A 1,093,508-nucleotide genomic window follows, 5' to 3' on the forward strand; every position below is an offset into this window, starting at 1 on the left:
TGTGTTTGAGTATAGACTTCTTGGTCATAAGACACAGATTTTTTTAACTAGATAAACAATGCTTGGAGTACACGCATGCACACGTGTGTATATGTGTGTGTAGCTCATTTGGAGGCAAGTCCTCACGTATATAACCATGAGAGCAGACGTCCTTCTCACCTGCAGTGGCAAGTGCCATTGATGAGCTCTCTTCTAATATGATTAACAAAAATTGGTTCAAACCTCTAAATAAACTGGTATCTAGAAATTTCAGTTGGTACCATTGGAAGGCCCAACGCTGAAGCAATCAGCACCTCTCATGAGCTTCAGGTCGTTTTGTTACTCTTGAAACACCCTCCTTTCCCTCACCCCAGCATCACAGAGCCTCGCAGAAAGCCTCACCCTTTGGCAAAAGTCTATTTTTACCACAACTTTGAGAAGTTATAAGACCATTGATAGATTCCTGACGTAAGGACATGACATTTTTTTTTTTCTTATCATGAAATCAGGGTCCATAATCCACAGAACATTATCACTTGTGGAGTGACTTATTATCCTTGGAGTTTTCACCCCGTGTATGTTTTCGACTTTCTCTAGGAATCGAGGGAAAAGTTGGTCACGGGGTAAGTATGATGCAGCATTGGGATTCTAAGAAATCTCCCTTGGGGACGAGGATATAGGCAGCTGTTTCTTATCAGTTATTAAAACAGGGTAGAAATTTAGTTTTAAATGTTTCATTTCCTGAGGCACTGAACTGCTCAGAAACGCTTTTATGAATAAAAGCCATTACCTCTTTAATGGAAAATTATGATCATCTTAAGGCAATCTTTCTATTAAAATTATCCCATATAAACTACATATATTTTATAATAAAAGCACAAATGTACATGAATTAATTTAAAATAGTAACAAATCCCATTATAAATGCTAGAGCTTCGTGTGCTGTAAGGTATGTATTTGTTTGTGATTATTATTTTTTAAGTCACTGATATTTAATAACATTTCTGATAAACGGAAGAAACCAGCAGCCCCAAATTTCAAAAAAAAAAGAAAAGAGAGAGAGAGAGAGAGAGAGAGCAGTCCCAGTGCATTCTGGGAAAGTGTAAGACCGCTTTCCTTCTCTGTAGGAGCCCATCCAGCTCTGACGGCACAGTGGTTAAGAGCTGTGGCTGCTACCCAGAAGGTTGGCAGTTTGAATCCACCATCTGCTCCTTGGAAAACCTACGGGGCAGTTCAACTCTGTCCTATAGGGTCGCTATGAGTTGGAATCGACTTGATGGCAGTGGGCAATGGGTTTTGTCAGCTCGTCCAGTGTTTTCCCATAGCAGTGGTGTGTGTGGAAGGATGTCAGGAGAGGGTTGGAGGCAGTAAAGGATAGCCGCTTTTTATTTCATTTGCTTGTTTATTTTCATGTATATTAGAAAAAAGTAATTAGCACCTCATTTGTGATTTTGTTACAACGAGGTTAATGTAGATAGTGTCGTGTTACATTCACTTATTTAAGTTTGTAAAAAGCTGATTTAGAGAAAATCATGAAGGAAATAATACTCAAGATGGTAACCGCATGTGGCAAACATTGCAACAGTGGAACCTGAATGACTGAATGGTAGGAAACTCTGAGCTAGAGCCACCTCCCAGCCACTAGGCACTGGTGCTGACCTTTGTCCTAGCTTTGGATCTTGCTCTCCTCCTATCTGTGATCTTCACATTCCAGTCTGTTCTTCACTTGGGTGGCTTCTTCACCACGGACTCTGATAGCAATATTCATTTGTCCCATACCCAGTCCTGGTCTACCCTAGCCCATCCCTCATGCAGCTCTTGCGCCTGGACTGTCTCACGCCTCTTACTAATAACAGAGGGCAAGACAGTCTCCATTGTAATGTCTTGTGAGCTTGCTCAGCCTGATTGGAAAAGGCTCTTGACTTCAGAGAGACCCTGATCAGCAGAGCTGATTGAAGGAAGATCATGGACTTGGCCTTCTCCAAACTCAAAATGAATCAAAACTAATTCCTCCTCAACTCTTGTTCTGTGGGTGTATAACTACATTAGTCCCATATAGATGCCATGAGATTTCTGGGCTAGAGGCATGTGATTTTTTGCTGTGAACTTAAGGCTGAGAGAATACAATTCTGGACAAGAATGAAAGTCCATGAACTAAGGAGCAGAGCCAAGGGGAGCACAATCAAGAGATGGAGAGAGAACAAGACAAAGTCCTTGAGGCGCCACATCAAGTTATGCAAAGGGAAGGATTACCCACTAAACAAAACACATGGGCTTACTTGTACTTAATTACTAACCTGTAGAGCACAGTTTCGCCTGGTTTTCACCACATCTTTGAAATTGTTTACTTGTTAAATTGTTCCATGTGAAATTGTTCATTACAAATTAGTAAGTGAACACAACGAAGCCTGTGCATACCTTGCTTACTGGTTAATCTACCGCAGGTAATGCATGAGGCTCCCTTTAACCCAAATTTATGTGAATTTAGCCCAATTTTAGTTAGGTGTTTTGTCATTCTTTCCTTCTTGTATGCACTCAGGAAAAATAATGACTCCAGTCAAATACAAAAGCTTGGAGAAGATAAGACAAAGTAATCCCAGATATGGTGAGAAGGATGTAGGGGGAATTCACCCACACAGTATTAGAGTAAACCAAAGGTCAGATAGAACTGTCTATTCAAGGATAAGCAAGAAAAAAAGAAATGATATGAGAACTATGCCAACATATAGCAAAAGGAAAGGAAGACATGAATGGAAGCAATTTCCCCTGCATGTGTTATGCTATATAAGAACTTACAATACACCCACTGTCCTTAAGTCAATTCTGGCTCGTAGTGAACCCATAGGACAAAGTAGAACTGCCCTATAGGGTTTTCAATGTTGTAAATCCTTATGGAAGCAGACTGCTGCATCTTTCTCCTGTGGAGTGGCTGATAAGTTTGAACCACTGACCTGTTGGTTAGCAGCCAAGCTCCTAACCACTGTACCACCAGGGCTCCTCTAGAACTTACAATAAGAAGGGATTAATTCTGAGATAATAAAACAACCAAGAGGAGATGAACAGAAGGACTCCAGAGGGACGGAAACAAATTGGGACTCCAAACCACACAATTTCATATTTAATATGTAAGTTAGAAGAAGACATGGATAAAAGAATGAATTATCATCATGAAGGAAAGGCAAAGTGAATGCAGAGGAAAAAGATAAAGAGACCAAAGCCATTAGAAAGAAGATGGTGGATCAAAGATAACTCAACACAAGAATAATGGGTGACCTTGAAGTTCAAATTTCAACATGATGAACACTCAATTCAGAAATATGACACAGAAAACATTCTCTGGAATGAACTGTGTACATGGTTTGAAAAGACAATCCAAATGAAAAAGAGAAAAAAAATGATACAGAACAATCTAAACCAAAACATAGCCAGGTTTAAGTGTATGCAGTTCACAAATAAAGACCCTTGAACAGTGTCATCAGATTAGGTAAGTCACGTGTGGAGGGCTGGCCACATTGACTGTCAAAAGACAATAAAGAAATGTATACAAAATGCTGAGGAAGAGAGAATGTGGCAACCATGTTGTCATTCAAGGAAAAAAAGGAGACTTTCTCTGCTGGTGGTGATGGAGTAAGTAACTGGGATCAGACTTACCCTCCAGTTTGGGGGGAAAAAAAAAACTGAGCAAAACAGAAAAAATATATATATAAAGGAATGGTTTCCAGACACTTGAAATCAGACAGTACAGGGCTATAATGCCTGAGAGACTCTAGTTAGGTTAAGACTCACAACTACCCCAAAGAGTTTCCAAAGAGGGAGGTTCCAGGTCACCGTGCAAAAGGGAGAACCAAAAAGACTCTCATGGTTTTATGGAGTTCAAGAGAAAGAGATCAGAGTCTGGGGAGGTCAAAGTGGCCAGAAACAGAGTACTAGAGAGAAGAGAATTGCACCCATTTTTCTAAAGGGCGACTGAGCAATGCATAGCAACAGCTTCCGTAAAAATTCACGTACTTTGACTCACCTCCAGTAATCTAAGCAAGGAAATAACCGGAGTTATGGACCAAGGTGTATGATAAGGACGTCACGCACTGTTCTTTTTCAATAACAACTTAAAAATCAAAACATAAAGGTCCTCAATAGTGGAGTATCTGTGCGTGTATCTTCAGTCATTCATTCAACACATATTTGCTGAGTGACTTCTCCGTGACGGCCTCTTTGACACACCCTGGGAACCCAATGGTGAGCAACCAAATGAGTCTCGTTGCTTCAGTGGGAAAGGCAGTCAACTACTCCCACAAATAAACTAGGTGCTAGGGTCTTTTTGTGGTTGGGTAGCCAAGAAAAGTACAGGATGTTAATACACAGAGATAGTATTACTTCATAATCAGACAAAGAATACAATAAAAAGAGGAATGCAAACATGTTGTAAACATTTGTTTATCACTCTGAGAAATGATCTGCCTGTCAAATGCGGGAGTTTCTCTGAAGGCCAGAAATGACACTTTATAAACTATTAGCTGATCAGTCAGAGAGATTAAGAGGGTTAAAGACCTAATGCAAGAATGTTCAGAACACTTTCGTCAGAGTAGGAAAGAGAAATCAAGATGAAACTTCTCAAGTTATAATTTAAGTAATGTGCAAATATAATTCAAATAGAGGAAATTAGAAAGACACACCTTTCTAATCAGCTCTAAAAATCAGGAGGAAAAAGAGGTGTAAGCTTTTCACTTTCTACTCCACGGTAACTTTGACAAGGCACAGTGACATCAGGGAGTGTGGGGAGTGTAGACCTAACCAGGTGACACTCTCAGAGGGGGTGACACCAAAATGGCTGTTTATAAAATTTCTGTGCAGTGTTTCAGCAGAAATTTATTACTTTTTATAAAAATATCCCTGTAGTTAGTTACACCAACAAAAACATTTTTCGTAAGCCCAGCTTATGTGTATCAATAGACCTACAAGGCTAAAACTCAGTGCTAACTTACTTTCTGGACCTTCTAATGCGACCTAGCCCCAGCTGTCATTATTACCCAATTACAATGACGCTTCAAACCACGTGGCTTCGTCTGCACGTGCTACCAGCACGCACCACTCTTTTTGTTGCTGCTGGCGTTTCTATAGTCGCTAATTTCGTCAAATTTCCTGGTGTTTTAGCTACAAATATTGTGGTAATTAGCATTTGTGAACATATATCAATAACTTTTTTGAGAACTAGTGGTAATTAAAGGAAAAGGAGTGATATATGGGAATTGTGATTTACGAATAATGTTAGTAGAAAAAGACTGTGCCAAGGATTTTGTATGATCTGGTATGGGAGGAGATCCATGGAGGCAGGGGTAACGTCATGAGTTACCTCACGCACTGGGTGACACCAACCCTAGTGACCCCACTGCAGAGGCGTAGCGTCCTTAGGGTTTTCTTCAGGAACAATTGTGTCAGATCACCAGCCAGTAAAGCAATTCTTGAAAGAGTGGACTCAATGTTGTTAACTGCAACTTCAGCCACATTTTGGGGTACAGATAATCCACACCCTTGTTTTCTAGGAATTTCAGACCTGTCCTGACTTGGTAGTTGAACTTGCATCCATGGCACGTGATGAAGTGGTTATAAATTAATTGCGTGATTGAGGAAGTCCTTGGGAAGACCAAGTCTACACCCTTGTTCACGCTGGTTGGCTGTCACCATAGCAACCCTTCACTCCAGACCAAAGTTCAGCTGCTGTAAACCTTTCTGACCACGTTTATGCTCGTAGTTCAATATTCACTAGCATAACCCTTCCTAGGAAAACCAAGCTCTTATACATCACGACAAAATATTAGACTCCATTTCTATTTACTGGGCTCCAAGCGATAAGGTCTAAAAAATATTTTTTAAAGATCTTTTTTTTTTTTTTTAACCCTTGTGAACTTCTTTTCCTGAGAAAATGCCTACAAGAAAGAAAACATTGACGTTCTTAGCGGGCACTTTCACAAGCCTTGCGTCTGCCATCCTCATTTGCTCTATTCTTGGGACAAAAGCCTGGGTCACCAGCACAATTACCATCAATGACAGCATTTCAAATGGAAGGGTGGTCATCGCCTATGGACTCTTCCGTGGCAGGAGTATTCAAGAATTGGATGGTGGACTTGCAGAACCAGATAAAGATTTTGAAGGTAAATGATAAAATAATTTGAACAGATGTAGTAAGACCGAATTAACTGGGTGGTATTCATCTAATCCTATGTTTGGGCCAAATAAGCATTAAAAAATGATATCCTTGTGAGTTTTGAGTTAGGCTGTAGATGTGAGCAGACTTTTTAGTTTTGAAAACTCACCATCTCATTATTTCAGCTTCTTCAGTTCTGGTTTTGTCTATTAGTATAACAAGTTAAGTCATTTTCCCAGTGGCTATGTTCAAATAGGAGTCCTGGTAGCACAGTGGTTAAGAGCTCGGTTGCTAGTCAGAAGGTCGGCAGTTTGAATCCACTAGCCTCTCCTTTGAGACCCGATGGGGCAGTTCTACTCTGTCCTATAGGGTTGCTGTGAGTTGCAATTTACTGAACGGCAATGGGTTTTGGTAAGTTTAGATAATACCTGCCAAGATTATTGACATGTAAATAATTACATTAAAAAAAACCCACTGCCGTCGAATCGATTCTGACTCATAGCGACCCTACAGGACAGAGTAGAACTGCATTAAAAAAAATGTAGTAGCAACGCGGTATGTAAGGACCAATAACAACACCATTTTTAATGATACTCACTGGATTTTTAGTTGGAGCAACAGCCTCTGTGCAGACTTCATTAATAGTATGTATGTGGGAAAAAAAATAAAGTGGAAATCACGACCAATTTCTTATTCCTATATCTCTTCTTTAACCAATTTTTATTTGCATTCAAATCAAAAGTATCCAAAGTATCTCGTGTTACTGGACTTGATATTATATTTTCATTAATTCCATTAATTGTCCATTTTACAGGAATTTCTGTTTTTTTCTGATTTCTTGCATAATAATGCCGTACTCTCAATGGGTAGAAATAAGTCATTAAGAACGATGGCTTGATTTAGCGATGTATTTGACTTTTAATATTTGAATGTATAACATTCTTTTTTAATTTAAAAACAACACATAAATTATTTAAAACGGAATTTGAGTTATTTTAAAACTTCCTGCTAAAGAATCCATAGATACAAAATATCTATGAATATCTATAGATACAAAATATGTTGCTGTCAGCACCTAACAACAACAACAAAGAATCTATAGATACAAAATATATCATGTTCAACGGACTTTGCTTTGAACAGATGTTGCATACAAGATTTGGACAGGTATCAGCAGGCTCTAGGCAGCTTGGCTACTAACTAAAAGGTCGGCAGTTGGAATCTACCAACTGCTCCTTGGAAACCCTACAGGGCAGTTCAACTCTGTCCTATAGGGTCACTATGAGTTGAATCGATTCGACAGCAACAGGTTTTTTTTTTTTTTTTTTTTTTTAATGCAGTCCTTAAGGAGCCCTGGTGGTGCAGTGGCTAAAGCACTCAGCTGCTAATGGAAAGGTCAGCAGTTTGAATCCACCAGCCACTCCATGGGAGAAGGATGTGGCAGTCTGGTTCCGTAGAGATTTACAGCTTTGGAAACCCTATGGGGCAGTTCTGCTCTGTCCTACAGGGTCTCTATTAGTCAGAATTGACTCAACAGCAGTGGGTTTGGTTTCATTCAGTCCCTGGTATCCCTGGGTGGTGCAAACAGTTAACACAGTCAGCTGCTAACCCAAAGTCAGTTCCAACCCACCCAGAGGCACCTCAGAAGAAAGGCCTGGTGATCTACTTGTGCAAAGTCAGCCATTGAGAACCCATGGAGCACAGTTCTCCTCCGATATACCCGGTTCTCCATGACGAGTCAGAGCTGACTCAGGCAACTGGTTGGCTGGCCACTGGTTATGCAGTCCTTACGTCTTCACTTGAAAAGCTGCATCATCGCCTACCAGGTGCAAATCGACCACGTAGTCCTGGGTAATGCATAACGGGAGGAGCTCTTGTGTCACAGTGGTTAAGCACTTGGCTGCTAAATGAAAGATTGGAGGTTCAAACCCAACAGCTGCTCTGCTGGAGGAAGTGGAAGTCTGCTTCCATAAAGATTTACAGGCTTGGAAATCCTGTGGAGCACTTCTGTAGGGTCCCTATGAGTTGGAATTGACTCGGCAGCAATGGGTTTTGGGTTAAAGGTAATGCATAAAGGCAGGAGTATGAGTTCTAGACACAAGCTCTGGGTTTATAGTTTGTCTATGGCTTTGATTGAAGTTGTCAAAGATTTCGTTTTACCTGAATCCACAATCAACACCCATGGAAGCAGCAATCAAGAAATCAAGCGATGCATGGCATTGGGTAAATCTGCTGCAAAAGACCTCTTCAAAGTGTTGAAAAGCAAAGATGTTACCTTGAAGACTGTGGTGGCACCTGACCCAAGCCACCGTGTTTTCAGTCGCCTCATATGCATGCGGAAGCTGGATGATGAATAAGGAAGACCAAGGGAGAATTGGTGCCTTTGAACTGTGATGTTGGTGAAGAATATTGAGTATACCACGGACTGCCAAAACAGAGAACAAATCTGTCTTAGAAAAAGTACAACCAGGATGCTCCTTATAAGCAAGGATGGTGAGATTACATCTCACATACTTTGAGCATGTTTTCAGGAGGGATCAGTCCCTGCAGAGGGACATCATCCTTGGTAAAATAGAAGCTCAGAAAAAAAAGAGTAAGACCCTCCAGGAGGTAGATTGACACAGTGGCTGCAACAATGGGCTCAAGCATAACAATGATTGTGAGGCTGGTGCAGGACCGGGCAGTGTTTCATTCAGTTGTGCATAGGGTCACTATGAGTTGGAACTGACTCGACAGCACCTAACAACAACATGACTTTGTTAATGAAATGATTTCTTTAAATCCAACACAACATAGTTGTATTCCCACATTGTAAATTTGCATTTTAGATGTTAGCAAAAGCAACGTCAGCCCAGTATTTCAGAAACACCACATACCTCCTCTGGTTCCACCTCAGCTTCATAGGAAGACAAGGAATGTTTTGCGTCACATCAACTAGAAATTAAGACTTTCAAAGGCTCAGTCACACTTTCAGTTATGAGACTAGTATTTCTGAAATCAAAACATACTAGTTTCCGAGTCTTCAGAATTTAATAATTTGATTGTTTGGCCAGCCCAGGCTGACCAGGGAATCTACCAGTGTTGCCTAGATGCAGTCCAACCTGTCAAACATCTAGATGAAGAACGACGGGTCCCGTATGTCAACCAGTGAGCACGTTGCCTTTGCTACTCCGCAAATTCTGTATGTTTAATGTCAGTTCAAAACCTTTCTGAGCAGCTGCTATGTGAGTGAGGTGCTTGCATATGGAGTGGAATTGCACAGAGTTCCCAGCGTAGGTGGGCTGTCAGGGAGGAAGACCCTGCATCTACTAAATACAGCACCCCACACTGAGTGCAGGTGCAGCAGTGAGCACAGGTGAGAGCAAGTGTGCGCGCAGGTATGTGTGCCAGGGCTCCTTGGGACACAGATCATTGGAGCAGAATCTTGAAACATGAGTTGCTAGAACAACACAGGAGTCCCTGGGTGGTGTAAATGGTTAACACACTCGACTGTTAACCAAAAGATTGGAGGTTTAAGTCCACCCAGATGTGCCTCAGAAGAAAGGCTTGGAGATCTACGTACAAAAAAATCAGCCATCGAAAACCCTATGGAGCACAGTTCTCTGACGCACACAAGGTGGCCATGAGTTGGAGCTGACTCCAAGGCCACTGGTTTAGAGGAACATTGGCTCACAGCCTGCTAAATGTCCACCTCTCCTCTGGTTTTGGACCTTCCAAGCTGCATGAACAGTGGCCTTAAAGGGACGTAACGTGTAATGTTTCCTCACACCAGCAGTAATGGGAAAATGAATTCCCTGCAGTACAACATGGACTTCCTGTGAAAGTAACTTCAAGTATTTCTGAGCCTGTGCCCTGACTGGAACATTACTTTACAGAATCATTTGACAGGACATGTTTTTATTGAAAACATTTCTGTTCATGTCACTTGGGGTCTCTGTTCTTGGGTACAGAGGTAGGTCATCCTTTGAGCCATTACTTGGCCTTCAGCGGTGACTCTGGGACTCTGAGTCAGACCCTCCCAGGCTATTTATGAAGAATGATACCTGTACTTGACCCTCCCCAGTCCAACTGAGAATCTCTGGGAGTGAGGCCTTGACAGTTGCAGTTTTAAAAACCTTCCCAGGTCATCCGAGCACAGGCCGATTCTCATCACGATTGAACACCACGGCTACCTCTGTGGCTCGGGGCTGGGTTGACTGCTTCGCTATGTTGAGTATTGTTTTCTGCCTCTTGGTTGTGGCCTGCTTGCAGAGGACATAAACTGTAGGAGAAAGCACTTGACACAACCTTGAAGATGTTCCTAGGGAGGTGGAGAGAAAGGCTTAAAGGTGGGCTGCCTGTCAGCCACGCATTGCAGTTAACGATCACCTAGCAGGAAACTTCTTCACCACACTCTGGCTCCTGCTGCCCACCAGCCTCCTTTCCCTTCCACCCCCATTTATTCTCAGTGAACTCAAAATTGCACTATTAGTCCAAGCTAAAAATGATTGGAAAACAAATTTGCTGCAAAATCCGAAGAATTAATTGCAAAGAAATGAATAATTGCCATTTATTTCTCCAAAGTTTATGATAAGCCCCTTTCTCACCACTCCTATCCCCCCACCCCAAACAGACATACAAACCACACTCACGCACACACTTACACATACACCATATGACACTACACACATACATACACACACACATACCCACACACCATACCACATATCATGCTACACACATACCACACTCAAACACACATACACACACCATACCACACACCACACTATATACACACCACACTCATACACACACCATACCACACACCACACTATATACACACCACACTCACACACACACCATACCACACACCACACTATATACACACCACACTCACACACACACCATACCACACACCACGCTCACACACAGGTACACACACCATATCACACACCATGCTCACACACACACCACATACCACACACCACACTCACACACACATATATACACACACTATACCACACTACACACACACCACACTCCCACACACATACATCACATCACACACATCACATCACATTTATATACACATTTACACACTTACACATCATATCACACACCACACCACACTTATACATAGCACACTTACACACCTACACCTCACCACATTCAATCACACACACAGCCCCCCATACATGCAGGGGCACTGTTCCGGGGGAGGAGCTACTTGTCCCCAGGGATGTGATCACACCAGAAGTTGGAGAGTATAGGAAGAGAAGAGGTGTCCCCAGGGCTCAGGCCTCTCTCCTCCGGCAGAGAATCACGGCAAATTCCTGAGAGGCTGGGGACAGCTGCCCGACTCCCTGGGACAGCTCCCAGGCCGCTCTGCCATCTTGGATTTGACAGCTGTTCCCGTGGCACTGTGGTCCCCAGCTTAGCAGCTCCCTGGTGGCCAGGTGCTTGAGGAGGCATGAGGCAGTTCACCCCACTCACAAAGCCCGCAGCACTTTCTCAGCCCCTGTGGACCTACCGAAAACAGAGCTACAAGGGCGGACAGCACGTGGGCCTGTGGGGGTTAAGCCTCTGGGTTGGAGCCAGGGGCAGGTGACCACACTCTTTCTGCACACTGTCCACCCCTGCACTGCAGCAAGGCGGAGGTGGCCGAGATGTTCTCGGCCCCTCCTGAGGCTGCCAGAATCAGTGGCAATTAGCTCCGATTGTCAGGGTGACGTTCTGATATAAACGCTTGTCCCTAAAAGGAAGGAAAAAAGAACGGAATGTATTTCCTAATTTTGTAGCCAGAGAGCAGCTGTCAGATGTTACTGAGGTTTATTGTTATTCGATTCTTGCTAATTTCACTAATTTTTCAGCCTTCATTGTTTGAGTTCTGAGCCAGGAACTATAGCTGTCATACTTTTGTGGCAAGGAATTCAGAATGCTGAAAAATAGCTCAAAAAATACGACAATTAAAATTAAGATGCACTTTAACCTTCCTCATAGCGACCCTATAGGACAGAGTAGAACTGCCCAGTAGAGCTTCCAAGTAGCGCTGACCTTTTGGTTAGCAGCTGTAGCTCTTAATCACTACGCCACCAGGGTTCAATATAGGGTTGCTATGAGTTGGAATCGACTCGACGGCAGTGGGGTTTTTGGTTTGGTACCCTTACTACATAGAAAATTATGAATCAATAGACCCCACATGGATTGCCATCTGAAAAATCATGCCTTTTAAGTCTTACCAACAGTCGAAAACAAAGCTAAATTTGATTGTCACTTTCTAATTCACTCTGAAAATAGGATGGTAAGCACGTAAAGACCAACACACAGTTACAGCTTTTAGTAAGTTTTGGCAAGCAGAAAAAGCCTCCACAGCCCAGCCAGATGTCTGGGACATATGACATTGTTCTCAGGCTGAAATTCCAATGTTCTAGTTCAATGTCCAAATTACTGTTTTAACTGGATGCCAACCTTTGTAAGAGAGAAAGTTCATTTAGTCCCCAGAAAAGTTCTGAGCAGACCCTGGACCTGCCCTTTCAAGTATGAGGGAGAGGCTGGCTACTTGTGGAACGGGAAAGGAGTCTTGTGGTGACTAAGTTCTGAAACACCTGAACCATTTGACTCTGCCCCTTGCATCCGGTGTTTCCTTTGCTGGTACTTTTCTCTCTTTTTTCCCCATTCTGCCTCTGCTCTCACCCTCTACGAGGGGAAGAGTCCATGTATGCCACAGTATAGCCACACGAATCCTCCTAAATTCTGCATCTCCACGTGAGTCTGAAAGACTCAGAGACTCAGCCCACCGCCAGGGCCTTCCTAAAGCCCCAGCCCCTGACCAGAGGGAAGCCGTGGGCGAGGGCCAGCAGGCTCCACCCATCCAACCCCGGCAACAGGTGGCGGCTGGCATGACATTTTTTATTTAACCAAAGGCCTTTCAGAATTCTTACCTGGGATGCATAGCAATGAGGAAAATACCAAGAATTGATTCATATTCTATGAGTCATTAGAATATGATTACGGATCATTCCACCACTGGTCTGTTTGTCATCCTGTGGTGGCTTGCATGTTGCTGTGGTGCTGGCAGCTTTGCCACTCGTATTTCAAATGCCAGCAGAGTCACCCATGTGGACAGGTTTCAGCAGAGCTTCTGGACTAAGGCACTCTGGGAAGAAGGATGTGGCAGTCTCCTTCTGAAAGAATTGGCCAGTGAAACCTTAGGAATAGCAGCCTAACAATGCCTGATATAATGCCAGAAGACGCGCTCCTCAGGTTGGAAGGCACTCAAAAGGCGACTGGGGAAGAGTTGCCTCCTCAACGTAGAGTTGACCTTAATGACTTCGGTGGAGTGAAGCTATCAGGACCTTCATTTGCTGGTGTGCCATGACTCAAAATGAGAAGAAACAGTTGCAGACATCCATTAATAATTAGAACATGGAATGTATAAAATATGAATCCAGGAAAATTGAAAGTTGTTAAAAATGAAATGGAACACTTGAAGATTTATATCCTAGGTATTAGTGAGTTGAAACAGACTGGTATTGGCCATTATGAATCAGAAAATCATATGGTCTGCTATAATGGGAACAATAAATTGAAGAAGAATGGCTTTGCATTCATTCCCAAAAACATTTCAAGATCTATCCTGAAGTACAACGCTGTCAGTGATAGGATAATATCCATACGCCTACAAAGAAGACCAGTTAATAGACTATTAATCAAATTTACACACCTACCGTTAATGCCAAAGATGAAGAAATGATTTTTACCAGCCTGTGCAGTCTAAAATTGATCATACACACAATCAAGATGCATTGATAATTATGGGTGATTGGAATGCGAAATTTGGAAATAGAAGGATTAGTAGGCAGAAAATATGGCCTTGGTGACAGAAAGGACGCCAGGGATCTCATGATAGAGTTTTGCAAGACCAAAGTGCTAGCCGTTGGAAATACCTTTTTTCCACAATGTAAATGGTGACTATACACGTGGACCTTGTTGGACAGCATCATGGATTGAATTTTGTCCCCCAAATATATGTGTCACGATTGGGCCGTGGTTCCCCGTATTGTGTGGTTGTTCTGCATTTTGTGATTGTAATTTTATGTTAAAGAGGATTAGGGTGGGATCACATTCCTGATCCAACGTAAAGGGAGTTTCCCCGGAATGTGGCCTGCACCACCTTTATCTTACTAGAGGTAAAAGGAAAGGAAAGCAAGCGGGGCGGGGGGGGACCTCGTACCACCAAGAAAGCAGGGTGGGGAGCAGAGTGTGTCCTTTGGATCCAGAGTTCCTGTGCAGAGAAGCTCCTAGTCCAGGGGAAGATTGATGAGCAGGACCTTCCTCCAGAGCAGACAGAGAGAAAAAGCCTTCCCCTGGAGCTGATGCCCTGAATTTGGACTCTAGCCTATTAGACTGTGAGAAAATAAATTTCTCTTTGTTAAAGCCATCCACTTGTGGCATTTTTATTACAGCAGCACTAGATAACCAAGGCAGATGGAATACACAGGAATCAAATCCACTACATCTGTGGAAAGAAATGGTGGAAAAGCACAATATCATCAGTCAGAACAAGGCCAAGGCCAACTTCAGAACAGACCATCAATTGCTCAGATGCAAGTTCAAATTGAAGCTGGAGAAAATTAAAACAATTCCACAAGAGCCAAAGGACAACCTTGAGTATGTCCCACCTGAATTTAGAGACCATCTCAGGAATAGATTTGACACATTGAACACTAATGACTAAAGACCAGATAAGTTGTGGAATGACACCAAGGATATCATACATGAAGAAAGCAAAAGGTCATTAAAAAGACAGGAAAGAAAGAAAAGACCAAAATGGATGTCAGAAGAGACTCTGAAACTTGTTTTTGAATGTAGAGTAGCCAAAGCTCTTGGAAGAAATGATGAAGTAAAAGAGCTGAACACAAGATTTCAAAGGGCAGCTGAAAAAGACAAAGTAAAGTATTATAATGACACGTGTAAAGACCTGAAATTAGAAAACCAAAAGAGAAGAGCATGCTAGGCATATCTCAAGCTGAAAGAACTGAAGAGAAAATCCAAGGCTTGTTTGAAGGAGTCTATGGACAAAATATTGAGCAACATAGGAAGCATCAAAAGAAGATGAAAGAAATATACAGAATCACTGTACCAAAAAGAATTTATTGATGTTCGACCATTTCAAGAAGTAGCATATGATCAAGAACGGATGGTGCTGAAGGAGGAAGTTCAAGCTGCACTGAAGGCTTTTGTGAAAAACAAGTCTCCAGGAATTGACAGCATACCAACTAAGATGTTTCAACAAAGGGACACAATGCTGGAAGCACTCGCTTGTCTATGCCAAGAAATTTGAAAGACAGTTACCTGGCCAGCTGACTGGAAGAGATTCATATTTGTGCTCATTCCAAAGAAAGGTGATTAAAGAGAATGAAGAAATCATCAAACGATATCCTTATTATTACATACAAGTAAAACTTAGCTGAAGCACTTTCAAAAACCATTGCAGCGGTACATCGATAGGGAACTGCCAGAAATGCAAGCTGGATTCAGAAGATGTAGAACAAGGGATATTATTGCTGATGTCAGATGGATCTTGGCTGAAAGCAGAGAATATCAAAAAGATGTTTACCTGTGTTTTATCAGTTATGCAAAGGCATTCAATTGTGTGGATTATAACAAATTATGGAAAACATTGCAAATAATGGGAATTCTGGGACACTTATTTGTGCTCATGAGGAACCTGTGCATAGACTAAGAGGTAGTCATTTGAACATAACAAGAAGCTACTGCAAGGTTTAAAATTAGAAGAGGTGTGTGTCAGGGTTGTATTTTTTCAATCTGCATGCTGAACAAAGAATGGGGCAATCAGGTTTGGAGGAAGACTCATTAACAATCTGCCATATACAGATGACACAACCTTGCTTGCTGAAAGTGAAGAGAACTGGAAGTACTTACTGATGAAGATCAAAGACTACAGCCTTCAGTATGGATTACACCTCAACATAAAGGAAACAAAAATCCTCACAACTGGGCCAATAAGCAACATCATGATAAATGGAGAAAATATTGAAGCTGTCAAGGATTTCATTTTGCTTGGATCCACAAACAACAGCCACGGAAACAGCAGTCAAGAGCTCAAATGACATTGCACTGGGCAAATCTGCTGCAAAAGACCTCTTTAAAGTGTTAAAAAGCAAAGACGTCACCTTGAAGACTAATGTGTGCTGACCCAACCCATGGTATTGTCAATCACCTCATATATATGCGAAAGCTGGACAATGAATGAGAGAGACTGAAGAATTGATGCCTTTGAATTATGGTGTTGGCCTAGAATATTGAATATACCATAGACTGCCAGAAGAACAAACAAATCTGTCTTGGAAGAAGTACAGCCAGAGTGCTCCTTAGAAGCGAGGATGGCAAGACTTTATCTTATGTACTTTGAACTGCTTTGAACGTGTTATCAGGAGGTACCACTTCATGGAGAAGGCATCATGCTTAGTAAAGTAGAGGGTCATTGATAAAGAGGGAGACCCTCGAAGAGATGGATTAACACAGTGGCTGCAACAATGGGCTCAAACATAGCTATGATTGTGAGGATGATGCAGGACTGAGCAGTGTTTTGGAATCGACTCGATGGTACCTAATAACAACAACATGGGTCTTTACAAAAAATTGTCAAACAGTCCAGTCACCACCAAGTAGCAGTATATGCACATGTATGAGTCAAGCCTTGACTCCAACTCCTTTTCTCCTTGACAGGAGCAAAATGTTCTCTAGTCAGGGGTGCGTAGGTCATTTATTGTCTCTATGCTGCTGAGCTCTAAATTTCCCCCCTCTTGAGTCCACTTGGAGCCCCTGGGTGTTATAAGTGGTTAAGCTGCTCACCAAAAGGTTGGAGGTTCCAGTCTACCCAGAGGCACCTCAGAAGGAAGGTCTGGTGATCTGCTTCTGAAAAAATCAGCCGCTAAAAACCCTGTGTAGCACACTTCTACCCTCACACATATGCTGTTGCCATGACTTGGGTTTGACTCAATGGCAACTGTTTTTTGGAGCCCATTCTGTTCTCCTAAGGGGTTTCAAGGGCTGTGTGGCCATGCTCACATGAGGCAATATCCCCTGTTTCTTTCCTCCTGCGCTTCTTTCTTTCCTACCCACTTGCTTTTCTGCATTTTCTCGCTGTCATGCCCTTCTTCTCTGTCTTCTCGTCTGTGTGTTCTCTGCATTACATTCTCCTCTGGACGAATGTCTACGGTCAGGCCCTTTGTCACCAGCGGGTAAGGGTGTGTCTTGGACCATGGACTGGCCTGGCCACGTTTTTCATGCTCGTTCTCTGTCCAGTGGGAGGGGAATTTATCTCCTTCATAAAGCACTGATGACAAAAAAAATAAAGCTGAACTAATAGAATTAAGATTCCCAAATCAAAAGAGCACAGGCTCCTATATAGGTGAGTATCAAATCTTATTTGAACCCTACATCCAGTTCTGGGCCATACACTTTGAGAAATAAAGTTGAGCTAGGTGGTACAGTGGTTAAGAGCTCAGGTTGCTAACTTTCAAAAGGTAGGCAGTTTGAATCCACCTGCTGCTCCTTAGAAACTCTATGGGGCAGTTCTATCATATCCCACAGGGTTGCTGTGAGTCAGAATTGACTTGACAGCAACGGGTTGGGTTTTTAGGGTTTTATTGGTGGCTCAGTGGTAGAATTCTCACCTTCTGTGCAGGAGGCCTGGGTTCAGTTCTGGGCTAATGTGCCTTATGTACAGCCACCACCCACCTGTCAGTGGAGGCTTGCCTATTGCTGTGATGCTTAACAGGCTTCAGAGGAGTTTCCAGACTAAAATGGACAAGGAAGAAAGGCCTGGTGATCTGCTTCTGAAAATCGGCCAGTGAAAACCCTGTGGATCACAATGGTCTGATCCCAACCGATCATGGGGATGGTGCAGGACCAGCAGTGTTTCATTCTGACGTGCACGGGGTCACCTAGAGCAGGGAATGTGGGCTCACAGTCCAGCCCTGTCCTGTGCTTGCATGACTTAGAGACCCCTCCAAGCTTAAGTATCTGAGAGAGGAGAGTGCGGGCGGGACACGGGATAGGAGTGCTGAGTAGCTCTTCAGTCTAGAGTTTTGCACCAGGTACTTACCAAACGCTGTTTTAGTTTTAGGAACATTGAAAGATTCCTCACAAAAGACTCTGCTTTTGGTGATCATCGCGTTCCTGGTCTTGAGTTTGCTCACCTCAATTCTGAGTTTTGCGTTTACCTGCTACAACACCTTCAGCAACCCCTACCAGACGTTCTTGGGGCCAACAGGAGTGTATACCTGGAATGGGCTGAGTGGTGAGTATTCCTGAGAGGAAACGCTGCTTGGCGGCGGAAATCCACGTTTTCTTCCTCACTGTCTCCGCCTCTCTCAGACGACTGGACGCAATCGCATTCACGCCATAGGCAGTTATGAGGCCCTACTGTGTCCTGGGCCTTGTGCTGGGGGCTGGCTTTTATTTTTGTCCACCTACAGCAATTATTACGTACCTTTTGGAAATAGAATTCTGTGTCAGACGTACTGATGGGAGGCAAGGAGTGGGGTAAAGAGGGGGCATTAGAAAATATAACATAAGACTGTTTTTACGTTTGACTAAGGAATGTGAGACATTAAACTGCTGTTGTTAGGTGCCATTGAGTCGGCTCCGCTTTCTGTTGACCCCATATAGAGCAGAACAAACTCTGCCCGTCCTGCACCTTCCTCACAATCGCTGTCATGCTTGAGTCCATTGTTGCAGCAGCTGTGCCCTCTTTCTCGCTGACCTTTTTACTTTACCAAACATGAAAGGCATTAAACTAAGGACTCATAAATCAAGGAAACATCACTGAGCCCCTGGGTGTCCTTAACTCCACATCAGGCCCTGTGAGATGCACAGAAGTACACAGCACACACAAGCACACGTTTGCACACATATACACACGTGCACACCTAAACGCAGTGTGTGCAGCTACATGGATGTACACACACGCACAGTTGTGCACACACACACGTATATGTACACACATGTACACACACAGACACACATGTACATGTACATGTATGTACACAGTGCCTGCAACTATGTTCAGGTATACACTTCCACACATGTGCATGTAAATACACACACATACACACACCTGAGTATAGTATGTTTGCATGGCTGTACTGCAGAGAACCACAAACAACATGACTTAGGAGAATCGGGGCCGATGCCCTTCCTGTGGGCTACCCGTGAGCCTGGGGGTGGCTGCTAGGCTATTTTGTTTGTTAGTCGGTTGGGGGTACTGGGTTGGAGGATGGAGCCAGGATGGCAGTGGACCACAGCTTTGCCTCGCACCCACTCAGAGTCAGGGTCAAGGTCAGCGGGGTACCCCTGCCAGTCAACCTGGTTTCTCCTGCTCCCTTCCTCTCTCACTCACCATGCACCCAGTGCCAGGTGGCTGGAAGAGGCCCCATATCTCTGCTACGGCTACCGTGGGTGCCAGTGAAGCCTCAGCCACCAGCTCTCCAGGCGGGGGAGCCCTGACTTGTAGCTCTTGCTAATTCAAACGGTGTAAATGGTCCCCCTTGATCATTTGCAAGCTGCCAATGTGAGGCACTGAACATGGACTTGGGAAGAGCTGCTGTGATCAACTCCAGAACAGCGCAGGTCTGAGAAAGAGCCGTTTACCTCCCTGACCAGACAGGGACGCTGGTAGACAGGAGACAGGCGCTCTTTACTAAAGAAGCCGTGACAGCAGGTGGGACCTTGGCCTGGGGGCATGTGGTCGCATTGCAGACTCACACCTCCGCCGCAGTGAGCTTGGCAGGAGGCTGATTTAGCCATGTTCATGCACAAATGGCCTTTTCCTCTCCTTCTGAGCTGTCACTACCAGTAACAACTGCCATGGAGTCGACCTAGAACCCGTGGCGCCCCCAAGTGTGTCAGAGTGGAACTGTGCTCTGCAGGGTTTCCAATGGCTGATTTTTCAGAATTAAGTTGCCAGGCCTTTCTTCTGAGGTGCCTCTGGGTGGACTTGAGCCTTCAACCTTTCGGTGAGCAGCCGTGTGCATTCACCGGGGGACTCCATCTGCTGATGGTAAAAAAGAACCAACCCCCAAAGTTAATGCGCACCCACCTGGGCCAGACACGTCAGTCTTCTCCACTTCGGAGTCAGGTTAAGAGTCAGAAGGTTGAGGGACACGTTAGAAACTCGCATGTCCCGACCCAAACGCTGGGATTCCTTCCCTGAGATATTTCTATGATTATAGCTCGGCTCATTCAGCGACCATTAGGGCCTCTTTCCCGGGCAGAAAACAGGTTGTTTTCAGGTTTGCTTTTGCCCATCAAGCTGCCCAGCCAGGGAAAGTGGTGGCCTCAGGTGCAGCTGGACTGAGGGTCTCCGGCCGTGTTCTCAGAGCTGTCTCCCTCCATCACCCTCTCTCTATGTCCTCGCTGTTGGCTCTGCTTCCAGGCAGCCAGGCTCGTCCTCGTAAAGGCAGGACGCCTTCCAGAAGCTCTAGGCACGTGCCCAATTCAGCAGCCCCAGAAGCAAAGACTTCTTTCCTGGCAGTTAAGCAAAAGTCCTGGACCTGTTTCTCATAACCTGAACCAGGACCGCAGCCAGGGGCTGAATTCACTGATAGACGTGGCCGAGGTCGTCTCCCACTCTGAAACTGGGGGGCTGGGGCTGCCCCTCCCTAGCCAAGGGGTGAGAGTGGACACTTGTGCCAGAGCAAGGGGCAGGGTGTGGGGCTGGTAAAGCAAATCAGCCCAGTGTTGCCCAAGTTTGTGGCCTCCCTGGGCTCAAAGCCCACCACTTCTTCACATTGAGGAGGGTGATGGTTGAACAACATGATGAAAGTAACTAACGTCCCCGAATTGTTCATGGGACAATGTTGAAAAGGCAAACAATGTGTTACATATATATTTACGACAAGTTCAAAAACAAAAAGGAAGGAAACACTGTTTTCCGTGAGGCTATGGCTTCCACCTCTCCCTCCCTTCCTCCCTGCCTCCTCAGGGAGGGCAGGCTGATCTCGCCCACAGCAAAGCCCACAGCATGTTTGTGGGGGAAAAGCTGAATAAATGGGGGCCCAGACAGGCTTCGCTCCGCCCCCACCTACTCCTCAGAACAAAGCATTGTTTGATAAGCAGGGAGTTCAGGCCACATTCCTTCCCCCAGCTCAGGGGCAAGTTCTAACACACACAGAGGGTCACGAGGTGGGCAGACAATGATCTGAGACTTTGATTTGCGGGGAGGGGACCGGAGGATTCCAACACCGGCCGGAGGAAAGCCCCGTTCCCGTCCTCTTGAACAACCCCTCGATTGGGTGCTCTGATAGGTGGGCTTGGCCCTAAGTTTGGCCTCCAGAGACTTCTGATGTTTCTTCCCAAGAGCTGTGCAGCTTGGGGCACTTCTAGAAACTGCTCAGTTGACAAGGAGCTCAGTGTGGAGGCTGGGCCTTCAGCAAGGAGCTGTGACCAAGATGCCATTGAAGTGTCCTTGCCTTGGGCAGCCAAAGCGGGAGGTCATGGGCCAGGTCAACTTCTGGGGTGTCCTGAGCCAGAGGGAAGTATTGTAAAACCCCTCAGGGCCTGGGAGACCCTGGTGGGTGCTGCAAACTGTTAATGCACTTGGCGCTAACTGAAAGGTTGGAGGTTCAAGTCCACCCAGAGGTGCCTTCGATCTGCTTCCAAAAAAATCAGCCACTAAAAATCCTGCGGATCACAGTTCTCCTCTGACACACATGGGTTTGCCTTGAATCAGAGTCAACTCGAAGGCAACTGGTTAGGTTTTTGGGTCTGAGCTTTAGGAAACTCTCCTTGTTTGGCAGACAAGTGGGTGGGGTTCCACAGGGAGGAAGAGGAGGTGACTTCTTTGCTGGTTTCTGATGGAACAGGAGCAGACTCTGCTTTGAGGAGAAAGAACAGCAGTAGCCCTTCTCAGGCTCACGTGCCCTCTGACCCCAGCTTGCCCTTTGCCCCACACAGGCCTGGTGGTGGCTGGGCCCCGGCACTGGGGGCATGATGGTAGATATAGAGAATGTTGGAGCCAGAGAGAACCTTGCAGACGGTTGGATCCAACCAGTTCATGCCTCTGCTGAGGAGCCCACGTCCCAGAGAGCAGAAAGTGATGTGGGGGTTACAGACCGGAAGGATGGGAAGTCCCTGCCTCTATCACATGGCTTCCCCTGCCGGCAAGTCCTCCGCAAGGCTGGAGAAGCCAGGCAGTTAGAGGCCGCTCCGAGACCAGGGCCCTGGGCATGTTGTCCCCTTCAGGGACTCAGGCTGGCATTTATGTCTGTGTTGGCAATTCAAATCAAAGCTCTGGGCATTCCATTTCAGAGAAAAGGTTTAAACCGGTATTCATCCTGTCCCTTTATGATTAAGCTTTTATAGGAAACTTCACAAGGGTCTGATGAAGGATAATTAAGGCACTTAGAGACCATCAGAAGACAGGGAATTTGTACATACAAATTATCAGGAAATAAAACCGTGACATTGAGGAGGAAGGTCTGTCATCCAGGAGGGCAAGAGCAGTCTCGCCACGCTAAAGCCCTCTAATTAGGGCCTTTTGGAGGACCATTTGGAAATGTCTGAGGTGTGCATTGCAGACGGGGCACTCTTGACGCCGGAATGTCAGTTAGTCGTGGGTGAATGTCGGCAGTGGGGAGTCAGGTGGAGTGTGTCCCAAGGGACTTCTGCCCTTGGGATCCCCAGTGGCATGAGTACCGGGCACTTGCAGTCAGACCCACCTTATCCCGAGTCCTGTAATACCGGCTTTTGTGAGGAGAGGGGCCCAGAGAAGTTAAATACACCACCCCCGGGTCACCCAGCCCCGCTCTATCTGACTCCAGAACTGCGTTCTTCTCACTGGACCGTGGGGGCTCCCCAAAGTGCTGTCCTGTCTTAGTTATTTTGTGCTGTTATAACAGAAATACCACAAGTGGATGGCTTTAACAAAGAGAAATTTATTCTCTCAGTCTAGGAGGCTAGAAGTCCAAATTCAGGGTGCCAGCTGCAGGGGAAAGCTTTCTCTGTTGCCTCTGGGGGAAGGTCCTTGTCATCAATCTTCCCCATTCAAGGAGCTTCTCAACACAGGGACCTCGGGTCCGAAGAAAGTGCTATTCTCCTGGCTCTTGTTTCTTGGTGGTATGAGGTCCCCCCCAACCCCCGCCGTCTCTCTGCTCGCTTCTTTCTTTTATATCTCAAAAGAGACTGGTTTAAGACAAAACCTAATCTTGTAGATTGAGTCCTGCCTCATGAACATAACTGCCTCTAATCCTGCTTCATTAACATCACAGAGGTAGGATTTACAACACACAGGAAAACCACATCAGAAGACAAATTGTGGACAATCACACAACACTGGGAATTATGCCTAGCCAAGCTGAGAGACATTTCTGGGGGACACAATTCAATCCATGACACCTACTAAAGAATGTTCCCTATGGAGGAGAGCGTGAAGGGTAACAAGGGAGGGCACGTCACAGAAGATGATCTTTTAAGATGACCTCAGTGAGGAAAGTGCTCCTGCTTCACCACAGGCAGTGGCTCCCCATTGCATACGGGGCAAAACTCAAGGCTCCAGATCTCATGTTCCAGGCTTTCCACCTACAGCACATTTCAGGTACCGCCCGCGCCCCAGCTAGACTTGTCTTTCACACCCGCAGGAAGGTCCGAGCTCAGTGCTACCTGTCTCTGCTCAGGATGCTTCGTGTACAAGAAACGGAGGTTTCCTTCCTTCTCTTTCCCAAGTCTCTCAGCCATTCTGTCTTCCTTTGCCAGTTTCGCTGTTAACTCTCCTGCTCACGCACTCACTCACTCACACCTTCACTCACTTATGCACACACACGCACTCACTCACTCTTTTACTCATTCACTCACTCACAGTCTCACTCACTTACTCTCTTACTCACTCACTCATGGCCTTGCTCACTCTCTCATTCTCTCACTCACTCGCTGTCCCACTCTCTCATTCACTCTCTTGCTCTCACTCTCTCACTCACTCATGGCCTTGCTCACTCTCTCATTCTCTCACTCACTCGCTGTCCCACTCTCTCATTCACTCTCTTGCTCTCACTCTCTCACTCACTCATGGTCTCGCTCACTCTCTCATTCTCTCAGTCACTCACTCACTGTCCCACTCTCTCACTCACTCCCTCACTCACAGTCTCTCTCACTCTCTCATTCTGTCACTCACTCTCTTTCTCACTCACTCACTCTCTCACACACTCACTCTTTCCTTCTCACTCACTCACTCACTCTCTCACTCACTCTCTCACTGTCTCACTCATTCTTGGTCTCACTCACCCTCTCACTCACTCGTTCTCTCACTCACCTACTATGCACACCACCCCTGGCAGCGAGCTATAGATGTATCCTTTTATTGATTTAGGATTTTCACTGCAACTGCTTCTGAAAGGATTTGAGCTGGATGTTTGCTCCTGCCTTATACAATCTTCATTATGTAACATTTGTAACCTGGTTTGTGCCTTACATTTCCTTTGTATTCTCCCTAATGCCTAAAGTGTGTAAAGCTTGATGTAGATACTCAGTAAGTGCCTGTAAAGTGTACAGCCCATAAAGAAAATAAGCGGCATTAAATGAGTGTGTTACCGTGTCATTCACGAAACTTCATCTTCTTTTCAGCCGTCTTTATCCTCCTGACCATGATACTGTTTGTGGTGAACACACAGCCCAATCATCTCTCAGAGGAGCTATGTCAGACGCTCTACACAGTAGTCAATCAGAAGGGAGCAACCCATAACTACGGACACTCGTTTTGGCTCATGCTGCTCGTCATTCTTCTAGACATAGTCACCGTGGTCATCATCATTTTCTACCAGAAGTCCAGATACCAGCAGAAGCAGGAGGAGAAGAAGCCAATGGAATACGCCCCAAGGGATGGGATTTTATTCTGAAGAAGCATTCTACAGCTCCTCCCTGAGCAGAGCTGCGTGGCTTGTTGGGACAGTCAGGACAGCAAAGTGAAGCCCTGGTGAATGTCATTTTGCCACTTTTTTTTTTCTGTATCACACAACATGATGTCCTTTCATGTGATCTACTCTATGAAGTGTTCCCACAAGGCTGAGGAAGAGAAATGGGAAAGGGTCACCCTGCCCTACAGCGTACAAAGCAGTAGAGTGATCGAGTCTGTGCACCCTGTGGACCTGGCCTTGTTATTTAAAATAATAAAGGTTTGTGTTACACACCTTTCCTTTGAGTAACCTAAAGCCCCTCACCACCTATGATCTCATTGTCCCCAGGAGGAACCAGGTAGTTTTATTTCATTCAGTGAATGAAGGCTTTTATGTACAGAGGGATTCATTCCGAACTTGTTTCCAGGACCCTTTGTTGAAGGCAAATGGGGGGATTTAGCAGTACATGACATGGTACTCTGGATTCTCAGTTGATGATGGGACTCAAACCCAATGTTGGGTAGAAGCACTGAATATGTGACCTGCAAACCCATTTTTGAGATTCCAGGCAGGGTTTTTAGAGGGAAGAAATTAGGAAGTGGGACGAGGGTCAGGGAAAGAGAAAAATTATACCCCTGCAGTCTACATGCCAAAGAGGCTAACTGTTATATTTTTTGTTGAAAAGAATTGTGGGGAATTCAGTCAAAATGGAAATGGCACATTGCTGGAAGTTCTAGCAACCCATCAACACCATCAGCCAGCTGTCAGCTAGTTAAAGTGGTGTAGACACAGGTGTAGTTGGTGAGGTGGGAATGCATCCTTCATCAGCAGACTCCTGCCCCAGTGGAGGCTAAGGAAGAAACAGGTGAGAACACAGAGGTCTGCAGGATCCCTGAGGCAGGGTCAGGGCAGAGTGGAACCCAGGCTTGGGGTTGCCCTTGGAGAACGGGTGGGTGAATCTGGCTCACAATTCCATGCGAAGACATTAGGCAATGAGAAGAGTAAAAAATGGCACCGGGATGGATTCCACCTGCATTGCCGGTAGGATATTTTCCCAGAAAATAACTTTGAGCACTTCCTAAGCTAGACTATCCCACAAGTTAGCCAAGTCAAACCTTGAAAGCATTCTGGAATAACCATCTTTCATGTTGATGGAACCAGAGCCAAAGGATGCAGAATTCCTGTGGCATACCTCTCAAAGCAAAAGCACTTTGGGTAGAAGATGCATCATTTATGAAGTTGTCAGTGATGAGTGACCTTATTACCTTGTGGGTTTTGTAACAATCTGTCTTAGAGATTTTCTTAGTCATCCAGTGCTCCCAAAACAGAAATACCACAAGTGAATGGCTTTAACAAAGAGAAATTTATTTCCTCGCTGTAAAGTGCCGACCTCTTGGTTAGCAGCCGTAGCTCGAAGGCAGTGGGTTTTTTTAGTGGGCACAGTAAAGTAGGCTAGAGTCCAAATTCAAGGCGTTAGCTCCAGGGGAAGACTTTATCCGTCTGTCGGCTCTGGAGGAAGGTCTCTCTCGTCAATCTTCCCCTGGACTAGGAGCTTTTCTGCACAGGAATCCCAGGTCTAAAAGATGCACTCTGCTACCGGTGCTTCTTTCTTGGTGGTATGAGGTCCCCCACTCACTGCTTGCTTCCCTTTTCTTTTATCTCTTGGGTTTTTTTGGGTCTTGAGAAATAAAATATGGTGCAGGCCACACCCCAGGGAAACACTTTTTATACTGGATCAAGGAGGTGACCTGAGTAAGGGTAGTTTTACAATCCCACCCTAATCCTCTTAACATAAAATTACAATCACAAAATGGAGGACAACCCCACAATACTGGGAATCATGCCCTAACCAAGTTGACTGATTTTTTGGGGGACACAAATTCAATCCATGACAGAAATAATATTTTTCATTCAAGTTCCGGTGAAAGGGTGATCGCCATGCTAATCCAGGAGCTGGCCCCCATGGAACTTCCTGTGCAGTCATCAAGACAGTCATTTAAAAAGTAATTACTAAATTCTGCTTAAAATAGGTATGAGCCACAAGATTGGGCTCCTTCTTTGAAAGATCAGTTCTTTGTGACCTCTCACCCCAAAGCCCTACTAATTCAAGGATACCATAATAGCTTAGTGAGAAATTTGGAACATATTAAAGATATGATCATCAACAATGAATGCTTTCTAAGTTCTTGGAAGCAATGAGCATTTCTGTTCTCTTAAGGTCTTAATATTGGGTAGATTTTGATAATGCCAACAAATAATCAAGGAGGAACAGATACAGACAATAAACCCATGCAAATAACTGCCTGCTGCACAGACACTCACAAGTATATTGGCACAAATGATTTAGTGTAATGTAAGGACTGTGCTTATTCATCCCAGCATTTGAGCAGAGCTTGGTTTCTTTAGCGGAGAAATTGTCCCAATCCTTGTATCACAGATGGAACCATTTACAATATAGGACTAGCTAAGTGGAACTAAGAATGGCTAAAACTAAAAAACTAAACTAAAAAAAACCAAACCAAACCCAGTGCCATCAAGTCAATTCCAACTCAAAGCGACCCTACAGGACAGAGTAGAACTGCCCCCTAGAGTTTTCAAGGAGCGCCTGGCAGATTTGAACTGCTGACCCTTTGGTTAGCAGCCGTAGCACTTCACCACTACGCCACTAGGGTTTCCAAATGGAACTAAAGAATTAGGATCATTGGAAAATATGGCCTTGGTGATAGAAACAATGCCGGAGATCGAATGATAGAATTTTGCAAGACCGACTTCTTCATTGCAAATACCTTCTTTCACCAACATAAATGATGACTATACACGTGGACCTCGCCAGATGGAACACACAAAAATCAAATTGACTACATCTGTGGAAAAGCTCAATATCATCATTCAGAACAAGGCCAGGGGCTGACTGTGGAACAGACCATCAATTGCTCATATGCAAGTTCAAGCTGAAACTGAAGAAAATCAGAGCAAGTCCACGAGAGCCAAAATATGACCTTGAGTATATCCCACCTGAATTTAGAGACCATCTGAAGAATAGATTTGACACATTGTACAGTAGTGACCAAAGACCAGACGAGTTGTGGAATGATATCAAGGACAACATCCATGAAGAAAGCAAGAGGTCATTGAAAAGACAGGAAAGAAAGAAAAGACCAAGATGGATGTCAGAGGAGACTCTGAAACTTGCTCTCCAACGTCAAGCAGCTAAAGCAAAAGGAAGAATTGATGAAGTAGAAGAACTGAACAGAAGATTTCAAAGGATGTCTCGAGAAAACAAAGTAAAGCATTATAATGACATGTGCAAAGAGCTGGAGATGGAAAACCAAAAGGGAAGAACACGCTCAGCATTTCTCAAGCTGAAATAACAGAGGAAAAAATTCAAGCCTCGAGTTGCAATAGTGAAGGATTCCATGGGGAAAATACTAAACAACGCAGGAAGCATCAAAGAAGATGGAAGGAATACACGGAGCCATTATACCAAAAAGAATTAGTCAATGTTCAACCATTTCAAGCGGTAGCATATGATCAGGAGCCAACTGTACTGAAGGAAGAAGTCCAAGCTGCTCTGAAGGCATTGGTGAAAAACAAGGCTCCAGGAATTGTTGGAATATCAATTGAGATGTTTCAACAAATGGATGCAGCGCTGGAGGTGCTCACTCGTCTATGCCAAGAAATATGGAAGACAGCTTCCTGGCCAACTGACTGGAAGAGATTCATATTTATGCCTATTCCGAAGAAAGGTGATTCAACCAAATGTGGAAATATCACACACAAGTAAAATTTTGCTGAAGATCATTCAAAAACGGCTGCAGCAGTATATCGACAGGGAACTGCCAGAAATTCATGCCGGTTTCAGAAGAGCAAGTGGAACCAGGGATATCATGGCTGATGTCAGATGGATTCTACTGAAAGCAGAGAATACCAGAAGGATGTTTACCTGTGTTTTGCTGACTACGCAAAGGCATTCGACTGTGTGGATCATAACAAGTTATGAATAACATTGTGAAGAATGGGAATTCCAGAACACTTAATTGTACTCATAAGGAACCTTTACATAGATCAAGAGGCAGTTGTTCGAATAGAACAAGGAGACGCTGATTGGTTTCAAATCAGGAAAGGTGTGTGTCAGGGCTGTATTCTTTCATCATACCTATTCAATCTGTATGCTGAACAAATAATCCAAGAAGCTGGACTATATGAAAAAGAACAGGGCGTCAGGATTGGAGGAAGATTCATTAACAACCTGTGTTATGCAGATGACACAACCTTGCTTGCTGAAAGTGAAGAGGACTTGAAGCACTTACTAATGAAGATCAAAGACCACACAGCCTTCAGTATGGATCGCACCTCAACATAAAGAAAACAAAAATCCTCACAACTGGACCAATGAACAACATAATAAACGGGGAAAAGATTGAAGTTGTCAAGGATTTCATTTTACTTGGATCCACAATCAATAGCCATGGAAGCAGCAGGCAAGAACTCAAAAGACATATTGCATTGGGTAAATCTGCTGCAAAGGACCTCTTTAAAGTGTTGAAGATCAAAAATGTCACCTTGAAGACTAAGGTGCACCTGACCCAAGCCATGGTATTTTCAATCATATCATATGCATGTGAAAGCTGGACAATGAATAAGGAAGACAGAAGAAGAATTGATATCTTTGAATTGCGGTGTTGGTGAAGAATATTGAATATACCATGGACTGCCAAAAGAACGAACAAAACTGTCTTAGAAGAAGTACAACCAGAATGCTCCTTAGAAGCAAGGATGGCGAGACGGCATCTTACATACTTTGGACATGTTGTCAGGAGGGATCAGTCCCTGGAGAAGGACATCATGTTTGGCAAAGCACAGGGTCAGAGGAAAAGAGGAAGACCCCCAATGAGGTGGATTGACCCAGTGGCTGCAACAATGAGCTCAAGCATAACAACAATTGTGAGGATGGCTCAGGACCGGGCAGTGTTTCGTTCTGTTGTGCATAGGGTCGCTATGGATCGGAACCGACTAGACAGCACCTAACAACAACAACAAATGGAACTAAGTTTTCCAATTCAGGAGATGAAAATAATGGCTCCCTCTCTTAGGCTGGGTTCTCTAGAGAAGCAAAACCAGTGAAGCCTGTGAAACATGCATGTGAAAGTTGGACAATGAATAAAGAAGACCAAAGAAGAATCGATGCCTTTGATTTATGCTGTTGGTGAAGAATATGGAATATATCATGGACTGCCAAAAGAATGAACAAATCTGTCTTGGAAGAAGTACAGCCAGAATGCTACCTAGCATCGAGGATGGCAAGACTTCGTCTTACTTTGGACATATATTATATATATAGAGAGAGAGATTTCAAGGAAATGGCTCATGCAGCTGTAGAGGCTGGCAAGTCCCAAATCTGTAGGTCAAGTGCAGGCTGTAGGCTTCTCCTGACTCACATAGTAACAGAGGCTGACAAATCCAAAATCAGCAGATCAGAAGGCAGGTTGCTGGCTGATGTCCCAAGAACCGGAGGTCAGAGGATGATGAATCGGATGCAGTATCAAGATCCAGCGAGCTTTGCCAGAACATTCATATGTATTGGATGCAGGCCACACACCCCCAAGGAAACTCCCCTTTCAACTGATTGGCTGTTCACATCAGATCACAAAATGGAGGTTGATTACATAAAATCTGCCAAACCACTGAGAATCATGACCCAGCCAAGTTGACACATAACCTTGACCATCTGACTCCTTTAATATGCTTTAAGGTGGATGGTAACAAAACTGCCCAGAACATTTGCTTGGAGGATCAGTCCTGGTTTCTTGCCCAAGAGCTTCTGTTGGGTGAAAAATCGCCAATGATACAAAATAGTGTTCATGATTGGTGTGACCTTGTCCATACAAAGATGTTTGGATGCCCTCCAGCCAGAGTTAATAAAGAGTCAGTTCTGGGGTGGGATTTGACATTGTTGTCGTGGAGGGGACCGCCCGAGGCCGGCAGTCTGCAGAAGGTAGGTTCGAAGCCTCTACACACTCCCCTGTGTGGATGACCAGGGAGGAGGCAGAATGGATGGAGAACAGTTTCCTGTTGGACCTGGCTGCTGTGCCTGACCCAAGCCATGGTTTTCAATCACCTCACATGCATGTGAAAGTTGGACAATGAATAAAGAAGACCAAAGAAGAATCGATGCCTTTGATTTATGCTGTTGGTGAAGAATATGGAATATATCATGGACTGCCAAAAGAATGAACAAATCTGTCTTGGAAGAAGTACAGCCAGAATGCTACCTAGCATCGAGGATGGCAAGACTTCGTCTTACTTTGGACATATATTATCAGGAGATAATTACCTAGAGAAGGACATCATGCTTGGTAAAGCAGAGGGTCAGCAAAAAGGAAGACTCTCTGGGAGATGGATTGAAACAGTGGCTGCAACAATGGTCTCAAACATAGCAACGATTGTGAGGATGGTGCAGGACCAGGCCGTGTTTCATTCTGTTTTACACGGGGTCACTATGAGTCAGAACCATTTTGACGGCACCTAAAACAACAACAACAATAATGTGCAGTCAAACTACCACACAGTTAAAATGTCAGTCCTCACATAGTTGGGAAGCACTGGGTAAAAGCTTGTCTTCTGCCTTAACAAGACCACAGACAGGGTCCCTATTGCCCCCAAAAGTCTTCCCCACATGGCTAGCGTGGAAACCTCACTCAGTGTGACAGAGCAGTTGGGGTCCATGCAAGAAGGCATCTAGGGGTCTCTGGTGCAGCGGATGCCTCCTGCTCCCACCCCGTAAGGCACCTCAGGTGGGGAAGATGATGTGAGTTATGCGTAGTTTCTGGTGCAAAGGTTGGGTGGTGGGTTTAAGGGTCTTCCTTATTTTTTTGAAATAAATAAATAAAAGCAATAAAGAGGAAAAAGAAACATTTGTACATCTCTTTGTCTGCCATTGACATGCAGGAGTGGGGAGTTCCCTGCCAGAATTTGGGGTCACACATCCCTGCGTGTGACCTGGCCCTGTCCCCACTAGCCATGGGCTGTCTTCTCTGGGATAGCACCACGAAGAATTTAAAATGTTAAAGGCTATGGTATTTTTTACATTAAAGAAATAAAATCATTACTAAAAAGGTTGGGGGCAGTGGTGGTTCAACGGTGGAATTTTCACCTTCCACGTGGAGGGCCCAGGTTCCATCCTCGGCCAATGCACCTCATGGACGGCCACCACCTGTCGGGCAGTGGAGGCTTGCGTGTTGCCGTGACACCGAACAGATTTCAGGGGAGTTTCCAGACTAAGACGGGCTAAGAAGAAAGGCCTAGAGATCTACTGTTGAAAATCAGTCAGTGAAAACCCTATGAAGCACCAGGGTCCAATTCCCAACCAATCACGGGGATGGCGCAGGACCAGGCAGCATTTTGTTCCGTTGTGCATGGGGTCGGCATGAGTCAGGATCAGACCCAATAGCAGCCAAAAACATCAACAAAAAGTGGAAGTCCCCTGTGAACCCCTCCCCGGTGCCATTCCCCTACCTTCCTTGCTGAGGCAGCCATCGTCATGGATTTCGTCTTTCCAGCCGTGTCTTCTTTGCATTTCTCGTTAAATGGCATGAGAACTCCATGAGAGTGTACCATGAGTAGCTCCATTTGACAGATGAGCAAACTGAGGTCCACAAAGGTCAAAGGAGAAGCCACAGGTGGAGAAAGGGGTGGGGTGTTCCGGCCACTCTGGCCGGCTCCACCGAACACTGCCTGCCTTGTCTTCAGTTGTCAACCTGCTTCTTCATCCTCTAGTTCTCCGACTAGCTTCTTTGGCTAAACCTCACGGATGATCTCATTAATCTGTTTCCATGAAAAGAATGTTGTGAATAGCGTTAACAGTGAATATGTTACCTGCAGAAATCTTAAACATCTCCAACATTTTCCAAGAAACAGTTGTAGTCATTAAGGCTTGGCTGCTAACCAAAAGGTCAGCAGTTCGAATCCAGCTGCTCCTTAGAAACCCTATGGGACAGTTCTACTCTGTCCTATAGGGTCGCTATGAGTCAGAATCGACTCGACAGCAACAGGTTTGGGGTTTTTTTCAGAAGGTAATTTTATAAATCCTTTCCTAAAAGGTGAAAAAATTGCTATTCTGAACTGCGTGAGCATACGAGCTAGGTTTCTTATGTAGAATTCTACTAATTCTCACCTCACAGATCCAAAAATGTCACAGATCTCCCAATGAGCCTTGACAAATTTACCATGCTTGTCGGCAAAGGATGAAAAACAGAGGTGCTAAGAGGCTCAGCATCTGAGACACTCCATCACGAGAGAAAAGCTGACCTTCTTTGAGCCATGAACCATTTGGCACAAAATAGTCTTGTGGCGCCTCTATGGAAGCCTCAAACCCCTTCTGTCCCAGAAGCCTGTCCCCCGCTCACCCCAAGAAACCAGCTTCCCAGCCTCAGGGACAAGTCACTGCGCCGCCTGGCTTCTCTTGAGCCCCAGTATCAGCGAGGAACCGGGGGAGATACAAAGATGGACAAACCGTGGCCTTGCCTTCAGCATGATGTTACTTATGAACTGAAGTCCACTTGCGCCTTTTTGAAAGTCTGCCCACAAAAGTGAGAATTGGGATTTGTTGCTGTTGCCGTCGAGTTGGCGCCAGCCCATCTCATGGACTTAAACGATAAAGCATGACGAGGGGAAAAAGATGGTGGGACAGGCCACGCAGGCCAAGAACCAAACCAAACCAGTTGCTGTCAAGTTGATTCCGACTCGTGGCGACCCCATGTGTGTCAGAGCAGGACTGTGCTCCTTAGAGTCCTCAATGCCTGTGACCTTTTGGAAACAGATCACCAGGCCTTTCTTCCAAAGTGCCTCTGGGAGGATTCAGAACTCCAACCTTATGGTTAGCAGCTGAGCACATTAACTGTTTGCAGCACCCAGGGAATCCCATGCAGGCCAAAAGACAAACAAACCTGTTACTGCCAAGTCAATTCCAATTTATAGCGGCCCTATAGGACAGAGCGGAACTGCCCCATAGAGTATCCAAGGACTGGCTGGTGGATTTGAACTGCCGACCTTTTTATAAGCAGCCCAGCTCTTAACCATTGAGTCACCAGTGCCGTTCAATGCCAGAGTGTGTGATTACATCTTCTCTCCTGGGGGGTCCCACTGTGGCCCCATTATGTTGTAGGCTTATTTTATATGTAAGGACACTAAAGCTCGGAAAGAGGGTTAGTGACTTGCCCAAGGTCCCACAATCAGTAGGGGAAGGGCTGACCCAGCCTCAGCTCTCTGAGGTGGGCCTTCCACCACCATGTGGACACTGGAGGAATACCTGAGGGAGGGGCTGGCTCCAGGAACACACTATCCACCTTTTCTTTCCATTTCACCCAGTTGAACCCACTCTATAACCTGGGGTGCACAAGCCCCTAAGCTGGGTTGCCTGTGGAAACAGAGAGAAACAAGGATGGCCCGGCCTGCCCAGCAGTCCTGGTAAGGAAGCGAGGGCACACTTACTGCCACGTGGTGGCTATTTCTGAGGAAATGGTTGTTTCAGTGGAAGGCACAGGCTTGAGGGGAGGGAGCTGTGAGGACAGGTTGCTAGACCAGGAGGGAAGGCTGAGAGGTGGGGTACAGGCACAGAGCTGCTGCTCCACAAACTGGGTGGGATGGAGGGGATTGGAGGGAACCGGAAGTGTCAGGACTAGAGAGAGCCCATCACTTCCTAGGGATGGGCCCTGGTGACTTCGCACACAGACACGCCTCAGGAGTGACTGTCTGAGTGACTCACAGAAAGAGCTAGGCAGGGGTCAGGGCGGGGGCGGGGGGGAGCTCCGCCAGGATCCTACTCCCTAGTCTTGGCCCATCTTCCCCTCCTTTCCCTGAATCTCATTTCCCTTATCTGTAAGCTGAAGCAGCTGCTCTAGAGCAGAGGTCAGCAAACTACTCACCCAGCCATGCCCCAGGGGCCACATTCAACCACAGCCCAGGGGCCAAATCCATCCACAACCCAAGGGCCAAATCCAGCCACGGCCATGGGGCCACACCCAACCACACAGCCACAGCCCAGGGACCAAATCCAACCACAGCCCAGTGGCCAGATCCAGCCACAGTCCAGGGGCCAAGTCCAGCCACAGTCCAGGGGCCAACTCCAGCCACAGTCCAGGGGCCAAGTCCAGCCACAGCCCAGGGGCCAAGTCCAGCCAGCACCTGTTTTTGTAAAAGCCTCACTTAAATCATTTAAAACAAACCCATTGCCATTGAGTGGATTCCTACTCACAGTGATCCAATACGACGGAGTAGAACTGCCCCCACAGAGTTTCCAGCGATGGCTGGTAAGTTTAAACTGCTGACCTTTCGGTTAGCGGCTGAGCTCTTAACCACTGCACCACCAGGGCTCCCTCGCCCATTTACCTGTTGTCTATGACCACTTTTGCTCTGCAATGGCAGAGTGACAGAGACCTGAAATAACCCTGGAGGCTCAGTGGTTAAGAGCTCAGCTGCTAACCAAAAGGTTGGCGGTTCAAATCTACCAGCCTCTCCTTGGAAACCCTGTGAGGCAGTTCTACTTTGTCCTGTAGGGTTGCTATGAGTTGGAAGTGTTCCACCTGCAACAGGTTTTTTCTTTCTTTTTTTGGTTTGGTCCTTGTAGGAAAAGTATTCTGGATTCCTGCTTTAAATGAGTCGTTTTCAATATGGGCAGCACTGCCCCCTAGGGGTATTTTGGAAATTGTGCTTCTGGTGAGTCACAGCCACCCAGACCAAACCCATTTTTATCGAGTCAATCAATTCCAACTCATAGAGACCCTATAGGACAGAGTAGAACTGCCCCATGGGATTTCCAAGGGTGTAATCTTTATGGAAGCAGACTGCCACATCTTCCTCCCATGGAGTGCCTGGTGGGTTTGAACTGCCAAGTTTTTGGTTCGCAGCCAAGCACTTAACCACTGTACCACTTGAGCTCCTAGCCTTGGCTGAACAGTTCCAAAAACCAAACCAAACCCTTTGCCACTCAGTTGATTCTGACTCATAGCGACCCCATATGTTACAGAGTGGAACTCCTCCATAGATTTTTCTTGGCTGTAATCTTAACGGAAGCAGATAGCCAGGACTCTCTTCCAACTTACCACTGGGGGGGTTCAAACTGCCATCCTTTAGGTTTATTCCACCCAGGGATCTCGCCAAGCAGTTACTTATAGAAATACTCATTGTATTTCATCTCAACTACTTTCCTTTCAGTTCTTTAGTTCCACTGTGTATTAGAGCTAACATGTTTATCTTTCTGAAATCTGGAGTATAGAGAAGTTATTTTCTCTACAGTTTCATTCTCGGGGCATTGGAGACTATTTGTTACAACAACAGGGTGTTGATTCTGATTCTGTTGGGGACAGCTTCATTCTGGGGACCTGTGAGGCCCTTGGTGACCCCACATCAGCATCAAAACGGACCAAAGGGCAAAGCGGTGCAGCTGTTTCAGCAGGAAACCACACGAGGGCGGCAGAAGCCCGCATGTGCGTAGCAGGCCCCCTGAGCTGCCACTGCTGCCAGGAGAACGCAGGGGTGACCTGGTCTGGCCATTCCATAGGTTCCCTGAGCGCCCGCAGCGTTTTATGCGCACATCCAGGCACAGTGCTCCCCACCAGCCAGGACGGTTGTTCAAGGCAGGTCTTTCTCCCATCAGGTTGTGGGCTTCTGAGCTGATTAAACAAAGCGTGCATCAGTGAAATAATTTGCCTCCAGCAGTAACACATTTCTCTGGACGGGCTCACAGACCACTTTCAATGCGCTGTTTTGAAGTCTCATCAGGAATTAGCATGACAGCTCTGGGTTTTCCTTCCAGGCCCTCTCCCCTGTCCCACCCTGCCTTGGATAGTCCTCCCTCTGTGGGTACAGGCTTACTCTCCTCTAGAGAAGATGGCTCCTGTTGGCTCTCCTCACCCCTCTCTGAGCATGGCAGGCCCTGTCCTTTCCTGTTTGGACAATCCGTCCTCCTCCTGGCCAAAGACGAGAGAATGTGGGGTGAGGGGCCCTGTCCAGGTAGCCCCCTTGCAGTGGTCCCCAGGCACCCTCATCAAAGCAGAGGTTGGCCCCTCTTCCTCTCCTGGAGGATGTCCCAGCTCTGAGCAGAAACCATAAAGGTTTTTCTGGAAGGTATGCTAAGAGAAGTCTTGGGAAAAGGAGTCACCCCGGTGCCTCAGGCAGACCCCAGTCTCTTGGGGCCCCTCCCCCTTTCCGAAAACCACACTTCTGCTAGGCTGCCCCTCAGGTCACCTTTAATCTTCCTCCCCCAGCCCTACCTGGCTCCCTCTTCAAAGCAGACATCCACAAAATTTGCCTCGTGGCTTCCTCTTCTCTGTCACCCCCCAGGGCTCCATACCTTGCAGTCCAGCTCCACCACCCCTCCCCACTGACCCTGCTCCTGCAGAAGTGCCCTCGACCCCTGCTCTTCGCCTCCACGCTCAGGAGCCATGTCAGCCCTTACCTCAGCTAGCCTCCCAGCCCAGCGTCTTTATTGCCTCCTGGTCTTCTCTGCCCTTTCTGCCTCTCCCTCCATCTTCATGGGAGCACCCCTTTGTTGTGTGTTCCCTGTACCTTTCCATGTGGGCTGGTTCCGCCCACCCCACCCCAAGTTCTAGAATTCCAGAAGGAATTGCCTTCACCCCCCACTCCCCATCCCACTCCTCCACCCAACCTGCCAGGCCTGGGCTGGTCCCTCTGGCTGGCCAAGTCCCACTTGTACCTCAGGGGCCGAGGTGGCAGGAAGTGGCCCTCAACTCAGTTTTATAAAACCCATTACCCTTGAGTTGAATCTGACTCAGTGACCCCATAGGGCAGAGCTGAATTGCCCCACAGGGTTTCCTAGGAGTCCTGGTGGTGCAGTGGTTAAGTGATCAACTGCTTATCGAAAGGTCATTAGTTCAAAGCCACCAGCCACTCAAAGGGAGAGAGATGTGGCAGTCTGCTTCCATAAAGATTACAGCTTGGAAACCCTGTGGGGCTGTTTTACTCTGTCCTATAGGGTCGTGATGAGTTGGAATTCAATTCAACAGCAATGGGCTTGGTTTTTTGGTAATCTTCAAGGGAACAGATAACCAGGTCATTTATACCACACAGCGACTGGTAGGTTCGAACCGCCGACATTTCGGTTAGCAGGTGAGCACTTAACCACTGTGCCATCAGGGATCCTTGAGGGTTTTATAGACCATCGCAACTAACTTGAAAAATAATGCACACTAGAAGATTGGCATTGTGCTCACACTGCATTTTGGAGGCTCCATTCGTCTATCCCATAAAACCCTGTTTTTCCTCCACCCTTGAGAATGGCAGCCACGGCTGGACCCTAGCCACCTGCTCTCTGCAGTCTACAACTTCTTGTGAAGTGTGTTCACAGGCCAAGAAAGCCATCAGCACAGCAACTCTGAGTCTTTGGAAGGTGACAGTGGCCACTGCCTCTGCTCGTCCCCTCTGCCCTTTGTGGCATGGGGACCCGCCCAGTGCCCAGTCTGGATATCTGACCTTGTCACTTTGAGAAGCAAGCTCTCTGGCAGCTGATGGAAAAGTTAATTGTTTTATTGGACTTGGAAAAAACAAAAACCAACAACTGGTCAAAACTAAGTGCTCAGAAGTTGTTTTCTAATTTATTTTTCATACCCAGTTTCAGGTTGGTATCGATTGCTGCATACTCTGCCGGAGCCTGTACCCTGGCCGTCCTGAGAGGCAATGCACTGGAAGGCAGCAGGCTCCTCTCATTTTAGAACATACTCATTTTTTCAAAGTAAGCCATCAGGAAGAATTTCCTGACCTTGGGAATTTCCCTGAGCGAAACATTCTCAAGGTTGTCACCCATCTTTCCGGACCTGATGTGGGAGTGGGCGCTTAGGTTGCTGAGTCCTGCTTAATCCTTTCTGGAGTAGCAACTTGTTTGCATTTTTAGCAAACAATTTCCTCTGGGACCTCCAGGGGGTCACACCAGCCCCTTCCCATCTTCTTCCCCTTTGATGGGATTACAGCTGCTTGGGAAGGATTCATTTCACCTAACTGGCTCTGACCCATGGCCTTTGTGGGGTCAATGTAGAAACATCCCATGGCCCCAGGGGGAAGCTCACCTTTCTTCTTAAAAAAAATAATTATTTCTCACAGCCTCCACTTCAGTTCTTTCTCAATAGGGATCTGCCATAAACTTATAACTCTCAACATTATCATTCTCTAAATGAGAGTATCAGTCTTATGACCTATCCCATAAAAAAAAATTGCCATAATATTAACGCTGGCAAATCTTCTTTTGAGACATGGTGAGGGAACCTTTTACTCCCAATCTAAGAACCAGCACATCTAAGGACCAGCCTGTAAGCCCCCACTGTGGACTTACTTGGTGTTGGGCAGGATTTGTTACCACCCTTTAGGGAGTAAAAGGCAAAAGTGCAGCCTCATTGGGGAAGGTGAGGGGAGAGGATGAAGGACACATCAGAGAAGACTTCCTGGAAGAGGTGGTATGGAAAATGAGCAGGAGCTAGTCAGGCAGTCAAAGGTGGCAAGGGCATTCTGGGTAGGGGGAACAGCAGGTGCAAAGTCGCTGAGGTGAGGGAGCATGCTGCGTTCTGGGCTCCAAGGGAAGGAGGGTGGTTGGGACTTAGGTGGAGGAGGGAAGTGGTGAGCATGAGGCTATGGAAGTAGAGAGAGGCTGGGGTCTGTTGTTCTCTGTCCTGAAGGCGTGAGATGCCAGGAGGGGGTTTGAGCTAGGGAGGGGTGGCCATGGTGTGTGGCTTAGATGGGCACCTGTGGCCACCCTGGGCACTGTGCAGCGACGGATGAGGCAAGGCTGGAGGGCATGATGCAAACACAAAGGAGTCCACTGCAGTGAGGGGTCCAGAAGTGAGCAGAGGGGTGACTGTGTGGTTCACTGGGGGTGGACGGAAGACAGGATTTAGGAGAAGGTGGAATTGACCTGCTCCAGGAAGGGACTGGAGGAGGAGGCAGGGACAGGGATGACCTCCAGGTTTCCAGAAGGCGAGCCAGTGGGTGGAGGGTGCCTTTCACTCAGATGGGGCCACTGAAGGAGAAGCAGGTCTGGACCAGCAGGAGGCAATCACTGTGGGTGCCTCTGGGACATGGGGACATTTGGCCATGGCGGTCAGGAACTCCAAGAATGGTCCTGCTGTAGCTTTGGGATCATTAGCCCACATGGACAGAGGAGGAAGATGGAGGGGGTGTGTGAAGAGCACTGAGCTTGAGAAGGGACCAGGCTGAGGGCTGAGGGCTGAGCCCCGGTAACCATGGGACCCCCTAGAACAAGCTCTCTCAGCGTGGGGCGAATCTCCCGGTAACCAGAGGTCAGGGGACAGGCTCAGCCTCTCCCAGCCTCCTGGAGTTTTTCCACCCACCCTCAACCCCTCTCTTCACTCCCAAGGGTCCTTCAGCGTGGGCTCCTTCTCCCACGTCTGGAAAGGATGATGCCTCAGCATCTTCCCAGGGGGGTTTGAGTGCCCCCTGAACTGAAGCTAATCTGTGAATTACGTGACAACGATAACCATCTAGTCGTGTTTACCAGTTAACGGAAGCCCACAGGGGCCAATACACCCACTAATCTCTTCCTCTCCCACCTCCTTCATTTAGGCAGGAGATAATAGGGATTAAAAGGCCTTGAGATAGCAGAGGCATGGGGCCTTTGTCCTTTTCTCAGGGAGATTTGGTACTGGAAAGGCCCGCACCACCCACCGGGTCTCCATCCCTCTTCTGGTCCACGTCTTCAGTGCCAGCCCAGGTCTAGCACAGGCCCTTGCTGTGAACCAATGGAACAAGAACACAGACTGCAGTGATTCTCAGAGAGCAATAAAGACGCTTTTCAGTCCCTGAGCAATTACAGGATTCTGTTTGTGGGCGAGAGAAAGTCCGATTGTTGGCAAGCTGATAAAGTTGGAGATTTGAACTGCCACCCTTTCAGCTGATGCTGAGAGCTTAATTGTTTGTGCCACTGGGCTCAGAGACAGTAACTGACCTGCCCACCACCACAGGAACAAAGAGTAGCAAAGCCCAGAGCAAGCTCAGTCAGGGTCCTGGGGTTTTCCCAGCATAGCCCTCGTGAGGGAGAGAGGGAGGGATAGAGTAGGGGGAGAGGGAGGAAAGGAGGAGAGAGAGGAGAGAGGAGAAGGGGGGGAGGGGAGAGGGGAAAAGGGAATGGAGAGGGGAGAAAGAAGGGGGAGAGGGAGGAAGGGAGGGGAGAGGGGAGAAGGAAGAGGGAGAAGGAAGAAAGGGAGGGGAGAGGGAGGAAAGGAAGGGAGAGGGAGTCCACCTGCTCTCCGTTCTATAGACCCTGTGGTTCCCTTCACTGGTCATCTGGGTGGGACGAAAGCTGTGATGCACGTCAGAGGGAAGCCTGCGGTCCCATTAGCCATTCATTCCATGAGTCATCCATTCAATCACCACGGGCTGACATTTCCTCGGTACCCGGTATCATGGAGAACACAAACACCAAGACAGGACCTGTGCTCCAGGGCCCGAGCTGGCATGGCAGAGCTCGTCCTCAGCCTCTGCAGCTGCATTGCTACTTAGGGCCATGGAGGAAACCAGCGGTGGGGCAATTCCTTAACTAAAAAGCTCTCCTAAAGAACGAGAGTTCTCAATCCCTAACACACACACACAGAGGCACACACTCATGGGCACATGCACACACACACACACACACTTGCACTTTTTTTGCAGTCCCTTCAGGGCTCTCAGACACTGTCAGTCACACAGGCTGCGCCTATGCCACGGAAGAGTCCCAAATACCATTTTTCTTTTAACTTGGTGAACCAGAGGTATGACTTTGCCCTGCTTGCAAAGCTCGCAGTCATAAAACAGAAGGAGGAAATTTGTATTTCAGAGAGAGAAGTGTCACTCAACATCTAAGTCTTAGGAGACCAGAATCAAAGCAAGTGAACACCTGAGCTCCAATTCAGGCCACCGGATCTCAGTTCAGGAAGACTTGGCCTGCTCCTCTGTGGCCTGTGGATCCCACAGCAGCATGAAGCTGTCCTTCAGAGAGTGAGGTGTCACGTTTCACCTGCTAACTCCCCTTGCATCCTGAGGTCCTCAAACAATACCTGTAATCATGATCGTTTTGCACTTCAAAAGCTGGGTTCCCATCTCAGGTTACTTGGGGGGGATGGGTAAATTACTCCCTGCGGAAAATTGCCGACACTCGGAATTGATAGCTCACCGGCTCCTTTAAGTGGCTCATTTTTATCTCCTGGGCGATGTCACCTTGATGATGGGACTAAAGAAAACCAAAGCCTTAGTGCAGACTGGACTGCACGTGGAAGCAGTAGTCAGAAACAGGTCAGTTTGGGGAACGCCAGGACACTGCGGGTCATCTCATTTGAGTTCAAGTTTAGTGGTTTACTTGACTTTGAATCCTGTCTGGAAAAAAAGTGGTTTGTGATTTGAGGCTTGGACTGTGTCCACAGGGAAAGGATGGTGTTGTTAGCTACCATTGAGAGGGGCCCCATGCACAAAAGGAACAAAACACTGCCCAGATCTGCACCATCCCCATGAATGGCTGTGGATGGTACTCTTAGGAATCCGTAGGGTTTTCATTGGCTGATTTTCTAACGCAGATCACCAGGCCTTTCTTCCTAGTCTGTCTTAGTCTCGAAGCTCCACTGCAATCTGTTCAGCATCACGGCAACACACAAACCTCCATGACAGATGGGCAGTGGCTGCAGATGAGGCGCCTTAGTCAGGAACGGAACCCGGGTCTCCTGCAGGGAAGGCGACAATTCTACCATTGAATCACCACCCATGGCTCAGACAGCAGACACAAATCTAAAATCCCTGTGCTGTTCCCTCAGAGATGCTCTCAGTTCCCCAGTGGGCCTTTCTGCTGGTGGAACACCAGGATTGAGACTTGGGGTCTGGAGAAGGCAGACTATGTTGGAATGTTCCCGTGGTTGTGAGCGAACCCCTAGCCTGGGCTTGGGCAGCTGCTTACTGACCCTGTGACCTTCAGCAGGTCCATTTTGGGGCCCTGTCTCTGTTTCTCATGTGTACACTTAAGCTCTAAAGCTGACATCTTCTCATTTGACCAATGCTGACAAAAAAAGCAATGATGGCCAATGATTGCAGAGCACTCAGTAGGTGCCTGCACTGTTCTGAGCACGTTATGTACAGTGTCAGTCCTCACAGCACCTGTGTGAACTAGTACTGTGATTATCCCCATTTCACAGCTGGGGAAGCTGAGGCCCAGAGAGGTCAAGTAACTTGTGCCAGGTCACACAGCTAGCTAGCAGTGGAGAGGAGAGGTGCCCAGGCAGTTTGGAGAGACTGTGACGGCAAGAAAATAATGAGTGAAGAAGGGACTGAAATGCCCTCATTTGTGAATTCACATCCTGTTTGTCTTTCTCTGCCCCATCCACCCCTCCTCACTGCTCACTCAGGTGTTTGTTCAGTGTGTGCCTGTGACACAGATCCCGCAGGCTGTGCCCCCTTCCCAAAAGACCTCCTGCTTGGATTGAAAGCCATTGGCCCAAAGGAAGGATCCAAGCAGAAGGATCTGGTCCCAAATGTGACTTTAGCAAAACACATCCCAGCCATTTTCCTCCTCTCCTCCAAGGGCAGTAGGCTGGCCTGCGGGCCCGAGCGCGCTGGCCTTGCAGGTGGAGGCATGGCAGAAGGCCACTAACAGCATGCACAGCTCACTGGAGACCTTTCTAGGGGCACTGACTGGAAAATGTCTGCTTGCCATGAATGACTCCATCAGGTCAAGCCAGTTATTTTCCTGGAATACTGTTCTAAAGCAGTTAGGAGCTGCCCTTGAGAAACCCCCCTGGTACCCAGAGGGCTTAGCGGTGGAAGGCTCCGAGCATGTCAGTATTGCTCACATATTGCTCGCACAGGAGAATCAGCTGCGAGTGCAGAAATAAAGCGCTCTTGAGCATCAGGCTGGCCTGCACTTCAAGGTGCAGGCCCTAATCCTGCATGTGTCGTCCATTTTCTAAGGTTCCCAATGTTCTTGTGAAGCTCTGCTTTGTCTGCTTCTAAGAATCCTGTGTTTTACTGTGCTCCAAAAAAAAAAAAAAAAAACACAAACACACTGCTGTCAGATGACTCTGACTCCTGGTGACCCCTTTCTTGGCTGTGATCTTTACAGAGGGAGCCCTGGTGGCTCAGTGGTTAAGCACTCAGTTGCTAACTGAAAGATTGGTGGTTTGAACACATCAGCCGCTCTGTGGGAGAAAATACCTGGTGATCTGCTCTCTGGTGACCTGCTCCCGTAAAGATGACAGCCTAGGAGACCCTGTGGGGCAGTTTTACTTTCTCATGGGGTCACTATGAATCAGGATCAACCCCATGGCACACAGCAACAATCTTTATGGAAGCAGATGGCCAGGCCTTTCTCCCTCGGCACCGCTGGCTGTGTTTGAACCACACGAACCTTGTGGTTAGTAGCCAAGGGCAAACCGTTTGTGCCCCCTGGGGACCATTTTTACTGCACTACCAAACCAAAGCGACTCATGGCGACCCTATAGGACAGAGTAGAACTGCCCCATGGAGTTTCCAAGGAGCACCTGGCAGATTTGAACTGCTGACCTCTTGGTTAGCAGCCGTAGCACTTAACCACTATGCCACCAGGGTTTCCTTTACAGTTTACTGGACTAGAAAACATGGCCACAAATACTGATTAAAGGAGCCTATCAAAACTCCAAAGGGTTGCTTCTTGGCTTTCTGTTTTGGATCCACTCCCCTCCTCCCCTCTGTCATTTCATGCAGCTGAATCAGCCTGATGGGAAAGATCTGGGTGCTGGCTGAGCCTCATGCTGACCCTGTAATTGTTTAAAGACAGCTGCTTGGCAACACAGGTGCTATCGACCTTAGAAAGTTGTCGATACCAATCTGCCCAGCAAAGCCGTTCTCAGCTCTTAAAAGGCTTATGGAAATGCCCACTCCAGCTGAGTCCTCCAGGGAATGAGATTTTATTTATATAATAAGGTTTAGAAAATAAACTTGACTTAAGGCTGTGCTAACCAATAACTCCTGGGCTGACGCTGACAGACTGCCGCAGTTAGGAGACAAATTGCTGGGAGTGAAGGGCCTGAGGATCCCGCCAGCATCCTTATCGACCGGTGCTGTGATCTACCTGGCCACCTGTTGAAGTCACATCCTCACACCTTCAATCAACCTGACAGGAGAGGACCTGCCAAGCCAGCCTCGTCCATCTTCATTTGTCTTTGGAAAATGTAGGAGGTGCCCTCGGCCATTGGGATCTGCAGCTTCTGCTGCCAACCCCTGGCAGATGAGTTCTAGGAGCCCCCAAACAAAACAAAACTTTATGGACATGATTCCTCAAGGAATGTCTGGCTTGCATTGTTTTACTGACAAAAAATATGCTTATTGGTACTGTGTGAGTTGTTGACTTAGTGAAATGCAAATAACTCCCTTTCTCCGATATTTTCTTGTCATTCCTAGTTCCCAGACTCTATTCCTGTTACAAATTGAGAGACTACGGAAATTTAAAAAAAAAAATTTTTTTTTTAATTTATAGCTGAAGAAATCATAGTTAATAAGGATAATGCATACGAAGCAAACATTTAGAATGACATGCTCTCCAGACAAAAGACTATCATTTTACTGAGACATCATATTAATAATGGAGACCCTGCGTGGCACAAATGGTTAAGTACTCAGCTACTAACCAAAGGTTGGCAGTTCAAATCCACTCACAGGCACCTCGGAAGAAAGGCCTGGCAATCTGCTTCTGAAAGGAGGTAGCCTTAAAAACCCTACGGAGCAAAGTTCTACTCTGATGCACACGTGGGTGCCATGAGTTGGCATCAGCAGCAATGGTCTGGTTTTCTAGTTTATGTTAGTAACTAGGAGGTGAAAAGTGTAGCACAATGACATCCTTCCTTTTTCCAGAACAAGATAAGATCTTTAAATATTACGAAGTTAATGTAAAATTGGGGCTAAGAATGTAGGGACTGAGTGATGCTTTAAAACTGAACCGAAAGCCAAAATCCTGTTCAAGAAAGCAGTTTTCGAAGAAGGGCAGCTGTGGTTGGTGCAGAGGGGAGCAGGGAGCGGATGCCCCTAGGTCCGTGGAGATGGTGGTGTAATGCAGCCCCTCCTGCTGGGCCTCTGGGCTGGCTGGCTTGATTCCTATTAAATGTCAGCTGTTGGCAAGCCCAGTGGAACTCTAAACATCTATCTCACTGGGGGCAGACACTTCTGGGGACTCAAGTTCAGTTTCCTCTTTGAATTGAAGTCATTGCATCCTCAACCTGGACCTCAGCCCTCTCGCTTGTCCTGCTCTGATGGTTACCTCACCACAAAGATGTCACTTTGAGGACTAAGGTATACCTGACCTAAGCCATGATAATTTCAATCGTCTCATATGCATGAGAAAGCTGGACGATAAATAACGAAGATCAAAGAATTGATGCCTTTGAATTATGGTATTGGTGAACAATATGAATATACCATGGATCGCCAGAAGAACAAACCAATCTGTCTTGGAAGAAGTACAGCCAGAGTGCTCCTCGGAAGCGAGGATGGTTGAGACTTTGTCTCACATACTTTGAACAAGTTGTCAGGAGCAACCAGTTCCTGGAGAAGGACATCATGCTTAGTAGAGGGTCAACAAAAAAAAGGAAGACCCTCAACAGGATGGATTGACACAGTGGCTGCGACAATGGGCTCAAGCACAACAGTGATTGTGAAGATGGTGCAGGACCAAGCGGTGTTGTACACAGGGCCACTATGAGTCAGAACCGACTCAACACCAACAGCTCACGTTTGCCATCACATATGGTACAAAACCAACTTCCTCGGATGCTCACTTTGCAGAGCCTGTTCTCCAAGATGAATAGCTAGTGAAGAACTTTTCTTAAAAAGTGCTATTTCTGGCACGTGCCCAAGGAAATATCCACTGTATAACTTGAGCATGACAACTTAATCAGCATTTCTCTACTGCTGTTTTGAGGCTTTGGAAACCTTATTAGCAAAGGAAAAGAAGAAAAAAACAAGAAAGTTTGAGAGCTCCTTTTGTTATATGTCTTTAGCCAGAAAACCAGTCATCACCAACCTGAGGCAGTTCAGTTGTGCTCCGTCACCAGGGATGGTAAGTCACCACCAGCCTGCAGAAAAGATGGCGAATTGAATTTTCACTCCAAACCTTTCCAAATTAAGTGATGAGCTCTTAAAATCCAGCTGTCACTTCAATGAAGAAAACTGTACACTGTCTCCAAATTTGCTTTTCTTGGAGCTTTCAGGTGTATGTGAGTGAGGAAAGTCCCCTCGGGAAGAAGGCAGAAAGTTTTCCTTTGCTTTGTGTCCTTCATTTGTACTAAAAGTTAGGAGACTCCGGTGAGAATCCTGATGACAACAGAGTGTAATTGCATTGAAAATTAGTCTGAATTAGTGAAAAGACATGTTTCCCATCTGTCAAATGACATTTCAATGGTCTTTACATCATCATCCATCTTTTACAGTCTGAGTCCATCAGCCAGAAGTAGAGAAAATAGACTCCGGGTTTGTGTTTTCACCCTGCATGTGAGAACGAAAGAACTCCATCTTCACACATGCGCTTTTTCTGCGTTCTCTGTTGTTGTTGTTAGGTACTGTCGAGTCGGTTCCAACTCATGGCAACCCTCCGTACACCAGAACAGTCTTGTACCATCCCGCAATCCTTGCTCTGTTTGAGCCATTGTTGCAGTCACTGTGTCAACCCATGTCTTGAGGGTCTTCCTCTTTTTCACTGACCCTCTACTAACAAAGCAGTTGCCATGACTTTTCTTCTGTGGTGCCAGTGAGTAGGTTTGAACCCCCAACCTTTCGGTTAACAGTTGAGGGCAAACTGTTTGCACCACCGAGGGATCTAGAGATGTCTCTAGACATTGCCACATGTCTGTAGGGGCAAAATCGCCCTGGCGGGATCCACTGTCGTAGAGACAAGAGTAGGAGCACAGCAGCACTTGAATGGGTGTGTGTGCGTGCACATGTGTGCATATGTGTGTGCACGTGTGTATTCTGGTGATGGGAAGTTAGGGTTAAACAGCCACACGTACCCCAAAGGGTTGACTCCGGCTATCTGATACCTCCTGAGGAAAGGTGGTTCTCAGAACACAGGATTCATTTTTCCTGTTTACCTGACAGCAAAAGGTGGCTGGCCAGCGTCGTCAGGAAGATAAATCAAAGCCTGCTGGAGACACTGTCCTCACCTTGCCCGAAGGGATCTGCTTTCTGCCCAGCTCAGCCCCTTTCCTCACCCCCTACCTGGCCCTCAGGATTCCTTTGGGTATTGGTGATGGAGAGTGTTGATTTCAGAAGATGCATGGGCTTAGGGAGAGAGGACCCATTCCCAGGCCCAAGTCTGTGCCCCCGGCTATTTCCCTGACCCACCCAGCCAATTCCTCAGAGCCGCCTCTTGGCCACTTCCCTGATCAACAAGGGAGAGTTCACGTCAGGGGTGCATGCTTCTTGCTTCACATTCTTTGGGGCAGAGTGGGCTCATACATTCCTCAGAGAAATGGCGGCCCTGTCCCACTCACAGACCCATCAAAGGCAGGTCCCGAGTGCCACTCATCGGGATCAGCATCTCAGCCCTGAGAGCCCCATGTGCCCCGCTTCTGTAGATGTTACTGTGAGTCATAAAGCTGTACAAGGTCAGGGCTAGCTGAAGCTCCCCGGACGATCCTGGAAGATGTGGGAAGTTGAGATCCCAACTCAGTATCACACATGATGGTGGGAGAGGCTTCCTGCCTGCAGCCTCCTCACGCCAGGAACTGGAGCTATCTGCAGGCGGAGACAGGCAGTATTGGGCAATTCTCTGGCCTTCTCCACTGGGTTGCGGCCTTGGTTTGAGCTTTACTCTCTAAATGCATAATTCCCTTTGTAAGGATCAGCGCAAAGCTGGTCCCTATGAGGTGGAGGTTAAAGATGTCCCAAATGTCCAACTTCCCCAAACTGCTGTCCCACTCCATCATCTCTAACATCTCCTCCTCCCCTCAGTACTCTCCCTCCCGTCTTTGGGTTCCATAATTTGAAGCAACATTTCACAGAACTTACGAACTGCATAAAGGAAATGGCTCAAATGTTTGTGGAGACTGGCAAGTCCCAAACCCATGGATCAGGCATAGTCTTCTCCAGGTCCACGTGGCTGCAGGGGCTGACGAACTCAAACCAGCAGTTCAGACCACAGGCTGCTGGCCCACAAGGCTGCAGAGGCTGGCGAATCAGGTCAGACAATAGGCCACCAGCCCACGGGACTGTGAAGGCCGATGAATACTAGAACTGGCAGGAGAGAGGGCAGGCCTCTGGCTCAACTCCCAAGAACCAAAAGTTAGACAATCACAAAGCAGACATGGAATCTAGATGCATGGGAGAGATCCTTGCAAGGGCACCCACATATGAACCTTGGATGCAGACCACACCCCAAGGAAAGGCATAGCCTGAGTAAGGGTGAGGCTTGAGTCACACCCTCCTGCAAGGCTGTGACCTAAGACACACCCCACACCAATCCTGCCTCATTAATATGTAGAGGTTAGGATTTACGACACATAAAATGGAGGATAATTACATTAGATCACAAAATGGAGGACAACCACAAAATACTGGGAGTCATGGCCTAGCCAAGTTGACACATAACCCCAACCATCACAGGTTCCGTATACCTTATTTGCATAGTCCTACTCGGTCATTGTGTGTGAATCACAAAGACCATGCCAGGAAGGCCATACTAAGTATCTCATTGCACCACACTCTCTGGAGCCTTCTCACCCGACTATGGGGACTCAGAGAGGATTTATTACCTGGCTGTGAAAGTGTGAACTCTCAGGTGTACATTTTGGAAGTGGGGAGTGAGGTGAGGTGGTGTACAGGTGGCACGGATGCATCTCTGCCTTCTCTTTGATTCATCCGTTCCCATCACCACCAGTCACCACTGAGTCAACTCCAGCTCTTGGCAGCCCCATGTGTAGAGTAGAGCTGTGCTCCACTGGGTTTTCCATGGATGATTTTTCGGAAGTAGATCATCAGATCTTTTTTCAAAGGCATCTCTGGATGGACTGGAACCTCTAACCTTTCAGTTAGCAGCTGAGTGCTTAACTGTGCACCACCCAGGGACTTTGGTATGTCCACTGCCACCAGTCAGGGCCAGCTGCTCTGCCAGCATTGCACCAGGCTCTGGGAGGACTCTTGTGGTCAGGGGTTCAAGGTCGAGAGGGCAGACTGTCAGCAGGGCGGTGGCAGAGCTGGGCCCCTCGGGGAGGGGGAGGCAGATGGTACCACCTCCTTTCTCTCCAGAGCTTTCCTGCAGGTAGGCACCTGGGTAAACCTGCTCATGTTTCAGGGTGAGGCCAAAGGACAGGGGATCAAGGGCTTCAGGGGCCAGTGGGTGGTGGGGAAATGCCAGGAGGAAGGCAAATGATGTCATCTTTCACCTAGTCCTTGGTGGTGGTTTGCAGCCACCAACATGCTGGAATGAGCTCCTTAGAGCTCTGAGTCCGGTGGGCAGAGAAACTGCTCCGGAGACACAGCTAAAGGGTTGTCACATGCAAACATCCATCTCCAGGGACCAGCCCTCCTTCCCTCCTGGCTCTGCTCAGCATGCCCTTCTTCCTCCTGGTGGCTGGCAAACAGCAGTCTCTCCTGGCCCTCGCTCTCGGTCCTCACTGCTGTGGAAAGCAGTCTCCCTGGGACTCTGCATAGCCATGTCAGCACTTGCATCCTTTCCTGGTCACTCAGGAGCTTTTCTCCTGTGCCATGTCCTAAAGGGCCTCCAGGAACTTCCAAAGCAGTAGTGAAGCCATGTTGCCTTTGGTGCCCACAGTAGCCCCGTGAGGGAGGAGGTCCAGGCAGGCGGCTGCTTGCCCACCCCATGCTTGAAATGCCAGCTCTGGAAGGGCTTAGAAACTTCTAGGCCAGTGCTGTCCAATAGAACTTTCAGTGCTGATGGAAATGTTCTATAATCAGCACTGTCCAAACTGCCTCCTTTGCCATGGGACCAGAAGACCTAGATGATGACCACCTGCCATTACTGAACCTTTACATTGAAGATTCCATAGAAGAGTCCTGGTCAAGAGGGGGAATGAGTAGGATAGTTTCAGATTCTCATGGAATCCAGACTTTCTGGAGCTATTGAAACTGGATGAGTGTTCAAAACTATCACCCTGAGGAAATCTTTAAACCTTGACCTGAAACTACCCCCCTGAAGTCATCTTTGGGCCAAATCATGGTTTATCCTAATTAGAAAATAATGTCTTCATTAAGCATTATATTCTTTTTTTTTTTATTAACTTTTATTGAGCTTCAAGTGAAAATTTACAAATCAAGTCAGTCTGTCACATATGAGTTAATATACATCTTACGCCTTACTCCCACTTGCTCTCCCCCTAATGAGTTAGCCCTTCCAGTCTCTCCTTTCATGAAAACTTTGGCAGCCTCCAACTCTCTCTATCCTCCCATCCCCCCTCCAGACAGGAGATGCCAACACAGTCTCAAGTGTCCACCTGATATAATTAGCTCACTCTTCATCAGCATCTCTCTCCCACCCACAGTCCAGTCCCTTTCACGTCTGATGAATTGTCAAGCATTATATTCTTTTAAAGAATTATCTATATGTGATCAAACTGGTAACGGCACCTCGAAAGGATAGACAAGAAGTTCAGGGGGCGGTGAGTTTGCGTCAACGATGGTGAAATTGTTTGGAAAAGGTTGTTGAGAAAGGTGGCCCAACCAGAAGAAGGTAACCAATGTTACTGAATTGTACAAAAGTTGTCCAAGTGTTGTATGTTTTGCTCGTGTGTATTTTTCACTAAACTTTAAAGAATTTTTTTTTTAATTAAAAGCAGAATATTCACTGTTCAATATGGTAGCCACCAGCTACACGTGGCTATGGAGCCCTTGGGATGTGGTTTTAATGCAGTTGAAGAACCGAATTTTAAATTTTGTTTAATTTTAGTCCATTTAAATATCAATTTAAATGGCCACACGTGGCTAGTGGCTTCCATATTGGATTGCACAGGGGCTGGACGGTCCTCTACATTCCTTTTATACCCGCAGAAACTGAGATGTCGTGAGAGGAAGTGCATTGCTTCAGATTTCTTGGGTGTTAATAAGAGGAGCCCTGGTGGCACAGTGGCTAAGCGATTGACTGCTGACTGTTAAGGTCAGTGGTTCGAACCCACCACCTGCTCAGTGGGAGAAACATGTGGCAGTCAGCTTCCATAAAGATCACAGTCTTGGAAACCCTATGGAGCAATTCTACTCTGCGCTGGGGTGCTGTGGGCTAAAATGGACTCGACGGCAACTTTTTAAAATGAGAGTTAGGAGTCCCCTCTGTGGCTGATGTGTGCTTCCCCCTCACAGCAGCTGGCTGACGAAGATGGAGAGCTGCATGTCTGAGCAGCAAGAAGGGGCTCCATGTGGGCATGGAAGCCCCGAGGCTCTCAGCTGCTGCTGGGGAACCCAGAGCCCAGCCCCTGCTGGTGGCAAGGCAGAGGAGGGTCAGCGGCTGGACCTCACAGTGCACAACCCTGTGCAGCCTGCTCACTGGAAAAAGGCCACCTTCCTTGAACCTGCACCAAACCCAGTGCTGTGGAGTCAATTCCCACTCGTAGCAACCCTTTAGGACAGAGCAGAACTGCCCCATAGAGTTTCCAAGGAGTGCCTGGCAGATTTGAACTGCTGACCCCTTGGTTAGCAGCCATAGCACTTAACCACTATGCCACCAGGGTTTCCGGAACCTGCAACACCTTGACAATATTTCTTCCCAGTAGCTTTTGCTCAGGGAGTCCTGGGGTGGAGCAAATAGATACATGCTCAAATAGTAGCTGAAATGTTGGCGGTTCAAACCCACCAGAAGACAGGCCTGGCTATCTGCTTTCAAAAGGTCACAGCCTAGAAAACCTGTGGGGCAGTTCTACTTTGTCACGGGAGTAGCCATGAGATAAGTGGAATCAGCTAACAACAACAGTCTTCACTTGGATACACTGGAAATGCCCGTGTAAAGTGCGACCTTCCAGCAGCTCCCTCCAACCCCCACAGGAGCTCCATGAGGGTCTGGGGGCTTTTGTCCATTCCAGGGAAGCACACAATGCTGCTTTCTGATCGCACGGTGACTTTGTGCAATGTGCTACACGCAACACGTTTAGTCAAGAGAGTCACACCTGTTTTCCTGAAACAGCCTGGAAAACCTGAGTTGTGTGCCAAGTACTATGATTGTTAAATGCAAAAGAGACCAGGACAAGGAAAAGACCCATTTGGGCTAAATTGGCAAAATGGGTATAATTTACAAAATTACGCAGAAATGAAAGATTTCCATCTGCCTTCAGTCAGGCACATTCTGTGAGAGAAATCAAGTCTCCTCGCACCTCTGCATTCGTGGAGAAGCTTCAGTGTGACGGGCCGGGTGTAATTGCTCAGGCTTTCTCAGAACTCTGAGCAGTTCTCCCAGGAACCCCATGAACTCTCTCGAGGCCACCCTGGGTGCTGCAAAGGCAATCAGCTCCTGTTGGCAACCATCCCCCTTCTTCCCCTTGGAAGGCTGGTTTCCCTGGCAACCCCCTCAGTATCCTGCCTCTCCCCAGGGGTCCTAAAAGGAGAAGGCACTTTCTTCAGAGTCATGTTGCTCTCTGGTCCTAGGCCCTAGGCCTGATGATCATTTATTTTACCTTACTTTTTAATAAAAATTCATCCTGGCATACTCTACTTAGGAGCCCTTGTGGTGCTGTGGTTAAGTGCTCAGCTGCTAACCAAAAGGTTTGAACTCACCCAGCGGCTTTGCAGACGAAACACCTGGCAATCTGCTCCCATAAAGATTACAGCCTAGAAAACCCTATGGAGCAGTCGTATTCTGTCATATGGTATCAACACGAGTCGAAATCAACTCAATGGCACCCAACAACAACCACACTCTCATAGGTTGAAAAAATGCAGTGTTGGCTTATGTGAAGGTCATGATTCTTTAAAAAACCCTAATCCTTCAAATAAGCCTCATTTTCTCCACAGCACTGACCCCTCCTGACGTCACAGGGTCTCTCTGGTGGTGGCTTGTTATCTTTCTTCTATTCTAGACTGTGAGATCCCTGAAGCCAGGGCCTTGGTCTTGTTCTCTGCTGTAAACTCAAGGCCAAAAACAGTGCCTGTTAGCCTGTTGTTGCCAGCTGCTGAAGAGTTGGTCCAGGACTCATTGGAAGGCGACAGGCACAGGCTTACGGCTGTCAGGCCGGCGAGGGAAATGAATGCGTGTTGTCACCGGTGTCAGGAGGTAATTAGCAGCTGATGGCTGTCTGTAAACAAACGTTTAGATGCATGCCATGAAGACAGGGAGCTATTTTGGTGATCAGTTTTGCACTCCCAGGAAGCGGAGTGTAATTATTTGTCTGATCTGCGCAGCCCAGCACCCTGGCAGTGCCAGCTGTGGGCGGGACAAGGCACCCACCTGCAGAGGTGGCAGCTCTATGATGCAAAGGCTTTATCTGTGGTTCCCTCTTTAGAGTGAATCACCCGTTTCTACTCACTTTTTTAAGGGCCATTTTATTTTTGTTTCCAAAGTGAATCAAAAGGGCCCAAAACATCATCAAAAAGCAGCTATGAGTAAGCATGACTAAATTCTACCAAGCTTTAGGAGGGATGTAGTGGCACAGTGGTTGAAGCATTTGGCTGTTAACAGAAAGGTCGGCAATTCTAACCCACCAGTGGCTCCATGGGAGAAAGATGTGGCAGTTTGCTTCCATAAAAATTTACAGCCTTGGAAACTCTTTGGGGAAGTTCTACTCCGTCCTGTAGGGCTGCTGTGAGTGGGACTCAACTCAACAGCAGTGGGTTTACCAGCCTTTATTGAGCACCTAAAAACCAAAACTGTTGCCACCAAGCAGATCCCGACTCTTAGCGACCCTATAGGACAGGGTAGAATATACTACGTTCCTGGTCCTGTGTTAAACCAAACTAAAAACCAGTTACCGGTGAGTCAACTCCAACCCACGTGTGTCTGAGTTGAACTGTGCTCCATAGGTTTTCCATGGCTGATTTTTCCGAAGTAGATCATCAGGCTTTCTCCTAAGGTGCCTCTGGGTGGCCTTGGACTGCTGAGCTTTCAGCTAGCAGCCGAGCACATTACCCATTTGCACCACCCATGGATGAGCAGTTTTCTCTGGTGGGAGCCACTGACCCTGCTCCCGTCTAAGTGACAGAGATCAGAGCTCCGCACCTTTTTCAGGGGCTGGGAAACCAGAGGTCATTAAAACACCATGGCTACCCTCAAGAAGCTTAGGGTAGAATGGGAGGGATGGTGATGTCAGACACACAATATCAAGATATGTTGTTGTTACTGTTGTTAGCTGCCATTGAATTGGTTCTGACCCATAGTGACCCTATAGGACAGAGTAGAACTGTCCCATAGTGTTCCCAAGGAGCTGCTGGTGGATTCAAACTGCTGGCCTTTTGGTTAGCAGCCAAGCTCTTAACCACTGTACAAGCAGAACTCCATATTAAGACATAGGCATGCACAACGTGAAATAAAGATCACAGAGTAGGGGCCTCTAGCTCCTAGCCCCTCCTGGATGGAGGTGAAATTAGGGAAGGTTTGAGGGGATGACCTATGATCTAAGTCTTAAAGGATGACTAGGGGCTATCCGAGAATTCCTGCTCAAACCCGTCCACGCATGACTTTATTAGTCACATCAGATGATGAGAAGAAGATACCATGTTATTACTCAACTTGATGGGCTTTGTTCTAGGCATGTCACAAAAGGAACATTACGAGGAGGTTGTAACATTTAGATTCCGCTGTAAAGAACAGAAAACACCAAATAACAGTGGCTTCAACACATTAGGGTTCATTCCCATGTAAAAGAAGCCCAGAGTTAGGTAGCCTAGGTGTGGTAAGGTGGGTCTATGGCTACTAGGACCTAGAATCCTTCTATCATTCTGCTCTGCATCCTTAGTGTAATGACATTCATTCTCAAGATCACCTCATGGTCCAAGATGGCTGTGGAAGCTCTGAAAGTCACATCAGTATTCCAGGCAGCAGAGATGAGGAAGTGCAAAAACACTGAGTAAGATCCCAGTAAGGAGTATGCCTAAAAGTCTCATATCTGCTTCCATCTCGTGGACCAGCACTTAGTTACATGGCTATAACTAGCAGCCAGAGAGGGACTATGCTTGAAAAAAAAAAAAAAAAAATGCTTGAGATGCTGCAAATATGAGAAGATCAGTGTTGGCTCTACAAAGGAGACCAATCTATATTAGATTGACTAATAAGTATCACCATTTCTTGGATAGTCAATGACCCCCCGGGGAGAAGCATAATCTTGGCCAGGTTGCTTGCCACTCCTAGAATCTCTCACCATGGATTTGAAGCCCCCGAACCAGTACTGTGCCTGGACAGGGAGGCCACTAGCAAGTGCTTGTTGAATTGGCTGATGAAGGAACCTTGTCACAGAAGCCCAAGGGTTGGTATCAGGAGCTCCATCTCTCAGAAGTTCCCACTGGCCCCTTCTTGGTGGGCTTCAGGTGTAGTTTCCTCTGGGACTGGCTTCATCTTAAACAAGAAGGATGTATAAGCATCTCAGATAGAGGCAAAGATGTTTAAGCCACTAAGAGTCTTGATCCTTGGAACAGGCAACCTCTTTCCTGTTTATTCTCAACTTCCTCTTTAGACCCTTTGGTGTGAGTGCCCATTTTATCTTATATCCACCCTTATGTCAAAATTCTTAGATGGTTGTTGTTGTTAGGTGCCATCGAGTTGGTTCCGACTCATAGCGACCTGTGCACAACAGAACGAAACACTGTCCAGTCCTGCACCATCCTTACAATCGTTGTTATGCTTGAGCCCATTGTTGCAGCCACTGGGTCAATCCACCTCATTGAGGGTCTTTCTCTCTTCCGCTGACCCTGTACTTTGCCAAGCATGATTTCCTCCTCCAGGGACTGATCCCTCCTGACAACATGTCCAAAGTATGTAAGACGCAGTCTCGCCATCCTTGCTTCTAAGGAGCATTCTGGTTGTACTTCTTCCAAGACAGATTTATTCTTTCTTCTGGCAGTCCATTGTATATTTAATATTCTTCACCAGCACCACAATTCAAAGGCATCAATTCTTCTTCGGTCTTCCTTATTCATTGTCTGGCTTTCACATGCATATGATGCGATTGAAAATACCACGGCTTGGGTCAGGCATACCTTAGTCTTCAGGGTGACATATTTGATCTTCAACACTTTAAAGAGGTCCTTTGTGGCAGATTTACCCAATGCAATGCGTCTTTTGATTTCTTGACTGCTGCTTCCATGGCTGTTGATTCTGGATCCAAGTAAAATGAAATCCTTGACAACTTCAATCTTTTCTCCATTTATCACGATGTTACTCATTGGTCCAGTTGTGAGGATTTTTGTTTCTTTATGTTGAGGTGCAATCCATACCGAAGGCTGTGGTCTTTGATCTTCATTATTAAGTGCTTCAAGTCCTCTTCACTTTCAGAGTTAGGTTTGCATTTTCTGCTTTAAGCTCTTTCAGAATCTAACAACTACTTTTATCATGAAGATAAACTTAGATCATGAAGATAAACTTACTTAGAGGTTATTTGTAATCTAGCTCTGTTAGGGATGGGGAAACCATTCATGCTTCTGTTACCTAATTTGTGCCTTTCCATAAATTAATAGCCTTAAATCTTCCACCAATAATATACTCGTTGTCATTGATTGACATGAAAAGTCAGTAAATGAGGTTACTCTTTCTGTCTCTCTCATGATTTCTTGTCTCTGCTTCTTCCTGGGCCTCTGCTGCATTATCTTGTGCCAACTGGTGAAAAATAACCACCCTGGCCCTGGCCACATGTCCCCTTCCAGTTAAGAGCTCTTCAGAGACTCACTCAGTCTGGGTATCCTCAAGATTTTTAGAGAGAACGAATTGGATTGGCTCAAAGCAACTCTTGACTTCATTTCTCTGGAGTCAGCAGTGGCCGTAAAGGAATGAGAAGTCTGATTATTTGGTACAACCAGGACAGTAAAAGGACAGTAGGGGACAGATATTCCAGAAGACTGTGGGGCAGAGGAGAAGACTCGGGGCAGGGATGGCAAGCAGCTTTATCACCTGAAGATCTGGATCAGGGAAAGTAAGACCAGAGACCTGATGAGAGGAGCTAAAGGAGCCAGATTTCCTGAAATCAAGGGAAGAGGCATTTAGTGGTAAATACATTCTCGTGTTCAAACCATTCTTTCTAAGCCTTGAGAAATAACGCCAGGGCAGAAATTATGTTCACCAGCATGGACTCAGCCTGTCTAGTTTACTGCCTGATCTGAAATTTTGGGAAATATTTTATCTTACAGTAGCTGTTCCTTTCTTCCTCTTTTTATCTTAGCATCCTAGCAGTTAAATATCTGCTAATAGTGTATATCTTCCAATATTTAAGGAACCTCACTTGTAAAAATATTTATGACAAAGTAGCTTCCACAATTACATGCCAGTCCCTGTTCAAATCGTGACCTGTTAATGGTACTCAATGACAATCTTTCTTCTTTGCCCACTTTCTCTGCTTGTCAAAACAAGGCTATAAACAAGCCAAAGATTGATGTGAGTGATTCAGAAAATAAACAGAACAGTTGGGCAGAAGACATGAAAGATCCAGAAGGCAAGTGAGGTCTGAGGGGATTCACAGTTTTAATTTTCTTCTTCAAAGATACCCATGGGTGTCATTCTCTCTGCACAGAAAGGTGATAAAGAAGAGGATCTAAGATTCCACTGGATGCTGACTGATGCCCACCTGGGAAGCTCTGACATGTCGTTGATCAGGGCTGGGTCCATGTGTTTCCCGAGGGTGCCTGTGTAACGCCTGTGACCTTCATACCACCAGCCATTTCACCGTGTGGGGAGCACAGGGGAGGGGTGCTTAGGGAGTTGTACTTCTAAAAGCAGTGCAATCTTTGCCCCACCCCAAGAACGTTTGTTGACGAGGAACTTAGGAAGTCAGTACAATTTCCATAACAGAAAGTCTGTTTCCTGACTACGTGCCAAACTTCCAAAACTCCATAAAAGAATAATTATCTTCAAAGCCTTACCTGAGAAAGAGTTTTAAAATGATAAGCAGGGAATGTTAAGAGTAGCTTACAGATTTCTGCTCCTGAGGGTGACTGAACGCGGCCTTCAACCCTGAGTCACCCCAGGGAGCGTCGGGAATGAAAACACAGGCAATGTAGCCAGAAGGTGGTCATTCAGACAGGTTTTGTAACCTGGCATTTCATAAAATGAATGATCTCTGGATTGGCATCGAGGGGCTCCCAACTTCTTTCTTCCTTCCTCCTTCCCTCTGTCCCTTCCTCCCTTCCTTCCTTCCCTTCCTCCCTTTTTCCTTCTCTCTCTCCCTTTCTTCTTCCCTCCCTCCCTTCCTCTTTCCCTTCCTCCTTCCCTCGCTTTTGGATAACTGTTAGTCCCAAGAATCTTCCAGCAGAGGTCACACTTTGCTTTGAGATGATGTCTGTAATTTTTTATGTGGGAAAATCAGAGAACTGATTGTCCAGGAATGGAAATTTCCACAATATCTGAAGTGACTCCATAGAGATACAGGCCCACTGGAGAGGTGTGGGAGATTTTCTCAGAGACAGGAACTGCCAGTCAGCTCTGCATCCCATACCATGATAAAGACAATAAAGCGAACACCGCAGAGAGCCCAATGCCTAGCACTGGGTTTCCAAGCTGCTCTTTGTGTTGATCAGCTCTTGGTGGATTGGCTTGACTAATGATGGGGACCACCCTGGATGTTAGCCTTCCTGTAGGGGCCTATGCATTCTGGGGGCTTTCTTATCAAAACCCTACTTGTCAACAGGCAACAGGGGTTTGTGAGTGCCTTGGCCTAGAACTGCATGTGGTCAACAGGACTCTGTGGAAGGGCCTGAAGTTATCTACAGCCTGTCCAGGTGCCTCCAACTGAGCTTGGTTATGACTCCACCACTCATGAGGTTAGAGAGGGCATCATGGAAGAGAGGCGAGATCTCAGTGCGGATTTAGGACATGGGTAGAAATTGGACTGGCAGAGTGAAAGAGGAAAGGTGTTATAACACAGGAAAAGCTTGAGCAGTTTGCCCAACGAGTCAAGTGGGATATTTCTTTAGGAAACAGTCCACTGGCTTCCAGCACTAAGTATAGCCTTCCTTGTTGCTGTTGCTAGGTGCTATCAAGTCAGTTCCATCTCATAATGACCCCATGTACAACTCATAGCTACCCCGTGTACAACTCATAGTGACCCCGTGTACAACTCATAACGACCCTGTGTATAACTCATAGTGACCCTGTGTACAACCAAAGGAAACACTGCCTGGTGCTGTACCATCCTCATAATCGTTGTCATGCTCGAGTCCATTGTTGCAGCCACTGCGTCAATCCATCTCGTTGAGGATCTTCCTCTTTTTCACTGACCATCTACTTAGCAAGCGTGATGTCCTTCTCCAGGGACTGATCCCTCCTGACAACATATCCAAAGTATGTGAGATATAGTCTTGCCATTCTTGCTTCTAAGGAGCATTCTGCTTGTACTTATTCCAAGACAGATTTGTTCCGTCTTTAGCCTAAAGAGCTAGATATAGCACATGCTACATATGGCATAAAGAGCACTTCCTAAGTCCACTTCTTCTGAGCTATGTGCCTTAAACACATTATCTCATTTCTGTTCAGCAGGTGGGGAAGCCGAGGTTAAGAAATCTCCCAATACTGTGTAGCTTCTAAGCTGTAGAGTTTACGTTCAGACTCTAGTCACCTAGCTGATGGACCCAAGCTTCTAACCGGTTTTCTAAGCTGCCTCTCATGATACAACTTGACTCACGACACAATTACTCACTTCACTTGGGTTGGTAAATGTGGCTGAGGAACTGGTGTTTATCATGTTTAAAACAACAACCTTAGGGTCTGGTCAACTCATTACTATCTCTTTTTAACTCCTTTATACTTAGTTAAAACACACACAGAATTTAAAATGAGCTGGAGGTAAGAATCCTTGGGTTCTTGGCTTATAAAGATTTGATGTCAGCTGTCTAGAAATGAAGGTCTCAGGTCCCCAAAGAGAGAGCAGTTCTGGCCTAGTGCTTCTTCCTCTATACGTCTTCATTTCTTATAACCTATGGTAGCTCCTGACAGGATTTATGAGCCCGTTGTACTGAAGGTACTTGGTTTTAGAGTTAATACAGAAATATCCAAAGCAAAGTCTGAAGTGCTAGATAGATGGAAAGCCTAGAACATCAAATAGCTTGTACATACCCAGTTACTGACAAATAGCCTCCAACTCATGGCGACCCCATGTGTGTCAGAGTAGAACTGTGGTCCATAGGGTTTTCAGTGGCTGATTTTTCAGAAGTAGGTCACTGGGTTTCTGGGAGGACTCGAACCTTTAACCTTTTGGTTAGCAGCCAAGCACGTTAACTGTTTGCACCTACTGGTAGAGAGTCCCAAACATTCCCTTTGCGTAGAATGCATCAATGAGCCAAGTATCAGATTTAAAGCACTCAGACCCCCCTGGAATCATTTGTTTAAATGCCTGCAAAGTTGACAGAGTCATTCTTCTGGAGCTATTAAGTCTCCCAGCTTTGCTTTGGGCAGCTTAAATAGGCTAAGTCCTCTCTGTCATTTATCTACTCAGGATGCCAGATGGCTTTTCAGAGAAGAGCTGTTTGCCCTGGAGTCCCTGACCACACTTGTCAAGTCTCACTAACCACCCCCCCGCCCCAAGCCAACAACCTGGCTTACTCTTTCCAACTCTGTGGACTACATTCTGATACGATGATTGTCAGCTCTGCACACGCTTTCCACTGGGTTATCCTACCCAGAGAGTTTCTGTTGGGTAATAATTCAATACTTTCTGGTCTAATGTTTTTCGTAAAGTGAAGTCTAAGGAATACTGAGACTCGGTTATTCCATGCGGCACTCTTGGTCCTGTTAAATAGCCATTGCCTTTAGGTCTCTGATCTTGGGTCCCTGGGGTCCTGCTGAGATGTTTGAGAGCTGAGTCCTAGGGCAGGGGTGGAGGGGAAGCTGGCACGTGAACTTACATTTCATGTCATTTTGCTTGCAGGAGGTCTCTGCTACATCTCCTAGAGGTTTTTGGTCCCCACAGGTGGATGCTTACCATGTTAGAAAATCATGTCAGCAGTATCCACTTGGACTTACAGCATCATTATGTGGATGGCAGGAGAACCCCGCACTTGACTTTTATCTGCTTTCTTATCCTCCTCCCATTGGTGCAAACCTGAGATTCAAGAGCAGACAGGTAGAGCTAGCCCCCAGAAAGAGTGGAAACCACAGAAAATGGAGACCTGGGCATGCTGTTAAAGGCTTGAATCAGCTTTATCCATGGACCACTCCAGAAAGTGACCGAAACAGAAAAGCACTCATTTTTCAATTATTTGTAATAGTCCAATCACACGCTCATTTACTCCACACATTTTTTGTTCAAGAAACACAACCAGAATGCTCCTTATAAGTGAGAATGGCAAGACTTGACTTTCTTACTTCGGGCACGTCATCAGGGAAGACCAATTGCTAGGAAAGGGCATCATGGTTGGTAAAGCAGAGGGTCAGTGAAAAGGAGAGATCCTCTCAATGAGATGGACTGACACAAAGCCACAACGATGGACTCAGACATGCCAACAATCGTAAAGGTGGCTCAGGATGGGGCAATGTTTGGTTGTTATACGTAAGATCTCCATGAATCTGAGCCGACTCAACAGCAACCAACAATAACAACAGTAACTCTACAATTTGAACCCTAAAGATATGTTGTCAGTGACAGAAGCCATCTGAGGTGGGAAAAAAAAACAAAAAAAACGCTCAACAAATGTTTATTAAGGTCCTAATCTCAACACAGAGAACAACTTTCTGCTGCCATCAGCTTTCCATCCCAGTGTTAGCAAACAAACAAGTGTCCGTGAACACAGTAAGTCCCCTGCGGGGTAGAGGTAAGTGCGACGGAGAGATCTGAGTGGGTAAGGGCAGGGGAAGAGCTGGGGCCTCCCAAGGTGACAGGCGAGGTTCAATGAGAGCCATTCACATCTGTGAGCCAAGGCTCCCCTTGGTGGGGCCTGCGACACCCCTGTTTGAGATTGGACCAGATGTGGGTCTGGGATATGAAATCAACAGAAGGCTAGGGCTGGAAGGGACCTTGCAACCCTGTGGAGAGACTGAACCCTGAGTTGTCGACTCATGGACTTGTGGTCTCCTGGAACCAGGACACTGCCTCAGCATACGGAAAAAACTGAACCCAGTTGTTGTCGAGTTGACTCTAATTCATGGCAACCCTGTGTGTGTCGGAATAGAACTGTGTTCCATAAGGTTCACAGTGGCTGATTTTTTGGAAGCAAATCATCAGGCCTTTCTTCTGAGGTGCCTCTGGGTAGACTCAAACCTCTTGGTTAGCAGCCCAGCATGTTAACCGTTTCCACCACCCAGGGTCTCCTCAGCATATGGATGCATGTTTAGTTACCTCTCTGTCCGAATTCAGAGTCAAACTGTTCTCCTTCCACAGTTAGGTTTATGGAATATGGTTACCTATGTATATGGTTAGGGTTTATGGTGCAACCTCTCATCATTGTTAGGAACCAAATGGCAAGCAACTTGCCCCGTGAGTGTGCCCATTGTTGCAGACTTGCAAGTGGTTGGGGCCCAGCACTGGAACACCAGGTGACCTTCCCCGGGGAACGGAAGTCCAGGGGCTGCTAGGCAACCAGATCTCCTTTCACAGCAGGCAGAGGGCTATCTGCCCCGTGCCCTTGTCATATAAACTCCCACTGGCATTGGCCTTCTAGTGGGAGGTGAATTACAAAGAAAGGGTGCTACCCGCTCCCACCAGCTCAGCACAGCAGCAGGGGTGCCCACGACCAGCACACTCTCTGATGCCAAAGCCTGCTTGTCTCTTTGTGCTTTTATAATGTGCACCAAGTATTAGTACCTTCTTCCCATCCACTTTCAAAAGATCAGACGCAGTATTTGATGTGTACGTATAACTAGGATTCTCCTGTTGCAAATGCAATCTTCTACAGAGTGGCAAGTCATCCACAGTGTATCTGGAAGCCCGCAGAGCCTGGGCTGGCTGCCATGGTGCCTTCGAGTTGAGTTGAGAGCAATGGGCTTCCCAGCCAACCATCCAGGGACCTCAGGGATCAAAAGAGGGTGCCTTTTCCTAGCAAACGAGCTCATAAGATGGTGGTATTAACTGAAGCATATACCATATATATATCATAAAAATAACTGGATATACCATGTATATCTCATATAACTGGATATATCATATGTATATTACAGAACTGGATATGCCATATTGGTCCAATCATCAATGAATTCAACACATCTCTATATTGCCATGAGAGGCACCGGTGGCTCAGTGGTAGAATTATCACCTTCCGTGTGGGAGATTCACTTTCTATTCCCAGCTGATTCACCTCATGTGCGGCCACCACCTGTCTGTCATTGGAGGCTTGTGTGTTACTATGATGCTGAATAGGATTCAGCAGAGTTCCCAGACTAAGATGGACTAGGAAGGAAGGTCTGGTGATCTACATTCGAAAACCAGCCAGTGAGAACCCTAGGATCACAATGGTCTGATCTGCAATTGATCGTGGGGATAGCACAGGACAGGGCAGTGTTTCGTTCCCTTGTGCATGGGGTCACCATGAGCTTGGGGGCAACTTGACAGCGGCTAAAAACAACAACAACATACACCCCCACAGGTGGTGCAAAGAGGACCAGGACAAGAGAGAGTCCTTACCCCCGTGGGGCTTGCAGTCCAGGGTAGGCAGTGTGTGTGAATAAATGGCGATATTTCAGTTTGATAAGTGTCGTGAGTGTGATACAAGACAAGACGCTATAGGGGTGCAGAGGAGACAGGCGCAAACTGTGCTTGGGTCTGCAGTAAGGGAACGCTTCCTGAAGGAGGGGAAATTTAAGCTGAGTCTTGAGGGGTGGGGGAACTCATCAGTGGAGGAGAGGAAAGGAGTTCCAGGCAGTGGAAATACCAAATGCAAAGGCCCGGGGTCTGCAAGAGCAGGTGTGGGGTCCAGGAGTCATAAGGTGTCCGTGTGGCCACAGTGTAAGTATGGTCGGGGCAAGAACCATGGGCGACAAGGCCAGCAAGAGACTGGGGCCCCACTGGGAGGGGCCTTGACTGCCCTGCGGGCCTTCCAGGAGGTGGAGACCTTACCTGCACAAATCCCCATCCAGAGGTGGAGGAGGCCTCAGCCTGCATTTCACTTAGAAGCAAGAACAGGTACTCTGGGCTCATGAAGATGGCCAGGCGTGCCCACCCCTTCCCAAGGTCATAGTCATGGCAGCAGATCCACTGCTGTCCTGGAGCATGGTGGGTCTTAGGCCTTCTTTCCCTAAGACCAAGGTTCCTGGGTGGCGCAAACAATATGCACTGAACTACAAACCTAAAGGTTGGCTGTTCAAGACCACCCAACAGTGCCACAGAAGAAAGGTCTGGCAATCTGCTTCTGTAAAGATTACAGCCTAGAAAGCCTTATGGAGCACAGTTCTATTCTGAACACATGGGGGTAGCCAGGAGTCAACCTGGTTTCCCTCAGGCCGTTCTTGCGCACCAGCTCCTCAGCGCACTGAGCAGGCAGCCAGGCATCCTGATAACTGCTATGATCGCTATCGGCGTGTTAACTCGCTATCAGTGTGATTATGGGACAGGCTCCATCTGAGTGCTGGAAGCACTCATGCAGTGGAGAGGCGTACACCATCGGGTGTACCATCTGCAGATGGCGCTAATTGGGAGCTGGCAGTGTCTCAGCTCGGCTGGCGGGGGACCACTGGGTCACTGCAGTGATTTTGTGCAAGTGCAAAAGGGCAGCCTGGGGTGGTTTTCATCTTTCTCTGTAAGACCTCGTAGCTGTTTGAATTTTTCTAGGGCGGTAGCAGAGGGTGGGGATGCTCTAATAAATGCAGCAGACAGACTTGTCACAGAACCTTCACATGCCCCTTCCTGGCTGCTGTCTGCACTGCGGACAGTTAGGGATGGAGCCTACTTCCTCTCTCCTGCCTCTGCCTTCTTCCTTTATGACGGCTCCTTTGGCGTGAGGAGGCAAAGTCAATTAGACCATCCACCCCTAAACCAGTTGCTGTCAAGTCAGTTCTGGAGCATGGTGATCCCACGTGTTACAGAGTAGAACTGAGCTCCATAAGGTTTTCTTGGTTGTAATCTATGGAAGCAGATCTCCAGGTGTTTGTTCTGTGGCACTGCTGGGTGGGTTTGAACTGCCAATCTTTAGGGTTAGTAGTCGAGCACCAACTGTTTGGGCCACCCAGAGACCTCTAATTGCAAATAATCAACTTTTTTTTTTTTTTAAATGCTTGTTTGGACTATTCCTAGGGCTTGGTTTTCATGACTGTAAGGAACAGAAACAAGGATCTTATTAAAACCTAGGGTCCCGTTAAAGTACATACAAGGTGAATGAACAGATCCAGCAACACTGGCTCTGGGAGAGAGGGGCTACTGACAGGAAGGGCGTGTAGGTGAGGAGGGGGCATTTGAAGAACATGGAGAAGAGCAAACTGGAGCAGTGGGGCAAATGTCCCCAATCAGTCAATCAACCACAGAATTATGGGACGTTGACAGAGTGCATAATATGGCATCTCTCTTTAGGATTAAAATGAAAAGATAGAGAAGACAGTGTTCCTGTTTTCTAGGAGATTAAACTTTTCTAGAGCAATACTCCCAGAAAGTTCAAATGCTAAATACTGTCCACATAGTGAAGTGTCAGGGTGAGGTGTTGGGGTGGGCAGTGTCTGGAAGGGGGCTCTGACTGGCGCCTACTCAAAGGGAACTTTCTAGAAGCCTAGCAGTCTGCAGCTGCTACAGAGACAAGTAGAGATTGGAGGTAAAAGAGGAGTGGATCTGGGGAGTGAGGAAGGACGCTCTGCTGAGCAGTTTTCGGAAGGACAGGCCAAGCCTGGCCAAGGTGAACCCATGTGGCCATTGATGGGCAGACACCATCAGAGGCCGACAGCACCGAGCCCACCAGGAACCTCCAGACGAGCCCAGCCCCAGACAAGAGCTCTGGTGGGTCTTCGTGTCTGCTCCATTTCTGCATGTTCTTCCCATCTGCTTGAATGGAGGATAAATGAATTCCTGGCCCCCTTCTCTCCCAGAAAGACCCATACACTTTCAAACCCCAGGACAGCCATAGCTATGATGTTGCTGTAGTTAGCTGCTTTCGAGTTGATCTCAAATGAAACCATGTGACCTCCCATGTGCAGAGTAAAACTGTTCCATAGGGTTTTCGAGGCTGTGACCTTTCAGAAGTAGATCACCAGGCCTGTATCCTGAAGCACCTCTGGGTGGGTTCAAACTGCCAAACTTCCAGCTAGTAGTAGAGCACTTAACTGTTTGCCACGATGCCATCTTGTTAACTGGATTCTCCTCTGTCCTCCCTTGGGCAATTACCAATCACTTTCTGGGTCTGGTCCCTCAAATCTCCAGAATGAATACAATGAGTGCTTCTAGTATGAAGAAAGGTTGGATTCTTTAACCCAGAGGTCTGAATGCAACCTCTGGAAGCCGAGGTCCTGATTACACACACCTGAGGTGACCTTGAGACGCTTCCCTTTGTTTTCTGCCCAGTATGTTGACAGTCAACAGTAATGAGAGTTGTCCCAGCTGTCTAGAATGCCAGCGAAGGCAGGTGTCTTGGGGTTGTTCTGACCAAGGTAAAAATAATATTTACTGTAAATCACACTAGGTTGCTTCATATCTTCTAAACACACTCAGAAAGGAACTTGAAGCCACTGTCAATTATAAGAGCTATGGCCCCAATAAACGACTGTGTGGGTTGAGATCATCTGGGTCCCAGAAGCTCTTCATGTTGGGGTGGGAGAGGGGACACTTGCAGTAACTCCAATCCCAATGTCATTAAAGGAAATCTTAGCTGCTGCACAGCCTTGTCCTTCAGCTTCCAGAGAAACACTCTGATGAAGAAATGAAACCGTGTTATTGGACTCGTTGTCACATCAGAGTTCTCCACACCGAGAGTGTGGAATAGGATTTAGAAATGCTGTTGTGTTTTTTCCTTTGGATATGAGACAACATTTTGGTGTTTACCAGGACTACAGGCTGGATCAGAAGCTCAACTGCCGTTACCATGACAACCAGATATCTCGCACCTCTCTGCAACACCACCTTGGCTTTGCTTGAAACATTTCCCCAAGTGTCTGGGGAGTTATTTCCCAGTGGACATTTTTGGCCTGACATTGCATTTATTAATATCAACCAAAGAACTCAGGCAGAGCAAGCCTTTTAGCCTCAGGAACGCTTGGACTTGGAAATTTTGCCAGTAAGTAAAATAAATGGCCAGTCCAAAGTCTGTGTGAAGGCTAGCCTGGCAGCCAGGCTGGGGCAAAAAGTCAGGACATTCTTTACTGGAGAGGCATGAATTTGGTCCAAGAAAATAAGGAACCATTTGTCTTACATCCTAGATGAAGCTAACCTCAAGGAAAAAGTCAAGACCCAACATGAGGTCTTGGATCTTCTGCTAGAGGCTTCTGAAAACAGGGAGGAAAAGGCAGGAGCAAGAGCCAGTTAGATGAAAAACAGAAAGTTCTTGGGTTAAGATATCCTTCTAAGGTAAAAAGTTGAGAATACGGGGCCTAGAAAGATTGTTCAATTATTCTTAAGAGGCTGTGATCATTAAGGTCATGGGCTTTAGCATTAAACCACCCAGGCTCTAATCTAAATACCTAAAAAAAAACAAAAAAAAAACTAGTGCCATCGAAAAATATCTAGCATCTGTCAATTATTAATTCTGTAATCTTCAACAGTTTACTTGACCTCTCTGAGCCTCAGTGTCTTTATTGGCAAAGTGTGGCTTGTAATTTTAACTTCTGGAGATTTTTGTGAGGATAAAATACCACACTGTGCGTGAGAACTACATTACTGTGTTTGACACCTAGGAAGTGCTCAGTGAAGGAGCCCTGGTGACCCAGTGGTTAAGTGTTTGGCTGCTAACAGAAAGTTTGGTAGTTTGAACCCACCAGCCATGTGAGAGAAAGATGTGACAGTCTGCTCCCCTAAAGATCACGGTCTTGGAAGCTCTATGGGGGCAGTTCTACCCTGTCCTGTAGGGTCATTATGAGTCTCAGTCGACTCCATGGCAATGAGTTCAGTGCTCAGCAGCCTCCCTTTGCTTTCTCATCCATCCTTTATTGGACTTCAGCCAGGTATTATGAATACAGAGATGGACATGTCTCAGTTCCTACCTTCAAGGAACCATAATGGTATCTATGTAATGGTAATGCAGTATGACAAATTTGAGAGTAGAGGTATCCACAAGGTGGTTAACCCTGTGGAAATAATTGAGCAAGACTCCATAGGAGATATCCCTTAAACCAGACCTTACATGAAGTGCCAGAGCTCAGCAGATGGAGAAGTAGTTGGATGGGCATTGCTGGCCAGAATGGCACAGGTGCAGAGGAGGGACTTCTTGGTGCATGGAGGTGCAGTGACTGATCAGGTGAGGCTGAACCAGTATGTGCTGTGGACTATCAGGGCCAGGAGTCTGTCTCCCACAGCTCTTCAGCACCGGCACCTCCTGGACAGTTCCCTGACCACTCACTGTGCTGGTGGGCTGTGGGAGAGGGTTCAGGGACCACACACAACCTTCAAACATTAGCTCTGTGGATCATACAGAATCTACGAATTCAGTTTGTCAAAAAGGAAATGAATATAGCAGCTTCATTGAGATATAATTCGTGTATCATGAAATTCACCTATTTAAAGTATACAGTTCAGTGGTTTATAGTATATTTAGAGTTGTGCAACCATCACCACAATCAATCTTAGAGCATTTACTTCATCTCAAAAGAGACTCTGTTCCCATTAGCAGTCACTCCCTATCCAACCCGTAGGCAACCACTAATTTACTTGCTGTCTCAATGGATTTGCCTTTTCTGGACAATTCATGTAAATCAAATCATGCAACATGTGATGTTTTGTGATTGGCTTCATTCGCTTAACATCATATTTTCAAGGTTCATCCATGTTGTTCCACATATCAATACTTCATTTTTTATGGCCAAATAATATTTCACTTAATTGTGCTCATGTGGAGCCTGTACATAGGCCAAGAGGCAGTCGTTCAAACAAAACAAGGAGACATTGCATGGTTTAAAATCAGGAAAAGTGTGTGTCAGGGTTGTATCCTTTCACCATACCTATTCAATCTGTCTGCTTAGCAAATAATCCGAGAAGCTGGGCTATATGAAGAAACATGTGGCATCAAGATTGGAGGAAGACTCACTAACAACCTGAAATATGCAGAAAACACTCTCTTGCTTATTGAAAGTGAAGAGAGCTTGAAGCACTTACTGATGAAGATCAAAGACTACAGCCTTCAGTATGGATTGCATCTTAACAAAAACCCTAATAAATGAACCAATAAGCAACATCACAACAAATGGAGAAAAGATTGAAGTGCTCAAGGATTTCATTTACTTGGATCCACAATCGATGCCCATGGAAGCAATGGTCAAGAAATCAAATGACGTCTTGCATTGGGCAAATCTGCTGCAAAAGATCTCTTTAAAGTATTAAAAGGCAAAGATGTCACTTTGAGGACTAAGGGGAACCTGACCTGAGCCATCGTATTTTCAATCACCTCCTATGGATCTGAAAGCTAGGCAATGAATAAGGAAGACTGAAGAAGAATTTATGTCTTTGAGTTATGGTGCGGGCAAAGAATATCGAATATACCATGGACTGCCAGAAGAATGAACAAATCTGTCTTGGAAGAAATACAGCCAGAATGCTCCTTAGAAGCAAGGATGGCAAGATTTCATCTCACTTTGGACATTATCAGGAGGGATCAATTCCTAGAGAAGGACATCATGCTTGGTAAGGTAGAGGGTCAGAGAAAAAGAGGAAGACCCTTGACGAGATAGAGTGACACAGTGGCTGCAACAATGGGCTCAAACACAGCAATGATTGTGAGGATGGCGCAGGACCGGGCAGCGTTTCATTCTGTTGTGGTAGGGTTGCCGTGAGCTGAAACTGACTCCACGGCACCTAACAACTAGCTCAATATTTCATTGTTTGAATATGCCACAATTTGATGGACGTTTGGGTTTCTTCCACCTTTTGGTTATATGAATAAAGTTGCTGTGAGCGTTTGTTTACAAGTTTTTGTGTGGACATATGTTTTCATTTCTAGGTCAAATAGTAACTCTATGTTTAACATTTTGAGGAACTGTCAGGCTTTGTTTCAAAGTTGCTACACAATTTTACATTCTCACCTACAGTATATGATATTTTCAACTTTTCCATAACCTTGTCAACACTTGCTATTATCTGTCTTTTTTATTGTAGCCATCCTTGTGGCTGTGAAGTGGTATCTCATGGTGGTTTTGATTTGCATTCCCATGATGGTTAATGAGCATTTTTTCATGTTTTTATTGGCCATTTGTGTACCTTCTTTGGGGAAATGTCTATCAGATTGTTTGCCTATTTTTATTTGGGTCATTTGTCTTTTTATTATTGAGTTGTAAGTCTTCTCTATATAATCTAGATACAAATTCCTTAACAAGTATATGATTTCCAAAATTTTTCTCCCATTCTGTGGGTTGTCTTTTCACATTTTGATCTTGTCCTTTGAAGTATAGAAATTTTTAACTTTGATGATGTCCAATTTATCTATTTGTTCTTTTGCTGCTTGATTATGGTTTTGAAACGTAATTGTAAGTGGCTTTGAGAGTTTCAATTGCTCACCACTTTGCATGTTTTTTCTCGAGTGGTTAGGTAAGAACTGACCAGAGTGCCTGGGAGAGAAAAAAACACTCAAAGAAAGTTAGCTGTCATAATTAAAGCACTAGCAATAATAATAAATATCTAGCAGTAATTATCACTCTTCAGTATTAGACAAACTAAGCTCCAGGACTATTGTTTTCTCCTTTGGAAATGGATGCAAAAGAGAAGGGAACTTCCACGTTAAGTGTATGTTACGTGCTATGTACTGGAGCAGGTAGAGGAGAAACTTGAGGCTCAGAGAGGTTAAGGAACTTGCCCAAGGTCACACAATAAATGGTGGAACGTGGCTGGATTTGAGCCAGAAGGGTCTGGTGCCAATGTCTGTGCTTTTCTGCCATCAGTGTAATATATCGTTACGATGCATAAAGAAAGGTCTTGAGAAACAACACTCATAGAATGTCAAGTGGCTTGGGAGAAACTCAGAATGAAATAGTAAAAAATATTCCCTGAAAACAAAAAGACAAATAATCCAATTTTAAAAAATGGGCAAAGGATATGAACAGACGCTTCACCAAAAAAGATGTTCAGTCAGCTAACGGACACATGAGGAAGTGCAGTCATTAGCCATAAATGCAAATCAAAGCCACAATGAGATAGCATCTCACCCTGACATTACTGGCACTAATTGAAAATAAATAAATAAATGAAAGATGTTGAAGAGGTTGTGGGGAGATTGCAACTCTTATGCACTGCTAGTGGAAATTAAAACGGTACAACTATGGAAAACAATATGGTGTCTCCTTAAAAAAAAACTAGAAATAAAACTGCCATATGATCCAGCAACCCTACTCCTAGGAATACATCCCAGAGAAATAAGAGCCATCACATGAATAGACACATGCACACCCATGTTCATTGCAGCGTTATTCACAATAGGAAAAAAGATGGAAAAAATCTAAGTACCCATCGACAGACGAACTGATAAACAAATTATGGTACATACACACAACGGATTACTATGCAAAGATAAAGAACGATGATGAATCCGTGAAATACCTCACAACATGGATGAATCTGGAGGGCATTATACTGAGTGAATAAGTCAATTATGAAAAGACAAATATTGTATGAGACCACTATTATACAAACCCAAGAAAAGGTTTACACACGGAAAAAAAAATCTTTGATGGTTACAAGGGAGGGGAGGGCTGGAGAGAAGAAATCACTAACTAGATAGTAGACAAGACTTAACTTCGGTGAAGGGAAAGACAGCACATGATATAGGGGAAGTCACCACAACTTGACCAAGGCAAAGTCATAGATGCTTCCTAGACACATCCAAACATCTTGAGGGACTAAGTTACTTGGGGCTGAGGGCTAGGGACCATAGTCTTGGAGGTCATCTAGGTCAACTGGCATAACATAGTTCATAAAGAAAATGTTCTCCGTCCTACTTTGGTGAGTAGCATCTGGGGTCTTAAGAGGTTGCAAGAGGCCATTTAAGATACATCTATTGGTCCCATCCCATGCAGAGCAAAGGAGAATGAAGTAAGCCAAAGACACTAGGAAAATATCAGTTCAAAGGACTAATGCATTACATGAACCATAGCCTCACGAGCCCGAGCCCAGAGCTAGATGGTGCCCAGCTACCACCACAGGCTACTCTGCCAGGGATCACAATACAGGGTCCTGGACAGAGCAGAAGAAAAGTGTAGAACAAAATTAAAATTCACACACACACACAAAGGCTAGAATTATTGGCCTGACAGAGACTGGAGGAATCCCTGAGACTATGGCCACCATTCAATGAAAGATTAGACAGGTCTATAAAAAAAAAACAAAACACATGTGAGGAACATGCTTCTCAGATCAGTCAAGTCCACTGGACCAAATGGTCATCACCTGCCCAAAAGCAAAGACAAAAAGGCAGGAAGGGACAGGAAAACTGACAAACAGACATGGGAAACTCCGGGAGAAAATGGGGAGAGTGCTGACACATTGAGGGGGTTGCAACCAATGTCACAAAACAATTTCTGTATAAATTTTTGAATGAGAAACTAATTTGTGCTGTAAACTTTCACCTGAAGCACAATAAAATTTTAATAATTCCCTTAAAATATAAGGTTATGGAGTTTTCTTTTTGTTATTTGGAAGCTGAGACTTAACTGGATGTTTTTTGAATAGTGATACAAAATGTGCCTATAAATTTAAATTCCAGAAAAACTCAGTCTAGAGCAAGTCCAAACCAGACTAAGGCAGACTAGGCCTGAAGATCTGCTTCCAAGGATCAGCCAGTGAAAAACTCATGAACTGCAACAACGGATTTTAGCATAATCAATGAGCATGAAGATCGCGCCAGACCAGGCAATGTTCGTTCTGTTACACACAGTCACCATGAGCTGGAACAGACCGGACAGCAACTAACAACAACAGAGCAAGGTGAGAGGTCAGCCAAGGTGGTGGTGAGAAGGGGCAGGGATGTTCAGAGGGGAATTGCACAAAATCAGAGGTGAAAATTTCCCCGAAGTGCACTCCTCTTGTGTCTTAGGCTGGGTTCTCCAGAGAAGCAAAAACCGGTGACGCATCTATCTGTCTGTCTGTCTGCCTGCCTGCCTGCCTGCCTGTCTATCTGTCTATCTATATAGACAGAAATTTATATCAAGGAAATGACTCACATGGTTGTGGAGGCTGGAAAGTCCCAAGTCTGTGGGTCCGGCCGGAGGCTTCCCCCAATTCACGTAGCTTGAGGGGCTGGTGAACCAAGATCAGCAGGCAAGCTACTAGCTCAAGTCCCAAGAGCCAGAGGTCAGATGAACAAGAGCCAGCTATAGGATACACAGGGAGCAAAAGCCAATGAGCTTTGCCAGAAAGTCTACCTCTACTGGATGCAGACCACACCCCCAAGGAAATTCCTTTTGAACCAATTGAATACTTACAGCAGATCCCATCATAGAGGTGATCACTTTATATAAGACCTCACCGTGGAAGTGGATATATCATTATACGACTGCCAAACCACTGGGAATCATCGCCCAGCCAAGTTGACACACAACCTTAATGATCTCATCTTGCTCTCCCCCTTTCTACAGAAGATCTGGTGGTAGAGTGGGTGGATACCTCCTATCCAGGGCTCATTTTATTCTGGCATCAGACCTGGTGATGTCACTGTGAGCAATTAGTTCTAAAAAACCGTTTCAGTAGACACAAAATTGAGAAGTAAATTATTTTTAAGCGATGGTTACAATTGCGTGTTGGCAGGAATTGATGCTGAAGGACAATAAGTTTAATTGATTACAAAAGGCCATCCCTTTTTGAGATGATGCAATTGCCACGTGCTTGAATTTTGCTGCTTGATGGCCTGGCAGTTAAGATTTCCAAGTGTGAAGTATGTGCACTGCGTGAGCTGAAAGCACTCTCATGAAGTGATTGATTCCCTCCGAGTCCTGGAGCTCCTTCTGTCCCATGTGATAAGGAAGTATTTAAGGCCCTAACAGGCTCTGAATGGGCCATCCCTCAAGGGTGCCTTGAGTTCCCACCACATTGTCTTGACCCTGAAGGAACCCAAAGTGCCTTCTGGTTCTTCCCCAGCCAGAAGCAGGAACCAGAGTGTGGGGCCCTGGGACTGCAGGGATGGGCATTCCCAACTTCCTGCTGTGTTCCTACATCAGGGGGGTGAAAGTGCGGTGGGTTGGGCGGGGCTGAGGCACTCAGGATGCACCTGGCTCACCCGGACAGGAGGAACAGCCTAGTTTTGCTTTTCAAGCTTGGTTCCCTGTTATTTTCGTAAACTCTCCTTTGTTTCTGGGGAAGTCACCAACTCCTCCAGTGGGAAACCATCCTTCTCAGCAAACCTGAGTGCAATTTTGGCCTCTGGGCAAAACCCCAAGAAAAAAAAATTTCCAAAGACTGCGTTTTTCTTCTGAGAACAGTGCCAGTTACTCTACAAAATCAACTTTGGGTAAAACAAAACAAAGAAAAAAGCATTGTGTTGGACATAAAGATACCCCCAGTTTTCCCAAGGCCACAGTACAGGGTGTCACTGAGGATGCTGGGTCTGTTCACATAGCCTGGGGGCTGGAGGGTGCAGGAGAGTTGGGGGCTGTGGTCTACTGTGAGCTTGGTGGCAAGGAGGCTACTTAACCTGTGCTTGACTTCTGCTGGGGCAAAGTGAACAAGACAGTGTGTGGCATCCCTGGGCACAATTGCCAATGGCAATGTTGTGTTCTGTTCTGACAGATATAGACCCTTGCCTGCTTAGCAAGCTCTTTTCTTCTTTCAGTTGCCATCAAGCCAACTCCGACTCATGGAGATCCCATGTGTGTCAGAGAAGAACTGTGCTCCATCGGGTTTTCAATGGCTGATTTTTGGAAGCAGATGGCCTGACCTTTCTTCAGAGGCACCTCTGGGAGGACTCAGACATCCAAATTTTCAGTTAGCGGGTGAGTGCTTAATTATTCATGCAGACCAGGGACATCTTAGGGAGCCCTGTACTTCCCTATTCCTTCTATTTCTTCACAGTTCTGCTTCTAGAGCAGACCCGTCTGGAACCATGCTTCAGACACACATCTTAAATGTGGATGACTTAATATATCAACCAAAAAGTACATCATGTTTGGTAAAGTAGAGGGCTAGCAAAAATGAGGGAAACCCTCAACAAGATAGATAGACACAGTGGCCACAGCAGTGGACTCAAACATACCAAAGATTGCGAAGATGGTGTAGGACTGGGCAAGGTTTCCTTCCGTTACACATAAAGTGTCAAAGACAACTCAAAGACTACTAACAACAACGAAGACATATGTCAACCAGGCGACATCCCTCATAGATAAAAACTTGCAGATAATATCACCTGGTTCCTTCAGTTTTGTAAGATGCAGAAGCCCAAAGAAGCCAACTTTGGTCCTAGCCACACAGCTAATGGGTGGCAGAGATGGAGCTAGATTTCAGTGTCCTAACTCCCCCACCCCCAATCTAGGGATCATCAACCAAGCCACACTGCCTCTATGTTTCAAAAGAATTGGGGGGGCGTTGGAGAATGGCGAGACATGTTTTGACCAATTGGAGTAACTGCCAAAATGGTGGAAACTTCAGGCATCTGATGCGAGAAGACGCTTTTAGACAAACTGCTCTTCATGTACCTTCTTCTCTCCAGCCTCAGGAGTTAAGCTTCCATGGCCTCAACCTTGGTTAAGGGTAGATACACAGGCCTAGGTTTGTGTTACTTGCAGACTGGATAAGATGTGAAAGATTTTCTCCAGCCGCCATCATTGCAAGAAAGGACTTAGCTTATAGTGAAGAGATACCTGATTTTCCTGTGCTCCTCTTCCTTGGACACATTGATCCCTAGGGTCATTGAGATGACCAAAACTTCTTCCTGGGTGACCTTCCTAAATTTTAACTCATAAAATGAGAATATGCCCTTAAACACTAAGAGGAAATGTATGCAATGTCATTTCTTCAGCTGTTTTTACTCTGGTTGGGTGCAACGATCTCTGGTTTGTGTCTCATATTCCTGGTGTTCTGACATTTTCTACAGCAAGAATGTAAATTGTGAGTGTTTTTCCACCTGCTGCCACCTTCTCTCACTATTGATTTGGTGTGAAATTATGAAAGGGGGAATGTCCGCACTAAGAATTGAGGTGCACTTAGGAACAAGGGTGTCCAAAGGACTGTTGCCATGACAGAAAGAGACTTTCCCCCTTGTTCCCCATTCCCCCAAAAAAAGGCTGGGTGGGGAGAAAGCCAATAAATGGCTATGAAAAATGAAAGCCGGATTCTTTCAATGAGAGTAAGCCCCATTCTTGGCATCAGTGCCTACGAGGATCAAGTTTCAGCTGAAAAGTATCAGTAAATAATATTTGCTTTGAAGGTAAATATCAGGTTAGCAGCCTAAGGAGCAACAACTAGTTTGCTCTGGTTGTATGCAAATTGCTAGCCAAAGTGCCAACCAAGAGCTCTGAGTGGTCAAACCTGGCCAGGACCACCCAGCTGGACTACCTGGAGGGTGTGTGTGTGCATGTGCAGTTGAGGGGGGTGTAGAATTAAAAAGCTATTGCTTTCCTGGCTTATAAGAAGGTCTTTTTCCTCCTTACCACTTGGCTTACTAAACACCTATGGAGCATTCCCCTAGCCAGGCATAAAATGATAACTTCATCATCTTCTCTCTGCCTGTGCAAATTGAGATTCAAGCCTATTAGGTACAACCCTTGTCGTGATGAGATCATTCTCAGAAAGCTGATGGTGTAAACCAATGTGAAAGGCAGTGAGAGACCTATAGTTCTAGCCACCCAAAGACAGGAAATTAGATCAGTGTAGAATTGGTTCAGCCTGGTCTGTTACAACATTATTGCAACATGATCCCTGGGTCTGGTGATGGAGGATCTGGGTCCAGGGCTTTCAAATTCCTTGCACCCTTAGCCTCAGCATGAAAGGCTCTTAATGGCAATCTTGAAGGCTGGTTTTCACCCATGCAAGCAAATCCTTGTGCCACAGAAGCTATGTAACCACAGATATTGCACGTTCATGTCACAGTTGTATCTGTAGTCCAGTTCATTAAAATGAACAGTCGCAGTATCAGAACAAAGCAAAAAGAAATCAATTGATGAATGGCTAATTGTTATAAATGAGTCGGGTGATATTGATGAATATTTTTTAAAAGGAGATATTGACTTAAGAAACAAAGAAGGTAGAATATAAAAAGTTGTTAAAATGCATGATATCTATGCCTTGTGTATGAGATTTATTTACATCCTGTATGATCTTTGTTAAGAAATTGTTAAAGAAAACAAATCTGAAATAGAATGCTATTGATTAAAACGTTCAATGAAGCTTTATAAATTCAGATCTTCATCCCAAAGGTGAGTAATGGAAACCAAGAGGCACTGAAACAACTTACTCAAAGTGCTGAATGAAAAAAAGACACCTGTCATCTAAGAATTTGATTCCAGTGAAGTTATCCTTCAAAAATGAAGGTAAGACGCAAACTGAGCGAATTCATCACCAGGAGACCTGTACTACGAGGAATGCTAAAGGAAATTCTTCAGGCTGAAGGGAAATAAAACAAATGGTAACTCAAAGCCACCGGAAGGCATGCAGAGTTGCAGAAATGCTAAATATGCGGACATATATAAAATATTATTTATGTATTTCCTTTTTCTTTTCTTAAAAGATATATCACTTCTGAAAGCAAATATGATAGCACTATATACCTATTGCCGTTGAACTGATTCCAACTCATAGGGACCCTATAGGACAGAGTAGAACTGCTTCACAGAGTTTCCAAGGAACACCTAGCGGATTCGAACTGCCAACCTTTTGGTTAGCAGCTGTAGCACTTAACTGCTACACCACCAGGGTTTCCAGCACTGTGTGTTGTTGTTGTTGTTAGGTGCAGTCGAGTCGTTTCCGACTCATAGCGACCCTATGCACAACAGAACGAAACACTGTCCAATCCTGAGCCATCCTCACAATCGTTGTTACACTTGAGCTCACTGTTGCAGCCACTGTGTCAATCCACCTTGTTGAGGGTCTTCCTCTTTTCCGCTGACCCTGTACTCTGCCAAACAGGGACTGATCCCTCCTGACAACATGTCCAAAGTAGGTAAGACGAAGCCTCACCATCCTTGCTTCTAAGGAGCATTCTGGTTGTTCTTCTTCTAAGACAGATTTGTTTGTTCTTTTGGCAGTCCATGGTAAATTCAACATTCTTCACCAACACCATTGTATAGAAGGGTTCATATCATTTATAGGTATGAGATGTGAGACATCAATATCATTACGCGTGGAGGTAAATTGAAATACACTGTTTCAAGTTTCCTATATTTTAATTGAAGTAATTCAACATTAACTCTAAATAGTTTGACGTAAGTGGAAGATGCATATTGTAATCCTTGAAGCAACCATTAAAATATAATTCAGAAATAGGAAGTCAATATAGAAATTAAAATGTGATTAATACACTTATACACAAAGGTAAGAAGGAAGAAACTGAACAAGAATCAGATGAGACAAAAAATAACAAAATGGCAATGTTAAATATGATGATATCAATAATTAGATTAAATGTAGATGGCCTAAACACTCCTAATAAAGGGCAGACTGGATAAAAATTTAAAAACCAAGGATGTACTATTAGAAGATCTCTACTTTGAGTACAAAGACAAATAGACTAAAATTTAAAGGAAGGAGAAAGATACACTATGCAAACAAGAAACTCAAGCTACTACATTACTATCTGTCTTAGTCATCTAGTGCTGCTATAACAGAAATACCACAAGTGGATGGGTTTAACAAACAAATTTATTCTCTCACAGTCTAGTAGGCTAGAAGTCCAAATTCATGGTGTCAGCTCCAGGGGAAGGTTTTCTCTCTCTCTCTGCTCTGGAGGACAGTCCTTGTCATCAATCTTCCCCTGGTCTAGGAGCTTCTCTGCGCAGGGACCTCAGGTCCAAAGAATGCTCTGTGCTCCCTGCTGCTGCTTTCTTGGTGGTATGAGGCCCCCCTTCTCTCTGCTTGTTTCTCGCTTTTATATCTCAAAAGGGATTGGTTTAAGACACTATCTAATCTTGCAGATCTCATCAACATAACTGTCGCTAACCCATCTCATTAACATCACAGCGACAGGATTTATAACACACAGGGAAACCACATCAGATGACAAAATGGTAGACAACCTCACAATACTGGGAATTATGACCTAGCCAAGTTGACAGATATTTTGGGGGGACACAACTCAATCCATGATACTGTCATACAAAATAGACTTAAAGACAAAGAGTATTACTTCAAGGAGAAACATTTCATACATCAAGACAATGTAACTACTTTTTTTGCCATGCAAAAGCTTTTTATTTTGTAAAATCAAATTTACTGATCTTTTTTCATTCTTGCTTCTGGATTTTGAGTCTCAGTGAGGAAAGTTTTTCCTACTTCTATTTACAGGAGAGTTCACTCATGATTTCTTCTAGTACTTGTACAGTCTCATTTTTCACATTTAATCTCTGATACATTTTCACCAGCATTAAAAAAAAAGAAAATAATCAGTAGAAATTTTGCCTCTAAAAAAGAAAAGGTCTTGATTAAGTTTAACTGATATTTGATAGTTAAGAGCGGTTACATTTTCACTTGCATTTTCTCGTGCATTTGATAGATAGTCAGCGTGAAATTTTTGGATGTGAAAGCAAAACTCTCCAAATATGTTCTCTTTTCAAGATCAAAGAGATGGGATACCTCATAAGTGTGAAGTAGCTCTGGCTTATCATAGTTGCCTTGTTGGGTTACGTTAAAGTCAGCAGGAAGCTGCTAGGATGAGGTTTGGAAAAGTGTCATTTCTGGAAAACACAGAGCCAGTGTGACTGAGGCCATTGTGTTTCCCTTTGCTATTGGGGCTTTCAGACGGTGTCTCGTAAGTGTCCAGCCAGGGTGATGTGTGGCTCCCGGCTGTTAAGCCAGCCCTAAAACATGAAGATGGGTAAGGTTATACGGTAGTGACAAGAAGGGCAGACACCGGACGGGGGTGAGGAAGCCCTGTGCACTTGACCACAAGGGGTTTCCATGACTGGCTTTTGTAACCGTGATTTATTAATGGCGTTAGTAGGGTCCCGGTAAGATTCTCCTGTTTTAGAGAACTAGAGCAGTTGTTTTTTATTTTTCTTTTCAGATAACATATTTTCAAAAATTAAGAATGCACACATGCATGCACGCACATACACGTATTTTATCTATTTTGTATCTTTTTTGGTCCTTAAACCAAGATTTGCTGCCATCTTGTTTCTTTGGAAAACCACGTTTTGACATACGTAGTTCTTATCAAATATTATGTGTGTATAAATATTGCTGTTGTTAGTTGCCATTGAGTTGATTCTGACTCATGGAGGCCCCAAGTGTGCAGAGTAGAACTGCTCCATAGGGTTTTCAAAGGTCGTGACCTGTCGGAAGCAGATTGCCAGGCCTGTCTTCTGAGGCACCTCTGGATGGGCCCCAATCACCAGGCTTTTGTCTAGTAGTGGAGTGTTTAACCGTTTGCATCACCCAGTGACTCTTGCATAAATATTATGTATAGTAAAATAATAATAATAATTTTTTTATAGTTATATACGTATAAAAATATACAGAAAAACCATGACTGATTCCAGAAGGGAGGGGGCACAACCACTTCTATGTAACCCCTTCCTTGTTAGGCCAGACTCTCTTGGCACCATAAGTGTCCACACCTTTGATGGTTTACCCTGAAGGCCAATTCCTAACTCCCCAAATTAACTGGCCCCTGCTTAGCAGCCAAGAAATCGAAGGTATTGCATTTCGAAAATCTGCTGCAAAGGACCTTGTTAAAGTGTTAAAAGGCAAAGATGTCACTTTGATGATTTAGGTGGGCCTGACCCAAGCCATGGTGTTTTCAATCACCTCACGCGTGCAAAAGCTGGACAATGAATAAGGAAGACTGAAGAAGTATTGATGCCTTTGAATTATGGTATTGGCTAAGAATATTGCATGTATCATGGACTGCCAGAAGAACGAACAGATCTGTCTTGGAAGAAGTACAACCAGAATGCTCCTTAGAAGCAAGGATGGTGAGAATTTGTTGCACATATTTTAGAAATGTGACCAGGAGGGGCCAGTCCCTGGAAAAGGACATCATGCTTGGTAAAGTAGAGGGTCAGCAAAAAAGAGGAAGACCGTCAACGAGATGGACTGACACAGTGGTTGCTACAATGGGCTCAAGCATAGCCACAACTGTGAGGATGGTGCAGGACTGGGCAGTGCTTCATTCAGTTGTACTTGGGGTCACTATGTGTTGGAGCTGACTCCACTGAACCTAAAAACAACAGGCCTTCCAGACTCATCTCTGCTCACACTCCATGCAGGTCACCAGCCATACTGAACTTCGTTTCCCAGAAACATGCCAGCTTTGTTCTTTGCTCCAAGGCTGTGTATGTTCCCACTGCCTGGAATACTTTATATCCTTGCTCAGCTTTTTATTTCAACAAAACTATTGATCACCACTAAGCACAGGCAAGAAGGCTTGGAAAACAATCTCAAGGACTAAATTAATTTTATTCGTGAGCTGCACTGAAAATCACCTTTGTTTTCTGTAAGAGAAAACAGACGAGGTGACAGAATATTTACGACTCAGAAGGTCAAGCTCAGGAACCTGTTAATCTGACTGATCAGGCTGGGGCTAGCGGCTTAAGTGATAATCAACCAGACAATTCTTTGTTCTTTACCAGTCTTTGGAGACCTGGTTCTGTGTTTCTTGACATTCAGCGAGCAGAAGAAACAGCTCCAAAAATGTCAAATTATTTTAGTGCAAAGCCTGTTTTAATTTCTCAGGAATATAACCGTTCAAGTGAGGGCTTATGTTAACTTCAAAGTTGATAAAACATGTTTTAGAAAAACAAAATTGTAAAAATGTTTAGTGCGGAATATAATAGTAGTTCATAAAAGGTGTCTGCTCAATGAGATGGGCTGGCACAGTGGGCACAACCACGGGCTCAAGCCTAGCAAGGATGGCGCAGGACTGGGCAGTGTTTCACTGTCGTACACGGGATCACTATGAGTCAGGACCAACTTGACGGCACCTAACAACAACGTTATTGGATTAAGTAATTGCAAGTAAGCTCACGAGGCCCCCCTCTTCCTCTCATTGTTCCTGTGATAAGATGACTATGCTTCGGGAACTTGCTGGAGAGAAGAAAATGCGCCCTTCATCGAGCTACTTGTATTTAAGATACCCGGGCAGTTTCTGCTGCAAACGTATCAGGAAGATAGAGGTCTTCCTCCAGTCCCCAGATACTCTCAACCTGTGTTGGGGACGATCTTCTGAGGCTTCCAGCTGTTGCCCCCATAACCTGAAGCTTAATTGGTGCCAATAAGCTAATGAAGATGAAAGAGCACTTCCTTCTAGAGAGCCAGCGGTCCCCTGTACCCATTCAGCTACTCATTCACAAGTGAAGACTTCTTGAGAAACCCTGGTGGCACAGGGGTTAAGTTTTCAGCTGCTAACCAAAATCTCGGCAGTTCAGATCCACCAGCTGCTAACCAAAATCTCGGCAGTTCAGATCCACCAGCTGCTCGTTGGAAACCCTATGGGCCAGTTCTACTCTGTAACACATGGGGTTGCTATGAGTCAGAATCGACTCCATGGCACCTAACAAGAAAATATGTAAGAAAACATGCTATTTCAGCATTCTTCACATGTACCTTTCAGTGACACTGATTATGTTTATCATGTTAAATAAGCACCATTATCCATTTCCAAATTTTTCCATCACCCTTAAGAAGCTCAGTGTCCCCTAGGAAATGAATTCCCCATTGAGTCCCCCTTCTTCCCGCACTCCCACCTACCCCTGGTAACTGCTAATAAACTTTGGTCTCTATACAAAAGCCCCTCTCAACGCAGGGCCGTACAAAAACAGTCACCAGGATTTGGCTGGCAGTGGTGTTTCTAGGCAATGGTGTAGTGAGAAATCCAACATGGTGCCCACCCTGGAAGAGAACTAGGACTGTGCTCAGTGTTCTACGAGGATGTGAAGACATGTGAAAATGAAGGACAGGCCCAACCCAGCCTGGGGCAGGGAGGGCTTCTGGAGGGTGGAGGCGGACGCCTGTGGGGTGAGTGCTGGCTGGCAGGATGACTGCCGTGAGCGCGGTGAGCGGAGGCTTCAGGCAGAAGTCGGCAAGGCTGGAGAGAAGGAAGAAGTAAGGCCCAGTCTGGCCAAATCCTTGGGCTGAAGGATGCAAGTGTGATTGGTGAGGTAGCAGAGGCCTCACAGAGCAGAGCCTTGGAGGATGTGTCGGCAATTTGGATTTAAAAAGAAGCAAGCAACGATGGCAGGGCTGCCAGGATCCGTCAGCCAGGCCACAGAGGTGGTGGCCTGGAGGATGGCGCTTCATCAGGGGCCTAACCCGAGGGATGCAGTAGACGCAGGGAGGCAGGAAAGAGACTTGGGCTTCTCCACTGCTTCTCCACTGACCTCGACCTTCTCTTGGCCCCTCCTTAGTGAATCAGAGGCCCAACAGGAAGTCTGAGAGGTGGTCCCAAGCCTTCTCCTTAAAAGGGAATTACTGGAAAGCAGAAGGATCAATCCGGCCTGCTAGTACCTTTCCCACGTCCCTTGGGCCTTCCAGAGACGAGTCAGCTATCAACCCTTCTTTATCGACTTAGGCGTGGAAAGCAAGGTTCTGCTAACACAGAGTAGAGGTCCAGAGCCTTCCTTGGCCTCAGTTGTTCTTAGCATGAACACTACACGTCTCAGCACTTAATCCAGCCATGCATTCACCCACGTTCACTGCGATCCACCAACCTGCTCGATACTTGAGTTTTGGGAATGAGAGGATTCAGTCTGCTTTGTCTCCAGGGAGCTGAAAATCCAGTTAGGGAGATGTTGTTGTTGTTCGGTGCCGCCGAGCTGGTTCCGACCCATAGCGACCCCATGTGCAACAGAACAAAACACTGTCCAGTCCGGTACCATCCTTGCCATTGTCGCTGTGCTTGAGCCCATTGTTGCAGCTACTGCGTCAGTCCACTGCACTGAGGGCCTTCTTCTCTTTTGCTGGCCTTCTATTTTACCAAGCATGATGTCCTTCTCCAGGGACTGGTCCCCCCGACAGCATGTTCAAATATGTGAGACAAAGCCTCGCCATCCTTGCTTCTAAGGATCATTCTGGCTGTACTTCTTCCAAGATAGATTTATTTGTTCTTTTGGCAGTTCATGGTATATTCAATATTCATTGCCAACACCACAACTCAAAGGTGTTAATTCTTCTTCAATCGCCCTTATTTACTGTCCAGTTAGTGAGATTAAGAAAAAAAAAAAAAAAAACCTGTCGCCATCAATTCCAACTCATAGTGACCCTACAGAACAGAGTAGAACTGCCCCACAGGGTTTCCAAGGAGCAGCTGGTGGATTCAAACTGCTGATCTTTTGGTTAGCAACTGTAACTCTTAACCACTGTGTCACCTGGGCTCCAGTTAGGGAGATAGGTGCATAATATTGTCAAAAAACAAGAAAGGATAAAGTAAGGTTAATAAGAAAGCACTGTGGGAGTAGGAACGATGGCTTGACAGGAAGGCAGCTTTTCAAAGGCTGTGGTGTTGGGAAGATTTATCTGCCAAACTCTCTTTTAAAGGGACTTGAGTTCCAGGCAGATCTTGACACTCATCTGGCGACCTTAGACATATCCAGAGGTGAATGGCAGATGGTGACCTATTTTGGGAAGCCAACTCTGGCCAAGTATGAATTGTGATTAGGGAAAAGGAGTGATTGGTGGGGCTGGTAACCCACCTAATTTCAGGTGGCATTTCGTGCATCTTGATTGACTTAGCTGCTTGTCCATCAGTTTAAGCCTCCAATGTAAGACAACTCTGTGAAGGACTCTCTACTCCCTTGTTCTATTTGACGCCAGCATAGCCTCCATCACAAATGCCAGGGAGAGTCATTAACCAAGCCCAGGCTGGAGAGACAAGAGCTACTGCATGATGATGACTCACATTCATTATTGGGCAACAGTAATGATTCGAGTGAAACAAATGATAAATTTTTCTTTCTCTAAGACAAGAAACTTGGTGCCAGACTGATTTCTGATGATGCTTAAAAGATAGTGAGAAGTCTTTTTAAAATTCTTCTCCCAGCTTTGTGTTTCTATTGTACAAAACTTTTGAAGAAACGGATTTATAATGATTAAAAACCTGTAGACTTCTAGGTCTTGCTGAAGTTGGTTACGCATCTGTTGTTGAAATGTGCAGGAATAAAGCATACGACTCAAAGGAAACTTCCCTGATTATGCTTTTCACAAACGTATTATTTCCAAAAGAATAAGCCCATCAGTGAGATGCTGATCGGGGCGCAGGAGAAGGGCTGCTCAATGCTACTTCACAGTCTATATTTGCACTCAGGGTGCAGGAAGACAAGGACCACTGGGTTCTTCCTGAGAAAACAAAGACCATAAGAACCAGTTGCCAAATAATAAGGTAACCACAAAGGAGACAAACTACTCATCAAAATAAAATACAAGAAAAAAATAGAGACTCAGCAGAAACACAATCAACAACAGCAAATATGAGGAAAGGACAATATATAAAGAAAATCTACTCAGAACATAAAATTAAGTGGGAAAAAGAAACTGTCAACAACACACAAAAAAAGACATCAAAATGATAGCACTAAATTCTACCTATCCATAATTACTCTGAATGTAAACAGACTAAATGCACCAATAAAGAGACAGAGAGTGGTAGAACGGATTAAAAAACAAGATCCGTCTATATGCTGCCTACAAGAGACACACCTTAGCCTTAGAGACACAAACTAAAACTCAAAGGTTGGAAAAATATATATCAAGCAAACAACCAAGTATACTTTCTTTTCTGGTACACATGGAATCTTCTCTAGAATAGACCACATATCAGGTCATAAAGCAAGCCTTAGCAGAATCCAAAACACTGAAATATTACAAAGCATCTTCTCTGACCACAAGGTCATAAAAGTAGAAATCAATAACAGAAAAAGCAGGGAAAAGAAATCAAATCCTTGGAAACTGAACAATACCCTGCTCAAAAAATTATAGAAGACATTAAGAATGGAATAAAGAAATTCAGAGAATCCAATGAGAATGAAAACACTTCCTATCAGAACATTTGGGACACAGTGAAAGCAGCACTCAGAGGTCAATTTATATCAATAAACGCACGCATACAAAAAGAAGAAGGAGCCAAAATCAAAGAATTATCCCTACAACTTGAACAAATAGAAAGAGAGCAACAAAAGAAACCCACAGTGACCAGAAGAAAACAAATGATAAAAATTAGAGCTGAACTAAATGAAATAGTAAACAGAAAAACAATTGAAAGAATTAACAAGACCAAAAGCTGGTTTTTTTAAAAACTCAACAAAATTGATAAACCACTGCCCAAACTGACAAAAGAAAAACAGGAGAGGAAGCAAACAACCTGAATAAGAAATGAGATGGGCGATATTACAACAGACCCAACTGAAATTAAAAGAATCGTATCAGATTAAAATGAAAAATTGTACCCTAACAAATTTGAAAACCTAGAAGAAATGGATGAATTCCTAGAAACATACTACCTACCTAAACTCACACAAACAGAGGTAGAGCAACGAAATAGACCCATAACAAAAGAAGAGATTGAAAAGGTAATCAAAACACTCCCAACAAAAAAAAAGCCCTGGTCCAGATGGCTTCACTGCAGAGTTCTACCAAACTTTCAGAGAAGAGTTAACACCACTTCTATTAAAGGTATTTCAGAGCATAGAAAAGGATGGAATACTATCAAACTCATTCTATGAAGCCACCATCTCCCTGATACCAAAACCAGGTAAACACACCACAAGAAAAGAAAATTATAGACCTATATCTTTCATGAATGTAGATGCAAAAATCCTCAACAAAATTCTAGCCAAAAGAATTCAACAACGTATCAAAAAAATAACTCACCATGACCAAGTGGGATTCATACCAGGTATTCAGGAATGGTTCAACATTAGAAAAACAATTAATGTAATCCACCACATAAATAAAACAAAAGACAAGAATCACATGATTTTATCAATTGATGCAGAAAAGGCATTTGACAAAGTTCAACACTCATTCATGATAAAAACTCTCAGCAAAATAGGAATAGAAGGAAAATTCTTCAACATGATAAAGGGCATTTATACAAAGCCAACAGCCAACATCACCCTAAATGAAGAGAGCCTGAAAGCATTCCCACTGAGAAGGGGAACCAGACAAGGATGCCCTTTATCACCACTCTTATTCAACATTGTGTTGGAGGTCTTAGCCAGAGCAATTAGGCTAGATAAAGAAATAAAGGGCATCCAGAGTGGCAAGGAAGAAGTAAAAGTATCTCTATTTGCAGATGACATGATCTTATACACAGAAAACCATAAGGAATCCTCCAGAAAACTACTGAAACTAATAGAAGAGTTCAGCAGAGTATCGGGATACAAGATAAACATACAGAAATCAGTTGGATTCCTCTACACCAACAAAAAGAACATTGAAGAGGAAATCACCAAATCGATGCCATTTACAGTAGCCCCAAGAAGATAAAATACTTAGGAATAAGTCTTACCAGAGATGTAAAAGACTTATACAAAGAAAACTACAGTGCACTTCTGCAAGAAACCAAAAGAGACTTACATAAGTGGAAAAACATATCTTGCTCATGGATAGGAAGACTTAACATTATAAAAATATCTGTTCTACCAAAAGTAATCTATACATTTAATGCAATTCTGATCCAAATCCCAATGATATTCTTTAACGAGATGGAGAAACAAATCACCAACTTCATATGAAGGGAAAGAGGCTCCGGATAAATAAGGCATTACTGAAAAAGAAGAACAAAGTGGGAGGCCTTACTTTACCTGATTTTAGAAACTATTATTCCGCCACAGTAGTCAAAACAGCCTGGTACTGGTACAACAACAGGCACATAGACCAGTGGAACAGAATTGAGAATCCAGACATAAATCCAACCACATATGGAAAGTTGATATTTGACAAAGGCCTCAAAACAGTTAAATGGGGAAAAGACAGTCTTTTTAAGAAATGGTGCTGGCATAACTGGATATCCATCTGCAAAAAAATGAAACAAGACCCATATCTCACCCCATGCACAAAAACCAGCTCAAAATGGATCAAAGACCTAATATAAAATCTAAAATGATAAAGATCATGGAAGAAAAAATAGGGACAACGTTAGGAGCCCTAATACATGGCATAAACAGTATACAAAAGATTATTAAGAATGCAGAAGAAAAACTAGATAACTGGGAGCTCCTAAAAATCAAACACCTATGCTCATCCAAAGACTTCACCAAAAGAGTAAAAAGACTACATACAGACTGGGAAAAAGTTTTTAGCTATGACATTTCTGATCAGCGCCCCATCTCTAAAATCAGTATGATACTGCAAAAACTCAACAGCAAAAAGACAAATAACCCAATTAAAAAATGGGCCAAAGATATGAATAGATACTTCACTAAAGAAGACATTCAGGTAGCTAACAGACGCATGAGGAAATGTTCAGGATCATCAGCCATTAGAGAAATGCAGATCAAAACTACAATGAGATTTCATCTCAGTCCAACAAGGCTGGCATTAATCCAAAAAACACAAAATAATAAATGTTGGAGAAGCTGTGGAGAGATTGGAACACTTATACACTGCTGGTAGGAATGTAAAATGGTACAACCACTTTGGAAATCGATTTGGCGCTTCCTTAAAAAGCTAGAAATAGAACTACCATACGATCCAGCAATCCCACTCCTCGGAATATATCCTAGAGATATAAGAGCCTTTACACGAACAGATATATGCATACCCATGTTTATGGCAGCACTCTTTACAATAGCAAAAAGCTGGAAGCAACCAAGGTGACCATCAACGGATGAATGGATAAATAAATTATGGTATATTCACAAATTGCAATACTACTTATCGCTAAAGAACAGTGAGGAATCTGTGAAACATTTCATAACATGGAGGAACCTGGAAGGCATTATGCTGAGTGAAATTAGTCAGTTGCAAAAGGACAAATGTTGTATAAGACCACTATTATAAGCGCTTGAGAAATAGTTTAAGCTGAGAAGAAAACATTCTTTTGTGGTTATGAGAGGGGGGAGGGAGCGAGGGTTGGAGAGGAGTATTCACTAATTAGTAGGTAAGAACTACTTTAGGTGAAGGGAAAACAGCACACAATACAGGGGAGGTCAGCACAATTGGACTAAACCAAAAGCAAAGAAGTTTCCTGAATAAACTGAGTGCTTTGAAGGCCAGTGTGGCAGGGGCAGGGGTTTGGGGACCATGGTTTCAGGGCACACATAAGTCAATTGGCATAATAAAATCTATTAAGAAAACATTCTGCATCCCACTTTGAAGAGTGGTGTCTGGGGTCTTAAACGCTAGCAAGCAGCCATCTAAGATGCATCAATTGGTCTCAACCCACCTGGATCAAAGGAGAATGAAGAACACCGAGGGCACAAGGTAATTACGAGCCCAAGAGACAGAAAGGGCCACATGAACCAGAGATTACATCATCCTGAAACCAGAAGAACTAGATGGTGCCCGGCTACAACAGATGACTGCCCTGACAGGGAACACAACAGAGAACCCCTGAGGGAGCAGGAGATCAGTGGGATGCAGACCCCAAATTCTCATAAGACTAGACTTAATGGTCTGACTGAGACTAGAAGGACCCTGGTGGTCCTGGCCCCCAGACTTCCTGTTCACCCAGGACAGGGACCATTCCCAAAGCCAACTCTTCAGACATGGATTGGACTGGACAATGGGTTGGAGAGGGATGCTGGTGAGGAGTGGGCTTCTTGGATCAGGTGGACACTTGAGGCTATGTTGGCATCTCCTGCCTGGAGGGGAGATGAAAGGGTGGAGGGGGTTAGAAGCTGGCGAAATGGACACGAGAAGAGAGAGTGGAGGGAGAGAGCGGGCTGTCTCATTAGGGGGAGAGTAATTGGGAGTGTGTAGGAAGGTGTATATCAGTTTTTGTGTGAGAGACTGACATGATTTGTAAACTTTCACTTAAAGCACAATAAAAATTAATTAAAAAAAAAAAAAAACCAGTTGCCATTGAGTCAATTCCAACTCATGAAGACTGCCATGTGTGTCAGAGCAGAACCGTGCTCCTCAGGGTTTTCAGCGGCTGATTTTCCAGAAGTAGATTGCCAAGCCTTTCCTCCGAGGCGCCTCTGGGTAGACTAGAACCCCTGACCTTTCAGTTAGGAACCAAACACATTAACCATTTGCACCATTCAGGGACTCTAAAGACCATAAGAGGAGAGGTGATTTGGGTGATCAGATGAAATGGACCTTTTGTAATTTCATTCCATCGCCCTTAGGGGTGATGGTTCTGGTCCTTCACAGGATTCTCGGCCTTCAGTTCCACTGCCAGGATGAAGTACTCCTGTTTGCAAACTAAAGCGATTTTGAAAGAGTAGGTCCATGGCCCACAGAGCCTTCACTGAGGGAAGAAGCAAAAGAAGGATGTTCTGAAACAAGCTTTTTGGAGGCTTGCTTGATGGAAGAAAGCCAAGTTGGACGGAAGAGAGAAGCAAAACTCAATTCTACCCTCTCACCAGCTCAATAGCATCATCGCCAGACTGGACATCTGGGCGCAAGTGACCACTGTTCCAAAAAACAAACCAAACCTGTTGCTGTTGAATCCATTTCAACTCAATTGTGACTCTATAGAACAGAGTAGAACTGCCCCATACAGTTCCCAAGGAACGCCTGGTGGATTTGAACAGCTAGCAGCCATAGCTCTTAACCACTGTGCCACCAGACTTTCCTGACCACTGTTAGGTGGAGCAAAATGGTCAGGAAGGTTGGTATTCAGCCAATATGGATGAATACAGCTATTCTAAGTATTTCATATAAATCCAGCCAAAAAGAGGTTATTCTAGCGGTTGACTTTTTATTTCCACTGTTTATCAACCTCTCCGTAAGACAAAGCTAAGGAAATTCTTGACAGAAATGACACCAGAAGAAAAAGTTTTTTGAAAATATTTTCCTTTTGGTTACACTTTATCCATTTCAACTTGGAGAAAACACAACTTGTTCACATACATAATCTGATCAGATTTTTCACTGTGGACTTGCAGGAGCTTTAGGTTCAATATTATGACTACTCGCAGTAAAATATCTGAAGCCTGCAGGATACATTGAGGACAGGAATTTTGCCTCTATCACCTTCAGGAGCCATGTTGTAATGCCAGCTCTGAATTACTTCAGCTGATATCTAATTCTTATGGTCAGTTAAAGCTGGGTCATGAGCCCATCACCTGCAGCCCCAGCAGTGAGACGTATAACTTGCAAAAACGAAGAGTAGGATTTATAGTGTGTCCGGCTCTCAGTGCAACCCTCATGTACTGTTTGAGTGTTAGAATGTAAGGACAGAATAAACGAACCTGTAAAAATGGCCTAGACCCCATTGCCTTGGAGACGATTCCAACTCATGGCAACCCCACGTGTTACAGGGTAGAACTTCTCTAAGGGGTTTTCTTGGCTGCAATATTTGCAGAAGCAGATCGCCAGGTCTTTCTTCTGTGGCTCTGCTGGGTAGGTTCAAACCACCAGCCTTTATGTTAATAGCTGCACACGAACAATTTGCACAACCCAGAGACCTTAAAAACAGCCTGTGGTTAGTTGCATCCAGTTGATTCTGACTCATGGTGACCCCATGTGTGCAGAGTAGAACTACTCCATAGGGTTTTCAAGGCTGTGACATTTCAGAAGTAGATCACTAGACCTGTATTCCAAGGCACGTCTGGGTGGGTTCGAACCACCAACCTTTTGGCTAGTCATCAAGCACTGAACTGTTTGCACCACCCACCAGTTAACACTGGAGAAAAATTAAAACGTCAAGTCCAGTGGTTGTAGGTTCTCTTCTCTGGAGAGCTGCCACGTTGAACAAGCTTCTGTCTGTGGAATCACTGAGCACTGGTCTGGAATGAAGTCCATGCTCATAACTGGGGGACCCCAAGGTATTTGGCAGGGCTTGGGGGGTCCAGGGATGAGTCAGACACCTCTAGGTAAAAAAGAGGTGGTAGTGGGTAAGATGAATGCAAAATAAATCCTGTAGGGTGTTGTGATCCGTGAGGTTGTATATCAACTTGGCTGGGCCATGATTCTCAGCAGTTTGGCAGTTATGATATAGTGTGGCAGTTATATAAAGATGTAATCACCTCCATGATAAGATCTGGTATAATGTGACCATCTGCATGATAGAATCGGCTGTGAGTAGCCAATCAGTTGAAAGGGAGTTTCCTTGGGAGTGTGGCCTGCATCCAATATAGGTGGACTTTCTGGCAAGGCTCAGGGTCTTTTGCTTGATCTGGATCCTGCAGCTGGCTGCTGTTCGTCCGACCTCCGGTTCTTGGGACCTGAGCTAGCAGCTTACCTGCTGCCTTACCTGCAATCTTGGAATTCGTCAGTCTCTGCGGCCTGTGAGCCAGAAGCAGCTTCCAGTCTGACCCGCGGGCTTGGGACTTTTCAACCTCTACAACCATGTGACCCATTTCCTTGATATAAATCTCTCTCCGTGTACATTTGTTTCCTGGTTTTGCTTCTCTAGGGAACCCTGCCTAAGGCAGGTGTCTTCTGGACACAAGGGCTGTGTGACATGCTTGAGCTGTAGAGAAGTGGGCATGATAGGCTCGTTCCCAAGAAGCTGAGGGCCTATGGGGGAAGAATACGTGTAAACAATTAAAGCCCAATATGGAGCGACAGGCACACCTGGATGTGCACAAGGTGTGCAGTGAGCCCCAGAGAAGTGAGTGATTGTGTCCCATCCGTGGGGGGAGGGTTAACCCAGAAAGGGCCCAGAGAAGGTGGTCTGACAGGACATGTGACACCTGAGAACAAAATGTGAAGACATCACCTCGCATGGGCATGGCCGTGGGGATATCCCTTTTGTGTACTATGCAGACCACAGGTGTGCTATTTACCTAGACCCTGGGGCTCAAACGTGAGGCTGTCTTTGAGGTGACATATTCAGCAGCTTTTTAAAAAAAAAAAAAAAAAAAAATTTTTTTTTTTTTTTCCCATTAGGCGGTACTTTTAATGGAGTGTGTCTTGGGAGCCAGAGGAAGTGCTCGCTTTGGAATTTGGAAGAAAAGCTATAAAAACGAATGACGTTCTGATTCGTGCTATGACATGGATGAACCTTGAAAATATGCTGAGTGATAGGAGCCTGATACAAAAGGACAAATCTCATACAATTCCACTTGTACGAAATTTCCAGATTAGGCAAATTCATAGACATAGAAAGTAGAATCAAGGTTACCACGGGGCAGGGAGGAAGGAGGGAAGAAAAAATGCAGAACAGAAGGTGCTGGCTGGAAACCACGTTCTGAGTGGCCACTTCACCGTGGAGCTGGGAGAGCAGGCGGGGGTTCTGCCATCTCAGCTAAAAGACCAGGAGGCTTTGGGCATTTCCAGAGACCGAGTCTGGGGCTTGGATCCAGAAGAGGTCTTTTAGGTCACGTTAGAGACACACGTGCTGACTCTTACATAGACTAAAGCTCTAGCCCCGTAACCCTATCCCTGGGAATATTTCCTGGCTGGCTGGTCTGGATTCTTCCAGCATCAGCATCATTTTGACTTTGTTTCACGTTCCTTTTGATATCAAGGTTTATATTAAAGTCACTCCCTATTTCACTTCTGCCCCACTCTGTTCAGTTGGCAGATTCCCGGTAGCCCTTAGTCTGCACACTCATGCCTGAACCCCACTACACCTGAGGGCTGTGTGAGGCCTCCAAGGCTCTGCTCACCCAGATCCTGAGACTGAGATGGCTCCTACTCAGCCACTTCTAACAGTCAGGGGTAGGTGTTCCCTGATAGCCAATCCTTCCTGGACCACGTGCTACCAGGACCCACCTTCCCCCACCCCACCCCCCCCACCCCCGCCCTCACTGGCCTCAGTGACTTGCTGATCTCCCTGCCCCAGCTGCAGGCCGTTTTTTGTGGAGTCCCAGGTATACCCTAGGCACTCACTCAGTGTTTGATGAAGGGAGGAACACAAAGACCTGTTCAAAGACCTGTTCATGTGTTAGCCAGCTTTATCCAAGTCCCTCAGACACAACATCCATTCAGTCAAAAAGTAATTAATCTGCCTGTTTTCTGCCTCTCAACTATTTAAAACATGACGCGACTCCAGCTCATTAACCGGGAGCTGCTGTCTGCTGTTTTATGAGGCATGTCTGATTCCATTTTTAAGCACATTAATAGAGAGTTTGTTTATCCTTCTGTTTTCTTCCTCGGTGAATATTCGAGTTTCTTTTGTGCTGGGTCTTGTATGTTGAAATCATATAATTTACTAAAGAAATAAAGATACGCAAAATGAGACAGCAGCACTTAGAGACGCATGGGGCTCTGGTGTTTTTTTTTTTTTTTTTTTTTTTCCCTTAAGTCATATTATTGATTAAGTCATATTACTGATTGAGAAAATATTCAGGACATAAGCCCCCTGGCGATTCTGAGAAATGGTAAAGTTGATACTGGACCTTCTGTTTAAATTCATTTTATCAAAGTTGTACATGTTTGCATTTTAGAAAGTTTAATAATGTTACTGAGCTTATTAAAAAGTTCTCCCCTGACCTGCCTCCTCCCCACCCTCAATTCCAAATCCTTGGTGGTAACCGTTTACAGTTCTAGCTATTATTTTCTGGTATTCACGTCTGTATTTCCCAACAACATCCTCACTGCTTTTTCTTGGTTTTTTAACTTTTATGCCTTATCTTTTGAGCTCCTGCAGTAGGGGAGTAGGTTTAGCCTCAACTCCACTGCAACTCCCTCTTCCCATTTTCCTCTATAACTGGATCATGGTTTTTGGTTAAATTAATATACGTTGTTTATATTATTATAAATATTGTTATAGTATATATATCACTTCATATATGTATATATTATACGGAGTCCCTAAGAGATATAAACAGTTAAGCACTGGACTTAAGGTGAAAGGTTGGCAGTTTGAGTCCACCCAGAGGTACCTTGGAAGACAGGCCTGGCGATCCACTTCTGAAAAATCAGCCAAACACTGTGGAGCATGGTTCTCTGACTTACGTGGGGCCTCCATGAGTCAGAGTTGGCTTGATGGCAACTGTATACATATATGTATACATATATGTATACATGTATACATATATGTATGTGTGTGTGTGTGTATATATATATATATAAAACTCATGTGAAGGGAAAGACAATACTCAATACAGGGAAGGTCAGCTCAACTGGACTGGACCAAAACCAAAGAAGTTTCCGGGATAAACTGAATGCTTCGAAGGTCAGCGGAGCAAGGGTGGGGATTTGGGGACTATGGCTTAAGGGGACTTCTAAGTCAATTGGCAAAATAAATTCTATTATGAAAATATTCTGCATCCCACTTTGAAGTGTGGAGTCTGGGGTCTTAAATGCTAGCAAGTGGCCATCTAAGATGTATCAATTGGTCTCAACCCACCTGGAGCAAAGGAGAATGAAGAACACCAAGGTCACAAGGTAATTATGAGCCCAAGAGACAGCAAGGGCCACATGAACTAGGGACTACATCATCCTGAGACCAGAAGAACTAGTTGGTGCCCGGCCACAACCGATGACTGCCCTGACAGGGAACACAACAGAGAACCCCTGAGGGAGCAGGAGATCAGTGGGATGCAGACCCCAAATTCTCATAAAAAGACCAGACTTAATGGTCTGACTGAGACTAGAAGAATCCCGGGGGTCATGGTCCCCAAACCTTCTGTTGGCCCAGAACAGGAACCATTCCCAAAGACAACTCATCAGACATGGAAGGGACTGGACAATGGGTGGGAGAGAGATGCTGATGAGGAGTGAGCTACTTGTATCAGGTGGACACTTGAGACTGTGTTGCCATCTCCTGTCTGGAGAGGAGATGGGAGGGTAGAAAGGGTTAGAAATTGGCAAAAAGGTCATGAAAGGAGAGACTGGAAGGAGGGAGGGAGCTGACTCATTAGGGGGAGAGTAAATGGGAGTATGTAGTAAGGTGTATATAAGTTTATATGTGAGAGACTGACCTGATTTGTAAACTTTCACTTAAAGCACAATAAAAATTATTAAAAAAAAAAAATCCTTGCAAGGTATGACTTTTAGATCAAGTAGGTGGTTTTTTTTTTTTTTTTTTTTTTTGCCATTTTTTTCCCCTATTAAAAGATACCATGGTGGCAAAAAAAAAATCAGTATTTCCTCTTTTTAGTCTATAAAACTATTCTAACACCCTTGAACCCCTGATGAGAATGAAGGTGTACAAGCTTATGAATAAACAGCCTTTATTAATGTTTAAAAAAACAAACACAAACAAAAAAACTCATAGCTGAACTTCTTAAAATTCTGTTACATTTCCTTTATTGTACAACTATTTCTACTAATTTTGTTACCAGTCCCTAATTCTCCAAACTTTCCATCAGAGCAATGAAACTCTGCTCAATATAGTCAAAGGCGCCCTGAGGCTATCCATCTCCTTCTCTTTCTCTCTGTCTCTTGTGTCTAAGGTTGGGAGAAGTCGGGGGGGCTGGAAGGGGCTGGAGGTGAGGCCAGCATGGAGGGGTCGGGGGGAAAGCATAGAGCAGCGTGGGGCGGTGAGCAGGAGTAGGAGGGTCCCCCATTTCACAAGTGCTAAGAATCGGCCAGGAGTACACCTGAAGAGACTCCCCAGGCCTGGATGCCTTTAAGAGAATCAGGGAAAACCAACATTTTGAAGTGCCTGGCTTCAGCAAGGCTGCCTCCGGGTACTCCGGGTTTGTTAACACTAGAATCTCTCCGAGGTCCCATGAGCTGCCTAATGTTGTTGAGAGCCTGACAGGAGATGATTAAAAAGCACCTAGACATCAACTGGCATAACAAGATGTATTGAGAAAATGTTCTGTATCTCACTTTGGTGAGTGGCATATGGGGTCTTAAACACTAGCAAGTGGCCACCTAAGATGCATCAATTGGTCTCAACCCACCTGGATCAAAGGAGAATGAAGAACACCAAAGATACAAGAAAAATATGAGCCCAAAAGACAGAAAGGGCCACATAAACCAGAGACTACATCAGCCTGAAACCGGAAGAACTAGATGGTGCCCAGCTACAACCCATGGCTGCCCTGACAGGGAACACAACAGAGAACCCCTGAGGGAGAAGGAGAGCAGTGGGAAGCAGACCTCAAATTCTAGTAAAAAGACCAGACTTAATGGTCTGACTGAGACTAGAGAGACCCTAGAGGTCATGGTCACTCGACCTTCTGTTAGCCCAAGACTGGAACCATTCTTGAAGCCAACTCTTCAGATAGGTATTGGACTGGACTATAAGACAGAAAATAATACTGGTGAGGTGTGAGCTTCTTGACTCAAGTAGACACATGAGACTATGTGGGCAGCTCCTGTCTGGAGAATAGATGAGAGGGCAGAGGGGGACAGGAGCTGGCTGGATGGACACAGGGAATACAGAGTGGAGAGGGGTGCGCTGTCTCATTAGGGGGAGAGCAACTAGGAGTACACAGCAAGGTGTACGTAAGCTTTTGTATGAGAGACTGACTTGATTTGTAAATTTTCGCTTAAGGCACAATTAAAAAAAAAAAAAGACCAGACTTGCTGGCCTGACAGAGACTGGAGAAACCCTGAGAGTATGGCCCCCAGACACCCTTTTAGCTCAGTAATGAAGTCACTCCTGAGGTTCGCCCTTCAGCCAAAGACTGGACAGACCCACAAAACAAAACAAGACAAAAGGGGCAAACCAGCCCGGAGGCAGGAAGGAACAGGAAAGCTGGTGATAGGGAACCCAAGGTTGAGAAGGAAGAGTGTTGACATGTCGTGAGGTTGTTAACCAATGTCATAGAAGAACGTGTATGCTGACTGTTTAATGAGAAACGAGTTTGTTCTGTAAACTGTCATCTAAAGTACAATAAAAAAATTAAAACAAAAAAAAAGTACCTAGCACACATACCTCTTGCCGTTAAGTAGATTCTAACTCATAGTGACCCTATAGTTCAGAGTAGAACTGCCCCATTGGATTTCCAAAGAGTGGCTGGTGGATTCAAACTACTGACCTTTTGGTTAGCAGCCAAGCTCTTCACCACTGTGCCACCAGGGCTCCACACTTGGTATAAACCAAATCACTCAGTAAGTGTTTTTTCTGGTATTGGAGTATTTTTCTCTGCTGCCCCCTTGTGGTGGTGAACAGCATAAACTGACTAGGAAGTCGTTGAGGTGAAATGCAGTATTTCAACAAGTGACTGCCTGGCGAGGTCCCTGGGTGGAACAAACAGTCTGCACTCAACCACTAACCTAAAGGTTGCTGGTTTGAACTCACCTGGCGGTGCCGTGGAAGAAAGTCCTGGCGATCTGCTTCTGTTAAGATTACAGCCAAGAAAACCCTATGGAACAGTTCTGCTCCGTAACACATGGGGTTGCCATGAGTCAGAACCGACTCAACAGCAGAGGGTTTGGTTTGGTTTTTGGAGCTGCGTGGCCATGACTAGGAGTCCTGGTGGTGCGGTGGTTAAGCATTTGGCTGCTAACCAAAACGCTGGCAGTTCGAATCTGGCAGCCACTCTGCGGGAGAAAGATGTAGTAGTCTGCTTCCATAAAGATTTACACCCTGGAAACCCTGTGGGGCAATTCTACTCTGCCCTATAGGGTTGGTGTGATTCGTAATCGACTCCATGGCCACAAGTTTGGTTTTTTTTGTTTTATTATTCTAGATGAACAGCCACCTTCTCTATACTCCCCCTCGGCAGCATCGATGTACTGAACGCTTGTTCAGCTAGGAACCCCCAGGCACGGCTTCTACACAGTCTCAAGGAGCAGTGCCTCCTTACCGGATCTTATGAACTTGCAGGTGAAGTAGTGCACGTGAATAAATAACTACAAGAATCGTGAGGAAGCTGAGGGCAGAGTGAAGGACATTTGAGATGCAACACAAACATATCTGAGTTAAATGTGAACTTCCTTAGATTGCATTTTGTCTTACAGTTTTAAAAAATGTATTATTTAGGTGGAGACTGCTGAGAAGAAAATATCGCTAATTAGCAGCTAAAAATGGCAACGAAGGAAAACCATGAACTTGGCTAATGGTGCATTGTTTAATAAAGCGTATGGAATTTACTCTCAACGACTAAATCAACACTTGACTGTCCTGTGGGCTCTTGTTTTCTACCCTTTCTTTTTCTGGTAGGTCTGCCTCTGAAAGGTAACGAATTTCCACACCTGTGTTGGCTATCCCACATCTGCGCTTAACCAGGCACAGGTAGCTTTGTCTCCAGGCGTCTCTCTCAAATGAAAACTCTAGAAAGGAGAGGTGGGCTTGCTTTGTTTTCTTTACAATGCACCTGACAAACTGCTGTGGCTATTTAGGTGCCCGATAAATACGTATGTTTAAAAAGCACTATTCCTTCTTGGATCAGGTGGACACTTGAGACTATGTTGGCATCTCCTTCCTGGAGGGGAGATGAGAGGGTGGAGAGGGTTAGAAGCTGGTGAAATGGACACGAAAAGAGAGAGTGGAGGGAGAGAGCGGGCTGTCTCATTAAAAAAAAAAAAAAAAAAAAACCCAGTGCCGTCGAGTTGATTTTGACTCATAGCGACCCTATAGGACGGAGTAGAACTGCCCCATAGAGTTTCCAAGGAGTGCCTGGCAGATTCAAACTGCCAACCCTTTGGTTAGCAGCCATAGCACTTAACCACTATGCCACCAGGGTTTTAGGGGGAGAGTAATTGGGAGTGTGTATAGCACAACCTGGGCTAGTTAAGGCCTAACATTCTTGCAGTGAGCATCTCAAATATGTGTCAATTGGCCAAGTGGTAAACCAACCAAACCAAAACCAAGCCCTTTGCCACAGAGTCCATTGGGACTATACTGACCCTGTGGGATGGAGTAGAACTGCCCGTAGGATTTCCAAGGCTGTAATCTTTATGGAAGCAGACTTCCACATCTTTCTCCCATGGAGTGGCTGGTGGGTTCGAACCACTGTCCTCTCAGTTAGTAGCCGAGAACTTAACCTCTGCACCACCAGGGCTCCTGGTGAACCAAGGAGGTGATTAGAAAGATGTCCTAGTCAATCACCTTCAGAGGAAGTACTCCTTTTTTCTTCAGTAAAACCTAAGTCTGCCTCTGCCTCCGAGTCCAAGATGCTGGCGGAGGTTGAAGGCTTTGCCAAGAGGGAGCTGGAGGAGTGAGGATCCAGGTTCGAGTAACAGGACTGTTGCCTGATTAGGGTCCGTGCCCTGGAGCAGTGAGCCAAGGAAACAAACTCCAAGTCAGAAAGAGTGAGGAAGTTTATTCAGGAAATGTATATGGCACCGGGGATCTGACAGTGACATAAGCTGTCTCTATGGAGTCCCGAAGAGCAATTTTACATTAGAGCTTATACAGAATTTTACAAGGGTTAGAAGTGTCTTTGTAGCCTGCAAATGGCAAGGCCGGAGGAGTTATTCATTATAAGATAATGACAAGAGACTATCAGACGAAAGAGATACCTGCTGGACCTCTCTTTATCAGGCTAAAGATATACATATCAGACACCTGGGCTCTGATTTCCCTGTAGGGGTTGTAAGTCACAGGTGGTCAGACAGAAGAAAACAAAGTTATTTGCATCAGATTAAAACAAAGAACAAAGTCATTAACATTAGGTCAAAACAAAGTCTTTAACAAAGGTATGTGAAGGAGGAGGCAAGCAGAGGAGGGAGAATTTATAGGATCCTCATGTTTTTTTTTTTTTTTTCATGGCAGTAGTTATGTCAAGCTCTCCATCACGCATTTTGAAAAGGAGAAAACTTGCTGGGGAGTATTAGGGTCACAGAAGCGACTTGGAGGATCCGAGTGAGCTGTGGTGGCGAGTTTCACCTTCCTCGTGGTGGTGGGCAGCACAATGTCCCTTCTTTGCTGAGCAGCCAGGAGGGGCCCAGCTCTCGGTATATTATCAGAAAGCCAAATATTGAGCCGACTCCAGAGATTCCGCTTGAGCTTGGTTTTAGTCCATGTAAGCGTGCAAGAAGTTTCTCACGAAACCAGGTTTGGGGGCGCACCTGCTCCGCATCTTTTGCCAGGCCAGGGATACAAGGAAAAGAGAAGTTGGGAGTGAAGAACCAGCAGTGAGGAACACGCACCTTCAAGGAAACAGGGGATGAATGAGGGTGACAGAAAGAGCCCGGGCTTCCTCTTACCTGCTGTCACACATTTGACAGGTGGGGGCTGTGTTGTTTTACTCTAAAGTTATTCATCGAGATTAATGCTGCCATATTTATAAGTCAGATTTGTGAAAGGACTATTTGCTACAAAGGAGCCCTGGTGGTGAGGTGGTTAAGCACTCAGCTGCTAACCGAAAGGTTGGTGGTTCAAACCCACTAGCCGGTCATCTGGAGAAAAATGTGGCCTTCTGCTGCCATAAAGATTACAGCTCTAGAAACCCTATGGGGCAGTTCTACTCTGTCCTATAAAGGGTCTCCATAAGTCAGAATAGATTCGATGGCAATGGGTTTGGTTTTGGGTTATTTGGTAAAAGCATGTACAGTCGTCCCCCAGTATCTGAGGGGGTTTGGTTTCAGGGCCCCTTCTGATACCAAAATCCATGGATGCTCAAGTTCCTTGTATAAAATCGCATAGTATTTGCTTATAACCTAGCATACATCCTCTAGATGACTTCTAATACCCAATACAGTGTAAATGCTGTGTAAATAGCTCTTATCAGGACTGTATTGTTTAGGGAATAAAGACTAGACTAGAGGTGAACTGCCTCAAGCGAGGAGTGCTGGAGAGAGACCGAGGAGCCATTAGATGGTGGGGGGCTCCAGCAGGGAGCATCTACAGGTCGCTTCATTCGGTGATTCTGCGCAGGGCTCAGTGTGTGGCAAGTCCAAGTTTTGCCTTTTGGAACTTTGTCGTCCCTTTACCCAGGAATATTTTGGATCCTTGCTTGTTAGAACCTGCGAATGCAGAACCTCGGATGTAGAGGGCCCGCTGTAGTTCCTACCAACTCAAAAACCAAACCAAACCCATTGCTGTCGAGTCGGGTCCAATTCATAGTGACCCTATAGGACAGAGTAGAACTGCCCCATAGAGTTTCCAAGGAGCGTCTGGTGGATTTGAACTGCCAACCTTTTGGCTAGCAGCCATAGCACTTAACCACTACGCCACCAGCGTATCCAGTTCCTACCAAACATACCTGAAAATAAATGAGTCCCAGAGGCCAGTGTGACTGAAGTGCCTACAGACTCACCATTTCGAAATGTCTTTTTTTCTTTGTCAAGAAGAACAGTAACTTCTAACTCTGTTGGTGGCAGCTTCTTTCTTTGAGGTCAGGATAAAATCTCAACACATTCAGGATGCACCTTAAAAGAGAAGCTATTTATTGAAATACATTATTGGCTACAATTTTGGAATTCTGCCACGGGGATGTGTGTGTGGTCCTTAAGGACAGGGCTCTGGGTCAGGCGCCTGGAATTGAACCTTGGCTCTGCCACTTTCCAGGGGTGTGGCCTCCTGCACGATCATAATGGTATATACCTTCTTACAGGATTGTTGGAGGATTAAATATATAATCAAGTTCCCAGATTACAAACAAGTTCAGTTCCTAAATCTGTCTTTAAGTCAAATTTGTACATAAGTCGGGACAGTTAGGTACGGTATCTAACGTCAGTCACATGTTTGTCTTAGTATATAGTGTACGTTTCTATGCACAAAAAACATTAAAGAAACACTTCCAGGCACACTAAAACACCTTTAACACAGTAATGGAGTAATAATAATAGTGAGGTTTTGATGTGCGTTGTACAGTACTCCCCTTTTATTATTAGAAACCATTGTATGTACTTCGAATTTTCAATGTAATAGGGTTTACAGGGGTTGGTTCCTAACTACGGGTTGTACGGTTGTACGTAAATCAGATGTTTGTAACCCAGGGGACTGCCTGTATATGGCAAATGTAAAGTGTGACTCATTTGTAAAATGGGCCAGTAAATATCCACTGTGAGGAACTGCACTTCCCGATGAGAAAAACAATGTGGTTTGTGAGGTTTCCGAGATACTAATATAAAGCAACACAAAACGCATGCCTGGGAGGCCATCTTAAATCACAGTTGACTGAGCCAATAGCACTTATGCTTTGGAAATTTTCCTAACACTTCTTTGGCTTTTGGGAAGATACATCTGTCTAAATTGCATAAAATACTAGACTGAAAACCCTCCTGGAGAATTGGCTCTGTTTTGAGTTATTGAAATTCAGAGACGTCTGTTTCCAAACATAGCAACAATTGTGAGGATGGCGCAGGATCGGACTGTGTGTTGTTCTATTGTACATGGGGTTGCTATGACCAGAAGAGACTTGAGGGCACCTGATAACTGCTTCCTTTGCTCAGTGCATTAGCATGACAAAATGGCGGGCTGAATTGAGAGACCTAGAATCTATGCATGGCTGTGTTGCTAACTGGTAGTCCTGCTTTACAAATCATTTGGCTTCTCCCCGTCTTCATGATAAACTGGTAACGGCGGCTTTGTGGAAGACAACGTGAGAAGGATTCTGAAGAGTCAAGATGGCGCAGGTAGCAGGCAGTGATTGATCATTAATTGATTAGCTAGAGTGCAAGGAATGGAAAAACAATTGCAACCCATTTCCCACCCCTGGGATAGATGATCTCAGGTGGTCCTTGCAGCTCTAAAATGCTCAAATTTTATAAACTACTTTAACCACTTCAATCGTAATGTTTCCTTGGAAATAATGATTTGCAGATACTCAGTCTAGGTTTTAGTTTTTAGGTGGGCCTCCATGCTCCCGCCTTGTTACCGGGATTGAGAGCTAAATAAGGAGGCTGCCTCTGCCCCCACCAGGACTCTTGGTGATAGTCACCAACACTTCTAGGGACATTTAATCACCTCCTTTTGTTATACACCGCCAAATTCTTCTGCATCTTCCCTTTTTAAGACTAACTTCCTCCTGGCTTAACTTTTCCCTCTCAGCGGGTGATTTCACCCCATACAACAGAATGAAAGTTGCCGGTCCTGCACCATCTTCACAACTGTTGTTATGCATGGGCCCATTGTTGCAGCCACTAAAAAAAAAAAAAAAAATTTTTTTTTTTTTTTCCAACCTAAGGGGCTCATCTTCCAGCACTACATTGGACAATAGTCTGTTCTGATCCACAGGGTTTTTACTGGCTAATTTTCAGAGTAGATCACCAGCCTTTTTTCCTAGTCTGTCTTAGTGTGGAAGCTCTGCTGAAACCTGCCCACCATGTGTGACCCTGCTAGTATTTGAAATACACGTGGCATAGCTTCCAGTGTCACAGCAACATGCAAGCCACCACAGTCGGACAGACTGACAGACCAGGTGGTGGCTCTCACAGTAGGTGCTCAATAAAGGCCAACACTGCCCTGACTTTCACTCAAGCCAGGCTGGGTTCATTTCTACAGTAGGGATCTGCATTCCTGAGTATAAAACCTTGGCTCTGCACTTCCGCTCCAGCATGCTGTGCGATAACATTTATAGAGCACTCTTCTCTCTAAACGAAGGTCTCCTTCTCTCAGAGCCTACAGCAGTCTCTGGTTGTGAGAGCTGGAGCAGTGGCTGGTGAATCAAGCAGGACGTCTAAGTGATGCCCCATCGTTCACGTGCCCTGGCAGGCCATCGAGGGAGCTTTGTGGTTGCTATAGGAGTGAGCCCATGTGAAAGCTGAACCAAAGAGAGGGGTCCCCCCATAGAGGTCAGGAAGAAGTGCAGACATCCATCTTGCTAGTTATCTGAGTGTGTGGCTTTCTCCCGTTACACACTGCGTTCTAATTTTGTGCCTGCAATGAACGCATAAACACAGCCACGTGTCCTATCGGACTCACCCATTTGAGACCCTGAAAATGGAGAAAAGATTACCACCAAGGAAGAAAAAAATCGATCTTGTTAATAAAAATGTCTGTTGTAGGTTCTCGTATTTCTTGTATTCCTTACGTTTCATACACTATGTGTACTACCCAGGACATTGTAGAAAAATTAAAGAAAAAAGTCCAGGGATGATACAGCTCTGCTGTTAGGTGCCGTCCAGTCGCTTCTGACTCACGCGGCCCTGTGCACAACAGAACGAAACCCTGCCGGGTCCTGCGCCAGCCTCACAATTGTTGCTATGCTTGAGTGTATTGCTGCAGCCACTGTGTCAGTCCATCTCATTGAGGGTCTTCCTCTTCTTCATCGACCCTCCGCTTTACCAAGCGTGATGTCCTTTTCCAAGGACTGGTCCCTCCTGATAACATGACCAAAGTATCTCTGTAGAATTGAGTAACAAATGATTCTTTAGTCTTTTCCCCTTTTTTCCCTTGTAATTTCTTTCTCGTGTTACATTATTTAAACAATGCGCCAAATAGCTTTTTATTGCCTCCATTAAAATATGTGATGTTATCTATTCTTTTTAGCATAAAGTAAAAAATCAAGGGGAAAAAAAAAAAAAAAACCCAAAACCCGTAATGTAAATAAAGGAATAAGGTAGTGCTATCCCATTTATCCCATCCAGAAGAGCCCTGATGGTGCAGTGGTTAAGTGCTTGGCTGCTAACAGAAAGGTCAGAAGTTCGAACCCACCAGCCGCTCCTTGGGAGAAAGATGCGGCAGTCTGCTCCCATAGAGATTTACAGTCTTGGAAACCCTGTGGGGGCAGTTCTACTCTGTCTTAAAGGTCGCCATGAGTTGGAATCAGCTCAATAGCAGTAGGTTTGTTTTTTGGTCATATCCAGGGCAAGGTAGGCAGGGATTACTTGTTTAATTACTTGTTTAATTACTTGTTTAATTACTACTCTGTAGTGAACACTTTCACATGGGCTTTACCACCCTGTGTGTACGTTGCTTAATGTAAGGCGGTACGTACCGTGCTTACTGGCTAATCCACCTGTTTGTATCCCATTCAGGATTTAAAAAAAAAAAAAAAAGACTGTAAAGAGTTAAGCTTCACACATGTGAAAGAATCCTGAAACAGAAACCTTTCATTAAAGTATTAATTCTGCTCCCTCCAGAAGTCCATCTTCCTCGAAACCAGCCTGCCCTCAGGCTTCCTGGAGCAAAGTGTCCCAGCGCAGCAAGGCGAGGTCCAGTCAGAGAGCAGGTGGTTTGCTCAGGTGCCGACAGTAATGTGCACCCTAAGCAGCTCCAAACCGCTGGTGCGTGCAGAAGTGAGACCCTAACCACGAGTGATGGATCACTGGGCCGGAAAGCTCCTATCAGGGGCCTGGGGACAAGCGGCTCCTGAACTCCTTTCCAGGAAGCCAGCACCTGCGGCAGTATCCCTTGCACAAACCTGCCGTAGCTCTCCGTCTCTTAGTCACGCTGAGCCCAGACCCTGTGGCAGCAACACAGAAACATGCCATGACTCCTGCCCTCCGATCTTCCCACCTCCGGGGGGGCTAAGCCCTGTCCTGGCCAACAGAGAGCCTGGGTGCCTGGCCGGGGTATCAGTAGCTCAGAGAAAGGCTGTGTCTGCAGGGACTGTGGAAAGAAGGTTTCCTGGAGGAGAGGGAGTCAGACCCAGGAGAGCAAAGGGCAATCCCTGGAAACGCCTGGGCCTCATGAGCAAGTACGGAATCATTCCCAGTCTTCAACAAAGTGGTGTGTTGTTGTTGAGAGTTGCCATCAAGTCAGCTCTGACTTATGCTGACCTTATGCTTAACAGAATGAGACATTGCCCAGTCCTGCACCACCTTCATGAACCTGGTATGCTTGAGTCCATTATTGTGGCCACTGTGTATTCTGAGTGCCTTCCAGCCTAGGGGTCTTATCATCCAGCACTGTATCAGACAATGTTCTATCGTGATCCACTGGCTGATTTTCGGAAGGCCTTTCTTCCTAGTCTGTCTTAGTCTGGGAGCTCCACTGAAACCTGTCCACCATGGGTGACCCTGCTGGTATTGGAAACACTGGTAGTTTAGCTTCAGGCATCATAGCAACATCCAAGCCACCATTCATGGGGGCATAATTTATATCATTATGATTGTTTCTCTACTTGAAGTGAGAACCTTGTATGGACTAACCGAATTTACTTGGCCTCAGCTCTAACTACATCTCTGAGTTCCTCCTTTCCCTAAGCCCCCACCCCCACATCCCCAGCACCACACATTCCACGCCCACACAGGGCCTGCTGCACTGCACCTGCTGTTCTTGTTCTGTGCGACCAGGGCTGGGTCATGTTCATTTTTGTGTCTCCAGGGCCCAGCTGACAGCCTCCCTTCTGTGAGGAGGAATCAGGTCCATTATGGGAGAGCATAGGTCCCTGGTTGTACAAACAGTTACATGTGAGGCTGCTAACTGAAAGGCTGGAGGTTCAAGTCCACCTAGAGGTGCCTTGGAAGAAAGGCCTGGAGATCTACTTCTGAAAAATCAGCCATCAAAAACCCAAAGGCGCACAGTTCTACTCTGACACACGTGTGGTTACTATGAGTCAGAATTGATTCAACAGTAACCGGTTTTGCTGGTACAGAAGAGTGTTTGGGATGCTTAGAGAAGGCTGTGTGTGCTCATTGGTACACTCACTCCAGTGCCACCTCCTGGGCGTCCATGATGTGCCTGGCACCTGGGATGTTACTGTAAAATAAGGCAGGCTGGGTCCTCCCCACATAGACCACCAGACAGGATGCTGGGGTGTGATGTGGGGTGTCCCCGGGCTGCAAGAACACAGCAGAGGGGCACTGGTCATGCTCTTGGGCTTCAGGGAGGGATTCTCAGCTATGACCTGAAGGCTGTGTGGGAGGCAACGTGCCAGGGGCAGGGATAGGTAGGTCCCTGCTGACACAGCTCAGTATCATCTGTGGCCTTGGGGAAACAATCCCTTAACTGGTCTGAGCCTCAGTTTTTGAATCAGTTAAATGAGGATAATTATTCTTGCCACTTTGGGCTAAACCAAACCAAACTCATTGCCATAGTCGATTCCGACTCATAGTGACCCTATAGGACAGAGTAGAACTGCCCTACAGGGTTTCCAAGGAGCACTTGGTGGATTCGAACTGCCAACCTTTTGGTTAGCAGCTGTAACTCTTAACCACTGAGCCACCAGGGTGGGGGCTTAAGGAGCTGATGGGCTTCAAGCATCTAACCGAGCGCCTGCCACCTTACAGATGCGCAGTCAGCGCCCAGTGGATAGAAGGGTCACTCTCGGGGAACGTGTCATCGGTTCCGTTTGCTCTGCGTTAAAGCAGAGGTACAATTCTGAGTTTTGGGGCTAAGATCTGACTTAATACACCTATCACTTTCCCTCTGCAAACTGAGTAAAACTAAGGATATTTCAGATTCCCTGTGAGGTGTGTGCTGCGGGAGGGAGAAGATGGGGTTTTCTCCAGGCCAGGCAGTGCTCGCTCCCTGCCTAAACCATAACACAGTTATATACCAGAAAACAAGCAAATGCTCCCGGAGTTAGCAGAGGGGAAAAGCACAGTCAAGTGTCCTTAAGTGACACAGTGTGGTTGTAATTGTGTGTTTACAAATGAGATGGGTTATCAGCTGGATCATGAATTCATCCTTCTGGAAAAAGATAATCGTGATCCAGTCTGGAATTGCTTGTTCACCTCTCCCCTGGAAGGAAGCTCCAAGAGGATGTTGTTTGGCACAGGGCACAACGCAGTGCCCTGTACACAGTTGGCACTCGAAAGGTGTACTGAAAGAATCAGATTTCACGAGGAGGAGCTATGTGACTCAACCAAGTCTGCATTCTAAGGGCCTGTGTCCCTCTCCTGCTTGGAGCCAAATCCTGAACTTTCACGGTCTTATTCGAAAATACTGTTAGGTTGCTATGAGTTGGAATCGACTCGACAGCACACAATGACAACAACAACAACATACCTTTGGCTATAAAGGGAGCAGATGCCATAACGTAAAGCTTGTCCTTTGAGGATACTGGCCAAGAAGAGGCTCTAGGCTGTGTGTGTGTGTGTGTGTGTGTGTGTATTTGAGTAGCTGCAGGTACATTCCCGAACACGGGCCGTAGAAAAGTTGCACGTCCATCAGGAGCCCTTTCCAGCTCTCCCTAGATGAGCTTCTGCAGATCACAGAGCCCTTTGACTCAGCTTTTCTATCTGTGAAATGGGATGGATTTCAGTTCCTTGTTCCACTAAAGAGTTATAAGAGTTATTGTAATGTTATTTCACTGGAAGAAAACTGCACTTGATTGCAGTGGACAGATTTTAGAAAATTAAAGATTGAAAGTTGAAAATTAATATTCCAAAGCTTATTAAAATGCAAAACTTTACATTCATCATAAATAGACTCAATGCTTAATCAAAATGTGAAAAATAAACTCACATCTTGTACACTTGAAAAGTGAAAATATACACACCTTTTACAACACCACTACACTTTTAAAAACTTTTTAAAACATTTTGTGAGTCTCATCATGAATGGTTGGTTTCATGGGGACCCCGTCTCACCCAGTGACCAGTATTGCCAGTGGAGGCTACAATTGGCTGTAATATCACACTCTTTGGTTTTCAAGCAACTGAAAACCCCCACTACTCTTTGGCAACAGAAAGAACTAGTGGATTGGTATGGTTAAATCAGGCAACCCCGTCCGGCCCCTGAATTTAGAAACACGATGATTCTACATCTGAAACTCTTCAGCACCACTGACTTGGAGTTTCACACTAGGAAGTGGGCGTTCCCATTACACCCAGCACACCAGGCAGGGCACTCCTTCGGGTGAAGGCCAGGTGGAACAACCTAAATAATTTGGAATTTTCTATTGGCTTCATGATTTCAAAGGTAACAAAGGAACAGGGAGTGGAGGAAGACCTAGCCTGAGTGCCACGCACTCCAAGCCCTGAGGTCTGAGCTCCTCCTGGCCTCCTCCTTGTGGCTATGCCCTGGTCTGACCAACAAGACTCGGTCCTCTGTTGCCAAACTGCAGTCTGCTTTCAGGAATACAGTCAAGCTGACTAAATGATGGCTGGGAGAGGAAGAAAGTGTTTAGTTATAAACCAATTCCAAGCTGCTCTGTTCTGTCTGGAGTCCCTGGGTGGTGTAAACAGTTAAGCACCCTGTTGCTAACTGAAAGGTTGATGGTTTGACTGCACCCAGGGGCACCTCGGAAGAAAGGCCTGGCAATCTACTTCCAAAAATTCAGCCACTGAAAACCCTATGGGACGGGAAACTAATGTGCTCTGTAAACTTTCACTTAATGTGACAATAAAAAATTTAAAAAAAAAATTTAAAAAACCCAATAGAGCACAGTTCTACTCTGAGACACATGGAGTTCCTACGAGTCAGAGTTTGCTCGAAAGCAACTAGTGTTTTTTAAACTTTTTTTCTGTTTACTTGTTTAGATTTCCTTTGGAAAAACACTTCTTTGAGATGATTGTGTGTGGCTTTGAAGTTGACTGTACCTCAGAGCCTTAACTGCATTTTGGCTTGCCCTCCTGCCTCACACACTGTGAAACATATCCAGACACCTGGAATGTGATGGAGGAGAGGAATGTACTCTGTTTGGCATCTGACCCCACGGACTGCCAGACGTTCTGCACTGCTGGAAATATTTTATACTATCCATCTCTCGGGAAGATTTCATCTATTTGCTTATACCATTACCTACTTAGCAGGAAAAAAAATGTTTTGAACAGATGAACAACTTTGAAACACCAAAAATCAATTTTCAGTCAAGCAAATCAAAAGCTGAAAATTCTTTTAAAAAGTTTTGTCTCCGTTTTCAAAGAAAAAACATTGTTGGGAAAACAAAACAAAACAAAGCAGCTTCTCAACCACCTTCTAGCAGTCATGCAGCTATGAACAACGATGTTTACAAACATATTTGCTCGGCAATTTTCTGAAAGCTCCGTTGACTACAAAACTATAAACACACATTATATTTTCCCATTGTCGTCAAACACATCATTTTAAAAGAATGCTTTCTCTCCCAGCTTCCTGCAAAGGCACAGTCTAAACTAGGATGTTGGCAGTAGTGGTGGAGTTCTCATAACTAAAAAGACAGCAGGTACACTCAAGCTACATGGCCTGGTGTCTATTTCTAGCATTTTATTCTATTAAAATAGGCTCACGGGATAAAATTCTTTTATTTACTTACAAGTTAAGAGTTTCCTCTCCCTCTCCTGGCCTTCTTTAATTACATATTGTATATGGGGGTGGGGGAGCATGTTCCCCTAAGGGAGCCCTGGTGGCACAGTGGTTAAGAGCCCTGCTACTAACCAAAAGGTTAGCAGTTCAAATCCACCATTTGCTCCTTGGAAACCCTATGGGGCTGTTCTACTCTGTCCTTTAGGGTCCATGTGAGTGGAAATCGACTCAACAGCAACGGGTCTGGTTTTTGGCTTATGGGTTAGTTGCTGGTTTGGTTAAGCTACATCACGACGTCCTAGACAGAACCAGGGCACCGCTTACCTCCTCTTGGTGATGCAGTGGGGATGAGGCAGTGAAACGGGAGCTAGGAACTGCAAGGTCACTAGTGTCTAAGTTTATGACCCAGGGTCCAAATCTACTGGAACGCTTGGCTTATTCCAGCCACAGCCTCCAGCCTCACCATCTCTCTCTTACACATGCACACACACACACCCCACTCTTCATCGGGACCACTACTGGGACAGCGCTAAGGGACCGTGCTTCCTGCATCCGCCATCAGCACCAGGGCTGGGCCCAGAGGTAGAGCTAATCAGGGAACCGGCAGGAAGGCCTCGGCTCAGCTTGCTAAACCTGCCCACCCTGCTGGGGCAGGAGGGGATGAAGTCCAAGACCAGCTTACCTAGTGTGAGTGTGTGCGCCAGTATGTGTGTATGCACAGAGGGGCAAGCCTGGATCCACCTGGCTCAGGTGCCAGCACAGCTCCTGTGGGCCAGGATGCCAGCCTGGGGAGGCATCTGGTCCAAGGACAGGGTCTTTGAAGCCTGGTGCTGGTGACAGGCCAAGGTGCTGGAACCCTTAGGGGCCCTTCCTCACCACTAGTCCTCTTCCCTTCCAGCCAGAGCGCTACAGCCATCAGAAAGTCCCTCTTACATGCGACCAAATCCCGACAGTCCAATACCCTCCTGCACACTCCACACCCCAACGAGAGGGAAGGCAGCCCCCAGCCCCACTTCGGGCTCGCCCTCCTCCCCACCCCCCGCCGGCTTCCCTGGAACACTGCGCGAAGGGCCTGCCCCAGGGGGCAGAGGGGGAAATCCACCACCTATTGGCCGGGGCCACCCTCCAGGCACATCTTTCAGGCCACCATCAGCATGAAGAAAGCGGCTCCTGGGGGCCGGCAGGGTCGGTTCCTAGTTCCAGGGCCGAGGTGGGCTGGGCGGGGAGGCGGAGCAGGCGCGCAGACTCGCCCATTTGAATGGCCGCCCGGGCGCGGGGTGCATGTCAGGCGGGCCACTCGGACGCAGAGGCGCGGCTCAGTCTCCTGCGCTTCCTCCCTCCCACTGACCGCGGCAGCACGAACACGTGCGCTGTCACCAGGCAGGGCCGGGCCCGAGCTCAGCATCTCTGGACGCGGCACCTGGACCAATACCGGGCCTCTCTTTAAACTTCGGTCCCCTCCCGACCATAGACGAAGTGACTGACTCGGAAGCCGGTGGCCGCCGTCTGGTGCCCGGGGGCGAAGCCAGGCGCAGTGCCAGGGGCTTGGGTACCGTGGCCGGTGACCATGTTCGGCCGCCCGAAAGGAAAGTCGCTCGCCAGTGTCCCAGGGAAGGAGCCAAGGCCGCCGGCCAGCACGCCCATGGCCGAGGCGAAGCCGGGGAAGCAGGCGGGCTCAGGCACGGGCGGGGACTGCGAGGCCGGTGGGCTCGGGGAGGCGGCGCGCACCGGCGACAGAGTCAGCGCCTGGGTTTCCCCTGGGTTCCTGGGCCCCGCACGCGCCTCGCCTCGCCTTTTCCTCTTTCTTCGGAAGGTCCCGTTGTCGAACATCTTCTCGCAGTTTGGGTCCAGGGTCCAGTAATTGCCTTTACCTGCGGAGGGAGAGAGCGCCCAGCTCAGAAATCGGGGCCTTGAAGGACCAGGTGTGGCCGTGGGGACCGGGCCAAATTCAACGTGATACCCCCAGCGGCCCCTCCAGAGAGCCATAACCCCTCACTCTCACCCAAACCTTGAGGTGGCACTTGGTACCCCGGCGGGCCTCCACAGCCAGGCTGGGAGGAGTCTGGACAACCCAGAAAGATCTGGAAACGCCACGCCAGGAAATGCGGCTCAACACTGAGTTCCCGGCGAGGCGCAGGCCTGTGAGGCGCAGAGCCATCTGGGTTCTGCCGTCCACTCTGCCAACAGAATGGAGCCAACCGCCCTCGCCTCTGTGCGCACTGCATTGCTTCCCAGGGGGCATCTGATTGTCCTCGGAATCTCAGCGTAGGGCGTTATATTCCGAAGTTTACAGCTAAGGGCAAACGATGCCCAGAGAAGTTAAGCCGCTGCCAAGGTCACCTAGCGGGGCGTTCTCCTGCGTCGTCCTCCAGGGACGGCTCAGAGATCCAGAGAGCCAAGTCCCAGCGCCCGCCGGGTACGAGTAGAGAGGCAGCACCTGTTGTCCCGGAGCTTGTCTGAGGCCGGCGAGTCTCTCCTCCCTCCTCCCCAACCCCCGCCTCAGTATCTCCAAGTGGGTAGTCAATCCTTGGCTGCTCAAGGTGGCCCCAGGCCAGGGCGGGCCCCGAGAGCGCCTAGGCGAGCAGAGCGCTGTTACCTGGGTCGTCCTCGTCGCGGGGCACTTTCTTGAAGCAGTCGTTGAGCGACAGGTTGTGGCGGATGGAGTTCTGCCAGCCCGCCTTGCAGCGCTTGTAGAAGGGGAAGTTGCCAGCCACGTACTGGTAGATCTGGCTGAGCGTCAGCCTTCGCAGCGGCGCGCTCTGGATGGCCATGGCGATGAGCGCAGAGTACGAGTAGGGCGGCCGCACCAGCCGCAGCAGCTCCTGCTGGCCGGGGAGGCCCAGCCAGGACAGGTCTCCGCCAGCCAGGCCGCCAGCGGTGCCGATCAGCGGGCCGGGGGCCGCATACCCGCCGTGGGCAACGTAAGGCGGCGCGGGGCCCAGCGCAGGGCCCGGCGCGTAGGGTGCGGGCGTGGTCACCCACAGGCGCGGACCGCCTCCCGCCGGCCCCAGGTCCCCGCGCGCCGAGCCCGCTGGGTGCGCCGAGCCCGCAGGGTGCGCGGCGGTTCGAGCCCGGCAGGCGCCCAGGCCGTCGCAGGATGTGGCCATGTCTCTCTGCTCCCGTGCCCGAGCGGGGCCGCCGGCAGCGCCCGATGCGGACCGCCCTGTGCCCTTTAAATGCTGTCGGGGCCGCGCCCGGGCGGTGGAGGAGCACAGGCGGGTCCCCGCCCCAGGTCAGCTCTCCGCCCCGCCCCGCCCGCGCGACCCCGTGTCCTGGCCCGGCCTGTCCTGCCCTTCGGGCGGGCAGCCCCGACTGTCCTCCGTCCTCTGCCGGCACCAGGTTGCCCGCGGGCCTCTGATGGTTGCGGCTTGAGGAGCCGCGTCCCACCGGCATCCCGACACCTTGTCTCGCCCGGCACCTCAGTCGTAGGGCTGCGGGCGGGGAGCGGAGGGCAGCCGCGCTGGGCCTGGGGTGATGAAACCTCGGGTGTCGCGGGGCTGGGGCTGCCCAGGCTCCAGCCCCACGCGCGAAGGCTACGAGGGCCCAGGGACAGGTCTGGCTGGGCGCCGAAAACGGCGCTGGAATTGTCGGGAGTACCCGCGGGATCAAGGCGCGAAGGCGGCGGGCTGGCATCCGCGTGGAGGCCGCCCGGACCCCGGGAGGGTTGAGACTCTGGAAGCCTGGGTCTCTGCAGCCGTCCGGGGAAAGCTTTGCTTCTTCAAAGCCCGCAGAACTAGGGGAGCCTGGCTTGCTGCGCGGTGGGCGCGGGCGCGAGGTGCGGAGGACGGCGAAAACCTCCCCTGGGTGTCCATGGACGCAGGGAAAGCAGCGACACCTCTGTAGTGCGCCAGACACCAGCCGCGGGCCCTTGCTGCCCCGTTCCCTGGCTCGCCGGGCTCCCAGGTTCTCCGGGCTGCAGGCAGCGCCGAGAGTGCAGCGGTGCGCGGCCAAGGCCACAAGCTGCGCACGGCCATGGTACGGGGAAGAGCCAGGGCCTCCGGGCTCCGAGGTGGGGGCACCAGGCCTTGAGTGGAGAGGCGATAATTCTACCCCCCCCCCCCATGAAAGCTCCGAGCTAAGGAGAGGGGCCCCATCCTTGCAGAATTCATTGCCGGCAGTATCAGAGGAAATCTGGTCGAAATTGCTCCCTTCCTGGGACCCCCCCCATTATTTCAGGGGTCTGTGGATAGTCAAAGCAAACCAGAAACGAAACCCTTTGCCTTCCAGTGGATTCCAACCGCTAGCAACCCTATAGGACAGGATAGAACTGCCCCCATTGAGTTTCCAAGGAGCACCTGGTGGATTGGAATTGCCAACCTTTTGGTTAGCAGCTTAGCTCCTAGCCGCTGTGCCACCAGGGTTCCCAGCAGTCAAAGCACAGTACGATCTCATTAACAACTTTTTCAACTCATTTAAAAAACAAAAGTCCCCCATTTCCTTTTAGGCTGTGAGGGGAAGGAAAAGCCTGGGGTCTGAGGGAAAAATGCTTGGGATTAGAGGGGCTTGCATTTAAAAGAGAGAGTTAAACCTCTGCTATTAACAGAAAGGTTGACTGTTGGAACCTAAGGCACCTTGGAAGAAAGGCCTGGCTTTTGAATCAGCTCTCAGCAGGTAGACTTCCTGTAAGACTGTAATTCCAAATTTTATGTCAAACAACCGATTCGTGGAACATCTTAACAAATGGCAGAAGGACGTGAGAGTCCCTCTCTGGCCACTGCTGGCCTCCCTCAGACGTCAAGACGCTGTGGGCGAACCAAAGGCCATTCCCAGCCAAAGGCTGGAAAGAAGAGGCAAGAACTAGTCAATGGGAGTGTGCTGTTCAGCAGGCCCATCCCTTCCCTTTGCCCTTCCCCAAATATTTCAAATTGTCGCCCAAAGGAGTGTTCGCTGTGGGGATCCCAGGTACCTTTCTGAAACCGCCCCCTAGCAAGCCCCAGATTATTGCTGGGGGACGCTGCTGAGGGGCTGGAAAGCAGTCAACTGGTTCTCAGGGGGGAACCATCAGCACTTATTTCAAAGACAGCAGCCAGTGTCACCTGCCGCTCCACTGATTTCCGAGGCGTCCTCGCCTCGCAGTTGTAAGCGCACACTGTTCTCTGTGGCTATGGCTCACTTTTTAGTAACTGTCCTTGAGGAAGTGTCTTTCCATCAGCAAGTATGGCTGTAAGCATGACTTACTCGTTGCCATCAAATTGATTCCAATTCACAGAGACCCTGTAGGACATAGTAGAACTGCCCCATAGGGTTTCCAAGGAGTGCCTGGCAGATTCAAATGGCCGACCTTTGGTTATCGGCCAAGCTCTTAACCACTGTCCCACAATGCATTCACTGAAGCATATAAACACCCCTTCCCCACGACAATGGAGTCCCTGGGTGGTACAAACTGCTAATGTGCTGCTTACCCAAAGTCCACCCAGGGGTGAATCTACTTCTGAAAAGTCAGCCATTGAAACCCCTATGGAACACAGCTCTACTATGACACACATGGGGTCGCCATGAGTTGGAGTCGACTGGACTACGGTGGCAGAGCCTCGTAAGAATAGTACTCAATGAGTTTGCCGAGCATCTGAGACGTTTCCACACCTCTGGCATTTTGAAATGAATGCTGATTAGGAGTCAGCTTGCCAAAGACGATGCTTCCTGAGGATGGAACATCACAGACGCCACACAGCTCTTCCTTGACCCAAATGATCCCAGTGACCGAGGAAGAGGCAGAGTGTGGAGATGTCACAGGCATTCAGATGGGCTGGGTTACCAGCACACAGTGACTCTGTGAGAACGCTCCCATGGCTGTCACCACTCTCCAGGGGAGGGGACATCAAAATTGCTGCTCCTTGTGGGGGCTTCGACTGCCCAAGTCTTTGAATGTAGAAGACACTTGTCTTGGTGGACTAATCCAACAATTTGGGAGGAAGAATTAATTTTATCTACAGTTAACTCCATTGCTGTGACGATACAACCAGTGGTATTGAATTTTAAATAACAGGTTGTGTCACCTCGTGCAATGTGAAGTAATGAACAAACATGATGGTTCTTTCCAAGTTCCCTTCTAACGGCCTTTCTTTCCGTTCACAATGTAACTCTTCAGCACTTGTGAGTTGAGGGATCTGCAAGAAAATCAGATGAATGACTACGATACTTGCTGTACATGGGAGTCCATATTTTTATCAGGTCATTTGCTCCCTGAGTCCAGTCTTCATCTTCCATTTCCCCTGTAATGGCTTCCTTATCTTTCCATAGACTGGACTCATAAAATGAGTTTCCATAGTGGGGACACAGTGATTTGGGGGTGTGGGGGGACATTTAACACCTGAGTCAGTCTTCGATGGCACTCCGATTGGAGTTATCCAAGAGGGGGAAAAAATCTCACTGAAAAGAAATAAAAAGGAAAAAGAGGTTCCAGCTTCACTGGGGCCCTCAGCCCTTCTGGGATTCCTGTTGGCCAGGGTCCTTCCTCAAACCTCAGACCCTTCTCCTTTATTCTCAAGGCCCACCACTTCCTACTTAGAAGAGAAAGCCTCAGATGGGTTTTTTCCACCCTTCCACCTCCAAATTCCCGACCCCCCCCCATCCCTGTGGGTACATCCACACCTGTCCTCCTTCCCTCTGGTCTCAGTGAAAGAGGTGTCCCTTCTTCCTCATCCTGGCCCTCTCTCCTCAGCAGGGCCAGGATTAGGGTCAGGGAAGAGGCACCTGGGTATTACCATTTGAAGAGACATTCACCTGCACAGCCCTCAGTATGCAGGTGCCTTACTACCTGAGATCACTTCTCTCACTCCATCCCTTGGCATTTACAGGCACTGTTCTCACTTCTAGGAAATCCTGGTGGAGTATTGGTTAAGTGCTACAGCTGCTAACCAAGAGGTTGGCAGTTTGAATCCACCAGGCGCTCCTTGGAAACTCTGTGGTGCAGTTCTGCTCTGTTCTATAGGGTCGCTATGAGTTGGAATCGACTCGAGGGCAGTGGGTTTTTGGATTCTCACTTCTGTCCATCGTCACAAGTCTTCTCACCCATCCCTCTTCAGCTGTGTCTGTCTCTTGCTTCTCTTCAGCAGCCCACCTGGTACAAGGGATGCCTCTGTTGATTGAAGCTCATCCTCACCTCTCATGCACTCCCCACCCAGCCCAGGCAGGTGCTCAGGCACACCTCTGGTGGCTCCTTCACCCTGAACCCAACCATCGCCTTTAGTCCTCCTTTGCTTTGTGTGACCTCTCAGCAACACTTGACATCTTCCAGAATCAACCCCCTTTCTCTGCTTCCTTTTAAACTCTGTTCTTCTGGCTTTCCTCCCTTTCTCTCACTTCCTCTCAGGCTCTGGATTGCTCTGTGCTCCTCTAAGGCTGAAGTTCTGCAGAGTTCTCTGCTCTGGGCTTTATTCACCTTCACTCCTGTGACATTAACTACCGATCGTGAACTCAAAGCTTCTCAACATTGGCACTGTTGACATTTTGGGCTGGATAATGCTTCGCTGTCTTCCACAATGTAGAATGTTTGGTAGCATTAAACAAACAAACAAAACAAAAAACTGCTGCTGTCAAGTCGATTCCAACTCATAGTGACCCTATAGGACAGAGTAGAACTGCTCCATAGCTGTAAATCTTTCCAGAAGCAGACTGCCACGTCTTTCTTCCGAGGAGCAGCTGGTGGGTACGAACTGCTGAACTTTTGGTTCAGCCCTGTGCCACCAGGGCTCCTTAGCAGCATACCTGGCCTCAAGCCAGTAGATGCCAGTAACACCTCTCACCCCCTGCTATGACAAACAAATAGGTCTCTAGACATTGCCAGATATCCCTGAGGGGCCAGATCACCCCGGTTGGTTGAGAATCACTGCATTAATGAATAATTCCCCAATTTTTACCAACCTTTTGGATGTCTTCATCTCAAACTCAACATGTTCCAAACTAAATTCATTATCTTGCATACCCCAAAACTGTTTCTCCGCTAGTATCTCAATGAACGGCAATATCATTCACCCAATTGTTCAAGGGAACACCAGGGAGTCATTCTTGAGTCACCCCACTCCTACGTCCAATTAGTCAGCAAGGCTTCTTGATTCTTCATCTCTCCACCCAACCACTTGTCTCTAGTCCAGAGCCTACCCCTCCGTCCACGTCACTATCTTCTTCAGGATTATACTCATAATATCTTACTTTTTCTTACAGTATACCTAGAATGGTTTCAAATAACCTATCAATATTATTGTTAACAGAAAAACTCCTGAATGAAGTTTATGATTCCTATGCAGTTATTTTTTGTACTTAAAAAGTATTCTACATTTATTATTTGGCCTAATAACATGCTTAGTGCTTCTGTTCTACCTCCTACCTTGTTACATAGTGCCCGGGGTCTTAAAAGTGTGCAAGCGACCATCCTGGGCACAACAATTGATCCCTGTTTGCCTGGAGCAATAGAAGAAGCAGTAGAGTCCGGAACAGGAAGAGGAAACGGTATGTGTGGCTGACTGCCTCCATGAACAACTGTCCCCTTTGCCATGAGACCAGAAGATCTGGATGGTGCCCGGCTACCATTACTGAATATTTTGATCAAAGATTCTATAGCAGAATCCTGATCAAAAGGGAGATATTGCAGACAGAACTTAAAATTCTCATGGATTCTAGAATTTCTGAGCCATGGAGGCTGAAAACCCCCCCTGAAACTATTATCCTGTGATAATCTCTAAACCTTAAACCAAAAATATCCCCCAAAGTCTTCTTAAAACTAAATAATAGCTAGTAAAAAATGTCTGCCTTGAGCATTCTGCTCTTTTCAGAGCTACCCACATTGGATCAAAGTGACAAAAGCAACTCGGAAGATGAGATAAGAACCTTAGGGGGCAGTGAGTTTATGTTAATGGAGAAGGAGCAGCTCAGAAAAGGTGAGAATGGTTGCGCAACTGGAAGAAAGTAACCAATGTAACCGAATTGTACATGTAGAAACTGTTGAATTGCCGTATGTTTTGCTGTGTGTATCTCAACGATGAAACAATACAATAAAAAATTTATATCTATTCCACTAAAGGTGTTCAGTCAAAGGACTATGTTATAAAGTCACTTAAAGTCATATGTTGTATGTCATGATCTTGCCATAAAGTTCATTCACTTCATTCCATTTATGTTAAAAGACTTGACTATTCCGAGAAGTAAGAAGTTGGGAAATGTAATCGGTGATTTGACTGTACAATGTTGTTTTCCTTCATGTACTTCTTTAGTAAGTAGATGTGGCTGAACCAATATAGGATTATTTGAATGTTAGAAGTTATGACAACCTTTGGGATGACTTAAGGACTTTTACATTTTATGGCAACGTTTGTTGTTTTGTATCTCTGCAGACACTTTCCGATGCTGGGTAGGGAGGTGAGTTGGCTTTGTCAATGAGGAAGGGGGTTTGAGAGGTTGCCCTGAATCCTGGTCTGCCCATTTCTACTTGTATGATCTTGGAGGAAGAGCTCTGGTGGCACAGTGGTTAACCGCTCAGCTGCAAACCAAAAAGTCAGTGGCTTGAACCCACCAGCTGCTCCACGGGAGAAAGATGCGGCAGTCTGCTTCTGTAAAGATTTACAGCCTTAGAAAACCCACGGGGCAGTTCTACTCTGTCCTTTAGGGTCTTGATGGGTCTGAACAGAAGTGGAGACAACGGTTTTGGGTTTAGGATGTTGGAGGAGATAACCTGGATGCCCCCCTTCCCTCATCACTAATACGGTGATAGTAACCAGCTCACATGTCCTCCCCTCCTCACCAAGGTTAAATGAAAAAACGGATACGGAGCACTCAGCACATGCCTGGCACCACAGGGGCGCTAACGTTCGTTTTTAGGGAAGAAGTGGGGTGCATTTTTTCTCTTCACTAGCCTTTCTCTCCTCCCCTCCAAAGTTTTTGTTTGTAATGAGCATCCATTGTGTTCATAGCAGCAAACATACAAACAACAAACTCCAGAAGGTGGGAGTGGGGCTGGGAGACAATGAAATCACTGTCCTTAGATTCACTCCGCGGTGGTTCACTGAACATCCTCTTGCCAGGCTCTTCCTTCCCTAATTACGTGACTGTAGCGCCATCTAGTGGAAGGTGACCTGGTCCTTTTAAATACCGAAAAAAAAAAAATCCCATATTTATATAACGTAACAGGCTGTTTAAGCTCCCTTCTTTTCCTGTCTATGGAGGTAATGGAATAGATTAGAGGAAAGGAATATTCAGAATCCATAAACCCGTTGCCGTTGAGTCGGTTCCCAGCAATAAAGACGTATTTTTGAATGAAATTTATTTTAAGGACACAAACCGTATTTTCCTCCTTGGAACTTATTCACAATTGAAAAGTTTTCCAATGGAGAGGGTACTTTTTTTGTGTGTAAAGGTTTGTTTTGTATTAAAAATTTTAATGCCAGTTTTCACTTTAGTTCTCTTTTCTGAGAGCACCACCTCTATTGGTTTTGCAGTTACAAATAAATTTTATCAAGTAGATGAATTCTCAAATACGAAATCTGAAAATAACAGAATCTGAGAATGAAGACTGGCTGTGTATTAAATTAAATCTATATTCATATATTAACAATATATTAATTTTATTATGTAATTTATAATATAGTTATATGATACATTTTAAATAATATACTTAAATATAAAATCATATAATATATAATTTTATTAATTATATTTTATATAATAAATAATACAGTACATTTTTTACTAATATAATCATTAATTAATTAACTAAATTGCTTTCTGGAACACTTGACTGAAGAAAATAATGTTCCAATTTCTACATAAGGGGGTGCAATGCTTAAGTGCTCGGCTGCTAACCGAAAGGTTGGTGGTTGGAACCCACCCAGCGACTCCACGGGATAAAGCCCTGGCGCTGTTCTCCTTTCTCGCATGGGGTCGCTATGAGTGGAAAATCGACTCAGCGGCACCTAACAACCACAATAGCCTGGTTCTCAGCGTTTGCAGTTTTCTTACGTCATTTAAATGGGTCTGGGTCTCCCTCTTGTTGCCCTTTCCGGAACTGGAGGGTTTTTCCGGAGCATGTCCCTGGAACTTTCTTGCTCAGAGCATTTTTTAAAACCATTGGATTTCCGTGATTTTGTCAGTTTTGTATGAAAATGTGGAGATGCTTTCTGGAACAGACAGGTATCCCTGGGCTTGAACCCTCTGACCTCCCGTCGCAGGCTGCTCCATGGATTGCATCTAAAAGATTCTCTGTGCCCACAGCAGCTCAAGCATTGTCGTGATGATCCCGAATTGAAATGAAATGCCCTGTGCCCAAGGAGCCCCTTGCTGCCCGTCTTTACCGTGCCAAGCAGTGCCTCCTTCCCCGCCAGAAGCTTGGCATTTGCCCTGTGATCCTCCAGGTCTGCGGGAGAGAAGTCAGTCTCCCTCACGTTCTGGAAGTGTCCCCTTCGTCTTTAATCACCTTTAGACAGCTGTTAGCAGAACTGCAGCTCTGCAGACATGACGCCTGTCACTCACCATCTGTCTAGTTTGGTTGCACATCTGTAGAGAATTGCATTGGGAAAATGAAACCAACCTAATTACAACAGGAGAATTAGCTGGATGGGTCTCCAGGCAGGGAGGAGTGGGGCCTCAGGTTCTGCGCTGGCCCATCCACCCTGCGCACCACTGGGCTGGTGCCCAAACACAGCTCACGTTGTAGTCGAGGAACAGGCTAGAAGTCACTCCTTCCTTTTCCCACCCAGCCTACTTTCTTCTATTTAAACCAGTGTTCTCCAGTCAGTTCTGACTCATGGAGACCCTGTGTACAGCAGAGTGGAACCGTGCTCCACAGGGTGTTCAATGGCTGGGTTTTTGGAAGTAGATCACCCGGCCTTTCTTCTGAGGCACCTCTCCATGGACTCTAACTTCCAACCTTTCTGTTGGTGGCCAAGCACGTTCATGGTTTGCACCACCCAGGGACTCCTTCTTCTGCTTATCCGTGCCTTTATTTCTTCAGAGGCACTTCTGAAGGAAGGGAGAAGGCTCTAACCATGGAGGCAGGTGAACAAGCTGCGACTCCCAGCTCTGCCACCTTCTATCCACCAGCCCTTGAGCAAGTCCTTCAATCTTTCTAAGCATCAATTTCTCTCTCTGCAAAACATGTCATACCTCATAAAGGCTTTGTGAATAACAAGAACAAAAACAAAAAAACATGCTTAAGAAAGTACTTTGTAACGCGATATATACAATTATGGTATCGTATTTTTCTCCACAAAAGATACTTTGTCGAGGAGTAATTATGTACACCTTTAAAAAAGAAATGTTCAATTAAGCTTCTACGAAAACAGAAAAGTGTTTAAAGAAAGAAATAATGTTCAATCAAGCTTTTGCAAAAACTGGAAAAAAATTTCAAGTTCAGTCTTCTTACCGCTCACTTTTAGAAGAAGTACCTTTAGAACAAATCCTAGTGTGCTTGGTCTAAATTTCCCCTTAGATCGCATTGTGGTTAGACCATGAGAGGGACTGACAAAATAGCCGCAACAGACTCAAACACACCAGCGACGGTGAGGATGGGACGCGAGCAGGCAGCCTTTCTTTCTGTCAGAGACAAGGTCTCCATGAGCCGGTTTGACGGCAACTAACGATAATAACATCAGAGCTGGGATTTGAACTGCCAGACTTTTGGTTAGCAGCCATAGCACTTAACCACTGTGCCACCAGGGCTCCTTTTTAGAAATAACGAGTATTCAGTCACGCCAGATATTGTCTGCGGCATGAGTTTCTATATACGCCCTTCTACCTGCTGTTTTGCTCTGCCGGGAGAGAAGTCTTCGGAAGCCGGCTGGGTTCCCACTAGCCTCTGCAGCAGGAGGCTCTTCACCAGGCAGGGAAAGGGAGAAGTCCTTCTGTTTCTGGTGGTCCCTGCAGCCGAGGCAGGGCCATAGGTTCCTGCTCAGTGCTGGCAGCAGGATCCTTGGGCACTCTGGGCCCTGGCAGGGGCACGTGAGGCAGCTGCAGAGGTGGCAGCCAGCAGAAGACAGCTCCTGGTACCCTGCCCGGTGGCAGGGCATGGGGCTGTGGGCTCAGATCAGCACAGGCACCAGCAGAGATGTAGCAGCTCTCTGCAGCTCCCAGAGTCGTTGCCTGTCACCCCCTCCTCCCTTTACGCTCCTCCAGCTTTTCCAATAATTCTGTACCTTAATTCCTGCCTTCACTCCCCTCTGTCTGTTAACAGCCGCAGGAGTTTCTGTTTTCCTAGCCACACTGACTGATATACTTCGAACACGCTCTGAGAGTCAGGTAGGTGCTAGTTACGGATTATTTTCTTGTTTCTCATTTCTGAGTCAGCGCTTCCAGCAGATCATTTGAAATCTTCCTATCTGCACAGTGCTTTGGAATATGCCAAACACCCTTACACATGGACAACTTATTTGAGATTTTTCCAATAGTCCGTGAAATAAGGAGCCAAACCAAACCCAAACCAGTTACCATAGAGTCGATTCTCACTCACAGTGAACTTACAGGACAGAGTAGAACTGCCCCATAGGGTTTCCAAGGCTGTACTCTTTACAGAAGCAGACGGCCACATCTTTCTCCTGCAGAGCAGCTGGTGGGTTCAAACCTCCCATCTTTCAGTTAACAGCCGAGTGCTTAACCATTGTGCCACCAGAGGTCCTTGGAGATAAGAAAAGCAGCTGTGATTATCACCTTTATACAGATAAGGAAACAGACCAGGGCTGGTTCAGTCAAGTCTCTAGACTATGAATCTCCCGATTTAAGGTGGCTTCCCAGCCGCCTGTGAGAGATGGTGGCCAATGTCAAGTCTGCCAGCAACCACTCCTGGGAAGGAGAAGAGCTTCTGCCTTCTCCACCGTCACCCTTCCCTGTACCTGTCCTATGGGATATTTTTTTCATTTCTTAAGGTTAACTGTGCATCAGAATGTGTGGAGCAATACTTTGCTAGTTTCTGTGATTATTTCCTTGACCACACGTCATAGTTCTCATAACTTACCAGTGTTGGCACTTGTTCATTCATAGTCAACAAGAATTTACGGAACATCTTCTGCTTACCAGGATCTGTGTTAAGTCCTGCCTAGAAGCCAGCCATCCAGTGAGGAAGGCCTGAGGCAGGCATGTAACTATTGTACAAGGCATCAAAGGAGGGAGTAATGGAAGGGCGCCATATTGGTTCGCTGTGGAGGTCCCTGGGTGGCATAAACGGTTTTTGCTTCACGACTAACCTAAAGGTTGGCAGTTTGAACCCACCCAGGGGCGCCATGGAAGAAAGACCTGGTGATTTGCTTCCATAAAGATTACAGCTAAGAAAGCCCCATGTAGCTCGACTGTAGTCTGTCGCTCAGGGGACCACCATGAGCTGCAATTGACTCAAGGGCAACAAGTTTGAGTTTTAAAGTACTTACAGCCACATTAAAAATAATATGCAGATGTAATTATTGCTTCATTCATTGATTTTTACCTTTGTTGAATGAATTCATTTTAAGAAGCCCAATTTTCTGAAGTGTAGTTCTCCCAGCATATTATCTTCATTTTTACTTAAATTCAATTTCAGTGTTTTACCTGTTTCACTATGCATCATTCGTTGTTGACCAAACAGACTGGCATGATTACATTTTCTTGTATGTAAACTTTTTATTTTTCCAAGAGTTAATATTAGTTTGCATTGTTTTCCTTGAACATTTAAGTTTTTCCACACCTCAAATACTCTCTAAAAAGCTTATTAGTACAACTCTCCATATAAATTTTTTTTGGCCTGAGAAATAGCCCTCCTGGAGGGCTCTAAACCAGACCGGTTGCTGTCTAGGCTTCTAGAGACTTCACTTTGCTATTATTCAGAGAATTTCTTTTTCCTTGTTCCTTGTTGAATCTCTTGCTTTCTGGGTCTCATATCTTCCGTATTCTTTGATCATTTCCTTCTTTTATGGTAGAATGCTTCTTCTTGTTGCTTCCCAAGAAAGAGTAGAGAGGAAGCACCCCTTTTTGGGAATTTCATATGTTGAAAACTCTATCCCCACTTTGATTAATAGCCTATCTGGGTATAGATTTAGAGGTTGGAAATTTTATTTGCTCAGAATTTTGAAGACTTAAAAAAAATTTTTTTTTTCATTTTACTCTAACTTGAAATTCACTGTTGCAAAATCCAATGCTATTTAAAAATTTTGACCCTTGACATATGTTATATTTTTTTTCTCCTTGGAAGCTTTTTAAGGTTTTCCATTTGTTCTTGGTATTCTGGAGAGTTATGATTATGGGCCACTATTTTGTGCATTCAAAGGACAGACTCATGTCCTTTGAATAAGGAAATTGACATTTTTAAATCATTTAAACTCATTTTTCTCTGCTCTCTCTTTCTGGAATTCCTGCTAGTCAGATGGTGGACGTTTAAGGTAGATTCACTACTTTTGTATCCTATTAATTTCTCTTTTTCTTATTGTTTTAGTTTGTCAGATAATTCCTTGACTTTATGTTCCAACTCTTCTATTGATTTTTAAAAAATGTTTTTAAAAATTGCTTTTTTTTTTTTAACTAGAATACTTTCTTATTCTCTGTTCCTTTTTATAGCTTCCTGTTCTTGTTTCATGGATGCAAAGTCTTCTCTGATCTCTTTTAGGATATTAGCCATAATTGTTTGAAAGTATATTCTGCCTCTTGCCTTGCCTCTGTTTCCTTTGAGTCCCTGTTTTATTTTTAATTTTTTAAATCATTTCAATCTTTGTCTTTCATGTTGGAGCCTTTCCTTAAAAGTATAGTGATCCTTGGTTGACCTTTCATGTTTAGGAGCGAGGCACTAAAAAGGTGGTTGGAAGCTATGTGTACGTGTGTGTGTGTGTGTATGTGTGTGTGTGTGTGCATGTGTGCACAGAAAGCCAGTGCACCTCTTAAGTCGACCCTTGGATGTCAACCCAGATTGAAAACATGCAAATAAGCTTCCTAGAAAGATGGCTCAGTCTTCTGCCCAGGTGTATAGCCCATGTGTGGAATTGGGGAGCTGAGGGGGGAAGAGGACTCATGGCTCACTGTTCATTTTGTGGACTCACTTACTCCCCCTACTTTGGGTAAGGCATCTTACCCCACCTCCTTCTGTACCTGGTGCTCTTAAATCTGAACCTCTCTGGTTTAGTTGGTCCAGAAATTAAATCTTCTTTCTCTAATGGGTATAGGGTACTCTCTCGACAACATTGGATGGGAGTGGTGGCCGGGGGTCTAACTGCTCTCTTATATGGGCTTTGAGTCCCCTGCCTCACCTTTGCCTTTGTCTGTCATTGGTGCTTTCAACTCTTAGGATATCTTAACTTGCTTCCAACAACATGTTTTCTAAGTATCAGCAATGTTTACTAATTACTGTAAAATTCAAAGTCCTTTAAGCATCTGGGGGCCCTGTTCTCAGCATCTCCTGTACCCCCACCACTGTCTAAAACACCAGCCCTTCCTTTCTGCTCGCCTAAGCTCAGAACCTGTGAGTAGTTGTGGTATCTAGAAAGCAATCCCAATAACCAGACCTTCTGGCCTATTTCTGTAAAATAGCTGATCTAAGCATTGAACCAAGACCTCCCTGAGTTAAGACTCAAAGATTGTTTTACCATATTAAGTAACAGGAAAGCAATTTTGTGTGGGAACCAAAAAGAGTAAGCGTCTGTAACCTATTAGAGGGTGGTGAAATTCCCAGACACCTGAGTGCTGGAGAGAAGGAAATGAGTAGAAAAAGGATCCCTCTCATGCCTAGGGGCAAGACGCTGTCTGACTTTACTGTGGCCACAGCAGATGAGAGGGTGACTGGACACCTTCTTGCCCCAAGGACACAGCTGAAACCCCCTCCTGAGCACTTAGTGGCCCCAATGGACACTTACAGGAGCCATTACAGCCTTTATCCCTAATGGGAGCCCCTTCAGCAAAGCCAAGCCAGCCACCAGTAACTCAATCCTTAAGACAGCTTAATTGATGATCTGTAAGACCTGCGTGTGAGGGGTGGCACACCAGCACAGTTTACTCACACCGAGAATCATTCTTTGCAGGTGAGCTGACATCCCAGATGACGGGGCTCCTCTTTAATCACTCAAGGGGGAAGAAAAAACAGAACTCTCATCAACTTAAAGCAAGATGGATACAGAAATCCTTTCAAGAAGTTGCCTGGGGTCCAGACTCTGCCTTGCAGGAATAGTGGTTTTATTTTCTTCGTTGCTTCCTTTAAGACGTGATCAAGTTACTAATTGCACGGGACAGCCAAACTCGTCATTAACAGCCCAAACCACCTCTAAACTGTTTAGTATTAACTTCGTATCGTGTGCAGAACTACAAATTTGCCAGTAACAATGGCAGGTTGAAACTCCCAAATCGGTCTCCAGCCTCTTAAATAAGTGTCCACATGTGTGAGTCGAAGGTCACAGGCTTAAACTTTGCCTAAGTAAAGTGGGTGCACCTTATTCTACCCCTTACAAAACTGCTGCTTTCTCAGGAACCGTCAGCGCCCAGGTAACATTTCCCATACCTGAACGGGTTTTTTTTTAACTGATTAGATGTTGTTGTTAGTTGCTGTTGAGTCAATTCCAACGTACAGCGACTGTGTGTGTTAGAGAGTAGAACTGCTCCATAGAGTTTTCTTGGCTGTAATCTTAACTGAAGCTGATCTCCAGGCCTTTCTTCTGTGACACTGCTGGGCGGGTTCGAACATTTAGGCTAATCATTGATCGCAAACAGTTTATGCCACCTAGGGACTGAGGTGGACTGACACAGTGGCTGCAACAATGGGCTGAAGCATAACAATGATTGTGAAGATGGCACAGGACCGGGCAGTGTTTCGTTCTGTTGTACACAGGGTCGCTATGAGTTGGAACTGACTCGACGGCAACTAACAACAGGGACCTCATAATTTTAAAGACACAGGTTAAAATATGCCTTTTTCATGCATTTACAACAAACAAAACAAAACCCCATTGCCATTGAATCAATTCTGACTCATAGTGACCCTATAGGACAGAGTAGAACTCTCCACAGGGTTTCTAAGGAGCAGCTGGTGGATTCGAACTTCTGACAACTGAATCACGCATTAGTAGTAGTGAATAAAATGATGAAAGAAACATCTTCTGCAATTTCTAGTGTAAGAGAAGGTCGCTATTTTTTCTTGGACTGAAGTCACTGGAGGAGAATTTAAATTGAGTTGATAGAAACCTACTCTTCTCTAAAATGTGTCTTTAAAAATGTCCAGTCCATTCTTCTGAAGTGGAATAACGTTTCATTGTTGATTGATCTGCACGCTGTTAATGTCTTCTTCTGACATTTTCCTGTAAAGGAATAAAATGCCCCAAACTGTTGACGTATTTTGGTCTCCTTCCCCGAAGGTTCAGGGAAAAATTGGAAGTGGAGCCATCTGTATTAATGTGTGCATTCAGAATGAACAGACAGGTCTAATTTTAGGCCTATCAGCCTTGACAACTCCTTTTTAATCATTTGGATTTGAACAGATATGCAAATAGAAGAATCAGAAGTAAAGAACTCATAATTTAGCAGTCACCTCAGTGCTAAAATTGCTTGAGAGGTGCATGGATTTGTAATTCAGTCATTACGCTCTGATTCCAGAATCTATGGTTTTATTAAACGTGGAAACCAGAAACCATCTATAATGTGCAAATCCATATGAGCGGCGTGCTTAGCCGTAAATGTCAAACCTGGGAAGCCACAGGTATCTCCTGCAAGAAACCACTAGACTTGCCTGCGAATGGGATGTTTGCCGGCCCTTCGGCCCTGGGACAATAAAGGCTAAAAAATACAGGAAGGCGTTTAGCCTTCTCCTACACAACTTTTTGGTGGGAAGATAGGTGTTTTAAAAATTCCACAGCCGAATTTATAAAATGTGAAATGCTACAACTTCTTACTCTCAGTTCAAAACTGGTCATGTATGTGCTTTGTACCAAGTGAGTCATAATACATTTTGACCCTGGTGGCAGTGGCGGTCATAAGAGCACAGGCTGTACACCTTCTTTGGTGGTGGTCTTGGCTCCTGATGGGCAGACCCTGATGCACGGCAATTCCACCCACCACAGAAGGAGACACTGCTTGGTCCTGTGCCATCCCCATGATCAGCTGAGGATTGGACAACGTTCTGTTGTGATCCATGAGGTTTTCATTGGCTGATTTTCAGAAGGAGATCATCAGGCCTTTCTTCCTAGTCTGTCTTAGTCTGGAAGCTCTGCTGAAACCTGTTCAGCATCCTAGCAACATGCAAGCCTCCACTGGCGGATGGATGGTGGCTGTGCACCAGGTGCATTGGCTGGGAGTGGAACTTGGGTCTACTGTGCATAAACCAAAAAACCCAAAACCATTGCTGTCGAGTCAATTCTGACTCATAGCGACCCTACAGGACAGAGGAGAACTGCCCCATAGGGTTTCCAAGGAGCAGTTGGTAGATTCGAACTGCCGACCTTTATGGTTAGCAGCCATAGCACCTAACCACTGCGCCACCAGGGCTTCTGGTCTATTGCCTGGGAGGCGAGAATTCTACAACTTAACCACTGCCCTCATGTACCTTCTAGGAGCCTAATAAAACTCAATCTTCCAAAGTCACATACGTCTTCAGAATAAAAATAAGCGAGTTTGTAGGTGAGCCCTGTTCTCTTTTCCAGATGAATGGTGTGCTGATGACTGCAGAAGTCCAGCGGTATTTTCTTTAAATCATGGCCTCTCTTGGAGCAGTCGATGATGAGGCCATGGCGCCACAAAAGCCATCCATCTTCCTGGCGAGCAAACCAGCACGTGATTAATTCCTCTACGAAGGATGGCTGTAAAACGTTTCCACGGTAGCTGAAGGATTCTCATTTCATGAAGCATCATGGGGTCATGTGTTATGATCAATGTTTAATCAAAGGCAGGAATTGAAACAGATAGCCCAGGGATGGCCTGGCAGGAAAGGGACCCCCCACAGGTTGGCGCTAATGGTCCTGGTCATTTCCATCATCAATGGCTTCTCGAAATGACTTCAGGCTTCATTTGACACATCCTCCTTCTCTCTCATCCCTCCCCGCTCCACCCAGCTGGCCCTAACCTAAGAAAACGTCACATTAGCACTTACTTCTGTCTCTGTTGGAATTCTCTGGCAATTGGGCTTGAACTCACCAGGCAGGAAGACTGAGCCACCCACACACATTCCAGAGCAGAGCAGATGCTGGGTGCCTTAGAGACAACTGCCCTTGAGGGTGCCCTGCCTGGGCCCGGACTTCCAGGGCATAAGAGTGGCATGTTTTCCTCACCCTTAAAAATAGGAGAGGTGTAGGAGGGGGAGGGCAGGCACCTTGGAAGCTCCTCCAGGCTTCTGGGGTAGTCGATTTCTCATTAGTACTCCGCTGAGTCATGGAAGAGCCCCAGAGAGAATGAGAAACATTCCATTATTTCCATGGCCCTATAGCTGGCACGCACTCATCACCGTGTGGTGCCAGGGTTTCCTCATGTTTTATGGATAAAGCTATAATATGGGGAAAGATGAGAACAATCCTGGCTGCAAGAGCACTCTGATTTACAAAGGAGTCAGAACCTGGACATATCCAAGGGACTGATGGACTTTGCCTCTTGCTGAATTTCTCCTGATTCCCAATGGCATGTTCTCCCACGCACTGGGTGGAGCTTCCGCTGCTGTGATCCGTGAGCTCCTGGGGCACGAGCCGGCTCTCTCTCTGCTCCCACAGTCCAACATCAGCCTATGAAAGTTCTAATTTTTGGATGGAATCTTTTCTGGCAGCCAAGAGGATGGCAGGTCATGTCTTTCACAGCTATTTAACTCTCGCTTCGTCTCCTTTTTCTCCCCATCCTCGGAATGGGGTGCACACACAGCTGTACTTGTGAGAGGGGCCCTCTGGGGTGACATACTTTCTTTTTAAGCATACAACCCAATGGCTTAATCTAATTTTTGTTCAACAGGTAAATCTCAGCACCTTTGGCCTTATATTTATATAAGTGGACAGGCTGCTGCTGTTACCCAACACCTTTCAGGGCATTGAAAGTTTTTGTGAAGAACAAACAGACAAACACTTATACATATACAGATAATTGCCTAAATCAGGTTATGGGGAAGACTTGTGGTCTATCATGATAGAAAGTGGCGAAAAGAATTCTCCACGTAGTATTTTAATGATACGAATGAAATTATTCTCTATATAGTATTTTAAAGTTGTTGAGCCCATAATTTGAATTCCATTCTTGAGGCAAGCCTTTTTTTTTAAAGGGAAAGAAATGCATATTTAAATATTATTCATCGCTATCAAATATTTTCCTTGCCTTTAAGCTGTATTTCAGTGAGCAAGTTGATAAAATTACTGTAAATTGTGTTTTAAAAAGCTAGGTAAAACACTTTTTAGTGAAAAAAAAAAAGAATTGCCATTTTAGAAAGTCATATTAGGTAAAGCTAACTAACTAACTAAATATAAGGAGCCCTTGTAGCAAAATGGTTAAGCACTTGGCTGCCAACCAAAAAGTTAGCAGGTCAGACCCATCAGCAGCTCCATGGGAGAAAGACCTGACTATCTGCTCCCATAAAGATTAAAAAAAAAAAAAATTTTTTTTTTTTTTAGAAAACCTAGGGGGCAGTTGTACTCCGTCATAAAGGGTCACTATGAGTCAGAATTGACTTGACGGCACACAACGACAACATATATATACACCGCCTCCTCAATCACGGAAATGGTTAGGTTCTAAAGACCAGATTGTTATACGAAAATCAGCCTTATGCAAAAATGGAGGATGACAGTATCAGTACATAACTGCCAAACCACTGAGATATGTAATGATATAGAAATGAGAATCATGGCCCAGCCAAGCTGACACATTGTATTAACCATCACAGCCAGCGTTACTCGTGTGTCATACCAGGATGTTCTTTACTGTCAGATGTACGTCTTTAACGCACAAAACTGTCGGATAGTAGATTTTTTACTATTGTTGTAAACGCAAAACAATAAGTGAGGAGTAGGGGCGTGTGTGTGTGTGTTTATATGTATCTATGTGTGTATATTTACATATAGACACACACATTGCACATGTATACACCCACTTGTAGTTAAAAAAAAATTCATCTATTGCTTGGCATTTCTGTTTGACTTCACAGGTCTTGGTCATCTACCGCCTTTGTAGGCGTGGGTTGGTTTATTAACGTGTTCCTGTGTGTTTACTACTTTTTATTTGCTGGTATGGAAAGCCTGACTTATGTTCTCTTAGGACTGGGTTTGAATGTAAATTTAAAATACTAAATATCAGCAGAAACAGTGGCTCCCATCCTTCTCAGATTTCAGTATGTGCTTTCATTTATTTTGTTTGATTTCTAATTCCTTTTCATTTTCGTGTTTTAACTGTCCTAGGAAGTAGATTTTATTTAACTATAACAGTCTTTGAAATGGTTATAACAAATCGAGCTGTCTTCCCAGCCTCCTAGTTGTACTCTGCAGAGTAAATGCTTTTGCATATGAATAAATGTCAGCAAACAAACCAACAGCTTGCATTGGAATGGGATCAATGGGATAAAGCCTCCTAAATACACACAAAACTTCGTATTGTTTTTGTGCCCCTGATCTTTTGAAAACGAATTTTCCTTCATGATTCTTATTTCCAGCCCTTTTTAGTTTTATTTACAGCTTCGTAGTGCATTTGTCATATTCATTTACTTAGTGAATTAATTTATATTTTAATATTAAATAATTTCCAATCAAATTTTCATAATGATCACTTATTACAGCCAAAATATATCCCCTGGTCTTTTTATTTTGTAATATTAAAATTATTTTGTAACATATAAATATGGACTTTGTAAATATAATTGAGGTTACTTATTTAAAAAACAAAACAAAACACTGCAGTCAAGTTGATTCAGACTCATAGCAAACCTACAGGACAGAGTAGAAGTGTCCCACAGGGTTTCCAAGGCTGTAATCTTTACAGAAACAGACTGCCACATCTTTCTCTCATTGGAGCGGCTGGTAGGTTCGAACCACTGACCTTTTGGTTAGCAACTGAGTGTTTTAACTGCTGTGCCACCAGGGCTCCATGGGTTATTATAGGGAGAGCAATTGCCTCCAAAACAGTCCTCTTCTATCTAAGTATGTCATTGTCTTTTACTGGGCAGGTAGCTCTGTGAGGAGTATCCTTAGCTCACAAATGGAGGGAGGATGAGGACAGCCTGGTGGGCCAGATCAACATTCTCAATAGTACGCTGGTACATGGTGGAATGAGGCCACCTTCACGTCCATAATTAAAGTAAAGAAATGGAGAAAAATGTTCGCAGAAGTGGAGTATCAAATACAATAAATTTAAAGCAATTACACCTTGATACTAGCCCTACCAGATACTAACATATTAAATGAATCCCCAATTATAAAAAATTTTTGGTGCTGGAGAAGAAATGGGCAGACCAATGAAATAAAGCAATAGGTCAATAAAGGCTGCACATTTACATGGTTATTTATAATATAATGCAGATAAACATTTCAAATAAATATGGAAAAGAACAATTATTTATTAAAAGGTAAAAAAAAAAATTTTATAACTGAACGATTGACTGATCTTTAGAATGAATGAATAAATAAATAATCTCTACTTTTTAATCATAATCAGTTACAGACAGATTGAAGAGTAAGGCATAAAGTAAAAGTAAAAATAAAATAAAGACACAAACACTGGGCTAGGGCACTACAGAAGACTTTATTTATAACCTTGCCTTGTGGAAAGTCTTTTTAAGCAGGGCACAGAGATCAAAATCCATAAAAGAAAATTGAGAAGTTTTATTATTTATAAAATGAAAATCTCAGCATGGAAAAAAATACCCTAAACAAAGTTGATGTCAAAAAACAAATGACAAACCAGGAAGAAATATTTATGACCCATACGGCAAGTAAAAGGTCAGTTTTCTTAATTTAAAAAGAGCTCGTAAAACAAATGAAAAAAAGACAGATGATCTAATACAAAATAAAGCAAAGGGAATAAACACGATGTCATGGCAAAGAAATCCTACTCACTAATTAACTTAATAAAATCTTATGTGTAATTAAAGAACTACAAATACATATAATGAAATACCATTTTTCATTTATCTGTTTGTTAAAAATTTGACGGTATTGAGTGCTAGCCTAAGTGTGAGAGACCTGAAACCTTAGTCACTATTGGTAAGAACATAAATGAGGATAACAATCTTTAGAGGGCTATGTGGTAATATTTTTAAATAAACAAAATGAAACAAAAAATCAACCAAGAGTTCAACAGTGATGGAGTAACTTGTTTCAGGCTAATCACTCTAAATTTAACAATTACAAAATATATTTAATACCATTATTTGAAGGTGCTAGAAAGTGACAAAAGAAGGTGAAGAGTAGAAGGGGCCAATCCTTGAAATAAGGGAACTGAAATGAGTGAGATTTATGCTTGTATAATCTTCTGCTTGAACGAAGCCCCCAATCTTCATGGTGTGGGGTGGCTGACAATCAAGCAGAAGTCCACAGATTTACTGTCTTGAATATTCAGAGGGTCAAGTCCAAGTCTATTAGAATGTGGAAAGTAAGGGGGGATAAACTGAAAACTAGGGAGCTGCAGGGAGAGAAGACCCAAAATCTCAATATGAACTCCACTCAGCTCCTTGGCTGACATATCAACTACACATGCTTGGAGAAGACTCCAGGAGTCCTGACAGAAAAAAAAAAAAAAAAAACAGAAGGAAGGATAAAAGAAATGAGTAGAGATTTTATCTCCCCTTCTCCCCCCCCCAAACCAGGAGAGCCTAGAGTTTAATTTAGCAAAGTTTACTGCATTCTAGAAAAAAAAAAATTCTTCAAAGAAACATAACAGAATCCAGAGTCTGTGTAATATATCATTCACATTGTTCAACATGCAATAAAAATTGCCAGATATGGGAAGAAACAAGAAAACAAGACCTATTGTCAAAAAGGGAAAATAAAGCATTAGACACTGACCATCCCAAGTGACCCAGATGTTGGAATTAATAGATAAGAATTTTAAACCAGTTATTATAAATACGTCCAAGGAGTTAAGGGAAAATATACTCATAATGAATGAGCTGATAGGAAATCAAGGCAGAGAAAAGGAAACTACTAAAAGGAAAAATGTAATTCTAGAACTGAAAATAACAATATCTGAAATAATAAAATTACAGAATGTGTCTTACAGAAGATTGGTGACGGCAGGAAAAAAGTCAGTAAACTTAAGAAAGATAAAGAGAGCTGAGGAATAAAGAGAAAAAAAAATATTGGAAAAACATGAACAGACTCTCAGTGATCTATGGGACCCTATCAAGTAATCTAATAGACATATAATTGGAGTCTCAAACAAACAAGAGAGAGAATGGAGCAATAAATATTTGAAGAAATAAGGGCTGAAATGGTCTAAATTTGGTAAACATAAAACAACGGATGCAAGAAGATCATCAAATGTCCAGCAGGATACAAAGAAAAAAAATTTTTAAAGTACATACATTGTAGTGAAATTAATTAAAACCAAAGATTAAAGAGAAAACCTTGAAAGCAGTGAGAGAAAAAAGACAGATTACATGCACGAAAACAATAATACAAATGACAGCCGACTTTTCATCAGTATCAACAGATTTTTCCCCCCCAAATGATCCTTTGGGAATCTGCCAATAATTAAGCTATTATTCCTTGGCCGCACCCACACTTCCATATTCTGGTTTGTGGTGCTGGGACTGGGGCTGTGCAAATCCCTGTGTGTTTTGGAGCAGCAATGGATCCTGGTTTGTAGTTTTCCCAATAATCATAGGATCTGCCTCATCATACCCTCTCTGAGACACCTGCTCAAGTAGCCAAGTAGCAACCACCTCCCCAGCCTCACAGGGACTGTCCTCCAAGCTTCTAAGTCTTGATAATTCCAACTACATTCCTTCAATCCCCAAGCTTGATACCTTAGTGGTCACTCTTTGCCTTTTCATTTCTATAATACCTCATTAACAATTCTTTATATTAAGACTTTCTGTCAAAATAACTGGAGGGTTTCTGTCACCTGCCTGGACACTCACAGATAGGTGGGCCATCTGGATAATGAGTTGAATTCTGTTTTCATCTCAATCCTCAGTCCACTTGCTCTGCTTTCAGGGACACCAACAAGACAAGCTGTCTTCCCACTTCTTTTGGCTTAGTCAACAGATGGAAAAGGAATGAATTGACGGGGGAGTCAGGAATAGAACATTCACCCCTGAAGGTCCTGTGAATGATCCCTGACTTTGCAAGGCTTTCAGATGTGAGAAGTCCCTCATGTCCAGAAAGAGGCTTTAAGGGGTTCTTCTGAACCTGCTAAGAATTAGAGCTGGGTCTCCCCAGGGCAGCTGGCCATCTACATACCTCCCTGTGGTTCCAGTCAGCTCAGAGCAATCTGGCTTGGGGTTGGACTCAATAACAACAATAATGGCATATCATTCCTGATTCTGCTCTTCATAGTCCCTCACCTGAACGATTGTGCTGGTCTCCTAACAGGCCCCTGCCTGCCACCTTTCTTCTACAATTTCACTTGCATAAAGCACTGAGTTTCTGATTACATCATTCTCCTCCTTGAGGCTTTTGAGTTGCTTCTGTTTACTAATTAAGACAAACCCACAAATCCATGCCTGGTACTGACCACCCCTGTGGCGTGTACTCCATCTGCACTTTCTCCCTTTTCAAACCCCAGACACGCTGGAAATCTTCCAGCTCATTACAAATACCCCATCAATTCCCTTCCCTCAGCTACGAAATCCATCTGCCTAGAATGTTCTTCCCCCAGCCTTTACTTGCCCGCTCATATTCATTCTTCAGTTTACTCATTCATCTCAGTTTAAAAGTCATTGCTCAGTCCAGGCTTCTCCCCTTCAGAAAATAGTACCGTGCTATCCAAATAACCTTTCTTGGTTAATCCAACTGAATGCGGAAATTAACAAACAATATCATTAATATCACACACAAACAAAATTTTACTGAAAATCATTCAAAAGAAGCTGCAGCAGTATATTGACAGGGAACTGCCAGAAATTCAGGAGGAATTCAGAAAAGGACATGGAACCAGGGATATCATTGCTGATGTGAGATGGATCCTGGCTGAAAGCAGAGAATATTAGAAGGATGTTTTAAAAAAAATAAATTGACTATGCAAAGGCATTCGACTGTGTAGATCATAACAAATTATGGATAACATTGTAAAGAATGGGAATTCCAGAACACTTAATTGTGCTCATGAGGAACCTGTACATAGATCAAGTGGCAGTTGTTTGGACAGAACAAGGGGATACTGAGTGGTTTAAAGTCAGGAAAGATGCGCATCAGGGTTGTATCCTTTCACCATACCTATTTAATCTGTATGCTAAGTGAATAATCCAAGAAGCTGGACTATATAAAGAATAACAGGGCATCAGGATTGGAGGAAGACTCGTTAACAACCTGGGTTATGCAGATGACACAACCTTGCTTGCTGAAAGTGAAGAGGACTTGAAGCCCTTACTGATGAAGATCAAAGACCACAGCTTCAGTGTGGATTACACCTCAACATAAAGAAAACAAAAATCCTCACAACTGGACCAATAAGCAACATCATGATAAATGGAGAAAAGTTTGAAGTTGTCAAGAATTTCATTTTACTTGGATCCACAATCAGCACCCATGGAAGCAGCAGTCAAGAAATCAAAAGATACATTGCATTGGGCAAATCTGCTGCAAAGGACCTCTTTAAAGCATTGAAAAGTGAAGATGTCACCTTGAAGATCAAGGTGCACCTGACCCAAGCCATGGTGTTTTCGATTGCATCATATGCATGTGTCATGGATTGAATTATGTCCCCCAAAAATGTGTGTATCAATTTGGCTGGGCCATGATTCCCAGTATTCTTTAGTTGTCCTCCATTTGGGATTGTAATTTTATGTTAAAGAGGGTTAGGGTGGGATTGTAATACTCTTACCAGGTCATATCCTTAATCCAGTGTAAAGGGGGTTTCCCTGGGATGTGGCCTGCACCATCTTTTATTTCTCAAGAGATAAAAGGGAAGGGAAGCTAGCAGAGAGTGGGGACCTCATACCACCAAGAAAGCGGTGCTAGGAGAAGAGTGCGTGCTTTGGACCCGGGGTCCCTGCGTAGAGAAGATCCTAGTCTGGGGAAGATTGATGAGAAGGCCGACAGAGAGAGAAAGCCTTCCCCTAGAGCTGACACCCTGAGTTTGGACTTTCAGCCTACTTTACTGTGAAGAAATAAATTTCTTTTTGTTAAAGGCTTTCACTAGTGGTATTTCTGTTATAGCAGCGCTAGATAACTAAGACAGCATGGGAAAGCTGGACGGTGAATAAGGAAGACCCAAAAAGAATTGATGCCTTTGACTTGTGGTATAGGTGAAGAATATCGAATATACCATGGATTGCCAAAAGAACAAACGAATCCGTCTTTGAAGAAGTACAACCAGAATGCTCCTTAGAAGCAAGAATCTTACATACTTTGGACATGTTGTCAGGAGGGATCAGTCCCTGGAGAAAGACATCGTGCTGGGTAAAGTACAGGGTCAGCGGAAAAGAAGACCCTCCACAAGATGGATTGACACAATGGCTGCAACAATGGGCTCAAGCATAACAATGATTGTGAGCGTGGCGCAAGACTGGGCAGTGTTTCGTTCTGTTGTACGTAGGGTCACAATGAGTTGGAACCAACTCGACAGCACCTAAGAACAACATCCACATAACACCTGGTTCTTTTCCTCCATAGCCTTTATTGCAAGTTGTAACTATATATTTATTTGTGGTATTATTATTTGTGTAATGTCGTCCCACTCCCCAACCCCCACCCACCCCAGAGACTGTAAACTCCCCAGCAAGGCAGAGACCTCATATGCTTTGTTTTCACTGTATTCCCAATACTTAGCACAGGATCTGGATGTGGTTAGAGGCCTGGTGAGTACTCAGTGAATGGATGAATGAATAAATGAAGTGGATGTAGATCCCCTAAGAAAAATCTAAAATGGCCCATCTGCCCAGAACATCCAAGGTTTAAGAACTGACCAAGATTGGGTGTCACAGCAGGCTAGCTGAGTGTGGACGGCAGTGGGTCTCCTGGCCTTACTCTTCCCACACACTCCAAACACTAGGTCCTGTGTTCTTGACTTTTGTCAGGTTAGTGGCTCAGTGAGAGGCTGCTGCCCGATTCCCCCGGGCAACGTAGCAACACAGTTTGTTCCATGGCCTTGCTGTGTCCTTCTTGAGATCGCTAGCAATCAGTTTGTTTCCTGATTACCCTTATCCGCCATGAATAAATATAAATGTTATTATTAGACCTAAAATGTGACTAATAAACAACCCTCTCAAACAGCCCTTTTACGTTATGCATAAAGGTCCTCAAGATACCGTTAACATTAGGCTGAGGAGGCTGGAAACTGCAGACTTTCTAACAAGATAGGAGAGAAAGCAAAATTCTTTGCATTGCCCCTCAGGGGCTTTCCAAGACCTTGCTCATACAAGGTTGTTCTTAGTTGCCATGGAATCAGCCCCAACTCATGTCAACCTTGTGTGTAAATAGAAAGAAACTTTGCCTAGTCCTGTGCCACCTTCATGATCATTGGTCTGTTTGAGCCCATTGTTTTGGCTATTATGTCAATCCCTCATTTTTTGCTGACCCTCTAGTTTACCAAACGGGTTGTTATTTCCTAGCGATTGGTCTTTCCTGATGCCGTGTCCAAAGTAAATGAGTTCAAGTCTCGCCATACTCACTTCTAAGGGCCGTTCTGGTTGTATTTCTTCTAAGACTGAAGTTTTGTTCTTCTGGCAGCCCAGAGTATATATTCTTCACCAACAGCACAGTTGGAACGCATCGATTCTTCTATATACAAGGTTGTTGTCATTGTTAGGCTCTGTCCAGTTGATTCTGACTCATAGCGATCCCATGTGACAGAGTACAACTACTCTGTAAGGTTTTCTAGGCTATAATCTTTGCAGGAGCAGATAGCCAGTTCTTTCTCCCGAGGAGCTACTGGGTGGGTTAGAACCTCCAACCTTTCAGTTGGCAGCTGAGTGTTTAACTGTTGAACCTGTATTTCCTGTGTATGGTGCCACCAGTTAATGGTAAATTATGATATCTAACGTAGGATGAGTGCATGCATGTGCTGAGCAGTGTGCAAACATCTTCCATGTAATACCTCACTTAACTTTTACAATAGCTTGATGGCATGTAAGTGATGCCATTATTGCCATCTTATAGGTGTGGAGACAAGCTAACTGGGGTGACATAACTTCTTCCAGGGCACTGAGGAAATAAGTGGCAGAGTTGACCAGGTCAAGCATAGTCCAGAACCCACTCTCTCAAAGGTGACCTTGGAGTACACTTGCTGGGCTGAAGAGAGGCTTCTATCCCCTGGCACTATGGAAACCCATAAAAAGTCTAGGCATAGATGGAGGAAAACTCATCAAGGTTATGTCCATGGCTTCCCTTTCACCACAATTCACAGTGGAAGCTGTCGAAGAATCCAGACCACCCCTGCGTATCCTGTGGTGTACACCTCTTCCCTTCCACATGGATTCAGCAACCAAGACCCTCACTCTTGACCCTTTAGGAAAACTAATCATTTTCATCTATTTATTTCTTAAATAGTGGTTAGATTGCATAATATTAAAAATGCAGTTCTCTTTTGGATTAGATATTTCACCATCTACTCCTGTAGGAAACCATGAAGCCTCAGTCAGAATGTGGCTTTCCTGAAAATCAAGTATATTTTGAAGTCCCCCTAAGGGTAGGGTTTCTTTACTTAGAGAAGCACTAATATCAGTGATGGGTACCATTAGTGAAACGCTCAGGGAACTAGTTTCAGTATTGGGGAGGAATGATCCATTCTTTTTGGGTTGTGAGGATTTTAGGAAAATAGCCAGAGACTCAGAGAGTTTTGGAGCTTGAAGGGGCATTAAAGATAATGTAATCCAATATTCTCATTTTACAGATGGAGAAACCAAGCAGTCCCATTTCCCACACGTACACCTGATGATCTCTTTCCCACATAGCTCTTCTGCAGAGTGACGATCCTCGGTTTTTATTAAGAAACAATTGAATAAAAGTGGTGGAACAAGAGAGAATTAGCTCGGATTCCATTTCACTTAGCTCGTGCCCTGTGTTCAATTCTGCTTTGCCTTGAAGGGTAAGGATCCTGGGATAGTTGTGCTTTTATGATGTGAATAAGGCATCAGGCCAGACTTTCGTGGTGTTTTTGGAAGCAATTTTCCAGAAGCAACTGTGGGCACCTTTTCCTGAGAATCCGGCCATTTGTCCAAGGCAGATATGTAACAGAAGCTGAGGCAAACCAAACTGACGAGGCACAAGAGAAATTAATCATTTTCAGCCCAAATGTTACCCATAACTTCGGTGGATAAAATTTATACTATAAGCATTTGCATTTGCAAGGGAGCCACCAAGTAGTTTATTCCTTTCTGTTGTTGTTTTCAGAAAAAAAGGTCCATCTAATATATTTCATATATCAAAGTCAATATTTACCAACTTTTTATTTTTTGTACTTAACAATTGCCTCACCCACCATTATTCACCCATTTTGGATACAGACAAACAAGTGAAACTACTGTTACTTTATACCGTATGTTATGGTGAGCGCCACTCTAAAGTCCAAAAAACTAAATATATATATATATAAAACTCTATCTAGATACCCAATCTTCTCATTAGAATTTTTGGCACTGAAAATAAACATGTTCTCATTTGCTGCCACCCTTTAATGGGATGCCCTTCTCCCCTCATTTTCAATTCCTTGTCAGAGCTATGCATTATGGAGTCATTTAAATCAGACTTCAGCTGGGCAATGAAATTCATTCCAAAGGAAGAGGATCTACTCCTCCGTGCATTTTGGAATTGTACCGTTTACCTCGTATTTTACCACATGCTCCATAACTAGCAACAAGCCGCAAGATGTATTGTACTCTGGGACATTTTTTGAAGGAAAAAAAACCAACTCAAGGACATCACTTGCCAGAAAAATGTTTTACATAAGGCAGAATACATTTGTGACATTCCCTAGAACCTTCCTTTTCACTTGTAACCTTCCCCCAAAGCAATTCTGCACGAGCTGTGCCTTCTGCCTTCTTTCTGCCTCCCCCAGTGCCTGGAATGGGTGCCAGGGCCATGGGTGGTGTTCTGTACATCTTTATGGACTGACCACCTTAGTGACAGATTGAAACGCACAATGCAGGAGCTGGTGAGAAAGGGCTCTCAGACTCCATTTTCTCTCATGTTGAGCCACCTCAAACCCAAGCACAGCAAAATGAATTCCCAGGAAGAGATGGAAGCTCAATTTTCAGGCCCATTGAATCTCGCTCGGCCTCTTTATAAGATCCTCCAGTCCTGCAGTCAAGTTTCTTGACAGATGGAGGAAGCTTTTTGAACATGTGGTGGCCTCCTGTCTCATGGATGGTGATTAGGCTGAGGGAGGGTTCCTGGTTGTCTCCATGAGCAGTGTTCTGTCACTGACAACTTGGGCCAGCTTTCAAGTAATTAAAAGATTTCAACAAATGATAAACGCAGGACAAAGAAGCAAAATCGAGTTTTAATGTGCTTGAATTTCAGCAAGGTTGGTGCACAGGAACAAAGAAAACAGTGAGGTGGGTGAGCCCATAGACTGTTGGAACCACAAAGAATTTCAGAGAGTACCTAGGGCTTCTACGCCATGTTATAGATGATGAACTTGAGTTCCAATATAGGGAAGTGACTTCAGGGTCACATACCAAAAAGAAAAAAAAAAAAATCAAACCCGTTGTTGCCTAGTTGATTCTGACACATGATAATCTCGTGTGTGTCAGAGTAGAACTGTACTCCACAGGATTTTCAATGGCTGTCATCTTACAGAAGTAGATTGCCAGGTCTTTCTTCTCCAGCACTGTTGAGTGGATTCTAACTACCAACCTTTCAGTTAGTGGTTGAGAGCAAACTGCACCACCCAGGGAACTTATGGTCATATAGCAATTTATTTTTTTTTTGGTCAACACTGAACGTAAAGGCTTCAACCTCTTATAAGTTATAGGGACTGAAAGGAAGGAATTATGGTGGCAAAGAGGTAGGGACTGCATACTCAAATGCCTCACGTTGTCTAGCACATAAAATTAAAGAATGAATTGGGCCAGGTATAAGGGAACTCTTAATCTCAGTGTTGGAGAGGCAATAGAGAGTGGTGGGGATTTGGGCAAACTGGACTGCTCATGTTCTAACCAAAGTCACCATCCAGCTCCAGCCAATTGTTGCTCTGTAGACAGGCAGACCCAGGGTGTTGGTTCTTCCTGGTTTTCAAAAAAAGCCATGAAGCCATATACGTTCGTGTGAAATTTCTTAAATCCACAATTTCAATGATTAATTTGAATTTAAATTTGGGCCACACTGTGAAGGTCAAACAAAACACAACTCTGGTGAAATTTTTAGCTGGTGACCTATAGTTTGGGACTTCTGATTTAGAGGGTGAACTGGACTTACATTCCAGAAGCCCTGTCTCCCACAAGCTTGCCAACCTATGAACAGAGGAACTTTTCAAACACAGAGAAGATCTTCACCTTCTAGGCCCAGCTGACTGCTGTGGGTAGAATCTCGAGCAGTGAGACACAACCTCTCGGTGCTGAGAAGAAGCTTTGCTCTGCTGTTTTTTCTTCAAGCCCAGAAAGTCCAGGCTATGCTGCAGGTCCATAAAATGTCCAGAGAGAGGTTTCTATTCATTCGTGCTGACTGATAGGGACTGGGTGAGATCCACCGTGCTGGACATACAAGGGAAGCTGATGCTAGGTTGACTAGCTGTTTCCTGGATTCCTGAGATCCTTGTATTTTACATAAACATGTTTCTATACTGAATGCAATTAAAGAGAATGCTAACACATTGTGAAAAATGTAACAAATGTCATTGAACAATTTGTGTAGTAATTGTCAAACGGGCACCTAATTTGCTGTGTAAACTTTCACCAAAGACATAATAAAATATTATTAAAAAAAAATGTTTCTGCATTATGTTGAGAAAAACATGCCCGCCTTCAAGGGAAGAAGGAATTCTCTGTCATTTTTTATGACTCCCGAGTAAGGAAATGCCGTAGGGTTTCTTAAATTATAAAATATGTTTGTAGAGTGTGCAGATCTGCAATTATTTTTCTACCCTCCAGTCAAAAATAAGCAACACAATAAAGCTAAATTAGTCCGTTTTATCAATGCATGAAACCCAATTTTTTTTTTTTTGCCTATTCTTTTGTGTTTCCTTTTATTTTCCCTCCATGGGTTTTCGCTCATTAGCTGGTTCATCTTCTCACAATCCAACCCTCCGTGACCTGAAACGATGATGCACAACCTTTGCCATTAGGAACCCAAAACCAAAGCAGTTGCCACAGAGTCAATTCTATGTCATGGTGACCTCATGTGTTTCAGGGTAGAACTGCACTCCATAGGGTTTTCAATGGCCATAACCTTCCATAGTGTTTTCAATGGCTTTTGGAAGTAGATTGCCAGGCCTTTCTTCCAAGACACCTCTGAACTGCCAACTTTTTGGTTACTAGGGGAGCTTAACCATTTACGCTACCCAGGGACTTCTTGCCGGTGGAAAGTTTCCCCTGTTTCTAACCTACAATCTCTTTAATGGTTTAAGTCTTTATTTACTTTTTCAGAGGGGCTGAGAATATGTTAAGAGCCCTGGGTTTTAATTCCACATGTAGAATTTGCTCAAATTCTCTGGGATCCATTTCTCTGTGTAAAATGTCTAAGTAGGAAGATGCTGGACTGTGAGCTGGTATGAAATTGCAGGCAGCTGGCACAGCTGTGCAAGCTAAGATTTTGCTACACTCAAAGCTACATTCTCCGCTGCCATAGTGCATGGTTCATATATTTGCTGATTACATGAATAAATTGGAAAGGCAATTCAATAGGTGCATATACTGATAGCCCAGAAATACAACTTTATATGTGAAAGGCAGAATATTACACTACATATTTTATTAATACAACTTTTAAACTAAATTACATCCTGGTTCCTCTGATTTATTTTTCAGACCATTTCATCTTTTTTATGACTTCCGTATGGAGCCTACTACAAATTCTCTGTATTTCTCAAATTAGTTTTATCAAAACAAATTTTCACATTATCTTTATAAGAAACTTCATTTCAAATGGATAAGAATTTCATTTACATCCTCACCATTCAAAAACAATTATTTTTCTCTGCTACTAATAATATTAATCCACGTATAACACTTTATATAGATGTATAATTGTGATAAAAAGTTTTGTTGGGGCTTATTGACCCAAAATTTAGCAAACAAAACAGCTTTGATGCTTTTTCTTTGCTTTATACATTTTAATGTTAGCAAAATATCTCATAACTCATTTCTTAAGCATGAATGTACCCTATCCTCTACATGTCTGTTAGTTTGTCATACTGTGGTGGGTTGTATGTTGCTGTGACGCTGGAAGCTAAGCCACCGGTATTTCAAATATCAGCAGAGTCACCCATGGTGGACAAGTTTCAGGGAGCTTCAACAACGTAAAGACCTGCTGATCTACTTCTGAAAAAATTAGCCAATGAAAAACTTATGAATAGCAGTGGAACATTGCCTGGTATAAGTGTCAGAAGATAAACCCCTCACGTAGGAAGGCACTCAAGATACAGCTGGGGAAGAGGTGCCTCCTCAAAGTAACAGTGACCTTGAAGATGTGGACGGAGTAAAGCTTTCAGGACCTTTATTTGTTGAGGTGGCACGACACAAAATGAGATGAAACAGCTACAAACAACCATTAATAATAAGAACATGGAATGAATGAAGCATGAATCTAGGAAAACTGGAAATTGTCAAAACTGAAATGAAATGCATAAACATCAATATCCTAGACATTAGTGTGCTGAAATGGACTGGTATTGGCCATTTGGAATTGAACAATTGTATGGTCTACTATGCAGGGAATGACAAATTGAAGAGGAATGGTGTTGAATTCATCATCAAAAAGAACATTTCAAGATCTATCCTGAAATATAACACTGTCAGTGGTAGTATAATACCCATACGCCTACAGGAAGACCAGTTAATACGACTATAATTCAAATTTACACACCAACCCCTAATGCCGAAGGTGAGAAAATTGAAAATTTTTACAAACTTCAGCAGTCTGAAATTGATGAAACAAACAATCAAAATGCATTGATAATTACTGGCGATTGGAATGCGAAATTCGGAAACGAAGAAGTTTCGGTAGCTGATGCTGCAGGTCACATGATGGAATTTTGCAAGACTAACGACTTCTCGATTGCAAACACCTTTTTTCAACAACATAAACAGCGACTATTGCCAAATGGACTACACAGGAATCAAATCAACTATATCTGTGGAAACAGACTATGGAAAAGCTTAGTATCGTCAGTCCAAAAAAGGCCATGGGCTGTCTGCAGGGCAGGCCAACAATTGCTCATATGCAACTTCAAGTTGAAGCTGAAGAAAACCAGAACAAGTCCACAAGAGCCAAAATACGACCTTGAGTATATCCCACCTGAATTTAGAGACCATCTCAAGAAGAGATTTGACGCCTTGAATACTAATGACTGAAGACCAGATGAGTTGTGTAACGACATCAAGGACATCACACATGAAGAAAGCAAGAGGAAAGTTAGGAAAGAAAGAAAAGACCAAAATGGATGTCAGAAGAGACTCTGAAAGTTGCTCTTGAATGTCAAGTAGCTAAACAGAAAGGAAGAAATGATAAAGTAAAAGAGATGAACAGAAGATTTCAAAGGGTGGCTCAAGAAAACAAAGTAACGTCTTACACTGACATGTGCAAAGAACTGGACTAGAAAAACCGAAAGGGAAGAACATGCTCAGTGTTTCTCAAGCTGAAAAAATTTGAAGAAAAAAATCAAGCCTCCAGTTACAATATTGAAGAATTCTAGGGGGAGAAATATTAAACAATGCAGAAAGCAACAAAAGAAGATGGAAGGCATACACAGTCACCAAGCCAAAAATAACTGGTTTATTTTAACCATTTCAAGAGGTAACATATGATCAAGAACCGATGGTACTGAAGGAAGGGGCCCAAGCTACACTGAAAAAAGGGTATGGCAAAAAACAAAGCTTCAGGAATGCCAATTGAGATGTTTCAACAAACAGATGCAGCGCTGGAAGTGCTCACTTATCTATGCCAAGAGATTTGGAAGACAGATACCTGGCCAACAGACTGGAAGAGACCCATATTGTTGCTGTTGTTAGGTGCCTTCAAGTCCACTCCAACTCATAGAGATCCTATGTGTCAATCCATCTCGTTGCGGGTCTTTCTCTTTTTTGCTGACCCTGTACTTTACCAACTGATGGTCTGTTCCTCAGTCGGCCCCTGGCCTTGCTCTGAATGATGATATTGAGCTTTTCCATCGTCTGTTTCCACAGATGTAGTCAACTTGATTTCTGTGTGTTCCATCTGGCGAGGTCCATGTTACAGTCACTATTTATGTTGGTGAAAGAAGGTATTTATAATGAAGAAGTCATTGGTCTTGCCAAATTCTATCATTCGATCTCTGGCATTGTTTCTATCACCAAGGCCATATTTTCCAACTACTGATCCTTCTTCTTTGTTTCCAACTTTTGCATTCGAATCACCAGTATTGATCAATGCATCTTGATTGCATGTTCAATCAATTTCAGACTGCAGCAGCTGATAAAAATCTTCTATTTCTTCATCTTTGGCCCTAGTGGTTGTGTGTAAATTTGAATAATAGCCGTATTAACTGGTCTTCCTTGTAGGTGTACGGATATTATCCTATCACTGACAGCATTGTACTTCGGGATAGATCTTGAAATGTTCTTTTTGACGATGAATGCAACACCATTCCTCTTCAAGTTGTCATTCCCAGCATAGTAGACTATAGGATTATCCAATTCCAAATGGCCAATACCGGTCGATTTCAGCTCACTAATGCCTAGGATATCGATGTTTATGCATTCCATTTCATTTTTGACGATTTTCAATTTGCCTAGATTCATACTTCGCACATTCCAGGTTCTGATTATTAATGGATGTTTGCAGCTGTTTCTTCCCATTTTGAGTCGTGCCACCTCAGCAAATGAAGGTCCTGAAAGCTTTGCTCCATCCACGTCATTAAGATCAACTCTACTTTGAGGAGGCAGCTCTTCCCCAGTCATCATTTGAGTGCCTTCCAACCTGGGGGGCTCATCTTCCAGCACTACATCAGACAATGTTCCACTGATATTCACAAGGTTTTCACTGGCTAATGATTTTCAGAAGTAGACTGCCGGGTCCTTCTTCCTAGTCTGTCTTAGTCTGGAAGTTCAGCTGAAACCTGTCCTCCATGGGTGACCCTGCTAATATCTGAATACCAGTGGCATAGCTTCCAGCTTCACAGCAACATGCAAGCCCCCACAGTATGATAAACTGACAGACCATTAATTGCTTATATGCAAGTTCAAGCTGAAACTGAAGAAAATCAGAGCAAGTCCACGAGAGCCAAAATATGACCTTGAGTAAATCCTACCTGAATTTAAAGACCATCTGAAGAATATATTTGACACATTGAACACTAGTGACTGAAGACCAGATGAGTTGTGGAATGACATCAAGGACATCATCCTTGAAGAGAGCAAGAGGTCATTGAAAAGAGAGGAAAGAAAGAAAAGACCAAGATGGATGTCAGAGGAGACTCTGAAGCTTGCTCTTGAATGTCGAGCAGCTAAAGCAAAAGGAAGAATTGATGAAGTAAAAGAACTGAACAGAAGATTTCAAAGGGCGTCTCGAAAAAACAAAGTAAGGTATTATAATGACATGTGCCAAGAGCTGGAGATGGAAAACCAAAAGGGAAGAACACGCTTGGTGTTACTCAAGCTGAAATAACAGAAGAAGAGATTCAAGCCTCGAGTTGCAATACTGAAGGATTCTATGGGGAAAATATTAAACGATGCAGGAAGCATCAAAAGAAGATGGAAGGAATACACAGTCATTACACCAAAAAGAATTAGTCGATATTCAACCATTTCAAGAGGTGGCATATGATCAGGAACTGATGCTACTGAAGAAAGAAGTCCAAGCTGCTCTGGAGGCATTGGTGAAAAACAAGGCTCCAGGAATTGATGGAGTATCAATTGAGAAGTTTCAACAAACAGATGCAGTGCTGGAGGTGTTCACTCGTCTATGCCAAGAAATACAGAAGACAGCTTCTTGGCCAACTGACTGGAAGAGATCCATATTTATGCCTATTCCCAAGAAAGGTGATCCAACTGGATGTGGAAATTATAGAATAATATCATTAATATCACATGCAAGCAAAATTTTCTTGAAGATCATTCAAAAATGACTGCAGCAATATATCGACAGGGAACTGCCAGAAATTGAGGCCAGTTTCAGAAGAGAACATGGAACCAGGGATATCATTGCTGATGTCAGATGGATCCTGGCTGGAAGCAGAGAATACCAGAAGGATGTTTACCTGTATTTTATTGACTATGTAAAGGCATTCGACTGTGTGGATCATAACAAATTATGGATAACATTGTGAAGAATGGGAATTCCAGAACACTTAATTGTACTCATGAGGTACCTTTACATAGATCAAGAGGCAGATGTTCAGACAGAACAAAGGGATGCTGATCGATTTAAAGTCAGGAAAGGTGTGTGTCAGGGTTGTATTCTTTCACCATACCTATTCAATCTGTATGCTGAACAAATAATCTGAGGAGCTGGACTATATGAAGAACAGGGCATTAAGACTGGAGGAAGATTCTGTAACAACCTGCGTTATGCAGATGACACAACCTTGCCTGCTGAAAGTGAAGAGGACTTGAAGCACTTACTAATGAAGATCAAAGACCACAGCCTTCAGTATGGATTGCACCTCAACATAAAGAAAACAAAAATCCTCACAACTGGACCAATGAGTAACATCGTGATAAATGGAGAAAAGATTGAAGCTGTCAAGGATTTCATTTTACTTGGATCCGCAATCAACAGCCATGGAAGCAGCAGTCAAGAAATCAAAAGACGCATTGCTTTGGGTAAATCTGCTGCAAAGGACCTCTTCAAAGTGTGGAAGAGCAAAGATGTCACCTTGAAGACTAAGGTGTGTCTGACCCAAGCCATGGTATTTTCAATCACATCATATGCACGTGAAAGGTGGACAATGAATGAGGAAGACCAAAGAAGAATTGATGCCTTTGAATTGTGGTGTTGGTGAAGAATATTGAATATAACATGGGCTGCTAAAAGAATGAACAAATCTGTCTTAGAAGAAGTACAACCAGAATGCTACTTAGAAGCAAGGATGGTGAGACTGTGTCTTACGTACTTTGGACATGTTGTCAGGAGAGATCAGTCCCTGGAGAAGGACATCATGCTTGGTAAAGTACAGGGTGAGCGGAAAAGAGGAAGATCCTCAATGAGGTGGATTGGCACAATGGCTGCAACAATGAGCTCAAGCATAACAACGATTTTAAGGATGGCTGTGGACTGGGCAGTGTTTCGTTCTGTTATGCATAGGGTCGTTATGAGTCAGAACCTACTTGATGGCACCTAACAACAACAACAACGACTTTACCAAGCATGATGTCCTTCTCCCGGGACTAATCCCTCCATATAACATGTCCAAAGTATGTGAGATGTAGTCTCACCATCCTCGCTTCTAAAGAGCATCCTGGCTGTACTTTTTCCAAGGACAGATTTGTTTATTCTTCTGGCAGTCCATGGCACGTTCGTTATTCTTCAGCAACACCACAGTTGTAAGTCACCAATTCTTCTTCAGTCTTCCTTACCAGCTGTAGAGCTTCCACATGCCTATGAGGCTGTTGAAAACACCATGGCTTGGGTCAGGTGCACCTTAGTCTTCAAGGTGACATCTTTGCTTTTCAATACTTTAAAGAGGTCTTTTGCCGCAAATTTGCCCAGTGCAATGCGTCTTTTGATTTCTTCACTGCTGCCTCTATGAGTGTTGGTTGTGGATCCAGGTAAAATGAAGCCCTTGACAACTTCAATCTTTTCTCCGTTTATCATGATGCTGTTCATTGGTCCAGTTGTGAGGATTTTTCTTTTCTTTACGTTGAGCTGCAATCCATACTGAAGGCTGTGGTCTTTGATCTTCATCAGTAAGTGCTACAAGTCCTCTTCACTTTCAGCAAGCAAGGTTGTGTCATCTGCATAACGCAGGTTGTTACGGAGTCTTCCTCCAGTCCTGGTGCTCCTTTTTTCTTCATATAGTCTAGCTGCTCAGATTTTTTGCTCAGCATGCCGATTGAATAGGTATGGTGAAAGAATACAACCCTGATGCACACCTTTCCTAACTTTAAAACACTCAGTATCCCCTTGTTCTGTTCGAACTAGTGCATCTTGATCTATGTACAGGCTCCTCATGAGCACAATTAAGTGTTCTGGAATTTCCATTCTTTGCAATATTATCCATAATTTGTTATGGTCCACACAGTCAAATGCCTTTGCATAGTCAATAAAACACAGGTAAACGTATTTCTTGTTAGTCGCTGCTTTCAGCCAGGATCCATCTAACATCAGCAATGATATCTCTGGTTCCACATTCTCTTCTGAATTTGGCCCAAATTTCTGGCAGTTCCCTGTCTATGTACAGTTACAATTGCTTTTGAAAGATCTTCAGCAAAGTTTTACTTGGGTGTGATATTAGTGAAATTGTCTGATAATTTCTACATTCAGTTGGATCATCTTTCTTGGGAGTAGGCATAAATATGGATCTCTTCCAATCAGTTGCACAGGTAGCTGTCTTCCAAATTTCTTGGCATAGACAAGTGAGGACTTTCAGAGCTGCATTCATTTTTTGAAAGATCTCAGTTGATATTCCATCAATTCCGGGAGCCTTGTTTTCCACCAATTCCTTCGGTGCACCTTGGACTTCTTCCTTCACTACCATCAGTTCCTGATCATATGCTTGCTACCTCTGAAATGGTTGAATGTCAACCAGTTCTTTTGGGTATAGTGACTGAGTGTATTCTTCCATCGTCTTTTAATGCTTCCTGTGTCATTTAATATTTTGCCCATAGAATCCTTCAGTATTGCAACTGGCGGCTCGAATTTTTTCTTCAGTTCTTTCAGCTTAAGAAATGTCGAGCTTGTTCTTCCCTTCTAGTTTTCCTGCTCCAGGTCTTTGTACATGCCATTATAATACTTTACTTTGTCTTCTTGAGCCACCCTTTGAAATCTTCTGTTCAACTCTTTTACTTTATCATTTCTTTCTTTCTCTTTAGCTACTCGACATTCAAGAGCAACTTTCAGAGTCTCTTCTGACATCCATTTTGGTCTTTTCTTTCTTTCCTGTCTTTTAAACGACCTCCTGCTTTCTTCATGTGTGCTGTCCTTGCACAACTCATCTGGTCTTCGGTCATTAGTATTCAATGTGTCAAACCTCTTCTTGAGATGGTCTCTAAATTCAGGTGGGATATACTCAAGGTTGTATTTTGGCTCTTGTGGACTTGTTTATAGATTTTTTCAGCTTAAAATTGAACTTACAAAGGAGCAATTAATGATCTGTTCCACAGTTGGCCCCTGGCCTTGTTCTGACTGATGATATTGTGCTTTTCCATTGTCTCTTCCACAGATGTAGTCAATTTGGTTCCTGTGTATTCCTTCTGGTAAAGTTCACATACATAGTCACAGTTTATATTGTTGAAAAAAGGTATTTGCAATAAAGAAGTGATTGGTCTTGCAAAATTCTATCATGCAATCTCTGGCATTGTTTCTATCTCCAAGGCCATATTTTCCACCTACTGACCCTTCTTCTTCATTTCCAACTTTGGCATTCTAATCACCAGTAAGTATTGATGCATCTTGATTCCATGTTTGATCAATTTCAGACTGCGGATGTTGGTAAAAATTTTCAATTTCTTTATTTTGGCCTTAGTGGTTGGTGGGTAAATTTGAATAATAGCCATGTTAACTGGTCTTCCTTGTAGACGTATGGATATTATCCTATCACTGACAGCTTTTGTACTTCAGGATAGATCTCAAAATGTTCTTTTTGATGATGAATGCAATGCCATTCCTCTTCAAGTTGTCATTCCCAGCATAGTAGACTATATGATTGTGTGATTCAAAATGGCCAATACCAGTCCATTTCAGCTCACTAAAGCCTAGAATATAGATGTTTATGTCTTCCATTTCATTTTTGATGACTTCCAGTTTTCCTAGATTCATACCTCATTCATTCCATGTTGTGATTATTAATGGTTGTTTGTAGTTGTTTCTTCTCATTTTGAGTCTTTTTACCTCAGCAAAAGAAGGTCCCAAAAGCTTGACTCCGTCTACATCGTTAAGGTCAATTCTACTCTAAGGAGGCAGCTCTTCCTCAGTCGTCTTTTGAGTGCCTTCTAACCAGAGGGGCTCATCTTCCAGCACTATATCAGACAATATTTCACTGCTGTTCATAAAGTTTTCACCGGTTAATTCAGAAGTAGACTGCTGGGTCCTTCTTCCTAGTCTGACTTAGTCTGAAAGCTTAGCTGATACCTGCCTGCCATGGTATTTGAATACAGGTGGCATACTTTCCAGCATCACAACAACACACAACACATAAGCCCCCACAGTAGGACAAGCTGACAGACAAGTGGGGGGAAGAGATCCGTATTTGTGCCCATTCCCAAAAAGGTGACCCAACAGAATATGGAAAGTATCAAACAATATCATTAATATCACACACAAGTTTTGCTGAAGATCATCCAAAAGCAGTTGCAGCAGTACGTCTACAGGATACTGCCGGAAGTTCAAAACTGGATTCAGAAGAGGACATGGAATGAAGGATATCATAGTTGATGTTAGATGGATCCTGCCTGATTGCAAAGACTACCAGAAATACGTTTTTCTGTGTTTTTTTGATTATGCAAAAGCATCTGACCCTGTGGATCGTGACAAATTATGGTAACACTGTGAAGAATGGGAGTTCCAGAACACTTAATTGTGCTTATGAGGAATCTGTACATAGACCAAAAGGTAGTTGTTCTAACAGAACAAGGGGACACTTCATGGTTTAAATTTAGAAAAGGTGTGCAGAAGGGTTGTATCCTTTCTCCATACTTATTCAGTCTGCATGCTGAGCAAATAATCTGAGCAGCTGGACTATATGAAGAATGTGGCATCAGGATTTGAGGAAGACTCATCAACAACCTGTGGTATGCAGATGACACAACCTTGCTTGCAGAAAGAGGTTTTGAAGTACTTACTGATGAAGATCAAAGACTACAGACTTCTGTATGGGTCCTCAACATAAAGAAAACAAAAATCCTCACAACTGGACCAAAAAGTAGCATCACGATAAATTGAGAACAGATAAAAGTTGTCAAGGATTTTATTTCGCTGGTATCCACAATCAAAACCCGTGGCAGCAACATTCAGGAAATCAATCTGTGTTGCATTGGCCAAATCTGCTGCAAAAGACCTTTTTAAAGTGTTGAAAAGGAATGATATCACTTTGAAGACTAAGGTGTGCATGATATTTTCAATTGCCTCATAAGCATGTGAAAGCTGGACAACGAATAATGAAGACTGAAGAGCTGATGTCTTTGAATCATGGTGTGGTGAAGAATATTGAATATACCATGGACTTCCAGAAGAATGAACAACTCTGTCTTGGAAAAAGTACAGCCAGAATGCTCCTTAGAATTTGTTTCACGGACTTTGGATCTGTTATCAGGAGAGTTCAGTCCCTGGAGAAGGACATCATGCTTGGTAAAGTAGAGGGTCAGCAAAAAAGAGGAAGACTCTCAATGAGACGGACTGACACAGTGGCTGCAATAATGGGCTCAAGCATGACAATGATTATTCTGTTCTGTTGTATGTAGGGTCGCTAGGAGTTGGAACTGACTTGAGGGCACCTAAAAACAACAATAACTACAACCTCTTATGCCTGCCTACACACACCAGGACAGAAATACAGAGTCTTATTTATCATTTCAAGGAGCCCTGGTGGTGCAATAGTTAAAGTGCTCGACTGCTAACTGAAAAGTTGGTGACTGGAACCCACCAACTGCTCCTCGGGAGAAAGACGTGACAGTCTGCTTTGCTAAAGATTTACAGCTTTGGAAACCACACGGGGCAGTTCTACTCTGTCCTACAGAATTTCTGTGAGTCGAAATTGACTGGACGGCAGTGGGTTATTTACCATTTGTAACTGTCAGGGTTCAGTGCAGGAAGACAAAGGTGTTTTAAGCAGAAAGGGGTTAATATGGGGAATTAGGCCCACACAATTGTGGGAGGGGCTAAAAGAAGAGGATTCCAGAGACTGTAGCAGGAACTACTGTTTTCAAGAACAGAACACACCAGCAAACTGTGCTGCTGTGGCTGCTGCCACCACCACTTCTTAGCATCCACATCTCCACATCTTGTCCACCAGTGGAATCAGCCCAAATAGCGGAGCAAGGATGGCTCCACTACGTCTGCTTTCCAAATTTCGTGAAAGGCCAGCTAATTGTTGCAACCTATTTTGCACCCCAATTCCTAGCTGCCAGGGTTCTCTTTCCAGCCTCTGCAGTAAAGGACGGCACACTAGAAGGAGATGGGCGAGAAAGCTGAAGCCCATTTACCGCACCCACCACATTCTCAGCACCAAGAACCATGCTTGGCCCATGTAGGTACCTAGTTATGTCTCTGCTTTGAAGATACTTGTAGTCTATCTGGAAGATAAACTATCTGTGAAACAGTCTGTACTACAAGAAAGCCAGTGAAATAATTTCTGGAAGCAGTGCAGCAGAAGTGATAATTCTCTGATAAGGAAGACAGAGAAGGACTTTATTTCGGACTATCATTCAGCATCCACTGCCTGTCTGTCATACTGTGGTGGCTTGCCTATTGCTGTGATGCTGGAATCTATGCCACCAGTTTTTCAAATACCAACAGGGTCACCCATGGTGGACAGTTTTCACAGAGCTTCCAAATTAAGACAGACTAGGAAGAAAGACCTGGTAATCTACGTCCAAAAATCAGCCAGTGAAAACCCTATGGAACACAACTGAACAGCGTCTGGTATAGTCTTAGAAGATGAGCCCCCTAGGTCGGAAAAAAATAAAAAAATTAATTTTTTGGAGGGCACTCAAAATACACTGGCCATAACAGTGGACTCAAGCATCCCAACGATCATGAAGATGGTGCAAGACCGGGGAGCATTTGGTTCTGTTCTACATGGGGTCGCCAAGAGTTGGAGTCAACTCAATGGCAGCTAACAACAAAAACAACACTATTAATCATATATAATAATAAACTATATTTAGGAGTGAACACAGGTAACTTTTTGGTTTGTCTCTCTGACTTCCTGCTCCATCCTTACCTGGCATTAAGGCGAATGCTATCAAAAAGGCAGACGTTTGTTGATTGGTTTTTGTTCTCTCAGTTGCCCCAATTAATGTCTTCGGAATACCACCATATGCACCAATTTCCTCTTGATACAATCAAGTCCTACTGATGTTTATGAAGTTTAGGTAACATAGGGTCACCAAACATTATGAAGAATTTACTGCTGCTGTTGTATACATTGGACACTGGAATGTGAGATAAGACCCTTCGATATCATGTCAGAAAACTTTTCTTCTGCCTCCTTGTTATACAGAGACTGGCGATGGAGTAGCACTAAGGAAGCCAGTTAAGTGTTTAACATTCCAGTAGACAGAATTTTGTGACCATGTCTCTCTAACGTTGGCCTTGGGAGGACATTGTTGGTGCCTTACTTGTGCGTAGTAGAGCCACATGATCAATAAATTCTGGTAATCTTCCATGAAATGCCCTTGTATGTTACCTAGTTAGTCATCAGTAGAGAATGGAGTATTTACATAGAACTTTTTGACATACTGAGTGGAACAACATGAGCAAGATAGTGCACAGTGTATTCCTGAGTGGTAAATGGGCCGATGAGTTTTAAAATATTGTTTGAGGAGAGATGTAGCAGAAAAGGAGGTTGAAAAAGGCAATTTCAGGCCATATCAAGGAATTTGGATGTTTTGCATAGAAACGACATAAAGAGAGGAGAGGGGAGAAGACTGGTAGTTTTTTATAGAAAGGGGAGGTGATATAACCTGCCCTGCAGGTAAAGGACAGGCAGAGGCCCAATTAGGGTGGGTGGGATGGAGACTGGGAGCTCTCCCTGTTGTCCAGGCAGGAGAGAAGAAGGGCTTGGGCAGAGGCAGGATGGTGGGAAAGGAGGCCTTGTTGCCTAATTGATTTTGAGGTGCTGGAGATGAGGCAGTGAGCCAGATACCAGGGTGCTGTCTGGCCAGAGTGAGCAGGGGCAGCTGCAGAGGATTAATTTTGGAAATACTGGCCTTAAGGTGCTTGTGAAAAAAAAAAAAAAATCCTTATGGAAATTTTTTCATTAGTTCTAAGTTTGGAAGGAGCCCTAAAGCCCTAAAGAGTTGGAAGCTTTGGGGTGAAGCAATTACATCTGTAGAGAACAATTTGTAGGGTGGACTTTTTCACTTTGATGCCTTTATTATTCTTTCCCCAAGTGCAATTATTATGATGCAAATGCTATGTTTTAATTAACTTTATATATCTGTTAATTCAATTAGCAACATCTCTTGCACGGGCATTATGATGGAGTTCATGATGTACGCATGCGTACAGAGAGCAAATAAAGATGATCAATGGCCCCACACACGTGGCAAATAAAACACTGGAAAGCAATCTTCTGTTTTTAATAACATGAAACTTTTTGAGGGAAGAGAAAGCATGGAGGAAGATAAATCTATTTTTATAGAGCAGGAGTGGCAATGAAACACCGTATGAGAAAACCAAGTACATGTTTGATAAGATTATCATTACGGGTGATTTCAATTATTCCAAACTAATTGAAAACCTCTAAGGTATTCTGCACCACCACTTCCCTAAGAAAGAGACACGCAGAAGAAAGCTTGACTATCTTCTTCTACAGACACTCCGCAGAGCAAAATTCCACATTCCTAACCACTGACCAAGATGGCATACGCAAATTAGAATTAGCCAAGACACCAAGGTCAAGTAGGGCTGCCAATTTATTACAAAGATGACAGGAGATTTAATTTAAAACTAGTATTCTTCTCTGCTGCTAGGAAAGGGGCTTCATTGCATTGTGCTTGTTGGCTGACTTTAAATTCGGTGGAAGCCTTCCAACAGTCCACAAATGTACCTGGGCACTTCCTGGAACTTCACCTCGTTGAGTAGGGCCATCTTTTGAATGATACATCATTGGTGTGTCCTGTGCAGATTATTACACTAATATATCATTACAGCAACAACTTGCTCTGGTGATGGATGGTGTAACAGAGACTGGGAGGTGAAATTTCCTTCCATGATGGACTGCCCCTCATCCTGATAAATCTGCGTAATACTGCTCAGTAGGTCCTCTGTGATGGGGATGGAACAGGCTTCAGAGTGGGTTTTGTTTAAAGAAGCAAAAATGAGGCTCTTTATAGTTCCTTGTAGATCATCCCAGAATATGACTTATATCCTGATTACCAGGTGATAAAAGAATGAAAGCGTGTAAGTCCAACATTCAGCAAGATGCTTAAAAAGCCAGGATTCTGGAAAAGCCTTATTGAACGTCTCAAAGAGAATGTCTTCTTTAGGCAATGCATGCCTCCACTACTGGGTCAATGACTGATTCTCTTTGATTTCTAATGAATGTATTGCTCTTGGAATCTGGTATGCTCTTTTGAAAAGAGAGATATAGGGGCCCTATTTTCTTCCCCACCTCTGCAACATGTCTGTCAGTGTGTCCTACTGTGGGGGCTTGTCTGCTGCTGTGATGCTGGAAGCTATGCCACTGGTATTCAGATGCCAAAAGGGTCACCCATGGAGGACAGGTTTCAGCTGAGCTTACAGACTAAGACAGACTAGGAAGAAGGACCTGGCAGTCTACTTCTGAAAAGCATTAACCAGTGAAAACCTTATGAACAGCAGCAGAACATTGTCTGATATAGTGCTGGAAGATGAGCCCCCCAGGTTGGAAGGCACTCAAAAGATGACTGGGGAAGAGCTGCCTCCTCAAAGTAGAGTCGATCTTAATGATGTGGATGGAGTAAAGCTTTCGGGACCTTCATTTGCTGATGTGGCAGGACTTAAAATGAAAAGAAACAGCTGCAAATATCCACTAATAATCAGAACCTGGAATGTGCGAAGTATGAATCTAGAAAAATTGGAAATCGTCAAAAATGACATGGAACACATAAACATCGATATCCTAGGCATTAGTGAGCTGAAATGGACTGGTATTGGCCATTTTGAATCACACAATCATATAGTCTACTATGCTGAGAATGACAACTTGAAGAGGAATGGCATTGCATTCATCATCAAAAAGAACATTTTGAGATCTATCCTGAAGTACAAAGCTGTCAGTGATAGGATAATATCTATACGCCTACAAGGAAGACCAGTTAATACGACTATTATTCAAATTTATGCACCAACCACTAGGGCCCAAGATGAAGAAATAGAAAATTTTTATCAGCTGCTGCAGTCTGAAATTGATCGAACATGCAATCAAGATACATTGATAATTACTGGCGATTGGAATGCAAAAGTTGGAAACGAAGAAGGACCAGTAGTTGGAAAATATGGCCTTGGTGATAGAAACAATGCTGGAGATCGAATGATAGAATTTTGCAAGACCAATGACTTCTTCATTGCAAATATCTTCTTTCACCAACATAAATGGCGACTATACACATGGACCTCCCCAGATGGAACACACAGAAATAAAATTGACTACATCTGTGAAAAGAGACGATGGAAAGCTCAATATCATCATTCAGAACAAGGCCAGGGGCTGACTGTGGAACAGACCATCAATTGCTCATATGCAAGTTCAAGCTGAAACTGAAGAAAATCAGAGCAAGTCCATGAGAGCCAAAATATGACCTTGAATATATCCCTTCTGAATTTAGAGACCATCTCAAGAATAGATTTGATGCATTGAACACTAGTGACTGAAGACCAGACGAGTTGTGGAATGACATCAAGGACATCATCCACGAAGAAAGCAAGAGGTCACTGAAAAGACAGGAAGGAAAGAAAAGACCAAAGTGGATGTCAGAGGAGACTCTGAAACTTGCTCTTGAGCATTGAGCAGCTAAAGCAAAAGGAAGAACTGATGAAGTAAAAGAACTAAACAGAAGATTTCAAAGGGCGTCTCAAGAAGTCAAAATAAAGTATTATAATGACATATGCAAAGAGCTGGAGATGGAAATCCAAAAGGGAAGAACATGCTCGGTGTTTCTTAAGCCGAAAGAACTAAAGAAAAAATTCAAGCCTCAAGTTGCAATAGTGAAGGATTCTATGGGGAAAATATTAAACGATGCAGGAAGCATCAAAAGAAGATGGAAAAAATACACAGAGTCATTATACCAAAAAGAATTAGTCAATGTTCAACCATTTCAAGAGGTGGCATATGATCAGGAACCGATGGTACTGAAGGAAGAAGTCCAAGCTGCTCTGAAGGCATTGGCGAAAAACAAGGCTCCAGGAATTGGTGGAATACCAATTGAGATGTTTCAACAAACAGATGCAGCGCTGGAGGTGCTCACTCGTCTATGCCAAGAAATATGGAAGACAGCTTCCTGGCCAACTGATTGGAAGAGATCCATATTTATGTCTATTCCCAAGAAAGGAGATCCAACTGAATGTGGAATATAATTTCTATAATGAACAATATCATTAATATCACACACAAGCAAAATTCTGCTGAAGATCGTTCAAAGATGGCTGCAGCAGTATATCGACAGGGAACTGCCAGAAATTCAGGCCAGTTTCAGAAGACGTGGAACGAGGGATATCATTGCTGATGTCAGATGGATCCTGGCTGAAAGTAGAGAATACCAGAAGGATGTTTACCTGTGTTTTATTGATTATGCAAAGGCATTTGACTGTGTGGATCGTAACAAACTATCGATAACATTGCGAAGAATGGGAATTCCAGAACACTTAATTGTGCTCATGAGGAACCTTTACATAGATCAAGAGGCAGTTGTTCAGACAGAATAGGGATACTGATTGGTTTAAAGTCAGGAAAGGTGTGCGTCAGGGTTGTATTCTTTCACCATACCTGTCTAATCTGTATGCTGAACAAATAATCCGAGAAGCTGGACTATATGAAGAAGAACGGGGCATCAGGATGGGAGGAAGACTCCGTAACAACCTGCGTTATGCAGACGACACAACCTTGCTTGCTGAAAGTGAAGAGGGCTTGAAGCACTTACTAATGAAGATCAAAGACCACAGTCTTCAGTATGGATTACACCACAACATAAAGAAAACAAAAATCCCCACAACTGGACCAATGAGCAGCATCATGATAAACGGAGAAAAGATTGAAGTTGTTAAAGGATTTCATTTTACTTGGATCCACAATCAGCAGCCATGGAAGCAGCAGTTAAGAAATCAAGACGCATTGTATTGGGCAAATCTGCTGCAAAGGACCTCTTCAAAGTGTTGAAGAGCAAGGATGTCACCCTGAAGACTAAGGTGCGCCTGACCCAAGCCATGGTATTATTTTCAATCGCATCACATGCATGTGAAAGCTGGACAATGAATAGGGAAGATTGAAGAAGAGTTGATGCCTTTGAATATACCATGGACTGCCAAAAGAACGAACAAATCTGTCTTAGAAAAAGTACAACCAGGATGCTCCTTAGAAGCAAGGATGGCGAGACTGCGTCTTACATACTTTGGACATGTTGTCAGAAGGGATCAGTCCCTGGAGAAGGACATCATGCTTGGCAGAGTACAGGGTCAGTGGAAAAGAGGAAGACCCTCAATGAGGTGGATTGACACAGTGGCTGCAACAATGAGCTCAAGCGTAACAATGATTGTGAGGATGGCTCAGGACCGGGCAGTGTTGCTATGAGTTGGAACTGACTCGATGGCACCTAACAACAACAACATTTTTTTCCTTCTCTATTTTGTGCTTTAGGTGAAGGTTTACAGAGCAAATTAGTTTCTCATTAAACAATACACTTACTGTTTTGCGCCCTGTTGATTGCCAACCCTGCAATGTGTCAATGCTCTCCCCTTCTTGACCTTGGGCTCCCCATTTCCATTCATCCAGCTTTCCTGTTCCTTCCTGCCTTCTCATCCTTGCCCCTGGGCTGGTGTGCCCATTCAGCCTTGTATACATGGTTGAGCTATGTGTATTGTTTGTTTTATGGGCCTGTCTAATCTTTGGCTGAAGGGTGATCCTCAGGAGTGGCTTCAGTACTGAGTTAAAGTGGTGTCCATGCCCATTCTCTTGGGATTTCTCCAGTTTCTGTCAGACCAGTAAATCTGGTCTTTTTTTGTGAGTTTGAATTTTGTTCTACATTTTTCTACAGCTCTGTCTGGGACCTTTTATTGTGATCCCTGTCAGAGCAGTCCGTGATGGTAGCTGGGTACCCTCTAGTACTAGACTCAGTCTAGTGGAGGCTGTGGTAGTTGTGGTCCATTAATCGTTTGGACTAATCTTCCCCTGGTGTTTTTGGTTTTCTTCATTCTCTGTTGCTCCAGATAGGGTGGGACGAGTGGAGCATGTTAGATGGCTGCTCACAAGCTTTTTTTTTTTTTAATTAATTTTTATTGTGCTTGAAGTGAAAGTTTACAACTCAGGTCAGTCTCTCATACAAAAATTTACACACACCTTGCCATACACTCCTAACTGCTCTCCCTCCAATGAGACAGCATAGTTTTTCCCTCTACTCTTTCTCCTCGTGTCCATTCCAGTAGCTTCTGGCCCCCTCTGGCCTCTCATCCCCTCTCCAGACAGGAGATGCCAACATAGTCTCATGTGTCCACTTAATCCAAGAAGCTTGTTCTTCACCAGAATCATTTTCCATCCCCTATTACAAAAAAAAAAAAAAGTTTTTTTTTTTATTACAGTCCAAAAAAAAAAAAAGTTTTTTATTTTTTTATTTTTGTTACAGTCCAGTCCCTGCCTGAAGAGTTAGCTTTGGGAATGGTTCTTGCCTTGGGCTAACAAAAGGTCTGGGGACTATGGCCTTCGGGGTCCCTCCAGTCCTGGTCTGACAGTTAAGTCTGGTCTTTTTTACAAGAATTTGGGGTCTGCATCCCACTGCTTTCCTGTTCCCTCAGGGGTTCTCTGTTGTGTTCCCTGTCAGGGCAGTCATCGGTTGTGGCCAGGCGCCATCTAGCTCTTCTGGTCTCAGGCTAATGTAGTCTCTGGTTTATGTGGCCCTTTCTGTCTCTTAGGCTCATAATTATCTGGTGTCTTTGGTGTTCTTCATTATTCCTATGATGGCTGCTTGCTAGCTTTTTAAGACCCCAGCCGCTACTTTCCAAAGAGGGATGCAGAATGTTTTCTTAATAGATTTTATTATCCCAATTGACTTAAATGTCCCCTGAAACCATGGTCCTCAAACCCCTGCCCCTGCTATGCTGGACTTTGAAGCTTTTCAGTTTATTGAGGAAATTTCTTTTCTTTTGGTTTAGTCCATTTGTGTTGACCTCTCCTGTATGGTGTACTGTTTTTCCCTTCACCTAAAATAAAACTTATCTGCTATCTAACTAGTGAATACCCCTCTCCCTCCCTCCCTCCCTCCCCCCTCTCGTAACCATCAAAGAATATTTTCTTCTCTGTTTAAACTGTTTCTCCAGTTCTTATAATAGTGGTCTTATACCATATTTGTCCTTTTGCAATTGACTGATTTCACTCAGCATAATGTCTTCCAGATTTCTCCATGTAATGAAATGTTTCATGGATTCAACATTGTTCTTTATTGATGCGTAGTATTCCATTGTGTGAATATACCATAGTTTATTTACCCATTCATCCATTGATGGGCACCTTGGTTGCTTCCAACTTTTTGCTATGGTAAACAGTGCTGCAATGAACATGGGTGTGCGTGTATCTGTTCATGTAAAGGCTCTTATTTCTCTAGGATATATTCCAAGGAGTAGGGTTGCTAGATCATATGGTAGTTCTATTTCTAGTTTTTGAAGGAAGGACCAAATCGATTTCCAAAGTGTTTGAACCATTTGACATTCCCACCAGCAGTGTAGAAGGGTTCCAATCTCTCCACAGCCTCTCCAACATTTATTATTTTGTGTTTTTTGGATTAATGCCATTCTTGTTGGAGTGAGATGGAATCTCATCGTAGTTTTGATTTGCATTTCTCTGATGGCTAATGATCGTGCTCACGAGCTTTTAAGACCCCAGACACTACTCACCAAAGTAGAATGTAGAACATTTTCTTTATAAACTATATTATGTCAATTGAGCTAGATGTCCAGGGACTCTGTTTTCTGACAAATAAAGTCCGCCTTCAGGTAAGCAGGCTTTGAGTGTCTTCTACCTGCTTAGCTATGGATCACCAGGAATCTCACCTGAGCTTAAGAAGAGAGATACCATGTTCCCGGGCAGGCCTAGTTAATACCCTGCCCAGCCTTCCGCTACTCGTATCTCCCAGGCTCATCATTTGGCACATCAGCCAATGAGGTTTCTCCAAACTGTTGTCAGATTCTTCTACAAGAGGCTGAGACTGCAAGGCCTAAACTGCAGCACCTTTTACCAGCATTGGATTTTGCCATATAGCTTTAGTTTAAGAATAATTCAGCCAGCAGGTATAATGAACTATATTAATATTTTGGCCTCTACATTTTGATACGCTACTTAAAATATTTAACAATAACAGTAACATCTCAGTATTAGAGTGTTTTAAATTCTAAAAAGCATAGTCACATCATTATCCAATTTCGAAGAGTCTGCTTACATTAACCCCTCATAGGAGCTGGGAAAGTATTACTATCCCCCTTCGACAGAAAGAAACTGAAACTTGAGGGGTTGAGGGCTTCGCCCCCTAGGGCCAGAGCGCAGGGTGGGTGCAGGCCTGCCTTATCACAAGTCCACCTCTTTCCATCACACCACGTGTCTGCCACCTGCTCTGCATGAGTCCCTCTGGAAGGCTCTTTTCAGGATTCTTGAGACCCTGAACAGTCCTTTAAGCCAAGTCGCTGGGAAGATGGGCAGCAGCCTGTGAAGGGAGTCACGTCTTAGAGGTATTTCTCCGTAGTCATTGGAGTTATTTTAGCTGAAACTAATATTTCTGCAGTGAAGCCATCCTAAAGGACCCCAAAGTTGCTGAAACTACAATTGGAGTAAAATAGATACCAATTTACAATCCATGTTGCCTTCAACTAGAAATATACTCTTGTTTCACTTGGATGTATTCTTGAAACTGAACAGGCTAACACTGTCCTCTCCTTGCCCCAGCTCCTCTTAAGTAAGGATGTGTTCAGAGCTACTCTTCTTTCCCACGGTGGGTTGCTCAGGCCAAGGACCCTGCCACGTGCTGCTCTCTCCTACTAGATGATGCCCTGCCCAGGCAGGCCGCTCATGCTGGCTTACCTGCTCATGCTGGTTTGCCTTGCTGGCTTACCTGCTTACGGTGGGCTACCATTCAAGTATCAGCAGCGTGCCCAGGAATTTCTACCCAAGGAGGTGAGACTTTTTCCCCTAAACACGATTTTTTAATGTCACTCCAGCTACCAAATGGCCCCATTTTGATGGAAGAGCAGACTGCTGGCCAGGGCCTGTGGGTCCCCCCTTTCTCTTCTGCTCCTCCAGCACAGTGGAGGATTCAGCGACACTGTGTCACCAAGGCAGCCCCACAGACCTGGAGAATTCTGCTTGCTCAAGAATGATTGTGGAATCCAGATTTTTGGTGTGGGTGATCTTTTAGCAGGCAGTCCAACTGCAGTCTCTTTTCGTGATTTTTGGCCATTCATATAGATTCTTTGTTACATGACTGTTTAAATATTTTGTCCTTTTAAGCAATTTTTTTTTTGCTTTAGTAATGGAATTATAAGAGTTTGTTTTCATATCCTGCTTATAAGTACTTTACCAGATACTTGTTTTGCAAATATTTTCTCCCATTCCGTAGCTTGCCTTTTTAGTTTTCCTAATCACTTTTGAAAAGCAGGCTCTTTCAGTTTTGATGAAGGCAAAACTGTCAAGTTTTCCTTTCATGGTTTGTGCATTTCCATCTGTCTAACCCATGGTCACGGAGATTTTCTCCTAAATGTCCTTCTGGAGGTTTTGGGGCTTTAGTTCTTATGTTCAGATCCATGACTCAAGTCAAGTTAGTATTTGTGACTGTGTGAGGCGAGAACAGAGGTTCATATTTTTGCATAGGGCTATCCAGTTGTCTCAGCACCCTTTTTGGAAAGTCTATCTTTTCCCCATTGAATTCCCTTAGAACTTTTGTCAAAAATCAATTGGATACATATCCATCTGCGGGTCTATTTCTGGACTCTATTATTTTCCATTGATCGATATGTCCATCCTCACAGCAATTTTACTGTCTTGATTACTGTAGTTTTATAGTAAGTCTGGAAATAAGGTTTGTCAACTCGGTTCTTTCTCAAAATCATTTTAGTTATTCTAGGTCCCGTGAATTTTTATATGCATTTTAATATCAGTTGGTCACGTGGACTTATTTTTTATATATTGTTGGACTTACATTGTGAATATTTTATTTAGCATTTTCCAATCTAGGTTGAGTTTTATTGATCTAAAATTTTCTTCTTGTAATGTTCTTTTCAGGAGCCCTGCTGGCACAATGGTTAAGCCCTCGGCTGTTAACTGAAGGGTTGGCAGTTTGAGTCACCAGCGACTCCATGAGAGAAAAGACCTGGTGATCTGTTCCCATAAAGATCGCAGCCTAGGAAACCCTACAGGGCAGCTCTACTCTGTGATATAGGGTTGCTATGAGTCGGAATTGACTCAACAACGACAATAACAATGTTCTTGGCAGGTTTTGGTGTCAAAGTTAGCTGGCCTCATAAAATACATTAGGCCATTTTCCATCCTCCTGTATTTTCTGATAAAATTTGTGTTTGTTGTTGTTGTTAGGTGCTGTCGAGTCGGTTCCGACTCATAGCAACCCTGTGCACAACAGAACGAAACACTGCCCAGTCCTGCACCATCCTAATTTGTGGAGTATTAGCATATCTTTGTTATTTGTGTAGTATTAGCACAATATCTTGGTTAAATATTTACTATAACTCACCCATGAAGTCATCTCAGTATTCTTTGTAGGAAAGGTTTTTAGCTGTAATTTCAACTTCTTTAATAGATATAGGGATTTTTTTTTAATTCTCCTGTTTCAGTTTTGATAAGCTATTTTATTTTTTCTTAATTTGCCTGTTTCACCTAATTGTTAAAGTTCTTGCTGTGGAGTTGTTATAATACCTCCTTCATACATATTTTTTGTCTATATTAATGACCTTTCTCATATTTCTGTTACTGAGACTTGGCCTTTTCTGTCCTTAAAACAAAAAACCAAACCTATTGCTGTTGAGTTGACTCATAGCAACCCTACAGGACAGAGTAGAACCACCCCATAGGGTTTCCAAGTCTGTAATCTTTACGGAAGCAGACTGCCAGATCTTCCTCCTTCAGAGCGGGCGGTGGGTTCAAATTGCCGACCTTTTGGTTAGCAGCGGAGTGCTTAACCACTGCGCCACCAGGGCTCCTTTTCTTTCCTTACAGGTCTTTAAAGGTTTGGTAAAATTCCCTTATGAAGCCATTTGGTCCTGGTGCTTTTTTAATGAGGTAGTTCCTTGTTAAGTTTTTCTGTTATTTCTACTAATACCAGTCTGATTAAGCACTCTTTCTTTAATGGGGTCAGTATTGGCCAGCTATGTCTTCCTAATAAAATATTGATTTCATCTGGGATTTCAGTTCATTTGTGTAGAAGTTTGTAATTGTATCTTAAAATTTTAAGAAAGTATTTCTTCTGTTTCAATTGTTATTTCCATTTTTTGTTTTTTTTTATTGTGTAAAGTTATTATTTATCCTTATTTTTGATTAGCATTAGATAGTGATTGGTCAATCACGTTAATAGAAACAGGAGTTTAATTTGTGAGTTAGATCTATTGCCTTCCTCTTCTCTATTTCCTTTTTTCTACTTCTATCCTTATTATTCTGTATTCTTTCTATGGCTCACTTACTTGTTTTTCAGTTTTTTGGGGGTGGAAGTTTATTTTATTCATCTTTGTGCTTTCATTTAAAAAATAAGTGTTTAAGGCTCTACATTTTCCTTTGTTCACCAGTGTAAATGTCCTCCATGTAAACTGACATGCAGTGTTCTCACCAACGTTACTTCTTAAAAATTTTGTAATTTATGTTTGCATTTGCACTTTCACCCAAGAATTGATGAGTAAAAGGTTTACTAATTCCCAGGTGGAAGAGCGTTTTTATATGGTGTTATTTGTATTCTCATCGAATTTTGATAAGGCACTATTGCTAGGAATATTTCCGCTTTTTGGACCTTACTGATTCTGTCTTGATCTTACTTGATCAATGTTTATGAATATTTCTTACTACTTGAGAAGAAGTATTCTCTACTTTAGTGTGTAAACTTTGATGTATATCTCAAAAATATACCGTATCAATTATGTAGTCAAAGTGTCTTATTACTTATTTTTTATCCCCTTGGTTTGACTTGTTCTGAGAGTAATATTTTAAAGTTTCCTCTTACTGTTATACTTTTTCCATGTTCCCTTTGTTTCTGCTTTATAAAAATAGTTGCTCTATTTTTTTGTTTCTTTCTTCCTATTCTTTGTTGTAGTTTAGATGAAGGTTACAGAACAAACTAGCTTCTCATTAAACAGTTAGTACACTTATTGTTTTATGACATTGGTTAACAACGCCATGACATGACACTCTCCATTCCTGACCTTGGGTTCCCTATTACCAGCTTTCCTGTCCCCTCCTGCCTTCTAGGCTTTGCTACTGGGCTGATTCTCATTTTTACGGACCTGTCTAATCTTTGGCTGAAGGGTGAACCATGAGAATGACTTCATTACTGAGCTAAAAGGGTTTCCGGGGGCCACACTCTCAGGGTTTCTCCAGACTCTGTCAAGTCAGTAAGTCTAGTCTTTTTTTGTGAGTTAGAATTTTGTTCTACATTTTTCTTCAGCTCTCTCCAGGACCCTCTATTGTGATCCCTGTCAGAGCAGTCGGTGGTGGTAGCCGAATACCACCTAGTTGTACTGGACTCAGTCTGGCGGAGGCCATGGTAGATGTGGTCCATTAGTCCTTTGGAGTAATCAGTTGCTCTATTTTTTGGTGCATAGGTATTCACATTTGTTGTATATTTTTAATTATGGTTTTCAAAACTCAAAGGTATCCTTCTTTGTCACATTTTTTTTAAAACTTGGATTCTACTTTTTCTGACAGCACAATGTCCAAAAAGCAACTCTTGCTTTTTTATTCCATTTTCCTAGTTCTTTTTGCCTGTCCCTTTACTTTGGTCTTTCTAAATTATAGCAATTGAGGTGTGTTTTTAGGCATGTCTTTTATATACATCTTATAGTCAGGTCTTTTCATGAGCAAAATTTAAAAACTTTTTCTTGTGATAAACCCAAACCCATTGCTGTTTAGTTGATTTCCACTCATAGTGATTCTATAGGACAGGCTAGAACTGCCCCATGAGATTTTCAAGGCTCTAAATCTTTACAGAAGCAGACTGTCACATCTTTCTCCCTTGGAGCAGCTGGTATGTTCGAACCACCAACATTTTGGTTAGCAGCCAAGCTCTTAAGCACTATGCCACCAAAGTTCCTTTTTCTTGTGATAGTTGAGTTAAATTAATTCATATTTACTTATATGGTTGATATGCTAGGTCTCAACTTTGCCATATTATATATCATAATTTCTATGTGTATTATATGTGTTACTGTGTTTCTGTCTCTTCAGGGCGTGTTTTTATTACTCTTTTTGTGCTTAGCTGAATGTGTATTTTTTTCAGTGCCTATTTTAATGAACTTATTTCTTTGCTTTGTATTTAATTTTTCGCTATCTGGTTATTTTGTTTTTAATGATGTCTTTTGACTCTGGTGTAGTAACTATACAGGAAGCAATGAGCTTATCCTAATTTCCCTTCTGTTTTCCTGTGCTTTTAATTTTAGTTGTATTATTTCTACTTTTTCAGAACATACACAATCTGGATATCATTTCTGTACCTTTGTTTTAGTCTTACATCTATAGTTAAAATGTATTAAATGCACACAATTGGTTCTTGTGCTGCTGTTTCACCAATATTCTCTTGGTTAGATAAAATTCATTTTCTAGTAAATTCCTAAGGATGGGCAAATTGGCACAGAATTCCCTGAGTTCCTGCACATTTAAAACTATTTTCCCATAACTTTCGTAATTGAAGAATAGCTTGGCTAGAAATAAATCCTTGGTTCATAATTACTTTTCATGAAAGTTTTGAAAATGCAGGTCAGTTTTGATTTGCTTTGCATACTACCTTTTTGAAAGTCTGGTTTAATTCTCTTTCCCTTGTGAGTAATTTGATCTGTTTTTTTAGATATTCTCAGAATATTTTTCTATACCTTTAAATTGTGATCATTTTCCCTTGGATATGGTTCAGAGTTCACAATTCTTGATCAATTCTCCCAGATACCCAGGGGGCTCTTTTATTAGTACAGTCTAATTTTCTTTTCTTTACAGAAAGTTTAACTACATTACAGTTTTAAATGTTAGTTCTGTTTCATTATTTGTTTTCCAACTTTGCGGGGGGAGGGGCACCAATTATATGTGTGTTGTATCTTCTTCAGCTTCCTTCCGTTTAAACCACTTTTTCTCCTCTTCTTTCTTAATATCAATTTTATCCTTTGCATTGTTTTCCTACTTTTCTTTTCCTCAGTGCTCCTTATCAAATTGTCATTCAAATCTATTCTTTTTTAGCCACCATGAAACTTAATGACAATTTCTGATATGATGTTTGTCTTTTTCTTGTATTTCTTTTCTGAGTTTAATCAACCATTATTGTACTTCTTCCTGTGTTTTTATTTTTTAAATTTGTTTTATGGTGTTGTTTTATACCTCTAAAGGCTTGTTTAATTATATTTAATTCAGTTTAGTGCTTTTTGTTATAGCTTCTTCTGCTCTGGAGTTATTTGGGGCAGGGGAGGAGAGCAGAATTTTATCAGTTAAATTTTATTTATTTATATACTCTTTGCTTTCTTCTTAGGGGAGCTTTATACATGAAGATTTCTTATGTTTCTGTAATTCATGTACTCAGTTGGTCATTTGGGATGCTTTACAAGTGTATACAATTCTTACATGTAGTGAAGTGCAATTTCTTCCATAGACGGCTTTTTGAGGGAGGTGGGGGGAAGGGATGTTGCATACCTTTTGGTTTTTTTTTTTTTAGTTTGTCCTGCAGAATCTTAATTTTTTTTTTTCTTGCTTCTTTTTTCCTTTATTGCTCAGTATCCAAAGTCTTCCTTTTTATCCCTCAGGAGCATATCTTTTCAACATGTCTACCCATGTCCTGTGCTCACTTTTATGTATATTCCTTCTACTCTATAGGGATTCTTTTTCGGGGTTTTCACACTAGACTTTCTATTTATAAAGGCAATTTTATCTTCATCCGTTTTTTCTCTTCTATGAAGTTTTTCCAGAACCTCCACCAGTTCTCCTGGCAAAGGTCTGTCATAGAAATTTGAGATATAGTTCCACTGGATTTTGATGTTTATCTTTTTTTTTCAGTTTATTTGAAGTATTTAGTTTTTTCTGTTCTATAGCTTTGCAAAAAGAATGGGATTTGTGTGGTTTTCTTCTTGTTGATTGTTAACATTTTTGAAAGATGTGTGGAGAGATTCACATTCAAATAGCCTCCACTATCTTGACTACCATGAAGTCCCTTTGGTGTAGTTTTCATTCACATTTATCCACTCTTAGGTCTCTATTTAGTCATTCAAGGTCATGTAGAAGGCAAAAAAAGTTACATTTATGGAATAAATGGTAATATTTCTCTTCAAAATTTGATTTATGCAAAGCAATCAAAATACTTATTGTTGTTGTTAGGTGGCATCAAATCAGTTCTAACTCATAACAACCCTATGTACAACAGAAGGAAACACTGCCCAGTACTGCACCATCCTCACAATCATTGCTATGCTTGGGCCCATTGTTGCAGCCACTGTGTCAGTCCATCTTGTTGAAGATCTTCCTTTCTTTTGGTGACCCTCTACTTTACCAAGTATGATGTCCTTCTCCAGGGACTAGTCCCTCCTGATAACATGTCCAAAGTACATGAGATGAAGTTTTGCCATCCTTGCTTCTAAGTATTCTGCCTGTACTTCTTCCAAGACATATTTTTTCCTTCCTTTGGCAGTTCATGTATATTCAATATTCTCCACCAACACCATATTCAAAGGCATCAGTTCTTCTTTGGTCTTCCTTATTCATTGTCCAGCTTTCACATGCATATGAGGCAATTGAAAGTGCCATAGTTTGAGTCAGGCACACCTTAGTCCTCAAAGTGATATCTTTAAAGAGGTCTTTTGCAGCACATTTGCCCAGTGCAATGTGTTATTTGATTTCTTGACTGCTGCTTTCATGGACGTTGGTTATGGATCCAAGTAAAATGAAATCCTCAACTACTTCAATATTTTCTCCATTTATTATGATGTAGCTTTTTTTTTTTTTTATTGGTCCAGTTGTGAGGATTTTTGTTTTCTTTATGTTGAGGTGCAATCCACACTGAAGGCTGTGGTCCTTGGTCTTCACAAGTAAGTACTTCAAGTCCTCTTCACTTTCAGCAAGCAAGGTGGTGCCATCTGCATAACACAGGTTGTTAATGAGTCTTCCTCCAATTCTGATGCTACGTTCTTCTTCATATAGTCCAGCTTCTCGGATTATTTGCTCAGCATACAGATTGAATAATTATGGTGAAAGGACACAACCCTGATGCACACCTTTCCTGATTTTAATCAGGAAATATTTATTAGTATAAAATACTTATTAGCAAGATGCAAAAATTGGCATTAAAGCTCTATTAACATATAACAAATTTAATTTTTTGTAAAATTATAATAGCAGTCAATATTGTATATCCTTCTGTGGAAAAAAACTCATAATTATATGTTTAGTTAAAATTTTTGTATTTTGTGACACTTGAAATTCTGGACCACATGTGAATCCTCTCTGAAGTAGTTCAACTAGGCCTCAACACAAGATTCTTATATATAATATGTATCATGCCTTCTAGAGATAGGTAACAACAATGGGATCAAGGAGGGTTAAAAAAGATTAAACAACACAATATGCATGGTTTCACTTTGTTGAGATTTTCTCAGTGTTACATGTTCATAAATAATTTCTTAACAGTGATTAGAAGTTTGTTTATACAATATAATTATATTGCATAATGAGTCTTCCTGTTACGCAGATAATAAAGACAACTGGGATGTACTTTGGAGAAATGCTGGAGTTTATTAAAGATATAAATTATGGATTCAACAAATACAAAATAATAAGTTTGAACCATATTATTTATGTGCTCAAGTAATTATTCTCCTACTTTATTCTAATATCCTATTGTTATTAGAAATTTTATGCCCTATTAGTCTTTCTTGACTTTTTCCCCATAGTGTAACATTACTATTAAACACACACACACGCACACATACATTCACACACAAACTTGTACTTCCTGAGAATAATTACTAACAATGATTGTAAGTAGTAATAAAATAAAAATACAATAGGGATAACAGATGTATGTTTCTAAAAATAAAATGGGCTATTTTGTAGCTTTATACTAATAATTTGAATTAGGAAATTAAACTTGGATAAATTCCTTGTAAAACATATGATTATAAAATATGTGACATGAAGTAGGAGTGATTTTTGTGTGTGTGTGTGCATCTTTAAGCTTGGCAGAAATTCACGTTAAAGTGATTTTGAAGAACATCTGCCAGCCTGAAGTTTTCTGAGACAGTTTTTTCATAGTTGCAGAGAAATCTTGATTAAATGGATCTTCCTTTTGGACCTTCCACAATTCCTTGTGAGAAGCATGATTCAAATTAGTTTAATGTCACCTGAGAAAGAAGGTTAAACCTAATAACTAAAAGGTACTATCTATGTGAGACGTTTATCCCTTAGCCATGAATAATCAAGTGTTGGCTACAGGGTCAATTCTCCTGATTTTAAATCATGTCCTTTTCTGAAATATTCAGGAAATGTATTTAAAAAGGGGGAGTGGAAAGGAAAGGCTTAATGGCAAGTCCTTTTTATGATGTTTTAAAGTACATTTAGGAACACTCTCAAATGATCCATCCAAAATTGTGAATTATGTAGAATAGGTATCATCAGTCCTACTTTGATAGATGGGGAACCTAAAACTAAGGTAACTTGCTAAGATCTCCTGGCCACCTGAAGATCATGGAAGTTGGGGCAGTAGTCTTTTGTCTCTTTATCTGATGCCTTCTCACCTATATCCTTCTGCTTAATTGCTTACAAACCAAGCCATCACTCTCTCGTTAGAATGCATTTAGAAAGCTAGGACTGAAACCTTATTCACAACCAAGGTACTCTCATTGATTTAGGCTCTAAATTGCTTAGACTTCATAGATAGGTTTGTGGAGGAAGAGGGGGAAACAAGGAATGAAGGAATGGAAGCAATAATTAATGACCCAATTATGGATGAGCCATTTAACTCTCACACAAACTCAAAATGATAGGTTGAGTTTTCCCCCAATTTCTGATGAAGCTGATACTTGGGGAATCCCACCAAGAAAAGTAAGTCCTTGATTTGCTGGGCCTCTAAAACCATGCCTACCCATTTTTCAGTCAATATAGGGACATCAGTTTCCGATAAGGGCTTCACGGACTGAAGTCATCAAGTGCACTTCCTTCCAAACAGTTTTCTGTGTCAAATTTCACCTCTACTCACAAGTCTTGATCAAATCAATATAAACCCAATGCTCACACTTTCTGATACATTCGTCTAAATCACTTTTGCTTTTTTATGATGGAAAATCCACCTTTAAAACAAGGGTAAAGTGTATTTTCCCAAGTCAAAATACTGCACACAGAAAGTCATATTATTTTTTTGTCATATGTAAAAGACGCTTATTATTTTCACCCCAGGAAGAGTCAGCTTTGATTCCTGTGAGGGAATGGTCAGTAATAAGAACTTTATGAGTTTCAAAGCCCTACTCAGATTTCTTTAAGCAAACCTGTTGCCGTCGAGTCAATTCCAGCTAATAGCGACCCAGTAGGACAGAGTAGAGCTGTCCCATAAGGTTTCCAAGGAGTGGCTGCTAGATTTGAACTGCTGACCTTTTGGCTAGCAGCCGAGCTCTTAACCACTGGGCCACCAGGGTTCCTCTTTAAGCAAGGTCAGCGCTTAAAGGTCTGGTCCCTAGTGTGAATCCCAGCACACACACACAGAAAGATAATGAGGATACAAAGATTCTCATGGCAGAAGATAGAATCAGCATGACTCATAGCCATTTTAGACTGACTGATACCATAATTTGGGCCCTGAAGTCAGTATTTCAGAGATTGTTTGTCATTGTATCGGGTTATTTTTTTTTACACCTTACTAGGAGCTGTGCACTGAAAGCTAAGACCCACTTTCTAGGTTCACAGCTTACCCATAAGAATGTATTTCGGAGAGTCCATTTTATGCTTTTTTTTTTTTTTTTTTGAGATAGCGAATTGATATTTGAAAATTCAGTGCCAAATAGATTAGCTAAGTCACATTGCTGCTTGCTGTGTGGTAATGGCAGCTATAATTAATATTTTTAAATGGCTTTCTCCAGGATGTTTTGAAATATTTTGATATAAGTTTGTGAGTATAAAAATCCTGTTTCCTCCACTGATCTACAAGAGAGAATAATTCAGGTGCAGAGATACATTTCTTTCTGTATGCGGCATGCTCACCATGCAAGATATATATGCTTCTTGATATGCATTAAGTTTACTTTTCTGGAATTGTAGAGCTTTCAGTTTATACAGGGGTCATAAAATAGCTTTGCCAGCATTCTAAGTAGTTATTCAGGGTAAAACTGAATCAATGAAATTTTGGAATTCTGGCTGGAATTCTTCTAATCAAGAAAATTCATTTCCTGGGGTTGGACCTTGGCATACTGATATATGAGATAAACTGGAAATGGTTGTTAAAATGTAAATAGATAGAAATATACTTTTGCATTACAGCAGGTTGGAGATGCTGGACATTTCATGTTGTTGTTCTTCTCTCCAGCTTGATGAAAACTGCATATACGTCTGTTTAATACTTTTTTGCTTTAAGTCTCTTTCTTATATGTGAAGTCCAGATAGGTCTATTTCTTTAGTCTCCTTTAAATAGTATTGGATTTCTCTTGGAGTATTTCCAACATAAAAAAATTATTTTTGATATAGCTCAATTTATATAATTTCTTGCTAAGTTAGAAACTTCAAACTTTCATTTTCCGTAGATCATTTTTCGTTTTTTCCCAACTGAATTTACAGACCTGAACTCCAGCGTTAATCGGTCTTCTCAAGACTCAGAGACCTGCTCTCAGTTCTCATCAGTGCATTTTAAATCCCCCAACCCTCTCCCCCAATTTGCCATCCCTAGGTACCCACTGTGGTTTCAGCAATTTGGGTTCTACAGGCTTCAATGCTTGAGGGTCTAAGACAGTGGTATCCAGCTGATATGGCTCATTTACCCCAGAGAAGAACTTTAATATGTTTAACTTCACATGGAATGCCTTCACCATATGTGTGAAAAGATGCAAACAGGCATGATTCCCAGAACATTATAAGTATTTGCATTTTAGAATAAAATAGCTTTATCGTTCTTTTTATTAGCTCTCATGGAATCCGATACCATAGCAACTTAATATCCACCACCATACATTTCAGAAATACACAAACCTTTCCATTATTGTTGTTGCTGTGTGCTGTCGAGTTGATTCTGACTCATAGTGACCCCATGTGACAGAGCAGAACTGCCCCATGCCCAGCCCAGTGCCGTCTAGTCGATTCCAACTCATGGCGACCCTGCAAGCCAGAGAAGAACTGCCCCATAGAGTTTCCAAGGAGCGCCTGGTGATTCGAATTGCCAACCCTTTGGTTAGCAGCCGTAGCACTTAACCACTATGCCACCAGGGTTTCCGAACTGCCCCATAGGGTTTCCTATTGTTACAAACCTGGAAAGGTAGGTCTTTGCCCAGCACACTCAGACGTGACAATTATCTGGACGCTGGTCTTTGAGAAAGAGAAAGTAACTTTATTGTATTGTGCAGAGCAAGGAGCCAGGAAGAAAGTTCCTCAAATCCAACTTCTTGAGCAATGGAGAAGCAGGGCTTATATGTGATTTGGGCAGCAAGATGGCAGGGCACAGGCATACTGGGGAGGGAAAATTCTAGAAGGTGGTCAGGACACAGGAGGTGGCGTGGTTCTTTTTGGACCTCTCGCTTTAGAATAGGATGATGATTTTCCTTCTGATTCGTTCCTCCTGTTGCTGCATCCTCTGTTGAGTTGATTAATTAATGGTCGCAGCTGGCCCTTTTGCTCATGTGGGGCGGGCCAAATGTGGCTTGGGCTAGTTTAAGGACTAATGGAAATTTACTGGCATTGGTAGGGTCAGGTTACACTAGGCTATGCTCTTTATAGGAGCAGATCACCAGGTCTTTTCTCCCGTGGACCTGCTGGTAGGTTCAAACTCCCAACGTTTTGGTTAACAGCCAACTGCTTAACCACTACCATGCCAAGGCTCCTTAACTATTCTTTAAGAGTTACAAATTTTATATTTTTACTATTTCGTCTTGAACTTGCATTTTCATTCCACTTCCACCGCAGAATTTTCTCTAATATATTTTGGGGTTGAAAGTCTTTTATTGATCACCCTTTAATGTTTCTTTGCATACATATATACATATACACATATACTTAAATTAAAAAAAATTATTGGGATCATGAAGCTATCTTAAAAAATGTATTCTGGCTGAAGCTACTATTAACAGTACTATTAACATGCAATTGATCAACACAGAATAGCTCAAAGTATAAATTTAAATAAGTAGGTTGTAAAACATATGTACAACTTTATTGGAAATACATCTTTCAATAAAATAGATGGGGATTTTTACAGTTGTTTTATGCATGCATGAATTAGTATGGATGAATACGACATTGTTAGAACATGCAAGAGCTCAGCATCTGTTTTAAAATAGACCTAAGTGCTGAGAGAACTTCTTGACATAAGTAGGTAAAAGGAGTTTCCTGAGAGCAGTTCTTTGAAATGCTTCTGATTTGTCAAAATCACATGGTGACATAAAATAATAATAATAATAAAAAATAGTCTGTCAGCTGACTCAATTTATTCCTCCTTCTGTTTTATTAAACGCAAAGGTTTGGGTGGCACCTGAATTGAGAAAGGAATTGGCACCCATTCATTAGAGTTACCCACATTCTCAACAGTGACATAGATATTTCCAATTATCCCTTTGTGTGGAGCTAAGATTTTACATCCAGGGCAATGAATCAAAGTAAGAGATGTGCCTTTCTGTCAGTCTAAGTGCTTGATCTGAAGAAGGCTGTACTAAGGCAAAATGGTGGAGAGTTTTGTTTCGTCAGATTCAGTGTGGAAGCACAAGTCCCAGGCTGGGGGCTGGCTAGACAAGCCTATGGCCAGGTTTCTTTTTTTTTTTTTTAATGATATTCTGATTCAGCAAGTATGGGAAATAGCCACAAATCTGAAGTTTAGGCAAGGCCCCCTGGTGATTTTGTTACAAGGGGTCACAGATGAGTCACCCTTTGAGAATTGCTGGGCAATGGAAAAGAGGACGGACTTTGGAGTTGCCTGGTCTTAGCCGAAGTTCTTCATTCTTCTACTAACTTGCTGTGTGGATCTTGGGCCAATAGCTGCACCTCTCCGGGCCTCAGTGTCTTCATCTATTAATTGTTGTAAATATTTAATGAAATAATGTACGTAAAGGCTGTACAGTGCCCGGTAATTTTTAAATTCTTGGTAAGCATTATTTTCTTTCCCCTTCTCTTCCCTAGTCTTTCAACCTCTTCCTTTCCTTTACCTGAGGCTGGTGACATGCTCTTGATACTTATATTCTAGTTCCTAGCATTTAGTCACTCAATAAAAATAGCCACATAAAAGTTGATAAAAATGATACACAAAGCAGGGCTAAAATCAGATTAGAAACTTGCCTCTATTGCTAGTTTTCTTTTTATCAATATAAGAAGACAGCATTAAATGGATCTGGTTGTTCAAACAATTTACCTAATAAAACTAGCATCCAGACTATGTTTTTCCACCATGTCCCTAATGATAAAATGATATAAGTGTTTATTATACTATATCTCAAGGTTCTCAACTTTACCAGTCTCACCAGAAAAGTAAATCTGTTTCAATAATCTTCTACAAAGTTCCAGAGAGTACCAATCAAATTGTAGGCAGTGTCCCAGACATGAGATGCCAAGGAAACAAGGCACCCTCCCTGTCATGGGGGACCTCATGGCTTACTAGCTTCTCAACAACTCTATTCTTACCCTTCTGGGTGAGTTCAAGTTGTTCCTTTTGTAACACGTTCTAGCATTTCATTCAAGAACAATGTTGAGGTCACCTTTCTTCTACCTTCAAAACTCTAATTGAAATCAGGCACACTTACTCAAAGATGAAGAAACAGCAACATGTTGGCAAGGAGCACATGCCCTAAAGTTGGGCAGCTTCTTTCCAGCTGAGTTCCTGTCTTCTCGTGGGTTCTCCTAGAAGCAGAGCTTGTAGCAGATACCCTATTTGGTAAATGATCCTAAGAAGCAGGATCAAGGGACCAAGGGAGTGAGGAAGTAAGGATGCTTTATTGAGTTGGCCACTGCTGTGGACGACCGATGTTCTATTCTCCTGGGACTTTCTGAGGAACCTTCTAAAATATGCTTCAGAACCATCTACTGTCCTCCATTACTTCCCCAGCTCCTGTGGATTAAGCAGACAAGAGCATCAAGCCATCCACATCGTGGTGACAGAGGAGTCCCAGAGGCAGGAAGTAAGAGGCATAGGGAGTACGTAATAGCTGTGCCTGCATCCAATATCCTAGTATGGAAAGGGTCTGGGTTGGCTTGGCATTTTGTAGAGCACCTTAGAGCTCTCTTTTTAAAAATGTTTTTTTTCCATCTTGACTTTAAGTTCCCTCTAAGGAAAAATGTATTCTACTCTTCTTTAATTCAGAAGGTATCTTCTTACATGGGGTGGCAAGGAAGAGACTGCTGATACATTGCAGGGGTTGCAGCCAATGTCACCAAGCAATTTGTGTATGAATTTTTGAATGGGAAACCAATTTGTGCTGTGAACTTTCACCTAAAGAAAAAAAACACCTATTGCCGTCAATTCCAACTCATAGTGACCCTATAGGACAGAAGTAGAACTGTCTCATAGGGCTTCCAAGGAGTGCCTAGTGGATTTGAACTGTTAACCTTTTGGTTAGCAGCCAAGCTCTTAACCACTGTGCCAACAAAGTTCTACTTTTACCTAAAGCACAATAAAATTAAAAAAAAAAGAAGAAGATCCCTTCTTACAAAGAAGAGAGAAACAGTAAATGGTCAGCATCTCCCAAGGGGCACCAAATGGTGGGTCTTTTGGTTTCCTATTTATTTTTCTCCTCTCTTTGTAATTCTCAAAGCCCTTAGACCAATCCCATTTCTGTCGAGTTGATTCTGAATCATAGTGACCCTATAGCTGACCTTAGCGTTAAGTAGGGCCTTGTGTTTTCTTAAGTCTTTGTTGCTCTTTGTAATCTCAGCTCAGGTGTCACCTTTCCATTGAACAACACTAACCACGCTATTAAAATTGTACCCTCCCCCTCATCCTCCCTTCAGTCCTGATTCTCCTTCCTTCTTTCTACTTTTTTAAAAATAGCACTCAGTGCCTTCTGGCAAGCTATGATTTACTTATTTATTTTGTTTATGCTTACTTTAAGCTCCACAAGGATGGAGGTCTTTGACTTTTGTGTTCAGCAATGTATCCTAAACTGCTAGAACAGTGCTTGACACTTCTTAGGCAGTCAGTAAGTATTTTCTGATTGAATAAATAAATTAGTCAATGGTTTAGGGAGATCTGTTAGTAAAGAAAGGCAGAGTTTGGCTTTCAACAAGCAGTTTGGACTCCCCTGTGGATTGAAGCTCAATTGATGCATTCACTCTAATCAATGAGGAAGGCCTCAGCTGAATTAATAACTTGTCTTGAGAATAAAAGTTGAAACAGAGACACAGTTAGTATTATTATTTTATGACTGTTCACCATCAGGAAGAGACAGAGAGCTAGGGTGGGCTGCTGGCTCTCTTCCCAGTACAAAATTGGAGATGTTAAAAAAAGGAAGAGAAAACTGTGTGGCTTTGGAGAAGGAAAATAAAGAGCATGAGGAGCCCCTGGAGACCTGGGGAGAAAACGGCTAGGGTGGGAGGAATAGGTGGGACGAGAGCAGTTTATTGGCAGTCCTTCTTGTCTGCGGTCTTGCCCTGGGATGGACATTGTCCTTCCCATTACCAGTGTGGGACATTGTGCTCCCCATCATCAACAGAAAAGCGTAGTAACAGCCTAGCACCATGGGGATGTGGCGAGAGACTAAGATCAGAGCTGTAAGGAGCCCTCCTGTGGCAGGTGCAGCATCTGAATGGTCCTTCACCACCCAGGGCTGGGTGATTAAAATAAAGGGGAAGTCTCTAGAGAGAGTAGTGATGGGGTGGAAGTGATGGGTGTCTGTGAGTACTCGGGTCCCTATAAAGGACAACCAATGGCATGGTCCTGTCCAGATTATGTCTTCATGAGCTCTACTCCCCGCGTAGTCTCCCCTTCTTAAGCCCACCAGAAGCAGGACAAGTTATGACCTCAGCCTCATATTCCAGGGTGCAAATTATCTTTCAAGAAGCTGGTATTCTCAAGAGGAAAATTTTCCAAAGGTAAAATTAACAAGATGTCTAAAGAAACTCTCAATAAAAACAAATAAATAAAAAAAAGTTTTAAAAAACTAAAAAACAAAAAACTTGTACTGGACAAACCAGAACTAATGAAGCAGAACAATGGAAAAAATATAATGAGATTTAAAAGGGGTTATTGGTAACGTGAAGCAAAAACAAGTAATTATGAAAGATGAAAACCAAGTGGTGTAAGAAAAATATAATAGTTGAAATAAATAACAAAATAATACATTAGTGTTTGAGAAGTCCAGGTTGAGAAAATGCACCAAAGACATTAAGAAGGAATAAAGATGAAAAATATAAAAGACATCTTGAGATGTATAGTATATATCCTACCACTCACATCTCATATATATGATGTCCCAGAAAAAGAAAAAAAAATAAAACACAAAGTATATGAAGAAACAAAGACTGAAAATTTTCCAGGTTTTTTTTTTAAAGTGGAAAGATTTCAGATTGCAAAGACTCATAGGTGCCAAGCTCTGTAAATAAGGAAAAGCCATAAGTAAGACCATCAAAGACAGAGAAAAAAATTCAAAAGCCTCTAGGGAGAAAGAGCCAATCACCCATGGGGCAAAAAGGGTCAGAGTGATTCTAGATTTTCCAACCAAAGTCTTGGAAGCAAGAAGATAGTTCACTTTCAACTAGGTGATAATTTACATGTGAGGGCGTGGTAAATGCTTTCCCAGGTAAATAATGTTCGGAAAGCTTATTTCTCAAAGACCCTCTTTGAAAACAAGCTTGGAGGACAAGCTCTGGTAAAAAGAGACTAAATTCAGGAGCATGCCATAAATATTATGGTAAATAACCAATAAAATTGTTGGGATCTAAAAATCAAGAAACAACAAAAAAAGAGAGGAAGGCAGTAAGTAAAAGAGGGATGGAGGGAAGAAAGGAGGGAGGAAGGAAGGGAGGGAGGGAGGGAATGGCAGGAAGGAGGGACAGAGGTAGACAGAGAGAAACAAAAATCATAACCCTTCAGAAACAAAAATCTAGAAGGTATTAAATTAAAAAAAAATTTCATGGAGTTGATTGTAAAGTTTGGAAATGATTGACTTGATTAAATTTTCTGATTTCTTTAAAAGCATCTACAGAATATAGTTTCTCTGTGTTCTCCACCCAAGTTTAATCTTCTAACCTGAACATTGAGGAACAGCCTCCAGCAAAATGGTAGAGAGCATTGATGCTGCCATTGCCATGTGGATTCTCTTCACATACTGGTCCAGGTTGAGGTGGTGGGGAAAGGAACAATGGAGGGAAATAGGCAAGGTGAATTGTCTACCAAGATATAAGTTTCTGTAAATAGTCAGATGATAATATGGCTGACTATGCCAAGGAGAGATTGATTGGGCAGCTTCTCTTGGCTAATTTCATTTCTAGTCACTTTTTTCTGCCTGAGAGTTGTGTATGGGTTCAGTTAAAGCACCCTCTCCACAGAATGGGGCTTATGTGGATGCTCAGTGGGGGACCATTTAGAAACTAATTAACAAGCTGTCTATCAGAGCTGATGAAGGCACTCCAGCCATAGAAAACTGTGACTGGCAGTTCAATCTGAAGACAAGACAAGGCACTTGAGGGACATCGTCAATATTCCATGCGTGGTGTAGACAACCGAGAGTCAGCTCTCCAGGTCTTAGTCTTGGCTGGACGGGTATGGATTTGGGGCAAACTATTTAAGTAGTCCAGATCTTAGTTTATATGTCTGCTAAATGAAAGCATTGGACAAATTGAGCTCTAGGATCCCTTTGAGCTGGAGTATTCTGGGGCTTCATGAATTGTTGTTGAGATTTTGGGTTAGACTGTATTGAACACTAACAAAGGGACTGCACTGGCTTTGGGGTGAAATGGGATAAATATAGCTTCCCATTTTGATGTGCCCTAGTGGAGTCACTGATGGTGCAAATGGTTAATACGCTCAACTGCTAATTGAAAAGCTGGAGGTTCCAGTTCACCCAGAGGTGCCTTGGAAGAAAGACCCAGTGATTTACTTCCGAAAAACCAGCCATTGAAAACCCCATGGAGCACAGCTCTACTTTGAGGCACATGGGGTCACCATGAGTCAGAATCCACTCTACAGCAATGGGTTTTTGGTTTTGGTGTCTACACACAGTATTTTTGAGTTTATAGTTGCATCTTCATTCACAGTCTGAAAAAAAAACCCAAACCCACTGCTGTCCAGCCAACTCCGGCTCATTGCGACCCCATAGGGTTTCCAAGGCTATAAAACTTTATGGAAGCAGACTGCCACATCTTTCTCCCGTGGTTTCCAACTGCCAACTTTTTAGTTAGCAATTGTTTGCTTTAACTATTAGGTTTTTTTTTTTTTGCCGTTTTGAGAACTTATTTTTAATTTTTTACATAATGTTTTATTGTGTTTTCGGTGAAGGTTTACACAGCAGTTTATGTTCCTGTTCGTCAGTTTCTGACAGATTTTCAGTGACATTGGCTATATTCTTCACAATGCATGAACATTCTCATTTCCATTCCAGTTGTCCCATTTCCATTAATCTTAATTTCTCATCTTTTTTTTTAAATCGTACTGTGCTTTAGAACATTTACAGTGTAAATTAGTTTCTCACTCAAAACTTTATACACAAACTGTTTTGTGACATTGGTTGCAACCCACACAATGTGTCAGCACTCTCTCCCTTTCCACCCTGGGTTCCCTGTTTCCATTTGTCCAGATTTCCTGTCCCTTCCTGCCTTCTTGTCTTTGCTTTTGAACAGGAGTTGCCCATTTGGTCTCATATACTTGGTTGACCTAAAAAGCATGTTCCTCATGTGTGCTATTTTTTGTTTTATAGGCCTGTCTAATCTTTGGCTGAAAGGTGGACTTTGGGAGAGGCTTCAGTTCTGAGTTAGCAGGGCATCTCCGGGCCATAGTTTTGGGAATTCCTGTAGTGTCTGTCAGACCAGTAAATCTAGTCTTTTTTTGTGAATATGAATTTTGTTCTACATTTTTTTTTTCCTACTCTGTCCGGGACCCTTTATTGTGATTCCTGTCAGAGCAGTTGGTGGTGGTAGCCGGGCACCATCTAGTTCTTCTGGTCTCAGGCTGGTGGAGGCTGTGGTTCATGTGGTCCTTTAGTCTTTTGGTCTAATATTTCCCTGGTGCCTTTTGTTTTTTCATTCTCCTTTGCTCGCAAGCTTTTAAGACCCCAGACTTTACTCACCAAAGAAGGCTGTAGAACATTTTCTTTATGAGCTATGTTATGCCAAGTGACCTAGACATCCTTCTACATAGTCTAGATATTTCTTTTACGTTCTGATGAATAGTAGAATTTAAACTTTGAATGTGACGGCTGAACATTAAGCAAGTTTTATTTAGTGAATTTCAAAACTGCTTATTTCATAATTTGCAAATGGTAGGGGTCAGTGAAAAAATTTATTTTTAACAAAATGGGAAAACCAAATAGCCTTCATAAACAGCTTTGCTTCAATTGTTAGACTCCACTCCAGTGCAGTCATTCATAGTTACATACATGGACGTTTGCATCATGTGAGCATTACTGGCGAGTGAAGAATAAAGCACACCCTCCAGGTTCCCAAGGCTCCAGTGAGCTCAGCACTCAGAGTATCACACACCAGCTGTGCCCAGTGTGTCAACAATCTCAAGGACAATGACAGGTTCCAAACGTAGATATACCAGGAGTCTGCCAAAGGCCGTTTTGCCTCTAGAATTCTGTGAGTTGGAATTGACTTGATGGTAACAGGTTTGGTTGTTGGTTCTAAGTGCTCTGGTAATTATTTCTCAACCAAATATCCCCAAACTCATATTTCAAACACATCCTAAAAAAGGAAATGTAAAGGGAAAGAAACAAGCAAGGGGATTTATTTAAAACTCTTTAAGTGATACTAAAAATGAAGCCCCCTAAGCATTTAATAATACAGCAAGCAGTTTAGTGTGTAACAAACAGAACATTCTAAACAAGTGAGACACTTTTTGACAGGGTGAGCTTTCCAAGGTCCTAAGGAGGGGCCAGATAAAACAAAAAGAGCTTCTTAAAATGTGGAATGCGGACATTCACCTTGCCTGACTTTCTCTAATTGGACACTGTCTTGTAAGTTTCTAAAAAACCAGAGAAAACAGTGGATTTTGGTTTGCCGTAAGTCAGCTTTCTCTCCTTGCTCCCTCTCTCTTCCCGTTCTCCTCTCTTTCATAAATACGTTTTTTTTGTGAAAATATTAGAAGCACATTGAAGACAAAATTGAAAATAGGAAAAGTCATTAAAGTCCTATGACCTGACAGAGTAACCTAATCACACATTGGAATATTTCCCTTATTTATTTATTTATTTATTGCCTAGATTAGAAATAAAATCACAACTAACTATACATTTTCAAGGCTGCATAATAGTTTATTCGACTCTTCCCAGGCTGTTCTGCATTTAAATTATTATTAGTTTTTTCCACATTGTAACTGATGCTGATTGTACATCCTAATGTACACAGCCCATCACCTATGTACAATTTCAAGAAATTCAATTATTGGGTCAAGAAGTGTGAGCACTTTAAACATTGTAATTTTAAGAATTGGTGTGTATTATTCAGTAGAGTAATTAAAACCTGTTCAGTTCCAATCGTATAATTAAATACTTGTTATTTTTACATAAATTCTTACTGCAACTGAAAAAAATGGTTCATATTCTCAACTTCTTAGCAATAAAAAATAAAATATGCTAGCTGCTGGACAGGTTAGGTTTTAGTAATATATGATTTTCTGTTTAAATATGTAGGGAAAGTTGCATCAAGTATATTGAATTTAATGTCCTTATTGTTGGTTTTATATCTGATTCTTATTTAATTATGCCCAAAAGACAAACACCTTAGTTTGACGTGTAAACATATAAATGTATTTACCAAAGGATGTCATGCTTTTTCCTCACTTTGTAATTGATTTGAAATTTTAGCTACATGTTAGTCAATTATTATGTATAATTAGTTATAATTTTAGTTGTACATTATTGCATTAATACAAATTAAGTAATGAGAAATAGCATGTTGGCTTATCTTGTTTTAAAAATTAATGTGTAGTTTAATTCTTTTATACCTGCATCATTTTAACTCAACAGACGCATTCTATAATTTCTTTCTCAGATATTTTAAAAATGTTATCAATGTGTAAAATAACTTTTATTTAAAAATTAAAAATGAAGTAAAATTTTATGATAAAAGTAAATCTGACTTGGTTGGTTTGCTTGAGTGTGGACTGACTTTGCTATTTAGGTTATATAGGAGGGCATTTCTCATAAAATTTAGTGAGCTACATCAGCAGCTTTGGTTTTTGATTAAAGATATTTTAAGCACGTGATCAAAAAAATATTACTTTGGAATACTCCCACCACGGCTGATTTCAAGCTACTGGTTTGATGTTACTGAACACGGGGTTGGGAAAAAAGAATTAAAGTAAAACCTATTGCCTTCGAATCAATTCCAACTCATAGCAACCCTATAGGACAGAGTAGAACTGCCCCATAGGGTTCCCAAGGAGCCACTGGCAGACTTGAACTGCTGGCCTTCTGGTTAGCAGCTGAGCTCTTAGCCACTACGCCAGGAAGCTGGGAAGAAGTGTGTACCATTGGTCTCTGCACGTCACTGCCTTGTTTTCTACTTATTTTCTTTGCGTGTATTTAAAGATAATTAAAACTTTTAGAAAGAAATGTAAAATGTACAAAAAGGGCACATATATTTTCAAAATTAGTTTAGGAGGCATGCCCCAGTGATTTAAGCCATTTTTACTGAGCTGTCTTTGTGTGTGTCTTTGTGGTCTTACTGATACCTCAATTTTTTAAATCATTTTTAACCTTAGCACAATATTAGTGATTTATAAAATGTATGGATTTCCCCAAATCTTCCTTACTTGATTAATTAGGTGATTTATAAAATGTATTGGTCTCTCCAAATCTCCCTTACTTGAATGGTTAGAAATTTTTCATTTTTGTTTTATCTTCTCTGAATTATCTCGGTTTCTTCTGAGATGAATTTTATGTTTATTTTTAGATTTACTCTTTATGATGCTGATTTTCCTCCAGAGTGTGCAGATTTCTGCTTTTTATCCATTGATATAGACAATGGTTTGCCTGGGAGCTACTGTGTTTGTTTGTTTGTTTGTTTTCCTGAAATTGTACAAGAGATCTGGAGTGGGGGTGGGGCTTGGACTCCTAACTAGCAGTTCTGTAAGCTGTGTTAGGTGAGCAAGAAGGGGGCAATCTATGAATTACGGATGTGTCTAATGAAGAAACCAGAATGCTTGAGAGAGAATTATGATTAACAATAAGCATAATTAGAGAAATGTTTCCTCATCTAAAAAAGAAAAGTCAGATTATATGCACATTGAAAATGATCACCATGTTCCAGACAAATTTAATGTAAAAAAGAACCATATTTTTGAGTAAGGCAATTAAAGAAAAAATTCTAGGAGCATCTAGATAGATAAGGCATGTTGCTCATGAAGACAGAGAACTCATTTGACCTCAGACTTCTCTGAAAATTGACAATCCAGAAGACGGAGGACACTGTCCACAGATTCTCAGTGGAGAAGTGTTTTAAGTCCAAATTTTACATCCAGACAAATTTTTAATTGTGTGTAGAAATAATGCAATAGCATCTTCAGCTGTGCAAGGTCTCAGAAAAAGGCCCTTTAAAAACTCACTTTAACATATATACTCCAGCCAACAGAGAGATGGGATCTCATTAAATGCTGGAGACTGTCAAATTTATTAAAACATAGCTTGTAAGAAATACGCCAATTAACTAGAGAGCTAAGCAGGAATACCTGTAACTATGGTTCAAGATGGACTATAAATATAAACAAAAATTCTTGAAACCAGAGAGGTATGCCATTAAAAATGTATAAATTGATAATAATAATTATGATCTCAAACCAGGAATATGCTAATTTTTCCTTGTGCCTGAGGCAAGGAGGAGTGAGAAGAAATAAATTAATTCCTGATTTCATAATTAGAGAAACGCAAATTTTAAAAGTTCTGGAAATGCTGGAAGATATACTCCAGTAGTATTAAAAAGCAAATGGAGAAAAATCAAACAAATCAAAAGCTGGCCAACATAGAAAAAATAAACTAGCATGAAATGAAACAATGTGTAAGACAGGAAGAGAAGTAAAGTGGATGGTATCATTGAGGCAACAACTGCAGCAACTTTACCTAAATGATACCCGAGCGACAGTCTATGGGTTGGCTGTTTCAGAAAACTGGTTTTCACAATGGAGATACCCAACCTGGGGCCCCCAAACTGGCTGTGCTGAAGTAGAATCGATAGGAGTGAGAACAGGAATCTCTAGCTGAAATAATTCTTCTGGAAATTCTGTTTGAAGTATATACTGCCTAAAGACATACACCTAAAATAAACCTACAATCAAATGTTAAAAATAAAATGATAAATAAAACAATCAACTTTAAAGACAGATAAAAGATTAATTCCTGATTTCATAATTAGAGAAATGCAAATTTTAAAAGTTCTGGAAATGCTGAAAGATATACTCCAGTAGTATTAAAAAGCAGATGGAGAAATATTAAACAAATAAAAAGCTGGCCAACATACAAAAAATAAACTAGCATGTTAAACACTGCCAGTCCTGCACCATCCTCACAATTCTGGCTATGTTTGAATCCATGTTGTAGCTACTGTGTCAACCCATCTCATTGAGGGTCTTCTTCTGTTTTTCTGAGACTCTACAAAGAATGATGTCCTTCTCCAGGGACCAGTTCCTCCTGATAACATGTCCAAAGTACACGAGACAAAGTCTCACCTTTGTCGCTTCTAAGGAGATTTCTGGTTACACTTCTTGTTTGTTTTTCTGCCAGTCCATGGTACATCAGTATTCTTCACCAACATCGTAACTCAGAGGCATCAATTTTTCTTTGGTCTTCCTTATTCATTGTCCAGCTTTAGCATGCATATGAGGTAACTGGAAATATCATGGCTTCAGTCAGACACATCTTAGTCCTCAAAGTGACATCTTTGCTTTTTCACACTTCAAAGAGATCTTTTGCAGATTTGCCCAATGCAATATGTCATTTGATTTTTTTTCTTTTAATTTTTACTGTGCTTTAAGTGAAAGTTTTCAAATCAAGTCAGTCTCTCACACAAAAATTTATATATACCTTGCTATATACTCCTAGTTGCTTTACCCCTAATGAGACAGCTCACCCCTTCTCTCTGCCCTCTATTTTTGTGTCCATTCAGGCAGCTTCTGCCCCCCTCTGCCTTCTCATCTCCCCTCCAGACAAGAGCTGCCCACATAGTCTCATGTGTCTCCTTGATCCAAGAAGCTTACCCCTCATCAGTATCGTTTTCTATCCTATAGTCCAGTCCAATCCTTGTCTGAAGAGTTGGCTTTGGGAATGGTTCTTGTCTTGGGCTAACAGAAGGTCTGGAGATCATGACCTCTGGGGTCCTTCTGGTCTCATGAGAATTTGAGGTCTGCATCCCATTGCTCTCCTGCTCCCTCAGGGGTTCTCTGTTGTGTTTCCTGTCAGGGCAATCATCAGTTGTAGCCAGGCACCATCTAATTCTTCTGGTCTCAGGCTGATGTAGTCTCTGATTTATGTGGCCCTCTCTGTCTCTTGGGCTCATAATTACCTTGTGTCTTTGGTGTTCTTCATTCTCCTTTGTTCCAGGTGGATTGAGACCAATTGATGCATCTTAGAGGGCCACTTGCTAGCATTTAAGACCCCAGATGCCACTCTCCAAAGTGGGATGCAGAAAGGTTTCTTAATAGATTTTATTATGCCAGTTGACTTAGATGTCCCCTGAAATCGTGGCCCCAGACCCCTGACCCTGCTACGCTGGCCTTCAAAGCATTTGGTTTATTCAGGAAACTTCTTTGCTTTTGGTTTGTGCTGACCTCTCTTGTATTGTGTGTTGTTTTTCCCTTCACCTAAAATCGTTCTTCCCTACTAATTAGTGAATGCACCTCTTCCTCCCTCCCTCCCTCCCCACTCTCATAACCATCAAAGAATATTTTTTTCTCTGTTTAAACTATTTCTTCAGTTCTTATAATAGTGGTCTTAGACAATATTTGCTCTTTTGCAACTGACTAATTTTTTTTTTAAATTTCACTCAGCATAATGCCTTTCAGATTCCCCCATGTTATGAAATGCTCCATGGATTCAACATTGTTCTTTATTGATGCATAGTATTCCATTGTGTGAATATACCATAATTTATTTATCCACCCATCCATTGATGAGCACCTTGGTTGCTTCCATCTTTTTACTGTTGTAAACAGTGCTGCAATGAACATGGGTATGCATATATCTGTTCATGTAAAGGCTCCTTTTTCTCTAGGGTATATTCCAAGGAGTGGGATTGCTGGATTGTATGGTAGTTATATTTCTAGCTTTTAAAGGAAACACCAAATCGAATCCCAAAGTGGTTGTACCATTTTACATTCCCACCAGCAGTGTATAAGTGTTCCAATCTCTCCACAGCCTTCCCAACATTTATTGTTTTGTGTTTTTTGGATTAATGCCAGCCTTGTTGGAGTGAGATGGAATCTCATCGTAGTTTTGATTTGCATTTCTGTAATGGCTAATGATCGTGAGCATTTCCTCATGTATGTGTTAACTACCTGAATGTCTTCTTTAGTGAAGTGTCTGTTCATATTTCTTGCCCATTTTTTAACTGGGTTACTTGTCTTTTTGCAGTTGAGTTTTTGCAGTATCATGTAGATTTTAGAGATCAGACACTGATCGGAAATGTCATAGCTAAAAACTTTTTCCCAGTCTGTAGGTAATCTTTTTACTCTTTTGGTGAAGTCTTTAGATGAGCATAGGTGTTTGATTTTTAGGAGCTCCTGGTTATCTAGTTTCTCTTCTGCATTGTTAGTAATGTTTTGTATACTGTTTATGCTATGTATTAGGGCTCCTAGCATTGTCCCTATTTTTTCTTCCATAATCTTTATTGTTTTAGATTTTATATTTAGGTCTTTGATCCATTTCGAGTTCATTTTTGTGCATGGTGTGAGGTATGGTTCCTGTTTCATTTTTTGCAGATGGATATCCAGTTATACCAGCACCACTGGTTAAAGAGACTGTCTTTTCCCCATTTAACTGACTCTGGGCCTTTGTCAAATACCAGCTGCTCATATGTGGATGGATTTAAGTCTGGATTCTCAATTATGTTCCACTGGTCTATGTGTCTGTTGTTGTACCTATACCAGGCTGTTTTGACTACTGTGGTGGTATAATAAATAGGTTCTCAAATCAGGTAGTGTGATGCCTCCCACTTTGTTCTTCTTTTTCAGTAATGCTTTATTTATCCTGGGGCTCTTTCCCTTCTATATGAAGTTCACGATTTATTTCTCCATCTCATTAAAAAAGCTGTTGGAATTTGGATCAGAATTGCATTGTATCTATAGATCACTTTTGGTAGAATAGACATTTTTACAATGTTAAGTCTTCCTATCCATGAGCAAGGTATGTTTTTCCACTTATGTAAGTCTCTTTTGGTTTCTAGCAGTAGTATCTTGTAGTTTTCTTTGTATAGGTCTTTTATGTCTCTGTTAAGATTTGTTCCTAAGTATTTTATCTTCTTGGGGGCTACTGTGAATGGTATTGATTTGGTGATTTCCTCTTCAGTGTTCTTTTTGTTGGTGTAGAGGAATCCAACTAATTTTTGTACGTTTATTTTATATCCTGATACTCTGCTGAACTCTTCTATTAGTTTCAGTAGTTTTCTTGAGGATTCTTTAGCATTTTCTGTGTCTAAGATCATGTTATCTGCAAACAGAGATACTTTGACTTCTTCCTTATCAATCTGGATGTCCTTTATTTCTTTATCTAACCTAGTTGCTCTGGCTAGGACCTCCAGGACAATGTTGAATAAGGGTGGTGATAAAGGGCATCCTTGTCTGTTTCCTGTTCTCAAGTGGAATGCTTTCAGACTCTCTCCATTTAGGGTGATGTTGGCTGTTGGCTTTGTATAAATGCCCTTTCTTATGCTGGGAAACCCTGGTGGCATAGTGGTTAAGTCCTATGGCTGCTAACCAAAGGGGTGGCAGTTCAAATCCTCCAGGTGCTCCTTGGAAACTCTATGGGGCAGTTCTAGTCTGTCCTACAGGGTCGCTATAAGTCAGAATTGACTCAACAGCACAGGGTTTGGTTTTTGGTTATTATGCTGAGGAATTTTCTTTCTATTCCTATTTTGCTGAGAGTTTTTATCATGAATCAGTGTTGGACTTTGTCAAATGCCTTTTCTGCATCAATTGATAAGATCATGTGGTTCTTGTCTTTTGTTTTATTTATATGATGGATTATATTAATTGTTTTTCTAATGTTGAACCATCCCTGCATACCTGGTATGAGTCCCACTTGGTCATAGTGAATTTTTTTTTTTTGATATGTTGTTGAATTCTATTGACTAGAATTTAGTCGAGGATTTTTGCCATCTAAGTTCACGAGGGATATAGGTCTGTAATTTTCTTTTTTTGTGGTGTCTTTACCTGGTTTTGGTATCAGGGATATGCTGGCTTCATAGAATGATTTTGGTAGCATTGCATCCTTTTCTATGCTCTGAAATACCTTTAGTAGTAGTGGTGTTAACTCTTCTCTGAAAGTTTGATAGAACTCTGCAGTGAAGCCATCTGGGCCAGGGCTTTTATTTCTTGGGAGTTTTTTAATTACCTTTGCAATCTCTTCTTTTGTTATTGGTTTATTTAGTTGTTCTACCTCTGTTTGTGTTAGTTTAGGTAGGTAGTGTGTTTCTAGAAATTCGTTCATTTCTTCTAGGTTTTCAAATCTGTTAGAGTACAATTTTTTTGTAGTAGTCTGATATGACTCTTTTAATTTCAGTTGGGTCTGTTGTGATATCACCCATTTCATTTCTCAGTCATGTTATTTGCTTCCTCTCCTGTTTTTCTTTTGTCAGTTTGGCCAATGGTTTATCAATTTTGTTAATTAAAAAAAAAAATCTTTTGATCTTGTTAACTCTTTCAATTGTTTTTCTGTTATCTATTTAATTCTTCTCTAATTTTTATTATTTGCTCTCTTCTGGTGCCTAAGGGCTTCTTTTGTTGCTCTCTTTCTATTTGTTCAAGTTGTAGAGATAATTCTTTGATTTTGGCCCTTTCATCTTTTTGTATGTGTGCTTTTATTGATATAAATTGACCTCTGAGCACTGCTTTTGTTGTGTCCCAAAGGTTCTGATAGGAATTGTTTTTATTCTTATTGGATTCTCTGAATTTCTTTATTCCATCCTTAATGTCTTCTATAACCCAGTCTTTTTTGAGAAGGGTATTGTTCAGTTTCCAAGTGTTTGATTTCTTTTCCCTGCTTTTTCTGTTATTGATTTCCACTTTTATGACCTTATGGTCAGGAAAGATGCTTTGTAACATTTCAATGTTTTGGATTCTGCTAAGGCTTGCCTTATGATCTAATATGTGGTCGATTCTAGAGAATGTTCCATGTGCACTAGAAAAGAAAGTATAGTTGGTTGCTGATGGGTGGAGTGTTCTGTGCCTGTCTAGGAGGTCAAGTTGGTTAATTGTGGCATTTAGATGTTCCGTGTCTTTATTGAGCTTCTTTCTGGATGTTTTGTCCTTCACCAAAAGTGGTGTGTTGACATCTCCTACTATTATTGTGGACCTGCCTATCTCACTTTTCAATGCTGATGGAGTTTGTTTTATGTATCTTGCAGCCCTGTCATTGGGTGCATAAATATTTAGAATGGTTATATCTTCTTGGTGTGTTGTCCCTTTAATCATTATATAGTGTCCTTCCTTATCCTTTGTGGTGGATTTAACTTTAAAGTCTGTTTTGTCAGAAATTAATATTGCCACTCCTGCTCTTTTTTGATTTTTGTTTGTCATTTGATTTCTTGACTGCTGTTCCATGAGCATTGATTGTGGATCCAAGTAAAATGAAATACTTGACAAATTTAATATTTTCTCTGTTTATCATAATGTTGCTTATTGGCCTAGTTGTGAGGATTTTTGTTTCTTTTATGTTGAGGTGCAATCCATACCGAAGGCTTGTAGTTTTTGATCTTCATCAGTAAGTGCTTCAAGTCCTTTTCACTTTCAGTAAGCAAGGCTGTGTCATCTGCATACAGCAGGTTATTAATGAGTATTCCTCCAATCCTGATGTCACTTTCTTCTTCATATAGTCCAGCTTCTCAGATTATTTGCTCAGCATACAGATTGAATAAGTATGTTGAAAGAATACAACCCTGATGCACACCTTTTCTGAATTTAAACCACTCAGTATCCCCTTGTTCTGTTCGAACAGCTGCCTCCTGGTCTATGTATAAGTTCCTCATGTGCACAATTAAGTGTTCTGGAATTCCCGTTCTTTGCAATGTTATCCATAATTTGTTATGATATGCACTGTCAAATGGCCTTTGCATAGTCAATAAAACGCAGGGAAACATCTTTCTGGTATTCTCTGCTTTCAGCCAAGATCTATCTGACATCAGCAATAAAACCCCTCATTCCACGTCCTCTTCTGAATCCGACTTGAACTTACAGCAGTTTCCTATCAATGTACTGGTACAATTGCTTTGAATGATCTTCAGCAAAACTTTATTTGTGTGTGATATTGTTGGATAATTTCCACATTCTGTCAAATCACCTTTCTTTGGAATGGGCACAAATGTGGATCCCTTCTAGTCAGTTGGCAAGGTAGATGTCTTCCAGATTTCTTGACATAGATGAATGGAAGCACTGCATCCACTTGTGGAAACATCTCAGTTTGTGTTCTGTCAATTCCTGGAGTCTTGTTTTTTTCCAATACCTTCAGTGCAGCCTGGACTTCTTCCTTCAGTACCGTTGGTCCTTGATCATATACTACCTCCTGAGATGGTTAAATGTTGGCTAATTCTTTTTAAGATAGTGACTCTGTGTATTCCTTCCATTTTTTCTTGATGGCTCCTATGTCATTCAGTATTTTGCCCATAGAATCCCTCAATATTGCAACCTGAGGCTTGAATTTCTCTTCAGTTCTTTCAGCTTGAGAAATGCCAACGGTTTTCTTCCCTTTTGGTTTTCTAACTCCAGGTCTTTGCACATTTCATTATAATACTTTGTCTTCTTGAGCTGCTCTTTGAAATCTGTTCAGCTTTTACTTCATTTCTTCCTTTTACTTTAGCTACTCTACATTCAAAAGCAAATTTCAGAGTTTCTCCTGACATCCTTTTTTGGCCTTTTCTTTCTTTTAATGGCTTCTGCTTTCTTCAAGTATGATGTCCTTGATGTCATCCCACAACTCCTTTGCTCTTCAGTCATCATTATTCAATACAACAAATCTAATCTTGAGGTAATCTGTATATTCCGCTGGGATTATATTTTGGCTCTCGTGGACTTGTTCTAATTTTCTTCAGCTTCAACTTGAGCTTCCGTATGAGCAATTAATGGTTTGTTCCACAGATGGCCCCTGGCCTTGTTCTAACTGATGATATTGAGTTTCCCCATCGTCTCTTTCCACAGAATGTAGTTGATTTGATTTCTGTGTATTCCATCTGGAGAGATCCACATGTATAATCACCATTTACATTGTTGAAAAAATGGTATTTCCATTGGATAGGTTTTCACTGGCCAATTTTTTTAGATGTAGATTGTCAGGTCCTTCTTCCTAGTCTGTCTTAGTCTGCAAACTCCACTGAGACCTGTCCACCATGGATGAGCCTGCTAGTATTTGAAATATTGGTGGCATAGCTTCCAGGATCACAGGAACACATAAGCCACCACAGTACAACAAACTGACAGACAAGTTGTGGTACCTTGCTGGTAGGAAAGTAAAACGGTACAACCACTTTGAAAAGTTGTTTTTTTTTTTTTAATAAGTGAAACATGTATTTACCACATGGAACAGTCATTCCACTCTTGGTATTTATTTATCCAAAAGAAATGAAAACATATGTCCAAATAAAGACTTGTACTTGAATACTCACAGTGGCTTTATCCTTAATAGTCGAAAACTGTGAATAATCCAAACATCCATCAACTGGTTGATAAAGCTGACATAAACACAAAACAAAAAAATACCCTGATAAAAAATGGTTCAAAGAAACATAATAAAAGCACTAAAGAGGAAATATTAGAGATGGTGTGAGTTCTTAATCCTGTGTACTGAATGATCAGTAAAAACCAACACCAAATCTGTTGCTGTGGAGTCGATTCCTACTTATAACGGCCCAATAGGACAGAGTAGAACTGCCCCATAGGGTTTCCAATGAGTGGCTGGTGGATTCGAACTGCTGACCTTTTGGTTAACACCCACATCTCTTAACCACTTCACCACCAGGGCTCAGAATGATCAGTAAAACCTCCTAAATGTATACCAATGAAAGTTATTCACTATTTCAAGAAAAGTAAATTTCACTTATTTTCAGAGAAATTTATTTTATCAGACTAAGGTGGAATGGTTGACTTTATTAATAAAAAGATATGTTAATTAGCATATCACTTTGGACACATGAAAACATCTTGTTCTCTTAAGTAGCTTGAACATTCCCTCTAATCTCATTTACATTCTTAATTTCTTTTGCAAATTATCCATTACGAAGATAAAATTCAAGTGGTCACAAGCTGAGAAGAGACATCTCTGAATTAATGAGGTTTTCCCATGCCTCATTTTTAGATGGTGCTCTTCACGGCTTCTTAAAAGAGAGGAATTTGGTTCCAAAGTCCCAGTGAAGCCTGGCACATTTAGTTGGGCTCTGCATGTATCTGCCTTTGCCAGGTATGTGTCAATGGCTTCTTCCTCAAAAATCATCAATTTGACAGTTTTTCCCTTACAGCTAAAATTAGACCATAAAAAGAATAAAGAAAAGCATAAACAATATTTTGAAGAGCTCCTCAGCATTAGCATTTTCCAAATAAAGAGCTTTCAGATTAAATTGAGTTTATTTATTCATTTCAACAAAATTTTGTCTTCTCTTCCAAAGTATTTTTTTCCATCTTCCCAGTAATTTTGGATTTTTTTTTTTTTTTTTAACATTTCTATGTCCCCTTCAACACCTTGCACATAATAGGAGTGTAGTTGTCCTGTTGATTTAAGACACTTGTGCCCTCCTGGGCCTGCAGCTCCAGCCACCAACCCCACCTTCCTTCAGGAGTCTCCCAGAATCCTCTCTCCTTCACCCCTGGAAGATTTCCTTCCTCTGATCTTCATTCTGAATCTAGTCTCTTAGTTCATTTTACAATTGATTAACCCACTGGGACATCTTGAGTGTAGCGACTGTGCTTAATAAAAGTTTAATGGGTGCCTAGAGGAAATCAAAGTTGGGTTTTGTGATTAACATGGTCACTCAGCAAAATATTATTGAGTTAATGGGATAAACCATGAACAAAAGGAAGTCCCTGCTTTCATGGAGTTTATATTCTTCTTGGGAGATCAGATTTAAAAAAATTAAATATAATTTTAGATGGTGATAGTGCTATCAAAAAATCAAAACAGGATAAGGGGCTGGGCTGGGGATATACTTTTTAGATCAAAGCTCAGGCTTATTGCTAGGATATTAGTTAAATGACAGAAGGGAATGGACCACGAGTTGGGATCAACTTGATTTGCACTGGTCTCCAGGAGAGCTCTGATGGGGGTGGCCACATAACCCATCTCCCAAACAATCACTGTGGCTGAGAGGACAGAAGACTTTGGTTTGGCAGGCTTGGGTGATGTGCCCATTCCTGGGATCAAGAGAGGAAAGTCAGCCTCATCCAAAGCAAAAAGACTGAACCGAGTTATGATGAATTGGGGACCAAAACCAAAACCCATTGCCACGAGTCAATTCCCACTCATAGAGACCCTATAGAACAGAGTAGAACTGCCCCATAGGGTTTCTAAAGCTGTATCTTCGCCAAAGCAGACTCCCACATCTTCCTTCCAAAGAGTGGCTGGTGGATTTGAACTGCCAACCTTCGGGTGAACAGCCAAGCATTTAATCACTGTACCATCAGAGCGGGGGGTGGGGGGGCGATGTTGATCAGCTAAATCTATCCACCTTTTTGTTCTTACTCCACAATTCTTCTCTGCATCTTAATAGGTACTCTACTCTCATGTCCCCTCTCACATCCCACTGAAAGAGGAGAGCAAGGAAAAGGGAAGAGAGGACAATCAGCCTGGCGCCTGTGTAGACAGACATACTCCAGTCTACATGCTCAATGAGTTTATGTTGCTTTGGGGAATGCTATATGTCTGTATGTGGGGAAAGGGTGATGTCACATGCTGGAGATTCATTCATTGCCAAGTCTTGTCCCTGGGTCATGCAAATGGTGAACGCATTCAGCTGCTATCCAAAACATTGGAGGTTTGAATCCCCCTAAAGATGCCTCAGAAGAAAGGCTTGGTGATCTACTGAAAAAATCAGCCATTGAAAACTCTGTAGAGCAGTTCTACTCTGATACACACGGAGGCACCACGAGTCAGAGCTGACGTGACAGCAGCTGGTGAAGTGCCCATTCAGAGAAGGAATGGAGTCATCAGAGGCCCTTTGCTCCAGGGTCGGCAATTTTTGCCCAGGATTAGAGGAGAGACCCTAAGGACAGGTGGGATGGGTTGGTGACAGTATCTGCAGGTTTCATGTTTTATTGATGAGAAGTCCTTCCTTCCCAAGCCCTGTTAAGTGAGGAACAGATTGTTTGTATCTTTAAAAAACAAAACCATGGCTGCCCAGCTGTACAGAATGGGGTCAGCTCAGAGGGTGCTGCCAGGGAATCCAGCCGCTGGCATAGGCTAACATTAGCTTCTCCTGTAGTCAGCCATCGGAAGGCCCACGTTCGCACGCCGCTGACCCAAAAGCCACACTTCACAGCTGCCCACCCAACAGCTGCCACATGGTCATGCTGGGAAAAGTGTCCTTCGTGCCATTAGGAACAGCCTCTGCCAGGGCTGGCTAGTGGAGATTAGACACTGCAAATTTGAGCCAGAATCTTGTTATGCTTACTTGCAGCTGTTGCATTCAGAAATACAATGTATTTTTTCCCCTTGTAAATAGATTCTGTTGGCTGTAACTGCTTCATTTACCGCCTATTTCTAAAACTTCCTCAGTTGGGCATAGTAACACAAAGTTGAACTATCTGCTACTAACAGCCTACTTTTTGTGATGTTACAGGCACTTTTGAAGAAAGGAATGCTTCCCTTCTCATAGTTTTGTCAATCATGATTTTCTTTGTAATAGCTTTTTCTTTTTCCCCATGTGGTTTGAAGTCCCCAGTATAAAAAGAATGGAAATACCTGGTGATACTCCGAGGTCTGGAGGACTCACTCTATAACGTGCAGCCTCTTTTCACTAGGATGATATTAAAATAAAACAAACAAACAAACAAGAAATGAAAAGTCTTCGGTCTGTAAGTACGGCTGTCTTGTATACTGAGACCATTCAGAGGGCTGGAGAGTTTTTGAGTTTGTAACTAACTGTGAATAAATGCAAACAATTTTTTTTCTTATTAAAAAAAACAAACATTTCTAGTGTCTTAACTGTGGAGTGATTACATTTGGACATTTCCTTTCAGCAAGTTGTTGTTAGCTGCCGCTGAGTTGACCCAACTCATGGCGACCCCATGCGCAATGGAAGGAAACGCTGCCGGGTCCTGTATGATTCCCATCATTGATTGTGCATCAGACCATTATGATTCATATGGGTTTCGTTGGCTGATTTTCAGGACTAGATTGCCAGGTCTTTCTTCCTAGCCTGTCTCAGTCTGGAAGTTCTGTTGAAACCTGTTCATTATTATAGCAAAACCCAAGCCTCCACTGTTGGACAGGTTGTGGCTATGCATGAGGTAGATTGGCTAGGAATTGAGCCCAGTTCTCTTGCACTGAAGGGGAGAATTCTACCAATGAACTACCAATGCATCCAATTCAATGAGCTTTTATTAAGCACCTATGATGCGTCATCCCCTGTGTCCCATGTTTGGGAGGATTCAAAGATAAATGGTCCACTACCTCTTCTCTTAAGGAGCTTGCTACCCAAGGAGACAGGCAGACAGGGAAACAGCTACTTCTAAGTAGAACACTGGAGGGTGATGTGGTGGAGACAAGAGGAGTGGCTGACAGATTGGGGCGTTGGTGCCGGCTCCATGGGCAGCAGGGGTGGCATCACCTGGGCCTCAAAGGCGAGCAGAGTTTCGGTGGTCAGAGAAGGGATCAGAGGCTCGGCACCAAGAAACAGCCTGTTTTCACAGAACAGTAAGTGTGGGTGTGTGCAGCACACTGTGAAAGGGGGAGAAGATGGGCTTCTAGGGGCCAGACCTAGGGAGGACCCAACATGCCAGCCCAGGAAACTGTCCTTTATTCCAAAGGCAGTGGAAGCCCGTGCTCATCTGGTGTCCTCATCTTAGGAGGAGCATACTGAGAGAAACCTCATTATGTCTGCACCTTATTACCTGATAGTTCAGAGAAGGAAAACAAACCTAGAGAATAGTCCCTGGGGAAAACAGTCTGGTGGTTCCTCAAAAAGTTGAACGTAGAACTACCACATGACCCAGCAATCCCAATCTTAGGCATCTACTCAGAAGACATGAAAGCAGGAGCGCAAACAGAAGCTTGAGCACCAATGTTCATTGCAGCACTTCCCACAACAGGCAAAGGTGGGAACAACTCAAGTGTCCATCAACAGATGAATGGGTAAACAAAATGTGGCCTATCCATACATTAGAAACAAATGAAATCCTGATGCGTGCCACAACATGGATGAACCTTGAAAACATTATGCTGAGCAAAATATGTCAGTCGCAAAAGGGCAAATACTGTATGATCTCATTTACATTAAATAAGCAAATATATAACCTTCTAGGAATTGACAGAATATCAATTGAGATGTTTCAACAAATGGGTGCAGTGCTGGAAGTGCTTCACTCATCTATACCGAGAAATTTGGAAAACAGCTACCTGGCCAACCAACTGCAAGAGATCCATATTTATGCCTATTCCCAAGAAGGTGAATTGAATGTGGAAATTATAGAACAATATCATTAATATCACACACAAGCAAAATTTTCCTGAAGATCATTCAAGGGTGGCTACAGCAGTATATTGACAGGGAACTGCCAGAAATTCAGGCTGGTTTCAGAAGAGGATGTGGAACCAGGGATATCATTGCTGATGTCAGATGGATCCTGGATGAAAGCAGAGAATACCAGGAGGATGTTTACGTGTGTTATATTGACTATGCAAAGGCATTCGACTGTGTGGATCATGACAAATTATGGATAACACTGCAAAGAATGGGAATTCCAGAACACTTAATTATGCTCATGAGGAACCTGTACATAGATCAAGATGTAGTAGTTCGAACAGAACAAGGGAATACTGCAAGGTTTAAAGTCAGGAAATGTGTGCATCAGGGTTGTGTCCTTTCACCATACTTATTCGATCTGTATGCGGAGCAAATAATCTGAGAACCTGGGCTATATGAAGAATGGGGCATCAGGATTGGAGGAAGGCTCATTAACAGCCTGCATTATGCAGATGACACAGCCTTGCTTGCTGAAAGTGTAGCATACTTGAAGCACTTACTGATGAAGATCAAAGACCGCAGCCTTCAGTGTGGATTGTACCTCAACATAAAGAAAACACAAATCCTCACAACAGGACCAGTAAGTAACATCATGATGAATGAAGAAAAGATTGAAATTGTCAAAGATTTCATTTTACTTGGATCCATAATCAACACCCACGGAAGCAGCAGTCAAGAAATCAAAAAATGTATTGCATTGGGTAAATCTGCTGCTCTTTGAAGTGTCGAAAAGCAAAGATGTCACCTAGAAGACTAAGATGCTCCTGACTCAAGCCATGGTATTTCCAATTCCTCATATGCATGGGAAAGCTGGACAGTGAACAAGTAAGACCAAAAACAAATTGACACCTTTGAATTGCTGGTGAAGAATATTGAATATACCATGGGCTGCCAAAAGAATGAACAAATCTGTCTTGGAAGAAGTACAACCAGAATGGTCCTTAGAAACAAGGTTGGCAAGACTGTGTCTTACACAGTTTGGACATGTTGTCAATAGGGATCAGTTCCTGGAGAAGGACATCATGCTTGGTAAAGCACAGGGTCAGCAAGATGGGTTGACACAGTGGCTGCAACAATGGGCTCAAGCAAACAAGGATCGTGAGCATGGCACAAGACCGCTATGAGTTGGAATCAACTTGACAGCACCTGACAACATAACCTGTTGCCGTCAATTCCGACTCATAGCATCCCTATAGGACAGAGTAGAACTGTTCCATAGGGTTGCCGAGGAGTGGCTAATGGATTTGATCTGCTCACCTTCAGTTAGCAGCCATAGCTCTTAACCACTGCACCGAGCAAATACGTAAACAAAAAAACCAAGCCCCTTGCCGTCGAGTCATAGTGACCCAATAGGACAGAGTAGAAATGCCCCATAGGGCTTCCATGGAGCGGCTGGTGGGTTTGAACTGCTGATCTTTTGGTTGGCAAAAGATCTTAACAACTGCACCACCAGGGATAAAAGGAAATACGAAGAACCCAAAAGTTATTAGTGGTTACTGGGGGTGGGGTGGAGGGGGAAAGAGAGAATTTTTGCTTAGGGGGCACTGAGTTTATGTTAATGGTTGTAGAAAAAAATTGGAAAAGGAGAGCAAGAACGGTTTCACAACCTCAAGAAAGTAATTAATGTCACAGACTTGTACATGCGGAAATGGCTAAAAAGCTAGAGCGAGAGAGAGGCAGACCATGAGCGATTGTTGAATCTAGGGAAGGATGTATGGGTGTTGACTGTACTGTTCCCTTAACTTGTCTGAAGGTTTGCCGAGTTCTCACAATAACAACTGTGAATAAAAAAGAACACCTTTCATTCTACGAAAGATGATAGGCAAGTTGCAATAACTGCCCAGCATTTAAAGTATTTTGGCTCCAGGGATTTAGCGCTAGCAGCAAACACTCTGTCTTGCTAAGAATCCCACTCCACCACCTGCAGCCATGGGGCCTCAGGGATGGTACTTAAGCCACCTGTGCGTGGCTTGGCTCATCTGTCGAAATGATGTAACATTAGCACCTGCTGACCTCATGGGGTTGTTGTGAAAATTAACTGGCAGAGTGCACATATGACAGACAGGTGTGATCCCTGGCACATATTAACCAAATCCGTTGCCATCGGGTGGACCTTATCCCTGGAAACGGTGCTGATCATCATCACTATTATTACCTGATAACAATCTTGCTGAGTCCGACTCTCCTCTGCTGTGCCCAGCACCATGGGAATGTTGCAGGCGCAGGGCAGCCTTCCATGGGCTCTGCGGATGCCACATCCTCCAATAAGGGCTGAGTTACTACACTCAGGTGCGTCCCACATGGGAAAGTACGCTTTGTCGCCCGATGTGATATATCAGGAGGTGCTCTTGAGTCGCACTGCTGAGCAGATTTTGAATACGTAGATCAGATGTCAATGTCTTCAGTAGTGCAATCATTTGGCTTAAATAAAAAAGTATGCAAACAAGGCGGGAGAGTGGTGCCATTCTTTCTGCTGCACGGGCTGCACCACCGTCCTTTTTATAATTTATTGTTTCTAAACAAATGAAACTCATTTCAATGTGACAATAAATCATCATAAATTAGGTGTGATTGATTTGAAGATGGCGAGAGTGGCTCAAAAATCATCTTTTCGCTGGCAGATCCAGGACTTCCTCCCCTCCTGTTTGTCCCTATGAGATGGCGGTGTTACACTGAACCAGGGGGCTTTCTGCATTTTCAGATACAACATTTCAGAGTGCACACCCTCTCTCTCTCTGCTAATCAAAAAGAAGCTTAAAAACTGCTAGAGCCCTGTGCATCTTTGTTTCACGTGTATGAATTCGAATACATGTAAGTTTGTGCCTGTGTCTGAAGTACAAAACAATGTGAAATTAGAGCAATATAAGGCATATATTGATAATTATCCTGCTGCAATGGTCCAAGAAAACACAAGTCAAGCTGTGAAGGTAACTAAACAGTGAATGTAGCCAGCTAAAACCGCTTCAGTGGGACTAACACTGCTTCTAGGCCTCCAAGTGGTTTGGCTTTATTTTTCATTATATATATATATTTTAAAGTAGGCTTTATTTTTTAAATCTACATGAAAATGCAAAGATAGTACAGAGACTTCCCATCTACCCCACAGCACCCAGCTTCCCTTATTATTAATATCTTATGGTTCATTTGTTACAATTAATGAGACAATGTTGATACATTATTATTAACAAAAGTCCATGCTTGATTTAGATGTCTGTAATTTTTGCCTGGTGTTCTTTTCCTGGTTTAGGACCCTACCCAAGACACCTCACCACATTTGGTTGTCATGTTTCTGTAGGCTGCTCTTGGCTGTGACAGTTTCTCAGACTTTTCTTGTTTCTGGCCCTGACAGTTTTGAGGTCTTCACATCCACTTATCGGCCTCGGGTCTGCATCTTCCTATTTCTAGCCATTTCCTCCTTGTAAAACATTAAGCCTCCCATGTTGCTAAAATGGTTTTGATGGCCTTTGAAGGAGACTTGTATTATAATGTCAGAGCTATTGTAACTAACTTGTAGTTATACCTAAAACATGTGCTGGTGCTTAATAACAGTTAGGGGCATTTGTATGCAGATTGCTTTCCTGTGATTAGATGTATTGAGATATATCGTACAACTCAATTTTCATTTTATTTAAAACTACAGTTTGCTATGATTATAAATATAATCCTTTTACTTTGAATCAATCTAGTAATTCTTGTGCATTATGGGCATAATTATATTTACCGGGTATTCATGCTCCACTCACCCTGTAAAACACAGCAACTGCCAGAAAACTAGAGCTGGAAGGAAAATTTTAGAGGGAAGAACTATTGGATTAAAATAGATAACAGGTGTTATAGATACTGAAAAAATAAGGGAATATTATAAACAACTTTCTGCCAATAAATTCAACAACTTAGATAAAATATAAAAATTTCTTCAAAGACACAAACTACCAAAGCTCACTCAAAATGAAATAAAATTTCTAGTTAGAAACCTGTCCATAAACAAATCTCCAGGTCCAGATGGTATCACTGGTGAATTCAACCAATCATTTCAAGAAGAAATGATCATCATTTTATATAGACCTTTCCGGTAAATTGTATTGAAAGTAATACTTCTCAACTGATTCTATGAAGCTAGTTATAACCTGATACCAAAACTTTCCTAAGACATTATTGGAAGAAAACTACAGACCAATATATCTCATAAACACATTTGCAAAAAATGATGTATCATGAGTAAGCAGGGTTTTTATTTCAGAAATGCAATATTGGCTTAATATTGGAAAACCAGTCAATGTAATTAACCAATTATCAGACTAAAAAAAGAAAAAAACATACCATATGATCATCTCAGATGAATTTCCAGACGAGTTGTGGAATGACATCAAGGACATCATACATGAAGAAAACAAGAGGTCATTAAAAAGACTGGAGAGAAAGAAAAGACCAAAATGAATGTCAGAAGAGACTCTGAAACTTGTTCTTGAATGTTTGAGATTTCAAAGTTAAGCTTGAGAAGACAAAGTATTATAATGACATATGCAAAGACCTGGAGCTAGAAAACCTAAAGGGAAGAACACGCTTGGCATTTCTCCAGCTGGAAGAACTGAAGATAAAATTCAAGCCTTGAGTTGCAATACTGAAGGATTCTATGCTGAAAATATTAAACGACGCAGGAAGTACCAAAAGAAGATGGAAGGAATACACAGAGTCACTGTACCAAAAAGAATTGGTCGATGTTCAACCATTTCAGGAGGTAGCAAATGATCAAGAACCGATCCTACTGAAGAAGTCCAAGCTGCACTGAAGGCATTGGCGAAAAACAAGGCTCCAGGGCATCTCCACGCCGGTCAGCTGTGCCCACAGCAAACGCCGGGCTCCACGAGCAGCCTGTCGCCACCGCCAAGGGCCCCCGGGCGTGCGGAGAGGATGTCCCGGTAACTCCTGCAGGCACCCGGTGCCCAGGGGCGAAGGATGCTCCCAAGGAGGGTCTCCGTGGCGCCTGCTGCTACTACCGATCCAGGTACCGGGCCGCAGCCGCCGACATCCCAGATTTTGCATGTGAAAAAAAAAACTACATGGAAATCTGAAATATTATCTATCACGCCTTTGTAGTACAGTGGTGCCACCTGATGAAGTAACAGTTAATTATAGATATGACCTTCCTTTGATAACACTTCCTTTGCCATCCAGCAGAGAGCGGTGTCAATTTGAAGTCAAACCACTGTTATCAACTGTTGGTTCATTCCTTCAGGAAATATAAAATGAAGATACAGGTGTCAAAACCGCAGCCACCTTCACAGAAGATGGCAACAAGATTCCAGTTATATCCTTGATGGGAATTTTGCTAATGAATGATTTTAAACTTGTCGTCAATAAAATAACCTATGATGTGCAGTGCCTGAAGCAAGAAAAGCTGAGCAGAGAGCATGCTATTGAGATGGAAACCATGATGTCTTTGGTTCACAGACTGTGTACAGCCTTACATTTTGATGAATTTCGGAAAAAGAAAGAGAACCATTTACTGAAGAAAGCCGACCACCTGAAGAAACAGCTGCAGCCCCTTAAGAGCTGAAAGCTAGCGTCGAAGGTCGCTCTGAAGCCGGAATCAGCAGACTCCCATGGACTGGATTGGCACTGCTGTCCATTCAGGGCACGGCACTGGCTTGGTTCGCTTGGTGGGTTTACTCCTGGGGCATCATGGAACCAGTTACATGCTTCATTACATTTGCAAATTCCATGGTCTCTTTTGCATACTTTCTAGTGACTAGACAGGATTATGCTTACTCAGCTGTTAGTGCTAGGCAGCTTCTTCACTTCTTCTATAAGAAATCAAAGGAAGAGCATTCTAATATGGAGCAGTACAGCCTGTTAAAGACGACCTTGGTGAGGCTTAAGAAACCCTGAAATGATTTTGCCATATTCTCTATTTTCGATTGCCAATGGAGGAACTCAATGGCAGGAATTAATCTTGCATTTTCAAATGTCACCGAATTTTTCCATGTTGGTGTTTGTTGATTTTGCATCTTAGAAACTGGAAGCTTTTGAGTCCCATAGTTTATTTCAATTCCACTGTTTTGATCTTTTTTTACTTAATAATAATAATTTTTAAAAAATGCTCCAGGAATCGACAGAACACAAATTGAGATGTTTCAACAAATGGATGCAGTGCTGGAAATGCTGACTTGTCTATGCCAAGAAGTCTGGAAGACAGCTTCCTGGCCAACTGACTAGAAGAGATACATGTTTGTACCCATTCCAAAAAAAAGGAGATTCAACAAAATGCAGAAATTATCAAACAATATCATTAATAACACAAATAAAATTTTGCTGACGATCATTCAAAAGCAGTTACAGCAGTACATTAACAGAACGCTGCCAGAAATTCAAGCCACATTCAGAAGAAGGTAGGGAACAAGGGATATCACTGATGATGTCAGATGAATCCTGGCTGAAAGCAGAGAATACTAGAAAGATGTTTACCTGTGTTCTATTGACTATGCAAAGGCATTTGACTGTGTGGGTCATGACAAATTATGGATAACATTGCAAAGAATGGGAATTTCAGACTACTTGATTGTGCTCATGAGGAACCTGTACACAGACCAAGGGGCAGACGTTCAAACAGAACAAGGGGATACTGCATAGTTTAAAGTCAGGAAAGGTGTGCATCAGGGTTGTATCCTTTCACCATACTTATTCAATCTGCATGCTGAGTAAATAATCCAAAAAGCTGGACTATATGAAGAATGCCATATCAGGATTGGAGGAAGACTCATTAACAACCTTCCATATGCAGATGACACAACCTTTCTTGCTGAAAGTGAAGAGGACTTGAAGCACTTATTGATGAAGATCAAAGACCACAGCCTTCAGTATGTATTAGACCTCAACATAAGGAAAACAAAAGTCCTCACAACTGGACCGATAAGCAACATCATGATAAACAGAGAAAAGGCTGAAGTTATCAAGGATTTCATTTTATTTGGGTCCATAATCAAGGCCCACGGAAGTAGCAGTCAGGAAATCAAACGAAGTATTACATTGGACAAATCTGCTGCAAAAGACCTTTTTAAAGTGTTAAAAGTAAAGATGTCACTTTGAGGACTAAGGTTGAGCCTGACTCAAGCCATGGTGTTTTCAATTGTCTTACATGCATGTGAAAGCTGGACAATAAGTAAGAACGAAGAAGAACTGATGTTTTGAATTATGGTGTTGGTGAGGAATATTGAATATACCATTGTCTGCCAGAAATATGAACAAATCTGTCTTGGAAGAAGTATGGCCAGAATGCTTACTAGAAGTGAGGATGGTGAGACTTCATGTCACATACTTTGGACATGTTATCAAGAGGGACCAGTTTCTGGAGAAGAACATCATGCTTGGTAAAATAGAGGGCCAGTGAAAAAGAGGAAGGCCCTCAACAAGATGGATTGACACAGTGGCTGCAACAAATGGGCTCAAACATAGCAATGACTGTGAGGATGGTGCAGGACCAGGCAGTGTTGGTTCTATTGTACACAGGGTCACTATGAGTTGGAATCAACTTGATGGCACCTAACACCAACAACAACATGATCATCTCAATAGACACAGAAAAAGGCATATGATAAAAACCTGTATTTAAAAAACACACACACAAAAAACTCAGCAAACAGAAAAAGAAGGATCTTCCTCAACCTGATAAAGGGCACATATGAAAACTCTACTTAATGGTGAAAAACAAAATGCTTTCTTCCTAGGAAGAGGAACAAGGCAAAAATGTCCACGTTCATCATTTTTATTCTCCATTGTACTTGAGGCTCTAGCTAGTGCACTAAGGCAAGAAAAGAATTAAAAGTCCTCCAAATTGGAAAGGAAAATGTAGAAGCTATATTCATTTACAAACAACATGATCATCTATGTAGATAATGCTATGAATCTATAAAAAAACCTCTTAGGACTAATAATTGAGTTTAGCAAGGTTTCAGGATCCAACATCAATATACAAAGATCAACTGCAATTTGAAACACTAACAATGAAAAATTGAAGGTTGAATTAAAAAAATACCATTTACAATAGCATTAAAAATATAAGACTTAGAGATAAACCTGACAAAATAAAATCAAAACCTGTACACTGAGAATTGTAAATCTGAGAGACATTAAAGAAGATCCAAATAAATGGAAAGATATACTATGTTCATGGACTGGAACACTCACTATTGTTAGTTATAATTCTCCCCAAAGTGAGTTATAAATTCAATACAATCCCAATCAAAATGCCAGCACTTTTGGTTGTTCGTTTTTTGTAGAAATTGACAAGTTTATTCTAAAATTCATACAGAAACGCAAAGGCCCAGCACTTGATGGAAAACTAACTAGATAACAAACAAAAGCAAAAAGAAGTACACTCAAGATATATATATAGTCACTATGAGTTGGAATTGACTCCATGGCAACGGGATTTCTTTTTTTATAGTTATGCGTATATGCATAACTATATATATATATATATATATATGTAATTGCACATACCCCTGACTTACAACATATTTAAGATGAATGGTACTTTTCTTTCTCTCTTTTTTGTATGTCTTATCATTAGTATGGAGCCCTGATGGCACAGTGGTTAAGAGCTCAGCTGCTAACCAAAGGATTGGCAGTTTGAATCTACCGGCTGCTCCTTGGAAACTCTATGGGGCATTACTACTCTCTCCTGTAGGGTCTCTATGAGTCAGAATTGACTGAATGGCACAGTGGCAATGGGTTTGGTCTTTTTGTTTTGTTTTTTCTCATTAGTACATCTTCCTGGGAGGAAGTTATGAAAAAATGCGTATAGGGGATATCGAAAAAAGTTGCTGAGTTTTGTGAACACACTCCAAGCATAATATGATAGAAGAGATTGGTGGAACAATGATCCATAAGGCAAGAACTGAATTTAGAGCTTGATATCATCAATGTGGAACAGCTCATATATCATGAAAAAGGGGGATTGACAGATCAGGACTTAATGGATTATGAAGAGGAAAGAAATGCTGAAGAAGAAAAAAATAATGAGAAAGATGAAGGAGAAAAGTTGCCAAAAATTTTTACAGTAAGAGAGTTAGCTGGAGTTTTGTTCTAAACTAAATCAGAGGTTCCAGTTACTTGAAAACATGCACCCAAACACTGATCGCTTTGTTAAAGTCTATGGACAGATTCAGGAAGCAATGAGATGTTACTGTGAAATATATGAATAAAAGAAGAGAAAGACCAGACAACTCTCGTTAATTTTCTGACTAGAAATGCTACCCCCATTACCAAGGATAATCCAGGTGACCCAGAACTTTCCACAAATGGAGTTATTACTGCAACAGACAAAATGCTGACATGGTCCAACTCTTCTTCATAGTCGGAGTAAATTTTTATGATTTGTCTATTTTTGTATGTATACATGTATTAAAATATATCTGTAAGTTTATACGTAATGTTTTCAACTCCCAAAGAGAAATAAAGATCAGGTTTATAAAGATACTGATAATAAAAGACAATAATAATGAAAACAAACAAAAAAAATGAGGTATTCAACTTACGTCGGAACCAGCTTACAATGAGTTGTCAGGACAGAACCCTGATGTAAGTTGGGGACTACATGTATATATGTATAACTCATTACAGCAGCAATAAAAAAAAAAAACTAAGTACCATAATGAGTAGAGAGAGGACTGCGAAAAACAATATCCAAAGCCTTTGCCACTGAGTGGTTTACCCTAAAATGGTTGTTATAAAGTTGACAGTAATTTCTGGGTTCTCTCTGTGAAGCAGATCAACCTTGTGAGAGTTTTAATGATTTTTTTAGAAAAATTACTATGTCCCAGTGGAGTCAATTTTTATCCTGACAGGCCATTTCTGTTTGAAAGAAAAAGAACTTGGAGGGGGAAAAAAAATCATTGCAGTGGTTGTTTTGATGGCTTTTTTAGTTTGGATTATTGACCTTGAAGCATTTTTGGAAGCTGAGAGGAACAGAAGCTTCAAGAAAGTTTTTGTGATTTTTTTCCTGAACTTTTAAAATCATCTCTCATGCTTCTTTACAATGACTTTTTTCAAAAATTTTTATTGTGATTTAAGTGAAAGTTTACAAATCAACTCAGTCTGTCACACAAAAACCCATATACACCTTGCTACATACTCCCAGTTGCTCTCCCCCTAATGAGACATCCCACTTTTCCCTCCACTCTCTCTTTTTGTGTCCATTCCACCAGCTTCTAACCCCCTCTACCCTCTCATTTCCCTTCCAGGGAGGAGATGCCAACATAGTCTCAAGTGTCCACCTGATCCAAAAAGCTCACTCCTCACCAGCATCCCTCTCCAACACATTGTCTAGTCCAATCCCTGTCTGAGGAGTTGGATTTGGGAATGGTTCCTGTCCTGGGCCAACAGAAGGTCTGGAAGCCATGACCACCGGGGTCCTTCTAGTCTCAGTCAGACCATAAAGTCTGGGCTTTCTACCAGAATTTGCGGTCTGCATCTCACTGCTCTCCTGCTCCCTCAGGGGTTCTCTGTTGTGTTCCCTGTCAGGGCAGTCATTGGTTGTAGCCAGGCACCATCTAGTTCTTCTGGTCTCAGGCTGATGTAGTCTCTGGTTTATGTGGCCCTTTCTGTCTTCTGGGCTCGTAATTACCCTGTGTCCTTGATGTTCTTCATTCTCCTTTGATCCAGGCAGGTTGAGACTCATTGATGCATCTTAGATGGCTGCTTGCTAGTGTTTAAGACCCCAGACGCCATTCTCCAAGGTGGGATGCAGAATGTTTTCTTAATAGATTTTATTGTGCCAATTGACATAGATGTCCCCTGAAACCATGGTCCCCAAACCCCCGGCCCCTGCTACGCTGGCCTTTGAAGTATTCAGTTTATTCAGGAAACTTCTTTGCTTTTGGTTTAGTCAAGTTGTGCTGACCTCCCCTGTATTGTGTGTTGTCTTTCCCATCACCTAAAGTAGTTTTCATCTACTATCTAATTAGTGAATACCCCTCTCCCACTCTCCCTCCCTGCTCCCTCTCATAACCATCAAAGGATATTTTCTTCTCTGTTGAAGTTATTTCTTAAGTTCTTATAACAGTCGTCTTATACAATATTTGTCCTTTTGCAACTGACAAATTTCACTCAGCATAATGCCTTCCAGGTTCCTCCATGTTATGAAATGTTTCACAGATTCCTCACTGTTCTTTATGGATGCGTAGTATTCCATTGTGTGAATATACCATAATTCATTTATCCATTCATCCGTTGATGGGCACCTTGGTTGCTTCCATGTTTTTGCTATTGTAAACAGTGCTGCAATGAACATGGGTGTGCATATATCTGTTCATGTGAAGGCTCTTATTTCTCTAGGATATATTCCAAGGAGTGGGATTGCTTGATCGTATGGTAGTTTTATTTCTAGCTTTTTAAGGAAGCACCAAATCAATTTCCAAAGTGGTTGTACCATTTTACATTCCCTCCAGCAGTGTATAAGTGTTCCAATCTCTCCACAGCCTCTCCAACATTTATTATTTTGTGTTTTTTGGATTAATGCCAGCCTTGTTGGAGTGAGATGGAATCTCATTGTACTTTTGATCTGCATTTCTCTAATGGCTAATGATCGTGAGCATTTCCTCATGTATCTGTTAGCTACAAGAATGTCTTCTTTAGTGAAGTGTCTGTTCATATCTTTTGCCCATTTTTTAATTAGGTTATTTGTCTTTTTGTAGTTGAGTTTTTATGGCATCATGTAGATTTTAGAGATCAGACGCTGATCAGAAATGTCATAGCTAAAAACTTTTTCCCAGTCTGTAGGTAGTCTTTTTACTCTTTTGGTGAAGTCTTTAGATGAGCATAGGTGTTTGATTTTTAGGAGCTCCCAGTTATCTAGTTTCTCTTCTGCATTGTTAGTAACGTTTTGTATACTGTTTATGCCATGTATTAGGGCTCCTAACGTTGTCCCTATTTTTTCTCACACGATCTTTATCATTTTAGATTTTATGTTTAGGTCTTTGATCCATTTTGAGCTCATTTTTGTGCATGGAGTGAGGTGTGGGTCTTGTTGCACTTTTTTGCAGATGGATATCCAGTTATGCCAGCACCATGTGTTAAAGAGACTGCCTTTTCCCCATTTAACTGTTTTGGGGTCTTTGTCAAATATCAACTACTCATATATGGATGGATTTATGTCTGGATTCTCAATTCTATTCCATTGGTCTATGTATTTATCGTTGTACCAGTACCAGGCTGTTTTGACTACTGTGGAGGTATAATAGGATCTAAAATCAGGTAGAGTAAGGCCTCCCACCTTGTTCTTCTTTTCCGGTAATACTTTACTTATCTGGGGCCTCTTTCCCTTCCATATAAAGTTGGTGATTTGTTTCTCCATCTCATTAAAGAATGTCATTGGAATTTGGATCAGAATTGCATTAAGTATATAGATCGTTTTTGGTAGAATAGGCATTTTTATAATGTTAAGTCTTCCTATCCATGAGCAAGGTATGTTTTTCCACTTATGTAGGTCTTTTGGTTTCTTGCAGAAGTGTACTGTAGTTTTCTTTGTATAAGTCTTTTACATCTCTGGTAAGATTTATTCCTAAGTATTTTATCTTCTTGGGGGCTACTGTGAATGGTATTGATTTGGTGATTTCCTCTTCAGTGTTCTTTTTGTTGGTGTAGAGGAATCCAAGTGATTTTTGTATGTTTATCTCATATCTCGATACTTTGCTGAGCTCTTCTATTAGTTTCAGTAGTTTTCTTGAGGATTCCTTAGGGTTTTCTGTGTATAAGAGCATGTCATCTGCAAATAGAGGTAATTTACTTCTTCTTTGCCAATCTGGATGCCCTTTGGTTCTTTATCTAGCCTAATTGCCCTGGCTAGGACCTCCAGCACAATGTTGAATAAGAGCGGTTTTAGCAACGGTAACTTTGAATCTCCTGCACATAAAAAGAAGTTGCTAAGAAGGCATAGCAGCATCTTTTCATGTGCAGGCATTGCTAAAACTATGACAAATAACAAAAGCTTCCTGGTCCGTATCCCCTTTAGCCCAATTCCTGAGGATATTCCCAGGGCTTAGCCTCCTTGAAGGTATAGGAGCCCTGGTTTCACAGTGGTTAAGAGCTAAGGCTGCTAACCAAAAAAAACCCATTGCCATCGAGTCAATTCCGACTCATAGCAACACTACAGAACAGAGTGGAACTGCCCCATAGGGTTTCCAAGGAGTGGATGGTGGGTTGAGTTGCCAACCTTTTGGTTAGCAGCCAAGATTTTAACCACTGCACCACCAGGGCTCCATTAACCAAAAGGTCGACTCAACGGCAATGGGTTTAAGAAGGCGTGCTTTTTTTCAGTCTGGTTTTGCCTCCAGACACCCAAATTCCTCTCAGAGGCTTTCTGAGAATCAAGTGGGCTAGGGGGTGAATCTCTATGGAGGTGGAAACACACCTACCACCCCACTCTGAGCTCTCAACGAGGCTTCCCTAGTGAGAGCCAGGCCCTGTGCAACAGACCAGAGCACTGGAGTGTGATGGATTGCAAACACAGAAGTCAATCAAAGGGGATTCTAATGGTATAATTATTTATAAGATCCTGGCTCGCTATCACTGATGTCAGAGGATGTTTTAAGCTCCCTCAAAACAGATGGGCCGATCGGAAACTTCCGTTATAAGAGTCTGAGTTTGCTGAGCTCCTTGTTGATTGGCGTGCCCCAGTAATCCTTTGATGCATATAAATTTGGACAGAGCACTTCTTGGAACATTGGCAGCTGTTAAATAGGTACCTAACAGATGGCTCAATTGGTTCACATTAGAAATAGACAGTTTTTGGAGAAGTTGTCACTGTGTGTCAGTGATTTACAAATATGAAATCCAGGAAGATGGGGGATGGCTCCCAGTTGTTAAATCTGGGGGCAGCTCTGCCTGCTCTGTGCCTAACTCTTGATAGGACAAAGGGAGCACCTGGTGCCTGTTCCTAAAAGTTGTGACCTGACCAGAAAAAGAACACAACCAAAAAAAAAAAAAAAAAAAAGACTATGGCGAAATACCTGTGAGGTGAACTTGGAAGACAGGGCTGTCAGAATCAGCTTTGCCTATTCCTTGGGGCTTGGCACATGGGCAACACACGGTAAATGTGTAATAGTGTTTGAAAACCTGAGCCCCTCACCTGCTGATGGTTATGCTCCAGTAAGATGGGGGGTCTTAGTCTTGCTCTTTGGGAGGAAATGTGAGGTCAGCCCTAAGCCCTGCACTTGTCCCCTACCTATTCGTCACTTCGTTGTACTGTGGTGGCTTGTGTGTTGCTGTGATGCTAAAGTTATGCCACCAATATTTCAGATACCATCAGGGACACCCGTGGTGGACAATTTTCAGTGGAGCTTCTAGACTAATACATACTAGAAAGAAAAGCCTGGCTATCTACTTCCAAAAATTAGCCAATGGAAATCTTATGGATCACAATAGAACATTGTTCAGCTCACTTGCTTTGGACAAGTCACCAGGAAGGATAAATTGCTAGAGGAGGACATCCTGTTTGGTGAACTAGTGGGCCAAAAGGGCAAGGAAGACCTTAGGCAAAACAGATTGGCATAGTAACCACAACAATAGACTTGAACATGTTGGTGGCCTTGAGGGTGATGCATATTCGTCCTGTTGTACATAAGGCCTCCATGAATTGAAGGTGACTCAACAGCACCTATCTATCCATCCACCCATCCACCCACCCATCCATCCATCCATCCATCCATCCATCCATCCATCCATCCATCCATCCATCCATCCATCCATCCATCATCATCTATCTCTCTATCTCTCTCTCTCTATCTAATCTATCTATCTCTATCTAATCTATCTACCTCTCTCTCTCTCTCTCTCTCTATCATCTATCTATCATCTATCATCTGTCTATCTACCTACCTGTCTGTCATCTATCTATGTACCTACCTATCATCTGTGTACCTACCTACTTACCTATCTACTCCTACCTCCAGATCCTTTTACTGCTAAACCTGGTGCTGTCCACTGTGAAAAACACATTATTCCTTGATTGGAGCCTCCTGGGGGTGGGTTCTAAGATGCGAGCACTTCTCTCTTCGGTCATCCAGATTTTTATTGAGGTATTTGGCCCACTGCATTTTTCTCATGAATTTATCCCCTCTTGTAATCTTTTCCTGTCAATTCACTTGTCTTCCTACTATATAAAGGTAAAAGTGTGGACTCAGACTCAATCCTAACTGTGAACTGAAAGCTGAGGTTTTTGAAAAAATGCAGTTGTCACCTGCGGAGCTGGTGTTGAATTCAGAAAGTGCCATTGGTCTCTGCCAATCTCTTCACCTTCTTGTGGAAGTTGTACTCACAAGTGCTTTGTTTACAATATGACTTAGCCAAGTAGGAGCCAGAAAGTTCCCTGATTGTATAAAAGTACTGAAAAGGGATGGATTTTGTGTGTTCCTTTCAATCTTCATTTACCCTTTTAAGGTGTAATAATTTATAAAGAATTTATTCCCTTTTGTGCTTCTTCATTTTTTATTTTTTACTGCCATTGGAGGCTTATTTGGAAAAAGTGAGAACATGCCCTTAGTGCAAATCTTGAGCTGGAAGCCATTTTCAAAGAGAATTCGTCACTCCCTGAGCCTGGGTTTGATTTTAGAAAACAAAATTGTGCTCTTACAATCCAGCTGAACTCCCTGCTACTGCTGTGTGGCCCCAAACAGTTTTTCAAAATGCTGCTTTGCCTGGTTCCAGCGGCAAGGAATTCTCATGAGAAAAAAGACTGCAAATCCAGCTCTGGGTGAGCAAGGGCCACTCTTCATTTGCCCCTTTAAAGCATAATAATTTTAAAATTATCTATTCAATTGGTAACTTGAGACCTCTTGTTTTTAGAAGAGAAGTTAGAGGCCTAAACTTGAAATGAGTAGAAATCTACAAGGCAACAAAGATCTTCTGGAGTCCCTGAGGATCGTGACACGTATGGCTTTGTCTCTGAAGCTTCCAGCATAGAACTTTGTATTGCAGAAGGTGCTTCAAGTACAGCCAGCACCCTGGAAGTCATTAGTAGCTTCTGTCCATCTAGAACACATAGTTACTCCCAAATGATTGCAGCAGTGCAAATTAGCCTAAATCTTCTTGTCTCCTGTGCAAAAACACTGAACAATAAATGCTGTGGAACCAAGATAACAATGGCTTAAGAACAAACCTGCGAACATTAAAGAAAATCTAGGAATGCCTGTGCATCTGAAGAGCAGTCTTTGGACAAGAAACAAGGAAGGAAAAGCACAAGCAGATAAAACTTAAAAAGAGGCTTGGCTCTTCCATCGAGATGGGTTTCAGAAATGCCTTGAACGGTGAAATTCACATTACAAGAGAAAAGTCGGTGAAGTCTTACGCTGTCAGTATGATGGATTCTCACTTGAAACAAAGACAAGCAGCTTTGCTGGAAAATGTACCCTCTCAAATGGCATGATAAGAATGTATTTTATTCTGACTAAAAGTCACCCTTTGCTCAAATCAGTGGTTGAGAGACTTGAGTTTAACTCCGTTCTTTACCTTGTAGTTGGCGGATGGCAAAGCCAGTGGTGATATGACCATTATACCCACCTGTGTTCTCAGTGTTTCTGCTGCTGGTGCCTGTTAAACACTAGTTATGTTGCAAAGTGCCTGGTGGTAAGATAATGGTGCATAGAGTTTTTTTTTTTTTTTTTTATTAACTTTTATTAAGCTTCAAGTGAACGTTTACAAATCCAATCAGTCTGTCACATATAGGTTTACATACATCTCACTCCCTACTCCCACTTGCTCTCCCCCTCTTGAGTCAGCCCTTTCAGTCTCTCCTTTTGTGACAATTTTGCCGGCTTCCCTCTCTCTCTATCCTCCCATCCCGCCTCCAGACAAGAGTTGCCAACACAATCTCAAGTGTCCACCTGATATAATTAGCTCACTCTTCATCAGCGTCTCTCTCCCACCCGCTGACCAGTCCCTTTCATGTCTGATGAGTTGTCTTCGGGGATGGTTCCTGTCCTGTGCCAACAGAAGGTCTGGGGACCATGGCCACCGGGATTCCTCTAGTCTCAGTCAGACCATTAAGTATGGTCTTGTTATGAGAATTTGGGGTCTGCATCCCACTGATCTCCTGCTCCCTCAGGGGTCCTCTGCTGAGCTCCCTGTCAGGGCAGTCATCGATTGTGGCCGGGCACCAACTAGTTCTTCTGGTCTCGGGATGATGTAGGTCTCTGGTTCACGTGGCCCTTTCTGTCTCTTGGGCTCTTAGTTGTCGTGTGACCTTGGTGTTCTTCATTTTCCTTTGCTCCAGGTGGGTTGAGACCAATTGATGCATCTTAGATGGCCGCTTGTTAGCATTTAAGACCCCAGACACCACATTTCAAAGTGGGATGCAGAATGATTTCATAATAGAATTATTTTGCCAATTGACTTAGAAGTCCCCACAAACCATGTTCCCCAGACCCCCGCCCTTGCTCCGCTGACCTTTGAAGCATTCATTTTATCCCGGAAACTTCTTTGCTTTTGGTCCAGTCCAATTGAGCTGACCTTCCATGTATTGAGTGTTGTCTTTCCCTTCACCTAAAGCAGTTCTTATCTACTGATTAATCAATAAAAAACCCTCTCCCACCCTCCCTCCCTCCCCCCCCCCTCGTAACCACAAAAGTATGTGTTCTTCCCAGGTTTACTATTTCTCAAGATCTTATAATAGTGGTCTTATACAATATTTGTCCTTTTGCCTCTGACTAATTTCGCTCAGCATAATGCCTTCCAGGTTCCTCCATGTTATGAAATGTTTCAGAGATTCGTCACTGTTCTTTATCGATGCGTAGTATTCCATTGTGTGAATATACCACAATTTATTTACCCATTCATCCGTCGATGGACACCTTGGTTGCTTCCAACTTTTTGCTATTGTAAACAGAGCTGCAATGAACATGGGTGTGCATATATCTGTTTGTGTGAAGGCTCTTGTATCTCTAGGGTATATTCCGAGGAGTGGGATTTCTGGGTTGTATGGTAGTTCTATTTCTAACTGTTTAAGATAACACCAGATAGATTTCCAAAGTGGTTGTACCATTTTACATTCCCACCAGCAGTGTATGAGAGTTCCAATCTCTCCGCAGCCTCTCCAACATTTATTCTTTTGTGTTTTTTGGATTAATGCCAGCCTTGCTGGTGTGAGATGGAATCTCATCGTAGTTTTAATTTGCATTTCTCTAATGGCTAATGATCAAGAGCATTTTCTCATGTATCTGTTGGCTGCCTGAATATCTTCTTTAGTGAAATATGTGTTCATATCCTTTGCCCACTTTTTGATTGGGTTGTTTGTCTTTTTGTGGTTGAGTTTTGACAGAATCATGTAGATTTTAGAGATCAGGCGCTGGTCGGAGATGTCATAGCTGAAAATTCTTTCCCAGTCTGTAGGTGGTCTTTTTACTCTTTTGGTGAAGTCTTTAGATGAGCATAGGTGTTTGATTTTTAGGAGCTCCCAGTTATCGGGTTTCTCTTCATCATTTTTGGTAATGTTTTGTATTCTGTTTATGCCTTGTATTAGGGCTCCTAGGGTTGTCCCAATTTTTTCTTCCATGATCTTTATCATTTTAGTCTTTATCTTTAGGTCTTTGATCCACTTGGAGTTAGTTTTTGTGCATGATGTAAGGTATGGGTCCTGTTTCATTTTTTTGCAAATGGATATCCAGTTATGCCAGCAGCATTTGTTAAAAAGGCTGTCTTTTCCCCAATTAATTGACACTGGTCCTTTGTCAAATATCAGCTGCTCATATGTGGATGGATCTATGTCTGGGTTCTCAATTCTGTTCCATTGGTCTATGTGCCTGTTTTTGTACCAGTACCAGGCTGTTTTGACTACTGTGGCTGTATAATAGGTTCTGAAATCAGGTAAAGTGAGGCCTCCCACTTTCTTCTTCTTTTTCAGTAGTGCTTTGCTTATCCGGGGCTTCTTTCCCTTCCATATGAAATTGGTGATTTGTTTCTCTATCCCCTTAAAATACGACATTGGAATTTGGATCGGAAGTGCGTTAAATGTATAGATGGCTTTTGGTAGAATAGACATTTTTAATATGTTAAGTCTTCCTATCCACGAGCAGGGTATGTTTTTCCACTTAAGTATGTCCTTTTGAATTTCTTGTAGTAGAGCTTTGTAGTTTTCTTTGTATAGGTCTTTTACATCCTTGGTAAGATTTATTCCTAAGCATCTTATCTTCTTGGGGGCTACTGTGAATGGTATTGATTTGGTTATTTCCTCTTCGGTGTTCTTTTTGTTGATGTAGAGGAATCCAAGTGATTTTTGTATGTTTATTTTATAACCTGAGACTCTGCCAAACTCTTCTATTAGTTTCAGTAGTTTTCTGGAGGATTCCTTAGGATTTTCTGTGTATATAATCATGTCATCTGCAAATAGTGATAACTTTACTTCTTCCTTGCCAATCCGGATACGTTTTATTTCTTTGTCTAGCCTAATTGCCCTGGCTAGGACTTCCAGCACGATGTTGAACAAGAGCGGTGATAAAGGGCATCCTTGTCTGGTTCCCTTTCTCAAGGGAAATGCTTTCAGGTTCTCTCCATTTAGAGTGATATTGGCTGTTGGCTTTGCATAGATGCCCTTTATTATGTTGAGGAATTTTCCTTCAATTCCTATTTTGGTAAGAGTTTTTGTCATAAATGGGTGTTGGACTTTGTCAAATGCCTTTTCTGCATCAATTGATAAGATCATGTGGTTTTTGTCTTTTGTTTTATTTATGTGATGGATTACGTTAATGATTTTTCTGATATTAAACCAGCCTTGCATACCTGGTATAAATCCCACTTGATCAGGGTGAATTATTTTTTTGATGTGTTGTTGGATTCTATTGGCTAGAATTTTGTTGAGGATTTTTGCATCTATGTTCATGAGGGCTATAGGTCTATAATTTTCTTTTTTTGTAATGTCTTTACCTGGTTTTGGTATCAGGGAGATGGTGGCTTCATAGAATGAGTTGGGTAGTATTCCGTCATTTTCTATGCTTTGGAATACCTTCAGAAGTAGTGGTGTTAACTCTTCTCTGAAAGTTTGGTAGAACTCTGCAGTGAAGCCGTCCGGGCCAGCGCTTTTTTTTGTTGGGAGTTTTTTGATTACCATTTCAATCTCTTTTTTTGTTATGGGTCTATTTAGTTGTTCTACTTCTGAATGTGTTAGTTTAGGTAGGTAGTGTTTTTCCAGGAATTCATCCATTTCTTCTAGGTTTGCAAATTTGTTAGAGAACAATTTTTCATAATAATCTGAAATGATTCTTTTAATTTCATTTGGTTCTGTTGTGATGTGGTCCTTCTCGTTTCTTATTCGGGTTATTTGTTTCCTGTATTTCTTTAGTCAATCTAGCCAATGGTTTATCAATTTTGTTAATTTTTTCAAAGAACCAGCTTTTGGCTTTGTTAATTCTTTCAATTGTTTTTCTGTTCTCTAATTCATTTAGTTCAGCTCTAATTTTTATTATTTGTTTTCTTCTGGTGCCTGATGGATTCTTTTGTTGCTCACTTTCTATTTGTTCAAGTTGTAGGGACAGTTCTCTGATTTGGGCTCTTTCTTCTTTTTGTATGTGTGTATTTATCGATATAAATTGGCCTCTGAGCACTGCTTTTGCTGTGTCCCAGAGGTTTTGATAGGAAGTATTTTCATTCTCGTTGCTTTCTATGAATTTCCTTATTCCCTCCTTGATGTCTTCTATAACCCAGTCTTTTTTCAGGAGGGTATTGTTCATTTTCCAAGTATTTGATTTCTTTTCCCTAGTTTTTCTGTTATTGATCTCTAGTTTTATTGCCTTGTGGTCTGAGAAGATGCTTTGTAATATTTCGATGTTTTGGACTCTGCAAAAGTTTGTTTTATGACCTAATATGTGGTCTATTCTAGAGAATGTTCCATGTGTGCTAGAAAAAAAAGTATATTTTGCAGCAGTTGGGTGGAGAGTTCTGTATAAGTCAATGAGGTCAAGTTGGTTGATTGTTGTAATTAGATCTTCCGTGTCTCTATTGAGCTTCTTACTGGATGTCCTGTCCTTCTCCGAAAGTGGTGTGTTGAAGTCTCCTACTATAATTGTGGAGGTATCTATCTCACTTTTCAGTTCTGTTAAAATTTGATTTATGTATCTTGCAGCCCTGTCATTGGGTGCATAAATATTTAATATGGTTATGTCTTCCTGATCAATTGTCCCTTTTATCATTATATAGTGTCCTTCTTTATCCTTTGTGGTGGATTTAAGTCTAAAGTCTATTTTGTCAGAAATTAATATTGCTACTCCTCTTCTTTTTTGCTTATTGTTTGCTTGATATATTTTTTTCCATCCTTTGAGTTTCAGTTTGTTTGTGTCTCTAAGTCTAAGGTGTGTCTCTTGTAGGCAGCATATAGATGGATCGTGTTTCTTTATCCAGTCTGTGACTCTCTGTCTCTTTATTGGTGCATTTAGTCCATTTACATTCAGGGTAATTATAGATAAATAAGTTTTTAGTGCTGTCATTTTGATGCCTTTTTATGTGTGTTGTTGACAATTTCATTTTTCCACATACTTTTTTGTGCTGAGGCGTTTTTCTTAGTAAATTGTGAGATCCTCATTTTCATAGTGTTTGACTTTATGTTAGTTGAGTTGTTACGTTTTTCTTGGCTTTTATCTTGAGTTATAGAGTTGTTATACCTTTTTGTGGTTACCTTATTATTTACCCCTATTTTTCTAAGTAAATACCTAACTTGTATTGTTCTATATCGCCTTGTATCACTCTCCATATGGCAGTTCAATGCCTCCTGTATTTAGTCCCTCTTTTTGATTATTGTGATCTTTTACCTATTGACTTCCATGATTCCCTGTTATGTGTATTTTTTTTTAATTAATCTTAATTTGTTTGTTTTTGTGATTTCCCTATTTGAGTTGATATCAGGACGTTCTGTTTTGTGACCTTGTGTTGTGCTGATATCTGATATTATTGGTTCTCTGACCAAACAATATCCTTTAGTATTTCTTGTAGCTTTGGTTTGGTTTTTGCGAATTCTCTAAACTTGTGTTTATCTGTAAATATCTTAATTTCACCTTCGTATTTCAGAGAGAGTTTTGCTGGATATATGATCCTTGGCTGGCAGTTTTTCTCCTTCAGTGTTCTGCATATGTCGTCCCATTCCCTTCTTGCCTGCATGGTTTCTGCTGAGTAGTCTGAACTTATTCTTATTGATTCTCCCTTGAAGGAAACCTTTCTTTTCTCCCTGGCTGCTTTTAAAATTTTCTGTTTATCTTTGGTTTTGGCGAGTTTGATGATAATATGTCTTGGTGTTTTTCTTTTTGGATCAATCTTAAATGGGGTTCGATGAGCATCTTGGATAGATATCCTTTCGTCTTTCATGATGTCAGGGAAGTTTTCTGTCAGGAGTTCTTCAACTATTTTCTCTGTGTTTTCTGTCCCCCCTCCCTGTTCTGGGACTCCAATCACCCGCAGGTTATCCTTCTTGATAGAGTCCCACATGATTCTTAGGGTTTCTTCATTTTTTTAAATTCTTTTATCTGATTTTTTTTCAGCTATGTTGGTGTTGATTCCCTGGTCCTCCAGATGTCCCAGTCTGCATTCTAATTGCTCGAGTCTGCTCCTCTGACTTCCTATTGTGTTGTCTAATTCTGTAATTTTATTGTTAATCTTTTGGATTTCTACATGCTGTCTCTTTATGGATTCTTGCAACTTATTAATTTTTCCACTATGTTCTTGAATAATCTTTTTGAGTTCTTCAACAGTTTTATCGGTGTGTTCCTTGGCTTTTTCTGCAGTTATCCTAATTTTATTTGTGATATCTTTAAGCATTCTGCAAATTAGTTTTTTATATTCTGTATCTAATAATTCCAGGATTGTATCTTCATTTGGGAAAGATTTTGATTCTTTTGTTTGGGGGGTTGGAGAAGCTGTCATGGTCTGCTTCTTTAAGTGGTTTGATATGATGTTGTCTCCAAGCCATCACTGGGAAACTAGTTTTTCAAGAAAATCCGCTAAAAAAAAATGCAGTCAGATCCCTATCAGAGTTCTCCCTCTGGCTCAGGCTATTCGGATGTTAATGAAGCCACCTGGGGAGGGTGGGGGAGGGAACAGAGAAATAGGAGAGTAGCACCTCAGAATATAGCAGAGTTGCTTGTATTGCTTGGAATGACTATTATATCTGAGATTCCCGCGGGGCGCGTCGCCTATGTGTGCTGGCTGTGTGGAGATTGCCCCCGGGGGGTCTGGCCTGCTGGAGTCATGGTCAGATCCTCCGCTTCCAGCCCCACGTCCAGCGTCAAGGCTCCCCTACTGGGACGGTGCACTCTCGACTCCAAAATCAGTCGCTGCCTCCCGGGGACTTCTCGTCCCTCCAGCCACATGGCCGTGCCGCCCCCGTGAACCAGTTGGGCCCCCTCCCGGGGTTAGTTCAGATGGGTGGAGCAGCTCCCCGTGCTTGTGCCGTGACCGAGTGTCCCAGCTGGGACGCTGTTCTCCCCGCTCCAATACCAGTCGCTGCCTCCCGGGTACTTCTCCTACCGGCTGCGTCCCACACCGCCCCCGCAACCCAACTGGGTCCCCTCCCGGGGTTAGTTCAGGGGGGTGGAGCAGCTCTCCGTGTTTATGCCGTACCTGCGTCCAGTCCAAATCCCGGCGAGACGGTTCCCCAGCTGGGACGCTGCTCTCCCCGTTCCAAGACCAGTCACTGCCTCCCAGGGACTTCTCCTACCGGCTGCGTCCCACGCTGCCCGCGGAACCAGCTGGTCCCCCTCCCGGGGTTAGTTCAGGGGGGTGGAGCCGCTCTCTGTGCTTGTGCTGTACCTGACTGGTACGCTGGCTCCAGGCTCTGAAAACAATCACTGCTTCCCCGTATTAGTTCGTTCTCCGTCTCTAAATCTGTGTTTGTTGTTCAGGGTTCATAGATTGTTATGTATGTGATCGATTCACTTGTTTTTCCGTGTCTTTGTTGTAAGAGGGATCTGAGGTAGCGTCTGCCTAGTCCGCCATCTTGGCTCCGCCTCGTGCATAGAGTTTTTGATAATGTGTATTTTTTAATAATTGTAGGATTGAGTTGGGGAAAAAAAGCACATTTGGGTGTACAAGTGAAGCTAAAATTATGTCAGTTGTCATTTTAGTTTGGTTTCTGAGAGATGCCCTCTGAGATGAAGAATTTTTTTTCCTCTGTCTATAGGCACTTTTTATATCTTTATTCAATAAGGTGTTAAGCATTTCATACTTTTTTTTTTTCTTATCTGCTACTTTGGCTCCATTTTCATTTCCATAAGGTCTATGAGTCGGAATCGACTCAACGGCACTGGGTTTAAGGTAGAATAATCTGAATTTTTAATTACCAATGGCTGATGACAGTATCATCTGGGATTTCATGGTAATAAAGAAAGATGGGGAAGAAACCATTTGCTCCTCTTCCCCCCATTTGTTTCCGTCTGTCCCGACTATTTTGAGAGGGTTCATGGACAACTTCAAGTTTTAGTGTTTGAAATGTTGTAATTTATATTACCTATAAAAAAAAAAAAATTTTTTTTTTTTTTATTCTAATTACCTGGAAACCCTGATGGCATAGTGGTTAAGTGCTACAGCTGCTAACCAAGAGGTCGGCAGTTCAAATCCGCCAGTCGCTCCTTGGAAATTCTATGGGGCAGTTCTACTCTGTCCTATAGGGTCGCTGTGAGTTGGAATCGACTCGATGGCAGTGGGTGTTCTAATTACCTGTGCTGCCCCATAAGGAGCCTTTGCAGAAATCAGAATAAGCAAAGACAATTTAGTACCAGATTGTTCCATTTTTAGTTCCTGGGTTTATTAGTATTTTACCTGATTTCTTTTTCTCTAAGTATATTCTATTTTTTATTGTACTTTAGATGAAGGTTTATAGAGCAAATTAATTTATCATTAAATAATTAATACACATATTATTTTGTGACATTTGTTGCCAACTCCACACCATGTCAACGCTCTCCCTTCTCAACCTTGTGTTCCCCCATTATCAGTTTTCCTGTCCCGTCCTGCTGTCTTGTCCTTGCCCCGGGCTGGTGTGCCTACTTAGTTTCATTTTATTTTATGGGTCTGTTTAATCTTTGGCTGAAGGATGAACCCCAGGAGTGACTTCAGTACTGAGTTAAAAGGATATCTGGGGGCCACACTCTTGGGGTTTCTTCAGTCTCTGTCAGACCAGTAAATCTAGTCTTTTTTGTGAGTTAGAATTTTGTTCTACATTTTTCTCCACATTTGTACAGATCCTGTATTATGATACCTGTTAGAGCATTTGGTGGTGGTAGCCGGGCACCATCTAGTCGTGCTGAACTCAGTCTGGTAGAGGCTGTGGTAGCTATGGTCCATTAGTTCTTTGTACTAATTTCCCTTGCGTCTTTGGTTTTCTTCACTCTCCCTTGTTCCAGACAGGGTGGGACCAGTGGAGTGTCTTAGATGAAATGAAGATTTTTGTGAATATAGCTTATTAGGAAGTGATCCCCGGAAAAACAGGTAGAGGAATGGGGAAGTAGGGCCAAGAAGGTAGGAGACTGTCGTGGATTGAATTGTGTCCTCCAAAAATATGTGTATCACCTTGGTTAGGCCATGATTCCCAGTACTGTGGAGTTGTCCTTCATTTTGTGATTGATGTAATTTTTCTACGTGTTGTAAATCCTCATCTCTGCCTGTGGTTAATGAAGCAAGATTAGGTTACATTAAAGAGGATTAGAGTGGGAAATTACACCCTTACTCAGGTCACATCCCTGATCCAATGTAAAGGGAGTTCCCCTGGGGTGTGGCCTGCACCTCCTTTGATCTTACAAGAGATAAAAGAAAAGGGAAGCGAGCAGATAGTTGGGGACCTCATACCACCAAGAAACAGGAGCCAGGAGAATAGCGTGTCCTTTGGACCTGGAGTCCCTGCACTGAGAAGCTCCTTGACTAGAGGAAGATTGATGACAAGGACCTTCCTCCAGAGCCGACAGAGAAAGAAAGCCTACCTCTGGACCTGACACCCTGAATTTGGGCTTGTAGCCTACTAGACTGTAAGAGAATAACTTTCTCTTTGTTAAAGCCATCCTATTGTGGTGTTTCTGTCACAGCAGCACTAGATAATTAAGACAGAGGCCAAGAAGTTTAACTTCAGCTTTATACCCCAGATATGCTGTGAAGATCTGTATTTTGCATTTCAGAGTTATCCTTATTAGTGTAAAGGGAAAGAGCTGGCTGTTCCTGGGGGTAGAGGAGACATAAGTTCTCAGACTCTTCCCTTCTCTCTCTGTGTTCAGCTAGAGGAGGCTCCAGCAGCTCTCTGACAAAGAGATGTAGGCGACGGCTGTTGGAAGAGAAAGCAGGTGTGCACAAATACATCTGCTACAGCCCACTGTACACACTAAATATATTAAGTACATCTTGTCTCAAAGAGCTTTAAAAAAAAAAAAACACAAAAGCAAATACCTATTGCTGTGGAGTCAACTCCAGCTCATGGCAGCCCCATGTGTATCATGGAGTCAACTCCAGCTCATGGCAGCCCCATGTGTATCATGGAGTCAACTCCAGCTCATGGCAGCCCCATGTGTATCATGGAGTCAACTCCGGCTCATGGCAGCCCCATGTGTATCAAAGCAGAACTGGGTTCTGTAGAGTTTTCTTCAATGGCTGGTTTTTCAGAAGTAGCTGGCCAGGACTTTCTTCCAAGGCTCCTCTGGGTGGACTTGAACCTCCAACATTGTGATTAGCTACCAAGCATGAAAACCATTTCTACCACCAGGGACTCCAAAGAGCTTATCCTTTGATTTTCTGTGTGTTTATGGCAGAGCCTTCTAATTGCTTAGTCAATATCTATTGTCCCCTTTTTCATCATTAACAGAACTCTGATTGTATTCCAGCCCCAAGGCGCCCGGCTAAAATACCCGCATTGCCAGACTCACTTGCAGCTAGAAGTGACTAACGCTTTGCTCCTTGACCCCTCTCCCTTCCTTCTTCCCCTCCTGCTTGGTGGCAGGCTGCATTATCATCTTGGTTATCTTGTGGCAGAGGATGGCAAGTATGAGGATAAGCTTGTGATAAGGACAGTGGAGCATAAAGGTAGAAAACTGCAGAGATCCTAGATTCTGTTATTTGGTGTTGAAAATGTTTCTAACTGATGAAGCATTAAATGGGATGGTAAAAATGATACATTTTATAAAGCAAACAGTGGTTTATTGCTTATTTTTGGTCAAATTTTAATGGGAGGTGGCCTAGGATGTTTTTCCTGCTCCATGGATACCAGTTGACTTGGATAGAAGAAGACGCTGGTCAAAGTTTTCCAATTCATGGTCAAATTATTGTTTTTATTCAAGGAGGAAAAATAATAGACAGCACTTGAATAAGGGGAATCAATTCACTGTTCCTCCAAACGATAAAGAATGGCTCACAGATTTGGTTTATTTTAGCAGATGTTTAACACTCTTAATCAACAATTGCAAGGCAAGATGGGATATGTTTATTGCAGATGACAAGATTGTTGAAATGAAAATGAGCTTGGGAATTGGATGAAGACAATTGATCATGGGGACAATTAATCACTTGAGACGCTTGGTTCATTTACATGTGATGAGATTTACTGCATTTGTGGCAAAATAAAGTACATCATCAATCGTCTTCCCTCACTGAAAATTGCTTTGATGACAATAAGTAAGGCTGACCAGGATGGGAGCCGATGTGTTTTCAGAGTCCCGAGTCCCTAGGTGGTGCAAATGGTCAAAGCGCTGGGCTGCTAATCGAAAGGCTGGAGGTTTGATTATAACCAGAAGTGCCTTGGAAGGAAGTCCTGATGACCTACTCCCCAAAAGACAGCCACTGAAAACCCCTTGGAGCACAGCTCTCTATGAGTCGGAATGGACATCAGCTGGGTGGGTAAAATGCCCCATCGTGTGGCTCTGGCAGGCACTCTAACAGCAGGTGTGGCTGTATCTCTCTTACTCTTTGGTTCATCCCTTACCTTGACTTGTAAATATTACAAAAAGACTAAACAGAGAGAGGCAGAGACCCCTTCAGTCTGCTATTTGCACAAAGATTGACCCTCCAGCCAGAAAACACGTTCACTGAGATTTCCGCCACAGGGAGCCTAGGCACTTCGCAGTGTGTCACACCTTGGGCCATGGTGGGGCATCTCTCTTCAGCAATTACTCTCACTTAGGTGGTGAACCAGTTGCCCTTCAGTAGATTCTGACTCATGGCAACCACACGTGTGTCAGAGTAGAACTGTGCTCCTTAAGGTTTTCAATGGCTGATTTTTTTGGAAATAGATTGCTAGACATTTCTTCTGAGGTACCTCTGAGTGGACTCGAATCTCTAACCTTTCACTTAGTAGCCAAGGGCATTCATAGTTTGTACCACCCAAGGACTACCCAAACGTAGCTGGTAGAAAAATGAAAACACCAATGCAATTTGTATGCACACATTAATACAAGTCTGGATTCTTGAAATACCGAGCTAACAAGTCGGGGAAGAGAAAGGGCCTGGATATAAAGCCTGATATGCGAAGACAGCTGTTTCCAGTTCAGTCCTGTTTTTCGAAATTGATAGACTCAATGCACCAGCATTTCATCTGTTTCAAAAAACTGTATGGAAGTCCTGCCTATAGGGTTTCTGTGAGTTTGAATTGATTGGATGGCAATGGGTTTGGGTTTGGGAATGACCCACTGTGTGGATATACCACATTTGGTTTATCCATTCATCTGTTGATGGACATGTGGGCTGTTTCCGCCCTTTGGCTGAGGGAGTCTGTCTTCTCAACGTAGGATTTGGCTTTCAGAATAGAGGAAGCCGAGAAGCCCAGGTGTGCGGCCTAGCTGGGTCAGGGAGGCCGAGCACACCCTTCTGTGTGTAGAAAACCCAGTGAGAAGACACAGAGGCCCATGGCTGGAAGGACTTGGGATGCCAGCAGAAGCACTGGGGCCATTTAATAATTGATTGCTATCTCTTGCTAAAACCAATACCATGAATTATTTTAAGTCTTGATGTTATTAAAGTGTTGGGCAGATTTGGCATTAAGAGAAAAAGTTTGGTGGAAATCCAGTAGCTCATCAAGAATTTTTCAAGCAAATTGAGTTTTAAAAGAAAAATAACTAATTGGGCTTTAAAAGAAAAATTTACAAAAATTTTATTATTTGTGTACATTATAAATTATTATATATATTTATAATATATATTGTTATATATTATAAATGATATGAGACAATATTATTTATAACAAAATTTTTAAAATAAAATGTATCTTGCCTACGCTTTGTTCCTGAAGACCTCTGTGAGGGCCTGAGGGAATCTCCTAGCAGTAAAAAGCCTTCGCACCTTATTTTAACGTGAACTCTATCACGGAATCTGAGTGTCGCTGGTGATTTATAATATCCGGAAATAGGCACTTGCCCTTGAATAAAGTAATTGGGTTGCATAAATACCTTTATGCCTGTGAACGCAATAGAGTAAAAGATTAAGTGAAAAACCTTCTACAAAATCATGTAGTTAATAAACGATGTTAGCACTTAACATCAGTGCCTAGGAATCTTGCAAGAGTTTTCGTCTTAGTACTTTATATTCTTAATGATCCCTCCCCCTTTCTTAGTAAAGACTTTTGGAGAATAAACATATTTATTCAGGAAATTCTTAACATTTTCCTCATTAGTTGGAAGGAAAGAAGTTCTATGAATGCCGCCTCTCTCTCTTTTCTTCTCTCTTTCCCTCTATCTTTTCTTCTATCTCAATTGTGAGTTCAATTTAAACAACTAGAATAAAATCTTAGTGAGAAAATTCAGTTGAGAAGTCCGTGGATAAGGTATCCATGCTCTTCAGTGCTAACCTCTCACTGTAGTGAGTACCCTGTGTGTGTGGATGACCACACGTGTGTGTGCACACACACATGCCCCATTATGGACGTGGGAAACCTTAGAATGTGAGAGCAGCTACGGTCCTCAAGAGACCAATCTAGTCTAACTCCTTCATTCTACATGTCAGAAAACTGAGTCCAGAGAGGGCAAACAATGGCTCAAGGTCACCAGCAAGTTCATGGCAGCGCTGGGGTCACCACTCAGTCTCCATTCCCCATCATGCCACATGGTGTGGAAGGAGCAGGCACTCTGAGCCAGCCCCACCAGGCTCTGGACACCAGCCCTGCCCTTGCCCACTGAGCCTGCTGCAGCAGCTCACCTACCTTTTCTGAGCTGGTCACCTAATGGCAACACAGAGCCTATGCCACCCACCCACCGCCACCCACCCCACAAGGAGACAGGGCATTTTACAAGGCTTTAGGGAGCTCACTGGAAGCAGGATCTCAGAGGTGTTACTCCTTTTCCTGGCCCCTGTTGCTCAGGTCTCACCATGCTGATGGTTGGATTCAGCGAGGAGGTGACCCCCTTGGGTGAGACACAGTTGGCCCTGCTGCCTCTCCATGTGTTTTCCTTGGGCACAAGTCCTGCCCAATGCCCTGTAAAAAGGGACTTCAGAGTGGAGTAAATCTGAGAAACACTCCATGTTGTTCACTGTTGTTTAATTCAGCAGTTCTCGAATGGCTGGGGCTCCCTACCAACACCCTGTTGAATTGGTACAGTCAGCAACAGCTGGAGGCGTTGGGAGTCCACCTGTAGAAGCTTAATCAAACCAAACCTCTAGAAAAAGAAGCAGAGAAATGAAGCAGAAAGCCCTTCTGGCTGAGATTCTCAAAGACGGCAACCTTAGCACCACCTTCTCCCTGCCCTCCCCCTACTGTTTACTCCCCTACCCCCGTGTCTGAGCGGGGGGGCTGGCCCCACTCACACACTCCCTCCTCTTCACCGTGTGAAGCTGGCTTCACCTGGGTACCTGCATCAGAGGGGGCTCTTGTGTTACACACGCCCTCTTCTGGAGCCCAGACTTTCCTGACCTTGGAAGTCCAGCTTTGACCTCTGTGAGGAAGCACCTAGAGCTGCAGTGGCCTTGGGCCATGCTCCGTGCACCTCCACGAAGATGAGGTCCCTTCTCAGGTGTCCAGCCTTCCTCAGCAAAGTGATGCTTCCGAATAAAAGTGACAGGCAACGCTCCAGCTCCTGGTACCATGTTTAACCTGGAGAAATGCATGCAGGTATTCAGACGATGGTTCAGATTTTATAAAATTTGATCAGGTGGAAAACTTCAGCTCTATTTCATGCTGGCCAGATACAACAGTTTTGAGTTTTTCTCCTTTTCCTATTTTTCTGTGCCTTAACACTTCAATAAATGGCAGGGAACTTAAAGGCATTCTAAAGCCAAAGTAAGCCCTTTGGAGCCCATCACACACAAAAGTAAAGATAAAGCTTGGTGCCATTTCTTGGGTACTAAAGGACCACCCCACCCCACTTGGGATCTTTTTTGGAGTATTCAAGCAGCTGCTATAGGACATTTGCTGTGATGGTCAGGTCCCTAATTTGGGCTCTATGTTATCTTTAGGGAAGTAAGGACAACTGCCTCATTACCTGCTGGTGAATGCAGCTGTGTGGTTCACCAGATTGAAGCTGTGCACGTCAACAGCTCTTACTGTAACATATCAGTGCCTGTACCCCCTGCTGCTCAGAAGGGCAAGCACCTGCTTTCCTCAGACCATTTTCACTCTGCAATTGATGGAAGAATGACAGGCATCATGGAGTGCTATTAATTTTTATGAAAAGAGGAAAAATTACCTTTAATAGGACTTGTGATTCCTTTTTAAATGAAGGGAAAATAACTTGCTTGTTTCAGTCAATAAAAAGTCATCAAAACCATTTATTAACCAGCTGGTGGCAGTGTTTTCATTAAGAAAAGATAAAGTGATGTTATGCACACTTCGCTTCTGATCCGTTTTATCAAATGTTGAAGAGGATGGAATTTAGGTCCTTCCCACTAAAATATGCTTCAAACTCTAACTAAATGATGAGAAACAGAGTATTTGATAGTTCCTAAGTAAATTTCTACCATCAAGAAATTACATAATATATCAAAGGCAAAATTAAAATGGTTCTTTTCTAATGCTAACCCCTTTATTAACATTTATGCCAAAGGAAAGCTTGGCTAGGATGACCTCCTCTTCACTGGCTTAGAAGTTGACTTGAGTTGTACAGGTAAAAGCTGTATGGATAAGAAGGAGTCCCTGGGTAGTGCAAATGATCAAGTGCTTGGCTGCTAACCCATAGGCCGGTGGTTGGAACTCACCTAGGGGCACCTTGGAAGACAGACCTGGCAGTCTCTTTCCGAAAGGTCACAGCCACGAAAACCCTATAGACACAGGTCTACTCTGACATACATGGGGTTGCCAGGAGCTGCAGTTGACTTCACATCAACTGGGTTTTTTTGTATGGATAAGATGCTGTCATGGATTGAATTGTGTCCCCCCAAAATATCTGTCAGCTTAACTGGGCCATGAGTCTTAGTATGCTGTGATTGTCCACCATTTTATGTGATTTCCCTATGTGTTGTGAATCCTATCACTATGATGAAATGACATGGATTAGAGGCAGTTATATTGATGATGTCTACAAGATTAGTTAGTGTCTTAACCCAATCTCTTTGAGAGATAAAAGAGAGAAGTGAGTGAAGAGACATGGGGACCTGATACCACAAAGAAAGTAGCGCCGGGAGCAGATCGTGTCTTTGGACCTGAGGTTCCTGCACTGAGATGCTCCCAGACTAAGGGAAGACTGATGACAAGGACCTTCTGCCAGAGCCAACAGAGAGGGCTTCCCCTGGAGCTGACTCCCTGAATTTGTACTTCTAGACTACTAGACAGTGAGAGAATAACTTTCTCTTTGTTAAAGCCATCCACTTGTGGTATTTCTGTTATAGCAGCACTAGATGACTAAGACAGATGCATTTTTGACAGGTGAAACACCCCTCTGTCTTGTGTCCTATCAAAGAGGGAGAAGGAAGTTGTGTTCGACTTCCTAATCTAAAATTACCAGATGAACCCTTTTCTTACTCACTCCCTGCAGACAGCACCACCGCAGGGTAGAAAGTCCTACGTCACAGGCAAGCAGCATGCCCTGAGTTTTATTTCTGTAACACAATCACATAACAGCACAAGGCAGCATCCTCACCAATGTTCAAACTCCAGTATGCCAAAAAAGATTGCCAATCAGGTCTGGAAATAAAGTTGTCCTCCTACTGAAAGGCATCAAAAATACCACCAGCCTTGACCTCCCCATCTGGGAACATGATTTTCCTCCTTCTCCCAGGGACTGGATCCTCCCACCCGTATGCACTGCTGGCACCATCTGCAAAGGCTCCATCTGGGAATTGCATCCTAAGCCCACACAGATGTACGTGAAGCCAGTGCTCACACCCCGCAGCCATCATGACCTGTTGGCCCAGTAGGAAACACTTAGCTGCACAAAGTAATTTGTAAGTCTGCATTCCCCTCACCCCTGCCCCCAATCTAGGCTTGTGCCTTCTTACTGTCCTTGGGGTAGAGATCGGGTTATTTTGTGTTCAGAGCATTTCCAAGGGTTTGGTGTTCTAACTACCATAGCATTGATGACGCTCTTTGCTGAATATCATTGCAAACCTCCCTTTCCCTCCCCTGCTCCTCACAAGAGGCAAAGCCCTGTGTCCGTGTGGGGGATTGCTGTCACCTGCACTGGGCTGCACAGTAAATTATAGGACGATGAGGAGACTGCCAGCCTTGGATTTTTACAGTTTCTGGTCCATGGAAACCATTGCAAGTGAGTGGAGCAGACTGTCGATTTAAATAAGTTAAGTGCAAAGCCCTGGCCCGAGAACAAGGGCAGCACTGGCAAGAGCAAATGAATCTTGAACGCTATTCTGTTGGGTGGTTACTCCAATATTCACACAATCCAATCTCATGTAAGCTCGTGAAGATGACTAAATAAATAGCACTTGTGATAAAAGGTGTCACAAAGGTTTTTGTGGCCAGAACAACTGAGGGATCTGAGCACCTGGAATCCTGCAGAGCTCACACGTGGCCACCAGAGAGGAGAATGATCCCAATGACCTTGAACTGGACCTTGGTCAATGACCCAAGAAGGACACTGAAGTCCTCATGGATCCTGGTGCCCTAGGTGACACTCAGCACTTGCCATGTGAGTCTTCACTTCAAGCCATTAGGTGGGAGGTAAGCTGGTGTGGAGGGCACAGTGGCTGTTTTCAAACGTTCGAAGGACCATGACAACAAAGACAGAAGTTGATGTCCATCAGCATAAGGAACAGCTTTCTAAGAATTCAAACTGCTTCCTAAATATTCTGGAAGTGAAGGCATTCTTTAATGTGGCCTCAGAACAATTCTAGTGTCTGGGTTCATCTTCTTACTCACATACTTGCCAACTGGGTGGTGTTGATGAGGTTATCTAAGCCCTCTGACCCTCTATTTTGCATGCTCATCCTACTTCTCAGGGTTGTTATGGTGGTCAAATAAGAATGTGTGTGATAGGTCTTAATTGGAACTGGAAGTAGTATTGGTTGAAGTGGTCTTTTTTAAGAAGAGGCAGGCACCATGGCTACCAAGGCAATTCATAGGATAACTATAGTTTCATTTGTTGAACACCTGATTCACTGGTATTTGTTTACATATCTCAGAGAATCTTCTCAAGAACCTTGGAAGGCAATGTTGGAATCTTCATCTTACAGGTAAGGAAATTGGGACTTAGCAATGTGAAGGAAGTTGCTCAAATGAATGGCAGCACTGAAATCTGAACCCAAAGAAAGAGGACCTCTTAGTTCTCCTCCCACTCAGCTCCTCTAGCTCTCTGCTGTGCCTCTGTTAGTCAAGGGAGAAAGTTGATTCCTAATGGTTCTCACAGGGTCACCTGCAATGCAAAACAGAAGGAGAATAACACAAAAGTGTAGTTTACAATCTCCTCCCACTGAAATCAACTAACACCCAGGATATCTGCACTGGGGTCTCCCGCTGTTCCTGTTCCTCCCTCTCCCCTCCTCTCCACACAGAAGCCAAACCTGCAAGTATATAAGACTTGAGAAGATCAAAGGGTTGTCTTCTGAAATATGTTCTAAATAGCAGTAAGATTCCCCTTTAATTGGCCAATGAAAACCTTATGAATAGCAGTGGAACATTGTCTAGTAGAGGGCCAGTGAAAGAGAGGGAGACCCTCAATAAGATGGATTGACACAGTGGCTGCAACGATGGGCTCAAGCACAGCAAAGATTTTGAGGATGGCTCAGGGCCAGGCGGTGTTCTGTTGTACACAGGGTTGCTATGAGTTGGAACTGACTCGATGGCATCTAACAATAACAACAACAATTTTCTATGTACTTAATGACCCAGCCACAAAAGCTTCATTAATGGTATAAACTCCTCTCAAGACATGAAGATACATCGGAATTTCTGTCAATTTAAACTCCCTCTCCCAGAGTCTGCTGACCAGCTCCAGTCTGGGTCAGTTACCCGTTATGCTTGGGGCACAACTGTCATCCTGGAGTCTCCCCTCACCTTCATTTTCAGGGCTCCCTTCACTTTTTTTTTTCTTCACTCTATTCTTACCATCATCTCTTGCTCCTGTTCATATATTCCTCTTTCCAGTCTATACTCTATTTTGGTGTCCTGAGAAAGAGTGTATAAAAAGTACATTTTTTTAAAAATATTTCATTTATTTTGGGTGGCAATATATGCAACCAAACATACATCCATTCACAATGTCTACAGGAAGAGTCCAATGGCATTGGCTACATACTTCACGTTGTATCACCATTCTCACTGTCTCTACCCAGATTGTGTGATCACCATTAATTTAGACTCTCTGCCCCCTGAAGTTCTCATCTGTGCTTTAGATTGACTTGTCAGTTTACACTCGTGTAGATAATTCTTTACAAGAGTACGATGCTCAAGGCAAGCATTATTAATTGGGCTAAACTCTTCAGTTTAATACTGGTTTCATGTAATAGTTTTGTTTCAAGGTTTAAAGCTTATTTCTGGGCATTAGATCTGAAGGTTTCCCCAGTATAAATGGATCCAGTAAGTCTGGTTTCCACATGACTTTGAAGTTCTGCTCCATGCTTTTCTTTCGATCAGGATTCATCTGTTGAGTCCTTGATCAAAATGTTCAGTAATAACAAAAAGTACAGTCCTGAGACTGCGCTTGTCTAAAAAATATCTTTATCTCACTCTCACACAATTTATTGATAGATTGGCTGGGGACAGAATTCTTGATAAGAGATCATTTCCTTCAGACTTGTAAAGATCTTGTGCCACTGGCTTTCAGCTATAAGTTAGTGTTGTTGAGAAGCTGGAGGTCATTCTGCTTCTGGATCCTTTGCATGTGACCTGATTTTTTTCTTCTGACTGGCTATTTCTTAGATTTGTTTGTGGTCACTTTGAATTTTCTTCTGAAGTGTAATAATCTCTCCAGAGACTCGAAAATTTCACACACAAAAAATGAGTAATCACCTTGAATGCTACCTTTTGGGGAAAATTACGTTTCGGTTCCCATCCATTTGCTGTGGAAACATCGCTGATCCTCTCGGTGCGTTGGTGACACTTTATACGTAACATGGAAATTCCGTTTCATAAAACTTATCTTCTTTCCAGAGTTCTAGTGGGTACATGTTGGAAGAAAGTAATGTCTGTTTATATTCTTTTATGATATTTAATTATTTTTTCAATATTAACATTTTGTATGATATATTTAAGGAACCCCGGTGGTGCAGTGGTTAAAGCAATCAACTGCTAACCCAAAGCTTGGCGGTTCAAAACCACCAGCTGCTCCAAGGGAGAAAGATGTGGCAGTCTGCTTCTGTGGAGATTTTTATTGCCTTGGAAACTCTATAGGGTTGCTATGAGTTGGAGCTGTCTCAATGGTGCTGGGTTTGGTTTTTTGTTTTTTATGATACATTTAGATTTGGCTGCCATGAAAAATTAGGTTAGAATATTTATGTACTTATAAGACCCATGTTTGGGATGTGGTTCTTATAAGGACTTCAAATAAAAATTGAGAATGTAGTTTATGAAAAAAATCAGTTGCAGCTGGTATAATTTTGCAACAGGCTGGAAAACTTGCATAAACTGTATTTCAATAAATAAAATGATCAAATTGAAACTTAGAAATAAGTGTGCACCTGAGGGGCCATGTGGATCCCTCTAGTTGTAGAATTGCCCAAGGACTTCCTAAACCCCCGTGGAAGGGCCGCCCTTGCCAAATGTGTCCATGTTGTACATGGCCTGGCATCCAGGTAAAACCACATTCTCCGGGGCAAGCAATCCCGGGGCTTCCTCTTCTGCCTGAAAACAACCCCTTTCCAATGAAGGGTAGAATGTCTGTGCCCAAGGAAGGGCTATGAAAGGAAGCTGCCCCAGGGGGATGGTGGAAGTGACAGTGCCAATTTGTGTCACACAGTTCATCTGTGCTATTCTAAAAGGCTGAGGAAAGGTGGTTAGGCATCATGACTCATCAACCTTGATGACCAAGTCCAGAATACATGGCACCAAAGCAACTGGCTGCCTTCATTTTTCCCCTACTGATTAGTCCTGATGCTTGGTAGACTGCCTGGAAGACTGCCTTTGAATGAAAGACTAATGGGCAGTCTCCTCTCCAGTGGCTATCTCTGGGATCATCTGCCCTGAGTGGCTGTCTTCTAATGACCCTGTACATCATGGTGTCATGGGAGTCATCACCATGTTCATACTGAGGAGCTCTGACCCAGCCAATGGATCCGTGGGAGGGCATCTGATCCACCCAGGCCAATCAGAGCTCTTTAACCTGACTCCCCCAAATAAGAAGGGCTCAGTGAGTTCCTTTCTCTCTCCCTGGGTGGCTGAAACTGTAAGATGTGATGAACACTCTTTTTTTTTTTTTAAGAGGGACACTCTTTTACAGAGTGAGAGAAGAATGAAGCCAACACAGGAAAACAATGAAGGAGGCCTACCTAGCCAGAGAGAGCCTGGCTGAGGCTGAGTCCTGGTTCTGGGGTCTGGGGCCCAGCCACATTTCTCCACCCAGATTCTTATAACACATGCTCCCTTATTCTGGAAGTTCCTTTGGGTTGGGTTTGTGTTACCTGCCACCAAAGGCATCTTAATAATACTCCTGCCCCACCCAACAGATGCCGTTTTGTTTTCTTGGCAAGCAGGTGTAGCTGATTTCCTGGGAGTCTTTCTGCCCCTAGCACATTAAACCAAAAACATCCAGAGAGGGTGCTTGCCTCTTCTGTTGGTGTTGCTCTATTCAACTTAAAGTGAAGAAGGGAATTAAAAGGAAGGGATAGAGTCTGTTGGATCAAAGTTGCTTAGAAATACACAGGCAATATCTCTCTGAGCTAGCCATGATGAAGGAGTCCAGCTGCTGCGAAGGGTCACTGGTGCTCAGAGGGAAGCTTCTTCCTCTGCTCAAAAGATAGTTTTGTTTGTGGATCATGATGCTAACTGAAGGTGTGTCACCACCTTTCTTCACTGGTTCACTAGCTTACCGACTCATGCGATATGCCAGTAAGCCTCCTTCTCTACTTGGAGTTGGAGCTGCTGCTTCTCCTCCTCCTCTTCCTCTTCCTCGCCTTCCTGTTCTTCTCCTCCTCCTCTTCCACCTACTCTTCTTTCTCTTTCTCTTCCTCTCTCCTCCTTTCCTCTTCCTCCTCCTTCCCTCTCCCTCTCTTTCTCCCTCCTTCTTCTTCTCCTCTTGCTCTTTATCCTTCTCCTTCTTCTCTTATTTACTTTAAATCCTATGATATCTGGCAGAACAGGCATGCAACAGGTACTGTAGACTAACAGATTATCAATTGTCTTCCTTCACCAAGGACCTGACTGCCATGCCAAATGTTTGTCCTGATGCTGATAATGGTGTATATTGTATCATTCCTCAAAATGTGAAAAGTGTATTGTTATGTGATTAGGCCTATACCCCAAGAAACAGAATTATGTTTTGATTTTTTGTAATAATGGCTTCCCTTGCAGCAAATCCCCAAACCAATTATTTTGCAACCAAAATAAAACCAACACAGAGCTTCAGAGGGCCATGTTTGCATTCCACGAGTAATCGAAAGTCGATTTTGTATTCACGAAGATGTGCTGGAAGTGTAAACCGGATTTGAGGTTAGTAATAGTGCAATATATGCTTACTGTGTATAAATATTTTCTACAAACTTGAGTGCCATCCTAAAATTAAATGTGGAGAAGAAACTTGTGCACACAACTTAAGCAAAGAGAATGTAGGTGAAAGTAAACAGAGAGCCCACACAATCACTCTACTATAAGAATTTTAGAACCTTGTGATCTTTTAAAATACATGGTCTAAATCTTATCATTGCTTTTCTTCTTTCCAGCATCTGAATACCTTACTACAGGGAGGGTGGGGAGAGGGGAATGAAATAAAACTCATTGCCATCAAGTAGATATTTCAACTCTAGTGACCCTATAGGACAGAGTAGAACTGCCCCATGGGGTTTCCAAGGCAGTTTTTTAATCTTTACAGGTGCAGACTGCCCTATCTTTCCCCCACGGAGTGGCTGGTGGGTTCAAACTGCAGACCTTTCGGTTAGCAGCTGACTGCTTAATCACCGAACCACCAGGGCCCCCAGGAATGGAATAGGTTTTTTAAAATTCCTTTTTCCTAATTTTTAGTGTATTTTGTTTCAACTTCTGTCTCAGATCTTTTCACCAGGTAGGAAGACTTTCTTTTCTTTCATTAAGCCAATTTACATGTTGGCAGTTCAAAAGTTTTTAATGGCATTTCTCAGTGGTATTTTCTTAATGAAAATACCCAGATGGTGGGGCCTCCTAACAGCAAGTGATTTCACAAGCCATAGCTGTGTGTTTCAAAATATATTTAATCACTACAAGGAGGTGTTAATCAGCAAGATCACAGCAAATGAAGCCAGCACATGCAGACCTGGGAGCTGCTTCGAGTGCAATGCCCCTCATGTCCTGGGTCCTACTGAGGAGTTCTGAAATTCCTCTTGGGGTCTGAAGCATTAGCATTCTGATAGAAGCAGAACAAAGGAAAAACAGTCCGCAAGTAAGGCCTCTTTCAAGCCACTTAGAATGACTGCTCTAAGACGGAAAGTACCCACGTGACCCCCTCATTTGTGAATGGAATGTTTGTAGAGCTCCTGAGTAATTTGGATGAATTGCATAAGATACAACATTAGTGTAAAAGATTATGTCTTTTGCAGTGTGTGATTCTGGAGGTGTGAAATGCAGGGCATATATCAACATCATGGGCAGGCAAGCAAGGTCATGGACCATTGGAGTCCAGACTCTAAACTGCGGGATATCACAGCAAGATAACTAGACTCCCTAAAGAGAGACCTAACTTGGCTTTGATGATGGTGGCGGTGGTGGTGGTGATGGTGGTAACTGTGGTATGCTAAGACTGATGTGAAAAATAATAGCTAGCTTTTGTTCCATATTTGGCCTTGGGTGGCACAGTTATTGGGTTCAGCTGCTGAGAGGTTGGTGGTTCAAGTCCACACAAAGGCACCTCAGAAGAAAGACCTGGAGATCTACTTTTTAAAAATCAGCCATTGAAAACCCTATGCAGCACAGTCCTACTCTACACGTGGGATCGCCATGAGTTGGCGTTGACTCAGATGTGAACCGGAACTGTTACTTACTGTGTTTGACACCCCTTGCTGAGTGTTTTATATGCATTACCTCATCCAATCCTTACAAAATCCTGTAAAATAGGGGCATTTTATAGATTAAGGAACTAAGTCCTAGAGAAGGAAGTAGTTTGCCCAACTGATTTTGCTCCTTGATCTGAGGCCAGGAGTCCAGGGAGATCCACCTGCCCACACTCGGTTCACAACAATGTAGCTGTGAATATTTCATAATTAGAGTACAGTTGCACTTTGTGATCTTGAAAATGTCTGTACCTACCACCTGGTACAATTGGCTGCTTCTGGTAACCTTAAATAAACATTAAAAACTGGGTAAGGATTTAAACTTTCCAAAAGTTCTTTTGAAAAATTGAAGATACTCTTTGAAATTAAGTAGTTTTTAAGGGTTACTATTTTTTTTTTTTTTTTTTTTAATGAAAGTATACCACCAACTGTAATGCGGGGCCCCTGTAAAGTCTTCATATACTTGGAAACTTCAGGGGTCCTGGACAAGAGCTTACAAGTATATGCATAATTCTTTTGATATATATGGGAAACCCTGGTGGCGTAGTGGTTAAGAGCTACATCTGCTGACCATAAAGTTCGGCAGTTTGAATCCACCAGCTGCTCCTTGGAAACTCTATGGGGCAGTTCTACTCTGTCCTATAGGGTTGCTATGAGTCGGAATTGACTCAACGGCAATGGGTTAGGTTTTTTTCTTGATATAGAGCATGCTAATATCATCTGTAAAACAGAAACAGTACTTATTATGAGAACCCACAGTCGGCTTACTCCAAAATTATAATTAATTAGTTGTGTGTCCTTGGCTTATTTCTGGGGATCTCAATTTCATCGACTGTAAAATGGATATTATAATATCTTTTCTACATATGTCACAAAATGATCAGAATAAATTCAGATGTGGATGTGAAAACACTTAGAGAAATAAATTTTAAAAAAATTCTTAAAAAATTATCCAAATACTAGTTATTATCTACCCACAAAATAACAAAAGAATAAGAAAAAAAAAAAAAAAGAAAGAAAGAAAACCTCATCCACCTTCTTCTTCTCCGGCTCCTCCATTATTTCACCTTTTTTCATGCTCACTGGCCCTAGTTCAGGAGCCCTGGTGGTGCAGTGGTTATGTGCTTCGCTGCTAACCAATAGGTTGGCAGTTTGAATCCACCAGCCTCTCCTCAGGAGAAAGATATGACAGTCTGCTTCTGTAAAGATTTACAGCCTTGGAGGCTCTATGGGGCAGTTCTACTCTGTCTTGTAGGGTGGCTGTGAGTCAGAATTAACTGGATGGCAATGGGTTTTGTTTTGTTTTGTTTTAATTTTTTGGTTTTTGGTTCAAGTTCATAACTGAAGATACCACTGCCTTTATTATTCCTGACGACTCCCAGTTTATGTGAGGCCAATATTTCGCACACATTTGAGACGGAGGGTAATTCAGAGCCTGCTTGTACCAGTTCTCACCCTGGGACTGTATTAGCATTCCCTTTGAAGCAGAGGGAAGGAAGGCTCACACCTCGGGAGAGGCTAACTTTATATTAATTTTGCTTTTTGAAAGCTTTATGTAATGCTGCTCATGGAACAACAGCCGAAGGCAGGCTCCTTGGGCAAATGAAATGCTGTGGCCTTGTTGTTAGAGAACATCAAAGTTATTTAGTAGAAACCAAGATACGGGAGGCAGGGCTGACATCTGACTTCAGCAGAAATAAAGAACAACAAGGCTTGAACACAAGAATCCGTGGAACAAAGGCACAAGGTATACGGGAGAAGGGCTTGTTGGCAAGCAGTAGAGAACTCAACACTGTCTAAATGAAAAGGGAGTTTACTGGTTCTTATCAACTAAAGATATGGCGTAGATGTGGCTTCAAGCATGACTGACTCCAGGGTCCCAGTCTTTGTCTGCAGAGCCTGGTGTCTCCCCATATGACTGTATCACTCATCGCCATTTAAAGATTCCCTTCCTCATGGAAAAATGGCGGCCACTAGCTATAGGCTTCATAGCTCCAAGACAATAGAGGAAAGGCTTTTCCTTCTAGACTTCAAATGCTTATCCCTGCACTGTGAAGGGGAACTAAGTGTACCAACGGGCTAAGTCTCAGTCAGTTGTCCACCCCTAGCACTGGGGCAGAGCCCCATCGGAACCACAGGACCCAGAGTGGGAATTATTGTCCCCAAAGTGTAATCTTCTGTACCACTAACAGACAGAGGGGGAAGGGGTACTGGGTGGTGACAAACAGCCAGCATCCACCACACAAACGTGGAGAAAACATAAAGATGTCATGACCAAGTCGGTCAAGACGCAATCTTAATTTCTGGAAATGAAGTTCATATAATGAACTTAGCAGTTAAAAGCCAGGCTTCTTTTGTCTTTATGCGGAGCCCGTGTGATCTGTTCCATCCTCCTCTCCCCCATAGCCTCAGCATCCCCAAATGTCACCTCCTGAAAACTAAAGGAAACTGTCATTAAATTATTTTTTTTTTTTTAAAGAATCTATGAAGGTGTACCTTCCTCCACCCTCCAGTGGGACAACATTTTATGTTATTAAAGAGTGCTGACTCTCCTGGCCTAAGGTGTTTGCCTCTGGAGGTGCATCGTGTCACTGGCTAGAGCTATCCTGAGACATGGATTAAGTACTCGGCCTACATCTGGATGACCAATAGGGCTTCCTAAGATGACCCTTTCAAGAACAAAGAGTCTACACCAATGGTGGGCCTACTGTTTGAGCTCTGAGAGGCAAAAATTCTTCTGGTTTTGTCTACTTCTAGTAATCAAGGGTTCATTGCACCCTGCCACTCAATCAACAAAATGTTGGGGTGGGGGAAACCTTAACATGTGTGTCTGGATTTTAAAATTTCATTTTAGCAGAAAAGGGGATAAAATTGCAGCCTAGCTATTTCAATCACAGGCAAGTTGCAACCCAAATGGAAAGCCCGGGGTAGACCTCCAAAGCCAAAGTAGGAGGAAATAGTGCCACATAGTTCAGAGCTCGGGGAAACAATTTAAACTCCCTGTTTCACAGGTGAGGAAACTGAAAATAAGAAGTGCAATGACTTGGTCAAGTTCTGTGGCTAATTAGGGGCTGTGCAGGCTGTGGTCCCTGGGTCTCTGGCCACTACACCTACTCCCTTTTCACAACTGATCTGTGACCTGGACTCAAGACTGACATATAGACCGTCGAAATAACTTCAAACAAAACACGTTTGCTAATATTTCAGGTTCACTTCTACATATGGATAAATGGTTGTTCTGAGTAGTATTATCATGTGAGTTTCTCATAAAGGAAGCACTTTTTTTTTTTTTTTTAATTGCACAAATAGCTAGACTTTGTGGGATGATAATGGCATCAATGCAGATTGGCAGAATTTCCCAACCCAGAAAATGAGTTGATGAAATAAAAATAATTTCATACATGCCGAAATTAGGCCAAGATGCCAGTAGACTGGAATAACTTTGAGAGGCCTTGTCTCCACACAGCAGTTTGGACTGGGCTCAGAAAGATGTGGGAGTGGAAGTGCATACCTTCTGGAGAGGACCGTGCAGTCTGGTGGGAGTTGGAGGGATGCAGAAGAAATCCCAGAGAGCAATTGCTTCTGCTAGGACTATGGCACAAATGAAGATATCTAAGCCAAAGAAAATTTGCACCATGTGACCAAACAAAAAACCTACAAATGCAAATACCTTTGGACAAAGTAACTGACTCATCTAAAATTACAGGGGAAGGCTGAAGCTGAAAGCCACCTTCCTGTCCTTCCTTCCAAGGTCAACATATGCTCTTGTCTTGAGGGAGCTGTTATCTGGTATAGGAATTTCCGTAATATTAGAGAAAAAGAAACAAATTTCTGATACCATACCTGCTCTTTCTTTACTTTTTTCAAGCTCATCATACCTCATCTCATCTGCACCTGGCCCTCCAGCTGAGGTTCTAAGAGGAAGTACTAGGCTGAACAGTACTTAGAGTCAAGGAACTCCATCAGTCACTCCTTGCAAACACTGTGGGGCAGCTCTACTCTTTACTATAGGGTTACTATGAGTCGGAATCAACTTGACGGCAACAGGTTTGGTTTTGGTTTGGTTTACAGTCAAGGTAGACCTGCCCACATTATTTAACAGGACATAGAGTTAAGGAAGACCCACCCACATTATTTGGGGGGCAAACTGCAGGTACGAGTGGAACTGTTCGGTTAAAAAAAATGGATATGCAAGGACAAGTAGGTGACACATGGCCTAGGCTGGAAGGCATAGTAAGCACTTCTTGGCATAGAAAAAACTCTATAAAAGAAAACAAGAGTTTGGAGTCAAGCACAGTGGGGCTTATGTCTTGACTGCTCAACTTTCAGCTGTATGACCTTGGGCAACAAACATAATGAATCTTTCTAGACCTCATTGAGATAATACTACCTATGTCATGCTTTTGTTGTGAAGATTAAAAGAGGATAATTTATGTAAAATGTTTAGCAAAATATTTGGCATACTAAGCACTCAAAGAATGCACGATGATGTTGAAATGTTATTTTTAAAAAAAGGAAAGAAGGAAGAAAAAAGGAAGAAAGGAAGAAGGAAGAAAAAGATTCCAAATTAGTCGCTCTGAGAAATCAAATCAGGCCACTTCTTCACATACTCAGAGAGTAGGAAGAACAAGAGGTAAGAAACTGAAGAAGATAACAGAATGAGACCTGGCGTACCTAAAGAACGATAATGAACAGAAAAACAGTATCGTTAGAGAATTTACAAATGTTTTAGAAGCTGTGAGTATCAGAATAGACAATGCAGAAACCAATTTAATAACATTTGGAACAGGACTGAAAATTACAGATAACACAGAGGCAAAGACAAAGAAACAAAAGAATTACAGAGAAAATGATTGTTCTAGCCAGTGCTGTGGAGTCAGTTTTGAATCCTGGCAGCCCCATGTGTGTCAGAGTAGAACTTTACTCCATAGGGTTTTCAAAAGGCTCATTTTTTGGAAGTAGATCACCAGGCCTTTCTTCTGAGGCATCTCTGAGTGGTCTCGAACCTCCAGCTTTTTGGTTGGCAGCAGAGGGCATTCACCTTTAGTACCAAAACCCAAATTCTCTGGGCTGCACTCTTCTGTGACCAGAGAGGAGACTCCATGTGGACGTTGCCCTTCCCTAGAGCAGACAGCCTGGATCAGAAGCCGCAGCCACACTGCCAGCTCAGATCTGAGCAGTGGAGCTGGCGCATACAACTGGCTCTGGGCCATGCCCTAAGCTGCTTCTCCTAACACCACCAGCTGTCTGCATCTGCATCCAACCCATGGCACCCAGGGGCTCACACTGCTCCTGCTGGTTCCAGGCTTAGGTGAAGCATCCCACCATGGGGTGGGGATTGGGTCTCCCCAACAGCTGCCTGGAGGGCCTGAGCAACACGGACCAGACTCTGGAGGAGTGAGTGTACCGTGGGGAAAACATGGATGGAAAGGAGCAAGCAGAAAAATGTGACCAAAAATTTGCCAGATAAATGGTTTTTACCACCACCCACTCTCCAACAAACTCTTCCAAGACACAGTGGTCCATGCAGCTGCAATATGCCAGCTGTGCTTTCTGATGACTGTGATCGGCTCAGCTGTGCATGACATTGTATTTGCTCTTCCTTTTCCTTTGGCTCACTTCCACTTTTCTTCCACCCTTGCTGTCCTACAATCATAACTCGAATAAAGGGCTGCCGTGAAATGCTGACCACAGTCTGTTTTCTGGGGAACTCGGACTAGGATAGTGATAGATCTGCTTCAAAGGTCAACAGAGCAAGGGCGGGGTTTTGGGGACTATGGCTTAAGGGGACTTCTAAGTCAATTGGCAAAATAATTCTATTATGAAAACATTCTGCATCCCACTTTGAAATGTGGCCTCTGAGGTCTTAAATGCTAACAAGCGGCCATCTAAGATGCAGCAATTGGTCTCAACCCACCTGGATCAAAGGAGAATGAAGAACACCAAGGTCACATGATAACTCTGAGCCCAAGAGACAGAAACGGCCACATGAACCAGGGACTTACATCATCCTGAGACCAGAAGAACTAGGTGGTGCCCGGCTATAACCGATGACTGCCCTGACAGGGAGCACAACAGAGAACTCCTGAGGGAGCAGGAGAATAGTGGGATGCAGACCCCAAATTCTCATAAAAAGACCAGACTTAATGGTCTGACTGAGACTAGAGGAATCCTGGTGGTCATGGTCCCCAAACCTTCTGCTGACCCAGGACAGGAATCATTTCCAAAGACAACTCATCAGACATGGAAGGGACTGGACAATGGGTTGGAGAGAGATGCTGATGAAGAGTGAGCTACTTGTATCAGGTGGACACTTAAGACTGTGTTGGCATCTCTTGTCTGGAGAGGAGATAGGAGGGTAGAGAGGGTTAGAAACTGGCAAAATTGTCATGAAAGGAGAGACTGGAAGGGCTGACTCATTAAGGGGAGAGTAAGTGGGAATATGGAGTAAGGTGTATATAAGCTTATATGTGACAGACTGACTTGATTTGTAAACGTTCACTTAAAGCTCAATAAAAATTATTTAAAAAAAAAGTCATTGGAATTTGGATCGGAAGTGTATTGTATGTATAGATGGCTTTTGGTAGAATAGACATTTTTACTGTATTAAGTCTTCCTATCCATTTTTTTTTTTTTTATCCATGAGCAAGGTATGTTTTTCCAGCTATGTAGGTCCCTTTTAGTTCCTTGCACTAGTACTTTGTAGTTTTCTTTGTATAGGTCTTTTACATCTTTGGTAACATTTATTCCTAAGTATATTATCTTCTTGCGGGCTACTGTGAATGGTATTGATTTGGTGATTTCCTCTTCAATGTTCTTTTTGTTGATGTAGAGGAATCCAAGTGATTTTTGTATGTTTACCTTGTAACCTGATACTCTGCCGAACTCTTCTATTAGTTTCAGTAGTTTTCTGGAGGATTCCTTAGGGTTTTCTGTGTATAAGATCATGTCATCTGCAAATGGAGATAATTTTACTTCTTCCTTGCCTATCTGGATGCCCTTTATTTCTTTGCCTAGCCTAATTGCTCTGGCTAGGACCTCTAGCACAATGTTGAATAAGAGCGGTGATAAAGGGAATCCTTGTCTGGTTCCCTTTCTCAAGGGAAATGCTTTCAGGCTCTCTCCATTTAGAATGATGTTGGCTGTTGGCTTTGTATAGATGCCCTTTATTATGCTGAGGAATTTTCCTTCAATTCCTATTTTGCTGAGAGTTTTTATCATGAATGGGTGTTGGACTTTATCAAATGCCTTTTCTGCATCAATTGATGAGATCATGTGGTTTTTGTCTTTTGTTTTATTTGTATGGTGGATTACATTAATGGTTTTTCTAATATTAAACCAACCTTGCATGCCTGGTATAAATCCCACTTGGTCGTGGTGGATTATTTTTTTGATATGTTGTTGTATTCTATTGGCTAGAATTTTATTGAGGATTTTTGCATCTATGTTCATGAGGGATATAGGTCTGTAATTTTTTTTTTGTGTTGTGTTTACCTGGTTTTGATATCAGGGATATGGTGGCTTCATAGAATGAGTTAGGTAGTATTCCATCATTTTCTGTGCTTTGAAATACCTTTAGTAGTAGCGGTGTTAACTCTTCGCTGAAAGTTGGGTAGAACTCTGCAGTGAAGCCGTCTGGGCCAGGGCTTTTTATTGTTGGGAGTTTTTTGATTACCTTTTCAATCTCTTTTTTTGTTATGGGTTTATTTAGTTGTTCTACTTCTGATTGTGTTAGTTTAGGTAGGTAGTGTTTTTCTAGGAATTCATCCATTTCTTCTAGGTTTGCAAATTTGTTAGAGTACAATTTTTCATAATAATCTGATATGATTCTTTTAATTTCAGTTGGGTCTGTTGTGATATGGCCCATCTCGTTTCTTATCTGGGTTATTTGTTTCCTTTCCTGTATTTCTTTAGTCAGTCTGGCCAATGGTTTATCAATTTTGTTATTTTTTTCAAAGAACCAGCTTTTGGCTTTGTTAATTCTTTCAATTGTTTTTCTGTTCTCTAATTCATTTAGTTCAGCTCTAATTTTTATTATTTGTTTTCCTCTGGTGCCTGATGGATTCTTTCGTTGCTTGCTTTCTACTTTTTCAAGTTGTAGGGACAGTTCTCTGATTTTGGCTCTTTCTTCTTTATGTATGCGTGCATTTATCAATATTAATTGACCTCTGAGCACTGCTTTTGCTGAGTCCCAGAGGTTTTGATAGGAAGTGTTTTCATTCTAGTTGCATTCTATGAATTTCTTTATTCCCTCCTTAATGTCTTCTATAACCCAGTCTTTTTTGAGCAGAGTATTGTTCAGTTTCCAAGTATTTGATTTCCTTTCCCTGATTTTTCTGTTATTGATTTCCACTTTTATGGCCTTGTGGTCTGAGAAGATGCTTTGTAATATTTCGATGTTTTGGATTCTGCAAAGGTTTGTTTTATGACCTAATATGCGATCTATTCTAGAGAATGTTCCATGTGCACTAGAAAAAAAAAGTATACTTTGCAGCTGTTGGGTGGAGTGTTCTGTATAAGTCTATGAGGTCAAGTTGGTTGATTGTAGCAATTAGGTCTTCCATGTCTCTATTGAGGTTCTTACTGGAAGTCCTATCCTTCTCCGAAAGTGGTGTGTTGACTTCTCCTACTATAATTGTGGATGTGTCTATCTCACTTTTCAGTTCTGTTAAAGTTTGTTTTATGTATCTTGCAGCCCTGTCATTGGGTGCACAAATATTTAATATGGTTGTATCTTCCTGATCAATTGTCCCTTTAATCATTATGTAGTGTCCTTCTTTATCCTTTGTGGTGGATTTAACTTTAAAGTCTATTTTGTCAGAAATTAATATTGCTACTCCTGCTCTTCTTTGATTGTTGTTTGCTAGATATATTGTTTTCCATCCTTTGAGTTTTAGTTTGTTTGTGTCTCTAAGTCTAAGGTGTGTCTCTTGTAGGCAGCATATAGATGGATCTTGTTTCTTTATCCAGTCTGAGACTCTCTGTCTCCTTATTGGTGCATTTAGTCCATTTACATTCAGCGTAATTATGGATAAGTATGTGTTTAGTGCTGTCATTTTGATGCCTTTATGTGTGTGTTGTTGACAATTTCATTTTTCCACTTACTTTTTTGTGCTGAGACGTTCTTCTTTGTAAATTGTGTGTTCCTCATTTTCACAGTAGTCGAATTTATGTTTGCTGAGTCATTATGTTTTTCTTGGTTTTTATTTTGTTATGCAATTGTTAGACCTGTTTGTGGTTATCTTAATATTTACCCCCATTTTTCTAAGTAAAAACCTAAATTGTATCATCCTGTATCACCTTGTTTTCCTCTCCATATGGCAGATCTATGCCACCTGTATTCAGTCCCTCTTTTTGATTATTGTGATCTTTTACATAATGACTTCAATGATTCCCTGTTCTGAGCATTTTTTTCTTCTTAAAATTAATCTTAATTTGTTTTTGTGATTTCCCTATTTGAGTTGATATCAGGATGTTCTGTTCTGTGACCTTGTGTTGTGTTGGTATCTGATATTATTGATTTTCTAACCAAACAATTTCCTTTAGTATTTCTTGTAGCTTTGGTTTGGTTTTTGCAAATTCTCTAAGCTTGTGTTTATCTGTAAATGTTTTAATTTCACCTTCATATTTGAGAGAGAGTTTTGCAGGATATAGGATCCTTGGCTGGCAGTTTTTCTCCTTCAGTGCTCTATATATATGTCATCCCATTGTCTTCTTGACTGCATGGTTTCTGCTGAGTAGTCTGAACTTATTTTTATTGATTCTCCTTTGTAGGAGACCTTTCTTTTATCCCTGGCTGCTTTTAAAATTTTCTCTTTATCTTTGGTTTTGGCAAGTTTGATGATAATATGTCTTGGTGATTTTCTTTTTGGATCAATCTTATATGGGGTTCAATGAGCATCTTGGATAGATATCCTTTCGTCTTTCATGATGTCAGGGAAGTTTTCTGCCAAGAGATCTTCAACTATTCTCTCTATATTTTCTGTTATCCCTCCCTGTTCTGGAACTCCAATCACACACAAGTTATTCTTGATGGAGTCCCACATGATTCTTAGGGTTTCTTCATTTTTTCAAATTCTTTTATCTGATTTTTCCTCAATTATGTTGATGTCAATTGCTTTATCCTCCAACTCCCCCACTCTGCATTCCAATTGCTCAATTCTGCTCCTCTGACTTCCTATTGAGTTGTCTAATTCTGTAATTTTACTGTTAATCTTTTAGATTTCTGAATGCTGTCTCTCTATGGATTCTTGCAGCTTATTAATTTTTCCACTATGTTCTTGAATAATCTTTTTGATTTCTTCAACTGCTTTATCAGTGTGTTCCTTGGTTTTTTATGTAGATTGCCTTATTTCATTTTTGAGGTCATCCCTGATGTCTTGAAGCATTCTGTAAATTAGTTTTTTATATTCTGCATCTGGCAATTCCAGGATTGTATCTTCATTTGGGAAAGATTTTGATTCTTTAATTTGGGGAGTTGTAGAAGCAATCATGGTCTGCTTCTTTATGTGGTTTGATATTGACTGCTGTCTCCGAACCATCTATAAGATATTGTAATGATTTATTTTATATTTGCTCACTGAGTCTTTCTTGTTTTGTTTTCTTTCAATATACACAGATGGGCGACTAGATTGTGCTGTCTTGATTGTTGTAGCCTTTGAATGACTTATGTCCTATTACCAGGTGGTTTGGGCTGTTACCAGATATATAAGCCTAAGAGTCCATTCACTATTCTTGAGTAGAATCTGATTTTGGGTCACCAAGTGTGTGGTGTAGACTGTCACCTATTCACTTAGAGGAGTAGTGGTGATAGTTGTGTGCACCAGATTCTAGTAGCAGCAGGGGGTCACACTCCTGGGAGGGGCAGGATGCTGACAGGCTTCCCCCAAGTGCCAGTTAGGTAGGTGTGTCTCTATTCCTAAAGCACTTTGGTAGGTGGGCTCTGCAGCTGTACCTTAGGCACCCAATGTGTGTACCTCTACAGGTTGGTAGATGTCACTATCCTCAGACCAATGTGGCAGGAGGCTAGGTGGTTTGGGTGGAGCTTCAGCCCTCAGTTCCCCATTGTGGGTCCGTGAGGGCTCTGTTTAATGGGTAGAGATATCAGACCTGGGAAACTTGTCTTTTCAGTAATCCACTAAAACAATTACAGTCAGATCACTATCAGAATTGCCTTTGCATTATAATAGCCACCTTGTTCCCTGTAGGGACAAAAGCCGAAGACCGTGGATCTCATATACTTGACTGGAGCTGGTTTTGTATTTTTAGTCCAATTTCAGGAAGTCGGGGAAGGATTTTTGGTCCCTGGGTTTTTTGTGGCTGCTTCTCTCAGGCCAGGAGAATGGGTTAGGAAAAGACAAAAACAACAACAACAAAAAAACACAGAGCGCTTCACTCTCTGTCCCAGGAAATTCCAATGGGAAGGGGAGAGGAGGGATCAGATAGATAGGAGAGAGTAGCAGCCAGCAACATAGACAAAGTTACTTATCTTGCTTGGTGTTGACTGTTTTATCTGAGATTCCCGAGGAGTGTGTAGCCTGTGTGCACTGGCTGGGTCAAGATCGTCCCCGAGGGTCAGGCCCGCGTCCTGTGCTTGTGCTGTCTCAGAAGCTGTGGTCAGTTCCTCCGCTCCCAGTCCAAAGCCCAGTGCCAAGGTTCCCTGGCTGGGACTCCGCACTCCAGGCTCCAAAACCGGTTGCTGTCTCCTGGTGAATTCTTCTCCTGTCAGCCGCATTGCTGCGCTGCCTGCGTGCACTAGTTGGGCTTCCCCCGAGGTCACTTCTGGGGGCTAGGGCTGAGTCCCCTGTCTGCGCCATCTCAGGAAGCCGTGCTCAGCTCCCCTGCGCCCAGTCCGAAGCCCGGCACCAATGTTTTCTGACTGGGACACTGGCTCCTGGCTCGGAAAACAGTTGCTGCTTCCCCGTGGTTGCTCGTTCTCTCGTTAGGTGCATCAGTGTGCAGCCTGCTTGCTCTGGCTGAGTCTCTGTCACTCAGGTCAAGTCTTTAGATCTGTGTTTAATGGCCAGGGTTCGTAAATTGTCACGTATGTGATAGAGTCACTTGTTTTTTCAAGTCTTTGTTGCAAGAGGGATCCGAGGTAGCTTCCACCTAGTCAGCCATCTTGGCCCCGCCTCCTCCCTGTGACCTTCTTTAACCAACAGAATACAGCAAAGGTGATGGGATGCCGCCTTCTTGATTGTTACATAAGAGTGTAACTCCCATCTTGCTGGGTTTGATGAAGCAGGCAGCCATGGTGGGGACCCCACATGGCAGAGAACTGAGGGCAGCATCTAGGAATTGATAGCAGCCTGCAGTCAACAGTCAGCAAGAAACTGAGGCCCTCAGTCCTCCAGCCACAAAGAACTACATTCCAACAACAACCACATGAGCTTGTAAGTGGATCCTTCCCCAGACAAGCCTTTAGATGAGGCTGCAGCCCAGCAACACCTGGGCTATCATCTTGTGAGGTCCTGAAGCAACTAACCCACTTTGTGCCTAGGCTCCTGACCCTCAGCAGATAATCAATGGGTGTTGTTTTAAGTTTCTGTTTCCTTGTTATGCAGCCATAGAATATGTAGCCACCTTGTCTGATGTCTTATTTCCTTTTCGTTCGTTCATTCACAGCTAGGGTACCGTGGGCAACTGTCAGGGAGTCAGGCAGACCAGCCCTTGCTAGGTATGTGACCTTGATGAAACCACCCAATCTGCCTAAGCTTCAGTTTCTTCATCTATAGACAGGATGACAACTGTGCCTCCCACAGGGCTGTGGAAGGATTCAATGAGATAACATGTGAAAAGCAGTCAGCACCATGCCCCATACCTGGTAAGCGGGGGTGTGGCTATCCTTATGGAGCAGAAATCAGCCAAATGCCCAGGCATGCTGTGGAGCACCGCATGGTGCAAGGTGAACTCGCAGGCAGCTGGGTGACACCCACAGGGCAAAGCTGGCCTTTGTTACCCCACAGAGGAGTTGCTTGCACCTGCGCAGCTGATGCCGCTGGGGCTTGTGCACCAGGACTAGGAGGCTTCCGCGATCTCTCTTTTTGTGGGACAAGTTGGGGACAAAGAGGCACCAGGGTCCTTGACTCCCTCCATACCCCAAGTGATTCCTGCCCAACGGAGTGTTGGGAGCAGGCAGGCTGGTCCAGGACCCCATGGGAAACAGTGCCAATGACTGCATGTAGGCCAGCCACTCAGGTCATTAAATTACTTTGGGGTTTATGCTCCCTAAATGTTCATATGGCCATCCTTGACCACCTCCCAATGACACTATACAAACCGGACTGGGAGAAGTGCTTTTGCATCCTGAACACTTTCTTCTTTAAATCTTGGCAAGAGATGATTTTCCTGAGAAAGTGGGTTTTCCTGGCTGCCGGCTTTGCCTCTGCTACAATCATAAGAATGCAAATACTTTTTTTATATGCCTTTTTTCCCTGAGGTTGAAGTGATATTTTAGATCCAGAAATGGGAAGGGAATTTTTACAATTTACGTTTTTGGTGTTTTATTATTCCAACCAATCCATATAAATGCAAATAATGGAACATGAGAAAGATTCTCCTGAAATAAGAATCTTTTCTCCTCCCTACGTGAGATGCTCCATAAAGACAGTCATCACTGTGAGCTTATTAAAGCAGTAATCGGTTTTCAACTTTCAGGGAGTAAATAACGACTATCAGGCTATCTAATTAGCTTCCCACCAATAATGCCAGGCAGATAAAACATACCAATTCCCCCGACAATCTTGTGTCAGAAAATGCACGTTTTATGAGAAGCACTTTAACCTTTCACCCGTGAAACCGTAGTGTTGCGGAGCTTGTGGGCAGGCAGACAAGCTTCTGAGAGGTGACCCCTTCGCTGCCTTTCCGGTCCTCCCAGGGTGGTCCAGTCTAGGCTGGAGGCAAGGTGAGTGGAGCTGCCACTGCCTTTGGCTCTATTTTTAAAGCTGTCCCCTGAAAACATGACAGGGATCGCAGTGGCAGAAGCCAAAAGGCTGTACGTGTCACTGGTCCTCAGCAGCTTTAGGACTTTCTCAGTTTGTGTCCACACACAGAGTGAGGTGGAAAATGGGACAACTTTCTTGGTAATTAACAAAAAAGAAAGAAGGTGGTACATTCACTTTCAAGATTTTTATTTCAGATATATGTATGTATGAATGTATGTATGTATAAAAGAGCCCTGGTGGCACAATGAGAAAAGCGACTGCTAACTGAAAGTTTCAAAACCACCAATGACTCCACTACAGAAAGACGCGGCAGCCTGTTTCTCTAAATATTTATAGCCTTGGAAACCCTTTGGGGTCACTGTGAGTTGGAATTAACTCAATGGCAGTGGGTTTAGTATTTTGGGTATATATGTATAAGGAGCCCTGCTGGCACAGTGGTTAAAAGCTCAGCTGTTAAACAAAAGGTTGGCAGTTGAAATCCACTAGCTGCTCCTTGGGAACCCTAAGGGGTAGCTCTACTTGGTCCTATAAGTTCGCTATGAGTGGGAATTGACTTGATGGCAATGGGCAATGGGCATACATGCATATATATATATACATATACGTATATATGTACGTACACACACACACGCACACATACATATATATATATTGTTGCACAGTCCTGCGTCATCTTCACCATGGTTGGTTTGCTCAAGTTCATTGCTGTGACCACTGTGTATTTTGAGTGCCTTCCAACCCAGGTTGCCCATCTTCTAGGCACTATATAGGAAAATGTTCTGTTGTGGTCCACAGGGTTTTCACTGGCTAACTTTCAGAAAGAGATCTCCAGGCCTTTCTTCCCAGTCTGTCTTAGTCTGGAAACTGCTACAACCCAGTCTACTATGGGTGACTCTCCTGGTATTTTAAATAGCAGTGGCATAGCTTCCAACATGATAGCAGCATGCAAGCCACCACAGTACAACAAACTGACAGACAGGTAGTGGATACACACACACATACACACATGCACACACACACACAGTTTTTCATCTCAGTGACTTCAGCCAACTCTAGGTTCTAAATGAGCCCTTAATGAAACACTGTGGCCCCCAAGCAGGAAGGCAACCTGATACATTCTAGAAAAACGTACTTGATTCCAAAATCATGTACAAATTCATGAAACTCATACCACACACACACAAACTTATTAAACACATGGATGGCTGATAGCTCCTTTCAGCATCTGCACAAAAGTCTCCTACCTTCCTCACTCACACATCCTGGGAACAGAGGTGGCAGCGACAGTGCTGCTGAGGAGCTGGTGATGACCCGTGTGACCACTCACATGGCCATGGTAGGAAGAGGAGCTGGCAATGGGCCACTGAGACTGATAAAGTGGCCACGGTGGGAGGAGACGCTGGGAGATGCCGTGGGTACTGCTGTGGTGACCAGACCCATGGAGAGAGCAGGGCCAGCTGGAGGGCAACCTCACCTGGTGCTGGGTCCATCCTGCCCCCATCACAGCTCCACACCTGAGCCCCACTCCCGCTTGTCCTGGGAGGATGCCCAGAGGCCGTATTTTGTATCTGGACCCAAGGCTTTGAGTCTAGAAAACTGACTCTCATTGACCTTTCACATGTTTGGGGCAAGAAAGGGAGGAGGTGGCCTTAGAAAGAAATCAAAGATTCATTTGAGAAGAATGTTTAAGAATTATTAGAGAAGAGCCCAGCTAACCCTCCTGTGTGTGAAATATTTGATGAGGAGAAGGAACAGGCCACAGACTATCAGGTATCCTTCTGGATCTGGGGAGAATGGGGGAGGGAGGGATGATTCGGTGTAAGTAGGATGCATTTTCCTGCCTGTCCCACGCCTCTTCTTGGAGGTCTGCCTGCCACCACCTGGGGCAGCATCCTTAGACACAAGACACAGGGCCCTGGCTCCTGTGACTAGGACCAGACATGGGCCCCTGACTCCCATCAGGAAGACACTGGCTCAGCAGGGAGGGGTTAGGCACTGGGGTTGTAAGGTCATGGAGGAGTTTGCTTTACAGGAGCCAACACAGCTGGGGAAATGCAGGTGGAGGCAGAAGAGAGAGGGCCTGTGGTCCCTGGGCAGTGGGGGGAGGAGAAAGGGCCCACAATCCCTGGGGGTAGGGGGCCAGAGGACAGAGAGCCCACGATCTGTGGGATGGGGAGTGAGGGGTGGGCAGAGGATATATATGGTCCACAGTATTCAGTGTTATGATATTATAGCAGAAAAAAAATGCTATTGTTATTACAGTGAAATGCTCAGCACTGATGACAATTTAAGATCAAAGCAAATGTGTCCACCCCCCCCCCAAAAAAAAACTGACTACCTGGTCACATAGATAGTGTTTTCTTTTACAAGCGGAAGTCGGAGACAGGTGTTTGTTTTTTTAAACTCAGATTTACTCTGTACCAGTTAGGACAGTAAAGATATTTCCAAACTGAGAGCATACCAATATGTAATAATAAAGATAAGACTGACTTCGAGCACATTCGTCACACTTTTAAAAGTTGGAGATTAATTTCCAGAGTCCTTTGCACACTTATTCAGGATTTTGCTCTTTGAAAGGAAGTTTTTTTCATCCCTGTGCCGACGCCGTTGCGAAAAGACCTTTTCATAAACGTCTTCTCCAAAATTGGCTTGAGGAAAGTGAGTTCCTCACTCCTGTCCATCCTGGCTGGGCAGCTGTTCAGCAGGGTGAGAAAGTAATTAGGTTTTCCCGACACCTGCCAATTCAGATGGGGTGGAGGGAGAGAAGACAGCTTTTAGGTTTGAAGGTTTATTTCCGTAGTAACAATTTTCAAAATCTTATGGCAATATATCCACTATACTCAATTTTTTTTAACATGGAAATTTTGCTAAAATACAATATGTACTTTACCCAGATACAAAATATTACTTGGGTTTGTCTATCTTCTTGTCTGATTTTTATACTACTTACATGATTGCCACTATTCAGTATTTATATCATGCATCAAACAAAGCTATCTGCTTGCTATTACTTATAAAGAATATTTCAAGTGGTGCTAATTAGGCCCAGGAATAGTTTTTAAAAATTCACTTAGAAAAACAACCCATGACAACAAAACTCCAGGTTTCAGTCTGAACCACTTTTCTTCTGGGGCCCTTTTTGGGCCCTTGTCAAGGTCTCCTTGATGATGTCTTGCTACTTGAACACTAGGATCCTTGTCTTTTGAATTTGTTTTTTTTTCCTAATCAGTAGCTCAAAGGCCTTGATAGCATAGGATCCTGCAAGGGGATGCTTAGTATTTAAAGAAATTAACCAAACCACCAAACCCACTGTCATCAATTTCAACTCATGTCAACCTCATGTGTTACAGAGTAGAACTGCTCCATAAGGTTTTCTTGGCTGTAATCTTTACACAATCAGTTCGCCAGGCCATTCTTCAAGGGCACTGCTGGATGGGTTCAAACCGACAACCTTTAAGTTAGTAGTTGAGCGCAAACCTGGAATCTTAGAGCTCAAATTGGCCCTCCAGAACCCATAGTTCAATCCCTGTATTTTGCAAATGACAAAACCAAATAGGAGAGGAAAAGGGTCCCAAGCCATGGAGCTGGCAAGTCCACCAGGTGGTCTTGACCCCAGGACATGGGTAAGAATTGTCAATACTTGTCAGATTTTCTCTCCTGTGTGGTCTCAGTAGAATTACTGCACACCAACAAGGTGCTAACGAAACCCCTTCAGCAGCAACAGCAAGTATTTGTGCTATGTGCGCTGTCTGATTTTATGCCCTCAGGAAATTCTATGAAGTAGGTACCATTCTTCCCTCAGTTCTAAACGAGGAAATTAAACGGCTTGTAGGTGAGGCAGAGATTCACTCCCAGGCACCTGATTCCAAACCCACAATTGTAACAACTATTCCAGAGCTACAAGAGGAGAATGAAGCTGAAAGATTTTATTATAAAGAAAGAAAACATGCTACACATAGAAACTGCACATCCCTCCCATCTTGATGCAGGAAAACAAGTTTGGCCTCAGGTTACTGTATTTAGAGGTTGACACAGGTACCCAGGGTGCATCAAATACTCCCTGGCATTCTCCGTCCACTCCTGGGTGGCTTAATGAAGACTCAAGGGGTCAGAGTTCCCAAGAAAATCATTCTCACAGGCCTCTGGAGTAGATAGGAGGGAGGTTTAGAGAAAAGACAGGCCTTTTTTTTTTTTTGGCTTGGGGAATAGTCAGAGAGAGTTACAGAAATACTGGGTGTAAGAAAACCAATCAAAAACCCATATTTGAACATCCACTGTGTGTTCTCTCCTCTATTAACAGATCTAAACATAATACAATGCCATTTACTTTTAATGCCCACCAAGGAGGAACTGTGAGTCATTTCAGGAAAGGAAGTAATCGAATTATTTCCAGAAATACTCATGGTGCCACCTTTATACTGCAAAAGAAAAGTAGTTATGAGAATAAAAAAAATTCCTAAAAAAAGATACCCAAGCCCTGTTTTAGTCATTTTAAGAGAGCATACTCATTAATGAAATAATACTGTGTGTTTGCCTGGTTGATGGACTTCATGACATTCACAACCAACATTATAAAATCTATAGATCACCTGTCTACATGATCACTGTTAAATATGTGTTATAAATCCTAACCTCTATGCCTGTGGTTAGGAAACCCTGGTGGCATAGCGGTTGAGAGTTTGGCTGCTAACCAAAAGGTCAGCATTTTGAATCTACGAGGCGCTCCTTGGATAATGCTATGGGGCTGTTGTACTCTGTCCTATAGGGTTGCTATGAGTCGAAATCCACTCAATGGTAAGGTATTTGCTTTTTTTTTATGCCTGTGGTTATAATTCCATTTGGAAATGGGTTATCTTTGTTATATTAATGGGACAGGATTACTGCAGGGTATGTCTTAAATCAATCTTTTTTGAGATATAAAAAATTAAACAAGCAACCGAGCATGCAGAGATGGGAGAAGAAAGATGCCAAGCCACGTGGAGATCGCCCAGGAGCTGAAGCTCAAAGAGTCAAGGACCTTCCTCCAGAGCTGACAGAGAAAGCTTTCTCCTATAGCCAGCTCCCTGAATTCAGACTTCTAGCTTCCTAAACTGTGAGAAAATAAATTTCTGTTGTTAAAGCCACCTACTTGCTGTATTTCTGTTACAGCAGCGCTAAGTAACTAAGACAGTCATTCACCCTAACCAGTCAGATGGACGTGAATATTATCCACACCATGACAACATGAACAAAATGGTCCCATGCAAAAATAGAAATACAGAAAATACAGTAAAAAGGGGAACACTTTCTTTGTGGACAAGGTGGTTTCCAAGTACATTAGAAGAAAGCACATTCTTAATTTTTTAAAAAAATATCTGCACATGAGTTCCTCTTGTTCAACAGAAACGACATGAACAAAACTCTTTGGGGAAAGAATAGAAAGTAATTAGGAAGCCACTTGAGAAAACAGACCGATTTATGGACTATGATGCATCAGCTCGATCAATGTGGTATCCAATAGAACCAATGACTGAATTAGCATGGAGTGCTCGGAGGAGTAAAACCAAGGGGAAGGTTGTACTAAGCAAACAAGCAATAGAGAAATGATGGATGCAAGATTCAGGAGAAGACCAACAATAAAAACAGCTAAATCATTATATTAGGACGTACATGTATTAACCAAAACAAAAAATACATGTATTACTTAGGATTTACGTGATATCTCTTTATTCTAAAAGAGATTTCGTAAATCACATTATTTCAATAAATTACAGTGTGCTGGGTTAAATTTCAATGAAGGAAAGTTAAAGCTCAAAACACCATCAGAGACAAGACATTTTAAATCTTCAAACAGAAGTATTGGCCTAAAAACAACTGAAATATCATATCCAAATAGTATTAAAAAAATTCCAAAGGAAGACATTTATTTTCTGAATGTCTTGAACAGTTCAATGCATCGTTAGAAGCCCAATCAATATTCTTGAGTAAATATATGAATTAAAATTTTACATAAATGTTTCATTGAAAGTTAACATCTTATCTGCACTCTACATCTGAAAAAATTCTCATTTTTGCAAGTTAGGAAATTCACTGTTATCAAAAAATGATCCATTGTATTTTTTAATACAGTTTCATCAGTTAAATGTCCTCTTTGGTTATGAATGGATACATGTGCAATACATAAAATGGTCAAGGGTAAAAATGAACATTTTGCATTGAAATGAAAATTTTCCTATGTACTGACCAGCCCCTAAAAATCAAAACATTTTCATCTAGTCTAGTATTCTTTATTGTCACATAAATAGGCTTATTTTTAATAATTTCATGACTTTGCTTATATTGTTTTATTTTAAACTTTAATAATAAAGGAAATTATTTTTGTGCCACATATTTCTTGAGATTATTTTGAACTTACATGTCTACAATTCTAGTCATCGATTCAAGCATCAAACATAGAGGCAAAACCTTACCTTGGAAGACGTGAGAGGAAAACACCAGAACACATGCATAGTGGAAAGCGACAAGACTAGAATAAGACGGAATTTTAATGAGCTGTGGGGTAGGAAAAAAAATTCAGATTAGTCTCATTTAGACAAGTCTAAAGTAAAACAGCACACAAAAATCCAACACTTCTCTTTATGGAAAAAATGCAGCCTTTTACCTAATCATTTTGGGCTTTTCCAAAATCTGTGTAGATTGATGTTTTATTGCCAAATTCCTCACACTCACTGTCAGCTCCTCCTTCCGTGATCCTTTTATAGCTGAAAAGTTCTGGAGTAAAAATGTCATCACATCCCATCATACGTGACTAATTGGTCTGGCCGTGGCCTTTTGTTCTTCTTATTAAGTAGGGAAAGGACAATGTCACTGGGCTCCCAACGACTGACATCATTTTAAGTAAGTCCTTCAAAAGTGTTGTCTTCTAGTCTGCATCACTGTGACATAGATGGCCAGAGGTCTCAAAAGGCACCAGAAGTTGGCTCAGCTTAGAGCTGCAACATTTAAGGAGTATGCCACTGTTTCCTTGAGTGTCTCCTAGACGTCTTGCTGCAGAGACTAACAGAAAAGAAATCCTTACGAGCCAAGACAGTGTCTATCTGAGAAACACACACAGCTTATTTAATCGTTCTGCACTACATTTCCTTCCTTTAGGATTTCAGCGGTTAAAGCAGGGAAACAAATATCGTACCCCTTTGCCACTCGTCATCCAAAGTACAACAAAGCACTGCCTCAGCCCCCTTTCCACGTGTATCTCCAAAGCCAAGGCCCAGAGTCCGTGGCCTCGTTTTCCTCTCCAGAGTCTGGGATTTCTCTGGGAAGTCTTTGCTGCCCTTCTGCTGCAATGGATGTCTGCATCAATACATTGATTGGGGAGTGCTAAGTGTGAACAGATGTTACTGAGGATTACAATGGAGGAAAACGCCAAGGGAAGTGGTTTCTGCTTGGTTAACTGTTGTTTCTGAGATGGAGCCAACAGTTTTTGAATATAAAGCAACCGAGGAAAATCTTTGCCTTCTCAAGATCAGCACCTTTTGGAGGACAAAGCTGCCCTGTGTCTGGGTATTTGGCTACATATTTATCAGTGCAGCATCCCTTTCTTTTGGTACTTGACACTCCATTTGATCCTCATTTTGTTGTCAATCATACGGCCACACTTTGCTCACCACATGGAATAGCAGGTGACCAGGGTCTCAAGAGAACCCAGATCACAGGGACTGGTCTCAGATTGGGGGTTGGGGCAAGTGACCCAAACACCTTGGACCAGAGTCCTTTTGGGGACATCTTATGGACACTGGGTGATAAAGGGCTTTAAGAGGACCAAGGAAACACACTCGTTGATTTTTGGTCTCTGGTTAAACCCAATTAAATACATTCACAGGAGCAAAAAGAACAGGGAGAACACTACAGCAACAATATTTTGTTGAAGCGACAAGCAATTGACTAAGTAGACCTGAGGAAGGTGCTTACTAAAACAGTTTAGTAGCAGATCCTCAACAGACTCAACTATTCATGGAATCAGATACTTTTGGGAATCTGGGGTCAGCCTGCCCTCAGGAAGCCTCTTTGGACAACTGATGTCTACCCCAACTTCTCTGGGTCTTCTAGGTAAGGCACTTAGACCAGGTGCTTTTAGCTAGACAGCCATGGACTCCCAAGGAGAGCCACAGATGGTCTGTAGAGTTGATTCTGACTCATAGCAACTCTGTAGGATGGAATAGAACCACCCCATAGGGCTTCCTAGGCAGTAATCTTCACAGAAGCAAATCTCCAGGTCTTTGCTCCCTCAGAGCTGGAGGGTGGATTTGAACTGCCGTCCTCTCAGTTAGCAACCTAGAGTTTAACCATTGCATCCTCATAAAAAAAAAAATTTTTTTTTAAAAAACCCATTTATTCATTCATTTGGAAGGCTGGATAGTAAAGGAACATAGAATACACAGACTTGATGGTGAATGGGGCTGACAGGTTATATCCTTGTTTAGACAGAGTCATTCCATACCGTTTCCCCCTCCATGAATGGAGTGTATTCCCCACTCCTCAGCTTTGCGACTGGCTGTGTAACTTGCTTTGGCCAATGGATTGTCGGAGACATAATACAACAAAAGGCAGGAAAAGCACATGCCTGGTCGCATTCCTGCCGTTGCTGTGATAGAACAGGCCCTCGCCAGCCAGCTGCTCCCAGGAGGAGGATGGGAGACTCGTGGAGCAGAGCTGCCCCAGACAAGCCCAGCCTGGACAGCCCAACCCACAGCTACTTACACATATGTGAGCAAGGGCAGCTGCGATCAGCAAGGCCCCCAGCCCAGCGAGCTTAGATCAGCCACCCCAGCCTGCAGGCCTGGGAGCAGGACCACACCATTGCTGTTTGAAGGCCCCGAGTTTTGTGGTGTATTGTTGCATGGCAAACTGCTACAGTTGGTGTTCAGCAAACATTCATTGTAGGAGAGAAATCATGAAAAGCCTTGAATGTTGCCTGCAGGACTCAGGATTCCTTCCGCATCCAGTCCTGTAATAGCTCCTAGCATGCTGGCCTTCCCTCCTCAAACTCGAAAGATTGTCTGATGGTACCACCCAGCACCAGGATGGCCTGGGGACCTCTCCGTCAGCACTGACAACTGACCAAGGGGTGATCACCTCTGATGCATGGAAATAAAAGTAATAGAGTAATAAGCATTTTGAATCAATTTTTATCCAAAATCTATCTAGCCAAAGAGTAATTTCTGTGTATAAATCAACCACAACAATGTTTATTTTAAGGCGTTTAGTCCACCACTGGGAACCCTGGTGGCGTAGTGGTTAAGTGTTATGGCTGCTACCCAAGAAGTCAGCAGTTCGAATCCGCCAGGCACTCCTTGGAAACTCCATGGGGGCAGTTCTACTCTGTCCTGTAGGGTCGCTATGAGTCAGAATCGACTCGAAGGCAGTGGGTTTGGTTTTTTTGGGGGTTTAGTCCACCATTTGCTCATTGGATACATATTTTGGGGTACTGCCACATATTTAAAAAGGTTTAATATGGTTGGTGGTTCCAACCCATCAGCTGCTCCTCAGGAGAAAGATGTGGCAGTCTGCTTCCCTAGAGATTACAGCCTTGGAAACCCTATGGAGCAACTCTACTCTGTCCTGTAGCATCACTATGAGTCAGAATTGACTCGACGGCAATGGATTTGGTTTGATTTTTGCCACATACTGGACTCTGTGCTGGATGTTGGGGGTGGGGGAGTGAAAAAGACACAACCATCTCTTGTCTCTGTGGGGTTCTCAGCTAAGGTTCAAGAGCAAGATTTGCTTTTGAATTTTCAAACAGGACCCAGGCAGCAGCTGGACAGACCTTTGTGAGACACGCAGGCTGGCACTTGGGACATGCAAATGGCCCTGACTTCTGGGGCTGGGACAAAGTCCCAGCATCTCAGCTTCCTTCCCAAACTGTTGGCTGAGAACTTCCTGTGAATGCAAAGCAGAGCCTTTCATTACTTAATTAGGGTCTAGGATCAGAGTGTTCCAACCCAGCAACATAACTGCCAAATTCAACTCACCCTAACTTGTAAATCCACCACCCGTCTGTCTGTTTATCACACTGTGGTGGCTTGTTGATGTGATGCTGGAAGCTGCGCCCCTGGTATTTCAAACACCAGCAAGGTCATCCATGGTGGGTGGACAGGTTTCAACAGAGCTTCCAGACTAAGACAGACTAGGGAGAAAGGCCTGGCAATATACTTCTGAAAATTAGCCAGTGGAAACCCTGTGATCACAACAGAATATTGCCTGATATGGTGCAGGAAGATGAACCCCCTAGGTTGGAAGGTACAACGGAATGGCTGCAACAATGGACTTCAGCATACCAACAATCTTGAAGGTGGCATGGGACCAGGAGACATTCTGTTCTGTTGTACATGGTCGCCATGAGTTAGAGCTGACTCAATGGCTAACAATAACAACAACTTGTAAATGTGTAGTGCAAGACTTTTTTCTTTCAATCAGGCTTCTATGGCGGGGAGAGAATTTGATGCCTAAAAATGTGGGTGGCTTCTGGGGCACAGCATGAAGAGGAGAAATAAGAGTGGGGTCAGGAGCCTCAGAATTCTCCCCATACTGGATTGCAAAAGTTTTGCCTGGGACTGGACCTTCTCCTTTGGTGACTATGCTTGTAGTGTGATGTCTATGATGATATTTACGTGCAGTTAGAACATGCAGATGCCCTTTGCCAACACCCAAAGGGCAGGTGAGAGCCTAACTCAGTCTTGGAATTTAATGGACTTCTCATTGAAAGTTTACTCTCTCATTTGTCATCAAGTAACTGTCTCGGAGTCACCTAAGCCCTTTTCACGTATATCCACAAGACATCAGTGTGAAAGCAACAGAGAGAAGGAGCAAATACTTTTCAACTTTTGCTTCTCATTGGTCAGCCCTTAAATGTTCTAGACGTCTTCTGAGTCATCACTGAGAAGTTCAAGTATGCCAGGTCAGACATACTTTAGACTGAAAAGATCAAAGAAGGCCTTTCATTTTCTAATTTCCACAGCTGCCTGTTACGACATCGGAAAACTTCCTACAAGCACCAACTTTACTGCTACTGGCTTTAGTTTCTTGCCAAAGCTGGGACTTAGGAATGTGTTGAATGGTTTTTAAGGAACAAATGACTTGCCAGAAAAGGTCAACAGTTCAGTGCAATTTAGGATTTTGGTGTTAAAGAAAACAAAAACTCTGCAATTGATCCCATTGTCCCTAATTAATACTCATTAAGCCTGCATCTTTTGGCATATATGGAAAAGTCAATTCAATTTTATTGCTTCTTAATTCGTACAACTGCTATATCCTCTGAAAATATAATTAAAATGCAGAATGTGGCTGAGTACATTTTCTAGGTTTGTACCAGAACGGGAGATATAAAGGCTTATGCTGGGGCTTAAGATAATTTATTGAAATAAGGCATTGTCCCAATTCTGGCTCTTCTGAAATGCTTTGTTGTAGTCTTTATATGTGCACTATGAATGGGCTTAGTGCTTAAGATCAATGTTCTATGGGAATGATTTTCAAAAAAAAAATTGCTGTCTAGCTGATTCCAACTCATAATGAACCTATAGGACAGAGTAGAGCTGCCCCATAACTGAATGGCTGGTGAATTCAAACTGCTGACCTGTGGGTTAGCAGCCGAGCTCTTAACCACTGTGCCACCAGGGTCCCATGGGAATAAAAGGCAAAGAAATCCAAAAGATGCCCATTGTTTCATGGAAGACTATAAGAAGTGCAAGCAATTCTTGCTTGTCCTCCAGCTGGTCTTCTCAACCTTGGGACGACCACTGTTTGGGGTGGTCATTATTGGCTGTTGGGGGATATTTATTCAGCAGCATCACTGGCCTCCACCCACTAGATACCAGCATCACACCCTTCCCTAAGTTGTTACAAACAGAAACGTCTCTAGACATTGCCAAATGTCCCCGGGGGTAAAGGGGCACAAAGTCACTCTTGGTTAAGAACCACTGTTCTAGAAATAAATGAACTCATGCTCTATCTCTGTCCTGGTGGAGGTGGACAGTGGGATGGGGTGTGTCTTAGTCAGGGTTCTACAGAGTAAGACATATACGTAGAGAGAGACATTTTTTGAGGAATTGGCTCACACGATGGTGGGGGCAGGCAAGTCCAAAATCCACAGGTCAGGTGATAGCGTGGAACTTTCAGCAGTCTTGTGTCCCAAATCTGTAGGTAAGGTGGTATGTGAGAAAGGAATTCTGGCAGAATATCTACTGATAGCCTGAAGGCAAAATCCTTTCTCAGGAAACCTCCAGTTTTGCCCTTAAGGCCTTCAGCTAATTGGATAAGGCCCACCTGCATTATGGAGGGTAATCTGTTTTACTTAAAGTCAACTGATTTAAATGCTAATCGCATGTAAATACCTTCACAGTAACATCTAGACTAGTGTTTAGCCAAACAACTGGGTACCACAGCCCAGCCACGTTGACACAGACAATGAACATCACAAAGTTCATCTTAGAATCATGGGATCATGCAGTTAGCTGGCTGCGTATACAGGAGCATGTCTTTCTTGGCGTGCATAAAATAATGGTGTATCTTAACAACCGATAGAGTCTTAGAATCAATGGAATATGGTACCTATTTGTTCATGCCATGGAAGGCAGTAGTGTTAGGGATAAATGGCTTATTTGTTACATGTCAATTTAAATAATCAGTAATAAAATATGCTACTAGGTTTTTTCCCTGACATATGTTCTTGGTTACAAACTTCTGCATATGGTACTATTTTTCTTACATACTGGTTCTATTTTAATGATACTCTGAATTTGTTTTTAAGAAGGCAGATGTTCCATGAGACACAGTTTCATCATATCATGGATGACATTTTGTTTAGTAAATTCTGTTAATCCTTGTTGTGGGATCTATCATTTACCATTTAGGTACCTGGTGAATGAATAGCAGCTGGATCTTTTCTTCTAAATAAGTAAGTGGCCTCTCTGAGGACTCACTTGGAGCCCTGGTGGTGCAGTGGTTAAGACCTTGGCTGCTAACTAAAAGGTCAGCAGTTCGAATCCACCAGCCACTCCTTGGAAACCCGATGGGGAAGTTCTGCTCTGTCCTATAGGGTCACTTGAGTCAGAATCGACTCAATGGCAATGGGTTTAACAGAGGACTTGCTTGAGCAGGGAAAATCTTGTTATACAGCACCTTGCTCAGCCACAGGCTGGGCAGCCCCTGAAAGCGTTTTTGGGAATGGTCTTTGCAGCTGCCAAAATCTCGTTCATGCATTCGCCCATCACGCTGAGCCACCGTGGACAGGAACTGGTGAGGGTCTGAGGATGCAAAGATGGTGACACCACAGAAGGGACCACAGGGAGGTGTGGGGCCCCCAACCTGGGGGAGGAGATGGATATGGTCAGCAGCACCTGGCAGACCTCTGTGTCACTGCCTTCCTCCACCCTGCACATGGTACCTGAGGGTCTGCAGGTGGCTCAGTCTCTCACAGCAGATCCTGGCATGCAGGACCCATGCACCAGGCCAGGTATCCAGACTTTATCTGGAGGCCCACAGAGGCCCAAAGGGCTCTTGGCAAGGGCGGAGCCTGAGCCAGACCTGTGGTTTAGAAGCATGGCCTGGCCTCCTGGAGCAGTAGGAGGGGAGGTCCTTCCACAGGAATCCAGATGAGAAGGTGGGCTGTGAACGGGGGGGGGTGGCGGGGGTGGGAGGGTGGGGGGTGGGGGGGTGGCAAGTGGGGGTGGAGAGAGAGAACTGGGAGGCCTTAGAGACAGGAATTAACTGACACCACTTCTAACTGGGTGTGTGGGGGCAACAAGCTGATGGGTGGTGATCTATTCTGGCTTATCACAAAAAAAAAAAAAAAAATTTTTTTTTTTCCACACAAAAATGTGCCGCCCCCAAAACATCAACTCAAAGTATGACACTGACCACAGCCCCAACACCTCAGGCCCCCTGCTCCCGTCCCCCCTCTCCAGTCTCCCAGCCACCTGTTCTGACCAGGTCTTCACCCTCCACCACCCTCCACATGTCCTCACCTCCTCTGCTGCGCAGCTCAGAGCCCCACCCTCCCTGTAATTCTGCCCCGGAAGTACCCTAGTTCCCTCACTTCTTTCTCCAACCATAGACACAACCGGCAAAACGCCAGCCTTGGGGAAGCCCAAGTGACTCCATCTCGGAGCCTCACCTGGGTTATTGCCAGAGGAAACCCCACAACAGTGCCTCCTGGTGGCACTTTAAAATTTAGGACCACCGACCTCTGAAGAGCCCCAATCTTGCCCTAAGGTCATGATATACCTGGCAAGCAGGACCACTCCCTCAGGACACAAAGTGGCTATGTTATATCTTCTTTTCCCTAAACCTCCCGTGGCCCCTTTTTCCTGACACCTGACACACACACCAAATCTGAATGATGACTTCGCCTCCTACTTTGTTGGGAAAACAGAAGCAATTACTCAGAACTGTCTTTGCACCTCAATAACCCATCAACCCTCTCACATCTTTACCTATGTTCGTCCCTCCTTTGTTGCTATGGACTAGCAAGGCCAAGCCACCCTCCAATTTATATATAAAACATATATAACAACAACAAATGCCATTTTTAACCACTGATTTTCTAAAGCCAACCGCATCAAAGTGATTGTGGAAGGACAGGAGACGTGATCAGAAGAGGAAATTGGAGCCCCCTGGCAGAGCCCTGGTGGTACAGTGGTTAAGCATTTGGCTGCTAACCACAAGGTCTGCTAATCACAAGGTCAGCAGTTCGAATCTACCAGCAACTCCTTGGAAACCCTATGGGGCGGCTCTACTCTGTCCTATAGAGTTGCTATGAGTCGGAATCGATAATACGGCAACTTTTTTTTTTTTTTTTGGTGGGTGTGGTTGGTTCCTGGGTGACACAGTTTGCACTTGACTACTAATAGGAAGGTTGTAGGTCTGAACCCACCCAGCAGGGCTTTGAAGGCTTCTATAAATATTATAGCCAAGAAAATGCTATGGAGCTCAGTTCTACTCTGTAACACGTGGGGTCACCATGAGTCAGAAGGGGCTGGATGGCAATGTGTTTGGTTTTGGTTTTGGACACCATAGTAACACTGGAGAAGCCAAGTGGAGATGTAGGATCTAAAGCTGAGAACAGGAGGACAAGGTAATAGATGACCATCCCCAGATTCTGTGCTACAATGTCCTCCTGGAAGGTGCTAAATATTCCTTTTCTCCTTGTGCCCCTCCCCCGGCCTTACCCACCCCCTCCCAGGGAGGCTAGACTAAGGTGGGCTGGGGAAAAGAGAATAGTGCGTACCAGGCTATTGTGTGAGGCATTTTCTGTGCACTACTTCTAAAAATTAGCCAATAAAAAGCCTGTGGATCACAATGGAACATTGTCTGATCCATCACTGATCATGCGGACTGCACAGGACTGGGCAGCGTTTCGTTTCCTGGTACATGGGGTCGTCCTGAGTCAGGGCGACTCAACAGCAGCTAACCACAACAACCACCTCATCTCATCCTTTCCAAAACCTTGTGGGGCGGGGGCTGTCCCAATCCTCATTAACAGGTGTGGGAACTAAGGCACCAACGAGAAGTTAAGCATGGGATCTAGCTGAGACATACTGAGATTGCTCCCTGATGCCCCCAGTCAGGGCGTGACCCCACACAGCTATATCCCAGGAAATCCCAGAGGCTGCAAAGAGATGCCCACCAGCTCCCAGGGGTCCCTTCTGGCCTCTCCTTCCTGTCTAGGGGGTGATACCCCCAAGTTCTGCAATGAGGAAAGCAGGAGAGAGGAGAAAGCAGCCCAGGCCTGGCCCGCTGCTGAGCTAACCAGCCACCCATCGCGGACTTGGCATTCCCAACACAACTTTGTCTGGGCTCCCAGCTTAAAGGCTCAGAGAGAAAAGATCTGTCAGACCCCTCAGGGCTGCTGAGAGGAGAAGAGGGCTGCCAGATCTACCTGTGAAGGCCCTTGCCCGAAGGCAGCCTCCAAGACTCAGTAATACCCACAAATCCCATTTCTTAGGATGAGCTGGCTGGACAGGTTCGTGCTCTTATCCTCTCGCTGATTGCTTTTCTCCAGGGTTTTAGGCACCTCATCCACACAGTCAGCTATCTAGGTTTTACGAGTACCACAATTATTTTCCAACTATGTACCCATTTAAACTTTACAGTCTTTTATCAGGGTTGTGTTCACGGACAAATAAATATAAGGCACTTGAAACTTTATCTACTGGAAGCTTCTGCTTTGGCCTGCAAAGTGACTCTGATCTCCCAGATAAAATAACTTCATGCTATTATCTCTGAAAGATACAGCACTCTGAACTCCAGACTCCTAAATAGGGTGAAGATAAATTCCTCTCTAACTCACAGCCTTGTTATCCTGTGGCCATTTTTGCCACTTCTGGCTTATTTAGAATGCTGAAGCTATCTGTGAATAGTAAGTATATTTAATTTTCTTATAAGAAGGTTTGGGGCGGACTGCTTATGAGGTCCCTCGATGGCAGAAATGGTTTGCACTCGGCTACTAACCCGAAGGTTGGCAGTTCATATCCACCCAGGAGCGCCACGAAAGAAAGTCCTGGCCATCAGCTTCCCTAAGATCACAGGCATTGCGAACCCCATGGAGTGCAGTTCTGCTTGTACACACATGGGGTCGCCATGAATTGGAATCAGTTCTATGGCAACGGTTTGGTTTTTGAGTTTATGATTCCAGTACTACAGCTGTTACACGGCCACCTTGCATAGTTAGAGTGATTATTTAAATACAGTTGCCTGTGAAAATTTCAAGGGCCTCAAACTAATATTTTAACCATACAATTAGTAACAGAACCCACAGTTTGCTCCTGAACAAATTAAGGGTGACTGAACCCAACAAGAGCGTCTCATTACTCTAAATATGTGTGTCATTTCTTCTTATCTCATCAGATGTTCAGTTGAGAAACATTTTTAATAGGGGTCAGCCCTGGCCAGACTCAACAGTTAAGGACCTGAGGGGTGTGCAGCTAGGAAGAGAGCCAAGGAAGGTTCGGGTGGGCGTGGGGCTGCTTCTCAGGAAATCTAATCCAGCTCAGGGGCAGAGCCGGCCACCTTATCACCCTTGCCAGCACAGGAAAAGACGCGTGGAGCTGGAATTGGTGGCCGCTTGTCTTCATTCTCTGCCCTTCCCGCCTGTTGGTGGAGGGTTGGCCACTGTGGTCTGCAGAGCCTACTCTTCCTTGAAAGAAGGTGGGAGGGAGTTAGTAACGACTGCCAATGGGTTTCTTCTTTGGCAGCAAAAAGAGCAAGATGCACACGGAGAAACTGCCTTTGGGGCTCCAACCTGCTAAGCCCTAACGATAAAATAGCATGTATTAATGTTTGCACTCAACTACTCAGCAAAGGTTGGCAGTTAGAAACCACCTAGCAGCACAGAAAGGCCTGGCGGTCTACTTCCTTAATGTCACAGCATCGAAAACCCTCAGGAGCGCAGCTCTGCTCTGACACACGTGGGGTCGCCGTGCGTCAGAATCCACTCGATGGCACAGGTTAATCTCGCATTTGAGCAGCACACTCATTTTGTCTTTTCCAGTAAGTTCTGACATTGGATCCTCAAAACAGTTTTGTGAACTTGGGACTGCTCGTTTTTATTTCGGAAACCCTGGTGGAGTAGGGGTTAAGGGCTACGGCTGCTAACCAAAAGGTCGGCAGCTCGAATCTACCAGGAGCCCCTTGGAAACTGTATGGAGCAGTTCTACTCTGTCCTATAGGGTCACTATGAGTCGGAATCGACAGCAACAGGTTATTTTTATTTTACAAACATGGCAGCTGAGACACAGAGGTGAATGAGTGGTAGTTACTGGCTATTTTCTCTATCTGATGCTTTCTTTCTCTTCAAGGTCCATACTGGGTCTTGAGATGTTTTAAACTTGACACTTAAAGGTATCTCAGTTGCCAGGTGCTGTTATGGTTGCAGCAAGTTCACTGTGACCCATGGGAACAGTCTATCTAACGGAATGAAGTGTTGCCCAGTCCTGCGCCATCTTCACAATCACGGGTATGTTTAAATCCGGTTATGGCTACTTTGTCGATCCATCTCATTTAGGGCTGCCCACATTTTCACTGATGCTCTACTTTACCAAACACCATGTCCTTTTCTAGAGATTGGTCTTTCCCAATGACGTGTCCTTTCCTGATGACGTGTCCAAAGCGAGGGAGCCAAAATCTTACCATCCTGGCTTCTAAAGGGCATTCTGGTTGTAATTCTTCTGAGACTGATTTATTCAGCCTTTTGGCAGCTCACAGTATATTTGATATTCTTCACCAACACCACAGTTCAAACACATCAATTCGGTCTACTAATTAAACAGCCCCCTTCAGGTCAACTGGGGGTGTTTGGGGTAAGACTCAGTCTTGGAGGGTTTCTCCTGTTGCCTCCTCCTCCTGCCCCAGAGGCTTCTCAGTAAAATGGGGTCAGGGGACAGCCTCAGCAAGAAAAGACCTCACTGTGCATCCTGGCAGATAATCCAAAGAACTGACACATAGCTCTTTCCAGATTCATACGTTTATTCAGGAAAACTTACTGACACGGGCAAGCAGGCGCTCTCCTGTGGCTGCCAGCTGGAGTATTTTCTGCAACCACCTAGCAAGGGACACAAGCCTATATACCATTCCAGCTGGGACCAAGGCTCATCATTTTCTCCCACGTCCTTGGGCAGTCAGTGTTCCCAGGGACTTCACGCCCAGGCCCAGATGTTTTCCTTCTTGTTGCTAAGGCATTCCTCGGCCTTGGCCACTGGCCCAGTCGTGCCACTCCTGGCCTTGTCCCTTAGCCCGAGTCCATCCCCAAATCATCCCCAGCATGCTTCAGGGAAGAGCAAAGCTGATTCCATTAGGGAGGGGATACATATAGCTGAATAGCATTACACTACAAATGGGAACCGCTTGTGGCAGTTGGTGGGGGAAGGATTCCCATCTCTGGTCCCTCCTGGAGCCTGGTGTCCTGCGGAAGCCAGAGCCTGGCCTGCTCTCCCCCTCCCCACTTGTGACAGCCCCAGCCTGCTGAGGCAGTCAGCTCCAGGAGCCAAGAGAGAGGCTTGGAGTAGGGGCTCCCTTGGAGCCCTCAGAGGCTGATACGGTGACTTTAGGCCCCTGACAACCAGGGGTATTCAACAACACTTGTCTGTCGTCTTAAGCCGTCCAGTTTGTTGTGCTTTGTTATGGCCGCCCTCAGAAATGGATACAAGGAGGATATGCATTTTGGGATTTCTAACTGTGAGAGTGAGGCAATTCACAGAGGAAGGAAGTGAGGAGGGGGACAAACCTGTGCCAGGTTCCCAGAAGTAGAGTCACCTGAACCTGCCCCTCTCTGGTCCCTGGGCTGCCTCGATTCCAATCCACCAATGCACCAGCCCCCAGCCATCAGCCAGGAGCTGGGAGGGCCTTCCTGAGTCTGAGCTCAACCTCAGATGTGAATAGCATCACAAATAATCTGGGTTGGAAAATTTTGTGAGAACTTCTGAATTTTTACTCCTTTTGGAATTATTTTACTTATTTCACATGAAAGCCTGTTAAAGACATGCCTAATTCAGCCTGAAGAATCAATGCATCTACAATTTCCTTCCCATTCACATAGGGTACTGGGGGTGGGTGGAGAGGAAGCAGGGCTAACAAGCAGAAAGCAAGACATTCTTGCAATGTATTGAGTGTGGCACAGGAGGCTTGGAATGGGCCACCTCCCCTTGGCAGCAATTAGAGGACCTGAGGGCCATCGTGTCTGCCAACATGAATTACAATTTCACAGGCTGTGCAGAAAGATACTAAAGGAAGTTGCTACTTGAGAAAGATGTCACCATTACGAAAAGACACCTGTCAGAGAGGAATTCTCTTTCACTTTAGAATAAAGAGCTCCTTAGGATTCTCAGCTTAGCGTATGATACACACGTAATTTCTCAGTGCAGCCTCAGGAATGAATTCCCAGCAAGGCTACAAGAAAGCAACGATGCAGGAAGGTGCAGAACGTGTTCCTAAACTAGTAACGTGAATGGCAACAACCTCCTTCTTCTGAATACCTACTGTGCGTCAGGTTGGGGCTGGGCATGTGGCAGGCGTCTTGCTATCACGGCAGTCCAGTGAGGTAAGGTTGCACCTGGACTTCACAGGTGAGGCTGTGAGGCCCTGAACAAGCTAGGGCTCTTTGGTTGTAAGCTGCAGAAATGGGCTCTGGCTAATTCACAGCGGATTAGGGAAGACTGTGGGAAGGTCACAGAATTAAAGGAGGAATTGAACAACCATGTCTGGGGCAGGGACCAGGCTGACCCAGGGATCTTGTCTGCAAAAATTCACGGATGCAGCAAGGTGACCAACCACTTAGCAACAATGCCCCAGAGGAAAATTGCTGCAAGAGAAAGTTGGGTTGATCCAGCTGGATCATGAAACTTCACTTGAGATGGGTTGAAGGCAAGTGTGAACCCACCCACTGGGACCACCCTGAGAGACCCCCCTGGAGGTCAAGCAGAGTGCTGGTACCATAGCAAGCCCAGGAATGTCGTACAGGCAAGAGCACAGAGAGGGCTCAGTAAGAGCAAGAACCTGTAGTAAGAACGAAAGCAAGAGCAAGAGAACCTGAGCTAGAGATGAAGGGTCTGGGCATAGATATTGGACGCTTGCACCCTTGTCTCCCACATCCTAGCTTTACTACCTAAGACAAATGGCTTTACCTGCCTGTGCCTCAGTTTTCTCATCTGTAAAATGGAGCTAATAATAAATACCTATAACTATCTCCTCAGACTGCTGTGAAGATTAGATGCATTAACACACATTAGGGTTTAGAACTGGAATCCCAGGGTGGTGCAAATGGCTAACATGCTTTATTGCTAACCAAAAGTTGGAGGTTCAAATCCACCCAGAGGTGCCTTGGAAGGAAGTCCTTGTGATCTGCTTCCAAAAGGTCACAGCCATTGAAAATCCAAAGGAGTACAGTTGTACTCTGATATACACATGGGGTCGCCATGAGTTGGAATTGACTTGATGGCAATTGGTTTAGTGCTTAGAACAGCACCTGGCGATGCTCAGCAGTGGTCACTGTTGTTTTCACTCTCTTCTCCACGATTCAAGGCCTGCTACATATTTGACGAGTCCAGTGCAAAATGAAAATGCAAGCCCCTCATAAAATCATTAATAAGCTTCATGATAAACAAAGAAAAGATTTAAGTTGTCAAGGGTTTCATTTTACTTGGCTCCACAATCAATGCCCATGGAAGCAGCAGTCGAGAAATCAAATGATGTATTGCATTGGGCAAATCTGCTGTAAAAGACCTCTTTAAAGTGTTAAAAAGCAAAGATGTTATTTTGAGGACTAAGGTACACCTGACCCCAAACCAAATTTGTTGTTGTTGAGTCGATTCCAACTCAAGCAACCCTATAGGACAGAGTAGAACCACCTCATAGGGTTACCGAAGCAGACTGCCACGTCTTTCTCCTGTGGAGTGGCTAGTGAGTTCGAACCACCGACCTTTCTGTTAGCAGCCAAATGCTTAACCACTGCGCCACCAGGGCTCCTTGTGCTTGACGCAAGCTGTGGTATTTTCAGTCACTTCACGTGTGTGCAAAAACTGGACAACAAATAGAGAAGATTGAAGAAAAATCGATGCCTTTGAATTACGGTGTTGGTGAAGAATATTGAACAAATTATGGACTTCCTGAAGAACAAACAAATCTGTCTTGGGAGAAGTACAGCCAGAATGCTCCTTAGAAGCAAGGATGGTGAGACTTCGTCTCACACACTTGGGACATGTTATCAAGAGGGACCAGTCCCTGGAGAAGGACGTCGTGCTTGGTAAAGCAGAGGGTCAGCGAAAAAGAGGAAGACCCTCAACAAGATGGATGGACACAGTGGCTGCAACAATGGGCTCAAACATGGCAAAGATTGTGAGGATGGCACAGGACTGGGTAGCGTTTCATTCTGTTGTACACGGGGTTACTATGAGTCAAAACCGACTCGATAGCACCTAACAACAACAACAACAAACACTCAACAAATGCTTGCTGAATTCATTCTTTAATTCATGAATACTTCTTAGTGACAAGTTGATGTCTGCAGACACTTTTTAAATCTAGAAACAATTTTCTGGAAAAAAATCTAAACCTTTATCCCAAGTTTTGGAAAATAAAGCAGACCTTCATTCTTTTGGATTTACTCGTCAGCTATTTAGCCTTGGATAATGTTGACTTTTAGGAAGAGGAATATGCCATTCAGAGTAGGAGAGGTGTGTAAGGAGAGTCCCCTGGGGACAGGGCACCAGAGAGAGCAGACAGAGGACGGGGGAGGGTTTGAAGGAACCATGCCACGCATACCATGTGCTGTTCACGAGTCTGAGAAATACAAGAAAGAAACTTGGGTTCCTTGGAAATTACTTTCTGGTGTCGAGTTGTTTAACCCTCTGAGGCTGGGCTATGTGGGTCTTGGCTTCAATAGTATTCCATTCCCAACCTTAGTTGTCCTCCTTCATTCTTAACCCCCAACCTCTGTCTGATGCCAAGCCCTGCTGAATCACTGTCTTCACCTCATGGTCTTTTCCACCGCCCCACTCCCAAACTGGACGACGACAGCAGCCTCCTAATTGTTGCCTCTGCTGCCACGGTCTGCCCGCCTTCCTCCACCTGCTCCACGCTTGCCCAGGTGAGTTTTCACAACCACAGGTCATTTCACGGTTGTAAGTCTTTGCTGGCTTCTCATTCCTTATAACCAAAAACCAAATCCTTTTCTGTCAAGTCAATTCCAACTCATAGCGATCCTATAGGACAGAGTAGAATTGCTCCACAAGGGTACTAAGGTTTTAAACCTTTACGAAAGCAGACTGCCACATCCTCCTCCCTCAGAGTGGCCGGTGGGTTTGAGCTGCCGACCTTTTGGATAGCAGCTGAGTGCTTTAACCACTGCACCACCAGGGCTCCTCTCATTGCCTATGGAGCATGTAAAAAAAATCTTCGCTGTGGCCAAAAAGTTCCTCCATTTCTGGACACATGTCCACCTTTCTAATCTCATCCCTACAGCCCTTCCCAGCGCCCCCATGTCCTTTCCAGCCATCCCTTTCTCCAGGTGAGGTGGTACCGATCCTTTCTTGTCCTAAAGGACGTAGAGTTGTTCTCCACCAGGATGGAGGTTTCTCTCAGTTTCCAGGACACCGAGTTGTCCAGATTTCTCTCTTCCTATTTCTTAGTCTCCTTTGCTGGCTTCTCATTGCCATACATCCTTCAGGGCTGGGTCTTGGCCTTCTTCTTTCCTCCTTCACCACCAAGTCCTTTACTGTGCACATCCCATAGCTGGGCACATGACCAAGTACTGATGGTCTCAAACATGCTTCAAAAGCTCAAAATTCCCCTTTGAGCTCCAGACTCATATTTTAAGATATTTACTTGGCATCTCGGGTCCCTGGGTGGCACAAGTGGTTTGCACTCAGCTACTAAATGAAAGGTCGGGGTTGAATCCATTGAGCCAGGGGCAGATTATCCAAAAGTCAAGGTAATCACAGTGCTTACCCTGATTCCCAGATTATCTGTAGTGAACAATTTCACTACAGCTTTGTGAACTTGTTTCACCCATGTGAAATTGTTCACTACAGATTAGTAAGTCAGCACAAGTAAGCCCATGCTTACCTTTCTTACTGGGTCATCTGCCCCTGTTAGGAACTGTAAATTTGAAAAGAGACTTTGATTCTGTAAGAAAGTGCTGTGGGATTGGGAGATAGGTGTCAGCCATACCTAGAAGCAGAATCTTTGGTGTGATGAAAAATGTGAAATTGTTCACTACAGATGATCTGGTAAGCAAAATTATCATCGTGCTTACCTTGTCTATTGGGTAATCCACTCCTGCATCCATTGGCATGGCAGAAGAAAGGCCTGGAGATCTGCTTCCATGAAGATTACAGCCAAGAAAACCTATCCCCACAGGAATATCCCCCATAGGAATATCTTAGGGAGGTCTTAATTTAGCATATTTAGTACTGAGCTTTTGCTTTCTTCTCACTTTCCTGTCTCACTCTCTCATTGTAAGTAAACCATCCAGTTGTTCATGCTGATAGCCTTCCCCCCAGTTTATCAACAAGTTCTGATCATTTAGCCCACAACAGAGCTCACTCTTGTCTCTGCTGGTGCCAGCGAGTCCAAGCCTCTTCTCTGGATGACTCCTGCACCCTCCTAACTGGAATACCTGAGTCGTACTACCCCTCACAACTCCTTTGCCCCACAGTGGCCAGAATCCTATTTTAGACTCACAGACCAGATATGGCCCCTCCCACACCTAGCACTTGGGATAAAATCCTTTCTCCTTGCCATGTCAATAATGCCCCTTGTGAGCTTGTCTCTGCCTTCTTTCCATTCCTTGAACGCGCTCCGTCCTGCCTGCCTCCGAGCCTTTGCACATGCTGTTCCCTGTGCCAAAACATTCTTCCCTCCTGCCCATAGGTCTGGTCCCTTTCCATCCTTTACAGAAGCATGAATTTCAACTTTTCCTGAGATGCCCTCTCTGAATGCCCAGCTAAAATGCTTTTCAGTGCTCTTTCTGATTTCTTCATACATCTTACTGCAGTTTGTAATTATTAGATATTTTTTTCATTTACATGATTTTTGTCGATTGTGCCATGTAATTCTAATATCCATGATGGCAAAATCATAGCCTCCTTTTGCACCCTGGAATTCTACATCCTATAGGGTCGCTATGAGTTGGAATCAACTCGACGGCAATGAGGTTTTTTTTTTTTTTTTTTTTTTTGCCCCTCCATGAATTGAAATCTACTCAACAGCAACTAAAATCAACATGGGAATAACAACAGATATATGTTCAGCAAATGCATTTGGACACAATTTGCAGTGACAGGATGGTGTGTGTATTAACCAAGTAGGCTAGCTGTAGTAACAAATAGGCCGAAATACATACCAGGGATCAAACACAACAAAAGTTTATCTCTTGCTCAAGCAATCGTAAATAGAACATTCCTGGTCAGTGGATGGCTCTCCATCATGACTGATGGACCAAGGCTCCATCCACCTCTGGACTCCAAACTTATCCAGGATCTTGTCATTGTCTATGTCCATCTGGCAAAGAGGTAAAACATTCACATCTTAGAAGTCTTGGCCCTGAAATGGCAACTAACACGCACCGGGTAGAATTTGGTCAAATATCTGCAAGGGAGAGCACATGGGCTTTGCTGAAGAGTAGCCACCTCTGCCAGGCTGAATGGTGAGTCTCCCTAGTCTAGGAGGAGAGACCTGACGGCAGCCTCAGCTGGCCCACTGACCACCTGTGTGACCCAGAGCCCTTCACCTTTACAGCCCTCCTTATTAGTCACACGGGAAGATTCAACGAGGCAATGTCTATGCACCAAAGAACTATAGTTAATGTGTGGTATGCTTCAGAGCCATCTGGATGGGGTTGGGGCAGTGCTTTTATAAAGCAGGCCTTTTGAATCTGTTGTGAAATTCCTCTCCCTGGTTGACCCTTCGGAATACCTGTGATTGGAGTTGCTGACGAGTAGCAATAATTCTAAACTCCTCTTTGCTCCTAAGCATTTTCACTCTCACGTGACAATGCGTCCCCCTATTTTTATTCCCATATAACTCTTCCAGTTTGGAACTTAAAATATGGGTCACTGAAACTGTATCTTGTAGCTGGGTACTACGTGGGGAACATGCCTATCTGTTGGCAAAGGAGACAGGTTCTGTTTACCACTCGATTGTATCTGCCTCCTGTAATGTGGGTCACAGACGGCACCATCTGTTTCCAAAATCCACTTATCTGCAGTCAATCAAGAGGATAATCACCTTCTTGGGCCAGGGCCAATCCACCCCTCACTTTGACCAGCCGCCTTTGCCCCATCCCATCCCATCCCATCTGTGAGAAAGGTTGACTCTGGTTAGAATCCAAACCAGCAGCCAGAATAGCCTTGCCTTTCTCCCAGCAAAGTGGCTGTGTCCTGCTCCCAATGAAATGCACAAATCCAGGGAGGAAAGAGCCTGAGAAAGCACCCTGAACCTGATGAGTATGAAGACATTTCTGTTACCTTGGAAATGACATCTTTTGTATCCTGAAATCAGCTCAGACATATTCTACAAATTTTCCTCTTGATGATACTCTCATCTTGCTGATGTGGAGCATATTGAGAAAACCCTGATGCTCAAAAAAACTTGGATGGCAATCCACTAAATCTGATTAACCCTTTTAGCATGTACTGCCACTTTCTGACGCCCAAAGCAATGCTAGCACCTTTCAGCATGAGTGCAACTCATTTCAAGAGATTATTCAACATCTCAGTCACAGGCCTACCTCCTTCACTTTCCAACTTGTCCTGGGGAAAAACCACCACTTGTCTGTCAGTCTGTTGTACTGTGGTGGTTTGTGTGTTGCTGTGATGCTGGAGGCTATGTCATTGGTATTTCAAATACCAGCAGGGTCACCCATGGTGGACAGATTTCAGTGGAACTTCCAGACTAAGACAGGCTGGGAAGAAGAATTTGGCCATCTACTTCTGAAAAAATTGACCAGTGAAAACCGTACAGATATAATCTTGGGGGACATCTAGGTCAATAGGCATAACATAGTTCATAAAGATAATGTTTTACATCTTACTGTAGTGAGTAGTGTCTGGAGTCCTAAAAGTTTGAGAGCAGCTATCTAAGATACAACTATTGGTGTCTTCCCATCTGGAGCAAAGGAGAGTGAAGGAAACCAAAAACTCAAAGAAGCAATTAGTCCAAAAGGCTAATGAACCACAGGCTCCTCTAGCCTGAGACCAGAAGAAGTGGATGGTGCCCAGCTACCACTACTCTGACCAGGGACACAATAGATGGTTCCAGTTAGAATGGGAGAAAAATGTAGGACAAAACTCAAAATCATAAAAAATAATAGACTTGCTGGAATGAGACAGACTGGAGGAACCCCCAAGACTATGGCCGTAAGATATCGTTGTCACCTGGAACTAAAGCCACTCCTGGAGGTCATCCTTCAGACAAATAATAGATTGGTCTATGAAATAAACAATAATACCCATAAAGAGTGTGCTCTTTAGGACAATCAACTATATGAGACTAAATGGGCAACATTTGCCCAACAGCAAAGACACAAAGGCAAAGAGGGACAAAGAAACTGGAGGGATGGAAACAGGGAAGCCAGGGTGGAAACGGGGAGAGTACTGACACATTGTGGGGACAGCAACCAATATCACAGAACAATTCGTGCATGAATATTTGAATGGGAAATTAATTTGCTGGGTAAACTTTAACCTAAAGCACAATAAGATGTTTAAAAAAGAACCTTATGGATAACAGTGGAACAGTATCTGATATAGATAGTGCCAGAAGATGAGCCCTTCAGGTTGGAAGGCATTCAAAATACGACTGGGGAAGAGCTGCCTCCTTAAAGAAGAGTAGGCTTTAATGACGTGGTTGGAGTAAAGCTTTCGGGACCTTCATTTGTTGGTGTGGCATGACTCAAAATGAGAAGAAATAGCTGCAAATATCCGTTAGTAACTGGTAAATGTAATGTATGACGTATGAATTAACGAAAACTGGAAGTGGTCAAACATGAAATAGAACACATAAAGATCGATATCCTAGGCATTAGTGAGCTGAAATGGACTGGTGTTGGCCATTTTGAGTCAGACAATCTATTATCTATCTACTATCCCAGGAATGAAAAATTGAAGAGGAACGAGGTCTCATGCATTGTCAAAAAGAACATTTCAACAAGTACAACACTGTCAGTGATAGGATAATATCCACATGCTTACAAGGAGGACGAGTTAATATGACTATTATTCAAATTTATGCACCAACCACTAATGCCAAAGATGAAGAAATTGAAGATTTTTTACTGGCTTCTGAAGTCCCAAATTGATCAAGCATGGAATCAAGATGCATTGATAATTACTGGTGATTGGAATGAGAAAATTGTAAACAAAGAACAGGGATTGGTAGTCGGAAAATAAGGCTTTGGTGATAGAAATGACACCAGAGATCACATGAAAGGATTTTGCAAGACCAACAACTTATTCATTGAAAATACCTTTTTTTGAGGGCGGAGCCAAGATGGTGGAATAGACAGACGCTTCTGTCCAGCCCTCTTTACAACAAAGACCTGAAAAAACAAGTGAAACGAGCATATTCGTGACAAGCTGGGAGCCCTGAGCATCGAAGGCAAGTTTAGACAACGAACTGAGGGGCAGGGGGAGGAAGAGACCATTCAGAAGCGGAGAGGACTTACCGGACCTGAATGGCGGGGTGCCCTCAGGCACCATCCCTGGAGCGGCAGCAGCGGTGGGCTGGTCCTAGCAATCGGCCGCAGTTTCCTCAGGGAGAAGCAGCAGCCATACAGCCCACTCAAACCTCCGGAACCTGAGGAGAAGGGCACTCTTGGCAAAAGCTAAGTACTTGCGTGTATTTTACGGCGCTCCCCCACTCCTAAGCCGGCTTCAGCAGGTGAATCCCTGGGCCTGAGATAGACCCTGGTGAGCACCTAGAGCCATCCTCCCGGCCTTGGGGAAGGGAAAAAATTTGCAACTGGGGGGAAAAGATAATCTGCTAGCTCCATTAACTGGGGGAGCTCAGGACAGAAGTGGCTCCTGTTCAGGCATAAACCATCCATGAACCTTGAGCACCTTTCCCTTCTGCATGGACCTGTGTGGGCCTATTTTGGGAGAATAGGCCCTACTTGGCAAACTCCAACCATTTCAGCTGTGTGGTGGAGAGGTGGGTGTTTGATGTTTGGTATTGCTTTGCCTATTAAACAAGGTCCTCACCTGCCCACGACACGGACCTAAGGGCTGGTAGCTCCACTCAGGTCACCCAGCCACCCGTGACAGGGGTCCAAAGATAACTAGTGCCTCCCAGTACTTACAACAAAAACTTTGAGCGCCCTTGGTCCCTCTGCAGAACCCACCCACCAGCACACTGTAGGGAACAGTGACGCGTTTTCCTCAGAGACACTTGGGGGTTGGTTCTCAGCCCTCTGCCTGTTCAGAGCGTGACCCCCTGCTAAAATCAGATACTGGTATATACGACAATCACCCCTGCCCCTCTAAGACTGTAGGATAGATCCTGTACCACACACTTGATACCAGCTACCTGGAAACCTGAGCTGAATTCATACAAGAAAACTGAATGGACTCCTAGACTGATATACCTGGTAACAGCTCTAGCCATATGGGGACAGGACACCAGAGCTCCAAAGGTGAAAATAATCAAGCTAGCTCACTCAAGCAACCCATAGGGGTATACCAAAACAAAACAAAGCAAGCAGCTACAACACAGTTAGCTAGCATAAACTAATACAGTAACTTATAGATGGCTTGGAGACAACAGTCAGTATCAAGTCACATAAAGAAACAGGCCATGATCACCTCAACAGGGTCTCAAAACAAAGAATCCAGGGATCTTTTAGATGAAAGTGCGTTCCTGGAATTACCAGATGCAGAATACAAAAGTTTAATATACAGAACCCTTCAAGACATCAGAAAGGAAATGAAGCAATACGCAGAACAAGCCAAGGAACACACAGATAAAGCAACTGAAGAAATTAGAAAGATTATTCAGGAACATAATGAAAAGTTTAATAAGTTGGAAAAATCCATAGACAGACAGCAATCAGAAATTCAGAAGATTAACAATAGAATTTCAGAGTTAGATAACTCAATAGAAAGTCAAAGGAGCAGAACTGAGCAAGTAGAAACTAGAATTTCTGAGCTCGAAGATAAATCACTTGGCACTAATATATTTGAAGAAACATCAGATAAAAGAATTAAAAAAAATGAAGAAACCTTAAGAATCATGTGGGACTCTATCAAGAGAAATAACCTACGAGTGATTGGAGTACCAGAATAGGGAGGGATAACAGAAAATACAGAGAAAATTGTTGAGGATTTGTTGGCAGAAAACTTCCCTGATATTGTGAAAGATGAGAAGATATCTATCCAAGATGCTCATCGAACTCCACATAAGGTAGATGTTTAAAGGAAGTCACCAAGACATATTATAATCAAGCTTGCCAAAACCAAACATAAAGAAACAAGTGTAAGAACAGCGAGGGATAAAAGAAAAGTCGCCTACCAAGGAAAGCCAATAAGAATAAGATCGGACTACGCAGCAGAAACCATGTAGGCAAGAAGGATGACATATTTAAAAAATTGAGGGAAAAAAACTGCTTGCCAAGAATCATATATCCATCAAAACTGTCTTTTAAATATGAAGGCCAAATTAAGACATTTTTGGATAAATAGAAGTTGAGGGAATTTGTCAAAAGCAAACTAAAACTACAAGAAATACTAAAGGGAGTTCTTTGGTTAGAAAATCAATAATATCAGGTATCAACCCAAGACTAGAACACTGGGCAGAGCAACCAGAAATCAACCCAGGCAGGGAAATCCAAGAAAACAAAGCAAGATTAAAAAAAAAAAAAAGGCTCAACACAGGGTAACAGTGAAGTTATTATCCAAAAGAAGGCAACATTAAAATAATAAAGAGGGACTAAGAAATGTAATCATACACCTTCCATATGGAGAGGAAGATATGACGATACAAAGAAATAAAAGTTTTAAATTTAGAAAAATAGGGGTAAAAAAATGATAAGGTAACCACAAAGGAGACAAACTATCCTACTCATCAAAATAAAATACAAAGCAAAAACACAGACCCAGCAGAAACAAAATCAACAACAACACATATGAGGAAAGGAAAATGTATAAAGAAAATCTACTCGGCATATAAAATCAAGTGGGAAAAGAAACTGTCAACACACAAAAAAAGACATCAAAATGATAGCACTAAATTCATACCTATCCATAATTACCCTGAATGTAAATGGACTAAATGTACCAATAAAGAGACAGAGAGTGGCAGAATGGATTAAAAAACAAGATCCATCTATATGCTGCCTACAAGAGACACACCTTAGACTTAGAGACACAAACAAACTAAAACTCAAAGGATGGAAAAAAGTATATCAAGCAAACAACAATCAAAAAAGAGCAGGAGTGGCAATACTAATTTCTGACAAAACAGACTTTAAAGTTAAATCCACCACAAAGGATAAGGAAGGACACTATATAATGATTAAAGGGACAACACACCAAGAAGATATAACCATATTAAATATTTATGTACCCAATGACAGGGCTGCAAGATACATAAAACAAACTCAGCATTGAAAAGTGAGATAGACAGCTCCACAATAATAGTAGGAGACTTCAACACACCACTTTTGGTGAAGGACAGGACATCCAGAAAGAAGCTCAATAAAGACACGGAAGATCTAAATGCCACAATCAACCAACATGACGTCATAGACATATATAGAACACTCCACCCAACAGCAACCAACTATACTTTCTTTTCTAGTGCACATGGAACATTCTCTAGAATAGACCACATATTAGGTGATAAAACAAGCCTTAGCAGAATCTGAAACATTGAAATATTACAAAGCATCTTCCCTGACCATAAGGCCATAAAAGTGGAAATCAATAACAGGAAAAGCAAGGAAAAAAATCAAACACTTGGAAACTGAACAATACCCTGCTCAAAAAAGACTGGGTTGTAGAATACATTAAGAATGGAATAAAGAAATTCAGAGAATCCAATGAGAATGAAAACACTTCCTATCAGAACCTTTGGGACACAGCAAAAGTGGTGCTCAGAGGTCAATTTATATCAATAAATGCACACATTCAAAAAGAAGAAAGGGCCAAAATCAAAGAATTATCCCTACAACTTGAACAAATAGAAAGAGAGAAACAAAAGAAACCCACAGGCACCAGAAGAAAACAAATAATAAAAAAATAGGGCAGAACTAAATGAAATAGAAAACAGAAAAACAATTGAAAGAATTAATAAGACCAAAAGCTGGTATTTTGAAAAACTCAACAAAATTGATAAACCACTGGCCAAACTGACAAAAAAAAAAAAAAAAAAAAAAAAACAGGAGAGGAAGCAAATAACCTGAATAAGAAATGAGATGGGCAATATTACAACAGACCCAACTGAAATTAAAAGACTTGTATCAGATTACTATGAAAAACTATACTCAAACAAATTTGAAAGCCTAGAAGAAATGGATGAATTCCTAGAAGCACACTACCTACCTAAACTAACACAAACAGAGGTAGAACAACTAAATAGGCCTGTAACAAAAGAAGAGACTGAAAAGGTAATTTAAAAAACTCCCAACAAAAAAAAGCCCTGGTCCAGACAGCTTCACTGCAGAGTTCTACCAAACTTTCAGAGAAGAGTTAACACCACTACTACTAAAGGTATTTCAGAGCATAGAAAAGGATGGAATACCACCATACTCATTCTATGAAGCCACCATACCCCTGATACCAAAACCAGGTAAAGACACCACAAGAAAAGAAAATTATAGACCTATATCCCTCATGAATGTAGATGCAAAAATCCTCAACAAAATTCTAGCCAATAGAACTCAACAACATATCAAAAAAGTAATTCACTATGACCAAGTGGGACTCATACCAGATATGCAGGGATGGTTCAACATTAGAAAAACAATTAATGTTATCCACCACATAAATAAAACAAAAGACAAGAATCACATGATTTTATCAATTGATGCAGAAAAGGCATTTGACAAAGTTCAACACTCATTCATGATAAAAACTCTCAGCAAAATAGGAATAGAAGGAAAATTTCTTAACATAATAAAGGGCATTTATACAAAGCCAACAGCCAACATCACCCTAAATGGAGAGAGCCTGAAAACATTCCCATTGAGATCGGGAACCAGAAAAGGATGCCTTTTATCACCGCTCTTATTCAACATTGTGTTGGAGGTCCTAGCCAGAGCAATTAGGCTAGATAAAGAAATAAAGGGCATCCAGATTGGCAAGGAAGAAGTAAAAGTATCTCTATTTGCAGATGACATGATCTTATACACAGAAAACCCTAAGGAATCCTCCAGAAAACTACTGAAACTAATAGAAGAGTTCAGGAGAGAATCAGGATACAAGATAAACATACAAAAATCAGTTGGATTCCTCTACATCAACAAAAAGAACATCAAAGAGGAAATCACCAAATCAATGCCATTTATAGTAGCCCCCAAGAAGATAAAATACTTAGAAATAAATCTCACCAGAGATGTAAAAGACTTATACAAAGATAACTACAGTGCACTTTTGCAAGAAACCAAAAGGGGCTTATATAGATGGAAGAACATACCTTGCTCGTGGATAGGAAGACTTAACGTTATAAAAATGTCTATTCTACCAAAAGCAATCTATACATTTAATGCAATTCTGATCCAAATCCCAACGATGTTCTTTAATGAGATGGAGAAACAAATCACCAATTTCATATGGAAGGGAAACAGGCCCCGGATAATTAAGGCATTACTGAAAAAAGAATAACAAAGTGGGAGGCCTCACTTTACCTGATTTTAGAACCTACTATACAGCAACAGTAGTCAAAACAGCCTGGTACTGGTACAACAACAGATACATGGACCAGTGGAACAGAATTGAGAATCCAGACATAAATCCATCCACATATGGGAAGTTGATATTTGACAAAGGCCCCAAAACAGTTAAATGGGGAAAAGACAGTCTTTTTAACAAATGGTGCTGGCATAACTGGATATCCATCTGCAAAAAAATGAAACAAGACCCATACCTCACTCCATGCACAAAAACTAACTGAAAATGGATCAAAGACCTAAATATAAAATCTGAAACGATAAAGATCATGGAAGAAAAAACAGGGACAACATTAGGAGCCCTAATACATGGCGTAAACAGTATATGAAACATTATAAAGGATGTAGGAAAAAAACTAGATAACTGGGAGCTCCTAAAAATCAAACACTTATGCTCATCCAAAGACTTCAGCAAAAGAGTAAAAAGACTACCTACAGACTGGGAAAAAGTTTTTAGCTATGACATTTCTGATCAGCACCTGATCTCTAAAATCTACACAATACTGCAAAAACTCAACTGCAAAAAGACAAATAACCCAATTAAAAAATGGGCAAAAGATATGAATAGACACTTCACTAAAGAAGACATTCAGGTAGCTAACAGATACATGAGGAAATGTTCACGATCATTAGCCATTAGAGAAATGCAGATCAAAACTACAATGAGATTTCATCTCACTCCAACAAGGCTGGCATTAATCCAAAAAAACACAGAATAGTAAATGTTGGAGAGGCTGTGGAGAGATTGGAACACTTCTACATTGCTGGTGGGAATATAAAATGGTACAACCACTTTGGAAATCCATTTGGTGCTTCTTTAAAAAGCTAGAGATAAAAAAAAAAAAAAAGAGATAGAACTACCATATGATCCAGCAATCTCACTCCTTGGAATATATCCTAGAGAAACATGAGCCTTTACATGAACAGATATATGCACAACCATGTTCATTGCAGCACTGTTTACAATAGCAAAAACGTGGAAGCAACCAAGGTGCCCATCAATGGATGAATGGATAAATAAATTATGGTATATTCACACAATGGAATACTATGAATCAATAAGGAACAGTGAGGAATCTGTGAAACATTTCATAACATGGAGGAACCTGGGAGGCATTATGCTGAGTGAAATTAGTCAGTTGCAAAAGGACAAATATTGTGTAAGACCACTATTATAAGAACTTGAGAAACAGTTTAAACTGAGAAGAAAACATTCTTTTGTGGTTACGAGAGGGGGGAGGGAGGGAGGGTGGGAGGGGGCATTCACTAATTAGATAGTAGATAAGAACTACTTTAGGTGGAGGGAAAGACAGCACACAATACAGGGGAGGTCAACACAATTGGACTAAACCAAAAGCAAAGCAGTTTCCTGAATAAACTGAATGCTTCAAAGGCCAGCGTAGCAGGGGCAGGGGTCTGGGGACCATGGTTTCAGGGGACATCTAAGTCAATTGGCATAATAAAATCTATTAACAAAACCTTCTGCATCCCACTTTGAAGAGTGGTGTCTGGGGTCTTAAATGCTAGCAAGCAGCCATCTAAGATGCATCAATTGGTCTCAACCTACCTGGATCAAAGGAGAATGAAGAACACCAAGGACACAAGGCGATTATCAGCCCAAGAGACAGAAAGGGCCACATGAACCAGAGACTACATCATCCTGAGACCAGAAGAACTAGATGGTGCCTGGCTACAGCTGATGACTGTTCTGACAGGGAACACAACAGAGAACCCCTGAGGAAGCAGGAGAACAGTGGGATGCAGACCCCAAATTCTCATAAGATCAGACTTAATGGTCTGACTGAGACTAGAAGGACCCCGGTGGTCCTGGCCCCCAGACCTCCTGTTGGCCCAGGACAGGGACCATTCCCGAAGCCAACTCTTCGGGCATGGATTGGACTGGACAATGGGTTGGAGAGGGATGCTGGTGAGGAGTGAGCTTCTTGGATCAGGTGAACACTTGAGACTATGTTGGCATCTCCTGCCTGGAGGGGAGATGAGATGGTGGAGGGGGTTAGAAGCTGGCGAAATGGCCATAAAAAGAGAGAGTGGAGGGAGAGAGTGGGCTGCCTCATTAGGGGGAGAGTTATTGGGAGTGTGTAGCAAGGTGTATATGGGTTTTTGTGTGAGAGACTGACTTGATTTGTAAACTTCCACTTAAAGCACAATAAAAATTATTAAAAAAAAAAAGAAAGTACCTTTTTTCAACAACATAAACGGAGAGTACACATTTAGCCTTGCCGGACAGAATACACAGGAATCAGATTAACTACGTTTGTGGAAAGCAACGATGGAGAAGCTCAGTATCATCAGTCAGAACAAGACCAGGGGCTGGCTGTAGAACAGACCATCGATTGCTCATATGCAAGCTCAAATTGAAGTTGAAGAAAATTAAAACATGTCCATGAGCGTCAAAGTACGACCCTGAGTATATCCCATCTGAATTTAGAGACCATCTCAAGAATAGATTTGTCACACTGAACACTAACAACAAAAGATCAGGCAAGTTGTGGAATGACATCAAGGACATTGTCTTAGGCTGAATTCTGTAGAGAAGCAAAACCAGTAAATCGTATAAATATATATATCCAATATATATAGAGAGATTTATATCAAGGAAACAGCTCACATGGTTGTAAAGGCTGGAACATCCCAAGTCTGTCGATAAGGATAGAGGGTTCTCCTGATTCATGTAGCTGCAGGGGCTGATGAACCCAAGATCAGCAGGTCAGAGAGCAGGGCTCTTGCTCCCATGCTGTGAAGATCAACAAATCCAAGTTCAGCAGGTAAGCTGGTAGCTCAAGTCCCAAGAACTGGAGGTCAGATGAACAGGAGCCAGCTGCATGATCCAGAGCCAGCAAAAAGCCAGAATGTCTGATTATATTCAGATGCAGGCCACATGCCGTTTCAACTGATTGGCTACTCATCGCAGATCCCATCATGGGAGTGATCACATATAAACAGTAAGAATCCTAGCCCAGCCAAGTTGACACACAATCTTAATCATCATAGACATCACACATGAAGAAAAGCAAGAGGTCATTAAAAAGACCAAAATGGATGTCAGAAGAGAGTCTGAAACTTGCTTTTGAACTTAGTGTAGCTAAAGCAAATGGAAGAAATGATGAAAGAACTGAATGGAAGATTTCAAAGGGCAGCTCGAGAAGACAAAGCAAAGTATTGTAATGGAATGTGCAAAGACCTGGAGTTAGAAAACCAAAGGGGAAGAACACACTAGGCATTTCTCAGGCTGAAAGAACTGAAGAAAAAATTCAAGCCTTGAGTTGCAATATTGAAGGATTCTATGGGTAAAATTGAATGGTGCAGGAAGCACCAAAAGAAGATGGAAGGACAAAACCCTGAGACCAGAAGAACTAGATGGTGCCCGGCTACCAATACTGACTGCTCTGACTGATATTACAATAGAGGGTCCTGGACAGAGCAAGAGAAAAATGTAGAGCAAATGATCAAATTCATAAAATACAAACAAAAAAACCGACTTACTGGTCTGACAGAGATGGGAGGAATCTCTGAGACTATGGGCCCCAGACACCCTTATAACTCAGAATTCTAACTTAGAATTCCCAAAATCCACCTTTCAATCAAAGGTCAAGCCAAAAACAAAAAGCCAAACCCAGTGCCATCAAGTTGATTCCGACTCATAGTGACCCTATAGGACAGAGTAGAACTGCCCCATAGAGTTTCCAAGGAGCGGCTAGTGGATTTGAACCACTGATCTTTTGACTAGCAGCGAAATGCTTAATCACTGCACCACCAGGGCCCCCAACCAAAGATTAGGAAATCCTGGTGGCACAGTGGTTAATGCTACAGCTGCTAACCAAAAGGTCGCCAGTTTGAATTCACCAGACACTTCTTGGAAACTCTATGGGGCAGTTTTACTCTGTTCCATATGGTCATTATGAGTCAGAATCGACTCGATGGCAATGGGTTTATAAGACAAACAATAACACACAAAAGGAACATGCTTCTTAGATTAATCAAGTATACAAGATCAAATTGGCAACACCTGCCCAGGAACAAAAAGTGAGAAGGCAGGGGGGGACAGGAAACTGGATGAATGGACAAGGTGAACCCAGGGTGGAAAGAGAAAGGGGGAGAGCACCGACACTATGTGGGATTGCAGCCAATGCTATGAAACGATTTGTGTATAAATTTTTGAATGAGAAACTAATTTGCTCTGTAAACTTTCACCTTAATCACAAACAAGAAAAAAAAAAAAAAGAAGATAGCAGGAATACACAGAGTCACTGTATCAAAAAGATTTGGTTGACATTCAACAATTTCAGGAGGTAGCATATGATCAAGAACCAATGGTACTGAAGGAAGTCCAAGATGCACTGAAGGCATTGGTGGAAAACAAGACTCCAGAAATTGGCAGAACACCAGCTGAAATGTTTCAACAAATGCATAGAATGCTGGAAGGGCTCACTTGTTCATGCCAAGAGATTTGGAAGACAGCTATCTGGCCAATGGACTGGAAGAGATTCACGTTCATGCCCATTCCAAAGAAAGATGGTCTAATGGAATGCAACAATTATCAAACAATATCATTAATATCACACGAAAGCAAAATTTTCCTGAAGATAACTCAAAACAGGTTGCAATAGTATATCGACAAAGAACTGCCAGAAATTCAAGCAAGATTCAGAAGAGGATGTGGAATGAGGGATATCACCGCTGATGTTGGATGAATCCTGGCTGAAAGCAGAAAATACCAGAAGGATGTTTACTTGTGTTTCATTGACTATGCAAAGGCATTCAACTGTGTGTATCATAACAAATTATGGACAGCATTTTGAAGAATGATAATTCCAGAACACCTGATTGCGCTCACGCAGAGCCTATACATAGACCAAGGGGCAGTCGTTTGAACAGAACAAGAGGATACCGCATGGTTTAAAATCAAGAAAGCTGTGCGTCAGGGTTGTATCCTTTCCCCATACTTATTAAATCTGTATGCTGAGCAAGTAATCCAAGAAGCTGGACTATATGAAGAAGGATGCAGCATCAGGATTGGAGGAAGACTCATTAACGACCCCTTCGATATGCAGATGACACAACCTTGCTTGCTGAAAGTGAAGAGAACTTGAAGCACTTACTGATGAAGATCAAAGACCACAGCCTTCAGTATGGATTATGCCTCAACATAAAGAAAACAAAACGCCTCAAAACTGCTCCAATAAGCAACATCAGCATAATGGGAGAAAAATTGAAGTGGTCAAGAATTTCATTTTACTTGGATTTATAATCAATTCTCATGGAAGCAAGAGTCAAGAAATCAAGCCATGGTATTTTCAGTTGCCTCATGGGCATTCAAAAGCTGGACAATGAATAAGGAAGATCAAAGAAGAATTGCCTTCGAATTACAGTATTGGCAAAGAATATTTAATATACCTTCAACTACCAGAAGAATGAACTGATCTGTCTTGGAAGAAGTACACCCAGAAAGCTCCTTAGAAGCAAGGATGGTGAGACTTCTTCTCACGTACTTTGGACATGTTATCAGGACAGACAAGTCCCTTAAGAAGGACTTCATGTTTGGTAAAGTAGAGGGTCAGCAAAAAAGAGGAAGACCCTCAATGAGAAGAATCGACACAGTGGCTTCAACAATGGGCTCAAACATAGCAACAATTGTGAGGATAGCACAGGACCAGGCAGTGTTTCATTCCGTTATGACCAGGCTGTGGTTTGTTCTGTTGTACATAGGGTCCCTATGAGTTGGAACCAGCTCGACAGCCCCTAACAGCAACCATACTGGGAGGAAAAATTGGGTTGAAACCATCTGTTGTAGTGTTAAGAAGCCAGAAAGAACTCTGTAAGGTAAGGCTGCTGATTTAAGAGCCATGCCAAAGAAGAGTTTTACGGAGAATGAAACGTCACTGACTCATTTTGCTGAGTCATTTGTGAATGATGGTTAAATAATGTGAGGATCATTTAGGAGGAGAATTTTGTCATTGGCATTTGCACTGGTAGGTGATTCATTCTGAACCACAACTGGTTAAGAATTTGGGATTATTATTTCTGGGAGGGCCAGAGTCACTCTTAGCATGTTATCTGCATCCTATTCCACATGTGCACTTCAAAACTAAGCCGTAAAAGCTCCATTTATGTGTACTTAAATTTTCATTGGTTGTTTCTGCAAACTGCTAACTACCAGGGCCTCTACCCAATTTAGAGTTGTTATCCTAGATAATTAACCTGGGCATGAGTGCTTTACCGCCTGAATGAGATGGCTGCTGTTCCTGCATGTCTGAAATTCCAACAGGAGAGTCTTCTAAGGGTGAATACAGCTTGTGGAGGGGAGGATGAAAAAAGCTCACGTGGAACTGAGAGAAATCAGCTGAAGGACATAATCAACAGTGAGCAAGGCGGCTTCCTTTCTGTGCCTGCAGCTCCCTGCAATGACAGAAGGAGAGGAACCAGATACAGCTGCTCTCCAAGGGGTTGGATAATAACACAGTGAGAAATACTCCATTCTGTCCAAGTCAGTATGATAATACTCTGAGGACAATCAAACAATATACATGTGAATAAGCCCTACTATGTGCTGAATACTGTGCTAGGAGCTGGGGACACAAAGGAGTCTATATCTTGGTTTCTGTCCTCAAAAGATTAATGACACAGCCAGAGAGAGAGACACACAGACATAACGGGTGCCTCCAAGCTGCATGACAATATGGTGGTCCAGGAATGGGGAATTCATGATCCACTACCCCACCCCGTGTGTCCATGGCTAATTGATCACGTCACTCCTTTTCAGCGAACTGAGATGTAGCCTCAGAATCCTTCCCAATGTGGTCCTACAAACAGCCATTATGGATCACTTACCGTTGTCATGTAAAAGGACGTCCATCTGCTGTCCCTTCTGTAGACAGCACTGGAAGGAGAAGGAGATGCCTGCATGGGCTGGTATCTCCTGAGACTCAAAAGGCCAGTCGACAACGGATATGGGTGATGGTTGCACGACATGATTAATGTAATTGATGTAACTAAATTGTACATGTGGAAAACACTGGATTGGCAAACGTTGTGTTATACATATATTCACAGCAATAAAAATCAGGTTTGACCTCCTCTTAAGAGCTAAGGCTTAAAGCCCTGAGGAGCAAAATGCCTGAGTGAGGAGGGTCGTCCTAACTCTGTTAGAGAACCCTTGATTCCCTGACATTAGTTACCTGGTAAAGGCTGGGTGGGGGTCAGTCCTGGTAAGAGGTGAAGCCACCTGGACCAACCATTCAAGAAGGGGCAAAATGAGACGGCTTCATTGGAAACATGGTTCAGGATTGCAGTAAAGAATATGAACGGTAATTTCCCGATTGTCTAATGTCAAGTTCATGTTCCTATTTAATCTACAATCCCCCAAATTATTTTACAGCTAGTTTGTTTTTTTAACCAGGATCCCATCAAGTTGCATGTACTGCATTTAGTTGTTGTGTTTTTAAACTAAAACAGTCTCCTCACATTTCTTTAACGGCATTGTCCTTTGAAAAGACAAGTTTAGTTGCCTTGAAGAATGTCCTGTGCTTTAGATTTGTCTGGTTGTTTCTTCATGGTGTTCCTTAGCCCTGGACTGACAAGGTTGTACAGTTTATGTTTTTACAATGTGTATATTGTCATAACTTTTACAATGTGCATATAATTATAAGAAGAATCTGAAAGTTCTTGAGTTATGGGCAAAACCATGAGCTAGGTAATTGTGCTAAGTATGCTAATGCATCATCTTAAGGAATCCTCACAGCAGCTTCTGAGGAAGAAACCTGACACCTCTATTACTTCTGATTTACAGTTGATGACACTGGTCTTCTTTGAAGTGTTTAGTGGTTTTCTCAAGACTGCAGTCTGTGGTTGGACCAGGATTTTACCCCCTTTATGACTGCCTCCAGAGCCAAGCATGATCACAAACCTATGCCTGAGTTCTCCACCAGAACACAGGGTCTTTATGATGAGGTCGTGTCAACCTCCCTGGACTCCCAACACAGGGCACAATGCCAGGACCTCTGCATGGACTCAGACATGTGAATCCTGAGTGAAGATAGCCTTCTGCCACAGTCTAGAATGACGACTAACACACAGGACATATGTTTGCTGAATGAATGGATGAATAGATGGATGAATGAATGAGAGACCATCTTCAGGGAGAGCTCAGCCTGAGATGTTTAAGACTCACTGAAGAGCATTTAGGAACCACTTTTAACTGAAGGTCGGGAGGGGGTGTCCTTAAACAGGGCTTGAGAATCTCACCAATAACAGCACTGACCTTGCTGTCATCTTGTAATGCTTTTGCAAATATCACAAGATTTTCATTCAATATATCACAAGGAAATATCAGCCATGTTGCTTAAAACCCTGTCACAGACTCCCATTTACTGAAACATTTTCTCCAAAGTAAAATTTTCCTCCCACCCTCCCCCTTGCACTCTTGGCTCCCTAGAAGGTAACTGGGGAGAATTGACACAAGTCAGCCCTCTGTGCAGGTGGGAGTGAAAGGAGCCCTGATGAGAAAAATTTCTCTGCAATTCTCAGGCGGCCAGAGGTGGACGGCACCCACAGGGTGATCATGCACTCCGCCTTCCCTGTGGGATGGCGGGGAGTGGAGTGCTATTGTGGGCTGAACTGTGTTTCCCCAAAATACGTGTCAAAACCCTAACCCCTATACCTGTAAATCTGGCCCTGTTTGCAAATAAAGGTTTTCTTTTGTTGTGTTAAGGAGGTCATACCAGTGTAGCATGGGTCCTAAATTTAATCACTTCTGAGTTGTAATAACAGCAGAAAAATCACCAAGACACTCATAGGAGGAAGAAGAAGGCAGATGATGGAGACTGCTACATCTATAAGCCCAGGAACGCCAAGGATTGCTGGCCACTAGAAGCTGAAATAGACAAGGAAGACCTCCGCCTAGAGCCACACCCTGAACCTGGGCTTCTAGCCTCCTGAACTGGGAGAAAATAAATGTCTGTTCTGTAAAGCCACCCACTTGCAGTATTTCTGTTACTGCAGCACAAGGAGACTGAGACACGTGTTCTGGGACTCAGCAAGGTGGATGCTCCAAGCTCATCATGGCTTAGAGAAGAGATCCTACACTGCTCAGAAGGAGAGATGTGCAAACCATCAAACAGCATGCATTTTCAGGGTATTTAAATTTTGTATGTATCTCTTTTCTTCTGAGAATACCAAAAAGGGGAAAAAAATGCGAGACCATCCCCAATGTTCTTTGATCACTGTTTCTCTAGCAGGCCCCTGCAGGGAAAGGGCCACTTCTGATTTAACGTAAGGACCCACAAGGTGTCTCCACAGGTGCTCACTACAGCCTAGTTGGATAAACGATGTTCTTGGCAGAAGCTGAGACAGAAAATAATGATTTAGCATGGACTCAAGTAGGCTGCTCAGTTTCCTTCACTTTGTTTGGGTTTTCAAAGAGAAATCTAGACCCATGCTTATGTTTGTTTTTTGTTTGTTTTCTAATCGATATCCCTCCAAGAGTTCCTAAACAAGCCCCGTTGGAGTTCAGGTAATCATTCAGAGCTGCGAAGCTTACCCTGGGAGGCCTGGGAAAAAGATGCAGTTTCTGGTCTTCACCCCTAGAGACTCTGATTCCACAGACTTGGGATTTTGCTCAGAAATCTCCGCTTTTACATACCTTTCTGGATGATTCTGAAGCAGAGTAGGATGTGGGAACCACAAGTTTATAATCATTCCAAGCCAGCAGCAAGGTCAACATCCTTTGAAAGAAGATTAATTCTCTGTAAGGCAAAAGTTAGATCACTCCCATCTGAGCCAGCATCAAAACTCCCCAGTCCTGGAGGCACCTTAGAATCACTTGGGGAACATTTTGAACACACAGTGCTTTGCCCTCTTTGGAGATCACTTAAATCACGGTCTCTGTAGCAAGGCTGGGGCATTTTATTCTTTTAAAGCTTTCCCCAGAAGGTTCCAGAGCAACCAGGGTTGAGAACAACTAAATGGAACAAAGCCCTGTTCAAATGCACATTAATTTGTTTGCCTTTTGCTGACTTTTGAAGTCATCCCAGAAAAAAAGAAAACAAACAAAAAACCCAAATGAGTCCCACTTGTTTGTCAATCAGCTTACAAACCCTATATACCTTACAAGTTACAAAGTACGTAACAATCTGGATTGGGCAGGGCTGATCTTAAGGCTCCATTAAGCAGGTAAAGAAAGCGAGGCTCAAAAAGTTAAGGTGCTGTGCAAGGTAGCACAGCTACACGTGACGGAGCTAGCATGCAGGTTTACAGGTCAGCCCCAAGCCCAGGGTTCTTGCTATTTGCACTGCACTGCTGGAAAACCCTTAAAGTCTTACTGTTGAGTTTAACCTCACCCACCAAAACGAAACCCACTGTCGTGGAGTCGATTCCAACTCATAGCGACCCTATAGGACAGAGTAGAACTGCCCCATAGGGTTTCCAAGGAGTGCCTAGTGGATTCGAATGGCCGACCTTTTGATTAGCAGCCAAGCTCTTAACCTCTGCGCCACTAAAAAGGGCTCCATAATCTCCCTCAAATTAAAGTTTATTTGATAATTGCTTTTGAAAGACCCCAAATGGGCCTCTGGGTTTGGTTTTGAGTTGGGTCGGTGCCCAGCCTAGGGCCATGAGTCCGCACATCACACAGTCTCATAGCAGACAGCAAAGGATGGACTGATTGTCTATAATGCATGTAATTTACATCTTATTAAAATCTGATATGAAAAGGGGAAAAAAACTTTCAAAGACAAGCAGTTAAGTGAATCAAAAGTTTGCAAGGAAAGTGACAAATGACTGGGAGAGAAGGCGAAAACAAGATAACATCATATGTATATTTAGGATCAGGCTTTCTAATTTACTGCAATCTGTAGTACCCTGAATCTGACTACATTGGGTATAATTATTTCTGTCTAAATAATTTTGCAGACTTGAGGCATAATAACTCAGGATCACAAATAAGAATCAGCCCTGCTCTGCTCACAACACAGCCATAATTATGTTCTTGAGTTGGTACAGCTCCTTACAGCTCGGTGCAAAGTAATTATGTCTTTTTCTCTTGGTGCAAAGTATATTAACCTGTGAAAATTACAAACCATGAAGTGTAAGAAAAGTCTGTATTTCTAATGGGAAAATACCAAATCTGGCCTGCTGAAAATTCTGATATAAGTGAATTAGCTGACTCTGTGAGGCCCCCCTGGTGGAAGCTGTTATTCACCGAAAAGGTCATCAGCTTTCCGCACAGGCAAGGAGTGCTTTTAGTGGATATGATATGAAAGCAGCTACCTCCAGCCAAATAACATGGAAGGTGTATATTTTCACGGAAGGAGCACCGACATTCTTGAAAGCTATCCAGGTCGATGCCTGTAGTTTTCGTCTCTTGCTTTCACAGCTTGTATGTTCTCTTCTATGAGTAGACTGTGATTTGTTTATCAATTAGTGGCTGCCTTTTTTTCTGAGGAGTGGTGGGGGTTGGTATGGTGTGGAGTGGACCGTGATTGAAGAACAGCACTGAGCAGTTTTCTACAGTGTTTGCAATGCTTTATTTTTTAAGCTGGATGGGGAGGGTGCAATACTTGCTATGCTGTTTTCTATACCTTTTTATTTATCTGAAATAATTTATATTTCTTTAAAAAAGAAAGAATAGAATTCAGGAAACATGGCAGGGCATATTTCAGGGGCTTTCCAAAATCTCCACATAAACAACAGAACAACTAGATAGCAAGCCAAAAACCACGGCAAAGTTTACAATAAAACTGGACAACCAGGTAACCCTATAAGCCCTAAAATGCAAGCACATCTCATGGTCTCATAGCAGATGGACAGCAAAACATAGACTGGTTTTCTATGATGTATGTGAACAGGTGGAAACAAATTTCCAGCAGCCGCCAGATCTACATTTGGTGTCAGGGAGAAACGGAGGACAGGCCTGAGAACAGGGGAGCCCAAAATAGTCAACAGGTATTCGCTGGCCAGCATGGCATGCCAGTCTGAGAACAGCAGCTGAAATTTGGAGAGGTTTAGCCTGTTCTGATAATGAGTGAGGGCAAGGGTCCAAGTTACGAAGGTTTGGTTTGAAGGGCCTGGAGCTGTCTATCCTCTGCGACCTCTTGAAAACTGACCCTCCTCCAAGACAAAGCTTCATGTTGAGAAGAAGCTGTTGGAAGTGCAATCAAACTTGAGCAGGACAGGAGCCCCAGGGAGTAAGGAAAGAGAGAGTGAGATAAAAGGGTAGGGGTGGAAGAAAGAGAGCCAGGACCTATCAGAAGGCATAACTGCCATATCTTTAATGCCCCACAACAACAGAAGATGGGACTCCGTGACGTAAGAAAAGCTGTATCTGATCCAAAACCAACAGACCAAACCCGTTGCCATCAAGTCGATTCTGACTCATAGTGACCCTGTAGGACAGAGTATAACTCTCCCATAGAGTTTCCAAGGAGCTGCTGATGAATTCGAATTGCTGACCTTTTGGTTAGCAGCTGAGTTCTTAACCATTATGCTACGAGGCTCCACGTATTTGATCTTAGCCTCCTGCTAAAAGTTCAGGAAAACTACTTTCATATAAAAAATAACAACAGAAAACTATCAAGATCAAATCCCACTCAAAGTTAAAATCACAAAAGATAGATTATGAAGCCAATATTATCCCTACAATGAAAGTACTCCATAAAGCCATATTAAAAACAACCACCACATACACACACACACAACCTATTTCAAAATGAGCTACAATATGTTAAACCTCAGAGTATATCTCTCAAGTTTCATTCTGTATCAGTTTTTATTGTTGCTTTTTCCAAGTTCAGATTCAAGAATTCCCTCACCACAGAATATTTTTCTTCTGTTATATCTTTGACGATGTTTTCAGTTCCATTTGATCTCTCTTCTTCAAGAACACTGATTTTGTATAGCTTTTGGCTATTTTCCACATATAACAATTTCTCTATAACTCCTTAAACTCTGCTTTTTTCCGCTTTATTTTGTTTAATTTCCCATTCATGTCCCTGCAGGTTCAGTCTCCTTTTTAAGGCTTGCAATGTGGCATTTATTTCTGCATGACTTGATTTTTCTCATCCTTTTCTTTCTTAAGTTCTTTCAGTCATTAGTCACCATCTTCTGTTGTCTTATCATCTGCTTTCGAGTTTTTATAGCTTGTTTATAAATTTTTATTTATGTTTCTGTAATACATAAATAAAAATTTATTTGTTTGATATGATAGAGAAATGCTTGTGTACAAATATCTCCTGTTTTATGGGATACTTTTCCCTCTGTTGTGTATTTTGCACCTATATTTGATTTAATATATTCTTTTTATTGTGTTATTTTGCTGTTTTACTCCTAAGACCCACACAGATCTGTTTTTGCTGCTTCTAATCTTTAAAGGAGTATTTCTGAGGCCAGGCATTTGCTCAAGGACAGCATGGAAGGTGAGCCAGAGAGTGAATCAGGACGGGGGTGAAGAACATTGTCGTGTCTGCTAGGCAGGCTGCCCTAGAGGCGTGTCCCTGCTTTGGGCAAGCAGGAGGTTTGCCAGACTCACAGAGAAGCCCATGTAACAGATCCTTCTGGTGATAACTTAATGTTTATGTCTTTTCTGCTGACTGAAATCAATAGCTGCAGAGCCGATCAGCAACTGTCTTTCTTCTACCCTGACACTCAACCAGCTTCTTGCAAAGATGCTGTGTCTGCAAGGGTCCTCGTTCAGCCCTGCCTCAGATGAAACTCTGCAGTGTCAGAACAGGCTCAGGGAGCTCCGCCAGGATCCATGGTTCCAAGCAAGGTATTTCTGGTTTGGCCTTGGTATTGGAGAACTTCGTTTATTCTGCAGTGGTTAAGAGCTACGGCTGCTAACCAAAAGGTTGGCAGTTCAAATCTACCTGCCATTTCTTGGAAACCTTATGGGGCAGTTCTGTTCTGTCTTATAGAGTTGCTATGAGTCGGAATCCACTTGATGGCAATGAGTTTCTGGTATCTGTGAAGTTCATGCCCGTTCTTGGCATCCACAGTGCGCTTTCCGACTGCTAACTAGCAATCACACAGGTGAGCATCCTCCTCAAGCAGTGTTTACATCCTGGCAGAAGGAGAGCCCCCCCACCACTAGAAATCCACTTGTTTTACAATCAACCAAGACAACTTACCCCAAAACGTTGCTGTGAAGCCCAGCATTAGCAGGTAACGCTCTAAGCACTGAAACATAAAATAGCATGTGGATGTTTTTCGATGTTTGTACTTGACGATAAATTGACCAGGAGTATTAGCGTTCTGTGTTCTTCCTGAGAGTCTCCACTCCTTTTAATTTCTGCTGGCCAGGGAAATTGGTCCACACTATCTGAAAAAAGCCTGCTGTCTGCTTGTCCTCTCAGGCAGCTACACCTAAGTGGGAGAGCCGTGATAGGACAACTCAGCTGTGATGAAAATATATCAGATCTCAACCTTTCCAGTGTTAATTGGGGAACTTTCCTGACACAGAGCATAATGAAGGTGGAAGTGATGGATGCAGAAAATGATTACATGTCAGAGGCATTATCAGGAATGCTTCATGTCTAGCTTTGTTTCCGGCTAATGACCAAGATGGTATTAGGAAATTAGAGAGAGCTAGACACTGGGTCAGGCTCTGCACTGCAATGAAATTGATGTAGTGTGAAAATCAAAACACAGCTATTGGCAAAAATTAAGAAGTGTGACTCCAGCAGGCAGAAAGGACGCTGGCAGAGCACACGCAAGTCAGAGAGCTCAGATGCCCTGAGCCACTTTCACAGGCAGAAATAGAATAAACAGAAGCAGTGGCTTCTCCGTGAGGTCATGGTTTGTTTATCCAAGTAACAAAACAAACATAATTGTAGGAAAATGAAGGGCTGATTATAGAGAAGGTCTTGCAAGAAATCAAATAAATATGGAGCAGCCTTAAGAAATGGGTATCCTCAATAAGAAATAGAATGGAGCTTTTGGAGTGGAAGGAAAAACCACTTCAGGTCTGGACCATGATTGAGGTGGATTGGTTACTGACCCTGTCTGTCCCTTTACTCTTTGTCATTGGATTATAGGCAGAAGCCCTGGTGATGCAATGATTAAACATTCAGCGGCTAACCAGAAGGTCAGCAGTTTGAACCTACCCAGTGGCTCTGGGGGAGAAACACATTGCCATCTGCTTCCATGAAGATTACAGCCTAGGAAACCCTAGGGGGCAGTTCTATTCTGTCCTATAGGGTCGCTACGGGTTGAAAATTGACTCAACGGCACACAATAGCAACAACAGCATAGTCATTGCTATGTTACTTTGCAGCTCCCTTGCAATATTGACAGAATACTCTCCCCTCCCCATTACGTTGGCCTTGGCCATGGGCTTGCTTTGGGCAATGGGATGTTAGTGAATACGATTTGAGCAGAAGCTTTAAAAGTGTTATCACAGTTGATGTTGGCTCTTTCTGCTCCTGCCATTCACTATGAGAAAGACATGTCCCAGGGAGCTACCAGTCCACAAAGCAACACATGAAGAGACCCCACTTGCAGCCTGATGCCAAGCCACATTGACCCACTGCTGGACCAGAGCTGCCCAACCAGACCCCAACTAGATCTGCCCCACTGTTTGTTTGGATGGTTTGATTTATTTCACTCAGCATAATGTCTTCAGGGTTTATCTATGTGGTAGCATGTATCAAAGCTTCATTTCTCTTCATGGGAGAAATAATATGGCATTGTGTGGGTAGACCACATTCTGTTTATCCATTATTCAGTTGATGAACACTTGGGTTGTTTCCACCTTCTGGTTCTAGTAAATAAGGCTGCAATGAGCATTGATGTACACATATCTGTTTGAGTACCTGCTTTAATTCTTTTGGGTCTGTACCCAGGAGTGGAATTGCTGGGTCATAGGGTAATTCTATGTTTAACTGTTTGAGGAACCCCCAAACTATTTTCCACAATGGCTATACCATTTTACATTCTCTTCAGCAAAAGATGTGGGTTCCCAGCCTCCTCTCATTTTAAATAAAGAAGCTAAGTCTTCAGAGAGTTAGAAATTTGCACAAGACCACACAGAAAAGATCTACATTGACTGGTGGGTAGCTATGTTTATTCCAGTTTTGCTGGTAAGCTTTTTATTTTGGGGGTGGGGGGTGCTAATTTCTTTCTTTGTGTGTGTGTGCTTTAGGTAAGTTTACAGCTCAAGTTAGTTTGTCATAAAAAATTTATACATACATTGTTATGCGACCCTAATTGCTATCCCTATAATGTGACCTCACATCCCTCCTTTCCACCCCAGGTTTCCCATGTCCATTCAACCTCCAGACAGGAGCTGCCCATTTAGTCTCATGTATCTACTTGAACTAAGAAGCACACTCTTCACGAGTATCATTTTATATCTTATAGTTCAGTCTATTCTTTGTCTGAAGAGTTGGCTTCAGAAATGGTTTTAGTTCTGGGTTAAGGGAGAATCCAGGGACCATGTCTTCTGGGGTTCCTCCAGTCTCTGTCAGACCATTAAGTCTGGACTTTTTACTAGAATTTGAGTTCTACATCCCACTTTTCTCTTGCTTCATCAGAGACTCTGTTGTATTCCCTGTTAAGGTGGTCATTGGTGGTAGCCAGGCACCATTTAGTTCTTCTGGTCTCAGGCTGATGGAGTCTCTAGTTTATGTGGCCCCTTTTGTCTCTTGGGCTAATATTTTCCTTGTGTCTTTGGTGTTCTTCATTCTCCTTTGCTCCAGGTGGGCTAGGATCAATTGATGCATCTTAGATGGTTGCTCCCTAGCTTGCTGGTAAGCTTTAAAAGTTTGGCTCAGGAGACACATCTTCTGTGAAGCCCCTTGGGGCTCCTCAAGAGTGACATGTCTTCATCACATCATGTGCAGGGACCCCCGTATCATCTCATGTGTAGGGACCCCAGTGTACTCTGCGTGCACCCACCCTGTTACTACTCTTCGCTATATATCTTACTCTCTGTAAGCCCTTGGGAGGTGGGACAGTGATTCACTTATCTTCTCCTGGGTGTCTCCAGTGATTTGCATCATTCCCAAGTACTTAACTAACACTAGTTAAGGAACTCATGTGACACGTCACCTCTAAACTCCAATGTCCCACTCAGTACATTAGCAGTTGGACCCTTTCCCAGCATGTGTAGAAACAACTCTCTCCACAGCCACCTGCCAGTGATCACGATTCCCTGAGCTCTCTGAAGGATGGACACTGTTGGCCATCCTTCCATGGATCCTCCACAGCCTAGCCTTTCCTCCCTGGTGGGCATCCACTTCTCTGGCCATTGCTCCTCCATGTGTGCCACCTCCCCCTCATGGAGACCTTCTCAGTTCTTTCTTCTCAGCTGAGTGGAGGCCTTCTCAATTCTTTCTTCTCAACTATGTGAAGGCCTTCTCAGTTCTTCCTTCTCAACTCTGTGAAGCCCTTCTCAATTCTTTCTTCTCAACTGTATGAAGCCCTTCTCAATTCTTCCTTTGCAACTGTGTGAAGGCCTTCTCAGTTCTTTCTTCTCAACTGTGTGGAGGCCTTCTCAATTCTTCTCAACTGTGTGTTCTCATCCATATCCTTGTCCTGCTGGTCTGCAGTCACTAAGAGAGTCACACGTCCACCCCACAGTTTCAAACATTAACTCCAGGGCTCATTCTCCCATTTACATACCCTACCCCAATCCTTCTGAGCTCATGGACCACTTTTTCCAGTTGCCTAACAGAGGTTCAATCCCATCTTATTCAAAACAAGTCCCTGGGAGGTATAAATATTTTGCCCTTGCCTACTAACCGAAAGGTTGGCAGTTTCAATCCACTCAGTGGTGTCTCTGAAGAAAGGTCTCAAGTTTCATAGGATCATGGCCATTGAAAACCCTATGGAGCACGGTTCTACTCTGTAACACACGGGGTCGCCATGAGTTGGAATTGACTTAATGGCAATGGGTTTGGTTTTTTTGGTTTTAGGTTCAAAACATTGTCTTTATCTTTACCCCTTACCCTCATCCCAAGCCACTTATTTTTGGTAATGGCCTTGCCGTCCTCCCCATCATCCAGACCTCAAAACTAGAAGTCACTAACACTTGATCCTCTCTCCATAGTCCCTGCTAGTTTTCTAAGAATCGTCTGCTATAAGAATGGCACGGGAGCAGCATCTGACTTCTTCATCTAATTTCTCAAGGGGGAAGGAGAACCAAGATCAACAGCCCGAAGCTGATTCCCATGAGGTGGAGGTCAGACATGCCTCCTTTCTCCACCATCTTTACCAGTTCTGATACCAACTGTCCCTTTCACAGTACTTTCTACTTCTATGCTAGATTCACTAATTCATTGCAATGGGCCATACAGAATTCACAGACAACACTCATGATTATGGGGTTTATTAGGGAAGTAACAGGTTACAGGTCAGGCTCAGGAATTCTCAGGATACAGTTCTTCCATCAGAACAGTCTCTTCTCAGCTGTGCTCACAGGCATGCCTCTCCCTGGCCCTCAGCCTCTGCTCAAAGGCACTCAGCTTTCTCACTCTATGGGCTGGGAAGCCCACTTCTGGGTCTCTCCTGCCGCTCTCTTCTGCCACTGCTTCTCTACCACTGCTTCTTGATGTCTTCAGGGCTATGGCTCACTCTCTGTTCCCTGGGCCCTGGAGTTTCTTAGCTCAGGGATCCTGGGTTCAAAAGACTCGCTCTCCATTCCTGGCTATTCCTCCTTGGTGGTGGTGGGAGCCTCTCTCTCTTGCCTCTGGGGTGGTTCGTTTCAAGCCCACCAGGGTGGCAAAACTGACCCATATTCCTTTGGTGGGCCATAATTACCCTATCACACAGTCTTACCCCATCACTTGGGTGGGAGTTATAAGACCATGGCGAGAAAGGCCACACAAAAGCAATCCATTGCACCGCATCAGCCTTTCCGATGATGGCACTCGAGTCCACCATTCCTCTCTATTCTTACTGCCACTGCTTTAGTTTAGGTATTTGCCATCTGTCTTGCATGCCTCCAATTTACTCTGCCCACTGCTACCAGTGTGAAAGGTCTAAAACACAATGTGCATGATGGCAAGCCTCTGCTCAGGAACACCCGGTGGTGTTCCACTCTTACGTGGCCACCTGGGTTGCCAGCAGCCTGGCCCTATTACTGTCTTCTTTGCCTCATCAGCCTTCAGCTAGGCCCTGGAAGGATATAAGTCCTTGTTTCAAGTCTAAGCTTAAAATGCCATCGGGAAGAGGACATACACACATACTCAGATTATGTCTCTATCTTAAAAATGTGCTGGCATTTTCTGATTTAACGAGAGAGAGCAATCTCAGAATTTATTCCGTCTCTGCCCATACCTCTCTGTCCCCATCCCTCACCTGTACGGTCCAATGGAAGAACATCTTTTGCCTCCCAAACCTTCCCTACAAGCTACTTTTTTCCACTTTTTGACACAACATTTCATCCTGGGAGTTGATGAGATGTCAAATCTGCCACCTTCTGAATTCTCCTCTCCATGGTGCTGACATCTCCCTCTGCATTCAGGATGCAAACATCTGTCAAGCCAGGGCTCCTCACTGTGGGCCCCTGTCCCCTTGACTGTCCTGCCAGATGCTGACCTCTGTCCAGTGACTGCTTTGGCCCGCATGAGGTATTAGAGCAGATCCAGGGAGAAGCTGCTGCTCAGGCACCATGCAGATTAATGAGCAGACAGATGGCCTGTTCTGTGGCAATCTCCACAACATCCTCAGGCTCAGCCAGCGTGGAGAGGTGAAGTTCTGTGCTTGGCCAGTGTCTGCTCTGTGCCCCCACCCGGCTGCACGGGGAGCTACTAACCGAGGCCCACGGTAGATGCAAGGAGCGTTTGTTAAGTGATGGCGATGCCTATGACTGCCTCGCTCTGAATGCCTCCAGTGCATGGACACCACTGGGGTCAGTGAGGCTAACAAGCCTCTTCAAACAAAGAAGATAAATTTTCGAGAAGCAAAGACCATGAGGGAAAAGAGAAGGACAAATTCCAGGGACTGTGAATCTCCACTGAGCTGTTTAATTACAGAGCACACAACTTTACAAGTGCTGGGACCACTCCCAGGGCCCCTAGTCTGTCCTCTGGACCCTCAGGCCCAGAAGCAGAGTCAGATGGATTTAAACTTTCACTGCTGGAAATTTGCCGGCTTAGAGGGTCTGAGACATGGCCAGAGCAAATGTGAACTTCAGGGACACGTTCAGGCCCAGGTTTTTATGGCCTAGCATCATGAAAAAACAATTAAGCCCACTCCAATGGAAGGAGCAGGAGAGGCTGTACGTCTTTCAACTGCCCAGCAGGGCACAGTCAGGGTGGGGAGCTGAACTCACATCCTTGAATCTCTTAAGTGGGTTTAATGCACAGCCAGTGATGGCGCATACAAAATCAGCTATTTTGATTCTTCAGAAGAGACAGTGATAGACTGTTCGTCCTGGCAGGTCCTTGTGTAGGAAATGAGCACTGGGGATACAACCAGAGACGTGAGACTTGAGAAAGTGCCGGTTCATTACATAAAACAGATGTTACTTATCTGTGGAGGAGCCTAGCTGAAACCCTGCCATGGCTGCTGATTGAAGGGCTGGCAAGACACACCATGCGATGCAATGAAATCCAACAGGCTGTCATACAACCCATCAATGGCAAGCAACCCAGAGAATGATGGGGAGCAGAGAGGTATGGGCAGAGGGCAAGAGTAATCAAGACGAATACCAAGGAAGGAGAGTGGGAATTGAATTGGGTCTCCAAAATACTTTTGAAGCAGTGACGTTCAGTACAATATGCAAGACCCAAATTGGGGCCAGAGAGTAAAGCAGAGGTGTTAGGAATTTGAGAGAAGGAAGATCTTGAGATGCATACCCAGGAGAAGACAAATGTGGACACTTGCCACAGGGCTCCTAAAAGGTAACCCTAAGGGATTTGTTAAGGATTAAATTATGTCCCCGAAAAAGATGTGTTGAAATCCTAACCCCTAGTACCCATGAATGTGATTTTGCTTGGAAAGAGGGTATTTGAAGATGAAATCAGTTAGGTTAACGTGAGGTCGAACAAATCTGTCTTAGAAGAAGTACAACCAGAGTGCTCCTTAGAAGCAAGGATGGTGAGATTACATCTCATATACTTTGGACATGTTATGAGGAGGGATCAATATCTGGAGAAGGACATCGTTCTTGGCAAAGTAGAGGGTCAGCGAAAAAGAGGAAGACTCAGTGGCTGCAACAATTGTGAGGATGGCACAGGACGGGGCAGTGTTTCGCTCTGTTGTGCATAGGGTAGCTATGAGTCAGAACCAACTCAACGGCACCTAACAACAACAACCACATGAGGTCATACTGGAGTAGGGTGAGTCCTAATCCTGTATGATTGGTGCCCTTATAAAGGAGAGGAGACACGGAGAGACGGAGGAAAGACATCATGTGATGGCGCAGCTACAAGCCAAGGAATGCCTGGTGTTTCAGAAGCCAGGACAGAGGCACGGAACAGATTCTCCCTCAAAGCTTCAGAAGGAATCAACACGGCTGACACCCTGATCTTGGATGTCCAGCCTCCAGAACTGTGAAACAATACATTTCTGCTCCTTTTAGCCACCTGGTTTGTGTATTACATTATGTCAGCCCTAGGAAACTAAGATAGGAATGAAGAGAACCGAACTTGTGACCAACATCATCTCTTAAACCTGACAAGACTGTGTGGAAATTTAAAAGACGTTCTCTTTAACCAGTGGCCACCGAATCACCCCACAAAAAAGCGAACAACAACAACAGAAAAACAGTTGCCATTGAATTGATTCCAACTTGTGGAAATCCCATGTATTTCAGAATAGAACTGCACTCCATGGGGTTTTCACAGCTCCAAGATAAACCTATTTCATCCCAATCTTTTTAGAAAAATTGTCCCACATTTGAATACAGGTACTTACTCTGATTTTCTCTTTTCCAGATTCTGGAACACTTGTATCAAGATTTAGCATCTGTATTTTCCTGCTTGGTGGAGGGCTTCATCCACCTAGTGGTTATCCATCTTGTTGGATTGATAACAGCACAGAAACAAGAGTGAGGCTTCACAAAAGAACAACTTTGCTTTTTCATTGGCTAGATGATTACAGAACACTTCCCCAACCTCAGATAGAATATCTCCCACCAGATATCTAGTTAAGACTATGCCTGTCACTGGACATTCCACTGGGAATCATAAACGAGACTAAGTAGAAATTTACTAAAATTCCTAAAACTTTCATAATGCCACTTATGCAGTAAATTCACAAATGTACACAAAGAAGACCTCGTATAAACGTATTTTGCTGAAAATGATCAAAGATAAAAATCTTGTCACTGACAATTTTCTTTCAGTGCACATCTCAAAGTGGTTTTATATTTGTTAAGCCATGGTTATGCTTAAATTTCTGGGTTTATTTTTCTGCCCCTGGACTTTGATTACACCAAGCAATTCACCTCTCTCTTTCACTCCTGACCCGTCAGGGGTTGTACTATCTGCAAGTTGAGGCTGTTGCAGTGGGAGGGAGGCTGACAATAAGATCCCTCTTCCTTCTTCAGAGCTCTGGCAAGAGATTAAATAGTTCAAAAATGTGCTAAAAATTAGTCTGGAGCTCCCTGGGATCCTTCAAAAGCCTATTGCAGCAATCCCACCCAGTGTGAGATCTTGGCAGGGAGGATCCTTTGAGTAGGGTCTTTTATCTAATGCACTATTATTGGCTATGAGCAAAGCTATGGCAAGAGCTCATCTGCACCGATTTACTACCAACAGGTGGCGCTGGTGGTCGTCTTCGGTCTTCAAACTCTCTATGGATTTACTCCTGGACTGGGTGAGCTTGCGCTCAAGTGTGAGAGGTTTTATAATTTTAACTTCATACCTGTTGCCATTGAGTTGACTCGATTCATAGCAACCCTATAGGATAGAGCAGAATTGCCCCATAGAGTTTCCAAGGCTGTAATCTTCATGGAAGCTGACTGCCACATCTTTCTCCCGCAGAGCAGCTAGTGGGTTCAAACTGCTGACTTTTCAGTTATCAGCTGAGCGCTTAATCATTGTGTGTCTGAAAAGCACAAACTGCAAACAAAAACTGACACTGCCAATAAGAAGGGGAGTATGGTTGCCATGGGAATATACTACAGATGACTTTTAATTGTGAAATGGTGACAGAAGAGTGTGTTTTCACGTGTACATATGCACGTGTGTACGCAGTGTGTGTATGTATGTATATGTACATATGGCTCTAGGTTCCAGTCTCGAGAACCCAACCTGTTATTACAGAAATGAGCATCTGTGTGTATGAGCTTACTTCTGTTTACTTCTGGGAACTGCAAGATTTTAATTCAAATATGTAAGAACCAGGAGAATCTCCAGAGGGGATCATTAGGAAAAGAAGGCACTGGAATTAGGGCCAGGAAAGTAAACAGAGTGGGAGGCAAAGGCGCAGCATATGTGTGGTAGAAACTTGGTAACAAATAGCAGGAACTGCTGCTTTGGGTTGGCCTCTGGGCCACACGGTGGGTGTGGGCATGGAGCCTCAGGTAAGGGGGTGTAGCGGGTCAGTCCCTGGAGGCTGGAATCAATCTCTCCAAGTAAAGACATCAGAAGATGTTGACTGGATGGCAGATAAGAAGCAGGAAAAATGTCTCTTAGAATGTCTACTGTATTTCTAAAGGAAGTATGTACAAAACACACCATTGAAATTGTAGAAAAGAAAGACCCTAAACATTTCTAAGGAGCCCTAGTGGCCCAGTGGTTAAGAGCTATGTTAATCCACCAGTTCTGCTTGGAAACCTTATGGGGTCTTTCTACTCCGTCCTATAGGGTAGCTATGAGTCAGAATAGACTCGACAGCAATGGGTTAGGTTAGGTTAAAGATTTCTATGAATCCAAAAAAAAAAAAATCCAAACCAAACCCATTGCTGTTGAGTCGATTCTGACCCCTAGAGACCCTGTAGGACAGAGTAGAACTGCTCCATAGAGTTTCCTAGGCTGTAATCTTTACAGAAGCAGACTGCCACATCTTTCTCCCAGAGGGCAGCCGGTGGGTTCGAACTACTGACCTTTCGGTTAGCAGCTGAGTGCTTAACCACTGCACCACTAGACCTCCTCTGTTGAGTCCAGCAGCATGCAAGTGTGGAGTCAGGATGCAGGGGTCCAGTCTCTGCTCTGTCCACGTGACCCTAATCACAGCATGCACCTCCTGGGCCAGCGGTTAATCTAGGCCAGCCAAGGTATGTGAGGCTGATGTCCACAGCCTCCCACAAAGTTTTGCCTCGGCCATCACAGTGACTCACGGTGATAGAATAATATCTTGTTCTCCAAATGAAGTTACAAGAGCCCCTGAGTGGTACAAATGGTTAACAAGCTTAGCTGCTAACTTAAAGGTTGGAGGTTCAAGTCCACCCAGAGGTGCCTTGGAAGAAAGCACTAGTGATCTCCTTTGGAAAGGTCACAGCCTTGAATGTCCACAGCTCTAGTGTGCACACATGGGGTTGCCATGGGTTGGAGCCAGCTGGATGGCAACTATCACCACCACCACCAACAAGGTATCGGAGGGCTGGGGGAGGAAGGAAGATGATGAAGAATACATAGATGCACAAGTGGGGTCAATGCTCGTGAGATACCTAGGAATAACTGCCGAAAACAAGAAAACGTACTGTCTCCTTTGGCGCTCTGTCTGACGTGACTGAGAGAACACGGCCTTGGATTTAAATGATAATCCATACAATGCCTTTCTGTAGACATTAATGGTGAATCAGCTGTGTGCCAGCTCTGGAGCCTGGCATCGAAGATGCAGAGATGACTGCTCTGTGGACTGACGACACCCTCATGGAGCCTCCACCTTAATCTGGGAGATAAGATAAACTGCGTTGCAAGCAGAAGGAGAACACCAGGGCACCCATCACTGTAATTTATTATATGAAGACAGTAAATGAGAAAACCATATGGTCATCTATACAGATGCCAAGAAAGCGTTCACTAAATTGCACCTCCGCCTCTGAAAAATCCTAAGTATCCTGGGAGTAAAAATAAATTTTCTAAAATTAAGAGTATACTTTGGAAACACCCAGCAAGCACCACACTTAATAATAAAACATTAGATAGTCCCACTACAGTCGGAAAGGAAAATTGCCAAAATGACCACAAATCCACCCCACGGCTATGTGCACTCTCCTTTGCAGCATGACTTTGCCCCTGGTCCCGTTAACAGGTGGAGTCTTCTTTCCCCACGTCTTGCATGAGGGCTGGCCTGGGGACGCACACTGAGCAGGAGAAGGCAGTGACCTGTGGCTTCCAAGCCTTCCAGTTTCTGCTCTTGCCTCCTGGAACGCTGCCTTGAGAGAACCCTGTGAAGAAGCCATCTAACCAACGAGAGGATGCGAGACCACATGGAGCAGAGACCAGCTGTCCCCACTGACAGGTAGCACCAACCACTAGACAAGTGAGTGAGGCTGTTTAGACCCCTTTACATTGTCAAGCTGCAGGTGATTGCAGCCACATGAAGAATCCCAGGCAAGGCCAACAAGAAACAGCCCAGCCAAGTCCAGTCCAAACAGCTGACCCAGGGATGGTGAACAAATAAAACAGCTGCTGTTCTCAGCCACTATGATGTAGGGTTACTTGTTATGCAGCAATAGCTGACTTACACACTCAGGAACAAAAATAATTGCTATTATTCAACAGGAAAATTAAAAAGGAAGACTGAAGAACTGACTCATTTGAATTGTGGTGTTGGCAAAGAGTGTTGAATATACCATGGACTGCCAGAAGAATGAACAAATCTGTCTGAAAGAAGAACAGCCAGAAGGCTCCTTAGAAGTGAGGATGGAGAGACTTCATCTCACTTAATTTGGACATGTTATCCAGAGGGATTAATTCCAGGGGAAGGCTTTCTCTCTGTGTGTGTGTCAGCTCTGGAGGAAGGACCTTGTCATCAATCTTCCCCTGGCCCAGGAGTTTCTCAGGTGCGGGGACCCCAGGTCCAAAGGAAAAGCTCTGTTCTTGGCACAGCTTTCTTGGTAGTATGAGGTCCCCCACTCTCTGCTCACTTCCCTTTCCTTTTATCTCTTGACACTTAAAAGGTGGTACTGGCCACACCCCAGGGAAACTCCCTTCGCACTGGATCAGGGATGTGACAAGGGTAAGGGTGTTACATCCCACCCTCATCCTCTTTAACATAACCTAGTCTTGCCTCATTAACCCCAGGCAGAGATTAGGATTTATAACAGGAAAATTGTAACAATCACGTAATGGAGGACAACCACACAATGCTGGGAATCATGGCCTAACCAAGCTGACACATATTTTTGGGGGACACAATTCAATCCATGACAGACCAAATGGTCAACAATTACTTTAAAAAAAAGATGAGAATGTAAGGGGACAGGGAAACTAGATTAATGGAAATGGCACAACCAGAGCGGAAATAATGAGAGTGCTCACACATTGTGAAGAATGTAACCAATGTCACCAAACAACTTGTGTAGAAATTGTTGAATGGGAACCTAAACTGCCATGTAAACCTTCACTGAAAACATAAAATATTATTTTAAAAAAGTTTAAATACAAGCAATAACTTTAGAAAAATAGCAGCATATTTGGCAAACAGTTGGCTCCCGTGGAAAACATTGGTATAGGGTATGAAGTGAAAAGGGAAGGCACAACTGGGACTACTGGACCTTGGGAGATCCAACGGCAGAGATGTTAGATCCACATGGTTTTCAAAGCTTCCAGGAGCGAAGACAAAAGGAGCAGAGGCCAGAAGCTTGTACGCTTGTGTTCAGGGTCCAGCGTCATGGGTTAGGAAACAGTAAGGAACACACAATTCTTGTGCATTTAGCTAAACCCCACCCCGGAGCGAACACAATACAACCGCTGACCTACCAGGTCCCATCTCCTCATCCTTGGGAAGAGTGAGGCACGAAGAGAAAGATTTAGAATGCCATCGGTTCTCAAACCTTTTGATCTCAAAACACTTTACGTTCTAAAAAAACTATTGAGAAGCTCCAAGAGCTTTGGTTTCCATGGGCTACACCTATCAACACTTAGCATATCACAAGTTAAAACTGAGGATGATTCTACATTTGTAATACATTTTAAAATAACAATGAGAAACTCATTATGTGTCAACATGAACTATTTGTAATGAAAAGGCGCTATCTTCTCCAAAACAAAAAAGTAATAAGAAGAGTGGCATTGTTTCACCTTTCTGTATGGATCTTTAATGGCTGGCTTCACAGAAGACAGTCAGGTTTTCCTATCTGTTCCTACATGGAATCTGCTGTGACACGTCGTTTTGAAGTATATGAAAGAAATCAGGCCTCACACGTGTATGTAGTTGGAAAAGATAAGAGTATTTAAATAGCCTGTTCAGATAATTGGAAACCCTGGTGGAGTAGTGGTTAAGTGCTACAGCTGCTAACCAAGAGGTCGGCTGTTCAAATCTGCCAGGTGCTCCTTGGAAACTCTATGGTGCAGTTCCACTCTGTCCTATAGGGTTGCTATGAGCCAGAATTGACTCGAAGGCAGTGGGTTTGATTTTGTTTTTGTTTTTTTGGCTCAGAAAATTGTGGCTATTCTTCTTGGATACCACACCAAAAGTCAAGAAGTTACAGTTTCTTAAAATTTAGTTGCAAAGTGGAATCAGAAGCCACATCAATGTGGCTTTTCTGCTGTGCTACATTAAACTCCATCGGTCTACCTTGTACTTCGAGTGGATATTTTACCCACGTGTGGTTTTGTAAGATCAGGCATTGGTCATTTAGAAAATGTTGGTTCACTGAGTTATGCAGGTCTTCCAAGCGTTGACACGTTTCATTATACAACATTAAAAAAAAAAATCATTAAAATCACCACCAATCTCATCAGAAAAGTCTTTGAGGACTGAGAAGCTGTCAAGCTCACAGTGGCTGATACAAGTGGTCCAAAATTTCAATTTTCACTTGAAGCTTCGAATCTTATTGCTGGCCAAAAATACTGTCAGTTGCTTTCCTTGAAATGACAGGCTCACTTCATTCATTTCTGAGAAAATGTCCAGCAAATACCCGAGTCTGAATAGCTGTGGTCTGTCTGTCAGTCATTCTCTGAAGTAAAAATGGCATTCTGAGGAAGAAGCTGTTAGTTGGGCTCCAAATAGAAACCATCACATGGGTGCTTTTTTTGAGACATGCGACGCACCAAGACTGCAGGGAGGGATTGACACCCACTGCCTCACAGACTGTAAAGACGACATGTACTCGAGGGTCCGGATTTAATAAAGCGAATGGCTTTTACTGCTTCCTCAGGGATATTTTTTTTTTTTTTTTAAGAATTTTTACCGTGCTTTAAGTGAAAGTTTACAAATCAAGTCAGTCTGTCACACGTAAGCCTATACGCACCTTACTCCATACTCCCATTTACTCTCCCCTTAATGAGTCAGCCCACTCCCTCCCTCCAGTCTCTCCTTTCGTGACTGTTTTGCCAGTTTCTAACCCTCTCTACCCTCCCATATCCTCTCCAGACAGGAGATGGCAACACAGTCTCAAGTGTCCATGCAATACAAGTAGCTCACTCTTCATCAGCATCTCTCTCCAACCCATTGTCCAGTCCCTTCCATGTCTGATGAGTTGTCTTTGGGAATGGTTTTTGTCCTGCGCGGACAGAAGGTTTGGGGATCATGACCCCCGGGATTCTTCTAGTCTCAGTCAGACCATTAAGTCTGGTCTTTTTATGAGAATTTAGGGCCTGCATCCCACTGTTCTCCTGCTCCCTCAGGGGTTCTCCGTTGTGCTCCCTGTCAGGGCAGTCATCGGTTGTAGCCAGGCACCATCTAGTTCTTCTGGTCTCAGGGTGATGTAAGCCTCTAATTCATGTGGCCGTTTCTATCTCTTGGGCTCATAGTTATCGTGTGACCTTGGTGTTCTTCATTCTCCTTTGATCCAGATGGGTTGAGACCAATTGATGCATCTTAGATGGCCGCTTGTTAGCATTTAAGACCCCAGACGCCACACTTCAAAGTGGGATGCAGAATGTTTTCCTAATAGAATTTATTTTGCCAATTGACTTAGAAGTCCCCTTAAGCCATAGTCCCTAAGTCCCCGCCCTTGCTCCACTGACCTTCGAAGCATTCAGTTTATCCCGGAAACCTCTTTGCTTTGGGTCCAGTCCAGCTGAGTTGACCTTCCCTGTATTGAGTATTGTCCTTCCCTTCACCTAAAGTAGTTCTTATCTACTAACTAATCAGTAAATAACCCTCTCCCACCCTCCCTCCCTCCCCCCTCTCGTAACCACAAAAGAATGTGTTCTTCTCAGTTTATACTCTTTCTCAAGATCTTATAATAGTGGTCTTATACAATATTTGTCCTTTTGCATCTGACTAATTTCACTTAGCATAATGCCTTCCAGGTTCCTCCATGTTATGAAATGTTTCAGAGATTCGTCACTGTTCTTTATCGATGCGTAGTATTCCATTGTGTGAATATACCATAATTTATTTACCCATTCATCCGTTGATGGGCCCCTTGGTTGCTTCCAGCTTTTTGCTATTGTAAACAGAGCTGCAATAAACATGGGTGTGCATATATCTGTTCGCGTAAAGGCTTTTATTTTTTTAGGGTATATTCCGAGGAGTGGGATTTCTGGGTTGTATGGTAGTTCTATTTCTAACTTTTTAAGAAAACGCCAGATAGATTTCCAAAGTGATTGTACCATTTTACATTCCCACCAACAGTGTATAAGTGTTCCAATCTCTCTGCAGCCTCTCCAACATTTATTATTTTCTGTTTTTTGGATTAATGCCAGCCTTGTTGGAGTGAGATGGAATCTCATCATAGTTTTAATTTGCATTTCTCTAATGGCTAATGATCGAGAGCATTTTCTCATGTATCTGTTAGCTGCCTGAATATCTTCTTTAGTGAAGTGCATGTTCATATCCTTTGCCCACTTTTTGATTGGATTGTTTGTCTTTTTGCGGTTGAGTTTTGACAGAATCATATAGATTTTAGAGATCAGGCGCTGGTCGGAGATGTCATAGCTGAAAATTTTTTCCCAATCTGTCAGTGGTCTTTTTACTCTTTTGGTGAAGTCTTCAGATGAGCATAGGTGTTTGATTTTTAGGAGCTCCCACTTATCCGGTTTCTCTTCGTCATTTTTAGTAATGTTTTGTATTCTGTTTATGCCTCGTATTAGGGCTCCTAGGGTTGTCCCAATTTTTTCTTCCATGATCTTTATCGTTTTAGTCTTTATGTTTAGGTCTTTGATCCACTTGGAGTTAGTTTTTGTGCATGGTGTGAGGTTGGGTCCTGTTTCATTCTTTTGCAAATGGATATCCAGTTATGCCAGCACCATTTGTTAAGAAGACTATCTTTTCCCCAATTAACTGACACTGGGCCTTTGTCAAATATCAGCTGCTCATATGTGGATGGATTTATATCCGGGTTCTCAATTCTGTTCCATTGGTCTATGTGCCTGTTGTTGTACCAATACGAGGCTGTTTTGACTACTGTGGCTGTATAATAGGTTCTGAAATCAGGTAGAGTGAGGCCTCCCACTTTTCTTTTTCTTTTTCAGTAATGCTTTACTGATCCAGGGCTTCTATCCCTTCCGTATGAAGTTGGTGATTTGTTTCTCCATCACATTAAAAAATGTCATTGGAATTTGGATCAGAAGTGCATTGTATGTATAGATGGCTTTTGGTAGAATAGACATTTTTACTATGTTAAGTCTTCCTATCCATGAGCAAGGTATGTTTTTCCACTTATGTAGGTCCCTTTTAGTTTCTTGCATTAGTACTTTGTAGTTTTCTTTGTATAGGTCTTTTACATCCTTGGTAAGATTGATTCCTAAGTATTTTATCTTCTTGGGGGCTACTGTGAATGGTATTGATTTGGTGATTTCCTCTTCGATGTTCTTTTTGTTGATGTAGAGGAATCCAAGTGATTTTTATAAGTTTATCTTGTAACCTGAGACTCTGCTGAACTCTTCTTTTAGTTTCAGTAGTTTTCTGGAGGATTCCTTAGGATTTTCTGTGTATAAGATCATGTCATCTGTAAATGGAGATAATTTTACTTCTTCCTTGCCTATCTGGATGCCCTTTATTTCTTTGCCTAGCCTAATTGCTCTGGCTAGGACCTCTAGCACACTGTTGAATAAGAGCGGTGATAACGCGCATCCTTGTTTGGTTCCCTTTCTCAAGGGAAATGCTTTCAGGCTTTCTCCATTTAAAGTGATGTTGGCTGTTGGCTTTGTACAGATGCTGTTTATTATGTTGAGGAATTTTCCTTCAGTTCCTATTTTGCTGAGAGTTTTTATCATGAATGGGTGTTGGACTTTGTCAAATGCCTTTTCTGCATCAATTGATAAGACCATGTGGTTTCTGTCTTTTGTTTTATTTATATGGTTTTTCTAATATTAAACCAACCTTGCATAAAAAGAAAAAATTTTTTTTATGCATACCTGGTATAAATTCCACTTGATCGTGGTGGATTATTTTTTTGATATGTTGTTGAATTCTATTGGCTAGAATTTTGTTGAGGATTTTTGCAGCTATGTTCGTGAAGGATATAGGTCTGTAATTTTCTTTTTTTGTGGTGTCTTTACCTGGTTTTGGTATCAGGGAGATGGTGACTTCATAGAATGAGTTAGGTAGTATTCCATCATTTCCTGTGCTTTGAAATACCTTTAGCAGTAGTGGAGTTAACTCTTCTCTGAAAGTTTAGTAGAACTGTGCAGTGAAGCCGTCCAGGCCAGGGCTTTTTATTGTTGGGAGTTTTTTGATTACCTTTTCAATCTCTTTTTTTGTTATGGGTTTATTTAGTTGTTCTACTTCTGATTGTGTTAGTTTAGGTAGGTAGTGTTTTTCTAGGAATTCATCCATTTCTTCTAGGTTTGCAAATTTGTTAGAGTACAATTTTTCCTAATAATCTGATACGATTCTTTCAATTTCAGTTGGGTCTGTTGTGATATGGGCCATCTCGTTTCTTATTTGGGTTATTTGTTTCCTTTCCTGTATTTCTGTAGTCAGTCTGGCCAATGGTTTATCAAGTTTGTTAATTTTTTCAAAGAACCAGCTTTTGGCTTTGTTAATTCTTTCAACTGTTTTTCTGTTCTTAAAAAAAAAAAATTTTTTTTTAGTCCATTTAGTTCAGCTCTGCTTTTTATTATTTGTTTTCTTCTAGTGCCTGATGGATTCTTTTGTTGCTCTCTTTCTATTTGTTCAAGTTGTAGGGACAGTTCTCTGATTTTGGCTCTTTCTTCTTTACGTATGTGTGCATTTATCGATATTAATTGACCTCTGAGCGCTGCTTTTGCTGTGTCCCAGAGATTTTGATAGGAAGTGTTTTCATTCTCCTTGCATTCTATGAATTTTTTTATTCCCTCCTTAATGTTTTCATTCTCTTTGCATTCTATGAATTTCTTTATTCCCTCCCTTTTTTCAGCGGGGTATTGTTCAGTTTCCAAGTATTTGATTTCCTTTCCCTGATTTTTCTGTTATTGATTTCCACTTTTATGGCCTTGTGGTCTGAGAAGATGCTTTGTAATATTTCGATGTTTTGGATTCTGGAAAGATTTGTTTTATGACCTAATATGTGATCTATTCTAGAGAATGTTCCATGTGCACTAGAAAAAAAAGTATACTTTGCAGCTGTTGGGTGGAGTGTTCTGTATAAGTCTATGAGGTCAAGTTGGTTGATTGTAGCAATTAGGTCTTCCTTGTCTCTATTGAGCTTCTTACTGGACGTCCTATCCTTCTCCGAAAGCGGCATGTTGAAGTCTCCTACTATAATTGTGGAGGTGCCTATCTCACTTTTCAGTTCTGTTAAAGTTTGTTTTATGTATCTTGCAGCCCTGTCATTGGGTGCACAAATATTTAATATGGTTATATCTTCCTGATCAATTGTCCCTTTAATCATTATGTAGTGTCCTTCTTTATCCTTTGTGGTGGATTTAACTTTAAAGTCTATTTTGTCAGAAATTAATATTGCTACTTCTGCTCTTTTTTGATTGTTGTTTGCTTGATATATTTTTTTCCATCCTTTAAGTTTTAATTTGTTTGTGTCTCTAAGTCTAAGGTGTGTCTCTTGTAGGCAGCATATAGACAGATCATGTTTCTTTATCCAGTTTGAGACTGTTTCTTTAATGGTGCATTTAGTCCATTTACATTCAGTGTAATTATAGATAAGTATGTGTTTAGTGCTGTCATTTTGATGCCTTTTTGTGTGTGTTGTTGACAATTTCATTTTTCCACTTACTTTTTTGTGCTGAGACGTTTTTCTTTGTAAATTGTGTGTTCCTCATTTTCACAGTAGTCGAATTTATGTTTGCTGAGTCGTCAGGTTTTTCTTGGTTTTTATTTTGAGTTATGGAATTGTTAGACCTCTTTGTGGTTACCTTGATATATTTACCCATATTTTTCTAAGTAAAAACCTAACTTGTATCATCCTATATTGCCTTGTTTTCCTCTCCATATGGCAGTTCTATGCCTCCTGTATTCAGTCCCTCTTTTTGATTATTGTGATTTTTACATAATGACTTCAATGATTCCCTGTTTTGAGCATTTTTTTCTTTCTAAAATTAATCTCAATTTGTTTTTGTGATTTCCCTATTGGAGTTGATATCAGGATATTCTGTTCTGTGACCTTGTGTTGTGTTGGTATCTGATATTATTGATTTTCTGACCAATTTCCTTTAGTATTTCTTGTAGCTTTGGTTATGTTTGGTTTTTGCAAATTCTCTAAGCTTGTGTTTATCTGTAAATGTTTTAATTTCACCTTCATATTTGAGAGAGAGTTTTGCAGGATATAGGATACTTGGCTGACAGTTTTTCTCCTTCAGTGCTCTATATATGTCATCCCATTGCCTTCTTGACTGCATGGTTTCTGCCGAGTAGTCTGAACTTATTTTTATTGATTCTCCTTTGTAGGAGACCTTTCTTTTATCCCTAGCTGCTTTTAAATATTTCTCTTTATCTTTGGTTTTGGCAAGTTTGATGATAATATGTCTTGGCGATTTTCTTTTTGGATCAATCTTATATGGGGTTCAGTGAGCATCTTGGATAGATACCCTTTCGTCTTTCATGATGTCAGGGAAGTTTTCTGCCAACAGATCTTCAACAATTCTCTCTATATTTTCTGTTATCCCTCCCTGTTCTGGAACTCCAATCACACACAAGTTATTCTTCTTGATAGAGTCCCACATGATTCTTTGGGTTTCTTCATTTTTTTTAATTCTTTTATCTGATTTTTCTTCAACTATATTTTTTATATTATATTGGTGTCAATTGCTTTATCCTCCAACTCCCTTACTCTGCATTCCAATTGATCGATTCTTCTCCTCTGACTTCCTATTGAGTTGTCTAATTCTGTAATATTACTGTTAATCTTTTGGATTTCTACATGCTGTCTCTCTATGGATTCTTGCAGCTTATTAATTTTTCCACTATGTTCTTGAATAATCTTTTTGATTTCTTCAACTGCTTTATCAGTGTGTTCCTTGGCTTTTTCTGTAGATTGCCTTATTTCGTTTTCCAGGTCATCCCTGATGTCTTGAAGCATTGTGTAAATTAGTTTTTTATATTCTGCATCTAGCAATTCCAGGATTGTATCTTCATTTGGGAAAGATTTTGATTCTTTAACTTGGGGAGTTGTAGAAGCAATCATGGTCTGCTTCTTTATGTGGTTTGATATCGACTGCTGTCTTCGAGCCATCTATAAGATATTGTAATGATTTATTTTATATTTGTTCACTGAGTCTTATCTTGTTTTGTTTTCTTTCAATATATGTAGATGGGCTACTAGATTGTTCTGTCTTGATTGTTGTAGCCTTTGAATCACTTATGTCCTATTGCCAGCTGGTTTGGGCTGTTACCAGATAAATAAGCCTAAGAGTCTACTCAGAGATATTCTTAAGTGAAACTGGCTTTCTTTTTAATTGTGGTTGTGTAAAATGACAACCAGTGTGGTTTGCTGCTGCTGCCTGGATTCCTTTAGGCATTGGGTGTTACAGCCACCACTGCTTTTGCACCGTAAGTGCAAACATCAACATTGCGAAAAGGGCAACCGACATCTTAGTATTATTATGAAAAGGAGCCCGGGTGGTACAATGGGTAAGTGCTTGGTTGCAGCTCCACAGGAGAAAGATCTGTCCATCTGCATCAGTCACCTGGGGTTGCTATGAGTCAGATTACAGCCAAGAAAATCCTATGGGGCAGTTCTACTCTATCACATGGGGTTGCTATGAGTTGAAATTGACCCAACGGCACCCAACAACCACAACAGCAATTATGAAAATAACCTTGACCTCACAGACCTCCTGAGAGAGTCTTTGGGACCCCAGAAGTCTACACCTTCAGATGCACTGTATTGTGCTATTCCAAGGAAATCATCAGAAGTTAGTTGAAAGATGTATGGTCAAGGATGCTAACTTCAGTGTTGTTTGAAATAGGTGAGGGGGCCCCAAACAATATAAGACGACTCCTGCCTGCAATGGACTCTGGGAAAAACCTGGAGTACCTGACCAAGCAGTGACCCAGGCCAGGAAAAAACACACCAAATGCCTAACATCAACTGAAACTCATTAACTGGTACAAAACCAGCCCATTAATCCTCGCTTAGACTCCCTGCACGTGGGTTCCGTACATGCATCATTAGATGGCATTGTATATAACACCCACTTTTCACCATTGTACATGGACCCTTACCGGGGTGGGGGGCGACTCTTGGCATGTGGCTGTCCACCGTGAGATTTCTGGCACCCATCTCTGTGTGGAAGTTCCCTAATAAAGCCTTGTGTCATCAACCTGGTTTTTACCACCTCTTTTTTCAGAATCTGACCTGTGCACCTTAGAGCCACTCTTGCCGCTGGTCCCGTGGATGTAACGATATTGAAAAATTGAAAATAACCTGAATGTTCAGAAAGAGGAGACTGTTTAACAAAATGTTGGTGTATCCGTGCAATGAAATACATTAATGCAGGCCAGGTCTCAGGGGAAGCAGAGATTTGCGAGCATGAGTTTAGGGTACGGGGAGAGGGGTGCAGGGTGCCTTCAGGAACAACCCTACACAGACATTAAGGAAGTAGAAGGCTGCAGGAGTGTTACTTCTCACTCTGAGGCTGGGCACCTTTCACAGGTACCCTAGAGGGGCAAGGGAATGAGACCTTTGTACCCTCGGTTGACCATCACTGGAGGGGTGTAAGCTAGGCAGGTCAGCTCCCTTCCACCAGGCCACTTCCTGGCTGAGGCTCAGCTGTGAACCATGAGCAGCATCTTCCCCAGTGGCTGGGAGAGCAAGCGCCTAACTGCGGAAAGAGAGTCTGAGCTGTGTACTACGGCAACCACCACGAGCTACAATTCTATAAGTTCCTAATATGAATGAAGTTTTTAACCTAAGTTCACTTCCTATACGGAGAAATAAAATGTGGTTTACGTAGAAAGGCCTCAGAAGGTAAACAACAAACTGTTCATAGAAATTATCTCTGGTGGTAGCATTTAAGAGGAATTTCTACTTTAACAATCTCTGGATCCTTCTAAATTTTTGTTTTTGTTTTTTTTTTTTAGCAGTGAGTATACATTAGTTTTACAGCCATAAGAAATACTTCTAGTTAAAACAAAACACATAATGAAAGAAGTGCCACTTCTGTTGCAGTGCCGTGAACATGGACGGAATGTTGCTCATGAGCTGCCCGAAGCTGTCTGTTCATATGTGAGGAAGCCTTGGCCAGACAGGCAAAGGGACTCATCCACATTGTGCAGAAAATTTCTCTCCCCGGGTCTAGACTCTGTCCCCATGGTTCCTGCCCAATTCCCCAAAGTGACATGAACACAGAGCTGGGGTGTTCCCATGGAGGAGGCAAGGAAACAGAGGAGGAAGACCAGTGTGGTGCCTGGACTGAAGGAGACAGGACCCCAACCCAGCTGAGCTCAGTCCTGACTCGCAGTGACCCCATGTGTGTCAGAGTAAAACTTCACTCCATAGGCTTTTCAATGGCTGATTTTTTGGAAGCAGATTGCCAGGCCTTTCTTTGAAGTGTCTTTGGGTAGACTTGAACCTCCAACCTTTTGGTTAACAGCCAAGCATGTAACTGTTTGCACCGCCCAAGGACTCCTAACCAAGGGAATGGAACAAGCAAAGGCTCAGAGGCAACAAAGCAGAGCGAACATTCAAGGAACCAGCAGCCAATCCCCTTGTCTGTATGGATGAAGGAGGAGCAGCGTGAGATAAGGCTGGACAGAAGGCTTGGGCAGAACTGCGATACCTCAAAGCCCTGCCCCAAGAGATGGCACAAGCAGCTCAGCAGCGACATCAGTGGAAGTTTTTGAGTGAGCGGTTCCATAATCGTGAGTTGGAAGTTGCACTCCAGGAAAATTAATCTGGCAGCTCGATTGTCCAGAGAGATATAAGAGAAACAAAAATATCAGTACGGGAGATAAGTGGAAAAATTAGTTAATGGATTTCAAGAAAAAGAATAGTGGTCTTAGCAATGAAGAATCTTGAAACTGTCAGTTATATCGATGTGTCACTGGGCTGTTAGGGCTGCTAAGTTCCGTGTCCAGTGGTGGCCATTGCATGAGGGTCATCATCCAAAGTGTTCATTCGAACATTAGCTCACTTACATATTCACGCGAGACATATTTACTGTGTACCTACAGTGCACCAGGCAGTGGTCTGATCATGCAAACACTGGGCTGAGCTTTGTGTTTCAGACACAGCTACGCTGCCCACAGAGTCAATGTGAGCAAAACCAAGCAGCTTCCATCCTCAGAGACTGAGAGTGTGGACAGGAACCTTGAGAAGCCACTGTAAAGATGTTGTTCAATCCTGGCAACTCAGTGAAGTCACCTTTGCAAAAGTTATTTCCCCAAGAGATTCATGCCGGAAGTTTAGGACCTAAGTCTGATGATTCAGAGTGAGTGATGGGGATGATGGAGCTGTGTGCTGGCCACTGGATACAGGCAACGGGCAGGGCAGAGCTCAGCACTGAGCTCGGCCAGTGTGGCACTGGTGGCTGAGCCAAGCCAGGGGCCCCAGACAAAGAGACAGAAGTGTTCACGGAGAGGTCATGCTGAGCTTCTCCAAGGAGAGGGGAGCCACAGAGAAAACTCCCCAAGAGGCCTTCTGCTGGTGGTAAAAACTGTATGCCTTCTGCCTATTGAAGCTTCTTATCACCTGCTGGGGGGTCCCTGGGTGGTGAAAATGGCTAACTGCCCAGCTACTAGCTGAAAGGTTGGTGGTTCAAACCCACCTGGAGGTGCCTTGGAAAACAGTTCCAGCAATCTGCTTCTGAAAAGTCAGAGCCTGGAGAATCCTAGGGAGCGCAGTTCTACTCGGCACACGGGAGGTCACCGGGAGTCGGAATCGACTGGATAGCAAGCAACAGCAGACCACTTGCCTGAGAACACCAGCAAACCCGTGAATGGTCCCAGGGCACCCATTCTGTCCCCGGCCAGGCAATGAGCACCAGGTGAGGACAACCTCTGTCCTTGAACTCACACCGAAAGACAGACAGCTCACTGGCTGCAGCCGAGTCAGATGATGACAGGAGTGTGGTGGACAGCATGACAAGGCACAGAGGAGGAAGTGAACTCTGATGGGCTGGAGGACTTCACAGAGCCTGGGTATTTCTGTGGAGCCCTTGACAGAGGAGATGATTTTTAAGTGGAGGGGTTTATGGCAATGAGCCTTTCTGAAATATAAGATAATTTTCCCTATTTCCAGCAAGAAATCGTTTTAACACCACTCCCTTAAGAAAGTGTGATCCTGCATTTAGATAGCCTCCCTGCCTCCCTTTCTCCCCTAAACAGTCCATCCTGAATTCCATCGCCAATTTCCCTAAAATGGTATTTTCATCACGCTTCTCCCAGATCAAAACCCTGCCGTGTCTCTGCACTGAGAATTTTTTTTAATAGGTGGGGCCGAGAAACATTCTCCATATGATGTCGGGGAGCCCTGCCTTCGAAGCCGCTCTCCTAAGAAGGGGCTGGGCACAGCTGAGATACCTGTTCTGTCTGGGCCTGGGAGAGATCGGACTGCCGTGTGATATGAGTGCCGTCTGGAACATGGCATTTCATGGGTCTGGAGAGCAGTTAAGGGGGACATTGCCAAACAGGGATCTTACCCAGGAGGATAGAGAGGATGGAGGGAAAGCCTGCCACCGTGGGGTTGGGGATTGTGGGGTGGAGAGAAGGGCCCCAAGGCTGGAGCCCAGGGAAGGGCGTCCCTCAGGAGGGGTGTTAACGTCTTCTGATCTGTGGCTTTTGAGGGCAGAGGGAGGATCAGTGTTCAAAGATTTATAAAGATACAGTAAAAGACAATAATAATGAAAACTTAAAAAAATTTTTGAGTTATGTCAGAACTGACTTAACGATGGACTCATCAAAACAGAACCCTTTTGTAAATTGGGGACTACCTGTATTTAAAATACAAATGGAATAAACATTTTCATTGGGTTATTTAATTCTTGTTTCAATTAGTTTGAGCCCTAGCTCCCTAAATTATCGGAAGGGAAAAAATTAAACCAAGTCTGCTAAAAAAAAAGTTTAGGTAATAACCATTTAAGAGGGCATAGAGAGGGCATTCAATATTTTTTAGCATCTTTTAAATGTTCTTGTTTGACAGGAATTGTTTTATTGTCAACAGATTTGTTACAAATTTATGAGCCATTTTAACCTCTTTCTATTTCACTGAGAACATTTTCTGGCGAGAAAGAGTTTGAAGAAATTGCTCAAAGCAGGCTTTCTGGGGCACTTCCCCCACCCTCCCTAGAGGGTTCCAGGGAGAAGGCTGTAGTCCGTGGACCTTGGAGGGAACAATTACTCATGTCCATGGGTGCGCAATGTTTAGGACTTTTAGAAGTCATCTTCGTAATACAATACAATGAAGCACTGTGAGACTATTCAGGCCTATTGACCTATGAAAGTGAAAGAAATGACGCGGCCACATAAAAAAGGAGAGGAAATAAAATTCCCTTTATGGAAACATTTTCTAAACACTTTACATTCCATCATTGATCAAAATGTCCAAAAATTATAATTGGTTGATCTACTTTTCTTAACCAAAATTCACCTTTGACGTTCAGTAGAGGGCAGAGCTACATCCATTATAAACTGCTAGAAATAAAAATTGTAGTGTCCAACAAGCTGATTCTATTATACAGTGGGCAGTAATCCTTGTCAGCGAGCTCTAAAACAAGAGAAAAAGACCATCTATCACACTGCTGCTTTCACAGGATGAGGTAAATTGAAATATTTTCTTTCATGTATTAGTATCACCATCTCACGGATGAGCCTTGGGGATGGAAATCAGAATGTAATGTTTCAGCCAAAGATTTAGCACTTTCTCTCAGAACAAAAGCCCTCACGTCAAGTTTCTAGCAATGATTAGATGCGTTCTGTATACTGTGCTTCTGAGTGTGCTTTCCTGTCCATGACAGAGTCCACCCCCCACACCCATGAGCATCCATGGAGTCAACAGGACAGCAACAGCTTGTCATTCTTTTGATTCATGGACCTCTGTAAATTAAAACAGTGACTGAGCAGCACAGAGAAGGAAAAACTACACCTAAGCCTCTGAATATTCATATGTAAAAGAATCGTCCTCACATAACTTTCAAGAAAACAGTAAATATTCTTTCACAGGAAATATTTTGCATGTGCCAGATGGAACGGCAGTTAACAACATCAGGTAAGCATCGGATAAAAAGTTACAAACTGAACACTCCGAGGATTTCAAATCCACCATGTACCCTGGATCTTCACGGTCATTAGCAGTTTACCTAGTCGGCTACCTATAACCCAAACCAAACCCCCTGCCGTCGAGTGGATTCTGACTTATAGCGACCCTATAGGACAAAGTAGAACTGTCCCATAGAGTTTCCAAGGAGCGCCTGGAAGATTGGAAGTGCCAACCTTTTGGTTAGCAGCCGTAGCACTTAACCACTAAGCCACCAGGGTTTCCGGCTACCTATAGTCCCAGGTAATTTGGGAAAGGTTGCCACTGTCTCTTCAACCTCCACCATCAGACTGGATTGAGAACAACGAGGCTTGACAAGACTAAAGTTGAAAAGGGTTCACACTTGCTACAGGGTCTGAGTTGTTAACACTAAGGTAGTATTGTGCTTTGATTGAAAAGTTAGCTAATCTGCTTGTTTTTATATAAAAACAACACTTCACATAGAAACTGTGTACCCAAATGGCACTAGAGCCATTGGTCTTAAACTGGCTGCTGTCCAGTCGATTCCAACTCATATGGCCCTATAGGACAGAGTAGGCCTGCCCCATTGGTTTTGGAAGCATATTATCCAATAACGATTCACGGAGTAACTACCCTGTGAATGGAGCCCCATGTCAGCTCTTGGGAATACAAAGAGGAAGGAGACCTGGCCTGCCCTAAGGGAGGAGGGGAGCATGACAGATGTGGCTAATTTGGATGTGGCCATGCCAGTCGTAGTGATGTAGCTAAGTGCTGTGGGAATGAGTAAGGGAAACCTCTGCAATGTCTAGGGTCAGGGAGAGCTTTGTAGAAGAGATGACATTTGACTTCATCTCTGAAGGAAGACTGGGAGTTTGCTAGGCAGAGGAGGGCCATTGAGGCAGAAGGGACGGTGTGCACCAAGGCAGGGCAATGTGAAGCACACAGCCTGCTGGGAGGGCTGGTAAGACAGCTGTGCAGCGACCCAGGTGAAGGATGAAGGCAAAAAGCTTTCAAAAAAAGCTATTACGTTATAGTTACACACAGGATGGTCCTTAACAAAGATAAAATCATCGTGAACGTTTATGCACCAAGGAACATTGTAAAGACATAATAGATGCGGAGAAGTCGTTAGAAATGCAAAGACAAACAATTTTCGTAGGAAGCCATAACTCATCTTTCAGGCTTGGGTAGTTGAAATAGGTAACAAATACATAAGCATATAAATCCACTGCTGTCAAGTTGATTCTAACTCATAGCGACTCCATGGGTCAGAGTAGAACTGCCCCATAGGTTTTCCCAGGCTGTAATCTTTACAGAAGCAGACTGCCACACCTTTCTCCCGCTCAGCAGCTGGTGGGTTCTAACCACCAACCTTTTGGTTAACAGCCAGCTGCTTAACCACTGCTACCAGGGCTCCTTCAAGCAGGCATATAAGGAGTATGAATAACACAGTCAATACAGTTGAATACACATACACACAAGCACACACACACATGCATGTATCTCCAAATATATAAAAATTTATACTCTGTAAATAATGTACATTGTTTAAAAGATCAACGTGCAACGTACCCTAATTTAAAAATATTCTAAAAAGTGAAGAATGTTTAAGACCTTTTCAGACCACAATGTAACAAAATGAGAAATGTATAATAACAAAAATTCGTACGTTTGGGACTAAGAAAACTCAGTCCTCTAGATAACACTAGGGACGAGGAAATCAAAATTACAAAAACAGAATGTTTATGTCATAGCAACAATGCCAACCCTAAATCCAAAAAGCTTATTTAAATGAAGTCATATTCTCGTATGCTCTTACTTATTAAAATTATTTAATGAAAAGTGTTAAAAATAGACTTACCATTCAACTAAAAAAGCGAGAAACCTCAGCAAAACGTGATAAGAAGTCAATCAAGATAAAAAGAAAATAATGGAATTGGAGTACATTTTTAAAAAGCTCAGAACATTGACAGGTTCATATGATGTTTCTGTAACAAAATAAGAAAACAGAGAACTCTCTGGAAAACCTACTCATGAAAAGCACTGATAAAAAAGAGCAGCATCAGGAATGAGAAAGAGACATAAGCACAAATAAATCACTCTACAGGTGTGGCACACAGGACTCTATGGTGAAGACATTTTAAAGTTTGAATGAAATGGATGACATTTTAGAAATATATGAACAACCCCAAATTGATTTAAAAGGGAGTCAAAAGCTCAAATAAGCCCGAGAGAAAATTTAAAAGCTATTCTACTTCCAAATTTAAAAGAGAAAAACAATCAGAAACTCTTATTCATGATAGATTTGTCAGGGAGTTCTATCAAACTTGCCCCCAAATAAATCATTTTTATGTGATTTTAACCATACCAGATCATTAAAAAATATGGAAAATGCCCCCAATTTATTTTTCCAACATAACAGAGTAACATTAGTTATCTACTACAAATTACCCCCAAATATAAACAAGTTACCCCCAAATATAAAAGCTTTAAACAACATTTATTAGCTCATCGTTTCTCGGGGTCAGATTTAGAAGTGGCCTGGGTGAAAGGTTCTGCCTCAGGCTCTCCTATAACCCTGCAACTGAGGTGTTGGATGGCGCTGTAGGGTCCGCTTCCAAGATGGTTCACTCTCATGGCTGTTGGTGAGGCTTCAGCTCTGTGCTGGCAGTTGGCAGGTAGTCTTAGTTCCTCATCAGGTACGCGTCTCTGCAGGGTTGCTTCAGTATCCTTTTGACGTGGCAGCTGGCTTCCCCCAGAGCGAGCAATCTGAGAAAGAAATCAAGGCGAGCATTGCAATGGTTTTTATGCTGTAGGCTCAGAATCACGCAGTGTCATTTCTTCCTTTTCTGTATTCATTAAACAATGAGTTTCTAAGTCCAGCCCACATTCAAAGGGAGGAAAATTAATGTCTACATCTTGAAGGAAGACAGCATCTCCATCACTTTGCATGGAAATCTCCTTAGCTAGATCACCCAGTCCATTGGGCATATTTTCTACTTTTTACATTACCACAGGTGACAGTGTTGCTAAACTTTCTGCTACTACCTAACAAAGACCATTTTTCTTCCACTTTTCAACTAGATGTTCCTCTTTCCTTTATGCATTCGCCCTCATCAAAGACCTTCATGCTTGTACAAACAAGGCTTTTCAAGCTTTCAATAATACTCCTCAAAGTCCTTCCAGCTTCTGTCCACTGCCCAGTTCCAAAGCCACTCCCACATTTTAGGTTTTGCTTATGACAACACCCCTGTCTTGGTACTGGTTAGGTATCTTTGTATCAGTTGGGGTTTAACGAGAGACGTGAACCTCGAGAACATATATAAAGGATTTGAGCTCATACAACTGTGGGAACTGGTTCAACAGTCCCTATACGACTATCATCTTTGTGTCTAATGCTGAAGCTTGAAGTCCTCAGAGCAGGAAGTTGGGAAAGGAAATTGGATGTAAAGTGGAGGAGAGCAAAGACAAGCTTGAAACCATGAGCACAGGGTGGCTTGAGTCCATGAAGACCAACTGCAACCCATGTGACCTTCCAGTGCCTTGTGTCTTGATAAAGCGGGTGTCCTACAGGTGAAGCCGACACCCTTCATTACAGAACTAAACCTGGGCCTGGAGTCAGAGAAGCTGAAGGAGGAGTCAGGAGGGGGTGGAGCAATTCCTGAGCGGGGAGGGGGGCATGTTAAGAGGTAAGCCAGCAGGTAAATGACAAAGCAAGTGAGCTGCGAAAACATCAGCCCTGGACTTCTTGGGTAAATGTAAAAATGGCTGCTGTTTCATTCCTACCCTCCAAATCTCATACGAAAATCACTCCTCTGCCCGGCCCTAGCTCAAAACGTACAGGGAAGGGAATTTGGGGAAATTCATTTCCAAATAGGCAAACTGACACGTTATAAAGACACACACAAGTTCTAATGTTGAAATGTGAAACAAACAGCACACAGTCCACCCAAAATAGAACTATAAACCAATCTCACCTAGAAAGCAATAAATAAATAAAAGAATAGTATTAGCAGATGGAATCTGCAAGTTTATCAAACAAATATGACTACTACTCCATGGCCAAGTAAGGTGTTTGCAGACATGAAAGGATCATTCAATTATTAGGAAACTAATTAATACCTTTTTCTTTTCTAAGAAATTGACCGAATTATCCCAAAATTGATTTGGAAAAATAAATGAGTGAAAATGCATTTGGAAGACTAAGTTATTAATGGTACAAAGAGCACTGGTGGCACAGTGGTTAAAGTGCTCAGCTGCTAACCAAAAGGTCAGCAGTTCGAACCCACTAGCTGATTCACTGGAGAAAAATGTGGCAGTCTGCTTCTGTAAAGATTTACAGCCTTGGAAACCCTATGGGGCAGCTCTACTCTGTCCTATGGGGTCTCTATGAGTAGGAATCAACTCGGCAGTGAGTTTAAGGAATCGACTCAATGGCAGTGGGTTTAAGAAAAGAAGATAAGAAAAGAGCAAGGAGTGGGACTTGCAGTATAAGATCTCTAAAAAGATAAAGTTAGAATTTTTAGCTTCGAACATTCAGGAGCCATCAGGCATGCCTTAGGCAAGGTTGAAACTGTGCCATGAACCAGTACTTTGAAATCAACATGGAGAAAGCAGTATGATGTTTGATGCTTTCTAGAATCTAGGGAAGAGTCTTTGAAGCCATCAAGTTCCGATGCTATTGGGTAAGACTCTGTGTTATACTTAATTCCATCATCATCTACCATTAATGGGATTATTCTCCACTTGAATAGTTTGTACACGCTTGCTCTCTTTCTGTCTCCCTCTATCCCTCCCTTCCGCACTCCCTCCCCTCCCTCTCCACCCTCTCTCCCCTCCTATGTCCATCTCCATCATCCACATAATCACTCATCCTCTGCCATAACCTTCTGTAGTCACCAGCATGACCCTCCTGGGCCAGCTCTACATAGTTGCACAAAGGAGTGACATCGTATGTGTGCATCTTCATTTCTTATTTTACAGAAATTAAATCAGCCCACATTCTTCTGCTTTAGATTTAATTCTTGGTTCTGTTTTCCAGGGAATAAATGATTGTATTGAAATGAGCGAGGAAGTGTATGCAGTCACATCTGTGAGTGGGAGAAACATCTCCATAACCCTTCATTCACTGTTCATGACAAGATTTGCTTTGATTCACCCAGGTTTGCTCTGCATACGGATTTCTAGAAACACATTTGCAGCTGAAAGCTGCTTTTTCTTAAGAACAATGTGTCAAAAAGGACTCACTATCCCCAAATGAAGCTTGCTATGCTTTGATAATCTCTTCTCCTAGGGTGCATCATGGGCAGGCGAGACCTGGAAAAGAGCCCACCTGTGCATTCAGTAGTGCCATGGACCCAGTGATGAAGTCCCTAGAGCAAGAAGCTCCCTGAGTCATGTTCTTGTAGACAGTCTGTGGAGGAGAGTTTTGAGTCCAGGTGGAATTGACTCCATCCAGCAGAGGGAAGAGCAGGAAGCTCTTCCAAAGTGGCTTGCCATTAGTACTTCCAACTGGACCAAATTTCTACATTGTTCTCATTCTTTCTATTTCCCAGGGAAGAATTTCTCTCCAATATATTCCACTTTGGATGCTGTTCAAAATCATTTACCCATCCATCCACCCACCTGTCCATCCACCTGTCCATCCAGCCACTCATCCGTCCATCCATCCGTCCGTCCGTCTGCCCGCCTGCCCGTCCACCTGCCCGCCTGCCCGTCCACCCGTCCACGCACCCACCCACCCACCCATCCACCCATCCCCCCCCAATCCCCATCCCCCCACCCCCACCCATCCCCCCATCCATCCATCCATCATTTTGACCAAGAGCCCATTAGGGGCAGAGATCTAGATGCTAGGGGACTACAAAGACATACCAGACCCTGGCTTACCCGAATAGGCAGACCCTGCTTCAGGAGGCTGAAATCCACAACCACGTGTCCTCTATCCTCCAAGGACTAGAGCAAGACGCTCTGGAGTAACCAAGGCCTTGTATCACTGTCAAATGTTATTCAGGTTAATACTGTGCACAGCTTCCCTGGAGAGGAGGTTTATTAGTACCGTCTGAGGACACAGCTGGCCATCTTCCTAACAGCACTGCTTTCATGCTGGAGAGAGAGTGTGCTCAGCGATCAGGCAAGTCTCAGGGGGCTGTGAGGGAAGGAGCTGTGTTTAAGATCAGAGACCAGGGAATGCCAAGGAAACCCCTCTGCCTGCTGTGCAGCTCAGCTGTAGAGTCAGTGCCAGAATATCCTGGCCTGGGGCAAGTTCTTCCTCGGTGCTAGGCTTATGCACGTGGAGGTTCTTTCCCTGAAGGATTCTGCCCCATCTCTGAGGAGCCTCCTGACTCAGGGACTATGCCTCCTAAAGACCGGCCATATGACCAGAGGGAGATGGACCTGCCAGAGCCCCTGCAGAGGACCGACAAAGGGAAAGCTGGAGTGAGAGGACATGGCTCATAGAGCCGCGATGTGCGCGGACCCTGCTTGGCATTGACCCACCAACCACCATCAAGATAGCTGGGATGTACTTGACACTGGGAGACTGAGCTGTCTTCTTCTCAGCTCTTGACGCAAGACCTCCTCAGGCAAGCAGGCTCTAGAACGGGCAGAGAGAAAGAACTGGAGGTTGCACGTGGACATGTTAGGTGCTGCTGAGCCAGTTCCGACTCCTAGCAACCCTATGTACGACAGAACAAACACTGCCTGGTCCTGCGCCATCCTCACAATTGCTGGTATGTTTGAGCCTATTGTTGCAGCCACTGTGTCAATCCGTTTTGTCAAGGGTCTTCCTCTTTTTCCCTGACGCTCTACCTTACTAAGCATGATGTCCTTCTCCAGGGACTAGTCCCTCCTGATAATATGTTCAAAGTACGCAGGACAAAGTCTTACCTTCCAAGGAGCATTCTGGCTGTACTTCTTCCAAGATAGATTTGCTCATTCTTCTTGCAGTCCATGGTATATTCAATATTCTTTGCCAAAATCATAATCCAAAGCCATCAATGCTTTGGTCTTCCTTATTCATCGTCCAGCTTTCACATGCATGAGGCAATGGAAAATACCATGGCTTGGGTCAGGCACACCTTAGTCCTCAAAGTGACTTCTTTGCATTTCAACCCTTTAAAGAGGTCTTTTGCAGTGGACATAGTTTGTTGGAAATGAACAAGGCCACTATTTGCAGGTGAAAGGCTCAGGACTGTGGGGCCCATGGCCTGTGTGCTAGCCCAGGTTCCCCAAAGGCAGAGCCTGAGCCACGTGGTTTATTTCAGGACATGGTCTGTGCACCTGTAGAAGTAGATGATGGAAGCAGCCCTCTGCTGCTCAGCCTCATGGGCAGCTCAGTACACACCGTGAGGCAGTCAGATCGCATGCACAGGACATTTATACCTTCTCAGCATAACACCTGTGCACCGCTACGCACCACGGAGAGGCCCCATCTCTCCTACCTTGGGATCTTCTAGTGACAAAATGCCGCCTTCTGTAATCCTAGCGGCGGGTTAGGGGGAGGGCAGGCTCTCAGAGGAGGGGAGCAAGGCTGAAACGCCTATTCGGTCAGTGTCCGGTTTAGCAAGTATGGTATCCCCTCTTGGAAATACCTGGGGGGTGGGGCGTGGTGGAGAGACCGACCTGAAATCAGAGCTGGGTTGAAAGGCTAGGTCTACACCCAGCTTCTTCTGTGAAGAGAATGTAATCTTGTCTCATAATGAAGAGAAGTGCCTAGAACAATGAGAATCATAAAGCACACACCCAATACATGGACTTGGCATTATAACAGGTATTTATTTGTTAACAGCCATTTCTAGAGTATCCCATACACCCAACACACACACTCCCCCTCAAACACTCCAGGTCCTAGGGGAAGAACGGCTGCCTCCTTCCCAGGCACCACACAGGGAGCATGGGAGGGGTCTACCTAGTCTTCAGTTGTTGCTCAAAGCCCTTGCCTCCCCTCCACAGCCGTTCCTTACAGAGGGAGAAGAGCAGAGCCAGGTGTACATCCCAGAACCACTCTCCGCACTGAGGCACAGGGCCGCAGTGGACCGACATAGCCCTGCCCCGGGTCACGGGGCCACAGTGGACTGACAGCCAGGCCCCCAGCACCCCACAAGGCAGGGCTGTCCCTTCTCCCTGTGTGTCTCACTAGAGGAAGGAGCCTCTCCCCCACTGTTCGTGGTCACCAGCGGCTCTCGGTTATGCTGCCCGTGGCCTAAGGCTTCTTGTCAGGCAGAGTAGGAGCAGCGGAGGCAGCAGGCTAAGAAGGAAAGTGTTTCTTTAGAGCAACTGTGACCTGAGGAGCCAGCCAACTTTCCCAGGGAGACACGTTATGTTGGGTTAGCAAGCACTGTGAGAGCTCGGCATTGTGGGCCTGCTCATCAGGGATCCGGCCCTTTCCGCAGCCTCCCTCAGCTCCAATCCAAGGGGGAGCTGCCATCAAGCTCAGGAACGTCACCCCTAGCTCTGCTGTGCTGAGCTGACAGCCCAGGCGGTGTAGCTGAGGAATTTGAACCAGGTTTGAATCCCAGCTCTCCCCCAAGGAGCTCTGGCATCTTGGCCATAGCCTGCCTCAGACTCAGTCGCCTTCACTGTAAAATAAGGTCAATCACAGAGCCTGCTCCCCACGCTGCTGAGAGGATGACAAATTGGAAAATGATCATGACAGCTGTTATGGGGTGAATAAACCAGTTGCCATCCAGTCAGCCCTGACTCATGGTGACTTGTGTGTGTCAGAGTAGAACCGTACTCCGTGGGGTTTTCAATGCTGATTTTTCAGAAGTCAGCCCTGCCACAGCCCCGGGAGACTCCACCTGTGCAGGTCTCAGCTCCTCCATAAAGGCGGGAGGAAGGATGCTGCTTCCCGTGCCCACTGACAAGGAAACCGTGAAGACCCGATAAGATGACAAACGTGAACATACTTTGAAAAGCAGAGACATTAAGGACAAAAATAAATTGATATCGTTATTATACTCTGAGGCAACTTTATCATTTTCTTGGCCCATGGCTACGGGACTATAGAAAGCTGACTCAATATGGCATCTCCTGTCACACCAAAGAAATCCATCAGAAAGGGAACGAGTGATGGAAAAGGGTGAGAATTAGCCTTGTCGGAAAGAGGCAAGCCTGGGCGGTGGGGGCGGGGGGGAGGGGGTGATTCTGACTGGGACTTTCTGTCTGGCTTTTTCTTTCTTTGGCTGCTCATTCCTCTGAGCCTGTTAAATTGATGACAGGCTCCCGGTGTGTGCGAATTAGGTAACGCTGCCGCTGTGCAGTTGGGTCAGATGTTCTTTTTTCTGTTCCCTCCTCTCCTGTCTTCCCCCTCTCTCTCCTCTTTCTAGCATTCTCTCTAACTTCTTCTTTTCCTTTTTCTCTGTCTTGCTCCTCTTTTTTTCCTTGCTCTCTTCTCTCTCCTGTGTTTCACTCTCTCCCCCCTTCACCTTCTAATCAACCTCTCACTTCTGATCACCTTCTCCTCAGGTTTCTGGCAGCCCCACAGCCCCCTCTGTGGACTGGTTTGAGGTGACAGGACTTCACACAGCTGTGCCTCACCCAGTCCTGTGCTCTGACTTGGAGCCCAGTGTTCTCTTCAGCACCCAAGCCACTTCCTGAAGCCCTCTGCCCCCTACACCTTCCTTCACCTAAACTGGCTGCCTGGCTGTCTCCTGTGGACACTGATGCCCCTGCAGCCCTGTAAGGTGGAAACTGTTTCCTCACATTCCACACCCCTCAGAGCCTGTCCTCTCTGTTCCTCCACCTGGCCACTTTCCTCCTGTCGTCCTCTAGAGGTCAGCCCAGCAGGCTGGACCCCCTGCGCCCCTTCACAGTTCTGTCAGTGGGGCAGTTAATACCTCAGGGGCAACCCTTAATCAGAAGGAAGCCAAAAACCAAACCAGTTGTGTCAACTCTGACTCCTGGCGACCCCATGTGTGTCAGAGCAGAACTGTGCTCCAGAGGGTGGGTTTTCATGGCTGATTGTTCAGAAGAAGATTGTCAGGCGAGAAGTCCCTAGGCAGTGCAGACTACTAGCCAAATGTTGGCGGTTCAAACCCATCCAGAGGTGCCTTGGAAGACAGGCCTCGCAATCTGCTTCAGTAAGGTCCAAAGAACCAATGAAACCCATTGCCGTCAAGTCTATTCCAACTCATAGCAACCCTGTAGGACAGAGGAGAACTGACCCATAGGATTTTCAAGGAGCAGCTGGTGGATTCAAACTGCCGACCTCTTGGTTAGCAGCTGAGCTCTTAACCACTGTGCCACTAGGCCTCTTTAGTAAGGTCACAGCCTTGGAAACCCTATGGGGCTAGTTCTGCTCTGACACATGTGAGGACACCATGAGTCAGAATCCACTTGATGGCAACTAACAACAGATTGCCAGGCCTTTCTTCTGAGGTGCCTCTGGGTAGACTTGAACCTCCAACCTTTTAGCAGCCAATCACGTTAACTGTTTACAGCACCCAGGGACTCCCTAAGAAGGCTCATTACTCCCCAATTCCAAAATGTTTGATTCATTTGTGTGTGAGCTTCTACTTGTCATTCTCCCCCCTCTCGAAGCTCTCCTCCCTCCTTCAGTTCTCAGCTCTTTGTTCCTGTGGCCCCAGCAGCCTGTCCAATGTCCCCCAGGCAATCTGCCATCTTCCTGGTGGGGCTGCGGGTAGGGGGCACAAGGACTGCATGCACCCCATGGAGGGTCCTGCCACAAATGCAGGCAGAGAAGGGTCGATGGCCATCTGCAGAACTCCTGCCTGCTGCAGGAAGCCCTGTCTTCCCAATGCCCTCCCTTCTGCTGGCTGCTGCCCCTGCCCACCTGGCTGTCCCTGCCCACCTGGCTGCCCCTCCCCTCCACTTGGGCAACACCCCAGGTCCTCTGCAACCCTCACGCTCCTGCTGAAGGCGGTGAGGGGCCGCCCACTGTATTCCCACTGTGCCTCTGCCTGGAAAACCCTATGGAGCAGCTGTACCCTGACACACGTGGGGTCGCCAGGGGTTGGACAGGGCTCCACAGTAACTGGCTGATTTCTGGTTGAGTTTCCCAGAGTCGGGAAGGGAGAGAGAGGGTCAGGGACACAGCTGCCACTTAGGTTTCAGATAAAAAGTTACAGGGAAGGGGAGGGGATATCATGAAGATATTTGGCGGGGTTAAAAAAAAAAAAGCCTGTTTCTCCCCCCCAGCCCCTTAAACTCTTGGTGGGTTTTTGTGATACTGTTGCTTTCAATTACGTTTTTCTATCCAAGTGCTTCTCTGAATCTGTTTTTCTCAGAGGCTGGCTCGCCTGGACCCTGGAGCACTTCTAGAGTAGACTCATGGGGAGCCCGTTGATTGAGAACTCTGGCCAACTGCCTGCCGCCTGATGACCCAGGGTCAGAAGGACACACCCCTTCCCCCTGCAAAGTAAGAAAGCTTTTCTAGCCTGGGAAAGAACTGGTTCCCACGGAGAACAAGTGTCCCTGTTTCTTTTAACATCTTTATCACTGAAGGTGATGAGATACTTGCTACCCTAATTATTGGCAGGATAATAACTTTGCGTAATTAAAATATATGCAACTTGGGAACGTGCTGTCGTGGGAATAAACAACTATCAGGGACGGGGCTCTGGCTCCTCATCGCTCCATTGTTGAGAGGGAACCACAGCCCGCAGCTACGGCGTCAGACACAGAGAGAAATGAATGTGCAGCCCAGCAGCTCCATCTGTGCTGTGCAGCACACCAGCTTTGGAGAGGTAGGGGCTTTCAGAAAAATCCAAACAAACCTGTCGCCGTTGATTCCAACTCGTGGCGACCCCACATGTGTCAGAGCAGAACTGAGCTCCGTAGGGTTTTTCTTGGCTGTAGTCTTTACAGAAGCAGATCACCAGGCCTTTCTTCTGACATGCCACCAGAGAGGAAGCCAGCTGTGTGGCCTCTGTCCGTCTGTGCCTGCACGGTAGTACGTTGAGACCAAGATGCTCACCCCAAGTGTTTTGTTGAGCAAATAACCTAAAGATTAAAGGCATGGGGCAGCATGAGTTTGAAGGGTCCCTCCTGAGAAAGACTCCTGGGAGTCATTTTCTATTTTTTCAAAACATGGGCCAGTTCCTGTCATGGCTCCCCTTTCACCTCTGACGGCCAAGTTAGCCAGAGGCCTGGTCTGGGGAACACAGTCTGTCCTAGTCATCTAGTGCTGCCTGCCGTAACAGAAATACCGCAAGCGGATGGCTTTAACAAAAAGAAATTTATTTTCTCACAGTCTAGTAGGTTACAAGTTCAAATTCAGGTTGTCAGCTCCAGGAGAAGGCGTTCTCTCTCTGTTGGCTCTGGAAGAAGGTCCTCGTCCTCAAGCTTCCCCTGGTCGAGGAGCTTCTCTGGCGTGGGGACCGTGTGTCCAAAGGACATGCTCTGTTCCTGATGCTGCTTTCTTGGTGGTATGAGGTCCCCAACTTTCTGCTTGCTTCCCTTTCCTTTTATCTCTTGAGAGATAAAAGGTGGTACAGGCCACACTCCAGGGAAACTCCCTTTATGTTGGATCTGAGTAAGGGTGGTGTTAAAAATCCTACCCTAATCTTCTCAACACGATATTACAATCACAAAATGGGGGGCAACCACAGAATGCTGGGAATCATGGCCTAACCAAGTTAATCCACACATTTTTGGGGGGACATAATTCAATTCATGACACAGTCAGAGACAGGCCTCTCCTGCGTTGCATGTGGGAAGTCCAAGGTTGCCTTGCAAAAGAAGGGCTCTGGGTGGCCTCTTTCATCTGTTGGCAGGTCCCTGACCCTGTGGTGCCAGGAGCTGGGCCTGGCGTGATTCCCCTGCTGGGCTGGAAAACTCAGTATAATTTTGTGCAAACCCCCTTCCGTCTCCTGGAGAAGGACTGGGGACCTAAGAACAGCATGTTCCGGCCTTCAGCCTTTGTATCTAACTCCCGGCATTACCCACTTTGGGTGGTGCCACCAAAGGGACATTCAAAGAAAGACAAGCTGCGACCACATGTCCCTTCTTCTGCCCACTTTGCTCCCAGGCTGCCAGCTGAGCTTCCTCTGGAGGCCTTGAACCTGGGGCCACCGTAGCCTCTTCATCCCAAGGCATGATGAATTGTGTCCCCCCAAAATGTGTCAACATGGTTAGTCCATGTGTGGTTTTCCTCCATTTTGTGATTTTCCTATGTGTTATAAATCAATTTCTGCCTGTGGTTAAAGAGGATTAGGGTGGGATGTAACACTTGCCCAGGTCACCTCCCTGATCCAACATAAAGGGCGTTGCCCTGGGGTCTGACCAGCATCAGCTTTTATCTTACGAGAGATGAAAGGTAAGCAAGCAGTTGGGAACCTCATACCACCAAGAAAGCAGTGCCGGGAGCAGGGCACATCCTTTGGATCTAAGGTTCCTGTGCTGCTGGGATGCTCCCAGACCAAGGGAAGACTGACGACAAGGACCTTCCTTCAGAGCCAACAGAAAGAGAAAGCCTTCCTCTGGAGCTGACGCTCTGAATTTGGACTTGTAGCCTACTAGATTGTGAGAGAATATATTCCTGTTAAAGCCATTCACTTGTGGCACTTCTGTTACAGCAGCACTAGATGACCAAGACACAAGGCTAAGGTGATACGTCTTCATAATGAAAATCACTTCTTTCACCAACGTTTCGGAAAATCGGAGGGGTGATTCTGATGTTGCATTTCCAGTATAATTGCTTTGGTTTCCCAAGTGCGATTTTTACATAAAAAAGCTTTGCCAAGGCAGTGAGAGCCTTATGTTCCCTGCGGAGAAACCAAAAAGGTGCAGGAGCTTAAAAATAACCTTGCGTTTTACAGGTAGCTGCTTGTTCGATATTAAGTGCTCTTCTTTCCAACGCAAGTGTTCGTAATGCTAAATTAGCTGTTAACAAGTATTTTTAAATAGTATAATTTATGCTAATTCTAAAATATTCTGGCTCCCAAACTGATTATTTTTATCTCGAAAATTGCTGCACTTCTCCATTAGCGGCTGAGGAGGCAGGCTACCATGATTAAGTGTTTTTCCGAGCGGCTTCTGGATCCCTACTCGTTTCCAGGATGATTTCTATGGATGCACTTCCAAGGCTTGCCCCAGGACTCCCTGGTGAGAATGGATTTGTGTGCTGAGATCCACACCAATGCTGTGAGCCATCCTGACTTGTCGGGGGGATGTTATCACTGCTCCCAGCTCTGGGGACACACCAGCCTCGTCCTGCAAGGATCAGGGCAGCAGCAGGAGAAATCCCTTTTCCTGCCTGAGCAGAGCACTGTGGGGATGGAGCAGGCGCTCTCCTTCAACTGTTTTATCAAACTCCACTCCCAAGTAGAGGAAAAAGAAGAGGTTAAATTTAGCACTTCCAATTTTGAAAATAAACGTTAATTAGTTTTTGCTGTTAGCTGCCACGGAGTTGGCTCCAACTCAAAATGACCTTATGTATAACAGAAGGAAACGTTGCCCAGTCTTGCACCGTCCTCACCATCATTACTGTGTTTGAGCCCACTGTTGCAGCTCCTGTGTCAATTCTATCAAGAGTCGCCCTCTTTTTCACCGACCCCCTACTTTACCAACCATGATGTTCTTCTCCAGCATTTGGTCCCTCCTGATGATGTGTCCAAAGTAAGACGCAGTCTCGCCATTCTTGCTTCTAAGGAGCATTCTGGCTGTGCTTCCTCCAAGACAGATTTGTTCATTCTTCTGGCACTTCATGGTATATTCAACACTCTTTCCAACACCTCAATTCAAACATGATGTTAATTAGTAGAAATAGCTTAAATCCAGGCTTAACAGGTGAACACGGTGAAAGGAAATGAGCGAGCTGAGATTCTTTCCTCGTGATGGGAAAGGCAGCATCATTGTTGGAGATGTGTGTGACAAATTTTGGAGTTGTCAAATTTTGCAGATGTCAACAGGAGAAAAGCCCAGGAGAGCAGGGCCGTTGCATGAGGCTATTTGCAGGACCAGCCAGTGCCAAAGCCAATTTGTAGATCAGATGGAATGAAGAACTGGCAAGCCAAGGACTCCGTGTGAGAGGCTGCAACCTAGATGGAAACGGCAGAGTGTGGCTGGGTGGACTTAGATGAAAGTTCAGTAACCTGTGCAGCCTCAAGGTCATATGGGAAGGTCATTGCCGTGACCATCGCCAATGGGTAGCAGAGAAAATGACTTCTGTTCAGAATTTTAACAGGGCAAAAAAAGCCCAGGCATGCCAAGTCATCTCCTAAAAATGAGATAACCCTGGAGAATAAACAACAGCCAAAGGAGGGAGACGCTAACCAAGAGGTCAGCAATTTGAATCTGCCAGGCGCTTCTTAGAAACTCTATCGGGCAGTTCTACTCTATCCTATAGGGTCGCTGTGAGTAGGAATCGACTTGACGGCAGTGGGTGGAAAGGAGGGAGACAGGGAGAGCGCGATGCCTAGCCAACCACAGCACCAGCCACTTGAGGGAACCCATCTTGGATGTTCCAACCCCAGGAAACAGCATCAGCATGGGCAGTTGGTATTATCATTTGATAATGAGGAAACTCATGATTGGGGAGGCTAAGTGGTTTATTGGGGGTCACAGAGCTGGGGTTCTACTCCAGGTATCTCTATTTTAAGCTCATCTTTCTGCCAAAATGCTGCGGTCTACCACTTGTCTTTGTGGGTCTGCGTGTAGGTTTAGTCTTGTAAATCGCTGTGTTGAAAATCATATTACACTGTTTTGCCCAGAGTTGGAACTAACTCTTTGGTATTATCACAGTGAGCTTTGCTGGGCATCACACTCTGAGGTGGTCCCCGCTTCCCCCTCTCAAGACTTGCAGGCCACTGCATTTGGGCATCGTAACAACCTGGAAGGAGCAGTAACTTCTCTGTGTTGGTGAGAGAAAAACAGGGAGTGGCAATTGGTTCGGTTGCAAAAGGACTATTGATCTAGCAGGTTCCCTGTTAAAGTTTTTCTGAGCTATCACCAACTAACAGTAGACATTCACTTCAAATAAGGTAGAGTACCAAAAAATTGGTAAAAGTTCTCAAACAGGCTTTAAAAAGTAAAGTGAATAAAATATTACAAAGTAATTAAGAGATGAAAGTTAAAAGCGAAACGAAACTCCAGCTAAACCCAGGACTTCCACGACATGAAACATAAAGTCCAGCGTCATGAAAGAATCCAGAACAAAAGATAATGAAAGCTGCAAGGCACTAGGAAGATCAAATCTTTACATGAAAGCATAATGTTAAAATTGATTTAAAAATATTAGGAAGCAACTTTCAGGCACTAGAGGTGATTTTTAAATAAGAAAAAACTTTTCCACTTACAAAATATAGCTTAAATACTATTGACTTTCAATAAAGATTTGAAAGCACATATAAAATTTGGCAGTTAAAATAAAGATGGGTATTTAATAGACAAGAAGGCATTTTGTGAAGCAGAAGAATAAAAACCAAAATTTAACTGAACGTGTGACCACTGAATTTAGCTTTGAGCTTCCTGGCAGGCAAAGCAAAAAATAGAGCATGTGAGAAACTCATCATTCTTATTTCAGGGCATGAATTCTCAACGAGGCAATATCACTCCTAAGGGGGTGAAAACTAGTTTTGGGGGGCAAAAAGTACTCTTTTAATGTAAAAAGCATAAATATATGTAAAGCACATAATAGATATACAGTATATCTGTAGAATTAAAATTTTATGGTGGGGTATGAATATTGAAGAATATTGAATATACCATGGAGTGCCAGAAGAATGAACAAATCTGTCTTGGAAGAAGTTTAGTCAGCATGCTCCTTAGAAGCAAGGATGGCAAGACTTCTTTTCATGTACTTTGAACACATTATCAGGAGGGATCAGTCCCTGGAGAAGGACATCATGCTTGGTAAAATAGAGGGTCAGTGAAAAAGAGGAAGACCGTCTATGAGATGGATTGACACAGTGGCTGCAACACTGGGCTCAAGCATAGCAACGATTCTGAGGATGGCGCAGGACCAGGCAGTGTTTCGTTCTGTTGTACCTGGGGTCACTGTGAGTTGTGGCTGACTCAATGGCACCTAACAACATGATTACAAAAAAATGCTTAAAAAGTCTCCCTGGGTGACAATAATGAAAAAAAAAATGGTGGAAAAATACTATTTCAGAACAGAAAGAATATATCATTGCATCTACCAAGGCAAAAGGAACCCTGGTGGCACAATGGTTAAGTGCTCGGCTGCTAACCAAAAGGTGATCTGCTTTTGTAAAGATTATAGCCTAGGAAACCCTACTGAGCAGTTCTACTTTGTTGCATGGGGTCATTATGAGTTGGAATTGACTAGATGGCACCCAACGACAACAACACTGGCACCTGCTCCAGAAGGAATATTTCGAGAAGACTTTTGATGACTTAGCGGTCAGTCTCTTCTGGATTTTAGTTTTGCAGTCCACCCTGTATTTAAAATGATGAGGCCATCCTGTGTCCCCTCCTACCTCTGTTCTGTGTTCTCTGTGTATTTTCTAGCTCTCAATGGTGTGGGGCATGGCGTGGGGTTCCAGCTAGAGGTATGCAGTGTGGAGATTGCCCTGGGAGGCTCTCGGGAGGAGGCCGCGATGCCGTGGAGAACTGGAACCCAGATGCCAGTCTAGAAAGCTACTAGTTTCTACAGGGCGGGACTGTGCTTACAGTTTGGGTTGCAGCTGATGCCAGGTGAAATGCTGGCTACCAAAAAATCACGTACCACCTGGGCCAGGCCCTCCCTGGTCTCCCAGGTGGGGGTGCTTATTTTAGGAGGGTAGATAATGCCCAGTTCTTAACATGATCAGCAGAGGACAACGATCTTGCTGAAAGAGTAAGGACTCATGAAGGAAAAAAACAAAAATTCATATTCATATGTGTCTATTCACAAGTTTCTTGGTGGTGGACTGGATATTTACAACAATACGAGTAAGTTGGGGTTCAGCTGTGGAAGAAAGAGTGAAAGGAAGATCCTCAGGGCTGCTCTGGTTCTCAGTGGCTTCTTCCTGGTTGTGGTTTTGAGAGGAACAGAGCCTCTGGAATGAAGTCAGGTGACAGCACTTTGTACTCTTTTGTTTCTGGTCACCTTCGACCCATACCAGCTGGTCCCAGAGAAAGCTCTGAAGCCTTGATGCCTCCCGAGTTAAATCACACACTGCTACAAACCCTCTCTCAAATTCGTAGAAGAAAACAGAGACTAAAAAAAAAAAAAAGGAAGGATAAATGGCATGCTGCCAAGAGCCCTCTAGGTCGGGCTAAAGGGAGAGCTCTTCATCACTGTGCCACCAGGGCTCCGACCACTACTCACAACAAATTCCTTATCACAATTGTCTTCACTTGCTGCATAGGCAACTTTTAAAGCATTGAAAAGGCTTGGAGCCTTTTCTTGCTCTAACGTACTGTAAGGCTAAGTAAAAACCGTATGCACCTCTTCTGACTTACCTGCAAAATCGACTTAAAGACACAATTAAGAACCGACCTCATTCGTAACCCAGGGGCCGCCTGTATTTTGCAGTAAAGGATAAAAACACAGTATGCCAGACACTGAGTCCTTTTAAATAACATTTTATTTTTCATTGTCAATGATTAACTTCTGAGCCTACTATAGGGGTATCACGATTATAGTGAATAAAAAAATATAGACGATAGGATAAAAATATTAGGTTATACAAAGTTAGTTTTTGAAATCATTGCCCAACAGTTTCAGGACTTTGGAGCTTTTACATTTCCAGCAGTTAAAAAAATTAAGAACACATATTGAGAATCATTTGTGGGTGCCTATTTCAATAAGGAAAGACCACAAAAATTAAAACAAGTTCTAAGAACCATCATATATACAAACTTCTGTACAGAATGAAGACAAAAAGAATTCACCCAATTAAATCTGTCTCTTGTGGCATACAAATTCTGTTTTAATGAGGAAAGGAAATTTATCTTCCTATACTCATATTTCTTTTTCCCATTTGATCCAGTATTTTTAATGCTGTTGCCACTCCTTAAATTAGTAACTGTGCAGTAGCTAAGGAATGTCCTATTTTAAATTATACCCAAAGAAACCGGGAACTTCCCTGAAAGGGCTGACCTTAATTGCCTGATGGAGGTTGAAGATATACTCAACCAAGAGAAAGTCACAGGACCTGTTGCAACAATGGGGTTGACAAGCCATCCCGGGAGATTAAGCTGGGGTTTTGGCCAACAGCAAAGAGGAGGAGGAGGATTCCTGCACTCAGTTACTACACAGCTTCTCTGGGATGATGAGCTAACCTCCCCAACTTGGCTAAACTCAGCTTCACTGGGTACCTTGCTAATGTATGTCATTTGGCACAAACAGAAAGGACTTCTGGGCAAGACTTCGGCTCTCCCAAGACAGACATTCTCAGAGGCCTCCGACTTTGACACGCAACCCCTCATCCCAGTTCTGGGCCAGCCCTGCTTCATGCTGCTAAAGGCTGCTCACTCGATGGTTAGGACTGAACTTCTGTGAGGAAAACAGTGGTTCTGAATGTTAGATATGGCGGGCCCGAGGAGGTCAACACCAGACACAGAAGATGACGGAGAAGGGAAGGGAAGACGAGGCATTTTGCTGTGGTCACTGCACGATCCCAGAGTCCACTGATGTCTGCTTTCGAGTTGTCTTTGGGGGCGGAGGCGGTGGGGTTTTGCTGGGCAGTGGAGGTGGCTGATGCTAGAAAACATGAATATGAGGAATACATCATTATTGATGCTCTGACAAGAAGAACATGGCTCTTCAGGAAAGGTCCAACACTGGTCTGCACATCTGTTGGGCCTAAGCGACCCAGGATCTGCTCTGTCTGACTCAGGCTGGCAGCATGCTATACTCAGCACTGGGCTGCTGGCAATGATGGGCTCTCTGGCATCTCTGATTAACCACTTTTCACAGAAGTCCACTCAGCCCCCAAAAGTACAAATGTTGTGTTTTGCATGCTGTCTTAAATCAATATGCTATTGATACCAGACTCTACAGAAGAATCCTGATCAAACGGGGAAATGTGGAAAAGAACTTGAAATTCTTATGGAATCCAGACTTCCTGGAGTCATTGGAGCTGGACAAACCCCCAAAACTATTGCCCTGAGATAATCTTTAAACCTTAAACCAAAAAATAGCCCCTGACATCTTCTTTAAACCAAACATTAGCTTAATTAGTAAAGAATGCTTGCCTTGAACATTGTGCTCTTTTAAAGAACCACCTATATGGGATAAATTGACAACAGGAACTCAAAAGGTTAGATAGGAAGCTTAGGGGGGAGTGATTTTATGTTAATGGTGGAGGAACAATTCAGAAGACGAGGGTGAGAATGGCACAACTGGAAGAACGTAATCAATGTCACTGAAACTGTTGAATTTTGTATGTTCTGCTGAGTATATTTTCAATAACAACAAAATAGAATTCGTTATTTTAAAAAAAAAGATGCTATTGATCCCTAAATATCCATCACTGGGTGAATAAACTAAATGTAGTCTATCCGCATAAGGGAGTATTACCTGGCCATAAAAAGTAATGAAGTACCAATACATGCTACAACGTGATGGACCTTGAAAACACTATGCTGAGTCAAAGAAGCCAGACACAAAAGAACACGTATTGTGTGATTCCACTGATACGAAATTTCCAGCATGAGTAGGTAAACCCATAGAGACAACCCATAAATTGGTGGTTGCCAGGGGCTGGGGGCGGGGAGGGGAGGGGAGGAATAGGAAGTGACTGCTTAGTGGATACGGGGTTTTCTTTAGAACAAGATGGAGGTGGTGGCCGTACAACCTTGTAAATATGCTAAATGTCACTGAATTGTCCACTTTAAATTGGTTACAGTGGTGAGTTTTATGTTATATGAACTTCACCTTGGTGAAAATCAAAAGATGCTTCTGGTCTAGTGGCCCCTGGAACCTGGCTGGTTTCAGAATCTTACAGTTCAAATAGTTAAGAGCAAGTGCTCACAGCAGAGCAAGACCCGGAGCCACCCAGGCAACCTGGCATTGGCTTCCCAGCCTTCCTCAGCGAGCGTCAGTGGGCCCTGTGTGCCAGACTGTTCTTGGACAAGTAAGTCTTTGAAGAGGCTCTCCCAGGGGTCAGGTGGGAGCCCTCCCTTGCTCCGTGAACTGGGATTGGGGTTGGGGAAGGAAGGATAGAGTCAACGAGGGCTCCAGGGGAAGTTAACCCATGAGAGGAAAGGGGAGAAGAACCTGGTGGAGGGGTGTAGTGGGCGGGGCAGAGATGATGAGTTTGATTTTGGATGCACTAAGTGAGCGGAGCCTATGGAATGTTGGGAGCCCTGGCGGCACGGTGGTGAAGAGTTCAGCTGCTAACCAAAATGCTGGCAGTTTGAATCCACCAGTTGCTCCTCGGAAACCCTATGGGGCAGCTCTACTCTGTCCTACAGGGTCACTATGAGTTGGAATCAACTCGACCACAATGGGTTTGGTTTTGGTTATGGAAATGTTTGAAAGGTAATTGGAAAACTGGATTTGGAACTTGGTAGAGAAGCTAAGGGTGGGAAGAAAAATACCGGGCTCCCTGGCCTGGTGGAGATGGGAGTCAAAGCTGGGGACTGGGTGAGAGAGAAGGAGCATGGGCTGACAGGAACCGGCCCTTGCTCCAGAAAGATGAGGGCGTCAGTGCTTCCCAGGAGAGCAGTGCTCTGAAATTGGGACTGTCCCTCCCCCTATCCTGCAGATGAGAAAACTGAGGTGTGAACCAATGAGCTGGGTCCTTCGCTCACTCAACACAGATGGACTGAGGGCCAGCTGGGTGGGGCACTGAGCTCCCTGCACATCTCCACGCCCACATCTGTGTCCAGAGGCCTTTCAGTAGCTAGGATGCCATCATGCTAGGAGATGAGGCACTTGTCCGTGGTCCACAAGTTAACGCCAATGACAGCACATGGACGACTTCCCTGTGTCTCACCCTCCATCTCTGGGACTCACGAAGTGGGGGGCCACTTCAAAGGACTCTTGGTTTGCTGTCCTTGCACACCAGGCTGCCCCAGGGGGGACTCCAGGACACGGCAGAGTGGACAGTGCGCTGACAGGAGAGCTGGGCAGTCACCATCTGCTGGACATGAGTGAGCTGGGCGGGGCTGGGTAGTGGACAAGACTGGTCCACTGATATCTGAACAGCAAACACAGCTGGGAGTTTGCAAAGACTTGGATGAAGACGGAACACGTAATGAGCACATGAACTCCTTCCATCGCTCTGGGGAGCAACACAGAGCAGCCTTTGGAGTGGCCTGGGAGGGCCATGGGAAATCCTTATGCTCACTGAGCCTCTGTCTTCTCATCTGTGAAATGGGAATAGGGTGACTGCCGTGATGCACTGAGACTAAACGTGTACAAACGCCCAGCACCGAGCTGGGCGACAATGAACAGTAATCCCCTCTTCTTCCTTCAGGAAAAGTACCTGAGAGCAGGACCCACAAAGCTCCCCTGCCCAGGGCCAGAGAGTAAATATGCTCAGCCTGGTGAATCACACAGTCTGTGGCAGCTACTAGAGCCTGCTGCCAGAGGGGAACGCAGCCATGGATAGGACGTAAAAAAATGCTACGGCTGTACCAGGAAGTCTCTATTCACAAAGACAGGCAGCCGGCTGGACTTGGACCAGGGGCTGTGGTGTGCTGGCGGCTGCCTTAGAGTCCCAAGAAAGAACACAAAGGGAAAACTGTACAGATGATACAAAAACCAAAACTAAACCCTGCTCGATAGGCCTGCAGGTGTGAATGACGAGAGCAGCTGCTGCCTCCTTGCTCTGGGTACTCTGGTGCCCAGCACAGATGCCTGACACCCACAGAGGCTCTGTGAATATGTACTGACCAAACAGGTAAGTGAATGAGTCAGTGAGTGAACAAGTGAATGAGAGAATGTATGGATGAACAAGTGAATGTGTGGACAAATAAATGAGTGAATGAACGAATGGATGAATGAACAGACCAGGACAAGTGGCAGCATGCCAGAGGAAGCACTAGCCAGAATGAACTGCAGAACGCTATCATCTGGCTAAGGCTAAAAGCGAGCTATGAAAGGCCTCTCAGTGGAGGTACGCATTTAGCTCAAAGTGAGAAAAGAAGTTTTCAAGGACAAAACCATGACACAGTCTCGCTCACTGCTCAGATTTCCTCCTGATTCACAGAGAAGTAAATGCAAAAATGACCTAGTACTTAACATAGAGAACAAACGTGGAAAACCAGAGCTGACGGAACGATATTCAGATGCTACGAAAAGGGAACTAAAAGAACAGACTCTTCAACCGTCTCCAGGTTGGTAAGGATGGTAAAAGAGCACCATTTCACGGTCTGAGAAGTGGTTTGTTTGCCTGTTTGTTTACATGTGAAGACCACATGAGTGGATCCATGGGGACCAACCGAGGACCAGGCTACAATCATCTGACACCGACGTAACGCTATAAATTTCCTCAGGGCCAAATGTGTGGACATTCACGCCCTCAGCACGGATTTACCGAGGGCCCACTCGGGGCCGGCGCTGAACAACCTGGGCATCCCCGTTTTTCATACCTATTCAGCAATGTGATAGCCCAGCTTGCTGGTTTAAGAGCCACTTTCAAAGAGGTAACAGCTGAAAGTGGCAAAAACTAGAGATGGAGTTGCCCACAAGCCTAAGGCTAATCAATGCAGTGACAGGAGGATACCAATCACCCCCCGCCCCCGCCATGGCAGACAAATAAATGGTCATTACGCTAAAACAGCTCCCAGGACTAGCACAAAGGGACACACCCTGGAAACCCAACGGCCACGAAGAGTTGTGAAATACTGACCACAGGCGAGCTACCTGGAAGAGCTCATTCTGCAAGGAAAGTCAACAAGAAAGAAAGGGCACCGCCTGCTGGATAATTAATCGAATTGAATTGACAAGCCCATCATAAAGGGAGCCAAAGCTACACATATGAGTGCTTTACTTAATCTACAGCCCACGACATCAGTATCTTAGAAGAATGTTCTCAGTTGTGTGTCAAAGACACTGAGACAAGAAAATGCCACCCTTGGGTTGATTTGTAACAAAGATGAACTTGACCATACATACTTCCCAGGGCAGAATTTTCAGTTCGCTGCGATAGGGAGTAGGCCCCTGGGTGGTGGAAACAGTTTGTGCTTGGCTGCTAACCGAAAGGTTAGCGGTTCAAACCCACTCAGTGGCACTGCGGAAGAAAGGGCTGACAATCTGTTTTTGTAAAGACTACAGCCAAGAAAACCCTATGGAGCAGTGCTCCTCTGTAACACATGGGATCACCAGGAGTCACAACTGGCTGGATGGTGATGGGTTTGGGTGTTTCTTTGGTGGGGGGAGGGTAGGGAGATCTGGGGGATGTTCCTGCTTTTCAAGAAGCTCAAATATGAAAATGAAGATGTGATCCATTAACTACGTAGTCAGGAAACAACACCCAACCTGATCCAATGTTCTGTGTTCCTCGCTGGACGGCAAGTCTCCTTTTGTTCTAACATGGAGTTAAAAATACCCGGGGAAGGTCAGGCTTACGTTTCCATCACTGCGACAAACCACCCCAGCCTCGTGAGATGCCTCCATCATGGGCAAACCTGGCGTCTTAAACGACACTGTGGCAACAGATGTATAACCTGTCCCTCAGTCTCCAAGGTGACGTCCCGCTGCCTGTTTACGTTCTTGTCCAAAACGGAATAATCACAGGCGCCTCCTGCAAAGCCGCAGACAGGGTCCTCCTGCATCCTCTCACCAGGAGAGAGGGAACGGCCTTGCAGGGTGCTCCCTGAAAAGTCTCCACTAAAAAAAAAAAGGCAGGTAGGGTTTATATTGTTTTTTAAAGAGGGTGCAGGGGGAAGCACGGCTCGCTGTAATGAAGAAAGCTGACAGCACATAACAGCCTCGTGTCTTCGAGATGCTGCAGGAGTTCTGTTCCCATGTAATTACTTTATTGAGAACAAATAGCAAAAAACTGTGCCCAACTACAGAGATACGAGCGGGAAGGCTGTGCTCTTCAGACGGAGCTGATGTGGTTTTATAAGGCCGTGAGTAACGCAGCTGGGAAGGTCACGAGTCCGTGAGTGGACGTCCCTGCTGCTGAGTCGGGTACATGAGTGCCTCCTCCCTGGGACAATGACCTTCCCCTGCCCTTGGCCAGCCCCATAAACAACAGAGAACAGGGCCTGGGCCCACAGGGGGTAAGTGACACACGAAGAGAAGACGCGCAGTGAATCTAGAGAATGTTTCTAGATATGTCAACTGGTGACCCAGAGTGACTGGCTTCAACAGCTTTTTAAAATTTTCTGTTAATATTTGCATCAGAAGGCAGGCCCAGAGACCAGGAGACAGGATGAACGACCCAAATGGAATTTCCAACGGGAGACCAGCCTTGGAGATGGGAAAAAAACCCAGTTGCCATTGAGTCAATCCTGATGCGTGCATGGTGGCCCCGTGTGTGCCTGAATAGAACTGTGCTCCATTGGGTTTTCAGTGGCTGGTATTTTGGCAGTAGATCGCCAGGCCTTCCTTCCCAGGCACCTCTGGGTAGACTAGAACTGCCACCCTTTGGTTAGCAGCCGAGTGGGTTAACCATTTACACCACCTAGGGGTGGAGACAGAGACCAGTGCTGGAGGGGGTTGGAGCTGGCAGCTCACACTGCTGGTGGGAGCCAGGCAGCCCCCTGCCAAATCAAGACAAGAAGGGGTCTCGGGGGGGGTGACACCAGTTGGGGGGTGTCCTCAGGAAACAGGTGTGCCCAGTCTTGGAGCCCAAATAGGGGTTCTCCCCTGCAGGCTGTCCCTGCAGTGATCCACCCAGTAGGACCACTGAATGGAGGAACCATTTGGGCTTGGGCTTTTCAGGACCCAGAGGGCACACGATAGGACCATGCCTCCATATAGAGTAATGGAAAACCACCCTTTAAAGGTCAGGCAAACCGACTGAGCCCAGAGCAACTAGATGGTATCCAGTTACTGCTACCGACTACTCTGACAGGGATCACAATAGAGGGTCCTAGACAGAATGGGAGAAAATTGTAGAACAAAATTCAAATTCACACACACACACACACACACACACACACACACAAAAGATCAGGCTGGCTGGTCTGACAGAGACTGGTGAAACCCCGAGAGTATGGCCCCCGGACACCCCTTTAACTTAGTACTGAAGACACCCCAGAGGTTCACCCTTCAACCAAAGATTAGACAGACCAGACCTACAGGGCCGACAATAACACACGTGAGGAACATGCTTCATAGTTCAATCACGTATACAAGACTAATGGGCACACCAGCCCAAAAGCAGAGAGAAGGCAGGAAGGGACAGGAAAACTGGATGAATAGAAACAAGGAACCCGGGGTAGGGAAGGGGAGAGTGTTGACACATTGTGGGGTTGGCAACCAATGTCACAAAACGATTGGTGTATTAACTATTTAATGAGAAACTAACGTGCTCTGTAAACTTGCACCTAAAGCACACACACACACACAAAAAAAAGTCAAGCAAGCCTCTTTGCAGGAAAGCTGCTTTGAAAATCAAAGTCTTACACTCATTCCTTTTCAAGTGGACGGCCTCTCTGGTGCTGACGGCCGTTTGGAGCCTCATTCCCCTTATCTGCACCCTGAGACCTGTGTCTGGACATCTTTTCTGTGTGGTGACAATGACACAGAACCACAGACCTAAGACACCAGAGCTCTACTTGGTTTGACGTCTTTTTTCAAAACCGAGTCTCGGCCCATCACACGGATTTTCTCACGTGCTTGTATCAGGAGAGAGGGGTTTCTCCTTGGTGGAGCGGATGACATTAAAAACCCGAGATGTGGCTGTTTACAATAGCAAAAAGATGGAAGCAACCAAGGTGCCTATCAACGGATGAATGGATAAATAAATTATGGTATATTCACACAATGGAATACTACGCATCAATAAAGAACAGTGACTAATCTGTGAGACATTTCATAACATGGAGGAACCTGGAAGGCATTATGCTGAGTGAAATTAGTCAGTTGCAAAAAGACAAATATTGTATAAGACCGCTATTATAAGAACTTAAGAAATAGTTTAAACTGAGAAGAAAACATTCTTTTGTGGTTACGAGAGGGGGGAGGGCGGGAGGGTGGGAAAGGGGTATTCACTAATTAGTAGATAAGAACTACTTTAGGTGAAGGGAAAGACAGCACACAATACAGGGGAGGTCAGCACAATTGGACTAAACCAAAAGCAGTTTCCTGAATAAACTGAATGCTTCAAAGGCCAGCGTAGCAGGGGCAGGGGTCTGGGGACCATGGTTTCAGGGGACATCTAAGTCAATTGGCATAATAAAATCTATTAAGAAAACATTCTGCATCCCACTTTGAAGAGTGGCATCTGGGGTCTTAAATGCTAGCAAGTAGCCATCTAAGATGCATCAATTGGTCTCAACCCACCTGGATCAAAGGAGAAATGAAGAACATCAAGGACACAAGGTGATTACGAGCCCAAGGGACAGAAAGGGCCACATGAACCAGAGACTACATCATCCTGAGACCAGAAGAACTAGATGGTGCCTGGCTACAACCGAGGGCTGCCCTGACAGGGAACACAACACAGAACCCCTGAGGGAGTAGGAGAACAGTGGGATGCAGACCCCAAATTCTCAAAGACCAGACTTAATGGTCTGACTGAGACTAGAAGGACCCCGGTGGTCATGGCCCCCAGACCTTCTGTTGGCTCAGGACAGGAACCATTCCCAAAGCCAACTCTTCGGACATGGATTGGACTGGACAATGGGTTGGAGAGGGATGCTGGTGAGGGGTGAGCTTCTTGGATCAGGTGGACACTTGAGACTATGTTGGCATCTCCTGCCTGGAGGGGAGATGAGATGGTGGAGGGGGTTAGAAGCTGGCAAAATGGACATGAAAAGAGAGAGTGGAGGGAGGGAGCGGGCTGTCTCATTAGGAGGAGAGTAACTGGGAGTGTGTAGCAAGGTGTATATGGGTTTTTGTGTGAGAGACTGACTTGATTTGTAAACTTTCACTTAAAGCACAATAAAAAGTATAAAAAAAAAATCCAAAAAAAACCCAAAAAACAAAATAACCCAAGGTGCAGGCTCTCTACTCACCCTCTGGTGTGGGGGTGGAGGCGGCGGCGAGCCCACCAAGTCCTGGTTTTCCATCACATTCCCATAATCCGCTGTGCTGCCTTTGAGGGGCAGAGGCGGAGGGACATTGGCCACTTCTACCCCAGTCATTCCGTTCAGCTCCAAACCTGGAAAATCAAAGCGACACCCCAACTGAGCCCAGACACAGGTTTCCCTGGGAGGGGCAAAGAAGGCAGGAACCTTCACCCACAGAGCAGACAAGAACGGGGTGGGGGTGGTTAGATGACCAATAGCAGGATTCCCTCCTAGCAGCCACATTGTAGAAAGAGACTATCAAGTACCATAAAGCATCTAAAACTGGAGTTTAAAAAGAAGCATCACTCCACCGTGAAAACAGCCTCGGCAACTCCTAGGTCTCCTCTGATCCCTCTTGGGCCCCTTTGCCTTGGTGGTATTTAAACAGCTGGACGTCACATTGGCTGCTGTGGTTGCTGTTTCAAAGTCCAGCCTGACTCTGCGTCCAGGCTCCCCTGGTGATCACCTGGAGAGCTGTACTAAGCCAAGTGTTCTAATGTGGCGTACAACCTGCCACCTCCCAACCCTCCCTCACCAGGGAGACCCACGGCTGTATGAGCTGAAGCTAATTAGCAGGGAGGCCACTGTGGCTGTTGCTTTAAATAAGCCAAAGGGAAGTGCAATCGATTTTTAAAGCAAACCCGAAAAGCAGCCCTTTCCAAACAGAGGAATAATCATTAAGACACAATATTTTCTCAACCCTTTTTTTTTTTGTTGTTGAGACTCTTAGAAGTAATTTTTCTTTTAGAGTGAAAAGTTGATATTTTTACTGATGGGTCTCTTCTAAAGCTTTCTCCAAAGTTCTGTCTGATGAGAACTCCTTCACTAGAAAAATACTGGCTGGGAAGGCAGGGTGTCAGTTTATAAGGATGCACTCATTTGAGTTGGGGTTTGGGCAAAAGGAGGCTTCTGAATGGAAGGTCTCCTTGTGATTGGGGCCACTTTCAAGGATTTAAGGAGATATCCTATGGAGTATTTTTAGCAAAGATCATGTGATGATAGCAGATAGTGTAAAGATAGAAGATGCACCAGGCAGAGACGGTCTCCTTTCCAATGCTCAGAAAGCTCTTGGCTCCCTCAATTAAGTGTCAGCCACCGTTGAAGCTGAGACTCCCCATCAATCACTACTGCTCCCCTTTTAGCAAAGGAAACTGTTGGTTGCCTTTCACAGCCAGCCCCCTCCACCTGGGGCACGGAGCTCTCCTGCCTCCGCCCCCCTTTCTCCAACCACAGGGCAGAGAGTGGGGGTCCCCCCTCTATTCTCCTGCCACCTTCATTCCCCACCACCTTCTTCTGCCAAGACTTCTCCTCTCTGGCCAGCCCGGGATTTATGGTGAAAAGGCAGTTACCACTTGTAGTAGGTTGAATACCAAAACCAAAATTAAACCCGTTGTTGTTGAGTTGATTCTGACTCAAAGAGACCCTACAGGACAGAGTGGAACTGCTCCATTGGGTTTCCAAGGCACAGCTGGTGGATTTGAATTGCTGACATTTGGTTAGCAGCTGGGCTCTGTAACCACCGCACCACCAGGGCTCTGTGGGTTGAACTGCTGTTGTTATGTGCCATCAAGTTGGTTCTGACTCATAGTGACACCCCAGTTCACATCCACCTGGAAGTTCAGAATGTGACCTTATTTGGAAATAGGGTCTTGGCAGACGCAGTAAGTTAAGGATCTTGAGAAGATCCTGGATTTATGGTGGGCCCTAATTCTAGTGACTGGGGCCTTATGAGAAGACCAGGAAGACGTAGAGGAGAAAGCCATGTGCACATGGGCACAGGCACTGAAGAGAGGTGTCTACAAGCCAAAGAACGCCAAGGATCGCCGGCAACCACCAGAAGCTGAGAGAAATGTGTGGAACAGATTCTCCCTCAGACCTGCAGAAGGAACCTACCCTGCTGACACCTGGATTTTAGACTTCTGGCCTCCAGAATTGTGAGAGGATACATTTTGGTTTTTTAAGTGCCCCAGTGTGTGCAGTTTTGCTATGCCAGTCCTAGGAAATGAAAGCACCACTGAAATCGGACAAAACCAGGAAAATAAGTCACGACCCTTGGCCTGGAAGCGTTTCTCCCTCACATCCCTCCTATGTGAAAAGGTGGACTATTCGTATGCCCTTCAAGTCTCCTTCCTGTGCAGGTTTGAGAGCGTGGCCGCACCCAAGCCACCGCCCAGGGAACACAGAAGCCGCGGGTGGGCTTTGGCCAGATTTGCTGAAATCCAGCTCCTACATCCTGCTCGGAACGCCTCCCAGTAAGTCAGGTGCTTCTCCAAAGGCTCTCCTTCAGCTGCAAGGCAGGAAGCAGTTCTAACTTTAGAGGCTTTGACCAAGGAGAAAGTCACAGAGCCGTGTCAGGAATTTAACAGGAATGATGTCTTACTTACTGGACTGCAGGCTGAAGCTAAGTTTGGCCCTCGGCGTGACGGGAGGCGGTGCCTGCTGCGAGGTTGGCGGAGATGGAGACACTGAGAAGCGCCGCTCACCTCCAATAGGGTTGATGACCTGGCTTTTGGGTCTCTGGGGCCGCAGGGGGCTGATCTACACAGGCGGGGCAGAAAGAGTGTGGTAGGGTCTGACCATCATCTATTTACATGCTCCAGGGCTGATACAGCAGCTCACGCTCCCCAACCATGGATGGAAAACATTGCTGTGGGCACTCAGATGCTGAGTGAGGGTGACGGGAACCTCCAGAGGCCACGGGTAGAGCCACTGACCAGCTCAGCTCCTGTAGCACCCAGGCACGCTTAGCCTTCTGGTCTTTGCTGGCAGGTATGGAAGAGTCAAGGAGCCCTGGTGGCAAAATGGTTAAGTGCTTGGCTGTGAACTGAAAGGTTGGTGAAAGCCACCCATTGGCTCTGTGGAAGAAAGACCTTGTGATCTGCTCCTGCAAAGATTACAGCCTGGGAAGCCCTATGGGGGAGTTCTATTCTGTCACATGGGGTTGCTGGGAGTCGAAATCGACTCGACAGCACCCAACAACAACAACGTGAGAGTCTAGACACTTGTTGACGGATGTTCTCTATTCATTTCCTTCATTCCTTCCCGCACTCTACGTTACAGCTGGCTAGGTGCTCTGTTCTCCATGTTTCATTGCATTTTTCCTGCTCTTCTCTGACTTTTGGCTGCACCTGGCTGCCATCCACCTAGGCCTGTGTTTGCTATAGCAGGAAGTTTTATTTATCCATATCTTAGTTAACTTGGTCTCAGGTCATTAGGCCTCGGGGAGCGCAAGCAGTTACAAAGTACACTGAAGGAGGAGTAATTAGGAAAGTTATCAACCCCGCCTAAAAAGGAAGAGTCCTGCTGGGAAGGCAGCAGGAAGGCCCTGCGGTGGCTCCATCCCTGGGCCTGGTGCACGGGCACTCGGGTCTGGGCAAGCAGAGAGCCAGGGGCTGCGATGTCTGCCCCCTGAAGTGTCCTCATAGGCAGGTCCAGTCTGGAGGCCCTGAGGCTGCAGGAAGGGCAATGGGGTTCTCACTTGGTAAATGGGGCTGTTGAGGGGACACAGCGCCATAGCCAGGAGGCCTGGTTCCAGAACTCCCAGAGGCTCAGGCCTTGTCCCCCATCTGTAGGAAGGGATGAGTTACCACCAGCACGACCACTGTGGGAGGTCTGGAGACGCTTGGTCAACCCTCGGCTCTCAGAGGACAGATGAGCATGTGGGCTCCAAGTAGGGATGTGGGAGTGCTCAGTGTTTCCCCATCCTCCCCTTCCTATAAGGGGTGAGGGCACCTTCTGATTCCAGTAGAAGGAGGCAGGACTAGGGAGATGCAAATTGCAGGCTGGAGGCTCCAGCACTCAGCTAGAAGTCAGGGAATTGTCTACGATGGAAATCAAGTTCTAAAGCGGGACCCAGCCCCAAGGGTGTCTAGGAAACCTTTCCCCGAGCTCTAGAAGGCCAGGTGGGAGGGAAGCACCATGGCAACTGAGGGCCCGGGGCACTCAGGCTGGGGGACAGCAGAACCAGGGGTCTACAGCATCTGGGGATATGAGGGCAGGGCTGAGGAGAACCCCAGCCTTCAAGTTATTTTTTTTACAGCATATTCAGTAAAATCCAACTGAAAGCCTTGCTGGGAACTGTGGTGCAAAGGCAGATGCCAGCAGCTATGCAGAGCAAGGGCCAAACCAAAAAGCTCATTGCCTCCGAGTCGATTCCGACTCATAGCGACCCTGTAGAACAGAATAGAACTGCCCCACAGAGTTTCCAAGGAGCGCCTGGCAGATTTGAACTGCTGACCTTCTGATTAGCAGCCATAGCTCTCAACCACTACAACACCAGGGTCAAAAAACCAAAACCCATTGCTATCGAGTCAACTCCGACTCCTAGCGACCCTACAGGACAGGGTAGAACTGCCCCATATGGTTTCCAAGGAGCATCTGGTAGATTTGAACCCTACTAACTTACCGTTTCAGACAGAATCACAGCCTCAGACTGCTGCGAGGAGACATCGGCTGGCTTGAATTCCTTATCAAATGTCTCCTGGTGTCTGCTGTTCCTTTTTTCCTTCTTCTTGTCCTTCTTCTCCTTATCTGCATCATCCTTGTCCAGCTTGTCCTGGGACCGGGAGTGCATTTTCTTTGGCAGGAGAGGCTCCAGAACAAACCTAAAGGAAAGGCTCTTTTCCATCAAGGCCGTCTTAATAGGGGAAAGATCGCTCTTCACCAAGCAGGTATACACGTATCAAGTGACTCACAATCTACGTGCTGATAGACAACAGCTGAATTTCCCAACAAAAGGAATGCTTTAAAAAGGGGGGCGGAGGGAGGACTTAAGGCACATATTAACCAACTGCAAGCATGGACTATGTGGACCCCAATAAAAACAAACAGGGTTACCATTACTGAACATTTTGATCAAAGATTCTATAGAAGAATCCTGATCAAAAGGGGGAAAATGTAGAATAGCATTTCAAATTCTCATAGAATCCAGACTTTCTGCAGCCATGGAGGCTGGATGAAGCCCTGAATTTATGGCATAGAGATAATCTTTAAACCTTACACCAAAATACCCCCAAAGTCTTCTTAAAAACAAACAATACTTTAGCTTAACAAGAATGTCTGCCTTGAGCATTGTGTTCTTTTAAGAACTATCTATATGGGATCAAGTTGACAGCAGCAGTTACAAAGATTAGATAGGAAGCTTAGCGAGCAGTGAGTTTATGATAACAGCGGAGGAATAATTCGGAAAAAGAGGGTGAGCTTGGTTGCACAACTTGAAGTAATCAATGTCACCAAATTGTACATGTAGGAACTGTTGAATTGGTGGATACTCTGTGTACATTCTCAACAACGAAATAAATGACATTTAAAAAAACGGGAAAAATATAACACTTATGGGGCAATGAGAGCCCTGGTGGTGCGGTGGTTAAGAGCTCGGCCACTCACCAAAAGATTGGCGGTTTGAATCCACCAGCCACTCCTTGGAAGCCCTATGGGGCAGTTCTACTCTCTCCTATAGGGTCGCTATGAGTCGGAACCGACTTGACGGCAATGGGATGGGACGCTGTGGAGTCTGGTGGGACATCTGATAATATTAAGGAATTGTTGTTGATTTATAGGAGGATGGTATTTTGGGTATATATCAAAAATGGAGTCCTTGCCTTTCAGAAGTTCATATAGAAACATTCAGATGCAGCAGGAAAAAAAGGAGGCAGATACCAAAGCAAAGAAATTTTGGGTAACCTGGTCCCTACCAAGTTTGTACGTCTGGCTTAAGATTACAGATACATCAGTGGAAAGTCCTGGGTCCCTCAGTGAGAGGCAGACAGGTTGCAGCCTACAAGTCCATGGGAATGACCTCAGGTTTACCGCTGAGAGCTGAGCTAGCAACAGAGGACCTGGGCTCCAGCTCTGCCACCTACTGGTAAACCTTGCTACCTGCTTCACCCTTGGGAGCTTGATGTTCCCACTTATAAATAAAATAGGACAACACCTCCTTTTTGCCTACTGACACCAAACAGTTGGTACGAAGACATGTTAATGAGTAGCCTACCGAGCAGGTGAATCTTGGGCTACTTTTAAGGCATGTTTCAAAAGCTTAGCGTGTGATGTGTGAGCACATGCATACACACAACTGGCTTGTCCATCCTGTCTTGTCCTACTACTTCATATCTGGAGGGAAAGACATGGGTTGAATTCTAAGACTGGACTCTCATCCCCTGCAGCAGAAAGGAGTTAGGAGAGAGGGTTGGTGTGGATACAGATATGAAAACACCTTGAAAAATTTATAGGTAATTCACATGTGAGGTTTTATCGATATTCCAAAAACCATGGTGCCTTCGAGTCTATTCCATCTCATAACGACTCAAAAGGACAGAGCAGAACTGCCTCATAGGGTTTCCAATGAGCGGCTGGTGGATTTGAACTGCTGACCTTTTAGTGATCAGCTGAGCTCTTAACAGATCAGGATCTTATATTTTAAAAATATAGGACCTGAAAATGGTATTTAAAAAGAGATGTGCTCTCTTAAAAGGAGTTACAGTTAGAGTCATGAAGGAGAAACAGCCTGAAATATGATTGCTGGTAATATATCATTTAAACCACGGTCTACATGTCTTTTCCGCATGGTCCAGAGAAGCCAAAGAGGAAGGCAAGAGGGTTTTCAGAAGCCCACTGCCCTCTGGCTGCCCAGTGCACAGGTGGTCCTGGTGCCAGGTGACAGTGGCACAACTCCAGCCCCCGAAATACTGAATGTTGCGACAAGGTGCTAGCTCTTGCCTTTGGGGGTTTCCAGTTCTCGTAGGGATGGACCCAGCCTGACTTGCTTGACCACCTGGAGAATGAATCGCCTTCTTTAGGGGGAGACTGGTTTCAAGAGAAGGTGATTCAGATGGCCAGCCACGTTTTCATCTTAGTTGTGGTTTCTTTTAAACTTATATTTGAAACGAACAATTGGGGCAAAATCACTGTTCTCATTACAGCAACCTTGCTCCTCAATATGGGACATGTAACAGGTCCCTGGCTGGGCCAAGTAGTTTGCACTTGACTACTAACCAAAAGAACAGTGGCTCAAACCCACACAGCAGTGCCACGGAAGAAAGGCATGGTGATCTGTTGCCATAAAGATTACAGCCAAGAAAACCCTATGGAGCTCAGTTCTACTCTGTAACACACGGGGGTCGCCATGAGTCCAAACTGGCTTGATGTCAACAGGTTTGGTCTTGATTTTAATACGGATATTGATACTTGGATGGACTGGAAGAGGGAAAGATCATTTTTAAAACTGCTATCAAAATCCATGGAAGATGCAGACTACCAAGAGCAAGCATCACATCTCCTGCTGCTTCTTCCCCGATATAACACGGTATGCAGGATTTGTTGTGAAGGCACATATACTAGGCTTTTTAAACAGTAAGCGTATCAAATCTAAAGGAGCCCTGGTTGCCCAGTGGTTAAGCACACAGTTGCTAACTGAAAGGTTGGAGGTTTGAACCTACCAGCTACCCCATGGGAGAAAGATGTGGCAGTTTGTTTCCATCAAGATTGCGGCCTTGGAAACCCTACGGGGGCAATTCTACTCTGTCCTATAGGGTCACTATGAGTCAGAATCGACTCTGCAGCAATGGCTTGGGTGGGCACAGAATCTAAGCACTGATTATCAATAGCTGCTAATGTCATCAAAACAGAGACAGCCAGGCACAACGTGCCCCTTCATGGAAGAACACACTACCACTTATCAAGTCCTCTTGCCCCCAAATCAAACGCGAATCTAATCAATCCTCTAGATCCAACTACCGGCATGCAGGAAATACAGAGGACAGAGATACACGCCAAACACCACCATAAGGGATGCAATCAGCAAAATCCAGGCTTCGGGAAATGCTTCAGGTAAGCAACCTAGGTGTTTCAACCAATAAATTACAAGTACAAGAAGAAAAAAGAACTGGAAGGGAAATCTGTTGATTAAAAGAGACTTGAAGGGATACATCAAGGGGGGGGACCTGATTTCGATCTGGTTTCAAACAAACTGTAGAAAAAATACAGTGTTTACGACACTGTGGGAAATTAATACTACTTCATAATAATACGGCATTACCGTTAGCTTTTTTTTTTTTTTTCCTGTGAGTGGTAGAATGGTTATTTTTTTTAAAAAAGAATTCTTACCTTTTAGAAACTGATACTAAAATATTTATGGATGAGATGTTACAATGTTTGAATCTGCTTCAAAACAACATGGGAGTACCATACAGATGGAAATAAGATTAGCTAGGAGCTGATTATTGATGAAGTGGGCTGATGAGGACATGGGGCCGTACTATAGTATTCTGTCCATTTTTGTATAGTCACAAATTTTTCTATAATAACAAGTTTAAAAATTAAAAATGATTGACAAAATAAACCAGTATTGGCTTTGATTATTATGGCATTTTAGGAGGCCTGGACTTTTCCAACAGGATGGGTACACATGAATCAACAAATCAACAATCAATGGGCATCAGATATTATATCTACGATATTATAAACAACAACCAGAACCTTCATGATTTTATTCTCAAGTTTTACAGAACTTGAGACAATTAAGGTAGGCACAAGAGATTTAGCAGGCACTTCTCAGCTCAGAAAGACTTGTATTGTGAAATCCAGACGAGAATACAAAGACCCGAGAGAGAGAGGTTGAGTTCTAAATTTTTCCCATTATGAGAAGCAACTGCCGATAGGGTGAACTTTATTCTGCACGTAACCCGTGCCACTGGAGACCAAAGCCTTACTCTCTGCCATTAGTTACATAGCCAAGGGTGGTAACCCCATGAATGAAGAAAAATGTGGACTCCAATAAGGATGTGCTCTATTAAAGGTTAAACAAATGCCTCCTTGGAGGGAGGTGACCCACGCCTCCCTCCCGGAGATTTGGGAAAATGCACTCAAGACTGCTGGGTCTCACGTCTCTACATTTGCAACACATTATTCCTCTATCTAAAAACTCTACATCAATTTCCACCCTAATCCCTAGGTTCTTGGAAATATAGAAACTCTTGCATAACTAACTTGGGGACTTTCTTGGGGAGAAGTTGAATTAAATTTCTGTAGCAATCTCGCTCTAAATGACAAGCAGACATGACTTCCCCAAAACCAAACCCACAGTGCCGTCTCACAGCGACCCTATGGGACACTGTAGAACTGCCCCAACTGTGGCAGTTCTACCCGCAGGCTGTAATCTTTACAGAAGCAGACAGCCATATCTTTCTTCTTCAGAGTGGCTGGAGGTTCGAACTGCCGACCTTTTGGTTAGCAGCTGAACATGATTTAAATACCTCTAAGTTGAGAATTTCCGTTATGGGCGTGGCCTCGTAAGTAGCAGAGGCTGATAAAAATTACTGTCAAAGGAACGCGGGCATAGTTTTCAGTTCTCCATTGGGCATCCTGGTCATCGGCAACGAAGGGCGCTGGGAGTGGTCATGGAGGAGCGCTGTAATTTCACAGCTGCGTGTCGCAGGGGCCAGAGAGTGAGGGTGGGCTGGGGGATGGGTTGGAAATCCACTGGGAGAGGACAAATACACAACTGTGCACACTCTGCTGTGAAATAATAACAAGCTCTCTGATGTTTATGTTGTAAGTGGTATTTTTTTTCTTTTTGGATAATAAGAGAAGAATAAATTTTACATGCTTGCCATTCAAAAACACCAAAACATCGATACTGAGGTTTTCTTCGCAACGCTCTTCGTTAATGCAGGAGCCACAGTGAGAGCTCTGTGAATGCTAGCTAGCTACACTGTTAGTTGCTCCTTCTCCTCTTGGTCGCTTTGTGTTCTCGGGTGCTTAAAAAAAAAAATGGAGCTGGGGCTGGCAACCAATGTCATAAAACAATATGTGTATTAATTGTTTAATGAGAAACGAATTTGCTCTGTAAACCTTCATCTAAAAAGCACAATTAAAAACAAAACAAAAAACCATGCCTTGCCCAGGGCATGCCTTACCTGGTAGGAGCCCTGGATGGCACTGTGGTGCAGTAGAAAGAACTCAGGCCCAGGGGTCTGTGGACTGAGTTCCTGAACCTGGCCATTATTGTATCTTCTGTGGGCAACTCACTCAGTCTTCCTGCACCTGAATTTTTTCAGCCAAGGGAGTAACAGTACCAGCCCTGCCTGCCCCACAGCATTGTCGTGAGGGTTAGATGAGATGCCAAATGTGAAAAAAAAACCCCAAAAAAACCCATTGCCATCGAGTTGATTCCGACTCATAGCAACCCTGCAAAACAGAGAACTGTCCCACAGTGTTTCCATAGAGCACCTGATGGATTCGAACTGCCGACCTTTTGGTTATTAGCTTAACTCTTAACCACTATGCCGCCAGGGATGGTTTCCAATGTGAAAAGGTCTTGACATTTAAAAGCACAATAGTGTGTAACGAATTTTTTGGTGTTGCCAACTGTCTCAACTGAATGCCTGATTTAGAATAAAAAATTTTTCCACATATTTGTTAAGGAAACTAAATGAAGGAATTTTGAAAAACAAAAACAAAAAGCAAAAATTGGTCTCCAAAGTAGTCTCGCAGAGAGGAGGTAGCCTGGCCAGCCCCACGTAAGCGGGACTGCAGGTGAAAGGCAGGTGGACAGGGAGAAGTGCTGTGGGGGACCTTGGAGGCCAGGTCATGTTCAGACCAAGGCAGCCCTCAGCCTCCACGTGGCATCACGGGGGTGAGCGTATGGAAAGTGCAAAGCACAAAGCTGGCAAGAAATAAGCCATGATTTTAAAACACATTTCGAACAGGAGGGCAGGACTCTCACTGGAGGTTTGAAAACCTGACTACTTCACAGCCACTGGGATGGCTGTTTTTAGAAAAACGGAAAACCACAAGTGTTGACAAGGATGTGGAGAAACTGGAACCCTCATCCACGGCTGGTGAGATTGTATGAAGGTCCAGCCACTATGGCAAATAACTTAGCGGTTACTCACAGACTTAAACATAGAATTATCATGTTGTTGGTGCTATCAGTTCGACTCCGACTCCTAGCAACCCCACAGGACAAAACAGAATTGCCCCATAGGGTTTTCTAGGCTGTAAATCTTTACAGGAGCAGATGGCCAGGTCTTTTCCCCTGCAGAGTGGCTGGTGAGTTTGAACTGCTGATCCTTCAGTTAACAGCCAAGTGCTTAGCTACTGCGCCACCAGGGCTCCTTAGACCTACCACATGATCCAGCAATTCTGCTCTTGGGTATATAACCCAAAAGACTTGAAAGCAAGGACCCAAACATACTTGTGCACCAATGTTCATTGCAGTACTATTCACGAGAGCCCAAAGGTGGAAACAACCCACATGTCCATCACCAGATGAATGGATAAATAAAATGTGGTCTATCTATACAATGGAGTTTATTCAGCCATTAAGAGAAATGAAGTCCTGATACAAGCTATGATATGGAAAAACCTTGAAAATACCATGTTGAATGAAATGTCAGATACAGAAGAACAAATATTGTGTGATCTCACTTATAGGAAATACCTAGAATAGGTAAATGCATTAAAAAAAAAATGAAAAAAAATTGCTGTTGAGCTGCTTGTGGACTTGAACTGCCAACCTTTTCGTTGGCAGCCAAGCTCTTAACCACTGTGCCACCAGGGCACAGAAATTAAAATTTATTAGTGGTTACCGGGGGCTGGAGGGAGTGGTTACAGCTAAAAAGTAGTGTTCTGATTGGGGCGAAGATAAACTTTTGGGAACAGGTTGTAGTGATGGTTGCACACCATGGTGACTAATTAATGTCACTTAAGAATGGTTAAAATGGTAAATTTTATGTTACATATATTTTACCATAGTCTTTTTTTTATGATGGAAGCCTTACCTAAAGTGGTCCCCAAAGTGAGGACTTTTTCTCAAAAAGACCCCCAAAGTAATACTGGGCACCAGGGTCATAAACTCTTGGAGGGTCTTAGTTTCAAAGATAATTTCAATTTAAAAAATCTCTCAGTTGTGATAAAACAAATACAGGGCCCTGGGTGGCTCCTCTCAGGACCCTCCAAGCCCCCTCCCCTACCGTCCCCCTGTGCTTGAGCCCAACTCACCCATCGGAGCCTGGCCTGGAAGGGGTGCTGTCGGACGACAAGGAGGAGACGGAGGCCACTGATAGGGGCCGGGAGGACGAAGGCATCGTGAAGGACCGGACCATGGACCGGGGGCGGCTGCCTCTTCTGTCATCCAGGCTTGAGGGCTGAGAGAGAGTGAGTGAAAGACAGTGAGTGAGACAGAGAGTGAGAGAATGAGTGAGACAGAGAGTGAGAGAAACAGAAGGTGAGAGAGAGAAAAACAGAGAGTGAGAGACAGTGAGACAGAGTGAGAGAGACAAAGAGACAGAGAGTGAGAGAGACAGAGAGTGACAGAGAGTGAGAGTGACAGAGTGAGAGAAAGAGAGACATAGTGAGATAGAGAGAGGGAGGGAGGGTGAGGGAGAGAGAAAGGAGAGAGAGGGGAGGAGAGAGATAGACAGATGGAATTAGATAGAGACAAAGGCTTGTTGAATGCCTCAGCCAGAAGACTTCCGGCCGACACCATCAGACCCCTGCAACTAGCCTCTGGATCACAGCTGCTCACATTTTATAAACAGTGTGTGCTCTTGTTCAGAGAGGAAGACAAACATGATGATTACTCTGGGCTCTTCTCAAACCTGGTGCAATATTGTGGTAAACGATAGAAATAATCTTCTCAGTCTTTTTCATTTTAATAAAATTTTCTTTACCAAGACCATGATGTATCAACCTGTTCCAAAATCATGGTGGAATGTGTTGCCCAGAAAATCTGATTTATAGAGTACCCTCCAGAATGTGATTAAAGAATTCGCAAGACCTTTACATCGACTTGCTACAGGTGTTGACAAACCGTGCAGATAACTGACACACGTGGCTCTGTAATGACTGAACTTCTCTAGACCAAAACAGATGCTCCTGAACCACCTCTAAAAAAAAAAAATTTTTTTTTTTTTTTTTTTACAAAGGATTAAATGGAGCCACTGAACTGCTAAAGCCCCTTGTCCTGGCTGGGTCACGGACTGGTGATGCATTCTGGAGAAAAATGGGGTCTCCACTGGAATTTTCCATCCTTTCTTTGACATATTTGTATGTCACCAAACCAGCATCACTGAGACACAGCACCTGTCAACATCTAATTAGCTGGGAAAACGCTGGTGTACCTGAACCCTGAGCCAGATGTTGCCACATCTGGGGAAGCAGCTGCTGCAGAAGCTCCCACCTTTAACCTGAGGATGTGAACACCAAATTCCTACAAGGCACTTCCTGCCCTCGTGGCTTTGATTCTCCTCTTCCCACAGCCTATGCTGGTATCTCCTTCTGACAGTCACTTATGGAAGCCCTACTGGGGCCCCGGTTCCAGCCTTCAGAGGTAAGAAGTGGTTGATTCCAGACTATAACACCGCTTCTACATCTCAGAAGTGGGCTTGTTTCTTAAATACGTGTTTCCTAAATGAAATACCATTGGATTTGTAAACTGTCTAATTCATAGTCACAAGTTCAAAATGGCAAAAGATGGGTTAAAAGCATGAGATGGCAAACTTTACCTATGAAGGGCCAGACAATAAGCAATTATGCTTGCAGACCACGTGGTCTCCTACAACTTCTTGACCTGCTGCTACAGCATGAAAGCGGCCATAGAAATGCATAAATGAATGAGTAGGGCTGTGTTCCAATAAAACTTTATTTATAAAACAGAAGGTGGGCCATAGTTTGCCAACCACTGGTTCAAAGCAATATGCACTGGAATTTGCCAGCACAGAGGGTCTGGTCAGTCTGGGACTTAGCACCAAAGATGGCCCCATTTGGTATCTCCATGGAGATCTTTCATTGCAATTAATCAGCCTTTATGAAGAAACTAGAAGGGAAATGGTTACTTCAGATCAGCTCAAATTATGAGAACTTTTCCCACACAAAATCTAAAGGCTCAGAGTCTACAAAGTCCCCTTTCAGCCTTTCTGAAACACAACCCAAGGCCTTGTTCTCTGAAGTCTTTCTCCCACCCAGCCTCTTGGCCAGACCCTGGGGCCCTGTCTTAAGTCCTTGCTGCCCCGACCATCCAAGGGAGAGTTAGTCCAGCTACTCCAGGCCCCGGCCCTCCACCTCAACTGTCACTGCAGCCCCATCTGCCCAGGGCTGGAGGGGAGACTGAGGCAGGGAGCAGGTACAGGTCTGCTGTGATGGCGACCTGCAGGGATGAGCTCGGTGTTGGAGAGGAAACTGAAGCCAACACTCACGTGCAGGGTGAAGGGTTCCTCTGAGGTTGTGCTCCACAGGGGCCAGTGGATGGCCTGATACTGGCCAGGGTGGGTAGAGAAGGAAAGACAGAATGTTCTTTGTGTGTGTTGGGTTGTGCAGCTGGAGGGTCCCCCTGGAGAAGGTAGCCAGGGGGCAGTTTAATAGAAGGGTCTGGACTTGGAGAGAGCCCTGAGCGTAGCACACCGACCTGGAGCTCATGGTGGATTATAGCGATGAGATGGCCCGAGTGGAGATGACAGAACCAGGCACAGTGCCCACCATCCTACCCCCACTTGGGTTCCTGAAGGAATTGATGAGAAACAGAGAGCTTTTCACAAGCATGAAGACAGAGCAAGCTCCTCCTGGGCCTCTGGGCCAGGACAGGCATCAGGGACAGTCCTGAACAAGGCTGGCGCTGGAGGTATCCCCCCAGGGGTCTCTTTTCCTCGGTCCCCAGGATCCAGAGACGCTGGACTCTGAGCTCTGGACCACAGGTTGATGGAACGGGCTGTGCATTACAAGTCACAGAGCGTCTTCTTCTCCTTCAAGGGCTTAGGCTGGCTCAAGCCCTTGAAAGAAGAAGATGCTCAAAAAAGTGACAAAATGGTTTATGTCCTTTCTATGTGTTTTTATTTTTAAATCCATCCTTTTGAAATAGGACAGTACTATATTGCTTTTCAAAGTATTTGGAGGTGCCTGCAGGGTTCCAAAGTGGAAAAGATGGTGGTGGGGGGTCTCATCCCAGCTGCTCTTTGTGGCCGCAATTCTCAGACTAACAGGACAGCTGCCTGTTGCCTTCCCTGCGCAAAGGAGTCTGACCACAGTACCTGCCTGCAGAGTTCCAGGGTAGAGGACTCGGGTGGCGGCTCGAGGGAGCAAAGCACCTAAAGGTGGGAATTCGCCCTAACTTCTGCTCTCAGTAGCCTTCACATTAAGCCTGACCCGTTCTCCCCTACAGAGAAGAGAGGGAAGCTTGGTGGAGGTGATCTTGGCTCAGGATGAGGCCAAAATCTCTTACTTGCCAGCCAAGGACAGCTGCCTTGAAGCAGAAGACACCTTCACTACCCACGCAGACCTCTGCCTTACCATCTTTGCAGCGTCCAACTGCAGACATGCCCAGAAGTCATAAAGGACGGGGGAGGAAGGAATGAGAAATGATTGGTGAGCAGGCCGGGCTTCCGCAATTTGGGAATGTACATTAACTGACTGATAAAAGAGAAGGCCTCTCACTTAGTAAGAAAACTTGGAGAGTTCACAAGTGTTTATTTCTTAGAAAGAATTAAAGGTGGCGTCAGACTTTGAAAGTGCCTATGATGTACTCTTCGGGGCACTCAACTCTGATTGCAAGAAGCTGCGAGCTTCGAAGCCATCAAGCACTGCTCGAGGATTCTGACTTGCTCAAAGGGCCCTCCAACAGGCGCAGCAGGAGGGCACCCTGATTGCCAAGTCTGTTTCCCCGTAGCAGCTCCCACTGGCTGAGTGTTCAGAGCTTAGGCAGGTGCATGTCCTGTGAGCCCAGGACCAACGGCACTCCTTTCGAAAAGGGTCATGTCAGAGAGTAAGGATTTTTTTTAGCTGAGAATACTGCCTTTACAGGCAACTGAGAGCCCATACTCACTGATGAGCACCAGGCTCTGGGCTGGAGCTGCGGATACTGTCATAATCAAGCGCACCACTTCCGGGTAGGTCCTGGTGGTCCCTGTGTGCGCCTCCAGCCCCATTGATGAGAGTAGGAAAAGCTATGCTGTGTAAATGGGCGGAGCAGTGGCCTGAAGCCCAGGATCTGGAGGCGGTGCCTGGGAATGGGACCTCGTTTGGAAATATGGGCTCTGCAGATGTAATCAAGCCCAGGTTCTCTAAATGAGATCATCCTGAATTTAGGGTGGGCCTAAATTCAACGACTGCTCAAAGGAGTCTGGCCACAGCGCCTGCCTGCAGGGTCCCAGGGTAGAGGACTCAACGACTGGTGTCCTTGTAAGGGAAAGGAGAGGGAGATTTGAGACCAGAAGAGAGAAGGCCACGTGAAGATGGAGGCAGAGATTGGAGAAAAGCTGCTCCAAGTCAAGGAACCTTGAAGCCACCAGAAATTGCAAGAATTAAGAAAGGATTCTTTCCTTCCTTCAGATGGAACATGGCCCTGAAGATATTTAATTTTGGACTTCTGGCCTACAGAACGGTGAGAGAATAGACTTCTGTGGTTTTAAGCCACTCAATTTGTGGTAATTTGTTACAGAAACCCTAGGAAGCCAATGCTGTGTCTATCCAAACCCTTCCTCAATGAGTTCCCTTCTGTCCAAGGCACTGGCCTCTGCCACCATTCAACTCCTGCTTCCAAGCCTTTGCTTGAGTTGGTCCTTTTCCAGGCAAAGCCCTCTCCTATCTCCCTCCCTGATCTCATCTGACTTATCCTTTCTTCAATGGTTAAGTCTTTGCAAACAATTTCTAACCACAGTGACCCATCACTCCCTCCCTTCAATGGCTACAGTCTTGACATTGGACTGGGCAGCAGCTCTGCCTCTGCCTGGGGTCATCCTGAGTGCTGTTGCCCTGTGTGTTACTTAGCCCTCTGTGTGTACTGTGTGACGGTGGGTGTCGTCTTTGTAAACTAGCCCATGAGTTGCTGGGACTCTGAGATTTCTCCATTCCTCGACAGCACTAAGGGGCACACTGTGTCCACAGCAAGTATGCAGGGCATTTGGTGATCAAGCAAATTTATTAAATGTTTTTTCATCCTGATATTTCCAATTACTGAAAGCAGGCTGCTGGTTTGCTGGGGGATAGACTCTCTAAGGGGGCTGGGGTAACTTAAATCCACTATTCTAAGCACGCATCCTGGTCAAATCTTATTACTCTGCTCTGTGAGCCTGTAACAGTCAGAAGATGTGATCCACAATCCCCCTTCTTTTGCAAAGCCACCCACTTACCATGGTCCGGACGCCATATTGCTTTTCCACTTTTTCCTTCAGCTGTTTGAAGCAGGCTTCCATTCTCTCGTGAAACGGTCTCAGTGCTTCCGTGACCTTTTCGCCATGAATCCGGATCCCTTCTGCCAAAAATGGTATCTGGAAAGCATGGAGGCTGACATCACTTACCCGGTCAACGGTCTGGGGAGGGGTGGGCACCCTTGGGGATGAGTGGCACTGGGCACAATGCACCTGCTGTGTTTCCAACTCAAATAGGCCAGTACATTCATCAGCAGGCACAGCACCCCCAAGACCAAGGTGTTTACACTGAAATCGTTTGTGTTAAATTGGATATGTCTAGCTCAGGGCTCAACACTTCGAAGCCAACCAATTACTTTCCTGACTCGTGAATGTCGATCACGTCCAGAATAGACTTATCTGTGTTTTCCACTGGAGTTTGGGAAGAACTGCATTTTGGATTTGTTTAGATGTACCTTGTTCTCTTAGCAAAGGGTCATGGCAGAGAGTAAGGCAATTGAGAGCCCATACGCAAAAATATAAAAATCTAATCCCATGTGATCTATCGTCCTGAAGGATATTCTTATTTAGAGAGGAAAACCAAATTTATTCTTCCTTCAGACTAAAAATAATCACTTCTCTGCCGACACTGCTGTCACAAAATACCTGTGCCAACACTTCCCTTCCAAGTGAGGTGACGTCGTTCGTTGACCTTTAAAGGCGTTGCAAGAGACATTTTCAGAGGCGCTGCTGTTGGGGTGTTAATGGGATGGGGAAGAAGTTTCCCCCTCTCTCTGGCTTCTGCTTCCCCCCACAAGGCGGAGACTTGGAGTTAGACATTCTTCAGGGCAATCAAGCTAAGAGGCTTCCTCTTAATAATTTATAATTAAATCAAAATACTGATTAAAAACAGATTTTCCTAATATGACAGAACACCAATCTAAATGAACAGAGTTATTAGTAAGGAGGATAATCAGTATACAACTGAATTTCATGTGAACAAATACAAGAAATCTTATCAAGATGAATCAATGCATCAAATGTACTTGGTTGCCATTTATAGCGTGCAGCTGGTGCCTCTCATGGGGCTCCAGGAAAGGACGGATAAGCATGGCGCTCCCCCATCGTCCCCCACCCCCCAGTCTGCTCTCAAGCTGCACGGACACAAACGCTGGTTTTGCCAGCAGATGGGCCTACACCCAAGGTAGGCACCATTTAGTCCAGTCCTCAGTTATTCCTTCTGCAAACAGGACGGTGTGCAGGTGAGATTTCAAAATAGATGGAATGTTTTAATATTCCAAAAGAATTATGTGTGCAGATGGCCGTTCCCTGGGGCAAGTGGAAGTTTACGAAGGGCTAGCAGTGGAGAAAGCTCACTATAATGCTTCTGCTTCCTGTGGTCTGCCATGGGCTAAGGCAATGCAGGCTGGGAGAACTTCTGGTGGGATGGCAAATCGGCTGTGTCCATCTGGGTGAGAAGGCAGGTATGTGTGGGAAGGTGGCCCCAGTGTTCAAGCACAGCCACCCTGGATACTTAAAACATTTCTGTTTCTTTGTTTTGTACTTAAGTCTTCATAAACTATTAAATTAAAAAATTTAACACCATCTAATGTTTTCCAAATTGTAGTAAAAATACACATAATGGAACATTTGCAAATTCAACCATTTTTACGTGTATAATTCAGTGATATTGATTACAATCTTCATGTTGTGTCACCACTGTCACTAGTAAAGCACTTCTGATTTATAACAGGCCTTTCTCAAACGTGCAAAATGCAGTCTAACCATTTCTGCATTTTTTTGGTCGGCATGACAAAACTCTTAATTGGCTAGATTCTTTGCACTAAAGAAGCTATTTGCTGGAAATAAGACCATTTGACTTAGGTTACATGTATGGCATGAACTGTACTTTGGCAGGTGAAACAAGGTGTGAGAATTCACACACACCCCCAACAGGTCTCTGACATCTTGGGGACAGGATCTGTCCCGCTGGTCTATGTCTATCCGGGCTTGAACTGCAGCTGTGATGGTAAATTAAAGAAAAGAAAAAGATGCTTTGTATAAACGCACTCCCATTTATGAGATGCTTAAAACACAAATAATGTACCTAGGTGGCATAACACAGATTCAGAAGAGGACGTGGAGGCTATCATTGCTGAGGTCAGATGGATCTTGGATATAGACCAAGACACAGCCAGAATGAGGGAACACTGCATTGTTTAAAGTCAGGAAAGTTGTGCATCAGGGTTGTAACTTTTCACCATACTTACTCAATGTGTATGCTAAGCAAATAATCTGACAAACTGGATTATATGAAGAAGAATGTGGCATCAGGTTTGGTGGAAGACTCATTAACAACCTTCAAGGCATAGATGATGCAAACTCGCTTGCTGAAAGCAAGGAGGACCTGAAGCACTTACTGATGAAGATTAAAGACTACAGCCGTCAATGTGGTTTACGCCTAACATAACAAAAACAAAAATCCTCACAACTGGACCAACAAGCAATGTCATGATAAATGGAGAAAAGACTGAAGTTGTCAAGGGTTTTATTTTACTTGGACCCACAATCAAGGCCCAGGGAAGCAGCAGTCAAGAAATTAAAAGATGCATTCCACTGGACAAATGTGCTGTAAAAGACCTCTTTAAAGCGTTAAAAAGCAAAGATATCATCTTGAGGACAAAGGTGCGCCTGACCCAAGCCATGGTATTTTCAATTGCCTCATATGCATATGAAAGCTAGACAATGAATAAGGCAGACCAAAGAAGAATTGATGCCTTTAAATTATAGCTTTGGCAAAGAATACTGAATATACCATAGAATGCCAGAAGAACAAACAAATGTGTCTCAAATGAAGTACAGACAGAATGCTCCTTAGAAGCAAGGACAGCAAGACTTGATCTCATGTACTTTGGACCTGTTATCAGGAGGGACCAGACCCTGGAGAAAGGCATCATACTCGGTAAAGTGGAGGGTCAATGAAAAAGGGGAAGACCCTCAACAAGGTGGATTAACACAGCGGCTGCAACAATGGGCTCAAACACTATGACGATTGTGAGGATGGTGTGGGATCAGGTAATGTTCTGTTCTGTTGTACATTGGGTCACTATGAGTCAGAACTGGCTCGATGGCACCTACGACAACAAAAAGTGGCACAAATGGTTTGCTTTCTACTACTAACCAAAAGGTTGTTAGTGGTTTGAACTCACTCAGTGGCATTGTGGAAGACGGGCCTGGTGATCTGCTTATGTAAGATTACTGCCATTGAAAACCCTATGGAGTGCATTTCTACTCTAAAACATGAGGGGATACCACGTATCAAAACTGACTCGATGGCAACACGTTTTTTTTTTTTTTCTTTTAATACACAATTAGAAGTAATAGCTCTTGGAGCTAAAATGGCTTTTGGAGACCATTTAGTTCAGTGAGTTCAAACCTGGCCGAGCAGCACGATCTCTCGGCTAACTTTGGGAAACCGATTCCTGAGCCCCTCCCCAGCATCCTGATTTGCTCCAGGGTGGATCTCAGGATCCTGCATTTCTAGAGGTTCCCAGAGCCAAGAGAGCAGTGAGGGCCTGGCCAAAGCCACACCTACGGCTATTCACGGTGAGCGGCCAGCTAAACAGAGCCACTCTTCTCACAGATGCTGTGATGCCAACTGTGTTCCTGGCTGTCCTCACACAGATTGATGTCCTGCCAGCCACACGGAACATTTGGAGCACCACCCCTGGTGACAACGCTGTGCCTGCGTGCCTGTCATCAGCTGAGGATGATAAGCGAGCCTGGTCTTTCATCTCTGTGCATTTCAGAAGAAATATGCGCACATCTCAGCAGTGGGAGATGAGTCTGGATGTGGACCCTTGGCAGAAGGTACAGAGACGACATCTGCATTCAGGGGAGATGGAGCTGCGCCTTTGGGGAAGTAGCTGACGAGTGAGGCTGGGGACAGCAAACACCTACATAGGTGTCACCTACACTGGCGTGGCCACGGCTGGTGGTCACAGGTGTCAGATGCAAACCGGAGACCTGGGGGAAGCTCCATGCAGCCAGCACCCTAGCCCCAGGCTCGTTCCTGGCTAGGAGGCAGATCCGTGCCATCCTTCACTGCACAGACAGCAGGCAAATAAATCAGAGCTTATTAACTAGCCGTCACCAACAGTTTTAAGGAGTGGAGTTGTGGTGTCCTGGAGGTTCCCAGAAGGAAAACCTCACCCTGCCCTGGCATCAAAAAATAAAAAGAGAACAAAGCATTCTGATAACCCCAAACTTCTTATTTTTAATGCATGTATGACTCAATAACTGCTACTTAAAAGATGGGTTTTCCAAATATTTCCAAACGAAAGCAAAAGCACAGGTCATGTTTTGAATATATATGCTTCCTCACTCTTTGATTTAATGAAATTACTAGAAAATGGATTCTTTCTTTTCAACTTTTCCTGTGAGCTGCTTGAAAATTCATCCTTTAATATAGTTATTAAAGGTGATGACATAATACGGACAAAAAGTTGCTTTCTGGGGAGCAAATTATTTTCTTCTGTAGGACTTGAAACTCTTAAAATCCAATTTGCTGTAAAAGCTTACAGGAAAAAAAAAAAAAAATCAATAGAAGTTTTGCAGCCCAGACTAGTTTTTGTGGAGCAATGGTTTTAGTGCCTTCAGAGGAGTGTAGAATTCTGGACCCTTTGGTTTCTATAACATCTACCATGGAATCATCTTGAATTTTAAACTCTTCCCCTTTTTGGTAATACAGGGAGGTGGCCTGCATGAGATGTGCATGCAAGGGGCCCACGGTTCACCAACAAGGTGCCTTCTAGTCAGCTCTGAACGCTTCTTCTCACAAAACAAGTCCCGGGCGAACATTCCAAATGCATACAGATTATGGCAAAGTCTAATTTTTTACCCTTTAAAATAATTTGTTTAAAAAAAAAAAAATGCTGTCATTAGCTGCTGTTGTGTTGGCCTCGACTCGCGGTGACCCCATGCACAATGGACTAAAGTGCTGCCCCATAGCTCCTGTCTGGAGGGGAGATAGGAAGGCAGAGGAGGACAGAAGCTGGTGGAATGGACACGGGGAATACAGGGTGGAGAGGAGGAGCGTGCTACCTCATTTGGGAAGAGCAACTAGGAGTACATAGCAAGGCGTGTATAAATTTTTCTATGAGAGACTGACTTGATTTGTAAACTTTCACTTAAAGCATAATTAAATGAAAAAAAAAAAATGCTGCCTCGTCCTGCACCACACCCATGATTGGTTGGGAACTGAACCATTGTGCTCCACAGGTTTTCACTGGCTGATTTTCAGAAGTGGGTCACCAGGTCTTTCTTCCTTGTCCATCTTAATCTTGAAGCTCTGCTGAAACCTGTCCAGCATCACAGCAACAGCCGCCACTGACAGACAGGTGACGGCTGTGCTTGAGGTGCTTTGGCCGGGAATAGAACCCACATCTCCAGCATGGGAGGTGATAATTGTCCTGCTGAACCACAAGTGCCCCATATTTTAAGGACTCAGAGTGATAAAAATTGAGCTGGTCATGTACATCTGACTCCAAATTAGAAGGACTTGTAAGTCGGCTTAGATCCGAAGCTCAGCCTCGCTCCGTCCTAAGAAGTCTCACCTGCCAATGAGCTCCCAGCAGAGGAGCTGCTGAGATGAGGCTCCTGGGACGGCCAGAATAAGATGACCACAGCGATTCTGCCTCAGGAGACAGCCATCTGTGAGCCTGGTCATGGACACGCCAGACAGGGCCACAGGCCTCACCTGGTAGCCTCTCGGATCCCTGGTTAGATACAGGCCTGTGGTATGAAGTCCAGGCACTCAAAGCCCTTCCCTCTGCTGCTCCCTCAGCTCCTTTACTCACCCTGGCACCTAAGAAATACGGACACCTCGGGCCACCCCTCCTGTCTCACACATGAGAAACTGGGGCCTAGCGCAGCAACTTGCCCAAAGTAGTCAAGCAAATGTAGCATAGCTCCCGGAGGACCGGGCCTGGGCAGCCAGCCCAGCTCTGCCCCCTGCCACACCAGGCTCTAGAAGGTTCTGAGAAGCATAGACATGTGAACTAGACAGCCAGCCCAGCTCTGCCCATGCCCCACCAGGCTCTAGAAGGTTCCAAGAAGTATGGACTTGCAAAATGGACAGCCAGCCCAGCTCTGCCCCCTGCCCCACCAGGTTCTAGAAGGTTCTAAGAAGCATGGACACGCAAACTGGACAGCCAGCCCAGCTCTGCCCCCTGCCCCACCAGGCTGAAGCATGGACATGAGAAAAAGACACAACGAAACACAAGACAACCACCAGAGTTACCCACTACTGTAAGGTACGTCCCTCTAAGCAAGCACTCAGAAGGTCTCAGGAGCGTGAGCAGAAAAGCAAAATCATACACAGAACTACAGCTAGAAAATTACAGGGGGGACCCACACCACATCTGCCCCAAAGCCATGGAGAGCAGGAGGCATGGGCACCCTGCAGCTCCCTTTCCCAAGGACCACACTGACTGGACGCCCTGGGACAGGCCTCAGTATATCTAGGTTCTGAAGACTTCCTGTCTCCAAGCTTGCCCCAATGCTCTGTTCTATCAATACCAGGAGGAAGGTTCTCCAGCAGTCATAAACCAACCATGGCAAGAGAAAAGGACCCTGCTCATTTGCAAGATGGAATGTTCTGAGCATTGGAATCCAGGAACGCAGGCCAGAACTGAGGGGTTCACACAGTGGCAGGCGGGGGTCTCCAGGGACAAATGTGGTCGTGTGCACTTTGACTGGGTCCAGAGCCTCTCATGCCAGCCAGGCATGTGTGCTCAGGGGACCAGGTGGATCTGGCTGGGCCCAGCCTTCCTCAAAGCCCCCAGCCCCACAAGGCTGCCCTCGGTCACGTTACCTGCCAGGCAATCAGGTCCTTGAGCTTCTCGATCTTCTCGTGGCTCTCTGGGTGCTCCTGCAGGTAGCGCTCTGTGAAGAAGGCCTGTGGGCACAGAGACACTTAGCTCACTCCTCACCCACCTGCTGTGTGCCAGGCCCTGCTGATGCAGTGGGTGAAGCAGACCCTCCCAGCACCCACACTTACCTGAACTCATGGCAAACCTTCTGGTGAGGCCAAACTCAGTAAATGGTATTAATGGGCAGCCAAAAGGGGTGCTCTCAGTGGCACCCCAATGCTTGGAGACCAGCAAAGCTATAGCTGAATTGGACTGCTTGGTCCACCCGGATGGCAGCTCACATGCCCCCCCCCCGACCCCCACTAACCATGTGCCATGGACCCCACCCTGCGTCTGCCTCAGGCCTGACCTACACCCAAAGACCACAGAGCGCTAAGCCCTCCTTGTCCAATGGCCACTACTAGCCCCTGGCAGTCTGCTCTTGGGCAGTGCCTTCCTGCTTTTGTTTTGACTTTGTCTAGATCGGGGTGACACCCTGATGATGCAGTGGTTAAAATCTCAGCAGCTAACCAAAAGCAGCAGTTGAAACCCACCAGACGCTCCTCAAGAGAAAGATGTGACAGTCTACTTCCGTAAAGCTGACAGTCTTGGAAACCCTATGTGGCAGTTTCTGTAGGACCACTATGAGTTGGAATCAACTCAACAGCAATGGGTTTGATTATTTTTTTAGACCAGGGGTCAGCAGAGTAAAATAATTTCAGCTCTAAGAGCCACAGGGTCTCTGTTTCAGGTACTCGGTATTGTTTCAGGAAAACAGCCTCCTACAATACATAAACGTCTGGGCATGGCTGTGTTCTGAGAAAACTTTATTTACAAAACAGGAGGCAGACCATCAACTTCAGACCCCTCGTCTACCCTACACCCACGTGCTTCAACTTCTGCCTGTTCCTACTGAGCTGTTTCCCAGAGGTGACCTGGCCCCTTCCCGGTCCCAGCCCAGCCTCCCTTTTCCTAAATATCCATACGTGTTTGTCTTTCTCGAACACCGAACATTATCCTTTGGCCTTCAATGATGCCAGTCCTCTTTAAAGGCAGCGAAGATGGCTCTCCAGAGCCTTGCTGCTAGCCAAACCTGGGGTGAGGGGTAATGGGGAGGCCTCTGGCTCTCTGAGAGTGCCCAGCAGAGCCTGGTCCGGCCTGGACCCCACCCGCCCACAGGGCTGCCTCCCGTGCTGCTGGCCCCCTTGGCTGCAGGCTCAGTCATTCTGGGACAAGCCCTTATGAGACCAGGATAATATCAGGGCTCCAGGACAATGTATGGAATCCTCCCTCTGACCCAGGGCCGGGCCGGGAAGGGAGCCGGCACACATCACCTGCCTTTTCATAGTTGGCGAAGCCGCCCATGACGGCAGGGTCCACGATGCCATTCAGGAGCATGGACAGCGGGTTGATGGGCAGGCTGGGGTCGTCGAGGTGCTGCTGTACCATGCTGTGGATCTTGTCATTGGTCAGCTGCATTGTTTCGATGGCGTTCTCCAGGGGGCTGATTTCCACCTGCAGTGGGAGAGGCAGTGTGAGGCTCACACCGGGGCTGCTCCACGCAGGGGCTCTCAGTTCCCAGAGCCTCTCCCAAGGAGAAACCTTGCCGAGCTGGGGAGGCCACCTACTCCTCCATGTACCGTTCTGCAAACAGACTTCTGGGGTGTGATCACTTAGGCCCTGTCCAAGACCAGGTGTTTTATTATCAGTGAGCGCTCCTATAGACGGGCCTCACATGAGAATTAATAAAGGCAGACAGCAAGACACCCAGCTCTGATGGGTGTGTACACAGGTGTGCATCCGCGTATGTGCACCTATGTGTATATATGTGTGTGCATGTACGTGCATGTGTATATATATACATGTGTGTACGTATATGTGCAGTGTGTATACATACATGCTTGTGTATGTGTGTATATGTATGTGTGTAGTGTGTATACATGTGTGCTCGTGTGTATGCACATCTATGTGCATGATTACATGCATAACCATGATGTACACGAATGAATACATGTCTGTGTATATGTATGCATGCACACGTATATATGTGTGCATGCAAGTGCATATGTGTTTAAGTGTGTGTGTGCATGTGTGTATACTTGCATGCACTCTATCTGGTTCACCACAAGACCTTTTTCTTTACTTATTTTAAAGGCAGCTACAATTTTAGGGGGGTTCTGAGGAATCTGTCCTGGTCCTGATGTAGAAACAGCCTGGACATGCTGCACTGTGTGCTGCACCTGCCTGACATGTTGCACTGTGTGCTGTAAGCGTCTGTCATGCCGTACAGTGTGCTGCTGCTGTCTGACACGTTGCACTGTGTGCCGTCCCTGTCTGATATGTTGCGCCGTGTGCTGCCCCTGGTTGACATGTTGCACTGTGTGCTGCCCCTGGCTGACATGTTGCACTGTGTGCTGGCCTGTCTGACATGTTGCACTGTGTGCTGCCCCTGGCTGACATGTTGCACTGTGTGCTGGCCTGTCTGACATGTTGCACTGTGTGCTGTCCCTGTCTGACATGTTGCACTGTGTGCTGTCCCTGTCTGACATGTTGCACTGTGTGCTGCCCGTCTGACATGTTGCACTGTGTGCTGCCCGTCTGACATGTTGCACTGTGTGCTGCACCTGTCTGACATGTTGCACTGTGTGCTGTACCTATCTGACACGTTGTACTGTGCGCTGCACCTGTTGGGCCGGGAGGCACAGAGAGCCCTGCTGTGCCTCTGAACCCCAGGGCTGTGGATGGAGGGCTCTATCACCACGTCCTTGAATAGGACCTCAGGCCTTATCCGCAAACCTGCTCTGGTCAGCAGGAGGACTGCCTATTTGCCCCTTAGCATCCTGTCTAGCACCAGTGCCTCGTCCCATACTTGCACTGCTCCTCTGAAGCCCTCAGGTCCTGGCAGGGTCCCAGCCTATACCCTCCTCCTCTGAGGCCCTCAGGCCCTGGCAGGGCCCCGGCCTAGCCCTCCCCTCTGGGGTCCTCAGATCCTGACAGAGCCGCAGCCTAGCCTCCCCTTTGGCTCAGCCCCTGGTGGCACGTGAGTGTGGCGGGGTCTAAAACAGCAGTGGCGCCTCCACCCTGGCCTCGTGCTCACAGACTCAACCTCTTACCAAGCTAGGCCACAGCGACCACACCCATGGGTGGCCCCAACACTGGATGGCAGTTTTGACCCTTCCGAGGCTCCATGGCGTAGGAAATGGAGAGGCAGAATCACCTGCTTTCTTCTCCTGGCTGCCTCTGGGGGGTGGTCTGAGAGGCCAGGGATGGGGGCGGCAGAGCAGAGATGATCACAACAAACAGCTAACTGCTGGGTCCTAGCTGGTAGTCCTTGGCCGGGTGTGGAGGCATCCTAACGAGGCTGTCAGCTCACCCAGGCATGTCTGAACCAGGGGGGCACTGGCCACGTGGAGGGTGCGAGGTGCAAACACAGAGCTCCGTGTGCACCATTGGGAGCCTCCTTGTCACACCCTGACAGCAGGGCCTTAGAAATGCTCTCTCACCCTGCACCGTGCCTTGTCAGGTTCTAAAACGGACCATCCCAGGCACACAACTCCGGCAACTGGACACCTCAAGTGGTATTCCAGTGCCACTGATGCTAACTCACCCTTGTCCATCTCAGTGGCCTCAGGAAAGATTAGTCTCCTACCTTTATCAAACGAATAAGACTGCTGCTGTCCCTACAGACGCCCACAGTGGCTGTCCCAGAAGGCACAGCGGGGGCTTTGATAGCAGGATCTCTGTCACGCCACTCTGGAATTATTTGGCTTCTAGCCTTTTTAGTCTGTGAAAAATGGCCAGTGTGGCTTCTGGGGAACCACATCCTCCCAAACGGCCGGGGCTCGAGTCACCCCCTTAAGTTATTAGCACCTGCAGGCGGCAGCCTGGCTGCTCAGAGAATCCCTGATTACAAAGGTTTATGGGAAGCAGCTCATTATGAGGATCAGTGCCTGTCTGTGTGAAGGGCCTGCCCTGTGCATCTCGCACATCACAGCTCCTCATGGGCCGACGAGGGGTTGTGTTTTTACCACTTGGTGCATTTCTCCTGACAGACTTCCACAAGACAGGCACCGTCTGGGTGCTACAGGGTTGTGAAATGGGGTGCTCCCAGGGCAAAGGTGGAGATGAGGCAGAGGAGAAGTGAAAAGCACTCCGTGAGGAACCCCTGAACCTACTGCGCTGAGATCATCTTTAAGCCGTAAACTGAAACTATCCCATGAAGTCATCTTTAAACTAAACAGTTTAGCTCAGCTAGTAAAGAATGTTCCCCTTGAGCAGTGGGCTCTTATAAAGAATTATCTACATGAGCTCAAACTGACAAGAGAAACTCTAAAGCATGGAGGAGACACTTAGGGGACAGAGTGTTAGTCAATGGTGGTAAAACAATGTGCGTAGTGACAGCAAGAATGGTGACCCCATGCAAAGAACATAACCAATGTCATGAACTGTCCAACTAGAAAATGTTGAATGGGTGTATGTTTTGTTATATATATTTTCACCAAAAATAAAAGAAAGAGAGAGAGATAGAATGAGAGAGACAGAGAAAGGAAGGGAGAAAAATAGAAAAGTGCCACAAGAGAGGGGCAGACAGACAGCTTTAGGTGCTCAGAATAGAAGGAAGTGGCACCCATCTCAGTCCATGGAGTGGTGAGGCATGGCAGGTTGGGGGCTCATTCATGAAGTGGCTTGAACTTTAGACCAACATGAGTGACGAGAACAGAGGAAGGACTCGAGGCTGGGAAGAGAGGCTCAGGCCACATCCTAGAACCAAACCAGGCGCTTCTGGGAGGACTCACTGTCAGCTAGATGGGAAGCACTACCACTCTGGGTAAGGTGGCACTAGATGAAAGCAAAGTCATTAAGACAGACGAACAAAAACTTACATTTCCATTTGGATCTTTACACTGGCAATGCCATGGCCCTAACGATTCCACACATTGAAGAAGAATCTGCTGCCGATTCTGATTCATGTACATGCAACAGTCCTATAGCTTGCCACAGAGGCAAAGCGAAGTTTAGTTAATTAGATGCAAATCATTATTAAAAAAGAATGCTGCAAAAGGAGGGGTATATTCTCAAGCTATTTTTACTTGAAATGAACAAAGTACTGTTAATTAAATTCTTTGTCCTGTAAATAGAGAAACTATCAGTAAGAAAGAGCTTTAAAGTTTATGTAAATTAGAAGTTGTCTAAGACTTCTCATGGACTTCACCCAAAGAGTTGGCAAGACATCACAGTTTTGACTGAATTGAAATATTTTGTAAGAAATGAAATCTTGGCTCTGGTTTCTCATGAGCTAGCGTTGGTTGGGATTACACAGCATTCCCAATAAAAAATTGTGGAAGGAGATACTGATGTTCTGGGGAAGAGGATTACGGTAGGTAATGTCCTCTCTGTCCTGGAAGCCTGCAGTGGGCACCTTAGCTGCAACAACCAGGCAGCCAGCAGGTAGGGTGTGTCTGGCTGCATAAGGTTGGGCAATGAGCAATTCCTTCTTCCTTCTAGGAGGCGTGCTTACCATGAAAACAGACTTGACCTCGAACCACCTTAAAATCCCTGGTAGCTTATAAGCCGTTGTGTATATGGTTCTTTCGATCCACATATTCTGCAAAGGAAACACACACACCACATCGTCAGCAGAAGGATGATAGCAGGTTGATAGGTTCGGCCCTAATGGAGATCTACCCTGGAGAAAAGACCTGGTGATCAGGGGCACCACTAGGGTTGGTGTCGCCCAGGTGCGGTAACGCCCCCCACGGACCTCTTCCTGTACCAGACATACAGAATCCTTAGTCAAGTTCTTTGTACTAATGTTACTCATAAATCTTAATTCCTGTATGTCACTTCTTCTTGATACAGGTTTACAAACACTAACCACCACAATATTGTCGCTAAAACACAGAAAATTTGACAAAGTCATCGACTATAAAAACACTGGCAGCAACGAAAACAAAGCGTGCTTGAAGCACGTGCAGAAGAAACCACTTGATTCGATCCAAGAGCTTCACCCTCTGCAGGGTTCGGGGGCATCGAGCCATCACGCCAAGCCTCTGTCTGGTGGGGGAAGGTCTCCCAGCCTCTGCCCTTTATACCAGGCTCTGTGCAGAAGGGCTGGAGCCCAGCAGCCTGCTACCATGGGCCGGGGTGGATTAACCAGTAAGCACAGTATGTACTGGCTTAACTGTGTTTACTTACTAACCTGTAGCGTGCAATTCCCCATCTTTGACATGGCAAAAACCAGGTCAAGTTGTGCACTACAGATTAGTAAGTAAGCACAATTAAGCCTGTGTGTACCTCGCTTATTGTGTAATCCGGCCCCGCTGTGGGATAAGACCCCTGGACACTTATCTAGAAGTTGTCAAGCACGTGAAGGACTAAATCCAGTGGCATCTGAAAGCCTCATCCCTGTGTGAGGACCTAACAGGGCCATGAAGAGATTTGGGGTCATTTAGAAGCAATGCAGCCTCCATGGCTGGCACGTCAGGCGTTCAGGCTATTCTTAGCTCTGCCCCTGATGGGCTCTGTGCCCTTCAGCTTGACCTCCTTGTGTCTATTTCTTCTCGGTGTAAGAAGAGATGTACATGCCGGAAGCCAGAGGTGAGGGAAACGCAAGAACCGCTCACAAACCCCCCAGCTGAGAGACGCATAAATGACAGCGTTATTGAGGGAATGGCAGTCACAGGTGTAGGCTGCTCACAAAGCCACTGCCCTTAGCGTTGGTGTCCAGGTTGGGAGGTACCAAGGCTGCCCCCAAGCCCCTGCTATTACAGAAAACGCTGCAGTGGCCAGTCCCCAAATAGGTCCAGGGTGCCAGCATAACCAAGACATAGGGTCTTGGTCTGGAAATAACCAGGATGTAAGACTGGAGAGGAGTCCCTGGGTGGTGCAGTTAACCTCAGCTGCTAACTGAAAGGCTGGAGGTTCAAGTCCACCCAGAGGCACCCTGGAAGAAAGTCCTGGTGGTCTGCTTCTGAAAAACCTGCCCCTGAAGCCCCTTGGAGCACAGCTCCACTGACACACGTGGGTTGCCGCGAGTCGGGGGCAGAGCTGGAGAAGACAAACTCCGCGCCGACACACAGGAAGCTGCGCGCAGGGGGTTCTGGCGTTGCTTCCCTGGACTATGACAGGAGATTTAAGGCTTTGCCCGAGGATCCAAAGTCCGCAGGAAATTGGAGGACTTTGCAGGGAGGGTGGGCGGACCCTCCACTCGATTGAGGGGACCCTGTTGGATGTGCTCTCAGCTTCCCCTGGGGTCCCACCCATAGGTGCTCATTCACCTTTGCACTCCCACACCCAGAAGCCTCCACCCACAGGCTGGGGCAGCCTCTCCCTGGGTGCTTGTTCTCCTCGGGCCCCTGAGAAGAAGGTCTCCCAAGAGATGGGCCTGCGTGGGGCTTTCCCAAGGAAATTTCCAGGGCGGGAGAGGGGGAGATACCAACTTTTTATAAACTGTGCCTTATTTGATGCCTCATAAAGATGCGACCCATTAAAAGCCAGTGGGTGTCTATTTTTAAAATGGCTGCAAGAAGCTGTTAATATTTCATTACGATAATGCAGTGGTTTTCAGTGGGGGAACATTTGGCAATGTCTGGAGACATCTTTGGTTGTCACATGGGGCGATGCTACTGGCATCTAGTGGGAAGAAGCCAGGGATGCTGCTCAGTGTCCTACAGTGCACAGAACACCCTGATGACAACAGGGCTCTCAGCTAGAGTGAAGTTTAGGCACCGGGCCTGGGGTGGTGAGGCAGAGATTCGGGGTCCTAGGCTCTGCTCACCTCCTGCCTGCCTTGTCACCTGCAGAAAGCCGCGTGACAACTCTGTACACGGAACTAGGGGTAACTGCATTTCCTGTAGCGCTCAGGGCTCACGGGACAGCCAACACAGACACACAGGAGGGAAGGAAGGTGCGACCCACACAGATGCACCTGGCACTTTAAAGCACTCGTCACCTTGTTATCAATCACCAATACCCTAGCGACAGACTTGTGAGATGTTAACAGTGAACTGAATTTGAAGGAGTAAGACATTAGGGCTTCTGCACATCAATAGATAAAGACATTTAATTCTGCATCGCAGTAACGTTTCTGAGTCTCCACGTCTCCACAGGCAGTTTTGTTGTTGGTAGTAGGATCGATCAATTGATTATTTATTTACTTACTGCAAATTCATTGTCTGGGTTTTTCTCTCCTTTCCGGATTGGCCGAGAATATTCGAATCGCTGCACCTCGTTCACCCTGTAAAAGCTGTACAGAAGCAGACAAATCATTAGACATTCAGCCAGCAAAGCAGCTGGTTTGCTTTTGGACACGGGGTCCAGCCTCAGGAGAGGTCACCACAACCCATAAAACATCCTCAGCCTTGATCAGAGGCGACAGCCGTGGCCTCTTCTCCCCACCAACCTTGGAAGAGACGTTGGCAGGTGAACAAATTAACTTGAGTTTCTGCCTCAGCTTGGGCCTGCCAACCCTCACGGGAGAAGAGATGCTGAATAAGAGTGAGACGGGCAAAAACAGAAAAGGTGAAGCAAAGGAGAGCGGAGAGGGGCCTTTAGTCTCAATTTATGTGTTTTTTTTAAGGACTTACATGCTTTAGTTTCAGATACGCAGAATGCAGACCTCACAGCCATCAAAACAGGTGTGAGTGGAAAACCAGCCGGCCTTCCTCCTCTGGGGAAGCACACAGCAGAGGCAGGTGTAGGAGATGTATTCCTGGTCTTCCCTGAAACGTGGGAGGGCTCCCCCATCAAAGGGACATACCTGAGCCTATTCTGCGGTTCACTATTTGCCCTCTGGGAGATAATGTGGCAAAACTGAAAATGTGTGACGTGTGAAAGAGCCTCTTACAAATGAACAGATTCCTGGGTTACCTTCCATTACAGCTGATGAGAAGTCAGAGACGGCAGTGAATACGGTGGGGGAACATAAACCAGGGAACTTCAGGATGCTAACTAAGCAGGTCCTGAGGAACATCAGGCCATCAGAGAGGTTAACTTTTTCACCAGCACATGGATCCAATAGAAAAGAAAATTCTCAACATCAAAGAAACATCTGCTGGAGTAGGGTGTTTCCACCATTATAAGTCAGGCACAATTCAGTTAAGAGGCATAAGATCTCACTCAAATTCGGACAGTTAGTCTTCGAGTTTTAGAAAAGACCCCATAATCCCATATTATGTCATTGCCTTGTTGTGGGGGTGGAGGGTTCTTTCCCAGAAGCAAATGTCCAAATTCTCTTTAAACCCCGTGCCATCAATTCCTCCTCATAGCGACCCGATAGGACAGAGTAGGGCCACCCCATAGGGTTTCCAAAGCTGTAATCTTTCCAGAAACAGACTGTTACATCTTTCTCCTGAGGAGCAGCTGATGGGTTTGAACCACTGACCTTTTGATTAGCCCCCGAATGCTTAAACACTGTGCCACCAGGCTCTTTGAAATTCCCTTTACTGCATTTTAAAATAGGAAGGCTCAGGCCACACCTCAGAGGTTCTGACTTGGAGTTGCTGGGGTGGGGCTGGACTAGTGCAGACTGAAAAGGCTGAGAAGGGGTATGAAGTCCCCGCGGGATGGGTGCAAACGGTTAACACACTCAGCTGCTAACAGGAAGGCTGGAGGTTTGGGGCCATTCAGAGGTGCCTCAGAAGAAAAGCCTGGTAATCTACTTCTGAAATATCGGTCATTGAAGACACTGTGGAACGCAGTTCTACTCTGGCTTGTAGGGGATTCTACGCTGCTCTGCGCGTCTGTAAGGAGAGGAGAGCTTTCTCCTCCTACTTCCTGAGTTCTCACTGGCTAACAACCTCAGGACAGGAATATCTCGTGTACCACCTGGCCGCAGGTATCGACTTCTTCCTCCCCCTCTTTGCTTCCCTTGCTCTTCAAGGTGGATGGGAAGAGCATCTGGAAAGCTAACAAAAGGCTAAAATTCATCCTTTAAAAGTGAAATTATTAGCCAGAGACCGCTATGTAGCCTCTGCTCATCCTCTCGTTGGGTAAGAAAAATGGGATATTCACCTCACAATTTGCTCCGAAACTGGCCTGTGAAATTTAGGGGGCAAATCGAGTTTAGGTTTTACTGTGAAGCACTGAATATCTGAAGAGGAAAGGGGGTTAAGGAACAATAAGGCAGTGAGGACATCAACCCCGAGCGCAGCCCCAACATACACCCAGCCACCCACAAGCATGGCGTCTCAACCACCCCTCAGTCCACAAGGTCTGTCTTCAAGGATACACTGGCCAGGAGAATTCTTAATATCGTCGCCTGGTGGAGACGTAGTCTTCATTTTCTCAGCATTGGGGAATTGAGTTAACAGCCGAGCTTCGAAATCCTCCCGGCGTTCGTACTCTTTCCCTCGGTAAATGAAAACTTTCCCCTGGAAACAAAGACATTCATTAAATAGCCCTGCAGGAAATGTTCAGGAAAAGTTCTCTCTCTCTCTCTCACACACACACATTGGTCTTAAATATACATATATTTTTAATGTCATTTAATTTGAGAACAACTTGTAATTGCATTGTTCTTATTAATCAGAAACACAGGAACACAAGCTACGTAAGTTAATGCCACTTAAGAAGCTCTGGACGTCAATCTTAACAGCGACAACCAATTAAAACTCTAGGGAACACCGAGAGCCATTAGAGCCCATGCAAGAGTGGAAATGGGTAGTTGGAAAGGACCAAGGAGCCAGGCAGGTGGATAATGGCATCCTATGAGTTTTTGGTTGGGCCCTAATTAAGTAGTTCTCATCCTGCCAAAAGGAATTTGAGAGAGCTTGGTGCTAAGCGGGGTCCCGGAGTTGAGCATGGCATCCCGTCCTGGGAGACACAGCTGGAAGATGAGCAGAACTGAAGAAAAAGGGTCCAGACAGAGCAGAAGGATACTATGCCCTTGGCTTCCCCTGATGGCGAAGGATGGAGATGGCAGCGGGGCTTCCGTGTGCTGCTCAGAGTTGTTTCACGGGTAAGTACTCATCAACAAATGACTGGATAAACAGAGCATTCCCTTCTGAAGACTGGGCTTGGCCCACCTCGACCGACAGTCTGTCACCTCCAGACATCCCATGTTGGAGAGCTCACTGGGGGTTGTTCTAGATGGTGGGGGCCCTCCTAGGGGGATTAACGAGGTCAGCGCTCTTTCTTACACAAGGCTGTCTTGCTGAGGCATTTCTGTTTGAGTATAAATACGTCTGTAAGAAGTGTCCTCCCATGATTCATCACTTCTCCCCATTCCTCCACTGATTCAGCAGCTGACACTGAGCATCAAGGTAACAGAGGGTAGACACTGTCATGCTATTGCTGATTTCTGAAGCATACTGCCCCCATCCCATCCCGCCCCCTGCTAGATTGCCTTAACCTAAGCTGCCGCAAGGTATTAGACTGGGCAAAAACTATAGGAGCACGGGAAATAGGGTCTGGGTGGTCCAGCTGGTCAGGGTGGGACTTGGTGGCATTGGTGGTTCCAGTTGGGGGCATTGGGAAGGGTCTCTGGATTGGGGACTGGTTGAGTCCAGCTGCACCCCTCCCTTATCTCTCCTGAGCTCTTGATGGACGCTGGGGGTGGGGTAGAGGGAGATGAGGGGATGATGACGGGAAGGGGAGAGGGGAGGATGGGACCAGCAGGTTAGTGCGTATTTATCTCCTACTGACTCAGCATACAGTCAAGGTGGAATCCTCTAACGAATTAATTTTCAAAAAGGTAAAGCAGGATCCTGCAGCACTCAACCAGCTCATTCCTCGTCTCGTCCCAACATACCTGAAAACCTGAGCTATTATAAATTACTGAAGGGACTGTTTAAGAAGTGAATATATGTATTTTTTCACTTTGTGCTTAGGTATGTCTTAAAGTACCATTATGGAAGAAAAATGTTCTATTTCTCCAAAAGAAAATAATATGAAGCAGAAACCACAGTAATATGTAGTCTTAATTAGAGATATAAATATGCGCTGTGGTCACATTTTAAGGCTACGGAAAGCTAAGCATTTCAGGAATACCTTCAATAAGATTTAACGTGTCCCAGGCTACTATGAAGCTAGCATGCATTTATTACGTTTTACGCCAGAAGAAAGGCATAATAATAAAAGTGAATGTAAAGGCTTTAATAGAAAAACTCTAGTGAGTTATGGATGAAACACCGACAGCATTTTCTAGAAATGCCAATTACTCTGCATTCTGAAGTGATCTCTTCAAATGAGAAAACAAGCAGGAGATGTACTTAAAAACAAGGATATTCATTACTTGAAGAAACTATAAATATTAACATGAATGAGAAAAAAAAGAAAGAAATTGAGGACCAGGCAAAGGCACAGCAAGTCGGCTGTCAGGCCACTCTCCTCTCCCACCGCTGCACTAAGGGGCCAAACATCTGCCCACTTTTTTCTAACTGCCAGCGCCATTGCCAGAATGACCCGTGACAGGCGGTCTGTGACGTGTAGTAAATATATTGCTGCAGCCCCACAAAATTATTCAGGTGTGGTGGCAAAGTCAGTTCAATATGAATCAAGCCCATTAGTCTTTATTCTTATTTTGCATGTTGTCCTTTTGACAGTGGAGATGACCCAGAGCTGTCCCCTGAGTACCAACAGGCACCCCCTCCCTGGGCACTGCATCCACGTTGTCAGGGCAGCCGCTGCTTCTCAGGATGTGGTATAATCATTCCACAGAGGTGGACTCAGTGATCTTAAATCATGGGCAGATCACGGTCCACAGGGGCCACATACTATATGACGACATTGCCAGTCACCAGGGTTTAGGCTCTCTCTCTTCTCTTTCTCCTCTCTTTATCTCTCTCGGTCTCTTCTTTGTCTGTCCTCTCTCTTTATTTCTCTCTCGCTCTATTTCTCTCTGTATCCTCTCTCTTTATTTCTCTTTCTAACCTCTCTATTTCTCTCTCTATCCTCTGTTTTCTCTCAGTCTATTTCTCTCTCTATCCTCTCCTTTATTTCTCTCTAACCTCTCTATTTCTCTCAGCCTGTTTCTCTCTCTATCCTCTTTCTTTTTCTCTCCGCTTTCTCTATCCTCTCTCTCTCTCACTCACACATACTGAGGCACATATGCACACACACACACATATTCATTAAAGCCTAGGGTGGCAATGGGTTCTTTGGATTATAGCAACATTAGGTGACTTCTACTCCAACCTCATTATATCTTCCTGCTTTATATTTTATTTAGAATAAAGTTAATTTCAATCCCCCCTCTAATTTAGGGATTGCAACTGCACACCTTTGTGCATTTTTGGGAAGGAGGATTTGCTTCAGAATCAGGGTTTCTTATCAACTGCTCTCTCAGACACGTACCGCCTTGGCTGCATAATGAAGGCAACAGTGCATGAGAGGAAACTGACCCAGCAGTGACAGAGACAGGCCTGGACGCAGTCACACAGGCAGAACACCAAGTGAGTGGTCAGCCAGTCCCCTCTGGACCAGGCCAGACCAGAGCTGGTTACTTGCTGGAGTCACATGCAAAGTGACGGTCTTCGAGGGAACACCTGCTCCTGCTGGTAGATGAAGGGCCAGCTCACACTACCAGTGACTCCTACCGAATCAGAAACACCAGGGCCAGAGCAACATGTGCTCTGTTACTGGGCTGTCTCCTACCAGTTTACCTGCGGCAGGTAGCCGGCCTCCAGGTGCAAAGCTTCTGCCCCCCTAAAACCAGAGGAGTCATGCCTGGCCTCCCAGGGTGGGAAGAGAAAACCACAAGTCATAAAAAGACATTGTAAGACATGATAGGATATCATGACCCAATCGTGTTCATGAATGTGTTTTTGAGAAACTTCTCAAAATTCTACTAGCAGGCCCATCAGCATCATACGCGTATTGGGTCATGGGCTCCTGCTGATGATCCCAACTACTGCTTCGATCCTGTGTTAGACAGCAGGGGACAGGCCCAGGGAGGAGAAGGACCCATATTGTCCAGCATCTAGGCTATGAAAATCCCTTTCTGATTTTTCATATCATTCAAAATAAACATAAATCTCAGAAGCAGAGTTCTTTTTAGGAAGAATCAGATGGAAAAGTTGTATGTAATAAAAGGAAATACTGTCAGCCTCTCTCTGACACCCTAGGTGAACCACACAGCTATTAGAGAGAGGAGAATCAGAAGACGCCAAGTTCAAGTCCTTCCTCGGAATGGAAGGTCCCGTCTCCTGTGGAGTGTCTGGCTCAGATGAAGCAGAATTAACATTTACCCGAAGGAACGTGGGCAATCCTTGTCCGTAGTAGCCGACGGCAAAATAGTCAGGCTTGGGTCGTATCACTTTAACAATGTTTTCATAAAATTGTGCCTGTTTTTTCTGAAAGGAAAGAAAAGGAAATGTGCTTCAGGTTTGGATAGAGTATTTGCGCATCTGATCTCATGGATTCTTCTGGTGGCCTCTCCAAGCTTTGGAGGGTGGGAGAGAGAGGAAGTAGAAGGGGGTGCTGCGGCAGGTGTCTAAGTTCAGTCTGACAACCAAGCTTGACTCAATTTCCACACCCCTCCATCACTCAGCAAGGGCATCTGGCCAAAAAAGCCAAAGTCAGCAACCAGCTGCAATTTATGGGTGTTTTCAATAACAAAAGGGGAGTCATCAAAATGGTCTTTCTTCTGATTAGATGGTAAAACCCATAACCAAACCCACTGCTGTTGAGTCGATTCCGACTCATAGCGACCCTATAGGACAGAGTAGAACTGCCCCATAGGGTTTCCAAGGAGCAGCCAGTAGATTCGAACTGCTGCCCTTTTGGTTAGCAGCTGTAGCACTTAACCACTATGCCACCAGGGTTTCCGATTAGATGGTAGGACTTTACTATTTAATAAATGGGTATAGATCAGATACTAGGATATATTAAAGAAGAATTGAAAGGAACAGAAATTGTTCTTCTCTAAATTAATGGTAAACATTTCACCATTATTAAGGTTCCCATTCCCACTGAGGTTGAATCGATTCCGACTCACGGCAACCTCATGTGTTACAGAGTAGAACTGTGCCCCACAGTGTTTTCGGTAAACTTTACAGAAACAGATTGCCAGAACTTTCTTTTGCAGAGCCGCTGGGTGGGTTTGAACCGCTAACCTTTAGGTTAGCAGCCCATGGCAGACTGCACCACCTCCACCCAGTGCCGTTGAGTCGATCCCGACTCATAGCGACCCTACAGGACAGAGTAGAACTGCCCCATGGAGTTTCCAAGGAGTGCCTGGTGGATTCAAACTGCTGACCCTTTGGTTAGCAGCTGTAGCATTTAACCAGTACACCACCAGGGTTTCCTTGTACCACCTAGGCTCCTTCTTATTTGAGGCAGATTTGCTGACTACAAAACTAATGTAACTGAAAAGGCAGGAAACAGAAACTCACTAAGCTTCCATGGCAAAAAAAAAGCTCTAAGCCCTTTTCTATTAATGCCCTCTCTTAGAAGGAGCCATAGTTTAAAACTAACAGAGACTCTAGGCACTTTGGACCACCAAGAACATTGTAAGTATGCAGTCAGCTGTTGTTTAAATACAAATTGTTTACACAATTCTTTGATTCTTTGAGTTTGCTCCCAAAAGCTGACTCAGGCATAAAAAGTGGATACTCAAGGGCCAGAATCAATCAGGAAATAAACTAAGACCATTTCCCTAGGCAAAATGGAGGATGACCATGGCCAAAACCAGGAGAAGAATCCCAACATTAAAATGGAAGGAAAAATTCCAGCAAACCACCTGAGATTGCCTGTGTTTATTTTAATAAAAAGAATAAAGACCTACCAGCAGCTGGCTCAGTTGTTCGTAGTCAAACATTTCGTTTTCATACTGTTCAGCCAGTTCCTTGCCCAAGGCGATGGCCTCCTCCCACATCTGTTGGGAAATAGAAAAGAGAAAAAGAGAAACCCAGACCTGAATCATGTTGTCAAAGAGTAAGCCACTAACAACTTCATTCCTGAAAAAACAAGTTAGAAACGCTTCTGATTAGCAGGGAGAACTACGGGAATACAGCTGGAAAAACACAAATATTTTCTGGAAGCGCATTTCCTTTGGGGCTTAACTGGACAAGAGTTTACTGAACTGGCCAACCACTGGCCTGGAATTGGAGCGGCTGGTGGATTGGAACCTCTGACTTTTTGCTTAACAGACGAACTCTTAACCACTACGCCACCAGGGCTCCATATAAGTGGGGTCATAAACACTAACTGTCATTTTGTGACTGACTTATTTCACTTGGCATAATGTTTTCAAGGTTCATCCATCCTGTAGTATGTATCAGGACTTCATTTCTCTTTATGGCTGAGTAATATTCCATTGTATGCATGTACCATGTGAAGAGCTGCTCTGCAATAAGAATTGCATTTTAGTACTTTGACAGACAAAATAAAAATAAGCCCAGAGTAGAAAAGAGATAGGAGCAGGGCCCAGGGAGGAGAGAAGGGAGCTGGGATGGCCTTCCAAAGGTAAATGTTCACTTCCCAGAACCACCCTCGGTCTCCTCCTCCGTTCAGCAGAAGGTTTTTAAGTAAACTCGCATCCTTTGAATACCTTAATCTCTTGCTCCAGATCTTTCTGCTGTCCTCTGCCAAAGCCTGAACTCACATTTCTAGGAAAGGGGGAAGTTAAGTTCTCTCACTTTTAAGCTCCAATGATCATTTCTCCCTCAGCATATTTCCATTTCAAAGAAAGCATTACCTTTGCTTGTAGTTCTCTTTCAGTGGAATTTTCTTTTGTTTTCTATGAGCTAACACGCACTTTCTTAGCTGCCTGGAATGCAATGGCTTTGAGTTCATTACTTTGTAAAAGTTTAATCTGTTTTTATCCTAAATGACAGATGAGATGCTTTAGATACATATCAAAAGTAATTGTTTATTAAGGAAACATAAGTCTTGAATAAACATCTTATCTGATTCACACTGAGATTACTTGGCTGTATTTTCCATTGGATTTTCTATAAATACACATCTCCCCTTATCCCCAGCAAGTTTTAAAGGATTCTATGTTGAGATTTTCATCTACTTTTAATTGGGTAGGGCTCTAAAATCAGTGGTGGTAATGCCTATTTCCAATGTGAATCCCCTGGAAAATATTTCAGTACCAGAGAGAAAACAGATACAGCACGATCTAGATCGAGATTATCTCAGTGAAAGAATGGCTTTAACCTTTGCAGTTGAAAGCCTGGGCTTGGCTCCATTCTTAGATTTGCCTCAGGCTTAAGAGGTTTACCACAGGCCCAAATGAAAAAGTACCATATCAGCAGGCATCTTTGTTTTCTGATTTGAAATCCTTAATCCACGCTATGGCATTCTTGAAATGGTGAATGGAACAGGCTGCTCAGCCATTTCTTGAACAGAACCTGCACCATGTTTCCTTCCCTAGCCTGTCTCTATTTCCAAGTATGATTTTGCTGTTTTTGTAGTTCAGTTCCTCCAAAAGTTAAAAGTTAACCAGTGTTTCCCCTAGGACTGTGGAAAAACAAGTGATATCGATCTAAGCCTGTCAGACAGGACAATGCACCTGTCTTGTGATCAGGAACTAGGATGGTGCCAGTCACCCACTGGGCTGGTGGGATCATGACAGGAAAAGATCAACATATCTGAGACATGACCATTGAAACCGCACAGATGGAGACAGGACATTCTACAAGTTCCTAAAACTCATGTCCCCTTCCCTATAAAACTCCCAGCTGTCCTCCAGTTTGAGGAGACAAGCTGAGGAGGAGATCATTTCCCTTTGTCTCCTATATATCGATACATAATAAAGCTCTTGCTACCCACCCCACCTCTGTCTCAAGAATTGGCCATTTGCAGCAGGTGGCTCTAACTCGTAAAATTGCGGTAACATGAGTTTACTTGTGGTTTGGAGCACACTCTTGCCACCACGTCTTTTCATCAGATGATACCAGCTATGTTCTCTTGAGATGATAATCTTTCCCCAGCGTGCTGAACCTCTGAGTCTCAGGAAGCTCCAATTGTTAAAGTTCCACAAACAGAAAACTTTCTTTTCTGATGAAACACCTTCCTTAGCTCCAAGACAGAGGTGGGCTTGGAGAACAGAGCAATGATTGATTTCTTGCAGAGTACTGGGTTTATGATTGGCCATCTGATAGAATGACAACAGCGATCTCCTGGGAAAAGGGAGAAGCGATAAAAAAAAAAAGATGACAGCCAGGATAACTGTCCCTTACTAACTGTGCAGGCTGGCGATGTCTCACCCCAATTCTGGTGATTGACTCTCATCTAATTTGCTCACTGCTGTTATGTGCCGTTGAGTTGATTACAACTCATAGTGACCCTATGTACACAACAGAATGCGACACTGCCCGGTCCTGAGCCATCCTCACAGTTGCTGCTATGTTTGAGCCCACTGCCGCAGACACTGTTAATCCATCTCTTTGAGGATCTTCCTCGTTTTCACTGACCCTCTACTCCAGTGACTGGTCCTTCCTGATGTGTCCAAAGTAAGTGAGATAAAGCCTTGCTATCCTCCCTTCTAAAGAGCATTCTGGCTGTTTTTCCTCCAGGACAGATTTGTTCATTCTTCTGGCAGTCCAAAATACATTCAATATTCTTTGCCAACAGCACAGTTTGAATGTGTCAATTCTTTGGTCTTCTTTTTTCATTCAATTTGCTCACTAGCTATGAATAACATGCCAGGGAAGATGCTTCATGGGCTGATGGCATTCCAGTCATTCTTACAAACTTCATCCACCTTTCCTGGCAGATGTTAGGAAAAGAGACATACTCAGGTACCCTCTGAATTGTCTATGTTCCACACAGGTCTTGGACTTTTAAATGGATTACAATCCAATGGTATAATCCCAAGGACAGGGGAGTCCCTTTGCATCTCTTCCTTTGTTTAATCTTCTGCAAAGCTCAGGTCAAATTCTCTATTTCAACCAACCTTTCTCACCTTTGGCACTCCCTCTCTCACGCCTTGCTCTTTCTGTTTTACCATCTAGCATCAATACCCTGTACCAGCCTGCCATTACGTATGTTTCCATCCTTGGCTTGTCTACGCTGGAGGGGTGGTTTATTTCATCAAGATGATACAGAACGTCCCGCTTGCTCGCCCTTCTGTAGGGAAGGTCTATGGCTCCTGAGGAAGTCTAAAGGCTTCCAAGGAAGGACTGGTGCCACACTTCTTCCTCTGTTTTATACTGGTTTAGGTGAAAGTTTATGGAGCAAATTAGTTTCTCATTAAACAATCAACACACATATTGTTTTGTGTCACTGGTTGCCAATTCCTCAATGTGACAATACTCTCCCCTTCTTGGCCTTAGATTCGGCATTTCCATTCATCCAGCTTTCCTGTCCCTTCCTGCTGTCTCGTCTTTGCTTTTGGGCTGGTGTGCCCATTCAGTTTCATATATGAGGTTGAACTAGGTGTGTTACTGTTTGTTTTATAGGCCTGTCTAATCTTTGGCTGAAGGGTGAACCTCAGGGTGACTCCAGTAATGAGTTAAAATGGTGTCCAGAGGTGTCCACACTCTTGGGGTTTCCGCAGTCTCTGTCAGACTAGTAAGTTGATGCCCACACTTCTTCTGAAGCTCAGAGCACCTGGAGGAATTTAACCACTTTGCTGATAACTAGTATATTCAATTTTTGACACATTTTATAGAAGAACCTTTAACCTAACTTCCAAGAGTCAGAGCCTCAAAGAGAAACATGAGGCTGTGCAGACTGGTGGCTCAGGCCGAATCTGTTGTGCAGGATTCAGTGTGGCAGCACTCAGCTCTGCTTGGTCAGGACTGGAGGTGGACATGGGGCCGCTGAGGTGTGGACGGAATGAAAGTCATTGGGTGAGGTTCCATGGGACACAGGGATATAGAGATTCCAGGAGTCCAGACACAGCCCTCAAGAGCTCCCATACTGAATGGCAGAAAGGAGGGAGGAGGAAGAGGAGGAAGCAGAGAGAAGAACAGGGGGAAGAAGAGGAGGGGGAAAAAGAAGAGGGAGAAGAGGAGCAGGAGGAGGAGAAAGAGGAAGAAGGTGAGGAGAAAAAGAATAAACTATCTTACTCTTTAAGAACTAGTTTAAATATCACCTCCTCTGTGAAGTCCTCCCAACCCCCACGAAGCAGGAATAATCACTGCTACACCTGTTAGACAGGTAGGCTCAGCACACAGCTGTGTGACAGACTAGACATGGGTTTGGTTACTTATCTGCTAGACCTGGAATGCCTAGAGCCACATCCTTGTCCTCCTCATCCCTGTACTTCGTGGGCCCAGGATGACACTTGGCATGTCGTAGTAGGCTTGTCAACAGAAACACTTGTGAGTCACCAACCTGGCAGAGGTGGGGAGTGGCTGTCACCCCTGATTTTAAAAGCTGATGTTCTCAAGTGATATGCTTTGGTAATAAATAGTTCCTTTTTGAGGCACATACCATAATTCACCTAAGAGCGTTCTGAACATTCAGGCTAAATTCTCGCTAACTGACCAGATTCTGGCAACTACCAGGATTTTCAATGCTTTTAGAAATGCCAAGAATAAACACAGAAGAGGACTTCATTTATGTTTGTACGTGCAATTTCTCTTAATAACAACTGTGTTTTTAAAGGGAAACTCATGGGATGAGAAAATTTTGCCCCATATACTCAGAAAAGAAATCCAAGCATTTTACCAAAAATGGAAACTTGGTCTCAAACCTCTATTTTTAGTTCACACAATGATGCAAGATATATCATTTTCGTTGTTTTGTTTTTGTTTTTTGACTTTGCTATGATGGAAAGTGTGAACTTTGCCAGGGGTGAGGTTATTTTAAGGGAAAAGAAAACAGAGCTGCAGGAGAAAACAGCGATAGAGCTGCATCCATCACTGGGTCTGTAAACTACGCACTGTCTTTTCTGATGCTGCCAGGTTGTCTCTTCATTTCTGAGGTGGTTTCACATTGGCTAAGGCTGACTTCCTTGCTGATGACATCGTACTCCTAGCAGCCTTCTATTTTCAACTCTCATGCTCCATAGAGAAGCCTGGTAATTTCCAGCGAAGTGCTTGGATTAGGGGCTTTACTAAAAATTACCAGGCCTCAACCAAACACAATAAGACAGACAATTCTGAGCATCTTCAGAAGAGAGAGCCTGTCTGCCACGATAAAAGTGAACAGGAGGCTTTCAAGGGGATGCTCTGAGGTGGTAAAATGGAATATAAAAGGAGCAAGGAGCAATTATTAGCACAGGAAGTAAGAAATGCAAGAGAATGAAAAGGGAGACAGACTGAAATTACGGTTTATGCAGACAAAGGAGGAGATTAAAAGACCAAGAGCTGTTGAATGACATTCACAACTTTTTAAATAGAGGGAAAGCAAAAATGGAAGAATAGTTTTGTGAAGAAGAAGCACAGAAAGATAACAACGCACAATTCAAAAGCCAGGGCGTCTAATATAAAGAAACAGAAAAGCCATTCAGCTTTGCCAGTTTCAGAGCACAAAGGTGGAGACACTTTAATACCATCGGACCCCATTTTCCCATAGCCTCCTTCCCCCCAGTCTGCTCTCCCTGCACACCTGCCCTGAGGCCTGAGGTTGGGCACCCTGGGTGCTGAACAGCCTCTACAGTTTTCCCAAGACAAGCTCGCCTTGGTATCCATAAGCCCTCCTTCCTCCCGGTGTAGCTATCTGTGATGTTACTTTTGTGTGTCCACCAGGCTAGGCTATGGTGCCCAGTGATTTGGTCAAACACTAGTCCAGTTGCTGTTATGAAGCAGTTACATGTGATGAAATCAGTTGGCTTCAAGTAAAGCAGATGACCCTCTGTAACGTGAGTGGGCTCACCCAATCAGCTGAAGGCCTTAAGAGCAGAAAAGGAGCTGCCTAGAGTGTAATCTGTCTCCAGACTATAAATAGTTCCCATCACCTGATTTATGGATTCTGGGACACACCCACCCCATCGCCATTGAGTCAATTCTGACTCATAGAGACCCTATAGGACAGAGCAGAACTGTCCCATAGGATTTCCAAGGAGCAGCTGGTGGATTAGAACAGCCAACTTTTTGGTTAGCAGCTGAGCTCTTCACCACTGTGCCACCAGGGCTCCTCTGGGACAGGACAGAAGCCTACAGGAATCTTGAGCCTGTTGCTGTCCTGTGGATTTTGGACTTGTCAGCTTCCCACAATAGCATGAACCAGTTCCTTAAAATAAATCTCTCTGGGTGGAGGCGGAGCCAAGATGGCGGACTAGGCAGACGCTACCTCGGATCTCTCTTACAACAAAGACACGGAAAAACAAGTGAATCGATCACATACATAACAATCTACGAACCCTGAACAACAAACACAGATTTAGAGACGGAGAACGAACTAATACGGGGAAGCAGCGATTGTTTTCAGAGCCTGGAGCCAGCGTACCAGTCAGGTACGGCACAAGCACAGAGAGCGGCTCCACCCCCCTGAACTTACCCCGGGAGGGGGACCAGCTGGTTCCACGGGCGGTGTGGGACGCAGCCGGTAGGAGAAGTCCCCGGGAGGCAGTGACTGGTCTTGGAGCAGAAAGAGCAGCGTCCGAGCCGGGGAACCGTCCCGCAGGGATTTGGACAGGACGCAGGTACGGCATAAACACGGAGAGTTGCTCCACCCCCCTGAACTAACCCCGGGAAGGGGACCAGCCGGGTCGCGCGGGCGGTGTGGAACGTAGCCGGTAGGAGAAGTCCCTGGGAGGCAGCGACTGGTATTGGAGCGGGGAGAACAGCGTCCCAGCCGGAACACTCGGTCACGGCACAAGCACTGGGACCTGCTCCACCCATCTGAACTAACTCAGGGAGGAGGCCCAACTGGTTCTCGGGTGCGGCACGACCACGTGGCTGGAGGGACGAGAAGTCCCCGGGAGGCAGCGACTGATTTTGGAGTCGAGAGTGCACCGTCCCAGTAGAGGAGTCTTGACGCTGGGCGTGGGGCTGGAAGTGGAGGATCTGACCGTGACTCCAGCGGGCCAGACCCCCCCCCTCCCCGGGCAATCTCCAGCACACATAGGCGACACGCCCCGCGGGAGTCTCAGATATAGTAGTCATTCCAAGCAAGACAAGCAACTCTGGCTATATTCTGAGGTGCTACTCTCCTATCTCTCTGTTCCCTCCCCCACCCTTCCCAGGCGGCTTCATTAACATCTGAATAGCCTGAGCCAGAGGGAGAACTCTGATAGGGATCTGACTGCATTTTTTTTAGAGGATTTTCTGGAAAAACTAGTTTCCCAGTGATGGCTCGGAGACAACAATCCATATCAAACCACTTAAAGAAGCAGACCATGACAGCTTCTCCAACCCCCTAAACAAAAGAATCAAAATCTTTCCCAAATGAAGATACAATCTTGGAATTATCAGATACAGAATATAAAAAACTAATTTACAGAATGCTTAATGATATCACAAATGAAATTAGGATAACTGCAGAAAAAGCCAAGGAACACACTGATAAAACTGTTGAAGAACTCAAAAAGATTATTCAAGAACATACTGGAAAAATTAATAAGTTGCAAGAATCCATAGAGAGACAACATGTAGAAATCCAAAAGATTAACAATAAAATAACAGAATTAGACAACGCACTAGGAACTCAGAGGAGCAGACTCGAGCAATTAGAATGCAGACTGGGACATCTGGAGGACCAGGGAATCGACACCAACATAGCTGAAAAAAAATCAGATAAAAGAATTAAAAAAAATGAAGAAACCCTAAGAATTATGTGGGACTCCATCAAGAGGGATAACCTGCGGGTGATTGGAGTCCCAGAACAGGGAGGGGGGACAGAAAACACACAGAAAATAGTTGAAGAACTCCTGACACAAAACTTCCCTGACATTATGAAAGACAAAAGGATATCTATCCAAGATGCTCATCGAACCCCATTTAAGATTGATCCAAAAAGAAAAACACCAAGACATATTATCATCAAACTCACCAAAACCAAAGATAAACAGAAAATTTTAAAAGCAGCCAGGGAGAAAAGAAAGGTTTCCTTCAAGGGAGAATCAGTAAGAATATGTTCTGACTACTCAGCAGAAACCATGCAGGCAAGAAGGGAATGGGACCACATACACAGAACACTGAAGGAGAAAAACTGCCAGCCAAGGATCATATATCCAGCAAAACTCTCTCTGAAATATGAAGGCGAAATTAAGATATTTACAGACAAACACAAGTTTAGAGAATTTGCAAAAACCAAACCAAAGCTACAAGAAATACTAAAGGATATTGTTTGGTCAGAGAACCAATAATATCAGATATCAGCACAACACAAAGTCACAAAACAGAACGTCCTGATATCAACTCAAATCGGGAAATCACAAAAACAAATTAAGATTAATTAAAAAAAAATACACATAACAGGGAATCATGGAACTCAATAGGTAAAAGATCACAATAATCAAAAAGAGGGACTAAATACAGGAGGCATTGAACTGCCATATGGAGAGTGATACAAGGCGATATAGAACAATACAAGTTAGGTTTTTACTTAGAAAAATAGGGGTAAATAATAAGGTAACCACAAAAAGGTATAACAACTCTATAACTCAAGATAAAAACCAAGAAAAATGTAACGACTCAACTAACAAAAAGTCAAGCACTATGAAAATGAGGATCTCACAATTTACTAAGAAAAACGCCTCAGCACAAAAAAGTATGTGGAAAAATGAAATTGTCAACAACACACATAAAAAGGCATCAAAATGACAGCACTAAAAATTTATTTATCTATAATTACCCTGAATGTAAATGGATTAAATGCACCAATAAAGAGACAGAGAGTCACAGACTGGATAAAGAAACACGATCCATCTATATGCTGCCTACAAGAGACACACCTTAGACTTAGAGACACAAACAAACTAAAACTCAAAGGATGGAAAAAAGTATATCAAGCAAACAATAAGCAAAAAAGAAGAGGAGTAGCAATATTAATTTCTGACAAAATAGACTTTAGACTTAAATCCACCACAAAGGATAAAGAAGGACACTATATAATGATAAAAGGGACAATTGATCAGGAAGACATAACCATATTAAATATTTATGCATCCAATGACAGGGCTGCAAGATACATAAATCAAATTTTAACAGAATTGAAAAGCGAGATAGATACCTCCACAATTATAGTAGGAGACTTCAACACACCACTTTCGGAGAAGGACAGGACATCCAGTAAGAAGCTCAACAGAGACACGGAAGATCTAATTACAACAATCAACCAACTTGACCTCATTGACTTATACAGAACTCTCCACCCAACTGCTGCAAAGTATACTTTTTTTTCTAGCGCACATGGAACATTCTCTAGAATAGACCACATATTAGGTCATAAAACAAACCTTTGCAGAGTCCAAAACATCGAAATATTACAAAGCATCTTCTCAGATCACAAGGCAATAAAACTAGAGATCAATAACAGAAAAACTAGGGAAAAGAAATCAAATACTTGGAAAATGAACAACACCCTTCTGAAAAAAGACTGGGTTATAGAAGATATTAAGGAGGGAATAAGGAAATTCATAGAAAGCAATGAGAATGAAAATACTTCCTATCAAAACCTCTGGGACACAGCAAAAGCAGTGCTCAGAGGCCAATTTATATCAATAAATGCACACATACAAAAAGAAGAAAGAGCCAAAATCAGAGAACTGTCCCTACAACTTGAACAAATAGAATCTGAGCAACAAAAGAATCCATCAGGCACCAGAAGAAAACAAATAATAAAAATTAAAGCTGAACTAAATGAATTAGAGAACAGAAGAACAATTGAAAGAATTAACAAAGCCAAAAGCTGGTTCTTTGAAAAAATTAACAAAATTGATAAACCATTGGCTAGACTGACTAAAGAAATACAGGAAAGGAAACAAATAACCCGAATAAGAAATGAGAAGGACCACATCACAACAGAACCAAATGAAATTAAAAGAATCATTTCAGATTATTATGAAAAATTGTACTCTAACAAATTTGAAAACCTAGAAGAAATGGATGAATTCCTGGAAAAACACTACCTACCTAAACTAACACATTCAGAAGTAGAACAACTAAATAGACCCATAAAAAAGAGATTGAAACGGTAATCAAAAAACTCCCAACAAAAAAAAGCCCTGGCCCGGACGGCTTCACTGCAGAGTTCTACCAAACTTTCAGAGAAGAGTTAACACCACTACTACTAAAGGTATTCCAAAGCATAGAAAATGACGGAATACTACCCAACTCATTCTATGAAGCCACCATCTCCCTGATACCAAAACCAGGTAAAGACATCACAAAAAAAGAAAATTATAGACCTATATCCCTCATGAACATTGATGCAAAAATCCTCAACAAAATTCTAGCCAATAGAATCCAACAACACATCAAAAAAATAATTCACCCTGATCAAGTGGGATTTATACCAGGTATGCAAGGCTGGTTTAATATCAGAAAAACCATTAATGTAATCCACCACATAAATAAAACAAAAGACAAAAACCACATGATCTTATCGATTGATGCAGAAAAGGCATTTGACAAAGTCCAACACCCATTTATGATAAAAACTCTTACCAAAATAGGAATTGAAGGAAAATTCCTCAACATAATAAAGGGCATCTATGCAAAGCCAACAGCCAATATCACTCTAAATGGAGAGAACCGGAAAGCATTTCCCTTGAGAACGGGAACCAGACAAGGATGCCCTTTATCACCGCTCTTATTCAACATCGTGTTGGAAGTCTTAGCCGGGGCAATTAGGCTAGACAAAGAAATAAAAGGTATCCGGATTGGCAAGGATGAAGTAAAGTTATCACTATTTGCAGATGACATGATTATATACACAGAAAACCCTAAGGAATCCTCCAGAAAACTACTGAAACTAATAGAAGAGTTTGGCAGAGTCTCAGGTTATAAAATAAACATACAAAAATCACTTGGATTCCTCTACATCAACAAAAAGAACACCGAAGAGGAAATAACCAAATCAATACCATTCACAGTAGCCCCCAAGAAGATAAGATACTTAGGAATAAATCTTACCAAGGATGTAAAAGACCTATACAAAGAAAACTACAAAGCTCTACTACAAGAAATTCAAAAGGACATACTTAAGTGGAAAAACATACCTTGCTCATGGATAGGAAGACTTAACATAGTAAAAATGTCTATTCTACCAAAAGCCATCTATACATTTAACGCACTTCCGATCCAAATTCCAATGTCATATTTTAAGGGGATAGAGAAACAAATCACCAATTTCATATGGAAGGGAAAGAACCCCCGGATAAGCAAAGCACTACTGAAAAAGAAGAAGAAAGTGGGAGGCCTCACCTTACCTGACTTCAGAACCTATTATACAGCCACAGTAGTCCAAACAGCCTGGTACTGGTACAACAACAGGCACATAGACCAATGGAACAGAATTGAGAACCCAGACATAGATCCATCCACATATGAGCAGCTGATATTTGACAAAGGACCAGTGTCAATTAACTGGGGAAAAGATAGCCTTTTTAACAAATGGTGCTGGCATAACTGGATATCCCTTTGCAAAAAAATGAAACAGGGCCCATACCTCACACCATGCACAAAAACTAACTCCAAGTGGATCAAAGACCTAAACATAAAGACTAAAACGATAAAGATCATGGAAGAAAAAGTTGGGACAACCCTAGGAGCCCTAATACAAGGTATAAACAGAATACAAAACATTACCAAAAATGATGAAGAGAAACCCGATAACTGGGAGCTCCTAAAAATCAAACACCTATGCTCATCTAAAGACTTCACCAAAAGAGTAAAAAGACCACCTACAGACTGGGAAAGAATTTTCAGCTATGACATCTCCGACCAGCGCCTGATCTCTAAAATCTACATGATTCTGTCAAAACTCAACCACAAAAAGACAAACAACCCAATCAAGAAGTGGGCAAAGGATATGAACACACATTTCACTAAAGAAGATATTCAGGCAGCCAACAGATACATGAGAAAATGCTCTCGATCATTAGCCATTAGAGAAATGCAAATTAAAACTATGATGAGATTCTATCTCACACCAGCAAGGCTGGCATTAATCCAAAAAACACAAAATAATAAATGTTGGAGAGGCTGCGGAGAGATTGGAACTCTCATACACTGCTGGTGGGAATGTAAAATGGTACAACCACTTTGGAAATCTATCTGGCGTTATCTTAAACAGTTAGAAATAGAACTACCATAAAAAAAAAACTACCATACAACCCAGAAATCCCACTCCTAGGAATATACCCTAGAGATACAAGAGCCTTCATACAAACAGATACATGCACACCCATGTTTATTGCAGCTCTGTTTACAACAGCGAAAAGTTGGAAGCAACCAAGGTGTCTATCAACGGATGAATGGGTAAATAAATTGTGGTATATTCACACAATGGAATACTACGCATCGATAAAGAACAGTGACGAATCTCTGAAACATTTCATAACATGGAGGAACCTGGAAGGCATTATGCTGAGCGAAATTAGTCAGAGGCAAAAGGACAAATATTGTATAAGACCACTATTATAAGATCTTGAGAAATAGTAAACCTAAGAAGAACACATACTTTTGTGGTTACAAGGGGGGGAGGGAGGGAGGGTGGGAGAGGGTTTTTTATTGATTAATCAGTAGATAAGAACTGCTTTAGGTGAAGGGAAAGACAACACTCAATACATGGAAGGTCAGCTCAATCGGACTGGACCAAAAGCAAGGAAGTTTCCAGGATAAAATGAATGCTTCAAAGGTCAGCGGAGCAAGGGCGGGGGTCTGGGGAACATGGTTTGCGGGGACTTCTAAGTCAATTGGCAAAATAATTCTATTATGAAATCATTCTGCATCCCACTTTGAAATGTGGCGTCTGGGGTCTTAAATGCTAACAAGCGGCCATCTAAGATGCAGCAATTGGTCTCAACCCACCTGGAGCAAAGGAAAATGAAGAACACCAAGCCCACACGGCAACTAAGAGCCCAAGAGACAGAAAGGGCCACATGAACCAGAGACCTACATCATCCTGAGACCAGAAGAACTAGTTGGTGCCCGGCCACAATCGATGACTGCCCTGACAGGGAGCACAGCAGAGGACCCCTGAGGGAGCAGGAGATCAGTGGGATGCAGACCCCAAATTCTCATAAAAAGACCAAACTTAATGGTCTGACTGAGACTGAAGGAACCCCGGCGGCCATGCTCCCCAGACCTTCAGTTGACACAGGACAGGAACCATCCCTGAAGACAACTCATCAGAAATGAAAGGGACTGGTCAGCGGGTGGGAGAGAGACGCTGATGAAGAGTGAGCTAATTATATCAGGTGGACACTTGAGATTGTGTTGGCAACTCTGGTCTGGAGGGGGGATGGTAGGATAGAGAGAGAGGGAAGCAGGCAAAATTGTCAAGAAAGGAGAGACTGAAAGGGCTGACTCAAGAGGGGGAGAGTAAGTGGGAGTAGGGAGTGAGATGTATGTAAACTTATATGTGACAGACTGATTGGATTTGTAAACGTTCACTTGAAGCTTAATAAAAGTTATTTAAAAAAAAAATAATAAAAAAAATAAATCTCTCTGTATTGCCACCAACATAGATATATGATGTTGTTAGCTGCTGTCGAGTCGGCCCCTGGCCCATGGTGACCCCATGCACAACGGGATAAAATGCTGTCCAGTCCTGTAGCATTCTCAGGATCGGTTGTGGATTGGACCAATATACATACTGGTTCTGTTTCTCTGGAGAACCCTGAGACACTATATCAGTCTAAAGCAGTGGGTTAGTTCTGGGATATATAAGCTTCCCACATAAAACCAAAACCCACTGCCATAGAGTCGAGGTTTCCAAAGCTGTATATCTTTACCAAAGCAGATTGCCACACATCCTTCTCCCACAGTTCTCCACATAGTAAGTATATGATGAAATTCCTTTAATTACATAAGGAAATGGGCCACAAGAGGGTGGCCTCTATCAATGCAGCCACAGCTGTCATAGGTTTGCCAGATTGAAGCAACATTTGGTTTCAATTTCATAATTTCGTGGTCCCCAGTAATCACTGATCTTGAAGTTCAACTGTGGAATTAAGTCCCTCTGCCCTAACACATTTTTTAAAATTTATTTATTTTGTTGTTGTTGCAAAGGTATACAGCAAAACATACACCAATTCAACAGCTTCTATGTGTTCGATTCAGTGACATTGATTACATCCTTCAAGATGTGCAACCGTTCTCACCCTCCTTTTCTGAGTTGTTCTTCCCCCATTGACATAAACTCTAAGGTTCCTATCTCATCTTACAAGTTGCTGTTGTCGGTTTGATCCCATACAGATAGATCTTACAAGAGCACGATGCTCAAGGCAGACCTTTTTTACTAATTAACCTTAACTCCTGTTTGGTTTTAGAGGTTTTTCGGAATAAGAATTACGATGCTTTTCCCTAAAATGAAATAGATGTAAAATCAAACCGAAGAAACCTTTGTGATTGAACACTCCACATGCTGTGGGGAAACAGGCAGACTCGAGCTGGTGAGGTGCGTGCCATCAGTGGAATAAGTTCCATCAACGCCAGAGGCTCCCCGTGCGCCTGTCTGCCTGCTCACACACTCAGTGTGCAGCTGAAATCATCTGACCGGGGACGGGTATGTTTAGCAGACACCCAGGATGGAGACAAGAAGTGTACTCTTGCAAGAATCTGCCTTGGTCTGACCTACGACCTCTGTGGTAGACACAGAACTGAAATCAAGTCAGCATCAGATTCACGAAAGAGACATGCCCGGCACTCCATCAGAGCAAGTGACCCTAAGACCCGGCACATGGCAGAAGTGATGCATCAGTATCTGCACCAGCCAGGGGCTGGGAGGGCTGGGAGTCATAGCATCATGCAGGCTCCTCAGCCCTTTCAGAGGCTCAGGTCTGGGTCAGGACCCAAGACTGACCCAAATGAAACAAATATGCCTAATGTAAAGAACTTTGGGAACTACCTGAATGATGGCAGGTGTTATGGGTTGAACTGTGTCCCCCAAAACACATGTGTTGAAGTCCTAACCCCCAGCAATGGTGAATGTGACCTTGTTGGAAATAGGGTCTTTGAAGATGTTATCCATTAATGTAAGGTCATACTTGAGTAGGGTGGGTCCTAATGGCATCTGAATGGTGTCCTATAGAAGAGACACAGAGACAGACACAGAGGGAAGCTGGAGGTGAGATCGGAGTGATGCATCTACAAGTCAAGGAATGCCAAGGACTGCCAGGACCACCAGGAGCTGGAAGAGACAAGGAAGGATCTTCCCCTATAGACTTCAGAGGGCGCGGCCTTGCCAATGCCTTGCTTTCAGGCTTCTAGCCTCCAGAACTGTGAGAGAATACATTCCATGGTCAATAAATGTTGGCCTCTAAATTCATAGAGCTTACCACCTAGTAGAGGGACACACTAAAGAAAGAAACAAGCAGATCAAATAGCAAATGGTGGGAAGTACTATAAAAAAAAGAAGAGAATGGGGGACTGGAGAAGAGGGGGTACATGAGCTGAGACTGAAGGAAGGAGCCAGGGGAGAGAGCCGCAAAAGCTTCTGGGTAAGGCAGGAGTCGGGGCTGGTCCATTTGACAGCCCACAGAAGCAGAGTAGCTGGAATATGAGAGCTGAAGAAAAGCCTGGGGGTGAGATGTGGTCGGAGAGGCCCCGGGGACCAGACCTTTGTCAGGCCATGCTGGCACCAGAAGACTCCAGCAATGACCACCCCAAGGCAGCAGCCAGCCTCCAACCCCCTTACCAAGCTGTAACCTGACCCGACGCATGCCAGTAAAATATCATTGGTCCTTAAACTAGCCCAAGCCAGATTTGGCCCGCCCTAAATGTGCAGAAGGGCCAGGTGTGACTGTTAGTTGACTTAAACAGAAGATGCAGCAACCGGTGGAATAAATCAGAAGAAAAATCACCACCCGGACCCTATTCCGAAGTGAGAGGTCCGACAAGTACCACGTCACCTCCCGTTTCCTGGCTGCCTTCTAGAATTTCCCCTTTCCAGTATACCTGCACGGCTGCCATCTTCCTGCCCAAGTCACATATAAGCCCTGCTTCCCCGTAGGTAGGTGAGGTGGATCTGAGGAAGTTCCTCCTGGCTCTTGCTCTGGCACTGCAATAAAGTTACTTTCTCTTTCTCAAAGACTACCCAGTGTAAACCCAGTGCCATCAAGTAGACTGGTGTCCAGATAATTGGCAAGTCTGAACTGACCGGACAAGGACTCACCTTCCTGGGTTCAGTAACAAAGTTGTGCATTTCTTCAGCCCCTGATGACCTCTGGCCCTTGGGCTTTCCAGGCCTTTCTGGGGTCCCCTTCTCAGGTTCTACCCACCCCACAGCACCTGCTCTCCCTTCTCTGGGGCAGGGACGGCTGACTTCGCTCCATTACTTTAGCAGTTTGCAGGGAAGATTCCCCCGGCTGAGCAAATAAACACTTGGTAACTGGCCTTAATCACGAAAGCGCCTCACTTCTAGGAGGACATATATTTTGTACCACTGTAGGACTTGGTATCATCCAGGGAACATTCCCAATTCTTATTTCCAGGGGCCGGCTGGCCACAAGATGCCGTGAGGAGCTGGGATTTCTTTTTCCCAAGACAAGGGCAACTGGAACAGATAAAACTCACAGTCTTTCACTCCAAACCTAAGGAGGCCCCAGGCCCTGTGACCACAGGGACTCTGCTAACAGGCACTTTTCCCCAAAAGGTCTGGCTCATGTCCCCAGGCACAGGAAGCGATGGCCACCTCCCCTGCCTGGGCTAGGTACTGCCATGGAATCCCTTGGCTCACTCCTCTCAAACCAGGGCTTGGAACTGGTTTATTCCTGGTTTGAACCCCTGCTGAGAATTTGCATTTCTAACAGGCCACAGGGGATGCTAATGTTGCTGGTTAGGGACCAGTTCGGACAGCCACTAGCAGAGCAGTGGTTTCAAAATTTATTATGCATAAGACACACATAGGGATCTCCTGAAAGTGTAGATTGGGGGGGGGTGGCGGTGGGGGGGGGTGGGGGTGGGGATGGAAATGCAAATTCTCAGCAAGGGTTTGAACCTGAATGAACCGGTTGGAAGCCCTGTCTCAAAGTGAAATACAAAGCACGTGATTGAGATAAGAATCCTGACGCAGACACAGGTGGAGCTCCAAAGTCACTTGGGTGGCAGTTTTTAAGAATCCGCGGAGCCGAGGCAGCCCCTTTATCACGCGACTGCCCGTCGGAACCCAAGGCCGACAGTGGTGAGCTCTGGAACTGGCTGATTAAAATGATGGCCGCCTTCCTCTTAGTAAAAGGCAAATGAATATCTAATTTTGCATAAGGCAACTAATCCAGAAGCTGGCAAGGGGGAGCCATATCTGTCCTACTGTTGAATCAATTTTTCGGTGACAGTGGAAAAATGGAAAGAAATATGTGCTCAGAAATACCTCTGACCAGGAGCCTGGGCTTGGTGCTCCCTAGCAAAAGGACTACAAAAGTCCCTGTGCTTTTTCAGTCCCTGCTTTCAGCAAAGCACCATAAAAGGGCTATTGATTTCTTTTTCAAACTGTTCTACTTTTAAATGTGAGCTGGAGGACCATGCATAAAACATCGCAATGCAGAATTTTTAACAAATTTCTAGCCCCACAAACATCAGGTGTTACACCATTGAGTCTATGGTACTGTAGGTCGGTGGACAGAGAGAGGGAAACAGAAGAAAGTGGCGTTATTGTTGTTTTTACCTTGCCTTTGTCAAAGTAGTGGATAATCTCCTGGTACAGCAGCTCCTTCAGCTGTCCCTGCGTCGTCGCCTGGTAGCCATCCCGCTGGGTGAGGTGGGCAGCACACACATCCTCCGACCACTGAGGCAAAAGCAAAGCACGAGTGGTGCTGAGGTGAGCGTGTCCAGTGATGGGTTTGCCTACCCTGGCGTTCAGACTGCAGTGTGCACTCCACAGCGGATGCACGTGTGTGAGCCGCAGCCCCAGGCACACAGAGCTGCTGTCATCAGGGTGGCGGGTGCCAGAACCTCTGTATGGAGGGCCCAAGAGGAATTAAAGACAAGCCTGGTCCTGATTCCCACAGAGGGAAACCCAGCGGACTCTGGACAGCACAGACGGTCACCTGGCTGGGAATGTGCCTCAAATTCTGGGACAGATTATGAACTGGGTGATCTGTGACTGTCTTGGTTCTGTGTTGCTCAATGTCTGGATGAAGGGCAAAGAAGGTACATGGATCACGTTTAGAAGTCATAAAGAAAGGAACTAGTAGGATATCAAGCTTCTCAAAGGCAGGGAGCTGTCTTTGTACCAGCAGCCCTAACCACAGCGCCTGGCACAGAGTTGGGGTTCAGTAAGCGTTTGGGGATATGTCAGTGGAGTTGTATGAACTGAAGACAGAGTGAGGTTTCGGGAAGCTGGGCAGACATGCCAAGGTGAAGGCAAGTTCATTTGACAGAAAAAATATACAAAGTCTTGAGTTAGACTCAGCCAATCAATGGCTATAAGTATAGTGTTCAATGCAATTGAACAACTATTTGGTGGGTACCTACTATATGCCAGACACTAGGTCCAAGATCAAAGACCTTCAGGGACTCCAGAGAGAGTGCTATTACAGAACAGAGTATAAGGGTAGGCAATACCACCGCAAAACAGACTTCATAGGCGTCTAAGGCCAGGGGCCTGATTTCAGATGGGGATGCCTAAGGAGGTTTGCTGGAAGAAAAAATGAGAATGGGCTTGCTTGTCAGACAGACTTGGGAGAAGCAGCTGGACCTGACTAAGTTTTAAGACAGGATAGTGAGGGTGCTACAGAGAAAGCAAGTCGGCCCCAGGCTGCCTGGACCACAGCAGGGTCTCTAGACAAGGATGGGGGTGAAGAGGGACACCCCACTAGACTCAGACAGAGCTGGTCACGCCACATCTGGAGCAACAGGACCAGCGGTGGTGCCACATCTTAGGGAGAAAATGACAAATGGGAGGAGTCAGACGAGGTGAAAAACCTGCAACAATGGGATATAGGGCAGAGGGCCTGGCACGCTGAGTGGGGGCCAAGGGAGGGGGAATTTGGCAAGGCCTCTGTATCAGGCTTGCTCTCTCAGCTACCCTCACCATTTGCCTGACCCCAGAAGGGCCTCAGGTACCTCTCATTCCCAGGGCTCCAAGGAACAGGGTGCAAAGCATGTGGCCAGAATAACTTCCTACTTCAGAAAAGCCAGGTAGAGGTAAGAGGCCTGTAATGAGCCTGCAGTGTTTCTCACCTTATATTGGACCTGCCTAGCTCACCCCAAGTGGAAGGGACAATTTTGGAGTTTTCACAACGTAGCTAGATTTTTTACTGGGGAGGGAATACAAGTAAAATTATAGATAATTCTGAAATTTTACTAGAATAAAATAATTAAGAACAAGAAAGCTCAGAATTCAAATGACTTTCTTGGATTTTAAAATCACCACTAATTCTTGGTTCTTTTAAATACTGAACGGGGAAGCCAAACTCCCCCATGGCGTCCACTCCAACATGGAGATCCCACTTACTGATCTCTGAGCTAAAAGCTGAGGCTTTTATTGCTCTCATTGTTCTGACAAAATCTCCGTCACCAGAAAAGAGGGTTCTATTTGAGGATTCTTAATTAAAGACCTAGAATATATTTGTCAGATTGCAGAAAGAATTTTCACAACAATACAAATCATGTTCTTTAGTTAGTCCGTTAACAAGTGTGAACTCACATTTATAGCAGTATCAAAACATATTTAGGAAAAACCTCAAGACATTATGGTGTAAAAGCTATGGAGAGAGGCCGTGAAGCATTTCCCATTTAACTAGAAAATGCAGAGCCCCAGTGAAAAAGACAATGCAGTTGGGCCTACTGATTTGGATTGTGAAACAAACCATCATGGGGTTTGTGACAAACCCATCTGCACTCCACAAATCCAATGATTAAACAAATGATATATTTACACATATATGTTTTGTGTACACAGGCACACATAAAATTTTACATGCTATGGGAGAGAGCAAGAGCATAAGAGTGAGCAAGCAGTTTGTCAACCCTATTTTAATTTCCCTGGCATAAAAGCCATATCTGCACATTTACAAAAATACCTGTTACTGAAATTTGGGTTTCTAGCAAATGAAGGCTGTCGGAATTCACAGCGTGACGGCTGGTGTCAGAAGCACCAACAGAAATCTCTAGCTTCATAAGTTATATGCCTTTGGAGAGAGCTTTCTACGGTGAGAGGTCGAAGGGGTCTCCACGTAGCCAGCCTCGAAAGGACTACTGACCAGGCATCAAGATTTAGCTGAGCCTTCTCTATTTTCCCTGTTATGGGCTCCTTTGTTTCCAGGGAGAGGTAAACTTCCATTTCCAAATATCTCAAGTGCAGCCTACCTTTGCGTCACAGACACCATGGGAAATTTCAGGATCAGGCCAGAGCCTGAAATATTCTTACCAGAAGTTCATTCCCTAACACAGTGTACTCCTTAACTTTTCTCATCACCCAATAAACCTCTTGCCATTGAGTCGATTCTGACTCATGGCGATGCCATTTGTATCGGAGTAGAACTGTGCTCCGTAGGGGTTTCAGTGGCTGATTCTTTGCAAGTGGATGACCAGGCCTTTCTTCAGAGGCACCTATCTCTAGGTCAACTTAAACTCCAGCATTTTGGTTAGCAGCCGAGCACGTTAACTGTTTGTACCACCCAGGGACTCCTACCACCCAATTGCTGTTATTTGGTGCTGTTAGCTGCCGTTGAGTTGGCTCCGACTCCTAGTGACCTCAAATATGAGTTGTCCGGTCCTGCACCATCTTCAGGACAGGGCATTGCTTAATGCCTGTTTTAATGTAATTTTATCTGGTTTTCTTTTCATTTAGTGTTTTGGGTGCTGGTTTGGATTTGGGAACATGATTTCTTGAATGAGCAGTCTTTATGTAGGTTTGGTCAACTAAATGTGATTCTCATAACTGTTCTAGTTTATCCAGTTCCAATTTTGTCAATTTGTTTTAAGAATATCTTGAGAGAGAGAATCCAAGGACTTGTCAAAGTTCCAAAATTTAAAACTACAGATTATGTAGCAATTCCTCTATCCACCCACATATTGATCCATCCATCCATCCATCCGTCCACCCACCCACCCACCCACATATCCACCCATCCACCCACCCACCCACCAACTCATATCCATCTATCCAGTTACTGAAAGGCCAGTCTGTATGACTAACCATGCTGGCACTAGACGTGGAGAAGAGCATGAATATGTCACTGACAACGTAAAGCCAGTGACTAAAGCCATCTGCTTAACGAAGGAGCCCCTGGGAGCTGAGAGTGGTCATGCCAGACCCGGGCTCAGGAGCAACACTGTCCAGGAGGATCAGGCAGAGAACACCAAGAGGAGGTCTCAAGGGGAACCGATGGAGAAATAGTTGGGATCTGGTCCCTACTAAGGTAATTAGGGATATGCCTCATCCTATCTCTTAGCCACTCCACCATCAAAACTCTTTATTGCTGTCAGTTCGCAACATTACTAAGATCCGGGTGGCATGAACACAGGAATAGCAGTCTAACTTGCTGCGGGCTGACAGCTCCATGATTGGTGTTTACGACGCTTACCGGCAGCCGGCTGTGACATCTTGTTAAACCTGCATTCGGAAGGGCTGAGTCTATAATCAAAGTGCTTCCTAAATGCTTTTGTTTACGTCACTGCACTTAGTCAACATCCGTAAAGTCAGTTGTAGGTATACTAAGATTTGTTATGGAAAAGTGAAAATTTAAATAATCAAAGTGCATGATAATCCTAGTTACCTTAAGGAGCTTTGCGTGCAGAAGCAAGGTGTAAGCGGCTTCCGTGTAGTTATCACACTCTTTGTGCAGGTCACACAACTTGTACAAATACCTGAGAGGATAAAATAGAGGTAAGTGCTTAAGCTGTCACAAAATAATTTGTGTTAAGGATTGCGAGAGCTAGTCTACCTTCAGTGGTAAATCACAGCTATATGTTGTTTTTTGCAATGTTCATAATTCATAATGCCTCGAAAATGCGCGGTGCAGAAAGCACTTGGAAAAATCAACAACGGTAATATACGATAATGATTTAAAAAAAAAATTTAACTCCTCTATTTTCAGGAAAAAAATGAAGCTGATGCAAAAAGGAAGAATTTTACTCCAAGTTTCCTCATTCCTTCTCATCTTTTCCAGGTTTTTCCTCAAGAACTTGAAATAAGATTGCACAATGTTTGTGATTTCCTATATTTCTATTGCATCCAACTGCAAACAAAAATAATCCATATGTACACTTAAAGATGGCAAATTTTCTGTTACAGAGATTTTACTACAATAACATTTTTTTTAGAAATACAACGGAACACACACCACAAAAAACCCCATAAGAATAAAGAATTCCAACGATCACAGAGAATGTGATCAAAGGAATTTCTCTGTCATGAAGAAATAAAGCAACCTATTTTTTGGATGAAAGAAGTCAAATGATTGTTCCTCAGATGTTTCTTAAATTGATATGGCATTTTTGAAAGGTGAAAGTAAAAAAATCTTAGAAATGAAAAAGAAAATTAGAAAATTACTTTTCATGTAATAAACACATCATTAAAAACCAATGCCATGTGGGCATATTCTTCTCCTATTCTTCAAAGTGGTCCTCTTGCTAAATGCTTGACACTTGATCCCAGGAATGACTAAGGAAGGGAGGGGCTCAATCATAGCCCATCGCCCAAGAGAAAGAGGCAAGTGAGGGAGTAAAATCCAGCCGGGAATACAAAAGATGTTTCTTGTAACGTCAGAGAAGGACACAAAAAACATAGCAATATGGTGTCAGCTCAAGTAACAGTAGACTGAACAATTATATGTTGCCCATTTGTAGTAAACACCACTCGTCTGTCAGTACTGTGGTGGCTTGCACACTGTTGTGATGCTGGAAACTATCCCACTGGTATTTCAAATACCAGCAGGTCACCCATGGTGGACAGGTTTCAGCATAGCTTCCAAACTAAGAGAGACTAGGAAGAAAGGCCTGGAGATCTACTTTTGAGAATTAGCCAAGGAAAACCTTATGGGTCACAGCAGAATACTGTCCAACTCGCTTGCTTTGGGCATGTCATCGGTAGGGATCAATCGCTGGAGGAGGACATTATGTTCGGTGAAGTAGAGGGCAAGGGAGACCCTCAGTGAGATGGACTGGAACAACAGCCACAAGAATGGACTTGAACCTGGTGTCGATTGTAAGGATGATGCAGGACAAGAAAATGTTTTGTTCTGTTGTACATAAGGTCACCATGAGTCGGAGTCGACTCGATGGCACTGTTTCTGGTAAGAGTTTCAAAAAGTGGAATTCTCGTTTGATCTTGTGGTTTACTGTGAAACATTGAAATGTGTAGTGCTGCCTTTTTTTCTCCCCCAAAGGGGACATGCGAGTTGGTCAGGAGGTACACAGGCTTGTGAAGTAATCATTAAGGTTTATGCTTCTGAGTTGGCCAACAGTAGACCCCTACCCTCCAAATCTCTGCATCTGTGTGGACAAAAGGGCTGAGGATAGATCTGGGAGCCCCACCACACTCATGTACAGGAGTCACAATTTTCAACACAATAAGCCCTCGTGGTTACAAAACAGCAATTATACTAAAGATGCAGACAGCGCAGACAAGCAAGATGGTGACACGTACCTGATATACATTTCTTCTCTCTCAATTTCTTTGTAGAAGTTCTGAAAAATCAAACCACAGTGCTGTTTGAGAACCCTGTTCCACAAAAGGCGCCACGTACACGTTAAAAACACATGGTTCTTCAGCTCAAGTCACACACATTGAAATGGGCCCAGCTCTTTGGATTAGACCCATAAATTCACATAAAATGCAAAGCCTTTTTTTGCCTTTTACTTTCTTTGCTATTCTGATTGTTAAATGTCCTATACTTTGAAAATTATCCTGACTTAAAAAAACACAGAAAATAAGAAATGTTGGCAAGGATGTGTGGAAATTAGAACCCTTATCCATTGCTGGTGGGAATGCACAATGGTACAGCCTTTGTGGAAAACAGTGTGGCAGTTCCTCAAAAAACTAAAAATAGAACTACATGTGACCCAGCAATTCCACTCCTAGGTCTTTACCCCAAAGACTTGAAAGCAGAGACTCAAAAAGAGACTTGTACACCAATATTCATTGCAGCACTATTCACAATAGCCAAAAGGTGGAACAACCTAAATGCCTACCAATAGATGAATGGATAAACAAAATGTGGCACATACATACAATGGAATACTACTTAGCCAGCAGACCAAATGAAGTCTTGATACATGCTACAGCATGGAGGGAGCCTGAGGACATTATATTGAGGGAAATAGGCCAATCACCAAAGGACAAATATTGCTGGCACTTTGAAAGCAGGTTGTGCATACACACTGACAGAAAGGGCTATTTCTACATATTCCTGTAACGTATCTCCGATCGGAGCATACACATTTCAATCACAATAACATTTCTTAATGTGAAAATTTCTGCAAACACTTTAAAATCTCTATCATACATGAGGCCCCAGAAAGGTACAGAGAGGCCACTTGACAAGTGACTGAGGCATGGAAACATCACAGCCACTTTCAATGTGAAATTTAACACCTGAAAATCCAAGTAAGAACTCTAGAATCTGAGGTAACTAGCGAATATCACCATTATGAAGATGTACACTTATTCAGTAAGATAAAGTGAGCGGGCTAATTTCATCAGGAAAAAAGGCTTTGTTTCCAAGCTTGACCTCCCTGAAAAGAAATGGTATGTTAAGTGTAGAGTGTAAGGAGGGGACATGTTTAGAAAAAGGCACCCAGATCTTCATATCTGGCTGCATCTGAGACACGAACGCCCTCCACTTCATTTGACACGGCTTGGTAATGAGCTGATTCTCAGCCAACAACCCAGAGCAACACAGAAAAGAGGATCTATCAAAGGCAGGGGCTGGAGCCTTCATCTTCAACTCTCACTTGCCAGCATTTACAAGGTACTATTTCTTACCAGCCCCCTTTGTGCTCTTATTTTTAATCCTTTCCTAAGCTTTTGATCATGCTTCTTGACAATTTCACAAGGGGGATGACGTGGGACCTTCATCCCTTTCTCTAAGGTAGGGAAATGCCTTCTATTTCCTGCCTGTGCTGAGTTCTGTTCCCCTTCCGGGGACTTCAAAACCTCGCTAGAACTGAGGCATGCTCTCAGGCTCCGATGCTATATAAAACCTTTGCGTTTCTTACTGTCTTAGTCATCTAGTGCTGCCATAACAGAAATACCACAAGTGGATGGCTTTAACAAAAAGAAATTAATTTTCTCACAGTCCAAATTCACAGTGTTGGCTCCAGGGGAAGGCTTTCTCTCTCTGTTGGGTCTAGAGGAAGGTCCTTGTCCCCAGTCTTCCCCTGGTTGAGGCAATTCTCAGGTGCAGGGACCCCGTGTCCAAAGGATGCGCTCTGCTTCTGGTGCTGCTTTCTTGGTGGTATGAGGTCCCCAACTCTCTGCTTGCTTCCCTTTCCTTTTATCTCTTGACAGATAAAAGGTGGTGCAGACCACCCCAGGGAAACTCCCTCCACACTGGGTCAGGGAGGTGACTTGAGTAAGGGGGGTGTTACAATCCCACCCTAATCCTCTTAACATAAAACAACAGTCACAAAATGGAGAACAACCACACAATACTGGGAATCATGGCCTAACCAAGTTCATACACACATTTTGGGGGGACATAATTCAATCCATGACACTTACATAAAAGTTCACGCTGCTCTTGCTCTCCATCCTGGGCTCTGTAGCAGCATTTCCGCAGCCACACCCCCCACCACCGCCGGTGTGTCTCTTGAGTTCCCTCCACACCAGGACAGACGTCAATGCTGGGCTTGAAGCACCCCCAGGAACCCACTGGGACCAGTCCCCCAACTCAGATCCACTGCTTAGATTCTGACCTTTCAGAACTTATATATTTACATTTTTTTTTAATTCTGTACATATTAATGACTAAAATATACACAAAGATTTTTGGAATTCGGGTCCTAGACTGGCTTTTAGCCTTGTAAAGGGGCCATAATAAGAATAACTTAATATCTCTAAAAAACTCTACCAGTCTTAGAGGCAGCCTGTGTTGATAATTGCATAGAACTAAATGATATACAACAAGGTTATCAACTGATAATTAAAGATTGCTTGATTAGGAGTTGGTAATGAAATTCTTGTTAAAAAATTACAAATGTGAATTCTGTCCATTTGGGACCCAGGAGTTAATATACGACATGTAGACATGCTTGCAGGGATAGGTTAAGGGAATATAAGTTGCCAGGCTTTGTGACTGCCCAGGCCTCTTATTTATTTTAATATTTTATTGTATTTTTGGTAAAAGTATACACAGGAAAACAGGTTCCCATTCAACAATTTCTACACATAATATTCAGTGACACTGGTTACTTTTTCAGTTTGTGTCAACATTCTCATTAATTTGGTCTCACTGACCCCCAAACTTCTTATTTGTGCTTTAGAGTAACTGTTGTCTATTTGGTCTCATATGCATAAATTTTAAAAAAAGCACAGTTCTCAAGGTGGACTTCTTTACTTGTTGAACTTATCTGCTATTTAGTTAAAAGGTGACTTCAGGACATAGTTTCTGTTCAAGGTTTAAAAAGTGTCTCAGGACAATAGTTTCAGGGATTCCTCCAGTGTCAATGGGTCCAGTAAGTCTGGATTCTAAGAATTTAAAGTTCTGTTCCATGTTTTTCTCCCTTTCTATCAGGATCTGTCTATTGTGTCCCTGGACAGAACATTTGGTAGTGGCAGCCGGGCACTATCTAGTTCTTCTGTTTGGTCACAAGGCAGAGGAGGCTGTATGTAGTTCATGGAGAAAATTTGCCGTATATTCCAGTTACTTCTCTGATTCTTGGATTTTCTTCATTCTCTTTTGCTCCAGAGGAAGAGAGACCAACAGTTGTATCTTAGATGGCCACTATTTTATTTTTTAAGTGCAAGAAAGATTGGGACATTAATGAGCCCACACAACTTAGAATGTTCCACTTCTGTTTTTATAAAGGCAAACCTAGCACTGGTTCTAAAGGGAACTTGGCAAATGGACTTTAAGGGGCATGAACGAATTCTATGTCCTTCATTTTATTTTATTTTTAGGGTTTCAGGAAGATTTTTGTTTAGTGATAAATTGGATACATTTTATATATCTCTACTATTTTCTTTCATAAACAAGTACCAGGAGAAAAGATAAAAATGATCAGGAGGCTCTCTCTCTGTGTAGATATATGTATATACATCTAAATTATAGAGATATATATATATATAAAATTTATATACAAAACATATATATATATATATACATACAACTTTATTATAAGTATATCTGTACATGACTAATTGTGAGCAGGGCAGTTAGTATGCAGAGATAGGACACATATCTGTAAAACTGCAGTTTTCTTGTTTCCCTTTAATCCCTAGCTCTGTTTTATTTTTAAGATAAAAGAATTACGACAGGAGGTTGGATCCACACTATCATCCCCAGGAAATGGTTAAGAATAGAATGCCTGGATCTGCATGGAATGACTCAGGCTGTCCTAATTAGAAGGAAGTTAATAACGTCAGATAATCTCAGAAATCCTGGGTGTATTTCCTAGTTAAAACCTAGCTCATGCTGACAGCGGTAAAAATAGGTAGGGCCTCAGTCAGGCTCTGTATGAAAAAGGAACATATGCTAACACTGGGAACCATGAGAGTGGATTTCATTTCAAGAGTTTGTTTCCTGGCCTTGGACTGTGGTATGACGGCACATCCAGAGCAGGCCGCCACGTCTCCACCAGGCTCGTGTCCTCGTGAGCATATGAGATCCTGCTTCAAATACCCAAAAACCCACTGCTGCTGAGAGTCGACTCCGACTCATAGCGACCCTACAGGACAGAGTAGAACTGCCCCATACAGTTTCCAAAGAGTGCCTGGTGGATTCAAACTGCTGACCTTTTGGTTAGCAGCCGTAGCTCTTAACCACTATGCCACCAGGATAAGTGGCCTCAAAATCAAAGTTGGAAACCTAATAAACTTAATAATTCTTCATTCTGAACATCAGTTTGCCTCAGTCTTTACCATAAGGATCGAATGGAACATTATAAAATTATGTCCACAGTAAGGAATTATTTTGGAAAGGTTTCCATTTCTATCCCACAGAAAAACACCAATTTCTATTTCATGTCAACCACACTGACACAACAAAATACTCTGGACAGAGGCAAGAATGCAAGAGGGCAACGAAGGTTCATTGCTGTGTACAAGATCAAGTCTGGCTTACCTGGGGCATAGCTCATCACACCTGTGCTACTCAGTCAATCTACAGGTGAAGGTAAAGACAAATTCAGCCAGTGGGTCAAGTCTCAAGGACAGACTCCAGAAACCAGCAATTTTTACAGCTGCCCAAGACCCTTATGATGTACACATAAATGTCTTCAGATTTTTAAGGAAAAGAAAACTTGTTACAGGACATATTTATTGTTAGAACAGGTTGTCCGGCCATAGATGAAGGAGCTGAGATTGCTCGCAATCTTTCAGCTTCGACGTTCCCATGCCAAAGCACAGACTGATACTAAAACGAATGGAAAGTAAACATAGCCCCTTTCGTCTTTTTAATCCCATTGTCTTCAGTGGCCTTCTAAAGAATGAATGACCTGTCACATTCCTCCTGGCAGAAACGTCCATTTCAGTGAGTGAAAAGTACCTACATGTTCACACTAATGATGGATCTGTATGAGGGGGCTGAAGTATCCACGTGTTATCTAAAGATCATTTGGCGATGACTGATGGTCCAGAGGCCAACAGTTGGTTGGGAAGAGAAAAGGTAGGTGAAGGAAACAGAGTAGGAGCAGTGTCTTCCTCCGTGCTCCCTCTCCCAAGGCAGGAGAAGTTGAGGAAAAGGGCCAGGAGTCTGTCCTTCTGAATCCTGCTGGAGCAGGAGAGATCTGAAGCCTGATGGGGGAGTTGTGTGGATTCTGGGACCCATGACGTTTGCCAACCACTGGAGCTGAGCATCCTCATTAGGCTTCCTCCAAGCTCATTTGTCCTGAACCATTTCCTGGATGTGCATCAGTGGGGCCTACCTACTTCAGGAAGGGGGAGGCTCACGGAACCCACCCATATCCCAATGACAAGCAGGTGCTTAAGAGATCCGAGGGATGGCAGCAGCCAAGTTCACCCGAGCCATCGCTCTCAATACTGCCATGAGAAAGTACCACAAACATGGTGGCTTGAAATAACAGAAGTTTATTCTCTCACAATTCTAGAAACTAGAAGTCTGAAATCAAGGTGTTGGCAGGGCTGCACTCCCTCTGAAGGCTCCAGGAGATATCTTTTCTTGCCTCTTCCAGCTTCTGGTAGCCCGAGCTGTTCTTGGGCTTGTGGCTGTATCACTTCAATCTCTGCCTCCATCCTCACATGACCTTCTCATCTGTGTCTGTGTCTTCTCCTCTTCTATGTCTTTACAGGGACACATGTCATTAGATTTAGGATCCAATTAGGAATCCAGGATGATCACATCACAAGAGCTTAATTACATCTGCAAAGATCTGCTTTATAAATAAGGTCACATTCACAGGTTCCTCAGATTAGGGCATGGACTATCTTTTAGAGGGCTACCATTCAACCCACTAGATGCCATGTTTATAAATCCCCAAATAACAAAACACTTAAGAACTGTGACCAATGCTGATGCTACCCTGGTTACAAAATGAGATGGCTCGTCATTCTTAACAACAGGAAGAACCATGAGGAAACATCCGGAAGAACCAAGGGGAAACATCCAGAAGAACATAGGGAAATATCCAAAAGAACCATGGAGAAATATCTAGATTAACCATGAGGAAACATCCAGAGGGTAGGTATGTACAACCTGTGCAGAGTGGGAATGCAACCTACCCATTGCTGTTGAGTTGATTCTGACTCATAGCGACCTTATAGTGACCCTATAGGACAGGGCGAACTGCCCCACAGGGTTTCCAAGGCTGTAAATTTTTTACTAAAGCAGACTGCCACATCTTTCTCCCATGGAGCAGCTGGTGGGTTCAAACTGTCAACCTTTTGGTTAGCAGTGGAGCACTTTACCACTGCACCACCAAGGCAATCAGTTCTTCATTATCTCTTCCTGCGGACAGATGGGGAAACAAGCAAAAGAAGCTGCATTTGGCCATGGGAAGCTCAGTGGCCGTCTGTCCCAAGGCTCTTGAACGTCTTGGTTCAGTTTCTGGCTTGCTGTGAAGATCGGAAATTTAATTAACGTTCCACTCACCAGCACATTGACAGTACAGCTCATGCGATTTTCTTTGTTCTCATCATGCATGATGGTTCTATAATCCAAAAGTCTTTCCATCAGACGCACAACAAGTTTTACAAAAGTTTCTCCTGTTTTGGCGAGGTATTTATGCTTCCTGCAGTGCTCCAAGAGGCTGGAAAAATAATTAGACACACCTTGTTAATTACACTCAGAAAAAGAAACTTGACAGAGGTGCAATTTAAAATATTTTTTCCATTATTAACACATTTTAATTATTTCTGGGCTACAAAGTTCATTGTCGTCTGATTACAGTCTCTCTGCCTATATTCTGAGGTAAATCCCACTGTTAATCAACACTTACATTTTATCAAATAGCACTTTGTACTGTTCATCCCCTCTGCCTCCTTCCACTTCATGATCCAGTTTGGTGATGATCTCATTTTCAAACTATAATTAAACAGAGGAAGCGTAAATAACCAGCATGGCGGAGATTTCATTTTATAAACTGAGTGTCGACAGTACATAAATTAGCGAAAGTCCGTCATCAGACAGTCACCCATTACCTTTGAAGCCCAATTTCATTTAAGAACCCCAGAGATTTCTGCTGACCTCCATGGGGAATCTTTCATTTCCCTTCCCTGGTTAATAGGGCCAAAACAGGTATATTCTGATAGCAGGATCAAGAAACACAGAAAGAACAACAAGAAAACCTTAGGAAACAAAATCAAGGAGCAACTCAAAAAACATCTTGAGCTTCATTTCAAAGAACAGGAAACATCTATACTAGCTGGTTGGTTCATGGAAAGGAACAGATGGCTTTTAACTTGCCAGCAAAGAGTTCTCTGCAATCTGAAAACATCTGAAGGCCGCTTCATGCCATTTCTTGGTGGGTCCTAGTAAAATATCTCACTCTGGCTGAGAAAGTATTATTAAAAATGAGTGGGAAAATGTCTCTGGAGTGGGTTGAACTGTCCCCCCAAAATATAGGTCCATGTTGAAACCTCGGGTACCTGCAAATGGGGCCCCATTTGGAAATAGAGTCTTTCCAGATGTAATTAACGGAAGAATCTCAAGATGAAACCATTCTGGATTATCTGGGTGGACCCTAAATCCAATGACAAGTGTCCTTATAAGAGACACCAGAGAAGACACAGATGCAGAGGAGGCCATGTGAAGGCAGAATGCAGAGATTGGAGTGATGCATCCACGAGCCAAGGAATGCCTGGAGCTGCCCCAAATTGGAAGAGGCCAGGAAAAATCTTCCCATACAGCCTCCAGGAGGAACATGGTTCTACCGGCCCTTAGATTTCAGACTTTGGGTCTCCAGACTTAAGAGAGTATATTCTGTTGTTGCGGGCCACCATATCTGTGGTGCTCTGCAACAACAGCCCCAGGGACGTGATAGTCTCTAGACAGACCAGTAGATCCCTGGTGCAGGTCCATCTCCAGGCCTTTCCTACTGCTCTCCAAAGCTTCCAACTAGATTTGGCAAAGCATCAGGGTGGGAAATGGCCCTCAGAGCTGACTGAGAGTTTCTCAGACTCATGTTTTCCCAAAACTCTGAATTCTGGGGCGGTTCTCGTCTCCAGAATGTTTTCTCAGGGAACATGAAACCCACTGCTGGCTGGGCTTGGGATAACTACCCTGATAACGACAGAACAGTTTTCCCTCTCCTCACTGTCCAGTCCCCCTTTGTTGACAGAATCCAGAGCCTCCAGGGACCAGGAATCCAGCCAGATGCCAGATGCTGCAGGGGCCCTGAGGTTACCCCCCAACCTGTGCCAGGTAAAAAGCGGGGCTAGGAGAAGGTTAGTTTCCATGGAGAGGGAGATAGCTGCACTCTGAATGGAAAGATGGTGGACAAACAAGGGATAGAAGGAAGTAACAGGTAAGTCAGGGTTCAGAAAGCAGGCATGCCAAGGCAGGTGTGCAAGGGACTCTGGGGTCTCTTTAATACCCCTGCTCACACCTGGGCTTCTGGGTAACAAGGTCCATGCCCCCCACCATTACTAGCATCCCATAAGGATTTACGCTGCATGAGAGCAAAGTTTTCCTCTTCCTAGGTCACTGCTATATCCCCAACACCTTGAACAGAGCCTGATATTTATGCTCTCATGGAATGAAGGTGCTGTCTGCACAGAAATTACCTGGAAAGAGTTGGTGTTCAATTGGATGGACTTGTGGTGGCTTCATATGTCAGCAAAGGAGGGACAGCTGATTATCAAGACCCAACCCTTTCCCTTGGCCACAAAAAGCCTGGTGGTAAGTAAATACAGCTCAGCAGAGTGCTGTTAACATGCGCTGCAGGCACCACCTACTGAGGGGGCCTGGGGCGGGGGGGGGCGCTGCTGCTGCACTGCAGCTGATTGCAGCAGCAGAAGGCAAGGGGTCTGGTGTGACCTCGGCACAGAACTGTGTGTCCTCCATCAGGTTACACACCTTAAGCCACAATTTAATACCTGCTACAGATGAAATCTTTCCTGATTTTAAATGACTCAGTATCCTGTTGTTCTAACAACTGGTTAATTGGAGAAGCTGGACCATATGAAGAAGAACGTGGCATCAGGACTGCAGGAAGACTCATTAACAACCTGCGATATGCAGATAATACAACCTTGCTTGCTGCAAGTGAAGAGGACTTGAAGGGCTTACTGATGAAGATCAAAGACCACAGCCTTCAGTATGGATTACACTTCAACATAAAGAAAACAAAAATCCTCACAACTGGACTAATAAGCAACATCATGACAAACGGAGAAAAGACTGAACTTGTCAAGGATTTCATTTTACTTGGATCCACAATCAATGCCCATGGAAGCAGCAGTCAAGAAATCAAAATAAGCATCGGATTGGGCAAATCTGTTGCAAAAGACCTCTTTAAAGTGTTAAAAAGCAAAGACGTCAATTTGAGACTAAGGTACGCCTGACCCAAGCCATGGTGTCTTCAGTCACCTCATATGCATGGGAAAGCTGGATAGAGAATAAGGAAGACTGAAGAAGAATTGATGGCTTTGAATTACGCTGTTGGCAAAAAATATTGTATATACCATGGACTGCCAGAAGAATGAACAAATCTCTCTTGGAAGGACAGCCAGAACGCTGTCCTCAGAAGCAAGGATGGTAAGACTTCATCTTACGTACTTTGGACATGTTGTCAGGAGGGATCAGTCCCTGGAGAAGGACATGATGGTTGGTAGAGTAGAGGGTCACTGAAAAAAGAGGAAGACCCTCAATAAGATGGATTGACAGTGGCTGCAACATTGGGCTCAAACACAGCAACAATTGTGAGGATGGTGCAGGACTGGGCAATGTTTTGTTCTGTTGTACACAGGATCACTATGAGTCAGAACTGACTAGATGGCACCTAACAACAACAAACGAAACAAGGCTTACGACAAGACCGGAGACAAGTATTGATCCTGGCTCGACATCAAGGAGTCAGCTACATCACAACGACCCAGGGCTTCCTCAATCCCTTGTATTCTCTTCTTGATCTTCTCCATTCTCTCCTCCCCTCAAATAAACACCCTCTTTTTGATTCTGTTTGCCCTAAAAAGTTCAGGGATTTCAGGAACATAGAAAAAGAGATGGTCTGCTGAGGAAGAATGACTTGCCTATTTTTTTTTTTCACCTGAAGTCTCATGATAACAACTTCCGCTGTTAAATAACGACCTTTTGATGCTAACCCACTATTACCCTACTCTTTACAGAAAAGAATTCTGCAAAAGGCAGAGATTTTTGGACTCGAATGCAGAGCAGAGAGCTTGTGACTCGCCCAAGAGTCAGCCTTTCAAGGCAGTCCCGATCCGAGATGGTGCCATACTGGGAACTTCCAAGAGAAAACGAGCAATGAGTGCTGATGCTTCAGAGCAAATAATCGAGACACAAAATAAGACTAAATTCAATTAAAACACATTATCCAATTCCGTACATGGTTGATGAGCACCCACAATGAGCAAGGCATAGAGAATGCAGAAAAACATGCACGCAAAACACACACTTGAAATCACTCGTGGCTAGGCTAGTCAGGGGGATTTGAGTGTGGAGTCTAGTTTATGAAAAGGCACGTTTCCCTGCTTCTGAGTAAACCTAGCTGTCACAAACCCGGGCAAGACCAACGCTGCATCTCCTTCAGCAGGCTGCTGATCAAATTTTGACTGATGAATTTCATGTTTTCTAAAAAGAGCAGATGAATGATTAGGTAATCAGAAGAACACAGCTGATTCTAATTTTACTAACCTCTAGTCTAAACTACGTAATTTGCACAAACACCTGGCAACCCCGTTCTGTTTATCAGCTAGCATTCAGTACCAGAGATCCACAGAGAGCTGCTAATTCTAGAGCCTCGTTCTTTTTTTTTTTACAGAATATACAAGAATCAGCCGGGTAGTGCTGTGAACTGTGATCATAATCAGAATTAAATGACCCCGTCCAAATAAACTGGAGAACGCACTTTTGCTGACAGAGCAGGTTTTATAAAAATCACGTTTATTATCTTTCTTGTAAACGCACTCGGTCTGGTAATTTGCAACAGGGTTCTCTATCTTTAGGATGAATTAGTAAGGATTTACTGGGTTGCTCCAGAGGTGGCAAAGGCTCACATGTGAACCAAATCATTACATTTTCCTCTCTTTTCAGAATCACCAGTAGCGGTACAAAAATATCCACAGGGTGTACAACTTCAAATATTAAACAGAGTGTCTCTGAACGTCTGATACTAGCAGTGCTCCAAGAAGCTGAAACTAAGAGGACACTTAAGAATACAAGGCCCTTTGGAAGGCGGCTGTTAACATTGAACTCAGCGGAGCGGGGTGGTGGTGGTGGGGCTGTGTTCAAAGCGGTATCGACTTTGTTGTTAATTTAATTAACTTAGGAAGTGTTTCTCTCGCCACTCCTTGCCACGGTTAACTGGGGTTATTGCTTCTCATTCAAGAGGCTGTGATGTGAAGGGTCTCTGGTAGTGGGTAATCCCAAAGCCAATCATACCTGCTTTGGAATGCATAATTTTTGTTTTGGGGTTAGATTTACCCCTCTCGCTGTTAGGCATTTACAAATGTATAAAACCCACACCTGCATTCTCCAGGCAGACTAGCTCTGGGGTTACAGCGGAGCGCAGCAATAAGCTGAACCAGGATTGAAGAGTTTGCACAAATAACTCGCCACATTGATGAAGTGCTTAGAAGTTATCAAGAGCTAGATGAAATCTAAAATCTGTGCACACGGGCTTCTAAGTATGTTAGCAGCAGGGTTTCTTTGACCCTTTACAGACAAACTTTAGTAAACTGTTGCTCTTTGCCTCCCAGTGCTCCACTTTCTCCTGTTTTTTTCAAGAAAAATGCTCACAAAGGTAATGGAGGGAGGACCCTGGTTTCAAGCCATTTTCTGGGGTCAGAGGGATCCAAGGACCCAGATTCTGTTTGCCTTCTGCACTTTTCGGTGGAACCTACCCAACCCAGTGGAATCACCTTCTCTTTAGCATTTACAGACAGGTGGGTAGGAGAAAGTCACTTGGCCGTATCTACGTGGAAAACATGCTAAGAAGAAGGAACTGGCCAGGTTCAGCAGAGAAAACCCTGGACATTCCAAGCCCTCGGTGTTCTGTGCTCACACACTGACATCCTAGAACTTATCGATTCAATCTATCGCTCAGCATTTAATCCCTGTGCTTGGTAACACTCATATTTTTGTCTATTGTATTCCTCTGGCCTAACCAGTCCATAAACTTAATTATATACTTAATTAATCTCTGGCACTCCACCCCACGTTCCAAAGCCTCCACACACCCCTGTCCATCAAGCAGGCAGCTCGCTGGCCTCGAAGCTTAGAGACCCAGAAGCCCTGCACCCAGGATGGACAGCTCGCTGGGGACTGTGCTCACTGCTGGATGTTGCACCCAGTGACACCTTCGGACGGGCAGCTGCTTGCCAGGTCCCCAGGATGCAGATTGAAGAGTGGCTTTTGGGTTGTGCACAATTACATGGACTCCAGGTATGTGCCTTTGTTTCGAGTCCTGTTTAATTTGGCTGAAGGGGATGATGGGGCCTGCATATCTCTTGAAGAAGCGAGTGCGGTTGAGTTGACTCCAACTCATGGTGACCCTATGTGTGTTGGAGTAGAGCTGTGCTCCGTAGTGTTTTTAGTAGCTGATTTTTGGAAGTAGATCTCCAGGCCTTTCTTCTCAGGCACTTCTGGGTAGACTCAAACCTCCACCTTTTGGTTAGAAGCTGAGCGTGGTAACTGTATCACCCAGGGACTTGGGCACCTCTTCGCAGGAGGGCTTTTCAGAACAGAAGCCCATGTGATCAGAACTCTTGGAGTCAGGGCTATTGGTTTCTTTGATCTCTCAGACTTCCAGTGAAATTAAAGGGCTAATTCTTGCGCCTTATTTCCTCTTTACACATCCAAACAACCTATATTAAGTATTATTTTGAAACTGAAAGCAAAAACCAACAAAAGAAAAATCCCAATGAATCGAAGAATAAATGAGATAAAATCACCAGCAAATGTATTCGCATCCATTTTGTGGTGCAAAATACATCGGCTTTTCCCACCAGATGGAAAGCACTGCCCGGTCTGCCAGTGTGCAGTTGGGTTATTCAATGATTTGCTTAAGGTTACTGGCTTGGGCAGCAGGAGGAGATTATTCAAACAGGAACTCAGAAATGCTGGCAACACGAAGACAGCTCATATTCCAGTATTGTTACAACTGAACAGGAATTTCTAGAAGTTGGGGAGCATTTTCCCGACTCTCTCAAAGATGACAGAAAACAGCTCAATGAGTGAAAATATTATTTTGCTGTGGTGCCTCTTCCACTCTGCTGTTATTAATGGTATGTAACCCACGTGGTCATTGGCTGCAGCTCTCAGCTCTTAGCTCTGTATTTTCCAGCGGCATAACAAATGGGGTTCTTTAAAAAGATGCCAGGAGGGAATTTAGTAGAATGCTTATTTTATGCAGCAAAGCTCAGTGAGACTTAGACTCAGAGAGTTATCTGCTTGGGGGGTGGGAGGCACAGGGAGAAGAGAAAAGGTTAGTTTAAGGCCAGGTGAGGGCTCGGCCCGTGTTACCATGGCCGGGCCCATCTTCGCAGATGGTCCAAGGGGTACTGGGTGCTGATGCCTCCAAACCTCCTCCACGCTGGCTTAGCAGATGCTGGAATCTTCACAAGGAGAATCGGCCCTTGAGTCAAAGCCATGTTTCTCCATGTGCCCAGTTTAAGTGTACATGTGCTACTCTTGGCCTGGGGGCAGGGTGGGGGCACAGGGACAGTCAGCTGCAGGGATGGTTTGTGGAGCTGGTAAGCTGTTGGGAAAGGGAGCAGAGAATATGTCCTTAGGGACTATGAAACAGGGTAAATGTACTGTTGTTGTGTGCAGTCTAGTTGATTCTCACTCATAGCCACCCTGCAGGGCGAGTGGAACTGCCCCATACGGTTTCCAAGGCAATAATCTTTACAGAAGCAGCCTGCCACATCTTTCTCCTGAGGAGTGGCTGGTGGGTTCGAACTGTCAATCTTTTGGTTAACAGCTGAGCGCTTAACCACTGCGCAGCCAGTGCTCCTTCATGTAGAAGCACAGGAGAGGACAATTTAGGACAATGGTGGGAGACCTGAATCATAATAGACTCTTAGAAAGGGCTAGAAGAATCAAGATGGCAAAGGGCAGCTGGAGTGTTGGAGCCACTTGGAGAAAATGGGAGACAGAAAAGACAAGGAATGTGCTTTTGTTGAGTGGTGACCGGGAATGGACAGGGCAGAGAAATCACATGGATACATGAGTGATGCTGCAGTGTGGCTGGAGTCCCTGTGGTCAGCGACAGCAGCCACAGGGCAGGGACACTCATGCCCACAATGTGCATATTCATGTCTCCCAGCTGCCTGGAGTATCCACAACACACACACTTAGAAGGCAAAGGGAAAACCCCAAATAAAGCACCAGCCCTCACCATCATGCAAACAGGATGGGGAATGGACACTACAATGAGGATCTGGGGGTTGGGGAAAGTTGTTGAGATCACAAAACACTATTGTTACGGATTAAATTGAGTTCCCCCAAAATATGTGTTGGAATCCTAACCCGTACACCTGTGGAAAATCAAATGACGCATTGCGTTGGGCAAATCTACTGCAAAGGACCTCTTTAAAGTGTTAAAAAACCAAAGGTGTCACTTTGAGGACTAAGGTATGCCCGATCCAAGTCCTGATATTTTCAATCACCTGGTATGCATGTGAAAGCTGACCAGTGAATACGGAAGACCAAAGAATTGATGCCTTTGAAATACAGTGTTGGTTAAGAATACTGAAAATATCACAGATTGCCAGAAGAACAAACAAGTCTGTCTTGGAAGAAGTGCTACCAGAGTGCTCCTTAGAAGTGAGGATGGCAAGACTTTGTCTCACATACTTTGGACAGGTTATCAGGAGGGATCAGTCCCTAGAGAAGGACATCAGGCTTGGTAAAGTAGATGATCAGTAAAAAAAAGGAAAACCCCCAACAAGATGGACTGACACAGCGGCTGCAACAAGGGGCTCAAACATAGCAACAATGATGAGGATAGTGCAGGACTGGGCAGTGTTTTGTTCTGTGTACACAGGGCTGCTATGAGTTGGAACTGAGTCGAAGGCACCTAACACCAACACCTATAGATATAATTCCACTTGGGAATAAGGTTTTCTTGCTTATGTTAGTGAGGCCAATATGGGTATAGGATGAGTCTTGAATCCAGTCACTGTTGAGATTATCTAGAGCAGCACAGACAGCATAGACAGCAAGCAGAAACGGGAGGACAGGAGCCACGTGGAGATCCCCAAGGAACCCAGGCATGCCAGGGCCACGGAAACCGAAAGAGATCTTCCCTCAGAGATAACAAAGAACGAGCCTTCCCCTAGAGCTGGTGCCCTGAATTCGAACTCCCAGCCGCCTAAACTGTGAGAAAATTCTGTTCATTAGTCAGGACCGGCGGTATACACAGCTACCACTTACTTTTTGTACCACTGGGGTTCATTGGGAAGCTTCTGTCCCACTGACAGTACGTGCTGCCGGCAGGCAGGACCCTATCTAACAGTTTGAAACATTAAAAAGAGGCGTGTGCCCCAAATTACTGTTTTTATGGGGTACTGTACGAAGTGGTGCTGAATCATTGAAATTTTGGTAGGAAAAACACAAATTTTGAAAATTTTTATTTGGTATTGTGGAATGAAGCATAAAACAAAAACCATATTAACTATGGAAAATCCAGGCACACTCATTAATTCAGCACATCCTCCATTACTAAAAACACATGGTATCAACAAAAAAATTAAAAAAGGAAAAAAAATTGGGTCATGAAAGGGTTAAAGCTACTCGTTTTTGGTATTTCTGTTACAGCAGCACTAAAAAACTAAGACAGTTATACAGCACAGTAAAATCCACGGCCGTCGAGTGAATTACGACTCATAGCAACCCCAAAGGACAAAGTGGAACTGCCCCATAGGGTTTCCAAGGAGTGGCTAGTGGATTTGAACTGCTGACCCTTTGGTTAGCAGCTGAGCTCTTCACTGGCTCCCGTACAGCACCAGTCTCTTGTGATGTCTTCAATGGACCATCACTCTGCTATAGCCAGGATTGAAGTACCAGCCCGTAATGACGCATGTCATTATTTAGGTGGGAAGGTTGCTAGAAAAACTCAAGGGCATTTGGTATATAAAATGAGGACCTCTTATTTCCATATGCTCTGTCTGGTCCAAGTTCCTCCATGTTGATCTGATCAGCTCTACCCTGCGGTCTCAGGTTCCTGCACAATGCAGCCCCTCAAAGGTGACTTTCCTCTGGCATTAGGGAATCATAGTCCTCAGCCTCTGCTGGGCTTTTTTGGTCACCTATGAGTACCTGCCAGGACAAATGGCATTGAGCTGACTTAAGGCACTGGCAGCAGCTCTGGAAAGGGCGTCTCAGGGGACAAGGGGACACATGGATGGATGGCTGTGTGCTGCTCCATCCCACCACCAATGGGACCACTCACTGCAGGGACCCTGAAAGGCCAGGCTGGTGATGCCAAGGGCAAGGGCAAGGGCGAGGGCAAGGACACACCTCTTCTCCAAGAGGATTCATGCTCTTTCTTGCAACAGTGGGGGCTGGAAAGAGAGAGACTCTCAGGGAAATATAAGAGTAGCACAGGCTAATGAAATGCCCTTCACTGTGGTGGCAGGACACAAGAGCAGCCTCTCCGGGGGAGCTTGAGAAAGCCTGTAATATGTGTTTTGCTGTTTCCATAATGGCGTGAGGCAGTCTTAATCTTGAGTAAATGGCAGGTTTTCCTTCTGGATCCAGCAGGGCCCCTCTCCACTCCAGTTTTAAGCCTAACGAAGTCCAGACAGATTATGTATTTCACAGACAATGGCATATTAAAGCCCACCCCAAAAGTCATGATGTTGTTGTTGTGTGCTGTTGAGGTGATTCCAAATCATAATGATCCTATAGGACAGGGCAGAACTGCCACGTAGGCTTTTCTAGGTTGTAGTCTTTATGGGAGACGATCCCCGGATTTTTCTCCCATGGAGCTGCTGGTGGATTTGAACCCCTGACCTTTTGGTTAGCAGTCGAGTGTTTAACCACTGCACTAGCAGGGCTCCTATTCCAAAAGATATCCCCCAAAAAACAAACCCATTGCCTTGAGTTGATTCTGACTCACGGCGGCCCTTTTTAGGGCAGAGTAGAACTGCCCCATAGGTTTTCCAAGTAGTGGCTGGTAGATTCGAACTGCTGACATTTTGGAGAGCAGCCTAACAGCAACCTTTCAAAAAAACGGTATGTCATCTGTTTCGTAGAAACCAAAACCCTAATGTCTTCCACTCACTCCATTAGGCTTGCACATCTGCTGTCAAAGTGGAGCCAATTTAAACCCTTGTTGATGTGACTAATAAGGTTAGATAATTGGATTTGTGGCAGATTAGTTAAACGGCAGCCAGCCATGCTGATCCTAGAAGTTCCCTGGGATGAAGAAACAGGCAGCGACCACAGTGCACTGGTGTTCCGTAATGAGCCCACTGAGCAAGTATTTACTGACACTATGTACAGGGGCCAGACCAACAGAGTATGAGTTGAACCAAGAGCAGAGAAGATAATGCAAGTTGAGGGACAAACCCTGTGGTCCTGGAGGGCCTTGAACTAGAGCAAAAGAGACTGAGAAAACCAGGTGCATGTTGGAGACAAGATAGAGGAAGAATTGACAAGTCTTGGCAACCACCTGCCCAGGGAGGCCAAGACAGCAGGCAAGGACCAGTATAACTTGTAGACCGAGAACCAAATGACCAGGAGGCTGGGCAGGAATGGTTACGACAGAGAAGCAGCAGGTTTGGGAAGTAGGATAATGAACTTTGAGGGGCTTAAATTCCCCCAGGCACTGGTATTCCGTCTGGTAGACTGAGGTATGCCGACAACAAAAAATATTGAGGTATCCCAACAGAAAAGAAAATGGGTCTTTTTCCAATTCACAGGGACAGATTAACAGATCAGAGAGGCATGCTCTCCTTTTAAGAGCCTTGGGCTTTTACGATCAAAGCAGCTGATCGCGCCTGGCCTACTGTGTGTTCTTTCTGTGGACCTGCGTGTTCTTGTTTTGTTTTTATTTGCATACATCCAAGTGAGTCATAAGTGAGGCTAGTGAAATTGTTCGTAGTTCATGAGATGGAATTAAACGCGTGGGCTTCAGGGCCATCCGTAGAAGATGTATCCACACACAGGCTTGTATACTGTGCTGGCTCACAGGGGTGCTTCAGACATTAGTGCCACCACCACGTGGGCTGCCTCCTGTGTTCAGCAAAGATGCAGAGCAAAGCTCCAGCTCTGATTATCTGTTGTTGTCATTGTTGCTTGCTGCCTTCATGTCAGCCCCTTGACTCATGGTGACCCCATGCAGGATCGGACCACTGGGATCCAGACGGTTTTCACTGGCTGATTTTCAGACGTAGATCACCAGGCCTTTTTTCCTAGTCTGCCTTAGTCTGGAAGCTCTACTGCAATCTGTTCAGCATTACAGTAACATGCAAGACTCTACTGACAGACTGATGGAGGCTGCGCAATGAGGTGCACTGGCTGGGACTCAAACCCGGGACTCCTGCATGGAAGGCAAGAACCCTACCACTGAACCACCACTGGCCCTCCAGCTGTGTCTAATAAGAGCAATACAAACAGACACCATCTACAGCGCAGGCACTGTGCTGAGAGGGCTTTACAGGGCTGATTTTATTAAATTCTCACAATATCTGCTTCGGGTGGGTTTACTTTCCTCCCCATTATTTGACTTCAGCACCTAAAGTCAGCTCCTGCTTACAGCACAGGGTCTTTAGTTTTGCGTCTCTCTTTTCTGTTATAAGAAGTAGCAACATGGTTCTTCGTGGCTCCTTGCTAGATGCGCGAATGACAAAGACTCACCAGTAAAAATCTCTAAACTACCGAAAGCTCCTGTTAACTAGAAAGTACAGAGGAGGGTAAGGAAAACTATCTACCCTTTAAATATTCCATCGCAATAAAATTGTGCCATCAAGATTTATGTAGCTTTGGTTTCCTTTCAGTCTTGGAATTCTCAAAATTCCTCAAAGATCTAAGTAAAATGCTTAGTATATTCACTTACCTGAATTACTATAATATTTCAAAGGAGGTCGTTCTCAATTTTCACCACCTGTCAGTTGGTCATACTATAGTGGCTTGTGTGCTGCTGTGATGCTGGGAACTATGCCACCAGTATTTCAAATACCAGCAAGGTCACCCACGGTGGACAGGTTTCAGCAGTGCTTCCAGACTAAGAAGGACTAGGAAGAAAGGCCTGGCAATCTATTTCCAAAAATTAGCCAATGAAAGCCCCATGCATCACAGTAGAATATTATCCAATACAGTGCTGGAAGATGAGGCCCCTAGGTTGGAAGGCACTCAAAATACACAGTGGCTGCAGCAATAAACTCGCATATACCAAAAAACACGGTGCAGGACCGAGCAACACTTTGTTCTGTTGTAAATGGGGTCACCGTGAGTCGGAGCTGGCTTGATGGCAACTAACACGACAACAAAGTTTTCAATTTAGAGGGCCTCCCTACTCTTGAGATCCTTCTCTGGCCTTCTGGAAAGCATCATGGCCAAACCATTGGTATAAGGAGAAAGCCAATGTGTGTACGTGTGTGTGTGTGTGTGTGTGTGTGTAGTGTGTGTGTAGGGGGGTGTACCCCCCATGAGTACATATACATTATACTTCTTCTCATAGAATCCAGGAAGAAGGTTGGTTACTGCCTACACATAAGTTCTTCAGATTTCATCCTTCATGGTATTACAGTATGTTTTGAGCAGTTAACATACATTTTCTTTGAGGAATTCTCATTAATTCCATTGTATAAGTAAAGGACCAAGACACACACTTAAAAGAATAAAAGCAAAAGACTTTGGACTTCAAGGCAACAATGGTCTCATAAGCAGTCATGCTAAAAAAAGTGCGATGACATCTGATTAAACACTCCACAAGTGCACATACCAAGAAAGAAGGAAAAGAGTCTTTCAGCTAGAGTTTAACATGTACGTAAATCCAGATAAAAATAAGTGAGTAAAAGCTAAATACTGAGCACAATTCTCTGGTAATGCTGTGTGGAAAGAATGACAAGCTTCTTCAAGGAAAGGCATAGATTTTTTCTCTCTGAAGCTGTAGGGAATTATCTTTTCCACATTCAACACCTTTAACTCTAGAGCTATCTAGAAGTCTCTTTTAAGGTTTCAGACTTGTCTCCTCAACAACACCCCAGGCCAGTTACCACGCACAGTTACCTTACCATTTGGAAGCTTCGAGTCGAGTGGAATTCACATTGCATCATATCGAAAAAGATGGGGATAGTGGCCTTTCGCAGTTCCGTCTCGGGAATCAGCGTCATTTCCAATATTGGGCCGACCATTTCTGGAATGAACTTTATCTTGTGTTGACCTAGGAATAAAGAAATGCATTGTTCAGGGTTATTAAAGGGTTCTAAAATGAACGTGAGTGGACGAAATCCAAGCAATAGGTCGTTGTGGGTCTGAGCACAGGATTTAGGGATTTTGGGTCTGTGGATCCTTTTCTCATCTGAAGTCCACAATTTTGAATACATTTCCAGCCATTAGTCTAGACAGTGGACTGTATTCCAAATGCTACCAGTAAAGCTATTCAAAAAATCCAAACAACCTAAGGCCTGTAGTCACAACTTTTCTGTTATAAATGATAAAGGCTGTTTCACAAACAGGCAAATCTAGTAGGTTGATTGAGGACTTTAGCAGCTAACTGTTACCTAGTTTGGGGAAGGGCAGAGCTCAGACTCTGGAGACTCAGCATCTAACTTTGGGCACAGTGGCGAGAACAGGGGTGGATGAAGATGGAGGGGGAGGGTTGTGCAGAGGGTCTCCTGGGGCCTTTCATCTCCCACACCTGAGGGAGGAGAGTTTACCACTCGGCACCTCTGGGAGTAATGCAGAGTGGTTTCTGTAACATCCCAAACGACTACAGTAGAAGGAAATCCAAACATAGGTATCAGAATATGAAACTGCAAAAACAGGAAAACTCTGCCGTCTTTGGCCACTGTTGGTTTAGAAAATGCTTAATTAGACTTCTGGCCAACATGGTGCCATGGACAGAAGCATCACACCGTCCCTCCACAGCAAAGACACGAAAAACTAAGTAAGACAGAGACAAACAACATTCCTGGAACCTACAGTGTCAAATGAAGAGATAAAGAACTCAGCCAAGCACCAAATGGAATTAAAAAATGACAAAGGACAGAGAGTGAGGAGAGATACGTGTGGAGGGCCCCATCAGCTAACGCAGCATGGATCCGCCATCTTGGACTCCTGTCGGGGACTGGCAGACAGGGAGCATGGGAAAGCAGCTTCACAGAACTCTCAGCAGGAGACAGCACCCGGTAACCAGCGACACACACTTTCCCACTCCCCATTCTCTCCCTGCTGCTCTACCTCCAAGCTTCCTGGCTGGCTGCAGTGGCTTGGCCGGCTGGCAAGTGCAGCGTCTGTGCCACTTGGAGTCGCCTTACCCACATCAGAGATGGATGGACAAGGAATACAGGAAAGCAGCTGCATGAAGTTCCCAGCAGGAGACGGAGCACTCAGTAATGAGTGATATATGCTTCCCAAACCCCACTTTGGCCTCCTCTGCTTCCTGCCAGCTACAGTCTCTTGGCTGGGAGGCAACTGCTTTGGCCTCAGGCTGCTTGGATTCGCCCTGCCCACACTGGTCGGGCCCCTGAGCTGGCGTTGGTTCTTTCCGTCTCTTTTGGTTTCTTCTGTGCCTCTTACCACCCCCTCTCCTTTCTCTGGAACACATGGACCCAGGTGCCATCTTTGCTTCTTCTTGAAAGGCTGTGAAGCCAAGCTTGACTGGGGAACCATTCCCCCTGCCTGTATCACCATTATGGTGGGATCCCAGGGTTTTTTGTTTTTTTGTTTTCCTTTTTCTTTTTGCAGTTTAGGAGCCCCTCTGGTCGGGCTGCACTGCATGGCTTAGAAGCCACTCCCCCAATTTGAGCAGCCAAGAAGGTGGGGTCCCTGGGGACATTTCTTTCTTTTTCTTTTTTCTCTTTTCCCCTTTCCGTCTTTCTTCACTTCTCAGTTTTTGTCTCTCTATACTTATCTTCTTTTCCTGTCTCCTGAATATTGGTGCTGTGTGACATCTATATCCCCTCTAGCCAGGCTATACTACGCAGCCTGGAAGCCACTTTCCCAGTCTTAGCAGCCCGACCAGTGGGAACATGGAACTCCTTGGGGCTTTTCTTTTCTTTCCCATATTTTTATCTAATTATTTTTTCTTTCTTTTTCATTTCTCCATTTCTCAGTTTCTTTTCTCTCCACTCCAATGGCAACCTCTTTTAGCACTCTTTTTTTTCTTTCTTTGCTTGTTTGTTTTTGCTCCTGTTTTGCTCTCCTCTTTCCCATATCCCTATTAGCTCCATACATCATAACCTCCCCCCTTCTTTCCTGCCTACCTGCACTGTGCAGTGAACATCACATCCCCGAGTGGCACAAGCATGGCCTATTGGAACCTGCCCAGCACTGATTCCTGGCTTGCCCTGTTGGCCCTAGTACATGCCACAAACTACCCATCCCAGGTGCTCCCCTTCAGCTGAACCTGCCCGGCTGCACCATAGCTGAGTGACTGGCACTGCCCATTGGACAAGGAAGTGAAAAGTATCATGACAACAGATGAGCAAAGAACAAAGAATGCACAGCCTGCCTGCTCAGCCATAACCAAATAAAACAAAAAAGCAGGATGAGACCAACAAATCTACGATCAAGGAATGAAGAAAATTACTGAATGTCCCAAAGACAGCAGACAATATCAAAACATATAAAGAAACAGGACAGGATGGTTCCAGTAGGCGTCTAAAGTAAAACACCAGATGACTTTCCAGTAGAAGAAAAGGCACTAGAACTACCAGACAGGGAATTCAAATCTCTAATATTCAGAGCAATCCAAGAGTTGAAGCAAAAAGCAGACAAAAATGAGGAAAAAATAGACAAAATTTTGGAAAAGGCAGGCAAATTCATGGAAAATACAGACCAAAAAATAGAACAATTCAGGAAATTAATAAAGGAACAAAATGCCAAAATAAATTAACAACTAGAAATCATACAAAAACAACAATTAGAAATCCAGAGGATAAATAACAAGATTTCATAAATGGACAGTGTCATAGAAGGGCTGAGGAGCAGGTTTGAAATAATGGAAGACAGAATCAGTGAAATTGAAGACAAATGCTTGGATACAACTCTGTATGAGGAAAAATCAGAAAAAAAGAATGAAGAAAAATGAAGAGACCCTGAGATTTATGTGGGATACATTCAAAAGCAAAAATTTACAAGTGACAGGAGTTCCAGAACAGGGAGACAAAATGGAAAACACAGAGAGGGTCATTGAAGAATTGCTGACAGAAAACTTTCCTAAAATTATGAATGATGAAAAGCTGACCATCCCAGATGCTCAATGAACCCCATATGGGACAGACCCCAAAAGAAGAACACCAAGGCATATCATAGTCACACTCGCTAAAACCAAAAACAAAGAAAAAATCCTGAAAGCAGCTCAAAAAACCCCAAAAAGTCACATACAGAGCAGAAACAGTAAGATTAAGCTCTGACTACTTGAAAGAAAGGTGGCAATGGGATGACAAATACAAAACCTTGAAAGAAAAAAATTACCAACCAAGAATAATACATCCCACAAAACTTTTGTTCAAATATTATTGTGAAATTAGGACATTTCCAGATAAACAGAAATTAAGGGAATATGTAAAAACCAAACGAAACTTACAAGAATTATCAAAGGGAGTCCTTTGGTCTGAGAACAAACAACATCAGACCACAGCCTGAATTTAGGACACAAGATAGTACCAGCCAGATACCAACCTCTGAAATGAACTCTTGAGGACTATCCAAAACCAATACAATTGCAACAAGGAACCAGTGAGGTTAATCTGTAAATGACAACAACATCAGAACAATAAAAGAGGGAATAAATGGTATAGGTATAGAACATTCTAATGGAGAGGAAGGCAAGGTGAAACCAAGTAATAATAGACTGGTTCAAACCTAAGAAGATAAGGGTAAATTTCAAGGTAACCACAAAGAAAGTTAACAAACCTGGTCATCAAAATAAAGGAGAAAAACATAAAGTCTCAATAAAAACAAAATCTAGAACAAAAGAAATGAAAAGGAAATCCACAAACAAAAGGAACTTAGCACAGCAGAGTAAAAGGAACAAAGAAAATGTTAGCACCACAAAAAAAAAAAGCACTACAAAATGACAGCAATAAACTCACACCTATCGATAATTACACTGAATGTAAATGGCCTAAATGCACCCATAAAGAGACACAGAGTGACAGAATGGATTATAAAACTGGATCCATCAATATGCTGTCTACAAGAGACATATCTTTGGAAACAAAGACGTGAACTTATTAAAAAATCAAAGGATGGAAAAAAATATATCAAGCAAATAATTACCCAAAAAGAGCAGGAACGGCAATACTAATCTCCGGTAAGATAGAATTTAAAACAAAATCCACTGTAAAAGAGAAAGAGGAACACTATATAATGATTAAAGGGAAAATCCATCATGAAGACTTAACCATAATAAACATCTACACACCCAATGACGGCTCCAAAATACATAAAACAAACTATAACAGCACTGCAAACAGAAATTGACAGCTCCACAATAATAGTAGGAGACTTTAACACACCACTTTCAGTTAAGGACAGAACATCTAGGAAGAAACTCAGCAAAGATACAGAAGAGCTAAAGAGCACAATCAGCTATCTCAACCTCATAGACATATATATATAGAACAGTCCGCCCAACAGCTGTAAAGTACACATTCTTTTCTAGTGTACATGGAACATTCTCGAGAATAGACCACATTCTAGGCCACAGAGCAACCCTCAACAAAATTGAAAACATTGAGATAATACAAAGTATCTTCTCTGACCACAATGCCATCAAAGTAGAAATTAATAAGAGGAAGAGTAAGGAAAAAAAATCAATTACATGGAAACTGAATAATACCCTGCTTAAAAACCACCCTGGTGCCGTAGTGGTTAAGTGCTACAGCTCCTAACCAAGAGGTTGGCAGTTCAAATCCGCCAGGTACTCCCTGGAAACTCTATGGGGCAGTTCTACTCTGTCCTATAGGGTTGCTATGAGTCGGAATCGACTGGACGGCAGTGGGTTTGGTTTTTGGTCTGGTTTAAAAACCACTGGGTAATAGAATTAATCAAAGGTGGAATCAAAAAGTTCCTAGAATCAAACGAGAATGAAAACACATCATACCAAAACCTTTGGGACACAGCAAAGGCAGTCCTCAGAGGCCAATTTATAGCACTAGATGCGCACATCAAAAAAGAAGGGACAAAATCAAAACATAAGTTATGCAACTTGAACAAATAGAAAGAGAACGGCAAAAGAAGCCCACAGCCACCAGAAGAAAGGAAATAATAAAGATCAGAGCAGAAATAAATGAAATAGAGAATAGAAAAACAGTAGAAAGAATCAACAAAACCAAAAGTTGGTTCTTTGATAGGATCAACGAAATTGACAAACCACTGGCCAAACTGACAAAAGAAAAACAGGAGGGAATGCAAATAACCCAAATAAGAAACGAAATGGGTGACATTACAACAGACCCAACTGAAATAAAAAGGGTCATAACAGAGTATTATGAAAAACTACACTCCAACAAATTTGAAAACCTAGAGGAAACTGACAAATTTCTAGAGACACACTACCCACCCAAACTAACACAAAATGACATTGAAAATCTGAACAGACCCATAACAAGAGATTGAAAAGGTGAAAAAAAAAAAAAAACAACTCCCAACCAAAAAAACACCTGGCCCAGATGACTTCCCTACCAGTACTACTCAGACTATTTCAAGCACAGAAAAGGAAGCGATATTTCTGAATTCATTCTATGAAGCCAGCATAACCCTGAGACCAAAACCAGGCAAAGATACCACAAAAATAGAAAATGCTTAACTAAACAACTGTGTTCTTACTCTCACCTCCTCACCTGCCCTTTCTAGATAGGATTTTTAAAGAAATCAGGAGAGTGTTTTACAGAAGGTTTTTAAAATAATAATAATATTGCTACTGTGAATTATAATGAGTATTTTGGTAGCAGCTGACATTTTCTGAGCACCATCTTCACAACAGGCCCGAAGAAAGCGATTACGAAAACGGTTTCATGTGTGTTATCTCATTGACTTCTCAAGATGGCCCTATGTGATGTGTACACTCCTTAACCCCACTTTACAGACGAGGAAACTGTGCTGTTCCCAAGGTCAAAGAGCTAGTCCAAAGATGAAGAAGAGGCAGAATTTGAACCTAGCCCTGTGACTTGGAAGCTTCATCTGTGTGCATCATTTTCTCTGACTCTTTCCCTGCCTCCTTGGCATGGTTCCCTCCATGCTGGGACTCTCCCCACCTCTGTGTACTAAAAATGATGCCACTCTCTAAACTGTCTCACACAATTGTCAAGTTCTGCAGAGGACGGCAACCTGTCATTCTATCCAGCACAGCTGGGGTATGAAAATCCTTCCAAAATAAACCCCCAGAACTAAATCCCCCTTGCAAGAGATGCGCTTCTGGCAACTGCCAAAACCTCTTTTTAGTCTCTTCCATTCCAACTGCTTTTGCTGCAAATCTTGGTACCTTGCATTTGAAGTACCTGCCTTTGGCTCGAAACTCAGAAGTAGCACTGGAAACCCCTACTGAGCAGAGCCGCCAGCATTGGTCAGGCCTGGTTTATTGGTTAGCACCGCCCCCTGCTGGTTAAGGGTTTGCTTCCACAGAGCCTTAGCCTAGCAGCGCCAGCCCCCCGCCCCCCCAAGGTGTGCTGCTTCCAAAGTCTCGAGAGCAGAGAGTGAGCGAGAACAAATCCATTGCCACTTGAGTCAATTCTAACTCATGGCAACCCCCACAGAACACAAACCATTTGCGCCGCCTAGAGACCTATGACTTATTGCTGCCGACTTGATTCCAACTCATGGCAACCCCATGTGTCACAGAGTAGAATTGTTCCACAGAGTTTTTTATGGCTGTAATCTTTACAGAAGCAGATCACCAGGCCTTTCTTCCTCGGCACTGCTGGGTGGATTTGAACCACCGACTTTTTGGTTAGTAGTTGCTACTTCCAAATTTCCAGGGCTGGCGGTGACAAGGAGGAACTTATAAAGCACTGGGAGTGAACCAGGGAAGCCTGAGTGAGGGCACAGGCAGGAAGCTGCAGGGACTACCAGCCTGTTTCTCTGTTTAGAAGCTTAGAAGCTCTGAATCTGGAAGAAGTGGCTGGAAATCTCGTTTCTGAAAAGGGAAGTTAATCTTATTTCAGAAGGAGCCCCGGTGAGGTAATGGTTAAGCACTTGGCTGCTAAGGAGAAGGCTGGCGGTTTGAATCAGTCCAGTGGCTCGGCAGGAGGAAGCCCTGGCCATCCTACTCTGTCCTACAGGGTTGTTATGAGTCGGAATTGACTCGATGGCACACAACAACAACAACATGGTAGCCCGTGTGTTGTGATACTGGAAGCTAGGCCACTGGTACTTCAAACAGCAGCAGGATCACCCATGGGGGACAGGTTTCAGCAGAGCTCCCAGATTATGACAGACTAGTGAGAAAGGCCTGGTGATCTGCTCCCATAAAGATTACAGCCTAGAAAACCCTACTGGGCAGCTCTGCTCTGTCACCTGGGGTCCCTGTGAGTCGAAAATTGACTCAATGACACCTAACAACAATAGCCTTATCTCGGGTGACATCATTAAATTTAGAGGCAGGTCCTATCAAGAAAGTGGTCTTGTAAAATCTGACCCTCTTGCCTTTAACTTCAGAAATCTTGGTTTATTTTCACTTCACCCCAGTATAATTCGCATCATTTCATCTTCAGCACACAACAGAAGAATGCACGAGAAATTGAATGCTTAAATGAATTATCTGTGATGTTTTCTCATTAACACCAGCAATTTATCTAGAGTTTATCAACCCTCCTAATACTTTTACAAAATCATGAAATTGAGCAGGTGCTCTACATAGTAGTCTTTATAACTCAGTCAATACAGAATTCATTGAGCAAATTGGCTATTATAAATAAGTATAGCTAAAAATCATACCATCCTCATAATTAGCCTAAACTAACATATTTCTAAAAATGTTCTCGGGTGGACACACATGTAAAATGTAACCTTGGAGAAGAAGCCTGGGTATGATGAAACTCTGGTTTTCAACTTTTACGAAATAATTAGTGTTTTGACTAAGGCTATAATAACGTAATTTTTTTTTTTTTTTTTATAATAACGTGATTTCCATCACTCCCCAAATCCTCAATGTTTCTGAAAGGCGTGTAACTGCTGCAAAGCATTCTCTTAAAAATGCTATTATATTCAGTCTCTCAGGTGACACTTTTCTTGTATGATGCCTCAGAAATGTCAGAGCCAATATTTCAGGAAAGGGATGATGCCGACAGCGAGTTGTTCGTCAGCCACATTTCAGTGCCATTGTTCTCTGTCTCCAACAGTTTTTACTGCTCCAATCTGGGAGGAACACATCAGGCAGTCACAAGTGGTGGTAGGTGCAGGGCTCGGGAAAACTAGTTAGGAACATAACGGTTTCCTCATCTGCGATTACGGCTCCTTCCTGTAGCACAGAAAACACAGAGCAGAGCCCTGCTGTGTGCCCTACCCCTGTGGCTTCAGCCTCCGCAAACCAACTGTCCCAGTGGCAAGCAAGGGGTGGGTGACGGGCTCCTGTCTCATGGCCTTTCCCCAGGATCCATTTGCATCCTGGATGTCCCGTGGAGCACCTCTTGCTCAAACTTAACGATGGACTCAGGGTTGGAACCAGTGAGGGTCCAGGTGACTCGTGTAGATTGGACTTTGTGAAAAAAAGGATGCACTTCTTTTTTTCCTTTTGAAACAAAGGAAGAGCTAGCTGTTATGGATTGAACTGTGTCCCCCAAGAATATGTGTTGAAATCCCTGTACCTGTAAATATGACCCTGCTCAGAAATAAAGGGTTTTCTTTTGTTACATTAATGAGACCATACCAGCATAGGACCAAAAAAAACCCAAACCCACTGCCGTCAAGTCGATTCTGACTCATCGCGACCCTATAGAACAGAGTAGAGCTGCCCCATGGGGTTTCTAAGGAGCAGATGGTGGATTTGAACTGCTAACCTTTTGGTTAGCAGCCAAGCTCTCAATCACTACACCACCAGGGCTCCTACCAGTGTAGAGTGGGCCCTAAACCTACTCAATTCTGAGTTATAAATGAACAGAACAGACCAGAGATACACACAAGGGGGAGACACCATATAAAGACAGACAACAGGGACAGGTGCTATCTATAAGCCCAGGAACGCCAAGGATTGCTGTAGCTACTAGAAGCTGAAATACACACAGAAGGACCTCCCCCTAGAGCCACACTCTGAATTTGGACTTGCAGCCTCCTGAACTGTGTGTGAGGAAATATATTTCTCTTCTTTAAAGCCACCACTGTGGTACTTTTTGTTGTAGCAGCCCCAGGTAGCTACCAGATCACAATGCTAATATACCTACCCCCCATCCCAAATTTTTTAAAACCCACCTAAAGCCTTTATCCTACTTGCAGAACTAGGAATGGTTTGTTCTGGGGATAAGTCCTTGCTTTCCTGGGGGACAGTATCCCCTCAATTCACTGCTGCGCTTCAGTGTTTGCCCTATCTATTCACAGCCATTGCTGCTCAGAAATCCAGCACATTAAACATCAGCTTAGTCCCGGGGAAATCTCTGTGTTCACACGGCAGGCAGAGTCAAAAATCCCATCACCTGGGCAAACCAAGGAGGCCACATTGCATACGTGTTTAATGAGAAACGCACAATGTGCCCAGTCCCCCAAAAATACCCATGAAGGGAATCCCTGTGTGAAAAATAGCCCTAAACCGAGCTGGCTGTTGAAGACGTTGCTGTCAAAGACGTTGCTGTCAGCAGGTTTGCGCTGGCTGGGTGGGCTGCATGTGGGCTCGGCGAGCTGGAAATCGAGGTTGGAAGGTGCAAGGGGAGCAGGTGCACTGGCCGTTGCCTCTCAGAGCTGCTTTGATACATCACTGAGGAGCCGGGTAAATAAGAACATTTCCCCCCTCCTTGAGAGACCCTACTTTTGATTTCCCCTTTCAGACTCATAACGTGACAGGTTTGGGAAGAAAAACGCTGAGCTGCTCTGCCCCATGGGGTGGGGCTTGCTTGCACTTGCATTAAATTGAGCAAAACACAGCCCAGATCCTTGCTTGAGTGCCCAGCACGGAGGGCCATGCAGAGGTACTTATCTCTACCCAATGAGAGCATTACTGGAAAGACTGAAGGAGAAGAGGGTGGCATGTGCAGTGCACTCCAGGCCTGATCTAGTGATAGGTGGCTAATTGTACGCCGCTAAAGAGATCTGACTTCTATTTCTATTTTCTAGGTGGCACTGGCTATATCTTGGTACCAGTATATTCCCAAACCAGAGTGCACCTTAAAATAAATAAATAAATAAAAGCCTTGTAGAAAACAGGTTGTATACATCTTGGGAAACTGAGACATGCTGTCATGTCTCCAGAGTGGCAGCCTTGGCTGTGACACCTGATGACTCAGACACCTGGGGTCGGTGGCAGGAAGGAGCCAGGCTAACTCAGGTGGCTGATGGAGCTATTCTCAGCCATCCTGGGAGTGGCCGCTGGGGAAGATTCTGTAGGTACCCTGAGTTCTTACTAATACTTTTGAACCTTTAGAAATAATTTCATTATCTTACAAACAAGGAGCCCAACCACACAGATGGACTGTTATTTCTTACAGTGACCGAGTCCCTGACCTTCACTGGCCAAGGTCATTGTTTATGTATGACCTGGTGGCGGCTTCACCCACCAGATTTCCTGGCTGATATGCTGCAAAACACAAATCTTATGCATTTCACTGTATTCAAATAAGCCAGCGACAGGAAGAAACGGAAAATTTGCTCCCTTAACTGCATCCTCTAAGTTGCAAATTGGAAGTCTCAGATGCCTGACTTGGCCAATTGTGAACATAATGACAGAGAAAGTCGGGAGACCCAGCTGCTCAGATATGGTTTAGAAATCTGATTTAGACCAACGTCCACTTTTCTAGAATGCCAGGCCTCCACAGAGGTCCTGGAGTGGCCCCACGAAGAAGCCCACCCTGTCCTGGGCCCATCTCGCCTTCCTGCATTGCTCTCATGAAAATGGCAGACAATGAAATGAAGCCAGATTCAAATGGTAGTCAACCTCAGGCACTCCAGAGGTGATATTAAAAATGCTATGAGTCAGCCCTGACTTATAGCGCCCCTATGTACGATAGAATGAAACACTGTCCAGTTCTGTGCCATCTTCACAATTGTTATGCTTCAGCCCATCGTTGTAGCCACCGTGTCCATCTATCTTGTTGAGGTCTTTCTCCTTTTTCACCAACCCGCTACTTTACCAAGCGTGATGTCCATCTCCAGGGACTGGTCCCTCCTGATTATATGTCCAAAGTATGTGGGACGAAGTCTCACCATCCTCACTTCTAAGGAGCTTTCTGGCTGTACTTCTTCCAGGACAGATTTGTTCGTTCTTCTGTAAGTCCATGGTATAGTCAATATTCTTCACCAACACCATAATTCAAAGCTATCAATTCTTCTTCGATCTTTCTTATTCATTGTCCAGCTTTCACATGCATATGAGGTGGTTGAAAATACCACGGCTTGGGTCAGGCACACCTTAGTTCTTAAAGTGACATCTTTCCTTTTTAACACTTATTCCCCTCCCCGCCTCCCGTAAAGACCCCTTCACAGAAGCAGAAGACAGGGTATTTGGAAGCTGTCCTAACTCTCCCCTGAGATGAGCCGTGACCTCCCTTTAGGAAGATCTGGTAACCTCTGGGGATGGCAGGAAGGATTAGAAGTCAGAGCTGCTATGAGGGAATCTGGCAGAAGACACACGTGGAACTCTGCGCCCAGGTTTAGGAGCGGTGGCATTGAACCTGATGACCACAATGCCAGAAGCACAGGTGAGGCCCTCCGCACGTGGCCGCTGCTGGCCCTCGGCTCTTCGGCGGTGGTGGGGCTGGGCTACACGCCTTAATCAAAACCCAGGCTGAGTTTTTAGCAAGTTGTCTCATTCTGCGCGAGGAACTGTTGTTTTGTTGTGAGTTGCCATGGAGTCAGTTCTGACTCACGGGTACCCCAGGTGTGCAGAGCAGAACTGCTCCATAGGGTTTTCAAGGCTGTGACCTTTTGGAAGCAGATGGCCAGGCCTGTCTTCCAAGGCGGCTCTGGGTGAGTTTGAACTGCCAACCTTTTAGTTAGTAGTACAGCACTTAACCATCTGTGCCACCAGAGGCATCTTTTCAGCTATCCTTGCCAGTCCCAGCACAAAGCAGGAAGCTACTCAAGAAGCAAGAAGGCTTGGATACAGCTAAGTTGTCTTGACCCCCCACACCCGACCCCCATTCTATCAGTGTGTCCTGCTGTGGTGGCTTCTGTGTGGCTATGATGCTGGACGCTATGCCACCAGCATTTCAAATACCTACAGGGTCACCGTGGTAGACAGGTTTCAGTGGAGCTCCTAGACTAAGACAGATTAGTAAGAAAGGCCTGGTGATCTGCTTCCAAAAATTAGCCAAGGAAAACCTTAGGGATCCAGCAGAACAACGACTGACTTGCTTGCTTTGGATACATCATCAGAAGGGAGCAATCGTTGGAGGAAGATGTTATGTTTGGTGAAGGAGAAGGCCAGTGAGGGCCAGAAGAACCCTTAGTGAGATGGACTGGCACAATAGCCACAATGATGGACTCAAACATACTGGCGATCATCAGGCTGACCCAGGACAGGGCAATGTTTTGGTCTGTTGTACACAGGGTCGCCATGACTCAAGGCCAACCCAATGGCAACTATCTATCTGGGTTCCACCCTTCCTCCCTCCCTTCTTGTCTGTCTGTCTGTCTATCTAGCTATCTACAGTTGCCCTGAGCTCTAGGGAAACAAGTGAGCCCCTAACGCAATGGGGTAACTAGAGGCAGAAGTGGACAAAGGCTTCCCCCCTCCTATCACGGCAAAGATTAACTGGGGGAGAGGGAAGAGAAGAGGCCCCTCTGACAAGTCACTGTTAGCTCCTCATGCCCATCTGAGGGAAGGACACAGAGCCCTCATGGGCCTGAAGCAGGAAATGCAGCTGACACCTTGCTCATCACTGCCAGTGCACCCTGGGCACCGCCACCAGCCCTCCACGGTGCTGAGGGGGAGATGACTTGGAGACCTTGGCACAAAGCAAGCCAGCGAGCTGAGGACAGAAACGGCTTAACCTCAACTAGGAGTGAGGCTACATTATAGAGGGCATGTTGAAGATGGTGAGAGGATACCAAACCGTATCAGTCACTTATCCTTTTTTAAAGGAGCTTACCTAAAGCTCCATTCTAGTTATAATTTTAAAAGAGAATTTGCTGTTATTTTTAATGGTGAACTCTGTTGCCACTGAGTCAATTTTGACTCATAGCAACCCTATAGGACAGAGTAGAACAGCCCCACAGGGTTTTCAAGGAGCAGCTGGTGGATTTGAACTGCTGACCTTCTGGTTAGCAGACACTTTAACGATTGCACCAACAGGGCTCCCTTTTAATGGTGAAAGTGGGTGGGAAATTTGTATGTATTTCTTATCTTAAACACACATACAATGTATCACTTATTGCTTCAATTGCACGAGCACATTATTCTGCCATCACCTGGTGGCAGTGTGCCTAAACACTGGGTCCAGTGCTGAGTAGGCAAATAAACCTTCTCAAGGTGGCTGCTGCAAAAATCTACCTTCAGGTACTTAAAAAAAAAACCGGTTGCTGCTTCATGGCGACCCCTGGACTGGTGACGGCAAATATCATAGGATGGGCTACATAGTTGGGAGCATGGAAAAGACAGAGGATGTTAGAGACGTCCAGCAGCAACGGGGTTCCAAAGCGGAGCTGTGTTCATCTGACACCAGAAGATGCTCCACGCATTTTCCTATTTACCTCACCAATCAGATTTCATTTCCTTTATTTTGGTAAGCGCTCAGCTGCTAACCAAAAGTTTGGCAGTTCGAAACCACCCAGAGGCTCAGCAGGAGAAAGACCTAGTGCTCTGCTTCTGTAGAGATTACAGCCTAGGAAGCCCCTATGGGGCAGTTCTGCCCAGTCGCACAGGGTCGCTATGAGTTGGAATCTGAACGGCACCCAACAACAACGACATCTCTTATCTACCGAAAACGGTCACTACAATGCGTAGCTATGGCTCTCCTAGGAAAAGGAGGCAGCCCTGACCAAATCAATGCCAGCACCCACCACTGATTCAAAATCTCCACCATCCCCCCGGAATCGCAGCTACTCACCCAGGTTGTACCACATGTCTCTGATTTCAAAGCCAATCTGTCTCCTCATGTCGCCATACCTGAAACCGGGGGAAAGAAGATGCTGAGTCATGTCACAGGGCAGCTGGAACCAGGCCTTCATTACTTTTAAGGGCAATTAAAATTCCCCATGCCCACGACAAACATGGAAAGCTGAAGCTTCAACTTCCTTTGCCACCAAAAGCTGCTGAGGGGGAGGGCTCCGGGGGACAGCCTCTCCTGTTCCCATCTCGGCCGATTATGTAACACCTGCCCCGCTGTGGGGATGCGTGGGTGGCTGTGGAGGATAGTAATGAAAGTGTTTTCCTTTCTTCCATCTCTAATGGCAAGCGAAGGAGAGCTCAGCTCCTTGGCCTGAGGGGGGTTTGTTTTCTGAGCATGTTGTTGGCCCACAGACACCAAAGCCATCTTTCAATCATGTGCAGGATAGCAGCTTTCATGTGTTAAAATTTAGCCTGGAGTCAACACCAGACCAGGGAGAGCCTCTTCCAAACAGCTCACCTTCTTCTTTATCGGTTTAAATGTAAAGAAGGGTTTAACACATAAAGATGTCATCCAATATTCCAGCGCTTCTGTTTATTGGGGAAAATGAACGTTAATTTGCCTCCCAGTGGAGGAACCGAGAGGTGTGTGTTTCACAAGTGAACAGAATTTTATGCTTCAGAAGATAAACCTTTATTAGCTGGTGAGCAATTTAACTTTTTCCTTTATTGCCTCAGGAAAAAGCTGATTATATTAAAAATAATAACTTGTAAGACTATCATACAGGACTTCAGTTTGGCAGCTGTGTCACAGGAGCTGGGCTGAGCATTGTGTCAGCAGATACAGAGGTGGAAGCTCTGATCACACATGGCTGCCAGGTGGTTTTTACGGTGAGTATCATTGCCTGTACACCAACAGTCACAGATTCACTGCTTCTTATTATCAGTCTCTGGTGCCCTAAGCACCGGCCTGTCACTCACCACAGGTCAGGACGACAGCCTGGGTATAGTCTTACCACGGAGGTTAAAACTCACCCAGCAGCCTCTGTGCAGGCTTCAACCATGCAGACACTGCTGTGTGTGCAAGAGGCTGAGTGACTGGACCCATTTTACAGACAAAGAAACCGAGACCAGGGAGCTTAAGCCACTTCCCGTGAGGATAAGCTGATACTCTGGATAAATGTATTAGACACAAGCCCCCAGCTGGGTGAGCACCGACGAGGTAGGCTCCCCGGTGATGAGGTAAGATCTCGGCCAGGGGTGCCCCTGTCACCAAGGCCAAAGGGGGAGAGGCTTGCCCACTGTTGCTGAACTCACCTGCAGCAAAGCTGCTGGGTCCAAGTTTACAGACAGCAGGAACGCACCCTTCAATGTATAAGTGGCACCCCAAGATGCCCAAAGACGTATGATCAGAACACCAAGTCCTGCAGCCTTGGGGCACTTGTAGTGCTGATTCCACATGTTCACTGTGCTCTGGCACAAATAATGAGTGGGAAGCCAGGAGCAGCTGGCCAGGCTGGGAGAGCGCACAGTGGCCGCGTGACCATCTGGGAGGGTCGCATCCTCGAACGTACGGGGAAGAGGAGGTGAACATGAAAACCGTGCACCGTCCGGTGTGGACTGCTCCTCTTGGGGTGGATGAGGGTCTCGTTGTGCATGGGGGTGCACTGCCTGTGGCACGTGGGGAGACACAGCCCCGAGAACATGACCCCTTCTCCAGCCCTCCACCACCACGTGTTCAGACCCCAGTATGCCAAGGAGGCCCAGAGGCCCCAGAAGGAGCTAAAAGCTGGTCACAGTTGGGCTGGCCTATCACTTGCTCACTAATGCAAGCTTTAAATACTCTTGTGACATCCAAGCAGCATAGAATTCTTTGTCATCTAGGGATGCTAGTGCTCAAAAAATAAAGGCAGTTAATGTTAGGTCAGCCTTCACTCAGCTGAAGCACTGGAGGTCCACTGGTACAATTCTCACCTTCCATGCAGGAAACCCAGGTTCGTTGCCCAGCCAGTGCACCTCATGCACTGCTAGCACCCATCTGTCAATGGAGGCTTGGGTTTTGCCAGGATGCTAAACAGGTTTGAGCAGAGCTTCCAGACTAAGACAGACTAGGCAGAAAGGCCTGGCAATCTACTTTTGAAAATCAGCCAATGAAAACCCTGGGGATCACAATGGACTGATCTGCAACTGATCATGGGGATGGCGCAGGACAAGGCCTCTTGTTCCACTGGGCATGGGGTCACCATGATCAGGGCCAACTCAGTGGCAGCTAACAACAAGACAATAACTTCCTCCTATCTGGGCTCTGACTTGATTCCCTCTCTTAGGACTTACAATTAATCTCTATTCAGAGGAAATCCCAAAGTTTAGATATACGAAGTCCAGTAGACACCCAGCAGCAGCAGGCTTAAAATTTGTGGCCTCAGTCATTCAGGAGAGAGCCGCCTGCTCATGTCAGAGAAAGCTTTGTCATTTTTCCAGAGCTGGAGCTGGATCTCAGGCAGGGGGTAGCACATACGGAGAGGGGACCCAGGGGAGACCCCCGCCTCTGCACAGCAACTCCTTTAAGGTGCTAAACAGGGGTGTGGGGTGAGGGATTTACATTGTTCAGTTATACTTTCTCTGAGAACTGGGTGGATTGAGAAAGACCTGAGGGCATACCCTTCAGGAGCGTCACAGGCCTATTGGAGACAGGCGCTAAAAGAGCTATTTCAATAGTCAAATACAACAAAGGTGCTCCAGGCACAAAGCAGAGGGGAGGGGCAGGAGCTAGGAGTGAAGGGCAAGATTGAATTTTCCTGGCAGCAAGATTGATCTTTTCTTTAGTGTTAATAAGAAGGCTGCTTTGATGAATCTATTCATGTCTCACGTAATCCCCAAATAGAGTTACAGCTGTCACCTGAACTCGAGAGACTTTCCCAAACCATTTGTGCGTTCTTACCAAGAAGAATTCACACAAAAACAAACTAGCCAGTGTCTTGGGCTAATCATGCTCACCATGGGGATGAGAATTTCCCAGCGGGTGGCAACCTTATTATTCTCACTGAGTCCCTAGCTAACAATTTATAGTTGAAGGAACCAGACCAGTGCCACAGAGGAGAGGCTAGCCTTGGCCCACGCCACAGGGAAGGAGGAAAAGAGCATCCAAGTTTTCCAATACCCAAATCCATGTTCACCCACCACAGCGTACAATTCCGGACCATTTTGGGCTTGTGCCCGTGATATCACGACCCAGCACCGTCTCATATTTCAGGGTGCACTTGTCTCATCTGATGCTCAGACTAAGACTGGAAGGTAACCAAGAAGAAACTGTTAAAGCTGTGTTTCCAACGAGGAAGCAGAGATTCACGAAGGTTAACCAAATGCCCTACTCCCCAGGGCTAGAACAACACAGAGCTGGAGTCAGCTTGGTTGGCTAGCTCACCGGTGGCCACATCTGCAGAGCCAGTGAACGTAGGAACAGCACCTTCAAACTGCCCAAGGGGGCCCCTGGGAGGCCACCTTTCCACAGCCCAGGCAGATGGCCTCACTAGGACCCACACCCTTAACCCTGACATAAACTATGGTAAATCTATTCTCCGTGGGCTAACCTTGGCACCCGCTCAGGCTGAAAATTCTCAACGGGGATTTCATGTTTAGATGTGCTTCCTGTTGTTGTTAGGTGCTGTTGAGTCAGCCCCTGATTTATGATGACCCCACGTACAGCAGAACAAAACATTCGAAACACTGCCCAGTCCTACACCATCCCCACCATACGGTTCTCACTGGCTGATTTTTGGAAGCAGATTTTTTTTAGTCTGTCTTTGTCTGAAAGCTCCGCTGAAATCTGTTCAGTATCACAGCAATATGCCAACCTCCACTGACAGCCGGGGGTGGCTGTACATGAGGTTCACTGGCAAGGAATCGAACCCAGTCTCACACATGGAAGCTGAGAGTTTTTCCACTGAACCACCACAGCCCCCGAGATAGGCTCGTTGTTGTTGTCAGGTGCTGTCAAGTCCATTCTGACTCACAGCGACCCCATGTACAACAGAACGAAACACTGCCCGGTCCTGTGCCATCCTTGCAACCGTTGCTACGTTTGAGCCCACTGTCGCAGCCACTGTGTCAATCCATCTCATTGAGGGCCTTCCTCTTTTTCACTGGCTCTCTACCAAGCATGATGTCCTTCTCCAGGGACTGGTCCCTCCTGATAACATGTCCAAAGTACATGAGACCAAGTCTCACCAGCCTTGCTTCTAAGGAGCATTCTGGCTGCACTGAGACAGGCCCAATTTGTGAACTCCTTTCTCTTCCAGAAGGAAGCCCAGCCCTGATATAGAATTCCTGTGGAAGGCTTGGGGCTGGACGGGAGGAAGAAAGGATGGTCAGATATTAGCATTCTGTAGACATTTCTGTCCTTCATTAGGAGTCACTTGCACCAAGGGTATTCGAAGGTTGAGCTGTCGAATTTTCTTATTATGGACTTTGATTTCTAAGAGTTATTTGTTTTGTGGTTCATTGGCAAGTCTTGTATTCAATTTGAGTTTGACATAATCAGTTCTCTGCGTGGTGTGGCCCATTCTTTTATGTAACTCCCCTGCACTTTGGGGAATGTCTTTGGAATGAATATCCTAATTATCTCCCCAGCCTTAATAGTCAGAAGGATGGGAGCTTAACAAGAGAGAATGAATAGGCAGATCTTCTGATACCAGTATTTCCTACTGCTCTGAGCCACAGTGTTGCTGACAGAGACAGAGGTGAGGGGCTGTGGGACTTGGCAGGGAGGAAGCAAGGGGTGGGCTTTCCCTTATTGAAATTCCACCGTGAATCCCTTACTGAGATTCACCAACCCCAGAAGAGTGAGGCATTCCAAGGGACAGCACAGAGGCTACTATACGGATGTGGCATCACTCCACCCTGTGGCCCCTTGGGCTTTCCCCCAAGGAGGGAAAACCACATGATTATGCTCCCCTGTGTACTAAGTCAGCACCCCCAGCGTTGCTCAGACCCTGGGATCAACTGCCACATCACTGGCCCCTCAAGCCCTGCCCAAGCTCCAGCCCTCCAGGCTTCCATCTCTGAAGACAAGGTGGGCGTGGTCACCATCATGGACAGCAGAGTCAAAGCAGTAATTGGATTAGTCTGACTCTCATAGACATATGCTGTCGGCCAATTTGTCATGATGTCCCTAGGAGGGAAACAGATGAAAGACTACTAATTTCTTATTTGATCTATATAAGCAGAAGAGTTCTAGGGCAAATGAACAAAAGCCTAACTTGAATTACCAAAACAAAGTCAAGTCCCCTCAATCAATTTCCAGAGTTGAGCCATCTTATAGACCCACAACCCCTTAAATGAAGGGAAGGCTGGGTCCCCTTGAGGAAGGACGGACCCACTGCACTGGCAACAATGTAAACTGTCCATCTTTCTCCTAGCTTTCCCAAAGAGTTCTATGGCCTTTTACCAGGGTGACTGTTCACTGGAGAAAAGGAAATATTCAGACTTTTTGGGGATTAATGGACACTGGCGCTGAACTGACAATAATCCTAGGAGATTCAAAATGTCACTGTGGCTCACCAGTCACCGTGGGGGTGTATAGAGGTCAGGGTATCAGTGGAGCTTTAGCTCAGGTCCTTCTCACAGTGGGTCCAGTGGGCCCCGAGCCCATCCTGTAGTTGTTTGCCCAGTTCTAGAATGCATAATCACAACAGTCATACTCAGCAACTGGCAGGAAGTCCTTGATGTCTCCTTTTGGGACTGTCTGTCGACTGATGCTCTGCTTGGGTCATGTTGCAAACCTCTGAGTCTCCTTCACCACTCAGCCTGGAAGTGCATGCCACCAGGAGGCTTTCTGAGTCACCTGGCTGAGCCCTCAGGCCCGCCTCTGGGCTCCAAGCCACTCTCATTAGTCTACTTCCACTCCATGGGCACCAAAGTGTCTGAAGGTTGTGTGGTTGAGCGGTCGAACTTTCTGATCACGGCTTTTGATCTCTGGGTGTTATTTGTGTTGTGTTTCATTGGCAAGTCTTGTACTCTGGGTTTGACATAATCAGTTTTCTGCACAGCATGGGCTATTCTTTTATGTGATTCCCATATGCTTTGGGGAATGTAATAATTTCAGCTTAACTACCTCCCCCACTGGATGTGGACTTCTTCATCGTAGGTCTAGGCATTATTTTGTTGTCCCCAGCGGCCTCACGGGGTCAAGAAGGGGGTCTGGTCACAGACATGTAGAACGCTTTCTCCCTGATGGCCTGTGGTAGTGTCTGTTCTATTCTTCATGCCTCTTGATTTATCTTAAATACTTTGTAATCAATCTGCAGACTTTATTTCCACATAGCAAAACCTGCACTGGAAATATTTGAAGATATCCTACCCAACTGCTTTGGACCTTCTGAGAAGTGAACTTACAATGACACTGGGGCCGGTTTAGTCCTTGCAAATCCAGACAATGACGCTAGTTATCCCCTTCAAAGAAGGAAACCACAGCCAGCGCCAACTCCATAATGGGTTGTTCAACAATTGTAACAGTGCCAACAGCTTCTGTCAGAAGCTTTTTTTTTTTTTGAGAAGAATTGGAGAATTAAGCTGTAAATTAACCCACGTGTGGAATGACATCACAGTAGTCCACAGCAAAGCAATTATCTCCCGAAACTCCCGTTCCGTGTTGTGCTAAGAGTCTTGAATTATACTGACTTTGAACTGACCACGATGAATCCTGAAATTTTAGATCTTGATTCGTGGGTTAGAACAGGCAATACCTGATGCGTGATTTAAAACCACCCTCTCATTACATCATGATCACATCTCAATTTGTTCTAAGTTGGCTTAGAAATGCCATAAAAATTATGCTAATGGGGTTGGAGGCTCCAACCCAGGATTTCCGCGCTGGACGAGGACTTACTTGTTAAGGATTTTGGCTCGCTTTGCACTTGAAAAGTTCTCCAGCTGCAAGGACTCTTGGGTCAGGAAGGCAACAGCCAGGTGGAAGTAGTTGTTCCAGAGCTGAAAACCAGAAGGGGGGGAGGATGGAGCGGTGAGCAGTGACCTGGAGGCTTGAAAATGCTCCAAAATTCATTGTTTGCCCAGTACTGAAATGTAAAAATAATCTAAAATGCACCCACTACATACGAATCGCTGCATGGCTCAGTGTTGCGCATGGGCTCTGGGATCTTGTTCCCAAAACGAAACCCACTGCTGTCAAGGCGATTCCGACACACGGCAACCCTATAGGACAGAGCAGAACTGCCCCATAGGGTTCCCAAGGCTGTCATCTTTACAGAAGCAGATTGCCACATCTATCTCCCGAAGAGTGGCTGATGGGTTTGAACCGCTGACCTTTCAGTAAGCACCCTAGTGCTTTAACCACTGTGCCACCAGGGCTTTGGGACCATATTACCTGTGTTCAAATCCCAGCTCTGCCATTTATTTGCACAACTAATCTAACCTCTGTTTCTCCATCAATAAAACGTGAATTTTAACATACCTACCTTATAGGGTTGCAGGGAGGATCACAGAAATCAATGCGTGCAGGGTATTCCCAGTGGCACCTAGCACGTGATGAGCACTAAACGTACGTAAGCTCCTACTACTGGCATGTTGAGCACCCGCCTCCCTAAAACAGCACGGCAGTATCAGCTGCCATTGAACAGGCTCCGACTCATGGCGCCCCCATACGTGGCAGAGTAGAACTGCACTCCACAGGGTTTTCAATGGCTAATTTTTTGGAAGTAGATCACCAGGCCTTTCTTCCGAGGTGCCTCTGAGTGGACTTAAACTTCTAACCATTTGGCCAGCAGCTGAGCATGTTAACCATTTGCACCACCCAGGGATTCCAAAGATTAGACTAGATTTCTATAATTTATGACTGGTGTGATACCAAAAACCAAAAAAAAAAAAAAAATATATATATATATATACACATATATATACGTATATATACGTATATATATACATATATATACATATATATACATATATATACATATATATATACATATATATACATATATATATACATATATATACAGTAGACAGTTGAGGAAAACAGATGTAAAACAAAATCGAACATTTCATATTTCAAGGACTTACAGACCATTTGCTATGAAATGACTCTCTGGTCAGTAAATCTCTTCAGCACGGAAGCTCTGTCTATTTGGGCACCGCTGCCTACACTTGCTGCTATAAAAGTGTTCTTAAACAAGAAATGTTGTTAAGTTCCTAAAGCCATGAAGAAACACCCCTGATTTTGTCAGTGTTTAAGGCAGAGTCAAGAAGGTTATGACGAAGGAAGAATTCTTAGAACAGCAAGTGTGATATTTTCGCTTGCTCATTGGTGCTCAATAAATGCCATCTACGTCTGCCCATTGCCGAGGCGAGAGATCTGGGACTCACGCTGGGCTTTGCACTGTCCCAGGCACCCTCCAATCCATCAGTGAGTCCTGCCACTTTCACTTTATAAATCCATCCATTTGGTGTCGAACCGGGACTGGGCTGCAAGCCTAGCATCCTCTCTCGATCAGAACACCAGCCTCCAAAGTGTTTTCTCTGTCACGTGTAGTCCCTCTCAAACCCACTGCCCACAGTGCAGCCAGAGGGAACCTTCTCAAATGCAAACTTGGCAAGGCCATGCCCCTGCTTGAATCCCCTGGAAGCCTTAGTCCGGGCTGTCCCACCTCTCACTGTGCTCTGACCTTCTCATTCCCATCAGGCCTGAGGCTGACACCCCCTCCCCACCCCCAGGGCCTTTTGAGTCTGAGCCAGAGTGCTCCTTCACCTCTTGCCCATGACGTCCAAGCTTGAATGCGCTTTTAATGATTTTTAGCAAGAAACATGTGGGTGTCAGATTTCTCATTTACAAAACAGGAAAAAAATTTATTATATCAAATGAGATAGTCGCAAAGGGTTACATAAAAATAAGGTGTTAACATTATTGGCTCTATTTTTAATTAGCTGTGAAGTAAGTGGAAATTCAAAAGAATTTACAGGATTTAAGTAAGAGCATGCTGGCCTTCCATTTACCCAGCACTTCTCAGGAACTGGGTACTTTATATATTAATACACCAGCTCACCTGACCACTATGAAGCTAACCAAATGTGTGGTGACCCCTGTTTTAAAGACGAGGTTCTCACACTTGTCCAAGGGCCCCAGAGAACACAGGAAGGAGAAGGGTCTGAACTAGGGTGTCCCAGGCTCCACAGCCCACACTCCTTCCTTTACCTGTCCCCAGAAGAAAGGCCTGGTGATCCACTTCCAAAAAATCGGCCATTGGAAACCCCATGGAGCATAGTTCTACTCCAACACACGTGGGGTCACCATGAGCTGCAGTCGACTCAACGACAACAGGAACTGGTTAAAGTTTCTCAAATTTATTTATAAATTCAGTGGCATCCCAGTTAAAATTTAAGCATAATTTTTTACAAAAAGAAACTTAACAGGTGGATTTGAAGCTTATATGGAAGAAGAAACGCACAAGGATAGCCAGGGACGAAGTATCCAATGAGCAAGGTACTCAATAAGCGAGGTACCCAATAAGCAAGGTTCCCAATAAGCACGGGCTTACGTGTGCTTATTTACTAATTTACTAATTTATAGTGCACAATTTCACATGAGTTTCACCACATCTTTGAAACTGTGCACTACAGATTAGTAAGTAAACACAATTAAGCCTGTGTGTACCTTGCTTACTGGTTAATCCGCCATTGGGAAGAGTCAAGATAATTCTGCAACAGAAAAGTAATGCGGACGTACTGGCTGTAAGAGCTGGGTATAAAGGTGTAGCATGTAAAACCACAATGGTAATGATACAGAAAACAGACTTTATACACACATACATTTGTCATTATGGTAATGACAGCATTCTAAATCACCGAGGAAAGAAGAGCTTATTCAGGAAACAATGCGGGAAAAAGTGAAGTTAGGCCCTTACCCCAACACTAACTACAGAAATTCCAGATGGATGAACCATGTGAAAGTTAAAAACACACAAGCAAACAAAAACTATGAAAGTATCAGCAGACACTAAACCAAAAAATAACAAACCTCTTGCCGTTGAGTTGACTCCAACCTACGGCAACTGCTCATGTGTCAGAGTAGAACTGTGCCCCAAAGGGTTTTCAATGGTTGATTTTTCCAGAAAGTAGATCACCAGGTTTTTTCTCTGAGGTGCCTTTGGGTGGACTCAAACTGCTAACCTTTTGGTTAGCAGAAAGTACTTAGCCATTTGCGTTACCCAGGGACTAGATACTAATACCCTAATGAATTGTTATGTCTGTAATTTTGCTAATGAGCCAAGAAAAGATTTGCCAAGCAAAACATACAACTGAATAGCCATAAAAGAAATGACTGATAGAAAACCTGAGTATTTCCATATTATAAGGCTACACCCATGCTCATACTCTATCAAGAGTTCCAACTTATAAAGAAGATAAATAGCCTGATAGAAAAATGAGCAAAGGAAATGATCAGACAATTCGTAGCAGAAGCCCACAGGGCCATTAAGTATTCTCAGCCTAACTGATAATCAAGAAATGCCAGTGAAAACAAACAGCAACTGTTTTAATGATGAATAATACTGGGACTGGAGAAGGTTCTAGAAAATGGCAGATCTCAAAGAAGGTTGGTGGGATTGCAAACGGCTAAAGCATTTTAGGAGGGCAATTTATTAATGTCCGTCCAACTTAAAATTTCATACCATTTGTCCTGGTGTTTATACTTACAGGAATCTGCTCTGCACCAGTGCGTGCACTGAGAGGCCTGTGCGTAAACTGCTCAGAGCAGCACTGTTTGTAATGCAGGCAGGCCCTGGCTTATGAACGTCCGTCTTACGTATAGCCCGTAGTTACGAACCAACCCCATAAAGCCTATTACGTTAGAAATCCGAGGTACATACAGTGGTTTGTAATAGCAAACGGGCGCTACTTTGTGACGTGCATCAAAACATTATTATTATTATTACTGTGTTATTATGTTAAAAATGTTTTAGCGTGTCTGGAAGTGCTTCTTTAATGTTTTTATGCATAGAAACGTACACCATATGCTATATACTAAGATGAACATTTGACTAACTGACGTTAGATATGAACCGTATCTAACTGTTCCGACTCACATATAAACTTGATTTAAAGACAGATTTAGGAACAAACTTGTTGGTAATCCGGGCGTAACCCGGGGACTGACTGCACTGAAAGACAGGCATCAGCTTAGAGGGTACCAGCGGAGGGTAGCTGAGTGTATGCTGGTGCACTTATACTGTGGAACATGACGGAAACATACAACACACAGGGCATGCTCCAATTCCTGCTGAAGTCCAAAAGAAAAGATGCATATGTCAATATGAACACAGAGAGAAGAGCCCAGAGCACATACAACTGGTTAAAAGCTATCTCTCCATGCAAGGAATCAGAGTCGCGAACAAGATGGGGGGGTGTGTTGTGTGTTCATGTTTTACTCAAGGTACTGACTTACACTGCATGATTATTTCACAATGACATGATAGCTATGTATTATGACATATGGAAAAAAACATTAAGCAGACAGAATGATAAAAAATAAAACTGTAAAAAAATATAAAAATACTTCTACCCAAAAAACACTTCTAGATACAGTGAAACCTGTGAGAGCTGGAACTCGACGGGACTGAATTGTTTTTCCGGGTCTCACTCAAGTTTTCCGCTTTTGACAGGGTGCAGTCAGCACTTTTCTATATAGCTCTCTATTTAGTGGAAAATATTTGAGTTTTCCTTCTCTGGAAGGTTTCTGTCTTACACAGGTTCGGGCTTTCATAGGTTTTACTGCGACAGAGAAGAACTGTCCCAAAGGGTTTCCAAGGAGTGGCTGGTGGATTTGAACTGCCAACATTTCGGTTTGTGGCTAAACAGTGAACCACTGCACCACCAGGGCTCCTTACTGTATATAGTGTCTGATATATTATTACGTATTTATATTCTATAATGCAGCCCTGGTGGTGCAGTGGTTAAGAGCTGGGCTGCTAACCAAAAGGTCGGCAGTTCAGATCTACCAGCTGCTCCTCGGAAACCCTATGGGGCAGCTCTACTCTGTTCTATAGGGTGGCTATGAGTCAGAATCGACTTGATAGCACCTTTTATATATATATATATACATATATAAATATATACGTATATATCAAAATGCCAATAAAATAGAAACTTAAAATAAAAAATTATAAAAGAACTTGATCTAATAATGTAAGCATTATATTAGCCCTAAATTTTCTGGAGGCAATACAGAAGGAAAAGTAAACAGGTGTCTGATTTTTACTGTCTGGTAAAACATTTTTCAGCTGGATCACGCACTGGGTGTACAGAAGTTCTCAGTTCCTTCTCAGTGAGGGAAGCTCTAATCCAGCTTAGGAACCTGACCTGCCATGTGCATGGATGCCTTGTTAACTGCAAACTATAGTACATTCAGCTAAGTAACCATAATGACAAATAAAGTCATGATCTGCAGAAACACACCTGGAGTACAATGGAACCATCACCTACCAATGCCAGATGCTTCGTAAGAAATCATGCCAGGCCAACAGAGATTCCCTGATGGAGCAAGAGAACAGTGGGACGCAGACCTCAAATTCTAGTAAAAAGGACAGACTTAATGGTCTGACTGAGACCGGAAGGACCCCAGAGGCCATGGCTCCCGGACTCTCTGTTAGTCCAAAACTAAAACCATTCCCAAAGCCAACTCTTCAGACAAAGGGTAGACTTGACTGTAAGACATAAATGATACTGGTGAGGAGTGTGCTTCTTAGCTCAAGTAGACAGATGAGACTAAGTGGGCAGCTCCTGTCTGGAGGCGAGATGAGAAGGCAGAGGCGGACAGAAGCTGGCTGAATGGACATGGGAAATACAGGGTGGAGAGGAGGGGTATGCTGTCACATTGTAGGGAGGGCAACTAGGGTCACACAACAATGTTTATATAAGTTTTTGTGTGAGAAGCTGACTTGAATTGTAAACTTTCACTTAAAGCACAATTAAAAAAAAATCGCTTCAGGCAACATCAGTCCTTCTGTCTCTGTCTCTCTCTCACACACACACATACACACACACACACACACGGGCACGCACACAAGAAACAACTCTTAAACCGGCAGACAGGCTCCTGGCATCCTTGGGGCACGGTGGTGGAGTCTTTGGCCTGGCAGCAGCCACTGCAGGGTGCACAAAGCCAGGAGAGAATATATCAGGGAAAACCGTGTTCAAAGGGAAGCTAGGCTCATGATGCAAACCCATATCTCCTTCTCTGCTGCTCCCTCCAATATCAGGACGGTCCCCCCCAATGCTAGGACATTAGGAAGGCAGCCATACATGCTGCGCCTGGGTGGTCTCCCTGCTCAGAGAAGCCCCATTAGCCAGTCTGATTCAGTTGTTTCTCTCTGAAACAACTCCCACCCCTCGCTGGTTAAGGAGAACAAATACCCTGAAGATGTAATACTCACTCCTTGGGTTCCCATAGTACACCTTGTAAATTCCATTTCCACACCTCTGATGGGAGATCAATTAAAATGTGAGGCGAAGACCTAGACAGTATTGGTTCAGACCAGCAATTCGTCTTAACACGATTTCTCAACAAGGGCCATGTCTGCCTCTTCTCTTACCTGTAGCTCAAAGTTGGCTTGATCCAGAAATTTTTTGTTCAGCATATCTGCATACTGACTAATTGCCCGCAGGAAGACTCTGAAAAATCAGGAGAAAATGACATAATTACACACTTAGGCTCTGGCACCTTTGTTGCTTTGGCATTTCAATTAGATACAATCCGGGACCGTCTGGAAAGTGAACGCTCTAAGTCAGGTGAAAAGCGGCCAAGTTTTGCCAGAGTAAAGCCTGGAGAATTCTATGCAGATGTTCTCCGATTTAATCAAGGAAATTAGCGCTGGCAGAATAAAAGAAAAGGACCAAAATAACAGCCTTTGAAGGTAACATATGAGAAGTATCACAAAAAAATCTAATTAAAAAAAAAAAGGTGCAAATTAAATCCTTTTATTGAGTTGCCATGTCTCTACGTTATACTATTAAATTGGACTTGGCTTAGAGGCCTTTTTTTAAAGGAAGCAGTTGAAAGCTTACTTACACACCAGCCATCAGGTCTGGGATAGCTCAGTACACTATTAACTGTGCTTAGAAGGATGGGGGACTTCAGTCCCATTAGCCCAGTGTTCCAAATGCTAATTTGGGTCATTGTTTCCTTGTTTAAAGCAAAGGAGCTAGTGCTTGTGAAAGTGCCTTGACAAGAGTTTTAGCAGGAATGGTGGGTGATTCAACGCTAACGCGAAATTTTAAGCGCCCTGAGCAAAACCTCATATTCTTCAACACCTCGGCCTTTATTTTTCCATGATAAAATCTGTGATTTGGGCCGTCCCAAATGCCTCCCGTGCGCGAAGTCTTTCATAGGCTTGTTTGTTCACCAGATTTGTTTTATTGCCCTTGTAAGTGTTTACAGTAACAAAGCTCAGTCCAGATCCTTCTTTGTCAGTGACCCTTCTCCCTCTGCACCAGGGCAGTGTGCAAGAAGGAGGTGCATGAGGCCACAGACGATAAACCCAATTACATCCCTCCAGTCTGAAAGCAGGAAGCAGCCAGAGCGTAAAAGGAATCTAGGTAACTTACTGTAACTGGTGCTCTCTGACAAAGTTTCCTCTTTAGCTCCGCATACCTGGGGTGCTACCCATGCTTTGGCCATCCCAGAGCTGCTAAATGCTCGTTAGCCTGGAAGAGCGAGGAACTGACCACCTGGCCCCAGGGATGCCTATCACCATCCACCCCCACCTCTACCCACCCATCACCCACTGCCACTGCAGATTCTCTCATCTCATACTCGCATCGAGTACAACTCTAAGAAAGGTGAATGGCAGACATCATTTCATTACAAGACCTCTCTGCTGGATCTTGAACCAAGACAGGTGCTACAAGCAGCCTGGGATGGAGTCTGCTAAACCAATCAGTGAGAAAACTGTGGATGGAGCTGTGTAAATTCTGCCCAGGGTCTGTGTTCTAAGTGACCTGAGTGGCTATGAATGGAGCAACACAGGGATCCTCCCCTTGGTCATTCGCCAAGAACACAGCCTGGGCCAGCAGTTGCCATCAGCCACAGGGCTGCCACATCTTGCAAAAAAAAAAAAAAAAAGAAAGCAGGATGCCCAGTTGTACTAGGAACATAGCCCTTACTGCTGATTTTGTAATGTATTGGAAAAAGCTGAATGCAGAATATTTAGCACACCGTAACAACGTCCATCCACCACCCGTCTGTCAGTCTGTTGTCTTGTGGTGGCTTGCGTGTTGCTGTGATGCTAGAAGCTATGCCACCGGTATTTCAAATACCAGCAGGCTCACTCACAGTGGGCAGGTTTCCGCAGAGCTTCCAGACTAAGAGTAGGGAGAAAGGCATCACAATCTACTTCTGAAAATTAGCCAAGGGAAGCCCTATGGGTCACAACAGAATACTGTCCGACACAGTGCTGGCTGGAAGGCCCTCAAAATATCCAGTGGCAACGACAACGAACTCGAGCATACAACGATCCTGAAGATGGAGCAGGACCAGGAAACGCTTCATTTTGTTGTACGTGGGGTCGCCATGAGTCAGAGCTGACTTGACAGCAACTTATAACAACAAAGTTAACACAGGACCCAGGACAAAAGCAATAAATACAGTACATGCCCAGTATGTACAGGACACCTGGCAACGCTACCCGGCCTTCCAGTCTCGGGCCAGGGTCTCCCGTGTCACGTTCAGCCCTCAGTAGGACAGACGGCGCGGTTTAAGACACGATGGCCAACTTTGCCCAGCTAACCCTTAGCAGTTGTGTTCAGATAGCTTCTGGGGGCACGCATTGCATTAACCCTGGCAATCGCCACAGGTCCCCCAAGCTGGAACACCATTTCCTGGCGTGTTGCCCAATAACACTGGCCACCAACAAACAGCAGCTTTTTTCCTGCAGCTTTAGAACCTGGCTGTTCTCTAGCCGACCTGAAGGTCTTCATGAGCGTTGAGGAAGACAGTCTCTCCAGCCCTCCATGACGATAATGACCCACTGTCTGCAACACCCATTATTATTAGACAGTCATTATTTTGCCTCGAGATAGCACCTAAACCGCTGCAATATGCTACTTCTAACTAAGCTCTGGAACGATTTCAGCTAGTTAAATAAAGCTATTTCTCAAAATGACTTTTTTTCTAACACGCCATGCTGACATAGTATGACGGCTGAACAAAAACTTTTTAATGAACTGAAAACTGAGAAGGAGCAGTACTGAGAGACAGAGTCTATAATTTAGATTTCCTGTAAATTTTTTAAAAAGCCAGGACAGAAAACGAAACACGGAGTGCAAGTTGCATGATGAAAAGTAAAGATCAGGTTCAAACCATAATCAAGGCCGTAAACAAAGATCAGATGAAGCTCAAGTTCCATGCGTCAAGGACCCAGTTACTTCCCAAACCAGGATGCACATAAATTACATCCTATACTGGATGTAATCCACTGGATTACCCCCTGCATCCACTGGAAAATCAACTGATCATCTAACTAGGTAAAAAGACACAGAAGCAGAGCCTAACTTTTAGGTAAGAATGTCACTCATACGCATTATTCCTAATAAAGGTCAACAAAACCCACTGCCCTTAAGTTGACTCGGATGCATAGTGGCCCCACAGGGTTTCCAAGGCAGTAAATCTGTACAGAAGCAGACAGCTACATCTTTCTCCCGTGGAACCACTGGTGGTTTCAAACCACCAATCTTTTGATTCGTAGTTGATCACTTTAACCACTGTGCCACCAAAAACCTAACCCATTGTCATCAAGTCTATTCCAACTCATAGCAACCCTACAGGACAGAGCAGAACTGCCCCACAGGGTTTCCAAGGAGCGGCTGGTGGATTCCAACTGTGGACCTTTTGGCTAGCAGCCAAATGGTTAGCCATTGCAGCGCCAGGGCTCTTTAATAAATGTCAAACTAGGGAAAATCAGAAAATCACATTATAAGCATAACGGATTGTTTGCATAGCAATCTGCTTCCAGTTGCGGAGGACTATGAAAAGGATCAAAAGCAAAGCCAAGCATCTGGACAGCAGGATGCTGAACTGGTCCAACGTGAGGTATTCCAGCTGGGCTCAGCACAGCTCAAGATCAAGTTCTTTTTGCCCGGAGGCAACCTGCAGGAGACAGGGGTGCCTGTTGCCTGCTTAGGTATCCCTGATGACTCTGTCTGTGCTGGGCTCTGTGGGAGCTGGGCTTAGGGTCAAGGAAGCCCTCCAGGCTGTGCATAAATGGTGTTCATCAGTAGAGCTGTGCCCATGTCGGTTTTATTTACCCAGGGAGCCTTCAATGCCGAGGTAGTGTCTGGCACATCTCAGAAGTTATTTATATGCCCTAGCTATCTGTCACAGGAATGCACGTATGCGTGCATGCATGCGTGAACGAGCTGGCCAGGAAGATCAGGCTTTGACCAGAATCGGAAGGCTCAAGTGGGCCAGAGTATTCAGGAGCTCCTGGCTCTCCCTGGAGACTTTCCATTCCGTGTCTGTCATTTTCCTATCCTGGGGTTCAGCTCTTTTCAGGTTTTTCTTATCTGAATTTCTTTCTCCTTGGGCATTTGTCATTTATGGCTGGGCTGCTCCTTCATCCTTCTCGTCACTTCTGTAGCTTGGTCCTTGATGGGAGGATCCTTGTCTTTGTCAGCATCCTCCAGACCATCTGAAAGGACCCCTTGCCCACCACTCCTGTTCTGACATGGGATATGGGGAGCCATTAGTTTATAATTGCACTGACAGATTATCTCAGAGCTAAGTCCTGTCCCTGGGACCTGTGCCAGTCACAAAGCAAAGCAATACAGAAACAAGCAAACAAGAACATCCTGAGTTTGCCGAGGTCCAGGAATAGGAGCCACCTAGATTGACCGCAGTGGACGGGGTAGGGCTGGCAGGGACGTTTTACAACATCCTATTACATTCTAGCTCACCCTATTGTGATACGAGGTTTTCTTTATTCTTATCATTCAACATTACTGTGCTTAAGCATCGGGGCGCAATGAACGCAGGTCACCGGTGCTTGTAGGTACTGTCCCTGCTCACGAGGAACACAGGAAGTTGCCGGCAGGGGGTAGGGAAGTGTGGGCGGTGGAGGGTGGAGAAACTCACAGACAGGTGCTGCTTGGACTCTGCCAAAAAACCGAGGGGCTTGGGGGAAAAAGGGCAACCACACCTGTGAACCAAGCAATCTGTGTCTTATTCTGAGCCAGGAGAATTCAGTAATTTCTAAAATCCAAAGTGAATGGTGTGAGGGTTAAATGCTTACAATGCATGCCGTACCAGATGGTCAAAATGATTAAGAAAAAGGGTAAGCCGGCATTTAATAGAGTCCTTTTCAATCACCTTTAATCATGAAAGGATTTATTAATAATCTAAATTTTTACAAGATGAAACCAAACACAGATAAATGATACAGAGAGAACCAAAAGGCACATTATGGTATTCTAAATGAATTTTAAAAAGCCATAAGGTCTAGAAGCCTTGTCTCTAAGACAGTCACAGGATTTAAGAAAATGACTGCCAATTTTACTTCTAATGGCCCCAAGGAGAGACACTTACCTCACTCTTGCTGATAACCTATGCCTGTCTTCCATAGGAATGAACTGTTCTCTTGATCAATTCTTTCCCAACATACCCACTTTAATTCTGGGCCGGTGAAAGATGGAGACAGTTGATCCCTAAGCACACACAATTAAGAAAAATAACTAGGAAATTTTCCTGACTTCCTTCTCATCTCTCCAGGCTAGCCTCTCCAACATTTCACCACGGTCAACTCCCATTGGAAACAAGACGTAATACAGTAATGCCCGCTGGTGTCCAACACAAGTTTAATTGTAGTCTGGACACACACACACACACACACATACATGCACATGTACACACACTTGCCCAATTATAGTTTTAATCCAATTGTATCCATTTATTTCAATGGATATTGGTAAGGTCGAGGGTCATCGAAAAAGAGGAAGACCCTCAACAAGACAGATTGACAAGGTGGCTGAAACAACGGGCTCAAACACAGCAACGATTGTGAGGATGGCACCGGACTGGGCAGAGTTTTGTTCTTTGTGCACAGGGTCGCTATAAATTGGAACCAACTCGATGGCCCCTAACCACACCACATCAGTAGATTCACATCCAATGTAAACATTTAGCTATGGACCCTCAGTAAGTTGCTTAAGCTTTTGAGGTCCTCATATTTTGATCTGACAAATGAAAGAAACTCTAAGCCCACTTGAATTTTGAATCTATTGTTCTTTTAAGCTTTCAGATTAAAGGTAAGAAAGAGATACTGCCACATGATACCAAGGCCTTTTAACAATATCATCTCCACGGGCACCTTACAAGATGTTGACCAATACTTGGTAAAAGGGGAAGACGTGCCCTATGAATTCTACCCATTTGCACATGTTTAGGGTGGTGCGAACAGTTAAGTGCTGGGCTACTAAGAAAAATCAATTGGAATTCACCTGGGGTGCCTAGGAAGAAAGGCCTGGTGATCTGCTTCTAAAAGATCACAGACATTGAAAACCCTATAGAGCACAGTTCTACCCTGATGTGCACAGGGGTTGCCATGAGTGAAAACTGACTCAACTGTTTTTTGTTTTTCCCTGGGGAAGGGGGTTAAGAGATACACTGGGTGTGGCTGGGAGAGGCTCTGCCTGCCAGGAAGCACCCCAGGAGTACCAAACCTCTGGACCACAAGCAGTTTCTAGAGGAGTTACTGTGTTGACCTTTCCTTGTTGCCCAGGTCCCTGCTCTCTGTCCCTGTGCCAACAAGGGCCATGGCCCCCACCTGGGCTCCAGCTCCAGGCCGCCCGGAAAAGCTGCCTGTTGGCAAACCATGTGTACACAGCAATGAACGTAGCTCTGTCCTAAATAATCCTGTGTTAACTGAGGAGAGGTACTCTGAGCAAGTAGAATGTAATCAGGAACCAAATTAACTATTACAACCTCCTGGCGCAATCACAGTCGCCCAAATGGCTTTATAATGACGGAGCCTTGGGCACGTCCAGCGTCTCCATCATCCAGTGCTTGCTGCCAATAAAGCTCGCAGATGACGGGCCTCATTACTCCAGACAGACCCACACTGAACTTCCAGTGGGATACAGAGCCCGTTTCTCAGGTTGTGACTCTGTGGGTTTTTTTTCCCCCCTTCCTTAAACTTACTTTAGGAGCCCCGGTGACACAGTGGTTAAGCGCTCAGCTGCTAACCAAAAAGTCAGCGGTTTGAACCCACCAGCAGCTCCATGGGAAAAAGATGTGGCAGCCTGCTTCCTTAAAGATTAAACCAAAAGACCCACTGCCACCAAGTTAATTGCGACTTATATCGGACCCTATTGGACAGGGTAGAACTACCCATAGGATTTCTAAGGCTGTAAATCTTGAAAATACTTTAAGTTACGTAATCCCTGGTGGCATAGTGGTTAAGTGCTACGGCTGCTAACCAAAAGGTCGGCAGTTGAAATCCACCTGGTGCTTCTTGGAAACTCTATGGGGCAGATCTACTCTGTCCTATAGGGTCGCTCTGAGTCGGAATTGACTCGATGGCAACGGGTTTTAACTAATTAGATTGCACAGTTCGATATGAGGGCATTTAAATGCCTCTGGCATTAAAACAAGAGTTGCCTTGGGGAAAAAACTGCACCTTCTAACAAAATGTTTTGCCCAAAGTGAGTGGAATAAAGGAAAGAAATGAAAAGTGACAGATGCCATCCTTGCAGAAGAATGGGCCAAGGGGCAGTAGCTGGACATTTGTCTTAAAATGATTTCACATAATCCTAGGATGCTGGGAAGGAGAGGACTCCAGGTGAAGTGCTCTGAGAGAAGCAGAGACTGTCACTTCAACTAAAGGGAAAGGAGTGCTAATGAGTGCTTTGTTCCAGCTGGTTGGTCCTCTACCATCTTCTCATGCTGGGGAGGGCAACTCTTTTTCATGGCAGTGACTAAACAGGGTCAGCCGCTTCCGACATAGGCACCTTGGCTGGAAGATGAAAAGCACGTGGGCAGAAAGAAGGTGTTTCTGAGACAGAGCCTTAGTGTAGGGGACAAGGGTGCAGAGGCTGGGCCTGGGCTGGGCCTGGCCTGAAACTTTGAGATTTGGGAAATGGAAGGAAGACCCATGTCACTGGATTTTACTGAGAGTGAGGGTTGGCTAAAAGCTGGGATGGGGTCTGGGTGCCTGAGAATGTTCTGGAAACACCTAACCTGCAATCAGGGTATTTTCACATCTCCACGTCCCTGGTGGCGCAGTGCTTAAGAGCTCAGCAGCTAACCAAAAGGTCGGCAGTTCAAATCCACCAGCTGCTCCTTGGAAACCCGATGGGGCAGTTCTACTCTGTCCTGTAGGGTCGTTATGAGTTGGAATTGACTTGACGGCAAGGAGTTTGGATATTTTTTTCTTTACCAGTGTTGATGAGAGATATCATTGCTGATGTCAGATGGATCTTGGCTAAAAGCAGAGAATGCCAGAAAGATGTTTACCTGTATTTTATTGACTACGCAAAGGCATTCAACTATGTGGATCATAACAAATTATGGACAAAATTGTGAAGAATGGAATTCTGGAACACTTAATTGTGCTCATGGGGAACCTGTACATAGACCAAGAGACAGTTGTTTGAACAGAACAAGGGAATACTGTGTGGTTTAAAGTCAGGAAAGGTGTGCGTCAGGGTTGTATCCTTTCACCATACCTATTCAATGTGTATGCTGAGCAAATAATCCAAGAAGCTGGACTATATGAAAAAGAACGGGGCATCAGGATTGGAGGAAGGTTCATTAACAACCTGCGATACGCAGATAACACAGCCTTGCTTGCTGAAAGTGAAGAGGATTTGAAGCACTAATTGATGAAGAAGATCAAAGACTACAGCCTTCAGCATGGATCACACCTCAACATAAAACAAAAATCCTTACAACTGGACCTGTAAGCCATATTATGACAAATGGAGAAAAGATTAAAGTTGTCAAAGATGTCACTTTACTTGGACACACAGTCAACACTCAAGAAAGCAGCAATCAAAAAATCAAACAATGTAGTGCACTGGGCAAATCTGTTGCAAAAAACCTCTTTAAAGTGTTAAAAAGCAAAGATGTCACTTTGGGGACTAAGGTGCACCTGACCCAAGCCATGGTGTTTTCAATCGCCTCATATGCATGTGAAAATTAAGCAATGAATAAGGAAGCCTAAAGAAGAATTGATGCCTTTGAATTATGGCGTTGGTGAAAAATATTGAATATACCATGGACTACCTGAAATATGAACAGATCTGTCTTGGAAGAAGTTCAGCCAGAATGCTCCTTAGAAACATGGCTGGCGAGGCCTCGCTTCATATACTTTGGACATGTTATTGGGAAGGACCAGTCCCTGGAGAAGGACATCATGCTTGGTAGAGGGTCAGCAAAAAACAGGGTCAAGGAAAAAGAAGACACTCAATGAGATGGATTGACACGGTGGCTACAACAATGGTCTCAAAAATAGCAACGATTGTGAGGCTAACGCAGGACTGGGCAGCGTTTCATTCTGTTGTACACAGAGTCATTATGAGTTGGAACCGACTTGATGACATCTAACAACACCACCACTGGTGTTTGATAACGCCTCTTCACTAGTCACTCAGTTCACTCTGGCGGGTGGCCTCTCTCTGTGGTGTACCCTCTTGGCAAGAAACTGGGGAAAACATGCAAAGAGGCAGAGAAGGGGCAAGAGTAGGAGCCTGAAGTTTACACTGATCTGTGCTTAAATCATGATCTGCCGCTTACAGGCTGTGCAACCTTGGGTGAGTTTATCAACAGCTCTTGATTCCAGTTTTCCTGGTTATGGTCTTCAGGTAGGGGGATGGACTGTGTTTGTAAACAGCCTGGGCCATACCAGGTACTCAATAACTGGTAGCTTATTATTGAGAATGAGAAGAGTCCCTGGGTGGTACAAACGACTAGGCGCTTGACTACTAGCTGAAAGGTTGGTGGTTTAAACCCACCCAGAGGTGCCTCGGAAGACAGTCCTGGAGATCTGCTTCTGAAAGGCTGCAGGCCTGAAAACCCTATGGAGCAGTTCTATTCTGCACACATGGGGTCACCATGACTTTAACTGATGCATCAACAACAGCGGCGTAGAGAGAGAGGCCGGGGTGATTCAGTGGTAGAATTTTCTTCCTCTACGTAGGAGACCTGGGTCTGACTCCTGACCATTGCGCCTCCTGTGCAGCCAACACCTGTTTCTCGGTGGATGCTGAGCAGGTTTCAGCACCGCTTCCAGACTTAGACTCGGAAGAAAGGCCTGGAGTTACTTCTGAAAATCAGCCAATGAAAACCCTATGGATCACAGTGGTCCCGTCCTCAGCTGAGCACGGGCGTGGCACGAGCCTGGGCAGCACTTTGTTCCACGGTGCACGGGGTCGCCATGAGTCAGGGTGGGCTCTGCTGCAGCTAACAACAATGACTGAGAATACGACAAAGACACAAAACAGAGACGAGGGCCTCTGTCATCTTCTTTGCTCTTTGCTTTGAAAGATGCCTCTGGAGGACCTTAGCCTGCAGTGGGCGAAGGGGAGTTTAGGAGAATAACGTTCACAAAAGCTCTGCTGTGGCCCAAGCTCTCAGGAAAAGAGAGAGCCTTGTAAGCAAAAGCGTTTAGTCCTTGATGTCATCGCGGCTCAGAACTGTCATCCTTCAGCTGCTGAGTATATAGAGCCTTGTTGGACCAGTGGCGTCATTAGGGGAGTGCGGGGGATGTGGACCGCCCCAGGTGACACTGTCAGAGGGGGTGACACCAAAATGACCTTCCGTAAAATTTTTGTGCAGTGTTTCAGCAGGAATTTGTTATTTTTATAAAAATATCTCTGTAGTATAAAATATCTTTATAAAAAACAAGAAAAACATTTTTCCTAAGCCCAGCTGACATGTATCAACATACCTACAAGGGTAAAACTCTATGCTAATAAAATCCTAGGCTAACTGACTTCCAATGCACAATGATCAGAGCTGTCATTACGACCCAACTACAATGACGCTTCGAATCACGTGGTTTCGTCTGCACACGCTACAGGCACACGCTACAGGCACACGCTACAAGCACACGCTGTTGTTTTTGGTGCTGCCAGTGTTTTTATAGTCGCTGATTTTGACCAATTTTCTGGTGTTTTAGCGATAATATTGTGGTAATTAGCATTTGTGAACCTACTATCAATGACATTTTTGAGAATGAAGCAGTAATTAAAGGAAAAATGGAGAAAAATCAAAAAAGGCTTCTGCCCCATTACTGGTAATGTTGTAATTAATAATATTGTAGTTTAATGCAGAAAGATTTTACAAAACAATTTTGTTGTTAATATTCATATCATCTAAGAAATATTACATTTAAGCAATATGCAACTATATCTATCACGTATTATTCTGCGATTGAATTTTATAATGAACATCACTAAGGATTCTCTATGGTCTGGAACAGAAAGAGGTCCATGGTGGGGAGAGGGGTGACATCGTGAGTTTCCGCACTGGGTGACGCCAACCCTAGTGATGCCACTGTGTTGAACTATTGTTGTCCATGGAGAACAAACACTTTAGTATTAGTAAGTACTTTAACACTAGAATAAGTACCAAAATAGTGTCAAAGATTTTCATGGATGGGGTTAACTTCTGAAAGGTGAAAGGTGTGGCCTGGTGAGGTTTGCGCACAGGTTCTGAGACCGTGTCTCCTGATGGCACTGCAGAGGCAGAAGCCTGGCCCTGGTTCCACTCTTACCTGGCCACTGCTATAGACATCAGTGACACCTACTGCCTGGGAGAGGTCTGCCAGCTTGGCACGTTTTCTAATGTTGTGTAACAAATTGCCACAAACTTACTGGCTTAACACAACACCCATTTTGTTTATTGCAGTTCTGTGGGAAGTCCGGTGGGCTCATCTGAGTTCTCTGCTTAGGGCCTCACGAGGCTGAAGTCAAAGTGTTGACCAAGCTGGAGTCTTATCTGGAGGATCTGGGCAAGATCCGTTTCTAAGCTCATTCAGGTTGTTGGCAGAATCCAATCCCTTGCGGTTGTAGGTTTGAGGTTCCCTTCTTAGCTGTCAGCTGGGGTTGACTCTGCTTTAGGAGTCACCTGCATTCCTCTTAGGTGGTCCGCTCCATCTTCAAACAGGCAGCGGCATGCCAAGTCCTTCTCATACTTCAAATCCGTCCCTTCTTCTGCTTCTAGCCAGTAAAAACACTCTCTGTTTAAAGGGCTCAGGAGATTACATTAGGCCCACCCAGGTAATTTCCTAACCTTAGTGTCAAATGATTGGTAACCTTAATGACATCTGCAAGATCCTCTTTCCCATGGAATGTCATGGGATCATGGAAGTGATGCTGCTTCACACTCGTAGTTCTGCCCACACTGAAAGGGAGGAAATTATACAAGGATGTGGGTCCGTGGGGATCATTTCTGGAATTCTCCCCACCACAGTGGTTTGCCCTTCTCCTCCCTAATCACATGGAGCTGCAACCTTCGATGCCAAGCTGGCTTCTCCAGGCCCCACTAGCATCCTCCTGTGGTCCATGACTAAAGCCAGAAGGGGCCATCATCAAGAAGCTCTTTCCTTTGTGGACCCCTCTGCTGTTCTGAGCATTTGTGATAAGATGAAAAGACTCGGCCTAGTGAGGAGGAGGCTGGAAGATAAGGTTAGAAATACCAATTGGAACCAGGCCTCAAGAGAGTGGAGTGGCTCTTTCAGGAGGCTGCCTTGCTGCAATACAACTGAGTGACACTTTCTATTAACAGGCATAACCTTATTGTAAGCCTGTGATGTAGTCGGACTCCAAGCTCATTTGGCTGCTGGATTCAGTATAGAAACCTGAGCCACGGGAGCCCGGGAATTGAATAATGATTTTCTTCCCCATACAGTCCATAATACGCACCTAAATAGTCATTCATATTTATGGAATTCCTCTGAGCCAAACTAAGACCAGGCTTCCTTCCTTTTCCCTGAGAGTAGTATGGTCGGCACATTTAGTAATAGAAGCAGAACTTCCCAGGCTGATATTATAACCCAGAGCAGAAAAATATAAAACTGGGCAGTATCTCACTGAATTCAGCATATATAAAAAAAAATATTACAAGCTATTAAATTGGCAAATGTTTTGTTGGGTACATTTGCACCACACACACACACACACACACACACACAGAGATGGATAGTGTCATATCCAAGGTCAATGTCTAGCTCAGCGGCTGGCAAACTACAGCCCAGGGACTGAATCTGGCCCTCTGTCTCTTTTTGTAAATAAAGTTTTATTGGAACACAGTCATGCCCATTCATTTACATGCTGTCTATGGCTGCTTTTGTGCAACAACAGCAGAGATGAGTGTTGACAGAGACCATATGGCCCACAAAACCTCAAATGTCTACTATTCTGTCCTTTACAAAAGGGGTTTGCTAATCCCTGGTCTAGCTATCATTTTAATAAATTATATTAAATGAGAGAGGATATAAATACCTACTGCGACTCCAAGAACTGTTTCTACTACTTTCTCCCTGTAAAACCAATTAATCCTTCCCAATTTTCAAGTTCAAATCTTTTAATACTAAGACCATTTTGTCTTGTTTATTCTTTCCTGGACATATAGTCAGCATCTCCACATCTTTGACTACAACTACCAAGGAACCCTCAGCTTTCTCAACAATGGCCTGAAATTTGGAAAATTGGGATTTAATAATTGGCTCCTGTTGAGATGAAGTTCAGCTTGGTGGTTAGAGCAGAGCCTCTGAAATGAAATCCAGACGCTACCACTGGCTAGTTAGCTGTGTGAAGCTTGGGCAACTTTCCTCAATTTCCTCATGTATAAAATAGTATCAAGAATACATTGACCCCCTCCCTGTCTTGTTGTTGTTAGGTGCTGTCAAGTCTGTTCTGAATCATAGCAACCCTACGTACAACAGAACAGAACACTGCCCAGTTCTGCTCAATCCTCACAATCGTTGCTATGTTTGAGCCCATTGTTGCAGCCACTGTGTCAATGAGATCATTGAGGGTTTTCCTTTTTTTCTCTGACCCTCTACTTTACCAAGCATGATGTATTTCTCCAGGGACTGGTCCCTCCTGAGAACACATCCAAACTACATGAGACGAAGGCTCGCCATCTTCACTTCTAAGTAGCATTCTAGCTGCATTAAATCCAAGACAGATTTTGTTCGTTCTTCTGGCAGTCCATGGTATATTCAATATTCTTTGCCAATACCATAATTCAAATGCGTCAACTCTTCTTTGGGCTTCCTTATTCATTGTCCAGCTTTCACATGCATCAGAGGTGACTGAAAAATACCATCGACCCCCTGTAGTAACAAATAAGCCAAAGTGTGTACAGTGCCTTTCCAGTCATTTCTGAATTCTGATACTGACAGTATTTTAATGAAGCCTGATTCACGGAAAGTATGAGATGACAAGCAGATGGCAGTCAGGGCCACGTTATGCTTCCCAGGAGATGTGGTGGGTGCTGGGCTGTCACATGCATTTGAGACGGGTTATTTCTGTGGAACCCTCGCTCTGCCCTCTGAGGTCCAGGGGCCAAGAGGTCAGAAGCAAATCTTCCCCTACCCCAAGGGTCTCCTCTGAGTCGGCATCTACATTTCCCTCTGCTCATGGCCTTGAGAACAGCTTTGTCTTCCTGCTGTTTCTTGCTCCCATGACAGCACATAACTAACCTGGGGAACATGAAAGGACCTCTGCCCACCTCCTCAAGAGGGAAGACCCTGCATGAGCAGCATCTTTTCTTTTGGGAGTTTTATCCATGCCCACTGCTTCACCTCACCATGGGGTGACGGAGCAAGGTGAAGGTGCCCTGTGGCTCATTTCACACTCATTCCAGACATCACGCAGAGGGAGGGAAGAGGTGGGCACCAACATGGACGCTGAAATACAGCAGAGTACAGCGGGCTCTTGTTCTTCACATGCAAGGGGGAGGAAGCTAATATTGATCAAACATTGATCAAGCCAGGAGCTTCACAGAGACGCTCTTATTTACTCAATCCAATTTATAGGCCCACCGCTCGTTTGCCAGTTTGTCCTACTGGGGCGGCTTGCATGTTGCTACGATGCTGGAAGCTATGTCATCAGCATTTCAAATACCAGCAGGGTCACCCACAGCAGACAGGTTTCAGTGGAGCTTCCAGACTAAGACAAACTAGGAAGAAAAGCCTGGGAATCGACTTCTGAAAACTAGCCAATGAAAACCATGTGGATCACAGAATATTGCCCAAGACGTCAGCTCACTTGCTATGGATGCATTAATAGGTGGGACTGATCACTGAAGAAGGACATCTTGTTTTTTATCTTTTTGAGTCTCCCTTGCCTTTTTTTTAAAAAAACCGTGCTTTAAGCGGAAATTCACAATTCAAGTCAGTTTCTCACACGAAAACTTATACACACATTGTAATGTAACCCTAGTTGCCCTCCCTATAATATGACAGCGCACTCCTCCTCTTCACCCTGTATTTCCCCAGTTCATTCAACCAGCTCTTGTCCCCCTCTGTCTTTTCATCTAGCCTCCAGGCAGGAGCTGCCCACTTAGCCTCATGTGTCTACTTGAGCTAAGAAGCACACTCCTCACCAGTATCATTTTCTGTCTTATAATCCAGTCTAATCTTTGTCTGAAGAGTTGGCTTAGGGAATGGTTTTAGTTTTGGGCTAACAGAGAGTCCGGGGGCCATGTCCTCTGGGGTCCCTCCGGTCTCAGTCAGACTATTAAGTCTGTCCTTTTTACTAGAATTTGAGTTCTGCACCCAACTTTTCTGCTCCATCAGGGGACTCTCTGTTGCGTTCCCTGTCAGGGTGGTCACTGGTGGTAGCTGGGCACCATCTAGTTCTTCCAGTCTCAGGCTGATCGAGCCTCTGGTTTATGTGGCCCTTTCTGTCTCTTGGGCTCATATTTTCCTTATGTCTTTGGTGTTCCTCATTCTCCTTTGCTCCAGGTAGGTTGAGACCAATAGATGCATCTTAGATGGCCACTTGCTAGCTTTTAAGACCTGAAGAATGACATCTTGTTTGGTAAAGTGAAGAACCAGCAAAGTTAATGGAAACCCTCAATGAGATGGACTGACTCAATGGTCACAACAATAGACTCAGACATACCAACAATCATGAGGCCGTTTCGCTCTGTTGTATGTGGGGCTGCCATGAGTTGGCGCCAACCTGACGGTAACTAACACCAACAACAATTTATACGTGGAAAATAAGATCACTGAGGCTGATCCCTCAACCAGGTTACCCAGCAGAGCAGAAATAAGCAGCCAAGGCAATGCCTTTCCCTCTCCCCTCCTCTCTACACAGTGGCCCCATGGTATGGAAAGGAAAATGCTGAAGCCCAGGCCCCCCAAACAGGAAGCATTCCACAGGTGTAGCTGAGCTGCCCAGGCCCACCACTAAGGTTGCCCTCTGCAGATAATTACGTGGGACCTCTAGAAGGCACATCGGGAAACTCCCATTTAAATGGCCTGCCTTTGTTTCAGCTCAATTGGCTGAAAGGAAATAAATGCATTTTGCTCAAGATCTAGAAGCATCTACAGTGAGATATCACTGGAGGGGAGATTACTAACAGGGTTTGGAAGGAATGCGTCTTAGTTGTCCAGTGCTGCTACAACGGAAATGCAGGTGGGTGGCTTTAACACACAGAAATTTATTTTCTCACGGTTTCAGAAGGTAACCCACTGCCGCCGAGTCAATTCCGACTCATAGCGACCCTGTAGGAGAGGAGAGGAGAACTGCCCCAGAGGGTTTCCAAGGCTGTAGTCTTTATGGGAGCAGACTGCCACGTCTGGAGGGTGATGGGTTTGAACCGCTGACCTTTCGGTTAGCAGCTGAGCGTTTAATTGCGCCACCAGAGCACTCTGTAGGGCTTCCTAATAATGATGTCATACCGAACCTTAACCTAAGGATTGACCACTTATCACCCGTGTTGTTTCTGTCCCATGCCCTGGCTTTTCGGCTCACGATTGTACCTGTTCTACGTTCTGCTCACCCTATCAGCCTTTAGCCCATTTCTCAAGGGTTTACAGCCAATCCCCCTTCCCCGGCCCTGATCTCATTCCGGTTCCTCCATCCCGGTCCACGGTGTCTGATTTGATGCTATCAAACCTGACATGTTCCCAGACATGTGGCTGTACGTGAGGGAGCCCTGGGCACCTCGCTCCACTTAGACAACTGCTCTGTAGCTGTGCTAGCCCGCATGTCATCAGACCCAGCCTTCCCAGCCAGCCTTCTGGAGCGGCTCGAAATAGACCTTTTTTTTTTTAAAAAAAAAAAACCAACTCCACATCTGTCTCTGCTATCCCTGCCAGATTCCTTCTTTTTCTTCTTTCTTTTTTTAAAAAAGATACCTTTTATTTCTTTCGAAGTCCTTGGGTGGTGAAAAAAGTTAATGAGCTTGGCTGCTAACAGAAAGGCTGGAGGTTCAAATCTACCTGGAGACACCTTGGAAGAAAGGTCTGGCAATCTACTTCAGAAAAAAATCAGCCATTGAAAACTCTACGGAGCACCGTTCCACTCGGATACACACGGGGGCGCGATGAGTTGGAGTCGACAGCAACTTGTGGTTATTTCTACCATGCTCTTACTGTGATCATGTGCTCAAGGATGGAGGGGCCAGAGCAAAGGATGAGGATCTACAAGGCCACCATTTTCCCTGCAATAGACAGCTACTGAGAGGAGACGGAAGGAATGGATGAGCTATCCTGAGCACTGACTAGGCACAAAGGCACCGGGGGCTATCCTATGTACTCCTTTATCACAAGTTCAAGAGCAAATTCCATTGCCTGCAAAATGTGAATAATTGTGGCTCCACCTCATGGGTTGATGTAAGATCAAACGAGGTCCAGGACACAAGGATGTGACACATTTCACAAAGCAGCTACTGGACAAGTCCTAATGTCTTGCCTTCCCTTCAACCAGAAGTCTCTGAGATGGGAGGGGAGAAGCACTCCCAGGACACACCAAAGCAAGCCAGGGGGGAAGGCCAAAGTCTGTCTGCTGCAAAGTCCATGTCAGATGCATTTAAACAGCCACGCTGCCCCAATATGCTGTACTCTATGATTCCAGAGAACAGGGCAAGGATGATCCCAAGGCACCTTCTCACCTGACCGTGAGTTCAGGGGACCAGGCATTACTTAGACTGAAGGGGGCGGAACTCAGGATTTCCTTGTTTTGTGTAAGTAAATCACATTCACCAGTAGTTCCATTTTCCATACTGTTCTGTGCTTTACTGCCCCAAGGTGGCCACAGCAATGGGGCACACTGACTTTGCTATTAACAGGAGGCAATTGGGTGCTCGTGAGCTAATGATTGTCTTCCTTGCTAATGCTGAGGGACTTGTTTCCCATCAACACCCCAGAAAGGGCTCTGGGAAGCCCCTGCCAGCCGAGCACATGCAAGTTAAGCTTCTTAATTGAAAATATAATCTGTACTGCAGAGATTAAAATATATTGGATTCATTTTGGCTCTTCTCTTTCCCATTGTCCCACGTACATTTTCTTTATGCTACACAATCAAATTAGTTCCCCGGCTACGGAAATTATTCCAACACAATAAATCAATTTTATAGTGAAGATAGGACTGACGGTCCTATTTCAAGGAAGAACAAATCGGGATGGAAAGAATTTTCTTACTGATTTGATCAGTATTTGCACCATATGTTCTTGGTGATCTCTACTGCTTTTATCTGTTTTGATTTCTTGGCCGGGTTTTTTTTTCCCCCTTTTCTGTCCTGGGGAAAGCTATAGTCTGGAGTGACAGAGGGCAGGCAGGTAGGCAGCTTCCTGCTTGTCAAAGGGCAAGGGCAAACGTGAGAGGGAAATCCTGGCAAGGCTGGCTTCATCATTCCAGTCTCTGGTCAAATGACGATGTCCCCCCTGACCCCAAGAAGTTCCCAGGCCTCCCTACCAAGGGCAACACAGCCCCCAGGCCCTCTCTAGCCCCTGTCCTGCTTTATCTATTTCTTAATAGCACATATCAGTAACTACCATGGATTAAATTGCACCCCCCAAAATATGTGTTGGAATCCTAATCCCAATATCTATGGATGAGTTCTTGTTGGGAAATAAGGTTTTCCTTGTTATGTTAGGAGGCCCTGGGTAGTGCAAGCTGTGTAGGCTACTAATCGGCTGCTAATCAAAAGAGTGGAGGTTTGAATCTACCCAGAGGTACCTGGGAAGAAAGGCCTGGCAATCCCTCTACTTCTGGAAACTCAGCCACTGAAAACCCTGTGGACACAGGTCTTTCTACTCTGACACCTCTGGGTCACGATGAGTCAGAATCGACTCTATGGTGACTGTTGTTTGTTTGTTTTTTAAATTTATTTTGTTTGTTATGTTAATGAGTCCATAGCAGTGTAGGGTGTGTCCTAAACATCTCTTCTGAGTGACACAAAAAGCACAGATTAGACACAGATGCGCCCAAGCAGAGAAAGGCAGACACTATGTGAGAATCGTGTACAAGTCAAGAAACCCAGGAACATTTAAGAAGACCGACAAGAAGGAATCAACAGGGCAGAGGCCCTGACTTGGACTTTGAGTCTGCAGAATGACTAGAAAACAAATTTCTGGTCTCTAATGTCACCCACTTGTGTTATTTCTGTTACATCAGTGAGAGGAGACTAAGACCCTATCCGTGTGTTTGTTGGATCACGGTCTGAGACTCCACTCACGTAGAAGGCCAGTTCCTCGAAGGCAGGGCTGGGTTTGTCCTCTTCAGCACTATATCCTCAGCACTAGGACAGGTCCTGGCACAAATGCACACAAGCAGCCCAAACACTTTGTCAAATAAGGTAAATGCCCCCAAACTGTGGCCATTCTGCTGGAGGGTGGTGGGGAAGGGAACGGTTTCATGAGAGGAACCTGGAGGCCTTGACACATGAACGTGTAGGATGACCTCAGCATCAAAACCCCACTGTCCTCTTCTCAGCCCTTCCTGCCACAGGGCCTTTGCACATGCTGCCTCCTCTGCTTGGAAAACTCCTGCTTCCTGCCTCTTCACACGGGTTAACTCCTACCAGCTTTCCCAGATCCGCCAGCCCCTCGTTCTATGCTTCTAGAACCATGTTGCTCTCCTGCAGGCCACCTGGATCTCATTTTCCATTACACATTCACTACTTTGTGTGTGATCCATGTCCAGGCTCCCCCTAGACTGGTGGCTCCCCAACAGCAGGCTCCAGGTCCTCTTTAGTTCGCATTTTCTCCCACCTTCTAGCACACTAAGTGGCCCTTAGGAGGCACTCAATACACACTTGAACAGAGAAAAGAATGAGCAAACATTCCATTGAAAATGATTCAGAAGCTCATATATCATTTTAAACGTGAACGTCACTGAATTTAGCAAAACAGAGCCCAGTTATGTTCTTATGTACATTTCTTTTTAAGGTGGGAAAAGAGAAATAACTGTTGAGTACCAACTGGAGTCCCAGGCATGCTGCGAGCTACCCAAAGAATCTACTTGTTGTTGTTGTTGTTAGCTGCCATCAGGTTGGCTCCCGACTCATGGCGACCCCATGCACAATGGAGCGAAACACTGCCTGATCCTGCGCCATCTCCATGATCGGCTGCAGATGAGACCGTTATGATCCATGAGGTTTTCATTGGATATTTTGAAGTAGATCACCAGGCCTTTCCTTCTGGTGTATCTTAGCCTGGAAGCTCTGCTGAAACCTACTCAGCATCTAGCAATACGCAAGCCTCCACTGACTGAGGGGTAGTGGCTGTGTATGACGTATGTCGGCTGGGAATGGAACCCAGGTCTCCTGCATGGCTTGACTGTTTTCCAGAGGCTTCACTGTTCCTTATCCTTCAGCATAGCTAAGGCAGAGTCCACAGGTGCTAGACCAGTGGCAAATCCCACCAGTGTTGAACAACTATGTATGTCAGGGCTGTGACTGCTGTTGTTGTTTAAAGACTTTGGGAAATCAAAGTAAGAACTCCGGTGGCCTCTGGAACCCTGTCAAGCAGAAGCGCCATCTCCAGGAGCAGGTCTGCCCACACAGCACAGGCAGGCAGGGTTAGAAGTTTGAAAGACTGAACATTTTAAGATTTCCAAAACCAGCCATATTCAATATCTCAACTAACCAACCCCAGGAGGTGGTCCCAAAGCATGTCTTTATGTTCAACTGCCATCCAAGAAGTCACAGCACAAGGTGGTTTGAGTGAATTACTGGTTCGATATTACTAACAGATGAATTTGAACCGGAACCCAGAGCTCCGTATATGTGTACCACTACACCGTAGTTCCATAATAATGAATTGTTTCAGGTGAGCAGGGGGCAGTGTCCTGCATAAGGAGCAGGGCCCCTGGGTTCCAGGTGGGACGTTGCAGGACTGCCCATGTGAACACAGCAAGCCAACGATGCTGGAACCATCAGCATTCAGTCAGAGGATTTCCAAGGTACGTCAAAGTGCTGGGAAACACGGCTTCCATGTTTCTTCATAAAAGGCTGTAGTGGTCCAAGCCTTTCTCTTTTGGCTCGGACTCGACCCGTGAATAGGGCCCCGAGAGACCAGGGCTGTTTTTGACTTGGGATTCTTGAATAAGAACACAGCACCCGTCATCGCACCCAAACCCACAGGCTTATACAAAAATACGCATTTAATGAGGTCACAGAGTTAATACTGAAATGTCTGAAATGCAGAATGTGGGCCCAAAGACACTGTCAGCAGAGTCTCAAAATAGCTTTAGTAAGGCCTGTCAAATTTGGGGGAACAATCCAGTAAAATGATGCAACAGTACACAGACTCATCGCCTCATTTTGGCTAATGGCAACACGGTAAGCGGGTTCAGGTGACACATTTGATGGCTGGAGGGGGATTTCTGTGCTCCCCGCTGGTGTTCTTCTTGGCCTCAGGGTCTCCTTTCCTGGGGGGGCTGGCGATTTGGAAGTCCACCCACACATGTGATTACAAGTGCAGCAGGGGCCGTAGAGCTGTGAGCTTCCAGGAGAATCTGACCCGTCACTGTCTCAGCCCATTTTGTGGCTCCCTCCTGTCTTTGCAATTCTGCTTTTCCGCAGGATGTTACTTCACAGACCCACACTCAGTTATCTTGTGAACACTGGCCTTTGTCCAAACCACCCACAGTCCAAGGAAATGAACACAAGGTGTAAGTCTAAAGTCCCCCAAACCGACAGCCCAAAAGAGATGCTTTCAGACACGAAAATGAGGGGAAAGACAAAGCTAAAGACCTTTCGTTTTCCAGACTCTATTCAAAATTGATCCAGAGCCAAGCAGAACACTAAGGACTTTTTCTTTTTCTCAACATGATTTCTGTTTTATAGAACAATTTTTTTTTTTTTTTTAGAACAAAGCAATACAACTTTCTCGCCAAGTGTTCTGGAGTTTTACCAGTGTACAGGTACAGTCCAGTGAGATCCTTTCTCTCCCCTGCCCCCCCCTCCCCGGGAGCACCTGTCCCCCAGGTACCTGAGATGGGTATTTGGAAATCTGGAATCTAAATGATGCAACTTCAGGGGTAGTGCTAATAACAGACAAAGATAATGGGGTTCATTCTCACAGAATCTTTGCTTTCTGTTTTTATAATGGTTCCATTGAACAGGTTCCCTTCGGATGTACCAACGTGGACATTTAGTGTTCATGTTTCTCCCCTTGCCCACATCGATACCCCCACATCGCCACCCCCAGTTCGTTCTAAAGCCTACCTGTTCTCATGGAGGGGGACCAGCTCTCCTCTGTGCCAACTGGACAACCCTACTGGCCTAAGGAAGAAAGAGCTGGCCCGCCACCCTGAAGCCCACTAAGTGCCCCATGGCCCAGGACCAGCTGGCCAGGAAGAGGGGACGTGCTTCTCCTAGGAGGTGATCTTGACTCCGCTGCTCACACCCTGTGGTAATTGGTACGATTGCTTTTGTTTATACATGTCCTGTTATCCATCTAAACTGCAAGTGCTTTGAAAGTAAGGCCGAAGTCCCTCTCTGAACCTAAGTGGTACACAGTAAAGACCCAACACTTGCTTCTGAACTCAACACACCTGTCGTTTATTATTCAGGAATGATGGCTACCTTTGCCAACCTCAAATCATGAGTGCTGAGCCCCTCTGCCAAGCCTGTGAGGGGTGAGCCAGGCCAGGGGTCACGTATACATGAGCTTCCAGACCCCAATAGGCCAGATGCCATCTTCACAGCCATTTTTCTGGAGGAATCTAGGGACGCTCTGAAAATCGGGCTCCCTTGAACGCGCTCCCTAAGCTTGGTGCTCTTCCTGACTGGAAGATATGGGATTTGTCACCTGTGAAGCCTGGTTTTCAACAGGAACCCCGATCCTGGAGACAGGATATATGTGGCTTCGTGTATGTCCACAACATGTACATGTATATATGCATACATGCATGTGTATGTATATGTATGTGTACACACACACACAGAACTGTCTAGAGAGGCAGCAGCTTTGAGGCCACAGAGCACTGAAAATAACTCACAAGGGAACAAAGCCCATTTATCCTGAAGCTGCTCAAGTTGTCTCAGACTTTCACCAACATCAGCGTGAGGCCTGAGGCAGGTGATGCTCGTGCCCAGCTTCTTGCAAAGCCTCCTCAGGGAGCCGTCACTCAGCTCCAAAGGCTGCTGGACTCGGCCCTTGTATTGTGTCTTTTCCCCTTCTTCAACTTGTAGTTGAGAAAAATGATCTCTCAAATTATGCTTAACACACACACACACACACACACTATCCTGCTACACACCCTCAACTCCACAGGAATGCCTCCCCAGGCCCACCATGCCTATTTGCAGGGTGCACTGAAAACAGGCACCGTGCTGACCTGGGTCGCTGGAGGCACCATTTGTCAAGCCCAGGCTCATCAGCTGAAGCGTACAAACAGGTGTGTGTAAGATGCTTCAGCGTTCAGGGAAATATTTCCAGTTTTAATATTTGTGGGCGTGAAAAGTCATTGTGTCTGAAGGGTGGAAAGCTCCAGAAACCACCACATAAAACCTGTTCCACACAAAACCTCTTCACAGAACAAATCAATTGCATACATCAGAGGGAGCTATAAAACAAAGGCGACACACACAGGCCCACAGCAAACACACACTAGCGCAGCCACGCTCACACTGTGAGAGCCCAGTGACCCCAGAGTCTCCGATGGGGCTTGGCCTTTTGGTTAGGTCCCTTTGCCTTTAGGCCATCCCATCCCACAGAGACCAGCACATGGAGGCTTTCCCAGGGGGTCTCCACAGAGAAAGCAGAGAGAAAAGGGGGTGGGAAGAAGCTGGTGAAGGAGTCTGACGGAGTGGGGTGGGTGTAGGAGGGGAAGTGGTTAGGAGCAAGGGGGTACTCCATCCTTCCAAAGACTCAGATGTTTGGTAAGCCTCCAGAAGAGTGTGCCTAGGTCTCAAGGATGGCCACAACAATCTCAGAAAATGAGAAGTGAGCTTCTTGACGCAAGGAGCAAATCTTTCATTTGACAAAGTCTGTGTGTGATGTCGCATGTGGACTTCGGAAAGTTTATCAGTCCCTCCATTGCCGATGCAGATAGATTGTTCCTGTGGTCCAGGACTTGAAGCTGCTGAAGGCCCCAGCAGGAACCAGTGCTGTTCTTGCCCACTCTGCTCATTCCTTTTTGAGTATCCTTAGCACAGGGTTTCAGATATTGAGATGCTAAAGGTACCATTCACACTCCTGAAGGCCAGTCTCATGCGGAGTCAGGCTTATGAAAGAGGGGAGGGAGTACTGGTGCGCCTTAGGAAAGAGGAAGGCATGGCTCTGGAGGCTCCTGGCAGGAGTGGGCTTCATCCACTTGGTGCAGGGCCAGGGAAGATTCCATAGAGGACATGGCCTTTGGGGTGGGCTGTGAAGTTCAGGTTTGGCTGAGAAATGACAGTGGTGTCTCCAGCTTAGAGCACAACTGGGTAATGTCCCACCTGCTGTCACCCCCAACCAGCTGGGCTGCCCCGCAGGCAAATGGCCGGTTGTGAGGGACAGAGCCTGCAGCAGCTGTCTCGCCCTGCTGAGGACACAGAGTTGTGGCAGTAGCAGGAATACCTCTGTCTTCTGGGGTGAACACTCAATAGGCTGTCTCCTTATATTCATTCTCTCTGGACTTGAGAGACCCAGCACACCAGCGCAATGCTGGGAAGAAGAAAGGCAAATGGACCTGGGGTCCAATTCTGCTGTAGCCCATCGTAGCACTGGTTAGCCAGGACTAGTCTCCTAATCTGAGCCTCTCCTCTGTATCCTTCAAATGAGTATAGGCTGACAAGTTTTGTGAGGGTGGTAAGGGGAAGATAATGCAGCTTAAAAATAAAAGAACAGCCAGCACGCCTGCAACACTCAGAAAGCGGCACCTGTGGTGGAACAAGCAGCCTATCATGGTGGTGCTGCCCCAGAAAGTCCACTGCTGCTGGTCTTCACTGGATAATGGCCTAGCATCATGGTGGTGCTGCCTCCAGAAAGTCCGTTATTGCTGGTCTTCACTGGATAATGTACTAGGTGAGTAAAGAGCAGGGTAAGGGGCCTCTTTGGACTCTCAAATGGGAAAGCCTTGTATGTGGGCTGCCAGGAGCACTGAGCAGAGAGGAAGTCAGGCTGGGGTCATAGGAGGCAGAAATAGAGAGCATCTGGAGAACTTCCGAGGTGGAGCCCAGAGATCTCTTGCTCAAGAATGATTAATAAAAGGCCAGGATATCCAACGGGCAAGGATAACTCAGGCCTGTGGAAAGTTGGAAGGAAACAAGATTTGAAGCAGTTTCAGTAGATCCTAAGTCCACTGCGTGAAAGGCAAGAAAAACTTTCTCTTCATTGAGAATCAGGCAAGACAGGAAAGGGCTGAAAGAGAAACAGAGAACCCATCCTCAAAGGAGGACCGGGTGGGTAGAGGGTGTGTGGGGTCCACTCAGGGCATCAGCTGTCAGCAGGGTCCTCTTTCGCCTGCCATCAGAAGTGAAGGCTCCTAACCCTGCTCCTTGGCTGCATCTGGGAACTTGCAGAGTTCCAGGCCCCTTCCCAGATCCTCTGGATTCAAGCCTATGTTTCCACAAGGTCCCAGGAGATTCATGAGCACAATAAAGTTTGAGAAGCACTGGGGTAGACAGCCTCATGGCCCCTTCTCACTCCCACTCCATCACACTCAAATTTATTTATAAGAGAAATAAAATCTAGTCCAGGAGGGTGGGCTTGCACTGAAGCACTACACAAGGCTGCCTGCATTGCACGCATTTCAGATTAATTTCTGCCATTCAATTTGGGCTGTCTTTCCTTTTTTTCTTTCTTTCCTTCTTCCACATGCCATCTGATACAATGTAAGAGGAGATAAATCAGCCCCCTAGTTTGGGGCATTAAAAGACGGTCGTAATGTGCACTAGCAGCCCACTGGAGTTTATTTCATTCTATCCCATGGCAACTGGGGCATTAAATAGTCTTAAATCTTGGGCTGTCCCTTGCCTGCTCTGTGGCCACTCCTGTGGCTTTGAAAACCCAATATGAGAAATCATTCTTTATGGCAACCTCTGTAGCTTCAAGCAAAGCAATTTAGAGAACACTTTTATGAGAACAGTTTCTACACACTCCGCCTCCGTTACAAATGACTTCCTCGTTCTGACAACAGTTAAAATATGTGGGGTTTAAGTAATACAAACAGGTTATCAAATTTCCACGATGTAAACAGTCAGAAAAAGGTGTTTCCTATCAACAAATCCGTAATAAGCCCACAACAAAGCCAAATTGTTTAGCTGGTACCCAGTCATTCCAGCTAATCTGGCACTCAACTATCAAGGGAGAGCTTTACACCCATCTCCTTATTTCCCAGGGAATTTGCTTCATGCTGGAAAGACTATCTCTCCCTTTATATTAGGAAGGGGTGGGGCTAACATCCAATAAGCTTCCATCCATGGAAAATCCCAAGTCGTAGTTCATAATTATAACCAGGACTCTGAGAGAAAACACAGAACACCACAGTATTCCCTGACCCCAGACATAAAAAGGCAATTTTTTAATGTTGTGACTCATCTCATTAATTAAAAAACATTGACAATGAAAATTCAACAGTCCTCCATATGGTTGATCCCAACCAGCCTTGGAAATAGAGAAACAGTCGTGGTTTCATAGTTGGGGGAAAAATGATGACCATCTCAAAATGAGCCTAAAAGATAGTGGGCCCAACGTGCCTGGTCACCTCCACCAGGCGTGAAGACCAAGAAGGCAGGATCCACATTGGAGAAGCAGCTAGTGAGGTGCTCAGATTGAAGACCACGTCCTAATCATGACGAAAATATTCATGAGGATTCGCGGAAGAAGACGTAAGCTTATGATGCCACCATGTCAGGAGAGAAAGTCAAGGGTTTCTGAATTTCCACAAACCATGAGGCCAAGAGGATTGGGTCAAGAAGGACAATCTGAGACTCACCACCAGAAGGTAGTATGGCAACTCCAGTCCCTTCCCCATGGATCCCCCTGGTTCAACCAGGCAATCGGCATTGAAGCCAGACAGCCAGCTGGCCTTCCCACTCTCACGTGTGGCCCACTTGCTGGGTGAACACTTTTTAATTGGATAAGTGCATCTACAAGGACCAGCCTAGAGACATATGCAAGTAAAACCACTGTACTTCAAAGACATGGAAAAGTGACATAGTCACACAGATGAAAGGCCACATCACTCAGAGGAAAAGACAATCAGATGTTGATCACGCCCCTACGCTTTCCTACATGCAGCCTCACCTTCTGAGTCCTGACAACCCCCAGAAGATCAGTGGCAGAAAAGTGTGCACTGAAACGTAAGCCTGAGACAGTCTTGGAAGGAGCTGGGAGCTCCATCATAAAGGGGCTCAAACAGCACACAGGCCCAGCGCAGGGCTCACCGGGATGAAGACAGGGCCACCTCAGGCAGGACCCCTTACCCCGGGGGCCACAGAAGTGCTTGCTTCCATGTCTGTCACGGGCAAGGCCTGTTGGGGGTTCTCTGGCATGCCACCCCTTCACAGGGCCTGGGGAGGGGGCAACAGCCAGCAGATAGCTGGACTCACGTCCTATGTTGGGCACTGTTTTGCTGGGACAGCCAGTGCATCTAATGTGAGCTTTCCCTTTGAGGGTTTGGTGTTGAGTTTTGGAGACCAGATTAATATCTCGATCACCCAGGAGAGGATGAGGGGTGGGAAGAGGAGAGTGGACGGTCCTACAGAAAAAGTACAGATTCTGAAAAGATAAAGTGTCAAAATATGACAACATAGCACTTCTGCGTTACAACGTCACCGGATGTCACTGACCTGGCCACCCAGATGTGCCCAAAAGGAGTAAGAACGCTCCCACCCCCTCATAAAAAGACAGAGCTGTTGACCCAGCAGAGTTCGGTACTCAAACAAGGGGAAAAAGGCCAGGGAAGTAACAAGGTTCCAGTGGGCTCCCTGGAATCTGTTCCATCTAATTTCAAAGTAATATATTGAAAACCAAAGTTACCACATTAACATTACAAAAACTGAAACTAAAACATTTTCATATAAATGAATCTTACTTTTAATCCTGAAACAATTCCCAAATTCGTGTTAGTTGATTGCCTCTTTTCAATTACAGCGAATGTAACTGTTAGACTTTCCACATAACACATGTAAATATTTTTCTTAATTCTTGTCCAGAGAGAGATTACAGTAAAATTCCCATAAAAAAGAAATCAAGACTTTTAGATTCTCCAACTTCCATTTTAATGCCCCCTGTGGCTTTACTTTCTGTTTAGTTTCAGAATAGCTGGAAACCTATCACACAGAGAGAAATTTAAAAGCCCAGCTCTAAGCAGTTAGCCGAGCTTCTTGTAATACAGTCAGTATAAACAAAACATATTCCCTGGTAAATCCCCTAGTCCATAAAATGCCATTTCAGAGTCAGAGAAGTGAGCCGACTGCTGAACTTAGGACAAACTTCTACGTGAAAGGAAAAAAAAAAAACTCGTTTTCCCACGAACAGAATATTTTCAGTTAATTAATTTCCTAAGCGCCTTTAAAGAGCTCCAGTGAAACTAAAAGCTGAGTTTCTAGGTGCATCAACGAGGCAGGTTTCAAAATGAACACCCACATTCACTGTCCCGAATGGGTGGGCAGGAGACACTACAAATGCCCACACATCCATTGTCCATTTAGACGACAAAACTGAACAGGGAGTCGTGCGCCCAAGAAGTACAGTATTTATGAAAAGCCATCTCCCAGACTGACAAGTTCTTACACCAACACCAAATCAAACATTTGTCTAAAAACATACTTGAACTAACCACATCGAACATTCACCCTCCAATTGCCTTATTTGAAGACATGGATGGCACTGTCCTGGGTCTAAACCTTCTGGCCAACCCAGTTCACAGTGAAGGCCAGGGGCCCACCTGGTCTATGACATGAGCAGAAGAATCCTGCTCTGGGAAAAAGCAAAACAAGCTTCTGAAATCAACCGGAGGAAACAAATCAATAAGCTGCATCTCAGGAGAAAGATGCCACAGCAAACTGACATCTTGGTTCTGCACGCGGTTCCTCTAGGTTCATTTTTGGCTGCAGACTGGCTGCCACCTAACGTAAAATCTTCTTCTTGGTGATCACTTTTTGGGGCCCAATTCCGCTCCCCTCTACTGCCTTTCTGCCCCCAGTTCCTCCTTGTCTTACTGCCCTAAAGGCACGTCTCATTTTTGACGCTGTATTATCAGAATGCCAGCCTGTCTCTACACTGTGCCTGCCGGGCGCAGCCAGGTCACATGCACCTCACTGTCCCTACTAGGCCTAGCAAAGGGCACTGCATGTGTCTGTCACCTGAGTGCTGCAGAAATCCTTGTCAGTGATTTTCCCAGAAACAAGTCCCCGAGTTAACCAGGTTTTGAGGCACCTCAGTGAAGTATGCTGACCAGTGCCCACGTACACTGACCACTTGCACCTGCCTGGGCTCCTCCCTAGAACACCTGGGCTCCTCCCTAGAACACCTGGGCTCCTCCCTGCAACACCTGGGCTCCTCCCTGCAACGCCTGGGCTCCTCTGGCCCCACTTGTCAGACCGCATGATCCCAAAGTCAGCTGGGTTTCAGCCAAGACTTATTTACGCCAGCTCTCCTAGTTATTGTAATTACGTAATTCAATTAAATACAAAACAAAACAATGAATTCTGAGTACAAAAAGGGAACAGCTATGTTGGAAAACTAAATGGAATGCTTTAGAAAGACTGTAAAAGTAAGTCACTAAAAAGAATCTATAAAATCAGGCATAGGTGAGAAAAGCAGAAAATGTAAATATTTCCTAACTCGACTTTAAAGAACTCTTAAATGGAAATGATGCGCTATGCAGTATGAGAGTTAATGTGTGGAACCTCATTCAGAAAGAAGCATGGATTCTACACACAAAGATCACACACATGAACACATCCATGCACGTGCACACACAAAATATATTTATGTGTTTTAAGTGAAAATAAATAACTTAAGATGTGTAATCGTCATAGGAAAAACTCTCACTTTTTCAATCCATCCCCAGCTTCTGGTTTTGACCACACTGGGAAGACGAGGTCTACTCTTAGAAGGCTTTAAAATTTAATAGAAAGCCACATGTGGATGTAAGAAACTTCAGGCAAAGGGCTCACATTTTCCCTTTGGTTAGTGAAAAACACAAAACTGCACTATAATTCTGCTCACTTACATAAGGGAGGAACTTATTTTTCTGAAGTCCGTGAAGGACCACTAAGAACTTTCCAAGTCACAGAAAATCAAGTGGCCAGAGTAGCACCTCATGGAATAGCATGGTTTGGATGGTTTGTTAACAGTCTGTACTGGGAAAGGTCCCCACCATCTGCTTTCATTCTCACCTCCTCACTCTCCAAGGCCTGTCAGCCTATGCTGAACTCTGCCTCCTGAGAGCCAAGGGTGCTCTCCTGTTCCTCACTGCTTTGCACAGGCTGTTCCCTTCCTGATGCCCTTCCCACTGCCAAATATCTCAGACTAGCAAAATATTTAAAGCCTTATAAGAACAATCCCCAAAGTAGCTTCTTCGCTGAGCTCCCATCTCAGGCCAGCCCACGGTGAGTCCTTCTAGTTAATGGGCCCATCTAGCATTTGTCCGCAGTCTTGCCATTCTACTTTTCAATGCGCCGTAGTTGTAGGACACTCTCTTTCCTCCACTATGAGTCTTTTTTAAAAACCCCAGTGCCTAACGCAGAAGACATCAGTAAGTGTTGAGTAATAAACCTAAATCAACTGCATTGTGTTTTTCTGTGTTCATTACTGCGACCTTAAACGTAAGATTTAATCCATGCTACATATTAAGAAACAATTTGATAGTACATGGGTGTTTCAGGAAGCTGGGAATTTAAAGAACAATGCAACTTTTCCAGTGAACTCAAGCCAACATTTTCATTGTACACAGAGCTGGCATCACCCGTCAAGATTGCATGTTGGTATGACAAGACCCATTTTGAAACATTCTTTTTTCTCACTAGCTTTGGAAAACACACACACACACATAAAATGCACATATGTGCACACACCCCCATGTGTCTGTCAGTTTGTCGTACTGTGGGGGCTTGCATGTTGCTGTGATGCTGGAAGCTATCCCACTGGTATTCAGATACCGGCAGGGTCACCCATGGAGGACAAGTTTCAGCTGAGCTTCCAGACTAAGACACACTAGGAAGAAGGACCCAGCAGTCTACTTCTGAAAACCATTAGCCAGTGAAAACCTTAAGAATAGCAGCAGAACACTGTCTGATATAGTGCTGGAAGATGAGCTCCCCAGGTTGGAAGGCACTCAAGAGATGACTGGGGAAGAGCTGCCTCCTCAAAATAGAGCTGACCTTAATGACGTGGATGGAGTAAGGCTTTCGGGACCTTCATTTGCTGATGTGGCACAACTCAAAATGGGAAGAAACAGCTGCAAACATCCATTAATAATTGGAACCTGGAATGTACGAAGTACGAATCTAGGAAAATCAGAAATCGTCAAAAATGAAATGGAACGCATAAACATCGATATCCTAGGCATTAGTGAGCTGAAATGGACTGGTATTGCATTCATTGTCAAAAAGAAAGTTTCAAGATCTATCCTGAAGTACAACGCTGTCAGTGATACGACAATATCCATATGCCTACAAGGAAGACCAGTTAATACAACTATTATTCAAGTTTACACACTAACCACTGGGGCCAGAGATGAAGAAAGAGAAGATTTTTATTAGCTGCAGCAGTATGAAATTGATCGAACATGCAATTGAGATGCATCGATAATTACTGGCGATTAGAATTCGACAGTTGGAAACAAAGAAGAAGGATCAGTAGTTGGAAAATATGGCCTTGGTGACAGAAACAATGCCGGAGCTCGAATGATAGAATCTTGCAAGACCAACGACTTCTTCATTGCAAATACCTTCTTTCACCAACATAAACGGTGACTCTACACATGGACCTCACCAGACGGAACACACAAAAATCAAATTGACTACATCTGTGGAAAGAGACGATGGAAAAGCTCAATATCATCAGTCAGAGCAAGGCCAGGGGCCGACTGTGGAACAGACCATCAATTGCTCATAGGCAATTTCAAGGTGAAACTGAAGAAAATCAGAGCAAGTCTACGAGAGCCAAAATATGACCTTGAGTATATCCCACCTGAATTTAGAGACCATCTGAAGAATAGATTTGATGCATTGAACACTAGTGACCGAAGACCAAATGAGTTGTGGAATGACATCAAGGGCATCATACATGAAGAAAGCAAGACGTTACTGAAAAGACAGGAAAGAAAGAAAAGACCAAGATGGATGTCAGAGGAGACTCTGAAACTTGCTCTCGAATGTCGAGCAGCTAAAGCAAAGGAAGAATTGATGAAGTAGAAGAAGTGAACAGAAGATTTCAAAGGGCGGCTCAAGAAGACAAAGTAAAGTACTGTAATGACACGTGCAAAGAGCTGGATATGGAAAACCAAAATGGAAGAACACGTGCTGCGTTTCCCAAGCTGAAAGAACTGAAGAAAAAATTCAAGCCTGGAGTTGCAATACCGAAGGATTCTATGGGGAAAATATTAAACGATGCAGGAAGCATAAAAGGGTGGAAGGGATACACAGAGTCATTATACCAAAAAGAATTAGTCGATGTTCAACCACTTAAAGAGGTGGCATATGATCAGGAACCGATGGTACTGAAGGAAGAAGTCCAAGCTGCTCTGAAAAAAAAGGCATTGGCAAAAAACAAGGCTCCAGAAATTGATGGAATATCAATTGGGGTGTTTCAACAAACAGACGCAGCGCTGGAGGTGCTCACTCATCTATGCCAAGAAATAACGGAAGACAGCTTCCTGGCCAACTGGCCGGAAGAGATCCATATTTATGCCTATTCCCAAGAAAGGTGATCCAACCGAATGTGGAAATTATAGAACAATATCATTAATACCACACTCAAGCAAAATTTTGCTGAAGATTATTCAAAAACGGCTGCAGCAGTATATCGACAGGGAACTGCCAGAAATTGAGGCCGGTTTCAGAAGAGGACGTGGAACCAGGGATATCATTGCTGATGTCAGATGGATCCTGGCTGAAAGCAGAGAATACCAGAAGGATGTTTACCTGTGTTTTATTGACTATGGAAATGCATTCGACTGTGTGGATCATAACAAATTATGGATAACATTGTGAAGAATGGGAATTCCAGAACACTTAATTGTGCTCATAAACAACCTTTACAAAGATCAAGAGGCAGTTGTTCGGACAGAACAAGGGGATACTGATTGGTTTAAAATCAGGAAAGGTGTGCATCAGGGTTGTATTCTTTCACCATACCTATTTAATCTGTATGCTGAGCAAATAATCTGAGAAACTGGACTCTATGAAGAAGAATGGAGCATCAGGATTGGAGGAGACTCATTAACAACCTGCATCATGCAGATGACACAGCCTTGCTCACTGAAAGTGAAGAGGACTTGAAGCACTTACTGATGAAGATCAAAGACCACAGCCTTCAGTATGGATTGCACCTCAACATAAGGAAAACAAAAATCCTCTCAACTGGACCAATGAGCAACATCATGATAAACAGAGAAAAAAGATTGATGTTGTCAAGGATTTCATTTTACTTGGACCCACAATCAACACCCATGGAAGCAGCAGTCAAGAAATCAAAAGACGCATTGCATTGGGTAAATCTGCTGCAAAGGACCTCTTCAAAGTGTTGAAGAGCAAAGATGTCACCTCAAAGACTAAGGTGCACCTGACCCAAGCCATGGTATTTTCAATTGCATTATATGCATGTGAGAGCTGGACAATGAACAAGGAAGACTGAAGAAGAATTGATGGCTTTGAATTGTGGTGTTGGCGAAGAGTATTGAATATACCACGGGCTCCCAGAAGAATGAATAATCTGTCTTGGAAGAAGTACAACCATAATGCTCCTAAGAAGCAAGGCTGGCGAGACTGCATCTTACATACTTTGGACATGTTGTCAGGAGGGATCAGTCCCTGGAGAAAGACATCATGCTTGGCAGAGTACAGGGTCAGTGGAAAAGAGGAAGACCCTCAACCAGGTGGACTGACACAGTGGCTGCAACAATGAGCTCAAGCATAATAACGGCTGTAAGAATGGCAAAGGACCGGGCAGTGTTTCGCTCTGTTGTGCGCAGGGTCACTATGAGTTGGAACCGACTCAACGGCACCTAACAACAACATGTGCACACATGCAAACGCTGCACATAAACATGCACTTGCACATATATAAATGGCACACACACACGTGCACACATGCAGACACAGTGCAGGCACATGCAGATACAGTGCACACACATGTATTCATCACACATGTGCACACATGCAGATACAATGCACACACGTACACATCACACACATGCAGACAAAGTGCACAGACATGCACACACACACGTACACATCACACGCACATACACTTGGGCACACAGGAGAAGCAGTACTGTGCGTAAAACAGCACACCTACCAACTATCGACATTAACCATAAAGACTTCAGCCAAGGCAACACACTGAGCAAACAGTTATCTGAGCTGTTCCCATCAGCACTCCATTTCAGGATGGCCAATCTCAAGGCCCTGGATTGGGCTGCCGGCCGGCACAGCACCGAAGGATGAGGGAGGACGTAGCTTTGCTATCCTCAAATTGCCTGTAAGTATGGAAAGCAGCCCCAGCTCTCAGGCAGAGGCGGGCAGAGCTGACAGAAAATTACAAAACCGCCTCAGAAGGCCCTCGGAGGACAGCTGCTGACCCCAGAGGAACTGCCTGTTAGGGTTCTTCCGGCTCCTTCCTCAGTGCCTGTCCTGTTTCCTGTGGGCATCTGGGCACAGCGCCGTCCTCTGAGCAGCCCTCCTCTGCAACACCTCCTTCTTGCCCCATCCCCTTCCACCTGCCTTCCCCCCTGCCCTAGGTGGCTATGCAGGGGCTGACACCCTGGGGCACACACCCTGCTCAGGTCAGCAAGCCAGGCCACACAGAGCCTTCAAGGCTGCCTCAAATTCCTCCAGGACAGACTGAGGGTGGGACACAGGCTGGGAAAAAAGACCAGGCCAAAAAGGGACTCAGATCACCACCCAGGACCTTCCGTGGCAGTAGAGCCCCTGGACTCTGACCATGACCCTCCAGTGAGGACCCTGTCAGGCAAGCCCCTAGGGTCACCCAGAAGGAAACAAGCCCTGGACCATCACAGGCATGAAGACCACAGACCCTGGCTGAGGTCTAGCGGCAGCAGGCTCCTAGGCCTGGTAAAAACTGGGCATTTTATGTTCAAGGATCCTTAGTTAGCAGACTCTGTGTAAACCCGGAATACGACAACCTGGAATCACATGTTCAGAGGTGACTGCACATCCCTAAGAAACTATTACCCCACACCTATCACCCCACACAGAGGAAAATGACAAAGTAAAGCTGCTTTTGCAAACCCTTTCACTGCCCCCTCAAAAAAAGTTATAAACACTGTACTCATTAAGATTTATATAACACAGCTCATCTTTGTTAAATCAACCAAATATCTGGGCTCATTTTCCTAGAGTTGATACGCATGGCTAGAAGCTCAAACAGCAATTCCACTTCTAGGTATAGACCCTCAAGAATTGAAAACAGGGACTCTAGAAGCAGGAGTCACATAAGCAAAGAGTGGAAACAACCCAAACATCCATCAATAGACCAGTGGAGAAACACAATGTGGTCCATCCACACAACACGTGGTCCATCCACACAACACATGGTCCATCCAATATGTGGTCCACCCACACTACACGTGGTCCATCCACATAATATGTGGTCTATCCACACTACACGTGGTCCATCCACATAATATGTGGTCCACCCACATAACATGTGGTCCATCCACACAACACGTGGTCCATCCACACAATATGTGGTCCATCCACACAACACGTGGTCCATCCACACAACATGTGGTCCATCCAATATGTGGTCCACCCACACAACACGTCGTCCATCCACATAATATGTGGTCTATCCACACAACACGTGGTCCATCCACACAACACGTGGTCCATCCACACAACACGTGGTCCATCCACACAACACGTGGTCCATCCAATATGTGGTCCACCCACATAACACATGGTCCATCCACATAATATGTGGTCTACCCACACATCATGTGGTCCATCCAATATGTGGTCCATCCACACAACACATGGTCCATCCACACAGTACGTGGTCCATCCACACAACACGTGGTCCATCCACACAGTATGTGGTCCATCCACACAACACGTGGTCCATCCACACAGTATGTGGTCCATCCACACAACACGTGGTCCACCCACACAGTATGTGGTCCATCCACACAATATGTGGTCCACCCATGCAACACGCGGTCCATCCACACAACACATGGTCCATCCATACAACACGTGGTCCATCCACACAATATGTGGTCCACCCACACAACATGTGGTCCATCAACACAATGGCAGATTATTCAGCCAAAAAGAGAAATGAAGTTCTGATACACGCTATGACAAGGGTGAACCATGAAAATAGGATGCCAAATGAAATAAACCAGACACAAAAAGACAAATATTGTATGATCCCACTTATATGAAATACCCAGAATAGGCGAACGCAGAGAGACCAAAGTTTATTAGTGGTTACCAGGAGCTGGGGGGGCTGGGGAACGGAGAGTTATTGCTTAAGGGGCACTGAGCTTCTGTTCAGAGTGATGGAGAGCATTTGGAAATGAATGGCAGTGATGGCTACACAGCTTGGTGAGCATAATTAATTCCACATAATTGACTGGGCAGCATTTCGCTCTGTTGTACAAAGGGTGGCTATGAGTCGGAACCAACTGGACGGCACCAAACCACAACAATTTTACATGTAAGAATGACTGAAATGGCAAATATTTTGTTATATATTTCACTGCAATTAAAAACAAAGTTTATTTGTAAAAGCTCTTGTTGAATCGTGCAGGTGTGTAAGGCAATCATTAACTCTTGGTCTAGACAAAACCAGCACTTGGCCCTGTACCCAGGTGGCGCTGAAATGGAGGCTGAGCGCTAGCTCAAAATGGACTCTGGCCTCCCCTACAACTGGAAACACCACCAAACAACCCATCTCCTCTATCTTGGCTTCTTTCAGAGAGATCCCCGAGCAGATGCACGCTGTCTCTGCTCAGACAGAACGCCGACTCCATGGCCCGCGAGAGTTACATTTGACATCTCTCAAACATGTCAAGTATTTGAACAAGGCTGAGGGGTTACAGAGCAGGGATGTTCCCACCCCTCCAGGCTGGCCCAACCTCGTCGGGGGCCCGAGTTGACCCAGATCTCCAGTTCCCTGCCATTAGCTTCAACTTGGTAAGAAGAATGGATGCAGTAAGCACAACAGCACATACTGCACAGAGACTGGGTGGTGCCCTGGACAGCAGAGGCAGCTGGCCTCCAGATAAAGGGGTGAGAGAAGCTGGAGCTGGGGGGAGGGGAGGCGGGGCATAGGGTAGACCAAAGGCCAGAAAAATAGAAAAGCCAGTGAAAAATTAAAGACACATAGATAAGGGGTCACAGGGCCTAGAGGGGAAGATAAAAATAAATGGAATACAGCACCTGGCACCTGCATGACAGCTAAAGTTCATGATAAAAGCAGGGAGAGAGGGCACCCCTTTCCTGTATTTTGTGGCCTCACACAATTTTCCTGGCGTGATCCCCAATGGACCATTACTAACTGCATTTTAACATTTTTTTGTGGAAAGGGAAGCCAACTCCTCTGGAGTCATCCATTCTAGAATATTCTGAGGCTTAAATTGCAGGTGTCTGTCCATGTCCATGTCCCAGCCCAATCTCTCCTGGCTCATTTCCTGTTTGGCTTTTCCTCAGGAGCTCAGAGAGAATCAGAATTGTCAGGACTGGGATGGAGAAAAGTCAACAGAGAGAGTCAGAGTTAGGACTTCTAGTCTTGTCTTTCAATTTCCTCCCTCACATGGTGGCTTCTCTTCAGCTATTCTCAAGAGCATGGCCACTATCCAGGGAGGATGCCAGCTCAATCCTGCATTTGCCCAGCTTCTGGAAGCTTCTGGAACCTTCTGGAGGGGACAGGCCAGTATTAGCCGAGCCTTTTGAGTCCACTGCTTCCAGTCCCTGATGTGGTTCTGCTCAGTTCCCTGCCCTGACCTTCCTCCTCTCAGGACTCGACTGAGATGTGGGTTTAAAAGAGGAAAGTATTTTCACAAAGGTCATCTCCGACTCAGGATCCTGTCTTCTCCTAAAGCACCCCACAACATGGGTAAATCCGGAGGGCTTCATGCTGAGTGAAATAATTCAATCACAAAAGGACAAATATTGTATGAGGCCACTATTATAAAAACCCAAGAAAAGGTTTACATACAGACAAAAAAAAAAATCTTTGATTGTTATGAGGGAGAGGAGTGGAAATCACTAACTAGATAGTAGACAAATTAATTTTGGTGAGGGGAAAGACAATACACAATATAGGGGAAGTTAGCACAACTTGACCAATGCAAAGTCATAGAAGCTTCCTAGACACATCCGAACACCCTGCGGGACCGAGTTGCTGAGGGCTGAGGACCATGGCCTCGGGGAACATCTGTGTCCATTGGCATAACACAGTTCAGAAAGAAAATATTGTACATCCTACTCTGGTGAGTAGCATCTGGGGTCTTAAAAGCTTGCAGCGGCCTTCTAAGATATATCTATTGTTCCCATCACATTTAGAGCAAAGGAGAATGAAGAAAACCAAAGACATAAGGAAAATATTAGTCCAAGGGACTAATGGACCACAAGTACCACAGCCTCCACCAGTCTGAGCCCAGAAAAACTAGATGGTGCCTGGCTATCACCACAGACTGCCCTGACAGGATCACAGTAGAGGGTCCCAGACAGAGCGGGAGAAAAATGCAGAACAAAATTCAAATCCACAAAAAAGATCAGGCTTACTGGCCTGACAGAGACTAGAGTAACCCCCAAGGCTACAGCTCCCAGACACCCTGCTAACTCAGAACTGAAGCCACTTCAGAAGTCCACCTTTCAGCCAAAGATAAGACAGGCCTATAAAACAAGCAACAACACACATGAGGAACATGCTTCTTGGTTCAATGAAGTGTAAGAGACCAATGGGCAACACCTGCCTAAAAGAGAAGGTGAGAGCACAGGAAGGGACAGGAAAACTGGACGAATGGACATGGGGAACCTGGGGTGGAAAGGGAAAGGGGAGAGTGCTGACACATTGCAGGGACTGCAACCAACATCACAAAACATCACGAACTTTTTGAATGAGAAACTAATTTGTGCTATAAACTTTCATTTAAAACACAATGGAAAAACAAACAAACAAAAAAGCCCCATATTTCCAAAAAAGCTGGAGAAAAGGCCCCAGGGCTGAGGTTCTGTTTTGCAGGGTTGTGGGAGCATGGAGTAAAACAACTTGGTGGAATGGGCCAAGCCCTGTGTCTCCACACAGCCAGAGGGGGTCCGGCCAGTCCCGGGGAGGCCACTCCAGCCCTCGACAGGATGGCTGAGCTGGCTGAACCGCCAGGCTCAGTTCATGAACAAAGCAACCATCAGCGTCCGTAGACCTGGGGCACATTTTCTCCCCTCTCCCAGGGACAGACCCTCCAGCTGCCTTCCAAAGGCAAAATGCAGCAATATCCGACAAAGATGCCCAGCTGAGTTCTAAAAATGATGTCCTGCTACCTGTGGGCCCTGGGTCTCGTGATACAAACCCACACATGTCTGTGGGAGTTTCTTCTGAAATCCACTGATCACAGTGTTTACGCGTCTTCATCAGGTTTAACAAGACCAGGCTCAGGCAGCCCATCAGCCTCCAGCTCTGCAGGAGCAGAGCAGACAGCCAGCTCAACTGTGAGACAATTTATGGCCCAGTTGGGGAAGAGGGAAACGTGGAGGGGAAAGCTTTCTGGTTGACAATGGTCAGAGCAATTGCTTGGTTGACTCAAGGAGAACTGAAGGATTCTTGGGTACACTGAGACAGAAAGACACACTCCCCATTAACTGAACCATGAGAGGTAATTCATCGAAAAGATTTCATTTCGGTTAATAAATGATTTATTGAAAATGCAAACAAAGTCAGTCCTCTGCTACAATAATCACTAGAATTTCAAAACAGGAGACTCACTGTCTAATTAGTCACAGATTCAAAGCCAACGCCAAACAACGAGATTCATCTATCAGACGATTTGACGGGCTGACACTGTGATTTCTGACGCTAAGTACCACACAGGTATTATTTGCCTTCGGGTTTTAAAGTCACAGAAGATTTTAAGTTATAACAAAGAACCCATGAGCAAATTTCAAAATTATGGTGCTCATAACTAGGATCCAATCTGATCTTAATAATAGTTTTAAAATTCACATTGATTCACAGGTAATGGACTATTTTCCCTACAGATGGGTTATTATACTTGGTGGGAGTAATTGCTTTTTCAATATTGTGTTTGGTGGGATTAATTAAGTAGTGTTTGTTTTCCCTCAAGATAATATAAACAAAGCCTTGAGATGAATAATCTTCAGATTAGGAAGCGGAAGGAAGGCATCCACTGGCAGCAGTAGTGGGACAGCGGGCCGGCTCTCACACCACCCGTCTGGACAACACATGGTTCCAGGAGGTGCAAAGGTGTCATCACTTTCTTCTGGCAACGCTCCCCTCATTTCCTCTCACTGAACTGATTTCACCGCAAGGGCTTCCCAAGCTAATGCCATGGCGGTTTAACTTGCAACCCAAGATGCTAAAACATAACTATAGAGAGTCACGAAATTGTATTATGGTAAAACTGGGAGGGGGAGAGAGCGTGCGTGAGAGGCACTCTGCACTTCTGAGGAATATTACTCAGTTTAATTACAAAAACTTGATGAGCAAATATCATATTTAGTACAGCCTTCCTTGGCATAATTACACAATACTCCCTTGGTGTATGTCTCCTCCGTGCCCACCATCCCTCTCCCCCATGAGGACGGTCCCCGTGGGGGCAGTAGGTCTTCACTTCCCTGTTGCCATCCTCACCAACCAGGCCAAGGGGTCATCCTTCGTATGCCCACCTCCTCTCTAATTCCCACCGGTATAACTGAGTCCCTGCTGAGTGCCAGGCTTATACTTCCTTGCTCCTGCTAGTCAGCTTGCCTGACCCTCCTGTAAGCATCTCAAGAGAAGCCTGCACCAATCAAACTCACAATGCCTTCCTCCCTCCCCAGCCTGCCCAACCTCTCCTAAACTCACAGGCCAAGGCTTCTCACGGACCCCTCCTGGCTGTCCCCAACTCGGCAGCCGTCAGAAAAACAGCTTCTGCCTCCTGACACCTCCCGCGTCCGTCCCTCCTTTCCACATTCCCAGCGCTTCTTAAAAATGGCCCAGTCGCTGCCCCCACCCTGTGCGTGGCCTCTCCAGCTCCACAGCACCATCCTTCATTGCCTTTCCCACCTGTACGTCTCCTCTGAGCTAAGGATTAGACATCAGCAGGCGGTGCCCCAAGCCCCGTGACAAGGGCCACTCTGCCCAGTTCTGAGCTTCCTCTGAAGAGACAGAGCAGAAGACTTCCAGTGGGGCCTAATGGCCGGAAGCTTCCTGGCCCACTGATGCCAGCATGTCTCTCAGTATTACATACACAAGGCCTCCCTGCATCACACAAGTGTCTCTCGGATGCTCCCGCCACTTGCTGACCCCTTTTCTCGCTGTCTTGCTGAGTTTTGGGCCAGTAGGTTTGGCGGGAGGCTGCTGGGGTCCTTGCTTCTCCTTCCCAAGCTTTTCCCATTACAAATTGACCCTGTCAAGTTGGGCCTTCCTGGCCCTGCTTTTAATATCCCTAACAACTCCGAGGCAGCAAATGGGTGGCCAGGAGACAGGGCATGAAATCCGTCTGCCAATATCAACTCTCAGTGGGCCAGATGTCACTGCCTGTCATCGGCAGGTTTCCTTTGGCAAGTGTGAGACACAGCCCCTCGGCATGGGCACGATGCACAGACTGCCTGGTATCTCCTCCCAAAATAGGTCCATCAACAACCTCTGGGACGAGCGGCCATACTGCACTTTAACCCATCAACGGGCATGGGAGCATACACGAGATGCATGCAACAACGCATTTGCCAAGCAGAGTCACAGCCAGGAACATCGCACCTGCGGTTTGGCAGTGACCAGCTTTTTCTTCACAGCCTGGCCGCCCTTCCTGTCAAGCCTCTATTGGGAGTTACTGGGGGCATGTCACTCTGAAGCCCCTGTGACATTCAGTGGTGGTCAGCTCTCTTACAACAACTCATAAAGGCCTGGTGACACTGTTTCATGTTCCCGTACCACAGGAAGAAAGACAAAGGGGCTTTGGAATAGGGACAGCTAGGGGAGGAGGGGTTCCAGCCTGCACAAGAGCCATCTGAGCCCCTGAGGTCCTGGGGCCGTGAGGGAGCTCTTAGCTTGCCCGAGTGTGGCTGATACTAACTGGCCCACAGAGCCACGGGGCCTGGATACCCCAGCTTGCATGGACATGGAGGACTAGCAAATATTTTACAGAGAATTTAGAAAGAAAACAACTGCAAAGCTCCGGCATGGTCAAGTGGACATGCTCACAGTGAGCTGTCCAAAAAGCGACAGCAGATCAGAGCCACTGTCCAAGGGCGCTTCGGACACACAGGGTTTCCAGGATCTGCTGCTTCAGTGGCCTTGTCGAGCAAGATGTCTGCTCTGAGGGCTGCCTGGCTTGGGCCGTGGTTGGGGAGCATGCTGTGAGGAGTGGGGAACCCAGAGGGACCGCAGCATCACCTTCTCACTCACACAGGACATCTGGCTGCAAACTAGACCTTGTTTAACAGATTTTTACAGCCTGTGTTTCCCTTCGTTTGGCTTGTCACCAGAAATGTTGCTGCCCCTCTGGGTTCTATCTGGGCTTCTACCAAACGGCACATACCCATGGTGGTAGGAAGTCCAGGAGGCTGAGCTTGGCCTCCCCAGCAGGCAGGAGAATTAAACACAACCACGGGGAGGGGCAGACGCCTCACTGTGTGACCCCGAGCAAAACCCCAAACTCAGGTTCTCACAGGCGATGGGCCCAACAGAGGGGGGGCACTCCTGGCTGTGGACAGCTCCCCCTTCTCTGGCCTTGTCTGCACATGGGGTTGTGTTACAGGACCCCAGCCAGTGGCCACAACCCAGGGCACTTAGAGATCTTCCCCAGGGTTTCTGGAACTCCAGCTAAGGGGCAAGTGTACACCTTGGTCTGGGGGTAGGAGCTATGGGGCCTGAAGCTGACAGGCAAGTGGCCATATCCTGTGTGCCCCAGGATGGCACGAGACGATGGCAGGAAGGAATGAAGCCGGCAATGCAACATTCGGCCCCGTACTCGGAGTCACCCTTGACACCCATTTAAACTGCTGCTTTTTATGCACCTAAATAGTCATTTCAATAAATCCATGTTGCCTGAACTACTTAGAGCTGGTGTGCTCACCCTTGGGATTAAGAGATTTAACTAATACAAGGGTTTGGATGAGAGTGCCTGGGAAGCCTTCCCAATCTCATCCTGACCCTGAACATGCAGGTTGCAGAGAGGAGTTGCAGGGTGAAGGAGCAGCAGATGAAAAGCCTAGTGAACAAATGCATTCCCGAAGCTCTTGGCCATAAGTAGCCTTAAAACCCTGCCTCCCAGTTTCCTCGGCTTAACAGCCAAGCAATTGCACTCTTGGGCATTTATCTCAGAGAAATGAAAATTTATGTCCACACAAAACCCTACAACCAAATATACAAAAGCGCACACACACACAACACCCGCACCTGTTGCCATCGAGTCAATTCTGATTCATGGCGACCCCACGTGTTATAATGTGGAACTGCTTTCCACAGGGTTTTCTTGGCTGTCATCTTCATGAAAGCAGATTGCCAGGCCTTTCTTCGACAGAGCCACCGGGTGGACTTGAACCACCAACCTTTAGGTTAGCAGCCGACTGCAAACTGCCTGCAAAGCACACGTTTCTCCTTCGTTTCCTTCAAGAACGGTTCAAATAGTTTGTGAGGGAAATTTCTACTTTATACAAGAATCCCAGCTAATGAATGCTGATGGAATGATGGAGTTAGAATAATAAATTTTTGGAATACCAAAGGAAATGATGGATCTACTCTAAAACCATCATAGGATGCTAAACCATTAGGTGAAAAACCAGGGGGGATATAAAATGGATAAACCATGCTGACAACAGCTGCAGCCACTGGTCCATCTTAACATTACAAGAGAGACAGACAGACAGATACAATGTTCTTTCTGATGAGATACAATGGCTGGCAAGAATATGGCACTACCTCTCTGGTAAACTTGCAACAATAGCAATCAAAATAACAACTAAATCTTGAATCTCAGAGCTTTTCTGGATCTAACTATTATTGTACAGTAAACACACAGGATCCACCATGGGGATTCAATCTGCAAAATCCAGAAAGTGGAAAGTTCTATAGAACAAGCAATCCATTTTTTCCCCCAGAGAAACAAATTGCAAGTGAAAAAAGTGGGGGAGGGGAATCTAAAGATGAAAGACACTTACTAGACATAACAAATACAACGTTTGTACCTTGTTTAGATACTGATTCGAGTCAACTATAGTAAAATATTTGTGGGAAAAAATTTTAAGGGGTAAGAATACCTTGTGGTTATATATTTTTTAAAAAGGATATTTCAAGAGATACAACTGAAGTATTTCCATATGATATGATATAATGCCTGGGATTTGCTTCAAAATAATGGTGGGGGAGAGGGCAAAGTGGGAGTGATAAGCAAAACAGGCTTAGCTGTGGTTGACAATAGTTAAAGTTGAGACAGTTACATGAAGAAGTCGATAAACAACTTTTCCATAATAAGAAGCAGAACAGACAAACAAACAAAAACTACCCACCACTGGACTAAAACCCCACTGGAGAAAAAGACACATTCCTGTCAGAGGAGCAATAATAAGGCTCAACAGCAATGATCAAAGCCAGAGACATTGGATTAATTATCTTTGAGTTTTTGAAAGAAAATGTCAGCGAGCCTAAAATTCTCTATCTGAAACGTCCTTCAAAACGAAGTCAGTTTATAAATATTCTACATTCTACTTTGGTGAGTAGCATTTGGGGTCTTAAAAGCTTGTGAGCAGCCATCTAAGATACTCTACCAGTCCCACCCTATCTGGAACAAGGGAGAATGAAAAAAACCAAAGATACAAGGGAGAGGTAAGTCCAAGGAACTAATGGAATACAACTACCACAGCCTCTACCACAGAGTCTAGTACAACGAGATGGTGCCCGGCTACCACCACTGACTGCTCTGACAGGGGTCACAGTAGAGGGTCCCAGACAGAGCTGGAGAAAAACGTAGAAAAAAAATCTAACTCACACACACACACACACACACACACAAACACACACACACACACAAAAGACCAGACTTACTGGTCTGACATAGACTAGAGAAACCCTGAGAGTATGGCCCCTGGACACCCTTTTAGCTCAGTAATGAAGTCACTCCTGAAGTTCACCCTTCAGCCAAAGATTCGAAAGGCACACAAAACAAAATGAGACTAAAGGGGCACACCAGGCCAAGGCAAGGACCAGAAGGCAGGAAGGGACAGGAAAGCTGGTAATGGGGAACACAATACTGAGAAGGGGAGACTGTTGACATGTTGTGGGGTTGGCAACCAATGTCACAAAACGTGTATTAATTGTTTAATGAGAAACTAATTTGCTCTGTATAGCTTCATCTAAAGTACTATAAAAAAAAAAGACAAACAAGGAGAGAATTCAAAGCCAGCAGACCCAGGCGTTCCTCAAGTAGAAAACAATGACCCCAGATGGAAAGTTAAGAGTATGTAGGATCACCATTCAATGACCATAAGATGGAGGCAGACACTGGAAGTTACCTGAACAGAATGCGGGAGAGGTGGAACTGCAGTAAGTAAGGCACAGGGCCGCTGAGTCTAGCTAGGTATGCTGGTGGAGGGTGGGGACTGGGTCTAGCAAGGCATTCTGGGTGCTACATCTAGGAAGGCATGCTGGGTGCTGAATCCATTGGAAAGCCTGCCCAAAAAGGGGCATGACAGGATACGACACCTACCAGAGCACCTAGGGATTTTTAAGGATGACTATGAGTGGGGAGCCACCCCTAGCTGGAGCGCAGTTGTAGAATATCGGTTCAATGAATAACTGACTTAGGCAACGTCGATGGATGAGCCAGAATGCAGTCTTTCCCATGATTCCTTTGTACAAAGCCACCATCTTCACAGATAACATATTTGGTGGTGGGGCTGCTGAAGTATATTCTGAAAACCATCCTCAAATCCCTCAAGTCTCATTTCCTCTCCCCTCCTGCCACTCTCTAGCAGCAGCTTTAGAAAGACCACCAGCTCCTAGAAGAAGACATTACCTTGGGGGTCCATGGGCATCTTCACCAAGATGACCCTCCCTTCGCTCTCACTCACTGGGCCTGGCCTCCCTGCGAGGGGCAGACGGGGCATCTGGAGTCCTCAACATGGAGTCCCCCTGGCCTTCAAACCGAAAAACAAACACCGCGGGGAGCAAGTTGTGAAGCAACGCCCCATCTCCAAAGTCTGTAAGGGAAAATATGGGGACAGACTGGAAGGTTCTACAGTAAACTGTCGACAGTGGTCATTTGTAGGTGATGGGCCACTTCTCTTTTTATCTTCCAGTACTTTCCGTAATAAATATGTATTTCCTACACAAAACAAACATAATACATTTAGCATGAAATTGAGTTCCCTAAGATGTACCTATTTACACTCAGCTCCAACGCAATCCTCAGAACTTAAAAATAATTATTTTTGATAGGAGTGAAGCAGATTCAGCAAAATTATTTTAAATTACATTTAGTAGAACAATAGATTAGAATAAAAGAAAAAAAAATCAGAAATGGAATAATAAGGGAGGATTTGTGCTACCAGATAGTGAGCAATGCCATAAAGCAGTAGGAATTAAAACAATGCGGTTCTGACTCAAGAATAAAACGGTTATGCCGTTGAAGCAACAGACTGCCCAGGCTACCCCTAACAGTAGATAAATTTTTTAATTTAAATCATCGTTTTTAAACCCTGGGGAAGAGAAGGATTATTTGATAAATGATGGTATAATAAGTAGCTGTAGTTATAAAAATCAACTTAGACACAATTAGCACAAAGCATCCAATTCTAGTGAGTCTAAAGGTTGAAGACAAAACGATAAAACCTCAGAAAAGCAAGAAAATAGAGTAAGCATCACATTTGTAGAGGGAAGATGCCACTGTGGAGAAATCACAAAGAAAAAGATGGAAAGTTTTGATAACTTAAAAATCTGTACACGAAATAGCAAAAACAAATTAAAAAATCCATTAACCAAATGAGATGGCAAACAAGAACATGGGAAAAATACCTGTGGAAATATAAAATGGGTTAACACATGTATTGTATAAAACTGCTAGTAAAATTCTTAAGAAAAAACATTAAGAGCCAACAGATAAATGGGCCAACCAAAAAAAAACTGCTGTTAGAAAGAAGATGAATGGGAAATTGTTTTATCTTGCAAATAATCAAGGACATGCAAATTTAAACAAAATAAGGCAACTTTTGGCCTATTAAATTAACATACTTTTTTTTTTTTTTTTAAAAGACAATACTGAATGCTGGCAGAGGTGCAATCAAACTGGTAAAATCCTTTTGGAAAGCACTTTGACAACGTGTATCGAGCCCCGGTAATCCCACTTCTGGGAAGCTGTCCTAGGAAACGCTCCAAAATACAGAAACCATATGCATGAAGGCACTCGCTACAATGTTATCTACAGCAGATACAACTTGAGAACGACCTAAATGTACACAAAAGAGAGAATGTGCTGGCATGTTACGGTACAATCCCGGCATAGACTCTTATGCAGCCATTACAAAAGATGGTGATGGAATTTCTGTAGCAACATATAAAAATGCTTGGATATACGAGTAAGAAAAAGTTGTGGCACATAAAAGATCATATTTATACTATGATTATAAGGAACTAATGTATGCATGTAAAAAGAATGGCAGGAAACACAAACGAGAGAAGTTGTGATAGTGGCAGAATTATGTATGCTCTTTGCAGTCCTGTATTTTCTAGGACAGGCTAAGGGCTTGCACTCTGACCTCATTGCCCTGCTTGGCTATGCATTACACTCCTCCTCTCCCCCATCTGACCCGCTACCTCCCTGTTCCTGCCTGTGGCAGACAAGGAACTGGCAGCTCCATCCAAGAGCGGGGGCGTGGAAGCACAGCTGGGGAAGAAAATTGATGAGGCTTTATCTTGGGCGGCCGAGCAAAACCCCGGAGCTGTGCACCATAAGCAGAACTTCCAACTGGCATTAAAGGCCTCCTTCCGGAGCTCAGCAAAAGGCACCACGGCCCAACACAGACCCAAACAATGCTCCTGGCCCCAGGGAAGGCCAGGCTCTGCAGTAACATTTTTAACCCACAGGACACACAGGCCTTTTGTGGAGAATTTTCTTTGCAAACTCCACATTTATTTGCTCTTACGTGGTAGGAGGAAAGAGGGCAGTGGAAGGCTCGCTGCCCACTGGAGAAGCCAAGAAAGAAACAGGTAAGAGAGGACAGCAGGCAGACAAAGTAACAAAAGCGTGGGGTGAAATGGAAGGTGGAGGTGTGCTGGGGCTGTCCTCAGCGACCTCTCTGTGTGGCTACATTAGCCTTTTAAATTGACCTTTCTGATAGAATCCACATTCATTCCTCAGCAGACCTACCATCTGGTGGCCTAAAGTCTCAATGTCTCTGAGGCCAAGTCTGCCCAAAGTCTGCAAGGCCTGGTCACTTCCAAGGCTCGGGAAGAGGAAAATCTGCCTTCCCAGAAGCCCCTGCACGAGCCTCTCTCAGGTGTGAGACGACCTGCTCAACTTAATGTGACATCACCTGGCCACATCGTGGGATGTACAGCTCCGTACAAGTCTCACTGGCCCATTCCTTTGGTCTCTGTCAGAGATTTTTCCAAGCAAGGTGTTTCAACCAATCCTCAGCTATGCAACATTCTCACCTCCCTCCCGTCCCCAACCAGCCAAGCTGGAAGCTGCAACAGCGTCTTCTCTAACCTACTCCTGAACGTGGCTCACCATCGCTGACCTCCAGGGCAGTCAGTGTCCTCCTGGGCTCTGATTCCCAGCCCCAAGGGTGAGGTCAGGGCCACCAGGGTGCTAACTCACTGTCTGCTCCTTCGAATCAACCCCTGCCCTGTGCCATTTGTTTCTCCAAGTACCTTGTTAAAAAACGTGCCCAGGTCTTGAGACGAGAAGAGGTGGCACTGTGATTAGTAATCGGTTAGTGATTAAGGATTAGTTCCGGATGTCTTCCACCAGCCTGTGATGCCACGGGCTCTCTTGGTCTCCTCGGCAATGCCAGTGAAGCATTTTCTTACGAAACCGAGAGGCACCTGTTCGCATGGACAACACTGCTCCCTGGCAAATAATGAAAGACTTTTCTCCTAATGCTTTCTAGAATGATCTATCCTTTTACGTTCCTCCAGGTGGGTTGAGAACCATCCTATTACAAATTCTCTCAGCAAAGGCAGTCTTTGTGTGGGGACTCTCCAGTATCAGAGCCAGTGTGCTTATGCACACAGAACTGTGTATCATTTTCTCAACAAGCCACAAAACAACTTCAGACCATTGCAATTTGCTATGCCATGGCTCGACGAGCTAATCCCTCTTTCCTGCTAACTTTCTACCAATTACGACTTTGGCAATGCATTTTAGGAAAGCCACAACTTTATGAATTTGCTTCTTGGAGAACATTAAACAAATCCACTTTTCGGTTTAAAAATAAAACTGTATCAGTGTGGCAAAGCCCTAGAGCCTCTTTTTCCAGCCACGCTGGAAACAGAGGCAAAGTCACCCCCACAAACCAAACAAGGAAGTCCAGGCAGTTATTTAAAATAAATACTTGCTAAATGGAAATATATTAAATGAGGCTTTACTGTAAATTCCAAAGGAGTGACTTGCTAAACTCAATAGTGTCAGGGACTCACTAACTCCAGGATAAAATACAGACCGTGGGCTCAATCGAGCCTCATTTCCTTTACACAATTTTATAAATGGAAAAGCTGAAAAGGTTCTTGATTTTCCCCAGCTCAGAGTTAAAAAGGAAAAGAAGAAAAACACAAAAGGCGGAAAGACGTCTTCCATTCTAAACCAGTGCAGGTGCTGAAGGTATGAAGTGTTAAGCATCTCAGCAGAGCGTAAAAGCCTTGGCAGTCTCAGGTCTACTGTACCCCTAACTCACCTGCCACACGATCTGCCTCTGCAGTGGCTGATTCCTAATCTGTGCCCTAAATTCCCTGATGTCAACATGCTCAGCATGAGGCTAAGTGCCTGCACGAACAACAAACAAATGGCCAACTCTGTCCCCAGCAGCTGTCTAGGATGAACGGGTCCTCTTCACTTGGTCTTCAATTTTTCCAGTGTCTGAGACGGTCTGAATGCAGGGTGATGAGGAAGGGTGAGGGCGACACTGTGAAATGCATGGTATTTCTAAGTTTATGTGTATACATACACACACACATATATATATATATATATATATATATATATATATATATATATATATATATAACTAAACCCTTTGCCATTGAGTCTATTCTGACTCATGGTGACCCCATGTGACAGTGTACAACTATACTACATAGGGTTTTCTAGGCTGTAATCTTTACAGAAGCAGACTGCCAGGGCTTTCTTCCACGGCACCACTGGGTGAGTTTGAACCACCAACCATTCAGTTAGTTGTTGTTGTTAGTTGTCGTCAAGTTGGTTCCGACTCATAGCAACAAAATGCACAAAAGAACAAAACACTGCCCAGTCCTGCACCATCCTTACAAGTGTTGCTCTACTTGAGCCCATTGTTGCAGCCACTGTGTCAATCCATCTCATTGAGGGTCTTCCTCTTTTCCACTGACCATGTACTTTACTAAGCATGATCCCCTTCTCCAGGGACTGATCCCACCTGACAACATGTCCAAAGTGTGTAAGACCCAGCCTCGCCATCCTTGCTTCTAAGGAGCATTCCGGTTCTATTAGTAGCTGAGCACAAACTGTTTCCACCACCCGGGACGGACCTATCTATCCATCTATCATCTATTTTTTCAACTGGATTTTCACTGTCAGGGTATTTTACTCAAAGAACAAAGGTTTCTTCATTCTTAAAAAAATAAAAATGTATGAAACAAAATTTTTAAAACTACAAAAATTTCTAAAAAATGGAATGCATTCTCAAAGCACGGCATTTTACTCAAGTTTAAGGTCCCTTTTCTACAACTTGATTGTATAGAAATATTATGAAAAAGCCACTGCTGTGCATGAATGAGAAACTCTGGGCTAAAACAAATATTGCCTTTGCAAGTGATAATCCTTTATAAATTGCCACCCCCTTCCATTCTTCCCAAGCGCACAGGTATAAGGAAGTGAGCTGCAGCAGGCTTCTAGTACAGCTGCAGCAAAGGAAAAGTGCTAGGGCTTGAAACCACCTGGCTGAGGGGCCCTTAATTCTGTGCTGTGTTTCCAAAGTGCATTGTAAAAAGCTCAGGGCAGGCACTGCAGTAAATATAAACACAATTCTTTATTTGAAATCTAAGTATATTTCTATTCCCAAACATAACAGAGGGTTATGACTGGTGCAGTAAATTCTATGTCAAAAAAACAGAAAAAAATTTTTTTTGTCTAATTATAATAATAGATAATCTCATGCTTTCTCCCCTCCTACCAACGGCAGTGGTTTGGTTTTTTACCCCCTAAAGGGTAAAGAAGGTACAATGGAAGTGAAAGATAATTGGAGACTCAAAAAAGGAATACGGGCTCTCAAGTCAGGCATACCTGGGTTTGAATTCAGTTCTCTCTGACTTATTAACTGTGTGACCTTGCCTGAACTACCAAACCATTCTCAACTTCAGCTCCCTCATCTGCAAAATAAGAGTCAGACAGCCTCCTTGTGTGGCTATTGAGAGGATTAAATGACGGATGTAAAGTGTGTGGCCTAGAACAGAGGCTCAAAAAATATGATATGTTTAATTATGATTTTCATTATCCTTAATAATGAAATATAATAAATTCCTATGAAATCCATTTACAACTCTAACAAACTATTTGCGGCTCTTCAAAACTGTTTTAAAGCATCAAGGATAGTATTCTATTGTGACTAAGCCATGTGCATGAATTTATACCCCTTTGTATGAGATGCTAGGTTGGGAAATTATTAATTAAATATAAAGCAGGAAGAACAGAATTTGTCAATTCACTAAATATTTTCTGTGGCCCTAGAATGTCAGGGCAGCGAGAATAGATCATGGGGGCACAGTAGCTACATGAAGTGGCGGAGCATGATGGTGAGGTTTCTCCTGGAATATTCCTTCCAAAGTAATACCTCATAGTCTGTTTAAGTACTAATTTTGCTTCCAACATTATATGCAACAGATCCAAAAACTGCTGCCTGATATTCTATTTATTGCACAGAAGGAAACTTGGTATTTGATAAACAATGCTAAGAGCACCTCATCCGTTTGCTGACATTAGCGATTACATTTTGACGAGAGAGAACACACTTTTTTGAAGGAAAGCCAAGTAAGTTTCTCTCCTCTCCTCTCTTCACCTTTTCCTGCCCAGCCCACTTCCTCTGCCAGCCTCACACTTGATGTGGAACTCTACTACATGATCAGGTACAGGAGCTCAACACCCCATGGACTGGGAAGAAGAAAAACCTTTTAAAGCTACATCTACTGTCTTCTATAACTTTCTGAATTTAGTTACCTGGAACTCCCTTCTTCTCATCTAATTCTTCTTTGGACTGGCAGCAAGATAGTGGAGGAATAATCCGTTGCCATCAAGTCAAATTAAACTCATAAGAACCCTACAGGAGAGAGTAGATATGCCCCATAGGGTTTCCAAGTAGCAGCTGGTGGCTTCGAACTGCCAATCTTTTGGTTAGCAGTTGAGCTCTTAACCACTGCAACGCCAGGGCTCCCCTACTAGGGGAATGAGGAGGAGAAAATTCAGATCCACTGAATTCTAGTTCGGCTTCCTTTGTTATTTTTCTCCCAGACTTAATAAACTTTGGTCTCGTTTTCTAAGAAACGTGGAGCTCATCAACCTGCCATCTTTGAGAGATAAGTAAAGAGCTAATTAGTAGCAGCAAACAACAATAGCTGCTTAATTACCAGTGCTGCATTGAATGCTAATTTAAACATGCCGAAGGTCTCTTTGCTTGGGAAGATACAACACAATCAAGCCTGGTCTTTTGGAAAGGTACGTACACTGATTTAAGGGATGTCCATAAGCAAAATCCCTTACATCCAACACTGACAAATTAGGACATAATTTTTTTACTCTAAACAATAACCTGTGGCTGTTGAGTCCAACTCATAGCAACCCTATAAACCCATTGCCCTCGAGTCCATTCTGACTCATAGCAACTGTATAGGACAGAATAGAACTGCCCCATAGTTTCCAAAGAGCAGCTGGTTGATTCTACTGACCTTTTGGTTAGCAGCTGAGCTCTTAACCACCATGCCACCAGAGCTCCTTTTACTCCAACAGAGGGTTTTTTTTTTTTTGTCTGTACAATAATGGAACTAAGGAGCATTCTGGCCGTAATTCTTCCAAGTCAGATTTGTCTGTTCTTCTGGCAGTCCATGGTATATTTAGTATTCTTCACCAACACAGTAATTCAAATGCATCAATTCTTCAGTCTTCCTTTTTCATTGTCCAGCTTTCACATGTGTATATGACGTGACTGCAAATATCACGGCTTGGGTAAGGTTCACCTTAGTCCTCAAAGTGACATATTTGCTTCTTAACACTTTAAAGAGGTCTTTTGCAGCAGATTTGCCCAATGCAATACGTCCTTTGATTTCTTGACTGCTGTGCTTGCTTCCATGAGTGTTGATTGTGGATCCAAGCAAAATGAAATCCTTGACAACTTCAATTATTTTCTCCATTTGTCATGATGTTGCTTATTGGTCCAGTTGTGAGGATTTTTGTTTTATTTATGTTGGAGTGTAATCCATACTGAAGGCTGTAGTCTTAATCTTCATCAGCAAGTGCTTCAAGTCCTCTTCACTTTCAGCAAGCAAGGTTGTGTCATCTGCATACGTAGGTCATTAATGAGTCTTTCCCCAATCCTGATTCTGCATTCTTCTTCATATAGCCCAGCTTTTTGGATTATTTTGCTCAGCATATACATTAAGCATGGTGAAACGATACAACCCTGATGCACACCTTTCCTGATTTTAAACCACGCGGTATTCCTTTTTTCTGTTCGAACAACTGCCTCTTGGTACAGGCTCCTCATGAGCACAATTAAGTGTTCTGGAATTCACATTCTTCGCAATGTTATTCATAATTTGTTATGATCCACATACTCGAATGCTTCTGCATAGTCAATAAAACACAGGTAGACATCTTTCTGGTATTCTCTGCTTTCAGCCAGGATCTACCTGACATCAGCAATGATATCCATCATTCCAGATCCTCTTCTGATTCTAGCTTGAACTTCTGGCATTTCCCCCTAGATGTACTGCTGCAACCAGTTTTGAATGATCTTCAGCAAAATTTTTCTTACATGTGATATTAATGATGTTGTTGAATAATTTCTACATCCTGTTGGATCACCTTCCTTTGAAATGGGCACAAATGTGGATCTCTTCCAATAGGTTGGCCAGGCAGCTGTCTCCAAATTTCTTGGCATAGACGAGTGAGTGCTTCCAGGATTGCATCCATTTGTTGAAACATCTCAAGTGATATTCTGTCAATTCCTGGAACCTTGTTCTCACCAGTACCTTCAGGGCACCTTCGCTTTCTTCCTTCAGTACCACAGGATCTTGGTCATGCTACCTCCTAAAATGGTTTAATGTCAACCAATTCTTTCTAGTATAGTGACTCTGTGTTTTCCTTCCATCTTCTTTTGATGCTTCATGAGTTGTTTAATATTTTGCCCATAGAATCCTTCAGTATTGCCATTTGAGACCTGAATGTTTTCCTCCAGCTTGAGAAATGTCGAGTGTTTTCTTACCTTTTGATCTTCTAACTTCAGGTCTTTGCACATGTTATTATAATACTTTATCTTCTAGAGCTGCCCTTTGAAATTTGTTCAGCTCTTTTACTTCATTATTTCTCTGGCTCTTTTGAGCTACTCTACATTCAAGAGCAAGTTTCAGAGTCTCTTCTAACATCCATTTTGATCTTTTATTTCTTTCCTATCTTTTAAATTACCCTCTGCCTTCTTTTTGTATGTTGTCCTTGATGTCATCCCACAACTCCTCTGATCTTCAGTCATTACTGTTCAAGGCGACAAATCTATTCTTGCGATTGTCTCTAAATGCTGGTACAATTTGCTCAAGCCTACCACGTGGTTTCTGAAATCCCTGAATGCATCCTGCAGTAGATGGATTGTAAAACCAACGCCCTCATGGAGTCCCAAAAGTAATCAGAATGATGCGGGAGGAATTTGGTTCTCAAAACTTTTGCTGCATCTAAGATTTGCTGGGCTTGATAAAGAAGCTCTGAGCAAAGCGGAAAGAGGCAAATTTCCATTGCCAAGGGCTATGTGGACACAGAGCATTTACAGATTAAATATTAGGTAAATTTTAGTTTCATTTAGCATACCATCGCTAGGAACTGAAATGTCTGGTATGTCACAGTTTCTCCTGAGTCCCAGCTTTGGCGCAGCTACCTAGCTCTCTGAGGGGTACCAGGGTCTTCCAGTAATTTCTACACTGGAGCAGAGGAGGAGGAACAGGGCAAAAGCTTACAGAAGACATTCAATATTACAGACTCACAGCCAAGGGAAGAGAAAGGATAGAGGGGGGTCAACGTACCCTGCCACAGCACATTTAACGATGCTCCTTTCCCCCAAAGGAGTGCTCCTTGACTTGGTTACTGAGAAAGATTTGTGTAGTTGCTGACAGCACTTAGGAGCTCCAGAGATCAAGATGGCATTGGGAAGATGGAGCAACTGGGATACAAGACCAGGAACAGCATCACCATCCTGAGTCACCTCTCCAGGCGCAGTGAATTACTTAATATGGCCCTTCTAGCCATTTTTTTTTTTAGCCATAGTCTTTGTGAGTCCCACAAAATGACTGGGTGGGACTATGCAAATAAGGTTTGTGGCTCCCCCCAAGGGAAATGGGCAGCCTGCTAAGAATGCAAATAAGGTACATGGGACCCTTCTTGGGGTGGTACCATGCAAATAAGGTGTATGGTACCTTTATGAGGGTTTTGGTCAGTTTTGCCACCCTGCTATGCTAGACTTAAAATGAGCCATCTCAGAGGCAGGAAGAGGGGACCTCACTACCATCAAGAAAGAAGAGCCAGGAGTGCAGCACATACTTCGGATCCAGGAGCCCTGTTCTGAGAACCTTTTAAACCCAGGAGACAGAGAGGGAGCTTGAACACCAGAAATGGTACAAGTTGGCAGGAAGAAGTGGCAGAGAAATAGCGGCAGCAGAACCAAGATGTGGGTGTGAGATGGGGCAGTGGGCTTCCCAGCCCATGGGGCAAGCTGGCTAGAGTGGGTGTGCAGACCCAGATAATGAGATAGCTGAACCCTTCGGGCAGGAGTCTTCCTGGCAGAGTGGAGTACCTCCAGGCACTTACTGGTGGTGCTAAAAAGCTTTGTAACACTTGCCTGAGCATGGCAGAGGCCAGGGCAAGGGTCCGAGGGCCAGAAAGAGGCCTGCCTGCGTGGCCAAAAGGCTGTCCTGACCAAAGAACTGTATCCTGAGCATTCCTGAACCTGAATTGTAACCTGTTACTTCCCTAATAAACCCCATAAGCGTGAGTATGGTCTGCGAGTTCTATGTGGCCATTGGAACAAATTATCAAACCCAGCAGAGAAGTAGAGAGTGCTGTGGGAGAGATGGCTGATGTCAAAATTGGTAGAAAAGGTGGAGAGAAGGGGTATGTCTGACCTCCACCTCGGAGGTATCAGCCTTGGGCTGATGTTGATGGTGATTCTCCCCCCTCGTGAAGTTAGAAAAGGTCAGACACCCCGTGCTGCCATTTTTGTATACCCCTGACTTATGTGGGCAACATCCCGCCCGAACTCTCCAGTGGCCCCACAGCCATCATGTAAGCATGTGGAAGGACATGTGAAGAAGGCTATTTTGAGAGACTAGAGGGTTTTGTTGGCTAATAGGGTTTGCTGAAGCTTAAAAGACAAAATCCATCTAGAAATGTTCACAGAAAGATGATTTAACATGAGTTATTTAAAGCAACGTATCATTTTAGACTTTCCTATTCGTGCGACCTCTTGCAGGCATTATGTAAGAGGGTGGCTTGAGCCACACGGGGCTCTCAGACTCAGTCTAAGCATCACATGTGCATATTAGCAAGGAAAATGGTTACATGTGGAAATATTAATAGATGTAGCATCATCAATGCCTTCTCCCTTTACTCATCCTTGCTAGTGACCTGGCTTCATACTTTAGTGAGAAATTAAGAAAAAAACACACAGGAAGTTTCTCATCATCTAACTGCTTCATTACACACCCATTGACGCCGGTACCCATGCTCTGTCTTCTCTCCTGTTGCAATGGATCCATCACCCTTTTTCCTATCAAAGACCAGCCTCTTCACTTCCAGTCTGGACCTCACTGCTCTCATTAACCTTCTCCAGCCTGCACGCATGCACATAAACGTCACCGGTTCCTCTCTCTGCTGGCTTATTCCCAATGTGCTCCTATACCAATTAACACATACAAAACCACGCAACCCTCATCCATTGCTGGTAGGATTGTAAAATGGTACAGCTGCTGTGGAAGGTAGTTTGGCAGTTCCTCAATAAGTTAAATGACTTAACAATTCAGCCCGTAGGTTTTTACCCCCCGCCTCTTGAAAGCAGGAACACAAACAGATACTTATATACCAAATTGCAGCGCTATTCACAATAGCCAGAAGATAGAAACAACCCAGTCCACCAACAGATGAATGGATAAACAAAATGGGGTCCATTCACACAATGGGGTGCTATTCAGCATAAAGGGAAATGAAGTTCTGATGCATGCCACTACATGGATGAACCTGGACAACGTTACACTGCGTGGAAAGAGGAGGACACAGAATGACAGCTATTGTGTGATCCCACTTCTATGAAATACCTAGGTGTGTATGAACTGCGGTTGGCCCAGCTCAAAAGAGAGAGCTCCTTCGATGACATGCCCTTAGTGACCTTGGAACTCTTATCATGGAATTAAGATTTACTTTTCTGCCCTGACTTTTACCTAGGATAACCATAATAAGTAACCAAGAAGGCCTGTGTCACTATCACATCTGCTCTTGAGGACACTTGCCATTATGAAAAAACAACTTCCACTTGTAAGGGCAGCAAAAAGAAATTCCCTTAGGAAATAGTGTCAGGGACAAGTGGTTGTCCCCTGAAGACAGTCAAAGCTGCTTTTGTTCAGACACACCAATGATGAAGCCTACGCTGTCCCTCACTTTTCTGGGCCACCCCAGGGTCAGGAGCCAAGCGGGGTGCTTTGCAACATGCCTGCCTTACTCCAGGTTCCCACATGGTAACCTCCCTTTGTGTTCATTTGCAGGTGCCATATTGTATATATGGTCTCTTTAAAGGGAAAAACCAGCTCAAAGGCAGAATATTGGTGATAAACAGGACATCCCCTCACTCTGCCATTTTTCTCAGTATTAAAAACTCACTTAACTGTGTGTCAGGAGCTTAATATCCAGGAAAGAATGCCTAATTGTTTAATAAACACTGCTCAGAAAAGCCAGGCCTCCATAATGACAGGCAAATCACATGTCCCTCCCAGTGTGTCTCATGGAAGAGAAACATGCCACCCTCTCTAAATCAAGCTTAATTCCCAAGTTTAATATGGAAAATAAAGAAGTCTATCCAGCACTCAGCTTGCTCCTTGTAGTCCATCTCCAAATCACCTGTGGGTTAATAGCCGATGACAAACACCTTCCATACATGCATTGTCACGTCAGATGGAAGTGAGATGGCTGTTTACCTTAGTTGAGCCATAATAGGCACTTTGAAGGATCAAATGAGATTCCCGCCCCCTTCATCCCAGGGACATTGGGGAAAGCAGCGAGGAGACCAGTTCCCACTTGGCAGGGACTGGGGGGCTTTCAGGAGGAGAGCTGAAGTGGCCAGCCATCAAAGCCATTCGCGTAGCCCCCCACCCATGATTAAACAAAGCGGCTGAGCCATGAGTCCGCAAGGAAGAAACATAGCAAAGGTGCAAAGGGACGAAGGCCTGGAGAGCTCCCTGAAGCAACCCCAAATGGGGGGCATTTATGGAGTTCTTTATGGCCCAGCCTCCGTCCAGGGAGTCCAGTCCTAGGAAACAGTCACCCATCTTTTCAAAGCACATGTCTGTGGTGGGGTATCGCAGATGAGACGATGTGACAATGTAGGATTTCCAGCTCTGGCAGGAACCTCATTTTGTGTTTTTCCCCAGAACACAAGAAATCTGGAGAGGAGGTAAGGCCGTCACGTATGGTCACAAGAAAGAAGAGGGAGAAAGGGGTCCCTCTTACCCTCTTTGCCAAATCGCTGCCTCCCAAGCACCCATGACCCTAGTACAAACAGCAGCAAACCAGGCAGACTGGGAAAAAGAGCTTTGCTGTCCCTGAAAAACAGACGACATGCTGAGAGAAGTGGCAGGTGCTAACACCCACCCGTTCAGTCAGACAGCTGAAGAGCTCCTTCCCCGTGCGGGACGGTTAATATTTACACGGACAAATGTTAATGTTTAGCGCTCTCTCTTTCTGGGGCGTAGTAGTGTGTTCATGACAGAGTTGATGGACACTTGGTCCTGCAAAAGGCGCGGCTCATAGCATCTTGGATAAAGTATCAAGGGAGGAGCCTTTTGGTGCCGGACCTTTGTTTTGAACGATTAGAATCCACTGAACTGAAAAGACCAAGCTGTCAGAGTTCATTTTCTTCCTAAATCAACCGAGCTGCAGAATAACAAGAAAAAATTTCACGTTACAACATAATTTGTATCTACCATTTACTTGCAGCTCTGCGAATTTGACAGGTACAGTATTAAGTAAAAGCCCTTCTCTGAAGTTGTCTGGGAAAGGTTAAGAGGAAGCAGCAAGCTCCCACAGACCGCAGCCTCCTGCGGCTCACAGGCCCGCGCTGGCTGGGATGCATCGGTATCCGCCTCCCTAACAGGGCTCTCCTGTAAACTGAGGGCAACCTTCAATTGAAAAAAACCCACTGGCTAATAGATCTTCCAGAAAATGAGATACAGTCCTTGCTCGTGACATAGCTACATCTGGAATGTATCTCTTTGTAGACCCAGCTACAAACTGCTACAAAGTATTTCATGTATTTTCAGTTGACTTTGAAAAAAAAAAGAGCATTGTCTACTTTGACATTCATTCTTTCAGTCAGGCAGTTAACCAACCAATCAAACAAACAACAAAACAAAGACCCAAAAAACAAACCCATTGCCCTCAAGTCATTTCCACCTGAGGGCGACCTCGTGTTGCAGAGTAGAACTACTCCATAAGATTTCTTGGCTATAATCTTTATGGAAGCAGATGGCCAGGCCTTTCTTTCGAGGTGCTGCTGGGTGGGTTCAAGCTGCTAACTTTTAAGTTAGTAGTCCAGCACGAACCATTTATGCCACACGGCGACCTTTGTCAAACAGTTACTCAAGCACTATTTGTTAAGCACCTACTGTGTGCTGGTCAATGTTTTATTCCAAAACCCACTCTGCAAACACCAAGATGACCATGAGTAACATCCCCCAGGGAGCCTCTAAGATCCACACACAAAGGTATAGAAATTCATGAAAAACATAGTAAGTACCTGTCATGGATTGAATTGTGTCCCCCCAAAATATGTGTCAACTTGGTTAGGCCCTGATTCCCAGCACTGTGTGGTTGTCCTCCATTTTGTGATTATTTTCCTGTGTGTTATAAATCCTAATCTCTGCCTGTGGTTAAGGAGGAGAGATTAGATTATTTTAAAGAGGATTAGGGTGGGATGTAACACCCTTGCTTGGATCACCTCCCTGATCCAATGTAAAGGGAGTTTCCCTAGGGTGTGGCCTACAACACTTTTTATCTCTCAAGAGATAAAAGGAAAGGGAAACGAGCAGAGAGTGGGAGACCTCATACTACCATGAAAGCAGCACCAGGAGCAGAGCGCATCCTTTGGATCTTGGGTCCCTGCACTGAGAAGCTCCTAGTCCAGGGGAAGGTTGATGACAAGGACCTTCGTCCAGAGCCAACAGAGAGAGCAAGCCTTCCCCTGGAGCTGACACCCTGAATTTGGACCTGTAGCCTACTAGCCTGTGAGCCAATACATTTCTCTTTATTAAAGCCATCCCCCTGTGCTATTTCTGTTACAGCAGCACTAGATGACCAAGACAGCACCACATAAAAGGCTCTTGTTATGTGCTGTGCAGTCATTTCAACTCACAGTGACCCCTTAGGACAGAGCAGAACTGCCCCAAAAGAAGGTCCTAGGCTGGAACCTTTGCAGGACAAATTGCTAGGTCTTTTTCCCGAGGAGCAGCCAATGGATAAAGTCAAGCACTTTATCCACTGTGCCACCAGGAATACTTTTGAAAGGGTCTTACAGGAGTAAAAATGTGTATAAGATGTCACAATCCCATTAACATTTCAGGTCTATGGAGAAATTATATTAAACGCTGTCATCACTTTATCATAAATCTGAAAATGTATCTCATATATGAATTAAAAAAAAAATTAAGTATACCACTGTCAGGCTTTCCTGAAGATGGAGACAAAATATTACTCGACTCTATGTCTGATCTCATGTCTAGAAAACAGCAGGAGCTTGATAAATGCTGGTGGAATGCCACGTTTGGTTTTTAAGTTCATTTCATTTGAAAAACCTCATATCGTGGAGTTTCCATATGGAAAGAATGCGTAGCCCTGTCGTATGGACAGCCACCCTGCTCGTTATGATCAATTCACAGCCAGGCAAGCTGACTCTGTGTCTTTCTGCAAGAGTCATCCAAAGAAATTTTAATGTCAACTAACAAAAGACACCACTAAGAGAGAAAACACAGCCACGACTGAGTCAGAGGAGAGATTTGCAACACACATGCCTGACCCAAAGTCCTTACCCGGAATATATATAAAGAACTCCTTCAAACACAAAAGAAGCATGGACAAGAGGCCCAAACAGGCACTTCACAGAAGAGAATAATAATAATGAATAGATGAAAAGGCGTACAGCCTATCCAGACATCAAGGAAAAGTGAATTCAATACAATCCCACTGTACACCACCAGATGGTAAAAAAGAAAAACCAGGCTGACAGTCCTGAGTATTATTGAGAGCCTGTAGTAACAGTGGCACCCATACCCTGCTGGGGGGTATGTAAAAAATTGTACCAGAGACCACTTTCCACTCCAAAAACCCACTGCCGTCGAGTCGGTTCCAACTCATAAAGACCATTTTACCAAAAAAAAAAAAACAAAAAAACCCAAACCCGTTGCCATTGAGTTGATTCCGACTAATAGGGACCCTGTAGGACAGAGTTCTTTTAGGACAGAGTAGAACTGCCCCATAGGGTTTCCAAGGAGCAGCTGGTGGGTTCAAACCGCCGACCCGTTGGTTAGCAGCTGAGCTCCTGACCGCTGCACCAGCAGGGGTCTGCACACCTGGTACAATTGAAAATAACGACCATGCCAAACGCTGGCAGGGCTGCAGAGAAACTGGATCCGTTAGGCGTTGCTGGTGGGAACGTAAATGGTGCCAGCACTCTGGAGAACAATTTATCAGTTTCTCATAAAACTAAATACACACTTATCATACCATCCAGCAGTTGCACTTGGGGGCATTCACCCCAGAGAATTGAAGACTTATGCCCAAATAACATCAATGTTTATGGCAGCTTTATTCATAACTGCCCAAAACTTGAAAAACCAAAACACCCCACAATAGACGAATGGTTAAACAAATTGGCTACGTCCAGACTACGGAACACTACTCAGCAATAGAAAGGAACAAACCATTGACACACCCAAACACCTGGATGGACCTCAGCGCATTATGCTGAGTGAAAAAAAGCCAATCCCAAAAGTTTACACGACATAAGATTCCATTTATGTCAGTTTAGTTTCATTTGTCCACTCATTTGTTAGTTCATTCATTCATTCATTCATTTTTACATCAAGCTTTGCTTCGAGTTCAGCACTGGGAATGTGGGGTAAAAAAGGAGCTCTGGGCTACTGGGCTGTGGGTCCTAGGAAAAATCACCTCCGTTCTCAGACACCACCTCATTAACAAAAGGTCAGTCCTGGCATCTTCTGAGAAAGACCATGAGGTGGGCTGCTACTACTCATTTTAAAGGAAGTTGGCTTTGCTGGGGCCACACAGGGTGAACGGGTGGCTGAGAAAGGTGGAGATGAAGACACGAGCCATTGAAATAAATCACATGTTTCAGGTACCTCCTTCATATCAGTGAGACTCAGATTTTCATCCGTAAAATGGCGGTACTGTTGACGTTCTGGGCTTAATGATTCTTTGTGGTGGGGGCTGTGCTGTGCACCGCGGGAAGCTGAACAGCATCCCTGGCCTCTTTCCAGTAGATACCAGTAGAACCTCTCCCTCCAAATGTGACAGCCCATAATGTCTCTAGACATCGCCAAATCGTCCCCAACTGGAAAACTGCCTCCCGTTGAGAGCCATTGAAAAGGTACCTAAGACATCACCTGGCAACCCAGCAATGAATGTCAGCTTCCTCCTCCCATTCTAACCTTAAAACGAAAACATAACACCAGAGGGTCTTTTTCCTAAGACCCAGCAGAATTGGGGGTAACAATTTAGGACAGAAGGACCTAGAGAGCGACCTTTATAAAATGCAATTCCTCCATTTGTTTTTGTCTTGAGAGGTGTTCATGCATACACTCGAGGGCACTTGGCTAGTTCTGTGACAGTGGAGAGGACCCTCCAGCACTGAATGCCAGTGGGACGGCAGCATCAAAACCAGCAATAGCTCGGTGAGAAGGTGAGCCCGTTGATGGGAATGCATCAACATACTGTGCCTTTAAAACTCCCCTTGAAGGCTGGCTTCTCTGCAGAAGAGTCCTGGCCGACAGCTCTTCCTCACTCCAAGCCTTTGGGAGGACTCTGATTTTTCGTCTATGAGTTAAATGAAGAGGTAATTTGAATACAACCAAACTGCATAAAGTGCCTCTGTTATACACAAGGAATAGCTTATAAACAACCAGGTAAAATCTGAAGTTATTTGTTTTTATTTTAGGTCAAGCTTAATTATTAAGTTAAGAGTAAAAGTAAAATTATTTCAGTATTTTCTCTAATATTTATTTGTAGAATAAATATTAGAGAAAATATTAAAATAATTTATGAAAATGCCAGAACGGATTTTTAAAAACAAACCAATTGCCACTGAGTCAATTCTGACTCCTGCTGACCCCACGTGTGTCAGAGTAGAACTGTGCTCCACAGGATTTTCAATGGCTGAGTTTTCATAAGTAGACAGTCAGGCCTTTCTTCTGAGGCCACCTCTGGGAAGACTTGAACCTCCAACGTTTCAGTTGGCAGCAAGCATGTGACCATCTGCATCATCCAGGGGCTCTCCACATGGGATACAAAAATCCAAACCTGTTCTGTTGAGTCAATTCTGACTCATAGCAACCCTATAGGATGGAGTTGAACGGCCCATAGGGTTTCCAAAGCTGTCTATCTTTATAGAAGCAGGCTGCCACATGTTTATTCCATGGAGTGGCTGGTGGGTTTCAGCCACTGATCTTTTGGTTAGCAGCTGAGCACTTAACCGCTGCACCACCAGGGCTCCTTCCATAAGGGATAAGCATGCATAATTGTATATACCTAGAACTGCAATTCGTAGCATTTGGTGGGTAGGCGTTTCCATTGTTCGGTGAAGTTGGCTCTGTTCAATCATCTGTAACCACATCAGGTCGAGGAACACCTGGAAGTGATCTGCCAACACCCCTGCCCTATCCAAAAGCATCCTCTGGGGACAAAAATAAAATTATGATCATGGGAACATACCATGCTCATGGGGTCCTTTAGGCAAAGAGCTTTCCTGTTGGCAAACCAGGGGGATAGTCTTCACGTGGCCAGGATATTAAAACAAGTAACACATAACCCCAATAACTGCAGCCATCAAGTTGACTCCAACTCATGGCAACCCACGTGCTACACAGCAGAGCTGCCCCATAGGGTTTTCTTGGCTGTAATCTTTGCAGGAGCAGATATCCAGGCCTCTCTTCAGTGATGCTGCTGAGTGGGTTCGAGCTGCCAATCTTCTGGTTAGTACTAGAGTGCAAACCACTTGTACCACCCAGGGACTCATGGATACATGAAATACATAGCACCATTACTAGCTGCAAACCAAATCTGTCTTGGTACCCCAGCGCATCACAAGGGCCCACATCACCCCGAAGGAACATCTCACGGTCTATCTCCGGGGAGACTTGCCAGAAACCTGAGCAGGCCCAGCCCGTGTTGGCCTGGCCCAGGAAGAAGCCCTGTGGTCTCAGGGCCCTCAGTGGTCTGAGCTGCATAACCTCTCGTTTGAGGCCAGCTTCCTTGGAGAGGATTAAGGTTCAAAGAGCCACATTAAGTGAGTGAGCTGTGGGAAAATGCAGGCACGCTGAGCCCAGGGAAGTTTTCACTCCAGAATGTTTTCATATATTGACTTTGTATTCCTACTTCTTCCCTGAAAATAATACATATATATTTTCCTTACTGGTCCTCAGCTAGTTGTGTGGTGAGTGAGTGTGTCAACAGCTGCTGCATACCATTTCAAAGTAAAAAAAAAAACAAACCTCAGGTGTGCTTAAAATCTGCAGACACTTGGATGTGTGAAACCTCAGTAGTAAACCAATGAATTAAAAAAGTAAATTAAATTAAAAGCAACAATGTCAACCTAAAACTGCAGGCTTCAGAGGAAGGAAAAAAGATGTAAAGTAACAATCCAGGAGTCTCTAGGGCCTCCTTTACACCCATGCTTTGACCCTATGCAGGGACTTTCAGCAGCGCGCCCTTTCCGGGAGCTGAGGTGAGCAGGAACGAGGACTCAGTCATCCCGGACTGGGCCATCTTCAGGCTGGGCCACCGCCAGAGGGAGGGGAGTAAGGCTGACCCGGCAATGGGGAATCCCACTCCCTCTCGCATCCTATGGCGTCTTGTCTCGGATCCGAGCTCTTGGAATAGCGCCTGCCAAGGGTGACAACTCTGCCACAGCAACCAAACCAGATGGCGCGTACCTGCAAAGTCCTACCCTGCAAATTTGCTTTCTGGGTTTGAACATGATTTACCCATAAGAAAGCTGGCACTCAAGGGCAGAATCCCTTCCTAAGGCTAGGGGCCCTTTCCTGTCCTGACTACATGCGAAATTAATTTTGACAGACACATCCATTTGCTTGCCATCCTGGACTCTGATCATCTGATGGATAACACCTATGAGTGCAGAAATGCATTATACTTCCCCCACCCCAGTGCCATCAAGTCGATTACAGGGTACATCATACTTAAAAGGAGAGAAATTGCCAGGTTAACAAATAAAAAAGTATGGAAAATATACCTTATAAAAGGCGGTGTACATGGTTGTTACTGATTTTGTTAGCTGCCGTGGAATCTGCCCCCGACTCATGGTGACCCCACGCACAATGGAATGAAATACTGCACAGTCTGTGCCGTCCCCGATTGGTTGCAGATGGGGCCATTGTGATCCATAGGGTTTGCCTTGGCAGGCCTTTCTTCCTTGTCTTAGTCTGGAAGCTCCACTGAACCTCGTTCAGCATCCTAGCAACACGCAAGCCTCCACTGACAGATGGTGGGCTGTGAATGAGGTGCACTGGCTGAGAATCGAACCTGGGTTTCCTGCGTGGAAGACAAGAATTCTACCACTGAGCCCCCCCTGCCCTGACTGCACTTGGCTCTGAGTTCATGCTGGAGACGATGCACTGCCAGTGCTGGAGAAAAATGTAGAACAAAATTCTAACCCACAAAAAACAAAACAAAACAAAAAAAAAGCAGACTTACTGGTCTGACAGAGATTGTAGAAATCTCGAGAGTATGGCCCCAGACACCCTTTTAGCTCAGTAATGAGGTCACTCCTGACGTTCAGCCTTCAGCCAAAGATTAGACAGGCCTATGAAACAAAACAAGACTGAATGCGCACACCAGCCCAGGAGCAAGGACTAGATGGCAGGAGGGGACAGGAAAGCTGGTAAGAAGGACCCAAGGTTGAGAAGGGGAGAGTTTTGACATGTCGTGGAGTTGGTAACCAATGTCACAAAACAATGTTTACTAATTGTTCAATGAGAAGCTAGTTTGTTCTATAAACTCTCATGTAAAGTACAATAAAAAAATAAAAAACAAAAAAAGACGGAAGCTAAGAGTTAGATGGTGAGTGTGAAGACCTAGGCATCCCACACAACCTAAGATCTTAAATGGAAACTTGGCATTCGCTCCCCCTCTGGGATGATTATCGAGCACTTCTGGATGCTAACACACAAGCACACTTCTCCTGTTTCTGAACAGTGCTTATCTTAAATGTCACCTTGCCATCTGGCGCTGTAACATTCTATGGCAGAGCTATAATGTCAGGCCATCGCTGATCAGTTACCGGCTTGAACATAGCAGCAACCAAGCAACCACCATCCTTTGGGATGTTCGTTATATCTCAGCACTTTGATTCTTGATATGCACGTTGTGGCACCACAGCTAAGGGACGCCATCTTTAATTACATTTTACAAGTCTCCTGCACGGAGGAACGGTATGTTCAAAGAGACAAAGCTGAACAGCCCACAAATATTTAAGAGACCATAGAGGCCGATTCTGTCAATTTCTAAGCCATGGGTGGTAAAACTGCATGTCCAGCTGTGCCATTAAAACTTAAAGACAGGCTCCAGAAGCTTCGGGGAATCACTGCTTATCCTACAGAGGCAGAGAAGTCTCGGATCCATGCCAGGCAGAGGGTGGAGCAGGAAAGAGTTGCAGTGTATAAAGTATGAAGCTTTTAAGCTATGGGCAAACAGATAACGACCCAGAAAAAAGGATGGAGGGAAATTATTTTATTACAATATCAATGAGATTTTGTTCTCCTAGAAGTTCACAGCAGAACTTGTGTAAAACACATTAATGACTGGTACCCTCTTTAAGAGCGTATATTTCTGGTGGTGAAGAAAGATAAGTAGGGGTATTTTGAGGTCTACACTCCTTGGAAACCCTGTGGGGCAGTTCTACTCTGTCCTATAGGGTCACTATGAGTCGGAATCACCTTGAGGGCAATGGGTTTTATGATGAGTAGCAAACCCTATAAGCAAAGGAAAAGTTGTATTTAGAGGACATCAGGTACCTACGATCATCAAGATGGTGCAGAACCAGGCAATGTTTCATTGTATTACAAAAGGTCACCACATATCAATGCTGACTCAATGGCAACTCACAATAATGATAGGATTTGAAAAAACAAAACACAAACTTCCTGGGAAATAGGAGGCACACTTAAGATCATAGAAGAGGCAGGGTGGCAGTGTGGTGTAGGTGTAGGCTCTGGACTTAAGTACTGGCTTTACCACTTTCCAGTTGCATGTCTTGGGGCAAGTTACCAAACCCGTATGCTTCAACTTCCTCCATCTATAAAATGGGTACAATAAAATTAGCTGTCTCAGGTGGTGGCTGAGGATATTAAAGATACTGTTACATGTAAGGTCCCCACCATAGTGCCTGGCACAGTGAAAGGACCAGAGCAAAAAATCAAACCCATTGCCATCGAGTCGATTCCTATTCACAGCAACGCTCAGGACAGAGTAGAAGTGCCCCAATAGGATTCTGAGGCTGTAAATATTGAGGAAGCAGACTGCTACATCCTCCTCCCGCAGAGTGGCTGGTGGGTTCAAACCTCAGGCCTTTCAGTAAGCAGCCAAGCGCTTAGCCACTGCGCTGCCACTGCACCTTAAGCAAAAGCCACAAGAGCATAGACAACGTTAGCTTACCTTTATCCTGAGAATGCAACTATGGGACACATCACAAAGAGTAAGCACATTAAATACAGTCAGAAATAAAGTCTTCATTTTGAAGCTGGCATTTAAACAAGGATGTTAAAGAATGCTCGAGGGTCACCACACCACTCTGTCTCCAGATAATCTCACATATTAACTGACTGGCCACATGGAGAAGGTAGCAACCTTCTCCAGCTTCTACAAGCTGATGCTGTTTATTAAATGGAGGGGCAGCATTTTGGGGCAGTGAGATGTGAGAAAAAAAATATGATCTTGGCTCTCTCACTTTGATCAGTCTCCAAAATGCTCCTTTGTGCTTTACTCTCTGCTGTCCACGTTGGCTGGGGACCTGGGCCCTGCTGGGTGTGCCCACTGTGATGGTAAGGGGGATTTGTGTGAGCTGCTCTGAGTCAGAATCTCTGCAAATACAACTGCCTTTATATGGTACTGTCACGTCACATTCACAGTACACACCCACATGCACACAGGCACACCCACCCACATGCATGTACACAGACATGCACACACACACATACACATGTGTGCACATACATACCCATAATGCACACATGTGCCTGCACACACCCACACACATGTACACACACACACACGTCCTTCCAAAGTGCCAAAGGCTCTGAAGGTGCCAGCGTCTGACTCCACAGCAACAACGACAACAACAACGTGCTCTCTCTACCAACTGGGCAAGTTCACCTGCCCACTCCAGCTAACACGTCATGTCCCCGTCCGACAGCAAGGACTGGCCCCGCACTTGTTGGCTGTAGCCCAGCAAGGCAAATCTGGTGTCTATGTACACAACCACGACAGCGTTTTGTTGTTTTGTTACATGAAAAATAGGCCCATTAAAACAAGAACACCACAGTGCTTCAGGGACATCCTAAATTGTCCATCACAGTGTGACCCTAAGAGAGAAGAAGGAAAGACATATCAATCCCTTACTTTACTGCCCTCATTTCCAGATGAGAACTCAGATGCCAGGAGAGTTATGTAAATTATCTGGTCACACAGCAGGTAGACTTGGGAGAATCGGGGGCCAGGATGCTGCTGCGGGCCCAGGTCCACACTGAGTCTGCAGCAGCCTCTCCAGGCCGCTCTGCCATGTCATCTCAAGCTCTGTCTTTGATCGTGGAGGCAGATTTCTGCCACAGTGACCTGTGGCTTGTGGTGGACAACACTCACCCATGCTTAACCCTCACGGAGGCCACTCAGAATCCCTGTGGCTGGTCGTGCCCGAGGCCGATTCTATCCCTGGTGCCACAGAAAGCAGCAATACCCAGCAAAGGGCCCAGCCGCCACGGTTCTACCCACAGGGTGGGCAAAAGGCATTAGCAAGAGACAAAGCCGTAAAGGAAATGCGAATTAGAACCATAAATTAGTCTATCAGAATGGCTAAAATTGAACATTGTGGCCACACCAAATGCTGGCAGGGAGACACTGGATTGCTCACACATTGCTGGTGGGATGTATACACAATGGTAAAGCCACAGTCTGGCAGTTTCTTAAACAATAACCACACAATTACCTTACCAACACCAACACTGATTGTGATGAGTCAACTGTGACTCGTGGTGACCCCATGCATGTGGGAGTGGAACTGTCCTCCGTAGGGTTTTCAATGGCTGATTTTTTAGAAGTCGATCACCAGGACATTCTTCCCAGGCACCTCCATACAACCCAACAATCGGATTCCTAGGCATTTGTCCCAGAGAAACAAAATCTTTATTCATATAAAAACTGTTACATGCACATACATAGCACTTTTATTCATAACAGCCCTGAACCAGAAATAGCCCAGATGTCCTTCAACAGATAAATGAACAAACTGTGGTCCTTCCATACCATGGAATACTACTCAGTAATAAAAAGGAGCAAACCTATTGATACATGCCAACACTTAGATAAATGGCCAGGGCATTTAGTGGAGTGAAAGAGCCAATCCCTAAAGGTTAGATACTGTCTGATTCCACTTATATAACATTTTTGAGATGACAAAATTTTGGGAATGGAGGACAGGTTAGTGGTTGACCGGCATTAGGGACAGTAAAGGCGGAGGCGGGGAGGTGGGAGCAGCTACAAATGGGCAACATGAGGGACCCTGTGGTCACGGGAACGTTCGGTGTCCCGATTGGGAGGGATACAAGACCCACACACGTGGCAAACTTGTATAGCACTAAACACACACACAAACACAAGTACGCTGGGAAAATCCAAACAATAAACTGGATGTATCGAAGTCAACTTCCCGGTTCTGAGACTGCATTACAATTTTACAAAGCGTTCTTATTGCAACAAACTAGATGACCTGCACACAAGATCTCGCTGTATTATCTCTTACAACTGCATTTGAAAATCTACAATAATCACAATAAAAATAGCAAGGAAAAAGAAAAGAGGCCAGCAGAAACATATCCTAAAAGTCTCATGCGATGGAGAACTCTGTGGTCAGTGTTGGTGCTTACAGGAATTACAAAACTCAGCGAGTGAGGAAATTAGTCAACAGCCCCCTAGGGGGGTGAATCTAAACACGGCACAAGTTTAACATTTCAGGAGCATAAGGAAAACGCTCCTCATGGTTTTTTGATTCTGAAATACGTGAAATGCAAACACCGTTTTCAAAAGCCCAGCACAGAGCTGAGAATGGCTTTGGCTAATAAAAATATGTGGTTAAAATTTGATGGCAAACGTACAGCACGCAGTACCTCTCTGGCCTAGAAAAAGGCTCAGGAAGGTTCTGGGCCAGGTTTGCATTCCTCCAGGGAGCAGAGAGCAAGTACTTAGATCCCGAACCTCGTGTCGACATCGGCAAGTCATCACATCCTCCAGGTCCGTTTCCCAAAATAATTGTTTGCGTCACAGAAGGGGGGACAGCCACCAGGAGATCCTGACAAAACCTCTGCTCCAAGCCAGACATGAGCGAGGACCCTGGCAGAGGGTGAGAGAGCTCCCCGTACTTACTTATTCTGCATCATGTTCATTATGACCCAGTCGGAAGGGTAGACATTCTTCCCAATGAGATTCTTAAACATGATGAATGTTTCCATCAGAAAATCCTGAAATAAAAAGCAAAGCATTTGAAACAGGATACCAAAAAGAAAGTGAACACCGTCCCCATGAGTGACGAGATCACAAAGGACCCCATTTTTCAGCTGAATGAAAACATTCTAAAAACTAATGAAGATGCATTTCACGGGAGCCGTGAATTCATTGTGTCTTTCTGTTGAGCTGAGCGTCCCTCATCTCTGATGACTGTTTCAAGGATATGGTCTGAAACGTGGCTGCCAGAATGGGCTCGAGCAGAACAATGACCGTGCAGGACCGGGCAGTGTTTCCTTCTGTTGCAAACAGGGTCACTGTGCGTCGGACCGACTCGACGGCACCTAACAACAACGTGTGCTGAAGTAGGCCCGTGGTGTGTCTCTCTAACAGGCAGCAGGTAAATCCCCAGAGTTACAGATATGCATTCAATAGTGCTTCTGCTAATACGAAAACATGATTTTTAAGAACACAACACACAGCTTTTAGCTTTTTTTCACACTTACTTTCAATCCATTTTTCATTAGGAACAGGGCCCATAGGGCTGAATATGCGATATTATTATCCATTCCTTTTCCTACGTAATCCAAAAAAAGGTTCCAACAGAAACTCCTGACCATACGCACATAATCAGCAAGCTGTAAACCATGATCACGGTGTCTTGGGGCTAAACTCTTCCAAAAAGCAGCTAAACAAAACCAAACTTGTTGCCATCAAGATGATTCCAACTCATGGCGACCCCATGTGTTACAGAGTAGAACTGTGCTCCACAGGGTTTTCTGTAATCTTTATGGGTGCAGATTGCCAGGCCTTTCTTCTGCCCTGCTGCTGGGTGGGTTCAACTGCCAACCTTTCAATTAACAACCAAGTGCAAACTTTTTGTGGTGTCCAGGGACCTTCCAAAGGGCAGAACATCCCCATAAACTGAGCAGCTATGCCTTCTGTGGTCTACCCTGCTGCTCCAGCCTGCATCCACGCTGATAAGATTGCTCCTGGCTGCAGGGAGGGGTGCCGGTTTCCTAGGGGCTCCACCCTATGCCTGGCAGAATTAGGAGACTTTTTGGTCTCTGTGGGTGTGACACCTGTTGTGTGCTAACGGGAATAACACAAGTGGTTATTGTGAAAAGCACACAGGCCTGACAGTGCGCATGCTCAGTGGAGCTCTGGGGTGGGCAGATGAAGGGCAATGAGAATCAACTCAGAGAAATGAGGCCACTGTCAGAGATTGCCAAAAGAGTGGATATTTCTCATTTATTTAATCTACTGAATCATAATTAGGTGCAATGGCTGTGAAGACCAAGGTGGTGAAGAGAATTTAGGCGGTCGGGAAAGCAATTCCCAGCACAAAGTTCTCAACAAGTTCATCGCGCAGAGAGGCACAAGTTGAATTCGACACCAGCAATGTTGTTGGTTGCTGTGGACGCGGCTGCAGCTCATGGCAATGCTGCCTGGTCCCGCATCATCTTCACAACAGTTGGTGTGTTTGAGTCTACTGTTGAGGCTACTGATAACAACCATAAGTGGAGATAAAAAGATAAGATACTTTCTCTGCACGCCTAAGAGCAAGTGGCTTCAGCAACTCACGGCTGTTGTGTGGGAGGTTTGGTATACCTGCTACCATGAATAAAGACTCAAGGAGTGAGTTAGGGCTTCGATGACCCTTTTACAACAGAAGCCTCCAGCACAGGAGAAGTCAGTGGCCTGTGCAAAGTCAAGAGGGGACAGTCAGTCGGCTGCCCTCTCAGCTAGCTCTCGGGACCGGAAGCTGTCCGGGTGCCTCTGACATTTGAATGGCTTGGTTCCCAGCTAATTACTGAACTTCACATTTCACCTCTTAGTTCCCCACTTGGTCAAGAGTTTCATGTTGTTACTGACCAGGTTGCATGTCCTGCCAGCTGAGTACCATAATTTAGTCACATCTTATTTGCATGAAATTGCTGGCTGTCTTGCTGATCACTCCTCAAAGTCTAATAATTGAGATGCAGGGCCTGGTTTTTATTATTCTGGAAGAGAAGCATATTTTCCCAACTCCCTTTTTTCTAGGAGACACAATCCCGCACTTCATTAGCATGGCTCAGCTGTTGAACGTTGGTACTTTGCTGATCAAACAAAACACTGCATATTATGGGAGATGAGGTTTTGCAAGCCTTCCTTGTCGATCTGCATAATTCACTAGCCGTGGCGGTGGTCCACATGGCTAAAGAGGCTTAACTCGCAGAACCAAGGATGGCGCCAAGTCAGCCAGGAGGGCTGGAGGACTCATGTTACATTTTGCAGAAAAAAAAAAAATTAATTGTCGTAAAAAATATAAATAACACCACATTTGCCAATTCAACATTTTTCATGGAGACAATTCAGTCAGATCAATTACGTCAATTGTGGGGTACATCACCAATGTCCTTTGCCAAATATTCCATCCCTATAAGCAAGAAACTCAGTGCTTCCTAGATAATAATGCCCCTCACTCCCTACCCTAAGCACTATTAAATGCTGATAGCAACACATTTACTTCTTCCATGATTTCATCATCCCTCACCCACTGGTCCCCGCTGTATTTGTTGGTTTGATTATTCACAGAAGCGCCGTATAATAAGTTGGCAGCTCTGATAATAACCATCAAGGCATTCCAGAGGAAAACCTTTGTGTCATAAACCCGTGGGCTTCCTTCCATATCTGTCCTCATGTACTTGAACAAATGGTCACCTCGCTCATCTGGACTGCCGCAAAGGACTCCTAACCCAGCTAGCCATGTCCACTCTTATCTCTCCTGGCCCCTCATTTCACCCAGAGTGACCCATTCAAAGTGGAAACCTGATCAAGACGGCAACCCTTCCCCAACTTCCAATGGCTTCCCAAAGCTCCTCCACTAAAGACAAAGCTCTTAACTCTAAGAACAAGGAAATTCTGACTCTGCTCCGCCAAAGAAGGAACTGCTTCAGCAAGCACCATTAATTGAGGCTAAACACATCAGATGAAAGACTGCTGGAAAACAAGGTATTTGTCAGCTTTCTGTGGATGCTAAAGCATGACCCACCGATTATGTGGTAACTGGAAACGGTATGTGTATATATCTTTACAATAGGCAGATCTGGTGGTTACCAGGTTACCACCTTTTAGCCAACAATCAAACTTAGCACCATCAACAGTGGGTCGGCATGACAGTTCCGGCCTCCAGACGTGACACTATGTGAAGCACTCTTGCCAAAACACTGCACCTGAATATAATTTAGACCAAACCGCCAATACGCAGGACATATGGAGGCAGGGAAACAAGTCAGATGCTATTATAAGGCAGCACTCAGAAAATCCAGGATCAGGAATACTCCCCAAAGCTGTCAGCTTGCAATCTTCAAACAAACAGTGCCAAGAAAGGCAGAAAAAACAAGGCGATGGTCCTCTTCCAGAAAAAAAAAAGAGATTAAAGAGCATTTCTGTATGTTTGAAATTTTCCATGAAATTTTTAGGGAAAAGAGTACAGGTAAAACTGGGAAAATCGGCCTAAGATCAGGCGATTGTATCAGTGGCTGTAACCTGGATTTGATCATCTACTGGCAAGGTGTTACCACTGAAGACCACCACACATTTGTTAGTTCGTTATACTGTGGAGCTTGCATGTTGCTATGATGCTGGAAGCTATGCCACTGGTGTTTCAGATATCAGCAGGGTCACCCACAGTGGACAAGTTTCAGTGGAGCTCCCAGATCAAGACAGACTAGGAAGGAAGCCCTGATGATCTACTTCTGAAAATCAGCCAATGAAAACCCTATGAGTCACCACAGAATATTATCAGATACAGCAGTGGAAGATGAGCCTCCTAGGTTGGAAAAAAAAAATTGGAAGGCACTCAAAATACACAGTGGCTGCCACAAAAGACTCCAACATACAGCAATAGTGAAGATGGCACAGGACTGGGCAACGTTTCGTTTTGTCGTAGATGGGGTCACCATGAGTCAGAGCCAACTAGACAGCAACCAAGAGCAACAACCACTGGAGAAAACACGCGGCCCATTTGTATTATGTTACAACTGCATGTGAATCAAGTATCCAAAAACAAAAATTGTAACCAAAAAGTAAATGCTGTAGAATATAAGTTTTAAAAAAATCTAGGAGATAAAAACAGCAAATGATGACTTTGAAAGTTGAAAACAAATACAAAGGAGACAAAACTTCTCATTAGGACCTACAATGTCCTTGGTTTAATGCCTTGCCCTCCACTGGCTCCTCCCCTCCTCCCCTCGCTGCTCCTAGGTTCCTGGGCACAATGCTCCTTCCACCTGCAACCTTCACCTGCAACGCTGTTCCTGCCACACCTCAACCTTCCACTGTTCTCTCTTATGCAAAGAAGGCTTCCAACCGGCCCGACTCAGCCTGCCTGTTTCAGGGGTACCATTACTTTGTTGCATGGATAATTTTGGTGAATTAGAGTGGCTTCCTGTTTAATTGTGGTATCCTCCACTAGAAGGCAGGCCATGAGGGCAGCGTCTGCTGTGCCCATTGTGGTCTCCTCCCTAGCAGCTGTGTGGAGTCATGTTCAGTAAATACCATTGAGTGAATTCAATGTAACAGAATTCTATACCCCAGACTCAGGGTCCGGCGTGGAGAGCTCTCATCAAAGCTTCACTGACAAGGCAACGGTCACGAGGAACAAAGAAGCAGATGTCTGGAGCTTGACTCTTCTTTCCATGCACGATACAAGGCCAACGGGAGGTTCCAAATCACTTTGGTGGCTGTTTCATATGGCACCCCAGGCTCTTTAAAATATACACGCCTCCCGAGGTTTCCCAGCCTGGGCCCTTCAGGAATTCTTGCTTCCCCAATCTGGTGAGCATCCTCACTCCCCTCTTCCCACGTGTAAGACGTCGTCCTGGACCAGCATAACACAGGCTGATGGGTGACCGGTCTGGACACAGGGGCCGAAGGGCCTGTGTCCTCCCGACCAAACCAGGACAGGTGTGAGGGAAGGGTTCACAGAAAGAGTGTATTGTCACTGAGTGAGGGGGAAAGGAGCTCCAGGAAGAGGGTCCAGAACGTGCTGAGGCTCTGAAGCCTGCCTTGCTCTGCTTCCCTATGTGACCGACAAGTGGACTGGGGCGGGGGAGTTCAAGTGAGAGGTGAGGCCTGCACAGGAGCACCTGGGCCAGTGCAGATGGCTGGGCAGGAGGTGAGAAGGTGGCAGTACCCCTTCTGACAACATCCATGGTCCTTTATCCTGCATCCACTCAAACCGTAACCTGCAGGCAAAGCCTTGGCCAGCCTATTTTTGAGTAAGTCACTATTCACGCAGTCGCTAAACAGACATTGATTGAGGCCTGGGTGGTGCAAACAGTTAACACGCTTGGATACTAAACAAAAGGTTGGAGGTTTAAACCCACCCAGAAGCACCTGGGAAGAAAGACCAGGAGATCTGCTTCCAAAAGGTCACAGCCATAAAAGCCCTATGGAGCACAGTTCTACTCTGACACACGTGGGGTCACCATGAGTCAGAATCCACTGGATGGTAAGTGAGAAACTGGAACAAGGAGGAAGACGACACTCTTCCCTAGAAGGTCCAAGGCCCTCCATTCCTCTTCCTTTCTTACCATGGAGAAGCTGAGCAACATCTCTGCTTCTGTTCCCGACACTGCGGCTTTGACACAGGACAGCCGGCAGCCTGTGCTGCAGATCGGTATCCCCACTGGAGAAGAAGAGTCTGGAGATCCTGTGAGGTACACAGTCCTTTTAAGGTTGTGGTTAAGGTTGTGTGTCAAATTGGCTGGGCCATGACTCTCAGTGGTTTGGCAGCTATGTAAAGACATAATCACCTCCATAACGAGATCTGCTGTGAGCAGCTGATCAGATGAAAGGGCGTTTCCTTGGGGGTGTGGCCTGCATCAAATATATGTGGACTTTCTGGCAAAGCTTGGTGGCTTTCACTTACTCTGGGTCCTGCATCTGGGACTTGAGCTAGCAGCTTACCTGCTGATTTGGTATTTGTCAGCCACTGCAGCTACATGAGTCAGAAGAAGCCTGTAGCCTGAACCACGGACTCGGGACTTTCCAGCCTCTACAACCATGTGAGCCATTTCCTCAATATAAACTCTCTCTCTCTCCATATATATGTATACACGCTTCACTGGTCTTGCTTCTCTAGAGAACTCAGCCTAAGGCAGACCGTCTCTATGGTGGGAGAGTTTAGAGTTGACCATGTCCATTCTTTTTCTTTTCTAGGTCCGTCCTTCAGTCCCATACAGTGCTCGATAGACCCACCACCCTGGGGTAGCAGGGGCCATGTGAGAGACTGTTAAAGTAACAGCTCTGTGGCACGTGACTTGGGTGTTGGTAATAAATGCAATTTCCTATGGGAATGCCTCATTCAACCAGCAAGGGCTAAATAGGAAAAGGTGAAGAAGCTCTTGTCAGAAGAAAATAGTCTTGATAAAATGGCTTAGGCTATTTTCATGTTGGAAGAGTAATTAACATCCAATTATTTGACACAGTCAAGCCAAACCCATTGCCATCGAGTCGATTCCGACTCGTAGCGAACCTATACGACAGAGTAGAGCTGACCCATAGGGTTTCCAAGGCTGTAATCTTTATGCAGCAGACTGCCACATCTTTCTCCCGTGGAGCGGCTGGTGGGTTCAAACCACTGACCCCTCGGTTAACATGTGAGCGCTTAACCACTGCACCACCCGGGCTCCTCATTTAACACACAACCATCTTTTATTTAAGCTGCGATAGGTTGTCAGAGTGGAGTAGTCAGATCCTCTCTATGGTACAGTTAACAGGCAGGAACACATGTACAAAGGTTGTGACGAATTAAGGACAGTGACAAAGGTCTATACTCCTTGCAGCAGGCATCTGTGATACCCCATCCACAAATGCCATTTTATAATGGAAATCAAATTGCCTGCAAATAATTGATTTTTGAAACTGCTGTGTCTAAGGAAAAGGATCCCTTGGGAAATCAGGGCCACAACATGCAGTGAATATCTGATTCGCTGTTCTAGGGAAGGAGGGGACACACACTTGGAATTCAGCAAATTATAGTACTTTTTTTAAAACACCATTTTGTAAACACTTTTCGTAATACATTGAACTTTCCCAATCAACAGCACCCCTTAACAGTCTGGACAAAATGTTTTTAACAGTTTGCGTGTGTGGCTTTTGATTGTATGACTCTTCTGATAAAGAGCAAATTATTCATTCAAACATTTTTTCAGGATACTTATTGGTCTAAAAACCTTATTATTCAGTTTGAAATTTTATCTATGAAATTGTTAAAATACGTTCATATTATAATCATTTCTTTTGCTTGCTAAAACAGAGCTTAGAGATTTATTTAAGATTCAAATGTGGCATTAAATGTTACAAATATAAAATTTGATTTCACTATGAAATGATTGATAGTCATAGTATATAAATGTGATAGATATTAAATATTTGAAATACCTGAAAAGATCCATACTTTAAATTGCTCATTACTGTTCAAAGGAAGCCCAAATACACAGACACACGAGCACATACCCATTCTTGCTCCCTGACTTTTATTAATAGAAACTGCTATGGTTTCAATGTGTAGATGCATTTTTGTTCTTAGAAATTAAAAAAAATATATATATACACACAAACAAGCACATATATGTGTACATATATATATGTATATATGCATACACACACACATATATATAAAACCCACTGCCGTCGAGTTGATTCCAACTCATAGCAACCCTATAGGACAGAGTAGAACTGCTTCACAGGGTTTCCAAGGAGCAGCTGATGGATTCCAACTGCAACCTTCAGTTAGAGCCAAATGCTTAACCATTGTACCACCAGAGCCCCGTATATACATATTATATAAACCCACTGCCGTCAGGCCGATTCCAACTCATAGTGACCCTATACAACAGAGCAGAACTGCCCCGTGGGGTTTCCAAGGGACAGCTGATGGATTCCAACTGCTGACTTTTGGTTAGCAGCCAAATGCTTAACCACCACGCCACCACGGCTCAAATACTATATATATGTACACACACACACACATACATATATATATATACACATATATGTGGAAATAAATAATAAGAACATATATAGGAAATAAAAAATGAGGAACATTTGTATTTGAAATGATCTTTTTTTTTTTTTAATTGTAAAAAGCATTCTCTTCTCCCTGGCCCTGAACTAGAAAGATGTTAAGGGCAACACACCTCGCGTTGAACACACTAGATGATCTCACTGTACTCTACAGGCGACCCATGGGCCCTTGGACGTGGAACCTGCCCGTCAGGCTCCAGAGCCGAGGCCGGCGTCTGCCCGGGAGCGGGCCCACCAGAGCCGAGGCCGGCGTCTGCCCGGGAGCGGGCCCACCAGGGCTGCGGCAGCTTTGCAGGGGTTATCTGCCATACGGCAATGTGATTCCAGGCCGTCAGGGAGGTGGCGCCCCGGCGATGAAGTCCTCTCTATTACACTTGGTTCAGTTGTACCAGAGTTGTATTGTGATGACGAGAAAATGATGCAGAGAGATGCCAATGAGCTTTTGTAATTACAGCTAATCGATAATGGGGTACATTGTCCAATCGAAGGCTCAAAAGGTTCTCGGGCGTCTGCGATTGAAAAGGCGACCAGTACACGGAGGTTAGTGGTACTCTGTCCGTGGGCAGCTCCTCCAAGTTTTCAGTGATCCCAGATCATAAGTGGAGCAACGGTGGGCAGAAAGGAAAGGAGGTTTTCTCCAGGCTCAGACCTTGAGTCGTTCCCCAATTCAAGGCGGGAAGAGGTGTGTAGGTGAGCACCTTCCCTCATTAGCAAGCAGGCCTCAGCCAGGTATCCCCAGGGGTCTTCTGCAATCAGTGGGAGGCAAGTTCCCATGCAAAAATTCTACCTAAAATGGAAATCTTTATGTTGATGGCCCTGTTGACTCGGCTGCCTGCAACACTGGCCCCAAAACATGGTTATGTCAAAAAGGTCAAGGTCGACACTCACCACCACGTCTGTCCTCATTTTCCCAAAAGTCTTGATCAAATGGGCATAATGATAATCTTCCATTTGTCGCAGAATCGCTGTCATACAAGCGACAAAGTTCCCCTGTAAACAAATTAAAACATGGCATTAGATGGGGACAGAATGATACTTGCTGAGATCAACCAGCAGGTGAGGATCTAAAACTGTCCAGGCAGGGGAAGTTTTACAACATGGTGAATTTACAAAATCCCACTGAACTGTTCACTTTCAAATGGTTCCTTTTATGTTATGTGACTTACGCCTCAATTTAAGGGCGGGGGGTATCTCTCAAGGAGAGCAAATAGGGTCTGGGCGTGAAGTCCCGAGCTCTGCTATGCCTTGCTGGTCGACCAGTGGAAGTTACTGGTCCCTTCCAGCCTCAAGATTTTGTTTTTATTTGCTCTTTTCTTCTGCCAAACAGCATTCAGTGCTTCCTGACACATGGTCCTCCAGACTGGACAAATAAGCTTTAACTTATGCACAAAAATGAAAGACAGGGCTAAAACCTCCCTTGCCTGTGTGCTGTGTTCTCCTGGAAGTCCACTGCCCGCTTCTCACGCAGAAAGGGTGAGCCACCTCTCCTCTGGGGCCATCGCAAAGCAGAGGCCTTTTATTTTTCAAAACCTGCTGTATCCCCCTTTGGCCAATTTAGATGCAATCACCCCTGACTCCACAACGAGTTATGGTCCAACTCTCCCCTCTGGAAGAAGGAGACGAGGAACGCAGGCTCATCAGAATGTAAAGTGGGAAGATCAGGAACTTCTCACAGCAGACAGGGCTGGGCGGGAAGGGAAAGAAGGAGGAGGAAGAAAGAAACCGGAAAACAAAATCCAGACATGGAGACAGTCAAGGGCCAAGAGCTGTCAGCAGATGGGGTGTGCACATGTGATCACTGGGTGGATCAAACGGTTTGTGCTCGACTACTAACCTAAAGGTTGGTGGTTCAAACCCACTCAGCAGCACCTCAGAAGAAAGGCCTGGTGATCTGCTTCTGTAAAGAATATCAGCCAAGAAAACCCGATGGAGCAGTTCTGCTCTGTGACACAGGGGGTCACCACAGCAGAACCTACCTGACGACGATGCGTTTGGCTTTGGTTTCTGGGTGCGTGTACTGGTCTGTGCACGTGCATGTATGTGTGCATGCCTGTGCATGTATGTGTGCTGGTCTGTGTGTGTGCATGTACGTGTGCTGGTCTGTGCGTGTGTGTGTACGTGTGCATGCCTATGCGTGTATGTGTGCTGGTCTGTGTGCATGCTGGTCTGTGCACGTATGTGTGCTGGTCTGTGCGTGTGCATGTATGTGTGCTGGTCTGTGCGTGTGCTAGTCTGTGCATGTGCGTGTATGTGTGCTGGTCTGTGCGTGTGCGTGTATGTGTGCATGCCTGTGCGTGTATGTGTGCTGGTCTGTGTGTGCGCTAGTCTGTGCGTGTGCATGTATGTGTGCTAGTCTGTGCATGTGCATGTATGTGTGCTGGTCTGTGCTTGTGCGTGTATGTGTGCTGGTCTGTGCATGTGCGTGTATGTGTGCATGCCTGCGCGTGTATGTGTGCTGGTCTGTGTGTGTGCTAGTCTGTGCGTGTGCGTGTATGTGTGCTAGTCTGTGCGTGTGCACGTATGTGTGCTGGTCTGTGCGTGTGTGTGTGCTGGTCTGTGCATGTGCGTGTATGTGTACTGGTCTGTGCGTGTGCATGTATGTGTGCTGGTCTGTGTGTGTGCACGTATGTGTGCTGGTCTGTGCGTGTGCGTGTATGTGTGCTGGTCTGTGCATGTGCGTGTATGTGTGCTGGTCTGTGCGTGTGCGTGTATGTATGCTGGTCTGTGCATGTGCATGTATGTGTGCTGGTCTGTGTGTGTGCTGGTCTGTGTGTGTGCATGTATGTGTACTGTTCTGTGAGTGTGCATGTCTGTGTGCATGCCTGTGTGTGTGCACTGAAGGGGTTGGTGAGCGGGTAGGCACCAGAGCAGTCCTGTTGCCATTAACTGCAATCCGTCACTTTAAGGGATCCGGCCAACAGTGTTTTAAAGCCTTCCTCACTTTTAAACGTTTTCCTCTAAATTAACATTTTAAGAAATATAGGACATATATTTTCTCCTGTTAAATCAGTATGAGTTGGGTAAAATCATAGGATGAGGCATATTTTAAGACCTACCCCCAATTTCCCCTACTAAATGAGTTTCCAAATTGCATTCTTTTACTAACTCAACTTTTACAAGCAATACATTTGAACGTTTAAATGTCTTTCATATTAATTTGGAATGTTCGTTCTACAGCAAAATGTTAAAGTCAGATATCTTTTTTCAATCTGTTTTGTATCTATAGTATACATATATGCTTCCAAATGAGTCATCAAAGGATGCATTACATAAATTGAATAAATACAATAATGGTAATATAGTACCTTTCATTTACCCAGAAATATAAATTATTTGTAAAGGATGATAATTGCTGAGATTCAGACTCAAAGTTGATGTTCAGGGTAAGAGCTAAATAATGCTTGTTTTCCATTGGAGGAAGATTTGCAAAATGGCTATTTATAAATATGAACTTTTGAAACACACAAATATTTGGCATCCCCATTGGGCTCAAGAGAAGCTGCCTCTATATTTTGTTTGCTCTTTACAGGATAACATCTTTTGGGTAACGGTCATAATATTACATGCTAATCAACTAGGATGTGAACCTTAGTGAGGGCTACATAACCATGGCCCCATTCAACCACACAACAGATCCCATCTTGTCCCCATTTTGTAGGCAGTGAAACTGAGGCATAGAGATCTTACCCACAATGAGCAAATGGCAAAGTTGGGTGGGAACCCCAACACTACCAGGTGACCAGAGTGCTCACTAGCTGACCTAATCGTGTTCCCCTTGCCAAAACACACAATGTTTGAGAAATCTGAGGTCACAGCTGATGGCCAGCATGAGCTTGAGATGCACTCTTCTCCAATTCTGCAGTCATGAAAGAGAGCTGGAAGAGGATAAGGAAGGGGAAAGACCACTATAGACCTCTGCCCCTCACCACGCCTCGTGATGCAGTCTACTTCCTGCTAGGCTGGGAGTTTTTCCAGCACAAGAAGAGGCCTGTATTGACACAGGTGCACAGTGGTTGCTGGTAGGCGCCACTGAGTTCGTTTCAACTCACAATGACTCCCATGTGACACAGCAGACCTGTCCCACAGGGCTACTAGCCTGTCATCTTCATGGGAGCCTATTGCCAGGTATTTCTTCCATAGAGCTGCCGGGGGTTTGAACCGCTAATGGTTTGGTTAGCAGCCAAGGGTTTAACCATTGTGCCCCCAAGTCTCCTTACCTAGTAGGTGCACAAGTTAATTTACTGCATGTCAAAACAGCTAAACAATGGAGACGTATAATTTAGAATCGCTGAAATCACGAAGTCAGCCATTTATAATCTGAAACAACAAAGCCATGTGCTTCACTTAAAATATCAAGGTGGAAGTGAAAACAAAAGCCAGAGCCCTGAGCAGTCTTGAGAACACCGAGGGCAGGAGCATTGAGGAACATGAATGGGAGAAACAGGTGCATCAAGAATCAGGCCAGACACTCAAATGGGTGATGTGGGCATTCTCAACGTCAGAAGCAGACTACCATGCGGTGCTGCAAAGTCCACGCAAGGCGAAGGACAGGTAACAGCCCTGATCAGACAAGGAAAGCCTGAAGAAAGCACACCACCGTCCACAAAACACGTCCCCGGAACGTGTCAATGGTGGCCAGGCAGCCTTTTCGCTGAAGGAGAACATCCCTAGGGGGAAGCCCATGACCCCCTGGTGAACGACAATGAGAACTAATGGGAGTTGGTCCAAGGAAGGTCAGAAGATCACCATGATTTTTGAGGTCAAAAGGCCAGGCAGGGAGCATGCCCTGTGACCTAAACCTAAAGAAATGTTCCAGAAGCAATTTGTACTGTGCAGCCCTCCCCTTTCTTAAAGCAAGTTTTGCTACCTCAGCTTTTCTCAAAAGTTGTAGCATGGGACCCATTAAGAAAGGGGCATTAGGTCACAAAGCAACCCTTAACAGAATCCAAAACATCAAAATATCACAAAGCATCTTCTCTGACCATAAAGCCATAAAAGTAGAAATCAATAACAGAAAAAGCAGGGACAAGAAATCAAACACTTGGAAACTGAACACCTTGCTCAAAAATGACTGGGGTACAGAAGAAATTAAGGACAGAATAAAGAAATTCATAGAATCCAATGAGAATGCAAATACTTCCTATTAGAAACTTTGGGACACGGCTAAAGCAACACTCAGAGGCCAATTTATAGCAATAAATAAAATGAAGAAAGGGCCAAAATAAAAAAATCATCCCTACAACTTGAACAGAGAGCAATAAAAGAAGTCCCACGGCACCAAAAGAAAAGAAATAATAAAAACTAGAGCAGAATTAAATGAAATAGAGAACAGAAAGAAAATCAAAAGAGTTAAAAAGACCAAAAGGAGGTTCTTTGAGAAAATTAACAAAATCAATCAATCATTGGCCAAACTGACAAAAGAAAAACAGGAGAGGAGGCAAATAACCCAAATAAGAAATGAAATAGGTGATATCATAACAGACCCAACTCAAATTAAAAGAATTATATCAGATTACTATGAAATACTGTACTTTAACAAATGTGAAAACCTAAAAGAAATGGATGTGTGTGTACGTGTGCATGTGCTACCTACACTAACACAAACAGAGGTAGAACAACTAAATAAACCCATAACAATAGATGGAAAAGGTAATTAAAAAACTTCCAACAACAACAAAAAGCCCGGGCCATGATTTACAAACTTTCAGAGAAGAGTTAACACACTACTACTAAAGGTATTTCAGAACATAGAAAAGGATGGAATACTCCCCAAAACATTCTATGAAGTCAGCATACCCCTGATACAAAAACCAGGTAAAGACACCACAAAAAAAGAAAATTACAGACCAATATCCCTCATGAAATTACATGCAAAAATCCTCGACAAAATTCTAGCCAATAGAATTCAACAACATGTCAAAAAATAATTCACTATGACCAAGTGGGATTCATACCAGGTATGCAGGCACGGTTCAACATTAGAAAAACAATCAATGTAATCCATCATATAAATAAAACAAAAGACGAGAACCACGATCTTATCGATTGATGCAGAAAAGGCATTTGACAAAGTTCAACACTCATTCATGATAAAAACTCTCAGCACAATAGGAATAGAAGGAAAATTCCTCAACATAATAAAGGGCATCTATGCAAAGCCAACAGCCAACATCACCCTAAATGGAGAGAGTCTGAAAGCATTCCCCTTGAGAACGGGAACCAGACAACGATGCCCTTGATTACCACTCTTATTCAATATTGTGCTGGAAGTCCTAGCCAGAGCAACTAGGCTAGATAAAGAAATAAAGGGCATCCATATTTGTAAGGAAGAAGTAAAAGTATCTCTATTTGCAGGTGACATGATCTTATACACAGAAAACCCTAAGGAATCCTCAAGAAAACTACTGAAACTAAGCGTTCAGAAGAGTCTCCGGATATAAGATAAACATACAAAAGTCAGTTGGATTGCTCTACAGCAATAAAGAGAATGCCAGAGAGGAAACCATCAAGTCAATACCATTTACAATAGCCCGCAAGAAGATAAAATACTTAAGAATAAATCAAACCAGAGACCTAAAAGACCTGTACAAAGGAAACTAAAGACACTACACTTCAAGAAACCAAAAAAGACCTATGTAAGCGGAAAAACATACCTTGCTCATGGATAGGAAGACTCAACATCTTAAAAAAGTCTATTCTACCCAAAGTGATCTATAGATACAATGCAATTCCAATCCAAATTCCAATGACTTTTTTTTAATGAGATGGAGAAACAAATCACTAACTTCAAATAGAAGGGAAAGAGGCCCCGGATAAGTAAAGCATTACTGAAAGTGGGAGGTCTCACACTACCTGATTTTAGAACGTATTATACCAGAGTCAAAATAGTCTGATACTGGTACAACAAAAGACACATAGACCAATGGAAGGGAATTGAGAATCCAGACATAAATCCATCTACATATGTGCAGCCGATATTTGACAAACGCCCAAAGTCAGTTAAATGGGGAAAAGACAGTGTCTTTAACAAATGGTGCTGGCATAACTGGATAACCACCTGCAAAAAAAATGAAACAAGACCCATACCTCACCCCATGCACAAAAGATAATTGAAAATGGATCAAAGACCTAGATATAAAACCTAAAACGATAAAGATCATGGAAGAAAAAATAGGGACAACACTAGGAGCCCTAATACATGGCATAAACAGTACACAAAACACTACTGACAATGCACAAACACCAGAAGAGAAACTAGATAACTGGGAGCTCCTAAAAATCAAACACTTATGCTCACCCTGGTGGCATGGTGGTTAGGTGCCACGGCTGTTAACCAAAGGGTCGGCAGTTTGAATCTGCCAGGCGCTCCTTGGAAACTCTATGGGGCAGTTCTACTCTGCCCTATAGGGTCGCTATGAGTCAGAATCGACTCGACGGCACTGGGTTTGGTTTGGTATGCTCACCCAAGGACTTTATCAAAAGAGTGAAAGATTACCTACAGACTGGGAAAAAAATTGTAGCTATGAAAATTCTGATCAGTGTCTGATCTCTAAAATCTACTGCAAAAACTCAACAACAAAAAGGCAAATAACCCAATTTAAAAAATGGGCAAAGCATATGAACAGGTACTTCACCAAGGAAGACATTCAGGGGGCTAACAGATACATGAGGAAATGTTCTCAATCATTAGCCATTAGAGAAAGGCAAATCAAAACTGCAATGAGATACTGTCTCACTCCAACGAGGCTGGCATTAATCCAAAAAATCCAAAATAATACATGTTGGAGAGATTGTGGAGAGACTGGAACACTTAAAACACTGCTGGTGGGAATGTAAAATGGTACAATCACTTTGGAAATCAATTTGGTGCTTCCTTTGAAAGCTAGAAATAGAACTACCATACAATCCAGCAACCCCACTTCTCAGAATATATCCTAGAGAAATAAGAGCGTTCACGCAAACAGGTATATGCCCACCCATGTTCACTGCAGCAGTGTTTACAATAGCAAAAAGATGGAAGCAACCAAGGTGCCCATCAACTGATGAATGGATAAATAAATTATGGTATATTCACACAATGGAATACTATGCAATGATAAAGAACAACGATGAATCCATGAAACATTTCATAACATGGGGGAATCTGAAAGGCATTATGCTGAGTGAAGTTAGTCAGTTGCAAAAAGACAAATATTGTATGAGACCACTATTATAAGAACTCCAGAAATAGCTTAAACACAGAAAAAAATATTCTTTGATTATTACAGGGTGGGGAGGGGGTCAGCACAACTGGACTAAACCAAAAGCAAAGAAGTTTCCTGAATACAACCAAACACTTCAAAGCCCAGAGTAGCAGCGGCAGGGGTCTGGGGACCATGGATTCAGGGGACATCTAGGTCAACTGTCATAAAAAAATATATTAAGAAAACATTCTGCGTCCCACTTTGGTCAGTGGCATCTGGGGTCTTAAACGCCAGCAAGTGACCATCAGTTGGTCTCAACCCACCTAGAGCAAAGGAGAATGAAGAACACCAAAGACAGAAGGTAATTATGAGCCCAAGAGATGGAAAGGGCCACATAAACCAGAGACTACATCAGCCTGAGACCAGAAGAACTAGATGGTGCCCAGCTACAACCAATGACTGCCCTGACAGGGAACACAACAGAGGAACCCCTGAGAGAGCAGGAGAGCAGTGGGATGCAGACCTTAATTTCTCATAAAAAGACCAGACTTACTGGTCTGACTGAGACTGGAGGGACCCTGGAGGTCATGCTTCCTGGACCTTCTGTTAACCCAAGACTGGAATCATTCCCAAAGCCAACTCTTCAGATAGGGATTGGACTGGACTATAAGACAGAAAATGATACTGGTGAGGAGTGAGTTTCTTGGCTCAAGTAGACGCATGAGACTATGTGGGCAGCTCCTGTCTGTAGGCGAGATGCAAAGGCAGAGGGGAACAGGAGCTGGCTGAATGGATACGGAGAATACAGGGTGGTGAGGAGAAGCGTGATATCTCATTAGGGGGAGAGCAACTAGGAGTACATAGCAAAGTGTATATAAGTTTTTGTATGAGAGACTGACTTGATTTATAAATTTTCACTTAAAGCACAATTAAAAAAAAAAAAAGGGCAACATGTCAGACAAAATTCACAGAAACGCGCCCCCTTTCCTCCTTCCTTTGGGAACTGAGTCCCATCCGTGGGGTTCCGTGTTTCTATAGGGGAAGCAGTGTGGATAACATGAACCCTTACTGATCACAGGAACACAGCATACTGAAGGGCTTATGGGGCTGGGGGAAGCAGGCATTTAAGGAAGTTGCATTTGAAACCAGTCATATGTTAGAAACAAAAATAGGGGAGAGCTTAGAAAAGAAAACTTGCAGAAGACTCAGAAGAAAATTACTACTGCACACATTGATGGATTTATTTCAAATGCATTTAGAAATTCTATGACACTTTTGTTTTGAAACGTTGGGTACATTGGCAGGAGGGCTGGTGGCAAGGGATGGGGCAGAACGAGTCCTGCACCCTGAGCCTGGGGACTGGGCTGCAGCCATACGGGATGAGCAAAACTGAAGGAAGTAAATAAAAAATAAGGCATATTGCTTATGACTTCAAAGCAATGTAAACTAGGAGCAGAGAAATCAGGATACAGTTGCAGGAGATCAGAAAATCAGGACATAAGACTGCCTAATAAACACAAAATGTGAACCTCATTAGTAATCAAAGATGAAAATGATAGGTCATTATTTGCCTGCCAAAGCAGCAAAGAAGCACTGAAATGAGGATAATGTTAGCAAGGGAGCAGAGAACGAGGACCCCTGCACACTACGGGTGGGAGCACACACTGCTATAACCTTTTTAAAAAGCGATTTGGCAGTAGGTTTGAAAAGTCTTGGGAAAAAAAAAACAAATTCATCTCCACAGTAATTCTACTTCTTAGAATCCATCCTAAGGAAATTATCCAAAATAGAAAATGTTATGCCCAAAGATACTGAACACATCATTGAAAGCATCTCAAAGTTCAACAGCAAGAAACTGTGTAAGTAATCTGGTATTTTGTAGGGTTGCCAGATAAAATACAGTTTGATTTGAATCTCAGGCAGACAATGAATAATAAGCATGCCCCAAATATTGCATTCGAAATATTGCATGGGACATATTTATCCTTAAAAAAGAAGCCTGAAATTCAAATTGAATAAGGTGTCCCGTATTTTGTATTTGCTAAATCTGGTAACTGTAATATACCGTTAGGATAAAATAGTATGCCACCATTATGGCATTAACTATACAAACAGGAAACATTTTAACAACATGAGGAAATGCCTGGAGGATACAACTGGAGATAACTCTATACACACACTTCAGCAATATAAAGAATATTGCACAGGATAAAAGAGAAAAATGACTAGAAGGAAAGACAACAAATAGTGCACAGGGGTAGGAGAATTTGGGCTTTTCCTCTCAGTTTCTGATGGAAACATTCTGTGACCACTTACATAACCCAGACCACTTACATAAACAGAAGAAATTGTTAATATTTTTCGAGGTAGCTCTGAGAGAAAAAGATAAACAGCAGCATAAGGAACTCTCCCTTTCCAAGTCCTACAAAAAGCTCTCTTGCAGGGCTCCCTCTGTTGGTGCAGACTTGGTACTGCCCTGGATGGTTCATGGAGTCCTTCACTGAGCTCAACCTCTTCGCCTCTCCTAGAACTACCTCCATGTCCCCATTTAAAATCTGTTAAGGCCCCAGTGCACTAGGCAGGTGGACAGGTAGGACCAGGGACCATTAGAATGGGAAACAGGTAGAACTGAGGACAGGTAGAACAAAGGACAGGTAGAACCGAAGACAGGTAGAACCAAGGACAGGCAGAACTGAAGACAGGTAGAACCGAGGACAGGTAGAATGGAAGACAGGTAAAACTGAGGACAGGTAGAATGGAAGGCAGGTAGGACTGGGAACAATTAGAACGGAAGACAGGTAGAACTGAGGACAGGAAGAACCAAGGACAGGTAGAATGGAAGACAGGTAGAACCAAGGACAGGTAGAATGAGAGACAGGTAGAACCAAGGACAGGTGGTATGGGAGACAGGTAAAACCGAGGACAGGTAGAATGGGAGACAGGTAGAACCGAGGACAGGTAGAATGGCAGACAGGTAGAACTGAGGACAGGTAGAATGGGAGACGGTAGAACTGGGGACAGGTAGAATGGGAGACAGGTAGAACTGAGGACAGGTAGAATGGGAGACGGTAGAACTGGGGACAGGTAGAATGGGAGACAGGTAGAATTGAGGACAGATAGAACTGAGGACAGGCAGAATGGGAGACAGGTAGAACTGGGGACAGGTAGAACTGAGGACAGGTAGAATGGGAGACAGGTAAACTGAACACAGGTAGAATAAAGGACTGGTGGTGGAGCAGAGCACCTTTTCTAGACAGGTGAATGAATGTAAGACATGGCTGAAGAATACAGAGACCAAGGTTATAAAAAAGGAGAGATGAGAATGGAAAACTAAGATGAGACATAACTTTTAAGCAGTGCCTTTGTCAAATTTGGCCAGGTATGAGGGCATGAATTAGAAGAATCCCAAAGGTTTTAAATCACAGCCTCAAGGTACTGTGAAGGAACGCCTTCTTCACACGACAAAATGGATTCAGCCTCGCTGCATGAATTGGACATGGCAGGGTATTTAATTTCGCCTGTTGTCGTTAGCTGCCATCAAGTCAGCCCCCACTGATGGTGGCCCCGCGCGCGATGGGACTGAACTGTGGTGATGCACAGGGTTTTCATTTGCTGGTTTTCGGAAGTAGATCACCAGGCCTTTCTTCCTGGTAACTGCTCTTGGCTCCTGGTAATTCTAACACCCAGTGAGGTGTTTCATCTGACACTGGAGCTCACACTTCGTGTGGAGCATGGATGTACCCGATGTGGGACACCTGGCTCAAGGACAGAAAGGTTAACACTCTAAGAATCCTCGAAATTCCCAGGGATCTTTGGGCAGCTCCAAACCACAGAACCTGTTGGAGGGATGGACAGGGACCAAGGAACACCGAGTCTGGGTGATTACACTTGACAATGCCCAGGTGAAGACCTGTTAAAATTTTCAAATGGCTTTACCAACTACACACAAGCACTTTGAGGAGAAATTCTCATTTAGATGTTTAAATTTCAATCTATTGATGAAAATAAACTAACCTCATATTCATCATTAAAAATTAAAGAAAAAGTAATCCTCCAGTGACATTTTCCATACGTTACTGAAAGACACTGGGCAAGAACTGCAGTAAAAGGAAAGAGGTGTGGCTTGGTGAATTTGAGCGGCTTTCATTTGGGGGAACATTCAAGCCAAAGAATCAATACCGTGAGGCAACATTGTGAGGACTAGAAAATAGGAAAAGGGCACGTAATTGAGAGTTGAGTCTTCCATTTAAAAGGCATGCGTGACTTGAAATAAATCCAGATATGGTATTGTTTTCGGGAAAACCCGAGGGAGCAGAAAAGACTTTGTTTTCAAGAAAGAAAGTCAATGGTGAAATGTTTAAGGGCTCTATTTGCTAGGAGGGAATTCAAAAAGGAAAAATCGGGAGTCCGAAAAAATAATATAAGCCTTCATGAACTGGCCTAAAGACTCTTCAAAAAAGCTGACGTTTGTCAAAATAAACTTCAGAGGCTCCCTCCTAACAACTTAAAAACAATCTAGTAAATACATTGAACTCTGTTTTCTCACATTAAAGTGACAAAAAAGAAAAATAAATTAAGTGTACAAAGAGCAAGAGAATGAGAGGAGACACAACCAAAGACAAGACATTTTGGAAGGTGAAAAGTGGATAGATGAGTGGGACCATCTGCCTTCAAGGAGGATGGTGGTGATTCTCCAACAGAAAGTCACAGAACCCTGGACAGGCTCAAAAGTTGGAGGTACTGGGTACCCCAGGAAGTGAGGTTATACATGAGATGAAAAACAACATGATCAATGTTTGGAAGCGTGATGTTATACTCCATATGTCTGCTCTCAGCATGGCAGCAAGGGGACTCTCCCATCAGCCCTGGGCATGTCTATTCTCTGGAAAAGGGGAGGGGGTGCCAGACAGAACAGAAGAAAGCACGTGCCAAGAGCCACCTGGCTGAAAATACTGAGAATTGACAAGGCAAACACTGCAGAACGCCCCACTCCTTCTCTGTCCAACCCCTGCACAGCAGCAAAGAAGAATCCTTTTTGGAAAAACTGGCCAGCCAGAGAGCACTTTTGCTAAGACTGACCATGAAGGTTCCAACAGTGTATGAGCTCAACCCACAAAGGCTCCCCCTGCAACAATGCCCACCAGCCTCCCTGCTCTGCCCACAGACATGGACCCCCGCTCACGGGGAGGCAAACGGCCAGGCAGCTTTTAAATCCATTGTGTACGTATGGGGTTGCCATGACTTGGGGGCCAACTCAACAGCAGCTAACACCAACAAGTCACACTTTAGCTCAACAGCTAAAAACATCTGGTCCTAACTACATAAACTATATAACGCCTGGTCCTAACTACATAAACTATATAATGCCTGGTCCTAACTATATAAACTATACAATACCTGGTCCTAACTTTATAAACTATACAACACTTGGTCCTAGCTATATAAACTATGTAATACCTGGTCCTAACTATATGAACTATAATACCTGGTCCTAACTATGTAAACTATGTAAGTACATACTCAATACTAACATAACAAAAGGGAGGATGTAAATATACTGGGAAGACGGAAGACAAAGAAGAGTGTGTAAGGGTGGATGTTGTTTTCAAAATCCTCATCCTTCCAGAGCATGAAATGAAGCTAAGAAATAAACAGAAGCCTATGCATGCAATTTGTCAATGAAGAGGTATAGATCTGGAAAAAACCAAACAAACAAAACAACAGCTTGGCAGAGTTGCCTCTGCTGACTGGGAATTCAAAATGGAGATGATGGCACAGGAGACAGCTGGCTTTCATGGTAAGTCAATTTGCCCTTATAACCAAGCAGTACATTACTCAGATTTAAAATAATAATAACGTCCTTGGAAAATTCCTTCTCGATCCTATAATCCGTGTGAACATTGTTCTTTCACTTCAGATTTTTGAAATAAGATAGTTTTTGCCCTTTGCTGTGACATGCTCACTTATGTTATATGGAATTCTTTATGTCATCTGGAATTTCTTGAAAGCCACTTAAAACCATCTTAGAAAAGCAGATGGGAAGTATAAGGAAGAAAGGGGAATTAAAAACGCAGAAAGAGCAGTGTTGTCAAATGAAGAGAAGGGACTGTTCCCTGTCAAATATTTTAATAGCATGAGAGTCACTGTTTTACCTGACACAGGTATTCCCCACATCATTGATTAAATATTGGATCAAGAGTAGGACAGAATAAAAAGTTAATATCAAGTATTATTGTTAAAACGGAGACTCACGGACTTATACTTTTTCTAGAAATACAACCCATGGTAAAACTGAGAATTGTTTGTGTTTTGTTCCTTTTCTCATTTAAAGGTAAATTCATCTTTATCTTTAAAAGATGCCTCCATCCAATGTATGGTTAATTTTTACTCATTTAATGATACAAAACTGAAAATAGTGCCGGTGATAAACCACATTAATGTCACATATTAGGTATTTTAAACTATGAGGAAAAAAAATCGAACCTGTACCGTAAATTTAAATTGAGTGCTTCATCAAATTCATAGAGTACTAGTATCTCAACATTCTAGACATTAGATGGGAAGAAATCTAATTTTGAAAACAAAATCAATATCAATTTTACTGTGGTAGTAATTGCAGTGAGGCATTTACAGGACAAACACACCAAAAGGGACGATTTGGATCTTAAGTTACCCATAACAATTATTTGCTACTTATTCAATGTAATAATTTAAACAGACTCACATTTGTTCTGAATGATAAAAATAAATTACCTAGTCAAATTTTACATATAAAATTATATTTTATGATATAAAGAGAAATATATACTTTGTATGCAACTTCTTAATAACAGTTATTTATTGCTAGCACAAGACGGTAAAACAGAAAATTCTATATTTTATTTTTATAAAGTCAGTAAATTGGGAAAGATTAGAGTCTTAGGGACTTTGGGATTTTCCAAGTCTTATCCCATGATATACAGCATCTGTAAAGACACCGTAGTAGAAACCAGAGTAATTCAGGCTTAACAAACCCTTACCATTGAAGGAAGATCAATAGGTCTACCCATTTTTTTTTTTTGAAAACTGACTTCTGTCCATAAAGGACACAACTGCCATCCTACTTAAAGACTAAAGTTGAAGCTCTTTCTTGGGGAAAATGGAATTTCTCCGCGTGAGTCATAAAAGGACACAGTCTCAGTTTTATCCACATTTGTTAGGCCTGAGGAATTCTGTCACAGACCAAGCGTTAAAAAAATAGAACTAGTGAATAATAAGGAGGATAAAAGATTAAAAAAAATACTTTGAAGTATGAGATTATTGTATAATAGAAATACAGATGTCAGTTATAATTAACTTTAAGTACATACCCATACCATACCACACCCGTTGCCATCAAGTCGGTCCCGACACATAGCGACCTTATATGAGTCTAAGTACGTACTTATACATAAATGTACACATAGATTTATGTGCATATTTGCACAAACTCTACACGCCAGAACAGATCACCCAATAGCTTGTCTGCTTGTGACTACTTAAGCTACCAAAATGATTTTGGCAATAAGTGTCTTCATGCTACATTTTCAACATTCCCTACTCTGTGGGAGCATGAGGCACCTGGTGAGTACCTGAGAGACACTGAGCAGGATCAGGGTACCTATCCCTCAGGTACGTAAAAGGGAAATACGGCAAGCAGGCAGCACTTCCCATCGGGCTCTGCTCCCCTCCCCTGTCTCATGAAACCAAAAAAATCAAAGGAGTCCATTCCGACTCATGGCGACCCTGTATGTTACAGAGTAAAAGTGAACATCACAGGGTTTCCTTGATGGTGATCTTGACAGAAGCCCTGAGGAAATCCAAGGTTCCTGAGATTCTGAGGAAATGGGTTCACAGAATGTTTCCATAAGAAACTGAGAGGAAAAGCCCAAATCGACAAGAAGATTCAACATGATGCATTTTACTAAAAAATGCAATACTCAACCAAAATTCCCTGAGGGCAGACTGTGTTGAAAGCACTGAGTTCCTGGAGGTAGAACTGAAGATGAGTAAAAACCTCTTCTGTCCAGGAGACATGCAAAGCGAGCCTGCTGCACAGCAGTGTGGGAGCCAGGAAGTGCTCCCAGACCAGGGGATCCTGTCAAAAGGACACTGCCGGTGCGGGAAGAGGCCCCCCTGGGCAATGTGGGATGACAGGGACAATGTGAGTATTAAAATCAACAGTGAGGGCAATGGCTTCTCACACACTTAGTTAAAAAAAATCTCCATGAGCCTATGTTAACAAGAGAGAGAGAACGGGGAGGAAAGAGTAAAGCTCTTCCTGACAGAAGACTGACAGCGAAAAAAGGCAGAAAAAAATGATAGAATCAGAAAATTGCCAGTATCAACTCCTAGTGTAATGGCTGACTCAGGCAGGATCGTCCCTGGATATTAAACCATTAGGAAAAAGGCCTTCGAGGAGCAAGACCTTCACTCAGGCCCACGGTACCACCCCAAAGACCCTGCTTAATTACAGTTTGGGCCTCCTGGTGAGATAGAATACTAAAAACACACTATTACTTAGGTAGCACTTTCTTACAAAAATGTTCAACCAAGAGGAAATAATCAGACATATCCAGAATATGAGACATTCAACAAGACAACTGGTCTGGGCTCTTCAAAAAAATAAAAAAAGGGAAATTACATATGGTTGTTGTTGTTGTTAGGTGTAGTTGAGTCGGTTCTGATTCACAGTGACATTAAATACAACAGAAGGAAACACTGCTGGGTCCTGCGCCATGCTCACAATTGTTGTTATGCCTGAGCCCATTGTTGCACACACTGTGTCAATCCATCTCATTGAGGGTCTTCCTCTTTTTTGCTGACCCTCTACTTTACCAAGCATGATGTCCTTCCTTCTCCAGGGACTGGACCCTCCTGACAATATATCCAAAGTATGTCCAAAGGCCTGCCATCCTTGCGTCTAAGGAGGATTCCGGCTGTACTTCTTCCAAGACAGATTTGTTCGTTCTTTTGGCAGTCCATGGTATAGTCAATATTCTTGTCAACGCCATATTTTAAAGGTATCAATTCCTCTTTGGTCTTCCTTATTCATTGTCCAGCTTTCACATGCATATGAGCCAATTGAAAACAACATGGCCTTGGGCCAGGTGCACCTAAGTCCTCAAGGTGACGTTTTTGCTTTTCAACACTTTAAAGAGGTCTTCTGCAGCAGATTTGTCCAATGCAATGCATCTTTCCATTTCTCAACTGCTGCTTCCAAGGGTGTTGATTGTGGATCCAAGTAAAATGAAATCCTTGACAACCTCAATCCTTTCTCTGTTTATCATGGTATTTTTTATTGGTCCAGTTGTGAGGATTTTTGTTTTCTTTATGTTGAAGTGTAATTCATACTGAAGGCTGTGGTCTTTGATCTTCATCAGTAAGTGCTTCAAGTCCTCTTCATTTTCAGCAAGCATAACACAGGTTGTTAATGAGTCTTCCTCTATTCTTGATGCCGAGTTCTTCATATAGTCCAGTTTCTTGGATTATTTGCTCAGCATACAGATTGAATAAGTATGGTGATAGGATACAACCTTGATGCACACCTTTCCTGATTTTAAACCATGCAGTATCCCCTAGATATCAGATGGACTGGATATTAAATAAACGAGCCCTGGTGGAGAAATTGTTAAGCACTCAGCTGCTATCCAAAAGGTAGGCAGTTCAAACCCACCAGCGGCTACCCGGGAGAAAGATGTGGCAGTCTGCTTCTGTAAAGATTACAGCCTTGGAAATTCTATGGAGCAGTTCCACTCTGTCCTAAAGGGTCACTATGAGTCAGAATGGGCTCTACATCAACAGATTTATGGGTTTAGATATTAGATTATATTAGATGTAATAATATGATTGTGATCATGCAGCAAAATCATTCTTAAGAGATATATGAACCATTAAAGGATGGTGCGTCACGATGTCTGTAACAAATGTCTGGTCTGGCCAAAAAAAAAAGGTTTACATCACACCCACATACACACGAGAGACACAGACAGAGAGAGGGAGAGAGAGAGAGACAGTGAAAGGGGACACTCTAGGTAGAGGTTGTATGCAGGCTTACTGTGTTATTTCTTTCCACATTCTGTTGCCTATGGAAAATCTCAAGATAAAAAGCTGAGGGAAAAAAATTTCTACCCACAGTCCTACTGGAGAAGACATACATGATAAGGATTAATTAAGACACAAATGTTACAAATATTAGAAAAAGGAGTTACTACAGAACCTCAAGGGAATTCTGAGGAGGATACTTTCCCCATCAAAAGAACTACTTCTGAATATAGTAACAAGACCACGACCAACGACTCAACTCCTTTAAGACACGCTGGGAGGTGGCGTACGGTTAAGAGCTTGGATGCTAACCAAAAGGTCAGCAGTTTGAATCCTTGGAAACTCTATGGGACAGTTCTACTCTGTCCTATAGGGTTGCTATGAGTCAGAATCGACTCAAAAGAAGTGGGTTTGGTTTGGCTTTTGGAGGGAGGCGGGGGAAGAGGGGTGATGAGATCGAAGTAACCCAGAAACATTCTCTCAGGAAAATATTTCAGGAGCTAAAATATAACTAAATGGAGGATTTTTAAAAAATTGTTTTTGCACTTATTGTTCCACCATACTTATTCTTTTGGAATTTATTTGGACCATCCACTGTAGAGCTGTACTCTGATCTTAATAGCATACTCGCCCGTGAAAGTGGAAAGAAAGAATACAAACATTGGGTTTCCCTACAAGGTACAGACTTCAGAATCACCCTCTCCTCTTTTGTTATTTTATAATACCTTTCCATTTATGGTAAAAGTTACATAGATACATGACTGAAAATTAATTTAGAGGTTAAGAGTAAAGGTTTTGGAGCCAAACAGGTTGGAATCTGCCCTTGACCAATAATGAGAGTCCTGTATAAAACAGAACAGGCTTTTTAACCTCTCTGGGCCTCAGTTTCCTCATCTGTAAGATGGGCATAACGAAAAATCTCCATTAATGACAATTCTGTATAAGTGTACAAGGATCTCCTTTCTGGGCATTCTGTTGTGTTTCATTGGTCTATCTTCACTTTCCTGCCAGGACCTCAGTACTTTCATTACTGCAGCTTCGCAGTGAGGTTGGCTATTCCACACTTTTCTTGAGTATCCATAACAATTCATTCTTTCATATGAACTTTAGAACCACATTATTGAGTTTGAAATAAGACCTATTGGGATTTAAAATCGAATTCCGTTGACTTTTTAAATTATCAAGGAGGCTTACAGTATCAGACTTCCCATTTGTACATATAAAAAGTCTCTCCATCTGTTCAAGCCTATTTTTACATCATTTATGAATATTTTGTGGCTTTCATCATATAGTTTTTTAAATACCTCTTGTTACAGTGGTTTCTTTTTTGTTTTTGGTACGAGTTGTTTTTGTTACAAGGAGTGTTTTAAACTTTATATTTGCATATTTGGGAAAACTATTAATTTGACATGTTTATTTTGTCATCAAACTTACAGAACTCTTATTACTTGCAATACTTTTTGTTGTTTGGGACTTTTCTGAATAAATCAAATCATTTTCCATGGAGAATTTCATACTGGACTTTCTAACTGCTAAGTGCACGGGCTGGCACCATCAGGACACCGTCAAAGCATGAAGAGAACAGCAACTGTCTTTGCTTCCTTAGTCCTTTTAATGGGCATGCTTTAGGGTCTAATTTTTTACCATTATTTTGAGTTGTGGTTTAAGATAAGCCTTGGGTATCATGCGAAGGAAGTATTCCTAAACTAGAGATGTTCAATAACAAAATATGTCAAACTAAACAAATAGGGTAACGGATCCTATTAGAAAATAATAATTTTATTATTGAAGAACAAATGGGTCTGCAATAAAACAAAACATTAAAACATTGTAGGGATGCTTCTAAACTCATACTCACTGGCTAAGAATAACTCCCAAATATACAACGTATATATGTAAAGTCAAACTATAACAAAACAAAACTTAGAAAAGCAGCATTTCTTACAATCCTCATTTCCTAGGAAGGAAATGGAGCCTTGTTATTTATTAATTCATTTAATAAACTTTCAAGGAGGCATACTGTGTACCAGGGTCCCTGGGTGGCACAAATGGTTAGGAACTCGACAACAACCAGCCAGAAGTTTGGCGGTTCAATCCCCACCCAGAGGTGCCATGGACGACAGGCCTGGTGATCTGCTTCCAAAAGGTCACAGGCTTGAAAACTCTATAAAGCACTTCTACTCTGCACACGTGGGTCACCAGGAGTCAGCATCTTCTCAAGGGCAACTCACAAGAAAAATAACACTGTTCTTGTTAGTTCTCGAAAACCTCAGGGAGCTTACCTTCTCTTGGGTGGGGGATATTGAAGGGGAGATTATGGGCAATTGAGTTTAAACACTTGTGAGTGTTAATATTAGTGTCCTACGGAGACCACCTGGTACCGTTGCCTGTGTAAGGTAACAGTCATGCACTTGGCAGGTATGCGTGGGAGATGATTTCTCATCCTATTCTTCTAAAATGAAAACCCTGTTGGATGTTCAGTCAGTAAGAAAAATAGTCAAGGGGACATCAATCTAAATATACAGCAATTTGCCCATGGCTGTATATGAATATGGGTATTATTCATATTTCCAATTTGTCATTTTTCTACATTATGAAAATATCAGAAGAGGCCATTTCACTAATCTTATCAAAATTTAGAGCTGCGGGTTGTAATTACCAAAGAGATGCTTACACTGATCATAATGGTGACCATCATGTTTTCAATTCAGGAATACAAAACATGGGTTTGTTGAGATTAACCTCTTAGAACAATGTTCGTTTATTTTAGAAACTAATAGTTTTAACCAAAGAATCACACGCATTTCAGATATTCCCCCCAAACATGTAATCAATCAAATGGGGACCATCACAAATTAAATCAGCGTCCCTTTACCTGAACTCTGATCACAAGTCACACAGAAATGACCCAAGTTGGAAGTCACTTCACAAAAGATGTTCAGTCAAGGGTTTTTATTTTTTTTTTTTATTAATCTTGTTTAGATGAGATCTTAACAGCATGTACTGGAAGGTAAAGCCACTATAATGACTAATTTTAATTACTTTCCAGAATCACTCCTTGTTTGCAAAATGGAGTATGTTTTTCACAAGCTAATTATCTGGCTACACAGTTAAAAGTTTGCAAAATGTAATGCTCCTAGTTCCTGTCTAAACAAGAAGTACAGGCGATAATGAAACCCACTTGTTTTGAATTTCAGTCATCTGTTTTGGTGTCATGAAGGGGGCAAAAAGCAGAAATCTAGGTTGATCAGTTAAGTAGAAATGAGGTCAAGAGGAGGCCTTCGTTTGAAAGAATAAGAAATCTCAAGCACTACTACGTGGAAGTTTTTTTTAAGAAATCATCATTTGGGATAAAACCATTATCATAAATAAACAGAGAAATCGCAGTACTATGTGGACCATGGGAGCAGTGTTGGTTCCGAGGTAGAATTGTTCCCTTCCATGCAGAAGACCCAGGTTTGATTCCTGGCCAGTGCGCTTCATGCATAACCGCCACCTGTCTGTCAGTGGTGGCTGGCACGCTGCTATGATGTGAACAGGTTTCAGTGGAGCGTCAAGACTACCAGGGACTAGGAAGAAAGGCCTGCCAATTTACTTCTGAAAATCAGCCAAGTAAAACCTTGTGGATCATAACGGTCTGCTCTGCAACCAGTCATGGGGACGGGACAGTGCTTTGCTCCACTGTAAATGGGGTCTCCATGAGCTGGGGACCAACTCGACAGCAGCTAACAATAACGAAAATGTGGATCTAAGTGTACCAGTAAAATTCACTTAACAGCCTAAAGACCATTGCTTAGCGTCTCCATCCCCCTTACTGCTCCAGCCACACTGTCCTGCATGGCACCCTCAGTTTTGGCAGGCCCCTTGACCTTTGGGATCTTTGCTTACTGGTACCCTCCATTAGAAGGCACCTTGACTCCCTGGCAGGGGCCTATCTATGCTTAGGACAATTGGTGTTAAATCACTGAATGATCTCTCACAGCTGGCAATGGAAACTGATAGCCAAGAGATACTGCTCACTGGTGCCCCACCTCAAGCAAGCAGTGCCCAGGGGGCGTGCCCTACATGGGTCCTTCCCACCCCGCCCCAGACAGGCCTCTGCTAGTCCCTCCCTCCTTCCAAGCTTTGCTCCAGGCCTCCTTTTCCAAGTCCTATGCCCTACTCCATCCCATTGAAAATTCTAACCCTTCCTGCAATCCCAGTACTCCAGAACCCCTAATCATACCTTCTCCAGGGCACTGAGCACCTTCACAGACATCATATAACTCACCTACTTGCCAGGATCCCTGTTGGTGCAATGGTTGAGCACTCTGCTGCTAAGTGAGAGGCTAGCGGTTTTGAGCCCACCCTGAGGCTCCGTGAGAGAAAAGACCTGGAGATCTGCTCCTGTAAAGATTACAGCCTAAGAAATCCTATTGGGGCAGTTCTACTCTGTCCCACAGGGTCACTATGAGTGTAACTGACTCTATGGCACACAACTAACTCCAACACCTACTTATTATAATCACTGTCTATCTTCTGTCTCCCTAGCCAGAATGTGAACTCCACGGGGACTGATCCCCAGTGCCTAGAAGGCCATCGCAAGGTGCGTTCAATAATTCCGCAACACTGAATGAATCCACGCGGCATGAACGAATCCAGTCCTCTATTTAGTTAAAGATAATTTAAGCTGATGACGTTAAGATGGCATAACTGCTATGAGTTGGAATCGAGTCAACGGCAACGGGTTTTGGTTCGGTTTAATACAGACAAGTGGAGCCCCTAGGAGGTGCAAACGATTGACATGCTTGGCTGCCAACCGAAAGGTTGGAGGTTTGAGTTCACCCAGAAACACCTCGGAAGAAAGGCCTGGTGATTACTTAAAAAAAAATCAACCACTGAACACTCTACAGAGCGCAGCTCTGCTCTGACACACGTGGGGTCACCAGGAGTCGGCACACGGGGTCGCCAGGAGTCGGCACACGGGGTCGCCAGGAGTCGGCACACGTGGGGTCGCCAGGAGTCGGCACATGGTTAATATAAACAAGTAGTCACATAAAACGGAGAGTTATTCAGGTAGGCAAAAGCCTCAACGACCCTAAATCAGAAGAGATTGAGTCCATCAGTTAACGAGAGAATATACTTGCGATGAAGTGGTTGATTTGATTCCATTTCCAGTCTCTTCCAGGTCTCCAAGCCTACAGCTAAGTGTCACCGTTATAACAGAAATGCAGGCTCTGAAGTATTTTTCACAAGGAACTTAAAGTGTACGTCCTCACACACTGACTCGAGCAGAATTTTGTGATATTTTAATAGTGCTGAATCCACGTTTCCAAAATGTCTCTGCAATGTGCTTTGCTGAGAGGGCGCTGGAAAGTTAAAAAATACCTCTGATTCACTATCTACCTTTTCTCCAAGGAGAGGTCTTCTCCGTGTTATCACTTTCAAAGTAAATGTTAACTCTCCCTGACAAACAGAATTGCCAGATGAGTCTTAACACAAAACTGCCTGCCTGTTTAATGAAAATTGTATAATAACGATGGTCTAATGTGCTAAAGAATGTCTTCAGTTTTGCACGTGTAGCAACCACACACTGCCTTGCTTTAAAACAAAAGGCTGGTCTTCGAATCTACTTAGTCAGCAGTAAAGAGGTCCATGACTCCACCACACAAGCTCAGCCTTGTGTGGTCCATCACACGCAAAGCTTCCTCGTGTGGCTCAGTCACGGCGTATCATTACAAGCACCCATTAAAACACACAGCCAAGGTTAAGGGCCAGTCACAGAGGGAGCCTGGGGCAGACCCAGCCATCACAATGCAAGCATGTAATCCGGACGCTGGAAGCATAAACTTCATTTCACTAAAAGACTTTTTATAGCATTTGAGAGAACATTACGCTCAGGGCACGCTCCCCGCGCACTGCCCAGAAGATGGGAAACAAAGTGAGTCTCCTGCCCCTTTGGGGCCTGGGCAGTGTTGCTGTGACTCAGGCACAACTTTCTGCAGAGTTGAGTGGGGGGATTCATCTACATTCGACCAGTAACATGGAAATCACACAGGCAAGTGATGCCACATAAACACACCTCCTCATTTTACAACCTCAGGGAGTCCTATCATGATGATAATCGCCAGTACCTCTCTGCCCTCGAGTCGGCTCCAACTCATGGTGACCCTGCGTGTGTCACCGTAAAACTGCTCCTGAGAGGTTTCGGTGGCTGATTGTTTGAAAGTAAGTCACCAGGCCTTTCTTCTGAGTGCCTACAGATGGACCTGAACCTCCAACTTTTTTGTTGGCAGTTGAGTGCGCTAACCATTTGTACCACCCAGGGACTCCTAGTAGAGGCAAATCTGGCTTGTTTGGAAATATAAACAGCAAGGATGTCCTGTTTACAAATTGCTAATATTTTCACCATTTTACCAGAATGGGAAATATCCTCAGTTATCAGCAAATAGCCATAAGAAAAGTCAGTAAAATTAAGAGATGGCTTATGGAGGGGAGAAGAACACCAATACACCAGGTTTATGAAAGGTTCAACGGGGCCCACCTGACCACACCTGTGGGGGTCACTCAACAGGCTCAGTAAGTCCATTCTCAGACCTGATCATGTCTGAGTCCGTGTGAAAACCCCAGTGACGAAGCCCAGCAGAAGGGATGTGAGTCAAAGGAGGCCTCATTCAGAGTCTCGCACCACAGAGCAACATGGCATGTGAAGTTCTTATGACCAGGAAGAGTAAGGCGATGAAGAGAGTTGGACATTACCGTGGCTTCACTCCACCCTATCCACAGCCATCCCTTCATAACGTGAAGCACACCTTTCCACACAGAGGGCAACATTTCTGATCACAAAGGGCAGGGTGATTTCTGGGAGGATCAGGATCTCTGCAGTGTTCAGAGTGCACAGGGTGGCCTGACATTTCAGTGAAAGGGCTCTTCATGGGGAGCTCAGGATGAATACAACCGGGGGGAAGAGCCCAGCTCACACTGTTCCTGTGTCGGCCTCCAGCCTGGACACAGATGAGTGGACACAGAGAAGGCAAGGAGGATGCAGAGGGAGGCATCAGGAGAACCTCGCAGGATGTTGGGTAGAATGGTTGCCTATAAGCTGCCTTGTGGTGTAACCGTCCATCCCCCATGGCCAGGTCTCCTTGTCATCACGTGCAGTCGTTCTGCCTTGGGCCTGAGGGAGGGTGCCCAGGGCAGAAGCTCAGGAGCAACAAGGGAAAACTAAGATAAGTGCAACAGAAAAGAACAGGCTGGGTAGGATATCAGGTATAGACGCTTCTCCAAAGCATGAACTCAGAGCTACGTGGTAGGCTGAAGAATCAAGCGTGGTGACCTGGGGATGTTCACCTTGACCTGGATGCTCAGGATCATCCATCCATTCTCCTATTAACAAGCATACACATTATCACTAGCTACAGGCCAGGTTCTGTGTTGGGGCTTGGGATCGTAACGGAGGTACACCAACATGGCCCCTGCCATCAGTGTCTAGTGAGAAAACAGTCAGTAAAATAATGAGTGTCTGGGGTATGATGGGGCCGTGATGGGGTGGAAAGGGTGTGGCAGATAAATGTGGCAGGGTGGGGGTGAGGAAGGACATCCATACATGCAAAGACTCTGCAGAATCACAACGGCACTGGCAGCAGGAACATGAGGGCTGCGAGTGGACCACGTGACTTTATGGGGTGGGGTGAGGGCCTGGGATCAGGGAATTAGAAAGTAGAAGTGAAGCAGAGACAGGAAGACTGGGGCACCGAACTTGGGATGCAGTGGGTTTTGGGGAGCCTGTAAACCAGTGAGCCTGGCTGTTACCATTCTCCATTCCTGTTCTTACATTTGACCTAAATCAAATGCCAGGAATAATTGCAGGCTGGCAGGGGGCAAGAGCATTACTCAGTTTTATTTGGCAGACAAGTTCTGTATGTCTCATGCACAATCACTCTACTTGCAAATTAGATCCTACTTCAGTCTACAGGTATGGTCAAAATGACAGGGGAAGAAGCTTGCCCATCAGGAAAATTTCAGACCCCAAGAACGTTGGCTGCCACTTAAGAAAAAAGCATATTATTCTAAATTCTTCCTGCAGATGAGTTTTTATTTGTTTTTCTATTTTCACACTCTTGTACACAAATGTGATTCCTTTCCTCACAATTACAGAGTGAAAAGACGAAAAGAAAATTTACCTTTGAAGCAACTTCTAATTTTCTAAGCTGCATATCCAACAGTGGGTGCTCAAAAGGCTATCTTTTCTACATTATTCCAAAAAAATCCCAAACTCTTTGGACAGGAATCTGACAATCTGATGGGGGTCCTTAATTAGAGAGAACTAATTAAGCCTTTCATTAGGTTGCTGGCAGTCTGCAGCAACATGAGACAGTAAAAAGAAAATAAAAAATAAAGGAACAGGCGTGAGTACCTCGTACATGATGTTATTTCTCTGGGATCTAGAAGGAAAAAATGAAGCTCAAGGAAAATGTCAAGATTCACAAGCCAGAGGGTCACAAGATCCACAAGCCCCTCCTGCTTGTCTTCACTGCAGCCTGAGAGACACCCCTCTTCTACTCACCCCAATGATGGAGTGATTGGGGAGCTCTTCACCTGAATGACTAAACATATTCATTTTCTTTCTTTACCAATAAAGCATACAATTAAAAAAAAAAAAATGTCAGCTTAGGACACAGAAAATTCAATGATAAAAGGCCCAGTAACAAATTACAATTCTTGTTCTCTTCCCCATAAATTATTTTCTGTATTTTTGACACGAAATAACGCCTGACTTGCAAAGCTCTCTATTTCAGATTTATTGGTGGGGACAGAATAGAGTTAATTGGTGGAAGAGTTGAATTTCAGGATATCTTTAAAAAAACAGATTTTATGTACATAGAATAATTTACTCAAAAAGAGATTACGAAAGTATAAACACTGATTTTCTGTTTTCTGCATCTAGGTTAATGGCTCCATGTAACTTTTTCCTTCTTTTCCAACAGCCCAGATAACATATTCAGATTTATTCAAATGTAGTTGACCTTTCTACCACTTAAGTCTAAGAGAATTTTTATTATATGTACTCTTCCTTGCCCTTCCCCCAAAATGCCTGCTTCAAATTTCCACTCAAGCAATTACAACAACAATAAGATAAATGAATAAACAAAGGCATTTTAAAATATTTGTATTTGTAAATACTCTACCCTAAACAATGTGGACTGAAGCTTCCTTCAGATATAACTAAAATAGGACTTTCTCTTTTCTTATTAAGTAATTGGTGACTCAGGAAAAGAACTGATCTTCCAGGGACAGAAAGGGAAGAAATGACTTTTTTAAGAAAGGGGTTATCTATGTAATAAGCCACCAAAACGGTGATCAACGCACACCCAAGAAAATATCAACATCTTTTTTGTTGTTGTTGTGAATCTGCAACTTATTCTGATTAGCTACTTAGCAAAAAACAAACACAAGTAAGTGGAATTCTCGCAGGGCTACATTCACTCATTTCTCAGGCAACAACCCACTTGGTATCATCACACCTTACTCTTCCTCGATTTGGGGACCCAAGAAGCAAAGCTCCACCTCAATTCTTATCCTCACCTAAGATTTCCTGAGTTCCCTCCACACGCAAGACTACAGTAGAGACCTAAAAAAGGGAGCCAAGGTGGATGGACCAACATCAGTAAAATTGCCACCTCTTCATAGAGACAAACATTACTCCCAAAGGAGCAAAGCTTCCTTCATGGCTGGTAGCCGATGCTCTGTGTCTTGTCAATTGGTTCCTTGGTGAAGAATGACAGCATGAATAGTCTACAACATAAGTACGAACTGAAAGTACATTTAGCAAAATGGAATTATTAGGCTCAAGAAAATGATACGTTAAATATTAGCATGTTATTACATTAAAAGGCATTAAAAGATCATGTTTATAAGACTAACCGATTCTGGCCTTTCTACTCTATCAGCAGACACAATGTAGCAGTTAATTTGGTATCGGGTACCTTCCTAAGCTACTTTCTTCATAAAAAGCTTTACAGGATGCTGATTTTGTTGTTCCAAGGTTTTTGTTTTGTTTTTCTCTTCTTTAGGATTCCTTACAATGAAATAATCAAGCGTGGCTATAAACTCAAAGTGGTTTCCAATATGGATTTCTTCAATGTGACAAATGTACCCCAGTCATGTAAGACACTAACAATGAGGAAGATGTGTGAGGGGTATTTGGGAACTCTCAGTACACTCTTTAGAAATTTTTTTTGTAAATCTCAACTGTCCTAAACTAGAAAGTTATTTAAAAAATAAGACAAAGCACACACACACACACACAAGAGAAATTCAACATGAAAGGGAAAAGCGGTCTCTACGTGGAGAACCCACTCAATCCATCTACCAAGGAAACTTGGCCATGACTTTAAGATTTCTAATCAAACAATCTGAATGAAAAGAGCCTTGCATGAGTCCAGCCTGCTGCCCCCTCAAGGAAGTCCAGCCTTATGACAATATTGTGGTTATGAGTCCGGCCCTGATCCATGCACAATGAATAAAACACTGCCTGGTCCCACACCATCCCCAGGATCAGTTGCAGATCACACCATTGTGGCCCATAAGGTTTTTGCTGGCTGATTTTCAGAAGTGTACCTGTCTTAGGGTGGGTTTTCTAGAGAAGCAAAACCAGTAATGCATATAAATATATAGAGAGAGATTTATATTAAGGAAACAGCTCAAGCAATTGTAAGGGTTGGAACGTTCCAAGTCCTTGGATTAGGATGGAGTCCTTCCCCAATTCACAGAGCCGCAGAAGCTGGTGAACCCAAGATGAGCAGGTTGGAGAGCAGGGATCCTGCTCACGGGTTGTGATGGTCAAGGAATTCCTAAGTTCAGCAGGCAAGACCGCAAGGTTTCTCCTGAGTCACTTAGCTGCAGGGGCTGGTGAACCCAAGATAGGCAGATCAGGGAGCAGGACTCTTGCTCGCAGGCCGTGAAGATCAGCGAATCCCAAGATGGACAGGTAAGCTGCTGGCTCAAGTCCCAAAACCAGAGGTCAGACAAGAGGCAGCTGCTGGATCCAGAACAAGCCAACAACCTTTGCAAGGCAAGCAGAAAAGGAAGTAGGTGGCGGAAGGCAGAGAGATGAAGGCTGAGGGGGTGGTGACCCACCACAGGCCCCACCCCCGCTGGTACCACTCAGCAGGTTCTATCATGGGGGTGATCACATATCAAATTTCAACAGGAAAGTGACCACAACATTATACAACTGCCAAAACACTGAGAATCATGGCCCAGCCAAGTTGACACACAATCTTAACCACCACAGTATCACCAGGCCTTTCTTCCTAGTCCCTTCTAGTCTGGAAGCTCAGCTGAAACCTGTTCAGCATCACAGCAACATGCAAGCTCCACTGACAGACAGGTGGTGGCTATGTATGAGGTGCACTGGTAGAGAACTGAAGCCAGGCCTCTCCTATAGAAGTGAGAATTCCACCACTGAACCACCAATGCCCCTATAATGGCAAGTTTACATACTCTGATTTAAGCATGTTTTACTAACTTGCATAAATACAGGAACTAATGTTTGAAAAGAGATATTCAAATTTCAGAAACCCAGGAATGTGGGCATGCGAAATACTTCTGTAGTTCCTACAAGCTTATTGTGAAAGACGATAAACAGCAGTGATGTGGGAAGTGCTTCTACGACTGAAGTGTATTTTTCAGATATGTGGAGAGCCTGATGAAAAAGAGGGAATTGAGTAAGCTAATTACACAATTACTTTTAACAGGCCATTTGTATGCTCACATCCTGATTAAAAATAAATGCTGAAAATTTCCACGTGTATAAAATTTAACTTTTGCAACCCTCCTGCACTGCTCAGGAGAGCCCAGGCACGGCAACTTCCCACCCCATACCCAGGTCAAAAGATCAAAGGACTACAAAGACCAAAAGAAAAGAGCAATGCTATTAAAACTGAATCTCCCTGATAGAATTTCATTAAACAGTCTCTGTCAAACACACTCGCCATAACTTCACTTTGTTGTATAGCAGACGAGTCTACAAACTGTAGATCATCTTATTCTCTTTGAGTGGAACTAATGCTTCCACCGTCTTTCAGAATAGAAAACTGAATACCAAAGGCTGCGGAATGTCCTCCCAAATGTTTAGCTTCATATTGTTTAATTGAAAAAGCACTAAGCTCCTTATTAAGTTAAGGAAATAACAGAAGAAAACTCAGTAAAGGAAAGACGAGCCACAATTTGCAGTTTCCAGACAAAAGAACGTCATTCTGAGACATTCTGACTCGGAGTTGCCACCATCACCACTCTGGCTAAGTTGTATTGGCAATCCATGCCAGGAAGACCTTTGAAAGCTATCATTTGAGCAGAGGCCAAATTCAGAAAGTCCTTCCATTTCACACTGACACCTCAGAGCAAGGCACATTGACCTTGAGTGTTGACAGGCTTTTTGGACATCCACATTTTTAAACACACGCATCGTTGACTGTGAGCGCTGAAGCAGCACAGCAAAGGACGGTGGCAGATGCTGAAGGAAAACCCAAAAGGGCAACGGAGGGTCACGGGCAAAGCACAGAAGAACTTTCTCCTCTGATTCCACCAGGCGTGACTCAACCCATCAACTAAACTGGAGTCACTAAAAACGATACACACTAGAAACCAAAGTTGACTGCTGGTCATCAGGGGCAAGTGGGAGGGGAAAGGGAGTCACTGATCAGGGGACCCTGAGCTTCTGTGCAGGGTGTTGGGGAATTTTGGAAATGGAGAGTGGTGATGGTTGAACAACAAGATAACCATATGAAGAAGAGTGGGGCATCGGGGTTGGAGGAAGACTCATTAACAACCTGCGATGTGCAGTTGACACAAGCTTGCTTGCTGAAAGTGAAGAGGACTTGAAGCACTTACTTATGAAGATCAAAGGCCACAATCTTCAGTATGGATTAGACCTCAACATAAAGAAAACAAAAATCCTCACAACTGGACCAATAAGCAACATCATGATAAATGGAGAAAAGACTGAAGTTGTCAAGTAATTCATTTTATTTGGATCCACAACCAACGTCCACGGAAGCAGCAGTCAAGAAATCAAACAAACTATTGCATTGGGCAAATCTGCTGCAAAAGACCTCTTTAAAGTGTTAAAAAGCAAAGATGTCACCTTGAGGACTAAGATGTGCCTGACCGAAGCCATGGTATTTTCAATTGTCTCGTGTGCATGCGAAAGCTGGACAATGAATACAGAAGGCCGCCTTTGAATTGTAGTGTTGGTGAAGCATATTGGACTGCCAGAAGAAAACACAAATCGGTCTTGGAAGAAGTACAACCAGAATGCTCCTTAGAAGCGAGTATGGTAAGACTTCGTCTCATGTACTTTGGACATGCTATCAGGAAAGATCAGTCCCTGGAGAAGGACATCATGCTTGGTAAAGTAGAGGCTCAGCAAAAAAGGGGAAGACCCTCAACAAGATGGAATGACACGGTGGCTGCAACCGTGGGCTCAAGCATACCAACGATTGTGACGATGGCACAGGACTGGGCAGTGTTTCATTCTGTTGTACTAGTGTTGGAACTGACTCGACAGCTCCTAATGACAACAACATGTATGTTTAACGAAATTAAATAATTTTAACAATAAGAACAGGTGGTATAAACAAGTTTGGAAACAAATACCACTGACTCCCAGCAAGTACACATCGGAGCTGGTGGGTGTCAGTCAGCTCTCCGCACATACTCCAGGCTGCTCGCCTGAGCACGCTGGGGCACTGGCATAGGGGGACAGAGAGCGATGTGTGTCTGGTGAGTGAGCAGGTTCTGTGCAGGACACCAACGAGAGATGGTTTGGAAAACAAGTTTATGAATATTCCAAAGAGAAAGCCTCAAAGTGGAGGTAAAGACAGGTTTTTAAAAAAGACAAATTCTTTCAAGATGGGAGCTTAAATTCCACGGCCCTCATCTTCCCTGTAATTCCCTACAAGCCCCATCCCCTGCCCCACGTGACTGAACTGGGGACTCTCCAAATGCTCCTGCATCCTTGCCTCTGTCCCACCTCCAGCTCCAGCTCCTCTTTCCCCCTGCAACTAGGGTTGCCAGGGAAAATTCAGGATGCCCAGTTCAATTGGAGTCTAAGATAGGGAATGATGCTTTTTTAAAGTATGTCCCAAATAGTGCATGGGATATACTTATATTAATTTTTCCTGTTTTTCTGAAGTTCAGAGAGTATGTTTGACCTTTAACTGGGCAACCTGCGCTTTTATTTGCTCAGTGGGGCAGCCCAAACTGCAGCCCCTTCCTGCCATTCCACTGTCAAAGCTGCTGGGCCATCTACATCCCTTGGCTCCAAGTTCTCGGACTGTTTCACCTCCCCCTTTCCTGCCTCCTCCTGCTCCTCCTGTCTCCCCAAGGCCCCTTTCTTAGCTTCTAAAACTCTTTCTGGAAAACTTTAAACATTTGTACATTCAAATATTTAAATATCACATCAACTCTGAAAGGCAACTGCTGCTCATTTACCCAGAGAGATGCAACATAGATCAGTCCAGGACACGTGAGTGGGAGGAATGTCTAACCAGATGAAATCTTTGAACCTATTTTTCTTGTAACTTTCCACCGAAGCTCTCAACATTTACTTTACTCTGTACCCTGTGCAGACTGTGCTGTGCCGTCCTGCACCTTCCACATGATGGTTAGCAGGGAGCAATGTGGGCTTGGGACAGGGATGGTAGGAGTGCCAGGGAGGGCTCCACCAACAACACTGGAATATCTGGCATTGAAATCCAGTGGGTTGAGACGGAGATGACCGGGGGTTCCATGTGAAGAAATGCTGCCAAGATCAGCACTGACATGATGGAGCATCCCACATGGCCGAAATGGCCAAGATTCACTAGAATGATGGGGGATGGGAAAGTCAGTGAAAAGCAAAGTAACCCTGAGAGAGCAGTCTGCTTAACCAAAAGCTTCACTTCTCAGTGTTGCTCCGAACAGATGCTAAAACCACCCGTTCCACACTTGTTGGAACTTGTATTTTCAGCAAGTCCAGTTCAACCAACATGAATTAACAGTTTCTTCTTTGCCCTCTTGTTTTGGTCTCAACTGAAAGCTCAACTAAAAGCTCAGTTGGGTCTGTTGAAAAAAACCAAACCATATTCTCAACTAAAAGTAAAAGCTTAGAACAAATCAACAGACCCAACTGAACTTAATTTATAGAATTAAATGAACAATATCCTAGACGTCAGATTTTAATATGACTGGATGTCCTTTGATGAAAAGGGAAGTAGAAAGTCAAAGGGCAAAGACACTGAATTTCAATATGGCGCAGGCGGTGAGTGTCAACTGCAGTGAGAATTCATAGAGACGTGCACTTTGAGAAATCATTGTTTTGTCTTAACACAAACTACAGCAAGTCACTGCCAAGGGAATATTCTTGGCTGGCAGAGCAAGGAAAGATTGAGCAGCATAGGTACAGTGCACAGAATATGGGATGAGATGGCAATCAGAAGACTCCTGTCCTAGTCTTTACTCTGGCCGGCCTTTTATGCACTCTGGAGCAAATCCCAATTTTCCTCATTAAAGAAGATCCCCTCTCCCCCATCCCCAACCCCCCCCCCCCAGAATAAATAAATAAAAATCCCTTGAGCTCAAAACCTTTATGACGGACTGGTCAGTGGCGGGGAGAGAGATGCTGATGAAGAGTGAGCTAATTAAATCAGGTGGACATGGGAGAGTGTGTTGGCAATTCTTGACTGGAGGGGGGATGGGAAGATAGAGAGAGAGGGAAGATGGCAAAATTGGCACGCAACGAGAGACTGTGGGGGCTGACTCAATAGGGGGAGAGCAAGTGGGAGAAGGGAGTAAGATATATGTAAACCTACATGTGACAGACTGATTGGAATGGTAAATGTTCACTTGAAGCTTAATAAAAATTAATAAAAAAAAAAAAAACCTTTATGACTTCATGATTCTGTTTTGAACCCAAGTTGTTTCTCCTGCTCTAATACTAGTGATATAAAAAGAAAATTAGCGGATTCTACTTAGACACAACAATATTTTCAATTGTGTAGTCTCACATATATTAGGGAATATTAAGTCAAATTATGATTATATCCTGAGAAGGAAATTCCCATTCGAATATTTTAATGAGGATTCCGTTAGATTAATGAGAGTAATTATATTCTCCAATTTTTATATCTCATAAAAACATTTTCCACGTGGCATTTTTTTCCTCAATTAAATGCTACCAGCATACAAGAAACCCATATTCTTCAAGATGTAAAACCACACTTGAGCATGTTCAAGTTGGCAGTATGCTGGTGCTATATATCTGGGGCATGACTTTGCCATTACTTCCTTATGGCTCTCCAAATAGTTACGAGACTGTGCTAAGTAGACTTAAATTTAATAACTAGAAACATTTTAAAGATATGCCCTTTAAATTTTTCTTAGAGTAGGATGAACATTCCCTGAGCTCAGAGTCTCCTGGTGAAGCACGTGTCTGTCACAGCCTGCCAAAACACACAGTAGTTTGCTTGTCACTTTGGCTACAGCAAAGTAGCATATTATCAGTTTACAAGAATTATAATCCCTACATGGTATCACCAATGAAACAACACCCAGCATGAAACTGTTTAAAGTGCTTAAGCTATGCAGTTTCAGGAAGGTAATGTGCACAATCCAATTAAAACATCAGTTTTCATCTGTTAAAGCAGCAAATCAAGGACAAAGTGGAGCTAGAGCGCAAGAAGATGGAGTTAGCGGTCCCGTCAGTGCAGGCATTCGTTCTGGATATAACGCCCTGTTTCTCTTCTTGTTCCTGCTGACTCCTTTTCCGTCTGTCTCTGTCTCTCCTCTCTCTCTCTCTGCTAGAATATTCCACATGGACAGAGAACAAAGCTAAGGGTTTCATCAGCTAATGTCTAGCACTTAGAAGACAGGCACGTGGTAAGCACTTAATAAATACGGCGGACAAATGAATGAACGAGTTTCTCCTCTACCCCCCTACTATAGATTAAATTGTGTCCCTCCAAAATATGTGTGGGAATCCTAATCCCTATCCCTGTAGAAGTCATCCCATGTGGAAACAGGGTTTTCTTGGTTATGTTACTGAAGCCATGATGGTGTACAGCGTCTTAAACCAATGACTTTTGAGATATAAAAAGAGCAGACCAGGCCTAGAGAAGCAAGCATGAGTGGGGCAAAGGCAGACGGCTCGTGGAGATCTCCGAGGAATGCCGAGAAGAACGATAAAGACCTGAGACAAGGATCTTCCCCTAAAATGGATACAGAGAGCCTCCCCTAGAGCCAGCCCCTTGAATTCAGGCGTCTAGCCCCCAGAACTATGAGAAAATACATTTCTGTTCCTTAAAGCCACTCACTTGTATTACTTTTGTTATAGAGGCACTAAGAAATTACGACACCCCCCCTCTGCTTTCCTGTCCAACAATGGCTGGAGGGACAAGGAGAAACCATGGCCAGTGTGCACTTCTACTCACAGCTGAGTGGATCCGAGCTGTAGGACAAACTGTACATGAACACCAACCCTGCTGCTTCCACAGACAGACACAAAGATGGTAAGGTGGTGGACGCAGCCAGCAACACGGGGAACACGAGATGGAGGACGGCTTTCCCTCCCAATAACGACAAGGCACCCTCCTTTAAAATTCTGCTCAAATTCCCACCAGACACCGGCCGTTCCTGGGAGCACCCTTCCTTCTGACAACTTAACCAAAGCCCAAACCCACCACTGACTCAGAGCTACTTACAGTTTCTATAAATGCCCTGTCTGACTACAACTGTGGACACATCATACTGAAGCCCAAACGACCTTCAAGCAGCAGGAAGGAACATTTAGGAAATTAAAGAACCAGAATCCTATTGCCAGTAAATTCTATTTCCAGCATAAGACCCAATCTGGGTGTACACCCTGGGACTGAGTACCTAAGAGGGACAGAATTAAAAAAAAAAAAAAAACGTTGCCATGGAGTCCATTTTGACTCATAGCAACCCTATAGAACAGAGTAGAACTGCTCCATAGAGTTTCCAAGGAGTACCTGATAGATGCAAGCAGCCAACCTTTTGGTTAGCAGATAGCTCCTAACCACTACACTACCAGGGTTTCCAAAGAGTGACAGAATAGAACATGGAATATTAGCAAGAGGAAAACTGGTGGAATTCTAACAGACTTGAGGCAATGCGAGCTTATGACCATTTACTGAAATCCACTAATGAAGGTGTTACTTAAAACATGACAAACCATAATACTTAATGTGCAAATAGGCCCCCCCCCCTTTTTTTTTTCTGATGTATAGACAGCATTTTACTTTTGGCTTTTAAGCTTGTGCCTTAAATGTGTTTTCCTGCTTTTGCTCATCTGACCTTCCAAGTTGACATGGAAAGTCCACCTCTGAAATGCCTTTGACTCAGCAGCTCTGCTTGAGGAAGTCTATCCTAAGGAAATAAACCCAACTAGGGAAATGCTTTCTGCAGAAAGATGTTCCACCCAGCATTCTACATCCCTTGAAATAACATAAATATTTCATGATGATAAAATACTTTAAAAATTTAAGAAACACCTTTACAGCAAAGGTTGAAGGCAGTCTGGGGGCATGTTATCATTATTACCACATCTGAGAAATCACTGATGAATCAAAAAAAAGCCCATTGCCACTGAGTCAATCCTGACACATAGTGACCCTACAGGACAGAGAACTCCCCCATAGGGTTTCCAGGCTGTACTCTTTACAGAAGCAGATTAACGCATCTTTCTCCTGCAGAGTGGCTGATGGGTTCGAGCTGCCAACTTTTTGGTTAGCAGCTGAGTGCTTTAACCACTGTGCAACCAGGGCTCCAGTGAATGCATAAACATCAGCATTTTGCCCGTGTAGACTCCAGCAGACCTCTTCACTTTCCAGCAGACGGGAAGGTGAGGTTGCCTAGTGCATAGGCTCCAATACCCACCCAGTTGTCAAGAACCCATCAAAAATCCTTGGTGATAATTCCAAAGACATTGTCTCTTTGAAAGAATTGAACCCTGTTGACAAATTTCCATCAAGTAGGAAGTCATAAAGTCTTCCCTGTAAAAGTTGGCAATGATTCTAAAGATATGTCATCCTTCTTTAGGAGTCCCTGGGTGGTGCAAATGACTAAAGCCCTGGGCTACGAACCAAAAGGTTGGAGGTTTCGGTCCACCCAGAGGCACCTGGGAAGAAAGACCAGGCACTGAAAACACTATGGAGCACGGTTCTATTCGGATACCTATGTTGTCACCATGAGTCCAAGCTGACTCAAAGGCAGCTTCATCGTCTCTCTTGTGCTTACCTCTTCCTAGTAAGTGTCTGGATTGGAAATTTTCTGGTTGGATTGAAGGATGTTTTTCTTTCTTTACCAAGTTGTCACTCCCACTTGAAGTTTGAGAGGGCTCACAGATGGCTACTTTGCAACTTTTGTAGTTAAGTGTCTATAACAAATGATACCTCAACAAACAGGTCTTCAATAGTTCACAACTGACTCCAAAGGGAACTTTATTTGGGTTTTTTGGTTTTTTGTTTGGTTTTCCCCGATGCATCATAGGGATATGGCAAACTACACACCTACTAGAAAACAACTTCATGAATTTGGCAACCAGTGCCTTCCCTGGCTTCTGGGGTTCAGGGATTCTATCACACTCAATTTCCGTGAACAAAGCCTCCTGTCAAAGTCAAGATACAGATAGTGGGGAGCAACATCTTCAAATTTACATTTCAGATGGAAAGAAGCAGTTACGTAACTCAGTAACAGACACCAACTGAATACTCAGAGCCACATTTGAAGAGAAGTGGTGATGCTGCTTTGGCTGAAGGCACGGGTGACAAAAGGGAAATCTTGCTTTCACTGCCAGGGTGATTTTGATGTTTTTCCTATTGTTGTTTTCTGGGGTGGGTTGGTTGTTTCTGTTATAGTAATTCACCCCTTATGTAGGTAGGGTTTGTCTACCTCTCGTTTCCATAGTTCAGTGTAAACTTATCTCAAAATCAACCTGGTGGAGGCATATTTTAAGCCTCTGAGTAGGATTTGGTTACAAAAGTGCCCATCAGTCAAAGAGCATTATCAAAACAATCCTGTCTATTTCAGGGTCTAAAAAAACAAGGCAGAGCTATTTGTTCACAATCTATCATTATTTGTACCTGCTAGCGGGAACTCGAGATAAACACAGTAGAGAATGTAGTTGTGGCTTCTTTTCTAAATTATCTTGGTAAGATGCTCCGGGTTTTAAAGGGAGCTGGAATGGGGAGAGACAATGGGGAGAATTCTGGGGTTTATTCCACACAACTGTAGCACTCTGCAGCAACATCGCAATGGACAGCAGAGAGGTCACCTGGAGACGTGCTGCTGGGATTTTCCCAGCGCCCCCAGGCCCTGGAGGAATTCCAAGGCCAGTGGACCACAGTGCAGGGGAAGCTAGACATGGCAATGAGCAGCGAGAGCTTTGTACCAGCTCGACAATCAACCACCACGGAAGCAGCAGCCAAGAAATCAAACGACATACTGCATTGGGCAAATCTGCTCCAAAAGACTTCTTTAAAGTTTTAAAAAGCAAAGATGTCACTTTGATAACTAAGGTGCACCTGACCCAAGCCATGGTCTTTTCAATCACCTAATAGGCATGTGAAAGCTGAAGAATGAAAAGAAAGAAGAATTGAAGCATTTGAACTACAGTGTTGGCAAAGAACACTGAATATACCACGGACTACCAAAAGAACAAATCTGTCTTAGAAGAAATACAACCGGAATGTTCCTTAGAAACAAGGATGAGGAGACTTCAACTTGTTTTCTTTGGACAGGTCACTGGAAAGACCAATCACTATAAAAGGACTTTAACCCAAACCAAACCAAACCCAGTGCCGTCGAGTCAATTCTGACTCACCCTATAGCGACCCTATAGGACAGAGTAGAACTGCCCCATAAAAGGACATTATGTTTGGTAAATTAGAAGGTCAGCACAAATGAGGGAAACACTTCATGAGACGGATTGACACAACGGTCCTACCAATGGGCTCAAACCATCACCGATCATGAAGATGGCATAGGACCAGGCAACATTTCCATCTGTTATACATGAGGTTGCCATGAGTCAGAGCTGACTCAATGCCAACTAACAACAACACATCCAGCTCTTACGACTGGTGGGCAAGTGGTAAAACGTTCTGATAACAGTATCCCACCCTGGATGCAGAGTGTGGGCCCCGAAAGTGAGGCTGGGCTGGCGGGAGGAGATCTGGAAGAAGAAGAGTGAAAAGGGAGCCTGGATAGAACAGGTGCCTCAGTCAGAGTGCCCAGAGGGAAAAGGCACACAATCACAGCAAGAGTGCAAGCCTGCCGAGAATGTTTGCTCTGCTCCTGCCAGGAGAGGAAAGGGTTACCTGGTTGGATGCCTGTATTTTCACCAATGTGTTCTGACTACATAGAAATTGCCTGTGTACATTTAAGAATATAATCCCCTAAATATTAATTCGGCTGGACAATGAATAAGGAAGGCTGAAGAACTGATACCTTTGAATTATATTGTTGGCGAAGAATACTGAATACACCATGGACTACCAGAAGGACAAATAAATCTGCCTTGGAAGAAACGCAACCAGAATGCTCCTTTGAAGGGAGGATGGCGAGACTTAGTCTCACACACTTTGGACCTGTTATCAGGAGGGACCAATCTCTGGAGAAGGAAATCATGCTTGGTAGAGGGTCAGCGAAAAACACAAAGGCCCTCGTCAAAATAGACTGACGCTAGCACTGCAACAATGAGTTCAAACATAGCAACGCTTGTAAGGATGGTGCGAGAACAGGCAGTGTTTCGTTCTGTTGTAAACAGGGTTGCTATGAGTCAGAAACAACTCAACGGCACCTAACAACAACAATGGTAAATATAATTCTGGATTAGAAGATGGCATAAGTAGCCTGGGAGGGATCGCAGTCACTGACTGTGAATGTCACCGTAAGTATGTTGACTCTTTGGGAGCAGAAGAGGGACTAGAGCACACTGCTTGCCTGGGGTATGCATCTGACTTAAGGAGATGTGGGCCCGGCAATTCCACTCTGGAGTGAATACCTAGAGAAACTCTCACACAGGTGTGCCAGGAGATGGCTAGGTGGCAGTCATACAAGCACTGTTCTAAAAGCAATCACTGAAACCATCCGGATATCCATCCACAGAAGAACAGATGATTACGTACGGTGTATTCACGTGACGGGAATACTACACAGTGAAAAACAGGAATGAACCACAGTTGTACCCATCAACATGAATAGATTTCCAAACTGTAATGTCGAAAGTGAAAAGCACATTGCAGAAGCACATTGTATGACTCCACTTCTATAAAGGTTAAAAACAGCTACAACTTAAAATTGCAAAAGGACATATAAATATATCATAAAAGTATCAGGTATACAGCTGAGGGGACAGGGAGCTTCTGAGGTCCTTAAGCTGGAAGTGGTACACAGGCTCACTGTATTATTTGTACACAGTGTATGCTTACTGTACTCATTCTCTTGTATGCATGATACATTTCAAAGAAAAAAGAAAGAAATAATGCTGATGAACAATTCTGATCAGCCAGAAGAAGGCAGAAACCTCCACAGGGGGACAGAAAGATTGTGTATCTACAATATTCCCATGAAAGAGCTGATTTATTTCTCACAGAATAACTTTGTATCCTTCTGAGTCATGACAGAATTTATATGACTTGGAAACATACTTCGGAGTATATAACCACTATATTCTTGGGACAGCAATAAACCAAAACCAAGCCAAACCCACTGCCGTCAAATCGATTCTGACGCATAGCGACCCTATAGGACAGAGTAGAAATGCCCCCTAGGGCTTCCAAGGCTGTCTTTAAGGAAGCAGACTGCGGTATCCTTCTCCTGCGGAGTGGCTGGTGGGTTGAAACCGCTGACCTTTTGGTTAGCAGCTGAGCACTTTAGCCACTGTGCTAGCGGAGAAAGTGATAAGTTCTACCTAATGAATCCATCACATAAGATTAGGTAACACCAAGTTGAACAAAATGTTTTCCAAAGCATTGGAAATAGCATTGACTAGCTCTGCTTAAAAAGAAAAACTATGTATCATTTTCTTTCTAGCTCTATGATCCTCCTTGATATTTACAATGCTGCCCAAAACACTTAACTTCCAAGTAGTTGTCTTAAAATCATGTTTCCACCATAGAGGACAAACATGAATATATTGCAGTAAAGATAATTAGAACTAATAAACTTGTTCTGAAAAATTAGAAGAGAAATCCTGGCCTTCACTGTGTGGACAAAACGAGTAACTAGCAATTAGGTAACAAATAAACCAGGAACTTCCCCAGTCCTTAACAAAGAATCCTCCACCATTGGAAGACACAATTATGGATCTGGTAAACCCTTTCTTCACTGAGAGAAAAAATATCCAAGCCATTCCTGAGCAAAACGAGGGCTTCCGAACTACCGAGCCCTGAAGAGTCACCCCTCCGAAAGGCTGAAGTCAGGGAGATGGCTGGAAAGCAGAGGAGAGACAAAGTGAAAATGAAGTGGCTATCAGGAAACAGGAAGTGCAGTCCTGACTGTCGGCTGACTCCAACGCTGCGGATATTAAAGGGTTTCTACCTTTTAATGGAGAGAAACACATTTTCAGGCTCCACAGACTCGATCAAACGCTTACATAGTCCTTCAAGCATACGTTAAGTACAAAATAACTCATAAAGATGAAGTCTCACTTTTCTTGAAATGCAGCCGGTATTGTCACATGGTGATCTTCGGTATGTTTGCTTCTAAAAACATTTTTACAGGAGCGTAAAGACCAGAATGATCCTTGAAATAATTTACTCCTTTAACCAACAGACGTAATGGAAGGTCACTCACTATGCAGAGAAATCTGAGAAATCAGTGAACTGGGGTTAAATCATTCTCCTGCCTTCAGGAAGTCATTGATGAAATAAACGCACATAACCCAAATTATGGACCCATGTGTGGTGGGTACTTTTTAAAAGTTAAATGAGATGCAATCTATTTTTTAAAACCGCCAAGACAAAAGCCAGCAGTGAAGAGTTTTGTAATGTATGTTTATTCTCCAAAGCACTGACCCCTTGAAGGAGGAAAACAAATTTTATTCACAGGAGTAAACGTAATTTTATTTGCAGGTTTAAATCTTTAAAAATGGCCCTCTTTCCAAACTTTGGATTCATAGCGTATTCTGCAGTGCTTTCAAACATGCTGTGGCTTGTTTACGCGCTGGTCTGAAGAAACACGCGGGATTCACAACCACAGGGAAGGGTGACAGTGAGAGTCAGGGAGTGTGGGCGTTGTTAGACACAGGCTTGTATTTGAGCACCTATTCTAGAAGGTCTCAGGGCTCTCACTCATCCCAGAGTGGCCTGGTGGCAGGGGTGGACACCCAGTTGTACCATCTTCATTCCCCCCAGGTGTATGCATTACTTTAAATATCTATGTGTATATGTGTGTATATGTAAAAATATATATATATTTAATTACAGTGTCTGAATTTTTCTTATTTGACCAATTAATCTATAATTTCTACTAGAAAAAAAGTCTTAAAAATTCAACAATAAAAGCTGTTAAATGTCAGAGGCAAATCTGACTACAATAGAAGGCACACAGACAGCCATACTTTGTCCAAGGAGCAAACACTATCAGCTTGCATTACAACATCCCAAATTTACAAACAGGGATGGTGGTAATGTGTAGCTCTGCTGGAAAGGCAGAAAACAGGGGCCAGGGATGCAGGCTCCCCAGGGTATGCGTATTGGGAGCATCCTATTTCAGAACTTTTCCTCTGAAGATGTCTGAGAATGGGAGCAAAAAAGGAAAAAGGAGAGTCAGGAATAGGAGGAAGATATGGAATGTGTGGCAGCCAACTGCCTCTATGAACTGGATGGTACCCAGCTACCATTACTGAACATTTTGATTAAAGATTCCAAAGAAAAATCCTGATCAAAAGGGAGAAAATGCAGAATAGAATCTCAAATTCTCATAGATTCCAGACTTTCTGGAGCCAGGGGTGTTGGATGAAACCCTGAAACTATTGCCCTGAGATAATCTTTAAAACTTAAACCAAAAATATCCCCTGAAGTCTTCTTAAAATCAAATAACAGTTCAGTTTAACTACTAAAAAATGTTTGCCTTGAGCATTGTGCCTCTTTTAAGAACCATCTCTATGGATGAACTTGACAACAGCAACTCAAAGGTTAGATGAAAACTTCAGGAGGCAGTGAGTTTATGTTAATGGGGGATGAACAACTCAGAAAAGGAGAGCAAGAATGGTTGCATAATTTGAAGAATGTGATTAATATCACCGAAATGTACACGTAGAAACGATTGAATTGGTGTATGTTTTGCTGTGTATATTCTCAACAACAACAACAAAAGTCTGTGAGCAGAATATGGATGCCTGGAAAATCCATACACTGAGTGAGGGCAAGGGAACGTCCTGTCCCACAAATGAGCCCGCAGACCTTCTATCCATCGAGCTGCACTTGGCATCCCTTGGTGTCTGGCCTACAGGCAGTGTGTGGTCAGTGTGCATGACCCGTCCCCCCCGCCACAGCGTTAAAACAAATCCTACACAAAGAATGGCTGGCTGCAGTACATTTAAGTCATCAAGCCATTTGTCACGTTCAGAAATCAGCCACGAGAATATTCTGAGCTTCTACTTGACTCTTTTATTAAAGAGATTCAGGACAAGGACAAGGTAGCAAGGGAAAGACCCTGCGTGATGCCTTAAACTGCATGTGACGTGGGACTCCTTCGAGAAGAGAAACAGAAGAGAAAGAGAGGAACCAGCAGAGGTCATCCTGCTCCCAGCCTGGACCAGCCTGGCTCCAGAGGGAGGGGCCAAACAGAGAGCTCTGCAGCGCCCAGCAAGGGGGGGGGGCACCAGTCTAGAGGGGAGAGGAGGCACAGGCAGGGGAATCCAGGTTCTGTGAGGCAGAGACGATGGAAAAAGAAGCTCCTGGTGCATCTGCATTTCCTGGTTTCCTGGGCTCCACCTGTAATCACAGAAAGCCCCCTTTCTGCCTGTGTAGCCTCCAAATTCACTCCTCCCCACAACCACAGTGTAAATCCTCAGGCCTGGGGCCCTTCACAGCTCCTCTGATGCTCCTCAGATCACCGCCTACGTGTGGACAGCTTCACTTGGAGTTCTTGGCAGAGACGAGCAGGGACCTCTTTCCAAGGATGAGCCCCGGGGCCATGCCGCTCAGCTCTGATGATGCCCACAGCACATGCTGATGGGACCCAGAATGGAGTCTCTGTGCTCCTTTCTACAGGAAATGGGACAATAACCACCAAATTTAAGATTTCATAAAAAATTTCATTCGTGCCATGAAGGAACCAAGAAACTAAGAGAGAAGAAATCTCCTCTTTTTGCCTGATTGGGAAAAAGAAAAAAAACTGAGCTTGGCATCGCTTCATAATGTAGCCAAGTGACTATGAAGACGGAATGAGGATTTGCACCAGCAGTCCAGCAGCCGATCTTTGGGTTTCCTTAGTCCAATCCGCACGTCCTTGGACAAGAGCATCCTACATACTGCAAATCCTCGCAGCCCTGATAGTGAGAAGGAAGATTAAAATGAGCAGTTTTATGAACTGCGCCCTCAGCGGAATCTACCTGCTGAGAGGTTCCACACATTTGGGTGGGCGTGCTAACAGAAGGAGGCGGGCACATTTATTTAAAATTTTGGTTGCCAGCTCTGGGACACTGAAATTCTTTCAATAAATTCTACATGTGACACTTCACTGTCCCAGCCGTGGAATGTATTTATTTTTACGCCTTCTGCGATGGAGGACTTATGGATGTGAATCATTTTCTTTTACTACTTCCCTATTTTTCTAATCAATCATTTAAAAATGAAAGGAAGCTTCGTTCAAAGAAAAAATGAATGTGATGACTCCCTTTAAGTACCCCAATTCCCAAGGTTTACTACCCAATAAACCCTGGTGCTGTATTTTTAACTCTGATAATAGAAAGGAGATCTACCCTCACCCTCATACCTATGCCATGAAAACTACCAGGCAGCCAAAGGAAACACCAGTTGACCAGTTGAGTCTGACTCATGGCAACCCCATGTGTGTCAGAGAAGAACTCTGCTCCACGGGGTTTTCAATGGCTGAATTTCAGAAGCAGATCGCCAAGTCTTTCTTCTGAATAGACTCAAACCTCTCACCTTTCGGTCTGCATCACCAAGAGACTCCAAAGGCGGAAAAGACTTCACGCAATGCCCAGCTCTGCTCCTGGATTGTTTCATCTTTCCCTTCCTTCTATTTCCAATTTTTAAAAATTCTGGGATGAGATTTTCCCACCAGCATGACCTCAGATTTTGCTTTCTTTTATGAAAACCCCTCTACATGTTCCTTCTTAAACCCCCAGGGCGAGCTCAATCGTTGCCTAACTCCTGTGAGTTAAACACTCTGACTCACCGACTGAAACTGCAGTGTAAAGAGGATGAAAACTGGCTCTCACAGCTCCTGTTTGTTCCCTGTTGGTTGAAGTATAAAACCAAAGTATCGCCTCTGGATATTCAAAGGAATTGAGTGCTTCCAAGAGTTACACAGTGGGAAGAGAAACTCAAAGGGGCTTCCATCGCCTTTTGAAAACTACAGTGTAGGTGAAGCTTTGCAATGGTAGGTAAACACTGCCGTCACCAAGGAGAGACTGCATTAACTGCTGTGGTTGTTAGGCGCCCTCGAGTCTATTCCAACTTAGAGCAACCCTATAGGGCTGAGCAGAACTGCCTCATAGGGTTTCCAAGGAGCGGCTGGTAGATTTGAACTGCTGACCTTTTGGTTAGCAGCCATAGCTCTTAACCACTGCACCATCGGGGCTCCGTGCATGAATTACCATTTGGTAAATTATGGCACAATACACCATAAGCTAATTCAAATTAATAATAGAATGAAAAAGTTCTAGTGAGAGGCAACACAAAATACCACTACATAAAACTAGGTTAAAAACGTATTACACATCTTTAGGGAAAGTTGTAAAGTATGAACCAACGATCTGATACTGACAAGAGTGTCAAATGGGGAGACAGCACAAAGGAAACGTTTTTGAAATGAATGATCAACTCTAGCACATTTTTGGCATGTTAAAAAAACCAATACAGGGTCATGGGATCTTTGCTCCCTGAAAACTTCCAAATCTGAAACATTAAATACAACATTGCAAAGCATTTGTGACTATCGATCCTTATTTTAGTGAAAAACTCATATATTAAACTAATATTTAATCATTTTCATATGGTCACAAAGAGTGATTACAGAAACTCAACTATTTATCTCCATCATTTGGAGACTATGGGAAAAAAAAGAACGAAATGTTATCATCTCAGCCACCATAATAGCTCCAGTATTATAAGCCTACAGCAAGGATCTTCCATTTGGTGGCATGAAACCCTTAAATAAATCAGCCAGAGATGAGAATCCAATATTAACTGTCCTGTATGGTCTTGCTGTGACAGATATAGTGTTCTCCCCAGGGAACTGGGCAAGGGTAAAGCCACAGAACATATATGACAATTCTCTGTGGTAAAGCAGAGGGTCAGCGATAAAGGAAGACCCTCAAGGAGATGAACTGACACAGTGGCTGCAACAATGGACTCAAACCTAACAATGATTGTGAGGATGGCGCAGCACCGAGCAGCGTTTTGTTCTGTTGTACATGGGGTTACTCTGAGTTGGAACCGACTTGACGGCACCTGACAACAACAATGTCCTGCCTTCATATACCTAGTGGTCTCCCTGGGGAATTGTGGAAGAGCAAAGGCACCCAGCACATATGGCGATTCCCTTTGAAGGGCTTACTGCATTTTTGGTTCCAGTAAAAACTAGAGTCCCCCCAGCATGAGCAGAGTAAACTCCTTCCGTTGAACGATATCAAAGAGGTTGCCTTCAACACTTTTTTTCCAAGAATGTGCTCCTCAAACACTAACAGATGAAGAGCCCCATCACCATGTTCCCTACCACGAGTGATCCCTGAGAGGACATGCTGCTCCATTTTGCCCAAATGCCAGAGGAGGCAGGTAGAGCCTAGAATCTAGGGTCTGTGAGAACCCGCAGGAAAATGCTACATTCTCCTGAATCAAACCTTCTTGTACTTCATCCTTAAAATCTGAGTCAACACATGGTATCGAAACTCTTCAGAACAACTACACTGTAAGCCAGGGGTTGGCAAACTATATATAGCTTGTGGACCAAATCTGGTCCACGGCCTGTTTCTGTAAATAAAGTTTTATTGAAATACAGCCACGCCCTTTTTTTAAACATATTTTCTAGGGCTACTTTCCTGCTACAAGAGTAGATTTGAATATTCAGGACAGAGATTGTATCATGCCCCAGAGGTGAAAATATTTACTATGTTGCCCTTTAAGAAAAAGTTTGTGACCCTTGATCTATCCTTTCCATAAACAAATAGATATCAAAGTCAGTTACCTATCGAGGCAGTCCCAAATTGTAACAATAAACCCCTGTCATCAGCCTGTACAAGAACGAATGCTGCCCAGTCTGCCTGTGAAAAAAAACGACATCAGACTTCCCGTTCCTCCAAAAGTGGTGCTGACATGCTCAGGTATAGCTAAAAACAAGCAGGGCCCAGACAGGTCTATGTTCTGCGACACTGAAAACTGAATTGCTTTCTGATACTTCCAGAGACAATTCCTACCGACCCTCAACTAACTGTCCGTGGGCCGTTTCTATATAAAATTCTTGACTTGCTAAGTCACACTCGTTGGCCAATCTGTGACTGTCTCCTCAGCTGACGGTGGTTCTCTCGGGAAGGAAGCGTTCGCTCATAGAAAGCTCTAGAACCACGACCAACAAACTAGAACCATCCTGCCGCTGTGAGCTCAATGAATACCAGAGAATGAAGGAAGGGTGAGTTTTTCTTTGAGCCCACAATGCCCAGACTATAATAACACTTAACGAAAAAGAAATCGTATCTAAAACTTACCTGTAACCAATGCAGTATAGGACCTGAAATGCCAAGATCTGTCATTTATTCAGAAAAAATTAGCACGCCTTTTCCATAACTAATAAGCCAAAAATCTATTTATGTTGGGGGGCGCAGACTGTTGGCTATCATAAAAACAGGAATAAACAACAATTTGGACCAAACTGAGCAAGACCTGCAGAGGCACTCAGAAAAAGCACATACATAACGTAGAGCTTCTGACTGATCGAAACCTCGGCAAAGTGGTGCAGCGTTGGTAAGGCATCTTCCATCATGCTACGTGACCACCCCGTCCCATGTCCGTTATCACATGGCATTCCGCGCGTTAGCATGTCACAAGGTCACGGAGGGATGCAAAAGAGAAAAGAATGTGTAAAGCCTCTAGCATAGTGCACAGCCCTTTGGGAGACATGTCAGCATCTTTGCTTTCTGAGCTCTTGTGTCCACTGGGTAAACACCATCCAGGAGGGGGAGAGCAACTTCAGCAAACCAGAGAACCTCTGTCTCATTCGCACACCCCAAATGATGTCCAGACTAGCTGACTCACAAAACGTGGGTGGGCATCCACCACAAACAATTTCTGGAAATTGCTAGTCTATAAGAAAATTCATATATGCACATATTTAAGACTATATGGTAGACCGTTCTACTCTGTCCTATAGGTTCGCTATTAGTTGGAAACAACTTGATGGCGATGGTTGACGTAATAGAAGCATTTCTGTAAAGTTGTTTATTAAGTAGTTTTTGGAAAACTGAATCCTTCCAATGCGTTAGACAGAGTAGTTATTTGAAGGCACCTTAAGCATTTGGTAAAGGGGACAATCTCCTTGTTAGTTTACCTGTTGGTGAGTCACACTTTCATATAAGGAGTTTCCTTAAAGTGAGTTACACCTGTGGATGCAGAACTCTTAAAATACTGACTCTATTCCATATTCAAATGTAGAGATTAAGCATGCTTGTCAACGAATCAAGGAAAGGGAAGTCTAGAGCAGATCCTAGCATTTTATATGGTGTAGAGCTATCATTTCTGCTTTATTAGAGTTTATTTAAATTTCATGGCTCCTACCATCCACGTTTCAACACTTGTCACATGCATCACACTTTAAGCTGATTTCACTTCAGCTATGTCTGAAAATGCTCTTTAAGGGCCAGCAGAATATATGCTTTCATTGAAAGAACAAGAATCCAACAAAGAACTTGCCATGCCTAGTGCATGAAAGGAAAGCGCTCCTTCGAAAAGCGACATGCTCTATACCGGGTGCGGGGAGGTGGGTCAGTGGTAGAACTCCTGCCTTCCATGCAGGAGACCCGGGTTCAATTCCCACCCAACGCACCGCATGTGCTGCCACCACGTGTCCATCAGTGGAGGCTTGGGTGCTGCAATGATGCTGAACAGGTTTTAGCAGAGCTTCCAGACTCAGACAGACTAGGGAGAAAGGCCCGGTGATCCACTTCTAAAAATCAGCCAGTGAAAACCCTATGGATCACAACGACCCGGTCTGCAACTGATCATGGGAACAGCGCAGGACTGGGCACCATTTCCTCTCGTCGTGCATGAGGGTCGCCATGAGTTGCCACATTGCTTGTGGGTCACAACAACAACCACGTGCCTGGGTGGGCATTTTCCTTAGTTCATTCACAAACCAAGGTGGGCTGGTTACAAACGCAGTGTTACGATGAGGCCACCTCCGCTCTAATCAGCCTACCCTCTTTCCTACCAGAGGTTGTGGAAAACGTGGAACTGAATGAATTCAATCTGTCCACAACCACGGGGCCTGAACGTGGGATGCCCGGGGCTAAGATCAAGAGCTCACACCGACCGGTAGCCAGAGCGTGTTCTCCGTCCACGCTGGTGTCTGCACAGAGGAGGTCTCAGGGGTGAAAACGCTCATTAACACCCAGGGACTAAACAGGAAAGAGCCAAAACTTATGAACCCTCAGGTGAAGATGCTGCTTCTTTGCTGTTTCCGTGCTGTGACTGAATCACAAGTCTTATTTTAAGGGACTCGGCAGCATCACCAGTGATCTCATGTGACAATATTTACTCCACTGGGAAAGGGGAAAAAAAATGCCATTAAAGTGTATTTCTTCATTTTCATACTTGGATTCAGTGAGCAAAATAAATCATCGATAAATTTCATCTCCTCCTGGAACTTGCGGGTACAATGCTCACAGCCCAGGACATCCTAGTAAAAGGGTAATTTTACGTTGGCTCGTGCTGATCAAATTGAGCCAGGTGATCTACATTCAGATGGCGAGAGAGCTCTGAAACGCGCCACCAGCCACAAAGGGACAAATCACGTGTGATGACGACATGCTGAACTGCAGCCAAAAGCAGCCATTTAGGGCAACATCCATCTCAGTCCCTCTGGCCCTCATTTATTTCGTAAATGCCCAAGCCTCGGCCATCATTTTCAGTATCTAGCAAATTCTGAAATAAACATTCTTTGGGGTTCATGTTGGAAACAAACACAAAATTGAATTCAGATTTCCTTTAAACTTTATACTGAGTAACAGATTTCTCTAATAATGTTATTTCATTTTGTTTTTTTAAGGGATGCAATTTCCAAATTCACACCTCAAATTTATTAAAGGAAAAACACTGATTTTCAAATTTCTTCCTTTAATCCACTAAACGAATCTACCAATGAACACCAAAAGGAAAAAGCTTTGTCAAAATCTCTTCCCTTGCTGGAATGAAATAACAATCTGGGGTTCTCAGGCGTGCTCCCTCTCCTGATTCAGGGGGGCCTGGGGAGCCCTCTCCCAGGTGGCCTTCCTGGAAGGCAGGGAGCTGCCATGGAGCTGGGACCCCTGAGATACAGGGATTCAGATCCAGCCATCAACATCCGCACCACATTCTAACCATACGGATTTTAACCTATGGGAACTAGATTTTATAAAAAAGCATTTTAAAAGAAAAAAAAAATACAAATCAACCTTTAAAAATGAAATTCCTTGATTCCCCTGGAAGAAATTAAAATTGCCTAAGAAATGTGTGAGTATGTGGCTGATGACAGCTTGAAAGTCAGTCGGATGTACACTGGCCTTAACAGAGGGGAACCCAGAAGTCCGCTTCTGTGGCAGCGTGCAGCCAGAGCACAGCAGAGCCCCAGAATGTGCCAAAACACAAATTAGGCAAATTGGAAACGGAGAGATCTGCAACCTTATGGTGCAGTGGAATTAAAGTAATGACCTACTTAATTCTCCAAGGGTTCGATAATATGAAAAAATGAACTGTTTGTGAAAACCACGGAGCTGGAAAATCAGGTGCAGCCTCAGAGGTTATCAAACTTCACAGCGGTGGTAGAACTCAACTAGAGATTCAAAGATAGGTCTGAACTCTTCACACATGGAGCCTGGCAATTAAAAACGAAAAGCCTGCCTTCCGATATATGGTAGGCTGGTACCACATCATCCCTGATCCACGAAAAAAGAAACCCCCCCCCAAAAAACCCATTGCCATCAAGTCGATTCTGACTCATGGCGACCCCAAGGGACGGAGCAGAACTGCCCCGTAGGATTTCCAAGGCTGAAATCTTTATGGAAGGAGATTGCCAGGTCTTTCTCCCGATCAGCAGCTGGTGGGTTCAAATCGCTGACCTTTGGGTTAGCAGCCAAGGGCTTAACCACTGCATCACCAGGGCTCCTCCCTGATCCACACTAGTAAGTGAATTTAACAGCTCAAGTCAGGTAATCAGTTCCCAGACATAAATTAGCAAAAAGACTTATGGCACCAAAAGCATAACGACATCAAGGGTGGGTCAATAGGATTATACCCACGCCCGCTGCCATTGAGTCCATACTGACTCACAGCGACCCTATAGGACAGAGCAGAACTGCCCCTCAGGGTTTCCAAAGAGTGGCTGGTGGATTCAAACTGCTGACCTTTTGGTTACCAGCTGAACTCTTAACCATAGCACCTCCGGGGCTCCCCATTAAAATTACAGGTACAGTATACTAAACACCCTAAAAAATTTAAACAAAAGCAATGCCCTGTCCACTGTGACTGCATTTCAGTGGCGAGAGTACCAATGGGTTGTTCCAGGTAATTAAAAGACCATGGTAATATAGGACCATTACACCCGGCACAATAAGTTTCTGAAATGGTCCTCTGTGGTATTTATAGGATACATATTGTAATGGGTCATTTTAATAGCTGTTATCCAATGAAGAGAAAGTGTGATAATATCATTGAAGATGCTTGGAGAAGCATAAAGTGCTATCTGAATGTGAGATGATTATGGTCTATTGCTGTTCACATGGCTATTTTTCCTTCAAGGTGTAATTGAGACTGGGAAGTGGTAAGGCACGCCTAGTGAAAGTAAAGGATACCTGATCAAAGGTGTCACTCTTCAGCTGGGAGATATTACTTGCTAAAGGAGATCTTGGCTTTAGCAGTTGACGTTGCTGGTAGAATCTGTGCCCTGAGAAAGCCAAGCTGATACCCCAAGAGCCTGGATGGGTGCTGTTATGGACTGAACTGTGTCCCCCAAAAATGTGTGCCATCTTGGCTAGGCCATGATTTCCAGTATTTTGTGGTTGTTCTCTATTTTATGATCTGATGTGATTCTCCTATGTGTTGTAAATCCTAACCTCTATGATGTTAATAAGGCAGAATTAGAGGGAGTTATGTTAATGAGGCAGGACTCAATCTACAGGATTAGGCTGTATCTTGAGTCAATCTCTTTTGAGATACAAAAGAGAAAAGTGAGCAGAGTGGGGAGAGACCTCATGCCACCAAGAAAGAAGATCCAGGAGTGAGCTCATCCTTTGGACCCGGGGTCCCTGTGCTGAGAAACTCCTAGACCAGGGGAAGATTGAATAAAAGGACCTTTCCCCAGAGAACAGAGAGAGAAAGCCTTCGCCTGGAGCTGGCGCCCTGAATGCGGACTTCTAGCCTCCTAGGCTGTGAGAGAGTAAATCTGTTTGTTAAGGCCATCCACGTGTGGTATTTCTGTTATGGCAGCACTAGATGACTAAGACAGGTTCAGTCCACTCTGGACACAGGCACCTGTTGTCACATAGGACAGGTAAGTACCAGGAGGGACTCCCCTGGTTAACGGCACCACTCAAGCTGTACCATAATGGCTAAGAGATGCCGCAGTCACCACAACACTCACAAGCGGAGCAGCACTAAATGATAACACGTGTGCTCATGCAAATCTCACGGTCACGTTAAAACAAGCAACCTGAGGGGGCAGGGTTGCCTACTGGCATCAAGCCCAGTTGGATCTGGATCTGGGCGCCCTCACTGCCCAGCTGTGAGACCAGGAAGAAGTTCTAGAACTTCTCAGATCGTTTCTGCATAAAGGGTCCAGACGACTCTGCGTTTCATGACTATTTTCTGAGGACGGAAGGAGATGATACACCGCGTACAAGGTGCCGGCAACCTGCAGCCATGCAGCAAGAGTTGCGCATCAACAATTATCAGAGCCTCATATTCCAACAGGGTTTGCAGAAGGAAAAGTTGGAGTAGGAGGGCTCCGTTTCTTCTCTTTCCCTTTTCTCTCATCCCTCTGCCATGTCTGTGAAGCCCGAGGTGGGCATGGAGGGAAAAGGAGGAAATACCTGTTCAGGGTACTCCAGGGCAGGTGTCCGCCACCCTTCCCGAGCTGTGGGAAGATCCCATGCCTCCCTAACCACAGGCCCTGTGTGCACCTGGCAGACAGCCGGGAGAGGGACGGAGTTGACAGTCTTGCCACCAGCAAAGTGGATTAGCAGGTCAGACCCTCAAATGTGAAAGCCATTTTTATCCCTTCTCGACCCCATTCTGGTCAAAGGTATCACTCCTTGGCCTGGGCATATTACCTGCTTTACGAGGAGTCGGCTTGAGCAGGCTCAAGAGATGGTGGTCTCAGCAGAGGCTAAGAAAAGCCCACTAACTACGCACCTCGGCCGGAACTCATGTGGAAGAAGTTTGCTCCATAGTGGATCAGAACTGAATAATGAGAAAACCCCACAGACACCACCAACCAGTATGACATTTGCTCAGCAAGCCCACCTAAAGGAAGGGAAGGGGAACTGCCCAATTGGAGAAAACCTTTGGGTTTGATTAAAAAAAAAAAAAAAAAACCCAGTTGCTGTCGAGTCAACACCAACTCATGGTGACACCATACGTGTCAGAGTATAACTGTGCTCCGTAGGTAGTTTTCAATGGCTGATTTTTTTTTAAAGTAGATGGCCAGGCCTTTTTTCCAAGGTGCCTCCGAGTGGACTTGAACTGTCAATTTGTGGGTTAGCAGCCATGAACTTAACAGCTTGCGCCACCCAGGGATGCCCACTGGGTTTGACCCCAGCCCCACGAATGAGGACTTTTGAGGGGAGGGGGAAGAGTCAGAAGCGTGTGCTACCTCTCAGCCATTTCTAATACATTACAGCTGTTTATCATGTGTTGAAGGAAAACTAGAGTCACTTTGGGTCTCTTTAAAAACGAAAACATTCCATTTCCTACCAATAAATTCGATTCAGAATGATGCATAATACACGACCAGGAATTTAAACTTCTCTGCAAGAAGTTCAGTATCTTCGAAACTAAACTACACCAGGCCCACCCAGTGGCTATGCAGGAGAAAGACCCGGCGTCATGGACTGAATTATGTCCCCCAAAAATGAGTGTATCAGCTTGGTTAGGCCATGATTCCTAGTATTCTGTGGTTGTCCTCCATTTTGTGATTGTAATTTTATGTCAAAAGGATTAGGGTGGGATTAAAACACCCTTACTTAGGTCACATCCCTGGTCCAATGTAAAAGCAGTTTCCCTGGGAGATGCCCTGCACCACCTTTTATCTCTCAGGAGATAGAAGGAAAAGGAAGCAAGCAGAGAGTTGGGGACCTGATACCACCAAGAAAGCAGCACTGGGAGCAGAGCGTGTCCTTTGGACCCAGGGTCCCTGCGCCTGAGAAGCTCCTCAGCCAGAGGAAGATTGAGGACCAAGGCCTTCCTCCAGAGCCAACAGAAAGAGAAACCCGTCCCCGGGAGCTGACACTCTGAATTTGGACTTTTAGCCTACTTTACTGTGAAGAAATAAATTCATCTTTGTTAAAGCCATCCACTTGTGGTATTTGTTATAGCAGCACTAGATGACTAAGACATCCGGCAATCTACTTCTGGAAGGTTACAGCCTAAAGCACCCTGTGGGGCAGTTCTACCCTGCCTACATGAGTCGGAATTGACTCAATGGCACCTAACAGCAATGACAATCTCTCATTGGGGGCATTGATGGTTCAGTGGTGGAATTCCCACCCCCATGAGGTAGACCCAAGTTTGATTCCTGGCCAAGGCACATCATAGGCAGCCACCACCCATCTGTCAGTGGAGGCTTGCATGTTGCTATGATGTTGAATAGGTTTCAGAGGATCTTCCAGACTAAGACAGACTAGGAAGAAAGGCCTGGCAATCTACTTCCAAAAGTCAGCCAAAGCAAACCCTGTGGAGCACCAGGGTCCAATCCCATTGTGCACAAGGTCGCCATGAGTCAGGGCCTGGCTCGACAACAGGTAACAACAACAAAAACAACAATCTCTCCTGGAGGGTAAGAAGATGAGGGCCGGGGGCAGTCCGTGGAGCATGAGCCAAAACTTCAGAAACACCTCCTCATTTCCAACCAGAAGGAAGCATGGCTTTGCTGGCATGACAACAGAAGACCCACCGGGGTAAAAAGCTGTTGTTGTTGAGTCAATTCCAACTCTTAGCGACCCCATAGGACAGTGTAGAACTACCCTATAGAGTCTCCTGGGAGCGCCTGGTAAATTTGAACTGCCCACCTTTTGGCTAGCAGCCGTAGCTTTTAACCACTGCGTTACCAGGGTTTCCAGGCAGGGGCTTTACACGGAGGGATACCCACCCTCAGAAAGTTAAGTCCAGAGAGAGGAACAGTAATACTGCAGAAAGGGACAGAGGGCTTGACTCAGAAGGGCTCCTACAAGTCTTCAAGGCAAAAACGAAGTCTGGCTGGAGCGTCCTTTGAGCACTATGTCTGCCTGGTTCTTGAAAGCGAAAAGCAGAGCGGCCTGATGTCACTGATCTCTACCCAACACGTGTAAGTCGACTCCAGTTACCCTTTCTTTGTAGGAGTGGAGCACAGGTTGTCTGTTAGCACAGCTTCTGAACCGCTCATCACAGACTTAAGGCTCCCCCCAGAGTCACACTGGAACATTAAAGGACGAGGTAGGGTAGTCATTTCCAGAGTGAACGCTGCGGTGGCTGCATCTGAGAGTCAGGAGGGCAAGAGTTCGCTGGCAGCCTCCCAAACAAGAAATCTTACATGCAACAGCAACTATTTTCGAGATACCCCTGTTCTCTCTTACCTTGCGTTTTGGAGAGGAAATGCCTTCAGCAGATGCAAGTTAACCTCAAAGACGGATAAATTGTCCTTTGAAGGATGAACTATGGAGGAGCATGAGTGTATACACTGCAATTGTGTGGCGACTATGCCGAGAGAATGGAGTCATACAAAGACAAGAGAACACTCAATGTCTACAATCGACATGATTGTAGCCACCTAGTTCAAGACGCAGAGCATTTCCAATGCCGAGGAAGGTACAGTGGCCCAGTACAATTAGTGCACCTGAAAGATAACCACCATTCTGATATTTCTCACCTTTGATAGCTTCTGTTTGTTCTCAGGCTTCAGTCAGCAAAAGAAAGGCCTGGCAATCAGCTTCTGCAAAGATCACAGTCAAGAAGACCCTGTGGAGCTCGGTTCTACTCTATAGCACACCAGGTCACCATGAGTCAGAATCTACTTGACAGGATCAGATTTTTGTTTTGTTTTTGCTTTTGGGGGGAACTTCATTAAAATATAATTATACAGTATATGCTCTTTTGTGTCTGCCTTTTTTTCTACAGAGTGTTTTTGAAAATCACCCAGGCTTCTGCATGGAGCAGCAGTCAGCTCTTTTAGGCTGTTGTGTAGTGCTCCACTGTATGAACAAGGCAAATGTATTTTTATCCAGTCTACTACTGGTGGGTATTTGGGTTATTTCCAGAGTGGGGTTAATATGAACAAAACAGTTATGAACATTCTTGGACATCCTTGTCTTATATAGTCTTTTGTCTTTTTTGATGTGGAAATTGAGACTCCAGAACTGAGTATACTGTGGGGCTGGGATTCCAGCAAGTTCTCTGCAGAACAACTGCGCCACCTCCAAGAAGAAAGCAAAAGAACAGAGACTCGGATATTTTGCTTGGTCGTTTGTCTTGTACTTTCCTGTATTTTTATTCTTTAGGTGACTCTGCTTTCAGGAATTCCCACTTGAAAAGCAGCTATTTTTCCCCTTTGCAAGATTTTTTGCAGCAAAAATCTCGAAGCACAATGTAACAAGCCAACTTACAATGATTCCTGAAATAAATCTACTTCCTACCAAGTTTAACTCTATTTCTGATGCATTCTTCACCCTAAAACTTTGTACATACCTCACCTCCAGAAAAACAAAGTCATAGGACCCTATGGGCAGGAAGGTGACTGAATCGCCCCTCTCCCCAGGCAGCCTCCAGTGAAGCGTGTACACTAAAGATGAGAGCCTGCTGACCCGCTAACCGGGCCCAGAAAGAATATCTACCCTGCACACAGGTACTGTGCAAGACGTGTTTTTGTGAATACTTCCATTTGTGATGTTGAAAAGTTACACTTAAATAATACAACAGGCAAATGGTTTCTTATGACAAAAAAGAGCAGAGATACCAAAGATTCTAACAGAATCAGAAAGCCACTGTAAGTCTACCAGACAATTGAGCAACCAAAAGCAGCCTTGACGATACTACGCAGTTCAATTAAACGTTCCTCTTTGTATAAGCGCATTTTCTACCCTGCCAATGAAAGCTTTCCGTCCTTTTTCTAGAGTGATACTTCATGTGGGTCTCAAACACCATTGACCTTGGAGCTGTTTTCTCGCCAGCTCACGGTGCCACCTGTAGCTGTCTACTGCCCTACTGTCCATGCATTTCCCCTCACGGAAACCCTGGTGGTGTAGTGGTTATGTGCTACGACTGCTAACCAAAAGGTTGGCAGTTCGAATCCACCATGTGCTCCTTGGAAGCTCTGTGGGGCAGTTCTACTCTGTCCTATAGGGTCGCTATGAGTTCAGAATTGACTCGATGGCAACGAGTTTATTTCCACTCACGGCTCGTTAAAAACCTAGCTTTCCATCACCACCAGCCCAACTTCAGTGTTTCTTGGCAGCTTTATTTACAGTGACATGTTTAAGAGATGGAAGGCATGTTTCCATGTCATGGATTAGGGATGAAACATGATTTAGAGAAAGTTCCCCAGAGCACCCAGAGAATTCTCCCAGAACACAGCACATCACCAGGGGAATATGTCAGCGGGGTCAGTGCTGACAATCCAGCGGGCATCTCGCATCCCCAAATTCTACACAGCCTCGACATCAGTCCCCTTCTGGGCAGAACAGGGGCTGCAGGTGTCCAGACTGCTCACACATTGCCTGGGATCTCTCTCCCACCTGATCCCACCAGCCCCACCACCCAACCCAATAGGAAACCAGGCTGAAAATTTGACATGGGGACCTGGGTTAAGAACAGAGAATAAAAAGAGCCAGGCAGGCAGAGTTTGGATCCACAGGTCCGGAATTCCCTTCCTGGAGGGATATACCTGGATGCCCTCGTGGATCTGTGGCATGCTAAAAAGGGAGATATTTTGAAACCTTTTTTTTCTGGAATGTCTAGACTCAAGGTCACAAGGGCCACATACAGACAAAGATTTTGAATCGATCCATTAATAAAGAACATGTACTACAGAGAGCAAAGTGCTCAGTTTAGTTCAGCTCTGCCCAGACACAGGCTGGTGCTAGGGCCTCAGGGATGCGGAGGAAGTGGCTGTGCGGAGACAGGCAGGCGACAGGCACCCCGCCCCCCCCCGCCCCACCACTTCTCCCAACTCAATCCCAGAGCCTCCTCACTGCCCCCGGGCCCACTATTTGTGTCCTTCCTTGGGAATTATGCAGACTAAAGAGAGGCTGGCTATATTCAAGTATGTTCAAGGAGAATGAACTTTAAGCTCTGAGGAAACGGAGGGCCCAGAGACCTGAGGCCACTCTCTGCTTAGTTCCAGACCTTGGCACCAAAGACCCTGGAATTAGGGAGGCCCTGATCTAGCTGCTCTAAGCTCAGAAGGGGGCTCCTTGGTGGAAGGGGGTGGACTGGGTGCTAGTCCCTCCTGTATTCCCATCCCAGCTGCCAAGGTCTTCTCTGCCAAGACTCCTGTGTGTTTGTGTTTGCGTGTGAGTGGGCGTGTGAGAGTGTATGTGAGTGTGTCTGTGTGTCAGTGTGTGTGCGTATCTGTGTGGGGGGGGCGTGTGTGCGTCTGAGTGCGTGGGTATGGAGCGTCTTGATCAGGAGCAGCAGTGACGCCTGCTCTCGAAGGTTCCTAAATGTCACAGACAGCAGCCCTTGCTCAGCACTCCACTTCTGTCCTCCGGCCCCTCACAGCTAGGCTGTCCCCCAATCTCCACCGGGAGGTGTAGGGGCCACCTCTGGCATTAGACCCAGCGCTGAGACCCGCCCTGACCCCAGGGCCCTACGAAGCAACAATCCCCAGATGAGGGCGCAGGAGCCTCGGGCCCTACGAGCCACGCCTGGCTTTCCAAAGCCGGGTTAGCTGGGCGCGCTGGCACAACAGGCAGCCGTCGCGCGGGTCTCCCGCGACCCTGCCCCAGAGCGCACGCTGGGCCCCGCCTGCCAGCTGCTCCAGAGGCGGCTCCAGGGCCGGCTCAACAAGTTCCCGGGCCGCGCAGCGCCGCCTGCAGCCAGAAGTCAGGACTCGGCGCGGTGGTGCCCGCGCTCAGGCAAGCGGCAGCCCCAGCTCTTTCGCCTCCTCCCGGCTCCGCTGCGCGCCCGCGGGGGCTCCTCACCGCCCCGCGCCGGTCCCTCGGCCCCCGCCCCCGCCCCCGCCCCCGCCCCCGCCCCGCGGCCCGGGCTCCGCCCGCCTCGGGCCGGCCGGGCGCACAGGCGGCGGCGGCGGCGGCGGGCGGCGCGGCGCCTCTGCTCAGCCGCCCGCTCGGCGGAGTCGCTGGGACCCGGGCGGCGGCAAGGACTCCCCTCCGCCCCGCCCGCTCCGCCCCCGCTCCCGGCCGGCCCGCGATCTCGCCGGAGACAATTGCAGTAAATGAGGACATCGGAGGAGCACGGAGCCGGGTGGCTGTGGCTGGCTCCGCCGCGCCGCCAGCCAGCGAGCGCGCGGGCGTCCCCGGAGCCAGCCGAGCCGCTGCCTCCCGGCGCGCGGCGCTGAGCCGGCGGGAGGGACCGAGCTGCGGCGCGGGGGCCGGCCGGGCCGGGCGGGCTGGCGGCGGCGGCGGCGGTGGAGGGGCGGGCGCCGGGCGCAGCCGGCCAGTCCCCGGAGCTGAGCCTTCCTCGGCGCGAGCCCGGCGCGCCTCGCCGCGGATGCCCTGCCCGGAGAGCTCCGCGCCGCGCCAGGCTCGCCCGGGTCCGCGGCGAGACATGCCCGAGCCCGGCGCTGCACCGACCTCGACTTATCTGTAAGCAGCCGAAGGTAAGCGGGCCCGCGCCCTCCGTCCCGGCCCGTGCCCTTGGCCGCGGGCTGTTCACCCCGGACGGCGCCGATCCCGTCGTGGGCGCCCTCGCCCTCGCCCGGAGCGGGCTTGGCCGGGGACCGGCGGCTCCGGGGCCGGCAAGCGCCAGTGCAACGGGATCCGACTGGCAGCATGCGGGGGCGGGGGGCCGAGGTTATGCAACTGCAGCTGGAGTGGCCGGGTCGCCGAGGGGCGTCCGGTAACTTTGGCGTCGGCTGGGAACCGCGGGAGGCATGTCTGCGATGTCGGCTTACGACCAACGCCACAGCCTGGTGAGCGCCTGACCGCCCTCACCAGGCAATACCGGGGGGACTCGGGGGCGGCCGGGTGGCAGCCTCCCACAAACGTTGCGAGGCTTCTAAGTATTTTCCAAACTAAAGCGAACTGACAACTCGGGCTGATTAACTTCGGGGGGACGAGTCCAGCCGAGGGGCCCTGGCGTCGGCCGCGGAGCAGTGGCGCGAGCGGGGAGCGCAGGCGGGTGCCCACGTGAAATGCCCGGCTCCTCCCGTGGCCCAGGGCTCGCTCAGTCTGGCATCTCCCTGGGCTGCGGGCCGGGGTCGGCGCCCACGGGGCTTCCGAGCGCCTGGCGTCCCGGGTCAGCCCAGGACCGCCGTGCGAAAGGAAAGACTGCTGCAGATGGGGCTGGCGAGCGAGGGCAGAAAGGAGTGAGCCCTAGGGCTGGCTGCGGCCAGGGCAGCGCCTCGAGCCCAAAGTCAGGAGCGAGAGTCTGCGTCTTGCTGGTTCATGCTCAGGGCTCTGGGTGTCGTCTCCACCATTTGGATAAAGAGCCTCTCCCCTGTGACCTCAGCATTCTACTCCCCACAAATATGCCACAGGGAGATGGAGCTAGCGATTAGGGGATGCCAGGAGTGGGGGAGGAGAGACCGCTGTCTGGGGTGAATACGGGAGAAAATGGGTGCGTTTGCCTGTCTCGGGAGCTGGGCGCCCGCACTGACCCCTCCCCTGCTGCAGGTCTGTGCTGGGGGGCTGGACGCCCTCTTGGGCCCCCAGGCAGAATCAGCAGAGAAGCCTTTTAATTTGACCTTGTCTGTTTAGGCGCTTAAATTCTGCGGGTAGCAGCTAGGTAAAACTGGCAAGAGTGGTTTGGAACTTTGAGCAAGCCCTTGGCTAGGAACCCAAGAGACCATTTCACAAGACTCCGGCGCAGCCGAGCAGAGGCGTCTCGGTAGTACACAGCGAGGTTTTCCCTGGACAAGGACTTGCTGGGGTTACCTTTCCATACTCCCCCAGGTGAATGTCAAGGTTACCAAGCTGGAGACCCGATTGAAAGCTACCACCCAATCACACAACCTGGGCCACTGCCAATGAGTAGTACATGTAGGAAAAATGGTTTCACCTTGTTAAGCTGATGCTTCAGAATGAGCAGAAACTAACCATCTTTTCACTTTGCAGAGGTGGAAAGCGCTGGTTTTTACTATTTGCAAGGTGCTGTGTATGACATTCATATCCTGTTGAATGTTACTTTTCAAAGAAAAGTTCATATTTATCTTTGCAATTTTTTTTTTTTTTTTTTTGCTGGAAGGATGAGCAAACCTGCACAAGCAGCTCAAAGGAAAAATGGAAGTTCTGCCATCTGCATGCCTCACCAGATATTAATAATTTACTATCCATGTTTACTACTTACGTTAGATGGCACTGCTACTCATGATGGTTTTATTAAAGGCGCATTTGGAAAAAATGTCTAGCACAGTTATCACTAATTGCGTGATTTTGCATAAATTATATCAGCAAAATCAAGTTTTAGCTTTTCTTCACGTAACAGAATTCAACATTTCCTTAAAGACAGAATGATCCAGTTTAATTTCTTTAGCTAAATTAAAGACCTCTACTTTTTTTTTTACTTAAGACAGGATGCCCTTGAAAACCAAAGTATGCCTTTAAACTTACTACAGTTGTCAGGACTTTAATTTTTATTATTGTGGTTAAGATTTTGAGCTTTTACTTAAATCAGACCCATTATCCTGCTTAGAGACACAATTGCCAGTTAACAAACAGGTTCATAAGGCAGAAGCTGTAGGGTTGTACGTCTTCACAAAGAGCTTTCAGAAAGCGCCATGCAAAGCTGAGTATGAGTTTATTTACATTGGGGGCTTCTCTATTTTCCCCCAATTGCATTCCCCATGGCAGGATGGAGAGTTTTTGTCTTTAGGGAAAAATGAAAATAAGAAAAAAAAAAAAGGCTTGTGCAAGAAAGGCATCAGTCTAGCAGGAGGCCACCTGCACATTGAGATAAGCTGGCAGAACATGAAAACTGGTTCTCAGAAGGAATAGAGGGTCAAAGCAGAGAGAACGGACAGACTCATTCACTTAGGGAGACTCTGTTCTCGAGTTTGCTCCAACCTATGGCCGTCTCATTTAGACCAACAGCTAATGGCTGGAGTCTCTTGCAAGAAGAAACAGATAACGTAGGTTGAGAAAAGCCTGCTTCTCAGAGAATAATAAAGGGATAAGCACAGATATGTCCCCAGGTGGCAGCCCTACTGGCAGGCATCAGTGTAGAGGGGGAAAGACGCGTTTACCAGGAGCATTTCTTTGGAGCTCTAGGCCACCCACCAAACAGCTGGGCAGGGGCAGGTCAAGGCTGCTGTATATCCAATCAGGGGCACACAAAAAGCTTGGGTGATCCCACAAATGATGCACATGGAGGCAGACCACACTCATTCCAGAAATGTGAGCTCATAAAGCCTCCTCCGAGTGATTTTAAATTATTCCTTCATTAATGTGAAACAGCCAGGCTCCTTACCCACCGCAATTCCACGGAAACCTTCCCTGCCTGATCCCAAATTAGCTGACATAATTTATGAAGCAGACCCTCTTAAGTCTCTTCACATATTTGATTTTAATATTTCATGACATTATGGAGTGACTTAAATATTTTAAAGCAGAATTTAATATGATTGATATTTCATGACAACACTTCCATTACTGTGAAATTCGCATGCAAACATTTGGTTAAGTCTTTCTCTAATATTGGAGCTAACCGATGGCATCAAAGTAGCCAGACTTCCTAACTTTTAATCAGTTTATTTCTTGAAAAATCTTTTTTTTTTTTTTTTAAATATGAAGAGCAGAAAAGAGATTTGGTGCCAAACTGTGGAAACCTGGGATGGATTCATATAAACAAGTTGTTTAGAAGAGGTCTCACATTGAGCAGTGAGCCATACGAAGTGGAGATTAGAACCTCTGGACCACACATGGTAACGTATCTGTCCCAGATCCTGGAGATGCTAAGGTATCTCCAGGCAACCAAGAATCTTGCCTCTTAGTTTAAGAAAAATCAGAAGTTCAGGGACATATCCTGGGTCTAAAGTCATGTTTTAATATAACCTCTTTCAGAGGCCTCTCTGCTGTAAGTGACTGGGATATTTGGTATGAGTTTGGGTCATATGTACATCAGACATTATTCCAACAAACAAATGAGTAGAGGGACTTTGTGGTGTACAAAGATATTATCAAGTGACAACCCGCTGATCTAAATAAAAACAAGACGCTCTAACCTGGTAGAGCTCTGTGTCTTTCTGCTGAGTACATATTCCCAGCTCTAATTGGAACTGAGAGAAAATTAACTTAGAAATAGAAAACCAGATATAAGGGACAAGACGAATTCACGTTTTTAAATTGCTCTATAAACCATTTGGCCAATACCGTATTTCAAAGGGACTGGGCAAGAACTACCCCCCAGAATCTTCCTTTGTGGCTATTGCTTCCTAGCGCACTGGACTGATTATTCACAGTAGCCTACACTCATAGTCATGCTGCCTGTATTACCACGTCATCCTGCTGTTTGGAAGTTCGGGGAAGAAAAGACCAGAGAGCTTTACCTCCATGCAGCGTTCATTCACATGAGTTGCACCATCGTGGCCAATACAGCAGTGAAGACACTTTTGAAAAAAATCATCAACAGCATGTCCAAATGCAGGTCGAAGTTTATGTTGCAGTTACTACAGAAAATTCCAGTTCAATCCTTGATAATCTAGCCCTGGGCATAAAATGAAATGCAGTAAACTACAGCATGCGAGAGACACAAGGAGGAGGTCTAGGAATGCTGACGACACTACAAGCAGTCTTGCAAATACAAGTGGCTGGCTCTCCTCCTCAGCGCCGTAGGAAGGAGGGGAAGAAAGGGAAGCTGATAGTCGGACATCTCTGACTTTTCAGCTGCTCTGTTCAGGACCCACCATGTGATGGGGGGACATCCCATCCATTGCCCACGTTAATGGAACCCAAGGTCTGTACTTCCAAGTCATTCCAAGGGAATGACCCTGGATGTATCCTGTGTTTGTCAGCTGTTCTTTTTTTTTTTTTAATCTTTCCCCATATCTACTGAGTGATTAGATCTGAACATTTTATATTATCCATGCATTTGCTTCATGAGATCTGCTTACTCTTGTAGTAAGCAATTTTAACATCCTTGGAAATGCAGTAGAACCATAAAACCTGGGCTCTTAAAATGGGGCAGGCACAGGGAAGGTAGATTCCTAAGCAGATGGCTTTGATCAGAAAGGACTTCTGATTCGTGGAAATTTACTGAGCAGTAGCGGCCGTGGGCAAGGTACTGTGTAAGGTGCTAGAAGATCCAATAAGTCCTCCAGAAGTTCAAGTCGAGGAGGGGGAGAAGGGATGGCAGGCACTGGAAAGACACACGGGAGGTAAGATCAGGAAAAGGCAAACCACGTGCTTTGGACGCTCCAATAGACAGTAACGTGCTGGCCGGCTTGGGAGGTGAAGGTTCAGAGGGACTCCTGGGCCAGGCATGCAGAGGATCTGGGGCTCAAGCAAGAGCAAAAGGTGCTCAGAGCAGGAGATTTGGGTGGGGGACCAAGAGAAGTCTTTGTAAAGGTTTAGGTATTGGGGTGCAGAGGCAAGGGGAAGCCAGCTTGAGGGGAACCAGCAGAATAGGAGAGGTCTCTGTTCATGGGCAGGTGACCAGTCATTCACTTCAGTGGGCAAGAGCATAAGGCCGGGGCATGTTTTCAGGTTAAGTCTTGATCTATGGGGATAAACCAGAGAAGCAGAACTGGAGACCAACTCAGAGGGTGTCACGGCTGAGAATTAACTGGTACCAAGAGTGTAAGGTGGCACTGGATGGAGATAAGGGGACGGCTATTAGAGAAACACCCAGGTGACAAGTCTTTATAACTTGGTACCTGGTGAAGAAGGGGCCAAAGGTGGCTGCTGAGGCAGACAAGGAGATGGGTGGTATTTGTGGAAAGTCAGGGAGCCAGAAACTTCTGGGGGAAGATGATGGGATTACTATTAGAAACTTTGCATTGGAATTTCAAACTAGAAATGTTATTTTAAAAAATGAGTTATTTGTCATCTGTTCCTCCCTAGAACTTCCATGAGATGCACTTTAAAATAAGAAAAAAATGATCAAGGGATTCACAACACAAAGAAATCTTACACCAGTAAGAGTGGTACTATATAGAAACAGGTGCTTAATAAATATTTAATGAGGCTATTAATGATAAATGTAAACGGTGGTTTTGGTAGAAATTCAGGGAATCCCAGTTGGGAAATAATTATCTGCTTCCATTTCAAGTTGTATTCTTTTATAGTCAGAATTAAAAGGCGATGTCATGAGAAACCATGAAGAGGAAGACTGCCATCGTTGAACCCCACATTCTGTCATGCGGTGTTTATTAAAAACTAATAATAAAGATCCGAAGGATTAGGTTTTTCTGCCACCAAACTCAACTTGAGAATTTCCATCTGGAAACATTCACTTGGGTGGAAGTTGAGTTTTCAAAGGAAGGATGTGTTTGAATTTAATGATCTAGTCCTGGAGTAGAAAGAAGCAAAGTAGAAGGGAGAAAACCAACTCGCCTCCATCAGACAGATTAAATGCTTTTATATCCCCGATGCTGACATTTGAGGTTCAAAGGCATTTTCATTAGAGCTCTGCCAAATACCGGCAGGTTCACTGGCCCAGGTCTGGGGAACAGAAGACGGCCGTCTCTCAGCCTTGACCCACCATCTCAACTGGACTTCGCGACATCAACCTCATTGATTTCCCTGCCAGACATCAATTCATCTCTTCTTTTTCATCAGTACTGAAGTGATGGAGAAGTAGCTTTTCCCCTCTTCTCCTTGTTGAAATCATGCGGCACAAAAGACCACGGTGTCTTATTAAGCAAGTGCTGGAGACCTGCAGAGCTCTGATAACACGGTCTGGATTCCGACCGAAGAAGAGTTCCCAGTGTGCCTCACACACACGCAGAGAAGTTGGACATTAAAGAAATGCCGAGAAAGACAAGTTTCTTACTTTGAAGCCGTATTTTTCATTTGACTTCTCGGTCCATTTAAGAGCCCGATGATAATGATTTTTCTCAATTATCTGTTGTATGTGTTTGTTTTAATGGTAGTTAAGTTCGCTAGATGTTTCACTAAGTATTTTACATCCTTGTTTAATTTGCTCTGTTCTTATTTATATTGGCCTCTGTATATAATATTCACCCTCCTCTGGGTATAGCTCTACTTATTACATCTATCAGATTTGCTAATGTGACAAAGATACTCAGGGGTAGACTGAGGGATGGTTGGAACACAGGATCTATGAAACTATCACCCAGGTTTTGTCTGGAGGGTTGACACCCCTGGGCCACAGGGCAGGGTCACTACTGAGTGACGACAGAGACTAGGCCATAATCCCAAGCTCCTGGCTCTCAATTCACTCCTGTTGTTGTTAGCTGCCATCGGGGCTGCTCCCACTCGTGGCAACCCCACGTACAGCAGAAGAGGACACTGCCCAATCTCGTGCCATCTTCAGATTGTACGTATACTTGAGTACATCCTTAGCGGCCACTGTGTCACTCCACCTTATGGAGGGTTTCCCTTGCCTTCATTGGCTCTCCACTTCGACTTTACTAAACCTGACGTCCTCCTCCAGCGATCAGTCCCTCCTGATGGCGTGTCCAAGGCAAGCAAGTCACACAATATTCTGTTGTAATCCATAGGATTTTTGTTGACTGATTTTTAGAAGTAGATTGCCAGGCCTTTCTTCCTAGTCTGCCTTAGCCTGAGCTCTGCTGAAACCTGCCTACCATGGTGAACCTGCTGGTATTTGAAATACCAGTGAATTAACTTCCTGCATCACAGCAACATGCAAGCCACCACAGTATGATGAACTTACAAGTGGGTGATGGCAATTCATGTCTAGTAATTATTAAAATCTCAATTCTAACTCTAGATCTAAAGAGACAGTGGAACTGACCACTGGGGTGCCCAGCTTTAGAGTTAAAACCTAGGACCATCACACGAATTCAAAATACTGAAATACTAGAGGCTGAAACCTTCCAGGCATCTCTTCCTCATGCTTGTTTACCTCCAGTGATGTATCCACTGTCATCCACCCCAACGTGCTCTGGCGCACTGTCCCTGACAGCATCCTCTGTATCACGTGCAGCAGCATCACCAGGACTACGTGCTTGGTGAGGAGCATGGGGAGGCCATGAGAGACCGGCTGCAGAGACTGGCGGCGTTGGCACCTCCAGCCCCGCCAGTTCCTGCAGGTGTAGCCACGGGCACGTGGTGCACCTGTCAGTATCCAGCTTCCTCTCCTTTACAACAGTGGTAGGTTCTGCTCCCGAGGCTGTCTGCAGAATGTCTGGACATCTATGAAGCACAGAGTAGCACCTAGCCCACTATGAGCATGACATAGGTATTAGCTCTTAGTATGACTTTTACTTGCCAAAGATGTATGACTTGCTCAGAATTCTCAGCTAATTAGTGGAAGGGCCAGAGCTGAAAACCAGGCACAGTCTCTAAGCCCCAGGCCTTAAGCACCATGTGATATTACACAGCCTGCAATGATCATGTCAAGAAAGCTTTGTAGAATGTGAGCGTGACACACAGACGGCCTTGAAGACCCCATCACCCCCACCCCCACCCCCACCCCCATTTTATAAAATCCTACATAGAGAATCCTGAAGTAAATCGCCCACCGAACAGACTTGCAGTGTACTAGCAACTGACCTCAACCCCCAGATCATGGTGGAGAAGAGGTGCAAGGCCATCAATTCCTTGGAAGGGACAGCGTTATAGATGTTTGGATCCCCAACAAGAAACATCAAGAGCAAACGTGTGAATATGCCGTACTCTTGTGAGGGGCCTGTCCAGTAACAGTTTACTTGGAATCTGTCATTTGATAATCAGGCCACATTGGGAAAGACCAGTATTTTAAACCATGATGATGGCTGGCCACTCATGTCTCCTCTGTGGGATATGAGCCCACCAGGACTGCTGACCCACTAGCAAGGTGGAGCAAAGCCTTGGAAAGGGCACTGCTGCTCATCACCCCACTGCCTGGCTGAGTCCTAGCATCATTCTAGAAAAAAAATGGAAGGTAACCAGTACTCCCTCCTTCCCTGGACCATCCACCCCTTCACCTACTCATTCAATAAATATTTATCTGTACCTTTCTGTAGCAGATACTGTTCTCAGCTTTGAGGATACAGCAGGAAACAGAACAGGACAAGGAGGAAGGGGAGGTCAAAACAAAACAAGCAAAAACAACAACAAAATAAGTAGGCCAGGGGTTCTTGATCATGGATGCATTATTAAAATTATCTGAGGGGGTGGTGGTTGTTTTTAAAAATATGACCTCCCTGTTTCCATCCCCCAGAAATTCTGATTTACCAGGATCTTGGGTCTCTTTCTCTCTTCTTCCTTTTTTTGATGGCTTAACTTCCTGGCCTACAAGTGTGATGTTCTAGAGAGCCAGGCTCAGGGCATAAACCCGGAGGGAAATGCATGTTCTCCTCCTTCCAGGTAGGACAGAGCTGCACCTTGGATCACCTTCCCTTCAACCTGCCTGGCAATGCTCTTCATACAAACAACTTGGAAAAGGTTCCATTTTTTTCAACACCTACGCCCTCCTCCAAAACTCAACGAAAGCCAAAGTACAGAAAGGTCATTTGAGGCTCTGGGAAGACTTGTGTTTTCCTCTCTAAAAAAAAAAAAAAATTTAGGATTCTGCTGTTGGCAGAGAACCTTGCGGAGGTTATCAGTACTGGTTACTCACCACAGCACAAGCTTCCACCCTTGAGCCCACATGTTCCTGTCTTTTCTCGCCTCCCCTTTCCCACAATCCTTGTGAAGTAAGAGGACATCTGCTCCAAGGAGGTGCCACAGAGACTGAAAGCTAGAAGTGAAACTCTGAAACACAAACTTAAAATGTGACTATTCATTATGTCCAACACTTGAGCTTAGTATGTGTTATGTGCGTCCTAGGCCAGGAAAACCGTGTGTGGGCCTGCCTTCTTTGCAGCCTGCCCTCGCCTGGAGTTTGTGTTGATCCAGGACACATCACCCAGTTCTGTCTGGAGAGGAGGACGAAGAAAAGAAGCTGGCAGTATGGCTCCACAATACTGTCAAGGCCTGAAAACTCTTTGAGCCTCCGTTCTGCAGTCAGCAAGCAGGAGGTAGTAGAGGTTACCTGGAAGGACTTTCCTGAGGACCACCTCTGTGTCTGTCCATCTGTCTGTCAGGCACGCACTGTTCGCCTCCTATTCTCTCTCTCTTCATATTTCCCCATTTCCCTTCCCCTTCCTCTTTGCTTTCACCTTCATTGACAGTGACAGTGTAGTTGTTGTTAGGTACCATTGAGTTGGTTCTGACTTACAGAAACCCCACACAGAATGGAACAAAGTGTTGCCCGGTCCTGTGCCATCCTCATGATTGTTATGTGTGAGCCCGTTGTTGCAGCCACTGTGTCAACCCATCTTGTTGAGGGTCTTCCTCTTTTTTTTGCGAACCCTCTACCAGGCATGATGTCCTTCTCCAGGAAAGGATATTTATAAGTATATTTTGAAGTATTGATTTCACTTACTGAGTCTCATTTTATATTCAGTGTTCTCAGTTCAAAGTAAGGAGAAACCTTTGGGCCAAAACACAAACATGTCTGAACCAGGGAGACCCAGTGTCATGTCCTGGAACCTCTACTGATCCTGCTTCACCCCCAAAGTCAACAGCTCCTCCTTTATAGCAAAAACCAGTGTCAGAAGACTGAGTTTAGCAAAGATTCCACTCCATGAAATTTTTATAAGTTATAACTCCTGAGATTTTTTAATTAAGTTCTTAATTTATCTTGCCACTGTCACATCCCAATCCAAAGAAGAAAGCTGCATAATCTAAGAGCAAACCTACCGATATTCCCTAGCAGGCCACGTTTACTACGACAAATATATATAGTAAGGACGTGGATGTACTTCATGGCTAAATATATAATACGCGCCATTTCTGTAACCACCTACTCAGTTTCGTAAGTGTGTGTGCCATCTTTCTCTCCTCCATCAGTACAAAAAAAATTTTTTTAAGTGATAGTATAAAACCAAACCCATTGCAGCCGAGCTGATTCTGACTCATAGTGACCCTATAGGGCATTGCAGAACTGTGCCATAGAGTTCCGAAGGAGTGCCTGGTAGATTCGAACTGCGAACCTTTTGGTTAGCAGCCATAGCACTTAACCACTGTGCCACCAGGGTTTATCACGACACTTATGCCAAAGTTCAAAAGATAAAAAATCTTGGGACACAGCATGACTTACACTGATAAAACTCCCTCCCTTCTCCAGCCACTCATCTAATTTCTACCCACATCTCAGAATACAGCCAAGTTCCACCTAATCCAAGGATCCAGGTAATACATAAAGGATCCTTGGAAGCCACTGATAATGTATACCCATCCTAAGGCTTCTTAACATCTCAGGGGTAAGTCTTCAGCTGTAAGGAGTCTGTGATACATGTCATTATATTGTTAAACCAATCACCGAGTATTTGAAGGCTGGTTGAGTGCAGGGAATGGGAGCTGCTCAGAATGACCTAGTCCATATGACCACACATGACAAAGAAAATTGGATAGCCTATCCTATAGGCCACTCTTGTAGGCCTCCAGGGAAAGCCTGTGCTGACTCCCCAGGGAAGAGGGAACACTCTCTTAGCACTTAGCTCCCTTTAGGTTAGTAGCTGAGCACTTAACCATTGTACCACCAATGTCCCCTGGGGAAAGATTATAGAGAACCCCCCCCATCAAAAAAAAAAAAAAAAAACTGGCTTAGACTTGCTTTTTGGAAGTGTACATTTTTTTTTTTTTTTTTTTTTACCAAACTGGGCCTGCTGGATGCATCTGCAGAGAGGAGGGCCATGTGTGCTGGGAGATGGGATCTACAGGCCTGAAGGGCTGGCGGTGGAGAGGCCAGGGCAGCAGGGGCAAGAAGGCCAAAGGTCAGGGTGGGAACTGTGCCCGTGGGAAGGAAAAATTGATAGGAGAAGCAACAGGAAGGAAAAACAACAGTCAGTGGGCCTGGTGGTGACTGTACATGGAAATTAATCACAGAAATTGTAGGAATGAATCGGGAAAGCGCTGGCAGCATCTGCTCCTGCTCCCTGATGATAAAGGTATGGAGGGAGCCAGAGGGAGGCAGAAGGAGCCAGAGGGAGCTGGAGGGAGCCAGAGGGAGCGGGAGGGAGCCGGCAAGACTCTAACCTGGGGCCTGGTCTGCGGCCGTTCCAGCCAAGCTCTGTCTTCCTGCGAATACTCGCACCACCTCCTGCTTCAAGCTCAGGAGATGTGGGCACAGTAGCGGGGTTTCTGGGGTGAGGTCAAACCACCCCAGGGCCTTGGGCTGTTACTCCGCATCAAATTGTCGCCTGCAAAAGACCTTTGACCCCGAGTCCTTCTCAGATTGCCAGAAATGCTGCAAGGCTTTTCATCCACAACGGATTAAACCTTTTAAAACTCCAGAACAGAACTGTGCAGGAAAGGATATGGCTTCATATTAAAAAAAAAAAAAAAAGCTACTTATTATTAAAAAAAAAAAAAAAATTAGGTGTGGAAAAGACAGAAGTCACAATACCTGTTGGACAAGGAGGATGTAAAGAACAGGCTGAAGTGGCAGTAGCCTCCCCAACCCACCTTATCCGAGGGGGATATGTTCCAAGATCCCCCCTGCAAGTAGATGCCTGAAACTGTAGATAGTACCGAACCTTATATACTATGTTTCATCCTATACATACATACATATGTGCCTATGATAAAGTTTAATTTTTAAATTAGGTAGAGTAACAGATTAACAACAATAATAAAATAGGGCAAGTATAACAATATACTGTAATAAAAGTTATGTGAATGTGTTCCTGGGCAGGACAGAGCTGGACAGCTCGAGATTTTACCACTCTACTCATTTAACATTTTCAGACCGCAGAGAGCAAAACCGTGGATAAGGGGGGACTACTGTAATACCAGGACCGATGAGAGACAGACTTTCTTTGGAGCCCTGGTGGTACAACAGTTAAGCACTCAGCTGCTAACCAATAGGTTGGCAGTTCAAATCCACCCAGCAGCTCCATAGGAGAAGACCTGGCTATCTGCTCCCATAAAGATTACAGCCTAGCAAACCCTATGGGGTAGTTGCGCTCTGTCACATGGGGTCACTACAAGTCAGAATTGACTCCAGGGCACCCAAGAACAACAACGACAGACTTTACTTTTTGGAATAACATGCAACCGCCCTTTGGGGGTCATAGTTTAAAGTGTACAGCACACATTGTGTTTTCTCTTTTTCCTCCACAATGACATTTTGATTCTGAACGCCAGTGTATCACCTGAAGTGTACCTGCAGTGAAGACTAACACTTGCTGCTAGGAACATTCCATGAGTTTTCATATTCCAAGCAATCATTGTACACACTCCCTGTGCGCAGCCTAAGTTGTGTCCAGACGGACAACACCTGTCCTCAGAGCGATGCATTTTTCCCGAGACCCCTTGCTATTATTATTCAGGGAAGGGGAGAAGAGGCTCCCCACCCCACCCCATCCCCACTTTGTCTGTAGGCCTTCATTCATGTTCTTTCTTTCCTCTCTAGATTAAACCACCCCTGCGCATCCTTTAGCCCAAGAATCAGAGGAAAGGCTCAAGAGTTCAAACACAGTCATTCCACACTAGACCATGAACTACAAAATGCATAAGGTCTTGGAAGACCACAAAAACTACCTCTTGAGCCTTTCATTCAGGATTGTTTACGTGAGCTCCGAGGACAGTAGTTCCTCTACGTTTTGCTGTCAGCTTATAAATAGAAGCCGATTACAAGAAATGTGCCTCTTTCCCTTCCTCTCTTGGCTTAGCTACCTCTGTGGTGAATCCAAGACCTTCCAAAGCCTAGGGTTGGGCTAGGCCGAGGAAACACCAGAGAGGTGCTATGATGAACGGTACAAGGGGGATCCCTTTTGATGGTAATAGTTGGGCACTTGCCTGGCCTTGCCAGAAAGACAGATTGCATCCTCAACTCTAAATGATTGCAGTTGTAGTGACTGGTTACCTCCAAGTAGAAACCCTGGCCTGGATGTGCCAGTATGGTGTCCTGAGATCATGCCCAGAGAAGCAGCAGGGAAAACATACTCCTCTGACATGAGATCATTTTTGGAAAAGTCAATGTTCCGGTTTTAATTTCAGGTATAAGTCAAATCATGCCACTTAGTAAACAACTTATGGATTCAGCATAGCTAATCAATACAGCAAAGCCCTTCCAGAGTCTATTCCAGTAGCTACAGATTTTAATGGGAGTGGATTCCCATAAAGTTTGAGTAAGAGGGGCCACCTGTCCAGCGATCTACCAACTTCAACCTCTGATGTGTCCCAAACATCCAGTTGATTCTTGCTTAATTACATAGAACTATAGGGAAAATAGGGACATTGTAGGAGACCTGGGATTGATTCCCAGCCAATGTACTTCACGTGCAGCCACCATTCATCTGGGGATCACAAAGGTCCAGTCTGGGACGGATCATGCGGATGGTGCAAGACCAGGCAGCATTTTGTTCCCTGTGCATGGGGTCAACGTGATGGCGGCTAACAACAACCTCTAGGGAAAAGGGACCCTGTGACAAAAGGGATTTTAGTTTTTTTTCTAAAATAACTGAAATGAATGCATGAGCTATGCTCAGCACTACAGACTGTATAGCTAATGTTCTTTGAAATTGTCATGCTGATGGGGGAGGAGAGGAGCAGGGACTCTCCGTTCCTTTTACTGATCTTACAGATGACTTTGGTGACTTGTAGGAGCCAGCTTACTGAACTCTCTCCGGCCATTATCAGTTAGGATAGCTAATTACCACAAATAAAGTTCATTTTTTACACTGAAGTAGAATCTCATTTGAAGGAGGGACTTTTTCAGTTGAATTTCAACATCATCATAAAATTTTGCTAATTCATGGCTGCTAATTTAGATTCCATTTGTACTAAGGATGAGCAAAAGGAATGCCAGTATAAGCTGAAAACCAAAGAACTAAAATAAATAGTGAAACATAAATGAAACATTAAGTTTGATCCGTCCAGGAGAACCTGTTTCTGATTCTTCTAAAATCTCAACACCAGATCTGAAGAAGGAGTTCACGGCCTTCTTCCTCACTCATGAGAACCCGGCCAGAATGAGTCCATGTGGCAACGGGGGATTCACCCTACGTGGTCAATGTAAGGTAATCAGAAGTTTTTGTTGGCTAAAATGTGTTTTCTAAAATCAGAGCTATGGATCAGCTGGAGCGCCACATGGAACTTTTTTATTTTTCCTCCTGCATCAAAGCTGTGTTGAAGCCCCATGAGTGTCCCTTCTCCCTACGTCCAACTGGACCGGCCATCCGATCCCACAAAGCAACAGATGGCATGCGTGTAGGCACCTCCCCGCCGCAGCACCACCGTGACATCTCAGAAGGGTCTCTGCATTCATTCCCTCACCCCTTCTAGTCCTCTTAATCGATGACCTCTGAAGAAGAGAACAAATGTCTGGAGAAATATCATTAAAGGAAATTAAACTGGATAATGAATCTAACTAAGGCAGAGTCCAAAATCCATAGCAGTTAGCTCTGCCCTGAGGAAAAGAGGACTGCCATTTTTGAAGAATCAAAAGTGCCTAAAAACAGGTCTTCATGTTAACTATTTCACGACACAAATGAGCTCATCACGTGGGTGAGACTCTGCCTGACTTCCCTTTCCCTCTGGGAAGGAAGCTGCGTGGGAAAGGCTGGTATGTTAATTGTCACCACTCTACTATTCTGAGTAGCCTAATGTCCAGGCATTCCCTCAGCATATAGAGTCAAATGCTGACCCAATTAATCTTGAATTTCAGCCACCCTGTTTGAATTCAAGGTATCTCACCAGCAGAAAGGCCATGAGAAAAGCCAATAATAACCTGTATTCCCTCCCCAGACGCACTGGCTTGCCTGCCTGGTGTTTCTGCTGTATCCACGGCTGGGTGGACACCAGGAGAGGACCTGGACGGGTCAACTCTACTCAACATGGCTACTCCCAGTCAATCACGCCATGCATACCTATCACAACACAGGGCCGAACAGGAAACTTCTAAATCCACACAGAAATTTTAAGAAGGGAGATGATCCAGTTGAGATTCCCTCTTGTCAGCCAATGAGACCCCTACAAAGGTTTCCTCCAGAAGATAAATGCAGATTACAGGTCAAATCGTTTTATTTCTAGTTATAACAGAGGGCAACTTCCATCCGAAGAGTGAGTGTATCACATATTGACATATGTTCTGCTAAACAACACTGTCTCTCCCTACACACATCTGTATACATATGTATATAGGGAGACGTATATGCATGAGAACAGTGGTGGCTCAGTGGTAGAATGCTTGCCTTCCATGCCAGAGACTGGGGTTTGACTCCCCACCAAGGGACCTCAAGCAAATTCACCTCTGTCAGTGGAGGCTTGCATGCTGCTATGATGCCGAGCAGGTTTCGGCGAAGCTTCCAGGCTAAGATGGACTAGGAAGAAAGGCCTGGGGATCTGCTTCTGAAAATCAGCCAGTGCAAACCCTATGGATCACCGTGGTCCGACCTGCAGCCGATCGTGGGGTGGTGCAGAACTGAGTACCATTTTGTTCCATTGTGCATTCTGCATGGGGTCACCATGAGTCTGGGGCTGACTCAATGGCAGCTAACAACAATATGTGTACACACACGCACCCTATCATTACTTTGAAACTCATTGTCTTTATTTGAAGCATTCTCAAAACTATAACAGTTGACCTCTGGGCACCTTACCCAAAGTTTTTCTTATTTTGACACAATTGTGTATAGTGTCCAGACCCCTGCTCCTGTGGTTCTGCCTGAGGTGGGGCTTGACTTTGCCCTGTGTTTTACTAACTGTCAGAACAGCATACAGCATTGCCCCTCACCGTCAAAAGATTTGCAAAATGGAAGGGAAGATACATCTCTCAAAATGCACTGTCTTTAACACCACAACGACTACGATTTTTGCTCATTTTCTTCCAGTCTAATTGAGTAGGCTGCATTCTCTCGCTTACCATAAGTTCCTAAGTGCTTTCCTGTAAAACTAAATAATCTTTATAATTATCACTTCAACGGCCGCACAGAGCGGATGCACGCCATGATTTACGTAACCATACACCTATTGTTCGGCTTTTAGTTGCTGCCATTTTTCACTCTTTTTAAGTTCAAAGGCATGTTTTTATACATGCGATTAATTTAAAGCAGCATGCAGAGACGACGCTTCATCGCTAATCTAAAAACACAGGGTTTATATATTTACCACTCACATTTGATTATGAAATTTAATTTGAGGGTAATTAAGACATTTATATTCCAAACAGCTCCTCGACATCTCGCTCTCCGGGAGCCAGACGGACACAATCATGACGAGCCATTTTCATCTCCACCCAGCACAGTCCAGTGAATTCTGAAACCCAGTTTTCTTGGGAAAAATACACTTCATGAACTCCTGCTGCCTGAGAGGCAAGAGATTATCTCCCAGAACCAGAGTCCATGTTCTCTTTCTCGGGGGATCCTGCCAAGGCAGTGTGCCTGCAAATGCCACTGCGGTTGCATGCTTGGTGCAGAACTGGAGGTGCGCCCCAGACCATGCCCCAGGGCGGTGTTCCTGGGACCTGCCTACAGGTCCCAGGCATAACCAGAACCCCACTTTGCCGGGGGACAGGCCAAGGGAATTGCTCAGGCCAGCTTCAGCTGTTGCATGCTTTTTGAAGCTTATCATGGGTCACTTCAGGTTACAGATTCCCTGAGTCAGGGGTAGCAGTTTAGTGCATGAGCTTTAATGGGGTTCAGGGTGCCATCCCCACTAGCTGTGTGACACTGAACAAGTGACCAAAAAGAGAAAAAAAACAGTGCCTCCCCATAAGGCTATTGTGAGGGTCAAATGGGAAAAAGCACCTGAAGATCTCAGGAAAATGCTGTCCTTTGGTGGAGACAGAGATGTACGTTACACGTGTTTACTGAATGAAGGAATGGAGGGGGTGGATGAATGAACATGTAAGGTGTTCCCATCTGTCTCCTGGACAGTTTTCTGTAGATCGTCCAAATTCCTTTTGTGATAAAAATCACTTTATTGATGGTAATCATTACATGCAGTCCCAGGGTGCTGCAAACGCTTAACGTGCTTGGCTACTAACTGCAGGACTGGAAGTTCGAGACCACCCAGAGGGGCCTGAGAAGAAAGGCCTGCTGATCTACTCCCCCCCAAAACCCCATTAAAAACCCAAGGGAGCACAATTCTACTCTGACACGCATGGAGTCGCCATGAGTCGGAATCTCCCTGAGGGCAATTGGTTTGGGTTGTTTTGGGGGTAGTTTGTTTTTTGTTTTGTTTTGGGCCACTTGGTGAGGACATTGAAATGCATGACATATGTTTGCTAAATGAAGGGATAAAGGAGTAGATGGATGTATGAGGGTACAGGAGCTTCCACTTATCTCACGGACAGTCTTCTGTAGATGCCCAAATTAAATTCACGACAAAATCATTTTGTTGATGGTTAATCATTACGAACTTGATCCCATCAATAAACAGTCAATAAACACTCTGGAAAGATGTGTCCACTTTAGTATGAAATTAATTTTTAATGTCCAGGAAAATTCCATTCTAAATCTCTATATGATGTTTCCACCAATCAAAAGGAACTCATATCAACAAGCAGGGGAAATGCTGTCAGGCCTAGCTTTCAACAATGCATTGCCTAATATAATAACAAAGCCACAAGCCACAAAACACAGAATAAATAAATGGGACCTCATAAAAATTAAAAACCTTTGTTCATCAAAATACTTTACCATAAAAGTGAAAAGACAAGCTACCGACTTGGGAGAATATCTTCAGAAACCACATGTCAAACAAGAATCCAATAACCAAAATATATATAAAATGTCAACAACTTCACAGCAAAAAGACAGATAACCCAATCATAAAATGGGCAAAGGACTTGAATAGACATTTCACCAAAGAAGACATTCAAATGGCCACCAAACCCATGAAAATATGCTTAGCATCATTAGCCATCAGAGAAATGCAATTCAAAACCACAATGAGATACCATTTCACTCCCACTACCCTAGCTAAGATGAAGAAAACAGAAAGTAACAAATGTTAGCCAGGATGTGGGGAAATCTGAACCTTTATCCATTGTGGATGGGAATGCAAAATAGTACAGCTGTTGTAGAGAACAGTGTGGCTGATCCTCAAAAAACTAAAAATAGAGCTACCATATGACCCAGCAATTCCACTTCTAGGTATTAAAAGCAGGGACTCAAAAAGAGACTTGTATACCACTGTTTATTGCAGCACTCTTCACAATGGCCAAATGTAGAAACAACCTAAATGCCCATCAATAGACAAATGGATAAACAAAATACAATACATACATACAATGGAATACTACTCAGCAAATAGAAGAAATGAAGTCTTGATACATGCTACAGTATGGGTGGAGCTTGAAGACATTATGCTGAGTGAAATAAGCCAATCACAAAAGGACAAATATTGTATGACCTCACTTATGTAAAAAGACAAGAAAAGGCAAATGTATAGAGACCAAACTTTACTACTAGTTACCAAAGGTGGAGGGGGAGGGGAGCTAACGGTGATGGAAAAATTGCATTAATTAAGGGTAGGGTTACACAGCCAATTGTTATAATTGCTGTTAATAAGCTGTATACCTGTAAAAAGTTTAATTGGGAAAAGTCGTGTGATAGATATATTTACAACAACAACAAAAAAAGAGAGTTGCTGAGGCTGCTTATGTACAACCAAATACCTCGTGGGATTTGGTTCCTTGGTTTGGAGGTTTAGGATCATGGTGTCATGGGACATCCCAGTTAATTGGCCTAATATCATCTTTAGTGCTTCTGTTCCATCTCCTAGTTCGTTGTATAGTGCCTGGGGTCTTAAAAAGTTTTAAGTAGCTTTCAAAGCACAGTAATTGGCCTCTATTCACATGGAGCAACAGAGGAAGAAGGGCGGTCAGGAACAGGAGGAGGATATAGAATGTGTGGCTAATTGCCTCCAAGAACAACTGCCTTATTTGCCATGAGACCAGAAGAGATAGATGGTGCCTGGCTACCAATACTGAACATTTTGGTCAAAGATTCCATAGAAGAATTCTGATCAAAAGGGGGACTATGCAGGACAGAATTTCAAATTCTAATGGACTCCAGACTTCCTGGAGCCATGGAGGGTGGCTGAACCCCTGAAACTATTGCCCTGAGATAATCTTTGTACCTTAAATGGAAAACATCCACTGAAGTCTTCCTAAAACCAAACAACAGTTTAGCTTATCTAGTAAAAAAAGGTCTGCCTTGAGTATTATGCTCTTTTAAAAACTATCTATGTGGGATCAAAGGGATAACAGCAACTCCGATGATCAGACGGGAACCTTAGAGGGCGATGAGTTTTTGTTAATGGGGGAGGAACAACTCAGAAAAGGAGGGTGAGAATAGTTGCACAACTTGAAGACTGTAATCAATGGCACTAAATTGTACGTGTAGGAAATCTTCAAAAAAAAAAAAAGGGAATGTTGACAGATTGTGATAAATGTAACTAATGCCACTGAACAATTTGTGTGAAAATTGTCAAATGGTAACCTAACTTGTTGTATAAACTTTCACCAAAACCTCAATAAAATATTATTTAAAAAAACAAACCAAAAAAAAAGAAAAAAAGGAACTCATATCCTCTTCTGAAGCTAAAATAAGTTAAGTCAAATAAAAAAAATTCCTTGGTGACTTTCTTATCTGTGGAATCAGAAAAACTCAATTACTACTATGTACTGAAAAAAAAGAAAAATTAAGTCAAGAACAACAACAACAAAAAACTCAACTGACTTAAAATCCCATGTATTATCACTATGTCTAATAATAAAGAAATGATTTTTATATACTTAGCAACTCCTGGTAAAACAGAGAAGAGATTAGAGTTATTGTTATTTTTTATGATTTTGCCACTGGCAATTAATTCTTCTGATTTGTTTTGGGTCCAAGACTCAGAATATTTTTCCAAACCAGCAGATTGATGTAGGAAAATTATTTCAGTGCAGTTCCTGGCAAATCGTGATGATGAATGGCGTGGTAGGACAAACTTATTCAGGCACACATTTTTCAGTAGTGGCAGAGAAAAGGCTGAAAAATTACTAGTAAATTGCTTTTGGTAAAAATGCTCTCTTTCAAATTTTCCCTAGTCTGAAGGTCTTCCACGGAATGCCGGCATGGTACGTCATGACATACCTGGACCACAAAGGCAGTTAAAGAAGGAACGTGAGGAAAGAAGCAGGGTTAAGATTTAATTTTCTTATTATACCCCCACCGTCTCCCATACTTTTCCCACACCAAGTCCTTTGGTGTGCATCTTCTTAACCTATTGGGATAAGTGTCTCTAAAAGGGTACATATTATCTATCCTTAGCAAATGTGGCCAGGTGCCCCCAACACCCATAATCTAGTTCGCCCAAAACAGAGCCAAGGACATCAACACATCTCTAGTCTATTGTTTTCCTTTTACCTTCCCCCCCGCCCCCGCCCCGCCCCAATGCACCCAGTTTTCTCAGCTTCAAATCCACACTTGTTACAAAGGTCTCCAAATACCCCTGGTGCCTGGTAAACCACCAAAGACAAAAGAAGGCTTGCTCTCTGTCTTCTCCAGACTACCTCTGGATGTGACTGTTCCTGATGATTTTCTTGGAGGATACACAGGCTCTTCATGGGAGTTGGGGCTTGCCTCTCTGTTGGCTCAGCACAGAGCAGGAATTTTCTAGACTGGAGCTTCAGGGCGGGTGGGCTCCCAACCTGTTCATACCTCTGGCGGGTAGAATACCGAGTCTACTCTTGTTCTTTCACTTTGTTTTCTATCTGAAGCCTGGCCTCTCAGGACACTCTCAGATAGCCTGACAGCAGCCTTACCGTCCTGGGTGAGAGGTCTCATCTGGTGCTTCTCACTGGGAGGTGGTTGTTCCCCTCCACCCCCACCCCAGGGGACAGTTACCACTGTCTACTGACATTTTTTTGGAGCCCTAGTGGCGCAGTGGTTAAGAGCTCGGCTGCAAACCAAGAGGTCGGCAGTTCAGATTCACCAACTGCTCCTTGGAAACCCTATGAGGCAGGTTCTACTCTGTCATATAGGGTCGCTATGATTCAGAACTGACTCGACGGCACCTAACAACAACAGCGCTGACATTTTTGTTTGTCACATTGGAGGGGTCGGTGCTACTGGGATTTAGCATGTAGAGGCCAGGGATGCTGCTAAAAGTCCTGTAATGCACAGGCCAGCCCCCACCACAAAGAGCTACCCAGCCCAAAATGTCAGCAGTGCCGAGGTTGAGAAACGCTGGTGTAACCTAAATAAAATTCTCCAGAGATTATTTTTTGTTGTCCTCGAACATGGTTAAGCTGGTACCAGTCGCTGTCAAGTCAGTCCGACTCCTGGCGACGTCATGTGTGTCAGAATTAGAACTGTGCTCCACAGGGTTTTCAATGGCTAATTTTTCAGAAGTAGATCCCCAGGCCTTTCTTCTAAGGCACCTCTGGGTAGACTTGAACTCCAACCTTTAGGTTAACAGACAGCCACAATAACCATTTGTACCGCCTAGGGACTTAACATGGCTGTTGTCTAGTTAGAGATGTATAACAGAAGGAAACCTGTGCCATCCGCACAATCACTGCTATATTTGAGCCCATTGTTACAGCCACTCTATCAATGCAAACATGGTTACCAGTCAGTAACTTACAGCCGAATTTATGAAGTACTTGATTTTTCTCTCTCATTCGGTAAACACTAGTTGTAGGCCAGCAAAGTGTAGGACCAGGCTGGCCTGAGACGTGGAGGGAAGGTTAGCAGTCTCCAGACCACAGGGAGGTGTCTGTGGTCATATGACACACTCTCAGATGGGGGCTGTCGGGTGTTCTCTCTTCCCCTCCTCTCAACTGCCCTTCCCCTTGGCCTGCACTGCTAGAGCAATAAGAACCGAGGATGCGGGAGGTTCCTGCCTGTTTGTTGGACACCTGGGTCTACCAGGAAGAGCAGGGACTTAGGGTCAGGGAGATCAGGATCCTGCTCCTGCCTGTACCTCTTATCTGCTGTGTGATCTTGGAAGAGCAAAATAACTTCTCTGAACGTTTCCTCCTTGAAACAGGGAACATGGCACTGAACTTTGGGGCACCTGGAAAAACAGTACTCCATAGGTATACCAGCAGAGCACCTGATACCAAACCCACTAACTCTACAGTTAGGAGCGACGTGTCTCACTGCTCTAGTGGCATTTCCAGACAAGTATCCCCAGAGGTCTCGGAGCTGGGCTCTCAGGCTCCCCCGTGACAGGTCACATGTCCGTCACAGCTAGGCTGAGCAGTGTAGCTGAGCCTGTGCGACCGGTGCACGCCTGTGACCTTGCCTGTCGGGCACCGTGCTCCAAACCCAGAGCCCTGCAGACCCACGGCTCCTCCCTCCTGTTTCCTTCTCAAACACAAGGAAAAATAGCACGCGATAACTCACAAGCAACATGCTTAACTCTATTTTCTTGCTTTAAGTTCAGCCCTCAAGAAAGTTCTTCCATGTGGAATAAACAGCTGTGAATTTGCCTAATAACACACAGGCATTTTACCCCCCGGGTATTCCCCAGAGGAACCATGGGCCACCTGCATCTTTTTACTGCATTTAATAATTCAGCCCATGAATTATGCATGATTAACATAAAGCCTTGTGATTTTATTTTCTTTCAGATTTAAGCACGGAAACAACCACCATTGTTTTTCTTTCCAGCGGTTGCGATCAAAACACAAAACTTGATTCTAGAATGAATCATTTCTTTTTTTTTTTTTTTTTTTTAAGTATTTTCAAATGCCGTTCTCCACTGAATCAAAGAAAAGAGTTGCTAAGGCTGCCTTTGGAGATGCAGGGAAACCCAAGTTCTTTTCCTGGCCGGCGTTAAGCCATGAGAAGCAAGGCTACCTCAGAGCTCTCTCCTGTATGGCATTTGCTCAGAGGAGACTGATGGTTCCATAGCGCCCGCATGGCTTACGTAAAACAGATTCACTTCAGTCCCTCACCTTAGGGTACTCCACACTTATCTGCTCAGGATCCAGAATCTCACTGCAGTAAGTTTTTAAGAGCAAAAACAGCAATTCTCTTGAATTCCAATAATAGGTTAATCACATCATCCTCAAAAAATAGTAAAAACCCAAACCAGATCAGTTGTATTTAGTAAACCATCTGCCCTTACGGTGGAGACATGTGTAGAAGACAGTTATGTGCCAAGCAGAAAACGTGGCATCATTGGGCATCTAAATGAATAGAGTCAAGCAGGTTTGTCTAATGGGGAAACATGTATTACTATCAAAAGAAAGACAACTGTATCCCACGCGGAGAAGCAGGCAGGCTTTAATATCTGAGGTTCATTTCAAGCTATGCCTGCTAGCAATTCTCTGCCTGCAATTCTCTGATTTCTGTGCACAGAAAGGCTGACCTCACCTGCATAAAAACAATGAGGAAGCACGTGTTGGCTAAAAGCTCGTGCAGCCTGAGTTTGCGTGCGTGTCCGAGCGCTGACATCTCTGTTGATGTTCTGCTTGCAGGAATCATGGTCAGTAAGGAATCCGGCAAAGGTGTGCTCACTGCTTCCGAGACTGAAGTGGAACCGGCTGCCTCGCTGGCCCTGGAGATGAAATATGCCCTGGACCCTAATCGGCAGATTAAAAAGCGGAACAAAGCACTGCAGGTGCGGTTTAAGGATATCTGCGAGGCACAGAACGAGCAGAGGGACACACAGCTCTCCACGGGACCGCAGGGAGAGCGGCAGGAGGCCAAACCCGTGTCGCACAAAGCGGCCTATCGCAAGTACATGACCGTGCCCGCCCGCAGGTCCATCCCCAACGTCACCAGGAGCACAGGTGTGCAGACCTCCCCGGACCTCAAGAAGTGCTACCAGACCTTCCCCCTGGACCGCAAGAAGGGGGGCCTCAAGAGCTTCCCAGGCGCAGATCCCTTTAAAAGTCAGAACAACGGGTTTCTCCTTGATGCAAAGGAGAAGGGCGAGGGGAAGGCCCCCGGGGAGGCCGGGCCCTGTGGGGTGGCCCGGGTTCAGACGGCGGCCTTGGTGTTCCACTCAAGTGAACACATGAACGCGGTGGACCGGCCTTCAGGCCTCAACTGCCCCGAGCCTTGTCAAGACCTCGATTTGCACAGTTGTCGAGACACCCCTCTCCAGCATGTGGCTTGGGCTCCTTCGGAAGACGCAGATTCCCAGTTGCATGGGAGAGCAAAGCGTGACCGAGGGCCACCGGAAGCCGAGGAGCGCGCCCCAGTGGCCCACGGGAGGGTGTTTAAGACGGAGGTGGCCGCAGTGTACGCGCCTGCCCCCGGCACACAGGCCCCTGAGCGGGTCTTGTCCGTCTCCACGGCCACCAGTGAGTGGTCCCTCTGCCCAGCGGACGAGGAGCGCAGGAGAGCTGCGCAACTCAATGGACTGCAGGCCCCCCCAGGCGCCGCGCTGGCCTGCCTGCCCCCCGCACAGTGCCCGTCCCCTGAATGTGGCGAGCCGTCCCTGCAGACTCAGCTCCCTGCCAGGGAGGAGACCCAGCCTGGTCAGACGGCGCTGGCTGCTGGCGAAGAATACCAACAAATTGTGCCTCACACGGAAGTGGTGGACCTGAAAGCACAGCTTCAGATGATGGAGAACTTGATCAGTTCAAGTCAAGAAACCATCAAAGTGCTCTTGGGGGTCATTCAGGAGTTGGAAAAAGGAGAGGCTCAGCGGGAAGGGTATGTATGCTCACACTTGTTTATGAAGCTTGGCAGGTTCACCACCCTTGGGTCTGTCTAGAGGCTGGAAAACCCAAGCCAATAAAGACTAAAGCCAGCCCTTCTGGGCCCTTGCTAGAGTCAAAAGACACAGCAAGGCAGAAAGGGGTAACCATTCATTTTAACAGCTAGACTTCACTGCTTACTCACCTTCAAGTATACCTGTTGGTTAGTATTTACCTGTCTGGCCTTGAATTCAAAACTGCACCTATATTTTGAATGAATTGATGGATTTTGCCTTTTTCTCTAAATCTACTAGGACTAAAAGTTTATGATATTGATGATAAACACCAAGTATGCCAATCCAAGATCTCTAATCTAAATCAAAAGCCATTTGCCTCTTAAGAATCATATTATGGAAGAGAAAAGAGAAAATTCTGATGGGGTTTTTAAAAAGTACATGCTGATCTGCTTTATAATAGATAATTGGAATAACTCGGATACTCAGGGTTGTCTAAGGTTGGGTACAACAGACAGTGTGTTTCTCTGTTTGCCTAGTACTCCATCCAGCAATGCCCAACCCCTAGAGAATTCCTACCTGCCTATGACAAGGATCTGTGGCTGCTAACCAAAAGGTCGGCAGTTCGAATTCACCAGGTGCTTCTTGGAAACCCTATGGAGCAGTTCTACTCTGTCCTATAGGGTCACTATTAATCAGACTCAACTCAACAGCAATGGATTTTTACAACTAGGATAGTGACGCCCCCCTCCCCCCATGGGTCTCCCTCCCCGTGCAGGTGGGCTGCAGAGAGAAAGGCACCCTTCACAGCCAGTACTGCCCAGTGCTGATAGCAGCTTGTGGAACTCTGTTTGCCATCTTTGAATGTTTAAGCTGAGGAGTGGCAACTTGAAAGAAAAGGACCTAAGGCCTCAGAAGCCTCGGGTGGGCCAGGCAGTGGCTAGTCGCTGCTGCTTCTCCAGGCAGTGCCCAGGGCTTCTCAGCCTTGGTCTGCAGGGCTGGGCCTTCTCTTTCCCATCTCCCCTAGAAGCTGCCTCCGTTCTCTGCTGCCCGTGTTCTGGGGGTTGGATCACAGATACTGCACCCCTCCCTCTGCAGGCCCTGGACTCCTTGTTCAGCAACCTGGCAGCTAGCACGGAGACCCTGTAAGGGCAGCATGCACCCCATGCACGAGTGGGTTATTGGGGTAGACCTCAGGCACAGTGTTTGCTCACTGCAAACAGTGGGTGAGGAGACCACCTTCTAGTGTGAGGTGGCAGGTGAGGCTCAGGTGCCAGTGCAGATTCTGCCCTTGGCTCTGGCTTCCAAGCTTAGTGTAGGCAACCATCCACAAAAAGGGTTAATTCTCAATCCTCCCCCTCCTATTTCTATAGTAGTTTGCAGCCCAGGCTGTTAAGGAGAGGAGCTAGCCACATTTCAGATAATCTTAAGGTAGATTAGCAGGTAACCTAACACCACAGAATGTTTTCAAAAGGTCTTGTTTGATCGCCATCTTCATTCCATTTCAACCATTTAGACCGGAAAGAAGGCAGGCATGTAAGGAATTTGCTGTTCAGGAGACCAGGTTCCCAAAGGAAAATGCAAGGGGCCTGATCAATGACTGTGATACAGTTGGCAGTGACATAATACCGACATCACCAGGTGTGAAATAAAATCTACCAAATGGTGTCAAAGCACCTGTATATGCTGAATGCTCCCCAAGAAGGGAAGGCCGAGACACGAGGCTCCTTCTTGCACCCTTAGGACCAGATGGACAGCAGTTTTAACTAGGCTCCTCTGGGCTCTCTGAGGCTGTCAGTCTAGCCAAGTGGTTTCCAGGGCAGCAAGACAGGCCCAGGAGGGAATTCTGGCACCAAGGCCTAGGCCAAGGGCCGCCCCTATTTGAGCCCGGTTTCTTCACCTCTCAGTTGGAGATGGGCGCCTGTCTTGCAGATGGAGGCTGAGGATGAAAGGACTGACCCGTGTGCTGTGCTTAGCCCTGTGGCAGGTGGATGTCTGCCGTAGCCAGACTGTTGGTCTTGCTGGTTGGTGATGGTGGTGGGAATCTGGACACCACTTTGTGGCCCCTGTCTGAGTCCAGCATGGTGAAGGTGCCCCCACACTCTTAGCTCAGGCAGCCCCTCAGCCCTATCCCCAAAAGCCCTAGAGCTGTGCTGTTTAATACGGGAGCCTCAAGCTACACGTGGCCACTGAAATTCAAATTTAAATTAATTACAACAGAACAGTCAGTTCCTCAGTCATACTAACCATGTTTGAAGTGCTCAGAAGCCACAGGTAGCTACTGGCTCCCGCATGGTTAACACACACCATTCCAATCACCATCAAAGCCCCCACCCTGGTGTCCCCAAATCATCACGCAGGGGCCGGCTCATCACCATTTGATGACGCAGGCACATTAACTCAAGGAGGATCATTTCACTTTAAAACCATCTGGGGTCAGTGTTGTGGGGAACGCCCACATCTGGGCCTCAGACCTTCGTCTTCACCCCTTTCTCTGGGCCCCTTGGACTCAGGTAACGATGCATCAAGTGGTCCCATACTTCAAGGCCACCTTCAGGTGCACCCTCTTGCTTAAAGGCCAGGACATTAATTTGGTTGAAATTCAAACTGCCTACCACTTTTCTCCAGGTCAGAGTATGGAGGGAAGGGAGGGGGAGACAGCAGCCTCAGGAATAAGCAGACGAGGGGCAGCTTGTTCTTCACCCCCTTCCTGGTGTCTGGGTCCCACACAGAGTCACGGGATGAGGACAGGTGCTGGGAAACACTTGGTGGCAGGATGTGGGGAGAGTAAGCATTTTCTGATTTCCATAGTGCAAATCCCTCTACTGTGGTCAATTTGTGGAGCTGAAAATTCCTCCAGAATTCCTCAAATCCTTCAATCTGCCGTAAAACTGGTCCAGGCCACCCCACACTCCTCTCTGTACCCGACCAACCCCTGAAGGGCCTGAGCCAGGACTGGACATCAGAAGGCGGGATCACAGGACCTATTTTAAGGCCTCCGTCTGAGCTGGGAATTAGGTGTTTCAGTTACATCTCATGTTGTTGTTGCTGTTGTGTGCTGTCAAGTTGGTCCTAACACATAACAACCCCAAGTGACAAAGCAGAACTGCCACACGGGTTTTCTTGGCTGTAGCCTTTACGGCAGCACATCTCCAGGTCTTTTCTCCAGTAGAGCTGCTGGTGGGTTCGAGCTGCTGGTGGGTTCAAGCTGCAGATCTTTGGGTTAACAGCCAAACGCTTAACCACTGCGCCACCGGGGCTCCTTGACACTCGTTGCTGTGGAGTTGATTCTGACTCATAGCATCTCATGGTAAAAACCAGGAAAATTCACTCTACTTTATGTAGGTTATTATTTAGTCATTAGGTAACTTGGGAAACCCTGGTGGTGTAGTGGTTAAAATCTAAGGCTGCTCACCGGGTTGGCAGTTCAAACCTACCAGGTGCACCTTGGAAACGCCATGAGGCAGTTCTACTCTGTCCTACAGAGTTGGTGTGAGTTGGAATCGACTCCATGGCAACAGGTATGTAGCATGATGGTTAAAATATCAGATACCAAGTTACAATATCAACAGGTTTTTCCATGGAGAATATTCTAAAGCCTAGAAGTCATTATAAACTGGTGGCAACTGCCCAGAAGCTGTGTAGTCACCTCCTCCCCTGATCCCCAATAACACACTGAGGGTCCTGCTTTGTATACAACTGGACCTGTACTAGAAGGAGTCTTGGTGCAGAAGGCATCATTGTGTCCCTGGGTGGCACAAACAGTTGCTGCACTCCGTGGCCAACCAAGGTCCACCCAGAGGTCTACATTATGGAAAGCAAGAATTCTGCTGCTGAATCACCAATGCTACCAGTGAGAGATTGCTGCTGCTGTTGTAGCTGTGTGCCGTTGAGTCGATTCAGACTCGTGGCCACCCTATGGGACACAGCAGAACTGCCCCATAGGGTTTCCTAGGCTGTAATCTTTATGGAAGCAGATTGTCAGGTCTTTTCTCCTGTGGAGCGGCTGATGGGTTCCAACAGCTGACCTTTCGGTTAGCAGCCGAGTGCTTAACCGTTGCACCACCAAGACTCCTTAATAAGAGATTAGAGATGAGTTATTGGCCTGGCGTACAATTTGATTTGGAAAATACTGAACTTCCTGCAGAAGTCCCTGATCTTGTATTATGCATCATTCTGAATCTAATTTATTGGTAGGAAATGGAATGTTTTTGTTTTCTGAGAACAATAGTGACTCTAGGTTTCCTTCAAGTAACATATCAGAAATGGCCAAGAGGCAGGCGTAAGCTTCTGACTCTCTCCTCTCTCCCCTGCAAACTCCTCATTTGTGGAGCTGGGATCAAACCCAGTGGACGTCCCTGGGTGGTGTAAGCAGCTAATGTGCTCGGCTGCTAACCCAAAGGTTGGCCATTGGAGCCCTCCCAGAGGGGCCTTGGAAAAAAGTCCCGGTGATCTGCTTCTGAAAAATCACCCACTGAAAACCCCGTGCAGCACAGTTCTACTCTGACACACACGGGTTACCATGAGTGGAGTCGACTCAACGGCAGCTGGTTGTTAGGAAGCCAGGACCTTTCAATCCAAGGGACGAAACGTGGCCCCAGTGCTACACACGCACCCAGGGGTGAGCTAGGCCTGAACGTGTTTGAACATTAGGACAGAACTTGCAAAGGCACCCCCTCTCGGACCTGGCTTGCAGCCAGGGGCCCTCTTACCTTTTTTGAAATTTATTTAAGACCCTGTGTTTTGAAGTCGGGCTCCTTTTCCTTATGGAGTTTGTGTGTGCTTGTCAGGTAAGCTCTTCCTACTGCTGCTGCTGCTTTTTTTTTTTTTTTTTGAATATTTTATTGTGTTTTAGGTGAAAGTTTACATAGCAAAGCAGGTGCCCATTTAAACAGTTCTATACAACTTCTTCCACGACATTGGTTACATTCTTTGCAATGTGTCAACATTCTCATTATTTCCATTCTTTTTGTTCTGTTTCTGCTAACCTTGCTTCCTGACCCCTTGTTAGCTTCTCTTCTTTGTTTTAGGGTAAGTATTGACCATTTAGGAAACCCTGGTGGCACAGTGGTTAAAAGTTCGCTTGCTAACCAAAAGGTCGGCAGTTCGAATCCACCAGGCACTCCTTGGAAACCGTACGGGGCAGTTCTATCTACTCTGTCCTACAGGGCCTCCATGAATCAGAATCAACTCGACAGCAATGGGTTTATTGACCATTTGGTCTCACATAGTTGATTGTTAAAGGGAACACAGTATTCATGGGTGATATTTGTTTAATGAGCCAATCCATTATTTGGATGAAAGGTGACCACCTGGAGTAGCTTCAGTTTCAAGTTCAAAGGGTATCTTAGGGTGATAGTCTCTGGGGTTCCTCTAGTCTCTATCGGTCCAGGAAGTCTGACCCTTTTTTTTGGACTTTGACTTTTGTTCTACATTTTTCTCACATTCTAACCAGGATCTTCTATTGTGTCCCTGGTCAGAGTGATTGGTAGTGGCAGTTGGGCACCATCTAGTTGTTCTGGTCTCAGGCTAGATGAGGCTGTGGTTCATGTGAGCTATTAGTGCTGTAGACTAGTTTCTTCTTTGAGTCTTTGGTTTCCTTCATTTTCTTTTGTTCCAGACAAGTAGAGACCAATAGTTGTGTCTTAGGTAGCCACTCGCAAGCTTGTAAGACTCCAGACACTACTCACCAAAGTAGGATGTAGAGCATTATCTTTATGAACTGTTTTACCAATTGACTGAGTTGTCCCACAAGACTATGGTCCCAAGCCTTCAAACTCAGTATACCAATCCTATAAGGTGTTTGTTTATATCTAGGAGGAATCCCTAACTGGGCCCCCTATGTGGCTTATGATAAATATGAATATACATGCAGCACACATAAATATATATATACACATGCCTGCAGATACACCTGTACCTGCACACACATATACTCACACAGGCCTCCCTATACACGTACACGCATACATGCCTACCTATGTAACTGCACACATATTTTTTTGGGTTATTATCGTTGTTGCTCTTCCTGTTGCTTCTTATTCCATGGACGGGGACTCCATGTCATGGCCACAACCACTTTCAGTAATTTCCACGTTACTTTTCATATGAGACTTTTTAATGAATCTCATTTGCTTGTGTAGATTTTGGAAAGGCCTCAGCAGAGAAAAGTTTTCAGCCCAGGTAGCATATTTAGCCTCAGCGAGCTCCTGGTTTGTCTTCCATCAGATGAGGGTGGTACAGGATTAAAGACACTATCCACACAGCTCCTAGCAGTGACCAGCACATAGTAGGGACTGAATAAAGGATGTGTCCTAATGTTAGCATTTCCGCAGATGGCATCCCTTAAGTAGGAAAAAGTATTCAAAATTGTGCCTTTCATTGTTGTTGTTAGTTGCCATCGAGTTGATTCCAACTCATGCTTACCGCACGTGTCCAGAGTAGAACTGCTCCATAGGGTTTTCAAGGCTGTGACCTTTCGGAAGCAGATCGCGAGGCCTGATTTCCGAGGCGCCTCTGGTTGGGTTTGAAATGCTAGCCTTACGGCTGGGAGTGGAGCGCTTAACCATTTGCACTGCCCGGGGGCTCCTTTCAAGACTCTGGTCCATTTCAAAATGTTCCAGTAATTGGCAAAAGCGCCTGCAGCTCAGGAGCGTCTGGTTGGTCACTCACCTGCCTGAATGCCCGGTCTCATCCCACTTATTCCAGAGCTCTTGGTAAGATTCTTGTCCCCTCCCACAAAGTTCGGAGTCACACTGGCTACCTGAACATGCCTCTAATGTGGTTGTTGAAGGCTGAGGACCGGGCTGACCGGGCAGACAGGGAACTGAGTTTAAAAATCAATTTATGTAGCAGCCATGGTTCCTCGGAGCAGCCCTGGGGTCCTGAGCAAGGAGGTGCCTCTGGCTGGCAGGCTGCGGGGTTTGCATGCTTGTGGTACGCACTCATCAGAACAGCCACCCCAGGGTGGAGACGGCTGTTTACTTCTGAGGCCATGCACCCTCACATTTAGTGCCAGGTGAGCTCTCTGGCTGCTGACAGCCTAATGAGACTCTGCTCTCCAGAGGAGACCTGACAGCAATGGGAGAGTATCTGCCATTGCCTAGAGGGAAGCCAGTTCTTCTCCCAGTCGAGCATCTTCCAACATGTGCCTGGGTTACCTGCAGGCTGGGGAGGGTGGGGGCAGGCAGAGACCAGCAGGATCCAACCCACAGCAGGCCCTGAAACATGTTGACAGGCAGAGCTGAGATCATGCCACTTCGGGGCTTTGTGGGCTGTACTGAGTCAGAGCACAAGGAGACCAGGGCTTAGAAGGAGGAAACCCTGACACACAGACCAACCCCATGAGCCTAACTGCTTACACAGAGGATGTCTCGTCACTCCAGGAATGCCATCCCCTGTTAATTCCTGCTACCCCATCACCAGGCAGCTCACGGGCAGCCGGGTCCTGCTCCGCCTCTCTGGGAAGGGCTGTGTCTCAGTGGCATGGTGGCCCAGAAGAGAAGCCGAGAGACTCCCCCAAGCCCCGAGGCTCCTTGAAAGCAGCACTCATACTGGCTCCGAGAACTAGGAAGGTGGGCATCAAGATCTGAGGCCCAGCAGGGAGTTAGCACAGACCCAGGGGGTATCCTGCATTAAGCCTGTATGACACCATGTTTCTCTGTGACCAACAAAAGGGCAATAGCCACAGAGCGACAAATGTGCATGAGCAGATACATGGTTAAGAGGTAAGGACTAAGGCCCCCACCAAAAAAACCCAAACCGTTGCTGTGGAGTCAATGCTGACTCATAGTGACCCTATAGGACAGGGAGAACTGCCCCACGGGGTTTCCAAGGCTGTAAATCTGCGGGAGCAGACTGCCACATCTTTCTCCTGAGGAGTGGCTGGTGGGTTCAGACCTCCAACCTTTTGGTTAGCAGCAAGGCGCTTTAACCACTGCACCACTATGGCTCCTTTTAAGGCTCGCAGGGATCTATATTGGCGGTTATCAGAGCCAGTATCCTGTATGACAGAAGTCGGCAAATGTCTTCTGTGAAGAGCTGGATAGTAAATAATTTAGTCTTTGCAGGCCACATCCGGTCTCAGTAGCAACTCTTCTACTCGGCCCTTGTATCCTGAAAGTAGCCATAGATCATATGAGTGGGCATGACTATATTCCAATAAAACTTTATTTACAAAAGCAGCCTTGGAGGAGCTCACAGTTCACGGACATTCGGTGTGCTTACGCAGCCTCCTAATTGTTCGTCAGCCCGCACAGTGTGTGTGTATGTAGGTGTCTAATTTATATGCAGAATTTATACACGCGGCATTTCTTGAAAACCTGAAAAGGGTCTTGCTCTCTGACCAGCAGGAAAAAGAGGTCACAGCAGACACGTTTGTGTGCTATGGCTTTTGCCGTAACTTGGGTATTTGATGCTAGATGGAGAGAAAAGAGATGCTAAGTCCTTATATTAACAAATCACTCAGAATCGGTACAGTCTTCAAAATGACCTCTCAGGGAATGAGAAATCTCTCCGAATTTGCTCTAATTACCCACGCCCAAACAGAATACACACAGTGTCACATTCTGGAGGAAGCACAGGGGATGGTTTCTTTGGTCAAGGCATAGAGCAGGGAGAGCCGGCAGGGAAAACCGTACCACAGCAGCCATGGCTGACAGCAAGGACACTGAAGTCTCGGCGCCAGATTCTGACTTAGGAACTTTCCCAGATTCCTCCCTCCTCCGAGAGCTGCGGGGAAGGTTGGGCACCGTGGGAGGATGGCATCTCTATTTGGCTGTGTACCCTCTAGAAGGATGATTGGGCTGCTCTTGCCAAAACCACCCCACATAATTGAGATGGAAGTCTTCCACCTGCTTAGCTGGGGATGGCCGAATTTCCAGGAGGGGAGAGTGGGTGGCGTCGATACAGTCAGTCTCCCTGGCTGCTGCAGCTCTACACACAGGCCTTGTGGAGCGTCTTTAGAATGTGTGCGCGGCCATCCCAGGCTTGTGGCGCGGCTGATGGATCACAGTCGAGCAGGGACTGTGAGCAGCCAGGGAAAGGAGTGGTCGGCAGCGAGGCCGGCAGCAGAAAGATTTCCTCCTGCCAAAGGCTCCCCTGCCCCTTCGCACACCCTATTTGAACAGGATGAAAATGTCAGCACTTCATTTTCTACTGTTCTTGACAAATCGGCTTTGGTGTCTTCTCTTCAGGTTGATTCTAACCCAAAACATTTTAAAGCCTTCCGGCTGGCTGCCTGAGGCCCGGCTCCCCTGCAGTTCATTCCTAGCATTTGCCAGGAATGAGATTTAAGGAGGGAGCCAAGAAGGCTCTGTAGCTACCCTTTGGCTCTGCAGGGGGCCAGTATGGAGTTGTGTGCTTGGCTCCACCCCTCCCCTAATTGTGACCTTGGACAGGGTCACTGCCCTCTCTGTACTTCTGCTTCCTCTGTAACAGAGAGCTAAGGATACCTGCCTCATGGGCTTGAACAAGGATCTCAGACAGTCCCTAGACTACATTTGCACTCAATAAAAATTGCTTCCTTAGAAGATACTTTGTTACTGAGCAGCAACCTTTCAAGTGCTGAAATTCAGGGAGGTTGAACACTTTAAGAAATATTTTCTTGGTTTATTGTATAAAAGTTTATTGTATAGGTTGGTTTATTTCAGAGGGCTAAGAGAGGTTGAAGAGTCCCTGGGTGGCACAAACGGTTAACGTGCTTGGCTGCTAACCCAGAGGCACCTCAGAAGAAAGGCCTGGCAATCTGCATCCAAAATCTCCGATACTGAAAACCCTGTGGGGTGTGGTTCTACTCTGACACACGTGGGGTCGCCATGAGTCTGAGTCGACTCAAAGGCAGCTGGCTTTAGGAGAGGCTAAAGATTTCAGAACAGAGACGTGAAGCTTTGAACCTGTTTTCAGAGTACGAAAGTAAAAATAAGTACAAAGTACAGCACAAGTTGGTTTCCTGTAATGGACAGGGCAGTTGATACGTACTGTCAGGAAAAGGGTTGTGTCCTAGCCCAGCTTAGCCTAGCCTTCTGAGCTACATTTTTTTCATACAAAAGTAAGAGTCCAAATAAGAGAAGGAGCCTTAAACGCTCCCTTCTGCCTTAAGGACGGATTCTACAGAGATATGTAACAACATCACAATTTTGGCCACTAGCTTAAAATACAGAAAGAAAACCCAAAACCAAACCCAGTGCCATCGAGTCAATTCGATTCATAGCGACCCTACAGGACAGAGTAGAACTGCCCCATAGAGTTCCCAAGGAGCGCCTGGTGGATTTGAACTGCCGATCCTTTGGTGAGCAGCCATAGCAGTTAACCACTACGCCACCAGGATTTCCACAGAAAGAAAGGGGGTGGAAAAAACCCTCCCTACCAATCTCCATCACTAAATGCATATAATGATCCTACTGTTTTTGTATTTTCCCCGTGACGCTTCATCAATTCCTCATCTCTGTCACGGCCATGGAAACCCTGGTGGCGTAGTGGTTAAGTGCTATGGCCACTAACCAAAAAGTCGGCAGTTCAAATCTGCCAGGCACTCCTTGGAAACCCTGTGGGGCAGTTCTACTCTGTCCTGTAGGGTTGCTATGAGTCAGAATTGCCTGGATGGCAATGGGTTTGGTATTTTTTTTAGATCACGGCTACACATGCTGACCTTGGCCTTTGCCCTCCAAGGCTTTGAATGACGTTTATATATTTGAGATAAGTACTCTTCAAGTCCTGAAGTCCAAGTCCAAGTTACCATGTTTTATGATTTTGAAATGGAAGTATAGATCATAGACTTTCTAGCATTTATTTCATTTAATTCAGAGGGTAACAGTAAGCCTTTTCTATAAAAAAAAAACTTTTTTTTATAGCCTTTTCTATAGCATACATTTATGTAACTTTGTAAACACTATTTTTAAATTCTTGAAAAATAATGAGCTTCCCATCCTTAATAAGAAAAATAAAGCAAAATATATATTTACAAGAACATAAAACCCATTTCAAATTCTTCCTTTGGGTCTCATGTAGGTATCACACATTCTTGAAAACGTAATTTAAATAATCTTTCTGTGCAGAATGCTAAAATAGTTCTCAAATGCCTGCCCAGCCTTTTAAGTTGGTGGGTGAATAAAAGCCTCACTACCGAGCCACCAGGCAATTCAGACACCCCATTTGCAGATAAAATGAGCAATTCAAGGCATGACATGAATGCTTACAGAATTTATAGATTTGTGTCCTGGAATTCATATTTTAAAAAAAAGATGAAATGTAAGTTCTACTTTTCAAACTTTTTTTTTTTAATCCCGTGGAATTTCTGCTAAGTGATGCAGAAATGATCTGAGCTATATTTCCTGTTCAATCTATGGAGACCACAGCACCTACAAGGCTCATTACGTTGAGCACCTCTAATGGGCCGGCCGTTTGACATTGTCTGGTTTAATTCTCCAAGTAACACTGCAAGAGAGAAAACTGAAGCTCAGATATGATAAGAAACTTCTCCAAGGTCAGAAGACCAATGAGAAATGGTCAGTCTGGAATTCATCTCTGGACCTATCAGGCCCCTGTACCCACATGTCCCACCATGGGATGTCCCCCACGTAATTACAGAGCAGGTATCTTCTTGCTGAGGCAAATCTGGGTTCTTCCTTTTACTTGAAGGGACTACAGATCTGCTGCCCCTGGTAGGCTTTAAGACCACCATTCAAAGGGACCCCAAGAGTAAAGTATATCTCTAAGGATCATCATTAGAAAGAAGAATCCCCCCTGTGAGGTGATGTCAGAAAATCTAGACCACTGATGTACAGGGAGCTGAGTGCCAGGTCACAAACCTACCCAGACACAACCTGTCCGGGAAAAACTCCTCAGGCCTTCATGGACCATCTGTAACTTGTGTAGCTTGTTGAAGGACCAACCAGTTTCCACCTGGCTCTGACGTCTTCAAATGTACGTCCAATTTCATGTGAACAACAACATGAAGGCAAATGTCCAAGGTCAAATAAAAATAAACCCCACATGCATTTAAAAGCCGGAATGGTAAAGGGTATTTGTGAGGACTGAGTTCACAGGAAAAGACAACATAAAAAGAAGCATATTTTGGCCCAAAAAGGAATAAAAACTTTTTCCATCAATGTCTGACTGGTTACAGCACTTCACCACCTCCCCAGATAAAAGTCTCGTCACCGGACATGCAGAGTTTTTTAAACGATCACACCAAAATTGAAAGATGGCCATCTTCAGCTGAGGGAGCTCTAAAGCGTTTGTTTCAAACACGAATGCAGGTCAGCCTTTGGGAACAAAGCATAGAAGCCTCGAGAAGAGTAAGTTTTCATTTAAAATTGTTAATTAAGCTGCTCTAAAAAAAAATACATAAAAAAAAAATAAAAAAGAAAAAGCCTCTGTGGATATTTACCATCAGAGCCACTGGCAGATGCAAAACAGGAAGGCTTCCAAATTGAAACCCCTGTAAAGTACAACACTATGTAGAGTGGCTGGAGGAACACGGCGCCTGGAAGGAGAATTTGTTTCACACAGTAGACCAACATTCTTATTTTCATTCTAGCTCGGTAGCCGGTGCCACCAAAATTCATTTTCATTAATTTTCAATAAATTACAGCTTAGGCTTTATCTCTCCTCCAGGAAAACAAGTTAATCAACTCAGCTTCAGCTCTGCCCTAAAACGTTGTTTTCCTTATAAATTACTAATGCTGCTGCCTTCTAGGGCAAGCGACTCTGTTTGTATCATCGTTGTGCGTCATCTCATAACTTAGTTTCTCCTTGACTTCGTGAATGTATCAAGAGAAATGAAATGTAAGCTTTGGCCTGTGTGCAGTAGAGCCAGGCAGTCAGTCCATACACGAAATAATAATTACTGTTTTCCCAATTTTTGCATATTATGATTTTACATATCAGAAAAATATGATTATAAAACACCAAAAACAAGTCCTGCCCCAATAATAGTGTCGGTCTCTGTATGTGTCTCTGTCTCCATTGGCACGTATTTCCCACAGTAATGGATGCACCATAACAATGTATTCTGTCGTAGGTGGCTCTGTATGGATGGAAGTAAGCAGGGAGACAGGGGTGGGAAGGATGGAGGTGAGACAGAAGGCCGAGGAAGAAAGCAAGGGAGACTCCTGACCCCTGTTTAGCATCAGGGGACAAGATGCCATGCAGGTTTGAATCCTCCCTCTAGCTGTGATGCTACTGGACTAACCACTGTGATTTAAAAAAAAAAAAAAATCAAACCTGTTGCCGTCAAGTTGATTGCGACTCATAACAACCCTATAGCACAGAGTAGAATGGCCCCACGGGGTTTCCAAGGAGTGCCTGGTAGATTCAAACTGCCAACCTTTCGGTTAAAAAAAAAAAAAAAAAACAACTTTTTTTTTTCTTTCTTTTTTAGTTTAGCAGCCATAGTTCTTAACCACTATGCCACCAGGGTGAACCACTGTGATTGGTTCACTTTAATTCTCTGTAATGAAAACAAGTAATAGAAGCTTTCCTAATAGCCACGAAAAAATTTTTTTAAACAAGCCTTTGCCATTGAGTGATTCTGACTCATAGTGACCCTACAGGACAGAAAACTGCTCCCTAGGATTTCCAAGGAGCAGCTGGTGGATTCAAACTGCTGACCTTTCGGTTAGCAGCTGAGTGCTTAACCACTGTGCCACCAGGGCTAGTGTCACCACATTTAGGGAGGTTCTAGGCCAACGATATTTCGTTTTTCAACAGTGTTTGAAGAAAGCAACTGAGTTCATTAAGGATGTTTCTCAATGAAGCTGGTTAACCAGGATTGCTTCTGGGATGAAGGATATGACATGTTCCAGGAGACCTGGTTTAGGTGCAAACTAAGCCATTTACCTCAGTAACTGCGGGTGGGAACAGAAGATGACTGTCCTTTCCCACTTGTTTGGGGACATATAAAAATGGCATCAATACCATTTAGATGGATGTTCTCACCTGATCCAGCTGGGAACAACAGAAAATGACAGTCCTGTCTGTCTTTTCAGAGGTGAAAGAGTACACTACCAACTATCTCAGCATGATATAATCAGTATCATTCATTTATTCATTTTCATTCATTTGTTCCTTACTCAGAAAATATTCTTGAGCACCCACTCTGTGTCATGCCCCAGTGAGGCACAGAGCGTTCACCAGGGAACAGACAAAATCTCTGCCCTCATGCTGCTGGCATTCTGGTAGTGAGGAAGCTTGTGGGGGTGGAAACAGACCAAGCACAGTAAGTGAAAAGTAGGGCTTGCTCCACGCTAGGATGTGGTGGGAAGAAGACCAAATAGGAACAGCAGTAGTAGATAGTCCAGGTTGGGGTGGAGGTTGGGGCAAAGAGCTAAATTTTCAATCAGTCATGCAAGCAGATGACACAACCTTGCTTGCTGCAAGTGAAGGCGACTTGAAGCACTTACTGATGAAGGTAAAGGACTGCAGCCTTTAGTGTGGATTACATCTGAACATAAAGAAAATGGCAATCCTCACAAATGGACCAATAAGTAACATCATGTAAATGGTGAAGAAATTGAAGTTGTCAATGATTTCGTTCTTCTTGGATCAACAATCAATGCCCACGGGAGTAGCAGTCAAGAAATTAAATGATGTACTGCACTGGGCAAATCTGTGGCTAAAGAACTCTTATTAAAGTGTTAAAAAAGCAAAGATGTCACTTTGATGACTAAGGTGCACCCGACCCAAGCCATGGTCTTTTCCGTAGCCTCACAGGCACATGAAAGCTGGACAGTAAAAAAGGATGCTCGAAGAAGAACTGACGCATTCAGATTGTGAGAATATTGACTATATCATGGACTGCCAAAAGAACAAACAAATCTGTCCTGGAGGAAGTACAGCCAGAATGCTCCTTAGAACTTAGGATGGTAAGACTGCATCTTATTTTGGACAAGTGTCAGGAGAGAGCTGTCGCTGGAGGACGACATCATGCTTGGTAAAGTGGATGGTCAGCAGAATAGAAGGAGACCCTCAATGAGATGGATTGACACAGTGGCTGCAACAATGGGCTCAAACATAGCAACTTGTTCGGTTACACATAATATCGCTATGAGTTGGAGCTGACTCAACAGCACCTAACAACGATGATGAAAAAAAGAGGTAGTTGTGGTGTATACCTCAAACCCCTACTGTATGGGAGACACCAAATTAAGCCCTAAAAAAAACACCAAACCAAACCTGTTGCTGTGGAGTCGATTCCGACTCATAGTGACCCTATAGGACAGAGTAGAACCGCCCCAAAGAGTTTCCAAGGAGCACCTGGTGGATTTGAGCTGCAACCTTTTGGTTAGCAGCCATAGCAGTTAATCACTATGCCACCAGGATTTCCAATTAAGTCCTAGGACTGGGAAAATAAATGAAGCCATAAACACGGCCACCATGATGCTCTCAGTCACATGGGAAGAAAGACACCTAATGAGATCATCACAATCCACCAAGGAAAGGTCTGTAAGAGGAGGTTCTGGGGAACTTGTCAGAAGATGTGCTGAGATGCCTAGGAGAGAAAGGAGAAGATGGGCCAAGAGCCAAGGATATTGGTTTAAATAAGCGTAAGAAACAGATGCATGGAAAGAGGGCTACTTTTCAAAGCTGGACAACTCTAGTTTCTTAACATACAAGCAACTCCTTCCTCTTAGAAAAAGTACTCTAGAGTTTAACTGTCTAGAGGGCAAGGTCTATGTCATATTTATCCAAACAACTGCTACCCAAAGGGCCTTGCACAGAGCTGATGCACAGCGGACATCTCATGAACTGTGAACATGAGCATGGTGGAAGCTATTTATTTTGGCTAATATACAGCAAAATCCTTTAGAGTCTATAATTAGAACACTCCGTTGAAATAGCCAGGATTATTGAGAAGTATCCTGAGGGGTTAGATGTATCTCGTAGGGTTTAAAACATGGGGTTGACATACAGGACTGATTCTTTCAGGGTTAACATTTCAGTTCCTGGGTCTGGGAGAATGGGGCATGTACGATTTGGAGAACTTCATCCTACTGCTGAAAAAATTTTAGTAAGAAAAAGAAATATGGAAAGAAGACAGACCCAGCTCAATTTATGAATACCTTATGCTTCAAAATAATCATTTCTAAGTAATCTGCTTGGATCTCGACAGATTTTTCCAACCAGCCAATGGGGTTCCCAAGCTAGCCCCCAAAGACCTTTTAGTCAGTATTGAGGCTCAGGTATAGAGTGTTATAAAATCAAATCATAACATTTTTACAGGGATATTCCTTCTGAGTTCTAACATGGGACTCCAAAAATCTGTCTCCCTTAGTGGAATCAACAAGGGCAACTCTACTGCCCATTGCTAGTGAGTCAATTCTGATTCACAGCAACCCTATAGGGCAGAGTGGAACTACCCCATAGGGTTTCCAAGGAGCATCTGGTGGATTCGAACTGCCAACCTTCTGGTTAGCAGCCATAGCTCTTAACCACTACGCCACCAGGGTTCCCAGCAACTCTATTATACAAGGAATATTTGCAACACATACATTCATATTCCGGGAAACTAGATGAGTGTGTGTGGAAAAGAAGAGGTGTTTGATGAACTTCAATCTCAGTGATAACTCTTTCTCCAAAAAGAAGTCCTAAATGAATAGAGGAAACCAGTATTTAATGGGATCCGCCTTACTGCCTGACCCCTACATCTACAGGCAAGAGAACAGAAGAGAGAGGCGAGAGTTATACATAATCTCTAAGAATTGATGGTTAAAAATTCACTAAACACAAATGACTCTGAGATCGTGCTAAAGTAACTCCAATAACGATCTAGACACTGTATACCATATTCAAGGTACCAGGCAGAAAACATGGGAAGTAGGTTGTCCAGAATTTTATTTAAATGTCAAGTAAGAGCTACTAAATTTCAAACTAACCCTCTGCTTCGACAAAGCTACCTTCCCAATTTTTTGTTTTGTTTTGTTTGCACTTTCATTCATCATTCCATGTATCCACACACATTCATTGCCACCTCTTCTGTGACCAGCAGCCAGATGTTGGTTGGGCAAACAAAGATAAACACAATGGGTATCATGAAACACTGACTGATAGGTGCTCTGGCAGAGGAAAGCAGATAGAGGACAGTTACTGAGAGCTGGGCAGAAGGGGACCTGGAGAGCAGGATGGTAACACTCCTACAGAGCACCAGCCAGGTGGCCTGCAGTCTTCAAAACATTCATGCCATTTAGACATCTCAAGTGGTGCAAAAGGTTAGACACTCGGTTACTAACTGAAAGGCTGGCAGTTCAAACACAACCAGAGATGCCTCAGAAGACAGGCCTAGCAGTCTACTCCTAAAGGTCACAGCCTGGAAAACCCTGTGGAGCCCAGTTCTACAGCTGGGGTCGCCATGAATTGCAACCAACTGGATGACAATGAATAACTGCTACAGACATCCCAGAGGCAGGGGGAGAAGAGCTCTAAGCAGCTTTGGGGAAGTCTGGGGTCACTGGTACTTTGTGTTCTTCAAAACACAACCTCATTTTTTCCTACAAATAATGTGCTTTGTCTGCTTGGAGGTCCCAGGCCCCTAAGGAAGACAGGACTGCTCAGCCTAATATGGCAAGTCTGGCACTGGCTAAGAGATGGGCTCCTATCGGCTGCTGGAAAAGAAGGAGCTCATCCAACCACTGCCAACAAAAGCCCACTGCCACTTCCTGACCAATGGGTGATCTTGGAGTTGGTTAGGAAAACTGACAATATTTTCTTAACAAACTTGAATTGGATGCTCCCTAAATCTAGGCATTTAAGCTCAAATGCTTCAGATATAGTTGGATTTCCATGGATACACGGGGAAAGCCCCCCACATCTTGTCAGTTTGTCGTACTGTGAAGTTTTCAAGGATTTCATTTTACTTGGATCCACAATCAACACCCATGGAAGCAGCAGTCAAGAAATAAAAGACGTCAATGTCATGCAACAATGTGTGTACTAACCGTTTGATGAGAAACTAGTTTGTTCTGTAAACCTTCATCCAAAGTTCAATAAAAAAGAAATAAAAGACACATTGCATTGGACAAGTCAGCTGCAAAAGACCTCTTTAAAGTATTGAAAAGCAAAGGTGTCACCTTGAAGACTAAGGTGCGCCTGACCCAGTCGCCACCTATGCATATGAAAGCTGGACAATGAGTACGGAAGATGGAAGAAGAATTGACGCCTTTTAATTGTGGTATTGGAGAAGAATATTGAATATACTGCCAAAAGAATGAACAAATCTGTCTTGGAAGAAACACAACCAGAATGCTCCTTAGAAGCAAGGATGGTGAGACTGCATATCATATACTTTGCACATATTATCAGGAGGGACCAGTCCCTGGGGAAGGACATCATACTTGGTAAAGTAGAAGGTCAGCGGAAAAGAGGAAGAGCCTCAATGAGATGGTTTGATACAGTGGTTGCAACAATGGGCTCAAACATAGCAACAATTGTGAGGATGGCACAGGACCTGGCAGTGTTTCGTTCTGTTGTACACAGGGTCACTATGAGTCGGAACTGACTCGATGGCACCTAACAACAAAGACATGGGGAAAGCTTTTAATCAATATTCAGTTTTGCTACTGAAGAACTGATATATGAAATAACTACACTTCCAGGGCATGATCTAGCAAATTCCAAGTGAGGACTTAGAATTAGGAACAAGCCAAAAATACTGCCATGGGTGGTCTTAAAACACAGGAGGGGTCACTCAAAACAGCTGACTTCAACTACCTTCTGAAATTTAATTTCTCCCCACAATAATAGTAATAGCATTTTATGCTTCAAATTAATACCACTTTGAGACTATTAAGTGAAAGAGCTCTTTAAGATGCTGATGTAAATGATGGCTTAGTTATCAAGAAGGGACAGCTGGAGCTGAAACCTGGGCTAGAATATAGAAGAAAAAAAGGTTTTTGGCACCCACTGAGAAAGCCGAAAGAACAAGAGAGATCAAAATTAAAAGCATAAATTAAACAACTGCATAACAATATCGCCAAGAGCAGAGCCCAAGTCTTTTCATTTTTGCAGCAACCACAGGCTATAGCAGCGTCTGAAACGCAGCAGTAGGACACAGCCATTAGTTAACGGCATTTGACAATTTCAACACCCTGTGTAACTAATGGAAATCCTGGTGGCCTAGTGGTTAAGTGCTAACCAGAAAGTCAGCAGTCTGAATCCACCAGGTGCTCCTTGGAAACTCTATGGGGCAGTTCTACACTGTCCTATAGGGTCACTAGGAGTTGGAATCGATGTGAGTGAAGGCAACGGGTTTGGTTTGTTTTGGTTTATGTAACTAGTTTTCTGAGGTCCACACTTAAGGGAACACCACTGATTTTCACATAATCCAAAATGCTGCTCTCCTACGTGGTAGAAACACTGAACTTGCCATTTAAAAGAGCTGCAGATGGGCAAAGGGACCACTTGTCCTCCCCTGCGGCAGGTGTCCAAGCAGAGCTTGGGGGAGGAGCTGATACAGCTCATTGCAAGCAAACACATTTGTGATGTTGAGAGAATGCTTTTCCGATTTCTGCAGCCAGACAGGACATACCCAAATGCCTACCCACAGTCACCCAGGAATGAGAGAGGAGAATTTCCCATCTCATGGAGAAAGGAGAGCTGAGGGCTAGGGCAGGGAGCAAATCTACCGACAGATGCATTTAAAAGACTCTCTCCACGTGCTAAGATAGGCAGTGGAAGCAGGAGATGACAGGTAACCCAACACTCCAAAACTAGTCGTTAATCCTCACTGCTATACAATTAATTTCCACCCATCATCCTTTCTTCTCTGAGATGCTTGTCAGTTGGTCGGGCTTTGCTTCCTATAGCAAGCACAGTAAGATGCATTTACTTTTTTCCCCTTTTCTGACCTTTTAGCCAGACAATTAATGTTTTTTTCTTATCTTTTGACTCCAAGTCGTTAGTTAGTCCTGCCTCTCTGGCTCCATCTTCAAGGTCTCAGCAACACTGAGCAGCTTTGGTATGTGGCAGGGAAGAAAGCTTTCGGTGACCTTTCTCTGACATTTCTCAAAACCCTCTTTTGCCACCTAGGGCCACGTTATCTTAGATCTCCCTATGATGCCTCAGGAAAAACAGAGGCTGTTTGCTACCGTGCCCACCTCCTCCTTGGGATCGCTGCCTCCTAGGACACGGCTGTGGTGCAGCTCACAGGCTGAAGTTGGCAGGCCTCTTCCTTTACCATCTCGATGGCTTTCTTACCAACACTGCTGCCTGAGTCAGCCACATGCTGCGTGTCTTTAACTCCACTTCCAATTGCTTCTTCATCTGAAGGTTCTCAATCTTCAGCCAGGGACTCGCACACCCAGAGTGGCACTGATTCTCTCTCAGATATATGAAAGCCTATTTCTATATTATGGATTGTTTTATTGTGATGAAAATATACACAACAAAATATTCACCCATTCAATGACTTCGCCGTGCATAATTCATGGATTATATGCTTCATGTTGCACAATCTTTATCACTACCCTTTTCCAAATCATTCCACCACCATCAACATAAACTCCACGCCCTCTAAGCAAAAACTCTCCCATTCTCCCTCCCTTCCACCTTCTGGTGACCACTGACAATCTTTACTTTCTATATATTTGTTTATTTCCTATAAGTGAAATCATACAGTATTCGTTCTTTTGTGACTGACTTATTTTGCTCAGGATAATGTTCTCTCGGCTCATCCATGTTGTGGCATGCATCAGGACTTCATTTCTCTCTATGGCTGAGTAATATTACATTGTATGGATGGACCACATTTTGTTTGTCCATTCATCTGTGGATGGACATTTTGGTTATTTCCACCTTTTGGCTATTGTGAAAAGTGCAGCAATTGATTTACTATCTTCTGGAATTTTTTTCTTTTATAATAGCAACTGAAGACTTGCAGCAGATTACTGTAAGAGCAGAAAGTAGCTAGAGAAACTGGGGAGCTCCATGCTGAGTTAATCCTGAGGATCCCAGGCCACTGTAGAGAAGAGGTCCTGGTGTTTTCTTTGAATGTGCATGCCCTAACTGGACTTTCACACTGCCTTCCATAAATCACACCCGTTTTATTTTCTTTAAAGTGGAAGAAGATCTTGTGAAGAGATCTGGTTCAGCCCAAAGTAGAACTGGAAGTGACTAAAAAACTAGACTCCACTAAAACTACCTTGTAAAAGTAAGCTTCTCCAAATCCCTTCCACTTCCACAGATCCTGAGAACAACTCTTATCCCTGACGTGTTCTCACAGACCCCATGTTCAGGGCTAGTCTCATTTAACGTTCAGGAAAGCCCATCCTGACCAATGAACGTCCAAAGGGCATCAAGTGAGGAGAGGGTCATGGGAGGCTCCTGGGTTGGAACTGTGATCTGGAGGGATTGGGGGCAAGAAGGTCAAGGAAACAAAAGACTAGAACTGAAAAGACAGCACCTTGGCCTCTTAGTGCTGTCCCTGGTTCTGAATGCTATGTACCCCAAGCTACGTAAGTTTCTAAGACCAGCAAACACTAACAAATAAGCAACGGGGACTCCAAAGATAAATGTGCTAAAAAAAAATCCACATTTACAATAAAAAATGATCGTCATTAGGGTTCAAAGGGATTCATATTGGGATAAAATTTGGGACTGGAGAGATTATACTTTTCTTTTTGCACACAATTGGAACTCTTGGATTAGATTAGTCTGTTATCTTGGAGTTTGACAGGAGAACACAAAGATGGACTGTATGATTTAGTTAAATTAATATTTGCCAAAAACCCAGAGGGTATCAGGCATTGTATTAGTCATGGGGTTATAAACCTATATAGGGTATAGGATCATCAAGGCAGAAGGGAAGAGAGCTTTACAAACATGGCCAATTCACTTGCAAGACAAAATTTACAATTTTTGATCAAGATGTTTCTTCTCCCATAGCTTTTACGTCAATAACCGGAGCGCTTCTGCAAACTTCTAAATCACAAACGATCTCCAGCCCTACAGTCTGTGGAGAAGTGTCTACTCCAGGAGTTCAAAGGTTTTGGACAGTTCTTCTTGATGGCAGTGGCCATCTAGAAAGATAATCATTCCAAGTATTGGTTTTATGACTTGTTTCCAAGCTGAGAAGGAAAAAATATATACATATAGGGAAATCCCACAACAGTGCTTCATGTTCCTTGGCCTTAGAAAGAGCTTGTCTGCTTCATCTATATTTGGATATACCCATTCAAATGCTGCAATACAATTATTAATGTGACCATAAAATTATCAGTGAAGCTAAACCCTACAGCTTGGAAGCTCCAAGGACAATTAGATGGATTACCAAAGCAATAGGCACAGTGGATTACACAGTTTTAAGCCTTCTATTGAGAACACCCTCCTGCTTAATACAGTTTTAGCAGGCATACCCTGATTGACATTAGTTTCTGAAGACAGCCTGTGACTTAGCCATATAACACAAGGTCAACACTTTAAATTTTGCCCACAAATTAATCTCTCACTGACTTCTACTTCCTATAAACCACATTTATGGACTCCAAACATTTGATTCTTCAAAAAAACAAAAAGACTTTTTAAAACCTTAGAAACATGCTGAAGTGTTTCCTCAAGAAAAGTTCATGGCAATGAAGTCCTAAAAATAGTTCTCAGACATGGCAGAAACACGACTGACCACCAGGTTTTTTTTCAAATTGTCTAAAAAAGATAGACCACAGCGACATCTCAACACAAAGGAGACTTAGTGACTCCTTTGCTTCCTATCAGCAGACATTAGCCAAGCCATGCCATACATCAGGACTGTATGAATTAGCTTGGATCGGAAATAAAAGAAGCAAGAGAAAGGAAAATCGATGAAAGTGGTGATGTAGGAGGAGACAGGTGAGAATAAAAGTCTAAAGAAAGTGCTTTCCATGTCTTTTTTTTAATGCCTACCACCTATAAGAAAAACTATACTGGCTTCCCATTAATTTAAAATAACATCCAAAGAGCTTCCCACCTTACATAACCTGACCTCATTTCTGTCTATTCCCATTTGCTAACTCCATTCTAGCCACAATAGCGCTTCTTTCTGTCCTGCAAACATGCCAACATCCTTCCCATTGCAGAAGGTTCCATGTGCTGGCCCTTCTGCTTGGAACTATCAACACTGCATCTCCCATGACCAACGTCCTTATTATTACCACTCAGGTCTCATTTCAAATTTCACCTCTTGGGAGTTCTAGCTAAAGCCACCCCTTCCCAACACCTCCATCACACTTAGCAGTATGAAAGATTATCTCATCTTTATTGATGTATGCATTCATTCATGCACGCATTCACTCATTCATGCATGCATTCATTCACTCGTGTGCATTTGTTCATGCATGCATGCATTCCTTTGTTCATTCATGACTGCATTCATTCTTGTAAGCTCCATGAGGACAGGGACTCTGTCTACTCGCAGACATCTTCTCAGGATCTAAAATAATGCCTGACACTTAGTAGGAACTTAATAACTATTTGTTGAAGGACTGTAACAAGGGAAAGAAATATGTGCTTTTCCAAGGTGATAGGAATAGGGTCTTTTCAGGAACAGCTTGAAAAAGAAATGTCTGACTGAAGAACTGCCTGGTCCTGGAAAAGAGTCCTGGCATGCACTCGGAGTATCTGAAGCCTCTGTCTTGTCACTGCTGGATTTGCTGACTGTCCCAAGCTGCCAGTTACACATAGGGCCAAACGCCAGTCCCAGCTATGAGCAGCATGGCATGGGACATCAGAAGCCTGGGGTCTAAGAATGATGACGAGATCAGGCCCTGCAGTGTGACTGCCTTCTCCTCTGCAAAACGAGTATGGCAGAGTTAATTTGAGGACTGAAGGCTGTAACGGGAGGCACTTTGGAAACTCTAAGATTACTGGGTAGCGAGGCAACGTTGGTGTTGAGAGAGATTTGTCCTGAAGTCTAGCACGAGAAGGTTCTATAAGCTTGCCATTCACACCTTCCTCAGTACCCAGGAAGAGTGCTCCTCAGATAAGAAATGCACCCTGTATTCTTTTTAAATGTCTACACTTTGGATCTGACTACCAACTTAGACAATTACAGAGGCTCTGCCTGCTGGCTCCTACACACTAGTACAAGGCCAGCATAGAGCAGCGCCTCATCCGCAACCCAGCCCATGAAACTGACAAGACATTCAATCTCTGCCATGTCAATGCCTGGACCTAGGTTCACGTATTTCACGTACTTCACTATATAAAATGACCTTGATCAGAAATGAGCTTAGGGCCAAGCTCTAGTAGGATACGGTGGCCAGAAAAAGATGTTATCTGTGTAAGACACAGGGGAATGGAAGAGCCAATGCCATGGCACGGAGGAGCCTTGGAATGGGTTAGCAATCAGGAACCAGGTAGGAAGCTTCAGGAAGAATGATTCTCAAGGCCGGCTATGAAGATAAAAGGGCTAAGGAAGAAAAATCACCATGTCTGGTGAAGGCAAGGGGAGGGGTAATGTGTAGGCTATCTCTTCCTCCTCTCTCCTGACAAAGCCAGGGGAGAACAAAAAGGCAAACATTTGTATTCAAAGGTACCCAAGATGGGACGTGAGGACGGAGAAGTGTCCACACAAATGCAGCCATACTATGATTCCAACTCTTGCTCAGACAGAATGGATCACAAGCGATAGCTGGCAATACTTTTGGGAAGGGCATGGTCTATGGTCACTGGCTAGATGAACTCAAAGATCAAGTCCGAGTTCACCAAAGCCCATGGAGAATCTCAGCACTGAGTAGAAAATCTTTTCGACAAATGTTTATGCAGTGTTCAACATAATCAGGAAAACAAAAGTTATTTTCAATTTAAAATCCTCAGTGCATACAAGAGACGTTTACACAGTGAAGGTGATAAAAACGCTGGCTGTTAATGTTGACAGAGAGCCTTCTGTGCACACTATTATGGTGCTGAGTGACCATATAAATGCAAATGTGCTCCCACAGGGTTTAGAAGCCACCTCAAAGGGAAGCTTTTCTCTTGCCACCAATTTCACAGATTCTGGTTATCCTATTTGTCCCCGGGTACAAAAAATATGTCTGCATGTTAAAAGTACCAGAGAGGAAAAGCCAACCAAAGCGGTAGGAGAAACCCTGAAAAAGCATCTCCACCACACAACAGTTTTCTGAGGTGCTGGGGTTGAGCAGCTCAGACCTGGTGAAAAAATCCTCCTCCCTCCTCAAACCTTCAAGCTTGCAAACTTACACACAAGCTGTACTCCAAACAAATGCTCTGACATCATTTCTTTAGCAGGGGGAAAGCTTCCCTCCACTACCCTCAGCACCCAGAAAAAAGAAAATCTGTCTGGCTTAATAGGGTTACTAGAACTCACCAGAAAATACAGCCAGAAAGTAAATCCAAAGCTACCCAAACGACAGTGTGAGACGCTAGGGCAGCAGTCAGCAGACATTCGTCTAAAGGTCCAGAGAATAAAGATTTGGGATTTGCAGGCAAAGAGGGAAACTGGAGACAACTGTGTAAGTTTTTAACTGACGACATTCAAATCTTTATTTATGGATATGACATTTGAATCTCATATAATTTTCACATGTCACAAAATATTCTTTTAATTTTTTTGAACAGTTTAAAAATGTAAAAAAAAAAATGGTTCGTAGCCTGTTGTAAAGGAGCCCCAGTGGTGCAGTGGTTAAGCACTCAGCTGCTAACCCACCAGCCGCTCCTTGGGAGAAAGATGTGGCAGTCTGCTTCCGTAAAGATTTACAGCCTTGGAAATCCTATGGGGCAGTTTTTCTCTGTCCTATAGGGTCGCTGTAAGTCGGAATCGACTCGATGGCAAAGGGGTTAGCCTGCTGCCCACAAACAGGTGGCAGGTGGATTCGGCCCTCGGGCTGTAGTTTGCAGACCCCCGCAGGAAAGGAGGTGGTGGGGCCATTGAGTCAGCATTTCTGTGGTTGGTTTTCCCTCAGATTCTTTAAAACTCCGTAAATATAAAGCTGCACTGAAGCCTCCCAAATTCCCTCTGCATGTAACAAAATCAGATTATTTACTTCATCCAGTAGCTTATGTTCGCATTCTAAATTTAATTTAAATATCATCTTAGCTGTAGACGTAGCGTTGGTTGTGTACAAAAAAGACAGAGGCAGAAACCAAGTGGGAAACACGACCGTAATCAATTACCATGGTGCACACTAGCGTTGGGAAAGCACCTGATCTGAGGTGTCTGCTCTAGAAAAAGAAGCCCTGGTGGCACAGCAGTTAAGTACTTGGCTGCTCACCGAAAGGTCAGTGGTTCAAACCCACCAGCCGCTCCACAGAAGGAAGATGTGGCAGTCTGCTTCCATAAAGATTACAGCCTTGGAAACACTATGAGGCAGTTCTACTCTTTCCTATAGGGTCGCTATGAGTCGGAATCGACTCGACGGCAATGGGTTTGGTTTTTGGTTTTGGCTCTAGAAAAGGCAGTGAGCACCAGCCACCACTTGTAATGCTCTCCTGTTCTTATCTTGTAGGCTTTCCTATCGGACTGGGCAAGACACAGCTAACTGTGACACATGCAGGAACAGTGCATGTATTATCTATAGGTACGTTCACGTTCTCCTCTTCCCACTGTTTTATGATGAGTGACAATTGATGCTTACCCACGGATGCAAGAACCCTGTGGGGCCATGCTGGGAGGATTACAGCAGACAAAGAGTAAAGGGCCTTCTCTGACCATCATTCTAAGCTACCTGTAAACACTCAACCCCAGGTAGGTCATCACGGGATCAGGTGGAGCTTGACCCCATTTATCTTGCAAATGCATCTTCGTGGTTTCAAGAACTGGTATAACTGATGGTTTGCTCCCTCAGAATCAATAGCCATGAGCACTGTACGGTTTGTTCCAGAAAGGCTGTGAAATATAAGCCGTTAAGATGGTATATAGATCAAAGGCTTGAAAGCACATTGCCTGTGCTAGCAATACCACAGAAGGGCCAAGCTACTCACCCCAAATATGCCATTCATTTCCAGGGAACTCACACGGGTTCTGGCACTCACATCCTTTGGGGCAGTATCCTGTGTCTAGAGTCCTGCAGCTGTTTTTTTTTGGGGGGGGGGGTTTATGGTTATTTTTTAATTTGAGGGTTGTTTATATTATTGACTACAGCAAGGATACTGCAGAAACGTTCTACAGGCAAAAACCATGCTAGGCTTTAGGAAATGATCTAGGCTATTAAGACAAAGTCACAACCTGTGGAGAGATGGCCATCTTTTTGGTTTTTTTCAGAAATGTAACTTTCACAAACAAAATATGAGAACAATTAGAGATGCTCCGTTAGATCATGTTTTAAAATGAACCCTGAGGTGTACTTTTAGCTGCTCCACCAAATTATCAAAGGACAGTTAGAGCTGTATAGTTACACAGCTAAATATGTGATAAGGAGCTCCCCCTCCCCAAAAACATCCGCTAAAGAGATCTTCCACTCTGCCAACCTCTGTAGCAAGAAGACAGCGATGGGCAGTCCCCGACTTACAACGTATCTGAGTTGCGACAACCTGCACTTACAGCCATCCATGGGGTTTTTGTGTGCATTTTATTGTCAGTCATACGCACTACAGTGAAGCAGCAGCACATAAACTGATGTTATCACTCTCATGCCAACCCCCAAAGACAAATGAATATCAGATGTAAAAAGGTACTGAAAGCTCAGCTGCTAACCGAACGGTCAGTCATTCGAACCCACCAGCTGCTCCATGGGAGAATGATGTGGCAGTCTGCTTCCGTAAAGATTACAGCCTTGGAAACCCTATGGGGTGGTTCTGCTCTGCCTGTAGGGTTGCTATGAGTCGAAATCAACTCAATGGTCACAGGTTTGGTTTTGGATGGAGACAACTTTGGTTGTCACCTCCTGGCATCTAGTGGGTACAGGTCAGGGATACTGCTAAACATCATACACTGCACAGGACAGCCCCCAAGAACAAAGAATCATCCAGGTAAAAATGTCAGCAGGGCCAAGGCTGAGAAAAGGTAGTCTAATCCAAATAAAATGTTCTAGTGACTGTGTTTTTATTGTTAGTTAACAGTACTGTGGAGTCTCTGGGTGGTGCAAATGGTTAACATGCTCAGGGGCTAACCGAAAGGCTGGAGGATTATGCCCACCCAGAGGCACCTCGGAAGAAAGTCCTGGCAATCTACTTCTGAGAAATCAGGCATTGAAAACCCGATGGGGCACAGTTCTACTTTGACACACATAGGGTTGCCAGGAGTCTCAACTGACTCCATACCAACTAGTTTTAATAGTATTGCACCAATATTAATTTCTTAATTCAGGTCACTGGTTCTCAGCTGAGTGTGATTTTAACCCCAGGGGATATTTGGCAATGTCTGGAGACACTTTTGGTTGTCGCAACTGGGGAGGTGCCACTGGCACCTAGGCGTAGAGCCCACAGACGCTGCTGAACATCCTACAATGCACAGGACAGTCCACCACCATGAATTACCCAGCCCTCAAATGCCAAGAGTGCCCAGATTGAAAACACCTGCCTTCAGGTCAAGTCCAACTCATAGGGACCTTGTAAGGCAGAGTAGAACTGCCCCATAGGGTTTCCAAGGAGCACCTGATAGATTCGAACTCCCGACCTTTTGGTCGGCAGCCCAGCAGTTATCCACTACACCAACAGGGTTTCCACCATCTTGTAAAAGCCACATACGACCGTGGAGGCCACTGGGGGGCAGGAGGCGGGGACCTCTGCACAGCCTGGCCCCACACGCTAAGCCACATGACTGTTTCTGCTTATCCCCATATGCAGAGACAAAAACCAAGCACCATGCACATCTTTGAGCTCTTTTTTTTTTTTTTTTAACTCCAAGTTCTGCTCCAAATTACAAACACGGTGATAGCCAACTCCCCAGAGAAATTTACGTAGTGGGACTCTTTCCCCTACATTCCTCTTGTGGAGGAGAATTTTGAACCAACAGTGAAGGGACGTAACAGTGGGGTCAGCTAACCCATCTCTGACGTCAGGAAACTGTGGAGGAGCCGGGGAGTGAAGAATGTAGAACGCCGGGCAGAGCCTCACGGTTTAACTTTTCTTACTTTGGGAGCAAAACCTCATCCAGCCTTTCAATTCAGCAAAGCAGAAGTGAGAAAAGATTTCCAGAGAAGTTCAGAGACCAATTGAGCTTGTTACCTCTAACCCTATTTAACATTTTGTGGGTGACTGGAAAAAACAATGTATTAGGACGTAGGCCAACTGGCCTGGAGTAATTTAAATAAATTTAGCTTTAAGTCCAGAAGTAACTTCCACAAAAAGTGATTTAACATATCTGTGAAGGACAGGGATTCCTCTTTACGGGAGTTAGTCTTGAGGGGTTACTGTTAAGAATTGGCTCAGCCAACATTTTGCTTGAGTCCCAACGCACCAGTCACTGGGCCAGTTTCCAAAAGAACCGTGGATGTCCAAATGCCACAGGAATTTGCCAAAATTTGGGAAAACTCATCAGGTAGAGGGATTGAGCCACTGTGATCACTTGAGTGATCTCGGATGATCTGGGAAGACGCATGTGTAGTCAGAGAGTCCTTGTCATTGAGGACGTGATTGTAGAGACTGGTGAGTCAGTATTGGGGTTCTTCAGAAACTGAACGGAGGTGAGGGATCTGGGGTCAAGCACTAATGTCAGCCCCCTGGAAACGAGCAAAGCGTCTGGGATGATGGACTAGAGATACTGTCGGCCCTCTGGAAATAAGCAAAGCGTCTGGGCTGAGGTGGGACTAGGGAAAAAGCAGAGTTGTAGGTCTCTCCTTCAGGAAAGTATTTTAAAATTGCTCCCTTTGGAATGGTAACAACAACCAAAAACAAAGCAAAAAACAAACGCACAATCCCCAGACCCTGCTGCAAACAGAAGTCCTGTGGAGGCTTACCAGGCAGGCCACTGGCACTTTGTGGACACTAAGGTTTCAGTGGAGCTGCCATGGACCCCAGGCTTTGCTATTTCATTAAATCTTCCTAAAAAAAAAAACAAAAAAACCAAACCCACTGCCATCGAGTCAATTCTGACTCATAACAACCCTACAGGGCAGACTAGAATGGCTCTATAGAGTTTCCAAGGAGCGCCTGGTGGATTCAAACAGCCGACCTTTTGGTTAGCAGATGTAGCTCTTAACCACTGGGCCGCCAGGGTTTCCTAAATCTTCCTACTTCCATTCAAATAAAGACCTCGATATTACAACTTAGACATAGCTTATCAAACTCCGTTTCCCAGTTTTCCTACGTCTTTATATCATAGAAGGGCCCCGGTGGTGCAGTGGTTAAGCGCTCCCCTGCTAACCTAAAGGTCGGCAGTTCGAAACTCACCAGCGACTCCACGGGAGAAAGATGTAGTAGTCTGCTTCCATAAAGATTACAGCCTTGGAAACCTATGGGACAGTTCTTCTCTGTAATATAGGATCACTATGAGTCGGAATCAACTCAAAGGCAACAGTTTTTTTTTTTAATATTATAAATAATTAAAATTTAACTGGTACTTTTTACAGTGGCTGTTGGTGTTGGATAAGACTTTTCCGAGGTCTGTAGAAATAGGTGAAAAAGAAAAGACAGAGTAGAAGCTCATGTCTAGAACTAGGACCTGGTCAATTAATTGAAAAATTAATCAAAGGGGATCATCACAAAAAATATCTACGTAACTTAAAATTTTTATTTGAATTTGAATCCTGTAAACTGAAATCTTATATGTGTATGATTTAAAGCTATGCCAGTATTCTGCAGTGAGACCCCAATGGATCTTTGAATGTGGGCACTCCCACTGGAGTTCCCCAGAGTTCCACACTGTATTCCGAAAATCACACCCATTTTCCTTTCTTTAAAGTGACCCAGGGTCTTCTGATTTCGGAATTGTTTAGGACGCATACTCAATTTGTCCATACCCTTTTCATACTGTTTTTTAGCACCCTACTCTTTCCAGAGCATCCGCTCCCAGAAATAACAGTTCTCCCTTGTCTCAGTTAGAGTTCTTTGGTTTACGTCACATTCAAGTAAATTACATAGTTTCAATCACAAATACAAACGGCTCCGACGGGTCCAGGAGAAATGCAACAAATCCTCTTGGTAAGCACCAGGCTTGAAGAGTGGGAGCAGAGGGTGGCGGGCCAGTAAGATAGTCGCCCATCAGCCAGGAGCGGCTGGCTTTGTTGGCAGCATTCACCAGCTCACAGAGAAGTGACAGGGTTGGTTAATCCAGCATGTGGGTTAAACGGCTTCCCTAGACTCATCAGAGCACAAAAGACCAACATGACCTTGTTGTTACTGGGTGCCGTCATGTTGATTTTTGACTCAGAGTGACCCCACTTGACATGGGGTTTTCTAGGCTGTCATCTTTAAAGGAGGAGCCCTGGTGGCACAATGGTTAAGCACTCAGCTGCCAACCAAAAGGTCAGCAGTTCAAACCCACTAAGGTCTCCATGGGAGAAAAGACCTGATAATATGCTCCCGTAAGGTAACAGCCTAGAAAACCCTATGGGGCAGTTTTACTCTGTCCTCTAGGGTTCCTGTGAGTTGGATCAACTCCATGGCACACAATGGTCTTTACGGGAGCAGACTGCCAGGGCTTTCTCCCTCTGAGGCCCTCGGTGGTTTCAAACTGCCGCCGGGGCTCCTAGTGAAAAGAAACTGCCCTGACTCTGGTCTGGAAGTCAAAGGCTGAGAATTATAGATACTGGGGAATGAGGCACTTCCCTTGGGGTTCCAATTTGCCTACAGAAGGAGGCGGGTGGGTGGCGCAAGAGGGATTCAGCCAGAAGATACCTCAGCTTTCAGAGAGCCCTGTGGTTCAACCTTCAAATGTCAAGTGATTATTTAAGAGACGATTTCTTTAGTGCAGGTGCTTTCGGACCCCACTGGTCCTCGGGCAGGAGAACCCCTGTTGCGGTGGCCCTGTGACAGTGCACATGGGCCACCCAGGCGAGTCAGAAGGACTTCCAAATTTCAAAGGCTGAGTTGACTTAAGTCCAATTCTCCCCCTCATCGTGGAAGCTTGCCAACAAGTCTTCCTTCAAGTCTTGCATAGAACTCTAGAGAGAAAATGTTTGACCAAAAGGGGAAGTGTTTAGCTCCAGGTCAGAGGCCTTGGAGTTGGTTCGGAGCCTGGCTCCAGCATTTGGGCACTCGGGTACCAGGGTCCCCATCCTGGAATCCAAGAAGGTTTCTCCACAGCACCATCTCCTCCATCTTTCTGGGTACGGCACCATCTCCTCCATCTTTCTGGGTCCTTTCCATGGGCTCCCTGGAGCGCCTTGCCATTGAGTAGGTTCAAGGAGTCTCAAAATAAAGAAATCCTAAAATGCCAAATGACTGTGGTTCTCCCTGAGACCAGGAGGGCACTAGGGCACCACAGCCACCAGTGCCCACATGTTGCAGTTTGTCCTACCTGTTTGCTGGCAGGCCCAGAGCCCTGGAAGTCTGTGAACTTGACCCACCTGTCTTGCATTTATGCACTGCTTTCAGAAACCTAAGTACACTCTCTAATGCGCACAAGAACCACCTGGGTTTCTGGTACCACCTGGCCCTGAGAGATGAAAGGATGCCATATTCAAGACCCGGCTGCCTGCGGTTTTATCAAAGCAGTTCTGTAATAAATCTGTACCTTTTGCCATGGGTACTGGTATATATTTCTCCACAAAAAATAATTCTGTCATGGAAATATACAGGACTTAGAATGAAACATCACAGGGACAAAAGGTCTTGAAGCAATTTCAGGGAAAAAAAAAAAAAAAAAAGGCTACCGGTACCAGAAGAAAAAGGTAACTCGTTCTTAGGGAACATCATCTTTCCAGAACTCACTGCTCAGACGGCTGACCTCTCAGAGGCCAAGTTGAGTTACTGCCCTTTCTCTTTGGCTTATTGTTGTTGGTTGCCATCAAGTTCATTCCAACTCATGGTGGCCCCGTGTGTGTCAGAGCAGAACTGTGCTCCGCAGGGTTTTCAATGAATAATTTTTCAGAAGTACACTGCAAGGCCTTTCTTCGGAGGCACCTCCAGGTACGTTTGAATCGCCAACATTTTGGCCAGTAGTTAATCATTTGAGCCACCCAGGGACTCCATCTCTTTGGTCAAAAAAATCCCTTACGCTTTAGTAAGAGATTCCAACTTATAGACACCCTACAGGACACAGCAGAACTGCCTCAATAGGGCTTCCAAGGAGCACGGATGGATTCAAAGTGCCAACCTTTTGGTTAGCAGCCAAGCTCTTAACCACTGTGCCACCAGGGCTCTTCCCTTTGGCCAGGTGCCCATGAAATCTTTACATCCTTTAGTATTGCACTAAATGATTGGGAAGTGCCTTCTGGCTCCGAAACCCTGTGAGAATGTAATTTCCAATTATGAAAGAAATGGATCTGAGAGTGTCAGCTGAACATGTAACTAGAGTGACAGTGTGCACAGTCACCAAGGCACTTCTTCACCAACACCCTCCTGTTATTTGTGAATCCACCGGAGTGGAGCCGACCACCATTCTCAGGGGAGAATCAACAGGCTACTCACTAGTCCACGGAAGCCCCCAGTATCAAAAGTGATATTTTTGGTAACTGGGAATTTTGAGGTGGTTGACACAATTCGGTTTTTTTTTCTGAAGATGACATTCCTTCGGTTGTGATCTGGACTGACTGCAAAATTCTAATTAAAGACTATCTCAGCATGAAACAAGATTAAAAGGGAACGGAGTTTCGGTTTTCTTTAGTAAAACTTTTTTGGCCGAGACCCATATTCTCTGTCAAAATAGGCTGTAATTATTTCGGAAAATGTTTTAAGGATAAATTACTAATATAATCTTTGCTCATAAGCAGTGGAAATCTTTTGTATCCAGCTCGTCTTGTTATTCTTTTGTCAGACTAATCGGGTGAGTCACTCTACTGATGATTCACCTTCTGTTCAGATTCTGTTTTGCTAAAGGGAGCACTGAAACAGACCATTGGCAAGTCCATCACTCCCTTTCCTGAAGTGGTTAAGTTGTAAAATAAGACTGCAAGAAAATAGCTGGAATTCAGATGTGTATGTTCTTATGGAAATAGCATGTGCCAACCTCAACGCAAAGGCTTTTGGAGATGAAAGCAAGAGTTTAAAAATAATAAGCATGCTGACTCGGACTGATGAAATAAGTATCTTTAGCAGAATTTAAAATCTTCTTGTAAAGCGTTAGGATTCTGATCATTAGTCACAAGACTTGAAGGGACTGTAGTGCCCGGGAGGACCCTGCCCACGCCTTCTTTATTTCGGTGTCGTCAAGGCCACCACTGAGCTGGCCTCTGGGGACACTAATAAATAAGCAGTGGATAAATGTCTGGGCAGGGATCCTGAACAAACAGTGATGCCACGTGTGTTCCTACTAGCTTGCTCTCAACACCACTGAGGGAGGGAGCCTGCAGGGTGTCCCTTCATCTCGGTCATATCTCCATCATTTGGTGCTCAAGCTTAGCAGTTCAAAGCACTATTGTGATAAAATGCTGAGCCCTTGAGCCCTTTCCATTTGGTGCGATCTGTCCACCAAGGGCCTCCCAGGAGACAGGCTGTGCACCAGGCACTGGGGCGACTGGGAAGGGTTTGCAATCTGGTGTAAGGCAGCCCAGACATCCCTACCATAAGACCCAGTTATACCAAAAAGGGAGTGTTCCATGCTGAAAGTGTGTGTCACAGACACAGTAATATCTAAAGAAGCAAGGGAGAGAGGGAGGAAAGATGGTGGTGGATGGGAATGAGTGGAAGGGAGGAAAGAAGGAAAGGGGGGAGGGAGGGAGGGAGGGAGGGAGGAAAGATGGTAGATGGGTGAATGAATGGAAGAAAGGAAAGAAGGGAGGGAGGGAAGATGGTCATGGATGGGTGAATGAATGGAAGGAAGGAAAGAAGGGAGGGAGGGAGGAAGAGGAGGGAAGGAGGAACGATGGTGGATGGATGAATGAATGGAAGAAAGCAAGGAAGGGAGGGAGGGAAGATGGTGTTGGATGAGTAAATTAATGGAGGGGAGGAAGGGAGGGAGAGAGAAGAGGGAAGTAAGAAGGGAGGGAGGGAGGACAAGGAAGGTAGAAGGGAGGGAGGGAGAGAGGGAGGAAAGGGAGGGGAGTACCCATAACAGCACAAAATACCAGGCTGCAAAGACTCTCAGATAAAATGAGCAGGGAAAACCAGAATTGTTGCAGATATTTCACTGGCTGATACTGTACTCCAAAAAGGGGATCTGATGAAGGTAGGGCATGACCAAGACAGCCAGCAGAAGGGAAGACTCGGGACTAATGAAGTCTTACTGTTAAGAGAGGTCACTGCATTTGTATGCAGAAGTGGTGCCAATTCTTTCCTGCCCAGAGCCCACCTGGAGGGCCATCTTGGCAACCTTTGTCATTTAGTGATTCCCTCTTAGTGGAACCGCCCTTTCTGTTGTTGTTGTTAGGTGTCCTCGAGTCAGTTCTGACTCATAGCGACCCTGTGCACAACAGAACACTGCTCGGTCCTCCACCATCCTTACAATCGTTGTTATGCTTGAGCTTGTTGTTGCAGCCACTCTGTCAATCCACCTTGTTAAGGGTCTTCCTCTTTTCCGCTGACCCTGTACTCTGCCAAGCATGATGTCCTTCTCCAGGGACTGTCCCTCCTGACAACATGTCCAAAGTATGTAAGACGCAGTCTCGCCATCCTTGCTACTAAGGAGCATTCTGGCCGCACTTCTTCCAAGACAGATTTGTTCGTTCTTTTGGCAGTCCATGGTATATTCAATATTCTTCGCCAACGCCACACTTCAAAGGTGTCAACTCTTCTTCGGTCTTCTTTATTCATTGTCCAGGTTTCACATGCATATGATGTGACTGAAAATACCATGGCTTGGGTCAGGCGCACCTTAGTCTTCAGGGTGACATCTTTGCTCTTCAACACTTTGAAGAGGTCCTTTGCAGCAGATTTGCCCAATGCAGTGCGTCTTTTGATTTCTTGACTGCAGCTTCCATGGCTCTTGATTGTGGATCCAAGTAAAATGAAATCTTTGACAACTTCAATCTTTTCTCCGTTTATCATGATGTTGCTCATTGGTCCAGTTGTGAGGATTTTTCTTTCTTTATGTTGAGGTGTAACCCATACTGAAGGCTGTGGTCTTTGATCTTCATTAGTAAATGCTTCAAGTCCTCCTCACTTTCAGCAAGCAAGGTTGTGTCATCTGCATAATGCAGTTTGTTAATGAGTCTTCCTCCAATCCTGATGCCCCGTTCTTCTTCGTATAGACCAGCTTCTTGGATTATTTGCTCAGGATACAGATTGAATAGGTATGGTGAAAGAATACAACCCTTACGCACACCTTTCCTGACTTTAAACCAATCAGTATCCCTTGTTCTGTCCAAACAACTGCCTCTTGATCTATGTAAAGGTCCCTCATGAGCACAATCAAGTGTTCTGGAATTCCCATTCTTTGCAACATTGTTATGATCCACACAGTCAAATGCCTTTGCATAATCAATAAAACACAGGTGAACATCCTTCTGGTATTCTCTGCTTTCAGCCAGGATCCATCTGACATCAGCAATGATATCCCTGGTTCCACGTCCTCTTCTGAAACCGTCCTGAATTTCTGGCAGTTCCCTGTCGATATACTGCTGCAGCCATCTTTGAACGATCTTCAGCAGAATTTTGCTTGCATGTGATATTAATGATATTGTTCTATAATTTCCACATTTGGTTGGATCACCTTTCTTGGGAATAGGCATAAATATGGATCTCTTCCAATCAGTTGGCCAGGAAGCTGTCTTCCATATTTCTTGGCATAGATGAGTGAGCACCTCCAGCACTGCGTCTGTTTGTTGAAACATCTCAATTGATATTCCATCAATTCCTGGAGCCTTGTTTTTCGCCAATGCCTTCAGAGCAGCCTGGGCTTCTTCCTTCAGTACCATTGGTTCCTGATCATATGCTACCTCTTGAAATGGTTGAACATCAACTAATTCTTTTTGGTATAATGACTCTGTGTATTCCTTCCATCTTCTTTTGATGCTTCCTGCATGCATCATTTAATATTTTCCCATAGAATCCTTCACTATTGCAACTCAAGTCTTGAATTTTCTCTTCAGTTCACCTTGAGAAATGCCGAGCGTGTTCGTCCCTTTTGGTTTTCCATCTCCAGCTCTTTGCACATGTCGTTATAATACTTTACTTTGTCTTCTCAAGAGGCCCTTTGAAATCTTTTGTTCAGTTCTTTTACTTCATCAATTCCTCCCTTTGCTTTAGCTGCTCAACGTTCGAGAGCAAGTTTCAGAGTCCCCTCTGACATCCATCTTGGTCTTTTCTTTCTTTCCTGTCTTTTCAGTGACCTCTTGCTTTCTTCATGGGTGATGTCCTTGATGTCATTCCACAACTCGTCTGGTCTTTGGTCACTAGTGTTCAATGCATCAAATCTATTCTTGAGATGGTCTCTAAATTCAGGTGGGATATACTAAAGGTCATATTTTGGCTCTCGTGGACTTGCTATGATTTTCTTCAGTTTCACCTTGAACTTGCATATGAGCAATTGATGTTCTGTTCTACATTGTATGCAGAAGTGGTGCCAATTCTTTCCTGCCCAGAGCCCACTTGGAGGGCCATCTTGGCAACCTCTGTCATTCAATGATTCCCTCCTAGTGGAACCGTCCATTCTAGGCTGCATCAATCACCACGACTTACACGTGTCTAGTTCTTGCACACAGAAACTGACGTGGAGGAATTAAACTTTTGCTTAAAATTTAGTGCCTACTGTAGTATTCACAGTGAGTGATGGGGAGGCAAGGAGGACAACGAACAGGAATCATTGTGTAATACCTTATTCAACGTTATTCTTGTATAAGGATTTTTTTTTTTAAAATAAAGCAAATTCTAAGCCAGAAAAAAGAAACCCTGGTGGTGCAAATGGTTAGGCACTCAGTTGGCTAACCAAAAGGTTGGCAGTTCCAGTGGCTCTGTGGGAGAAGACCTGGTGATCTGTTTCTATAAAGATTACAGCCAAGAAAACCCCATGGGGCAGTTCTCTGCCACTTGAGGTCACCATGAGTTGAAATTGACTGACCAGCACCTAACAACAAGAAGTCAGAAAAAAAGGAATGATTTGGACAGACTTCTGAATTCTCCTTGAAATTTTACAGTGCCTGGAATGCAAACTTCTTCTATTCTATTTGAATTCCAAAGATATAGTATTTCTGCTTTGCCACCAGTGTGTAAGGATTTAGGTTTTGGTAGCACCTTAATTATTCCATGGGTCTCTGAAGTTCAACTGAAAACTGATTACTCATTGTGACATTTTATTTTTAAAGTAGTTAAAATTTATTCAGCAGTTGATAAGCCTCTTCCTGTGACCCCCACCTTGGGTTCTGCCCAAAGGTAAAGAAAGGCTAGAAGGACTGTGCTGGGGTTCCAAACAATGGGAGGGACTTCCGTTGTCAATTTCATGAGAAAATAAATGCAATTCATTTTTAGGTGAATATCGAAATTTTCCTAGCTGCTAAATACAGCATTCAGTTTTTACCACCATGCTCTGAGTTGGCGCCTGTGAAATCCCGTGGGGAACACAGTAACTGGTGAATACAATGGTTGCTAGGGCCACTCAGCTTGCCCTTGTCTACCATGAGTCAGTCAGCTTGAAAGAACTCTTGGCCAGGGGAGATGACGTCCCTGGGTACCTTGAAGAGGATGGGGTTTAGACTGGCCGCTGGCGCTGCAAAACACGTGCACAAGAAGCGAATGGTTTTCTGATGTGTGTACTGAGAGTGCAGGAGTGGAGACACATTGGCTCTTCCATTTAATGCCAGAATAAGGGGAAGCAGCGTATATAGCAAGGTGGCAGTGGTGGTCAGATCCATCAGAGTCAAATCGTGCCATTTGCAAAACATGTGTACATTCAGCACAGCTAGTCAGCAACAAAAGCCCTCCTCTAGCCCACTGCAATATCGACATATTTTCACAGGAGGGGATTCCCATAAAGTTTAAGTAAGAGAGGCTTCCTTGTTTGGGATCCATCCACTCCAAACTCTGATAAGCCCCAAACTTCCAGCTGTTTGTTGCTTAATTACCTAGAACTCTCCAAGGAAAACGGGAGCATCGATGGTTCAGTGGTAGAGTTCTCACCTTCCCTGCGGGAGACCTGGGCTCAATTCCCAGCCAGCGTACCTCATGTGTAGCCACCACCCGTCTGTCGGTGAAGGCCTGTGAGGTGCTGTGATGCTGAACAGGTTTCGGCAGAGCTTCCAGACTCAGACAGACTAGGACGAAAGGCCTGGCGGTCTACTTGCAAAAATCAGCTAATAAAAACCCTACAGATCAGAGCGGTCCTATCGCATTGTGCATGGGATTGCTGAGTCAGGGACTGACTCCACAGAAGCAAACAATGACAACTTTATAGCATCAACTTTATAGCCTGTGGGTGGTGCAAACATGGAATGTGCTCAGCTACTAATTGAAAGGTTGGAGGTTAGAGCCCATCCAGAGGCCCCTTGGAAGAAAGGCCTGGTGGTCTGCTTCTGAGAAATCAGCCATTGAAAATCCTGTGGAGCACACTTCAACTCTGACGCACATGGGGGCTGCCACCAGTCTGATTTGGCTCAACATCAACCGGTTACCTTATATAAAAATTAAAAAACCCAAACCCATTGCCATCAAGTCAATTCCCGCTCATAGCCAGCCTATATGGGACATAGCAGAACTGCCCCAGGGTTTCCAAGGATGTGACGTTTACAGAAGCAGACTGCCATATCTTCCTCCCGCGGAGCAGCTGGTGGGTTCGAAACACTGACCTTTTGGTTACCTTATACTGTACTAGAAACCAGAGTTCAAGGCTGATGGCTTAGGAGAGGTTGACTCCTTTGCACCCTTAGGGCCATCACTGGGACCTCAGGCGAGCTATTTGCCCTCTCTGGGCAGAAGATTGCCCATCTTCAAATGAGAAGGCAGGTGAGGTGAGGGCAAACTGCACATGATCTCATGACCCGGCTTCCCACCAGTGTCACCTGAGAAACTCATTGCAACCAAGCCTGGATGAAGGGCAGGCATGGGTCTTTGGCTTCTAACTGCAGTCACAAGGCCCTTGCGGCCCTGAGGGAGTAGCAGCATGCTCTTTACTGAGGCTGGGGTGGCAGAGTGCTGGCGGCTACGTTTACATTATTGATCTCTTCTGACAGCACTGGGTTTTTTGGGTTTGTATGATCTGTGGTGCTTGCTGAGAGGGCGGCATAAAATATGCCTCATACACAACTTGTTAGTCACCTGGTCCCTTTCTTACTTGAGAATTATCATGGATGGAGGTTATAAATAAGGCTTAAGTCTTTCCACTTCAACCTCTCAGTGGTACAATTGATGGGAGGCCAAAAATCCAGTTCCTTATCCCCATGCATCCGCCTGCCTTAGACTCAAGAGCGTAAGTGAGCCTGGGTGCCAGACCAGCTTCTGTACTCCAGAGGGAGGCACAGATGAGACCGACGGCCAAGGATGGAGTTTCGTTATTGTTGTACTTGTTGGGTTCCACCGAGTCATTTCTAGCTCATGGAGACCCTATGTGTGACAGAGCAGAACTGCCCCCATAGGGTTTCCTTGGCTGTAATCTTTACAGGAGCAGATCACCAGGTCTCTTTTCCTGTGGAAGGGCCAGGTGAGTTGGAACCACTGTCCTATTGGTTAGCAGCCAAGCACTTAACCATTGTGCCACCAGGGCTCCTTGAGAATCGAGCATTAGTTAATCCTAAAAGGAGGAGGACAGTTCTGTTTGGTTGGGGGCGGGGGGATGCGGAATGCATTTGGAAAGGTCACCAACTACAAGGTTGGATACTGCACAGTATAGAGTGTGGCAAGGATATCTGGATACCTGGCTAGTGTTTGCTTAACTGTAATGCTAATTTCCTTGTAACGGCATAGAGGAAAGGGGGATAGATCTTATAGTTCAAGTATGAATATCATTGGACATCCATCCATTTCTGATATTTCACTCCTACAGTGATTCTGCAAACACTGATCATGTAAAATAGTGAAGATACAAAATATGATCAATCATTTTCATGTTCAAAGTGTTAAAAAGCCAGTAATCACAAATTATTGATATACAAACTATTGGAATGGGATCCATGTATGTTATAATATTCACATATATATATGTGTGTGTGTTTGTATGAGTGTACATAATTATATAAACACATTAGTTTTGATGAAATAACTTGTAAAATAGGAAACAGGGCATCAGCATTCTGCTAAGATTAGAAGTGAGGAGATTTGGGTTCACTTTTTCAGTTTATTTCAATTCAGTAAGCAAGGAGAGAATCTTCTGAGCCCAGACCTGTGCTAAATGCACTGCAGACAACGGATGAATTAAACATGGTCCATCCTTCAGTGAGTTCACGGAACTGAGAAAAACCAGCTATGATCCAATGAGTCGCCCTTCATGAAAAGTATAGGGTGAGCCCTGCTGGAGGAGGGGGGCTCTGATGGAAGGGAGGGACTTAGACAAGACTGAAGGGTGGCCAGGCCTCGCTATTCTCAGAGAGCCACAGAAAGGAAAAGGGACATGTGACCTGGGTTTTGAAGGATGAGTAGGAGTTGGTCAAGGGGTTTGCCAGATCTTCGATATCATAAGGTGACCCTGGGTTGGGGGAGAGAGAATGGAAAGGGTAAGAAGGAGAATGGGCTGTTTCAATGGCCAAAGAGAAAACTGTTGGATTCTGGACGAAGGCTGAGAGAGCAGCCGATAGGAAGGAAATGGGCACTATTGGTATAGCACAAGGGCTGAGCTTCACTTCAGGGTCCCCAGCTTGGCCAGGTGGATGGATGGTGGTGCCGGCTATGTCTGGGAGAACAGAGGAACAGCCTGGGGGAAAGATTTGGTTTTGGTTACATTGGGTGTCTCGTGTCCCCTGATATTCACATGGGAAGATGTGATTTTTGTTATTTTGGGTGACATGTGGAGATATGTTCAAGAGAATGTCGACTATTTTTGGTCCTGGTTCTCCCAACGCCTGAAGGCGAGGCCAGGCTCACACACAAAAACCAAGGCCCAGAAAGGAAAAGGGTCTCCTCTAAATTCACTCCATTGCCAGTGACAGAGTCAGGTCAGGAATTTAGACCCTAACTTTCCGCTTCCTCTGTATAATGCTGGTGTTGTCAGAGGCACTAAAACGTAAAGCCGGCCAGACCCTGCACACAGGGTTGAGCTTGGGGACCCTGCTTATCCATCCCTAGCCCCAGCATAAGCGCCATCACATGCCCTGCTGAGCCGGGTCTCCCGATTTGCACGTGCCTCCTGCTGGGGGGCTGCTCCTCGGACCCTCCTGTGGGTGGGGGCACATCTTGGCTATCATTTCACAGCCAGGGAGGCCCAGGCCCTCAAAGGTGAGGTTTGTCCACACCAGCAGAGCAGCAGGCCAGTGACAGCAGGGTTTGTGCTGGGGACTCTGGGATCTCTTTCTAGGAGAATTAAAACCAGGGGCCTGAGCTCTGGGTGTGCCGAGCCATGCTGACTGGGGAAGGCTGTAGAGTGGAGGGTTTCCAGTCTCTTTCCTTCCACTCCAGAAAGCAGACGAGTGCCCAGGAGCCCAGCTCACCTGCTTTTAACTCCTAACTGCTACACACAGGGGGCTGGAAAGACGGATTTTTAATGCGTTCCTCCTAAATTAACTTGTATCGCTGGCGACAGCTGGCTGGAGAAACTGTAGCAGGGCCTGATACTTGCAGGCACATTAGACAACGATAGTATAAACTGAAGAAGCAAGAACGGTGTTCCGCTACCAAGTCACAGGAGGTGGCAGGGCCAAGTGTTACTACAGAGCCTCACTCCCACAGTCTCCGGGAGGAAAATCCAGCTGGGGCACCGGCGATGGCGGCCTGGGGACCAGGAGCATTTCTGTTTCTTTGTAAATGTCGAGGATAATAATGTTGTAAAAAATCCCCATGTTTAAACTTTCATTTTCAACAGGAGAAGACTAACTCAAGAAATTAAATGGACCCCCGGCTGTTCTAACCATTCACAGCAAAAAATCACATATCGTGTGGCAAACAACTTGTAATGGCACAGGTGACAAAGCCACTCAGGGTCACCGGGATTCCTTAGCACAGTGTTTTGTTGGATTGTGCGGTTGTCGGGGGCGGAGGGGGTGCATGCAAGGGTAAGGGCAATGTGAAGGTCACGACGATAGTGCCCAGGGTTTTACATGCATGCTTAGAAACCCCTCTGCAGCCTGGGACTTTGCTGTCCCACCTGCCAGTCTGAAGGTTAAAGGAGAAAACACCTAGCACAGGTAATGGGCCTCTGTCCAGCCCATGCAGACTCACCCCTTGAAACCCCAGACTCAGGGCTTTTTCCAGGTTGCTTATCCTCCTGAGGAATAAGCACTTCAGGCTGAGTGTGCCAGGTCCAGATGCCCTTGATGACACATCACAAATACCTGAGCCCAAGGCTGGAGAGTGGCAGCCCACCAAGAGGTACCTACCTAGGTGTGCTGCTGGTCCCTTAAGGCTGCAGGGGAACTGTGAGAACCTCAGTCTCGTCCTCAAAGACCAGGAGATCTAACGTTCAGATGTGGAAGACAAATGCCCCCATCATTCTGTAGGACAGACAGACATCTCGTCTAGGGGTGAGCCTCTGGGCTGTAACTGCTCACAGTGGGAGATGGGGGACACGCTGCCCTTGAAGGCACATGGAGCAAAATCAGGAAGGAAACCAGGGCTCTCCTCCACCCACAGGAAAGGTGAACACAGAGCCAAAATACTCCAGCTTCCCTGTCCAAACAATAGGAGCCACTGGCCACTCGCTAGTGCCCCCTGCTAGCCCTCTGGTCCTACTGAGGCTCACTGCAGACTTCCACAAAGCAGAGGGTCGGGAGTGGGGCATGGTGGAGGGGCGCAGGAGCTAGGCTCAATCTAGGGAAGGTCCTGGTGCACGTTTGCTGAGCGGCCCCCAGGATGTTGCCTCCGTGAGAGGCCCTATTTCTCCATAGCAAGAGGGCACTCCTTGTAGGAGAAAAAACGGGAGGCAACAACAATATGATTGGAAAAACCAACAGTCAGGGCACCAGAACTAAAGCCGAGGTAGAATCTGTCCTCAAAGGCTCTGTTATCACCCACCAACTCAGTAAATAATGCTTAGGTACCGCCATGAGTCAGGATTCCCTGGGCAGGGCCAACAGCTAAGCGATCGGCTAGTAACAAAAGGGTTGGAGGTTTGAGTCCACCTCGGAAAAAGACTTGAGATCTACTTCTGAAAAATGAGCGGCTGAAAAGCCTATGGCGCAGAGCTCTACTTGGGGTGCACGTGCGGTCGCCATAATTCGGAGTTGACTCCACGGCCATGGTTTATTGGTGCCCATGATTCGGCCCGTGCTTTAGATGGTGGGAACAGAAGGATGAACAGGACAGTGTTCTTCCCTGCTCATGGCCCTTACAGTCTAGAAGACAGAGACCAAAAAAATAGGAAACAAAAAAGTAATTATCTGTGATTACTGCAGAGAAGGAAACAACAGAGGACCAGTGACGGCAGATCTTTCAGATGGCTAGAGAACAAGGAGGTAATGCCTACCCAGGGGACAGCAGGACAAGAAGTGAGCAGCCATGCCCAGCACTGGGGAAAGGAATGGCCACGAAGACGCTAGCAACAGAAGCAGCTGTGGGCTCAGGGCAGCAATCACCCTCACCACACTGTCTGCCGGGCAGTGTGCCGGATGCCGGTCCCCATCGGTGTCGCTTTGAAATCAGTAAACCCCAAAGTATGAGCTGCCTCCACTCCACCAGGCAGCCAGCCTCCCAGGCCCTGTCTGGATGACTCTCGTCTGGACCAGGGAGGGAGATGTGTACCCAGAAAGTACACCAGCCCCCAGGGGACCAGTGGCTTGGCCAAGTCCCCTCCTCCAACCAAGACAGCAGGTGTTGCTTTCTGGCTACTCAGACTAAGTGGCCTTTGCTGTCAGCCAGACTATTAACCTTCTGATACTGCCCTCTCAGGCCAGCTGTCCGCTTCAGACTCAAACCCACAGCTGAACGTGTTCCCTCTGTGAAAAGAAGGTTCCCCCAGCTGAAAGCAGCATGCAGAGCAACATAAGTGCACCCCCCTCCACAGTTTACTCAGCTGGTCCCCAGGCATCACTCCATATCCAGGGGAGGGGGACCAGTACGGAACTTGGATGGGGAGGGTTGAGCAGCACCCCAGGTAGCCCAGCCGGCCGGGTAGGCATCCACCCCCCAGCGGCAGCCCTGACACACACACTGTCTCCCCACTGAGGCACCTGCTCTGGGGTGCAGCTTCCCAGGGCAGCACAATGGTGGAAGCCAGAGAGGATTCAACTTGACAGATAAAGTCGAGCCATTTTGTTAACAAGAACTCAGATTAGATTACTCTGTGATTACATGGTTCTGCGGTGTGATAAATTACTTAATAACAGGATTCCCAATGTAGTTGCTTAATGGGAATTCAATAATTATAGGTACCCAGGATTGTACCGTGAACCGAAGAAATGCTAGCACCCTCTCTCAGTTCTAATAACTCAAAACCCATCTGGGACTGCTGCAATGGTTATGGTCTGGAAAGTAAGTTTTCGATATTCACCAAGCACACTGGGAAGCTTGCTCTTTTGTACCTAAAATACCACACTGGATATTACAACAGCTCAGAAACTCATTTGAAAGGGTCTTGTTTTCCTGGTAAAATGTCTAAGTTGGAGTATTCTTAATTGTTGTTGTTAGCTGTCTTCTGGTTGGCTCCAACTCATGGATACCCCGTGTGTGCAGAGTGAAACTGTGCTCAATGGGGCTTCAACAGCCAACAGACAACAAGTGAAGGATCAAGTGATATCTGAATGGTATCTATTGTTTAGAAACCTCTCTCACTGTCTTTACCACAGCTGAGTGAGCTAGCCAAGGCACGCGTGCTTATCTCTCCTTAAGCAAAGGAAACTGAATCTCTAAGCGGGTAGGGGACTTACCCTTCCTGTGACCATCACACCCTGATGTCAAGTGAAAAAGGCGGAATGGAAACCCTATGTTTTTTCTACCGCATTTAAGAGACATGAGACTCCCGTTCCATAAATGCTTATGTCCTTAGATGTGCACTTTCCAGAATTTTCCTTAAGAGGGGATGTGATGCTGCTTCCTGTAAACTGCAGCATAAATCATAGGGGCCCTTTGAAATGGAGGAAAAATAACTCTTGTGTTGGTAGCAAGGAGTAACTAGCCATAAACTTTCTTGGCCATTTTTTAAAATTTTTTAGCAATATTACAGTCCTGGACAATAAGAAAAATGGGACAGTGGATTTAAAATATAGAATGGTCCATTAGATAGGTCTTGAACTTGTTTTTAAAACTCTAGATAATACTGCTTGACTGTTTTGTCTTTCCAAAATGTCAAAATTTGGCCAGGATTAACGGCTCTCTAAAGCAACAGGATTTCATGTTTAGAAATGGTTTACAGGTGCACTGTCATAAAACGTAAGCAGTGCAGGTATCATCATCATCGCTGATCCTTCACTGAAATCTACTGACGTTTAGTCTGCCATCCAGGCCAGACGTGGAAGGAGGCCGAGCAGAATTCTCGGGGGTCTGGCTGATGCACAGCCCCAGGCCCAGATCATCGGGGCACCAGCAGCGTAGGCAGCAAGGGCGTGAAGGCTCATCCATGCTGGAATCATCACAGAGAAAGGACTGTGGGCCCATGGTCCTGCCCAAGTGCCAAGGGGACCTGTTAGGACTCTGTAAGAGTTAGCGGGACCAGCGTTGGTCCTTGTCAAAGCCATTAAGAGAAGGGAGGATTCTAAGCAAGTTAATATCCTTCTTCAGAGAAATTTAAATGAAATGGTGTATTATTTTTAAAATCACCTTCAATACCATCATTCTGTCACAGAACAGTGGTAAAGAGCTTGGCTGGTAACCACAAGGTGGGCAGTTCGAATCTACCAGCTGCTCCTTGGAGACCCTATGGGGCAGTTCTACTCTGTCCTACAGGGGGCTGTGAGTCGGAATCGACTCGAAGGTAACAGCTTTTTTTTTTTTTTTATCACAAGTATTATCACCACTGACTTACGTTCTTCCACACAGCTATGTGTTTGCACCCTGTGGCTTCAGTGAGGTAATTACAATGTTGTGTCATTTTCACATGACAATAACTGTCTTTGATAATGACTGAATAACATTCAATAGTGTTCACTCAATAAATGCACTATTTCCAAAGTGCTAGATATTTAAGTTCCTACCAGGGTCTTTTTTTACCAGGGTCTCAGGCCAGTAAGATTTTGCAAGGAGAATATAAGCCAAGGTCATTTCATTTCACGATGGTTTCAGGTGAGATAGATTTCTCTGATCTTGTGAAAGTTAAACAGGAAAAGAGCTTCCCATGTACCTACTGGTTTCTACTTTGGCATATGTGCACTACGATGACCCTTGAACACTTATACTTTCGGTTTTCTATTTTACTTCTTTAAGCCATGTGTGAGGTCTATGGACAAACAATAGGGTTACTCACATTTCACTTCTTTTAGCAAGTACCCTATATACTTTGGCGTGACTGTGTGCATTGATAAGAATTCAGAGGTTGAAAGCAAGTGAGGCATTTTTTCAAAAGACAAAGAACTTATTTGAAATATGTGGCAGTGACATAGAGCTAAACCATATTATGGCTTAATACTAAACCATAAAATCATGTTACAAACCTAATGGGAATGACACTGAACAAACTCAGTGTCAGCTACAATTAGCCTGGTAGGATTTCACCAAAGTTTTGTTGTCACTAAATAGGATCTTTACATATGAAGGATCAAGCACTGAGTTCTTCACTTTCTTTTCTTTGCAGTGTGGAGCTAGATTTTAAGCAGCAAGAAGACAAACTCCAACCAGTTCTGAGGAAACTCCATCCTATTGAGGAAACTCAGGTTGCACCTTCGCCTTATTCTCAGGAGACTTACTCCTCCACTCCCAAGCAAAAATCCAAAACTGAATCTAAAAAGCATGGAAGATGGAAACTCTGGTTCCTTTGAAACTCCGAGTGTTTGGAGTCTAAAGGCCGTCTTTAAAACCCACCGAAGTGAAGTAAATCCTTTTCCGAGATGAATAGGATTGAGTGAACTGTGGTGCTGCCTTGGCCAGCACCATGTTCTTACCCTGCGTACCAAAAAGGTCTTTGTAACCAACAGATAATTCACAGAAGCAAGGTAGCACACCCATACCTTGCCAGCTGTTCTTTGCAGTTCGCTGGCGTAGGATGTAAAACTGGAAATGAAACTTACGTAATCAAAGACGACGAGTAAAAACTCTATTCCCCTCTCCCCAGACCTGCAAGTATCATATTATCAACCTGCAGAAGGACAGGCTGTCACTCTACACACAGCTGAAACTCACAGTTATTTTCAAGCCTTTATTTTATTTTTTAAATGAGAAGAAAAAGCAAGCCTTATGTTTGCAACGGACTTCATTTTTACGTTTAGTTTTGCAAATAAGCAGGGGGTGAGTGCGGTTTTCAGCACATCAAATTCTGGAGAAAGCACAATTTTTCATGTGGTCGGAGACCATGAATAATCTCTCAAATGTGACAATATGTATATTTGCCTTCATGTGCTGTAGCGCTAAGCCAAGTGACCACATCTCCATGTCACCGTGACACCTCAAATTCAGCATCCTCTTCATTTCCAGACCTACGACATGTTTACTGTTCATTTTCCAAACGGCCAGCAGCCAAGAGTCCCCTACCATCAGGACATGCCTTTAATCACTGCAGGTGGACAGGGTCAGAGCTATGGAACGCTAAGCTTTCTTAGATCTCATTTTTAATCTTCTGGCACCCAAAGGCCAAATGATAAATTCTGTCAAGAATTGGAAAACACACATAGAGATACACAACAGATAACCCCGTTACCAATAAATTGCGAGCGCTCTGTGCCACCGCAGGAAGCGTTTCTGTGGCTCAATCTTTGGAGACATGGTACACCACTGTAAGTTCAGCCAGACGTTTTTATATAATTCGTCACGGTGTGTAACAACTCTTGAAGACCCAGGCCTCTCAACGAGTAACAATGTGTTTAGTTTAGCTGCTACAAAAGAACATACTCAATGTCACCTACCAATAACCTACTCATAAGTTGTACTAAACGACATTCGTAGGGGAAAGCTGTGAATCAAATGTTTTTAGGTATTTTTTAAATAAACAGTGACACTTAGAATTCTCTCTTGATTACACATTGCACTGTAAATCTTAGTTCCTTTATTTTTTCACTCATTCCTTTGCACCTTTGCAAGTCTCTTTTTATAGAAATCCAAAGTCCCTGGTCTACTGATGGCTCTGTCTATCAAGTTTTTGCTTTTCATAATAGTAAGTATGACTCTTATGTTGCCTTTTTTTGTACAACTTCAATTTTGAATAGTTTGTGAACATACAAGGACACCTAGTCTTCAAGTTTCTGTCCAGCAGTTTTGTGTCTAATCCAGTGCTGACGTGTACAACTCATTGATTAGATGCCAAAAAAATTAGTGGCTCCCCTAGGTGAATGGGCCTCAATGTGCATTTTTCAGATTTGAGCTAGTTCTTGCCGTACATGTTCCTCCTGACTCAACAGCTAGTCCATTTTCGTTCTAAGTGTTTGAATTCTACCAGGACCTAGGGGTCAGCAATCAGAATTGAACTTGGAAAAAACAGAGGAGCAAATCATTGTAAGCATTCTTCAGGGGTTATTCAAACTATACTGTAGATGTACGCTTTCATAAGAAAACATCCTTGGTGGTTGCGCCATACGAGGGCGCCAATCCTTGAGTATCAGTCGACAGGACTGAGAAGTATCTTTCGTGCAAGAGTTAAGGATGAGGAAGTTGATTCCATAGGTGAAGGAAGTGCAACTGTTACAATGTAGACAAAACATTTAAAACTGTGTTTCAGGTATTTTCTACTGTTTTTAACTAAGTTAAAAAAATGTTTGCAACGATTTATCCCTCCTTATGTTTTAAGAATCCCAGTGATCTCGGTGAATTGAAAGAAGGGTGTTAGCAGCTTTCTAATTAGGATTGTACACCTTTCTACGCACGGGGACACCATACCAATAGTAAAACGAAATTATGCTCCTCTTTCAAAGTAATCAAAACCAAAATAATAATAATAATAATTTTTAAAGTCAAAAAGGAAACACTGAAAATACACGACTTTCTCTTTAAAAAGAATATTACACCTAAAAGGAAAAAAAATTTTTTTTTCAAAAGCACTCTGTATCTTAACTGCATTGTGTCACTAGCAGGTGATTCTTCTCTTAGAAAGAGTTAAGTAAAAAATGTGGATCCAAAACCAAGGTAAAACGTGCAGTGTTCCTTCATGTGTAGATGTACACCTGGCATTACATATAGAGATTAAATTATTATACTTGTCACTAAGTTCTTTATTAATTTTTAAATAAAAAAAAAATCAAAGGTAGCGTTTTGTGTCCCTTATTGCATGACCTCGATAATTCAGAGAAATAAAAGGATGTAAGAAAACAATAATAAAAGAAGACGATTTGGGCAGAAAGGAACACCACAGGGTCTTCGGGGCTGAGACCACTGCAGAAGGCTGCCCAGCTGGTATGGCTGGAACCCGGTGTGTGCTCGGCTTGCCAGGCCATGCACCCCAGGGTAGGGGTGGGGGACCACAGCCACCAGGAGGTCGGGGAGCTTGTGTAAGAAGCACAAGTCACCTGCAGGTGCATAGCAGGGTCTGCCTAACTGCAACCTCATTTTTCAAGATGTCAGAGGAGACACCTGCCTCATTGCTGCTTCCAGGGCAGATTCTCCAATGGTCCAATAGAGGCAGCTTCTCTCCAGATCATCATCAAACTGGTCCCCAGCCCCAGAGACTGGCCACCTCCTTCCTTTCTTTTACCCTTGCCTGGGTGGAAGATAGGTTCCTGAGTGGACAACAGGTCCCTACGTGTGGTGCAAATGGTTTGCGTTCAGCTAACCTAAAGCTTGTTGTTTCAAACCCACCTAGCAGTACCATGGAAGAAAGGCCTGGAGATCTGCTTCCATAAAGATTACAGCCAAGAAAACCCTATGTGGCAGTTCTACTCTGTAACACATAGGGTCACAATGAGTTGGAATCGACTGCAGTGGGTTTGGTTTTGGTTTTGGGTGGAAAACAGACCCCCTGGCACTTGTCTCTCCTGCTGAAACCAGCCCGATACTGACCCCCATTATGGGCTGAATTGTGTCTCCCAAAAAGATAACCTCAAGTCCTCATCACCAGTACTTGTTACATGACCTTGTTTGGAAAGAGTCACTGCAGATGTAATTAGTTCACCGAAGATGAGGTCACGAGGATGGGCCCTAAAGTCTTTACGATGCCATCCTTTAAGAACAGAAGAGGGACAGGCAGGGGAGAAGGCCAAGTGATGACAGAGGCAGAGCTGGAGTGATGCAGCCACAAGCCAAAAAAACGGCTGGAGCCACCAGAAGCTGGAAGAGGCAAGCAAGGATCCTCCCCAGAGCCTTCAGAGAGAGCATGGCCCTACCGACACCCTGAATTCAGATTTCTACCCTCCCAAACTGGAGACAACAAACTTCTGCTGTTCTAAGCCCCACGGTTGCAGTGCTTTCTTACATCACCCCTCAGAAACCAACGCACCCCCTTCCCCATGGGCAGGCTGGCCTGCGTAAAGAAGGTCACCACCCCTTTCTGGTCACCCCAACAGTCAGGTCCACTTGCAAGGGGGGAGCCCTGTGGCTCAGATGGGGGCTCCTGCTCCTCTCCACGTTCCTCCAGGGAAAGAAGGGATGGAGCCCAGGGTTTGTGCTCACTGGGGAGGAAGAAACAGGGCACCACCCAGAAGAGTCAGAAGAATATTCAAGTCACATTCGGTAACCACTGGGGAGCCACCTACGGGGTGCTGCCCAAGGTCCTCATTCTCTGGTAAACAGCTAGCGACAACAAGCGTCACTCTGCTGCCCAACATTGGCCATGTGGACCACGGTCTCTGGGGCAGAAGTCCCGGGGCCTCAGCACCTGCCCTCTCGATCGCGGACCCTTCTCCTGCACCCTGGGAAGGGAAAAAAGGGAGGTGGGCAAGGTGTGGGAAAACCCTGCTGTGTTAGAAAGGGCTTAGGAGGTTGGTAGAAGTTCCCTGCATTCTACCAGGTTGTCTGTCGCCATGGCGACCTGAGGTGTGGCTAGACTATATAAGCCACAAATAGTGTCAGAGTCCAGGAGCAGGCACCAGGTGCCTGAATTCAGTTACCCAAAGCAGAAGCGATTAGGATTCCCCTGCAGCACGGTTATCCTTGGCAGATCATCTCAGGGAGCCATAATTCAAATGCAGAGCCCCTGATTAAAATGAGAGGACACGCCACAAACTAGAGGAGTTCTGCTTTTTTCTTTTCATAGAAGAGAACAAGAACAAAAAAACAACAAATGGGCTGTGAACACAGGTGTCCCACGCTGTTTGCAGTGCACAGCACGTTTACCAAGGCCACTGGTGGATCGGCTCTTGGGGAGCATCTTTATCAGCAAGTGAAGCTGCAGGTGACTGCTAAGTGAGGCGTTTCACTGGCCTGTGTCACCCGAGGGTCACAGCAGCTGCCTCCCACACTGATGCATCTTCTGTCAACAAAAACCCTGTGACTGGCATGCTGGGTCTGGGCTACATATATGCCTAATTTATTTACCAGGAGTTATATGATGCAAAGATGAGAAATAGTATTCCATTTGGTGAATCAGTGTTTAACGAATCACACTATGGAGTCCCCAGGTGGTGCAAACTGTTAAGCTTGGCTCCTAACCAAAAGGTTGGAGGTTCAAGTCCACCCAGAGGTGCTTTGGAAGAAAGGCCTGGCAGTCTACTTCCAAAATATCAGGCACTGAAGCACGTGTTCTACATTGATGGAGCACAGTTCTACTCTCACATACCTGGGGTCGTCATGAGTTGGAGCTGGCTCGATAGCAGCTGTTTTGTTGTGTTTTCCTGATCATGCCACAATGCATACCATACATTTTGGTGGATGACCAGGTCATGTGTGAGTGGCACACTACCTGCTCAGTGACTCAATCCTTTATCTAAGACACCTTTGCAGGTAAGTGGGAGCATACAAGAATCACAGAGAATTTTCTAACCAGGCACTTCTAACCAGGCACTTATGTGTTTTGTTTTTTCTTCCTTGGGCAGTAAACCCTCAGCTGGGACCAACCTTAAAAAAAATATCAGGGCTACAGGGATATACGGAAGGCAGGGAAAACTGTGGGGTCAAGCTGAGAAGGAAATGACAAAGCCATCGCTGCTCACACCTGCACACGTGTGAGGCAGATCTTCTAAAAGCATGTGTTTGTAAGTAGATCTTATTACAAAACAACACAGTTAAAGATCCTCTGACACTGTCCATTTGAAACATGCATAACCTATTATTTTCTATTGCAAATGAAGATTTGAAAATAGCATCTGTTTAGAACACTCCTACTTACACTCCATCAGAATAAACATCTCAGAAGGAGCAGTCTGGTAAGGAGACATAATGTCTTTGGAAAAGATGTGGTTATGGCTTGGTAAAAAGGCCCTATTCACTGGGATACCACTTCTATTATACTGTTTGCCAAATGAAGAAGCCTGTCAGGTTCTTGTAAATCACCCTGGCTCCAAGAATCTCCAGTTTTCAACCATGGCACCTTCCCGCCAACGATGCTGTTGGCCCTGGAACACAAGCCTCCATCAGAAACCTACCCCACAGCCAGTGTTCAGAGAGGAAACACGAAAACTCCCTCAGAACCAGTGAGCGGAGGGGCTTCAGTGACCACAAGAATAAGTGGGGAAGCCCTGCCCTGTGCCTGCTTCTGTGAATCTTCCTAGGGTGCCTTGTCTGAGAGGAGGCTCAGACTTCCATTTTAGCAAATTAGTAATTTCTAGGCTTCTGGTGTGTATCCAGGCCATGGGGGAAAATCTTTAAAAGTCCTTCCCACTCGATTACGTTTTTAAAGGCCCCATTAGCAGAGTATAAATCCAATCATTTAAAAGCAGCAGCAGCAGCAGCAGCAGCAGCAGCAGCAAGTAGCATAGGAGAAGGAAGGACGTGTTACCCATCTGTCCGCTTCCAGCCCAGCACTGACTCACATGTTGCCAGTTCCAGTCCACACACCACAGGCCAGTGGGGCACCTGCCCACAAGACAGGAGCACACAGCCCCACATAACCACCTGTGCACAAACATACATGATGACGAAGAATACCTCCTAACGCTGAGAGTCTGGAAAGACTCTCAAGCAGGAAAAGAAAAACAAAAATCTGAAATCGCTCTTAACACAAGCCTAAGTATCTCACTCAGTTGTTCTACAGCGTCAGGCTACAGGAGAAGAGCAAGATGACCTTTTAATACTGCGGCAAAGTCAGCACAAGGCTCCCGTCGGACACCTGTTTCAGGCATCCATGTGACCTACAATTCTATAATTGCCAAAAGGACTTTTATTTCTTAAAAAAAAAAAAAAAAGTCTAATACTTAGGATCACGGTGGATTTTTATCCTATGCATGAGATGCACTCAGGGAGCCCATTTTAAATATAATGTTGCGAAGTATAAAGTGAACTAAAATAATATACAACCAACTGCATAATGGAATCTTTATAAAATACCGTAGGTACAAATAAAAGGGAAGCCGATACTTAGCAGTATATCACAATGTATCTAATTACAGGTGATGGTCCCCAGTTCTCCATCCCATACATCAATAGACAAGTGGAAACTGTCTGGCCACATCAGCGGGCCCAATTAATTAATATCTTCTAATGGAGAGAAAAATTTTTTTTTTTTTTAATGGAGAGAGGGGTCACAATTCCAGTATTACTATTAACAGTATCATGGAATAAATTAAGTGAAGCCTATTTATGCAAAAGTGTTTTTTTCCAACCACTTTCACTTTTTTCTAAATCCATTTTCAGTGATTACTTAGAACTTTTAAGATGATTCATAGTTATGCCATTTCCACTACATTTATGCAAAAGTGAGTTGGACATAAAGACTGAAATCGCTATGGCATGAAAGACTGCTATGGCATAACCAAATCTGTAAACTGTTTTCTGCTCTTTTTCCTACAATCTAAAAGGTCCACGGATTAAGTTTTTCATCTACCTTGTCAGGGATACTTTTTTCCCCTGATCCTCCTCTCATCTACATTCTCAGAGCAACAACAGTGACATTAAAAATTTAATGCATAAATCTACATCCAGTGCGCATCATGAGAGCAAGGTGAAGCACACCAAAAAGGGTGCATTTCAATCTGACTACCTTGCTGGCACCACGAAGGCAACCCACAGTTGGTGGGTGACTGAAAGAGCCTTCTAAACAGCTCCCATTTTAAATGGTGAATACCCTTGCGGACGTCATCTTGATGTGTCATTGCTCGTTAAATAATTAAAGCTTACTCAGAATATTTATTTTTTTGAGGTTCCTCCCATGATAGCCTAGTTGGTTTTACAAAAGAAATTCAAAGGAATTTTTAAGTCCTTTTAGAGACTGGAGATGTTGGAATTGGTAGGAGGCAGCTTAAGACCTAAATCTCCATCCTGCTTCTAGAAACTTCTCTTCGAGATGAAGGTTAGGGCTCTGGGGAGCAGATACTTTGCTCTCCTTCCTCCATGCCTGCCTGTCTGGGACCCCTGCCTGCTGACTAGAATGAACAAGGCCACAGCTGGGCAAACCCACTGTGGGTCTTCACTGGCATTCCCCCTTCTCAGTACATGCCAGGCAGGACTTCTGCAAAGTCAACCATGTGGGCACACACCAGTCCCCTTAAGCCAGGCACTCCTAATCCCTTCAGGAAATGGGCTTCCAGCTCTTGCTCTGGCCCCTCCACCTCCAGAAGCTTCTAGAAATGGTGCCCATGGAAATAACTGACAATGGGAAGGTGCTCATTTCCCAGATAGCTGCCTCCCTAACTAGAATAAAGGCCGAAAGCAGGTGTAGGTCGAGTCGTCTACTGCCATTGGCATCACGTGTCTCAGAAGAGACAAGAGAAGGACCATGAGCATCACATCTGGGCTCCAAACAAGCATTGCTTCACCCCTTGTGGGTCTTGGACAATTTCTCGCCTCTCTGTGGAGCATTTCCTGACACTGCTTCACCAGCTGTGGGTCTTGGACAATTTCTTGCCTCTCTGTGGAGCACTTCCTGACACTGCTTCACCAGTTGTGGGTCTTGGACAATTTCTCGCCTCTCTGTGGAGCATTTCCCAACATTGCTTCACCAGCTGTGGGTCTTAGACAATTTCTTGCCTCTCTGTGGAGCATTTCGTGACATTGCTTCACCAGCTGTGGGTCTTGGACAATTTCTTGCCTCTCTGTGGAGCATTTCCCGACATTGCTTCACCAGCTGTGGGTCTTAGACAATTTCTTGCCTCTCTGTGGAGCATTTCGTGACATTCCTTCACCAGCTGTGGGTCTTGGACAATTTCTTGCCTCTCTGTGGAGCATTTCCCGACATTGCTTCACCAGCTGTGGGTCTTAGACAATTTCTTGCCTCTCTGTGGAGCATTTCGTGACATTCCTTCACCAGCTGTGGGTCTTCGACAATTTCTTGCCTCTCTGTGGAGCATTTTCTGACATTGCTTCACCAGCTGTGGGTCTTGGACAATTTCTTGCCTCTCTGTGGAGCATTTCCCGACATTGCTTCACCAGCTGTGGGTCTTAGACAATTTCTTGCCTCTCTGTGGAGCATTTCGTGACATTGCTTCACCAGCTGTGGGTCTTGGACAATTTCTTGCCTCTCTGTGGAGCATTTCCCGACATTGCTTCACCAGCTGTGGGTCTTGGACAATTTCTTGCCTCTCTGTGGAGCATTTCCCGACATTGCTTCACCAGCTGTGGGTCTTAGACAATTTTTTGGCTCTCTGTGGAGCACTTCCTGACATTGCTTCACCAGCTGTGGGTCTTGGACAATTTCTTGCCTTTCTGTGGAGCATTTCCTGAAGCACAGATGCGCAAAGAAGGGGACAATTAAATGAGACTCCTCCCATTGGTACATGCTGCCCAGCACACAATTAAGTGCTGAATGTAGAGCTGTTGTGGGATTAGCAGGACTATTGTTAGGATGCCTGAGACATAACAGAATTCCCGGGAGGCTTCATCAGCACCCTTCCACCCTCCATCTTCTGAGTGAAATATGAGCACATCTTACAATTGCTCCACATCCCAAGGTGCTCATCCAAAACTCCTGTGGGCCCTCGTCCTCGCCCTCCTTCCCCTAGTTTAACCGCGGGCTGGCTGCCTATGAGGCAGGCAAAGACATCCTGAGATTCAAACCCCACTTTCCCCTAATTACAGATAGGACCTGTCTCATTGGTTTTCCTGCCTCCTCTTCTGCCATCTCCCCCAGGTGCCCACCGTGCAGACCACTTCCAGAACTGTCCATCACTCGCTCCTTAAACCCCCATGAGTCCTACCACTTCACCCCCAACCCCAGTAACCACTGGCCCATCCCAGGAAGGTGTTAGGGCAATACAAAACTTGGTACAACTTCAAGCCACATGCCATTCATTCTCTTTTGCTGCTCTTTTCTGGTTCACCCACAGCATGACCCCCAGGAGCCAGGAATGCCAAACTTCAGGGGTGCGGCTAGAGCTCCCCAAGTCCTGCTCCGTGGGGCTCACAGTCTCCAGCCACCTTGAGCATATAAACGTGTTTCTGGATTATAGAAAAGAAGAGCTGTGATGAATAGGAAGAGGTAGGCGAGTTTATGTTTATAGAATAAATGGAAAAGTCAACTGCAAATAAAGCAAATTTACAAGGAAATACTTTATTTCCTAATTGATATAGGTATGGCCATATCTAAATGAGATCTACTTTAAAAAGGAAAATCTAAATACAGCATGTACTGAAACTGAGACATCAACTAGACTATTTTGCTGGATAGAAACATAGCAAAAGTAGAGTTCGTTCTGCTGCTTTGCTATCTGTCTGTGAGTTAACAAACATAACGTCCTTTATTGTGATCCCTGCCACAGAAACCAAAACAAGCCCAGTACTATGTTCACGCATTGTTTTCAGAAGGAGATGTGTTTCAACTTATTTGTCCCACCTTCTAAATATGCAGAAAGAACTAAAGTCACACACCGAGACGACCAATTTGCCTAGTCTGACTACCTGTGAACACTCTAAATAGCTTCTTTGTTCATTGATCAAGGAAGTTATTTTTTTGGAAATGTCATCACCTGAGGTTAGTTAAATGGCAACACACACAAGAAATCAAAGAAATTAAATGGGACCTATGTGTGGATCTTTGGCTTAAGAAACCAAACCTAAGAATAACAGGGGGAGGGAGGTAAACTCCAGAAAATACTCCAATACATAAAATGGGAAACGCTGCCACAGTATTGCTAAAATGTTCTTTAGAGAAAGTTAATGGTTACTTTTCTGTACCTAAATACTCTGTGTAAGAGAAAAACCTACAGTATGTTAGAGTCAACCATAAAATAGCTAGGTGGGAGTATCTCAATTACTTTTTAAGGTCTTTCTTCATAAAATTTTATGAATGGCATCTTAAATGTAAATATGTAGAAAGACACTAGCAGAAAGACTTAGAAAAATGGATACATGGCATTTGCTGAACGTAACGAGACAAACAGAAGCAACTTTTCTGTCTCCAAAATGTCAGCTGGCTTACCCTCACAAGCTGACACTTAGTTCTACGATCACCGGAAACTGGTGCACTGTAGATACCTAGACTGTACGTAGATGCGTCTCCACTGCTTGTTATATTTTAGTAAAGCAAACAAACAAAAACAAAGCTTATTTTTATAAGAGGCAGTTAGAAAAGGACCAGATGGATTTTAGGGCTTGAGATTAAATGGCATTCATGGGAAAGACAGATTCTCTCCTCCAGGATTAACAATGTGAGTGTAGGTCACCGGGCACTTACGATCAGCTCGGAATCCCGCCCCATGGAAATCACAGTTCGGTTCACTGTTCGGAGAAGTTTCTCCATGATCAGCTGCACGTGCCGCTGCGTAGGCCCCTGAAGGAGGACAAGCCCATGAGAACTGAGCCCAAAGACCACCATTAGAATGCAAGCCCCGGTGCTGTCACTGAATCCATTTACCCTGGAAAGAGTAAATCAATTACAACCCTTAACCAGATGAAAAATGGGCCTTGTCAGAGGCAAAAAGGCCTTCGCGGAGAAAACTCAAGGCATTTTATTAATTATAGCCCATTAATGATAATTTGTTCTATAATTATAGCAATTTAATTTCAGCAAACCTTAAAAATACAAGCAGATCTGGTTTTGGAACAACAGAATGTTTATGACCGCTGATTAGCTCACGGATCAGTTTTCTGAAGACAGCTTGGTCTTTGGAAATGGAAGTTTGGCAGATCACAGCCATGTCACGGATAAAACAATCACACAGAATAGAAGGTTTAAATATCATTTTAGAAAGCTATCTAAAATTCACAGGACCATGGAGTTTTCTTTCAGTTAAGATTTACTCTTTTATTTTGTGTGTGATAAGATGGTTGATTTTTCTTTATATATTCTGCATATACGGCCTTCCCTACACGGACAGGGCAGGCATGGTTTCCTCCGTGAAGACTGGCCTCCTTGTTGTTGCTGAGTGTCGTCAAGTCGGTTCCCACTCATAGCAACCCCATGTGACAGAGTAGAACTGCCCCCAGAGAGTTTTCTAGGCTGTAATCTTTATGGAAGCAGATTGCCAGGTCTTTCCTGTGAAAAAGTTTGCCTGGCAGGGGGGTGGGGGGGTACCTGGGGAGGAGGGTAGAGGGCCACACTTCTCATCAATCTTGGAAACACCCCTGACTTCTTTTTAAACCTAGGTGAGTGTTTTAACGTTAATAAAAATAAGAATTGAAAGGAAGAATCCAGGTAATTAGCCTCCTTCTTTTTACTGTCAACTTTTAATATTAAAGTCTTTGTCTGAATTTAAGGATTAAAACCTAGGTCTTGAGAGCTGTTTAGCTGAGAAGACATGGGAAACCAACCTTTAAAAAAATATATTCTCAATGCAGAAGAATAAACATCATAATATAATAATCAGGCCTTTTCCATAAATAAAAATAATTTAAGAATGAAACTGTCCAGAGAAGAAGAGAGAGGCTAAACCTTGAACTTAAGGCAGATCCTTTCCAAATGAATACAATATGGCTTTGCACCATGAGGCTGTGGTTGGCACCAATGACAGGCCCAGGCATCCGGGACAGTCCTGACAGCAGGCTGAGCTGCAGGGCCATCACTCACCACGTCCTTCCGGTACAGCACCTCCAGGATGTTGCTCAGCAGCTGGCAGCAGGCCTCCAGGTCTTCCTGCCTCTCCAGGTGGTACTTGAGCTGATCCGTCATCATGGGGAGCAGAATCTCCCGGCAGTCTGCAGAGGACACAGGGCTGCCAGTAAGCAGGATGCCCAAAAGACAACTCAGGGTGGTGAGAAGCGGTTTGCCTCTTGCAAATACCCCACATTTACATTCTGTGGGCCATAATACTGGTATCTAGTTGACCAAGAGGAAGTTAATCCTTAGTGTCATGCAAATAGTTTACATACAAACATGCACATGTGTATGTATATCTGTGTGTGTGTCTCCACAGACATACACACTAATAGTTCACAAATACACATACATAAACACATAGGCACACAGTGTGCACAAACACAACCATGCATGTTTAGGTTTTAACTAACTATACACAACTGCGTTTTTGTTGTTGGGTGCCATCAAGTTGATTCCAACTCATAGCAACCCTATAGGACAGAGCAGAACTGCCCCACAGGGTTTCCAAAAGTGTAATCTTTATAGAAGCAGACTGCCATATCTTTCTCCCGTGGTGCAGCTAGTCAGTTTGAACTGCCAACCTTTCGGTTAGCAGTTGGCTGCTTTACCACTGTTCCAACGGTGAATTGCAATTTTTCTAAGAAATGCTTCTCATAACAAAAATTATTTGAATCGCAGCTTTTCTCATCTATTCCAAGGAGGACCAAAGCAGAGCTCCTTCCCCAAGACCATATGCCGTGGTTTTCAAAAGGTTTTTTAGCTTGGCTGACCAGCTCTGTAACCTTCTAAATTCCCGGCTTTGTCTTTGTCTGCTCAGGGAGAACTGTCTGCTAGGCCCACACCTGAGCTCTCAGGTTCTGCAGCGAGGTGGTCTGAGTTCACACTCAGGTGCCTCACTTACCAACAATCTCCCCTTGGGCAACTCACTCCATCTCTCTGTGCCTCAGTTTCCTCATCTTCAACATGGGCAGGGTAATACTACCTATTCACAGGTATGAGGCTCAGAGTCATCCTACTTGGTTAAGCATGAGGTAACATTCCTGGCACAGGTAAGATGCCCAGTATTATGGTTAATTTTATTTATCAGTCCAACTAGGTTTTGGTTCCCAGTCATTTGGCAAAACATTAGTTCCTGCCATAGTTACATGTGATTAAATTATTTGGCTTCAGGTAGAACAGATTGCCTTCCATAATGCAATCTAATGTAATCACTTTCCATAATGCAATCTAATGTAATCAATCATTCAGATGAGGTCAGACCAATCTAGGGTGGATCCTAAACCTAATCACTTCTGAATTATAAGAAGAACGGAATACACGCAGAGAGACAACGGGATCACACAATGTGAGGATCATCTATACCAAGGAACACCTGAGGCTATGGACAAGGAAGCACAGCTGAGACCCTGATTAGGACGTTTGCCCTGCAGAATTGTGAAAAAATAAATTTCTGTTCTCTAAAGCCACCCACTTAGGGTCTTTGTGTCATAGGAGCCTCAGGTAACTAAGGCACTCATGAAGTGTACTTGTTATGATGACCCAGAGACAGATAAAGAGCCAGGGCCTCTCCTTGACCTCCCAGGCCCCCAGCCTGATACACTGGCACGTGGGCTGGGGCATCTACATGGAGGTAAGTCAGAGGAGGTTTCCTCAGGAGGCAGTACCTTAGCCTGCAGGAGGAGTAGGAGTCTGCCCTGTGGGAGGGCAATGGAACAAAGTAAGAGGCAAGAGAGGATGGCACGTTTAGAGAGCCACATACATGGCTCAGAATGACTCCAACATAAGGTTGGGGAGAAGAGGGGCAGAATAAAAGGCCAGGTGGGCAATTCAATTCCAACTTGAGGTAGAAGGCAGTGGGGAGGGCAGTGGGGAGACTGAAAACATGCTGATTTTTGGGTGGAGAGATATGAGCAGGACAGAAGGCTGTTGTTGTTGTTAGGTACCACCAAGCTGGTTCCGACTCATAGCAACCCTGTGCACAACAGAACAAAACACTGCCTGGTCCTGAGCCATCCTCACAATTGTTGCTATGCTTGAGCCCAATGTTGCAGCCACTACGTCAATCCATCTCTTTGAGGGTCTTCCTCTTAGTTGCTGACCCTCTGTGTTACCAAGCATGATGTCCTTCTCCAGGGACTGATCCCTCCTGATAATATGTCCAAAGTATATGAGACGTAGTCTTGCCATCCATGCTTCTAAGGAACATTGTGGCTGCACTTCTTCCAAGACAGACTTGTTTGTTCTTTTGGCAGTCCATGGTATATTCAATATTCTTCACAAACACCACAATTCGAAGGTGTCAGCTCTTCTTTGGTCTTCCTTATTCATTGTCCAGCTTTCCCATGCATATAAGGCAAAAAAACATCATGGCTTGAGGCAGGCTCACCTTAGTCCTCAAGGTGACATCTTTGGTCTTCAACACTTTAAAGAGGTCTTTTGCAGCAGATTTGCCCAATGCAATGCATCTTGATTTCTTACTGCTGCTGCCATAGGTGTTGATTGTGGATCCAAGTAAAATGAAATTCTTGACAACTTCTATCTTTTCTCCTTTTATCATGATGTTGTTTATTGGTCTAGTTTTGAGGGGTTTTGTTTTCTTTATGTTGAGGTGCAATCCATACTGAAGGCTGTGGTCTTTGATCTTCATCAGTAAGTGCCTCAAGTCCTCTTCACTTTCAGCAAGCAAGGTTGTGTCATCTGCATAACACAGGCTGTTAATGAGTCTTCCTCCAATCCTGATGCCCCGTTCTTCTTCGTATAGACCAGCTTCTTGGATTATTTGCTCAGCATACAGATTGAATAGGTATGGTGAAAGAATACAACCCTGACGCACACCTTTCCTGACTTTAAACCATGTGGTATCCCCTTGTTCTGTTCCAACGGCTGCCTCTTGATCCAGGTACAGATTCCTCATGAGCACAAGTAAGTGTTCTGGAATTCCCATTCTCTGCAATGTTATCCATAATTTGTTACGATCCACACAGTTGAATGCCTTAGCATAGTCAATAAAACACAGGTAAACATCCTTCTGGTATTTTCTGCTTTCAGCCAGGATCTATCTGACATCAGCAATGATATCCCTGATTCCATGTCCTCTCCTAAATCTGGCTTGAATTTCTAGCAGTTCTCTGTAGATATACTGCTGTAGCTGCTTTTGAATGATCTTCAGCAAAATTTTTATTGCATTCGATATTAATGATATTGTTCTATAATTTCCACATTTGGTTGGATCACCTTTTTTGGGAATAGGCATAAATATGGATCTCTTCCAGTCGGTTGGCCAGGTAGCCGTCTTCCAAATTTCTTGGCATAGACAAGTGAACATTTCCAGCACCGCATCCATTTGTTGAAACATCTCAATTGGTAGTCCATCAATTCCTGGAGCCTTGTTTTTCGCCAATGGCTTCGGAGCGGCTGGGACTTCTCCCTTCAGTACTGTCAGTTCCTGATCGTATGTTATCTCTTGAGATGACTGAATGTCGACCAAATCTTCACAGTATAGTAACTCTGTGTATTCCTTCCATCTTCTTTTGATGCTTCCTGTATCATTTAATTCTTCCCCGTAGAATCCTTCGGTATTGCAGCTCAAGGCTTGAATTTTTTCTTCAGTTCTTTCAGCTTCAGAAGACTAGAGAAGTCTTTTGGGATGGTGCAAAGGAGCGCAGTGGTGAGGGAAGCACACAGTACTGGTACGTTACCTACTGCACTAGTCCATGGCTGAGCTCCGGCCGCAGTGGTGGGTTTGAAAGAATAGGCCATGACAAGAGCAAATGGGAGGCCAGATGAACGTGGTGTTTGGTAGTAACTGGGACGAGGGAAAAAGGAGAGTCAGTGACAACGCCCAGGATCTGGCTTGGGCACCTGTGGGACACGCTGTCATCCAAGGAGGAGAAATGGAGAAGAGAACTGTGTCTACAGGAGAGGAGATGAGTGGGGTTGTTTTGAAGAGGCTGACTTTGAGTTGCCTTTTGGGCACCCAGTGACTTCACCTCATAGCCAAGCAGATCCAGGGTTCTGGACCTCGAGGAAGACTTCTGGTGCAGGTATGCAGATGCGGAACCATCAGCCTCTAGACAGTCAGGAGACCAAGTATGTGGCTGAGTTTACGTGGGGGAGTGTGTAGAGTGAGAAGGAAAAGCCCCAAGTTGCATCAGGATTTAAGTTTTAGAACAGGAGATCTGTAAAGAAGATGAAGAGGGAATGAGGACAATTGGAGAAAGAGGCAGAGGTGAGTGACCCCCAGACCAAGAGAGGACAGAGTGGTCAAGTTGTCCAGGTTTGGTCATAACATCAGTTCAAAGAGGACAGCCTGGAACGTGGCAATGAGAGGAGCCCAGAGACCTTCGCAAGGCAGCTTCCTGAAAGGGCTGCAGAGACACAGGGATATGGAGACAGGAGTGCAGACAACTCCCCTGGAAGCAGGGCTGTGACAGGAAAGAGCACTGGTATGTACAAATGTAGAGTCAAGAATGCTCAAGCTTTTATTTGTTTTGCAGATAGGAGCATATAAGCCATGTTCCAAAAACTAAAGAAAAATATGGAAACAGTTACAAATAAGATTAAAAATAAAATGCAATTACTAATTGTTCCAATTGGAAAATCCAATTTAACCCTAGCACCATCAGCTTTCTGACATGGTCTATCTATTATCCATTTACAGCACCAGGGCCGTGTTTTGATTCTAGTCCAGTTGTTACCCTTGCCTTTAAAATGTAGAGCACAAGAGGAGACAGCAGCGCTCTGAAACATTAAATATACTTAGCTGTTTTTCGGGTTTCACATTTTAGGATTTACAACGTTAATGATACATAAAAGCATGTTTTGCATTAATGTTTCTTGCGATTTTTTTTTTTTTAATAATAAAAAAAAAAACCTGAGCAGGCAACATTGGATTAGTTCTTATGAATATGCGGAGACCTGCTTAGAAGACTTTTCCAAGGACAAATGCAGATCCGGGGATGCTGCCGGAAGCTGAGAGCAGGCAGGGAGAAACCAAGACTCAGAAACAGCACACACTCTTCTGCTCCACTGTCTTTCTATGGGCTGCACGTAGCCAGCTTATGCTAAGGCTTTTTAAAATTCTATTCTGATATTCCCCCAGAAAGGACTGATGGCAACTCCATTTTTATAGGAGTTTTAGCCAATGAATATATGAATTTACTTGATGACTTCAAGACTACAGTAATCAATACCTGGGCAGAAGCTCAGGTGCCTGCATGTCTTCAGGGCAGAAGCCAGGCGATCCTCGCTGGCTATGATGCCAGAAGACCAGAGAGGAAGAGCACAGCAAACCAAGATGGCGCTGCCCTGCTGAGACCAGGTTGGCCTCTCAATGTGTGTGCTCCCAGACATCAGGAGGGCTTCACGCTGACTCCCTTATCTTCTAGTCCAGCCCTTTCTGTGATGCTAATGGATCAACTGAGGCCCAGTGGAGAGTTCCTTTCTGAATGCCACAGCCCCTTGACCTCATTAGTAAGGGGCTCCAAAAGCCAAGATGTCACATTGGTATAAGACAGCACACAAATGCTGGAGAGCCACCCAAGGACAAAGCCAGCCCACGGGAAAGGACAAGAAAATGACCTCACGTGCAATGAATCCACCCTCAAAACCCAGCCAAGAAATGTTGACTCACTGAATACGCTGATTCTACAAACATCCCCAAACCCCAATGTCATCCTTACAGAATCCTGATGTTCACAAACTACACCCACATCAATAGCTCTTGATCTGCTGATCTAAACCAGAACACAATGTCCAGTGGAGGGCTTCCACTTCAAACTCCCCAGCCCAAGGAGCCAGAAAGCTCTCTTGGCAAAACTTAGATGAGTGTCTTCGTGTCTGCCCTCGCTCGTGATCCGCAGCCATGATATCAGAGGATGAGTCCTCTTTTTCTTTGGCCTGAAACACAACATATGACTACCCTCAACCTGGGGCTAGACCTTGGCACCTTTATCCATTTGGCCATCTCTATCGCTACCACCATTCTGGAAAAAATGTTGAACTTCCAAGACACTTCAGAGGGAGAAGTCAGAGTCACTAAGAGGTGAGTAGGTGACAGCACCTCTTAACAATGTGACTTCGGGGGAGGGCAGAATGACCGGGTGACCTATATTCTGGAATAAGGTTAGGAGGGACTCAAAACAGGTAGAAGATCTAATGGACTGGCCAGTACATGTTGGAGGGAGAGGTGTGTCCATGGATGGTTTATAAAATCAGAGGAACACAGTTCTGGACTTGGAGAAGGCAGAAATGGCCCTTCAGGCTCTGGTGCTCAGATGCCCTGGCCTAAATCCATCCCTCATTGCCCCATTTATCTGTCATGCTGGACAGGCCGCCGTAGACTGCACTGTCCTCAGAGGTAATTGAGTGTGTTGGTCTCATTTGTCAGAATTACTCCAGACTGAAGGAAGTGATGTCTGCCCTGTTTGTCTTTAGCAGGGAGATGCTGTCAACCATCTTTGGCTACCTGGTGGGAACACCCATCAGCCAACCAGCCCAGAGGTCTGTGTTAGCTTCTTCTCTTTGTTGTCTAGCCTCTCTTCATGGGAAACAGTAAGACTTTCAGAAATCTCACTGCTCTTTTCTCAAATTTAAAGATGTTTCATTTTCTTAGTCCCTTGAGAAGATAAACACCCATTTGTTATAACCCTTCCAATGGACCAGTATCCACAGCTTAGATGTTTTTAATATCAGCAGGGAAACTGTCCCTCAACCCATCACTCCCTACCCCATACATGGTTGGTCCAGAAAATGTGGGGAAATGGGGATAAATATCCTTTTATGGGAATGACAAAAGGAGATAATGCTTGCAGAAGGACTTTGTAAAAAGCAATAAAACATTCCAATGTGAAAGGTCACCATCTCCCCCCAACACCATCAGCACCAGCAACACCAACAGAACCAGCATCACCATCAGCACCAGCACCATCAGCACCAGCAACACCAACAGAACCAGCACCGTCAGCACCAGCATCAACACCAGCACCAACATCAGCACCACCAGCACCACCATCTGCATCAAGCAACTCTGGCAGAAGGAGCTCTGTCCCCCAGCCCACGCACAAATCCGGGCAGGGCCAGATCACTGAAACTGATGAGCTAGATGCCCAGGCTTTCCTAAAAGGCCAACCAGTCACACTGACCACACCCAAGATCTCCTGCAGGCCTCTAAGGACAGAGGGTCAAGTGGCAGCACCACTCTTCGATACCACCCCCTCACCAGATCCACAGAATCCCATCCAGGCCCCCAAAGAAGGAAAGGCAATTCCTCAGAGTCCTTCAGAAGGTCTGGCCTTCTGCAAGCATTATCTCCTTACAGCCAAAGAGGGCGGTACCATAAGCCAGCCGAGCTGCTTTACTGGGGACCTGGTCTCATGGGCCCCAGCTCAGCCCACTGACAGACCTAGGTACAAGCAGGCTTCAAATGTCCAGTTCTTAGGCCACCCTAAATTACTGAGATTTTTTATGTTTAGTTTTTTTTTTTAATCTTCTGCCCTCCCTTATTTGAATGCAATCTCCATGAGAGCAGAGGTCTTCTTGGTTTCATCAATGGGAGTGTCCCCCATCATGTAGCCAAGGTCTGATAGTGGTATTGTGTGTGTGTACGTGTGTGTGTGCACACACACGTGTGTGTGCACTCATATACCCAACGTGGAGAAGAACTTTCTCTTCCTAGTAGGATACTCAGTGAATATTTACTTTTGTCCATATTATCATAGCAGTTGTTTTATCTGTAAGCCACAGTGCTTTGCACAGTATGTGATAAAGAGGCTCCTGAGAGCCAAAGCAGCCCTGTCCCACTCTTGGAAGACATCAGAAGGACGAAGACATCATAACAAGATTTCTCCCGCCTTTCTGGTGACCCAGTTTTCCTGGCCAGTTTCCAAGGTGATCTGGACAACAGTGCATAAGCACGTGTGTAAATGTGGGGGTGTGTGTGTGCACGTGTGTCTGTGCTTGTGTGTCTGTGTGTGTGTGTCTGTGTGTGTGGCTGTTTGGTTTCGTTTAATTTGCAATTACATGTGCATGGTCTATAATCAAATAGTCTGCAGTGAAAACCCCGTCTACCCCAGTGCTGCCTCCAGCTACTCAGCTGCCTACACCAAAGCAGTAACTCATGCAGGCTTCTTGAAGCCTCCTTTTTCAGACGGCTTCTCTTACTTCATGTCTATCAGTGTATCAAGGTTTAAGGTTTTCTAAGAAGTGCTGGGACGTAAGTTTTAAATAACACTAAATACCCTCAAATTTTATCTTAAATCAAGACTGCAAATCAAGAGTTCTGTGGAAAGTATCTCTCTCTCTCTTTCACACACACACACACACACAACTCCAAAGAAATACACACAACTAGCAATGAAATATTTTAAAGCATGAGAGCCTATCTCCAGTAGCTGAGAAAGAGGAGTCTCCTGTTATATTATGGGTGTTCCAACTTGACATCCTGAATAACCTTCCCCATGGGCAGAATGCCATTTCTACAACCATGGTTTGTGCCGACAGTCCCATTAGATCCAAAACAAAGGGTCCGGGAAGTCATCAAATAAAAACACCTTCTATTTTAAAAGGAAAACACTTTAAATAAACTATCCACAAGTAGTAATGTTTGGAATTTATTTATTATTTGGAAACTACTGGAACAAAAAACCTGACCAGATGTCTAGAAACTTGGGTCACTATATGAGGTTTTGGAAAAGTCTTTGAATCTTCTTAAGCTTCAGTTTGCTGACACACCTAAGGAAAAAATAAAATCCACCCTGCTCACTCTGCTTTGAATCCTGGGCATGCTACTTAAGCTCTCTAAGCCTTAGTTTATCTATCTGCAAAATGGGGATGTTGCTGTTTACCACTCAGGTTTACTGTGAGAATTAAATCATGTAATACGTGTATTTGGCAGTCAATAAATGGTAGCTGTTAATGACAGTAACAAAAATAATAAAATTATTGTTCAAAGTCATCCTTTCCAACTAAAGGTACACAAAGACCACTAATGCCTTACCAGCTGCTGTCGAGTTGAATTCGATTCTTGGTGACCCCATGTGTGTCAGAGTAGAACCGTGCTCCATAGGGTTTTCAATGGCTGACTTTTCAGAAGTAGATCTCCAGGCCTTTCTTCTGAGGTGCCTCGGGGTGGACACCAATCTCCAACCTTTGGGTTACCAGCCAAACACTTAACTGTTTGTACTACCCAGGGACTCCTACTAATGCCTGAGAGCTGGACTCGCCAATACAGTAGCCTCTGAAAGCTTCAAATGCAGCTAACATCAGAATTCTTACTTTTATTTCATTTTAATTAATTTAAATTTAAATGTAAAAGGTGATACTCAATTCAGCTATTGAAAACAACTGTTGGGAACAACTGCTTGGAACAACTTGGGTATGTGAATCTACTTTTCCAAAGGTAAGTTGTATTAAAATATTAAAAATAAAGACGAAACATCTCTGATGAATATTTAGCATCCAAATTGGGATGTGGCATTAAGTGTGAAACACATTCCAAATTTCAAAGACTTCGGGTGACAAAACAAGAAGGTAAACTATCTCACCAATAATTCTTTTAGTGAATACATGTTAAAACAATAAATAGTTTAGATATGTTTGATAAAATACATTATGAAAATTAATTTCACCTCTTCCTTGGTACTTTTATTTAGTATGGCTACTAGCTGCTGTTGTTCATCAAGTCAATGCTGATTCACAGAGACCCTACGTGACAGAGTACAACTGCCCCATAGGGTTTTCTTGGCTGTAATCTTTATGGAAGCAGATCACCAGGTCTTTCTCCTGTGGATTGCTGGGTGGGTTCAAACCAACAAACCTTTCAGTTAGCAGCCAAGTGCTTAACCATTGCACCAATGTGGCTGCTAAAATAAATTACAATGACCTCTGTGGCTCTCATTCTGTGTCTACCAGACAGTGCAGTGGAGGGGTGTGCTGAGAAGCAGATGTGAAAGCCCTCGTGTGCAACTTCTCGTCCTAATGGTCTGATGCTCTCCCTCCAAGCAGAGCCAAGAACCAGAGATTTCTTCTCTCAGATATCCTGTCACTTGCATGTGATTCAAGGACATGTCAGTGCAAACTCAAGGTGAAGTCACGACCTCAGGAGGGAGCAAGCAGGCACAGAGGTCCTGGCTTTCCCTGCCACGCACAGAGGGGGTGAAGGCAGCCCACCCCAGGTGGCCAGGACAGGGGCAGGGAGCTGCTGAGCTCAGAATCCCCACCCTTCAGCTGGGGGGATCATAGGTCCTGCAGCCTACTGGCCACCGTGCACACCCTCCTCCACGTGTGACCCACAGTGATTACAGGCGGCAATAATTTGACATCTGTTCACCCTCAGCCACAGGAGCCAAGCCATGAGGATTAATGCTCTGGTAATGGGCACAGAGTAAAAAATATGAATCTTTATAAAGGGTATTCAACAGGCATCATCAGCTTATAAATGTCCAAGCAGAACATCCGTCTATAACCCCATTACAGCTCTACATTAGAGCAAGATGCAAATACGAGAATGAATTTGTCTATTTAAAACATTCATTTTTATGAACACTGAGTAATGGGCTTCTTAATTTTTAGTTTGGTCACATTAAACAAATGATCCATGAAGTGCATTTAATAACCTTGTGCCTGATACATAGAACTGAGACCCAGATTAACACTTTTAATGAGAATTAAACAGTGAGAGCCCTATAAATGGGGGGGTGCTTGCTATTCATCTTTTATAGACAATTGTTTTATTTTTCAGCCATCTAAGAACCATGAACCCACATGATCCAATTTGTTCAAATGCATTTCCTCCAAACAAGAAAGGCAGAAGGCAGTGCCAAACTGGATGGGGCCATGAGATCAGTCTACTCATCTCCACATTTGGCAGATGCAGGAGCCAGAAACCAGAGTGGGGGACACGTGGGGGTGGCACCATTTAAGCAGCAGCCAAGCCAGTGAGATGCCCAATCCCCAGCTTACAGCCCCTTTGAGTAAATGGCCCATGTATATGCACATGTGTGTAAACACATATGATTCCAGTGTGTGTAATGACACACATACATGGAAACTTCCTAAGAATCCTTGCCATGTAACAAATCATGATGCTCTGCAGACCCAGGAGAATAAATTAGCCCTGAGTCACTCTGGAGAAGCCATTTTCCTTTCTGCATGTTAGTTTCCTTGTCTGTGAAATGGAATAAACACTACTGCCCTGCACAGTGGTTCTGGTCCTACCAGCTGGGCAGCACCTTTGAAGAGGTTCAAATCAGACACTCCTCAGCACCACTCAGCTGAGATGGCTCAGAAATGCACTTCAGCTTCCAGGTACCTGGCGTCACAGAATTCCAACTGAAAGCGTGGCAGAGCAATCAGAAGCATCTTGGAAATGAGAAGGAGAACCACGGTAGCACGCAGACTGTAGAACAAAGGGAAAAAGAAGTTGGGCAAAGGTAGGTCTTCTGGACGTAGCCACTGGGCTCAATAAAAAGGGTGGCATCTTCTGGAAGAAGTGATGGAACAGCAGACATTTTGTATCCTTCAATTTGCAGAAATATAGCGACAGTGGTTAAATGTCCGCTAATACTTTAGTAGTAAACAACATGTCACAGGAAAGAAATGAAAGAAGAACCACTCAAAAAAATCAAACTCATTGCCGTCGAGTTGATTCCAACTCATAGCGACTCTATAGGACTGAGTGGAACTGCTCCACAGGGTTTCCATGGAGCAGCTGGTGGATGCAAACTGCTGACCTTTTGGTTAGCGGCCAAGCTCTTAACCATCACGACATCTGTAGAGAATAGAAGAACCAGTAGAGAAAAATCACAATGAGCTCTTCCTGTAAAGAGATGAAATAATTAGAGACAAGTGGTTTGCTGGAGAAGATGGTAGGGGAAGCACTGGTCAGACAGAGAATCTGTTCTCTGGGTGGATGGAAAGGCATCAAGAAGGTAACTTGGTAAGTTCAGAAGGATACTGGAGATCGGTCAGTCCTTGAGCAGAATGTCACCACATAAAGGGTGAGAGAAAAAAGAGAAAATGGGCAGGGTTGTGGAGTGGCTGGTACTCCCTTAGCTAGGTGAGTGAAGGTAGCCAAGAACATAGGTCAATGTGGTCTGCACACAATCCCCTCCTAGTTTCCGTAACAATGAGATTCTACCCTATAATTAGAACTTTTTTTTTTTTTAAAAGGCATGTATAAATTTAAAAAGGACTCCCTGGGTAGTACAAACAAAAAGGTTGATGGTTTAAATCCACCCAGAAGCATCTCAGAAATAAGACCAGACTATCTGCTTCCCCAAAAACCACAGCCTTGACAACCCTATGGGGCACCGTTCTACTCCATACACATGGGGTCACCATGAGTCAGAATCAACTCGATGTCAACTAACAACAACATAAATTAAAAATAATGTTAAAAACATGTGATCCACTCCACTTTTGTGGAAGGTCTGGAGATTCAAGAAGGGTTTACGCAACAGAAAAATAATGGGGTCCCAAAGGGAGCCTAGAAGACTGTAGGCTGAGCTGGGGCTCCTCCCACTGCCCCAGGTAAGTTCATGTAGGCAACGCACAGTACAGGTACACAGATCAGCTGTCTCAGCAGCTTCAAGGCCTTGAAGGAACCACGGGCTGGGGAGACTCAGGGACTTGCTCTCCTGGCACCCGGTGTCAGCTCAACTGCATATGGGACAATTGAGACAGCTTGTTCTCAGCTTGCTCTTCCTGATCTCAATATCAAGCAACAGGGATGCAGGGGGGGCGGGGGGCCAGGGGTGAGCACAGAACAGAAACTCAACAGATTTACGATAAAGGTCAGACCAATTATACCACCAGGAACTGTTGGCACTGCGAATTTGATCACAGATAAGCATCCCTACACAGAAACAGAAAAATTAAGAAAACTCCACGAACATAACACAACGTTAAGTGGGTTATTTATGTTTATTTGTACCTTGCCTTTTTCCATATGGCATTGAAGTGAATTGAGTTTTCAGGACGCATTACTCATCTGGTGGGTGCAAAACCATTTAAGAAAAGAGTTGATGATGAATTTGTAGAGACAACTCCTTAATCAGTACCAAAAGGGTGGACAGCTCCCCGGCTGGGCTTCGGCTTACAGAATGGAATAGAACCTGCTGCCAGTTACTAACTCCTGTCCCCGTATCTATAAATGGAGGGAATTACTCTTTTCCAATACTACCTTTTTGGCTCGATGACTCTGAAGCCTGTTGGAGAAATCAAACCCACTAACCAATAGTCCCAAGCAAGCACGTGGTAGGTACTCAATAAATTATGATGGAATCAAAATGCATATAATTAAGAAACTGAAATTGAGTTCACCTGCTCAGATTCAATAAGCCATTTTGAAAAGTCTGCACTGTTTCAACAAATGGCCTTAAAAAAAAGCCATATAATGAAAGACATGGAGAATGAGGGATAAAAACAGTACAGTACTTTACAGATAAAGATTAAAAGTTTTCTTAAGGCACAAAAAAAACAGAAGCGGAGAAAATGTTTATATTCCACCATTATTTAAAAGAATCAGTCTCCAGGGTTCACAGCTGGTAGCGTTCATTAGCAGTCATCAGCACAACTATCTAAAGTATTCCAGGATGCTGGAGGAGTCATACATAAGTGCCTGTGGCCTACAACGGTCCCTACCCGAATTCTTCTTTCTATACAGCATCCATCAAGTTAACAAAACTGCTAGAGAGTAGCTCTGGATTTAAGATTCCTTTCAGTACAGAGAAATCTCTATTTTAAACAGTGGAGAAGCTCAAGAGATTTTGTTTTGATTTCTTTATGGATCAAATTATTTAGAAGATATAGTTTACTATATGTCTCTGTATTAAACACACAGCTTATATTTTTTACAATTTAAAGCACATGAAGTTGATTAATAGGGTCCTTTTCAGAGATACGAATGTTCTATCTTAGATCTAATGATAATGAAAATAGTCTAGGAATCAGACTTTGATACTTCCTAATGGCTAGTCCGGAAACCCTGGTGATGTAGTGGTTAAATGTTACAGCTGCTAACCAAAGGGTCGGCAGTTCAAATCTGCCAGGTGCTCCTTGGAAACTCTATGGGGCAGTTCTACTCTATCCTACAGGGTCGCTATGAGTCGGAATCGACTCAACGGCACTGGGTTTGGCTTTTTTTTTTTTTTTTTATGGCTAGTCCCAACAGATATCTGAGCCTTGGCCCTTCAATTTCAAAAAGCTGCTGTGACTAATGTTTCCTCTATTAAAAATGAGAGTTTTACACTGCTTGGTAATGGCAGGAATCATTCACCTTGAAAATAAAAATGAGGAAAATAATTCAAGCTCTCTAGAACCTACATTTTTAAAAAGCTCTCTATTGTTCAAAAATGGAACCCAAATGAAGCTTCAGGAAGTTGATGAACACCATCAAAAAAAAAAAAGCCCGTTTGCCCTGGTGAAGGAGACAGCCACGGGAATGGCCGGGCCAATCTAAGTCCTACCAGTGGTTAGATTCCGACCACAAGAAAAAAACAAAGGGGCGGGGGCGTGTCTTAGTTTCCTGTTGCTGCTGTAAAAGAAATACGACCAGCGTGTGGTGTTAAATAACTGAAGTTTCTTTTCTCACAGTTCAGCAGGCAAGAAGTCCAAATTCAGGGCATTGCTCTAGGAGGGGGTCCTTCTTTGCCTACTTGAGCTTCCAGTAGCTGCCAGCAATCCTTGATGTTCCTTCCTGGGCTTACAGATTCATCTGCCTTGACTGTGAGAGAGTACCTGTCTTCCCCTGTGTTTGTCCCTGTGTCTATTCTGTTTCTGTCATATTTCAGAAGTGATTAGGTTTAGGACCCACCCTTATGCCCTACTAAACATAACAGAGAAAACCCTATTTCCAAATAAGATCACATCCACACGTACAGCATCCAGGACATCAATACATATTTTGGGAGACACGATTCAGTCCATAAGAGAAGGCTAATAAATACTGGGCTGACTAACAAAGGAATCTACCAATACCGGTAAAGGATCACTTGCCACAGGAATTTACTCTTCCAATCTTCAAGTGTTTATTCTTTAAATCTTACACCCCACTCCCCACGCCTGCCAAAGAGGGGGAGGGGAAACTTGGGACACATGATAAGCACATTATAAGATCTGAAAGTACTTGTGAATTACTCTGACCACGTTCAATAGAGAAATGTGGAAAGATTTTATCTAGAATGGCAAAGGAATGATTGAGTGTTGATTGGACCAAGCTTCCGAAAGGCTCAGATTCAGAGCTACAGGGAAAAAGGAGTCCATGTAGGTGAGACCTTCTGCTCCCCTGCGTCTCCACCTTCACCCCAGCCTTCTTGCCAGGATGTCCAAGGCTTTTGCCTAATTCAAAAGCTAATGCTGGCTCAGGTCAATTCATTTTATTCCAATGTCTACAACACTAACGTAAAACATTTCCACAAGAATAAATCCTAAACCTTGGTGTTCTCATGTTTATTTTAATTACACTGAAACTTTTTCTTTCTATAACAGGATTTAAGCTTTCATTTTCACAGCTTTTGTCAGATATGTTGGCAATGGTTTAATCATATGGGAACAAAGCTACAAATGCACAAATTATAATGCTCTGACCTCTCCTTCTCTGTGCATCTTGCTGTGGAAATCTGCTCGCTCCACACCATAGATTATATGCAAGAGTCATCTTTTTGTGAAGCATATAATCTATTTAACCAGCTCTCAAGTAGTCAAGTCACATCGCGAGACAGCACTTGGAAGCCATTAGAGCCCATTCATTGGCTCTCGCGCACAGCATGCTAACGAGTCGAAGGCCCTTCACCTCAGCAAGGGAGCAGGAGCAGGGACAGCCAAGGTGGATGAAAGACATCAGCATGGGGACCGGCCCCGTTGCGCAGCTGCCCTTTTCTGGAACAATGTCACTCACTCTGGGATCGACCTTGTACTTTCTGAAAGGCTGCCTCATCAAACACTGTGATGGCTGGGGTTTGCTTCAAAATATCTGGAGGGGGGCATATGTTATATTCATAAGGTCATACCGAAGAAAGGTGAGTCCTAAACCTAATCTCTTCTGAATGGTGTCTTAGAAAACAACAGAATCAACACAGACACATATGGAAAGACAGACGCTAGTGATAACGGAAGCAAACACCTTCACAAGCCTAGGAATGCCAAGACTTTCCAGTAACTAGAAGCCAAAGAGTCCCTGGGTGGTGCAAACAGGTAAGCGCTCGGCTACTAGCTGAAAGGTTGGTGGTTTGAACCTACCCAGAGGTGCCTCAAAAGACAGGCCTGATGATCTCCTTCTGAAAGGTCATAGGGCCTCTGAAAACCCTATGGAGCAGTTTTACTCTGCACAGAATTGACTCAATGGCAACTAACAACATTAAAGGCTGAAAAAAACAAAGAAGAGCGTTTCTCTGGAGCCAATGCCCTGATTTGGACTTCTGGTCTCCAGAACTGAGACAGTGAGCTTCTGTTCTTTGATGCCACCCAGTTTGTGGTACGCTGAGCCCCTCGGCCATTCACCACCCTAGAAGGTGACCAGATAATCACTGCCGAGAAACAGCCAGATAAACACAGCCTTCTTTACCAAAACACACCTCCTGTTGCAGCTTAACTAATTCAGCTGGATACACCTTTGCCTTCCACGTACTGAAAGAGGACATACAAGGAGCAATAGAGGAAGCGAGGCCAAAGGCTAACAGGATGCCATAAGCCATGGCCAAACGAAATCCAAATGTAGCAAGGAAAGGCTTTCTCCTCACATGCTTGTGCATAGAGCAACTTGTTGTTCCCATGGCAGTGAGACTCTTAAAGCTATGGAATGGCCTTGCTACCAGGAGAGGATGCAAAAAAAAAGTTTTAAAGCAAAGGAACTAGGGGGTTTCTCTTTGTGATTAAGGCAACACGCACTCCTACCCTGGAGCCCCCAGAGAGAAATCCGGAGTGATGCATTCACACCAAGACACCAAGAGAATGTTGACTCAGGGCTGCTCGCATATGTAGCTGCACGTGCAGTTAACTCTAGTGATACCAAGTTCAAACCATGTGCAGACGCAGGAAGTGAGTTTGACTCATTCCCCTGGGATGAGGAACGGGACACAGACAACTCCATTTTTTTTTTTTTACAAATTAACAAGAAATAGAACAAAGCGTGAAAACCAGGGCCATCATATCTCATCAGAAAATGGGTAGGCTTTCAATACTTACTGCGAATGTAGCACAGAATATCTCGTAAAAGCAACGGCATCTTTGAAAGAACAGACCAACCAGAAGATTTCTGCCACTAAATCTCTCCTGACAAGGAGGTAAGACAGCTACTGGCTGCTCTGAAGGACTAGGAAGCTTATGGATTAGAAAAACTGTGGCTGTTCTTGCTATTCTTATCCAGACGATTCCTCAAACTCAAAGTTCGTTAGTGGGATCCCTTTCACATTGGCCACCGTATCCCAAAATGCTTCCATGCAGCCCCTCAGCACTCAGGGGCTGCTGATCATGGCTTAGACAACTTCTAACGACTGGATGATCCCAGAGCTGCTGATAAGACATGAAGCTTCAGAAGAATTTGAGCTCATTTAGCTCACCATAATTTCGCATTTGTGTATTTCATACAATCTCATTTACTATGTTGGGCAAAGCTTACTATTAAGATCAAAAATCCTAACTTTTGCATTTAAAATGAGAGTAGGTTAATTACTCCAAAATACTACGTGGCTTCTCCATATCAAAGAAAGCTAAGCATTTATTTCAAGTTCCTGGATGGTACAAACGTTTAGGCACTCAGCTACTAAGTGAAAGGTTGGAGGTTTGAATTCACGCAAAGAGCACTTGGAAGAAAGGCCTGGTGATCTACTTCTGAAAAATCAGCCATTGAAAATGCTGTGGAGCACAGTTCTGCTCTGACACACAGGAGGTCACCTCGCGTCGGAGTCAACTCGACGGCAACTGCTTTTATCAGCATTTATTTACACGTTACATACTCACAAAATGGAATATAAGGTAGTCTATAACAAAAGACTTGTAGACCAAGAATGTGAAAACAGGAACGAGGAAGAGAAGCATAGTCACTGAATACTGAGGATAACGTAATTACCAAAAATAATGAGTTTCCCTTCAACAGTACGTTTCAATAAAGAAGCTTTTCCTTTTTTTCTCTTGAACGATTTCTTAAAGGAGTTCACATTTAAAATATTTTTAATTGAACGTTTTACATCTTAGGTGCTTATTCAAAGGGGACTAAATAACAAGCTAAATAAACTTTTACAATGGGAATTCTGAAATACAGGCAAATATGTCCTCGAGAAGGTCTTCCTCATGTCAACCCTCAATAAAAGTCCAGCTCTAGCCACAGACATTTGTTACTTCAGTGAAAGCACTCATAAGTGGTGGTGACCGGGTGTGTATGCGTGTGCGTGTGTATGCATGTGTGTGTGTGCATGCCCATACACCCAAGTGTGCCTTGGGGTTGGATGGGTAGGAACTGGGACCTCAGTAACCTAACAAGACCAAGATATAAAGCTTTCAGGTGATTTTACTTGCTCTGGTATAAAGTTTAGAGGTTAAGAGCTCATCTGTTAACCAAAACATTGACAGTTCAAATCCACCAGGCACTTCTTGGAAACCCTATGGGGCAGTTCTACTCTGTCTGATAGGATCACTATGAGTCAGGATTGACTTGATGGCAAAGGATTTGGTTTTTGTTTGTTTTGTTTTGGTGTACAATGCTAGAAGAAAACACAAGGCAGTGTCCCCACCGATCACCTTCATCTGCCCTTCCATAAGCCTCACTTCTATCCTCCAAGGTTTGGAAGGTATCTGCAGAGCAAGAAATCCAAGACTCAGCCTCTGGCGGGAGCCTTACACACAGATAGTCTAGATTCATGTCTCAGAGGAGAATCACTGGCTTTGAATCCCAACCAATGGAGACAGAGTTGACTTTATTTGTACAAAATGTGAAGAAGGGGCTCCCGGTCCAGAGCAAGGTCTGCAGAAAACCAGCCCCTTCTTGGTTTGATGTTTTTTTCTCCAGAGGAGTGCTGCTACCAAATAAAGTCTGAACATTTTCTCTTAACCTAAGCCTTAGCTACAAGCAGAGACAAGTACATTTTACAAAGTTAAATCAAGAAATAAGATTAAAACCAACAGACAAACACAGGTCCCAGGAGCACAAAGGGTACAAAGAACTAAGCCAAACACAAAGTGAGTTCTTAGTCTAGCCAGAAACTCAACAGGGATGTCCTGGCCCTGGGCTGCTCCATCCTTGGAAAAGCGCAGGGAATGACAAACAACCCAACGCACGAGGGCAGAAGACATGAACAGAACAGCCACATGCTGCACACACACAGATTCGATCTATGCCCTCGTCAGAATGTCACTCAGCCATCTTCCCGTTTGCTGCCAATAAATGCGGAAGCTTGTGGAATTATGCAAAGGTTTTAAGCTTTGAATAAAAGTACTTGGCAAGTGTAAAATATTAATTTAATCTGTAAAAAAAAAAATTTTTTTTTTTTTTAAATAGAAACAAAATGATTAATAAAAAGGGCGGAGAGATAAAGTGGGAGAACAGAAGGCCTTCCTCAGGATAAGTGGGTTGAGGAATCATTAAAGTTCTTAAATTACTTCGAGTCGAGTTTGAAGGAACCCTTGTCAAAGAAGGCAAAGTCCAGGGTAAGGCAGAAAAATTACTCCCAAATGTAAAGAAAACTTGAGTTTTTGCTTTACAATCACCTCAATGGAAGCAGGTGACTGCTTTCCCAGGACAGACAATCACCCAGTTAAACAGCTACAACGTGTGCTGATGATCCTAGGGCTTCGGGTACACCTCCACTACAGACCATGAAGTTTTGCCTTCATTTCCAGTGATCTATTGCCTGAACAACGTCAATTACCATTCTCTTGTAAGGGCTAAATCTTCCTGTCTTGTAATGGAGATGTTTTAATTGGTCAAATCTCCAGTCCTTCCAGCAAGGAAGAAAGAATTCAGAGGGGTCAAGTTATGCAGACAATGAATAAAATGACATTTTCACGGTTCTGGGGTTCCACTCACCATGCTGTGTGAAGAGATCACTGTGAATGATTTCAATCAAGCAATACAGCTTCTGAATGGTCAGCAAACCCAGGGGAACATTGAGGATGAATTCAGTAAACATTTTGCTATGAGAAAATACACAAGCGAATGAATTTAGGGATACACTCAAGCAGCAAAATTACCCAATGCTATTATAAGACAGTAACAAGACGTAAGGTCCTTAAATGCTCGTTATGCACCCCAGGCATATTGATCAATGCCCCTTATATAATATGGGCAAAATTTCATCCAACAAAATGTTTTAAAAATGATATTTTTCACTTCACACACAGCAGAATGGTTATAATCCACAGGACACAACAGTAAGTATTGGTGAGGGTATACAGAAATTGGAACCTTTATATATTACTGTTATTTAGCACAAAATCAGGAATACAAAATAGTGCAGCTACTTTGGAAAAGAGTTTTGCATTTCCTCAAAATTTCATTCAACAACATGCAATATATTTACAATGTACTTAAACACAGTTCCCATAAGACCCAGCAATTCTGCTCGTAGGTATATACCCAAGAAAAATGAAAAAAAAAAAAAAAATGTCCACACAAAAACTTGTATATGAATCATAGCAGCATTATTCTGAATATCCAAAATATGGAAACAATCCAAACGTCCATCGTGGGTATATCCATACAAGGCAGTATTATTCAGCCATAAAAATAATTAAGTATGTTATATGCAACAACATGGAACGAGCCTTGAAAACATTATGCTGAGTGAAAGAAACCAGTCACAAAAGTCACATATTGGATGATCCCATCCATTTCTATGAAACGCCCAAAAAAGGCAAGTCTTTGACACAGAATATAGATTAGCAGTTGTCCAGGGCTGGGGTGGGGGGGCAGGGAGAAATGTCTGGTAACAGGCACAAGGAAACTTACAGGGGTGATGAAAATGTTCTAAAATTAGATTATAGAGCTGGTGGCACAACTCCGTACATATACTAAAAAGCATTGACTTGAACATGCTAAACAGGTATATAAATAATATCTCAAAAAAGCTATTTCTAAAATATTACTTTTGCAAATGGGCAATAAACCTATGAAGAGTTCCAGTTAGTATGCAAAGCAATGCAAACCGAAAATGACGAGATACTGCTTCACCAATCATATCGGCAAGAAGAAAACCAAACCCACTGACGTCGAGTCGATTTCAACTCACAGAGACCCTCTAGGACAGAGCAGAACTGCCCCACGAGGTTTCCAACGATCAGTTAAAAGAGCTGAGCTCTTAACCACTGTGCCACCAGGGCTCCACTGGTAAGGTTCCATAAAATGATAATTCTCAGTATTGAAAAAGATTGGGAAGACAGACATCAATATACACTGGTAGTACACTGGTTTGACCTTTTTGAAGTGCAATTTGATAACATTTACTAAAAGCCTCTTAAGAAAACGCATGGTCCAGCAACTCCACTTCTGTGTTTATCCTAAGGGTATAAATAATTTAATATTACTCACACTAATGATATTAATAATAACAATTATGCTGCAATAAATTTTATCCCAGCATATTTTATAAGAATAAAAACTGGACATGACCCTAATGCCCAGCAGTACAGCACAGTGGTTAGAAGCCGCTTTGTCTTCAAAGCCCAGGTTGGCATTGAAGCCCTGACTCTCTCAAGCTGAGTCACCGGGGACAAGTTATTTAGCATAGAGTGGGGTTAATAATAGAACCTATGTCATGGCATTGTTGTAAAGATTAACTGAATAGTATGTGGAAAGTGCTTTGTGGAAAGTGCTTTGTGTAAAGCCTATTTTGTGTGGAGAAAGCCCATAACAGATGTCAGTATCTCCTGCTGCTGCGTGAGCAAACAATGGGCCAACAGAGGATGGAGCACCAAGCAGGTGATTAAAAACTATGATGCAGAGGACCACTTCAAGGTGCAGGAAAACAAGATGCTGCATTTTTAAGCCTTAATGGAAAAACGACAAATACAACGTTGAATTTTATTGGTAGGGGTAGGTTGCCTGTGTGTGCGCACACACACGTGTGCATGCGCAAAGCAAACTAGAAGTCTCCAGATCCTTCTAGTTATTTTTGGGTGATGGCATTAAGCTTGACATTTGTTCTCTTCTGTGAGCTCTTCTGTTTTTTTTTTTTTTTGGAAACATAAACCAATTTTATAAATAGGAAAATGCACATCCGTGATTGTCAGTGGCATTTTCTTAACCCACAGAGACGGTCTCGTAGAGGGGCACACACGTGCATAATGAACGTAAGAGTAGACTGGCACTCATGGCCAAGAGGCCCAAGTGCCAGTGGTAGAAACCCACTGCAGCCCACTAATGGGTGATGAATAAGCAGGTCTTGTGCCCAATAGAGGGGCAGACCCAGAGAATGGCCATCGTCCCCCTGCCTGCGGGTTCTCTACTTCTTCCTAGGCTCCTCCAGGTCCGAGGATCTCAGACAGGAGTGCATAGCACAGGCACAGGGAAAGCTCATTAAAACTGGTGTGGCCAGGTGCACCCCCAGCTTCCGAGCCAGGGGGTCTGCAGAGTAACCCCAGAATCTGCTTCCCAAGCTTGTTCCCAGGGACTGCTGAAGCTGCCGTTCCAGAACCACACATGGAGAACCATCTCCAGAGAGAAGGTGCCACAGGGACCCCGGTGAGCAGACACAGCCCTCGGATGATCAGTTTGGTTTTTCCTTTCCTCACTTACAGCCTGCTAATCTCTATTGCTCCTTGTCAGTGCCCTGAGAGCAGAAGATAAATATATCCCTGCATGATACTAAGTCCTCAGACACATCAAAGATGGGGTGATCCACAGCGGACAGTGTTTCCCCAAGAGCCCTCCACCCGCTGATGCCGGGTCACAAGTGACCTACGTAGGCATAAAGTGCAGGAGAGGTGATTGTTATTCACTGGGTTTAACCACCCAGAACAGATGGCTCGTTAGTAATATTTAGGAAGCCTTTTCTGGCTGGTAAAGGAGGTGCCATCCTCAGGAGGCAGTTTACCGTGTCAAATGTCAAATCAAGACCAAAACAAACAGCAGACGAGGGCTGTGGTCTTGGATGTCAGGGTCAAAAAAGCTGCACATCCCATTCCCACACGAGGGCACATGGCAGAAGACAGTAACATCCACAGGCGAAGCAACTAATGCTGGGTTCAGGCGGTGAGGTGCGGGAAGACTGGAGGTGAAAGAAGGACTGGGTTCCCACCTCGCTCCTCGGGCTGAAAGCCCACTGACCAGTTTCCCCACACCTGTTTTCTTTTACTCTTTCTCACAGGACAACTCCTGGGTCTTCTGCCTGAGGCTTACAGCCCCTTAGTCAGGAGCTGGTGAGGAGAAGCCCTGCATGTTGCAGAAGGGGGACGGGGACAAAAATGTGAAGGCTCCTACGTTAAGTTTTTCAGGTGTTCAAAACACAATCAAAAATCAACAACCATGTTTTAAAATTCAAATACCAAAATATGCAAAATGCCAAATTTGCATTATGTACCCACTGGGCTATGAACAATATCCTAAAGAAAACACTGTTGACTGATGACTCCTTTTCGGTATAAAGTCATGATTTTCACAGTGCCACAGGCATCTGCAGCAGCACGTCTTCCAGAATGATCGGAGGGCTGACATGTGCATGCATTAGATAGAACCACACACCTGACATAAACCGAACGCGCAGGAAAGGAGGCCAAGCGCAGCCTGTGGGATGTGCTTGCCTCAGATGCCCCTTACCTGAGCTCTTTGGGATCAAATACCAACTTCACGTCATTGACAATCGTTGGCAAGTACTTCAGCGCTGCCCCCTACAAAACAAGAACAAAGAAGAAAGCTGGGCCTTATACAGGTTGGCTAATGTTAATACAAATTTACGGTTATAATGAACAGCCACAAACTCATCAAAAAGAGAAAGATCACTTCAGGAGGAGGGACCCATGGCTAAACATGATGAAAATCAGAAAGGGGAAAAAAGCCTATGATTCACAAAGGATGGTGATTTGCTCTGTGGTTATCTTGACACATAACGTGAATGGAAGCCAACATTCCCGGTCTCCCAACAAAGTGCCTAGACCGTGCTGGGACCTTTCAGTCACTTCCTCCTGTCATCCTGGTAAAGCTACAGCAAATGAAGACCTGCCCTCTCAGGAGACTCCTCTTTCATTAGATTCATGGCAGCTGTACCTCCTGCAACAACTTAAAGGATCACCTTTGTTCCATTCCAAAAATGTCTTCCTACATTGCTATGTACCCCTTAATTACAAATCATTTTCTTTTTTAGTAACTTTATCTTCTATCATTATATCTGTATCTTCTGGAAAACACAATTTCGAAAGGTGGAATCATAGTAACAGATCCTATTACATGCTAGGCGCTGTGCTAGAACCTCTGGATATTTTATCTTTGATTCTAACCGTCCTCCTATGGGCAGTTGGGAGTTAGCTGTTTTGGGAGAGGAAGCTGACAACAGAAACATTAATTACTTTGACCTTGATCACACAGCTAGTACTTGACAGAGCTAGAATTAAAATTTCAGTTCATTGTGAAGCCAGAGCCCGTGCCTTCAGTCATACCCTGCTGGGAAAAGTCCTGGATCTGAAGCATTCTGACCCTGGCTCTGCCCCTCTATCTCTGAAGAGCATCAACTTGTGGTGGGCTGGGCTCTGCTTCCTGAAGGAAACCAAATGCCTCAAGTGGCTTCCATAAAGCTCAAAATCAAAATGATAATAATAGGAAAACGCTTTGAACAATGGAAAATACTATAACTATTACAGAAGAAACATTCTAAAAGCCATTGCTTTCAGAAAGCCCCAAACCAAACCCACTGCCGTCCAGTTGATTCTGACTCACTGTGACCCTATAGGACAGAGTAGAACTGCTCTGCAGGGTTTCCTGTAATCTTTACGGAAGCAGACTACCACATCTTTCTCCTGCAGAGCCACTGGTGCGTTTGAACTGCCGACCTTTCGGTTAAACACTGTGCCACCATATCTTCTCATGCAGAATATAAGAACTTTCAGAACTCAATAATAAGAAAACAACCCCCGTCAAAAAATGAGCAAAAGACTTGAACTGATATGTCATCAAATAAGATATACGGGTGGCAAATAAGCACTTGAGAAGACGCTCAGAATCATTAGTCACCAGGAAAATGCAAACTAAAACCACAATGAGATGCCACTACACACCTACTGCATAGTTGTTAGTTGCCATAAAGTCTATTCCAACTCACGGTGATCCCAGGTTAGGACTGCTAATAAGCAAAAACATAAAACAAAGAATAAAGGGGGAAAAAAGGCAAAACAGAACAAAATTAAAAAAAAAAAAAACCTGATAATACCAAGTGCTGTTTGCATACATGATCAGTCTGAAGGCTAAAACAATTCAACAACTTTGGAAAAGAGTTTGCAGTTTCTTGTAAAGTTAGACATATAATTTCTCTGTGACATAGCAACCCCCTCCGTATTTACCCAAGTGAAATGGAAACATTTGTTCACACAAAACGATGTACATGAATACCTCGAATGGGTTTATTTGTAATCACCAAAAAATGGAAACAACCCAAATGTCCTCAAGAGGTGAATGGATAAACAAGCTGTGGTGATCCATACCATGGGCTACAACTCATCAATAAAAACAAACCGTGAATATACTCAACAAAAGGGATTAAACTCAATGTAATCTGGTAAGTAAAATAAAGCTTTCTCAAGAGGCTACACACTGTATGGGTCCATTTTCATAACATTTTGTGAAAAGCAAAAGTATAGAGATGGAGAACAGATGGTTAGTGGTCAGCAGCTGGCGGAGTTGGAGAAATCTGAAGGGCCAATGCAACTGCTCTATGTATCAGTTGAGAACTATTCTATTTGTTGGTTCAGAACTGTCTATGTGTGGGTGCAAACTGTTTATATGTTGGGTGAGACCTGCTCTATATGTCGGGTGAGAAATGCTCTATATGTTGGGTGAGAACTGCCCTATCTGATGGTTGAGAACTGCTCTATATGTTATTTGAGAACCGTCTATATGTTGGTTGAGAACTGCTCTATATGGTGGGTGAGAACTGTCTATATGTTGGGTGAGACCTGCTCTATATGTTGGTGGATAACTGCTCTATATGTTGGGTGAAAACTATCTATATGTTCATTGAGAACAGCTCTGTATGTTGGGTGAGAACTGTCTGTATGTTGGGTGAGAACTGTCTATATGTTGGTTGAGAACTGCTCTATATGTTGGGTGAGACCTGCTCTGTATGTTGGTTGAGAACTGCTCTATATGTTAGGTTAAAACTGTCTATATGTCCATTGAGAACTGCTCTGCATGTTGGCTGAGAGCTGTCCAAATGTTGGGTGAGAACTGCTCTATATGTTGAGTGAGAACTACTCTATAGGCTGGTTGAGAACTGCTCTATATGCTGGGTAAGAACTGCTTTATATGTTGGGTGAGAACTGTCTATATGTTGAGTGAGAACTGCTCTATATGTTGGGTGAGAACTGTCTATATGTTGGTTGAGAACTGCTCTATATGTTGGGTGAGAACTGTCTATATGTTGGGTGAGAACTGCTCTATGTTGGTTGAGAACTGTCTCTATGTTGGGTGAGAACTGCTATATGTTGGGTGAGAACTCTATATGTTGGGTGAGAACTGCTATATGTTGGGTGAGAGCTGCTCCATATGTTGGGTGAGAACTCTACATGTTGGGTGAGAACTGCTATATGTTTGGTGAGAACTGTCTATATGTTGGGTGAGAACTGCTCTATATGCTGGGTAAGAACTGCTTTATATGTTGGGTGAGAACTGTCTATATGTTGAGTGAGAACTGCTGTATGTTAGGTGAGAATAGTCTTTCTGTTGGGTGAGAACTGTCTATATGTTAGGTGAGAACTGCTCTACATGTTGGGTGAGAACTGTCTATATGTTGGGTAAGAACTGTCTATACGTCAGGTGAGAACTGCTCTATATGTTGGGTGAGAACTGCTCTATATGTTGGCTGAGCTGGTGATTACATGACTGCATGCATTTGTCAAAATGACAGAAGTGTCCAATAAGGAAAAGTGGGTTTTACTGTATGTAAATTATACCTTAATTTTAAAAAGGAATAAAAACGTCTGCCTGAGGGAATGCCAGCCCTGACTCCCAACTTTGGCACTTACAAGCTCAGTGGCCCGATTCAAGCCACTTCCACTTAGTTCAAGTCTCCTGTCTGCACAGTGTAAATCTCCTGTGCATCCAGAAACTTCCCCAGGTGCTCTCCTCTCTCTCCTCTACTGACACATTAAATCCTCATGACAACCTCATGAGGGAGCTTTATTATGATCCCCTTTTACAGATGAGAAAGTGGAGACACAGAAGAGGAAGTATTTGCCCAGATTCTCTAGACTAGGACTTGGAGCTAAGGTTGAACCTAGCCCAGTCAGAACACCTACAAAGCTAGCTGTGTGAAACCACCACACTCCCCAGAAACCACAGCCCTTCATAGTCAATATGATAACAGGTAAGCCCCTTTTACCATTTCAATCTCCACTACAAAGTTATCACTGTTGTTTTTTCCCAGGTATTGCTACGGCTGCTAACGAAAGGGTCGGCAGTTCAAGTCCACCAGGCGCTTCTTGGAAACTCTACGGGGCAGTTCTACTCTGTCTTATAGGGTCGCTATAAGTCAGAATCGACTCGACGGCACTGAGTTTTTTTGGGGTAATCCTATCTTTTAGTGTCAGCCAGAGAAAGGGATTGCAATGTATCTGCTTTGAGATGCAACTTTTAAAAAGAGCACTAGGTAGAAATAATTTCACCGTTTTCAAATGTTCTGCTTCGACTACCTCAGAGTGGCTTTGAAAGACTAAAAAATATTTATTCTTACATTTAATAATAAGCATCTGCCAGGTTGCCTGCTCGGGCTCTTTAAGTGTCTCCTTTAGTTCGTGAGCATCCAGAATGTAAGGGACAGATTCGCTTTGTGCATTTTATCCTGGATCGTTTGCTGGTAGAACTTTAAAAACACCATTTCCCAAGGACGAAGCAGACAGTGACAAACATGACCCACATTTTATGGCCCGCCTTCATCTCACTTCCCTCGGGCCACCTTTCTTAACTAAGACAGGTAAGAGCTGGAGCAGAGCTGGGCTCCCAAAGGCTGCCCCCTCACAAGGGTGGACACAAGCTTATGGCCCCCAGGAAGTCACAGTGATATCCATGGAGAGAAGGTTGTACCCACTGAGGCAGGGATACCAGTGATGGCAAAATGCTGGTTCACAGAGAATTCTGCTTATTGGAAGTATAGGCTTTATGTTTTACAGTAAATGGGGTTTAGAGAGAGCAGAGATGAAGCACAAATCTGACATCAGTCCTAGGTAACGTGACAAATGGACAGCACTAATGGAATGTGGGATATGCCCAAGAGACAGACCTGAGTTTGAAAGGGGGTTGGGGGGTCTCTACTCCACCCCACCCAGGGCTATGAGGAGGTGTTCTACCCAAGAACAGTCAACACAAGAATGTCTATGATTTCCTTGATTTTAGCTTTGTTTGGCAGCTGTTTGTCAAGTCATAAGTGAACTGATCAAATGAAGGTTTGGTTTTTAAGCCACTTACTTCTTCATGTTTGATTTCAAACCTCGCTAAATTAACCCATCAGCAGCCTAAGGCCCGGCATGCGGTTTTCTCTGAACTTGGTCAAGTTTTCATCTGTCCACCTGAGGGTGGAGGTCTAATTCTAGATGTACCCGGGCCTCGGGGCAGCTGACATACGTGCACTGACACACAGACAGGAGGGGAACATGGACCTGAGTCCCACGCAGGCTCACGCACACCAAGGCTCTGGGGAAAAAGTCCAAATCACCACCAAATGCAGTCGGGCTCCTCATCAAACCCTGGTGGAAAGGCAACAAGCCACAGGAAGATATCAGAAACAAAATCAGAGAAAATCATGGCCAGCGGTAAAGCCGTTTCTATTTATATTAAATAACAGGCAAGAGGCTGAGCGTCCTTCTTAAAATTCGGTTCATATTTTAATATCTGTGCAATCAAGAACACACAGTATTCAGTAACCGTAACTCTCAGGAAAGAGAGCAAGGTCAGAACTGAAGCAAACGGACAGGAAAGAAACTGAAACCAAAGTTTTAAGGGGAAAAAAATGAAGCACATAAAAGGATTATGAAAATGGCAGAGAATGCTAAAAGTTTTCTAATTGCTGAAATAGCTCAGGTTCAAAAAAATTAAATAATTTTTATACTCTAAGCAAACTTAATTGTTGATGCATCTCATGAGAACGCCAACTTAATCCAAACTGTAAAACAAAACAAAAAAATGTATTCTCTCCTTAGTATTGGTTTAATGTTGTAAGCATCTCTCTGGCTAAAAATATTACTAGTGATGATGATTAATAGATACTATTTTAGGGTAAAGTTCAGGCTCCATTATTCGGTATAATTATTTTAATTAAATCCATTAGCATAACTTTATATAAGATTAGAAGAGCTATCGGTGGTGATACAAAATAAGTTTTTCTTGAATAATGTATGAAGCAATTATTAATTTACATATTTCTCGAGAAGACGCATATTAAATTGATTCCATTTGGAGGTTTTGAGCTAAAATATATATGGTCCACAAATTCTCCTTTCAGACCTAAGGGTTACATCTTTGGAAGATTTGGGGCATAGTCAAACTGCCTCGGAGGAACAATCCTAAAGCAGGAAAGTGTCATAAGACCAGTTGTACCAATGGGTGCTCTTGGAACCAACTGGTCGCTTTCACAGGGACTTGATGGCTGGGCATGACTGCTTGACACAGCTAAAGAAGAGACTCTCACAGCTCTCTGGAGAGATTCAAGGATGTGTGGTTGCAAGCTGCCCTGTTGTACATGTTGAACAAATCCAGAACAAAAAGAAAGATGAGGACAACAATTGTTCCCATTCATTAGCTCCTATTACATACAGATTCCCTATATCTTGAATAACTAAAATCTAAAAATACCTCTTCTCTTTGTAATCAAGTTTCCTTTAAGCAGACTCGAGTCTTTAAAACAGCATTCTTCATTTCTACTCCCAACCCTTTGGTTCATCCAGTCCCAACTGACAACTTAGCCTTTGGGGGATATCATTCCTATGAGTATCTGCATGTTTAACGAGCATAAAGCACATACCAAAAAACTGACCAAAAAACACAACTCACTAAGATTGCCCCATACTTAAAAAACTCAATTTGTTATGCCTTCCTTAGAGAATATCAACAAAGGGTCTCACCGTATTTCTCAAGGGGAAGGGTGTTATCCTCATTGTACAGGATTACTTTTAGCATCCCTGGCTCCTGCTTATTAAATGCCAGAGATAACCCCCAAACACACACACACACACACACGCACAGTCACTGTGACAACCAAACAATACCCCACACATTCCCAAACAACCCCTTGTTGAAAACCACCAGATTAGACAAGGGCTACCCAACCTGTGAAATGAGTCTCCAATGCACAGAGAAATCAAAGTCCTCACCCCTTGGGATGGCCTGGTAAGACCAGGATCACTGGATCCAACTCTCTGGTCCACTCTGACCATGAGAGCCATCCTACATGTTGATTACCAATTTCCATGTGTTCCAGGATATGAAAACAGCTGAGAATCACTGGGCAATTTATAGCTCCTGCTCTTCTCTCTCATATAAGCCAAAAAACCAAGCCCGTTACGACTGAGTTGATTCTGACTCATGACGACCCCATGTGTTGCTCAGTAGAACTGCTCTATAGGGTTCTCTTGGCTATAATCTCTACCAAAGCCAATAGCCAGGCCTTTCCTCCGTGATGCTTCCGGGTGAGTTCAAACCACCAAACTTTAGTGTTGGTGTTGCTGTTAGGTGCCATCGAGTCGATTCCAATTCATAGCAACCCTATAGGACAGAGGAGAACTGCCCCACAAGGTTTCCAAGGAGCAGCTGGCGGATTTGAACTGGCAACCTTTTGGTTAGCAGCCAAGCTCTTAACCACTGCTCAACCAGGGCTCCTTAGGTCAGTACTCAGGTGCAAACCGTTCAAACCACTTAGGGACCTGAAACTCATTGCCATTGGGTTGATTCCAACTCATGGCGACCCCATGTGTTACAGAGCAGAACTGCTCCATAAGGTCTTCTTGGCTGTAATCCTTATGGAAGCAGATTGCCAGTTGGGTGGGTTTGAACCTCCAACCTTTTGGTTAGTAGTTCAGCACCACAAACCGTTTGCGCCATCCAGGGACCTTCTCTCTCATAGCCTTCTAGAAAAGTGGTAAGAATCACCTTCGAGTGAGCAATCCGAGGCCTGCACCATTCACCCCTCTGGCCCTGATGTCTGGCACACACGGGTCAGGGTAGAAGCCGCCATGACTCAGGGAGTGAGGGCAGAGCTACAACGACTCAGCAGACCACAGACGCCTGGCAGAATTTTGCAATAAAAGTACAAGGTGAGAGAAAGGGGCAAATGGTCTGCGGTGCCGAACTACTAACCACAGCACATCTGAGAATGAGCCCTCTTCTTTGGAGCTGCTGTGTTCCCCTGAACCTCCTAAAATCCATTTGCCAAGAATTAAGTCATGCTAAATAGGGGCATTACCATAATCTAAGCAAGAACAAATGTGAATTAAATTACTGGACTTTTTTTTTTTAACTTCATCCCGGCACAGTTGTGTGGCTGAGAGGCCTGGGGAAGGGGAACGATGCTGTGAAAAGGCCTCCGTCACCTCCAAATTGGTGAAAATTGGTTACCTGTCTAGACAGCTCCCAGGAGGCAAGGCCTGACTTCCAAATGATGGAGATTTTCCAGAAAACACTTGAAATTCAGAAGCTGACAGACAGGAAAATAGGCTGGTTCAAAAGCATCTTAAGGGCCTGAACTGTAGTGAAGTGGTTTTGAAAATGGCAAGAAGATCACACACCACACTCGTGTTTTATTCACGGAGCCTATGAAGGACTGAGCAGGGTGGAGAAGGGGACTCTCTCTGCAGGTGATGGAGGAGAGTGGAAACCTACAGGTGACCCTCCAAACCTTCCAGGCCACCCAGCCACTCCCAACCCCACCAACCCTCGGACAACCCGTCAGAGAGGACACCCAAGAGTGTGGGACTCCCAACTAGGAGAAATTGTCTGTTGTTGGGTGCTGTTGAGTCAATTCTGACTCATAGCAACCCCATGAGACAGAGCAGAACAACACCATAGGGTTTCCAAGACTGTAATCTTTACAGAAGCAGACTGCCACATCTTTCTCCCGTGGAGCAGCTGGTAGGTTTAAACCACCGACCTTTGGTTAGCAGCCAAGCGCTTAACCACTGCGCCACCAGGGCAAGGCCTCTGGGTAGAGCAAACAGTATAAGCAAAGAGGTGCTGTCCATCTCTCTCCCTCCCCCATTCCCCACCGCATACAAAAGGCACCTCTTCACAACAGGGGCTCTCCAACTCCCCGTACTGAAAACTAGGTTTTGCTTTTTTTTTTTCTCTGTCACTGTCAAATATCTTTGTAATATACAACAGAAATGAATTTCTAGAAAATTCAAAAAAAAACTGGCTGGCATAGCAGTGTCAAATTCCAATGAAAGTTTCTGATCATTTGTCTTTGTCTCACCATGGAAGGGCATTAGCAGTTCACGGGCAGGCACGGGTCCAGGGACCACCCTGCTTTGCGTGTTGCTGCCCTAAAGGACAGCTGGTCCCAGGCTCATATAGACACACACACGTGCACAGACAAGTGTATATGTGCACACGAGCGCACACACACACACACACACGCACACATGCAGGCTGAGGCCTGGGAGGTGGGGGCATTCAAGGGGTAGGGACACATTGCCCAAGCCTGACAGAGCAAGTATGCTACCTTTCCAGAATCCAATCCTGGCACACCCTCCCCCTCATCCAACACGTCCCCCCAAATCCAGTACCTCCTTCCCTACTCAGTACCCCACCAAGCACCCCCCATCCAACACCTTCCCCCCATACCCAGCACCTCTGTCCCCACTCAGCAACCCCTCCACAGCTCCTCAGCATTACAGCTGTGGCCACTCCCAAGTTTATGGGCTCCCCAGCGCTGCTCAGTAGAACTTTATGGGAGGATTTAAATATTCTGTAGCTGCTCTGTCCAACACAGTAGCCACTAAGCACATGCAGTGAGTGAGCACTTGAAATAAGGTTAGTGACTGAGGAAGGGAAATCTAAATTTATTTGATTTGAATGAATTTCAATTTATACAGGACAGTGCAGGCCTTTCTTCTGGTTGGTAGTTGTTCTGGGAGTAGATTCTGACTTGAGGTGATCCCACCTGTGCAAAGTAGGACTGTTCCAGAGGTTTTCAGGGCTGTGAACTTTCAGGAGATCACCAGGCTCTTCTTCTGAGGCACCTCTGGGTGGGTTTGATCTGCTGATCTTTTGGCTAGTGGTCGAGCACTAAACCACTGCACCACCCAGACAGTCTAGATGACACAGGGTTACTCCGTTCTTTTTATAGCCTGAATTCACCCTTGCACCCTCAGTTTTAAATTCTCTCAGTTTCTCCCAGAGGATGAATCTTTTGAGAATTAAACAGGAGTGACCAGGTAGGGCGCCAAGCACACAGCCAGCGCTTATTCACCTCTTTGAACGCATGCTCCATGTCTTCTTTGGCACCTGGCTCTTCCACACACTGTAGATTCTACAATTTAGTAGGTTCTAAATAAATACTTATATCGGAATCGACTCGACGGCACTGGGTTGGGTTAAATAAATACTGGTTTTATTTCTTTGCTTAGGAAGTCTGTATTTTGACACAGTGAGCTCCAGAAAAAGCATATATCTAGTGCAATTTCTCAAATCTCAAGACCAATTTACCATCCCGTTACTCCCCTCTCTCCTGCTCAGGGACAAATACAGCAGGAGCTCTGATTCCTTGGCCCTGAATCCCAACAAGGACCCTAGGTACTTGGAAACACAAAAGACCACCCTATATTTGTACTCCAGGAAAGGTTAAAATAGGGAAAAAAAAAAAGGGGGGAAGTTTTCCAGACCAGCCTTTCTAACACAAGGAGGAAGGGTTCACAGATCACACAGTAAAAACAATGTCCTGTCCCTGTAAGATGATACTTCTCATTGCAGGCGTCATAAGGTGCTTTTTATTATGACTCTCAGCTACCATCGATCATTAACGCCTTCCCAAATGTGACTTGTCCACACAATGGTTTCCAGCAGTGACAGACAAACACCTTGGAAACATCACAGCACCTCAAATTGTCTTTAAAATGAGGCATGAAATGAGCCACCTTAATAGTGAGTTCCAAGGTCACTGCCTAGAACCAGCCACCATCAATGCCATGGTTTTAATTAAGTAGGACATACCATAATCCACAAGGTAGAAATCCAGGGAAACCAGAGATGAGAGCCATCCCAACGCCCCAAACTCTGGCTATGGTACAAAAATGCCACCCTCACTCCCAATCCCAAAGCAAGCCCATACTTTTCTGTGATTGTTTTAAACAATCTTCCAATTTGTGTCTCAACAAACATTTGCTGTATACGTCAGGGGCTTTAAAACATGACCACCCAAATTAGTGACTTTTAAAAAATGTATTCAGAGATGTAGGAGGGTGAATTTTTATAAATGTTGCCAAAAGAGAAAGAAATGCTGAGCATTAGAGAATGAAAAACGTTTCTGTAGGGCAGTCTCCTTCCCTCACAAGTCTCTTTCCCTCACAAGGATGAGCTGGCCGGGAAGATGAATTATCGCCATTCACAGATAGCAGCCCCAGGATGCCGTCTTCACTGGAGATGAGGACACCAAGCCCTCTGCTCACAAGGTCTCTTCTTCACCATCTTTTACAGAGACCAGAGGCAAGGTGGGATTGCTCAGGAATGGGGGAGCTAAGAAGAGAAGCGTCCCCAGGAAACAGCTCCAACAAACATGGAGGGAGCAGGCACAGAAAATGAGAAACCAACACAATACACTGAAAAAGACAACAAATAAAAACCAACGTAACTATTGCTAGGCCTAGTTGTTAGATCAAGCACTAATTTAAAAGAGTTGCTGTGTAGCTATTTTGTAGAAGAGATTATCCTGGATAATCAGGGTGGGCCTGATCCAATCAGTTGAAAGGCCTTATAACAGAACTGAGGCTTTCCAAACTCCTTGCCCGAACACTTAATTGTGCTCACGAGGAATCTGCACATAGACCGAGAGGCAACGGTTCAAACAGATCAAGGGGATACATCGTGGTTTAAGGTCAAAAGAGGTGTGCATCAGCCTTCTATTTTTTCACCATATTTATTCAATTTGCATGCTGAGCAAATAACAGGAGAAGCTGGACTATATAAAGAAGACCAGGCATCAGGATTGGAGGAAGACTCATTAAAAACCTGAGATATGCAAATAACACAGCTTTGCTTGCTGAAAGTGAAGAGAACTTCAAGCACTCACTATGATGATCAAAGATTACAACCTTCAGTATGGGTTACAACTCAACATAAAGAAAACAAAAATCCTCATAATTGGACCAATAAGCAACATCATGATATACAGAGAAAAGACTGAAGCTGTCACAGATTTCATTTTACTTGGATTCGTAATCAATGTCCATGGAAGCAGCACTCAAAAAATCAGATGACGTATTGCATTAATCAAATCTACTGCAAAAGACCTCTTTAAAGTGTGAAAAAAAAAAAACCAAAGATGTCACTTTGAGGACTAAGGTGCACCAGACCCAACCCATGGTGTTTTAATCACTTCATATGTATGCAAAAGCTGGACAATGAATAAGGAAGACCGAAGAATTGATGCCTTTGAATTACGGTGTTGGCAAAGAATGTTGAATATACCACGGACTGACAGGAGTGCACAAACTGGTCTTGGGAGATACAGCCAGAATGCTCCTTGGAAGCAAGGATGGCGAGACTTTGTCTCACATACTTTGGACAACTTATCAAGAGGGACCGGTCTCTGGAGAAGAACATAATGCTTGGTAAAGTAGACAGTCATCAAAAAAGAGGAAGATCCTCAACGAGATGGACTGACACAGTGGCTACAACAATGGACGGAGGACCAGTGTTTTGTTCTACTCTACACAAGGTCGCTATGAGTCGGAACCGATTCGATGGCCCCTAACAACAGTAGGAAGTACAAACTGGAGTGGTTCCACAGCAACCTGATCACATTCCTGCACCTTTTGGAGGCCAGTACGACCCACCATAAGCTTCTCTTATCATATCCACTCTTACCCATCGAGCCACATGGAACTGCCTTTTGCACCTATGTGTAAGGTTACAATGAATGTGAGACAATCTCCAAAGGTCCCAGTGAGAGAAATTCAAGTTTTGGGCGTCTCAAATAAATATGCTTTTATGGGTATACATAAAAGTCAAGAATCTACTTATGGAATTTGATAAATGTAACTATGCATTCATATTTAACATCACATATACTTTTTTATACATATATAGTACATATATTTAATGTATGTAGAATAGTATATAAATATAGTCTATCATTTTGGAAATATTTTGCCAGTTTGCATAAAATATTCTGCCAAGTTGGACACTATCGTAAAAACTAAATTCCTCGCAGAAACTCATTAGAAAGATGTGGCAAATTACTATCTTGTTGCAGTAATAACTGACATTCAGTTCTTGCTGGGACGGAACAGGAAGAATAAGTGAGGTCTTGCCTCCCCGTCCCAGGAAGCAGCCTTGCTTGGTCAGAGTGCTGCATCCCCAGGGCCATTCACGGCATTTGTGTTTTTCCATTTCATCCAACACCTTGAAGACAGCCCCAACCCAGGTTCTGCTTCACACGGAGGCCCGTCTAGCAAGGAGGCCTTCTACAATATGGCTGAGATTCAATTTCTTGGCATGCTGCTAAGTGAGGGGCTTTGAGCCAGAATTCTTTGCTGAACAACAACAAGAAGGTAGGAGTTAATTAAAATGAGGTTACTGAGAGGACTCTTGAAGAGAGAATTAAAATGAGGTTATCGAGAGGCCTCTTGAACCTACATACGGTGGAAACCACGCACATAATTAACTAAAAATGGCTTTATATATTGTCTTCCTAATTGCCAACCAACAATTACTCATAAATTATGAAACGTCAACAGTATGGCCAGGATAGTACGGGATAAAGGATTTAAAAGGAAAAAAAAAAAACTCACTGCCATTGAGTCAATTTCGACTCATAGCAACTCTACAGGACAGAGCAGAACTACCTCAAAGGGTTTCCAAGGAGCGGCTGGTGGATTTGAGCTGCTGACCTTTCTTAGCAGCCAAAAGATTAACCACTACAGCACCAGGGCCCTGGAGGTAACAATAATGCTTTTTAGTCATCGAATGGCACAACAATATTGACTAATGAGATTTAGAAAGATTTAGACCCATTAATAATACTTCTTTTGTAAGTGTGATATAGCAAAAGAGGGCCAACTATATGTTTTTAAACTATAATAAAGTCACCATTACATTTATGACAAGCATGGGTCACGTAATATTGGGGCTGGAGAACTGTCTAGTAATGTTGATCCTGGCTTAATAAAGCACAGCAGAATTGTTGCCTATATTTTCCCTCCTGGTTCATAACACAATAAACCAAAAAAAAAAAACTTCTAAAGTTTTGAAAAACTTCTTGGAGATTTTAAGTAACTTTTAATGGGTTTCTTTTTTCCTTCTCTGTATCACAGAAATTTGTTTCTAAGATGAAGAAATCACCTTAGCAGAAACGGAGCATACAACTGCCAAACCGTCTTCCATTTAGCCTTTGATATGGGTAAACGGGGAAATCATTTATAATCACATCCATATGAAGAATTCAAATTACCTCACTCTGTCTTATTATCTATCAACAGGAGGCATGCTTCCTCACACTATGAATTTCAGTTAGCATGTTCTTTATATGATTAAGACATATCTGAAGGACCAAAGCCAAATCCATTGCCCTTGAGTTGATGACAACTCACGGCAGCCCTGGAGGACAGGGTAGAACTGTCCCATAGGGCTTCCAAGGCTGTCAATCTTTATGGAAGCGAACTGCCATGTCTTTCTCTCGCAGAGTGGCTAGTAGGTTCGAACCAATGCCCTTTTGGTTATAAGCAAGCACTTAACCACTGTGCCACCAGGGTTCCTTACATAGCCAAACCCAAAACCAAACCAAACCCACTGCCGTAGAGTTGATTCCAACTCATAGCGACCCTATAGCCAAAAAAAAAAAAAAAAAAGGGTTCCCCAAATCAGAGCAGCCAGGTCAGGTGCGATTTGGAACTGAAAGGGGGCAAGGAGAGGTGAGAATCCCAGTGCCGAGTCGCGCACATTCGGGAAGCAGACCTCCAGGAACCAAGCCACTAACCAGCATGTACTTGTCCTGGAAGTGAAGGCACCTGAATGCCAGCAGCAGGAGCATTTTCAGAGCAAGATTCGAATCCCCAGGTCATTTCTTAATTTGTTCATCAGGTGTTGGTGCCCATGGTATGCCAGGCAAACGCTCAGCGTCCAAGAGCTACAGTCAGAGAAGATGATGCAAATGGCAATCATGGCCACATGTCCTCTCTGTGGTTTAACAGAAAGGGGGCGTCTTTGCAGAGGCCTCTGGGGGGCCTGGAGAGCAGTGCGGGGGGATTAGACACTGGTAAACCAGGGGGCTGCTGCCCGGGTTTTGAAGGCTGACCAGGAGTTCCCCTGGGAGAGATAAGGGGAGCAGCCTTCCACAGAGGGAGCTGCGTGTGCATGCAGGGCTGCTCCTGTCTGCTCCTTACGGACACAGGGCTTCTGCACTGATCCTGGCACTGCCACACTCCCTTTCTGCCTGGCGTTTACAGCAACCTGCAGAGCTTGGTGGATTAAGGCATGCATGTCCACGGGGAGTGGGGAGCGGGCATCTGGTGAAAACGGACAGCAGGACTGGTCTTTAAAAGAAGAGTCACGGCACCTTAAATTGCTATGCCATCAATTTGCTTGAGGCTTATTCAGCTCTTACTGAAAAAGCCAACTCAGGGGCAGAGGAAGCAGCCCCAGTGGCGTGCAGCATGTGGACATAAGCAGGGGGCAGAGGAGAGGCCGGGGAAGAATAAGGCTGAGGAGCTCAGAGCCGGCTGGGAGGAGCATTGCATGGCACGCAGGTACAGAGGCCCCAGGGCACTTCCCTCCTGCCATACCATCACTGTCACTTCTCCTCCCAGTTAAGCCTCCACCTGCCTCCCGAATCAACTGCAGCCCAGACAGGGCAGGACAGAAAGCAGTTCCCAGAGCCACCAAGGACTTCAACTACACGTCCCCAATTAACTGAAGTAGGAGCAGAAAACCTGAGAGAGGCAGGCTGTCTTTCCTGGGTGCAGAAATAGTTCCCGCTGAGAACACCCCTTCCTGTACTACAAGTAACCTTGTTTGGCCTGAGGGGTCGGCAGTCCTCAGAGATGGGAGAAAAAGTACAACTAACACAAAGGAAAAGGCGCAGCCACAGGACGGATCCCAGGGAAGCCGAGACCAAGAGAGGGGGCTCTCATTCACTCTTCAGGCCCACTGCTTTCCTGCATAGGGCCATTCTATAAAAGTCCCAGGGTGCTGGCCTAAACCCAAAATTCCCAAATCCACTGCCATTGAGTCAATTCCCACTCAGAGTGACCCTACAGGACAGAGTAAAACAGCCCCACAGGGTTTCCAAGAAGGGGCTGCTGGGTTTGAACTGCTGACCTTTTGGTTAGCAGGTAAGCTTTTAGCCACTGCACCACCGGGGCTCCTTGCCTATTCTAGATGTTTCATATAGGAACCCTGGTGGTGCAATGGTTAAGCACTCAGCTCCTCACCGAGAGGCTGGTGATTCGAACCTACCTAGTGGCTCTGCAGGATAAAGATCTGGCAATCTGCTCCTGTAAAGATTACAACCTAAAAACCCTATGGTGCAGTTCTCTGTCACGCAGGGTCGCTATGAGTTGTGAGTGACCCAACAGCACCTAACAACACAATGCTTCAAACGGCATTTTTAAATGTGGACTATACCTCAATGTCACTGACTTTAAAAGGAACTCATGATGAACCACGATTCTGGTTGTCCTCAGCAGATCGTAAAACTGAAGGCTGCCTAACACTCTGAATCAGGAAATGGGGCATTTGTTCCCCAGTCTTGGAGTGAGGCCAGGAGGCTTGTGGCAAGTGAGGCTGCTGTGGCTTGAGGGATAGCAACCAAAGCTACTTCCACATGACAGTACAGGGCCCAGAGGAAGAGATGAAGACAGGGCAGAGCCAGTAAACACAGAGACACTTTGAGTTTGACTTGATGTGGGGGAGCACACAGTGAACAGCCACATTCTCAGACCGGAGGGCCAAGGAAATGGCCCACAGTGTGAGGGACACTGTCTGCTCCCAAAGACAGTAAGTCTCAAACAAGCGAACAAGCCCCACACTCAGGGCACAAAAAACCCACTGTTGTCAAGTTGATTCCAACTCATAGCGACCCTATAGGACAGAGTAGAACTGCCCCAAATAGTTTCCAAGGCTGTAAATCTTTCTGGAAGCAGACCGCCACATCTTCCTCCTGAGGAGTGGCTGGTGAGTTCGAATCGCCTATCTTTATGGTTCACGGTTAAGTGCTTTAACCGCTATGCCACCAGGGCTCAGGGTACACACGAGTGCAAATCAATAAGCAAGAACTGTCAGCCACAGACAGCAACACTGCCAGCAGACACTTCTTCCAAGACGGTGAACGGCAGCTGACAGCTAAATGTCTAATAAAGTCATTATGCCTCTTAATAAAAGGAAAAATAAGTGCGTGGTTTTGAATTCTCTGAAAGTAGTATTTATTTCACCAAAACACAGCACCCTAGGGTTCAGGAGCACTTCAAATAGAGGTGACATATTTAATTCATAGAGATAGCAAACCTCATTTAACTACCTTGGAGGATCACAAAGGTCGCGACTGAGATCACACCAGACTTTAAAGAGGTTATGAAAACAATTACAGAAACCAGGAAAGCAAGAGCAGGGAGAGGGAAATTGCAGGCTGGCTACCTCTACCCCAGCTCGTGACAAATAAAAGACTAAAAGTATCACTTAAAAAATATTAAATTACTGAGTAGGGAAGTCCAAATTCAAACACAGAATACATAAAGGAATTTATAATAGCCTAGCATTAAAGAAGGGTGCCCTGGTGGTACAGTCGTTAAGTGCTCGGCTGCTCACCAAAAGGTTGAGGGTTCAAACCCTCCCCATGGCTCTGCGGGAGAAAGACCTGGTGATCTGCTTCTAGATTACAGCCGAGAAAATCCTATGGGGCAGTTCTATTCTGTCACATGAGGTCCCTATGAATCAGAATCAACTCGATGGCCCCTAACAACAACAACAAGCATAGACGATAGGCTGGTAGAGGCCCACTCAGTCTAAACCATGATGCACTATTTTTTGTACACATTTAGGGCTTGGTATTTCAAATCCCAGCAGGGTCACCCAGGGTGGGCAAGTTTCAGTGGAGCTTTTAGGCTAAGACAGAAAGGCCTGGCGATCAACTTCCAAAAATTAGCCAATGAAAACCCTGTGGATCACAACAGAATAACGTCCAACTCACTTGCTTGGGCCACATCCTCAGGAGGGATCAATCGCTGATGGGGACATCATGTTTTGTGAAGCAGGGTACCAACAAGGGTGAGGGAGACACTCAGTGAGATAGACTGGCACAACAGCTGCAATGATGGACTTGAACATGCCAGTGATCGTGAGAATGATACAGGACCAAGCAACATGTCATTCTGTTGTACATAAGGTCACCATGACCCGTGGCTGATTTAATGGCAGCTATTTTTTTTATCTATCTGCCTGCCTGTCGGCCTCCCTGCTTGCCTGCCTTTCTTTTTATCTGTCTGTCTGTCTAGCTGCCTATTTGTCTGCCTGCCTGCCTCCCTATCATCCATCCATCCATCCATCCATCCATCCATCCATCCATCCATCCATCCATCCATCCATCCATCCATCCATCCATCCAATCTGTCTGTCTCTCTGTCTATCATCTATCTATCTAGCTAGCTAGCTAGCTAGCTAGCTATCTTCTCAAGAAAGAATGTATATGTTCAGCTGTGGGAAATGTCATAAGCCAGAAAAAAAAAAAATTTTTTTTTTTTTCTGAAGCCAGGGGTGCCAGAAAAAAACCAGAACACCCCGACTAGGCTATCTCAACAACACCAGATATGGCAGCAGTGAAGGATATCTCAGGAAGGTTGAATATTAAATTATAATACAAAAGCAAACATCAATCAAAACCCAGGAGTTGTAGGGGGAGGGAGTGAAAAGTCTGAATTAAGAATGATAAATTTTCAAAAGATGAAATGCTATTACTTTCAAGTTTTCTAAGGAAATTAACAACCCATCTTAGCAAGATACTGGGAAGAAGTCAGAATTTCTGAGCCAGAGGGGGACAGAGTTCATCAGCTCTAAACTCCTTGGTAGGGGACCTGGTAGAAAGAAGGACTAGTATATTCTGCAGTGCCTGAAAAGACTGTACTCTCTTAGGAAGTATAAACATGTCATCAATGACTTAATCCTGCTCGTGATACGTATTTGTCTAGTAAACTCTGATTTTCATAGTGGAAAGAGGTGAGTGACAACCCAGGTACTATATTAATTATCTCAAATTATGAATAAGTGGAGTGTGAATGAGACTTTGCAAACGATGAACTTAACACAGTGTCAAAATAATAAGCTAGAGAGAAGACTTTAAATATCACACACTGACTTGCTAATTTGGGTAGCCAGGATTAGTTTCAAACCCAAAGACGCAGCCCTCATAAAAGATTGACTGCTGCATGACATACTCAATAGATTTCTTTCAAAAATCCATCTCTACACACACTTAAAAAAATTACTTTGCAGTGCAAGCAAATGGTGCCATTTTGTCCTTCTGAGCACATGCAAGGATTCCTTTGATGTTCGCTGTCTGTTTTAAAGAGGTGGCCGTTTAGTTTCTAGAAAGAAGATAAAAGCAGGCAAAACTAGTAGGCAACCTCAGAACACAGTCCAAATCTTTTTCTTTATTTTGTGAAAGAGAACAAGGATACCCAGTGGAGTGAAAAATTTCCATCTGAAGGCACAAGAGCTACTGAGGCAGCTGGGACACATGAGGCCCAGATTCCAGAGAAGAGGGAAGAGAAGAGCTTTGTGTGGGGCCTGGTGATGGAACGGTATCTCAGTGGAGAAGTGCGTTGTATGAGCACGAACATTTGTCCACACTGAACGGTACACTTCACGCCTGTGCGTCTCGCTGCAAATACATCATCCAGCAATTTAACGTTCCTGAGGCTAATTTATAAATACTCAGCTTTTTGATAAAGACATTATTAACCAAAAAAAAGTTAAGTGCATAATTGCTCCAAATAAAACAGAAATATTGTCATATTGGGTTAAAAAAATATTCTGTAAAAAGATGAAGAAGATATTCCACTCAGACACTAACCAAGAGGAGGCTGGTACAGCCTGAGCAGTATCAAAAGAAGCAGACTGTAAGGGAAGAATCATAAGTGGAGATGTAGAAGGTGCTTCGTAATGATAAAGGGGTCTGTCCACTGAAGGGATCATAATTATAAATCGCTGTCGTCGTTGTTGTTGTTGTTGTTAGGTGCCGACAAGTCGGGTCCGACTCATAGCGACCCCATGTACCACAGAACGAAACACTGCCTGGTCCTGTGCCATCCTTACAATCATTGATATGCCTGAGCTCACCACTGCAGCCACTGTGTCAATCCATCTCACTGAGGTCTTCCTCTTTTCTGCTGACCCTGTACTTTACCAAGCATGATGTCCTTCTCCAGGGACTGACCCCTCCTAACAACAAGTCCAAAGAATGTAAGATGCAGTCTCGCCATTCTTGCTTCTGAGCATTACGGCTGTACTTCTTCCAAGAAAGATTTATTCGTTCTCCTGGCAATCCATGGTATATTCAATAGTCTTCACCAACACCACAATTCAGAGGTATCAATTCTTTTTCGGTTTTCCTTATTCATTGTCCAGTTTTCACATGCATATGATTAAAAAAAAAAAAAAACCCCGTTGATTGAAAATACCATGGCTTGGGTCAGGCACACCTTAGTCTTCAAGGTGACATCTTTGCTTTTCAACACTTTAAAGAGGTCCTTTGCAGCAGATTTGCCCAATTCAACGTGTCTTTGGAAACCCTGGTGGCGTAGTGGTTAAATGCTATGGCTGCTAACCAAAAGGTCAGCAGTTCCAATCCACCAGGCACTCCTTGGAAACTCTATGGGGCAGTTATACTCTGTCCTATAGGGTCGCTGTCAGTCGGAATTGACTCAATGGCACTGGGTTTGGTTTTTTTGGTTTAATGTGTCTTTGGATTTCTTGACTGCTGCTTCCATGGCTGTTGATGGTGGATCCAAGTAAAATGAAATCCTTGACAACTTGAATCTTTTCTCCATTTATCATGATGTGGCTTATTGGTCCAGTCGTGAGGGTTTTTGTTTTTTTATGACTGAAGGCTATGGTCTTTGATCTTCATCAGTAAGTGTTTCAAGTCCTCTTCAATTTCAGCAAGCAAGGTTCTGTCATCTGCATAATGCAGGTTGTTAATGAGTCTTCCTCCAATCCTGATGCCCCATTCTTCTTTGTATAGTCCAGCTTCTTGGATTATTTGCTCAGCACACAGATCGAATAGGTATGGTGAAAGAATACAACCCTGACGCACACCTTTCCTGACTTTAAACCACTCAGTATCATCTTGTTCTGTCCAAACAACTGCCTCTTGATCTATGTACAGGTTCCTCATGAGCACAATTAAGTGTTCTGGAATTCCTAGTCTTTGAAATGTTATCCACAATTTGTTATGATCCACACAGTCAAATGCCTTTGCATAGTCAATAAAACACAGGTAAACATCCTTCTGCTATTCTCTGATTTCAGCCAGGATCCATCTGACATCAGCAGTGATATCCCTGGTTCCATGTCCTCTTCTGAATCCGGCCTGAATATCTGTCAGCTCCCTGTTGATATCCTGCTGTAGCTGCTTTTGAATGGTCTTCAGCAAAATTTTACTTGTGTGTGATATTAATGATATTGTTTGATAATATCCGCGTTCGGTTCAATCACCTTTCTTGGGAATATGCATAAACATGGATCTCTTCCAGTCAGTTGGCCAGGTAGCTGTCTTAATAAAGTAGCTGTCTTAATAAATCACTATGCCCCCAATAATACCCATACCGGTTACTGTTGAGTGGATTCTGACTCATAGCGACCCTACAGGGCAAAGCAGAACTGCTCCATAGGGTTTCAAAGGCTGTCATCTTTACGGAAGCAGATTGCTACATCTTTCTCCTGCTGGCCAGCTAGCTGGTGTGCTTGAACCACCAACATTTCAGTTAGCAGCCAAGTGCTTAGCCACTGCCCCACCAGAGCCCTCAATAATATAGCATCCACGTATTTTCTGGATGAGGTATTTGAGAGGAAAGGACCGGATCTCAAGTCTCCTGATCCGTTGCTCTCTCACCCTGCCATGAGGGAGACTCTGTGACCCAGAGAGCTTGGTGTCTTATGGATAGAATTGTGTCCCCTAAAAAGATATGAAGTTCTAACTCCTTTACCAACAAAAGCAACTTCGTTTAAAAATGGGGTTTTTCTTCTGTTATCACTTAAATTAATAAGGTCATACTGGAGTAGGTTGGGTCCTAATTCCTTCTGAGCAGCATCTTATAAAAAGAACAGACAGGGAGACAGACACATACAGACTCCTAGCTCCCAGAACTGTGAGACTATAAATTTCTGTTCTTTAAAGACATTCACTTTGTGGTATTTTGTGACGGCAGCTGAGGAGACTAAGCCAGTCCACATGGAACGTCAGAGGAGTACAGGGCCAGCTGAAAAGCTGACCGGATCCCAGAGGAAAGGAGAGCTATGAAACACGGAAGGCAGACGGCAGCATCACCTCTGCGTCAGATACAAGACTCCGGATACGTCACGTTCTCCACTGAAGATGACTAGCATACACAGAAAACGACTGCACATGTTCCAGACGTAGTACTGACGCTTCCTCATCTCTTCAGCTCATTGAAGTACATCAGCTGGGGGGCAAAGGGCAGTCCATGCCTCACCCTAGCAGCCTCCCGGGTCAGACTAGCATAGCCACCAGGAGGGGCACCACAGCCACGCACTTCGAGAAAGAGGTCCCGCTGCAAGTACCACAAAGCTCTGAAAGGAGACTTGCAATTTTCCCCAAAAGCTTTTTTCAATTAAAAATATTTGTATTGCACTTTGCCCCAACTACCTCGAGAATGAAGACCATTCTCAGCAGCCAGACTGTTGATGTTCCAGAAAATGTTGACATCACTCTCGATGGTAGCACAGTTATTGTGAAGGGCCCCAGACAAAACTTGCAGAGGGACTTCAAACATATCAATGTAGAACTCAGTCTCCTTGGAAAGAAAAAGAAGAGGCCTGGCATTGATGAATGGTGGGGAAATAGAAAGGAACTGGCTACACTTGGCACTACCTGTAGTCACGTACAGAACATGGTCAAGGGTGTTACATGGGCTTCCGCTACAAGCTGGGGTCTGTGTATGCTCACTGCATTATTCAGGAGGGTGGATCTCTTGTTGAAATCTGAAACGTCTTGGGTGAAAAATACATCCACAGGGTTTGGATGAGGCCGGGTATTGCTGGTTCAGTATCTCAAGCCCAGAAAGATGAGTTAACTCTTGAAGGAAATGACATTGAGCTTGTATCAAATTCAGCTGCTTTAATTCAGCAAGCCAGGACACTTAAAAACAAGGATAGCAGGCATCTTACAATAGTTTTTTCTTTTTTACTACCTGCCTTTAAGAAGCAAACACAATAAGGAAATGTAAATTACATTTTAAAAACAGCCCTCTGTGCATGTTCTGTTTCAAGTTCTGTGACAGGCACAATTTTAATAATGGTGTACAAAGAGTACATAGCGCCCACGGCCACCACTGCCCCCACGGCCACCACTGCCCTCACAGCCACCACTGCCCCCACAGCCACCTCTGCCCCCACGGCCACCTCTGCCCCCATGGTGTCTCTGACCCCACAGCACCTCTGCCCCCAGAGCCACCTCTGCCCCACAGCACCTCTGGGTGCAGCAGGGAGGGGGCAGCCCTGTGGGAGCCAACACTGGGCAGTCACATACTAGACATGCATAAACGGGACATGTCAATGAAAAAATTGGTATAACATGGAGTTTGTGCCTTGGATGGCACAGTTTGCACTCAGCTAGTAAGCGAAAGGTTGGCAGTTCAAACCCAGTCAATGGCGCCATGGAAGAAAAGGCCTGGCAATCTATTTCTATAAAGATTACAGCCAAGAAAGCCCTATGCAGGAGTTCCACTCTGTAACACATGGGGTCACCATGAGTCAGAATCGACTCAAGGGCAGTAAACAACAATAACAAGAAGTTAACCTACAGTTCTGCCAAACCACTGCTTCGTTCTGTGTGCAGTCTACTTGGCAGACGACAGAGGCAGAAAGGGCTCAGCTGTTAGACCACATAAACCAGCTAGGTGATGGCTAGGTGGAAGTCCTGAAGGGAACCCATCCACAGACTCAACAACTATCACAGATGGACAGCTGGACATATCAACTGGCAAGACGCATATTGTTTTTTTCCATCAAAATATAAAACGAATCAATTAAAAGAAAGAAAGAACTTGGTGGTCATCTAACTTCTCAAACATGAACCTCTACCTCTGCAGTTACTCTTCAAAGAACCGTGATGGCACAGTAGTTGAGCACTTGGCTGCTAACCAAAAGGTCTCCGAGGGAAGAAGGCTCAGCGATCTGCTCCTTGGAAACCCTAGGGGGCGGTTCTACTCTGTCCTATAGGGTCACTATGAGTCAGAATCGACTCGATGGCAAGTGGTTTGGTTTGGTTCTAGTTTGCATTTACTCTTCAGTAAAAGGTTTAGTATCAAAACGTCTGCTTCTTGGAATTCTGTGAGATGATCCTTTTCAAAAATTAATTGCACATTTGTTATGTTTTACCTAATCAGGCGATAAGGACTGTTATTCTTCCTTAATCATTTAACTAGACAGAGAGGAAGATGTATGATTAAAAAAATTAGCTTCTCTGACAACAAATCACTGTATCTAAAGGTTACAAAGCAGGAAGGAAGCCTGCTTTGTTTTAATAAGATACACAACTTCTATGGCCCCCCATCTTCTTTCCTTACCTCTCCCTTAATTCAATCTACCATGTTGAATGTATAGGATTTCCCAAGGGAAAAATAATTCTACTTGAATTATAAAAGTGTCACATTCACAGTTCATGAAGAATAATACTGCTCAACTTCTCATCAAAATGATATTGCCTGGCACAGGATTCTAAATAAAGCCAGCGTAATGTGCAAATTTAAAGTCTGATGTGGGGACGGCAGAGGAAATGCCACGGACTCATGCACAGACACCTAAGGGTTTGCCCCTCTAGGGCCCGCTCACTCTGTGGCTGGGAAAATCCCCAAAAAGCCCTGGATGTGACCTCTCCCACCCCCAACTCCCACACTTCCTGATGTAACTATGTGGATGTGTTTGAAATCCTACTGCTCAGAACTCCATGATATCATCAACACACCCACAAAAATAATTTATTCTGTAAAAAATTTCTGCAAAGCAGCTTTAATAAAATTTTGTAATGATTCGATGGAACCCTGTTGATAGAGTTGACGGTTGTTTTAACTTGTGTATGAAGTATTCCTTTTTGACGCTGGCTCAAGGTAAGGCACTGTCAGGTGTGCTTCTCAATAAAATTCGTCCTGGCATATTTAATGTCTGGTCTCCCGTTCTCAATCCTTGGCTTGGGCTACTTGGCATTCCAGCTGGAATGCCAATCCTAAATGAAGACTTTAACTACCCTTTCCGTCAGCCCCACAGACAGGCCCAAAGAATCCTTGCAGAAACCATTTCACAAAGCCCCAGAGCTGCACTGGCTTCAGCTACATTTGCAAATGTCACATCAGCCCTCCTGCAGCCTTGCTCTCTTCTCTTTCCACTCCCTGTATCTCAAAGCTGCTCCTCCTGTTCTCAGCTTCCCAGGTCTTTGGCTTTCAGGGACGGGCTTGTCACACATGCAGTGGATAGGGGTTCTTTTTTTTAATTGTGGTAAATACAGTAAGTACAGGACAGTGGAAAAGAGGAAGACCCTCAACAAGGTGGACTGACACAGTGGCTGCAACAATGGGCTCAAGCATAACAACAATTGTAAGGATGGTGCAGGACTGGCCAGTGTTTCATTCTGTGGTACGCAGGGTCGTTAAGAGTCGGAACTGACTCAACAACACACAACAACAACAAATACAGTGACACCTGTGAGAACTGGAACTCAATGGGACTGCCTTGTTTTTCCGAGTCTCGCAAGTTTTCCACCTTTGACAGGGAGCAGTCTTAACCACTTTTCTATCGCTCTCTATTAGTGGAAAATATTTGAATTTTCCTTCTCTGACAGGTTTCCACCTTACACAGGTTCCAGCATTCACAGGTTTTACTGAATGTATTTAAGAAGTTTTTGCCATTTCTACATTCTTCACATGTACAATTGAGTGACATTAGTTATTTTTATCATGTTGGCCAACCACTACCATGATCCGTTTCCAAATTTTCCCATCACCTTTACCAGAAGCTCAGAAAAAACCCTAAGAGTTTTTTGTTTGTTTGCTTTTTGCTGAGGACTGGAGTGGCCTCTAAAAGACAGACAGTCCCTCTGGTCATCCAAGATTACCAAAGAAAATGTAAGCCTATAGCTTCCGGTGCCATTTCCCCCACGAAGAGAGAGGGAACTAGGAATGAAGACATAAGAGGAAACCTGAGCAGATAGGAGGGTGGTCTACCCCCTGGACACAGCCATGCCTGACTCATGCCTTGAATTCCCCCATTACGTGGATGGGCTATCTTCGTTCTTTCTAAAGCTAATTTGAGTTGGGCTTTTGCAATCTCAATCAAATGAGGCCTCAAGGCTATAGAAACTCCAAATAAGAATCTACAAGAACCTACAGCAAATGCCACTTATAAATGTTATTCCAGAACGGAGGTGCACTGGAATATCTGTGGCCCTTGTGCCTTTGGTTCTCTCAGAAGACCCTGCTCTAGGCTGGCCTGCAATCAATCCCAGAATCTTCCCTACACCTCATTCTCTCAGATGGGGCTCCAATGGGCTCAACCAGCTGCTTTCGGAGCCCATTGAAAATCTCAGAGATAAGCCAGTGCACACAAGGTATAAATGTTTCTATCAATGACTCAGCTATTAAAACACATGGACTTTGTAGGATTACGCTCTCTGCCCATCCTTTTAGAAAGCTTTTTCATTATTGCTTTTGATGACAACTGTAGTGGTGCCAGGGGGATCACAAGAGATGGCCTGCACTGAAAGGCTCTGCCGAGTGCAGAACGGTGCAAATGTACAGGATTAGGATTATTTCAGGCTCCACACTCCAGCTGGACCCAAACAGCAGATAAGTTCTCTCTGAGCCATATGGCAGCCTGGGTCTGGCATTTTCCCCACTGATTTATGTAACCAAACATCCAGTCGGGCTGGCTCTACATCTGTACAACCAATCAACAGCACTAACTAAGTAGACTCCATGTGGAAAACACCCAACAAAGGGCCTGAACAGGACACTGCCCAAAAAAGAAAAGAAGAACCCAATCTTCAAAAAATGGCTATGTAGATGACAGGCATTGGTGGTTCGGTGGAAGAATCCTCGCTTTCCATGCGGGAGAACAGGGTTTGACTCCTGACCAATGTAACCTCAACTACAGTCTCCAGAGTCAGTGTAGGCTTGTGCGTTGCTATGACGGTGAATATGTTTCAGTGGAGCTTCCAGACTGAGATGGACTAGAAAGAAAGTCCAGGCAATACACTTCCAAAAAATCAGCCAATGAAAACCCTATGTATCACAATGATCTGATTCGCAACTGGTCCTGGGAATGGCACAGGACCAAGCAGTGTTTCGTTCCATTGTGCTTGGGATCACCATGAGTCATGGACAACTCAGCAGCTGCTAACAACAATAACTGTCACCATAATATCACAACAAAATGGTTAGAAGTGGAAGGTGGATACACTTAAGTAGGGTCTCCAAAATGTGCAAGTATCCCATGACTGAGTAGGGCAGAATTACTAACTCAGCAGCTCCCAGGAGATACTTTGCAGCAAGGTCTCAGAAGGAGAATCCCTGCCTTCAGTGTTTACCCATATCTAGTCTTCACCCACTTCTCCATGGCACCGCCATCCATGCAGATGCTTAGGCCAAAGATTGGGCAGATGACCATAACACCTCCCTTCCTGTTCCTCACCTCCCACATCAGACCCACCACCATGGCCTGCAGGTTATCCCTTCCTCTTCCTCACCTCCCATATCAGATCCACCACCACGGCCTGTAGGTTATCCCTTCCTGTTCCTCGCCTCCCACATCAGATCCACCACCATGGCCTGAGGTTATCCCTTCCTCTTCCTCACCTCCCATATCAGATTCACCACCACAGCCTGTAGGATACACCTGAAAAGGTACTCATCCCTCTCTCAAAATTCTACCACCAATACTGTCGCCCAGCAGTTCTCAACGGGGGCCGCTTCTGCTCCCCAGGGGACATTGACAATACGTGGAAACATGGAGGTGCTACTAGCATCCAGTGAGTAGAGGCCAGAGATGGAGAAAAACTTACTGTGGTACGCCAGACAGCCCCCCACAACCAAAACCCATCCAGCTCCGTGAATCCACAGTGCTGAAGCTCAACAAGCCCTGGTCTTCCCCACCCGTACAGCCTTCTCTCTGGATCCTCTGACAACCGTTCACCCCTGCTCCCTCTCTCAACCGCTCCGGTCCATTCTGCAGACAGCAGCCACGATGACCCTTTGGAAAGCTAAATTAGACCCAGCCCTCTCAGGGGCTTCTGCTGACCCTGAACACAGCCCAAGGAGCTCTGTCTGACACTCCCAGGCCTGCCTCTCCATTCTCCTTCTCAGAATTTACTGTGCTGTTTGCCATGAGTTCACTGCTAATGAATCAACAGTGTATGTTAAATAAAGTGCTTTTAAACAGAAACACCCCTGTTGTTGCTGTTGGGTGCCATTGAGTCAATGCCGACTCCTAGCAGCCCCATATGACAAAGTAGAACTGCCCCACAGGGTTTCCTAGGCTTTAATCTTTATGGAAGCTACCTGCCACATCTTTCTCCTGCAGGGCCACTGGTTGGTTCAAACAGCCAACCATTCAGTAAGCAGCTGAGCACTTAACTGTTGTGCCACAAGGGCTCCTTAGAAACACTCCTACAACAAGGTTATACATTGATCAGCTGACGAAAATGTCATCACTGGAGAATCTCAGGAGCCTATCCTGTATTCCCCTAGAGAGAGCAACGGTTCAGTATTTGCTGACTCAATGTTGGCGGCAACGTTATAAAACACAGCTACAGCACAAAATAAGAATCAACTACATTTAAGTTTGTGATGTCCTTAAAATCACTGATTAACACCTACAGTCATATACACATGCGTGTGATTATCTGTGGATCATCTGTCTATAGCTCATGCCAAGGTAGTCACCATGAGAACAGATATCATATCAATATTATTCATGGTATCCCTAGCACAGTGCCTGGCACACAACAGAAGGTACGTATTATTGAATAATTTTTTTAAATGAATAGAAATATAAAAATGAGGTGATAAGCATAAAGCCATTCTCAAGGCCTGCTCACTATCCCAGGAGGTACTCCATAAATCCTGACAGAGGAAGGGAAAACAGCAGGACCTCATCATGCCTGTTGGCAGGATGGGGCCCGAGGCTGATGTCCTAGATGTGGGAGGGCTGTGGACGTGGGAGGGAGAGCTCTGAAAGCCACGGTCAGGAAACCACTCCCCACTTCTGTGCAGTGAAGCCACGTGGCCCAAGGAGTGTTTTTTCACTAGGGAGTCTCATTCACAGGGGTGGCACATGAGATGGCAACGAAGGGCCTGGAATTCTGCATCCCCACCTAAACCAAAAAAAAAAAAAAAAAATCAAACCCATTGCCGTTGAGTCAATTCCAGCTCATAGCGACACTACAGGATGGAATAGAACTGCCCCATAGAGTTTCTAAGGAGCGCCTGGCGGATTCCAGCTGACGAGGTTTTGGTTAGCTGCCATAGTTCATAACCACTACGCCACCAGAGTTTCCCCAACTAAAGCTTTCCCAATTTTGACACAGGCAGAAACACCAGGGTGACCAGCATAGACAAAGCCGGTCACAGCTAACGGGAAAGGTCAGTGCCATCCACGACTTACCAATGAAATTGTTCATGCAAGTTTTAAAATGCTAAAGGCAAAATCCTTGTTTTTGGCAATATAAAAAGTGATTCCGGGGCAGAGCCAAGATGGCGGAATAGGCTGACGGTTCCGTAGAGCCCTCTCTACAAAAAAGACGTGAAAAAACAAGTGAAACGAGTATACTTGTGACAAGCTGGGAGCCCTGAGCATCAAAGGCAAGCTTAGACAACCCTGGAGCAGCGGTGGCGGCGGCAGCAGGCTAGTCCTAGCGTACTGCTGCAGTTTCTCAGGGAGGAGCAGCAGCCACACAGCCCACTCAGACCTCTGGAACCTGAGGAGAACGGCGCGCTCTTGGCAAAAGCTAACTACTTGCGTATATTTTAACGCGTCCCCCTCCACCCCCAAGGCGGTTTCAGCAGCTGAATCCCTGGACCTGAGATAGACCCTGGTGAGCACCTAGAGCCATCCTCCCACCCTTGGGGAAGGAAAAAATTTGCAACTGGGGGGAAAAGATAATTTGCTAGCTCCATGAACCAGGGGAACTCAGGACAGAAGCGGCTCCTGTCCAGGCGGAACCCATCCATGGACCTTGAGCACCTTTCCCTTCTGCATGGACCTTTGTGGGCCTATTTCGGGAGAATATGCCCTTGTTGGCAAACTCCAACCATTTCAGCTGTGCAGTGGAGAGGTCGGTGTTTGACGTTTGACATTGCTTTGCCTATTAAACAAAGTCCTCACCTACCCACAACACAGACCTAAGGGCTGGTAGCTCCACTCAGGTCACCCAGCCACCTGCGACAGGGGTCCAAAGATAACTGGTGCCTCCTAGTCCATACAACCAAAAACTTTGGGTGCCCACGGTCCATCTGCAGAACGCACCCACCAGGACACTCTAGGGAACAGAGATGCATTTTCCACAGAGGCACTTGGGGGTCGATTCTCAGCCCCCTGCCTTGTTTAGAGCGTGACCCCCTGCTGCAATCAGATATGGGTATATACACCAATCACCCTTGCCCCTCTAAGACTGTAGGACAGAGCCTGTACCACACACTTGATATCAGCTACCTGGAAACCTGAGCTGAATTCACACAAGAAAACTGAATGGACTCCTAGACTGATATACCTGATAAAAGCTCTAGCCAGCTGGGGACAGGACACCAGAGCTCCAAAGGTGAAAATAATCAAGCTAGCTCACTCGAGTAACCCATAGGGGTATACCAAAACAAAATAAAGCAAGAAGCTACAACACAGTAAGCAAGCATAAACTAAATACAGTAACTTATAGATGGCTCAGAGACAACAGTCAATATCAAGTCACATAAAGAAACAGACCATGACCACCTCAACAGGCTCTCAGAACAAAGAATCCAGGGATCTTCTAGATGAAAGTGCATTCCTGGAATTACCAGATGCAGAATATAAAAGTTTAATATACAGAACCCTTCAAGACATCAGGAAGGAAATGAGGCAATACACAGAACAAGCCAAGGAACACACAGATAAAGCAGCTGCAGAAATTAGAAAGATTATTCAGGAACGTAATGAAAAGTTTAATAAGCTAGAAAAATCCATAGACAGACAGCAATCAGAAATTCAGAAGATTAACAATAAAATTACAGAATTAGATAACTCAGTAGAAAGTCAGAGGAGCAGAACTAAGCAAGTAGAAGCTAGAATTTCTGAACTCGAAGATAAATCACTTGGCACTAACATATTTGAAGAAAAACCAGATAAAAGAATTAAAAAAAATGAAGAAATCTTAAGAATCATGTGGGACTCTATTAAGAGAAATAACCTACGAGTGATTGGAGTACCAGAACAGGGAGGGATAACAGAAAATACAGAGAAAATTGTTAAAGATTTGTTGCAGAAAACTTCCCTGATATTGTGAAAGATGAGAAGATATCTATCCAAGATGCTCATCGAACTCCACATAAGGTAGATCTTAAAAGAAAGTCACCAAGACATATTATAATCAAGTTTGCCAAAACCAAGATAGAATTATAAGATCAGGGAGGGATAAATGAAAAGTCACCTGCAAAGGAAAACCAATAAGAATAAGCTCGGGCAACCAAAGTTCCCATCAACGGATGAATAGATAAATAAATTATGGTATATTCACACAATGGAATACTACACATTGATAAAGAACAGTGAGGAATCTGTGAAACATTTCATAACATGGAGGAACCTGGAAGGCATTATGCTGAGTGAAATTTGTCAGTTGCAAAAAGACAAATATTGTATACCACCACTATTTTAAGAACTTGAGAAATAGTTTGAGAAGAAAACATTCTTTTGTGGTTACAAGAGGGGGGAGGGAGGGAGGGTGGGAGAGGGGCATCCACTAATTAGTTAGTAGATAAGAACTACTTTAGGAGAAGGGAAAGACAGCACACAATACAGAGGAGGTCAGCACAATTGGACTAAACCAAAAGCAAAGAAGTTTCCTGAATAAACTGAATGCTTCCAAGGCCAGCGTAGCAGGGGCAGGGGTCTGGGGACCATGGTTTCAGGGGACATCAAAGTCAATTGGCATAATAAAATCTATTAACAAAACCTTCTGCATCCCACTTTGAAGAGTGGCGTCTGGGGTCTTAAATGCTAGCAAACGGCCATCTAAGATGCATCAATTGGTCTCAACCCACCTGGATCAAAGGAGAATGAAGAACATCAAGGACACAAGGTGATTACGAGCACAAGAGACAGAGAGGGCCACATGAACCAGAGACTACATCATCCTGAGACCAGAAGAACTAGATGGTGCCCAGCTACAACTGATGACTTCCCTGACAGGGAACACAACAGAGAACCCCTGAGGGAGCAGGAGAGCAGTGGGATGCAGACCCCAAATTCTCATAAGACCAGACTTAATGGTCTGACTGAGACTAGAAGGACCCCGGTGGTCATGGCCCCCAGACCTTCTGTTGGCTCAGGACAGGAACCATTCCCAAAGCCAACTCTTCAGACATGGATTGGACTGGACGATGGGTTGGGGAGGGATGCTGGTGAGGAGTGAGCTTCTTGGATCAGGTGGACACTTGAGACTATGTTGGCATCTCCTGCCTGGAGGGGAGATGAGAGGATGGAGGGGGTTAGAAGCTGGCGAAATGGACACAAAAAGAGAGAGTGGAGGGAGGGAGCAGGCTGTCTCATTAGGGGCAGAGTAATTGGGAGTGTGTAGCAAGGTGTATATGGGTTTTTGTGTGAGAGACTGACTTGATCTGTAACCTTTCACTTAAAGCACAATAAGAATTATATTTAAAAAAAAAAAAAAAGTGACTTCAACTCAGGCGCCCGTTCTGACTTGACATACAACCATTTACAAGTACAATTATACCAAAAAAAAAAAAAGAACCCATTGTTGTGGAGTTGATTCCAACTCATAGCGACCCAGTAGGACAGAGTAGAACTGCCTCATAGGGTTTCCAAGAAGTCGCCAGTGGATTCAAACTGCCGACCTTTTGGTTAGCAGCCAAGCTCTTAACCACCATGCCACCAGGGCTACAGTATAACTGTAGCTATGTTTTAATACGGAAAGGTGCTTGTGATATAACAATAAGAAGGCAGGAAAATGAAAAGTCTCTATGCTGGAACTACAAAGGTTCTCACGCACGCACCAGAGCTGGTGGGCATCCAGTACAAATGGCCGGGTCACTGAACAGACTGCAGGAAGGGAGACAAAGGGCATTCCTGCTACTGCTGCCATACGTCCTATGGACAGTACAAGTCGGGGTGGAGAGCTGGTCCAGGGAACAGATGGATCCATCCAGGCGTCTCTATGAGACCCTAGAGGTGTAGTGGTTAAGCACTTGGCTGGTAACCAAAAGGTTCGAACCCACAAGCCGCTCCGCAGGAGAAAGATATGTCAGTCTGCTTCTGTAAGGATTACAGCTTTCGGAACCCTATGGGGCAATTCTACTCTGTTCTCCAGGGTCGCTATGAGTTGGAATTAACTTAACAGCAATGGGTTTGGTTCTTGGTTTGCAGGCAGTTCTAGATTCAAAGTCTTGTCCATGTGGGAAGAATCCCGAGGGAAGCAGCCAAGAAGACTGTGAAATTCCCTGAGGAACCACAGCCAGAAGAGAGATCCCAGAAACCCAGTGATCGGCAAATGTTTTCCAAATTCTAGGCCTGGTAGGATCTGGAAGCCATCGTGCCTGGTGGGTTCAAGTCTCTGGGCCAGACTGTGTAACCACCTGCTGAATCTAGAAGCCACAGACCAGCAAGGAGTTTAAAGAAACTGGGGAGTATTGTGAGCAAGAAAGGTTTGCTAAGAGCAAGTCACAAAATTTTCTTCACCTTTGTTTTTCTTTTTTGGTGGGGAGGGTATGCTGATTACCAATCAATCCAGGAGTGCCATAGCCATGAGTTATTGTGTAACTTCCAAGTCTCTCATCGTCCATGTGGAGGGCAGACTTGTCAAACCAGAATACTCCAGAATATCGAGCAGTTGGGGGCTGGCAACTCAAGTGAGGCCAGCCTTGGAGAAGACCAGCTGCACCAGCTCAGACTCACATTTCCTCCCCTCCTGCTGGTGCTCATGTGGCAAGCAAGGTGATCTCTACGCTAGGTTAACCATCATGCCCTGTCCCTGGCCAGGGTCCAACAGCATCAGCATCGCCTGGGAGCTGATATGAAATGGAAAATTCCAGGATCCTGTCCAGACATGCTAAGTCAGGTCGGCACGTTAATAAGACCTCCAGGTGGCTCGTGAACACTGAGGTCTGGGATGTGCTGACCCTGAGCTCCTGTGTACCAGGCTGACCATGGGCCTCAGACTCAGGGCCACATCCTCTTCAGCCCTTCTCCACCACAGTCTGGGTACCAGTGACATCCACGCTGACTTCTTGTTTTTCCAAGCCTCACTGGGTTCCCTCACTCCCTGAACTCTGAGACCACCCTCTCCTCTCTGTATCAGCAGAAGAACTCTCCAGATGGCGTAGCCTACTGCTGATATCGTTGTTCCCTTCACGGCTGGCTTCACCTGAGTGCCAGTCCTCAGCTGCCCAAAGTTCTGGTTCAATAAGTCTGCCCTCAACACTTATGATGTGGCTTCAGTGGTCTCCATCCAATCCACTTAATCCTTACTCACATCCCTCTGCTTCATGACAAAAAAATGAAAAGATGTGATGGCTTGCTCTCAGTAAAACTTTCTGTTTCAAAAGGCTCCCCAATTTGTTTAAACTGCTGGCTGGACAGCAGCAGGTCCACAATCCCTTTGGCCAGTTCCCTCAGAGTCCCGATTCATATGGGCTGAGGCACTTGAATTCATCAGAGCTCTCTTCTTATCCACTTGGCTACCAATTCTGTCCCAAAGAAACACAGGTTGGAAGCAGACAGCTTCTAAGACAGACCAAATGGCTCTCTAGCTGTACAACCTTACAGCTCAGTAGTTCAATCACACAAAGTGGAGAAGAAGTGGGATGACAAGGCAGGACCAGGAATCTGGTGGGAAAGCAAGTCCAGGCACTCACACCCAACACAGATGGCCCAGAACCCACACTCAGCTAGTCCTACAGTGTTGGTCCAGCTTCTTGGATTTTTACTCAGCATACAAATTGAATAATTATGGTGAAAGAATACAACCCTGATGCACATCTTCCTTGATTTTAAATCACACAGTATACCCTTGTTCTGTTTGAACCATTGCCTCTTGATCTATGTACAGGTTCCTCATGAGCACAATTGAGTGTTCTGGAATTCCCAGTCTTTGAAATGTTAGCCATAATTTGTTGTGACCCACACAGTCAAATGCCTTTGCATAGTCAATAAAACACACGTCAACATCCTTCCGGTATTCTCTGCTTTCAGCCAAGATCTGACATCGGCAGTGACATCTCTCACTCCACAACCTCTTCTGAATCCAGCCGGAACTTCCGCCAGTTCTCCGTCGATGCACTGCTGCAACATTTGAACGATCTTCAACAAAATTTTCCTTGTGTGTGACAGTAATGATATTGTTTAATAATACCACATTCTATTGGATCACCTTTCTTGGGAATGGCACAAATATGGATCTACTGCAGTCAGTTGGCTAGGTAGCTGTATTCCAAATTTCTTGGTATAGATGAGTGAGCACCTCCAGCACTTCATCTGTTTGTTGAAGCAGCTCAATTGATATTCCATCAATTCCTGGAGCCTTGTTTTTAAGGAATGTCTTCAGTGCAGCTTGGGTTTCTTCCTTCAGTACCACAGGTTCTTGATCATACACTACCTCCTCAAATGGTTGAGCATCTGCCAATTCTTTTTGGTAGTTACTCTGAGTCTTCTTTCCATCTTCTTTGGGTGCTTCCTGCGTCGTTTAATGTATTTCCCGTAGGATCCTTCAATATTGCAACTCGAGGTTTGAATATCTTCTTCAGTTCTTTCAGCTTGAACTGTATGTTCTTCCCTTTTGATTTTCTAACTCCAGGTCTTTGCACATTTCGTTATAATACTTTAGTTTGTCTTCTCGTGCTGCCTTTGATATCTTTGATATGTTCTGTTTACTTCATCATTTCTTCAGTTTGCTTTACCTATTCTCCATACAAGAGCAAGTTTCAGAATCACTTCCAGCATCCATTTTGGTCTCTTCTTTTTTTCCCACTTTTTTTAATGACCTCTTGCTTTCTTCATGTATGATATCCTTGATGTCATTCCACAACTCGCCTGGTCTTCAGTCATTAGTGTTCAGTGCATCAAATCTATTCTTGAGAAGGTCTCCAAATTCAGGTGTGATATACTCAAGGTTGTACTTTGGCTCTCATAGACTTGTTCTAATTTTCTTCAGCTTCAACTTGAATTTGCATATGAGTTCATACATTCCATGTTTCTAATATTAACGGATGTTTACAGCTGTTTCTTCTCATTTTCAGTCATGCCACATCAGCAAATAAAGGTCCAAAAGCTTGACTCCATCCACGTCATTAAGGTGTACTCTACTTTGAGGAGGCAGCTCTTCTCCAGTCGAATTCTGAGTGCCTGCCAATCTGACGGGCTCATCTTCTAGCACTATATCAGACAATGTTCCATTGCTATTCATTTAAGGTTTTCAAGGCTAATTCTTTTCAGAAGTGGACTGCCAAGTCCATCTTCCTAGTCTGTCTTAGTCTGGAAACTCAGCTGAAACCTGTCCACCATGGGTGACTTTGCTGGTATTTGAAATACTGGTGGCATAGCTTCCAACACAACAGCAACACACAAACCACCACAGCAATGACAAACTGACAGATGTGTGGGCAACAATGGAAACTCTGGGAGGAAAGGTGATAAGGGATTCCTATTTTTCTTAATGAACTTCTTGGTAGTTTCCATCTTTCCAATATGATCACATAGCACTTTCAAAACCGAAGGCAAGGACACAATAAATATACGCTCTGCTTTAAAACTGAATGAAACCGATAAGGCTTGGTATCTTTCTGGAAATTTTGACCGCAGCATATAAAGAGGAAAAGCCAGGGCCTTGGAGGAAGGACTGAGTTGGGGGCTGCAATGACAAGTGAGGCCCAGGATGGGTCAAATCACTCAGCAAGACTCGTGGTCTTATCAGCACAGAAAACATATGATTTCTGAGCCTTGTTTATCTTCATCTCTAACACATTCAGGGGGCTTTCCCAGGGGCAATAAGATTCTAAGCTTAGATTCTAAGCTTACAAATTATTGAGAGGCAGTGTGTACCCCGGATGCTAGCTTGGAATAAACAAACCAACAAAAAGCAGCCAGAAGTTCTGATAAAGAAGGATTTAGGGCACAATACAAGGCAAGAAACAACAGTACATTTCAGATCAGGATATCATTTTTAAGGAAATGAAATGTGTACCCCATGGAGGGCAAAAATCACCAGATGACTATATTTACTGTGATTACAAAATAGCTTATTTCCAACATAGCTCCTTCCGGAGAAGGCCAGGCAGAAATGGCTCCATGAGATGGTTGGAATGGAAAGAGGCAGGGATGCCTGTTCCCGAGGAATGGTCCCCTGGAAGGAACACAAATCCTCACAGCTCTGTGTGCCGAGCTTAGCTTGCAGGGGCCCCAAATTCAATTAATCTTCACCCCAGTCCAATCCACATGCCAGTAGGGAAAACTATCTCAGAGCCAGAGGCTTTACACGACAGTGGAAGAGATGCTGAAAACTCATGATAATATCTTCATTCTAAGCTGAAGACACGGTGCAAGGAACCAAGAAAAGGGGCAAAGAGTGGTGTTTTGCAAATGCCGGTTGAGATCCATTAGCCATTCATGGAATAAATTTAGTGCCCATTAACCAGAATTTTTTTTTTAGTGAAATACATGAATCTAGAGTAGATGGAAAAAAGACCAGACTAGAATAACCAATGTCAGAGCGTATCGCATGGAATAATGGCTAGAACGTTCACAAAACATTTTTCAGCTTTATATACACAACACCCAGACACAGAGTAAGAAACTACTTCTTACTGTGGACCATACTCACCGTCTCCCTCTACAGAGAGTTCTGGAATTCCTAGTCCCAGATGAAGCAGCAACTTAGGTCACAGGCACAGCTTTCACAGAGTTGGTAGTATTTTGTTTCATGGAATGGAGTGGAAATGTCAGCACCTGCAATAGCTGATTGCAAAGCTCCAAGCCCCAAAGGCAGGGCAGGGCAGGGCATCTGACCCAAGCCATGGCATTTTCAATGAATAAAGAAGATCAAAGAATTGATGCCTTTGAATTATGGTGTTGGCTAAGAATATTGAACACAGCATGGATTGCCAGAAGAACAAATTTGTTTTGGAAGAAGTACAGCCCAAATGCTCCTTAGAAGAAGCAAGGATGGTAAAACCACATCTCACATACATTGGACATGTTATCAGGAGGGACCAGTCCCTGGAGGACAATATGCTTGGTAAAGTAGAGAGTCAGCAAAAGAGAGGAAGACCCTCAACAAGGTGGGCTGACACAGTGGCTCCAACAGCGGGCTCAAGCATAACAAGGATTGTGAGGATGGCGCAAGACCAGTGTTTTGTTCTGTCGTGTGCAGAGTCGCTATGAGTCTGAAGCAGGTCGAAAGCACCTAACAACAATACCCCCAAAATGGTATTGCAATCCACAAGCTGTCCCAAAACACAACCACGTGCTGCCAACACAATCGGGCCATCCCCAACATCCCTTCTCCAGGAAGTCTGCACAGCCAGCCCCATCTAAGTGATATTACTCCCTTTTGGACTCATCCGGATTTTTTTCTCTTGGGGGGGCGGGGCGGAAGCATATTGTCAAAGTTTTTTAAGTGCTTTATGTATGTGCATAAACATATCAACTAAAATGGAAAGTTATTCAAGGAAATAATGTCTATGTATATACAGTCCCAAAGCTTCTGGTACAGAGCTGTTGTCCATCAGAGTGAATGACAGGAATCGGCCCTGGTTTAGAACACAAATGGGGAGCTGGTGCTTAGCAACCCTCTCTCCAGAGGAAACAAACCAACGAGCGTGATCTGGAACTGGGCAGCCTAGGTTCAAATCATTGCTCTAACCCTTCTTAGCTGTGCGGCTTTGGCCAAGTTCCTTAATGCCTCTACGCGTCACTGTCTTCATTTGAAAACAATAATGTTGTTCTCTGTCGTTGAGTCAATTCTGAGTCACAGCAACCCCGAGCGACAGAGGAGAACTGCCCCATAGGGTTTCCTAGGCCGCAATCTTTATGGAAGCAGATCACCAGGTCTTTCCTCCTGCAGAGCAGCTGCTGGGTTCAAACCAAAGACCTTTCGGTCAGCAGCCAAGTGCTTAACCACTGCACTACCATGGCTCCTAACATAACTTCAACAAGGAATGAAAAAAGGATCTGACTTCAGGCCTGAGGTTGGGGAGAATTAACTAAAGAAGAATAATATGGCACAGAGGTCAGTCAGTCTCCAGAACCATTTGGATGGCCAGAGCAGGAACCAAGGACATGGGGTGACCCACAGGGCAGCCTGGCAGAGCAGAGAGCAAAGGCCTTGTCCACACATCTACCATAGCTCCCACTCCCACTGAACAGGAAAACTTGCCCAAGCATTCTGCTCCTTGAGGGTCTGCATGCTTAAATTAAGTGACCATGGTAAAAAAAAAATGTGTTCCTCAAACACATGGAAAAAGGCTGTGTTGAAAACCCGACTTAGGATACCTTGTTCACGGCGCATTCAATTTTTACCGAAAACGCCTCTTTCCTGTCCCTTCGTTAAGGCAAAAAATCCTCTGGGTGACTCTCACCCGCAAGGTGGACATGAGTGGTAGGTTCAGTTCTCGGAAAGGGACTATGAACTGTGGGCTCCAGAGAAGCCATGTCGGGTGACCCAGAAAAAGACCTGGAGGCAAGAGGGCATGGTGACCCCCATGTCACCGTAAGGACACACAGACCACATCAAAACTCAGAACACCCAGCAAGGGCCACCACATTTAACCCTGAAGAAACCCAAAGAGCTGTTTCTCTATATAGAACAATTCATAATCTTACCTCTATTTTCAACAGAACAAAAACTAAAGAAAAAGAGTTTAAACAACATAAAAACAAGGGTCACATCATAGGCATCCTACAGCCTCAGCTGCTGAGAGACCACCTCGTGAGAAATAACGTGATACAAGATCAGCAGCGAGGGAGGTGACACTTCATATAAATCCCAGCACGTCTGCCTTGCAGATAAAGTTTGCATTCGTGTATGCGCATCACTGAATTCACTGTGTCTTACGAGAAAAGGCCCGCTCAAGAAAGGTCGCCCGCTCAGGAAAGGTCTTCCACACCTCCCATCTCTAAGTGACTTGACTTCGATGGAGGTATGCAGACACAAGCCAACCCAATCAAATTTAACAGCGTAAGAATATATTTGGAAATCCAAAATTACTTCTGGTTACTTAAAACTTCCTGCAATTTTTATCTATTTTTACACTACACACGTCTGTTTTTCCAAAATGTCACTGGAGTTAGTCGTGAATGTACTGAACACATTGCTAATTTTGGCAGTATCAGGTGGCCAAAATTATCTACCTAAAACTCTTAATATACACACCACATGGCTTCCTTCATAGAGTACCAATTTTTCACAACACATTTGTTAAAAATGGAGAAATTATAGTGCAGAATCCAAGGGCTCTGCCAGACAGCTGTACTGCCTCCAAGATGACTTCACTCATGTTTGGTTACGTCGGTTCCCTGGGCCGTGGTGATTGTGAGACACATCTGAACACACCATCCTTCTCTGTTCCAGACCGTATAGCAAAGCTTCGAAGGTGGGAAATGACTTTCTGGAAACATTTTTACAATAGCCATAAGGTGGTTTACTGAAGAAATACATTAAAAACATTACAGGATGGATGTGAAAGTTGACACAGCTACTGAGTGAAAGCTCGAAGCTAATCGTTTGGAAGATTCTTGCTCTTTGAGGGAATTACAGTGGGTAGCAAACTGCAAATTGCACCGTTCCTTCTGCAATTTCATGGTCCCTGGGTATTACAAACAGGAGCCCTGGTGACGCAGTGGTTGAGAGGTTGGCTGTGAACCAAAAGGTCTGCTGTTCAAATCCATCAACCGCTCCTTGGAAATTCTATGGGGCAGTTCTACTCTGTTCTGTAGAGTCGCTATAGTTGGGATCAACTCAACCACAAGGGGTTTGGTTTGGTTTGGTTTGATTTGGTTTTAGGTGGTGTAAACAGTTAACTCTCTCAGTTACTAACCAAAAGGCCTACTTCTGAAAATTCAGCCATTGAAAATCTTATGGAGCACAGCTGTACTCTGACACACCTGGTCACCCTGACTCAGAATCAACTCGACAGCAACTAGTTTCTGCAACGAAAAGTCAGCCCCATAAAAATCACTAGAAGGTGAGCAAGTCTGGGGTCTCCTCCAGGGCCCCACACTTTGCCTCCTGGGATACCTCCAGGCCAGTGAGTGAATGACCACTTAGACCTCACATGACGGACGCAAAGGCATCTTTCTTCCAAAGGGCAACAGTTGAGAACAGGTGAGCAAAAGTGGGGAGAACAGGAACAAAGGCACCTGGGATCTTTCTCTCCCGCACAGGTAGGATCTGCTAAAGGATGCCTGTGTAATAGCATTTCCACGGGAGAGCCTGAGGTCTGACAGGGATGCCTGCAGCACCATCAACCTCTCACATCTCCTGAAGCGCCAAAGCACCCTGACAAAGTTCCATGTAAAGAGTTATTCTCATCAACTTCCCCTTATTTAAACTGAGTAAATTCAGAGCTCTCCTTTTCAAAGAGCAAGAAGATAAGCAACAAAAGTCTTTAAGAGCACCCAGGGAGAAACAGAAAGGAATCCCATTACACACTGAGCGTGATTATGTTCACTAAAAAAGACTCCTGGGCTTTGCTCATAAGTTCAGGCTGCACTCGATGTACGGCCCTGGAAGTGGGAAGCCCTTCATCCAAAAGGCGGCCTTGTCCGTAGCTGGTGCTGCTGAGCCAAGCCTACCTTCACTCTGACTGTCTGATCTGACAGACTGCTCATCATGTCGTTGATGGATCGGAACAGCTGCAGCAAGGACTCCATGAAGTCGGCCTCTCCTTTGTCTTCATACAACCTGCAAAGAAACACACAAAGCTCAGCGGGGTCCTGACAGGAGAGCCCTCACCCCATTTCGCTCCTGCGTCCATGGCCATGACAGAACTGCCCAGGAGACAAGTTGCAATGTGAAGCAATTACCTCAACACCCAAGAAGCACAGCAGGCAGTCTGCAAATGAGATTAACTGGGATTGCTCAGCTGTGCAGGTGTGCCTTCCAAGTTAAGATGAGGATTTTTAAAATGATAACACTTACTGATTTTTTTTCACCGTCATACATTTCATGAGGCATTGGTGATTCAGTACTAGAATTGTCACCTTCCACGTGGGAGACCTGGGTTGGAGTCCTGGCCAATGCACTTCATGTGCAACCACCACCCATCTGTCAGTGGTAGACTGCATGTTGCTATGATGCAGAACGGATTTCAACAGAGCTTCTAAACTAAAAATGACTACTAGGAAGAAAAGCCTGGAGATCTACTTCTGAAAATCAGTTGGTGAAAACCCTATGGGTCACAACGGTCTGATCCCCAAATGATGATGGTGTGGCGCAGGCTGGGCAGCATTTCATTCTGTTGATGGCATTGTCATGTGTCAGAGGCCAACTCGACAGCAGCTAACAACAATAATACATCTCAGAAATCTGGAAAACACTTAAGTATACAAGAAAGGAGGAAAAAAGAAAAGGAGGGAGGGGAAATTCAGCTCTAGTCCCACCCCTCAGTAATTACACTTTTAATATTTTGGGTTATTTCCTGACAGTGTTTTTTAAACCCATAATATCACGAAACTGATGATCACAAAGACAATTGCCTAAATTTAACATGATGTTATAACCATTTGAAACAGGCATTATAACAGTAAATTCAAAATTAATTTACTTCAGAGTAATGATACTTTACAAATTCATTCTTCTTAGAATCAATGGCACCTGGACAAATTTTCAAGAAGTAGAATGTATTTAACAAATGGATAATACGGAAGTTGTACATTGGTTGCAAAAATGCATATATGTCACTGATTGTAAATAAGTTTCATCTATAAATTATTTATTAACAGTTACTTCAAGTTGCTGTACTAAAAAGCAATGCATTTCAATTTTAAAATGTTGCAACTCAGATGTTTATTAATACAGACTAGTTTTCTGCCTAATTAAAAGTATACCATACCTGAAAACTTGTGTACAATGGAAAATTTTGTAAACTAAGTGATAATTAATTACCCTAGAGGTATGAGTAGAGGTAATCTTGTATTTAGATGAGTTCCATTGTAAAGAGAAGAATTCTGTCTAAAACAGGAAATTGCAACCTAGTGTATTTGTTTTGTAAATAAGGATTTTCAAATGGTGGTTTGCTTAAATGGTGTATTAAACAATCAAAATTATGGAGTCATGACCTTCTGCCTGCAGGTGGGATGCAGAAATGTTTGACAGGTGTCACACACACCTGGAGAGGCTCCAAGCATGCAGTCATTCAGCCCACAGGACATTGGCCAAATCCTGTAGCTGAACGTGGTTGAAAGGCTAAAAACCCAAATGAAAACCTCTGAAAAGCAGAGTGAAGTTTTTAATCAGCTTCCAGAGAAAATAAATAGTTCACAAAATGGCCCAGATAACAGAGTACACTCAAAGCTGAAACCTCTGGAGGGCCAAGGGCAAACAAAAACTAGACTAAGCCTTACCAAGGCTACAGCCTTGATCTAGCTTGCTCCCTCACTGGACTGAGGTGGTCGGTCCCTTCTCTATGCCTAGAAGGCAGGATGAACTGTCTCTAGAGGAAGATCATATTATCTGGAGATTCTACAGTTTTTTCACATACACAGTCCTGTATTCAAACAAAAAATATCAAGCCCTACAAAAGACAGGACCACATGGCCAAATAAAAGAGAAAGAAAAGGCAAAAGAAACTGACCCACAGATGATCCAGACATTACAGTTAGTTGACAAGAACACCAAAATAATTATGCTTATCATATTTTAAAATACAGAAGATGGAGAATTTCACTAGAGAAGCAAATCTATAAAAATAAAATGAACATTCTAAATTTAAATCAAATGCACCTTCCAAAACTAAAAATTAAAATATCTAAAATTAGGAATTCATTATATGGGTTAACTGGAGATTACACACAACAAAAGACAGAATTCATGAATTAGAAAACAATCAACATAAAAATAACTAAACAGAAGGAGAGAGAGAGAACAGAGAAAAGGGTTTTAGAGACACAATGAAGAGGTCTAATATACATGAAATCGAAGTTTCAGAAGAAAAGGAGAGACAATGGAATACTGGCTATAAATTTTCCAAAAATGATGAAAGACATCAAGCCCAAAATTCAAAAAGCTCTGAGAACCCAACGTAAGATAAGTAAAATGAAGATTCCTATGCAAGCCATAGTGAGATGGCTAAGAACCACAGGAAAAAAAAGTCATAAAAACAGCAAGAGAACAAAAGATGCCATTACCTTCAAAGGAGCAACAATAAGTCTGAAACCTGACTTCTTACCAGAGATGATGAAAACCAGAAAACAAAAGAATAACATCCTTAAAGTGGAAGAGGAAAATAACTGTTAACTTCAAATTCTATATTAAATCAAATTGTCCTTCAAAACCTAAACTGACATAAATTGTTTTCATACAAACAGAGCTTGCAACACCTGCACTAAAAGAAATGCAATAGGGAGTTTTGCCAGGAGGAAGTTATCTCAGAGAGAAACATGAAATTGAAGGAAAGATGAGAAACAATGAGTAAATATAAAGAATACTGAATGAACACAAATGGTACAAAATAATAACCGTAACGTCTTAACCAAAAACTAAACTCACTGCCATTGAGTCGATTCCGACTCATAGGGGCCCCATAGGGTTTCCGAAGCTTTAAATCTCTTCAGAAACAGACTGCCTTATCTTTTTCCCGCAAAGCCACTGGTGGTTTCAAACCACCACCCTTTCAGTTAGCAGTGGATCACTTAATCACTGCTACCAGGGCTCCTTAGTAATGTCTTAAAAAAAAAAAAAACCTATTGCCACCAAGTCAATTTCAACTTATAGTGGCCCTATAGGACAGAAGAGAACTGCCCCATAGAGTTTCCAAAGAGCAGCTGGTGGATTCAAACCGCCAATCTTTTGGTTAGCACTCTAACACCTAATCGCAGTACTAGTAATGTCTTAAAAACACAATGTCTTAGTGGTGTTAAAATATGTATGGAATTAAAACGCATGACAATAACAACACAAACGGGAGGAAGGAGTAAATGGAACTAAAGCATTCTACTTCCCTAGTCATATCTGGGGGAGTGGAAAAGTAATCATTTGAATAACTCTATAATAAGTCAATCGCGCATGTTATCTCTAAGATAATCACTAAAAGAACAGTGAAAGAATGTTTAACACGTTAAGAGGGGGAAAACCAGATAAAAAAATAAAATTTTGATTAGTACAAAAGGTCAAAAAAAAAAGAAGAAGAGAACAAAATAGATGGGTAAAAGAGAAAATTAAAATGAAGATAATAAATATAAGCCCAATATACTACCTAATTGCATTATATGTAAATGAGCTAAACATTCCATTAAAAAGACTGTCAGACTGGATGAAATAAAAATCCAGCTAACTGCCTCACATAAAAGACACACCTTAAACAGAAAGGTTGAAAGTAAAAGAATGGGAAAAGGCATTTCATTACAAACATTACCCAGAAGATAACAGTGAATCCACAAGAAAGATGTCACAATTCTAAATCTGCATGTCCCCAGTAACACAGCTCTGAAATCTATAAAGCATAATTAACGAGTCTTTCTTACATTTAAATGAAACCCTGGTGGTGTAGTTGTTAAGTGCTACAGCTGCTAACCAAGAGGTCAGCAGTTCGAATCTGCCAGGCGCTCCTTGGAAATTCTATGGGGCAGTTCTACCCATACGGTCGTTATGAGTCGGAATCGACTCAACGGCAGTGGGTTTGGTTTTTTGCTTTTATTACATTTAAAATTCTAGTGAGACTCTTTCAAGTATGAAAATTTAGTAATCAGTGTTCTTTGCTACTGACCAATACATTTAGAACATTTAAATGATTTGCATCTTATAGCGATATCTTTTAAGAATCTTTTGGTAACGAGACTACTGATGAAGTCTTACCTCTTGGTTTATCAAATACACCAGAAGATTCACTTGTTTGGCCCACCTTGAAGTGGAGGAAGAGGGAGGAGGAGAGAACTCAGAGGCATACAGGTAGATAAAAAAATGAATGAAGTGCATCATACCTTGGTCTGTTTAAATGTTGTGAATATTCACTAACAAGGAACGACAGGACCTTCCCCTATTAACTACATTCTATTTCTGTGACCTCGGGGATGAATGCAAAATGACTGATCTGGAACAACTTACTCATCATCAATAACTAATTATTCACAAAGCAAACACCAGCTGACAGGCAAAAACTCCACAAAGCACAAGAAAGACAGGAGCTGAACGATAACTTGTTTTAGTAATTTCATCCAGAGGGTCTGAGGTAGGACAGGCCTGCTTCCTGGCTTTCTAGTTAATGCAATCCGCCCACACAGAAAACACAAGCAAACAAAAACCAACGGAGAAGTGCCCCTGGCTGTCAGAAGTAGTTCAGTGGGTTCCCCACCAACCAAATTTCTTTGGGCCAAGCTTTGCACTGCTGCTCTCTTTTCTGAACAAATGAGCTTTCTAAACAAAACAAAAGCTATGCATTTACATAGCTAGAAAGATAGTGGGATAACCTAGTAAGCTTCAAGATCTTCATCTCCAAACTTTCACCTCTTTGTTCTTTGGAAGAATAATTACTGTCAATTATCCTCGAATTTAAAACTACTGCATTATAGGAAAACATAGCAGACCATTTTGAAAGGAGAAGAAAAATAAAAGATCTCAAAAGTTCATTCCTCTTGCAAACAGAAAAACATGCTTGTCAATTCCAGCTGTGAGCACAATTGTTTTTCTCCCAAGGTAATAAATGTGTTGCATCTACGAAAATGAGAGCCTTAGTTTGTTTTTATTCCCCCAACTCCTGCAAACACCATCCACAAGACCTGCTTCGAGCTTGCTACGGATCAAACATTCTACACATCTGTGAGGGAGAGAGGATTGCTGTGTTTTTAAGTAGCTTATACAAAACAGTATTATTTCACCTAAAAGTAATGCCTTTGATATCACAGGTGTAGAAGTCACTACGGAAATGTAATAGGACAACAAGGAGTAAGGTGAGGAGGAAAGATTCCAAAAGACAAATTTTAGTACAATTCTTTAGTAAAATAAAGATACCCCATTATCCATGAGTTTAAGATCATGATTGCTTTCCTACCATATTATCCATAAAATATTAAAAGATCTTCTCAACAGTTTTAGACTACGGATTTAAATTTAAGAATTATCTGTCATATTCCCACAACGTGGCTACAACTATGGTCTAAGTCCCAGAAGGAACTTGCGTCCTTCTCTGCCCTCAAGGAGCATAGAAGGCAGCCAAGGTCCACATTTAAGAAACCTTTAGAGAAAAAAAAAATAAGGCCAATAAACTACTAAAATCTGGAACACAGTCAGGGTTCAGAAGCTCATTAAGTACTTATGGAAGAAGAAAGGAAAGGAAAGAGGCAAGGGAAGCAGGATGGACGGAAGAAAGGAGAGAGCAGAAATCCTAAGTAAGTCAACACTCCCTTCTGAGGTAATGGGAAAACCACACTCATGGTTCTCAGTAATGTTTGTTGACCGATGACAGAGAAAGAAGGAAAACAGCTTCAGAAAATTAAAAAGATAATGTGGACAAAAAGCAGACCTGCAAACAAACACTTTTATCCTAAACTAACATCTCTCAGGTACTCTGGTAATTCCAGATCTATCTGACCTTTTCTCTCTCTTCTTCTTACCATATATCAAAGCCTCAGGACCACAGCTTCAACAGTCAGAAGAGTTGAGTAGAGCTACCAGACAATGAGGAAGCCCAGAGCCTGTTCTGAAAAATATGTGACAGGCCCTGGGGCAGCCTGTATATGTGACATGGAAGACCATTCCTAAAAGGTGCCTTAAAACAGCTAGGATGTACAGGGGGAGGGGACACAAGAGGACAAGGAGGCAAAGGCAATGAGAGAATTGTCTCTCACACCCTACCACCAGGGCTTTGGTCCCACACCTCTGTGGTGGAAGAAGCACTGCTATGTCCTCACATCTCAGGAGGAACTACCACAGAGCGGCAGGGTGAGGGAGAGGTCTTACTTGATGTGAAAGCTGTAAGTCCCCTGACAAAGGGCCTCTTTCTCCTTTGGAGAACTGGTGGAGTAGACCACTGTCACACAACCTTCCGGCCAGTGAGGCATACAGAGTATGTGCCTGTTCCACACTTGGAAGAGGCAGGGTTCATTTGAGAGGTGCTGCCTCAAGGACTGAGGGATAAAAAGGGAGTGGGAGAAAGTTCAGTCTTTCGGGGAAGAGGAGCCCTGAGCCACACAGTCTTCACAACAGGAGACAGCAATGCAGACCTGATCTAAGCTCTCAACAGCTAGTCCCATCATGAAGCTGGCTCAGGGCAACAGAAAAGATGTTACCAGCCCCTGATCAGTGCCTGGTGCAGCCAACTGTCCACTGATGGACGTGGCCAAGGGAGGTTTGTGTTTTGGTGTTGGTGTTATCCCCATAGCAGATCTTTGTTGTTGCTGTTGTTGTTAGGTACTGATGAGCTAATTTCGACTCATAGCAACCTTATATGAAGAAGAACGTGACGTTAGGATTGGAGAAAGACTCATGAACAAACTTCGTTATGCAGACGACACAACCTTGCTGGTTGAAAAAAAAGACTAGGAGCACTTACTGATGAAGATCAAAGACCACAACCTCCAGTATGAACCACACATCAACCTAAAGAAAACAAAAATCCTCACAACTGGACCAATCAGCAACATCATGATAAACAGAGAAAAGACTGAAGTTCTCAAGGATTTCATTTTACTTGGATCCACAATCAGCACCCATAGAAGTAGCAGTCAAGAAATCAAAAAGTGCATTGCATTGGACAAATCTGCTGCAAAAGACCTCTTTAAAGTGTTAAAAAGCAAAGATATCACCTTGAATACTAAGGGGCACCTGACCCAAACCATGGTGTTTTCAACCACCTCATACACATGCGAAAGCTGGACAATGAATAAAGAAGACCGAAGAGTGACACCCTTGAATTGTGGTGTTGGCGAAGAATACTGAATATACCATGGACTGCCAAAAGAACAAACAAATCTGTCTTGGAAAAAGTACAACCACAAGCTCCTTAGAAGCAAAGATGGCGAGTCTTAGTTTCACATATTTGGGAGATGCTATCAGAAAAGGAAGGAAGTAAAGGATTTCTGGAAAGTCTTCTCGTGAGCCAGCATGGGGGTACCTACTGATTGAACAGTATCCGGGAGCGCACGATGAACTTGAAGATGTATTCTAGGGCTTTCATCGCCTTATACAGCTGCTCATTTATGCCCGGCTTCTCAGCATTGTCCACGTAATTTCTTAACACTTTTGTCAGCTTCCTGTTCATAACGGAAACATAAATTAACGATAAGTTCAGAAATGTTCAATGTCTCAAACTGGTTGGCAATGTACAAGTAGGTGGTTTTTATTTTAATTTATACTTCTCAGTATATGCATATTTGTAAAAATTTCTCTAGTCTGACAAGGTGACCCTTGAAATAACTCTCAGGGGAGCAAGACCTGAGTATTCGATAAGGACTTTCTAAGCCTTAGGCACTGTTCTGAGCGTGTTGAATGTTCTCTAATTTAACCTCCACGGCAACACTCTAAGGCAGTAGGACTATTACCCCTACTTTACAAAAGAGGAAGCCAAGGGTTAAGTAGGTATACTGGATCTCCTCATGTTAAACTATAACAACAAAAAATCTAAGAGATTTTCAGTAAAGCCCAACAGAGTCACAAGAAATCTTTCCAAAAAGGCACCATACTGAAATGTTCTAGAACTAGCAGTGCTGATGGCTGTACAACGCTTTGAATCTACTAAGCGCCACTAACTGTACACTTTAAAGTCATTAAAATGGAAAATTTTATGTGTGTTTTACCACAATAAAAAAGACATTATACGAAACAGTACTTCTTAGAAATCGTCTCAGCCACCTCGATTCATTTTAGTTCCTTTTCTAAAAATCTGGAGTTCTTACACTGAAAATAAAAATTTCACAAGAAATTTTTCAAATAGGAAACATTCTTAAATTCTTGATGAATTTTCTAAGAATCCTTCTATGAAGAGTACACACAATATATGAGAATAATATGGGTGGATATCTGAAAAGATTTTTAAATACCTTTCACATTTCCAAATAACAGAATTTCCCCACAAAAGTTTAATTTTAAAAGTGTAATCACCATACTTCTCTTACAAGTCTACGTACGTATAAACTGTGATCTAAAAACATGTATCTCTCCTACCTGACAGTATTTAAAACTTTTTATAATAGATGTTTATACAGTTCATAATGCACAAAAACTGGTCAGAACTTTTTCTAAATTTTCCATCCAACTACAGAAATAGTTGAAGGCAGCTGGTACAAATAACTACATGCTGTAAGTTTCATTTTAATTCATAGCTTCAAAATTTATTTCAAGTGCTTAGTTTATAGATAATTTTTAAATTCCCAGGCTCAAAGTGAAGGAAAAAGCATACACATTTCTATTTTTCTGGAATTAATTAATTCAGAAAATTCAAATCATAATAGATTTACTGAGACCTTCAAGATACATGAGAAGGTTAGAGGTGGAAAAAATGAACCCAAGAGGCCTCATTCAGGTACATCACAGAAAAAGGGAAGACAAATAGTCTAGAAACATATAAAAAATAGCCAAATTCATTCATAAATAAATGCATGCAAATTAAAATAACAAGTTGCCAACTGCTTGCCTAGTACATTGGAATAAATAAATGGGAAAGGCTGAAAATAACGTAGTCACACAAGATTTGGGGAGGCAGGAACAACACAGGTAGGATAAATAGGCAGGACAGTCTTTGGCAGATAAATTGGCAATATCTATCAATATTTAAAACATTCAAATCCTTTGACATCTTCAATTCCATTTCTCGTAGTCTATCCCACAGAAACAATTACAAATGTATCATTGTTGTTGGGTGCTGTCAAGTCGATTCTAACTCATGGAGACCCTATATGACAGAGTAGCACTGACCCATAGAGTTTCCTAGGCTGTGATCTTCATGGAAGTAGATCAGCAAGCCTTTCTACTGTGGAGCCGCAGGGGTGCGTCGAACAGCCAACCTTTCAGTTAGCTGCCAAGCACTTAGCCACTGCACCACCAGGGCTCCTTATACAGATGTATTAAACGATACTTACTGCAGCATTGTCTATAGAAAAAATATGTATATAAACAATGCAAATGTCCATCACATGGGGGCTGGTTAAATAAATTATGAAATATCACCACGATGGAATACTGCACAGCTATTACATAAATAAGAGGGGGAAGGATGGAAAAATTGCATCACACTGTGAATAAGAAAACAGCAGTTACAAAACAGCAGATACGTGTGTGGGGTCTATTCAGTATTCTATGTTCCTACTGAAGTTCTATTGAACTATTTATCCTTATGCCAATACCACACTGCCTTGTTTACCAAAGCATTAGAGTTAGTCTTGAAATCAGTTTGTCCTGAAAACATAATTTGGCTATTCTGGACACTTTGAATTTCCATGTAAATTTTCAAATTGGCTGGTCAATTTCTTCAAAAAAGCCTGCAGAGATTTTGATTCAGAGTGTGTCAGAACTATAGACCAATTTGGGGAAAATATACATTTTAGCAATATTTTATCCTTCGATCCATGAACATGGCATATATCTTCAGTTATGTGGTTCTTCGTTAATTTCTGTCTGTAGTGTTTTGTAATTTTCAAGGTAGTAATCTTACACATCTTTCATCCTGGGTGTTTTGGATTTAAGTGTGTCCCCCAAAAATGTGTATCAACTTGTCTAGGCCATGGTTCCCAGTATTTGTGATTGCCCACCATTTTGTGATCTGATGTGATTTTCCTATGCATTGTAAATTCTCATCTCTTACTGTGGTTAATGAGGCAAGATTAGGTTAAGTAGGATTAAGGTGGGATGCAACACCCTTAACTCAGGTCTCAGCCTGGGGAGTTTCCCTGGGACGTGGGCTGTATCACCTTTTATCTTACAAGAGATAAAACGAGTAAGAAGCAAGCAGAGTGTCATGGATTGAATTGTGTCCCCCAAAAATATGTGTCAACTTGGTTGGCCTTGATTCCCAGTATTGTGTGGTTGTCCTCCATTTTGTGATTGTAAGTTTATGTTGAGAGGATTAGGGTGGGATTGTGACACCACCCTTACTCAGGTCGCCACTCTGATCCAAGGTAAAGGGAGTTTCCCTGGGGTATGGCCTGCATAGCCTTTTATCTCTCAAGTGATAAAAGGGAAGCAAGCAGAGAGTTGGGGACCTTATACCACCAAGAAAGCACCAGAAGCAGAGCACGTCCTTTGAACCTGGGGTCCATACCCCTGAGACGCTCCTCAACTCTGGGAAGACTGAGAACAAGGACCTTCCTCCAGAGCTCACAGAGAGAGAAAGCCTTCCCCTGGAGCTGACACCTTGAATTGGGCCTTTTAGCCTGCTTTCTTATGAGAATATAAATTTCTCTTTGTTAAAGCCATCCACTTGTGGTATTTCTGTTATGGCAGCACTAGATGACTAAGACACAGAGGAAGGGATCTTATACCACCAAGAAAGAAGCACTGGGATCAGTGAGTGTCCTTTGGACCCGAGTTCCCTGCACGGGAACCTCCTAGGCCAGGGGAAGACTGATAACAAGGACCTTCCTGCAGAACCAACAGTGAGAGAAGGCCTTCTTCTGGAGCAGACTCCCTGAATTCAGACTTCTAGCCTCCTAGACTGTGAGAGAATAAACTTCTGTTTGTTAAAGCCATCCTCTTGTGGTACTTCTGTTATAGCAGCACTAGGTGACTAAGACACTGTGCGCTGGATGATACCCAAGAATCCAGGGGCCGGATTGGGTTACACTAATTGCTGGCATCCAAGAGCCAGAATCCTCTGATCCTGACTTCATGGTTACACACATAAGGCAAGCAGGTTTTTCCTTAAAAATATTCAACACATAGATGGAAGCTTGGATTCAATTTACCGACACTAAAGAGAGCTTTCTAATGATTGTAAGAGGGATGTCCTTAGATCATTTAAATATTTCTTTTCCACCACAACTCATACAATAAAACATTGGAATCAGTACCAAAACCCACCATGGAGAGGTCATAGTAATTCTAATAATAATAAAGCTCACAATTACATGGTGTTCCATAAGCCAAGGATGCTTCCAAGCATGTTACCTAAAATAATTCCTTTAAATCCTCATACAGCCCTGTGATTATGCCCTTTCTACAGAACAGAAGGCTGAAGCCCAGAGAGGTGGAGCAATTTGCCCAAGATCACAGAGCTTTTAAGTGACAGAGCTGTATTTCAAACACAGGAAGCCTGGCTCCAGGACTGTACTCTTAATACTAAGTGTGGGGCCTCGGTGTCTGAATAGACCCAAGGGGTGGGTATGGCAGAGAGGAGGACTGGGTAGGTCAACAGCAGCTGAGTGGGCACTAGGAATCCAAGTTAGTAGTAGCCGAAGTTTGTGGCACAAAAGAGAAGCCCCTCTTTAAAGAGCAAGGAGAAATATTGAAAATACAAAACTGCATTTTAGTCACACTAAACAACCAATAACTTCAAAACAGAAATAAATCCATTTACTCATTCATCAAATGCTTGTTGAGAACCTGCAGTGAGGCAGGTGCTCTGCATCCATACATCAGTTTCATCCAACAGAAACTCAAAATTTCAAAGATAAATGGGAGGTGTGGGGAGAACAAGAATTTATTCCCTGACGTTATGATAATTTATCACCTATCTCTTCCAACAAGATTTTTAAGTCTATTAAGAGAAAAACAATAATAAAATTATACCAGAAAATTCAGAGTTTTGAGGGGAAAAATGCACAAACACAGATAAAACTACCAAGTTTTTACACAAGTAACGGACACCTACATTTGTTTGCCAACCGATCTCTCAGCCTGCAAGGTATTTTCGTAAACACTGCTATACCAATTTTTTTTTACATGTAGCTATAAAAAAGGAAAAACAGCATAGCGTGCTTATGAAAATACCTTGGGGGGAGGGAGGGAGCAAACATATTTGCATAAAATATGGCATATGAAAAAGATTCTTAATAACAAACACACAAAAACAGCACTGGTTTTAAAACAACAAAAAGGAACTTACGTGTAGGCTAATGTTGCACTGAAGTGTTTCTTAATGTAGGTTTCCAAAACAGGATTAAAATGTTGAAATTTCCTATCAGCAATTAGTCCAATGATAAATACCTGTGAAGTTAATCAACATTTTCATTAGCAACATGATGTAAACCCTTCTGGAGTCTTCATGTAAATCTGTATCACAACGTGAATAAATGAACTAGGGCATTTTCAGACATAAGTTGGTCAGTGGTTACCTCTTCTTAACACAGAATTTACATTTGCATAATCATAGTTTTTCATTAAAAGAAACTTTTTGCCTCTCAACTCATCTACTTTGATTGGATTTACAACTGAAACCGCTTTTAAGGTTTCCATGATGGAGATCCACCCCCAGCTTCCAAGGCCGGAGCTTGGAAGAGTACCTTAATATCTAAGGGGACGAAAAGTGAAGAACCCTTACCAGAGCATCAAATACTAGTGTGTCGAAAGTTTCGCTCTCCGAGTTCTCCATCATGATGTTAAAGAGCGCATCCAAGGTGTCCTGAAGGAACTGCGGTTACAGAACAGTCAGCAGACACAGAAGATGAACTGGGTGTTCCCCAAGCTTCAGAAACCATCACCTTTGGCAATTCTCCAAATACCCACCTGTTATGATTGAATTGTGTCCCCCAAAATGTGTATTGGAATCCTAATCCCTGTACCTGAGGATATCATCACATTTAGGAATAGGATTTTCTTTGTATGTTAATGAAACCGTATCAATGGCAGGTGTGTACTAAGCCTAACGACTTCTGAGTTCTGAGGAGCAGCAGAGACACAGAGACAAGAAAGCACAAACGGGGAAGAGAGAGACCACGTGAAGGCTGCCAAGCAACCAAGGAATGCTGGGCTACAGAAGCTGAAGGAGACAAGGACCTTCCCTCAGAGCGGACAGAGAGACTTCCCCTGGAGCCAGCGCCCTGCATTCAGGCTTCTAGCCCCTTAACTATGAGAAAATACATTTCTAGCCTTTAAAACCACTACTTATGGTATTTCTGTTATCGCAGCACTGGGAAATAAGACACCACCTTTCCTAACAGCTATCTATGAAGCTATCTACTTCAGGGATTTTTCTCAGCCATTAGATACAGAAGACTATAACTGGGGATGAGTCCAGAACAAAGAAACGCCACCCTGCACCACACTGGGAGGGATTCGCCACCGTGGAAATGCCCAACCACCTGTTCTCAAGAGGATCTTCCAACCCTTTTCCTCATTTTCACCAGCTTGGTGACAAACAGCTGAATGGCACTCTGGGAAGGTGACCTGACTCACTGGATACAGCTGAGGGCAGACGCCACGTAGGGACAGACTCCAGCTGAGAATAATAAAGAGGCTTCTATGAACTGAGATGCCCAAGGATGGAAGAGGCATGGGGTTCTGGAACTGGGGTACACAGTGATGCGCCAAGAAGGGCTCACTACTCAATTGTAATTTAAAAATTACTTTTATAACCTACTAAAATTTACCAAAGAAATACTGTAACACAGAATGACAAAACATGGTGGATGTAATCACCAAAAGAAAAAAAAAAAAAAAAAGACTTCAAACGTATGTTACCCTTGTAATTCGTTTCAGACCCCACCATCATCCACCACTGCAGCAAGTGTGAGATGAACTGAAAAATACTAGACTAAAAGTAGTGAGCTCCCTGTTGGCGGAGGAGTTCAAGAATGGGTGGGATGCAATACAATGGGACATTATTCAGCCATAAAAAGGGAGTGCATACTGATAAATCATCATTAGTCATTAGGGAGACACAAATCAAAACCACAGTTAGATACCACGTCACAGCCACTAGACTGGCTATAATCAGAAAGGTGGACAGTAACAGCTGTTGATGAAGATGGGGAGAAATTGGAACCCTCCACTATTACTCACGGAAATGCAAAATGCAGTTGCTTTGGAAAGCAGTTTGGTTAAGTCCTCAAAAAGTTAAACACAGAGTTACCACGTGACCAGGAATTCCACTCCTAGGGACACACCCCTGTGCTGGAAACACATGTCCACACAGAAACTTGTACACAGACGTTCACAGCAGCATTAGTCATAACAGCTAAAGAGTAGACACAACCCAAATATCCACCAACTGATGAGCAGATAAAGAAAATGCAGTGCATTCATACCATGGAATAGTGTTGGGCCATAAAAAAGAACAAAGTTCTGACACATGCTACAACTTGAAAACATGCTATGGAAAAGATGGCAGACGTAAAAGGCCACGTATAGCATCATTTCACTCAGATGTTCAGAAAAGGTAAATCTCTAGAGACAGACAGTAGCTTAGTAGCTGCAAGGGGCTGGAGGGATCGGGGGATGGGGCATGCCTGCTACAGGGCACGGGGTTTCATTTTGGGATGATAAACGTGTTCAGAAATTAGACAGTGGTGATGGTTGCACAACTCTATGAATATACTAAAAACTACTGAATTGAATTGGTATATGTTTTGCTAGGTATATTCTCAATGACAGAAAATAAGCTAAATATATTTATAGATATTGGTATGTAGATATGTACATATAACCAAAAGAAAAACCAAACCCATTGCCGTCAAGTTGATTCCGACTCATGGCGACCCATATATGTAGGAAAAAAAGCCAGTGAATTGTGCAGTTTGAAAAGGTGGATTTTATGGTACAGGAATTATGTCTCAGTGAAACTTATATAACAAGAAAAGAAAGAACAGGCATGGACTCCTAGCATGGATGACAAAGGACAGCAAGGTCAGACGTCTGGTCCAGATTCCTCCTGGACTGCTCAGCCTGAGCACAGCACCCAAAGGGCCTTTCAGCCCCCACAGCAGGTCCCAAACTGTACAGCCCTTAATCTGCAGAGCCCAGCCACAGGGCTCCCAAACCAGTGTTGGCCATGCTGCTCCTTCCACTGTGCTGGGGACCCTCTAACACCACCAAGCCAAGAGCCTCCGTGGCCTGCCCCAGGATGGGGGACGTCCTCCTGGGCCCAGTAAGAGAGAGAGCAGAGACCCATGATGGCATAAAATCCTCATTCTACTCTGTTGTGCCACTGCCCGCTGCCGTTGTCCCAGGAAATGTCACACACAAAGGGGAGGGGGATAAAATCATCCTGAACAAGAGGCATCTGGTCTGGACATCAAGGGCTCCCTCACCTTGGTCATTATTTGGACCTGCACCACTTCATTTCCTTTGTATCATTTTCCACCATACTCAGATTGTAAAATCCTTGCAAAGGTCAAAACGTTATGCCATCTGCTAACAGCCCAGTGTTCCTGCCAACAGGCCACCAGGTGCCAAGCCCTGGCTCGGCATAGTGCATGCAAAGTTCCTGAAGCAGGCCTGGCCATCCCATTGAGACAAATAGCATGGTCAGTAGCACAGACACCAAACGGCAGAGGGCTGGAACCTTGTTTGTCTGGCCGTGGAGCCACCATGGTAAAGGGAAATGTCACACAAACAGGCTGAGATGTCAAAGAGGTCCAGCCCTTTGCCGTTTGGTGTCTGTGCTACTGACCATGCCATTTGTCTTGATGGGATGGCCAGGCCTGCTTCAGGGATCCCTGACACAAAAGGCCTCTTTGACATCTCATCACTCCTCCAAGACCACCACTGGAAGACCAACATCACCGTTTTCCTTCTCTATCTTAGTGGGAAACTGTATCTTTTTTTAAATATGCAAATACCTTTCTCACTCTATCAAGCAATGCCATCTTGCTACTACCAGGAATAAATATACATAAAGAGAGGTCATGAATAAATGAAATAAAACTAACAGCCCACATGCTATCACGTCCTTAAATTGAGTAGAAGGAGCTGCCTGCAGGCTGGGAACCCATCTAGTCTTGGCTGGCTGTTAGCAGTCCACGTGGCCTTGGGCGAGTCAATCTACCCCTCTAGGCATATACGGTGTACAGGATACACCAGTGAATGGGAAGAATAAAAGTCAGGTCAGCAGTAAAATTCTCACCTTCCACGTGGCAGACCCAGGTTCAATCCCAGCCAATGCACCTCACGTGCAGTCACCTCCTATCTGTCAGTGGAGGCTTTTATGTTGCTACGATGCTGAACAGGTTTCAGCAGAGCTTCCAGATTCAGATGTACTGGAAAGAAAGGCCTCAGATCCACTTCTGAAAATCAACCAATGAAAACCCTATAGAACACGATGGTCTGATCGGCAACTGATCATGAGGATGGCAAAGGATCAGGCAGCGTTTCATCCCACTGTGCGTGGGATCGCTATGAGTCGGGGGTCAACTGGACAGCAGCTACCAACAACGAGAACAAACTAAGTAAGGAGTGGACAGAGCATCCAGGCCTGAGTAATGGTGATGCCAGTGTGGACAGGAAGCAGACGGAGAGATGTGAAGACTATTACCAAGGATGAACGACAGTGCCTGATAACAGATGACATGATGGGAATGGAGGGGAACAGCAGACAAGGTAACTCTAGAGTTTTCCTGGTGTGACAACAGGCCAGCAGAAATACAGCGAATTCCTGATGTAATATAGGAACTTCAGAACGAAAGAGAACAAAATCTCATTAACTGTGTGTCTTCTTAAGTATGTTCTGTTATTCACCCAGTTTCCATCTGAATTAGGGAATTTATAGAACCCAGGGAAGTTTAAAATGCAATTAACATTGTCCAAGCCATTGGTAGAAGACAAGGACCTGAAAAGATGATTAAAATTTTAAGATGAGCAAGGATATGTTCGAATGGTTCTATAATGAATTTAGGAAAGCGGTGCAACTAAATTAATTTATACTGAAGTTAACCACGTTGCTGGTTAATTAAGGCCATTTCAAGTAATTAATTTTTACAGAGATAAGATAGTCTCCTTTGTAAGCACAACTTTCAAAGGGTGAAGAACAGAGGCAGCCGAGGGACAGACTCAGTTAAAAAGGCCACGCTTACGAAATACCACGTTAGTGACCAGCTGATCCCTTACCAGCCAACGTGGAACGTACTGAAGCCAAAACTGCATGTCCTTTACAAGGAAAAGTCATTTAAGCAAATTAAATGACATATGAGAGCAAGAAGCGCCTAATGCTGACAAAAACACCAGAACCACAAACAAAACAGAATAAAGAATTACAGAATCTGAGTGCTCAGAAGACAATGAGATCACCCCAATCTGACTGCTATACCTTGTAGAAAAACATACTGAGGCCACAAGAAATGAGCACTCAACATTTCTCCAGGGCCTGCCATGTGGAAAACTAAGAAACAAGTCCAGAATCACATAGCCAGAAAATGGACAAGACTCCCAGACCTGTAGTCGCTCTACCACCCCATACACCTCTGCAAGTGACTTATACAGGCTTGCCACAAGTAGTGAGCCAGGACCAGTAACAGTGAGGATGGCAATGACAATGAAAATGTGTAAGATATAACACATGCTGAGCACCTCCAAGTGCCAGATACAGGCTACCATATTTCATTTAACTCTCATAATCACCCTATGAAGGAGGCACTATTAGTATCTCCATTACACAGGTGGGGAGAGTGAGGCTTCAGGGGGTTATTTAACGTTTGTCAGACCCACAGCTAGAACCCATTGGAAGAGGGACAGGAACCCAAGAGTGGGTTGATTACAAAGCCTCCACAGCTAAGCCAGACCACCATTCCAGAACCAGAATATAAGGAGTGTCCCTTCCATTTAGAAGGGTGTATCTTAAATACCTTAAAGAAACTACTTGTTAAAGGGACTGTAGCCAGAATCCTATACCACCTTGGAAGCAGTGCCTACATCTGTTAATTCATGTACAAGAAGAAAAAGAACAAAATGCAGCCCTCTGGGATTCAGGTTACCTTAACCACTTCACCGCCATCAACCTTCATCAGCTGCCTCAAGTTCTGCTGCAGCAGGTTGGTGTTAGAACGCCACTTCAGGAGCCCCAGAAGGTCCACTGAAAACAAAGGGAGAACGTCACTCCTGCACAGCAAACTTTGTCTCCCTGGTTCACGCCTTTTGTGGTTTTTGAACAATAAAGACAACAAGAAAATAATCACCCCTATTTTGAAAGGTTCGTCATCTAAATAGTTCATTACTTTGCAGCAACAGCCTTAAAACCTAGTGTGGTTGGATTCCTTCTCTCCGACTACATCTACCATGAAACCATCTCCATGACGGAGCTTTAAACATGCATTCAGGAACCTGTAAAAAGGACTCCTCTCTAGTTGGACAAAGAGGCCGCTCCCGAGCAGCAGAAGACAGGAAAGAAGGCTGCTCCTCTATAAAGTGCTGCCATCATTTCCTGAGTTCTATTTTCCCGTTTCAGAACAAGCCTCTACTATAAGAAAAAAAAAAAAAGATAAAATAGTATAAAATAAACACAAACCCACTGCCATCAAGTAGATTCCGACTCATAGTGACCATACAGGACAGGGTAGAACTGCCCCAGAGTTTCCAAGGCTGTAAATCTTTACAAAGCAGACTGCCACATCTTTCTCCCACAGAGCACCTGATGGGTTCCAAGAGCCAACCTTTTGGGTTAGTACCCAAGTGCTTAACCACAGGGCCACCAGGGCTCCTATAAAATAAAATAACAAAAATTCAAGTAGTGGAACTACAAAGTGAGGTGGTTGCAAGGGGGCAGTCCTCGCAGCTCTGATGGCCCTGGACAACTCAGACCACTCCTGCTCAGAGCGCCAAGGCCCAGGCCTCCATATTGTTTTTGGTTCTCATGGTTGTGTTTTTGTGTGTTTGTTTCCTTGTTTTTTAATTGAAAAATCAGGGACTGAACGCATAGGTTTTTAAAGGCTGAAGGTGGAAGAGAACGTGCAGAAATGACTTTGTTGAAGGCACCAAGGTGTTCTTTAAGGCAGGAGTATGGAATTCCAATCATCTCTGGGAAAGAACAGATGCCCATAGAATTTTCATTTTAAGTTATATTAATATTCCATTACTTGAAAAAATACAATGAGTGAAGTGTATTTACTGTTTATGCTCATCAGGAAGGAACTTCAGCTACAGCACCTGTCTCCACAAGAAAAATCCAAGCTAATACTGAGAAGAAAAATATAATTTTGGCAATAGGTAGAATTTTAATGAATATAGGATGCTCATGATAATTTCAGGATCAAATTACACAAAAAAGCAGACATACAATGAGCACCGAAACACACATTTCCATGTATTTGAACTTGCCCTGCAAATGCTGCTGAGAAAAAGAATTAAAAAAAAGAGAAAACAAAAGGGAGACAGAATACTAGGGTGCCATAGATGTGTAAAAGTACAAACTACAGAGTCAGACAACCTGGCTTAAATACCAGCTGGGCCACATAGTAACTACACGACCTTGGGCAAGCAATCTACCTCAGTTTTTTTTTTATCTCAAAAATCGGGACAAAGATGCCTTATTCACAGAGATGGTGTAAGAATTAAATCACGTGACACGTGGAGGGCACCGAGCACTATGCCTAGCATGTAGTACTAATAGCAGTATTCAGAGAGTACTAATAGCAGTATTCAGAGAGAGGACTGGAACTGAGAGACGTAACCTTTATTGTAGAAGGTAACATATCTCGATCTCTCATCAAAGGTGAAGCAAAGGAAAAGGCTACGAAGTGCCCAGACACACTCTTGGTCCCGGGCTAACGGTGATTTCCATCTCAGGAGGGTTACCAGTGTGGATCCTATTTCATTCAAAATTGGCAGCACTTTGGATACGATGGAGGCTAAAGTTTGCAACCAGCTGCTAAACTAAAGGTAAATGGTTTGAGCCCACCCAGCAGCTCCACAAAAGGCCTGGTGATCTGCTTCTGGAAAAGTCAAAACCAAGAAAACCAAACCTGCTGCTATTGAGTCATTTCCAACTCAGAGTGACCTTATAGGACAAAGTAGAACTGCTCCATAGGGTTTCCACGGAGTGGCTGGTGGATTCAAACTGCTGACCTTTCGGTTAGCAGCTGAGCTGTTAACCACTGCACCACCAGAGCTCTGTAGCACATGGGATCACCAAGAGTTGGGGACTGACTCAATAGCAACAATTTTTTGTTTGTTTTATTTTTTTAAGGTTTACCTCTGTATTGTAAATTCAAGGAAACATAAATTAGTAAGGAAAAGGCATATTAACAGGAGAAAAATCTCTTTGAGGAGGGGGAGTCTGTAAGAAAACAGGGCTTGCCAAGCCTTCCTCACAACGACCCAAGTCAGCCCAGGCGCCCCCTCCTTGTGCCCTTGTTTCCCACGAGTCACTGCAGTTTAGCCCATAATTATTCTTGGTTTCGTGACTCTCCTCTGTCACTAATTATGTAGTAAGCTAATTGAGGAGAGGACTCACATCCTAGATGTCTTTTTATGTCCCGCACAGCATGCAGCACAGTGTTGAGAACAGAGATGTTTCATACGAACCTCAATGAATAATTCAGCCACTGCTTATCCCTAAGCAATGGAACTCTGCTGTAATAAATCAGAGCTTCAGAAAAATGATTCTCAAATGGGAATTTGGGATGTGATGCTCACTTAGATGCCAATCGGGCAGTTCTGCTTTGCACACACATGACAGGCCCCAGTCCCGACAAGACGAATAGTGGGTTGGAGGGGAAATGAAAGCCCCGAGATTCCACCTTGGGTCAGCATCAAGCTTGGGGATTTCCTTGTTGCCTAGCAACAGATGCTGCTAGGAGAACAGGCATTGCGACCAAGGGCTCCAGGGAGGGAATCACCTTAGGACTGGTGAGATAGAAGGAGGCTGGAGGTGAGAGACAGACCAGTACCACCCACTGGGACAGCTCCTGGTCTAGCCCCTCTAGTCTGGTGACATGTGCACCAAGAAGGATTCTGTAGATGGGCCCCAGAAGCAAACTACTCCTCAGGACATTTGTTTTGTTTTGTTCCAGTCTTGAGTACTTTTTGTGTGTGGGGGTGTGTGTGTGTGTGTGGGTGTCTGTGTGTGTGTGGTAAAAATATACATGACAAAACTTTTGTCAATGCAACAATTTTTACACGTACAGTTCAGTGATATGATCACACTCATCATGTTGTACAACCACCACCATCCTTTTATGCACTATCCCTCCACCACTGCTCAGCACCCCCTAAGCAATGGCCCCCCTTCCTCCTTCCTCCATCCCAGGTAATCACCAATGAGCTTTGGTCTCTACACATTGCCTGTTTCATCTAAGTGTGATCACATGATATCCGCCCTTTTGTGTCTGACTTATTTCACTCAACATAATGTTTCAAGGTTCATCCATGTTGGACTTCGTTTCCCTTTATGACTTTGTACAACATTCCACTGTGTATAGACCTCATTCTGTTTATCCATCATCCGTTGATGGACATTTGGGGGGTTTCTACCTCTGCTATAATGCTGCAATGAATACTGGTGTACCCACACCTGTTTGCATTCCTGTTTTCAATTCTTTTGGGTATAGATGTTCCTAGGGGTGGGACTGCTGGGTCATACGGTCGTTTAACATTTAACTTTCTGAGGATCTGCCAAACTGTTGAAGACATTGTTTTGAAAAGGAAAGTATGTTCAGGATCCAGAGAACAACTTCCAAGTACATTTTTGCAGCACGGGCCATGCATAAGGTGGTGGCCGCCTTCCCTGTGAACATGGCAACACACATCAGCTCTATTGAAAGTGAATGTACCACACATGTGGGTGGCCACCTCCCTGGAGAGGTCATCTTTCCCCAGGTCAGATGAGGCCTGGATGCTGGAGTCTCTCAGGCTAGTGGCACCATCAGGGACACGTTCAGACAGCGGTGCTGGTGTACAGGGCCTCCTCTCCATGACCCATTCCCAGGCAGTGCCCTCACACTGACTGCCCCTCCCTGGGCACTCAACACAAAAGCTCCCCGGGACTCTCTACTCTCCGCATGCCGCATGCAGGGAGCCCAGCCCCAGGTAACAGATTTCACCTGCTTGTGGAGATTCTACAACAACTACCAGCCAGGACACCTCATAAAGGCTGCAGGCAAAACACAGTGAAGGCAGCACTAGAGAAAAGTATCCAAACCAGCTGCCATCAAGCCATCTCCAACCCTGACTCTGCTCCAGAGGATTTTCAGTGGCTGATTTTTCAGAAGTAGATCATCAGGACTTTCTTCCAAGGTGCCCCCGGGTAGACTCGAACTTCCAATCTTTTGGTTAGCAGCTGAATGCGTTAGCCATTTGCACCACCAGAAACTCCAGGGAAACGTACCACATGGCCTTAAAGCCTGTGAGTGACTCACTCTCCACACTTCAGATATTTCACTCACGACACAGCAACAGGCAGACACACACAGCTTGTGTAGCCCAGTGCAACCGAGCACAGTGAACGGCAGGGAAAGTTCTATGAGCTGTCCAAAGGCTCAGGACTCACACTCTAGCTCAGTCCACGTCCCACTGCAATTCTGTGACTTGGTAATGACGGGCTCCCTTCTGCCTTATCTTAGACTGTGAAAAGTTGAAACGATGACTGTCACTAGGGCAAATCCAAAACTATTGCCATGATTTATGGATAACCCCCAGGGACACACTTCATGAGAACCACAGACATTAATAATCAAAATCCATACCAGGCAGTTAAGGGGGAAAAACTGGATTTTCAAGCTGAGTTTTAAGAGAGCATGAAATGAGAGCACAGGGCTGTGCTGCAGTACCTTGCGGGCTGCAAGTTTTAACAGTGGGATTTGTGCAGAGGAGTGAGGGCAGGAGGACGGTGCTTCACGCAGTAAGTAGCCCTGGAGGACAGCGATGTCACTGGGGAGACTGGGAGCAGTGGGGAAGGTGCTCAGAGCAGCCGGCCAGCCCAGCACAGGGACAGGGGACAGGCGGGTGAGTAATCCGATGCTTTAAGGCTATGCTGTGCTGTGGTGTTTATGATTCAAGGTACCTTATCTCACCGCAACGTGGACTAGAAAGTGCCATTAAAACCAATATTTTAAAATAACTGGTCAATATCTCAATGCATGCGAGGGAGGGGGGCAACACAAAGAAGGTGGGTGCCTCTCATCCTGCAACAAAAAAAGTCCCGTTGCCGTCGACTCGACTCCTACTCACAGCAACCCTATAGGGCAGAGTAGAACCACCCCATATGGTTTCCTAGCCTGTAGTCTTTACAAAAGAAGTGCTGGTGGTGCGGTGGCTAAGCACTCAGCTGCTAGCCAAAAGGTCAGCAGTTCGAACCCACTAGCCGCTCTGAGGGAGAAAGATGTGGCCATCTGCTTCTGTAAACACGGCTTTTGAAGCTCTGTGGGGCGGTCCTGCTCTGTCCTGTGAGCTGGCATCGACTCAGCGGCAGTGGGTGTGACTGGGTTGGAATCTCTATGGAAGCACACTGCCATATCTTTCTCCCACAGAGTGGCTGGTGGGTTTGAGTTGCTGACCTTTCAGTCAGCAGTAGAGTGCTTAACACCACAGCGCACTTAAACTCGCCGATGCTCTTCGAGGTGGGCATGATCAGTTGTCGCTGAGTCGGCTCTGACCCACAGCAACCCCGTGAGTTTCAGAGTAGAACTGTGCTCCACAGGGTTTTCAACCGCTGATTTTTCAAAAGTAGATCACCAGGACTTCCTTCCCAAAAGCACCTGGGTGGACTCAAACCTCCAACCTTTCTGTTAGCAGCCAAGTGCACTGCCTGTTTATACCACCCAGAACTCCCATACCCACAGACAGGGAAGAGGAGGTCCAGAGAGGTGAAGCCCTTGTTCAGGGTCATTCCCACGGGTATCACAAGGGAAAGGTTCAACCCCAGGTCTTTGGACCGACCCTAAATCTCATACTTTTTCCTTGATGCAATAAAAGCTTCCTTAGTTCAAAAAGCTCTTTTGAAAGTAAATCCATTTCTTCACGTCCCTTTAACTCTAATTCTTACACCAAAAAAAAAAGTGTGAATTTTACAGTAAGCAGGATGCTACTCCCTCCTTCCATGCCAGCTGCTTCCTAGGGATGCAGTGGACGCTCCTGCCCGCTGGAGTGAGCACGCTCCCATCCCACACTCACCATTCTGAGTGAGCTTGGTGGAGCACACCAGTGTGGAAATCTGGAAGGAATCTTTGCTGATGGTGCAGCTTCCGAGGCTCTGCATGCCCTTGCCCGTGGCCGAGTGCCCCTTCTCCTCCAACTCAGCTTTCGTGGAGGGCAGGCTCAGGTACGTGGAGGCGTCTTCCAGCTTTTTTGCTTCAGCCTGTGGGTTTCGTTACACAATATGTCAAACAGGGTCAAATACAGCAACACGTACCTTGTCCTACCCTTTGTTATCCTTCATCTTTTTAACCGTCACAAGTTCTGTCCTTATATTGTGCTAAACTGTTTATTTCAATAGCTTCCTTTGTTCCTATAGATTAACTCATGTTAACAGAGTATTGTTACAGGGCACATGCATGTTATTTTATGTCATCATTTCGTCAGGAGCAGCAAAGGGGCTGGTCATCAGAAGCATTCATTTACAGAATTAAGTGTGTCTAGGTGGCAACTGTAGGAGCCCTGTGGCACACTGGTTAAGCACTCGGCTGCTAACCGAAAAGTTAGTGGTTAGAAACCATCAGCCACTTTAGTGGCGGAAGATGTGGCAATCTGCTTCTGGAAAGATTACAGTCTTAGAAACCCTATGGGGCAGTTCTACTCTGTCCAGTAGGGTCGCTATGAGTCCAAATCAACTCGACAGCAATGGATTTGGTTTTTTGTTTTGTTTTTTAGGTAGCAGCTTCGTCACAAAGGTGGGAAATGTCAGCTCAGATCAGGGTACCCAGAAGGGACTAAACGGTCCATAGTCCGCACCATCGCACCTTATAGACAATGAGGTCGTGCTCCCCATCCCTCAGCGTGGTCCCATCATATCGCATCAGCTTCACAAACGCAAGTGCAAATATCTTCTCAGATTTGTCTTTAGCTGCAATAAAAATCAGCAATCACCTTCGACCGCCACCGTGACAAAATAACCTTACAAAAGGCTACCTTTACTAAAAAATTACAAACTTTATTGACAGAGGTTTTTTAAAAAACCTAAATAAATGGACCATGTTCACCAGTAGGAAAACCCAGCTCCTAAAGGATCAGCTCTCTCCAAGTTCACCTAAAAATTCAAAGTAATTCCAATCAAAATCCCAATGAGGTTTTTTCATGGAACTTGAAAAGCTGATTCTAGAGTGAGGGATCAAGGACAGGATGATTTTAAAGAATATGTACATATGAGTATATAAATATACATATATACACATGTGTACATATGAAGGCACCCCGGAGCATCCCAGTTCTACAGGTCTTCCAGATGTAACTCTTCTAGATGGCCATTAACTGTGACTACGTTCTCTCCCTCAGCCTGTTGGAAGACCTTCCAGTCTCTGGTCCCACACGACAAAACGTCCACTCCCTCTGGCTCTTCCTAGCTTTCCTGCCCAAGAACCTATTGTTTAGTGTTGGTTTGCCCACCAGACTCTACTCAGTGAGTGGCAGGCATCTCACTTGGTCTTCGAGACCACGCCAGGAGGTACGGCCTCTTGTCATCCTGTGAAGATGCAGACACGAGATTCATGCTGACATGTCTGTACGAGCACTCAGAGCAAGGGACCTGCAGGCAGCCTCTGGAGCCAGGTCTGGCCTCCCACCCCTTCCTCAGGTTGTCAGTGACCGGCACACCATGCAGACCACCCCTTCCCCTCCATCACCTGCAGCACACACAACTGTAGCCAACTCTCATTGTCACTTTTTGCCCTGAATATGAGCCTACTACCAAATGGATACAAGCCACAAAGGGCAGGGGCCATGTCTTACTTTTGCAATATCTTATTTAGTGTCCAGTGCAAGGCTACATCCTCAATAGACAATCCACCAAATGGGATGGGACAAATGCCAACAATCGATAATAAAGCATTTTGGAAGGTGAGTGATTAAACTGCTGGCTCTTTACTCCTAAAGTCTTGCCATCATCTACCCTGAGAGAAGCTGTGTCTGAGCTCCAGGCAGGGGCTACCAGAAAAGACAAGAGTTTCAGCTTTCAATTCCAATACAAAGAGCATTATAAGCCAATTTCCAAAGTGTATGCGTTCTATCTTGATGAGTTTCCGATGGATGGAATCGTATTACAAGTCACAATGGATGAGGGGAAAGCAAAAGAAAGACTAGGAAGTAGTAGTACCTAGTTGAAGGAATGCAAGAAGAAAGTTAAGACCTCTCAAGATCAACTCAGTGAAAAGGATACAACTAGAAAAAGGTTTAAGTGGGAAATGAGTTAAACTGCCAAGACCTCGTGGTATTAGCCAAGTTTAATCAAGTTCTAGAACAAATCCAGAATAAGCGTGGCCCATCCAGCTTTCCCCTAGCTAGCCCTTGAAGAACACAGGTGATAGTAAGGTGCTCAATTACTTACAGTCCTGTGATGACCTGTGTCGGAAGGTAAACCGAAGGTGACTACGGTTGACATCTTCAATGGGAATGGCCACCTGTCGGGGTTGAAGAAAGAAAGCTCTAGTTCATTTACCAACATCTTCTAGCATGAACATTTATTTCATTCAACCAGAGATATAAGGCACAATTATAAAAATGTCTACACTATCGTGGAGGGAATAAGCAAAAACCCGCTGGTGTTGAGTCGATTCCGACTCCTAGGAAACATACTATCTAATCCCCAGTATGATTTTTCCAAAGGCAAGATACCTATTAAAGTATAAGCAAGATAACACTGCAGCAGGCGCCAAGCCCGCGCCGCTAGACAGCTGAGTTTTTTTTAAATGCCTCTGATCCTCACTGTTCAAGTTTTATTTTTAAAAGTTGCAATTTTCATTTTCAGTCCCAGCACCAAAGTGCCTATGTTCCGTCTGCAGCTGCAGTGGCCTGCCTGCAGCTGAGGCAAGAAGGCTTGCTTGTTGTGACACTCCAGTATAAGAAAAAGGATCTAGTGCACGCTGCCTGTGAGCAAATGTTGTCCCTATCTTCATATCCAACATCTATATTCCAGGGCCAACCTCCAGCCTGGTTTTCAAATATTCAAGCCTTTGTGGGGGCTGCCGTGGTCATGTGGGGGTGCTGCCTTAGGAGATGCGGCTTGTCAACCTCACAGGAGCAGGCTTCTCTCCCCAGCAATAACTTCCATGTATTGTCACCTCTGTTTTTCTCTACTTGGTGTAAAGACAGGCTGCTGCACATATGGCAGACCGCAGCAGAGACAGACAACAGCTATCTTAAAAGACTCTGTCATTTGTCTCCACGAAAGTCCTATTTTTCTGTCCAAAAGGAGATGAGCGTGCACGTATTCCAAGAAATGCCTGCGGGCTCCTTAGCAACCTTGAATGACTTTGTTGGAGGAGCTGGCTCTGCCCCCTTGGGGTGTCCTTTGGCCAACAGCCTGGGGGCTGGGAGCAGGGCTGGGGATTTCCTTCGGATACAAATGAGCATTTCATAATCCCCTCCATGTGACAAAATAACCAGTAAATGCTACCTTAACGGTCTCAAACCAGCGGGGTTGCTTCACTTGATAGTAAATCACAGATTTGTACTCTGAAATAGCTTCATCGCCAGCGCCCGGGAAAATCACATGCTTGAAAAGAAGGCACAAAGACTTCACATGAGACCTCACGGAGCTTGACAAGGCATACCTCCCCCACCTCCCACCTCAAGGTGTAAACTGGAAAGAGGAGAGGGTGTCCCAGGAACGCTGATGAACTCCACCCAAACAGAAGACGCTCCCAGCCAGGAAGGGACAGATCCGTCCGTCCAAAGCCAGTGTCCAGACTACAGTCCTCTTCTCGCACTTCTCACACCGTGATGTTTGTAATAATACTGCACTCCATCCCACATACCCTCACCCCAATCACTTCAACATTAGGCTACGCAGGAAGCTGCCTGCATCATTCAGTAGGCTGAGAATAAAGGGCTGTGGGCCAAAAAGGAGGTGGTGGCCTCCCTTCCCTTCCTCCTCTCCTGAAGACTGTCTGCCAGCTCCACTGGGGGTTGTACTGGTGGAGCCTGATAGCAGGGCCAGGACAGTCTGTCTCCAGAGACAGGGCCAGCAGTGACACCTGGACAAGGGCTACCCAGAAGGAAGGATGGCCAGCCACCTCTCAGCACAAGCGCAGGGCATTGCCCTCACCCACATGGGCTCAGGAAGCTCAGCCTTCCAGCCTTCCAGCCCTGGTCCAGAAAGGTACTTGGAGGGACTGAGAGGAGGCCGTGGCCTCTGAGCACTTTCCAGAACCACCAAGTCCTCCAAGGGTGGACCATGCAGGCTGCCAGGACCATGGAAGCAGCAGGTCTTGGTAATCCACTGCCACCCAGCAGAGCACGAGACCACAGCAAGGGCTCAGGGTCAGATGCCCAGCCCCGAACCCAGTGCCACCTCTCACTAGTCCTGTGACCCAAGCTAGTGGGTGGGTTTCCCCAGGCCTCAGTTTGCTCAACTCTTAATGCTGATAATAACAGTGTCTGTACTTCCAGTGCTCTTGTAAGGGATGAATAAAACAATTCGGGCTGAATGTTTGGCACAGCACCTAGCACAGAGTACCAAACCAAAAACCAAACCCATTGCCATCGAGTCGATAGCGACTCATAGCACAGAGTAAGCCCCGATAAATGTTCATTATTATCATCATCATTGTTATTATTAAATGAGACCCAAGAACTGCCTGAGATGAAGACAAGCAGCAAGGGGGATTGCTAGACCCTTGAGCCTTGAGTTTATGTTTGAAAACAAAACTCCATGGAAGGGATGGACAGAGAAGGCAGGCTGTCAAAGCCACAGGGACCTCCAGAGTTGGACCGGCCACACGGGACCTCTAAGGCCAAGTGGAGAAAGGGAAGAAACAGCAGACATTCCTCCCTCGAAATGGGATTACCCAGACCCATCTACGTCACTTCATGTCCCGCAGCAGAGCCCAGGCCACCATCTGGAAAATAAAACTTAAACAGGTTCTACTTCACAACAATGAATACCTCCAATCGTTTTCCATCTTCATCATAAACAGACACTGTAACCTCGACGTTCTTGGCTGTCGTTTTGCTTCCTTTATCAAAATCTCCTTGAACTAATGTCACGTAGATATCATTTCGAACATCACCTGGGCAAGGGGGGTGAAATTACACCTTTAAAGTCAATCCGTTATTCACGGTGCAACAGGGAATTTTGCAAAATTGTCTTCCGTGCTACCTATCCTAACAGAATATTGTAAATACTGTATTAGATTATTATAAAGTATATTCTACAAAACAGTCCCAGCATTTAAAGGCATGACACAAGCAATTTTCATCATCTTCACAAGACTTGCTGAGACGTGCGTGGTTTTTATCTGGGCAGAGGACGCTCCAGAGTTCTGTGAGCAGCTGATGCCCAGGGTGGCTAGAACACTGGGGACAGGCCTGCCATGATGAGTCCACGCCCATTGTGACCAACAGCGTGATTCCACGTTAGACGGTGGCTGTGGTCGTCTGAGTCCCAGGACCCAAGGAATATAGCAACATCAACTGGCACAACCAAGATGATAAATGGCAAAACTGGCCTCCTTCTAAAGAGCATGACTCCAGGAGCTGAACTAAAAGCTGGTTAAAAATCAGAACCACCACAAGCCAGTACCCAGAGCTGATGTCTAGGATCAGGGAGTAGGGTAGGGATGATGGGTCAAGAGAAAAACCATCCTCAACGATCTTCTGTCCTCCTGAACAGGCAGCTGTCAGGATCCCAAACAGGGCCCAATGCAAGGAGAAGGAGAACAAACCAGACCTGTGCATTCTCAGGGAGGCAGGCCTTTAATTGTGCAAAAACAACAGCAAATGAGCCCAGGACTCTTCTCCCCACCAAGAGCATCTAAAGCCCACGTTAATGGTCTGACTGGGAAATCCCAGCAAGCTTCACTAGCAGCAGGATGGAGATGAAGCATCATCACCTAGCGATGGCTCCTCTGCTGCCAGCTTGAGCCACAGCCCACCTTGACCATCCAGATCATCCCAAGGGACACCTGGCACAGCACATGGCCCACTCTAGCCAAAGGTCAAGGATCCCTGAAGAACAATATTCCCCTTGCTTTCTTGCTTTTTTTTTTTTTTTTAAATGACTACATTCTAGCTTTTAATGTATCTAACTATTAAATTAAGCTTTCATTTAAAAGTTGTTATTACAACACTCCCAGTGGACAACTGCTCCTGCCACAGTCACTGCTGAGAAGGGAACACAATACGATTGCCGGATGATCCTGGGAGAAGTCAAGAATGACAGAGCACAGGGGTAGGAGACAGGGTTGCTGGTTCAAGAGCTGCCACTAACTAGCTGCGGGACCCCAGACAAGTCACTTAGCCTCCCAGCCGCCCACCACTACCATTGATAAGGTGGGGGTAGGTGGTATGAACCCTCAGCTGGGAAGTCTATCACAGCACAAAACCCCCATCAAAAAGGGCTACAACAGCTTCAAAAAGGCCTCAGCTGCCGGGGAACTAACATGCTGGGTGCATGAGCTGAATCAGCCCCATAGCCTCACTCTCTGGCTGGCCTAGGGATCAATGTTCTGAGGCCATCTCAGGAGTAAGACCCTACTGATAGTCAGTAAATCCACAGGCGGGCCCTCACAAGGGGCCCTGAGCAAATGCCTGCCCGGGTTCCAGGTTCTCTCCTGGGGAGGAGGTATGGAAGTCCATGATAAGAAGTCCTTCCTTTGCCTCATCCAAGCCTCCAGCCACCTTCCCAGGTCAAAGGAAAGCTCTATATCCCTACCAGGATCCCTGAGAAGGACTTCAGAATCCCCCGGTGGCCATGAGAAGGGAAAGAAGAGCAAGGGCAATATGACAGAATCTTCCATTGTCCAAACCAAAAAAACACCAAACTCCTTACCGTCGAGTTGATTCCAACTCATGGCAACTCTATAAGACAACAACTCTTAACCACTGTGCCACCAAGGCTCTATTGTCTAAAGAAGGCAAATATCTCTCTAAGAGAACTGACAATCAGAATCAGTGCAGGTTCTGCTGTGGTTAGAGGCCGGCATCTGACTCAAAATCACCCCACACCATCTCTCTCCAAGGGCAAGACAGGGTGCCGACTGCCTGGTCGGAGATGACTTGGCCAACAGAGGACCCCACACTACAGGACCCCTAGCCCTTAGCACATGTAACTCACAAAACAATAGTCAGCTCTATAGTTACCCCATCATGAGCCAATTTTAGAGGTGTAGACTTACTTTTTAAGTCTATCAGTTATTAGGGAAATGCTATCAGCACGAACCAGGGGCTTCCCGGGCTCCCCCGTGAATGTGAAGACATCCTAAGACCACCCAAGATAAATAGACATTGCCGATAACTTGGTCCCAACCTGTAAATTTGCACCTCGAATCCAAATATAAACGATTTTTCACTAATAAGTCCAAATTAATTCGCTGTATGTAGATTTCACACACGCAAGCAATATATGTTCCGTAGCTCGATCATGTTAAATGTCACGGCAAAACAGTAGCTTTTTTTGGAACATGTGGGCCACTCTCATTCAGCCTAACCAATTTTAGACATCTTTCATATCAATTCAACAGAGTATTCAGTGACCCCCAGCCGCCCTGGAAGACAAGGAGAATCGAAAGAACATGTCCCTACATTGCCCTAAAATAAGCAAAAGGATAACTCTTGCAGGACGTACGCTGAGAAGCCCCTCCTCTCCTTGCCAGCACAGAGCAGAGCCCCAGAATAGAGGCCACACAGCATTGTCAAAAGTGGGGTGCTTGGGTCCTGTTTCCACTGCTCATTAGCTGTGCGACTTTAGACTGTGGCTTCGTCTTGCTGGAACGAGTTCAACACCACTTCGTGGGCTTCCAAAATCCTCATGTGGATCAAGTTAGATTATTAACAGGAGCATTATTTGCAAACCAAAAAGTATTACACACAGATAAAAAGGATAAATATTAACACGCTTCCCAGGATCTCCTGGGGATCAAGTCAGACGATTAACACGAATGTTATTTGGAAACTGCAAAGGATTACACAAATACACGGGATTAACGTGAACAAGGAGTCCTGCTATCCATTAATACACGTTAAGTCTGTGATTGGGCCAGGGCAATACTAGCAGGATAACTAATACTAACTGAGCAGGTGTCAAGTTGTCGTCATTTCAATGTTTCATCCCGCCTACCCTTCCAATAACCCTACGGTAGCCTTGGTTTGGGGAAGCTCGCTTTCTGCAACTCCTTCCTTCTCTCAGGTGGATGTCTGTCTGTCCAGATGTCTCGGGGTGTCCATGCTCCCTCTCACCACCCCTCCAGTGGAGGGTTTGACCTCATCTGGAGCTCCAGGTGGCCCACGTGAGGGCACTGCTGCCCAAGGCCACAGAGCAGACGAGTAGCAGAGGTGAGGCTTAAGGAGGGCTACAGAGTCCAGAGCCTACATCCTGACGTCTAGGGTCAAAGGATGGGGTTCAAGGTCATGGACCACTACTGTGAAGAGACACCCTCCAGCCGAACTGGACGTCACTTCAGAATAGAGTATGTTGACCTAGCTTGTGCCCCCTCCACACTGAATAGGCTCTGGGTGATTCAGATGCTGTTACGGGAACGTAAGAGTAGACCAGGGCCATGGTTCTAAGCCTACATTACCATCACAAAGTCCTGCAGCAAACCTACCATCACAAGCAACACATTCTTCAGAGCACAGGAGCAGACACCGCAACACTGCAGCCTGCGCATCAGACTCGCACGTAACCTGTGTTAATGTTGCTATCGAGACAACTCTGACTCACAGCAACCCTATGTCTGTCACAGCAGAACTGTGTTCCATAGGGTTTTCCTTTTTTTTTTTCCTTTTATTGTGGTGAAAACATCCTCGACACATCACTTGCCAATTCAACAGTTTCTGCAAGTACGATCCAATGACATTGACTACACTCCTCACGTTGTACAACCCCATCCCTATGCCTTCCCTAATGATTCCACCATCCATAGGGTTTTCGATGGCTGATTTTTTGGAAGTAGATCACCAGGCCTTTCTACCAGCGAGCCTCTGGGAGGCCTCAAACCACCAACCTCTCAATTAGCAGGGAGCGTGTTAACCATTTGCACCACCGGGGACTCCCCAGCCTGTGCACTCAATCCTTAATACCATGGTAACTGAAACGTTAAATACCAGTTCCTCCTTTTCGATAGATTCTGTTGAGCAGAAGACAAATCACAAGGCATCCCACTTAAGGGCAAGAGCCAAATATGGGACAGCTACAGGGTTTGCTTCTGATGATGACAACAACTGCATCAGAGGGTACCGAAAGCCATCTCCGGTTCTCAGGACTGGGCTCTGGCAGCTGCTTTGTCTCACCCTCTCATCCCTGTTCCTGTGTTTGACAGGAGTCTCTCTGCATCAGCCCTTATGAGTCACCACAACCAAGACCTTCCTCTGGCCGCAGCTCTTGGTCTCCAGGTGTGATCCATAACCATGGTCACCTACCCCACACTCAACCCTCCACTAGCAAAGCTGCATGTGACTGTCCATACGTCTCCTTGTGGCTCCCACACTAACTCCACCTGAGCCGGCTCCACTCACGCCACCACTCAGATGCGCTGAAGGAGGCATGTCTTACCAGGCATGATGATCTCAGGGAAGCCCGTCTTCCGGGCCACGGCTGTGGTCCTGTCCACCAAGTGAGGAAACTCTTTTCGAATCTGATGGATATCTCCAGGAAGCAATTTCAACGTCACCCATAAACCTAGAAGAGCAACAGATGCATGAGTCTTGTAGGATCTTACACATTTTCAGAAGCTTTCATGAAACCAATTTCAATGAATGAGCAACTTTTAATTCACAATTCAACATCTTGAGAGAAAACGGCATGTATGAGAAAGAGAGGGGGGCTGGGCCACAGCTGCTTGGGGGGTCAGGCATAGGAGAACTACCTGATTACTGGGACATGGAGTCTGCTCTGGGGACGGGTAATTGGCTGGTGAATGGCACATCAAGCACAGTTGTGGGCAGCATCTGCCGGGACCAACGACTCTTCGGAGTTGATATACATTTAAGATAAATCAGAAGGTAGCATTTTTCTGGGAGTAGATGGAGAAGGCTGTCATTTTCCATTTTCCCAAGAAGGATGACAGCACGGGAGGACCAGGGAGGTGGATCCACAGCATCACTAACCCAAGGAAGTCTCAAGCTGCTAAGCAGCATCAGCTCACACACGGGAAGATGAGCAGCAGAGTGAGGGGCCCGCCCCATGCTGCCTGGGACAGCCTCAGCCTGGGGGGCCAGGCCTCTGCTTGAGAGCCAACACTCGCTCCTTTTACCCCAAGGGGGAAAATGAGACTTGCAAACACTCTAAACCAAGGCGCAAAGGGGCTCACTGGGGAGAGCATGGTGACCCTGCTAATGCCTGGAGCTCTCCGTCCCTGTGAGGTGACAGGAATGTGTTCAGTAGAAAACGCCCTGGCAGCAACCCAGCAGAGGTGACTATGAGAGGGAACGGAGCAGGCACTTTTAACAAAGTCAAAGGCAGGAGACAGAGCAGTTGCTCAGCTCTGCAAGTCATTTCCCCTTGTGGGGACTGGGGACGGAGGGCAGTCGTCGTCAGCTGACAAGCAGGGGGCTCCATTCCTCATGCCTGGGGGCCTGTCCTGCTGGTTCCCCAGTCTCAGCTCTGTGGAAGCCCATCTGCCCATCAGTCTACTGAGATGCTCCTCTCTCCCTGCATCTGTCCCGACATGCACTACTGCTGGGTGTGTGCACCCAGTGGGCACGTGTGTGCATATGTCTGTGTGTACACGTGCCTATACTGTGCCTGTGTGCATAGTTGTGTGTGCATGTGTTAAGTGTGTTGTGCATGTGTGCACAGTTGTGTGTGCATGTGTGTGGGTACGTCTGTGTGTACACATGCATGCCTGTACTGTGCATGTGTGCATAGTTGTGTGTGCACGTCTGTGCACAGTTGTGTGTACATGTGTGCATAGGCATGTAGTGTGCATGGTTATGGATGCACGTGTGTGCATGTGTGTGGAGAGTGTCGTGCACATGTGTGCACACATGTATGCATTGTGCTGTCCCATATTTGTGCATGTGAAAGGGAGACAATACACAGAGAGAGGTATTCTTCAAGGTAGGGTTTTTTTTTTTTTCTCTTTTGGTGTTTTCCCTTATCTTTTCTTTCCTTTTATTTTCCCTTCTTTTCATTTCTTTTTAAGATATGAAATTCTAGATTGTGGGAGGGAAAGTTTGAAGAAGGAGAGAAGCACAGCCTGTGGAAGGAGGTTTCAGGGGAGGTGTCAGGGGTGTATACACTGTTGCTAAGGTTGTGCACTGTACAGGACACCTAGCCAGGGGAGGCGAATGGGAGCTACATTCCAGCACATGTGTGCTCACCACACCGTGTGCCATGGCACTGACCACATCCCCCTGGGCCTCTCTGTGTAATTCACACAAAAGCACCAAGCACCAGTGGCAGTTCCAGGCCTGGAGGACCAGGAAGCCGATGGGCCCTCAGAAGGCTGGGCGTGACCTCCCTCTAACCCACGGCTCTGTCCTCGAGTAGAGCAGGCCAAGTCAAGGAGACCCAAAAGGGTGCCAGGTGAACTGTTGCTGCGACCGATATGCAGATGGTCCCCACGAAGAACACAAGGATCCCTGAAGGCTTCTCAACTCCCACAGGTGTGACTCCCAAAGATCTCCTGGGGAGCAAGAGTCTGCAGGAAGGTTCACACTGGAGGACATTCCTCAAAGGCTCACAGAATATGGTGGGGTGACTATTTTGCAGGGGCCAACAGCAAAGAATTAAGGATGAAACATTTAATAACACTATTCTAAACTCCTCCATCTTCCTTCTCTCAAAACCTAGCTTGCTCAAATATCTTAGTTCATAAATGAGTATCTTAGGGACACAATTCAATTTGCAACAACGTAATTTAAACGTGGAGATTAAATTTTCCTGATTTCATAGAGCTTAACACTCTTTCCATGGGAGAAAATGAGGCTCGTTTCCTCCAAAGACAAAGTGTGTACTGGTTTGAGATAGGGTCACTATGAGTCAGAATCGACTCGAAAACAACAGGATTGGATTGTGTTGGTAAGAACTAAAAAGAGAAAGAACTGGTACCCAAGATGTCTCAGTGAATAGGAGCAGATGTCAGGGGTGTGTGAGGAGTCTCTGTCCACACAAAACATCCCACACTTCAGAGTCTATAATGACTTGAGCTGAATAAATGACAGCCGACTGTGGCAAGTAAAATGTGTTGATAAAAACAGGCCAAAATGTGTACATACATGTTTATTTGTGCTATACATATTTTCAAGTATAAAATAAAGCAAAAAGGGGCACAGTTATGGATACTTCCTAGATATAACCCAACATCTCACAGGATTGGACTACTGGGTTTGAGGGCTTAGGACTGTAGTCTCGTTGGGCAACTCAGTCAGTTGGCATAATATAGTCCATAAAGACAATGTTCTACATCCTAGTTTGGTGAGTAGCATCTGGGGTCTTAAAAGCTCGTGAGTGGCCATCTAAGATACAACTATTGGTATCTACTCATCTGGAGCTAAAGAGAAAGAAAGAAATCGAAGACTTAAAGAAGAAATTTGTCTACAGAACCAACAGTCTAGAGGAACAATGACATCACCTACCTTGAGACCAGAAGAACTAGATGGTACCCACCTACCACTACCAACCGTTCTGACCAGAGACTCAATAGATGGTCCCACACAGGATGTGAAAAAAGTGTAGAACAGAACTCAAATTCCTAAACAAAGGCCAAGACCTACTGGACCAGTAGAGACTAGATGAACCCCAGAGACTATCGCCCTGAGATACTCTTTAAACTCAGAACTCATACCACAGCCAGAGGTCACCTTTCAGCCAAATGACAGACTGGCTCATAAAATAAATAATATCACCCATGAGTACTGTGCTCCTCAAAATACTTATCTAGATGAAACCAAATGGTAAAACATTTACCCTAGATCAAAGATGAGAAGGCAAGGGGGGACAGGGAAGCTAGATTAACGGAAGCAGTACAACCAAAATGGAAATAATGAGAATGCTGATATATTGTGGAGAATGCAACCAATGCCACTGAATAATATGTATAGAAATTGTTAAATGAGAACCTAATTTCCTATGTAAACTTTCACCAAAAACACACAAAAAAAATAAAAAACAAAGCATGTCACTAAGTTCATCACATAAAAAAAACCAGGCCAGAGCCTATCAAAGCTGATCTTAGGACCCACAGTTGCAAGGGGAACAGGTGAGTGTGGGAAACTCGGTGGTTCTTTGTGAAGAGGGACGTTTACTCTGACTCCTGCTGCTGCGTGCCCTTGGCTAAGACTTGATGTGCAAGCAAGCGTCCTCAGAATTCTGGGGGTATGACTGATGAGAAGCCCGGGTAGCCAGGGACAGAGTCCTGCCAACCTAGCTGCTAATTCTGCATTCACTGGGCACATCCCTCCCCGTCTCCCTGGAAGGCACTGACCTCTGCCCAGGAGTAGGCCCTGGAGAAACGGTCACTTCCATGGAAGATGGAGCGAGTAATGCCACCCAGGCACTGTGGCTCAGGAAAGCACCTGAAGACACCACCAGTGTTCTTGGGCCTCAATTCAAATTCCCACTGTGCCCTGGGCCGTCCTGTAGGTCCCCTGGGGCTATAAGGAATTGGTGTCACTGGTATCAGCCCTTCGACCTCTTGCTTCATAGACTTTGGCCACATGCCCGGGAGAATGGCACAGGGTAGATTTCATGTCCCTCTCTTAGTAATTTCCTGCAGGCCTGACACCAATCTCCACTTTTCCTGCATGACTCCCTGTAATAAAATTTATCAAAGCTCTGACGACTCCGCAAGAGAAACCGGAGACCCAATGGGAGTCCTGCTCAAAGGGGAACAGACATGGTGCCTTCTGAGCAGAGGCCCGGCCTGAGTCCTCCCATGGAAACAGCTTTAATTGGACCGCCCCATGGTTTTCAAATACAGCGCAAACTGGAAGGGCGGATAATTTATGAGAAGATGGGTCCTGGGTCAGATTAAAATTGCTCTGTCGGTAGAGGCCACGTTTCATTAACGTTTGGGATTAGGGTTTTTATTCGCTGTTGTTTGCCCAGGAGGAGGGCAGAGGGGGGAAGGCTATAAAGTGAGTTCACACTAAAAGAAAGGCAAACGTCCCTGCAGAGCCATAGAATCAGCTCATTCTTCCAGAACATTCTTCAGACTCAATTCATACTCTCCTTCTGAACAATGGGGAATGTATCAAGATAACTGCTTTCTAAAAACCTAGCGGCCTAAACATGAAGAGTGTGATCAATGTCATTGAATTGTGTGTGTAGAAATGCTGAACTGGGGAATGTTTTGTTGTATACATTAGCACCAAAATTAAAAAAAAAAAACAAAAAAACCCTACTCACGTACCATAACCCAACAATGAAATGGGTCCATTCACAAAAGCTCTGTTGAGTTTGTGGCATGTCTATATCAAATCGATGACTGGGGTGTGGACTTTCCACCAGTGCTAATGGCAGTGTTGGGTACGTGACGTTCTGAAGGCAACTCCCCCTCTGACTGGAGTGGGGGGACTAAGTAAACAGCTGTTTTCTAGCAGCCCTTCTGGCCAGCCCCAAGTGCCAAATGCCATCAGTTCCAAGATGATTGATTTCATTGCTTCTACCACCAGAAGGTCAGCTGCTCAGAGAGTTGTCAGCGTGGGGTTAAAACGATGAGGGCCAGGCCGGGAGTCGGGAAGGAGAGATGACATCAATAATAGAACCAAAGGGAAAACACGGTCTGCACACATGAAGCCACTTCTCAGGGAGACGGAGAGGAGACACCCCAGAAAACAACGTGACGATGATGGGCGTGAACAATAGCGCCAAATAGTATGGACTTAGATGGGTTACGTTTAATATGCCCAGGTCCCTCCAAACAGCGAGGTGGAATAATACCCAATGGACAGTCACTATATTCTCTGAAATCACTGCAAGTGTTTTTTAAAAATGATTAGGGTGAGAGGAGACGGCTGGAGAACACTGGTGAGCCAAAGGAATGAGTTGCTTCCAGTCTCATCACCTCTGCGCTCTTTCAAAACTTTTCATTCCATTCGGCTCAGTCTTCCCTCTCGTCCAGGACGTTGGCTCTCAGCCATGCTTACAAAGGTGATCGGAGGAAAATACAAGTGTGCTGTACATTAAGGACAAACAGTACACATCATGCTCCAATGCTTACATCATCACCATCATCGTCATCACCGTCATCATCACCATCACCATCACCATCACCACCATCATCACCATCATCATCACGGTCATCATCAACATCATCACCATCATCATCACCATCATCACCGTCATCATCACCATCATCACCGTCATCATCACCGTCATTACCACCATCATCACCGTCATCATCACCATCATCACCACCATCGTCACCATCATCGTCATCATCACCATCATCATCAAACGCAAACACACAAAATGCAAACCAGACGGTACCATCTACATAAACGCAAATGGACATTTATGGAAACAAAAAACTCAGATACGTACCCTGTCCCTTGTGGTTGACTTCTTTAGCTGCGATCACTTTGTTTATAACGGTCTGAAGGAAGTCATTCTCCCCTGCCACCCTGGGTGAAAAACGGGATGACATGTTCAGCGGCTTGTGTCGGATGGCGTCGTCCAACGCGAGCCTGGAGGGCACGGGACGACCAAGACCACAGGAGACAAAGGGGTACAGAGACCCAGAGGCCACGTAACAGGGGGACACAAGAGATCATCGTCACCGAGGGCAAGACAGAGGCATCGTGAGTCAACACACAACGAAGGATAGGATAGGTAACAAGAGAAACAGGGAAGAGCATTGATCAGGAAAATGCTGAACCATGTGACAGAAGTAAAGCAAATGGGGCTGACCCTCTCCCCGGGAAATAAACATGCACCAGGTTCCACTTCGTTTTTACTTGTTTGGGGTGCTGTTGAGTCGGTGCCGACCATGGCGACCCCACGTGACAAAGAACTGCCCATAAGGTTTTGTAGGCTGTAATCTTTACGGAAGTAGGTCGCCAGGTCTTTCTCCCACAGAGTCACTGGGTAGGTTCGAACTGTCAAACTTTCAGTTAGCAGCCGATCACTTAACTATTGAACCACCAGGGCTCCTTCCATTTCCACTAGACCATGACAAAAAGGGACTTATCTGAAAGTAAAGTGGTTGAAGGGCATTTAATCCCAAGGCATGGTTTTGGCCATTTCTCCAATTTCAATAGTTCTAAGGCATAGCATGGGTTATGGGGAAGATGGTTTGAAGGGAAAACCCAGTCAAGACAAAAGGGGGAAGGCCTCCATCCTAACTGCCCAGGAAGCTCTCTGGCGACCATGCCACTCCATCAGGTTGTACAATCGACGTAGTCTCCAAAGACTAAACGTCAGAAGAAAGGCAGAGCCTTCGGAGAACACAACTACTGTGTTTGAAAAGCATAACCATGCAACAATTATGACTGTACAGGGTCCTTGTTTTCAGGTCCCCTGGACCAGGTGTCTTTAGAAGACGCTACACTAGGACCACATGAACGAATGCAAACAGGCAACGTGTGAAAACAGAAATACCACATAGCACAACAAAGCGCAATACAAAATGAGCAAGAAAATACACAGCATGTGCATAATGTTTAAAACCATTTCTAAAAACCAAGGGCAGTGTTGTTCATCACTGGAGCCCACATTACTCAAGGGAGCTGGGGACCGTTTTAATTTACTTCACCAAGTTTAAAAATGAGGGAGGGTGGAGATGCAGACTGGGCTTGCTTCCCTAAAATCTACCCTGTGAGATAATAAATCAGTTTTAATGGAGCCAAAAAACGGTTTCATTACCATGGCGTTTCCCAAAGAACTGTTTCAGTTGCTTATTTTGCCAGTAAAATCATGCTGCTCTTTCGTTTCCAACACTACAGTTATTAATCTGTGTATTAGTCTTCCTTTAACAGGGCAAGGAGCCACAAACTACAATAAGAGTTGAGTGTGCGACAATACTTTTTAAAGAGGACGTTTAGCAACAAGATAGAAAAAGATGGCAGTAGCACACAGGGAATCTGAAATGGCTCATCATTTGTCCCCATGAAAACAACCAAATTTGAAACTATTAACCTCCCTCACTTTCCAAACAACAGCCAAACTTGTTTTTCCCTTGAGTTTTCCCAAAAGACACTAGCAGGCAACAGGTCATTTCAGCTTAGTAGCACATTTAAAAAAAAATTTGGGCATCCAAAAACTCTGGGTCTAATATATAAAACAGCATTCAAACAGCTTTATTTCTCATGGCCAAAAGAAGTAGCTTAATATTATAATTTTGTAAAGGTGTATTTTATTTATAACCTCAATGCCTGCCCATGTTCAACGATGATATTCCCATTGTTTACTGCATAAAATTTCTAGATTGTGCTCCCTTTGTAACTATCTTTTGTGGTTGTTGTTGTTGGGTGCCGTCGAGTCAGTTCTGACTCATAGTGATCCTATGTACAACAGAACAAAGCATTGCCTGGTTCTGCACTATCCTCACAGTAATAGGTATGTTTGAGCCCACTGTCGCAACCACTGTGTCAATCCATCTTGTTGAAGGTCTTCGTCTTTTTACTGGATGTTATTCCAAAGCCATAAGTCAGGATCTACTCGACGGCAGTGGGTTTGGTTTTTGGTATTCCAAAGCAGTGTTGTCCAACAGAACTTTCTGAGATGATGGAAATGTTCAAATCTGCACTGACCCATAAAGTAGCTGGCACGTGTTATTACTGAATACTCGAACAGTGTTACACAAATTTTTTAATTATATTAAATTTTAAGTAATTTCAATTTAAATAGCCACATGTGGCTATTGGTTACTGTACTGGACAGAGAAATAAACCTTAAGCATTTAAGTCACAAAAGACCGTTGCCTCCAGTGGTGCTGCATGAGATACACATAATTCAACTGCAACTTCAAGCTCAAAAACACAGGGTTTTCTGTTATTCTCATGTCAAGAAGCTTACAAAATCTTCTACTGGGCTACAGAAAGAGCCTCCGCTCTCAATCTGAGCAGCCCACCTGCCTGCAAAGGAAACTACAACGATCCACATCTTAAACAAGTGGCACTCAAGACCCAGGGGCATGAGTGGGGTGGCTGGTCTTGGCAAGGGTTGGTGTGCAAAGGGAAGCTTTGCACCTCCTGTTCCCAGGGCAGGGAGCCTTCAGCACCCAGTTAGCATCATCATCCCCACAACCACCCTCAGCTAACACCTAAAAACCATGCAAAATTTATAAAAGAAAATTTGTCTCAAGCCTCAAATTTCTTAAGCAAAAACAAAGAAAAGACAAAACACGGGGCATTATGACAGGTCATCCTGCCTCCAATGTCACTTACACTTCTTCTATTTCACACCCCCAGGAGGGAGCTGTCTCTTATGATTAACCTACACCATTCTAATTCCTCCTTTCTCTCCACCTTTGCCCAAGGTGTGGAAGTGCCCTTGCAATGGCCAAAGACCACTCTCTTGGTGCCTTCTTACTTTAATCTCCAGGGAAATAACACCAATTCTTTCAACCTTTTCCACAGATCCTACCTTCAATCAGAGAATCAATTGAACGAATCTCTCCCAAGTGCTTTCTAAGCTTTCCACACCTCTCTCAAGACTCCAGGTCAGAACTAGAGAGAGCTTTAAAAAAAAAACACAAGCACAGATAGAGTCTACTCTAAGCAAATACCAAGAAGAAAAATCAGTGGCATGACGATTTGCTTTAAAGTATTATTTCTCACTTTACAAAAGAATTATTTATTATTTTGTTTGGTTCTTCTCTTTTAAAAACACAACTTCCTGTGATGAATTTGAAAGTATTGTATTTTAAAAATCGGAGTCCTTACTGGAGTAAATCAATTATGTAAAGAAACATCCACGCTCAGAGTAGAATTGTAATTCTGTGTGTCCTCCATGATAAGGCAATTCACGATCATACGTAAAATCCCCGACTTCCAGGTCCGTAAACAAACGTTTACCCAGGAGTCTTATCGCTTCAAAAATTTCCTCGTGCTACAGCAGTGACTAAGCAGACTTCTCCTCATTATTACTAAATAATCCCTGTTTGTGCTCTTATGTAGATAATTATTACAAACGTACGTTTTACACACTATATCTGGTTAAGTAGTTTGCCCCATACTTACGGTTGAAAGGGAATGAAATGTTGTTTGTCTTCATCATCCAGTTTTCCATTTATTATATCTGTCACATCCATCACTGGCGACAAAACAAAACAAAGGAACATCAGAATGTCTTCCAGCCAACAACAGAGTAAACTGTCTGGTGGAATTTTCTTAAAGTTTAAATTATCTCCATGTTTGCAAGACAAATTAAGCTGTCTGAAAATGGTGGCCCAAATGGGGTTGGACTCAAACGGCAGGAGTTCCACTTAATAATTGTCTTTACCTGTTACCTAGTTGGCACTCTAGGGCTGCACAGACCCATAGAACTTTCCGTGACGACTGAAATGTTTTGTAACAATGAACCCTTGAAATGCAGCAAGTGTGAAGGAGGAACTGATTTTTTACTTCAGTTTCATTCATTCAGGTTTAAATTTAAATAGCCACAGGTGGCTAGAGGCTACTATCTTGGACGGTGCCACTTTGGGACCTTACATAAGTTATAACATTCCCCTAAATAATAGAACTATAATAAAGTAGCTACCAAGTGCCCATCACATACTGGTGTTCCCCAGTTTTGTGCCAAGGGGGCATTTTACCAGCTAATCCTCACAACAATCTACTAGAGAGGTGAAGAAACTGAGGCTCAAAGACAAAAATCAATGAATTTTCCCAAAGACCACATTTGGAAAGTAGAAAAGCCAGTGTTCAAATCCAGGTTTACCTGTTTCCAATGCCCAAGTGATTTCCACTCTATTAAACTGCCTCATAAACGCATCTCCCTGAGGGAGGTGGGAGGGCGGCAGACTACTAACATCACAGGAAAGGCTGGCATATTCTGCCTGGTACCTACATCGAAGGAAACAATACCCCCCACCTCGTGGGTGATTACGTCCAACACATCCAAGGGTTAACTCAGAGTCACTTTCTACCTTCCAGCATAACTCCTCTTGCCCTTGACCATGACAAAGAGCAAAAAATCCAACCTCAACCCAGGTGGCACTGGACACTTACTTTCTCTGCCTCTGCCTTTGCTTATGGCCACACTTGACTAAAAACAAGTGAGCAACACACTTGTTTATTGTCTTCTGCACAAGCCCTTCCCTAGTGACCATAATCATATATTGAAACTGTGAACAATTTATATTTTTATGCCCCCACCCCTGCCCAAAAAAATAGGATGATGTGGGACCAGAAAAGCTGCATTCCCAGCTACTGCTGGGCTCGCCAGTGTCCTGAGGGTCACTATCGGTACACACTCCACTGAACCAAGCGTACTCATAGATCACAGAGCCTACAAGTGTGTTTAGAATGTCAAATGCATCAGAACAATCAAGTCACACTTACTCAGAGGACTAACGGCCTGGATTCAGGTTTCCACCAGGGAGATTTCTCACCTTCAAGCACTCTGGGGGTGACTACTTAGTCCTGGATCATGAGATCCTTTTATTGACCAGACTTAATGGTCTGATTGAGACTGTAGGAACCCCAGAAAACACGGCCCTCAGACCCTCTGTTAACCCAGAGCTAAAACCATTCCTGAAGCCAACTCTTCAGACAAAGAATAGACTGGAATATAAGATATAAAATGATACTCGTGAAGAGTGTGCATCTCAGTTCAAATAGATACACGAGACTAAATCAGCAGCTCCTGTCCGGAGGTGAGATGAGAAGGCAGAAAAGGACAGGAGCTGGCTGAATGAACACAGGAAATTCAGGGTGGAAAGGAGGTGTGTGCTGTCACATTACAGGGAGAACAACTAGGGTCACATAACAAGGTGAGTATAAATTTTTTTTGAATGAGAAACTAACATGAGCTGTAAAATTTCACCTAAAGCACAATATAATAAAAAAAAAAATTTAAGATCCTTTTATTTGGTTAAGATGTTCATATGCTCGAGATCACTTTATTACCACCAGTTGGGAATCATTAAATAGAGCTCGTTTTATAGCCAAAGTTCAATCACCCTTGGGTATTTTTAGCAGCAGCCCAGTCAACAAGCTAGGGGTTAGAAAAACAGAAGTTTGAACACAGGCTATCACCCTCCCACCCCAGTCTATACTGGGTGGTCTTTCCACATGCCTGTAGACCTCTCTCCTCCATCCTGGGACTCATCTACCATCCAATTACGGGTCTCCTTGACTGGCCAACTCCTTTACCACATCCCCAGTGCCTAGTTCAGGAATGCTCCAGGATCCCAGTTGCACACCAGGAACTCAGGAGCCCACGAGGACCCCAGGATAACGCCAGAAACCTGAGAGCACTCCAGGGGCCCAAGAGCACTCCAGGAGCCCAGGGGCACTCCAGGAGCCCAGGAGCACACCAGGAACCCAGGACTGCACTAGGAGCCCACCAGGAGCACGGGAGCAAACCAGGAGCCCAGGAACACACCAGAAGCCCAGGAGAACACCAGGAGCCTGAGAGTACTCCAGGAGCTCAGGAACATACCAGGAGCCCAGGACTGCACCAGGAGCCCAGGAGCCCACCAGGAACCCGAGAGCATACCAGGAGCTCAGGAGCACACCAGGAGCCCAGGAGAACACCAGGAGCCTGAGAGCACACCAGGAGTTCAGGAGAACACCAGGAGCCTGAGAGCACACCCGGAGCTCAGGAGAACACCAGGAGCCCAGGGCTGCACCAGGTGCCCAAGAGAACACCAGGAGCCTGAGAGCACACCAGGAGCTCAGGAACGTATCAGGAGCCCAGGAGAACACCAGAAGCCTGAGAGCACACCAGGAGCCCAGGAGAACACCAGGAGCCCAGGAGCCCACCAGGAGCCTGAGAACACATCAGGAGCTCAGGAACATTTTGCAGAAGAACAGCCGCAAGCAAGAAATGCAGCCGCAGTCTGGGCACCAATTTGTTGCAAAAAGTCTTAGTCCTGCCACAGTAAATGACAGCCATCTCAGGCCAACCAATCCCAGGTTTGGAGGAGAGCTGGAGAGTCACGTTCAGTGTGCGGCCCTGAGGACTATGCCGCACTGCTCTCCAGCAGGTGCTGAGGAACTTCTCTCCACAGTCTGGACTTTGGGCCCCAAAATGTCCCTGTTGCCAAAGAAGGAACGGAGGGACATTAGGGAACATCCCCAAACTGATGGCCCAGTGTCTGCATTCAGGTATGTTGTTGTTGGTAGGTACCATCAAGTCGATTTTCATCTCATGGCAACCATATATGACAGAGTAGAACTGCCCCGTAGGTTTTCTAGGCTGTCATCTTTATAGGAGCAGACCACCAGTTCTTTCTCCCACGGAGCTGCTGGGTTGGTTTGAACCACCAACCTTTTGGCTACCTGCAGAGCACTTAACCATGACTCCACCAGGGCTCCTACATTCAGGTATAAGGGCAAGAATGAGCCAGCAAACAAGTGGTCTTCCATTACGCTGGAACGTATGCATTCAAGAGGGGAGGTGGCATCAGGGTGAGAGTGAAGGGGTATCAGAGAAAGCAAAGGCAGGAAAAAAGAGAGTGTTGAGAAACACGCTATGCTAAGGGGGATAGGAGACAGGTAGGCCCATCGCCCTGGGGAGCCCTGCGGCAATACAACCTTGTTACCCAGCAACTGACACCAAACATGGAGATGGCCAAGGTGCACGCACCCTTGAGTTCAGGAACTCCCCTTCTAGGGACCTATTCGCAGCAAACAGGTGGGTGACCACAAAGATTCAAGTTCAAAGATGTTCATCACATACCTACTGTACCACAAAGCTGGACACACTTGCCAGATCGCAAAGTGATTGCTGAAACAACGACACAGCCTATGTCACAGCCACTCAAAATCCTATTTTTTAACAATAAAATGAAATGTTTGCAATACAATGTTGCATCTTCTTTAAAAAAAAGATAAAAAATATACAGTGGGATCTGATTTTGTTCTCAAAAATTATACCACAAACACACTAAAAAATAACACATCAGAATGCCACAAGGTCCTGCCTTAAGCTAAGTACTTCTATTTGACATATACCTTTCCGTCTTTTCCATAATTTTTACAATTTTGTATCACTTTTACATTATGAAAAGATTTTTAAAAAAGAAATGGGACATTATTTTTAATAGAGAACAAAGAACTGAAAGCTTAAAGGTCTATGAACACTTTGTCCATTCTGAAAAATCATGTTCTCTCGACACAGACCTGCAGAAGTCATTCTGGATAAAGCCTCAAAATTAAATTTGCATGTCACAATTAAAGTTGCATTCAGATGGGCAGAACAGGCTCCCAAAAAAGCTGAGTAATTTTCTCAGATATGAGAAATGTCCCTTCATACCAAGAAAGAGAACATTAGGTTGGTGGATGAGGGAGTGGGTTAGGGCCAGTGGTGGTTTAAACACACAAAATGAGCCCTGGTGGCACAGTGGTTAAGAGCTATGGCTGCTACCCAAAAGGTCAGCAGTTCGAATCCACCAGCCGCTCCTTGGGAACCCTACAGGGCAGTCCTACTCTGTCCTATAGGGTCACTATGGGTAGGAATTGACTCGACGGCAACAGATTTGTTTTGTTTTTGTATATCAGAGTTATTATTGACTGCTTATGCAGTAGTAAGCCATTTTTTTTAATGATGTGGTATGGCTTGCAAAAGAATCTAGAATATTCACCAAGGCAGGTCTTGACTTAGAAACGCAGTACAAATCTAAGCCCTGAGTTTCCTGGTAGCCAAGACAACGAATGTCTTCCATAGCTATTACTGTCTCAGATAATAATTATCTATCAGGAATCAAGAACTTTTCCATATCTATATTCACATAAACCCTAAGAATCACAAAATGGACAAGGACGGATATCACAGGGCTGGATAACGAATTTCCCCTGCAGCCATAAAATCATGAGAGAAAACCATTACCCAAAATTGTGAAAAATGAAAGTGACGATGGAAAGGAACAACGAATTAGAACATCCAGGGGACACTTCTCTTTCCTCAACACAGAGAATTGACCTCTCACTGTTTAGTACTGTCATCAAAAAAGCAGAGCACAGATATGGAGAGAAATAAGCAACTATCTTAAGGTAACTGCATCTCATTCACGGTTTGCTCTCCTTCCACTTCCCCACTGCTTTGACCGCTCTGCACAAATTCAAACCCTGAGCCAGTCACCAAGTCCAGAAGCCCTGAAAACCTCCAGTGACTGGGGCTTCCCAGCAGGCTGAGAAGTGGGTCAGGGTCCTGCCAAGAGAAGACAGGATCATTTTAAAATCAAATACATGATTTATGTATCACACATGGGGACCAAAACATCCTGGAGCCACACATGGACTTGAAATCTCAGGGAAAAGGCCTAATAAATTTTTTTTTCTCTCCAGCAGAATAGCTTATAAATCAAAGCTGCCCACTGTCCAATATTCAACAGCAGCTCGTATTCAAAGTGAACTTGATGATCTCAAACTCTTCAGGAGCACGAGCAAAATGGATTACCAGCCACTCCAAAAGGCCGCCGCAAGCCCGAGGTCAGCTTCCTTGTGTTGTTGTCCCTCAGCTCCATGCGCCCGACGCGGACGATCTGACAGACAAAACTGATTTTGTCCCTTTTCAGGTCTTTGCTTCCAAGGTCCTAGAAATATTAATTTCCATACATTATTTCAGAGAACCATTATTCAGCACGGTTTCAATTGCAACAGACCATAGACAGATGGATTGAGACTCTGCTCCTACCACTTCTTAGCAATTTTAATAAGTTATTCACATGACAAAAAAGAACTGAATAACAATATTCAATTAATGTGAAGTGAAGCTACCAGCTTAAGGGAGTCACTTAAGTTACCAGCTTGAGGGAGTCGCTGGGTGGTAAAAGGGGTAAATCTTTGTCATGCTGATTCTAAGGGTAGCTGAGGACTTGGAAGGTTTCTGGGAAGGCTTTATATCATTACTAAATTAACATTTGTTACAGGCAACCTGAGGACCACCTGCCAGTGTGGTAAGCAGACACAGGGAGGTCACTAAAATTAGCCATCAGAATGGTCAGTATTTAAAATGAGCATCAGTGGTGTACTTACGGTAAAAACAGCTCGCAAATTATGTAATCTGTCTATATCTTTAGGTAATCCTGAACTTGACCAGCGAACCAGATAGTTTTCACTAAAAAAAAAAAAAGGAAGAAATCAAAGCAATTTAATTTTCCAAATATAACAGCTTATCGAATGTCCATCCACATTGACTTACAATTAATACCAGAGGTGTCCACTGCTTATAAAAATACCAACAATATTAAACAGAGCTACACTCTAATCAACATATAATTTCCCACACAATGCAATATTTGAGGACTACACAAAATCCTTGGTCTTCTTGAATACCTTGAGTTCTAATTACAATGGAATTATTGGCAGATGGCATTTCAAAGTTCATTATTTTAAAAGCATATTTATTCTTTTAGAATGACCATTGTATAAAATTCAACACAGTTACTGTTTATTTCAGAGCCTCTGCCAAACCAAATACAACATAAAAATACTAATGGAATACTTGGACAAGAGGAAATAAACTCCTTACGGTACGTGAGAAGGAAATTCACCCATGTTCTCTTTCCCGTCATATGCTAAGTTTTTACATTGTAAGATTATTTAAAATGGAGATATTGGAATTTAAAACACACAAAAACACTTCACACATAATATAAACAATATTTTTTCCTTCTGGACAAAGGGAAAGGTATATTAAGGGCCAAACGCAAGAACTAGGAAAGAAACTACCACAGCAGAAATGGCAGGAATGGCAGAGGTGGGTGTGACAATGTTTTCATTCAACAAGTGACAATTGAGGACTTTCACGTGGCAGGCCCCATTTTCCAGTATTCCAGTCAATCATCCTGGAGGAACAGCAGCAAGACAAAGGTCACAGAAATGACATTCACGGAGACCAAATTTCAAAAAACCAAGATTGAGCAAAGGGTGATATTTGGGGAGTCCAGATATAAAACCTTATCAAGACAACACAGAAGACAGAGTATTACTTCAATCTTTAGTTAAAAAAAATCTTTAGTTAGGTCTTTAAAATAGCAAAAGACTGCACCCGTGGCCATTAGAGCTTCGTAATCAACCATCAACACACACACAAAGGTATGGGAAGACTTCCCCCAACCTGGAGTCCAAGCAACCTGAAATCACAACGTCCAGGTACATCTCACCGTCCAGAAAGAGCACCTCAGCCAGCTGCTCAGGGAGGTCTGCCCAGCTGATGGCCCAAGAGTTCCCCGTAAGAGCAAGACGTTTTGGTGGTCCACTAACCAAGAGGAAAGACAGAGCCCAGGCACGTCACCAACCTGATGAATTTGGACTCCACAGGGTCATAGAGAGACATGAGCACTTCCGCATCTTCTCCTATTTTACAAACCACATTCTTGAGGTTGACGAACAAGGCAAAAGAAGGGGTGGCGGCAAACTTGGCTTGTCTGTTAATATCTATATTCTGCTTCTGGGACTGTATTTGGGAAATAAAAGAGAAGGTCAATACTGGCAATACTCATCAGGAACACATGCTTTTTTTTATCCCATACACAGTAAAAGACAGTTTGCAACTAGTTGGCACAGCACAGCGAAGTCATCCCTACGGTCAGTTACTTGTACCCAGTTCACATTCTCAAGACATGCACCCACCCAAGGGGAAACAAAATACCATCCTGTGCAATGTTCACACCCCTTAACAGTTTATACTGAGTCTTTTGTTCAGAGATATACAACTTTCCAGTGTCCAATCAATGAATCAGAATGGTAATTATCTATTTGTATGTGTAGTTACTTCTTTAATTATTGGTTCCTCCATTAAACTAAACATTCAAGGACATCTCTGTCGCATTCATCATTATGTCCTCGGTACCTAGCACATAGCAGCTACTCAATAACTACTTGCTGAATGAATGGACAGCTCAGTCAATTTCTGACTCTCTTTATTTTTTTTTTTGGTTTACTATATATAAAATATCATTAAAGGCCATGAAGGTGAAATAGATCTGTAAGGCCTGTGTTTCCTCCCTCACGGAGCCCATCCCTATCAAAGAGGAAATGCAGAATCAAGTACTGTTTCCCACTTGATAGGTAGGAAGAAGAACGCACTACCCTGGAGTGATAAAACCCTCTCATGTCATCAACAAGTTTTACCCCTGGGCTCCATTCCAAAGGTCATCATATGAAACACACTGTGTAGCTGTTCTTTGTGGGTCCTTTTGTAGTGCAAACTCTGGCCATCCTTTATATTCTACCAATGCTGCAAACCATTGCTGAGAAAAAGTACTCCAAAGACGCCTCGTCGTTTACAGAGAGTTGGACTTACTTTCTCTTCTTGTAGTCTTTCTTCCACTTGCTTAGAAGCTATTTCGTGAGCTCTGAAGAGACTGATTGTGCTGGTGAGCTCTGGATCCAAGATATTCCCGTCTTCATCCCTCACCACCAGGTCCAAATCAAGAATTCTAGAACAAGAAGGATTCAGTACTTCCTGGACACAAACCAAGGAGCTGCAATTCTCGAGACCAATTCAGTTGCTGAGCAGATGAAAACGTCACAGAAGTTTCGGGTCACTGACAACTATCAGGGAACGTAATTCTACGAGGTCATTTTCTTTAACTCAAAGTGTGTCCCCTTAAGGGAGGTACGATTTCCTCATTTTTTACTTCAATTTGCCATAGTGACTTCTCCTTCCAACGAGAAATTTGACAGAGCTACAAAGCCCAAGTGAAATACATTAGTAATTATTATGTAAAATATGGACAGTTTAAAGCTCACTGGTTCTATGTACTATGTGTATATACAGACATTTGGGTATTTGTGCGTGCACACACATTCCGAGGACCAAACACATAAAGCTGGCAGTTTTGGTTGTTACGGTTGGTCCTGGGGAGGGAGGGAGGGAAAGGAAGCTGGAGCAGGAACACAATCTCCTCCCTCTTTACTCACCGCTGTCTCTAGAAGGTTCCACCACATTGCTTTCCTCCAACCTACAGTCAGTTCTCTAAATTAGCTCATCAAAAGATTTTCAATAAAGATGTTCTGTTATGCTTGAATGCCAGGCACATGGAAGTTATACAGAATAGTTTTAACCAACTTCCTGGCCAGGGAGTTAAAGGTAGCAGCCAACTTAAACCATAAGCAACATCTGGCTAATAATCTCTTCAGCCTATATCTGGAATTATTTTTGGGCAACATTCTCTCCAATTCCCCAAATCCAACTAAATTGTCTGGTGATTTTTACTTTTTTTCTTAAAGAATAAACTAAGTCAATTATACCAAGAAAAAAATGAGCTGTGCTATGGTGCTGTGTTCTGGTTTTCTTTTTAATACGACATGCAGATTATAGGGCAGGAAATTAACCATGGATGGCTCGTATCCTGGCTTTTCGATCTCATTTTTGTTAGCCATACGACAAGGTAAAATGTCTTTTGAGATAAATTTCAATTTAGAGGTAAGTTAAATTGTCAATAAACACTCCAATCAGACAAACTAACCTCAGAGTCCTTCTCTTCTTCCCAAGATGACAGGCCCTGCAGCTAGATAGGAAATCTGGTAACCTGTCAACTTTTAGTTTTGGGAGCTATGCTGGACCACTGCAAAATTTGGAAGGCAATTTAAAAAGTCACATTTTTTTTTCTTTTAATATCTGTTGAGCAAATTCCACCAATGCTGAAGCAGGACCACCTACCTGGCAGCAGCATGAAGGTAAACAGGCTTTTAAAAAAACAGAGGCTTTTCACGCTGAGTGAAAACAACTTCAGGGGTTGCAGTGTTTGTGGGCCTCCTCAATAGCAATCGAAAGAGGCATTAAAAAATCTACCTTTTAAGCTCGCATTAGCTGTCTTTATGTTTCACTGATGAGGCAGACGCTCCCCTCCCAAATATTACAGTTTTTTTTTTTCTATCTCTGCCCTGAACAGGCTCCTGAGAGGAGTCAGTGCAGGTGTGGGCGGCGTCGGTGCTGGTGCGGGGGGGGGGGGGGTAGGAGTGGGGGAGTGATGATCAGTGCTGGTGCGGGGGGGGGGGTCAGGGCTGGTGTGGGCGGGGTCAGTGCTGGTTGGGGTGGGGCCCGTGCTGGTGCAGGTAGGGTCAGTGGTGGTGTGGGCGGGGTCAGTGCTGGTACAGGCGGGGTCAGTGCTGGTGAGGGCAGGGTCAGTTCTAATATAGGCAGGGTCACTGCTGGTTTGGGTGGGGCCAGTGCTGGTGCAGGCGGGGTCAGTCCTGGTGTGGATGGGGTCAGTGCTGGTGAAGGTGGGATCAGTGCTGGTGCTGGCGGGGTCAGTATTGGTGTGGGCGGGGTCAGTGCTGGTGTGGGCAGTCAGTGCTGGTGTGGGCGGAGTCAGAGCTTATGCAGGGTGCAGTCAGTGCTGGGGTGGGCAAACCTACAACGCACTGTGCATTTTTTCTACAGAGATGGCTCATAACCTTCATCACATTCTCAAATGGTTCTCATAACCTCCCACCCCCAAGAAATAAAAAAAGGCAAGAGCACCTAAATCATAGACGAGCAAAGGCACAAAACACCTTGTCCTTATTAAATCCACCCATCTTACAACCAAACCTGCAACACTGCGATTCGATTTTGATTGTTTTGTTTTCTCAAGCAGGGACTAGATAGATACTCACAAAGTAGAGTTGTAGGCTTGTAGAAATTATGGTATAGTCTTGAGCTCCTACGGCAAAAACTGTCTTATTAAGGACTGCATTTCCTATCAAAATAGTAAATTGCATTTGGAAACACTTCCCTTCTTAACAAGATTGTTTCAAGACATAATGTATTTTGGTAGCTTCCTGCAGCCACCGTAAACAGGTGGCCCCGGAAAATAAGTTCAAAATACGATCCTCCAACAGAACATAAAATCAAAGCTCCAAAAGGTTGACTTTTTTAGCAGGTGGTCTTGAAATGGGTTTCACTGCAGCAATATCTAATACCCAATACACAGAAGTCTCTGGCTTCCCAGGAAAAAAAAACAAAAACCTTCTCCTGTAGCATTTCTAATCCATACTTCTTATGAAGAGTGTTACTTTAAGAAACTTCACACATGAAAATATGAATTAGCAGAAAACGAAAGTATGATTCTTGTTTTCCATCAAGTGTCTTTAATTCACCCAGGACTCCTTTAAGCTGTGTTATTGAAGGCAAATCTCCTTCAGTCTCTGAGCTCCAGATCCCAAGGTGTAAATGAAGGGGATGGACTAAACTGGAAATATTCCAACCCACTGTCCATCATAAGTCAACAATATTTTTAAAAACTGAGATTTCCAACCAGCATCCCACACAAATAAGAATTTTAAGGCATGGGGCCCATGATTCTGCATTTTGAAGCCTCTCCAAATGATTCAGATACAGGCTGGCATTTGGGAACCTTGTGACCAATGAACTTTAAGTGTTCCTGCAGCTCTGACATTATGTAAACAACCAGATAGTTATCAGGCAAGAAAAGGCATGGCCTTGTTATGGCTACATAATGGGCAAAATTAGGGTCAGAGTAGCTGATTTCCTTTCAGTATCAGAAAACATCTGGTACCCTGCAATGCACAGCTGTATGGGGGTGGTGAGCGTGCTATCACGAAAGGCATTCGTGCAGAGCTGGGTCGACACCTGCCACAGAGGTCCTGTAGAGGTGAGCTTTTACATGAGATATGCAAAGCAATTATTCCTTGTTTATCTGAAATTCAAATTTAACTGGGCTATATTTTTTATATTTTTGTTTGGAGTTCCTGGGTGGTGCAAAGGTTCGAGTCTACCCAGAGGCACCACGGAAGAAAGAGCTGGTGATCTACTCGTGAAAAATCAGCCACTGGAAACCCTGCGGATCACAGTTCTGCTCTGACACACGTGGGGTCTCCAGGAGTTGGAGGCCACTACACGGCAACTGGTTTTTCGGTGTATCCTTCTTTACTAGAACTGGTAGGCATGACCTGATGATTTCTATTGTCCCTTCCAACTCTGAGAACCTAGGACTCTATAGAAAGGAGTCAAATACTGTGAGCCCAGAATAAAAAGTCCTCACTGGGGGGAAATCACAAGCTACCCAGGCCTCTGCTTCATCACTCTATCACTTGAAGGGTGAAGAGAAGAAATGTCAACAATGAATTGAGAACCTCTCCTGATTTTCAGAACACACTAGAAAATATCTCATCCTTCCAAAAACGAAAACCATGCCATTATTTTGATGTCAGAAATGTTTTTATCATAAAATGTGATTTTGGCCTCGTCAAGGGTCATGGTGATGCTATTACATCGGATAACTTAAGCATGAAATCATCTTTCAAACAAACAAACCTGTTTCCATAGTCAATTTTGGCAGTGATCTTCTTCTTCAGCTCCTTGAGCTCATCCTGGGGCAGAGTTCCAGAAAGAATCTGTGACCTCCATTCAATAAGGTCGTAGATCATGTGCCGCACACTACGGAACATCTCTCTATTATCTTGCTATATAGGGGGGAAAGAAGGAAAAAAAAGCAATTGTCAAGATTTGGGTGTAACACAGCCTTGTAAAGAACATAAAATAGCCTGGCGTAGATGGATTTTTCTTCTCAAATACACATGTACTTTATGCTTTATATCAAGGGATTTAATTAATGTCAAATTGAAAGATGTTTTTGGCATGAAACTGGAAAACATTATACAGGATTTGAGTCTGATGAAACACTAAAAAGTTAAAAGGATAAAAAGAAATACGTAACTTCAATATGCCATCCAACATTCCAGAGTAGACACCACTGAGTCAAATAGGTGACCACAGCAGGAACCGACTTTGAACTTCAAAGTCCACCCCATGAGCTTCCCATGTCTGGCTCAAGGATGGACAAGTCTTAAAGTACCTTTAAATATTCCGAGCCTGAAGATCTGAATCCCACAACTTACCTACCATCCACCCTGTGCCCTGGGCCATTCTCTGCACTCGGTGAAGCTGAGCTCCTAGGCCTTTCATTCAGCTGAGCTATGGAGACAAACGCCAATACAGCACACAGAGACACTTCGGCCAGAATCTGAATCTCCCTCTACAAGCTCCTGGCTCCCTCATGCCAAAGGAAAACGCGAGTAAGACACAAAATCCACACTGCTTATGGTCATCCACATATTGTGGTGAGATTGTTGGTACACAGAAAAGCAACCATTTTGCAGTTCCAAGAGTACCAATCCATCAAGTAGATTGGGGTTATTTTTTCTTTCCACGAAATCTAGGTGGAACCTAATTTGATAAAATTGTTAACATCATAATCCCTTTAAAAGATTAAAGTGTGCTCATTGCTGCTTTTTAAAATAACTTCCCCTCTAAATATCTGAGGAGTCTGTGGTGGTACATGTGGTTAGGTGCATGGCTCCTAACTGACAGGCTGGTGGTTTAAACCCATCCAGGGGCACCCTGGAAGAAAGGCCTGGCAATCTGCTTCTGAAAGGTCATAGCCATGAAAACCCTATGAGGCAGTTCTAGTCTGCACACAAAGTCACCATGAGTAGGAACTGACTCATAAGTAACTTGCCTTGCTTTCTGTCTATACATCAGAACCCCTCCCCTATTCCACTATTTCTAGTATTTGACCTTCCTGAGATCCCACCTCCCCACCATGTAATACCCTAACAGGCTGTTTTATAAGCTATTCTTCATAACATTATGCTAATTTTAACTTTTTAAACAGAAAAGAAACTAAATGGTCAAAATGAATGATTTTTTTTTCCCAAAATTATTTTCATTTCCCTCTTACTAGTTCTCCTTGTCCATTTTCCTAAAGCCATATCAAACATCCAATATCCTTTAAATCTTGCCCATTTGTCTACAACCACAGGGCAAAGCAAAGAACACATATAAAAATATTAAAAGATTTTGTCTTGGCTTTGCACAAATCACACAGTGTAAGTCCATAAGAAGCGAATGAGGTTTTTAAAAGGAAACCAAGGTGATCATTAGAAATCTGCATTCCAGACTTGGAGGGCTGCAGCCAGGTCCGCTGACTTATTAGTCAGCTTCGACTCCTGTTTGTTTTGTTGCCATATTTTTGTTTAAAAAAATTGCTAAGTTGAACATGAAACACCGACTTACAAAATTGCTCAGATTTACACAAAACATTCATGGCTAACTTTATGCTTTTAGGTTTTTCAGTGCGTTTGATGAACAATTAGGCAACCGCTTATTACTGTGCATTTGTAGGAAACCACTGTATAATCAGAAAGAGCAGCCTGCCCAGCCAGCAGCTGCGGGACTTCAGGAAGCTTTCTCTGCTCCCAAGAAATTAACGCACTGACTTCTTCCAGAGCTCTGGCTCTGCGTTGGAGACATTAGCATATAAGAAATCAACACTCTGAATAGAAACAGAGGCTTAACAAAAGATAATCTTCTGCAAATCTGAATTTATGTGAACAGAAATACCCCGTGGGAAAAGGAAATGGAAGATGTCGGGGCCTCAACCTCTCTGCATTAATAACACTCCTTTCATGGTCGGGGGAACGGACAACGGCCCACGACGCTGGAATGTCAAATACCTCCAGCCTCGGGGCAAACGTGGTTAAACAGAGATGATGTCGTTTTTTCCAAACAATAAGAGGCATTACCTGCAGCCAGACAATCACAAAAATAACAATAACCCTCTATTGCATTTCTAAAAGTGCACCTATTATGGTTTCAAAGCAGATTTTAGTTTTCATGATCAGAATGTAAAATGTAACGTTAGATCAATGCGATGGCCTGCTCCTGTTTTCCAGGGGCCCTGAAGTGACCGCATTTCCCTTTAGGACACAGGGAAAGGTGAATTCCGCGGCTCCTTTCTTCACAGTTCACTTCATTACAGTCAGCACAGCCCACCCCACCCAAAAAAACCACAGAAAGCAGGTCAAAGTGCATACAGCCCCAACGGCAGCCAAGTGAATGGGGCCATGCTGCTTTCTTTGCCCTTACTGAGTGAAGACCCTTTACCTTGGAGGTTCCTGGGGAAAGGAAAAACATTCTACAAAGGTCCAAAGTGACCACTCTCTGTGTCCACCCCAAGTTAGAATCCCGCTTCCTCACCACATAGAGCTGTCTCCAGATGGTGGACCACTCCCGAAGCGTCGTGGTGACTTCCTGGATGAGTGGGAGGTCACTTGGAATGACTGTTTCATGTTGCCTGGGGTGAAGAGAAGGAAAAACATCTCAGTCCACGGCTGCATGAACCACTAAGGTCTTCACCTTGTAAATTCCCGGTCAGGCCACTGAGTTCGACGCTCAGGCAGGTGGAAAGAAGAGATAAAAATAGGACAGTGTTCATACATATAAGCACACGCATCTAAGAACAATGAGTAGTATTTGTTTAAAAAAAAAAACAAAACCATTGCCATCAAGTCAGTTCCGACTCAAAGCAATCCTATAGGACAGAGCAGAACTGTCCCATACAGTTTCCAAGTAGCAGCTGGTGGATTTGAACTGCCCACCTTCTGGCGAGCAGCCAAGCTCCTAACCACTGTACCACCAGGGCTCCAGTATTTGCACAGACTTGAGAATGTTCATACATGATCCTGCATGTAAGCCATCCCCTCACATGTCAAGGCAAAATGGAGGAGGCAAACATCCCATTAAAGTCCTCCAAAGATCAAGGTTTGGGAAGTATATTCATAATCTGTGTGCCCATCTATCTTATAAAAAAAAAATTTTTTTTTTTTTTTATATAGATGCCATAAATTACAACCAGTCTGGTGGCATTAAAATGCATGTTTGGGTCGAGATTATTTTTACATTTCGGTCAGGCACAAAACTCATTATATGATAATACACGACGAAGGCATCCTTGGTGAAATAGCAGAGAGGTTACAGCTTTCAGAGGTCCACAGATGCCCTCTCTGATCCCAGCTCTGATTATCTGCCTACCCTTTCTGCCACCACAAAAAGTGAACCTTTGACTGATGCTCGGGGTCAGGCTCTGCACTGAACAGGACTCAGAAGGTTTGGGACTGGGGGCAGAGATTCAGTTTGTGGCTTGTGAAGGCAGGCCACCTGGCTTCAGAGGTTCTCTGTGTGTCCTGAACAGACAAGACTCCAACCAGCATGGAATGTCCAGGGACACGGAGTAGGTGTCACCTACATGCTTTTATTTGCATGACACCTGACCAGTGGGAAAGACGCTGGCCGTGGCTCACAACTGGGGTTCAGACCTACAGGGACCTATGAATGGTAGTAAGCACCAAAGGACAAAACAGTGGAGTCCCTAGGAGAAAGCCAGTTTCTGTGGAAAGTTCGAGCAGCATGTGCCACCCTGGGCAGCAGGGATCAGGTGTCTAAGGGAGGCATGCTCCCAAGACTACCCCCCATAAAACCACTTTTGGGAACTCCCCTCAGGTGTGACTCCTTTAGGGTTTATTAAGGGACACAACTGTTAAAACAGCCCTGTCAAGTCTGTCACCAGGTCTCCCTGGACGGATGCTGGTAAAAATGATGTTCATTATACTATTCAGTGTCATCCTTGCAAAGCCTCTGGGGAGAAATTTCTCTCAGCTCACAGTGTGACTACATCTCATCAGCAACTGGTTTGTTTCCGCCTTACAGATGCCGAGTCTCCTACTGCTTACACTGGGCTCTTCACGCTGGCTCCTAGAAGGTGCAGTCCAGTTAGTACCCAACCCGCATCAGTGGATAGTGGTCTCGCTCCATGAGCCACACCCTGGCCTCAATCCAGTTCCTTCTTCCCATCCGTCCCCTTGCTAGCCCTGACCTGTCCCTGGGACTAACGTGCAAACCAGCTTGGAAGTGTTTGATCTCGCTGTATTGTGTTATCTTTGTAACCACCTTGCCACCGGCCGGGATATCAGCAATACATCCACCCAGCAGATGCCTGCCTTGTTGATAAGACTGAGGGAAAGAACGCCAGGCAGAGCAGCTGCAAGAGAGCAAGGGACACAGTGGACGCTCAGCCAACAGCCGTGATTATTGTCAGTAACTGGGCCCTGGGAGATCAAACCAGACCTTAAGAGAGAAATCAGGGCTAGAGATCCGGATGTGAGCAGTACTAATAGCGAGGGAAGAGCTAAAGATATGAGAACAACAGAGACCCTCTCAAAAGGGAGACCCTGCAAGAGAAAGCTCATGTGGGAGAGAGAGAACCATAAGAGATCTTACAAAAGAGAGGCTCTGCAAAAGAGAGAGAAAGAGAAACCATGCAGAAAGAGACTCTGCAAGAGACAGACCCTGCAAGAGAGAGACTATGCCAGAGAGACTCCACAAGAGACAACATGAAAGAGAGAGAGATTACACAAGAGAGAGGCAGGATAATGAACTCTGAGAGCAAGGAGGCAGGCAGGCAAGGGATGAAAGAGCGACCCACACTATAAAGAAGGAAGGACCAGGAGAAAACAAGGAAAGGCAGACATCCACAGATATCTGGAGGTCAAAAGAAAAGTAGGAGTTGAGAGCAGCTGTCAGGCCTGAAGGCAGGAGGGTCTTCACAAGGAGGTAGCAGCTAGGTAACCAGGTTTGGTGGATGAAGCAGAGTGTGGCCAGGTAACATCAACCCAATGTGTCTCTGTCTGTCTGTCTGTCTGGGTGTGGCTCCCTTTATTTACTAAGAATGAAAATAATCTCTGGTTCACTTTATCATTATGCTTTATCACTTATGTCCATTTTACATATATTCTACCGTATAAGAAAGATGTAATCACACAGAATCGGCTTATATCAGGCTTCAGATGCAAACCCATGTAAAATACATCCAAGGCACACTTTACTCCAGTTATCCCCACAATTAGAGGAAAGTTCCAAAAGATGGGTTTTTCTTTCTTCCCACGGTAACTTGGCATATAAAGCATTTTATCTGGATTTTAAAAAAAAGGCAGATTGCAGGCCATCCCATGTATGCCTCTAAATTATGTTCTTCGTTTTAATCTCGCATCATGGAACTAGAGAACCCCAGCTAGCCCTTTTTGCATGTTAAAAGTACAGTGCTTGGAAAGGCAATTTTGTAATCAGCCAAAGAGATGTCATTATGCAGTAATCATATGATTAGTAATTTTATAATTTACATATTTAACTGAGTGTGAAGATGTAGCAGAGACAAAAAAAAGGAAACATTTTAATGTTCCTTCTTCTAAGTTCACACCTGGTTATTCACTTGCCATTCCCGCCTAATGGGCGCCTGCTTCACAAACGTCCTTTTAATGATCTTATACATAAGTTTTATGACCTCTAAGAAACATACATCATAATCAAAAAAAACAGAAAGTAAATTCACACATGTCCCAATTTAACAACTGTTGCTTCACCCTCAATGCCATTCGTGCCGCAGCCCAAAGACCCTTCCAGAAAATGGATCCAGAGCTGTGAGTGTGGAACCTCTTGGCTCACAGAGGAAGCCCAGAGCACCAGGGCTTCCAAAAATCTGAGGTTCAAGGAGCACGAGCTTCTTCAAAGGATCAAAAGCCACGTCATTCACAGCTCTCATTTAGAGGTCTCCTCTCTCCCCTCAAAACTCTTGTTCCATCATACGCAATCACACGCCTGCTCTTAACCCACACCTCGATATTGCCCAGCCACACACAAGAGCAACATGGCCAAATATAATCACTCTATGTCTCTGTCTAAACTTCAAGATCAGACTCACCCTTTTCCTTCGACTATCGCTTCTTTAAGATGAATATATGAAGCAGGAAATATACCCTTTGGGAGGAAAGAAAGATAGTTATTTGTATTATCAATATGAAAACTGACTGCCAATCAAACGGCTGCTTCCCCACCCCTCCGCGCCCACAGAGAAAAGTCAGGGGTCAGAGTGGTTGGATCACTCTTAATTTCACAAGTCTCATCTGCATCCTATCAAAGAAAACACACAGAAGTGTAAAAGGGGGCAACACAATCAGCTAGCATTTCAAAGCAGCTGCTGATGGTTTAGAAGAGAAAAGCACACTTTTTGCAAAGGAAAATTTCCACAAGTCCTCTGTCTTCTCTGCAGGTCACAGCTCCTTTTACCTCTGACCTTGACTCTAGTAGAGGAACACCAACTGATCCCTAAACAATTTCTTTTTTTTAATGTCCTTTAGATGAAGGTATACAGAACAAACCAGCAACTCATTAAACAGTTCATACATAAACTGTTCTGTGACATTGGTTAACAATCCCATGACAAGTCAACACTCTCCCTTCCCAGCCTTGGGTTCCCTGTTACCAGCTTTCCTGTCCCCTCCTGCCTTCTCGTCCTTGCCCTGGGCAGTTGGCTCCTTTAGTCTCTTTTCGTTTTACGGGCCTGTCTAATCTTTCGCTAAAGGGTGAACCTCAGGAGTCACTTCATTACTGAGCTAAAAAGGTGTCCAGGGGGCCAAAGAACAATTTTGGATGATGGTCTCTGACAGTTTCCCCTTTCCAAAAATCCATGATGCAATTGCCCTCAAAAGCTGGTCACGTGTGTACTGACTACTTACTGAAAAACCGCTGGAACTTTCTCATGAAGCTCCAAACAGGGGGGCCATCTGCTAAACTACAGGAAGGTGGGCCGGATTCACCCAATCTGCACGACTACTGGGATGGGAGTAGCTGACGCTTACAGAGGGCTCTACATTCCCACCACCACCCGCCTGTCCTCAAGGCATACCGTGGTGGCTTGCATGTTGCTACGCTGCTGGAAGCTACCGGCATTTCAAACACCAGCAGGCAGGCTGGCTGACCTGAGAAAGCAGATCACTAGACCTTTCCTCCTAGCTTGTCTTAGTCCGGATGCTCTGCTGAAACCTGTTCAGTATTGCACTGGGGTGACCCAAATGGAAGGCGAGGTGGAAATCTGCTACGCTGCTAGTCAGCTCTAATGTCTCAAGGATTCCTAAAGGTGCAGGACAGGAAGGACTCTGCTGGGGGAGGAACTGGGGAGATGGGAAAGATTCAAAATTGGGGACAACCAAAAAAACCAAATCTGCTGCAGTCAAGTCAATCCTGACTCACAGCAACCGTACAGGACAGAGTAGGACTGCCCCACTGGGTATCCAGTGGATTCAAACTGTTGACCTTTTTGTCAGTAGCCAAGCTCTCAACCACTGCACCACCAGGTCAACAAATCCCAAATCAATATCGAAGTGGAACTACAGGTTTGTCATATGTGGAGATGGGAGGACCGGTGGGTGAGGGGGACAATGGGCCATGATTCTAATCTCTTTTTTACTGGTCTTCAAGTGTGGCTTGCACAGATGAAGCTGAGGGTTTCATCTGCGGGAATATACTTGTGATTACAGAAGGGGAAATAAATGTGAAAACAGAACTTTCCTTAGGAAAACGTGTTCCACTGTCCGCCTGGCTGGCATCTGTCTTGTCCACATGTCACATTCCACCCAGGTCATTGGATGTGTAGGAACATGTAACCCAGATGGGTAGCCCGTTTCTGTGAATCAGAGCTGGGTGGGCTGGGGGTAGGAGGTTGTCTTAGTCATCTAGTGCTGCTACAACAGAAATACCACCAGTAGATGGCTTTAACAAAGAGAAATTTATTCTCTCACTGTCTAGTAGGCTACAAACCCAAATTCAGGGCATTGGCTCCAGAGGAAGGCTTTCTCTCTGTGTGGGCTCTGGAGGAAGGTCCTTGTCATCAGTCTTCCCTTGGTCTGGGAGCTTCTCATCACAGGAACCTCAGGTCCAAAGGACTCGCTCTGCTCCCAGCACTGATTTCTTGGTGGTATGGGGTCCCCATGTCTCTCTGCTCGCTTCTTTCTTATATCTCAAAAGAGAATGGCTTAAGACACTATCTAATCTCGTAGACTTCATCAGTATAACTGCCACTAATCCATCTTATTCCATCATAGTGACAGGATTTACAACACATAAGGAAATCACATCAGAAGATAAAATGGCGGACAATCATACAACCACACAAGGGAATCGTGACCCAGCCAAGTTGGCAGTTTTCTGGGGGGGACACAATTCAACCCATGACCGAGGTCTTGTTCCATCTGCAGACTTGGCTAGCCAACATTCCTAACAGCGTGTCTCACAGGACAACATCAACCCTGACTGGCTATGTGTGGGGAAGCCTGGAATGGACATCAGCCTGGCCCCTCACCCAAGCAAGTGTTCTCCTCAAGGATGAGCATCTCCTCAGCCCTCACAGCTCCTCCTGGCCTGGCACAGCCTGGCGGCTCTGGAGACAGCAGTACAGAAAGGCCCTGGAGCTGCTGGACGTCAAAAACCTGAAGTATAGACTCTGGGCCACAACCAGAAGTCCAGCCCAGTGAGGTGATAATGAGAGGCAAATGTAAAAACAGAAATAAAACGAACCATCTGTCCAGCATAATTAGATATTAAGATGCATAAGTTACCGTGGACAGCCTAACCGCAGCTTCAAATGGACATTACTTCAAAATCTTAACACTGTAGCACGAAACAGAAGAACCATAATTAGGTTTTATGAAGCTAAGAATGGAAGAGCCACAACAGAATTGTGTACGGGAGTGCCCACCACAAAGATCTGAGGTGTAATTACACGTCTTCATTTCAGAAGATCAAAGGACCATGCACGCAAGTGGTCCTGGGAAAGCAGAAGTTCTTTCTTTTGCAACCAACTTAAAGAGTTTAAAACTATCCCTGAGCAAGAGGGATACTCAGCAAGTTTGTTAATGTATCATAAAGGGTACGACTGAAAATCACGGGCAGTGTCTTTTTTTCTGAAGTCACTATACTCAGATGATTCTCTTACACACCCAGTGTCTAAATAGGATGTAAAATTCTATCAGGAAACGAAGACAAGGCCACTTTTTATGATAAGCAGCCAGCACCATATCACAGCCCAGCAATTCACCCACGGGAACGAGGCTGCAATTTCTGCCTCAAATATTGCTCAGATGAAAATAATTCAAGTCAGCTCCACATTTCAACCCATATATTTTTTAAATTAAGAGAGAGAGAGAGAGATGTAAAATTCTTAGGCACAAATGAGATGGAATTGATTTCCTCTCACAGTCTGATTTAGGAAAGGACATGCATTGTGTTTCATGGAAAGAAGGACTTACCTTCTTAGATTTTTTTCTTAAGGTGTAGCCTCTGTACCATCCTAAACAAACACAAAGTTGAACAGTGAGTTGGAGGAGACATAACAGGGTTGTTACAATAACTGTGAGTTATACAGAACTCGTATTCTTGCATAACCAGTAAAGTTACCAGAACTGTCACCAGAATTCAACACTTTGGAGATAATTTAGGGGTTTCGTAAACAGCACTTCAAAGGGGACTTTCAGCATGGCTGGTAACCTTCACAGAGACCTCCAACTCCTTCCTGCCCATTTTCTTTTCTTGGCCTAGAAGCTGGGCAATCTGAAATTAAGAAGCACAGTTCCAAGAAGAGGCCTTGTCCTTTTGACAACTGTCCCCAAGTAGGCTCCTTGTTTCATATATTTTCCCCTCTCTCCCTCTGCCTAACTTGGGTCAAGGTCACTGGCAAGTGCCCATACCAGCATCCTCTGATCATCAAGTACTGTCCAGCAACAGAAAACCTATTGAGAGCTCACTTCCTCCCTCTTCAGTTTGGAGGAGCACTGCCCTGGAGCAGCCGGGATCTCACAAAGTACTTTTGTGATACAAAGTTCCCTCACAGGAAACTCAGGCCAGGGACACAGGCCCACCTACTCCCTTGGGGTTTGGCCTAGACTCAAGTTCCCATCCCCTCCATGTGCTGAGGAAAAGAAATCAGCAAGAGCATAAAGGGGGCGTGCTAGAACTGTGAGCACAGATAAATGTTTAACGGAAGAGTCCCTCCAGCGATGGACCAAGCCTGATTACAGTCTTAGTACCTCCCATCCAGCTGAGGACAGAAGCTTGTCCTGCAAATGCCAAGAAGTACATGGCCAGTAACCGGTCTCCCGGTGGCTCTACTCCTGCATGGTATCAGCGAGATGTTCCTTATCCCAAACATTTGAAGTTGCTCCAGACCACCTCTTTTCCAGGAAGTCAGTCAAAAGCTCAGAGACAAATTCCAACTCTGCCCCCACAGAAGCTAAAGGACTCCATCTGAGAATTACAGACAGCCCTTGGGAAGTGCAAAAAAACTAGAAAAACCAAATATTGGGTTTTTGTACACTGTCAAAAGTCATACCTCCAAAACAAGGGATATATGAGTTAGACAGCACCAAAAGAACTGAAAATGGACAAATGTTACAGAGGTTTGCCCTCCATCCCTCTTGGATGTAGTAATTTTAACAACCAGCGATCAAGGGGTGATTACAGACCAGGAAGCAATGAAGCTGCAAAGGACGATATCCTCCAGAGATAATTAAATAGATTCTTTCTAAGCGTCAGAAAAGAAGACAGAGATTCTCAAAAGCCTTGTAAAAGATTTACAAAGACCCACTTATGCCCACGTAAACCCACTTCCCGTTCTCTGTACGGGGACTCAGTAGGTTGATCAGGTGGCGCTGCAAATACAAAGTGTCTTGACTTCCACCATGCACTTGGAGGATTATCTCCTGATAGACATTCTGTCCAGTTCAGTGACTCATCAGGGCCCACTGGTGACAAAGGATTCACGGACAGCAAAATGGAAAAAAGAGGAAGGTAAAAAAAAAAAAAGCTCTATTTAATCAATTCAAAGGAGTCTTCTTGATCCTTTTATTATATTCTTCCTGCATTTTCAGCATTAATATGCCCTTTCCTTTCAAAAACTGACGAGGGATTCATGCCCTAGGATATACAAGGAAATATAGCAAATCAAAATAGAACAGCAACCAAGTAAAACATGAACAAAGTTTATAAACAGTTTATAGAAGAGAAAACCAAAATGCATGTATGAAAAGATCCTCAAACATACTAACAATCAGAGTAATGAAAACTTAAATACTTTATCACTGCTCAGTTATTGGAGTGGTCCAAGTCAGAATGCTACAGGAGATAGCACAATCAGCATGCTAGAGAAAGTACCAACAGCCATCATGGGTGAACCATTCTGCAAGCAGAACCAGCCCAATGGGTGGAGATTTGGGGGACAACTCAATCGTCTTGGGAAGAAGCAGCACTCCTCCAATGGGCTGGGTGCCAGGTGGTGACCCACCTGGGATGGGGTGCAAAGGATGGCCGTTGGGTTGGAGGCTGGCCTGGAGGCCTCAGTGGCCATTTCTGAGATGGGAGCCTTGGCAACACATCTGCCTTTTCCAGTCTTTGCAAGGCCTTCAGCTGACAAGCAAACTGATGCGGGTGGCCAGAAAAAGAATTAAGGTGCATTTTGGAAGAAAATAGATCTTATCACTTTTAAAATTTTGAATAAATTAAGTTCTGATGTTGTAGTTCAGTCAAAAGAATAATTTCCTAATCTTTGTGCCATGCCTGCAATTTCCTTCAGGTACAACATCCAGGCTAACACAGACTCAAAAGAAGGGCCTGGCAATCTATTACCAAAAATCAGCCAATGAAAACCCAATGGATCACAACGGTCCAAACCAAAACCCATCATGGGCGTGGCGAAGGGCCAGACAACATTCCATTCGGTTGCGCACAGGGTCACCATGAGTCACGGACCAACAGGACCTGACGGCAGTTAACAAAAGCAACGGCATCCGGCCCCTGGGATCCTTCTGGAAAGGAATGGTCAGCAGGGTTAGTATATTGTGGACACACGAGGGTCATTTAACGAACATCTGTGGCCTTGGCTCGCCTCTCCTGCTGCTGATGATGGACATCTGTGTAAAGGCAGGGGCTTGCCTCAAATGACCCTCTATAGGTCTTTCCAAGTCCACAATGATCCGTCAAGTTCCTTTTCTTTATGGCAGGCACCAAGCCTTCATGAGCCTGGGAGAAAGAAATTAACCATCGCTTGAAGGTAAATTTGTTCTCTGAGCCTTAAAATAGAGTGATCATCTAGAAATTGTATTTCCTGGAGCAAGCTCAGCTATACCCTGAAAAGGATCACAGAGAAAAAGAGAATTGAATTTGACAAACAGAAATGAATTTTCTAGAGGAGTAATAGGAAGAAAAAGAACACACCAACCTCTAATACAATCCCTGAAATTTAAATGGTACAAGAGGAAAAAAAGACGTAACAGATGGAAGTAAAACACTCCACGTTTGCTCGATGATAATAACGTCACCAAGTTTCCCAGTCAAAATTACTGCCCAATAATCAGATCGTGATTAACGCCACAAAGTTCACTGTCAAAGAAGGGGATTTTGTTTTATACTAAGGTTCCTTTAAAAAGACTGGAATTATTTTCATCAGAATCTAGGAAGACTGACTAGCCCAGAAAATAAATGCTCAGTGAAGACTATGTAAGGAGCCCTGGTAGCACAGCGGTTAAGCACTCAGCTGCTAACCAAAAGGTTGGTGGTTTGAACCTACCCAGTGGCTCCATGGGAGGAAGAGCTGGTGATCTGCTCCCGTAAGGATTACAGCCTAGGGAACTATGTGGCAGTTCCAGTCGGTTCTATAAAGTCCATATGAGTCTGAATCAACTTGAAAAGAATGGATCGAGGTTTGGTTTGAAGACTCTCTCATGATGATGGCCAAAAAGTCCAATGTCTGCCATAAATTTTTTGAAAAAGCTAAATGTGTGACAAGGACAGCTGACCCACCTTAGAATCCCATATTTGAAGAGTACATGTTTCTTATGACGCCAAGAACAACAAGTGCCCATTCCTGTATCCAGAACCGCACTTGTTAGCTACTCCAGAACGACATCACTGCCTGGTGTTCATTAAGCAGGATTTCTTCAACTGACCAGGGGCAAAAATACAGAAGATAAAAGAGCACTTTCCTCCAGATCAGGAAAGTGTCTGAGCTGAGAGGTTTGATCCTTAACCTCTACTTAATTTCTCTCTGTTTCCTCTCAGCACTGGCAATGCATGGCAGATAAGAAAATCCAAGTGTCAGCTGTAAAAACTGAAAACAAGCAGAAGGCGCCCATCACAACTGCTCATTCACTCAAGGGCTGGGTCTGCTCTGCAGCTTGACGTCTGCTTCCAGGCACACTTCACTAAATGCAGTCTCCCCTCCCCCGCCCCCAACAGGGCTTTTTTACGGTAAAAGTTGTGAATGGAATGCAATTCTAAGTCAGCAGGAGTCAGATAGGGAATTTTTTTTTTAATAAGCATTGTGCTTTCAGAGGTGTCTATGAGGAACTCATGGCCAGTAGTAGCTTGTCTGGGGTGCAGAAGCTTAGAGCCTCTTCACTCTTGCGCAAAGCAGATTTCAAAGACAGGCTTTGAAATTCAATTTGCTGATTACTACGAGAGTCCCTGAAAGGTCAGTGGTTCTAACACACCAGCAGCTCTGCAAGAAAAAAGACCTGGCAATCTGCTCCTGTAAAGATGACAGCCTAGAAAACCATACGGGGCAGTTCTACTCAGTCCTATAGGGTCGCTGTGAGTCAGGACTGAATCCAGGGCACACAACAAAAGTGGGTATTTTTGGGTAGTGCAAATGATTAACGCACTCCTCTGCTAACCAAAACGCCGGAGGTTTGAGTCCACCCAAAGGCACCTCAAAAGAAAGACTTGACAATCTACTTCCAAAAAATCAGCCACTGGAAATTCTATGGAATACACTTCTACTCTGACACACATGGGGTCGCCACAAGTCAGAATCAACTTGCCTGCAACTGTTTTTTGGTTTTGTTTCCTGTGGGATGTCTGCATTTTCCTCCCCTGGCTCCATTCCCACCTTCTGCTTGGAAGGGTTTAGTGAAACCCCATCTAAAAGCAAGCTTGCTGTTGAAATAATTTCAACCACCTTTTATTCACATGCTATATGGAAATCACTCTTTCAAGCAGGAAATAAAGTCACCACGACTATAACACAATCTTACAAAACCTGCAGATCTAAAAAGCATGCCGTCACGGCTTCCCTTCTCTGCCTCAATAACCGCAGCATAAAACCAAAGATGACCCATTCGAATAACTGACAAAACGCTGAATATGAAAACCAACTGCCTGAAAAACCAAGGACAGCAGAGAGCCACTGTCACCAACAGTACACTTATTGGATTATTACAACAATTGCTTCACTGAGGGACATACAGGCCACAAAACTGTGACAGTCTTTGTTCACCCCTAGGAAAATGTGGGTCACAGATTGAAAAAAAAAAAAAAAACAGGAAAGCAAAGAAAATTAGGAAATGACAATTTGGGGTTCATCTGAGGCATATTGTTAACAAATACATATGAAAACACTCACTAATTCACATCTAACACTTCAAAACAAATAAAATCTGAAATAACCTTAAGTGTATTTTCTTTGAAGTGGCTATTAACAGTCAACATTTCCATACACTTGTCAAAAAAAAAAAAGGCACCAGTGAGTTTTTAAACGAAAACAATAATTTCAACAGAGGATTTTAGAGATAAAAATGGGAATTTTTAGTTGTTCATCTGAATAAAGAACTATTTATATAAAAGCTGGTCTCCCTAACTGCCCCCACCTGAAATAAAACTGAACCAAACCCATTGCTGCGGAGTTGATGCCAGCTAACGGTGACCATAAAGGACAGAGTAGAACTGCCCCACAGGGTTTCCAAGGAGCACCTGATGGATTCGAACTGCAGACCTTTGGGTTCACAGCTGTAGCTCTTAACCACTATGCCATCCATCATATAAAAATACTGATCACCTGAGAAACGAAAAGGATTACACATACTATCTTCAGAGGGTAATGTTTTGTCCAAAAGTGTGCCAACTGCCCACAACAGTCAGACACACAACACCAAAGTGTACACTCACCTTCATATGTTTCCAAGATGTGCACCGTGTCACCTATTTGCAGAGAAAGTTCATCAGCTCCCCTGGCGTCATAGTTATAAAAAGCTGTTAGGAAGAAAAGGAGGAAAAGAGATTAATAGAGATAGAAGTGACCGTGCTGGGTTATTGTTGTTTGTTTTCAATATCAAAACAAATTCAGTCTTTGCACTTATCATCCCCTCTGATACCCACAGAAGTAGCCTTACCTTCCACAGACAAACATAAACTGTCATCAGTGTAAATAGGAGAAATTCCTTGCGTGGAACACCAGACAAGCATAAAACCAAAACCAAACCCCTTGCCGTTGAGTTGATTCCGACTCATAGTGACCCTATAGGATAGAGTAGAACTGCCCCATAGGGTTTCCAAGGAGCGCCTGGTAGAGTTGAACTGCCAACCTTTTGATTAGCAGGTGAGCTCTTAACCACTTCGCCACCAGAGTTTACAACAGGAAGAAAACTGAGGAAGCTGGCAACAAGATTCTAATTGCCGCTTTATAGACTAGTTTCATTTTTACTAATGGGTTTTTTTTTTTTTTTATGAAATCACTTTTTTCTAACTATGAATCAATTACACATAGACAAAATAGTCTTTGGAAACCAAATTGATAAAAAAAAGAAATTATTATATGGTTAATGAGGGTATTAAGCCAATAAGCTACATTACAATCTAAGCAGGTAAAGAACATGTCCAACATTAACAAGGAGCCCTTAAAACTGACAATAACCAAGAAACGTTTGAAATCTCAAATGTTTACCCTGACATAAAGCCACTCAAATTTTGCAACAGGGTTGTGTTTCTCCTAAACGTCGTCTTTGTTGTTAAGTGCCATCAAGTCGGCTTCGACACAATGCGACCCCGCATACGACAGAATGAAACACTGCCTGGTCCTATGCCAACTGCACAATCTTCACTACATTTGAGCCCATCGTTGCAGCCACTGTGTCCATCCATCTTGCTGAGGGTCTTCCTTTTTCACTGACCCTCTACTTTACCAAGCATGATGTCTTCTCCAGGGACTGGTCCCCCCTGATAACATGTCCAAAGCACATAAGACTAAGTCTTGCCATTCTTGCTTCTAAGGAGCATTTTGGCTATACTTCTTCCAAGAAAGATTTTTGTTCATTCTTCTGGCAGCCCATGGTATATTCAGAATTCTCCACCAACACCATAATTCAAAGGCATCAATTCTTCTTTGGTCTTCATTATTCATTGTCCAGCTTACACATGCATATAAGCTGACTGAAAATACCATGGCTTGAGTCAGGCACACCTTAGTCCTTAAAGTGACATCTTTGCTTTTTAACACTTTAAAAGGTCTTTTGCAGCAGATTTGCCCAGTACGTCATTTGATTTCTTGACTGCTGCTTCCATGGGTGTTGATCGTGGAACCAAGTAAGATGAAATCCTTAGCAACTTCAATCTTTTCTCTGTTTATCATGATGTCGCTTACTGGTCAGTTGTGAGGACTTTTGTTTTCTTCATGTCGAGGTGTATCCATACTGAAGGCTGTGGTCTCTGATCTGCATCAGGAAGTGCAGATTCTCTACGGTTTCAGCAAGCAAGGTTGTGTCATCTGCATATCATAGGTTGTTAACGAGTCTTCCTCCAATCCTGATGCCCCATTCTTCTTCATATGGTCCAGCTTCTCAGATTATTTGCTCAGCAACAGATCGAATACGTATGATGAAAGGATAAAACCCTGATGCACAGCTTTCCTGATTTTAAGTCATTCAGTTAAAACACACAGTTTAGGAGTCTAGAAATCTGAAGCCTGAGTGCTAGTTCTAGGGGAAGGCTTTCTCTCTCTCAACTCTAGAGGAAGGTCCTTGTCTTTTCAGCTTCTGCTTCCCAGTTCTTTAGAGATTTCTGTGTATCTTGGCATCTATTTTACCCCCTCTCTTCTCTGCTTCCTTGTTTAATCTCTTTTATATCTCAAAAGAGATTGCCTCAAGACACACCCTATACTAACCCTGTCTCATTAACAAAGACAACCCATTCCCAAATGGAATTATAGAGGCACAGAGGTTAGGGTTTACAACACACATTTTTGGGGAACACAATTCATTCCATACAATTCTACCCTTTGGGTCCCCAAAATCCATGTCCTTCCACACGCAAAACACATTCCTTCCATCCCATCATCCCAAGTCTTAAATCCAGTCCAAGTCCAAAATCTCATCTTCTGAATTATCTAAATCAAATATGGGTGAGACTTTAGGCGTATTCCGTCCTGGGGCAAAATTCGTCTTCATACGTGAACCTGTGAAATCTAGATACAAGTTAGCTGCCTCCCAAGTACAATGGTGGAACAGGCACAGGGTAGACATTTCCATTACAAATGGGAGAAACTGGCAGGAAGGAACAGGTAACTTGCACCAAGCAAGACCAAAACCCAGCAGAACATATTACATTAGCTCTCAAGATTTGAAAATAATCCTCTGTTCTCTGAGACCATCTAGGCAATGGCCCTGCCTTCCGGACTCTGGGTGTTGGCCATTCTCTCTGAGACCATCTAGGCAATGGCCCTGCCCTCCGGACTCTGGGTGTGGGCCACTCTCTCTGAGACCATCTAGGCAATGGCCCTGCCCTCCAGACTCTGGGTGTTGGCCACTCTCTCTGGATCCTGGGTGGAGGTCTCTCAGCCCTGGGCTTGGGCTTCGCCTTCCACACCCCATGGGATGCAACTCTGCTCCCTTGGCTTTGGGCGGCCCTATTCTCCTAACCTATCTGAATGGCAACCCACCCCCTCAGCCCCAGCAGGCCCCTTTTTTCTGCCCCTTGGGCATGGTAGTCCCACACCCTCAGTTTTGGGCAGAAGCCCATCCTCTTGGTCAAACTGAATTGCAGCCCCATCGTTACCAAGTTAGTAAAGATCTGACTCTTTGAAACCTAGAAGGCCAGTGTTCCACCCTTTGACACACCATAGGCCACAACCCCACCTGTGAGACCCCAGAGGCTGTGGCCCCACTCTTTGAAACCAAGAAGGCCCCGCTTCCTGTGCTCCTTCGAACAGTTTTGTTGATCTCCAAGCTGCTCCAGGGATGGCCCTTTTCTTTTTTTTTTTTTTTGGAGGACAACAGATGTAGCTTCTTTGGCCTGTTTCCTGCCTGTAGAATTCCAATAGGAAAATAGCGTTCTTTCCTTTTGTTCTTTCTCTATCTCCTTCAGTCTAAACTGACGGGTTTTCTGCTGTGGTAGTTGATTATAACTATCAGTCACAGGCTTAATCTCTTTAACAAAAGATTGTGTAGACACGTCCTTGGTGAAGATTCTAGGGCATATGTCCTTAGTACAACAGAATTTTCCAAATCTGTAAAAGTTTTGTTTTCATTTTGCACAGCTCATTTTTAAGTCCCTCTCTTTCCTCTCGCATTTTACTATAAGCAGCAAGGAGAAACTATGTGGCCCGTTTAAGATCTTGCTTAGAAACCTCCTCAGCCAGATACCCAGGCTCATCACTTACAAATTCTACCTTCCACCAAACATTCAGACATAATTCAGGCGAGCTCTTTGCCACTGCCTAAGAAGCATCACCCTTCCTCCGTTGTCCAGTCACGTGTTCATCATTTTCTCTTAAAGCCTCACCAGAAACACATTTAATGTCTACATTTCTAGCACCATTTTGCAGCTGGCACCGTATGGATTCTCTAAGACGATAGAGACTTTCTCTACAGCTCTCCTCACTTCCTTCTGAGCCCTCATCGGAATTGCCTTGACATCCATAATTCTACCAACAGTCACTTCAAGGCAACCTAGGCTTTTAGGCACCTTAAAACTCTTTCAGCCTGTACCTGCTTTCCAATTCCAAAACCACTTCCACATTTCAGATATCTGTTAGAGCAGCACCCTACTTTTCTGGTACCAAATTCTGTCTTAGTTACCTACTGCTGCTACAACAGAAATATAACAAGTGGATCGCTTTCACAAACAGTTTTCTCACAGTTTAGGAAGCTAAAAGTCCGACTTCAGGGCGTCAGCTCAAGGAGAAGACTATGTCTGTCAGCTCTGGAGGAAAGTCCTTGTCTCTTCAGCATCTGTTTCCTGGACAATCTTCACATGGTTGGGCATCTCTCTTCCCTCATCTCTGCTCCTTCTTGCTTGTTAATCTCTTTTATATCTCAAAAGACGTTGACTCAAGACACTGTACACTAATCCTATCTCATCAATATAACAAAGACAACCCATTCCCAAATGGGATTATAACCACCAGGGTGCAGATTATGATTTACAACACATATTTTGGGGGGATACAATTCAATCCATAACAAGATCCAAATAATATTCAAATAGCCCACTCCCACTAAAAAAAAAAAAAAAATTCACGCCTCCCCCACCCAATGGATTCTAGCTAGTAAGATGTTGAACTAGTTGTAAAATTCATCTTCAAAATCACCCAGTGAATTTCTCCATCATCCATCATGTACACTCCAGCAGACTAAACCAGTTGATTTCAATGGCTAGTTTTCAGAAGCAGATCGACAGGCCTGTCTTCCTATCCATACTGATGTCATAGGATTGTGGAAGTATTCGCATTTTAAAGAAAATAACGCCCATGACAGGTTCCAAGATGAAGGTTCTTACTGTAGTTGTGGGCAGTTTCTACCGTTTTACAGACTTCTATTGCTACCAAAATCATTTTTAAGAAGTCAAAGCAAGCATACTAGCCCATGTTCACAAAAATTCTAAAACAATCAAAAAACACATACGTAGAAAACGTCACTTTCTCAGGTAATATCCTATATCTTCACAAAAATTCATAAAATTTAAATGTCCTCAACTGACATAAATGGTTATTAGGAGTTATTAAGTTTATTTAGCATTTTATGTGACTCTTTAACAAGAAATGGCCACATCAGGTGGCGGAAACTCGGAGCATATGTGAAATGTCCGCAGTTCAATATAACCATATTCCTAAGCCTCTAGGAGCCATAATGCATTTATCACCATTCTTAACAGCATCCCTGCCAGCATGCCTACTGGGCTATAGAAGTGGAAAAAACAAACACGTCAAAAATAATAAAAATGAAATAGGATGAACACATCAAATGGGGATACGTTCAGGCACATATGTGTTTGTAAGGCACAGACACGTAATTCCTTCCTTATTCTTTCATCTTTAAGGGCCCCCCACCACCACAGAGTTAGACAGTATAAAAAGCAGTGGTGAAGATTCCATACATGACACATCTGGTTTAACTATCAAATGGTCTGTGAAGACTCATTATTTTAGATGAAGAAAAACAGCCTCAGAGGGTTAAGCACTTGGCCCCAAATCCACAGCAGAGCCAATACCAGGATACTCATTGCTCAACCACCAGTCCGGCCTATGCTCTACTTACCAACAAAACAAAACCAAACCCGTTGGCATCCAGGCAATTCCAACTCATGGCGACCCCACGTGTTTCAGAGTAGACCTGCACTTCATAGAATTTCCAATGGCTGTAATCTTATAGAGGAAACCCTGTGGCATAATGGTTAAGAGCTACAGCTGCTAGCCAAAAGTTGGGCAGTTTGAATCCACCAGACACTCTTTGGAAACTCTATGAGGCAGTTCTACTCTGTCCAATAGGATTGCTATGAGTTGGAATCAACTCGAAGGCAATGGGCTTGGTTTGGAATCCTACAGAAGTAGATCACCGGGATTTTCTTCCTCAGCACTGCTGGGTGGATTCAAACAGCCAACCTCTCTGTTACTGCCAAAACAATCCAGTAAGAGTACTTGACAAGGGCATAGTGGAGAGAATAATGATCAATCCCCCAAAGATGTCCACATCCTATTCCCAGAAGCTGTGAATGTGTTATCTGACATGGCAAAAGGGACTTTGCAGATGTGATCAAGTTAAGGATATTGAGATGGGGAGATTATCCTGGATTGTCAGGGTAAGTCCTATGCAATCACAAGCGACCTTATAAGACAGAAGCAGAAGGATCAGAGTCAGAAAGAAGGTATGACGACAAAAGCAGAGGTTGGACTGAATAAAAGAAGGGGCCACAAGCCAAAGAATGTGGGCAGCCTCTAGAAGCTAGAAAAGACAAGGAAACATATTCTCCCCAAGAGCCTCCAGAAGCAGCACAGTCCAGCCAACACTTTGGTTTTGGACTTCTGTCCCCCAGAACTCTAAGATAATAAATTTGTGTTGGTTTAAGCCGGCGGGGAGACAGCCTGGAAGGTAAAACACAGGGTCTCGGAGCTGCCATCAGTTCACCATGTCACCATGAGCGAGTCACCACTCCTCCATAGGACTTGGCTCTTGCGCTTGTTAAATGGGTTGATGGACTACGGTGTTTTCCTGATGTGAGAGCAGTCAAATAAAATGGAGCAGGGGCACAGTAAAAGAACGGTCGTATGTTATTCAGTATTTCTTTTTGCCTTTTGGATGGAAACAGGTGGGAGGGACGGTGAAGATGAGAGAGAAAAGAAATCCATAAAAGAGCCTTTTCTCAAATTCTAATTGAACCAATAGACATAATTCAGAGATATTTTAATCTTTCTTCAGTGTACTACATCACTGTATGCCTTATCCACAAGTAGCCACCAACTACCTAATCTCGATCCAGTCCAAAAGGTCACAGTGCCCAAAACATGCCCATTGCTTAGGAAGTATGCTGCCTGGCCCAAGCCTTCGCCACGTCTTAGGAAAATGAAAGAATAATCTCTAATCCATTTGCCCTGCATAAACTCTCTTCTCTTCTCCCCACCATTGGAGCTGACTTTCCGAAATCTCACTTCAAGACACGGCACCATTTCCCGCGGTTTTCTAAGTAATGGCAGAATTCTTCAGCTCGACATGGAGAGCCCTCCAGGATCTGACCTCAACATACCTTTCCAACCTCATCTCCCCTCGCTCACCAGCCTCCAGCCCCACCCAGCAGCCCTCTCTTCCCTCCCAGATCATGCTTCAAGCTCCTCCACTGGGAATGCCCTTCCTCCCTCTACTTCTGAAAATCCCACTTCTGAAATTCTACTTCCTTCACGTGGTCCTTATGAATTCCAACTTTCTCCCCCGCACCAGAATTAGGTACACGCGTACCTGAACTGACTGCCTGCTCTCAAAATTTCCTATCAGCTCTGTGATACCACATGACCTTGTAGAGTTGTTTGTCTGTCTCTCCCACCAGACCACAAACTCCTTAAGGGAGGTGTTATAGGTTGAATTGTGTCCCCCCAAAAAATACATGTTGTAAATCCTGACCTCTGTTCCTGTGATTGGAGCCCTGGTGGTGTAGTAGTTAAGAGCTTGGCTGCTAACCAAAAGGTCCACAGTTTGAATCCACCAGCCGCTTCTTGAAAACCCTATGGGGCAGTTCTACTCTATCCTATAGGGTCGCTATGAGTTGGAATCAACAGGCCATCAATGGATTTGGTTTTGGGCCTTGGTGGTCATAATGACATTTGGGAACAGGTTGTCTTTGTTATGTTAATGAGGTAGGGTAAGTGTAGGGTATGTTTTGAGTCAATCTCATACAAGGTATAAAATGAGCAAATTAAGCAAGTGAGATGGAGGAAGATAGATGCTAAGACACATGGAGATCTCCAAGAAACCAGGAAGCAGAAGCTGAAGAGACAAGGATGTTCCCCCAGAGCTGACAGAGAGAGAAAGCTTTCCCTAGAGCCGGCGCTCTGAATTCAGACCTCTAGCCTCTTGAGCTGTGAGAAAATAAATCTGTTTGCTAAAGCCACCCAGTTGTGGTATTTCTGTTACAGCAGCACTAGACAACTAAGATAGGAGGCAAACATTATTAAACGTTGGACTTCCCACACCAGCAAACACAACACCTTGCAGGCGCTCACTGAATTTACCTGGATCACAAAGTATTCCTTCCTGTGCCCTTTGCAATAGAGTGAAAGCAAAAGCTGTGTCATTTCTTCCTCTTCAAAATGAGCTTGTCCATGGCAAAGAGATCCAGGAGCCCGAGACTTACTCCATCAATAGAAAGAGAGACACAACATTGGCTTGCCCAGCCCTGCTCTGGGTCTTTCCAGTCGAATGACATAACCGACATTAGCTTTCAGGTTCAAAGCCTCCTTACACCACTGAAGGCGTGGGCTCGACCATCATTCCATCTCAAAATCTACTCAGCTCATGGGGAACCCAAGGTCAAGGAGGGGACAGTGTTGACACATCGTAGGGTTGGCAACCAACGTCAGAAAACAATATGTGTATTAAATGTTTAATGAGAAACTAATTTGCTCTGTAAATCTTCATCTAAAGTACAATAAAAAAAGATGTAAAAAAAAAAAAGGCTCAGCTCAGCGTGTCCATCTATCCCACACACTATCCCTCTGAAACACGATTTCATGATTTCAAGCAATTTAAAAGTTCATTAATTCTTCCAAAAAGTCAATTTGTGAAAATTAATTGCTGTTTGCAATTTCATTCCCTTTGTCTTGCCTTTAGTTGGAAAAGATGAAGTTTAACAGCACATATCTTCTTGGGGCTGGGAAAATGTAAACGAGGCCAGGGTGCTGCTGTCTATGCCCCCACAGGGCTTCATAAACGGCCCTCTGCCTCTCCTGAGGGTACACAAACCCCCCACACGCCAGGAGTATGCACTCAGCATTTCTGGGGCCTCCATCGGGCCAACTCTGGGCCAGTGCTGGGCTGGGGCAGGTGTGGGAAGGACAAGCTGAGCTGGGTCTCTTAAGCAACAACCCTTTCACACACTGGTCCCTATAGTAAGCACATCCAGGAAACTCCACATAGAAAGAATCAGGACATTATACACATCCCTCAAACTTGACCCTGAGACAGAAAACAGCCCCCTATTCCATACTGGAGGCGGAGATGGGTGTCCTAATAGCTGTCTTCAAAACAAGACTGGAGCCCTGGGGTACCACTCTTCTATGACCTGTAGCCCAACCCCCACCTCTCTGATTCAGGGGCAGAGCTGCTAAAGCAGGGTTAATGCCACCCAGTGTCGTGTCATGCTGATATCGGAGTGCTTACTCCATTGTACCTTATCATCTCTTCACTTGTGTCTCCTCCACTCAACTGTGAGCTTTTCAAAGACAAAACCCATGTCTGACTTTGTCAAGTACCTAACAGCATCTGGCACACAGCAGGACCTCAAATACTGAGTGGGTGGATGGATGGATGGATGGAGAAGATGTGTGGGTGGGTGGATGAATGGAGAAGATGGGTGGGTGGATGGATCGACAGAGAAGATGAGTGGATGGGTAGTTGGATGGATGGAGAAAATAGGTGGGTGGATGGATGGATGGAGAAGATGAGTGGATGGGTAGGTGGATGGATAGAGAAGATGAGTGGATGGGTAGGTGGATGGATGGAGAAGATGGGTGGGTGGGTAAGTAGATGGATGGAGAAGATGGGTGGGTGGATAGGTAGGTGAATGGAGAAGATGGGTGGGTGGATAGGTAGATGAATGGAGAAGATGGGTGGGTGGATAGGTAGATGAATGGAGAAGATGGGTGGGTGGATGGACGGACAGATAGGTGGGTGGATGGGTGGATGGATAATGAAGATGGGTAGGCAAGTGGATGGGAAAGATGGGTGGATGGACGGGGGAAGGACAGATGGACAGATGGGTGGGTGGGTCAGTGGGAGGATGGATGGACAGATGGATGAATATGGTAGGAACGAAGGAAGGAATGCAGGCAGGCTCTTAGAGCTTGTGTCTAACAACACTACTAAAAGTGTTGTCTCTATTGAGTTGGTGTGTGTTTTGCTGTGTATATTCTAAACAATAACAAAATAAAGACTTTTTTTAAAAAAGCGTTCTCTCTAATATTTTTTAAAGATACAATGAATTAAAAAAAAAAAAAACCTGCTAAGGCAAATAAGCAAAGTTTGGATTTAGCATTTCCTGTTGCTTTAAGCTTCGAAGCATTCAGACTCCAGTGGGTTCAACAGCCCCCCTCACCTGATCTGATGCATCAGGCTTGAACAGGAGGAGGGAGCACATAGGGAAGCAAGGGAAAACACATTCAAGGTCAAAGGACACCTCCCATTGCATCTGCATGTACGTGTTTGATAGAACACCCCACGTTCCTAAAAAGTATATTACTTTCAAGGTCACCAAGGTTATTCTTTCTTGGTTGCTATCTTTCTTATTTAGGAATACAGAGATGGTTTCTGTGCCAATACAATCCCCTGAGGTAGGACTGCATGCAATGTTTGGATATGAGAATCAAGGAACTCATCTAAATAATTATAGAAATGGAGCAGGGGCATGGAAAGATAAAGGAACTGTCTTTTTTTATTCAGTATTTCTTTTTGCCTTCTGGATGGAAACAGGTGGGAGGGATGGTGAAGATAAGAGTGTGAAAAGAAATATATAAAAGAGCCCTTTCTCAAATTCTAATTGAACTGACAGGCACAATTCAAAGATATTTTAATATCTTTCTACAGTATAAAATATCACTGCATGCCTTATCCACAACTAGCCAACAACTATCTTATCTTGATCTAGTCCAAAAGGTCACAGTGCCCAAAATGTGCTGGTTGCTTAAGAAGTATACGGGATTTTGAACCAGGGTCAGCTTTATGAAACCAGGCATTCATTGCTTTTCTATGACAGAAAAAGTAAGAATCCATTTTTGTACATTTTCGTCTTTCATAAAGTCAGTCCCAGGATAGAAAGCCATTGGCCCAATATTGATGGTCTTTGGAAATCCACTCACAAATAAGCAAAAGATGAGCTGATCTACAAATTATCTATTTTTGCATTTAATTTTGCTCAGCTGCAAAGAGGCGTAGCGACGAGATACAGAAAGAGATTTAATCTCTTTAATCATCCTTCTTCAAGGCAGAAAGGTTATTGCAACTTGGGAAAATACATGCCTCGAGATAACCCAGCACTTACCCAGTCAGGCCATGGGGATATACAGTGACCTCACCTCATGCGGCCCCAGCCAAACCTGGCCAGTGGCCAGCCCCAAAGGGCTCACTGCAGCCAAGGCACCACGTGGGACCAGGGGCTGGCCCAATGAGATCCTCAGTGGAACCAAAGACGGAACAAAGCCTGTCTTACTTTCTCTCCTGTAAACCTGGCCGGTACTCACATTTTCCCAGGTTCTACCTGGAGGGTGACAGGAGCAGGGAAAAGCATACAGGCCTGGGGACCTCACCTGGGGCAGGGGCTGGCCAGGTCCCCACCACTGGGGACACAAAGGAAGAAAAGGACAAGGGTAGAAAAATTTGACTTAGAATCATACATCCGTGCTGCTACATGATAAGATTCAGTTACCGAGTCCCCTCTACAGCTCCTCCTGGGCTTCAGGGAAATTGCTGGAGCTATTTATTCTGCAGAAAGTGAGTTTCCTCCTTCTCCCCTCCTTCCATACCTGCACCATAGCATTAAGTCTTATACGAATGGCGACGGCTGGAGGAAGGGAAGAGCAAAGAGAACATTTCAGAATGCAATTTGTTCTTCTCTATGGCTAAGACTCAGCATATCATTAAAAAAAAAAGCATACATATAATATCCACCAATAAAGCCAGCAATCAAGGGGGGAGCCTTTGTCATTACAGAAAGGTGAACAGGGGAGCTGTGGTACACTGAACCCATTGTCCTGTCCCCTCCCACCTCAGGCCTGCATCCCAACAGTTCCATCTGTCTGGAATGCCCTTTCTTCCCCCTCTTCACCTGGCGTGCTACTCCAGGTCAGCACTTCAGCACAGAAACCTTGCCTGTTGCTTTCCACCCACCACAGAGTTAAGCACGGCCTCCTACATGGACTCTTTACTCATCCTTTTGCTACTAGAAGCACTTATGATGTCATAAATAAAAACAAAAATTAAACCCACTGCCGTCTAGCCGATTCCAACTTGTAGCGAACCTCTCGGACAGAGTAGAACTGCCCCATAGGGTTTCCAAGGCTATAAATTTTTACGGAAGCAGACTGCCACATCTTTCTCCTGAGGAGCGGCTGGTGGGTACGAACTACTAACCTTTCAGTTAGCAGCTAAGCACTTAACCACTGAGCAGCCAGGGCTCCTCTTATGTAAAAGGTGCCAGTAAACATTTGTTAAATGGCGCCATGAGTAAGGACCTCCCTCCTCCTGCTTCCCACGCCGAGAACAGCTCTTCTTAGCCCTCTCCCCTCCCCTCTTGCTCCTGACTTCTTTCCCAGCACCCTGCACCTCGTCCATCTCTGTATCCAAGCCCTACAGAGCCTGGCCCCTACACTGACACAAACATTCAGTGAGTGAATCACTGAATAAACCAACACAGGAATTCACAGTGGCAAAACTACTACCTGAAACCTAAAGGCAGTGGAGAATACTGTGGGTTTGTTGGAGTTTATTTCACATTAAAAGCTGATAATCAGACTGGGGTCTTGGCTAGCCAAGACAATGTCAACACCTAAATGCAGGGTTTCATGAGAGCAAATGGGACCAAGAGCACTGGCCACACGGTGCCTCTTTAGCAAACATACACCTTGCTCTGCTCCGACAGGCCGCAAGGCAGGAGCTGGTCACATCTGGGCTGGGATGGCAGCTCCCCTGGTGGAAGAATGTTTGTCTGAAAGAAAAGGCCTGGGTGGGGCAGAACAGCAGAGCACCGAGCAACACTGGCCTGTGAAGGAAGATGGGTCCACATAGTCCCCAAACCGCTGAATCAGGGTGAAGCCGCTAGTGCTCTGTGGCCTCTATTCCAGGGTACTAATTCTCCCGTGCCCTCTTGAGAAAACTTCCTGCTTTTCCCAAGGGGCCACAGGCTGCCCAATGGTCTCCACACTCCACCCTCCTGTCATGGAAGTTAAGACATCCTCATCGTCCCAGTCGGCTTCTGTAGAAACGTGGGAAAACACACTATGCCAAGACGCCAAACACAGGTCCCCCTGTGGTCCCCGCAAGCTGTGACTTCCCTTTCTACCTGCCACCATGCAGCTGGCTCCTGACACCCAGCAAACCTAAGGATTTAAACCCACTGGGTAAAAAAAAGTGACATCCTGCATATTACATGAAGATGATTAAAAAAAAATAAATAACCTTGCTGTCAACCCCAACTCATAGCGACCCAAAGGACAGAGTAGAACTGTCCCACAGAGTTTCCAGCGAGCGCCTGGTGGATTCAAACTGCTGACCTTTTGGTTAGCAGCCAAGCACTTTAACCACTGCACCATCAGGGTTTCCTACATGAACACAGTGGTATGTATCTAACATCTCAAAATACAAGAAAAGTTCAATGATGCAGTGAGCCCCAAAACAACGAGGATACATACATATATAAATACAACATGTGCATAGATACACTGATACACATGGATTTTTAGGGGATATGATAAAGTATACAATCTTAGCTGATCAGCTCATTGAGTTTTGACAACTATGAGTTGGAATCGACTCGACGGCAACAGATCTGGTTCTGGTTTGGATACACCACGTACATCAAAAACAAGATTTCCAGAAAGTGCTCTCTACGCCTCTCTCTAGGCAATTTCCCTACCCCACCACCACTTTCTAATTTCTGTCATCATAAAGGAGCCCTGGTGGCGCAGTGGTTAAGAGCTCGGCTACTAACCAAAAGGTGCAGTTCAAATCCACCAGCCACTCCTTGGAAACCCAGTGGGGCAGTTCTACGCTGTCCTGTAGGATCGCTGTGAGTCAAAATCAACTCGACAGCACGAGTTTTTTGTTTTATCAACACAGATGTTTTGGTAATTCTCGGACTTTATACAAATGGAATCACGTCTGTTCTCTGTCATGACTGGCTTCTTTTCTCGCCATAATGTTCTTGACAGTCATCCAGGTAGATTAACAGTAGCTGGTTCTTTTCTATTGTTGACCAGTATTCCCAAACCAAACCTACTGCTGTCAGGTCAACTCCAACTCATAATGACCCTACAGGACAGGGCAGAATTGCCCCATAGGGTTTCCAAGGCATTAAGCTTTATAGAAGCAGACCGCCACGTCTTTCTCCCACTGAGCGGCCAGTGGGTTCGAACCGCCAATCTTTCAGTTAACAGCCGAGCACTTAACCACTGCACCACCAGGGACTGCACAATAAACATCAGCGTCCATTAAAAGGGGCTCACGTCCAAGGTGGGGACCTGCTTTCCTGTAAAGACAGCGCCCTCCTCCTGGCCCCTGCCCTCCCCTTCTGAGCCCCACACTCCTCTAATTCTGCTAGACCAGGACCTGGTACAGTCATTTCTGGAAGGACAAAAACAGAGGGGAGATGCTGATACCCTGCAGGGCCTCAGACACAGGGCCTGAAAGCTGACACCCCAGTCCCACCAGCCAACAGAGGGCTATGCTCAAAAGAGAGAGCCTGCTCACCCCATTTGGATGCTAACTGCTAATGAGCACCCCCAGGCCAGGCCCAGATACCACCTCCTTGTTGCAGGACTAGAGCTTCAACATGGGCAATCACAGCTGGGCCTCGCCCAGATGCCACCATGTGCGGGGCAGAGGCAAGTCCACATGTGCGAGGAGGGAGCCCCAGGCCTGGCGGTGGGTGCTCTGGGCAAGCTGGCGCTGTTGCTGGTTTTGCAGGTGTGACTGCAGTCTGGTCCAAGGGCCTACCCCGTGCATCGTCAGGCCCACCTACCATGCCTATGAGTCTCCTTAGCTAACCATTTGATAAGTCTGCCTTCCCTGGAAAGTGCACAAAGACACTGGAGGATGTCACAAGTGTCCACCGAGAGAGGTGTTGGCTGGGTGCCACTCTCAGGGCAGGCCACAGAACCCACTCACAGACCTCATGTAGCATGGGCACTCAGGCATGAATACAAATTCACCAAGGGGCGTTAAAAAAACATCCAGGCCTGGAAGAGTCCCGCCCTCCTGACACTTTGCTGCTCAGAAAGCTCTTCTGCCCCAGAGCCGGCCCAGCCAGGAATCCTGTCTTCCCCATCAGGGTGCTAAACACCTGGCCAAACCTTTATGCCCTTGAAGGTGACTGGGGTGCAACACAGCACCCAGTGAGCCTAAACAGAGTCCGCAACAAGACCAGTGTAATTTGCAAGGCAAGTGCAAAATGAAAATGCAAAGTCCTTTGTTAAACAATTATTTAAAATCTCAATCACCATGACGAGAAATGAAGTCCTGATACAGGCTACCACATGGATGAATTGTGGGAAGGTGGTGCTGAGTGAAAGAAGTCAGACACAAAAGGACAGATACTGAATGATCCCACTGTGTGAAATACTGGAATAGGAAACTGCATATAGACCAAGAAGGAGCCCCGGTGGCGCAATAGCTAAGCACTCGGCTGCTAAACAAAAGGTCAGAGATTCAAACCCACCAGCACCTCCGTGGTAGAAAAGACCTGGTGATCTGCTCCCGTAAAGATGGCACACAGCAACAACAATATAGAGACCAAGAGGTCCCTGGGTGGTGCAAACAGTTTGTGCTTGGCTACTAACTGAAAGGACAGTGGTTCAAACTCACCCAATGCTAGTGAAAAGGAAAGGCCTGGAGATCTACTTCTGTAAAGATTACAGCCAAGAAAACTCTATGGAGCAGTTCTACTCTGTAACACATGGGGCCGCCATGAGTCAGAATTAGCTCAACTGCAGTGGGTTTGGTTTTGGTTTTTTACAGAGATCAAAGTTGATTAATGGTAACCAGGGGCAGGTAGAAGGGGGAACGGGGACTCACTGCTTAGAGAACCCGGAGCTCCTGTTAAAAGACACGGAGCAATTTAGAAACAAATACGGGTGACGGGTACACAGCCTGATGAACACAACTAATGTCACTGAACTGTACACATAAAGAATGCTGAAATGGCAAATATCTGCTTACCTATATATTTACTACAATAAAAAAAAAAATTTCAAGATGGAGATTGCAGAGCTTTAAACTAAGCACGGCACCTTATATGCGCGGGTCCCCTCGGGACCACTCAGGTCACACACCTGTGGCACCCGCCCACCCTGGTCCCCAAGGTTTCTCCTTCCAGGACTCGGCTGCCCTGTTCTACAAGGTCAATACTCTTCAGCAGAGCAACTGGGAGGCTCACGAGCATGTGATATTTTAACAGTCATTTCAATTGACTATAAAAATACAGCACCACATAGTAAAATTGCTTTTGCACCGTGGTAGAAATACTTAGCAAGAGATGAGAAATACTTAGCAAGAGGCTATAAAAACCTATTTGCTTGCTTATAGAGTTGCTGCTGAACAGGACAAAGGCAGAGGAGGATAAAGGGAAGCAGGAGAGACTCCATCTCAGAAAATGCCCACAACAGTGTGCCCGCCATGATACGCAGCAGGCAAGGTGTGTCAGGATTTTTTTTAACGTGCTGAGCAAAGCACAGGAAACCCTGGTGGCGTAGTGGTTAAGTCCTACAGCTGCTAACCAAGGAGTCGGCAGTTCAAATCCACCAGGCGCTCCTTGGAAACTCGATGGGGTAGTTCTACTCTGGAATCGACTCAGTGGCAACGGGTTTGGTTTTTGGTTTGAGCAAAACACTGATCATCACTCCGCTCTTTCTATTTGTCTGTTCCATTTTTAACTTTTGATGTTTCCATCAGATTTGACATCGGAAAACTCTCGTTTCCCTGCGATTCACCGCTGTTTCACCCCCGTCATCCACAGCGTGCCACTGAGACATGGGCACCCACTGAGAGTACAAAACACCCTCCCGCCAACACACATCGAGAAGAAGTTCCTCCCCTGTTATGGGCTGAACCGTGTCCCCCAAAGTCATGTGTTATAAATCCTAACCTCTATGCCTGTGGCTATAATCCTAATTGGAAACTGGTTGTCTTTGTTAATGAGAATTAGCATAGGGTGCCTCTTGAGTCAATCTCTTCTGAGATATAAAAAAGACTAAACAAGTAAACTATGATGCAGAGATGGGGGAAGAGAGATGCCAAGCCACAAAAAGATCATCCAGGAAAAGAAGCTCAGAAGAGACAAGGACCTTCCTCCAGAGCCGACACAGGGCCTTCCCCTAGAGCCAGCACCCTGAATTTGGACTTCTAGCCTCCTAAACTCTGAGAAAATAAATTCCTTTTTGTTAAAGCCACCTATTTATGGTATTTCTGTTATCACAGCACTAGATAACCATGACATACCCCAAAACAGTTCCCAAGAAAATCCCAACCACAAATGAGGGATACCCTACCCATACTTTTTCTATGAGGCCCTTACCCCACAGCCATTTGGCATGAAAGATCGGAGACTCTACCAACTGTGTCATCACCACCACCAGCAACAACACCACCACCATCACCACCTATAACAACACTACTACCACCATCACCTCCACCACCATCACCACCTATAACACTACCACCACCACCATGACTATCATCATCACCACCTACAACATCACCTCTACCATCACCAACTGTAACAACACCACCACCACCACGATCACCACCTATAACACCACTACCACCACCAGCATTACAACTATCACTGTCACCACCTACAATATCACCTCCACCACCATCACCACCTGTAACACCACCAAGACCACTATCACCATCACGACCTACATCACCTCCACCACTATCACCACCTATAACACTGCCACCACCATCACCTCCACCACCATCACCACCTACAACGCCACCACTACCACCATTACCACTATCACCATCACCACCTACAACTCTACCACCATCACCACCTACAACAACACTACCACTACCACTGCCACCACCACTATCACCACCACCAACACCACCACTACCACCACCATCACCACCGACAACATCACTATCACTACCATCACCATCATCATAGTAATGATCGTAGTTAACCTTCATTCCACACTTACTGAGACCAGGCACTCCACTAAACACTTCATGCATTTCCTCATTCGATCCCATGTCAACTCTATGAAGGGGGTGTTCCCATTTCCACACAGAAAAACTGAGGCAAATAACAGGAGGAAGGAGGGTGTGCTGGCTGACCCACTGCAGGGCATCATGGGACCTGGAGCTGTGAGAACAGCCCTCCCTGGCACGCTCTGCCCTCTCAGACAAAGAGTAACTATGCCGTTGCTTCCACAACAAAGGCTTCAGAGTCCCTCTCTCTACAACCAATGCCCTTTGCTTCAAAGGGGCTGTGACAATTGTAGACAGTGTCAAAGTCCCCATTCCCTGACTCCAGAAAGTCCTTGAGACACGATGAAAGGACAGCTCCATCAATCCCATGAAGGGAGCCACAGTCCAGAAGACAGGCTGCCTTTCCATCTCAACTCCAGGGTCCACTCACCCAAGACCACACAGTGAAGTCAGGCCAGCAAACGGGGTATGTTCACCACCCAACACCCTGGTAAGCACCCGGGGGTAGATGGACTTTAACAAGACAGAATTCCTACACCCCAAAGAGCTCACGATCTCCAACAACTTCCTGTAAGCTCGAAGGGCAGACACAAGTGACACAGATAAGCTCTGATGGAACTCTAATTGGAAGTCAAAAAGAAACGATTCCAACTCACGGAGGTCCCATGTGTGTCAGAGTAGAACTGTGCTCCATAGGTTTTCAACACCTGGGGTTTTGTTCAGAAGTAGAATGCCAGGCCTTTCTTCCCAGGCACCTCTAAGCAAACTTGAACCTCCAACCTTTCAGTCAGCAGCCAAGCGCGTTAACCGTTTGTACCACCACATAACCCCATCCACTGCCATAGAGTCGATTCCGACTCACAGTGACCCTGTAGGACAGAGCAGAACCACCCCATTGGGTTTCCAAGGCTGTAATCTTTATGGAAGCAGAATGCCACATCTTTCTCCTGTGGAGCAGCTGGTGGGTTTGAACTACCGACCTTTAGGTTAGCAGCCAAGTGCTTACCCACCAAACCACCAGGACTCCTTTGCGTCACCCAGGGACTCCAACTGGAAGCCAGGCCTCCAAATAATGGTGCAACTATCAATAACTGTAAGGACAGCAGCTAAAGCCTTACTGATGAAGGAGCCAAGCTGAAAGGTCCTCAAGGATTACCTAATTTAAATATCAACAACCTTACAAGGGAGGTGATTCTATCATTATCCCCATTTCACGGGTGAAGAAACTGAGGCATAGAGATCTTAAGTTGCCTGCTCAAAGTCATGGGTGTAGAAAGTGGGAAAAATCAGGTCTGGGGGCCAGGCAGTCGGAATCCATTCCACGCGGCCCTAACCACTACACTGCCTGGCTACATGACACAGGGCCATGTGCTCTGCACGGCAGAAGGACACAGCTTTTCCTCCCTGGCTCCTCTCCCACTGTCACTCCTTGAATAGGTCTCATAAAACCATGCAGAAAGATGTCAAAACAAAAGTCACACAAAATAGCATCTAGTATCACACCAGGACTGTCACAGGTAAACCTTGCCACAAAGTTCTTTTTGGGTGAAATGTTCTCGAGAAATCGTTTTCCCCTCCAGCATTCATCAAACTCCCCATTCTTCTGTCTGGCATGAATTTAGAGTTCTAGTGCAGATGGGACATTCAACACCCCGTGCTCACATCAGGCCCGGAGATACATCGGCGCCGCATCTGTACCCCTGCTCCTCTGAGATAAAACAGGAGCTACTGATGCCCTGAGGCAAGAGGGGGTTCACAAGAACAGATCCCATACAGGTATACCCCTCCCCTCACCGGCCCACCTGTTCCGGTCCACCCATGGACAATTGGAAGGGTGCTCACTGAGCAAGGCTATGACCACCCCAAGGGGGCGCCCTTCTTTAATTCCCAAAGGCAGCACATGGCCCAGGGGCCCTACTGTGGCTCCCACCTTCCTGACTCAGCAGGGCTACATGAGGGCAGGAGGGGTGTAAAGCCCATGTCCCCAAAGCCCAGCACCCAGAGCCCACATAATAGGCATCTTCAGGGACCATACTGAGACTGGTCAGCACTCAAGCCCGAGAGGGAAACAGAGTGCCAGGCAGGGGGCAGAGATGGGGTCCACCTGGGTAAGGAAGACCTTCCCTACACCCTTCAGGACCTGCCTCATCACCTGGGAAGGGTGGGCCGGATCCAGAAGAGTATTCCAGGGCCAGGGCCTGGGTAACACGAAGGGTTTGGACTCAGCACTTACCGAGACGCTGGGCACACACCAGCTGCCGCTGGCCTTCCTCCTGGCCCCGGCACACCCTACCCCTTGCTTACGGCCTCCTGAGGCCGGTGGTGAAGCTCAAGTCAGGTGGCACGTGCCAAGCCTCGGCACACAGTCCCTACCCCAGGACAGGGGCCCGAGGTGGGTCAAGTTTCCCTTCTGAGGGAGCGCTGGCCAAGAGGAGCTCAGACGCCTTTCCAGGGACAAGAAGTGTGAGGTCAATCTTAGCTGCACTGCTGGACTCAGGAGTCCCGGGATTCTCAAGAGGCTAAAATCATAAGCCACCACCAGCTACCACCGAGCCAGTTCCAACTCCTGCTGCCCCCAAGTGTGCAGAGTTGAACTGTGCTCCACAGGGTTTCGGTGGTTGGCACCTTCTTCCTGGGTGCCTCTGGGTAGACTCAACCCTCCGATCGCTTGGTTAGCCACCGAAGGTGTTAACCGTTTGCACCACCCAGGGACTCCTCCTAGGGAACAGCAACCTTAGAAATACCCACCACCAGGGGGTCTTCCAGACTTACCCGTGCCATGGAGCCTTCTGAGAGCCCTGCTCATGTAGGAAAGGTTTAGCCAGACACCATCCCCAGGCTTATGCTGGGCACCAGTCTCTCTTAAGTCTGGCTGAGCCAAGCTACATGTGGGGGACAGGCTGGGCAGGGCAGGATTTGACCCACACTCTGCCCAGATCTGCTTCACAACCAGGCCAGCGCGTCAGGACTCACAGCCTGCACCCTGACCCCCCGACTCAGCTCCAGCACACTTGCGGTCCGTCACCCAGCTCTCATCTCTCTCCCCCAGGCACCCCTTTTCCCAGTCCTACTAGGCAAGTTCCCTCCTATTCACCCCCAAATACAGCTCACATATCACCCCACCCAGATGGCACCCCCTCCTCCGGCCTCTGCTCAGAGCCTGGCTGGGTCCCTGGTGCAGTAACACCTGCCCACTGGTCTCTCTGCGAGCTCCTGGGTAGTGCTCGGCCAGGCTGCTCTCTGAACCCCAGGCTGAGACCTACCCCAGGCACGAGGCAGGTCCTGGGAAGCTCAAGCTGATCAGTGGCTTCTGTGTCAGCCCCATTTTCCTGACAAACACCTAGGTGGCTTGCTTGAGTTCACAGTGATGGGGACTGCGACCCAATCTTCCCACTGAAGCGGGCTTACCATTCACAGTGGCGGTTGGGGTCTGGCAATACTGCCACAAAGGCCCAGATGAGGGGTCAGAAACAGACTCAGCCCTTCCCAAGCAGGGCTGATTGCTCACAGTATAACGCAGCAACAGCTTCCTGAATCACAGGCAAGGCGGTGTGGAGAAGCATTACCCGCACGCAGCCCTCCTTCTGTAGGACTGCAGGTCCCAGACACCAGCACCACCCTCCACACCCAGGCCTCTCCCACAACCAACTAGTCACCACAGCAGTCACTGCCTCCCAAGGGTCCTCAAGCCCATCCACTTGCCCCACTACGGGCCTCCATCGACTCCTCTCCTTCCCCCGCGACGGGCCACCACCGACTCCTCTCCTTCCCCCACGACGGGCCACCACCGACTCCTCTCCTTCCCCCACGACGGGCCTCCACCGACTCCTCTCCTTCCCCCGCTACGGGCCACCACCGACTCCTCTCCTTCCCCCGCGACGGGCCACCACCGACTCCTCTCCTTCCCCCGCGACGGGCCACCACCGACTCCTCTCCTTCCCCCGCGACGGGCCACCACCGACTCCTCTCCTTCCCCCGCGACGGGCCTCCACCGACTCCTCTCCTTCCCCCGCGACGGGCCACCACCGACTCCTCTCCTTCCCCCGCGACGGGCCTCCACCGACTCCTCTCCTTCCCCCGCGACGGGCCACCACCGACTCCTCTCCTTCCCCCGCGACGGGCCTCCACCGACTCCTCTCCTTCCCCCGCGACGGGCCTCCACCGACTCCTCTCCTTCCCCCGCGACGGGCCACCACCGACTCCTCTCCTTCCCCCGCGACGGGCCTCCACCGACTCCTCTCCTTCCCCCGCGACGGGCCACCACCGACTCCTCTCCTTCCCCCGCGACGGGCCTCCACCGACTCCTCTCCTTCCCCCGCGACGGGCCTCCACCGACTCCTCTCCTTCCCCCGCGACGGGCCTCCACCGACTCCTCTCCTTCCCCCGCGACGGGCCTCCACCGACTCCTCTCCTTCCCCCGCGACGGGCCTCCACCGACTCCTCTCCTTCCCCCGCGACGGGCCACCACCGACTCCTCTCCTTCCCCCGCGACGGGCCTCCACCGACTCCTCTCCTTCCCCCGCGACGGGCCACCACCGACTCCTCTCCTTCCCCCGCGACGGGCCACCACCGACTCCTCTCCTTCCCCCGCGACGGGCCTCCACCGACTCCTCTCCTTCCCCCGCGACGGGCCTCCACCGACTCCTCTCCTTCCCCCGCGACGGGCCACCACCGACTCCTCTCCTTCCCCCGCGACGGGCCACCACCGACTCCTCTCCTTCCCCCGCGACGGGCCTCCACCGACTCCTCTCCTTCCCCCGCGACGGGCCACCACCGACTCCTCTCCTTCCCCCGCGACGGGCCTCCACCGACTCCTCTCCTTCCCCCGCGACGGGCCACCACCGACTCCTCTCCTTCCCCCGCGACGGGCCACCACCGACTCCTCTCCTTCCCCCGCGACGGGCCTCCACCGACTCCTCTCCTTCCCCCGCGACGGGCCTCCACCGACTCCTCTCCTTCCCCCGCGACGGGCCACCACCGACTCCTCTCCTTCCCCCGCGACGGGCCTCCACCGACTCCTCTCCTTCCCCCGCGACGGGCCTCCACCGACTCCTCTCCTTCCCCCGCGACGGGCCACCACCGACTCCTCTCCTTCCCCCGCGACGGGCCTCCACCGACTCCTCTCCTTCCCCCGCGACGGGCCACCACCGACTCCTCTCCTTCCCCCGCGACGGGCCACCACCGACTCCTCTCCTTCCCCCGCGACGGGCCTCCACCGACTCCTCTCCTTCCCCCGCGACGGGCCACCACCGACTCCTCTCCTTCCCCCTCCACTTTCTCAAGCCGCTGCCCACACGGCTGACAACACCTGGACGTACCACTCTCCACTTTACAACATCACACGAACACCCCTGCCTCCGGGCCTTCCGCTATATCCACACTGCTGCTGCCACGTTCTTCATTTCATCAACTCGTACATACTCTTCAAGTCAGCGTCCCCGGATGATGCAAACGCTAAACGCGCTTGGCTGCTACCCAAAAGGTTGGGAGTTTGAGTCCACCCAGAGGCACCTTGGAAGAAAGGCCTGGCAATCTACTTCTAAAAAATCCACCATTGAAAATCCTGTGGAGCACGGTTCTACTCTGACATGCGTGCGTGGTAGCCCCATGGTTCAGAGTTGACTCAATAGCAACCGGTTATTCTTCAAGTCACCGACAAAGATGTCACTTCTTCCAGGAAGCCTCCCTTGATTACACATTCTCCCTCTTACTATTCACCACCCTGTCTTGTCACTTCTACTTACTTCCCTGTCTCCCAACCATATCTACCCCAGCCCACATTAGAGCAACCAACATTTTGTAGGTACCCAGTCAATATCACAAATGTACGAATTTAGCCAAAACCCACTAAATGAGTAGCCCTTATTATATATATTATAATAACATATAAGCCCTTATTAGGTGCTAGCATATACTAACTCGTTTAATCATCTCATCAGATTTATATCATACATTCTAGTATTATCCTCATTTTACAGAGGAACAAACTGAGCCACTGAGAGGTTAATCAAGCTGCCAGCTAGTAGCAGCGGAGATGGGATTTGATCCCAGACAGTCTGGCTCCATGGACTGTGGAGAAAACTCAGCCCTTCAAAGAGAGCAGGGCAGACAGGTCCAAAGAAGCTCTTAAGCCTTTTATTTCATTTTATTTTTTTGGCTTGTTTGTTTTTAATGATCGCTTCTAGATTAAAAAGAAAAGGAAATCAATATGATTTAGATTGGTAATTAAACTCATAAGTGCTCATACCAAAACGATCTATATTGAGGTTATGAACCACAGTTTACTTAAGAATTTTCTGGAAAGAAGCATTCGGTGAACAAATGCCCAGACAGAGGAATCATCACCGAGTCCCTACTTTCCATTAGCAGCTTCCCGAAAGGACAGATCATGGCTCTCTTTTAATGAGTTTTTGTAATGTTGAGTGTATTTACAGTAAAAATAAACAAAATGATGTTCTCTGCCTCATCATAGGGCCCAGGTTCACAAGAAATGGCAGATCCCTGGAGGCCGCTCACTCCATTAGGGCAACTTCTTGCAAATCGAAAATAAGCAGCAGCTTCACCCATGGCGCCTTTGTTCTAACGCTTAGAGGTCTTTTCAGATTTACTTCTGCTGTAACGTCAGGCAACCAGTTCCCAAATGAGTCCAGGACTCAGCTTCAACCTGGAGCTAAAAGGGAGCTTCATACCACTGAAGCCAAAGAAGGGAGAGGGGTTGAGCCCACCTCCTCCTGGTGCCATCACCCAGGAATGAGCCAACATCACGGAATGCCAGCACACACTCAGTACCCTCCCGGCCCTCCTCACCATACAAGCTGACCACCCATGGAACAGAACCCTGGGGACAAAGCAGCTTAAAAGTCATACGGCAACAACAGGCAACATTATCTTCATGTGGGTTTGAGCCTGCAAGCACAGGCTCATCAGACACAGCCATGTTTTCCAAGAAAAGTAATTACATACTACTTGGTCAGACAAAACCTACAAATCTATAAGTTCTGTTTGACTATGGCTTTCCAACTTTTTTTGTGTGTGTGGTGAGTTGGTTAGTTGGCTGGTTGGTTGGTTGGTTTTGTTTTGGTTTTGCTCTTGTGTTTTAAAGAACCACTAGAATCCCGACTAGTGAAAAATCTCCTCAGGATTTAGATATCTGCAAACTATCCACAAAGCATAATCCCCTTTATATGTTTATCCCTGGGTGGTGCAAACACTTTGTATTCAGCTACGACCATAAGGTTAATAGTTTGAATCCACCCAGAAGCACCACAGGAAAAAGGCCCAGAGATCTACTTCCATTGAAAACCCTACGGAGCAGAGTTCTACTCTGACACACAGGGGTTCACCGTGAGTCAGAAGCCATCGACAGTAATGGATTTACACAGGACGGCATTTCCTTTCTGGACCACAGAACACACTCCATCAAACTTTCTCTCCTTCCTCCCTGTCCACCAGATACCAATAAAAACAGAGACAGTCTGCAGAGAAGTTTAATAGCTGAAATGTCCTCTGGTCAGATTGTAGGGCAGATAAACCAATCAAGTAAATTTTATGAAGAATGTCATCCTCCCAGACAATGACCCAACAGATTACTCCGGAGCAGTGGGCCCTGAAACACTGTGATGAAAAACATAAATGCTACAGCTGATAATTACCTTGGTTGTTTATCCATCTGTTTGCTTTCTCACATATGTGGATCATGATTACATTTAATCACTCTCAAAAGAATTATCTTGGTGAGATTACAGAGCCACATAACAGAGTCGACTGTAATTCAATAGACACTTTTGATTTCCCTGATAAAGAATCAGCCACTACTATTGCAATGGCGACTCCAGTTCTCGCCAATCTGATTGAAATTTTACTTGATACACTGATTACACCAACTGCGGCCAACTACAAAAGTAGACACTTGGTTTCCTAGGAGTGAGTACCAGTAGTTTCATATAAAATAGGTACTTTGAAAAATTATATTGAGTATGAAATGCCTCAGATTCCACTGTTATATAATTCAGAAAACCACCCCGGTTTGAAAGAATAAGCAGAACGGTTGTATGAAGACCTGGAGTTAGAAAACCAAAAGGGTATTTCTCAAGCCAAAAGAACTGAAGAAAAAATTCAAGTCTTGAGCTGCAGTCCTGTAAGATTCTAGGGGTGAAATACTGAACAACGCAGGAAGCATCAAAAGAAGATGGGAGGAATACACAGAGTCACTGTACCAAAAAGAAATGGTCAAAATTCAACCATTTCAGGAGGCAGCATATGATCAAGAACCTACGGTACTGAAGGAAGAAGTCCAAGCTGCACTGAAGGAATTGGAGAAAAACAAGGCTCCAGGAATGGACAGAATACCAACTGGGATGTTTCAACAAACGGATGCAACACTGCAAGTATCCACTCATCTATGCCAAGAAATTTGGAAGACAGCTACCTGGCTGGAAGAGATGCATATCTGTGCCCATTCTAAAGAAAGGTGATCCAACAGAAGGAGGAAATTATCAAACAATATCATTAATATCACACGCAAGTAAAACTTTGCTGAAGATAATTTAAAAATGGTTGCACCGATACATTGACAGCGAACTGCCAGAAATTCAGGCCAGATTCAGAAAAGGACATGGAACAAGACATATCATTGCTGATGTCAGATGGATTTTGGCTGAAAGCAGAGAATACTGAAAAAATGTTTACCTATATTTTATTGACTATGCAAATGCATTTGCCTGTGTGGATCTTAACAAGTCATGGATAACATTGCGAAGAACGGGAATTCCATTAACACTTAATTGTGCTCATGAAGAATCTGTACATAGATTAAGAGGCAGTTGTTCAAACAGAACAAGGGGATACTTTGTGGTTTAAAGTCAGGAAAGGTGTGCGTCATGGTTATATCTTTTCACCATACTTATTCAATCTTTACACTGAACAAATAATCCAAGAAACTGGACTATATGAAGAAGGTATATATCAGGATTGGAGGAAGACTCATTAACAACCTGCAATATGCAGATGACACAACCTTGCTTGCTGAAAGTCAAGAGAACTTGAAGCACTTATGAAGATCAAAGACTATAGCCTTCAGTATGGATTACACCTCAACATAAAGAAAACAAATGTCTTCACAACTGGACCAAGAAGCAACATCATGATAAACAGAGAAAAGGTTGAAGTTGTCAAGGATTTCATTTTACTTGGACTCACAGTCAATGCCCATAGAAGCAGCAGTCAAGAAATTAAACGACATATTGCATTGGGCAAATCTGCTGCAAAAGACCTCTTTAAAGTGTTCAGAAGCAAAGACGTCACTTTTCCTGTCTAGATGCAGGGTGCTCCATGGGGGCAGGTCCAGATTGGGAGTAAACCCATTGCCATCGAGTCAATTCTGACTCATAGTGACCCTATAGGACAGAGTAGAACTGCCCCATAGAGTTTCCAAGGAGTGCCTGGTGGATTCGAACTGCTGACCTTCTGATTAGCAGCTGTAGTTCTTAACCACTATGCCACCAGGGTTTCCAAGTAGAGCCATTATAATCTCCAACTTCCTGCCCTTCTCCTGCCAGTTGCACAAACTTAACACAGAGGAGCATTTTCTAGAAAAAAACACATGGTCAATGGATAAACAAAATGTGGTACATCCATGCAATGGAGTATTACTCAGCCATACAGAGAAATGAAATCCTGATGCATGCTAAGATATGATGAACCTTGAAAACATCACACTGAGCAAATAAGTCAATTGCAAAAGGACAAATACTATATGATTCCACTTATATGAAATTAGCAAACACATAGAAATCAAAGATTATTAGTGGTTACCAGGGGTGGGAGAGAGGGAGAAAGGGGAATTTTGCACTTAGGGGGCACTGAGTTTATGGTAATGATGGTGGAATTATTTGTTAAGAGATACCAATAACAGTTACACAATCAAATAATATAATCAATGTCACTGAACTGTACGTGTAGAAACTGTTGGAGGGAAAAAACACTAAAACACACAATCACTAAGCAGAAACTAATGAAACAGGAATATTACAACTAGTCTTTGAACTTCATGGACTTCTTAAAAATCTAGATGAACATCAGCAAATCTCAACGGAGGGTTTTTGTATGGCTAAGATGTCACAGTTAATGTCTCAATGAGAAGGCTTCATACTTTTCATAATCCTTATGCTCGCCTTGCCCATAAGGGTTCCATCAAGTAGGTGAGATAAAAAAAAAAAATAAGAGCCCATAAATCCCAAAAAGGCTGTGACAAGCCATTATACTGAGCCATGCACAAAGTCAGACTCACAGCAGGTAGAAAAACAGATAAAATTGACACCCATCTTTTAAACATGGAAAAAAAAAAAAGGTGCAATGTGGATTGAAAGTGGCTGCCTGGCCTTGCTCCGATTTACTGCTTCACATTCAGTATCAGCATTTTTTTTTTTTTTTTTTAAAGATAAAGTTAAAATTCATCTTCTGGTATTTGTGGAATTTATCAGGTTTGGATCCTAAATGGCCAAGCATTATGATTGGGAAAAAGGATCAAATGGTGCGTGGCGCCTAGTGGGAGCTGGGAGTCTGAGGCAGAGCCACCTGTGTGTAACGGGACGGCCCCACGATGCGTAAGCCACACTCAAAGTTACTACTCAGATTACATGCCTTTCACACACAGGCATTGCTGACTTTCAGCTTCCATATGCCCCTTGTCAGAAGCACACGTGACGAGGCAGGCGTCAGGCTGGTTTGGAGCAGGGTCCTCCACCTTGCCTACCCCTGACACCTCTAAGAGAAATCCTGAAGGAAGGACAGCATTGTTTCTGCCATGTGGTGCTTCTTACAGGAATGGCATCACCTAACAGGTGAGGTGTGGGCCTGAGATGGAAGACAGGTGCTGACATTCACTGCCCCACAGCACAAACAGCAACCGTCTTCATTGGCAACATCCACTCCCCCAAAATAAAGTCATGTTTTTAGTTCGACACACCTTGTGCAAGAGCTACAAATCCCAGTACCACACCCCCCGCCCCCCAGAGTTCCACCCAGGCCCCAGTCATTCCCATTTTTGCTTTATTAAGATCCAAAAAGCCATTTCCCCTTACTTGTTCTTCTGACTTCTAAGAGATGCAACTGTCAGCCCAGCAAGTCAAGAGTTAGAAAAGCTGTACTTTCCAGGATGGAAGCTTTCTGATGTCCAGATAGGGGAGCTCATTTGTCACTGCTCTGTGCCGCCCAGGCCTGTCCTGTCATCCGTAATAGGAAAGAATTGTCACTCTGGAGCACACTCGCTCCAGGTACCAGACTGAGCCCAGATTAGCAGTCTACCACGTGCTCCACAACCCTTGGTGAGATGTTTATATTGGAATGTTCCCAACTGACAGCTGTCATGCATCGAGCACACTCACCACATGGCAGGCACTGTTTCCATATTTTACATACATTAGCTCATATCATCCTCACCATGATCCTATGCGACAGGTTCCTAATCACACTGCATGCAGGGATGAAGGACTGAAACTTGCAACTCTACTAGCTACTTAACTGGTGTCTTAGTTATCTATTGTTGCTGTTGTTAGGTGCCACTGAGTCGCTTCCAACTCATAGCTACCCTATATACAACAGAACGAAACATCGCCCGGTCCTGTGCCATCCTGACAATCCTTGTTATGCTTGAGCCCACTGTTACAGCCACTGCGTCAAACCATCTCATTGAGGATCTTCCTCTTTCTTGATGACCCTCCACTTTACCAAGCATGACATCCTTCTCCACGGACCGATCCCACCTGATAGCATGTCTAAAGAATGTGAGACGTAGTCTCGCCATCCTTGCTCCTAAGGAGCATTCTTGTTGTACTTCTTCCAAGGAAGATTTGTTCGTTCTTCTGGCATTCCACAGTATATTCAATATTCTTCGCCAACACCACAATTCAAAGGTGTCAATTCCTCTTTGGTCTTCCTTATTCATCGTCCAGGTTTCGCATGCATGTGAGGTGATTGAAAACAACACCATGGCTTGGGTCAGGTGCACCTCAGTCTTCAAGGTGACATCTTTGCTTTTCAGCACTTTAAAGAGGTCCTTTTTTTTTTTGCAGCTGACTTGACCAATGCAATGCGTCGTTTGATTCCTTGACTGCAGCTTCCATGGCTGTTGATGGCGGATCCAAGCAAAATGAAACCCTTGACTTCAATCTTTTCTCCATTTATCACGATGTTGCTTGTTGGTCCAGTTGTGATGATTTTTGTTTTCTTTATGTTGAGGTGTAATTCATACTGAAGGCTGTGGTCTTTGATCTTTATCAATAAGCACTTCAAGTTCTCTTGACTTTCAGCAAGCAAGGTTGTGTCATCTGCGTAACGTAGGTTGTTACTGAGTCTTCCTCCCATTCTGATGCCCCGTTTTTCCTCATATAGTCCAGCGTCTCAGATTATTTGCTCAGCATAAAGATTGAATAAGTAGGGTGAAAGGATACAACCCTGACGCACACGTTTCCTGACTTTAAACCAATCAGTATCAGCTTGTTCTGTCCAAACAACTGCCTCTTGATCTATGTACAGGTTTCTCATGAGTACAATTAAACGTTCTGGAATCCCCATTCTTCTCACTGTTATCCATAATTTGTTATGATCCACAGTCGAATGCCTTTGCGTAGTCAATAAAACACATGTGAACATCCTTCTGGTATTCTCAGCTTTCAGCCAGGATCCATCTGACATCAGCAATGATATCCCTGGTTCCACGTCCTCTTCTGAATCCAGCTTGAATTTCTGGCAGTTCCCTGTCGATATACTGCTGCAGACACTTTTGACTCATCTTCAGCAAAATTTTACTTGCGTGTGACATTAATGATATTGTTGGATAATTTCTGCATTCGGTTGGATCTCCTTTCTTGGGCATAAGCATAAATATGGATTTCTTCAAGTCAGTTGGTCAGGTAACTATCTTCCAAGTTTCTTTATATAGACTAGTGAGCTCTGCCAGTGCTACATCCATTTGTTGAAACACCTCAGTTGGTATTCCATCAATTCCTAGATCCTTGGTTTTCAACAAGCCTTCAGTGCAGCTTGAACTTCTTCCTTCACTACCACCGGTTCCTGATCACATGCTACCTGTTGAAATGGCTGAATGTGAACCAATTCTTTTTGGTATACTGACTCTGTGTATTCCCTCCATCTTCTTTCGATGCTTCTTGCGTCATTTAATATTTTCCCCGTAGAAGCCTTCGCTATTGCAACTGGAGGCTTGAATTTTTTCTTCAGTTCTTTCAGCTTGAGAAATGCCGAAGGTATTCTTCCCTTTTGGTTTTCTATCTCCAGCTCTTTGCACATGTTATTATTCTTCTCGAGCTGCCCTTTGAAATATTCTGTTCACCTCTTTTACGTCATCATTTCTTCCTTTCACTTTAGCTACTCAATGTTCAAGAGTAGCTTTCAGAGTCTCTTCTGACATCCATGTTGATCTTTTCTTTCTCTCCTGTCTTTTAAAGACCTATTGTTTTCTTCATGTATGATGTCTTTGAAATCATTCCACAACTCATCTGGTCTTTGGTCACTAGTGTTCAACATGTCAAATCTGTTCTTGAGATGGTCTCTAAATTCAGGTGGGATATACCCAAGGATGTACTTTGGCTCTCTTGAACTTGTTCTAATTTTCTTCAGCTTCAACTTGAACTTGCATATGAGCAACTGGTAGTCTGTTCCTCTGTTGGCCCCTGGCCTTGTTCTGACTGATGATATTGAGTTTTTCCATTGTCTCTTTCCACAAACGTAGTTGATTTGATTCCTGTGTACTCCATCTGGTGAGGTCCATGTGCAGAGTTGCCGTTTATGTTGTTGAAAAAAGGTATTTGCAATAAAGAAGTCGTTGGTCTTGCAAAATTCTATCATGCAATCTCCGCTATCGTTTCTATCACCCAGGCCATATTTTTCAACTACTGATCCATCTTCATTTCCAACTTTCGAATTCTAGTCACCAGTAATTATCAATGCATCCTGACCGCATATTTGATCAATTTCAGACTGCAGAAGAGTTGGTAAAAATCATCAATTTCTTCATCTTCAGCCTCAGTGGTTGATGGGCAAATTTGAATAATAGTCATATCAACTGGTCTTCCTTGCAGGTGTATGGATATTATCCTATCACTGACAGCACAGTACTTCAGGATAGATCTTGAAATGTTCCTTTTGACAATGAATGCAACACCATTTCTCTTCAAGTTGTCATTCGCAGCATAGTAGACCACTTTCAATTTTCCTAGATTCGTACTTCATACATTCCATGTTCCAATTATTAATGGATGTTTTTACAGCTGTTTCTTCTCATTTTGAGTTGTGCCACATCAGCAAATGAAGGTCCCAAAAGCTTGACTCCACCCACATCACTAAGGTCAACTCTACTTTAAGGAGGCAGTTCTTCTCTAGTTGTATTTTGAGTGCCTTTCAACCTGGGGGGCTCATCTTCCAGCACTATATCAGACAAAGTTCTGCTGCTATTCATGAGGTTTTCACTAGCTAATTCTTTTCATAAGTAAACTGCCAGGTCCTTCTTCCTAGTTATCTAGTTATCTCTTGGGCACCATCCCCATTTCCCTTTTCTAATCATGTCCTATCAAACCAAGCCCTATCATACCTGGGAGACATGTACCTCCTACGGAAAGGGCCAACTCCCTTTAGCTGTCACGTAAGCCCTAAGCATGGGTATATAAGCTGAGACCAAGAACTGCCCTCATCTTTCTCCCATGGAACTTTCCCTGGGAAACACTGAAGCCACCTGCACCCAACCCCATCCTGGATGTCAGCACTGCCAACTCCAGCAACATCAGATAAAGCAGGGAGTCCTGTACCGCCTGGCAAACTTTGGGTTCCCGTGACACATGGAGATGCTGCTCTGTGGGGTGTACGACAACTAGCCCAAGAGAACACCTAACTCCAAAATAAAGTGGCTTCCTCTTGGCCCTGTCCTTGTGATGTCGGCATTGCACGCCGGCTGGGACTATGGCCCCTCTAGCCATGTGATGGTGACACAAGAAAACCAGCCTTTCACCTCCCCTTTCATGTCCTCACTTCAAGCATCTCAACCTTTTATACAACAATCACCTTATCTTCCAAACTGGACAAAAACTGGGGACTCTGCTAGAGAAAGAGGCGTCTGGAACCCTAGTTCCTTGGTTAAATCCCAACCCGTCTCCTCCATTGCTGATGACCGATGGCTCTGTCCCTTTGTTTTAGATTCAGAACTTGGCAAAGCCTTGCTCTGGCCTGGACTCCTGCGCACGGGTCAAGTTTTGCCCTGTTCCTTTACCTGTACAATCAAAAGATATCGCTTCTGTCTCCCCAGTCTGATGAAGCCCCCCATCCCGGAGACACAGATGAAGGTGTTCTGCCAGCCGAAAGGAGACAGAGCCAGGGGGTGGTGGAGAGCAGGCTGGGGAGACCACATGCTCACAATGACGGGCTCTGGCTCTCCCCACCTTGCAGGCTCAGGTGAAGACTAAATGAGGAAAGGTGGTGAAGCCCTCAGTGCAGAGCCTGGCCCAGAGTAAGCTCGCAAGCGTTCGCTGGTCTATCCAAAAGTCATGCAGCTGATTCGTAACTTTGCAACTGTGCCATAAAGTGCCACCCCAACCCTGCTTTCCTCACCCCAACCCTGCAGGGGCTCTTCTCTCCTGCAGCTTTCAGGACAAAAGTCCTGCTCCCCACCTGGCCTGCAAGCTCTCTAGCCCAGCCCTCCTTCCCATATCCAGTGCTACAGCCTAGGCAGAGAATCCCGTAGCTAGTGGTCATCTCATATACCTTCCCTGCTTTCTTTCATGGCATCATCGTCCCCCACGGCTCACAGAGCTCCCTCAGTGAAGCTTTGTAGAGAGCCCATTACCCACAGCTAAGTCCCAGGCCCCTTCTCAAGCCAAGAACACACACCTTGTTTCCCCATCCCAGCAATCATCACCTGGAAAGGTCCATTTCTCCACAAGACTCCCAAGAGCAAGTTCAACAAACAATAACATCTCCTGGGTGTCGACTTTTAATCCTCATAGACAACACTAAGGAGTAGCAGTCGTATTATTGTTCTATTTACATATGAGTAAGCCAAAGCAGTCGTATTATTGTTCCATTTACAGATGAGTAAGCCAAAGCATAGAGGGTGAAGTAAATTCCAACGACTACCCAACTAGCAAGGGGTGCAGCCAGAATCACCCCCAGGTCAGGCCGACGGCACACCCACCACTTAACCCTCTGCTGGCGGACCAATGACTATCCAGCCCGTAATAGCACCTGACCAAGAGTTGCAGGATCAATTCCCTTGCAATAAGCTTCCATGGGTTGTCATTTGTACCTGGCAGGTCTATACAGGGCTGGGCACTCAGGCCCCCTTCTGCTTAATCAGACAGAATCAACTTTCATGTCAAGCACTTTTTCTTCCCGGCAGTCTTTCTGGAGAAAGAAGTCTCCCTCGAACAAGACATATGAAAATGCCTCAAGAGATTAAACGCCCACAGCCGAGCCTCTGAAAGCGACCTGATTAAATACTTAAGCGGAATACTAGTCTAGACTCAATAGATCACCCTTCTGGCTCAGGGCAATGCTGGCTGTGCAGCAATTGTGCAAAATAATGCTTATAAATGGAAGAAAGGGAACCTATTTCTCCTTAGTTTCTGGTAAACTGGGGAGCTGGGGACATAATAATGCCAAGCAAGTTACAAGTCAGCCTGCAGGCTCCGCCAAGGGCCCCGGGGGGGGGGGCGGGGGGGGCGGGGGGGAAGAGCCCAGCAAGCAGCCTGCAGGCTCCGCCAAGGCCCCTGGGGGAAGAGCCCAGAAAGCAGCCTGCAGTATCCGCCAAGGCCCCTGGGGGAAGAGCCCAGCAAGCAGCCTGCAGTATCCGCCAAGGCCCCTGGGGGCAAAGCCCAGCAAGCAGCCTGCAGGCTCCGCCAAGGCCCCGGGGGGCAGAGCCCAGAAAGCAGCCTGCAGTATCCGCCAAGGCCCCTGGGGGAAGAACCCAGCAAGCAGCCTGCAGGCTCCGCCAAGACCCCTGGGGGCAAAGCCCAGCAAGCAGCCTGCAGGCTCCGCCAAGGCCCCTGGGGGCAGAGCCCAGAAAGCAGCCTGCAGTACCCACCAAGGCCCCTGGGGGAAGAACCCAGCAAGCAGCCTGCAGTATCCGCCGAGACCCCTGGGGGCAAAGCCCAGCAAGCAGCCTGCAGGCTCCGCCAAGGCCCCTGGGGGAAGAGCCCAGCAAGCAGCCTGCAGGCTCTGCCAAGGCCCCTTGGAGCACAGCCCAGCAAGCAGCCCAGGACCAGGCTCTCCACTCTCCACAATTAATCACAGCTTAAAACCATTTTAGGTTTGTTTTTTAAAACCAGGGCACAGCCTGGCAGAGGGAAACTCGCCCTGAGAAACAGGTATGGCACACCCACGCCCCTCCTCCAGGCCCCTTATTTTACCTGGGAGACATCGGAGTTCTTCATCACTCAGGGTTGATATTCCAGACCTAGTGAATGTCTTCAGTCTATTTGTTCAGCTTCTCCCACAAGTTACTCCACCCCACCCCCAAGCTTTGGGCATGTAGTTCCCTCTGCTCTCCTCCTGGTATCTGCTGTGTGCCCCTGGGCACTCCCAGCAGCATTCCCAGACCATCTACATCTGGGTTGGTGCCCCTCAGAAAGCACCCTGTCCTAATCCTAAGGGAGCACTCACCACTGAGTATCCAAAATGTCCGTCCTTCCCACCAGACGGTCAGCAACCCAAAGGCAGACTCTGTTTGCCTTGTTCTTCAATGAACCCCCAACATCTGGAGGTGCATCCTTCACATAAGAGGGTCTGACTCAATGTCCGCTGAATGACCGCATGAAGGAATGAATGAAGTAACCCACAGATATACGTCTGGGTGGAGGGGAGGGCTCTTCTACTCACACACTAACAAAAAAGTTAACTGCAGCAGAACACTCAAATGTAAATCAATGCCTGACCTGGTAATTAAGCATTTCCTATTGACTTCAGGAGCCCTGGTGAGGTAGTGCTTAAGTGCTACAGCTGCTAACCAAGAGGTTGGCAGTTTGAATCCACCAGGCGCTCCTTTTAAACTCTATGGGGGCAGTTCTACTCTATCCTACAGGGTCAGAATGGACTCCACTGCAGTAGGTTTTTTTTAGTTGACTTCAGGAGCCCTGGTGGCACAGTGGTTAAGAGCTTGGCTGCTAACAGAAAGGTCAGCAGTTGACCCTAGCTGGCAGTTCTACTCTGTCCTACAGGGTCGCTATGAGTCAGAATCGACTCGACAGCCAGGGATTATTGACCTCAAGTTCTGGTCAAAAAACTTCAAGTGAAAGAAAAAAGTAGATCAAAGAGAGACAGAAGTTGGCTAACCTCTGGATCACATACCTGGCCCACTGGTTACCATCCTACTCTGTAGACAAATTTCTTTTAAAGACAGAAAAATATACTGAACACAACCTGTCAATGCTCTGGTTTCTTCACCAATTAGACAGGACAGAGTGGGTACAGGGTCTCTAAAGCGGGCACTGAAATCCATGAATCTCTCATTCCAAATGGCCCACTTCCAGAAAGTGCCTCTTACCTGTGTCTCATCTGGACGGGCAGCCTCATGCTTTGTCTTCTGTCACAGAACGTTCACTAAATGATGCCATCAAGAAATTGCAAGCACAAGGAGCTGTGGTTTCCCATAAATTGATATGTAAATACACGCAAATACTTATGGAAAAAAGTTGTTTTTCACATTGTAATTTTTTTTTTTTAAATGATTGCCTACTTCTCCTGGAAATCTGAATTCAGACTGAAGCTTTTATGTAGTTTTGAACTGAGATGAACAGACATCAAGTAATATCTGCAGAAATCTGATGATTCTATTCAACAGCTCTGTAACAGTCATTATTTTAACAGAACATAAAAGCGTGTTAAATTTAGGCAGTTTTGTCAATGGGGGTAGATTTTATGGCTTATGCTGTTCCAGTAGGATATTGGCTAAGAATACTGAACATACCATGGACTGCCGGAAGGACAAACAAGCCTGTCTTGGAAGAAGTAAAGCCAGAATGCTGCTTAGAAGCAAGGACGGCGAGATTGTCTCACATACTTTGGACATGTTATCAGGAGTGACCAGTCCCTGGAGAAAGACATCATGCTCAGTAAAGTAGCGTGTCAGTGAAAAAGAGGAAGACCCTCAAGGAGATGGACTGACACAGTGGCTGCAACAACGGGCTCAAACATTAAACTGATGGTGAGAATGGCACAGGACCGGGCAGTGTTTCATTCTGTTGTACATAGGGTCGCTATGAGTCAGAACCAACTCGACAGCACCAAACAACTGTGCCAATGATGGAGCTCTCATGTACCACGTGGTTAACAGGTGCCAGGCACTATGCTAAGCATCTTACGCATATCTTGTCACTATTTCCTCTCCCTAGTGACAGGAAGCGGGTACTACTATTATCTCCACTTACAGCTGTGCAAACTGAGGCTCTGAGAGGTTAGTTTACCAGCCCAAAGTCAAACATGTATTAAGGGATTGGAAACCAAGTCAACTGCTTTCCCCATGGGCTCAGCTGGAAGATTCTCACTGTTACATAGTTCAACCCATCAGCCCACCCCATCACACAGCAGGCACGTGTACCCCACAACATGCCTACCACTTGATCCTGCCATCTCTGAGTGTCTTCCATTTTCCCATCATCTGGGATTCTAACAGTGACACGTTCATACCCTCCATGGCTGCTCCCTGAGACATCGCCCAGCCTGACCTCACTCATTCCAGCCACCATATTAGCACTGCCAATGCCCCTAGTTCCTTGGCAGAGCTTCACACGCCCACAGATGTCACTGGCCCCCAATGGCTTTTTAACCTTTGACTTAAAATTGCCACAGGACTTTATTCCAAGCCACAAAGATGCCCAATGATGTTATGGGACCATCTCCCTTTGATATAATCAATACTCTGGAGCAAGGTTAGCAGTTTGTCTGATGGTCAGCCCAACGTTCATTAGATTTTCATTCAGTTTCTATGACAAAGATGATGTTAATTTCAATCACCAAAAGTGTCCATTAAGAAAATCTTATTTCATCGTTAAGAATCATTCTCTACTTGACGTTCTAGGCTCCCCCTCCGCTTCTCTTCCTCTCAGAAAAGGCATCAGTCAGAAGATCCCATGCTTTATAAGGATCAAACAAAAAACCCAAAACCAAACCCGCTGCCCTCATGTCGATTCCAACTCATGGCGACACCGTGTGTGACAGAGTAGAACTGAGCTCCAAAGGATTTTCTTGTCTGTAATCTTTGTAGAAGCAGATGGCCAGGCCTTTCTTTTTTGGTGCTACCAGGCGGGTTTGAACTGCCAATCTTTCGGTAAGTAGTCAAACGCAAACCACTCAGGGGCTGTCAAACAAAAAACCAAACGAAACCCAACCCGTCACCATCGAGTTGATTCCAACTTATAGTGACCCTATAGGACACAGCAGAACTGCCACATAGAGTTTCCAAGGAGCAGCTGAGGGATTCAAACTGCCGACCTTTTGATTAACAGCCCAACGCTTAACCACTGCACCACCGGGGCTCCTTCAAACAAAAGGCTCTCTAATAATGGGACTTTGTTCAGGTCTCAGATGTACCCCAAAGTTTCCGATTCATCTGCACGGACAGACCTATGCACACATATATTCTGTAAGTGTGTGTATGTTTAGAAACGTGTCCACAGATACCCCGAGCAATAGGAAAAGGCGTCAGGTCACCCAGTGGAGAAAATAATGAAGTTGATAAGTGTTGCTAAGATCTCACCCACCTCCGACTATGTGTGTGTATGTGTGTGGGGGGGTAAATCAAAGCACATAAGTGAAATTACGCCTACTGTCCCGTAAGCTGGTCTACGTGAAACAAGAAGTGTTAATAAAAATTGAAAACAGGACCTGACATAGCCATTCCATTTTTCAGGCTCGTGAAGCATCCCCACTGCTATTAGGTCAGTGATAAAGACAGAAAGTCCAGTGAAAATTTTATAAGCTGGTAAAAAATGTTGCAGGCAGACACATTTAAAAGAAATCCCCAAAGCCACTGAGCACATTTGCAGGTAAGCCTTTGACAGGTAAATAAAATATTGATTTTAGGAAAGGAAGTTCCAGTGTTGTAATATTTATGCCCAGGTTATTAACACTTTGTCCTTAAGAAACACTTCTAACCGAGCCTTCATTTCCAGGGACTTAGCTTCCTCACTCTGAAGGCTCATTCCACGCTAATCCCACCCTTAAGTGCCTTCCTCTAAATCACCGCCATCAGAGAGCGAAATCGTGCAGGCAAATGTTTTAGAGCCCTTGACCACATCTGGTCCCCGTTGGGAACCGCTGCTCAGATGGAAATTGTGGGCTGGAGATTTTATTTTCTGTTCATCTGGAGGCAATGTGGTTGAAGAGGCAGGTATCCTCAAAAATCAGATTTCTGTTAAATTGCTGCTTTTTTCTTTTCTTTTTAACTTTTCCTCAGTTTTCACCGCCTCACACCCATCTCCAACATTTCATCTGCCTTTTTGCCTTTGTTAACACTCTGGACAGGAAATGCAGAGAGGGTCTCCGTTTGGTCCCCACTCAAAGCCTCCATTTCCCCAGCCAGGAAAACGAGGAGGCTGAGCTACCCTTTGGGCTTTAAGCATCTTGGAGTCTCCCATTTGGCTGCCTACTTCTCTCTACATATGGAAAGAGATCCTGGGAAGGATAGTCACTCAAAGTGAAGGACTTAAGGACGGATACTGCTGAAAATGCCTGGGAGGTTTTTTTTTTTTTTTTTTTTTTGCATCTTCCTACTTCTCATATTGCTTGCACCCGTTTAATTATTAGCATGTAAAAAAAAAATTTTTTTTTTAAGTATCAGTGGTTATTCTAAAAGTAAAAGATTCTAAGACTTTAAACCAAACCAAATCGAGACCATGAGCTGAATCCAGCCCACTGCTTTGTCTTGAACGAACAGCGCGTGAGCTCAGAATGGTGTTTAGGTTTCTTTTTTTTTAATTGAAGGAAAATTCACATAACATAAAACTGACCATTTTAAAATGAACAATTGGGTAGCATTTCGTACACTCACGATGCTGTCTAACCAGCACCACTAACTTCCAAACCTTTTCAACCCCCTCCAAAGAAAACCCCACCCCCACTAAGCAGTCCCTCTACACCCTCGCCCCCCACAACCACTAGTCTGCTCCGTCTCCATGGATTTACCTATTCTGCTCATTCCCTATAAATGGAATCACACAATATGTGACATTTTGAGGCCTGCTTCTTTCACTCAGCATAATGTTTTCAAGGCCCGTTCGTGTTATATAGCATGTATCAGTACTTCATTCCTTTTTATGGCTCAATAATATTCCAATTTAGAGAAATAGCACACTTTCTTTATGCATTCATCAGTCAGACACCTGAGCTGTTTCCACCTTTTGGCTATCATGAACAGCAGCTGCTATGAACGTGCCTGTACAAGAATTTGTTTGAACGCCTATTTCCAAATCTTTTGGGTATTCCACCCAGGAGCAGAATTGCTGGGTCATATGAAAATTCTATGTTTAACTTTCTGAGGAACTGCCAAAGTGTTTTCTAGTTTTTACATTTTTAAATGGCTCCATTTTTTAATGGTTATAATGCCGAGAAGGGGGAAAACTGAGTTCTAGGACTATTAAAGTCACAAAAATGCTAGTGATGCCCCCAAATTATCTGAGGAACTCATGAAAAGCATTGTACAGTTGAACGGCCTGGCCCACCAATATTCACCAAACACTGATCCAGAGGGCATGGGACCAGGCCTTCCATTTAGTTTCGGAAACCAATCTGGACTGAAAACCAACCCCCTTTTTTATTTTGTTTTAATTAACGGACTATTTTTAGAGCAGTTTTAGGTTTACTGCAAAACTGAGCAGAAAATACAGAGAATTCTCAAATATCCCCTCTGCACGCTGTTTCTCCCATTACTGACATTTTACACTGGTGTGTTGTTATATCTGATGAGCCAATACTGATACACTAGTAACCACAGTCCATAGTTTACATGAGGTTCACTCTGTGTTCTAGGAGTCCCAGGTGGTGCTCATGGTTAATGTGCTCAGCTAATACCCAAAAGTTTGGTGGTTTGAATCCACCTAAAGGTGTGAGAAAAGGTGTGCACTGGGCTTGTACCCTTTCAGCATACCTATTCAGTCTGCATGCTGAGCAAACAATCCGAGAAGCCGGAGTATATGAAGAAGAACGGGGCATCAGGATTGGAGGAAAACTCATTAACAACCTGTAATATGCAGATGACACACTCTTGCTTGCTGAAAATGAAGATGACTTGAAGCACTTATTGATGATCAAAGACCACAGTCTTCGGTATGGATTACACCTCAACATAAAGAAAACAAAAATCTTCACAACCAGACCAATAAGCAACATCATGATAAACGGAGAAAAGACTGAAGTTGTCAAGGATTTCATTTTACTTGGATCCATAATCGATGTCCACGGAAGCAGCAGTCAAGAAATCAAAGGATGCACTGCATCGGGCAAATCTGCTGCAAAGGACCTCTTTAAAAAGTAAAGATGTCACTTTAAAGACTAACGTGTGACTGACCCAAGCCAAGATGTTTTCAATCGCCTCATATGCTTGCAAAAGCTGGGCAATGAATAAGGAAGGCCAAAGAAGAAATGACGCATTTGAATTGTGGTGTTGGCGAAGAATATTCAATGTACCATGGACTGCCAGAAGAACAAACAGATATGTCTTGGAAGAAGTACAGCCAGAATATTCCTTAGAAGCAAGGATAGTGAGACTCTGTCTCACATACTTTGGACATGTTATCAGGAGGCACCAGTCCCTGGAGAAGGACATCATGCTTAGTAGAGGGTCAGCGAAAAAGAGGAAGGCCCTCAACGAGATGGACTCACACAGTGGCTACAACAATGGACTCAAGCATAACAATGATTGTGAGGATGGCACAGGACCAAGCAGTGTTTTGTTCTGTTGTACATATAAGGTCACTATGAGTTGGAAGTGACTCCATGGCACCTAACAACAACAACAGGTGCTTCAAAAGAAAGGCCTGGTGATCTACTTCCAAAAAAATACAGTCATTGAAAACCCTATGGAATGCAGTCCTACTCTGACACGTGTGGGGTTGCCATGAGTTGGAATCCACTCAACAGCAGTTGGTTTTGTGGTCTTTGTGGTGTACAGTCCAATGGGTTTTGATGAACACATACATGTGCACGCCATCACAGTACCATGCGGAATAGCTGCACTGCCCTAAATCTGCTCTGTGATGGAGCCTTTTTTTAGTGAGTGAGGAATGGAGGGAGCTTTAACGCCATTTAACCCAACCACCCCTGTATTCCTGAGCTGCCTCTGCAGCAGCCTTAAGTGGCAGCCCAGCCTGGGATGGAACTCCCTACCCACAGGAAACACCATGCTCTAGGCAGCTCCCTCTGTCTGCTGTGATGAAATTTGTCCCTCTGCCGTCATTCAATGAGCATCACAGAACACACATCAGGAGTGCCAAGCACCACGCCAAGTGCCGGGAAGAGAAGAAAAAAAAGGCAACTCACCCCTGCCCTCAAGAGTCCTCTGTCTAGCAGATGGTGGAGGTAAGGAGCACACCAACTGCCACCAAGAAGCTAGAACAGAAGTATGTTATGGAACTGCAGAGACCAACACAGAGGAGGGCCCCTCTTGCACCCAGAGACTTAGAAGTTGTGCTGGGCCTTGAAAAGCTAAGCAGGTGAAAGGTAAATAAAGGGTATTTCCAGGCAGCAGGAGAGCATGTGCAAACGCCCTGTGGCCTGCCAGAACATGCAGGGCTGAACTGCTCAGAGTAACAGGGTCTGGTGGCCATAAGGGTGTGGAAATACTGCAGGAGATTGCCAGGAGCCACACAGACTAAGTCTGACCCCTCCCATACCTGAGAGTCCCTGATATGAGTTTCCTGTCCCCCTTCACCCTTGGCCTGCACCAGCCTGATCTTCGAAGGAACACCCCCACAAACAATCTGAAGAAAGTTGGCAGCCTGGTCCTGGTGCCTGAGGACTCCGGCGCATTCCCGCCTTTGAAAAATGGGTAGTCAAACACACATGACATGAGAAGGACTGGAAAATAAATCTTGTGAAGTTAATAGAAGCGCAGCGATTTCAAGAAAAATAATCACATTTCCCTCCTGCTAAATCATTATTTGCCCCTGGTAAAGTCAATTATGTTAAAGAAAATAAGTTATTATTTTAGAAGGAAAAAAAAAAATGGAGGCTTGATAAGTGTCTTTATTCCAGCAAATAAAACTTCAAGAGCAAATGTTTGAGTTCCTGTATTTATGAAGGTCTCGGGTGGCCTGAATGGTATTTTCTAGAAGAATTGCTGGAGAGGGATCCTAACTGGCCTGGTAATCTGAGCATCACTCTTAGGCCTGAGCGCAAAGCTCAGGAAAGGAAAAGAAACGGCCTATAGCTCACAGCCTTGGGTGCTGGGAAGCTTGTAGTGAGGTCCTAGCCCCCCTCGGCTTCCTTCTCTCCTCCTCCCAGACATCTCTGCCCACCTGCACACACACACACCACCCACCCCCCCACCCACCGGAGAATCAAGTCATGTAGGTTCTCTTCCAAACTATGCAGGAAAGTCTTTGCTTCTAACAACACAGTAACAATATTAACAGGAAGCACTTACTGAGTGTTTAAGGGCAGTGGGGGTCAATGGTGGAATTCTTACCTTCCATGTAGGAGACCTGGGTTCAATTCCCGGCCAAAGCACCTCAAAGACCAGGACAGTAGCCATTGAGTCGACACTAACTCATGTGACCCCACGTGCATCAATGTAGAACTGCGCCTCATAGGATATTCAGTGGCTGATTTTCTGGACGTAGATCGCCAGACCTTTCTTCCAAGGAACCTCTGGGTATGCTCAAACCTCCAACCTTTTGCTGAGCAGCTGAGGCCATTAATCATTTGCACTACCCAGGGACTCAGAAAAAACGAAACAGATCCCAAATTCACTACACACAGCTCTGTGATCCCCCAAAGCTCTGACAACGAAGAAGTTTTCTATAATTCATTTAATGGTAAAATCTGGCCTGCACGGAGTGCGGGGAGGCTATGGATGGCTCCCCTCCTGCTGGGACTGTCCGTACATTCACTGCAGCATCGTCCATGTGTCTGGCTATGCCGTGTCACCCCAGGCCCTGCTGGTGGTGTCCCACACGGGTAGTATGTCCACAGAATTTTCTCTCCATGTAGAGACACATCTGGATTTTGAACCACAGCGAACCCCAGGAGCTTCAGAAAAAGGACTACAGACCTGTGCCAGAATACAATGATCACAACAGTGGTTCAGGGTCCCCTATACCTAAGAACAGGAAAAAGCCCATCGCCATCGAGTTGATTCTGACTCACAGCCACCCTACGGAAGAGAACTGGTCAGTAAATCAGAAGGAAGGAAAGAAAGAGAGAAGGGAATTGCTCACAACAATCACATTTATCCCCTTTACCTCTACACGCAGGGTCAACTTGCTGGTTAGTCGTAACGCAGAACGCCCACCTGCTCACAGTGTTAATCGGTTGCTAGACACCTTGTCTAGTAATAAATAAGTAAAAATTGAAGAACTTTATAAAATGAAAACCTCACAAATGCCACAACTGCCCTTTTCCAATATAAAACGATCAGCCCAAATCACATATTTTCTCTATAATGAGCTGATCATTTAACACTGAGTAGTAGTTTCTATTTCTTAAAGTAGCCCCAGTTGCACAGTGGTTAAGTGCTCAGCTGCTAACCGAAAGGTCAGCAGACCAAACCCACCATCCGCTCTGCAGGAGGAAGATGTGGCAGTCGGTTTCCATAAAGATAACAGCCTTGGAAACCCTATGGGGCAGTTCTACTCTGTTCCACACGGTCGCTGTGAGTTGCAATCAACTCAACCACAATGGATTTTTTGGGTTAGTATTTTCTACTCCTGAAAGCTTCCACATATAAGATTTTGCTTGCTCCTCACAACTCACCTGAGAGGTGAACACAAGAGCTAACATTTTCCCAGGCTAAGGATCTGAGTGAGGAGACATAAGGCAACAGTAAGTGGTGGGCCCAGGCCTGGATTCCAGGGGTCTCCCAACCAGTGCTCTTTACACTGCAATGCCCTCCAGCCTTTACGCTACTGTCGCTCTGCCTGATTTAACTTTGTAGCCTTTTTCAGGGCATGCTTAGTCATAAAGACAGGTGGTGTTATCTCAGGATCTAAAGATTGTGTTCTGATAAAGGGACAAAAACCAACACTTGGAATCAAAGACACAGTGCTTATTAATAGGTGTTAGCAACATAGCCTTCTGAGACCCAAAGGAGGCTACAGACGTGTGATGAGGTCGGGCTGTTGCGTGTTTTAGGATAGTGAGGACAGGAACTACCCAGATGTAAATGGAAAACCTCGCTTAGAAAGCAGCCTTCCCTTGGGCTTATAGGCCCACTCACCCCAAGAGCACTGTTCTGGGTTAAACTCTCCAGAGGACACCCTGAAGTCTACAGGACACGAGTACCAAACGCACACCTAGGAGGAGGCAGTGTCTGGCTTCACCCACATCTCTCCATGCCCTTGTGGGGTATGAGCATCTGCACTGCCTGGTGACTTTCAGGAACTAAAAGGTGTGAGAAGGTAAATCCCTGTGCTCGATGCCAATCTGCTAATCGAACACTCTTCCTGATGAATGGAAAACAGGTTTCAAGAGGAACATGTGGAGAAGACCAGCAGACACATAACTGGACTCTATGTTCAATCCCCCTTGCAACAGGGACGGCGCTGTGGACACGGGACTGTCATGGAAGCCATGACTTCACTTTCAGTAAACACATTGCCATTGAGTCGATTCCAACTTGTACCAGCCAGTAAAAACCCTCCTGTACACTCTCCTTTATCTGTTTCTCCATCTACAGGCTGCAAGGAGCCTGGATCCCTGAATGACTAAATGGACCACAACCCCTGCCCCTCCCTCCACCCACCAGGACTGTGCCACAAACAAGAAACAAACTTTTATTATATGAAGCCACAGAAGTGTCAGGGCTGCTTGTTACAGCAGCTGTTGTTGTTGTTAGCTGCTGTCGAGTTGGCCTTGACTCATGGCGACCCCATGCACGATGGAACAAAATGCTGCCCAGTCCGGTACCATCCCCATGATGGGTTACACATAGGACTGTTGTGATCCATAGGATTTTCACTGGCCGATTTTCAGAAGGAGATCACCAGACCTCTCTTCCAAGTCCATCTTAGTCTGGAAGGTCCACTGAAACCTAGTCAGCATCATAGCAGCATGCAAGCCTTCACTGACAGATGGGTGGTGGCTGCACACGAGGCGCATCGGCCAGGAATCAAACCCAGGTCTCCACACGGAAGGCAAGAATTCTACCACCGAACCGCCAAAGTCCCAGTTACAGCAAGCAGTTTCCCAACCCTAATTCAGAAAGAAAACTGTGGTTGTTACATTTACACCTGAAACTTTATCTAACGTATCCAATTCTGTAGCGCACTCCCCCCCGCGCCCCCGCCCAAAGGCAGCAGCAGCCCACCTCTCTACACACAGCCCCACCAGCCTAGATGCAGAGTAACATTTTGCTGAGGGATTTCTGGCAGCAGGCTTTCCATAACTTCTTCATCTCCTCTCTTCAGGACCCCTGAGAATCAGTAGGAAGCACACCCCTGATCTGACTTCAGAGATGACATCAAAACTCCAGGATAATGCTGGGCACCCCTCCCCACTCCCCGCCCTCACCTCGCAGCAGGCAGGGCCACAACACCAGCTGGACCCACATCCCTTTAGTCTGGAAAGTCAGACAGGGTGCCTAGGGAGATTCAGTTCCAGGCAACACCAGGCTTCTATTTACAAAACAAATGACAAAAAATAAAAGGAACTAAGATTTCTCAAGCACAATCCAAGGGCCAGGCTTGGGTTAGGTTATCTCTCCTTATCCTCGGAGCAGCCCACGAGGTTGGTATTATTGATAATTTTACAAAGGAGGCCAAACCAAAAACCAAGCCCGTTGCCATCAATTCCGACTCATAGCGAACCTATAGGACAGAGTAGAACTGCCCCATAGGGTTTCCAAGGCTGGAATCTTTACGGAAGCTGACTGCCACACTTTCTCCCACTGAGTGGCTGGTGGGTTCAAACATCAGACCTTTCGGTTAACAGCCAGGCGCTTAACCACTGTGCCACCAAAGCTCCTTTAAGAAGGAGAAACCCAGGCTTAAGGTAAATAATTTGCCCAAGGGCCCCTGGCTAGTAAGAGGTGGAGCCAATATTCAGAGGCGTATCTCTACACCCCCAAACCTGGGATGTTGTAACTGCATGGGTACCATATGCCAAGAGGAAACACCTTTTGCTCCTCAAGGCACCCAAGTGAAAATTTAACAAGCAGACAAACATCTGTCTGGGGTAAAACCATCTGCCTTTTGAAGGCGGGGGGTACCTTGCATTACATTCAGCGTCCCACCTGCCTGTGTGTAAGTGGATGGCTGCAGGGTGTCACATCAATACCTGGCACTAATCAGTCATCGTCAGGAAGTGCAGTGCCATTTATTTGTCAGAGGGAAAGCCCCCTCCCTGCCCCATTACCTAATGAAATTAAAACTCTCCTAATGAGCCCTGGTGGCACAGTGATTAAGAGCTTGGCTGCTAACCAAAAGGACGGCAGTTCGAATCCACCAGCTGCTTCTTGGAAACCCCGTGGTAGTTCTACTTTGTCCTATAGGGTCACTATGAGTCAGAATCGACTTGACAGCAACGAGTTTGATTTTTTGGTTTTTTAACGACTGCCCAATATCCCCTGGTGGCGCAAAAAGTCTGTGCTTGACTACTACTAGACAGCAATGAATGGGAGAGTGGTAAAGAACCAGTGCCATTCTGTTACACGGGGGGTAGCTATGAGTCAGAGCCAATTCAACAGCACGTAACATCAACTAATAATCTAAAGCTTGGCAGTTCGAACCCACTCAGCAGCCCTGTGGAATAAAGGCCTGGCCATCGGCTTCTGTGAAGATCACAGCCTAAAAACCCTATGGAGTGCAGTTCCACTCTGTAACACATGAGGCTGCCACGAGTCAGAATCAACTCCATGACAACGGGTTTGGTGTTTTGTCTGTTTATTTTCATGACTGCCCAGGGTCACTCCAGGCAGAACGCACAGGTTGTGCATGGTACAACTGGGGGGGTGGGGGGAGGCGGCCTCACAGACTACAAAGTGAATAAGGCCCCCAGGAGCTGTGCAGGAGCCCTGGTGCTGTAGTGCTTAAACACTCACTCAGCTGCTAACTGAAAGGTCAGCAGTTTGAACCCACCAGCTGTTCCACCGGAGACAGATGTGGCAGTCTGCTTCCATTAAGATTTACAGCCGCAGAAACCCTACGGCGCAGTTCTGCTCCGTCCTCTAGGGTCGCTATGAGTCGGAATTGACTTGATAGCAATGGTTTGGTTTTTGGTTTGGTTTGGAGCTGTGCAGAGAGACAGCCCTGGATGACAGTAAGGATCCAATATCAGCACCTAAGGTCTTCACTGGGATTCCGGAACCAGACATATCTGGACACCCTACTCACACTACAAAAAAGCAAACGGCAAGAAAGCGGAAACAAATCCCTGCAGGAAGTACGGCTACCATAATACACAAGGAGGAGACGCAGGGGCGGGCTGAGCCCCACCAGATGGTCCCAGAGGAAGCACCATTCTCCGGGCAAATAACCACACTTCCAACATGGCTCAAGTTCCTCTTCCAGTCTCAACCTATCTGATCGTATTGTTCTGCCACTAGTTTGATTACAAGGAATTTCCAGGTGTGAACACAGAAACAAATCAGACTCCTTACGTCAGATTCCAGGATCGTATAAGTGGAAGGGCAGTTTAGACTTGGAGCTTCCATCCCTCACTTCCCAGGTGTCCATGAGCAGCGCAGACTTGCAGCCTTACAAAAAAAAAAACAGCCAGATGGTCGCACGAGCTGCAAGAGCAAAAACTCTCCACGAACCTCTTATGTCATCATAATTATACTTTAGGTATTGATTTCAATGACAGATCAATAATGGCCCCAAAACACTTCCCACAATAATAATAAAAACAAACTTAGTAACAATGCTATTCTATTTGCCTAACAAAGCTGCCAGGGCTTTGAACCGGTTCTTCCCAGTTCAGTATGGCCAATGAAGCAAAACCAGAACAGACCTGAATATTTTACAATTTGGGTGATTCAGAATGGTAACCAGAATGGGAAAAATTACAGGTCGAAGCCCTAGAATGGGAAACTTGGAAGAGGTGTAGGGAGCCTTTTCTGGAGCCTGATGCTGAGACTGAATTATTGGCAGGCCTATGGAGAGCGACACACATGACATAGTTGACTACCATCTTTGAGCAGGGCGGCACTGTTTCTGACTCTACGTAAAATCCAACAGGCAAGGGATTTTGTTGCTATGCAACACGTACGCTGCCCTTTCTTTTTAAGAGGGAGATTAAATTTCTAGCATGGCTTCAACTCATAATTTTTCCTATCCCGGTTACCATTCCAGTTCACCCAACTTCTAAATATTTGAGTCTATTTTGGTGTCACTTCCTTGGCCATGACTGAACCAAGAACTGGTTCAAAGCCCTGAATGTTTCCAAACTGCCTTGAGGTACATACATGAGTTCCCTTGAACCTCCCAGGAGCTGGATTATATAGGCCATAACAGAGTCCTCAGGAGGTGCAAACAACGAACACATGCTTGGCTGCTAAACAAGAGGTTGGAGGTTTGATTAAACCAGAGGTTCTTGGATGAAAGTCCTGGCAATCTACTTCCAAAAAGTCAGCTATTAAAAACTCCTATGTATATGGTGAAGGGTGGTGAAGAGTAAGACAGTACACAATACTGTGGAAGCCAGCACAACCTGTACAAGGCAAGGTCATGGTAGCTCTGTAGACACATCCAAACCCCCTGAGGGACTAAACTGCTGGGCTGCGGGCTGTGGGGACCGTGGTCTCAGGGAACATCTAGCTCAATTGGCATCACATAGTTTATAAAGAAAATGTTCTAGCTTCTACTTTGATGAGTAGCGTCTGCTGTCTTAAAAGCCTGTGAGCGGCCATCTAGGATACTCCACTAGTCTCACCCCTTTGGGAGCAAGGAAGAATAAAGAAAACTAAACATACAAGGGAACGATTAGTCTAAAGGACTAAGGGACCACACCTACTACGGCCTCCACCAGACTGAGTCCAGTACAACTAGATGGTGCCTGGCTACCACCACTGACTGCTCTGTCAGGGATCACAATAGAGGGTTCCAGACAGAACTGAAGAAAAACGTAGAACAAAATTCTAACTCAGAAAGACCAGACTTGCTGGCCTGGCAGAGACCAGAGAAACCCTGAGAGTATGGCCACCGGACACCCTTTCAGCTGAGTAATGAAGTCACTCCTGAGGTTCATCCTTTAGCCAAAGATTGAACAGGCCCATGGAACAAAACAAGACTAAAGGGGCACACCAGCCTAGGGCTAGGGACTGGAAGGCAGGAGGGAACAGGAAAGCTGGTAATAGGAAAACTGGAGTTGAGAAAGGAGAGTGTTGACATGTCATGGGGTTGTTAACCAATGTCATACAACAATGTGTGTACTGACTGCTTGGTGAGAAACTAGTTTGTTCTGTAAGCCTTCATCTAAAGTACAATAAAAAAAAGAAAACAAAACTCCTACGTAGCACAGTTCTACTCTGACACACATGGGGTCGCCATGAGCCGGAATCAAATGGATAGGAACAGTTTCCTGGTTATTATCATCCTATTTTGAAAATGTGGAAACTAGGCTCAGCCAGGTTAAAGACTTGCCCCAGGTTACATGCAATAAGGAGCAGCCTCAGGGCTAATGCTCAAACTCTGACTCCATTAGTTCACCTCCTCATCACTTACCTCCCTGCAGGCCTTCTCAAGACACTGCAGTAGTTTGGAAAGTGGGAACCTTGATGAGTGACAGGCCAGCCAGGTAAAGCACTGTTTATCCTGCACTGTGGGGTCTGCCGACCCAGCCTCCTGAGCCATCATCTTCTCTTCAAACTGGACTCTAAGGCCCTCCTATAACAACCTCACAAATTCACACCTCGGGGGCCTTGCCCTGCCTCCTGAAAACATCACTGCCACCAAGCAGCACAGACACCTGCCCACCCAGCTCATTTCCCAAATTAAACCATAGATACCCTTCAAGGGCTTCCGTCACCGAAATGCAAATTAAAACCATAGCGAGATACCACTACACACCTATGAAACTGGCTAAAATAAAAAATAAGGACGACAGCAAATGCTGGGAAAGACGCAGAGAGAATGGTTCACACACCCATTGCTGGTGGGAATATAAAATAGTACAGTCCCTTGGGAAAACACCTGGGCCCCCACTCCCCCCAACAAAAAAAAACCCAAGCCCATTGCTGTCGAGTCGATTAGGACAGTTTCTTAAAAAGCTAAACATGCAGTTACATAGGAATCAGCATTTGTCAGAAAGCAAACACTTACGGTCACACAAAACCCTGTAATAACCAAAACCTGGACACAGCCCAGATGTCCTTCAGCGGCTGAATGGGTAAACAAGCTGTGGTTCGCCCGTTCCATTCAGTACGACTCAGCAGTAAAAAGGAACAAAGTATTGATACTCAGGAACCTGGTGGCTCCCCAGAGAATTACGCTGCGTGGAAACAAGCAAACAAAAGTCAATCTCAAAAAGGCACACACCGTACGCTTCCAACTTTACAAAAGTCTTGAAATGACAAGATTATAGAAAAGGAGAACAGATGAGTGGTTGCCAGGGGTCATGGAGAGGGTTAGGGAGGGTGGGGTGGCTATAAAAGGGCAGCACGCAGAGCCTGGTGATGACGGAACGCTCTGTGTCTTGACTATACCCATGTCAATATGCTGGATGTGACCTTGAGCTATAGGTTTGTAAGATGTCACCGTAGAAGTAAGGAACACTGGTGGCACAATGGTTAAGCACATGGTTGTGAACTGAAAGGTTGGTGGTTCAAATCCATATAGCACCTGGTGATCTGCTGCCTTAAAGATCTGCTGCCTTAAAGATTACAGCCTAGAAAACATTATGGGGCAGTTTTACTCTGTCACATGGAGTCACTATAAACTGAAATTAACTTGACAGCAACCACCAACAAACCACAGGGGTAAAGGGCAAAGAGTATATGTATCTCTGTATAATTTCTTACTATTACATGTGATTCTACAATCATTTCAATATAAAAGTTTAATTAAAAAAGGGAGGGAAGGAAGGAAGGAACGAAGAAGGAAAGGGCTGGGCACAAGCACTGCGATTCTCTGAAGCACGGGCACAGGACCCAACAGCTGCCCATTTCTTTCTCTGCATCTTCTCTACCTGCATCCTCAGAGGTCACCAGAAAACAAGACAGAGAGTGCTACTCACGCACCCTGCCATAAGCCTGACGTGTGAGAGTCTAGGGCAAAGGACGGCACAGGGATAAATTTAAAATGTTTATGTTTCAAAAACAAAGTCAGGTTTGTAGAAATAGAATATGCCCTCATTTGGTTTTTCTGCAACTCCGATGAATGAAAATGTCTGCGTGTCTACTTACTCACCATCAAATCGAGTTTTTCTTCCCCAGAGTAGCAGCTTGCTTGCTACTCTAGATAACAAAAGCGATCTCTCAACTCCCACACTCCCAAATGCATTGGAATATTACACAATTCCTAGTAACTTTTTTACTATCCCTCAGGCTCATCTGAACACACACGTCATGCCCCCCAACACCGAGCAAATGTGACATCCCCCCAATTAAGGGGCAAAACACACCATTAAGAGATCAACTTGAAAGAAAAGCATTCTTCCAGCAACACTGACTGTTACATCCCAACAGGAAAACACTTGTCACTATGTTTGTAAACTCTGTGCTTTATTAAATAAAGAAAATAATAAAACCAACGATTCACTCAGTGCTGGGTGTACCTCAAACGCAGGGCTAAATGCTTTGCCGCGTTCTTTCAGTGGACCCTGAGTCTTTGTGGTGGGCAGGTCTGCTGTTGTTAGCTGCTTCCAGTCAGCTCCCCTCCTCCCCGACTCAGGCGACCCAGGTACTACAGAACAACACACTGCCTGGCCCTGAGCCATTCCCAGGATCACTTGCGGATCGGAACGTGGTGTTCCACAGGGTTTCACAGGCTGATTTTCGGAAGTACATCACCAGGCCTTTCCCAGCCGATGTACCTGATGCACAGATACCACCTCTCTGTAAGAAACTGAGGCTCAGAAAGGATAAGTAATTTGCTCAAGGGCCGCATAACAAATAAGAGCCAGGACTTAAACACGTCTTTAGTCTGAACCTCCGAAGCCACATCTCTGTAGAAGCGCCATACCTAAAAAAAGCTACAGTGAAGAACACACACTTGGGTTAATTAGTGTTCAATCAACTTAATAACAAAGCTAAAGGGTAAAGAGAACACCTTACCCTCCCGAGCCGCTCTCGTCACCATGGGTATTAATCTTCCATGGCTGCAATAATAAATGACCACAACCTCGGCAGCTTACAACACAAATGTACAGTCTCACAGCTCTGTAGGTCAGTCACCCAGTGGGCTCCCATTTCACAAGGCCAAAATCAAGGTGTCGGCCAACCAGGCTCTTACTGGGAGGCTCTGGGAAGAATCCACGTCCAAGCTAATTCAGGTTGTGGGCAAAGTCCAGTGCTTGAGTTTATAGAACTGAAGCCCCATTTCCTTTCTGGCAGGCCGGTGGGGATGCCTTTAGCAACTAGAGGTGCTCCCTGGTCCTTGCACCCGGGCCCCCACATCTCAGAGCCAGCAACGGAACGTCACATGCTTCCCACACTTGGAATCTCAGACCTTGCCTCTGCCTCATCACTCTCTACCTTCCTATTCTGTGACCACTCAGAGAAAGTCCTCTGCTTTTAAAGGCTTGTTAGTTTGGGCCCACCTGGATAATCCAGGATAATCCCCTGTCTCAAAGTTCATAACCTTAATCCCATCCACAAACTCCCTTTTTCCACATAATGTAGCATATTCAAGGAGTCCCAGGGTAGTGCAAACGGCTAACACGCTCAGCTACTAACCAAAAAGTTGGAGGTTCAAGTCCACCCAGACGCACCTCAGAAGAAATGCCTGGCAATCACCTTCCCAAAAAATCAGCCATTGAAAACCCTAAAGAGCATGGTTCTACTCCGACACACAAGGATTTGCCGTGAGTCAGGGTTGACCTGACAGCAACTGGAAATATATTCACAGGCTCTAGGACTGGGGCGAGGACAACTCTGGTGGGCATTCCTGAGTGGGAGCTTGTCTGGGGGGGTTGCACTTTGAGGATTTCAAGCTCTCCTCCAGGGCTGAGGTTCTTGAGATGGGTGCTGACAAGGAAGGATGTGTCTAGGGATTCCTCCCCATTACATAACTAGGTAGAATCCCTGGGTGGTGCAGATGGGTAATATGGCTGCTAATCAAAAGGGTGAAGGTGACACGGAAGAAAGGCCTGGCAATCTACTTTGAAAAGTCAGCCATTGAAAACCCTGTATAGATCTATTCAGACACACATGGGGTCGCCATGAGTCAGAGTCAACTGGTAAGATAACTGCGTAGTTCCACCTAAGGGAAAATTACTAGAGATACTTCTTACCAATCTCAGTGTTTGGTTGGGGGGGGGGGTCCTAATATCCCTGTAAGGAGCCCTGATGGCATAATGGTTAAACACTGGGCTCCTAACTGAAAGGTCAGCGGCTCAAACCCACTAGCCACTCCATGGAAGAAAAATGTGGCAATCTGCTTCTGTAAAGATTCACAGCCTTGGAAACCCTATGGAATAGTTCTACTCTGTCCTATAGGTCGCTTTGAGTCAGAATCGACTAGATGGCAGTGGGTTTGATTTTCTGGTAATGTCCCTTAGAGATGAGCACGCCATCCTCCAGTGTGACTAGAACCTAATCTTCCAGAATCCAGTGAACTTGGTCTTACTGATGTTGGGACACTGGAATCTGCCTAGCTGGGGGTGATGGGAAAGGTCACCTGTCCTAACTCCTAGGAGTGACAGAGTCAGCTAAGATCTGTAAGACCTATGCCTGTGTTAACCAACCAGGTCTGTAATTACTGACCCACCAAACTCAAGCCAAAGAGGAAAAAAAAAAATGCAGGCTGGTAGAATTCCCAGGCACCTGGCAATGGAAGGAAGCATAATTTGTCTAGGAAGCAACCAGGAACAGGCACTTCCTACCTTTACAAGGGGGGCCACAGGATCTGTTTACTCCCTTCCTGGTTTGACAAAATAATTAAATAACTGAAGGGCGTCATTTACAAACAATGCTTCTAACAGATGCCAAGTAGTGGCACACAATGAGCTGTGATTCATGTTTCCAAATGAGATGGAGTTTTATCATTTTCTTTCCCCTCGTGATTTAGTCATCGGCCAAGTCAGGGGTCAGGGTGGAAGGTGGCCCACTCACAGGCCCACCAGAGCCTCCAGGGAACACAGCCCTGTTGTTGGGCTTCCCCAAAAACACTGTGGTTGGTAAGGAGGATGCTAGGAATTTTCCGTTAGCCTGGAATAGTCAATTATCTAATGTAAAGGAGTCCCTCCGTCCCAGACACAGGCATCCTTCTCAGTCAGAACCCTTCTTGGGAACCGCTAGGATTCTTCCAGTGCACACTCCCGGACAAGCGGGGAGCCTGGGAGGACCCCCACTCGTGCTCACTCTAAGGCTCCCTTCCGCACCCAGAGTAGGAAGTTCAGGGCCTCCTCAGCCTCCCAGAACAAATCCATTGCAGCCATGCTGATTCCGACTCACTGCGACCACACAGGACACAGTAGAACTGCCCCATAGGGTTTCCAAAGCTGTAATCTTTACAGAAACAGACTGCCACATGGTTTCTCCCGTGGAGCGGCTGGCGGCTTCGAACCACCAACCTTTCAGTTAGCAGCTGAGCATTTAACCACTGTGCCACCAAGGCTTCTTTAAATTCTTCTGCTGCTGAATAGCTGTGCTGTTTCGTCATTTCCACCCAGTTCAGCTGTCTCACCTCCACCTGGTGAAGCTCTGAAGAACAAGCCCCACCCTCTCTACCTGTCACTCAAATCTCTCCCAGAATTTCCTGGCAAAACCATCTGGTATCGTTTTCTTCTGTGGCAGCTCAAACTTCTAAGAGTGAGTTTTCCTAAAACCAAAGTATTAGCAGAAGGTGTGATGTTAGAAATCACTGCTGTGAGTGCTGGAGAAGCTTCTGGAAGGTGTGTGACATGTCTCCCCTGTGAGAAGACCCTGCCTGCTCTACCTGTGAACACTCCCTTTAGACCCCACAAGGTCCTTCCAGTCACCCAGGGAGGCAGCAAAGGGTCTCAAAAGAGCACTTGCAAAATGGCGTGTCCTGAAGATAAGACCCTCGTCCATCTCCTGGTGAGCGCCAGACACAGCCGTAAAGAGAGGTGGTGAGCTCTAGGGCCAGCTGCCAGGGTTCAAATCCAGGACCTACCACTTACAGAGGGCCCTGGCGATTCAGTGGTAGAATTCTTGCCTCCCATCTGGAAGACCCAGGTTCGACTCCCAGCCAACTCTCCTCATGTGCATCGTGTATTCAGTGGAGGCTGGTGTGTCGCAATGATGCTGAACAGGTTTTGTTTCAGCAGAGCTTTAAAACAAAAATAGACTAGGAAGAAAGGCCTGGTGATCTGCTTCTGAAAATCTGCCAGCGAAAACCCTATGGATGACATTTGTCTGATCCACGACCAGCCGCGGCGATGGCGCAGGGCCGGCAGGGTTTTGTTCCGCTGGGCACGGGGCGGCCGTGAGCTGGGGCTATCTGGATGCCGCTACCACAATCACCACAGGCTAAGAATGGGTAAGAAATTTACCATCTTTGCCTCGGGCTCTGCCTCCACCTCCGGACTGAGGTGAGGTTTAAATTCTCTAAGATGACACAAGGGTTAGGCCTCCCCAGTGCCTGGCCCCCCAGGAGGGGTGAGTGACAGCTGCTTCCCGCTTGCACCAGGCCCTCCAGTCAATTCTGACTCACAGGACCCTAGAGGACAGAGTAGAACTGAAGGGTTTCTAAGACTCTAATCTCTACCGTGAGCCCTGTCCTCTAGGGCTGTCCCAGGCAGAATCTCCTCAGAGCAGATCTGGGAGTTTCCGTGAGGACGCCCCCAGACTGTTCAGTCTGGGGGCGCCCAGGGGGTGTGCGCATGCTCAGTCCACAGAGTCAGAAAGCTCCGCCGTGGCCCTTTGTGAACCAGTCTGAGCCTCAGTTCCCTCACCCCCAAAATGGGGTGACAATCAGCCCCCTCGTGAAGAACGAACCCAGTGTGGGCCCAGAAGGCATGAGACCTGCCCCAGGAAAGGCCCGAGCCACTGTGCACACCCGCTCCATAACCACGGCCCACCGTTGGCCGCTATCACGGAGCAGATAAACTGGGGTTCACAGAGAGTGGGAAGCCCTGAGACTAGAGCCCTCACAGACTGCCCAGAGGTCAAAGGGCCCGGGCCTGAAGCCCAGCAGCAGGAGGCCTGGGCAAGGCAGTCAGGGGTGGGCAGAGCGCCTGCAAGAACAGGGAAAGGGCATGCTGCCGGCGGGCGAGGCCAGAGCTGCAGCAGAGAGCGTGCCCTGCTGGGAGCCCAGACCCTGTGGCTAAGGAGGCAAGATCACAAAGGTCTCACAAGGCAGAGGAGAAGACTGGCGTTGATGAGGCAAGGGATCGGGGACTTCCGGCAGGCAGACAGTGACATTGAACACCACAGGCAGATCTTGGGGTTGGGATCCAGACCGGAAGGCGCGTGGGCACGTCAAGAAGGCCCGGACCCACACGCCTTGGCAAGACCCAGCTGCAAATTCTGGAGAAGGGGCGGGCAGGCATAGTTTGGCGCGGGGTCGGCTTGCTTTGCCATTAAGAAAAAACTCGCTCTCTGGAATGTGTACTCGGGGTCCAAAATGTAAACTTGCAACCCGACACCCCCTGCCCCCTCAGGAAACAGCAAAGTGCAGCGAAGCAAACACAGGCCTGCGCGCCTAATCCGGGGTCCAAGCCTCAGGGTGCTGGGCTGCGAAGCCTCAAGGGTCCAGCAGGGCCCAGTGCAGGGCCAACCAAATGGCGTGAAGCGGCCATCTGCCCGACAGGGTCGCGCACACCACTCCCCACCAGATGCGAGCAGAATTCTGAGTTTTGATCATTGCAACGTGAAACTGCCCAGCCGGGGCAGATACGGAACACAACTTCATCCAAGAAGCAAAAAAGGCGTCAGGCCAAAGACCCCGGAGATTCCCCGCAGAACTGACCGCTTCGGCCGCAGGCGGCGCGTATACCAGTGAGGGGGGGGCCCTCAGGCTGCAAAGTTCCACCACTGGGTGCCTGAGAGCTGGAGGTGGGGGAGGGAACACCCTCGAGGAGTGACACAAACTGCCCCAACCCTGCGGGCCAAGCCCGGTTCCCGGCCGGTCTACCGGGTCTAGGGGGGACACTGCACGACGAGGGGGCGCGGGAACGGGTGTGCCGGCCCCAGGATCCCGGTAGGGCATTGCCCGCCGGGGTGGCGCCGGCAGGCGGTGTCGCGGCACAAGCTCCAGACGGAAACGCCTCCTCCCGGCCACCCTGCATCCCGCCCGCTCCACTCGAGTGGGGAGGCAACAGGCTCCCGGGCAACCCCGCCCGCCGTCCGCGGCTCGCGCCTGATGGGCACCCCGGGCCGCCCGCCGCACGCCCAGGCGCCCGCCCAGGACCACCCGCCCCGGAGTAAGTTCGGGCAAGTCCCAGCGCGAGCAGCCGGAGCGGGTGCCGGCTCCCAGGGCGGGCGCGGGACGCGGGTCACCCGTGCGGCGGCGGGGACGCGGCGACCCGGGGGGCTCAGCCGGTAGCCGCCCGCGCCCGCCCGGCCTGCCTCGGAGCCAAGGCCCGCGCGAAGTTGGGCGGCGCGGTGCTCACCCACGCCATATTTCTCCTCTCTCTTGGTGGGCACCCAGCGCGTCATAGTGCCGCACGGGTCCTGGCACCCCAGGGGCGCGCGCCGCCGAGAGCCGCCGCCGCTGGCCGGACAGGAAACTCCGCGCCTAGGCCGCCATTTTCCATTCCTTTCGAGCCGCGGCAGGATGGGGAGGAAAAAGTTTGTGGCGGAGGCGGTGTCATGTGGGACGGGGCGGGCGGAGCGTCGCCGGCCGGATGGGAAAGGCCCGGAGCGCCGGCAAGAGGCGGGACGGCTGCGGGCTGCGCGCCGCCCTCACGCTCGGACCCGGGCCTCTGCCCTGCCTGCGCCCGCAGACCGGGAACGCAGGGCCGCCGCCCTGCCCGGAGCGCCTCTCCTGAACCCCACCGGCGCCCCCTGCGCCGCACACCGAGCCCCAACCGCTCCTCCTGCCCAGGAACCCAGCTTTATTCCTGTGGTCCCCCTCGTTCACGGCCCACAGACATTCCCAATGGAGCACCCCACGGGGCGTCTTCGTTTCATTCTTGGCTGGATTTCTTTGAATCAGCGAGCCTCCTGGAACTCTTACAAGGAGAAGAGAACTTCCTGAGGGACCGAGTGGAGGTGGGCTCTGAGCGGTTTGCACATGGGCGGGGGGGGGGGGGAGGCGGGGGTAGGCCTGAGCTGGATGACACAGTGTTTCCAACTGAGGTTCCCCGCCTTGGTGGAGAGTCCCCAAGCAGAGCAAAAGGAGTGGGCACCCTGGGAGGCACCTTCCAGAACACTTGGCTCATTCATTCATTGTTAGGTGCCCTCCATTCGGTTCCCAGTCATAGGGACCCTATACACAACATAAAGAAACCCTGCCCAGCCCTGCCCATCCTCACAATCTTTGCTGTGTTTGAGCCCATTGTTGCAGCCGCTGTGCCAATCCCTCTCGTTAAGGGTCTTCCATATTTTTGCTGACCCTCTACTTTACCAAACATGATGTCCTTCTCCAGGGACTGTTGTGACTCGTTCCTCCAAATAACGTCCAAAGTATATGAGACAAGTCTCACCATCCTCCCTTTTAAGGACCTGTACTTCTTCCAAGACAGATTTGTTTGTTGTTCTGGCTGTCCATGTTACATTCAATATTCAAAGGCATCAGTTCTTCTTCGGTCTTCCTTATTCGTTGCCCAGCTTTCGCATGCATGTGAAGCAATTGAAAACACCATGGCTTGGGTCAGGAACACCTTAGTCCTCAAAGTGACATCTTTGCTTTTTAACACTTTAAAGAGGTCTTTTGCAGCAGATTTGCCCAATGCAGTACATCCTTTGAGTTTTGACTACTGCTTTCAAGGGTGTTAATTATGGATCCAAGTAAAATCCTTGACAACTTCAATCTTTTCTCCATTTATCATGATTGTTGGTCCAGTTGAGAGGACTTTTGTTTTCTTTATGTTGAGGTATAATCCATACTGAAGGCTGTGGTCTTTGATCTTCATCAGTAAGTGCTTCAAGTCCTCGTCACTTTCAGCAAGCAAGGTTGTGTCATCTGCATATCACAGGTTGTTAGTGAGTTCCTCCAATACCGATGCTCCGTTCTTCTTCATATAGTCCAGCTTCTCGGATTATTTGCTCAGCATAAAGATTGAATAAGTATGGTGAAAGGATACAGCCTTGAAGCACACTTTTCCTGATTTTAAACCATGCAGTGTCCTCTTGTTCTGTTCAAACAACTGCCTCTTGGTCTATGTACAGGTTCCTCATGAGCACAATTAAGTGCTCTGAAATTTCCATCCTTGTTAATGTTATCCACAGTTTGTTATGATCCAAACAGTCAAATGTCTTTGCATAGTCAATAAAACACAGATAAACATCTTCCTGGTATTCTCTGTTTTCAGCCAAGATCCATCTGACATGAGCAATGACATCAGCAATCCCTGGTTCCACGTTTTCTTCTAAATCAAGCCTGAATTTCTGGCAGCTCCCTGTCGATGTACTGCTGCAACTATTTTTTGATTACCTTCAGCAAAATTTTACATTCATGTGATATTAGTGAGGAAACCCTAGGGGCGTAGTGGTTAAGTGCTATGGCTGCTAACCAAAGGGTAGGCAGTTCAAATCCACCAGGTGGTCCTTGGAAACCCTATGGGGCAGTTCTACTCTGTCCTGTAGGATAGCTATGAGTCAAAATTGACTCAATAGCAACGGGTTTTTTTTTTTTTAATAATGATATTGTTCAATAAGTTCCTCATTCAATTGGATCACCTTTCTTTGGAATAGTCATAAATATGGATCTCTTCCAGTTGGTTGGCCAGGTAGCTGTCTTCCAAATTTCTTCACATTGACAAGTGAGCACTTCCAGTGCTGCATCCATTTGTTGAAACATCTCAATTGGTATTCCAGCGATTCCTGGAGCCTTGTTTTTCGCCAGTGCCTTCAGTGCAGCTTGGACCCCTTCCTTCAGTACCATCGATTCTTGATCATATGCTACCTCCTGAAATGGTTGAATTTCTTTTTGGTACAGTAAGTCTGTGTATCCTTTCCATCTTCTTTTGATGCTTCCTGTGTCGATGAATATTTTGCCCATAAAATCCTTCAAAACTGCAACTCAAGACTGGAATTTTTTCTTCAGTTCTTTCAGTGTGAGAAATGCTGACATGTTCTTCCCTTTTGGTCTTCTAACTCCAGGTCTTTGCACATTTTGTCTTCTGGAACCACCTTGTGAAATCTTCTATTCAGAATCAACTCCATGGTAGTGGGTTTTTTTTTTTTTTCTTTAATTATTTTACTTCATCATTTCTTCCACTTGCTTTCAAAAAAAAAAGAAAGAAAGAAACCAAACCCATCGCCATCAAGTTGATTTCGACTCATAGCGACCTTATAGGACAGAGTAGAACTGCCCCATACAGCTTCCAAGGAGCGGCTGGTAGATTCGAACTGCTGACCTTTTGATCAGCAGCTGTCGCTGTTAATCACTACGCCACCAGGGTTTTCATTTGCTTTAGCTACTCGAAATTTAAAGGCAAGTTTCAGAATTTCTTCCGACATTCATATTTGTCTTTTCCTTCTTTCCGGTCTTTTTAATGACCTTTCGCTTTCTTTATGTATGATGTCCTTGATGTCATCCCACAACTTGACTGGTCTTCAGTCATTAGTGTTCAGTGCATCAAATCTATTTTTGAGATGGTCTCTAAACTCATGTGGGATATATTCAAAATTGTACTTTGGCTCTAGTGGACTTGTTTTAATTTTCTCTAGCTTCAAATTAGACTTCCATATGACAATCGATGGTCTGTTCTACAGTCAGCCTCTTGGCCTTGTTCTGACTGATGATATTGAGCTTCTCCATCATCTCTTCCCACAGGCGTAGTCAAGTCGATTCCTGTATATTCCATCTGGGATCCACGTATTTTGTTGTTGGAAAAAGATATTTCCAACAAATAGGAGTTTGGTCTTGCAAAATTCCGTCATGGGAACTCCAGTGTTTTTCTGTGACAAACACTGAGTGCTCGAGTGCTAGGAGCAGAAGACAAGCAAGGCGTGAACTCCACCCCTAAGGCCAGGGTGTGTGGTGGCGGAGGGGAGAGGATGGGTAAAGTAACAAGGCCTGGATAAGTAAACACCACACACTGTCTTGATCCAGGTCAAGGTTGACTCTTAGTGGCTTGCAAAGATACCCAAAGCTGTTGGAAGATGGTTGGAGACACCGTGGCCCACCATCCTGCTGTGAGAGTGCCTGATACCTGCCGTCAAGGTCACCCAGAGCCAGGGAAATCTCAGCATTCCACCCAGAAGGCAGATTAAATAAACACACTGGAATGACTGAGGTGCTTTTCAGTGTTCACCGATGAGGGGAACCAGGCTGTGTGCAAGAAGATAACGTGTGTAGGATGCAGGAGTTCGCAGTAAAGCAACCACCAAGTCATACATAGTTACAAGCCTTGCTCGACTGATAAGGAACTTCAGTCCAACAAAGGGAAGGGGCTGGGCTCGCACCACACATGGTCTCTCTCACCCGCTTGAAGCCTTCTGTGAAAACAGAAACCTCAGGGGCTCAGGTCCTGAACCCACAGCCCAGCGACTGTGGTCCCTTGAAGGAGAAGCAGCGGCAAAGGTGCTACGCAGGAGAAGTAGGGTGCTCGGGGACAAATGATGTGGCCTGACCTAGAGGAGGAATGCCTCCTGAGGAGACGATCCAAGCACAGACTCTAACCATAAAGGGGAACTAAGTAGGTGAACAGGAACCCTGGTGGCTCAATGGTTAAGCACTCAGCTGCTAACCAAAAGGTTGGCAATTCAACACCCCCAGCCTCTCTAGGGAGAAAGGTGTGGCAGTCTGCTTCTATAAAGATTTACAGCATTGGAAACCCTATGGGGCAGTTCTACTCTGTCCTATAGGGTTGCTATGAATCCAACCTGATGACAATGAGTTTGCTTTTACTTTTTTAATTAGGTGAACTGATGAGGGGCCGAACAGCACATGCAAAGGCCCTGAGGTGCTATGGTGCTAATCTTTCAATGAGCTGAAAAGCCAGTATGCCTGAAGCAATGTTGTTGTTGTTGTTAGTGGATTCTGACTCATGGCAACCCCATGCGTGTAGAACAGAAGGAACCTCTGAATGGGTTTGAACCATCAACCTAGTAGTTGAGAGCTTAACCATTTGAGCCAAGCAGGGCAATAGGGACAATAAGACAATAGGAAAACGGCACAAAATGAGGCTGCAGAAGTAGGCAGACCCTTCTAGGTCTTGTTAAGAATTTGGGATTCTCCCAGGAATATGAGGAGGATATGAAATGTGTGACTAACTGCTTCCATGAAAACTGCCCCCTTTGCCATGAAGCCAGAAGTACTGAATGATCCCGGCTACCATTACTGAACATTTTGATCACAGATTTCATAGAAGAATCCCGATCGAAAGGGGGTAAAATACAGAACAGAATTTGAAACTTCCATGGATTCTGGACTTTCTGGAGCCGTTGGGTCTGGATAAACCCCTGAAACTATTGCCCTGAGATGATCTTTAAAACTTAAACCAAAATATTCCCAGAAGTCTATTTACATGGTGTCAAAGTGACAACAGCAACTTCAAAGATTAGATAGGGCAGTGAGTTTATGTTAATACAGGAGGAACAACCCAGAAAAGGAGGGTGAGAATGGTTGCACAACTTCAAGAATATAATCAATGTCACTGAATTGTACGTGAAAAAAATTGTTGAATTGGTGTGTGCTCTGTTGTGCACATTCACAACAACAACAAAATAAATTTAAAAAAAAAAAAAAGAATTTGGGACTCTGCAAAGAATACTTAGAAGACAAGACTCGGTAATTCTGACCTTCCTTCTCTTTAATGTCCAGTTTCAGTTCTGCTTGTGCAGTAACATGTTACGGAGAGGGCGTGTCATAGTGAAAGACCAGGAGCTGGAGAGGCATGCACACCCCGGAGGCCTGGCCCGCACTCAGCTGTGTGCCCATCCTTCTGTTTCTAAGCCTCAGGTCCTGGTATTCCCATATACAAGCTGGACAATAATACCAGCCTCCCAGGGTTATTCTGAGGCTCACACGAGAAGATGTGGTTGTACGTTTAAGACACTATAACTGGTTGTCTTCCCTGTTTGATTCTACCTCCAAGTTGCTTGTGTGATAACCTCATGGCTCGCAGTTCCCAGGACAGTTGCCACTTTCACTCTGATTAAGATCACCCATGGAATGTATAAATCAGCATGATATGGGATTTTTACACTTTTGTGAGAGTGTTCTGTAAATCAGCTTATATATAAATCACGTCAACCCAGTGTGTCGTAGCAGAACTGCTCCATAGGCTCTTCATGGCTGTGACCTTTCAGAAGCAGGTCAGCAGGCCTTTCTTCAGCGGCACCTCGTTGCGGGTCCAAACGCTGAGCCTCACAGCTGGTAGCCCAGCACTTAACCATTTGCACCACCAAGGGCCTCCTGATCAATTTATAAATCAGGATAAAACACCCCAGGTGAACCCTGGCCCACATGGTGGAGACCACATGGTTGTGGTCCCGTTGTTGCCGTGGTGTCCCCAAGCTGGACTGAGAAGCCGTACATGTGGCTGCAGTCCTCCTGGCTCTGAGAACACTCGCCATTGTCTCCTCTGGCTCGGGCAGTGGCCATGTCTTGCAGCTCCGGCCCTGGCTTGGTGCCTAGTGGCCGCATCAGCCAGGACAGGCTCCAGCTTGGACTCTGGGAGCCCAGTGGGCAGGTTGTAGCCAGCTGGAGGCTGTCTTAGTCTCCTTATGGTGCAGTAACAGAAATACCACAGTGGGTGGTTTTGAAGAACAGATATTTATTTTCTCACGGTTCAGGAGGCTAGAAGTCCAGACTCAAGGCATTGCTCTAGGGGAAGGCTATCACTTTGTCAGCTCTGGGGGAAGGTCCTTGTCTCCCTCAGCTTCAGTAGCCCCAGCAGTTCTTTGGTGATCTTCATGTGGCGTCTATCTTCCCTTTTTGTGCTTTTTTCTGTGTCTAATCTGGTCTTTTTATAATTCAGAAGTGATTAGGACACACCCTACACTGACATGGCCTCATTTCCAAATAGGATTACATCCACAGGTGTAAAACCAGTTGCTGTCAAGTCAATTCCGACTCACGATGACCCCATAGGTGTCAGAGTAGCACTGTGCTTCATAGGGTTTTCAATGATTGAATATTTGAAAGGAGATTGCCAGGACTTTATTCCAAGGCACCACTGGGTAGACTTGAACTACCAACCCTTTGGTTGGCAGCTGAGCTCTTAACCATTTGCACCACCCAGGGGTTCCCATACATATTGTTGGGGACACAATTCATCCATAGCAGTGGCTTTAACTCCCCGAGTTGATATGGCTGGTCCACAGGGCTCAGTCACGCTTTCCAGGCATCTTTCAGGATTTGGGTCTGTGGTGTGCTTGCAGGAGTGACCCACCCAAGAGTGGTGGTGGTCCTGGTGACCCAGTCCTAAGCATCAGTGGGAGCTCTGACGATTGACCCCCAGGATGTATCAGAATCTCAAGATGGGGCCATGAAAAGGCATAATCAATGTTGTTGTTGTTAGTTGCCACGAGTCAGTTCCTACCCCTGATGACCTCATGTGCTGGATTTTAGAACTGTGCTCCATAGGGTTTTTGAAAGCTGAGTTTTCAGAAGTAGATCACCAGGCCTTACTCCTCAGGTGCCTCCAGATGGGGTTGAACCTCCAGTCTTTTGGTTGGTAGTCCAGTGCTTAAACATTCGCACCACCCAGGGAAATTAATCAATATTACAGTGTTCAATTCTGAAAACCGAACTTTGAGGTTTTTGAAAGTTGTGGGAAAACTTTGTATTCACAGCACAAACTCAGAAGGTAAATTTAGCAACCTTGCCTGGTGGAAATACCACAAGACAACGAGCCACCAGGTTCATGTTCCTCTCAGGGAGTGGATGAGAATGGGGCAGGAGTGTGGGGGTTTTAGGCACCACAAAAGGGGGCCTGGCCAAAGATTGCTTGCTGGTGTTGTGGTCACTTCCATGAGATTTGCTATAATGTGACCATCTCCATAATGGAATGTGTTGTGAGTAGTTGAGAGGGAATTTCCTTGGGTGTGTGGCCTGCACTGACTGTAAGTGGACATTCTGGCAAGGCCGGGGGGGCTTTTGCTCACTCTAGATCCTGCAACTGGCTCCCGTTCATCTGACCTCCGGTTCTTGGGACCTGAACTAGCAGCTTGCCTGCAGTCTTGCTTGCTGGTCTTGAGATTCGTCCATCTTCGCAGCCTGTGAGCAAGAGTCCTGCTCTCTGACCCTTTGATCTTGGGCTTGCCTGCCCCTGCGTCTATGTGAATCAGGAGAAGCCTCTATCCTGGCCCGTGAACTTGGGACGTTCCAGCCTCTACAACTGAGTGAGCCATTTCCTTGATATAAATCTCTCTCTGTATGTATTTATACGCTTTACTGGTTTTCCTTCTATATCTCTAGAATAGGCAAATGCATCAAGACAAAGTAGATTAGTAGCTGCCAGGGACTAAGGAGAGGGCAAAAGGCTTTCCTTGTGGGGTAAGGAAAATGTTCTGGGTAGCAGTGATGGCTACCTAATGTTGCGAATGTATTAAGTGTCACTGAATTGTATACTTTATAGTATTTAAAATCATGAATTTTGTGTTATGTGAATCTTACCACAATAAAAAATTATCATTTATTTTGTTAGCTATAACAATGATAATTATAATGGTTATGTAAAAAAAAAAAATCCCTTATATTTTACAGACACATGCTGAAGTATTTAGAGATAGGCTATTATGATATTTACCACTTACTTTAAAATACTACAGTCAAAAAAGAAAGAAAGAAAAAGCAAAACTACTCGATCTAGGTGATAGGTCTATGAGTGTTTCATCTTCCACATTGTACTGTTTGAATTTTGTCATAAAACAAAGTCAGAAGGCAGGGAGGTGGAGGCTTGAGATTTAAAACCCATTTGAGGAGCCCTGGCCTGGGCTGGCCTCACTCTAAGAGCCCGGGCTCTGCCTTGGAGCCTCCCAGCTGCACTGCTCAGCCTTTTCCATGAAGATTATTAAGACGGTCCCCGGGTGTTAGACTTCTACCAGCTCCGTACAGCAAATACACTGTTAAGCCGAGGATGCTGCGTGCTGTGCCAGTGTACCTCATGGACACGTGTGACTGTGGAGGGAACTGCAGACCTAGCAGTCTTTCCCACACTGAGCACACAAAGAAATGATTGCCCACGCTGGGGCCCAGGGCGCCCACGGTGGGAGAAGCTTTCTGAAATGGAAGGAGCTCTGGATTTGGGTTGCAAGGTTCGAGCCTGTCCACGCCTTCTCCCTGGAGCCTGGGTGCTCTCAGCATTGTCATGTAGAATGGGGTAGTGATTGATGTTGTCGTTAGCTGCCGTCTAGTCCATCCCTGACTCATGGTGACCCATGCACAACAGAATGAAACTCTGCCTAGTCCTGCGCCATCCCCGTTATTGGTTGCTGATTGGACTGTGATGATCCATAGAGTTGTCATGGGCTGATTTTTGGAAGCAGATCACCAGGCCTTTCTTCCTGGTCCATTGTCTTAGTCATCTAGTGCTGCTATAACAGAAATACCACAAGTGGATGGCTTTAACAAAGAGAAATTTATTTCTTCACAGTAAAGTAGGCTAAAAGTCCAAATTCAGAGTGTCAGCTCCAGGGGAAGGCTTTCTCTCTCTGTCGGCCTTCTCTTCAGTCTTCCCCCAGACTAGGATCTTCTCCACACAGGGGCCCCGGGTCCAAAGGACATGCTCTGCTCCTGGCACTGCTTTCTTGGTGGTATAAGGTCCCTCCACCTCTCTGCGTGCTTTTTTCTTTTACATCTCAAGAGATTGCCTCAAGACACAATCCAGTCTTATAGACCGAGTCCTGCCTCACTAACACAATTGCCGCCCATCCTCCCTCATTAACATCGAAGAGGTAGGATTTACAACATATAGGAAAATCACACAATACTGGGAATCATGGCCCAGCCAAATTGATACACATATTTTGGGGGGGACATAATTCAATCTATGACATCCGTCTTAGTCTGGAAGCTCCGCTGAAACCTGTTGAGCATCACAGCAACAGGCAAGCCTCCACTGACAGGTGGGTGGTGGCTGCGCATGAGGTGCACCGGTTAGAAGAATAGTCAAACACGTGATCAAAACCTTGGGATCTGTGGATTCTGGGAAAGGTACCTGATCACTCCAAGTTTTCTTGTTTTAGAAATAGCCTGATCTCTAGGGTGCTGCGAAGATTTAACAAAATAATGATAGCACAGCTTAACGCTGATAAGGGCTCCAGATGAAACAATGGTTTTCAGATTTTGAACAACAGACAATACCGGACCATGATCACCGAAAACAGGGGAACACACGAGCAGCACCCTACAGTTGCTCAGTTTGCTTCCTGGAGAAGGTTTCCGGGCTGAAGCACAGTGAAGGGAAATTCAGCCAAGCCCGGGGTCTTACGGGTGGAGACAGCCATTGGAGTTTAGAGACGCAAAGGCTGCTGGGTATTGTAGGGCAAGGTCTTTGGAATGAGGGGATTGCCCATGGAAAGAGAACTCCAGAGGTCTGCAAAAGAGCGCCTGAGTCGCTGGCTGAATGTTGTGATCTATGCATATTTGCAGTGAGACTCCAAGAGGCTGGTGAAAGAACACCGGAAAGTAGCAAGCCCAGAACAATGCCCAGAGCCCACGAGGGACTAGGAGTAGTGTTTACTCCAGCCAGTGTGAAAAGACCATGTCGTATACAAGGTGTCAGGCACAAACCGTGGTAGGATCACACTTTCATCATGGGGTTAGATTAGCCCTGAACTAAAGGCTGCCCTGGTAAATAATAAGCTTAAAAGCAACCTCACTAGGATTGAACTGAGCCCAAGTACAAAGTCCAGCACTATTTAAAAAGAATACAATAAAATGCAATGCCCAACACTGTAAAATCACAATGTCTAGCAGCCAATGAAAAATTAGCAGGCATGCAAAGGTGCAGGAAAATATGACCTAAAACCAGAGGGAAAGTCAACCAGTACAAACAGATGCAGAAGTGACAAGGGTGATGGAAGTAGCAGACAAAGATCTCAAAACAATATTACAAATATGCTCCAGGGGCCCTAAGAGATGGAGAAAAACATGAATATAATGAGGAAAGAAATGAAAGCTGTAAAAGTCAGTCAGAGATGACGCTCATAAAGGGGAGGTGTTACTGTCGTGGTAAGATTGGTAGTAGTTGATCTCTTAGGTCCCTTATTCTAGCTGGGAAATTCAGGGATTCTTGCAGCCTCTTCCTTTTAAATGTACTCAGAAGGTATCCTTGCTGTCTCTGGTTTTTCGAGTGCTTACTGTTGTTATTGTTTTTGGCTGTGTGACAGGGCGGTCAGAAATTTTAGTGAACATCTGTTGGGCTTGTCCACCCCCCACTCAACTCTTCTTCTTTGGATAACATCATCCCCATTGTCTTTCGTGGACCTAGTCACCCCTGCTCCCAGTCCATGGAGTTCAGGTGGGGTAGCCCCTCCCCACCACCTGCTAGGGTCATCACATGACCCCGCCAATCGGTGAATGACATTGCTTTGTCCCCAGTGTTAAGTGTAGGGACTCAAATCAGTGATTCAATTCCAGGGCTTCTATTGGACCTAAGTGATGAAGAAACTCTTGCCGTGGACTTTTCAGTTTCAGGAGCCACATGTTAGCTCTTTTCTTAGGGCAGTTTGAACTGGGTTTATACACCAGCAATCAGAAGGCTGTGACTATGCCAGACTGTGGGGCTTGGGGTCAAACAGAGCTGGGCGTGGCTGCAGGTTTGTTGTTGTTAATTGTCATGGAGTCGATTCCCCCTCATGTCGACCCCATGTGTGCAAAGTAGAGCTGCTTCGTAGGGTTTCCAAGGCTGTGACCTTTTGGACGCAGATTGACAGGCCTGTCTGCCAAGGTGCCTCTGGGTGGGTTTGAACTGCCAACCTTTTTGGCTAGTAGTGGAGCACTTAGCCCTTTGCACCACCCAGGAACTCCTTAGAATGCAGGTTAACTACCTCCTAATCGTGAGTGGCTTAACCTCTCTGCGTTGAGGCCTCCCCCCAGCCTGAACTTCCAGTTTTGAACTACGGGAATAGTAACTGTCCTTACCTGGTCAGAAGGTTGGAAGAATTCCACAAAAGCATGCACCTGACACATGGTAGGTGCTCAGTAACCGATGGCTAGGGCTTCTTCTTCCCACTTCCTCCCGCACAGTGTCTGCTGGGGTTTCCGGCTGTCATACATCCTCACCAGAGCCATCTGAGGCCAAGGACAGGATGTGGGCCGCTCTCTGGGTCCTGCTGTTGGCATCTGGAGGTTCAAACCACAGGGCAGCAGCTTCCTCTTTGGAGCCCAGGGACCCTCACTAACATGCCATGCCACTGGGCTCCCGCAGAAGAGTCTCAGGAGCCCTGCCGTGCCGTCTTCGTTCATCAGTGCTTTGGCCAATACCTGCCCACTGTGGGTAGGCTCTGGGTACACCAGGCTTGTGCTGCATGCAGTCAGGGGGCTCAGACACACTGCCACACCCCTGACCCTAGAAGAAAGCCAAGTTCATGTCACCAGAGGATCAGGGAAAGCCAACAAAGAAGTGAGCCCTGCGGATGAGGTAAGTGTGATGGTGACAAGTCATTGGAGCGGAAGGAACCGCGTGAGACATGGTCCACCCAGGAAGGTGCTCAGGGTCTGGAGAAGGGCGGGCAGGAGGTGGGGCCCAAAGGTGAAGGGTTGTGGCCACCAAGCTCAGGGGGACCTTGATACCATCTGTGCGTAAGGAAGCTCATTCTGGGTACAGTGGCAAGAGGGACTGTGGAGAGGAGAAACTAAACCAAAAACCAAACCCATTGCTGTCAAGTCAATTCTGACTCATAGCAAGCCTATAGGGCAGAGCAGAATTGCACCACAGGGCATCCTAGGAGGGGCTGGTGAATTTGAACTGCTGACCTTTTGGTTAGCAGCTGAGCTCTTTTACCCACTGGGCAACCAGAGCTCCAGGAGAAACTAGAATCTAGGAAATGAGTTAAGAGAGAAGACCAGTTGCCATCAAGTCAAGTCTAACTCACAGGGACCCCATATGTGTTGGAGTAGAACTGTGCTCCATAGGATTTTCGGTGGCTGAGTTTTCGAAGTAGATCGCCAGGCCTTTCTCCTAAGGCACCACTGGGTGGATTCCAGCTGGCAAACTTTTGGTTAAGTGGCTGAGCTTGTTAACCATTTGTACCAGCCAGGGACTTCTAAGAGGGAAGAGGAGGGGAGAATTTAGGAAATAATTTGCAGCTTTTTTTTTTTTTTTAGCTTTCACAAATTAAAGGCATGCACAGCAGCCATTAATGTCCTGAGGAGGGGCCCAGTGATGTGCTAGCAGCATTTTTATACTTCACCTCACTTACTGTTACAATAATCTGTAAGTTAAGTGCATTAGTTACTATCCCCATTTCACAGATGAGGAAACCAAGGCTATTAAAGGTTCTATGTGGCTTGCCCAAAGTTCACAGCTAAAAAGTGTTAAAACCAAGAGTAAGCCCAATCATTCTAACTCTGGACCTTAAACTTTTAACCAAGAGAACTTGGCCTTCATGGCGAATCCCTGGGGTGGATATGAAGCATTGTTCTTAGGCCCATCTTACAGATGAGGAGGTTGACGGGGCTGCTGGGCTGCAGTCCTGTTCTGCAGACGTGTCATCTCCTGGGGCCAGCACCATGCATCATGCTACCCTCAGATTTGAGCAGCTCAAAGGCATCCGTCTACCTCAAATGTCACCCGTAATTGAGACCCCCACTGGGTACGCCTCAACCTCTAGGCTAAGTGGGTACACCTGCCCTCATGGATGGGGGTTAAACTGTTATTGTCTGTGGGTGAAATTCAAATCTCCTGGAGGTATGATAATCAGTGTCCAAGCACCATGACTGGAGGAAGGTCCAGGCCCACCGAGCAGCCAGATGGTCATTTCAGCCAGGTAGGGGCTGGGCACCGGCAGCCCTGCTGTGGCCTTGCCCTCACCCAGTCTCAGAATTGGCCTCCTATCCCTCCCAGCTCCCCAGCCCAACAGGATAAATGTGGTACTCAGCAGGACACCCAGGCCCCTGCTCATCCTGCACTCACACTCAAAGGACCCGCATCCTCTCCACTAGCTCCAGCACACACCCGCTCCTTTCAGGCTTCTGAGTGCACCTAAGCTGAAGTCCTGCCTAGGCCAGACCTGTACCTGCCCTTTCTCCTCCTGTCTGAGGCTTACCTCCTATCTTGGTCATCTAGTGCTGCCACAACAGAAATACCACAAGTGGATGGCTTTAACAAAGAGAAATTTATTTTCTCACAGTCTAATAGGTTACAAGTCCAAATTCAGGGTGTCAGCTCCAGGGGAAGGCTTTCTTTCTCTGTTGGCTCTGGAGGAAGGCCCTTGTCCTAAATCTTCCCCTAGTCCAGGAGCTTCTCTGGTGCAGGGACCCTATGTCCAAAGAATGCACTCTGCTCCTAGTGTTGCTTTTTTGGTGGTATGAGGTCCCCAACTCTGCTTCCCTTTCCTTTTATCTCTTGAGAGATAAAAGGTGCTGCAGGCCACACCCCAGGGAATTTACCTTGGATCAGGGAGGTGACCTGAGTAAGGGTGGTGGTAAAATCCCACCCTAATCCTCTCAACATAAAATTACAATCACAAAATGGAGGACAACCACACGACAATGGGGATCATGGCCTAACCAAGTTGATACACACATTTTTGGGGGGACATAATGCAATTCACGGCACTTCCCCAGCCCGGGTCAAAGGGCAGCCAGTTGACTATGCCCATGTGCAAAGAAACCCTGTGTTCTGGGACAGAGCTTACCTGACCTGGACAGCTTTATATCATCTGTGTGATGGCCCGTAGGCTGGGGGAGGGGCGGCCTTGTGCATCTCCTCATCTGCAGAGCTGTATACGGGCTGATCACAGTGAGATGGCAGCAAGAATAATGACAGACAGCACTTATGGAGCTCATGTGTCATCTCGTTTAATTAAAGCCTGTCATTTGCAGGTAACTGTGGGATGCATGTATTACAGTGCCTGGTACCTACTGAGCGTACAATGAATGTCAGCTACTATTGTGTCTCAACGGTGAAGCGCTCAGCTGCTAACTGATAGGTTGATGGTTTGAACCCACCCAGTGGCTCCGCTGAAGAAACACCTGGTGATCTGGTTCCATAAGGATTCCAAAACAAACCAAGCCTGTTGCTGTTGAGTTAACTCTGATTCATATTTGAGTCAATTTCCACTCCCAGCAACCCTATAGGACAGAGTAGAACTGCCCCATAGGGTTTCCAAGGAATGGCTGATGGATTCGAACTGCCGACCTTTTGGTTAGCTGCTGAGTTCTAAACTACTGTACCACCAGGGCTCCCCGTAAAGATTACAGCCTAGAAAACCCTATGGGGCAGTTGTACTGTGTCCCATGGGGTCGCCATATGTCAGAATCGACTTGACAGCAGCCAACAACAACAGCATTGTTATCACCAGAGTAGGAGATGTAGCTATGAGTCAGAATTGACTCATAGGGTTTTCACTGTGTGATTTTCAGAAGCAGATGGGCAGGCCTTTCTTCCTAGTCCATCTCAGTCTGGAATCTCCGCCAAAACCTGTTCAGCATCATAGCAGCATGCAAGCCTCCAGTGACAGACAGGTGGTGGCTGCGCACGAGGTGCATTGGCTGGGAATCGAACTCAAGTCTCCTGCGTGAAAGGTGAGAATTCTACATCTGAACCACCAAACCGAAAAAAAAAACCAGTTGCTGTCAAGTAGACCCCCCCTCGTGGTGACCCCAGGTGTGTCAAAGTAGAACTGTGCTCCGTAGGGTTTTCAGTGACCGAGTTTTCAGAAGTAAATCACCAGGCCTTTCTTCCATGGCACCTCTGGGTGGATTTGAACCTCCAGCCTTTCAGTTACCAGCTGAGCACGTTAACTGTTTGCTCCATCCAGGGACTCCTTACTGAGTTAGCTTGGTTTGGTTTGAAAGATACGTAGCCACTGCATTCGTTTTCCCGGCTGCTGTAACAAGCTATCACAAAGTAGGGGGCTTAAGACAAGACAAATGTATGCTCTCAGAGTTCCGGACTCCAGCAGTCTGTATTCAGGGTGTTGGCAGGGCCGTGCCCCCTCCCAAGCCTCTAGGGGGGCATCCTTCCTTATCTCTCCCAGCTGCTGGTCGGCCAGGCCCTTGGCAGGTAGCAGCATCGCGCCAGTCTCTGCCTCCTTCTTCACGTGGATGCCTTTCTTCTCTGTGTCTGTCCACATGTCTTCTCCTCTTCACGTGGACATCAGTCAGGTTAGACTAGGGCCGCTCCACTTAGCGTGACCTTGTGTGAACTAGTTATACCTGCAAAGACCCTGTTTCCAAACAAGCTTACATGCACAGATCCCAGGAGTTCAACCTTCAACATATCTTTTTGGGAGACACTATTCAGCCCTTGGGGCCCTGGTGGCACAGTGGTTAAAAGCTCGGCTGCTAACCAAAACGTTGGCAGTTGAGATCCAGCAGCTGCTCCTTGGAAACCCTATGGGGCAGTTCTACTCTGTCTTGTAGGGTTGCTGTGAGTCAGAATCGACTCAATGGCAATGGGCTTGGCTCTGGCTTTGCTAATCAGCCCATCCAGTTACTGTTACTATCACCCCACCCGTCACGTACCACCATAAGGACTTTTGCCATATCCAGTACTGCTCGTACTGTATTTGCTTAGTATTCATCTTAAAACTAAAAACAACAAAAAAGCATTTTTTGAAAAGGAGAACCAGTATTACTTGCCATAAATAGAAGGTAATGAAAACCAAAAGCTTAACTATCTTAGGAACAAACACGCCCGCTAACCCTGTCTCGGTCGCTGACTCCAGGCACTGTGCTGTGGGTGCCTGCAGGGACCCCCGACCCCAAAAAGGAGGAGAAAGGGCTGGGGGCCGGGTGGGGGCTAACAGAGACCCGAATCTTCCAGAGTCGACCTTGGACCCCCCTGGTTTTTACAATGTTATAAAAATTAAAACCACATTTGAAAACTATTTCTATTGTGTCATAATTGGAAGATGTATGAATTCAGTTTTAAAAGAGATCACTTTCTGAAGTTCATTCTCTTTTTCTAAATCGGTCTTAAGAAACAGGTGTTCTTGGTGTATTTGAGGCATCCTGGATTGCCGCCTTTTCTTTCTCAAGTAAAAATGGGAATGGAGAAATCGTGCAAGGACAGCACCCCTGAAAGGGATCCCGACCAAAAAAAAAAAAAAAAACCCCAAACCCTTTGCCCTCGAGTCGATTCCAACTCATAGCAACCCTATAGGACAGAGTACAAGTGCCCCATAGAGTTTCCAAGGAGCACCTGGTGGATTCAAGCTGCCGACCTTTTGGTTAGCAACCGTAGCACTTAACCGCTACACCACCAGGGTTTCCAAGTGATCCCTAGGGCTGTAAAATCTACAGCAACCTGAGCCTGTTACCCCACTGCACACACCCAGCTAGGAGGTGACATTGATTACTCGCTGCTCCAACTGGATCGTTTTTTTTGAGACACCGATTTGAATTGGTCCCTGTCTGTCTCTCTTACTTTTCATTCCGGGCGGGGCACAGGCCCTCCTTGTGGTGTTTCCTTCACTGGGGGGTCTGAAGGCAGGTTGCAAAGGATGCTGGAAGTCAGCAGCCCTTTGTGCATTTGTGCTAACCTAACTCAGTAAAGAGTCCCAGGGTGGAGCAAACTGTTAGCATGCTCAGCTGGTCACTGAAGGTTGGAGGTTGAGGTCCACCCAGAGGTGCCTTGGAAGAAAGGCCTGGTGATCTACTTCTGAAAACTCAGCCATTGAAAACCCTGTGGAGCACGGTTCTACACGGACATGCATGAGGTCACTATGAGTCGGGGTCTCCTTGACAGTAACTGGTTTAGTTTTCGGTTTGGTGGTTCAGATGTAGAATTCTCACCTTCCATTCGGGAGTTTGATTCCCAGCCAGTGCACCTCATGTACACCCACCACCCATCTGTCTTTGGAGGCTTGGGTGTTGCTATGATGCTGAACAGGTTTCAGCAGAGCTTCCAGACTAAGACAAACTAGGAAGAAAGACCTGGCCATCTGCTTCTGAAAATCTGCGAGTGCAAACCCTGTGAATCACAATATTTCGTTCCTTTGTGCGTGGACTCACCACGAGCTGGGGACCAACTTGACAGCAGTGAACAAAGGCTCATCAAGTTGGATACCGTGGTGCCTACCTGGAGCCCTCACCTCCAGTGCACCATCCCAGACACTGGGCATGCTGGCTGCCCTCGGGAGAGTTGTTGTCATTGTTAGGTGCTGTCGAGTCAGTTGCAACTCATAGCAAACTTATGCACAACAGAATAAAACACCACCTGGTCCTGCACTATCCTCACAATCATTGCCGTGCTTGAGCCTGTCATTGCAGCCGCTGTGTCAGTCCATCTCATTGAGGGTCTTCCTCTTTTTCGCTGACCCTGTACTTTACCAAGCATGATGTCCTTCTATAGGGACTGATCCTTCCTGACAACATGTCCAAAGTATGTAAGACACAGTCTCGCCATCCTTGCTTCCAAGGAGCATTCTGGTTGCACTTCCTCCAAGACAGATTTGTTTGTTCTTTTGGCAGTCCATGGTATATTACAATATTCTTCGCTAACACCACAATTCAAAGGCATCAGTTCTTCTTTGGTCTTCCTTATTCATTGTCTAGCTTTCACGTGCATATGACGCCACTGAAAACACCGTGGCTTGGGTCAGGCACACCTTAATCAGCTAAATGGGAACATAAGTCACTGCTACACACCACCCAGTGAGGCCAAAGACTGACTGGCCCCAGGCTGACTTCCTGCCTCCAGGTGGGACTAACTGTGCAATCCCTGCTCCAGAGCTTCTGGATCAGGCTGAGGCTGGCGTGCAGCTGACACCACATTCCCGCTATGGTCTTCTCCATCTCCTGCTCCCCATCTCGTTTTCCTGAGCACTTTCTCAGTGCATCACTTGAATAAGAGTCTCATCTCAGGATCCGCCTCTAGAGAAGCTGACCTAGGACCTTTGTTAAAGAGAAGTGGTTGGGTGTCTGGATAGGAGGTGAAAAGGGCAGGTGTCGGTAGAGTCAGTGGAGAGAAGGGAGTCCCCCAGACTGAGAGAGGACCGAGGGAACTGCACCGATGGCACCCAGGTTCCCTGCTTCAGCACAGATTCAGGCCCCAGCTTTGTAAGGTCAGTGAGAGCTATTTCACTCCACGGGCCTGGTGGGTCAGGGTGTGAGGATATTACTGGTGATGATGGCAGGCTGACGGTCAAGTCCTCTGAAAACCACTTGGATTTTGGTGGTGCCATAGATGTTCAGGATATGGGCAGCGACAAGGATTCTGTTCTTAGGGACCTTATACTCCTAATGAGGAGTATCAATAAACCAACAAAGAAACCAGGACGGGGACCAGAAATAAACCAGCAAACAAATCAGCTAGATAACGGCAGGGAAGAAAACGTGACCCCAGAATGAGAAAAGGCATGTGCGTGCCTGTGTGCATGTGTGCGTGTGCGTGTGTGTGTATGTGTGTGCACTTTAGATGCAGGCTTTCAGAGGAAGTGATGGGGTGGTGATGACTTTCTAGCTGAGATCTGAATGATGAGAAGGAAGAGACTTGCAAAATCTGGGGACAGAGTATTTAGAATTGAGGAAACAGCAAGTACAGAGGCCCTGAGGCAGGAACAAGCCTGGCATCTTCTAGGATCAGAGAGAGGGCCGCTGGACACGGGAGTATTAAGAGTGAGGGGACATGGCAGGAGGGGTGCTTGAAAAGGTAGGGCCCAGATGATGTAGTTCAGCTTCCGATTGCTTCTTCTTTTTTTTTTTTAATTGTGCTTTAGGTGAAAGTTTAGAGCACAAATTAGTTTCTCACTCAAAAATTGATACACAAATTGTTTTGTGACATTGGTTGCAATCCCAGCATCGTGTCAGCACTCTCCCCCTTTCACTTTCCACCCTGGGCTCCCAGGTTCCATTCGTCTGATTTTCCTGTCCCTTCCTGCCTTCCAGTCTTTGTTTTTGGGCAGATGTTGCCCATTTGGTCTCATACACTTGATCGATCTAGGAAGCACATTCCTCATGTGCATTATTGTTTTTTTTATAGGCCTGTCTAACCTTTGGCTGAATGTGGACTTTGGGAGTGGCTTCAGTTCTGAGTCTGAAGGGTGTCCAGGGCCATTGATTGCTTCTTATTTAATTAATTTACATGTATAAGCCTTGTCAACTCAGCCAGACACCACAACCCCAGGGCAGTAACCATACTTTAAAATGATTATTATTTCCCATTTATTGAGGCCTCAGTGATGGCAGGTTTGTGCTGCATGTTGGGGGACCTGGGAAGGCAGGCAGCCTGGCTCCTCCCACCGTCTAGAAGTTCCACAGATCCACCCCTCTGGCCTCCTTGAGGTGTGTCTTAAAAGTCTCGCTCCACTTTCTAGAAACAATAGCTCTTCTTTTTTTTTACGTTCACTTCTACCAACCTTTAGCTTGCTTTTATGCTGGTTTCGTTTTCCTTGAGTAAGGCAAGGGGATGTTTTCTGAATTCAGTGGTTGGGTTGGGGAGTCAAAGTTCAGGCCTGACATCTTTGAAGGGCCCTGGTATCCATTAGCAAAACTGCCGGCTCTGAAAAAGAGGTGAAAATGGAAGTTCCCAGCCTACTGGGATGGCAGAGCTCTGGCAAAGCCAAGACATCTCAGGGAAGCACTAAGTTCTGCTCAAACCTACTTAGACCTACTCATCAGTTTGAGCAAGGGAGTACTTGACTAGTTCAAGCCTAAACCAGCAAGGATGACCTTAAGTGACCAAAATGGGCTGTGCTTTTCTAAGGAAACTAAAGAATCCCAGACTGTCTCTCTGTTAATCTCAAACAGATAACAGAGAAGTAGGTTTTGTTCTATTGAAGAAGCATGACTCAATCCTGTATTAAAAGCAGGAGCTGTGTGAAGGAATTTCTCTATTCCATAGACTGGAGAGGTCACAGAGAACCTTGCAAAACTAAGCAGGAGAATAATTTTCTATTCATTCTGATACTAGATACAAGTTCCTGGAGAGAGTTTGCTTATTTCTCTGTTTTTGTTGTTGTTGTTAGGAGCCATCCAGTTGGCCCTATGCACAACAGAACGAAACAGTGCCCGGTCCTGAGCCATCCTTAGAATCGTTGTTATGCTTGAGCTGATTGTTGCAGCCACTGTGTCAATCCGCCTCGTTGATGGTCTTCCGCTTTTCCGCAGACCCTGTACTCTGCCAAACATGATATGTCCTTCTCCAGGGATTGATCCCTCCTGACAACGTGTCCAAAGTATGTAACACGCAGTCTCGCCATCCTTGCTTCTAAGGAACGTTCTGGTTGTACTTCTTCTAAGACAGATTTGTTCTTTTGGCAGTCGTATATTCAATATTCTTTGCCAACACCACAATTCAAAGGCACCAATTGTTCTTCGGTCTTCGTTATTCATTGTCCGGCTTTCACATTAATATGATGCAATTGAAAATACCATGGCTTGGGTCATGGGCACCCTAGTCTTTGAGGTGATATCTTTGCTCTTCAACACTTTAAAGAGGTCCTTTGCAGCAGATTTACCCAATGCAATGCATCTTTTGATTTCTTGACTGCTGCTTCCATGGCTGTTGATGACGGATCAAGTAAAATGAAATCCTTGACAGCTTCAATCTTTTCTCCGTTTACCATGATGTTGCTTTTTGGTCCAGTTGTGAAGATTTTTATTTTCTTTATGTTGAGTTGCAATCCATACTGAAGGCTGTGGTCTTTGATCTTCATTAGTAAGTGCTTCAAGTCCTCTTCACTTTCAGCAAGCAAGGTTGTGTCATCTGCATAACGCAGGCTATTAATGAGTCTTCCTCCAATCCTGATGCCCCATTCTTCTTCATATAGTCCAGCTTCTCGAATTATTTGCTCAGCATACAGATTGAATAGGTATGGTGAAAGAATACAACCCTGACACACACCTTTCCTGACTTTAAACTAATCAGTATCTCCTTGTTCCGCCAGAACAACTGCCTCTTGATCTATGTAAAGGTTCCTCATGAGCACAATTAAGTGTTCTGGAATTCCCATTCTTCGCAATGTTATCCATAATTTGTTATGATCCACACAGTCGAATGCCTTTGCATAGTCAATAAAACACAGGTAAACATCCTTCTGGTATTCTCTGCTTTCAGCCAGGATCCATCTGACATCAGCAATGATATCCCTGGTTCCATGTCCTCTTCTAAAACCAGCCTGAAATTCTGGCAGTTCCCTGTTGATATACTGCTGCAGCCGTTTTTGAATGATCTTCAGCAAAATTTTGCTTGTGTGTGATATTAATGATATTGTTCTATAATTTCCACATTCAGTTGGATCACCTTTCTTGGGAATAGGCATAAATATGGATCTCTTCTAGTCAGTTGGCCAGGAAGCTGTCTTCCATATTTCTTGGCATAGACGAGTGAGCACCTCCAGCGCTGCATCTGTTTGTTGAAACATCTCAACTGATATTCCATCAGTTCCTGGAGCCTTGTTTTTCACCAATGCCTTCAGAGCAGCTTAGACTTCTTCCTTCAGTACCATCGGTTCCTGATCATATGCCACCTCTTGAAATGGTTGAACATCAACTAATTCTTTTTGGTATAATGACTCTGTGTATTCCTTCCATCTTCTTTTGATGCTTCCTGCGTCATTTAGTATTTTCCCCATAGAATCCTTCATTGTTGCAACTCGAGGCTTGAATTTTTCCTTCAGTTCTTTCAGCTTGAGAAACACCGAGCGTGTTCTTCCTTTTGGTTTTCCATCTTCAGCTCTTTGCACAAGTCATTATAATATTTTACTTTGTCTTCTGGAGCCGCCCTTTGAAATCTTCTGTTCAGTTCTTTTACTTCATCAATTCTTCCTTTTGCTTTAGCTGCTCAAGGTTCGAAAGCAAGTTTCAAAGTCTCCTCTGACATCCATCTTGGTCTTTTCTTTCTTCCCTGTCTTTTCAATGACCTCTTGCTTTCTTCATGGATGATATCCTTGACGTCATTCCACAATTCATCTGGTCTTCGGTCACTAGTGTTCAATGCATCAAATCTGTTCTTCAGATGGTCTCTAAATTCAGGTGGGATATACTCAAGGCCATATTTTGGCTCTCGTGGACTTGCTGTGATTTTCTTCAGTTTCAGCTTGAACTTGCATATGAGCAATGGATGGTTTGTTCCAAAGTCAGCCTCTGGCCTTGTGCTGACTGATGATATTGAGCTTTTCCATCGTCTCTTTCCACAGATGTAGTCAGTTTGATTTCTGTGTGTTCCATCTGGTGAGGCCCATGTGTATAGTTGCCATTTATGTTGGTGAAAGAAGGTACTTGCGGTGAAGAAGTCATTGCTCTTGCAAAATTTTGTCGTTCGATCTCTAGCGTTGTTTCTATCACCAAGGCCATATTTTCCAACTACTGATCCTTCTTCTTTGTTTCCAACTTTCTCATTCCAATCGCCAGTAATTATCAATGTATCTTGATTTCATGTTCAATGAATTTCAGACTACAGCAGCTGATAAAAATCTTCTATTTCTTCATCTTTGGCCCTACTGGTTGGTGCGTAAATTTGAAGAATAGTTGTATTAACTGGTCTTTCCTGTAGGCATATGGATATTATCCTATCACTGACAATGTACTTCAGGATGGATCTTGAAATATTCTTTTTGACGATGAATGCAACACCATTCCTCTTCAAGTTGTCATTCCCAGCATGGTAGACTATATGATTGTCTGATTCAAAATGGCCAATACCAGTCCATTTCAGCTCACTAATGCCTAGGATATCGATGTTTATGTGTTCCATTTCATTTTTGATGATTTCCAATTTTCCTAGATTCATACTTCGCACATTCCAGGTTCTAATTATTAGTGGATATATGCAGCTGTTTCTTCTCATTTTGAGTCGTGCCACATCAGCAAATTAAGGTCCCGAAAGCTTTACTCCATCCACGTCATTAAGGTCGACTCTACTTTGAGGAGGCAGCTCTTCCCCAGTCATCTTTTGAGTGCCTTCTGACCTGGGGGGCTCATCTTCCAGCACTATATCAGACAATGTTCCGCTGCTATTCATAAGGTTTTCACTGGCTAATGCTTTTCAGAAGTAGACTGCCAGGTCCTTCTTCCTAGTCTGTCTTAGTCTGGAAGCTCAGCTGAAACCCATCCTCCATGGGTGACCCTGCTGGTATCTGAATACCGGTGGCATAGCTTCCAGCATCACAGCAACACGCAAGCCCCTACAATATGACAAACTGACGGACACATGGGGGCGTTTTGTAGAAATAGTTATTTTATAAGGCATAGAAAATAACATGAGATAAATCAAGTATTAGCTTAAAAAGAAAAAAATAACCCTCATGGAGTAGACTTCTGCTCTTTTTGAAGTATATATATATATTTACTGTAAAAGGAAACACAGATACGTCAAATGTATGGCTTAGTGAATTCTCGCAAGGCAAACACTATCAGGACCAGAAGCCCCTTCCATATGCCTGTCATAATCATAGCCCCTTCTCTGGCACCACAGCAACCATTATCCTGACTTCTATAGTAACAACTTCTCATGCTTTTGTAAAAACTAATTTTATCTCTCAAACATGTATCCCTATGTGCTATACTCTTACATTTAAAAAAAATTTTTTTGACTTGTCTTTGAGCCTTTTTTAGTCTCTAGGTTGCTCCTCCATCCTTTACAGTTTATGTGCTGAGGGACCCTCGATCTGTAGAATTTCTCAGAGCCTGGGATTTGCTGATTCTACTGTCACGGTGAAGTTCAGCATGTTCCTCTATCCCTGTATTTCCTGAAACCTGGCGGCTGGGTCAGACTTAGGTTTGGTCCCTTTGGCAAGAGTATAGGAGGCACGCAATGTCTATTGTGTCTCTTCGTTATTAAGCAGGCTTTGATGCTTAATAACCTTATCTGTAAAATTGTTGTGGGCTGCTAAGTGGTGATATTCTAACTCTATCATTCTTTTTTCGTTTATTAGTTGGAATAAATTTGTGAAAAGAAAAAAACACTTCCCCCAAATGGTCAACGATCACTTTAAAACAAAGATGAGAATGTAAGGGGACAGGGAAACTAGATTAATGGAAACAGAACAACCAGAATGGAAATAATGAGAATGTTCACACATTGTGAAGAATGTAACCAATGTTTTTGAACAACTTGTGCAGAAATTGTTGAATGGGAAACTAAACTGCTGTGTAAACCTTCACTGAAAACACAATAAAATATTATTTTAAAAAAAGGGCTTCCTCTCGTCTATGACGTGGTTACCCAGTGGGACAATTCACATAGGAGAGATAGGACAATGCATGATTCTTCCTCTTTTTTTATTTTTATTTTTTAATTTCTATTGTGCTTTAAGTAAAATTTACAAAACAAGTCAGTCTTTCATACAAAAACTTACATACAACTTGTTATATACTCCTAGTTGCTCTCCCTCTAATTAGACAGCATACTCCTACCTTCCACTCTCTTTTTCTGTCCATTCAGCCAGCTTCTGCCCCCTCCTCTGCCCTCACATCTCTTCTCCAGACAGGAGCTGCCCACATAGTCTCATGTGTCTACTTGAGCCAAGAAGCTCATTCTTCACCAGTATTATTTTCTATCCCATACTCCAGCCCAATCCCTGTCTGAAGAGTTGGCTTTGAGAATGGTTCCTGTCCTGGGCTAAGAGAAGGTCTGGGGACCATGCCCTCTGGGGTCCTTCTATTCTCAGACCACTAAGTCTGGTCTTTTTACAGGAATTTGAGGTCTGCATCCCACTGCTCTCCTGCTTCCTCAGGGATTCTTTGCTGTGTTCCCTATCAGGGCAGTCATCGGTTGTAGCGAGACACCATCTAGTTCTGGTCTCAGGCTGATGTAGTCTCTGATTTATGTGGCCCTTTCTGTCTCTTGTGCTCATAATTACCTTGTGTCTTTGGTGTTCTTCATTCTCCTTTGTTCCAGGTGGGTTGAGACCAATTGATGCATCTTAGACGGCTGCTTGCTAGCATTTAAGACCCCAGACACCGTTTTCCAAAGTGGGATACAGAATGTTTTCTTAATAGATTTTATTATTCCAGTTGACTGAGATGTCCCCTGAAACCATGGTCCCCAAACCCCTGCCCCCTGCTATGCTGGCCTTCAAAGTGTTCAGTTTATTCAGGAAAATTCTTGGCTTTTGGTTTAGTCCAGTTGTGATGACCTCTCCTATATTGTGTTTTCTTTCCCTTCACCTAAAAATAGTTCTTATCTACTTTCCAATTAGTGAAAACCCCTCTCCCTCCCTCCCTCCCCACTCTCATAACCATCAAAGAATATTTTCTTCTCTGTTTAAACTATTTTTTGAGTTTTTACAATAGTGGTCTCATACAGTATTTGTCCTTTTGCAACTGACTAATTTCACTCAGCATAATGCCTTCCAGATTCCTCCATGTTATGAAATGTTTCACAGCTTCATCATTGTTCTTTTTTAAATTTTTCATTATGTTCTTGAAATAACCTTTTTAATTTCTTCAACTGCTTTATCTGTGCTTCCTTTGGCTTTTTTCTGCATATTGCCTGATCTCCTTCCTGATCTCATTCCTGATGTCTTGAAGAGTTCTATATATTAATCTTTTGTATTCTGCATCTGGTAATTCCAGGAAGGCACCTTCATCCAGGAGATCCCTTGATTCTTTGTTTTGAGAGCTTGTTGAAGCGATCATGGTCTGCTTCTTTATGTGACTTGATATTGACTGTTGTCTCTGAGCCATCTATAAGTTATTGTATTAGTTTATTTTATGTTTGCTTACTGTTTTTTTTTAATTCTAGTTTTTTTTTACTGTATCCTAGCTTCTTGCTTTGTTTTGTTTTGTTATGTCCAAATAGGTTGCTTGAGTGAGCTAGCTTGATTATTTTCACCTTTGAAGCTCTAACGTCCTTTTTGCCAGATGGCTAGAGCTGTTACCAGGTATATGAGCCTAGGAGTCCATTCACTTTTCTTGTATAGATTCAGCTCAGGTGTCCAGGTAGTTGGTCATCATGTGTGTGGTATAGGCTCTGTCCTACAGTCTTAGATGGGCAGGGGTGATTGTTGTAGGTACCTGTATCTGGTTGCAGCAGGGGGTCATGCTCTGAACAAGGCAAGGCTGACAACCATCCCCAGAGTGTGAGGAAAGTGGTTCCCTGTTCCCTAGAATGCACAGGTGGGTGGGTTCTACAGACGGACCATGGGCACCCAATGCTTTTGATTGTAAGGATTGGGAGGTACCAGTTATCCTTGGACCCCTTTCATCGGTGGCTGGGTAACCTGAATGGAGCCACCAGTCCTTAGGCCCCTGATGTGGGAAGGTGAGGACCCTTTTTAATAGGGAAAGTAGTGTCAAAGATCAAACACCCATATCACCACTGCACAGTTGAAACAGTTGCAGTCTGCCAACAAGGGCCTATTCTCCTGAAGTGGGCCTACACAGGTCCATGCAGGGGGGAAAGGTATTCAAAGTCCACGGACCATTTATGCCTGGACAGGAGCCGCTTCTGTCCTGAGCTCCCCAGATTAGTGGAGCTGGCAGATTATCTTTTCCCCAGTTGTGAGTTTACTCCTTCTCCAAGGCTGGGAGAATGGCTTAGGGCACGCAACAGGACCTATCTCAGGCCCAGGGAAATCGATAGCCACTGAAGTGGGCTTGGGGGCTGGAGGCGCAGTAAAGTATATGCAAGTACTTAGCTTTTGGGAAGAGCACCATTATTCTCTGGTCCCAGATGTGTGAGTAGGCTGTGAAGCTGGCTGTTTCTCCCTGAGGAAACTGTGGCCCAACGCTACCACCACCCCACTGCAGCCTGAGGGTCTCCAGCAATTGGGGTCCGGCAACTCCTCTCTGCTTCTGAACCATCTCTCCCTCCTCCTGCTGCTGAGTCCATTTTTCTAACTTTGCCTTTGATGTTCAGGGCTCCTAGCTTGTCATAAATATAATTATTTCACTTGTTTTTTCAGGTCTTTGTTGTAAGAGGGTTCACTGGAAGCGTCTGACTACTCCACCATCTTGGCCCCACCTCACCAGACTCTTCATCTTTACTTACTAGTTTTCAAGATAATGAATTCATTCTCTGTCATCCTCCAAAGGTGGCCCTTTTTCTTTTTGGTAATAACATTATAAAATTATGAATGTAAATGTGCCACGTGGATTTTGATCCATTGCAGTTACTATTGTTATCGAAGCTCATTGTTCCATCTTTGGTCAGTGGGAAGCATTTCACGTAGACCCCTGGGTCTTTTTGTCATGAACAGAGTGGTCTTGGATAGCTTCCTTGCTACCTGGTGTTAGAAGACATTCCAGGTTCATCTTATGTTTTCTGCCCCAGGCCTGGAATCAGTCATTTCTCTAAGAAACCCTAGTTTCTTTCAGGGAGGGACTGTACTTCAGGACCACAAGCTGAACTCTAGGGATTCTCATTGCTATTGGCATAGTCATTGCTTCCAGGTCTTTTCAGCACTCAGATCAAAAGATAGACATATGAAAAACCTTTTCCTGAGTTCATATTGATCTTCCAGTTCAAGTTCAAGACTACAGAGTTTTGATATAAACTCTTCTCTAGCTCTTGTCTATTGTAGCTGTACCTCCTTCGATACCCAGAATCCTGGTTCTCGAGGACACAGGGAATGGTAGAGTTAGATGTAGCCCCTAATTACTCATTGGTTTTATCCATTATTGAACACACAACAATCTCAGAATAATAATACTATCGCAGAAATACAGTAAAACCACTGAAAGCAGAAAACTGTTTAATGCAGAAACCTGGCAGAAGAGAAGGAAAACTCAAATATTTTCCAGTAAAACAAGTGATAGAATAGTGGTAAGACTGCAGCCTGTCAAAGGTGGAAAACTTGCAAGACTAAGAAAAAAATTTTTTGTGTGGGATTTGATTTTGATATTTTTTGGTTGCTCCTTTTTAATTGAAATTAGTTCTCCCACACTTTTAGATGAAGGTGGCATCCAGGGAAACTTCTAACTCCACAGAGCTCCCTCATCTATTGTTTTTGCATGTTGTTGAAAATATGGTGGCTTGCTTCTTGAGCTTTCCTGGCTCCGTTCCCCTTCCCCACTGTCATCTGGAACTCCTCTTCCCTTGGTCTCCATTGCCCTGTCTTGCTCAATTTTAATTGCAGTTTGTCCTCTGTGTGGGGTCCTGTCCTAAAAGGGAGTCTTAGAAGGTCAGTTTTCAGAGTTCACAGGGGCTAGGCTGTTCCAACCCCCTCTGACCTTCTGTCCATGGGCCCCTTGCATTCACCTGCTGTTGGAGAGGGCAAGTTCCCTCGGGGTTTCAACTGTGGATCCCAAATTGGGAAAAATCTCTGCTGCCATTGCTGCCACCATCCACTGCCACCTTCCCAGGATTCCTCTGAAGTTTTGATTTTTGATGGTTTTTAATTACAGTACAATCCCTCCATAATTGCATCCCAGCTACAAGTAGCAGGAGTCAGAAATTTTGTCACTGTCACTTGCTCTTATGGTGGGAGGAAAAGCAAGGAATATGCTCTAGGTGTTCAAACACAAGCCAAGAGTGTTTGGGAACAGAACTTTCCCTAAAAATTGGTGGTTGAATGAATAAAAAAAAAAAAAATGAATGAATAGTCGAGATGAATAGCAGGGTGGCTGCCTTTGTAATTATATCATGAGATGAAAGGAGCTGTAAGTGTCTGTTTTAGTGTCACAACTTAATTTGGAAAAACCTGACTTGATCGTAATTTAATATTGATAATAAATATTATAAGACATTGAGTAAATAGATAAAAATCTTAAATCTTGGGTAGGTCTGTTAATTTCTATATTAAAATAGTAGTGAATTGATGGATGATTTTAAATATCACTTTACTTTGGGGGACTGAGTTAAGTTTAAAAATTAAACTTTAAAATCAACTGAAAATTCATTTTTTTGAACAGGTCGGTAAAATCAAGTTATGAATCATTTATATTCCACATTGAATGCAAACATTATGGAAAAAAGAACACTATTCTCATGCATTTCGTTTTTATTCTTAGGGTTGAATTCTTTGGTGGAAATCGATGGGACCCTGAGCCTTGGGCAGTGACCTGAACAGAGGTTGCTGGGAGATAACTCCTCCAGAGGAATAAGAAAGAATTGAGAGTCAGAAAATTAGTTATTTATAGAGCAGTTTTTGGAGTCCTGGTGGCACAGTGGTTAAGAGCTCAGGCTGCTAACCAAAAGGTCAGCAGTTTGAATCCACCAGCTGTTGCTTAGAAACCCTACGGGGCAGTTCTACTCTGTCCTGGAGGGTCACTATGAGTTAGAATCGACTCAACAGCAAAGGGTTTTGTTTTTAGAGCAATTTAGGAGGTTTTTTCTAATTGTATGACCCAAGGGATTTGAGAATTTCTGACTGTGGCATGTTCCCTAGGCCCTTGTGGATTGACCGGCTTCTGCAGACAATCCCCAGCTCACTGAAAATTCTCCAAATGGACCTCCTGGTCCCTCTCTTCCCTCTGCCTGAAGATTTTCATTAGAATCTTGGAAATTTACCTAGGTGTACCTGGTGCGACCCAGAAGTAGTGGAGAGTAAATGCTCCCAGGGATAGACTTCAAACAACAAGGGCGGGAACCTGTGGCTAAATGCCGTACTGGGCATGCTGTCACGGTATCCCAGGTGGTCCTGAGTGAGAACCACAAGAGTGTCCCAATGGTTAATGAACACATTGGTGCCTTTTTTCCTCCTTTGACTCACTTTCCTCACTTGTGCTTCTTGGGATCAAGTTCCAAAAAAAGCTATCCTCACACAGGCCTTTGTCACAGGATTGGTTTGGGGAGCACCCAAGCTATGACACCAACTAATTTGGGTATTATTCCAAAAGTCTTAGGCCTTATCTGCTGTGTTTGGGAAAAGGTGCTGGTAGAAGGCAAGGATCAGTCTATTCAACTCCAAGTTTCTGATGAGTTGATTAGACCCTGTCTTACAGTGGAGACAGGGCCAAGCTGGGTAGGGTGAAGGCCAAGGTGGGAAGGTGAAGGCCGTGATGGCTTTGTGCATCATGCTAAAGATTTGAACCTTCCCTGTAGGCAGTAGGGAGGGACACACCAAAAGATATTAAGGAAGCACTGATGTGATTGTGTTTCCATTCTACAACAACGCAGGTGGCCACAACTGGAAGGCTGGACCAAAGATGCCTGTTCAGAGTGTGAGAAGTCTTCAGCATTGAGGCAGGCAAGTCCCCCTCTATAAGAAGTGATAAGGGCCTGGCCCAGTGGCAGCAAAGAAGGCTAGGAGATGATAGTACAGAAGGGAGATAAAATAAGAGATGACAATAGAGCTAAAACCAAAAAAAAAAAAAAAACCCCAAACCCATTGCCATCAAGTTGATTCTGACTCATAGTGACCCTATGGGACAGAGCAGAGCTGCCCCGTTGGGTTTCCAAGGAGCAGCTGGCGGACTCGAACTGTCAACCTTTTGGTTAGCAGCCATAGCTCTTAACTACTGCACTACCAGGGCTCCAAATAAGACTCTGGTCATTGGAAAAAAGAATTACCTCATCTTCAGCCATGCAGGGAGTGGTCTTATTTCACACAGAGACTAACGACTCCATCATAACCCATGTGCCTAAATTTTAGAACACACAACTAGAATACAGTGATGTGGAGAAGCTGATTATTAGTATTTAGTATAACATAAATACTATCTTTAAGCCAACACATGCTGTGGTTTGGGTCAGATGTACCTTAGTCCTCAAAGTGACACCTTTGCTTTTTAATGCTCTGAAGAGGTCTTTTGCAGCAGATTTGCCAGATGTGATGCGTCGTTTGATTTCTTGACTGCTGCTTCTATGGGCATTGATTTGTGGATCCAAGTAAAATAAAATCCTTGCTTCTTAGAAGCAAGGCTCATGTACTTTGGACACGTTATCAGGAAGAATCAATCCCTGGAGAAGGACATCATACTTGGTAAAGTAGAGGGTCAGCAAAAAAGAGGAAGACCCCCAATGAGATGGATTGACACAGTGGCTGCAACAATGGGCTCAAACATAGCAACAATTGTGAGGATGGCGTAGGACCAGGCAGCATTTTGTTCAATCGTACATGGGGTTGCTATGGGTCTGAGGAAACTCACATGGGGTTGCTATGAGTCTGAGCCAACTCGACAGGACCTAACAACAACAAACCAACAAATATTACACAATGCATTAGCATTTAAAATCAGAATGTTAAGGAGAAAGTCAATGGCTATAGGGTACACTGGGTCTGAAAGTCCCAACTGAAGTCAAAGGGAAAAGCCTGTCTCAGAGGAAAAGCCCCGCATGTTTCCACTTAATAAGCACAGCCCTTTTGTTCTTAGTCTGCTGTGCTCTTTACGCACCCAAAGAGTTTGCCCTTTTGAACAACCACAGCTCTAAGTTTTTCTTTCAATTTCATTGTGTTTACAGCGCAAATTAGTTTTAGTTTTTCATTCAAAACTTTTATACACAAATTGTTTTGTGACATTGGTTGCAATCCCCGCAATATGTCAACACTCTCCCTGTTTCCCTTTCCACCCCGGGTTCCCCATGTCCACTCATCCAGTTTTCGTGTGCCTCCCTACTTTCTCATCTTTGCTCTTGGGCAGGTGTTGCCCATTTGGTCTCGTATACTTGATTGAACTAAGAAGCATGTTCCTCACTCCTGTGTGTTATTGTTTGTTTTATAGGTCTGTCTAACTTTTGGCTGAAAAGTGGACTTCAGGAGTGGCTTCAGTTCTGAGTTAGCAGGGTGTCCCAGGGCCATAGTCTCAAGGGTTGCTCTAGTCACCATCAGACCAGTAAGTCTGGTCTTATTTTTGTGAATTTAAATTTTATTCTACATTTTTCTCCTGCTCTGCCCAGGACTGTCAATTGTGATCCCTGTCAAAGAGGTTGGTAGCAGTAGTTGGGCTCAGGCTGGTGGAGGCTGTGGGACATGTGGTCCTTTAGTCCTTTGGGCTAATATTTTCCTTGTGTCTTTGGTTTTCTTTATTCTCCTTTGTTCTGAACATGCTGGGACCAATAGACGTATCTTAGATGGCTGCTTGTAAGCTTTTAGGACCCCAGATGCTACTCACCAAAGTAGGATGTAGAACATTTTCTTTTTGAACTATATTCTGCCAATTGACCTAGATGTCCCCCAAGACCATGGTTCCCAGCCCTCAACGCCAGTAACTCAGTCCTTCAAGGTGTTTCGATATGTCTAGAAAGCTTCCATGACTTTGCCTTGGTCAAGCTGTGCTGACTTCCCCTATATTGTGTGTTGTCTTTCCCTTTGCCAAAGGTAACACTTGTCTACATCTAGTTAGAGATTTCCACTCTCCACCCCTACCCTCCCTTGTAACCATCAAAGATTGTTTTTTTCTGTATGGCAGTGGTTTTGGGTAAACCTTTTCTTGAGTTTTTATAATAGTGGTCTTATTCAACATTTGTCCTTTTGTGATTGACTTATTTCACTCAGCATAATGCCTTCCAGATTCATCCATGTTGTAAAATGTTTTGTGGATTCATCATTGTTCTTTATTGTTGCATAGCATTCCATTTTGTGTATATACCATAATTTGTTTATCCATCAGCTCTAAGTTTTGACTTTGCATGGCTGCGGGCTACTCTGACTTCTGAATTATTATTTGATCAAGGTTCACAAAACCCATTTTACCTTGGTGCATTTTTTTTTTCTTAATGTCTACATTTAAGACCTATACTTTTGACTTCAAATCGGTTTTCTTACTGAAATATAATCCTGGCATATAATTACAGAAAAATGACTGATCAAAATCCAAATCCCAGTGGAAGAAAACCTAGGCAGTTGATCAATAAAGGGCATGATTGTAAAGCTATTACTCTTTGCATGGCATTGAGTGGCCAGCTACCAGTGTTAAGGGTCAAGGTGGAAAAACACTTTTACTTGAAGTTTGAGTCTGAGCTTTGTAACATGGGCCCATTTATTCCTGGTCATTCTTGGTCTCACCGACTTACCAAGCTCAGAGTGCCAGTGTAATGTAAAATGTTCTAACTGCAATGAAGGCAATGGATTTGGAGGAGGAACTAGAAGGACCTGTCCTCGACTAGACTTCTGGGCATGACTTTTATTTTACTATTGGTTGTCGAGGGTAGAAGAATTGGAATCTCATTAGGCAGCATGAGCTGTGGGCAATTAATTCTGAAGTGACTTTGAGGATGCCCATTTTTGAAAGAGACTCCAAGGCCTAATTCCCCTTTGTTGGATCTATCCAAACTTTCCTTCATTCTTAACTCACACGGGTGCTTCTCACTTGGAGTCACTGCTCCAAGCAGCAGTGTGACCGTGTGAATAAGGTAGATGGCACACACACATTCACACACATAACCAAGAAGACAAATCTGGTAGTGCTATGGGCTAAGCAGAAAGTTACAATAGGGGAGATGATAGAAGTAATATGAGGCATTGGTGGCTTAGTGGTAGAGTCTCGCCTTCCATACCGGAGACCCAGGTTCCATTCCCAGCCAGGGCACCTCATGCACAGCCACACCCACCCCTCAGTGGAGGTTTGCCTGTTGCTGTGATGCTGAACAGTTTTCAGTGGAGCTTCCAAACTAAGACGGACTAGGAAGAAAGGCCCAGTGATCTACTTCCAAAAATCAGCTGATGAAAACCCAGTGGATCACAATGGTCCAATCTGTGACTGATCGTGGAGATGGTGAAAGACTGGGCAGCATTTTGCACTGTTGTGCATGGGGTCACCATGAATCTGAGGCTGACTCAGCAGCTCATAACAACAATAGAAGGTACAGATAAGGGGGAGACATTGTAGATGCCCTTAAGATCAGGATCAGAGGGACTGCATTCCAGGATGAGGATGGCAGGGCCAAGACCTATAATTTCAGTGTGTTTAAGAAGTAGAAACAGCTGCGTGGCTGGAGAAGCGTGAACAAGAGGAGAATGTGCCAGACCAGGACTGAGAGGAAGGCAGAACAAGAGGGCCAGGAGGCCACAGTAAACGGCTGGGTTTTATTCTAAATGTGGTGGCAGGCCTTGGTTTTAGGCTGAAAGTAACAGGAGCCACAGCAGTACCTTGTATTAGGGGCTCTGAGGGCCTGGGCCTGCCATGGGGCTCAATTCTCCAAACCTCCCTAATTTCTCTCTGTATCCATCTGCCTCTTCAGATTGCTTTGTTGTTGACTTGTAAAAACTCTGGTTTTTCTGGCTCCCTCCTCCTCCCTGATTCCTGCTTCTGTTTCTTTGCAAAAGCCTCTCATGACTCATGCCACCCCCTGGCTGGGTCTGTTTCTTCTTGGTTAGATGCAGGATGACTCAGCAGCATCCCTGAGGACTGAAGGAGTTGAGATGGGTTTTCTTTCTGAACACAGTGCCATTGCTAAGGTTGTTGAGCATTTATGAAGCTCTGTCCAGAGACTGTGGGGGCAGTGAGGCTGAAGCCGAGGAATAGGGACTTTGGAGACAACAGATGAGGATGAGGGCCTCACCCTGCCGCTTCTAGTAATAGGACGTGGGCCAGTGGCTTAACCTTTCTGGCACAGGGTCCCTGCATATGGTTGTACAGGCTGCGCACTGCACAGCTCTAGGAGGTACCATTCCCATGAGAGTGTATATAAACAGCTCCCCTATGGGTGTGCTGTGTGTAACACGTACCACCCACAGTGCCTGGCTGGTACACAGTGAGGTCCCACTAAACGTGAGTTGATCATCGGAGTGAGCATATTTCCCCCAGCATCCAGGTTACAATGCACTTTGTCTTTTTCGTTGCATAATTCTACTGAATGATCATTAAAAATCCAGTATATAATTTCAGATTTCATTACAGATTCCAGAGAAGAAGCAAATTGAAGATTCTTGCCAAAGGACTGCCCTCTCCCTTTCTCTGGGGATGCAGTGTCTGAACTAGGAGATGGGGATGCCACCTGCATCCGGACCCTGCTGTAGAAGCCTGCCTTCCAGCAGCAGCAGCTGAACTGTGTCACCCGGGTGGGCATCCCAAGGCCACCGACTCTGCCTGGAAGAGACGTTTGGAGGGAGGGGTGTGAGCAGTCAGGCCACCTCCCCCATCCTTTACTCAAAGTATCAGTCTACCTCTATTAACACGAATGCTGAGTTCTGTAACTAGACCACTGTATTGATTTTTTAGGGCTGCGTAACAAAGTACTACACACTGGGTGGCTTATAAGGACAGAAACTCACTGTCTCACAGTTCTGGAGTCTGGGAGTCTGAAATCAAGCTGTTGGTTGTGTTGATTCCTTCTGAGGACAACGGGGGAGGGACTGTTCCATGTCTCTTAGCTTTTGTTGAGAACTTGCAATCCTTAGTATTTTTTGGTTTGTAGATCACTGTAGTTGTATTCCCCATCTTCACATGGCTGTTTTCTCTCTTTCTTTGTGTGTATGTGTGTGTTGTAAGGACCACTCAGGGGTATTAGTTCCTACCTACTTCAGTATGACCTCATGTTAATTTACCCAATAACATCATTGTCTTAGTCATCTAGTGCTGCTATAACAGAAATACCACAAGTGGATGGCTTTGACAAACAGAATTTTATTTTCTCACAGTTCAGAAGGCTAGAAGTCCAAATTCAGAGCTCCGGCTTTCTCTCTTTCAGCTCTAAGGGAAGGTCCTTGTCTCTTCAGCTTGTTTCCTGGTTCCTTAGAGATCTCCACGTGGCTTGGCATCAATCTTCTACCATCTCTCCTTCTCCTGTTTGTTTAATCTCTTTCATAGCTCAAAAGAGATTGACTCAAGATACACCATACACTAATCCTACCTTATTAACATAACAAACACAACCCATTCACAAATAGGATTATAACTACAGGCCTAGGGTTAGGATTTACAACATATATTTTTGGGGGGCATAATTCAATCCATAACAATCTTCAATCTTACTCACCCCTTTTTGGGTCACTTGCCCCATCCAGCCAGTTCCTCTTCATATCCTACCAGTAGCCGAGACCAGAGACTGATTGTGGGGGTGGAGAGGAGGTAACGTCAGGACTGGGCAGCTATGAACGTGGGCTGGGACCTGTGTTGAGACTCAAATGATATTCTCAGTGTTGTTGTTAGGTGCTGTTGGATGGATCTTACCAAGTGAGAGACAGAGCAGAACTGCCCCATAGGGTTTTCTTGGCTGTAATCTTTACCGGAGCAGGTCACCAGGTTTTTTTTCACACAGAGCCACTAGGTGGGTTTGAACCACCAATCTTTCAGTTAGCAGCTGTCTTCATTATCTAGTGCTGCTATAACAGAAATACTACAAGTGAACGGCTTTAACAAATAGGAATTTATTTTCTCGAAGTCTGGTAGGCTAGAAGTCCAAATTCAGGGCTTCAGCTCCAGTGGAAGGGTTTGTCGACTCTGGAGGAACATCCTTCTCATCAATCTTCCCCTGAACTAGGAGCTTCTCCGTTCAGGAACTCCCAGCCCAAAGGATGCACCCTGCTCCTGGCACTGCTTTCTTGGTGGTATGAGGTCCCCCCACCCCTGCTCGTTTCCCTCCCCTTTCATTTCTTGTAAGATAAAAGGTGGTGCAGGCCACATCCCAGGGAGACTCCCCTTACATTGGATCAGGGATGCCACTTGAACAAGAGTCCTCCTTAACATAATCTAATCTTACCTCATTAAACACAGGCAGAGATTAGGATTTACGACACATAGGAAAATTACATCCATCACAAAATGGAAGACAACCGTATAATACTGGGAATCATGGCCTAACCAAGCCGACACATAGTTTGGGGGGACACAACTGAATCCATGACAGCAGCCAAGTGCTTAACCATTTATGCCACCAGGGCTCTTTATACCCTGCACAAACAAGCACTGAGAACAGCAAAGAGCTCAAGAGGAGGAGGAGGGGGAGAAAAGGGAGGAGGGAAGCCCAGGGACAGGTCCTGGCCTCAGCAGCTCTTCAGGCCCTTCTGTTTCCCTCCGCCCTCCAAAGCTGCCCTGGTCCTCCATCTCACAGCCAGCTGTGTAATTACACTCCCCACATCTGTCTCCAGTCCATCTTTTGCCATAGCCACACCCTAAAGCTTCTTCGACAGACACCTTTATCACTGCAGCTGACATCCCTGATATTCCCGTCCTATGCCACCACAATATTTATAGGTTGGTGGATTGCAGCTCCTGATAAAGGGAGGAAGGCCAGGGAGGTGAATTAGGTGCCAACAATGCAAAGTCGAGCTGGGCTGGTCTCAGCTATCGCTACTGTAAATCATCCGATTGCTCTGTAAATCATCCGATTGCTCCAGGATGCTCAATATTTTCTTACTCATCTCCATTTTTCAAGGGGAAAGTGTTCAGTCTGTCAAGCCAGTTCTTTATAAATGGCCTGTCAGTGGTGGAGGCATCAAGTTGAGTCTTCGTGGACCTAAGATCACAATGAAGAGCCAGGCAAGGCTTGACAGTCCATGGTGACATCCTACTTGGAGACCTAATTGAAAGGTAAAGACTTGTTGAGCCCTTGCCACATGCTGGGGTCTCTGTAGGAGACTGTGGCTACAGAAACCAGTTAAGAATCAGACCATCCTCTCCTCAAGAGCCCCACAGTTTGCTGCAGAAGAAAGTACTGCAGTAAGCAGTTGCATGATGACCATGGTCAGTGGAGGAATAGAAGTGTGTCCAGAGGGCTATGGGTAGGCATAGACGAGGGCATGGCTCGCTCCATGTGGGGACTGGCTATGGGCTGAATTGTGTCCTCCACCACTTATGTTCAAGTCCTAAAGCCTGGTGCCTGTGAATGTGACCTTGTTTGGAAATAGGGTCTCAGGAGATGTTATTAGTTGACATGAGGTCAAACCGGAGTAGAGTGGGTCCTAATCCCATCTGAATGTTGTCACGTGCCATCGAGTCAGTGTACAGCAACCCTATGTACAACAAATGAAACACTGCCCGGTCCTGCGCCATCCTCACAGTTGTTGCTATGCTTGAGCCCATTGTTGCAGCCACTGTGTCAGTCCATCTCGTTGACTGACCCTCTACTTTATCAAGCATGATGTCCTTCTCCAGGGACGAAATGGTGTCCTATAAAAGAGAAGAGACAGGCAGAGGGAAGAGCCCCAAGTGATGCTTGAGCTGCAAGCTAGGGAAAGTTTTGGACTACCAGAAGCTGAGAGTGAAGAGAGGATCTTCCCCTAGAGTCTTCAGAGAGAACATAGCGCTGCTGACACCCTGGATTCAGACTACCAGCTGCCAGAACTGTGCAGCAGTAGATTTCCGTTGTTTAAAGACACCCAGCGTGTGGTATTTTGTTACAGCAGCCTTAGAGGACTAAGACAGGCCTCAAGGAAGCCTTTGCACAGGACAGGGCCACTTATGCCACAGAGAGGGCCCAAGACACAGGACATCCTTATCTGAAGGTCATAATTAGATGGCTTATCTCCCACGACTGAACCTTTGAAATTAGATGCCACATCTCTCAGGAGTGGACCATTGAAATTTTTCTGGGTCTCGATGGAGCACACAGAAGTAAATAATCTCCACATGTCCTGTTCATCAGTCATAGGAACCTAACCCAGCGTATGGCCTACTGGATTACTATAAAGCTGGTCTGAACCCAAAGGAGGGTGCAACACCAAATCCCACTGTGTTGCTAATAAAATTTTGCTGTAGCTGCTCAGGATAACATACTGTCTTAGTCATCTAGTGCTGCCATAACAGAAATATGATAAGTGGATGGCTTTAAAAAGGAGAAATTAATTTTCTCACAGTCCAGTAGGTTATAAGTCCAAATTCAAGGTGTCAGCTCCAGGGGAAGGCTTTTCTCTCTGTCGGCTCTAGAGGAAGGTCCTTGTCCTCAATCTTCCCCTGGTCAAGGAGCTTCTCAGGCACAGGGACCCCAGGTCCAAAGGACGCACTCTGCTCCTGATGCTGCTTTCTTGGTGGTATGAGGTCCCCAGCTCTATTGAGAGATAAGAGGTGGTACAGACCACACCCCAGGGAAACTCCCTTTACATTGGATCTGAGTAAGGGTGGTGTTACAATCCCACCCTAATCCTCTCAACATAAAATTACAATCACATAATGGAAGACAACCACAGAATACTGGGAATCATGGCCTAACCAAGTTAATACACATATTTTGGGGGGGACATAATTCAATCCATGACACATACCTTCTTCCACAGTTGTAAGAGTTACCAAGAATTGGAATGGAGTCTAACTCTAACAGCTCTGTGATCTTGGATAAGTTACTTAAGCCCCCTGAATCTCAGTGTTTGTATTTGTTACATGAATGATATAGATGATGTCTTGGTTATTTAGTGCTGCTATAACAGAAGTAGATGGCTTCAACAAACAGAAGTTTATTCTCTCACAGCCTAGTAGGCTACAAGTGGAAATTCAGGGCATCAGTTCCAAGGGAAGGCTTTCTCTCTCTGTTGCTTCTGGAGGAAGGTCCTTGTGATCAATCTTCCCTTGGTCCAGAACCTTCTCTGTATAGGAACCCTGGGTCCAAAGGACACACTCTGCTCCTGGTGCTGCTTTCTTGGTGGTATGAGGTCCTCCTGTCTCTCTGTTCACTTCTCCCTTTTGTATCCAAAAGAGATTGGCTCAAGACACAACCCAATCCTATAGATTGAGTCCTGCCTCATTAACATAACTGCTGATAATCCAAGACAGGATTTATAACTCATAGGAAAATCACATCAGATGACAAAATGGTGGACAATCACACAATACTGGGAATAAAGGCCTAGCCAAATTGATAACCATATTTTTGGGGGACACAATTCAATCTATGACAGATGACTTTTAAGAATCCTTGAAGTTCCCCCCAAATCTATGCACTTATAAATTTTATCAGTGTCAGCATTAAATACGCTGCTGTTCTCGCCTTTTGTAATTCCGCGAGTCGTTGCCCATGATCCGTTGCTGAACCTGCCTTTGTGTCTTGAGCTGAATCATCATCACCTGTAAAAAGGGACGTTAGTAATAACGCCTTCCCACTTTTCCTGCAGGTCACTGTGTGTGTCTGCAGAGAACTTCCATTAAAAAAAAAATGTTCAGAGTAAGATGTCACTGTTCCTCTAACAGTTTATCTTATAAGGTAATTTTTCTCCTTTTCACTTCATCCACACACTCCCTTGTTCATACTCTGTCTTTATTTCCTAGTGCTGCCATAACAGAAATACCACAAGTGGGTGACTTTAAAAAACCAAAAGCAAACCCGTTGCCATCGAGTCAATTCCGACTCATAGGGACCCTATAGGACAGAGTAGAACTGCCCCAGGCGCTTTCCAAGGAGCGCCTGGTGGATTCCAACTGCCGACCTTTTGGTTAGCAGCTGTAGCTCTTAACCACTACCCCACCAGGTTTTCTGGGTGACTGTAATGAATGAACAGAAATTTATTTTCTCACAGTTAAAAAAAAAAAAACAAACCAAACCCGACTTCCGAATTCAGGGTGCTGGCTCTAGGGAAAGGCTTTCTCTCTGTTGGCTCTGGGAGAAAATCCTTGTTTCTTTTCAGCTCCAGTTCCTTGGCTCCATGGCAATCTTCATGTGGCATGGCATCTGTCTTCCCCCATCTCTGCTTGCTTTTCTATGCCTAATCTGCTGGTTTTATATCTCAAAGGTGATTGTCTTAAGGCAACCCTACACTGATATGGCCTCATTAACATAGCACAGGATACGGTGTACCCAAATGAGGTTACATCACAAGTACAGGGGTTAGGATTTATAACACATATTTTGGGGGACACAATTCAATCCATAACATGCCCCAGCCAGTGGGTGGGTCTCAGACTGCATAGTAGAATCATTTGGAGAACTTTAAAAAATTACGGATGCTGGGATCCCACATTCCAGTGATTCTGATTTATATTATCTGAGCAGGGGCCCAGGCATCAATATTGTCCCAAGTCTCTCCAGGTGTTCCTGAAGTACAGCCAGGGCTCAGAGCCACTGCCCTGGACCAACCATTGTACCTCTCCAGGATCTCTAGCCTAGCCTTTGGCCAACACCATCTGCCTTCTAGCTCACTTCCTGCAAAACCCCACCAGGACTATCAATATGTTTAGTTTTCTATGTTTTCATTGTTCATCAGTAAAGTCCCTAATTCTCTTCTTGAATAGTTTTGGTCTCTTACAGCCCTGCTCTTGGACACGCTTTCATTGGAGGGTTTGAGCAGGGAGTGACATGATCTGGCTTAAAATTTCAGAGGTCACTATAGCTTCTGTGTAGAAAATAGACTGTAGAGGGCAGGAATAGAAGCAGGGAGATCCGTAATCAAGGGAATTTGTGGAGACTTGCCGTACTCCAGGAAAGAGATGGCAGTGGCGAGGAGTGTTGCAGGGATGGAAGTGGTCAGATTTGGGATATGTTTTAAAGGTAGCATCGGGAGGACTTTTTGATGGATTGGCGTTGCTGTTGAGTGAAGAAGCTGAGTTAAGATGAGTTCATGGTTTCGCCTGAGCATCTGAGTGTACCATGCCATTTGCTGAGATGGGACTAGCATGTCGGACATGTGGAAATAGAGAGAGCAGGAACCCTGAGTTCTGTTTTGGACATGCCAAATCAGAAGTCCTGTTAGAATCCAAGTGGAGATGTTGAATGGGCATTTGTACCAATAAGTGTGGAAGCTTGGAGGAGCGTCAGGACTGGAAATGCAGAAGTCCTCCCTTATCCGCAGGGAATACCTTCCAAGACCCCCAGTGGATGCCTGAAACTGTGGATAGGACCAAACCCTGTCTGTACTATATTTTTCCCTACACATATGTACCTATGGTAAAGTTTAACTTATAAATTAAAAAAATATATATATAGGTACAGTAAAATATTAACAACAATAACTAATAATAAAATAGAACAGTTATAACAATATACTATGATAAAAATTATGTGAGATAAAGTCAGGTGAATAATGTAGGCGTTGTGACATAGAATTAGGCTACTATTTTTGGATCACGGTTGACTGCAGGTAACTGAAACCTCGGATAAGGGGGGACTACTGTACAGATTTGAGGGTTGTTATAGTTTTTTTTTTTTTTTTATAGTTACCTCAAAACAAACAAACAAAACAAAACAGAACAAACCTGTTGCCACTGAGTGGGTTCTGACTCATAGGGACCCTACAGGAGAGGGTAGAACTGCCCCACAGGGTTTCCAAGGAGTGGCTGGTGGATTAGAACTGCCAGCCTCTGGTCAGCAGCTGAACTCTTAACCACTGTGCCACCTGGGCTCCTGTAATTACCTAGGGCTCCCATAACAAAAATACGACAAGTGATTGGCTTTAAAGAACAGAAATTTATTTTATCACAGTTCTGGGTGCTGGAAATCTGAATTCAGGGTGTCATTTCTAGAAGGTCCTTCTTTGTTTCTTTCGGCTTCCAGTAGCTGCCAGAAATCCTTGGAGTTCCTGAGTTTGTAGATGCATCTGCCTCCGTCTTCACATGGTACCTTTCCCTGTGTGTATGTTTTCTCTTTTTATAAAACACTAGTCAAGGGATTAAGATTAATACCTAACTTACTCGGGTATGACCTCATTAACGTAACAAAAGGAACCCCCATTTCCAAATGCGGTCACATTTACAGATACGGAGGTTGGACTTCAGCATAACATTTTGGGGGACACAATTCAAATGATAACAGGCAACATCAGTTGTTGTTAGGTATACTTGCATTGGCTCCAACTCATAGTGACCTTATGTATAACAGAAGAAAAGGTTGCCCAGTAAATAGGTAGTATTTGAAGATATAGGACCAAATGAGGCCACCCAGGAAGTCAGTGCAGATAACAAGTGAGTCCTAGAATAACACATCTAATGATCTAGGGGAAGGGGGAAGAATTCGTAAGAGAAATTGAGAAGGAACAGCCAACAAAATAGGAGGAAGCGCAGATTTCCGGTCATGTCAGATCTGAGGCTTGACCATTGGATATGACATCATGGAGATTGCTGGTGACATTGGCAAGAGCAGGACACTAGTGGGGTAAAATCCCAGCTGGAATGGGCTCCAGAGAAAGTAAGAGATGTGGTAAGCAGAATAATGGCCCCCAAAGACATCCCATCCTAGTTCTCAGAACCTGTGAATATCTTAAGATACATGGCAAAAGAAGACATTGCTGATGTGATTATTGTTGTTGTTGTTAGGTGCTGTTCAGTAGTTCCTGACTCATAGTGACTCCATGCACAACAGAACGAAACACTGCCTGTTCCTGCACCATCCTCACAACTGTTGCTATGCTTGAGCCCATTGTTGCAACCACTGTGTCAATCCATCTCATTGAAGGTCTTCCTCTTTTTTGCTGACCTTTTACTCTACCAAGCATGATGTCCTTCTCCAGGGACTGATCCCTCCTGATAACACGTCCAAAGTGTGTGAGACACAGTCTCCCCATCCTTGCTTCTAAGGAGCATTCTGGTTGTACTTCCTTCCAAGACAAATTTGTTCATTCTTTGGCAGTCCATGGTATATTCTTCACCAACACCACAATTCAAAGGCGTCAGTTCTTCTTCAGTCTTCCTAATTCATCCTCCAGCTTTCATATGCATATGAAGTGATTGAAAACACCATGGCTTAGGTCAGGCGCACCTTAGTCCTCAAGGTGACATCCTTGCTTTTCAAAGCTTTAAAGAGGTCTTTTGCAGCAGATTTTCCCAATGCAGTGTGTGTTTTGATTTCTTGACTGCTGCTTCCATGGCTGTGGATTGTGGATCCAGGTAAAATGAAATCCTTGACAACTTCAATCTTTTCTCCGTTTATCATTGGTCCAGTTGTGAGGATTTTTGTTTTCTTTATGTTGAAGTGTAATCCATACTGAAGGCTGTGGTCTTTGGTCTTCGTCAGTAAGTGCTTCAAGTCCTCTTCACTTTCAGCAAGCAAGGTTGTGTAATCTGCATATGCCAGGTTGGTAATGAGTCTTCCCCCACTCCTAAAGCCCCGTTCTTCTTCATACAGTCCAGCTTCTCATATTATTTGCTCAGCATACAGATTGAATAGGTATGGTGAAAGAATACAACCCTGACGCACACCTCTCCTGATTTTAAACCATGCAGTACCCCCTTGTTCTGTTCGAACGACTGCCTCTTGATCCATGTACAGATTCCTCATGAACACAATTAAGTGTTCCAGAATCCCCATTCTCTGCAATGTTATCCATAATTTGTTATGATCCACACAGTCGAATGCCTTAGCATAGTCAATAAAACACAGGTAAACATTCTTCTGGTATTCTCTGCTTTCAGCCAGGATCCATATGACATCAGCAATGATATCCCTAGTTTCACGCTGTCTTCTGAATCTAGCTTGAATTTCTGCCAGTTCCCTGTCGATACACTGCTGCAGCCACTTTCCAATGACTTTCAGCAAAATTTTGCTTGCATGTGATATTAATGACATTCTTTGACAATTTCTGCATTCAGTTGGATCACCCATATGTCTGTCAGTCTGTCATACCGTGGGAGCTTGTGTGTTACTGTGATGCTGCATGCTATGCCACTGGTATTCAAATACCAAGTATTCAAATACCAGCAGGATCACCCATGGCAGAAAGGTTTCAGCTGAGCTTCCAGGCTAAGACAGACTAGGAAGAAGGACCCAGTGATCTGCTTCTGAAAAGAATTAACCAGTGAAAATCTCATGAATAGCAGCAGAATAGTGTCTGATATAGTGCCAGAAGATGAGCGTCTCAGGTTGGAAGGCATGACTGGAGAAGGGGTGCCACCTCAAAGTAGAGTTGACCTTAATGACATGGATGGAGTCAAGCTTTTGCGACCTTCATTTGCTGATGTGGCATGACTCAAAATGAGAAGATACAGCTATAAACATCCATTAATAATCAGAACATGGAATGTATCAAGTATGAATCTAGGAAAATTGGAAGTCATCAAAAATGAATTGAAACACATAAACAGTGATATCCTAGGCATTAGTGAGCTAAAATGGACTGATATTGGCCATTCTGAATCAGATGATCATATGGGCTACTATGCTGGGAATGACAACTTGAAGAGGAGTAACATTGCATTCATCATCAAAAAGAACATTTCAAGATCTATCCTGAAGTACAATGCTGTCAATAATAGGATAATATTCATATGCTTGCAAGAGAGATTGTTAATATGACTATTATTCAAATTTACGCACCAACCACTAAGGCCAAAGATGAAGAAATTGAAGATTTTTACCAACTTCTGGAGTCTAAAATGATCGAACATGCAATCAGGATGCACTGATAATTACTAGAGATTGGAATGTGAAAGCTGGAAACAAAGAAGAAGGATCAGTAGTTGGAAAATATGGTCTTGGTGATAGAAACGATGCCGGAGATCCCATGATAGAATTTTGCAAGACCAATGACTTCTTCATTGCAAAAACCCTTTTTTCAGCAATATAAATGATGACAATATACAGGAACCTCACCAGATGAAATATGCAGGAATCAAATCAACTACATCTGTGGAAAAAGACAATGGAAAGCTCAATATCATCAGTCACAACAACGTCATGGGCAGACTGTGGATGAGACCATCAATTGCTCATATGCAAGTTCAAGTTGAAACTGAAGAAAAATAGAACAAGTCCATGAGAGCCAAAATAGGACCTTGAGTATATTCCACCTGAATTTAGAGACCATCTCAAGAATAGATTTGACATGTTGAACACTAATGACTGAAGACCAGACAAGTTGTGGAATGACCAGATGAGTTGTGGGATCACATCATGCATGAAGAAAGCAAGAGGTCATTAAAAAGACAGGAGAGAAAGAAAAGACCTAAATGAATTGCAGAAGAGACTCAAACTTGCTCTTGAACATTGAGTAGCTAAAGCAAAAGGAAAAATTGATGAAGTAAAAGATCTGAACAGAAGATTTCAAAGGTTGGCTCAGGAAGACAAAGTAGAGTATTATGATGACATGTGCAAACACTTGGAGATAAAAAAACCAAAAGGGAAGAACTCGCTCTGCATTTCTCAAGCTGAATGAACACAAGAAAAAATTCAAGCCTCAAGTTGCAATGTTGAAGGCTTCTATGGGGAAAATATTAAATGATGCAAGAAGCATCAAAAGAAAATGGAACGAATACACAGAGCCACTACACCAAAAAGAATTGGTCAATGTTCAACCATTTTAGGAGGTAACATATGATCAGGAACCAATGGTATTGAAGGAAGAAGTCCAAGCTGCTCTGAAGGCACTGGCAAAAAACAAGGCTGTGGGAATTGATGCAGTATCAATTGAGATGTTTCACAAACGGATGCAGCAGTGGAAGTGCTCACTCATCTATGCCAAGAAATTTGCAAGACAGCAGCCACCTGGCCAACCAACTGGAAGAAATCCATATTATTTATGCCTGATGTGATTACGTTAAGGATATTGAGATGGAGATGTTATTCTGGAGCATCTGGGTGGGTCCAAGGTGATCACTTTTGAAAGGGAGGCAGGAGGGTCAAATCAGAGAGAGATTTGAAGATGTTTCGCTGATGAGTTTGAGAAAGGAGGAAGGGGCTATGAACCAAGGAATGTGGGCGGCCTCTAGAAGCTGGAAAAAACAAGGAAAGTGCTTATCTCCTACAGCCTCTGGAAGAAACTCACCCCTACAGATAATTTGATTATAGGCCTTTGGACCTATTTTGGACTTCTGATGTCCAGATCTGTATGATAATAGATTTGTGTTGTTTTAAGCCACTAAGTTTATTAGTGACAGCAGCAGTAGGAAACTAATATAGAAGATAAATCTGCATGTTTTTGTGGAGATGGGGATGATTCAGATCCAGTAGAGAGGAAAACAGTGAAGATGCAGGACAGAAAAGGAGAATTACAGGAGCAGCATCCTTGAATAGGCAAGAGAGGCTCGGGTCCAGAATCCAAGTAGAAGATTACCCTAGACTATAAAAGAAGGAAGCAAAATAGCCTATGGGTCCAGTGGATGTAGGTTGCTGAAGTTAGTCGGCCATGAGAAGGTGAAAGTGTTCTTTCTGATGGCTTCTCTTAGTGAAATAAAGAAGGAAGGTCATCAGCGGAGAATGAGGAGGAGGCAGGAAATGTCAGAGGTTTGAGGAGAGAAGGAAAAGGTATGAAATAGTTATTTAGGAGAGGATTTAAGTAATTTTACTTATAACTACTCTACAAGGAGTAACTGGAGAGGTGGACAAAGTTTTACCTATAGGGATATTTCTCAAATTATTGTTAAAAGTAGTTAAAAATGGGAGCAGCCAAATGGCTGACAAGAGGGACTAATTGAAGAAATTATGCTATACCCATGATGGATTACTCTGCAGCCATTATAAACCATGCTTTAGGAGGACATTTAAATAAATATGAAATATACTATCTTGTTAAATGAAAGTGGGCTACAAAACAAATATTTACATAATGCAACCAGTTTTGCAGAAATAGTGTGTGTAAGTATATGTATTTACAAAGGCTGTAAGGAAATACATCAAAATTTAAATACTGATTATGTTTGGGTGAGAAAATCAGACATTATCATTTCCTTTTCATACTTGTCTGCATTTTTATATTAAATGGAAATTATTTTTATAGTATAAAGCTGCCATTTTTTAAAAAATAATTTTTATTGTGCTTTAAGTGGAAGTTTACAAATCAAGTCAGTCTTTCACATATAAACTTATATACACCTTACTACGTACTCCCATTTACTCTCCCCCTAATGAGTCAGCCTGCTCCCTCCCTCCAGTCTCTCCTTTCGAGACCATTTTGCCAGTTTCTAACCCTCTCTACCCTCCCATCTCCCCTCTAGACAGGAGATGCCAACACAGTCTCAAGTGTCCACCTGATACAAGTAGCTCACTCCTCATCATCATCTCTCTCCCACCCATTGTCCAGTCCAATCCATGTCTGAAGAGTTGTCTTTGGGAATGTTTCCTGTCCTGGGCCAACAGAAAGTTTGGGGACCATGACCGCCGGGATTCTTCTAGTCTCAGTCAGACCATTAAGTCTGGTCTTTTTATGAGAATTTGGGGTCTGCATCCCACTGTTCTCCTGCTCCCTCAGGGGTTCTCTGTTGCGCCCCCTGTCAGGGCAGTCATCGGTTGTGGCCGGGCACCATCTAATTCTTCTGGTCTCAGGATGATGTAAGTCTCTAGTTCATGGGGCCCTTTCTGTCTCTTGGGCTCATAATTATCTTCTGACCTTGGTGTTCTTCATTCTCCTTTGATCCAGGTAGGTTGAGACCGATTGATGCATCTTAGATAGCCACTTGTTAGCATTTAAGACCCCAGACGCCACACTTCAAAGTGGGATGCAGAATGTTTTCTTAATAGAATTTATTTTGCCAATTGACTTAGATGTCCCCTGAAGCTATAGTCCCCAAACCCCTGCCCTTGCTCCGCTGACCTTCGAAGCATTCAATTTATTCAGGAAACTTCTTTGCTTTGGGTCAAGTCCAGTTGAGCTGACCTTCCTTGTATTGAGTGTTGTCCTTCCCTTCACCTAAAGTAGTTCTTATCTACTATCTAATCAGTAAATAACCCTCTCCCACCTTCCCTCCCTCCCCCCTCTCGTAATCACAAAAGAATGTGTTCTTCTCAGTTTAAAAATTTCTGAAGATCTTATAATAGTGGTCTTATACATTATCTGTCCTTTTGCATCTGACTAATTTCACTCAGCATAATGCCTTCCAGGTTCCTCCATGTTATGAAATGTTTCACAGATTTGTCACTGTTTAAAGCTACCATTTTAAGGAAATGTATGTGAGAAAAAAAATGAAAGGAAAATAGTCCAAAGAAGAGAAGGATTAGGAAAGTAACATTTATTAATTACCTATTAAGTGCTCAATGTGTATATTATTTAGTGATCAAAACAACGCTATAAAGTAGGCATTAACATTCACATGTGGTTAATGAGGAATTTAAGGTTCAAGAGGTGAAGGAACTCATTTGATGTCACCTATTTTTTTTATAACAAGAGGCATGTAGAATAAAATCCAATGTGATTGTTAAGGTTGTGTGTCAGCTTGGCTGGGCCATGATTCTCAGTAGTTTGGCAGTTATGATATAGTTTGGCAGTCATATAATGATGTAATCACCCCCATGATGAGATTTGATATAATGTGGTCGTCTCCAAGATGGGATCTGCTGTGAGCCGACCAGTTTAAAGGGAGTTGTCCTTGGGGGTGTGGCCTGCATCCAATATAGGCGGACTTTCTGGCAAGGCTAGCGGGCTTTTGCTTGCACTGATCCTGCAGCTGGCTCCTGCTCTTATGACCTCCAGTTCTTGGGACTTTAGTTAGCAGCTTACCTACCGTCTTGCTTGTCTATTTTGGGATTCATCAATTTTTGCAGTCTATGAGCCAGACACCTGCTGTCTGACTTGCTGAACTTGAGTTCGTCAGCCCCTGTGGCTATGTGAATCAGGAGAAGCCTCCAGCCTGACCCACAGACTTGGGACATCCCAATTTCTACAACTGCATGAGCCATTTCCTTGATAGAAATATCTCTTGCTATATGTATTTATACACCTTACTGGTTTTGCTTCTCTAGAGAGTCCTGCCTAAGACATCTAATTTCTTTGATTCTATGTCATCACATTTGCCCCTGTGCCCAGTGCTCAGCCAACCAACTTATGGAACACAGAGAAAGGAGACTCAAGAGCATGTCCTGTGGCTAATGAGGGGAAGTCACTCCTGAATATTAGGGACTTAGTAAAGGTGAACACTGGCCAGGCACCACTCTTATTGCCACGAATAGGATGTGCAACATTACGGTAATAACACCATCATGGAAACCCACATTCATACACATGAAATTAAAGATAGTAATGGGTAAAGCTACACCTGGTCTTGTATGCTCCATGTTGAGGAAAGGGCTTCTGCCCCAACAATGGCTGAGGTCTCCATTGGAATGAATTGTGCCCCCCTCAAAAGATATGTTCAAATCCTAATTCCTGACACCTGTGAATGGGACCTTATTTGGAAATAGGGTCTTTGCAGACGCAATTGAGTTAAGATGAAGTCATATGGATTAGGGTGGGCCCTAATCCAATGACTGTGTCCTTACAAGAGAAAGGAGAGGGAGATTTGGATACACAGAGAGACAGAGGGCACAGACAGAGAAGAAGGCCACATGAAGATACAGGCAGAGGTTGCAGCGATGCACAAGCCAAGTGGCTCAGTCTCCTATGCCTATCATAACAAGATACAAAATAACAAAATGCCACAAAGTGAGTGGCTTTAAAGAACAGAAATATGTTTTCTCCCACTTTTGTCAATCCAGCTCATTGACGGTTTCCCTCATTTTTGTAGACCCTCTACTTTACCAAATATGATATCCTTTTCTAGCAATTGGTCTTTCCTGACAACATGCCCAAAGTAAACAAGTTGAAGCCTCACCATCCTCACTTTTAAGGAGCATTCCCCTAAGGTTGTATTTCCCCTAAGGTTGATTTGTTCGTTCTTTTGACAGCCCACAGTATATTTGGTTAAGACCCTCCGATTTCATGTAAACCCGAAACTCTAGAAGTGTTCTCTTCAGGCCCAGTTTTCTGCATTCTGCCTTCAAATTAGACAGTAGGCCAAGACATTGTCTCGTAAGCTTGCTGTTCCTCTGTAGTAAGCCACACTGACAGGCAATTACTCACGGAGATGGCTCTGCACACAGCTTTTGCTTGCTGTGCTGCTGCTCCTGATTGCAGGAATGAGCTTTGGGAAATCATCATTATTAGTAAATATGAATCGGGAGCGTTCTAAACGACTTCATGGAAGTTTAGCTTTTCTCACATTAAATCTTCTTTGTTAAGATGAAATGGTAAGATAGTTTTGGAATAAGCTTAGCATGTTAAAAAGGTAGCTTGTTCCTTAAAACTGCTCTCTCGGTAATTCCAGCCCAGATCAATTTCTTTCTGGAAGCTGCTTCCTTCCATCCCCACATTTTAGGTACAATAATTATGTTTGCTTTACTAATGCTGTCCTGCTCAAAATTCCCATTTGACACTGGCTCCTCTTCAGCTCCCTGAGACTTTATAAAATCCTTCCCTGTTGCTGCACATCCTTTGGTTAAAAAAACACCATGCAAAATGCAAAAAGACCTGATTTAGCTATTGTTGATGGGTACTTGTAGACTCTCAAGTTTACATGAAATTTGAAGCTCTTAACTCCTAAAGGGTTGCTTACAGTGGTCAGTAGAGACTGACACTCTGTACCCCAATTTTTTTGTATGCCTCTATTAGGTGCATTTTTCCGTGAAAATGATCCATTGAAGGGACCATGACCCCAAACCTTAAAGAGCCCCTGAGTAAGTGTACTTTTACCACCACCGTCCAATAGAACTTCCTGCTATGATGCAAAGATTCTATATCTGTGCTATTCAGTATGGTAGCCATTAGCCACGTGTGGTTATCAAGTCCATGAATTAAGGCTAATGTAAATGACCGACTGAATTGTTTTAAATTTAGTTTAAACAAATTAAAATTAAAATTTTAAAAGGGAAAACTATAGGGATGAAGGAGCCTCATGGAAATGGAAAGCCCTCCTGTAGGTTTCTGCAAATGGCCCAGGGTTTACCTTCTCATGAGGAAGTCTGGAAGAATTCTTGATCTCCTGTCTGGAAGAATTCTTGTTCTGTACTCTGCTCCCTGTGGCTGTCCTTTATCTCCAATCTGTGGTGAGCCCAGCTGTGGCCTTTTGCCTGCTCTTCTCCATGGTCCATGATCCACTTTCCAACTGCCAGGAATAGAAGCTGGTTCTATGTAGCAGAACTTTGCTGGAACGTTTACGGATTAAAGGGAGTAGTCACTCTGCACAGCATACAGCAAGCATTCTAGAATCACGCATTTCACGTGGCTGGTCTTAAAGGCCACTTGGACCGTCTGCCAACTCACACAGCACCCTGCCTTCTGCCATCGTCTGCTCGTCTCTTCTCCCTCCTTTATCTGCCCCTTCTCTCTTCTGTTCCTCTGAGGTATGAACAGATATTGCTGTCATTTTCTAAAGCAGAAAAGCCTAGCTGTCTATTTCTATGGCCTCCGCTCTTGCTGGCACCCATATTTTCAGGACCTCATTTCCTACTCCATATTAATCAGGAGTTTTGGGTTGCAAATGGCTGAAATCCAACTTGATTTAGGTTAAGCCAAAATAAAAAAAATCCTTTTGACTCAGAAAACCAAACTAGGTGGGGCCAACTGAGGGCGGGTTGAATCCAACAGCTGGAAGGCATGGGGGCTTTTTCCCCATCTATCCTCTCTTTTTTTTTTTTTTTATCCTCTCAGCTTCTCACAGCTTCTTGAATTCTTGTGCAAATAGCTTTCTCTAGGTAGTGGGAACGTGATTTCAGGCAGCCGTGGACGTCCATCCTTGCAGAAGCAAACAGATCTCCAACAAGTTTAGGTGGAAAAGTTAAGGAAAGTTCTCTGATTGGCCTGCCTTGGGCTACGCCGCCACCTCTGAACCAATCATGGAGACAAGGGGGCGGAGTTCTACCATTGGTCCAGCCTGGGTTGTGCGCCATCCCCCGCAATTCTGAGCGCAGATTCCATATGCAGATGGTGGGGGAGGGGAGGCTGGAGAGATGAAAATGACAGCTGGTGCGTAGAGCACGTGGCTCCTCAGTGTTTTCCTCTGCTAGGACGGTTGGTTCCAGAGGAGGACAATGGGGGTATAATGAGATCCCGTCATAGGTCCCAAGACTCTCCTGTAACAGAAGCAAGACCCGAACCAGATCTTTGCTGAGTTTATGCCTTTTTCAAATCCCCTTTCTGCCATTAAAAAAAAAGGGAGAGCCAAAACCCAAAACCCGTTGCCCTCGAGTGGATTTCGACTCATAGCGACCCTATAGGACAGAGTAGAACTGCCCCATAGAGTTTCCAAAGAGCGCCTGGCAGATTTGAACTGCTGACCTTTAGGTTAGCAGCCCTGGACTTAACCACTACATCACCAGGGTTTCCCCACTAGAGAGAGTACATGTAAATTCAACAGTTAGAATGTTTTGGAAGCCTGTTTCCGTGAGTTGTCATCAAGTAGTTCCCACACATTCACTGGGCCTTTCTTCCAAGGTGTCTCTGGGTGATTTTGCACTGCAGCCTTTCAGTTAGTAGTCTAGTGCTTAACCATTTTCGACACCCAGGGACTCTTTTCTGAAGCCTAGAGATTATGTATCCTTCCAGGGCACTTTTAGTACAAAAAATAGCAAAGGCACTTCAAAGAGATCATTTTATTCTTCTGGCGTCCTTCACCAGACTGCTTCTGAAACTGCCTGAACAAGTCATTGTCGTTTCCAAAAAGGTGGTGCTATCACCTCTCTCAACAGTTGGCATCTAATAACCTTAAAAAAAAGAAATTCTTGCTTGTTTTCTAACCTAAGCCCTTCCTGATGCAATTGAAAATCATTTCCTCTCTGTGCTTTGGAGAGGGAGGCCAGATGGTAAGGATCCTAGGTAAAATAACTTTTCATAAACTTCCTGGGATTAGTGAACCATAATGCAGCCTTTTCCTCCCCTGGGTTATACAGTCCTGATTCCGTCAGATTTTCCTCTTAGGTCTTGTTTTCTGACTTCTAAATTATCTGAGCATCTTTCCTTTGGAAGAGATTCAGTTTCTTGCAGTTGTTTGTTGTGTGTGATGGTAGTGAGTACTAGTTAAAACCAAAAAAACCCCTCTGCCATCAAGCTGATTCTGACTCATAGGGACCCAGTAGGGTTTCCGCAGCTGTAAATCTCTACAGCAGCAGGCTACCACATCTTTCTCCCATGGGACTACTGGTGGTTTCGAACCACCAACCTTTCAGTTAGCAGTTGATCACTTTAACCACTGCGCCACCAGGGCTCTTTAAGTACTAGTTAAGCAGAAAAGAATTAGCAAAGAAATTCTCAGCGCTAAACCAACCTTGCTCTAGGGTAGGGGTCCCTGGAGGAAGTGCTGTTTGTCCTACAGAGACTGGTGGGTCCAGAGTCTGTTTATACCCAACTGGGCATTTTTTATTTTAAGTGACGGAAAAAAAAAAAAGCCAATTCATTGCTTATTCATATCTGTTTTACTTGTGAGGTATTTTTTGTCACTGGAATTGAATTGTTTTGATGGGCCTGAAATGGGCGCACATTCATGGAGTCGTTATAGGCTATTAGCATGGGCAGCTCTGGGGAAACCACTGAACATCCTGCTGGTTAGGGTTAGGAACCGGCCACATAAGATACAGGAGGATGTGGTTGAGTCTTTCCTCAAGTGCAAATCCAACACAGACAAAAATAACCTCCTTCAGAAATAATGATAACTTCCTGGTGTTCATCAGAAGGGGAGCCCTGGTGGCACAGTAGTTAAGACCTACAGCTGCTAACCAAAAGAGCAGCAGTTCAAATCCACCAGCCCTCCTTGGAAACCCTATGGGGCAGTTCTACCCTGTCCTATAGAAGGCAGCAGAGTTCCAATCCACTAACCCCAGGGTCAAAGAAGGATGTGCCTAGAAGCAGGAGCGAGGGACAAAAAGCACCTGGCTTACTGGTGCGAGCGTGGAATCCCAGAGCAAGAGCAGACCTGAGTCCTGCTCTCCTTCTGATGCTGGCACCCCTGTGACGGTTCTTTGGGGGAATTCATGGCTTGAATGAATGAATGAACGAATTGCAGATGGTTCTCATTGCTCAGCAGTTTTTTGCAAGAGTTGGACTTCGTTTTCCTCCTTGGCTGTGTTCTGTGGGGGCACACAGGTAGACTCTGCTTCTCTCTCCACGTGATGGCTCGTGAACAACTTAGAGTTGTGCAGGCTATATACCACGCAGTTCCAAAGGGGGCCTTTTACCTCATCGCCAATGTCAAAAAGGCCCCATGGAGTTGTTCAGTGCCCAACCTACGTGGCTGAAGAGTGACCCCATCAGTCTCAAGCCCCATAGGCTCCTCTTTTGTTGACACATTTTACCCCGCTGAGAACCCGCCCCTGCTAGGAGAACAGAGGGTACATGTGGCAGAAGCTTCTTCCTGAATAATAAAAAAAACCCTCAAAACTTGACACAGTTCTGTTAAGTTTCTATTGGTATTTGTAGAAGCCTGCTGCCTCATAAACCTTGTTTTCAATTATGTATGCTGACAAGCTGTTTCATATCTGATATATTTAGGAAAAGTTCAGTTACATTTTCAGAATTGTAATGATTTCCATAAAACATTTGATTCTGAAATTTCATATCTATACAGTACAAATAGCATCATGACAGGCAAAACATGCTACATATCACCTCCCTTTATGCTGTAGTTAAAGTTGTTACAGCTTTTCAAACAGTATGCTTTTCAATACTACAAATAAAGATCCTTGGGTTCAGGCTGTTTTAAAAAATATATATGATGTGGAAACCTAGCATCTGCTTATTTTTGTACTACACATCGTATTTCTCCTCAGCCTAGCTTTCTTCAATAATATTTACTTGGAGGTGGAAGAAAAAAAAAAAAAAAGGAAAATATCTCTCACCTAGGGGGTTCCTGTCACCTGGGACAGGTGCAGCAAGCAGAAGAGAACTCCCCAGGGATTGGCTGTGGGACAGACTTGTTGCAGAGGACATACTCGGAAAAGAGCTGTGGATCCTTGTTTAATGGCTTAAGCAATGCAGGTTCCTCTTTTTCTAAAGAAGTGTGGCTCTGGGTTGTGTTGGTTGGGGTGCAGCCTAACCTGTTATAATGATCTTTGCGGAAACTTGAATTAAGGCGGGGAGTCTAGCCTAAGGGAGTCCTTTGGTGGGCCCAGTGGTTAATGCACTTGGCTGCTAATCCAAAGGTTAGAGGTTTGAATCCACTCAGAGGTGCCTTCAAAGTAAGCCCTGAAGATTTGCTATCAAAAAGTCAACCACCGAAAACCCAATGGAGCACAGTTCTACGCTGACACACATGAGGTTGCCATGATTTAGAGTTGACAGCAACTTTTTTTTGTTTGTTTCTTTGTTTTTCTACTGTAAAGAATGGTATGAATGGGATGAAGAGGGCTGAGAGGGGACCAGTGAGAATACCTGGAAACTGGGTGTGTAAGGCGGGCCCACTTGGCGCCCAGTGAGAGGTGGACAAAGTATGTTTTAAATGGGCCCCTCAGTGCCAAAAAAAAAAAAAAAAAAACAACAACAACTGTGCCAGCAGTCCAGGAAATCTCCCTCTCACCTGGCCTTTCAGTGCCCTGCCACCCTCCAGCCCACGGTTTCCAGGGTCCTGGCCATCTCTGCCCTGTAGCCTAGCCAGCCCTGCCCTGTAGCCTGCAGGAGCTGCAGAGACCCACGGTTCAGAGAATGCCAGCATTCCTGCAAGCATTCATTTGCTCCTTCATTTGTTCATTTATCCATACATCCATCAGGTTAGTTCACCATCAATAAATTGTTCTGAATCTTTTTTGAAATGAGGCAGGCCACGTGGGTGGTACTGATTACAAACACTGTGCCAGGGGCTGGAAGGGCAGGTGTATCAGGCACGAGCCCTGACTGCGGGAGCTGTCAGACTGCAAGAAGGTGAGCCACAGTAGCCCTGAGAAGCCTAGGTAGAGAGAAGCTCCATAACTAGAGAGAGGAGAGAGGGATGAGGACAGAGTCAAAGCTCTTTAAAAGGGATCCCATTCTGCCTCCTGGACCCATTCCCGCTTCTCCCTCTCACCTGTTCTGCACCACCCTGAGGGTCTCAAAGTCTCTTTCCTGATCACTGGTTCTTTTCCTTCGTCTTCTCTTTGCTTTCAAAGATGAACACCCTTCCCCCATCACCCCATCTGAAGCTACCCCAGGAGAAGGAGCAAGTACCTCCGGGGAATCAGAGGATTAAAGAAGAAGACAGAACAAAGACGGACAGGGAACAAAGGCCAGGTGAGGGAGAAGCACCTGGCTCCATCTGGAGCAGAGGAAGCAACACTGGGGCCAAGTTTGTGGGATGAGTGGAATTTAGGGAGAGAGAAAGTTCTGGAGCTGGGGCTGAAGCACCATCCGCCTGGCCACTCCTTACAGCAAGCTTAGTTGCTGGATTTCAGAAATGCCAACAAATCAGAGGAAAGTACATTTGTCTCCAGCTAGACACATTCCAGCGCTTTTATAACTCAAAGGCGTTGTGATAAAATTTTTATCATATCTTTGTGAACTTAGATGACAAATGTTTCAATAAGCGACTTAAAAATGGGCTTTTTCCTGTTGACTGCAATGTTTTATATACTGTTGAACGAAACCTGTTAAAACTTTAAAAATTGTTTTTTAAAAATGAAACATTATGGAAAATATTTTTTCATATAGATCATGCGTTTCCTCAGACAAGCAATGCAGAGTCTCGTAGGCAGGGGAGGTCACATTAACAGTGGTAGGCCACGTGGCATTGAGTGTTTCTGACTATCACAGAACCTCCACCAGAATCCTTGGAAACCCTCCCTCTGCACACATTTACACACACACAATTAGTACTAGTTACTAGAATTCCTCACCACCACCCATCTGTCAGTTTGTCGTAGTCTGGTGGCTTAAATGTTGCTATGATGCTGGAAGCTATGCCACCAGTATTTCAAATGCCAGCAGGGTCACCCATGGTGGACAGGTTTCAGCAGAGCTCCCAGACTAAGACAAATGGGGAAGAAAGGCTTGGTTATCTAGTTCCAAAAATTGGCCAATGAAAACCTTATGGGTCACAACACAGTCTTGTTCAATACAGACACATCATTAAGAAAGACGAATAGCTAGAAAGGAACATCCTATTTGGTAAAGTAGAGGGTCAGTGAAAATGAGGGAAACCCTCAAGGAGATGGACTGGGACAGTAGCCAAAACAATGGGCTCAAAGATACCAACGAACATGAAGACAGTGCATGACTGGGCACCGTTTCATTCTGTCATACATAAGGTTACCATGAATCAAAGCCGACTCAGTGGCAGCTAACAACAAGAGAATTCCTCAAATGAATTTACACCTTAATACTCCGAAAAATTTCCAAGTGAGAGCCACCGCACTGGGCTCAGAATTATCCCTCCCTTTAATGGGCCCAGCATTTAGGGTTTTCTGCCCAGCGTGAGTACAGCCTCGCTTCTCCCAGCATGAGCTAGTGTTTCAAGATCCTCCTTTCCCTTTGCCCCATGCCAGGAGCACAGTCATCAGTCCTGGCTTAAGCTCAAGCTTCATTTTAATGACATGGAAAATGACCCCTAACTATTTCTTAGAATACCGTATATAAATTAGTTATTGATTTTAAAACACCTTAGAAATACAACATGAGCGGCAGTGCCGTGTATGGGCCTGAATAATTAACCGGAAAAGCAGAGGTACAAGCTCTGGCCCCATTATTCCACTGACCTGGTTATCTGGAAACTAACTCAGCCCTCAATCACTTGGGCTGTATGTGGGGGCTGAAAAGGGGATGGCTGTTGTGGGTGGGGGGTCTCCAGCCAGGCGACACTGGCCAGGGGCTCCTCCAGACATCGGAAGGCCTCTTGGACACATGGGTATCACCAGATCCTGTCCCTCAGGAAACCTAGAGTAGCAATTCTCAGCTGACTGTGGGAAAAGAGGTGGCTATGGGTCCCCGTTATGGATTGAACTGTGTCGCCGAAAGTGTATGCTGCAAATCCTAGCCTCTGTGCCTGTGGTTATAATCCCCTTTGGGAATGGGTTGTCCTTGTTAGGTTAATGAGGCAGGATTAGTATAGGGTGTGTTTTGAGTCAATCTCTTTTGAGATATAAAAGAGATTAAGCACAAGCTAGCAAAGAAAGATGGGGGGAGATGCCAAGTCACCTGAAGACCACCCAGGAACAGATGCTCAGAAGAGATAAAGACCTTCTTCCAGAGCTGGCAGAGAGAAAGCCTTCCTCTAGAGCCAGCGCCCTGAGTTCAGACTTCTAGCCATCTAAACTGTGAGAAAATAAATTCCTATTTGTTAAAGCCATCCACTGTGGTATTTCTGTTATAGCAGCACTTGATAACTGAGACAGTCCCTTTCTTTTGAAAAGAAAGCTTTATGATTTCTTTATATTATAAAAGTCGTAAATGCTCACTGCAGAAAATCTGGTAAATGCGGAGAAGCAGGAAGGAGAAACCGTCATCACAAACTCATTGCACAAAGACAGCATTCTTGCCCATTTCTTCTCCTCTTACATGAGAATTCTCTGATTTTTAAAAATTGTATTTACTGTAATAGTGTTCCTATAATGCTGTATGGTATATTCTGTTTTGTTTCCTATTAATATTATATCATAAGCAATTTCTGTTATTATAAGCCGTATATAAACATTATTTTAAATAGCATTTTAGTGGGTTGCAACTCTATTATTTCCTCAGCCAATTCTCAATTGTTGGACGTTGAAGCTACAGATCATTTGTTTTTGGCAGTTATGAGGGGCGAGTGAACGACCAGAACCTCCAGACTCTGTGCTCAGAAATTAACGTCCAATCCTGCTGCAGAGGCGGCCTCTCCCCTTCTCAGTCGTCAGGGAGCAGTCACGTGATTCTTAGTCGTCTCCATGTGACCGTTAACACCTGGCTCCTGGGGTCAGACACCAGTCCACATACCCTGTGTTGCCACAGTGGAGAGTCCACAAGCATTTGCTAATTTGTCATTCTTCATTCATTTACTAGACAATTATCGTACACTTCTGCACGCAAGTGTCTCAGTGTCCTGGGGCTGCCATGAGAAAACAGCACAAGTCGTGGCTTCAGAGAAAGGAAGTATCATCTCACAGTTCTGGAGCACAGAAATCCGAATCAGTGCATCAGCCATTTTAATTCCTTCTGAGGCTTTGAGAAAGGAACGTTCCATGCTTCTCTCTGACTTGTGGTGGATCTCAGCAAACCTTGGTGTCCTTTGCTGCTTATAGATGCATTGGTGTCTCAGTTATCTCTTGCTGCTATAACAGAAATACCACAAGTGTGTGGCTTTGAAGAACAGAAATTTGTTTTCTCACAGATTAGGAGGCTAGAAGTCTGAATTCAGGGCTGAGCTCTGGGGGAATGCTTCTCTCTTTGTCCACTCGCGGGGAAGGTACTTGTTCCTTGGTTCCTTGGTGATCTTCATGTGGCTTGGTACCTACCCTCTCCCATCTCTGCTTGCTTGCCCGGTTGCTTGCTCAGTGTGCTCTTTTTGTATCTCAAAAGAGATTGACTTAAGACACACCCTACAGTAATACTGCCTCATTAACATAACAGTGAGAACAATTCCCAAATGGGATTATAATCACAAGTGTAAACCACAAAACCAAACCCATTGTCATGGAGTAGATTCCAATTTATAGTGTCGAATAGGGTAGAGCTGCCCCATAGGACTTCCAAGGCTGTAATCCTACAGAAGCCAACTGCCCCACCTTTCTCCCAAAGAACAGCTGATAGGTTTGAACCAACAACCTCTTGGTTAGCAGCTGAGCACTTAACTACTGTGCCACTAGGGCTCCTCACCACAGGTATAGGAGTTAGGATTTACAGCACATATTTTTAGGGACACGATTCGATCTGTAACAATCTACCTCCGTCCTCACACGACGACTGTGTCCCCTCTGTATGTGGCTCTGTGTCCTTGTCTGTCCTCCCTTTTATAAGACACCATTCAGGAGGAATTAGGGTTAGGACTCACCCTACTCTGCCCAGCCAAAACCAAACCAAACCCATGGCCATCGAGTCGATTGTGACTCACAGGAACCGTATAGGATAGAGTAGAACTGCTTCACAGGGTTTCCAAGGAGTGGCTGGTAGATTCAAACTGCCAACCTTTTGGCTAGCAGCCAAGCTCTTAACAACTAGGCCACCAGGGCTCCAAGGACCTTGTTAACTGATAACAAAAGAAAAACCCTATTTCCAAACAAAGTCATGTTCACAGGGTTAAGACTTCAGCCTAACTTTTCGGAGGACACAATGCAATCCACACAACGGGTGGTGTACAAGTACTGAGGAAATGCTGAGTTAGAGACACAATGCAATCCACACAACGGGTGGTGTACAAGTACTGAGGAAACACTGAGTTAGAGAGACAAGAATGAATCAGCCTTGCCTTCGGGCGCGGACAACCTAGTTGGCATGAAATGAGTAATGAGGAGTGAGATGAGGCTGTGGAAGGAGGGAGTTGGGAGGCAGGATGGGGGTGGCAGGGAGCAGGGAGGCCTTCACTAGCTCGTGAAATTAGCTGAGGCCTGAACAAGGACCACCACCACCTGTCTGTCAGTTTCTCATACTGTGGTGACTTCTGTGCTGCTGTGATGCTGGAAGCTAGGCCACTGGTATTGCAAATACCAGCAGGGTCAGCCATAGTGGATGAGTTTCAGTGGAGCTTCCAGACTAAGACTAGGAAGAAAGGCCTGGTGATCTACTTCCAAAAATTTGTCAGTGAAAACCTTATGCTCATGAACAACAATAAATGCCTGTTGGTTAAAAAGAAAGAAAACCTCATGGATCACCACAGAATATTGTCTGACTTGCTTGCTTTGGACACACCATCAAAAAAAAAACAAAAACCAAACCCATTGCCATCAAGTCGATTCCGACTCATAGCAACCCTGTAGGACAGAGTTTCCAAGGAGCACCTGGTGGATTCGAACTGCCGACCCTTTGGCTAGCAGCCATGCCACTTAACCACTATGCCACCAGGGTTTCTGGGCACATCATCAGCAGGGATCAGTTGCTGGAGGACACTGTTAGGTGAAGCAGAGAACCAGCAAGGGTGAGGGAGACCCTCAGTGACATGGATTGGCACAAGAGCCGCAACGATGGGCTCGAACAAGCTGGTGGTCATGAGGACAGCCTAGGACAAGGCAACGTTTTGTCCTGTTGTACATGAAGTCGCTGTAAGTCAGAGTGGGCTGGACAGCATCTACAACAACAAGGGAGGAGCAAGAGTCGGAGCTGCAGGTAGAGGGTGACAGGTACAAGGTGTGACATGGGGAGCGTTGCCTGAGAGAGGCCGAGCAAACTGAGGGAGCTGGTCAGCAGGGGCCACTTAAGCTTTGAGTTGGAGGTGCAGGAGGGGATGCTGGAGGTTTCCCCCAGCAGCGAGGCAGTGCAGTGGGGTGGGGCGGGTGGTCAGGACACCCCTACCTGCCACTGCACGTGACTTAGGTGAACAGGAGCCATGGCCAGCGGGCCTGGGTGTGTGGCTGATGCATGGTGTTGCCACTCCAATGGGTAATTAAAGATATGTATGCTAATTTTTAACTTGGTTAAGGGGTATTAACTTAGACAAATGAATCTCTCCTTTCCCAATAATTAGACATCCAAACAAACACAGGCTTTTCTCCCCAATTAAATGAATGGAAAATCAGAGCTGCAGAGCCCGATTTCACTACGCCCTATTTGTTACTGGTTTCCACTTCACTGCTTTCCTTGACTTCACAAAGGCAAACCGCACTCTAAGGAAGCATAATAAAATCATAACAGTAAAAAGATCATTTTAATTTTTGGAGCTCATAAAGCGCTCGTTTACAGTTGGGAAAGAAGACACTTACATTAAGCTCAGATGTCATGTTGTTTCCAAGAGAATATACTTTAGATGGCTTGAGGGATGGTGGTGTCCAGGTGGCGCATTTCAGAATTATATTTAATTTAAAGCAGTGATGTCCATTCCTTAGGTATATAAAGGATGGATCGTAGCAGGCAAATTTTATTTTGTTTTTAATTGAATTACAAAATTAGGGGAGGAAGGAAGTACAATTGATGCATTATACAAACTTTAGTGCTGGGCAGTGAATTTCAAAGCATGGTCTACGTGCCATGCGCGACGGGCTCAGGTGGTAAGGAGACCTTTTATTTGAATGTTTGGGCTTCAGCATGTGTGTGTGGGTAGCTGGCTGGCCATGAAGCCAGGGTAAGAAGGGGGCTCAGGCACCCTACGATTTTTGCAGTGGTGTTCTTTAGCCCCCAGAACCCCCAGTTCTGGTGTCTGATAGAAATTCGCAGGCCAATGGCAGCACCTGCGTGTAGGTGATCTTTGTGGTGGTGGTGGTGGTTGTTAGGTGCTGTTAAGTCACCCCAAACTCATAGCTACTCTATGGCACAATGGAACGAAACACTGCCCAGCTCTGTGCCATCCTCATGACCGGTAGCAGTTTGGATTGTTGTGATCCATAAGATTTTCATTGGCTGATTTTCAGAAGTAGATTACTAGGTCTTTCTCCTTAATCCCTCTTAGTTCCGGAATTATAAGTGGGACTCATGTTCATAGTTAAAATGAGACCTATGGAAACCTTGGGGAGAGACGGAGCCCTGTCTAAGCAGAGCACAAGCAGAGAACCACCTGGTTACGTTCACTCCTTGGTCTAAAATCCCATTAGCTCTTGTTTTGCATTTGGATGTCAGACCCCTCCCAAGTGAATGGAAACTTACTCTCTGGTGGGGCATCACAGTATACCCAGGGCTCTGTGAGACCATGTCTGAGCTCCCACAGGTGGGCAAATGCCAGGCTCTAGACAGGCAGGATGTGATGGGGCAGGTGTTGGTCCGTCGGGCCGGTGGAGAGCAGAGGCCCAGCCTGGAGGCAGGCTGAAATAAGGAGGAGAGTTCAGCAGCAGTAGGAGCACTATGTGACCCGAGGTTGGATGGGGTCCCCTGATCCTTCAGTTAGCTGCAGTTCTTTCGGATCCCCAGAGCCCCCACCCCAGGAGGGGTCCCACAGCCCAGGGGATGCTCTAGGTGGACCTGAAAGGCCAATAGTGGATCTGAAATTCACCCTGGAGGAGTTGAACCGATGGGGTGATGACAGAGTCACCATAGAAGCAGAGCCTGGCCACATGAGTTGTTTACAACTGTGGGCAAAAGCCAGGCTTCCTTCCCTGATGTCAAAGTGTGTGGGAAACTGCATAAGTTAACAACAACAACAACAGCAAAACCTAACATAGGCACTCACGTCTTTTATATAGGGCTTTCCTTCTACATCACACAATATTTCACACACACACACACACAGCTTTGAAGACAGGAACTGTCATTATTCTTCCCATTTCAGAGATGAAGGACCAGAGACACAGAGAGGTGAAAAAGGCATGTCTGAGCATATACAACAAATGAAAGTGGGAAACTGGACCTTAAAACCACAAACTCAGACTCCACCGTTTATTGCACTGTTTATTGTACACAGTCTTCATCCAGCAAACTCGGCAGGGAGACGGTATGGAAGAACTTTTGGGAGACACTCTTTGAGGCAGTAGCTGTCGAGCTATCCTTGTCCACTTTTAGTACTCTGTCTCTCCTAGACAGGGTGGGACTGGAAAGACGATGATGACAACAACGTCAATGTACCAACCACCAACACCACCACCACTCCTTTCATTTGAAGTTTACTTGGCAGGAAACTGAGAAGCAGAATGGAAATGACAAGGACTTCGTCAGCCAGGCCTGAGTAGGATTCCCGAATCTGCTCTTTACAATGTGACTCTGGGCAAGTTACCTGAGTGCTCTGCTCCTTGCTTTCTTTGTGGGTAAAATGGGAGCAATCAGGTTTCGTGACCAAATGCCCCGGCTGGTGACTGCTTGGAAAAAAGCAGCCGCTCAATAACTCGCTTCCGAGAAGGAAGAAACAAACAAACAAAAAACTAGTTGCTGTCGAGTCTATTTCAAATCATGGTAACCCCATGTGTGCAGAGTAGAACTGTGCTCCATAGGGTTTTCAAGGTTTTCGAAGCAGATTGCCAGGTCTTTCTTCCAAGGTGCCTTTGGGAGGATTTGAACTGCCAATCTTTTGGTTAATAATCTAGCCGTTAGAGCATTCGCACTGCATAGGGACTCCCCAATAAGGAATAATGTCTGCTTGTTGGATCGCATGATAAATCATGGATAACATTGTGAAGAATGCGAATTTCAGAACCTTTAATCGTGCTCATGAGGAACCAAGAGGCAAGAGGCAATCATTTGAACAGAATAAGGGGATACTGCGTGGTTTAAAATCAGGAAAAGTGTGCATTAGGGTTGTATCCTTTCACCATACTTATTCAATCTGTATAATGAGCAAATAATACGAGAAGCTGGACTACAGGAAGAAGAACGTGGCATCAGGACTGGAGGGAGACTCATTAACAACCTGCGATATGCAAATAATACAACCTTGCTTACTGAAAGTGAAGAAGACTTGAAGCACTTACTGATGAAGATCAAAGACCACAGCCTTCAGTATGATTACACCTCAACATAAAGAAAACAAAAATCCTTGCAATTGGACCAATAAACAACGTCATGATAAATGGAAAAAAAATTGAAGTTGTTAAGGATTTCATTTTACTTGGATCCACTATCAACACCCATGGAAGCAGCAGTCAAGAAATCAAAAGACGCATTGCATTGGGCAAATCTGCTGCAAAGGACCTCTTTAAAGTGTTGAAAAGCAAAGATGTCACCTTGAAGACTAAGGTGCATCTGACCCAAGCCATGGTATTTTCAATCACCTCATATGCATGCAAAAATTGGACAATAAATAAGGAAGACTGAAGAAGAATTGGCACCTTTGAATTGTGGTATTGGCGAAGACTATTGAATATACCATGGACTGCCAAAAGAACGAACAAATCTGTCTTGGAACAAGTACAGCCAGAATGCTCCTTAGTAGCAAGGATGCGAAGACTCAGTTTCACATATTTTGGACACGTTATCAGGAAGGACCAGTCCCTGGAGAAGGACACCATGCTTGGTAAAGTACAGGGTCAGCAGAAAAGAGGAAGACCCTCAATAAGATGGACTGACACAGCGGCTACAACGATGGGCTCAGGCATAGCGACAATTGTGAGGATGGTGCAGGACCACGCAGTGTTTCATTCTGTTGAACGTGCGGTTGCTATGAGTTGCAACCGACTGGACGACGGCACCTCACAACAACAATTCCATCTTTTGAGGTCAGGGGAGAAAGTGCCCTCTGTCGCCCCCAATAGGCTCTTTGGATTCATATGTTGGGCTCTGACCTGGTGCCTGTGTCCCTGTCCTCTGAGGTCTAAATAGAATGGGCGGAGACCACTCTCCCACATCCAGACTGCTCTTGCCTTTCCTGAGGAACTCACGTTCTCACGGCTACATGCGGGTTCTAATGGCCTGCCCTCCCTGGGCACCCCCTGCCATGGCCCATACACCCCTGCATCAGGCCCCTTTCTGGGTCCCCACAGACCATTTGCACAGGCAGATCTACTGGAGGTTCAGCCACGGATGAGGGAGGCTGATGCCACGACTGAAGCGAGGCAATATTGACAGGAGACGTCTTCGTCCTTCAGGGTCCACCAGCCACGCTGCCCGTGATGTGCCTCACTAGCTGCCCGCCACAAAGCCTCCTCTGTGTGCTCTGGCACACCGTCCTCCTGCGTCTACCCACACGGCCTCTTCTGCCCTAACCCGTCCCTCTTTTCTGTTGATTTCTCCTCAAGTGTTTAGCCATTTCTTTGTTTTGCTGCCTCTTTCCAAACCAGTGATCACAAGCGGGTGGCCTGTAGACCAGGTACATTCAACCCAGGGGTATGCTTTGTTGGGCCCAACGCATTTAAACATTTTTGAAATAGGGGTCAATATATACAACTCGGTGCACATGAAAATCCAGACTCTCAGTGTCTTTTGAAAACTTGGACAACTTGGCAACAGTGCTATGCCTTGCTTCGGGAATTAATCTGCTCCAGTAAATGGGGCCCTTTCCCGTCAGTTGGCAGAATCCTGCTTCCCTGCTGCCCCCAGCAGCTGGCCTCAGGGCTCTTCTGCAGGCTGGGGCTGTGGCATTGGGCCTTAGCTCGCATAATCCACATAACTTATCAATGTATTCTCCTCAGCAAAGGCAGTTGCTAATGGCAGTTGTTAATATCTATCAATTTATATCCTCTATCTATCTTTCTATCATCCCTCTCTCTATCCACCTACCTATTTACCTATCATCTATCTATCTGTCTGTCTCTCTCTATCTACCATCAAAAGTTTCATTTGGCAGCCTCCCAGTGACCATGTTGCAGGCACCTCCTTGTCCACAAAGTCCCTGCGGGTTGGGGCACCTTAAAGAGGTACCCCTCCTCGGAAGCATCCACCCTGGTTTACCAAGCAGGGGCCTCTTTCCTGATCTTTGCTTTCATTGGCTCATTCTAGAGCTTAGCTATGACACAAGCCATAAGGGTTATCTCATTTGACCTTGACAACAGCCCTCTGAGGTGGGCGCTATGGAGAACCTGATCAATGTGACTAATGCCACACAGGTAGTTGGAGACAAAGCCATGACGTGAGAGAAATCTTCCCCAGAATTTCTACAGTAACCTTAAAAAAAAAAAAAAAAAGTTGCCATCAAGTCGATTCCGACTCACAGCGACCCTACAGGACAGAGTAAAACTGCCTCACAGGGTTTCCAAGGAGCAGCTGGTGGATTTGAACTGCTAACTTTTGGTTAGCAGGTGAGCTCTTAACTACTGTGCCACCGGAGCTCCTTTAAAAGAGGGCAAACCGTGGGCCAAACCCGGCCGGCTGGATTTTTTGTATGGTCCTTGAGGTCAGAATGGTTTTTACATTTTTTTCCCCCTGTTTCAATAATTTCTTCTTTTTGTTGTTGTTGAGAATACACATGGCAGAACATACACCATTTCAACAATGTCCGGGTGTTAATTCAGTGACATTGATTACATTCTTCAGGTTGTGCAACCATTCTCACCCTCCTTTTCTGAGTTGTTCCTTCCCCATTGGCATAAACTCACTGTCTCCCAAGTTTCCTGTCTAACCTTTGGAGTTGGCTGTTGTCAGTTTGATCCAGTAAAGTTGGTTCTCTGTAAAAGCACAATACTCAAGGCAGACGTCCTTTACCAATTAAGCTCAATTATTGTTTGTTTAAAGAATGCATCAGGGGATATTTTCGGGTTTCTACATTTTAAAGGTAGAAAAAAATCAAAAGAAGAAGAATATTTTGTGATATATGAAAATGATATGAAATTCTAATTTGAGTGCCCATATATGAAGGTTTGGAGCCCTGGTGGTGCAGTGGTTATGAGCCTGACTGCTAACCAAAAGGTCGGCAGTTTGAGTCCACCAGTCACTCCTTGGAAACCGTATGGAGCAGTCGTACCCTGTCCTATAGTGTCGCTATGAGTCAGAATCAACTCGATAGCAATGGGTTTGATTTTTGGTTTTATGTAAAGTTGTATTGGGGTCCAGCAACTGATTCAGATGCGGGCTCCAGTTAGAGACATGCTGTTCTGCCCACCTTCCTGCATGTCATCGTCTGCCCTGAGCTCCTCCCAGTCTGTGGGAGGCCATCTGGGCTTCCTGCCATTTCTTGAGAGAATCATTAGCCATCCTCTAATACCTAAGCCCCTGAGGCCTCTCACCTGGAGCAGGTGATGTGGGGTTGCCTGGGGGAGAAGCAGCTCAATTATCAGTCAGCGCCTATAGTCGGGAGCCTCTGCCTGGCTAATTTTCCATTCAGGGGCTCACTTTGGAAACCACTGTTTTCTCTGAGCAGAGAGACTTAGTATGCAGGCTCTGTCGCTCCCTTGGGAAGGACTCATGTGGGGTGTGCTGGTGTGCTGGTCTCATTTGCTTAGGGACACCTGCCTGTCTCTTTGAGGCGCACCCACCGGGGCCCCCAGAGTACATTTCATACGCTGGGACCTTATATTTCAAGTCCCACCATTCCAAACCTTCGCTCCCAATTTTGGGATAATCTATTCAAGCATTTTTGTGTGACGCAGGAATAAGAGAGAGAAACATCATTTTATTTTTAATAAAAGCACTAATTACATGTTTTTGATGGTAGAAAATTAATGCAGAGGTCAAGTGCTTAGTGTCCTGGTTACCTAGCTCAAACCTCTTTCCATAGAGTAAGAACATTAACCCAGAGCCTACTGAGGCCCTGGCGTGTGTACTGCTGGCTACTATTATGAGAATATTAAATTTTTATTGCCACCATAGCTTTTAATCAGTGACATTGCTCCTGTGTTAGCAGGTGGCACATTGGGATTCTACAGCCCTTCTTTTGACTTCTGACTCCAGATAAATGAAGCTTTAAAAATGTCAGGAGTTGTGCTAAAATAGAATGTAGTTTGATTTCACAGTGACTGTGATTCTGGTTACAATTAGATGACTGTAACAATACAAAAGACACATTATCTATACAATTTATGATCCTCCTGGACCAAGCTCAACATCTTAAAAATGCAACATTTCAGTACCATCTGGGAGATTTGCCCAACAAAATTATGTATAAACCAAGTTCTTTATTGACTTGCTGAGATCCAAGTGGAATCAATTATACATGATTGTTGTCTTTGTCAGCACTGCAAAGTGTGATACAGCTAAAGGCCCCTGTTGCATAAATCGTCCAAGTGTAATTTCCCAAGGGGCTGGGTTTTGTGTGGAAACAAAGCACGGTGGATATTTTCTGCTTAGGTTGTTTTGATTGCATTCAGAGTGGGAGTAATCCCATTTTCCTTGGGATCCCTGGTGAGCTTTGCTGAACTTGGAAGAAAGTCTTACCTTGGAGGTTTCAGAAGCCCAGGGTGGGTGGTGGGCGTGTGGGAAGGGGGAGGCGGATTCAGGTGACTGCAGATGAAGCCATGGCCTTTCCATTCCATTGCTTTCACTTAGAGTGCACCTTCAACATCAAAATGCTGAGAATCCAGTATTTTGCAACATACGTAAAAGCTTGTACTGAGCTATGTCATTGAAGAAAAAAATGACTCTATTTCAGAAATGTGGCAAAAAAAAAAAAAAAAAAGCCCCACAAAGGCCTAAAATATGTATTATATTATTCTGTGGATGAGTATCTCTGAGCTTATGAGGGAAGCTACTCTGAAATTGACAGTACATCTACATTTAAAATATCGTTACACCTTCGCTGATAGAATGTGTAGTGGCTGTCCTCGGGTTGAGTAGTGGTGGAAGGGAAGATCAGAGGTTCCTGGAGCACTGGCGATGTTCTTGATCTGGGTGATGGTTGCATGGGGAAGCTCAGATCTGGGTGATGGTTGCGGGGGTGGGGGAAGCTCAGATCTGGGTGGTGGTTGTGTGGGGAAGTTCGGATCTGCGTGATGGTTGTTGGGGGACACCCAGGTTGTAAAACTTCACCATGCTGTACCCTTGTGCTGTGTGCACTTTCTGTATGGGTATTTTTTTTATCAACAAAAGGAGCAAAAAAGATGTCTGCAAATAAAGTTGGAACCAATACACAAAAAAATACTATTACGGTCATCGTGTTAAAGAAAGGGACAGTACAGAGAGAAAGGTCAATGTTTGTGCTCACGGAAACCAGGGAGGACAGACTTGAGGAATCTTTCGCATTGGTCCAGTGGCTTTAGTTTCCTAATGCGGCTGTAACAGAAACACCGCATGGGGGTGGCTTTAAAGAGCAGAAATTTGTTTTATCACTCTTCTGGAGGCTAAAAGTCCAAATCAGGGTCTTGGCCGTGTTGATTCCTTCCTTGTCAGTAACACTGATCCCTTGGCAATCCTCATATGGTGTGGGGGGGGGGTGGATTTAGGATCCACTGTACACTGGTCTGACCTCAGCAGATTGATTACATACATCAGATTGTATTGTGGAAAGTGATCACATTATATTACACTTAAAAGAATTGTTGTTTGTTGTTGTTAGGTGCCGTCCAGTTGATTTTGACTCACAGCAACCCCATGTACCACAGAACGAAACACTGACCGGTCCTGCACCATCCTCACCATTGTTGTTATGCTTGAGCCCATTGTTGTAGCCACTGCGTCAGTCTATCTCGTTGAGGGTCTTCCTCTTTCCGATGGACCCTGTAAAAGAATTACATTACATTATAACAGGATATGTTTGCAATTAATTTTGTTATATGCTTTTACCAAGAATCATATTATTAGGCATGTAATAAATGCCTAATAAATAATTGCTGAATATTTGAGCACTAGAGAGGGTTATGCTAATTTGTGCATATTGGGGTTTAATAATTTACTTTGAAGCAAGGACATGTTTTAGTTAGGGATTTTTTTTTCTTGGTAAAGTCCTTGTTGCTGCTTTTGGCTGCCATAGACACCTGAGGCCCCTGACTTCCGGTAATCCCATGCATAACAGAAGAAAATGCTGCCTGTCCTGTGCCATTCCCATGACTGGTTGTGGTAGCATTGTGATCCACAGGGTTCTCATTGGCTGCTCCTCAGAAGCAGATCATCAGGCCTTTCTTCCCAGTCTGTCTTAGTCTGGAAGCTCCACTGAAACGTGTTCAACATCCTAGCAACACGCAAGCCTCCACTGACAGACAGGTGGTGACTGTGCACGAGTTGCGCTGGCCAGGAGTCAAACATGGGTCTTCTGCGTGGAAGGTGAGAATCCTACCATGGAACCACCAGTGCCTCTCTTGATGAAGTATGCTGTCCCGTGAAAGATTTTCTCTCTCTGTAGCTTGTCAAATAGGACAATTGTAGGGCATCAGGGACCCTGGACTCTTTGCCCTGTGAGGAGGTACAGCTGACACTGGAAGAGGAAAGTCCTTTTCTCCTTCTCTTCCTCTCTCTTTTGTGGCACATGGAGCAGTTATAGATAATGAAGCCATTCTCTGATGCTGAGAAGCTCTCGAGTACAAGAAAGGGCCTTACCTGGAGTGGGAAACCCAGCTTCCCAGGAGCCCCCTCACTCAGTGCTGATCCAATATCACGCCCTTAACTTTGATCAGGTGTCGCTGTGAGAAACAGTCCAAGGAAGAAGGACTCATTCCTTCCAAAACACTCTATAACACATAGTTCATTAGGAAATCACTGACGTCTGGTCCACATGGCAAGTTCCCCTAAGCAGAGAGTGTGAGGTAGAGTTTCTCTACCACTAAACACTGAAGACTCCACCGAGGCATCCAAGGAGCTCAGAGCTGGGTTTGCTGAACAAAGGCAACTACGTGGTGCCAATAATTACCATTATATTAGGATTTCTTACGTGTTACTGAACACCTTTCTATACAGTTTTAAAATGAATTTGTACATTGTTGCAAACCAAAAAACCAAAGCCATTGCAGTCGAGTCGATTCTGACTCACAGTGACCCTATAGAACAGAGAAGAACTGTGCCATAGAGTTTCAACAGAGCGCCTGGTGGATTTGAGCTGCCGACCTTTTGGTTAGCAGCCAAACTCTTAACCACTGTGCCACCAGGGCTCCAGAGGTAATGGTATTATTGTCCTCATTTTGGAGGTGGGAAATAAAGGCTTGGGTAAATTTATTGACTTGCCTAAGATCCTACGGCTAGTGACCAAAGGATCCTCCTTTATCTACTTGGTTTCTCTGTACTGGTAGCTTCAGAGACGGAAGGGCAGAGTGACGAGACCTTAATAACTAAGAAGAGAATATAAAAAAATTAAATCCAGTCAATTCTGAGCCGTAACAGAAACTATGCCTGTAAATGTTTTTTACAATATACAATGAAATCCTTAAACTCAATAAATATTTACATAAACACAGCTCCCTACCAAAGATTTAGAAGGTCTTTGCAAAGACTATTTCTAAAAATTAATAACTCCGTATAATTCTTACTGCATTAAAAATGTATATCATGAGACCCAGACTGAATAAACGAGGGTGATACAAGTGTTTACTCCATGTTCTGAGGGTGATATGAATTTAGTTCAACTTGACAGATAGCAATAGAGGCTCTACTACATACCTGGCTGAGCAGGAAATCCATGATGAATAATAATATAGAGACTGTCCGGGTATCGCATACAACTTAACACAGGTAGGAGGAACAATACACAACTCAGCACCTCGAGAGGCAGATGATGATGAATGGCATCTGTGGCAAAGGAAGAGGAGTTGAGGTGTTATTGAACCTTGATCTGGGCCATACAGATCAACCCATTAAACCCTCATGGGAACCCTTTTAAGTGGGAATTGCTTCTCTATTTCACCAATGAAGGAGCCCTGGTGGCATACTGGTTAAGCATTTGGCTGCTAAATGAAAGGTTGGTGGTTTGAACCTTCCTGCCAGCTCTGCAGAAGAAAGACCTGGTGATCTGTTCCGGTAAAGATTACAGCCTACCCTACAGGGCAGTTGTACTCTGTCACATGGGTCACTATGAGATGAAAATTGACTTGATAGCACCTAACAACAATGGGGGATCTGAGTCTAAGGAATTTACTCAAGATTGCTTACTGAGAAGCAGAAACAGGATTTAAACTCTGGAGGGAAAGCCCAAGTATTTTCCAGAACCTTCTGAGCCTCCATACACCCTTCTGGTTTCTTTAAAAGAGGTACCAGGAGACCTATACAAAGAAAACTATAAGACACTACTGCAAGAAACCAAAAAAGACCTACATAAGTGGAAAAACATGCCTTGCTCATAGATAGGGAGACTCAACATTGTAAAAATGCCTATGCTACCCAAAGTTATCTATAGATACAATGCAATTCCCATCCAAATTCCAACGACATTTTTTAATGAGATGGAAAAACAAATCACCAACTTCATATGGGAGGGAAAGACGCTCTGGATAGGTAAAGCATTACTGAAAAAGAAGAACAAAGTGGGAGGCCTCACACTACCTGATTTTAGAACCTATTATACTGCCACAGTAGTCAAAACAGCCTGGTACTGGTGCAACAACAGGTACATAGACCAATGGAACAGAATTGAGAATCCAGACATAAACCCAACCACATATGAGCAGTTGATATTTGACAAAGGCCCCAAAACAGTTAAATGGGGAAAAGAGTCTTTTTAACAAATGCTGCTGGCATAACTGGATATCCATCTGCAAAAAAGTGAAACAAGACCCATACCTCACACCATGCACAAAAACGAACTCAAAATGGATCAGATATAAAATCTAAAATGATAAAGATCATGGAAGAAAAAATAGGACAACACTAGGAGCACTAATACATGGCATAAACAGTATACAAGACATTACTAACAATGCAGAAGAGGAACTAGACAACTGGGAGCTCCTAAAAATCAAACATCTACGCTCATCCAAAGACTTCACCAAAAGAGTAAAAAGATTATCTATAGATTGGGAAAAAATTTTTAGCTATGACAATTCCAATCAGCATCTGATTGCTAGAATCTACATGATACTGCAAAAACTAAGCAACAAAAAGACAAACAACTCAATTAAAAAATGGGTAAAGGATATGAACAGGCACTTCATCAAAGAAGACATTCAGATATCAAACAGATACATGAGGAAATGCTCACGATCATCAGCCATTAGAGAAATGCAAGTCAAAACTACAATGAGATACCATCTCACTCCAACAAGGCTGGCATTAATCCAAAAAACACAAAAGAATAAATGTTGGAGAGGCTGTGGAGAGATTGGAACACTTATACACTGCTGCTGGGAATGTAAAATGGTACAACCACTTTGGAAATCCATCTGACGCTTCCTTAAATAGCTAGAAACAGAACTACCATACGATCCAGCAATCCCACTCCTCGGAATATATCCTAGAGAAATAATAGCCTTTACACGAACAGATATATGCACACCCATGTTCATTGCAGCATTGTTTACAATAGCAAAAAGATGGAAGTAACCAAGGTGCCCGTCAATGGATGAGTGGATAAATAAATTATGGTATATTCACACAATGGAATACTATGCAATGATGAATCCATGAAACATCTCACAACATGGGAGGAATCTGGAAGGCATTATGCTGAGTGAAATTAGTCAGTTGCAAAAGGACAAATATTGTATGAGACCACTATTATAAGAACTCAAGAATTAGTTTAAACAGAGGGGAAAATATTCTTTGATGGTTATGAGAGTGGGGAGGGAGGGAGGGAGGGAGGGAGAGGGGTATTCACTAATTAGATAGTAGAGAAGAACTATTTTAGGTGAAGGGAAAGGCAACACACAGTACAGGAGAAGTCAGCACAACTGGACTAAACCAAAAGCAAAGAAGTTTCCTGAATAAACTGAACACTTTGAAGGCCAGAGTAGCAGGGGTGGGGTTTTGGGGACCATGGTTCCAGGGGACATCTAAGTCAATTGGCATAATAAAATCTATTAAGAAAACATTTTACATCCCCCTTTGGAGAGTGGCATCTGGGGTCTTAAACACTAGCGAGCGGCCCTCTAAAATGCTTCAATTGGTCTCAACCCATCTGGATCAAAGGAGAGTGAAGAACACCAAAGACAGAAGGTAATTATGAGCCCAAGAGACAGAAAGGGCCACATAAACCAGAGACTACATCAGCCTGAGACCAGAAGAACTAGAAGGTGCCCGGCTACAACTGATGACTGCTCTGACAGGGAACAAAGCAGAGAACCTCTGAGGGAGCAGGAGAACAGTGGGATGCAGGCCTCAAACTTTCATAAAAAGACCAGACTTATTGGTCTGACTGAGACTAGAAGGATCCCGGAGGTCATGGTCTCCAGATCTTCTGTTAACCCAAGACTGGAACCATTCCCAAAGCCAACTCTTCAGACAGGGATTGGACTGGACTATAAGACAGAAAATGATACTGGTGAGGAATGAGTTTCTTGGCTCCAGTAGACACGTGAGACTATGTGGGCAGCTCCTGTCTGGAGGCAAGATGAGATGGCAGGGGGTACAGGAGCTGGCTGAATGGACACGGGGAATACAGGGCAGACAGAAGGAGTGTGCTGTCTCATTAGGGGGAGAGCAACTAGTTGTATATAAAAAAATCAAACCAAACCTACTGCCGTCGAGTCAATTTCAACTCATAGCGCGTCTACAGGACAGAGTACAACTGCACCATAGAGTTTCCAAGGAGCACCTGGTGGATTTGAACTGTTGACCTCTTGGTTAGCAGCGGTAGCACTTAACCACTATGCCACCAGGTGTATATACATTTTTGTATGAGAGACTGACTTGATTTGTAACCTTTCACTTAAAGCACAATTTAAAAAAAAAAGGAGAGAGGTACCAGGTATAACAGGTGTGGCAAACAGATGCAGACATGGTTAGAGAGAATGGGAGAGAGAGAGAGAGCGCAGAAACGTCTCCCTGCAGGGAGGACGCAGTTGGTGAGGGGGCTTCTGAAGAGAGACGGGCTTTTAACAGACTGAGTGGTGGGTGGCATTTCTGGGGTGTCAAGAGCACAGAAGCAAAGGCATAAAGGCAGGATGCAATACCAGGAGATGAGGCTAAAAGGGCAGTCGTATGCTCTGGGGTGGAGCCATGGTTGCACAGTGGTTAAGCATTTGGCTGCCAACCAAAAGATCAGCAGTTCAGATCCACCAACCACTTTTTGGAACCCGTATGGGGCAGTTCTACTCTGTCCTGCAGGGTCATTGTGAGTTAGAATCAACTCAATGGCAATGAAATTATGCCCTGGGGCTGGGATAATGACACTCCTGTTGGAAGCAGGCTAGCTTGAGTCTGAGACCTGGTTCTGACATGAGTTAGCCCTGTGACCGGGCAATAAAACCTGTGTTGGGAAGCACTTAGCACAGTGCCTACTTGGTGCATAGTAAGCACTCGGTATACAGTAGTCCTGTGGTGCTAAATACTTGTCGAGTAATGTAGGGGTCATGTCAGCGTTTAAGGGCAGAGAGATGCGCTCTGTGCTGCTGACTGCTAGGTTTTAGGAACTTATTCTTTCTGACCCTTGAGAGACCTAAACTCTCTCTTTCTTTTTTTTACTACTAACCCATTTCTTTTCCTTGCAAGGCTTCATTCTTTCTTCTTCACTGTCATTGAGAACTGGTCATGGCAACTCAGTGACAAAACGGTAAGTGATGTTTAATTCTTTATAATTGTTGCCTCCTGTCTCAAAACTTGTGCATCTGTCAACCTTTAACAAAGAGGGCAGGGATTGCTACCTGTTTGTTTGTTTTTTTACTTTGTATGTTACCTTATCTAAAGAGAGGTCACATATTAAATCCCAATGGTTGGGGGCTGGAACCCAATATTTGTATTTCTCCTTAGCTTCCCTTTGGGTGCCAGAATTCTGATACTACCTATTACTGGTAATGCTATTATTGTCCTCATTTTACAGGTGGGAAACAAAGGCTTGTGCCACCAGAATGCTCACGCCCCCAGAGTGCCCTCATCTCTTTCCGCTTAGAAAGGAAGAAGGGATGACTATAACCAGTGATTAAAACAACTTTTCCCTTCCTTCCAGGTGCTTTTCTACAGGGCCTTGCTCTGAGCCAGCCACCTGCTTCTCCAAAAAGCTGCCCGTAGGAAGTACAGGATTTTTTAATGGCTTTATTGAGATATAAATGGGGTTGGTTTTGGAATATTCAGGAGTTCCAGTTACACGGTGCTGTATGGAGTGAGGACAGCCGGTATGCATAACGTTCCAGGATGTTATTTAAAATGAAAAATGCCAATAGACTTTATATTTCCCCTAAGCTTTTCTTTTTTTGAGGCTTGAGGGGGGCATATTAAGAGTATTTGTTTCTTTCTCTTGGTGCTATTTTTGTCGTTTTCAAAAACTAAGTGAAAACAATCCAAGTACGTTTGGGGAGATTTCATGTGTGAGTCTGTTTTAGAAGTGAGAATGATCAATATTTTGTGGTCCAATGTGGAACACTTCATAATACCAGTAAAAGAAAAAAAAAAAAAAAAACGGAGACTTTGAACTGTTGTAACCAAAGCTTAGCTATCACAGAGAAGATGGGAGAAGGCGTGAGGTGGAAAAGGAAGAAGGAAAATTCAGAGATTTATTTACCTTGATCAACTCTTGCTATCCTGGTCCCACTTCCTGCTCTTCCCTCCCCACGCTCAGTCATGAGGGTGGATGCAGCCCCAGCTCCTCCACCCCCTAGCTGAGCGCATTTTTACTACAGCTTTAGGGATACCCAAGGAGAAGATTTTTATTTGTTAACTTCCTGTTATGACCTCCCTCTCTAGCACAGGTGAGGAGAACTATCTTTGCCTAAGGGAGGAGTTTACTGATGTATCTGCCAAAACAAAATAGCAACTTTCTACCCCAAATGTGGAAATTCTCTCAATTTTTAAAAATAATCTATTATTTTGCTGTTGTCTGACAATTTTTTTTTATTGAAGGTATTTTTATTTATTTTCTTATCACACACCACAGAGAAATGACAAAGTGTTTATCAATACTCTTTTTTTGTGGTTATTGAGAATATACACAGCAAAAACACACACCAATTCAAGTTTCTACCTGTACAATTCAGTGACATTGATTACATTCTTCAAGTTGGGCAACCATTCTCACCCTCCTTTTCTGAGTTGTTCTTACCCCATTAACATAAACTCACTGCCCCCTAAAAAAAAAATGTTCCTATTAAATCTTTCAAGTTGCTGTCTCCTCTCTGGTATACTTTGGCCACTCAACTCTTCTTGAGAGTTTGGCAAACGTTAAATACCAGTTTCCATGGAGCCCACACCTATTGCGAAAACCCCATGTGTCAGAGTAGAGCTGTGCTCCCTGGGGTTTTCTGTGGCTTTGAAATAGACATTCCTTTCTCCCGAGGTGCCTCTGGGTGGACTTGAACCCCCAACCTTTGGGTTAGTGTAATGGTTTGACCAACCAAAAGTTAGGCACACACGTTACTAACTCTTGAGTCCTTTTGTCTTTTTTTTTGAAAAATGGTAGCTCTCAGAAAAGAGCCAGTTACCATGTTGCCGCTGTGCCCACCATGATGTGTCACATGTCTGCCCCAACCAAGCAAAGAACACGCGGGCTCTAGTCCGTCCCCGACACACACACTGTGCGCCTGCTAGTGCCCGCGGCCCTTCCCTTAGCCCGCCACCCGGCGGTGACCGGAAGGAGAGCCCGGTGACCGGAAGGGGACCTGGGACCCGAGGGCTCCCGGCCTGCAGCCCGAGAGGCGGCCAAGAGGCCCAGCGTGCGGCAAGGGGCCAGTGGAACAGGGTTATCCGCTTGCTCGGAGGACCTTCCTGCCCACGACCAGCAGCAGAGGCGGGAGCGATGGTGGCTGAAACCACGCTGCGGCCTCCACGCGCCCCCAAGCGGCGGGGCAGAGAAGCGAGTCCCTTCGCCATGAACGGCCGTCAACCTGTCCCTCGTCAGCTGAGGTAAACATTACAAACTCTGAAGTACATGAGACTTAACTTTGTTGTTTTGACAAAGGGAAATATCTGTAATATTCACATCCCTATATAGGTCCCTGGGTGGCACAAGTGATTTTCACCGGGCTGCACTCAGACCCACCCAGAGGCCCCTCTGAAGAAAGGACTGGCCATCTACTTCTGAAAATCAGCCATTGAAAACCTTCCGTAGCACAGTGCTACTATGACACACATGGGTTTGCCATGATTGGGGTTGGCTCCAGGGCAATGGGTTTCATTTCGATTTGTAATCATGACGTAGAATATTTTCATCTCCCCAGAAAGTTACCCCAGGTCCCTTCCCAGTCGATCCCTACTTCCCATCCCCCAGAGGCAACCGCTGTTCTGATTATTTTCACATTACTTTTACTGTTATAGAACTTAATAAAAATGGACGCATAAAAATACTGTTTTGTGTCTGGCAACTTTTCAGCAGCATGATCTATATGAGAGTCATCCATATTGTTGTATGTCCGTGGTTTTCTTTTTCTTTTTATTGCCTTGTAGTATTCCATTATACACATATACCACAGTGTACTTATCTATTCTTTTGATTGACATTTGCGTTGTTGACCATTGTGAATAAAGCTGCTATAAACAATCTTATACAAATCTATTTGCGGACATTTATTTTTATTTCTTTTAGTTTAAGAGTTGAATTGCTGGGCCAAAGGGTAGGTGTATGTTTAACATTAAAAAAAAAAAAAAAAAAAACTGCTAAATCTTTCCCCAAAGTCCTCGCACCATTTTATACTCTCACCAGTAATGTCAGAGAGATTCTAGTTGCTCCACACCCTTCACAACATTTGGTGTTGTCAGTTTTTTTTTTTAATACTAGTCAGTCTAGCAGGTGTTTAGTAGGATCTCATCGTGGTTTCAATGTACATTTCTCCAGTGATTATGATGTTGAGCATTTTTTCATATGCTTTTGACCAGTCATATATCTTTCTTTGTTAAGTATCTTTTCAAGTTTTTTTTTTTTTTTTTTGCCTGTTTTTAAATGGGATTGTGTGACATTTTAATTGTAGGAGTATTTTAGTATTTATTATTAATTGTAGGAGTTTTTATTCTTTTTCATTTTTTTCTTTGATGAACAGAAATTTTAAATTTTGTTTAGATTTAATTAAAGTATTTTTATGGTTATAGTTTTCCTCATCCACTAAGAAATATGTTGCTATTAGTTGACATCAAGTTGGCTCTGATTCATGGTGACTTTATGTATAACAGAACAGAATGTTGCCCAGTTCTGCACCATCTCCACAATCTTTGATATGTTTGAGTCCATCGTTGAGACTATTGTGTCACTATGTCATACAGTAAAACTCCCAAAAGCCAGAGCCTCTGTAAGCCGGAAACCTGTCAGAGAAGGAAAACTCAAATATTTTCACTAATAGAGAGTGACAGAAAAGTGGTAAGACTGCACCTGTCCAAGGCAGAAAACTTTTGAGAACTGAAAAAACAAGGCAGTCCCATGGAGTTCTAGCTGTCACACAGGTTTCACTGTACCTACACAGCAGCAGCTAGATTAATGTTTGTGAATAACTGGGGAACGTATATATATTTCTATATCTGTGTATATATATGTACGCCGAACTCATTTTTGTTGAGTTGATTCCAACTCAGAGTGACCCTAGAGGACAGAGTAGAACTGTCCCATAGAATTTCCAAGGAGCAGCTGGCTGGTGGACTCGAACTGCCAACCTTTTGGTTAGAAGTCAAGCTCTTAACCACCATACTATCTAATATTTCTTTTTTATGTTTTTGAGGGTTTTTAAATAGCCCAGCATATGATCTATCTTCATGAACATCCCTTGTGCATTTGGAAAGAACCTATATTCTATAGTTAATAGCTACCGTCTGAAGAGTCAGTTGGGTCGGAGGGTTTGATAGTACCATTCAGATCATCAACAGTATTACTCCTTTTTTAAAAAAATCTGGTTCTCTATCGATTACTTAGAAAAGTGCATTAAAATTTCCAATCCTGATCGGGACATTATCTGTTTCTCCTTTTATTTATATCAGTTTTGACTTCATGTATTTTGAAGCTCACTTATTAGGTACACAATTATACATATATTATGCCTCTTTTATCTTTATAAAATGCTCCTCTTTATCTCTGATAAGCTTCTTGTCTTGAAATTTATTGTGTTGCATATTAATATAGCCACTCTAGTTTTGATTGGTATTTGCATGATATACCTTATTTCCATCTTTTTGCTTCAACCTATTTGTGTCATTGTATTAAAATGTGTTCCTTGTAGATCACATATACTTGGGAAGCTGTGGTGGCTCTGTGGTTAAGAGTCCAGCTGCTAACCAAAAGGTTGGCAGTTCAAATCCACCAGCCACTCCTTGGAAACCCTAGGGGGCAGTTCTACTCTGTCCTATAGGGTTGCTGTGAGTTGGAATCAACTTGCTGGCAACTGGTTTGGTTTGGGGTTTTTTTTAGTTTTTTTCAAATCCAGTCTGAAAGTCTATTTCTTAATTAGAGTTTTTAGTACATTTACATTTTATTGTAATTATTGATATAGTTGGATTTAGGTATGCTATTTTGCTACTTGTTTTCTATTTGTCTTGTTTGCTTGTTGCTCCTCTGTTTCTCCTTTCTTGCCTTCTCAGGTTAATACAATAGTATTTATGATTTTTCTTTAGGCTTTTTAGCCGTCTTTTTTTTCACTGGTTCCTCTAGGGATTACATTATGAATCTTTTACTTGTCACAATCCACTTAGAGTTAACTTTTTTCTACTTTATGTATAATATAAGAGCATTACAACAGTAGGTCAGTTACACCAATCTATTCTACCATGACAGGAACCTGGAACTCACCCTCCTTTCTTAAAAAATTAATTTAATTAAAAATTATCATGCAGTAAAATTGTCTATTTAGGTGTACAGTTCTATGAATTTTAATACAGTTATATTTTCTTGTAACCACTATGGCAATCAGGAAACAGAACAGACTCATTATCCCCAAACCATCCTCATACTACCCCTTTATAGTGTCATTGTTCCCTCACGCATAATTCCTGGCAACCACTGATCTTCTTTCCATAACTGTAGTTTTATCTTTTTAAGACTGTAAGATAAATGGACTTATAATATATAACCTTTTGAGACGAGCTTCTCTCACTCAGCATAACGTGTTTGAGATTCATTCAAGTTGTTGCATATATCAATAGTGTGTTCCTCTTTTATTGCATATTTTTTTTTATAACAGTCTTAATAGTACTGAATGGATGTAGTACACTTTGTTTATCCATTTATTCATTGGGCTGTTTCTAGTATCACAAATATAGCTGCTTTGAACACTTGTATACAGGTTTTGTGTGAACATAAATTTTCATTTTTTTTAGGCTAAATACCCAGAAGTGGGATTGGTGGGTCATATGGTAAATGTATGTTTAACTTTATAAGAAACTGCCAAACTGTTTTCCAGAGTGGCTATACCATTTTGCATTCCTACCATCAATATATGAGGGTTCAAGTTCCTCTGTATCCTCATGGGCATTTGGTATTGTTAATACGTATATATATTTTATTCTGATAGCTTTATAGTGGTATTTCTTCGTGGTTTTAATTGGCAGTTCCCCAGAGGCTAATTAAATTGAAAATGTATTTACATGCTTATTTACCATTTTTATATAATCTTTGGTGAAGTGTCTGTTCAAGTCTTTTGCTCATTTTTTAATTGGGTTGTTTTCTTATTGTTCAGTTTTCAGATTTCTTTATATGTTCTAGTTTCAAGTCCTTTGCCAAATATGTGACTTGTAAATACTTTATTCCAGTCTTTAGCTGTCTGTTCTCTTCAAAATATCTTTGGATGAGCACAAGTTTCTAATTTTGATGAAGTCCAATTTATCAATTTTTAAAAAATGGATTGTGATTTTGGTGTCATTTCTAAAAACTCTTTATCTAACCTCATGTCTTGATCATTTTTCTCCTATGTTTTCACCTAAAAGTTTTATAATATTGCATTTTACCTTTAGATCCCTGATCCATTTTGAATTAATCTTTACATAGGTCAGGATTCATTTTTTGGGGTATTGTCTTAGGTCTGGTTCTCTAGAGAAACAAAACCAGTAAAACATATAAGTATACATAGAGAGAAAGAGATTTATATTAAGGAAATGGCTCATGAGGTTGTAGAGGCTGGAACATCCCAAATTTGTGGGTCAGGATAGAGGCTTCTTCTGATGCACATAGCCACAGGAGCTGGTGAACCCAAGATCGGCAAGTTGGAGAGCAGGTCTTGTTCACAGGCTGTGAAGGTCAACGAATCCCAAAGATCGACAAGCAAGACCGCAGGTAAGCTGCTAGCTCAAATCCCAAGAACCGGAGGTCAGATGAATAGGAGCCAACTGCAGGATCCAGAGTGAGTGAAAGCCCCCGAGCCTTTCCAAAATGTCCACTTACAGTCAATGCAGGCCATATGCCCAAGGAAACTGTGTTTCAACTGTTTGGCTACTCACAGCAGATCCAGTCATGGAGGGGATCACATAATATCAAATCTTATCATGGAAGGAATCACACCATCATACCACTATCAAACCACTGAGAATCATGGCCCAGCCAGGCTGACACACAACCATAACCATCAGAGATATGGATGACAGTTGTTCTGACATCATTTGTTGAATTCTCCTTTTTTAAAAGGTAAAAATGCACCTCTCTCTCTTTCAGTCTCTATCTCTGAATATAGAATACTGTGGCCCTGCAAAAATGCAGTTGGCAGTAACAAAACAAGTCTTCCTTTTACCACGTTATACTAGTTCCCTGGCTACCTCCCATACCTCCCAGAGACAATCACTCTTATCAATTTCTAATGGATTTTTAGAAATCCCATGAATACATATAAGGACATAAAGAGCCCTGGTGGTACAGTGGTTAAAGGGCTCAGCTGCTAACCGAAAGAGCAGCAGTTCAAACCCACTAGCTGCTCTTTAGGAGAAAGATGTGGCGGTCTGCTTTCATGAAGATTACAGCCTTGGAAACCTTATGGGACAGTTCTACCCTGTCCTACAGGGTTGCTATGAGTTGGAATCAACTTGATGGCAATGTTTTTTTAAATATATATATATATAAGGATATATGTCTCCTTTTTAAAAAATCACAAATCATAGCACAGAAACCCTAGTGGTGTAGTGGTTAAGTGCTACAGCTGCTAACCAAAGGGTTGGCAGTTCAAATCCTCCAGGTGCTCCTTGGAAACTCTGTGGGGCAGTTCTACTCTGTCCTATAGGGTCGCTATGAGTTGGAATTGACTCGATGGCACAGGGTTTGGTTTTTTTTTTGGTTATACCCACTGTTTGTGGTCCTGCTTCTTTCACTAATATAATATGTTGTCTTGGAGAACACTCCATAGCAGTGCAAGAACTGCCTCATTCTTTTAAATAGCCCTATAATATTCTATTGTGTGAATGCCATAATTCATCTAACTGGTTCTTGCTGATGCATTCTTAGGATGTCTCAATTCATTTGCTGTTCACTCGTATCCTCCTAATTATGTTATTCAAAGTAAGTTCAGGCCCCTACAAAACTCCAAAGCGATAGGTGACACCCCTCTTATTTAGAAAGAATGGCATAATACAGCGTGGCTGCTTTTACTTCAAGGAAGAAAAAGGAATCGTTCTACAAGTGCCAAAGAATTATCTTCAAATAAAATTCAGACAGAAGTACATCAAGAATGTCTCTTACAATGAAACTTCCCTCCTCAAGAACAAGAAGGCAGTGACCCTTACGTGTAGCTTAACAATGGAATTAAATGGTCTCATTTCTTTTCACGAAATGCCCTGCTGAACAAGCTATTCCTGACAAGGACTTCTGTTTCTATCTTCTGAATGTAAGTGCTGCTCACATGTCAGGCAGACCTCTAAACTGGACACAAAGACCTTCTTAAAGCCACAAATTTACCTCTTCTGTCAAAGTGCATTCACGAGGAGGAAACAGACGGCGGTGGCAGGGTGGCTGATGTTGCTGAGGCACTGAGATGTCTATTGTGGTTGACGAGGCTGGATATTTAGACCATTTGTCCCAATGTGGAAAACATAATGATGAGAAACCATGAGGAAATTTGGGCATCTTTTCTTTTTTCCACGGACCACAAGAACCTGAAACTAGTACTTTAAATTAGAGGAAAGACAATGAAGTTGAGGGCCAAAGGCAAAATCCTTCATCATCTGTGAAATGTGGTTATAGATCAGGAAAGGTTAATAATGCTTTATAACTCCTATCACCCTGACGACTTCTATGTGCGAGGAGGCTCGTTGTCCTGAATTCTAAGTACTTGGCTCAGTGTATTTTAAATCTTAAGAGCTTCATAAAGATGAACTGGTAATGCCTTGTGTTTGAGTTCTGCTGTAATTTTAAGGTTAGGTTATACAATTTAAGCTACAGAAGCTTCTGGAAAGAAGATTCCTTGCTTTGATTAAGCTGGCTGGGTCATTAGGTCTCTATTACGCTCATTGCAATGAGCCATGGTAGAATGCAAAGCCATTGTGTTTATGACCTGAGAGCTCTTTCAGCTAAATGGAAATGATGATATTAGTACAGTGACACAATTACACTCTTTGCTTCTGGGAGCAAATATGGAATTGGTCCCTAATGTGTTTTAATTGCTCATGCAACTTTATGGAATTTCTAAGACTCTGTAATACTTCTATGCATCTCTTTCTGCACAGATAAGCCTGTCTAGCACTTCCATGATTGTTTTATTGCCATTTCAGGTGCAGTTTCATGAGTCTATTCTGAGATCCTTTTTCTTCTGATATTCTGAATTTTTTTTTTGTTCTGAAGTGAAGTTAGAGGCAGCAACAAGAGTCCCTGGATGCCAAAGGAAGTCATAGCAGCTCCCATTTACTGTGCACTACTACGGACCAAGCTTTATTCCAGGCACACTAATAAACATGTTAATAATTGTGTGCACAAATGTCTGTGAGCGCTTGCAGTGTGCTGAAGTCTGTTCAAAGTGCTTTACAGAATTGTCCATTTAATCCTCGTGACAAAGTTGTAATGTAGGTACTTTTTATTATTCCTGTTTTCTGGAAATGGACCTGAAGGGTTGAGAAGTTAAGAAAATGCCTCAATAACTCAGCTAGTTAGTGACAGAGACAGAAAGTGAACCTGGACATTCGGCTTTAGAGCTCGCTCACCATCCTAGCCAGTGTGTTCACCTGCTTACTAGATGACACGTGTGAGGCAGCACACAAAGCACCCCGCCCCCGTGAGGCTTTGAGCTGGGCTTGTCACGCGGTATGAAACCAGGTGTGTGCGCCCATGCTGGGCAGCGTGCAGCCTAGAGGCATTCATTCAACTAATAATTGTGGAGCCCTGTTTCAGGCTGGGGAAGTTGACCATGTACTTAGCTGCAGAAAAAAGCTATTAAAGAGTGGTACAAACTGTTTGGATTAAAAGGAGGTATTATGGCTTTCACGGGGTGGATGGCAGCTGAGGAGAGCCTTTTAGGACGAGGACATTCTGGGGAGGGAGGTGGTTTCTACATAAAGGGAGTGATAATCATAAGTCAGCCTCTTGAACACTCGAGGTCTTGGTTCCTTTTAGTGGAAATCATAGGTAAAATGAGAAGTTAAAGTCGATGACCTCTAGGGTCACTTTCGTCTTTGAGATCCTGTGAGTCTCTGAACCTGAGCCTTGTGGGCATTGATTAATGAACCTGACAGTGTTTTCAAAGAATTCAATGGGAAATTTATTTAATTGCATCTTAGCTATGTGCACCCCAGAAGGTCATCTGCGAGCTCACGTTTGCTAGGAGAGGGCTGTCAAGCTCTTTCTTTCCATGAATGCCTTCCCTGAGCCACTGACTCACTGCCCCCCAAATCTGAGAGTCCTTTTGCCTGAGCAAATAATTAAATGTATTTAAATGTCCATTAAATGCCCCCAGACATTGGACCCTCAGTGTTATTAATCAATTAATAAATAGGCATTTAAAGTACTACCACAAATATTAACCAATTAAGTAGCAATAAACTTTCATTGAGTACCTGTTAGATAACAGGAGTCCCTGGGTGGTGCGAATGGTTAATGTGCCCAGCTGTTTACTGCCAGGTTGGAGGCTGGAGGCCATCCAGAGGCACCTTGGAAGAGAGACCTGGGGATCTACTGCCAAAAAAATCAGTCACTAAAAACCCTCTGGACCAGAGTTCTACTCTGACACACGTGGAGTCTCCGTGAGTCAGAATCTACTCGAGGGCAACTGGTTTTTATTAGGTGTTAAGAACTATGCTAACGACAGGAAACACAGCAGTGAACAAGTTCATCTCGGTCCTTGACATCTTGGAGTTTGTGCTCTCGTCTAGCATATTACATCATTATGATCGACTCAGAGCCCAGATGTCCCTCCGGACCCCACCACTGACTAGCTGTCTGAGCCTGGGCAGGTTACTTAACCTCTCTGTGTATCAGCATCCTTGTGCGTAAATGGCTGTCTTGGTTACCCAGGGCTGCCGCACAAAAACACCACAGTGGATGGCTTTAAAGAACAGAAATTAATTTTCTTACGGTTTTGGGGACTAAAAGTTTTTCAGGACATGGCTCTAGGTGGAGGGCCTTCCTCATTAGTAGCCCTGGGAGTTCCTTGACGTTCCTTGGCATCTTCCTTTCCTGCGTGTCTGTCTGTGTCTCTTCTGCTGTTTTTATAACTCAGAAGTGGTTAAGAGGTCGGGGTGCTAACCAAAAGGTCAGCAGTTCACATCTCCCAGGCACTTTTGGAAACCCATTTGGGCATTTTACTCTGTCCTACAGGGTTGCTGTGAGTCGGAATTGACTGGACAGCAGTAGGTTTTGTTTTGTTTTGTTGTACTCTGGCATACCCTCATTAAGATAACAAAAGAAAAACCCTATTTCCAAACAGGGTCACATCCATACGTAGGGGGGCCAGGACTTCAGTACTTGTTTTGGGGGAACACAATTCAATCTATAAGATGACCTTATAGGGTTGATAAGAGAATTAAATAACTTACTGTTTGTTTAGACTTTGAGACAATACCTGATAAACACTGTAGGTTCTATATAAAGGTTTGGCAAGTAAATATATTATTTAAATTCATTGATAGCTGTGTGCTTTCCCTGCATGTTGACTGTCCTTCCAAATACCACCCAAGTTTTGCGTCTAACTTGGTGCATGATTTTTGCAGTGGTAGCCTGCTTGCTGAATCCATTCATGAATTGCTTTTCCAGAGAGTACAGTCACAAGCAGCATAGGTACAAGGCTCTGCCACCTTCAACATTTCACCCTTTAATCTACCCCAGACTTTCATTTTCTGCCTAGAACCATCATTTCTTAGATGTCTTTACTTCTATCCTCAGCACTGATTTTCTTCCTGGTATTATTGTCCCCAAAGGAACAATGTTGTAGAAGATCACTTCATGAGAGCTGCTGCCCGAGCAGTGACCTGTAGGGAAAAAGCAGCGCTGTCGGTATTAGAATCCTCGGCCTAGGATGCAGACCCCCAGCGTGTGCTGAGCTTAGAGCTGTTCCACACAGAGGACTCGGAGTGTGCGAGGGCCTGGAGGAGGAGGGACGTGTGTGCAGCAGGCTGGGGCACGAGCAGGAGGAGCTGTGTGGGGGACGGAGGTGGCACAGGCCGTAGGTCAGACCAGGAGGTAAGCATCAGCCAGAGCCGACAGAGCTTTGACTTTACCATGGAGCCGTGGAGGACCACTGAGGAGTTTTAATAGAGGTAAAAATTTCCAGTGGAAAACATGCTTAAAAATAAACTTTAAAGATTACAAATAAAATAATACCCACTCATAAAAATATAGAAAATTTTAAAAGCATAGTGAAAACCATCTGTGACCACAATATTCTCTCTCTCTGTCACACACACACACACACACACACACACATAGTATCTATTTTTCTAAAATGGTATTGTTTTTGCTTTAGCCTGGTTACCTAGTTTACTTGCTACGGCTTTACTGGGCAGTGCCCCCCAGGGGCAGCAGCAGTGAGGGAAAGGGAAGGAGGCAGAGAAGGCAAAACCCATACAAAACCAATTGCCGTGGAGTCAGTTCAGACTCATGGTAACCCCATGTGTGTCAGAGTTGAACTGTATTACACAGGGTTTTCAGCAGCTGATTTTTTGGAAGTAGATTGCTAGGCCTTTCTTCCAAGGTGCCTCTGGGTGCACTCAAACCTCCAACCCCTAGATTAGCAGCCGAGCGTGTTCACCATTTGTAGCACCCAGGGACTGCACCGTGTTCAGGGTGGTGCATGGTTGAGCTGTCAAGGACTTCACAAGGAAGCACCACTGGCTGTGTCCCAGCAGGCTGGGAAGGTCCTCCATGTCTCAGAGCAGCCTGTTGGGGGTTGAAGGAGAGGTTCTTACCTGAGTGTGTTCTCTGGTCTCTCATCTTTCAATGGTCAAACTTCGCCCTGTGGGACATTAACTTCCGGCATATCTGCTTTGTTATCAGTCCCTACAAGCAGCTGTAGAGAAGCTAGATTCTACAGTGACACTCAGGTCGTCATCTGGGCCTGGGAGTGGTGGGAGGTGCCACGGCCTTCCTGGGTCTCTTGATGTGGACCTGGCTGCTGGAGCAAAGATGCCCGAGCCCAAGAGCAGCCCTGCCTTGAGGCAGCAGGGGTGTCAGGAATTGAAAGCATGGTGTCTGCAGCAGTCAAGGCCTGGGGGGGTGGGGAGACCAGAAGGGCCCAGGACCTGGGTTCACTGCAATATAATGTACAATTTTTTCCTCTTAACTGTATGCCATTAACATGTCATTAAACATATAACTGATTATAGCACATATGCTATTTTTAAATGACTATCTGGTTTCTTACTGGCTATAAATTATGTAAGGAGCCGTGGTGGTCCAATGGTTAGGCACTTGGCTGCTAACCTACAGGTTGGTGGTTGAACCCACCAGTGGCTACTCAGGAGAAAAGACTTGGCAGTCTGCTCCTATAAAGATTACAGCCTAGGAAACCCTATGGGGCAGTCCTCCTCTGTCCTATAGGGTTGCTATGAGTTGGAATCGACTCGATAGCACACAACAATAACATAAATTATGTAGTAATGCTACATTGCTAGACATTTAAATTGTTTCCGATTTTTTAGTATTCAGTCAATGCCCTGATGAACGTCATTATGTGCATTTTTCAACAGGATTTCCTTAGGGCATGTTTCTAGGATTTGAAAAGCTGGGTCAGAGAAGGAAATTGCACTTTTAGAGTTAAATAAATCAGGTTTTTGTGTCTTATAAATGAGTTTCTTGGGCACCTGGAGATTCTCTGGCTTGAGCTGTGGAGTTGGGGCAGACAGCCCTTGAGAAATGGCCGAAGGAGGCAGGGATCTGACTTCTAGCTGCAGAAAAAAATGGCCCCAGGACTCCAGCAAGAGATTGGATCCGACTGTGGGAGCCTGGCAGGAATTAGCCCTTGGGTGGTGATGGGGCCTGTGGAAAAGCAGAGAATGCATGTATGGCCTAAAAATACTCAAATTTATTAAAAAACAACAAAATCAAAAAGACAAGACCCATGGACTGGCCAAGTGAAACTTACCTTAGAGGCCAATGTGTGACTCCTGATTGCTGTGACCTTGGCATGCCCCCTCACCTCATTCCCTGGGCTTCAGCTATAAGATGAGGGGTAAGGCTTTGGAATCCCCAACCTTTGTCCCTCTGGGGACATCATCCAGAGCTTTTTTTGCCTGCAGATCTCATGGTGGAAAAGGTTTTGGATACAAAGCGCGTTTATTAAATAGCAGCTAATATCCAGTCCTACTGCGATGAGTTGTCAAGAACAGTTTTTTTTTTTAATGGATATTTTAATTAGCTTATGCAGCCTTAACTCAGATAAGTGGTTCTAAATACAGACCCTTGTCCTGCCCTCCCCTCAAATTGCTACCTCCTTGGACTCTTAGCCATCTGGGGACCACTAGCTGGGAATTGCTGTTGAGCCCTGAGCTCAGCTGGCTTTGGTGTTGGATGGCATTGTCATGAGTGCTTTTCAGAGCTGACCCAGCTTTCTGTCCTTCCTTCCACAGTAACTGGCTTCCTGAGGGTGGCCCTGCCCCATCTTCCCCTCAGGAGGGTAGGAGGGCAGTGCCCAGCGGGTGGCGTTTGTTTTGGGTGCTGGAGAGGGGGCTTGTGGTTCACATACCGTGTGTTTTCCAGCCTTGGCTTACTGAGGGCTGAGTGTACTCCATGGAACCCTCCGGGAAGAAAGCATCATTGACAGCGTTTAGAAGAGCAGCAGACTCTGAGAGGTGCAGAGACTTGCCTGAGGCCACTTCCAAAAGGAGCAACAATTAGAGCCCAGGTGGTCAGACTGCCGAGCTGGGGTGCTACCATGCCTGTCCCCTCCACTCAGACTGGGGAGAGTCAGGGAAGGCTCTAGGGCAGAAACGAGCTGAGTCAGGAAAGGTGCATGGGACTCTTCCAGGTGATCAAGGAGAAGCAGTGGAGAGGTCCAGGGCATGTGGGAGATGGAGTTGACAGCATCAAATTGAAAACCAATCCGGACTTAGGTAAAAACCAAACCAAACCCACTGCCATCGAGTCAATCCTGACTCAAAGCCACCCTAAAGGACAGAGTAGAACTGCCCATATGGTTCCCAAGGCTGTAATCTTTATGGAAGCAGGCTGCCACATCTTTCTCCCATGGAGCAGCTAGTGGATTTGAACCACCAACCTTTCAGTTAACAGCCAAGCACTTAACCACTGTGCCACCAGGGCTCCTGACTTAGGAAAAGACTTTATTCAAAAGGACTACTGCCATAAGGGAAGGGGGGCAGTGGCAGTAGGGGTAGGCGTTCTGTTGAAATAGGGGGATGTTCTAACCATGAGATTTACAAATATCTCAAAAGTCAGGCAGAAAAGGGCTCCTCTTATGGGGAGGAGTAAACATGGCCAGAAAGAGCTGGGTGGGAGGACAGCTGATTCTCAGGAGGAGTTGTTACAAAGGGTTGCTCGTGTTCCAGTGGTCAAGGGTGGGCCAAACCTCAGAGGCCTCGGGGGAGGAGAGAGGCCTGACTAAAGTTTGGCCAAACCAGATTAGTAGGCATTTTGTCCAGATTGATCAGTGTGAGCAAACGGTTCAGCTAATTATTTATAAGGCAAAGAATGGAATTTGGAGGGTCTGCATCTTGCTTTGTCCTAGGTAAACAAGGGGTTATTGTGAGCCTTGCCTAAGTCCTATGGGGAGGGGTGGTTCTTTGCAGTAAGCCATTTCCTTGAACACAAAGGCTGGGTGGGTGGATTTCCAGGAGCACAGGGTGCAGGAACAGGTGTGAAAGTTCAGAGGGGACTTGGCAGTGAGGACAGTTGGTGCTGAGTTAGAGCTGGGCTGGAGAGTTTAGCAAATAAGGGGTAAGGCAAGAGAAGGAATAATCGGCGTGGTGGCCCCCCGCCTGTCCTTGTCATACTCACCCGCACATGCAACTTTCCTTGGCTGGGCCTCTGACTTTCCAGAGCCCTTCTCTGCAGAACTATGTCTGTCCCAGGCCCACATTCTCAAAGGAACAAAGCAGAGACGTGTAGCTGAAGAACAGTGTGACCGCCAATAGGAGCTTACCTTCACAAACAAGCTCCTTGTTGGGCCTTTGGGTTGGCGACTTGCCCAGACAAGAAGCTTAAGACTTTGAAGCCGCATTGCTTTGAGGCACCCAGTGCCTAAAAGTGAGGGCTTGGAAGAAAGCCCTGAAGGCATCGCTAGGTGAAATCCATCTTGGGCTTGCTAAGTGTCCTTCAGCTGCTGAGTGGTGGTATTTGAGGCTGACAGTGGAGCTGGCCACTATTGGCACTGGCACAGATGAGGCAGAAAGAAGGTGCTTGATCTGTGCGGTAAGTTGCATATTCCAACCAGAAGCGTGTGTGCTTGATCTGTGCGGTAAGTTGCATATTCCAACCAGAAGCGTGTGCTTGACTATGTATAATTTCCTATCGTACCAGTTGGTCTTTGCCTTGAAAGATCCATTTAATTATCTTTGTTTAAAACCAGGGCACAAATGGAGGCATCTGGGAAGGAAGACTCCTGGAGAATATGACACGTTTTGGGCACAAACCCAGTTTCCTTTCTTTTCTGTTTGATGAAGAAATAGTTCAGGGCTCTTTTTGGTGCAGGCTGGCTGCGAATGTGGTTGTTGGGCTCCTACGCGTCTTGGGAAGTACTCGAGCAGGCGGTGCTGGCGGTGGTGGGAATTCACCTCCCAGGTCATGGGTGTAAGATGCTGCAGCAATAAAGTGAACCTCCATGGGCCCTCCTGCTTCCAGCCTTGTGCTGGCGTTTGCTCGACACTGGGGATTCCCTGGGACACAGCCGAGAGGGGCCAGCACCGGTCCTCCTGTGTGGTGGGTCCCAGCTGCAGGGTTTATGTGCCAGCCTCAGAGACTTTCTCCTTTTGTCATTTAGAAATTATTGTGTCAAGCACATGACCTCATTTTAACTATATGATAGTTCTGTAAGGGAGACATTAGTGTTAGAAGCAATTTGTAGATGCCACTAAAATATAAAATATAGGGTCACTGTGAGTGGGCATTGACTGGATGGCAGCAACAACAGCAGCTAACATATAAGATCTGTGAGGACAGGGATTTTCGTCTGTTTCATTCCCTGCTGAGGGGGTGCTTGTTCCGTGGTAGAAGTCTCCCCACCTATGCAGGAGGCCTGGGTTCGATTCCCAGCCAATACGCCTCATGCACAGCCACTGCCCGTCTGTCAGTGGAAGCTTGCGTGTTGCTGTGATGCTGAACAGGCTTCAGTGGAGCTTCCAGACTAAGACAGACTTGGAAGGAAGGCCTGATGGTCTACTTCCAAAATCAGCCCGTGCAAACCCGGTGGATCACAATGGTCCGGCCCGCACCCAGTCATGGGGTTGTCAGGGTACGAGTCAGGGCCCACCGGATGCCAGTTAACAACGCCTATAGCGTTCACTGTTGTAGCCTGAACACCCAGAGAAAAACACCTGGCACAGGGTAGGTGACGTGCCTAAGAGCAGAGCCCAGGTTTAGATTCAGCAATTCCTTCTCTCTGTGACGCTGAACGAGTCTGTCAGGAACATGTTCACCTTCTGTAAGGATAGCACAATGGCTGAATCAGATGACCTGTAAGGTCAATTCCCAGGTGGATTCTGTGACTCTGTGAGGTGGGAATCACACTTGTAATTATCTTGTCTCATCCTTTGGATGGGATCTTTCCCAAAGTTGACCTGGGAAACTTGGGGAGGAATTTCCTAGCTTTCCTCTGGAGCGGCCCTCCCTGGTTCTCACACGCTGCTGAAAGGCTGCGCAGGGGCAGAGCGCAACTGGGCACCTGGCGTAGTAGGTCCTGCTTCTGCCTGGGGTGGATGAGAGTGAACCCGAGCCTGGCCCTGGCCTGATCCAGTGTTCCTGAAGCTCCTTTGGCCTGGGCACTGTTCACTGCATCCTCTCAGGCCTGGAATAGATCTTCTGTGCCATTCCCTCATCCTTGAACCCATTGCCATTGACTCAATTCCGACTCATAGTAACTCAGTACGATAGAATAGAACTGCCTCATAGGGTGTCCAAAGCTGTAATCTTTACAGAAGTAGATTGCCACATCTTTCTCCTGTGGAGCAGCTGGTGGGTTCAAACTGCCCACCTTCTTTTTTTTTTAAATAATTTTTATTTTGCTTTAAGTGAAAGTTTACAAGTCAGTCTCTCACACAAAACCCATATACACCTTGCTGCACACTCCCAATTACTCTCCCCCTAATGAGACAGCCCGCTCCCTCCCTTCACTCTCTCTTTTCATGTCCATTTTGCCAGCTTCTAACCCCCTCCACCCTCTCATCTCCCCTCCAGGCAGGAGATGCCAACATAGTCTCAAGTGTCGACCTGATCCAAGAAGCTCACTCCTCTCCAACCCATTTTCCAGTCCAATCCGTGTCTGAAGAGTTGGCTTCGGGAATGGTTCCTGTCCTGGGCCAACAGAAGGTCTGGGGGCCGTGACCACCGGGGTCCTTCTAGTCTCAGTCAGACCATTAAGTCTGGTCTTACGCGAATTTGGGGTCTGCATCCCACTGCTCTCCTACTCCCTCAGGGGTTCTCTGTTGTGTTCCCTGTCAGGGCAGTCGTCAGTTGTAGCCAGGCACCATCTAGTTCTTCTGGTCTCAGGATGATGTAGTCTCTGGTCCACGTGGCCCTTTCTGTCTCTTGGGCTCCTAATCACCTTGTGTCCTTGGTGTTCTTCATTCTCCTTTGATCCATGTGGGTTGAGACCAATTGATGCATCTTAGATGGCCGCTTGCTAGTGTTTAAGACCCCAGACGCCACTCTTCAAAGTGGGATGCAGAATGTTTTCTTAATAAATTTTATCATGCCAATTGACTTAGATGTCCCCTGAAACCATGGTCCCCAGACCCCTGCCCCTGCTGTGCTGGCCTTGGAAGCATTCAGTTTATTCAGGAAACTTCTTTGCTTTTGGATTAGTCTAATTGTGCTGACCTCCTCTGTATTGTGTGCTGTCTTTCCCTTCACCTAAAGTAGTTCTTATCTACTATCTAATTAGTGAGTACCCCTTCTCAGCCCCCCCTTCCCCCTCTCGTAACCACAAAAGAATGTTTTCTTCTCAGTTTAAACTGTTTCTCAAGTTCTTATAATAGTGGTCTTATACAATATTTGTCTTTTTCAACTGACTAATTTCACTCAGCATAATGCCTTCCAGGTTCCTCCATGTTATGAAATGTTTCACAGATTTCTCACTGTTCTTTATCTGCCCACCTTCTGATTAGCAGTTCCATCCTCGAAGGTAGCACTAATTCAGGCTCCATGCTGGACCTCTTCCATTTGCTCTCCTCCACATTCCCCTCGTGGAGCACCATCCATGCCTTATCCATGCTCTCTCAATCTCATTCACCCTTCAAAACCCTGAGCCCTGCTGCCTCGTGGAGGCCTCTCACTGCCCCTCCAGCCTGCAAGACCTCTTGTTTCCTCTTTGCCTTCCTTTCTTCCTCTTTACACGTTGTCTAGACCCAATTGTTTCCATCTTCTGCCACTACATCCTCCTTTCTGTTATTGTCTATTGTGCTTCAGGTGTGTGTGGACGTGAACTAGTCTCCGCTAGATGAAGCCATTCCCCACTTTCCTGAAAGGAGGTGAAGACTCCACTCGAGCAGAGCACACGCGGTCTTTCCACCTGTTGACATGACGGCTCTACCGCACTGTTCTTCTTAGGGCAGTGCAGCATTGGTCTTTCTTGATAGCACCAGTGTTACAACCAGTGCCTGGCAGCGAACAGATGCTGAGGTCACTGTTTGTGATGTGACGTGGAAACTTCCCACCTAAAGTGAATGCTCTCCTAGCACGGGGGCTGTTCCCAGGACCCCTCTGACTATAGAACTGAGCCCCAGTGAAGATGAGTGAAGCGGCCTCTGGCTGGTGAGCAGTGGGAGGACGTATGGCTCAAGGGATGTGTGGGCGCCGCATTTGGGACAAAGCCTGGCCATGTGCTGGGACCGTGCCCCTGACTCCCGTGACTGGCGGGGACCTGAGGCCCGGCATCTCTCTTCTCTCTGGAGCAGAGAGTTTCTAATAGGGAGGGAAGGCTGTGATATTAACCTTGTCAGAGTGGGTATAGCCATTGGGGTTGAGGGGCTAATAAAAGCCATCCCTGTTCTCTGTGTCTAGAAGAGAGAGAGAGGTAAAGAGGAGATATACATTGGAGGAGCCAGGCAATTGGAAATGAACCCATCTCATTTCCTGATGATCAAGTCAACCAGAGGACAGTTCAGGTGCCTGGCCACTCGGGGCTCCTGAACAGGGAGTGCTGGACATCCTCAGGCCTCTTCCCCACCCACAGGGCCAGAGCTGCCCTATACAAGTTACTTCACAAGAGACCAGAACACAGCTGCCCTCTGTAGGCTGGCCAGTCCCAAAGAGAAAGGGGAAGGAGAATGCCCTTCCCCGCTGCCCCACGGACTTGGTTCCTTGAACTCGTTCTTTGCCGCACTCCCAGGACTCAGGCTTTCAACCCCTCCACAGCAGAAGGCAATGGAGTGGCACAAGCATGGGAACTCCTCCCCGAAAAGAACAGCGTCTTGGGTGCATAGGGGCACTGGTTTGGGAGCCGAGTGGCCTTGGTTATTGTCCTGGTTATTGTCCTGCCATTGCTGCCTGGGGTCCTCTGAGGGAGTGCCTGGACTTCTTGGAACCTCATCTTCCTCATCTGTAAACTGGGGACATCTAGTGCCTTCCTCAAAGGGAGGTTGTGAGGATTAGATGAGATGCTGCATATAAGACGCTGAGCCTAGGGCCTGGCACCTGGTGAGGACTCGAGAAATGCTGCTCATTGAAACAAATGATGTTGAGGTGTGTCACCTACCGGTGACTCTAACGTCTCCATTTCAAGAGTCATGGAATTTTTAGCCATTGGATTTGAAAAGTTCTTTCCAACTCTCACATTCTGTGGCCTGCTTTGACTCTGCTCAGTTATGTCTACCTATTGACATGATGGCTTCACCACACTGTCCTTCTTAGGGCAGTGCAGTATTGGTCTTTCTTGACAGCTCCAGTGTCACGCCATTCTCATTTGGCAAGAAATTTTAAAAGCAAGGGAATCCCTTAGCTCCTCGTTCTTTGGGACGAGCCAGCACCACACCTATTCCTTCTCAGCTTCCCAGAGGACTGAGATTTCACCTTACGCAGGAAGAGATTAGCCAGCTTCGTTGTGGCACCTCCAAACCCTGAAGACGTACATCTCTTCTGTTTAGCCCACCTGTTTGACTTCCCCCACAGTATTGCATTACAAACTAGTATTTCATCTACTTGCGTGGCTTGATTTCTTCTGGTGTTTTTAAGCATCTCATTCCCTCTGACTTTATCCTTGTTTGGGATTATTTTTCCCAGATGCCTTACCTAGCATTCATCCAGCTGCAGTCTGGTTTTGTTATTTTCCCCCTCTGTTTATAATCTCCTTAGGTCCATTTTTATTATTTGTCTTTCTTCCCTGGTGTTCTGCAAACTACCTAATTTGGCTATAAGAATGCCACAAATTAGCAGCAAAATATTTGAGATTCTATTTGCCTGTCTCTGTGTGAATGTAGCCAGGATGCGTGTCTAGGTTTTTATGCCCTGAGGTAGCATTTTAAGAAAACAAGCCATTTGTTGTTAAGATATTATCCCCACCCCACCTGATTCTTGAGTAGTTTGTTTCATATCGGTGCGTTACCTGTAATCTGGTGTAACCGGAACAGTCTAGCCCAGAACCAAGCTAGGTTTAAGCAATGGTGGTATGATGGTGTACATGATGTTACGACGCCTTGTTACTCCCAGTTAAGTTTGGAGACTTAATTTTTTTTTTTTTTTTTTTTTTGCTGGGGGATAATTTGCAAATATGTTGCCTGGACTTCAGAGCTCTATGGATTCTTTCAAATTTGACCCCTGCTTTTTCTAGCCCTTTGATATTTAAAAAAAAAAACAAAAACTTTTAAAGAACAGTTTGAAATTTATAGAATTATAGCAAAGATAGTTCAGAGGGTTTCCGTATACTCCAATCCATTTCCTGTTAGTGACATCTTAAACTAGTATGCATTAATACTGACAGGTTATTGTTAGGTACCACCACCCATCTGTCAGTTTATTGTACTCTGGTAGGTTTCAGCCTTCTGGATGAGAAGTTTCTATTTTCCCTAAGCTGTTATTTAAAAATAACACAGCTATTTTCATTTGGCAGAGTACATTTTTTGATATTGTAGAGCAGGATGTTAGCTGGTAACTTTGATAATAGTTATTCCCCCACCCCAGCGATGCTCTGAAGACCTGACTATTCAGATCAATGCTGGAAGCTTAGGCAGTGTTATTCTTTTCTTGGTAAGAAACATGGAAAAGGAGGCAGAGGTGTCACATGTGAGGGCAAGAGGAATTTGAACCAGGAGCACAAGTCTGGCACCTAAAATTGCATTTGGAACATTAGACCAGCCTCCCTTCTGTAAAACAGGGTTATTCCAGCCAACATGTACCTCAGGGGCTTTTGTTCCAGTTGTCATCGTAGGGCAGTTCTAGCAGCTACAATTCCAAGTCTGTTCACAATGGTCTTGTAAATGGTGAACACCTTTATGCCCTAAGATTTTGTGCACCAAAGAAACAATTACAACTCCTAAAGTATATTTTGTTAACCTCAGAAATGGCATATGTGAACCATAGGCTCTGGGACGTTCGTTTCACACTTCTGTGAGTTTATTTAGACGCTTACAGAGTGGAGGTAGAACCAAGTGCTCAATTCAGCCAGGTGCCAGCTTCCCTCCTGCCACTCTCAGGTCAGGGGCCCCCATTCACAGAGCACTGTGGTAGGAATCCCAGGTGTGAGGCTGACTGGGACTACCAGTTTTCGGTGATAAAACAGTTTCCTCAAGTTCTGGAATGCCTTGTGTGTCTTGACTCCCCTTCCCCGCTGCTGCTCTGAGCCCCACCCAGCGTCTGATCCTGTGTGACAGCCTCCCTGCAAGGACTGGCTCAGGCCACAGGCCACCTCAGGCCTCTAAGCCATTTTTCTTACCGCATCAGCGAGGCTCATTCCCAGATGCCATTGTCCAGGAAGATCAAGTGTCCACCTGGAGCCCGTCTTCCTGTGGCCCCTGGGGCCTCAGACTTAAACTTCCTCTAAAAAAAAAAAAAACTTCCTCAGAAGCTGTAAAATCCCACCAGTCTTCTTCATGGGCTGAGATTTGTTTTATGTTTGAGGCAGGTTTGGAAACTTGTTCTCCTTTTAGAAAGCTGACTTTCTCTTCCTCAGCCCTGGGCTGTTACATTTATGGTAGTTCTCTCTTCCTGTAGGTGCGTGTAAAGGAATAAATTAACATACAGTTCATACAGTTCTCTCCTGATGGCTTGATTCCAGTTAATCGCCTTCGTGTGTCTGAGCACTCCTCTTTTATGTTTGAAGGACTAGCAGTGGAAATCATGAGTGGCTGTTTGGATTTTTAAAAATGCACCCTGATGGCTTAGAGGTTCAGAAATGCCCTAGCAGTGCCCATTGGCACCAGCCAGACTCTGACTTGGCTTCTATGTTCAGAAAACTCTCTGTGTTGGCTGGGCGTTGGGCACTCTGTACAGCTGCAATGTCCAGGATGGCACCCACTTGTTGTCACTTGTGAAGGAGCCCTGGTGGCGCAGTGGTTAAGTGCTTGGCTGCTGACTGAAAGGTTGATGGTTTGAACCCAGTCAGCAACTCTGCAGGGAAAAGGCCTGGTGATCTCCTCTCATAAAGATTTCAGCCTAGAAGACCCTGTGAGGCAGTTCTACTCGGTCATAGAGGATCACTATGATTCGAAATTGACTCAACAGCACCCAACAGCAACAGTCTCTGGCAGGTGGCTACTGAGCACTTGAACGCGGCCACTCCAAGTGAAGACGCGCTGTGAGCATAAAACACGTGCCGGGTTTCAGAGACTTTGCAGGAAAAAAGAATGTAAGAATATCTCGTTAATGTTGTTTATGTTGATTAAATGTTGTAAGAATAGTATTCTGGATATGTTAAATAAAACAGAATATAAACATGAACTTCCTCTGTTTCTTCTTTTTTAATGTGGCTGGTAGAAAATTTTAAGTTATATACGTGGCTCACATCATATTTCTGTTGGATGAGCTCGTCTAGACAGTCCAGACTGTTGTGCAGTTAAGCAAGAGTGCTCACCTCCAAAGACATGACACCACACCATCCCCATGCTTGTCCACACTTCCGGTCGCTCACTGTGTAGGAAAGCTTCAGTGATATATCAATTTACTTGAAACTGTTTTCAATACCCAGGCTAAAACGCCATTCAGAGAGTCATAGCATTTTACAAAAGACCCCTGAGAATTTTCTGATGTGTAGGACTATAACTGGTTATTAGTGTTCACTTGACCATGACATCCAGGAGGAGCTCAGATAGCAAATGGCCTACTCGTGAGTTGTACTGTAGGAGCCACGCATCTGTTGATTGAAGGTAACAGGAGTGTCTGTACTTCGATTTACAAAAATAAAGAATTCAGTTGGATAAGTTGGTTCAAGTCACATTTTCAAAATGCATACTTTAACACATGGATAAAACTGGCCAAGGTTCAAAAATGGAGAAAAGCCTATGTAAGAGAAGATAATAAAATTAAGATTAGAAAATATTCATGTGGAAATAAGAAAGCGTTAAGGGAGCTGTGATTGCAGTTTGTAAAACTGGTGAATCCTATATGAAATGTAAACTGCAATAGCAAAACCTTCTAATGACTTCATTGTAGGAATTTAGCTCCCTCGGAGTCTTTCCCCACCAGAAGTCTCCGGATGGTTTCTGTGAGTCCTCAAGGGTTGCCAGATTTAGCAAATAAAAATACAGGATGTCCACTTAAGTTTAAATTTCAGATAAATGACGAATAGTTTTTAGTATAAGTATGCCCATGGAAGCAGCAAAGCCAAGAAATCAAATGACGCATTGCATTGGGCAAATCTGCTACAAAAGACCTCTTTAAAGTGTTCAAAAGCAAAGATGTCACTTTGAGGACTAAAGTGTGCATGACCTAAGCCATGGCATTTTCAGTCACCTCATATGCATGTGAAAGCTGGACAATGAATAAGAAAGACAGAAGAATTGATGCCCTTGAATTATGATATTGGCAAAGAATATTGAATATACCATGGACTGCCAGAGGAACCAACAAATCTGTCCTGGGAGAAGTACAGCCAGAATGCTCCTTAGAAAAGTGAGGATGGTGAGACTTTGTCTTATGTGCTTTGGACATGTTATCAGAAGGGACCAGTCCTTGGAGAAGGACATCATGCTTGATAGATGGTCAGCGAAAGAAAGAAAGACTCTCAATGAGATGGATTGACACAAGTGGCTGCAAAGATGGGCTCAAGCATAACAACGATTGTGAGGATAGCGTGGGACTGGGCACTGTTTCGTTCTGTTGTACGTAGGGTTGCTATGAGTGGAAACCAACTTGACGGCACCTAACAACAACAACTGCATTAATGGAGGGCAGAGTAGTTCAGTGGGAGAGTGCTCTTCTTCCATGCAGAAAACCCAGGTTCAATTCCTAGTCAACGTGCCTCATGTGCAGCCACCACCCATCTTGTCAATAGAGGCTTGTGCGTTGCTATGATGCTGAGCAGATTTCAGTGAAACTTCTAGACTAAAACAAACTAGGAAGAAAGGCCTGGCAATCTATTTCTGAAAATCAGCCAATGAAAACCCTATGCATTACAACAGTTGATCGTGTTGTGCATGGAGTCACCGTGAATCAGGGGCTGACTCAATAGCAGTTAACTACAACAACAACTGCATTAATGACAGATCCATGATCCACAATCATAGGAGATTGGCAGGATCAATAGACAACCACAGCACAGGGTCTCCCCCTGCCCCTGCCACTCTGGATTCACAGCTGGCTTCTACCTCTCCACTGGTTGCACGTCCAAGGCAAACTGGCCCAGACCCCCAGGCAAGGAGGGTATTTTTTTCCCTTCACCCTAGTCAGAAATCCATCCAGGACTAGCCTCTTTCCAGGATCGTTGGTTTGTCCTTTCAGGGCAAACCCCCACGAGACACAAGACATCAGTACATTTCCCCAAGCTGGGCTACCTGGTCTTAAATCACACCCACATGCAGGTCATGCCGGGCCGAGGTGAGCCCTGGAGTCTTTGTGAGTCCCTCCTCTTGGACAAGGTGACAAATAGGCCTCTGTGTCCCTCCTGTGGACCTCAGCATGCCCTCCACGTCCCCAACAACTTCTCTGAGCACACACCCACAGCTGTGTATGAATGTGGATGAACACCCAAGGGTCCATCAACAGATCAATCGATGAACAAAGTGTGGTGCGTACATACACTGGAAGGTCATTCAGCCATAAAGAGAAATAGCGTCCTGATACATGCTGTCACATGGATGAACCTAGAAAACACGATGCTGAGTGAAGCAAGTCAGACACAGAAGGGCAAACACTGTATGATTCCACTTGTGTGAGGTATCCGCAACAGGCAGATGCTTAGCAGGGAGAATTCGTTAGTGGTCACCGCAGGCTGAAGGAAGGGGAGAATGGAGACTATTGCTCACAGGTACGGGGTTTGGTACCGGGTGCTGAGAAATTTTTGGAAATAGTGGTGATGGTTGTACAACATGGTGAATGCTGTTAATGTCATGGAACTGAACACTTAAAAATGGTTAAAATGGCAAATTTCGTGTTATATATACTTACCATGATAAAGTAAAACGATAATAATAAAAAAAGAATATATGGGCAAAGGGCAGTCTAAGTCCTAACTTAGGAAAGAAAGTTTTTCTGTCGCAAACCTGTAGAGTTGGCAGCTCCGCCCACAGCAATGACAGCATCCTGTGTATCTAGGCAGAGGTGCCTGGCACCCTGGAGTCACATTTTCTCAAACCTTTCCTTTCCAGTAGTCTCTTTGCTCTGCAGATGACTCAAGGACCTTTGACTGGTTTCCACAGAACTACATACAGAAGAGACTACATCGAAATGCAAATTCAAGCATCTTCCACTCAGGAAGAAAGTACTCACAAACGTAAATGAGCTTTCCTAGTTTCTCTTTAAAACCAAAAAACCAAACCTGTGGCCTTCTAGTCGATTCTGACTCACAGCAACCCTATAGGACAGAGTAGAAATGCTTCATAGGTTTTCCAGGGAACAGCTGATGGATTCGAACTGCTGACCTTTTGGTTAGCAGCCCAACTTTTAACCACTGTGTCACCAGGGCTCCAATTTCTCCTCATCTGGGTTCAAAAAACCTGAGTGTGCTATCCCAGCCAGGGCCATCAGGCTAGGAGGACTGGACTAAAATGGACTTGGTCACCATCTCCCAGAACCCGAGAGTGAGGAATGTGTCCTAAACTTAGAGGAGGTGGTTGAGGGTTTACAAGTGGGGAGAGGGGGTAGGTCATAGCTTTACAGAGCAGGCATCTAGCCTCGGACTACTTGCACATTACAGCTATGCATTACTTGTGGCTAGTTACAGAGTATTGCTCCTCTAGGGTGAGTTTTCCTTATATTCTCCCCTTCCTCCAGCCATTTCTTAATTTCTTGATAAATAGAAAATTATTGCTTTTAAGCAAGACTGCCTGTCGATTTGTACCTTACGAGAGTTTGTGCTCAGAAAACACGTCGTGATAAATGGTACGAGGACTCCCTTACAGAGTGAGTTTATGATTTCAGTTTGCGGCTGGGGAAAGAGAGAGTGGAAGACAGCATCTAAGGACGTTTAGTCCTGAGGGAAGAAAATGCAGCTGCTGCGGTGGCCCCACTTCCTTGCAGAGTTCCTCCTCAAGGTTTGGGAACACAGGGATTCTGAGCATCTTGCAGTCATTTGAGAAAGTCGGGGGAGAACACACCCATGTGCCACACCAAGTGGCAGGCCCTTTCTTCTGTCGCTGTCCTCTGCTCAGGCGAAAAGTCCTTCCTAGGCTGGAGGGGTGTGAGTTGAGAGTCACTGTAGATATCTCAAGTTAAAAACAACACACAGGGGAACATTTTCCAGGGGAAAGATTCTAGTTTAGATAGTGGTAAGGTCAAAGAGAGACGGTCAGAGCCAGGGCATCCGTCCCCAGGTGCCACCAGAGGTCTGCCACACACCTCTCCCAGCCCTCTCACAACGTGGGTAAAGCCAGGGGTGTCCAGTTTGTGCTTCCGCAGAACCCACAACCTCTCTGCTCTTTGCCATCCTTCTCCTTGATTTCCACAGAAAATCACTGACAGGAGGCATTTGTGTGGGCAGCAGGCTTGATCAGAGGTTGGGGAGATGGAACCCGAGTGCAGAATTAAATGTTTGCTATTCTGTTCTTAAAATCCCCTTGGTCCTCTGTATTGGCCTTCTCCTCCTCCTCCCTTTCCTCCTCTCTGCTCTCCTCCACCCCCAAAGGTAGAGCAGCTTAACCACAGTTTTTGTCAGATCGTCTCAAGCCAACCTGAGCAGAAGGGCTTACCTGATACCCAGAGGTGGCCTATCAGGCTAGTTTTCTAACAAAGAGAGCAGACACCCTAAAAGAATGCTGGTGTTTGCATTAAGATAATTTTTTAAACCCCACTATATATTTTTTTATATAAATAGAGCATATCTGCACTTTATATATATCATAAAGTACATTTTTTTTGCTATGTATATGAAAATTCAGAATTGCATTAGCACCAAGAAATTCACATTTTTATGTCATTAAAATAATGGTTTAAAAGCTTTCAACAAGAAAGTACAGTAGCGCACAGGGTTATCTTGTTATCTTTATTAAATATTTCCTAAGAAAGTGATAGCTGTTATAGTCAAACTGTCAAAACCCAAATGAGTCACAAGACAAATATTGTCGCTAAACCCTTTGGTTCCTCCGGGTTCTGCGTTTGCCTACACGACATAGGTTTCTTAGTTCTGCTGCTGAACTTAGGAGTGCTTTCTCAGGTGTGCTAGAAACTGGATCCCTTACCAAGCTGTTCCATTTAAGAATACTTGCAAGCTGTGAATGTAAACTCCCTGTGGTCACGTAATGTCATTTCCTAAAAGGGAACTGGAGAAACGCCTCAGAAGACGAGCAGCTGTGTAAAGTGCCGTCAGGACGCGCCCCCTCCAGGACTTTTAAACGCACCTCTAAGCACGTACGCCAGGTACATTTACATGCTGTGGTTTTTAATTGGTCTGGTGATTCCACGTGGAAACCTTAAGATTTTCATGGGAAATTCTACTCCTACCTCCACTGAATAGGAAAAAGTTTCCTAAAATGCCTTTAGAGGTTGGCTTACAAAAGAAAAAGGAGCAGTTTGTATCATCTTTCCTAGCAAATATGTGACTTTTGCCCACAGAGCAGAGTTCTCTCCCTGCCAACAAGGTGACACTGCACACGTGGCGGCTCGCTGATGTCCTCCACCTTCTCAGCGTTTCTTTGTCGTCTTCTCTGACCTCAAAGTTTCCAGACCTGGACTGGCTACATAATTTGCGGGGCTCAGTACAAAGTGAAAATGGGGGGCCCTTTATTAAAAAATTACAGATTTCAAGATGGAAATAGCAGAGCATTAAACAAGGGGTGGGGCCTTTCTCAGCGTGGGGCCCTGACCCAGTTCAGAATCTGTTTGGCTTTGTACCCAAAAACCAAACTAAACCAAACCCCTTGCCGTCAAGTTGATTCTGACTCACAGCGACCCTATGAGAGAGAGTAGAACTGACCCATAGGATTTTTTTTTTTAATCTTTACAGAAGCAGACTGCCACACCTTTCTCCCATGGAGTGGCTAGGGGGTTCGAACTGCTGACCTTTTGGTTAGCAGCAGAGCACTTAACCGCTGCGTCACCAGGGCTCCTTGTTTGGCTCTCTACTATTCTCTCAACCTGTTCAGACTTGCTGAGTCCCCTTCACTTCAGATATCTTCTGTTTCGGCACTGGAAATGAAATTGTCTACTTTGCTGGCCACTGACACAGACTCTCAGGGAACTGAAAAGTGAGGAGTGGATCTACGTTTTATTTCCTTCAGTTTGTTGACACCTTTGTTAATTAAATATTCAAGGAGTATTTCCTTCTTATGTATGCTTTTTGTAGTTCGCTAACATAAACCCTCATTTAACATTGTTTTATTATTCTATATGACTTGTATTATTATTCTTCTATAAAATTTCAAGATTGGTGTTATAGTTGCCAGGTAAGCAGATCTATCTAGGTGTTTCAAAATAGGACTCTCAAGCCTAAGAAAGGATCTCTGAAAATTTCAAGAGGCTGACAACACCAAAAGGAAGGCAGCAAGGTTCATTTCAGAGGAGATACTGAATCCATCCTAGGGGAATTTATTTCAACAAATGAATTTATCACAAAAAATAATAATTGAACGCTGTGTTCACTTCCTAGTGCTGCTGTAACAAAGTAGCAGAGTAGGTGGCTTTAAAGAACACATGTTCTTTGTCTCATTGTTCTGGAGACCAGGAGTTCGAGATCAAGGCGTCAGTTGTGTTGATTCCTTCTGAGGCTTTGAGGGAGAAACTTCCAGGCCTCTCTCCTAGCTTCTGGTAGCTCCAGGTGTTGCTTCGATTGCAGCTGCAGCGTCACATGGCACCTTCCCTGTCTCCCTGTATCCCCGCGTCTTCTCTTCTACAAGGACACCACTCATAAGAGATTAGTACCCATCCTACTACCCTGTGACCTCATGTTAACTGATAACATCTCCAAAGACTGTTTCCAGTAAGGCTACATTCACACGAATGGGCATTAGGACCTCATCATATCTTTTCGGGAGACAGAATTCAGTCCTTAACACGTACTTTCTACTGGTAGGTGCTATATGACATTCACCAATGAGCAAGACACCTTTTGCTCTCTAAGCGAATTTACGATTTACTGACAAAAATGGGCACGTATTGCTGTGTTTCTAACAGAGGCGTCAGAAGGGCAGGGATCTGAGAGAATTTCTTGACAGGTATTGGAGCTGGTCCTTAAATGATTTTGATGCGTGGAGATAGGAGGGGAGGAGGGTGCTCCAGGAAGAGGGACCTGCATGGGTAAAGGCATGGAGGTGGGGAAGCATGAGGCATTTTTGGTGGTGGCAAACAGCCTGGTTTCAAGGGAACATGGTACACGCAAAAGGGGCTTAGGAAATGCAGCTGCAAAATTTGGTGAGACTGGACCAAGAAAGGCACGACTGTCAGAGCTAAGAAGACTAAACTACACAGAAAGCAATGTGAGCAGTGGGGGTAAGCCTGAAGGCTTTTAAATTTAGGAATTGCTTCTGTAATTTAGGAAGATCTATTAAGAAGTTGTGTTAAAAAGAAGAGAGACTTGGGATGGGAAGCCAGACAATTGGGAGGTTATTGTCCAGGTGAAATCCAATTACAGCTTGAGCAAGGGTGATAGTAAAAAAGTGTATGGAAGAAATTAATAGGAGTAGCAGGGAATAAGAGAGAGGATTCAAAGATGACTCCAAGGTTTTCAGCTTGGGTGACTTAAAGAATGTTGGCCCAAATAATAGGAATATAGAAGTTAGAGGTAGAAAGTAGTATGAAAAGGTAGAGGAAAATTTAGGTAAACCTATGGTGAGAGTGAGGTAAAGATAGCTGACAGTGTGGGTCTCCCGACCCAGGGAGAGTTCAGATGTTAGCTGGTGCCGGGGGTGGGGGGTTGGGTGGAAAGGAAAGATCTCCATTTAGCAGAGGCATTTGGTGACGTTTGGTGTGGTAGGGAGATGATGTCTATTGAAATGGTCTTATGGCTTCTTCATTTCTCCCCTATGTGGAGAGGAGCCAGTGAGAGAGTGAGTGACCGAGTGAGAGAAAGAGAGGGGCCTAGTCAGACAGCTAGGAGAAAGCCAAGAGAGGGCAATGCAACAAGCATCATGAGAGGAGGAAGCTTCAGGAAGGAGTCAGTGGTCAGCAGGGTCAAGAAGAGTGACAGAGGCTGGGGGAAGGCCTTCTGATTAGAGTAGGAGGTCACTAGTGCCTCCGTGGCAGTGGCCTGGGGGAGAGGATTTCAATGGACTGTGGAGTTGGAGTATTTTGATGATGGAGCTTTTACCTGTGGAGAGGGTCTCTCCTTCCTTGAGAAGGTAGCATAGTAGTAGGGAGTGTTTTATTTCTGGTTTAGGGAGGTTTCAGTGTGTCTGTAGCCCTGTGAAGCAGTTCTCCTCTGTCCTTTAGGGTCACTATGAGTTGGAATCGACTAATGGGAATGCCTTTTTTTAATCAGAAGTATCTCTGTGGCTTGAAGAGAAGGAGCTAGAGGAAAAGGAACTGTTCAAGAGAGACGGAGAGCCATGGTGGTTCAGAACAGAATAGGTGAGAAAAGAAGGCAGGAGGAGGGACACTTCTTCCTAGATGTGGGGAGAAGTGAAGAAGCCATAAGACAATTTCAATAGCCATCATCTCCCTACCACACCAGATGTCACCAAATGCCACAGATGTATCCCTTGCAGATGTGGGTTAAATTAATCTATGCTAAAATCCTAAGATTTTACACTGTATTGTTGTTTTTGGGCACCATTGATTTGATTCCACCTCATAGCGACCCCATGTGACAGAATAGAACTGTCCCATAGGGTTTTCTAGGCTATAATCTTTATGGGAACAGATCTCCAGCTCTTTCCTCCCATGGAGCCACTGATTGGTTTCAAACTGCCAACCTTTTGGTTAGCAGCTGAGTGCTTAAACGTTGTGCACCAGGGCTCCCTTTTATACTATAGCTCTGTCCAATAACCAGAAACCTTTCTGGAGATGCTACCAACCAAGGGTGCCATGGAAGGCCAGTATAGTCTAGGCGAAGTCAAGCTCCACATTCTATCTGGAGACAAAGCCACATGTCCTTAATCCATCTATCTTCTTTTTGCTCATACACCTCATCTCTCTGTAACTATTGCCCTAGCGTCTAAATACTGGTCATAGTTTTGAGTATTAAAAACTGCTTTACTTTCGAAGTGTTTTCACACACACTTGATTCTTACTATGACTGTGTGAAGCTGTTAGGGCAGTTATTACAACACCTACTTGCCTGATGAGCAGCTGAGGCCCTGGGACCTTGGGTGATCTACCTGAAGTCACATAGGCACTGTGTGGCTGGGCTCTTTTGAACCCCTGATTCAATTCTTTTGCCATCACCTGAGACAAAGGACTAGATTTCCCTACTGGGCATCTCAGCATCTTTCTGGTGCTCCTTTTTCTGCGCTCTCAAGAAGACCAGAGTCAAGACCTTCTAGATGAGCTTAGGATTTGCAGTCAGGTATGCAGATGCCAAGCCAAGTATGGGTTCTTTCTAATTATTCCAAATAGTGGAATTTTTGTTTTTTTATGATGCTATACCTGTGATGACATTAAGTAGGTTTTATGACTACATAGGTGATTGCACTCATATATCAGGTCATGCATATTGGCCATTTGATGCAAAGAGTGCCCCCAAATGAGGGGAAAGGCAAAGCAGAGGACAGGCCAGAAGAAAGAGGTAAGTTGTGCCAAATGTGTCCTTAGCATCACAATAGGGGCAGTGCCACGAGCCGAGGAAATCCAATTTATTTTTCTGATAAATAACTGCTCCTCTTGTCATTGTGCAGGGATATCAGGTTCCCTTCATGCATCCATTCCTTTCACAAAGAATCCATTAGTCTTGTGTGAATCTTCAATTATCCCGTTACACAGGCTGCAGGAAGCGAAGTTATTTCAGTTGGTGGAAAATCTCCTTTTTACTCTCCCAACTATTTAAACAGAGGAATCAGAACCTAGAACACTAATAATCTTTTCTTACATCACATAAATCAAGAGGAAAATGTTTTATACACAACTGGTGTATTGATTCCTGCGTAGTGGATCCATTCCTGTCCATTTACTCATTCAAAAACACATGTAGCATACTTATTAATGAAAAATAACTTTTCAAAGATAAAGACAGTGAGAAGAGTGGCATTGTTTTACATTTTTCAAATCTCTTTAATGTCTGTCTTAATAGAAGACAGCTATATTCTCATATCTGCTTCTTCATACAATCTGCTGTGATATATTGTTTGGTTAAAATATATGAAGAAAATCTAGTCTCATACAGGTATGTATTTGGAAAAAGGAGGACCATTTCTATAGCCTTTGCAGATAATTGTGAATATTCTACTTTGATACTGTATCAAGCTTGGCGAGTGGTAATTTCCCAAAATCTAGTTGAACTGTGGAATATGGAATGATATCAATGAACTTTTCACCCTTCATTACGTTAAAGTCATTGGTCTGTCTTACATGGACAAGAATTGCATGTCTTGAGTGGATCTTTTACCCGTGCATGATTTTGTAACATCCTGCATGGATCGCTTGGAAAATGTTGGCTCACTGAGTTAGGCAGCTCTTTCAAATGTTGATGCATTTAATTAGACACTTCAGAAATTGCATTTGTTAATATCAGCATCAATCTCATCAGAAAAGTCTTTAAAAATAGGGAAGCTGTCAAACTCATGGTGGCATGTACACACTTTCTAAAATCTAATTTTCACTTCAAAGCTCTAATTTTATCATTGACAACAAATAACATCAGTTGTTTTCCTTGAAGTGACAGGCTTACTTCATTCACTTTTGAGAAAATGTCTGCCAGTTACTCGAGTCTGGATAACCAGTTTGTCAGAGGTTCTTTCAAGAAAAAAGAACCATGAAAAAACGGCTAGTTCAGTGAGCAACTGAAATGGCTACACAAGACCTTTTACTCAGGACAGCGGCTATACTGTGTGGTATGCAGCAGAAGCGCTTTATGCATGTCCCAGTTTTATCACAAGGGATATCAGAAACACGTCTATTCATAGGTAGAGATGAAATAAAAGTAATAATTTTCACTGCTTCATCAAGAATATTCTTGAAATAATGATGAATCCATGAAACATTTCATAACACGCAGGAATCTGGAAGGCATTATGCTGAGTGAAATTAGTCAGTTGCAAAAGGACAAATACTGTATGAGACCAGTATGATAAGAACTCAAGAAATAATTTAAACAGAGAAGAAAATATTCTTTGATGGTTATGAGGGAGAGGGGTATTTGCTAATTAAATAGTAGACAAGAACTATTTTAGGTGAAGGGAAACACAACACACAGGAGAGGTCAGCACAGCTGGACTAAACCAAAAGCAAAGATGTTTCCTGAATAAACCAAATGCTTTGAAGGCCAGAGTACCAGGGGTGGGGGCCTGGGGACCATGGTTTCAGGGGACATCTAGGTCAATTGGTATAATAAAAGCTATTAAGAAAACATTCTGCATCCTACTTTGGTGAGTGACGTCTGGGGTCTTAAATGCTAGCAAGCGGTCATCTAAGATGTATCAATTGGTCTCAACTCACCTGGAGCAAAGGAGAATGAAGAACACTAAAGACACAAGGTAATTATGAGCACAAGAGACAGAAAAGGGCACATAAATCAGAGACTACATTAGCCTGAGACCAGAAGAACTAGATGGTGCCTGGCTACAACCAATGACTGCCCTGACAGGGAACACAACAGAAAACCCCTGAGGGAGCAGGAGAGCAGTGGGATGCAGACCTCGAATTCTTGTAAAAAGACCAGATTTAATGCTCTGACTGAGACTAGAAGGACTCCAGAGGTCATGGTCCCCAGACCTTCTATTAGTCCAGGACTGGAACCATTCCCAAAGCCAACTCTTCAGACAGGGATTGGACTGGACTATAAGATACAAAATGATACTAGTGAGGAGTGAGCTTTTTGGCGCAAGTAGACACATGACACTATGTGGGCGGCTCCTGTCTGAATGGGAGATGAGAAGGCAGAGGGGGGCAGAAGCTAGCTGAACAGACTCAGGGAATACAGGGTGGAAAGGAGTGTGCTGTCTCATTGGGGGAGAGCAACTAGGAGTACATAGCAAGGTGTGTATAAATTTTTGTATGAGAGACTGACTTGATTTGTAAACTTTCACTTAAAGCACAATAAAAAAAAGAATATTCTTGAGTGAGTCTGGCTTTTTTTTTTTTCTTTTTCTGTAAGTGCAAGGTGGAAATCATACAATGACTCCTACTACAGTTTGGTGTCATTGCTTTGCCTAAATTGGTGTTAAGGCGCCAATAGTTTTATCCACCACTGTTTTTTTTTACAAATAACAACTTAGCAGTATTATGAAGTTGTTTTGATCTCACAGACACTCTGAAAGAGAGTCTCAGGATAACCAGAGGCCCATGAACTCCACGTGGAGATGCGCTGGTATAAGGGAGAGCTGCCCACACTGACCATTGGTTAGTTAGGATGAGCTAGGTTATGCTGCAGCAACAACATCCCTGAAATCTTAGTGGCTTTGAACAATAAAATATTAGTTTCTTGCTCATTTTTCATGTTCACCATGGGTAGCTGGATCTGTCCATACTTCCTTCCCTCAAGGACAAGAGTGATGAAGCCCCAGGTACCTGGAGCATTGTTGGTGGTGGCGGAAGGACTCACTGGCTCCTAATGGTGTCTTTCTGGAAGAGGCATCATTTCTGCTCTCATTTCATTGGTCAAAGCCTGTCCCACAAGCACCTTTGATTTCCAGAGAGAAATAAGTGCAATTCTACCATGTGCCTGGGAGGAAAGCAGGCAATGTTGGGGAAACAGCGCTAGTGACTGTTACACTCATTATATTTCATTGACTATAAGATGCCATCAGTTGAAGATGTACTATTATTTTATGTACCAACAAGAAAGAAAAAATACTGCTAATTAAAGGCAGACATGCCACCCATTGTCAGGTTAATTTTGATTTCAAGAACTGTTAAAATACAAAAATACGGCAACTTAAAATTGAGGAAGTATGGTAGATACTGAAGGAAAACTAAATATTGTATTTGACTGTGAAAAAGTAATATAAATTATCATGATTTATGTTCACTGCTTACTGTTCATGCCCTACTACCTCAGAATATAATAGCTATTAGGCCTCTCAGTAATTTCAGATTAGAGCAAACCCCTTGTTAATGTTATTCTTCTAACTTCTTATTTTGAAATAATTACAGATTCACAATTTCAAAAAAATGTACGGGGAGGTCCCATGTACCCTTCACCAAGTTCCTCCCAATGCTAACATCTTGCATAACTGTAGTACAACATCACAACCAGATAACTGATACTGGTATGCTCCACAAAGCTTGTTCAGATTTCACCAGTTTAACATGACTCATTTGTGTGTGTGTGTAGTCCTGTGCAACTGATCAAGGTGTAGATTCCTGTAACCCCCACCACAGTCAAGATAAAACCCAAAACCCATTGCTGTGCACTCAATTCTATTTTGACTCATAGCAACCATATAGGACAGAGTAGAACTGCCCCATAGGGTTTCCAAGGCTGTAATCTTTATGGAAGCAAACTGCCACGTCTTTCTCCTTTCAGTTAGCAGCTGAGCATTTAACCACTATACCACCAGGGCTCCTTACAATCAAGATACAGACCATTGATATGTTTTCCTGGATAATAATAAATTTTACATGTATAAGCTCAGCGTTCAAGTAGACGAGTCAAATAGAACCATTGCCTGTTTGCCACTTAAAATAACGTTGGTGAGCACATTGTTGATGGTCCTGATTCCTTGAAATGTTTTGGATCAACTTGTGCAAGTAGAGTTGTTTAAAATAGGAATTCTCTGCCTTGTAGGTAATTGGTGAGTTTTTTAAGGGCTAGTGACATCTGTTAATTCTAGAATGAGGTACAGGAAGCACTGGGAACACTGAGAAAAGAAAAAGAAAGAGCATGCATGCTTGTTCTGATCAGAGTCTTCATATTTTTATGCCTTATATTTAGAGGAAAGAAGGCATGGCTTTAATGTTCAAATCTGTGGTTTTAAAAAGCCTCGTATCTTCCATAGTCTCATCAAGTTGTATCATAGGTTTCGTGACAGTTGCCACCCAGGGACCACCTGCTTTCCACCAGCCCTGGTGTAAGCCATTTTGCGTTTTGTCTTGTTTAGTTTGGACAACGACCTCATGAGACAGGACTTCTTCCCCCCATTTCACAGATGGGCAAATGGCAGTTTTGAGAAGTTGTCTTGTCCTATGCCATCCAGTCTGTAAGGGGCAGAGCCAGGTGCCACATCCAGTCTCTTTGACCCCCAAGCCCATGTTCTTCCCCTGGGAAGTGCTATTTTTCTTGGCTGAACATCCCACCCTATTTTTTTTTTAGCAGGTCTGGAGAGGGGGCCACCTGAACTCCTAGCCATTCCCTTTATATTTTTTAATGTTGATTGTTTTTTTATTTTCAGGGACTCTCTCCCTCATTCTGTGGCTTACCTAGCATGTGTAATCTTTTGAGCCTCTCGGTTCCTCCAAACCAGTCAGCCACGGGCGTGCACTCAGCCGGTCTTCCACGGGGCCAATCAGAGAAGCCCGCGATTGCGCAGTGCAGAAAAAGCAACCACCGCCAGAGGGCGCTGTAACCTTTACGTGGTTGGTACCTAGAGGACAAACGGCCTCATCGGCTTTCCCCAACAGAAGGGTGATTTCTCTGAGATTTACATTCTCTTTGGCTGAGACCTTGCCTTCAGAGGATAAATCACAGTGGTTGCTGCATGTTATAGAATCCTTATGCGCTCTGCTGGCATATTGCAGTTGAAAGAAACGAGCCACTTTCAAGCATTTTCCCCCTTCCATACAGCAGTGATGGATGGGGACCGCTGAGGCTGCTCTTTCCCGAAGCACAAATGTATTCAGTGGCTCTCTTTAGAACCCACCGTTCAATTGATTTCGACACTAAAATATAATAAGTAGTGTCAGAGAGAGGTCAGCAGATTGCTTGGAATCGCAAAGCAAAACCGTAGGCCTCTTGGTCCTTGTTGATTTTAGTTCAATGCACTGGGGGGGGGGGGGGGGGGGTGCCAGTCAGCAGCTCTATCAACTAGAAGCAAAGCTTAGGATGCCGAAAGCCAAATGTGTGTGATGGAAGCTACTTTTATCTCTAGTATCAGGCTGCCCAATGTAACTGGCCCTATACCCATCTGACTAAGTAGAGACTGGGATGTTTGAAAATAAAGGGATTTGAACATAATGGAAGGGAAAATGTGGCGTGGGTAATTGGCCAGTTAATTTACACTTTTGTCCATTGGTTTTCACACTCTGTGCGTGGGCAGCACCCCAGAGACAGTACAGACAGTGGCAGGGAAGGAACGCAGCGTGCCCTAGCTGGTCAGTGGGTCTCCAGTGTAAATCCAGGAAAGGAGGCAGGGCTGCTGGACAGTGCTCCATGCACACCTGCTGTGGCCTCAGGAGGGAATGCATCCTGTCTGGCTTCTACCTCCCTCTTTCTCTGTGAAAGCATTTTCTTTCTCTGGGCCTCGGTTTCCTCATCTACCAGCTCTAGTTGGGAGAGGATTTATGGATTAAAAAAATTTACAAAATTAGTCCCTTCTAATAAAAAAAAGAAAGACTCCTTTATCAACTCTTTTCCTACCAACAGTTTTCTTTGGGGGCGATCGCTGTTCACAGTGTAGTGCCTATCCTTCCACAACCTTTTAAGTACCCAGAAACCTATACACATCCATATAATATGTTGGTAGAAACACTTAGTTTTTTTTTTTTTCCCTTAAACAAAGCTGTGCATACACTACCTAGAGTGGTCTTCCTCCAATAATACAGCATGTTCCCTCCTTCCAACAGAGAACAGACAGGTCACTCATTCTTCTGACTCCTGCACAGACTTCCATAGCACGGGGATATCATGATCTACCAATTGATTCTTATTTGTGGAATTTCAGGAGGGCTCCAATTTTTTACCTTTGTAGATAAGACCGTGGTGAACACCCTCTCACAAATACTCTCGAGGACATGGAAGTGCTGGATAGAAGAGTCTGTTCATTGTTAACTGTTACTAGATATTACCAAAAAAAGTCCCAATTTGGAAGTCAGCACAGCTTGAACAAGGCAAAGTCATAGAAGCTTCACAGACACATCCAAACTCCCTGAGGGACTGAGTTATTTGACTGAGGCCTAAGGACCATGGTCTCAGGGGACAGCTAGCTCAATTGGCATAACATAGTTTATAAAGGAAATGTTTTACTTCCGACTATGGTGAGTAGCATCTGGGGTCTTAAAAGCCTACGAACGGTCATACATCTACTGGTCCCATCCCAACTGGAGCAAGGGAGAATGAAGAAAACCGAAGACACAAGGGAAAGATTAGTCCAAAGGACTAATGGGCCACAACTACCACAGCCTCCACCAGACTGAGCCCAGAACAACTAGATGGTGCCTTGTTACCACCAACGACTCCTCTGCCAGGGATCACAACAGAGGGTCCCAGACAGAGGGGGAGAAAAAAGTAGACCGAAATTCAAATTCACAAAGAAAGACCAGGCTTGCTGGTCTGACACAGACTGGAGAAAACCCGAGAGTATGGCCCCAGACGTCCTTTTAACTCAGTACTGAAGTCACTTTTGAGGTTCACCTTTCAGCCACAGATTAGACAAGTCTAGAGAGCAAACAATAACAACGTGAGGAACATTTCGTGGTTCAATCATGTATACGAAACTAAACAGGTACAACAGCCAGAAAGCAAAGACAAGAGGGCAGGAAAACTGGACGAATGGAAACAGGGAATCCGTGATGGAGAGGGAAGAATGTTGACATATCACAGGGTTGGCAGCCAATGTCACAGAACAATTTGTGTCTTAATTGTTTATTGAGAAAATAATTTACTCTGTAAACTTTCACCTAAAGCACACACACAAAAATAAGCCCCAATTTATTTTTGATAGGGACCTTTTTTTTAGTTGTGGTAAGTATATATATATATATAATAAAAATTTGCCATTTCAACATATTTTACGTGTACAGTTAGGGACAATTAATTACATTCATCGTGTTGGGCAACTCTTACCACTTTCTGTTTCCAAGTTTTTCCATCACCGTTATCAGAAACTCAGTGCCCCTTAAGCAATGACTCCCACTTTCCCCCTCCCTACTACCCCTGGTAACCACTAATAAACTTTAGTCTCTAGACATTTGTCTATTCTAGATGTTTCATGTAAGCGAAATAATAGAATATAATTTGTCCTTTTGTGTCCTACTGGAATCCCTGGTGGCATAGTGGTCAAGAGCTTCGGATGCTAACCAAAAGGTAGGCAGTTAGAATCCACCAGGTGCTCCTTGGAAACCCTATGGTGCAGTTCTACTCTGTCCTTTAGGGTCCCCATGAGTTGGAGTTGACTCGACACCAACAGGTTCAACGGGTTCGTCTGACTTATTTCCCTCAGCACAATGTTTTCAAGGTTTATCCATGTGATAGCATGTATCAGGACTTATTTCTCTTTATGCCAGAATAATTCCCATTGTGTCTGTCTTAGTTTCTTAGTGCGTCTATAACAGAAATACCACAAGTGGGTGGCTTTAGCAAACAGAACTGTTTAGGAGGCTAGAAGTCCGAATTCAGGGCACTAGCTCTAGGCTTTCTCTCTGTCCACTGTGGGGGAAATACTCTTGTCTCAATTTGTCTATCGTTCTTCTCAGCATTCCTTGGAAATCTCCATGTCGCATCTAGCTTTTTCTAGTTTGTTCTTGCTCTTACTTGCTTTTGTGACTAATCTGCTGTTTTTATATATGAAAAGTGATTAGGCTTAAGATGCACCTTACACTGATATGGCCTTATTAACGTAAGAAAGAAAACCCTATTCCCAAATGGGATTACATCCACAGGTATAGGGGTTAGGATTCCGAAACATATTTTTGGGGAACACAATTCAATCCATAACAATGTCGATACTACATTTTGCTTATCCATTTATCCGTTGATGAACATTTAGGCTGTTTCCACTTTTTGGCTGTTGTGAATACTGTTGGAATAAACAGTGGTGTAAAATTATCTGAGTCCCTCCTTTCAATACTTTGGGGTATACAGCTAGGAGTGGAATTGCTGGGTCATATGGTATTTTTTTTTCTTTTTAGTGATTTATTTTATTTTTGTTGTTGAGGATGTTCACAACAGAACATACACTAATTCAACAGTTTCTACATTTGCCATTTAGTGACATTGATTACATTCAATCATTCAATTTGTGTAACCATTCTACCCTCCTTTGAGTTGTTTCTCCCCTATTAACATAAATTCTCTACACTTTAAGGTTCCTATCTAATCTTTCGAGTTGCTGTTGTCAATTTGATCCATATATTGTTGTTGTTAGGTACCGTCATGTCAGTTCTGACTCGTAGCAACCCTATGTACAACAGAATGAAACACTGCCCAGTCCTGCACCATCCTCACAACCATTATGTTTGAACCCATTGTTGCAGCCACTGTATCAGTCCATCTCATTGAGGGTCTTCCTCTTTTTTGCTGACCTTCCACTTTACCAAGGATGATGTCCTTCTCCAGGGCCTGGTCCCTCCTGATAACATGTCCGAAGTATGAGAGATAAGGTCTTGCCATCCTCGCTTCTGAGGAGCACTCTGGGTGTACTTCCAGGACAGGTTTGTTCATTCTTCTGGTAGTCCATGGCATATTCAATATTTTTCACCAACACCATAATTTAAAGGCATCAATTCTTCTTCAGTCTTCCTTATTCATTGTCCAGCTTTCACATGCATGTGAGGTGATTGAAAATTCCATGGCTTGGGTGAGGAGCACCTTAGTCTCCAAAGTGACATCTTTGCTTTTTAACCCTTTAAAGAGGTCTTTTGCAGCAGAATTATCAAATATGTGTGTCATTTGATTTCTTGATTGCAGCTTCCATGATGTTGACTGTGGATCCAAGTAAAATGAAATCTCGGACAACTTCAATCCTTTCTCCATTTACCATGATGTTGCCTATTGGTGCAGTTGTGAGGATTTTTGTTTTCGTTATGTTGCGGTGTAATCCATACTGAAGGCTGTGGTATTTGACCTTCATCAGTATGTGCTTCAAGTCCTCTTTGCTTTCAGCAATCACGGTTGTGTCATCTGTGTAATTGTAGGTTGTTCATTAGTCCTCCTCTAATTCTGATGCTGCATTTTTCTTCATATAGTCCAACTTCTCAGATTATTTGCTCGGCATACAGATTGAATAAGTATGGCGAATGGATACAACCCTGACGCACACCTTTCCTGACTTTAACCCATGCAGTATCCTCTTGTTCTGTTCGAATGACTGGCTCTTGATCTATGTACAGATTCCTCATGAGCACAGTAAAGTGTTCCAGAATTCCCATTCTTCACATTGTTATCCGTAATTTGTTATGATCCACACAGTTGAATGCCTTTGCATAGTCAATAAAACATAGATTAACATCTTTGTGGTATTCTCTGCTCTCAGCCAAGATCCATCTGACGACAGCAATGATATCTCTCATTCCTCCTTTGAATCTGGCTTGAATTTCTGGCAGTTCCCTGGCGATGTACTGCTGCAACCACTTTTTTTTCCCCCATCTCTCAAAACTTAGGTCTTTTATTTACGGGCAGGATGCTTTTGTCCCCCAAAAGTTCCTTGAAAACATGTCCAACTATCAACACTTACACATTTTAGTGTTATGCTACAGAAACAAACATGGTAGTACATATATGTTTCCCAGTAAATGCTAAAAGCTACCTGGTATAGCTGGGTTCCTGTTATGTGCTGTTGAGTTGATTTCTGTCTCATAGTGTATTAGTTATCTAGTGCTGCTGTAACATAAATACCACAAGTGGATGGCTTTAACAAAGAGAAGTTTATTCTCTCACAGTCCAGTAGGCTAGAAGTCTGAATTCAGGGCACTGGCTCTAGGGGAAGGCCCTGTCTCTGTCGGCTCTGGAGGCGGGTCCCTGTCACCTGTTCTCCCTTGATCTGGGAGCATCTCAGCATAGAACCTCAGGTCCAAACGATGCACCCTTCTCTCAGTGCTGCCTTCCTGGTGGTACGAGGCCCCCAACTCTCTGCTTGCTTCCCCTTCCTCCCATCCCCTGCAAGATAAAAGGTGGTACAGGCCACACCCCAGGGAAACTCTCCCCACATTGGATCAGGGATATGACCCAAGCAAGGATGTTACATCCCACCCTAATCACCTTTAACCAGAAGCAGAGATTATGACCTACAATAAACAGGTGGGGCACAAAATGGAGGACAGCCATACAACATTGGGAATCATGGCCCAACCAAGCTGACACATATTTTGGGGAGATATAATTCAATTCATGACACTTCACCCTCTGGGCTCCAAATATTCATGTCCTTGCCACATGTGAAACACATTCACTCCTTCATATCATAGCAAAAGTCTTAAATCAGCTCCAAGTCCAAAATCCAAAAATTCCTCTTCATCTGTGACATATAGAAAACAAGTTATCTGCTTCCAAAGTACAATGGTAAAACAGGCAGGCACAAGCTAGACATTTCCATTACAAATGGGAGAAATTGGAGGGAAAGAAGGTATAACAGTTACCAAGCAAGTCAGCAGAACATATTACATTAGCCCTGAGGGCTTTGAAAATAATCCTCTGTTCTATGACACCATTTACGCAATAACCCTGCCATGCAGACTCTAGGTATTGGCCACACTCTTGGTATTCTGAGTGGAGGCCCCTCTGCCCTGGGCTTCAGCTCCGCCTTCCAGGCTCACTGGGACTGCAATTCTGCTCCTTCGGCTTTAGGCACACCATTCTCCTAGACCATCTGAGTGGTGTCTCCACCCTTAGAAACACCAGAGGCCATGGCTCCTTCCTTTGAAACCCCAGAGGTTGAGGAGGCCACACTTTTTAAGACTGAGGCAGCTTGGCCTCCTGTGTTCCTTGGCCTCTAGGCCCTCGGGCCTTAAGCCTGCATCTGCCCTGCTGGGGCAAGTGATCCAAAGCTCTGTAGCTCCGCTGATAAGTGCATGGAGGCACTCTACTCTGCCAGTAAACTTCGGCTGGAAGGCCCTCAGCTCTCTTGCTCCATATGTTGGCAAGCCTAGCTCCACCGATAAGTGCCTGGAGGCACCCCACTCTGCCAGGAATCCTTCTGTGCAAAGACAGCTCTCGCTCTGTGGGTTGGCTCCAGCCCTGTCTGGAGCTGGTCTCCTGGGTCTGCTGCTGCCAGTTCACACCATCTGCACCTTTTCTGGTGTTAACAGTTCTCCTCACTTCCTTCTGAGTCTTCTATCCATTCACAGTTTCAAAACCACTTCCACATTTTAGGTATCTCTTAGAGCAGCACCCCACTTCCCAGTACCAAATTCTGTCTTAGTTAACTAGCGCTGCTATAACAGAAATACTGTAAGTGGATGGCTTTAACAAAGAGAGTTTATTCTCTCTCAGTCCAGTAGGATAGAAGTCCAAATACAGGGTATTGGCGCCAGGGGAAGGCTTTCTTTCTCTGTTGGTTCCGGAGGAAGGTCCTTGTCATCAGTCTTCCCTTGGTCTGGGAGCGTCTCAGTGCAGGAACCTCAGGTCCAAAGAACACGCTTTGCTCCCAGGGTTGCCTCCTTGGTGGTATGAGGTCCCCATGCAACCAATTTTGAATGGTCTTCAGCAAACCTTGCATGTGATAGTAATGATTTTTTTTATAATTTCAGCATTCTGTTGGATCACCTGTCTTTGGAATGGGCACAACTATGGATCTCTTCCAGCTGGTTGAATAGTTATCTATCTTCCAAATTTCTTGGCATAGGCAAATGAGCACCTCCAGTGCTGCATCCATTTGTTGAAACACAGTTGGTATTCCGTCAATTCCTGGAGCTTTGTTTTTCACCAGTGCCTTCAGTGCAGCTTGGACTTCTTCCTTCAATACCATTAGTTCTTGATCATACGCTGCCTGTTGAAATGGTTGAAGATCGACCAGTTCTTTTTGGTGCAGTAACTCTGTGTATTCCTTCCATCTTCCCTTGATGCTTCCTGAGTCATTTAATATTTTGCCCATAGAACCCTTCAGTACTGCAATTGGAGGCTTGAATTTTTTCTTCAGTTCTTTCAACTTTATCCCATATAGATAGATCTTAAGAGAGCACAATGCTCAAGGGAGACATTCTTTACTAGTTAAGCTAAACTATTGTTTGGTTTTAAGAAGACTTGAGGGGATATTTTTGGTTTAAAGTTTAAAGATTATCTCAGGGCAATAGTTTCAGGGTTTCCTCCAGCCTCCATGACTCAAGAACATCTAGAGTCCATGAGAATTTGAAATTCTGTTCTGCATTTCCCCCTTTTTGATCAGAATTCTTCTACAGAATCTTTGATAAAGATGTTCAATAGTGGTAGCTGAGCACCATCCAGTTCTTCTGGTCACATAGCAAAGGGGGCAGTTATTCATGGAGGCAATTAGCCACACATTCCATATCCTCCTGCTGTTCCTGGCTCTTCTTTTTCTTCTGTTGCTCCAGTCCAATAGAGACCAATTGTGCCTTGGATCGCCACTTGCAAGCTTTTAAGACCCCAGCCACTGCATAAAGAACTAGCTGATAGAACGGGACCGATTAAGGACCCATGAGACCTTGACCCTAAACCCCTGAACCAGTTAACCAGTCCCTATGAGTTATTTGGTTGTACATAAGCAGCCTCAGCTGCTATTCCTCTTTTTTTTTTGTCATGATTGTAAATATATCCATATGGTAATTTTTTGATAGGGAACTTTTGAATAGGAAAAAGTTTTAACACTCAGAAAGATGGTTATGAAACAATGGGATAAGGGGAGCAGAGTGCCTGGCCTGGAGAATACTGGTCCTTCTTGCCTAGGGGAGTACACTGCTGCCTCTGAGCCCCACAGAGTCCTGAAGTTCCTGCAAGAAGTGCGTCTGCACCGACCATAGTGGTGGACTTTGAAATTTGCTCCCTTTATTTGTGATGAAAAACGTTACACATCCAGAAACTAATCATCCAACCCCTTAGTTGAAGAAGATTCAGTAGAAACAAAAGCTGTGTCCTAAACCCTCCTTCCCATGTTACTGGGTCTCAGATTCTGCACAAGGACTTGACCGTCAAGGAGGGAGACTCCCTCACCCCCATTGATCTTAAAGTAAAGTAAATTTATCTAGGAGAAGAATATCACTTCTGTCTTGCTTTCTTGATGCCACGTTTGGAAAAATACAGACTCACTAAATCACTCACTCACTTACACATTGATTCTTTCATTTTGTATCAGCCCTGACACTGTTAACATCACACTTTGTTCTTCTTTAAAGTAGCAATATACTTTCCTTCTTTTTCCAGTAAACAATCAGCATCGAACATCATATCCCACATAAAAATAAAAGCCTAAATTATCTTTCCACATGTCTGTGATCGTAAGACCTGTTGGGGCCACATTTTCAGTGACCTGAAATGGCCTCCTATTATGGCTCCTTCTGACGGTATAGTGCCTAAGGTAAAAGTTGAGTGGAGAGAAGTAAGTTTAAATCAGATCTGGTAAAGATAATTAATGTGTCAATAAAAGCCATTTTTAGAGCATTCACTAAGTGTCATGCAATGTCAAAACCAAAACCCACTGCCGTTGAGTCGATTCCGACTCATAGCGACCCTATATGACAGAGTAGAACTGCCCCATAGAGTTTCCGAGGAGCCCCTGGCAGATCTGAACTGCCAATCCTTTGGTTAGCAGCCGTAGCACTTAACCACTGTGCCACCAAGGTTTCCATGCAATGTCAAGCACTGGAGAAGCAGAGTGCAGAAGACAGCCTGTGTCCTCAGAACAGACAAGCACACTGGTGGGGACAGTAGACCTGGAAAGACTCACAGATGCTTTCATAGATGGCGAGACACTAGTTAATAGATGGGGAGATGGAATCACAGAGAAAGGATCAGTCGTTCCAGTTGGTGGCAGAATCAAGCCTGCCGGTTAGTACGCATTCTGCATGCCATGCTGGGATCATGTAGGAAAGTTGATTGGTAGCCACTTTTCAGGATCTAGTCCCTGGCTTGTATGTCTAGGGGGCATTCCAGGTGCCCCGAAGCCCAAGGAGACAGAGCAGGAGCCACAGGCTTCCTGAGTGTCTCTGGGGTTTTCATTCAGCAGTCCTTCCCTGTTTCTTCTTTTAAGCCCCTCTCTGTTCCCAACCTGTGCGGAAGTTCTGAACTGCCTTGGAGATCACTCTGCTGCCCAGAAACATTAGCCTTACATTGTAGAGCACATCTTACATCTTCCATTCTCACACTGTTGCCCTCTTCTCTTGGAAATGATAACTCAAGGAAAACTCCCCAAGGACGTCCCTGTTGACTGCCACAACCTTTTCCTCTATCTGTATGGAGTTCACCCAGCCCTCCCTGTCTCCTTTATAATGCAAGCTTGTCGAGGCCCTCGGCAGTAGAAATGGTGTAGTTGTGGACAGAGTTTATCCTTCCTCTTACTGGAAAGTTCTCCAAGGGTAGGTAGGACTAAGCAGAACACTTATTAACTGCCTACCCCGAACAGAATCTGACTAATAGGACTTTCAGGAAAAAAGAATAAAGAAAATGATAAGGAGGAAATCTAAGATGTAATTCAAGAAGCAGAACTGAAGAATACAAACCAGCATAATAAAAGGACCTACTAGAACAAAGAATGATGACGATTACAAAGATAATCATAAAACCCAGTATCTATTGATTGCTCACTAGTGCCAGGCACTGGTATAAGAGCTTTGATGTATTATTCCTTTAATCCTCACAGCCACTTTACATGAAGGGCACTCTTTTACCCTCATTTTATAGAGGCACAGGAGGTTAAGTTACATGACCAAGACCACATGGTTAGCAAGCGGCACTGCCAGGTTTTAGACCCAGGGGGTCTGACGCCACATCTCTCTATGTCACCATGAAATGCCAGAGTGCCATGTACAAAGAGAAGACCCTGAAGTCTGCAGAGAGAAAAATGGGACACTGTCAAAGGAACATTGATCGGAACAGTATCAGATTTATCTAGCAACCCTGGAAGCCAAGAGACAATGGAGAGATGCCTTCAGTTTCTGAAGGAAAATTATTTTCAGTGAAGAAATCTATATCAGCTAAATTCTCAGTCAAGTGTGAGAGTAGAATAAAGACATTACAAACATGTGAGAACTCAAAAAATTTACCTCTCAAGCAGCCTTTGTAGGAAGCTATCAGAGATACGTTCCTGCAAAACGCCAAGAGTTCAGATTCGTTATAGAATCCATCCTCAACTGAGAAAGAGGAAAACATAGAACCCAGAAAACAAGGAGTCCAACTCAGGAGAAAGGCAGAAGGAAGCCCCAGGGTGACAGCTGTGCAGTGGCAGAGCTAGAGAGCTTGCAGGGACTGTGATATCACTAAAAAGGGTGATTCGATTATGCTAGAAGGGTTGGATAGTATAAGAGCTGGAAAAAAAAGAAAAAGAAGTTCACCTCCATGAGTACAAAGAAAAAAAAAGGTCATGTTTAGAATACTAAATCAAGAAAGAGCAGCATAAGCATAGTTTTTAGTAAATAGAAGAAAATACAAGAAGAAACAGGTAAAAGAATTGAAAGTGGTGGTTACAGAGAATGGGAATAATGGGTGGTTGAACAGGAATGGGACAGAGACTGCTGTTATTTATTATAAGCCTTTGATTTTTAAACTATATGCATATATTAAGGTAAGAAGAATTCAGTAACTGTCACGTGAAAATCAGATTTCTGGCTTCTTTTGAAAAACTTGAGAGAATTTGGCAGCTCAGGACCATAGCAGCATTGGGTGGAGCCCATAGCTGCTGATTCTTTTGTGTGATCAAATAGGCCAGGTTTCTTTATTTGAATGTATGATCTGTGGCTGAGTGACCCATCTCTCACCCTTCTCACCTGTCAACCTGCTTAAGGGTTGGTGTGTGGAAGATCCATTAGCTGTAGGAACAGTCTTTTAGGTGCCAAAGCTGAGGCTGGCATCAGCAGTTCCCTTATATTGGGTCCCATTTAATACCCCAGAGCAGTGTCTTGCTAAATCACAGTCTTTAGGAAGCCCGGAGTAGCGGATTATGTAAGTGGGATTAACACTGATTTAGTGAAATTCCACTTTGAGAGGCTTAACTCAAAAGCAAATGCATTCAAGTCCAATACCCTTAATGGGAGTTGTCTCCATTGAACAGATGGCATCTGGCCCCTCCGTTCTGCTTTCAGGAACTTCTCCTATTACAATTCCCTCAGGGTGGAAAGAATGAAATCATCTATTGGGGTTTGTCAGTAGGAATTATGAAAAGTATATTTCATGCCATTCTGGTTTTAGTGAAGTGCTACAGAGATCTTTGATCTCTGGGCATGTTGTTTAAAGGATGACTGTCATGCTCATAAGAAGAACAAGAACTCATGGAGCCCTAGGTCAAGGTGGTCCCGACATTCAAAAAGAGCAGCAGGGACCCCTGCTTGTTGAGAGAGATGGGGTGAGGGAAGAGAGGATAAATAAGAGCAGCTGTAGTGGAAGCCAATTCTGTGCCAGTGAGTCTCCATCTTGAGATATCAGCAATTTAGGAGCCAGTACGTTAATTTTTCCTCCTGTAGATCATTTGTCAAGAACACCAGAAAAGTTTCAGATAAGAAATAAATTTTACAGGTTTTTCAATACTGTGTGTGCTCTTCCTGTAGTAACTATTTCGACCAAGCATCTCACATGGACCTGCTTTTTGTCTTAAGAAAGTGTAAGTGCTGGAGCAGGCATTCCAGGGCCATTATGGGAAAGAAATCTAAAGGCTGGTGATTGGAATCCACAGCCTCAGGCATCCTGACAGTGAGTCAGTGTCAAGGCACAGTTTGAGCGCAGGTCCCGTGATATAGGAGGCAAGAAAGACAACAGACGTTTCACACCTGGAAAGGCTGATGTTTTCGAGTTCCTTTTCTTGTTGGGTTTGTTTTCTTGATAAATCCACCCGATGTGTGGAATATTCCTAAGGCACTGGTCACATCAAAGGCTGTAATGTGGGTAAAGAGTACCCCTAACTGGAAAACACCCCCCTAATCTGCTCCTAAAGACCTCTTTGAAGTGTTAAGAAGCAAAGGTGTCACTTTGATGACAGGTGCACCTGACACAAGCCGTGGTCTTCTCTTTCTTTTTTCTGAGTTTTTTTTTTAAATAATTTTTATTGTGCTTTAAGTGAAAGTTTACGAATCAGGTCAGTCTCTCACACAAAAAACTTATAAACACCCTGCTACACACTCCCAATTACTCTCCCCCTAATGAGACAGCCTGTTCTCTCCCTCCACTCTCTCTTTTTGTGTCCATTTTGCCAGCTTCTAACCCCCTCTACCCTCTCACTTCCCTTCCAGGCAGGAGATGCCAACATAGTCTCAAATGTCCACCTGATCCAAGAAGCTCACTTCTCAACAGCATCCCTCTCCAACCCATTGTCCAGTCCAATCCATATCTGAAGAGTTGGCTTCGGGAATGGCTCCTGTCCTGGGCCAACAGAAGGTCTGGGGGCCATGACCACCGTGGTCCTTCTAGTCTCAGTCAGACCATTAAGTCTGGTCTTTTTATGAGAGTTTGGGATCTGAATCCCACTGCTGTCCTGTTCCCTCAGGGGTTCTCTGTTGTGTTCACTGTCAGGGCAGTCATCGGTTGTAGCTGGGCACCATCTAGTTCTTCTGGTCTCAGGATGATGTAGTCTCTGGTTCATGTGGCCCTTTTTGTCTCTTGGGCTCATAATTACCTCGTGTCCTTGGTGTTCTTCATTCTCCTTTGATCCATGTGGGTTGAGACCAACTGATGCATCTTAGATGGCTGCTTGCTAGTGTTTAAGACCCCAGACCCCATTCTTCAAAGTGGGATGCAGAATGTTTTCTTAATAGAATTTATTATGCCAATTGACTTAGATGTCCCCTGAAACCACGGTCCCCAAACCCCCGCCCCTGCTACACTGGCCTTCGAAGCATTCAGTTTATTCAGGAAACTTCTTTGCTTTTGGTTTATTCCAGCTATGCTGACCTCCCCTGTATTGTGTGTTGTCTTTCCCTTCACCTAAAATGGTTCTTATCTAGTATCTAATTAGTGAATACCCCTATCCCACCCCCCTCCCTCCCCCTCTCGTAACCACAAAAGAATGTTTTCTTCTCAGTTTAAACTATTTCTCAAGTTCTTATAGTAGTGGTCTTACACAATATTTGTGTTTTTGCAACTGACTAATTTCACTCAGCATAATGCCTTCCAGGTTCCTCAATGTTATGAAATGTTTCCCAGATTCTTCACTGTTCTTTATCAATGCACAGTATTCCATTGTGTGAATATACCATAATTTATTTATCCACTCATCCGTTGATGGGCACCTTGGTTGCTTCCATCTTTTTGCTATTGTAAATAGTGCTGCAATAAACATGGGTGTGCATATATCTGTTCGTGTAAAAGCTCTTATTTCTCTAGGATATATTCCAAGGAGTGGGATTGCTGGATCGTATGGTAGTCCTATTTCTAGATTTTTAAGGGAGCGCCAAATCGATTTCCAAAGTGTTTGTACCATTTTACATTCCCACCAGCAATGTGTAAGTGTCCCAGTCTCGCCACAGCCTCTCCAACATTTATTCTTTTGTGTTTTTTGGATTAATGCCAGCCTTGTTGGAGTGAGATGAAATCTCATTGTAGTTTCGGTCTGTATTTCTCTAATGGCTAATGATCGTGAATATTTCCTCATGTATCTGTTAGCTACCTGAATGTCTTCTTTAGTGAAGTGTCTATTCAAATCTTTTGCCCGTTTTTTTAATTGGGTTGTCTCTAAAATCATGTAGATTTTAGAGATCAGGTGCTGATCAGAAATGTCATAGCTAAAAACTTTTTCCCAGTCTGTAGGTAGTCTTTTTACTCTTTTGGTGAAGTCTTTGGATGACCATAGGTGTTTGATTTTTGGGAGCTCCCAGTTATCTAGTTTTTCTTCTGCATTCTTAATAATGTTTTGTATACTGTTTATGCCATGTATTAGGACTCCTAACATTGTCCCTATTTTTTCTTCCATGATCTTTATCAGTTTAGATTTTATATTTAGGTCTTTGATCCATTTTGAGCTCATTTTTGTGCAAGGAGTGAGGTATGAGTCTTGTTTCATTTTTTTTGCAGATGGATATCTAGTTATGCAGCACCATTTGTTAAAAAGGCTTTCTTTTCCCCATTTAACTGTTTTGGGGCCTTTGTCAAATATCAACTGCTCATATGCAGATGGATTTATGTCTAGATTCTCAATTCTGTTCCATTGGTCTATGTATCTGTTGTTGTACCAGTACCAGGCTGTTTTGACTACTGTGGCGGTATAATAGTTTCTAAAATCAGGTAAAGTGAGGCCTCCCGCTTTGTTCTTCTTTTTCAATAATGCCTTATTTATCCGGGGCCTCTTTCCCTTCAGTATGAATTTCTCCGTCTCATTAAAGAATGTCATTGGGATTTGGATTGGAATTCCATTAAATGTATAGATTGCTTTTGGTAGAATAGATACTTTTATAATATTAAGTCTTCCTATCCATGAGCAAGGCATGTTTTTCCACCTATGTAAGTCTCTTTTGGTTTCTTGCAGAAGTGTATTGTACTTTTGTTTGTATAAGTCTTTCAGATCTCTGGTAAGATTTATTCCTAAGTATTTTATCTTCTTGGGGGCTACTGTGAATGGCATTGATTTGGTGATTTCCTCTTCGATGTTCTTTTTGAGGGTGTAGAGGAATCCAACTGATTTTTGTATGTTTATCTTGTAACCTGATACTCTGCTTAACTCTTCTATTAGTTTCAGTAGTTTTCTTGAGGATTCCTTAGGGATTTCTGTGTATAAGGTCATGTCATCTGCACATAGAGATACTTTTACTTCTTCCCTACCAATGTGGATGCTCTTTATTTCTTTATCTAGCCTAATTGCTCTGGCTAGGACCTCCAGCACAATGCTGAATAAGAGTGGTGATAAGGGGCATCCTTGTCTGGTTCCCGTTCTCAAGGGGAATGCTTTCAGAATCTCTCCATTAAGGACGATGCTGGCTGTTGGCTTTGTATAAATGCCCTTTATTATGCTGAGAAATTTTCCTTCTATTCCGATTTCGCTGAGAGTTTTTATCATGAATGCGTGTTGGACTTTGTCAGATGCCTTTTCTGCATCAATTGATAAAATCATGTGGTTCTTGTCTTTTACTTTATTTATGTGGTAAAAAAAAAAAATGTGGTAGATTACATTAATTGTTTTTCTAATGTTGAACCATCCCTGCATACCGGGTATCAATCCCACTTGGTCGTGGTGAATTATTTTTTTGATATGTTGTTGAATTCTATTGGCTGGAATTTTGTTTAGAATCTTTGCATCTATATTCATGAGGGATATAGGTCTATAATTTTCTTTTCTTATGGTGTCTTTACCTGGTATTGGTGTCAGGGATATGGTGGCTTCATAGAATGAGTTTGGTAGTATTCCATCCTTTTCTATGCTCTGAAATACCTTTAGTAGTAGTGGTGTTACCTCTTCTCTGAAAGTTTGGTAGAACTCTGCAGTGAAGCCGTCAGGAACAGGGCTTTTTTTTGTTGGGAGTTTTTTAATTACCTTTTCAATCTCTTCTTTTGTTATGGGTCTATTTAGTTGTTCTACCTCTGTTTGTGTTAGTTTAGGTAGGTAGTGTGTTTCTAGGGATTCATCCATTTCTTCTAGGTTTTCAAATTTGTTTGCGTATAGTTTTTCATAGTAATCTGATATGATTCTTTTAATTTCAGTTGGGTCTGTTGTAATATCACCCATCTCACTTCTTATCTAGGTTATTTGCTTCCTGTCCTGTTTTTCTTTTGTCAGTTTGGCCAGTGGTTTATCAATTTTGTTGATTTTTCAAAAAAAACAGCTTTTGGTCTTGTTAACTCTTTCAATCGTTTTTCTGTTTTCTATTTCATTTAGTTCAGCTCTAATTTTTATTAATTGTTTTCTTCTGGTGCCTCTGGGTTTCTTTTGTTGCTCTCTTTCTATTTGTTCAAGTTGTAGGGATAGTTCTTTGATTTTGGCTTTGTTCTTTTTGGATGTGTGCATTTAGTGATATAAATTGGCCTCTGAGCACCACTTTTGCTGTGTCCCAAAGGTTCTCATAGGAAGTGTTTTCATTCTCACTGGATTCTATGAATTTCTTTATTCCATCCTTAATGTCTTCTATAACCCAGTCTTTTTTGAGCAGGGTATTGTTCAATTTCCAAGTGTTTGATTTCTTTTCCCTGCTTTTCCTGTTATTGATTTCCACTTTTATGGCCTTATGGTCAGAGAAGATGCTTTGTAATACTTTAATGTTTTGGATTCTGCTAAGGCTTGCTTTATGACCTAATATGTGGTCTATTCTAGAGAATGTTCCATGTGCACTAGAAAAGAAAGTATAGTTGGTTGCTGTTGGGTGTAGTGCTCTGTATATGTCTACGAGGTCAAGTTGGTTGATTGTGGCATTTAGATCTTCTGTGTCTTTATTGAGCTTCTTTCTGGATGTCCTGTCCTTCACCAAAAGCGGTGTGTTGAAGTCTCCTACTTTATTGTGGAGCTGTCTATCTCACTTTCCAATGCTGATAGAGTTTGTTTTATGTATCTTGCAGCCTGTCATTGGGTGCATAAATATTTAATATGGTTATATCTTCTTGGTGTATTGTCCCTTTCATGATTATATAGTGTCCTTCCTTATCCTTTATGATGGATTTAACTTTAAAGTCTGTTTTGTCAGAAATTAATATTGCCACTCCTGCTCTTTTTTGATTGTTGTTTGCTTGATATATTTTTTTCCATCCTTTGAGTTTTAGTTTGTTTGTGTCTCTAAGTCTAAGGTGTGTCTCTTGTAGGCAGCATATAGACGGATCTTGTTTTTTAATCCATTCTGCCACTCTCTGTCTCTTTATTGGTGCATTTAGTCCACTTACATTCAGGGTAATTATGGATAGGTATGAATTTAGTGCTATCATTTTGATGCCTTTTTTTGTGTGTTGACAGTTTCTTTTTCCCTCTTGATTTTATATGCTGAGTAGACTTTCTTTATACGTTGTCCTTTCCTCATATTTGTTGTTGTTGATTTTGTTTCTGCTGGGTCTGTATTTTTCCCTTGTATGTTATTTTGATGAGTAGTATAGTTTGTCTCCTTTGTGGTTACCTTATTATTTACTCCTATTTTTCTAAATTTAAAACTAACTTTTATTTCTTTTATCGCCATATCTTTCTTTCCATATGGAAGGTGTGTGATTACATTTCTTAGTCCCTCTTTATTATTTTAATGTTGTCTTGTTTTATATAATAACATTGCTGTTACTCTGTTTTGAGCTTTTTTTTTTTTTTTTTAATAATATTGCTTTGTTTTTTTTGGAGTTCCCCGTCTGGGTTGACTTCTGGTTGCTCTCCCCAGTGTTTGAGTCTTGGGTTGATACCTGATGTTATTGATTTTCTAACCAAAGAACTCCCTTTAGTATTTCTTGTAGTTTTGGTTTGGTTTTTACGAATTCCCTAAACTTGTGTTTATCTGGAAATATCTTATTTTCACCTTCATATTTAAGAGACAGTTTTGCTGGATATATGATTCTTGGCAGGCATTTTTTTTCCTTCAATTTTTTAAATAAATCATCCCATTGCCTTCTTGCCTGCATAGGTTCTGCTGAGTAGTCCGAGCTTATTCTTATTGGCTCTTCTTTGTAGGTGACTTTTCTTGTATCCCTCGCTGCCCTTATAATTCTCTTTATCTTTGGTTTTGGCAGGTTTGATTATAAAATGTCTTAGTGACTTTCTTTTAAGATCTACCTTATGTGGAGTTCATTGAGCATCTTGGATAGATATCTTCTCATCTTTCACGATATCAGGGAAGTTTTCTGCCAACAAATCTTCAACAATTCTCTCTGTATTTTCTGTTACTCCTCCCTGTTCTGGTACTCCAATCACTCGTAGGTTATTTCTCTCGATAGTGTCCCACATGATTCTTATGGTTTCTTCATTTTTTTTTAATTCTTTTATCTGATTTTGCTTCAAATATATTAGTGCCAAGTGATTTATCTTCAAGTTCAGAAATTCTAGCTTCTACTTGCTCAGTTCTGCTCTTCTGACTTTCTATTGAGTTGTCTACTTCTGTAATTTTATTGTTAATCTTCTGAATTTCTGATTGCTCTCTGTCTATGGATTTTTCCATCTTATTAAACTTTTCATTATGTTTCTGAATAATCTTTCTAATTTCTTCAGTTGCTTTGTCTGTGTGTTCCTTGGCTTGTTCTGTGTATTGCCTCATTTTCTTCCGGATGTCTTGAAGGGTTCTGTATATTAAACTTTTGTATTCTGCATCTGGTAATTCCAGGAATGCACTTTCATCTAGAAGATCCCTGGATTCTTTGTTTTGAGACCCTGTTGATGTGATCATTGTCTGTTTCTTTATGTGACTTGACATTGACTGTTGTCTCCAAGCCATCAATAAGTTATTGTATTAGTTTATGCTTGCTTACTGTGTCGTAGCTTCTTGCTTTGTTTTGTTTTGGTATACCTCTATGGGTTGCTTGAGTGAGCTAGCTTGATTATTTTCACCTTTGGAGCTCTGACATCCTGTCCCCAGCTGGCTAGAGCTGTTATCAGGTATATCAGTCTAGGAGTCCATTCAGTTTTCTTGTATGAATTTAGCTCAGGTTTCCAGGTAGCTGATCATCAAGTGTGTGGTACAGACTCTGTCGTACAGTCTTAGAGGGGCAGGGGTGATTGGTGTATATACTCATATCTGATTACAGCAGGGGGTCATGCTCTGAACAAGGCAGGGGGCTGAGAACCGACCCTGAAGTGTCTCTGAGGAAAGCACATCCCTGTTCCCTAGAGTGTGGAGGTGGGTGGGTTCTGCAGATGGACCATGGGCACCCAAAGTTTTTGATTGTACGGCCTGGGAGGTACCAGTTATCTTTGCAGCCCTGTCGCAGGTGGCTGGGTGACCTGAGTGGAGCTACCAATCCTTAGGTCCCTGATGTGGGTAGGTGAGGACCTTGTTTAATAGGCAAAGCAATGTCAAATATCAAACACCCACCTCTCCACCGCACAGCTAAAATGGTTGGAGTTTGCCAACAAGGGGCTATTCTCCCAAAATAGGCTCACACAGGTCCATGAAGAAGGGGAAGGTGCTCAAAGTCCATGGACGGTTTATGCCTGGACAGGAGCCACTTCTGTCCTGAGCTCCCCTGGTTAGTGGAGCTAGCAAATTATCTTTTCCCCCAAAAGCAAATTTTTTTCTTCCCCAAAGCCGGGAGGATGGCTCTAGGTGCTCAACAGGGCCTATCTCAGGCCCAGAGAACTTAGCTACTGAAGCGAGCTTGGGGGGGGGGGGTGGCGCAGTAAAATAGCAAGTACTTAGCTTTTACCAAGAGCGCCATTCTTCTCAGGCTCCGGAGGCATGAGTAGGCTGTGTGGCTGGGTGCTTCTCCCTGAGGAAACCGTGGCCAAACACTAGTACCAGCCTACCGCCACGGCTCCCGGAAGGGTGCCTGAGGGCTCCCCGCAATTCAGGTCCGGTAACTCCTCTCCACTTCGGAACACTCTCTTCCTCCCCTGCACCTCAGTTTGTTTCCTAAGCTTGCCTTTGAAGCTCAGGGCTCCCAGCTTGTCACAAATATACTTGTTTCACTTGTTTTTTTGGGGTCTTTGTTGTAAAGAGGGCTAGCCGGAAGCACCTGTCTATTCCGCCATCTTGGCTCCGCCTACTTCTCTTTCTTTTTTAGTTGTGCTTTAGATGAAGGCTTACAGAGCAAGTTAGTTTCTCATTAAATAATTAATACACATATTATTTTGTGACATTGTTTGCCAACCCACGATATGTCAACACTTTCCCATTCTTGACCTTGGGTTCCCCATTACTAGCTTTCCTGTTCCTTCCTGACCTCTCGTCCTTGGCCCTGGGCTGGTGTGCCCATTTAGTCTCATTTTGTTTTATGGACCTGTCTTATTTTTGGGTGAAGGGTGAGTCTCAGGAGTGACTTCAGCTCTGAGTTAAAAGGGTGTCTAGGGGTCATATGCTCAGGATTTATCCAGTCTCTGTCAGATGGGTAAGTCTGATCTTTTTTGGTGAGTTAGAATTTTGTTCTACATTTTTCTCCTGGTCCGTCTGGGATCCTCTGCTGTTATTCCTGTCAGAGCAGTTGGCGGTGGTAGCTGGAGATCATCTAGTTGGGCTGAGCTCAGTCTGGTGGAGGCCGTGGTAGTTGTGGTCCATTAGACCTTTGTACTAATCTTTCCCTTGTGTCTTTGGTTTTCTTCATTCTGCCTTGCTCCAGACAGGGTGGGACTGGTGGAGTATCTTAGATCGTCACTCACAAGCTTTTTTTTTTTTTTAATTGTGCTTTAGATGAAAGATTACAGAACAAACTAGTTTCTGATCAAATAGTTAGTACACACATTGTTTTATGACATTGGTTAACAATCCCATGACATGTCAACACTCTCCCTTCTCAATCCTGGGTTCCCTATTACCATCTTTCCTTTTCCCTCCTGCCTTCCAGTCCCTGCCCAAGGGCTGGTATGCCCCTTTAATCTTGTTTTGTTCCATGGGCCCGTTCAATCTTTGGCTGAAGGTGAACCTCAGGAGTGACCTCATTACTGAGCAGAAAAGGGTGTCCAGGGGCCATACTCTCAGGGCTTCTCCAGTCTCTGTCAGGCCAGCAAGTCTGGTCTTTCTTTCTGAGTTAGAATTTTGTTCTACATTTTTCTCCAGCTCTGTTGGGGACCCTCTACTGTGACCCTTGTCAGAGCAGTCAGTGGTGGCACTCACAAGCTCTTAAGACCCCAGACATTACTTTAAGATCGTTTTCTTTATAAACTATGTTGAGCCAGTAGAGCTAGATGTCCCCCAAGGTCATGGTCCCCAGCTCTCGCCCCAGTAATTCAGTCCCTCAGGGAGTTTGGAAGCTATGGTCTTTTCAGTCATCTCATACACATGCAAATACTGGACAAGGAAAAAGGAAGACAGAAGAATTCATGCACTTGAATTGTGTTGGCAAAGAATATTGAACAAACCATGGACTGCTAGAAGAACAAACAAATTGATCTTGTCGTTAGGTGCCACTGAGTCAATTCCGACACATAGCTACATAGCTACCCCATATACAACAGAACGAAACACTGCCGAGTCCTTCACCATCCTCACAATCGTTGCTATGCTTGAGCCCCTTGTTGGAGCCACTGTGTCAGTTCATCTCATTGAGGATCTTCCTCTTTTTTGCTGAGCCTGTACTTTACCAAGCATGATGTCCTTCTCCAGGGACTGATCCCTCCTGATAAAAATAAAAATAAAAATAAATTTTTTTTTTTTATAACATGTCCAAAATTCGGGAGGTGAAGTCTTCCCATCCTTGCTTCTAAGGAGTGTTCTGGCTGTACTTCTTCCAAGACAGATTTGTTCATTCTTCTGGCGGTCCATGGTATGTTCAATATCCTTTGCCAGTACTGTAATTCAAATTCATCAATTCTTCTTCGGTCTTCCTTATTCATTGTCCAGCTTTTGCATGCATATGAGGTGATTGAAAATACCATGGCTTGGGTGAGGTGCGCCTTAGTCGTCAAAGTGACATCTCTGCTTTTTAACACTTTATAGAGTCTTTTGCAGCAGATTTGCCCAGTACGATATGTCTTTTGATTTCTGGACTGCTGCTTCCATGAGTGTTAATTGTGAATTCAAGCAAAATGAAATCTTTGACAATTTTAATATTTTCTCCATTTATCATGATGTTATTTAATCAGTCTTAGAAGATGTATAAACAAAATGTTTCCTAGAAGTGACGATAACTTTGGATACGTCATCAGGAAAAACCAATCTCTAGAAAAAGACATCATGTTTGATAAACAAGAGGGTCAGCAAAAATGAGGGAAACTCTCAGCGAGATGGATTGACACAACAGCCACAACAGTAGACTCCAGCCTGCCAATGATTATGAAGACGGCACAGGACTGGACGTTGTGTTCTGTTACCCACGAGGTCTCCGTGACTCGGAGCCAACTCCACAGCAACTAACAGCAACAACCACAAATTATTCAGTGTTTTTCAAAGGGTTTTCCCCTGGCCTACCTGCGTCAGAACTGCATGCAGTACTTGTTAAAAACTGAGATTCTAGTACTGCACCCAGATCTGATGAGGGAAAAGTTCTGAAGGATCAGCTAAGGATATGCGTTTGTAGCCAACTCCCCCAAATGATTCTCGAGCTCATTAAAGCTTGAGAATCTGTGTTTATGAGATATTTCCTCATGTCCCGCATCCTGTGATGCTGTATATTGTGGGAAAGATACATAAAGTAACACACAAGTGTAAGGCATTTTGGGGAGTGTCGAGTATGGTCAACAGACAGAGGGTCCACGTGTCACCATATGCCAAGTGATTGGAACCCTCAAGCCATTTCAGTGGCTAAACACATATTTGCATCTAGTGAATGCCTCACATTTCAGTTTCCCCTTGAGTGACATCAGACAAGCTACTTAATCTACCTCAAACCTAGTTTTGTTTTTCTCATTAAAGAAAGCACTGGTTGAAAGAGTTGAATTTTATTTAGTATGAAGGCCAAGAATGAGAGAGTCACTTTAAAAGATGAATGTTTTGCTAAAGTGTAGATAATTTAAACACCTTAAAACACAAATGGACTGCAACATTTTCAGAAGAGAAACAAGTATAAACTGAGACCTAAATGGGAAAACAGATAAAATCTGAAACTCTGTGCAATTATGAAATAAACATGTTGGAACGATGGGAACAACTCAAGACTCTAGAGCATTTGTTTCCCACATCCTCATACCTCCCTCCCTGACAACTCCTAATTCTTCTCGGAATCACTGGGATTTTGGAGGATAAAACTTTTGGAGAGATGAAGGAGGGGAAGTGTGAGTTTATTGAGGGAACGGAGGAGAAGAGGTAGGTGCTTGTGTGGGGCATAGTGCTCATTCTTCCAAAAAAGTGAATAGGAGTTAATTTCTCAAAAGGACCAAAGCCTCATCATCCCTGTGCCATTTTCCCATGTTCTCCAAGCACTCATGACATGATTTGGCCCAAAGTATCTTCAGTCTGCTTTATTGCCTGCTTGGTCAGCATTGGAATTATCTGCTTCAGAACAAAATGGATGAATGGAAATCCTTTACTTCAGGTGAAAGGAAACACCCTTCCATGGACTCCCAGCTCTTAAACCAGCTTTTACACGTTCCATACCCACCAAATAACCCAGGGGGACTGTATACATCAATAGACTTCTGTGCTTTTGCCTGATAAGATGTTCCCTTCCATTTTATTCATATGTTCTATTCCAAATACAGCCCTGTTGGTGCAGTGGCTAAACGCTGGGCTGCTGACCAAAAGGTCGGCAGTTCAAATCCACCAGCTACTCCTTGGAAACACTATGGGGCAGTTCTACTCTGTCCTATAGGGTCGCTATGAGTCGGAATTGACTCAGTGGCAATGGGATTGGTTTTACTTCCTAAATAATATCATGACCACGCATATGGTAAATACTGGGGTCAGGTATGGGATGTTCCTACAATAGATGGTGGAACTTACAAAATATTGGGAGTAGAGAAGATAATGATTGGCTAAGGCCATTTGGGGAAATAAATGTGATTCATATGTTGGATCGTTATTTTTTTTTTTTTTGGCAGTTTATAAAATTTATGTACAACATATGCCCGGTTTTGGATCTGCTACTTACTTTTTTTTTTATTAACTTTTATTAAGCTTCAAGTGAACGTTTACAAATCCAATCAGTCTGTCACATATAAGTTTACATACATCTTTCTCCGTACTCCCACTTGCTCTTTCCCTATTGAGTCAGCCCTTTTAGTCTCTCCTTTCGTGACAATTTTGCCAGCTTCCCTCTCTCTCTATCCTCCCATCCCCGCTCCAGACAAGAGTTGCCAACACAATCTCAAGTGTCCACCTGATATAATTAGCTCACTCTTCATCAGCGTCTCTCTCCCACCCGCTGACCAGTCCCTTTCATGTCTGATGAGTTGTCTTCGGGGATGGTTCCTGTCCTGTGCCAACAGAAGGTCTGGGGACCATGGCCACCGGGATTCCTCTAGTCTCAGTCAGACCATTAAGTATGGTCTTTTTATGAGAATTTGGGGTCTGCATCCCACTGATCTCCTGCTCCCTCAGGGGTTCTCTGTTGTGCTCCCTGTCAGGGCAGTCATCGATTGTGGCCGGGCACCAACTAGTTCTTCTGGTCTCAGGATGATGTAGGTCTCTGGTTCATGTGGCCCTTTCTGTCTCTTGGGCTCTTAGTTGTCGTGTGACCTTGGTGTTCTTCATTTTCCTTTGCTCCAGGTGGGTTGAGACCAACTGATGCATCTTAGATGGCCTCTTGTTAGCATTTAAGACCCCAGACGCCACATTTCAAAGTGGGATGCAGAATGTTTTCATAATAGAATTATTTTGCCAGTTGACTTAGAAGTCCCCTCAAACCATGTTCCCCAGACCCCCGCCCCTGCTCCGCTGACCTTTGAAGCATTCATTTTATCCCGGAAACTTCTTTGCTTTTGGTCCAGTCAAATTGAGCTGACCTTCCATGTATTGAGTGTTGTCTTTCCCTTCACCCAAAGCAGTTCTTATCTACTGATTAATCAATAAAAAACCCTCTCCCTCCCTCCCTCCCTCCCCCCTTCGTAACCACAAAAGTATGTGTTCTTCTCAGTTTTTACTATTTCTCAAGATCTTATAATAGTGGTCTTCTACAATATTTGTCCTTTTGCCTCTGACTAATTTCGCTCAGCATAATGCCTTCCAGGTTCCTCCATGTTATGAAATGTTTCACAGATTCGTCACTGGTCTTTATCGATGCGTAGTATTCCATTGTGTGAATATACCACAATTTATTTACCCATTCATCTGTTGACGGACACCTTGGTTGCTTCCAGCTTTTTGCTATTGTAAACAGTGCTGCAATAAACATGGGTGTGCATATATCTGTTTGTGTGAAGGCTCTTGTATCTCTAGGGTATATTCCGAGGAGTGGGATTTCTGGGTTGTATGGTAGTTCTATTTCTAACTGTTTAGGATAACACCAGATAGATTTCCAAAGTGGTTGTACCATTTGACATTCCCACCAGCAGTGTATAAGAGTTCCAATCTCTCCGCAGCCTCTCCAACATTTATTATTTTGTGTTTTTTGGATTAATGCCAGCCTTGTTGGTGTGAGATGGAATCTCATCGTAGTTTTAATTTGCATTTCTCTAATGGCTAATGATCGAGAGCATTTTCTCAAGTATCTGTTGGCTGCCTGAATATCTTCTTTAGTGAAATGTGTGTTCATATCCTTTGCCCACCTCTTGATTGGGTTGTTTGTCTTTTTGTGGTGGAGTTTGGACAGAATCATGTAGATTTTAGAGATCAGGCGCTGGTCGGAGATGTCATAGCTGAAAATTCTTTCCCAGTCTGTCGGTGGTCTTTTTACTCTTTTGGTGAAGTCTTTAGATGAGCATGGTTGTTTGATTTTTAGGAGCTCCCAGTTATCTGGTTTCTCTTCATCATTTTTGGTAATGTTTTGTATTCTGTTTATGCCTTGTATTAGGGCTCCTAACGTTGTCCCTATTTTTTCTTCCATGATCTTTATCGTTTTAGTCTTTATGTTTAGGTCTTTGATCCACTTGGAGTTAGTTTTTGTGCATGGTGTGAGGTATGGGTCCTGTTTCATTCTTTTGCAAATGGATATCCAGTTATGCCAGCACCATTTGTTAAAAAGACTATCTTTTCCCCAATTAACTGACACTGGTCCTTTGTCAAATATCAGCTGCTCATACGTAGATGGATTTATATCTGGGTTCTCAATTCTGTTCCATTGGTCTATGTGCCTGTTGTTGTACCAGTACCAGGCTGTTTTGACTACTGTGGCTGTATAATAGCTTCTGAAATCAGGTAGAGTGAGGCCTCCCACTTTCTTCTTCTTTTTCAGTAATGCTTTGCTTACCCGGGGCTTCTTTCCCTTCCATTTGAAATTGGTGATTTGTTTCTCTATCCCCTTAAAATATGACATTGGAATTTGGATTGGAAGTGCGTTATATGTATAGATGGCTTTTGGTAGAATAGACATTTTTACTATGTTAAGTCTTCCTATCCATGAGCAGGGTATGTTTTTCCACTTAAGTATGTCCTTCTGAATTTCTTGTAGTAGAGCTTTGTAGTTTTCTTTGTATAGGTCTTTTACATCCTTGGTAAGATTTATTCCTAAGTATTTTATCTTCTTGGGGGCTACTGTGAATGGTATTGATTTGGTTATTTCCTCTTCGATGTTCTTTTTGTTGATGTAGAGGAATCCAAGTGATTTTTGTATGTTTATTTTAAAACCTGAGACTCTGCCAAACTCTTCTATTAGTTTCAGTAGTTTTCTGGAGGACTCCTTAGGGTTTTCTGTGTATAAGATCATGTCATCTGCAAATAGTGATAACTTTACTTCCTCCTTGCCAATCCGGATACCTTTTATTTCTTTGTCTAGCCTAATTGCCCTGGCTAGGACTTCAAGTACGATGTTGAATAAGAGCGGTGATAAAGGGCATCCTTGTCTGGTTCCCGTTCTCAAGGGAAATGCTTTCAGGTTCTCTCCATTTAGAGTGATATTGGCTGTTGGCTTTGCATAGATGCCCTTTATTATGTTGAGGAATTTTCCTTCAAATCCTATTTTGCTGAGAGTTTTTATCATGAATGGGTGTTGGACTTTGTCAAATGCCTTTTCTGCATCAATTGATAAGATCATGTGGTTTTTATCTTTTGTTTTATTTATGTGATGGATTACATTAATGGCTTTTCTGATTTTAAACCAGCCTTGCATACCTGGTATAAATCCCACTTGATCATGGTGAATTATTTTTTTGATGTGTTGTTGAATTCTATTGGCTAGAATTCTGTTGAGGATTTTTGCATCTATGTTCATGAGGGATATAGGTCTATAATTTTCTTTTTTTGTAATGTCTTTACCTGGTTTTGGTATCAGGGAGATGGTGGCTTCATAGAATGAGTTGGGTAGTATTCCGTCATTTTCTATGCTTTGAAATACCTTCAGTAGTAGTGGTGTTAACTCTTCTCTGAAAGTGTGGTAAAACTCTGCAGTGAAGCCGTCCGGGCCAGGGCTTTTTTTTGTTGGGAGTTTTTTGATTACCGTTTCAATCTCTTTTTTTGTTATGGGTCTATTTAGTTGTTCTACTTCTGAATGTGTTAGTTTAGGTAGGTAGTGTTTTTCCAAGAATTCATCCATTTCTTCTAGGTTTTCAAATTTGTTAGAGTACAATTTTTCGTAGTAATCTGAAATGATTCTTTTAATTTCATTTGGTTCTGTTGTGATGTGGTCCTTCTCGTTTCTTATTCGGATTATTTGTTTCCTTTCCTGTATTTCTTTAGTCAGTCTAGCCAATGGTTTATCAATTTTGTTAATTTTTTCAAAGAACCAGCTTTTGGCTTTGTTAATTCTTTCAATTGTTTTTCTGTTCTCTAATTCATTTAGTTCAGCTCTAATTTTTATTATTTGTTTTCTTCTGGTGCCTGATGGGTTCTTTTGTTGCTCACTTTCTATTTGTTCAAGTTGTAGGGACGGTTCTCTGCTTTTGGCTCTTTCTTCTTTTTGTATGTGTGCATTTATCGATATAAATTGGCCTCTGAGCACCGCTTTTGCTGTGTCCCAGAGGTTTTGATAGGAAGTATTTTCATTCTCGTTGCATTCTATGAATTTCCTTATTCCCTCCTTAATGTCTTCTATAACCCAGTCTTTTTTCAGGAGGGTATTCTTCATTTTCCAAGTATTTGATTTCTTTTCCCTAGTTTTTCTGTTATTGATTTCTAGTTTTATTGCCTTGTGGTCTGAGAAGATGCTTTGTAATATTTCAATGTTTTGGACTCTGCAAAGGTTTGTTTTATGACCTAATATGTGGTCTATTCTAGAGAATGTTCCATGTGCGCTAGAAAAAAAAGTATACTTTGCAGCAGTTGGGTGGAGAGTTCTGTATAAGTCAATGAGGTCAAGTTGGTTGATTGTTGTAAGTAGGTCTTCCGTGTCTGTATTGAGCTTCTTACTGGATGTCCTGTCCTTCTCCGAAAGTGGTGTGTTGAAGTCTCCTACTATAATTGTGGAGGTGTCTATCTCACTTTTCAGTTCTGTTAAAATTTGATTTATGTATCTTGCAGCCCTGTCATTGGGTGCATAAATATTTAATATGGTTATGTCTTCCTGATCAATTGTCCCTTTTATCATTATATAGTGTCCTTCTTTATCCTTTGTGGTGGATTTAAGTCTAAAGTCTATTTTGTCAGAAATTAATATTGCTACTCCTCTTCTTTTTTGCTTATTGTTTGCTTGATATATTTTTTTTCATCCTTTGAGTTTCAGTTTGTTTGTGTCTCTAAGTCTAAGGTGTGTCTCTTGTAGGCAGCATATAGATGGATCGTGTTTCTTTATCCAGTCTGTGACTCTCTGTCTCTTTATTGGTGCATTTAGTCCATTTACATTCAGCGTAATTATAGATAAATAAGTTTTTAGTGCTGTCATTTTGATGCCTTTTCATGTGTGTTGTTGGCAATTTCATTTTTCCACATACTTTTTTGTGCTGAGACGTTTTTCTTAGTAAATTGTGAGATCCTCATTTTCATAGTGTTTGACTTTATGTTAGTTGAGTCGTTACGTTTTTCTTGGCTTTTATCTTGAGTTACGGAGTTGTTATACCTTTTTGTGGTTACCTTATTATTTACCCCTACTTTTCTAAGTAAAAACCTAACTTGTATTGTTCTATATCGCCTTGTATCACTCTCCATCTGGCAGTTCAATGCCTCCTGTATTTAGTCCCTCTTTTTGATTATTGTGATCTTTTACCTATTGACTTCCATAATTCCCTGTTATGTGTATTATTATTATTATTTTAATTAATCTTAATTTGTTTTTGTGATTTCCCTATTTGAGTTGATATCAGGACATTCTGTTTTGTGACCTTGTGTTGTGCTGGTATCTGATATTATTGGTTTTCTGACCAAACAATATCCTTTAGTATTTCTTGTAGCTTTGGTTTGGTTTTTGCAAATTCTCTAAACTTGTGTTTATCTGTAAATATCTTAATTTCGCCTTCATATTTCAGAGAGAGTTTTGCTGGATATATGATCCTTGGCTCGCAGTTTTTCTCCTTCAGTGCTCTGTATTTGTCGTCCCATTCCCTTCTTGCCTGCATGGTTTCTGCTGAGTAGTCTGAACTTATTCTTATTGATTCTCCCTTGAAGGAAACCTTTCTTTTCTCCCTGGCTGCTTTTAAAATTTTCTGTTTATCTTTGGTTTTGGCGAGTTTGATGATAATATGTCTTGGTGTTTTTCTTTTTGAATCAATCTTAAATGGGGTTCGATGAGCATCTTGGATAGATATCCTTTCGTCTTTCATGATGTCAGGGAAGTTTTCTGTCAGGAGTTCTTCAACTATTTTCTCTGTGTTTTCTGTCCTCCCTCCCTGTTCTGGGACTCCAATCACTCACAAGTTATCCTTCTTGATAGAGTCCCACATGATTCTTAGGGTTTCTTCATTTTTTTTAATTCTTTTATCTGATTTTTTTTCAGCTATGTTGGTGTTGATTCCCTGGTCCTCCAGATGTCCCAGTCTGCATTCTAATTGCTCGAGTCTGCTCCTCTGACTTCCTATTGTGTTGTCTAATTCTGTAATTTTATTGTTAATCTTTTGGATTTCTACATGCTGTCTCTCTATGGATTCTTGCAACTTATTAATTTTTCCACTATGTTCTTGAATAATCTTTTTGAGTTCTTCAACAGTTTTATCAGTGTGTTCCTTGGCTTTTTCTGCAGTTTGCCTTATTTCGTTTGTGATGTCTTGAAGCATTCTGTAAATTAGTTTTTTATATTCTGTATCTGATAATTCCAGGATTGTATCTTCATTTGGGAAAGATTTTGATTCTTTTGTTTGGGGGGTTGGAGAAGCTGTCATGGTCTGCTTCTTTATGTGGTTTGATATGGACTGCTGTCTCCGAGCCATCACTGGGAAACTAGTTTTTCCAGAAAATCCGCTGACTGGTACGCTGGCTCCAGGCTCTGAAAACAATCGCTGCCTCCCTGTATTTGTTCATTCTCCGTCTCTAAATCTGTGTTTGTTGTTCAGGGTTCGTAGATTATTATGTATGTGATCGATTCACTTGTTTTTCCGAGTCTTTGTTGCAAGAGGGATCCGCGGTAGCGTCCACCTAGTCCGCCATCTTGGCCCCACCCCTGGATCTTATTTTAAGTAGGTTATTCAGCAGGAGTTGCAGGAAAATGTATGTAATTAGTAGTCACAACAAGCTTAAGACACAATTATTTTAAATAATACATCTAGACAACTCAAACTCTTAGTTAACGAATGAACGTGAGTAATCATTGTTCCTGGTGAAGTGTGTCTCAGCGATTTTATGAAGTACATTATTAACCTTCATGCCAACATTATGCTGTGGTTGTTATTCTAGCCATTTTTACAAATGAGAAAATGAGTAGTAGAGAGGTCACATACCTTGTAAAGTCACCCAGCTAGTTACTTGCAGAGCCAAGTTTGCTACACCAATCATAAGACTTTTTCTGTCAAATCCGTCTCATTTCTAGAAAGAAAAATCATTGAAAACAGTAGAAGGAAAGTTATTTTTATCAAGTAAGATATTATGACAAAAAGAATGGTGCATTGGCTTGGGGAAATGTGAAAACGCTGCAGTGCATGTTTGCTTACCTTGTGTCACTGATTTTATCTTGATATTTACTGCCCAATATTGAGAAAACCCAGTGGGAAGACCTCTCTTTTTAAATGTTAATCCACCGAGATCTCTACCTAATTGAGGGAAAACACATAATGAAGTGTGCCTGATCTTTTTTTCCTTTTCTATAATGAGTTATCACAATTCCTTAAAATAGAAGATAAATGTCTCCTAAATTGAATTGATAGATAATGGTGTGTGTAATAGGGTATCATCAGGGACCCAGGACAAGAACAAACGGTTTGGTTTCCCAAGAAGAAAGACATCAATGTCTACATCTAATTCTGTCCATTTCTCATGCTACAAACTTACTTGGCTGTTAAGTGAGGCATTTCCGAGTTAATGGGGTCGTACCCTAAATTGCAATTCAATATGCTGGTTATCTTGCCAGTGGTCAGCATAAACAGCACGTCCTTGAGAATAAGAGCCCAATGGTGAGGAGGACACTGGAGGCCAAACACAGGGGCCCTGCCTCTGAGTGCTGCAGCTTCCCTGTTTGTGGCCAGAGATTCCTCTGCACGCACAGCACTTCTCAGAGGAAGCTTGTGGCTTTCCTCCCATAGTCCACTTCTCCTGCGTTCCATGTGAGCTCACGGCATTGCACCCTTAGGACCTGTTTGCACCATGTCTTGTTTATCCCTATACGCCCACATCCCAGCAGGGTGACAGCAGGAAATCAGTACTCGGCGGTGTCTGCTGATAAATGATGGCGTCTCTGCCACCCCCTCTCCCCTTGCTCCCAAACCCTGTACCTTCGTTCACCCACGCACTTGCAGTGCTGCTGGGCCGACTGCTTTTTAAGCGTCCACCCCATTCTGCACCCCCTCCATTCCTTCTGAGTTCAGGCTGCGTTAGCTCTCACTAGAACTCATCCATTCCATAAGCGCCTTTGAGAACCAACTGTTCGCCAGCAGGTTTCTAGACACAAAGATGTCCAGTTGAATATGACTCTGATCTGTCATCACAATCCAGTGAGTTTTCCATTTTTGTTTTGCCAGATTTGGACTTAATGATTATAAAAGTGACACTTGTTTGTTGTTTAAAAAATTGCTTTCTAAGAGTATATGAGCCTTCTAGACTTATTCTGGTGTATTATACGTATATGTATGTATAAGGGCAGTGGCGGTTCAGTGGTAGAGTTCTTGCTTTCCACGCAGGAGACCTGGGCTCCATTCCCAGCCCATGCACCTCGAGTGCAGCCACCACCTGTCTGTCAGTGAAAGCTTGCATGTTACTATGATGCTGATCAGGATTCAATGCAGCTTCCATACTAAGATGGGCTAGGAAGAAAGGCCTGGCAATCTACTCCAGGAAAATCAGCCAGTGAAAACGCTGTGGATCACAACAGTCTGATCCTGTTCTGTATAGGATCCCTATGAGCTGGGACCCAACTTGACGACAGCTAACAACAACAATAAATATATAGTTTATAACTTTACAAAATAAAGCTTAGCAACCTGACCTTTAAATTCCTCTCTTAGATATATTTTCATCTCAAACCACCGACCTTTCGGTTAGCAGCCGAGTGCTGAACCACTGCAACACCAGGGCTCCTCAGGGAAGAGATAAGGGGTATAAATCAGGGCAGATTGTACTAGGCGAAGCAGTGGTGTGCTGGTAGCTGTTTAATAAGCAGCTGTCTGAAAAAATAACCGTTGTGTGAGAGTTGCTGATTTCTGTGGTGTAAACACTCCCACCATGGCTGATTTCAAGCTATCAACATTATGTCACCAGTGTGGAGCTGGGAAGAGATGTTCATGATGGGCCCTGCTGAGCCAGAACCAGCTGGTGCTGGCTGGTTCAGTACACCCTAGAGGCAGAGGGTGTGCTTGGTGCAGGAACAGCCAGAGGGGGAAGTGGAGTAAGCAAGCGGGAAAGAAGTGGATGAACTGAAAAAGGTAGCCTGGGGCCAGGCCATGTAGGGCTCTGAAGGCCATTGTAAGAGCTCTGTTTGTATATGCATAAAATGGGAAGACTTTGAAAGTTTTAGCCAGTAGAGTGACTTGCTCTGACATTTCTGAAGTGCTGAGACTGTGGGGCGTGCAGCGGGGAGGGGAGTGTCAAGGACGGTAGCAAGGAGGTCAGTAGGAGGCTATTTCAGTAATCCAGGAGAGAGCTGGTGGTGGCTTGGACCCAGATGTTAACAATGGAGAGGCTGAAGTAGTTGGATCATGGATGTATTTTGAAGGAAAATCTGATGGGATTTGCTGATCAGTTGGATGTACAGTGGGAGAAGAAGAAAAGAGGCAAGAGGGACGCTCAGGCTTTTGGCTCGAGCAACTGGAAGAATGGTGTTGCCATTTAATGAACTTGCAGGTGGATTGATTTGGGGGAGAAAAGCAGGAGTTAAGTTTTGAATATTTTGAGTTCAAGATGTCCATTATATATGCAAGTGGAGAAGATGAATAGGCAGTTGAAAATACAAATCTGGAGTTTAGGGCTATAAATTTGGGGATCATCAGCACATAGATGGATGCTCTCACCCAGGGACTGAATACAGATAGAGAAGAGATGAATGAGAGGGTTCAGCGCTGGGCACTCAGAAGTTTTGAGGCCTGGAAGATGACAGGAGCCAGCACAGCAGATGGGAAAGGAGAAGAATGGAGAGAGGAGGATGTACCAGCAGGTGAGTGAGGAAAGCAGTTCCTGAAGAAGGACTAATCAATGGCATCCTATGCTGCTGATGGCCAGGTAAGATGAGGATTGAGACTTGGGCATGGAATTTAACAACCTGGAGGTGGCTGGTGACATTGATGAGTGCCTTTAGAGGCATGGTGGCCAGCAAAGCCCAACTGGAATTGACACCATGGAAAATGGGAGGTGAGGAATCAGACCCTGCTGGTTCAGATATCTCAGGTGAGGAGTTGTGTTGAACAGTGCAGCAGAGAATGAGGACAGTGGCTGCAGGGGATGGATCCAGAGAGAGTTGGATAACTTAAATTATTTTATTATAATCGTAGTACTTACATAGAACAAGTGTAAACTCCTAGCTCTTAGACAACTCTACAACCTAATCAAATGACGAATGAAATATAAGTTCAAATCACAACAGTATTACGAGAGATGATGTATTTTCCTGAAACTAAGCCGTTGGTGTTAGGTTTCCAAGTAGAAAGGAGCATTGTCATGTTTTTTATTTGCCTATTGTCTAATTACAGTGTGGTGAATCACTTTTATATGGCCTTTCTTGCCATGGCCTTGTGACTCTTACAAAATGATTGGGTGGGACTATGCAAATAAGGTGCTTATGGCCCACCAAGGGGACTGGACAGCATCGCTAACAATGCAAATAAGGTGGATGGAACCTTGTGGGGGTGGGACCATGCAAATAAGGTGTATGGAACCCTAAGGAGGAGATTGGTCAGTTTTGCCATTCAGCGAGGCTTAAAAGAGAGCCAATCCCAGAGCAGAGGGGGGACCTCACTACCATCAAGAAAGGAGAGCTGGATGTGGACTGTGTCCTTTGGGCCCAGGGTCCCTGGGCTGAGAACCTACTAGACCCAGGAGACAGAGAAAGAGCTGAAACACTGAAGAGGCACGAGGTTGTGAGAAGAAGTGACAGAGAAATGGCAGCAGCAGAACCAGGAGACCAGCATGAGATGGCACAGTGGGTTTCCTGGCCCACAGAGTAAGGTGGCTACAGTGGGCTTGCTGACACACTGAGCAAGAGAGCTGAGAGCCTTTGGGCAGGAGGCTTCCTGGCAGAGTGGGGTGCCTCCGGGCACTTACTGACAGAGCTAAAGAGCTTTGTAACACTTGCCTGAGCAGGGAAGAGGCTGGGCACACGTGCCCGGGGCTCAGGGGCCCAGGGACTCAGGGGCTGAGGGAGAGGCCTGCCTGTGGACACTGCCAAGAAGCCATCATGACCGAAGAACTGTATGCTGAGTCCTACCTGACCCTGAATTATAACCTGTTACTTCCCTAATAAACCCCAAGCTGAGTATTGCCTGTGAGTTCTATGTGGCCATTGCAATGAATTGTTGAACCCATTAGAGAAGTAGAGACTGCTGCGAGAGGGACAGCTGGTGTTAGAGTTGCTGAAAAGTTTGGAGGGTGGAGGTAGGTCTGACCTCATAGCAATCAAGCTTGGGCTGATGCTGATGGTGATTCTCCCTCTTGTGAAGTTAGAGGACCTCTAATGCCACCGTGCCATTTTTACATTAATTAATTTATTTTTATTTTTTACTTTGAGCCTGGTGGGCCTTTCCCTGCCTCCCTCCGACTGCCCCGGGAAGTTGTAGTGTGTTTGCAGGCTCTGGGAAAGAATCCTGCAGACACACGGGGGAGGCAGGACACCAGGGGCGAGGGAGCAGGATTTGTGTAAGCAACAATCACGCATGGAGGAGCATTCCTGGGAGACTCTACTCCGTCTCTGTGCTTCTAGATTTTTCCTTTCTCGCCTGTTCTCCATCGTGCTGCCCAAGTACACTTCGAGAGCCCCTGAGCATGTCATTGCTCTACTTGGCTAACAAGTAATCCATGGCCCCACTCCCAATCAAGTCCCCACATCTCAGTGCTGGCGCTTACAGCCCTACCCAGCCTGTAAGGCCCTTTCCCTGGATGAGCAGCATCTGGACAGTACCTGGGGAACTGGGCCTGTCTAAAAGCCCCTGCTTCCTTCCATGAGTCCTTGGCTCGTTCCAAGGTTCCAGCCACACAGATCCTCTTTCCCTGTTCTGGGAAGCATGGGAACATGCCCTCAGATCTCTGCCCCTGGTGGTTCCTCTTCAGACTATGTCCTTCCCCACAAAACCTTCCGTGAAGTCTCCAGCTACAAACACCCCATTCTGACTCTCCACCCTGGAGCTGTCTGCATGTGGGTCTGGCCTCATCACCTTTCCCTTCTATGGAAGTTACTCAGGGCATGTATCAGCGGGCTCCAAACTGTAGGGCTGTTTTGCTCTCCTCCATCCTGGCACTGCACAGTGCCTTGTGCATGGCTGCGAGCATTAACGGCAGGACTCCACATTCATCCAGCACTTCCCATGTGCTGTGCTCAGTGCTGTTTGTGAATTAATTAATTGATCCTCAGAGATTGTCTAAAGTAGGGGCTTTTTTTTTTTTTTTTTTAAATACCACAGAGGACAGTTTAATAAAAAGCAGCAGCTCCCTTCTTCAACCTTGTCCACCTTTTGACCGGCTTCTATCTTTAGTTCTTCTAGTGTTATCTCTCTGATTATTTTTTTTTTAATAATTTTTATTGTGCTTTAAGTGAATGTTTACAGATCAAGTCAGTCTGTCACATATAAACTTATATACACCTTACTCCATACTCCCATTTACTCTCCCCCTAATGAGTCAGCCTGCTCCCTCCTTCCAGTCTCTCCTTTCGTGGCCATTTTGCCAGTTTCTAACCCTCTCTACCCTCGCATCTCCCCCTGTAGACAGGAGATGCCAACACAGTCTCAAGTGTCCACCTGGTACAAGTAGCTCACTCTTCATCAGCATCTCTCTCCAACCCATTGTCCAGTCTAATCCATGTCTGATGAGTTGTCTTCTGGAATGGTTCCTGTCCCGGGCCAACAGAAGGTTTGGGGACCATGGCCGCCGGGATTCTTCTAGTCTCAGTCAGACCATTAAGTTTGGTCTTTTTATGATAATTTGGGGTCTGCATCCCACTGTTCTCCTGCTCCCTCAGGGGTTCTCTGTTGTGTTCCCTGTCAGGGGAGTCATCGGTTGTGGCCAGGCACCATCTAGTTCTTCTGGTCTCAGGATGATGTAAGTCTCTAATTCATGTGGCCCTTTTTGTCTCTTGGGCTCATAATTACCTTGTGACGTTGGTGTTCTTCATTCTCCTTTGATCCAGGTAGGTTGAGACCAATTGATGCATCTTAGATGGCCGCTTGTTAGCATTTAAGACCCCAGATGCCACACTTCAAAGTGGGATGCAGAATGTTTTCTTAATAGATTTTATTTTGCAAATTCACTTAGATGTCCCCTGAAGCTATAGTCCCCAAACCCTCGCCCTTGCTCCAATGACCTTCCAAGCATTCAGTTTATTCAGGGAACTTCTTTGCTTTTGGTCCAGTCCAGTTGAGCTGACCTTCCCTGTATTGAGCGTTGTCCTTACCTTCACCTAAAGTAGTTCATATGTACTATCTAATCAGTAAGTAACCCTCTCCCACCCTCCCTCCCTCCCCCTTCTCGTAACCGCAAAAGAATGTGTTCTTCTCAGTTTAAACTATTTCTCAAGGTCTTATAATAGTGGTCTTATACAATATTTGTCCTTTTGCATCTGACTAATTTCACTTAGCATAATGCCTTCCAGGTTCCTCCATGTTATAAAATGTTTCACAGATTCGTCACTGGTCTTTATCAATGCGTAGTATTCCATTGTGTAAATATACCACAGTTTATTTAACCATTCATCCGTTGATGGACACCTTGGTTGCTTCCAGCTTTTTGCTATTGTAAACAGAGCTGCAATAAACATGGGTGTGCATATATTTGTTCATGTAAAGGCTCTTATTTCTCTAGGATATATTCTGAGGAGTGGGGTTTCTGGGTTGTATGGTAGTTCTATTACTAACTTTTTAAGGAAACACCAGATAGATTTCCAAAGTGGTTGTACCATTTGACATTCCCACCAGCAGTGTATAAGAGTTCCAATCCTTTCACAGCCTCTCCAACATTTACTCTTTTGTGTTTTTTGGATTAATCCCAGCCTTGTTGGAGTGAGACGGAATCTCATCGTAGTTTTAATTTGCATTTCTCTAATGGCTAATGATCAAGAGCATTTTCACATGTATCTGTTAGCCGTCTGAATATCTTCTTTAGTGAAGTGCGTGTTCATATCCTTTGTCCACTTTTTAATTGGGTTGTTTGTCTTTTTGTGGTTGAGTTTTAACAGAATCATATAGATTTTAGAGATCAGGCGCTGGTCGAAGATGTCATAGCTGAAAATTCTTTCCCAGTCTGTAGGCGGTCTTTTTACTCTTTTGGTGAAGTCTTTAGATGAGCACAGGTGTTTGATTTTTAGGAGCTCCCAGTTATCTGATTTCTCCTCGTCATTTTTGGTAATGTTTTGTATTCTGTTTATGCTTTGTATTAGGGCTCCTAACATTGTCCCTATTTTTTCTTCCATGATCTTTATCATTTTAGTCTTTATGTTTAGGTCTTTGATCCACTTGGAGTTAGTTTTTGTGCATGGTGTGAGGTATGGGTCCTGTTTCATTTTTTTGCAAGTGGATATCCAGTTATGCCAGCACCATTTGTTAAAAAGACTATCTTTTCCCCAATTAACTGACACTGGGCCTTTGTCAAATATCAGCTGCTCATACGTAGATGGATTTATATCTGGGTTCTCAATTCTGTTCCATTGGTCTATGTGCCTGTTGTTGTACCAGTACCAGGCTGTTTTGACTAGTATGGCGGTTTAATAGGTTCTAAAATCAGGTAGAGTGAGGCCTCCCACTTTCTTCTTCTTTTTCAGTAATGCTTTACTTATCTGGGGCTTCTTTCCCTTCCATATGAAGTAGGTAATTTGTTTCTCCATCACATTAAAAAATCTCGTTGGAATATGGATCAGAAGTGCATTGTATGTATAGATGGCTTTTGGTAGAATAGACATTTTTACTATGTTAAGTCTTACTACCCATGAGCAAGGTATGTTTTTCCACTTAAGTATGTCCTTTTTACTTTCTTGCACTAGTACTTTGTAGTTTTCTTTGTACAGGTCTTTTACATCTTTGGTAAGACTTATTCCTAAGTATTTTATCTTCTTGGGGGCTACTGTGAATGGTATTGATTTGGTTATTTCCTCTTGGATGTTCTTTTTGTTGATGGAGAGGAATCCAACTGATTTTTGTATGTTTATCTTATAACCTGAGACTCTGCCAAACTCTTCTATTAGTTTCAGTAGTTTTCTTGAGGATTCCTTAGGGATTTCTGTGTATAAGATCATGTCATCTGCAAATAGAGATACTTTTACTTCTTCCTTGCCAATCCAGATTCCGTTTATTTCTTTATCTAGCCTAATTGCTCTGGCTAGGACCTCTAGCACAATGTTGAATAAGAGTGGTGATAAAGGCTATCCTTGTCTGGTTCCTGTTCTCAAGGGAAATGCTTTCAGGCTCTCTCCATTTAGAGTGATGTTGGCTGTTGGCTTTGTATAGATGCCCTTTATTATGTTGAGGAATTTTCCTTCAAATCCTATTTTGCTGAGAGTTTTCATCATGAATGGGTGTTGGACTTTGTCAAATGCCTTTTCTGCATCAATTGATAGGATCATGTGGTTTTTGTCTTTTGTTTTATTTATATGGTGGATTACATTAATGGTTTTTCTAATATTAAACCAGCCTACCTGGTATAAATCCCACTTGGTCTTGGTGGATTATTTTTTTGATATGTTGTTGAATTCTATTGTCTAGAATTTTGTTGAGGATTTTTGCATCTATGTTCATGAGGGATATAGGTCTGTAATTTTCTTTTTTTTGTGGTGTCCTCAGCTGGTTTTGGTATCAGGGATATGCTGGCTTCATAGAATGAGTTAGGTAGTCCACCATTTTCTATGCTTTGAAATACCTTTAGTAGCAGTGGTGTTAACTCTTCTCTGAAAGTTTGGTAGAACTCTCCAGTGAAGCCATCCGGGCCAGGGCTTTTTTTTTGTTGGGAGTTTTTTGATTACCTTTTCAATCTCTTTTTTTTGTTATGGGTCTATTTAGTTGTTCTACTTCTGATTGTGTTAGTTTAGGTAGGTAGTGTTTTTCTAGGAATTCATCCATTTCTTCTAGGTTTGCAAATTTGTTAGAGTACAATTTTTCATAATAATCTGATATGATTCTTTTAACTTCAGTTGGGTCTGTTGTAATATCATTCATCTCACTTCTTATCCAGGTTATTTGCTTCCTGTCCTGTTTTTCTTTAGTCAGCCTGGCCAATGGTTTATCGATTTTGTTAATTTTTTCAAAGAGCCAGCTTTTGGCTTTGTTAGTTCTTTCAATTGTTTTTCTGTTCTCTAATTCATTTAGTTCAGCTCTACTTTTTATTATTTGTTTTCTTCTGGTGCCTGATGGATTCTTTTGTTGCTCACTTTCTATTTGTTCAAGTTGTAGGGACAGTTCTCTGATTTTGGCTTTGTTCTTTATGTATGTGTGCATTTATCGATATAAATTGACCTCTGAGCACTGCTTTTGCTGGGTCCCAGAGGTTTTGATAGGAAGTGTTTTCATTCTCGTTGCATTCTATGAATTTCTTTATTCCCTCCTTAATGGCTTCTATAACCCAGTCTTTTCTGAGCAGGGTATTGTTCAGTTTCCAAGTATTTGATTTCTTTTCCCTGATTTTTCTGTTATTGATTTCCACTTTTAGGGCCTTATGGTCTGAGAAGATGTTTTGTAATATTTTGATGTTTTGGATTCTACAAAGGTTTGTTTTATGACCTAAAATGTGATCTATTCTAGAGAATGTTCCATGTGCACTAGAAAAGAAAGTATACTTTGCAGCTTTTGGGTGGAGTGTTCTGTATAAGTCTATGAGGTCAAGTTGGTTGATTGCAGCAATTAGGTCTTCCGTGTCTCTATTGAGCTTCTTACTGGAAGTCCTATCCTTCTCCGAAAGTGGTGTGTTGAAGTCTCCTACTATAATTGTGGATGTGTCTGTCTCACTTTTCAGTTCCGTTAAAGTTTGTTTTATGTATCTTGCAGCCCTGTCATTGGGTGCATAAATATTTAATATGGTTATATGTTCCTGATCAATTGTCCCTTTAATCATTACGTAGTGTCCTTCTTTATCCTTTGTGGTGGATTTAACTTTAAAGTCTTTTTTGTCAGAAATTAATATTGCTACTCCTGCTCTTTTTTGTTTGTTGTTTGCTTGATGTGTTTTTTCCATCCTTTGAGTTTTAGTTTCTTTTTGTCTCTAAGTCTAAGGTGTGTCTCTTGTAGGCAGCATATATGGACAGATCGTGTTTCTTTACCCAGTCTGAGACTCTCTGTCTCCTTATTGGTGCATTTAGTCCATTTACATTCAGCGTAATTGTAGATAAGTATGAGTTTAGTGCTGTCATTTTTATGCCTTTTCGTGTGTGTTGTTGACAATTTCCTTTTTACACTTACTTTTTTGTGCTGAGTCTTTTTTCTTTGTAAACTGTGTGTTCATCGTTTTCATAGTAGTCGAATTTATGTTTGCTGAGTCTTTGTGTTTTTTCTTGGTTTTTATTTTGAATTATGGAATTGTTAGACCTCTTTGTGGTTACCTTAATATTTACCCCTATTTTTCTAAGTAAAAACCTAACTTGTTCCTATATCACCTTGTTTTCCTCTCCATATGGAAGATCTATGCCTCCTGTATTTAGTCCCTCTTTTTGATTATCATGATCTTTTACATAATGACTTCAATGATTCCCTATCTTGAGCATTTTTTTTCTTTTTAAAAATTAATCTGAATTTGTTTTTTGTGATTTCCCTATTTGAGTTGATATCAAGATGTTCTGTTCTGTGACCTTGTGCTGTGTTGGTATCCGATATTATTGATTTTCTGACCAAACAATTTCCTTTAGTAATTCTTGTAGATTTGGTTTGGTTTTTGCAAATTCTCTAAGCTTGTTTTTATCTGTATATGTTTTAATTTCACCTTCATATTTGAGAGAGAGTTTTGCTGGATAATTGATCCTTGGCTGGCAGTTTTTCTCCTTCAGTGCTCTATATATGTCATCCCATTGCCTTCTTGACTGCATGGTTTCTGCTGAGTAGTCTGAACTTATTCTTATTGATTCTCCTTTGTAGCTGACTTTTCTTTTATCCCTGGCTGCTTTTAAAATTTTCTGTTTATCTTTGGTTTTGGCAAGTTTGATGGTAATATGCCTTGGTGATTTTCTTTTTGGATCAGTTGTATATGGGGTTCGATGAGCAACTTGGATAGATATCCTTTCGTCTTTCATGATGCCAGGGAAGTTTTCTGCCAACAGATCTTCAACTATTCTCTCTGTATTTTCTGTTATCCCTCCCTGTTCTGGAACTCCAATCACGTGCAAGTTATTCTTCTTGATAGAGTCCCACCTGATTCTTAGGGTTTCTTCATTTTTTTAAATTCTTTTATCTGATTTTTCTTCAACTATATTGGTGTCAATTGCCTTATCCTCCATCTCCCCCGCTCTGCATTCCAATTGCTTGATTCTGCTCCTCTGACTTCCTATTGAGTTGTCTAATTCTGTAATTTTACTGTTAATCTTTTGGATTTCTGAATGCTGTCTCTCTATGGATTCTTGCAGCTTATTAATTTTTCATTATGTTCTTGAATAATCTTTTTAATTTCTTCAACTCCTTTATCAATGTGTTCCTTGGCTCTTTCTGTAGATTACCTTATTTCATTTCTGAGGTCATCCCTGATGTCTTGAAGCATTCTGTATATTAGTATTTTATATTCTACATCTGGGAATTCCAGGATTGTATCTTCATTTGGAAAAGATTTTGATTCTTTAATTTGGGGAGTTGTAGAAGCAATCAAGGTCTGCTTCTTTATGTGATTTGATATGACTGCTGTCTCTGAGCCATCTATAAGATAGTGTAATGATTTATTTTATATTTGCTCACTGAGTCTTATCTTCTTTTGTTTTGTTTCAATACACCCAGATGGGCTACTAGATTGCACTGTCTTGATTGTTGGAGCCTTTGAATCACTTATGTCCTATTACCAGGTGGTTTGGGCTGTTACCAGATATATAAGCCTAAGAGTCCATTCACTATTCTTGAGTAGAATCAGCTTAAGTGTTCCGATTTTGGGTCGCCAAGTGTGTAGTGTAGACTGTCACCTATTAACTTAGAGGAGTAGTGGTGATAGTTGTGTGTGCCAAATTCTAGTAGCAGCAGGGGGTCACACTCCAGGGGGGCAGGATGCTGACAGCCTTCCCCCACGTGCCAGTGAGGTAGGTGTGTCTCTATTCCTAAATCACTTTGGTGGGTGGGCTCTGCAGCTGTACTTTAGGCACTCAATGCATGTACCTCTAAAGATTGGTAGGTGTCATTATCCTCAGACCCCTTTGGCAGGAGGCTAGGTGGTTTGGGTGGAGTTTCAGCCCTTAGTTCCCTGTTGTGGATCAGTGAGGGCTCTGTTTAATAGGTAGAGATATCAGACCTGGAAAACTTGTCTTTCCAGTGATCTGCTAAAACAATTACAGTCAGATCTCTATCAGAATTGCCTTTGCATTATAATAGCCACCTTGTTCCCTGTAGGGATGAAAGCCCAAGACTGTGGATCTCATATGCTTGGCTGGAGCTGGTTCTGTATTTTTATTCCAATTTAGGGAAGTCAGGGAAGGATTTTTCATCCCTGGGTTTTTAGTAGCTGCTTCTTTCAGGCCAGGAGAATGGGTTAGGAAAAGAAAGAAAGAAAAAAAAAAAAAACCACAGAGCACTTCACTCCCTGGCCCAGGAAATTCCAGTGTTAATAAAGCCACCTGGGGCAGGGAGGGGAGGAATCAGAGAGAGTAGCACCCAGCAATATAGACAAAGTTACTTATCTTGCTTGGTGATGACTGTTTTATCTGAGATTCCCGAGGGGTTTGTAGCCTGTGTGCTCTGGCTGGGTCGAGATTGCCTCCAAGGGTCAGGCCCGCATCCTGTGCTTGTGCTGTCTCAGAAGCCGTGGTCAGTTCCTCTGCTTCCAGTCCAAAGCCTGGCGCCAAGGTTCCCTGGCTGGGACGCCGCACTCCAAGCTCAAAACCAGTCGCTGCCTCCCGGTGACTTCTCCTTCTGTCAGCCGCATCCTTGCGCTGCCTGCATGAGCTGGTTGGGCTTCCTCTGAGGTCGCTTCAGGGGCCTAGGGCTGCGTCCCGTGTTTGCGTTGTCTCTGGAAGCCGTGCTCCGCTCCCCTGTTCCCAGTCCAAAGCCTGGCGCCAAGGTTTTCTGACTGGGACGCTGGTTCCAGGCTCCGAAAACAGTCGCTCCTTCTCCTTAGCTTATTCTCTCGTTAGCCGCATCAGTGTGCAGCCCACTTGTGCTGGCTGAGTCTCTACAGAGGTTACCCCAGGGGGCTAGGGGTTAGGGCTGTGTCCCATTCCTGCCCTGTCTCAGCAAGTCCCAATCAGCCCTGCCACTCAACATCAGGGAACGAGGAGGGCTCAAGGCTGTGGAGCGGGTCTCCGGTTCCAGAGGCAGTCACTGTTTCAGGGCGCAGCTTTTCGTTCCCCTGTCACTCAGGTCAACTCTTTAGATCTGTGTTTGATGGTCAGGGTTTGTAGATTGTCATGTATGTCATCGATTCACTTGTTCTTCTGAGTCTTTGTTGCAAGAGGGATCTGAGGTAGCTTCTACCTAGTCAGCCATCTTGGCCTCGCCCCTTGCTTTTTTTTTTAATTAATTTTTATTGTGCTTTAAGTGAAAGTTTACCTATTAGGTCAGTGTCTCATACAAAAATTAACATATGCCTTGCTATACACTCCTAATTGCCTTCCCTCTGATGAGATAGCACAGTACTTCCCTCCACTCTCTCTCCTCATGTCCATTCAGGCAGCTTCTGGCCCCCTCTGGCCTCTCATCTCCCTCCAGACAGGAGATGCCAACATAGTCTCATGTGACCACTTGGTCCGAGAAGCTTGTTCTTCACCAGTATCATTTTCCATCCCCTATTCCAGTCCAATCCCTATCTGAAGAGTTGGCTTGGGAATGGTTCCTGCCCTGGGGTAACAGAAGGTCTGGGGTCCATGGTCTCCAGGGTCCCTCCAGTTCTAGTCTGACCATTAAGTCTGGTCTTTTTATGAGAATTTGGGGTCTGCATCCCACTGCTGTCCTGCTCCCTCAGGGTTTCTCTGTTGAGTTTCCTGTCAGGGCAGTCATTGATTGTGGCCAGGTACCATCTAGCTTTTCTGGTCTCAGGCTGATGTAGTGTCTGGTTTATGTGGTCGTTTTTGTCTCTTAGGCTCATAAGTATTTTGTGTCTTTGGTGGTCTTCATTCTTCCTTGTTCCAGGTAGGTTGAGACCAATTGGTGCATCTTAGATGGCCTCTTGCTAGCGTTTAAGACCCCAGACGCCACTCTCCAAAGTGGGATGCAGAATGTTTTCTTAATAGATTTTATTATGCCAATTGACTTAGATGTTCCCTGAAACCACGGTCCTCAAACCCCCGCCCCTGCTATGCTGGCCTTTAAACTGTTCAGTTTATTAAGGAAAGTTCTTTGATTTTGGTTTAGTCCATTTGTGTTGACATCTCCTGTATTGTGTATTGTCTTTCCCTTCACCTAAAATGAAACTTATCTACTATCTAATTAGTGAATACCCCTCTCCATCCCTCCCGCTTCCCCCCACCCCCATAACCATCAAAGAGTATTTTCTTCTGTGCTTAAACTGTTTCTCCAGTTCTTGTAATAATGGCCTTATATGATATTTGTCCTTTTGCAATTGATTGATTTCACTCAGCATAATGTCTTCCAAATTTCTCCACGTTATGAAATGTTTCATGGATTGAACATTGTTTTTTACTGATGCATAGTGTTCCATTGTGTGACTATACCATAATTTATTTATCCATTCATCCATTGGTGGGCACCTTGGTTGCTTCCAACTTTTTGCTATTGTAAACAGTGCTGCAATGAACATGGGTGTGCATATATCTGTTTGTGTAAAAGCTCTTATTTCTCTAGGGTATATTCCAAGGAGTGGGACTGCAGGATCATATGGTAGTTGTATTTCTAGCTTTTTAAAGAAGCGCCAAATCGATTTCCAAAGTGTTTGTGCCATTTTACGTTCCCACTAGCAGTGTATAAGTGTTCCAGTCTCTCCACAGCCTCTCCAACATTGATTTTTTTTTTTTTTTTTTTTTGTTAATGCCAGCCTTGTTGGAGTGAGATGGAATCTTATTGTAGTTTTGATTTGCATCGCTCTAATAGCTAATGATTGAGAGCATTTCCTCATGTATCTGTTAGCTGCCTGAATGTCTTCCTTAATGAAAAGTCTGTTCATATCCTTTGCCCATTTTTTAATTGGATTATTTGTCTTTTTGTGGTTGAGTTTTAGCAGAATCATGTAGATTTTAGAGATCAGGCGCTGGTCAGAAATGTCATAGCTGAAAAGTTTTTCCCAGTCTGTACGTAGTCTTTTTATTCTTTTGGTGAAGTCTTTGGATGAGCATAACCGTTTGATTTTTAGGAGCTCCCAGTTATCTGGTTTCTGTTCTTCGTTTTTAGTAATGTTTTGTATTCTCTTTATGCTATGTATTAGGGCTCCTAACATTGTCCCTATTTTTTCTTCCATGATCTTTAATGTTTTAGACTTTATGTTTAGGTCTTTGGTCTATTTTGAGTTAGTTTTTGTGCATGGTGTGAGGTATGGGTCCTGTTTCATTTTTTTTGCAAGTGGATATCCAGTTATGCCAGCACCATTTGTTAAAAAGACTGTCTTTTCCCCAACTAACTGACACTGGACGTTTGTCAAATATCAGCTGCTCATATGTGGATGGATTTATATCTGGATTCTCAATTCTGTTCCATTGGTCTATGTGTCTGTTGTTGTACCAGTACCAGGCTGTTTTGACTAGTATGGCGGTTTAATAGGTTCTAAAATCAGGTAGAGTGAGGCCTCCCACTTTGTTCCTCTTTTTCAGTAATGCTTTACTTATTCGCGGCCTCTTTCCCTTTCATATGAAGTTGGTGATTTTTTTCTCCATCTCATTAAGAAATGTCATTGGAATTTGGATCGGGATTGCATTGTATATATAGATGGCTTTTGGTAGAATAGCCATTTTTACAATGTTAAGTCTTCCTATCCATGAGCAAGGTATGTTTTTCCACTTACGTGGGTCTCTTTTGTTTCCTTGCGGTAGTGCCTTGTAGTTTTTGTTGTATAGGTCTTTTATGACTCTGGTTAGATTTATTCCTAAGTATTTTATCTTCTTTGGGGCTACTGTGAATGGTATTGATTTGGTGATTTCCTCTTCGATGTTCTTTTTGTTGGTGTAGAGGAATCCAACTGATTTTTGTATGTTTATCTTGTAACCTGATACTCTGCTTAACTCTTCTATTAGTTTCAGTAGTTTTCTTGAGGATTCCTTAGGGATTTCTGTGTATAAGATCATGTCATCTGCAAATAGAGATACTTTTACTTCTTCCCTACCAATCTGGATGCTCTTTATTTCTTTATCTAGCCTAATTGCTCTGGCTAGGACCTCCAGCACAATGCTGAATAAGAGTGGTGATAAAGGGCATCCTTGTCTGGTTCCCGTTCTCAAGGGGAATGCTTTCAGAATCTCTCCATTAAGGATGATGTTGGCTGTTGGCTTTGTATAAATGCCCTTTATTATGTTGAGGAATTTTCCTTCTATTCCGATTTTGCTTAGAGTTTTTATCATGAATGGGCGTTGGACTTTGTCAAATGCGTTTTCTGCATCAGTTGATAAAATCATGTGGTTCTTTTGTTTTATTGATATGGTGGATTACATTGTTTTTCTAATGTTGAACCATCCCTGCATACCTGGTATAAATCCCACTTCGTCATGGTGAATTATTTTTTTTGATATGTTGTTGAATTCTATTGTCTAGAATTTTGTTGAGGATTTTTGCATCTATGTTCATGAGGGATATAGGTCTGTAATTTTCTTTTTTTGTGGTGTCCTCAGCAGGTTTTGGTATCAGGGATATGCTGGCTTCATAGAATGAGTTAGGGAGTATTCCATCCTTTTCTATGCTTTGAAATACCTTTAGTAGTAGTGGTGTTAACTCTTCTCTGAAAGTCTGGTAGAACTCTGCAGTGAAGCCGTCCGGGCCAGGGATTTTTTCTGTTGTTGGGAGTTTTTTGATTACCTTTTCAATCTCTTTTTTTGATACAGGTCTATTTAGTTGTTCTACTTCTGATTGTGTTATTTTAGGTAGGTAGTGTGTTTCTAGGAATTCATCCATTTCTTCTAGGTTTTCAAATTTGTTGGAGTACAGTTTCTCAGAGTAATCTGATATGATTCTTTTAATTTCAGTTGGGTCTGTTGTGATATGGCTCATCTCATCTCTTATTCGGGTTATTTGTTTCCTCTCCTGTATTTCTTTAGTCAGTCTGGCCAATGGTTTATCAATTTTGTTAATTTTTCTGAAGAACCAGCTTTTGGTCTTGTTTAACTCTTTCAATTGTTTTTCTGTTGTCTAATTCATTTAATTCTGCTCTAATTTTTATTATTTGTTTTCTTCTGGTGCCTGTGGGTTTCTTTTGTTGCTCTGTTTCTATTTGTTCAAGTTTTAGGGACAGATCTTTGATTTTGGCCCTTGCTTCTTTTTGGATGTGTGCATTTTTTGATATAAATTGACCTCTGAGCACTGCTTTCGCTGTGTCCCAAAGGTTCTGATAGGAAGTGTTTTCATTCTCATTAGATTCTATGAATTTCTTTATTCCCTCTGTAGTATCTTCTATAACCCAGTCTTTTTTGAGCAGGGTATTGTTCCAAGTATTTGATTTCTTTTCCCTGATTCTTCTGTTATTGATTTCTGCTTTTATGGCTTTATGGTCTGAGAAGATGCTTTGTAATATTTTGGATTCTGCAAAGGCTTGCTTTATGACCTTGTATGTGGTCTATTCTAGAGAATGTTCCATGTGCACTAGAAAAGACAGTATACTTTGCAGCTGTTGGGTGGAATGTTCTGTATAAGTCTGTGAGGTCAAGTTGTTTGATTGTGGCAGTTAGATCTTCTGTGTCTATATTGAGCTTCTTACTGGATGTCCTGTCCTTCACTGAAAGTGGTGTGTTGAAGTCTCCTACTGTTAATGTGGGGCTGTCTATCTCACTTTTCAATGCCGTTAGAATTTGTTTTACGTATCTTGCAGCCCTGTCATTGGGTGCATAAATATTTTACATGGTTATATCTTCCTGGTAAATTATCCCTTTAATCATTATGTAGTGTCCTTTTTTATCCCTTGTGGTAGATTTAACTTTAAAGTCTATTTTGTCAGACATTAATATTGCCACTCCTGCTCTTTTTTGATTGTTGTTTACTTGACATGTTTTTTCCCATCCTTTGAGTTTTAGTTTGTCTGTGTCTCTAAGTCTAAGGTGTGTGTCTTGTAGGCAGCGTATAGCTGGGTATGCTTTTTTATCCAATCTGCAACTCTCTGTCTCTTTATTGGTGCATTTAGTTCATTTACATTCAGCATAATTATACATAAGTATGAGTTTAGTGCTGTCATTTTGAAACCTTTTTTTGTGTGTAGTTGACAATTTCATTTTTCTCTTATTTTTTTCTGGTTTGAAGTTTTTCTTTGTGAATTGTTTGTTCCTCATTTTTGTTGTAGTTGAATTTATTTTTGCTGAGTCATTATGGTTTTCTTGGTTTTTATTTTGAAGCGTGGAATTGTTAGTCCTCTTTGTGGTTACCTTAATATTTACCCCTATTTTTCTAAGTAAAAATCTAACTTGTATTGCCCTATATTGCCTTGATTTCCTCTACATATGGAAGATATATTCCTCCTGTGTTTAGTCCCTCTTTATTGATTATTGTTATCTTTTACATAATGATATCAATGATTCCCTGTTTTGAGAGTTTTTTTTTTAATTAATCTTATTTTGTTTTTGTGATTTTCCCATCTGAGTTGATATCAGGATGTCATGTTCTGTGTCCTTGTGTTGTGTTGATATCTGATATTATTGATTTTCTGACCAAATAATTTCCATTAGTAATTCTTGTAGCTTTGTTTTGGTTTTTGCAAACTCTCTAAGCTTGTGTTTATCTGTAAATGACTTACTTTCACCTTCATATTTGAGAGTTTTGCTGGATATATGATTCTTGGCTGGCAATTATTCTCCTTCAGTACTCTATATATGTCACCCCATTGACTTCTTGCCTGCATGGTTTCTGCCGAGTAGTCCGAACTTATTCTTATTGATTCTCCTTTGTAGGTGACTTTTCTTTTATCCCTGGCTGCTTTTAAATTTTTCTCTTTATCTTTGGTTTTGGCAAGTTTGATGATAATATGCCTTGGTGATTTTCTTTTGGGATCTATCTTGTGTGGGGTTTGATGAGCATCTTGGATAGATATCCTTTCATCTTTCACAATGCCAGGGAAGTTTTCTGCCAACAGATCTTCAACTATTCTCTCTGTATTTTCTGTTATCCCTCCCTGTTTGGGAATGCCAATCACATGCAAGTTATTCTTCTTGACAGAGTCCCACATGATTTTTAGAGTTTCTTCATTTTTTTTTAATTCTTTTATCTGATTTTTCTTCAACTATATTGGTGCCAATTGCCATATCCTCCATCTCCCCAATTTTGCATTCCAGTTCCTCAATTCTGCTCCTCTGACTTCGTATTGAGTTGTCTAATTCTGTAATTTTAAAGTTAATTTTTTGAATTTCTGAATGCTGTCTCTACGGATTCTTGCAGCTTATTAAATTTTTCACTATGTTCTCGAATAATCTTTTTTGATTTCTTCAACTGCTTTATCTGTGTGTTCCTTAGCTTTTTCTGTACATAGCCTTATTTCATTTCTGAGGTCATCCCTGATGTCTTGAAGCTTTCTGTATATTAGTGTTTTATATTCTACATCTGGCAATTCCAGAAATATATCTTCATCTGGGAAAGGTCTTGATTCTCTGATTTGGGAGTTTGTAGAAGCAATCATGGTCTGCTTCTTTATGTGATTTGATATCGACTGCTGTCTCTGAGCCACGTATAAGTTATTGTAATGATTTATTTTATATTTGCTCACTGAGTCTTAACTTCTTGTTTTGTTTTGTTCCAGCACACCCAGTTGGGGTACTGGAGTGTGCTAACTTGATTGTTGGAGCCTTTGAATCACATATGGCCTGTTACCAGCTGGTTTGAGCTGTTACCAGGTGTATGAGCCTATGAGTCCATTCACTATTCTTGAATAGAATCAGCTCAGGTGTCCTGATAGTGGGTCACCTAGTGTGTGGTGTAGGCTCTCACCTACTATCTTAGAGGAGTAGTGGTGATGGTTGTATGTACTGGTTTCTAGTAGCAGCAGGGGGCCACACTCTGAGGAGGGCTGTGTGCTGACAGCCTTTCCCCAAGTGCCAGTGAGGAAGGAGTGTCTCTGTTCTCTAGAGCACTCTGGTGGATGGGCTCTGCAGCTGTACCTTAGGCACCCAATGCTTGTACCTCTAAAGACTGGTAGGCATCACTATCCTCAGGCCCCTTTAGCAGGTGGCTAGGTGGTGTGGATGGAGCCTTAGCCCTCAGTTCCCTGCTGTGGATTAGTGAGGGCTCTTTTTAATTGGTAGAGTGGTATCATACCTCCAAAACCTGCCTCTCCACTGCTCAGCTGAAACAATTACAGTCAGATCTCTAACAGAATTGCCTTTGCATTATAATAGCCACCTGGTTACATGTAGAGGTGAAAGCCAGATAGTGTGGATCTCTTATGCCTGGATGGAGCTGTTTCTGTACTGTTATTCCAGTTTAGGGAAGTCAGCAAAGGATTTTTCCCCTGAGTGTTAATTGCTTCTTTTCCCAGGCCAGGAGAATGGGTTAGAGAAAAAAAAAAACGCAGAGCACTTCTCTCTCTGGCCCAGGGAATTGGGATGTTAATGAAGCCAGCTGGGGCAGGGAGGGGAAGGATCAGATAGATACGAGAGAGTAGTGCGGTAAAATAGACAAAATCACTTATCTTTTTTGGAGAGGGCTGTTTTATCTGAGATTCCGGAGGGGTGTGTAGCCTGTGTGCGCTGGCTTGGCCCCTTCCGAGATTGCCCCAGAGGGTTAAGGCAGTGTCCTGTGCTTGCTTTGTCTCAGGAACCCACCATCAGTTTTGCTGCATTCGCACTCGCTCCAAAGCCCAACACCAAGGCTGGGGGGCTGCTTCTGCACGGCCTCTTGCTCTCCTGTCACTCAGGTTGGTTTGTAGCCTGTTTGCGCTGGCTGGGTCCCAATGGTGATTGCCCCGGGGGTTAGAGCTGCGTCCTGTGCTTGCCTTGTTTCGGGAAGCCACTACCAGCGCTGCCACACTTGCTCCAAAGCCCAACACCAAGGGATCAGGGCTGGGACAGTACGTGACAGGCTCCAGAAACCAGCTGCTGCTTCTGCGCAGTCTCTTATTCCCCTGTCAGCCATGTCGGTGTATAGCCTGTGTGCACTGGGTGGGTCCCTGCTGAGATTGCCCTGGGGGTTAGGGCTGTGTCCTGTGCTTTCTTTGTCTCAGGAAGCCACAATCAGCCCCACTGCTCTGGCACCAAAGCACCGCAAGGGCTCAGGGCTGGGGCACGGCGCACCAGGTTCCGGAACTGGTTGCTGCTTTAGCGTGGAGTCTCTCGCTCCCCTGTCACTCAGGTCAATTCCTTAGTTCTGTGTTTGATTGTAGGGGTTTGTACATTGTCATGTATGTAATTGATTCACTTATTTTTTTGGGTCTTTGTTGCAAGAGGAATCAGCGGAAGCTTCTGCCTAGTCAGCTATCTTGGTCCTGCCCCCAGTAGGCACTTTTTAAAATCCTCATTTTGCTCTAAATGGAGGAGACCTTGGGCCAAGGTCAAACATTTGGCGAGCAGCAGACTCAAGATCGGACATGGCTGGGCAGCTCTTACTGCCCAGCCATACTGCCAGCTGTTGGTTGACAGCCCTCCTGAATGAGTGAATGAATGAATGAACAAACAAATGAGTTGTACGAGAGGTACCTGCCTGGGAAGCGTGGAGTGTTTCATGAAAATCACTTTTCCTAGGAAACAATGCAAAAGACCCGCCTTCTGCCCAGAGCAGCAGCTCCCTGGCACATTTTGGTGGCAGGATAACTCTGGGGTGAGCTGAGGGCTTGGCTGGAATGGGACTGAGCAGTCATAAGGCTGGGTTCTAGGGTGCTGGCGCTCCTTTTACAAATATGCATCCTTGTATAGGTTACCAAGTGTTCTCTCTAATCCAAATGTCCCATGGAAGAGGGAACTATTCAGAAGCTATTTCTCTGCATCTTAAATTGAGCATCTTCATTTTGAAAGAATCAATAGCCTGAAAATGAATTTTTTGAAAGACTACTTTAAAAGTCAGTGTTATTTAGAGGAGAGGCAGATCCTGTATCTTACCTGAAGATAAATATATACAATCTACCACTCTCCTGGTGTTTCATCCACCTTGACTACAAGTTATCAAACACTTAAATATTTAAAGCCCCAAATTAACTTCGAGATAACACTTAAAGGCACCAATGTCCTTTAACCTGATAAGAAGTGCAGCGAATGACTTTAAATTAATGCCCAGTGCACTGTGCCCTGAATATATTAAGGGGCCCCTGTAATTTGTGTGCCTGCTGAGCCTGTGCTTGCTCTCTGTTTGGCAGAGGAGGATTGGTGCTCATTAAAAAACCAGAAAACCAAACCCACTGCCCTCGATGACCCTGTAGGACAGAGTAAAACTGTCCTATAGGGTTTCTAAGGCCATAAATCTTCACGGAAGCAGACTGCCACATCTTTCTCTTGCAGAGTGGCTGGTGGGTTTGAACCAATGGTCTCTCAGATAGCAGCCAAGCACTTAACCACTCCATTACCCAGGCTCCTTGTTAAACGAAGTCGGGGGCAAAACAGCAGTGTGACTTCCAAGTGCCAGACAGGAAGAGGCAAGCTGCAGCACTGACCTGCCCAGGCCATCCATGCCACCACCAGCTGTGCTGACCTGCCCAGGCCATCCACACCACTGCCAGCTGTGCTGACATGCCCAGGCCATCTGCACCATTGCCCTCCAGTTGTGCTGACCTGCCCAGGCCATCTGCACCATCACCCGCCAGCTGCGCTGACCTGCCCAGGCCATCTGCATCATCGCCTGCCAGCTGCGCTGACCTACCCAGGCCGTCCCCACCGCCACCAGCTGCCTGTGACGTCCCTTGTTGAGTCATCCTGAGCGCTTATACCTGTGTTGTGCATTCCCAGGTGCAGCCACATGCTCTGGCTGGTTCGGTTCTCCCAACCACCCTGCAAGGTAGGTGTGTGTGTGGTGGGGGGGGGGCGATATTAATTGCCTTTTTACCAGTCAGGAAACCAGGCACAGGAAGATTACGAATTTACCAGAGCTATGTGCCATTATGCTGAGCTGTTACTGCTGCCTCTGGATTTACTGGAAATCAATTTGACATTATCTTTTAAAATTAAATATGCACAGCCTTTGACCCAGCAATTGTACTTAGTGTATATATACTGTTGTTAGTAGTTACCCTAAAGAGCCCTGGTGATGCAGTGGTGAAGTGTTCACCTGCTAACCAAAAGTTGGCAGTTCAAACTCACCAGCTGCTCCATGGGGAAAGGTATGGCAGTCACTTCCATAAAGATTTACAGCCTTGGAAACTCTATGGAGCAGTTCTACCCTGTCCTATTGGGTTGCTATGAGTCAGAATTGACTTGACGGCAGCAGGTTAGGCGTGGCCGGTTTAGCGCTTGCCCTACAATACTGCCATTAGTGCTTACCCTACATATACTGACATTAGTATTTACATATACTGCCAGTAGTAGTCACCCTACATATACCACCGTTAGTGCTTACTCTACATATGCTGCCGTTAGTGCTCACCTTACACATACTGCTGTTAGCGCTCACCCTAGGTATGCTGCCATTAGTACTCACCCTGCATACACTGCCGATAGTGCTTATCCTACATACACTGCCATTAGTGCTCACCCTGCATACATTGTCATTAGTACTCACCCTACATACATTGTCGTTAGTACTCACATCACCCTGCATATACTGCCATTAGTGTTCCCTACATACCCTGTCATTAGTGTTTACACCACCCTGCATATACTGCCGTTAGTGCTCAACCTACATATGCTGCTGTTAGTGCTCACCCTACATACCTTGTCGTTAGTACTCACATCACCCTACATATACTACCATTAGTGCTCACCCTACGTATACTGCCATTAGTACTCATCCTGCATACACTGCTGTTAGAACTCACTCTACATATACTGCTGTTAGTACTCACCCTACATATACTGTTGTTACTACTCACCCTATATATACTGTTGTTACTACTCACCGTACATATATGATCGTTAGTACTCACCCTGCACACACTGTTATTATCACTTACCCTACATATTCTGCCGTTAGTGTTCATCCTACATATACTGCCATTAGTGCTCACCCTATATATGCTGCTATTAGTGCTCACCCTACATACGGTGTCATTAGTACTCACATCACCCTGCATATACTGCCATCAGTGCTCACATAACATACACTGCCATTGACACTAACCCTGCATACACTGCTGTTAGTACTCACCCTACATATACTGCTGTTAGTACTCACCGTACATATACTGCTGTTAGTACTCACCGTACATATACTTCTGTTAGTACTCACCCTACATATACTGCTGTTAGTACTCACCCTGCATATACTGCTGTTAGTACTCACCGTACATATACTGTTGTTAGTACTCACCCTGCATATGCAGTTATTAGTACTTACCCTACGTATACTGCCATTAGTGCTCACCCTACGTATACTGCTATTAGTCTTTATCTTACATATACTGCTGTTAGCACTTACTTAGTACTTACCCTGCGTATACTACCACTAGCACTCACCCTGCATACACTGTCATTAGCACTCACCCTACATATACTGCCGTTAGTACTCACCTGTACGTATACTGCCATTAGTATTTACCCTAAACATACTGCTGTTAGTGCTTAACCTACATACACTGTTATTAGCACTTACCCTACGTATACTGCCGTTAGCACTTATCCTATGTGTACTGTTGTTAGTACTCACCCTATGTATCCCGCTGTTAGTGCTTACCCTACATATATTGCCGTTAGCGCTTACCCTACATTTACTGCCATTAATACTCACCCTACATATATTGCCGTTAGTACTCACCCTCCATATACTGCCGTTAGTATTTACCCTACATATACTGCTGTTAGTACTTAACCTATATACACTGTTATTAGCACTTACCGTATGTATACTGCTGTTAGCACTTACCCTACGTATACCGTTGTTAGTATTCACCCTATGTATACTGCCATTAGTGCTTACCCTACATATACTGCCGTTAGCACTTACCCTATGTATACCGTTGTTAGTATTCACCCTATGTATACTGCCATTAGTGCTTACCCTACATATACTGCCGTTAGCACTTACCCTACATGTACTGCTGTTAGTACTCACCTTACATATACTGTTGTTAGTACTTACCCTACATATACTGCTGTTAGCACTAGCCCTACGCGTACTGCCATTGGTACTTACCCTACATACACTGCTGTGGGCACTTACCCTAAGCACACTGCTGTAGCACTTATGCTACGTGTACTGTTGTTAGTACTCACCCTACGTATACTGCCATTTGCGCTTACCCTACATTACTGTCATTAGTACTCACCCTGTATGTACTGTCATGAGAAGGTCTCCAAGACATATTGTTAAGTGGGGGGAGAGGGAAGCAAGTTTCAGTCAAATAGAACTCTGTGTATTTTTACATGTAGAAATGCAAAAGAACAAATCCACTGCCGTTGAGTCATTCAATTCATAGTGACCCTATAGGACAGAATAGTACTGTCCCATCGGGTTTCCAAGGCTGTAATCTTTATGGAAGCAGACTACCATATCTTTCTCCTGTGGAGCAGGCTGACGGGTTCGAACTGCAGACCTTCCACTTAGCAGCACAGCACTTTAAGCACTGTGCCACCAGGGCTCCTTCATGTAGAGACAGATGTTTGTAAATGCTTAGTGAAATGATACATAGCAACTGTTAGCCGTGATTACACCTGGGGAAAGAAGCATGAGTGGTGGTGCTTCAGGGGAATTTCTTTCTCTGTAGTATGGTTGTTTCTACTAGTAGTAAGCAGGAGTGACAGTGGTAGTGTCATCGTAGCAATGGTTTGAGCTGTAGTAGCAACTTTGTGGGACGCTCCTTGATACAGCTAGTGTTGCAGTGTTAGATACAAAGTGTTTAGAGTGACTACTTTTCTCTACTCTACCATTCACTCGTTTTTCAAAAAACGACCTTCAAGGAAGTACATAGGTGGGTGGGAAATTTCCAAAGTAGTTTGATGATACTTGATGTCCAAGACCAATATTCATCATGAACATCAGCAAGTTTCTCAGGTGTCCCATTAAACAGTTCTATGAAACTTTGTACTTTTTCTTTATAGAGCTCAGTACAGTTGAAATTAGCTAAATTTTCTAGTATGTAATTTTTTCTAAATGTCTTTTATTCTCTGAACGGTAAGCTTTTTCGGGGTAAGGACTGTGGCTTCACTAATGACTCCACAGCATCTAGCCATCCTTGACACACTGAATGGCTGAGCGCAGCAACCTTGGGTTGGCATGGATCTTTCTGAAGAGCTTCACGCAGCGCCATGGACAAATCGCATGTTAGAGAAAAAGTTTTTTACTTTAAGACCCCAAGGATCAGAAACAACCTGGAAAACAGACACATTTTGGGTTCTTTCTCAATCTTCTTCTCAGCCTGACATGGTGGATAATAATGGCCAGTATTCTGGTAGCAATTAACAGAAATCCATCTCAAATTAACTTAACCAAACAAACAAAAAAGGAATCTATTGGGTCATGAAAAATTGGTCTATGAACTGGGACCAAAATTGCCTTCGCTACCTGTGTCTGTGCCTGTCTCTCCCTGTTGCTGCCATCTCTCTGCCTGGCCTCTGTCTACATTGGCCTCGTTTTTCCAATTGTTCATGAACTTGTGCCATGAGATCATGGCAGGATTGGAGGGTGAGAGTGTGGGGAATGACAGATTCAGGCCCACCGCTTCCCTGTTTAGAGATGTCTGTCGCAGCCTTCACATATGAAATCCCAGAGAAGGATCCTGAGTGACTGGTGTGGGTCACGTGTCCGTCCCTATGCCCATCATTGTGGACATGGCGAAGATGTTAGGTGATTGGGTGTTCTGACATGGAGCCACACATTTCACACAGATTGGAGTGGCAGGGCCCCAAGGAAACAAAATGATGCTGGGAGCAGAGACACAAACATTCCTGGTGCAGTGAGTTGAAAGAGAATTTCTTTTAATAATTTTAATCTTAGGGGCAACAGCTCAATGAGGCTAAAACTCAAGCAGAGAGCAATCTTTTGCCAGCCGTGTCACCCAAGGTGTTGCCATCCCAACCCCCAAGCCCGATGTCTCCTCTTCTCCTAAAGTCCTTATCAGTAGATAAGACACCTGCACTAAGAAACTCGTCAAATACACACCCATCCACTCCCACAAATTCCTGTGCGATATCTACCAAAGAAGTTATGCAGGAAAGAACAAAAATAATTAGGTAACTCAGTGCATATTCAAACAAACGAACAAACAAAATGAACCCGCTGCCGTTAAGTCGACGCTGACTCCCAGCGACCCCGTAGGGTCTCCGAGGCGGTAAGTCTTACGGAACCAGGAGGCTGCCACACCTGCCACATCTGCCACATCCTCCACATCTGCTACATCTTCCTCTTGAAGAGTCGATGGTGGTTGCGAACAGCTGAACTTCTGGTTCTTTAACCACTGCGCCACCAGGGCTCCTAGTGCATATCGGGGCTGAGTATTTCAACATTAGAAAAGGAGAAAATGGAAAAAAGAACTAAAGTGAAAAGCGAGAAAGACATGGGAAGGAGAGAGAAGATGAAGTTTCTCTGAGACACACTTTATAAAGCATTTTTTTAAATTACAGTATTGTGCGGTGTTTGAGGAGTCCTGACTTCTGTCTCGAACACCTTCAGAGAGAAAGAAGCTCTCTGTAGCTGGACCTTATCACGCTGTCACGTGTTTACAACATGTGCGTGCTACGTTTCTGTCACTGAGACTTAGGGATTAGAGAGTGGCAGAGTGACATCATCCTTAGCTGCCTTCATGGCTTGTCAGAAGCATGTGAAAGACTTTCATAAGGAGTATTTTCTTGTGCCAGGAAACCAGCTGTCCTTGCCCGTGCTGTAACTCTGGAGAAAGTTTTGGCTGCATTATCCATTCAACAAGAAGAGGTCCTCGACTTCATCAGCCAGATATGAGGGTGAAAATGCTTCCCAGATGGAAGTTGGGTGGCTAGGTACAGGAGATGCTAAACATTTTAAAGCTCAGAGAGAGTGCCCTGGGCCATATTCTCCTATCTGGTGAACTCACGGATTACTTCTTAATATACACCTCTTGGAAAAGTAACAAGACCCCTGCGGAGTTGGCATGATGACTATGGAGATCAGAATGGAAGGCACAGAACTCTTTCCCTCATCCAACAAGCCTGGCATCGTGCTGGGGCTGGGGTTATAAGGAGTTGAAGGACATAGCTCTTATTTTCTGTAAACCACTTTCTAGTTCAAGGGTTTTTTAACCTGGGACCTAGAGACCTGGCAGCATGGGCTTTAAAAAAAAAGGACCTGTGAAATGTTGTAAACTTCCAACAGAGGTTTTTGTCTCTACGAGGGTATGGGGTTCCACTCATCCTCATGGTCACAAATACTCATTGAGCACAAATTATACACTAAGCATTCCAGCCCGCAGGCAACTAATGATAATTTGGTATCTTCTAACTTTTATGCTCCCTGTAGCACCTTTGTGGTTGAGCTGAATCTACTGAGATAGTTACATAAAAAAATTCCACTCTTTAGTTTTTGTCCTCATCTTTCAAACTGCTGTTGCCCCTTGAATGAGTGTCTCTCCTTCAAGACCCTCATGAAATACCCCATTGCCCTGGGAGGCATTCTGCCTCCTTTTCCAGGCATGCTTAGAACCTCAGCATCTTAAAGGCAAAGCTGTAATAATGTCTAAGTGCTTCTGCACCTGTTAGTCATTAGAATCACCCGGAGAAGCTTTAAACTACAATCTGAATGTCCAGGTCCCATTCCCCTCAAGGACTGGACTTTAAAACACACTGATGCAGTGTGTTTTAAAAGTTCTTCAGTTGATTCTAGAATGGAGCCAGGCTGGAGACCTCCAAGCTGTGAAAAGCCACATTGCCATATCAGGCACATCTGGGCTGCTGGGTCATTCCAAGGCATGAGCAGAGGAAGGCCACCTACGCTGGGCATGTACAGAAAGAGTCTTGGACCCGACTCTCTGGAGGAGTGGGCGGCTGGGAGCAGGGGACAGAGGCTGGAATTTTGAATTTTGAAGCATGAAAGTTGGTTAAGGGCAAGTGTCAAATGCTGCAGATCAACGGGTGATGTCCTCCATGTTGTGGTTAAAGAAACTCTTCCTGCCACGGCTTTGAACTGGTTCGTTCCAATTTGAACTCCTGCTGAGATTTGCACTTCTAACAAGTTCTCTGCTGAAATTTTGCATTTCCACCCCCAGATATACTGAACCAGAATCTACATTTTAATAAGATCCTCAGGTGATTCCTATGTATAACTTCCTGAGCACTTGTCAAAAATGCAAATTCTTAGAAGGGGACTTGGTAGGGCCAGTTTGAAGCCCTGCTTCCTGCTACCTGGAGATCCAGGTGAGAAAGAGGCCCTGCTAGGGCTGAGAAATGGGCTTGCCAAGCAGCTGACAAGTGATTAGGGGGCACAGATAAGGCCAGGGCAGCGCTGGAGAGGCTGGGATCTGATGAGACTTCCCTCCACCCAGTTCTGCCAGCCCAAGAACCTATAATTAGTTCTCAGCTTCGTTGTAATAACAATAATAATTATAATGAACATCAGTACTAGCACATTATGTACTTACATGCCAGCCACTGTGTGAAGTGCTTTTCATGCATTATTTTATTTAAATATCCGTAATGGCATGGTTCGTCTTCCATTTGCTGGGTGAAATATACGATCAAGTCATTCTGATTTTCCTTTTACTCAAAACTCTCGCCTGATCTATCAATGTGTGCTGTCCTGTTCTACCTTCTGAATCTGTTCTTCATCGCACTGTTGTGTGTCCCCTCTACCACTGTCACTTTTCTCTTTTGCTGAGACTTCTGCAATAACCCCCCAGCCTCCTTCTTTACTCCTACTCTTGTCCCCTTTGTCACGTACCCATTCATTCATTTCAAGCCGTCAAAGCCCTTTTTCAAAATGTGTAAATCCAGTCGTGTCATTTCCTTACTCAAGCCCCTCCAACAACTTTGCAACATACTTGGAATTATGTGAACTTTTTCTTTCTCTGGTTTAGGAGGACCTACGTGGTCTGGCCCTTGCCAGAACTTATCTCCTCTGTTCCTGCCTCAGGGCCTTTGCATTTGTCATTTCTGTCACCTGAAATGTAGATCCCCAACCTCCCCATGACCCATTCTCTCATTTTGTTTTAGTATCTGTCCAAATAGCAATATTTCACAGAGGTCTTTCCTTAGTATACAGCCAACCTCTTTATTTACCCCATCGTTCATTATCTCTTTATCCTGTTTTATTTTTCTTTATAGCATTTATCACTACCTGAGGTATTTTTGTTTATTATCTGTCATCCCCACTGGAAGGTAAGCTCCATGAAGGTGAGGACATTGTCTTAACCCACACACACTGTGTTCCCAATTCCTAATAATCACTCAACATAAAACATGAATAGAGCCATACAATAACTCTATGTGGTATGTACTGTTACCCACATTTTAAAACTGGTTAGAGTCCAGTGTCTTGTGATTTGCAGTTGTCCAAATGTCATCATGTGGCTTATGTCTTTCCATCCTTGTACCAGCTCTGTGGTGAAGCAGAGCAGCCATTATAATTATGCTTTCCACTTTACTGATAAAAATACTATATCCCAGGGTATTTCTAAGACTATACACTTTGTACATGATGGAGCATGGACTCAACCTACTATGCTGTTTTCAGCCCTGTGATATTTTTCCAGTTGTTGACTTGTTTTGGTTTATTTAGGTTTCTCAGTAAAAGAGATCCTTGGGAAGTTTTAAATTTTTTAAATGTTTGCAAAGAGGACTTCTCTTTACTTTTATGAGAAGCTGTTGGAATGGCCCCTGAGGGATGCCACTGGAAGTGGTGGCAACAAAGTGCATCTCCTAATTAGAGAAACATCTGGGAGAGATGATGGGAGGCTGGGGTTACTGGAGGATGGGGAGCAGTGACCCCTGAATTTATCATAAAGGTCTCCCCTGCTACTGATACTACAGGTTGCAGTCATGGCTGGAGAGTTGAGTCAGTGATATCATACTTTGTCGCCAATTAACTTAGGATATATATATATATTTGCATATGCATGTTTAGCGGACCCTGCACCATTTGCCATGTGTTGAAAAGACCATTCTTTCCCCACTGTGCAACGCTATTACAACTTAGGTGTCTTCATATGTGTGAGTTTGTTTCTGGACTCCATTCTTTTCCATTGGTTTACTTGTCTATCTTTGTGATAATATCACACTGTTTTAATTATTCTAACTTTAAAATATGACTTGATATCTGGGAATGTGAATCCCCCAAATTTTCTCATCTCCTTCAGAATTTGCTTTGGCTATTCTTGGCCCTTTGCATTTTCATATACGTTTTAGAGTCAGCTCCTCATTGCTCACAAACAGCATGTGGAGATTTTGACTGATATTGCATTAGGTATATAAATCAATTTTGGAAGAATTCCGTCTTTATAATATAGAGTCTTCTAACTTTTGAAATTAATGTATCCTTCCATGTATTTAGTTCTCATTTAATGTATCTCAATAATACATTTTTAAATTTTTCAGTGTAGAAGTTTTGCAGTTTTATTTGTAGCATTTGAAATTTTGTAATGCTATTATAAATGATATTTAAAATTTTTTATTTTCTATTACTTTGTTTCTCATATGTGGAAATCAATTTCTTTTTATATATATACCTTTTATCTAACGCATTTGCTATGTATCTTCCTTAATTATAATAGTTTACCAGTAGATTGATCTGTATATTCTTAATGTACACGTTTCTTCATTTCTAATCCGCATGCTGTTCATTCCTTTTTCTTCTGTGCTGTCTGAAACTCTGGTACACTGTTAATAGTAGTGTTAGTAGATAGCTTTCTCACATCCTCAATCTCTAGGGGGAAATCTTAATTCATCATTATATATGATGTTTCAATTTTGGAAACCCTGGTGGTGTAGTGGTTAAGTGCTACGGCTGCTAACCAAAGGGTTGGCAGTTCGAATCCACCAGGCGCTCCTTGGAAATGCTATGGGGCAGTTGTACTCTGTCCTATAGGGCCGCTATGAGTCGGAATCAACTCGACGGCACTGGGTCTGGGTTATATGATGTTTGTTGTAGTTTTTGGTAGAGAATCTTTATCAGACCCTTATAATCCTGGTTTGCTAATAGTATTTTTCATAAATAGGTGTTGAATTTTATTTTATTACTTTTTACTTAAAAAAAATTTACAAGTAAAATTCACATTTTTTCATTGGATATACATTTTTATTAATTTCAACACATTCACAGATTTGTGTAACCACTCCCATCACAATTAACATACAGAACAGTTTCAACAGCCCAAAGACTCCCTCAGCTGTCTGTTTGCAGTCACACTCTCTCCCAACTCCTATCCCCTGGCAACCACTGATCTGTTCACCATTGCTATACTGAATAACTCTGCTTAACCCTTCTTAGTTATAGACCTTAAAACTTCGTTTTCAGTCTTTCTTCATTTGTCCAAGTCTAGCTAGTCTATGTAGGATATAGAGCTAGAGCTTGGACCTAGAATCAAGCACTTCATGTTGACGTTTGGCTCTATCACCACCTCCGCTGGAGCTGGAAAAGCTGGTGCCTGGAAACCCTGGTGGCGTAGTGGTTAAGTGCTACAGCTGCTAACCAAACGGTCAGCAGTTCAAGTCCACCAGGCGCTCCTTGGAAACTCTATGGGGCAGTTCTACTCTGTCCTATAGGGTCGCTATGAGTCGGAATCGACTCGATGGCACTGGGTTTGGTTTTTTTGGTTTGGCTACAGACGCCCTGGCTTTCTTCACCTCGCAGTCGTGGGTGGGACCCTTCCTACAAGCCAAGCTCTGTCCTGGGCTCGTAGAGATGAAGATGAATTCAATCCTCCTCAAAAGGACTTACTCTCAAGAGGAGTCAGAGAGGTAACTGCCCCATAGCAGCTCAGCAAACACTGTGACAGGATGTTATGGGCTCTGAGGGACTCAGGAGGGAGCTGCCATTTCTCTGGGGAAGCCAACTGTAGGCTCCTAGAGGAGGGACCATTTTGAGCTGAGCCTTGGAGTTGAGTAGAATTTTCCCAGCTGGATGTGGGCGGAGGATTGGCGAAGGAGGGAACAGCATGTGCAAAGGCACAGAGGCATGCCCGGTGTCAGGAGTAGCAAGCAACGTGGGAGGGCTGGGGCCTCTGGCCTCAGGGTGGGGATATGAGTTAACTGGTACTGGGGATGAATTTCTCACTTTTGTTTAGAAACATTAGGTAAAGCTTCTTACCTTTCATTTTTTCCTAATTAGATAATTACAGCATTATGACTGCTTCCGCTTTTTTTTTTTCTTAAAACTCAATTCAAACCTCTGCAGATTCGCAATAATCTTATGTTTTAGAAAGATAATGTGTCTTCCTTGAGCAAGGATCCTCTCTGAGGAGGTGTGCTGGTCAGGACCTGCCCCAGGTGAGAAGACAGAAGCTGCCAGTGTGTGACCTCAGGAAGGTCTCTTCACATTTCGAGGCCATCAGGATATGAGCGCCCCGACAGCGATTTATAATGCCCTGTCTCAGAACTCTGGAGAACAGCAAATGCTTCCAAACCAGAGTCACTGGCTGATTTAACTAACTGATCATGCCCAGGGCAGTGGGAGATCACGGGGACCCTGGCAAATTCCTACCTGATGACAGAAACAAGTCCCTCTCTCTGGAGTCCTGGTGGCAGGTTGCAGTCTCTGGACCAGGGCTGTAGGAGACAGTCCGCAGGCTCACACAGGGCCTGGCAGAGCTCCTAGAAGAGGAGTGACTCAGGAAAAATGACAGGCCCTTGGCCTGGATCTGCTGGGAGCTGAATGTTGGCGGGATGTGGAAGTCTGCAGGCGGTGAAGCGGGGCAGCCCTTTAGCTGGCACTAGAGGTCCAAGCCCCAGTGGGCACCTACCCAGGGATACTTTCTGGAGGAGTGGGTTCAAAGGGCATTCAGTCAGGGGAGGTAGGAGCACAGAGCAGAGAGGGCCCCTGAGGCCGTCTCTCTCTTCAGGCCGCTATAAAGGCCACGAGCTGCTAGGCCACAGGGGCTGAGGTGGACTGGGTTGGGAGTCCCTGCCCCACCACTCATCATGCAGGGCACTCAGAAAACTTTTTAATGTCCCTGCACCTCAGTTTCACTTTCTGTAAATGAAGACAATATCTATCAAAATAAAAATTTGAAAGCATTTATCGTTTGTTCCTTTGAGAGGACTCTTCTGCTCCTGTTCTGGTCTCTGTCCTCTCAGATGAGGGCACAGGTAGCAAGGTGAGAGGCACACAGGTGCTAGGATGTAGAACCTTCTGGTGGCCACACACCCTTTCTCAGGCCATTTTGCCTGGTACTGTTGCAGAAGATGGAGCCAGGGGATCTTCCTCTTTCTTCTTCTCTGCGCTGACGTCAGCTGGACAGACAGTCATTGTGATCAGGAGCCCCTTCCATCCAGTGGGCATTTGCACTGAGGTAGCTCTGCTCACCCTGCAGACCCATTCTTCACCACTCCCCCTCACACTTGGCTTCTCCAAGCCTTCCCAGAAATGGCCGTGCTCCTGTGCCTCTGGGCCTCTACACCTGCGGTGTCTCCCACCTACTCCTCTGCGAGCCCCTCAGCCCATGCCCCAGTCGGGCTAACACCAATGTTTCCTCTCCCAGTTTAAATATCACTGCCTCCGGAAAGTCCTCCTTGCTGGCCCCCTTTCCACATCCAAGTTGTGAATCCCTTTTCTGTAGCCCGTGGTATCTGGCCTTCCCCCAAAGAAGCCTTACTCATACAGCTTTGTCGTCATTAAGTTTTCTTTTTCCCTCTTTAAACTGTGAGCCCTGGCAGGTAAGTAGAGCTCATTTTCATCTACACAGGTGTACTTCTGGGTCCCAGGATCCTGTCTGGCAGGTACTGGGAGCTCAGGAAGGATTTGCCTGTGGAATGAATGATTGCTCCCCTTCCTTGGTCTGCTTCCTTGGTCCTAGCAAGGCCACTCAAGCCCCTGTCAGAGTCTCTGAGTTTCCGTGGGTGACTGTGAGGAGGGCCATCCTCCTTCCCCTCCCCTACAGAGTCTTCTGTTCTTGAAGCCACTGTGGTTCCCATGGGCAAGGATGCTCTTGCTGGGTCTCCCTGGTCCTGTATCCTGTCCCGCAGTCACCAAGCAGGCATCAACCTGCTCGACATGAAATCTCAACCCTGAAAGCTTCCTGGGTTCCCAACCCCTCACTGCCTTGGTAAGATCTGGCCCAATTCTGAGAACCCCCCACTGCCTTGGTAAGATCTGGCCCAATTCTGAGAACCCCCCACTGCCTTGGTAAGATCTGGCCCAATTCTGAGAACCCCTAGTAAAGCACTGCTTCTCAAACTTTATTGTACATAGGAATCACCTGGAAATCGTATGAAAGTGTAGAGTCTCAGTCAGTGTATCTGGAGGTGGACATGCAAATGCTCAGCAGGGATTCAAACCAAAATGAATCAGTTTGAAGCCCCAATCGAAACAGAGGAGTGTTGATGACACAGAAGGCTTGACAAGAGAGAAGATGGTTAAAAAATATTAGAGGTGCTTTTGCAAGCAATAAGACAGGCATTGATGGCAGCAGCAGAATTTTTTTCCACTAGTAGCAAAAGCTGAAAGAAACTCGTGTATCATGTTTGGATTTTGGTAAAAATGGAGACTTATTTTTATATACAATAAATAAATGATGAAAGAAAGTTAGCATTTATTGAATGCATATTCTTAGTGTTTCATCCTGGAAGCTCTGAATCGTGGATGCTTTCTTCTAGCCCAACCCCAGCATCATAGGTCAGAAAACAGATACACAGACATGGCCAGGAACTTGGCACAGCCAGTGGGCGGCAGAGCTGGAGGGTGGCCGGGTAACCTGGGGCAGAGCCAGCCTTTCTATTCCCTGCCATCTAAAATCGTTGAAACACAGTTTCTATAGATGTTGAAAGATCTACCAGTGTGGGTAAAATGGTTGTGTCCTTGGATTTTTGTTCAGTGTGATTTTATTCAGACAGTGTTTATAAGGTATCTCCTAAAAGCCAGGCACTGGGGAGGCCAAGGTATATACTGCCTTTGCCTTCTGGGTTGGTTCTGGGGAGGGACAAAAAACAGGGCCATAATATGACATGTATATGGTGAGTGCTGTCAGCCAAGGGGCCTATGTGGCCTGGAGCAGTGGCTGGAACAGGGACGGGATCCAGGAAGAGGTGACTGTGGAGCTGGGCCCTGTTTGACAAGTAGAAGATCAGCAGGTGGACAGGCTGAAGAGTGAGAGAAGGACAGGCAGGTCAGGCCCAGGGCAAGCATGCCAGTGCCTGAACCTGAGCTCTCCAGCCCCGATCTAGTGGGCTGAGAGGGCCGGTGGACAGAGTGCAGAGGGGGAGGAAGGAAACAGGGTGGCAAGGAGATCAGAGATGGAGGAATGGCTGGAGATGAGATGGGAAAGTTAGGCCAGGTTATAAAGGGTCTTTCATAAATTCCTGGATTTTGTTCATTATCCTCTATGTTTGTTTCCTATTGCTGCTATAACAAATTACCACAAACTTAGTGGCTTAAACAATACAATTTTATTATCTTATAGTTCTAGAGGTCAGAAGTCTTAAATGGGTCTCACAGGGCTAAAATCAGGGTACTGGCAGCTCTAGGGGAGAATCATTTCCTTGCCTTTCCTAGCTTCTAGAGGCTGTCCAGAGCCCTGGTGGCACAATGGTTAGAAGCTACGGCTGCTAATCTAAAGGTCGGCAGTTTGGATCCACCAGCCGCTTCTTGGAAACCCTATAGGGAAGTTCTGCTCTGTCCTATCTGGCAGCTTGACTGGGGCTGGAGCACCCACAGTGGCTCCCTCACACGGCTGGCTGCGCTGCTGGCTCTTGGCTGGGATGTCTCTATTCCCATAACATGGTAGACGGATTCCAAGAAGGCCTTTCTAAGAGTGAAGGGGAAGCTGCAGTTATCTTAAGGCCCAGCCTCAGAAGTTACACAATGCCATTTCTGCTGCATTCTGTTGGTCACAGGACTAGCTCGGATTCAAGGGGATGGGAAACTGACTCCTCTCTTGGTAGGGGTGGATTAACCAGTAAGCAAAGAGCACATGGGCCTACTTGTGCTTACTTACTAATCTGGAGTGCACCATTTCACCTGTTTTCACCACATCTTTGACCCATGTGAAATGCCGTACTTCAGATAAGTAAGTAAACACAAGTAAGCCTGTGTGTACTTTGCTTATTGGGTAATCTGTCCCTGCTTGGTGGGAGAAGTAGCAAAGGATATATGGCCAACTCAAATTCATCACAGGGGGCCAAAAAAATGGCCAGGGATGTAGTTCCCAGATAAACTGGATTGATCCAGGAGTAAAATGTGGAAGAGCTTAAGAAATGAATGGATTGCCTCAACATCTCTTTCTAGCAACTCCTATAAACATCAGATTCTGCAAATGGCTCTCTTGATAAAGGTTGGAGAATAGAGAGGTCAAAGTTTGTTTTCTGGTCAGGATATGGAATATGACATTTATGTTGCAGATTAAGGGTAGAGCTGTATGTTTCAAGAGCCGAGCAGAAGCTCAGGAGAGTTTTCTCCCATTCATGTTTTTTACTCTTCAATAACCAAATTCAGTTTGGTGGACCACAAAAATGTTATTAATCTCACAAAATTTTGGTCTAGTAAATCATAAACACACCTAGTAAGATGTGTGGTGGGTTTGTGTGGCATCCACTTGGCTCAACTGGAATTATGTTTTCCAGACTCTCCTTTCCCATACGGTTCCGAGTCAGAGTCGTTGTGTGAGATTTGAAGGTGAGAGTGGAGTAGCCACGCTTACTCTCTAAAGGTCATCATGGTTGGAGACCTGAGATGGCATTTTCTTTGTAAGCAAGCAGCTTTAATTCTAGTTGTTTACAGTAAGAAGGTAAATCTGAAACTAGTAACTGTCATGGCCAGACATGGAAATCCCCACTTACTATTTATTGAATGGCCCAAGACACTATTGTATTGATCTGTATTTTAAGTTTGGGTCACATCTACAGCCTGGCAAAAATATTGGTGAAATGGATTCAAAACAGCATAATTTGAGACTTCAAGGCAAGAGAAAAGCCAATTCTGTGTAGCAGAAAAGAGAATAAACTCATTTTTTTCAACCTCTTGTTGAGCCTGCAGGCATTCGTATTTACACATTTTCTAAAATTTGTCGGTTTGTGATACCTCTCCGAGAAGAGCTTCATTAACAATTCCACATCCTCAGCGACTCTGTCATGTGACTCTTTTTCCCTGTGTCTTGAACCCTGGTGTTTCTGTATTTCGTTTGTGTGTTTTAGCTCGTTTTCCCCTGATTTATAAAAGTACATGTCACTTTTTGCAAAATTTGGAAAATACTATTAAAGTATAAAAAAATCAATCACCAACAATGTCATTGAAAAATAAATACTGAGGTTCTTTTAAGTCTCTGATGTCTTCAAAACAGGCATACCTGGGTTTGAAAAAGTTATTTAAAAATGCCAATGTACATGTGAACTGTCGAACACGAGCATGGAAAAGGCCTTCGAGGATATCTTGTCTCAACTTCTAGTTTAGTAGCTGGGTAAACTGAGGCCCAGCAAGTGCCCTTACTAAGGGGTGCATAGCTGGGCCAGAGCTCTTTGCAAAAGAACTGCATTTCATAAATTCCACCACTTCTGTGCTATCTCCTTAATGTTATCATAGTTAAAAAAAAAAAAAAATTTTTTTTTTTTCGTAACAGCAATCATCTTACTAATGAATAAACCCAAAACCAAACCCAGTGCCGTCGAGTCAATTCTGACTCATAGCGACCCTACAGGACAGAGTAGAGCTGCCCCATAGAGTTTCCAAGGAGTGCCTGGCAGATTCGAACTGCTGACCCTTTGGTTAGCAGCCGTAACACTTAACCACTATGTCACCAGGGTTTCCCTACTAATGAATAAGTACCTTATAATTCAAATTAAAACATGTGCCTGTAGATTGCCCAGGTCCTATCAGGTGCCCTGCCTTAGGCAGCTCTGTTGTCCTGACGCTGCTTTCCTCATAGCCAGCAAACCAACAGGATACCAGTCAGGGAATGATGGTGTCACTGTAACTACCTGCATCTCTTCCCAGGTCCATCCAAATCATGAAGTGAGGTGAGAAAATCTTAGAGCCCCAGGGTTCTCATTTCTTAAACTTATTTTAAAATAATTTAAATGAACAGAGGAGTTGGAAAGATCATAGCGTGTTCCTGTGTACACTTCACTCAGCTTCCTCTAATGCTGGCATCTTACGTAACCCTGGTACATTCATCAAAACTAAGGAGTTAACATCGGCACAATGCTATTGACTAAACTACAGACTTCATCTGGATTTTTTTCACTCACGTCCGTTTCTGGTTCCAGAATTTAGGTTCCAGGCTCCTTTCACTTAGCCATCATGTTCTCTTGTTCTCTTCCAAACTGTGACAGTTTCTCAGCCTTTCCTTGTCTTTGATAACCTTGACACTTTGAAGAGTAATGATGAGGAATTTTGTAGCCTGTCCCTCACCTTGAGTTTCTCGGATGTTTTCTCAGGATTAGACTGAGGTTATGGGCTTTTGGGAAGAAAATCACAGAGGTGATGCACCCTTCTTGTCACGTCACTTTCCGGAACACTTGATATCAACATGGCTCATTCGTTACTGATGATGCGAACCTTGATACTTGGGTAAGATGGTGTCTGCCAGGTTCTTCCACTCTAAAGTTGCTGTTTTTTCCTTCCTATATTGTTTGTTAGGAAGAATTCTCATGTTTAGAATTGCCTTGATTACATAAAGCAGAGAGGCACAAAAGACTCAGCTCTTTCTCCTCCCTGCCTCCCTTGGTAAGCCAGACCCTGAGGTGTCCTAGGATGCTGCTCCTCAGCCTTGGCTACACTGCTGGGGATGCCTGGGTCTCTCCCTGACGGCAGCGATGCTCAAAGTACTCACCAGATCGGCAGCATCAGCATCTCCTCGGGGCGTGTTAGCTACACAAACTCTTGGGCACGGCTGCAGACCTATAGAAATAGAATGGGGGTGGGGTCAGCAATCCGAATTTTCACAAGCCCTCCAGAGGCTTCTGATGCACACTGAAGTTTGAGAACCATTTACTGTCTTAGGGGTTCTGATGTAATTGGTCTAGAGAGTGGCTGAGCGCTGAGATGGTTCTAGAAGCTTCCCAGGTGATGCTGAAGTGCAGCCAGGACTGGGAATCGCTGCAGTTGAGCTGCGTATAGTTTTCTTAGGGCCTGTGTCTCCAGCAGATCGGCCTCCTGCAGGCTGTGCTTCATCTGACTAATGGCTTTTTCTATTGTTTATGGCAGATTTTTCTTCATCTCTCTAATCTGTATTATAAAAGAGCAGAAATGTAATTTCCCAGTTAGCATTGTATTTTACATGAAAAATGGCTGGTTTGAATCAGACAAAAGGGAAGACATCTTTCAAAGGTAATGACCCCTGTTTAGTCAAATGGCAGGTTTCCAGTTTCATTGCAAGAGGCGGAACAATTCATTTCTCCTAAATTGGTTTTCTTCAGGGTATCTTGAAAAGATACCCTACAGAGGAACACTTTTAAGAAAACAGCCCAGCCTCGGGCAACAGACTCCCGACTCTCTGGACTTCAGATGGCTTGTTCACAGTGAGATGGAGCGCTGGCGCGCTTTTGCGAGGCTTTGCTCTGTAGATCTAGGGTTTGAGGTAGAAATTCTGGAAGGCAGAGGCTTCCAGAAATGAGCAAACCACAGGGAAGTGCAGCACCACTTTGCATGTGGCACTTTTAACGACTTAACTTGTGATCTTAGGCAGCGTTTCTCATCCTTGGCGCTATCGACATTGGTGCTGGACCATTCTTTTTGCAAGCGGCTGCCCTGGGCATTGTAGCGTGTCTAGCAGTGTCCCTGGCCTCAGTCCACTAGATGCCAGTAGGACCCCTCCCCCCAGATGTGACAACCACAAATGTCGCCATATCTTGACAGGTGTCTCCTGGGGGACAAAATTGCCCCCAGTTGAGAGCTACTGGTGTTATTTTAGAGGTCGCAGTTGTGCCAACTTCTAAGCTGCCCCATGGAGTGCTTGGGTCTTCAGGAGTCCAGACTGACCTGTGAGCCCAGGCCCTCTCTGCTCCTCCTCAGAGCGTCCCTGTGCCAACTCTTACCCTCATGGTGAGGCAGCTGTCCAGTTCTCACCTCACCTGACTGCCCTGCAGGGCCTTGGGGTGGCCTCTGACATCTTTCAGATCAAAGGAGGTAGATCTTCTGGAAAGATCCTCTATAACCAATACCATGCAGAGGTCAGGTGGCCCTGCCCAATAAGCTTTGCTGCTTCTCTGAGCCTTCTCCCTGTCTGGCCCCTCTGATGCTGCCCATGGCGTGATCCATTCTTACTCAAGACTTTGCCTTCCTGACTGTTTGATACCGGATATAGTCTTGGTGGCTCCCCATGCTTGGGATCCCTACTGGAGGCTCCTGGGCACTCTGCCTTGCTATGACCCTCTAGCCAGATCCCCTCTGACAATGAAGGACAGCAGACCACCTCAACATTCTGTGAGTGGGACTTCAATCCTCAGATTGAAACCCCACTCTTGGGACAGCAGTCAGGCTTGGGCATAGCTCACAAGGGCACTAGAGAAGCAGGGGGATAGGCCCCGAGGTGCTCGGCTGCTGATGCCATCTGTTTATTCTTGTTTTTGTAGCACTAAGTTAACTGAAACTGGCTGAGTACCTGGTGGTGCTTTTTCATGTCCAATTACCTTATCTTTACATGTGTTCATTGCCTGGTTCCTGAGGGACATATTTTCCCCCTTCCTATAAATATTTGTGTTCTGTCTTTTTGAAGAGGGATTCCTTTTATTAGACTCAGGAAGTTAAGGCTATAAGACTGAAATCAGGGTGTCGGCCATCTTGATTCCTTCTGAGGGCTCTGACGGAGAATCTGTTCCATGCCTCTCTCCCAGCCTCTGATGATGGCCAGTGATCCTTGGTGTTCTTTGGCTTGTAGACACAAGCCTCTGTCTTCACATGGCTGTCTTTGTGTCTCTTCTCCTCTTTTATAAGGATACCACTTGTATTCAATTAGGACTCACCCTATGCAGTGTAACTTCATGTTAACTGATAACATCTTCAAAGACCCTAATTCCAAACAAGGTCACATTCACAGTTACCGGGGGTTAGGACTTCAGCATATCTTTCTGAGTGATACAATTCAATCTATAATACCAGGCTACTCTGATTGTGTTGGAAACCCTGGTGACATAGTGGTTAAAAGCTACAGTTGGTAACCAAGAGTTTGGCAGTTTGAATCTACCAGGTGCTCCTTGGAAACCTTGTGGGACAGTTCTACTCTGTCCTATAGGGTCACTATGAGTTGGAATCGACTTGACTGCAACGGGTTTGTTTGTTTGTTTGTTTGTTTGTTTTCTGATTCTATTAGATCAGTGGCCACTGGTCTCTATCAGTAAATTCAGTATAGAGAGTTTATCTTCCAAAGGACAGCGTATGATATTTCATTGATGTTTATTAGAGGAGGGCTACATTTCCTCTTTTGGATATTTCACATCCAGAAGGAAAAACATGCTTTCCAATGGGGGACTCCCCACCCATTATATGATCCATGATGTCTCCAGTCCCTCATCTGTTATAGGAATGAGGTGGGTAAAACATCAGCTACTCTAAGGCTTTGCTTTGAACACCTCTGGTTTTATCCTGGAGGATAAACAAGAGCCCTCATTATTTATACCTGAAGCCATTGGTTGGATAACCATGTATCTGCAGGGTCAGGTGTCTGCAAAGGATAGGATTATGGCAGGAGCCCCCCAGTGTCTGACTGCACTGACTATTGATTGGGGTGACTAACGTCACATCCTGCACCTCTGTAGACAGTAGTCCCTCAACACCCAGGAATAAAGTGGGAAAGGGGAGAGGGGGCTTGGTGGGTTCCTCAAAATCTGTCTACATTCTCTCATTTCAGAAAGGTTGAATTAGGGCATGGCCAAGCTCCTTTTGCTCTTAGTAAGTCTTTCTAAGAGAAGGAGGACTTACCTTCTCATTTTATTTGAGTGTAGGTGAGAACCTAAGGCAAAGGCAGGTAAATTAACTGTTGAAACTATTTCCTACACCACAAGGGGGAAAACTAAGGTGAATAAGAGGCTTTCCCTGCCTTCACTATCCAGAATCAGAATGGCAACTAATAGACTTATTTCAGATGTGAATTCTGATCCACTGGCAGTGGCTGCCTGGGAGAGCAATTGAAGATTGTGAAGTTACACTCAGGGTCATTAGAACACATACCTTGATTTATCAGCAAGGCCTCAATGGGCCTTCAAAGAGAAGTGGTGGAATACAGCAGGTGTGACACACGCAGAAATGACCAAACAAAGCAAAGCAAAACAAAAAATGTTCTCAGAAGAGGAATGCAGAATACCACAGGCTCAAGGGAGAGAGAGTTTGCTTTGAGTTTGGGGAATCATGGAAGGTTTTATTTCAAGATAAGACCTTAATTTTTATCTCATGTTTTTGTAAGGGTGATCTGTGATGGGGTATTAGTACATCAACGTTGGCAATAATTTGCAATTCCCAAATAATTTACAAATAGGCAATTCTACAAGATGTCCATGTTTGAGGAGGCTGAGTAGAGAAGCCATAGAGTAAAGAAAGCACATGGCTTATTGGGTAGATCTATATGCAGTATCATTTGGAAAACTGGCCAATGATTCAGTTGGTTCACACCATGGGGTCTGTGTTGTATTGCATTGACCTGATTGCCCTATCAGTATACTTGCAAGGCCTTAATGCTCACCCCAGACCAAGGCCTGCCATTGGTCAGTTTTCATTTTTTTCCTAGAACCTCAGTTATGAGCCTGCGAAGTTCATCTGCTGCTGTACTTCTGGGCACACACCAAAGCTTCCTGGATCGATAAGAATGTATTTACATACAGCATGGCAGGAGAAACCACCCATCTGGCCAAGATAATCTGTTTTCTAGCAATGTTCTCAGGCCTGTGAAATGATTTAGAAACCACCTCCTAACATCCTGGCAGATATTAAACAGCCATCTTTAAAATGATTAGGAAGACTTGATATATAAGGGAAATTTTCTCTCTGAGTTATATCTTCTTTTGTTCTCCCTCAGGCTGGAAAAACAGGATTGATTAGAATAGCTCTTGGAGGACTGAACCCTGAGTCTGCTTCCCAACTGTGATGTGGGAACCTACCGAAGGGTCTTACTGGCAGCTGGCACGACCCATCATTCAGATGCCTGGATAGGACCAGCCACCCAGGTATGCTGATGGTTAAGCAAATTAACCAGATAGTCATAACATCAGGGCCTGAAGGCTGTGTTTGGCTTGATTAGACTTGAAATGTCAGCTGTGTTTCTACAACTATTGAACAAAAATTATTTCTGAATAATTCTCCATCGTGAATGGCTATAGAGATACATAACAAAGTTATGTATATAGTTCTTAAAAGTTGCAAACGTAGGTTTATAGAGTGTTTCATTTGATTCTTATGACTATTCTCTAAGGTGAATAAGGCAAATAGTGCCCCCACTTGACTGAAAGAGAAACAGAGGCTCCGATTGTTCACTTCCATACAGAAAATGACGGAGCTGGGCCAAGAACCCTAGGGTCCTGACTTCTGGTTGGTAGAGTGACTTCTGGTTGGTAGAATCACTTCTGACTTTGCAGACTATGCAGTCTGCCCAATCTGCATTTCCCAACTTGGTTGTGCTCCACATGACCAGGAAATCACCAGAGATCTGCAGAGGAAAGGGATCAATCACAATGAGAGTGAGAGGGGAGGGAAGAGAGGGTAGGGGGATGCATCCCTGAGCACTAGGCTCCCCAATGGCGAGGCTTCCTCCAGCTGCTGCTGAAGCTGCAGCCACTTTTTTAATCAGTTTCTGTTTCTGCCCCTGGAAAAAGTTCTCAGGGTGGGAGTCTTTAGTTTCCTGTGTTATTTACCATTACCCCTCCAGCTTTCATTTAGAATAAATGAAAAGGGTACTGCCAACTGCCCTCGTGACCTTGATCTAGTTGCTGAACTATTTTATGCTTGGGTTTCCTCTTGTATTCAATACAAGAGACCAGCTCCAAGGCTACTTTCAAAATTATAAAATTCAGTGAGTCTATGTATTCAAGATCATTGATTTTGGAAAAGAAGGCAAAGATGTAAGGAGGGAAGAGAACCCAATAACTGAGAGAATTGAAAGAAGGGGCTCAGCTCCCATTCTCATTATACTTTCTTGTCTACCCATCCATATCAGCTCACTGTGGGCTATCAATAAATATGACCCAATAAGCCTAGTGATGGCTGCAGTTGGCCCTTCTATGATGCGAGGTCAGGAGCCCCAGGAGTTTGAATGTCAGCAGGGAGGTTAGCTCTTATCCTGCGCTCAGCATTATAAAGGAGAGTTTGCTTCTAACACATTTACTGATGAAGGAAGTTCAAATAAAGATTACAAGGAGCCCTGGTGGTGCAGTGCTAACAGAAAAATTGGCTGTTTGAACCCACCAGCCACTCTGCAGAAACAAGATGTGGCAGTCTGTTTCCATAATGATTACAGCCTTGGAAACCTTGCGGGGCAGTTCTACTCTGCCCTAGAGGGTCGCTGTGAATTAGACTTGATTCAACGGCAGCGGATTTGGCTTTTTTAACCAGATTACAGAGAGGGCAGGAGGTAAATCAAGGTGGGAGCTTAACTTTGGTTACACAGAGTTTAACTCTGTGCCCTGGTGTCAGACTCTAGGGCACTGGCCTCAGTTAGTGTTAGGAGAGTTAGAAAGGAGAGCCGATCTCCATTTGCAGGCCTGTCCCTGAGTATATAGTTTCAGGAGCCCTGGTGGTACAGTGAGTAAATGCTCAGTTGTTAACCAAAAGACTGGCAGTTTGAACTGACCAGCCGCCCCTCGGGAGAGAGATGTGGTAGTCTGCTTCCATAAAGATTACCCAAAAACCCACGGCCATCGAGTCGATTCCAACTCATAGCAACCCTATAGAACAGAGTAGAACTGCCCCATAGAGTTTCTAAGAAGTGCCTGGAGGATTTGAACCGCTGACCTTTTGGTTAGCAGCCATAGCTCTTAACCACTATGCCACCACAGCCTTGGAAATCCCATGGCACAGTTCTGTTCTGTCCTATAGGGCCGCTGTGAGTCAGAATTGACTCAACGGCAGTGGGTTTGGTTTTTTGTGGGTGAGTATAATTTATATTTTGCTTTTCTCAGTTAGACATTTCAGTCAGTTCTTATTTTTTCCTATTATAATTAGCACTTTTTCATTAAGAAAATTTTTTTTTACTGTGGTGAAATACGTATAAAAATCATTTCCCATTTCCAACCATTTGTGTGTTTAAGTTCAGTGACGTTAATTCTGTCCGCCATGTTGCGCAAACATCGCCATTCTCCACCTCCAATTGTTTTCATCATCCTTCACGGAAACTCAGTTTCCTTTAAACAACAACTCCCCCTACCCCACACCACTGCCCTGGTGACCACGAATAAACTTTGTGCCTTTGCCTATTCTAGCTTTTTCTTAGAAGCAGAATAGCTCATACGATAGCTGTCCTTTTGTGACTGACTTATTTCACTCAGCATTCTGTTTTCAGGGTTCATCCCTGTTGTAGCACATATCAGAACTTCTTTTCTTTTTATGGATGAATGATATTCTGTTGTATGGATATAAAAAAAATACTGCACTTTATTTGTCCATAATTAGCACTTACGCCATTTTGAGAGATAAATCTTTTTCCTCATTTCGGTTCATTTTCTTCAGCTCTCTCCTCACCAGTGTTACTGGTGAAGCCCCTGCTGGTGCCTGTTTGCAGCCTCCTCTGTCTCCTTGTCTTACTTTGACTCTACCAATCGGCACCAGCCTGCCAGTTGATTTCAGACTGCTCACTCCAGAGAGTTTCCTGTCTCTCAGAACTATTCCAGATAAATTCTTCTTTTAAAAAATAATTATTATTTAAAAATTTTTACTGTTGTAAAAATATATGTAACGTAACATTTGCCAATTCATCATTTTTCAGGTATATGATTTAGTGATGTCAATTAACATAGATTTATTCTTGAATCTACACAAACTTTCTGATTCAGCTCCATAGGCTTTATAAGTACATTTCCATTTTTCTAGCTATAGATGTTCCTATTTAATATTTTACCTACATATGCGATTGCTGGAAGTTTAGGAGGTGTGGCTTCCTTTCTGATAATGGTTTTGTCAAGATAATTTCTGCAGCCATCCTGGGGGTGGAAGAAATTGTACTTGTATATATACCTCTCCGTTGGACCGACGGATATGTGGAAGATTCTCCCTGGTCACTCAAAAATTCCTTTCTTCTCTGCTTTTTTTTTTCTTTCCATTTTTCCCATTCCTCCATTATCCATTATACCCCACGTATTTGGTGTTTCGTACTTACTTCGGGACACGTGTAAGGTAAAAAAGGACAGCTTCTTGTTTTTTGAGCCCCTTCTACCTCGCATCATTAGAGGCACTTACCTGAGATAACTGAAATTTAACCTTTACCTCAGCACTCTGAGGTAGGCGTTATCAACGCGCTTTATTGATGAGTAAATAAACCTCATGGTGTAGGCAGAGAAAGCATCCAGATGGAGCTTCTGGTAGACCCTGATACCCACAAACCTTTGCCCTTCAGCAGGTTGATTCCTTAACTCAGCCTTTGATTCCTTGAGCCAGTGGGCTCCTCTCTTTGTCCAAGCTAGTGCAGGTCGGGCTTCTGTCATCTGCAGCACCAGGAATCCTAACGCATTGTAATGCTTAACCTTCCACTAGACTGTAAACATCTTGAGATTAGCTATGGGGTCATATTTATTCTCTGATCCCCAGTAGAAGGAAGATAACATTTTCTGAATAAAAAATAGGAATAGATTTGTTGAAAATTGAACAGAATATTTGAAATCAAGATTATCTTGTAAATTTGGGGCCATGTGGTTCTTTAATATAAAGATCCTTTCAACTTGAAAATTCTATTAGTTGTAACTAAGGCGTGGGTGAAGGAAGCCTTGGAAATTTCCATCATGAGGACCTGGGTTTCTTCTCAGAAGATAACGGGCAATGTGTCCCCGAAGCCCTCTTTAGGGACCATTCATGAGCAGCTGGTGAATTAGAAAGAAGCCAGAGCTAGTGAAGCTGACTACCCTCTGGTGCTGAGAAAGAGGCCTAGATGAGAGGCCACCGGGTACTCATGCCACACTGTAACACACAGCCAGGTACAGAAATCAGCTCATGTGAGTGCAAGTGATGTGGGATTTATTGTTAGGATACAAGTGTATTTCATGGATCCTAAACACAGAACCATTGCCCGTCTATCAGTTTTTTGTACATGGTGGTTTGCATTTTGCCATGATGCTGGAAGCTATGCCACCAGTATTTCAAATGCCAGCAGGATCACCCATGGTGGACACGTTTCAGTGGAGCTTCCAGACTAAGACAGACTAGACAGAATGGCCTGGTGATTACTTCTGAAAATTAGCCACTGAAACCCTATGAATCACAACAGAATCTTATCTGATATAGTGCCAAAAGATGAGCCCTCTAGGTTGGAAGGCATCTCACAATGGCTGCAACAAGGGACTCAAACATGCCAGTGATCATGAAGATGGTGCAAGGCTGGGCAACATTTCATTACATTGTACACAGACTCATCATGAGTAGGAGCTGACTCAACAGCAACAGCGACAAACAGAGCGTGTGACGTGCAGGCAGCCTGACTGGGATGCTCTGACAGCTTTCTCCCCTTCGTCCTTGCTGTCAGTCTGTTTTTTCTGCTCTCTCTGCAGCCCAGCTTCTCCCATCATCCACATACATGTGATTCTGTCATGGCTGGCCCAAAATGGCAGCTCTGTGGCTCCATCACCTTCTTGATTTGTCCCTCAAAGCTAACGGATTCAGTCCCTTTGTCCCTGACGACACAGCTTCCCGAGAGAATTTGGTTTGTGCTAACTGCCTGTGATTTGAGAAGATCTCCCACGCAGAGGCAGGTGACCGCCAGCTTGTTGTTGTCGTTAGCTGCTGTAGAGTTGGCGCTGACTCATGGTGACCCCCATGCACTATGGGATTGGACCACTGTCATCCATAGAATTTTCACTGGCTGATTTTCAGAAGTAGATAGCCAGGTCTTTATCCCTAAGCCATCTCAGTCTGGAAAGTTCACTGAAACCTGTTCAGCATCATAGCAACACACAAGCCTCCACTGACAGACAGGTGGTGCCTGTACATGAGGTATATTGGATGAGAACTTGAACGTGGGTCTCCCACATGGAAGGTGAGAATTCTACCTCCAAACCAACGCTGCCTCCTACCAGTCAGCTAAAACCTGCTTAACAAAGCATTGCAACAAATTAAACTTGGAGCTACCTTTGCAAGTGATTAATATTTCCAAAAGCACCCTTAACTGTAGAAAATAATTCACCAACCAATTTATTTAAAAAAAAAAAAATCCAGGTCCCTTTGTATATTTCAAGCATGATCCTAGCTACAGTGTTCTTGACTTGTACTGAGTTTTCCAGGCAGACATCTGCTGTGTGAGGCTAGGCAGCCTTGAACTTCACATTGAAGCCCAATCTTGTCTGCAATAGCTTACAAGGCTGTCAGGTGGCAGGATTTTATGAAAATGATAACTCCCTCTTATGATGTTATATTTTTCTAATTTAACACATGTGAATGTTCATGTAAATCTTGAAAGAAATAAGGTGAAAGAGCAAAAGCAAGATAAATGAAATCAGGATATGAGTTGGGGAAGAATAAGTGTCTGTTAGTTTGGTTACTTTCTACACAGTGACTTGATTGATAGAACAGAAGCAAGACAAGACAAGATAAAATAAGAATAGAGCTTAAGCCTATTCGTCAGATTAAAGATCACAGTGTAGGAAGGATCTGCTGCACACAATTGGCTAAGATATGAGAAAACATAAAAATGTCCCTGTACCCACTAATAGAGAGACAGGTGAGATATGAAGAAAATGAGGCAATGGAGGGAAATTGAGTGAGAGTAATAGAGATGCTTGAAATCACGGTGCTCAGTTCACCCCTTGGCCCCAAGTCAACACACAGAGTCTCCTCCCTCCCCTCCTATTGCTTGTTTCTGTGGCTGGGCTCAGGTCCAGGTGTAGAGAGAAGTGGTGTTGAAATCAGAGGATGGATAATTTCCAGAGTATAAGGGTCGAGCTCACTGGCTCCTGAGAGAAAGTAGAGAACAGAAACCAACACTCTATGCCCCACTGGATGTAATCTCGAGTCAAGTGAAGGAGAGCCTCCCAGTCTACCAAAGCCAGCAATAAAAGTAAGATAGAGCCCAATTCAAATGGCCAGTGTGTCAATTAGGGGATACTCTTGGGTACAATTAATAAAAACCTGAATTCAAACAGGGTTTTTAAAGTGTTTGGGATTTATTTGCATGTGGAGCTGTTAGGTCCAGTGGTAGGGTAGATCGCAAATGTGGCAGCTCCATGGCAGGAACTTGAGTGCATTCTGTGTGTCCTCTTCAGTTTCCCTGCTGTCAACTTTGACCCCTGTATGACGTACCTATAGAAGTTGCCGAGGTCACAGCCCCATTCTGTTCCACACACATGGGGCAAGTATCTCCCAGAATGCTCAGATTAGGGAAAGGAATCTTTCTCAGAAGCTGTCAGCAAACCTCTCCTGAGACTGTACTGGCTCACATGGGGTCCCATGTCCATGAACTGATCCTCGCAGCCAAGGAAAGGCCTATGTTGACTAGCCTGAAACAGATACTTCCACAGGGATGTGGGATAACCTCTGACTTAGAACTTTCAAGGCCCCTTCCCAGGTGTGGGGTGGGGTCAACTTCCCCAAAGCACATGACCCAAGTGTGGGGTGCTCTTATCATTCCATATGAAAACCTGGGTATGGTTAATGTATTAGTTTCTTAGGGCTGCCATAACAAAGTACCCCAAAGTGGGCAGCTTTAAACAACAATTTATCGTCTCGCAGTTCTGGAGGCTCGAAGTCCAAATTCAGAGTGTTGGCAGTGCCATGTTTTCTCCAAAGCTCTAGGGGAAGATCCTCTCTTGTCTCTGCCAGCATCTGGTACCCTCAGACTTCCCTTGGCTTGGAGATGCATCTTCACATGGTTGTCTTCCCTCTGTTGTCTTTTTTCCGAAGACATGTAAAAATGGCATGGTGGGGGCATCTGACCACCTCTAACTTCACAAGGGGGAAGAAGAATCAAGATCAACAGCCCAAGGCTGATTCCTATGAGGCGGAGGTCAGACATACCTCCTCTCTCCAAACTTTTTACCAATTCCTACACCAGCCATCCCTCCCATGGCACTCTCGGTTCCTCTGCTGGGTTTGATAACTCACTGCAATGGCCACACAGAACCCACAGACAATACTCATGACTATGGAGTTTATTAGGGAAGTACCAGGTTACAATTCAGGATTAGGGACAACTCAGGAGACAGTTCTTCGGTGAGGACAATTTCTTGGCCTTGGTCGCAGGCAGGCTTCTCTCTCAGCTCTCAAACCCCTCTGCCTGGCCACTACCCTGCTAGGGAAAGTGTTATAAAGCTCTTCAGCTCCTCCAGTAAGTGCCCAGAGGCATCTAACTCTACCAGGAAGCCTTCTGCCCAAAGGTACTCAGCTGTCTTGCTCTGTGGGTTGGCACATCCACAGTAACTGCCTTGCTCCATGGGCCAGGAAGCCCACCGCACCATCTCACACTGGTCTCCTGGATCTGCTGCTACCGTTTCTCTGCTGCTGCTTCTTACTATCTTGTGCAGTCCTCGGTATTTCAGCTCTCTCTCTATCTCCTGGTACTAGGAGGTTCTCAGCACAGGGACCCTGGGTCCAAATGACATGCTCCACTCCTGGCTTTTCTTTGTGGTAGTGTGGTTCCCTCTTTCCACCTCTGGGATGTCTCATTTTAAGCCTAGTGGGGATGGAAAAACTGACCAATTCCCTCATTAGGGTTCCATATGCCTCATTTGCATGGTTCCACCCCCACAAGAGCAAGGATGGTGAAATTTTGTCTCACATACTTTGGACATGTTGTCAGGAGGGACTAGTCTGGAGAAGGACATCATGCTTGCTAAAGTAGAGGGTCAGCGAAGAAGAAGAAGACCCTCAATGAGATGGATTTACACAGTGGCTGCAATGGTGAACTCAAACATAACAACAATTGTGAGGATGGTGCTGCACTGGGCAGTGTTTCATTCTGTTGTACATAGGGTCTCTATAAGTTGGAACCGACTGAATGGCACCTAACGACAACAACCCCCATAAAGGTACTATGCTGTTTATTTGCATTATTAGAAAGTTGTCCAATCCCCTTGGTGAGCCAGTACTAGTACCCTTAGGAGACAAGCATGTTCCTTGGTCTGAAGAATCTTCTGTTCCATTTGGAACTTTGAACATCTGCATCCATAAACGAAGTCCAGTCCAGAGCAAGCCATCACATTGCAGCAATCTACATCAACTCATAGTGTTAAACATCCCTCTCTCTTCGTTTAGTCAGGTTCTGGTCAATTTATCTCTAGCTCCTGTGGGTACCGGCCATATGCTCGAGGGTCCACATACCTCCCTGTACTTTTGACCAGCCAGCCCCTTTCCTCTCTCTCTCATCCCTAGCCCTCTTGGGATAGGTCAATGGGTGCCAATAGAACATGTCCAAACTCAGCCAATCTCTTCATTATTGCACCTCTCCCACTTCCACTCATCTTGTGGCCCTAGGTAATCACCTCAAGTGAGCATACCAGGCTGTCTATTCGCTGACTACCTTTAACTTCTAGTTCTGGAAGGGGGTTCTTCTGATAGGCACTGACTTTTCCTGCCTTGGAGGTCCTTCCTTCAAATGCAAATCTCCTCATCTCCCAGCAGTTTTGGGTGGGTCTGCATGTCTTTTCAAATGCAAACTTCCTGACTCTGAAGGTTCTGGTTGGGGGTCAGGTTTTCGACCTGCACCCCCAGTACTCTTTACGCAGGACTACTGTATTCAAAGGAACAGCCTGTGTTTCCTTTGGCAAATCCCTGTACCCTTTTAGCATATCCAATCAAGTATTGGCTGAAGGTGGAGTTACACACTCTCTGTTATCTATAACACCCAATATTTATTTCCATAATACATTTAGGTCTGTTTCACAACACTAGGTGGGAGAAACATTCAATATCCATAGTACGTTGAGATAACACACAACTCTTTTTCAAACATTTTGGTTTCATCTTCTCTTCTCTATACCTTGACTATCTTCCCATTTACATGCATATGGTCTTGGCCTCTAGCTGGTTGGAACCAGAAGACCCTGGCCCCCTGCCAATCATCTTGTTTAACCTGCCTGGCTTTTGCCCCAAGCCACTCCAGAGGCAGGTTTCCCATCGTCAGCTGCAGCCTGACATCTCTTACTTTCCCTTTAGCCATTACCAATAACAACAAAAGTAACCATCTAAGAATCAAAATTTCCCTTCCCACACCCCTTCGTTCTTTCTGCTACAAAATCCCATGCTTCCATGAATCTAGAGCCATTACAACAAATCCTGCTTCTGACACCAACTGTAAAAATGGTGTGGTAGGGGCATCTGACCTCCTCTGACTTCATAAGGAAGGAGAGGAATCAAGATCAACAACCTAGAGCTGATTCCTATGAGGTGGAGGTCAGACATAGCTCCTTTCCCAATCTTTTTGCCAATTCCTACACCAGCTGTCCTTCTTATGGCACTCTCTGCTCCTGTGCTTGGTTTGATAATTCGTTGTAATGGCCACACAGAACTCACAGACAATATTCATGATTATGGGGTTTATTAGGGAAGTACCAGGTTACCATTCAGGATACAGTTTTTTTGGTCAGGACAGCTTCTCGGCCATGCCCACAGGCAGGCCTCTTCCTGGCCTTTGTCATCTCAGACCTCAGCCCCTTGGCGCCGCAGGCCCTCAGGCCCTTGGCTCCTTGGCCCTCTTGGGTCTCTTGGGCCATCCTGGCCTCTGCCCTGCTTGGATAAGTGTTACAGAGATTTTTAGTTTCTTCAATAAGTGCCCAGAGGCAGCCCACTCCACCAATAAAGCTCAACCCAAAGGCATTTAGCTCTCTAGCTCTGTGGGTCAGCACATCCACTGTAACCACCTCACTCTGTGGGCCAGGAAGCCCACCGCACCATCTTGGTCCAGTCTGTTGGTTTTGTTGCTGCCGTTTCTCACCATCTCATTCTGTCTCTGGTGTTTCAGCTCTCCCTATCTCCTGGGTCTAGGAGGTTCTCCGTGCAGGAACCCTGGGTCCAAAGGGTGTGCTCTGCTGTCATCTCTTCCTGGTGGTAGTGAGGTCCCCTCTTTCTCCCTCTCTCATGGCTCATTTTAAGCCTTGTGTGATGGCAAACCTGACCAATCCCATTTTTTGGGTTCCATATACCTTATTCGCATAGTCTCACCCCACAAGGGTTTCATGCACCTTATTTGCATTATTAGCAAGCTGTCCAATCACCTTGGTGGGCCACAAGCACCTTTTTTGCATAGTCCCATCTAATCATTTAATG

The 1,093,508-nt window shown here is 44.4% G+C and overlaps 3 protein-coding genes and 2 pseudogenes across 5 annotated transcripts; 4 read left to right on the forward strand and 1 right to left on the reverse strand.

The window, feature by feature from the left end:
• Positions 1-5,899: 5,899 nt before the first annotated feature.
• Positions 5,900-25,017, forward strand: CLRN3 (clarin 3). Its single transcript, XM_003419714.2, has 3 exons — positions 5,900-6,128; positions 18,249-18,428; positions 24,746-25,017. The coding sequence occupies exons 1-3, from the start codon at positions 5,900-5,902 to the stop codon at positions 25,015-25,017; spliced, it is 681 nt and encodes a 226-aa protein (XP_003419762.2).
• Positions 25,018-206,015: 180,998 nt separating this feature from the next.
• LOC100664116 (calcium uniporter regulatory subunit MCUb, mitochondrial-like) lies at positions 206,016-209,762 on the forward strand (annotated as a pseudogene).
• Positions 209,763-350,730: 140,968 nt separating this feature from the next.
• On the reverse strand, positions 350,731-893,206 carry DOCK1 (dedicator of cytokinesis 1). 3 transcript variants are annotated; one of them, XM_064269186.1, is made up of 52 exons: positions 893,039-893,206; positions 834,423-834,506; positions 828,737-828,777; positions 825,355-825,410; positions 821,799-821,895; positions 819,075-819,223; positions 815,115-815,250; positions 814,108-814,265; positions 812,843-812,924; positions 812,265-812,400; positions 806,879-806,951; positions 803,241-803,320; positions 797,307-797,432; positions 792,701-792,825; positions 791,211-791,309; positions 790,143-790,215; positions 788,563-788,666; positions 787,778-787,961; positions 781,648-781,745; positions 776,283-776,372; positions 775,848-775,948; positions 770,929-771,063; positions 763,453-763,561; positions 721,591-721,661; positions 717,865-717,971; positions 697,818-697,945; positions 696,486-696,581; positions 552,821-552,922; positions 543,779-543,873; positions 471,985-472,063; positions 465,276-465,376; positions 458,391-458,449; positions 444,267-444,415; positions 430,838-430,923; positions 430,492-430,648; positions 423,870-423,910; positions 421,999-422,089; positions 417,942-418,061; positions 400,054-400,143; positions 398,516-398,620; positions 394,558-394,699; positions 394,341-394,419; positions 392,490-392,574; positions 389,848-389,934; positions 385,668-385,844; positions 384,293-384,376; positions 377,422-377,559; positions 372,302-372,447; positions 364,707-364,905; positions 362,686-362,839; positions 360,248-360,393; positions 350,731-351,866 (listed from the first exon to the last, which is right to left on the reverse strand). In XM_064269186.1, the coding sequence occupies exons 1-52, from the start codon at positions 893,082-893,084 to the stop codon at positions 351,771-351,773; spliced, it is 5,592 nt and encodes a 1,863-aa protein (XP_064125256.1). In that variant the 5' UTR covers positions 893,085-893,206; the 3' UTR covers positions 350,731-351,770. The 3 variants fall into 3 exon arrangements, with proteins under 3 accessions (XP_064125256.1, XP_064125255.1, XP_064125257.1); XM_064269185.1 differs by having other exon boundaries at positions 803,241-803,383; XM_064269187.1 differs by lacking the exons at positions 350,731-351,866; positions 362,686-362,839 and having other exon boundaries at positions 360,255-360,393; positions 803,241-803,383.
• Positions 636,343-688,094, forward strand: INSYN2A (inhibitory synaptic factor 2A). The gene is made up of 3 exons (XM_003419713.4): positions 636,343-637,746; positions 664,174-664,245; positions 685,440-688,094. The coding sequence occupies exons 1-3, from the start codon at positions 636,470-636,472 to the stop codon at positions 685,621-685,623; spliced, it is 1,533 nt and encodes a 510-aa protein (XP_003419761.2). The 5' UTR covers positions 636,343-636,469; the 3' UTR covers positions 685,624-688,094.
• Positions 743,608-744,758, forward strand: LOC111753221 (large ribosomal subunit protein uL6-like; annotated as a pseudogene).
• Positions 893,207-1,093,508: the final 200,302 nt, after the last annotated feature.

Source organism: Loxodonta africana, chromosome 16 (genome assembly GCF_030014295.1).
Source record: "Loxodonta africana isolate mLoxAfr1 chromosome 16, mLoxAfr1.hap2, whole genome shotgun sequence".
NCBI classification, from domain to species: Eukaryota; Metazoa; Chordata; class Mammalia; order Proboscidea; family Elephantidae; genus Loxodonta; species Loxodonta africana.

Bases quoted from the DNA above. Each gene is read 5' to 3' on its own strand.
- CLRN3 (XM_003419714.2), top strand. From the start codon at position 5,900: ATGCCTACAAGAAAGAAAACATTGACGTTCTTAGCGGGCACTTTCACA. The intron at 6,129-18,248 runs GTAAATGATAAA...ACGCTGTTTTAG, and splicing joins ACCAGATAAAGATTTTGAAG to TTTTAGGAACATTGAAAGAT. The intron at 18,429-24,745 runs GTGAGTATTCCT...TCTTCTTTTCAG, and splicing joins TACCTGGAATGGGCTGAGTG to CCGTCTTTATCCTCCTGACC.
- DOCK1 (XM_064269185.1), bottom strand. From the start codon at position 893,084: ATGACGCGCTGGGTGCCCACCAAGAGAGAGGAGAAATATGGCGTGG. The intron at 821,896-825,354 runs GTGAGTCTGATC...TCTTCACCCCAG, and splicing joins GCGATAGTCGAAGGAAAAGG to GCAACATGAAACAGTCATTC. The intron at 787,962-788,562 runs GTGCGATGGTGC...CGAAACCCACAG, and splicing joins ACGACCTCATTGTCTATAAG to GCTGAAGCAAAAAAGCTGGA.
- INSYN2A (XM_003419713.4), top strand. From the start codon at position 636,470: ATGAGGAAGCACGTGTTGGCTAAAAGCTCGTGCAGCCTGAGTTTGCGT. The intron at 637,747-664,173 runs GTATGTATGCTC...CTTATCTTGTAG, and splicing joins GGAGAGGCTCAGCGGGAAGG to GCTTTCCTATCGGACTGGGC. The intron at 664,246-685,439 runs GTACGTTCACGT...TTTTCTTTGCAG, and splicing joins AGTGCATGTATTATCTATAG to TGTGGAGCTAGATTTTAAGC.